Here is a 1,153,433-nt window from a genome sequence, read left to right as displayed (position 1 = left end):
TGGGCGAAGGGGGACAAAGATGAGGCCCTTACTGACGACAGAGCGTTCTGCCTCAGAGAGTTGAAGGTCGGAGGTGATGGTAAAGACCCAGCACGGATGAGAGCTGGGATAAGAGGGGGGTGGGGGAGGGAGGCTGGGGGTGTCAGTGGAGAGGAGAGGGTTGGGATGAGAGGAAGAAGGAGCCTCCGAGGGCCCAGGAGTAGCTCATGGAATGTGAGGGAGACAGGGTTGCAGAGTGGTGGTGGGGGAAAGGGAGACAGGAGTCCCCCTCCCCCTCCCACTTTCAAATCTCTTACTAGCTCTTCTTTCAGTTAGTCCTGACGAAGGGTCTCAGCTTGACGTCGACTGTACCTCTTCCTAGAGATGCTTGATGGAGCTGGCTAGGTTTACAACTTTCTGCAGCATTTTCCAATTCTGTGCAGTGACCCCTCCACACCAGATGGTGATGCAACTAGTTAGAATGCTCTCCACCGTACATCTGCAGAAATTTGCGAGTCTTTGGTGACATACAAATTGTCTTCAAGCTCCTAATGAAATCTAGCTACTGTTGTGCCTTCTTTGTAATTGCATCAAAATGTTGGGCCCAAGATAGATATTCAAAAACGTTGACAAAAAGAAGCTTGAAACTGATTATCCTTTCCACTGTTGATCCCTCAATGAGGATTGGTGTGTGTTCCCTCAACTTCATCTTCTTAAAGTCCACAATCAATTCCTTGTCTTACTCACATTCAGTGCAAGGTTGTTGATGTGGCACCACTTAACCAACTGATCTGCTTTGCTCCTGTGCACCCTCTCATCATCATATGAAATCCAACAACAAAAGTTGTGTCATCTGCATTTGAGCTGTGCCTGGCCACATACTCATGGGTGTGGAGCGAGTGGACCAGTGGGTTAAGCACTCATCCTTGACGTGCGCCATTGCTGATCGTCAGTGAGGAGGAGACGCTACTTTGGTTGCCCATAGGATGTGGTCTCCTGGTGAGAAAATCGAGGATCCAGTTGCAGAGGGAGGTATAGAGACCCAGGCTTTGGAGCTTGTCGATTAGAACTGAGGGTTTGATTGTGTTGAACACTAAGATGTAATCAATAAACAGCAGCCTCACGTACATATTGCTATTGTCCAGGTGATTCAAGGCCAGTGAGATTGCATCCTCTGTAGACCGACTGTGATGATAGGTAAATTCCAGTGGTTCCAGGTCATTACTCAGACAGGAGTTGATTCTAGCCACGACCAACTTCTCAAAGTACTTCATCACAGTGGATGTATCACTGGGCGATACAGTATACATAGAGGCAGCTCACCCTGCTGTTCTTGGACACAGGAATGATTGGAGCAGATGGGAACCTCTGACAGCAGTAGTGAAAGATTGAAGACGGCCTTGAACAGTCTGGTTAGCATGGAATTTCAGTAGCCTACCAGGTATACCATCAGGGCCTGATGCCTTGTGAGGGTTCACTCTTTTGAAAGATGTTCTGACTAGACAGAGATCACAGGGTCACCGGGTGCTGCAGGGATTCATATAGATGCAGTTTTAATCTCCCTTTCAAACTGTGTGTAGAAGGTGTTGAGTTTGTCTGGAAGTGATGCATCACAGCCATTCATGATGTCAGTCTTCACTTTGTAGGAAACCCTCCCAGAGTTGATGTGCATTTGATTCCAACTCTAGTTTGATCAGAATTGTTTTCTCACTCTTAAAATGGCTTTCTGTAAGTTGTACCTGGACTTCTTGTATAGTTCGAAATCACCGGTCTTGAATGCCATAGATCTAGCCTTCAACACACTGTGAATTTCTTGGTCCTTCCATGGCTTTTGTGTTGGGTATGGATTGTCCGGTATGTCCTCAAAGGGACCAATGCTCACACTTGATGTCAGATGCACAAAACCCAGGTAAAACCACAATAGGTGGTGTTGGTTGCCTACTATACATGTTGATGACCGGAGACCTGTGCGGGAGAGTTTTTAAAGTTACACTAGAGCAGTTCCACCCTCTCGACTCAGAAGTCAGGGTCCAGTGGTACGAGTAGTCATCGCAACTGGTTTCAGTGGATGACTACGACTTCTAATGTGCCTCGGCATACCCTTTGCTCTCACAAAGCGTTACAGAATCGCCTTCCTGATCGTTGGATCTCACTGTTGATCTCATCTGCCCAGTCCGTGGGAGCTGGCTTCACATGCTGGGTCAGGTACGTCTCTGTCTCATCAGGGTATGAAAGCTGCCTGTCCAAGCGGTGTACTGAAGTGTGGCCACTGTTGCATTCGAACAGCTACTTAAGCTAAGTGTATGGTGGGGCCCAATGGTGGGTTACTCCTCCCTGGACACACCATACACTCCTAATCTAGGTACAAACACAGCAAAACCAAACCATAATTTGGTTTGCAGAGTGCAGAGGAGATTTAAAAGGGTGTTGCCTGGATTGGAGGGTGTAGCTTATGAGAATAGGTTGAGTGAACTTGGCCTTTTCTCCTTGGAGCGATGGAGGATGAGAGGTGACCTGATTGAGGTGTATAAGATGACGAGAGGCATTGATCATGTGGATAGTCAGAGGCTGAAATGGCTAGCACGAGAGGGCACAGTTTGAAGGTGCTTGGAAGTAGGTACAGAGGAGATGTCAGGGGTAAGTTTTTCACACAGAGAGTGGTGAGTGCGTGGAATGGGCTGCCAGCGACAGTGGTGGAAGCGGATACAATAGGGTCTTTTAAGAGACTCTTAGATAGGTACATGGAGCTTAGAAAAATAGAGGGTTGTGCACTAGGGAAATTCTAAGCAATTTCTAGAGTAGGTTGCATGGTTGGCACAACATTGTGGGCCGAAGGGCCTGTAATGTGCTGTAGATTTCTATGTCTGTGTTCTATGTTCTATAATTTGATGTCAGATGCAGGTTTTGCAGTGCACTAAACCCAGGTATAACCACAACACCCCACTTTAAATAATCCGTGGAGCAGATCGAAAACCAAGGCTTTGATTCAAGGTGATTGGAAAGGGTTACATCACAGCCTAGTATGGAAACACCAATGCCCTTGAATGGAATATCCTACAAAAGTAATTGACATGGTCAGTCCATCACAGGTAAAGCCCTCCCCACCATTGAGCACATCTACATGCAGTGTTAAGCCCACAGGACCATAAGATATAGGAGCAGAATTAAGCCATTCAGCCCATCAAGTCTGCTCTGCCATTCCATCATGGCTGATCCCAGATCCCACTCAATTCCATACACCTGCTTTGATGCCAGACCAATTAGAAAATGATCAACTTCTGCATTAAGTATACCCATGGACTTGACCTCCATCACAGTCTCTGGCAGAGTATTCCACAGATTCCACAGAACTCTTTACCTTTGTTCTAAAGGTTTGCCCCTCAATTTTGAGGCTGTGCCCTCTGTTCTGGATACCCTCACCATAGGAATCCTCCTCTCCACATCCGCCCTGTCTAGTACTTTCAACATTCGTTAGGTTTCAATGAGATTCCCACATATTCTTCCACAAACGTAAATTCCAGTGAGTACAGGCCCTAAGCTGCCAAACACTCCTCATATGTTTACCCCTTTATTCATAGAATCATCCTCATGAATCTCCTCTGGACTCTCTCCAATGACAACACATCCTTTCTGAGATACGGGGCCCAAAACGGTTGACAATACTCCAAGTGCGGCCTGACTGGTGTCTTATAAAGACCCTGTATTATCGCCTTGCTTTTATATTCTATTTCCCTCGAAATAAATGCCAACATTGCATTTGTCTTCTTTACCACAGATTCAACCTGTAAATTAACCTTCTGGGAGTCTTGCATGAGGACTCCTAAGTCCCTCTGCACCTCTGATGTTTGAACCTTCTCTCCATTTAGAAAATAGTCCACACCATTGTTCCTTTTACAAAAATGCATTATCATACATTTCCCAACACTGTATTCCATCTGACACTTTTTTGCCCATTCTTCCAATTTGTCTAAGTCCTGCTGCAATTGCATTGCTTCCTCAGCACTTCCTACCCCTCCACCTATCTTTGTATCAATCACAAACTTTACCAAAAAGCCATCAATTCCATTATCCAAATCATTGACAAACAATGTGAGAAGTAGCAGTCCCAATACTGACCCTGAGGAACACCACTAGTCAACAGCAGCCAACCAGAAAAGGCCCCTTTTCTTCCCACTCGCTGCTTCCCGCCTGTCAGCCATTCCTCTATACATGCCAGTATCTTTCCTGTAACGCCATAGCATTTTACCTTGTTAAGCAGCCTCATGTGTGGCACCTGATCAAATGGCTTCTGAAAATCCAAGTAAATACATCCATTGCCTCTCCTTTGTCCACCTTGCTTGTTACTTCCTCGAAGAATTCTATCAGATTTGTCAGACAAGATTTCCCTTCACAGAAACCATGCTGACTTTGACTTATTTTATCATTAGTCTCCAAGTACCCGAAAGCTCATCCTTAATAATAGACTCCAACACCTTCCTAACCATTGAGGTTAGGGTAACTGGTCAATAGTTTCCTTTCTTTTGCCTTCCTCCCTTCTTAGAGAGTGGGGTGACATTTGCAATCTTTCAGTCCTCCAGGACCATGCCAGAATCAAGTGATTCTTGAAAGATCATGACCAATGCAACTGTTATCTCTTCAGCAACCTCTCTCAGGACTCTGGGATGTTGTCCATCTGGTCCAGGTGACTTACCCACCTTGAGACCTTTGAGGTTGCCAAGCACGTTTTCCTTTGTAATAGCAATGGCACTCACTCCAGCTCCCTGACTCTCACGGACCTCTGGCACACTGCTAGTGTCTTCCACAATGAAGACAGATGCAAAGTACTCATTAAGTTCATCCTCCATTTCTTTGTCCCCCATTTCTACCTCACCAGCATCATTTTCCAGTGGTTGAATATCAATTCTCACGACCCTTTTAATCTTTATATAACTGATATATAACGTTAGGTATCCTGCTTTATATGATTGGCTACTTTGCCCTCATATTTTGTCTTTTCCTTCCTTACAGCTTTTTTTAGTTGCCTTTTGCTGGATTTTAAAAGCTTCCCAATCATCTAACTTCTCACTTACTTTTGCTACCTTATATGCCCTTTCCTTTGGCTTTCATGCAGTGCTTAACTTCTCTTGTCAGCCATGGTTGCCTTGTCCTGCCACTTGAGAACAACTTCCTCTGTGGGACATATCTATCCTTTGCCTTGTGAACTATTCACAGAAACTTCAGCCATCTCTGCACTGCCATCATCCCTACCAGTATCTCCTCCAATCCAGCTGGACAAGCTCCTCATTCATGCCTCTGTAATTGCCTTTATTCCATTATGATACTGATACATGTAACTGATGCTTCTCCCTCTCAAATTGCAGTATGAATTCACTCATATTATGATCACTGCCTCCTAAGGGTTCCTTTACATTAAACTGACTAATAAGATCTGGGTTATTACACAACACTCTATCAATTTTTCCCTGAGTAGGCTCAAGCACAAGATGCTCTAAAAAGCCATCTCATAGGTATTCAACAAATTCCCTCTCTTGTGATGCGATGCCAACCTTATTTTCTCAATCCCCTTGCATATTAAAGTCCCCCATTCCAATTGTGTCATTACCTTTGTTATATGCTCCCTTTGCAATCTCAACCCCACATCTTGGCTACTATTTGTTGTTGCAGGAAAGCCACAGTTGTCATCAAGGACCAAACTATCAAGATTATGCTCTCTTCTTGCTGCAGTAATCAGGAAGAAGGTATCAGGACCCACACCACCAGATTCAGGAACCGTTATTACCCCTCAACCATCAGGCTCCTGAGCCAGAGGGGGAACTTCACTTGCCCCAGCACTGTCCCCACAACCAACGGACTCACTTTCAAAGATTCTTCATCTCACGTTCTCGAGATGTAATGCTTATTTATCTATCTATTTATTTATTTATTTATTTTTTATTATTTCTTTTTTTCCTTTGTATTTGCACACTTTGTTGTCTTTTGCATATTGGTTGTTTGTCTGTGTTGCATGTGGTCTTACATTGATTCTACTGGTTTTCTTTGTATTTACTGTGAATGCCCACAAGAAAATGAATCTGTAGGTTGTATATGGTGACATTTATGTGCCTTGATAATAAATATACTTTGAACTTTGAACTTTGAACTTTAAGGTATCTGATGGTTATGTCTTTGCAGCGTGGTGGAAATGTGGAACTCTGTGCCAGAGGTGGTGATGGAGCCAGATAGAATCTTCTGATGAGAATATGAGATGTAAGTAGATCAAGAATGTAGGTGGTGACAGCGTGGAGAGTAAAGAAGGAACTCAGCAAGTCCATCATCATCTCTAGAGGGGAAATAAATGGCCAATGTTTTAGGCCGTGAACCTTCATCAGGACTGAAGAAGGATCCTCCATAGACAGATCATAAAACATAGAACCATAGAACCATAGAAACTACAGCACAGACACAGGCCCTTTGGCCCTTCTTGGCTGTGCCGAACCATTTTCTGCCTAGTCCCACTGACCTGCACACGGACCATATCCCTCCATACACCTCCCATCCATGTATCTGTCCAATTTATTCTTAAATGTTAAAAAAGAACCCCCATTTACCACCTCGTCTGGCAGCTCATTCCACACTCCCACCACTCTCTGTGTGAAGAAGCCCCTCCTAATGTTCCCTTTAAACTTTTCCCCCCTCACCCTTAACCCATGTCCTCTGGTTTTTTTCTCTCCTTGCCTCAGTGGAAAAAGCCTGCTTGCATTCACTCTATCTATACCCATCATAATTTTATATACCTCTATCAAATCTCCCCTCATTCTTCTACGCTCCAGGGAATAAAGTCCTAACCTATTCAACCTTTCTCTGTAACTGAGTTTCTCAAGTCCCGGCAACATCCTTGTAGACCTTCTCTGCACTCTTTCAACCTTATTTATATCCTTCCTGTAATTTGGTGACCAAAACTGAACACAATACTCCAGATTCGGCCTCACCAATGCCTTATACAACCTCATCATAACATTCCAGCTCTTATACTCAATACTTCGATTAATAAAGGCCAATGTACCAAAAGCTCTCTTTACGACCCTATCTACCTGTGAGGACACCTTTAGGGAATTTTGTATCTGTATTCCCAGATCCCTCTGTTCCACTGCACTCCTCAATGCCTTACCATTAACCCTGTATGTTCTACGTTGGTTTGTCCTTCCAACGTGCAATACCTCACACTTGTCAGTACTAAACTCCATCTGCCATTTTTCAGCCCATTTTTCCAGCTGGTCCAAGTCCCTCTGCAGGCTCTGAAAACCTTCCTCACTGTCTACTACACCTCCAATCTTTGTATCATCAGCAAACTTGCTGATCCAATTTACCACATTATCATCCAGATCATTGATATAGATGACAAATAACAATGGACCCAGCACTGATCCCTGTGGCACACCACTAGTCACAGGCCTCCACTCAGAGAAGCAATTCTCTACCACCACTCTCTGGCTTCTTCCATCGAGCCAATGTCTAATCCAATTTACCACCTCTCCATGTATACCTAGCGACTGAATTTTCCTAACTAACCTCCCATGCGGGACCTTGTCAAAGGCCTTACTGAAGTCCATGTAGACAATATCCACTGCCTTCCCTTCATCCACTTTCCTGGTAACCTCCTCGAAAAACTCCAATAGATTGGTCAAACATGACCTACCACGCACAAAGCCATGTTGACTCTCCCTAATAAGCCCCTGTCTATCCAAATGCTTGTAGAGTCTGTCTCTTAGTACTCCCTCCAATAACTTACCTACTACTGACGTTAAACTCACTGGCCTATAATTTCCCGGATTACTTTTCGATCCTTTTTTAAACAACGGAACAACATGAGTCATTCTCCAATCCTCCGGCATTTCACCCGTAGACAGCAACATTTAAAATATTTCTGCCAGGGCCCCTGCAATTTCAACACTAGTCTCCTTCAAGGTCCGAGGGAACACTCTGTCAGGTCCCGGGGATTTATCCACTTTAATTTTCCTCAAGACAGCAAGCACCTCCTCCTTTTCCATCTGTACAGTTTCCATGGTCTCACTACTTGATTCCCTCAATTCCATAGATTTCATGCCAGCTTCCTTAGTAAATACAGACGCAAAAAACCTATTTAAGATCTCCCCCATTTCCTTTGGTTCCGCACAAAGCTGACCACTCTGATCTTCAAGAGGACCAATTTTATCCCTTACAATCCTTTTGCTCTTAATATATTTGTAAAAGCTCTTTGGATTATCCTTCACTTTGACTGCCAAGGCAACCTCATGTCTTCTTTTTGCCCTCCTGATTTTCTTAAGTATTTTCTTGCACTTCTTATACTCCTCAAGCACCTGATTTACCCCCCTGTTTCCTATACATTTCATACAACTCCCTCTTCTTCTTTATCAGAGTTGCAATATCCCTTGAGAACCAAGGTTCCTTATTCCTATTCAATTTGCCTTTAATCCTGACAGGAACATACAAACTCTGCACTCTCAAAATTTCCTCTTTGAAGGCTTCCCACCTACCAATCACATCTTTGCCAGAGAACAATCTGTCCCAATCCATGCTTTTTAGATCCTTTCTCATTTCTTCAAATTTGGCCTTCTTCCAGTTAAGAACCTCAACCCTAGGACCAGATCTATCCTTGTCCATGATCAAATTGAAACTAATGGTGTTATGATCACTGGAACCAAAGTGCTCCCCTACACAGACTTCTGTCACTTGCCCTAATTCGTTTCCTAACAGGAGATCCAATATTGGGGGTCCCTCTATATACTGATTTAGAAAACTTTCCTGAACACATTTTACAAACTCTAAACCATCTAGACCCCTAACAGTATGGGAGTCCCAATCAATGTATGGAAAATTAAAATCCCCTACCACCACAACTTTATGTTTCCTGCAGTTGCCTGCTATCTCTCTGCAGATTTGCTCTTCCAAGTCTTGTTGACTATTGGGTGGTCTGTAATACAATCCCACTAATGTGGCCATACCTTTCCTGTTTCTCAGCTCCACCCATAAGGACTCAGTAGACAAGCTCTCTAATCTGTCCTGCCTGAGCACTGCTGTAATATTTTCCCTAACAAGCAATGCTACCGCACCACCCCCCCCACCTTTCATTCCTCTGCCTCGATCACATCTGAAACATCGGAACCCCGGAATATTAAGCTGCCAGTCCTGCCCCTCCTGTAGCCAAGTTTCACTAATTGCTACAACATCATAATTCCACGTGTCAATCCATGCCCTCAACTCATCTGCCTTCCCCGCAATACTCCTAGCATTGAAATATATACATGGCAACAGATTTAGGCCCTCTTGGCCCATCAAGATACAACCTGACCTCAAAGTTCAAAATGGACATAAGAAAAAAATGAAATAGTAATAATAAATAAATAAGCAATAAATACGGAGAACATGAGATGAAGAGTCCTTGAAAGTGAGTCCATAGACTGAGAGAACAGTTTAGTGTTGAGGTGAGTGAAGTTATTTCCTCTCGTTCAAGGCAGAGGAGGAATGTATTTTGTGTGAGTGGTTCGAGATTTCCAGCATCTGTATCTGCAGTATCTCTGGTGTTTAAAGGTAGCAGAGAACGTTATTGAACGGTTCAGCAGGATGTACATTGCAGAGAAATTTAGCTGCAGTGATAGCAGGTGGAGTTTAATCCAGACAAGATTAACATTAAGATGATGAAAGGCATAGACAGAGTAGACAGATAACCCCATAATATCAAAATCAGGTTTGTTATCACCGGCATGTGACGTGAAATTTGTTAACTTAGCAGCAGCAGTTCAATGCAATACATAATCTAGCAGAGAGAAAAGAACAATAATAGATAAACAAGTAAATCAGTTACAGTATATGTATATTTAATAAATGTGCAAAAACCGAAATACTGTATATTTAAAACAGTGAGGTAGTGTCCAAAGATTCAATGTCCATTTAGGAATCGGATGGCAGAGGGGAAGAAGCTGTTCCTGAATCACTGAGTGTGTGCCTTCAGACTCTGTACCTCCTACCTGATGGTAACAGTGAGAAAAGGGCATGTCCTGGGTGCTGGGGGTCCTTAATAATGGACGCTGCCTTTCTGAGACACTGATCCCTGAAGATGTCCTGGCTACTTTGTAGGCTGGTACCCAAGATGGAGTGGACCAGATTTACAACCCTCTGCAGCTTCTTTCGGTCCTGTGCAGTAGCCCCTCCATACCAGACAGTGATGCAGCCTGTCAGAATGCTCTCTACCGTACAGCTATAGAAGTTTTTGAGTGTATTTGTTGACATGCCAAATCCGTTCAAACTCCTAATAAAGCATAGCCGCTGTCTTGCCTTCTTTATAACTACATTGATATGTTGGGGCCAGGTTAGCATTGAGATACAGAAAGATCTCGGACCCCAGGTCCATAGTTCACTGAAGCTGACTACACAAGTGGATAAGGTGGTTATGGGCAACACAAAACATGCTTGCCTTTTCTCATCGTGGTGTTGAATGTGAGACTCAGGAAGTCACATTGCAAAAGCTAAATCTGATTCTGATTCGGATTCGGTTTGTTCAGATCACCCCGTTATGTGGCGAGAGCACAGAGGAGGTATGCTGTCTGGGTTATGAGAATCAGGTTTACTGTCACTGGCATACGTTGTCACGAAATTTGTTGTTATGCCACAGTAGTATATTGCAATGCATAATAATAAGTACTGTAGATTAGAGTAAGAAGCACAAGGAGAGAGAGAAAAAAAGTAGTGAGACAGAGTTCATGGGTTTAATGTCCATTCAGAAATCTGATGGCAGATAGGATGAAACTGTTCCTGAATCATTGAGTGTGTGCTTTCAGCCTCCTGGCAATGAGAAGAGGGCAGGTCCTGGCTGATGACGGTCCTTAATGAAAGATGTTGCCTTTTTGAGACATCACTCCTTGAAGATGTCCTCGATGCTGGGGACATGATGGGGATGACTGAGTTAACAACTTTCTGCAGCTTTTCCCAATCCTGTGCAGTGACCCCACCCCAGACAGTGATGCAGCCAGTTAGAACACACTTCCTGGTATATCTGTAGAAATCTGTGAGTGCCTTTGATGACAAACTGAATCTCCTAATGAAATAGAGCTGCTGTCGTGCCTTCTTTGTAACTGCATCAATATGTAGGGCATCCAAATCTCGAAATTGCTCAGAAGACACACTGAGCAATGGTGTGTGTTCCCTCATTTCACCCTTTCTGAGATCCACAATCAATTCTTTGGCATTAAGTGCAAGGCTGTTACTGCACCACCACTCAACCAGCTGATCTGTCTTGCTCCTGTATGTCTCATCACCTTCTGAAATTCTGCAAACAATAACCCTGTCTCAGCAAAGTTATAGATGGCATTTGAGCTGTGCCTGTCCACACAGTCATGGGTGAAGAGAGAGTAGTGCAGTGGGCCAAGCACACATTCCTGAGGTGTGCCAGTGTTGAGCGTCAGCGAGGAGGAGTTGTTGTTTCTGATCTGTGCAGACTATGATCTTCTGGTGAGGAAATTGAGGATCCAGTTGCAGAGGAAAGTACAAAGGCCCAGGTTTTGAAGCTTTTTGATCAGAACAGCAGGAACGATTGTGTTAAACACTGAGCTGTAGTCAATAAACAGCTGCCTGAGGTAAGCATTAGTATTGGCAAGGTGATGCAAGGCTGTGTGAAGAACCTTTGAGATTGCACCTATTGTGCTGATAAGCAAATTGCAGTGGGTCCACATTCCTGCTAAGACAGGTGTTGATTCTAACCATAACCAACCTCTCAGAGCACGTCATCACCGTAGATGTGAGTGCTACTGGATGGTAATCATAAAGGCAGTTCACACTGCTCTTCTTGGGCACTGGTATGATTGTTGCCGGTTTGAAGCAGACGGGAACTTCCGACTGCAGCAATTGAGAGACTCAAAATATTTTGATCACACCTGCCAGTTGGTTGGCACAGGTTTTCAGAACTCTAGCAGGTACTCCATTGGGGCCTGTTGTCTTGAAAGGGTTTGCCCTCTTGAAAGACAACCTGATGTCAGCCTCCAAGGCAGAGATCACAGGGTCACCAGGTGCTGCAGGGATCCTCATAACTGTAGTTTTATTCTCCCTTTCTAAGTGAACATAAAAGGTGTTCAGCTCATCTGAGATAGAAGGCCTGTGTTGCAAGTAAAGATTGGACAAACGGGTTATTTTCGCTGGAGTGTCAGAAACTGAGAGGAGACCTAAGAGAGATGTAAAAAATAATGAGAGCAGTGATAGAGTAGAAATCAGTCCACAACTTGGCAGTTACTTCTAGTCACAGTTACCTTACCAAACTGGAATGTGCTGGCAGTGGACAGGGTCCAGAGAAAGTTGATGAGAATTAACATATGAGGAGTATTTGACGAACTCCAACATAGACGGTCCCAAGCTCGGCTGTGAAAAGAGGAGGTTCCTTACCTCATCCCGTGAGAACCCAGAGCAGCAGAAGCCCCAAAAGAGCCTCCAAAGACCTCAACCTTGGGAGAGAAAGGATCTTTGCCTGGAAGACGTGTGAAGTTGTGGGGTGTAAGTGGAAGCGATAAGACCGATCAATCTTCTATCTGCCCAGGATAAAGAACTCTGGTGAGGTGCTGTTGATGGCTTACATCTCAGTAAGGGTGATGGGCTTCAGAAGGACAACAAGAACTGTTTGATGGCTCTGGGCCTATATTCACTGGAGTTTAGATGAATGAAAGGGGATCTCATTGAATCCTATTGTCATGGTCCGGTCCGTAAAGTCCACGTTCTGGTTCACGGTCCGGTCCATGAACTCCGGACTCCAGGTCTTCTGGCTGTCCCTTGTTTTATTTGGGCTTAATTATAGGCACCTGATGCTCGTCTTGGGGCTGGGAATATAAGTGGCCCTGGGTTCATGTGTGGTTGCTGGTTTGTTTTGTCAGTATCCTGTTCTTGCCTCTGTGGGGGTAAGTCAGGCTGTCTTTGCTGTTACCCTGTGGTTGGATCTGTCCCTTCCTGTCCTTGCCTCTGTTGGGTAAGCTGGGCTGTCTTTGCTGTTACCCTGAGGCTGGACTCTTCCCTTCCCCTTCCTTCTGGAGCCTTGTCCTGCAGCCTTGCCAAGTTCTACCACTGGAGTGAGACTGGAGCCTTGCTGTGTCTAGTAAGGAACTGTCTATGTGTCTATGCCTTTGCTAGGTAGGTCTGGCTGTTTGCTGCTACCTAATGTTGGGAACTGTCTTGTTGTGTTCAGCATTCTATGTAGAGCTCTGGCCCCAAGTTCTGTTCCCAAGGAGGGGTCCTGGCTCTGTGTTCCATGTTCCTGTCTCTCAAGTAAAAGGCTCTGTGTTCCTGTCCTCCCAAAGACCAAGGCTCTGTTCTGTGTTCCTGTCATTCCAAGTCCAAGGTTTGGCTGTTCCTGAGTACCAAGTCAAGGCTTCATATTCTCATGCTGTGCTGGAGTTCCCTCATCCTGTCCTGTAGCCTTGCCTAGTCCTGTCTCCCAAGACCACGTCATGTTCTCGCCTAGTTCTGGGGTCTGAGCCCAAGTCAAGACCCAGTCTCTGGGTCCTTGTCCAGTCTCTGGGTCAGAGTCCAAGCCCAGGCTCCCAGTTCCTTGTCCTGGTCCTGCTTGCTTAGCCAATGTCCTAGCCCAAGTCTGTTCTTGTCCCAGCTCTCCAGTCAAGTCCTGTTCCTGGTACTTCAGTGTCTGTGTTTTGCATTTGGGTCCACTCCCTTGTGACACTGATTGAATATAGAAAGGGTTAGAGTGGATGTGGAGAGGACATTTCCTATACTGGAAGAGTCTAGGACCGGACAGACCACCTCAGGACATTCCTTCAGGAAGGAGATGAGGAGAAATTTCTTTAACCAGAGGGTGGTGAGCATGTGGAATTCATTGACCCAGCAGTGGAGGCTAGGTCATTGGGAGATTGATTCCTGAGGGTATCAGAGGTTACACGGAGAAGGCAAGAGAACGGGGTTGAGAGGGATAATAAATTAGCCATGATGGAAAGGCAGAGCAGAGTCAATGGGCCGAATGCCGGTCCTTAATGAGGCATCACCTTTTGATGCTGCCTCCCCTCTGTCGTCCGATTACCAAATGGACATTGAATCTTTGGACACTACCTCACTTTCTTAATATACACGTTTTTAAAATCTATTCAATACACGTAATTGGTTTACATGTTTATTATATTTTAATTTTTTTAATTCTTTTACTCCGCTAGATTATGTATTGTATTAAACTGGTGCTAAGTTAACAAACGTCACGTCACATGCGGTGATAATAAACCTGATTCTGATTTGCTATGTCACCCTTCCTACACCTCATCAGGGATTTTTCTCCCCTGGAACTTCTCCCTCAACCAGATGCGGCTGCATTGCAAACCCGGACCGACACGGCAGACGGGCAGGACGCGGTCAGCCTCTGTGTCTTTAAGAGCGAGCTCCCGCCCATTCAGTAGTCCCTGTTAATTCGCTTTCTACGGCGCCCCGCAGCGGACCTGTCAATCACACCTGTCCACGCCCAATGGGCGGCATAGCCCCGCCCCCGGTTAATGAGTTCTCAGAATTCGGATTCAATGTATCAATTTTAGCTTCAACGTCATACCCAGGGCGCACCACATGATAGGTCACACCAACTAGCAAAGATGTATGGGGGGGGTTGTAGAGCGATCGGCCGCAGGACCGGCGGATACGGCTCCGCACTTGGGACCACCGACTGGACTAACGGAGATATTCTTTATAACTGCCCGTTGCAGCGAAGGCCGACCGTATGTCCCGTTGCAACCGCTCCGGTACCATCATCCAATAAGCAAACACCCCTCTCCTGTAAGCGGTGGTTGAGCCCTCCGCTCAAATTCGCGGAATTGGCGAGAGGCGGTTCTGAGAAGCGGCGGTTCCTGGAAGGAGCGGCCAGGTGACCGGGAGAGGGGCCGGGGGAGGGGAGCTGAGCTGCCAGCTTGGGGAGGGAGAGAGGCCGGAGAGACAGGGGCTGGGGAGGGGAATTGGGGAAACAGACGGCTGACTGGGGAGAGTAATCCCGGAGAAGGAGCCTCCAGGAGAATTGATGAGAGAGGGTGGCCGGGGACAGGAGCCTCCGGGAGCAGTGACGGAGAGAGGGTGGCCGGGGAGAGCAGACTGCGAGAGCAGTGACGGGGAGAGGAGCCTCCGGGAGCAGTGACGGAGAGAGGGTGGCCGGGGAGAGGAGACTGCGAGAGCAGTGACGGGGAGAGGAGCCTCCGGGAGCAGTGACGGAGAGACGGTGGCCGGGGACAGGAGCCTCCGGGAGCAGTGACGGAGAGAGGGTGGTCGGGGAAAGGAGCCTCGGGGAGCAGCGACGGAGAGAGGGTGCCCGGGGAGGGGAGCCTCGGGGAGCAGTGACGGAAAGGGTGCCCGGGGAGAGGAGCCTCCGGGAGGGTGGCCGGGGAAAGGAGCCTCGGGGAGCAGTGACGGAGAGAGGGTGCCCGGGGAGGGGAGCCTCCGAGAGGGTGCCCGGGGAGAGGAGCCTCCGAGAGGGTGCCCGGGGAGAGGAGCCTCCGAGAGGAGTGACAGAGAGAGGGTGCCCGGGGAGAGGAGCCACCGGGAGGAGTGTCGGAGAGAGGGTGGCCGGGGAGAGGAGCCTCCGGGAGGGCATGAGGAGACAGGGGAGCGGAGCGGGTATAGGGGTGACTCGGGGAGAGGCCGGGCGAGTGAAGAACTGGTGACCGGGGTCGAGGGAAGGGGCCTTTGACTAGAGACTGGTGGAGGGAAAAGGGCTGGTGAGAGTAGCCGAGTCCGGTGGAGGTAGAGAGAGCGCGCTGAGTCTGGAAGGGGCCGGAGGAGCGGTGACTGGGACCGGGGACTATCAGAGCGATTGGGGGAAGAGGCCCCGGAACCGTGGAGAGCGAGTGACAGGCGCGGGGAAACCCAGAGAAGTAGATGAGCCCCGGAAAGTGATTCGCTACTCGGGTAGAGGGGATTGGGGCGTACGGTTGGAGAGGGGGAGGCCGGGAGCGAGCCGGGGACTGGGAGAGGAGACGGGCCGGGTGGCGGCGACCCAAACCGGGGACGCTAGGAGAGTGGGAGACGGAGTCTCGAGAGAGGGGCCGGGTGGCAACGACGTGAAACCGGGGCTGGGGAGCTGGTTTGACGGTGGGGGGAGGGAATGGAGGTGGAGGCTGCGCCGAGCTTCGGCCGCATCGGTGTCGCAGCGACTGGGGGAAGGAGCAGCGCCCATGGGACCGGGACCGGGCACCATCAGCCGGCCTCCCCAGTCGCGGTAGCCCGGGGAAGCGGCCCGTGCTCTCCGGGAGGGTGTTTACACAGATCGGGGCTGCTGTCGGCCCGGCCCCCGCGGGACGTGCCTGCCCTCTGGCGGCGGCTGGGCCCTGCGTCCGCTCGGCCCATCCCTTCCGTGCCTGCCTTGGTTGCGTTCTGACTGTGTTCCGTCCCCGGTGCTTCAGTAAAGCGAGGGAGAGGAGTTCCTAGCAGCTGCCGGCGGGCTCCGCTCGGCTGCGGATGCTGTTCCCATTCAGGAACAGCCGGGTAGCAGGTGCCGCTGACGGCGCCCCCGCCGCGGGTTTGGCGGATTGGAAGCAAAGGAGACTGTCAGGGATTGTTGTGGATCGGAAGGGATTTGTCCTCCCGGATGGCCGTGGTTACAGTGGGGAACTATGACTCCTGTCTCCCCGCTCGTCACAAATTCCTTTCCGAGCATCCTTACCAAGGCTGCACCCTCTCCCCCCACCCCGTGTCCCTCAGCCCAGCCACTCGCAGTGTTTGTAACCCCCAGTGTAAACCCCGTTCCAGCGGCAATGGAAATCCCCCCCCCCCCTCTCTTGTCGCCCTCTGCTTTAAATCCCGCTTTGGTCCGTGTGGAGTAACCCCCGAGGTCAATCATTCTTCCCCGCAATCGTTTTCCTTGCTCCCCTCTGCACCGGCTCCACTACCTCCGCTGCTTGCCCGGAGCTGGGACCTGCAGCGACCCGGCCACATTTATATAAAGGTGCTTTCTGACTGTTCTGAACGTCTGTTTATTAACCTTGGAATATTGTGTGCTTTTGTCAGCTGCTTTGTCAACATGCCCTGTAACCCTCAGCGAACGCCACTTGGAACGTACCTCTTTAAATATAACTTTGCACGGGGGGGGGGGGTGGATATTAATCTTGGGGTAGAGGGATTCCTCTGAAGAGGTGCAGTTGCTCTGTTCTGTGGCCTACTAATTTCCCCAAAACTTAAATGCAGGTTGATGGGTTCTTGGTTAGTCATGTTGGTTAGTTCAGGGAATATGGGTTTGAGAGGAGTAATAAATCTGTCATGTTGAAATGAGCGAAAAGACTTTGGGCTGGATGGCTTAATTCTGCTCGAAACCCTTTCTTGCATGGTTGCAGTGCTGGTGTCAGTCAGCTCATCAAACAATCCCATCTCTATTTCCTTCCTTCCAGCTCCCTCTGGAAGGGGAAGTTGAGTCAACCTTGGCTGTGTATTCCAGGCAGTTATTTGGGTTTAACTATTCAAAGTTGATTGAGATGACAGTAGAATGGCAATGTCTGTTTTTCTGGGGAAAATTCAGAAGGAACAGGGAAGATTCTTCCCAAAGATGTAGTATTCTAAAGGGAGGAGGCAATTGTGACCGACGAGCGAAGTCAAATCCAACAAAAGGAAGAGAGGACATATAAAAGAGAAATTAGTCGGAATGTAGAGGATTGTGAAACTTCAACAAACAAAGCACTAAAACACTAGCACAGAAGATGAGATGAAGGCAAGCTAGCCAATGACGGGGATACGAAAGGTTTCTTCAGATACAAAAGTGAGTAAATGTCAGACCACTGGAAACGATGCTGGAGAAGTAGCAATGGGGGACAAGGAAATGGCAGATGATCTGAAAGTATTTTGCAAGTTTTAACTGTGGAAGACACTAGCAGTACAGTGGAAGTTCCAGGTCTTGGGGGTGGCATGAAGCACGAAAAATTACCATAACTAGAGAGAAAGTTCTTGGGGAAACTGAAAGGTCCAAAGGTAGATAAGTCACCTGGACCAGATGGTGTACTCCCCAGGGTTCCGAAAGAGGTGGCTGAAGAGATTGTGGAGGCATTAGTAATGATCTTTCAAGAGCACTAGATTCTGGAATGGTTCTGGAGGACTGGGAAATTGCAAATGTCATTTCACTCTTCAAGGAGGGAGAGGCAAAAGAGATTGTAGGCCAGTTAGTTGGGAAGATGTTGGAGCCAATCGTCACAGTAAATTTTTGGGGTTGCATGATGAAGTAGGCCAAAATAGCATGTTGCCTGACAAATCTTTTGGAATTCTTTTGAAGTAGCAAAGGAGAATAGGTTGATGTGTACTTGGATTTTCAGTTGGCCTTTGACAAGGTGCTGTGTATGAGGCTGCTTAACAAGTTAACTGGTGGTGTTACAGGAATGATCCAAGCTTGGACAGAGCAGTGGCCTACTGACAGGCAGAGAGTGGGAACAAAGGGAGCCTTTTTGGTTGGCTACTGGTGACTAATGGTGTTCCACAGGGGCTGATTCTTTGTTATATATTGTGGATAATGCAATTGATGGCTTCATGGCCATGTTTTCAGACAAGCTGAGGATAAGTGGAGGGGCAGGTAATGTTGAGGAAGCAGGAAATCTGCAGAAAGTCTTGGACAGACGTGCAGGTTGAGTTGATGGTGATGAAGGTAGATACAATGTTGGGATTCATTTTGAGAGGACTAGAATGGAAGAGCAAGGATGTAATCCCAAGGCTTTATAAGACTGCTTGGAGTATTGTGAACAGGTGTGGGGCCCTTGTCTAAGAAAAGATGTGCTGGCATTAGTGAAGGTCCAGTGGAGTTTCATGAGAATGATTACTTGGACATTAGGCATATTTAAAGTAGAGGTTAATAAGTTCAGATTAGTCAGTGCTTCAAAGGTTACAGGGTGAAGGCAGGGGAATAGGTTTAGAGGGATAATAGATCAGCCATGATGGAATAGAGCAGACTTAATGGGCTGAGTGGCCTAATTCTGCTCCTATGTATTATGGTCATGTTTTACAATGGTTTCTGCTGATCACTGATGCCCTGTACCCTGGCTGAGGGCCTGCAACATGGGCTATCTGCTTCCCAGGCCACCCTGTCCTCTCTTGTCCCTGATCAGACAACAGGACATGGGAGTATAATTAGGCCACTTGGCCCATCAAGTCATTCCATCGTGGCTGATTTATTGTCCCCCTCAACCCCACTCTCCTGTTTTCTCCCTGTAACCTTTGACACCCTGACTAATCGAGAACCCAACAACCTCCACTTTAAATATACCCAGTGACCTGGTCTCCACAGCCTCTGTCCCAGTGAATTCCACCGCTTCACCACCCTCTGGCTAAAGAACTTTCCCTAATCTCCTTTCTAAATGGGCATCCCTCTATTCTGAGACTTCCCACTACATTGGATACAGTTGTCTGGAGCCTTTTGGGCACCGCCAGGTATCTGGCAGACCCTGGCCAGCGTTTTCTGGCGCTCGACCACACTGATCGAGTTGTTGGGATGGGCGCTTGTAATGTGACCCTAGACTTCGCTATACCACGGAAAGTAAGACATCAATACTCGCTCCTACTCCCATTCCCTGAAAGCTTTTCCTGTGGGGGCGGGGAAGAGAGAAAATGATTTGTATGTGGGATCTTGCCGTGCATAGGTGAACTACCAAGTCCTGCTGTGGACGCTGTTCTGGAAACGACCCGCCGATCGCTGCACGAGAACCCTGGCATCCTAACGTTTTGTTCAGAATGGGACTCCGTGACCAGGCATTCGCAAAAGTTTTTTTTGCATGAACCGTTTGTTTATGCTTCCATGTCCCGGTTTGTAGTCGTCTGGGTGCCTTTGGAAAAAGCGGGGATCGAACCTGCAGCCAATTCCAGTTCCAGCTCCGGCACTGTCACCTGTGGCTGGTATTGCCGGTTACAAATGAACCGGCACCGCTAGCTGCTGCCCGAAGCCAGTTCTTTCGATTAAGCAGCACACGCAAAATGCTGGAGGAACTCGGCAAGCCAGGCAGTATCTATGGAAAAGAGTACAGTCGGCGTTTGGGGCCGAGACCCGGGCGAGTTTCTCCAGCATTGTGCGTGTTGCTGTGGGTTTCCAGTCTCGGCAGACTTTCTCGTACAGGATTTGCGAGCCGAGATTAAGAATTGTCCGGCACCGCCACCTGCCGCCTGTGGCCGGTAATGCCGGTTTAAGAAATGGACCGGCAGCACGCCCCCTGCTGCCGGCGGCGGATACTGCAGCTGAAGGAGAAATAGTTCGTGTCTGCCACTTGGTGCTCACTATGTACTTCTGGGCAATCGGCGGGGACTCACCTGCCGCCTCTTCCGGGGGCACTGGTGTCTCCTTTTGTCGCTGATCCCTGCTGTTGCATTAGTGGCCCCTATCCCAGCAGGTCATCGTAACTCAGGCCATTGTATCACTCTCCTGCACTAACCCAGTACTGTAATGCAGTTCGTCAGTGCAAATCCCCTGGGTCCTGCAGAAAGGAGACGAGGAATTTCTTTAGCTAGTGGGTGTTGAATCTGCAGAATTCATTGCCTCAGACTGCTGTGGAAGCTAAGTGATTGGATATATTTAAAGTGTCTATAAATCCCTTGAAGCTTTTCTGAATCTCTTCCTGACTGCCAGCTCCATCTTTGCATGTTTGAGGCATGGAACACTACAGCACAAAAACAGGCCTTTTGGCCCATCTTATCCATGCTGGCTTGACTTCTGCTAAGACCCATCGACCTACATCTAGAGTGTAGATCCTCCATACCCCTCCTATCCAAATTTGTAAATGTTGAAATTGAACACTTCCAGTGGTGGCTTATTCCACACTGTCACTGCCTGATGAGTGGAAAAAAATTCGGTAAGTCCATCAACTATGGGAACAGAATTAGACTGTTTGGCTCATGGGTCTACTCTGCTATTTTGTCACGGCTGATCCATTTTTCCTTTCAGCCCCAATCTCTTACCTTCTCCCTGTATCCCTGACCAATCAAGAATCTCTCAACATCTGTCTTGAAGATGCTGTACATAAAGACTTGGCAATGAATTCCACAGATTAACCACTCTCTCGCTAAAGAAGTTCTTTCTCATCTCCATTCTAAAAGGATGCCCCTATGCCCTCTGGTCCTAGACTCTCCCATCATAGGAAATATCCTCTCCACACCCCCACTATCAAGGCCTTTCAACATTTGATAGGTTTCAATGATATCACCCCTCATTTTTCTGAATTCCAGTGAGTACAGGCCCAGAATTGTCAAACACTTTTTATATGGCAAGCCATTCAATCCTGGAATCATGTTTGTGAACCTCCTTTGACCCCTCTCCATTTTCAGCACATCCTTTCTAAGATGGGGCCCAACACTGCTCACGTACTCCGTGAGGCCTCTCCAGTGCTTTATAAAGCCTGAGCATCACATCCTGTATTCTCGGGCATAACTGTACATTTCCTGACACTGTATTTCATCTACCACTTTGCTCAATCTCCTAATCCAAGTCCTGTAGACTCTACCTGCCTCTCCACCTATCTTCATGTCATCGAAGAAAACTTTGCAACAAAGTATCAATTCATCATTGGTCATTGACATAATGTAAAAAAGAGGTCCCACTAGAAAACCAGTAAAGGGTTCCTTTATTCCTACTCCTTGTCTCCTCCTGCCAATCAGCCACTGCTTTATCCATGCTCAAACCTTTCCTGTAATACCATGGACATTTAACTTGTTAAGCAGCCTCATGTGTGGTGCCTTGTCAAAGGCCTTCTGAAAATCCAGGTACAGTACACAACATTAACTGATTCTCCTTTCTCTGTCCTGCTTGTTATTTCTTCAAGTAAGTCCAATGGATTTGACAGACATATTTTCCTTTGAGGAAACCATGCTGACTACAGCCTATTTAATCCAAGTACCCTGAAGCCCCATCCTTAACAATTGGCCCAATAGCTTCCCAACTACTGAGGTTAGAATAACTGGCTTATAAAGTCCTTTGTTCTGTGCCTCTCTCTTCTGGAAGAGTGGAGTGACACTTACAATTTCCCAGTTTTCCAGAACCATTGCAGAATTTAGTGATTCTTGAAAGATCATTATTAATGCCTCCACAATCTCTTCAGCCACCTCCTTCAGAACCCTGGAGTGTACACCATCTGGTCCAGATGAATAATCTACCTTCAGACCTTTCAGTTTCCCAAGAACCTTTTCCCTAGTCATGGTGACATCACACACTTCTGACCCTTGGCACTGGGACTTCACTATACTGCCTGTGTCTTACACATTGAGGAGTAATGCAGGTTCCCCTTAGACATTTCACCTTTTATCCTTGACCCATGACCTATAGTTTTAATCTTGCCCAACCTCAGTGGAAAAGGGCTGCCTGCATTAACACTATACCCCTCATAATTTTGTATACAAGGAAACTTGCAACTAGAACATCACAGCACAGCACGGGCCCTTTGCTGTCCTTTAAACATACTGTGATCAATCTAACCTTTCCCTGCCACATAATCCTTCATTTTCTATTATTCTTGTACTTGACAGTTTGTTAAATGCCCCTAATGTACCTGCCTGTTGCTAGAGGGCATTTCATGCATCCACCACTCTGTTGGGCAGGAGAGGAGTGAGCACCTACCTCTGACATCAACCTTACACTTTCCTAGAGTCATAGAAAAGTACTGCACAGAGACAGGCCCTTTGGCCCATCTAGTCCATGCTGAACTATTTAAAATACCTACTCCCATCGACCTGCAGCAGGAGCAGTGCCCTCCATATTCCTACGATCCATGTAGCTATCCAAACCTCTCTCGAACATTGAAATTGAGCTTGCATGCACCACTTGTGCTGGCTGCTCATGACCCTGTGAGTGAATAAATTTCCCCTCTTGTTCCTCTTAAACTTTTCACCTTTCACCCATAACCCATGAATTCTGGTAGTCCCACCCAATCTCAGTGGAAAAGCCTGCTTGCTTTTACCCCATCGATACCCCTCATAATCTCCTCTCAGTCTTCTATGTTCCAAGGAATGAAATCCTAACCGATTCAATCTTTCCATAACTCGGTACCTCCAGACCCGGAACATCCTTGTAAATGAGGTTGAAAGAGTAGAGAAAATTTGCATCTTCATGTAAGTAGGTGACCAAAATGGCACATAATACTCCAAACTGGGCCAAACTGATATCTTATGAAATATCAACATCCCATCGATGTCCTTTCTTCAGTTCTTTGATTTTTGCACACTAATGTGCTAGAAGTTCTCTTTATGACCCTATCTTTTTATTTATTCATTTATGGGATGTGTGCATCGCTAACATTTATTGCCCATCTCTGGTTGCCTTTGAGAGGTGGTGATGAACTGCCTTCTTGAACCACTGCAGTCCCTGAGGTGTGGGTACACCCACAGTGCTGTTAAGGAGGGAATTCCATGATCTTGACCCAGTGACAATAAAGGAATGGTGATATGTTTCCAAGTCAGCTTGATGAATTACTTGAAGGGGGAATTCTAAGTGGTGGTGTTTCCAGGTATCTGCTGTTCTCGTCCTTCCAGGTGGTAGTGGTCGTGGGTCTGGAAGGTGCTGCCTCAGGAACTTTGTGTGTTGTTGCAGTACATCTTGTAGATAGTACACACTGCTGCAACTATTCATTGATGGTGGAAGGATTAGATGTTTGTGGAAGGGGTATCAATCAAGTGGCTGCCTTGTACTGGATAGTGTCTAGCTTCTTGAGTATTGATGGAGCTGCACTCATCCAGGCAAGGCATTACATTCCTGATCTGAGCCTTGTAGATGGTGGACAGACTTTGGGGAGTCAGCAGGTAAGTTACACACTGCAGGATTCCTAGCCTTTAACCTGCTCTGGTAGCCATGATGTTTATTTGGCTGGACCAGTTCAGTTTCCTATCAATTGTAACCCTAGGATGTTGATAGTAGGGGATTCAGCGAAGGTGATGTCACTAAATGACAAAGGATGATGGTTAGAGCCTCTCTTAGTGGAGATGGTCACTGCCTGGCTCTTGTATGGCTCTAATGTTACTTGCCACTTGTCATCCCAAGCCTGGATATTGTCCAGGTTCTGCTGCATTTGGGTATGAACTGCTTCACTATCTGAGGACTCATGAATGGTACAGAACATTGTGCAGTCATCTCTGAACATCCCCACTTCTCACCTTATGATGGAAGGAAGATCATTGATGAAGTAGTTGAAGATCGTTGGTCCAGGGACACTTCCCTGAGGAACTCCTGCAGTGATGTCCTGAGGATGAGATAATTGATCTCTAACCACGGTGACTATCTTCATTGGAATCATACCAGACACCAATCAGTGGAGGGTTTTCCCCCTAATTCCCATTGACTCCATTTTAGCTATGGAACCTTGATGTCATACTTGGTCAAATGCTGCCTTGATGTCAAGGGCTGTCGTTCTCACCTCACCTCTGGTATTTAGCTCATGTTTGGACTGAGGACCTGATGAGGTCAGGAGCTGAGTGACCTTGATGGAACCCGAACTGGACATCCATAAGCAGGTTATTGCTGGGTAGCTGCTGGATGGTAGCACTGTTGATGGCTGCTCCATTACTTCGATTGAGAGTAGGCTGATACAGAGGTAATTGGCTGGGTTGGACTTGTCCTGTTTCTCGTGTCCTGGGCAATTTTCCACATTGCCGGGTAGATACCGGTGTTATAGCTGTACTGGAACAGCTTGGCTGTGGCATGTCTACTTGTGAAGTCACTTTCAAGGAATTGTGGACCTATATTTCTGGATCCCTTTGTTTTGCCACACTTCTGAGTGACCTGGTGACTGTGTAACCTGTTGTACCTCCAGGTTGCTCATTTTTGATGGAGAACGTTAGTGAAGACCTGTTTACATTGCAGCCTGTCAATGGGCAGGTGTGATGGTGTGTCCCTCTGGTGTGCTCTCAGTACCAGTGCGTGACCCTGGGCCCGTCGTGTGTCTCTCTGGTCTCGGTACCAGTGCGTGACCCTGGGCCCGTCGTGTGTCTCTCTGGTCTCGGTACCAGTGCGTGACCCTGGGCCCGTTGTGTCTCTCTGGTCTCGGTACCAGTGTGTGACCCTGAGGCCTGTCGTGGCACTGACCCTCTCCGGCTCCTGGTGGCCATGGTAACCTGCAGTTGCTCTCTGCTGCAGCCAGTCTGCCTGAGATTAGAGATTACAAGACTGTGAGACAATGACTACCCTGCCTCCACCGAGGTCTCTAGTGGGACAGTGAACTGTTTCACCTGTCATGTACTTTACTACATGCAGTTTAAACTGTATAGTTAACTTATTATATTTTGTTTGGTGGGTGCACTGTGATCTAGAGGAGCAATGCATTTGGTTATACATACACAGTCAGATGGCAATAAACTTGAACTTCAATCCCCAGATGGGGCTGCACTGAGCTCCCTGTGGCTGTTCACAGAAATGCTAATGTGATAAAGTTATCTGAACTGAGGGCGTTTGTAGTTCTTAGAGACACTCCTGAGAAATGCAGAAATCGCAGAAAGATTAAATCAGGTTGTCTGTCTGTTTCCCACAAACTGAAAGTGTGTGTGTGAGCCTCGCTGTGAGCGGGGTACCGCGGGAGTCTGCAGGCAGGGTAGGGAGCACCCTGGGCTGCTACGTACACTTGACTGACCCGATGTGAGGTGACCAGTGGGCAGTGCTGGCCGAGTGGGGAGCAGGAGGTGTGACTGTGGGCTCTGGGGCTCAGAAACGATTTGTTCTCAATATCTGGATCTTCTGTGAAGTCTGCTGCTTGAACCAGGAATTAAGCAGCTTTCAGTAGAAGCTGTGTGATTGGTTAAGGCTGCTAACAGTGTGAGTAAGTTTGATGGGCAAATTCTCAAAGGCAGATAGTGGCTAAGTTTCCTTCTGTGTGCGAGGAAATCCCAGTGTTCCTGACGTGGGGGTTCTTTCTGACTGGTTGTAGCTACAGTGACTTGACGTGGGCAGCGGGCTCCCTGATCAGTTGTAACCAGTGCCCCTGATGTGGGGGGGGGGTCTCTCTGGTTGTAACAGGTGACTCATTTGCATAATTTCCTTTATTTAATTTTCAGACTGTTCACCCAGTGAGGTCTGGACGTCTCTGTGGGTAAGCATTGTACTACATCGTTACAGTTCTGTATGTCTTAGTGAAGCTTGCTGTTGTCTGAATCTGCTTGTTGTGTGACCAGTGTGTGGTGAGCTGGGGTTTGTTGTGTGTGGTGAGCTGGGGTTTGTTGTGTGAGGTGAGGTGGGGTTTGCTGTGTGTGGTGAGGTGGGATTTGTTGTGTGACCAGTATGAGGTGAGGTGGGGTTTGTTGTGACCAGTGTGAGGTGGGGTTTGTTGTGTGAGGTGTGGTTTGTTGTGACCAGTGTGTGGTGAGGTGGGGTTTGTTGTGACCAGTGTGAGGTGGGGTTTGTTGTGTGAGGTGTGGTTTGTTGTGACCAGTGTGTGGTGAGGTGGGGTTTATTGTGACCAGTGTGTGGTGAGGTGGAGTTTGTTGTGTGTGGTGAGGTGGGCTTTGTTGTGTGAGGTGAGGTGTGGTTTGTTGTGACCAGTGTGTGGTGAGCTGGGGTTTGTTGTGTGAGGTGAGGTGGGGTTTGCTGTGTGTGGTGAGGTGGGATTTGTTGTGTGACCAGTGTGTGGTGAGGTGGAGTTTGTTGTGTGAGGTGAGGTGTGGTTTGTTGTGACCAGTGTGTGGTGAGGTGGGGTTTGTTGTGACCAGTGTGTGGTGAGGTGGGGTTTGTTGTGACCAGTGTGTGGTGAGGTGGGGTTTGTTGTGTGTGGTGAGGTGGGCTTTGTTGTGTGAGGTGAGGTGGGGTTTGTTGTGACCAGTGTGTGGTGAGGTGGGGTTTGTTGTGTGAGGTGAGGTGTGGTTTGTTGTGACCAGTGTGTGGTGAGGTGGGGTTTGTTGTGTGAGGTGAGGTGGGGTTTGCTGTGTGAGGTGAGGTGGGATTTGCTGTGTGTGGTGAGGTGGGATTTGTTGTGTGACCAGTGTGTGGTGAGGTGGAGTTTGTTGTGTGTGGTGAGGTGGGCTTTGTTGTGTGAGGTGAGGTGTGGTTTGTTGTGACCAGTGTGTGGTGAGGTGGGGTTTGTTGTGACCAGTGTGTGGTGAGGTGGGGTTTGTTGTGTGAGGTGAGGTGTGGTTTGTTGTGACCAGTGTGAGGTGAGGTGTGGTTTGTTGTGACCAGTGTGTGGTGAGGTGGGGTTTGTTGTGTGAGGTGAGGTGGGGTTTGTTGTGTGAGGTGAGGTGGGGTTTGCTGTGTGTGGTGAGGTGGGATTTGCTGTGTGTGGTGAGGTGGGGTTTGTTGTGACCAGTGTGTGGTGAGGTGGGGTTTGTTGTGTGTGGTGAGGTGGGGTTTGTTGTGACCAGTGTGTGGTGAGGTGGAGTTTGTTGTGTGTGGTGAGGTGGGCTTTGTTGTGTGAGGTGAGGTGTGGTTTGTTGTGACCAGTGTGTGGTGAGGTGGGGTTTGTTGTGACCAGTGTGTGGTGAGGTGGGGTTTGTTGTGACCAGTGTGTGGTGAGCTGGGGTTTGCTCAGTTGCAGTCTGCAGGGTAACTGCTGTTCACGCTGTCCATTGGTCAGGGTCGACCAGGGGTCTACGTCATACACAAGGCAGGGCAGTAGGATCTGGAGAGTGAGCTGTTGCCCGTGCAGCAGGCTCCTCCTCTCCACACAGCTGATCAATCCAAAGGAACGGCTGAGACCAGTACAGCCTGGAGTTGCCAGTCAGTGTAGACTGCCTTACGGGCTTCCACTCTGGATTTTTCCTCTGGGTTTACTCCATAACTTTCCCCATGAGTGGGAATACTCACAAGGCAGTGTGGTTTGAGATCAGATTTCCTTCTAGGTGAGCTGCCAACCACGGCTGACGAGCACAGGGTGCCAGTAATCTACCTGTACCCCTTCTGTCAGTAAAACAATTCCACTGGGACCTGGTGGTCAGAGGCTATTTGAGACGCATGCCATTGGGAGCCTTTAATAGGCTGAAGGAGCTTATCCCACTACAATGTCTTCAGGGAACCGGGGTTGGGCTGGATGATTTGATTGAGTTATGGAGCTGTGGGGTTTCCTTTCACTCTCTGAATCCTCCTGGGTGACATCCTACAGATGTTCAGCAGGTTAGCCAGCATCTGTGTGGTGAGTGAACTTCTGAGTTGAGAGTTCAGGTTTTTCCGTTGGGCTTTCAGCTGTGGTTCGGGGTGGGGTGTCCATCAGGTTGTGTGTGACGGGTTACTGGATACATTTCTCTCACAGGCACGATGACATCGGCAGCGGACAGCTGCATCCAGTTCACCAGACACGCCGGTGACGTGCTTTTCAACCTGAACAGACTGCGATCCCGGGACATCCTCACCGATGTCACCATTCTGGTGGACCGCCAAAAGTTTCAGGCCCACAAGACAGTGCTGATGGCATGCAGGTTGGTCTCCCGGAATATCAGATCCCGGGGAAGAGGCTGGGCCCGTCACAACAGCTCCCACCTACCAAATCCCTTGAAAGTGGTGTCACTGGTAGATAGGGTCATTAAGAGAGCTTTTGTCACATTGGCGTTCATAGATCAAAGTACTGAGTAAAGGAGTTGGGGTTTTATGTTGAAATTGTATAAGAGGTTGGTGAGGCCTAACTTGGAGTATTGTGACCAAAACTGCACACCTACCTACAGGACTGCTGAAAAACGATGCTGGAAAGGTAGCAAAGGGGGACCACAAAATAGTGGATGAACTGAATAAGTATTTTTGCTTCACTGTGGAAGACACTAGCAGTATGGTGGAAGTTACAGGTGTCAGGGGGACATGAAATGTGTACGTTGCCATAACTAGAGAGAAGGTTCTTGGGAAACAAAGGTCTGAAGGTAGACAAGTCACCTGGACCAGATGGTGTGCACCCCAGAGTTCTGAAAGAGGTGGCTAAAGAGATTGTGGAGGCATTAGTAATGATATTTAGATTCTGGAATGTTCTGGAAGACTGGAAAATTGCAAATGTCACTCCACTCTTCAAAAATGGAGAGAGGCAGAAGAAAGGAAACTGTAGGCCAGTTAGTCTGACCTCAGTGGTTGGGAAGATGTTGGAGATGACTGTCATGGATGAGGTCTCAGGGTACTTGGAGGCACATGACAAAATAGGCTGTAGTCAGCATGGTTTCCTCAAGGGCAAATCTTGCCTGACAAATCTGTTGGAATGTTTTTGAAGAAATAACAAGCAGGAAAGACAAAAGAGAATCAGTTGATGTTGTGTACATGGATTTTCAGAAAGCCTTTGACAAGGTGCCACACATGATCTGTTTAACAAGCTATGAGCCCATGGCATTACAGAAGGGATTCTAACATGGATAAAGCAGTGGCTGATTGTCTGGTGACAAAGACTGGGAATAAGGGGAGCCTCTTCTGACTGGCTGCCGGTGACTAGTGTTGTTCCACAGGGGACTGTGTTGCGTCTGATTCTTTTTACATTATATGTCAAATATTTGGATGATGGAATTTTTGTTGAGGAAGTAGAGAGGCTACAGAAGGACTTGGACAGATTAAGAGAATGGGCAGGAGATGACAGATGGAATATAGTGTCGGGTGTGTATGGTTATGCACTTGGTAGAAGGAATGAAAGGGTTGACTGTTTTCTAAATGGAGAGAAAATGCAGAAGAATCTGAGGCGCAAAGCGACTTGGGAGTCCTTGTGCAGGATTCCCCGAAGGTTAATTTACAGGTTAAGTCTGGTGAGGAAGGCTAATGCGATGTTTGCATTCATTTCAAGAGGACCAGAATATAAAATCAAGGATGCAACGTTGGGACTTTATAAAGCACTGGAGAGGCTTCACTTGGAGTATTGTGAATAGGTTTGGGGCCTCTCTTTCTTAAAAAGGATGTGCTGAAACTGGAGAGGGTTTAAAGGAGGTTCATGATAATGATTCCAGGATTGGAATTATTTCCATGTCATGGAAGAGTGTTTGCCTCTGGGACTATGTTCACTGGAATTCAGGAGAATGAGGGGTGGCCTAATTGAGACCTAGTGAATGGTGAAAGGCCTTGATAGAGTGGATGTGGAGAGGATGTTTCCTATGGAGGGAGAGGCTAAGACCAGAGGACAAACCCTCAGAATAGAGGGGCATCCTTTCAGAATGGAGATGAGAAGGATTTCCTTTACCCAGGGAATTGTGAATCTGTGGAATTCATTGCCGCAAGAACTTGTGGAGACCAAGTCTTTGTTTATTTAAGGCAGATTGGTCAGAACATGAAGGGATATGGGGAGAAGGTAGGAGATTAGACCTGAGAGAGAGTGGATCAGCCATGATGAAATGGTGGAGCAGGCTTAATGGGCCAAATGGCCCAATTCTGTTCCTATATCTTGTGGTCTTTAGATTCAAATAAGATTGAAAGGGTGCAGAGAACACTTACAAGGATGTTGCCATGACTTGAGTTATAGGGAAATGTTGAACTGGTTGGGACTTTATTCCTGGAGCGCAGAGGAATGAGGGTAGATTCGATAAAGGTATACAAATTTGAGGGTATAGATAGGGTAAATGCAAGCAGCTTTTTTCCACTGAGGTTGTGTGAGACTAGAACTAGAGGTCTTGGGTTAAAGGTGAAAGGGGAACATGAGGGGAGAGGTGATTATAGAAAAGTTGATATCAGCATCAGGTTTAATGTCACTGAAATATGGTGAAATTGTTTTGCAGCTGCAGAACATTTCTATGCATAAAAATAAAAAAAATTATGATAAAAAAGAAATGTTAAAAGAAATTAAATTAAGTAGTGCAGAAAAAAAGTTAATGGATTCACTGTTCATTCAGAAATCTGCTGGCAGAGGGGAAGAAACTCTTCCTAAAACATTGAGTGTGTGTCTTCATGTTCCTGTACCACCTTCTTGATGGCAGCAATGAGAAGAGGGCATGTCCTGGGTGGTGAGGGTCCTTCAGGGTAGATGCTGCCTTTCTGAGGCATCACCTTTTTGAAGATGTCCTTGATGCTAGTACGGTTTGTGTGGAGCTGGCTGAGTTTACAACTTTCTGTGGAATGTGGAACTGTTCCTGGTTGTGAGGGGTGGAGAGGGGTGCTGCCCTGAGAGCGGGCTTCAGACAACTGCACCAAATCCAAACTGTCCAGTGGAAGGAGAGGAGATTCCAGACCATCCACAGGGATCCTTTGGGACCCGTCCCCAGGGAGAAGTGGAGCTGGATGGCCCCTGATCTTGTGTAGACCGTAAAACATGGAAGCAGAATTGGGCCATTTGCCCCAGACAGTTAGGTCTGCCATTCCATCGTGGCTGATTTATCACCCTTCCAAACCCCATTCTCCTCATAACCTTTAATGCCCTGACTAACCAAGAACCTATCAAACTCTGCTATAAATATATCCAATGACTTGGCCTTCACAGCCACCTATGATAATGCATTCCACAGATTGACTTACCTTCTGGCTAGAGAAATACCTCTTCATGTTTGTTCTAAATGGATGTCTGTCTATTCTGAGACTGTGCCCTCTAGTCCTAGACTCCCCCACTGTAGGAAACATCCTCTCCACATCCACTCTATCTAGACCTTTCAATGTTTGATAGGTTTCAGTGCGATCACTCATCATTCTTTTGGACATTGCTTTGTGGATCCAGAACTGGCTTGCCCACGGAAGGCAAAGAGTGGTTGTAGACAGGTCATCTTTTGCATGGAGGTCGGTGACCAGTGGAGGCCTCAGGGACCCCTACTCTTTGTGATTTTTATAAATGACCTGGATGAGGAAGTGGAGGGATAGGTTAGTAAATTTGCTGATGACACAAAGGTTGGAGGTGTTGTGGATAGTGTGGAGGGCTGTCAGAGGTTAGAGGGGCATTGATAGGATGGAAAACTGGGCTGAGAAGTGGCAGATGGAGTTCAGCCCAGATAAGTGTACAGTTGTTCATTTTGGTAGGTCAAATATAATGGCAGAATATAGTATTAATGGTAAGACTCTTGGCAGTGTGGAGGATCAGAGGGATCTTGGGGTCCAAGTCCATAGGACGCTCAAAGCTGCTGTGCAGGTTGACTCTGTGGTTAAGAAGGCATACGGTGCATTGTCCTTCATCAACTGTGGGAGCAGGGAGGTAATGTTGCAGCTTTATATGACCCTGGTCAGACCCTACTTGGAGTACTGTGCTCAGTTCTGGTCACCTCATACAGGAGAGGTGTGGAAACTATAGAAAGGGAGCAGAGGAGATTTACAAGGATGTTGCCTGGATTGGGGAGCATGCTTTATGAGAATAGGTTGAGTGAACTTGGCCTTTTTCCTTGGGGCGACTGAGGATGAGAGGTGACCTGATAGAGGTGTATAAGATGAGAGGCATTGATGGTGTGGATAGTCAGAGGCTTTTTCCCAGGACTGAAATGGTTGCCACAAGAGGACACAGGTTTAAGGTGCTTGGGAGTAGGTACAGAGGAGATGTCGGGTGTAAGTTTTTTACGCAGAGAGTGGTGAGTGCGTGGAATGAGCTGTCGTAATGGTGGTGGAGGCGGATCTTTTAAGAGACTCCTGGATAGGTACATAGAGCTTGGATAAATAGAGGGCTATGGGTAACCCTAGGTAATTTCTAAAGTAAGTACATGTTCGGCGCAGCATCGTGGGCAAAAGGGCCTGTATTGTGCTGTAGGGTTTCTATCTTTAAACTCCAGCGAGTACAGGCCCAGAACCATCAAACTCTCGTGCATGCGCGTTCAACTTTAATTGTCATTCTACCATACGTGAATGCAGTCAAACAAGTGTTACTCCTGGGTACAAAACAGTGCCAACAGCATAAGAAACATGTAAAATATCACTATAAACTATCAGTAAAATAGTCACAAACAAAATGTACTCCAAAACCCACCCTGAGTCCGTGAATGTTGCAGCAGTGATTGAACTCAGAAGGTGGGGGGGCCCCAACACCAAAACCAGTATGGACATTGATCCACACCACTGCAGGCAGAGTGCACGAGCTCCGATGCCTCTCTCCTGAGTGGCTGTCGGCAGGTGAGACTGAGGCCTCACTGCGATGCCTCTCTCCTGGGTGGCTGTCGGCAGGTGAGACTGAGGCCTCACTGCGATGCCTCTCTCCTGAGTGGCTGTCGGCAGGTGAGACTGAGGCCTCACTGCGATGCCTCTCTCCTGGGTGGCTGTCAGCAGGTGACACTGAGGCCTAAGGACTGGTCCTCACTACAAGCAAGGCCACACAGCTCCCCAGCTGTCCACCAGTGAACCAGCGACTCAGACCTGCAGCATTCCACATTAACAATGCCCAGCAGGGTTTTGCGGTCACAAGAAAAGCGACCGAGAGAATCACTGCTGTAGGCCTGCACAGTTCCTTCCTGCATCAACTCCTCGGAAGCCCCTCAGACACAGTCAGTAGCTCGAACCGCACCAAGTTTGGCTCCTTCAGTTCCTCTGCCAAAGAACAACTCGCTGATGAGGTAGATCTGCAGTACCTTCAGTTCTTAATGTCCAGCAGGGCCTTAAGATCGTAAAAATGATGTTTAAAAAGGACAATAGCACCTTTGGTTGACTGCATAGAAGCCACTACGATTGAATGCATTGCTATCTTAGCAAAACAATGTTGACCCTTTCAATCCCAAGAGCATTCTTGTGAACTTCCTGCAGTTGGGAGAGAGCAGGACTTTGTGTGTGAGGTTGTGAGCTGGAGCTCCTGCATGCCTGATGCCATATGTGTTGTGTTTACAGTGGCCTGTTCTACATGATCTTCACGGACCAGGTCAAGTTGAACCTAGACAGAGTGACATTGGACCCGGACGTGGACCCAGAGGGATTCGGCATCCTGCTGGACTTCATGTACACGTCCCGGCTGTCGCTGCGAGAAGGCACAATCGTGGCTGTGATGAACACAGCCCTGTACCTACAGATGGACCATGTGGCTGATACCTGTCGCAGGTATCTGCAGTCCAGGTGAGGCGTCTGGCTGGTGATCTCAGGTGAACTCCCTGCTCTTAGGGTGGGTCTGCGGGGGCTAGTGGAATGGGAGGAAGCTACAGAGGGAGTGGGTAGGGCTGCAGGGAGTGAGGGAGACCAGAGCAGAGGGGGTGTGGAAGCTGCAGTATGGCACAGGTTAAAGAATGTCCTGACAAGACTAGCCTGTGGCTGTTGTAGTCAAGTGAGACCACTTGCTCATTGCAGCTGAGAAGGGTAAGAATGATTGTGGTAGTTTGTAAGAACATTGTTTCCTTTTACACTGTAGGGAGAGCTGGAGACAGATGAGATGGGAACAATGGAAGGGTATGAGAGATACAACAACTGAGGGACAATTTTATTTACTAACTTCAAAATATTCAGTTGTCAGCTTGTCGCTTCTATTGATTTTTAACATCTCCATCGTGAGTGGTGATTCAAACATGCACAATTTACCAGACAGTCAATATCCATCACCGATAAGCCAACTCTGTATAAAGTTGCAATGTTCTTCTGGTTTCAGAATAGTGTGGGTGACTGAGGCCCTGCTGTTCCCCTTTGAGCATAAAGTGTGGTTGAATCGTGAGTGAGTGTGGTCTGGGTTTAGTTATTTTTAATTTAATTGTTGGCAATGGATGGGTGGAATATCTTGTGTAGAGAGGTGGTGACATAGTGACTTCACTGGGGAAGGCCCTGGGCCTAGGGCTGTAGGAACTTGCTGGGTCCTAATGCTACTCTCTCTCCGTGCTGTGGTGTTTGACACAGCTGTGAGCACGGGGTCTGGTTCCTTAAGACTGTTGTGGGTGGGGTTAAGCTTCCGCTACCTATTAAATGCTCCCAGTACTGTGTATCTCAAAAAAAAAAGCCTCTGACAAAAGTCCAGCTCCTGACCAGCTTTGAAGCCTGGTAGAACTGTTTCTTCTGACTGGAGAAGGAGCAAAGGCAGGTTACTGTTGCTTTAAAACCAGTTGCTCCGGGCAGATGGGGCTCATCAGCCGTAATCGGCAGCTCATCTAGGAGAGGGAAATCTCCGATCTCAAACCTCTGCTGCCTTGCGGCTATACCCACTCATGGGGAAGGCTTCGGGAGTAAACCCCGAGGGAAAAATCGGGAACTGGAGTCCCTGAGGCAGTGAAGTTAATTGACTGGGATCTCCTGTGACACCGCTGGTGCCAAACTGGGTCAGTCTCTGCTATTCCATTGGATTTATCAGCGTGTGGAGAGGGGGAGCCTGCTGCATGGGCAACAGCTGACTCTCCATATCGTACTGCCCAGGCTTGTGTATCATGTAGGCGGCTCGCATGCAACATCTGTGGGTTCCAGAACTGGGCGGGGTTGCTGCCTCGCTGTCCCACAGCCGCCTTGCCCCTTGTGACAGCTTACCTGGAGACTTGGCGTGCACACACGAGGATTAATCCTATCAGTGCAGCAGTTTTTCGACATGCCTGACCTGCTGAGAAGAGGGTTGCCTGGAACCTTATCCATCCATCAGCTCCCTAGCTGGCTTCCTGTGTCAGAGCTGGTGCAGACAGTGAGAGGAGAGACCTGCGGGTCTGTGAACAATTGATCTTTCAAGGTCCTAGTGAAGGTCTCACCCTGAAACATCAACTCTTCTCTTCCAACACCTTGCACCCACCCCCTGGATGCGGTACCGTCCAGCTGCCTGGTTCCCCTGCCTCACTGTCTATTCCAGATTCCCAGCAACTGCTGTCTCTCGTATCTCGGACTTAGTGTTAATGCAAGTCCCGATAAAGGATGCTGAGAGGATCACTGGGGTCTCTCTTCCACCCAGTAGAGATGTTTATCAGGAAGGCTGCATACGCAGGACCTTTAGCATTGTCAATGATCCCCCCCATCTGTCCAACAATCTCCTTGACCTCCAACAATCAGGCAGGGAGGTACTGTAGCATTAGGACAAGGACTGTTAATACGGGAAGCAGCTTCTTCCCCCAAACTGTGAGACCACTGAACTCCCTGCCACCAGCCAGTCTCATCATGAATGAAGCACCAGTAGTTTGGAACAGTCTACTTTTTAACTTGTGTGGTAAAAGCACCCTATTTGTGGTAATTCTGTGTGCTTGTGGGCTCATGTACTGTTGTACAGCTTGCTCTGAGGAATGTTTGAGTTATACATACTGTTGTGTACCTTGGTCCGGAGGAACATTGTTTCATCTGTCAGTATACAGGTGCATGGTTGAATAGTCATAATTATGGAAAAAATACGGCACAGAAACTGGCCCTTTGGTATTTGTGGTCTTTTCCTGGCATCAGTTGCTAACTCTGCCTCCTTTATTCCCAGTGAGGACGTCTGCACGACACTGAGCCCATCGTGCCAGGCCTACCTGCCAGGAAACCCCACACTACCTCAGGAGCTTGTAACCTTCCACAAGTCTGATTCCTCGGAGAAAGTCCTGCCAGATCTCTCTGTGCCAGATGGGAGGGGTTCAGACTCTGCCGTGTACAACGTACTGACTCCATCCCATCACCCCTACCACCTGTACCGCCAGCTGCCTGTCCACAGTTACTCTGCGAGCACCTACCCTCTCCGTGAGTTCCGGGACTGCCGCCTGGCCTGGTGTGAGATGCCGGAGATGAGAAGGATCTCGGCCCAGCAGGGCTGCGTGAAATTTGGCAGTCGACCTACCGCTGACATACCATCGAGTACGGCGGCCTTCACCCCACGGGAGGCTGGGCTCAAAGCCGAGTCGCGTTATAGCCCGCAGTCGGTGGCGCAGGCTGGGCGAGTCAGCCCCCTTGGCTACTCGGCTTTGGCCCAGTCCTGGAGGACGGGTGAGCCCCGCGTACTCAAGGAGGAGGGCAGAGGTCAGATGGAGCCCAGCAACCTACCCATCAACCACAAGGGCAGCCTGTTGGGACCACGCAGCCCCCTCAAGTCTGACTGTCACCCTAACTCGCCCACCGAGTCCTGCAGCAGTAAGAACGCCTCCCGGCCGCTCTGCACCAACTCCCCGCCCGCCAAGAGTGTTATTGACGCCAGGGCCTGCAACTGGAAAAAGTACAAATTCATTGTCCTCAACTCCCTCAACCAAGACTCGAAGGGGGGGTCCGGCGGCAGCCTGGAGGCGCAGAACGGGGCTGCCCCACCCTTCTCAGACTGTGCTGCTCCTTTCCAGGGGTCTCACGAGACGGAGGGGCTGGTGAGCATGACGCCCGAGAGAATGGACGTGGACACCGATGCACAGGCCTCGCGACTGAACAGCATCGTGGGCAGGTAAGAGTGGTCAGAGCCCAGCGTGAGCCAGGTGATGGGTGTGGGGGTGTGGCTGGCAAAAACTGTCCCTCAGAGCAGAACAGTACAGACCTTTTGGCCCACAATGTTGTGCTGATCTTTTAACCTACTCAGTGATCAAACTAACCCTTCTCTCCTACACGCCCATCCATTTCTGTCATCCTTGTGCCTATCTGAGTTTCTTAAATGCTCTACCTCCACCCGCAGGGGGTTCTGTGCACCGACCACTCACTCTGCTAGAACCTGCCTCTGACAGTCCACCCACCCCTGCTTTCCTCCAATCACCCTTATTTAAAAAAAAATGATGCCCCCTTGTATTAGCCCTGGGGAAGAAGTCTCGGGCTGTCCACTCTATTTTGTGTATCTCTATCGGGTCACTTTGCGCCCTCCTTCGCTCAACACCCTTTGGCCCATCTAGTGCTTGTTAAACTGTTTATCTGCCTAGTCACATTGACCTGAGCCCTCCATCTGTGTACCTGTCCAAATTTCTGTAAATGTTGAAATCGACCCTGTGTCCTTCGCTTGAGCGTGATCCACACTTTACCAGCCTCTGAGTGAAGAAATCCCTCTTTGTGTTCCCCTTTCACCCTTGGCCCAAGACCACTGATTGTAGTCCCACCCAACCTCAGTGGAAAAAGCCTGCTTGCATTTACTCTCTGTACCCCTCATAATTCTGCCTACCTCTAGCAAATCTCCCCCGTTTCTCCTTCTCTCCAGGGATTAAAGTTTTCCCTAGAACTCCAGGGCTAATCCAAGGGGGCATAATTTTTAAGGTGATTGCAGGAAAGCAGGGGTGGGTGGAATGTCAGAGGCAAGTTCTGGCAGAGTGAGTGGTCTTCGCCCAAGTCCCCTACAAAACTGTTTCCTTCATCTCTATCCTCTTCATCTCTCTTTCCCCACCCCATCTCACTCCACTCCATTTCTGACCAAGGTCACCGGACGCCTCCTCGCCAGACCGCAAGCGATTGTCCTCTGGGAAGTGCACCTCCTGTCAGTCGCCGTCTTCGCAGCAGGTGGAGGTTGGCCGGCCCCCCGGTGAGGAGCTGGCAGAGACACAGTCTGAGCTTTCAGACTCCAGCTCGGGTGAGCAGGGTCGCGAGGGGCAGTGGGATGGCTGGTAATGGAGAAGGGGGAAGAGGTCGGGGGTGTTGGAAAAAGTAGAGGGATTTGTGGGGAATAGACGGGGAGGGGGGAGGGATGGATAAGTGGCGGTTATAGACTAGAGGGATGTCCATTTCCGTTCAAAGGTCAAAGTTACAGTACTGTGCACAAGTCCTGGGCACCCTAGATTTTTTTTTTAATCATTTTTCCTTGACGTATTTATTTTTGTCTTCTGCATTAGTGTGTCAGTAGAAAAAGCAAATTTTAGGTTTCTAAACATTCACTTTCCAAAAAAATTAAATGTTAAAGAAATTTTTGTATTTTGTTAAGGAAAGTAATAGACCACTTTTCAGATAAATTAACTGAAACAAACTGGTGTAGAAGAGATCAAACTGGGCAAATGACAACCAAACTAAAAGGTGAAGATGTGGCAGATGTGAGTGTAACCTTCTTTCAAATCAATAATTCTTACACCTTTCAATTTGAAAGTAGTCCAGCACTGCTGTCAGCTCTGAACTCACAGGAACCACTTGAACTCAAGTACACCCCATTACAGTCCAGAGAAGTCTTATAGATAGATAGATATACTTTATTAATCCCGAGGGAAATTTGGTTTCGTTACAGCCGTACCAAGAATAGAGTGTAAGTATAGCAATACAAAAAACCCCAACAATCAAACATCAAAATTCAAACTATGCCAGATGGAAAATAAGTCCAGGACCAGTCTATTGGCTCAGGGTGTCTGACCCTCCACAGGAGGAACTGCACGTTCGATGGCCACAGGCAGGATGTGGTCTTCGTGGAAGAGTTGCTCCAAAGTGGAGACAAAGCCAAGAGACTCACCTGTGCACAAAACAAGGAATGCAGTGCTGAACAAAGGCAGCAGGAGCTCCAGACTGATGAGTCAACATTTTAAAATTTTGGCTCAAACAGGAGGCAGTTTGTCCATTGAACCTGGCAAGTGCTACATGGATGAGTGTATGGAACTAACAGAGGTTCCCTGCATCTTTGGGATTCGTTTCTGCAAATGGAGTTAGAAGTAACAGAATCCTTAATGCTGAAAACTAGAAGCTGATTCCTCTCCATCACTCAATACCATAAGAAAAGTCTGAGTCCCAATTTCATTCTGCATCAGGACAATGACCCCGAACACGTGGCCAAGATTGTAATGAACTATCTTCAGCGAAGAGATCAAGGAGTCCTACAACAGGGTGATGCCTCCACAGAGCCCTGATCTCATCATCGAGGCTGTCTGGGATTACCTGGAGGGGCAGAAGCAAGTGAGACTGCCAAAGTCTGCAGAAGAAGTGTGACAAGTTCTCTAGGATGCTTGGAACAACCTGCTGCCAATTTTTTTTTTAAAATCACAGGGCAGTGTAGCTAAGAGAATTGATGCCGTTTTAAAGGCAAAGGGTAGTTACACCAAATATTGATTTGATTTAGTTTTTAACTGTTTACTGCTCTGTAGTAATTATTTTGATGTTTAGAAACATTTCATCACTCTTGAAAGCATCTTCACTTTACAGACTTTTTTTTGCCTGTGCCCTGGGCATTTGCACAGCGTTGTACTTTGTCACCACTGTCTGGTTGCAGGCAATGGCAGTCAATAGTCAGAAATATAATAGAATCAATGAAAGACCGCATACAACAGGATGGTCAAACAACCAATGTGTAAAAGATGACGAACTGCAAATACAAAAATAAAGAAAAGAAATATTGAAAGCATGAGTTGAAAAGTCCTTGAAAGTGACTCCTAGATGGAGTGGATGTGGAGAGGATGTTCCCTGTAGTGGGGGAGTCTAGGATCAGAGGGCACAGCCTCAGAATTGAGGGGACATTAATTTAGAACACATATGAGGAATTTCTTTAGCTGGAGAGTGGTGAATCTGGAATTCATTGCCACAGATGGCTGTTGAGGCCAAGTCATTAGGTGTATTTAAAGCAGACATTATAGGTTCGTGATTAGGGTGTTTAAGGGTATGGCAAGAAGATGGGAGAATGGGGTTCGGAGGGGGTAATAAATCGGCCATGATGGAATGGCAGAGCAGACTTGATGGGCCCAATGGTCTAATTATGTTCCCACTGTGACCTGATGCTCTCCTGCAGATGCCGGCTCGTTCCCATGTTGTGAGTGTGACTCTAGGTTCCCAGAGGACGCAGCCCTGAAGCGCCACCTCTTGCAGTCCCACAGTGACAAACCGTACCGGTGTGACCGCTGTCAGGCGGCCTTCCGCTTCAAGGGTAACCTGGCCAGCCACAGGACCGTCCACACAGGTGGGGAGGGGGAAGGGGAAGGGTGGGAGGGGGTTCATAAAGATTCTGGCAATGAAAGGGTTAACATATGAGGAGTGTTGGATGGCTCTGGGCCTGTACTCACTGGAGTTTAGGATGAGGGGGGATCTCATTGAAACCTACTGAATATTGAAAGGCTCAGAGTGGACATGGAGAAGACGTTTCCTGGTGTGGGGGAGTCTGGCACAGCCTCAGAATAGAGGGGTGCCCATTTAGAACAGGTGAGGTGGAATTTCTTCAGCCAGAGGGTGGTGAATCTGTGGAATTCATTGCCACAGGTGTCTGTGGAGGCCAAGTCATTGGGTATATTTAAAGTGGAGGTTGATGGGTTCTTGATTAGTCAGGGTGTCAAAGGTTACAGGGAGAATGGAGTTGAGAGGGACAATAGGTCAGCCATGATGGAATGGCAGAGCAGATGTGATGGGCTGAATGGCCTAATCCTGCTGTTGTGCCTTATGGACAGAGGGGGTTGTGGCAGCAGCCGTGGGCATAGCTGAAGGAGTGATGGTAAGGGGAGAGGGAGTGGGTATTTAGGTCTCTGTCTTCAGTGAGGGCATTGGAATAGAGTACGACAGTGTCAGGGAAGGGGGAATGCCGTTTCAGTACTGGGGGATTGGGAAGCTGACATAGAGGCTCCCTGCACGAATTGCCCACATTTCCTCACCCTGCCCTCCTACTCTGCACCCACAGGTGAGAAGCCATATCGTTGCAACATCTGTGGAGCCCAGTTCAACCGGCCGGCCAACTTGAAGACCCACACTCGCATCCACTCTGGGGAGAAGCCGTACAAGTGCGAGACGTGCGGGGCACGCTTTGTGCAGGTGGGTGATCTGTTCTGCTTGCCACAGATGCCACTCTGCTATCCTGACTGAGGGTTCCAAGTATCCCCACCCCGTGAGGGTAGGCCGTGGCCTGACTGTCCTGAGCTGATTGTTTGACACCAGGGAGCTGGTTCCAGCCGATAATGGAATTGTTGATCCCCTCCCTCCGGACCGGAAAGCCTGCCTGTAACTGGTCTCTTTCCCTTCAGGAGCCCAAAACGCACCAGAATCTGGACATCTGTGATCAGGCTCCCAACCTCAGTGGAAAAAGCCAGCTTGCATTTCCCCTATCTATACCTCTCATACCTCTGTCAAATCTTCTACACTCCAGGGAATAAAGACCTACCCTGTTCAACACTTCTCTTTCACTCGGGTCCTCAAATCCCGGCAGCATACTACAAGATTTCTCTGCACTTTCAATCTTATTCATATCTTTCCTGTAGGTAGGAAAGGTATATCTTGTATCTTTCCTTTGTCATCTATACGTTGCCCCCTGCAACCTCTTCACATCTCAGCTTTGTTGGATTCTGGTGTTTTTAATGCAAGGTTCTTTCAGAAGTTGGGAAAGTGGCACAAAACTTGCTGCTTCACGATTGTTTTAAAGAAAGAATTGAAAACCAGCAGAGACAGAGGCTCGCAGCAGGGGAGAGAGAAGCAAAAAGATGTGATGCCATTAGGTCAGCTCCTTTTATACCTGTAGATAAGAAACATTCCCTTCAAATTTGTGAATGAGTCAACCAATCATATTCAAATAATGTAGCATGAGAGAAGTTTCCAGAGCTTTCCAGAATGTTACAAGGAACTGTAACCACCAAGGGGGTCCACTGAACAACTGCATATACATACTGTGACCACTAGGAAACATACTAAACTGTTACATGTGTATAAGTGGTGGGCACCACAGTAGCGTAGTGGTTAGCGCGATGGTATTACAGCTGAGGATGTCAGATTTGCAGTTGAGTTCTGAAGTCATTGGTGAGGAGTCTGTACATCCTCCCAGTGGAGTGTGAGGGTTTGCTCCAGGTGCTACAGTTTCTTCGCACAGTCCAAAGACCTACTGGTTAGTAGGTTAATTGGTGATTGTAAATTACCCTGTGATTAGGCCAGGGTTAATGTGGGTTGCTGGGCAGTAAGGCCTGCTCTGCACTGTATCTCTCAATAAATAAATTACAAAATTTACCAGTAAACAAAGGAAAGGTTTGAAAGGTGCATCATACGAGGAACGTTTGATGGCTCTGGGTCTGTACTTGCTGGAATTCAGAACGTTGGGGGGGGGTGGGATCTCATTGAAATCTTTCGAATGTTGAGAGACCTAGACAGAGTAGATGTGGAAAGGATGTTTCCCATGGTGGGGGAGTCTAGGACAAGAGGACACAGCCTCAGGATAGAGGGGTGCCCTTTCAAAACAAATGTGGAGAAATTTCTTTAGCCAAAGGGTGAATTTGTGGAATTAGTTACCTCAGGCAGCTGTGGAGGCCAGGTCATTGAGTGTATTTAAGGCAGAGATTGACAGATTCTTGATTGGACATGGCATCAAAGGTTACGGGGAGAAGGCCGGGAACTGGGGTTGAGGAGGAGATAGAAAAAGGATCGGCCATGATTGAATGGCAGAGCAGACTCGATAGGCCAAGATGGCCTAATTCTGCTCCTATGCCTTATGGTCTTGTGTTAAACAGCAAAGAAAATAACAATTATAGTCCAATCTAACAACTTCCTCTGATCTTTGTAGAGGCAAATTTAGCAACTCCAGTGTCCTTGTGCATCACTGGTCACCACCAAAGGTACGCCACCCGATAATTCACTGCCTCACGTCACACTCCTCCCGCAATCTCTTTCCCCCTCTTCAGTTAATCCCAGCTTTTGATAATAAGGCCATTGGACAATGGATCAAAATGAGGCCATTTGGCCCAGTGAGTCTGCTCTGCCGTTCCATCATGGCTGATTATTGTCCCTCTAATCGCTCCTAATCTGTTCTAAATGGATATCCCTATACAGGTTTCCCCTGCTATCCGAAGATAGAGCGTTCCTACGAAACAGTTCGTAAGCTGGAATGTCGTAAAGTTAATAAGCAATTACCATTTATTAATACGGTAAAAATTTTTGAGCTGTCCCAGACCCAAAAATAACCTACCAAATCATGCCAAATAACACATAACCTAAAATAACAGTAACATATAGTAAAAGCAGGAATGATATGATAAATACACAGCCTATATAAAGTAGAAATACTTTTCTGCAGCACTGTCTAGTGCAGCGAAAATCTTGCGGAAGCACTCTCGGCAGAAACTCTCTCTAGTAACCTTTAAGTTTTGAAGCTGCTAAATCATACCAAATAACACACAAAAATACACAGCCTGTATAAAGTAGAAATAATGTATGTACAGTGTAGTTTCACGAATTGGGAAGACTGCCAATAAATTGCAGTTTTGTCACAGTTAAACACTTGCTTATACAAATAACCACCTGACGCAATTGGCAATTGCCTCTGACCTGGGCCGACATTTACGTGCCGGGTGGCACCTAATTAATTTGCTTGTTTATTTCAGCTTTTTTCTTAAAGACGTGCTGGGTGCGTTCCGACTACCGCTGCATTCCTCGCAGTCCGGTATCGGTCCGGTATCGGAGGTTGGGAACCACTGCTTAAACTATGAAGCTGCCCTCGCCTCAGAAACCGATCAAACCACCCATGACTACCTTTAAATTCCACTTTCATCACCATCGTCCAGTGCTTTCTGTTTCAGCTTATTAAAAAGACTGACTGATTTCTCCTTGAGTATAAGAAAACTTACCAGAATACCACACTTTGTACACCCATCAATCCACTCAAGCGATAGACTTCCCTTTTTATCCATTACTGGATGCCGACTAAGAGAGACCACTTTGCTACGAGTAGAACCAACAGTAACATCGGCAGCTTTCAAAATTCTTTCTCTCTGTATAGAAACAGTGCGAATGGTGGAAGCAGGCAAGTTCAACACACGGACAATGTCCTTACTTCGTTCACCATGATCGAAACGCTTAATTATGTCTAGTTTTACGCTAAGTATAACACCCTTACGAGCTCTTTTAGTCTTTTTCGATACCTTAGAACTCATCTTGCTAACGGATGCACAAAGTAAGTCGAGGTAAAGCAAAGCATGTGTTTAAGCAATGCCAGCTAGAATGCAGTTCCGGGGAAGGAGCTTGGCTGTTCGGGCGTGCGCTGCCTTTTTTCGTAATAGTGAAAACACCTTCTGTTAGCGAAAACAGGAAACGAATGTAGGTCTTTTGTAACTGCAAGGTGTCGTAAAGCGAATGGTCTGAGGCTGTGCCCTCTGGTGCTAACTTAGACTCTCCCACTATAGAAAACATCCTCTGCATTGCCACTCAATCTAGGACTTTCAATATTCAATAGGTTTCAGTGAGATCCCCCCTCATTCTTCTAAACTCCAGTGAATACAGGCCCAGAGCCATCAAATGCTCCTCATGCATCAACTCTTTGATTTCTGACCAATCCCTTAAACCCTCGACGTTGCATCTTTGCTTTTGTATTCTAGTCCCCTCAAAGTGTTAGCTAGCATGGGAAGTTATTACAATGTGGTACCTTATCAAATCTGTTCTGGGAGGTCTAGCCCACCCACCAGCTTCCGTTCATGAACAGGGAGTGCAGTGGGCTGTGCTGACACCTTTCTCCCACGAGAGCTATGATGGTAGTTTCCTGTTTTGTCTCCCTCTAAATAAAGCAGTAAATTTGACTTTCTCATTTGAAACATAGAAAATAGGTGCAGGAGTAGGCCCTTGGAGCCTGCACCATCATTCAGTATGATCATGGCTGATCATCCAACTCAGAACCCTGCACCAGCCTTCCCTCCATATTCCCTGATCCCTTTACCCACAAGGGCCATATCTAACTCCCTCTTAAATATAGCCAATGAACTGGCCTCAACTGTTTCCTGTGGCAGAGAATTCCACAGATCCACCACTCTCTGTGTGAAGAAGTTTTTCCTAATCTCGGTCCTAAAAGGCTTCCCCTTTATCCTCAAACTGTGACCCCTTGTTCTAGACTTCCCCAACATCGGGAACAATCTTCCTGCATCTAGCCTGTCCAATCCCTTTAGGATTTTATATGTTTCAATAAGATCCCCTCTCAATCTTCTAAATTCCAACGAGTATAAACCTAGTCAATCCAGTCTTTCATCATATGAAAGTCGTGCCATCCCAGGAATCAGGGATTCAAGGGAAGCTTTCCTGTATCTTTAGAGTTCTGAAGAATTTAGACCAATATTGAGTCTTGAGCGAGCACACAGTTAGTGACTTGATAGTTAAAGAATTCCGTGCCAATAGACTGACTATCTCCCCGTCTGTTCTGTCTCCCCACCCCGCAGGTAGCTCACCTCCGTGCCCACGTGTTGATCCATACTGGTGAGAAGCCATATCCGTGCGAGATCTGTGGTACGCGATTCCGGCACCTGCAGACGTTGAAGAGTCACCTTCGGATCCACACGGGAGAGAAGCCGTACCATGTGAGTGTGCAGAGTAGCTGGTCTCGAGTCCTCTGGGCATTGGGAGGTGCAAGGCTGGTCTTCGCCCTGGCGCCTGGGTCTCGAAGCCTGTTTCAGATTCCTTGTACCCGCAGCCTGAGATTGGGGTCGCCAGGCTGTCCCAATGCTTGGGCTGGTGTTGGTCCCAAACCATCCAGCACCTGGTTGTGCCTGTTGACGGGTGGGTGTGTGGTTTGGGAGCAGGGTCCCTTGAGGACAGTGGTGTGTGGGGCGCACCGTGATTTGTAATGCTGGCTCTAAAATCAGGGTTCAATTTGCACTGGTGTCTGTGAGGGGTTTCTACAGTATGTTCTCCTCGTGACCCTGTGGGTTTCTCCAGGTGCTCCGGATTCCTGCCACATTCCAAAGGCAAGCAGGCTAGGGTTAGTGAGTTGTTGGTGACGGATATTTGCAGGCTGTCCCCAGCAGTTCTCAGACTGTGCTGGTTGCAGACACAAGTGACATTTCACTACGTATTGATGTATGTCTACATAAAGGGAATATTTAATCCTTTGAAATGCACAACTCAGGTCAGGCAGCATTTATGGAATTGAATAAACAGTCAGCATTTTGGGATGAGACCTTTCATCAGGACATTTACCCTTAAACATGTGAGGGCAAAGAGTCCCTCTTAACTTGTAGCCCGGTACGAGCCAAGCCAGCCTGGGGTGGGGCTGTTTGGAGAGGGGTGACCACCAGCCTCAGTGTGTGCTGTCTCTCCGCAGTGTGAGAAATGTAATCTGCATTTCCGCCACAAAAGCCAACTGCGTCTCCACCTGCGACAGAAGCACGGAGCCATCACCAACACCAAGATGCAATATCAGGTCCCTCCTGAGTGCCAGAGTGACCCCTGTCGGGCGCGTTAATCACCGGCTCCGCACTCACTCTCTGAGGTGGCGGAATTCTTCAAGGGTTTGTAGTTGCCAGTTTCCATGTGGTCAATCTCACAGCAGGTATTGGCCAGTTGAAGTATAACGGGTTTGAAGCTTTGTGAAAAGTGCTTGCAATTATTTCTTGTTAATAGAAATTTGGATGTTTTGCTTTTAAAAATATGCATCTCTGCCCAAAATCTAAAGGAATGTATGAATAGATAAATATATATTTTTCCTTGTATAAGACGCAACAGAGTTGTGCAATATAAGAATTGGGAAGGTTTAGTCGTATTTTTAACCAAAGTTGTAGCTATGGCAGTTAGTGAATGGTACATCGAGCAGACTGTCTGCTGGGCAGAGCACTGTCTGAACACCTCTGGAGCTTAGAGCACTTAAAATATTTTGTCTATTGTGAAATGATATGCAGTGGATTCCGGTTAATTAGGACACATCGGGACCATTACATTTTGGCTCAATTACGGACTGACTTCATACGATGCTATTAATGATTGCATCCTCCACATCTTCATTTTCATTATAACATTCAAGATGATTGTCGTTACCTTAATTCTTTGTAGTTTCTAACTTGTTGAAGTAGTGAACTTGTTTCATTTTCACTCCCAGCTCTTCCTGGCATCTTCTAGCCTGAATGTTTGAAACCTCAGTGAGCGAAACAGTTCTGAATTGTCTTGCTGCTTATTTCTTGCCAACTATCAGTGACAAAAATTGCTGCTTTGGAACACAAACACGCATCAGACATGATTTTAAATACTGATTGCTCCAAGCACAGTGGTGGTGTCTAACAAGAGCACACAAATGACACTAGAAACTGCCTGGCAACAGTCTCCTGCCTAAATTAAGCAGCATTGTGTCCCAAATAAAATAACGGAATCCTGCTGTTGATTAGTTTTTGTTTTAAGAATTGTCCCCCAAAAAAATGCTGCCTCAGTTTACCGATGACCCCCATTAACTGGAATCCACTGTATGCGCTTTTTGAAGTATTCTTCTCTGCTGCTTTTGAAAAGTAAGGTTTACATTTTCCCCGGATGCTGTTGGACTTTTTCTGTCCCTGTCTTGTCTATGAAACAGTGTTCATTGTGCCTTTACTGAGCCAGCATTGGCTCTCTCGCGTCTACTACCCCTTTTCCCCTTTCACTGGCTCGGTGACCTCTCCCCTCTCCCCCCACCCCATTCTACACCAGCCCCTCCAGTCACCTGACCCCTGGCCCCTGCCCCTACCTTGAGTCACCAGGTCACTGACAAGAGCTCTGTGAGCAAGGTTGGGTTGAAATAAATGGGCAAAAATTTTAAAGAGAATTTTTATCATAAACTGTACAATATTGCCATGAGAATGTAATAAATGAATATATCACCCTGTGGTCTGTGTCAGTCATTATCTCGTCACTGGGGAAAATACTGGGGGTTGTTACAAATCAGTTTATTTCAAGTTTAATTAGCAGGGAGCCACACATGAAAACAATCACATGAAGCAGTGTTCCTGCAGAGCCAAGGTGCAAAACGCACGACCAACAGCGTGCACGGCACAAATAGCACACATGGTTATGATTTTAGAAAAACATCACAATGAAAAAATAGTAATATAGCCCAATTGGCTCTGGCTCCAGCTTAATCTTAATGCAGTGTTTCATGCCCGTGGCCATAAGACACAAGAGCTCCACCGTTCCATTAGAACTGATTTGTTATTGTTCTCAACCCCATTCTTCTGCCTTCTCCCTGTAACCTTTGACACCCTGATCAGTTTGGAACCTATCAACCTCTGCTTTAAATAAACCCGATGACTGCCTTTGGCAATGTGTTCCACAGACTCTGCACCCTCTGGCTAAAGAAATTCCACCTCATCTCTGTTTGAAATGCATGTCCCTTTATTGAAACTGCGCCCTCTGGTCGTAGACTCCCCACTATAGGAAACATTGCCCACAGCGCAAAAGCACATGTGGTTATCATTTCAGAAAAACAAACATCTCACTTCCGGACATTTGTGTGGAGTTTGGTGACGAGGGGGTGTTTCCTGACTCCGCAAACTGCAGGGGGAGGGGGTAGACTTCCAGTTTATATGTATTGTCATTCGACTGTACTGAAAGGCAAGCAAATGAAGCAATGTTCTTCCAGACCACGATGCACCCTCAAAGCACATAGAACAAGATATTACCAATAATATGTGAATAAAATGTAGTTTATAATGCATATACATGCAGTGTGAAGCACAGGGAACAGCTCACTGACAGTCCTAGTGCTTCTGTTCCTGTACTTCCTTCCTGACAGTGGAGGGTCAAAGAGATTGTGGGATGGGTGGTAGGGAGCCTCAACAATGCTCAGGCCTTTGTCTCCAACACCCCTGTGCTGGGGTGAAGCGTGAGTGTTGTTCCCCGAAACTGTAAACTGGAGAAGGGACTCATACTGGGGAAGGAGGGCAATGGTGGGTGTTGGCTGGTTGTTGACTGCGGCCGCCAGGCTCGAAAAGTGACCGTGCCTTCAAAAGTGTCACAGGCACCTTCGTCTATCTCAGACTTGGGATGCTTCACGGTTAACGTGACACAATTACCGCTCGCAGCTTCCGACTTTGGAGTTGGATTCCGGTGTCCTCTGAAAGCAAGTTGGGACGTTCCTTCCTGCGTGTGTGGCTTCCCTCCCACAGAGCAAAGATGTAACAGGCAGCAGCTGGATCGGTCATTCCAAACTATTCCGTCATTGGGTCATCATGAAATTGGACCGTTTCTGGGTGGGAAGCCTCTGTGAGCTGTGAGGGGCAGACCACATGGCATCTCCACATCAATAAATAGAGCACAAAGCTGGCTGCAGAAAAGACCCCTACACCTCACCACCCCCAACTCCTACACCTCACCCCAACAAACCCCTACACCTCACCCCCACAACCCCTACACCTCACCCCCACAACCCCTACACCTCACCACCCCCACCCCAACAAACCCTACACCTCACCCTTACACCTCACCCCCAACCCCTACACCTCACCAACCCCCACCACCTACACCTCACCCCAACAAACCCCTACACCTCACCCCCCAACCCCTACACCTCATCCCTACACCTCACCCCCCAACCCCAACAAACCCTACACCTCACCACCCCCACCCCAACAAACCCCACACCTCACGCTTACACCTCACCCCTACACCTCACCCCCAACCCCTACACCTCACCAACCCCCCACCACCTACACCTCATCCCTACACCTCACCCCCCAACCCCAACAAACCCTACACCTCACCACCCCCACCCCAACAAACCCCACACCTCACCACCCCCACCCCAACAAACCCCACACCTCACGCTTACACCTCACCCCTACACCTCACCAACCCCCACCACCTACACCTCACCCCAACAAACCCCTACACCTCAAACCCCCACCACCTACACCTCACCCCAACAAACCCCTACACCTCACCAACCCCCACCACCTACACCTCACCCCAACAAACCCCTACACCTCACCCCCCAACCCCTACACCTCATCCCTACACCTCACCCCCCAACCCCAACAAACCCTACACCTCACCACCCCCACCCCAACAAACCCCACACCTCACGCTTACACCTCACCCCTACACCTCACCCCCAACCCCTACACCTCACCAACCCCCACCACCTACACCTCACCCCAACAAACCCCTACACCTCACCAACCCCCACCACCTACACCTCACCCCCCAACCCCTACACCTCATCCCTACACCTCACCCCCCAACCCCAACAAACCCTACACCTCACCACCCCCACCCCAACAAACCCCACACCTCACCACCCCCACCCCAACAAACCCCACACCTCACGCTTACACCTCACCCCTACACCTCACCAACCCCCACCACCTACACCTCACCCCAACAAACCCCTACACCTCACCAACCCCCACCACCTACACCTCACCCCAACAAACCCCTACACTTCACCCCCCAACCCCTACACCTCACCCCCCAACCCCTACACCTCATCCCTACACCTCACCCCCCAACCCCAACAAACCCTACACCTCACCACCCCCACCCCAACAAACCCCACACCTCACCACCCCCACCCCAACAAACCCCACACCTCACGCTTACACCTCACCCCAACACCTCACCCCAACCCCTACACCTCACCAACCCCCACCACCTACACCTCACCCCAACAAACCCCTACACCTCACCCCCCAACCCCTACACCTCGTCCTTACACCTCACCCCTACACCTCATCCTTACACCTCACCCCTACACCTCACCCCAACAAACCCCTACACCTCACCCCCACAACCCCTACACCTCATCCTTACACCTCACCCCAACAAACCCCTACACCTCACCCCCACCCCTACACCTCACCACCCCCACCCCTACACCTCACCACCCCCACCCAAACAAACCCCTAAACCTCACCCTTACACTTCACCCCTACACCTCACCCCAACAAACCCCTACAACTCATCCCCCCAATCCCCACATCTCACCCCAACAAACCCCTACACCTCACCACCCCACCCCAACAAACCCCTACACCTCACCCTTACACCTCACCACCCAACCCCTACACCTCTCTCCAACAACCCCTTACATCTCCCCCCAAACCCTACACCTCACCCCAACAAACCCCTACACCTCACCACCCCCACCCCCACCCCAACAAACCCCTACACCTCACCCTTACACCTCACCACCCAACCCCTACACCTCTCTCCAACAACCCCTTACACCTCCCCCCAAACCCTACACCTCACCCCAACAAACCCCTACACCTCACCACCCCCACCCCCACCCCCACCCCAACAAACCCCTACACCTCACCCCCACAACCCCTACACCTCACCACCCCCACCCCAACAAACCCTACACCTCACGCTTACACCTCACCCCCAACCCCTACACCTCACCAACCCCCACCACCTACACCTCACCCCAACAAACCCCTACACCTCACCCCCCAACCCCTACACCTCGTCCTTACACCTCACCCCTACACCTCATCCTTACACCTCACCCCTACACCTCACCCCCCAACCCCTACACCTCATCCCTACACCTCACCCCCCAACCCCAACAAACCCTACACCTCACCACCCCCACCCCAACAAACCCCACACCTCACCACCCCCACCCCAACAAACCCCACACCTCACGCTTACACCTCACCCCTACACCTCACCCCAACAAACCCCTACACCTCACCACCCAACCCCTACACCTCACCCCAACAAACCCCTACACCTCACCACCCAACCCCTACACCTCACCCCAACAAATCCCTACAACTTATCCCCCCAATCCCCACATCTCACCCCAACAAACCCCTACACCTCACCACCCCACCCCAACAAACCCCTACACCTCACCCTTACACCTCACCACCCAACCCCTAAACCTCACCCCAACACCTCTCCACCCCCACCACCTACACCTCACCATCCCCACCCCAACAAACCCCTACACCTCACCACCCCCACCCCAACAAACCCCTACACCTCACCCTTACACCTCACCCCTACACCTCACCACCCAACCCCTAAACCTCACCCCAACACCTCTCCACCCCCACCACCTACACCTCACCACCCCCACCCCAACAAACCCCTACACCTCACCCCTTCACCTCACCACCCAACCCCTACACCTCTCTCCAACAACCCCTTACACCTCCCCCCAAACCCTACACCTCACCCCAACAAACCCCTACACCTCACCACCCCCACCCCCACCCCAACAAACCCCTACACCTCACCCTTACACCTCACCACCCAACCCCTACACCTCACCCTCAACCCCTACACCTCACCCCTCAACCCCCACACCTCACCCCCCCAAACCCTACATCTCACCACCCCCACACCTCACCCCCCCAACAACTACATCTCACCCCCCCAAACCCTACATCTCACCACCCGCTTCCCTACACCTCACTCCAACAAACCCCTACACCTCACCCCTCGACCCCTACACCTCACCCCAACAAACCCCTACACCTCACCCCTCGACCCCTACACCTCACCCCAACAAACCCCTACACCTCACCCCAAACCCCTACACCTCACACCAACAAACCCCTACCCCTCAACCCCTACACCTCACCACGGCCACCCCAACAAACCCCTACATAGAAACATAGATAATAGGTGCAGGAGTAGGCCATTCGGCCCTTCGAGCCTGCACCACCATTTATTATGATCATGGCTGATCATCCAACTCAGAACCCCGCTCCAGCCTTCCCTCCATACCCCCTGACCCTCGTAGCCACAAGGGCCATATCTAACTCCCTCTTAAATATAGCCAATGAACTGGCCTCAACAGTTTCCTGTGGCAGAGAATTCCACAGATTCACCACTCTCTGTGTGAAGAAGTTTATCCTAATCTCAGTCCTAAAAGGCTTCCCCTCTATCCTCAAACTGTGACCCCTCGTTCTGGACTTCCCCAACATCGGGAACAATCTTCCTGCATCTAGCCTGTCCAATCCCTTTAGGATCTTATACGTTTCAATCAGATCCCCCCTCAATCTTCTAAATTCCAACGAGTACAAGCCCAGTTTGTCCAGTCTTTCATCATATGAAAGTCCTGCCATCCCAGGAATCAATCTGGTGAACCTTCTTTGTACTCCCTCTATGGCAAAGATGTCTTTCCTCAGATTAGGGGACCAAAACTGCACACAATACTCCAGGTGTGGTCTCACCAAGGCCTTGTACAACTGCAGTAGTACCTCCCTGCTCCTGTACTCGAATCCTCTCACTATAAATGCCAGCATACCATTCGCCTTTTTCGCCGCCTGCTGTACCTGCATGCCCACTTTCAATGACTGGTGTATAATGACACCCAGGTCTCGTTGCACCTCCCCTTTTCCTAATTGGCCACTATTCAGATAATAATCTGTTTTCCTATTTTTGCCACCAAAGTGGATAACTTCACATTTATCCACATTAAATTGCATCTGCCATGAATTTGCCCACTCACCCAACCTATCCAAGTCACCCTGCATCCTCTTAGCATCCTCCTCACTGCTAACACTGCCACCCAGCTTCGTGTCATCCGCAAACTTGGAGATGCTGCATTTAATTCCCTCATCCAAGTCATTAATATATATTGTAAACAACTGGGGTCCCAGCACTGAGCCTTGCGGTACCCCACTAGTCACCGCCTGCCATTCTGAAAAGGTCCCGTTTATTCCCACTCTTTGCTTCCTGTCTGCTAACCAATTCTCCACCCACACCAATACCTTACCCCCAATATCGTGTGCTTTAAGTTTGCACACTAATCTCCTGTGTGGGACCTTGTCAAAAGCCTTTTGAAAATCCAAATATACCACATCCACTGGTTCTCCCCTATCCACTCTACTAGTTACATCCTCAAAAAATTCTATGAGATTCGTCAGACATGATTTTCCTTTCACAAATCCATGCTGACTTTGTCCGATCATTTCACCGCTTTCCAAATGTTCTGTTATCACATCCTTGATAACTGCCTCCAGCAGTTTCCCCACCACCGACGTTAGGCTAACCGGTCTATAATTCCCCGGTTTCTCTCTCCCTCCTTTTTTAAAAAGTGGGGTTACATTAGCCACCCTCCAATCCTCAGGAACTAGTCCAGAATCTAACGAGGTTTGAAAAATTATCACTAATGCATCCACTATTTCTTGGGCTACTTCTTTAAGCACTCTAGGATGCAGACCATCTGGCCCTGGGGATTTATCTGCCTTCAATCCCTTCAATTTACCTAACACCACTTCCCTACTAACATGTATTTCGCTCAGTTCCTCCATCCCACTGGACCCTCTGTCCTTTACTATTTCTGGAAGATTATTTATGTCCTCCTTAGTGAAGACAGAACCAAAGTAACTATTCAATTGGTCTGCCATGTCCTTGCTCCCCATAATCAATTCACCTGTTTCTGTCTGCAGGGGACCTACATTTGTCTTTACCAGTCTTTTCCTTTTTACATATCTATAAAAGCTTTTACAGTCAGTTTTTATGTTCCCTGCCTGTTTTCTCTCATAATCTTTTTTCCCCTTCCTAATTAAGCCCTTTGTCCTCCTCTGCTGAACTCTGAATTTCTCCCAGTCCTCAGGTGAGCCACTTTCTCTGGCTAATCTGTATGCTTCTTCTTTGGAATTGATACTATCCCTAATTTCTCTTGTCAGCCACGGGTGCACTACCTTCCTTGATTTATTCTTTTGCCAAACTGGGATGAACAATTGTTGTAGTTCATCCATGCAATCTTTAAATGCTTGCCATTGCATATCAACCATCAATCCTTTAAGTGTCATTTGCCAGTCTATCTTAGCTAATTCACATCTCATACCTTCAAAGTTACCCCTCTTTAAGTTCAGAACCTTTGTTTCTGAATTAACTATGTCACTCTCCATCTTAATGAAGAATTCCACCATATTATGGTCACTCTTACCCAAGGGGCCTCTCACGACAAGATCGCTAATTAACCCTTCCTCATTGCTCAAAACCCAGTCCAGAATAGCCTGCTCTCTAGTTGGTTCCTCGACATTCTTCCTCAGCACCTTTACCAATTTGGTTCACCCAGTCTACATGTAGATTGAAGTCACCCATTATAACTGCTGTTCCTTTATTGCACACATTTCTAATTTCCTGTTTAATACCATCTCCGACCTCACTACTACTGTTAGGTGGCCTGAACACAACTCCCACCAGCGTCTTCTGCCCCTTGGTGTTACGCAGCTCTACCCATATCGATTCCACATCTTCCTGGCTTATGTCCTTCCTTTCTATTGCGTTAATCTCTTCTTTAACCAGCAACACCACCCCACCTCCCCTTCCTTCATGTCTATCCCTCCTGAATATTGAATATCCCTGAACGTTGAGCTCCCATCCCTGGTCACCCTGGAGCCCCCAAAACTTACACCTCACCACCCCCACCCCTCACCACTCCCACCCCTACACCTCACCCCCCAACCCCTACACCTCACCACCCCCCACCACCTGCACCTCACCACCCCCACCCCAACAAACCCCTATACCTCAAACCTACACCTCACCCCAACAAACCCCTACACCTCACCCCCAACTCCTACACCTCACTCCAACAAACCCCTACACCTCACCACCCCCACCCCTACACCTCACCACCCCCCACCACCTACACCTCACCACCCCCACCCCAGCAAACCCCTACACCTCACCTCCCAACTCCTACACCTCACCCCAACAAACCCCTACACCTCACCCCAACAAACCCCTACACCTCACCCCAACAAACCCCTACACCTCACCTCCCAACTCCTACACCTCACCCCAACAAACCCTGCACCTCACCACCCCCACCCAAATAAACCCCTACACCTCACCACAACAAACCCTGCACCTCACCCCAATAAACCCCTACACCTCACCACCCCCACCCCTACACCTCACCACCCCCCACCACCTACACCTCACCACCCCCACCCCAGCAAACCCCTACACCTCACCTCCCAACTCCTACACCTCACCCCAACAAACCCCTACACCTCACCACCCCCACCCCTACACCTCACCACCCCCCACCACCTACACCTCACCACCCCCACCCCAGCAAACCCCTACACCTCACCTCCCAACTCCTACACCTCACCCCAACAAACCCCTACACCTCACCCCAACAAACCCCTACACCTCACCACCCCCACCCCTACACCTCACCACCCCCCAACCCCTACACCTCACCACCCCCACCCCAACAAACCCCTACACCTCACCTCCCAACTCCTACACCTCACCCCAACAAACCCCTACACCTCACCACCCCCACCCCAATAAACCCCTACACCTCACCACCCCCACCCCAATAAACCCCTACACCTCACCACCAATCCCTACACCTCACCCCCCAACCCCTACACCTCACCCCCCAACCCCTACACCTCACCACCCCCCAACCCCTACACCTCACCCCAACAAACCCCTACACCTCACCCTTACACCTCACCACCCAATCGCTACACCTCACCCCAACAAACCCCTACACCTCACCACCCCCACCCCTACACCTCACCACCCCCCAACCCCTACACCTCACCACCCCCACCCCAACAAACCCCTACACCTCACCTCCCAACTCCTACACCTCACCCCAACAAACCCCTACACCTCACCACCCCCACCCCAATAAACCCCTACACCTCACCACCCCCACCCCAATAAACCCCTACACCTCACCACCAATCCCTACACCTCACCCCCCAACCCCTACACCTCACCCCCCAACCCCTACACCTCACCACCCCCCAACCCCTACACCTCACCCCAACAAACCCCTACACCTCACCCTTACACCTCACCACCCAATCGCTACACCTCACCCCAACAAACCCCTACACCTCACCACCCCCCACCCCTACACCTCACCACCCCCCAACCCCTACACCTCACCCCCCAACCCCTACACCTCACCCCCCAACCCCTACACCTCACCACCCCCCAACCCCTACACCTCACCACCCCCCAACCCCTACACCTCACCCCAACAAACCCCTACACCTCACCACCCAACCCCTACACCTCACCCCAACAAACCCCTACACCTCACCCCCCAACCCCTACACCTCACCACCCCCCAACCCCTACACCTCACCACCCCCACCCCAATAAACCCCTACACCTCACCACCCAACCCCTACACCTCACCCCAACAAACCCCTACAACTCACCACCCCCACCCCAACAAACCCCTACACCTCACCCCCCAACCCCTACACCTCACCACCCTCAACCCCTACACCTCACCACCCCCCACCACCTACACCTCACCACCCCCACCCCAACAAACCCCTATACCTCACCCTTACACCTCACCCCAACAAACCCCTACACCTCACCACCCCCACCCCAACAAACCCCTACACCTCAAACCTACACGTCACCCTTACACTTCACCCCTACACCTCACTCCCGAACTCCTACACCTCACCCTAACAAACCCCTACACCTCACCACCCTCACCCCTACACCGCACCCCCCACCCTCCACCCCACCCAAACCCTACACCTCACCCACCCCCTCAGCCCCTACCCCACCGGACAGTGTGTCTGAGCGTCGGGGTGGGGACGGTGCGTCTGAGTGTCGGGGTGGGGACAGTGTGTCTGAGTGTTAGGGTGGGGACGGTGTGAGTGTCTGAGCGTCGGGGCGGGGATGATGCGTCTCAGCGTCGGGGCGGGGACGGTGTGTCTGAGCGTCGGGTTGGGGATGGTGTGTCTGTGTGTCGGGGTGGGGACGGTGTGTCTGAACGTCGGGTTGGGGACGGTGTGTCTGTGTGTCGGGGTGGGGATGGTGTGTCTGAACGTCGGGGTGGGGACGGTGCGTGTGTCTGAGTGTCGGGGCGGGGACGGTGCATCTGAGCGTCGGGGCGGGGACGGTGTGTCTGAGCGTCAGGGCGGGGACGGTGTGTCTGCGTGTCGGGGTGGAGACAGTGTGTCTGAACGTCGGGGTGGGGACGGTGCGTGTGTCTGAGCATCGGGGCGGGGACGGTGTGTCTGAGCGTCAGGGTGGGGACGGTGTGTCTGCGTGTCGGGGTGGAGACGGTGTGTCTGAGTGTCGGGTTGGAGACGGTGTGTCTGAGCGTCGGGTTGGAGACGGTGTGTCTGAACGTCGGGGTTGGGACGGTGTGTCTGAGCGTCGGGGCGGGGACGGTGTGTCTGCGTGTCGGGGTGGAGACGGTGTGTCTGAACGTCGGGGTGGGGATGGTGCGTGTGTCTGAGCGTCGGGGTGGGGACGGTGCGTCTGAACGTCGGGGTGGGGATGATGTGGGTGTCTGAGCGTCGGGGCAGGGATGATGCCTCTGAGCGTCGGGGCGGGGACGGTGTGTCTGAGCGTCGGGTTGGGGACGGTGTGTCTGAGTGTCGGGTTGGAGACGGTGTGTCTGAGCGTCGGGTTGGAGACGGTGTGTCTGAACGTCGGGGTTGGGACGGTGTGTCTGAGCGTTGGGGCGGGGACGGTGTGTCTGCGTGTCGGGGTGGAGACGGTGTGTCTGAACGTCGGGGTGGGGATGGTGCGTGTGTCTGAGCGTCGGGGTGGGGACGGTGCGTCTGAACGTCGGGGTGGGGATGATGTGGGTGTCTGAGCGTCGGGGCGGGGATGATGCCTCTGAGCATCGGGGCGGGGACGGTGTGTCTGAGCGTCGGGTTGGGGACGGTGTGTCTGTGTGTTCGGGTAGGGACGGTGTGTCTGCGTGTCGGGGTGGAGACGGTGTGTCTGAACGTCGGGGTGGGGACGGTGTGTCTGCGTGTCGGGGTGGAGACGGTGTGTCTGAACGTCGGGGTGGGGACGGTGTGTCTGTGTGTCGGGGTGGGGACGGTGTGTCTGAACGTCGGGGTGGGGACAGTGTGTCTGTGTGTTCGGGTAGGGACGGTGTGTCTGAGCGTCGGGGTGGGGACGGTGTGTCTGAGTGTCGGGGTGGGGACGGTGCGTGTGTCTGAGCGTCGGGGTGGGGACGGTGTGTCTGAATGTCGGGGTGGGGACGGTGTGTCTGGGTGTCGGGGTGGAGACGGTGTGTCTGAGCGTCGGGGCGGGGACGGTGCGTGTGTCTGAGCGTCAGGGTGAGGACGGTGTGTCTGAGCGTCGGGGCGGGGACGGTGCGTCTGAGCGTCGGGGCGGGGACGGTGTGTCTGAGCGTCGGGGCGGGGACGGTGCGTCTGAGCGTCGGGGCGGGGACGGTGCGTGTGTCTGAGCGTCGGGGCGGGGACGGTGTGTCTGCGTGTCGGGGTGGAGACGGTGTGTCTGAACGTCGGGGTGGGGACGGTGTGTCTGTGTGTCGGGGTGGGGACGGTGTGTTTGAGCGTCGGGGTTGGGACGGTGTGTCTGAGCGTCGGGGTGGGGACGGTGTGTCTGTGTGTCGGGGTGGGGACGGTGTGTCTGAACATCGGGGTGGGGACGGTGTGTCTGAGCATTGGGGTGGGGACGGTGCGTGTGTCTGTGTGTCGGGGTGGGGACGGTGTGTCTGAACGTCGGGGTGGGGACGGTGTGTCTGTGTGTCGGGGTGGGGACAGTGTGTCTGAGCGTCGGGTTGGGGACGGTGTGTCTGAGCGTCGGGGTGGGGACGGTGTGTCTGAACGTCGGGGTGGGGACGGTGTGTCTGAGCATTGGGGTGGGGATGGTGCATGTCTGTGTGTCAGGGTGGGGACGGTGTGTTTGAGCGTCGGGGTTGGGACGGTGTGTCTGTGTGTTGGGGTGGGGACGGTGTGTCTGAACGTCGGGGTGGGGACGGTGCGTATGTCTGAGCGTCGGGGTGGGGACGGTGTGTCTGAGCGTCGGGGCGGGGATGGTGTGTCTGCGTGTCGGGGCGGGGACGGTGTGTTTGAGCGTCGGGGTTGGGACGGTGTGTCTGTGTGTTCGGGTGGGGACGGTGTGTCTGAGCGTCTGGTTGGGGACGGTGTGTCTGAACGTCGGGGTGGGGACGGTGTGTCTGAGCGTCGGGTTGGGGAGGTGTGTCTGTGTGTCGGGGTGGGGACAGTGTGTCTGAGCGTCGGGGTGGGGACGGTGTGCCTGAATGTCGGGGTGGGGACGGTGTGTCTGAGTGTCGGGGTGGGGACGGTGCGTGTGTCTGAGCGTCGGGGCGGGGAAGGGTGTGTCCGAGTGTCGGGGTGGGGACGGTGTGTCTGAGCGTCAGGGCGGGGACGGTGCGTCTGAACGTCGGGGTGGGGACGGTGCGTGTGTCTGAGCGTCGGGGTGGGGACGGTGTGTCTGAACGTCGGGGTGGAGACGGTGCGTCTGCGTGTCAGGATGGGGACGGTGTGTCTGTGTGTCGGGGTGGGGACGGTGTGTCTCAGCGTCGGGGCGGGGACGGTGTGTCTGAGCGTCGGGGTGGGGACGGTGTGCCTGAACGTCGGGGTGGGGACGGTGTGTCTGAGTGTCGGGGTGGGGACGGTGCGTGTGTCTGAGCGTCGGGGCGGGGAAGGGTGTGTCTGAGTGTCGGGGTGGGGACGGTGCGTGTGTCTGAGCGTCGGCGCGGGGAAGGGTGTGTCTGAGTGTCGGGGTGGGGACGGTGTGTCTGAGCGTCAGGGCGGGGACGGTGCGTCTGAGCGTCGGGGTGGGGATGGTGTGTCTGAACGTCGGGGTGGGGACGGTGCGTGTGTCTGAGCGTCGGGGTGGGGACGGTGTGTCTGAACGTCGGGGTGGAGACGGTGCGTCTGCGTGTCGGGATGGGGACGGTGTGTCTGTGTGTCGGGGTGGGGACGGTGCGTGTGTCTGAGCGTCGGGGCGGGGACGGTGTGTCTGAGCGTCGGGGTGGGGACGGTGCGTGTGTCTGAGCGTCGGGGCGGGGACGGTGCGTGTATCTGAGCGTCGGGGCGGGGATGGTGCGTCTGTGTGTCGGGGTGGGGACGGTGCGTCTGCGTGTCGGGGCGCGGATGGTGTGTCTGCGTGTTGGGGTGGAGACGGTGTGTCTGTGTGTCGGGGTGGGGACGGTGCGTCTGAACGTCGGGGTGGGGACGGTGCGTGTGTCTGAGCATCGGGGCGGGGAAGGGTGTGTCCGAGTGTCGGGGTGGGGACGGTGTGTCTGAGCGTTGGGGTGGGGACGGTGTGTCTGAGCGTCGGGGCGGGGACGGTGCGTGTATCTGAGCGTCGGGGCGGGGAGGGTGTGTCTGTGTGTCGGGGCGGGGACGTCGGGGCGGGGATGGTGCGTCTGTGTGTCGGGGTGGGGACGGTGCGTCTGCGTGTCGGGGCGCGGATGGTGTGTCTGCGTGTTGGGGTGGAGACGGTGTGTCTGTATGTCGGGGTGGGGACGGTGCGTCTGAACGTCGGGGTGGGGACGGTGCGTGTGTCTGAGCATCGGGGCTGTCCGAGTGTCGGGGTGGGGACGGTGTGTCTGAGCGTTGGGGTGGGGACGGTGTGTCTGAGCGTCGGGGCGGGGACGATGCGTGTATCTGAGCGTCGGGGCGGGGACGGTGTGTCTGTGTGTCGGGGCGGGGACGGTGTGTCTGTGTGTCGGGGTGGGGACGGTGCGTGTGTCTGAGCATTGGGGCGGGGAAGGGTGTGTCCGAGTGTCGGGGTGGGGACGGTGTGTCTGAACGTCGGGGTGGGGACGGTGTGTCTGTGTGTCGGGGTGGGGACGGTGTGTCTGAACGTCGGGGTGGGGACAGTGTGTCTGTGTGTTCGGGTAGGGACGGTGTGTCTGAGCGTCGGGGTGGGGACGGTGTGTCTGAGTGTCGGGGTGGGGACGGTGCGTGTGTCTGAGCGTCGGGGTGGGGACGGTGTGTCTGAATGTCGGGGTGGGGACGGTGTGTCTGGGTGTCGGGGTGGAGACGGTGTGTCTGAGCGTCGGGGCGGGGACGGTGCGTGTGTCTGAGCGTCAGGGTGAGGACGGTGTGTCTGAGCGTCGGGGCGGGGACGGTGCGTCTGAGCGTCGGGGCGGGGACGGTGTGTCTGAGCGTCGGGGCGGGGACGGTGCGTCTGAGCGTCGGGGCGGGGACGGTGCGTGTGTCTGAGCGTCGGGGCGGGGACGGTGTGTCTGCGTGTCGGGGTGGAGACGGTGTGTCTGAACGTCGGGGTGGGGACGGTGTGTCTGTGTGTCGGGGTGGGGACGGTGTGTTTGAGCGTCGGGGTTGGGACGGTGTGTCTGAGCGTCGGGGTGGGGACGGTGTGTCTGCGTGTCGGGGTGGGGACGGTGTGTCTGAACATCGGGGTGGGGACGGTGTGTCTGAGCATTGGGGTGGGGACGGTGCGTGTGTCTGTGTGTCGGGGTGGGGACGGTGTGTCTGAACGTCGGGGTGGGGACGGTGTGTCTGTGTGTCAGGGTGGGGACGGTGTGTCTGAGCGTCGGGTTGGGGACGGTGTGTCTGAGCGTCGGGGTGGGGACGGTGTGTCTGAGCATTGGGGTGGGGACGGTGCGTGTGTCTGTGTGTCGGGGTGGGGACGGTGTGTTTGAGCGTTGGGGTGGGGACGGTGCGTCTGCGTGTCGGGGTGGGGATGGTGTGTTTCGGTGTAGATGGAGAGTGGTGAGTGTTGTTTTGGGGAAGTTACCAGGAAGGTGTTTGAAGGGAATGCAGTGGGTTTTGCCTGTATGTACTTTCGGATGGCATTTGATAAGGTCTGGCATTGGAGGCTGGTTAAGAAATTTCGGTGGCTGGGCATTTACTACAAGGCAACAAATTGTGTTATACATTGGCTTTGTGTGAGAGGCCAGAGAGTGGCAGATGGAATTTATGCAGACTAGCTAACTCCCACCCCCATCAAGAACAGTAGTGTCTCAGAAAGGAGCCAGCAACATCGTGAAGGATTCCACCCAGCCAGCTCATGTACTAGGGTCTGACCTGGGTCCTATATAGATGTAGCAAAATATAGTATTAATGGTAAGACTCTTGGCAGTGTGGAGGATCAGAGGGATCTTGGTGTCCGAGTCCATAGGACGCTCAAAGCAGCTGAGCAGGTTGACTCTATGGCTAAGAAGATGTACGGTGTATTGGCCTTCATTAATCCTGGAATTGAATTTAGGAGCAGAGAGGTAATGTTGCAGCTATATAGGACCCTGGTTAGACCCCACTTGGAGTACTGTGCTCAGTTCTGGTCGCCTCACTACAGGAAGGATGTGGAAACCATAGAAAGGGTGCAGAGGAGATTTAGAAGGATGTTGCCTGGTTTGGGGAGCATGCCTTATGAAAACAGGTTGTGAACTCGGCCTTTTTCTCCTTGGAGCGATGGATGATGAGAGGTGACCTGCTGGAGGTGTATAAGATGATGAGAGGCATTGATCGTGTGGATAGTCAGAGGCTTTTTCCCAGGGTTGGACATAGGTACAGAGATGTCAGGGGTAAGATTTTTATGCAGAGAGTGGTGAATGCGTGGAATGGGCTGCCGGTGATGGTGATGGAGGCAGATACGATAGGGTCTTTTAAGAGACTCCTGGACAGGTACATGGAGCTCAGAAAAATAGAGAGCTATGCGTAACTGTAGGTAATTTCTAAGGTAAGGACATTTTCGGCACAGCTTTGTGGGCCGTAAGGCCCAGTATTGTAGATTTTCTATGTTTCTAACGTTACCTCTCGGCTCCTGAACCCAGTCCCACAGTTGACGAAGGCCAAAACACCGTATGCCTTCTTAACCACAGAGTCAACCTACGCGGCTGCTTTGAGCGTCCTATGGACTCAGACCTCAAGATCACTCTGATCCTCCACACTGCCAAGAGTCTTACCATTAATACTATACTCTGCCATCATATTTGACCTACCAAAATGAACTACCTCACACTTATCTGGGTTGAACTCTATCTGCCTCTTCTCAGCCCAGTTTTGCATCCCATCAGTGTCCTGCTGTAACCTCTGACAGGCCACCACACTATCCACAACACATCCAACCTTTGTGTCATCAGCAAACTTACTAACCCATCCCTCCACTTCCTCATCTGGGTCGTTTACAAAAATCACAAAGAGTAAGGGTCCCAGAACAGATCCCTGAGGCACACCACTGGTCACCGACCTCCATGCAGAACATGATCTGTCTACAACCACTCTTTACTTTCTGTGGGCAAGCCAGTTCTGGATCCACAAAACAAGTCCCTTTGGATCACATGCCTCCTTACTTTCTGAATAAGCCTTGCATGGAAAACCCCCTCCATTGCCTCCCACAGTAGCCTGGGGAACATCTTGTCCGGTCCCGGAGACTTATCCAACTTGATGCTTTCCAAAGGCTCCAGCACATCCTCTTTCTTAATATCTATATGCTCAAGCTTTTCAGTCCGCTGTAAGTCAACCCCACAATTGCCAAGACCCTTTTCTTTAATGAATACTGTAACAAAGTATTTATAAGTACCTCTGCTATCTCCTCCAGTTCCGTACACACTTTTCCACGGTCACATTTGATTGGTCCTATTCTCTCACATCTAATCCTCCTGCTCTTCATATACTTGTAAAATTCCTTGTAGACATTTAGACAGACCCATGAATTTGAGGAAAACGGAAGGATATGGACATTGAGTGGGCTGAAGGGAATAGCTTAGTTGGCCATTTAACTACTAATTTAATTGGTTCAGCACAATATTCTGGGCTGAAGGGCTGGTTCCTATACTGTACCGTTCTCTGTTCTGTGGTATGTTCCATGTTTTTAAGGTACAATATTCTGAGTCAACTACCTGTGGAGGAGGTTTACTAGGATGCGGCCTGGATTGGAGAGCGTGAGGTAAGGCTGAGTGAGCTCAGGCTTGGGTTTTCTCCCTGGGAAATATGACCTATTTCTGTCCTGGGAAACAGCTTATCTGTCCACTTGATCCATGTGTATTGTCATCTTCTGCATCTATCAAGTCACCTCTAATCCTCCTTCACCCCAGAGAGAAAACCCCAGCCTGAGCTCACTCCACCTTACCTCACGCTCTCCAATCCAGGCCGCATCCTAGTAAACCTCTTCCACAGGTAGTAGTTGATTAAATTAGTAGTTAAGCCTTATATGTTTGTTTGTTTGTTTTTTTTTACACAGAGAGTGGTGAGAATATGGAACACCCTGCCCAGGAATTTTGGACATTTAAGAAACTCTTAGATAGGCACATGGATGATAGAAGCAGGGAGAGTTATGTGGGAGAAAAGGGTCAGATTGGTCATAGCGTAAGTTAAAAGGTTGGTACAACATGATGGGCTGAAGGGCCTTTACTGTGCTCTAGTGTTCTATGTTCTACCTTACAACGACCTCCTTTAACTGGGTTGTGAATTGTAAACTTCTGTATATCAAAGGTAAAATTTAATGTCAGAGAAATGTATACAATATACATTCTGAAATGCTTTTTCTTTGCAAAACATCCACGAAAACAAACAGAGAAGAGCCACAAAGAAAGAACGCCAGTTAAACATGAGAACCTTAAAGAACCCCCCAGTTTCCCCCTCCTGTGCAACAATCCCCCCCTTCTCCCCACCGGCAAAACAAAAAGCGCACCCACTACCAAGCACAAGCGTGAGCTAAGCGATAACAAAGACACAGACATTACAGTTACCCCAAAGACTATAGCAATTCATCCGGCACTCGGTAACCCACAGGTTCTCTCTCTCCCTGGCGAGGGAGAGGGAGGTGTCCTCCAGTTTCACAGTGAGCGGGAGACATAACAACAACCCGCTGGTTTACGCTGTTAAAAAGTCCATTTTGTCACTTTTTACGAGCTCGGTGGCCAAAGATTGCAAAGATCTCAGGTCTTCGAGCCCACAGCAAAAAATTTTCCGGCCTCCCCGACGACACACGAGTCTCCTGCTGTGACACCGACCTTCGATCTGCCTGTCTCCAGAGCCCCGAGATCTGAGGCTTCCAAACACTAGGCCGCCTCTCAGGCCAATCCCTTGGCGTGCCGAACCACAACGGCCGGTCCTGAAACCCCAAGAATGGGTCCCATTCCCACAAAGAACCGAAGTCAGTGTGTAATTCCAGGTCAGGGTCTTCAAAAGAACCCTGAAGGGGAAAAATAAAGATATTAAAGATGGAAATAGAGCTGTTTCCGAAGATGCAAACAAAGGAGTTGCCATTTAGCGCCATCTTAACTCTGCCTCCATCTCCTAATCTTAGCAATTTCTGTGAAAGATTTTCCTCCTATTCTTCACTCTCATCAGGGTGAAGGTACAGGAGCCTCAGGACTCACACCACCAGGTTCAGGAGCAGTTATTACCTCTCAACCATCAGGGTTTTGAACAAAAGGAGATAACTACACTCATTTAAGGACTCTTCTATCTTGTTATTCCATACCTATTATGTATATCTACATTTGCACAGTTTGTTTATAGTTTACAGATCCTGTTTACAGTTACTGATCTATAGATTTGCTAAGTATGCCCACAGAAGAAGAATCTCAGGGTTGTATGGGGTGACATATATGTACTCTGATAATGAATTTTACTTTGAACCTTGAACTCCCATTCTGCATTTGGTTCACCTTAAAGACACAAAGCCAAGGTTAAATTCTTCTGGCTTCCTTTGCTTTAGTGCTGAATTACATTTCATCTATCAGCTGCTGATGAATCCTTTTTCTTTTTGGGATTCTCCAGGTCACACACTGTTGTGATTTAGAAATGCATCCCTGATCTGTGTTTCTGCTTAATCCTTGAGTCTAACTGCCAGACCTCTCCCTGTCAGTACTTGGGAAAACCCTCACCAAAGAACTGCGGCCTCTCACTGCCACCTTCTCAAGGGCGATTCCGGTTAGATTCATGTAAATGGAAACACACAGTGACATAACAACACGACCTAAGGATGTGCTGGGACAGCCTGCATTGACACCAACATTGCATGGCCACAACACTCTGCACAACAAGCAGCAAGACAATACACACAGTGCTAGGGGAACTCAGCAGGCCAGGCAGAAAAGAATCTACAGTCGACTTTTCAGGCCAAGACCCTTCAAGAAGGACTCAAAGTTCTTGACCCAAAACATCGACTGTTTTATACTTTATTGTCACCAAACAATTGATACTAGAACGTACAATCATCACAGCGATATTTGATTCTGCGCTTCCCACTCCCTGGATTACAAATCGATGGTAAATATTAACAATTTAAGTTATAAATCATAAATAGAAAATAGAAAAATGGAAAGTAAGGTAGTGCAAAAAAACCGAGAGGCAGGTCCGGATATTTGGAGGGTACGGGTCAGGATCCGTTCAGCAGTCTTATCACAGTTGGAAAGAAGCTGTTCCCAAATCTGGCCGTACGAGTCTTCAAGCTCCTGAGCCTTCTCCCGGAGGGAAGAGGGACGAAAAGTGTATTGGCTGGGTGGGTCATGTCCTTGATTATCCTGGCAGCACTGCTCCGACAGCGTGCGGTGTAAAGTGAGTCCAAGGACAGAAGATTGATTTGTGTGATGTGCTGCGCTGTGTTCACGATCTTCTGCAGCTTCTTCTGGTCTTGGACAGGACAACTTCCATACCAGGTTGTGATGCACCCTAGAAGAATGCTTTCTATGGTGCATCTATAAAAATTAGTGAGGGTTTTAGGGGACAGGCCGAATTTCTTTAGTTTCCTCAGGAAGTAAAGGTGCTGGTGGACCTTCTTGGCAGTGAACTCTGCTTGGACCAAGTCAGGTCATTTGTGATATTGACTTAAGGCTTTTGACCTGTTCCACTTGCGCACCACCGATGTAAATTGGGTCGTGCGGTCCGCTACTCCTTCTGAAGTCAACAACCAATTCCTTAGTCTTGCTGACGTTGAGGGATAGGTTATTGTCTTCGCACCATGCCACCAGGTTCTTAATTTCCTCTCTGTACTCAAACTCATCATTACCCGAGATACGGCCTACAATGGTTGTGTCATCAGCAAACTTATATATTGAGTTCAATGGAAACTTGGCTACACAATCATGGGTGTACGGTGAGTACAGCAGGGGGCTGAGTACACAGCCTTGTGGGGCACCAGTGCTCAGAGTGATTGTAGAGGAGAGCTTGTCCCTATTTTTTACAGCCTGGAATGAATGTTTATTCGCATCCATCCCCATTCATGGATGTTGCCTAACCTGCTGAGTTCCTCCAATATTTTGTGTGTGCTACTCTGGATTCCAGCATCTGCAGAATCTCTTGTGTTCCATTCACACATGCAGACAGATTTCCAATCCTTGGGCAGGTCTCTGTGATCCAGCAAATTCAAATTCAACGAGCCTTGAGATTCCCAGTGGACATCAGACTCATCGACCCAGGATTTTGGTCATGAGGATTCCTGACTTCTGATCAACTCCAGGCTTCAATCTTCAGTATTATTAATGATGCCAACAAATGCTGGTCATCCAAGCCTGTCACTGAAAAAGCACATAGTGTATTGTTTTAAAAAACTCAGTTCACATTAACTTTGCTGCGGACTCACTGATAATTCTGACTGCCGACACCAGGGGGCAGCACGGGACCACGTGTTGCTGCCGCCTGTTGGAGACAAGACTCGTAGGGAGAGAGATTGAGGGGGAGAAGGGGAAGAGAGTGGGTGTGAGAAAGTGGGGGAGAAAGAGGGGGAGAGAGGGGAGAGAAGGGAGAGGGCAAGAAAGAGAGAGGGAGGAGAGAGCAGGATAGAGATATGGACAGAGAGTGGGGAGAGAGGAGAGTCGGAGGGAGAGGGGAAGAGGGGAAGGCAGAGTGGGGAGGGGGGAGCATGCTGGAAAGGGAGAGAGGAGAGAAGGAAAGTGTGGGGACAGGGGAGAGTTCGAGGGAGAGAGGGCGGAAGGTGGAGGAGAGAGGGGAGGGGGAGAATGTTGGACAGAGGGGAGAGTGTGAGGGATAGAGGGAAGAGGGTAAAGGAGAGAGGAGAGAGGGGTTGGAGGATCAGAGATAAAATTATCCAGAGTGCAGCAAATACTGAAAGTTTTTGGAAATGGACTGGGCGCAGAGATTGTACAGGGAGAGGCAGAAAAACACGGAACTGCATTAGGAGTGACAGACAGTATCATACAGCACAAAACAGGCCTTTCAGCCCATCTAGTCCATGACAACCAAAATCTAAGCTTGTTCCATCAGCCTATGTTTGACCCATGTCACTCTAACCGTTTCTTATCCACGTACCTCTCCAATTCAACACACACCAGATGCTGGAGGAACTCAGCTGGTCAGGCGGCATCCATAGAAATGAATAAACAGTTGACATTTTGGGCTGAGATCCTTCTTCAGGACCTTTCCGAGTGCCTTTTAAATGTTAATGTAGCTGCTTCAACCACTTCTTCTGGCAGTTCTTCCATACACTGTCCATCCTCTGGGATAAAGGTTACCCCCTCTCACTTTAAACCCGAGCGCTCTAGTTCTGAATTTCCATACACTGTCCATCCTCTGGGATAAAGGTTACCCCCTCTCACTTTAAACCCAAGCCCTGTAGTTCTGGATTTCCATACACTGTCCATCCTCTGGGATAAACCCTAATGCGAGGTTACCTCCTTTCAGGGTAACCTTTTTGTCATCTTTTTTAGGTGTCGGAGCTGTACCAGGGGTGATTGATAAGTTCATGGCCTAAGGTGATACAGCTCTTGTTACATGCACGTGCAGTTCAACTCTTTGAGTGATTATACAGAAAGTTTGAAGTTAATAACTTTTATGGTATTTCTGTTTCAGATAATTGAAAATTGCTAGGTTTTCTAAAATTGACTCCTTCCACCTTAAGCCACGAACTTATCAATCACCCCTCATATGTCACACCCAATTTGTGTACCTGCTCATTTCATTTCATGTACTGGGCAACTTCCTTGCCCCATTCATGTAATGAGCAGGTACACAAACTGGGTGTGACTATATATATATATATATATATATATATAAAAATATAGGACTTCATATAATGTCGAGCGCTAAACCAAGATGAAAGAAATATATGAATTTCCGAGCTCCACAGAAATATAGTGATAGTTAAGACATTAACAAGATTATAGCCTATCACTACATTCCAGTGTAAAACTGGTACAATAAAACATATAACTTAATTTAATAATATGACAAAATATTGCACGGTTGCAGTCATTAATTATAAAATATAATTATCAAGTAAAGAAAAGACGGTAATCATGTATTTTACCAATTTAAAAGTAATTTCCTACTTACCAAATGCCACCAATGAAAAGTTTCCCAATAACTTCCACAAAGGGTCAGGCGTAATATGTGTTCAAAGGTCTGAAGCAACTCTTGTCCTGGTATTATCTGCTGATCTGTGGTACTGCAGCCATGCTGTGACATATAGCTCAGGATTCCACTGAACTAGAGGAGGTCCGTGTAGTTTAACAAACATAAGAGATGATACATGATCTATGAGAATCCTTGAGCATGTTGTTGTTATTATCAAGTTCATGTGACTGAATACGATATTTTTAGTCGTATAGATAAGATAATAATTTATGTAAAGATTCAAGCTTCTTTAACTTTTTATATATTTAAAGACTAAACAGGATCTGTATTGGTCTAACCATGTAATACCCGACGCGAGAGGATATTGTGAGTATCGACTCTCACAAGTAAACTTTTGATCGAAATAATAATCTTTTCATAAATTATAGTATCTATACAAATAAAATATATCGTATTTGATAAAAAAAATCATGGTTCCAAGGTTGTCAAGCCGAGGAGTGGTAGTGGGGACAAGCTCCCACTACCTAAAAGTGCTCCTCACGGCATGCACCTCAAATAGCCTCTGACAACCAAGTCCAACTCCTGGCCTTCTCGTGTGGCTTAGCCTCTAAGCCCGGCGGAACTGTTTCTACTGACAGGAGAAGGGGCGAAGGCGGGTCCTGGCACCTTAAAACCAGTGCTTCGGGTAGATGGAGCTCGTCAGCCTGGGAAGGCAGTCCATCTAAGAGAGGGAAAACTCTGATTTCAAACCTCCGCTGCCTTGCGGCCACACCCACTCATACGAAAGGCTTCGGGAGTAAACTCTGAGGACAAATCCGGAGCTGGAGTCCCTAAGGCAATCCGACGTTGCCTTCAACCTCATTCTGGCAACTCCTGCGACGACACTGGTGCCAAGCTGTATCGGCCCTTGCCCTTCCCTTGGGCAACATTGGTGTCGTGGAGGGGAGACTTGCTGCATGGACAACTGCCGGTCTTCCATACAACCCTGCCCAGGCCTGCGCCCTGGAGAGGACACTCCAGCGTCACCTCACTGCAACGGCACAGAGACTTTCCAGGTGCAGATCCATGGTCTCGCAAGACTAATGGATGCCACCAATACGACTGAATCCTCTCTCACACTCAGCAGTATTAATAGGAATAACTTGTGAACAGCTCAGTAATGGGCGTAAATCTTGGGGGATGCGGTGTCCATGATCCTCCCCATAATCTCTGAAGGCATTTATTACAGAGGAAGAAGAAAGCTTAAACTTCTTACAGAGAGATGATATTGCAGCTTATCCATAATTAGGCAGTATTTCAGCAGGCCAGTTATCTTTATTGAGAACACACATTTCATTTAGCAGGGATTTATACATACTTCAAGGTTTAGAAGTTTGAGAACCTTTCAAGGATGTTGCCGTGAACATACGGTACTGCAAATTGTTTATAAGACTAGTAAGAAACTGTAGATAATTAATGGAGACAATTTTGTTGTTGCTTGTTAAGGTAATTTCTCCAAACTTCCCCTTTTCAACAGCCTCTTGAGCTTCTAGAGTTGTTGTACCAGGTTGCTCTTTCAGTCCATGCAGTGATCTTATGCTTCGTTGGATCAGTTTGTTTGCATAAAAAATAGTGCGTTTCTGTAAACATTCTGACAGTAAACCAAGTTCATGCAACGTGTCATACATTAGAGCTAAGTCCAATAGGAACTGTTCTGCAGAGTCTTTTCAACAGACCTTCATAGGTTTTTCTGTCACTCCCAGATCTTGTTTCATCCTTCATTGCTTTTTCAAAATGAAAACACAGTGCTTCATAATTTTGCCACACTGCTGAAACTGTTCAAACTGAGCTAGCTACCCACCTGATGCCCAGAACATGGCCTACTTTGCAAATTTGTTGTTGTAGTTGAGAGTCACATTCAGACAGTTCCTTTTGATTTAGAGGTGATCTACTGTAAATAGTGCAATTTGTCCATAAATGATTGAAAATGATTTATTCCATGAACTTCTCTCACCAAAATCACCTACTGTAAGTTCTAATCTGTGATTAAGATGGTGCCAAATTATCACATCAGGGTAATGTTCCTTGAAAATTGTAGCAACGCCAGATTTGACACCAAGCATTACGCTTGCGCCGTCACTAGTAAATGCTACAAGGTTCTGTTTCAAGTAAGAGTTATCAAACCCATGGTTATTGAGACAGTTCAATAGATGCTTAGCAATAGTTGCAGCTTTCTGATCAGGCAGTTCAATTAGATCTAAAAACATGAAATGGGGATCACCTTCCTGATCACTTTCACATTTCAAATAAACTATTAGGGTGGTCTTAATGCTCAGGCTTGTTGATTCATCAATGAGAACTGAAAATCTGCCATTTATCTGCTTGATATGCTGGCAAATTTTCTTTTTCATATTAATGGCTATGTGATTAATTACCTCTGTAGCACTAGTGCGGGAATGCAGTCCAATTCCAATGTCAATACCGTTAATTTTTTGAAGTTCCAATAAGCCAAAGTGATCAGAGTATGGTCTGTCATTCTGAGTTAAATAATATGCAGAACAAAAAATTGAACAAGTTGCCTTCAGATGCGAAGCATTCATGGTGCCATATACTTTTCCAAGAGAATCTTCACTAGCTATATTTTCAACACTTAGAGCAGCAGTGTGAGCTTTTGATAGTTTGTGATCAACAATTGCTTTTCTGAGAGACTTCAAGCGTGTACTTCGATTGGCTCCATAATGGGATACTTGGTACATCTGCCATTCACTTGACAGCCTCAAACCCTTAGAAGTGAAAAGTGTCAGCTTGCTTTTGTTTGCAGTTGCACAAACTTTACACCCAAGTTTATCATCCACGTGTTGGGCATGTGGCCAAGTGGTTAAGGCGTTTGTCTAGTGATCTTAAGGTCGTTGGTTTGAGCCTTGGCTGTGGCAGTAAATTTGTGTCCTTAATCACACGTTGCTCTAGTGTCTGTGTGAGGAGTGGTGCCCCACACAGACTTCCAATCTGTGCCTTGTAAGGCATGAAAATGCCCAACACAGGCCTCTCATGGTCTGAGTCAACATTCCCCTCCCTTCCCCTTCTCATCCTTGAAGTCTAACCAGGGATAGGTTTCCTTCTTTTTCTTCCACATTTCTTCAGTCCAAACACCTGAACAGGGATACAAGCCTGACTTCGAAGGACCATTACTTTCAGAACTGCATTTGGACCCGGTTAGAAAATTTGAACTAGAAGCTGGCGAAACACAGCTTTTGTCACTTTTACTGTTATCAATCTCTTGTACGTTATTCTTGTTACACTCAGCTTGTTTATGAAAGAAAGAAGTTAACGTTGTTTGCTTAGAAGCCATAGGGTTGTTAGTGAGAAAAATTTACTTCTGTATTAGCGAGTAATCCACGGACCACCACAGATGTAGCCTTACTAATACGACGGAGTCAGAGCAGACAGCAGGGCCCGCAGTGCTGAGCAGTGTCCCTAAGCAGGTATAAAAATAACAGAAACACAGCAAATAAGCTTTTCACACTTATAGCTACCTAAATTGGAACCAAATAATCAAGTATGAAAAAAGAATGTCTAATGATCTATTGCTAAAGCCATGAATATTGCTGAATATTAGTATCAAAAGCGGTAGGTTGGCAACTCCGCCTCATACCGTTTCTCCTGCAGAAATGGTTGGACAAGAAGTGTACTTGTGAGTGTCGATACTCACAATATCCTCGTATGTCGGGCATTACATGGTTAGACCTATACAGATCCTGTTTAGTCTTTAAATATATAAAAAGTTAAAGAAGCTTGAATCTTTACATAAATTATTACCGTATCTATATGAATAAAAAATATCGTATTTCGTAAGTGACAAATGTTAACAGGGGAGGAGAGCAACCATTTGGGAGGTTTGGAAATGCATTTCGTCTCATTCTTTGCCTCACTAAATTACTCTTTTTCCTATCAACACAAAGAGAAAACGAGCCTCTTTCCAATCAACTATAGTTGGTGGAGCTCGGCCAAGGGGTTGACCTGCTAGTAATGATAGTTGAAATGATGTAAAACTAGCTTATAGCCTAGAAATGTTTTTTTTTCCCCATTCGGCTTGTAAAAAAAAACTAAATTCACTTTATCCAGGTGTAGAAGAGGATTTTGGATGGTTACCTTGAACATTTCATCAAAATCAGGCTGAAGATAAGCGAGCAGTGAATTTTTCTTTCATTATTTTTTACTTTTAACCTTAGGTTTCGATGTTCTTTCCTTGCTTAAAATAGCTCCTAGCTGGAATCCAATGATACTCATTGGAAAGAGCGGAAAAATGCTCACACTTGTACAGTCGTCCCTCGGATGGGGAGACACTGAGGATCTGTGAAATGGCGGGAGGCTACAGCAGGGTATGCTGGGAAAACAACGGGTTGGGCGAGGACCAATTTCACAAATACCTAAATTAAAAACAGTCACAACTCCAGGAAAAAACGATCACATATCCTATCCTAATGTTATTAATGGTATTTTCCCCACCAGCTACCAACCCCACTCCCCAATCCCCGCTTCCGTAAAGTTCCCTCTATTTAATATGCGGCCGCTGTTAAACTCCCCGCTTGTTTATTTTGACTTTTGTTTACAGAGTTGCCGGAGCGGCACTCCGGTGAGCTCCAGTCGCATTGCACCCCTGCCCCTTCTCACCTTAAACCTGTACCCTCCAGTTCTGAATTTCCATACACTGTCCATCCTCTGGGATAAAGGTTACCCCCTCCCACCTTAAACCCGAGCCCTCTAGTTCTGAATTTCCCAGTCCTGAGGGAAAAGACTGTGTGCATTCATTGCATTTATGCCCCTCATGATTTTACACACCTCTGTAAGGTCACCTCTCAGTCTCCTACGCTGCAAGGAATAAAGTCCCCACCTCCTCAACCACTCTTCAAAAGTCAGCTTGTGGAGTTCTGACAACCAATGTTCCCTCTAATTCTTTTTACAGTGACACAGACCAACCATTGCTTTGAGCAGGAAATTTTGACATTGCTTGAAAACTGCATGGCACTTTAATTATTTTTTGTAATACGCATACATTTAATTTAATTAAAAAATTCTTATTAGATAATGATATTTTTGACAGATTGCTTACCCAGAAAGTCAGAATATAGAATTTTTCACATCAAACACATACAGACCACAACTCACAACCCAGGTAAATGGCATCAGGCCATCAAGACAACTGAGGGGCTCAATGGGAAAAATAAAATGTTTTGACTAGATGGCATTGGCACTCAGCAGGCTGGCAGTTCATTAGCAATGAGCTACCAACTTCCATTCTGTGTTTATTGTTACAATTTGCAAAAGTGTTGTAACGAAACACTGATCGTGTAAATACATTGAAGCTCTAAAATATTTCAAAGGTTGTGGTATGTTTATTATTTAGAAAATTTATGGATTATATTCATTAACATAATTAATTACAGAATATTTCAAAATTATATTAACATAATTTTAAAATTCTATTGACATTATATAAGAGAAATCTCCAGCTGTGCAGCAACAAGGGTTATGTGTGTGGCAGTATTTCAGTTACTGGCAGCCATTTACCCGTGCATCTTAGAGGGAACAGTGCTGACAACATCCCTGTAAATCTCCACTGCATTGATTTGTTCAAAGTTAGAAACATAGAGACATAGAAAACCTACAGCACAATACAGGCCCTTCGGCCCACAAAGCTATGCCGACATGTCCCTACTTTAGAACTACTTAGGCTTTACCCTTAGCCCTTTGTTTTACTAAGCTCCATGTAGCCATCCAGGAGTCTCTTAAAAGACCCGATCGTTTCCGCCTCCACAACCGCCACTGGCAGCCCATTCTACACACTCACCACTCTCTGTGTAAAAAACTTACCCCTAACATCTCCTCTGTACCTGCTTCCAAGCACATTAAAACTATGCCCTCTCGTGCTAGCTGTTTCAGCCTGGGGAAAAGCCTCTGACTATCCACACGATCAATGCCTCTCATCATCTTATACACCTCAATCAGGTCACCTCTCATCCTCCGTCGCTCCCAGGAGAAAAGGCCGAGTTCACTCAACCTATTCTCATAAGGCATGCTCCCCAATCCAGGCAACATCCTTGTAAATCTCCTCTGCACCCTTTCTATAGTTTCCACATCCTTCCTGTAGTGAGGCAACCAGAACTGAGCACAGTACTCCAAGTGGGGTCTGACCAGGGTCCTACATAGCTATAACATTATCTCAAAGTTCAAAGTACATTTACTAAGTATGTAGACCATATACAAACTTGAGATTCATCTTTTTGCAGGCAGCCACAGAACAAAGAAACATAAAAGGACCATGAAAAACCACACACCACAAAGACTGTCAAACTCCCCATGTGCAAAAAAAGAACAAATCGTGCAAACAATACTAAAACAAATTATCAGCAGAGCATGAACCGCAGAGTCCCTAAAAGTGGGTCCACAGCCTCAGCACCAGTTCAGAGCTGCAGCTGGTCCAGGAGCCCGATGACTGCAAGCCACAGCCACAGCGCCAGTTCAGAGCTGACGCATCCCAGGGGCTACGGGCCACAATTACAGAATCATTTCAGTGCTGAGCTGAGCAAAGCCTCATGGAGTAGTGAGTTGAACACCAGTTCGTCCCCCATCTTCGGCCTTGTGCATTAATCTTTCAAATCTGGCTCGGTGCTTAAATCCGTTAAACATTGGCTTGTTTTTCACCCACATCCCCGCCACTTCAATCTGGCCTGGAGAAGTTTCAAACCAGCCCAAAATTTCAATTTGGCCCAGCAAGGGCCATGGCCTTATCTGCATTCTCAAGATTCCAGTTCGCAAATCTTTCAGAATACAGTACCGCAAAAGTGTCGGGTCATTCAGACGGTTGAAAAGCAGAACTCCCAAAGGGAAATTACAGGGAAGTATAGCACAAAACAGGCCCTTTGGCCCATCACTGCATGCTAAGCCTTATGCCCCTCTACATTAATCCTGGTTGTCTACTTTTGTGTATGTGGCCTGGTTACACAACAATGCTATTAATAAGAACGCTGGAGATGGGAGCTAAGTTTCATGGTTCTTTACTGGCAGAAACTGAACTCAGTACACACATAAAGATCAATACATGCCTAATAGCGCATGCAACGAAGTGTTACTAAAACATAAAGTAGTCCCTTATTATACTGTAAGCTATATGGTACACTCCTCCCCTTTTATTTTAATAGTGTATCAACTGTTTTTTATACTGGGGCATTATGCTAAACAAATATGTTTACTCTTAACATACAAATGCCTACCATTTGTTTACTTAGTAACTTAATAATACGAGGGGTGATTGATAAGTTCATGGCCTAAGGTGGAAGGAGATGAGGTATACAGCTCTCATTACATAGAAACATAGAAAATAGGTGCAGGAGTAGGCCATTCGGCCCTTCGAGCCTGCACCGCCATTCAGTATGATCATGGCTGATCATCCAACTCAGAACCCCGCTCCAGCCTTCCCTCCATACCCCCGATCCCTTTAGCCACAAGGGCCATATCTAACTTCCTCTTAAATATAGCCAATGAACTGGCCTCAACTGTTTCTTGTGGCAGAGAATTCCACAGATTCACCACTCTCTGCGTGAAGAAGTTTTTCTAATCTCGGTCCTAAAAGGCTTCCCCTTTATCCTCAAACTGTGACTCCTCGTTCTGGACTTCCCCAACATGGGGAACAATCTTCCTGCATCTAGCCTGTCCAATCCCTTTAGGATTTTATACGTTTCAATCAGATCCCCCCTCAATCTTCTAAATTCCAACGAGTATAAGCCTAGTTCATCCAGTCTTTCATCATATGAAAGTCCTGCCATCCCAGGAATCAATCTGGTGAACCTTCTTTGTACTCCCTCTATGGCAAGGATGTCTTTCCTCAGATTAGGGGACCAAAACCGCACACAATACTCCAGGTGTGGTCTCACCAAGGCCTTGTACAACTGCAGTAGTACTTCCCTGCTCCTGTACTCGAATCTCTTGCTATAAATGCCAGCATACCATTCGCCTTTTTCACCGCCTGCTGTACCTGCATGCCCACTTTCAATGACTGGTGTACAATGACACCCAGGTCTCGTTGTACCTCCTCTTTTCCTAATCGGCCACCATTCAGATAATAATCTGTTTTCCTGTTCTTGCCAACAAAGTGTATAACCTCACATTTATCCACATTAAATTGCATCTGCCATGAATTTGCCCACTCACCTAACCTATCCAAGTCACCCTGCATCCTCTTAGCATCCTCCTCACAGCTAACACTGCCGCCCAGCTTCGTGTCATCTGCAAACTTGGAATTTAATTCCCTCATCCAAGTCATTAATATATATTGTAAACAACTGGGGTCCCAGCACTGAGCCTTGCGGTACCCCACTAGTCACTGCCTGCCATTCTGAAAAGGTTCCGTTTGTTCCCACTCTTTGCTTCCTGTCTGCCAACCAATTCTCCATCCACATCAATACCATACCCCCAATACCGTGTGCTTTAAGTTTGCACACTAATCTTCTGTGTGCACATGCAGTTCAACTGAGTGATTATGCAGAAAGTTTGAAGTTAATAACTCATCAGTTAATAACTCATCAGGAGTGTTTGATATGTTTGTGGCCTAAGGTAGAAGGAGATGAGTTATTCAACTACAGTATGTTGAAAAATAAATGTGCTAGGTTTTCTAAAATTGACTCCTTCTCCCCTAGGCCATGAACTTATCAATCACTCCTTGTATCAAACTATAACAAAGTAACATAATATCAAATTATAACAAGCCTTTTTTGTTAACTTTTGGTCTAAGACTGATTTAAAACAAGTCTCGGCGGGGGGGGGGGGGTCTTCTCTAACTCTCCGGGTAACGTCTGCCAATAAACTTGTTTGTTTTAATACAGATTTCCATATAAAAGTCATGAAAAGTTGACCTCTGAGCGTAGGGAGTTAAGAAGATGTGAGCCTCCAACTTGCTAGGAGTTCTAGTCAGTAGATCGCCTCTGTATAATGAAGACTCCTCTGCGCGGCTGTCCTAGATATATACGCATCTTTGTGCTATCACTTGTCTTTCTTACCCATATCTCATTTGTTCCAACTGAGCTAATTACACAGCCAATCTTCGTATTCTCCTTAGATTCCAAATAGATAGCCTGACCTTTATGATACCATCTCTAATTGTAATATAACTTTCCATCTTCTATTTGTGCTTCATATCTTTGTGCTGGTGATTCAGCAGGAGTGCTGGGAAGATGCTCAGGAGAAGATGGAGATGCTGGTCTTTCCGGAGATTTAAGCTTATTGAGAGTTCGCAGATCTTCCATTATCTGTTCATCTGTTAACAAGTAATTTAACTGCGCAGGTGCAGGTTTTCGTCTTTTGTTGGTAATTGGAACAGGGTCATTAGGTCTCCTCCTTAATTTCCTAGTCATTATTGGCTTTACCTCCACAGAATCTCCTGTGAGTTCCATTGTTAGCCTCTCATTCTCAATCATCTTTTTCTTTTCTTCTAACTCAATCTTTTTTATCTCCAAATTCTTTCATTGCTGCTTTCTTCTCTTTAAAATAATTCCTTTCCACTTGTTCTGTCTCCAGTTGCAAAAAAAGCTCCGCATTTCATATTCTCTCCTGTATTGTTGATCTACAAACGTTTGTAGTTTCTTCATCCTTTTCTTATACTCCTGCAAAGTGCCTGCCTGTAACTGCTGTAGCTGTCTTTTGAGAGATGTCAATTTTTCCTGGTACATCTGCTCTTTTACTTCCAGGTAGTCTTCATCATCCTGCTTATTGGCAATATCCATCTCCCTTGCATCCTTTGTATCTTCATCTCAGTTGCGGCCATGGATACTGCGTTCGTCCTCATCGTCGACGCTGTCTAGCTCCTCCTTGTCATTGTAATAGTTGGAAATGGGTGAGAGGAGAGCTGCAGACATCTTTCCCGCCGAGCTGCCCTCCTTTGTTGACGCACCTAGTGCCTTGATAGTGTACCAATTCAACTGGATTTTCCTGAGCTATTCCCGTCCTAGCAACGGTGGTCCTCCATTTTTCAGTACCTAGAGGTTCAGCTGCTGTGTTTTGTCTCCATAGGTCACTGTCACTTTAGTTTTACCTTTGGGACGCACTTTCTGTCCTAAGTTTTTAGCAGTAGTTTAGTTAGTTTCAGAGGTTTGTGAGAAAATAGTCATTTATAGTCGTGTACAGAGATCACTGTTAAAGCTGAGCCTGTGTCCAACTCCATTTTCAGTCTCACGACTGCCACTTGTGGAGTGATCCTTGTTACTCTTCAATCATCTGTCTCTTTCACGCTGCGAAGTTGCAGACAAGACAATTCACTTTCGTCTGAGTCATTTTCATCAGAACTGCTTTCTTTCATTTTGTGTACATTGTTGTGTTTTCCTTTCTGGGGTTTCTTGTTCCTCTGTATTTTGTCCTTTTTCTGCTGTTTACTAGCTTTGCATACTCTGCCAGTGTGGCCCTGTTTGCCACAGTTTCTGCATTCTTTGTCTTTAAACCAACAGTCCTCAGGGTCATGTGACCTGTTCCCACAATGGTAACATTTCTTTCCTTCATTTCTGTTCAGTGACATTTTATTTGTAGCATATTCCAGAGATTTTTGTTGTATCTCTGAAGCACCCTGTGCTGATGTTTCCGTTGATATTGCAATGTTCAGCACCTTCTCTGATGTAAGGTCTTTTTCACCCAGGAGCTTCTTCTGTGTGGTTTCACAGTGCATGCCACACACTAACCCATCCCTCAATGCATCCAATAGACCAGCTCCAAATTGACAATGTTCTGATAATTTGTGCAATTCAGCATAATATTCAGAAATGCTTTCATTTTTGCTCTGATTCTGTTTGTGAAATTTAAATCTTTCAGCAATGACCAGTGATTTGGGGTTTAAATGCTGTTGGAGAGTGTTTACTATTTGCTTGAACGTTTTGTCAGCTGGCTTTTCAGGGGTTAACAAGCTCCGTAGCAGCCTGTATGTTTTTGCTCCCATAACACTGAGTAAGACGCTGGCTTTCTTTTCATCATTAACACCGTTAGCCTCACAATATAACTCCACTCTCTCAATGTAAGTTGCCCAGTCTTCAATGCCACTATCAAATGCTGTAATGGTTCCAAGCATTGCCATCTTCGTTATGTTAATTTAGCGCTGTTTTCCCCTTGTTTTCTTTTTGACTCACGTGTCCTTTTTGCTAGCGCCACGAATGCACTCCGTCTAGATGTGTGTGTTGCTCCTTTTTATTTCCCTTCTGGGGCAGGCAGACCCTCAGCCCCTGGGGGTCAGCACTGGCTGTGGTCTCGGCAGAACGTACTGCGACTCGGACTGTGTCTCGAGGTCGCCTGACGTTCCCGACCCCGGCTGTGCTCCCGCTTCCTTTCAGACTCGTGGCCTCGCTCTGCTTCCTTCTCCTGCTCCTTGTTCGTTCCTTCCGAGTGTCATTATCAATTAAAGCACAGCATTCCAATACGTAGAAACATAGAAACATAGAAAATAGGTGCAGGAGTAGGCCATTTGGCCCTTCGAGCCTGCACCGCCATTTATTATGATCATGGCTGATCATCCAACTCAGAACCCCGCCCCAGCCTTCCCTCCATACCCCCTGATCCCTGTAGCCACAAGGGCCATATCTAACTCCCTCTTAAATATAGCCAATGAACTGGCCTCAACTGTTTCCTGTGGCAAAGAATTCCACAGATTCACCACTCTCTGCGTGAAGAAGTTTTTCCTAATCTCAGTCCTAAAAGGCTTCCCCTTTATCCTCAAACTGTGACCCCTTGTTCTGGACTTCCCCAACATCGGGAACAATCTTCCTGCATCTAGCCTGTCCAATCCCTTTAGGATTTTATACGTTTCAATCAGATCCCCCCTCAATCTTCTAAATTCCAACGAATACAAGCCCAGTTCATCCAGTCTTTCTTCATACGAAAGTCCTGCCGTCCCAGGAATCAATCTGGTGAACCTTCTTTGTACTCCCTCTATGGCAAGGATGTCTTTCCTCAGATTAGGAGACCAAAACTGCACACAATACTCCAGGTGTGGTCTCACCAAGGCCTTGTACAACTGCAGTAGTACCTCCCTGCTCCAGTACTCGAATCTTCTCGCTATAAATGCCAGCATACCATTCGCCTTTTTCACCGCCTGCTGTACCTGCATGCCCACTTTCAATGACTGGTGTATAATGACATCCAGGTCTCGTTGCACTTCCCCTTTTCCTAATCGGACACCATTCAGATAATAATCTGTTTTCCTATTTTTGCCACCAAAGTGGATAACCTCACATTTTTCCACATTAAATTGCATCTGCCATGAATTTGCCCACTCACCCAACCTATCCAAGTCACTCTGCATCCTCTTAGCATCCTCCTCACAGCTAACACTGTCACCCAGCTTCTTGTCATCCGCAAACTTGGAGATGCTGCATTTAATTCCCTCATCCAAGTCATTAATATATATTGTAAACAGCTGGGGTCCCAGCACTGAGCCTTGCGGTACCCCACTAGTCACCGCCTGCCATTCTGAAAAGGTCCCGTTTATTCCCACTCTTTGCTTCCTGTCTGCTAACCAATTCTCCATCCACATCAATACCTTACCCCCAATACTGTGTGCTTTAAATTTGCATACTAATCTCCTATGTGGGACCTTGTCAAAAGCCTTTTGAAAATCCAAATATACCACATCCACTGGTTCTCCCCTATCCACTCTACTAGTTACATCCTCAAAAAATTCTATGAGATTCCTCAGACATGATTTTCCTTTCACAAATCCATGCTGACTTTGTCCGATGATTTCACCGCTTTCCAAATGTGCTGTTATCACATCTTTGATAACTGACTCCAGCAGTTTCTCCACCACCGACGTTAGGCTAACCGGTCTATAATTCCCCGGTTTCTCTCTCCCTCCTTTTTTAAAAAGTGGGGTTACATTAGCCACCCTCCAATCCTCAGGAACTAGTTCAGAATCTAACGAGTTTTGAAAAATTATCACTAATGCATCCACTATTTCTTGGGCTACTTCCTTAAGCACTCTAGGATGCAGACCATCTGGCCCTGGGGATTTATCTGCCTTCAATCCCTTCAATTTACCTAACACCACTTCCCTACTAACAAGTATTTCGCTCAGTTCCTCCATCTCACTGGACCCTCTGTCCCCTACTATTTCTGGAAGATTATTTATGTCCTCCTTAGTGAAGACAGAACCAAAGTAATTATTCAATTGGTCTGCCATGTCCTTGCTCCCCGTAATCAATTCACCTGTTTCTGTCTGCAGGGGACCTACATTTGTCTTTACCGGTCTTTTCCTTTTTACATATCTATAAAAGCTTTTACAGTCAGTTAGGGTTAGGGTTAGGGTTAGGGTTAATGAACCTACATCAATACGATGTAGGTTCATTAAGCTCATCACCAATTTATTGTGTATGTGGCCGGGTTACACAACAATGCTATTAATAAAAACGCTGGAGACGGGAGCTAAGGTTTATAGTTCTTTACTGGCAGAAACTGAACTTGGCACACACATACAGATCAATACACGTCTAATAGCGTATGCTCAATATGCGCCTAATAGTGCGTTCAACGACGTGTTACTAAAACATAAAGTAGTCCCTTATTATACTGTAGGCTATATGGTACTTCTGCATTGAGTCTGTTTACTTCCTAGCCATGTCCATTGAAGTGTCTGTCCACATACCTCTTAAACATAATGATTGTACCTGATTGTAACACCTTCTCTGGCAGAGTCTTTGAGATATCATCCTCTCGCCACTGTCTGTTGAAACAGCATAGAGTCTTAGAACACTATAGCACAGAAACAGGCCCTTCAGCCCATCTAGTCTATGCCAAACTATTATTTTGCCTAGTCCCATTTACCTGCACACAGACCATAGCCCTCCATAACACTCCCATTCAAAGCAACACTCACAACACGCTGGAGGAACTCAGCAGGTCAGGCAGCATCCGTGGAAATGATCAGTCAACGTTTTGGGCTGGAACCCTTCGTCAGGACTGAAGATGGAAGGGGTAGAGGCCCTATAAGGAGGTGGGTGAAGGGTGGGAAGGAGAAGGCTGGTAGGTTCTCCCATTCAAACTTCTCTTTCATTTTGAAATGAAACCCACACTTCCACTGCCAGTCCTTTCTACACTGTCACAGCCCTCTGAGTGAAGAAGTTCCCTTCATGTTCCCCTTAAACATTTCATTTTTCACCCTCAACCCACGAGCTTTGGTTCTACTCTCACCCAACCTGAGTGGAAAAAGCTTGCTATGCCCTTCATAATTTTGTACACTTTATCAAATCTCCCCTCATTTTCCTACACTCTGGGGAATAAAACCTTTCCCGATAACTCATGTCCTCAAGTCCTGGTAATATCCTGGTAAAATTTTCCCTGTACTCTTTCAATCTTATTGATATATTTCCTGTATGCAGGTGATCAAAACTGCACACAATACTCCAAATTAGGCTTCACCAACTTCAGCATTACGTTCCATCTCCGGTACATTGATCTATGAAGGCTAATGTGTCGAAAGCTTTCTTCACAACCTTATCTACCTATGATACCATATTTGGAATTATGGACCTGTAGTTCCAGAGCCCTTTGTTCTACTGCACTCCTCTATGCCCTACTACTCAATGTGTAAGACTTACCCTGGTTTCTCAATCAAAAGTGCAACACTTCATACTTGTCTTCATTAAATTCCATCTGCATCTATCCACCCATCCAAACGATGAATAGTAAGGTCTAGGAAACATATGATTGCACTGGAGGGGTTTCTCTGAGATGTTGTGGAGATAAATGTTTTAGTTATGAGGAGAGCTTGGGAGACTTGGTCAATTTCCTGAGCAGAGGAACCTGAGAGAAACCCAATAAAGGGCAGAGATAAGATATGAGGTGTCAGGGAAGGGCAGCACCTCTGGTGAAGGGGCTTGTTGTGTTCATTCCAGGGCAGTTCACTCACCTTTGTCCCCACTGGACTCTCAGCTCTCACCTCTGGCTCCGAGTAGCTGTTTGTATGTGACAGCGGCCATCCCCCAGTACATCATTTTGACAGGTAGGGTAATCTAGATGAGAGTAGCCAATGGGCCTCATACCCCATAGAAATAGGGAAATGCCTGTCCTAGCATGTGAAGCCAGCTCCGGCGGACTGGATCTGAGATCCAACCGCCAGGAAGATGGTTCTGCAACATTTTGTGAAGAGCGAAGGGAAGAACGACACACAGAAGAAAGCCACAGTCATCCACTGCAACTAGGGAAGACCCCTATTTGTGACAACTACCTATTCTGGATCATTAGGATCTCTTTTGCAGAAGGTTAGACTTTTAGAAAAAGGCCAGGTTACTTGGAACCCGATAGGGACCAATATCTTTGTGGGCAGGTTTGCTAAAACTGCTGGGAATAGTTTAAACTAATTTGGTAGGGGGATGGGAACCAGAGTGATAGGCCTGAGGATGGGGCAATTGGTTTACAAACGGAGGCAGTGTGTAGTGAGACTGTGAGGAAGGACAGGCAGATGATAGAGCAAAATTGTAGTCAGTGAGATGAGCTGTAGTGTAACAGGGGACCAAAATCAAAAAGGGTGATGAATACAGGACAGGAGCTATTATATTTTGATTGCAAGGAGTATACATAATAAGGTAGATGATCTTGTTGCACAGTTAGAAATTGGCAGGTATGACATTGTGGGCATCATTGTGTTGTGGCTAACAGAAGATCATAGTTGGAAGCTTAACATCCGAGGAAGTACTTTGTATTGAAAGGTCAGGAAGGTTGTCAGAGGAGGTGGGGTCTATAGAACAGTATCTGTAAGCTGTAATCAAACTGTGCAAATGCAGAAACTACACAGGTGCAACAGAAGTTTTCCCAGGCAGGTACAATGAAGAGCTTTAGAAACCCAGTCTTCATAAAAGAGATGGACTTCCAGCAGAATGGTCATTATCGGAGGAGTCTGAGTCAGAGCAGTAAAGCTTTGGCTCAACAAGGCTCTGGGGAGAACAGGCAGAAGCAAGCCAAGTAGGTAAGTTCATTCACTATTTCTTATTTTTTTTAAATTTAACTCTGGAGAGAATAGGGGGTATGTCTACAGGACCGGTGTTCTGTTCTGGGTGTCAGGTGTGGGATTTCCAGGAGACTGCCAGCCTCCCCGATGGCCACACCTGCAACAGGTACATTGAGCTGCAGCTGCTTAGAGACCATATTGGGGAGCTGGAGCTGTGGTCATGATCTTTCAAGAATCGCTTGATTCTGGCATGGTCCCACAGGACTGGAAAATTGCAAATGTCAGTCCACTCTTTAAGGAAGGAAGGAAGACAAAAGAGAAGTAATTAATAGGCCAGTTAGCCTAACCTCACTGGTTGGGAAAGTGTTGGAATCCATTTTTAAGGACGAGGTTTCGGGATGGCGAGTAGGGTAAAGGAAAACCCCAAGGCATTCTTCAATTATGTGAAGAAAATTATGATAGGAGTGGAGGTAGGACCGATTAGAGATAAAGATGGGAAGATGTGCCTGGAGGCTGTGGAAGTGAGCGAGGTCCTCACTGAATACTTCTCTTCGGTATTCACTAATGATGGGGAACTTGATGATGGTGAGGACAATATGAGTGAGGCTGATGTTCTGGAGCATGTTGAGATTAAGGGAGAGGAGGTGTTGGAGTTGTTAAAATACATTAGGACAGATAAGTCCCCGGGGCCTGATGGAATATTCCCCAGGCTGCTCCACGAGGTGAGGGAAGAGATTGTTGAGCCTCTGGCTAGGATCTTTATGTCCTCATTGTCCACGGAATGGTACTGGAGGACTGGAGGGAGGTGAATGTTGTCCCCTTGTTCAAAAAAGGTAATAGGGATAGTCCGGGTAATTGTAGACCAGTGAGCGTTACGTCTGTGGTGGGAAAGCTGTTGGAAAAGATTCTTAGAGATAGGATCTCTGGGCATTTAGAGAATCATGGTCTGATCAGGGACAGTCAGCATGGCTTTGTGAAGGGCAGATTGTGTCTAACAAGCCTGATAGAGTTCTTTGAGGAGGTGACCAAGCATATAGATGAGGCTAGTGCAGTGGATGTGATCTATATGGATTTTAGTAAGGCATTTGACAAGGTTCCACATGGTAGGCTTATTCAGAAAGTCAGAAGGCATGGGATCCAGGGAAGTTTGGCCAGGTGGATTCAGAATTGGCTTGCCTGCAGAAGGCAGAGAGTCGTGGTGGAGGGAGTACATTCAGATTGGAGGATTGTGACTGGTGGTGTCCCACAAGGATCTGATCTGGGACCTCTACTTTTCGTGATTTTTATTAACGACCTGGCTGTCGGGGTAGAAGGGTGGGTTGGCAAGTTTGCAGACGACACAAAGGTTGGTGGTGTTGTAGATAGTGTAGAGGATTGTCAAAGATTGCAGAGAGACATTGATAGGATGCAGAAGTGGGCTGAAAAGTGGCAGATGGAGTTCAACCCGGAGAAGTGTGAGGTGGTACACTTTGGAAGGACAAATTCCAAGGCAGAGTACAATGTAAATGGCAGGATACTTGGTAGTGTGGAGGAGCAGAGGGATCTGGGGATACATATCCACAGATCCCTGAAAGTTGCCTCACAGGTGGATAGGATAGTGAAGAAAGCTGATGGGGTGTTAGCTTTCATAAGTCGAGGGATAGAGTTTAAGAGTCGCGATGTAATGATGCAGCTCTATTAAACTCTGGTTAGGCCACACTTGGAGTACTGTGTCCAGTTCTGGTCACCTCACTATAGGAAGGATGTGGAAGCATTGGAAAGGGTACAGAAGAGATTTACCAGGATGCTGCCTGGTTTAGAAAGTATGCATTATGATCAGAGATTAAGGGAGCTAGGGCTTTACTCTTTGGAGAGAAGGAGGATGAGAGGAGACATGATAGAGGTATACAAGATATTAAGAGGAACAGATAGAGTGGACAGCCAGCGCTTCTTCCCCAGGGCACCACTGCTCAATACAAGAGGACATGGCTTTAAGGTAAGGGGTGGGAAGTTCAAGGGGGATATTAGAGGAAGGTTTTTTACTCAGAGAGTGGTTGGTGCGTGGAATGCACTGCCTGAGTCAGTGGTGGTGACAGATACACCAGTGAAGTGTAAGAGACTACTAGACAGGTATATGGAGGAATTTAAGGTGGGGGGGTTATAAGGGAGGCAGGGTTTGAGGGTTGGTACAGCAATGTGGGCTGACGGGCCTGTACTGTGCTGTACTATTCTATATTCTCTGATTGGAAATTTGCAAATGTTACTCGGTTATTGGAAGTTGCATGCCAACCCTTCACCAGGACTGGAAAGGAAGTGGGGAGATGCCAGATTGAGAAGGTGGGGTGAGGGGTAGGAGGACAAGCGAGGATGTGATAGGTAAAGCTAGGTGGGTGGGGGAGAGATGATGAAGTAAGAGGTGATAGGTGGAAAATGCAAAGGGCTGGTGAGGAAAGAATCTGATTGGAGAGGAGAGTGGAGCATGGAGGAAAAGGAAGGAGGGGGGCAGCAGGGGGAGGTGAGGTAAAGAGGTAAAGGGCCAGAGTGAGGAAACTAGATCACTTGAGGTAATTAAACAGATAGATCTGGGAACTGAGGGTGATGGGAAACTGGTACACAAGAGTCCTTGGGCAGATCAATCGTGATCAGATTGCAAGTTCAGCCAGCTCCATCATGGGCACAAGTTTGCCCAGCATTGAGGACATCTTCAAAAGTAATGCCTGAAATTGTCATAAGGGGGGCACTGGGAGCAGACCCAAATGCAAGGCACAGACACTGAAGTGCAAGGAACAGGACTAAGTGAGGCAAGAAAGCAAGGGAAGTGGGGAAGAAATGACGCTGGACAAGACACAGGCCCTGGATGAGGCTAGGATACAGGGCCTGGGCTAGGACTAGACTAGGAAAGCGGAACCTGGATGAGGAACTAGGAACTTGAAACCTGGACAAGGACTCCAAGCCAGAGACTAGACAGGGACCCGGAACCTGGGTCTTAACTTGGGTTCGGACCCCGGATCCAGGTGATGACAAGACGTGGCTACAGGACAAGGAATGGCATCAGGACTGGACGTGAGACTCCTGGACAGGACGAGTGAACCCCAGCACAGGACGAGAACACAAAGCTATGGCTTGGACTAGACGGGTTCTTGGATGTGGCTTGGACTAGACGAGTTACTCCTGGGCTGAGTGAGGCACATGGACAGAACGAGAATATGAAGCCTCGACTTAGTCAAGGGAGACAGGAATGCAGAGCCTTGGTTTTGGCAGAACAGGAACTCAGAGACTTGGTCTTGAGAGAGACAGGAACACAGGGATATGGAACATAGAGCCAGGACCCCTCCTTGGGAACAGGACTTAGGGTCAGGACTTGTACACGGAACACAGAGCCAGGACCCTTCCATTAGGCTAGACAAGGGAGATGCAGTGGATGTTGTATATTTGGATTTTCAGAGAGCCTTTGACAAGGTGCCACACATGAGGCTACTTAACAAGATAAGAGCCCATGGAATTACGGGAAAGTTACATACGTGGATAGAGTGTTGGCTGATTGGCAGGAAACAGAGAGTGGGAATAAAGGGATCCTATTCTGGTTGGCTGCCGGTTACCAGTGGTGTTCCACAGGGGTCAGTGTTGGGGCCGCTTCTTTTCACATTGTACATCAATGATTTGGACTTATGGAATAGATGGCTATGTGGCAAAGTTTGCTGACGATACGAAGATAGGTGGAGGGGCCGGTAGTGCTGAGGAAATGGAGAGTCTGCAGAGAGACTTGGATAGATTGGAAGAATGGGCAGAGAAGTGGCAAATGAAGTACAATCTTGGAAAGTGTATGTTATGCACTCTGGCAGAAAAAATAAACGGGCAGACTATTATTTAAATGGGGAAAGAATTCAAAGTTCTGAGATGCAACGGGACTTGGGAGCCCTCGTACAGGATACCCTTAAAGTTAACCTCCAGGTTGAGTCAGTAGTGAAGAAGGCGAATGCAATGTTGGCATTCATTTCTAGAGGAATAGAGTATAGGAGCAGGGATGTGATGTTGAGGCTCTATAAGGCACTGGTGAGACCTCACTTGGAGTACTGTGGGCAGTTTTGATCTCCTTATTTTAGAAAGGACGTGCTGACGTTGGAGAGGGTACAGAGAAGATTCACTAGAATGATTCCGGGAATGAGAGGGTTAACATATGAGGAACGTTTGTCCGCTCTTGGACTGTATTCCTTGGAGTTTAGAAGAATGAGGGGAGACCTCATAGAAACATTTCGAATGTTGAAAGGCATGGACAGAGTGGATGTGGCAAAGTTGTTTCCCATGATGGGGGAGTCTAGTACGAGAGGGCATGACTTAAGGATTGAAGGGCGCCCATTCAGAACAGAAATGCGAAGAAATTTTTTTAGTTAGAGGGTGGTGAATCTATGGAATTTGTTGCCACGGGCAGCAGTGGAGGCCAAGTCATTGGGTGTATTTAAGGCAGAGCTTGATAGGTATCTGAGTAGCCAGGGCATCAAAGGTTATGGTGAGAAGGCGGGGCAGTGGGACTAAATGGGAGAATGAATCAGCTCATGATGAAATGGAGGCACAGACTTGATGGGCTGAATGGCCTACTTCTGCTCCTTTGTCTTATGGTCTTATGGAACAGGACTTGGGGCCGGGGCTCTACACAGAGTCAGGAACCCTCTTAGGGAGCAAGACGTAGGGCCGGGACTCGTACACAGAACACAGAGAGACAGCTCCTAACACAAGGTAGTGGCAAATGGCCGGAACTACCTAGCGAAGGCGTGGACACAGAGACAGTTCCCAACTCAAGGTAACGGCAAATGGCTGGACCTACCTAGCGAGGGAATGGACATAGAGACAGTTCCAAACAATGATACACAGTTCCTTATCTAGACACAGCAACGCTCCGGTCTTGATCTGGCAGTAGAACTTGACAACGATACAGTATAGGCGAGGGTGCAGGCAAGGGTTTGGGTAAGGGTTCGGGCAAGGGTTCAGGCAAGGGTTGCAGGCAAGGCTTCAGGAGGAAGGTGAAGGGAACAGTCCAACCACCGAAGCTGAACACAGGAGCTGTTTATGTAGCCAGCCCAAAATGAGAATCATGTACCTCAATTAAGGCACCAACAGAACAAGGGAAAGCCAGAAAACCTGGAACAAGGATAAATGGACCAGTCCGTGAACCAGAATGCAGACTTCACAGATCAGACCATGACACAAGTAGTTGTCATCCATCATCAAGGACCGCCATCATCCAGGACATGTCCTCTTCTCATTGCTACCATCAACGAGGAAACTGATGACACACACTCAACGATTCAGGAACAGCTTCTTTCCCTCAGCCATCAGATTTCTGAATGGACGATGAACTACCTCACTATTTTTCTCCCTTCTCTTTTGACATAACTTATATAGTTCAGTTATATATATATTTCTTATTGTAGTTTAAGATTTTTATTATGTACTGAAATGCACTTTTGCTGCAAAACAACACATTTCATGACAATAGACAGCTGCCTGAGTTCGAGGTGCAGGGAGGGGGTGAAAACTGTGGAGTGTCTGGAGAGCTGGCTGCCGGGAGGGGAAGGGCCGTGCCCATCACCGCCCCTACGCTTACCCATGTCACATGTGATCGCTGGGTTGACTGTATGTGCTGCTGAGTGTCTTCTCAAGGAGCTTTACTGCTCTTCAGTTCCACTGTGTTCTGCAAAGCAACTTTTTAAATTCCGTCTGTGGTGCTTAGGACCCTAAGGTTGCTGCAATAATCATCCAATGTTGTTTAATCAGCTTGCTGCCTGCTGCCGAGCATGTAGAGGGTTTTTCGGCAATAATTTAATGAACCATTTAGAAAACTTATGATCTCATAAAATTTCTATTTTGTTTCACAGCAGTCTCAAAGAATTCATCCTGTTTATGTTAATTGGACAAAAAGCAATAACATTCTTTAACCCTTCCTCTGCCTATTCTATTGTTTGGCATAATTTCATTAAAACTTTAAGGAAAGTCAAAGACAGTAGAAAATGGCGATTCCTTTGCTTGCACCCTTGGAAACATTTCCATCTTTAATATCTTTATTTTTCCCTTTCAGGGTTCTTTTGAAGACCCTGACCTGGAGTTACACGCTGACCTCGGTTCCTTGCGGGGATGGGACCCGTTCTCGGGGTTTCATGGCCGGCCGTTGTTTTAGGCTTGAGAGGCGGCCTAGTGTTTGGAAGCCTCAGATCTCAGGGCTCAAAAACAGACAGATCGAGGGTCGGTGTCACGGCAGGAGACTCGTGTGTCATCGGGGAAGCTGGAAAATCTTTCGCTGTGGGCCCGAAGACCCGAGATCTTTGCGATCTTCGAGCACTGAGCTCGTAAAAAGTGACGAAACAGACTTTTTAACATCGTAAACCAGCGGGATGTTGTTATGTCTGCCGCTTGCTGAGAAAATGGGGGACACCTCCCTCTCCTTTATTAGGGAGAGAAAGAACCTGTGGGTTGCCGAGTGCTGGATGAAATGTGATATTCTTTGGGGTAACTGCAAGGTCTGTGTCTCTGCTATCACTTAGCTGATGCTTGAGCTCAGTAGTGGATGCGCTTTTGTTTTGCTGGTGGGGGGAGGGGATTGTTGCTTGCTGCCACTTACGAAGGGGGAGTTGGGAGGGACTTCAAGGTTCTCAAGTTTAACTGTCGTTCATACTTTGGGGCTCTTCTCTGTTTTCGTGGATGTTTGCGAAGAAAAAGCATTTCAGGATGTATATTGTATACATTTCTCTGCATTAAATTGAACCTTTGAACCTTTGAAATGCAAAAGAAAGGGCACATAATAGTGCAAAATTAGAGGAAGGTATAGGACTGGGAAGCTTTTAAAAACCAACAGAAGGCAACTAAAAAAGCCATAAAGAGAGAAAAGATGAAGTATGAAAGCAAGCTAGCCAATAATATGAAAGAGGATGCCAGAAGTGGAGACTCCACTTGGATTTTCTCCCCATTTAGAAAATAGTCTGCACATTTATTTCTTATACTAAAGTGCATGATCATGCATTTTCCAACATTGTATTTCATTTGCCATTTAGCCAATCTGTCTAAGTCCTTTTGCAGCCTACTTGTTTCCTCAAAACTACCTGACCCACCACTAACCTTCATATCATCTGCAAACTTGGCAACAAGGCCATCTATTTCATCATCTAATCATTGATTTACAACATAAAAAGAAGAGGTCCCAACACCGACCCCTGAGGAACATCACTAGTCACTGGCAGCCAACCAGAAGAGGATCCTTTTATTCCCACTCGCTGCCTCCTACCAATCAGCCAATGCTCTAACAATGCCAGTAACTTTCCTGTAATACCATGGGCTCTTAACTTGGTAAGCAGCCTTATGTGTAGCACCTTGCCAAAGGCCTTTTGAAAGTCCAAATATACAACATCCACTTTATCTATCCTACTTGTATTTTCCTCAAAGAATTCCAACTGGGTCGTCAGGCAAGATTTTCCTTTAAGGAAAACCCTGTTGACTTTGTCCTATCTTGTTTTGTGTCTCCAAGTACTCCATAACCTCATCCTTAACAATTGATTCCAACATCTTCCCAACCACTGAGGTCAGGCTAACTGGTCTCTAATTTCCTTTCTGCTGCTTTCCTCCTTCCTTAAAGAGTGGAGTGACATTTGCAATTTTCCAGTCCTCCAGCAATATGCCAGAGTCCAATGAATTTTGAAAGATTACTACTACAGTCAACCTTCACTAATCCGACCTCCTGTAATCCGGTTACTTCGATAATGATTATGCTTAATGTGATACTTCTGTAATCCGGCATTTTCTCTCATCCGGCACTCCTCAGGTCCCAATGGTGCTGGATTAGTGAAGGTCGACCTGTAATGCCTCCACAATCTCTACAGCTGCCTCTTTCAAATCCTAGGGTGCAGTTCATCTGGTCCGTGTGACTTATGTACCCTTAGGTCTTCCAGCTTTTTGAGCACCTTCTCCCTTGTAATAGTAACTGCACCCATTTTTCTTCCCTCACGTCCTTACTTGTTAAAAAAGTGTATTGTGTAATGAGTTCAAGAGCCAAGAGGTAATGTTAAAGCCAAAAATGACCTTAGTTAGACTCCACCTGGAATACTGTGTTCAGTTCTGGTCACCTCACTACAGGAAGGATGTGGATACAGTACTATAGAGAGAGTGTAGAGGAAATTTACAAGGCTGCTGCCTGGATTGGAGAGCATGAATAGGTTGAGTGAACTTGGCTTTTTCTCCTTGGAGCGATGGAGGTTGAGAGGTGACCTGATAGAGATGTACAAGATGATGAGAGGCATTGATCATGTGGATAGCCAGAAGCTTTTTCCCAGGGCTGAAATGGCTACCGTGAGGGGGCATAATTTTAAGGTGCTTGGAAGTAAGTACCAATGGGATGTTAGAAGTAAGTTTTTATCCAGAGAGTGGCTAGTGCTTGGAATGCACTGCCAGCAACAGTGGTAGAGCTGGATACAATATGGTCTTTTAAGAAACTCTTATATAGGTGCACATAGCTTAGAGGGCCATATGGTAGGATAATTCTCGGCAGTTTTAAGAGTAGGTTACATAATCGGCACAACATTGTGGGCCGAAGTTCCTGTAATGTGCTGTAGGTTTCTATGTTCAACATCTGGCACACTGCTAGTGTCTTTCACAGTGAAGACTGATGCAAAATACTCATGTAGTTCATCTGCCATCTCCTTGTCCCCAGTTATTATTTCTCTATATTCTATATCCACTCTCATCTCTCTTCTCTTTTTTACATAATTGGAAAAAGCTTTTGCTATCCACTTCGATATTGTTTGCTAGCTTGCTTTCGTATTTCATTTTTCTCTCCTAATGATACTTTTAGTTGTTCTCTATAGGTTTTGGGGTGTATGGGGTGTATGGGGTGTATGGGGTGTCAGGGAGGGGTAGCACCTCTGGTGGGGGAACATGTCATGTCCTTTTCAAGGCTGTTAGTCCACCTTTGGTCCCTACCTGGCACTCAACTCTCTCCTGTGGCTCCCCGTAGCTGTTTGCAAGCGACAGTGGCCACACCCCGGGCAATGGCTTCGACAAGCCGGCTAAACCAGGTGAGGGTAGTCGACAGGTCTCAAAACCTCGGTGAGATAGGGAGTTGCCTATCCCAGCATGTGAAGACAGACTCCGGCGGATTGAGCGGACGAGACCAATGGAAGGTCTAACGGTCAGGAAGGTGGTCTCTGCAAGCATTGTGGAACAGGTAGAGCAGGACAAGACACAGAAGACGTCCTGGTCATCCACTGCACCTAGTCCCATCTCCAGCCATCTCGACTCTGTCTTGCCACTGAATCCAGACAGGAATTGGGAAGAGAGAGAGCGAAGCTGATGCTGTGCAACTCTCCCTCACTTAAATCCAAATCACGTGTTAGTCTCGACACCATCATAATGGTGTTGAGGTCCTCATCGACGTCAACGATGGACAAACACATAGGTTTTTAAAAACTTCTAAATTTTGCTTTGTTGCATGCCTCTGTTTTGCTTTTACGTTAGCTTTGACTTCCCTTGTCAGCCACGGTTGTACTATTCTGCCATTTGAGGATTTCTTTATTTTTGAAATACACATGTCCTGCACCTTCCTCATTTTTCCAGAAGCTCATGCTATCGCTGCTCTGCTGACATCCCTGCCAGTAACTCCTTCCAATTTACTTTAGCCAACTCCTCTTTCATTCCTCTGTAATTTCCTTTACCCCACTGAAATACTGGTATGTCACACTTTACTTCCTCCCTCTCAAATTTCAAGTTGAACTCAATCATATTGCGATCACTGTCTCCTAAGGGTTCTTTTACCTTAAACTCTCTAATCACCTCTGGCTCATTACATAACACCCAATCCAGTATAGCTGACCCCCTTGTAAACTCAACGACAAACTGCTCTAAAAAGCAATGTCATAGGCATTCAGAACAGAATCTGAATCAGGTTTATCATCACCGGCATGTGATGTGAAATCTGTTAACTTAGCAGCAGCGGTTCAATGCAATACATAATATAGGAGAGAAAAAAATAATAAATAAGTAAACCAATTACAGTACCTGTATACATATATCGAATAGATCAAAAAACGTGCAAAAACAGAAGTAGTGTATATTAAAACAATGAGGTAGTGTACAAGGGTTCAATGTCCATTTAGGAATCGGATGGTAGAGGGGAAGAAGCTATTCCTGAATCACTGAGTGTGTGCCTTCAGGCTTCTGTACCTCCTACCTGATGGTAACAGTGAGAAAAGGGTATGCCCTGGGTGCTGGGGGTCCTTAATAATGGACGCTGCCTTTCTGAGACACCACTCCCTGAAGATACTTTGTCCTGGGTACTTCATAGGCTAGTGCCCAAGATGGAGCTGACTAGATTTACAACTCTCTGCAGCTTCTTTTGGTCCTGTTCAGTAGCAACCGCCCCCATACCAGGCGGTGATGCAGCCTGTCAGAATGCTCTCCAACAAACTCATTCATTGGCTTATCTACATTATTGTGTTAGGAAACCTTACTGAATACACCTAACAAATTCCATCCCATCTAAACCCCTTGCTCTAAGGAGATGTCAGTCAATATTAGGGAAATTACAATCACCCATCACAACAAGCCTATTATTATTGCACCGTTCCAGAATCTGCCTCCCTATCTGCTCCTCAATGTCCCTGTTATTGTTGGGAGGTCTATAAAAAACATCCAGTAGTTATTGCCCCCTTCCTGTTTCTGACTTCCACCCACACTGACTCAGTAGACAATCCCTCACTCAATTCCTCCCTTTCTGCAGCACTGATTCTATCCTGGATTAACAATGCCAGTTCCCCACCTCTTTTGCCTCCCTCCCTGTCCCTTTTGAAACATCGAAGCCCAGCACATGCAGCAGCCATTCCTGCTCCTGAGACATCCAAGTCTCTGTAACGGCCACAATGTCTCAGTTCCACGTATTGATCCACGCTCTAAGCTCATCTGCCTTGTTTATGATACGCCTTCATTGAAATAGACACATCTCAAACTCCTTGCATTAACAGACACATCTCAAACCATCTCAGCTATGCTTTAATTTGTCATATCATCTGTATCTACCCTCACTGGTGCATGGCACAGGTAGCAATCCAGAAGTTACCACCAGGACCAACAGAATCAGTGAAAGACTGTAATGAAAAGGACAGACAAACAATCAACGTGTAATAGGCAACAAACTGCCAATACAAAGAAATATTTTTCATAATAATCAATAAATAAGCAATAAATATTGCAAACATGAAATAACTACTACGTCGACTCAGGCCTAGGGGGCCAGCGTTGGGCATGATGACGGACTCTCCACTTCTCCCTCATCAGTGTGTTCAGTTCATCTACATTAGCTGTGCCACTGTCTTCTAGGAGCGTGTTGCCCATAGTCTTGGGAAGGCGCCCAGGGTTCATCCTCCCATGCTTGGGCTCCCATATGACGACTAGGCTGGCAGGTAGCTCGGGGTGGTGTAGACAGTGCCCCACTAGTTGCAGCCTTCTCACCTCGATTTTAGTGGTGAACATCAGTAGGTCATTATAGAGCTCGACGTTCGTCATGTGCTGTTGCCAACTCACATCAAGAGCCATCCGGAGCATTCGTGTATAGCAACCATCTAGAGACTTTCGCATAGTCTTGGTGAGTGTCCATGTCTCACATCCGTACGTGAGAATGGACTCTATGACTGCTATGAAAATCCTCTTTTTAAGCCCTCTGGTAAGGTTCAACTTCTAGATTTCCTTCATGTCGTTCATAGCCCTCCACGCCAGCGCCTTCCGTATCTTTATGTCCTTCTCCGAATTCATCATTCTTGACCCGAGGTACTTGTAGTCAAAGACTTTCTTAATGGTATCATTCTTTATGGTCTTGAGAGTACCTTCGTCGCAATTAAACGCCATGTACTCCGTCTTTTCGGCGTTTAGGTGAAGTCCAAGTTTATTGCGTATTATTGCAATTTAAAAACGTAAACACGAGGAATTCTGCAGATGCTGGAAATTCAAGCAACACACAAAGTTGCTGGTGAACGCAGCAGGCCAGGCAGCATCTCTAGGAAGAGGTACAGTTGACATTTCAGGCCTGGACCCTTCGTCAGGACTAACTGAAGGAAGAGTTAGTAAGAGATTTGAAAGTGGGGGGGGGGGGAGATCCAAAATGATAGCAGACAGGAGGGGGAGGGATGGAGCCAAGAGCTGGACAGGTGATTGGCAAAAGGGATATGAGAGGATCATGGGACAGGAGGCCCAGGAGAAGGAAAAGGGGGAGGGGGGAAGAACCCAGAGGATGGGCAAGGGGTATAGTCAGAGGGACAGAGGGAGAAAAAGGAGAGAGAGAGAAAGAACATGTATATATAATGCCCCACCTCCCCCTCGTACCCCATCCATTATTTATTTATATACACACATTCTTGCTCTCTCTCTCCTTTTTCTCCCTCTCTCCCTCTGACTATACCCCTTGCCCATCCTCTGGTTTTTCTCCCCCCTTCCCTTTCCCTTCAAATCTCTTACTAGCTCTTCTTTCAGTTACTCCTGACCAAGGGTCTCGGCCTGAAACGTCGACTGTACCTCTTCCTAGAGATGCTGTCTGGCCTGCTGCGTTCACCAGCAACTTTGATGTGTGTTGTTTATTGCACTCAATGTTCACCTTTGTCAGTAGCTGCTGTGCTTCCTCCATCTGGTCAGAGAGCAGGACTATGTCATCTGCAAAATCGAGATCTGTGAGCGTAACTGGTCTGACCCTTTTGGTTCATCCTGGTTTTATAGTAAAACTAAGCTTGTCATGATCTTTGGTAGCTGGACGCAGAGTGCAATCAAGGACGATTATAAAGATGTAGGGTGCCAGAGAGTCTCCTTGCAGCACACCAGCTAGGAGCTCGAACACTGCTGTTTCTCCATCTGGTGATACAACTTCTACCATGGTTTTGGTATAGCTGGACTCTATTGCTCTCAGTAGATGGTCTGGCACTCCGTAAGCTTTCAGGATCTTCAGCATTTTACCTCAGTGAATGGAGTCAAAAGCTTTGTGAAAATTGATGTAAGCAAGCTCAGCTGGTAGGTTGTTCTTCTTGACTTCCTCGATGATTCTACGGAGAGCAAGTATTTGCATTACTGTTGTGCGCTTCTGCCGAAAATCATTCTGATTGAATTTTAGGTTAGGGTCAATGGCGGTGCGAATACTGTTCAATATCATCCGATTGTATAGCTTTGCTAAGATGCAGGTCAAGCTGATACTGCGGTAGTTATCTGTCTTCGTGAGGAATCCAGACTTGGACACTGAGATAATGTTTGAGAGTGACCACTGTTCTGGTTTGTCGCCTTTCATCAGTGCCGTATTACATATGTTCAGCAAGATGTCGTCCAGGTCGCAGTTCTTCAGGACATCTGGTGGTATCCCATCTGGTCCAACGCTCCTGCCCTGTTTGAGTGCATATTTGGCCTTCTTCAGTTCCTCAATGGTGAATGGGCCGTCATCAATGTCGACTTGCATTAGTATCGTGGGTATGTCCTCTTCTTCTTCGGTTGATTGTTGGAGGGCTTTCCAGCAGGTTCTTAAAGTGGGTAAACCATGTCTGGACATGATCCTCTGCTGTTTTACCACTTATTTGACCTGATGGGGACTTCTTCCGTCTACTGATCTCATTGACTGGGTGCAATGATTCTCCATGCTGCTTATCTTCATTAGCAGCCTCTACCTCCCTAATCCTCTCCGCTAGTTCCTCTTCCTTCAGTCGGCCGTAGGTGGCAAAGAGATTCTTCTTTGCTGTCTTGAACTTGTCTCTTAGCTCTTCTGTTTCACTCCTTCTAAGTTCGGCATGACAAGCATTGACCACGCTTCCTGCTGTGACGATGTCAGGATATTTTGAGATCCGGCTCTTCTTGATTCACTTCACAGTAGGCAAACTCTTTGTTGCACCTGTGTGTGTATATATGAGCCATTGATAGCAGTTGGTGGCATTCTCTTCCTCCTCCCTTTCCAGTGGGCCAAAGCGATTTCTCACCTCCACTGTGTACTGGGCTTGCAGAATAGGTTGTGAGGAGAATGCCTTCCAGTCCACCTTCTCCTTGGGACCTGTGGCTTTGGGTTGCCGCAGGCTGAGTCTCACTTGCATTGACACTACTCTGGTCAGAACTGACCGAGTTGAAGGTGCTGTAGGCTTCTGTGTTGATCACATAATTACGCCATTCTGTTCTTACGAGGATGTAATCGAGCTGTTTCCTGTAGATGGAGGCTCTGTTTTCGTATGTCCACAGTTTACCAGCTTGCTTCTTGAATTGTGTGTTGGCGACAATGAGATTGTGTTCCTGGACGAAATCAACTAGATATTATCCATTTCTGCTGGTAAAGTCTTGGTATGATTATGGAACATCTTCCAGTCCGACCTGGGCATTAAAATCACCGAGCACAGCCAGGAAGTTATGTGCCGGTATTGAAGTGACAGCTTGGTGAAGTTTACTGTAGAAGGCCTCCACCTCCTTCTCCTCGCTGCAGTTGTGCGGGGAGTAACAGATGATGACAGAGGTCGCCAGGTTTCCGTCGAATTCCGCAGTAAGGATTCTGTCACTGACTGAGACTACGCCCCTCAGTGCCTTCTTCGCCTTGTGGCTCAACATCAACCCTACTCCACCTTGTGCTGACATCGTCGTCGGCTCTCTCCACGTGGACGAGGTGATGAGCTGCATCCCCTCTACCTCTGTGAACCTCATCTCTTCGTCAGGGTGTACATGACGGTGTTCTTGGATCCCCAGGATGGAGATCTCATATCTGTTTGCCTGTGATGCCAACTCTGTGTCGAGGCAAGAGGCGGATGGTGTTTGTGTTGAAGGTTGAGATGATCGTTTTTACCTTACAACCCAAAAGAGGCGCAGTTCGTTTGGCCCCCTTCTCAGACTCAACCCTCCCTGCGGGGTTTGAGGTTGCATCTTCATATTGCCTATCTAGGCCAGGGTCTGGGCGTTCCGCAGAGTTCTGGAGCACTCCTGGCTCTGGAAGTATAGGGTTTGTTGGCTTGTCTGTCATCATAATGCCTTACAAGGCACGAAACGAAAGACTGTGTGGTGTGCCACTCCTCACACAGACAGTAGGTGGCCATTGACTCACAAAGAATTCATCCACCCTTTGACAGGTTTTGTTTTCAGTCCTGCTGGGTTCCTACACGCCCTCCTCCCTGGTTAACCGAAGTGCACCGGGGGTGTGCTGGTTAGGTCGCCGCCAAGCCGACCCGAGACAGGTAGTACTGGACTACGTGGTACCAGTAGCAAGGCAAGGCCCTGACCTGACCTGAAATAAAGAGTTCTTGAAAGTGAGTCCATAGGTTGTGGGAACAGTTCACTGTTGGGGTGAGTAAAGTTATAAGACCATAAGACAAAGGAGCAGAAGTCAGCCATTCAGCCCATTGAGCCTGCTCCGCCATTTTATCATGAGCTGATCCATTCTCCCATTTAGTCCCACTCCCCACCTTCTCACCATAACCTTTGATGCCCTGGCTACTCAAATACCTATCAATCTCTGCCTTAAATACACCCAATGACTTGGCCTCCACTGCTGCCCGTGGCAACAAATTCCATAGATTCACCACCCTCTGGCTAAAAAAATTTCTTCGCATTTCTGTTCTGAATGGGCGCCCTTCAATCCTTAAGTCATGCCCTCTCATACTAGACTCCCCCATCATGGGAAACAACTTTGCCACATCCACTCTGTCCATGTCTTTCAACATTCGAAATGTTTCTATGAGGTCCCCCTACATTCTTTTAAACTCCAAGGAATACAGTCCAAGAGCGGACAAACGTTCCTCATACATTAACCCTCTCATTCCCGGAATCATTCTAGTGAATCTTCTCTGTACCCTCTCCAACGTCAGCACATCCTTTCTTAAATAAGGAGGCCAAAACTGCCCACAGTACTCCAAGTGAGGTCTCACCAGCACCTTATAGAGCCTCAACATCACATCCCTGCTCCTATACTCTATTCCTCTAGAAATGAATGCCAACATTGCATTCACCTTCTTCACCACCGACTCAACCTGGAGGTTAACCTTAAGGGAATCCTGTACGAGGACTCCCAAGTCCCGTTGCATCTCAGAACTTTGAATTCTCTCCCCATTTAAATAATAGTCTGCCCGTTTATTTCTTCTGCCAGAGTGCATAACCATACACTTTCCAACATTGTATTTCATTTGCTACTTCTTTGCCCATTCTTCCAATCTATCCAAGTCTCTCTGCAGACTGTTTCCTCAGCACTACTGGTCCCTCCACCTATCTTTGTATCATCAGCAAACTTAGCCACAAAGCCATCTATTCCATAATCCAAATCATTGATGTACAATGTAAAAAGAAGCAGCCCCAACACAAACCCCTGTGGAACACCACTGGTAACCAGCAGCCTACTGGTTCAAGAGCCTGATAGCTGAAGGGTAATAACTGTTTCTGAATCTGGTGGTGTGGGGCCTGAGGCTCTTGTACCTTCCTCCTGATGGCAACAGTAGTGTTGAAGTATTGTCTGCACCAGCTCCTGGGCAGAACCTTCCAGATTCCAACCACTGAGTGAAAATCTCCTGCTGTGCTTCTAAACTTCTTACAGCTGACACTAAATAGGTGACCGTTAATAGGGAAAAGAAGCACTTTTTTACAGTCCTCCTTTAGGTGAAGGGAGGAAAATATAGTGGGGATATCAGCTGTAAGATTTTTTTACACAGAGTTGTGTGTTCTAAGCAGGCTTTTTCCACTGAGAGGTGAGATTAGAAGTAGAGGTCATGGGTTAAGGATGAAAGGTTAATTATGGGAAACTTCTTCACTCAGAGGACGGTGAGAGTGTGGAACCAGCTGCCAACACAAGTAGAGTGGATGAGGGATTGATTTCTGTAATTGAGAAATTTGGATAGGTACATGCATGGGAGGGCTATGGTAGGCTATAGTCAGGTACAGATCAATGGGACTAGGCGGACAAGCAGTTCAGAATGGACAAGATGGGCCAAAGGGCCTGTTCTGTGCCGTAGTCTATGACTCTGTGACAGAGAGTGGAGGGTGCAGGGAACACCCTGACAGGGACAGCGGCAGAGGCAGATACTTCAGGGACATTTTAGGAGACTCTTAGTAGGTACATGGATGATAGAAAGATTGTGTTATGTGGGATAAACTGATATTAGGGTAGCATAATATTGTGGGCCAAAGGTCCTGAAGTGTTCTAGATTTTGTATCCATGCTTGTCATAATTCACAATGCTGAACGATATTATGAATTTAGGAATGTTTGAGAGGGCATTAGTTGCTGTGATTGGTGGTGCAGGGTAGTGAGTAGAGCAGACACTGTGGGTGGTGCACGGTAGGAGTTAAACAGATTAGATATTGTTCAGTGAGAGGAGCAGTGATCTGTTAATGACAACAGGTGTGCGTAATAGAATCTCCTCCAAACTCAAATTGTCCAATTGTGCATTTATAGATGGTGTAATGGGTTGGAAAATTGACATCTTCTTTTCCTGAGTTTCCTGTCTTGGTCTGTATTTTCCACCCGATAGGTTTCCCTTTGTGTGTGTGGATAGATGAACAGTAAAGTCTGTTTTAATATGGGACTTTGTTGGATTACCATTGCTGTCGATTACCTGGTCAAGGATAACTGCAAACCAGATAACTGCCTCTTCCAGCTGAGAACAACAACACAGCTCTCACTCACTGAATTCCTGGCTAACAATGACTAGAAACTGAAGTAGGGGAGCCTCATACTCACTGTGGCTAGAGGAGCAGGTTACAGGCTGGGATTCCTGTGGTGAATCCAGATGTTCTGGGGGGGTGGGAATCATGAGAACAATTCTGGGAATGAAAGGGTTAAAGTATGAGGAACATTTGATGGCTCTGGGCCTGTATTCGCTGTTGAGATGAAACATAGAAAATAGGTGCAGGAGTAGGCCATTTGGCTCTTCGAGCCTGCACCGCCTTTCAGTATGATCATGGCTGATCATCCAATTCAGAACCCTGTACCAGCCTTCCCTCCATACCCACTGATCCCTTTAGCCACAAGGGCCATATCCAACTCCCTCTTAAATATAGCCAATGAACTGGCCTCAACTGTTTCCTGAGGCAGAGAATTCCAGATATGAAAAGGGATCTCATTAAACCTATCGAATATTGAAAGGCCGAGATAGGATGGATGTGGAGAGGATGTTTCGAACAGTGGGCGAGTCTAAGACCAGAGAGCACAGCCTGAGAATAGAGGGATGTCCATTTAGAACAGAGATGAGGAGGAATTTCTTCAGTCAGAGTGTGATGAATCTGTAGAATTCACTGCCACAGACATCTCTGGAGGCCAGGACTTTAGATATATTTAAAGTAGAGATTGATAGGCTCCTGAATAGTCAGGGCACCAAAGGTTAAGAGGAGGAGGAGGAGAATGGGGTTCAGACAGTGAATAAATCAGACATATTAGAATAGCAGAACAGACTAATGGGCTAATTCAGCTGCCATGCCTAATGCTCTTATGGTCTATTGTAAAAACTAACCAACAGCATTCTGCAAAAACAACAGCCTCACTACCAGCATAAGCAGCAATGTCAAACATTCTCTCAAATTATCATACGTCCTGCATTAGTGACCAGAACAGAATCATCAGAGTCACAGCACCCATCACTGTGACACAGCGGGTCACAGCACCCATCACTGTGACACTGAGTCCGGGTGACTTATACATGTTTTGGTCTTTCAGCTTTTTGAGCACCTTCTCTCTTGTAACAGTAACTGCACCCACTTCTCTTCCTGCACACTCGACAATATCAGGTACACTGCCAGTGTCTTCCACCGTGAAGACTGACGCAAAATACTCATTTACAAACATAGTTCATCAGCATTTCGTTGTCCCCTGTTATTATTTCTTCTGCCTCATTTTCAAGCGGTCTGATATCCACTCTCATTTCTCTTATTTTTAACACATTTTAAAAAGTTTTACCATCCACTTTGATATTATTTCCTAACTTGTTTTCATATTTCATCTTTTCCCTTCTAATGATTCTTTTAGTAGCTCTGTAGGTTTTTGAAAACTTCCCAATCCTCTTCCTCCCACTAATTTTTGCTTTGTTGTATGGCCTTTCTTTTGCTTTTACAATAACTTTGACTTCCCTCGTCAGCCACGGTTGAACTATTTTACCATTTCAGCATTTCTTCATTTTAGTGTACCCCTCAGGCTCGCCCAGCTCGTGTCCGTCAATGGGAAACAGCCTTCGGCCCTGCCAAACTGGGTAATCACGTTTGTGTGGATGCTGTGTAATGTACCCCCAGTTACAAACCCACAACGCAAAATATCAGACAGTACATCAAATGCAATTAAATGTTTGAACTTTATGAATCTTAATCTGAATATAGGGTTAGTAAGGAAAATAAAAAAAGGGCCCAATACAAGTCAAAGTCACGTTGCAGCTCAGTCAGTCATCATTCTTCCACCACCGGTCCCCTCTGAACGTCGCCAACCTTCAGACCCTCAGATCCCAGTCCATCTGTCCAGTGTCTACCAGCTCTCTTCACATGCAGCTTCCCTCTTCCTCTCTCGACAAAATACCGCGAAAACAATATCCTTCCAGATACACAAGACAAAACAACAATCTCCGATTGGCTAACATGCATACTAAGTCCTGTTATCCCCAGCCATAACCCAAACATTGCTTCTACAGAGAAACCATTACCTCAGCAATGAACATTACAGAGAAGCCATTACATTAGGAACACACATCATAGAAACATAGTAAACCTACAGCACAATACAGGCCCTTTTGGCCCACAAAGTTGTGCCGAACATGTCCCTACCTTAGAAATTACTAACGTTACCCATAGCCCTCTATTTTTCTAAGCTCCGTGTACCTATCCAGGAGTCTCTTAAAAGACCCTATCATATCCGCCTCTGCCTTTCCTCTTTTTCCCGGAAATGTACACCATTGCTGTTGTGCTGACATCCCTGCCAGCAGCTTCTTCCAATTTACTTTGGCCAAATCCTCTCTCATACCACTGTAAATTCCCTTACCCCACTGAAATACTGCAATGTCAGACTTTACTTTCTTGCTATCAAATTTCAAGTTGAACACAATCGTATTGTGATCACTGGTTCCGAAGGGTTCTTTTACCTTAAGCTTCCTCAGCTTCCAGTTCATTGCATAACACCCAATCCAGTATAGCTGATCCCCTAGTAGGCTCAATGACATACTGCTCTAAAATGCTCTTAGGCATTCAACAATCCCACTCTGAGATCCATTACCAACCTGATTTTCCCAATCCACATGTTAAGATCTCCCATGACTATCATAACATTTCCCTTTTGACTTGCCTTTTCTATTTCCTGTTGTAACCTGTGGTCCACCTCCCAGCCACTGTTGGGAGGCCTGTTTATAACTGCCATCAGGGTCCTTTTACCCTTGTAGTTTCTTAACTCAACCCACAAGGATTCAACATCTTCCAATCCTATGTCACATCTTTCTACAGATTTGATGCCATTCTTTACCAGCAGAGCCACACCTCCCCCTCTGCCTACCTTCCTATTCCTCTGATACAATGTGTAACCTTGGATATTCAGCTCCCAACTATAATCACCTTCAGCCACTATTCAGTCCACTCTTGAAGAAGGGAGGGAGGCAGAAGAAAGGAAACTAAAGGCCAGTTAACCTGACATTAGTGTTTGGGAAGATGTTGAAGTCAATTGTTAAGGATGAGGTTTCAGGAGGGTTGCAGGCACATGATAAAGGCGGCCAAAACCAGTATGGTTTCCTTCAGGGAAAATCGTGGCCAACAAATCTGTTTGAATTCTTTGAGAAGCTCTGTGCAACAGCCAGTCAGTATGATCAGAAGTTTAAGAGGATGTAATTCACTTAGGTTCGCTAACTGAGTATTAAAGGCAGTGACAGCAGTCAATCTGTGTTCCAGATTGAGTAGCAAGAACAAATTAAAGTAAGACAGGGCAAGTGGAGTGGCCAGCATTGGAGTGGTTAGAGTTAGAACGGAGATAATGCAGCTTTAGCTCTTCGAGGCTTCGGTGGAGAGGTGCTTCAGTCAAAGGCGGCAAAAATGAGTTTTTTCATCCCGATCTTTATATCTGCTCATTTAGGACAGTAGATATGTCATATAGATCGTTGAAGCTCCTCTTGTGGGATATGGGAAGGCAGGACGACCTCCAGAGTTCCTGACAACAAGGGCATCCAGCTGCAGCTTCTTCCAATCTGCATTAAGGAGTTGGAGATGGAACTGGATGAACTCCAGAATATTCGTGAAGCTGAGAGTGTGATAGATGGGACATATAGAGAAGTAGTTACACCCAGGATGCAGGACACAGGAAACTGGGTGATAGTCAGCAAGGGGAAAAGGGTTAATTAGCCAATACAGACTACCCCTGTGGCCATCCCCCTCAACAACAGGTACACTGTTGGTAGGGGTGGATGACCCAACAGAGGAAAGTCACAACAGTCTGGCACTGAGCCTGGCTCTGTGACTCAGAAAGGAAGGGGAGAGAAGAGGCGAGCTGTGGTGGTCGGGATTTTGTTGGTTAGGGGAACAGAAAGGAGGTCCTGTGGGCGAGAACAAGATTACCAGATGGGATGTCAGGGGCCAGGATATCTTGGATTGAGTCCTCATCATTCTTAAGTGAGATGGTGAACAGCCAGAGGTCGTGGTTCATGTAGGTTCCAATGACATGGGTAGGATGAGTGACGAGGTTCTGCATTGGGAGTTCAGGGAGTTAGGTGATAGGTTAAAGGGCAGGATCTCCAGGATTGTGATCTCAGGATTGCTACCCGTGCCACGTGCTAGGGAGGCCAGAACTGAGAAGATTATACAGTTTCACACATGGCTGAGGAATTGGTGCAGGTGGGAGGGCATAAGATTTTTGAACCATTGGGTGCTCTTCTGGGGAATGTGGGACCTGTACAGAAGAGGAAGTTTGCACCTGAAAAGCAGGGAGACTAATATCCTAGCAGAAAGGTTTCTTTATGCTGCACAATGGGGTTTAAATTAGAATTGCAGCGGGATAGGAACCAGAGCCAGAACGGTTAGTGGAGAGCTTGTAGAGACGGATGTTGGTAAGACCTCAGGTAAAATCAAATTGGGAATCGAAAGGTTGAGCGTGGTGCGGTTGGTGTTCTGAGTTGGGTAAATTTCAATGCAAGAAGCATTGTGGAAAGGCAGATGAGCTCAGGGCATGGGATTATGATATTGTACCCATTAGTGAGACTTGGTTGCAGGAGGGACAGGAGGGCAGCTCAATATTCCAGGGTTCCATTGGTTGAGACATGACACAGTGGGAAGGATTAAAGGAGGCAGGGTGGCATTACTAGTCAGGGAAAACGTCACGGCAGTGCTCGGTCAGAACAGACTGGAGAATTCGTATGGTGAGGTATTATGGGTGGGACTGAGAAATAAGAAAGTGACCAAGTTCATGGGGCTATATTACAGACCACCAATGGTCCATGGGATTAAAGGTAACAAGTTTATAGAGAGAACAGACTGTTGCAAGAAACAATGCTTTTACAGTAGGTGATTTTAAATTTCCACATTTTGACAGGAACTCCCATTCTGTAAAAGGACTAGATGGGATGGAGTTTGTCAGAAGTGTCAAGGATAGTTTCCTTAATCAGTCCTGTTCTGGCACTGGTTCCTATCTCACTGCAACTCTAATTTGAGAGCGCATGTGATACTGGATCTGCTGTTAGGGAAAGACAGGGCAGGTGACTGAAGTTTGTGTCAGTCAACACTTGACATTGTGATCACCAGATGCTATTAGTTTCAAAGTAAATATACAAAAAGAAAGGTCCTGACGTCCTGACGAAGGCTCTCGGCCTGAAACGTCGACTGTACCTCTTCCTAGAGATGCTGCCTGGCCTGCTGTGTTCACCAGCAACTCTGATGTGTGTTGCTTGAATTTCCAGCATTTGTAGAATTCCTCGTGTTACGTCTGGTCCATGGGTTGAGATTCCAAATTGGAGAAAGGCCAATTTTGAAGGTATCCGAAATGATCTGGCAAGTGTGGATTGAGTCAGGCTGTTTTCTGCAAAGGTGTACTTGGTAAGTGGGAGGCCTTGAAAATGAAATTTTGAGTACCAAGCTCGTATGTGCCTGTCAGAATAAAAGGTAAAGATAACAAGCATAGGGAATCTTGGTTTTCAAGAGATATTAAGGCCCTGATTAAGAAAAAAAAAAGTAGGAACAAGTGAGGAACTTATGGAGAATTAGAAATGCAAGGGAATACTTACAAAAGAAATCAGGAGGGCTAAAAGAAGGCACGAAGTTGCCCCAGCACACAAGATGAAGGAGAATCCTAAGGGATTCTCAGACATGAGAGTAAAGGGATTGCAAGGGACAAACTTCGTCCTCTGGGAGATCAGAATGGTAATCCATATTTGGAGTCAAAACAGATGGGGAGAATTTAAATGAATTTACTGCATCCGTATTTACTTAGAAGACAGACACAGAGTCTACAGAAGTGAGGCAAAGTAGCATCAACTTCATGGACCCTGTACAGATTACAGAGGAGGTGTTTGCTACACCGAGGCAAATTAGGGTGAATAAATTCCCAGGACCTGACAATGTGTTCCTTTGAACCTTATAGGAGGCAAGTCAGAAATTGCTGGGGTCCTACCAGAGATACTTAAACTATCCTTCACAACAGGAGAGGTACCAGAGGTTTGGACGACAGCTATTGTTGTTGCACTGTTCAAGAAAAGCTCTAAATATAAACCAGAAAATTATAGGCCATTGAATCTTACATCATAGAAACATAGAAAACCTACAGCACAATACAGGCCCTTTGGCCCATAAAGCTGTGCCAAACATATCCTTATCTTAGAATTACCTAGGCTTACCCATTTTTCTAAGCTCCATGTACCTATCCAGGAGTCTCTTAAAATACCCTATTGTTTTCACCTACATCATATTCGCCTCCACCACCATCGGCAGCAGCCCATTCCACCCACTCACCACTCTGAGTAAAAAATTTACCCCTGACATCTCCTCTGTACATACTTCCAAGCACCTTAAAACTGTGCCCTTTCATGCTAGCCATTTCAGCCCTGGGTAAAAGCCTCTGACTATCCACATGATCAATGCCTCTCATTATCTTGTACACCTCTGTCAGGTCACCTCATCTTCTGTCGCTCCAAGAAAAGGCCGAGTTTCACTCAACCTATTCTCATACGGCACGCTCCCCAATCCAGGCAACATCCTTGTAAATCTCCTCTGCACCCTTTCTGTGGTTTCCACTTCCTTCCTGTAGTGAGGCGACCAGAACTGAGCCAGTACTCCAAGTGGGGTCTGACCAGGGTCCTACATAGCTGCAACATTACCTCTCGGCTCTTAAACTCAATCCCATGGTTGATGAAGGCCAATACACCATATGCTTTCTTAACCACAGAGTCAAACTGCATAGCAGCTTTGAGTGTCCTATGGACTCGGACCCCAAGATCCCTCTGATCCTCCACACTGCCAAGAGTCTTACCATTAATACTATATTCTGCCATCATATTTGACCTACCAAAATGAACCACCCACACTTATCTGGGTTGAACTCCATCTGCCACTTCTCAGCCCAGTTTTGCATCCCATCAATGTCCTGTTGTAACTTGTGACAGCCCTCCACACTATCCACAACACCCCCAACCTTTGTGTCACCAGCAAATTTACTAACCCATCCCTCCACTTCCTCATCCAGGTCATTTATAAAAATCACGAAGAGTAGGGGTCCCAGAACAGATTTGTGAGGCACGCCACTGGTCACAGACCTCCATGCAGAATATGACACATCTACAACCACTCTTTGCCTACTGTGGGCAAGCCAGTTCTGGATCCCATGCCTCCTTACTTTCTCAATAAGCCTTGCATCGGGTACCTTATCATTTGCCTTGCTGAAATTCATATACATTACATCTACTGCTCTTCCTTCATCCGTGTGTTTGGTCACATCCTCAAAAAATTCAACCAGGCTCGTAAGGCATGACCTGCCTTTGACAAAGCCATACTGACTATTCCTAATCATATTATGCCTCTTCAAATGTTCATAAATCCTGCCTCTCAGGATCTTCTCCATCAACTTACCAGCCACTGAAGTAAGACTCACTGGTCTATAATTCCCTGGGTCCCTTTGTTGAATAAAGGAACAACATCTGCAACCCTCCAATCCTCCAGAACCTCTCCCGTCCTCATTGATGATGCAAAGATCATTTCCAGAGGCTCAGCAATCTCTTCCCTTGCCTCCCACAGTAGCCTGGGGTACATCCCATCTGGTCCCAGTGACTTATCCAACTTGATGCTTTCCAAAAGCTCCAGCACATCCTTTTCCTTAATATCTATATGCTCAAGCTTTTCAGTCCATTGCAAGTCATCTCTACAATTGCCAAGATCCTTTTCCATAGTGAATACTGAAGCAAAGTATTCATTAAGTACCTCTGCTGTCTCCTCCGGTTCCATACAGTTTTCCACTGTCACACTTGATTGGTCCTATTCTCTCACACCTTATCCTCTTGTTGTTCACATACTTGTAGAATGCTTTGGGGTTTCTACAAGGCATTCTACGATCCTGTCCACCAAAGCCTTCTCATGGCCCCTTCTGGCTCTCTGAGTTTCTTTCTTAAGCTCCTTCCTGCTAGCCTTATAATCTTCTAGATCTCTATCATTACCTAGTTTTTTGAACCTTTTATAAGCTTTTCTTTTCTTCTTGACTAGATTTACAATAGCCTTTGTACACCATGGTTCCTGTACCCTACCTTCCTTTCCCTGTCTCATTGGAACATACCTATACAGAACTCCACGGAAATATCCCCCGAACATTTGCCACATTTCTGCTGTATGTTTCCCTGAGAACATGTTTCCAATTTATGCTTCCAAGTTTGTGCCTGATAGCTTCATATTTCCCCTTACTCCAATTAAATTTTTCTCTAACTTGTCTGTTCCTATCCCTCTCCCATGCTATGGTAAAGGAGATAAAATTATGATCACTATTTCCAAAATGCTCTCCTACTGAGAGAGCTGAAATCTGGACACTGCAATTTTTCCCCATTCTTCTTTACAAAACTGTTCAAGCTCTGTCAGATTCAAGTCAAGTCACTTTTTATTGCCATTTCAACCATAAGCTGCTGGTACAGTACACAGTAAAAACAAAACAACGTTCCTCCAAGACCATGGTGCTAATGAAACAACACAAAACTACACTACACTATGTGAGACAACACAAGGCTACACTAGACTATGTAAAACAACACAAAAACTACACTAGACTACAGACCTACAAAGGACTACATAAAGTGCACAAAACAGTGCAGGGCAGTACAGTAAATAAGACAATAGGCACAGTAGAGGACAAATTACAATATAACAATAAATGATGTAGATGTCAGTCTAGTCTCTGGGTATTGAGGAGTCTGATGACTTGGGGGAAGAAATTGTTGCACAGTCTGGTTGTGAGAGTCTGAATGCTTTGGTACCTTTTGCCAGATGGCAGGAGGGAGAAGAGTTTGTATAAGGGGTGCCTGGGGTCCTTCACAATGCTCTTGGCTTTACGGGTGCAGCATGTGGTGTAAATTGCATGGGGATTGTGAGTGAACAGACCTTTTCAAGTCCAGCCTCAAATTTTCAATTGGATTGGGGTCTATACTTTGACTTGGCTACTCCCAGACATTAACTTTGTTGTTTTTAAGCCATTCCTGAGTAGCTTTGGCTTTATGCTTGGGGTCATTATCTTGCTGGAAAACAGATCTTCTCCCAAGTCACTGTTCTCCTGCAGACTGCATCAGTTTTCCCTTCAGGATTTCCCATATTTTGATGCATTCATTTTACTGTCTACCTTCACAATTCTTCCAGGGCCTGCTCAGTGAAGCATCCCTGCAGCATGATGCAGCCACCACCATGTTTCACAGTAGGGTTGATGTGATTTTGATGATGTGTGGTGTTTGGCTAATGCCAAATATAGCATTCAGTCTGATGGACAAAAATCTCAGTTTTGGTTTCATCATACAAGGCTTCTTCCAGCTGAATTTAGGGACTCCCACATGCCTTCTGGCAAACTTTAGCCAAAATTTCACGTGAGTTTTTTTTTTCCCCCCCAACAGTGGCTTCCTCTTTGTCACTCCCATAAAGCTGCAACTGTTAAAGCACCCAGACAACAGTTGCTGTATGTGCAGTCTCTCCTATCTCAGCCAATGAAGCTTGTAACTCCTCCACAGTTGTCCAAGGTGGCCTCCCTCACTGGTCCCTTTCTTGTATGGCCACTCAGTTTTTGAGGATGGCCTGCTCTAGGCAGATTTACAGCTGTGCCATATTCTTTCCATTTCTTGATGATTGACCTATCTGTACTCTAAGGGACATACAGTGACTTGGAAATTTTCATGTATCCATCTCCTGACTTGTGCTTTTCAATAATCTTTTCACAGAGTTGCTTGGAGTGTTCTTTTGTCTTCATGGTGTAGTTTTTGGCAGGAGACTGACTCACCAGCAGTTGCACCTTGCAGATGTACATTTACTACAATTGAAACACTACAACTGCACACAGGTGATCTCCATTTAACTAACTACATGACTTCCAAAACCAATTGACACACCAGTGATGATTTGGTGTCCTATTAAGGGGTGAATACTCATGCAATCAATTATTTTGTGTTTTATGTTTGTAATTAATTTCAATCACTTTGTAGAGATCTGTTTTCACTGACACGAGACTTTTTCTGTTCATCAGTGTCAAAAAGCCCAAATCAGATCCACTGTGATTCAATGTTATAAAACAATAAAACAAGCAAACTTCCAAAGGGGGTGATTACTGGTTATAGGCAAAGTATTTAGATAGGCATGGACTGATTAAGGATAGTCAGCATGGCTTCATACGTGGTAGGTCATGTCTAAACAATCTTCAGAATCAATCAGAATCAGATTTATTATCACCGGCATGGGATGTGAAATTTGTTAACGTGGCAGCAGCAGTTCAATGCAATACATAATCTAGCAGAGAAAAATAATAAATAAAGTAGTAAATTAATTACATAAACAGGAATTCTGTAGATGCTGGAAATTCAAGCAACATACATCAAAGTTGCTGGTGAACGCAGCAGGCCAAGCAGCATCTATAGGAAGAGGCGCAGTCGACGTTTCAGGCCGAGACCCTTCGTCAGGACTAACTGAAGGAAGAGTGAGTAAGGGATTTGAAAGCTGGAGGGGGAGGGGGAGATGCAAAATGATAGACAGGAGGGGGAGGGATAGAGCCGAGAGCTGGACAGGTGATAGGCAAAAGGGGATACGAGAGGATCATGGGACAGGAGGCCGAGGGAGAAAGATGGGGGGGGGGTGACCCAGAGGATGGGCAAGAGGTATATTCAGAGGGACAGAGGGAGAAAAAGGAGAGTGAGAGAAAGAATGTGTGCATAAAAATGAGTAACAGCTGGGGTACGAGGGGGAGGTGGGGCCTAGCGGAAGTTAGAGAAGTCAATGTTCATGCCATCAGGTTGGAGGCTACCCAGACGGAATATAAGGTGTTGTTCCTCCAACCTGAGTGTGGCTTCATCTTTACAGTAGAGGAGGCCGTGGATAGACATGTCAGAATGGGAATGGGATGTGGAATTAAAATGTGTGGCCACTGGGAGATCCTGCTTTCTCTGGCGGACAGAGCGTAGATGTTCAGCAAAGCGGTCTCCCAGTCTGCGTCGGGTCTCACCAATATATAAAAGGCCACATCGGGAGCACCGGATGCAGTATATCACCCCAGTCGACTCACAGGTGAAGTGATGCCTCACCTGGAAGGACTGTTTGGGGCCCTGAATGGTGGTAAGGGAGGAAGTGTAAGGGCATGTGTAGCACTTGTTCCACTTACATGGATAAGTGCCAGGAGGGAGATCAGTGGGGAGGGATGGGGGGGATGAATGGACAAGGGAGTTGTGTAGGGAGCGATCCCTGTGGAATGCAGAGGGGGGGGGAGGGAGGGAAAGATGTGCTTAGTGGTGGGATCCCGTTGGAGGTGGCGGAAGTTACGGAGAATAATATGTTGGACCCGGAGGCTGGTGGGGTGGTAGGTGAGGACCAGGGGAACCCTATTCCTAGTGGGGTGGTGGGAGGATGGAGTGAAAGCAGATGTACGTGAAATGGAGGAGATGCGTTTAAGAGCAGAGTTGATAGTGGAGGAAGGGAAGCCCCTTTCTTTAAAAAATGAAGACATCTCCCTCGTCCTAGATTTTTTTTTTTTTTTTTTTAAAGTTGAAGAGCCAAAGAGGGGCTTCCCTTCCTCCACTATCAACTCTGCTCTTAAACGCATCTCCTCCATTTCACGTACATCTGCTCTCACTCCATCCTCCCACCACCCCACCAGAAATAGGGTTCCCCTGGTCCTCACCTACCACCCCACCAGCCTCCGGGTCCAACATATTATTCTCCGTAACTTCCGCCACCTCTAACGGGATCCCACCACTAAGCACATCTTTCCCTCCCCCCCTCTCTCTGCATTCCACAGGGATCGCTCCCTACACAACTCCCTTGTCCATTCGTCCCCCCCATCCCTCCCCACTGATCTCCCTCCTGGCACTTATCCATGTAAGCGGAACAAGTGCTACACATGCCCTTACACTTCCTCCCTTACCACCATTCAGGGCCCCAAACAGTCCTTCCAGGTGAGGCATCACTTCACCTGAGTCGACTGGGATGATATACTGCGTCCGGTGCTCCCGATGTGGCCTTTTATATATTGGTGAGACCCGACGCAGACTGGGAGACCGCTTTGCTGAACATCTACGCTCTGTCCGCCAGAGAAAGCAGGATCTCCCAGTGGCCACACATTTTAATTCCACATCCCATTCCCATTCTGACATGTCTATCCACGGCCTCCTCTACTGTAGAGATGAAGCCACACTCAGGTTGGAGGAACAACACCTTATATTCCGTCTGGGTAGCCTCCAACCTGATGGCATGAACATTGACTTCTCTAACTTCCGCTAGGCCCCACCTCCCCCTCGTACCCCAGCTGTTACTCATTTTTATGCACACATTCTTTCTCTCACTCTCCTTTTTCTCCCTCTGTCCCTCTGAATATACCTCTTGCCCATCCTCTGGGTCACCCCCCCCCCGTCTTTCTCCCTCGGCCTCCTGTCCCATGATCCTCTCGTATCCCCTTTTGCCTATCACCTGTCCAGCTCTCGGCTCTATCCCTCCCCCTCCTGTCTATCATTTTGCATCTCCCCCTCCCCCTCCAGCTTTCAAATCCCTTACTCACTCTTCCTTCAGTTAGTCCTGACGAAGGGTCTCGGCCTGAAACGTCGACTGCGCCTCTTCCTATAGATGCTGCTTGGCCTGCTGCGTTCACCAGCAACTTTGATGTAAATTAATTACATATATTGAACTGTTACAAACTAATGTTTTAGAAACAAATCAGCAGCAAGAGATTTCACACTGACTCAGGTTTTAATGTTAAAACCACCATCTTCATTAGTAACTACTTATAATATAGTAACTTACCTAAGATAAACAAAAGTTAGTGTTATGTGTAGCTATGTGTGTAACTATAACTACTGAGCTTGGGGAAACAAGGCTTAGAGTCTTGAGATGGTAAAGTAGGAAAGTTCAGTACATCCACAGAGTCATCGTAGCGCGAGAGAGAGCGTGAGAGAGAGCGCCTCGCTCTCCTGAAGGTTGTTCTCTGTATATGAATTTAAGTTCACAGCCCTGTGACTAACGTCATAGTCCTGCCTCACTCAGGTGCTTAAAGTGACAGTCCACAGTAAACAAAATCTATGGGTTCTTAACCAAATAGATTAGAAAATGTGCAAAAACAGTAATACTGTATATTTAAATAAAGTGAGGTAGTGTCCAAAGCTTCAAAGTCCATTTAGGAATCGGATGGCAGAGGGGAAGAAGCAGTTCCTGAATCGCTGAGTGTGTGCCTTCAGGCTTCTGCACCTCCTACCTGATGGAAACAGTGAGAAAAGGACATGCCCTGGGTGCTGGTGGTCCTTAATAATGGACACTGCCTTTGAGACACTGGTCAGATGTCCTGGGTACTTTGTAGGCTAGTGTCCAAGATGGAGCTGACTAGATTTACAACCCTCTGCAGCTTCTTTCAGTCCTGTGCAGTAGCCCCTCCATACCAGACAGTGATGCAGCCTGTCAGAATGCTCTCTACAGTACAACCAGAGAAGTTTGAGTGTATTTGTTGACATGCCAAATCACTTAAACTCCTAATAAAGTATAGCTGCTGTCTTGTCTTCTTTATTACTATATCAATATGTTAGGACCATTTTAGATCCTTGGAGATCTTGACACCTAGGAACTTGAAGCTGCTCACTCTCTCCACTTCTGATCCCTCTGAGGATTGGTATGTGTCCCTTCATCTTACCCTCCCTGAAGTCCACAATCCACTCTTTCGTCTTACTGATGTTGAGTGCCAGGTTGTTGCTGCAGCACCATTCCACTAGTTGCCATATCTCACTCCTGTACGCCCTCTCGTCACCAGCTGAGATTCTACCAACAATGGCTGTATCAGCAGCAAATTTGTAGATGTTTGAGCTATGCCTAGCCACACAGTCATGGGTATATATAGAGTAGAGCAGTGGGCTAAGCACACACCCCTGAGGTAGACCAGTGTTGATCGTCAGCAAAGAGGATATGTTATCACCAATCTGCACAGATTGTGGTTTCTGGTTAGGAAGTCAAGGATCCAATTACAGAGGGAGGTACAGAGGCCCAGGTTCTGCAACTTCTCAATCAGGATTGCAGGAATGTCACACTGCTCAGGTGTGTTTCTGGGGTACAGGGTCTAGTGACCCTTGTGCCAGTTTTGTGTTCTATTACTGAGAAGCAGTGAACCATCTGACTGGCCAACCAAGGTTCTCTTTGGGAACTAGTTGACTTGATCAGCATTTCTGATCTGGCTATTGATCATGATTGCACTTAATAAAAAAAAGTATTAAATTGAGGTATCAAGTCTCCAGACCCCCAGCCTGCCTCCAAGCCTGAAGCCTCCAGACCCCTGGCCTGCCTCCAAGCCTCAAGACCCCCAGCCTGTCTCCAGTCATGTCCTTGCCTGGTTCTGGGACCTGAGCCCAAGGCAAGACCCAGGTTCTTAAGCCAGTAAGTGATGAACCTGTGGAATTACATAGAAACATAGAAAATAGGTGCAGGAGTAGGCCATTCAGCCCTTCGAGCCTGCACCGCCATTTATTATGATCATGGCTGATCATCCAACTCAGAACCCAGCCTTCCCTCCATACCCCCTGACCCCTGTAGCCACAAGGGCCATATCTAACTTCTTTAAACATAGCTAATGAACTGGCCTCAACAGTTTGCTGTGGCAGAGAATTCCACAGATTCACCACTCTGTGTGAAGAAGTTTTTCCTAATCTCGGTCCTAAAAGGCTTCCCCTCTATCCTCAAACTGTGACCCCTCGTTCTGGACCTCCCCAACATCGGGAACAATCTTCCCACATCTAGCCTGTCCAATCCCTTTAGGATCTTATACGTTTCAATCAGATCCCCCCCTCAATCTTCTAAATTCCAACGAGTACAAGCCCAGTTCATCCAGTCTTTCTTCATATGAAAGACCTGCCATCCCAGGAATCAATCTGGTGAACCTTCTTTGTACTCCCTCTATGGCAAAGATGTCTTTCCTCAGATTAGGGGATCAAAACTGCACACAATACTCCAGGTGTGGTCTCACCAAGGCCTTGTACAACTGCAGTAGTACCTCCCTGCTCCTGTACTCGAATCCTCTCGCTATAAATGCCAGCATACCATTCGCCTTTTTCACCGCCTGCTGTACCTGCATGCCCACTTTCAATGACTGGTGTATAATGACACCCAGGTCTCGTTGCACCTCCCCTTTTCCTAATCAGCCACCATTCAGATAATAATCTGTTTTCCTATTTTTGCCACCAAAGTGGATAACCTCACATTTATCCACATTAAATTGCATCTGCCATGAGTTTGCCCACTCACCCAACCTATCCAAGTCACCCTGCATCCTCTTAGCATCCTCCTCACTGCTAACACTGCCACCCAGCTTCGTGTCATCCGCAAACTTGGAGATGCTGCATTTAATTCCCTCATCCAAGTCATTAATATATATTGTAAACAACTGGGGTCCCAGCACTGAGCCTTGCGGTACCCCACTAGTCACCGCCTGCCATTCTGAAAAGGTCCCGTTTATTCCCACTCTTTGCTTCCTGTCTGCTAACCAATTCTCCACCCACACCAATACCTTACCCCCAATACCGTGTGCTTTAAGTTTGCACACTAATCTCCTGTGTGGAACCTTGTCAAAAGCCTTTTGAAAATCCAAATATACCACATCCACTGGTTCTCCCCTATCCACTCTACTAGTTACATTCATAGCCACAAACCACTGGAGGCCAGGTCATTGGGTATAGTTAAAGCAGAAGTTGACAGGTTGTTGTTTAGCCAGAGTGTCAAAGGTTATACAGAGAAGGCAGGAGAATGGGGTTGCGAGGGATTTTGAGGGATAATGAAATGGTAGAGCAGACAATGGGCTGAATAGTCTAATTCTGCTCCTACAGTACGTCTTATGCTCTTTCCATTCCTGATGAAGGGACTGTCTGAAACATCAATTATTTATACATTAGCATAGATGCTGCCTGAACAGCTGAGCTCCTCTGGCATTTGAGTGTTGCTCTGGAATTCCAGCATCTGCAGAAACTTTTGCACCTTTAACTACTTCAGTAGTTTCATTTGCCTCAATGTTAATTTGGGTATAATTATGTTAAACTATGTTAAACTCACCTTGCTCCAAAGAGTCTGAATGCATTTATTGCTTTACTCACCTTAATATACCAGAACACAAAATTCAGGAGTATAACTGCTCAGTGTGGGTCTGATTAAGAACTGGCAGGCAGTGACTAGTGGGGTACCGCAAGGCTCAGTGCTGGGACCCCAGTTGTTTACAATATATATTAATGACTTGGATGAGGGAATTAAATGCAGCATCTCCAAGTTTGCAGATGACACGAAGCTGGGTGGCAGTGTTAGCAGTGAGGAGGATGCTAAGAGGATGCAGGGTGACTTGGATAGGTTGGGTGAGTGGGCAAATTCATGGCAGATGCAATTTAATGTGGATAAAATGTGAAGTTATCCACTTTGGTGGCAAAAATAGGAAAACAGATTATCTGAATGGTGGCCAATTAGGAAAAGAGGAGGTGCAACGAGACCTGGGTGTCATTATACACCAGTCATTGAAAGTGGGCATGCAGGTACAGCAGGCGGTGAAAAAGGCGAATGGTATGCTGGCATTTATAGCAAGAGGATTCGAGTACAGGAGCAGGGACGTACTACTGCAGTTGTACAAGGCCTTGGTGAGACCACACCTGGAGTACTGTGTGCAGTTTTGGTCCCCTAATCTGAGGAAAGACATCCTTGCCAGAGGGAGTACAAAGAAGGTTCACCAGATTGATTCCTGGGATGGCAGGACTTTCATATGATGAAAGACTGGATGAACTGGGCTTGTACTCATTGGAATTTAGAAGATTGAGGGGGGGGATCTGATTGAAACATACAAGATCCTAAAGGGATTGGACAGGCTAGATGCAGGAAGATCGTTCCCGATGTTGGGGAAGTCCAGAACGAGGGATCACAGTTTGAGGATAAAGGGGAAGCCTTTTAGGACCGAGATTAGGAAAAACTTCTTCACACAGAGAGTGGTGAATCTGTGGAATTCTCTGCCACAGCAAACTGTTGAGGCCAGTTCATTGGCTATATTTAAGAGGGAGTTAGATATGGCCTTTGTAGCTATGGGGGTCAGGGGGTATGGAGGGAAGGCTGGGGTGGGGTTCTGAGTTGGATGATCAGCCATGATCATAATAAATGGTGGTGCAGGCTCAAAAGGGCTGAATGGCCTACTCCTGCACCTATTTTCTATGTTTCTATCATCAGGATATCACCAGAGGAATAATTAGAATGCAGATTGAATTGGGAAATAAGGAAGCTGTTTGAATATTTTGCTATGGTAATTCAGGTAATGAACTCCCTGGCAGCCAGAAAACAGGAAGTAACATTATTAAATGGTGACAAATTCTGACAAGGTCTCTCAGTACTAGAACTTCAATCGATAACATTGGCTCCATCAGGAAGTGACATCATGACAGATCCCACCTACATCCTGCTGGAGGATCTCTGCCCAAGACATCAGCTGCACTCTTTTCCATAGATGCTGCCTGGCCTGCTAAATTCCTCCAGCATTTTGTGTGTTGCATCCTGCCCAAGGACAAGTTATCCCACTCTCTTCAGGGAGGAGGCTACTGAGCACTCAGGATCAGCAGACTCAAAAACAGATACTTTCCCCAAGTAGCAAGGCTGATCAACACCTCCACCCACTAACCCATCCCCCCCCCACACCCCCAACCACCACTACTTTATCATTTCCTGTCAGAATCACTATGTACATTCATTCCTGAGTCCTGACGAAGGGTCTCGGCCTGAAACGTCGACTGCGCCTCTTCCTATAGATGCTGCCTGGCCTGCTGCGTTCACCAGCAACTTTGATGTATGTTGCATGTACATTCATTGGAGTGTTGTGCAGATGCAACAGGAGCATTCTAGTGCAGGTTCAACAGAGCTCAAAAAAAAATTGCAAGTTTTTCCAATGAGTTGTTGATTGAAGGACTGCGCAGACACACCAGGAGCACTCCTGCACAGGTCCAACAAAGAGCTTTTAAAAACCCAGTCTCTACAAGAGGAGTTCCACCCAGCAGAGTAGTCATTGTGGGAGTGGACTTTGTCAGAGTAGTAAGGTTTTGGCTCAACAGGGCTTCAGTGAGAACAGGTGGAGGCAAGGTAAGTAGGTAAGTTCATTCCTTATTCATCTCCAGAGAGATGAGGGAGTATGACCACAGTGCCAGTATTCTGTTCTGAGTGTCAGATGTGGGATTTCCAGGAGGCTCCCAGCCTCCCCAATGGCCACATCTGCACCAGGTGCTTTGAGATGCAGCTCCTTAGCAACGTGTTTGTGAACTGGAGTGGCTTGTTAAGGAAAGTGTGACAGTGATAGGAGCAGCAGGGAGGTAGTCACCCCAAGGCTACAGGAGACAGATAAATGGAAGACTGTCAGGAGAGGGAAGGGAGAACATCAGACAGTGAAGAGCACCCTGTGGCCATCCACTCAACAATAAGTACTCCATTTTGGGTACTGTTAGGGTAGATGACCTACCTGGAGGAAGCAACAGTGACCACACCTCTGGCACTGAGTCTGGCCCTGTGACTCAGAAGGTAGGGATCTGAAGAGGAGGGCAGCAGCAACAGGACATTCTATAGTTGGGGTACAGATAGGTGATTCTGTGGACAGGAAAAGGAAACATGGATGATAGTTTGTTTCCCAGGTGCCAGGATCTGTGATCTTTCTGGATGTGTCCACAATATTCTGAAAAGGGAGGGTGAGCAGCCAGAAGTCGTGGTACATATTGGTACCAATGACATAGGAAGAAAAAGGGAGGACGTCCTGAAAGCAGAACAGAGTTAGAAAGGAAGCTGAGAAGCAGACCACAAGGGTAGTAATCTCCAGATTACTGTGTGACACATGACAGTGAGTATAGGAATAGAATAAGGTGACAGATAAACATGTGACTGAAGAATCAGAGGCAGGGATTCAGATTTCTGGATAATTGGGACCTCTTTTGGGGCAGGTGGGACATGAAAAAAAAAGGTTTGCACTTGAATCTGAGGAGGACCACTATTCTTTCAGGTCAATTTTTACTAAAGCTGTTGGGAGTGGTTTAAACTAATACGGCAGGGGGATGGGAACCAGTATGATAGAGCTGAGGATGAGCCAACAGGTTCACAAGTAGATGGGTGGAACATGAACACAAGGACAGACAAGCCAATGTCTGGGAACAAAATGCAGACAGAGCAGAGTTAAGTTGTACCACAGAGACAAAATTCAAAAAGGTGTAGAATGCAGAACAGAAGGTGCTGTATTTAAATGTGCATAGTATTTGGAATAAGCTGGACGAACTAGTGATGCAATTAGAGATTGGTTGGTATGACATTGTGGGTATTACTGAGTTGTGGTTGAAAGACGACCATAATTGGGAGCTTATACTTTATATCAAAAGGACAGCAGGAAGGCACAGGTGTGGCTCTGTTGGTAAGAGATGGAATTGTATCTTTAGAAAGAGGTGACATAGGGTCAGTGAATGTTGTATCTTTGTGGCTGGAGCTAAGAAATTGCAAGGGTTAAAAAAAATTATGGGAATCATATATAGGTCTCCAAATAGTAGCCAAGATGTAGGGTTAAGATCCCAAAGGAAGCTGGAAAAGGCATGTAATAAGGGATTGTAATGAGGAACTTCAATATGCAAGGGGGGTTGGGAAAATCAGGCTGGTGTCAGATCACAAGAGGGGGAATTTGTCAAATGCCTACAAGATGGATTTTTAGAGCAGTTTGTCCTTGAGCCTATTTGGAGAAAGGCCATCTTAGATTGAATGTTGTGTAATTACCCAGATCTAATTAGGGAGCTTAATGCAAAGGAATCTTTAAGAGGCAGTGATCATAATATGATTGAATTCATTCTGCAATTTGAGAAGCATAAATCATGTGTATCAAAATGGAATAAAAGGAATTACAGAGGCATGAGAGGAGCTTGCCCAGGTGGATTGGAGGAGGATACTGGTGGGGATGATGGCAGAACAGAGATGGCTGAAGTTTCTGGGAATAGTTCAGAAGGCACAGAATAGGTATGTCCTACAGAAGAAGTTGTTCTCAAATTGCAGGGATAGGCAACTGTGGCTGACAACAAGTATGTAACTATGAAAATGGACAAGGGAGAGCCAGTGGATGTAGTGTAACTGGACTTTCAGAAAGCCTTTGATAAGGTCCCACATGGGAGATTAGTGGGCAAAATTAGGGCACATGGTATTGGGGGTAGGGTACTGACATGGATAGAAAATTGGCTGGCAGACAGGAAACAAAGTAGGGATCAACAGGTCCCTTTCAGAATGGCAGGCAGTGACTAGTGGGGTACCGCAAGGCTTGGTGCTGGGATCGCAGCTATTTACAATATACATTAATGATTTAGATGAAGGGATTAAAAGTAACATTAGCAAATTTGCTGATGACACAAAGCTGGGTGGTAGTGTGAAATGTGAGGAGGATGTTATGAGAATGCAGGGCAACTTGGACAGGTTGGGTAAGTGGGTAGATGCAGTTTAATGTGGATAAATGTGAGGTTATCCACTTTGGTGGCAAGAACAGGAAGGCAGATTACTATCTTAATGGTGTCAACTTAGGAAAAGGGGAAGTACAATGAGATCTAGGTGTCCTTGTTCATCAATCACTGAAAGCAAGCATGCAGGGAGTGAAGAAAGCTAATGGCATGTTGGCCTTCATAACAAGGGGAATTGAGTATAGGAGCAAAGAGGTCCTTCTGCAGTTGTACAGGGTCCTGATGAGACCACACCTGGAGTATTGTGTGCAGTTTTCATCTCCAAATTTGAGGAAGGACATTCTTGCTATGGAGGGAGTGCAGCGTAGGTTCACGAGGTTAATTCCTGGGATGGTGGGACTGTCATATGTTGAAAGATTGGAGCGACTGGGCTTGTATACACTGGAATTTAGAAGGATGAAAGGGGATCTGATTGAAACATCAGATTAAGGGATTGGACACTAGAAACGGGAAACATGTTCCTGATTTTGGGGGAGACCAGAACCAGAGGCCACAATTTGAGAACAAGGGGTAGGCCATTTAGAATGGAGTTGAGGAAAAATTTTCACCCAGGGAGTTGTGGATCTGTGGAATACTCTGCCTCAGAAGGCAGTGGAGGCCAATTCTCTGGATTCCTTCAAGAGTTAAATAGAGCTCTTAAAGATAGTGGAGTCAAGGGATATGGGGAGAAGGCAGGAACTGGATACTGATTAGCCATGATCAGTGAATGGCAGTGCTGGCTCGAAAGGTGGAATGGCCTACTCCTGCACCTATTGTCTATTAAGGATTGCATAAAAGCCAAGGGAAGGGCATACAAGGTAGCAAAAGTGAGTGGGAAGTTGAATTGGGAAGTTTTTAATATCCAATCAAAAGGCAACTAAAAAAGCTACAAGGGAAAGATGAAATATGTGGACAAATTAGCAAATAATAAAGCAGGATACCAAAAGTTCTTTCAGTTATATAAAGAGTAAAAGGGAGGGACCACTGGAAGATTATGCTGGTGAGGTAGTAATGGGGGAATGAAATGGCAGGTGAATTTACTGGGTACTTTGTCTTCATTGTGGAAGACACCAGCAGTGTGCCAGAGGTCTGAGCAGGAGTGAGTGCCATTGCTATTACAAATAGAAAAAGTGCTAGTCAAACTCGAAGGTCTTCAGGTAGATATGTCACCTGGACCAGATGGACTACATCCCAGAGTCCTGAGAAGTTGATGGAGATGACAGATGCATTGGTCATGATCTTTCAAGAATCACTTGTTTCTGGCATGGTCCCAGAGGACTGGAAAATTGCAAATGTCACTCCATTCTTCAAGGGGAGGGAGGAAGGTGAAAGGAAGGAAATTATAGGCCAATTAGCCTAACCTTAGTGGTTGGGAAAATGCCCGTCATTAAGCATGAGGTTTCAGGATACTTAGAGATTAATGATAAGTCAAAGTCAGCATGGCTTCTGCAAAGGGAAATCTTTCCAGACAAATCTGTTAGAGTTCTTTGGGGAAGTAACAAGCAGGGTGGACAAAGGAGAAGCAGTGGATGCCATTTACTTGGATTTTCAGAAGGCATTTGATAAGGTGTCACACCTGAGGCTGCTTAACAAGATAAAATCCTATGGATTTACAGGAAAGAGACTGGCATGGATAGAGGAATGGCTGACAGGCAGGACATAGCGAGTGGGAATAAAAAGGGACTTTTCTGGTTGGCTGCTGGTGACTAGTGGTGTTCCTCAGGGGTCAGTAATGGGACTTAATTTTCACATTGTTTGACAATGATTTAGATAATGGAATTAATGGCTTTGTAGCAAACTTTTCAGATATGAAGATAGGTGGAGGGGTAGGTAGTGCTGACAAAGCATTGTGCTTATAGCAGGACTTGGGCAAATTGAAAGAATGAGGAAAAAAAGTGTCAGATGGAATAGTGTTGGGAAATGTATGATAATGTATTTTGGTAAAAGGAACAGTAGTTGGACTATTATCTGAATGGGGAGAAGGTTCAAATATCAGAGGTGCAGGGAGACTTAGGAGTCCTCGTGCAAGACTCCCAGAAAGTTAACTTACAGGTTGAGTCTTCAGTAAAGGCAGCAAATGAAATGTTGGCATTTATTTCAAGGGAATAGAATATAAAAGCAGAGATAATGCTGAGCCTTTACAAGACATTAGTCAGGCCTCACTAGATATGGGTTTTGGGCTCCATATCTCAGAAAGGATGTGTTACCATTAGAGAGTCCAGAGGAGGTTCATGTGGATGATTTTGAGAATGCAGGGGTTAACATACGAGGCATATTTGGCAGCTTTGGGCCTGTGCTCACTGGAATTTAGAAGAATGCAGGGGATCTCATTGAATCCTACCGAATGTTGAAAGGACTGGATGGGTGGATGTGCAGATGTTTCCAATGGTGGAGGTATCAAAAACTATAGGACACAGCCTCAAAAATAGAGGGGCAGCCCTTTAGGACAGAGATAAGGAGAAATTTTTTCACCAGTGTAGTGAACCTATGGAATGCTCTGCCGTAGACTGCAGTAGAGGCCAAGACTGCTATACTTAAGGTGGAAGTTGATAGTTTCCTGATTGGTCAGGGCATCAAAGGAAATGGCAATAGGGAGGCGTATGGGGTTGAGTGGGATCTGGATCAGCCATGATAAAATAGCAGAGCAGACTTAAGCGAAATGGCCCAATTCTGCTCCTACATGCTACGGTCTTATTCCTGTAACTTTATGGACATAGTCAATCAAGGATATGTATTTATATTTATTCTTTAAGATTTCTGTTTTCCTGCATCATATCCAGTGGAACTATTATTTCATTCTCCTTTACCCCTCTGTACTAGAAATGTCAAGTAACAATCTCAAATTTCCATATAACAATTACAGAACGGAAACAGGCCATCTCGGCCCTTCTAGTCCATGCCGAACTCTTACTCTCACCTAGTCCACTGACCTGCACTCGGCCCATAACCCTCCATTCCTTTCCTGTCCATATATCTATCCAGTTTAACTTTAAACATTGAACCTGCCTCAACCACTTCTGCTGGAATCTCATTCCACACAGCTACCACTCTGAATAAAGTTCCCCCATCACGTTACTCCTAAACTTTTGCCCTTTAACTCTCAACTCATGTCCTCTTGTTTGAATCTCCCCTACTCTCAATGGGAAAAGCCTATCCATGTCAACTCTATCCCCCTCAATTTTAAACACCTCTATCAAGTCCCCCCCTTCAACCTTCTATGTTCCAAAGAATAAAGACCCAACTTGTTCAACCTTTCTCAGTAACTTAGGTGATGAAACCCAGGTAACATTCCAATAGATCTTCTCTGTACTCTATTTTGTTGATGTCTTTCCTATAATTCAGTGACCAAAACTGTACACAATACTCCAAATTTGGCCTTACCAATGCCTTGTACAATTTTAACATTACATCCCAACTCCTATACTCAATGCTCTGATTTATAAATGCCAGCATACCAAAAGCTTTCTTCACCACCCTATCCACATGAGATTCCACCTTCAGGGAACTATGCACCATTATTCCTAGATCCCTCTGTTCTACTGTATACTTCAATGCCCTAACATTTACCATGCATGTCCTATTTTGATTAGTCCTACCAAAATGTAGCACCTCATTTATCAGCATTAAACCCTTACTCGCTCTTCCTTCAGTTAGTCCTGACGAAGGGTCTCTGCCTGAAACGTCGACTGCGCCTCTTCCTATAGATGCTGCTTGGCCTGCTGCGTTCACCAGCAACTTTGATGTATGTTGCTTAAACTCCATCTGCCATCTTTCAGCCCACTCTTCTAACTGGCCTAAATCTCTCTGCAAGCTTTGAAAACCTACTTCATTATCCACAACTCCTATCTTGGTATCATCTGCATACTTACTCATCCAATTTACCACCCCATCATCCAGATCATAAATATATATGACAAACATTGGACCCAGTACAGATCCCTGAGGCACACTAGTCACTGACCTCCAATCTGACAAACAGGTATCCACCACCACTCTCTAGCATCTCCCATCCAGCCACTGCTGAATCCATTTTATTACTTCAATATTAATACTTAACAATTGAACCTTCCTAACCAACCTTGAGTGGGACCTTGTCAAAGGCCTTACTGAAGTCCATATAGACAACATCCACCGCTTTACCCTCGACAACATTCCTAATTTCTTTTCCTCTTCAAAAAATTCAATAAGATTTGTCAAACATGACCTTCCACACACAAATCCATGTTGACTGTTCCTAATCAGACCTTATCTATCCAGATAATTATATATACTGTTATGTACCCTATAACTGGGTTGCCAAACCAGCAGAAATGGACCACTTAGTTGGAGTCTGGATTACTGGAACTAAAAGTTTTATTAAAGAAATAAGTAACACATCCTTATGATTAGAGTACTAAATGCAACAGGTTAGCAATGATAAAACACACATGCACACAGAACTAGGATAATAGGAATCAAGCTCTATCACGGTCTAGGGGTAAAATGATCAGTCTCAAGTGACGCAGAGTTCAGTTCAGCTGAGTACAGTTCACAGTAATTGCTGTTGTGCCATTGGAGAGAGCAAACATGCAAATTGGATTCAGACAGACCTTTGATGTTCCTCGCAGTTAGCTTTCAGGTGAGCCCTTTTAATGTCCTGAGGTCACTGACTGTGACCCCTCTGTTCGATACGATCGTTCTTCCGTGGTGAACCCGGCACCCAGGCAAGCGCAGACACACACACCAGGTTCCCACCAATCATACCTTTTCACCCTGTGCATCTATGGTCGGTCCCGCGACCAGACCTCCAAACTTCTACCAACTTGTGGGGGCACACCACACTTCCAGGGTCTCATTATCTTGCGGTGTCTCGTGCCTTAACGAACCTGTTCCTTTTATCCCCCTGCTGGTAATTGCCTGCCCATCAAACTTCAGACAGTTCAGGTTCAAAGCAAACGGTCCATCAATACTCAGAACTGTCTTTGTTAATCCCTCTTCTCTCATTAACATTTTGAACACTTCTGTCTCTTCCCTCTCTCTCTCATCAGCATCAATCTTCTGATAACTTGGTTTTTCATCAGACCCCTACCTTTCAAAGGATTTTTACTGGGGTAAAAATTATAGGCATGAATACATTAGATACACACTAATATACAGTGTCATCAGCTATTCAGCTAATAGAGAACTTTAAGTTGTCAACACCTCAACAGACAGTCAGCAATCACATTTCCATTCCTTTTATATGTGTTATTTTAATAATCCTCTAAGACCAGGCTCCAACTTAGCAAACTTCATAGTGGCCAAAAACACTAATGGGTTGTGATCAGTGTAAATTCTCAATGGTTTCTGTCCCAGACAAAGATAACAAGGGTCGTCCCACACAAACCTAGCATTCTTTGGCAAGAGCTTGGTAAGAGGGAGGACAATATCCGCAAAGTTTTTGCAAAGCTTCTGACAGTACCCCACCATCCCCAAGAACCTTCTCAGGGCTCTCTTGTCCATCGGGGTGGGGACTTCAGAGATAGCCCACACCTTAGCCTGCATCGGTGCCAGCTGCCTGTCTTACCACAAATCCCAGATAAGTGATCTTTCTGTGGTCAAATTTACTTTGTGAGGTTCACTGTCAGGCTGGCTTTGAACAGCTTTTTAAAACAGTTCCTCCCACGTGTCACTCCAGACCACTAACTTGCCAATATACACTTGTGTTCTTTAGCCCTTTTGTCACTGAATTAATCATCTTATAGGGATGTTGCTTACTAGGCTGACCTGATGTGACAACAACACCATGTCCTGGCTCTTTGCATTGCCTCGGGACATCTGGACATGTGTGCATGCCAGTTAATTAGCTGTCTTAGCAGGTCGCTCTGTTCGGTGGTTAAGGGAGAGACCTTACCAGCAAGGCTGGCCAAAACAATAGACTTCCCCATCTGGTCAGCACCATACTTATCTTTTCAAAATGGGTTTTCCCCTTATCAGGTGGCACCCTAACCTCATTAATTTTCATAACACCAACTAGATCTGTTTTCTGATCATGGTAAGCTTTTAATATGTTAATAGCCTGTAACTGTGTTAGCTCACGTCTACAATAGTCAATAGCATCCTTCCTCCTGTGCGGCCAGTAAAACTTTCATGATTCTATCAACACACATCAAAGTTGCTGGTGAACGCAGCAGGCCAGGCAGCATCTGTAGGAAGAGGTGCAGTCGACATTTCAGGCTGAGACCCTTCATCAGGACCTTGGTCTCAGCCTGAAACGTTGACTGCACCTCTTCCTACAGATGCTGCCTGGCCTGCTGTGTTCACCAGCAACTTTGATGTGCCTTGCTTGAATTTCCAGCATCTGCAGAATTCCTGTTGTTCATGATTCTATCAACTGTCTTCCTCACCCCAAAATGTCCACCAAGGGGTATCTTGTGGGCCAGGTTAAAAATCTCACCCCCATAAATTTGTGGCACTAGCACCCCCCCATTCCTCATCTGCAGGCACAGTACCTGGTCTATTTCCTCCTTAGTACTCCCTCCTTCACATAATAGCCCACTGGTTCCCTTTTTAATGCTGCTTCGGAGAGAGCTGTCTCCGTCAAAACCATCAGCTCCTCGTCTTGTTCCTGTGTCTGTACAAATTCCTTCCTTGCTAATGATAAGTCTACCTTAACTTCCATTTCACTATGTTCCTTCTCACTTTCTAACCCCTCCTGGTACAAGGCTGGTAAAAACATCTCAGCTAAATCTATATTCACTTCAGCAGCCTCTCTGGACATGTGCCAAGTCACTGCACAAATGGGATAAACCTGTGAGTCCATGGGCAGGGCCTCAATGCTGGCAGGCTCATCAGTTTCTGCTGGGTACACCTCTCCACTGGTGAGGTCATTACTGAGCAAGACTGCCACATCTTCCATCGGTAGTTCAGGCCTCACCCCAATCATGACTGGTCTGGAAACCAAGTCACTTTTTAGGTGTATCTGGTGCAAAGGTACTGCTTCAGTCCCTTTCCCAATGCCTTTTATCACCCTGACCTCCCCAGTCTGGGTCTCTGAACTAAAGTCTAAAACACTCCTTAATATCAATGACTGACCAGCTCCAGTGTCTCTCCAGATCTGTACTGGAACTGGGTTTAACCCCTCCTTCACTGACACCAATCCAGCCAAGATAAACCTCTCGTGCCGTTCCTGAACTTTATCAGACTTCTCCCCTAGCAGTTTGTTTACCAGCTCAATACAGCCAGTTGGAACTGTCATTTTTCCTTTCCCTGTATCCTTCTTTGGGGCAAAGCACCTGGATGCAAAGTGTCTGGCTTTCCCACAATTATAGCATATGACCCCAGGAGACTTCCTAACAAACTGTTCCTGGTCTACCTTATCCTTCTCACTAGTCCCAGGCTTACTTTGACTTTTCTGGCGGACTCTCCCCACCCCCTTGACTACCCTTCTGGTAGCCTTTACTCAGGGTAAACTTTGCTTTGTGCGTTAATGCATATTCATCTGCTAAATTAGCAGTTGCAGCTCAAGTGACTGCCTCTTTCTCATCTAGGTAGGGTCTCATACCTTCAGGGACACAACCTTTAAACTGCTCAATCAGGATTAGCTGCAGCAATCTGTCATAATCCCCATTGACCCCTTTCGAGGCACACCAACACTCACCATACATCTGCATCTCATGGGCAAACTAAATACATGTGGCCCCACTGCTTCCTTGCATTCCGGAACCTCTGCCAGTATGCCTCCAGCACCAACTCATAAATCCTGAGTATTGCATCTTTCACCACATCATACCTCTGGGCAGTTTCTGCAGACAATGCCGAGTAAGCTTGTTGAGCCTTCCCTTTAAGTACGCTCTGAAGCGAAACAGCCCACTTATCCCTCGGCCAATCCTGACTTGCAGCAACTTTTTCCAAAATGGAGAAAGTACCGATCAACATCAGCCTCCTCAAATGGGGAAATCAGCCTAACCTCCTGGGTTGCCCTGAACCCTCCACCTTGGTTTGGCATGGGCCCCTGCACTAGCGTCATCTTCAACTTCTCCAGCTCAAATTCCCTTTCCCTCTCTCACTTCTCGCTCCAACTGCCTGTCCCAGAACTCGTGCTCGAGTCTCAATTTTTCCAATCTGCAGCTGTACTGCTTTTTCACCAGGTTTTCCCATGGATACCACCTCCAGCTCCCCTTGGGGAAACATTTAGATACATAATGCTCTATGATAACTGTGCATCTCTGCTCTCCTCATTGTCAACTTCCCCTTAAAAAGATTCAACCATTTGGCCACAGTTGCCAATTCTGATTTCCTAGCATCCTCTAATGCCTCCAAGGTTGGCACCTTTAGAAATTCCTCAATCTCCATTTCTGCTGTTTGCCCTCTCGTTCAGGAATTTTAACCCAATCAATTACCCAGTCCCAAATTTAGCATTCAAAATCACAGATGAGAACCCTATTTCTGTTACGTACCCTGTAACTGGGTTGCTAAACCAGCAGAAATGGACCACTTAGTTGGAGTCTGGATTACTGGAACCAAGAAAGTTTTATTAAGGAAATAAGTAACAGTACTCCAATTGCAAGGATATAAATGCAGCAGGTTAGCAATGATAAAACACATGTACACAGGAACTAGGATAATAGGAATTAATCAAGCTCTATCGTAGTCTAGGGGTAAAATGATCAGTCTCAAGCGACGCAGAGTTCAGTTCAGCTGAGTACAGTTTGCAGTAATCGCTGTTGTGCCATTGGAGAGAGCAAATATGCAAATTGGATTCAGACTATCCTTTGATGTTCCTCGCAGTTAGCTTTCGGGCGAGCCCTTTAAATGTCTTCTGAGGTCATCAACTGTGATCCCTCCATTCCGGATACGATCGTTCTTCCGCAGTGAACCCGGCACCCAGGCAAGGGTGGACACACACCAGGTTCCCACCAATCGTACCTTTCCACCCTGTGCATCTATGATCGGTCCCACGACCAGACCTCCAAACTTTCACCAACTTGTGGGGGCACACTGCACTTCCAGGGTCCTGTTATCTCATGACCTTGTGGTGTGTCGTGCCTTAGCGAACTGTTCCTTTTATCCCCCTGCTGGGGTATCGCCTGTCCATCAAACTTCAAAAAGTTCGGGTTCAAAGCAAACAGTCCGTCACTACTCAGGACTGTCTCTTTTTGTTAATCTCTCACTAACATTTTGAATGCTTCTCTTTGTCTCTTCTCTCATCAGCATCAATCTTCTGATAACTTGGTTTTTTGTCACATACCATCTCTAAGAATATTTTCCATCAATATATCCACCACTGACATCAAACTCACAGGCTGATAATTGCTAGGTTTACACTTAGAACCCTTTTTACACAATGGAACCACATGAGAAATATACCAATCCTCTGGCAGCATCCCTGTTTCTAATGACATTTGAAATATCTGTCAGAGCCCCTGCCATTTCCACACTAACTTCCCTCAAGGTCCCAAGGAATATCCTGTCAGGATCCAGAGACTTATCCACTTTTATATTCCTTAAAATCTCTAGTACTTCATCTTTAATCAGTTTCCAAAACTTCCCTACCTGTTTCCCTCATCTTACACAATTCAATATCCTTCTCCTTAGTGAATACCAAAGAAATTGTTCAGAATCTCCGCCATCTCCTTTGGCTCCACACATAGCTGTCCACTCTGATTCTAAGGGACCAATTTTATCCCTCACTATCCTTTTGCTATTAATATAATGGTAGAAACCCTTGGGATTTATTTTCACCTTGCTTGCTAAAGCAACCTCCTATCATCTTTTAAGCTTTCCTAATTATTTTCTTTTTATTAAATACATTCTTTATATTCCTCGAGCACCTCATTTACTCCATGCTGCCTGTTCTTTTTCCGAACCAAGTTTCCAATATCCCTTGAAAACCATGAATGTCTCAAACTATCGAATGAATGAGGTCTGCAGAAGTGGAGGCTGAGAACTCACTTGTACTGTGATGGTGTGAACAATTAATGTTGTGCAATTAACTTTCCTGTGAAGACTGGTGTGCATGAGACTTGGATTTTATCATCCCAGGACCACAGTCCATTCCTTTAGGGTATTCAGTGCCATTGCAGGGAAGTAGCTGTGATCTGCCTGTAGCCTGTCCTACTTGCCCTGATAATTCTGAAATTAGAAATAGACTGGAAACCACACTGCATCCAGTGAACCTGTGGCCCCATCCTTCTAAATAAACCCATGCAGGTTTATGACAGGGTCATTTAGTTCTCTTAAGCTGAACTTGCACCATACCTCCTGTTGCACCTTTGCCAGCACAATAAAAAGCAGATTTCACTCTGGAAGACATGTTTTTCCTCTTTGATTCCAACTCTTCGTAACAGCTCTGTCTAAACGGCAGAAAATCCACAGATTTGATCCAGCCTGGTCACTGGGAACTCAGGTACATGGCACTGACAATTCTGGTCTTGTCTCAGTTTGCAGTTTAGAGCAAATCAAACCCCTTTGCTAAACTTGCATTTGTTACTCCAGATATTGGGAAATTGGGGTGGGTGGGGTGAGACAATCCACTGTGAGGATTACTGCACTACACGACAACCAAGACGACGGACCAGTGTCATTAGCCAATGTCTTTCGGCTTTACACCAGTGAGAAAAACACTTCGGGAAATAAGAATGGCAATTAGTAGGAAGTATTCTAGAGTAGATGACAGTGGAAAAGAGTGTGTATGGAACCGGAGGAGATAGCATAGGTACTTAATGAATACTTTGCTTCAATATTCATTATGGAAAAGGGCCTTGGCGATTGTAGGGATGACTGAGACATTTGAGCATTTAGACATTAAGAAAGGATGTGCTGGAACTTTTGGAAAGCATCAAGTTGGATAAGTCTCCAGGACTAGACAAGGTGTACCCCAGGCTACTGTGGGAGGTGAGGGAGGAGATTGCTGAGCCTCTGGCAATGATCTTTGCATCATTAATGGAGATGGGAGAGGTTCCAGAGAATTGGAAGGTTGCAGATGTTGTTCCCTTATTCAAGAAAGGGAGTACAGATAGCCCAAGAAATTATAGACCAGTGAGTCTTACTTCAGTGGTTGGTAAGTTGAAGATCCCGAGAGGCAGAATTTATGAATATTTGGAGAGGCAGAATATGATTAGGAATAGTCAGCATGGCTTTGTCAAGGGCAGGTCATGCCTTATATGCCTGATTGAATTTTTTGAAGATGTGTCTAAACACATTGAAGGAAGAGCATTAGATATAGTGTATATGGATTTCAGCAAGGCATTTGATAAGGTACCCTATGTAAGGCTTACTGAGAAAGTAAGGAGGCACGAGATCCAAGGGGACATTGCTTTGTGGATCCAGAACTGGCTTGCTCACAGAAGGCAAAGAGTGGTTGTAGACAGGTCATATTCTGCATGGAGGTCAGTGACCAGTGGTGTGCCTCAGGGATCTGTTCTGGGACCCCTTCTGTGATTTTTATAAATGAACTGGATGAGGAAATGGAGGGATGGGTTAGTAAATTTGCTGATGGCACAAAGGTTGGGGGTGTTGTGGATAGTGTGGAGAGTTGTCAGAGGTTACAGAGGGACATCAGTAGAATGCAAAACTGGGCTGAGAAGTGGCAGATGGAGTTCAACCTAGATATGTGTGAGGTGGTTCATTTTGGTAGGTCCAATATGATGGCAGAATATACTATTAATGGCAAGACTCTTGGCAGTGTGGAGGATCAGAGGGATCTTGGGGTCTGAGTCCATAGGACACTCAAGGCTGCTGAGCAGGTTGACTGTGTGGTTAAGAACAGATATGCTGTAGTAACACAGAAAAACAGAAAATAGGTACAGGAGTAGGCCATTCTGCCCTTTGAGCCTGCACTGTCATTTATTATGATCATGGCTGATCATCCAACTCAGAACCCTGCACCAGCCTTCCCTCCATACCCTCTGATCCCCCTAGCCACAAGGGCCACATCTAACTCCCTATAAATATAGCCAATGAACTGGCCTCAACTGTTTCCTGTGGCAGAGAATTCCACAGATTCACCACTGAAGAAATTCTTCCTAATCTCAGTCCTAAAATGCTTTGCCTTTATCCTCAAACTGTGACCCCTCGTTCTGGACTTCCCCAACATCGGGAACAATCTTCCTGCATCTAGCCTGTCCAATCCCTTTAGGATTTTATACATTCCAATCAGATCCTCCCCCCCCCCCCCCAATCTTCTAAATTCCAATGAGTACAAGCCTAGTTCATCCAGTCTTTCTTCATACGAAAGTCCTGCCATCCCAGGAATCAATCTGGTGAACCTTCTTCGTACTCCCTCTATGGCAAGGACGTCTTTCCTCAGATTAGGGGACCAAAACTGCACACAATACTCCAGGTGTGGTCTCACCAAGGCCTTGTACAACTCAATAGTACGTCCCTGCTCCTGTACTCGAATCCTCTCGCTATAAATGCCAGCATACCATTTGCCTTTTTCACCACCTGCTGTACCTGCATGCCCACTTTCAATGACTGGTGTATAATGACACCCAGGTCTCATTGCACCTCCCCTTTTCCTAATCAGCCACCATTCAGATAATGTTTTCTTATTTTTGCCACCAAGGTGGATAACTTCACATTTATCCACATTAAATTGCATCTGCCATGAATTTGCCTACTCACCCAACCTATCCAAGTCACCCCGCATCCTCCTCACAGCCAACACTGCTGCCCAGCTTCCTGTCATCCTCAAACTTGGAGATGCTGCATTTAATTCCCTCATCCAAGTCATTAATATTGTAAACAACTGGGGTCCCAGCACTGAGCCTTGCAGTACCCCACTAGCCACTGCCTGCCATTCTGAAACGGTCCCATTTATTCCCTCTGCTTCCTGTCTGCTAACCAATTCTCTATCCACATCAATACCTTACCCCCAATATAGTGTGCAAACTTAAAGCACACGGATCTCCTGTGTGGGACCTTGTCAAAAGCCTTTTGAAAATCCAAATATACCACATCCACTGGTTCTCCCCTATCCACTCTACTAGTTACATCCTCAAAAAATTCTATGAGATTCCTCAGACATGATTTTCCTTTCACAAATCCATGCTGACTTTGTCCAATGATTTCACCGCTTTCCAAATGTGCTGTTATCACATCTTTGATAACTGACTCCAGCAGTTTCCCCACCACTGATGTTAGGCTAACTGGTTTATAATTCACCAGTCTCTCTCCCTCCTTTTTTAAAAAGTGGGGTTACATTAGTCACCCTCCAATCCTCAGGAACTAGTCCAGAATCTAAAGAGTTTTGAAAAATTGTCACTAATGCAGCCACTATTTCTTGGGCTACTTCCTTAAGCACTCTGGGATGCAGACCATCTGGCCCTGGGGATTTATCTGCCTTTAATCCCTTCAATTTACCCAACACCACTTCGCTACTAACATGCATTTCCCTCAGTTCCTTCATCTCACTGGACCCTCTGTCCCCTACTATTTCCGGAAGATTGGTTCTGTCTTCACTAAGGAGGACATAAATAAAGTAATTATTCAGTTGGTCTGCCATGTCCTTGCTCCCCATAATCAATTCACCTGTTTCTGTCTGCAGGGGACCTACATTTGTCTTTACCAGTCTTTTCCTTTTTATATATCTATAAAAGCTTTTAGTCAGTTTTTATGTTCCCTGCCAGTTTTCTCTCAATCTTTTTTTCCCCTTCCTAATTAAGCCCTTTGTCCTCCTCTGCTGAACTCTGAATTTCTCCCAGTCCTCAGGTGAGCCACTTTCTCTGGCTAATTTGTATGCTTCTTCTTTGGAATTGATACCATCCTAATTTCTCTTGTCAGCCACGGGTGCACTACCTTCCTTGATTTATTCTTTTGCCAAACTGGGATGAACAATTGTTGTAGTTCATCCATGCAACCTTTAAATGCTTGCCATTGCATATCCACCATCAATCCTTTAAGTGTCATTTGCCAGTCTATCTTAGCTAATTCACATCTCATACCTTCAAAGTTACCCCTCTAAGTTCAGAACCTTTGTTTCTGAATTAACTGTCACTCTCCATCTTAATGAAGAATTCCACCATATTATGGTCACTCTTACCCAAGGGGCCTCTCACAACAAGATTGCTAATTAACCCTTCCTCATTGCTCAAAACCCAGTCTAGAATAGCCTGCTCTCTAGTTGGTTCCTCGACATGTTGGTTCAGGAAACCATCCCACATATATTCCAAGAAATCCTCTTCCTCAGCACCTTTACCAATTTGGTTCACCCAGTCTACATGTAGATTGAAGTCACCCATTATAACTGCTGTTCCTTTATTGCACACATTTCTAATTTCCTGTTTAATACCATCCCCAACCTCACTACTACTGTTAGGTGGCCTGTACACAACTCCCACCAGCATTTTCTGCCCCTTAGTGTTACGCAGCTCTACCCATATCGATTCCACATCTTCCCGGCTTATGTCCTTCCTTTCTATCTCCTCTTAACCAGCAACACCACCCCACCTCCTTTTCTTTTGTGTCTATCCCTCCTGAATATTGAATATCCCTGAACATTGAGCTCCCATCCTTGGTCACCCTGGAGCCATGTCTCTGTGATCCCAACTATATCATAATCATTAATAACAATCTGCACTTTCAATTCATCCACCTTGTTACGAATGCTCCTTGTATTGACACAAAGCCTTCAGGCACTCTTTTACAACTCTTAGCCCTTATACAATTATGTTGAAAAGTGGCCCTTTTTGATGCTTGCCCTGGATTTGTCAGCCTGCCACTTTTACTTTTCTCCTTACTACTTTTTGCTTCTACCCTCACTTTACACCCCTGTCTCTCTGCACTGGTTCTCATCCCCTGTTGTGAACTAACCTCCTCTCACCTAGCCTCTGATTCCCACCCCCCAACCATTCTAGTTTAAAGTCAGCTCAGTAGCCCTGACTAATCTCCCTGCCAGGATATTGGTCCCCCTAGGATTCAAGTGTAACCCGTCCTTTTTGTACAGGTCACACCTGCACCAAAAGACTTTCCAATGATCCAAAAACTTGAATCCCTGCCCCCTGCTCCAATCCCTCAGCCACGCATTTATCCTCCACCTCATTGCATTCCTACTCTCACTGTCGCGTGGCACAGGCAGTAATCCCAAGATTACTACCTTTGCAGCCCTTTTTCTCAACTCCCTTCCCAGCTCCCTATATTCTCCTTTCAGGACCTCTTCCCTTTTCCTACCTATGTCATTGGTACCTATATGTACCACGACCTCTGGCTCCTCACCCTCCCACTTCAGGATATCTTGGACACAATCAGAGATATCCCAGACCCTAGCACCAGGGAGGCAAACTACCATCTGGGTCTCTGGACTGCATCCACAGAATTGCCTATCTGACCCCCTTACTATTGAGTCCCCTATCACAACTGCCCTCCTCTTCCTTTCCCTACCCTTCTGAGCATTGGCCTTCATCAACCATGGGATTGAGTTTAAGAGCCGAGAGGTGATGGTACCGCTACATAGGACCCTGGTCAGATCCCTTGGAGTACTGTGCTCAGTTCTGGTCACCTCACTACAGGAAGGATGTGGAAACTATAGAAAGGGTTCAGAAGAAATTTACAAGGATGTTGCCTGGATTGGGGAGCATGGCTTATGAGAATAGGTTGAGTGAACTCAGCCTTTTCTCCTTGGAGCAATGAAGGAGGAGAGGCAAGCTGATAGAGGTGTACAAGATGAGAGACATTGATCGTGTAGATAGTCAGAGGCTTTTTCCTAGGGCTGAAATGGCTAACATGAGAGGACACAGTTTTAAGGTGCTTGGAAGTATTTAGAAGAGATGTCAGGTAAGTTTTTAAAAATAAAATAAAAAAGAGTGGCGAGTGCGTGGAATGGGCTGCCAGTGAGTGGTAGAGGTGGATATGATAGGGTCTTTTAAAAGACTCCTGGATAGGTACATGGAGCTTAGAAAAATAGAGGGTTATGGGTAACCCTAGGTAATTTCTAAAGTAAATACATTGTGGGCTGAAGGGCCTGTATTGTGTTGTAGGTTTTTCTATGTTTCTATGCATGTGGACTGCCACAGTAGTGTAGCAGTTAACAAGCTGCTATTGGAGCTCAGGTGTGAACCCACACAGGAGTTCCTCTGGGTGCCTGAGAATCCCAAGACTGAACAGTTAGTAAGTTAATTGGTCATTGTAAAGTGTAAGATAAGGCTTGAGTTAAATCAGGGGTTGCAGGATGATGCAGTTCCAAGACCAGGAAGGGCCTATACCACACTATCGCTAAATAAGATCATAAGTTATGAGATAGGAACAGAATTAGGCCATTCAGTCCATCACATCTGCTCTGCTGTTACATCATGGCTAATCCATTTTCCCACTCAACCACATTCTCCTGCCTTCTCTGTAACCTTTGATGCCCTGACTAACCAAGAACCCATCAACCTTTGGCTTAAATACACCCAACGACCTGGCCTCCACAGCTGTCTGCAGTAATAAATTCCACAGATTCACCACCCTCTGGCTGAAGAAATTTCTCATCTCCTCACTGTAGGAAACATCCACTCCACAGAAACAGAAAACCTACAGCACAATACAGGCCCTTTGGCCCACAATACTGTGCCAAACATGTACTTTAGAAATTACCTAGAGTTACCCATAGTCCTCCATTTTTCTAAGCTCCATGTACCTACCCAGGAATCTTGAGACCCCATCATATCTGACTCCACCACCGTCACTGGCAACCTATTTCATGCAGTCACCACTCTGCATAAAAAAAACTTACCCCTGACATCTCCTCTGTACCTACTTTCAAGCACCTTAAAACTGTGCCCTCTTGTGTTAGTCATTTCAGCCCCGGGAAAAAACTTATGACTATCCACACGATGAATGCCCCTCATCTTATACAAGATCAGGTTGGTGCTGAATTCCAGGAGGAGGAATTTCTAGAGTGCCTATGAAAAGGCTTTTTTTTTTTTGAGCAGCTCACAATTGAGCTCACTAGAAGATCAGCTATTCTAGACAGTGTTGTGCAAACATTTAGGGGAAGTGATCATAATATGATTAACTTCTCCTTGAAATTTGAGAAAGAAGCTAAACTCAGATGTACAAGTATTACAGTGGAATAAAGGGAATTAGAGGCATGAGAGAGTAGGCCAGAATTTATAGGAAAGAACATTGGCAGGGATGACAGCAGAACAACAATGACTAGAATTTCTGGAAACAATTCAGAAGACAGGATATATACATCCCAAAGAGGAAGTATTCTAAAGGCAAGATGACACAACCATGGCTAACGAGCAGTCAACACCAACACAAAAGCCAAAGAGAGGGCATATTATAGAAGAAAGATTAGTGGGAAGTTAGAGGTTTGGGAAGCTTTTAAAAACCAACAGAAGACAATTAAAAAGTTATTAAGGTAAAGATGGAATACAAAAATAGTGTAGACAATAAAATTAAAGGATAACAGAAGGTTTCTTCAGATACATAAAGTGTAAAAAAAGCTAGGCTGGATACTGCACCACTGGAGAATGATGCTGGAGAGGTAGTATGAGGGACAAGGAAATAGAGGACAAACTGAATAAGCATTTTGCATCACTGTGAATATGCCAGCAATATGGTGGAAGTTCCAGGTGTTAGGAGGCATGAAGTGTGTGAAGTTACCATAACTAGAGAGAAGGTTCTTGGGAAACTGAAAAGTCACCAGGTAGATAAGTCACCTAGATGGCTTACACCCTGAAGGAGGTGGCTGAAGAGTAGTGGGAGCATTCGCAATGATCTTTTGAGAATCACTAGATTCTGAAATGGTTCCAGAAGACTGGAAAATTGCAAATGTCACTGCACTCTTCAATAAGGGAGAGATAGAGGCAGAAGAAAGGAAACAAGTCCAGATAGTCTAACTTCAGTGGCTGGGAAGATGTTGGAGTTGATTATTAAGGATGAGGTCTCAGGGTACTTGATAAAAGAGCATGGTCTCCTCAAAGGAAAATCTTGCCTGACAAATCTTAGAATTCTTTGAAGAAATAACAAGCAGGATAGACAAAGGAGAATTGGTTGATGTTGTGTACTTGGATTTTCAAAAGGCCTTTGACAAGGTGCCACACGAGGCTGCTTAACAAGCTACAAGCCCGTGGTATTACAGGAAAGATCCAGCATGGATAAAGCAGTGGCTGATTGGAAGGAGGCAAATAGTGGAAATAAAGGGAGCCTTTTCTGACTGGCTGCCAGTGACTACAGGGTCTGTGTTGGGACAGATCATTTTTACGTTGTATGTCAATGAATTTGGATTATAGAATTGATGGTTTTGTTGCAGATGTTATAAAGAGGTAGAAGGACACGCAGTTTTAAGGAAGTAGAGGGGCTACAGAAGGACTTGTACAGATTAGCAGAATGGGCAATGAATAGGCAGATGAAATACAGTGTCAGGAAGTGTATTGTCAGGCACTTTGTAGAAGAAACAAAAGGGTCGACTATTTTCTACATAGAGAAAATACACAAAAAACTGAGGTGCAAAACAACTTGGAATCCTTGTGCAGGATTCCCTGAAGGTTAATTTGCAGGTTGAGCCAATGGTGAGGAAAGCAAATGTGATGTTAGCATTCATTTCAAGAGGTTTGGAATATAAAAGAATGGATGTAATGTTGAGACTTTAAAGCACTGGTGAGGCTTCATTTGGAATGCTGTGAGCAGATTTGGGCCCTTATTTTAGAAAGAAAGGATGTGTTGAAACTGGGGAGGGTTCAAAGGAGGTTCATGAAAATGATTCCAGAATTAAACAGCTTTTCATATGAAGAGCATTTGATGGCTGTGGGCCTGTTTTCACTAGAATTCAGAAGAATGCATGGTGACCTCATTGAAACCTATCGAATGGTGAAAGGCCTTGGTAGAGTGCACATGGCAAGGATGTTTCCTATGGCAGGAGAGTCCATGACCAGAAGACAGCCTTGGAATGGAGGGCTGTCCTTCTGGAACAGGGATGAGGAGGAATTTCTTTAATCAGAGTGGTGCATTTACAGAATTCTTTGCACCAGGCAGCTGTGGAGGCCAATTATTGGGTATATTTTAGGGGATATGGAGAGAAGGCAGGAGGTTTGGGCTCAGGAAAAATTGGATCAGCCAATGTAGAGTGGACTTGATGGACCAAATGGCTTAACTCTGCTCTTTTACCTTATGGTATATGGCCTTCTCCAATGTCATCATATCTTTTGATCAATACATTTGTTCATTATGCACTGTGTAGTATGATGTTGGTAATCATGGATGGTCTATGACCATGATTGTACTTAGTAATTTTTTCTGCACAAGTAGTTTGCCATAGCCTTCAGGGTAGTGTTTACAAGACAGGTGAGCTCAGCCATTATCAATGCTAACAGAAGAGTCCCGTACAAGAACAGGCCATTCAGCTCACAATGTCAGCCAAACCAGCAAACTGGAAACACCCAAGCACCGATCCCTCCTACCAACATCCATATCCCTCCATCTTCCTTGCATTCCTTACACCTCTTAAATGCTTCTAATGTATCTGCCTCCACCATCATACCAGGGAGCACATTCCATACATCCATGACTGAGTAAAATACCCCTGACATCCCCCTTGAACATATCCTCTCAGCTTCAGTGCATGCTCTCTGGTATTACCCATTTTAACTCTGGGAAACAGACATTCTGTCTATTCTATCTATGCCTCTCAACCTTGTAAACCTTCAGCTGATCTTCCGTCAGCCTCAGATGATCCAAAGAAAACAACCCAAACTTATCCAGAGTCTTGTGATAGGACATACCCTCTAAAACCAGGCAGCCTCCTGGTGAACCTCTTCTGCACCCTCGACATCCTTCCAGAACTGTACCCAATACTCCAGATGTGGCCTATTCAGAGTTTTATCAAGTTGTATTACCAACATGCAACACCTCACATTTATCTGGGCTAAACTCTGTCTGCCATTTCTCAGCCCATACCTGCAACTGGTCAATATCATGCTGTATTTTTTTTTTTTTAAAACCAATCTTCTACACTATCCACAACTCCATCAATCTTGGTACCATCCACAACCTTACTAACCCACCCATCTACATTTTCATCCAGGGGGTCATTTATATACATCTCAGACAGCAGAGGTCCCAGTACAGATCCTTGTGAAACTGCACTAATTTCAAACCTCCAACTCGAATAAGTCCTCTCAATCACTACCCTGTCTTCTACCTGCAAGCCAGTTCTGAATCCAAGCAGCCAATTCACCACAGACCCCATGCATCTTAATCTTCTGGATTTGGCCCCCATAAGGGATTTTGTCAAATACCTTAGACAACATGCACTGCTCTACCCTCATCAATCTCTGTTGTCACCTTGTCAAAAAACTCAGTCATGTTGGTCTTCAGAAATTCTGTTTCATCACAATTAGAAATTGTGATATGCACCATCTGCTCATATCTGGATATCCACCACCTGATCCCATGTCTTCACATGACCCAGACCCAGAGAGCATGAGCAGGTGCTACAGAGGTGACCTGCAGGCTAACTGAAAGGAGGAGTGCCTTACAGAACCTTTGCTACAGAGGTAGATCCACCCACCACTCAAGGGCCCAAAACCACTCGACTCCAAATGAGACCTCTCCAGTGCTTTATAAAGTCTCAAAATTACATCCTTGCTTCTATATTTTAATCCTCCTGAAATGAATGCCAAAATTGCATTTGCCTTCCTCAACCTGCAAATTAACTTTTATGGAATCCCACACAAGGAATCCAAACACAAAATGCTGGAGGAACTCAGCAGGCCAGGCAGCATCTACGGAAACAAGTACAACTGACATTTCATGCCCAGACCCTTCAGCAGGCCTGGAGAGGGAAAAAAAAAAAAGTAGATTTAAAAGGTACAGGAGGGGAGAGAAAGTCACAAGGTGATGGGTGAAACCAGGAGAGGGTATGAAGTGGTGAAGTAAAGAGCTGGGAAGTTGATTGGTGAAAGATAGAGCTGGAGAAGGGGGATTCTGACAGGAGAGGACAGAAGGCTATGGAAGAAAGAAAAGGGGGTAGGAGCACCAGAGGGAGGTGATGGGTAGGCAAGAAGATAGGGCGAGAGGAAAAAAGGGATGGGGAATGGTGAAAGAGTGGGGGGGCATTACTGGAGGTTTGTGAAATTGATGTTCATGCCATCAGATTGGAAGTTAGCCAGACAGAATACAAGGTGTTTCTCCTCCAACCTGAATGTGGCTTCATCACAAAAGTAGAGGCCATGGATTGACATATCAGAATGTGAATAGGAAGTGGAACTAAAACAGGTGGACATTGGGAGATCCCATTTTTACTGGCAACTGGAGCATAGGTGTGCGGTGAAGCGGACTCCCAATCTCTTTCCGGTCTCACCAATGTACTGGAGGCCACACTGGGAGCATGGGAGACAGTATATGACCCCAACAGACTCAAGTGAAAAAAATAGAAACATAGAAAACCTACAGCACAATACAGGCCCTTCTACCCAAAATGCTGTGCAGAACATGTCTTAACTTTAAAAATTACCCAGGGTTACCCATAACCCTCTATTTTTCTAAGCTCTATGGATCCATCCAGGAGTCTCTTAAAAGACCGCATCATATCCACCTCTACCACCCTCTGATGGTCCATTTTACACTCACCATTCTCCACGTAAAAAACTTATCAACATCTCCTCTGTACCTACTTCCAAGCATTTTAAAACTGTGCCCTCCTGTGTTAGCCATTTTAGCCCCGGGGAAAAGCTTCTGATTATCCACACGATCAATGCCTCTCATTATCTTGTACACTTCTATCAAGTCACCTCTCATCCTCTGTTGCTCCAAGGAGAAAAGGCTGAATTCACTCAACCCATTCTCATAAAGCATGCTCCCAATCCAGGCAACGTCCTTGCAGATATCCTCTGCACCCTCTATGGTTTCCATATCCTTCCTGTAGTGAGGCAACCAGAATAGAGCACAGTACTCCAAGTGGGGTCTGACCAGGGTTCAATACAGCTGCAACATTACCTCTCGGCTCCAAAACTTGATCCCATGGTTGATGAAGGCCAATACACCATATGCTTTAACTACAGTCAACCTGTGCAGCAGCTTTGAGTTTCCTACCCCAAGATTCTGGCCCCAAGATCCCTCTGATCCTCCATACTGCCAAGAGTCTTACCATTAATACTATATTCAGCCATCATAATTGACCTACCAAAATGTACCACCTCACACTTATCTGGGTTGAACTCCATCTGTCACTTCTCAGCCCAGTTTTGCATCCTATTGATGTCCCTCTAACCTCTGACAACTCTCCACACTATCCACAACACCCCTAACCTTTGTGCCATCAGCAAATTTACTAACCCACCCCTCCACTTCCTCATCCAGGTCATTTATATAAATCATGGAGAAGGGGTCCCAGAACAGATCCCTGAGGTATACCATTGGTGACTGACCTCCATGCAGAATATGACCCATCTATAACCACTCTGCCTTCTGTGGGAAAGCCAGTTCTGGATCTACAAAGGTCCACTTGGATCCCGTGCCTCCTTACTTTCTCAAAAGCCTTGTATGGAGTACCTCATCAAATGCCTTGTTGAAATCCATATACACTACATCTATTGTTCTACCTTCAACATTGTGTTTAGTCACATCCTCAAAAAATTCAGTTAGACTTGCAAGGCATGACCTGCCTTTCACAAAGCCATGCTGAGTATTCTGAATCATATTCTGCCTCTCCAAATGTTCATAAATTCTGCCTCAGGATCTTTTTCATCAACTTACCAACCAAACACTGAAGACAGACCCACTGGTCTATAATTTCCTGGGCTATCCCTACTCCCTTTCTTGAATGGGGGGGGGGGGGAGACAACATTCGCAACCTTCCAATCCTTCAGAACCTCTCCCATCCCCATTGATGATACAAAGATCATCACCAGAGGCTCAGCAATCTCTCCCTCACCTCCCATAGTAGCCTGGGGGGCATCTCATCCAGTCCCAACTAGATGCTTTCCAAAAGCTCCAGCACATCCTTTCATAATATCCACAGGTTCAAGCTTTTCAGTCCACTGTAAGTCCTCCCTACAATCACCAAGATCCTTTTCCATAATGAATACCTTGCTTCAGTATTCACTAAGTACCTCTGCTATTTCCTCTGGTTCCATACACTTTTCCACTGTCACACTTGATTGGTCCTATTTTCTCATCTCTTATCCTCTTGCTCTTCACATACTTGTAGAATGCCTTGGGGTTTTCCTTAATCCTGTCCACCAAGGCCTTCTCATGGCCCCTCCTGGCTCTCCTAATTTCATTCTTAAGCTCTTTCTGCTAGCCTTATCATCTAGATCTCTATCATTCCCTAGTTTTTTGAACCTTTCGTAAGCTTTTCTTTTCAACTAGATTTTCAACAGCCTTTGTACACATGGTTCCTGTACCCTACCATCCTTTCCCTGTCTCATTGGAACATATCTAAGAACACCAGGCAAATATCCCCTGAACATTTGCTACATTTCTGCCATACATTTCCCTGAGAACATCTGTTCCCAATTTGTGCTTCCAAAATCCTGCCTGATAGCTTCATATTTCCCCTTACACTAATTAAATGCTTTCCTAACTTATCTGTTCCTATCCCTTTCCAATGCTATGGTAGAGGAGATACAATTGTGATCACCATCTCCAAAATGCTCTTACTGAGGGATCCGACACCTGACCAGGTTCATTTCCCAATACCAAATCAAGTACAGCCTCTCCTCTTGTAAGGGTTATCTACATATTGTATCAATAACCCTTCCTGAACATACCCAACTGTCACAATGGCAGGGCAATGGGAGCAAGGGTGGACCCAAATGCAAGACATATCTTGAGGTTAATTAAATTTAGTTTATTGTTTAATATCAGGAGAGCTAGGCAGGAGCAGCAAACTGAATGAGGACTGAGGACTACAACTAAGCTAGGACCAAGGGTCTGGGCTAGGACTCAGAATCAGCTCCCAGAACTAGAGACATGAAGCTAGAGTATGGACTCCAAGCCCAAGACTGGGCAAGGACCCAGTGCCTGGGTCTCACCTCAGGCTCAGACCCCAGAACCAGGCATGGACATGACATGGGCTAGGGAGAGGAGGAACATGGAAAACAGAACCTCAGTCTCAGGGAGCAGGTGCATGGAACCATAGACACATACACAGAACAAAGTCCAGACCCCTCCTTGGGTACAGAACATAGGCCCAGGACTCCCACACAGAACAGAGCCTGGACCCCTCCTTGCATACAGGATATAGGGTCAGGACTCATAACCCTCCACAGGGCAACAGCAAGACAGTTTGACTTACCCCATGGAGGACAAGACACGACTTCACACAGGGCAACGGCAAGACAACCAGACTTACCCCCACGGAGGCAAGTACAAGACCAACACGAATGAACACCAGACAGTACCCATCTAGCTCCTGTGATAGAACTAGACCAAAGTGCAGACCGGGGCTACAGACGAGGGCTAGAGGCGAGAGGGGCAGAGAACGGATTCAGACAAGGGGGTAGGACAGGAATCACACACCACCGGGGCTAGGACGTGGTGCTTGGAACCCCCGGGTAGTGCCGAGCTCTCGACTCGGCCCGGGAACAGTAGACAGCGACTCCTGATTCTCTCCAGCGGGTTAACTGACGGACCCACCTTGATGAGGAAACCTTGCAGGCTCGCTTCGGCGAGGTAACTGGACAGGGTTGCTCCGGTGAGGAAAGACGAATTACCGGCACTCACTTCGGACGGAGACCATTGCAACACCATAACTTTGCAGACACTCCCACACCGAACCACTGAAAGCCGGAGACTATAAACGACCGGTTCAGCCGAGTGTTAATTGCCTCTAATCACCAACACGAGAGACACGGGAAAACAGGGAATCAACGGTCCGGGTCGTAAACAAAGTAAATTTAAAGGGACCCCGATCCGGACCATGACACCTAACAAACTCCACCCCATCTAAACCCCCTGCTCCAGGGAGATGCCAATCAATATTTGCGAAATTAAATTCTCCCACCACGACAACCCTGTTATTATTACACCTTTCCAGAATCTGGCTCCCTGTCTGCTCCTCGATGTCCCTTTACTATTGGGTGGCCTATAAAAAACACCCAGTAGAGTTATTGACCCCTTCCTGTTCCTAACTTCCACCCACGGAGACTCAATAGACAATCCCTCCATGACTTCCTCCTTTTCTGCAGCCGTGACACTATCTCTGATCAACAGTGCCACGCCCCCACCTCTTTTGCCTCCCTCCCTGTCCTTTCTGAAACATCTAAACCCTGGCACTCGAAGTAACCATTCCTGCCCCTGGGCCACCCAAGTCTCTGTAATGGCCACAACATCGTAGCTCCAAGTATTGATCCACGCTCTAAGCTCATCCGCTTTGTTCATAATACTCCTTGCATTAAAATAGACACATCTCAAACCGTCCATCTGAGCACGACGCTTCTCTATCACCTGCCTATCCTCCCTCACACACTCTCTCCAAGCTTCCTCTATTTGTCAGCCAACCCCCTCTTCCCCAGTCACTTCAGTTCGGTTCCCACCCCCCCAACCATTCTAGTTTAAACTCTACCCAATAGCCTTTGCAAACCTTCCCACCAGGATACTGGTCCCTCTTGGATTCAAGTGCAACCCATCCTTTTTGTACAGGTCAGGTTTGCCCCTAAAGAGGTCCCAATGATCCAGAAATCTGAAGCCCTACCCCCTGCTCCAATCCCTCAGCCACATATTTATCCTCCACCTCACTCTGTTCCTATAATCACTTTCACGTGGCACAGGCAGTAATCCCAAGATGACTACCTTTGAGATCCTACTTCTCAAGTTCCTCCCTACCTCCCTGTAGTCTGTTTTCAGGACCTCCTCTCTTTTCCTACCATGTCATTGGTGCCAATATGTACCATGACCTCTGGTACCTCATCTGGAAGATCTGTTTGGGGCTCTGAATGGTAGTGAGGGAGGAGGTGTGGGGGCAGGTGCAACATTTGTTCCACTTGCAAGGACAAGTGCCAGGAGGGAGATCAGTATGGTGGGAAGACTGGGCAAGGGATTTGTGTAGGGAACAATTCCTGCAGAAAGTGCGGGGGGGGGGGGTGGTGAGGGAAAGATGTGTTTGGTTGTGGGATGGCGTTGGAGGTGGTAGAAGTTCCAGAGAATTATGTGCTGGATGTTGAGGCTGGGGGGGTGGCAGGTGAGGACACAAGGAACCTTAGAGCTGGTAAGGTGGCTGGAGGATGGGGTAAGAGTAGATGTGCGTGAAATGGAAGAAATGCCCATCATCACCACCACTAGTCCCCATTGTGAACCATTTCCCAGAATCACTGTCATCCAGTCACCATCATCATCACCCAGTCCCCATCATCACCATCACAGTTTCCACCATGACCATCACACAGCCATGATCATCACTTTCGTCCAGTCCTTTTCATCACCATCATACAAGCTCCAACATCACCATCACACAGTTGCCATCATCACCATCATCCTGCCGCATCAACACCATCTCACAGTCTCCATCATCAAAATCAAACAATCCCCATCATGAGCATCACACAGTGTGCATCACCATCAAGTCTCCATCGTCACTATCACACAGTCTCCATCATTGCAATCACCCAGTCACCATCTTCAAAATAACACAGTCCTCGCCATAACCATCACACAGTCTCCATCATCACCATTACACAGTCCCCATCATAACCATCACAAAATCTGCAACATCACCATCACACGGTCTCCATCATCACCATCACACAGCCCCCATAATCATCACTATCACACAGTTCCCATCATCAACTAGTATTAGTTGTCAACGATTTCCCATCATCACCATTACCAAATCCCCTTAATCATCACCATTCAGCCCCCATCATCACCATCACCCAACTCCATCATCACCATCACACAATTTCCATCATCACTATCATCCAAACACCATAACCTATTCCCCATCATCACCATCACACAGTCACCATCTTCAACTTCACTCAGTCCCTATCATAACCATCACCCAGTCCCCATTATCACAATCACACAATCCCCAGGATTACCATCACACAGTCCCTATCATCAACATCAGCCAGATTCCATCATCACCATCACTGAGTCTCCATTAGCAACATCACACAGTCTCTATCATTGTCATCACCCAGTTGCCATCATCACAATCATCCAGTCCCCATCATCACTCAATCCCCATAATCACCATCTCTTTATACTCAGAATCACCATCACCCTATCTCCATCATCACCATTACACAGTCCCCATCATCACACAGTCTGCATCCTCACCACCACCAAGTCTGCATAATCACCATCACACAGTCCATCATCACCATCACACAGTCCCCATCATCACCATCATCATTATCTCCATTTTCATCGTCACACAGTCTATCATCACCATCACACAGTCCCTATCATCAATCAGTCCTAATTGTCAACAATTTCCCATCATCACCATTACTCAGTTTTCTTAATCATCACCGTTCAACCCCCCTCATCACCATCACCCAGTCTCCATCATCACCTTGACACAGTCTCTCAACATCATTGCACATTCTCCATCATCAATATCACAGTCTCCATCATCACCATCACACAGTCCCCATCATCAACCAGTCCTAATTGTCAACAATTTACCACCGTCACCATTACTCATTTCCCTTAATCATCACCATGCAGCCCCCCTTATCACTGTGTTCTCAATACCACCAAATTCTCATCAACACCATTAGACAGTCAACGGGATCACCATCACTCAATCCTCTCACCACAATCACCCAGTCCTTATCATCAACATCACTCACCCCCATCATCATCCTGTCCTCCTTATCACCCAATTCACATCATCACAGTCACCCTGTCCTCATTGTCACCATCATCCAGACCCTTTCATTACTGTCATTCAGCCACCATCGTCACCCAGTCCTCATCATCCCACATTCCCATCATCAACATCACACCTTCCCCTTCATTACCATCACCTAGTCCCATCACCACCGTCACCCAGTTTCCATCATCACAGTCACCCAATCCTCATTGTCACCATCACCCAGACACTTTCATTAGTATCATTCAGGCACCAAAATCACCCAGTCCTCATCATCCATCATCACCATCACCCAGTCTCCATCATCACCAACACACAGTCTCCATCATCACCATCACCCAGTCTGCATCGTTACCATCTCACAGTCTCCATCATCACTATCTCACAGTCTCCATCGTCACCATCTCACAGTCTCCATCATCACCATCACACAATCCCCATCATAACCATCACACAGTCTCCATCATCACCATCTCACAGTCTCCATCGTCACCAACACACAGTCTCCATCATCACCATCACCCAGTCTCCATCATCACCAACACACAGTCTCCAACATCACCATCACCCAGTCTACATCATCACTATCACACAGTCTCCATCATCACCATCACACAGTCCCCATCATCCCATCATCACCATCACACGAGCCCCATCATCACCTTCACACAATCTCTGTCAACACCATCACCCTGTGTCCATCATCACCATCATATATTCTCTATCATCACTATCACACATCCTCCATCATCACCATCATAGAGTCCAATCATCACCCAGTCCCCATCATCACCATCACCCATTATCATCAACTGGTCCCCATCTTCACCTTGTCACTGTCATTTTCATCTACTAATCCACAACATCTCTGTCACCCAATTATGAACAATCAACAACCTGCAGGTTACCATTTATTGGAAAGTCACCTGGGCAAGAGCTGTGTATCCGCAGTGCCTGACGCCCCGGAGTCCCTCCACCAATGACAATGGATCCACCATAGAACCATAGCACATTACAGCACAGAAACATGCTATTTGGCCCTTCTTGGCTGTGCCGAACCACTCTTCTGCCTAGTCCCACTGACCTGCACCTGGACCATATCCCTCCATACGGCTCTCATCCATGTACCTGTCCAAGTATTTCTTAAACGGTAAAAGTGAGCCCGCATTTATCACTTCATCTGGCAGCTCATTCCACACTCCCACCACTCTCTGTGTGAAGACGCCCCCCCTAATATTCCCTTTAAACTTTTCCCCCTTCACCTTAACCCATGTCCTCTGATTTTTTTCTCCCCCAGCCTCAATGGAAAAAGCCTGCTTGCATTCACTCTATCTATACCCATTATAATTTTATAAACCTCTATCAAATCTCCCCTCATTCTTCTACGTTCCAGGGAATAAAGTCCTAACCTATTCAACCTTTATCTGTAACTCAGTTTCTCAAGTCCCAGCAACATCCTTGTAAACCTTCTCTGCACTCTTTCAACCTTATTCATATCCTTCCTGTAATTTGGTGACCAAAACTGTACGCAATACTCCAAATTCGACCTCACCAATGCCTTATACAACCTCACCATAATATTCCAACTCTTACATTCAATACTTTGATTTATAAAGGCTAATGTACCAAAAGTTCTCTTTACGACCCTATCTACCTATGACACCACTTTTAGAGAATTTTGTATCTGTATTCCCAGATCCCTCTGTTCTACTGCACTCCTCAGTGCCCTACCATTTACCTTGGTTTGTCTTCCAAAGTGCAATACTTCATACTTGTCTGTATTAAACTCCATCTGCCATTTTTCAGCCCATTTTTCCAGCTGATCCAAATCCCTCTGCAAACTTTGAAAACCTTCCTCACTGTCCACTATACCTCCAATCTTTGTATCATCAGCAAATTTGCTGATCCAATTTACCACATTATCATCCAGATCATTGATATAGATGACAAATAACAATGGACCCAGCACTGATCCCTGTGACACACCACTAATCACAGGCCTCCACTCTGATAAGCAATCCTCTACTACCACTCTCTGGCTTCTTCCATCGAGCCAATGTCTAATCCAATTTACTACCTCACCATGTATACCTAGTGACTGAATCTTCCTAACTAACCTCCCATGCGGGACCTTGTCAAAGGCCTTACTGAAGTCCACTGCCTTCCCTTCATCCACTTTCCTGGTAACCTCCTCGAAAAACTCTGATATATTTGTTAAACATGACCTGCCACGCACAAAGCCATGTTGACTCTCCCTAATAAGTCCCTGTCTATCCAAATACTTGTAGATCCTATCTCTTAGTACTCCTTCCAATAATTTACCTACTACTGACATCAAGTTTACCGGCCTATAATTTCCCAGATTACTTTTAGAGCATTTTTTAAACAACAGAACAACATGAGCTATCCTCCAATACTCCAGCACCTCACCCGTAGATACCAACATTTTAAAATTATCTGCCAGGGCCCCTGCAATTTCAACACTAGTCTCCTTCAAGGTCTGAGGGAATACCCTGTCAGGTCCTGGAGACTTATCTACTGATTTGCCTCAAGATAGCAAGCACCTCCTCCTCCTCAATCTGTATAGGTTCCATGACCTCACTACTTGTTTGCCTTATTTCCATTGACTCCATGCCAGTCTCCTTAGTAAATACAGATGCAAAAAACCCGTTTAAGATCTCCCCCATTTCATTTGGTTCCATACATTGCTGACCACCCTGATCTTCAAGAGGACCAATTTTATCCCCTACTATCCTTTTGCTCTTAATATACCTGTAGAAGCTCTTTGGATTATCCTTCACCTTGATTGCCGAAGCAACCTCATGTCTCATCTACCAAGGGTAGATGGGCTCCCTACTTCTCTGAATATATGTAGTGCCTTCAGCTCTGAGAAACGCCTACACCATCCAGGATAGACAGTCCATTGCATCTCCTCCCCTCCCCTCCCCAACCTAACACAGACTCAACCTGTAAATTAACCTTCTGGGAGTGTCACACGAGGACTCCTAAGTCCCTCTGCACCTCTGATATTTGAACCTTCTCCCCATTTAGATAATAGTCTACACTACTGTTCCTTTTACCAAAATGCATTATCATACATTTCCCAACGCTGTATTCCATCTGCCACTTTTTTGCCCATTCTTCCACTTTGTCTGAGTCCTACTGTCACATACCTCAAGGAGATCTTGTGACCTTCTTGTGAGAATGATGTAATGGTCTTTTGGAGGTCACCTGATGTAATTTTCCCGCCAATGTGAGGTCACGTGATGCCATGTTCACCACTGTTATAAAAGGGAAGACCCCTCGTGACGCAGTTAGTTTTCCAGCTAGAATGTTCGACAATGTCTCCGTTCCTTTGCGTATTTGTTTTATGACACAGTTTCATTTTTAAAATGGAGTGTTACGTTCTGTTGGAAGGTACAACAGTGCTGGACTGGCAATTTCTGCTAGATTTGTTGATGTACCTTTTCAGTAGTATTGGAGAGTGAAGACTTTATCGAAGTACAGGACCTGAAGGAATAAGAGAAGTTGGTATCGTTCGGCAGTTTAATAAAGGATCGACCTTATTGAGTCTTCGTTGAAGAAGTAGTGACCTGCATCGAAGATAGCTCCTGCCAAAAGAGCAAGGTAGTTCATGCAGGATTTGCTCTCTAGAAATTAAGGTCAGTTGTTTTAAGCTGTTTATTTCCTTCATCATGAATCCTTTGGACAGAACCAGCAGGAAAGTCGCGTCTATGAAGAAATCCTTCTCCAGAGAAGTCTCTCCCAATTGAATGTATAAATCTGTTGGACTTTCAAATTTACCATTTTAAGAACTGTATTTGACTTTACTGCTTTAAGAACTGTTTTTGCATTTATCGCTTTGAGAACCAGTACCGAGTGACGGTTTGTTGAACGGCTGCATAGCGGTTAACTTCCGGTTAAGGTTTTCGTTTGTTTTTTATTGTTTATCCGTGTTTAATAAATATATGGTTGTTTTTATATAACCTGACTCGATTGATATTTATTGTTGCCGGTTACGTAACATTACTGCAATCGCATTGCTTCCTCAGCACTACCTACCCATCCACCTACCTTCATATCACCTGCAAACTTTGCCACAAAGCTATCAGTTCCATTATCTAACAACAGGAATTCTGCAGATGCTGGAAATTCAAGCAACACACATCAAAGTTGCTGGTGAACGCAACAGGCCAGGCAGCATCTCTAGGAAGAGGTGCAGTCGACGTTTCAGGCCGAGACCCTTCGTCAGGACTAACTGAAGGAAGAGTTAGTAAGAGATCTGAAAGTTCCATTATCTACATCACTGATAAACAATGTGAAAAGCAGCGGCCCCAGTACTGACCCCTGAGGAACAGCACTAGTCACCAACAGTCAACCAGAAAAGGCCCCTTTTATTCCCACTCACTGCCTCCTGCCTGTTAGCCATTCCACTATCCATGCCAGTATCTTTCCTGTTAAGGATTTTATCTTGTTAAGCAGCGTCATATGTGGTACCTTATCAAATGCCTTCTGAAAATCCAAGTAAATGACATCCACAACCTCTCCTTTTTCCACCCTGCTTTTTACTTCCTCGAAGAACTCTAACAGATTTAGAAACATAGAAACATCGAAAAGCTACAGCACAATACAGGCCCTTCAGCCCACAAAGCTGTGCCAAACATGTCCTTACCTGAGAAATTACCTAGGGTTACCCATAGCCCTCTATTTTTCTGAGCTCCATGTACATGTCCAGGAGTCTCTTAAAAGATTCTATCGTATTCACCTCCACCACAGTCGCCGGCAGCCATCCCACACTCTCAGCAGGCTCTACGTAGAAAACTTACCCTTGAGATCTCCAAACAGAAACCATACTGACTTTGACTTAAGCAACACTCATCAAAGTTGCTGGTGAACGCAGCAGGCCAGGCAGCATATATTGGCGAGACCCAACGCAGACTGGGAGATTGTTTTGCTGAACACCTACGCTCTGTCTGCCAGAGAAAGCAGGATCTCCCAGTGGCCACACATTTTAATTCCACATCCCATTCCCATTCTGACATGTCTATCCACGGCCTCCTCTACTGTAAAGATGAAGCCATACTCAGGTTGGAGGAACAACACCTTATATTCCGTCTGGGTAGCCTCCAACCCGATGGCATGAACATTGACTTCTCTAACTTCCGCTAATGCCCCACCTCCCCCTCATACCCCATCCGTTATTTATTTATATACACACATTCTTTTTCTCTCTCTCCCTTTTCTCCCTCTATCCCTCTCACTATACCCCTTGCTCATCCTCTGGGCTTTTCCACCCCCCTCCTCCTTTTCTTTCTCCCTAGGCTTCCTGTCCCATGATCCTCTCATATCCCTTTTGCCAATCACCCGTCCAGCTCTTGGCTCCATCCCTCCCCCTCCTGTCTTCTCCTATCATTTTGGATCTCCTTCTCCCCCTCCCACTTTCAAATCTCTTACTAGCTCTTCTTTCAGTTAGTCCTGATGAAGGGTCTCAGCCCGAATTGTTGACTGTACCTCTTCCTAGAGATGCTGCCTGGCCTGCTGCGTTCACCAGCAACTTTGATGTGTGTTGCTTGAAGTTTCAGCATCTGCAGAATTCCTTTTGTTTATGACTTTGACTTATTTTATCATTAGTCACCATGAGAGAGACGCAGCTAGCACGAGAGGGCACAGTTTTAAGGTGCTTGGAAGCAGGTACAGAGGGGAAATCAGGGGTAAGTTTTTTACACAGAGTGGTGAGTGCATGGAATGGGCTGCCAGCAACAGTGGTGGTGGTAGCGGATACAATAGGGTCTTTTAAGAGACTCCTGGATAGGTACATGGAGCTAGAAAAATAGAAGGTTATGGGTAAACCGAGGTAATTTCTAAAGTGAGTACATGTTTGGCACAGCATTGTGGGCTGAAGGTCCTGTATTGTGCTGTAGGTTTTCTATATTTCTATGTTTCTACCTCAATACCTCATCATTAATAATAGACTCCAACACTTTCCCAACCACTGAGGTTCAGCTAACTGGCCTATAATTTCCTTTCTTTTGCCTTCCTCCCTTCTTAAAGAGTGGAATGACATTTACAATTTTCCAGTCCTCCGGGACCATGCCAGAATCAAGTGATTCTTGAAAGATCATGACCAATGCATCTGTCATTTCTTCATCAACTTCCCTCAGGACTCTGGGATGTAGTCCATCGGGCCCAGGTGACTTATGCTCCTTAAGACCTTTGAGTTTGACTAGCAATTCTTTGTAATAGCAATGGACCTACTCCTGTTCCCTGACACTCACGGACCTCTGGCACACTGCTAGTGTTTTCCACAATGAAGACAAATAAAGTACCCATTAAATTCACCTGCCATTTCATTCCCCCATTACTACATCACCAGCATTGTTTTCTGGTAGTCCCACCCTTTTACTCTTTATATAACTGAAAAAACTTCTGATATCCTGCTTTATATTATTCGCTAGTCTGTACTGATATTTCATTTTTCTCTTCTTATAGCTTTTTTAGTTGCCTTTTGTTGGATTTTAAAAGCTTCCCAATCATCCAACTTCCCACTCACTTTTGCTACCTTATATGCCCTTCCCTTGGTTTTTATGCAGTCCTTAACTTCCTTTCTCAGCCACAGTTGCCTACCCCTGCCATTTGAGAACTTCTTCTTCTGTGGGACATATCTATCCTGTGCCTTGTGAACTATTCCCAGAAACATCAGCTATCTCTGCTCTGTCATCATCCCCACCAGTATCCTCCTCCAATCTACCTGGGAAAGCTCCTCTCTCATGCCTCTGTAATTCCCTTTATTCCATTGTGATACTGATACATGTGACTGATGCTTCTCTCTCTGAAGTTGCAGTATGAATTCAATCATATTATGATCACTGTCTTCGAAGGGTTCCTTTATACTAAGCTGCCTAATAGGATCTGTGTTATTACACAACGCTCAATCTAAAATGGCCATTCCCCAAGTAGGCTCAAGCTCAAGCTGTTCTAAAGCTATCTCGTAGGCACTCAAGATACTCCCTCTCTTACAATCTGACACCAACCTCATTTTCCCAATCCCCTTGCAGATTGAAGTCCCCTATTACAATTGAGACATTCCCTTTGCTACATGCCATTTCCAGCTCGCTTTGTAATCTGAAACCCACATCTTGGCTACTATTTGGAGGCCTATATATGATTCCCATAATGGTTTTTTACCCTTGCTGTTTCTTAATTCCACCCACAAAGATTCAACATTCTCTGACCCTATGTCACCTCTTTCTAAAGATGTCGTTCTATCTCTTACCAACAGACCCACACCACCGCCTATGCCTTCCTGCCTGTCCATTCAATACAAATATATATACAAAAAGCTCCCAACTATGACCTTCTTTCAGCCACAAGTCATTGATGCCCACAATGTCATACCAAACAATCTCTAAATGCACCACGAGTTCGTCCACCTTATTCCGAATGCTACGCACATTTAAATACAGCACCTTCAGTTCTGCATTCTTCACCCTTTTGAATTTTGCCTCTGTGGTACAATTTAACTCTTTGCTCTGTCTGCATTTGCACCCAATCCTTGCCTTGTCCTTCCTTACATTCACATTACCCCCATCATCTACTTGTAAACCTGCTGGCTCATCCTCAGCTCTGTCATACTGGTTCCCACCCCACTGTCAGGTTAATTTAAACCACTCCCAACAGCTCCAGTAAACCTGACTGCAAGAATATTGGTCCCACTTGGATTCAAGTACAACCCGTCCTTTTTGCACAGGTCCTACCTGCCCCAGAAGAGTTCCCAATTATCCAGAAATCTGAATCCCTGTCCCCTACATCAATCCCGCAGCCACATATTTACCTGTCACCTTATTCTATTCCTATCTTCTCTGTCACGTGGCACAGGCAACAATTCCGAGATTACTACCCTTGAGGTCCTGCTTGTCAGCTTCCTTCCTAACTCCCTGTATTCTGTTTCCAGGACCTCTTCCCTTTTTCTACCTGTTGTTGGTACCAATATGTACCATGACTTCTGGCTGCTCACCCTCTCTTTTCTAGATATTGTGTACAGGTTCTGAAACATTACGAACCCTGGTGCCTGGGAGGCAAACCACCATCTGTGTTTTGTGTTGCGTCCACAGAACTGCCTATCTCAATTTCCTCAAACAATTCTAACAGGTTTGTCAGGCAAGATTTCCTCTTAAGGAAATCAGGTCTATTTTTTCATGTGCCTCCAAGTATCCAGAAACCTCATCCATAATAATGGACTCCACGATCTTCCCAACCACTGAAACTAGGCTAACTGACCTATAATTTCCCATCTTCTGTCTCCATTACTTCTTAAAGAGTGGAGTGACATTTGCAATTTTCCAGTCCTCCTGAACTGTTCCGGAATCTATAGATTCTCAAAAGATGATTACTAGTGCCTGCACAATTTCTTCAGCTTCCTCTTTCAAAACTCTGGGGTTTATACCATCTGGTCCAGGTGACTTATCACTGAATTTTCATTGTCACTGGACCTAAATCCTGCAAATCCACCCGAACAGCACTGAAGAGTCATAAGGTCTTTTTGCATGGAAACAGGGTCTTTCGCCTATCTCTTCTTTGCTGACTGTCTTGCCGAATGATTGAGTCCCAGCCACTAGCATTTAGGGCATAGCTGTTTACAGCTCTGCTGTCAATGTACTTTCCTTTTAAACTTGGTCAATGTGCCTGTCGCCATCAATATTTCTGGTACAGCATGAAAGTAGCCTTTAGAAAAGCTGGCTATTTATTAAATGCTGGCAGCGTAGATGGTTTTGTAATCACAAGAGATTCTGCAGATGCTGGAAATCCAGAGGAACACACACACAAAATGCTGGAGAAACTCAGCAGGTCAGGCAGCATCTATGAAAATGAATATACAGTCGACTTTTCAGCCTGAGACTCTTCCTTAGGACCGGAAAGGCAGGGGAAGATGCAAGAATAAGTAAATGGGAGGGGGAGACAGACAAGCTAAAAGGTGACAGGCGGGGAGGGGAGATGAAGTAAGAAGCTGTGAGGTGAGCAGGGTGGAAAAGATAAAGGGCTGGAGAAGAAGGAATAGCGAGTCTGGGTGAGCACATGGTCAAAGAGTCAGAGGGCAGCAGAGATCACGGGGCGGTGGGGGCAGTGACAGAGGGTCTCACTGAACTCACATCGAAGAGCAGATTTTAAATCCTTCAGGGTAGGCATACCTTGAAGAGATTTTGCCAAGCAGCATCAGATATAAATACAAAAGATAATGATATTGTGTTCTTTATCTTGGTTTTTTTGTGGTACACTGGATTAGGAGTAACAATTATTTTATTCTCCTTTACACTTGTGTACAGGAAATGACGTTGAATAATCTTGAATCTGAAACTCTGAAAGTTGCAGGTGGCGCATCAGTGCTGAAGCCCCAACTTCCATCATTTACAGAAACGACTCAGAAGAAGGGATCAAAGGTACGGATGCTCGGTTTTGTGAAGACTCAAAATTGCTGAGGAAAAATATCAGGTGGCTTCGCATAAACACAAGAGATTCTGCATTGCTAGAAATCCAGAGCAACACACACAAAATACTGGAGGAACTCAGCAAATCAGGCAGCGTCTATGGAGAAGAACAAACCGTCAATGTTTCGGGCTGAGACTCTTCATCAGGACTGGGGAGGAAAGGGGGAAGATGCCAGAATAAGAAGGTGTGGGGAGGGGAAGAAGGACCAGCTAGAAAGAGATAGGTGAAGCCAGGTGGGTGGGGGAGAGGGGGATGAAGTAGGAAGCTGAGAGGTATGGGTGAAAGAGGCAAAGGGTTGGGGAGGAAGGAGAGGAGAGGACCATGAAGGGGCAGCACTGGGAGGTGATAACCAAGTGATGGGAAGTGATAAGAGGCCAGAGTGAGGAAATTTAACATAGAAACATAGAAACATAGAAAACCTACAGCACAATACAGGCCCTTCGGCCCACAAAGCTGTGTCGAACATGCCCTTACCTGACAAATTACCTAGAGTTACCCATAGCCCTCTATTTTTCTAAGCTCCATGTACCTGTCCAGGAGTCTCTTAAAAGACCCTATCATATCCGCCTCCACCACCGTCGTCGGCAGCCCATTCCACGCACTCACCACTCTCTGTGTAAAAAACTTACCCCTGACATCTCCTCTGTACCTATTCCCAAGCTCCTTAAAACTGTGCCCTCTCGTGCTAGCCATTTCAGCCCTGGGAAAAAGCCTCTGACTATCCACACGATCAATGCCTCTCATTATCTTGTACACCTAAGATGAGGGAAGGGGGAGAAGGAATAATTACTGGAAGTTGGAGAAATTAATGTGCAATATATTGGTGTTGGGAGGGAAGTCCTTGTAGATGAATCATTGAAACTTACATCGCACACATAGGGAAGTGAATGTTCTGTTTACCTGTATTACAGGGAAATTTATGTACGAGATTAAAGATGTCTTACTTTATTTATTATTGTAATTCCTGGTTACTATCTCTCTCAACACCATTCTCCTGCCTTCTCCTTGTAACCTTTGCTGCCCTGACTAATCAATAGCCTATCAATGTACCCAATGACTTGGCCTCCACATTCAACTGTGACAATGAATTCCACAGATTCACTACCCTCTAAAGAAATTGCTCCTCATCTCTGTGCTCCAGTGAGATGTCAATCTATTCTCAGGCTGTGCCCTCTGGTTTGAAACTCTCCCACAATATAGAAAACATACTCTCCACATCCACTCTATCAAGGCCTTTCAATATTTGATATGTTTCAATGAAATATGGACCCATGATAAATTCTGACAGGGTAGAAAATAGTCTGGTCCCTTGGCCTATTGTGGCTATCCTGGTTCTTCTGATCAGATAAGCCATTAACGCAGCCCCACCTCACCATCACATCTGCCCACAGCTGCTCCCTCATCAGCAGTGATCCTTCTCTGTGGAGGCAATTCCTCACAGAAATGAAGGTCTGTGAAGCTTAGGTAAGGGTTTTGGGACCCTTGTCTAAGAAAGGATGTGCTGGCATTGGAGACGGTCCAGAAAAGGTTCATCAGAATATCCCCGGGAATGAAAGGGTCAATGTATGAGGATCATTTGACTGTTCTGCATGTACATTTGATTGTTCTGCGTTAGAAGAATGTTTGAGGATCTCATTGAAATATGTCGAATATTGAAAGGCCTAGACAGAGTGGATGTTTCCTGTGGTAAGGTAGTCTAGGACCAGAGGGCACAACCTCAGAATAGAGGGACATCCATTCAGATCAGAGATGATGAGGAATTTCCTTAGCCAGAGGGTGGTGAATCTGTAAAATTCATTGCCACATACGACTGCTGAGGGAAAGTCTCGATGGGCTAAATGGTCTTAACATTTCCCAATGAATGAGTCCCATCTGCTGGCATTTGGCCAATAGCCCTCTACACATCTTCTACCCATGTATGTAGGTAGATGGCTTTTTAAACATTGTCAATATCTTCAGCATATAGTGCCTTCACCAATATATCTGGTACAGATGAAAAATGGCTCTTCGGCCCAACCTTTGGAAGAATCTGATCTGAATCTGAGGCCTCTGTCGGTCAGAGTTGCCCATAGATGTTGCACCTTAGCTGTCTAGACACACAAGCCAGGTCAGTACGATATGGAGAGCAAGCTGTTACCCATATAGCAAGCTCCCCCTCTCCATACATCTGATGAACCCAAAGGAACGGCAGAGACCGATACAGTTTGGTACCAGCAGCATTGCAGGAGTCACCAGTCAGCACTGAACTCAGTGTAGGACTGCCTTTAGTCCATGTCAGTCCGACCGTGTTGGTAGGAGCATCTCTGACTCCATCACACTGAGCACTGGATCCCCACAAGGCTGTGTGCTTAGCCCATTGCTGTTTACACTGCTAACACATGACTGTGCAGCCAGATTCAAGGAGAACCTGATCATTAAATTTGCAGATGTTACCACAGTGGTGGGACTCATCAGCAAAAATGATGAAACAATGTACAGGGAGGAGGTCAAACACCTACAGAGCTGGTGCAGGGATAACAATTTGATGCTTAATGTCACCAAAACCAAGGAGATGATTGTCGATTTCAGACGGTCTCAGCCTGAGCACACACCCCTCAGCATCAGCGGCTCCACAGTGGAGAGAGTGGAAAACATCAAGTTCCTTGGGGTGCAGATCTCGGACAATCTCACCTGGTCCAGGAACACCACTGGGATTGTGAAACGGGCACAGCAGAGATTGCACTTTCTGAGGAAGCTTAAACAAGCATCACTCCCCACTAACATCTTAACTACATTCTACAGAGGCGTGGTTGAGAGTGTGCTGACCTTTTGCATCACAACCTGGTACTCCAGCTGCAGTGCTGTCGACAAAAAAGCCTTGCAGAGGGTGGTTAGGGGAGCAGAGAAGATTATTGGGGTCTCCCTACCTTCTGTCCAAGACCTCTTTCAGAGTCGATGCCTCCAGAAGACACGGTACATCATTAAAGACCCCTCACACCCTCTCCATGAACTGTTTGTTCTTCTGCCATCAGGCAAACGTTACAGGAGCATCAAAACTAAAACCACAAGGCTACTAAACAGCTTCCTCCCACAGGCAGTCAGACTGCTAAATAGCTGCTCCACCTGACTCTGCTTTAGACACTTTTAACTTGCACTGGACACTTATAACTGATTTTAACTGACATATGGCTATTGTGTTTTACTATTTATTGTTATGTTTATTATTTAGTGTTGCGTTTGTTATGTTATGATTGCACTGCTCCTGAGAAACGCTGTCTCATTCTGCCCAGCAGAGCTGATGTACAGTTAGAATGACAATAAAGTTTTTTTGAAATCTTTGAAATCTTTGAAATCTTAGGGACTCCAGCTCCAGATTTTTCCCTTGGGGTTTACTCCCAAAGCCTTCCCCATGAGTGGGTACAGCTGCAAGACAGCGGAGGTTTGAGATCAGAGGTTTCCTTCTCCTAGATGAGCTGCCGACCATGGCTGACAAGCCCAATCTGCCCAAAGCGACCATACTTGATTACAAATTTGATTGCTTTGTTACAGCATTATGGGCTGAAGGCCTGTTCCTGTGCTGTACAGTTCTAATGTACCCTTCCAGTCGTATCTGCAACCTGTTCCCGACATCCCACTGAGATTCCAGGCATGGGCGAACTGCTCCCTCACTCCTTGCCCTGAATTCCGAGGGCTGCTGCTACTGGGAACTGGTGTCTTGAGCTGTTCCCATTATGGAGCAGTAAGAATCCTCGAGATCTGTTAACAATTTCAGACTTAGGAGCAGAAATAGGAAAGATATCAAGGCTTTGGAGAGGGTCTAGAAGAGGTTTACCAGGTTGTTTTTTGGATTAGATGGCATGTGCTGTAAGGAAGGGTTGGACAAACTTTGGTTGTTTTCTCTGGGCGGGCAGAGGCGGAGGGGAGATCTGATAGAGGGTTATAAGATTATGAGAGGCAGAAACAAACAATATCTTTCTCCCAGGGTTAAATGTCTAATACCAGGGGGTGTTCATTTAAGGTGAGAGAGGGTAATTTCACAGGGAGATGTGAGGGGCAAGTGTTTTTTACACAGAGAGTGGTGGGTGCCTGGGGTGGTGGTAGAGGCAGAAATATTAGAGACTTTTAAGAGACGTTTAGATCGGCACATGAATGTGAAGAAAATGGAAGGATATGGACATTGTGTCAGCAGAAGAGATTAGTTTGCCATTTGATTACTAATTGATTTGGTTCCACACAACACTGTGGGCTGGAGGCCTGTTCCCGTTCTGTACTGTTCTATGTTGTATCCTCTAATAGTCAGATAGGTTGACTATTTATTAAACTCGGGAGGATTCAAAAATATTGGTGTTTGGAAGGAAGTTCAACACCTCCTCAGTTTCCTCCCACACAGTGTAAAGGGCTTCCTATCAGCGAGTACCCACTTGGCATGCTTTAGATAAAGGGCACTGTACAGTGCTTTCTCCCTAATACTGCTAAAGACAATGGCATTTATTCATAATGACAAGCCCACATCTATCCTCTCAAAACACACCAACATCTAAATGAGAATTACGGTGGTTCAATCTATTCAAGGGCACTCCGTACCTGAGCACTGTAACAAGCCATCATTTCTTAAGATTGTGTCTTTGGGCTCTCAGGGAAGCCCGAGCAAAGTTCCTGCAGTCAGACCGCTTGGGGGCCAAGCTGGTGCCGCCGTCACGATTATTCTTCTCTGCGCCGTCCTTTCAGAATGATAATCAGAATCAGGTTTAATATCACCGGCTTAAGCTGTGAGTATGTTGTTTTGTGGCAGCAGTACATTGTAATATAAATTACCATGAAACACTTATGGAAAAATTAAATTAAATTAGTAGTGCAAAAGGAGAGTAAAAGATCGTGAGGTAGTGATCATGGGTTCATCGTCCGTTCAGAAATCTGATGCCGGAGGAGAAGAATCTGCTCCTGAAGTATTGAGGGTGCTTTCAGGCTCAATTAGGTTTCAATTAGATATCCTCTCATCTTTCTAAATTACAGTGGGTACAGGACCAGAGCCATCAAGCATTTTTCATAGGATAACCCTTTCATTCCTGGAATCTTCCTTGTGTACCTCTTCTGAACTCTCTCCACTTTCAGCACATCATTTGCCACTTTCTTGCCCATTCCCCTAATCTGTCTAAATGCTTCTGCAGCCTTTCTGTTTCCTCAAAACTACCTGCCCCTTCACTAATCTTCGTATCATCTGCCAACTTGGCAACAAAGCCATTTATTCCATCAAGTAAATCATTGATATACAGCATAAAAAGAAGCGGTCCCAACACCGACCCCGGCAGAACACCACTAGTCACTGGTAGCCAACCAGCATAAGATCCTTTTATTCCCACTCACTACCTCATACCAATCAGCCAATGCTCTAACCATGTTAGTAACTTTCATGTAATACCATGGGCTCTTAACTTGGAAAGCAGGTGTGGCACCCTGTCAAAGGCCTTCTGAAAGTTCAAATATAGAACATCCACTGCATCCCCTTTATCTATCCTACTTGTAATCTCCTCAAAAAAATTCCAACAGGTTCGTCAGGCGAGATTTTCTCTTATTGAAACCATGCTGACTTTGTCCTATCTTGTCCTGTGTCACCAAGTACCCATAACCGCATTCGTTACCAGCAGAGCCATGCCACACCTCTGCCTACCCTCCTATCTCTCTGATACAACGTGTAACCTTGGACATTCAGCTCCCAACTACAACCATCAGCAGAGAAGGCTTGTGGAAGATCATGGAGAAGTTTGGCTGCCCCAGCAAGTTCATCACAATCGTCCGGCAGCTCCACGACGGTATGATGGTGAAAGTTCTGGATGACGGCAACGAGTCGGAGGCCTTCCCAGTGACAAATAGCGTCAAACAAGGCTGCGTTCTTGCCCCGACTCTGTTCAGTATGGTATTCTCTGCCATGCTGACAGATGCCTTCCGCAAGAAGGAATCCACGTCAGGTACAGGACTGACGGCAGGTTGTTCAACCTTAGGCGCCTGCAGGCAGTTACAAAGGTGCGAGAGACTGTCATCAGAGACTTCTTGTTTGCTGATGACTGTGCACTCAACGCCAGCACAGAGCAGGAGATGCAGAGTGAAATGGACCGCTTCTCACAAGCCTGCGACAACTTCGGTCTCACTATCAGCACCAAAAAGACCGAAGTTATGTACCAGCCTGCCCCAGGAAAGCCACACCAGGAGCCGCGCATCACGGTGAAGGGCCAGAACCTCCAGGCAGTCGACAACTTCACCTACCTGGGCAGCATACTCTATCGCACAGTGAACATAGACGCTGAGGTCAACAACAGGATTGTCAAAGCCAGCGCCGCCTTTGGGAGACTCCGTGAGAACGTCTGGGAGCGGAGAGGACTCAGCCTTACCACCAAGCTGAAGGTCTACTGTGCAGTGGTCCTTACCACCCTCCTTTACGCCAGCGAGACCTGGACTGTCTACAGCAGACACGCCAAACAGCTCAACCACTTTCACCTGAGCTGTCTCCGCAGACTCCTCCACATCAGGTGGCAGGACAAAGTCCCCGACACGGAAATCCTGGAAGGAGCTGGGCTCTGCAGCGTCTACACCCTCCTGCTGAAAGCCCAAGCCAGGTGGGCTGGACATGTGGTCAGAATGCCAGACAGCCGATTGCCTAAGCAGCTGCTGTCCGGAGAACTGTGTCAGGGCAAGCGCTCAGTCGGGGGGCAGAAGAAACGTTACAAAGACTGCCTCAAAGCGTCCCTCAAAGGCCTGGGTGTCGACATCAACCACGTGGGAGACGCTTGCCCTCGACCGTCCAGCTTGGCGCAGCAAGATCACCACAGGAGCCCGTGCGGCTGAAGTCAGGCGCATCATCGAGGCGCAACGAAAGCGTGCTGTGCGCAAGGCCCGAGCAGCACCCACTGCCACGACAGCACCCACTCACTTGTGTCCCACATGTGGGCGAGCCTTCAGGGCCCGGATTGGCCTCATCAGTCACCTCCGGACCGACAGCCACCAATCTCCCATTTGACTTTGAAGCCATGGTCATCTTCGACTAGAAGGACGAACAACAACAACAGCAACAACCATCCTTCAGCTATGATTCAGTGATGGCTACAACATCATACCTGACAATCTGTAAAAATGCAACAAGATCATCCACCTTATCTCTTATACTCCGTGCATTGAGATATAACACTTTGAGTACTGTATTTGCTACCCTTTTTTGATTCTGCATCCCGAATGCACTAATACTCACCCAGCTAGCTGCAATTTTGTCCTATTATCCACCTGACCGGCACCAACCCTACTGCACAGTCCAGACACCCACCTCTCTCTCTCTGTGAAATAAACTTACTGCAAACATCTTTTTTAAACTGTGTATTTTCTAAACTTAAATACATTTACTTACTTTCTGCCCATCCCATTATGCCTGCTGGCTTCAGGGCAGCATCCTCCGTCTCTGTCTTTGCCCATACTCAGGAATACCTTTGTATACAGATGTAAAAGGATTGTTCATCTCTGTTTCCATATCAGTTTTGTTTGACCAGTCAGGATCCTTAGCCAGGAGCTGACCCACCAAACCTGGAGGACCAGTGGACCATTCCTAGTCTGGTCTTTACCCTTTGCCCTGTTTGTCATAGGTGATTTTACCAAGAGCAAAAGTATAAAGCCCTGTCTCCAGCTAACTAGAGGCTTGCATGCCTCTAGTTCTCCAAGTCACCGAGGCATGCAAGCCTCTAGACCATGACAGTTGTGGTCCTCTTGGACCTCCATATGTTCTCTGAGGAGCTGCAGCTCGGTGCACCTGGCTATATGGCAGGCTGGCGGTCCTCCAGAATCCTCACATCTCACATACAGCACAAAACACTGCCCCTGAGTCATTCTCACTGCTCTACTATGCCAGTCCTCACCAGGGGATCAGAGGTGGTGAGAGTCGGGAACTGTAAAGTCCTTGGTGTTATCATTTCAGAGGATCTTTCTTGGGCGCAGCATGAAAGTATAATTGCAAAGAAATCACAGCAGTGTCTTTAATTCCTTAGAAGTTTATGATGATTCAGCATGACATCTAAAACTTTGACAAACCTCTATAGATGTGAGCTGGAGAGGATATTGACTGGCTGCAGCTTGGCCTGGTATGGAAACACCAATGCATCTGAATGGAACATCCTACAAAAGGTAGTGGACTTGTCTCAGTCCATCGCAGTAAAGCCCTCCTCACCACTGAACACAATTACATAGGAAAGCAGCATCAACCATCAGGGACCCCCACCAACCAGGTCACGCTCTGTTCTCACTGCTGTCATCGGGAAGGTGGTACATGATCCTCAGGACTCACACCATCAGGTTCAGGGACCCCTCAACCATCAGGCTTCAATCAACCTCAGTCACCCCATCACTGAACTGTTCCCACAACCTGTGGACTCAGTTACGAGGACTCTTCATCTCCTGTTCTGGATATATATAGCTTGTTTGTTTACTTAGTGAATTCCTCTTTATTTGTGTATCTGCACAGGTTGTTGTCTTTTGCACACTGGTTGTCCACCCTACTGGTGTACTCTTTCATTGATTATGGTTATCCAGATATGCACACAAGAAAATGAAGCTCAGGGTTGTATATGATGATATATATATATATGTGTGTGTGTGTACTTTGATAATAAATTTACTTTGAGCACATGGGCGATATAAACAGCAGTAATCACTATGGTAGTGAATTGCCTCGGTATGCAGAAGGGCCTACACTTCACCATTAAAAACTCTAGCTGCGGTGAGCAGTAACCCGTTACTACCGAGGCGTTCACACAGCAGTTCTTGTGCAGGTAGATACTCAGACCTCCTCCGCGGGTCCTGCCGGATGTCACGCATTCCTGTCAACCCGAAAGGAGAATCGGCATTTCAGCTGACTGGCGCGCCAGGTGGTCACAGTGACAGGGCAAGTACTGGGACGTGCCTACAACCCAGCAAAGCGGATCTGTAGCCGGGAAAAGCCACCGCCAGGCGGGTAAACACAGGGACGGAACCGAGTCTCCGAGAGGAAAGCGGCCATTCTCCTGCGAAAACCTTTATCCTAACGGCTGAGGCTCCCGGCTTCTGCTGGGAGGGGTTGGATGAGGCCATTTTGGGTCGAATCAAGGGCAGGTTTCAGGTTTACGGAGGATCGTTGTTGTAAGGCTATGAGACCGTATAACAGAGGAGCAGACCTAGACCATTCGGCCCATAGGGTCTGTTCTGCCATTCCATCATGGCAGATTTTTTATTCTTCTCAATCTCATTCTCCTGCCTTCTTCCCGTAACCTTTGATGCACTGACAAACCAATAACAGATCAGCCTCCTCATTAAATATACACAATGAGTTGGCCTCCGATCCATCTGTGGCAGTGATTTACACAGATTCGCCACCCTCTGGGGAGAGAAATTCCTCCTCATTTCTGTTGTAAATGGACGCGCCTCTATTCCGAGGCCGTGCCCCCTGGTCCTCGGCTCTCCCCCATCCTCTCCACATTCGCTCTATCTAAAGTCTTCGATTTACATTCACTTGACTCTCAATGCGAATCTGTCGCTTTAAAATGTATATATTTCTAAAATAAGTAAATACATTAATGCAGAGTACAAAAACAATTAAGTTAATAAAGATTCATGGTAACCACCACAATAGTGCAGCGGTTAGCGCGGCGTTATTACAGCTTGGGGGATTCCTTAGTTCAGAGTTCAATTCTGTTGCTTTCTCTAAGGAGTGTCTCTGTTTTCCCAGTGACACCGAGATTTCCCCTGGTACTCGGGTTTCTTCCCACGGTCCAAAGACGTGCCGGTTGGTGGGTTAATTAGTCATTGTAAATTGCCCTGTGACGAGGCTATGGGTAAATCAGGAGTTATTAGGCGGCGCATCTTGAAGGGTCGATTGGCCTGTTCTGCGCTGTATCTCTAAATAAAAAAACCGAGTTGAATTCATTTTTCAGTACCGTATAAATATTGAAATTAACTGTAGTGTTGACCCCGAACACACAGAAATGTCCCGAATGCGAGCGAACCTCCTGTGTTAGGAAGTATATTCCGAGTTCACATCGCGGACGTGTTGTCCGTGTTTAGGCCAATTCCGGAGTTCGGCTCCCTCGATTCCTCTTCACCTCTTTGTTTTGAAAAGGTGCAGAGAATATTGACAAGGATGTCACTAGAACTCCAGGGCCCGAGTTACAGAGAAAGGTGGAATAGATCAGGACGCGATTTCCTGGAGCGCAGGAGAACGAGCGGAGATCTCATAGATGTAAACAAAACTATGAGGGGTATACATAGGACGCATAAAAGCAGGCTTTTTCCGCTGAGGTTGGATGAGACTAAACTTCATAGGTCATAGATTAAGGGCGAAAGGTGAAAAATTTAAGGGGAACATGAGAAGGGATTTCTTCATTCGGTAGGTAGTGAGAGTGTGGAATCAGCTGTCAGCACAACTGGTCGATGCGGTTTTTATATCATAATTTAAGATCGAATTGATATATGAATAAGAAGGGTATGTATGGAGGGCTCTGGTCCAGATGGAGGTCGATGTGACTAGGCAGAAAAATAGGTCGGCATGAACTAGATAGGCCGAAGAGCCTGTTACTGTGCTGTGGTGATTTTTGACGCTATGACTGACTGTTTTCTGTGCTGGCAAGCATATACCTCGCTTTTATTGAGGTAATTCTATAGAATCGACATGTTTGGCACAGATGAATTTGGTAGAAACATAGAATTTGGTAGAATTTGTCAGATGAATTTGGTAGAAAACCTACAGCACAATACAGGCCCTTCGGCCCACAATGCTGTGCCGAACATGTACTTACTTTAGAAATTACCTGGGGTTACGCATAGCCCTCTATTTTTCTAAGCTCCATGTACCTATCCAGGAGTCTCTTGAAAGGCCCTATCGTTTCCACCTCCACCACCATCGTCGACGACCCATCCCACACACTCACCACTCTCTGCATAAAAAAACTTACCCCGACATCTCCTCTGTACCTACTTCCAAGCACCTTAAAACTGCCCTCTCGTGATAGCCATTTCAGCCCCGGGAGAAAGCCTCTGACTATCCACATGATCAATGCCTCTCATCATCTTATACACCTCTATCAGGTCACCTCTCATCCTCCGTCGCTCCAAGGAGAAAAGGCCAAGTTCACTCAACCTATTCTCATAGGACACGCTCCCCAATCCAGGCACTATCCTTGTAAATCTCATCTGCACCCTTTCTATAGTTTCCACATTCTTCCTGTAGTGAGGTGATCAGAACTGAGCACAGTACTCCAAGTGGGGTCTGACCAGGGTCCTATATAGCTGTAACATTACCTCTCAGCTCTTAAACTCAGTCCCACGGTTGATGAAGGCCAATGCACCGTATGCCTTCTTAATCACAGAGTCAACCTGCATAGCAGTTTTGAGCGTCTGATGGACTCAAACCCCAAGATCCCTCTGATCCTCCACACTGCCAGGTGTCTTACCATATTCTGCCATTATATTTGACCTACCAAAATAAACCACCTCACACTTATCTGGCTTGAACTCCATCTGCCACTTCTCAGCCCAGTTTTGCATCCTATCGATGTCACTGGTTATAGCTTCGGTAGATGCTGGAAATCCTGGCAGCACAGACAAAATGCTGGAGGAACCCTAGCCTGCTGAGTTCGTTCTGTATTTTGGGTGTGTTGTATAATTCTATGGTTCACTTTCCTAAATTACCAATGCCATTCCTAATGTTGGACTGAATTTCAAAGATCAATAACAACCAAGTTCTGCTCAAGTTGATAGGGTGGTTAAGAAGGCATATGGTGTGATGGGATTCATTAGTTGGAGAATTAAGTTCAAGAGCCCCGAAGTAATATTGCAGCTCTATAAAACTCTGGTTATACAACACTTGGAATATTGTGTTCCGTTCTGGTCACCTCGTCATATTAAGGATGTGGAGGCTTTAGCGGGTGCAGAGGAGGTTTACCAGGATGCTGCTTGGATTAGAGAGCGTGTCTCATGAAGAAAGGTTGAGTGAGTTAAGACTTTTCTCTTTGGAGAGAATCAAGGTGTGAGATGATTTAATGGAGGTGTACAAGTTGATAAGAAGCATTGATAGAGTGGATAGCCAGAGACTTTTCCCAGGGTGGAAATGCAAGGCATAAGTTTAAGGTCTTTGGAGTGAAGTATAGAGGGGGATGTCAGAGGTATGTTTTCTTTTCACAGAGAGGGATGGGTGTGTGGAATGCCCTGGTATTAGGGATATTTAAGAAACTGTTAGACAGGTACATGGGTGATAGCAAAATAGAGGTCTATGTGGGATGGTAGGGTTAGATTAATTTCGGAGTAGCTTAAAAATTCGGTACAATTTTTAAGCTAGAAAAGCCTGTACTGTGCTGTAATGTTCGGTGTTTTATTTTCCACCTCACGACTTTTTACGCTGGACATCTCTGGCTCTCTGTCCGCCTTCTGCACTCACAGACCCTCATAAATTTACAAATTACAGATGTGAGCACTAATTATCAAAAGGGCTTGTTCGTGAGCTGTGCGGTGAGATCAAAGCGGCTGGAAAATATTGGCACAATGGGCAGTGTAGTTAAGAAACCTGTGGTTTATTGTGTAAGTTTCACAAAAGCCTCAGGTTGTATTGTATTGTTGAAATGTCAGCAATGAAAATCAAATCATTTAGGTCCCATTCATCCTAATTAAGAACTGAAAATAGAACAATTGAGATGATTGCCGTCCTGGTTACGGCGTTCACTGGCCATGGATCCGTGTCAATAGCCCATCACAGCAGCAACTGCCAAGACGCGATAAGGCATTGAGACTGAAAGCTTGCGTTCATTGTCCCTATCCCCGTCACGTTGGCAATGATTTGGTTGTACAATATGACTGGATCGTACGTAAGATGTTTGAAATCTCTTGGGAACCTCCTACTGACGTGTGCTCAGGGGGCGAGAGGTGTTTAAAAAGGGCAGGAGCGGCGGAGCTGTCCACAGAACGCCAGTGCTGAAACACGGTATCTTCCAACAGTTCCAAGTTTCCTCCCTCTCGTCCCAAGATGTGGTGCCGCCGTGTCCAGTGCGCTCTCGCCCTCCTTACCATTGCTCTGGCCGTGATGACCGTCGGCTCAGCTCCCACAGACGGCAGATACCGCGGGATGCTCAAGAGATTGTCCGGCGCAGGAGCGCGGGGGAAAGCGGTAAGAGACCAGCAGCAGTGGAGGTGCCAAGGGACAGCACATGCTGGATTCCTGAGCAACAAACAATCTGCTGGGGCAACTGAGCCACGCAGGCTGCATCTGTGGGGCGGAAATAGAGAGTCGATGTTTCGGGTACAGGGACGGCTCTCGTCCCGAAACTCCGAATGTCCGTTTCCCGTACACAGATGTTGCCTGGCTCGCTGAGATCCTCCAGCAGTTCGTTTGGAGAAACGGCATCATTTGCTTCCGTCCACTTCGCCTCCCTAGAAAAGAACGGAAGAGCGAAATCGAACGGTCATTATTATCGCCTGTCTTAGATAGAATCTTTCTTATTCGGGTGTGTTTGAATATTTCAGATGAGACACTGCTTTATGTAGAATCAAGTCTCAGATTTGAGGATCGGATCAAGAAGGCTCGAACCCACAAGGTCCAGGAAGTGGCTCGGCTTCACAGATCAGAGTGAAGGCGCTCCTTTCCCTCTCCTCTCCGCCCAAACAGATGACCGGACGCATTCCACCCCCCGCCCCCATCACTCGGTGCCCAGAGACCCCGTCCCGAAGCTCACACAGACCCCGCGTCTCTCTCGGGCGCCGAGCACTCTCAGCCCCACTTCCCGGGGGGCGAGATTGTCACTTTAATTTTGTCATCCGTTCACTTGAGTCCCTGCGTATGTTGGAGGTTCTGACAATTTCGCAAGGTGTAAACACTAGAAATATCCCTTCCCTGACGCAAGTTCCCAGTTTCCCGTAGCCCCCAGCATGAAAATGCGCTGTTCGATTCCCTAAGATATTTTACAAGCTCAGGGCAAGAACAAAAGCCAGAGTTGCCATTGGAACCCTCTAGTCGATCGTTGCCCAACCCCGATTCCTTGCCCACGTCCAGTCTGGACACGCCTTAGTCCCAGACAAATATGCTTTTAGTGGCAGAATTTTAGGGGTAGCATTTCCAGAGCCCATGGTGCCCACCTGTTCTCGGGGGTGGGGGGGGCGGTAATGGGTGTAAGCCGGCGCTGCAATTGGGTTGGACAACTTTGACTTCTGGGAAGGTCTCTGCCGACGGAGCCGGGGAAGATGCGGGGAAATTAAAGTCTGGCGAATGACTCTTGTGGTCGGATAGTTTATAGAGAGTTGCTCCCGCTAACTACTGGAACCCGCCAGTTGTGCGAATCCGGCACTAACGTTTGTCCTTTCTCCAGGAAATGGACGAGTACGCCCTGGCTCAGTTGCTCGCCGATCTGGCGAACGCCGAAAACGAGGCTCTCGAAGCCGACGACGTTTCCCGAGCGGCGCAAGAGGACGAGGTGCGAATGGAGCTGGAGAGATCCGTCAATCCCAACCTGGCGCAAAGAGAGCGGAAAGCGGGTTGCAAGAACTTCTTCTGGAAAACCTTCACATCCTGTTAATTCTCTGATACCCCATTTCTACCCCATTACTGGCCCATTACAGGTCCATTACTGGCTCATTACTGACCCATTACTGGTCCTCTGCTGGTCCATTGCTGACCCATTACTGGCCCATTGATGGCGCATTACTGGCCCATTATTGGTCTATTACTGGTCAATTTCTGGCCCACGCTCACCTGCTCGGCTTGAACCAAACAGGCGAACGTGGCATTAGCAAAACTGTACATAAATATTGTGATGGATTTATGTAACAGAGCTTCAGTTTAACGTACCAATCCGGATTGTAACTGTGTAGAGCGGCGCCGATAGCACTCCTCAAAGAGGCACTATTTTTCACTTATATGTTGCAATAAAATTTATGTTTCAAAGTGAAATATTGCTCGTGATCTTTTCTGAAACACGGAACAGAGATTTTGTTAACACAAGGATGGTGAATCTCTGGAATTTATTGTCTCAGACGGCTGTGGAGGCCACGGCATTTGGTATATTTAAAGTAAAGGTTAATAGGTTCTTAATTAGTCAGGGCGTCAAAGATTACAGGGTGAAGGCAGGAGAATGAGGTTGGGAGGGATAATAAATCAGCCATGATGGAATGGCGGAGGAGACTCGATGCGCCGAATAGTCTAATTCTGCTCCTGGGTCTTATATGGTCTAGCAAAAGAGCTTCTGCTGGAAATCCAAAGTAGCACACACACACACACACACACACACACACACACACACAATATCCTGGAGGAACTCTTCAGGAAAGGCAGCATCAATAGAGAGGAATAAGGAATCATCGTTTCTTCCGAGAAAGGGTCTAGGCCCAAAATATCCATTATTTATTCTTCTCCATTGACGTTGCTTGACCTGCTGAGTTCCGCCGGCATTTGTTAGAGATTTTTTTGCTCTAATCTAGCTCCGGGTTCGAGTAATTGCGGCTCGCATCCAGTCTGGAGAAGACCGTAAGACCATAAGACATGATTCCTGGAGAACACATGGTGTACTGCGGAGGATTTTGTACCAATCACCGAGTCGCCACGAAGGGTTTCTTCCCGGTGACCGGTACCGAGAACTGATCTCCCGGAAATGAACGCGCCTTCTCAGAAGCATTTTGACCTGTTGTTGAGGCTCAGTCCCTGTAGCCTCGATATGTGTGTGTGTGTGTGTGTGTGTGTTATTTATTGTTACTTGTGCTTACCAGGTTAGGAGAGCCCTAACATTCCCTGTCAGAATCGCCTTATATACAGACAGTCCTGTGCCGAGCGTCAACTTTACGGACATACAATCAATTTATCAATCTATATATGTAAGCCATCAGATGTAGTTAAATTTATTGTGGTTTTAATTATTGTGTTCTTTATCTTATTGTGTGTTTTTGTGCTGCATTGGATAAGGAGTAACAATTATTTTGTTCTCCTTTACACCTGTGTACTGGAAATGACATTTAACAGTCTTCAATCTTCAACAATTATTCACCTGGAGGCAAGTTCCAAAACTTCACCAATCCCGGAAAAAGGTTTCTTTCTGAATTTTCCATGAACCTATTAAAGATTATCCAATCTTAATGTCACAAATTCCACCCTTCCTACAAGAGGAGACGTTTATCAAAACCATACCCCCCCACTGGTTGCAAAGTTGACAAGCTGAGGAGTGGTAGTGGGGACAAGCTCCCACTACCTAAAAGTGCTCCTCACGGCATGCACCTCAAATAGCCTCTGACAACCAAGTCCAACTCCTGGCCTTCTCGTGTGGCTTAGCCTCTAAGCCCGGGGGAAGTTTCTACTGACAGGAGAAGGGGCAAAGGCGGGTCCTGGCGCCTTAAAACCAGTACTTCGGGTAGTTAGTCATAGTCATAGTCATAGTCATACTTTATTGATCCCGGGGGAAACAGGTTTTCATTTTTGTATGAAATGTATAGGAAACAGGGGGTAAATCAGGTGCTTGAGGAGTATAAGAAGTGCAAGAAAATACTTAAGAAAGAAATCAGGAGGGCTAACAGAAGACATGAGGTTGCCTTGGCAGTCAAAGTGAAGGATAATCCAAAGAGCTTTTACAAGTATATTAAGAGCAAAAGGATTGTAAGGGATAAAATTGGTCCTCTTGAAGATCAGAGTGGTCGGCTTTGTGCGGAATCAAAGGAAATGGGGGAGATCTTAAATAGGTTTTTTGCGTCTGTATTTACAAAGGAAGCTGGCATGAAATCTATGGAATTGAGGGAATCAAGTAGTGAGACCATGGAAACTGTACAGATTGAAAAGGAGGAGGTGCTTGCTGTCTTGAGGAAAATTAAGTGGATAAATCCCTGGGACCTGACAGAGTGTTCCCTTGGACCTTGAAGGAGACTAGTGTTGAAATTGCGGGGGCCCTGGCAGAAATATTTAAAATGTCGCTGTCTACGGGTGAAGTGCCGGAGGATTGGAGAGTGGCTCATGTTGTTCCATTGTTTAAAAAAGGATCAAAAAGTAATCCGGAAATTATAGGCCGGTGAGTTTAACATCAGTAGTAGGTAAGTTATTGGAGGGAGTACTAAGAGACAGAATCTACAAGCATTTGGATAGACTGGGGCGTATTAGGGAGAGTCAACATGGCTTTGTGCATGGTAGGTCATGTTTGACCAATCTGTTGGAGTTTTTCGAGGAGGTTACCAGGAAAGTGGATGAAGGGAAGGCAGTGGATATTGTCTACATGGACTTCAGTAAGACCTTTGACAAGTTTGAGGTTAGTTAGGAAAATTCAGTCGCTAGGTATACATAGAGAGGTGGTAAATTGGATTAGACATTGGCTCGATGGAAGAAGCCAGAGAGTGGTGATAGAGAATTGCTTCTCTGAGTGGAGGCCTGTGACTAGTGGTGTGCCATAGGGATCAGTGCTGGGTCCATTGTTATTTGTCATCTATATCAATGATCTGGATGATAATGTGGTAAATTGGATCAGCAAGTTTGCTGATGATACAAAGATTGGAGGTGTAGTAGACAGTGAGGAAGGTTTTCAGAGCCTGCAGAGGGACTTGGACCAGATGGAAAAATGGGCTGAAAAATGGCAGATGGAGTTTAATACTGACAAGTGTGAGGTATTGCACGTTGGAAGGACAAACCAACGTAGAACATACAGGGTTAATGGTAAGGCACTGAGGAGTGCAGTGGAACAGAGGGATCTGGGAATACAGATACAAAATTCCCTAAAAGTGTCGTCACAGGTAGATAGGGTCGTAAAGAGAGCTTTTGGTACATTGGCCTTTATTAATCGAAGTATTGAGTATAAGAGCTGGAATGTTATGATGAGGTTGTATAAGGCATTGGTGAGGCTGAATCTGGAGTATTGTGTTCAGTTTTGGTTACCAAATTACAGGAAGGATATAAATAAGGTTGAAAGAGTGCAGAGAAGGTTTACAAGGATGTTGCCGGGACTTGAGAAACTCAGTTACAGAGAAAGGTTGAATAGGTTAGGACTTTATTCCCTGGAGCGTAGAAGAATGAGGGGAGATTTGATAGAGGTATATAAAATTGTGATGGGTATAGATAGAGTGAATGCAAGCAGGCTTTTTCCACTGAGGCAAGGGGAGAAAAAAACCAGAGGACATGGGTTAAGGGTGAGGGGGGAAAAGTTTAAAGGGAACATTAGGGGGGCTTCTGCACACAGAGAGTGGTGGGAATATGGAAGGAGCTGCCAGACGAGGTGGTAAATGCGGGTTCTTTTTTAACATTTAAGAATAAATTGGACAGATACATGGATGGGAGGTGTATGGAGGGATATGGTCCGTGTGCAGGTCAGTGGGACTAGGCAGAAAATGGTTCGGCACAGCCAAGAAGGGCCAAAGGGCCTGTTTTTGTGCTGTAGTTTCTATGGTTTCTATGGTTACAGTTGTGCCATAAATAATAAATAGTAATAAAACCATAAATAGTTAAATAGTAATATGTAAATGTATATATGTCCAGATGTCCTGGACTTATTTCATAACTTACTGGCATCATTTACATATTACTATTTAACTATTTATGGTTCTATTACTATTTACTAATTATTATGTTTGGAGCAACTGTAACGAAAACCAATTTCCCCCGGGATCAATAAAGTATGACTATGACTATGGCTATGACTAAATTATGCCAGGAAATAAGTCCAGGACCAGCCTATTGGCTCAGGGTGTCTGACCCTCCAAGGGAGGAGTTGTAAAGTTTGATGGCCACAGGCAGGAATGACTTGCTATGATGCTCTGTGTTGCATCTCGGTGGAATGAGTCTCTGTCTGAATGTACTTCTGTGTCCAACCATTACATTATGTAGTGGAGGGGAGACATTGTCCAAGATGGCATGCAACTTAGACAGCATCCTCTTTTCAGACACAACCGTGAGAGAGTCCAGTTCCATCCCCACAACATCACTGGCCTTACGAATGAGTTTGTTGATTCTTTTGGTGTCTGCTACCCTGAGGAGATGAAGCTCGTCAGCCTGGGAAGGCAGTCCATCTAAGAGAGGGAAACTCTGATTTTAAACCTCCGCTGCCTTGCGGCCATACCCACTCATGGGAAAGGCTTCGGGAGTAAACCCCGAGGACAAGTCCGGAGCTGGGGTCCCTAAGGCTGTCCGACGTTGCCTTCAAACTCGTTCTGGCAACTCCTGCAACGACAGTGATGCCAAGCTGTATTGACCCTTGCCCTTCCCTTGGACATCATCGGTGTCATGGAGAAGGGAGACTTGCAGCATAGGCAACTGCCGGTCTTCCATACAACCTTGCCCAGGCCTGCGCCCTGGAGAGGACACTTCAGTCTTTCCAGGCGCAGATCCAGGCGAGACTAACGGATGCCACCGCTCCCCAAAGCCACTACTTTATCATTTCCTGTCAGTCATCTTATGTACGGACACTCCTGTGCCTAGCGTCACTTTATGGACATACGATCCATCTGTGTTTTTAAGCTATCTTACGTAATAATATTTATTGTATTTTAAATTATTATTGCCTTCTTTATCTTGAGTTTTTTTGCTCTGCATCGGATCCGGAGTAAAAATTATTGCGCTCTCCTTTGCGCTTCTGTCCTGGAAATGGCATTAAACAATCTTAATCTTGAGTCAATGATGATTCACAAGTTCAACAACACCACTCCTGATATTACATAATCTTGGATCTCGAACCTTGAGTCTTGACCCCAGACCGGTCCCCGGCCGCCACGATACTGACTCGACTCTCAGTAATTCAAACGAGTTCTCGGCGCTCCTCGACTCTCACCTCCCGACCTTACGCCCATTGAAGGTGGTCGGGAGGTGCGTTTGGGGCCCGGGGCGGGCGGTAGGTTAAATCACTGGACACGCACTGTGTGCTGATGCGTATCGCCTGCGCGATCCAAGATCACCACCGGTCAGAGAACTGGTCACTGCAACAGCGAGCTCATTAGGAGTTTGAGGTGTCTTGGCGTGCCACCAAAGACGCTCTCAAATTTCTACAGATGTAGCGTGGAGAGCATTCTACCTGGCTGCATCACTGTCTGGTATGGAGGGGCCAGTGCTGAGGATCGGAAAAAAGCCGCAGAAAGTCGCAAACCCAGCCCGCTCCATCAGGGCTCTAGCCTCCCCAGTACTGAGGACATCTTCAAAAGGTGACGCCTCAAAAAGCCGGCATCTGTCATTAAGGACCCCCATCACCCAGGAAGTGCCCTCTTCTCATTGCTACCATCAAGGAGGAGGGACAGGACCCACACACTCAACAGTTAAGGAACAGCGTCTTTCCCACCGCCATCAGATTTCTGAATGGACAATGAACCCATGTACACCACATCAATATTCTTGTGCTCTTATGCACAACTTAATATATATATATTTATATATGTTCTTGGAATTTTAGTTTTTTGTTGCGACGTACTACTATCGCAAAACAATCCATTTCACGACATGCATGTTATCAGTGATATTTAACTTGGTTCTGGCCAGGAGTCTGTCGCAAGACGAGAAAACACGCCTTGTAGAGCCATAGAACACTACAGCACAGAGAGCAGCCCTTCGGCCCATCTAGTCCCTGCCGAACTATGTATCTGCCTAGTCCCATCGATGATACCTGAGCGACATTTGACTAAATCAGACGACCCGCGATCCCCCAGCACTGGCAGGATAATCCTTTACCGGGCTGAATGCTTAATGACTTACTGACTGGTACAGTATTCCCGACAGCTCAGTGCTTGGATTAATTGTTTCACCGGGAAGTAGCTACCCTCATGTGCCCAGAATGCTGCCGTTTGACAAACAGAGCGTTGCCCTATTGTAGGAAGGATGTGAAGGATTTGGAGGATGTGCAGAAGAGGTGTACCAAGATTACGCCTGGATTAGAGGGCATATGCGATAATGAGAGGTTGGAGAAACTTGGGTTTTCTCTGGAGTTGTGGGCGGGGGGGGGGGCGGCTGCGGGGAGGTTTATAATATTATATTGGAGGCTTAGACAGAGTAGACAGACAATATCTTTTTCCAAGTGTTAAAATATCTAACACCAGATGACATGTATTCAAGGTAAGAGGGGATAGTTTTAAAGCAGATGTGAGGGGCAAGTTTTTTTTATACAGAGAGTGGCGGGTGCCTGGAATGCGCTGCCTGGGGTGGTGGTAGAGGCAGATACATTAGAGACTTTTCAGAGACGTTTAGATAGGAACATGAACGTGAGGGAAATGGAAGGATATGGACATTGTGTAGGCAGAAGGGATTAGTTTAGTTGGCCATTTGATTACTAATTTATTGGGTCTGGCACAACATTGTTGGTTTAGAGTCTGGTCCTGTGCTGTTCTATATCTTATGTTCTATGGACAGATCTGAGTGTGCCTTACTGTTCCTCACACTGCTGTTAGAGGCTGCCACGCTTCAGTAGGCATGCCCGAGTTGACATGAGGACATGACTTCCCGCCTGGGTCAATGCAACCTTCTGTAGGTCACACAATGCCAGGTGGGAGTCTGATTTGGAGGGGCATCTGCTGTGGCCCCCAAATTGCTCTTCCACATCCCTTACTGAACCAGGATTGGACCTGGGAAGACTGGAACCAGAGTGGAGTGTATGCATCTCTTCAAAGTTCAAAGTACATTTAGTATCAAAGTAAGTATATGTCACCATACACAAACCTGAGATTTATTCACAGTAAAGAAAAAAAAACAAAATAGTAGCAAATAAATAAACAATAAATATCAAGAACAGGAGATGAAAAGTCCTTGAAAGTGAGTCCATAGGTTACAGAAACTGTTCAGCATTGGGGCAAGTGAAGTTATGACGTTATAATTCCCTGAAAGTGGCATCACAGGTAGACAGCGTTGTAAAGAAGGCTTTTGATATCCTGGCATTCATAAATCAAAGTATTGAGTATAGGAGTTGCGATGTTATGGGGAGGTTGTATAAGATATTGGTGAGGCCAAATTTGGAGTATTGTGTACAGTTTTGGTCACCTAACTATAGGAAGGGTATCAGTAAGATTGAAACAGTGCAGAGAAGATTTACTAGGACATTGCCGGGTCTTCGGGAGTTGAGTTAAAGGGAAAGATTGAACAGGTTAGGACTTTATTCCTTGGAGCATAGAAGAATGAGGGGAGATTTGATAGAGGTTTACAAAATTATGAGGGGTATAGACAGAGTAAATGCGAATAGACTCTTTCCACTTAGATTAGGAGAGATAAGTACGAGAGGACGTGGCCTTAGGGTGAAAGGGGAAAGGTTGGGGCGAACATTAGGGGGAACTTCTTCACTCAGAGAGTGGTGGGAGTGTGGAACGATCTGCCATCTGACGTGGTAAATGCGGGCTCACTCTTAAGTTTTAAGAATAAATTGGTTAGGTACATGGATGGGAGAGGTCTGGAGGTTTATGGACTGGACGCAGGTCAATGGGACTAGCAGAGTAAAGTTTTGGCACAGACTAGAAGGGCCGAATGGCCTTTTTTCTGTGCTGTAGTGTTCTGTGGTTCTATGGTTCTGTCTCCTCTGGTTCAAGAGGCTGATTGTTGAGGGGTAACGACTTTTTCTGAACCTGGTGATGTGAGACCTGAAGCTCCTGTACCTCCTTCCTGGCGGCAGAATGAGAAGAGAGCCTGGTCGGAATAGTGGGGGCCCCTGATGATGGATGCTGATTTCCTGTGAGAGCGCTCTGTGCTTCCGTGCTTAACGGTGGGAAGGGCTTTACCCATGACGGACTGGGCTGTATTCACTACACTGCTGATGGTTCGCTGCACCTCAACAATGCCCAGTTCAGAGAGGGTGAATGTGCCCAGTTTGGGGCAGTGTTGATGCCACGTGACAGTGTGAAGGATGTCCATGCAGTGGTCACAACTGCAAAAGGAAGGTAGATCCATCGTAGGACCACCCCAGCTACGCTCCACAGACACTTTCCTTAGAATCAAAATGTTCGAGAATCTTTAGGTTGTGTATTGATGAAATCCTTTTTCTTCCTCAAGAGTAACTTTAGCACCTTTTATTATATATGCTAATTAATTGTGTAAAGTTACAATTGTGTTCGAAGAATATCAAGGAGGACTGATAAACATCACATTCGTCATATCTGATTTCATTAATTCCAAGGAGCCGGAGAGTCATTGTAGCGGTGAACTGAGCCTGTGATCTCCTCCTTCATCTGAGACCAACAAGGAAAGGCAGTGTCTCCCAGCACGGCGTGCTCCCATTGTTAGTCAATGGCACCTGGCTGCTTTGAATATTCTTTGATGATATTAAACAACCATTGCATTGAAACTACGTCTGATGCCACAAAGGACACAGACCAGTATTTTCACCAGGCATGTCAAGTAGAAAACTCATGGAACTGTCTGACCATGTATTTCAGAAAATGACACAGTTTAATTTCTATAGTGCCAAGCACTGTCAGCTCCACAAAGAGATTCATACTGATCAAAATCAGCCTTTGGAAATTGAAATCAATGCAAATTACTGTAACTGATGGTCTGAGCCAGTATAAATCACTGACTGGGACTGTGTGTGTGTGAGAGTGTGTGTGTGAGAGTGAGTGTGTGAGTGAATGTGAGTGTGAGTGTGTGTGTGTGTGTGTGTGTGTGTGTGAGAGAGAGAGAGTGTGTGAGAGTGTGTGGGTGTGTGAGTGTGAGTGTGTGTGTGTGTGTGTGTGTGTGTGTGTGTGTGTGTGTTTGTGTGTGTGTGAGAGAGAGTCAGTCCTGGGTCAGTATCTGTATCAGTCCCAGGTCAGTATCTGTATCAGCCCCATAGACAGTGCCCCTGAAAGTCCCTGAGTCAATGCGTGTGTGGATCAGCGTCTGTGTCAGTCCATGGCTCAGTGTGTGAATGTTTATGTCAGTCCTTGGGTCAGTGTCTGTGTCAGTCCCTGTGTCAACGTGTGTGTCAGAGTCAGCTGTAGAGTATGTGTCCCTGGGACAGTGGCTCTGTCAGTCCTTGGGACAGTCCCTGTGCCAGGATGAGTTAGTGTCCATGTCAGTCTCTGGGTCAGTGTGTGTGTCAGTCCCTGGGTCAGTGTGTGCATCAGTCCCTGGGTCAGTGTGTGTGTCAGTCGCTGGGTCAGTGTGTGTGTCAGTCCCTGGGTCAGTGTGTCTGTGTCAGTCCCTGGGTCAGTGTGTGCATCAGTCCCTGGGTCAGTGTGTGTTTGTCAGTCCCTGAGTCAGTGTCTCTGTCAGTCCCTGGGTGTGTGTGTGCATCAGTCCCTGGGTCAGTGTGTGTATCAGTCCCTGGGTCAGTGTCTGTGTGTCAGTCCCTGGGTCAGTGTGTCTGTGTCAGTCCCTGGGTCAGTGTGTGTGTCAGTCCCTGGGTCAGTGTGTCTGTGTCAGTCGCTGGGTCAGTGTGTGTGTGTGTCAGTCCCTGAGTCAGTGTCTCTGTCAGTCCCTGGGTGTGTGTGTGCATCAGTCCCTGGGTCAGTGTGTGCATCAGTCCCTGGGTCAGTGTGTCTGTGTCAGTCCCTGGGTCAGTGTGTGTGTGTCAGTCCCTGAGTCAGTGTCTCTGTCAGTCCCTGGGTGTGTGTGTGCATCAGTCCCTGGGTCAGTGTGTGTGTCAGTCCCTGGGTCAGTGTGTGTATCAGTCCCTGGGTCAGTGTCTGTGTGTCAGTCCCTGGGTCGGTGTGTGTGTGTCAGTCCCTGGGTCAGTGTCTGTGTGTCAGTCCCTGGGTCGGTGTGTGTGTGTCAGTCCCTGGGTCAGTGTCTCTGTCAGTCCCTGGGTGTGTGTGTGCATCAGTCCCTGGGTCAGTGTGTGCATCAGTCCCTGGGTCAGTGTGTCTGTGTCAGTCCCTGGGTCAGTGTGTGTGTGTCAGTCCCTGAGTCAGTGTCTCTGTCAGTCCCTGGGTGTGTGTGTGCATCAGTCCCTGGGTCAGTGTGTGTGTCAGTCCCTGGGTCAGTGTGTGTATCAGTCCCTGGGTCAGTGTCTGTGTGTCAGTCCCTGGGTCGGTGTGTGTGTGTCAGTCCCTGGGTCAGTGTCTGTGTGTCAGTCCCTGGGTCGGTGTGTGTGTGTCAGTCCCTGGGTCAGTGTCTGTGTGTCAGTCCCTGGGTCAGTGTGTCTGTGTCAGTCCCTGGGTCAGTGTGTGTGTGTCAGTCCCTGAGTCAGTGTCTCTGTCAGTCCCTGGGTGTGTGTGTGCATCAGTCCCTGGGTCAGTGTGTGTGTCAGTCCCTGGGTCAGTGTGTGTATCAGTCCCTGGGTCAGTGTCTGTGTGTCAGTCCCTGGGTCGGTGTGTGTGTGTCAGTCCCTGGGTCACTGTCTGTGTGTCAGTCCCTGGGTCCGTGTGTGTGTGTCAGTCCCTGGGTCAGTGTCTCTGTCAGTCCCTGGGTGTGTGTGTGCATCAGTCCCTGGGTCAGTGTGTGCATCAGTCCCTGGGTCAGTGTGTCTGTGTCAGTCCCTGGGTCAGTGTGTGTGTGTCAGTCCCTGAGTCAGTGTCTCTGTCAGTCCCTGGGTGTGTGTGTGCATCAGTCCCTGGGTCAGTGTGTGTGTCAGTCCCTGGGTCAGTGTGTGTATCAGTCCCTGGGTCAGTGTCTGTGTGTCAGTCCCTGGGTCGGTGTGTGTGTGTCAGTCCCTGGGTCAGTGTCTGTGTGTCAGTCCCTGGGTCGGTGTGTGTGTGTCAGTCCCTGGGTCAGTGTCTGTGTGTCAGTCCCTGGGTCAGTGTGTCTGTGTCAGTCCCTGAGTCAGTGTCTCTGTCAGTCCCTGGGTGTGTGTGTGCATCAGTCCCTGGGTCAGTGTGTGTGTCAGTCCCTGGGTCAGTGTGTGTATCAGTCCCTGGGTCAGTGTCTGTGTGTCAGTCCCTGGGTCGGTGTGTGTGTGTCAGTCCCTGGGTCAGTGTCTGTGTGTCAGTCCCTGGGTCAGTGTGTCTGTGTCAGTCCCTGAGTCAGTGTCTCTGTCAGTCCCTGGGTGTGTGTGTGCATCAGTCCCTGGGTCAGTGTGTGTGTGTCAGTCCCTGGGTCAGTGTGTCTGTGTCAGTCCCTGAGTCAGTGTCTCTGTCAGTCCCTGGGTGTGTGTGTGCATCAGTCCCTGGGTCAGTGTGTGTGTGTCAGTCCCTGGGTCAGTGTGTCTGTGTCAGTCCCTGGGTCAGTGTGTGTGTCAGTCGCTGAGTCAGTGTCTCTGTCAGTCCCTGCGTGTGTGTGTGCATCAGTCCCTGGGTCAGTGTCTGTGTGTCAGTCCCTGGGACAGTGAGTGTGTAGGTACGTGCTGTTACGCTCAGCTACAAGGACATGTTTTTTCTTTGATTTAAACAACGTTATTCTGAACATTTCAGTTCGCAGTTATACCCGAGTGCCTCCGCCTTCATATCCCACAATTCCACTCCCTCCTCCCGCACCCACGCACATGACAGTGCGAACATGCACGTGAACTGAACACTCACATAGTCCAAATGAAGAGATCTCAGCAACCTCCCATCCATTTTATGTATGTATACTAAAAATATAAATTTGTGAAACAATAAAGACAATTCAAATGTCTATTAGGATATGGGAATTTGTTCTAATCCTTGAAGTTGATACAATTCTTAAGGTACAAAATGCCTTCAGTAAGTGCCTTTAACAGCACGAAGAATGGAGCTCTTCTCTTTGTGAGACAGTTGGCTAGTTGTTCCTTTGTACCTGACCATTGCACGTGATGAATTTTCTATGTGTGTACAAGTTCTTTGTTGCTGCTTATCTCTAGACGAAGCTTCTTCTCCATAACTGGCTTGGTGAATTTGATGGCATCAAATGTCTGTGACACAAGTTACTTGAAGACTGTCTTTCTTTGGGTCATCATGGAAAAGCTCAGAATAGCATGTGGCTAGATAAACAACATAGGCAATACTGTCAGACATTGCAAGGGGTTCTCCTGCCTGCGTACTCCATACAACGCGTTGCATCCTATTTGATTGCCAATAAAGAGGTGCGAATCTTCCCTCTTTTCACATCAGTACAATACAATGTCCCCCGAGTGCTTCCATCCAGGAGATTTACAAGTGAGGTGTCACTAAAGACATCTACCTTTTCCAAGATGTTGAAGCTTCAAGACTCAGTTTCCAGATCGAATTTTGCATTCTATCTTATTTGCCTCATGTGAAGTTTGTACTGTGGCATTCTTTGTGATTCTTTGTGCTGCTTGCAAAGTTGCAGCATCCAACATGATGTCAGGTCTGCTTGGCCGTACCATCGATAGAACCTGATCTATCCTTGACAAAAGCTGCTCAGCTTCAGCCTCACAAAGGGGTGGGTGTAGCCTGCTGTGTGGCACGTGAGGATTCCATGCAGATTGACTGAAGAGTCCTGATGTAGCCCTTGGTGCAATTGTACTGTTCTGTCAACAGCAAGGATGTCAAATCCTACATAACAGAATCTGTCGTGTTCCTCCCATCCAACCTGAAAGGCTGACCTCAGCTGAAGGATAACAGCTGTGGCAGTTACAGAGGCCTGAGAGCAGCTTGCCCAGGTGGATTGGAGCAGGATACTGGTGGCATTGACGGCAGAACAGAGGTGGCTGAATTTTTGGGAATAGTTCACAAGGCACAGATGTCCCACAGAAGAAGTTGTTCTCAAATGGCAAGGATAGGCAACCGTGGCTGTCAAAGCAAGTTAAGGACTGCATAAAAACCAAGGGAAAGGCATACAAGGTAGCAAAAGTGAGTGGGAAGTTGGATGATTGGGAAGCCTTTAAAATCCAACAAAAGGCAACTAAAGAAGTTATAAGAAGGGAAAAGATGAAATATGAGAGCATACTAGCCAATAATATAAAGCAGGATACTAAAAGTTTTTTTTTCAGTTATATAAAGAATAGAAGGATGAGGGTTGATATTAGATCAGTGGAAAATAATGTTGGGGGACAAAGAAATGGCAGATGAACTTAGTGGGCACTTTGCATCACTCTTCACGGTGGAAGACAATAGCAGTGTGGCAGAGGTCCATGAGTGTCAGGGAGCAGGAATGAGTGCCATTTCTATTATAAGGCAAAGGTGCTAGGCAAACTGAAAGGTCTTAGGATGAATAAGTCACCTGGATCAGATGGACTACATCCCAGAGTCCTGAGAGAAGTTGCTAAGTAGATAACAGATGCATTGGTCATGATCTTTCAAGAATCACTTGATTCTGGCATGGTTCCAGAGGACAGGAAAAGTGAAAATGTCAATCCACTCTCTAAGAAGGGAGGAAGGCAAAAGAAAGGAAATCATAGACCAGTTAGCCTAATCTCAGTGGTTGAAGTCTATTAATTAAGGATGAGGTTTGGGGGTATTTGGAGACTAATGATAAATTAAGTCAAAGTCAGCATGGTTTCTATGAAGGGAAATCTTGCCTGACAAATCTGTTAGAGTTCTTCAAGGAAGTAACCAGCCTACAGAGACAGTGGATGTCATTTATTTGGATTTTCAGAAGGTATTTGATAAGGTGCCACACATAAGGCTGCTTAACAAGATAAAATCCTCTGGTGTTATAGATACTAGCATGGATAGCTGACAGGAAGGAGGCAGTGAGTGGGAGTAAAAGGGGTCTATTTTGGTCAGCTGCCAGTGACCAGTGGTGTTCCTCAAGGGGTCAGTATTGGGACTGTTACTTTTCACATTGTTTGTCAATGATTTGGATAATGGAATTGATGGCTTTGTGGCAAAGTTTGCAGATGATACAAAGATAGGTGGAGGGGTAGGTAGTGCTGAGGAAGCAATGCAAATGCAGCTGGATTAAAACAAATTGGAAGAATGGATATTACATTGGCAGATGGAATATAACATTGGGGTATGTATGATAATGCATTTTGGTAAAAGAAACAATAGTGAGGACTATTATCTAAATGGGGAGAAGGTTCAAACATCAGAGGTGCAGAGGGACTTAGGAGTCCTTGTGCAAGACTCCCAGAAGGTTAACTTACAGGTTGAGTTTGTGGTAAAGGCGGCAAATGCAACGTTGGCATTTATTTCAAGGGAAATAAAGAATAAAAGCCAGGAGATAGTGCCGAGTCTTTCTAAGACACTACTCAGGCTGCACTTGGATAATTGTCAGTTTTGGGCCCCATATCTCAGAGAGGATGTATTGTCATTGGAGAGGGTCCAGAGGAGGTTCATGAGGATGATTACCTTTTAGAACAGCTAAGGACATTTTTTTTAGCCAGAGAACCTGTGGAATGCTCTGCCACAGCCTGCGGTGGAGACCGAGTATGTGGGTATATTTAAAGTAGAAGTTGATAGTTTCCTGATCAGTCAGTGCATCAAAGGATATGGTTAAAAGGCAGGTTTATGGGGTTGAGTGGGATCTGGGATCAGTTATGATGGAATGGCAGAGTGGACTTGATGGGCTGAATGGCCTAATTCTTCTCCTATATCTAATGGACTTATGGTGTGGCACGTGGCAAAGTGGTTAAGGCATTCGCCTAGCGATCTGAAGGTCGTGAGGTCGAGCCGCAGCTGAGGCAACGTGTTGTGTCCTTGAGCAAGGCACTTAATCACACAGTGCTCTGCGATGACACTGGTGCCAAGCTGTATGGGTCCTAATGCCCTTCCCTTGGACAACATCGGTAATGTGGAGAGGGGAGACTTGCAGCATGAGCAACTGCTGGTCTTCCATACAACCTTGCCCGGGCCTGCACCCTGGAGAGTGAAGACTCTCCAGGCACAGATCCATGGTCTCGCAAGACCAACGGATGCCTTAAAATGATGGTCTTATGACAAAGTTTTGTGAGCCTCCCCAAATGAAGTCATCTACATGACAGGCAAATATTCTAATCACATGATATCCTGAATCTTTCCAGTAAAAAACAGCTGGATCCACTTGAGACATCTTTCCACCTGTTTTCAGCATTATTTCCTTGACCTTTTTATATGAGTAAAGTCATGCACCTACTAGAACATTCACACACTTGAGTTTCCAGTGTTCTTTCACTTATGGCTTCATGGGGGGGCGGGTTAATGTAAATGTCACATGACAGCTCCATTCCCTGTAAGAATGTGGACTTTATGTCCATGCAGTGAGGTTGCCAAAGCTTTTGACACATCACTGAGAGAAATAGTCGGCAAGACTCTGTTGCACATGTTGGCGAGTCTTCTCAAAGTCTTCTATATTCGGTTCCTCAAAACCTCTAGCCGCCATGTGTGCCTTTGGTGTAATTCCTGTCTGGCTTTCTTTCAGAGTGCATATCCATCTTGTAGACTCTGTCTTTTGGCCAATCTCTCTAGCTTCCTCAAACACTCCATTATTTCCCCAACTTCTGATTTCATCCTGTTTTGTAGATTCAAACGACACCTCGTTAGTTACTAGGCCATCTTCCTCTTGACATTTCTCAGATGGTTCAGTGTGATCTATACCTGATTCAATATGAAGTCTGTCTACACGTGACATGTCGACTGGCCCTGCGGTGCCAGCGACTGTAACCGGTTCCAGGTAATTCAAATTGTACCAACTTTTACTTCTCCCTGTGGCTTTGCCTGCTCATCCTAAGACCTCAGCTTTGTGTAAGGTACCAGTGTCTTTGTCGACAAATCTCACAATTTGACAATAAGACCATAAGACAAAGGAGCAGAAGTAGGCCATTCAGCCCATCGAGTCTGCTCCGTCATTTTATCATGAGCTGAACTATTCTCCTATTTAGTCCCACTCCCCCACCTTCTCACCATAACCTTTGATGCCCTGGCTACTCAGATACCTATCAATCTCTGCCTTAAATACACCCAATGACTTGGCCTCCACTGCTGCCCGTGGCAACGAATTCCATAGATTCACCACCCTCTGACTAAAAAAATTTCTTCACATTTCTGTTTTGAATGGGCGCCCTTCAATCCTTAAGTCATGCCCTCTCGTACTAGACTTCCCATCATGGGAAACAACTTTGCCACATCCACTCTGTCCATGCCTTTCAACATTCAAAATGTTTCTATGAGGTCTCCCCTCATTCTTCTAAACTCCAAGGAATACAGTCCAAGAGCGGACAAACGTTCCTCATACGTTAACCCTCTCATTCCCGGAATCATTCTAGTGAATCTTCTCTGTACCCTCTCCAACGCCAGCACATCCTTTCTTAAATAAGGAGACCAAAACTGCCCACAGTACTCCAAGTGAGGTCTCACCAGCGCCTTATAGAGCCTCAACATCACATCCCTGCTCCTATATCCTATTCCTCTAGAAATGAATGCCAACATTGCATTCACCTTCTTCACTACTGACTCAACCTGGAGGTCAACTTTAAGGCTATCCTGTATGAGGACTCCCAAGTCCTGTTGCACCTCAGAACTGTGAATTCTTTCCCCATTTAAATAACTGTCTTGGGTCAGTGTGTGTGTGTGTCAGTCCCTGGGTCAGTGTGTGTGTGTCAGTCCCTGAGTCAGTGTCTGTGTCAGTCCCTGGGTCAGTGTGTGTATCATTCCCTGGGTCAGTGTGTGTGTCAGTCCCTGGGTCAGTGTGTCTGTCAGTCCCTGGGTCAATGTGTGTGTCAGTCCCTGGAGCAGTGTCTGTGTCAGTCACTGGGTCAGTGTGTGTGTATCAGTCCCAGGGTCAGTGTCTCTGTCAGTCCTTGGGTCGGTGTGTGTGTCATTTCCTGGGACAGTGCCTGTGTCAGTCCCTGGTTCTGTGTGTGTGTGTGTGTGTGTGTCCCTGGGTCCCTGGGAGACTCATATGACAATGTAATCGAATTCACCCTACAATTTGAAAAGTAGGAGCTGAAGTTAGATGTATTAGTATTACACTGGAGTAAAGGGAATTACAGCGGCAAGAGAGAGGGGCTGGCCAAAATAGACTGGAAGGAGATACTAGCAGGGATGATGGCAGAGCAACAATGGCTGGAGTTTCTGGAGCAATTCGGAAGGCACGGGATAGATACAGCCCAAAAAAGAGGAGCATTCTAAAGATTGGATGATGCACCTGTGGTTGATAAGAGGTCAAAGGCAACATAAAAGCCAAAGAGAAGGTTTATAATAGAACAAATATTACTTGAATGTTAGAGAATCAGGAAACTTTTAAAAGTCAAAAGAAGGCTACTAAAAAGTATTGGAGAAAAAGATTGAATACTAAAGTAAGCTAGCCAATAATATTAAAAAGAATATCAAAAGTTTCTTCAGTTATATAAGGTGCAAAAGAGAGGTGAGAGTGTATATTGGACCACTGGGAAATGATACTGGAAAGGTAGTAATGGGAGACAAGGAAATGGCAGACAAATTGAATAAGTATTTTACATCAGTCTTCATAGCGGAAGACATCAGCGGTATGCCAGGAGTTTGAGAGTGTCAGGGGGCAGAATTTAGTGAAGTAGCCATTACTAGGGAGAAGGTTCTTTGGAAACTGAAATGTCTGAAGGTGGATAAGTTACCTGGAACAGACGGTGTACACCCCAGAGTTCTGAAAGAGGTGGCTGAAGAGAATGTGGAGACATTAGTAATGATCTTTCAAAAATCAATATATTCTGGCCTAGTTCCTGAGGACCGGAAAATTGCAAATGTCACTCCATTCTTCAAGAAGGGAAAGAAGCAGATGAAAAGAAATTATTGGCTAGTTAGTCTGTCCTCAGTGGTTGGGAAGATTTGATTGTTAAGGATGTGTTTTTGGAGTACTTGGAGGCATGTGATAAAATAGGCTGAAGTCAGCATTAGGGCTGGGGTCCTGATAAAGAGCTTCAGCCTGAAAGTCGACTATACTCTTTTCTATAGAAGCTACTTGGCCTGCTGAGTTTCTCCAGCATTTTGTATGGGTTGCAAAGTCAGCATAATTTCATTTAGGGAAAATCTTGCCTGACAAATCTTTGAAGAAGTACCAAGCAAGATCGACAAAGGAGAATTGGTCAATGTTGTGCATTTGGATTTTCAAAAGGCCTTTTACAAGGTGCCACACATGAGGCTGCTTAACAAGTTAACAGCCCATGGTTTTACAGGAAAAATACTTGCATAGGTAGAGTATTGGCTGATTGTCAGGAGGCAAAGAGTGGGAATAAAGAGAGCCTTTTCTGCTTGGTTGCTGGTGTTCCAAGGGGGTCTGTGTTGGGACCAATTCTTTTTATGTTTTGGATGATAGAATTGATGGCTTTGTGACCAAGTTTGTGGATGATATAAAGATAAGTGGAGGAGCAGGTAGTGTTGAGGTAGCATAGAGGCTGTAGAAGGACTGAGACAAATTAGGAGAATGGGCAAAGCACTGACAGATGGGATCCAGTACAAAGTTCTACATGGACTTTGGTAGAAGAAATAAAAGCTTTATTTTCTAAAGGAGAGAGAATTCAATAATCTGAGAGGCAAAGGGACTTGGGCATCCTTGTGCAGGATTCCCTGAAGTTTAACTTGCAAGTTAAGTCGATGCTGTGGAATGCAAATGCAAAGTTAACATACATTTTGAGAGGACTGGAATATTAAAGCAAGGATGTAATGCTAAGGCTTTATAAGGCCCTGGTGAGGCCTCAGTTGGAGTATTGTGAGCAGGTTTGTTCCCCTTATCTAAGAAACGATGTGCTGACTTTGCAGGAGATTCACAGAAATGTTTCTGATATTGAATGGCTTATCATATGAGGAACTTTTGATGGCTCTGGCCTGTACTCACTGGAATTCAGCAGAATGGCGGGGGGGATCTCACTGAAACCTATCGAATGTTGAAAGGCCTCCGTAGAGTTGATATGGGGAGGACGTTTCCTATGATGGGAGAGTCTCAGACCAGAGGACACAGCCTCAGAATAGAGGGGTGTCCATTTAGAACAGAGATGAGGAGAAACTGTTTTTCCCAGAGTGGTGAATCTGTGGAATTCTCTGCCCAGGGAAGCAGTTGAGGCTTCCTCACTAAATATATTTAAGAAACAGTTAGATAGATTTTTACATAGTAAGGGAATTAAGGGATATGGGGAAAAGGCAGGTAGATGGAGCTGAGTTTACGGACAGATCAGCCATGATCTTATTGAATGGTGGGACAGGCTCGATGGGCCAGATGGCCTACTCCTGCTCCTATTTCTTATGTTCTTATGGATCAGCCATGATGAAATGGTGGAGCAGACAGGCCTAATTCTGCACCCAGAGCTTATGGTCTTACAGTCTAGCTCACTGTTCTCACGCCCCTCTTTGTGTCAACAGTCCAGTAGTAGAAACTACAAGCAGTTTCAAACTCCTGGGAGTGCACATCACACACAACCTATCATGGGCCCAGAACACATTTCACACAAACCAGAAAGTTCACCAAAGCCTCTAATTTCTGAGGAGGCTGGAGAGCTGAACGATGCACAGCTATGCTTATGTAATTATACAGACGCGCAGTAGAGAATACCCTAACAAGCCGCATCTCTAAATAGTACAGAAACTGCTCTGTGATGGACAGGATAACTCAGCAACAGGTTGTGGAAACTGCTCAATGCACCACCTGCAACGGCTTGCCCACCATCAAAGACATCTATACAGAAAGGTACCGGGAAAGGCCAGTACATCATGCAGGATCCCACCCACCCTGCTCATGGTCTGTCTGTCCCACTCCCATCAGGAAAGAGCCTACGTAGTATCCACACCAGGACCTCCAGACTCAAAAACAGTTCCTTTCCCCAAGCAGTAAGGTTGATACAACACCTCCCACCCACTAACCCACCCCTCCACACCCCCATCCACCACTACTTTATCATTTCTTGTCAGTCACCTTATATACAGACACTCCTGTGCTTAGTGTCACTTTATGAACATACAATCAATCTATGTATATAAGCTATCTTATGTTTTCATAATTATTGCATTTTCATTATTATTGTGTTTTTGTGCTGCATCGGATCCAGAATAACAATTATTTCATTCTCCTTTACACTTGTGTACTGGAAATGACATTAAACAATCTTGAATCGCGAACTCAGACATTGAGTCCTACAACATCCTTGTAAATTTCCTGTGTTCCACTTGAGTGACAGCCTCAACAATATCTTGTACAACAGCAGCACAGCATTTCACGTTCAATTGTCAGTGCCCTGACTGATGAAGGCCAGTGTCCAGGGAGCGTGTATTTGTTCTCCCTCTGCTTTACCACAATGGAGTTGGGAAAGTTTAGTGAAGTACAGAATGCAGAGTGAAGTCTGGAACCAGACTGTCCCAGGAAGATTAATGAGAGGTATGAGGGCTCATTAGGGATATAAATATTAATAATGGTTTCAGGGAACAGACTACACTCTCAAAATTAAAATTCCTTCCCCAAGGACCTGCAATTTATTTACCAATTACAAAGACCTGTTTCATGTTCGAAGTGTCAAGCAGGGAGCAGCTCTTCACCCTCAGGACTCTGAGAGGTAAATGCTACAAGGTGGTTGCCACAGCATGAGGATAATGTAGGAAACTGGCAGAACTGATTCACATGGAGGTGTCGACCTGTCTGAGTAAGGTGGACAAGTATGGAAGCAGCAATGCCCTTATATGGAAAAACCTACAAAATGTACTTCATAGGTAAAGCCCTCCCCATCACTCAGCACATCGACAAGGAAGCTGTCATGGTAAAGCAGCATACATCATCAGGAACCCACAATCCAGGCCATGCTGCCACAGGTGCCTCAGGTCCCACACCACCAGGTGCAGGAACAGTTACTACCCCTCAACTACCAGGGTCTTAAACCCGAGGGGATAACTTCATTCAATTTCACTCACCCAACACTGAACTGCTCCCACAACCTATGGACGCACATTCAAGGACCATAAGACCATAAGACCATAAGACCTAGGAGCAGAATTAGGCCATTTGACCGATCAAGTCTGCTCTGCCGTTCAATCAATCATGGCTGATCCTTTTTCCATTCCTCAACCCCACTCCCCAGCCTTCTTCCTGTAACCTTTGATACTGTGTCCAATCAGGAATCTATCAAGCTCTGCCTTAAATACACCCAATGACCTGGCCTCCACAGCTGCCTGTGGTAATAAATTCCATAAATTCACCACCCTTTGGCTAAAGAAATTTCTCCGCACCTCTGTTATAAATGGACGCCCCTCTAACCTGAGGCTGTGCCCTCTTGTTCTAGACTACCCCACCATGGGAAATATTCTTTCCACATCTACTCTGTCTAGCCATTTCAACATTCGAAAGGTTTCAAATAGATCCCCCCTCATCCTTCTGAATTCCAGTGAATACAGACCCAGAGCTATCGAATGTTCCTTGTATGATTCCTGGAATCATCCTTGTGAACCTCCTCTGAACCCTCTCTAATGCCAGCACAACTTTTCCTAGATGAGGAACCCAAAACTGTTCACAATACTCAAGGTGAGGCCTCACCAATGCCTTATTAAATCTCAGCATCACATCCCTGCTCTTGTATTTTTGACCTCTTGAAGACCATAAGATAATAAGGCATATGAGCAAAATTAGGCTATTCAGCCCATCAAGTCTGCTTCGGCATTCCATCATAGCTGATCCTGAATCCTGCTCAACCCATATACCTGCCTTTTCGCCATATCCTTTGATGCCCTGACTGATCAGGAAAGAATCAACTTCCACCTTAAATATACCCACGGACTTGGTCTCCACCACAGTCTGTGGCAGAGCATTCCACAGATTCACTACTCTATGACTAAAAAACTTCCTCTTTACCTATGTTCTGAATTTTGAGGCTGTGCCATCTAGTTCTGTGTATCTCCACCACAGGAAACATCCTCTCCACATCCACCCTGTTCAGTCCTTTCAACATTCGGTAGATTTCAAAGAGATTCACCACCCCACACTCTTCTAAATTCCGGTGAATACACGTCCAAAGCTGCCGAACGCTCCTCATATGTTAACCCTTTCTTCCTGGAATTATCCTCGTGGAAGTCCTCTGGACTCTCTCCAATGACAACTCATCCTTTCCCAGATGTGGGGCCCAAGCCTTCTACCAATACTCTAAGTGCAGACTGACGAGTGTCTTATAAAGGCTCAGCATTATCTCTTTGCTTTTATATTTTATTCCCCTTGAAATAAACGCCAACGTTACACTTACTTTTTTATCATAGGCTCAGCCTTTAAAATAACATTCTGGGAGTTTTGCACAAGGACTCCTAAGTCCCTCTGCGCCTCTGATGTTTGAACCTTCTCCCCATTTAGATAATAGTCCGCACTATTGTTCCTTTTACCAAAATGCATTATCATACACTTTCCCAACACTGTATGCTATCTGCCACTTTTTTGCTCATTCTTCCAATTTGTCTAAGTCCTGTTGCAATCACATTGCTTCCTCAGCACTACCTACCCCTCCACCTATCTTCGTATCATCCGCAAACTTTGCCTCAAAGCCATCAATTCCATTATCCAAATCATTGACAAATGATGTGAAAAGCAGCAGTCCCAATACTGACCCCTGAGGAACTCCACTAGTCACTGGCAGCCATCCAGAAAAGACCCCTTTTATTCCCACTCACTGCTTCCTGCCTGTCAGCCATTCCACTATCCATGCCAGTGTCTTTCCTATAATGTCATAGAATTTTATCTTGTTAAACAGCCTCATGTGTGGCACCTTATCAAATGACCTGAAAATCCAAGTAGATTACATCTACCGCCTCTCCTTTGTTCACCCTGCTTGTTACTTCCTCAAAGAGCTCTAACAGATTTGTCAGGCAAGATCTCCCTTTACAGAAACCATGCTGACTTTGACTTATTTTATCATCAGTCTCTAAGTATCTCGAAACGTCATTCTTATTAATAGACTCCAACACTTTCCCAACCACTAAAGTTCGGCTAACTGGCCTATAATTTCTTTTCTTTGCCTGCCTCCCTTCTTAAAGAGTGGAGTGACATTTGCAATCTTCCAGTCCTCTGGGTTCATGCCAGAATCAAGTAATTCTTGAAAGTTCATGACCAATACATCCGTTACCTCTTCAGCAACCTCTCTCAGGATTCTAGGATGTAGTTCATCTGGTCCAGGTGACTTATCCACCTTAAGACGTTTCAATTTGCCTCACACTTTTTCTTTTGTAATAGCAATGGTACTTATTCCTGCTCCCTGACACTCACAGACCTCTGGCACACTGCTAGTGTCTTCCATATTTAAGTCAGATGCAAAGTACCCATTAAGTTCATCTGCCATTTCTTTGTCCCCCATTACTACCTCACCAGCATCATTTTCTAGTGGTCCAATATCAACTCTCACCTCCCTTTTACTCTTTATATAACTGGAAAAACTTTAGGTATCTGCTTTATATTATTGGCTTGTCTGCCCTCATATTTCTTCTTTTCCCTTCTTATAGATTTTTTAGTTTCCTTTTGGTGGATTTTAAAAGCTTCCCAATCATCCAATTTCCCACTTACTTTTGCTACCTTATATGCCCTTTCCTTGGCTTCTATGCAGTCCTTAACTTCCTTTGTCAGTCACAGTTGCCTATCCCTACCACTTGAGAACTTCTTCTTCTGGGGAACATGTCAATCCTGCAGCTTGTGAACTATTCCAAGAAATTTCAGCCATCTTGCTCTGCCATCATCCCTGCCAGTATCCTCTTCCAATCCACCTGGGCAAGCTCCTCTCTCATGCCTCTGTAACTCCCTATATTCTATTGCGATACTGATACAGGTGAGTTATGCTTTTTCCTCTGAAAATTGCATTATGAATTCAATCATATTATGATCACTGCTTCCTAGGAGTTCCTTTACCTTAAGCTCCCTAATAATATCTGGGTTATTACACAACATTCAATCTAAGATAGCCTCACCCCAAGTAGGCTGAAGCACAATCCGCTCTAAAAAAAATCCATCTCATAGGCATTCAACAAATTCCCTCTCTTGCAATGCAACACCAACCTGATTTTCCCAATCCCCTTGTATATTGAAGTCCCCCATTACAATTGTGACATTACCCTTATTACATACTCTTTTCAGCTCCCTTTGCAATTTCAACCCCACTTCTTGGCTATAATTTGGAGGCCTATATATGATTCCTATAATGGTTTTTTTTACTTTTGCAATTTCTTAACTCCACCCATAAAGATTCAACATTCTCTGACCCTAGGTCACCTCTTTCTAATGGTGTAATTCCATCTCTTACCAACAGAGCCACACCTTCGCCTATGCCTTCCTGCCTGTCCTTCTGATACAACGTGTATCCTTTGATGTTAAGCTCCCATTTATGACCTTCTTTCAGCCACGACTCAGTGATGCCCACAACGTCATACCGACCAATCTCTAATTACGCCACAAGTTTGTCCATCTTATTCTGAATGCTACGAGCGTTTAAATACAGCACCTTCAGTCCTGTATTCTTCACTCTTTTGAATTTTGCTTCTGTAGTGCCATTTAATTCTTTGCTCTGTCTGCATTTGTACCTAATCATTGACTTATCCTTCCTTACATTCTCATTACACCCATCATCTACTTGTAAACCTGCTGGCTCATCCTCAGCTCTATCACGAGGAATTCTGCAGATGCTGGAAATTCAAGCAACACACATCAAAGTTGCTGGTGAATGCAGCAGGCCAGGCAGCATCTCTAGGAGGAGGTACAGTCGACGTTTCAGGCCGAGACCCTTCGTCAGGACTAACCTTCAGTTAGACCTGACGAAGGGTCTCGGCCTGAAACGTCGACTGTACCTCTTCCTAGAGATGCTGCCTGGCCTGCTGCGTTCACCAGCAACTTTGATGTGCTCTGCTCTATCATCCTGGTTCCCACCCCCTGCCATATTAGCTTAAACCACTCCCAACAGCTCCAATAAACTTGCCTGCAAGAGTATGGGTCCCCCACAGATTCAAGTGCAACCTGTCCCTTTTGTACAGGTCCCACCTGCCCTAGAAGAGGTCCCAATTATCCAGAAATCTGAATCCCTGCTCCCTGCTCTAATTCTTCAGCCACGCATTTATGTGCCACCTCATTCTATTCCTATACTCACTGTTGTGTGGCACAGGCAGCAATCCCGAGATTACTACCCTTGAGGTCCTGCTTCTCAACTTCCTTCCTAACTCCCTGGGTTCTTTTTACAGGACCTCCACCCTTTTTCTTCCTATGTCATGGTACCAATATGTACCATGACTTCTGGCTGCTCACTCTCTCTTTTCAGGATATTGTGAAAGCATCCAGAAACATCTTGGACCCTGACACCTGGGAGGCAAAGTACCATCCGTGTTTCCTTTTTGCATCCACAGAATCGCCTATCTGTCCCCCTAACTATCGAGTCTCCTATTACTGCTGCCATCCTTTTCCGTTCCCTACCCTTCTGAGCCACAGGGCCAGACTCTGTGCCAGAGGCATGGCCGCTGTTGCTTCCCCCAGGTAGGTCATTCCCCCGCCCCCCTCGACAGTACTCAAAATGGAGTACTTATTGTTGAGGGGGATGGCCACAGGGGTGCTCTCCACAATCTGACGTTGCCTGACAGTCACCATTTATCTGTCTCCTGTAGCCCTGAGGTGACTACCTGCTCATAGCTCCTGTCTAACACCGGTTCACTTTCCCTAACATGCCAGAGGTCATCGAATTGCAGCTCCGTTTCCCAAACACAGTCTCAAAGGAGCTGAATCTCGATGCACCTGGTGCAGATGTGGCCATCTGGGAGGCTGGGAGTTCCTGGAAATCCCATATCTGACACCCAGAACAGAATACTGGCTCTGTAGGCATACTCCCTAGTCTCTTTAGATATGAATAAGAAATAAGGAATTAACTTTGCTACTTACCTTGCCTCCGCCTGTTTTCACCAAAGCCCTGTTGAGTCAAAGCCTTCCTACTCTGCCTCCGACTACTCCAATGAAGACCACTCCCACGATGACCACTGCACTAGGCAGTACGTCTCTTTTATAGTGAGTGAGTTTCCTGTTGAAAATCTCTGTCAGACCTGCACGGGAATGCTGCTGTTGCGGCTGTGCAGTACTGTACTCCAATCAATGAAATTAATGCTAACATTGCATTTGCCTTCCTCACCACCTACTTTACTTGCAAGTTAACCTTCATAGTGTTCTGCACAAGGTCTCCCAAATCCCTTTGCATCTCAGATTTTTGGATTTTCTCCCCATTTAGAAAGTAGCCCGCACATTTATTTCTACTTCCAAAGTGCATGACCATGAATTTTCCAACATTGCATTTAATTTGCTACTTTCTTGCCCATTCTCCTAATCTAAGTCCTTCTGCATCCTACCCATTTCCTCATCACCACCCTTCCCACCACCAATCTTTGTATCACCTGCAAACTTGGCAACAAAAACATCTACTCCATCATCTAAGTCATTGATAAACAGCATAAAAAAAGTTGTCCTAACACCTACATCTACAAAACACTACTAGTCACTGGCAGTCAACCAGAAAAGGATCTTTTTATCCCCACTTGCTGCCTCCTACCAATCAGCCAATGTTCTAACCATGTTAGTAACTTCCCTGTAATATCATGGGCTCCTAACTTGGTAAGCAGCCTCATGTGTGGCACCTTGTCAAAGGTCTTTTGAAAGTCCAAATATCCTCTGTGACCCTTTATCTATCCTATGTATAATCTCATAGAAACATAGAAAATAGGTGCAGGAGTAGGCCATTCGGCCCTTCGAGCCTGCAACCGCCATTTATTATGATCATGGCTGATCATCCAACTCAGAACCCAGCCTTCCCTCCATACCCCCTGACCCCTGTAGCCACAAGGGCCATATCTAACTTCCTTTTAAACATAGCTAATAAACTGGCCTCAACAGTTTGCTGTGGCAGAGAATTCCACAGATTCACCACTCTCTGTGTGAAGAAGTTTTTCCTAACCTCGGTCCTAAAAGGCTTCCCCTCTATCCTCAAACTGTGATCCCTCGTTCTAGACCTCCCCAACATCGGGAACAATCTTCCCGCATCTAGCCTGTCCAATCCCTTTAGGATCTTATACGTTTCAATCAGATCCCCCCTCAATCTTCTAAATTCCAACGAGTACAAGCCCAGTTCATCCAGTCTTTCTTCATATGAAAGACCTGCCATCCCAGGAATCAATCTGGTGAACCTTCTTTGTACTCCCTCTATGGCAAAGATGTCTTTCCTCAGATTAGGGGACCAAAACTGCACACAATACTCCAGGTGTGGTCTCACCAAGGCCTTGTACAACTGCAGTAGTACCTCCCTGCTCCTGTACTCGAATCCTCTCGCTATAAATGCCAGCATACCGTTCGCCTTTTTCACCGCCTGCTGTACCTGCATGCCCACTTTCAATGACTGGTGTATAATGACACCCAGGTCTCGTTGCACCTCCCCTTTTCCTAATCGGCCACCATTCAGATAATAATCTGTTTTCCTATTTTTGCCACCAAAGTGGATAACTTCACATTTATCCACATTAAATTGCATCTGCCATGAGTTTGCCCACTCACCCAACCTATCCAAGTCACCCTGCATCCTCTTAGCATCCTCCTCACTGCTAACACTGCCATCTCCTCAAAAAAATTCTAACAAGTTCGTCAGGCAGGATTTTCCCTTGGGAAACAATGCCGACTGTGTCCTATCTTGTCCTGTGTCACCAAGTACTCTTATAACCTCATCCTTAACAATTGACTCCAACATCTTCCCAACCACAAAGGTCAGGCTAACTGGTCTATAGTTTTTTCTGCTGCCTTCCTCCTTTCTTAAAGAGTGGAGTGACATTTGCAATTTTTCAGTCCTCTGACACTATACCAGGGTCCAATGATTTTTGAAAGATCATTTCTAATGCTACCACAATCTCTAACGCTGCCTCTTTTTTCAGATCCCCAGGGTACAGTTCATCTGAACTCTTCATCCCAAGTTCTCAATACTCATTGCTTATTTATTTGTTCTTATTATCTTTTTTCCTTTTATATTTGCACAGTTTGTTGTCTTTTACAAACTTGTCATTTGTCTGCCTTGTGTGCGATCTTTCATTGATCCTATTATGTTTCTTTGTATTTACTGTGAATGTCCCCAGGCAATTGAATCTCAGGGTTGTATATGATGATATATATGTACTCTGGTAATAAATTTACTTTGAACTTTGAGGTTGTAATGAAACACCATCTATCTGAAATATTGAACATTCTTTCTCCACAGATTCTGCCTGATTCCGCCGATCATTCCCAGCACCCCCTACTTTCATAGCAATAGGACAGAAATTATGGGCCGAAAGTCCACTGTGTTGTGCTAGCCTTCCCTGCTGCCTGGACCTTAGCCTGAACAGGCACTTTGGGATAACTCTGAGATGGATAGAGCACCAACCCACCCTGTCGTCAAGGGAACAACTGGATCCAGTGATTGATCAGCAGTCAAAGCCAGGGAGTGCCCTACATTTGAGCAAGGACACAGCTGAAATGACAGGGTATCTGGCAGCTTGTGAGTAAACTCCAGGAATTCTACTTTCAGAAGTGCTCTACACAAATCTGCTTTTCATGTCCCAGAACCCAATCAGGAAAGCTTACCGACACACACAAAATGCTGGAGGAACTCAGCAGGCCAGGAAGCATCTTGGAAAAGAGTACAGTCGACATTTTGAGCCAAAACCCTTCGGTAGGACTCTTTTCCTGAGCAGGCTTAAGAGAGCTGGACTGTCATTCTACTGATATGCATTAGAGAGCATCCTAGCAAGTTGCATCACTGCACGTTATGGAAACTGCACTGTGGCAGACCGAAAGACTATAACAGGTAGCCAAGACTGCCCAATTCATCATCTGCACCAACCTACCCGCCATCAAGGACGTATATAAAGAAAGATTCTGGAAAAGGGCCAGTGACATCATGAAGGATCCCACTTACCCTGCTCATGGACTGTTTGTCCCACTCGCATCAGGGCATTCACACCAGGGCAACCAGACTCAAAAACAGTTGCTTTCCTCAAGCAGTAAGTCTGATCAACACCTCCACCCACTAACCCACCCCTCCACATCCCCAACCACCATGACTTTATCATTTCCTGTCAATCACCTTGTGTACAGACTCTCCAGTGCTTACCATCACTTTATGGACATACAATCATCTATATATATAAGTATTTATATGGAATGTGTTTTGTTATTATTGTGTTCTTTATCTTAATGTATTTTTTGTGCTGCGTCAGATCTGAAGTAACAGTTACTTTCTTCTCCTTTACATTGGTATACTGGAAATAACTTTAAACAATCTTGAATGATTTTGCAGTCAGAGTTTGGGACGACATCAAGTGAGAGCTGAGAATCTGTCAGTTCATTTGTCCGGCTATGGAGATAGTGCAGGAGTGATCTTGGCCAGATAGTTCAATTGTCCCTTTCTATGATGCAATCATCCTATGACTCTACAAAGCTGTGTTTCATGTTGTTGCAGATGAAATTGTGGTTATTTCAGGTACAGAGCCATGGAGAGCATTCTAACTGGTTTTGGCATCATCTGGTCTGGAGGGGCCACTGCACAAGATCAGAAAAAGCTGCAGAAAGTTGTCAACTCAGCCAGTTCCTTCACGGGCACCAGCCTCCCCAGCATCAAAAGATGGCATCTGCCAGTCACCCAGGACATCCCCTCTTCTCATTGCTGCCATCTGGGTGGCAATACAGGATCCCAAAGACACACAGATTTCAGAAACAGTTCCTTCCACTTGGCCGTCAGATTTCTGAATAGACAATAAACCCATGAACACTACCTCATTATGTCATTTTTTGCTCTCTTTTGCACTATATATTTATATTGTCATTTATCGTTTTGTATAAAGCATTCCAATGTAGTGCTGCCACAAAACAACACATTTCATGACATATTGTATGCCAGTGATATTAAACCTGATTCTGATTCTGACGGGAGTGTTGTCCTAACCAACAGCATCCTGAAGATCAAAGCTGGACAGAGATATTATAATGTTCAACCTTGCCGGATCTGTTAGGTATAGGTACCTGAGAGGACTGTTCGCCTCCCATCATCAGTCCGGCTGACTGAACAGGCAGTGCATTACAGCCTGGTCTAAATCCTGGTCAATGATCCTCCTGCAGTTGGGTGGTTCCTTTCACTGACCTCAGTCGCAGATGTTAATTAATGAACAGCCACCCTGGCTATTACTGACACTGCAGGAACTGTTGTCACCATAAGTGATAAGACCTTATTATCTTGCCAATATCAGAAGGCAGAACAGGTGTTAGGCCCTCCTGCTGCTGTGGTAGATGATACTGAGAGTGCTGTCAGCGTTGGAGGTTGAATTTTTAAAGCAGTTGGGTGGACTCGGGGCAGTGAGCAGGGTTAGGGTCAGGGTTACCATGCTCTCTTATCTCTCCTGCCATCAGGAAGAAGATACATCAGCCTCACAATGCACACCACCAAGTTCAGGAACAGTTATTACCCCTCAAACATCAGGCTCTTGAACCAGAGGGGATAACTTCACTCAACTTTACTCACCCCAACACTGAACTCTTTCCACAACCTATGGGTTCCCTTTCATCTCATGTTCTCAATATTGGGATCTCTTCTGGGGGAGGTATGACTTGTTCAAAAGTGACAGGTTGCATCTGAACCCAAGGGGGACCAATATTCTTGTGGGCTGGTTTGTTAGAGCTGTTGTGGAGGGTTTAAACTAATTTGGCTGGGGGAGTGGGAACCGCAGGATAGGATGGGTGGTGAAAAAGCAAGGATAGCGTCCAGTCAGAGTGTCAGGAAGGGGAGGCAGGCCATGGGACTTAGTTGCAGCCAACAGGCTGAGTATCAAATCATTAGGGATGCAGAATCAGAAAGGATAGCAAATACGGTACTCAAGGTGTTGTATCTAAATGCGCGTAGTATAAGAAATAAGGTGGATGATCTTGTTGCACTATTACTGATTGTCAGGTATGATGTTGTGGCCATCACTGAATGGTGGTTGAAGGATGGTTGTAGTTTGGAGCTGGATGTCCAAGGTTACATGTTATATTGGAGGGATAGGAAGGTAGGCAGAGGGGGAGGTGTGGCTCTACTGGTAAAGAATGGCATCAAATCAATAGAAAGATGTGACATGGGACTGGATGATTTTGAATCCTCGTGGGTTGAGTTAAGAAACTACAAGGGTAAAAGGACGTTGATGGCAGTTATATACAGGCCTCCCAACAGTGGCTGGGAGGTGGACCACAGGTTACAACAAGAAATAGAAAAGGCGAGTCAAAAGGGCAATGTTATGGTAGTCAAGTGAGATTTTAACATGCAGGTTGATTGAGAAAATCAGGTCAGTAATGGATCTCAAGAGAGTGAGTTTGTTGAATGTCTAAGAGATAGCTTTGGGGTTTAGAGATAGCAGTTTGTCGTTGAGCCTACTAGGGGATTGGCTATAATGGTTTGGGTGTTTGGGAGCTTAAAGTAAAAGAATCCTTCAGAACCAGTGATCACAATATGATTGTGTTCAACTTGAAATTTGATAGGGAGAAAGTAAAGTCTGATGTAGCAGTATTTCAGTGGAGTAAGGGAAATTACAGTGGTGTGAGAGAAGAGTTGGCTAAAGTAAATTGGAAGGAGACGCTGGCAGGGATGTTAGCAGAGCCACAATGGCGTGCATTTCTGGGAAAAATGAGGAAGGTGCAGGACATGTATATTCCAAAAATGTAGAAGTACTGAAATGGTAAAATAGTACAAAGGAAGTCAAACCTATTGTAAAAGCAAAACAAAAGGCATACAACAAAGCAAAAATTTGCTTTTTTATGAGAAGATAGAGGATTGGGAAGTTTTTAAAAACCTATGGAGAGCATCTAAAAAACTCATTAGAAGGGAAAAGATAAAATATGAAAGCAAGCTAGCAGACAATATCAAAGTGGATAGTAAAAGATTTTTCAAGTATGTTAAAAATAAAAGAGAAATAAGAGTGGATATAGGACTGTTAGAAAATGAGGCAGGAGAAATAATAATGGGGGACAAAGAGATGGATGATGGACTAAATGAGTATTTTGTGTCAGTCTTCACTGTGGAAGACAGTAACAGTATGCCTGATATTGTAGTGCATGAAGGAAGAGAAGTGGGTGCAGTTACTGTTACAAGAGAGAAGGTTCTTAAAAAGCTGAAAGGCCTAAAGGTACAATAGTCACCCGGACCTAGGGTTCTGAAAGAGGTAGCATTAGAGATTGCGGTGGCATTAGAAATGATCTTTCAAAGATCATTGAACTCTGACTTAGTGCCAGAGGACTGGAAAATTGCAAATATTACCCCACTCTTTAAGAAAGGAGGAAGGGAGCAGAAAGGAAATTATAGACCAGTTAGCTTGACCTCAGTAGTTGGGAAGATGTTAGAGTCAATTGTTAAGGATGAGCTGATGGAGTACTTGGTGAGATATGACAAGATAGTACAAAACGGCATGGTTTCCTTCAGGAAATTCCTGCTTGACAAACCTTTTGGAATTCTTTGAGGAAATTACAAGTAGGATAGATAAAGTGGATGCAGTGGATGTTGCAGAGGATGTTTAGACTTTTTGGCAAGGTGCCACACATGAGGTTGCTCACCAAGTTAAAAACCCATTACAGGAAAGTTACTAACATGCTTAGAGCATTGGCTGATTGGTAGGAGGCAGCAAGTAGGAATAAAAGGATCCTTTTCTGGTTGGCTGCCAGTGACTAGTGGTGTTCCACAGGGGTCGATTTTGGGACCACTTCTTTTTATGCTGTATATACACGATTTAGATGATGGAAGAGATAATTTTGTTGCCAAGTTTGCAGATGATACAAAGATTGGTGGAGGGGCAGGTAGTGTTGAGGAAACAGGTAGAATGCAGAAAGACTTAGACAGATGAGGAGAATGGGCAAGAAAGTGGCAAATGAAATACAATGTTGGAAAATGCATTGTCATGCACTTTGGTAGTAGAAATAAATGTGCGGACTATTTTCTAAACCGGGAGAAAATCCAGGAACCTGAGATGCAGAGGGACTTAGGAGTCCTTGTGCACAACACCCAGAAGGTTAACTTGCAGATTGAGTCGGTGTTGAAGAAGGCAAATGCCATGTTAGCATTCATTTCAAGAGGTCTAGAATACAAGAGCAAGGATGTGATGCTGAGGCTTTAGGAGGCACTGGTGAGGCCTCATCTTGAGTATGTGAACAGTTTTGAGCCCCTCAGCTTAGAAAAGATGTGCTGGCATTGGAGAGGGTCCATTGGAAGTTCACAAGTATGATTCCAGGAATGAAAATGTTATCATACGAGGCATGTTTAATAGCTCTGGGTCTGTACTCACTGGAATTCAGAAGGATGAGGGGGAATCTCATTGAAATCTTACGAATGTTGAAAGGCCTAGACAGAGTAGATGTGGAAAGGATGCTTCCCCTGGTGGGAGAGTTTAGGACAAGAGGGCACAGCCTCAGGATACAGGGGCACTCTTTCAAAACAGAGATGTGGAGAAATTTCTTCAACCAAAGGGTAGTGAATTTGTGGAATTTGTTGCCACATGCAGCTGTGGAGGCCAGGTCGTTGGGTGTATTTAAGGCAGAGATTGATAGGTTCTTGATTGGACATGGCATCAAAGGTTATGGAGAGAAGGCCGGGAACCGGGGTTGAGGAGGAGATGAAAAAAAGATCAACCATAATTGAATGGCAGAGCAGGCTCGATGGGCCAGATGGCCTAATTCTGCTTCTATGACTTATGGTCTTATGATCTTCAAATTTGACCTACCAAAATGAACAACTTCACACTTATCTGGGTTGAACCCCATCTGTCACTTCTCAGCCCAGGTCTGCATCCTATTGATGTCCTGCTGTAACCTCTGACAGCCCTCCACACTACCCACAACACCTCCAACCATTGTGTCATCAGCAAACTTACTAACCCATCCCTCCACTTCCTCATCCAGGTCATTTATAAAAATCACAAAGAGGAGGGGTCCCAGAACAGACCCCTGCAGAATACCACTGGTCACTGTCCTCTGTGCAGAATACAAACTATCTATAACTACCCCTTGCCTTCTGTGGGCAAGCCAGTTCTGAATCCACAAAGCAAGTTCTCCTTGGATCCCATGCCTCCTTACTTTCTGAATGAGCCTTGCTTGGGGAATCTTAGCAAATGCTTTAATGAAATCCATTTACACTCCATCCACTGTTCTACCTTCATCTATTGGTTTAGTTACATTCTCAAAAAATTCAGTGAGGTTTGTAAGGCACGACCTGCTCTTGACAAAGTCATGCTGACTATCCTTAATCAGATTATGTCTCTCCAAATGCTCATAAATCCTGCCTCACAGGATCTTCTCCAACAACCTGCTCACCACTGAAGTAAGACTCACTGGTCTATAAGTTCCTGGGTTATCTCTGCTCCCTTTCTTGAACATTTGCAACATTCCAGTCCTTCGGTACTTATCCCATCCCTATTAATGATGTAATGATCATAGCAAGAGACTCAGCAATCTTCTCCCTCACTTCCCACAGTAGCCTGTGGTATATCTCATCCGGTCCGGGAACTTATCTAACTTACTGCTTTCCAAAAGCTCCAGCACATCCTCTTTCTTAATGTCTATACACTCAAGCGTTTCAGTCCGCTGTAAGTTGCCAAGGTCCTTATCACTTGTCAGTCAGCATTGGACTCAACATAGGATTGACTCAGGACTCCAGCTCTGGATTTTTGTCTGTGGGTCAACTCCTGAAGCCTTCTCTACAACTGGGTATAGCTGCAAGGCAGTGAAGGTTTGAGATCAGAGTTTTCCTTCTTCAAGATGAGCTGCCAACCACGGCTGATGAGCCCCATCTGCCTGAAGTGACTGGTCTTAAAGCTCTGGTAACCTTCCTTTGCTACCTCTTCTGTCAGTAGAAATGGTTCCAGCGGACTTAGTAGTTAAGCCACACATGAAGGCCAGGAGCTGGACTTGGTTGCCAGAGGCTATTTGAGGTGCATGCCGTTGGGAGTTTATCTGCACTAACCCCCTACCCAGCTATGACAACCTGAAGCACTGTCAACAATACCACCAATTTTTGTGTCTTCTGAAAACTTACTAATCATACCTCTTACATTTGTAACAAATCATCTAGAGTAAGAGCGACAACATTGATCCTTGTGGTACACACTGCTCCCAGACTTCTATCCCTGAAATAGCTTGTCACCATTAACTTTGCCTTATTACATCACAAGATGGCAGGGTGCACAGTCCTTGTTCAAAAAAGGTAGCAGAGATAGTCCGGGTAATTATAGACCAGTGAGCCTTACGTCTGTGGTGGGAAAGCTGTTGGAAAAGATTCTTAGAGATAGGATCTATGGGCATTCAGAGAATCATGGTCTGATCAGGGACAGTCAGTATGGCTTTGTGAAGGGCAGATCATGTCTAACAAGCCTGATAGAGTTCTTTGAGGAGGTGACCAGGCATATAGATGAGGGTAGTGCAGTGGTTGTGATCCATATGGATTTTAGTAAGGCATTTGACAAGGTTCCACACGGTAGGCGTATTCAGAAAGTCAGAGGGCATGGATCCAGGGAAGTTTGGCCAGGTGGATTCAGAATTGGCTTGCCTGCAGAAGGCAGAGGGTTGTGGTGGAGAGAGTGCATTTGGATTGGAGGGTTGTGACTGGTGGTGTCCCACAAGGATCTGTTCTGGGACCTCTACTTTTCGTGATTTTTATTAACGACCTGGATGTGGGGGTAGAAGTCTGCAGATGATACAAAGGTTGGTGGTGTTGTAGATAGTGTAGAGGATTGTCGAAGATTGCAGAGAATCATTGATAGGATGCAGAAGTGGGCTGAGAAGTGGCAGATGGAGTTCAACCCAGAGAAGTGTGAGGTGGTACACTTTGGAAGGACAAACTTCAAAGCAGAGTATAAAGTAAATGGTAGGTTACTTGGTAGTGTGGAGGAGCAGAGGGATCTCGGGGTATATGTCCACAGATCGCTGAAAGTTGCCTCACAGGTGGATAGGGTAGTTAAGAAAGCTTATGGGGTGTTAGCTTTCATAAGTCGAGGGATAGAGTTTAAGAGTCGTGAGGTAATGATGCAGCTCTATAAAACTCTGGTTAGGCCGCACTTGGAGTACTGTGTCCCGTGTCCAGTTCTGGTCACCTCATTATAGGAAGGATGTGGAAGCATTGCAAAGGGTACAAAGGAGATTTACCAGCATGCTGCCTGGTTTAGAGAGTATGCATTATGATCAGAGATTAAGGGAGCTAGGGCTTTACTCTTTGGAGAGAAGGAGGATGAGAGGAGACATGATAGAGGTGTACAAGATATTAAGAGGAATAGATAGAGTGGACAGCCAGCGCCTCTTCCCCAGGGCACCACTGCTCAATACAATAGGACATGGCTTTAAGGTAAGGGGTGGGAAGTTCAAGGGGGAGATTAGAGGAAGGTTTTTTACTCAGAGAATGGTTGGTGCATGTAATGCACTGCCCGAGTCAGTGGTGGAGGCAGATACACTAGTGAAATTTAAGAGACTACTAGAGAGGTATATGGAGGAATTTAAGGTGGGGAGTTATATGGGAGGCAGGGTTTAAGGGTTGGCACAACATTGTGGGCCGAAGGGCCTGTACTGTGCTGTACTATTCTATGTTCTGTGTCACAGTGCACATGGTCACCGTTAACTTTGCCTTATGCTTGCTTATTGCATCACAAGATGGCAGGGCGCACGGTCACAGAGGCCTCTCAGGCTCCAATCAACTCGGAAATTTTATGTCCTGTTTGTCTTTTCTATGATCACAAAACACTGCTGATGTTAAAGAGATTTTACTAAGATATTCATGATAATATTCCAGTTTATGTGCTGTGTGCACTATGGTTTGTGGGTGCCCCGTGGTCCGGAGGAATGTTGTTTTGTTCGGTTGTGTGTATGTACAGTCAGATAACAATAAACTTGAACCTGAACTTGAACTATTGTCAAGCTAATTTCAGATCCCATTTTTCAATCTGGCCAAGGTATGTTGACTTTAAAATTGGACCGGTCGCACCCCTGACACCTTGCCAAAGGCCTTGCCAATGTTCATGGAGTCTAATTTCTCTTTTCACATACATTGCTTTCCTACATTGTTTTATTTCAGATTTCCAGCAGGTTTTTTTTGGTTTTTGGAAAGCATGTGTTCTGACTCTGCTGTGTGTTGCTCAGTGTAACAGTGAGTAGTTACAGAATCTTTATCCGTCACGGATGCAGGGGGATTCAGGTTAGATCGGGGAGGACATCAGTCACGGACACTGACACTAAGTTGCACAATTCTCTGTTTCACCGCACTGCTAATGGGAAGTTTAGTTTCCCTTGACCTATGCTGCATTCTGGTAAATCCCTCAACACCTTTTGTGATGATAAAAAAGCTTATCTTTACCGAATGATGAATGTTCAGAAGACACTGTGACTTGTGTCATCTTCATCTGTTACTGGGACAGGCTGAAGGGGCAGAGGGGCTGTGGAAGCTCCCACAGTGAGGTTCTCTCCAGCTCCTGACGAGGCAGAATTGAACAGGGAAGTGAGAAGGAATTTGCTTTCAGCAAAATGCTTCCTCTAAACAGTGTGCATGATAACAGCCCCCAAACCAACACGGTGCCCCTTACCACATATTACCATTACCACACATTACCATATATTACCATTACCACATATTACCATTACCACACAACACCTGTTAGTAAGCTCAGAATTTGATTTTTACCTCAGATATTCCAAAATAAAACAGACAAGTGGAGGTAGTAAGTTGCACTGGTGGAACCTATCTACAGCAGTCTATACACACTTATTCCAATCCCATGAACATATGCCAATTCAAGCACTCATCCAGACATTCAGTAATCACTGTGAGAGTTTTTGCCTCCATCATTTCCTCAGAGAATGAGTTCCAGGTTCATCCACCCTCCGGGTAGAAAGTTTTCTTCAAACCCTCTCTAATTGCGTTGTTCCTCTCTTTAAACCTTTGGTTTTAAATGCTTCCAGTAAAGAGAAAAGTTTCTCAGTGACTACCCCTCATAACCTGACAGCAGATATCAGATGTTGGAGAGGTAATAATGGGGGACAAGGAAATGGCAGCAGAACTGAATAAGTATTTTGCATCAGTCTTCACTGTGGGAGACACTAGCAGTATGCCAGAAGTTCAAGAGTATCATGGGGCAGAAGTGAGTGCAGTTGCTATTACTAGGGAGAAGATGCTTGGGAAGTTGAAATGCGTGGGCATCTCACTGAAACTCGCTGAATGTTGAAAGGGCTAGATAGGGTGGATGTGGAGAGGATGTCCTGTGGTGGGGGTATCCAGAACTGGAGGGCACAGCTTCAAAATTGAGGGGCGACCCTTTAGAACAGAGATGAGGAGGAATTATTTTAGCCAGAGAGTAGTGAATCTGTGGAATGCTCTGCCACAGACTACGGTGGAGGCCAAGTCCTTGCGTGTATTTAAGGCGGAAGTTAATCGTTTCCTGATCGGTGAGGTATCAAAGGATATGGCGAGAAGGCAGGTGTATGGGGTTGAGTGGGAACCGGGATCAGCCATGATGGAATGGTGGAGCAGACTTGATGGGCTGAATGGCCTAATTTTGCTCCTATGTCTTATAGTCTTATGTCTGAAGGTAGATGAATCATCTCAACCAGATGGACCACACCAAGGGATTCTGAGAGATTGAAAGAGCTAAAGAGATTGTGGAGGCATTAGTAATGATCTTTCAAGAATCACTAGATTCTTGCACGTTTGTAAAGGACTGGAAAATTGCAAATATCACTCCACTCTTCAAGAAGGGATGAGGCAGAAGAAAGGAAATTATAGGCCAGTTAGCCTGACCTCAGTGGTTAGGAAGATGTTAGAGTCAACTGTTAAGGATGAGGTTTTGGGGTGCTTGGAAGCACATGATAAAATAAGCCAAAGTCAGATGGCAGATCTTGCCTGACAAATCTGTTGAAATTTTTTGATGAAATAATAGACAGGATAGACAAAGGAGTATCAGTGGATGTTGTTTATTTGGATTTTCAGAAGGACTTTGACAAGGTGCCACACATGAGGCTGCTTAGCAAGTTATGAGCCCATGGTATTACAGGAAAGTTACTAGCATGCATAAGGCAGTGGCTGATTGACAGGAGGCAAAAATAGGAATAACGAATGCTTTTTCTGATTGGCTACTGGTGACTAGTGGTATTCCACAGGGGTTTGTAATGGCACCACTTCTTTTTATGTTATATGTCAATGATTTGTATGATGAAATTGATAGCCGTGTGGCCAAATTTGTGGAAAATACGAAGATAGGTTGAGGGGCAAGGGGCTGCAGAAGGACTAAGGCTACGTCCACACTAGACCGGATAAATCCGTAACCGAAGCTTTTTCTCTTCGTTTTGACCCTCCGTCCACACTGAAACGGTGTTTTCCTCCCCCAAAAATGGAGTTTTTCTAAATCACTCTCCAGAATGTGTAAATCTGAAACTACTGGTTGGGCAGTGTAGTGTGTACGGGGTAACCGGCTAATTTTAAAAACACTGTCATGACGTGCTGGAACAAATGGTGGCAGCAGCGGGCATTTCATTGTTTTCTTGAACACAACCTCCAACACCACAACAACAATATCTGACAATAGATACGTAACAGCCGAATGTAACATTGTATGGAAATACAAGATAACACTGATGCAGACATGTTTTATACATTTAACAAGATGCTTTATTAATGTATTGTTTGTGCAAACATTCAATAGATGCAATGTCGCTACTTCCAAAATGTTATTTTTAAGTAATAGCTTATGTTTGGCATAGACGTGAAAATGTTAAGGCCAAAAAAGGTAAATTGTAAGTTTCACTTTTACTCAGGTAAAAATTAAATCACTTTTGCTCAGTAACTTGTTTTATTGCACATGTTAAATACAGCAAAATAATACAGAAAGACATGGCAAAATAAAGGCAAACAAATGAGGTAACAGCAAATTTCACTTTTGCCCAGTAACAAGCCTTATTGCATTTCATTGTAGTTGTCGTCCCTTCCATCGGTGAAGAGACTATGGCTGTAGGAAATGTTTCCAGGGTGACCCCTCTGTGGGAGTGGGGAAGATGTTGGTGGGGCCACCCGGGGGTCTGTGTGTCTGTATGTGTAGCTACTGTAGTGGCTGTGAGGCTGGTATTGTGGCAGTGAAAAGTACTGGTTGGGGGGAGCCATCATATTCCTCATCATTGCAAATCCCTCTGCAACAGAATTAGTCAGTTTTTCAATGTTTGTCATCAGCCAGGTCATACTGTCCATGAATTCCCTGTCAGTTGCCTCCATACGCTCCAGTATTTTTTTTAGTTTTAAGTCCTCCTGCGCGAGAGCCAACCGCTGTCCATCGTTTGGCAATTTCCTTTTAAGTTTTTCTAGTCTGTAACTGGACAAACGTGCACCAAGCTTTTCGCTTGGCAATTTTCTTTTAGGTTTTTCAAGTCTGCAACTGGACAAATGCGCACCAAGTATATCGTCTCCTCTTCACTTGTTTTCTGTGTGTCCTGCGCATGCCCAGTAGGAGGAGATTCACCCAAATACTGGTTTTAATGTAGACAGAGGTATTTTCAAAAACACCTGGTGTGGGCGCCTATCGTTACGCGAAACCGGCGTTTTCAAAATTATCCGGTCTAGTGTGGATGTAGCCTTAGACAGATTAGGCGGATGGGCAAGGAAGTGGCAGATGGAATACAAGTTTCTAAATGGGGAGAAAATCCAAAAATATGAGATGCAAAGAGACCTGGGAGTCCTTGTGCAGAACACCCTAAAGGTTAACTTGCAGGTTGAGTCAATGGTGAGGAAGGCAAATGCAATGTTAGCATTCATTTCAAGAGGACTAGAATACAAGAGCAGGGATGTGATGCTTTATAAGGCACTGGTAAGGCCTCACCTTGAGTATTGTGAACAGTTTTAAGTTCCACATCGAAGAAAAGATGTGCTGGCATTGGTGGGGGTTCAGAGGAGGTTCACAAGGATGACTCTAGGAATGAAAGGGTTATCATACAAGAAACGTTTGATGGGTCTCGGTCTGTACTCGCTGGAATTTAGAAGGATGAGGGGGGAGCTCATTGAAAACTTTCAAATGTTGAAAGATCTAGACAGAGTAAATGTGGAAAAGATGTTTCCCATGGTGGGGGAGTCTAGGACAAAAGGACACAGTCTCAGGATAGGGGGGTGTCCATTTAAAACACAGATGTGGAGAAATTTCTTTAGCCAGAGGGTGGTGAATTTGTGGAATTTGTTACCGCAGGCAGCTGTGGAGACCAGGTTGTTGGGTGTATTTACGGCAGAGACTGCTTAAATTGTAACCAAATCTTTCATGCTCTTGTATCCCACACATTGTTTAGTGAAAACAAATTCCCTGGATGGCCTCCTTACCACCTCATCCACCTTGTCGCCATCTTCAGAGATCTATGGACTAGTACTCCATGGTCTCTCTGTTCCACAATATTTCATAGAACATAGAACAGTACATCACAGTACAGGCCCTTCAGCTTATGGTGTTGGGCCAACTCTTGAATCTATTCTAAGGTTAATCTAACTCTTCCTTCCTACATAACTCTCCATCTTCCTATCATCCATGTGTCCATCTAAGAGTCTCAAGTTCAAGTTCAAATTTAATTGTCATTCAACTATACATGAATGTCCTTGAATACAGCCAAACAAAACAGTATTGTTCAGGGGCTAAGGTGCAAAACACAATACAACAGTCATACATAGCACAAGATGCAAATAGCACATATAAGATATCAGTAAAATACAGTCACACACAAAATATATAGTCCAAGTCTCTGAGTCCATGAAAGTTGCAGTAGCCTGCAGACAAACACAATACAACTAGTTTTCTGCTGAGCAAACACTGGGGGGTAGCACCAACTCCAGCATCAATGGCGCAATTTACCACTTCCAGTGGAGCGCACTGACTCCAATGCTGGGTAGCTGTAAACAGGAAACACCGTGGCTTGAGGACTAGTCCTAGTTAAGATTGAGACCACTATTCACCAATAAACCAGTCAATAAATCGGACTTGCAACATCCCACACTACCACATTCCAAATGGATAATGTGATCACAAGAAAAGCAACCAAGATGATCACTTGCTTTTAGACTGCCACCTTCATACACCTACCCCGACACCTCTCTGTAGCAGGCAACATCACAGTAAGTCCACAGCAAGCCCAGGTCCTTCAGTTTCCCTGCCAGTAGCAACTCGGTGTTGGAGTATTTTGTGTATTTAATATTTCAGTAATAATATTTCAAATATATTGTTTGATTAAGCATTCTTTGTTGTTTACATAATTTATTACAGGTTATATGTAAAAGTACATGAATGAAATATGTCATCATGCAACCATGTCATAAGTGCACACTTTGTTAAAAGTAAAAACGAAGTGTACACAAATTTATCCCCAGCTCTCTATTTTTCTTTTCATTAGTTTTATGTTTTGGACTTACAAAACATAACAGTAATGATGAGTAAGTTTTAAAAAGTACTTGAGATGACTACCTACCCGTTGAGTGCAGCAAAACATTCAATTTTAAAAGAGGTGCAGCATGTGTCTCTTCAGAAAAGGAAGAGAGATGGCTGAGTTAAAAAAAAGACAGAAAATAGCTGAATTCATGAACTCATAAACAGTGGGTAACAAGTGATAATAATGATAAATTTTTTAAAAAGCAGAAATAGAGGCTACATTGGAAAGATAGATACATTTGATTGCACAACAGATAACTAGATATTTTATACTGAACGAATTGAACAATATTTTGAAGCAAATGAAATAGCCAATGAAAAGCAAAGGCCAGTGTTGCTAAGTGTAATATGTGGAAAGGTATATAATTTGCTTAGAAGTCTGGCTTCTCCAAACAAGCCAGTCAAGCTTTGTGAAAGTGAAAGTAAAGCAGGAGTATTAAACTGAAACCATGTTGATTGCTGAACAATTTAGATTTCACAAGCAGAATCAAAAGGAAGGGGAGTCCTCTTCAGCTCAATGTGGCTGAACTGAAGAGATTGTCTGAGCACTGTCAGTTCAGTGATGGGCTTAATAATGCACCAAGAGATCATTTAGTTTGTTGAATCTTGCAAGAAAGCATTCAAAATCGATCTTAGCTGAAGCACAACTCACATTAAAAAACAGTTGATATCGCTGTATCAACAGAAACAGCAGCCAGAGATGCAAATGAGTTAGATAGATAGATAGATAGATAGATATACTTTATTAATCTCGAGGGAAATTTGGTTTCGTTACAGCCGCACTAACCAAGAGTGTAAATATAGCAATACAAAAACCCCCAACAATCAAAAACCAAAATGCAAACTATGCCAGATGGAAAATACAACCAGGACCAGTCTATTGGCTCAGAATGTCTGACCCTCCACGGGAGGAGCTGCACATTCGATGGCCACAGGCAGGAATGACCTCCCGTGCCGCCAAGTGTTGTATCAAGTTGCAGTCAGGATTGAAAGTAAGCATGAACAAAAATGAAAGATCTGAACAGGAACCTGCCTGGCTGAACAAACTGTGTTACCATTGTGGCAGGGGCTCACATATACAAGACCAACACAGGTTTAATGTGAAACTTGCAGAAAATATAACAACATAGGACACATACAAAGAGTAGACAAAAATAAATGGACTGCACAGGAAAGAGAAAAAGATAAAAAAGTCAAGTTGGAGTTTCAAAAAGAGCACTAATCTGCATGGTGCTGATAAAAAATCTGATAATGATGAGAGTGACATAAGACTGAGTAGCCTTGAGATTCACTATTTGAAAACTAACAATAGACACGCAATATGGCTTGTACCAGAAGTGAACAGTAAATTAATTAAAATGGAATTGGACACTGGCTCAGCTGTTCCACAAAATGAGTTTGAATGGCATTTCAAATATATTAAATGGAAGCCTACAGATATCATCCTGGAGAAAAGATAGCTCCTTTGGGAATGACATTCGTAACTGTGAAACATAACAGCCATCAAGCCACATTGGGATTGTATGTGGTAAAAACAGGAGAGGCAGCATTGTGGGGTCATGATTGGCTGAGACAACTACAACTTGAACAGATGTCCATCCGCCATTTGCATGTCACATTCCCTGCAATACAGTCAACTGAAAGCAACCTAGGAAAGGTATTTGCCCGTCTGGGTAGCTTCCAACCTGATGCCATGAACATCAGATTCTCAAACTTTCGGTAGTTGCCCCTACTTCACCATTCCCCCATTCCTGTTTCCATCTCTCACCTTATCTCTCTACCTGCCCATCACTTCCATATAACCATATAATAATTACAGCACGGAAACAGGCCATCTCGGCCCTTCTAGTCCGTGCCAAACTCTTACTCTCACCTAGTCCCACCAACCTGCACTCAGCCCATAACCCTCCATTCCTTTCCTGTCCATATAGCTATCCAATTTAACTTCAAATGACAACATCGAACCTGCCTCAACCACTTCTGCTGGAAGCTCGTTCCACACAGCTACCACTCTCTGAGTAAAGAAGTTCCCCCTCATGTTACCTCTAAACTTTTGCCCTTTAACTCTCAACTCATGTCCTCTTGTTTGAATCTCTCCCACTCTCAATGGAAAAAGCCTATCCACGTCAACTCTATCTATCCCCTTCATAATTTTAAATACTATCAAGTCCCCCCTCAACCTTCTACGCTCCAAAGAATAAAGACCCAACTTGTTCAACCTTTCTCTGTAACTTAGGAGATGAAACCCAGGCAACATTCTAGTAAATCTCCTTTGTACTCTCTCAGTTTTATTGACATCTTTCCTATAATTCGGTGACCAGAACTGTACACAATACTCCAAATTTGGCCTTACCAATGCCTTATACAATTTCAACATTACATCCCAACTCCTATACTCAATGCTGTGATTTATAAAGGCCAGCATACCAAAAGCTTTCTTCACCACCCTATCCACATGAGATTCCACCTTCAGGGAACTATGCACAATTATTCCCAGATCCCTCTGTTCTACTGCATTCTTCAATGCCCTACCATTTACCATGAATGTCCTATTTTGATTAGTCCTACCAAAATGTAACACCTCACATTTATCAGCATTAAACTCCATCTGCCATCTTTCAGCCCACTCTTCTTCAGAGGGATTTTGGTGTCCGAGTCCGTAGGACACTCAAAGTTGCTGCGCAGGTTGACTCTGTGGTTAAGAAAGCATACAGTGCATTGGCCTTCATCAATTGTGGGATTGAGTTTAGGAGCCAAGAGGTAATGTTGCAGCTATATAGGACCTGGTCAGACCCCACTTGGCGTGCTGTGCTCATTTCTGGTTGCCTCACTACAGGAAGGATGTGGAAACTATAGAAAAGGTGCAGAGGAGATTTACAAGGATGTTGCCTGGATTGGGGAGCATGCCTTATGAGAATAGGTTGAGTGAACTCGGCCTTTTCTCCTTGGAACGACGGAGGATGAGAGGTGACCTAATAGAGATGTATAAGATGATGAGAGGCCTTGATCGTGTGGATAGTCAGAGGCCTTTTCCCAGGGCCGAAATGGCTAGCACGAGAGGGCATAGTTTTGAGGTGCTTGGAAGTAGGTACAGAGGAGATGTCGGGAGTAAGTTTTTTACACAGGGAATCCTAAGTGCGTGGAATGGGCTACCTGCAATGGTGGTAGAGGTGGAAACAATAGGGTCTTTTAACTTACTTCTGTCAGGTACATGGAGCTCAGAAAAATAGAGAGCTATGGGTAACCCTGGGTAATTTCTCAGGTAAGGATATATTCGGCACAGTTTTGTGGGGCAGAAGGGTCTGTATTGTGTTGTTGGTTTTCTATGTAGGTTTTCTATATAGGCTATCTGGCCCATCGAGCCTGCCCCGCCATTCAATGTCCATAAACTCAGCTCCATCTACCTGCCTTTAACCCATAACCCTTAATTCCCTTACTATGTAAAAACCTATCTAACTGTTCCTTAAATATATTTAGTGAAGAATCCTCAACTGCTTCCCTGGGCCGAGAATTCCACAGATTCACCAATCTCTGGGAAAAACAGTTTCTCCTCATCTCCGTCCTAAATCTTCTCCCCTGAATCTTGAGGCAATGTCCCCTAGTTCTAGTCTCACCTATCAATGGAAACAACTTTCATACTTCTATCTTATATATCCCTTTCAAAATTTTGTATGTTTCTATAAGATCCCCTCTCACTCTTCTGAATTCCAGAGAGTGTAGTCCCAGGTGATTCAATCTCTCCTCACAGGTTAACCCCTTCATCTCTGGAATAAACCTGGTGAACCTCCTCTGCACTGCCTCCAAAGCCAGTATATCCTTCCTCAAGTATGGAGACCAGAACTGCACACAGTACTCCAGGTGCGGTCTCACCAGTACCCTGTATAGTTGCAGCATGACCTCCCTGCTCTTGAATTCAATCCCTGTTGCAATGAAGGCCAACATTCTATTTGCCTTCTTAATAACTTGTTGTACCTGCAAGCCAACTTTTTGCGATTCGTGAACAAGCACTCCCAAGTCCCTTTGCACAACAGCATGCTGCAATCTTTCACCATTTAAATAATAATCTGCTCTTCTATTATTCCTTCCAAAGTGAATGATCTCACATTTGCCAATATTGTATTCCATCTGCCAAACCTTGGCCCACTCACTTCACCTATCTATATCCCTCTGCAGACTTTCCACATCCTCTGTACAATTCGCTTTTCTACTCAGTTTAGTGTCATCAGCAAATTTTGCTACACTACACTCAATCCCCTCTTCCAAATCATCGATGTAAATGGTAAACAGCTGCGGGCCCAGCACCGACCCCTGTGGCACCCCACTCACCACTGACTGCCAACTGGAGAAACACCCATGTATACCAACTCTTTGCCTTCTATTGGTTAACCAATCCACTATCCATGCCAATACACTTCCACCGACTCCATGCATCCGTATCTTATTTATAAGTCTCTTGTGTGGCACCTTATTGAACGCCTTCTAGAAATCCAAGTATACGACATCCACCTGTTCCCCTCTATCCACTGCACTCATTATGTCCTCAAAGAACTCCAGTAAGTTTGTCAGACAGGACCTGCCCTTTCTGAATCCATGCTGCATCTGTCTAATGGAACCACTCCTTTCTAAATGTTTTGCTATTTCTTCCTTAATGACAGCTTTCAAGCATTTTCCCGACTGCAGATATTAAGCTAACTGGCTTATAGTTGCCTGTCTTTGGTCTACATGCTTTTTTAAAAAGTGTTGTGACATTTGCTGTCTTCCAATCCGCTGGGACCTGCCCAGAGTCTAGAGAGTTTTGGTAAATGATTACAACGCGTCTACTATAACTTTCGTCAATTCCTTCAGCACCCTGGGGTGCATCCCATCAGGACCAGGGGACTTATCCACCTTACTGCTACAATAGGCTTATTTTTGGAGTAGCGTCTACACCTGTAGTCTAGCAGAATGCTATGGGACCAGGTGTTGCAATGCTGCCTAGGTACACAGTGTTAGCCAGATTGCTGCCAGCAAGGATGACAAGGAACATCTCCAAAATCTCAAAAAAAATGTTAAAAAGATTCAAAGATTATTATGGGCTCAGAGTACAACACATTAAGTATCAATTTTTTAATCCAAGATTCACTTACTGTGGTCATATTATTAACGTACAAGGATTACACAAGCGTTCTGAGAGAATTCAAGCAGTGGTGGACGCCCCAAGGCCCAAGGACATGTCACAGTTGTGGTTCTTTTTAGGATTTGTCAATTCCTATAACAGATTCCTGCCACACCTGGCTCCTGTGCTCCATCCCTCAAACTCATTTCTACAGATTGGGAAGAAATGGCAATGGACGAAGCAGAGTGAGGTGTCTTTCCAAAAGGTAAAGGAAATGGTGATGTCAGACACTGTACTCACACATTAAGATCTACATCCTCCAGTGAAACTTGCCTGTGACACCTCACCTTATTGTACAGGTGACATCATGTGAGTGTTGGATGTGAACGCCCCGCGGCCTTTGATTCACATTCCCTTACCACTGCACAGAACAATGGAGGGAACTTGAGTCTCGTCTGAGGTGTAAAACATTTCAACTAGTACTTGTATGGGAGAGGGCATATCCTCATTACTAATCATCAAACCCTGGCGTCCATTTTCAATCCACAGATGGGTGTTTCACCAACAGCAAGAGCATGAATGCCGGGACGCGTTCTTGTTCTTGGAGGACACAATTGCAAGGTTGAATTCAGGAGGACAACTAATCATAGAAATGCTGATGGATTGTTCCATTTACATTTGGAAAAGGAACTACATGAAAAATTTATAAAAGAGGACACTCCTCTTGACATAGTCTCCCCACTGCAAATTTAAAGTCTTTATTAGGCAGAGATGACGGTGGATACGCAATGGCAAGCATTTAAAGGTTGCATGGATGAACTACAACAATTGTTTATCCCAGTTTGGCAAAAGAATAAATCAAGGAAGGTAGGGCACCCATGGCTGACAAGAGAAATTAGGGATAGTATCAATTCCAAAGAAGTAGCATACAAATTAGCCAGAGAAAGTGGCTCACCTGAGGACTGGGAGAAATTCAGAGTTCAGCAGAGGAGGACAAAGGGCTTAATTAGGAAAGGGAAAAAAGATTATGAGAGAAAACTGGCAGGGAACATAAAAACAGACTGTAAAAGCTTTTATAGATATGTAAAAAGGAAAAGACTGGTAAAGACAAATGTAGGTCCCCTGCAGACAGAAACAGGTGAATTGATTATGGGGAGCAAGGACATGGCAGACCAATTGAATAATTACTTTGGTTCTGTCTTCACTAAGGAGGACATAAATAATCTTCCAGAAATAGTAAGGGACAGAGGGTCCAGTGAGATGGAGGAACTGAGTGAAATACATGTTAGTAGGGAAGTGGTGTTAGGTAAATTGAAGGGATTGAAGGCAGATAAATCCCCAGGGCCAGATGGTCTGCATCCCAGAGTGCTTAAGGAAGTAGCCCAAGAAATAGTGGATGCATTAGTGATAATTTTTCAAAACTCGTTAGATTCTGGACTAGTTCCTGAGGATTGGAGGGTGGCTAATGTAACCCCACTTTTTAAAAAAGGAGGGAGAGAGAAACCGGGGAATTATAGACCGGTTAGCCTAACGTTGGTGGTGGGGAAACTGCTGGAGTCAGTTATCAAGGATGTGATAACAGCACATTTGGAAAGCGGTGAAATGATCGGATAAAGTCAGCATGGATTTGTGAAATGAAAATCATGTCTGACGAATCTCATAGAATTTTTTGAGGATGTAACTAGTAGAGTGGATAGGGGAGAACCAGTGGATGTGGTATATTTGGATTTTCAAAAGGCTTTTGACAAGGTCCCACACAGGAGATTAGTGTGCAAACTTAAAGCACACGGTATTGGGGGTAAGGTATTGGTGTGGGTGGAGAATTGGTTAGCAGACAGGAAGCAAAGAGTGGGAATAAACGGGACCTTTTCAGAATGGCAGGCGGTGACTAGTGGGGTACTGCAAGGCTCAGTGCTGGGACCCCAGTTGTTTACAATATATATTAATGACTTGGATGAGGGAATTAAATGCAGCATCTCCAAGTTTGCGGATGACACGAAGCTGGGTGGCAGTGTTAGCAGTGAGGAGGATGCTAAGAGGATGCAGGGTGACTTGGATAGGTTGGGTGAGTGGGCAAACTCATGGCAGATGCAATAAATGTGAAGTTATCCACTTTGGTGGCAAAAATAGGAAAACAGATTATTATCTGAATGGTGGCCGATTAGGAAAAGGGGAGGTGCAACGAGACCTGGGTGTCATTATACACCAGTCATTGAAAGTGGGCATGCAGGTACAGCAGGCGGTGAAAAAGGCAAATGGTATGCTGGCATTTATAGCGAGAGAATTCGAGTACAGGAGCAGGGAGGTACTACTGAGTTGTACAAGGCCTTGGTGAGACCACACCTGGAGTATTGTGTGCAGTTTTGGTCCCCTAATCTGAGGAAAGACATCTTTGCCATAGAGGGAGTACAAAGAAGGTTCACCAGATTGATTCCTGGGATGGCAGGACTTTCATATGAAGAAAGACTGGATGAACTGGGCTTGTACTCGTTGGAATTTAGAAGATTGAGGGGGGATCTGATTGAAACGTATAATATCCTAAAGGGATTGGACAGGCTAGATGCAGGAAGATTGTTCCCGAGGTTGGGGAAGTCCAGAACGAGGGGTCACAGTTTGAGGATAGAGGGGAGAGGGGAAGCCTTTTAGGACCGAGATTAGGAAAAACTTCTTCACACAGAGAGTGGTGAATCTGTGGAATTCTCTGCCACAGGAAACTGTTGAGGCCAGTTCATTGGCTATGTTTAAGAGGGAGTTAGATATGGCCCTTGTGGCTACAGGGGTCAGGGGGTATGGTGGGAATGCTGGGGCGGGGTTCTGAGTTGGATGATCAGCCATGATCATAATAAATAGCGGTGCAGGCTCGAAGGGCCGAATGGCCTACTCCTGCACCTATTTTCTATGTTTCTATGTTTCTATGATCTAAAGGGAAACCAGAAAATATCCCACACTGTCTCAGGTCTACATGACAACCCAAAATGACTGGAATATGCAGCAGAAATTGCAGTTCTCCCATGCTTATCAGCGCCAGGACAAGAATATAAGAACATAAGAAATAGGAGCAGGAGTCGGCCATCCGGCCCATCCAGCTTGTTCCATCATTCAATAGGATCATGGCTGATCTGGCCATGGACTCATCTCCACTTAACTGCCTTTTCCCCATAATCCTACTATGCTAAAACCTATCCAACCTTGTCTTAAATATATTTACTGAGCTCCACTGCTTCATTGGGCAGAGAATTCCACAGATTCACCACTCTTTGGGAAAAGCAGTTACTCCTCATCTCCATCCTAATTCTATTCTTCCAAATCTTGAGGTTATGCACTGCCTCGAAAGCCAGTATTTCATTCTTCAAATAAGGAGACCAGACCTGCATGCGGGACTCCAGGTGCGGTCTCACCAGTACCCTGTACAATTGCAGCATAACCTCCCTGCTCTTAAACTCAGTCCTGCTAGTAATGAAGGCCAACATCCCATTTGCCTTCTTGATAGCCTGCTGCACCTGCAAACCAACCTCTTGTGATTCATGCACAAGCACTCGCAAGTCTCTCTGCACAGCAGCATGCTGAAATGTTTTACCATTTAAATAATAATCTGCTGTTCTATTTTTCCTTGGATGACCTCGCATTTACCAACATTGTATTCTTTCTGCCAGACCCTTGCCCACTAACTTATCTATATCTCTCTGCAGACCTACAGTTCTGCACAATTTGCTTTACCACTCAATTTAATATCATCAACAAACTTAGATACACTGCACTCGGCCTATCTTCCAGATCATCAATGTATATCGTAAACAGTTGTGGGCCCAGCACCAGCTTCTGTGGCACTCTGCTCACCACTGATTGCCAACCAGAGTAACACGTATCCCAACTCCCTGCTTTCTATGAGTTAACCAATCCTCCATCCATGCAGATACATCACCCCTGACTCTTCTGGATAAGTCTTTTATACAGCACCTCTGGAATTCCGAGTAACTAACGTCCATTTGTTCCCCTCTATCCATTGCGCTCCTTATATCCTCAAAGAACTCCAGTAAGTTTGTCAAACAGGACCTGCCTTTGCTGAATTCATGTTGCATCTGCCTGATGGATCCATTTCTTTCCAGATGCTTCATTATTTCTTCTTTATTGATAGCTTCAACCATTTTCCCAACTACAGATGTTAAACTAACTGGTCTATAGTTACCTGCCTTTTCCCTATATCCTTTTTTGAACAGTGGTATGACATTCATCATCTTCCAATCTGCTAGGGCCTGCCCAGAGTCCAGAGAATTTTGGTAAATTATCACCAAAGCCTCTATTATAACTTCTACCATTTCTTTCAGTACCCTGGGATGCATTCCATCAGGACCTAGGGTCTTATCTATCTTCAGGCCCACAAGTTTGCTAGGCACTACTTCTTTAGTGATAGCTATTGTATCGAGACCCTCACCTCCCATTGTACCCATAACATCCTCTTTAGCATATTAGACGTGTCCTCCACTGTGAATACTGACCAGCTGGAAAAATGGGCTGAAAAATGGCAGATGGAGTTTAATACAGACAAGTGTGAGGTATTGCACGTTGGAAGGACAAACCAACGTAGAACATACAGGGTTAATGGTAAGGCACTGAGGAGTGCAGTGGAACAGAGGGATCTGGGAATACAGATACAAAATTCGCTAAAAGTGGCGTCACAGGTAGATAGGGTCATAAAGAGAGCTTTTGGTACATTGGCCTTTATTAATCAAAGTATTGAGTATAAGAGCTGGAATGTTATGATGAGGTTGTATAAGGCATTGGTGAGGCCAAATCTGGAGTATTGTGTTCAGTTTTGGTCACCAAATTACAGGAAGGATATAAATAAGGTTGAAAGAGTGCACAGAAGGTTTACAAGGATGTTGCTGGGACTTGAGAAACTCAGTTACAGAGAAAGGTTGAATAGGTTAGAACTTTATTCCCTGGAGCGTAGAAGAATGAGGGGAGATTTGATAGAGGTATATAAAATTATGATGGGTATAGATAGAGTGAATGCAAGCAGGCTTTTTCCACTGAGGAAAGGAGAGAAAAAAACCAGAGGACATGGGTTAAGGGTGAGGGGAGAAAAGTTTAAAGGGAACATTGTGGGGGCTTCTTCACACAGAGAGTGGTGGGAGTGTGGAATGAGCTGCCAGACGAGGTGGTAAATGCGGGTTCTTTTTTAACATTTAAGAATAAATTGGACAGATACATGGATGGGAGGTATATGGAGAGATATGGTCCGTGTGCAGGTCAGTGGGACTAGGCAGAAAATGGTTCGGCACAGCCAAGAAGGGCCAAAAGGCTTGTTTCTGTGCTGTAGTTTCTATGGTTTCTATGGTAAAATAATCATTCAAAGCCTCTGCCATTCCCTCATTACCCAATATCAATTCCCACTTCTCGTCCTCCAGGGACCTATTTTCTCTTTAGCCACCTTTTCATCTTTGTATAATTATAAAAACTTTTACTATCTGTTTTTATATTCTGTGCTGACTGACATTCATAATCCACCTTCTCTTCCTTTATTGCTCATTTAGTGGTTCTTTGTTCCTTTTGAAAATTTTTGCAATCTTCCAGTTTCCCTCTACTCTTGGTAACTTTGTACAAACTAGCTTTTAGTTTGATGCCTTCCTTAGTTATCCAAGGCTGGCTCTCCCCACCCTTACTGTCCTTGCTTTTAACTGGAATATACTTTTGTTGAGCACCATGAAAAATCGCTTTGAAAGTCTTCCACTGTTCTTCAACCATATAGTCTGTGTTCCCAGTCTAAACTCTCCCTTATCCCATTGTACTCTCCATTGTTTAGGCATGATACATTGGTTTTAAATCAAACTATTGCACCCTCTATTTGGATGAAATGCACTTGCGCTTGATGGAGGTTTCTTTATGTGGGGATTGAGAGCTGTTGTACCATCCAAGCTGAGAGCTAAGGTGATGGAGGAGCTAATTGCCGAACATCTAGGTGTGATCAAAGTAAAAATTGGCTTGAAGTTTTATCTCAAACAACAGGAATTCTGCAGATGCTGGAAATTCAAGCAACACACATCAAAGTTGCTGGTGAACGCAGCAGGCCAAGCAGCATCTATGATGCTGCTTGGCCTGCTGCGTTCACCAGCAACTTTGATGTGTGTTGCCTGAAGTTTTATCTGGTGGCCTGGGATCGAGAGGCAAAGCAAGCAGTTTCTGGGATGGAAATGCATCTAGAACTGCCAGAATCATTTCCTGCAGTCCCAGAGTCAACCCCGATAACCATCACCGAGGAGCCCCCAGACCCTGAGGCTGTTTCATAGCTGCATATCTCACCTGCAAAGTAGAGTGAACGCTCTCCCACCAGGAAGGATGTTATCCCACAAAAGAAGTAGATCCTCTTTCAATAAATCTTTAGGCCTGAAGGGGACAATTTAAAATTCACTATGCTGTGGATGTGTGTATGTAGTACTTGTATGATTTTGTGTACTGTGTGTGGAGTTGAAATGCATTCTCTATTGAGTTGGAGTTTATAGCTAAACAAGGAGTGTTGTGTATTTAATATTTCAGTAATCTTGCAATATGGTAAATATATTGTTAGATTAAGCATTCTTTGTCATATACATAATTCATTTTGTGTTATCTGTAAAAGTATGTGAATGGAATACATCATCACGCAACCACGACATAAGTGCGTGCTCATTGAAAGTAGAAACTGTACACGGGTTATTCCCAGATCTGTGTTTTTCTTTATGTTTTGGAGGTACAAAACATCATATGGTCAGCCTGCAGTATTTTATGTTCTTGATGTCCAGCAGGGTCTTGTGATCGTAAAAAATGCATTTAAAAAAGATGATACGCTCTGTCCGCCAGAGAAAGCAGGATCTCCCAGTGGCCACACATTTTAATTCCACATCCCATTCCCATTCTGATATGTCTACCCACGGCCTCCTCTACTGTAAAGGTGAAGCCACACTCAGGTTGGAGGAACAACACCTTATATTCCGTCTGGGTAGCCTCCAACCTGATGGCATGAACATTGACTTCTCAAACTTCTGCTAATGCCCCACCTTCCCCTCGTACCCCATCCGTTATTTATTTATATACACACATTCTTTCTCTCTCTCTCCTTTTTCTCCCTCTGTCCCTGTCACTACACCCCTTGCCCATCCTCTGGCTCCCCCCCCTTGTCTTTCTCTCTAGGCCTCCTGTCCCATGATCCTCTCATACCCCTTTTGCCAATCACCTGTCCAGCTCTTGCCTCCATCCCTCCCCCTCCTGTCTTCTCCTATCATTTTGGATCTCCCCCTCCCCCTCCCCCTCCCACTTTCAAATCTCTTACTAGCTCTTCTTTCAGTTAGTCCCGATGAAGGGTCTCGGCCCGAAACGTCGACTGTACCTCTTCCTGGAGATGCTGCCTGGCCTGCTGCGTTCACCAGCAACTTTGATTTGTGTTGCTTAAAAAAGATGATAACAACTTTGGTTGTCACTGTAGAATCTCATTGCTGAGCATGCTGCCGTCTTACTGGAAGTCTCCTAAGCGGTCCTAATCTGTCTGCCTCTACTACCCCCCGGCTACTTACTGTGTAAAAACTTACTTTTTTTTATTTAATTAGAGAAACAGAGCCCAATAAGCCGTCCTTCCCAGCAACTCATCTATTTAACACCAGCCAAATCACAGAACAATTTACAATGACTAATTAATCTAGGAACCAGTACGTCTTTGGACTGTAGAAGGAAACGGAAGCACCTGGAAGAAAACCATATGTTCATAGAGAAGGCATACAAACTCCTTACAGAGGACAATGAATTTGAACTCTGAACTCTGATGCCCTGAGCATTGTGTTAACCATGATGCTTACTTTGGTGCCCTACCTCCGACACCCCCATTATAATTTCCTCCAATCACCTGTAAATTAGGACTTTATGTCTTTGCCTTTCAAACCCTTTGGAACTCTTTCTTTTCCCAACAGTTTAGTTATTTTAATGAATAATTTCCCTTTTATTCTTTTCAATAGGTAGTTTACTTAAGGTGCAAAACAAACTTAAGAAAGAAATCAGGAGGGCTAAAAGAAGAAATAAGCTTGCTTTGGCAGTCAAGGTGAAGGATAATCCGAAGAGCTTCTACAGGTATATTAAGAGCAAAAGAGTAAAGGATAAAATTGGTCCTCTTGAAGATCAGAGTGGTCGGCTATGTATGGAACCAAAAGAAATGGGGGAGAACTTAAGTGGGTTTTTTGCGTCTGTGTTTACAAATGAAACTGGCATGAAGTCAATAGAAATAAGGCAAAGAAGTAGTGAGGTCATGGAACCTATACAGATTGAGGAGGAGGTGCTTGCTATCTTGAGGCAAATCAGAGTAGATAGATCCCCAGGACCTGATGGGGTATTCCCTCGGACCTTGAAGGAGACTAATGTTGAAATTGCAGGGGCCCTGGCAGATATATTTAAAATGTCGGTATCTACGGGTGAGGTGCTGGAGGATTGGAGGATAGCTCATGTTGTTCCATTGTTTAAAAAATGCTCTGAAAGTAATCTGGAAATTATAGGCCGGTAAATTTGACGTCAGTAGTAGGTAAGTTATTGGAAGGAGTACTAAGAGATAGGATCTACAAGTATTTGGATAGACTGGGACTCATTAGGGAGAGTCAACATGGCTTTGTGTGTGGTAGGTCATGTTTAACCAATTCATTAGAGTTTTTCGAGGAGGTTACCAGGAAAGTGGATGAAAGGAAGGCAGTGGACTTCAGTAAGGCCTTTGACAAGGTCCCACATGGGAGGTTAGTTAGGAAGATTCAGTCGCTAGGTATACATGGAGAGGTAGTAAATTGGATTAGACATTGGCTCAATGGAAGAAGCCAGAGAGTGGTAGAAGCCTCTGAGTGGAGGCCTGTGACTAGTGGTGTGCCACAGGGATCAGTGCTGGGTCCATTGTTATTTGTCATCTATATCAATGATCTGGATGATAATGTGGTAAATTGGATCAGCAACTTTGCTGATGATACAAAGATTGGAGGTGTAGTGGACAGTGAGGAAGGTTTTCAAAGCTTGCAGAGGGACTTGGACCAGCTGGAAAAATGGGCTGAAAAATGGCAGATGGAGTTTAATACAGACAAGTGTGAGGTATTGCACTTTGGAAGGACAAACCAAGGTAGAACATACAAGGTAAATGGTAGGGCACTGAGGAGTGCAGTAGAACAGAGGGATCTGGGAATACAGATACAAAATTCCCTAAAAGTGGTGTCACAGGTAGATAGGGTCGTAAAGAGAGCTTTTGGTACATTGGCCTTTATAAATCGAAATGTTAAGTATAAGAGTTGGAATGTTATGGTGAGGTTGTAAAAGGCATTGGTGAGGCTGAATTTGGAGTATTGTGTACAGTTTTGGTCATCAAATTACAGGAAGGATATTAATAAGGTTGAAAGAGTGCACAGAAGGTTTACAAGGATGTTGCCGGGACTTGAGAAACTGAGTTATAGAGAAAGGTTGAATAGGATAGAACTTTATTTTCTGGAGCGTAGAAGAATGAGGGGAGATTTGATAGAGGTATATAAAATTATGATGGGTATAGATAGAGTGAATGCAAGCAGGCTTTTTCCACTGAGGCAAGGGGAGAAAAAAACCAGAGGACATGGGTTAAGGGTGAAGGGGGAAAAGTTTAAAGGGAACATTCATGGGGGCTTCTTCACACAGAGAGTGGTGGGAGTGTGGAGTGAGCTGCCAGATGAAGTGGTAAATGCGGGCTTACTTTTAACATTTAAGAAAGAACTGGACAGGTACATGGATGAGAGGTGTATGTAGGGATATGGTCCAGGTGCAGGTCAGTGTGACTAGGCAGAAAAATGGTTCAGCACAGCTAAGAAGGGCCAAAAGGCCTGTTTCTGTGCTGTAATGTTCCACGGTTCTATTCTAACCTTGCCTTTGACTTCTTGTCTGGGTACAGGAGCATGATGATTAAGTTATCCATTTGGTATCTAGATGGATGGGACATTTCAAATCTCACTGCAGCTGCTGTGTTACTACAATGTATTTAAATAAATAATTCTTAACTGAACAGTTGGCCTCAGCTATCAGAATATTAGATCATGAGCGTTGCCTGTTTCAGACACTCAGGGGAGTAGGTGCTGTATGTGGTGTGAGAGCATTGCCTGTTACAGACACGCAGGGGAGGAGGTATTGTATGTGGTGTGAGAGAGCATGCTGGAATATGTGCTAGGTTAAAAGGTTAACTCTTGCAGACCAGCTCTCCTATCATCAAAGTTGCTGGTAAATGCAGCAGGCCAGACAGCATCTCTAGGAAGAGGTACAGTCGACATTTCGGGCTGAGACCCTTCGTCAGGCCCTGAGGAATGGTCTTGGCCCGAAACGTCGATTGTACCTCTTCCTAGAGATGCTGCCTGACCTGCTGCGTTCACCAGCAACTTTGATGTGTGTTGCTTGAATTTCCAGCATCTACAGAATTCCTCGTGTTTGAGCTCTCCTATCATTACTGCTTTCCAATATTTGTAGACTTGTGTTATTGCATGTACCAGATCTTCCAAACTATGATACAACCATGGCATCACCTGCTACAGACACCATTGGGAGTGGTGTGAGAGAGCATGCTGATGTTTTTGCTTGCTTGAAAGAATATTCCCTGCTGTTCTGCTCTCCCAGCAATACTGCTATCCGATGTTCACTCTCTGGAAGACAAGCTGGATTACTTTGGACTGCACGAGATGAGGAATTGCTGCGGACAGAAACTTGGCTCCAAGACAACATCCCATGCACCATCATTCTACAGGACATGACATTCTGAGACTTGTACTCATATTATTTTGAGATTATAAGTGCTGTTGTAACTATATATGCTCCTTTAGGTTGTCATAGCCAGGGGGGGTACTGGGATAAGCTCCTCCTACATTTTAAATATGCCCAATGACATGCATTGGCCTTTTCTCCTTGGAGTGACAGAGAATGAGAGGTGAACTGATAGAGGTGTATAACATGATGAGAGGCATTGATCATGTGGATAGTCAGAGGCCTTTCCCCAGGGCACAGCTTTACGGTGCTTGGAAGAAGGTACAGAGGAGATGTCAGGGGTAAGTTTTTTTACAATGAGAGTGGTGAGTGCGTGGAATGGACTGCTGCCGGTGGTGGTGGAGGCAGAAACAATAGGGTCTTTTAAGAGACTCCTAGATGGCAACATGGAGCTTAGGAAAATAGAGAGCTATGGATAAAGCCTAGATAGTTCTAAGATAGGGACATAGAAACACAGAAAACATAGAAAACCTACAGCACAATACAGGCCCTTCAGTCCACAAAGTTGTGCCAAACATGTCCCTACCTTAGAAATTACTAGACTTCCCCATAGCTCTCTATTTTTCTAAGCACCATGTACCTATCCGAAAGTCTCTTAAAAGATCCTATCATATCCGCCTCCACCACCGTTGCCAGCAGCCCATTCCACACACTTACCACTCTCTAAGTAAAAAACTTACCCGACATCTCCTCTGTACCTACTCCCCAGCACCTTAAACCTGTGCCCTCTTGTGGCAACCATTTCAGCGCTGGGAAAAAGCCTCTGACTATCCACACGATCAATGCCTCTCATGCTTGGCACAGCATTGTGGGCCGAAGGGCCTGTATTGTGCTCTATGTTTTCTATGTTTCTGTGCATCTCAAATAGCTTTTGACAACCAAGTTGGGCTCCTGACCTTCACGTGTAGCAGAGCTTCTAAGCCCAGCAGAACCTGAGGGGAAGGGGGAACTGTGGGTTTCTGACTCCTTAAAATCAGTCACTTCTGGCAGATAGAGCTTGTCAGCTGTGGTTGTCAAGAGAGGTAGTACTGGGCGAGAATGAAATGGCGGATGAAACTGTGGCCGGAAGAGGCGTTGGCTTTGGGTAAATTTCTGTTATTTCCCTTTTTTTCTCTCTTACTGTACCTAGTGTAGTGAAAGGCTGTTGTGTGTTCTTCATGCCAGATGTCGGAATCCTGGAAGACCCAGAGTCTCCTGGGGAACTACATCTGCAGCTTCTTGAAGACCATGTCAGGGATCTGGAGCAGCAACCGGATGACCTTCAGCTTGTACAGGAGAGTGAGGAGATAATCAATCAGAGTTACAGGGAAGTGGTCACCCCGAAGTTGCAGGAGGTGAGTAGCTGGGTGACTGTCAGGAGGAATGGAAATGTGAATAGGCACTTGTGTTAGTGCAGAGCACCCTGTGGCCATTCCCCTCAAAAATAAGTATACCACTTTGGATACTGTTCTGGGGGACAACCTTCCAGGGGAATGCCACAGAGACCAGCTTACTGGCACTGAGCATAGGTCCACAGTGCAGAAGGGAAAGAGGGAGAAGAGGGGAGTGATAGTGACAGGGGACTCAATAGTCAGGGGAACAGACAGGAGATACTGTGGACGTGAACGGGACACCAGAATGGCACGTTACCTCCCAAGTGCCAGGGTCAGATTGTCGGGTATGATGTCGTAACCATCACTGAATCATGGCTGAAGGATGGTTGTAGTTGGGAGCTGAATGTCCAAGGTTACACATTGTATCGGAGGGATAGGAAAGGAGGCAGAGGGGGTGACATGGCTCTGCTGGTGAAGAATAGCATCAGATCAGCAGAATTTTTACTCAGCACTTTGTTGTTGAGCCTACTCGGGGATCAGCTATGCTGGATTGGATGTTACGTAATGAACCAGAGGTGATTAGGAAGCTTAAAGAAAAAGAATCCTTAGGTTGGACAGATATATGGACAGGAAAGGAATGGAGGGTTATGGGCTGAGTGCAGGTCGGTGGGACTAGGTGAGAGTAAGAGTTCGGCACGGACTAGAAGGGCCAAGATGGCCTGTTTCCGTGCTGTAATTTTTATATGGTTATATAGGAGGCAGTGATCACAACATGATGGAGTTTGACTTGAAATTTAATAGGGAGAAGGTAAAGTCTGATGTAGCAGTGTTTCCGTGAAGTAAAGGGAATTACAGTGGTATGGGAGAGGAGTTGGCCAAAGTAAATTGGAAGGAGCTGCTGGCAGGGATGACGGTAACCATATAACCATATAACAATTACAGCACGGAAACAGGCCACCTCAGCCCTTCTAGTCCGTGCCGAACTCTTACTCTCACCTAGTCCCACCGACCTGCACTCAGCCCATAACCCTCCATTCCTTTCCTGTCCATATATCTATCCAAATTAACTTTAAGCGACAACATCGAACCTGCCTCAACCACTTCTGCTGGAAGCTCGTTCCACACAGTAAAGAAGATCCCCCTCATGTTACCCCTAAACTGTTGCCCTTTAACCCTCATGTCCTCTTGTTGAATCTTCCCCACTCTCAATGGAAAAAGCCTATCCACGTCAACTCTATCTATCCCCTCATAATTTTAAATACCTCTATCAAGTCCCCCCTCAACCTTCTGCGTTCTAAAGAATAAAGACCCAACTTGTTCAACCTTTCTCTGTAACTTAGGAGATGAAACCCAGGTAACATTCTAGTAAATCTTCTCTGTACTCTCTCAATTTTGTTGACATCTTTCCTATAATTCAGTGGCCAAAACAGTAGAGCTGCAATGGAGTGAGTTTCTGGGAAAAATGAGGAAGGGGCAGGAGATGTGTATTCCAAAAATGATGAAATACTTAAACGGCAAAATTGTACAACCGTGGCTGACAAGGGAAGTCAAAGCTAATGTAAAAGCAAAAGAGATGATACAACAAAACAAAAATTAGTAGGAAGATAGAGGACTGGGAAGTTTTTAAATACCTACAGAGAGCAACTAAAAGGATCATTAGAAGGGAAAAGATGAAATTTGAAAGCAATCTAGAAAATATTATCAAAATGGATGGTAAAAGCTTTTTCTAGTATGTAAAAAATAAGAGAGGTGAGAGTAGATATGTGACTGCTAGAAAATTAGGCCAGAGAAATAATAACAGGGGACAAGGAGATGGCAGATGAACTAAATAAGTATTTGCATCTGTCTTCACTGTGGAAGACACTAGCAGTGTGCCAGATGTTGAAGGGTGTGAAGGAAGAGAAGGGGCAATATGTACTGAGCCCCCTCCTTTACACTTTGTAAACCCATGACTGTGTCGCCACCCACAGATCCAATCTGCTAATTAAATTTGCTGACGATTCTGCATTGCTTGGCCTAGTCTTAAACGATAACGAGGTGGTCTACAGGGAAGAAGTCATCACCCTGACGCAGTGGTGTCAAGAAAATAACCTCTCCCTCAATGTCACAAAAACAAAGGAGCAGGTTGTGGATTACAGGAGGAATGGAGACGGGTAACCCCTATTGACATCAATGGATCTGGGTTGAGAGGGTAAACAGCTTTAAGTTCCTCAGCATAAACATCACCTAGGATTTCGTGTGGTCTGTACACACCAGCTGTGTGGTGAAAAAAAGCATAACAGTGCCATTTTCACCCCAGACAGTTGAAGAGGTTTGGTATAGGTCCCCAAATCCTAAGAACTTTCTACAGGGGCACGCACAGTTGAGAGCATCCTGACTGGCTGCATCACTGCCTGGTTTGGGAACTGTACCTCATTAATCGCAGGACTCTGCAGAGAATGATGCGGACAGCCCGGCGCATCTGTAGTTGTGAACTTCCCACTATACAGGACATTTACAGAGACAGGTGTGTAAAAAGCGCATGAAGGAGTGGGTTTTGATCTTTCAGAAGGCCTTTGACAAGGTGCCACACATGAGGCTGCTTACCAAGTTAAGAGTCATAGTCATAGTCATAGTCATACTTTATTGATCCTGGGGTAAATTGGTTTTCGTTACAGTTGCACCATAAATAATAAATAGTAATAGAACCATGAATAGTTAAATAGGAATATGTAAATTATGCCAGTAAATTATGAAATAAGTCCAGGACCAGCCTATTTGCTCAGGGTGTCTGACCCTCCAAGGGAGGAGTTGTAAAGTTTGATGGCCACAGGCAGGAATGACTTCCTATGATGCTCTGTGCTGCATCTTGGAGGAATGAGTCTTTGGCTGAATGTACTCCTGTGCCCAACCAGTACCTTATGTAGTGGATGGGAGACATTGACCAAGATGACATACAACTTAGACAGCATCCTCTTTTCAGACACCACCGTGAGAGAGTCCAGTTCCATCCCCACAACATCACTGGCCTTACGAATGAGTTTGTTGATTCTGTTGGTATCTGCTACCCTCAGCCTGCTGCCCCAGCATACAACAGCAAACATGATAGCACTGGCCACCACAGACTCGTAGAACATCCTCAGCATCGTCCAGCAGATGTTAAAGGACCTCAGTCTCCTCAGGAAATAGAGACGGCTCCGACCCTTCTTGTAGACAGCCTCAGTGTTCTTTGACCAGTCCAGTTTATTGTCAATTCGTATCCCCAGGTATTTGTAATCCTCCATCATGTCCACACTGACCCCCTGGATGGAAACAGGGGTCACCGGTACCTTAGCTCTCCTCAGGTCTACCACCATCTCCTTAGTCCTTTTCACATTAAGCTGCAGTTAATTCTGCTCACACCATGTGACAAAGTTTCCTACCGTAGCCCTGTACTCAACCTCATCTCCCTTGCTGATGCATCCAACTATGGCAGAGTCATCAGAAAACTTCTGAAGATGACAAGACTCTGTGCAGTAGTTGAAGTCCGTGGTGTAAATGGTGAAGAGAAAGGGAGACAAGACAGTCCCCTGTGGAGCCCCCGTGCTGCTGATCACTCTGTCGGAAACACAGTGTTGCAAGCACACGTACTGTGGTCTGCCAGTCAGGTAATCAAGAATCCATGATACCAGGGAAGCATCCACCTGCATCGCTGTCAGCTTCTCCCCCAGCAGAGCAGGGCGAATGGTGTTGAACGCACTGGAGAAGTCAAAAAACATGACCCTCACCGTGCTCGCTGGTTTGTCCAGGTGGGCGTAGACACGGTTCAGCAGGTAGACGATGGCATCCTCAACTCCTAGTCGGGGCTGGTAGGTGAACTGGAGGGCATCTAAGTGTGGCCTGACCATAGGCTGGAGCAGCTCCAGAACAAGTCTCTCCAGGGTCTTCATGATGTGGGAGGTCAATGCCTCCGGTCTGTAGTCATTGAGGCCGCTGGGGCGTGGCGTCTTCGGCACAGGGACGAGGCAGGACGTCTTCCACAGTACAGGAACCCTCTGGAGCCTCAGGCTCGGGTTGAATACATGGTGAAGTACTCCACATAGCTGAGGGGCACAGGCTTTGAACACCCTGGTACTGACACCATCCGGTCCTGCAGCCTTGCCTGGGTTGAGACGTTTCAGCTATCTTCTCAGCTTTAAGGCAGAACTTGATAGGTTCTTGATTAGACACGGCATCAAAGGTTACGGGGAGAAGGCTGGAGAGTGGGGCTAAGGAAGGGAAAAAAGGATCAGCCATGGTTGAATGGCAGAGCAGACTCGATGGGCCAAATGGCCTAATTCTGCTCCTTTGTCTTATTGTCAATGGTCTTATTAATGTGTATTTTGTATCAGTCTTGACTTTGGAAGACACTCGCAGTATGGTGCAAGTTCCAGAGTGTCAGGGGGCAGAAGTGTGTGAAGTTGCCATTACTAGTGAGAAGGTTCTGGGGAAACTGAAAGGTCTGAAGTTAGATAAGTCACCTGGACCAGATAATGCACACCTCAGGCTTCTAAGGAGGTAGCTGCAGATAATGTGGAGGCATTAGTAATGATCTTTCAAAAATCATAAGATACTGGGATGGTTCTGGAAGTCAGAAAAATTGCAAATGTCACTACACACTTCAGGAAGGGAAAGAGGCAGAAGAAAGGAAACTATAGGCCAATTAGCCTGACCTCAGTGGTTGGGAAGATGTTGGAGTTGATTGTGGTATTGGGGTACTTGGAGACACACAATAAAATAAAAGTAGTCAAAGATTCAAAGGTACAAAGGATCATTTTGTTATCAAAGTATGCATGCAGAATACAATTCTGAGGTTTGTCTTCTCCACATAGCCATAAATACAGAAAATCAAAGAAGTAGTTGAAAGAAAGACATCAATCACATCCTGCATGAAAAGAAAAATAAGTAAAATCTCGCAAACCCCAAACCCCCCAATCCCTCACTTGCACAAAAACTAACAGATCACCCACAAGGAGAGACAACAAGAACATCAAACTCCAAACCCTGAGTGCACCAAACTGCAACAAGAAAGAAAGGGTGAGAACTGAAGAAGATAAAAACACAGACCCGAAAGATGCCAATATGAACTACAGCTGGTTTGAACTGCAGTCCAATCCATAAACCTCAGAATTTCAATAACATCTCTGAGAGCATTGGGATTCAGCGGCCCCTCCGAGGGCAACGACTCAAACCAGCAGCCCCTCCGAGGGCAATGACTCAAACCAGCAGCCCCTCCAAGGGCAATGACTCAAACCAGCAGCTCCTCCGAGGGAAGCAATTCAAACCAGCAGCCCCTCCGAGGGAAGCAACTCAAACCAGCAGCCCCTCCGAGGGAAGCAACTCAAACCAGCAGCCCCTCCGAGGGCAATGATTCAAACCAGCAGCCCCTCCGAGGGAAGCAGCTCAAACCAGCAGCCCCTCCAAGGGAAGCAACTCAAACCAGCAGCCCCTCCGAGGGAAGCAACTCAAACCAGCAGCCCCTCTGAGGGCAATGACTCAAACCAGCAGCCCCTCCGAGGGAAGCAACTCAAACCAGCAGCCCCTCTGAGGGAAGCAACTCAAACCAGCAGCCCCTCCGAGGGAAACAAACCAGCAGCCCCTCTGAGAGAAGCAGCTCAAACCAGCAACCCCTCCGAGGGAAGCAACACAAACCAGCAGCCCCTCCGAGGGAAACAACTCAAACCAGCAACCCCTCCGAGGGAAGCAGCTCAAACCAGCAGCCCCTCCGAGGGAAGCAACACAAACCAGCAGCCCCTCCGAGGGAAGCAACACAAATCAGCAGCCCCTCCGAGGGAAACAACTCAAACCAGCAGCCCCTCCGAGGGAAACAACTCAAACCAGCAGCCCCTCCGAGGGAAGCGACTCAAACCAGCAGCCCCTCCGAGGGAAGTGACTCAAACAAGCAGCCCCTCTGAGGGAAGCAACTTGAGCCAGTGGCCCCTCTGAGGACAGTGACTGGAACCAGTGGCCCCTCCCAAGGACAGTGACTCAGACCAGTGGCCCCTCCGAGAGCAGCAACTTGGACTAGTGGCCCGTCCGAGGGCAGTAATTTGAACCAGCGGCCTCTCAAGAACTGCTCATTTCCTCCACGTTTGCCTTGATGTTTCAATTGTCCTTGATGGTTTAATCAGCAAAAAAATGTAGCCGATCATGCCCCGTGTTTCATCTCTGAGTTTCTCCACCTGGTAGTTCACGCTCACACTTCTCTCCAAAGTTTACTTGGCGAGAACAAACTGTCAGTCACAGGCTCCAACAGTTTCAAAAACAAAATTAGGATAAAAAGAATAAGAGGAAGACGTAGAAAACCTGAAAGGATTGCCTATCAGAAGGATGCCACCTGGGGAATCATTGTTTACTGGTGCCATCCTGACCAGAAGCATGCTTTCCTCAAGGGTGAATCTTACCTGACACATCTGTTGGAATCCTTTGAAGAAATATAAAGCAGGATGGACAAAGGAGAATTGGTTGATGTTGTGTACTGGGATTTTCATAAGGCCTTTGACAAGGTGCCACACATGAAGCTGCTTAACCAGTTAAGAACTCTTGGTATTACGGGAAAGATACAGCATGGACAAAACAGAGGATGATCAGCAGGAGGCAAAGAGTGGGAATAAAGGGAACATTTTCTAGTAGGCTGCTGGTGATGAGAGGTATTCCACAGGGGTCTGTGCTGGGACTGCTTTTTTCACATTATATATCAATAACTCAGATGATGGAATTGATGGCTTTGTTCCAAAGTTGTCAGACGATATGAAGATAGGTGGGAAGGGCAGATTGTTTTGATGAAGTAGTGAGTTGGTGGTGAGGAAAGCAAAAGCAATGTTAGCATTCATTTTAAGAGGATTAGAATATAAAATCAAGGATGTAATGTTGAGGCTTCATAAATCACTGGTGAGGCCTCACTTGGAGTATTGTGAGCAGTTTCGGGCCCCTTATCGTAGGAAGGACGTGTTGACTCTGGAGATGGTCCAAAGGAGGTTCACAAAAATGATTCCAGGATTGAATGGCTTGTCATATGAAGAGTGCTTGATGACTCTGGGCCTGTATTCACCAATTTCCCCCGGGATCAATAAAGTATGACTATGACTATGACTATTCACCAGAATTCAGATGAATGAGGGGTGACTTAATTGAAACCTATAAAATAGTGAAAGATGTTGATAGAGTGACAATAGACAATAGACAATAGGTGCAGGAGTAGGCCATTCGGCCCTTTGAGCCAGCACTGCCATTCACTGTGATCATGGCTGATATCCACAATCAGAATCCAGTTCCTGCCTTATCCCCCTAACTTTTGATTCCGCTATCTTTAAGAGCTCTACCTAACTCTTTCTTGAAAGCATCCAGAGAATTGGCCGCCACTGCCTTCTGAGGCAGAGCATTCCACAGATCCACAACTCTCTGGGTGAAAAAGTTTTTCCTCAACTCCGTTCTAAATGGCCTACCCCTTATTCTTAAACTATGGCCTCTGGTGCTGCCTTCCTGTTCTCGCCACCGAAGTGGATAAACTCACATTTATCCACATTAAACTGCATCTGCCATGCATCTGCCCACTCACCCATCCTACCTAAATCACCCTGCATTCTCATAACATCCTCCTCACATTTCACACTGCCACCCAGCTTTGTGTCATCTGCAAATTTGCTAATGTTACTTTTAATCCCTTCATCTAAATCATTAATGTATATTGTAAATAGCTGCAGTCCCAGCACTGAACCCTGTGGTACCCCACTGGTCACCGCCAGCCATTCCGAAAGGGACCCATTAATCCCTACTGTTTCCTGTCTGCCAATCAATTTTCCATCCATGTCAGTACCCTTCCCCCAATACCATGTGCTCCAATTTTACCCACTAATCTCCTATGTGGGACCTTATCAAAGGCTTTCTGAAAGTCCAGGTACACTACATCCACTGGCTCTCCCTTGTCCATTTTCATAGTTACATCCTCAAAAAATTCCAGAAGATTAGTCAAGCATGATTTCCCCTTCGTAAATCCATGCTGACTCGGACCAATCCTGTTACTGCTATCCAAATGTGCCGCTATTTCATCTTTTATAATTTTATATTATAAAAGATATATATATATTATATATCTTATATATCTTTTATATCTCTCCAGCATCTTCCCCACCACTGATGTCAGGCTAACCGGTCTATAATTCCCTGTTTTTCTCTCTCCCTCCTTTCTTAAAAGGTGGGATAACATTAGCTACCCTCCAACCCACAGGAACTGATCCTGAATCTACAGAACATTGGAAAATGATTACCAATGTGTCACGATTTCTAAAGCCACCTCCTTAACTACCCTGGGATGCAGACCATCAGGCCCTGGGGATTTATCAGCCTTCAGTCCCATCAGTCTATCCAACACCATTTTCTGCCTAATGTAAATTTCCTTCAGTTCCTCCATTACCCTAGGTCCTGTGGCCACTATTACATCTGGGAGATTGTTTGTGTCTTCCCTAGTGAAGACAGATCCAAAGTACCTGTTCAACTCATCTGCCATTTCTTTGTTCCCATAATAAATTCATCCATTTCTGTCTTCAAGTGCCCAACTTTGTGGATGTGGAGAGGATGGTTGCATTGCTGAGAAAGCCTAAGACCAGAGGACACAGCCTCAGAACAGAGGGGTGTCCTTTTAGAATGGAGATGAGGAGGAATTTCTTTAGCCAGAGAGTGGTGAATCTGTGCAATTCATTACCACAGGCAGCTGTGGAGGCCAAGACTTCTTAATGCAGAGATTGATAAGTTCCTGATTGGTCAGAACGTGAAGGGACATAGGGAAGAGGTAGGGGATTGGAGCTGAGAGGAAATTTGAAACATCCATGATGGAATGGCAGAGCAGGCTCAATGGGCCAGATAGCCTAATTCTGTTCCTATGTCTGATGGTCTGATGGTCATCTAGGAGAAAGAAAACTCTGATCTCAAACCTCCACTGCCTTGCAGATATGTCCACTCATGGGGAAGGCTTTGGGAGTAAACCCTGAGGAAAAATCCAGAGCTGAAATCCTTCAGGTGTCCTACATTGGTTCAAGGCAGACTGGCAAATCCTGTGACACCGCTGGTGCCAAACTGTATTGGTCTCTGCCGTTCCTTTGGATTCATCAGCTGCATGGAGAGGGTGAGCCTGCTGCCTGCGAATCAGCTTGTTATCCATATCGTACTGCTCTTGCTTGTGTACGATAGCTTGGACACAATATCTATGGTTGGTCCTGACCAACAGAGGGCCTGAGCATCCTAACTCAAACTCTCGAGTCTCCATGAGCTCCTGTGTGCCAGAAAGGACCGAATTATCTGTGAAATTCCTGACTTTAGCAAACATGGAAAGTCTGGGAAATGCGGAGATATGCTTCCAAGGTGAAGGATGGATAAACTATTGGGGTAAAATTAATTACAGTCTTTCAGCAGGAGATTAATTTTAAGCCACAATGCTTTGAGAGTAAAGGCTTCAGTAACTTGATTATAGCACAACAGATTTCTGTAAAGACTGACAGGTTATGTTACGCTGTGATAGAGTCATTATTTATCAACATCAGATATTTAATTGTTTGAAAGAAAACACAGAACAGATTGATTCACTATTAACAAAATCATTAAAAGCTTACTCTGTCATGAATTAATAATCTGCAATAATATCTAACCCATCAACGCTTACTGTAGCTTCAGTAATGAAGCATCCATCATCCCTGACAAATTCATAACCAACACTGAGTTGATTAGAATTACATTCCATCAAGGACAGAATAAACAGAAGCTGCACTAATTCAAAATTATTTAATGTTTCATTATTTAATCAGTACACAAATGTAAAGGAGAATAAAATACATGTTACTCTAGATTTGAGGCTGCACAGAAAACATAATAAGATAAAAAACACAATAGATATAAACACATAAGATAGCTTATATAGGTAGATGGATTGTATGTCCATAAGGTGACACTAGGCACCAGAGTGTCTGTACACAAGGTGACTGACAGGAAATGATAAAGTAGTGGTGGTTGGGGGTGTGGAGGGCTGGGTTAGTGGGTGGAGGTGTTGATCAGTCTTACTGCTTGTGGAAAGGAACTGTTTTTGAGTCTGGTGGTCCTGATGTGGATGCTACATAGCCTCCTCCCTGACGGGACTGGGACAAACTGTCTATGAGCAGGGCGGGTGGGATCCTTCGTGATTTTACTGGCTCTTTTCCAGTTCCTTTCTGTATGTATGTCCTTGATGGCAGGTAGCAGTCCAGTTCTCTTCAAACTCCTCAGAAAAGAGAGACATTGCTGAACTTTTCTGACTGTGTAGGACGTGTTCTGAGACCATGAGAGGTTGTGTGACATGTGCACTCCCAGGAGTTTGAAAGTGCCCTCAGTTTCCACCGTTGTGTCACCATGTAAAGGGGTGTGAAAATGGTATGATTTCTTCTGAAGTCAATAACCATCTCCTTTGCCTTGTTGACACTGAGGAAGAGGAAAGAGTGGTACAAACAGAAGCTGTTCTAATAAACTCATCAGGGAGAGATGTCTTGTTGCCAAAATCTTGGCACCAGCATTTCACACATCAATGTTCTGCTATACTCCTGTGATGGAGTCAGACTGTAAATGCAACAGAAGGTAGAAATCATACTGATCAGGACCCTCAGCTCTCACCTCTGGCTCCAAGTAGCTGTCTGCATGCGACAGTAGCCACGGCCCATTACACTGCTTTGACAGGAGGACTAAACCAGGTGAAGGTAGCCGGTGGGCTTGATACTCTGGTGGGACAGGGGCACGCCTCTCTTTGCATGCAGAAGTCAGCTCTGCTGGACTGGTTGAATGAGATATACGGTGAGAGCCAAAGGCCTGAAAGGCAGTTCTGCAATACTTCACAGACAGTGAAGGGCGTGACAAGTCACGGTCATCCACTGCGAACGAGGAGGACCCCAGCTGTGACAACCACTTGTACTACTGGACCTGATTTCAGAGATCAAGAGAGTGGAGATGCCCCAGTGCAACAACATTTCTACTTCAAAATCTCTCGTTCAGAGGATTCACTGTTATTGTTGGACACGATGGACAACCAGCTTGCTGATCAGCAGAAAGTATCACGTCTCACTGTTGATTTAGGTCTCCACAGACTGTCCGTACAAAGGACCAGGACTTGCCCTTAGTCACTGCTGAGAAAATAACGGCATTGTGGTGTGATCCTACCTACAGGAACGATATCAATAAGATTGAAAGAGTACAGACAAAACTTACAACAATGTTGCCGGGACTGGTGGATGGAGTTATAGGAAAAGGTTGAATAGGTTAGAACTTTATTCTCTGGAGAGCAGAAAAATGAGGGTAGATTTGATAGAGATATACGTGGGGTTTAGATAGAGTAAATACAAGCAGGCTTTTTCCACTAAGGTTGTGTGAGACTAGAACTAGAGGTCTTGGGTTAAGGGTGAAGGGTGAAATGTTTAAGGGGAACATGGGAGGTAACTTCTTCACTCAGAGGATGGAGAGAGTGTGGAATGAGCGGCCAGTGGAAGTGGTGAATGTGGGTTTGATCGCAACATTGAAGAGAAGTTTGGATAAGTACCTGGGTGGGAGGGGTGTGGAGGGATGTGCTCCAGGTGCAGATCGATGGCTCTCATCATCAGATGTGGATCAGTGCTCCATGATTCTATGAGAACAAGTTCCCAGGTACAGCTTACAATGACCATGGAAGCATAGGCAACGGAGTGGCAGATGGAATAGTGTTGGGAAATGTATAGAACATAGAATAGTACAGCACAGTACAGGCCCTTCAGCCCACAATGTTGTGCCGACCCTCAAACCCTGCCTCCCATATAAGTCCCCACCTTAAATTCCTCCATATACTTGTCTAGTAGTCTCTTAAACTTCACTAGTGTATCTGCCTCCACCACTGACTCAGGCAGTGCATTCCACGCACCAACCACTCTCTGAGTAAAAAACCTTTCTCTAATATCCCCCTTGAACTTCCCACCCCTTACCTTAAGGCCATGTCCTCTTGTATTGAGCAGTGGTGCCGTGGGGAAGAGGTGCTGGCTATCCACTCTATCTATTCCTCTTATTATCTTGTACACCTCTATCATGTTTCCTCTCATCCTCCTTCTCTCCAAAGAGTAAAGCCCTAGCTCCCTTAATCTCTGATCATAATGCATACTCTCTAAACCAGGCAACATTCTGGTAAATCTCTTCTGTACCCTCTCCAATGCTTCCACATCCTTCCTATAGTGAGGCGACCACAACCGGACACAGTACTCCAAGTGTGGCCTAACCGGAGTTTTATAGAGCTGCATCATTACAGCGCGACTCTTAAACTCTATCCCACGACTTATGAAAGCTAACACCCCATAAGCTTTCTTAACTACCCTATCTACCTGTGAGGGAACTTTCAGGGATCTGTGGACATGTACCCCCAGATCCCTCTGCTCCCCACACTACCAAGTATCCTGCCATTTACTTTGTACTCTGCCTTGGAGTTTGTCCTTCCAAAGTGTATCACCTCACTCTTCAACGGGTTGAACTCCATCTGCCACTTCTCAGCCCACTTCTGCATCCTATCAATGTCTCTCTGCAATCTTCAACAATCCTCTACACTATCTACAACACCACCAACCTTTGTGTTGTCTGCAAACTTGCCAACCCACCTTTTTACCCCCACATTCAGATCGTTAATAAAAATCATGAAAAGTAGGGGTCCCAGAACAGATCCTTGTGGGACACCACTAGTCACAATCCTCCAATCTGAATGTACTCCTTCCACCATGACACTCTGCCTTCTGCAGGCAAGCCAATTCTGAATCCACCTGGCCAAACTTCCCTGGATCCCATGCCTTCTAACTTTCTGAATAAGCCTACCGTGTGGAACCTTGTCAAATGCCTTACTAAAATCCATATAGATCACATCCACTGCACTACCCTCATCTATATGCCTGGTCACCTCCTCAAAGAACTCTGTCAGGCTTGTTAGACACGATCTGCCCTTTACAAAGCCATGCTGACTGTCCCTGATCAGACCATGATTCTGTAAATGCCCATAGATCCTATCTCTAAGAATCTTTTCTAACAGCTTTCCCACCACTGACGTAAGGCTCACTGGTCTATAATTACCTGGACTATCCCTACTACCTTTTTTGAACAAGGGGACAACATTCGCCTCCCTCTAATCCTCCGGTACCATTCCCGTGGACAACGAGGACATAAAGATCCTAGCCAGAGGCTCAGCAATCTCTTCCCTCGCGTCATGGAGCAGCCTGGGGAATATTCTGTCAGGCCCCGGGGACTTATCCGTCCTAATGTATTTTAACAACTCCAACACCTCCTCTCCCTTAATATCAACATGCTCCAGAACATCAACCTCGCTCATATTGTCCTCACCATCATCAAGTTCTCTCTCATTGGTGAATACTGAAGAGAATTATTCATTGAGGACCTCGCTCACTTCCACAGCCTCCAGGCACATCTTCCCACCCTTATCTCTAATTGGTCCTACCTTCACTCTTGTCATCCTCTTTTTTTCACATAATTGAAGAATGCCTTGGGGTTTTCCTTTACCCTACTCACCAAGGCCTTCTCATGCCCCCTTCTTGCTCTTCTCAGCTCCTTCTTAAGCTCCTTTCTTGCTACCCTATATTCCTCAATAGACCCATCTGATCCTTGCTTCCTAAACCTCATGTATGCTGCCTTCTTCCACCTGACTAGATTTTCCACCTCACTTGTCACCCATGGTTCCTTCACCCTACCATTCTTTATCTTCCTCACCGGGACAAATTTATCCCTAACATCCTGCAAGAGACCTCTAAACATCGACCACATGTCCATAGTACATTTCTCTGCAAAAACGTCATCCCAATTCACACCCGCAAGTTCTAGCCTTATAGCTTCATAATTTGCCCTTCCCCAATTAAAAATTTTCCTGTCCTCTCTGATTCTATCCCTTTCCATGATAATGCTGAAGGCCAGGGAGCGGTGGTCACTGTCTCCCAGATGCTCACCCACTGAGAGATCTGTGACCTGAGCCGGTTCATTATCTAGTACTAGATCTAGTATGGCATTCCTCCTATTCGGCCTGTCCACATACTGTGACAGGAATCTGTCCTGGACACACTTAACAAACTCTGCCCCACCTAAACCCTTGGAACTAATCAGGTGCCAATCAATATTAGGGAAGTTAAAGTCACCCATGATAACAACCCTGTTATTTTTGCACCTTTCCAAAATTTGCCTCCCAATAGTCATAGTCATAGTCATAGTCATAGTCATACTTTATTGATCCCAGGGGAAATTGGATTTTCATTACAGTTGCTCCATTAATAATAAATAGTAAAAAAACCATAAATAGTTAAATAGTAATATGTAAATTATGCCAGGAAATAAGTCCAGGACCAGCCTATTGGCTCAGGGTGTCTGACCCTCCAAGGGAGGAGTTGTAAAGTTTGATGGCCACAGGCAGGAATGACTTCCTATGATGCTCTGTGTTGCATCTCGGTGGAATAAGTCTCTGGCTGAATGTACTCCTGTGCCCAACCAGTACATTATGTAGTGCATGGGAGACATTGTCCAAGATGGCATGCAACTTGGACAGCATCCTCTTTTCAGACACCACTGTCAGAGAGTCCAGTTCCATCCCTTGCACCTTTACAAAATCTGCCTCCCAATCTGCTCCTCTGTATCTCTGCTGCTACCATGGGGCCTATAGAATACCCCCAACAGAGTAACTGTTCCCTTCCTGTTCCTGACTTCCACCCATATTGACTCAAAAGAGGATCCTGCTACATTACCCACCCTTTCTGTAGCTGTAATAGTATCCCTGACCAGTAATGCCACCCCTCCTCCCCTTCCCCCCCCATCCCTTCTAAAGCACTGAAATCCAGGAATATTAAGAATCCATTCCTGCCCTGGTGCCAGTCAAGTCTCTGTAATGGCCACAACATCATAATTCCATGTATGTATCCAAGCTCTCAGTTCATCACCTTTGTTCCTGATACTTCTTGCATTGAGGTACACACACTTCAGCCCTTCTACCTTACTGTCTCTACACCGTTTATTCTGCTTCTCTTTCCTCAAAGCCTCTCTGTATGTTAGATCTGGCTTTACCCCATGCACTTCTTTCACTGCTCTATCGCTCTGGGTCCCATCCCCCTCGCAAATTAGTTTAAACCCTCCCGAACCATGCTAGCAAACCTACCTGCAAGAATATTGCTCCCCCTCGAGTTCAGGTGCAACCCATCCAATCTGTACAGGTCTCACCTTCCCCAGAAGAGATCCCAATGATCCAAAAATCTAAAACCCTGCTCCCTGCACCAACTCCTCAGCCACGCATTCTACTGCCATCTCCTCCAATTCTTACCGTCACTGTCACGTAGCACTGGCAGCAATCCTGAGAGTGCCACCCTTGAGGTCCTGTTCTTCAGCCTTCTGCCTAGTTCCTGAAACTCATACTTCAGGACCTCATCCCTCTTCCTGCCTATGTCATTGGTACCAACATGTATCACGACTTCTGGTTGCTTTCCCTCTCGTACCAGGATGTTGTGCCCCGGTCAGAGACATCCTGGACCCTGGCACCCGGGAGGCAACAAACCATGCGGGTGTCCTTCTCACATCCACAAAGTCTCCTGTCTGCTCCCCTGACTATAGAGTCTCCAATGACAACAGCTCTCCTCTTCTCCGTCCCACCCTTCTGCACCACCGGGTCAGAATCAGTGCCGGAGGCTCTGCCACTGTGACTCACACGTGGTCGGTCATCCCCGCCAACAGTATCCAGGACAGTAAACTTATTATTCAGGGGAATGGCTACAGGGGTGCTCTGCACTACCTGTCTGCTCACCTTCGCTTTCCCCCCTCTGTCACCCACCGACCTGCTTCCAACAGCCTAGGTGTGACTACCTCCCCATTGCTGTCATCTATGACTGCCTCATTCTCCCTTATGAGTCGAAGGTCATCCAGCTGCTGCTCCAGATTCCTTACACGGTCTTCCAGACCGCCCAGCCGTATGCACTTCTGGCAGATGTGACTCTGCGGAAGAGGGGAGTTCCCCCAAGACTGCCACATCTCACATGAGAGGCACATCACTGTCTCAGGAGGCATTGTAAAGACTAACTGCGAGCAAGCTTGTCCTCCGCCTCTTCTCGTCGAAGCCTCTCGAATCAAAGCCTCAAAGCTCCACGCCTTCACTGGCCCACTCACGCACTGGCCGCTTTCCACAGGCCGCTCCGCTTGAGCTGCCCCTCTATTTATCTGTTTGAGCTTTTCAAAATGCTTGGTCACCTGACCTCGATTGCCCAATCAGCTGCTTTCTGTTGAGTCTGAGTTATTCAAATCTTGATTGACTTGATTGCACAGACCAACTGCCAAAACTGCCGGCATCTCTCGAATCAAAGCCTCAAAGCTCCACTCCTTCACTGGCCCACTCACGCACTGGCGCTTTCCACATGGTATGATAATGCATTTTGGCAAAAGGAACAATAATGCAGACTAATATCTAAATGAGGAGAAGATTCAAACATCAGAGCTGCAGAGGGATGTAGAAGTCCTCGTGCAAGTCTCCCAGAAGGCTAATTTACAGGTTGAGCCTGTGGTAAAGAAGGCAAATGCAATGTTGGCATTTATTTCAAGGGGGATAGAATATAAAAACAAGGAGATAATGCTGAGCCTTTATAAGACACTAGTCAGGCTGCACTTGGAGTATTGTCAGCAGTTTTGGCCCCATATCTCAGAAAGGATGTGTTGTCAGTGGAGAGAGTCCAGAGGAGGTTCATGAGGATGATTCCAGGAATGAAGGGGTTAACATATGAGGAGTGTTTGACAGCTTTGGGCCTGTACTCACTGGAATTTAGAAGAATGCAGGGGGATCTCATTGAAACCTACGGAATGTTGAAAGGACTAGATAAGGTGGATGTGGAGAGGATGTTCTATGGTGGGGGTATCCAGAACTAAAGGGCACAGCCTCAAAATTGAGGGGTGACCTTTTAGAACAGAGGTAAGGAGGAATTTTTTTAGTCAGAGAGTAGTGAATCTGTGGAATGCTTTGCCACAGACTGTGGCAGAGGCCAAGTCCGTGCATATATTTAAGGCGAAAATTAATAGTTTTCTGATTGGTCAGGGCTTCAAAGGACATGGTGAGAAAACAGGTGTATGGGGTTGAGTGGGATCCGGGATCAGCCATGATAGAATGCTGAAACAGACTCGATGGGCTGAATGGCCTAATTCTGCTCCTATGGCTTATGATCTTATGCCTTTAAGAGAGCTTCCAACACACATTGAGAATTCATGAGATGCTTACCAGTTGCTGTGAGCCCTCCCTGAATCTTCTGTTATAAGAAGCACCTGTGGCAAGGCAGATTACCAATCTGACTGCAGCAGACAACACCGTCTCGAATGCTCTATTCACTCCCAGCGTGCTGCTCATTCCCTCAGTACGCAACACTGGCAGCCGGTAACACATTCACTTCTTGCCAGCCATTTGCTCTGTATATCACTGATATCACATTCTGCTTTGTTCAGGCATAAAAAAAGATAATGCTCTTTTTAATTCACCCATGGTGTCTGAGTGAGGCTGCCAGGGATGCAATTTATTGTCCCTTGAGAAGGGGCGAGGGTGGGAAGGGTGGGGGTGTGACCACCTCCTTGAACACTGCAGAGCTGAGAGTGGAGTCCAGTGGAGATTGGGTAGGGGGTCTCAGGGGATATGGAGTTGGGGTGGGGGTCTCAGGGGATGTGGAGTTGAGGGTGGGGTCTCAGAGGATATGGAGTTGGGGTGGGGGTCTCAGGGGATATGGAGTTGAGGTAGGGGTCTCAGGAGATGTGGAGTTGAGGGTGGGGGTCTCAGGGGATATGGAGTTGGGGTGCGGTCTCAGGGGATATGGAGTTGAGGGTGGGGGTTTCTGGGGAAGGGCTTCCTGGAGAGGGGTTTTCAGCAGTGGTGGGCACACCCACATACTCTCTCACACACACACACACACACACACACACACACACACACACACTCACACTCACACACACCGACAGAGCTCACCCAGTTCTAGACCAGGGTGGGAGAGAATTCAGTGACAATATGCAGTGGTAGAATATAAAACATGGAAAGTTTCAGCACAGAAACAGACCCTTCAGCCCACAATGTTATGCCAAACCAGTTAAATTAGAAATCAAATGACCAACTAAATTATTCCTTTCTGCCTGCACAATGTCCATATCCTTCCATTTTCCTCACATTCATGAGCGTACCTCAATGTCTCTTAAAGAAGTAGCCCAAGAAATAGTGGATGCATTAGTGATAGTTTTTCAAAACTCGTTACATTCTGGACTAGTTCCTGAGGATTGGAGGGTGGATAATGTAACTCCACTTTTTAAAAAAGGAGGGAGAGAGAAACCGGGGAATTATAGACTGGTTAGCCTAACGTCGGTGGTGGGGAAACTGCTGGAGTCAGTTATCAAGGATGTGATAACAGCACATTTGGAAAGCGGTGAAATCATCGGACAAAGTCAGCATGGATTTGTGAAAGGAAAATCATGTCTGACGAATCTCATAGAATTTTTTGAGGATGTAACTAGTAGAGTGGATAGGGGAGAACCAGTGGATGTGGTATATTTGAATTTTCAAAAGGCTTTTGCCAAGGTCCCACACAGGAGATTAGTGTGCAAACTTAAAGCACACGGTATTGGGGGTAAGATATTGGTGTGGGTGGAGAATTGGTTAGCAGACAGGAAGCAAAGAGTGGGAATAAACGGGACCTTTTCAGAATGGCAGGCGGTGACTAGTGGGGTACCGCAAGGCTCAGTGCTGGGACCCCAGTTGTTTACAATATATATTAATGACTTGGATGAGGGAATTAAATGCAGCATCTCCAAGTTTGCGGATGACACGAAGCTGGGTGGCAGTGTTAGCTGTGAGGAGGATGCTAAGAGGATGCAGGGTGACTTGGATAGGTTGGGTGAGTGGGCAAATTCATGGCAGATGCAATTTAATGTGGATAAATGTGAAGTTATCCACTTTGGTGGCAAAAATAGGAAAACAGATTATTATCTGAATGGTGGCCGATTAGGAAAAGGGGAGGTGCAACGAGACCTGGGTGTCAGTATACCACCAGTCATTGAAAGTGGGCATGCAGGTACAGCAGGCGGTGAAAAAGGCAAATGGTATGCTGGCATTTATAGCGAGAGGATTCGAGTACAGGAGCAGGGAGGTACTACTGCAGTTCTACAAGGCCTTGGTGAGACCACACCTGGAGTATTGTGTGCAGTTTTGGTCCCCTAATCTGAGGAAAGACATCCTTGCCATAGAGGGAGTACAAAGAAGGTTCACCAGATTGATTCCTGGGATGGCAGGACTTTCATATGAAGAAAGACTGGATGAACTGGGCTTGTACTCATTGGAATTTAGAAGATTGAGGGGGGATCTGATTGAAACGTATAAAATCCTAAAGGGATTGGACAGGCTAGATGCAGGAAGATTGTTCCCGATGTTGGGGAAGTCCAGAATGAGAGGCCACAGTTTGAGGATAGAGGGGAAGCCTTTTAGGACCGAGATTAGGAAAAACTTCTTCACACAGAGAGTGGTGAATCTGTGGAATTCTCTGCCACAGGAAACAGTTGAGGCCAGTTCATTGGCTATATTTAAGAGAGAGTTAGATATGGCCCTTGTGGCTACGGGGGTCAGGGGGTATGGAGGGAAGGCTGGGGTGGGGTTCTGAGTTGGATGATCAGCCATGATCATAATAAATGGCGGTGCAGGCTCGAAGGGCCGAATGGCCTACTCCTGCACCTATTTTCTATGTTTCTGTGTTTCTAAATGTCTTTAAAGTATCTGCCTCTACCCAAACCCCAGGTACAGCTTTCCAGTCACCCACTGCTCTGAGTGTAAAAAAAACTTGCCCCTCACATCACCTTTGAAATTACCCCCTCTCACCTTCAATGCATGTCGTCTGGTGTTAGACATTTCAACCCTGGGAGAAAGATATCTCTGTGAGATCTCCTCTCAGCTTTCACCACTCCAGAGACAGCAACCCAAGTTTGTTCAGCCTCTTGTCACAGCACACACTCTCTAATCCAGGCAGCATCCTGGTAAACCTTTCCTGCACCCTCTCCAAGGCCTCGACATCCTTCCGATCATGGGGCAACCAGAGTTGTCTATGGTGATGCATATGTACTTTGATAATAAATTTACTTTGAACTTTGAAATTCTCCAACTCTGAAAGGTGCTTTTAATTAGGGCACAGGCCAGCACCTTCCAATGAGTTCACACGTTGTGGCATTCAGGGTCCATGGAGAGTCCTGAATCTGGCAAAGAACTGATCCAGATGTTGGCAACAACCCTTCACATGCATCTACACTGTGTGAAAAAATTCTGCTTCAGATCCTCTGTAGAAGCCCTGCTCTTCGTCTTCGGTAAGAGCTCAAAACCAGTGGGAGTAGGTGTTGTGCCTGAGTCAGAAACCTTCACATTTAAACAGGACCTGTTGTTTACTTGAACAACAGACACCTGCAGAATTGGAAATGGGATTAGGCTGGAAAGGATTTTGCACTGGGATAGCCTCATTCTGCGTTATAAAGGCACTACCACGGGTAGTCACAGCTGCCCAACAGATCACCGACACCAGTTTACCCACCATTAAGGTCATCTACAGAAAGGGCCAGTAACATCATGAAGGCTCCCACCCACCCTGCTCATGGATGGTTTGTCCCACTCCCACAAGGGAGGAGGCTTCATAGCATCCACACCAGGACCACCAGACTCAAAAACAGTTACTTTCCCCAAGACTGATCAATACCTCCACTCACTAACCCACCCCTCCACACTCCCAACCACCAGTAATTTCTCACTTCCTGTCAGAGTCACCTTGTGCACAGACACTCCTGTGTCCTGCATCACTTTATGGTTGTACAATCAATCTATGTGTATAAGCAATCATATGTATTTATATTTATTGTGTTTTTATTATTATTATGTTCTTTATCTTATTGTGTTTTTCTGTGCAGAGTAAGAATTATTTCGTTTTCCTTCACACTTGTGTACTGGAAATGGCATTAAACAATCTTGAATCTTGAAATTACCTATCTTCCTATACCTCTGCTCTTCCCCATTCCACAGAATTCCCTGGACAGAATATCCTCCCCTTACCACAGTCTCCACATAAATCTCAAAGAACACAATGCTTCATTTCTAAACAGGCACTCGTCGGCTTGTACCAGTGACAACCAATTAACGTGAGTAATGTTCCCGTGCCTAACTACCGCTCAGGGAAGCATTGAAAAGATTTTATTGAAATTTCTTCCCTGTTAATAATCTGTAGTTATTAAAGAAAGTTTGTCAATAAAGCATTAAATCTGATGACGCAGAATGGGAGAAAGATCACCCTCGACAACATGACTTGTTCTGGTTGCAAATGGCACAACAGAAATTGGATAAATTCTCAGCATGACATTATTGAGTTGCAGAGATCTCCTTGTGTAAAATCAGATAAGAGAAACAAGAATTTATTTTGTCAATATTAATACAAGGTAGTTATGTAAATAAACATTGAAACTAAACAGGGTTTACACCAGTCTTCAGCCCAGATATATCCCCTGGTCTTCCTGCTCCTAACCCATCCTCACCCAGTCTACAGTGCAGTCATATCCCCCGTCCTTCGCAAGTACCAGTATGATAGAGCTGAGGATGAGTCAGCAAGTTTACAAGAAGATGATAGTTGTAACATGCATGTAAGGAAGGACAAGCCAATGACTGAGTACAAATGCAGACAGTGCAAAGAGTTAAATTGTACCACCGAGGCAAAATTCAAAAAGGCAAAGAATGCTGGACTGAAGGTGCTGTATTTAAATATGCGTAGTATTCGGAATAAGGTGAACAAACTCATGATGCATTTCAAGATTGGTCAGTATGACTTGAGCATCATTGAGTCATGTTTGAAAGAAAGCCATAGTTGGGAGCTTAATGTCAAAAGTTATATTTTGTATTGACAGGACAGGCAGGAAGGCATAGGCGGTGGTGTGGCTCTGTTGGTCAGAGATGGAATGACATCTTTAGAAAGAGATGACATAGGGTCAGAGAATGTTGAATCTTTGTGGCTGGAGTTAAGAAACTGCAAGGGTGAAAAAAACATTATGGGAATCACAAAGGCCTCCAAATAGTAGCCTAGATGTGGGGTAGAGATTGCAAAGCAAGCTGGAAAAGGCATGTACCAAAGGTAATGACACAAAGGTAACTACCACCTAACAGTAGTAGTGAGGTTGGGGATGGCGTTAAACAGGAAATTAGAAATGCGTGCAATAAAGGAACAACAGTTATAATGGGTAACTTCAATCTACATATAGATTGGGTGAACCAAATTGGTAAGGGTGCTGAGGAAGAGGATTTCTTGGAATGTATGCGGGATGGTTTTTTGAACCAACATGTCGAGGAACCAACTAGAGAGCAGGCTATTCTGGACTGGGTATTGAGCAATGAGGAAGGGTTAGTTAACAATCTTGTCGTGAGAGGCCCTTTGGGTAACAGTGACCATAATATGGTGGAATTCTTCATTAAGATGGAGAGTGACATAGTTAATTCAGAAAACAAAGGTTCTGAACTTAAAGAAGGGTAACTTTGAAGATATGAGATGTGAATTAGCTAAGATAGACTGGCAAATGATACTTAAAGGGTTGACGGTAGATATGCAATGGCAAGCATTTAAAGATCGCATGGGTGAACTACAACAATTGTTCATCCCAGTTTGGTAAAAGAGTAAACCAGGGAAGATAGTGCACCCGTGGCTGACAAGGGAAATTAGGGATAGTATCAATTCCAAAGAAGAAGCATACAAATTAGTCAGAAAAAGCGGCTCACCTGAGGACTGGGAGAAAGTCAGAGTCCAGCAGAGGAGGACAAAGGGCTTAATTAGGAAAGGGAAAAAAGATTATGAGAGAAAACTGGCAGGGAGCATAAAAACTGACTGTAAAAGCTTTTATAGATATGTGAAAAGAAAAAGATTGGTTAAAACAAATGTAGGTCCCCTACAGCTGGAAACAGGTGAATTGATTATGGGGAACAAGGACATGGCAGACCAATTGAATAACTACTTTGGACATAAATAATCTTACGGAAATAGTAGGGGACAGAGGGTCTAGTGAGATGGAGGAACTGAGGGAAATACATGTTAGTAGGGAAGTGGTGTTAGGTAAATTGAAGAGATTAAAGGCAGATAAATCCCCAGGGCCAGATGGTCTGCATCCCAGAGTGCTTAAGGAAGTAGCACAAGAAATAGTGGCTGCATTAGTGACAATTTTTCAAAAGTCTTTAGATTCTGGACTAGTTCCTGAGGATTGGAGGGTGGCTAATGTAACCCCAGTTTTTAAAAAAGGAAGGACAGAGAAACCGGGGAATTATAGACTGGTTAGCCTAACATCGGTGGTGGGGAAAATGCTAGAGTCGGTTATCAAAGATGTGATAACAGCACATTTGGAAAGCGATGAAGTCATCGGACAAAGTCAGCATGGACTTGTGAAAGGAAGATCATGTCTGACGAATCTCATAGAATTTTTTGAGGATGTAACTAGTAGAGTGGATAGGGGAGAACCAGTGGATGTGGTATATTTGGATTTTCAAAAGGCTTTTGACAAGGTCCCACACAGGAGATTAGTATGCAAACTTAAAGCACACGGTGTGCAGCAGTGTTAGCTGTGAGGAGGATGCTAAGAGGATGCAGAGTGACTTGGATAGGTTAGGTGAGTGGGCAAATTCATGGCAGATGCAATTTAATATGGATAAATGTGAGGTTATCCACTTTGGTGGCAAAAACAGGAAAACAGATTATTATCTGAATGGTGGCTGATTAAGAAAAGGGGAGGTGCAAAGATACCTGGGTGACATTATACACCAGTCATTGAAAGTGGGCATGCAGGTACAGCAGGTGGTGAAAAAGGCGAATGGTATGCTGGCATTCATAGCAAGAGGATTTGAGTACAGGAGCAGGGAGGTACTACTGCAGTTGTACAAGGCCTTGGTGAGACCACACCTGGAGTATTGGGTGCAGTTTTGGTCCCCTAATCTGAGGAAAGACATTCTTGCCATAGAGGGAGTACAAAGAAGGTTCACCAGATTGATTCCTGGGATGGCAGGACTTTCATATGATGAAAGACTGGATCAACTAGGCTTATACTCATTGGAATTTAGAAGTTTGAGGGGGGATCTTATTGAAAACGTATAAAATCCTAAAGGGGTTGGACAGGCTAGATGCAGGAAGATTGTTCCCGATGTTGGGGAAGTCCAGAACGAGGGGTCACAGTCTGAGGATAAAGGGCTTTTTGGTGAAGCTTGTGCTTGAGCCTACTCAGGGAGAGGCTCTCTTAGATTGGGTGTTGTGTAATAACTCAGCTCTTCTTAGGGAGCTTAATGTAAAGAAAACCCTAGGAGACAGTGATCATAATATGAGTGAATTCATACTGCAATTTGAGAGGGAGAAGCATAACTCACATGTATCATTATCGCAATGGAACAAAGGAAACTACAGAGGCATGAGAGAGGAGCCTGCCCAGGTGGAGTGGAGGAGGATACCGTTGGGGATGACGACGGAACAGAGGTGGTTGAAGTTTCTGGGAATAGTTCACAAGGTGCAGGATAGATATGTTCCACAGAAGAAAAGGTTCTCAAATGGCAGGGGTAGGCTACCATGGCTGACAAGGAAAGTTAAGGACTGCATAAAAGCCAAGGAAAGGGCATATAAGATAGCAAACGTGAATGGGAAGTTGGATGATTGGGAAGCTTTTAAAACCCTACAAAAGCCACCAAAAAAAGCTGTAAGAAGGGAAAAGATGAAATATGAGGACAAACTAGCCAATAACATAAAACAGAATACCAAAAGTTTTTTTCAGTTATATAAAGAGTAAGAGGAGGTGAGAGTTGATATTGGACCAGTGGAAAATGATGCTGGTGAGATAGTAATGGGGGACAAAGAAATAGCAGATGAACTTAATGGGTACTTTGTATCTGTCTTCACTGTGGAAGGCACTAGCTATATTCCAGAGGTTCGTGAATGCCAGGGAGCAGGAGTGACTGTCATTGTTATTACAAAGGAAAAAGTGCTAGGCGAACTCAAAGGTCCTTCTGGTCCAGGTGGATAAGTCACCCTGACCAGATGGACGACATCCCATTGTCCTGAGAGAGGTTGCTGAAGAGATAACAGATGCATTGCCCATGATTTTTCAAGAATCACTTGATTCTGAAATGGTCCTGGAGGACAGGAAGATTCCAAATGTCACGCCACTTTTTAAGAGGGAGGAAGGTAAAAGAAAGGAAACTATAGGCGAGTTAGCCTAACAATGGTTGGGAACATTTTGGAGTCTATTATTCGGGATGAGGCTTTGGGGTACTAATGATATAATAAGTCAAAGTCAGCATGGTTTCTGTGAAGGGAAATCTTGTCTGACAAATCTGTTAGAGTTCTCTGAGGAAGTAAAAAGCAGGGTGGACAAAGGAGAGGCAGAGGATATCATTTACTTGGATTTTCAGAAGGTATTTGTTAAGGTGCCACACATGAGGTGCTTAACAAAATAAAATCCTATGGTGTTAGCGGAAAGATACTGGCATGGATAGAGGAATGGCTGACAGGCAGGAAGCAGCGAGTGGGAATAAAAGGGGCCTTTTCTGGTTGACTGCCAATGACTAGTGGAGTTCCTCAGGGGTCAGTATTGGGACCGTTACTTTTCACATCATTTGTCAATGATTTGGATAATGGAATTGATGGCTTTGTGGCAAAGTTTGTGGTTGATACAAAGATAGCTGGAGGGATAGGTAGTGCTGAGGAAGCAACGCGATTGCAGAAGACTTAGACAAATTGGAAGAATGGGCAAAGAAGTGTCAGATGGAATACAGTGTTGGGAAATGTATGATAATGCATTTTGATAAAAATGAACAATAGTGTGGACTATTATCTAAATGGAGAGAAGGTTCAAACCTCAGAGGTGCAGAGAGACTTCAGATTCCTTGTGCAAACTTCCTAAAAGATCAATTTACAGGTTCAGTCTGTGGTAAAGAAGGCAAATGCAATGTTGGCATTTATTTCAAGGCAAGTAGAATATAAAAGCAAGGAGTTAATGCTGAGCCTTTATAAGACACCAGTCAGGCCACATTTGGAGTATTGTGAGCAGTTTTGGGCTCCATATCTCAGAAAGTATGTGTTGTCATTGGGGAGAGTCCAGAGGAGGATCATGAGGATGATTCCGGAAATGAAGGGGTTAACATATGAGGAGGGTTTGGCAGCTTTGGGCCTGTACTCACTGGAATTTAGAAGTATGGGGGGATCCCACTGAAACTTACTGAATGTTGAAAGGACTATATAGGGTGGATGTGGAGAGGATGTTTCCTATGTTGTGAGTATCCAGAACTAGAGGGCACAGCCTCAAAATTGAGGGGCGACCTTTTAGAACAGAGGTAAGGAAGAATTTTTTTAGCCAGAGAGTAGTAAATCTGTGGAATGCTCTGCCACAGACTGGGGTAGAGGCCAAGTCCATGGGTATATTTAAGGCAGAAGTTGATTGTTTCCTGAACAGTCAGGGCATTAAAGGACATGGCAAGAAGTCACATGGGGTTGAATGGGATCTGGGATCAGCCATGAAGGAATGGTGAAGCAGACTTGATGGGCTGAATGGCCTAATTCTTTTCCTATGCCATATGGTTTATGGTTTTACCCGGCTTCACCCACTTTACGGTCCCAACATATCCCCTGTTCTTTCAGCTCCTACTCCGTCTCACCAATCTACAACCCAGATATATCCCCTGACTTCCTGTTCCTACCCTGTCCTCACCAATCTACAAGCCAGATATACCCCCTGTCTTCCTGTTCCTACCCCCGTCTCACCAATCTACAACCCAGATATATACCCTGTCTTCCTGTTCCTACCCCCGTCTTCACCAATCTACAACCCAGATGTCCCGTCTTCCTGTTCCTACCCCATCCTCACTAATCTACAACCCAGATATGTCCCCTGTCTTCCTGTTCCTACCCCATCCTCACCAATCTACAACCCAGATATATCCTCTGTCTTCCTGTTCCTACCACACGTCTTACCAACCTACAACCCAGATATATCCCCTGTCTTCCTGTTCCCACCCTGTCCTCACCCAATCTACAACCCAGATATATCCCGTCTTCCTGTTCCCACCCCGTCCTCACCCAATCTACAACCCAGATATATCCCCTGTCTTCCTGCTTCTATCCCCGGCCTCAGCCAAACAACCCAAACATTTCCCCTGGTCTTTCTGCTTTTACCTCGTCCTCCTCCAATCTATGGTGCAGACATATCCCTTGGTCTTTCTGCTCCTGCCCTGGCCTCACTCAGTCTAACCCCTACTCTATCACCTAATATAGAACATAGAAAAGTACAACATAAGAACAAGCCCTTCGGCCCATTGTCTTGCATCAAAACAACTGAATTAGTAATCAAATGGACAACTAAATAATCTACTGACTGGCAGGAGGCAAGGAGTGGGAGTAAAAGGAGACTTTTGTGGTTAGCTGTCAGGTGTCAGTGTACTGATGGCTTCTTTTCACGTTGTAAGTCAATGATTTGGATGAAGGAATTGATGACTTTGTGGACAATACAAAGCTAGGTGGAGGGGCAGGTATTGTTGAGGAAGCAGGGAGTCTGCAGAAGGATTGAGACAGTTTAGGGGAATGGGCAAAGAAGTGAACGATGGAATATAATGTATCAAAGTCCAGCACGATGCACTTTGGCAGAAGGAGTAAGGTGTGGACCATTTTCTAAAAAGGGAGAAAATTCAAAAATCAGAGTTGCAAAGAGACTTGGGATTTCTTGTGCCGGATTCTTGAAAGGTTAATTTGCAGGTTAGTGAGGTAGGCAAATGCAATGGTAGCATTCATTCTGACAGCACTAGGTTGTAATGTTGAGGCGCATTACAAGGCATTGGGCACTTGGCCTGTTCTCACTGAAGTTTAGAAGAATATGGGGGGATCGCTATCAAATATCAAAAGGCCTGGATAGAGTGGATGTGGAGAGGATGTTTCCTATGCCGGAAGAGTCTAGAAACAGAGAGCACAGCCTCAGATTTGAGAGACATCTATTTAGAAGAGAGATGAGGAGGAATTTCTTCAGCTCAGAGAGTGGTTCCTCTGTAGAATTCATTGCTACAGACGATTGTGCAGGCCAAGTCAGAGGCTGAAAGATCATAAGACCATAAGACAAAGGAGCAGAAGTTGGCCATTCACCCATCGAGTCTGCTCAGCCATTTTATCATGAGCTGATCCATTTAGTCCCACTCCCCCGCCTTTTCACCATAACGTTTGATGCCCTGGCTAATCAGATACTTATCAATCTCTGCCTTAAATACACCCAATGACCTGGCCTCCACTGCTGCCCGTCACAACAAATTCCATAGATTCACCACCCTCTGGCTAAAAAAATTTCTTCGCATCTCTGTTCTGAATGGATGCCTTCAATCCTTAAGTCATGCCCTCTCGTACTAGACTCCCCCATCATGGGAAACAACTTTGCCACATCCACTCTGTCCATGCCTTTCAACATTCGAAATGTTTCTATGAGGTCTCCCGTCATTCTTCTAAACTCCAAGGAATACAGTCCAAGAGCGGACAAACGTTCCTCATATGTTAACCCTCTCATTCCTGGAATCATTCTAGTGAATCTTCTCTGTACCCTCTCCAACGTCAGCACATCCTTTCTTAAATAAGGAGACCAAAACTGCCCACAGTACTTCAAGTGAGGTCTTACCAGCGCCTTATAGAGCCTCAACATCACATCCCTGCTCCTATACTACATTCCTCTAGAAATGAATGCCAACATTGCATTCGCCTTCTTCACCACCGACTCAATCTGGAGGTTAACCTTAAGGGTATCCTGTACGAGGACTCCCAAGTCCCGTTGCATCTCAGAACTTTGAATTCTCTCCCCATTTAAATAATAGTCTGCCCGTTTATTTCTTCTGCCAAAGTGCATAACCATACACTTTCCAACATTGTATTTCATTTGCCACTTCTTTGCCCGTTCTTCCAATCTATCCAAGTCTCTCTGCAGACTCTCTGTTTCCTCAGCACTACCGGCCCCTCCACCTATCTTCGTATCATCAGCAAACTTAGCCACAAAGCCATCTATTCCATAAACCAATCCTTGATGTACAATGTAAAAAGAAGCAGCCCCAACACGGACCCCTGTGGAACACCACTGGTAACCGGCAGCCAACCAGAATAGGATCCCTTTATTCCCATTCTCTGTTTCCTGCCAATCAGCCAACGCTCTATCCACGTATGTAACTTTCCCGTAATTCCATGGGCTCTTATCTTGTTAAGTAGCCTCATGTGTGGCACCTTGTCAAAGGCCTTCTGAAAATCCAAATATAGAACATCAACTGCATCTCCCTTGTCTCGCCTACTGGTAATTTCCTCAAAAAATTGTAATAAGTTTGTCAGGCAGGATTGTCCTTTGAGGAAACTAAGCCGAGTTCTGCCTATCTTGTCGTATGCCTTCAGGTACTCCGTAACCTCATCCTTGACAATCGACTCCAACAACTTCCCAACCACCGATGTCAAGCTAACAGGTCTACAATTTCCTTTTTGCTTCCTTGCCCCCTTCTTAAATAGCAGAGTGACATTTGCAATCTTCCAGTCCTCTGGAACCATGCTAGAATCTATCAACTTTTGAAAGATCATCGCTAATGTCACCACAATCTCTACAACTACTTCCTTCCGAACACGAGGGTGCAGTCCATCTGATCCGGGAGATTTATCTACCTTTAGACTATTCAGCTTCCTGAGTACTTTCTCTGTCGTAATTGTGACTGCGCACACTCCTCTTCTCTGCCACCCTTGAGTGTCTGGTATACTGCTGATGTCTTCCTCAGTGAAGACTGAAGCAAAATACTCATTCAGTTCCTCTGTTGTCTCCTTATCTCCCATTACAATTTCTCCAGCATCATTTTCTATCGGTCCTATATCTACTCTCACCTGTCTTTTACTCTTTATATACTTGAAAAAGCTTTTAGTATCCTCTTTGATATTACTTGCTAGCTTCCTTTCATAGTTCATCTTTATCCCTCTTAATGACCTTCTTAGTTTCCTTTTGTAAGCTTTTAAAAACTTCCCAATCCTCTGTCTTCCCACTAATTTTTGCTTCCTTGTGTGCCCTCTCCTTTGCTTTAACTTTGGTTTTGACCTCTCTTGTCAGCCACAGTTGCATCCTTTTTCCACTCGAAAATTTCTTCTTTTTTGGAATATGCCTGTCTTGCACGTTCCTTACTTCTTGCATAAACTCCAGCCACTGCTGCTCTGCTGTCTTTCCCGCCAGTGTCCCTTTCCAGTCAACTTCGGCCAGTTCCTCTCTCATGTCACTATAATTTCCTTTACTCCACTGAAATACCGACACATCGGATTTCGGCTTCTCTTTTTCTAATTTCACAGTGAACTCAATCATGTTATGATCACTGCCTCCTAAGGGTTCCTTCACCTCAATCTCTCTAATCACCTCTGGTTCGTTACACAACACCCAATCCAGTACAGCCGATCCCCTAGTGGGCTCAACAACAAGCTGTTCTAAAAAGCCATCTCGCAGACATTCTACAAATTCTCTCTCTTGAGATCCAGTGCCGACCTGATTTTTCCAATCCACTCGCATGTTAAAATCCCCCACAGTTATCATAATACTGCCCTTTTGACAAGCCTTTTCTATTTCCTGTTGTAATTTGTAGTCCACATCACGGCAGCTGTTTGGAGGCCTGTATATACTTGCCTCAGGGTCTTTTTACCCCTGCGATTTCTTAGCTCAACCCATAAAGATTCTGCACCTTGCAATCCTATGTCACCTCTTTCTAATGATTTAATATCATTTCTTACTAATAAAGCCACGCCTCCCCCTCTGCCTACCTTCCGATCCATCCAATACACCGTGTATCCTTGGACGTTCAGCTCCCAGAGACATGCATCCTTTAGCCACGTCTCAGTGATGGCCACAATATCATACCTGCCAATCTGTAGCTGTACGACAAGATCATCTACCTTATTCCTTATGCTGCATGCATTTAAGTATAACACCTTAAGACCAGTATTTGGTACTTTTCACTTTGATTGCATTGCAACTTTATTGCACTGCAACTCATCCCAATGGCTACAAATTTGCCCCATCACCTGCCGGTCTTTCCTGACATCTTTACTGCTCACTATCTTAGATTTATTTCTGTTCTCCCCTTCCTCCACTCTATCATTCTGGTTCCCATCCCCCTGCCAATTTCAAGATCAAGAGGATCTTGATTCATCAGGGTGTCAAAGGTTATGGGGTGAAGGCAGGAGAATGGGGTTGAAGGGATGATGGATCAGCTGTGATAGAATGACAGAGGAGGCACAATGGGCTGAATGGCCTAATTCCACTTCTCTGTCTTACGGTCTCTTCTGCCTGCACAATGGCCAAACTCTCCATTTTCCTCACATTCATGTGCCTACCTAAACGACTCTTAAAAGTCCCAAATGTATCCACTTTTACCACCACCCCAGGCAGCACAGTCAGGGAATCCAGACTCTCTGTGTAAAAAAACTTGCCCCTCACATCACCTTTGAAATTACCCCCTCTCGCCTTAAATATATGCCCTCTGGTATTAGACATTTGAACCCTGGGAGATCAATACTGCCAGTCCACTCTATCTACGTGTCTCATAATCTTATAAACCTCTATCAGATCTCCCCTCAGCTCTGGCACTCCAGAGAAAACAATCCTGGGGGAAAGATACTGTCTGTAAACCCTGTCTCTGCCTCCTTTGTTTCTGTTTTCCCTTCCTGTTAAGTAGTCTATCTGTTCTCTATTATTACAAGACTGTGAACCTTGCACTTGGATCCACAGCCAGAGAAGATGGGTCCTTAGGTAGGCCTAATGTGGGATGATGGCCTGCACAACCATCTGTAGCAATGGGATTAGCTGGGCAAATAGGCCAGCATGCATGTGATAGGCCGAATGGCCTGCTTCTGTACTGTGCCCTCTGTGACTGTGACTTCATCCCTGTCTAGCCCCATATAGAACATAGAACATAACAGTACAGTACAGGAACAGGCCCTTTGGCCTATAATGGCCAAACCGATTACATTAGTAATCAAATAGCCAACTAATCGAATCTTTTCACTTAGAAAATGTTCATTCCCTGCACATTTATTTTATTTTATTTTTATTCAATGATACAGTGCGGAGTAGGCCATTTGGCCTTTCGAGCTGGATCTATACTTTCCAGTTTTATCTCTGCTTTCTTTCTTGAGTATTGAAAGAACTTCAGCCAAACACCAGTCCTCTGGGACCTTTCCTGTGGCTAGAAAGGACACGGAGATACTGGTCAAGGTCGCAGTAATGTCATCTCTTGCCTCGCTCAGTAACCTGGGGTAAATTCCATCAGGTCCTGGGGACTTACCCATCTTAATGTTCTTTACGAGACTGAACACTATCTCCTCCTTTACTTTGAAATGCCTGAGCATATTAATGCTCTCAGCACTGATCTCCCAACCACCACAGCCTACTCCTCGGTAGATATTGACGTAAAGTACTCACGAAGGAGCTCACCCACATTCTCTGCATCCTGCAAATGTTCCTCCTTTTATCCTTGAGTGGTCCCACCCTCTCCCTAGTTATCCTTACTCTAGATGTGTAGAATGCCTTGGGATTCACCTTAATCCTACTTGCCAAAGACTCTTCACGGACCCTCCTAGCTTTCTTAATTTCCTTCTTTAGTTCCTTTCTGGTTTCTTTATAATACTCAAGGCCTCTGTTTGATTCTTGCTTCCTAAGCTGTACATACTTTTCCTTTTTCTCCTTGAATAAATTCATCACCGCTTTCTTACCTTGCCATCTTTGTCCTTCTTTCTGACTCGAACATACCTATGGGACTGGACAGTCGCATACCCTGTGCAATTCGTCTTTAAACAGCCTCCACGTGTTGGATGTGGACTTGCCTAGAAATAACTTCTCATTTTTGAGTTCTACTCATATAGACTCAGTGGATGAGACTGCCATTATGTTCCATCTGATATTGTCCCCTGTGATATTGTCACCAATTAACAGCTCAACTCAACAACCCCCCTCCTTAATTTGCTCTCTATCTTTTCTATAATATTGAAACCTAGACCATTAAGCACCTGTTCCTGTCCCTTTCTCAACCAATTGTCTGTTAAGACCACAACATCATATTTCCATGTGTATGAGAATGATTCCAGGAATGAAAGGGTTAACATACCGTTTTCTGATTGCTCTGGGCCTGTACTCACTAGAGAGTGGTGGGAGGGGTATATGAAATCTCATAGAAACCAATTGAATATTGAAAGGCCCAGATAGAGAGGATGTTTCCTGTAGTAGGGGAGTCTAGGACCAGAGGGCAGACACTCTGAATAAGAGGAGGAGGAATCCATTGTCACATGTGACTCAGAGGCCAAGTCATGGGGTATACTTAAAGTGGAAGTTAATAGGTTCTAGATTAGTCAGGTCCTCAGAGATTATGGGGAGAAGGCAGAAGAATAGGTTTGAGAGGGTTAATAAATCAGCTGTGATTGAATGGTGGGGTAGCCTCAGTGGGCTAAAAGTCTAATTTTGCTCCCCTGTCTTTTGGTCATCTACTTTCCTCTCAATCCTTCCACATTCTGACCTGGTGGTCTGGTTCTAATCCCCCTGCCAAACTATTTAAACCCTCCTGAGTAGCACTAGTAACCCTCCTGACCAGGAAATTGGTTGTCCTCCAGTTCAGGTGCAACAAGTCCTTCTTGTACAGGTCACCTCTGCCCCAGAAGAGGTTCCAATGATCCAAGAACCTGAAACCCTGCATTAGTTCCTCAGCCACTCATTCCTCTGTTCTATCTTTCTATTACCTTGCTGACTAGCACATGGCACCAGGGGTAATCCAGAGTTGCTACACATGCCCTTACACTTCCTCCCTCACCACCATTCAGGGCCCCAGACAGTCCTTCCAGGTGAGGCAACACTTCACCTGTGAGTCGGCTGGGGTGATATACTGTGTCCGGTGCTCCCGGTGCGACCTTCTATATATCGACGAGACCTGATGCAGACTGGGAGACCATTTCGCTGAACACCTACACTCTGTCCGCCAGAGAAAGCAGGATCTCCCAGTGGCCACACATTTTAATTCCACATCCCATTTCCATTCTGATATGTCCATCCACGGCCTCCTCTACTATAAAGATGAAGCCACACTCAGGTTGGAGGAACAACACCTTATATTCTGTCTGGGTAGCCTCCAACCTGATGCATGAACATTGACTTCTCTAACTTCTGTTCATGCCCCTCCTCCCGTTCTCACCCCATTCTCACCCCATCCCTTATTTATTTGTTTATTTGTTTGTTTGTTTGTTTGTTTGTTTATTTATTTATTTATTTATTTTCTCTCTCTGTCCCTCTCACAATAACTCCTTGCCTTCTCTCCATCTTCCTCTGGGCTCCCCTCCCTCTATCTTTCTCCCTAGGCCTCCCATCCCATGATCTTCTCCCTTCTCCAGCCTTGTATCCCTTTTGCCAATCACCTGTCCAGCTCTTGGCTCCATCCCTCCCCCTCCTGTCTTCTTCTATCATTTCGGATCTCCCCTCCCCCTCCCACTTTCAAATCGCTTACTAGCTCTTCTTTCAGTTAGTCCTGACGAAGGGTCTCGGCCCGAAACGTCGACTGTGCTTCTTCCTATCGATGCTGCCTGGCCTGCTGCGTTCACCAGCATTTTGTGTGTGCTGCTTTACTACCTTAAGATCCTGTTCTTCAGCCTCTCCGTCACTCCCCTATACTCACTGCACAGAACCTCTTCCCCCTTTCTACCCACATATTGATGCCAATGTGCACCATGACTTCAGGCTGCTACCCTCTCCCTTGAGCATTTTATTCAGGGATATAACACTGTAGCCGGCCCTCTCAGCCCAATGATTCCACTCCACCTGATTACACACGTGATCAATAAATCTATTAACCCTTACGGCTTTGGAATGAGGGAGAAAACGGGAACACCTGGAGGAAACCCATGCAGTCACAGGAAGAACGTACAGACTCCTTACAGACAAGGGTGCGTGAACTCAGGTCATTGCCACTGTGATAGTGTTATGTCAACTGCCACAATGTGCAGAACGTTCTGCGGCCACTCAGAGAAATCCGTGGCCCTCTTACCCAGGAGGCAATGCAAAATCATGGACCACAGAATCTCCTTTTCTCCCTCTATCTATTGAGTCTCCTATCACTGTTGCTTTGCCTGACTTTACCCTTCCCCACTGAACCTCATAGGCCATCCTGCGCAGCAGGGATATATTTGTTGCTGAGGGGAGTGAACACAGAGGAATTCTGCACTGACTGCCTCTTCTCTTTCTCTCCTGTACATGTGAGCACCTCACTAAAACCGTTGTCTATGACGGAGCAGTAGCATTAAGCCTTTTTGCCCATCGAGTCTGTTCCACCATTCCATAACTGATTTATTATCCCCTTCTGCCTTCTCCCCATAATCTCTGACAACATGACTAACCAAGAACTTACCAAGCTCTAATTTAAATTCACCCAGTGACGCTCTCAGCATCTTGGTTGATCTAACTCATCTAACTCCAGCCCCAGCTCCTTTGCATGGTTAGTCAGGAGCAGCAGCTGGGTGCACTTCCTACGAAGGACTCTGGCAGTCTCCCTGGTCTCCCACGTCCTACAGGAGGAGCAGACCACTGCCCTAACAGTGCTGCACTAGATACAACAGCTCTCAGGAGAAGCTCACCTGCACCTCCCTGAACCGTTGTCTCACCACTTACCCTCAAGCATGGCACCCACATCTCAAAAATAGCCTCTCCCTGAAGTGGCCACTTTCAAAACGGCCACTCCGTGACAGCCTGCTTCCCTTCATACCTGCAAAAAACAGCTGGACAAACAATCTCGCCAAAGACTCTTGCAAATTTCTACAGGTGTTCATTGAAGAGTATTCTAACTGGTTTCATCGTCATCTGGTATGGGGGGTGAGCACTGCACAAGATCAGAAAAAGATGCAGAAAGTTGAAAACTCAGCCAGTTCCATCATGAGCACTAGCCACCCCAGTATGAGGACATCTTCAAAAGGTGATGACTCAAAAAGGCAGCATCCATCATGAAGGACCCCCATCACCAGGACATGCCCTCTTCTCATTGCTACCATCAGGGAGGAGGTACAGGAGTCTGAGGACACACACTCAGTGTTTCAGGAACAGCTTCTTCCCTCCACCATCGGATTTGTGAATAGACAATGAACCCATGAACACTTCCTCACTATTTCCCCCGCTCTTCTGTGCACTAATTACTTAATTTAATTTAAATATATATACTTTCTAGTTTAATTTATAGTTGACCTTTTTATTATGTATAACAATGTACAGCTGCCACAGAACAACATATTTTATGACATATGATATTAAACCTGAGCTCTGACTTCCCAAAAGTTAATTGGCTCCCATATTCTGCTCTCTAACTGTTGCAACTGGACAAACATGTTTGTCTCTTTCAGTGGCATCACCTGTCAGTCTCCTCTGAAGCACAGACTCTCCCAAAGTTCATCTCTGCCACCCTGTGCTGAGCCTTCACTGCATAAGTGCACCTGCAATGACAGGGAGAATACACCCATACACAATACTCTGGGGACAGTCACAGCCGAATCCTGTACAATAGAAACAACGCCTCCACATGCACTCAAATCATTTCACAATGAAGGACAACATACCATTGCTTGCTATACCTGTGTGTTAATTCCCAGTTATTACAAGAATACTCCCTCTGAATACAAATATCTTTTAAATCTCTCACCAAAGAACATAGCTCATCGAACAGTACAGCACAGAAAACGGTCCTTTGGACTACAATGTCATGCTGAAGTAATCAAATGGCCAACTAGTGCATACACAACATCATATTCTCCCATTTTCCTCACATCCATCTGCCTGTCTAAACGTCTCTTAAATGTCTCTAAAGTACCTGCCTCTACCGCCACTCTCTGTGTAAAAAACTTGCCCCTCACACCTCCTTTGAAATTACCCCCCTCTTGCCTTAAGTGTATGTCTTCTGGTATTAGAAGTTTCAACCCTGGGGAAAAAAAGTGTCTGTCTACTCTATCTATGCCTCCCATAATCTTATAAACCTCTGTCAGATCTGCTCTCCGCCTCTGACGCTCCAGAGAAAACAACCCAAGTTTGTCCAACCTCTCGTTGTAGCACATGATCTCTATTCCAGGCCAAGTCTGTCCAACCTTGCATTCTAGCAGACACCCTCTAATCTTATACCAAAGTGAGAATTTTCTTGCAGGCATTTACAGGAAAACACAGAAATACAATACAATTTATGATAAACAAAGAGTGACAAATCACCAATATGCAAAAGAAGAAAAACAGTGCAAATATTTGTATGCTGGGTCCCAGCATCGTGCCTGGTCCCATCCTTCCATGAGCTCAAATTCAGGTTTATTGTCATCTGACTGTACACACATACAACCAAATGAAATAATGTTCCTTCAGATCACGGTCAAGTTTATAGTCATCTGACTGTACACATATACAACCAAATAAAACAACATTCCTCCAGACCACAGTCAAATTTATTGTCATCTACCTGTACACATATACAAACAAATGAAACCACATTTCTCTGGACTATGGTGCACCCACACAACATATATCACACACAGCACATAAAATAAAATATTGCCATAAATAAGTTTTAAAAATTCAAAATGGATGGAGTGCACACCATAGGGAGACAGTAAACAGTTCTCTGTCCTGGTGACGAGACCTCGGTGGTGGCCGGGTATCCATTAGTCTCACAGTCTGAGGGAAGGAGCTATTACCCAGTTCACTGTCCTAGTCCTGATGCTCCTGACGGTAGATTGAGAGATGGGTTACAGGGATCCTCAACAGAGCTTCAAGCCCTTCATCAGCCCTCCTAATAAATATCACAAATAGTGTGGAGGGAGACCCCAGTCATCCTTGACAGTTTTTACTATCCTCTGTAGGGTCTAGCTGTCTGCTGCCTTGCAGCTGGACAATGATGCAGACAGACAGGACACTCTTGACGGTGCTCCTGTAGAAAATTGTCAGAATGGGGGCAGAGAGCCTTGCATGTCTCTCTTCTTACACTACTTAACTTATTTTTACACACACACATATATATATATATATAGATACATACATACATATGTACTGTAATTTATAATTTTATTATTATATATGACAATGCACTGCTGCCACAAAGCAGGAAATTTCACAACAGATGCCAATGATATTAAACCTGATCCTGATTCAGAAGAGTTAACAGCAGGTACCTGCTCATCGGGGGCTCTCATTTATCTACGTTTTCACGCTTCAATAGGACAGGTTGTGGCCAATTATCTGCTAACAAGCCTTCACGCTGCCCTGCCAATGCACACAGATGTGAAGTGTGAGTAATGCTCAGAACCAAGCGCCAGCTACAACTGACGTGCTGATGACTTGTTTGTTTGGCCGTTAACCATGGAATTTAGGTCTATTTGACTGTTTACTAAAGGGTGGGAGGACAGGGTACTTTAGTAACTAATTCTGGAAAGTCATTATGTAAATATGTAAGGTTAGAGGACATGTACAATGCAGCTGTGAGAGTCTGACTGTGCCGGCCCATGTGGAAATAACCGCTTGGCATTATCTTTCTCCCAGTGATAGAGCCATTAGAGAGAGAGGCTTCACACAATATTTATCTTCACATTAGCAAACAGATTTAACGGCTTGGGTTTAATCTTGCATTTGTTGATCAAACAAAAATATTTGAGTTAAATTAGAAATCTATGAAGAAGGCAGTTAGATGATTACATAGACAAATTTGTTCAGGAAGGAAAGTGCTTCTTCCTCACAAACCTTATCCAGGAGTGTTAACTCAGTGTTGTAATGAAGAATTTGGAGGATATTTACTGAGATAAATGACTACCATGGTTAAGAACATCTGCAGAGTCCATTGATCAGTGTACCCGACGGCTCCATTCCCCTTTGGTATCTGAGTAACGATCATAGCAACTTTGTCTTGTATAGGATAGTAACAGGCCCTTCAGCCCATAGCACGCATGCTGACATTGAGGTCTCTGCCGTTTGGGGTGGACCGTGAATGTTGTATCCCAACTGTCTATGTGATATGCAAGCCAGGGCAATACAATAGGGAGGGCAAACTGTTGCCCAAGCTGCGGGCTGCCCGTTTCCACGCATCTGATGAATCCAAAGGAATGGCAGAGACTGATACAGTTTGGCATTAGTGGTGTCACAGGAGTTGCCAGTCAGTGTTGAACTCAATGTAGGACTGCCTTAAGGACTCTAGCTCTGGATTTTTTCTCGGGGTTTACTCACGAAACCTTTCCCGTGAGTGAGTATAGCCACAAGACAGCAAAGGTTTGAGATCAGAGATTTCCTTCTCCAAGATGAGCTGCCAACCACAGCTGATGAGCCCCATCTGCCCGAACGCTGGGATTATGCTGACCCATGCTGATCCCACGTGCCTTCCCTATCCCTCTATGGAGCCTCAGGACAAGTCCTCAGGAGAACATTGTACTCACACAACTCTTCTGCCCCACCACCTCCTCTGGCAGGTGGTATCACATACCATCTACACTCGGTGTAAAATACTTACCCCTCTGGTCTGTAAACCTCCCCCCTCTCAGCTTGCACTCTATTTCTAGTCATTCTTACCAGACTGACCATTTCCCTTCAGAATTTTATAAACTTCCACCAAGTCACTCCAACTCTTGAAGGAAAACGGTGGTAGCCTGTCCCGTTCTGTTCTGAAAGTAAGAGGATACAGCCAAAACTATCACAGGAACAATACTCAGGGACCTCGAAAGCTGCTAATGGAGTGTGGACATGATGGTTAATTTTTGCCCGTTGGCACTCCACTCTGGCTGCGGTCCAATCACACACATTCTTTCTCAGGCCGTGCCATACAAACTTTAGTGCAACAATTCCTGTGAGGCCTTCCCACCCGGATGCGAAAGACCGTGTCTGGTGTCAGAAACAGTCTGCCTCCAGTTTGCAGGCAGATGAGGGCAACTGGTTGACATATTGCACAGGAAAGAAACCCCAGCTTCTCTCAGTTCAATGTCAGCCAGCCGCAGGACCATGACTGGACCTCTGGGTCAGTAACTTGGTAGGTAGGCTGCCGTCCAGCATAGTCAAGAATGGCTGGAGCCCAGATGCAATCAGCACAGCATTTCTTTCCCTTTTGTATCAGTTGTGAACTCATATACGTTGCTGCATGCAGGCGAAAGGTCTGACATTTTGGCCATTGCGTGCACGAGGGATTTGTGGTCAGCGGTGAAATAGCGACCCTCTATAAGAAAGCGAAAAAGACTGCCGGCCAGATAGAGACTGAGAAGCTCACGGCCAAACGTGTTGTACTTCCTATCGGGGGGACGGAGCTGCCGGCTGAAGATGGGACTGGCTCCCACACGCCTCTGACCAGCTGTTCATGCGCAGCACCCACAGCACAGTCTGAAGTGTCAGTAGCAGTAGCGATGGGTGCGTCAGGAGGGTTGCTTTAGAAAGAGCTCGTTTGGTATCATTGGTCATGTCCATTGACCAATCTCGTACTCGATGAGGGGCACTATACAGCTGGAGCATAATTTCAACAGCTCGCAGCATTAGCCGTGATCGAAATTCACCATGTTTAAAAACTCCTGTAGTTTTTTAGTAGTGCGGGGCGATGGGAAATCCATAATAGCGGCTGCTTTTGATGGGAGAGATTTCTCATCTTCTGTGGAGATTCGATGACCGAGAAAGTCAATTGTTGACAACTCAAACTGACATATAGCAGGGTTAATAAACCGGTGTTGGCTTTAAGCGCTCGAAAAGTTGGCGGAGATGAGATGCATGTTCTAATTTGAATACACTGGCGACAGGTGTATTCTCCAGGTGAACAAAAAGAAACCCAAGTCTTTTAAAACAGACTCCATTAACCATTGGAAACTCTCCTGTATTTTTCAGCCCAAAAATGACATGTGCCGAGACTCAGAGGCCAGCTGAGGTTATGACAGCTGTTTTGGAAATGTCCTCTGCACACACTGGCACCTGATAGTAGCCCCTAACTGATCGAGTTTGGGGAGGAAAAATAATTTTCCGCTAAACGTGCCGAAAAGTCCTGGAACTGTGAGAGTGGGGGGTCTCAAAATCCCCACACCGGTATTCAACCACCATCGGGCAGGGATCATGTGGAGAGGCGAAGCTCAGGGGTCATTTCGACCAGCGTACAATGCCAAGTCTTTCCATGTTGGCAAACTCAGCCTTCGCGGTTTGCCTGGGTTTTTTGGGTCCAGATACGCGCGAGGGCATGGACTGCTGGGCCAGTTGTAGAAATATGGTCCTCGGCCCGATGTTTTGTGACTGTAGTGGAGAACGTGGGACTGGTGAGGTTCAGAGTAAATTCACAAGCGGTCGCGCATGTGTTTGCGGGAGTCGTTGTGGGAAACTTACTGGGGGAGCACGGTACCGACCCAAAGTCCTTGACATCCACAAGCCAGCAATTCTTAAGATCGTCAGCAGTCCTTGGGCACACAAGCAATCTGCACCGAGCAGATGTCCAGCCACTTTAACCAGGACGAAATCTCATGAAGCGTTGGCGAGGTTTTGTCATTCTTTGCCTTGTCATCAATAGGCAATACTGGCATCACACCCTCTCGAACACCCGTGTCACACAGGAAGCGTCGCCCTGAAAGGGTGTCTGTAATGAACAGTAGACGACCCTGGCAGCTGGAACCCACAGAGTTCAAACACCTTGGATGTCTCGATGCGCCAAGGCGGTCGGCACTTTCTACGTTTGTACCAAAGCGTGCGTGGTAAAAACACGGGCAGCCGCGGCCGTCCTTATGTTGGGGGTCTTCTGACCAGGCTTATTCAAACAGTTTAAATGTTAAAGTAAAATTTATTATCAGAGAATATACATGTCACCAGATACAACCCTGAGATTCTTTTTCTGCAGGCATACTTAGCAAATTAATAGAACAGTAACAGTAAACAGGATCAGTGAACAAACTCTGCAAATGCAGATACAAATAAATAGTAATAAATAAGGAACATGAAATAACAAGACAAAGAGTCCTTAAGGTGATTGTGGGGAGACCTGAAGCAGAATGAGCGTCGGTCTCCCCTTTTGGTCAGGCGCCTGATGGTTGAGGGTTAGTAACAGTTCTGGAACCTGGTCGTGTGAGCCCTGAGGTTCTTGTCGCTTCTTCCTGAAGGCAGCTGCAAGAAAAGAGCATGGCCTGTGAGGATCTTTGATGATTGATACCGCTTTTCCACGGCAACATTTCGTGTTGATGTGCTCGGTGGTTGGGAGGGTTTTACCCGTTATATACTGGGCTGAATCCACTACCTTTTGTAGGATTTTCAACTCAAAGGCATTGGTGTTCCCATACCAGGCCTTAATGCAGCCAGTCAGCACACTTCCCATCACACATCTAAAGAAATTTGCCAAGGTTTTTTGATGACATGCTGAATCTCTGCAGACTCCTGAGGAATCTGAGACGCTGTCGTGCTTTTTTTGCAATTATATTTATACGATGGATACAGGACAGGTCCCTGAAAGTGTGACAAGTTACCAACGTCTTCACGTCTGAAGAGAGAATTTAGAGAGCGAGGCAGAAAGCTATAGAAGCAGGACTTGCAGGATAGTAATTTCTGGATTGCTGCCTGTACCACGTGATAGTAAGGTAGATAAAAGGATGTTTTGGCAAAGAAGTGAGTGGCTGACAAGCTGGTGCGGGAAGCAGGGTTTCAGGTTCTAGGATCATTGGGATCTCTTCTGGGGCAGACATGACTTTGTACGAAAGGGGTGGGCTGCATCTGAATCAGAGCGGGACCAATATTCCCTCGGGCAGATTTGTTAGAGATGTTGGGAGGGGTTAAGCCAATTTGACAGAGGATTGGGAACCGGATTGAAGGGACTCAGGACAGGACGGATGGTAAAAAAAACGAAGGTAGCGTGCAGTCAGACTGTCAGGAAGGGCAGGCAGATGATAGGGCAACATTGCAGCTAGCTGGGTGAGTATTAGTGCATTCGGGATGCAGAATCAAAAAGGGTAGCAAATACAGTGCTCAAAGTGTTATATCTCAATGCACGGAGTATAAGAAATAAAGTGGATGATCTTGTTACACTATTACAGTTATCCTTACTGGACTTTCCTTACTCCACTGAAATACTGCTACGTCAGGCTTTACTTTCTCTCAATCAACTTTCAAGTTCAACATAATCATATTGTGATCATTGGTTCCTAAGGGTTCTTTTACCTAATCGCCTCCAGTTCATTACATAACACCCGATCCAGTATAACTGATCCCCTAGTAGGCTCAATGAGAAACTGCTCTAAAAATCCATCTTGTAGACATTCAACAAACTCACTCTCTTGATATCCATTACCAACTTGTTTTTCCCAATCGACCTGCATGTTAAAATCTCCCATGACAGTCATAACATTGCCCCTTTGACATGCCTTTTGTATTTCCCATTGTAATCTCTGGTCCACAACCCAACTACTCTTGGAAAGCCTGAATATAACTGCCATCAGGGTCCTTTTACCCTTGTAGATTCTTCACTCAACCCACAAGGATTCAACTCCTTCTGATCCTATGTCACATCTTTCTACTGATTTGATGCCACTCCACCCCTCCGCCTACCTTCCTATCCCTCTGACCCAACGTGTCCCTTTGGAGAGTCAGCTTGCAACTGCAACCATCCTTCAGTCACAGTTCAGTGATGGCCACATCATAATGTGATAGTGCAACAAGATCATCCACCTTATTTCTTGTACTGAGATATCACATTTGAGTGCTGTATTTACTACGCTTTTTGATTCTGCATCCCTAATGAACTGATACTCAGCCTGCTGGCTGCAGTTTTGTATATCATCTGCCTGCCCTTCCTGACAGTCCGACTGCTTTTTTTGCTTTTTTACCATTCAACCTATCCTGAGTCCCTTCAATCCAGTTCCCACCTGGAGAAGTTTTTACCAATCCGAAATGACTGGGGTCTACAAATAAGGAAATCCAGGATCTACTTGCACAAAGGAGCATTGAAGAACAGCTCTTGGAGTTTACTGATTAGTTTTGAGAGGATAATGGTATTGAACACTGAGCTGTAATCAATAAAGGACATCTTTGCTGTCCAGATGTTCCAGGATTGTGTGACCTCTTGCTTCCTTCAGTGAATTGGGGGGGGGGGGGAGATCCTAGTTGCCATTCAGACAGGAGCTGATAAGCTTCAACACCAGGCTCTCAGAACACTTCATCACAGTGGAGTAAGCGCCACTGGGCGATAGCCGTTACCACGCTCTTCTTGGCCATCGATGTGATTGCAGCCGGTTTGAAGCAGGTAGATACCACACAGAGCCAGAGTGGGAGGCTGGAGGTGTCTGTGAATACACCAGCCAATTGATCAGCAGAGGTGTACAGTACTCCACCCAGACCGGACAGGGGTCTGGACATGGCGGTGAGTGATGTTCTGAATATTAAAGCAAGCACAGAAGGTTCACTTCTACCTCTTATTGAAGTAGAGAAAAGAGTAGGAATGATGCTGAGTCTAGACTATCAGTCATTTTAGCAAGCTCCCTATGGTCTTTCACAGGTGAATTAGCAAGGGCTATGCGAACTTGATAAGGCATTGCTGCATGAAGAGATTTTTCACAATAAAACAAGAATGGTGATTTCACAGTATGTGGTCCATTAGCTCCAAAGACTAGCCATTACTGAGACCGGGTAAGAGGAGCAACTGTTTTGCATGCTCATACTCCGACAGTCCAAAAGTCTGTAAAAGGTGAGTTTTCTGCAATCAGTATTTATCATGTTCAAATGGGTGTTCTAGTAGACTCACCACTCTTGCTACCACAAAGAAATATTTGGTGTTGTCAGCGGAGATATCAAAGAGCAAACTAGGCCTTGGCTTGTACAAACCAGGCAATGGTGTTTTGCTCCCAAAAGTCCTGCAGTTTCAATGTGACTGCATTGGCTGACATATTCAATACTTCTGGCATCACCATGGAGCACCGGGGTCACTGATGTATATTTTCACAAATAAAATGGCATAGGCATTTTATGTTTAAGCAAAACTGTAGCAACTCATTTATTGTAATCCAAACACAGAACACAAAGTGCGAGACAGTCCTTTACATAATAACATCATCACGTCAGACCAGCCTCTTAAAGTGAAACCCCAACTAAAGGTCAGCTGTGGAAAATGATGTACATTTTCACCAATTACATTACCCTGCAATATCACCTTTGAGGAGGTAGTTTAAGAGGAAGCTGAATTATACTGGAAGAGAGGGGGACAGAAGGAGCGGGTGATCGGGTAGGGCAAATGAGGACCAGGGGAGGTAGGTGGGTCATAAAGAAAGCACCTGGCACATTGGCCTTCATAAATCAATGTATTGATTGCCTCTGACAAGCCTTCTCATGTAGCTTAGCTACTAAGCCTGATGGAACCATTTCTACTGACAGGAGAAGGGGCAAATTACTGCACATTAAAACCAGTCACATCGGGCAGATGGGGCTCATTAGCTGTGGTCGGCAGCTCATCTAGGAGAAGGAAAACTCGGATATGGAACCTCCGCTGCCTTGCAGCTATACCCACTCATGGGAAAGGCTTCGGGAGTAAACTCCAAGGGAAAAATCCGGAGCTGGAGTCCCTAAGGCAGTCCTACACTGAGCTCAGTGCTGACTGGTAATTCCTGCGATGCTGCTGGTACCAAACTGTATCGGTCTCTGCCGTTCTTTTGGGTTCATCAGACGTATGGAGAGGGGGAGCTTGCTATATGGGCAACAGCTTGCTCTCCATATCTAGGATGCAATATCCATGGTCAATTCTGACCGACGGAGGCCTCACCTCTCATGAGTCAGGAGACTGGATGTTATGTTGAAGTTGTATAAGATGTTGATGGTTTGGAGTATTGTGCACAGATTTTGTCACCTACTTACAGGAAAGATGCAGATAAGACTGAAAGAGTGCAGATAAAATTTACAAGGATGTTGCAGAGTCTGGAGGGGCTGAGTTATAAGAAGAGATTGAATAGGTTAGGACTGTATTCCCGAGAATGTAGAAGATTGAGGGGAAATTTGATAGCGGTACACACAATTATGACAGGTATAGATAGGGTAAATGCAAGCAGGCGTTTTCCACTGAGGTTGGGTGGGACTACAACCAGAGGTCATGGGTTAAGGCTGAAAGGTGAGAAGTTTAAGAGGAACATGAGGGGAATCGTCTTCACTCAGAGGGTAGTGAGAGTGTGGAATGAACTGCCAGTGAAAGTGGCACATTTAAAAAAAATTTAGATAGGTACCTGGATGAGAGAGGTGTGGAGGACTATGGTCCAAATGCAGGTCGATAGGACTTGCCAGATTAATATTTCAGCACAGATTAGGTGGGCTGAAGGGCCGGTTTCTGGGTTGTAGTGTTCTATGACTGTGACTCCACGGTGTCATGCCTGGGAGAGTGAGTGAGCTCTCTTGGGAGGGAGATGGAAGCCAACACCCTCAGTGGAGAAGTTTATCCAAAGGAGACAGAGAGACGCTGTGCCCCACACACCTGTCCAAGGCTCTCTGATGAGGGAGCTGTTATCTGGCCCTGCCACTCACCATAGTCATTGTTCAGTGAGGAACTTGGCTGTGCCTGGCACTGCCTTTATCTGTCTGAGGCAGCTGGTGCATGAAGAGAAGGGTAGGCCACGTTCAGATAAATTGAAAACTCAGGTCAGTGAGGGACAGCTTCAAACTGACAAAGACTGTCATCCAGAAGTTAATGTTGAACAGACCCTTCACAATGTGTCAGTCTGTGGGTTAGTAGCTCTAACATCTCAGTGACCTGCCGATCTTCCACACATCAGCAGCAACCCCAATGTTTCAATGTAATATTCACTCAGATACTGTAGAGAAATAATTTGTGTTAGCAATTATCTTAGTCACTGTTATTGTCTCTGTGTTTGTTACACTATTGTGAACAGTTGTGGTGTGGTGCATGTGAGCTAGGCGGAATGGAATTTGTGGCCAGGTCTCGTCTACCGACTTTCTCACCCACTCCATATATTTTCTGCAAAAATACATTTATGACAAGTTACAATGGAACATATTGAATATTGAATATTGAAAGGCCTAGACAGTGGGTGTGGAGAGATGTTTCCTATAGTGGGGGGTCTAGGACCAGAGGACACAGCCTCAGAACAGAGGGACATCCATTTGGAATAGAGTTGAACAGGAGTTTCTGCAGGCAGCGGGCAGTGAATCTGTGGAATTCATTGTCATAGACGGCTGTGGAGGCCAAATCATCGGGTGTATTTAAGGCAGAGGTTGATGGGTTCTCAATTAATCTGTGCATCAAAGGTTACAGGAGAAGACAGGAGAATGGGGTTGAGAGGGATTATAAATCAGTTATGTCAGGCTGAATGGCCTAATTCTGCTCCTATGTCTTTTAGTCTTTTGGGTGCAGCAAGATGCAGCGAGAAGTCGAGGAGCAGTCCCCTCAGCTATGTGAAAAGGGGCTGGAGCCTCAAACATTCCATGCACAAATGGTACACAATTTTTTCCAGCCCATAGAAGGTTACACACTCCCCCCACCCCTTCTATGCATTTATACTAAGTGGTAGGGAAATTACTGGAGAAGGTTCTTAAGGATAATATCTAGTTAGATCTGGGAAAAGTCATATGGTGGGTGACCTTTCTGGATTCTGCCTCCTTTCTTTCCAGTGCTGAGTAAGCACCCTTAGTCTCCGACTGTTCTTGCCCGTTGAGCCAAACCCTGATCACTCTAACACAGGCCCACTCCCGCATGGCCGCTCCACTTAAATCTTGCTTCTTTTTATTGACCTTTGCAAATTACTAATAACCCAAACCATCTCCTGTTCTGCAGACAATTCTCAACAAGCCAGGATCACTTTTTAATCCTGGCTTGTAAAGTTCACAAGGAACTGTCTCCAATTCACTTCATGATCTCCTGCTCCACAAACAAGTCCTGACAGGCCCTAGTTGCTTTTCAAACCTGGTTCATAAAGTCTACGAGGAACTGTCTAAAACTTGCTCCGCGATCTCTCACCTCAGAGGCAAGTCCCAAAAGGCTCTAGTCACTTTTTAAACCTGGCTTGTAAAGTCCACAAAGAATTATTTCCAACTCACTGCATGATCTCCTACTCCACAGACAAGTCCTAACAGTCCCAAGTAGCTTTTTAAACCTGGCTCATAAAGTCCACAAGGAACAGTCTCCATCTCTACCTGGTGCTGCACTTGCTCTGTGGAGAAGTCCCATCACTCTCCCGACATGTCTTGTAGATGGCCATGAGGTGTCAGTGGATTCCAGTTCATTGGGATACATTGGGACCATTATATTTAGGCCCAATTAAGCATCTACTACAATTAGTCAAAGTCTCATGGAAATAGTTTAAAAGGTTTTAAAAGAGATAAACTACCATATAACTGAGTAACAAATTATGCATTTAAATGAAATACATAATAAATTAGAATACTATCAACAGCATGACAGTACTATGAAAATTATTAGCTCCTAATACTTATCAACAGAGGAATTCATCCATTGTACACAATGAACAAAATCAGCACAGGACCCTAGTGCAGATAGTGGACTGCCTTCATACAATGTTTCTGATGATTGCATCCTCCAAACCTTCATTTTCATTGTAACATTCAAGATGATTGTCAATACCTTCAAATCCTTCATAGTTTCTATCTTGCTGAAGTAGTGAAAACGTTTCATGTTCTTTCCTTGCCATTTCTGGCATCTCCAAGACTGAATGCTTGAAACTACAGTGAGTGAAACCGTTCTGAGTTGTCTTACTGCTTATTTCTCGCCAACTATCAGCAACAAAGATCACTTCGTTTTGAACAGGAACACACACAACTGATGCTAATTAAATCAAAAAAATGAGAAAATCTGAACATGCTGGAAATCCAAAGCAACACACATGACACACACAAAATGCCTACAAAATGTTTTTTTAGAGCCGCTGTGGTTGAGCCCACAAGGGGATCAGCTATGCTGGATTGGGTGTTGTGCAATGAACCAGAATTAATTGGAGAGCTTAAGGTAAAAGAACTCTGAGAGGAAAGTGATCATAATATGATCAAATTAACGCTGAAATTTGAAAAGGAGAAGCTAAAGTCTCAGGGTACCTGGAGGCACATGATAAAATAGGCCACAGTCAGTATAGTTTCCTCAAGGGAAAATCTTGCCTGACAAAGCTGTTGGAATTCTTTGAAGAAATAACAAGCAGGAGAATTGGTTGATGTTGTGTACTTGGATTTTCAGAAGGCCTTGATGAGGTGCCACACATGAGGCTGCTTAACAAGCTCAAGCCCATGGTATTACAGGAGAAATTCTAGCATGGTTAAGGCAGTACTTGATTGGCAGGAAGCAAAGAGTGGGAATAAAAGGAGCCTTTTCTAACTAGCTGCTAGTGACTAGTGGTGTTCCACAGGGATTTGTGTTGGGACCAATTCTTTTTACATTATATGTCAATGATTTGGATGATGGAATTGATGACTTTGTTGCAAAGTTTGCAGATGATATGAAGATAGGTGGAGCGGCAGGTAGTTTTGAGGAAGTAGAGAGGCTACAGAAGGACTCAGTCAGATTAGGAGAATGGGCAAAGAAATGGCAGATGGAATATAGTGTCGGAAACTGTATGCTCATGCACTTTAGTAGAAGAAATGGAGAGAAAATACAAAAAAAAACAAGTGAAAAGGGATTTGGGAGTCCTCATACAGGATTACCTTAAGGTTAATTTGTAGGATGAGTCGGTGGCAAGGAAGGCAAATGTGATGTTAACGTTCATTTCAAGAGAACTACAATATAAAAGCAAAGATGTAATGCTGAAACTTTATAAAGCACTGTTGAGGCCTCACTTGGAGTATTGTGAGCAGGTTTGAGCCCCTTATCTTAGAAAGGATGTGCTGAAACTGGAGAGGGTTCAAAGAAAGTTCACGAAAATTATTCCAGGATTGAATGACTTGTCATATGAAGAGTGTTTGATGACTCTGAGCCTGTATTCACTGGAATTCAGAAGAATGAGGGGAGACCTCATTGAACCCTATCGAATGGTGAAAGGCCTCGATAGAGTGGATGTGGAGAAGATGTTTCTTATAGTGGAAGAATCTAAGACCAGAGGACACGGCCTCAGAGTAGCAGGGTGACTTTTTAGAATGGAGGTAAGGAGGAATTCCTTTAGCTAGAGAGTGGTGAATCTGTGGAATTCTTTGCCACAGGAAGCTGTGGAGGCCAAGTCTTTATGTATACTTAAGGCAGAGGTTGACAGATTCTTGATTGGTCAGGGCATGAAGGGATATGGTGAGAAGGCAGGATTTTGAGGCTGAGAGGAAAATTGGATCAGCCATGATGAAATGGCGGCGCAGACCTGCTGAGCCAAATGGCCTGATTTTGCTCCGCTATCTTATGGTCTACAGTCTAAAGCCAGGAGTATCAGTATTACCATGGAGTAAAGGGAATTACAGAGGCATGAGAGAGGAGTTGGCCAAAATTGATTGTATAAGACCACTGGCAGGGATAATGGCAGTGCAGCAATGGCTGGAATTTCGGGAAGAAATTTAGAAGACCCAGGCCATATACATGCCGAAGATGAAAAAGTTTTCTAAAGGCATGATAACACAAATGTGTCTAACAAAAGAAGTCAAAGCCAACATAAAAGCCAAAGAAAAGGAATATAAATGAGCAAAAATTAGTGGGAAGTTAGAGGATTGGGAAGCTTCTAAAAATCAACAGAAGGCAACTGAAAAAGTAATTACGAAGGTAAAGATGGAGTGCTAAAGTAAACTAGCCAATAAGACCATAAGACATAAGAGCAGAATTAGGCCATTCAGCCCATTAAGTCTGCTACAATATTTCATCATGGCTGATCCTGGATCCCACTCAACCCCATACACCTGCCTTTTCACCATATCCCTTGATGCCCTGACTGATCAGGAAACAATCAACTTCCGCCCTAGTATACCCGTGGAGGCCATGGATTGTAAAGTCGGAATGGGAATGGGAATTAAAATAACTGGCCACTGGGAAGTTCCACTTTTGGCAGTTGGTGCAGAGGTGTTCGATGAAGTTGTCCCTCAATTTACGACAGGTCTCATCAATGTAGAGGAGGCTACACTGGAAGCACCAGACACAATAAATGACCCCAGCAAATTCACAGGTGAAGCAGAACTATCGCTTCCCCCTGGGTCCCTTCACCTTCCATTTCTCCTATTGTCCACCCTCCTCTCCTCTCAGATGACATGAAAAGGTAGGAAAGTTGTCAAGGGGTTTGATAGGAAACAGATCAGTTGGAAATGTGACCAGCAAAATGGCAGGTAGAGTTTAATCTGAGCAAGTGGGAGGAGTTGCACTTTGGCCATTCTGAATGATGAAGAAGGTTGAAGATGCAGTGGGATGTAGATCAGCTGTAGATATGTGCAGAGAAATTGCAGGTAAAGTTTAATCTGAGCTAATGTGAGGTGTGCACTTTGGAAGGCCAAATGCAAGAGGAAAGTACACAATTAATATCAGGACCTTTAACAGCCGAGTATTCAGTGTTCATGTCATGGAGTGATCAGAATCTTACACAATACTCCAAGTTTTGGACATATGATTTGTTTATTATTGTCACGATCACCAAGATAACTGAAAATCTTGTCTTGCATACTGTCCATGGGGATTGGTTCATTACACAGATAGAACAATAGCAAGGCAGCCGCAGAGTTAGTGTACCTGCATCATGACCATGACACCATCCAGGCCAGGCTCTCTTCTCACTGCTGCCATCAGGAAGGAAGTAAAGCAGTCAGGACTCTCCCCACCAGGTTCAGGAACAGTTATTACCCCTCAACCATCAGGCTCAAGAACCAGAGGGATAATTTCACCCAATTTCACTCACCCCATCACTGAACTGTTCCCACAACTTATGGACTTTCAAAGACTCTTCATCTCATGTTATGGATATTTATTCCTTACTTATTCAGTATTACAAGACATAGCATATAGAGTTAGGCCATTCGTCCCATCAAGTCTGCTCCACCATTCCATCATGGCTGATTTATTATCCCTATCAATCCCATTCTCCTGCCTTCTCCCCGTAATCTTTGACTCCCTGACTAATCAAGGACCTATCAACTTCCACCTCTGCAGCAGTCTGTGGCAATGAATTCCACAGATTCACCACCCTCTGGCTAAAGAACTTCCTCCTCATCTTTGTTCCAAATGAATATCCCTCTATCCTGAGGCTGTGCCCTCTTTTCCTAGACTCCGCCACCATAGGAAACATCCTCTTCACATACACTTTATCGAAAGCTTTCAACGTCTGTTAGGTTTCAATGAGATCCCACATCATTCTTCTAAACACCAGTGAGTACAGGCCCAGAGCTATCAAACACTTCTCATCTGTTAAGCACCTCATTCCTGGGATTATTCACGTCAAAGTCTTCTGGACCCTCTAAAATGGCAGTACATCTTTTCTTCAAGAAGGGGCTCAAATCTGCTCACAATTCTCCGTGCAGTCTGACCATTGCCTTATAAAGCCTCAGTATTACATCCATGCTTTTGTAGTCTAGTCCGCTTGAAATGAATACTACCATTGCATTGCCTTCCTTACCACCAACACAACCAATGAATTAACCTTTAGGCAATTCTGCACAAGGATTCCATAGTCCCCCTGCACCTCTGAATTTTGAATTTTCCTCCCCATTTAGAAAATAGTCCACGCCTTTATTCCTTCTGCCAAAGTGCATGACCATGCACTTTTCTACACTATATTACATCTGCCACTTCCTTGCCTATTCCTCCAATCTGTCTAAGTCCTTCTGCAGACATCCTGCTGCCTCAACACTACCTGTCCCCCTCACCTATCCTTGTATCGCCCACAAACCTGGCCACAAAGCCATCAATTTTTCATCCACATCATTGACAAATAGCGTGAAAAGAAGTGGTCCCACACTAAGTGAACCCTATAGCACACCACTAGTCACCAAAAGCCTACCAGAAAAGGTCTCCTTTATTTTCACTCCCTGCCTTCTGCTAGTCTGTCATCTATCCATGCTAGTATCTTTCCTGTAATATCACAGGCTCTTGTCTTGTTAAGCGGCCTCGTGTGGCACCTTGTCAAAGACCTTCTGAAAATCCAAATAAGCACCATCTCTGACTCTTCTTTGTCTATCCTGCCTGTTATTTCCTCAAACAATTCCAACAGATTTGTCAGGCAATATTTTCCCCTGAGAAAACCAGGCTGTCTTTGGCTAGTATTTTATCACATGCCTCCAAGTACACCCAAAATCTCACCTTTAACAATTGACTCCAATATCTTCCCAACCACTGAGGTCAGTCAAAGTGGCCTATAATTTCCTTTCCTCTGCCTCCCTCCCTTCTTAAAGAATGGACTGACATTTGCAATATTTCAGCCTTCTGAACCATTCCAAATCTAGTGACTTTTGATAGATCGTTACTAATGCCTCCACAATTCTTTCAGAACCCTGGGGTATTGTCCATCAGATCCAGGTGACTTATCCTTGTAATAGCAACAACAGTCTCACTCTGCCTCCTGACACTCTCACATTTCCTTCATACTGCTAGTGGCTTCTGTAGTGAAGACTGACACCAAATACTTATAAAGATCCTTTGCCATTGCTTTATCTCCAATTACTACCACACCAGCATCATTTTTCAGCCATCTGATATCACTCTCATATCTCTTTTACTCTTTATTTATCTGAAAGAACTTCTGGTATTCTCTTTTCTATTATTGCCTGGTTTACCTTCGTATTTAATCTTTTCTCTCCTTATGACTTTTTAAGTTGCGTCCTGTTTTAAAAGCTTCTCAATCCTCTAACTTCCCACTAATGGGTCCAGTGACATAGAGGCTAATTCTGGTTCTGAATCTGAAGTGAGACTAACTCAAGTAGGCATGGATGTGTTCGGCTGAAAGACCTGTTTCTGTGCTTTATGACTCTTATGAAGTAAATACATTTAGACCATAAAGCATAGGCCAAGAATTAGGCCAATCGGCCCATCGAATCTGCTTCACCATTCTATCATGGCTGATTTATTGTCCCTCGGCCCCATTCTTCTGCTTTCTCCCCGCGTCTTTTCATGCCCTGACAAACCTATAATCTAGCAACCCCCATTTTAAGTATACCCAATGATGACCTCTGCAGCCATCCATGGCATTGAATTCCACAGATTCACTACCGTCTGGTGAAAGAAATTCCTCCCCATCTCTGTTCTAAATGGATATCTCTCTTTTTTTGAGGCTGTGCCTTCTCATCCCAGACTCCTCCGCTATCAGAAACATCCACTCGATCTAGGCCTTTCAATATTCAATGGGTTTCAAAGAGATTCCCTTCCCCTCATTCTTCTCAACTCCAGGGAGGACAGGTCCAGAGCCGCCAAACTGTCCATATTTGTTAACCCTTTCCCCCTGGGCCCAGAGCCGCCAAACTGTCCACATTGGTTAGCCCTTTCATCCCGGGCCCAGAACCACCAAACTCTCATCTGTTAACCCTTCCTCCCAGGTCCAGAGCCGCCAAACTCTCCACATTTGTTAACCCTTTCCCCCGGGCCCAGAGCCGCCAAACTGTCCACATTGGTTAACACTTTCATCCTGGGCTCAGAGCCACCAAACTCTCCATATTGGTTAACCCTTTCATCACAGGTCCAGAGCCATCAAACTCGCCACATTGGTTAACCCTTTCATCCTGGGCCCAGATCCATCAAACTCTCCACCTTTGTTCAGAATCAGGTTTATCATCACCGGCATGTGACGTGAAACTGGTCAAGTTAGCAGCAGCAGTTCAATGCAATACATAGTGCAGCAGAGAGAAAAAATAAATAAATAAAATAAAACATAATAATAAATAAACAATTCAATTATGTATATTGAATACATTTTTAAAAATGTACAAAATCAGAAATACTATTTATTAATAAAAAAGTGAGGTAGTGTCCAAAGCTTCAACGTCCACCCAGGAATCGGATGACAGAGGGGAAGAAGCTGTTCCTGAATCACTGAGTGTGTGCCTTCAGGCTTCTGTACCCCCTTTCATCTCAGTTCCAGATCCATAAAGCTCTCCATATTTGTTAACCCTTTCATCCCAGGCCCAGAGCCACCAAACTCTCCACATTTGTTAACCCTTTCATCCCGGGCCAGATCCATCAAACTCTCTTCATTTGTTAACCCTTTCATCCGAAACCCAGATCCCCATCTAACTCTCCTCACAGAAACACTGACAATCTACAGCACAATACAGGCCCTTCAGCCCACAATACTGTGCTGAACTTGTCCTTAACTTAGAAATTACCTAGGGTTACCCATAGCCCTCTATTTTCTGAGCTCCGTGTACCTGTCCAGGACTTTCTTAAAAAAAACCCTATCATATCCGCCTCCACCACCATCACTGGCAGCCCATTCCACGCACTCACCACTCTGTAAAAAAAACTTACCCCTGACATCTTATCTGTACCTACTTCCAAGCACCTTAAAACTGTGCCCCCTCATGATAGTCATTTCAGCCCTGGGAAAAAGCCTCTGACCATCCACATGATCAATGCCTCTCATCATCTTAAATACCTCTATCAGGTCACCCCTCATCCTTCGTCGCTCCAACGAAAAAAGGCTGAGTTTACTCAACCTATTTGCATAAGGCATGCTCCCCAGTCCAGGCAACATCCTTGTAAATCTCCTCTGCACCCTCTCTATGGTTTCCACATCCTTCCTATAGTGAGGCGACCAGAAATGAGCACAGTACTCCAAGTGGGATCTGACCAGCGTCCTACATAGCTGCAACATTACTTCTTGTCTGCTAAACACAATCCCATGATTGATGAAGCCCAATGCACTGTATGCTTTCTTAACCACAGAGTCAACCTGCACAGCAGCTATGAGTATCCAATGGATTCAGACCCCAAAATCCCTCTGATCCTCCACACTGCCAAGAGTCATACCATTAGTACTATATTCTGCCATCATATTTGACCTAACAAAATGAACCACCTCACACTTATCTGGGTTGAACTCCATCCGCCACTTCTCAGCCTAGTTTTGCATCCAGTCAATCCTATAATCTGCTGTAACCTCTAATAGCCCTCCACACTATCCACAACACCCCCAACCTTTGTGTCATCAGCAAATTTACTCACCTAATCCTTCACTTCTTCACCTAGGTCATTTATGAAAATGACGAAGAGCAGGGGTCCCAGAACAGATCCCTGAGGCACACCACTGGTCACCGACCTCCATGCAGAATATGGCTCATCTACAACTACTCTTTGCTTTCTGTGGGCAAGCCATTTCTGGATCCACAAAGCAATGTTCCCTTGGATTCCATGCCTCCCTACATTCTCAATAAGTCTTGCATGGAGTACCTTGTCAAATGTCTTGCTGAAATCCATATACACTACATCTACTGCTCTTCCTTCATCGATGTGTTTAGTCATATCCTGAAAAAATTCAATCAGGCTTGTAAGGCATGACCTGCCTTTGACAAAGCCATGCTGACTATTCCTAATATATTATGCCTCTCGAAATGTTCATAAATCCTGCCTCTCAGGATCTTCTCATCAACTTACCAACCACTGAAGTAAGACTCACTGGTCTATAATTTTCTGGGCTATCTCTACTCTCTCTCTTGAATGATGGAACAACATCCGCAACCCTCCAATTCTCCGGAACCTCTCCTGTCCCCACTAATGATGCAAAGATCATCGCCAGAGGCTCAGCAATCTCCTCCCTCGCCTCCCACAGTAGCCTGTGGTACATCTCATCTGGTCCCAGTAACTTACCAACTTGATGCTTTCCAAAAGCTCCAGCACATCCTCTTTCTTAATGTCTACATGCTTGAGTTTTTCAGTGTGCTGTAAGTCATCCCTACAAACTCCAAGATTCTTTTCCGTAGTGAATACTGAAGAAGAGTACTCATTAAGTACCTCTGTTATTTCTTCCGGTTCCATACACACTTTTCCACTGTCACACTTGATTGGTCCCATTCTCTCACGTCTTATCCTCTTGCTCTTCACATACTTGAAGAATGCCTTGGGATTTTCCTTTATCCTGTCCACAAAGGCCTTCTCATGGCCCCTTCTGGCTCTCCTAATTTCATTCTTAAGCTCCTTCCTGCTAGCCCTATAATTTTCTAGATCTTCATCATTACCTAGTTTTTTGAACCTTTCATAAGCTCTTCTTTTCTTCTTGACTAGATTTACAACAGCCTTTGTACACCAAGGTTCCTGTACCCTACCATCCTTTCCCTGTCTCATTGGAATGTACCTATGCAGAACTCCACGCAAATATCCCCTGAAATTTGCCACATTTCTTCCAGATTTGATAAGGGAACTTGAGATAAAGGAGCCATTAGGAGGTAGTGACCATAATATGATAAGTTTTAAACTACAAATTGAGAGGGAGAAGGGAAAATCGTAAGTGTCAGTATTACAGTTGAACAAAGGGGACTATGGACCCATGAGCGAGGAGCTGGCCAAAGTTGACTGGAAAGATACCCTAGCAGGGATGACAGCGGAACAACAATGGCAGGTATTTCTGGGAATAATACAGAAGGTGCAGGATCAGTTCATTCCAAAGAGAAAGAAAGATTCTAAGGGGAGTAAGGGGTAACTGTGGACGACGAGGGAAGTGAAGAACAGTATAAAAATAAAAGAAAGGAAGTATAACATAGCAAGAATGAGCGGAAAGCCAGAGAATTGGGAGACTTAAGGAGCAACAGGAGATAATTAAAAAGGCAATATGGGGGGAAAAGATGAGGTATGAAGGTAAGCTAGCCAAGAATATAAAGGAGGATAGTAAAAGCTTCTCTAGGTATGTGAAGAGGAAAAAATTAGTTAAGACCAAAATTGGGCCCTTGAAGACAGAAGCGGGTGAAATTATTGTGGGAAACAAGGAAATGGCAGAGAGGCTGAACAGGTACTTTGGATCTGTCTTCACTAGGGAAGACACAAACAATCTCCCAGATGTAATAGTGGCCAAAGGACCTAGGGTAATGGATGAATTGAAGGAAATTCGCATTAGGCAGAAAATGATGTTGGGTGAACTGATGGGACTGATAAATCCCCAGGGCCTGATGGTCTGCACCCCAGGGTACTTAAGGAGGTGGCTCTAGAAATCGTGGACGCATTGGTAATCATTTTCCAATGTTCTATAGGTTCAGGATCAGTTCCTGCGGATTGGAGGGTAGCTAATGTTATCCCACTTTTTAAGAAAGGAGGAAGAGAGAAAACAGGGAATTATAGACCAGTTAGCCTGACGTCAGTGGTGGGAAAGATGCTGGAGGCAATTATAAAAGATGAAATTACGACACATCTGGATAGCAGTAACAGGATTGGTCCGAGTCAGCATGGATTTACGAAGGGGAAATCGTGCTTGACTAACCTTTTGGAATTTTTTGAGGATGTAACTATGAAAATGGACAAGGGAGAGCCAGTGGATGTAGCATACCTGGACTTTCAGAAAGCCTTTGATAAAGTCCCACATAGGAGATTAGTGGGCAAAATTACAGCACTTGGTATTGGGGGTAGGGTACTGACATGGATAGAAAATTGGTTGGCAGACAGGAAACAAAGAGTAGGGATTAATGGGTCCCTTTCAGAATGGCAGGCGGTGACTAGTAGGGTACCGCAGGGTTCAGTGCTGGGACTACAGCTATTTACAATAGTGGTGGCATCCGTTGCGAGACCATGGATCTGCGCCTGGAAAGTCTTGCTTCAGTCTGTGTTAGAGCAGCATCTGTTGTGGCTGTAGAGGCCCACACGGGAGTGACAGTCTCAGCTGCAGCGACTGCACTTGAAGGCCGCTGTCCTCCAGTGTTGTCTTGGTGCTGTTTTCCCGATGAGTGCACTTTTCTTCAGCAGCAAGCCTCAGCTTCTCTTCTCCTCTTTTTAGACCTCTGCATAGCTCCAGCCTTCAGTGAGAGAGATCGCTTGCGATGTCCTCCCACCTCTCGACATTCATTTTCAGTGACTTCATATCTCTCTTGCAGACATCTTTGAAACGAAGATGGGGCCACCCTTGTGCTCTCTTGTCGGAGGCCAGTTCCCCGTACAGCAGGTCTTTCAGGATCCTCCCGTCTGACATGCGATGTACGTGGCCCAGCCAGTGGAGACGGCGTTGTTGGAGCAGGGTGAAGAGGCTGGGTATCTGGGCACGGGCCAGGACCTCATTGTTGGTGACTCGGTCAGTGCACATGATGTCCAGGATGCGTCTCAGGCTGCGAAGGTGGAAGGCATTGACACGCCACCCTTGTCTGTAGCAGAGGCTCCAGGTCTCGCTGCCGTAAAGCAGTGTGCTGAGGACGCAGGCCCTGTAGACTGCAACTTTGGTGTGTGTCGTCAGCTCTCTGTTCTCCCAGACTCTCTGTGTCAGCCTGGCGAATGTTGAGGCTGCTCGTCCGATCCGTCTGTTGATCTCGGGGTCTAGGGAGAGGCTGTCTGTGATGGTGGAGCCAAGGTATGTAAACTCGTGAACTACCTCCAGCTCGTAGTTGTTGATGGTAATGGCAGGGGCTGCTCAACGCCTTGGCCCAACACGTTGGTTTTCTTCAGGCTGATGGTCAAGCTGAAGTCCTGGCAGACTCTTGAGAAGCTGCCCATGAGGCGTTGCAGTTGCTCTTCAGAGTGTGTTGCCAGTGCCGCATCGTCTGCAAACAACATGTCCCTGATGAGTACTTCACAAACCTTGGTTTTTGCCCTCAGCCGGGACAGACTGAACAGCCTCACGTCCGATCTGGTGTGGAGGCAGTTGATGTTCCAAAGGCGTGCTTCAGCATGACTGCAAAGAAGATGCCAAACAGGGTGGGGGCAAGCACACAGCCCTGCTTCACTCTGCTGCGGATGTTGAAGGCATCAGAAGAAGAGCCGTCGAGCTGAACGACACCCTTCATGTCTATGTGGAATGACTGAACTATCCTGAGAACTATTTACAATCTATATTAATGATTCAGATGAAGGGATTAAAAGTAACATCAGCAAATTTGCAGATGACACAAAGCTGGGTGACAGTGTGAAATGTGAGGAGGATGTTATGAGAATACAGGGTGACTTGGACAGGTTGGGTGAGTGGGCAGATGCATGGCAGATGCAGTTTAATGTGGATAAATGTGAGGTTATCCACTTTGGTGGCAAGAACAGGAAGGCAGATTACTATCTGAATGGTGTCAAGTTAGGAAAAGGGGAAGTACAATGAGATCTGGGTGTCCTTGTTCATCAGTCACTGAAAGTAAGCATACAGGTACAGCAGGCAGTGAAGAAAGCTAATGGCACGTTGGCCTTCATAACAAGGGGAGTTGAGTATCGGAGCAAAGAGGTCCTTCTGCAGTTGTACAAGACCCTGGTGAAACCCCACCGGGAGTATTGTGTACAGTTTTGGTCTCCAAATTTGAGGAAGGACATTCTTGCTATGGAGGGAGTGCAGCATAGGTTCACTGGGTTAATTCCAGGGATGGCGGGACTGTCAAATGTTGAAAGATTGGAGCGACTGGGCTTGTATACACTGGAATTTAGAAGGATGAGAGGGGATCTGATTGAAACATATAAGATTATTAAGGGATTGGACATGTTAGAGGCAGGAAACATGTTCCCGATATTGGGGGGAGTCCAGAACCAGAGGCCACAGTTTACGAATAAGGGGTAGACCATTTAGAATGGAGTTGAGGAAAAACTTTTTCACACAGAGGGTTGTGGATCTGTCGAATGCTCTGCCTCAGAAGGCAGTGGAGGCCAATTCTCCGGATTCTTTCAAGATAGAGCTCTTAAAGATAGTAGAGTCAACGGAAATGGGGAGAAGGCAGGAACAGGGTACTGATTGTGGATGATCAGCCATGATCACAGTGAATGGCGGTGCTGGCTCAAAGGGCCGAATGGCCTACTCCTGCACCTATTGTCTATTTCCCTGAGAACATCTGTTCCCAATTTATGCTTCCAAGTTCCTGCCTGATAGCTTCATATTTCCCTTTACTCCAATTAAACGCTTTCCCAACTTGCCTTTTCCTATTGCTCTCCAATGCTATGGTAAAGGAGATAGAATTGTGATCACCATCTCCAAAATGCTCTCCCACTGAGAGATCTGACACCTGACCAGGTTCAGTTGCCAATACCAGATCAAGTACAGCCTCTCCTCTTGTAGGCTTATCTACATATTGTGTCAAGAAACCGTCTTGAACAAACCTAACAAGCTCCATCCCATCTAAACTCCTTGCTCTAGGGACATGCTAATCGATATTTGGGAAATTAAAATCTCCCACCATGACAGCCTGTTATTATTACACCTTTTCAGAATCTGTCTCCCTATCTGCTCCTCAATGTCCCTGTTACTATTGGCTGGTCTATAAAAAACACAGTGGAGTTATTGACCCCTTCCAGTTCCTAACTTCCACCCACAGAGACTTCGTAGAGAATCCCTCCATGTCTTCCTCCTTCTCTGCAGCTGTGACACTATCTCTGATCAACAGTGCCATGCCTCCATCTCTTTTGCCTCCCCCGCTATCCTATCCTTTCTAAAACATCTAAAGCCTGGCACTCGAAGTAACCATTCCTGTCCCTGAGCCATCGAAGTCTCTGTAATGGCCACAACATCATAGCTCCAAGTACCGATCCATACTCTAAGCTCATCCGCCTTGTTCATGATACTCCTTGCATTAAAATAGACACATCTGAAACCATCGGTCTGAGCGTATCTATCACCTGCCTATCCTCCCTCTCGCATTGTCTACAAGCTTTCTCTATTTATGAGCCAATGGCATCTTCCTCCGTCTCTTCAGTTTTGGTTCCCATCCCCAACAATTCTAGTTTAAACTCTCCCCAGTAGCCTTAGCAAACCTCCCCACCAGGATATTGGTCCCCCTGGGATTCAAGTGCAACCAGTCCTTTTTGTACAGGTAACTCCTGCCCCAAAAGAGGTCCAAATGATCCAGAAATCTGGATCCCTGCCCCCTGCTCCAATCCCTCAGCCACACATTTATCCTCACCTCACTCTATCCTATACTCACTGTCACGTGGCACAGGCAGTAATCCCGAGATTACTACCTTTGTGGTCCTGCTTCTTAACTTCCTTCCTAATTCCCTGTAGTCTGTTTTCAGGACCTTCTCCCTTTTCCTGCCTATGTTGTTGGTACCAATATGTAACACGACCTCTGGCCGTTCTCCTTCCCACTTCAGGATATCGTGGACAAAATCAGAAACATCCCGGACCCTGGCACCTGGGAGGCAAACTACCATCCGTGTTTCTTTCCTGCATTCACAGAATCACCTGTCTGACCCTCTAACTATAGAGACCCCCATTACTGCTGCCTTCCTCTTCCTTTCTCTACCCTTCTGAGCCACAGGGCCAGACTCTGTGCCAGAGGTGCGACCACTGTTGCTTCCCCCAGGTAGGCCGTCCCACCCAACAGAACTCAAACAGGAGTACTTATTGTCAAGGGGGACAGCCACAGGGGTACTCTCTAGCATCTGACCCTTCCCCTTCCCCTTCCCTCCCCTGACTGTTACCCACTTATCTGTCTCCCCAGGCCCCAGTGTGACTACCTGCCTGTAGCTCCTCTCTATCACCTCCTCTTCATTTGTTAATCCTTTCATTCTCGGGCCCAAATCCATCACATTTGTTAATCCTTTCATTCCCAGGCCCAGAGTCATCAAACTTGCCTCATATATTAAACTTTTCATTCCCAGGCATACATCAAACTCTCTGAATTTGTTAATCCCTTCATTCCTAAGCCCAGAGCCATCAAACATTAACCCTGATATGGTATGTTTGGAGCTTGTTTCCTCTGCTGTTTTAAAATGTGAGCTTGACTTGTCACATGTACATTGAAACATACCATGAACGAGAACATAGAACACAGAACAATATAGCACAGGAACATGCCCTTCGGTCACAATGTTGTGCTGGACCAATTAAATTAGTAATCAATGGCCAACTACACTGATCCCTCTGCCTACACAATGTCCATAGCCTTCCATTTTCCTCTCATTCATCTGCCGATCTAAACATCTCTTAAAAGTCTCTGATGTATCTGCCTCTACCACCACCCCAGGCAGCACATTCCAGGCACCCACCACTCTGTGTTAAAACTGCCCCTCACATCTCTTTTCAAATTCCCCCTCACACCTTAAATGCATGTCCTCTGGTGCTAGACATTTCAACCATGGGAAAAGGATACTGTCTGTACACTCTATCTATGCCTCTCATAGTCTTATAAATCTTGATCAGATCTCATCTCAGCTTTCACAGCTCCAGAGAAAACAACCCAAGTTTGTCAAACCTCTCCTTTCAGCCGTTTGTATCAACCACCAACACAGATGTGCTGAAAAAGCCAGTAAGTTTTGCCATGCTTCCAGGCCAACACAGCATACCCACAGCTTACCTCAAACCCACACGATTCTGGGAAGTGGTAGGAAACGGAGGTGGTCATGGGGAAAGCGTACAAACTCCGTACAGGCAATGAAGGGAACTGAACCCGTAATGCTGCCTACCATGTGTTTGTGTTAGAAGACTTTCCATTCCATTGGTTGTCTGTCATATCTAACAGTGATAGGAATCTGGTGCAAGACAGTTTTAAAAGTGGAAAAGATATTGCACTGGGCAGTTCCCTCTCTTGGCCTCAGAAGTCCAGGTCTAGTGGTACGAGTAGTCACCACAAACTGGGGTCTTCCTTGTTTGCAGAGGATGACCATGACGTCTTCTGTGCCTGGTCATGCCCTTCGCTCTCCACAGTACTGCAGAACCACTTCCTGGCCGTTGGATGTTACTATAGATCTCATCCACCTAGTCCACCAGACCTGACTTTACATGGTAGGACAGGCATAAGACCATAAGATCAAAAGATATAGCAGCAGAATTAGGCCATTTGGCCCATTGAGTCTTCTCACCCATTTCATCATGGCTGATCAATTTTTCCTTTGGCTGTCGTCTCCCCTCCTGACCAATCAAGAATTTATCAATCTCTGACAAATATTCACAAAGACTTGACCTCCACAGCTGCCCGTGGCAAAGAGTTCGACAGATTCACCACACTCTGGCTAAAGGAATTCCTCCTGATCTCTATTCTAAAAGAACAGCCCTCTATTCTGAGGCTGTGTCCTCTGGTCTTAGACTCTCCCACCATAGGAAACATCCTCTCCACATCCCCTTTATATCAAGGCCTTTCATCATTTGATCGGTTTCAATGAGATCTCCCCACATTCTTCTGAATTCCAGTGAGTCCAGGCCCAGAGCTATCAAATGCTCTTCATATAACAAGCCATTCAAACCTGGAATCATTTTCCTGAACCTTTTTTGAATCCTTTCCAGTTTCAGCACATCCTTTCTAAGATAAGGGGCACAAAACTGCTCACAATACTCCAAGTGTGTCACAATGGGGCGTTGGGAACGGACCCAAATGCAAGACACAGACACTGAAGTACAAGGAACAGGACTTGACTGGAGTAGGTACGTGACAGGATACAGGCAAGGAGCAGGGACAAGAACGCAGACTTGGGCTAGGGAAAGCGGGACCAGGACTAGAAACCATGGACTAGGAGACAAGGCTTCGACTCCGAGCCTGAGACTGGACAAGGACCCAGAACCTGGGTCTTGCCTTGGGCTCGGATCCCAGAACCATGCAAGGACTTGACATGGCTTCAGGACAGGATGTGGCTGGGGTCTAGAAGTCTGAGCTTGGAGACAAGCTGGGGTCTTTGCTCTTGAGGCTTGACGGCTGGGGTCTTCAGGCTAGGGTTCTTGGAGCTTAACTTGGGATCCTCGAGGCTAGGGTTCTTGGAGCTTGGCTTGGGATCCTTGAGGCTAGGGTTCTTGGAGCTTGGCTTGGGATCCTTGAGGCTAGGGTTCTTGGAACTTGGCTTGGGATCCTCAAGGCTAGGGTTCTTGGAGCTTGGCTTGGGATCCTCGAGGCTAGGGTTCTCGGAGCTTGGCTTGGGATCCTCGAGGCTAGGGTTCTCGGAGCTTGGCTTGGGATCCTCGAGGCTTGGGTTCTTGGACATTTGCTTGGGATCCTCGAGGCTCAGGTTCTTGGAGCTTGGCTTGGGATCCTCAAGGTTAGTGTTCTTGGAGCTTGGCTTGGGCTCTTGGATCTTGAGCTTGGCTGCAAGGCTGGGGTCTTGGATCTTGAACTTAGCTGCAGGCTGGGGTCTTGGGTCTTGAGGCTGCAGGCTGGGAGCTGGGGTCTTGGAATGCGGAGGCTGATAACTCGGAGGCTGGAGCTCGGAAACAGACTGGGAACTGTACATCAACAGAGTGCCAGGACTTATCCTTTGAAAAGCCGGGACTCATCTTTAACTCGACACTAACACAAGACTGGACATTACATAGACATAGAGCCGGGACTCATCCATAGACAAGCCGGGACTCAACTTTATCTGCATACCAAGATGGGACAGGACCACCTGTTGGGTAACGTCAAAACGGCCTGACTACCCCACAGAGGTGAGGACAAGAAGAGACAAACATCAAAGAACGACAGACAGTTCCATCTCTGCTCCGGGGAAGCTCTGAGTCTCAGTTCGGCCAGCAACCTCAGCTGGGTACAGAAACAGCCGGATCCCTACCTAGGTCGGAGTGGCTGGCAGCCATTCAGCTGGCCTGGGAAACAGCCGAATCCATACCGCAAAGACAGCTCCGACTACCGACAGCAAGGCTCCATGAAGGTTCTCCAACTCGGCCTAAAGATGGCATGTGGCCACTCCAGCCTTCCACCAGCAGGTTGCTCCCAGGGGATCTTGACAAGACAAACCAGCAGCCCACACGTAACCGCAAGGCTACTAAAATTCCAAGCCCCAAGATGGGAATCAGGTGCCTATGATTAACTCAACCAAAACAAGGGACAGCTGGAAGACCCGGAGTCCTGAGTCCACGGACCAGACCATGAACTGGAATGCGGACTTCACGGACCGGACCATGACAAAGTGAGGCCTTACCAGTGCTTTATAAAGTCTCAGCATTACATCCTTGCTTTTATATTCTAGTCCTCTTGAAATGAAGGCTAACAGTGCATTCGCCTTCCTCACAACAGACTCAACCTGCAAATTAACCTTTAAGGAACGCTGCACAAGGACTCCAAAGCCCCTTTCCACCTCAGTTTTTTGTATTTTTTTCTCCATTTAGAAAATAGTCAACCCTTTCATTTCTTCTACCAAAGTGTGTGACCAAAAGTGACAGGTTGCACCTGAACCCATGAGTCCATAATACCATAAGACATAGGAACAAAATTAGGCCATTTGGCCCATCAAGCCTGCTCAGCCATTAAATCATGGCTGATCCTTTTTACCGCTCCTCAACCCCACTCCCCCGTAACCTTTGATGCCGTGTCCATCCAAGAACCTATCAAGCTCTGCGATAATACACCCAGCAACCTGGCCTCCGCAGCTGCCTGTGGTAATAAGTTCCACAAATTCACCACCCTCTGGCTAAAGAAATTCCTCCACATCTCTATTTTAAATGGATGTCCCTTTAGCCTGAGACTGTGGCCTCTTGTCCAAGACTACCCCACCATGGGAAACAACCTACAAGGACTCAACATCTTTCCATCCTGTGTCACATCTTTCCACTAATATAATGCCATTCTTTATCAGCAGAGCCATGCCACCCCCTCTGTCAACCTTCCTAATTCTTTGATACAACTTGTAATCTTAGATATTCAGCTCCCAGCAGCAACCACCCATCAGTCATGATTCAGTGATGGCCACAACATCATACCTGACAATCTGTAATAGTGCAACAAGACTTGTCAAAGGCAGGTCGTGCCTTACGAGCCTGATTGAATTTTTTGAGGATGTGACGAAACACATTGAAGAAGGTAGAGCAGGAGATGTAGTGTATATGGATTTCAGCAAGGCATTTGATAAGGTACTCCATGCAAGGCTTATTGAGAAAGTAAGGAGACATGGGATCCAAAGGGACATTGCTTTGTGGATCCAGATCTGGCTTGCCCACAGAAGGCAAAGGGTGGTTGTAGACGGGTCATATTCTGCATGGAGGTCGGTGACCAGTGGTGTGCTTCAGAGATCTGTTCTGGGACCCCTACTCTTCGTGATTTTCATAAATGATCTGGATGAAGAAGTGGAAGGATGGGTTAATAAGTTTGCTGATGACACAAAGGTTGGGGATGTTGTGGATAGTGTGGAGGGCTGTCAGAGGTTACAGCAGGACATTGATAGCATGCAAAACTGGGCTGAGAAGTGGCAAATGGAGTTCAACCTAGATAAGTGTGAAGTGGTTCATTTTGGCAGGTCAAATATGATGGCAGAATATAGTATTAATGGTAAAACTCTTGGCAGTGTGGTGGATCAGAGGGATCTTGGAGTCTGAGTCCATAGGACACTCAAAGCTGCTATGCAGGTTGACTCTGTGGTTAAGAAGGCATATGGTGTATTGGCCTTCATCAACCGTGGGATTGAGTTTAGGAGCCGAGAGGTAATGTTGCAGCTATATAGGACCCTGGTCAGACCCACTTGGAGTACTGTGCTTAATTCTGGTTGCCTCACTACAGGAAGGATGTGGAAACCATAGAAAGGATGAAGAGGAGGCTTACAAGGATTTTGCCTGGATTGGGGAGCATGCCTAATGAAAATAGGTTGAGTGAACTCGTCGACGTTTCAGGCCGAGACCCTTCGTCAGGACTGACCTTCGACTCCTGACGAAGGGTCTCGGTCTGAAACGTCGCCTGTACCTCTTCCTAGAGATGCTGCCTGGCCTGCTGCGTTCACCAGCAACTTTGATGTGTGTTGCTTGAATTTCCAGCATCTGCAGAATTCCTGTTGTTTGAGTGAACTCGGCCTTTTTTCTTTGGAACGACTGAGGATGTTGTGGCCATCACTGAATAGTGGCTGAAAGGTGGTTGTAGTGGAATCTCCAAGGTTACTCATTGTATCGGAGGGATAGGAAGGTAGGCAAAGTGAGTGGCGTGGCTCTGCTGGTAAAGGATGGCATCAAATCAGTAGAAAGATGTGATATAGGATCAGAAGATGTTGAATCCTTGTTGGTTGAGTAAAGAAACTGCAAGAGTAAAAGGACCCTGATGGCAGTTAAATACAGGCCTCCCAGCAGTAGCTGGGAAGTGAGCCACAGATTACAACAGGAAATAGAAAAGGCTTGTCAAAAGGGCAATCTTATGATAGTCAAGGGAGATTTCAACATGCAGGCTGATTGGGAGAATCAGGTTGGTAATGGATCTCAAGAGCAGTGAGTTTGTTGCAAGTCTATGAGATGGTTTTTTGTTGTTGAGCCAACTAAGGAATCAACTATACTGGATTGGCTGTTCTGTAATGAACCAGAGGTGATTAGGGAGTTCAAGGTAAAAGAACCCTTAGGAGGCAGTGATCACAATATGATTGAGTTCAACTTGAAATCTGATAGGAAGAAAGTAAAGTCTGACATGCCAGTATTTCAGTGGGGTAAAGGAGATTACAGTAGTATGAAAGAGAAGTTGGCCAAAGTAAATTGGAAGGAGCTGCTGGCAGGGATGACAGCAGAGCAGCAATGGCGTGAGTTTCCGTGAAAAATGAGGAAAGTGCAGGATAGATGTATTCCAATAACAAAGAAATACTCAAACAGCAAAATAGTAGAACCATGGCTGACAAAGGAAGTGAAAACTAATGCAAAAACAAAAGAGAGGGCATACAATATCACAAAAAATAATGGTAAAACAAAGGAGTGAGTTGCTTTTAAAAACATACCAAAAGCAACTAAAAGAATCATTAGAAGGGAAGAGATGAAATATGAAAGCAACCTAGCAAACGATATCAAAGTGGATAGTAAAAGCTTTTTCAAGTATGTAAAAAATAAAAGATTGATGAGAGTAGATATAGACTGGCTAGAAAATGAGGCCGGAGAAATAAAAACAGGGGATAAGAAGATGGCAGATGAACTAAATGAGTATTTTGTATCAGTCTTCACTGTGGAAGACACTAGCAGTGCCAGAGGTTGAAGGGTGTGAGAAAGAGGAGTGAGCGCAGTTACTATTTCAAAGGAGAAGGTGCTCAAAAAGCTGAAGGACCTGAGGGTGCATAAGTCACCCAGACCAGATGAACTGCACCCTACGGTTCTCAAGAGGTAGTGGTGGAGATTGTGGTGGCATTACAAATGATCTTTCCAAAATCATTGGACTCTGGCATGGTGCCAGAGGACTGGAAAATTGCAAATGTTTCTCCACTCTTTAAGAAAGGGGGACGGTAATAGAAAGGAAATTATAGACCAGTTAGCCTGACCTCAGTGGTTGGGAAGATGTTGGAGTCAATTGTTAAGGATGAGGTTATGGAGTACTTGGTGACACAGGACAAGATAGGACAAAGTCAGCATAGTTTTCTTCAGGGAAAATCTTGCCTGATGAACCTGTTAGAATTCTTTGAGGAGAATACAAGTAGGATAGATAAAGGGGATGCAGTGGATATTGTATATTTGGACTTTCAGAAGGCCTTTGACAAAGTACCACACATGAGGCTGCTTACCAAGGTAAGAGCCCATGGTGTTACAGGAAGGTTAGTAACATGTTTAGGGCATTGGCAGATAGGCAGGAGGCAGTGAGTGGGAATAAAAGGATCCTTTTCTGGTTGGCTGCCAGTGACTAGTGGTGTTCCACAGGAGTTGGTGTTGGGACCGCTTCTTTTTATGCTGTATATAATTGATTTAGATGATGGAATAGATGGCTTTATTGCCAAGTTTGCAGATGATATGAAGATTGGTGGAAGGGCAGGTAGTGTTGAGGAAACAGGTAGGATGCAGAAGGACTTAGGCAGCTTAGGAGAATGGGCAACAAAGTAGCAAATGAAATATAATATTTGAAAATGCATGGTCATGTGCTTTGGTAGTAGAAATAAATGTGCCGACCATTTTCTAAATGGGGAGAAAGTTCAAAATTCTGAGATACAAGGAGACCTGGGAGTCCTTGAGCAGAACATCCGAAAGGTTAACTTGCATGTTGAGTCAGTGGTGAGGAAGCCAACGCATTTATTTCAAGAGGTCTAGAATACAAGAGCAGGGATGTGATACTGAGGCTTTATAAGTCACCGGTGAGGCCTCACCTTGAGTATTGTGAACAGTTTTGGACTCCTCATCTAAGAGAAGATGTGCTGGCATTGGAGAGGGTCCAGAGGAGGTTCACACGGATGACTCCAGGTATGAAAGGGTTATCATATGAGGAGCATTTGATGGCTGTGGGTCTATATAGAAACATAGAAAACCTACAGCACAGTACAGGCCCTTCAGCCCACAATACTGTGCCGAACATGTTCCTACCTTAGAAATTACTAGGCTTACCCATAGCCCTCTATTTTTCTAAGCTCCATGTACCTATCCAGGAGCCTCTTAAAAGACGCTGTCGTATCCACCTCCACCACCATTACCAGCAGCCCATTCCACGCACTCACCACTCTCTGTGTAAAAAACTTGCCCCTGACATTTCCTCTGTACCTACTCCCAAGCACCTTAAACCTGTGTCCTCTTGTGGCAGCCATTTCAGCCCTGGGGAAAAGCCTCTGACAATCCACACAATCAATGCCTCTCATCATCTTGTATACCTCTATCAGGTCACCTCTCATCCTCCATCACTCCAAGGAGAAAAGGCTGGGTTCACTCAACCTGTGTTCATAAGGCATGTTCCCCAATCCAGGCAACATCCTTGTAAATCTCCTCTGCACCCTTTCTATGGTTTCCACATCCTTGTAGTGAGGTGACCAGAACTGAGCACAGTACTCCAAGTAGGGTCTGACCAGGATTCTATATAGCTGCAACATTACCTCTCGGCTCTTAAACTCAGTCCCATGATTGATGAAGGCCAATGCACAGTATGCCTTCTTAACCACAGAGTCAACTTGTGCAGCTGCTTTGAGGGTCCTATAGACTCGGACCCCAAGATCCCTCTGATCCTCCACACTGCCAAGAGTCTTACCATTAATATTATATTCTGCCATCATATTTGACCTACCAAAATGAACCACTTCACACTTATCTGGATTGAACTCCATCTGCCATTTCTCAACCCAGGACTCGTTGGAATTCAGAAGACTGAGGGGGGATCTCATTAAAACCTTTCAAATTTTGAAAGGTCTAGACAGAGTAGACCTTTCAACATTTGAAAGGTTCAATGAGATCCCCCCGGATGCGGAAAGGATGTTTCCCAAGATGGGGGGAGTCCTGGACAAGAAGGCACAGCCTCAGGATAGAGGACATCCATTTAAAACAGAGATGCAGAGAAACTTCTTTAGCCAGAGGGTGGTGAATTTGTGGAATTTATTACCACAGGCATCTGTGGTGGCCAGGCCATTGGATGTACTTAAGGCTGAGCTTGATAGATATTTGTTTGGACACAGCATCAAAGGTTACATGGAGAAGGCCAGGCAGTGGGGTTGAGGAGGGGAAAAAAGGATCAGCTATGCTTGAATCGTGGAGCAAACTTGATGGGCCAAATAGCCTAATTACGCTCCAATGTCTTATGTCTTGTTGTCATATACTTCCGAACACTGTATCCATCCTCCATTTCTTTGCCAATTCTCCTAAACTGTCTAAATACTTCTGTAGTCTCTTTGCTTGGTGAAGGCCTTGATAGAGTGGTTGTGGAGAGGATGTTTCCTATGGTGGGAGAGTCTGAGACCAGAGGACACAGCCTCACAATAGGGGGGTGTCCTTTTTGGAACAGAATGAGGAGGAATTTCTTTAGCCAGAGGCAGGTGAATCTGTGGGATTCATTGCCACTGACGGCAGGAGCTTGGGGCTGACAGGAAAATTGGATTAGCCATGATGAAATGACAGAGGCAACCCATTGGGATAAAGGGCCTAAAGCCTGATTTATACTTCTGCGTACGGGCTACGCCGTAGCGAGCATGCGTTGTTGTGTCTGTGTTGCTCTGCAATTCACCGCCAAAACGCTAGTTGCCGGTGGGGTTTCTATGTCACTGTGTTGAGTTTCCTCGTGAGAGACATGGACAAGGAAATGCATTTCAAATATTTTCAGATGTCAGCAGGTAGATTTAACGATTTGGTTCATCGTCTCCAACAATTTATTTCGCATCAGTGTACAGACATGGCGGAGAAAAGCAACCAGAAATGCATAGGAGGAAATGCGATGCTACCAAGTGGACCAATCACAGTTGTCGCGGTCTGCGTCGCCGCAATGCGTGAGTTACTTTTTTGGGGAGGTGCACATCACCCTACGGTGTAGGGAATGGTGTAGATTTGACGCAGAAGTATAAATCAGGCTTTATTCTGCTCCGTGATATTATGGTCTTATGGAAAAGGAAGGAGAAGGGACATTGGAGGAAGGTGTTAAGCAGGTGAGAAGAGGTAAGAACCAGAGTGGGGAACTGATGAGGTGGGAAAGGAGAGGGAAAAATTACTGTAAATTGATGTTCGTGCTCTTGGATTGGAGGCTACCTAGAGAGAATATGAGGAGTTGCTACTCCAACCTGAGAGTGCCCTCATCGTGGCAGAGGAGGAGGCCATGCACTAATGCTTACTCAATCTGCTTGAAGCCCCAACAGGTGCCAGCTCCTACGCAGCTCAGAAATTTAAAGCTGGATTTTTTCGCTGCAAAGTGCGTGTTGCCACATTAGAGTGAAACTTTCATGTGTCTGAGGCTGTGAAATAAGCGAGAGAGGAGAGAATATACACAGATCACCAGAGTAGACGCAGCATGTGAAGCCAATCACACACCGGAGGCGAATTACTGCTGTAATGATGAATGTAAGCAAATCACCTGAAGAGCTGAAATAAATTAAATACAAAAAAAACACTGCAAGTATTGCAAATACTGATTCATGGTTTTAATATCAATTCAGGAGAAGCAAGGCACATTCAGATTACTGCCTGCCGTATCCATGGAGACTCACCCTTAGCACCCTGTTTCCCAGGGCAGCTCCTGGTACAGTGGGGATGGGGGCAGCAGACGTTGGGTGCTTACAGTCAGATTCTGGGCAGCATGGTGCACAAAACACAGGAAAAGATTATTCAGTACACATTACACATAAGTGAAAACAGAACAGCAGTTTATCTCCTCACCTGTCAAGGGCACTGAAACAGCTGCCCTCCTCTACTGATGAAGGGGCCCATTGAACTGATCCCTACTGCCATGGCGACCCAAAGGACTGATCCCTCCTGCCGAGGGACCCAAAGGACTGATCCCTCCTATCATGGGGACCCAAAGGGCTGATCCCTCCTGCCGAGGGACCCAAAGGACTGATCCCTCCTATCATGGGGACCCAAAGGACTGATCCCTCCTATCATGGAGACCCAAAGGACCGATCCCTCCTATCATGGGGACCCAAAGGGCTGATCCCTCCTGCTGAGGGACCCAAAGGACTGATCCCTCCTGCCGAGGGACCCAAAAGGCTGATCCCTCCTATCATGGGGACCCAAAGGGCTGATCCCTCCTGCCAAGGGACCCAAAGGACTGATCCCTCCTATCATGGGGACCCAAAGGGTTGATCCCTCCTGCCGAGGGACCCAAAGGACTGATCCCTCCTATCATGGGGACCCAAAGGGCTGATCTCAAAGCACAGGTATTTAAAAGACCAAACTGCAAAAAAACTTACCAAGTTAGACGGACTGCCAACACTCCCCAGGCACAGGCACTGATGCACTGACTCTCCCTGGGGTACAGTCCCTGATGTACCAACACCCCTTCAAGGTAAAGCACTTGATCATAAGATCATAAGATATAGGAGGAGAATTATTTCATTTGGCCCACCAATCTGGTCCGCAATTTCATCAATAATGATCAACATCCCTCTTAACCCCATTTTCCTTCCTTCACGCCCAGACTAATCAAACCCTTATCAACCTTCACTTTAAATGCACCCAGTGACATGGCCTCCACAGCCACCTGAGCTCATGAATTGCACAGATTCACCAGCCTCTGGCTAATGGAATTCCTCCGCATCTCCACTTTAAATGTACATCCCTCCTTCCAGGCCTTTCAACATTTGATAGGATTCAGTGAAAACCCTCCTGATACAGTGAGTACCACCTCAGGGCCTTCAATCCCTCCTCATACGATAACCTTTTCATTGTTGAAATTATTCCTGTGAATGTCTTCGGAACCCTCTCCAATGTCAGCTCATCTTTTCTTAGATATGTGGCCCAAAACTGCCGACGTTACTCGGTGAGGCCTCACCATTGCCTCATACAGCCTCAACATCCCATCTTTTCTTTTATATTCTAGTCCTCTCTAACATTGCATTCACCTTCCTCACTACCAATTTACTTGCAAATTAACCTATAGGAAATTCTGCACAAGCACTCCCAAATCCCTTTGCAGCTTGGATATTTGAATTACATTCAAAATAGCAAGAGGGGGAGAAACACACACACACACACACACACATCATTACACAAGAAGACACATGTGTATTCCAATTCCCTGAGTGAGATGCACATTGATGGTACGGCTCCTGGCAATCCAGCCTGTCCTTCTGCCCGTCAAACACTGGAGGGCAGCACTGATGTGAGCGGCCAGTTCTCAACCGAGCGCAGACACCGTGTTACACTTCCTCCAGCATCATCTCACCTGGACTGCAGCAGCAGGCAAGCCCATTTGAGACCTTCCCGCTACAACCGAGACCATGTTGCTGCTTCGTCGCCTGTTTGACCACCAACTCCACCAGACAAGGGAAACAGGCCTGCAGCATCTCACATTATCAATGTTCATCAGGGTCTCGCGATCGCAAGAGAAATATCCAAGACAGTCACTCACAGTTACACTGCATGCTGCTTTCACGCTCCAACTCCAATGTCTTTCAGTAGCAGGAGCAGCACGGTCTGCACCCAGGTCAGCACCGACGAACCTTCACTAGCCCGTCCACTAGATTCTCCTTGTCCAGACCGTCTGCTGGCTTCTCCTTGTCCAGTCCGTCTGCTGGCTTCTCCTTGTCCAGACCGTCCGCTGGCTTCTCCTTGTCCAGTCCGTCTGCTGGCTTCTCCTTGTCCAGACCGTCCGCTGGCTTCTCCTTGTCCAGTCCGTCCGCTGGCTTCTCCTTGTCCAGACCGTCCGCTGGCTTCTCCTTGTCCAGACCGTCCGCTGCCTTCTCCTTGTCCAGACCGTCCGCTGTCTTCTCCTTGTCCAGACCGTCTGCTGCCTTCTCCTTGTCCAGACCGTCTGCTGGCTTCTCCTTGTCCAGTCCGTCCGCTGGCTTCTCCTTGTCCAGACCGTCTGCTGGCTTCTCCTTGTCCAGTCCGTCTGCTGGCTTCTCCTTGTCCAGACCGTCTGCTGGCTTCTCCTTGTCCAGTCCGTCTGCTGGCTTCACATTCTCCAACCAAAGTGCTGGCTTCACCTTCTCCAGAGAGCATGCCTTATGAGAATAGGTTGAGTGAACTCGGCCTTTTCTCCTTGGAGTGACGGAGGATGAGAGGTGACCTGATGGAGGTGTATAAGATGATGAGAGGCATTGATCGTGTGGATAGTCAGAGGCTTTTTCACAGGGCTGAAATGGCTAGCATGAGAGGGCACAGGTTTAAGGTGCTTGGAAGTAGGTACAGAGGAGACGTCGGGGTAAATTTTTTTTATGCAGAGAGTGGTGAGTGCGTGGAATGGGCTGCCAGTGACGGTGGTGGAGGCGGATACGACAGGGTCTTTTAAGAGACTCCTGGATAGATACATGGAGCTTAGAAAAATAGAGGGCTATGGGTAACTCTAGATAATTTCTAAGGTAAGGACATCTTCAATACAGCTTTGTGGGCTGAAAGGCCTGTATTGTGCTGTAGGTTTTCTATGTTTCTGAAACAGACAGTTCCCTGGCGGGGTCCACCCCCACTGTGACCGTGTGCTCCCTCTCCAAGAACAGCTGGGCACGAACATTTCCTCAGAAGGGGGCAGGTAGTCAGCCCTGGCAGTGCCCTCCACTTCCACCACCTAGACCCCTTTTTTGAACAAAACTGTTGGCCAGGAGAACCACAGTCTGATCTAGGACAGGGGAAACATAGAAACATAGAAACATAGAAAATAGGTGCAGGAGTAGGCCATTCGGCCCTTTGAGCCTGCACCGCCATTTATTATGATCATGGCTGATCATCCAACTCAGAACCCCACCCCAGCCTTCCCTCCATACCCCCTGACCCCTGTAGCCACAAGGGCCATATCTAACTTCCTTTTAAACATAGCTAATGAACTGGCCTCAACAGTTTGCTGTGGCAGAGAATTCCACAGATTCACCACTCTCTGTGTGAAGAAGTTTTTCCTAACCTCGGTCCTAAAAGGCTTCCCCTCTATCCTCAAACTGTGACCCCTCGTTCTAGACCTCCCCAACATCGGGAACAATCTTCCCGCATCTAGCCTGTCCAATCCCTTTAGGATCTTATACGTTTCAATCAGATCCCCCCTCAATCTTCTAAATTCCAACGAGTACAAGCCCAGTTCATCCAGTCTTTCTTCATATGAAAGACCTGCCATCCCAGGAATCAATCTGGTGAACCTTCTTTGTACTCCCTCTATGGCAAAGATGTCTTTCCTCAGATTAGGGGACCAAAACTGCACACAATACTCCAGGTGTGGTCTCACCAAGGCCTTGTACAACTGCAGTTGTTTCCCCCATTTTCTGGACTCTGAACTGATTCTTCCTCTTGGATAATCTAATCAGAGCAATAAACCTGAGACCATTCTCAGAGGAGTAGCTACTTGTCAGGTAAAATGCTAGACCTGCAGTTGGTAATCTCGTTAGACTATGTCTGGGTTGCCTCATTTAACTGGTTTGGACCAGTCAGAGTGTGAAGACACAAATGCACAAGGCTGGGGTGGGCAGAACCATGGAACATAGTCATAGTCATACTTTATTGATCCCGGGGAAAATTGGTTTTCGTTACAATTGCACCATAAATAATAAATAGTAATAGAACCATAAATAGTTAAATAGTAATATGTAAATTATGCCAGTAAATTATGAAATAAGTCCAGGACTAGCCTATTGGCTCAGGGTGTCTGACCCTCCAAGGGAGGAGTTGTAAAGTTTGATGGCCACAGGCAGGAATGACTTCCTATGATGCTCTGTGTTGCATCTTAGTGGAATGAGTCTCTGGCTGAATGTACTCCTGTGCCCACCCAGTACATTATGTAGTGGATGGGAGACATTGACCAAGATGGCATGCAACTTAGACAGCATCCTCTTTTCAGACACCACCGTGAGAGAGTCCAGTTCCATCCCCACAACATCATTGACATCACTAACAATGTTGGTTGTAGCCCTGTACAATGACCAGTAAGAAGGTGACCCAGGTAGGTCAGGTGACTTTGAGCCATTGGGATGGAGATCCAATGGTTCAATTGTTGAGGACCAGTATAAGATTCAGGACCTGGCTGGTGGTGTTGGACTTCGGGACGAAAGGTCCCAAGTACGAATCCAGCCGGCTCCCCTGCACGCATTCCATCTGTGCTGGGTTATGAGCTGGAGATCTCTTTGGAAATTCACCCGGCAGAAGGCAATGGCAAACCACTGCTGTAACTTGCCTCGTACATGGTTCCCCACTACGTCAGAGAGGTGTGGAAGGAAATCGTCCTTTAACCGGAGAAACTCCAGATGCAACGTACCTTTATAAGACTCAGGAGCTCCAAATATGCGGGGCAATAACTCTCCAGCAGGCAGAGACCAACCATCGCAGATAAGGAGGACCCCACAGACACGTGGGGATCGGGACCATGAGGAATGCCTAGCCAGCGCAGCCTCCTTTCCTGGGTAATACCCTTTCTCTTCATTGACAGTTCATGGAGTGTCAGGGGTTCTAGGAGGGAGCACACAGATAGATAAGAGTGTGAACCCATGTGAACTCCAGCTGAAATAACAAAAAGTTACTTGTCGGTAACTACAGATGCTCTGTGGCTCACTGATCATTATTGCAAGTGGAGATTCCTGTAACAAAACTATAAAGGTTTATTTACATCACAAATACACAAGGTACAGACATTCGATATTTACAAGACAGTCAGTACACTCAGATTAAAATATGGCTTCTATCCTCTATAAAACAGTCAATATCCCAGGAGACCCATTGCTTCCAGAAGACCCCCATTGCATCCAGGTGCTCCGTCGCTGACACTAACTTCCCCTGCCCGACCACCGGCTACTCCTCCCGGCATGGAGTTTGAGGCGTGTAAGTTTGACATGCTCTCAGCCCATCCGCTGGCTCTCCTTCACCGACCAGAATGCCGGCTACTCCTTCTCCGACCAGATGCTGGCATCTCTTTCACCAACCAGAGCACCGGCCTCTCCTTTACCGACCAGAGCGCCAGCTTCTCCTTCACCGACCAGAGCACCGGCTTCTCCTTCACCGACCAGAGCACCAGCTTCTCCTTCACCAACCAGAGCACCGGCTTCTTGTTCACCGATTGGAGCACCAGCTTCTCGTTCACCGACCAGAACACCGGCTTCTCCTTCACCCAGACATCCACAGGCCCGTCTGCTGGCTTTCCTTCTGGCCAAGCGCGGGATGTTCCTTCCACCGGCAAAGCGCCGATTCTCCTCCTCTGGACCGGGCGCCTGTATCTCCTCCTCACAGCAAAGTGCAGCCTCCATCCTCTCCAACACCACAGCTGGTTCCGTCAATACTCCAGTTGGTGGATCGAAACAATCACATCGGCTGGTTCCATCGATACTCCAGTTGGTGGATTCAAACAATCTCCAGATCACTTATACAGTACACTTGCTATACCCATTGTCCCTGGCGTCCAGAACAGTCTTACGATGATAAAAAGCACATTTTAAAACGTGCACCTTGGGTTGGCTCCAAGGCCGCAGATTGCAAACTGAATAAAATTTACTGACAAATACTCTGATATGCTGACTCTTCCTGGGCTACATTCCCTGATGTACTGACTGTCCTGGGGTACAGTCCCAGATAAACTGCCTCACCCTGGGGTACAGTCCCTGATGTACTGACGCTCTCTGAGTCCAGTCCTAATTTAATGATTCTCCCTGGGCTACAGACCTAACATAGTCACTCTCCCTGAGGTACAAACACAGACCTACTGTCTCTCCCCAGGGTACAGTCCCTGATGTAACGACTCTCCCCGGGGCACAGTCCCTGGCGTACTGACTCTCCCCAGGGCACAGTCCCCAACGTACTGACTCTCCCCAGGGCACAGTCTCTGACATAGAACATAGAATAGTACAGCATAGTATAGGCCCTTCGGCCCACAATGTTGTGCCGACCCTTAAACCCTGCCTCCCATATAAGCCCCCTACTTAAATTCCTCCATGTACCTGTCTAGTAGTCCCTTAAACTTCACTAGTGTATCTGCCTCCACCACTGACTCAGGCAGTGCATTCCACGCACCAACCACTCTCTGAGTAAAAAAACCTTCCTCTAATATCCCCCTTGAACTTCCCACCCCTTACCTTAAAACTAACTGTTAGTCCTGACGAAGGGTCTCGGCCTGAAACGTCGACTGCACCTCTTCCTATAAATGCTGCTTGGCCTGCTGCGTTCACCAGCAACTTTGATGTGTGTTGCTTATTATTCGGGGAATGGCTACAGGGGTGCTCTGCACTACCTGTCTGCTCAACTTCGCTTTCCCCCCTCTGACTGTCAACCAAAACAACCTGCTTCCGACAGCCTAGGTGTGATTACCTCCCTGTAGCTCTCATCTATGACTGCCTCCTTCTCCTTTATGAGTCGAAGGTCATCCAGGCGCTGCTCCAGATTCCTTACACGGTCTTCCAGATCGCCCAGCCGTATGCACTTCTGGCAGATGTGACTCTGCGGGAGAGGGGCGTTCCCCCAAGACTGCCACATCTCACATGACAGGCACATCACCGTCTCAGGAGACATTGTAAAAACTAACTGCAAGCTAGCTTGTCCTCCGCCTCTTCTCGTCGAAGCCTTTCAAGTCAAAGCCTCAAAGCTCCACTCCTTCACTGGCCCACTCACTCACTGGCTGCTTTCCACTGATTCTCCGGGACGTACTGACTCTCCCCGGGGTACAGTCCCTGACGTACTGACTCTCCCCGGGGCACAGTCCCTGACATACTGACTTCTTCGGGTCTTGTCCCCAAATTATCAATCCCCCCCTTACCCCATCATATTACACAGTTATTCGTTACGTTTTCTGTTAATATTCCATTGGACTAACCATTATTTTGTAATTGTTAGTTGTCATATTTGTGTCTGTACATCTGGGCTTCAGTTCTGGATCATAACATGTAGATAGAAATTGCTGTGTAATTAACCTTGCCTTTTTCCTGACGACTGGCAGCCAACACTGACACCTCCTCCCTGCTTGAATTAAAAACAGAATAATTTGCCAACTTGTCCAGACAGAGCACCACCCACAGTGCAGGTGAGAGGTGGGGGCGTCTTCACTCCCTCTGTAAACTCCCTCTTGGCAGTCAAAGTGAAGGATAATCCAAAGAGCTTTTACAAGTATATTAAGAGCAAAAGGATTGTAAGGGATAAAATTGGTCCTCTTGAAGATCAGAGTGGTCGGCTTTGTGCGGAACCAAAGGAAATGGGGGAAATCTTAAATAGGTTTTTTGCGTCTGTATTTACTAAGGCAGCTGGCATGGAATCTATGGAATTGAGGGAATCAAGTAGTGAGACCATGGAAACTGTACAGATTGCAAAGGAGGAGGTGCTTGCTGTCTTGAGGAAAATTAAATTGGATAAATCCCTGGGACCTGACAGAGTGTTCCCTCGGACCTTGAAGGAGACTGGTGTTGAAATTGTGGGGGCCCTGGCGGAAATATTTAAAATGTCGCTGTCTACGGGTGAAGTGCCGGAGGATTGGAGAGTGGCTCATGTTGTTCCGTTGTTTAAAAAAGGATTGAAAAGTAATCCGGGAAATTTTAGGCCGGTGAGTTTAACGTCAGTAGTAGGTAAGTTATTGGAGGGAGTACTAAGAGACAGAATCTACAAGCATTTGGATAGACAGGTGCTTATTAGGGAGAGTCAACATGGCTTTGTGCGTGGTAGGTCATGTTTGACCAATCTGTTGGAGTTTTTCGAGGAGGTTACCAGGAAAGTGGATGAAGGGACGGCAGTGGATATTGTCTACATGGACTTCAGTAAGGCCTTTGACAAGGTCCCGCATGGGAGGTTAGTTAGGAAAATTCAGTCGCTAGGTATACATGGAGAGGTGGTAAATTGGATTAGACATTGGCTCGATGGAAGAAGCCAGAGAGTGGTGGTAGAGAATTGCTTCTCTGAGTGGAGGCCTGTGACTAGTGGTGTGCCACAGGGATCAGTGCTGGGTCCATTGTTATTTGTCATCTATATCAATGATCTGGATGATAATGTGGTAAATTGGATCAGCAAATTTGCTGATGATACAAAGATTGGAGGTGTAGTAGACAGTGAGGAAGGTTTTCAGAGCCTGCAGAGGGACTTGGATCAGCTGGAAAAATGGGCTGAAAAATGGCAGATGGAGTTTAATACTGACAAGTGTTAGGTATTGCACGTTGGAAGGACAAACCAATGTAGAACATACAGGGTTAATGGTAAGGCACTGAGGAGTGCAGTGCAACAGAGGGATCTGGGAATACAGATACAAAATTCCCTAAAGGTGTCGTCACAGGTAGATGGGGTCATAAAGAGAGCTTTTGGTACATTGGCCTTTATTAACCGAAGTATTGAGTATAAGAGCTGGAATGTTAGAATGAGGTTGTATAAGGCATTGGTGAGGCCGAATCTGGAAAATTGTGTTCAGTTTTGGTCACCAAATTACAGGAAGGATATAAATAAGGTTGAAAGAGTGCAGAGAAGGTTTACAAGGATGTTGCCGGGACTTGAGAAACTCAGTTACAGAGAAAGGTTGAATAGGTTAGGACTTTATTCCCTGGAGCGTAGAAGAATAAGGGGAGATTTGATAGAGGTATATAAAATTATGATGGGTATAGATAGAGTGAATGCAAGCAGGCTTTTTCCACTGAGGCAAGGGGAGAAAAAAACCAGAGGACATGGGTTAAGGGTGAGGGGGGAAAAGTTTAAAGGGAACATTAGCGGGGGCTTCTTCACACAAAGAGTGGTGGGAGTATGGAATGAGCTGCCAGACGAGGTGGTAAATGCGGGTTCTTTTTTAACATTTAAGAATAAATTGGACAGATACATGGATGGGAGGTGTATGGAGGAATATGGTCCGTGTGCAGGTCAGTGGGACTAGGCAGAAAATGGTTCGGCACAGCCAAGAAGGGCCAAAGGGCCTGTTTCTGTGCTGTAGTTTCTATGGTTTCTATGGTTCTAAACGAAATAGCATTTGGGATCAGCATCAGGAGTTTGCAAAGATATTGACACATCATCTAAATCTTTTACAAACTTGTAGGTTTTCACAAATAAAATGAAGTAAGACATTTTATGTTTAACAAAACCCGTTATACATTTTATTGAGCTCCAAAACCCTCAACACAAAAGTGCGCTGAAACACTTCATATAACTATGTCATCACATCAGACCAGCCTTTTAAAGCAAATACCCAACTCAATGGTGGTGGTTGTGAATTATGTACATTTCTCCCAATTACGTTACCCTACACAGCCACCCTCAGAATTCACTAAAACCGACATTGTGAGCCTATGGAGGACGTGCCACCCAGCTTGGGTCCTGTGTTCCACGGGTGAAGGAACCACAGGTGCCTTTGTCTCGTCCAGAGGTGCGTTAACACGCTCATGGTCACATAGTGACAACGGGCATGGCAACGGAATGCGCCAAATCTCCTGGGCCGTTTTAAGGTGATCTACTTTATACTTTATTGTCGCCAAACAATTGGTAATAGAACGTACAATCATCACAGCGATATCTGATTCTGCGCTTCCCACTCCCTGGATTACAAATATAAGTATTAAAAATAGTTTAAATTAATAAATATTAAAAATTTAAATTATAAATCATAAATAGAAAATAGAAAAATGGGAACTAAGGTAGTGCAAAAAAACCGAGAGGCAGGTCCGGATATTTGGAGGGTACGGCCCAGACTCGGGTCCGGATCCGTTCAGCAGTCTTATCACAGTTGGAAAGAAACTGTTCCCAAATCTGGCCGTACGAGTCTTCAAGCTCCTGAGCCTTCTCCCGGAGGGAAGAGGGACGAAAAGTGTGTTGGCTGGGTGGGTCGTGTCCTTGATTATCCTGGCATCACTGCTCCGACAGCGTGCGGTGTAAAGTGAGTCCACAGACGGAAGATTGGTTTGTGTGATGTGCTATGCCATGTTCACAATCTTCTGCAGCTTCTTTCGGTCTTGGATAGGACAACTTCCATACCAGGTTGTGATGCACCCTAGAAGAATGCTTTCTATGGTGCACCTATAAAAATTAGTGAGAGTTTTAGGGGACAGGCCAAATTTCTTTAGTTTTCTCGGGAAGTAAAGGCGCTGGTGGGCCTTCTTGGCAGCAGACTCTGCTTGGTTGGACCAAGTAGGTCATTTGTGATATTGACCCCGAGGAACTTAAAGCTTTTGACCTGTTCCACTTGCGCACCACTGATGTAAATTGGCTCATGCGGTCCGCTACTCCTTCTGAAGTCAACAACCAATTCCTTCGTCTTGCTGACGTTGAGGGATAGGTTATTGTCTTTGCACCATGCCACCAGGTTCTTAATTTCCTCTCTGTACTCAAACTCATCATTACCCGAGATACGGCCTACAATTGTTGTGCCATCAGCAAACTTATATATTGAGTTTGATGGAAACTTGGCTACACAATCATGGGTGTACAGTGAGTACAGCAGGGGGCTGAGTACACAGCCTTGTGGGGCACCGGTGCTCAGAGTGATTGTAGAGGAGAGCTTGTCCCCTATTCTTACAGCCTGGGTCCTGTCTGTGAGGAAGTTGAAGATCCAGCTGCAGATCTGAGTGTTAAGGCCCAGGTTCCAGAGCTTAGGAATCAGTTTATTTGGAATGATGGTATTAAAGGCAGAGCTGTAGTCAATGAAAAGGAGCCTTACGTATGCGTCTTTATTCTCCAGGTGTTCTAAGGAGGAATGTAGGGCCAGAGAGATCATCCGCCGTTGACCTGTTGCTCTGGTTGGCGAATTGCAAAGTGTTGAGGTTGACCGGTAGGTTGTGGTTGATGTGTGCCGTAACCAATCTCTTGAAGCACTTCATAGCAATTGATGTCAGAGCCACAGGTCGATAGTCATTCAGGCATGTCACCTTGCTCTTCTTCATCACTGGGATTATCGTTGCCTTCTTAAAACATGAGGGAATCTCAGACTGAAGCAAGGAGTAGTTGAAGATGTCAGCAAACACTCCAGCTAGCTCGCTTGCACAGGCCCGGAGAACCCGTCCTGGGACGCCATCTGGGCCTGTTGCCTTCCTTGGATTTATCTTCAGGAAGGCCCTTCTAACGTCCTCCTCGGTGATGATGAATCTCGATGCCACCAGGTCCGGTTCATCCGGAGGGAGCGGGACACTCCTCTTCTGTTCGAATCTTGCGTAGAATACGTTAAGTTCGTCAGGAAGAGAAGCGCCACAGTTATTGATATTCCCAGCCTTTTCTTTGCACCCAGTGATCTCATTTAGATTCTGCCATAGACTACTGGCATCCCTTTGGTTAGCCTGGGCTTCCAACTTGGCTCGATATTTCCTCTTGGTGCCCTTAATGGCTTTCCGGAGTTCACGTCTGGATTCCGTGTAGCAACTGGTATCCCTGGACCTCAAAGCTGCAGCTCTAGCCTTTAAAAAGGACTTGACCTCATAATTCATCCAAGGTTTCCGGTTAGGGAATACCCGGATCGTCTTGCGAGACACACAGTCCTCCGTGCATTTCCAAATAAAGTCTGTGACAGCTGAAGCATACTCATCGAGGTTAGCTGCCGAGTCCTTGAATACTAACCAGTCCACCGATTCAAAGCAGTCACGGAGGACCTCATCCGTTTCCTCCGTCTAACATGACACTACTTTTGACACCATGACCTCCCGCTTCAGTTTCTGTTTGTAAGCCGGGAGGAGGAGTACGGCCTGATGGTCCGATTTTCCGAACTGAGGTCGTGGGACAGAACGGTAGGCATCCTTGACTGCTGTGTAGCAGTGGTCAAGTATATTCGGGCCTCTTGCGGGGCAGGAGACATGTTAGTATAACTGTGGCAGCGCCTTTCTGAGGTTGGCCTGGTTAAATTCCCCGGCTGTAATGACCAAAGCCTCCGGATACCTGGTCTCAAGTTCACTGATTTTGGCATACAGTACGTTCAGAGCACACTCCACGTCTGCCTGGGGGGGAATGTAGACCACTGTCAGTATGACCAAGGTGAATTCCCATGGCAGTTAGTAGGGACAACACTTCACTGACAGGTGTTCCAGGTCCGGGCTGCAGGAGCTTGTCAGTGCCACTGTGTCCGAGCACCATGCAGTGTTGATCAGTCGGCAGACACCACCTCCTCTCGTCTTGCCCGAAGATGCCATGTGGTCCATCTGATGGATTGAAAATCCCTCCGGTCGGATGGCACAGTCAGGGGTGGCAGGGGAGAGCCAAGTTTCAGTGAAACAGAATACACAGCAGTTCTGCATCTCCCCGCAGTAAGTGAGTCTCCCTTTAAGATCATCCACCTTGCTCTCTATGGCTTGCACATTAGCTTGTAGGATGGTGGGCATAGGGACCCTGAAGCCCCTCAGCTTCAATCTGACCAGCAGCCCAGCTCTTTTCCCATGCTTCCTTGGTAAGTAGTGCATCTTTCCAGGTTTCCATTGATGCAGTGTGTTGTTGTCAGCTCGTTGAGATAGGTGGATGCGTCTTGTGGGAATCAATCAGCAGGTCGCGTCGTCGGACGCTCCGGGTCGGGCCGGGTAATGGGGGAGGCTCCGCTGCCACTTCCAGCTGCCAGGGGCCCGAGCTGTCAATTGGGTTGGGCCCCGAAGCCGACACTTAATCCTGGATGGCCGGGCTCCTGGCTGAAACAAGTCCTTAAGCCGAGTCACGCTTGCGGAGGCCTCCGCTCCAGTCGAGCCTCGGGCTCGATTTCCGAGGTCGGTCGTGGAGGCCTCACTTCCGGTAGCTGTGGATGTCCACCAATGGGGCTTTACAGTGGTCGCTCCGGGGAAGCGTCTGGGGCACCTTGAGGTCTGCGGCGTCACTTCTGCGTCGTTGTCTGCTCCGGAAAGGCGCTGGTCGGAATGGGCCGTGTCTCCAAGCGCTCTGGCACGGTAGCAGACCACGGGTCTCCGGGAACGTGGTGGGCCTCGTTGGTCAGGTCCAGGTGCGGTCCGGAGTTTAAGAAGCAGTTCTGGCACGGTGGTCTCCAGCTGGGTCAGTAGCTTCGCCAGGGTGTTGTGGATCTTGATCTTGCTAGATTGGAGGTTTAGAAGGGTTTCTCGTCAGGAGAGCATGCGCAGAGTCACCAGTTACCGGCGCCATCTTTAACTACTACTGAAATATCTTCAGGTTAACCCCTCTTATCTATGACAAAAATCTTTTTTCCCCGTTCCAAAATGTGGAATGGGCCATCGTAAAGGGGCTTAAGGGGATGTTGGTGTGCGTCATAGCGGAAAAAAACAAACAAGGTGGAACGTTGGTAAACAGCGACCCAAGAATGCTGTACGCCATGACAGGAGTTAGGAATAGGTGAAAAGGAATTGAGTTTACTGAGGGAGAAATGCTGTTGAGAGTCCAACCAAGTGGTCAAGGCATGAGGAATGAAATCACCTGGCACCTGTATGGGCTGCCCGTATACCAGCTCAGCCGTGGACGATGCTAGATCCTTTTTGGGAGCAGTTCTGAGCCTCAGCAGGATCCATGGGAGACAATCATGTCAACACTCATTGGTCAAGGAAGCCCTCAGCAGCCTTTGAGTGGAGAAACTGCTCTCATAGGCAATTGAACTGCAAGTGATACACCGAGTGTGATATAGCCTATTGCTGAAGTTCTGGGCCATCGCAGCCCAGAGGCCCGATATGAATTGAGAACCATGGTCAGAGGACATATGGGGTGCCAAAGCAAGCAACCCAGGTGCTGATGAATGCCTGAGCCACATCTGCAGCCGTTGTCGATTCTAGAGGGATGACCTCTGACCGCCTGGTGGTACAGTCCACCATGGTACGTAAGTGCGTGGAGTTGGGAAGAAGACCAACAAGGTCCACATTGACACGGTCAAACCGTCATTCAGCAACCTCAGAAAGTGCCAGTGGCACCTAAACATGACAGTTAATCTTTGTCTGCTGTCACACCACATGAGCTGCAGTCCAATCACACCCACAGTGCCAAACAAACTTTAGCGCAACCAGGCCCGAATGTGAGACGCCATGTACAAGGTCGAAAACAGTGCTTCTCCTGTTTGTGGGCACAATGGGGTGAGGGAAACTGGTTGAGATGTCACACAGGAAAGAAAGCCCAGCTTCCCCAAATGGCCAACTAATGTGGTCAACGAACACTGTGAAATGGCAATTCTCTAAAAGAAACCAAAAATGGTGGACAGCCAGATAGACACTGAGAAGCTCATGGTCAAACGTGCTGTACTTCCTATCGGGGGGACGGAGCTGCCGGCTGAAGAAGACGACTGGCTCCCACACGCCTCTGACCAGCTGTTCATGCGCAGCACCCACAGCACAGTCTGAAGTGACATTAGTAGTAGCGATAGGTGCATCAGGGAGCAGGTGCGTCAGTACGGTTGCTTTAGAGCTCGTTTGGTATCATCAAATGTAGGTTTTTACAAATAAAACAAAGTGAGACCGTTTTATGTTTAATGAAACCCATAACACATTTTATTGAACTCCAAAACCTACACAACAAAAGCGTGCTAAATATCTTTAACATATAATGTCATCATGTCAGACCAGCCTCTTAAAGCAAAACCCCACATTAATGCTGATGTTTGTGAATAGAAACATAGAAAACCTACAGCACAATACAGGCCCTCTGGCCCACAAATTTGTGCTGAACATGTCCCTACCTTAGAAATTACTAGGCTTATCCATAGCCCTCTATTTTTCTAAGCTCCATGTACCTAGCCAAAAGTCTCTTAAAAGACCCTATCGTATCCGCCTCCACCACCATTGCCGGCAGCCCATTCCACGCACTCACCGCTCTCCACTATCATGTCCATTTCTCCCTATACTTGTTTGGCAGAGAGTAGATTGACTGGGTTGCATACAGCCTGGCATGGAAACACCAATACCCTTGAATAGAAAATCCTATGAAAAGTAGTGGATAGAGCCCAGTCCATCACAGGTAAAACCCTCGATACCATTGAGAACATCAACATGAAGTGATATAGCAGGAAAGCAGCATCCATCATCAGGGACCCCCATCACCCAGACCATGCTCTCCTTTTGCTGCTGTCATTGGGAAAGAGCTACAGGAGCCTCAGGACCCACACCATCAGGATCAGGAACAGTTATTACACCTCAACCATCAGGCTCTTGAACCAGAGGGGATAACTTCACTCAGCCCAACACTGAACTGTTCCCACAGACTATGGACTCACTTTCAGGGAATCTTCATCTCATATTCTTGATACTTATTCCTTTATTTTTGGTATTTGCACGCTGTTGTCTTCTGCATGTTGATTACTTGTCTGTCCGGTTGGGAGTATCTTTTATTCATTCTACTCGAATTTACTGTGAGTGCCAACAAGAAAATTAATTTCAAGGTTGCATATGGTGACATATACACTATAGAACCATAAGACCCCCATCATGTCTGCTCTGCCATTCAATCATGGCTGATCCATTTATCCCTCTCAGCCCCACTGCTAGTAACCTTTGATGCCATGTCCAATCAAGAAGCTATCAATCTCGGCCTTAAATACACCAAAGACCTGGCCTCCACAGCTGCCTCTGGTAACAAATTCCACAAATTCACCCCACTCTGGCTAAAGAAATTTCTCGGCATCTCTGTTTTAAATGGATACCCATCTATTCTGAGGCTGTGCCCTCTGAGACTCCCCCACCAAGGGAAACATCCTTTCCACATCCAGAGCCATCAAATGTTCTTCACATGATAACCCTTTCATTCCCAGAATCATCCTTGTGACCCCCCTCTGAACCCTCTCCAAAGCCAGCACATTTTTTCATCAATCAGGAGCCCAAAACTGTTCACAATACTCGAGGTGAGGCCTCACCGGTGCCTTATAAAGCCTCAGCATCACATCATTGCTCTTGTTTTCTAGACCTCTTGAAATGAATGCTAACATGGCATTTGCCTTCCTTACCTCTGACTCAACCTGCAAGTTAACCTTCAGGGTATTCTGCATAAGGACTCCCAAGTCCCTTTGCATCTTAGATTTTTGGATTTTCTCCTCATTTAGAAAATAGTCTGCACATTTATTTCTACTACCAAAGTGCATGACCATGCATTTTCCAACATTGTATTTCACTTGCCATTTTCTTGCCCATTCTCCAATTCTAAGTCTTTCTGCATCCTACCTGTTTCCTCAACAGTACCTGCCCCTCCACCAATCTTTGTATCATCTAAAACTTGGCAACAAAACCATCTATTCTATCATTTAAATCAATGATATACAACATAAAAAGAAACCATCCCAACATCGACCCCTGCAGAACACCACTAGTCACTGGCAGTCAACAAGAAAAAGATCCTTTTATTCCCATTGGTTAAAATTGGTCCTCTTGAAGATCAGAGTGGTCGGCTACGTGCGGAACCAAAGGAAATGGGGGAGATCTTAAATAGGTTTTTTGCATCTGTATTTACTAAGGAAACTGATGTGAAGTCTATGGAATTAAGGGAAACGAGTAGTGAGATCATGGAAACTGTACAGATTGAAAAGGAGGAGGTGCTTGCTGTCTTGAGGAAAATTAAAGTGGATAAATCCCCGGGACCTGACAGAGTGTTCCCTCGGACCTTGAAGGAGACTAGTGTTGAAATTGCAGGGGCCCTGGCAGAAATATTTAAAATGTCGCTGTCTACGGGTGAAGTGCCGGAGGATTGGAGAGTGGCTCATGTTGTTCCGTTGTTTAAAAAAGGATCAAAAAGTAATCTGGGAAATTATAGGCCGGTAAGTTTAACGACGGTAGTAGGTAAGTTATTGGAGGGAGTACTAAGAGACAGAAGCTACAAGCATTTGCATAGACAGGGACTTATTAGGGAGAGTCAACATGGTTTTGTGTGTGGTAGGTCATGTTTGACCAATCTATTGGAGTTTTTCGAGGAGGTTACCAGGAAAGTGGATGAAGGGAAGGCAGTGGATATTGTCTACATGGACTTCAGTAAGGCCTTTGACAAGGTCCCGCATGGGAGGTTAGTTAGGAAAATTCAGTCGCTAGGTATACATGGAGAGGTGGTAAATTGGATTAGACATTGGATCAATGGAAGAAGCCAAAGAGTGGCAGTAGGGAATTGCTTCTCCGAGTGGAGGCCTGTGACTAGTGGTGTGCCACAGGGATCAGTGCTGGGTCCATTGTTATTTGTCATCTATATCAATGATCTGGATGATAATGTAGTAAACTGGATCAGCAAATTTGCTGAAGATACAAAGATTGGAGGTGTAGTAGACAGTGAGGAAGGTTTTCAGGGCCTGCAGAGGAACTTGGACCAGCTGGGAAAATGGGCTGAAAAATGGCAGATGGAGTTTAATGCTGACAAGTGTGAGGTATTGCACGTTGGAAGGACAAACCAATGTAGAACATACAGGGTTAATGGTAAGGCACTGAGGAGTGCAGTGGAACAGAGGAATCTGGGAATACAGATACAAAATTCCCTAAAAGTGGCATCACAGGTAGATGGGGTCGTAAAGAGAGCTTTTGGTACATTGGCCTTTATTAATCGAAGTATTGAGTATAAGAGCTGGAATGTTAGAATGAGGTTGTATAAGGCATTGGTGAGGCCGAATCTGGAGTATTGTGTTCAGTTTTGGTCACCAAGTTACAGGAAGGATATAAATAAGGTTGAAAGAGTGCAGAGAAGGTTTACAAGGATGTTGCCAGGACTTGAGAAACTCAGTTACAGAGAAGGGTTGAATAGGTTAGGACTTTATTCCCTGGAGCGTAGAAGAATGAGGGGAGATTTGATAGAAGTATATAAAATTATGATGGGTATAGATAGAGTGAATGCAAGCAAGCTTTTTCCACTGAGGCAAGGGGAGAAAAAAACCAGAGGACATGGGTTAAGGGTGAGGGGGGAAAAGTTTAAAGGGAACATTTGGGGGGGGCTTCTTCACACAGAAAGTGGTGGGAGTATGGAATGAGCTGCCAGACGAGGTGGTAAATGCGGGTTCTTTTTTAACATTTAAGAATAAATTGGACAGATACATGGATGAGAGGTGTATGGAGGGATATGGTCTGTGTGCAGGTCAGTGGGACTAGGCAGAAAATGGTTCGGTACAGCCAAGAAGGGCCAAAGGGCCTGTTTCTGTGCTGTAGTTTCTATGGTTCTATGGTTTCATTCGCTGCCTCCTACCAATCAGCCAATGCTCTAACTATATTAGTAACTTCCTTGTAATATCATGGGTTCTTACCTTGGTAAGCTGCCTCATGTATGGCACCTTGTCAAAGGCCTTCTGAATGTCCAAATATACAACATCCACTGCATCCCCTTTATCTATCTTACTTGTAATCTCCTCAAAGAGTTCCAACAGGTTTGTCAGGCAAGATTTTCCCTTAAGAAAACAATGCTGACTTCGTCCTCTCTTGACCTTTGTCATCAAGTACTCCATAACCTCATCCTTAACAATTGACTCCAACATCTTACCAACCACCGATGTCAGGCTAACTGGTCTATAATTTCCTTTCTGTTGCCTTCCTCCTTTTCTTAAGGAGTGAAGTGACATTTGCAATTCTCCAGTCCTCTGGCACCATGCCAGAGTCCAATAATTTTTGAAAGATCGTTACTAATGCCTCCACAAACATATTGAGATTATTGGGTCCTAAGGATTCTTTTACCTTAAGCTCCTTAATCGCCTCTGATCCTAACACCCAATCCAGGATAGCTGATCCCCCAGTAGGCTCAACAACAAACTACTCTAAAAAGCCATTCGTAGGCATTCAACAAACTCACTCTCTTGAGATTCATTACCAACTTGATTTTCTCAATAGACCTGCATGTTAAAATCTTGCATGACTATCATAACATTGCTTTTTTGACTCGCCTTTCCCATTTCCCATTGTAATCTGTGGTCCACATCCCAGATACTGCTGATAATATGTACTTTGATAATAAATTTACTTTGAACTTTGAACTTAGGGCGACACCTTCTCATAGGGAGGTGCACAACAGGATAAGCACATTGAGCCTGGGCTGACCATGTTTACACTAATCATATATCTTATTCCCCCCCCCATGATAAGGCAATCTCAGATTGGAGGAGAAACACCTCATACTCCATCTAGCTGGACCCCAATCTAATGGCATTAACATCAATTTCTTTGTTGCAATAATTTTTCCACCTCGCACTTCCCTCTTCTTCAATTCTCCACACTGGCCTCTTACTGCAGTTGTACAAGGCCTTGGTGAGACCACACCTGGAGTATTGTGTGCAGTTTTGGTCCCCTCATCTGAGGAAAGACATCCTTGCCATAGAAGGAGTACAAAGAAGGTTCACCAGATTGATTCCTGGGATGGCAGGACTTTCATATGATGAAAGACTAGATCGACTAGGCTTATACTCGTTGGAATTTAGAAGATTGAGGGGGGGATCTTATTGCAACGTATAAAATCCTAAAGGGATTGGACAGGCTAGATGCAGGAAGATTGTTCCCGATGTTGGGGAAGTCCAGAACGAGGGGTCACAGTTTAAGGATAAAGGGGAAGTCTTTTAGGACTGAGATGAGGAAAAACTTCTTCACACAAAGTGGTGAATCTGTGGAATTCTCTGCCACAGGAAACAGTTGAGGCCAGTTCATTGGCTATATTTAAGAGGGAGTTAGATATGGCCCTTGTGGTTAAAGGGATCAGGGGGTATGGAGGGAAGGCTGGGGTGGGGTTCTGAGTTGGATGATCAGCCATGATCATACTGAATGGCGGTGCAGGCTCGTAGGGTCGAATGGCCTACTCTTGCACCTATTTTCTATGTTTCTATTACCTGCCTATCACCTCCCTCTTGTGCCCCTCCTCCTTCCCTTTCTCCCGTGGTCCACTCTCCTCTCAGATTCCTTCTTCTTCAGCTGTTTACCTTTTCCACCTATGACCTTCCATCTTCTTACTTCATCCCCCTCCCCTATTCTCCTGGCTTTGCCAATTACTTCCTAGCTTGTCCTCCTTCCCTTCCCCCTACCTTCTTATTCTGGCATCTACCCCATAATTTCCATTCTGGATGAAGGGTCTCAGCCCAAAACGTCGACTGTTTATTCATTTCCATTGATGTTGCCTGATCTGCTGAGTTCCTCCAGCATCCTATATGTGATACTCTTATTCCCCACCCCCCATGTTCACTAGTCCTCCCCTGAGGTTTCACCATAACATGATGGCAAATTATAGTGGCTACTTAACCGCCTGTCTTTGGGGAGGGGTGTTGGAAGGAACCAGGGCAGCCACAGGAAAAATTCACGCTTAGTAGCGAAAACTTTGTCCTGGGTGTCTGGAACTCCAAGATATCAGATCAAACCACTGCTCCTCCGCGGCATCATCTGCTCATCCGACAGGGAGTCTCCTCTCATCTCCTCCATCTTCCAGCTGAGCTGCTCCTGGTTCCCAAAGTCTATCTCCAATCTTCCTGCAGATTATGGACGAGAAGAGTCCTGATTTTCAGATTTATCGCATGTACAGTGAAATGTGTCATTTCCATTAACAACCAACACCCTTGAGGATGTGCTGGGGTAGCTGGCAAGTCTTGCCCCTCATTCTTGCACTATCATAGCTTGGCAGAACAACACAGAACACAACAACATGAAACACAAGTGACAAAGCAGCAACAGCAAATCAATCTCCATTTCTTCATGCCACCTATACTCACGCACAGTCCTCTAACACTAGCACCCTCTGGTGGACTTGTGGATTCGCCGACACTGGACCCCGATTTCCCAGCAGACTCACAGAAATTCATGAACCCATGTTCCGGTCATTGGGCCTTGTTACCTGGGGTCACCCGTTGACCTCCAGGCTTCAATCTGGTCTTCCAATTGTTCTCTGAGTACGGACCTTCAGTATCAACCAGGAATTGTTGATGACGTTAAATGTAGGAGTGTAAGAGAGTGGGGAATATAAAACTGAGGCATATCAAATCATGAGGGGTGATGATAGGGTGAATGCACACTGTCCTTTTCCTAGGGTTGGTAAATCAAAATCTGGAGGTCACAGGGGATGAGAGGGGAAAGATTTGAAAGGAACCTGAGGAGCAATGTCTTCATGCAGAGGGTGCTCCAGATATGGAATGAGCGGTCAGGGCTGATACATATATGATAAGGACGGTTTAAAGGGATATGGGACTAGTGTAGATGGGAATCTTGTCAGCATGAAGCGGTTGCGCTGAAGGACCTGATTCTGTATTGTCCTGCTCCAAGGCTCAAAGGCATGAACTTCAGTTATAGTTAAATTACCAGCTATAGTTAGATGGAAACAAAAATGGCAGAAAGAATTCAACTCAGAGTAGTGCTGCGTCTGAGGTAAACAGAGGTGAGAGACAACAAGGTGGACGGGGGAAAATGGAGTGGTGCAGAGGAACGGAAGTGACCCAGATACATAGGTCCCTGAAGCTTTTAGGACATCCAGGCATGCAGAGGAAGAGTGTGCGTTTATTGGCTGTGACACAAAATAGAAGAGCAGGGAATGTAAAAGAAGGTAATGAGAACAGATTACAAAGGGGGTAGGGAGACTGAGCAGGGTGAGGAGACAGAGCACTGGAGAGCGCAGAAACACCCCTTCAGACCACAAAATTTGACTTTACCTGGGAAATGTCTTAATTTAACTTCTGTGTGGAATGAGTGAGCGAACAGACATACAAATGATTTGATTGTTGTGATTCCCAATTAATTGTGGCTTCTGTGACTTGCATTGTTAAACTTGTTATCAGTTGGAGCAGGAGGGAAGATTAACAGGCAGCCACACAGTTAGTTCCAGCTCATCTCCTCTGTCACCTCACATCTACTGTCACCTCTGCCCTTGCAGATGCTATCAACAGATTCTTCAAAACTCATTCTTAATTAGAAAGTCTCTCAAGATCAATAGTTTTCATTTTCCTCAAGATGTCACTGAAGGACACCTTTAGTCTTGGCTAGCTTGGCATTAGAAACCTGACTGTTAAAAGTCCCCAAGCGAAAGTAAGCTAGCCAATAACATTAAAGAGGATACCAAAAGTTTCTTCAGATACCTAAACTGTAAAAGAGAGGCAAGAGTGGATATTGGACCACTGTAAAACGACGTTGGAGAGGTAGTAATGGGGGACAAGGAAATGGCTGACAAACTGCTTTAAGTACTTTGCATCAGTCGTCACTGTGGAAGTTCCAGTTATCAAGGGGTCTTGAACTGTGTGAAGTTACCATAACTAGAGAGAAGGTCCTTGGGAAACTGAAAGGTCTGAAGGTATATAAGTGACCTGGACAGGATGGTGTACACCCCAGGGCTCTGAAAAAAAGTGGCTGAAGAGATTGTGGGGGCATTAGTCTAACAGGAGGCGGATCAAATCGCCTGCAGCTAACATGACTTCACTGTGGAAGCAGTTTGATGAAGATGTTAACCAAATTCTGGAGGCAACGGCAAAGGGAGGGGTTGATAGGAAGCTGCAACCCATGACAACAATTATTGTCAGTATCGCAGTTGAATGGTTCGGAGAAGAGGAGAAGGAAGGCTCCAAAACATCTTACTCGAAGAACCAAAGAACATTGAGAATCCACAACATCAGGCAGGAGATGAAAGCGCTGAAGTCCAAATACAAGGAGGCAGGTGAAGAGGACGCATTGGCTTGGCCCAGCTGATGTGCATACTACGAAAGAAGATCAGGGTCCTCCGCTGGGCAGAGTGGCATCGGAGGCGTCGTTGTGAAAGAGCCCGAAAATGTGCTGCCTTTATCGCCAACCCCTTCAAGATCACCAAGGAGTTGCTGGGGGAGAAGCACAGTGGGAAACTGGCCTGTTCGCAGGAAGACATAGACCAACATCTGAAGAAGATATATAATGATCCTGAAAGAGAGCAGGAGTTGGGAGAGTGCAACATCCTAATAGACCCACCTGAACCGGATGTGCAGTTCGACATGTCAGAACTGCAACTAAAGGAAGTCAGAGAGGTCGTCCGCAAAGCAAGGGCAAGCTCGGCTCCAGGACCAAGCAACACCTCGTACAAAGTGTACAAGAACTGCCCCAAACTCCTGCTGCGTCTGTGGAAGATCCTGAGAATCTTCTGGAGAAGGGGGAAGATCCCAGAACAGTGGAGAGTGGCTGAAGGGGTGCAGATCCCGAAGGAGGAAAATGCCACCCAGATAGATCAGTTTCGCATCATCTCCCTGCTGTGTGTCGAGGTGAAGATCTTCAGTGCCGTTTCTAACCGGCTGAGCACCTACCTAGCAAAGAACACCTATATTGATACATCAGTCCAGAAGGGTGGAATTTCAGGGATGTTGGGCTGTCTGGAGCACATCGGTGTGGTGACACAGCTCATCAGGGAGGCCAGAGAGAACAAAGGCAACCTGTCAGTGCTGTGGCTCGACCTGGCAAATGCATATGGCTCCATTCCGCACAAGCTGGTGCAGCTCACACTGACCAAATATCACGTCCCCAGCAGAATCAGAGACCTTATCGCTGATTATTACAGCAACTTCAGGATGAGGGTCTCTTCAGGAGCAATTACATCAACCTGGCACAAGGTGGAGGTCGGCATCATCACAGGGTGCACTATCTCAGTGACACTGTTCTCCCCAGCCATGAACATGCTCACTAAGTCTGCTGAACCAGAGTGCAGAGGGCCCAGAATGAATTCCGCTCAACAGCAACCACCTATCAGGGCATTCATGGATGACCTCACAGTCACCACAGAATCAGTCCCAGGCTGCCGGAGGATTCTGCAAGGGCTCGAAAAGCTGGTGGAGTGGGCCCGGATGTGTTTCAAACCTGCCAAATCAAGATCGATGGTGCTGAGGAAAGGGAAGATGGAGAACAAGTTTCGGTTCAGCATCGCAGGCACAGCCATCCCAACCATCACAGAGAAGCCAGTCAAGAGCTTAGGCAAAGTTTTTGATAGCTCTTTAAGGGACACAACATCCATTCAGGCAACCTGCACCGAGTTGGATGGCTGGCTGAAATCTGTGGACAAGTTTGGCCTACCTGGGAAGTTTAAAGCCTGGGTGTATCAGCATGGCATTCTTCCCAGAATCCTGTGGCCCCTCCTCGTCTATGCAGTTCTGATCTCGACAGTCGAAACCTTAGAGAGGAGGGTTAGCAACCACCTCAGGAGATGGCTGGGGCTGCCAAAGAGCCTGAGCAGCATCGTACTCTATGGACACCACAACAAACTGCAACTGCCCTTCAAATCCTTGGAGGAAGAAGTCAAGGTAACAAGAGCCAGAGAAGTGCTACAGTATAGGAACTCAAGTGACCCGAAGGTGGCTACAGCAGGGATCCAAGTGAGGACTGGCAGGAAGTGGAGGGCAGAGGAAGCTGTTCAGGAGGCAGAGGCGAGGCTGCGTCACAGGAGGCTGGTGGGAGTGGTCACACGAGGCCGAGCTGGGCTAGGATCCTTTCCAACTCCCCAAATGGACACCAGAGGGAAGGAAAGGCGTTGACTAGTCCAGGAGGAGGTGAGAGCGGTAGTGGAGGAGCCGAGAACCTGCAAGGCGGTGGGAATGAAGCAACAGGGAGCTTGGACAAGATGGGAGAATGTGGTTCAGAAAAAAGAGACCTGGGCTGATCTTTGGAAAGCCGAACCACACCGCATCCAATTTCTCATCCAGGCAGTGTACGATGTGCTTCCAAGTCCATCAAACCTGCACACATGGGGCAAGGCAGAGTCATCTGCGTGCCCACTGTGTTCCAACCTGGAGCACATCCTCAGCGGCTGTGCAAGGGCACTTGGTGAGGGACGGTACAGGTGGAGGCATGATCAGGTCCTGAAGACCATCGTTGAAGCCATCAGCGCAGGAGTTGAGTGGGCGAAGCGGTCCCGACCCTCCAAGCAGACCATTTCCTTTGTCAGAGCTGGGGAGCAGCCAATACCTGCGAAAAGAACATCTGCAGGCATTCTGACCTCTGCAAGGGACTGGCAGCTGTTGGTGGACCTCGAAGGGCAGCTGAAGTTCCCCAACCATATCGCAGCCACCACCCTGCGACCAGACATTGTCCTAGTGTCTGAGTCTACCAAGCAAGTGGTGCTGCTGGATCTGACAGTCCCATGGGAAGATAGCTTGGAAGAGGCCTTTGAAAGGAAGCTGTCCAAGTACACAGGACTAGTCAACAACTGTCAGCAGGCTGGATGGAGAGCGAAGTGTCTCCCAGTGGAGGCTGGTTGTAGGGGATTCGTAGCCCGTTCTTTAGTTAGAGCCTTCAGCATTTTGGGCATCGAGGGAGAGAGGAAGAGGAGAGCCATAAGCAGTACCACCGATGCGGCAGAGAGGGCCTCAAGATGGCTGTGGCTCAAAAGAGGGGAGCCATGGTGTCATAAGTAGCTAGCCATCTGGACACAAGCTGGGGTCTGATCAGCCCCGGCTGGGTCACCAGGAGGAGGCTGTATGATGTTGAAAGACCCAAAACACCCGATGATTCCAGGAACATCACTGAAGATGTGTCCAGAAGCATCAACAGATGTATGTACACAGCAACAGTAATGATCTTTCAAGAATCACTAGATTCTGGAATGGTTCCAGTAAATTCCAAATGTCACTGCTCTCTTCAAGAAGGGAGAGAGGTAGAAGAATGGAAACTATAGGCCAGTTAGTCTGACCTCAGTAGTTGGCCAGATGTTGGGAGTCGGTTATTCCGAATGAGTTCTCAGGGTACTTGGAGGCACATGATAGAATAGGCCATAGTCAGCATGGTTTCCTTAAGGGAAAATCTTGTCTGACAAATTTGTTAGAATTCTTTGAAGAAACAACAAACAGGGTAGACAAAGGAGAATTGGTTGATGTTGTGTACTTGGATTTTCAAATGGCCTTTTGACAAGGTGCCACACATGAGGCTGCTTAGTAAGCTATGAGCCCATGGTTTTGCAGGAAAGATGCTAGTATGGATAAAGCAGTGGCTGATTGGCAGGAGGCAAAGAGTGGGAATAAAGGGAGGCTTTTCTGGTTGGCTGCCAGTGACTGGCAGTGTTCCACAGGGATCTGTGTTGGGAGCGATTCTTTTTACATTATATGTCAATGATTTGGATGATGGAATTGATGGATTTTTTGCAAGGCTTGCAGATGATAGGAAGATAGGTGGAGAGGCAGGTAGTTTTGAGGAAGTAGAGAAGGACTTGGACAGATTTGGCATGGAAGGGTGATCATAAGGGTTGCCAGTGTTCAGCAGATCAGCAGGCATATGGAAGAGGAAGAGAGAATGGGAGGGTATATTTATCAGTGGTTTGATTTATATATTAACTTTGCTATGGACGATCCCAAGCCCAGCTGTGAAAGGGAGAGGATGGGATGTGGGTCTAGTAAACCCATTCCATAAAAATCCTGAGCTATAGAAACGACAACAAAAGCTCCAAAGATCTCATCGCTGAGAGAGGGGTGGGCTACACCCGCGGACAGATTTGAAGACTGGCCCCGGGACAAAGCACTGTGATGAGCTGCTTTCGGCAGACTATACCCCAGGAGGGGTGATGTGGTTAAAAAGAAGATTAATACATTCATAGTGTCATGGAGTTATGCAGATTGGTCCAACTCACACAGGTTGATCAAGATGCCTATTTATGAAAATCTCAAGAAAAGAGGAGCTTACAAAAGGTTCAAGAAGCTAGCTAATGATACAGAACTAGGAGATTATAAGGCTAGCAGGAAGGAGCTCAAGAAAGAAATTAGGAGAGCCAGAAGGGGCCATGAGAAGGCCTTGGCGGACAGGATTAAGGAAAACCCCAAGGCATTCTACAAGAATGTGACGAGCAAGAGGATAAGACGTTTGAGAATAGGACCAATCAAGTGTGACAGTGGAAAAGTGTGTATGGAACCGGAGGAGATAGCAGAGGTACTTAATGAGTACTTTGCTTCAGTATTCACTACGGAAAAGGATCTTGGCGATTGTAGGGATGATTTACAGCGGACTGAAAAGCTTGAGCATGTAGATATTAAGAAAGAGGATGTGCTGTAGGTTTTGAAAAGCATCAAGTCACTGGGACCAGATGAGATGTACCCCAGGCTACTGTGGGAGGCGAGGGAGATTGCTGAGCCTCTGGCGATGATCTTTGCATCATCATTGAGGACGGGAGAGGCTCCAGAGGATTGGAGGGTTGTGGATATTGTTCCATTATTCAAGAAAGGGAGTAGAGATAGCCCAAGAAATTATAGACCTGTGAGTCTTACTTCAGTAGTTGGTAAGTTGATGGAGAAGATCCTGAGAGGCAGAATTTATGAACATTTGGAGAGGGATAATATGATTAGGAATAGTCAGCATGGCTTTTTGAAAGGCAGGGCGTGCCTTACAAGCCTGATTGAATTTTTTGAGGATGTGACTAAGCACATTAATGATGGTAGAGCAGTAGATGTAGTGTGTATGGGCTTCAGCAAGGCATTTGACAAGGTACCTCATGCAAGGCTTATTGAGAAAGTAAAGAGGCATGGGATTCAAGGGGAAATTGCTTTGTGGATGCAGAACTGGCTTGCCTATAGAAGGAAAAGAGTGGTTGTGGATGGGTCATATTCTGCATGGAGGTCGGTCACCAGTGGTGTGCCTCAGGGATCCTTTCTGGGAGCCCTACTCTTTGTGATTTTTATAAATGGCCTGGATGAGGAAGTGGAGGGATGGGTTAGTAAATTTGCTGATGACACAAGGGTTGGAGGCGTTGTGGATAGTGTGGAAGGCTGTGGTTAAGAAAGCATACGGTGCATTGGCCTTCATCAATTGTGGGATTGAGTTTAAGAGCTGAGATGTAATGTTGCAGCTATATGGGACTCTGGTCAGACCCCACTTGGAATACAGTGCTCAGTTCTGGTTGTCTGTATTGTGCCGTAGGTTTTCTATGTTTCTATGATACACTGATCATACTACAATAGTTGATATTGGGGACCGTGAAGAAGGTTATCAAGGATCACAAGGCATCTTGATCAGCTCAACTAGTCTCACTGAAATCTCCAAGCTGTAATATCCATTTAAGCAACATACAGTACTTTTGAACTAGAACTTTTGTCTTAATGAACTAGAGATTTTACAATCTCCTGAAGGACTTGGTGGAGTTACTGTTATCCTCAAGCATGCAGGTACAAAGTACATCACCATGGCCTTAAGAGGGGGAGGAGGGGATGGCTCTAAGTTAGACTGAAATGCAGAGGAATGAAACTCCCTCTACCCAGCACCTTGTCAGTAAATTTACAGTTGCTGGAGAACAGGATTGAGGACCTAAGAGTAAGATTGCTGTATCAGAGGGAAGTGATAAATTGTTGTATCCTGTGTTTTATGGAGACATGGCTCACTCCAGACACACTGGATACATCTGTAAGACCCAAAGGCTTTTCAATACACAGGATGGACTGGACTGCTGATTCAGAGAAGGCAAAAGGTGGGGATTCGGTGGGTCATGATAACTCTTTGTGGTGCTTGGACACAGCAGTCTTGTCACACACTTGCTTCCCTGACCAGGAACATCTGATGATTAAGATGTTCTATTTGCCAAGAGAGTTCTCCATGATCCTGACTGTAATATACATACCACCAACGGCTGAAGTTAAACAGACACCCAAAATATTGAACATGCCATTAGCAAACAAGAAACAGCCTACCCCGATGCCTTTCAAATCAAAGTTGGGGTCTTTAATCGGGCTTGTTAGAAGAAATCTCTGCCCAATTATCATCAGCATTTAACTTGCAGCACCAGGGGTCACAACACACTTGACCACAGCTATATTATGATAAGGAATGCCTACTCTTCCATGCATAGACCGTATTTTGGAAATCTGATCATTTGGCTGTACTTCTCCTTCCTGCATATGGGCAGAGGGTAAAGAGCAAAGCTCCAGAGTTAAGGACAACTATGAGGTTGACACGGGAGACAGGGGAGTGGCTACAGGATTGATTTGAGTCTGTAGACCGGGCTGTGTTCAAGGACTGATCAGAGAATCTGAACAAATACATCACAGTTGTCATGGACTTTATTAAAACAGTCTTTTGAAGGGTGTGTTCCCACAAAATCATTCAGATCCCAACCAGAAGCCCTGGATGAACAATAAGATGACCTTCAATAAGCTTCAAGACCTTTGCCTCAGTATATCCTTGTGCAGTTGGATCCTGGATTTCCACACTCGTAGACCCCAGTCAGTTCAGACTGGCAAAAACACCTCCTCCACAAAGTCCATCAGCATAGGAGCACCACAAGGCTGTGTGCATAGTCCCCTCCCCTGGGAAAAGTAAGAGGATCAGCCATGATTGAATGGCAGAGCAAACTGAATGGGCCAAATGGCTGAATTCTTCTCCTATGTTTTATGGTCTCTACTCGCTTTACAATTATGACTGTGTGGGTAAGCACAGCTCCAATGCCAAATTCGTTTGCTGATGATGTTACTGTCATTGGCCAAATCAAAGGTGGTGATGAATCAGCAAAGAAGAGGGTGATTGAAATCTGCCTGAGTGGTGCCACATGAACAACCTCTCACTCTGACAATTCTGGCAGAGTTTGCAAGTCATTACTTCCTACAAAATGAAATCCAATAGCATGAATGGCAGCAATGCTTCACTACCAGTTGAATTCAACACTTCTATGCCCACTTTGAAAGGGAGAATACAACTACAGTTGTGAAAATCCCTGCTTCACCTGATGACCCTGTGATCTCTGTCTCAGAGGCCGATGTTAGGCTGTCTTTAAAGAGAGTGAACCCTCGCAAGGCAGAAGGTCCTGATGGAGTACCTGGTAAAGCTCTGAAAACCTGTGCCAACCAACTGGCGGGAGTATTCAAAGACATTTTCAACCTCTCACTGCTATGGGTGGAAGTTCCCTCTTGCTTCAAAGAGGCAACAATTATACCAGTGCCTAAGAAGAATAAAGTGTGCTGCCTTAATGACTATTGCCCGGTAGCACCCACATCTACAGTGATGAAATGCTTTGAGAGGCTGGTCATGACTACTCTGAACTCCTGCCTCAGCAAGGACCTGGACCCATTGCAATTTGCCTATTGCCACAATAGGTCAACAGCAGATGCAATCTCAATGGCTCTTCACAATTCTTTAGACCACATGGACAACACAAATACCTATGTCAGGAAGCTGTTCATCAACTATAGTTCAGCATTTAATACCATCATTCTCACAATCCTGATTGAGAAATTGCAGAACCTGGGCCTCTGTACCTCCCTCTGCAATTGAATCCTTGACTTCCTACCAGAAGATCACAATCTGTGCGGATTGGTGATAACAGCCATGATCTTATTGAATGGCGAGGCAGGCTCAATGGGTCAGATGGCCTACTCTTGCTCCTATTTCTTATGTTCTTAACACCTCATCCTCGCTGACAATCAACACTGGCACACCTCAGGGGTGTGTGCTTAGCCCACTGCTCTACTCTCTGTATACCCATGACTGTGTGGCTAGGCATAGCTCAAATACCACCTATAAATTTGTTGATGATACAACCATTGTTGGTAGAATCTCAGGTGGTGACGAGAGGGCAAACAGGAGTGAGATATGACAACTAGAGGAGTGCAGCAACAACCTGACACTCAACGTCAGTAAGATGAAAGAGCTGATTGTGGAGTTCAGGAAGGGTAAGATGAAGGAACACATACCAATCCTCACAGAGGGGTCAGAAGTGGAGAGAGTGGGTTCCTGGGTGTCAAGCTCTCTGAGGATCTAACCTGGTCCCAACATATCAATGTAGTTAGAAAGAGGGCAAGATAGCGGCTATACTTCATTAAGAGTTTGAGGAGATTTGGTATGTCAACAAATACACTCAAAAACTTCTATAGATGTACCGTGGAGAGCATGCTGAGAGGCTGCATCACTATCTGGGATAGAGTGAGTGCCGGGGGGCTACGGCACAGGACCGAAAGAAGCTGCGGGGGTTGTAAATCTAGTCGGCTCCATCTTGGGTACTAGCCTACAAAGTAACAAGAACACCCTCAAGGATTGGTGTCTCAGAAAGGCAGTGCCCATTATTAAGGACTTCCAGCACCCAGGACATGCCCTTTTCTCACTGTTACCACCAGGTAGGAGGTACAGAAACCTGAAGGCACACACTCAGTGATTCAGGAACAGCTTCTCCCCTCTGCCATCCGATTCCAAAATGGACATTGAACCCTTGGACACTACTTCACTTTTTTTAATATATTGTATTTCTGTTTTTTTGCATGATTTTAATCTACTCAATATACGTATACTGTAATTGATTGACTGATTTATTTATTATTATTTCTTTTTTTTCTTCCTAGATTATGTTTTGCATTGAACTACTGCTGCTAAATTAACAGATTTCACATCACATTCGGTGATAATAAACCTGATTCTGATTTCTTACTCAATCTCAGCAAGACCAAGGAGCTGATTGTTGATTTCAGGAGGAAGAAACTAGATGACCCTGAAACAGTCATCATCAGAGGATCGGAGGTGGAGATGCTCAGCAACTTTAAATTCCTCAGTGTTATCATTTCAGAGAATCTGTCCTGGGTCAGCACAATAGTGCCATTATGAATAAAGCACAGCAGGGCCTCTTCTTCCCTAGAAGTTTGCATAGATTTGGCATGTCATCTGGAACTTTGACAAACCTCAGCAGATGTGCAGCAGTTATTCACTGATCTGAAGCATGAGAGGACGTAGCTCATTCAGGTGTGTCAATTCAATACATAAGGGATCAATTCGTGGTAGTTTGGTGTTTTGAGCAGTGGCCAATCAGTGACTGGGATTGATTGGCAAGGAACATATTAAAATGAGGCAGGGGCCAGCAGAGCAGCCATTGTTGGAGAGGGAAGTGTTAAAGAGTGGGGATTTTGAGGCTTGAGTGAGAGAAGGTGAAGTAGATGAAGATATGTTCATTTTCCCCCCAGTTTATATATTGTTTTCCTTATTTATATTTGCACAGTTATAATGGTAAGGATACCAGACAGGATAGCTGAATGCTGCTTTTGCGGGATGTGGGAAGGCAGGGAGGCCTCCAGTGTCCCTGACAACTACAACTGTGAGAAATGCATCCAACTACAGCTTCTAACCATCCGCGTTAAGGAGGTGGATCAGGAACTGTATGAACTCTGGGACATTCAGGAGGCTTGAGGGGTGTTAGATAGGCGCAGGATACAGGAAACTGAGGACAGCCACAAAGAAAAAAGGGATGAAACAGCCAGTCAGTGTACCCTGTGGCCAACCCTCTCAACAACAGGTATATCACTTAGGATACTATTGGGAAGCATGACCTAGCAGAGGAAAGTCACAGTGGCCAGGTCCCTGGCACTCTGTGACTCGGAAGGGAAGTGGGAGGGGAGAGAAGAGGTGAGCTATGCTGATAGGGGACTCATTAGTTAGGGAAGCAGAAGGGAGGTTCTGTACACAAGAACAAAATTCTTGGACGGTATGTTGCCTAGGCTGCAGGACATCTCATATTGAATCCTCAGAATTCTTAAGTTGGGGGGTAGTGAGCAGTTAGCCGTCATAGTGCACGCAGGTACCAATCACATAGGTAGGAAGAGTGACGAGGTTCTGCAAAGTGAGTTCAGGGAGTTAGGCGCTAAGTTAAAGAACAGGACCTCCAGGGTTGCGATCTCAGGATTGATACCTGCACCACGGGCCAGTGAGGCCAAAATAGGAAGATCATACAGTCTAACACATGGCTAAGGAGTTGGTATAGGAAGGAAGGAGTCAGGTTTTTGGGCTCATTGGACTCTCTTCCAGGGAAGGTGGGATCAGTTTGCATCTGAGCTAGAGGGGGACTAGTATCCTATCAGGAAGGTTTGCTCGTGCTGCACAGGGTTTGGGGGGTGGGGGGGGGAGGGTGTTAAAGTAGAGTTGCAACGGGATGAAAACCAAAGTGCCAGGACAGACAGTGAACAGGTTGTGGAGTCAGAAGTTGTTAAGACCTCAGACAAATTCAGATATCAAAAAGTTGAGCATTTTGCGGTTTATATCCTGAGTGCTGTATATTTCAATGCAAGATGTGCTCAGGGCATGCATCACCCTATTTAACCCTAGCCGAATCACAGGGCAATTTACAACGACCAATTAACCTACTAACTGGTTCGTCTTTGGACGGTGGGAAAGAACTAGAGCACCCGGAGGAAATCCACACATTCTATGGCAACAAACATACAGACTCCTTACAGGTGACATCAGAATTGAATTCTGAATTCCAGCACCCCCAGCTGTAATAGATTGCACTAACCACTACGCTACCAGAGCACCCATATGGGAAATTCAATAAACTAACAGTTAGAATAAAGAACAAACATACCTGGGAATTTAAGTACATAATTCATATGGCTAGCACGAGAGGGAACAGTTTTCAGGTGCTTGGAAGTAGGTACAGAGGAGATGTCAGGGGTAAGTTTTTTATGCAGAGAGTGTAGAGTGCATGGAAGTGGGCTGCTGGCGATGGTGGTGGAAGCAGATTTGATAGGGTCTTTTAAATGACTCCTGGATAGGTACATGGAGCTTATAAAAATAGAGGGCTATGGGTAACCCTAGGTAAATTCTAAAGTAAGTGCATGTTCAGCACAGCATTGTGGGCCGAAGGGCCTGTATTGTGCTGTAGGTTTTCTCTGTTTCTATGAAAGTAGCATCACAGATTTGTAAAGAAAGCTTTGGGCATATTAGCCTTCATAAATCAAAGTATCAAGTGCAGGAGATGGGATGTTAGGTTGAAGTTGTATAAGAAGTTGGTGAACCTTAATTTGTATTAAGACCATAAAATCATAAAAAATAGGAGCTGAATTAGGCCATTTGGCCCATCGAGTCTACTCCGCCATTTCATCATGGCTGATTCAATTTTCCTCTCAGCCTCAAAATCCTCCCTTCTCCTCGTATCCTTTCATGCCCTTACCAATCAAGAATCTATCACCTTTGCCTTAAATATACATAAAAACATACATAAAGGCTTCCACAGCTGCCTGTGGCAAACAATTCCACAGATTCACCGCTCTCTGCCTAAACAAATTCCTCCTCATCTCTGTTCTAAAAGGATGCCCTTCTATTCTGAGGCCGTGCTCTCCGGCCTTAGACTCTCCCACCAGGTCTTACACCATTCGATAACTTTTAACAGGGTCACCTCTCATTCTTCTGAATTCTAGGCCCAGAGCCATCAAACGCTCTTCATATAATGTTATTCAATGCTTGAATCATTTTCATGAACCTCCTTTAAACCCTCTCCAGTTTCAGCACATCCTTTCTAAAATAATGGGCCAAATCTGCTCACAATACTCCAAGTGCGGCCTCACCAGTGCTTTGTAAACTTTCAACATTATGTCCTTGCTTTTGTATTCTAGTCCTCTTCAAATTAATAATAATGCAAGGTGGCATGCCTGAATGACTATCGACCTGTGGCTCTGACATCAATTGCTATGAAGTGCTTCGAGAGATTGGTTACGGCACACATCAACCACAGCCTACCGGTCAACCTCGACGCTTTGCAATTCGCCTACCGGAGCAGCAGGTCAATATCAGATGCCATCTCTCTGGCCCTACATTCCTCCTTAGAACACCTGGAGAATAAAGACACATACATAAGGCTCCTTTTCATTGACTACAGCTCTGCCTTTAATACCATCATTCCAAATAAATTGATTCCTAAGCTCCGGAACCTGGGCCTTAGCACTCAGATCTGCAGCTGGATCTTCAACTTCCTCACAGACAGGACCCAGGCTGTACAAATAGGGTACAAGCTCTCCTCTACAATCACTCTGAGCACCGGTGCCCCATAAGGCTGTGTACTCAGCCCCCTGCTGTACTCACTGTACACCCATGATTGTGTAGCCAAGTTTCCATCAAACTCAATATATAAGTTTGCTGATGACACAACAATTGTAGGCCGTATCTCGGGTAATGATGAGTTTGAGTACAGAGAGGAAATTAAGAACCTGGTGGCATGGTGCGAAGACAATAACCTATCCCTCAACGTCAGCAAGATGAAGGAATTGGTTGTTGACTTCAGAAGGAGTAGCGGACTGCACGACCCAATTTACATCGGTGGTGCGCAAGTAGAACAGGTCAAAAGTTTTAAGTTCCTTGGGGTCAATACCACAAATGACCTGACTTGGACCAACCAAGCAGAGTTCACTGCCAAGAAGACTTTGCCATAGAGGGAGTACAAAGAAGGTTCACCAGATGATTCCTGGGATGGCAGGACTTTCATATGAAGAAAGACTGGATGAATTGGGCTTGTACTCGTTGGAATTTAGAAGATTGAGGGGGGATCTGATTGAAACATATAAGATCCTAAAGGGATTGGACAGGCTAGATGCAGGAAGATTGTTCCCGATGTTGGGGAAGTCCAGAACGAGGGGTCACAGTTTGAGGATAGAGGGGAAGCCTTTTAGGACTGAGATTAGGAAAAACTTCTTCACACAGAGAGTGGTGAATCTGTGGAATTCTCTGCCACAGGAAACTGTTGAGGCCAGTTCATTGGCTATATTTAAGAGGGAGTTAGATATGGCCCTTGTGGCTACGGGGGTCAGGGGGTATGGAGGGAAGGCTGGGGCAGGGTTCTGAGTTGGATGATCAGCCATGATCATAATAAATGGCGGTGCAGGCTCCAAGGGCCGAATGGCCTACTCCTGCACCTATTTTCTATGTTTCTAAGAAGGCCCACCAGCACCTTTACTTCCTGAGAAAACTAAAGAAATTTGGCCTGTCCCCTAAAACCCTCACTAATTTTTATAGATGCACCGTAGAAAGCATTCTTTTAGGGTGTATCAGAACCTGGTATGGAAATTGTCCTGTCCAGGACTGAAAGAAGCTGCAGAAGATTGTGAACACGGCGCAGCACATCACACAAAACAATCTTCCGTCCGTGGACTCACTTTACACCGCACGCTGTCGGAGCAGTGCTGCCAGGACAATCAAGGACATGACCCACCCAGCCAACACACTTTTCGTCCCTCTTCCCTCCGGGAGAAGGCTCAGGAGCTTGAAGAATCATATGGCCAGATTTGGGAACAGCTTCTTTCCAACTGTGATAAGACTGCCGAACGGATTATGACCCGGATCTGGGCCATACCCTCCAAATATCCGGACCTGCCTCTCGGTTTTTTTGCACTACCTTACTTTCCATTTTTCTATTTTCTATTTATGATGTATAATTTAAATTTTTTAATATTTACTAATTTTTACTATTTTTAATATTTAATATTTGTAATCCAGGGATTGGGAAGCGCAGAATCAAATATCGCTGTGATGATTGTACGTTCCAGTACCAATTGTTTAGTGACAATAAAGTATAAAGTACAATGCAAATGCATTCCTCACCACAGACTCAACCTGCAAATTAACCTTTAGAGAATCCTGCACACGTCCCTTTGCACCTCAGTTTTTTGTATTTTCTCTTCATTTAGAAAATAGTCAACCCTTTCATCTTTTAGACCATTAGACCGTAAGACCATAAGAATTTTAGCAGAATTAGGCATTCAGCCCATTGAGTCTGCTCCACCATTCCATCATGGCCTATCCCGGATCCCACTCAACCCCATACACCTACCTTCTTGCTATATGTTTGTTTTGATCGATCAGGAAACTATCAACTTCTGCCTTAAGTGTACCCACGGACTTAGCCTCCACTGCAGTCTGTAGCAAAGCATTCCATAGATTCACTACTCTCCATCTAAAATAATTCCTCTGCTCTAAAGGGTCCCCTTCTCAATTTTGAGTCTGTGCCCTCCAGTTCTGGATACCCCCATCAAAGGAAATATCCTTTCCACATCCTTCCTCTCAACATTTGGTAGGTTTCAATGAGATCCCCCCGGCATTCTTCTAAATTCCAGTGAGTACAGGCCCAAAGCAACCAAACACTCCTCATATGTTAACCCCTTCATTCCCAGAATCATCCTCATGAACCTCCTCTGGATTCTCTCCAAGGACAACACATCCTTTCTGAGATATGGGGCCCAAAACTGTTGACATTTCTCCAAGTGCAGCCTGACTAGTGTCTTATAAAGCCTCAGCATTATCTCCTTGCTTTTATATTCTATTCCCCTTGAAATAAATGCCAACATTGCATTTGTCTTCTTTACCACAGACTTAACCTGTAAATTAACCTTCTGGGAGTCTTGCACGAGAACTACTAAGACCCTATGCAGCTCTAATGTTTGAATCTCCTCCCCGTTTAGATAACAGTCTGCACTATAGCTCCTTTAACCAAAATGCATTATCATATATTTCCCAACATTATATTCCATCTGCCACTTCTTTCCCCATTCTTCCAATTTGTATAAGTCCTGCCAGAATCACGTTGCTTCCTCAACACTACCTACCCCTCCACCTATCTTCACATCATTCTCAAACTTTGCCACAAAGCCATCAATTCCATTATCCAAATCATTGACAAACAATGTGAAAAGTAGTGGTCCCAATACTGAACCCCCTGAGGAACTAGTCACTGACAGCAAACCAGAAAAGGCCCTTTTATTCCCACTCGCTACTTCCTGACTGTTGGCCATTCTACTATCCATGCCAGTATCTTTCCTGTAAATCCATGGTATTTTAACTTGTTAAGCAGCCTCATGTGTAGCACCTTATCAAATGCCTTCTGAAAATCGAAGTAAATGACATCCATTGCCTCTCCTTTGTCCACCCTGCTTGTTACTTCCTTGAAGAACTCTAACAGATTTGTCAGGCAAGATTTCCCTTCATAGAAACCATGTTAACTTTGACTTATTTTATCATTAGTCTCCAAATTCCCTGAAACCTCATCCTTAATAATAGACTACAACACTTTCACAACCACTGAGGTTAGGCTAACTGGCCTATAATTTCCTTCCTTTTCCTCCCTCCCTTCTTAAAGAGTGGAGTGACATTTGCAATTTTCCGTCCTCCGAGACCATGCCAGAATCAAGTGATTCTTGAAAGATCATGACCAATGCATCTGTTATCTCTTCAGCAACCTCTCTCAGGACACTGGGATTAAGACCTTTGAGTTAGCCCAGCACTTTTTCCTTTGTAATAGCAATGGCACTCACTCCTGTCGCTGACACTCACAGACCTCTGGCACACTATCAGGTCTCTCACTGATCCTTGAGACTTCAGCGAAAACATGTCCCACTAAGAAAAGTGCTTATTCTGTTGAAAATGAATAACATTTTCTTATTCAAAATAATCAGGGTTGAACATCTGAGAGTCTTTTGCACAAATACAACATTTTTTCATATGTTTGTTTTTAATTTTATGAATTATATGATTATATGATAGCCCAGTACCCACAAAATCAGTTGTCCTAAAACAAGATTATCATTTCAATTTGATAAAAAGTGTGAAAAAATAATTTAAAATGTATAATATGTGTTCGTCCATCATTGATGTCGATGAGGACCTCAACACCATCAACAATATTTATTCTTATTTGTGGGGTTGCTCAAAATGTGTCCCAAGTTTTTGTCAGCACTGTCAGATATTTATAAAAAAGCAATAAAATCAGGCAACCACATGGTCAACTATATTCCTGAGGACCCCCTTTCCACCCTCCACATCTGCTAAGTGTAACAAGGTCAAACAAGCTCCTGTAAGTTTGCTAGTTTTTCATTAATTTTTACATATTTATTGATGTTGCTACTGTCACAACCATGACGCGTCAACACTGTCTCTTGTATAGAAAGAATTATTTTAAATTATGTCATAATTTTATGCATTTTAAATAGAAGCCAGAGGCAGCTAGCAGCAGAGGGAAAACAATACAGTTGTACTGTATACAACTCACGCATGTCATGTAAAAAAGTGTGTTTTTGTCACTACCGTTGGACGTCAACGCTGTCAGGTTTTCTGCCTGATGGTGGTGACACATGGTTTGATGGTGTTGACAAAAATATCCAAATCATCCTCATCGGAGGCTTGAATAAATAGTCATATGGCTTGTAATGTTTCATTAACCTCTTTATTTATAATACACATAATTTCCCCTTCATTTCTTCCACACACATGCCTACAATATTTCCTTACTATATGTATCCCCAATGACTAAAACCATAAATAAATTTAGTTGCACCATTTCATAATCAGTTTATAAAATTTCATCAAATTAAACAACATTAAATTCATAGTAATTTTGCACAATTTCATAGTAATTCCATTAAATTCTGACCTTCCTTTTACGTATTTTAGGAAGTTATGGCTAGGCAGCGGCTATCAGTGGAGGAGTGAAGGAGAAGAAACAGGGAATACCAAAAAAAGTGGGGAGAGAAAATATATAGTGAGCCAGAGTTAAAGGAATACCTGAGAAAGGAAAAGCAAAGATGGAAGTAGAGAGAGGAGAGGATGGGAAGATAAAAACTACCAGTGATTTGAATGAAGGGGAAAAGGGGAGTAAGAGAAAGGCATGGAAGCATAGACAGCAAGAGTCAAGAGAGCATAAGAGAAAGGGCCCAGACCGCCCAGAAACTCCCCCAGATAGTCAATTGGATCAGACTATACAGCAGCCAGCTCGCAGTAGCCAGTCTAAAGCAGAGGAAAGGGAAAGAAAGAAAACAAGAGCAGGATACTTGAGAGAGATGAAAGCTTTGAAAAATAAACTTCAAGAGATAATAAAAGATAGGAACAAACTGAAAAAGCATTGGTGACAAGAGCAAACTAAAAATACGACAGATATATCTGCTGGTGTCACTAATTGTGGAGATTGGCTTGCAGCCATTTATGACCAAAATTGGTGGTTAGCAAAGGTTGTCACTGTGGATGCTCATCATCAAGATATTCAAGTGGAGTTTTTCTACCCTCATGGGCCCAACACGTGCTTCCATGCAAAACCAGGTGGAAAGGATATGTGCTTCGTACCAGTTGAAGATATTCTGGTCAAACTGATGGAGCCATCATCACCGGGTCATGCAAGCAGGATGAGGGAGATCTGCCACCTGTCTGCTGAAGTCACGGACTTCATAGAGGAGGCGCATATTAAACATCTACTTCCTGATAAAGCTAACTGAATGTTTTCGAAGATTTTCAAGCCCGGAAATGGATGGAATTTTTTTTTTAGTTCCTGGTGTGTTTACTGATGTTTATTTTTAAACATTGCAGTTGTAGTTTTTATTTTGCTGTTTACCGTTGTTGTTAATATTTACAGAAGGATAAAATGTACATGACAAATTGTTATCTTTTGTACCAAATTGTTAATTAATGTTGTTAAGCAAGGAAGCATTGACTTAAATGGTGAAAAGGTTGGAATTGTTTGTTGTAATTAGGCCACTGCCACTGTCAGGTCTCAGTCACCACCGTCAGATGGAACTTACTTTGTTTTAAATTAATATGCTTACAATCTGTTCCTTCAAAACAGTTGATTTATTAAAGTAATTGTCTCTTTAAAATTAAAAATGTGTTTTTTTATGTCCAAAATTGTTATTTTGTATATTTAATGCTAATGATAAAAATTGCATGATGTAAGAGTTTTTAAAGGAGTACACGTGAAATACTATAAAAAATGAACAAAAGTGAATATTCAACATTTCACAGCATACATGTGTACCTATGGTGTAGACACAATGATTTAAAAGCTCTAAATCTACATAAGACTAAATAAATAGGAATAATTAGCTTTTTATTGTGTCTGACTGTGTTGAAAAAAACTAAGTAATGACGAGAAAAACACATATTTTATGAAAAAATTACAAAATCAGGAGGTTGCACCGAAATATTGCTTGATTGCTGAGACCTTGTTCTATAAACATATAAGTTTAGATTTCTTAACATTTAAATGTTTTTCTTTTCAAAATTAAAACCTGTTTTATCCAAATTCTCAAGAATCAGTGCTCTGTCAGCCTTCACTTTACTGATGAAAGGAGCCGCAGACTTAACTGTTGTTGAAAATTCGCATTGCTGATGTGTTCTTTGTGTATCATTCTCTGCTTCCTTTGTGCAAGTCCCCAACTCAAACACTCTTGCCCAGAACTCTGAGGCCCTCTACAGGAGTTTCCAACAATTGTGTGCTTTCAGCAACTAAACGACAAGTCAGGCAGTGAGGGAATCAAACCCATCATCTCGGCAACAATCTGCCATTTAAGCCCAGGATCTCTCACCTGCTGCAGCAAGGTACCATGGACATATCCCGCAATCATCTTTTTCCGGATTTATTCATTTCCTAAGATAATGAGGAAAGGGCCAGAGAACATAAGAAATGGGAGCAGGAAGAGGGCATCAGCCCGTCGAATCTGCTACACCATCCAGTAAGATCATGGCTGATCTGACTATGGATTCATCTCCACCTACATGCCTTTTCCACAAAACCCATAATTCCACTACTATGCAATAATCTATCCAACCTGGTATTAAATCCATTTCCTGAGGTAACATCCACTGCTTCATTGGGCAGAGAATTCCACAGATTCGCCACCCTCTGGGAAAAGCTGGTCTTCCTCATTTCTATCCTAAATCTAGAAACAAAGAAACATAGAAAACCTACAGCACAATACAGATCCTTCAGCCCACAAAGCTGTGCCGAACATGTACTACCTTAGAAATTACGTAGGGTTACCCATAGCCCTTTATCTTTCTAAGCTCCATGTACCGATCCAGCAGTCTCTTAAAAGACGCTATCATATCTGCCTCCACCACCGTCACCGGCAGTCCATTCCACGCATTCACCACTCTCTGCATAAAAAAATTATCCCTGACATCTCCTCTGTACCTACTTCCAAGCACCTTAAAACTGCCCTCTCCTGTTAACCATTTCAGCCCTGGGAAAAAGCCTCTGACTATCCACACGATCAATGCCTCTCATCATCTTATACACCTCTATCAGGTCACCTCTCATCCTCCGTGGCCAAGTTCACTCAGCCTGTTCTTATAGGGCATGCTCCCCAATCCAGGCAACATCCTTGTAAATCTCCTCTTCATGATTTATATAGTTTCCACATCCTTCGTAGTGAGGCGACCAGAACTGAGCACAGTACTTCAAGTGGGGTGTGACCAGAATCCTATAAGTCTATACCATTACCTCTGCCACTTCTCAGCCCAGTTTTGCATCCTATCATTGTCCTGCTGTAACCTCTGACAGTCCTCCACACTATCCACAACACCTCCAACCTTTCTGTTATCAGCAAATTTACTAACCCATCCCTCCACTTCCTCATCCAGGTCATTTATAAAAATCACGAAGAGTAGGGGTCCAGAACAGATCCCTGAGGCACACCACTGGTCACTAACCTCCATGCAGAATATGACCCGTCTACAACCACTCTTTGCCTTCTGTGGGCAAGCCAATTCCGGATCCACAAAGTAAGGTCCCCATGGATCCCATGCCTCCTTTCTTTCTCCATAAGCCTTGCATGAGCTACCTTATCAAATACCTTGCTGAAACCCATATACACTACATCTACTGCTCTACCTTCATCAATGTGTTTAGTCACATTGTCAAAAATTCAATCAGGCTCATAAGGCATGACCTGCCTTTGACAAAGCCATGCTGATTATTCCTAATCATATTATGTCTCTCCAAATATGTATAACTCCTGCCTCTCAGGATCTTTTCCAACAACTTAACAACTACTGAAGTAAGGCTCACTAGTCTATAATTTCCTGGGCTATCTCTACTCCCTTTCTTAAATAAGGAAACAACATCTGCAACTCTCCAATCCTCCGGAACCTCTCCTGTTCCCATTGATGATGCAAAGATCATTGCCAGAGGCTCAGCAATCTCCTCCCTTGCCTCCCACAGTAGCCTGTGGTACATCTCATCCGGTCCCAGTGACTTATCCAGCTTGATGCTTTCCAAAAGCTGCAGCACATCTTCTTTCTTAATATCTACATGCTCAAGCTTTTCAGTCTGCTGCAAGTCATCCCTACAATTGACAAGGTCCTTCTCCGTAGTGAATACTGAAGCAAAATATTCATTAAGTATCTCCGCTATCTCCTCTGGTTCCATACACACTTTTGCACTGTCACATTTGATTGGTCCTATTCTCTCATGTCTTATCCTCTTGCTCTTCACATACTTGTAGAATGCCTTGGGGTTTTCCTTAATCCTGCCTGCCTTGGCCTTCTCATGGCACCTTCTGGCCTCCTAATTTCATTAAGCTCCTTCCTCTTAGCTTTATAATTTTCTAGATCTCTATCATTATCTAGGTTTTTGAACCTTTCGTAAGCTTTTCTTTTCTTCTTGACTACATTTTCAACAGCCTTTGTACACTACGGTTCCTGTACCCTACCATTCTTTCCCTGTCTCATTGGAATGTACCTATGCAGAATGTCACGCAAATATCCACTGAACATTTGCCACACTTCTGCTGTACATTTCCTTGCGAACATGTTCCCGGTTTATTTTTCCAAGTTCCCGCCTGATAGCTTCATATTTCCCCTTACTCCAATTAAACGCTTTCCTAACTTGTCTGTTCCTATCCCTCTCCAATGCTATGGTAAAGGAGATAGAATTATGATCACTATCTCCAAAATGCTTTCCCACTCTCCCTAAATCTACTCCCCCAAATCTTGAGGTTATGTCCCCTACCAGTGGAAACAACTTTCCTGCCTCTATCTTATGTATCCCAGTCACAATTTTATATGTTTCTATAAGATCTCCTCCCACCCTTCTGAATTCCAGTGAGTACAGTCCCAGGCAACTCAATCTCTCCTCATAGTCTAACCCCCTCATCTCTGGAATCAACCTGGTGAACCTCCTCTACACCACCTCCAAAGCCAGAATATCCTTTCTCAAGTAAGGAGACCAGTATTACACACAGACCAGTATGCGGTCTCACTAGTACTCTATACAGTTGTAGCATAACCTCCCTGCTCTTAAATTCAATCCCTTTAGCAATGAAGGCCAACATTCCATTTGCCTTCTGGTAGCCTGCTGCACCTGCAAACCAACCTCTTGTGATTCATGCACAAGCACTCTGAAGTCCTTCTGCAGAGCAGCATGCTGAAATCTTTTACCATTTAAATAATAATTTGATTTTCCATTTTTCCTTCCAAAGTGGATGACCTCGCATTTACCAACATTGTAGTCCATTGCCAGATTCTTGCCCATTCACTTAAACTATCTATATCTCTTTTGCTTATTTGCTTTTACATTCAAATTACTGTCATCAGGAGACTTAGATACACTACACTCGGTCCCTTCTTCCAGATCGTTAATGTATATCGTGAACAGTTGCAGGCCCAGCGCTGGTCCCTACGGCACACCACTCACCACTGATTGCCAACCAGAGAAACACTCATCCATATCTCAACTCTCTGCTTTCTATTGCTTAACCAATTCTCTATCCATGCTAATACATCACCCCCAACTCATGCTAATACATCACCCCCAACTCTCCGCATCCTTATTTTACGGATAAGTCTTTTATGTGGCACCTTATCAAACGCCTTCTGAAACTCGAAGTAAATAACATCCGTCTGTTCCCCTCTACCAATGCACTTGTTGTATCCTCAATGAACTCCAGTAAGTTTGTCAAACAGGACCTGTCTTTGCTGAATCCATGTTGCGTCTGCCTGATGGATCTATTTATTTCCAGATGCCTCGCTATTTCTTCTTGAATGATAGCTTCAAGCATTTTCCCAACTATAGATATTAAACTAACTGGCCTATAGTTACCTGCCTTTGGCCTACATCCTTTTTTGAACAGTGACGTGACATTCACCGTCTTCCAATCTGCTGGGACCTGCTCAGCGTTCAGCGAATTTGGTAAATTGTCACCAAAGCCTCTACTATAACTTCTGCCATTTCTTTCAGTACCCTGGGATGTATTCCGTCAGAACCAGGGGAATTATCTATCTTTAGGCCCACATGTATGCTCAGCACTACCTCTTCAGTGATAGCAATCCTATCAAGGACCTCACCTCCCATCGCATCTCTTCGGCATGCTAGACATGTCCTCCATCGTGAAGACCGACACAGAATAGTCATTTAAAACCTCAGCCATTTTCTCATTACCCAAGAGGTAAATTCCACGGGTGAAAGTAGTGCTGGAGTTTACGCACTAAATATAGAGAGTGTAAATGCAAATTTTGTTCCACTAAGGTTAGGCCAGACTAGAACTAGAGGTCATTGGTTAAGGGTGAAAGGTAAAATATTTAAAGGTGGTGAGAGTGCATAACAAGATGCCTGTGGATGAGTTTGAACATAGAACATAGAATAGTACAGGCCCTTTGGCCCACAAATGTTGTGCCGACCCTCAAACCCTGCCTCCCATATAAGCCCCACCTTAGATTCCTCCATATACCTGTCTAGCAGTCTCTTAAACTTCACTAGTGTATCTGCCTCCACCACTGACTCAGGCAGTGCATTCCACGCACCAACCACTCTCTGAGTAAAATACCTTTCTCTAATATCCCCCTTGAACTTCCCACCCCTTACCTTAAAGCCATGTCCTCTTGTATTGAGCAGTGGTGCGCTGGGGAAGAGGCGCTGGCTATCCACTCTATCTATTCCTCTTATTATCTTGTACACCTCTATCATGTCTCCTCTCATCCTCCTTCTCTCCAAAGAGTAAAGCCCTAGCTCCCTTAATCTCTGATCATAATGCATACTTTCTAAACCAGGCAGCATCCTGGTAAATCTCCTCTGTACCCTTTCCAATGCTTCCACATCCTTCCTATAGTGAGGTGACCAGAACTGGACACAATACTCCAAGTGTGGCCTAACCAGAGTTTTACAGAGCTGCATCATTACATCGCGACTCTTATACTCTATCCCTCGACTTATGAAAGCTAACACCCCATAAGCTTTCTTAACTACCCTATCCACCTGTGAGGCAACTTTCAGCGATCTGTGGACATGTACCCCGAGATCCCTCTGCTCCTACACACTACCAAGTACCTTGCCATTTACTTTGTACTCTGCCTTGGAGTTTGTCCTTCCAAAGTGTACCACCTCACACTTCTCCGGGTTGAACTCCATCTGCCACTTCTCAGCCCACTTCTGCATCCTATCAATGTCTCTCTGCAATCTTTGACAATCCTCTACACTATCTACAACACCACCAACCTTTGTGTCGTCTGCAAACTTGCCAACCCACCCTTCTACCCCCACATCCAGGTCATTAATAAAAATCACGAAAAGTAGAGGTCCCAGAACAGATCCTTGTGGGACACCACTAGTCACAATCCTCCAATCTGACTGTACTCCCTCCACCACCACCCTCTGCCTTCTGCAGGCAAGCCAATTCTGAATCCACCTGGCCAAACTTCCCTGGATCCCATGCCTTCTAACTTTCTGAATAAGCCTACCGTGTGGAACCTTGTCAAATGCCTTACTAAAATCCATATAGATCACATCCACTGCACTACCCTCATCTATATGCCTGGTCACCTCCTCAAAGAACTCTATCAGGCTTGTTAGACACGATCTGCCCTTCACAAAGCCATGCTGACTGTCCCTGATCAGACCGTGATCTCTAAATGCCTATAGATCCTATCTCTAAGAATCTTTTCCAACAGCTTTCCCACCACAGACGTAAGGCTCACTGGTCTATAATTACCCGGACTATCCCTACTACCTTTTTTGATTTCAACACTTAAGAGACATTTGGATAGGTACATGGATGGGAGGGGTATGGAGGACTATGGTCCAGGTGCGAGTCAATGGGACTAGGTACATGGATGGGAGGGGTATGGAGGACTATGGTCCAGGTGCAGGTCAATGGGACTAGGTACATGGATGGGAGGGGTATGGAGGACTATGGTCCAGGTGCGAGTCAATGGGACTAGGTACATGGATGGGAGGGGTATGGAGGACTATGGTCCAGGTGCAGGTCAATGGGACTAGGTACATGGATGGGAGGGGTATGGAGGACTATGGTCCAGGTGCGAGTCAATGGGACTAGGTACATGGATGGGAGGGGTATGGTGGACTTTGGTCCAGGTGCAGGTCAGTGGGACTAGGTACATGGATGGGAGGGGTATGGAGGACTATGGTCCAGGTGCGAGTCAATGGGACTAGGTACATGGATGGGAGGGGTATGGAGGACTATGGTCCAGGTGAAGTCAATGGGACTAGGTACATGGATGGGAGGGGTATGGTGGACTATGGTCCAGGTGCAGGTCAGTGGGACTAGGTACATGGATGGGAGGGGTATGGAGGACTATGGTCCAGGTGCAGGTCAATGGGACTAGGTACATGGATGGGAGGGGTATGGAGGACTATGGTCCAGGTGAAGTCAATGGGACTAGGCAGATTAATGATTCGGCACAGACTAGAATGGCCAAAGTGAAGTGCCTGTTTCTGTGCTGAAGATCTGTCAATCTATGTCTATAAACTAGTTTCTCTGAATCTTGCCAACTGTTCTTGCCAACAAATTTCACAACATATGCGAGTGATGTCAAACCTAATTTCGATTCTGATTCTGTGACTGTTGATGCTGAGGGGAACAGGGCAAATATGAGGACACTGATGCTCAATGCTTCATCCATCTCAATGAAAGGACACACGATGAGAGAGGATAACGAGTGCAATTAAACGAGTACAGCAAACTGCTATGGCTAAAAGAGTCTGGTCCCTCGAGCGTTAGAAATGGATCAGACAGCTGTATTGGAAAGAAAGAAAGAAAGTAGTAAAGACATGAAAGATGTTGGAGAACTGGCAAGATACAATAATGGATAAGTTCAGATAGAGGGAGTTGCAATTAATAAAGGACATAGAACATAGAACAGTATAGCACAGGAACATGCCCTTCGGCCCACAATGTTGTGCCAAACCAACTAATTTAGTAATCCAAAGCCCAACTAATCTCTTCTGCTTACATAATGTCCATATCCTTCCATTTTCCTCACATCCATTGGCCTATCTAAAAGAATCCTAAAAGTCTCTAACGTATCTGCCTCTACCACCACCCCAGGCAGTGCATAACAGCCATGCACGTAAAAAACTTGCCCCTCACATTTCCTTTGAAATTACCCCCCCCCCCACTTCAAATGCATGTACTTTGGTATTAGACATTTTAACCCTGGGCAAAAGATACTATCTGTCTATCCTATCTATGATTCTCATAATCTTATAAACCTGTATCAGGTCTCTGCTTAGCCTCTGTTGTTCCAGAGAAAACAACCCAAATTTGTCCAACCTCTTGTGATAGCTCATACTCTCTAATCCAGGCAACCTCTTCTGCACCTTCTCCAAAGCTTCAACATCCTTCCTTCCATGGGGTAACCAGAGTGTATGCAATACTCCAGATGTGACCTAATTTAGAGTTTTATCAAGCTGTGACATACCTTCTTTAGCCCCCTCTCAACCTGTGCAACCATTTTCAGAGATTTGTAGACTTGGACCCCATGATCCCTCCATACAACAATACTGTGAAAGGTCTTGCTATTAATAGTGAACCGTCTCTTTACATTTGATCTTACAAAGAGCAACACCTCCCATTTATCTGTTATTTCCTGATGCATATCTGCAATTGATCTATATTCTGTTGTATTCTTTGCCATTCTTCTACGCATCACCAATTTTCATATTAACTGCAAACTTACTAACCCATTCATCCACATTTTCATCCAGGTCTTTTATATACATCACAAACAGCAGAGGTCCCAGTACAGGTCCCTGTGGAACACAACTAATAACAGACCTCCAGCTAGAATATGTCCCTTCGAACACCACTCTCTGTATTCTATGAGCAAAACAGTTCTGAATCCAAACAGACAATTCACCATTATCCCATGCATTTGATCTTCTAGATGAGCCTCCCATGAGAAACTTTGTCAAACACCTTACTAAATTCCATGCAGACAACATCCACAACTCCACTTTCATTGATTATCTTCATCACCTACCAAAAAACTTACTCAAGTTGGTAAGACACGATTTTATCACATAAACCTGTGATGACTGCCCCTAAATTAATGGTCTTCTAAATGCTCATAAATCATATATCAAAGAATTATCTTAAGTACCTTCCCTACCACTGACGGAAGACTCGCTAGACTATAGTTTCTAGCATTATCCCTGGTTCCCTTCTTGAACAATGGAACAATATTATCTACTCGCCAGTCCTCCAGGACCCCACCTGTGGCTAGAAAGGACATGAAGATATTGGTCAAGGCCCATGCAATCCCTTCTCATTCCTCTCTAAATAAATTGGATATATATAATCAGGCCCCGGAGACTTATCCACCTTAATCCTCTTTTAAAAACCAAACACCACCTCTTCCTTCATTTCACACAGTCCTGTCCTCCATGTCCCTCTCCTTTGTAAATACCAACAGAAATGTTTCTTTTAGGACCTCACACACAGCCTCTGCATCCAAGCATATGTTTTCTCATTTATCATTGAGTGGTCCTTCATGCTCCCTAGTTGTAAGACCATAAAATATAGCAGCAGAGTTAGGCTATTTGGCCCAAAACACATGCCATTTCATCATAGCTGACTTATCAGCCCTCTCTCCTCCATTCTCCTGCCGTCTCCCAATAACCTTAGACATCTTTACTAGATAGAGTGGGTATAGGGAGGATATTTCCTATAGTGGAGGAGTCGAGGACAAGAGGGCACGGCCTCAGAATAGTAGGACATCCCTTTACAGCAGAGATGTGGAGAAATTTCTTGAGCCAGAGTGTGGTGAATCTGTGGAATTCATTGCCACAGATGGTTGTGGAGACCAGGTCTTTGGGTATATTTAAAGTGGGGGTTGGGAGGGTCTTGACTAATCAGGGCATCAAAGTTATGGGAAGAAGTCAGGAGAATGTGGTTGAGATGGATAATAAATCAGCCACAGTGGAATGGTGGAGTAGACTTGATGGGCTGAATGGCCTAATTCTGCTGCTATGTCTTATGGATGCCCTTATGAGATAGAGTGGGCATGGGGAGGATGGAGAAGATGGGGAGGAATTGATTGTGGACTTCGAGGGAACTCACTCCAGTCTGCATCAAAGGATCAGAAGTGGAAAGGGTGAGCAGGTTCGAGTTCCTGGCTGTCAACATCTCTGAGGATCTATCCTGGGCCCACCATGCAACTCCCAAAGTGCAACACTTTACACTTGTCTGCATTAAATTCCATCTGCCATTTTTCAGCCCATTTTTTTCAGCTGGTCTAGCTCCTGCTGCAAGTCTTCTTCACTATCCACTGCACCCCCAGTCTTGGTGTCATCTGAAAATTTGCTGGTCCAGCTTACCACATTATCATTGATACAGATGACAAGCAACAACAGACCGAACCTTCTTGATCAAGCTCCCATGCAGAACCTTGTCAAGGGCCTTGCTAAAGTTCATGTAGACAACATCCAGTGCTTTGCCTTCATCACCTTTCCAGATAACTTCCTGACAAACTCTATAAGAATGGTTAGACGTGACTTACCATGCACAAAGTTATATTGGATATCCCTAATTAGACCCTGTCTTTTCAAATACTTATATATCTGATCCCTTAGAGTACCTTCCAATAATTTACACACTACTGATGTTCGACTCACCAGCCTATAATTTCCTGGCTTATTCTTAGAGTCTTTCATAAATAACAGAAAACATTAGTTGTCCTCCAATCCTCTGACACCTTACCTGCGGCTAAGGATGGATTAAATATCACTGCTAGGGCTCCTTCAACTTCTGCAGTAGCCTCCCACAGGGTCCAAGGGAGCACTTTGTCAGACCCAGGGGATTTATCAACACTCATTTGTCTCATAACAGCAACGCCCCCCCCCACCTCCTCTGTATTACGTATAAGACCATAAGACATTGGAGTAAAATTAGGCCATTTGGCCCATCGAGTCTGCTCCACCATTCAATCATGGCTGATCCTATCTTTTTCTCCTCCTCAACCCCAATTCCCAACCTCCTTCTCCCCGTAACCTTTGATGCCATGTCCAATCAAGAACCGTGGGGTGTGGGGTCCATGATCTTGCTGCTGTATTTCTATAGACTCTGTTTCTGTCTCATAAGTAAATACAGTTGCAAAAAACAAAATCCATTTAAGATCTCTCCCATCTCTTTTGGCTCCACACATAGATTGCCACTCTGATCTTCCAGACGACCAATTTTGCCCTTGCAGTCCTTTTGCTCTGAATATATCGGTAGAAGACCATAAGGCAAAGGAACAGAAGTCGGCCATTCGGCCCATTGAGTCGGCTCCGCCATTCTATCATGAGCTGATCCATCCTCCCATATAGTCCCACTCCCCCACCTTCTCACCATAACCCTTGATGCCCTGGCTACTCAGATACCTATCAATCTCTGCCTTAAATACACCCAATGACTTGACCTCCACTGCTGCCCGTGGCAACAAATTCCACAGATTCACCACCTTCTGGCTGAAAAAATTTCTTCGCATCTCTGTTCTGAATGGGCACCCTTCAGTCCTTAAGTCATGCCCTCTCGTACTAGACTCCCCCATCATGGGAAACAACTTTGCCACATCCACTCTGTCCATGCCTTTCAACATTCGAAATGTTTCCATGAGGTCCCCCCTCATTCTTCTAAACTCCAAGGAATACAGTCCAAGAGCAGTTAAACGTTCCTCATATGTTAACCCTCTCATTCCCAGAATCATTCTGGTGAATCTTCTCTGAACCCTCTCCAACGTCAGCACATCCTTTCTTAAATAAGGAGCTCAAAACTGCCCACAGTACTCCAAGTGAGGTCTTACAGAGCCTCAACATCACATCCCTGCTCCTATACACTATTCCTCTAGAAATGAATGCCAACATTGCATTCGCCTTCTTCACCACCGACTCAACCTGGAGGTTAACCTTAAGGGTATCCTGAATGAGGACTCCCAAGTCCCATTGCATCTCAGAACTTTGAATTCTCTCCACACTTAAATAATAGTCTGCCCGTTTATTTTTTCTACCAAAGTGCATAACCATACACTTTCTTGTATTTCATTTGCACCTTCTTTGCCCATTCTCCCAATCTATCCAAGTCTCTCTGCAGACTCTCTGTTTCCTCAGCACTACCGGCTCCTCCACCTATCTTTGTATCATCAGCAGACTTGGCCACAAAGCCATCTATTCCATAATCCTTCAAAGGATTCTCCTTCACCTCGTCTGCTTGAGCAACCTCATGTCTTCTTTTAGCCTTCCTGATTTCCTTCTTAAGTGTTCTCTTATGTTTCTTATACTCCATAAGCACCTCATTTGTTCCTACCTGCCTATACCTACTATGTGCCTCCTTCCTTCACTCAACCGGGACCTCAATATATCTTGAAAACTAAGGTCCCATAAACCTGTTCTGTTTGCCTTTTATTCTGACAGGCACATTCGGGCTTTGTACTCTCAAAATTTTAATTTTCAAGGCCTCCCACTTTTGCCACAAACCAGCCTGCCGCAATCTATGCTTGTCAGAATCTTTCTGATACCATCAAAATTGGCCTTTCTCCAATTTAGAATCTCAACCCGAGGACCATACATATCCTTTTCCATAATTACCTTGAAACTAATGACATTATGATCACTAGATGCCAAATATTCCCCTACACAAACTTCTGTCACTTGCCCTGTGATTGAGGGAAGTACAATTCCCATACCAGGCAGTGATGCAGACAGTCAGGACCCTCTCAATTGTGCCGTGTAGAAAGCTCTCAGGATTTGGAGGTGAAAGAGGTGCTGTTGTACCTTTTTCACCATACAGCCGGTATGTATGGACCATGTGAGATCCTCGATGATGTGTATGCTGAGGAACTTAAAGCTGTTTACCCTCTTAACCCCAGATCCATTGATGTCAATAGGGGTTAGTCTATCTCCATTCCTCCTGTAATCCACAACCAGCTCCTTTGTTTTTACGACATTGAGGGAGAGGCTGTTTTCTTGACACCACAGTGTCAGAGAGATGACTTCTCTGTAGGCTGCCTCATTATTATTTGAGATTAGACCAATCAGTGTAGTATCGTCAGCAAATTTAATTGGCAGTCTGTACATAAGGTGACTGACAGGAAATGATAAAGTTGTGGTGGTTGGGTGTGTTGATTAGCTATGTTGGGAAAGAAATGATTTTGAGTCTGGTGGTCCTGGTGTGAATGCTACGAAGCCTCCTCCCTGATGGCAGTGGGACCAACAGTCCATGAGTAGGGTGGCTGGGATTCTTTCATGATATTACTGGTCCTTTTCAGGTAACTTTCTTTATATATGTCCTTGATGGTGGTTAGGCTGGTTTCGAAGATGCATTGGGCAATTTTGACTACCCTTTGTAGAGCTTTCCTGTCCACTACAGGGCAGTTTCCATAACATGCAGTGATGCAGCGTGTGAGCATGCTCTCTACTGGGCATCTGTAGAATGACATGAGTATAGATGTGCACAGTCCAGCTCTCTTCAGCCTCCTCAGAAAGGGGAGGTGTTTGTGAGCTTTCCCAATTGTGTAGAGTGTGTTCTGGGACCATGAGAGATTGTACCAGATAAGCATTCCCAGGAGTTTGAATCTGTTGGGTACAGCGATATATGGACTGCAGTGGTTCAAAAAGACCTTCTCAAAAGTCAAGAGGAAGAGAGACGAGATTCTGTGGAATTGATAGAGACTCCCAGATGCTATGTTGCCTCCCAGGTGTCACGATCAAGGATGTCTCAGATTAGATCCATGGCATTCTAAAGGGTGAGGGTGAGCAGCCAGAAGTCTTGGTGCATATTGGTACCGATGACTTAGGCAGACAATGTGAGGAAGTCATGAAGAGAGATTTTAGGGGGCTCGGTAGAGAGCTTAGAATCAGGACCTCGAGGATAGTAATCTCTGAATTGCTCCCTGTGCCACCTGCCAGTGCGGGTAAAAATAGAATGATCTGGCAGATGAATGTGTGGCTGAGGAACTGGTGCAGGAGGGAGGGCTTCAAATTTTTGGATCATTGGGACCTCTTCTGGGGAAGCTACGACCAGTACAAAAGGGATGGGTTATACTTAAATCAAGGGGACCAATATCTTTGTGGATAGGTGACAAAGGATTTGAAAGCATGAATCATTGTGGGTAGAGCTAACAAAATGCAAGTGTAAAAGACCCTGATGGGAGTTACTTGGCTTTTTCTCCTTGGAGCAATTGACGATAAGAAGTTTCCTGATAGAGGTATATAGGATGATGAGAGGCATTGATTGTGCAGATAACCACTTGCTTTTTCCCAGGACTGAAATGGCTAACAGGAGAGGGCATAGTTTTAAGGTGTTTGGAATTAGGTACGAGGGGGTGTCAGGGGTAAGTTTTTCACACAGAGAGTGGTGGGTGCTTGGAGTGGGTGCTCCGGGACAGCTTCTTCCACCAGGCCATCAGACTGATTAATTCATGCTGATACAATTGTATTTCTATGCTATATTGACTGTCCTGTTGTACATACTATTTATTACAAATCACTATATTACACATTGCACATTTAGACGGAGACGTAATGTAAAGATTTTTACGCCTCATGTATCTGAAGGATGTAAGAAATAAACTCTATTCAATTCAATATAATATTCCATCTCCAATACTCAATTCTTTGATTAATGAAAGCCAATGCCAAAAGCTTTCTTTACCATCCTATCAACCTGTGATGCCATTTTCAATAAATTATGGACCTGTATTCATAGAAAGAAAACATAGAAAACCCTCAGCACAATACAGGCCTTACGGCCCACAAAGCTGTGTCGAAAATGTCCCTATCTTAGAAATTACTAGGGTTACCCATAGCCCTCTATTTTTCTAAGCTCCATGTACCTATCCAAAAGTCTCTTAAAAGACCCTATCGTATCCGCCTCCACCACCGTTGCCGGCAGCCCATTCCACTCACTCTGCGTAAAAAACATACACCTGACATCTCCTCTATACCTCCTCCCCAGCACCTTAAACCTGTGTCCTCTTGTAGCAGCCATTTCAGCCCTGGGAAAAAACCCCTGACTATCCACACCATCAATGCCTCTCATCATCTTATACACCTCTATCAGGTCACCTCTCACCCTCTGTCGCTCCAAGGAAAAAAAAAGCCTGCGTTCACTGAACCTGTTTTCATAAGGCATGCTCCCCAATCCGAGCAACAACCTTGTAAATCTCCTCTGCACCCTTTCTATAGTTTCCACATCCTTCCTGTAGTGAGGTGGCCAGAACTGAGCACAGTACTCCAAGTGGGGTCTGACCAGGGTCCTATATAGCTGCAACATTACCTCTCAGCTCCTAAATTCAATTCCACGATTGATGAAGGCCAATATACCGTATGCCTTCTTAACCACAGAGTCAACCTGCTTTGAGCATCCTATGGACTCGGACCCCAAGATCCCTCTGATCCTCCACACTGCCAAGAGTCTTACCATTAATACTATATTCTGCCATCATATTTGACTTACCAAAATGAACTACTTCATACTTATCTGGGTTGAACTCAATCTGCCACTTCTCAGCCCAGTTTTGCATCCTATAAATGTCCCGCTGTAACCTCTGACAGCCCTCCACACTATCCACAACACCCCTAGCCTTTGTGTCATCAGCAAACTTACGAACCCATCCACATAAAAGTTGCTGGTGAACGCAGCAGGCCAGGCAGCATCTTTAGGAAGAGGTACAGTTGACGTTTCGGGCCGAGACCCTTCATCAGGACTAACTGAAAGAAAAGCTAGTAAGAGATTTGAAAGTGGGAGGGGGAGGGGGAGATCCGAAATGATAGGAGAAGACAGGAGGGGGAGGGATGGAGCCAAGAGCTGGACAGTTGGTTGGCAAAAGGGATATGAGAGGATCATGGGACAGGAGGCATAGGGAGAAAGAAAAGGGGGAGGGGAGGAAAAAGCCCAGAGAATGGGCAAGTGAGAGGGACAGAGGGAAAAAAAGGAGAGAGAGGAAAAGAATGTGTGTATATAAATAAATAACGAATGGGGTACGAGGGGGAGGGGAGGCATTAGCAGAAGTTTGAGAAGTCAATGTTCATGCCATCAGGTTGAAGGCTACCTAGGAGGAATGTAAGGTGTTGTTCCTCCAACCTGAGTGTGGCTTCATCTTTACAGTAGAGGAGGCCGCGGATATACATATCAGAATGGGAATGGGATGTGGAATTAAATGCACGCATGCTGAGCTCGTTGACTTCACTAACTTTGCCTCCAACTTTCACTCTGCCCTCAAGTTTACCTGGTCCATTTCCGCACCTCCATCCCCTTTCTAGATCTTTCTGTCTTTATCTCTGGAGACAGCTTATCTATTGATGTCTACTATAAGCCTACTGACTCTCACAGCTATCTGGACTATTCCTCTTCTCATCCTGTCTCTTGCAAAAATGCCAATTCCTCCAACTCTGCCGCATCTGCTCTCAGGATGAGGCTTTCCATTCCAGGACGAGGGAGATGTCCTCCTTTTTTAAAAAACGGGGCTTCCCTTCCTCCACCATCAACTCTGCTCTCAAACGCATCTCCCCCATTTCACGCACATCTGCTCTCACTCCATCCTCCCGCTACCCCACTAGGAATAGGGTTACCCTTGTCCTCACCTACCACCCCACCAGCCTCCAGGTCCAACATATAATTCTCTGTAACTTCCGCCACCTCCAACGGGATCCCACCAATAAGCACATCTTTCCCTCCCCCACCCCCGCTTTCCACAGGGATCACTCCCTACGCGACTCCCTTGACCAGTCGTCCCCCCCATCCCTCCCGGCACTTATCCTTGTAAACGGAACAAGTGCAACACATGCCCTTACACTTCCTCCCTCACCATCATTCAGGGCCCCAGGCAGTCCTTCCAGGTGAGGCGACACTTCACCTGTGAGATGGCCGGGGTGATACACTGCACCGGTGCTCCCGATGTGGCCTTCTATATATTGGCGAGACCCGACGCAGACTGGGAGATCGTTTCGCTGAACACCTACGCTGTCCACCAGAGAAAGCAGGATCTCCCAGTGGCCACACTTTATAATTCCATGTCCCATTCCCATTCTGATATGTCTATCCACGGCCTCCTCTACTGTAAAGATGAAGCCACACTCAGGTGGGAGGAACAACACCTTACATTCCGTCTGGGTAGCCTCCACCCTGATGGCATGAACATTGACTTCTCAAACTTCCGCTAATGCCTCACCTTCCCCTCGTACCCCATCCGTTATTTATTTATATACACACGTTCTTTTTCTCCCTCTGTCCCTCTCACTATACCCCTTGCCCAACCTCTGGACTTTTCCCCCCCTCCCCCTTTTCTTTCTCCCTAGGCCTCCCGTCCCATGATCCTCTCATATCCCTTTTGCCAATCAAATGTCCAACTCTTGGCTCCATCCCTCCCTCCCACTTTCAAATCTCTTACAGGCTCTTCTTTCAATTAGTCCTGACGAAGGGTCTTGGCCCAAAACGTCGACTGTACCTCTTCCTAGAGATGCTGCCTGGCCTGCTGCGTTCACCAGCAGCTTTTATGTGGGTTGCTTGAAATTCCAGCATCTGCAGATTTCCTCATGTTTACGTTACTAACCCATCCCTCCACTTCCTCATCCATGTCATTTCTAAAAATCACAAAGAGTAAGGGTCCCAGAACAGATCCCTGAGGCACACCACTGGTCACCAAACTCCATGCAGAATATGACCCATCTACAACCACTCTTTGCCTTCTGTGGGCAAGCCAGTTCTGGATCCACAAAGCAAAGTCCCCTTGAATCCCATGCATCCTTACTTTCTCAATAGCCTTGCTTGGGGTACCTTATCAAATGCCTTGCTGAAATCCATATACACTGCATCTACTGCTCTTCCTTCATCAATGTGTTAAGTCACATCCTCAAAAAATTCAATCAGACTCGTAAGGCACGACTTGCCCTTGACAAAGCCATGCTGACTATTCCTAATCATATTATACCTCTCCAAATGTTTATAAATCCTGCCTCTCAGGATCTTCTCCATCAACTTACCAACCACTGAAGCAAGACTCACTGGTCTATAATTTCTTGGGCTATCTCTACTCACTTTCTTGAATAAGGGAACAACATCCGTAACCTTCCAATCTTCCAGAACCTCTCCCGTCCCCATTGATGACTCAAAGATCATTGCCAGAGGCTCACAATCTCCTCCCTTGCCTCCCATAGGAGCCTGGGGTACATCTCATCCGGTCCCGGCGACTTATCCAACTTGATGCTTTCCAAAAGCTCTAGCACATCCTCTTTCTTAATATGTATCTACATGCTCAAGCTTTTCAGTCTGCAGCAAGTCATCACTACAATCACCACGATCCTTTTACACAGTGAATACTGATGAAAAGTATTCATTAAGTACCTCTGCTGTTTCCTCCGGTTCCATACATACTTTCCCACTGTCACACTTGATAGGTCCTATTCTTTCACATCTTATCCTCTTGCTCTTCACATATTTGTAGAATGCCTTGGGATTTTCCTTACACCTGCCCGCCAAGGCCTTCTCATGGCCCCTTCTGACTCTCCTAATTTCCTTCTTAAGCTCTTTCCTGTTAGCCTTATAATCTTCTAGATCTCTAACATTATTTATCTCTCTGAACCTTTTGTAAGCTTTTTTCTTCTTGACTAGATTTACTACAGCCTTTATACACCATGGTTCCTGTCCCCTACTATAACTTCTCTGTCTCATTGGAACGTACCTATGCAGAAATCCCCTGAACATTTGCCACATTTCTTCCGTAGCTTTCCCTGAAAATATCTGTTCCCAATTTAAGCTTCCAAGTTCTTGCCTGATAGCCTCATAATTCCCCTTACTCCAATTAATTGTTTTTCTAACTTGTCTGTTCCTATCTGTCTCCAATACTATTATAAAGGAGATAGAATTATGATCACTGTCTCCAAAATGCTCTCTCACTGAGAGATCTGACACCTGACCAGGTTCATTTCCCAATACCAGATCAAGTACAGCCTCTCCTTTTGTAGGCTTATCTACATATTGCGTCAGGAAGCCTTCCTGAACACACCTAACAAACTCCATCCCATCTAAACCTCTTGCTCTAGGGAGATGCCAATCGATATTTGGGAAGTTAAAATCTCCCACCACGACAACTCTGTTATCATTACACCTTTCCAGGATCTGTTTCCCTATCTGCTCCTCGATATCCCTGTTACTAATGGGCGGCTTATAAAAAACACCCAGTAAAGTTATTGACCCCTTCCTGTTCCTAACCTCCACTCACAGAGACTGCGTAGACAATCCCTCCATGACATCCACCTATTCTGCAGCCATGACACTATTTCTGATCAACAGTGCCATGCCCCCACCTCTTTTGCCTCTCTCCCTGTCCTTTCTGAAACATCTAAAACCTGGCACTTGAAGTAACCATTCCTGTCCCTGAGCCATCCAGGTCTCTGTAATGGCCACCACATCATAGCTCCAAGTACTGATCCACGCTCTAAGCTCATCCGCTTTGTTCACAATATCCTTTGCATTAAAATAGACACATCTCAAACCATCGGTCTGAGTGCGTCCCTTCTCTATCACCTGCCTGTCCTCTCTCACACACTGTCTCCAAGCTTTCTCTATTTGTGAGCCAACCTCCTCTTCCCCAGTCTCTTCAGTTTGGTTCCCACCCCCCAACAATTCTAGTTTAAACTCTCCCCAGTAGCCTTAGCAAACCTCCCTGCCAGGATATTGGACTCCCTGGGATTCAAGTGCAACCTGTCCTTTTTGTACAGGTCACACCTGCCCCAAAAGAGGTCCCAGCGATCCAGAAATCTGAATCCCTGCTCCCTGCTCCAATCCCTCAGCCATGCATTTATCCTCCACCTCATTCTATTCCTATACTTACTGTCACATGGCACAGGTAGTAATCCCGAGATTACTACCTTTGCGGTCCTGCTTCTCAAAATTCCTTCCTAACTCCCTGTAGTCTGTTTTCAGGACCTCTTCCCTTTTCCTACCTATGTCGTTGGTACCAATATGTACCACAACCTCTCGCTGTTCTTCCTGCCACTGCAGGATATCGTGGATGCCATCTGAAACATACCGGACCCTGGCACCTGGGAGGGAAACTACCATCTGCATTTCATTCCTGCATCTACAGAATCGTCTGTCTGACCCCCTATCTATTGAGTCCTCTATCACTACTGCCTTCCTCTTCTTTTTCCTACCCTTCTGAGCCACGGGGCCAGACTCCGTGCCAGAGGCACAGCCACTGTCACTTCCCCCAGGTAGGCCATCCCACCCCAACAGTACTCAAACAGGAGTACTTATTGTTAAGGAGGACAGCCACAGGAGTATTCTCTCATATCTGACTCTTGCCCTTCCTCTCCTGACTGTTACCTACTTCTCTGTCTCCCGTGGCCCCGGTGTGACCACCTGCCTAGAACTCCTTTCTATCGTCTCCTCGCTCTCCCTGACCAGGCAAAGGTCATCGAGCTGCAACTCCAGTTTGCTAACGCAGTCCCTTAGGAGTTGCAGCTCGACACACTGTGTACAAGATAATAAGAGGAATAGATAGAGTGGATAGCCAGCGCCTCTTCCCCAGGGCACCACTGCTCAATACAAGAGGACATGGCTTTAAGGGGTGGGAAGTTCAAGGGGGATATTAGAGGAAGGTTTTTTACTCAGAGAGTGGTTGGTGCGTGGAATGCACTGCCTGCACAGTGGTGGAGGCAGATACACTAGTGAAGTTTAAGAGACTACTAGACAGGTATATGGAGGAATTTAAGGTGGGGGCTTATATGGGAGGCAGGGTTTGAGGGTCGGCACAACATTGTGGGCCAAAGGGCCTGTACTGTGCTGTACTATTCTATGTTCTATGTACACCAGGTGCAGATATGGCCGTCCGGGAGGCTGGGACACTTTCCACATCTGACACCAAGCACAGAACACCGGCCTCACACACATACTTCATTTCTGCAATTAACACAGGTAAAACAGGTAAATGCCTCGTCCCGTTATTGCCTAAGCCCGTTGAGCCAAAGCCCTATCACTCTGCTACCCTCTCACTCCGCTGCCCAGAACCCTTTGTTCTATCACATTCCTCTGTGCTCTACTGTTCTCTGTGTAAGAGCTTCTCTGGTTGGTCCTACCAAACATAAGAACTTAAGAAATAGGAGCAGGAGTAAGCCATCTTCCCCGTCGAGTCTGCTCCGCCATTCAGTAAGATCATGGCTGATCCTGCAACCTAAGTGTTACTACCTCCCTGTAGCTCCCAAATATCACCTTGTTAGTTTCTCATAGGAGCAAATGGTCACTGAGCTGCAGTTCCAGTTCCTTAACACATAAGAACATAAGAAATAGGAGTCGGGGTAGGCCATCTAGCGGTTTGAGCCTGCTCCACCATTCAGTAAGGTCATGGCTGATCTGACCATGGACTCATCTCCACCTACCTGCCTTTTCCCCCATAACCCTTAATTCCCTTACTATGCAAAAATCTATCCAACCTTGTCTTAAATTTATTTACTGAGGTAGTCTCCACTGCTTCAATGGGCAGAGAGGTCCACAGATTCACCACTCTCCGGGAAAAACAGTTCCTCCTCATCTCCATACTAAATCTACTCTCCCGAATCTTGAGGCTATGTCTCCTAGTTCTAGTCTCACCTACCAGTGGAAATTATCCCTTTCATAATTTTATATGTTTCTATAAGATCTCCTCTCATTCTTCTGAATTCTAGCACCTCACACTTATCTGCATTAAATTCCATCTACTATCACTCTTTGGCTTCTCTCACAAAACCAATGCCTAATCCAATTTACTACCTCATTTGAATGCCGAGCAAATTAAGCTTCTTGACCAACTTCTCATATGGGACCTAATCAAATGTCTTGCTAAAGTCCACGTAGACAACATCCACTACCTTTCCTTCATCACCTTTCCTGGAAAATTCCTTGAAAAACTCTATAATCAACACAGGGCAACTAAAATGTCATAAAGAAGGAAAAAACAGAATACTAAGGTAAGCTAGCCAATAATATTTAAAGGATAACATAGGATAGATGAAGGGGATGCAGTGGATGTTGTATATTTGGACTTCCAGAAGGCATTTGACAAGGTGCCACACATGAGGCTGCTTACCAAGTTAAGAGCCCATGGTATTACAGGAAGGTTACTAACATGGTTAAAGCAACGGCTGATTGGGAGAAGGCAGTGAGTGAGAATAAAAGGATCCTTTTCTGGTTAGCTGCCAGTGACTAGTGGTGTTCCACAGAGTCGGTGTTGGGACCACTTCTTTTTATGCCGCATACAAATGATTCAGATGATGGAATAGATTGCTTTGTTACCAAGTTTGCGGACGATATGAAGATTGGTGGAGGGGCAGGTAGTATTGAGGAAACAGGTAGGATGCAGAAGGACTTTGACAGATTAGGAGAATGGGCAAAAAAGTGGCAAATGAAATGTTGGAAAATGCATGGTCATACACTTTGGTAGTAGAAATAAATGTGCAGAATATTTTCTAAACAGGGAGAGAATCCAGGAATCTGAGATGCAGAGGGACTTGGGAGTCCTTGTGCAGAACACCCTGAACGTTAACTTGCAGGTAGAGTTGGTGGTGAGGCAGGTAAATGCCACGTTAGCATTCCTTTCAAGAGGTCTAGAATACAAGAGCAAGGATGTGATGCTGAGGCTTTATAAGGCACTGGTGAGGCTTCACCTTGAGTGTTGTGAACAGTTTTGGGCCCCTCATCTTAGAAAAGATATGCTGACATTGGAGAGCGACCAGAGGAGTTTCAGAAAGATGATTCCAGGAATGAAAGGGTGATCATTGGGACCTCTTTTGGGGCAGGTGTGACCTGTACAAAAAGGATTAGTTGCACTTGAATCCCAGGGAGACCAATATCCTGGCGGGGAGGTTTGCTAAGGCTACAGGGGAGAGTTTAAACTAGAATTGTTGGGGGGTGGGAACTGAACTGAAGAGACTGGGGAAGAGGCGGTTAGCTCACAAATAGAGAAAGCTGGGAGACAGTGTGTGACGGAGGACAGGCAGGAGATAGAGAAGGGACACGCTCAGATGGACAGTTTGAGATGTGTTTATTTTAATGCAAGGAGTATTGTGAACAAAGCGGATGAGCTTAGAGTGTGGATCAGTACTTGGAGCTATGACGTGGTGGCCATTACAGAGACTTGGATGTCTCAGGGACAGGAATGGTTACTTCAAGTGCTGGTTTTAGATGTTTCAGAAAGGATAGGGAGGGAGGCAAAAGAGGTGGGGGTGTGGCACTGTTGATCAGAGATAGTGACATGGCTGCAGAAAAGGTGGACGTCATGGAGGGATTGTCTATGGAGTCTCTGTGGGTGAGGGTGAGGAACAGGAAGGGGTCAATAACTTTACTGGGTGTTTTTTATAGGCCGCTCAGGGGGCAGGGCTTCATATTCTTGGATCATTGGGATCTCTTCAGGGGGAAGTATGACCTGTTCAAAATGGACAAGTTACACCTGAACCCAAAGGGGACCAATATCCTGGCGGGAAGGTTTAATAGAGCTGTTAGGGAGGGTTTAAACTAATTTGGCAGGGGGATGGGAACTGGAATTATAGAGTGGAGGAAGGGGAAAACAGAAATAAATCTAAGATACTGAGCAGTAAAGATGTCAGGAAAGACAGGCAGGTGATGGGGCAAATTTGCAGCCATTGGGATGAGTTGCAGTGCAATCAAAGCGAAAAGTACCAAATACTGGTCTTAAGGTGTTATACTTAAATGTATGCAGCATAAGGAATAAGGTGGATGATCGTGACATACAGCTACAGATTGGCAGGTATGATATTGTGGCCATCACTGAGACATGGCTAAAGGATGCCCGTCTCTGGGAGCTGAACGTCCAAGGATACACGGTGTATCGGAAGGATAGGCAGGTAGGCTGAGGGGGTGGCGTGGCTTTATTGGTAAGAAATGATATCAAATCATTAGAAAGAGGTGACATAGGATCGGAAGGTGTAGAATCTTTATGGGTAGAGCTAAGAAATCTCAGGGGTAAAAGGACCCTGATAGGCCTCCAAACAGCTGCAGTGATGTGGACTACAAATTACAACAGTAAGTAGAAAAGGCTTGTCAGAAGGGCAGTGTTATGATAATTCTGGGGGATTTTAACATGCAAGTGGATTGGGAAAATCAGGTCGGCACTGGATCTCAAGAGAGAGAATTTGTAGAATGTCTGTGAGCCCACTAGGGGATCGGCTGTACTGGTTTGGGTATTGTGTAATGAACCGGAAGTGATTAGAGAGATTGAGGTGAAGGAACCCTCAGGAGACAGTGATCATAACATGACTGAGTTCACTGTGAAATTTGAAAAAGAGAAGCCGAAATACGATGTGTCGGTATTTCAGTGGAGTAAAGAAAATTATAGTGGCATGAGAGAGGAATTGGCCAAAGTTGACTGGAAAGGGACACTGGTGGGAAGGACGGCAGAGCAGCTGGAGTTTATGTGAGAAGTGAGGAAGGTGCAAGATAGGTATATTCCAAATAAGAAGAAATTTTTGATTGGAAAAAGGATGCAGCCATGGCTGACAAGAGAGGTCAAAGCCAAAGTTAAAGCAAAGGAGAGGGCATACAAGGAAGCAAAAATTAGTGGGAAGACAGAGGATTGGGAAGTTTTTAAAAGCTTACAAAATGAAACTAAGAAGGTCATTAAGAGGGAAAAGATGAACTATGAAAGACAGGTGAGAGTAGTTATAGGACCAACAGAAAATGATGCTGGAGAAATTGTAATGGGAGATAAGGAGATGGCGGAGGAACTGAACGAGTATTTTGCATCAGTCTTCACTGAGGAAGACATCAGCAGTATAGCAGACACTCAAGGGTGGCACAGAAGAGAAGTGTGCGCAGTCACAATTACAACAGAGAAAGTACTCAGGAAGCTGAATAGGCTAAAGGTAGATAAATCTCCCGGACCAGATGGAATGCACCCGTGTGTTCTGAAGGAAGTAGCTGTAGAGATCGCGGAGGCATTAGCGATGATCTTTCAATAGTCGATAGATTCTGGCATGGTTCCAGAGGACTGGAAGATTGCAAATGTCACTCTGCCATTTAAGAAGGGGGCAAGAAAGCAAAAAGGAAATTATAGACCTGTTAGCTTGACATCGGTGGTTGGGAAGTTGTTGGAGTCTATTGCCAAGGATGAGGTTACGGAGTACCTGGAGGCATATGACAAGATAGGCAGAAATCAGCATGGATTCCTTAAAGGAAAATCCTGCCTGACAAACCTATTACAATTTTTTGAGGAAATTATAAGTAGGCTAGACAAGGGAGATGCAGTGGATGTTGTATATTTGGATTTCCAGAAGGCCTTTCACAAGGTGCCACACATGAGGCTACTTAACAAGATAAGAGCTGATGGAATTACGGGAAAGTTACATACGTGGATAGGACGTTGGCTGATTGGTAGGAAACAGAGAGAGGGAATAAAGGGATGCTATTCTGGTTGGCTGCCGGTTACCAGCGGTGTTCCACAGGGGTCTGTGTTGGTTCTTTTTACGTTGTACATCAATGATTTGGATTATGGAATAGATGGCTTTGTGGTTAAGTTTGCTGATGATACGAAGATAGGTGGAAGGGCCGGTAGTGCTGAGAAAACAGAAAGTCTGCAGAGAGACTTGGATAGATTGGAAGAATGGGGGAAGAATGGGCAAAGAAGTGGCAAACGAAATACAATGTTGGAAAGTGTATCGTTATGCACTTTGGCAGAAGAAATAAACGGGCAGACTATTATTTAAATGGGGAGAGAATTCAAAGTTTTGAGATGGGAGTCCTCGTGCAGGATACCCTTAAGGTTAACCTCCAGGTTGAGTCGGTGGTGAAGAAGATGAATGCAATGTTGGCATTCAATTCTAGGGGAATAGAGCATAGGAGCAGGGATGTGATGTTGAGGCTCTATAAGGCGCTGGTGAGACCTCACTTGGAGCACTGTGGGCAGTTCAGGTCTCCTTATTTAAGAAAGAATGTGCTGACGTTGGAAAGGGTACAGGGAAGATTCACTAGAATGATTCTAGGAATGACAGGATTAGCATATGAGGAACGTTTGTCTGTTCTTGGACTGTATTCCTTGGACTTTAGAAGAATGCGGGGGGACCCCATAGAAACATTTCGAATATTGAAAGGCATGGACAGAGTGGATGTGGCAAAGTTGTTTCCCATGATGGGAGAGTCTAGTACAAGAGGGCATGACTTAAGGATTGAAGGGCGCCCATTCAGAACAGAGGTGCATAGAAATTTTTTTAGCCAGAGGGAGGTGAATCTATGGAATTTGTTGCCACGGGTGGCAGTGGAGGCCAAGTCATTGGGTGTATTTAAGGCAAAGATTGATAGGTATCTGAGTAGCCAGGGCTTCAAAGGTTATGATGTTAAGGTGAGGGATTGGGACTAAATGGGAGAATGGATCAGCTCATGATAAAATGGCGGATCAGCTCATGATAAAATGGCAGAGCAGACTCGATGGGCCGAATGGCCGACTTCTGCTCCTTTGTCTTATGGTCTCAATAGTAACACGGAAAGTGAGGAGCAGATAGGGACACAGATCCTGGAAAGGTGTAATAATAACAGAGTTGTCGTGATGGGAGATTTTAATTTCCTAAGTATTGAATGGCATCTCCCTAAAGCAAGGCATTTAGATGGGGTGGAGTTTGTTAGGTGCGTTCAGGAAGGTTTCTTGACACAATATGTAGATAAGCCTACAAGAGGAGAGACTGTACTTGATTTGGTATTGGGAAATAATCCTGGTCAGGTGTCAGATCTTTCAGTGGGAGAGCATTTTGGAGATAGTGATCATAATTCTATTTCCTTTACAATAGCATTGCAGAGAGATAAGAACAGACAAGTCAGAAAAGCGTTTAATTGGACTAAGGGGAATTATGAGTCTATCAGGTGGGAAATTGAAAGCTTAAATTGGGAACAGATGTTCTCAGGGAAAAGTATGGAAGAAATGTGGCAAATGTTCAGGGGATATTTGTGTGGAGTTCTGCATAGGTATGTTCCAATGAGACAGGGAAGTTATGGTGGGATACAGGAACTGTGGTGTACAAAGACTGTAATAAATCTAGTCAAGAAGAAAAGAAAAGTTGACGAGTTGAACAGGTACTTTGGATCTGTCTTTACTAGGGAAGATACAAACAATCTCCCAGATATAATAGTGGCCAAAGGACCTTGGGTAATAGATGAACTGGAGGAAATTTATATTAAGCAGGAAATGGTGCTGGGTAGACTGTTGGGTCTGAAGGCTGATAATTCCCTGGACCTGATGGTCTGCATCCCAGCGTACTTAAGGAGGTGGCTTTAGAAATCGTGGACGCATTGGTAATCATTTTCCAATGTTCTATAGGTTCAAGATCAGTTCCTGTGGATTGGAGGGTGGCTAATGTTGTCCCACTTTTCAAGAAAGGAGGGAGAGAGAAAACAGGGAATTATAGACCGGTTAGCCTGACATCCATGGTGGGAAAGATGCTGGATTCAATTATAAAAGATGAAATTACGACACATTTGGATGGCAGTAACAGGATAGGTCCGAGTCAGCATGTATTTACGAAGGGGAAATCGTGCTTGACTAATCTTCTGGAATTTTTTGAGGATGTAACTATGAAAATGGACAAGGGAGACCCAGTGGATGTAGTGTACCTGGACTTTCAGAAAGCCTTTGATAAAGTCCCACATAGGAGATTAGTGGGGAAAATTAGGGCACATGGTATTGGGGGCAGAGTACTGACATGGATTGAAAATTGGCTGGCTGACAGGAAATAAAGAGTAGCGATTAACGGGTCCCTTTCAGAATGGCGGTGGGCTACCGCAGGGTTCAGTGCTGGGACTGCAACTGTTTACAATATACATTAATGATTTAGATGAAGGTATTAAAAGTAACATTAACAAATTTGCAGGTGACACAAAAGCTGGGTGGCAATATGAAATGTGAGGAGGATGTTATGAGAATGCAGGGTGACTTGGACAGGCTGGGTGAGTGGGCGGATGTATGGCAGATGCAGTTTAATGCGGATAAATGTGAGGTTATCCACTTTGGTGGTAAGAACAGGAAGGCAGATTATTATCTAAATGGAGTCAAGTTAGGAAAAGGGGAAGTACAACGAGATCGAGGTGTTCTTGTACATCAGTCACTGAAAGCAAGCATGCAGGTACAGCAGGCAGTGAAGAAAGCTAATGGCATGCTGGTCTTCATAACAAGGGGAGTTGAGTATCGGAGAGAAGAGGTCCTTCTGCAGTTGTACAGGGCCCTGGTGAGATCACACCTGGAGTATTGTGTACAGTTTTGGTCTCCAAATTTGAGGAAGGACATTCTTGCTATTGAGGGAGTGAAGCGGAGGTTCACGAGGTTAATTCGCGGGATGGCGACTGTCATATGTTGAAAGATTGGAGCGACTGGGCTTGTATACACTGGAATTTAGAAGGATGAGAGGGGATCTGATTGAACCATATTGTAGTGGTGTGCTACACACAGCGCTAGAATAACCACACGTAGTCGGTGAGTCAGAGTTGCATGAAAGAGATTTATTCAAATTTCGCGGCCTGCTTTAAAGCCTTCCTGTTCCCGCCCTCCCTGGGGTGGGACTGCTGTGGGGAATGCATATTCCAAGACCCTTTCCGCGCGCGGGATTTTCCCCCTGCTGGTGAAGATGGCCTGGCGCCCTTTTTGGGGCCGGCCCTCTGCCTGCGCGCGCTGTTGTGAGCCGGTTCGTGGGTGCCAGAAAGTGGGTCGCCACATAACCCCCCCCCCCAACCGGCGATACCTCCCCCAATCTCCACAGTCTGGAGCGGCCTCTGTTTGGGAGGTCTGCCCCTGCGCCGCGGTGCCTGAGCCCGGATCGACTGCGCCAAGTCCACATGGGCCGGTTTGAATCGGTCCACTGTGAAAACCTCCTCTCTCCCCCCAGTGTCCAGCACGAACGTGGACCCGTTGTTCCTGATCACCTTAAACGGTCCCTCATAGGGCCGCTGTAGCGGTGCCCGGTGTCCGCCCCGTTGTACAAAAAGAAACTTACTGTTCTGCAGGTCTTTGGGTATGCAGGTCGGGCTCTGTCCGTGCTGTGAAGTGGGGATGGGGGCCAGGTTACCGATCCTCTCCCGTAGTCTGTCCAGGACTGCTGTGGGTTCTTCCTCTTGCCCCCTTGGGGCTGGTATGAACTCTCCTGGGACTACCAGGGGTGTGCCGTACACCAACTCGGCCGACGAGGTGTGCAGATCCTCTTTGGGCGCCATGCGGATTCCGAGCAGGACCCAGGGAAGCTCGTCCACCCAGTTAGGCCCCTGCAGGCGGGCCATGAGAGCCTATTTCAGGTGACGGTGGAAACGCTCCACTAGTCCGTTCGACTGTGGGTGGTAGGCAGTTGTGTGGTGTAGCTGCGAACCTCAAAGGTTGGCCGACCACAGGCTGGAGGTGAACTGGGCGCCCCTGTCGGAGGTAATGTGGGCTGGTACCCCGAAGCATGCTACCCAGGTTGCGATCAGTGCTCGGGCGCAGGATTCGGAGGTGGTGTCGGTGAGCGGGACTGCCTCTGGCCATCTGGTGAACCGGTCTATCATAGTTAGGAGGTACCGCGCTCCTCGTGACACTGGCAGGGGCCCCACGATATCCACATGGATGTGGTCAAACCTCCGGCGGGTGGGTTCAAACCGCTGCGGCGGAGCCTTGGTGTGCCGCTGCACCTTGGCCGTTTGGCACTGCATGCACGTTTTGGCCCATTCAGTGACCTGTTTACGCAGTCCATGCCACACGAACCTGTTGGCGACCAGCTGGACGGTTGTCCTGATGGAGGGGTGCGCTAAGTTGTGAATGGACTCGAAAACCCGCCGGCGCCAGGCTGCCGGGACGACGGGGCGGGGTTGGCCAGTAGCTACGTCACATAGTAGGGTCCTCTCACCTGGGCCTACAGGGAGGTCTTGGAGCTGCAAACCGGAGACTGCAGTCCTGTAACTGGGGATCTCAGCGTCTGCCTGCTGTGCCTCTGCCAGCGCTGTATAGTCCACCCCCTGGGGCAGGGCCTGTATGGTAGGTCTGGATAGTGCGTCCGCCACGACGTCGTCCTTTCCAGAGACATGCCGATGCTGTCGTGTACTCGGAGACGTAGGACAGATGTCGCTGCTGGCGGGACTACCAGGGGTCAGACACCTTCATGAACGCAAAGGTAAGCGGTTTGTAAGGGCCTACCTTCTAAGTAGTACCTGAAATGCTGGATTGCCAGGTGTAGTGCCAATAGCTGCTGGTCGAAAGCACTGTATTTGAGTTCAGGTGGTCGTAGGTGTTTGCTGAAGAACGCCAGGGGTTGCCAGCGACCCTCGATGAGTTGTTCCAGCACTCCACCGACTGCCGTGTTGGATGCATCCACCGTGAGGGCAGTAGGAACGTCCGTTCTGGGGTGCACTAGCATCGCGGCGTTTGCCAAGGCTTCTTTGGTTTTAATGAAAGTGGTTGCGGCCTCTTCGTCCCAGCTAATGTCCTTGCCCTTACCCAACACTAGAGTGAACAGGGGGCGCATGGTTCGGGTTGCCTAGGGGAGGAAACGGTGGTAGAAATTCACCATACCCACGAATTCCTGCAGGCCTTTGATTGTGTTGGATCAGGGGAAGTTGCGGACCGCGTCTACCCTGGCGGGGAGCGGGGTTGCCCCATCTTTAGTAATCCTGTGGCCCAGGAAGTCGATGGTATCGAGTCCGAACTGGCATTTGGCTGGGTTGATTGCAAGGCCGAATTCGCTCAGGCGGGAGTAGAGCTGGCAGAGGCGGGACAGATGCTCCTGCTGACTACTGCTGGCTATGAGGATGTCGTCCAAATAGATGAAAGCAAAGTCCAGGTTGCGTCCCACCGCGTCCATTAGCCGCTGGAAAGTCTGTGCGGCATTCTTTAGACCAAACAGCATTCGGAGGAATTCGAAAAGCCCGAACGGGGTGATAAGTGCTGTTTTGGGGATGTCGTCCGGATGTACCAGGATTTGATGGAATCCCCGGACGAGGTCTACCTTGGAAAAGATACTTGCGCCGTGTAGGTTTGCTGCGAAGTCTTGAATGTGCGGCACAGGGTAGCGGTCTGGAGTTGTAGCCTCGTTCAGTCTGCGGTAGTCACCGCATGGTCTCCAGCCCCCCGTTGCCTTGGGCACCATGTGAAGGGGGGAGGCCCATGGGCTGTCGGACCGTCATATGATCCCCAATTCCTCCATCTTCTTGAACTCCTCCTTCGCCAGTCGGAGCTTGTCCGGGGGAAGCCTTCGAGCACGGGCGTGGAGGGGTGGTCCCTGGGTCGGGATGTGTCTGGGCATGGCTGCCGTGAACTACGATGTCAGTACTGATGGGAAATCCGCCAGGACCCTGGTGAATTCGTCGTCGGACAGCGTGATGGAGTCCAGGTGTGGGGCTGGCAACTGTGCTTCACCCAGGGAGAACGTTTGAAAAGTCTTGGCGTGGACTAATCGCTTCCCTTGCAGGTCGACCAGCAGGCTGTGGGCTCGTAGAAAATCCACCCCCAGGAGTGGTTGGGCCACGGCGGCCAGTGTGAAGTCCCACGTGAACCGGCTGGAGCTGAAATGTAGCCGCACCGTGCGGGTGCCGTAGGTTCGTATTGTGCTGCCATTTGCGGCCCTCAGGGTGGGTCCCGGTTCTCTGCTGCGGGTGTCATAACTCGTTGGAGGTAAGACGCTGATCTCCGCTCCGGTGTCGACCAAACAGCGGCGTCCCGACTGCTTGTCCCAGACGTTTAGGAGGCTGTCCTGATGACCAGCCGCCATAGCCATCAGCGGCGGCTGGCCCTGGCGTTTCCCGGGAATTTGCAGGGTGGTCTGCAGCGGCGGGCCTCTGTGCCCCACCGCTGGTGGTAGAAGCACCATTGTTCGTTAGCAAAGATGTGATTGGTAGGTGGGAAGCCTTCAAAGGGGAAATTTTGAGAGTGCAGAGTTTGTATGTTCCTGTCAGGATTAAAGGCAAATTGAATAGGAATAAGGAACCTTGGTTCTCAAGGGATATTGCAACTCTGATAAAGAAGAAGAGGGAGTTGTATGAAATGTATAGGAAACAGGGAGTAAATCAAGTGCTTGAGGAGTATAAGAAGTGCAAGAAAATACTTAAGAAAGAAATCAGGAGGGCTAAAAGAAGACATGAGGTTGCCTTGGCAGTCAAAGTGAAGGATAATCCAAAGAGCTTTTACAAATATATTAAGAGCAAAAGGATTGTAAGGGATAAAATTGGTCCTCTTGAAGATCAGAGTGGTCGGCTTTGTGCGAAACCAAAGGAAATGGGGGAGATCTTAAATAGGTTTTTTGCGTCTGTACTTAATAAGGAAGCTGGCACGAAATCTATAGAATTGAGGGAATCAAGTAATGAGACCATGGAAACTGTACAGATTGAAAAGGAGGAGGTGCTTGCTGTCTTGAGGAAAATTAAAGTGGATAAATCCCCGGGACCTGACAGAGTGTTTCCTCGGACCTTGAAGGAGACTAGTGTTGAAATTGCGGGGGCCCTGGCAGAAATATTTAAAATGTCGCTGTCTACAGGTGAAGTGCCGGAGGATTGGAGAGTGGCTCATGTTGTTCCATTGTTTAAAAAAGGATCGAAAAGTAATCCGGGAAATTATAGGCCAGTGAGTTTAACATCAGTGGTAGGTAAGTTATTGGAGGAAGTACTAAGAGACAGAATCTACAAGCATTTGGATAGACAGGGGCTTATTAGGGAGAGTCAACATGGCTTTGTGCGTGGTAGGTCATGTTTGACCAATCTGTTGGAGTTTTTCAAGGATGTTACCAGGAAAGTGGATGAAGGGAAGGCAGTGGATATTGTCTACATGGACTTCAGTAAGGCCTTTGACAAGGTCCCGCATGGGAGGTTAGTTAGGAAAATTCAGTCGCTAGGTATACATGGAGAGGTGGTAAATTGGATTAGACATTGGCTCGATGGAAGAAGCCAGAAAGTGGTGGTAGAGAATTGCTTCTCTGAGTGGAGGCCTGTGACTAGTAGTGTGCCACAGGGATCAGTGCTGGGTCCATTGTTATTTGTCATCTATATCAATGATCTGGATGATATGTGGTAAATTGGATCAGCAAGTTTGCTGATGATACAAAGACTGGAGGTGTAGTAGACAGTGAGGAAGGTTTTCAGAGCCTGCAGAGGGACTTGGATCAGCTGGAAAAATGGGCTGAAAAATGGCAGATGGAGTTTAATACTGACAAGTGTGAGGTATTGCACGTTGGAAGGACAAACCAACGTAGAACATACAGGGTTAATGGTAAGGCACTGAGGAGTGCAGTGGAACAGAGGGATCTGGGAATACAGATACAAAATTCCCTAAAGGTGTCGTCACAGGTAGATAGGGCCGTAAAGAGAGCTTTTGGTATATTGACCTTTATTAATCGAAGTATTGAGTATCAGAGCTGGAATGTTGTGATGAGGTTGTATAAGGCATTGGTGAGGCCGAATCTGGAGTATTGTGTTCAGTTTTGGTCACCAAATTACAGGAAGGATATAAATAAGGTTGAAAGAGTGCAGAGAAGGTTTACAAAGATGTTGCCGGGACTTGAGAAACTCAGTTACAGAGAAAGGTTGAATAGGTTAGGACTTTATTCCCTGGAGCGTAGAAGAATGAGGGGAGATTTGATAGAGGTATATAAAATTATGATGGGTATAGATAGAGTGAATGCAAGCAGGCCTTTTCCACTGAGGCAAGGGGAGAAAAAAACCAGAGGACATGGGTTAAGGGTGAGGGCGGAAAAGTTTAAAGGGAACATTAGGGGGGTCTTCTTCACACAGGGAGTGGTGGGAGTATGGAATGAGCTGCCAGACGAGGTGGTAAATGCGGGTTCTTTTTTAACATTTAAGAATAAATTGGACAGATACATGGATGGGAGGTGTATGGAGGGATATGGTCCGTATGCAGGTCAGTGGGACTAGGCAGAAAATGGTTCGGCACAGCCAAGAAGGGCCAAAGGGCCTGTTTCTGTGCTGTAGTTTCTATGGTTCTATGGTTCTATGGCTCCTCACTCCCGTCGCCGGGTTTTGTAGGCTCTGCTGCCGGGCCTGGTCTGGTCTGTCGTTGGGCACGCGGCTTGGTGATCTGTGCGATGGGCGCCCCTCTCTCTTTCCTGGCATTCCACAGCGCATCTGCTCGGGCCGCCAACTCCCGGGGGTTGCTGAAATCTGCGTCGGACAGCAGCAGCATATGTCCTCGGGCAGTTGCTCTCGGAACGCCTGCTGAAACAAGAGGCGGGGTTTGTGTCCTTCAGCCAGGGCCGGCATCTCCTTCATTAATGCTGACGGCGGCCTGTCTCCCAAACCATCCAGGTGCATTAAGCGGCATGCTCGTTCGCACCGTGAGAGTCCGAAAGTCCTTATGAGCAGGGCTTTGAATGCTGTGTATTTGCCGACCTCCGGGGGCGACTGTATAAACTCAACTTGTGCAGCTGTCTCCTGGTCGAGGGAGCTCAGCACGTAGTAGTAACGAGTGGACTCCGATGTTATCTGCCGAATGTGGAATTGAGCTTCTGCTTGTTCGAACCATAAATGGGGTCGCAGCGTCCAGAAGCTTGGCAGTTTTAACGAAGCTGTGTGAACAGATGCGGCGTCGGTCATCTCTGGTCCAAATATCGTTTGGGCCGTCGGGGTCACCAATTGTAGCGGTGTGCTACGCACAGCGCTAGAATAACCACACGTAGTCGGTGAGTTAGAGTTGCGATGAAAGAGATCTATTCAAACTTCACGGCCTGCTTTAAAGCCTTCCCGTTCCCGCCCTCCCTGGGGCGGGACTGCTGTGGGGAATGCATATTCCCAGACCCTTTCCGCACGCAGGATTTTCCCCCTGCTGGTGAAGATGGCCTGGCGCCCTTTTTGGGGCCGGCCCTCTGCCTGTGCGCGCTGTTGTGAGCCAGTTCGTGAGTGCCAGAAAATGGGTCGCCACAATATAAGATTATTAAGGGATTGGACACACTGGAGGCAGGAAGCATGTTCCCGCTGATGGGTGAGTCCAGAACCAGAGGCCACAGTTTAAGAATTAGGGGTAGGCCATTTAGCACAGAGTTGAGGAAAAACTTTTTCACCCAGAGAGTGGTGGATATGTGGAATGCTCTACCCCAGAAGGCAGTGGAGGCCAAGTCTCTGGATGCTTTCAAGGAAGAGATGGATAAAGCTCTTAAAGATAGTAGAATCAAAGGTTATGGGGATAAGGCAGGAACTGGATACTGACTGTGGATGATCAGCCATGATCACAGTGAATGGCAATGCTGGCTCGAAGGGCTGAATGGCTTACTCCTGCACCTATTGTCTATTGTATAAAACCATACAAAAGGTTCAGAGAGCTAGGTAATGTTAGAGATCTCGAAGATTATAAGACTAACAGGAAGGAGCTTAAGAAAGAAATTAGGAGAGCCAGAAGGGGCCATGAGAAGACCTTGGCGGGCAGGATTAAGGAAAACCCCAAGGCATTCTACAAGTATGTGAAGAGCAAAAGGATAAGATGTGAAAGAATAGGACCTATTAAGTGTGACAGTGGGAAAGTGTGTATGGAACCAGAGGAAACAGCAGAGGTACTTAATGAATACTTTGCTTCAGTTATCACTGTGTAAAAGGATCTTGGTGATTGCAGTGATGACTTGCAGCGGACTGAAAAGCTTGAGCATGTAGATACGTATTAAGAAAGAGGATGTGCTGGAGCTTTTGGAAAGCATCAAGTTGGATAAGTCAACGGGACCAGACGAGATGTACCCCAAGCTACTCTGGGAGGCGAGGGAGGAGATTGCTGAGCCTCTGGCGATAATGTTTGAATCATCAATGGGGACGGGAGAGGTTCCGGAGGATTGGACGGTTGCGGATGTTGTTCCTTTATTCAAGAAAGTGAGTAGAGATAGTCATGGAACTTATTGACCAGAGGGTCTTACTTCAGTGGTTGGTAAGTTGATGGAGAAGATCCTGAAAGGCAGGATTTATGAACATTTGGAGAGGTATACTATGATGAGTAACAATCAGTATGGCTTTGTCAAAGGCAGGTTGTGCCTGACGAGCCTGATTGAATTTTTTGAGGATGAGACTAAACACATTGATGAAGGAAGAGCAGTAGATGTAGTGTACTGTATATGGATTTTGGCAAGGCATTTGATAAGCTACCCCATGCAAGGCCTAATGAGAAAGTAAGGAGGCATGGGATCCAAGGGGACCTTGCTTTGTGGATCCAGAACTGGCTTGCCCACAGAAGGCAAAGAGTGGTTGTAGATGTGTCATATTCTGCCTGGAGGTCGGTGACCAGTGGTGTGCCTCAGGGATCTGTTCTGGGACCCCTACTCTTCGTGATTTTTATAAATAACCTGGAGTGGAGGGATGAGTTAGTAAGTTTGCTGATGACACAAAGGTTGGGAGTGTTGTGGATTGTGTGGAGGGCTGTCAGAGGTTACAGCGGGACATTGATAGGATGCAAAACTGGGCTGAAAAGTGGCAGATGGAGTTCAACCCAGATAAGTGTGAAGTGGTTCATTTTGGTAAGTCAAATATGATGGCAGAATATAGTATCAATGGTAAGACTCTTGGCAGTGTGGAGGATCAGAGGGATCTTAGGGTCCAAGTCCATAGGATAGTCAAAGCAGCTGTGCAGGTTGACTCTGTGGTTCAGAAGGCATATGGTGTATTGGCCTTCATGAATTGTGGAATTGAACTTAGGAGCCAAGAGGTAATGTTGCAGCTATATAGGACCCTGGTCAGACCCCACTTGGAGTACTGTGCTCATTTCTGGTCGCCTCACTACAGGAAGCATGTGGAAGTCATTGAAAGGGCATAGAGGAGATTTACAAGGATGATGCCTGGATTGGGAAGCATGCCTTGTGAAAACAGGTTGAATGAACTCGGCCTTTTATCCTCGGAATGACAGAGAACTGAGGTGACCTGATAGAGGTGTATAAGATGATGAGAGGCATTGATCGTGTGGATAGTCAGAGGCTTTTTCCCCTGGGCTGAAATGGTTGCCACAAGAGGGCACAGGTTTAATGTGCTGGGGAGTAGGTACAGAGGAGATGTCAGGGGTAAGTTTTTTACTCAGAGAGTTGTGAATGTGTGGTATGAGGCTAACGGCAACGGTGGTGGAGGCGGATACAATAGGGTCTTTTAAGAGACTTCTGGAAGGTAAATGGAGCTTAGAAAAATAGAGGGCTATGGGTAAGCCCAGTAATTTCTAAGATAAGGACATGTTCGGCACAACTTTGTGGGCTGAAGGGCCTGTATTGTGCTGTAGGTTTTCTCTGTTTCTGTCATACAAGGAACATTTGATGGCTCTGGGTCTGTACTCGCTGGAATTCAGAAGGATGAGAGGCGATCTCATTGAAACCTTTCGAATGTTGAAAGGCCTGGACAGAGTAGATGTAGAAAGGATGTTTCCCATGGTGGGGGAGTCTAGGACAAGAGGGCATAGCCACAGGATGTTCTTTCAAAACAGAGATGTGGAGAAATTCCTTTAGCGAAAGGGTGGTGAATTTGTGAAATTTGTTGCCACATGCAGCAGTGGAGGCCTGGTTGTGGGTGTATTCAGGGCAGAGATGGATAGGTCCTTGATTGGACATGGCATGAAAGGTCACGGGGAGGAGGCCGGGAACTGAGGTTGATGAGGAGATAGAAAAAAAATGGATCAGCCATGATTGAATAGCGGAGCAGACTCAGTGGGCCAGATGGCCTAATTCTGCTCCTATGTCTTATTGTCTTAGAAGTTGCTTTAGATAAATGAAGTGTAAATGAGAGGTGAAAGCGGATATTGGACCATGGGAAAATGATATGGGAACAGTAGTAATGGGGACAGAGGAAATAGTAGTTAAACTGCTTAAGCTTTTGACACCAATCTTCACTGTGGAAGACACTGGCAGTATTCCAGAAGTTCGAGTGTGTCATCAGGCAGCACCGTGTGAAGTTACATTGGGAGACGGTGCTTGGGAAACTGAAAGGTTTGAAGGTAGATAAGTCACCCAGACCTGATGTGTACACTCCAGGGTTCTGAAAGAGGTGGCTCAAGAGATTGTGGAGGCATCAGTAATGATCTTTCAAGAATCAATGGATTATGGCATGGATCTAGAGGACTGGAAAATTACAAATGTCTCTCCATTCTTCAGAAAGGATATAGGCAGAAGAAAGGAAATTATAGGCCAGTTAATCTGACCTCAGTGGTTAGGATAATATTGGAGTCAATTGTTAAAGATGAGGTTTTGCGGTGCTTGGAAGCACATGATAAAATAGGCCATATTACAGCATAGTTTCCTTAAGGGAAAATCTTGTTGGAATTAGACCACAAGACCATAAAAGATTGGAGCAGAATTAGGCCATTTGGCTCATTCAGTCTACTCTGCAATTCAATCATGGTTATTTTCTCCACATCTCCTTTTTAAATGGATGCCCCTCTATCCTGAGGCTATGCCCTCTTGCCCTAGACTCCCCCAACATGGGAAACATTCTTTCCACATCCACTTTTTCTAGGCCTTTCAACATTTGAAAGGTTTCAATGAGATCTCCCTTCATTCTTCTAAATTCCAGTGACTACAGACCCAGAGCCATCAAACGTTCTTTGTATGATAACCCTTTCATTCCTGGAATCATCTTTGTGAACCGCTCCTGGACCCTCTCCAAGGCCAGCAGATCTTTTCTTAGATGAGGGGCCCAAAACTGTTCACAATACTCAAGGTGAGGCCTCACCATGCCTCAGAATAACATTCCTGCTCTTGTATTCTAGACCTCTTGAAATGAATGCGAACATTGCATTTGCCTTCCTCACCACCAACTCAACCTGCAAATTAACCTTCAGGGAATTCTGCACAAGGCCTCCCAAGTCCCTTTACATCTCAGATTTTTGGATTTTCTCCCTGTTTAGAAAAATAGTCTGCCATTTATTTCTGCTATATTAAGAGCAAAAGGATTGTAAGGGATAAAATTGGTCCTCTTGAAGATCAGAGTGGTCGGCTTTGTGCGGAACCAAAGGAAATGGGGGAGATCTTAAACAGGTTTTTTGCATCTGTATTTACTAAGGAAGCTGGCATGAAATCTATGGAATTGAGGGAATCAAGTAGTGAGACCATGGAAACTGTACAGATTGAAAAGGAGGAGGTGCTTGCTGTCTTGAAGAAAATTAAAGTGGATAAATCCCCGGGACCTGACAGAGTGTTCCCTCGGACCTTGAAGGAGACTAGTGTTGAAATTGCGGGGGCCCTGGCAGAAATATTTAAAATGTCGCTGTCTACGGGTGAAGTGCCGGAGGATTGAGAGTGGCTCATGTTGTTCCATTGTTTAAAAAAGGATCGAAAAGTAATCCAGGAAATTATAGGCCGGTGAGTTTAACATCAGTAGTAGGTAAGTTATTGGAGGAAGTACTAAGAGACAGAATCTACAAGCATTTGGATAGACAGGGGCTTATTAGGGAGAGTCAACATGGCTTTGTGCGTGGTAGGTCATGTTTGACCAATCTGTTGGGAGTTTTTCGAGGAGGTTACCAGGAAAGTGGATGAAGGGAAGGCAGTGGATATTGTCTACATGGACTTCAGTAAGGCCTTTGACAAGGTCCCGCATGGGAGGTTAGTTAGGAAAATTCAGTCGCTAAGTATACATGGAGAGGTGGTAAATTGGATTAGACATTGGCTCGATGGAAGAAGCCAGAGAGTGGTGGTAGAGAATTGCTTCTCTGAGTGGAGGCCTGTGACTAGTGGTGTGCCACAGGGATCAGTGCTGGGTCCATTGTTATTTGTCATCTATATCAATGATCTGGATGATATGTGGTAAATTGGATCAGCAAGTTTGCTGATGATACAAAGATTGGAGGTGTAGTAGACAGTGAGGAAGGTTTCCAGAGCCTGCAGAGGGACTTGGATCAGCTGGAAAAATGGGCTGAAAAATGGCAGATGGAGTTTAATACTGACAAGTGTGAGGTATTGCACGTTGGAAGGACAAACCAACGTAGAACATACAGGGTTAATGGTAAGGCACTGAGGAGTGCAGTGGAACAGAGGGATCTGGGAATACAGATACAAAATTCCCTAAAGGTGTCGTCACAGGTAGATAGGGTCGTAAAGAGAGCTTTTGGTATATTGGCCTTTATTAATCGAAGTATTGAGTCTAAGAGCTGGAATGTTATGATGAGGTTGTATAAGGCACTGGTGAGGCCGAATCTGGAGTATTGTGTTCAGTTTTGGTCACCAAGTTACAGGAAGGATATAAATAAGGTTGAAAGAGTGCAGAGAAGGTTTACAAGGATGTTGCCAGGACTTGAGAAACTCAGTTACAGAGAAGGGTTGAATAGGTTAGGACTTTATTCCCTGGAGCGTAGAAGAATGAGGGGAGATTTGATAGAGGTATATAAAATTATGATGGGTATAGATGGAGTGAATGCAAGCAGGCTTTTTCCACTGAGGCAAGGGGAGAAAAAAACCAGAGGACATGGGTTAAGGGTGAGGGGGGAAAAGTTTAAAGGGAACATTAGGGGGGTCTTCTTCACACAGGGAGTGGTGGGAGTATGGAATGAGCTGCCAGACGAGGTGGTAAATGCGGGTTCTTTTTTAACATTTAAGAATAAATTGGACAGATACATGGATGGGAGGTGTATGGAGGGATATGGTCCGTGTGCAGGTCAGTGGGACTAGGCAGAAAATGGTTCGGCACAGCCAAGAAGGGCCAAAGGGCCTGTTTCTGTGCTGTAGTTTCTGTGGTTCTATGATTCTATGGTTCTATGCTACCAAAGTGCATGACCATACATTTTCCAACATTGTATTTCATTTGCCACTTTCTTGCCCATTCTTCTAATCCAAGTCCTTCTGCAGCCTACCTGTTTCCCCAAAACGACCTGCCCCTCCACCAATCTTCATATCATCTGAAAACTTAGCAACAAAGCCATTTATTTCATCTAAATCATTGATATACCACATCAAAAGAAATGGTTCCAACACTGACCCCTGCAGAACACCGCTAGTCACTGGCAGCCAACCAGACAAGGATCCCTTGAAGAACTAACAAGCAGGATCGACATGGAGAATTAGTGGATGGTGTGTACTTGGATTTTCAGAAGGCCTTTGACAAGGTGCCACATGTGAGGCTGCTTAACAAGCTAACAACCCATTGTATTACAGGAAAGATACTAACATGGATAAAGCGGGGGCTGATTGGCAGCAGGCAAAGAGAGGGAACAACAGGAGCCTCTTCTGGTTGGTTGCCCGTGACTAGTGGTGTTTAACAGGGGTCTGTGTCGGGACTACTTTGTTTTATGTTAAATGTTAATGACTTGGATAATGGAACTGATGTCTTTGTGGCCAAGGTTGTAGACGGTACAAAAGTAGGTGAAGGGGCAGGTAGTTTTGAGGAAACAGAGAGGCTACAGAAGGACTCAGACAGATGAGGAAAATGGGCATAGAAGTGGCAGATGGAATACAATGTCGAGAGTGTATGGTCATAAAAGCGAAGACTATTTTCTAAATGGAGAGAAAATTCAAAAATCTAGGGTGCAAAGAGACTTGTGCGTCCTCATGCAGGATTCCCTGGAGGCTAATTTGCAGGTTGCATCTGTGGTGAGGAAGGCAAATGTGATGTTAGAATTAAATTTGAGAGGACTGTAATATAAAAGCAAGGATGTAGTGTTAAAAGGTTCAAGGATGCATTTATTATCAAAGTATACAACTCTGACATTCTTCTACTCCAGGTAGCCATGAAACCAAGATAGAAAAGAAAGGCAGCATGATCATCAACTCCCAAATCCCCTTTCCCCACACAAAAAGTGAATAAAAACGGAATGGGGCATTAACCTCCCCCCTCCCCAATCCCACCTCCCCGCACAAAAACAAACAAAATGGAACAAGCACATTGACCCCCAAATCACCCCCACACAAACAAAATGAGAAAGATCAGGTGAAAAAAACAGAACACAAAAAAAAACTATAACACCATAAAGGGTCCACAGTCCAAGTCCACATTCAAAATGCAGAAAATCTGGGTAACATTCTCCAGGTACAGTGGCACACTGTCTCTGGCTCCCAGAATCCACTTGGAGACTGCAGAGTGCTAAAACACCCTTAAAGTTCCAGAATCACATCCAAGATTAAAATCAAAGACATAAAAGAAGTCAAATATATGGTTTCATGATCTATCCAGAGATGTCAACCAAAGGAACGTTGTACGCAATTGCCATCTTGACCGGTTGAGACCTTATAAGGCACTGGTGAGGCCTCACTTGGAGTATTTTGAGCAGTTTTAGGCCCCTTATGTAAGTAAAGATGTGCTAACATTGGAGAGGGCTCAAAGGACGTTCACAAAATGATTCCAGAATACAAATGTTGCAGGGAACAGGGCGAACCCAAACGCAGGACACTGGCACGGAGATTGAGTTCAGATGCAGATGAGGGTGTGAGAGTGGCTGGCGCTGAACAGTAAACAGGAGACAGGTGGCAGGCAAAACTTATCTTGACACGGAACGTAGAAAGGCAAGCGGTAAACAATAGTTTTCTTGACACGGAGAGATGGAGTTACACAGGTAAACCTTGGTACTCAAGTGAAATTTAGAATCCACAATCCTAAGCGGCTGGGAACGTTAATACCACACTGGCTAAACAATGATCTGGCCATGAGTGGATGCAAAGCCGGGGGTTTTATGCTTCAGGACTTGATGAGAACCAGGTGTGCTGCCATCAAAGGGAATTAGGAGAAAATGGGGAATTAACGGTCGGGACTGTGACAAAATGCTTGTCATATGAGGAGCGTTTGATGGTTCTGAGTCTGTACTCAATGGAATTCAGAAGAATGGGGGAGGGGTGTGCAATCTCATTGAAACCTATTGAATATTGAAAAGCTGCAGTGGAGTGGATGTGGAGAGGATGTTTCCTTTGCTGGAGGAATCTAAGACCAGACGGCACAAAATAGAGGGACGTCCATTTAGAGTGGAAATGGGGATGAATTTCTTCAACCAGAGAGTGGTGAATCGGTGGAATTTATTGCCACAGGCAGCTGTTGAAACCAAATGATTGGGTATATTTATGGCAAAGGTTGATAGATTATTAATTAGTCAGGGCACTAAGGGAGAAGGCAGGAAATTATGGCTGAGAACAAAGTGGATCAGCCATGATGAAATGGGAGACCAGACTCATAGAACATAGAATAATACAGCACAGTACAGGCCCTTCGGCCCACAATGTTGTGCTGACCCTGCCTCCCATATAACCCCCCACCTTAAATTCCTCCTTTATACCTGTCTAGTAGTCTCTTAAACTTCACGAGTGTATCTGCCTCCACCACTGACTCAGGCAGTGCATTCCACGCACCAACCACTCTCTGAGTAAAAAAACCTTCCTCTAATATCCCCCTTGAACTTCCAACCCCTCACCGTAAAGCCATGTCCTCTTGTATTGAGCAGTGGTGCCCTGGGGAAGAGGCGCTGACTATCCACTCTATCCATTCCTCTTAATATCTTGTATACCTCTATCATGTCTCCTCTCATCCTCCTTCTCTCCAAAGAGTAAAGCCCTAGCTCTCTGATCATAATCCATACTCTCTAAACCAGGCAGCATTCTGGTAAAACTCCTCTGTACCCTTTCCAATGCTTCCACATCCTTCCTATATTGAGGCGACCAGAACTGGACACAGTACTCCAAGTGTGGCCTAACCAGAGATTTATAGAGCTGCATCATTACCTCGTGACTCTTAAACTCTATCCCACGACTTATGAAAGTTAACACCCCATAAGCTTTCTTAACTATCCTATCTACCTGTGAGGCAACTTTCAGGGATCTGTGGACATGTACCCCCAGATCCCTCTGCTCCTCCACACTACCAAGTATCCTACCATTTACTTTGTACTCTGCCTTGGAGTTTGTCCTTCCAAAATGTACTACCTCACACTTCTCCAGGTTGAACTCCATCTGCCACTTCTCAGCCCACTTCTGCATCCTATCAATGTCTCTCTGCAATCTTTGACAATCCTCTACACCATCTACAACCACCACCCACCTTTGTGTCATCTGCAAACTTGCCAACCCACCCTTCTACCCCCACATCCAGGTCGTTAATAAAAATCACGAAAAGTAGAGGTCCCAGAACAGATCCTTGTGGGACACCACTAGTCACAACCCTCCAATCTGAATGTACTCCCTCCACCATGACCCTTTGCTTTCGGCAGGCAAGCCAATTCTGAATTCACCTGGCCAAACTTCCCTGGATCCCATGCCTTCTGACTTTCTGAATAAGTCTACCGTGTGGAACCTTGTCAAATGCCTTACTAAAATCCATATCGATCACATCCACTGCACTACCCTCATCTATATGCCTGGTCACCTCCTCAAGGAACTCTATTAGGCTTGTTAGACACGATCTGCCCTTCACAAAGCCATACTGACTGTCCCTGATCAGACCATGATTCTCTAAATGCACATAGATCCTATTATATAATTCTTTTCCAACAGCTTTCCCACCACAGACGTAAGGCTCACTGGTCTATAATTACCCAGACTATCCCTACTACCTTTTTTGAACAAGGGGACAACATTCACCTCCCTGCAATCCTCCAGCACCATTCCCTTAGGCAATGAGGCCACAAAGATCCTAGCCAGAGGCTCAGCAATCTCTTCCCTTGCCTCATGGAGCAGCCTGGGGAATATTCCATCAGGCCCCGGTGACTTATCCGTCCTAATGTATTTTAACAACTCCAACACCTCCTCTCCCTTAATATCAACATGCTCCAGAACATCAACCTCACTCATATTGTCCTCACCCTCATCAAGTTCCCTCTCATTGATGAATACCGAAGAGAAGTATTCATTGAGGACCTCGCTCACTTCCACAGCCTCCAGGCACATCTTCCCACCTTTATCTCTAATCGGTCCTACCTTCACTCCTGTCATCCTTTTGTTCTTCACATAATTCAAGAATGCCTTGGGGCTTTCCTTTACCCTACTCGCCAAGGCCTTCTCATGCCCCCTTCTTGCTCTCCTCAGCCCCTTCTTGCTACCTCGCTCCTTTCTTGCTACCCTATATTCCTCAATAGACCCATCTTATCCTTGCTTCCTAAACCTCATGTATGCTGCCTTCTTCCACCTGACTAGATTTTCCACCTCACTTGTCACCCATGGTTCCTTCACCCTACTATTCTTTATCTTCCTCACTGGGACAAGTTTATCCCTAACATCCTGCAAGAGATTCCTAAACATCGACCACATGTCCATAGTACATTTCCCTGCAAAAACATCATTCCAATTCACACCCACAAGTTCTAGCCTTATAGCCTCATAATTTGCCTTTCCCCAATTAAAAATTTTCCTGTCCTGTCTCATTCTATCCTTATCCATGATAATGCTAAAGGCCAGGGAGTGATGGTCACTGTCCCCCAGATGCTCACCCACTGAGAGATCTGTGACCTGACCCAGTTCGTTACCTAATACTAGATCTAGTATGGCATTCCCCCTAGTCGGCCTGTCAACATACTGTGATAGGAAACCGTCCTGGACACACTTAACAAATTCTGCCCCGTCTAAACCATTGGAACTAATCAGGTGCCAATCAATATTAGGGAAGTTAAAGTCACCCATCATAACAACCCTGTTATTTTTGCACCTTTCCAAAATCTGCTCCTCCGTATCTCTGTTGCTACCAGGGGGCCAAGAGAATACTCCCAACAGAGTAACTGTTCCCTTCCTGTTCCTGACTTCCTCCCATACTGACTCAAAAGAGGATCCTGCTACACTACCCACCCTTTCTGTAGCTGTAATAGTATCCCTGACCAGTAATGCCACCCTTCCTCTTCTTTTACCCCCTCTCTATCCCTTTTAAAGCACTGAGATCCAGGAATATTGAGAATCCATTCCTGCCCTGGCGCCAGCCAAGTCTCTGTAATGGCCACGACATCATAATTCCATGTATGTATCCAAGATCTCAGTTCATCACCTTTGTTCCTGATGCTTCTTGCATTGAGGTACACACATTTCAGCCCTTCTACCTTACTGTCTTTACACCGTTTATTCTGCTTCTCTTTCCTCAAAGCCTCTCTATATGTTAGATCTGGCTTTACTTCATGCACTTCCTTCACTGCTCTATCACTCCCGGTCCCACCCCACTTGCAAATTAGTTTAAACCCTCCTGAACCATGCTAGCAAACCTACCTGCAAGTGGCCTACTCGATGGACCAAGTGGCCTAATTCTGCTCCTGCATCTTATAGTCAGGTGGCCTAAGAGCAACTACTTTGTACAAATGGGCAACTGAATACTGGCTCATCCTGCGAAGCCCGTTGCCTCGGAATGAATATTGAGGGGCTGTTCGTGTCAGCAATGCAAACGATAGCCAAGGTAAACTGGCTAAACATTGATGATGATGACGTCGACTCAGGCCTGAGAGGCCAGCGTCAGGCACTTTCATGCCTTACAAAGCACTGAATGAGAGACTGTGTGGCACAGCACTCCTCACATTTCGCAGTGCAGTACGTTTCTTTATTTTACGAGGTTCAGTTGTGAGCTCAACACTCAACCCGGCACGAATGGAAAGCGTACTTGGGAACAGCCCGACTGGATTCGAACCTGGGAACCTCCGTTCCGGAGTCCGGCACTGATGTCACTGCGCTAAACATTGCCCAACGTGTAATTGTGCAGGAAATGACCATCCTGAGGGCTATGAAGCCCTGTCATTTTGTCACAAACAAGAGAAAATCTGCAGGTGCTAGAAATCCAAGCAACACACACAAAATATGCTGGAGGAACTCAGCAGGCCAGGCAGAGTATTTTGTGTGTGTTGTCTGTCATTTGTTGGTAACTGTGGACAAGAATCTTGCAGTGATATCTTGAAACCTCACCATGATCTCCCAGAAGATGTGAATTACATGAGACCTCACCATGATCTCCCAGAAGATACAAATGACAGATTCTGCCCCTTCCCCAACTGCCGGAAGTGATGACCAAGAAACCTTTTGTCCTGAATATCTGACAAAGCTTACCTTGATGTCCAGCCAGCTATTAGAGACCCCAATGAAAGATTATTTCTTGTATCAGATTCCATCGTCATGAGGTAGGATGACTTTAGTAGCAAGGCCAATGGTGCTGGGTGGAGTGATGCTTCAGGGAGAGGGATGGGGTGGAGAGGACATAACAGGTATATTCCTTCTGGAAATCCATTTGCTCCAGAGGAAAAATGGACGTTGGTGTTGCAGTGTGTGAGCAGTATTATATTTCCCTCTGTCCTCCCCATTTCCACCAACTATCCCTCCCTCCAGATCCACCCTATCTCCTTTCAATCTCACACTTTTCTCTTCTTCAGTCAGGCATTGGTCAGACCACACTGGAGTACTGTGAGCAGTTTTCAGCCCCTTATCTAAGAAAAGATGTGCTGCTATTGGAGGGGGTGCAGAGGAGGTTCAGAAGAATGATTCTGGGAATGAACGGTTAACATATGAGGAGTATTTGATGGCTCTGGACCTGTACCACTGGTTTAAAAGCATAAGGGGGGATCTCACTGAAATATTGAAAGACCTAGATAGAGTGGATGTGAAGGGGATGTTTCCTATAGTGGAGGAGTCTAGGGCCAGAGCTTAAGAACAGAGGAATGCCCATTTTGAACAGAGATGAGGAGATAATTTCTTTAGCTAGAGAGTAGTGAATCTGTGGAATTAATTGCCACAGATGGTTCTGGAGGCTGAGCCACTGAGTATATTTCGAGCTGAGTTTGATAGGCGTTTGTTTAGTTAGGATGTCAAAGATTACAGGGAGAAAGCAGGAGAATGAGGTTGAGAGGGTTTACTAAATCAGCCATGATAGAATGGCAGAGCAGACTCGATGGGCTGAATGGCCTAATTCTGCCTCTATGTCTTCTGGTCTTATCCAGTGTCCATTGCCACCCTGTCTTAGAGCAAGGAATAACTGAATGTTCTCTGCAGTAAGGAGGACCTTTGGCCCAGTGGTTCTATACTACCCCAACTGCCCTGTGTTCTCTCCAAAGCCTTACATCATTTCAGGTACGTATCCACTCCATTTGAATATTACAAATGGGATCTGCTGGCACCTCTCACCTTGCTGAGCACAGCACCACAGACCCTAACCCTAACTGTTGTGTGTTTAATACTTAAATAATATTTGAGTAATTTGATTAAGCATTCTTGTTGGTTTAAATGATCTACTATGGGTTATATGTATAAATATGTGAGTTGCACTCTCATCATGCTGCCACGTGATAAGTGCAGCCTCGCTTAAAGTAAACATGAAGTCAGCCCAGACTCCTGTGTCTTCCTTTGAATTAGTTTAATGTTTTGAAGTTACAAATCATAACATTGATAATGAGGTATTTTTAAAATTAACCCAGGACAGCTATCAATCTTTTGAATTGCAACAAAATGTTCAAAGTAAAAAACCCGCAGCAACTATAAAACACAACTGAGTACATGCAGAGGTGGTTGAGGTAAAAAATAAAGCTGCACAGTACAAGTTCTTTGGAAGGGAAGACATAAACGATTTTAAAAAAAGATAGAAAATGTAAGAATTCGCAGGTTCATAAAAATGTGTATGGGTGATAATAATCATTAAAAAACAGAAATGGCTGGCTACATTGGAAAGACTGATGACTTTGATTGCACAATAGATAACTGGATTTTACATACTGAGCAAGTTGAGCAGTATTTTGATGCAAATGAAATAGCCAATGAGAAGCAAGTTGCAATTTTGCTGAATGCATTAGGTTTAAAAGCATACAGTTGGCGTCAAACAAACAAGAGAAAATCTGCAGATGCTGGAAATCTGAGCAACACACACAAACTGCTGGAGGAACTCAGCAGGGCAGGCAGCATCTATGGACAAAATACAGTCAGCAGCTTTTTTCCATGATTTCCAGCATTTTGTGTGCGCTGCTCACTTTGCTTTGAAGTTTGACTGCTCAAACCAATCCTGCAGAAATAAGCTTTGCAAATATTGCCAAAGTCATGCAGGAACATTTAGAACTGAAGCCATTGTTTATTCCAGAAGGCTTTAGGTTTCATAAGTGGAATCAAAAAGGAGAATCCATTTCATCATATGTAACTGAATTGACAATATTGTGTGAACGTTGTCAGCTTGGTAATGGATTTAATGATGTACTCAGAAATGATTTAGTTTGTGGAGTCTTAAAAGAAAGCATTCAAAAACAGCTCCTAACTGAAGCACAACTTACATTCAAAAGAACAGCTGATTACTGTTTCAATGGAAACTGCAGACAGAGATGCAATTGAGTTGCAGTCAGGCATGAAAGAGAGCATGGACAAAATTGCAACATCTAAATAGAAACCAGCCTGGTCAAACACATTGTGTTACTGTTGTGGCAGGGGATCACATACACCAGATCAATGCAGATTTAAGGGTGAAACTTGCAGAAATTGCAACGAAGTAGGACACATTCAAAGAGCATGTCGGGCTTATCTATGGAATACACAGAGAAGAGAAAAGGGTAATAAATCAAGAAACAGTTTCAAAAAGGGCACTAATGTGTATGTTGTTGTTGAAAAACTTGACAATGATAAGAGTGATACTGAACTACATAGCTTGAGATTTACAGTGTGAAAATTAACAATAGATAAGCAATATGGCTTCCACCAGAAGTGGACGGTAAATTAATTAAAATGGTATTGGACACTGGTTCAGCCGTTTGTCATTTCACAAGATGAGTTTGAACAGCAATTCAAAGATATTAAACTGAAACCTGCAGATATCCAACCAAGAACTTACAATGCAGAGAAGATAATTCCTCCATGCCAAACTCCATGAACCATTGCCCAACGGAAGACAAACAGGTGTTGATGCCAACCTCTGTGCCTCTGGTTGGAAAGCATGTTGGACGAAAAGGGGACCATGCTGCTCAGAGAAATCGTGAAAGTGATAGAATTAGTGATTCCACCTGCAACAGTTTTTGTAGGCAACACATCTGAGAAAGCTTCAGATATGTTAATCAGGCAGTTACTTATGAAATATGGCTTGGTTTTAGAACAAAACAAAAAACATAGAAATTTACAGCACATTACAGGCCTTTCGGCCCACAATGTTGTGCCGACCGTGTAACCTAATCTAGAAACCACCTAGAATTTCCCTACCACATAGCCCTCTATTTTTCTAAGCTCCATGAATCTATCTCAAAGGCTTTTATAAGACCCTATTGTATCCACTTCCACCACTGCTGCCAGCAGTGCATTCCACACACCCACCACTCTCTGTGTGAAAAACTTACCCCTGACATCCCCTCGGTATCTATTTCCCAAGCACCTTAAGACTATGCCCCCTTGTATTAGCCATTTCAGCCCTGGGAAAAAGCCTCTGACTGTCCATATGATCAATGCCTCTCATCATCTTATACACCTCAATCAGGTCACCTTTCATCCTCCGTCACTCCAAGGAGAAAAGGTCAAGTACACTCAATAATTCTCATAAGGTATGCCCTCCAATCCAGGCAACATCCTTGTAAATCTCCTCTACACTCTCCGTATAGTATCTACGTCCTTCTTGTAGTCAGGTGGCCAGAACTGAACACAGTACTCCAAGCAACACACATCAAAGTTGCTGGTGAACGCAGCAGGCCAGGCAGCATCTATAGGAAGAGGCGCAGTCGACGTTTCAAGCCGAGACCCTTCGTCAGTGTTGTCAATCAGAGCCAAGGTGTTCAAATACGTAATTGATCAGACAGGAAGGTCTATGAAGCACTGGTAGACAGGGTGGTGAGGAAGGTGTGTGGTATACTTGTCTTCATGGCCTCACACTTTGAGTAAAACTGTTTGGAAGGTGGCATTACAGTTGTATAAACACATGGTGAGTCTGCACTTGGAATGTGGTGTGTAGTTGTGCTCACGACATTACAGGAGTATGTGATTTACAACAGAGAGGGTGAAGAAAAGATTCCGAAGTGGGTTTACACACACACAATGCTGGAGGAACTCAGCAGCTCTGGCAGCACCTATGTTTTGGGCCGAGACCCTTTTCAAGACAGGAAAGATGGGAAGATGCCAGAATAAGAAAGTGGGGTGACAGCAATGAGGGTAAGCTAGAAGGTGATAGGTGAAACCAGATGGGGAGATGAAGTAAGAAGCTGGGAGGTGATGGGTGGAAAAGATAAAGGGCTGGAGAAGATGAAATCTGATAGGAGAGGAGAGTGGACCGTGGGAGGAAGGGAAGGAGGTGAGGCGCTGGGGGAGGTGATAGGCAGATGAGGAGAAGAGTTAAGATGCCAGAGTGGGGAATTTAAGAAGGGGGAAGGTGGAGGGAAAAATTACTGTAAGTTGGAGAAATTGATGCATCTCGGGTGCACAGGTGTAAGGTGAGAGAGAGGAGATCTGAGGGTAAATTTTTCACACAGAGTTGGCATTGGACAGATACAGTATTTGACCAGAGGCATTAGACCATAAGATATAGAAGCAGAATTAGGCCATTTGCCCCATTGGGTCTGCTCCACCATCTCACCAAGCCTGATCCATTTTCCCTCTCAGCCCCAATCTCCTACCTTCCCCATATCCCTTCATTCCGTGGCCAATTAATAACCTCTCAACATCTGCCTTAAATATGTATATAAAGACTTGGTCTCCACAGCATCTGTGGCAACGAATTCCTCAGATTCGCCTCTCTGTCATAGAATTGTCAGAAGGCGGCCCATCGGCCCGACTCATCCGTGCTGTAGCGATGCCTACCATTTGCCAATGTTGTCTCATATCTCTTTAAACTGACCTTTCAAGTGTTGTATTTGAACCTGCCTCTCCCGTTTCCTCTGGCAGCTCTTCCCAGAGGACACGGTCCTGCATTCAGAAGTTTGGGATCGGGCTAATTAGAATCGGGGGATTGAGAGCCATGAGCTTCAGGCAATACACAAAATGCTGGAGGAACTCAGCAGGCCAGGCAGCATCTACGGGAAAAAAGTATAGCTGACATTTCGGGCCAAAACCCTTCCATAGGACTAGGGAAAAAAATGAGGAAAACTTCAGGATTTGGGTTGGGCCCATTGTGGAAGCGTCGCCCGGGACTGAGGACAGCTACTGTGGGGGCAGGTCCACGTGGGAGAGCAGTTCAGAAGGCGGAGCCTGGGCTCCACAGCGGTGGGGATTGGAGAGTCCCAAAGAGGGGCGGGCTCTTGGACCTTATGAAGGTGAGGATTGGAGAATCGCGGCAAAGGGCTGAGCCTATGACTTGAACAGGACGAGGATTGGAGGATCATAGAGACAGAGGACGCGGATTGGAGGATCACAGTGTGGAGGCGGGTCCTGCGGCTCCACGGGGAGCCTCAGACGCGAGCGAACTCTATTTTGTGAGAAGCAGTAAAGCGAGGCCGAGGATGGGGTGAGATTGGCGGGTGGAGAGGAGGCCGCACCTGTCCTGCTCCTGCACCCTCGATCCGTCTCCAGGGCTGCTCCCTCCTTCACGTCCCTCACTCGAAATCCTCACTTTGGCTGCCGTCGTAGGCGGAGAGACCGGGCCGGGGACAGAAACGTGAAGGAGGCTTCAGTGTCGAAACCGTGGTGGTGCTGAGGGAGGGTCACACCGTGGGAGGGGCGGTACCGAGGGAGGGTCACACTGTGGGAGGGGGTGGTACCGAGGGAGAGTCACACTGTGGGAGAGGCGGTACCGAGGGAGGGTCACACTGTGGGAGGGGCGGTACCGAGGGAGGGTCACACTGTGGGAGGGGGTGGTACCGAGGGAGGGTCACACTGTGGGAGAGGCGGTACCGAGGGAGGGTCACACTGTGGGAGGGGCGGTACCGAGGGAGGGTCACACTGTGGGAGGGGGTGGTACCGAGGGAGGGTCACACTGTGGGAGGGGCGGTACCGAGGGAGGGTCACACTGTGGGAGGGGCGGTACCGAGGGAGGGTCACACTGATGGAGGGTCACACCGTGGGGGGGCAGTATCGAGGGAGGGTCACACCGTGGGGGGGGGCGATACCAAGGGGGGGTCACACCGTGGGAGGGGCGGTACCGAAGGAGGGTCACACCGCGGGGGGGTCACACCGCGGAGGGGGTACCGAGGGGGGAGTCACACCATGGTGGGGGCAGTACCGAGGGGGGTCACACCGCGGGAGGGGCGGTACCGAGGGTGGGGGTCACTGTGGGAGGGGTGGTACCGAGGGGGCGGGTCACACTGTGGGAGGGTCACACTGTGGGAGGGGCAGTACTGAGGGAGGGTCACACTGTGGGAGGGGCGGTACTGAGGGAGGGTCAAACTGGGTGGAGCGGTACTGAGAGAGGGTCACACTGTGAGAGGGGTGGTACTGTGGGAGGGTCACACAATGAGTGAGGTGGCGCAAGTGGTCCACCATGATCAGTCCGACATGTTCCCAGGGTGGTTCATCCAGGACAATATCCAACTTGTCTGGGATCGGATTTACCTGTTCAGAGAGGCTGGTCTTGTCAGTCGCATTTCTCTCCCTTGACCAAGAGGAGGCATTTGATGGGGTGGATCACGATACCTTTTTGGGACTTTGCAAGCATCTGGGCTTTGACCACATTTTGTTCTTTGGGAGGGAGGTGCGTCAAGGGTGCTCCAAGTCAGGAGATATTCCTGTGCCTTTTCTGTGAGAGGTTGATGGGTTTGGTTCTATGCGAACCTGACATGGAGGCTGTCCTTCAGGCTTACGCTGATGATGGCCTCCTTGTGGTCACTGGCTCAGTTCACTTGCAGAGGATGCGAGACTGCCAGCAGATCATCTTGGCTGCGTTCTCTGCAAGGGTCAACTGGGAAAAGTGTGTAGGCCTCTTGGTGGGTCAGTAGCTGGTGGACTCCTACCAGCCGGGTGAGACCCTTTGTGTGGAGCACCATGCACCTCCTCTACTTGGGGGTCTACCTGTGCTTGATGGAGGAGGCCTGGTTGGCGACCTGGCGGGATTTGGAGACAAAAATCTCTGCCAGGCTGGGATGCTGGTCAGGCCTCCTTCCTGCAATCTCATCCTGGGGAAGGGCATTGGTTATAAATCCTCTAGTTGCCTCCATGATATTGTACTGGTTGATTACTTTAGTCCCGCTCATTTCTTTTGCCTTCAGGGCACAGAAGAGGCTGATGGATTTCTGGGGCAAATTGGAGGCATTGGGTCTCTGCTGTGGTCCTGAGTCTTCCAGTCGTGGTGGTTGGCAGTCCTTGGTGTGTTTGCGCACCCAACTGGTGGCTCTCTGACTTAGGACCCTGCAGAAATAGCTGTATAAGACCACCCTCCGAGATGGAATGAGTAGGCGACACACTTTCTCTGCTGGGGCACTGCCTGCAGGAGGGCACACAGCTTCCAACGGATAGCACCAGCCACACAGCTCTGAGGGGACTGTTTTGCTTTTACCGAGTGCTGTTGAGGGTATGGGGTCTAGTCTCATCCAGATGGGGTGTTCCTGTGCTGGGGGGGGGGCAGTGCTCTGGCTGCGAGGGGGACTGATCCCCATCCTATCACAGTAGGTGTCGAAGATGCTTGGGAAAGTGGAGGAGTTAAAGCTGCACCACCACCCCCTGATGGGCTGGAAGTGCTCGTCAGACCCAGGCCTCGGGATACGATGCAGGAGAAGTTCCCAGGCAATGTAAGTGGGAATGCCCACTGTGTCCTTCTGTGACACTTAAAGGCATTTTTTGTGTGGGCTGCTCTTAAACTTTGTATGCTCTTGAGTGTGTTGATTACGATAAGCTCTGTTTGACTTTCTAATCATTGCTTTATTTTGGCAGATGCTTCTGGCTGGTTGTGCTGTGCTTCTTGCCTCTATGTGGAGGGAATGTCACTGAGTTGGTTGGAATGTTTGGACAGATTCAGTCTCCCAATTATCCAGAGGGTTATCCAAGTGATACAGACATGACCTGGAACATCACGGTGCCCACTGGATTCCGAATCAAACTCTACTTTATGCACTTTGACCTCGAGCCGTCCTATCTCTGTGAATATGACTATGTGAAGGTAAGTGGAAAGCAGAGGACTCTTTGGTTACATTCTTCATCCTGGTATTTCAGAGAAATGGGGCACTCCTCCTTTACCACCTTAACTACTTGTGTTGCCACCTTAAGGATCCCAAGATCCCCCTCTATACCGGTGTAGCTAAGGGTCCACCATTTACTGTTTACTTTCCTCTTGCATTTAACATGAACTATTCTGGGAATGAAAGGTTTGGATGTCTCTGAGATTGCGTTGGCTGGAGTTTAGAAGAATGGGGAGGGGTGGAATCCTCATTGAAACCTATCAAATATTGAAGATTAACTTGCAGGTTGAGTCGGTGGTGAGGAAGGCAAGTGCAATGTCAGCATACATTTCGCAAGGATTAGAATACAAATTGTATAAGGCATTGGTAAGACCAAATTTGGAATATTGTGTACAGTTCTGGTCACTGAATTATAGGAAAGATGTCAATAAAATTGAGAGAGTACAGAGGAGATTTACTAGAATGTTGCCTGGGTTTCATCTCCTAAGTTACAGAGAAAGGTTGAACAAGTTGGGTCTTTATTCTTCGGTGCGTAGAAGGTTGAGGGGGAACTTGATAGAGGTATTTAAGATTATGAGGGGGATACATAGAATTGACGTGGATAGGCCTTTTCCATTGAGAGTGGGGGAGTCAAGAGGACATGAGTTGAGAGTTAAAGGGCAAAAGTTTAAGGGTAACATGAGGGGGAACTTCTTTACTCAGAGAGTGGTGGCTGTGTGGAACGAGCTTCCAGCAGAAGTGGTTGAGGCAGGTTCGATGTTGTCATTTAAAGTTAAATTGGATAGATATATGGACAGGAAGGGAATGGAGGGTTATGGGCTGAGTGCAGGTCAGTGGGACTAGGTGAGAGTAAGAGTTCGGCACGGACTAGAAGGGCCGAGATGGCCTGTTTCCGTGCTGTAATTATTATATGGTTATATATATATTTAAGGCAGAGGTTGATAAAATCTTGATGGGTTAGGGTATGAAGGGATACCGGGAGATGGTGTCTGGGCGGAAGTTTGGATCAGCCATGATGAAATTGCGGAGCACATTTGATGGGCCAAATGGCCTAATTCTGCTCCTGTATCTTATGGTCTTAACTAATGAGATTTTCCTTATTCAAGTAATAAGAATACCAAGAGAAGCTTTTAGAATCGTACTAATATAACCATTTGGAGAACACATTGAAATTGTATGTATGTTTTATGACCACTTGGGGGCGTAAAAAGATTAAATGCCAGACCCCTTTTTACTGGGTGTCTCCAGAGATGTGGCTTTTTAGCTGCTCGCCAACAACCATTGGGCTCAACAGTGAGAAAACCACCATTCTCAGACTGTGTGTCAAGGATCAATGTGCCTTAGATTTCATTAAACCTTGGAGGATGGGATGTCTTGCCTACCCGAACTCCGATCTGTGTGACTTCTGTTATTACTGCACCATGCTACCACCTGTTGGCAAGAAGTAATAGACCGCATACAATTATAAAGGAAATGTATTTAATAGTGTTAACTTAACCAATCTGCTATTAAAGAAGAAAGGGAAAAAAAGTAAAAAACAAAAGGGGCCCATCATAATTAAAACAGTCAAATGTGCACAGGTTGGAGCTTAGATCTTCCAAAAGTTGATGTATTCTAATGTAGTCATGGCACCATTTCCTATTCACCGATTACTGGTCGTTTTCCATCTTGGACTCCAGTGAATCATGCATTCCCATTGGATTGAATCCCTCGGCTAGCTCTCTCAAGTTTCTTCTCTCCATCTCCCACTGAAAAGACCTCAACCCACCTCGGTGTCCGCTACAAAACCTCTTTGCCCAGCATACTCTAAAACCTTCTCCCAATTCCACCATCCTGATTGGCTGGCACTACATTCCTAAGCGTGAACATCATAACCCCTTTAACGGTAACCCATGCACTGCTTCTATGGGAAAACAATAAATGAAATGCCCTACAACATTAGCAGTAAAATCTTAACCAGGGCATTACACATCCCTATGAGAACTAATTAAAATACAAATTTAATTGTTAAGCTGCAAAGAAAATATCAATCGAAGTCTAATCAAAGAATTAAATGGCTTGATTAAAATCAAGTAAGGACCATGTAGGTGGACTGGTGAACAGATGCTGTGGGAAATGGATTGGGCATTTGAGGGAAATGAAGTTTGGGTAAATGTTGCAGGTAGTTTCTGATGAAATGATGAGACTGGGGAGGAAATTTAAAACCAGAAAACCCAATGTCACAGCCTTGGAATAGAGGGGCTTCTATTTACAACAGCGATGAGGAATTTCTTTACCAGAGGGTGATGAAGGTGAAGTCATTGGGTATATTTAAAGTGGATGTTGATAGGTTCTTGATTATTCGGGATGTCCAAGATTATGGATAGAAGGTAGGAGAATGGGGTTGAGATTGGTAATAAATTAGCCATGACGAAATGGCAGAGCAAGTTAGATGGGCTGAATGGCCTAATTCTATTCCTATATCTTGTGGTGTAATGGAGCAAGGAGAGAAGTTCAGATTTAAACAAAAATGCAGATATGCAACAGTGGTTGTAATACTCTGGAAAATAATCCAGTGATGTCACAGGGACACGTTGATTTAATCACAGAAACTTGGCACAAACCGTGTAGGAATGGAAAATAAATATGCAGCATCTCAGTAACAGTTGCAGCAGCAGCACTGAGAGAGGGCACAACCATCAGACCGGGTCAGGAATAATGAGGGAGGATCCCACTGTTGGAGGGCACAAAGAGCCCTACTCAGAGTGGAGGATAATGAGGGAGGAGAGGGAGGGCCTGACTGTTAGAGTGGAGGATAATGGGTGTGAAGAGGGAGGGCCCAACTGTCAGAGTGGACAGAGAACTATACTCAGTGTGGGGGATAATGAGGGAGGATCTCACCATTGGAGGGGACAGAGAGCCACACTTAGCAGAGGATAATGGGGGAGGAGAGTGAGGGCACGCTTGTTGGAGGGGACAGAGAGCCACACTTGGCGGAGGATAATGGAGTAGGGATGGGAGGAGCCCAGAGCCGGAGGACACGGAGACCAACACTCAGTGGGGAATAATGGAGGGAGGAGAGCATGGTTGTCACTGTCGGGGACAGAGAACTACACTCGGAATGGAGGATATTGGGGGAGGGAGGGTAATGAGCTAGTGACGGAGGGCCCCAAGAGAGGATGAGGTAGGGCATTTTTAATTATCTCTACCTATTTGAGCTTCTGATTCCTCATGCACTTCAACCCCAATGGTAAAAGCTTCTGCTTTGAAGTGACCTCCCCTGCACAAAGTTCAAATTCAGTTTAATGTCATTCAACTGTACACACAAATACCACCAAATGAAACAATATTACTCTGGACCAAGGTGCATAACTCGCACACACAACACAAAGTAATATTACCACGTGGAAATTAACAAATAATAAAGTGTATTTATGGTACAAGTTAAAAAGTAAAGTATAATGCTTTTGGCGCATTAAGAGTGATGAGACCTGGGTGGTGGCAGGCAGTTCAGTAGTCTTACAGATGGGGTAAGAAGCTGCTTCCTATCTAAAATGTGCTTGTGCTTGTTCTAATGCTACGGTATGTCCTCCTTGATGGTAGGGGGTCAAAGCTTGTCCTAATGCTACGGTATGTCCTCCCTGATGGTAGGGGGTCAAAGCTGTGCTGTCTGTCACTAAGTCGTGGTGGTGGATCCTGAGTTGATATCTCACAAAGCTGGTCATCTCGTTTGTTAATCTAACAATCTCTTTAAGATGTTTCTCTAATCATTTCTTTCTCCATTTTTTTGGTAATAATGTTTTAATTTAGAGCGTGGATCAGTACTTGGAGCTATTATGTTGTGGCCTTTACAGAGACTTGGATGGTGCAGGGGCAGGAATGGTTACTTAGAGTGCCAGGCTTTAGATGTTTCAGAAAGGACGGAGAGGGAGGCAAAAGAGGTGAGGATGTGGCACTGTTGATCAGGGATAGTGTCACGGCTGCAGAAAAGGAGGAAGTCATGGAGGGATTGTCTACTGGGTCTCTGTGGATGGAAGTTAGAAACAGAAAGGGGTCAATAACTCTACTGCATGTTTTTTATAGACCACCCAATAGTAACAGGGACATTGAGGAGCAGATAGAGAGACAGATTCCGGAAAGGTGTAATAATAACAGGGTTGTCGTGGTGGAAGATTTTAATTTCCCAAAAATTGATTGGCATCTCCCTAGAGCATGGGGTTTAGATGGGGTGGAGTTTGTTAGGTGTGTTCAGGAAGGTTTCTTGATACAATATGTAGATAAGACTACAAGAGGAGAGGCTGTACTTGATCTAGTATTGGGAAATGAATCTGGTCAGGTATCAGATCTCTCAGGGGGAGAGCATTTTGGAGATAGTGATCACAATTCTATTTCATTTACCATAGCATTGGAGAGGGATAGGAGCAGATAAGTTAGGAAAGTGTTTAATTGGAGGAAGGGGAAATATGAAGCTATCAGGCAGGACCTTGGAAGCATAAATTGGGAACAGATGTTCTGAGGGAAATGTACGGCAGAAATGTAGCAAATGTTCAGGGGATATTTGCGTGGAGTTCTGTATAGGTATGTTCCAATGAGACAGGGAAAGGATGGAAGGGTACAGGAACCATACCCGAGTACCCTAATCTAGTCAAGAAGGAAATCAAAGTTTACGAAAGGTTCAAAAAAACTAGGTAATGATAGAGATCTAGAAAATTATAAGGCCAGCAGCAAGGAGCTTAAGAATGAAATTAGGAGAGCCAGAAGGGTCCATGAGAAGGCCTTGGTGAGCAGGATTAAGGAAAACTCCAAGGCATTCTACAAGTATGTGAAGAGCAAGACGATAAGATGTGAGACAGTAGGACCAATCAAGCATGACAGTGGAAAAGTCTATATGGAGTCTCAGGAGATAGCAGAGATACTTAATGAATACTTTGCTTCAGTACTCACTACAGAAAAGGATCTTGGTGATTGTAGGGATTACTTGCAGCGGATTGAAAAGCTTGAGCATATAGACTTTAAGAAAGAGGATGTGCTGGAGTGTTTGGAAAGCATCAATTCAGATAAGTCTCTGGGACTGGATGAGATGTACCCCAGGCTACTGTAGGAGGTGAGGGAGGAGATTGCTGAGCCTCTGGCAATGATCTTTGCATCATCAATGGGGACGGGAGAGGTTCCGGCAGATTGGAGGTTTGCAGATGTTGTTCCCTTATTCAAGAAAGAGAGTGAAGGTAGAAACATAGAAAACCCTCAGCACAATACAGGCACTTTGGCCCACAAAGTTGTGCCAAACATGTCCCTACCTTAGAAATTACAGTGTTACCCATAGCCCTCTATTTTTCTAAGCTCCATGTACCTATCCAAAAGTCTCCACGCACTCACCACTCTCTGCGTAAAAAAAAACAAACAAACAACTTACCCTTGACATCTCTGTACCTACTTCCAAGCATCTTAAACCTGTGCCCTCTTGTGGCAGCCATTTCAGCCCTGGGAAAAAGCCTCTGACTATCCACATGATCAATGCCTCTCTTTATCTTATACACCTCTATCAGGTCACCTCTCATCCTCCGTCACTCCAAGGAGAAAAGGCCGAGTTCACTCAACTTGTTTTCATAAGGCATGCTCCCCAATCCAGGCAACATCCTTGTAAATCTCCTCTGCACCCTTTCTATGGTTTCCACATCCTTCCTGTAGTGAGGCGACCGGAAATGAGCACAGTACTCCAAGTGGGGTCTGACCAGGGTCCTACATAGCTGCAACATTATCTCTTGGCTCCTAAGTTCAATTCCACGATTGATGAAGGCCAATACACCGTATGCCTTCTTAACCACAGAGTCAATCTGCGCAGCTGCTTTGAGCATCCTATGGACTTGGACCCCAAGATCCCTCTGACCATCCGCATTGCCAAGAGTCTTGCCATTAATACTATATTCTGCCATCATATTTGACCTACCAAAATGAACCACTTTACACTTATCTGGGTTGAACTCCATCTGCCACTTCTCAGCCCAGTTTTGAATTTCAGCCTCCTAAGTCCCTCTGCCTTCTGATTTTTGAATTTTCTCCACATTTAGTTAATAGTCTGCACTATTGTTCCTTTTACCAAATGCATTCCCCAACACTGTATTCTATCTGCCACCTTTTTACCCATTCTTCCAATTGAGCTCAGTCCTCCTGCAATCGCATTGCTTCTTCAGCACTGCCTACCCTTCCACCTATTTTTGTATCATTTGCAAATTTTGCCACAAAGCCATCAATTCCATTATCCAAATCAGTGACAAACAATGTGAGAAGTAGTAGTCCTAATACTGACTCCTGAGGAACACGACTAGTCACTGGCAGCCAACCATAAAAAGGCTCCCTTTATTCCCACTTGCTGCCTCCTGCCGTCATTCATTCCTCTATCCATGCTCGTGTCTTTCCTGTAACTCCATAGGACTTTACTTTGTTAAGCAGCCTCATTTGTGGCACCTTATTAAATGCCTTCTGAAAATCTAAACAAATGACATCCACTGCCTCTCCTTTGTCCACCCTCCTTGTTACTTCCTCAAAGAAATCTAACAGATTTGTGAGGCAAGATTTCCCTTGATTCCCAAGATTTCCCATGCTGACTTTGACTTATTATTGGTCTCCAAGTACCCAGAAACCTCATCCTTAATAATGGACTCCCAACACTTTCCCAGACACTGAAGTTAGACTAACTGGCACGTCATTTCCTTGCTTTTATCTTCCTTCCTTCTTAGAGTGCACGGACATTTGCAATTTTCCAGTCCTCTGGGACCATGCCAGGATCAAGTGATTCTTGAAAGATAGGACCAATGGATCTGTTATGTGTTAAACAACCGGACTCTGGGATGTAGTAATTCTGGTCCAGATGACTTATTCACCTTGAGACGTTTGAGTTTGCCTTGCACTTTTCCCTTTATAAAAGCAATGGCACTCACTCCTGGTCCCTGACAATCACAGATCTCTGACATATAGCTAGTGCCTTCCACAGTAAAGACTGAAGCAAAGTACTTATTAAATACATCTGCCATTTCTTTGTCCTCCATTACTATTTCACCAGGATCATCTTCCAATGGTCCAGTGTCAACTCTCACTGCCCCTTTATTCTTTATATAACTGAAAAAAACTTTTAGTATCCTGCTTTGTTTTATTGGCTAATTTGCCCCCATATTTCATCTTTACCCTTCTTATAGCTTTTTTTTAGCCTGAAACGTCCAGCCCTGATAAAGTGTCTTGGCCTGAAGCATTGACTGTATTCATTTCTATAGATGCTGCCTGACCTGCTGAGGTTCCTCCAGCATTTGTGTGTGTTGCTCTGGTTTGTGACCAATTTCTCAAGGGCAGGTCAAGGTGACAATAATGCTGATCTTTTCCAGTGACAGCCAGATCTCAAAAATAAAATAAAAATAAATAATGGTTGTAGATTTGGGGCAGGAAAGTACATCATGGCGTGGCTTCGCGAACAAAGATTTAGGAAGGGGGCTGCCCATGTCTGCTGCAGGCTCGCTAGTGGCTGATGAAGGCCATACGCACAGCGGCTGCAAGGGAAATTCTGTTTTGGGTTTGGAAATTGTCGGGGAGGATGGTCGTAGATGTGGGCGTGCCCTTCAGCCTGTGCAATGGTATTTTAGATGGAGTGCAGTGTGTGCGGTACTGGCCCCACCCTTTACACCTGGGGTTCATCTGTCATAGCCTAGCAAACTGGGACGGTGACAGCGACAGTGAGGTCCTCGGGTAGTAGGATTTACGTCGGAGTGTCCATCCCCTAGGTGGATGTCCTGGGAAGGCTAACGAGCCCCACCTGCCCAGGTTTGGATTCACAGTTGTCCTTCTCTTAGGCTGGCTGCCAACCAAGGCTAATTAGCCCAGCAAACCCATCCAGTTATACCACCGGACACTCGGTCGCGCCATGACCCAGCAAGCTCGGTGGAAACGGGGGGTACCGACGAGAAGGTGTTGCTACAGAACCAGTAATGTAGGAGAGGCCATTTGCAGAGGCCAGATAGTGACCACGCGGTGATCACTCCACTGGGAAAGGAGAGGCGATGTATTGCGCGTACACTTTCCCTGGGCGAGTAGGACGTCAGGCCCAGACCTCACCTGCCCCCCGTGCGAGTACAAAATGATAGATAAAAGATGTGGGGATGTGAGAAAAGATTCCAGATTGTTTAGCGTTATTGCCAGTGCATCACTGTGAAGGAGAACAAAATAATTGTTACTCAGGATCCGTTGCAGCACAAAACAAGCAATAAGATATAAAAGACAATATTAATAAAAACAAAATAAATATAAATACCTAAGATAGTGCTTATAAACTGATTTTATGTCCATAAAGTGACACTAGGCACAAGAGTGTCTGTACATAAGGTCACTGACAGGAAATGATAAAATAGTGGTGCTTAGGGGTGTGGAGAGATGGGTTAGTGGGTGGAAGTGTTGATCAGCCTTACTGCTTGGGCAACCTCTTTCAGGACTCTGGGATGTAGTCCATCTGGTCCAGGTGACTTACTCACCTTGAGACCTTTGAGTTTGTGTCTGTAATGTTTTTGAGTCTGGGGGTCTGGTGTGGATGCTAGGTAGCCTCCTCCCTAATGGGAGTGAGGCAGTCAATGAGCAAGGTGAGTGGAATTCTTCATGATGTTACTGGCCCTTTTTTGGCACCTTTATTGCGTATACGTCCTTGATGGTGGGGAGCTGGTGCCGATGATGCGTTGGACAGTTTAACTGTCCGTACTAGAGCCTATCGAAAGTGAAATTTGGTGTGGAAAACAGTATCGTTAACAGCTATTGAAAAGATCTTGGATGGGGATTTTTTAATAGAAAAGAGTTGGCAGGGTCGAGGGAATGAGCTGATGGAAATATTATGTAGCATCTGTTGTGGCCTGGTTTGTCTCCCTGCAGCACAGCAATGGCTCGGTTTTTTATTTTCCATAGAGTTATTATAAATTCAGAGCTCAGTGGTAAACAGTACGTTTTCATTTCAGGTCACTTCTGGTGATATGCTGGAGACATTCTGTGGCCGAGAGAGTACAGACACTGAAAAGATTCCAGGCCAAGACTCTGTTCTCTCCACCGACAATACCATGACACTCCAATTTAAGACAGATTTTTCCAATGAGGAACGGTTCACTGGCTTCGAGGCACACTATGCTGCTATTGGTTAGTTGCTCTTGGTTTCCCTATCTACATGAAAATCAACAACTAAAAGCCTTGTCTGCATTGAGCACAAGGAGTGTTAGTACCTGCTGTGCTGCAGGGGTCAATGTAATCCAAGGGAAAGGAAGGGTATGGTACAGACAAAGAGGTATAAAGGTTCCGAATATACTCCCTGTGAGTTCTGTTACTCCAAACAAATTAATCTAGGCAATGAGACGTGATACTGTTTATCACTGGGGTACAGGACTACAGGGATCTAAATGGGACACCCAAATGGTACGTTGCCTCCCAGGTGCTGGGATCAGATGGAGTCCACAGCATTTTGTAGAGAGGGAGAGTAACCAGATGTCTTGGTACATAATGGTACCAAACACATAGCAAGGAGGTCCTGAACAGAGAATTTAGAGAGCTAGTCAGAAAGCTGAGAAGCCTTCAGAATTGCTGCCAGTAGGGTGAGCAACCTCTTTCAGGACTCTGGGATGTAGTCTGTCTGGTTCAAGTGACTTATCCACAAGACCTTTCGGTTAGCCTAGTGCTTTTTCCTTTGTAATATCAATGGCACTCACTCCCGCTCCCTAACACTCACGGACCTCTGGTTCCTTCCACAGTAAAGACTGAAGCAAAATACCCATTAGGTTTATCTGCCATTTCTTTGTCCCCCATTACTATCTCTCCAGTATCATTTTCTAATGGTCCAATGTCAACTCTCAGCTCTCTTTTATTCTTTGTATAACTGAAAAAATTATAGCATCCTGCTTTATATTATCAGCTAGCTTGCCCTCATACTTCATCATTTCCCTTCTTGTAGCCTTTTTTGCTGCCTTTTTGGGAAGTTTTTAAAATCCAACAATCATCTAATTTCCCTTTCACGTTTGCTACCTGATATGCCCTTTCCTTGGCTTTTATGCATTCTTTAACTTCCCTTGTCAGCCAGGGTTGCCTACCCCTGCCATCTGAGAACAACATCTGAACATAGAACATAGACATTTACCGCACATTACCGGCCCTTTGGCCCACAATGTTGTGCCGACCATGTAACCTACTGAAGGAACTGCCGAGAATCACCCTGCTGCATAGCTCTCTATTTTTCTAAGCTCCATGTACCTATCTAAGAGTCTCTTAAAAGACCCTGTGGAATCTGCCTCCATTGCCATTGCTGGCAATGCATTCCACGTACCCACCACTCTCTGTGTGGGAAAAACTTACCTCTGACATCCCCCTTGTACCTACTTCTAAGCACCTTAAACCTGTGCCCCCTTGTGTTACCATTTCAGCCCTGGGGAAAAGCCTCTGGCTATCCACACAATCAATGCCTCTCATCTTGTACATCTCTGTCAAGTCACCTCTCATCCTCCGTTGCTATAAGGAGAAAAGACCAAGTTCACTCAACCTATTTTCATAAGGCATGGTCTCCAAACCAGGTAACATCCTTGTAAATCTCATTTGCACTCTCTCTATAGTATCTACGTCCTTTCTGTAGTGAGGTGACCAGAACGGAACACAGTACTCCAAGTGGGGTCTATCCAAGGTCTTGTATAGCTTTAACATTACCTCATGCCCCTTGAACTCAACCCACAGTTGATGAATGCCAACACACCATACGCCTTCTTATCAACACTGTCAACCTGAGCAACAGCTTTGAGTGTCCTGTGGACACGGACCCCAAGATCTCTCTGATCCTCCACACTGCCAAGATTCTTACCATTAGTATTACATTTTGTCTTCAAATTTGACCTGTCAATATGAACAACTTCACACTTACCTGGGTGAACTCCATCTTCCACTTCTCTGCCCAGTTCTACGTCTTATCAATGTCCTGCTGTAGCCTCTGACAAATATAGAAACATAGAAGATAGGTGCAGGAGTAGGCCATTCGGCCCTTCGAGCCTGCATCGCCATTTATTATGATCATGGCTGATCATCCAACTCAGAACCCCGCCCCAGCCTTCCCTCCATACCCCCTGACCCCCGTAGCCACAAGGGCCATATCTAACGCCCTCTTAAATATAGCCAATGAACTGGCCTCAACAGTTCCCTGTGGCAGAGAATTCCACAGATTCACCACTCTCTGTGTGAAGAAGTTTTTCCTAATCTCGGTCCTAAAGGCTTCCCCTCTATCCTCAAACTGTGACCCCTCGTTCTGGACTTCCCCAACATCGGGAACAATCTTCCAGCATCTAGCCTGCCCAATCCCTTTAGGATCTTAATACGTTTCAATCAGATCCCCCCTCAATCTTCTAAATTTCAACGAGTACAAGCCCAGTTCGTCCAGTCTTTCTTTATATGAAAGTCCTGCCATCCCAGGAATCAATCTGGTGAACCTTCTTTGTACTCCCTCTATGGCAAGGATGTCTTTCCTCAGATTAGGGGACCAAAACTGCACACAATACTCCAGGTGTGGTCTCACCAAGGCCTTGTACAACTGCAGTAGTACCTCCCTGCTCCTGTACTCGAATCCTCTCGCTATAAATGCCAGCATACCATTTGCCTTTTTCACCGCCTGCTGTACCTGCATGCCCACTTTCAATGACTGGTGTATAATGTCACCCAGGTTTCATTGCAGCTCCCCTTTTCCTAATCGGCCACCATTCAGATAATAATCTGTTTTCCTATTTTTGCCACCAAAGTGGATAACTTCACATTTATCCACATTAAATTGCATCTGCCATGAATTTGCCCACTCACCCAACCTATCCAAGTCACCCTGCATCCTCTTAGCATCCTCCTCACAGCTAACACTGCCACCCAGCTTCGTGTCATCCGCAAACTTGGAGATGCTGCATTTAATTCCCTCATCCAAGTCATTAATATATATTGTAAACAACTGGGGTCCCAGCACTGAGCCTTGCGGTACCCCACTAGTCACCGCCTGCCATTCTGAAAAGGTCCCGTTTATTCCCACTCTTTGCTTCCTGTCTGCTAACCAATTCTCCACCCACACCAATACCTTACCCCCAATACCGCGTGCTTTAAGTTTGCACACTAATCTCCTGTGTGGGACCTTGTCAAAAGCCTTTTGAAAATCTAAATATACCACATCCACTGGTTCTCCCCTAACCACTCTACTAGTTACATCCTCAAAAAATTCTATGAGATTTGTCAGACATGATTTTCCTTTCACAAATCCATGCTGACTTTGTCCGATGATTTCACCGCTTTCCAAATGTGCTGTTATCACATCCTTGATAACTGACTCCAGCAGTTTCCCCACCACCGACGTTAGGCTAACCGGTCTATAGTTCCCCGGTTTCTCTCTCCCTCCTTTTTTAAAAAGTGGGGTTACATTAGCCACCCTCCAATCCTCAGGAACTAGTCCAGAATCTAACGAGTTTTGAAAAATTATCACTAATGCATCCACTATTTCTTGGGCTACTTCCTTAAGCACTCTAGGATGCAGACCATCTGGCCCTGGGGATTTATCTGCCTTCAATCCCTTCAATTTACCTAACACCACTTCCCTACTAACATGTATTTCGCTCAGTTCCTCCATCTCACTGGACCCTCTGTCCCTTACTATTTCTGGAAGATTATTTATGTCCTCCTTAGTGAAGACAGAACCAAAGTAATTATTCAATTGGTCTGCCATGTCCTTGCTCCCCATAATCAATTCACCTGTTTCTGTCTGCAGGGGACCTACATTTGTCTTTACCAGTCTTTTCCTTTTTACATATCTATAAAAGCTTTTACAGTCCGTTTTTATGTTCCCTGCCAGTTTTCTCTCATAATTTTTTTTCCCCTTCCTAATTAAGCCCTTTGTCCTCCTCTGCTGAACTCTGAATTTCTCCCAGTCCTCAGGTGAGCCACTTTCTCTGGCTAATTTGTATGCTTCTTCTTTGGAATTGATACTATCCCTAATTTCTCTTGTCAGCCACGGGTGCACTACCTTCCTTGATTTATTCTTTTGCCAAACTGGGATGAACAATTGTTGTAGTTCATCCATGCAACCTTTAAATGCTTGCCATTGCATATCCACCGTCAATCCTTTAAGTGTCATTTGCCAGCCTATCTTAGCTAATTCACGTCTCATACCTTCAAAGTTACCCCTCTTTAAGTTCAGAACCTTTGCTTCTGAATTAACTATGTCACTCTCCATCTTAATGAAGAATTCCACCATATTACGGTCACACTTACCCAAGGGGCCTCTCACGACAAGATCGCTAATTAACCCTTCCTCATTGCTCAAAACCCAGTCCAGAATAGCCTGCTCTCTGGTTGGTTCCTCGACATGTTGGTTCAAAAAACCATCCCGCATACATTCCAAGAAATCCTCTTCCTCAGCACCTTTACCAATTTGGTTCACCCAGTCTACATGTAGATTGAAGTCACCCATTATAACTGCTGTTCCTTTATTGCACACATTTCTAATTTCCTGTTTAATACCATCTCCGACCTCACTACTACTGTTAGGTGGCCTGTACACAACTCCCACCAGCGTCTTCTGCCCCTTGGTGTTACGCAGCTCTACCCATATCGATTCCACATCTTCCCGGCTTATGTCCTTCCTTTCTATTGCGTTAATCTTTTCTTTAACCAGCAACGCCACCCCACCTCCCCTTCCTTCATGTCTATCCCTCCTGAATATTGAATATCCCTGAACGTTGAGCTCCCATCCCTGGTCACCCTGGAGCCATGTCTCTGTGATCCCAACTATATCATAATCACTAATAACAATCTGCACTTTCAATTCATCCACCTTATTACGAATGCTCCTTGCATTGACACATAAAGCCTTCAGGTGCTCTTTTACAACTCTCTTAGCCCTTATACAATTATGTTGAAAAGTGGCCCTTTTTAATGCTTGCCCTAAATGTTACTCTGTTACTCTTTGCTCTGTCTGCTGTTGTACCTAATCATTGGATTGTCCTCTCTTACATTCATAATACATATCACATCATGGAAACATAGAAATGCTTGCCCAACTCTCCAGATTATCCACAACACCCCCAACCTTTGTATTATCAGCAAACTTACTAACCCACCCTTCTACTTCCTCATCATTTATAAAAATCACAAAATGAGGGGTCCCAGAACAGATCCCTGTAGAACACTATCGGTCACCGACCTCCATGCAGAATAGGAACCTTCTACAACCACACTTTGCCTTCAGTGGGCAAGCCAATTCTGGATCCACAAAGCAAGGTCTCCTTGGATCCCATGCCTCCTTATTTTCTGAAGGAGCCTTGCATGGGAAACCTTATCAAATGCCTCACTGAAATCCATATACACTGCATCCACTGCTCTAACTTCATCAATTTGTTCTGATACATCCTCATAGAATTCAATCAGGCTCATAATGCATGAGCTGCCCTTGACAAAGCCATGTGACTATCCTTAATCAGATGATGTCTGTCCAAGTCCTGTGGGACATATCTATCCTGTGCCTTATGTATTATTCCCGGAAACTTCAGCCACTTTGCTCTGCTGTCATCCCTGCCAGTGTCTTCCTCTAATCTACATGGGAAGCTCCTCTCTCATGTCTCTGTATTTCCCTTTATCCCATTGTGATACCGATACATGTGAGTTATGCTTCTCCCTCTCAAATTGCAGAATGAATTCAATTATGTTCACTGCCTCCTCAGGGTTCTTTTTCATTAAGCTCCCTAATAAGATTCCAGTTCTTTTTGCAATCTCAACCCCACATCTTGGCTAATATTTGAAGGCCTATATATGATTTCCCTCATGTGTTTTTTACCCTTGCGTTTCTTAACTCCACCCACAAAGATTCAATATTCTCTGACCTTATGCACCTCTTTCCAAAGATGTAATTCCATCGCTCACCAATAAGGCACACTGCTGCCTATGCCATCTTGCCTGTCCTTTCTATACAAGGAATACCCTTTAATGCTGAGCTCCCAACTGTGACCTTATTCTGAATGCTATGTGCACCTTCTGTCCTGCATTCTTCGCCCTTTTGAACTTTGCCTCTGTTACTCTTTGCTCTGTCTACTGTTGTACCTAATCATTGGATTGTCCTCTCTTACATTCATAATACGTATCACATTATGGAAACATAGAAAACCTACAGCATAACACAGGCTCTTCGGCCCACAAAGCTGTGCTGAACACCTTACCTTAGAAATTACCTAGGGTTACCCATAGCCCTCTATTTTTCTAAGCTCCATATACCTATCCCGGAGTCTCTTAAAAGACCCTATAGTATCCACCACTGTCACCGGAAACCCATTCCACACACTAACCACTCTCTGCATTAATAAAAAAAACTTAACCCTGACATCTCCTCTGTACCTACTTCCAAGCACCTTAAAACTGTGCCCTCTCATGCTAGCCATTTCAGCCCTGGGAAAAAGCCTGTGACTGTCCACACGATCAATGCCTCTCATCATCTTATACACCTCTATCAGGTCGCTTCTCATCCTCCATCGCTCCAAGGAGAAAAGGCCAAGTTCACTCAACCTATTCTCATAAGGCATGCTCCCCAATCCAGGCAACATCCCTGTAAATCTCCTCTGAACCCTTTCTGTGGTTTCCACATCCTTCCTGTAGTGAGGTGACTTGTAAACCTGCTGGCTCCTCCTCAGCTCTATCATACTGGTTCCCATCCCCCTGCCATCTTTGTTTAAACCATTCCCAGTAGCTCTAGTGAACCTACCCGCAAGAATATTGATCCCCCTCGGATTCAAGTGCAACCCATCCCTTTTGTACAGGTTACAACTACCCCAGAAGAGGTCCCAGTTATCCTGAAATCTGAATTACTGCCTGCTGCTCCAATCCTTCAGCCACACATTCATCTGCAATCTCATTCTATTCCTATCCTCACTGTCGCATGGAACAGGCAGCAATCTTGAGATTACTAGCCTTGAGGTCCTGCTTCTTAGCTTACTTAACTCCCTGTATTCTCTTCTCAAGACCAGCTCCCTTTTTCTACCTATGTCATAGGTGCCAATATCCACTAGGACTTCTGGCTGTTCAGCGTCCCTTTGAGGATATTCTGGACACATTCAGAAACTCTGGGGACCTTGGCACCTGGGAGACTGAACGGAGGTGTTCTACAAAACTGGGTTGGCTTCTCCTATGTAATCGAGACCAGTTCAGGAGCACTGAAGCCAGTACACCAGACTGGAAGTTCTACCAGGGAATCTTTGCCTCACCTGGAAGGAGTGTATGGATCTCTGGATGATGAGAAAGGGAATTGGGGGAATTGGAGATGGGCAGGTGTTGTGTCACCTGGGCTTCTACAGGTTGATACTGCAGGAAGTTGAATGGATGTTGATGAAGACAGAAAAGTGAAGTCTCTTGGGATTACTGAAAATGGATGGGTGGGAAGAATCCAAAAAAAAATACTATGGGCCAAGGGCTGGGAGGGTGTATTTTAGCTAATTGCAACAAATGGGCTGAAATATTTCTTCTGTTGCATATTTGTATGATCCTTTGATTGCATTTTATTTGCAGATATTGATGAGTGTGTGGAGAAATTGGATGAATCCTTAACCTGTGACCACTTTTGTCACAATTACATCGGTGGATTTTACTGTTCCTGTCGATTTAGTTACATCCTTCATTCAGATAATCGGACATGTAAAGGTATTGACACACAAACCAACTGTGTAAGGATATGTCACATTTGTCAATCAACTGGCCTATGTCATGATATTCTCAGCTAATAGTGTTATAGAATGCTCCAGCACAGAAACAGGCCCTGGGGCACATCTAGTCCATGCCAAACTATTAATCTGCCTAGTCCCATCAGCCTGCATCCAGACCATACCCCTCCCATCCATGTAGCTATCAAAATTTCTCTTAAATGTTTTAAGTCCATTTATTATCAAAGTATGTATGCTACATACAACCTTGGGATTTGCCTCCTTCCAGGCAGTCACAAAACAGGTTGAAATCGAACCGTATCCACCACATCTGTTGTCACCTTGTTCCACACTCCAACCACCTTCTGAGTGAAGAAGGTCCCTCTCATATTCTCCCTAAACATTTCACCTTTTACCCTTAACCCATGACCTCTAGTTGTAGACTCATTCAAGCTCAGTGGAAAAAGCCTGCTTGTATTTACCCTGTCCCGTCATAATACTTTATACTTTATTGTCGCCTAACAATTGATACTAGAACGTATAATCATCACAGCAATATTTGATTATAATAAAACTATAAGACCAGAAGACATAGGAGCAGAATTAGGCCACTTGTCCCACAGTCTGCTCCGCCATTCCATCATGGCTGTTTCAAATTTTCTCTCAGCCCCAGTCATCTCCCTTCTTCCCTTATCCTTTCATGCCCAGACCAGTCAAGAATCTATCAACCTCCGCTTTAAATATACATAAGATTTAGTCTCTGAAGCTGCCTGTGACAAAGAATTCCTCAGATTCACCACTCTCTGGCTAAAGAAATTCCTCCTCATATCCTTTCTAAAAGGGTACCCTTCTATTCTGAGGCTGTGTCCTCTGGTCAGACTCTCCCACCATAGGAAACATCCTCTCTATCAAGGCCTTTCACCATTTGATAGGTCGCTCCTCATTCTTCTGAATTGTAGTGAATACAGGCCCAGAGCTATCAAACGCTCTTCATATGATGAGCCATTCCATCCTGGAATCCTTTTCATGAACCTCTTTTGAACCCTCTCCAGTTTCAGCACATCCTTTCTAAGATAAGGGGCCCAAAACTGCTCAGAATACTGTAAGTGAGGCCTCACCAGTGCTTTATAAAGACTCAGCATTACATCCTTGATTTTATATTCTAGTCCTCTTGAAAGGAGTGCTAACATTGCATTTGCATTCTTCACCATAAACTCAACTTGCAATTTAACCTTCAGGGAATACTGCACAAGGTCCTTCAAGTCTCTTTGCACCTCAGTTTTTTGTATTTTCTCTCCATTTAGAAGATAGTCAACTCTTTCATTTCTTCTACCAAAGTGCATGACCTATTCCGTCTGCCATTTCTTGCCCATTCTCCTATTGTGTCTTAGCTCTTCTGTAGCCTCTTTACTTCCTCAAAACTACTTGCTCCTCAACCTATCTTCATGTTTGCAAACTTTGCAACAAAGCCATCAATTCCATCATCCAAATCATTGGCATTTAACGTAAAAATAATCGATCCCAACACAGACCCTTGTGGAACACTTCTAGTCACCTGCAACCAACCAGAAGAAGCTCCCTTTATTCCCACTCTGTCTTCTACCACTCAGCCACTATTCTATCTGTGCTAGAATCTTTCCTGTAATACCATGGGCTCATAGCTAGTTAAGCAGCCTCAAGTGTGGCACCTTGTCAAAAGGCCTTCTGAAATTCCAAGTGTACAACATCAGCCAATCCTGCTTTGTTTATCCTGCTTGTTATTTCTTCAAAGGATTCCAACTGATTTGTCAGGCAAGATTTTCTCTTGAGGAAACCATGCTGACTATGGCCTATTTTATCATGTGCCTCCAGGTATCCTCAGACCTCACCCTTAATAATGGACTCGAACATCTTCCCAACCACTGAGGTTAGACTAATTGGCCTATAGTTTCCTTTCTGCTGCCTCTCACCCTTCTTGACAAGTGGAGTGACGTGGGCAATTTTCCAGGCTTCCAGAACCATTCTGGAATCAAGTGATTCTTGAAAGATCATTACTAATGCCTCCTCAATCTCTTCAGCACCCTCTTTCAGTTTGTTCATGCTGTCATAGGTAGGGTTCCTGTGTAAGAAGTTCTTCTCTGGTGTCTGCACACACGTATTTACAAATGCAGTGGCTGTGTAAAAAGTATGCTTACCTGATCTGTGTAGAGTCACCACTGTGCGCAGTTAGTCCTGACGAAGGGTCTCGGCCTGAAACGTCGACTGCGCCTCTTCCTATAGATGCTGCTTGGCCTGCTGCGTTCACCAGCAACTTTGATGTATGTTGCTTGAATTTCCAGCATCTGCAGAATTCCTGTTGTTTACTGTGCACATACTGGTTTGTGCTCCACCCAACCTTGTTTGATCTATATTCTGTTCTATTCTTAATCTTTGCTAAACTTTTGTATTATCTGTAGACTTAGTGAGGGAGATCTGGGATTGGCCATGATGGAATGGTGGATCAGACTCAATGGGCTGAATGGCCTAATTCTGCTCCTATGTCTTATGGTCAATGGCCTTATTAATCAAGATAAAGGTTGGCTTTACTTGTCTGCACGGAAATTTACAGTGAAATGTGTCACTTGTGTCAATGACCAATACAAGTGTGTCAAAGTGAGGATGTGCTGGGAGCAATACGCAAGTGTCGCCATGCTTCTGGTGCCAATATAGCATTCCTACCACTTACTAACCTGGAATGTGGGAGAAAATTGGAGCACCTGAGGAACTACGTGATCATGGGAAGAACATGCAACTACATCTGCATTCACCTCCAAGTCATATTGCAAACAAAAAGAATCCCAGCACTGATATCTGCGGCACACCATTTATGCAGCACAGACTTCCAATCAGAAAAGCATCTTTCCACAACTACCCCCTGCTTCCTGTCACTAAACCAAATTTCGATCTCATCTGCCTTAAACTTCTGGACTAGTCCTCAGAATCAGAATTGGGTCTAATATCCCTAGCATATGTCATGAAATTTGTTGGTTTGCGGTAGCAGAACATTGCAATACATAATAAAAAAAATACAATAAGATGGTGGTGGGAATGAAGCTGTTCCTAAAATGTTGAGTGTGTGCCTTCAGGCTCCTGTGCTGCCTCCTTGATGGTAGCAATGAGCAGAGGGCATGTCCTGGGTGTTGGGGTCCTTAATGATGGATGCTGCCTTGAGGCATCGCCTGTTGAAGATGTCCTCTCTGCCGGGGAGGCTAGTGCCCACGATTTACAACTCTCTGCAGTTTTTTCCGCTCCTCTGCTCTGGTCCCTCCATGCCAGACAGTGATGCAACCAGTTAGAATACTAGAATGCTCTCCGAAGTACGTCTGTAGAAATTTGCGAGAGTCTATCCTTGATTAGCCCTTATCATTTCAGATGTGAATAACTCCTGCCATCCTCAGTAAATAGCCCTTCCCTCTTCTCTTCTCCCACTCTGGCCTCTTATCTCTTCTCCTCAGCTGCCTATCACCTCCCTGTGGTGTGCTTTCACCTTCCCTTTCTCCTATGGTCCATTCTCCTCTCTTATCAGATTCCTTCTCCAGCCCTTTACCTTTCGTACTTGCCTGGTTTCACCTCTCACCTAGCTAGTCCTTCTTCCCCTCCCCCACCTAATTATTCTGACATATTCCCCCTTCCTTTCCAGTCTTGATGAAGGGTGTTCATTTCCACGGATGCTACCTGATCTGCTGAGTTCCATCAGCATTTTTTGTGTGTGTGTGTGTTGCGTTGCGTTGCTCTGGATTTCCAGCATCTGCCAGATCTCTTGTGTTTGATATGTATTCATTCATATAGGATCTGAGGATTTGCTTTCTTATCATGATATATGATGTGAAATTGGTTGCTTAGGAGCAGTTTTACAGCCCACCACCTGGCTGCTCAGAGAGATAAATCCTTTGGTCCTGATGAGGACCCACTCTTTTCCTGGCTACCCTCTTGCTCCTGATACAACAAAATGGCACACTGGCCTTCGGTGACGACTTCGACAAACTTCTATAGATGCGTGGTGGAGAGTATATTGACTGTTTACATCACAGAATGGTATGGAATCACCAATGTCCTTGAACAGAAAATCCTACAAAAAGTAATGGATACAGTCCAATCCTTCATGGGTAAGTCCCTCCCCACGATTGAGCATATTTACACAGCGCTGGTGCAGAAAGCAGCATCCATCATCAAGGACCCCCACCACCGCTGTTCTCACTGCTGCCATTAGAGAGGAGGTACAGGAACCTTAGGACCCACAGTACCTGGTTCATGAACAGTTACTACCCCTCAGCCATTAGCCATTAGCCATCAGCCTCTTGAGCCAGTAGGCATAACTTTCCTCAACCCAACTCTGAACTGATTCCACAACCTATGGATTTACTTTCAAGGACTCTTCATCTCTGGTTCTTGCACCTTAACTTTTTTGTGTTAGCAAGACTTCTTTATTTTGCACTGTTTGCTCTGTGTACTGTAGTTGAGATAGAAGAGTACAGCACAACATAGGAACAAGCCCTTTGAATCATGATGTATGTGCCAAACAAGATACAAAATTAAATTCAGTTTCTTTTGCCTACTCATGATCCATGTCCCTCCATATTCATAGATGCTGTGTATTCATATACCTATTTACATGCCCATAAATGCCACTATAGTGTCTGTTTCCGTCACCACCATTCCCAGAAGCCTACTCCAGGTGTCTACTGCTTCTCTCATTGTAAATGCATATCCTCTGGACCCCCAGAACTTATTAATTATTCACTTTACCTGCAAGGTAACTTGCTGTCTTTCTTGTACATGTCCATGCAGTTCTTTCCCAACACCATCATTTAACAGTCAAAGTTCAAAGGAAATTTATTATCAAAGTATATATATGTCACTATGTACAACCCTGAGATTCATTTGCCTGTGAGCATTTGCAGTAACAAAATAGAATCAATGAAAAACTACACATACCTGGGCCGGCTGGTGACACAATGACATCGGCGCAAGACCCGGGAGTAGAGGTTCCCGAGTTTGAAACCAGTCGGGTCCGCTCCCGAGGACGCTTTCCATCCGTGCCGGGTTGAGTGTCGAGATTGCAACTCGACCTCGTAAAATAAAGGGTAAAATACTGCGAAAATGTCTTTGTGAGGAGTGGCTCGCCACACAGTCTCTCTCTCACTCTGCCCCTTGTAAAAAGCCATGAAAAAGACATCATCGCAGACGCGCACGCAGACTGGCGTGCACATGCAGACGCGCACGCAGAGACTGGCATGCACATGCAGATGCGCACGCAGAGACTGGCATGCACATGCAGACGCGCACGCACAGACTGGCATGCACATGCAGACGCGCACGCACAGACTCGCATGCACGCAGGCATACGCCAAAAAAAGAGAAAAACCACAGATACCAAAGACGGGCAAACAACCAATGTACTAAATGCAACAAACTTTGCAAATTCAAAAATGAAAAAAGGGCAATAAACATGAGAACATGAGATGAAGAGTCCTTAAGAGTGAGTCCATAGGTTGTCAGAACAGTTCAGTGTTGGGGTGAGTGAAATTTAACCACCCCCCCGCCCCCCCCCCCCGGTTCAACAGCCTGATGGTTAAAGGGTAATAACTGTTCCTGAACCTGGTGGAGTGGGTCCTGAGAATCCTGTACCACCTTCCTGATGGCAACAGTGCGAAGAGAGCATGACCTCACACTATTTTAATAGTCCCACCATTTCTATCAAAATCAAATTAAATAATTGATGTTTTTTGTTTCCCACCAGTCGAGTGTAGCGATAATGTATTCACAGAAAGATCAGGAATAGTCAGCAGCCCAGACTATCCCAATCCATACCCCAAGAGTTCAGACTGTTTGTACCGCATTGAAATGGAAGATGGGTTTCTTATCACGCTGGAGTTTGTTGACATCTTTGATCTAGAAGACCACCCAGATGTGGATTGCCCTTATGATTATCTGAAGGTGAGCACCGAAATGTGTGTATTGGTATGTGTTGCTTGTTATATGGGCATAATCAGTGACCTAAAAAAGGCCCATTGATTAACAATATATCTGACTGCATATTCTGTTTTGCACTTTGGTCCCAGGGAACGTTGTTTCATTTACAGTGGCATGCAAAAGTTTGGGCACCCCTAGTCAAAATTTCTGTTACTGTGAATAGTTAAGTGAGTAGAAGATGAACTGATTTCTAAAAGTCATAAAGTTAAAGATGAAACATTCTTTTCTACATTTAAGCAAGATTAGTGTATTATTTTTGTTTTGTACAATTTTAGAGTGAAAAAAAGGAAAGGAGCACCATGCAAAAGTTTGGGCACCCCAAGAGATTTGAGCTCTCAGATAACTTTTACCAAGGTCTCAGACCTTAATTAGCTTGTTAGGGCTATGGCTTATTCACAGTCATCATTAGGAAAGGCCAGGTGATGCAAATTTCAAAGTTTTATAAATACCCTGACTCCTCAAACCTTGTCCCAACAATTAGCATCCATGGGCTCCTCTAAGCAGCTGCCTAGCACTCTGAAAATTAAAATAAAGGATGTCTACAAAGCAGGAGAAGGCTATAAGAAGATAGCAAAGCGTTTTCAGGTAGCCGTTTCCTCAGTTCGTAATGTAATTAAGAAATGGCAGTTAACAGGAACGGTGGAGGTTAAGTTGAGGTCTGGAAGACCAAGAAAGCTTTCCGAGAGAACTGCTTGTCGGATTGCTAGAAAGGCAAATCAAAATCCCTGTTTGACTGCAAAAGATCTTCAGGAAGATTTAGCAGACTCTGGAGTGGTGGTGCATTGTTCTATTGTGCAGCGACACCTGCACAAATATGACCTTTATGGAAGAGTCATCAGAAAAAAACCTTTCCTGCATCCTCACCACAAAATTCAGCATCAGAATTTTGCAAAGGAGCATCTAAACAAGCCTGATTTATTTTGGAAACAAGTTCTGTGGAAGTTAAAATAGAACTTTTTGGCCGCAATAAGCAAAGGTATGTTTGGAGAAAAAAGGGTGCAGAGTTTCATGAAAAGAACACCTCTCCAACTGTTAAGCACGGGGATGAATCAATCATGCTTTGGGCTTGTGTTGCAGCCAGTGGCACGGGGGAACATTTCACTGGTAGAGGGAAGAATGAATTCAATTACATACCAGCAAATTCTGGAAGCAAACATCACACCATCTGTAAAAAAAAAAGCTAAAGATGAAAAGAGGATGGCTTCTACAACAGGATAATGATCCTAAACACACCTTAAAATCCATAATAGACTACCTCAAGAGGCACAAGCTGAAGGTTTTGCCATGGCCCTCACAGTCCCCCGACCTAAACATCATTGAAAATCTGTGGATAGGCCTCAAGAGAGCAGTTCATGTAAGACGGCCCAAGAATCTCACAGAACTAGAAGCCTTTTGCAAGGAGGAATGAGTGAAAATCCCCAAGCAAGAATTGAAAGACTCTTAGCTGGCTACAGAGAGTGTTTACAAGCTGTGATACTTGCCAAAAGGAGTGTTACTAAGTACTGACCATGCAGGGTGCCCAAACTTTTGCTTCAGGCCCTTTTCCTTTTTTGTTAATTTGAAGCTGTAAAAGATGGAAATAAAAAAGTAATCTTGCTTAAAATATTAAAGAAATGTCATCTTTAACTTTATGCCTTTTGGAAATCAGGTCATCTTTTACTCGCTTAGCTATTCACAGTAACAGAAATTTTGACCAGGGGTGCCCAAACATTTGCATGCCACTGTAGCTCTATATAGAAACATAGAAACATAGAAAATAGGTGCAGGAGTAGGCCATTCGGCCCTTCGAGCCTGCACCGCCATTTATTATGATCATGGCTGATCATCCAACTCAGAACCCAGCCTTCCCTCCATACCCCCTGACCCCTGAAGCCACAAGGGCCATATCTAACTTCCTTTTAAACATAGCTAATGAACTGGCCTCAACAGTTTGCTGTGGCAGAGAATTCCACAGATTCACCACTCTCTGTGTGAAGAAGTTTTTCCTAACCTCGGTCCTAAAAGGCTTCCCCTCTATCCTCAAACTGTGACCCCTCGTTCTAGACCTCCCCAACATCGGGAACAATCTTCCTGCATCTAGCCTGTCCAATCCCTTTAGGATCTTATACGTTTCAATCAGATCCCCCCTCAATCTTCTAAATTCCAACGAGTACAAGCCCAGTTCATCCAGTCTTTCTTCATATGAAAGACCTGCCATCCCAGGAATCAATCTGGTGAACCTTCTTTGTACTCCCTCTATGGCAAAGATGTCTTTCCTCAGATTAGGGGACCAAATATGTCCCCTTATATGTGAGTAAAGAGCTAAATGAGTATAAACTTGAACTGGAGAAACTTTAGTTTCTTTGTCAAATTAATGTGGAAGTGCTGCATAATAGGAAGGATGTTGTGGCTTTGGAAATGGTGCAGAAGAGGTTTACCTGGATGCTGCCTGGATTAGAGGGTATGTGCTACAACGAGAAATTGTACAAACTTGGGTTGTTTTCTCTGGAGTGGCAGAGGCTGAGGGGAGATCTAATAGAGGTTTGAGATTAAGAGGCATAGACACGCAATCTTTTTCCAAGGATTGAAATATCTAATACCTATGCATTTAAGGTGAGAGGGGGTAATTTCAAAGGAGATGTGAGGAACAAGTCTTTTTATATAGAGTGGTAGGTGCGGGGAATGCACTGCCCAGGGTGATGGTAGAGGCAGATACATTAGGGACGTTTAAATAATGTTTCGATGGGCACTAATATGAATTTGAAGAAAATTGAAGGATATGGATATTGTGTAGGCAGAAGAGATTAGTTAGCTGTTTGCTTACTAACTTAGTTGGTTCAGCATAACATTGTAGGTCAAATTACCTGTTCCTGTGTTTTATGGTTTTAACTGAACGTGTAACATATCCTACTGTAAAGTGCCTGCATAAATTAATTATTCATTTAGTTACTTATTGACATATAGCATGGAGTAGGCCCTTCTGTCCTTTCAAGTTGTGCTGCCCAGCAGTCCTCCAATTTAATCCTACCCTAATCACGGGAAAATTTACAATGACCAATTAACCTACCAAACGGTACATCTTTGGAATGCGAGAGGAAACCCACACGGTTTCCTTACAGGCAGTGGCAGGAATTGAACCTGGGTCACTGGTACTGTAAAGTGTGATGCTAACCACTATGCTATTGTGCCGCCCCAAATTACACTGGGACCATTCTCTCCCACCCACCCATCTCCCAGCCGAATACACACGCAAATTCATTGGGGATCACCATCTACCAGAAAATTGGCTGAACCAATTACAAACTGGTTTCAGTTCTCTGTACTGTGGATAGTTGTATTAGCACAATGGAGGAAAAATGGCATGGATGAGGATACTGTGGAAATGTGCAGGGATGTTCCTAGGGCTGAAAGATTGTAGTTGGGCGGAGAGATTATGTTACACCATAAGACATTGGAGCAGAATTAGGCCATTCAGCCCTTTGGCTCTGCCATTCCATCATGGCCAATTTATTATCCCTCTCAACACCATTCTCTACTTTCTCCCCGTAACCTTTGATACCCTAACTAATCTAGAACCTATCCACCTCTGCTTTAAATATACCCAATGACTTGACCTCCACAGTCATCTATGCAATGAATTCTCAAGATATACCACCGTCTGGCGAAACAAATTCTTCTTCATCTCATTCTAAATGGATGTCCCTCTGTTCTGAAGCTGTGCCCTCTGGTCCGAGACTCCCTGACTATAGGACACATCCTTTTCACATCCACTCTGTCCAGACTTTTCGATATTTGACAGGTTTCAGTGATATCCCTTCACCCCCCCCCGCATTCTTTGAAACTATAGTGAGAGATTATGTTGCTCGAGTTGTTTTCCTAGGAAGCAGAGGAACTGAAAGCTAATAAGAAATGTAGATCTTGCACTAACCCACTCAGTGGTGGAATTAGAAGAGCAGATAAGGAGACAAAACAAAATAGGGCGGCTGTACAAAGAATAGGAGTGTATAATAGGGGATTTAACTTTCCCAATACTGACTAGATATGCCTTAGTGTAAAGAACTTGGGTGGGGTGAATCCAGTATTAATTCAAGGGATTATTAATGCATATATGGAGAGTGATACAAGGAAGAGGTCTGTACTCTGCGTTAGGGAATGAGGATGGACAAGTGTTGGGAGTGTTTGTGGAGAACCCTGTGGAAATAGTAATCATAGTTCTGGATAGAATCCTTTGGAAACAGCAATCATAGTTCAGCTTGTAGACAGATCTACTGGGGAAGGGTCCGTTATGAGGATGGACAAGTGGTGGAACTGTATGGAAAACTGTATAGAAACAGCAATCACAGCCCAGTTTCTGGAGAATACTATTAGGGAAGGGACTGTACTCTACCTCGGGGAATGAGGATAGACAAAGTGGTGGAAGTATCTGGAGAACTGTGTGGAAACAACAATCATGTAGAGATACAAGGAAAGGGTCTGTACTCTACCTGAGGGAAAGAGGATGTTCAAGTGGTGGAAGGGTCTTTGGGAAACCCATTTGGAAACAATGTTTTCCACGATGGTCTTGAAACATCCAGAACTAAGATCACTATTTTGTCCAAGAGTCTTAAATTCAGGCCAACTGATCTCAAATCTACTTCCAGAGGGAAAAACTCTCTGATTTATCTACCCTATTTATACCTCTCGTAATTTTTATGCAAGACATAAGACCATAAGATATAGGAGCAGAAGTAGGCCATTCGGCCCATCAAATCTGCTCTGCCATTCAATCATGGGCTGATCCAATTCTTCCAGTCATCCCCACTCCCCTGCCTTCTCCCCATACCATTTGATGCCCTGGCTAACCGAGAACCTATCTATCTCTGCCTTAAATGCACCCAATGACATAAGAGCAGAATTAGGCTATTCAGCCCATCAAGTCTCCTCTGCCATTCCATCATGGCTGATTTATTAACCCCCTCAATTCTATTCTTCTGCTTTCTTCCTGAAGCTTTAACACCCTTATTAATTAAGAACCTATCAAACTCCACTTTAAGGAGACATAGAACATAGAATAGTACAGCACAGTACAGGCCCTTCGGCCCACAATGTTGTGCCGACCCTCAAACCCTGTCTCCCATTTAAGCCCCCACCTTAAATTCCTCTATATACCTGTCCATATACCCCACGATTTGCTCTCCACAACCATCTGTGGCAATGAATTCCACAGATTCACTGCTCCCTGGCTAAAGGAATTCCTCCAACTCTGTTCTACGTGGATGTTCCTCTATTTTGAGGAAATAACAGGCAGGATAGACGAAGAATCAGTGGATTTTGTTTATTTGGATTGTCAGAAAGGCTTTGACAAAGAGCCAAAAACAGGTGGTTGCTTAAGATAAGAGCCCATGGTATTCTAGGAAAGATGATAGAAGAATGGCAGGAGGCAAAGAGGGAATAAAGGGTGCCTTTTCTGATTAGCTGCTGGTGACTAGTGATGTGTCGCAGGGTCAGTGTAGGGATTGCTTCTTTTTAGGTTATATGTTAATGATTTGGTTGAAGGAGTTGATAGCTTTGTGGTCAAGTTTGCAGATGATACGAAGATAGCTGGAGGGGCAGGTAGTGTTGAGGAAGCAGAAATACTTAGATTGGAAGAATGTGGGGAAAAGTGGTAGATGGAGTATAGTGTAGGGAAGTGTATGGCCATGCATGTTGGTAGAAAGAATAAAGGCCTGGACTACTTTTTAATAGGGGAAAAAATTCAAAAATCAGAGGTGCAAAGGGAGGTGGGAGTTCTTGTGCAGGATTGCCTAAAGGTCAACTTGCAGGAATGAAAGGGTTGACATATGATGAGTGTTTGATGGCCCTGGGCCTGTGCTCGCTAGAGTTTATAAGAATGTTGGGGGGGGGTGCGGTTGTGGAAATCTCATTGAAACCTATCGAATATTGAAAGGCCAAGATAGAGTGGATGTGGAGAGGATGTTTCCTATCATATGGGAGTCTAGGACCAGAGGACACAACCTCTGAATAGAGAAATGCCTATTTAGAACAGAGATTAGGAGAAATTTCTATAGCCAGAAGGCAGTGAATCTGTGGAATTTGTTTTCATAGATGGCAATGCAGTCCAAGTCACTGCGTATATTAAAAGTGGAGGTTGATAGGTTCTTGATTAATCAGGGCTTCAAAGGTTAAGGGGAAAAGAGAGGAGAATAAGGTTGAGAGGGATAATAAATCAGCCATGGTGAAAAGGCAGAGCAGACTCAATAGGCTGAATGGGTGAATTCTGTTCCTATACTTTATGGTCCTGTGGTATTTTGGACACTAGGATAAGCACAGATGAAATGGAATGTGAAGCTGCCTGTCCTTCCTCAGCAGATTCAGTAATTGTCCATTATATCTCTTCTAAGGGATGCTCATAGAGTCATTACTGAAGCCCAGTGCTGTCCATTTCTATCATCCTGTTAAACACAGACCAGGGCCCAGAATCAGACTGAAATTCTCATAGGGCACAATAATTTGGGTCATTATGACATTGTGGGCATTAGTGAATCGTGGTGGGAAGAAGATTATAGCTGGGAGCTTAACATAAGACCATGTCCCATTCCCATTCTGATACGTCTATACATGGCCTCCTCTACTGTAAAGATGAAGCCACACTCAGGTTGGAGGAACAACACCTTGTATTCCGTCTGGGTAGCCTCCAACCTGATGGCATGAACATTGATTTCTCAAACTTCCGCTAATGCCCCACCTCCCCCTCATACCCCATCCGTTATTTATTTATATACACACATTCTTTTTCTCACTCTGTCCCTCTCACTATACCCCTTGCCCATTCTTTGGGCTTCCCCCCTCCCCCTTTATTTCTCCCTAGGCCTCCTGTCCCATGATCCTCTCATATCCCTTTTGCCAATCAACTATCCATCTCTTGGCTCTATCCCTTCCCCTCCTGTCTTCTATCATTTCAGATCTTCCCCTCCTCCTCCCACTTCCAAATCTCTTACTAGCTTTTCTTTTCTTTCAGTTAGTCCTGATGAAGGGTCTCAGCCTGAAATGTCGACTGTACCTCTTCCTAGAGATGCTGCCTGGCCTGCTGCGTTCACCAGCATCTTTTATGTGTGTTGCTTGAAATTCCAGCATCTGCAGATCTCCTTGTGTTTGAGGAAGGATATACTGGCTTTGGAGGCAGTGCAGAGGAGGTTCGCCAGTTTGATTCCGGGGATGAAGGAGTTAACCTATGAGGAGAGATTGAGTTGCCTGGGACTATGCTCTCTGGAATTCAGAAGAATGAGAGGGGATCTTATAGAAACATACAAAATTTTGAAAGGGATAGAAAAGATGGAAGTAGGAAAGTTGTTTCCATTAGTAGGTGAGTCTAGAACCAGGGGACATTGCCTCAAGATTCAGAGAAAAAAATTTAGGACAGAGATGAGGAGAAACTGTTTTTCCCAGAGAGTGGTGAATCTGTGGAATTCTCTGCCCAGGGAAGCAGTTGAGGCTTCCTCACTAAATATATTTAAGATACAGTTAGATAGGTTTTTACATAGTAAGGGAATTAAGGGTTATGGGGAAAAGGCAGGTAGATGGAGCTGAGTTTACGGACAGATCAGGCATGATCTTATTGAATTATATATTAATGACTTGGATGAGGGAATTAAATGCAGCATCTCCAAGTTTGCGGACGACACGAAGCTGGGTGGCAGTGTTAGCAGTGAGGAGGATGCTAAGAGGATGCAGGGTGACTTGGATAGGTTGGGTGAGTGGGCAAACTCATGGCAGATGCAATTTAATGTGGATAAATGTGAAGTTATCCACTTTGGTGGCAAAAATAGGAAAACAGATTATTATCTGAATGGTGGCCGATTAGGAAAAGGGGAGGTGCAACGAGACCTGGGTGTCATTATACACCAGTCATTGAAAGTGGGCATGCAGGTACAGCAGGCGGTGAAAAAGGCGAACGGTATGCTGGCATTTATAGCGAGAGGATTCGAGTACAGGAGCAGGGAGGTACTACTGCAGTTGTACAAGGCCTTGGTGAGACCACACCTGGAGTATTGTGTGCAGTTTTGGTCCCTTAATCTGAGGAAAGACATCTTTGCCATAGAGGGAGTACAAAGAAGGTTCACCAGATTGATTCCTGGGATGGCAGGTCTTTCATATGAAGAAAGACTGGATGAACTGGGCTTGTACTCGTTGGAATTTAGAAGATTGAGGGGGGATCTGATTGAAACGTATAAGATCCTAAAGGGATTGGACAGGCTAGATGCGGGAAGATTGTTCCCGATGTTGGGGAGGTCCAGAACGAGGGGTCACAGTTTGAGGATAGAGGGGAAGCCTTTTAGGACCGAGATTAGGAAAAACTTCTTCACACAGAGAGTGGTGAATCTGTGGAATTCTCTGCCACAGCAAACTGTTGAGGCCAGTTCATTAGCTATGTTTAAAAGGAAGTTAGATATGGCCCTTGTGGCTACAGGGGTCAGGGGGTATGGAGGGAAGGCTGGGTTCTGAGTTGGATGATCAGCCATGATCATAATAAATGGCGGTGCAGGCTCGAAGGGCCGAATGGCCTACTCCTGCACCTATTTTCTATGTTTCTATGAATGGCGGGACAGGCTCGATGGGCTGGGTGGCCTACTCCTGCTTCTGTTTCTTATTTCTTATGTTCTTATGTGTGTATTCAGAGATGTTCCGCACACTATTGTTTTAATGCGTGGTTATTTGAGTTACTGTCGCCTTCTTGTCAGCTTGAACCAGTCTGGCTTTTCTCCTCTGATGTTTGGTCTGTATGACAACTGAAGCGCTTGATCATGTCTGCATGCTTTTATGCATTGACTTGTTGCCTCATGATTGGCTGATAAGATATTTGGCTTTTTATTTTGGGATGTTTGCAAAGCATTGCAGTGAACATCATTTTGCTCTGTTCCCTCCTGACTTACTGTGTTCTGTTTTTAATGAATCAATGTTTTTTCTGGATTTTAGCCTAGCCAGCACTTCCATTTTCTGTTGTGTTCTCTGTTGCAGATCAAAGCTGGATTGAAGGAGTTTGGTCCTTTTTGTGGTGATAAGAGTCCTGGAAAGATCGTGACCAACACCAGCAGTGTCCAGGTTCTCTTTCACACCGATGATTCAGGAGATAACCGTGGCTGGAAATTTGCCTTCACCTCAGTTGGTGGGTTTGCTGTTGACATCTAGTTCACTTTTGTTTGAAACATTACAATATAGAGCATAAAACAGACCAGGACAGGTCCTTGGCCCACAATGTTGTGCTAAACCAATTAAATTGGTAATCAAATAGCCAACTAAACTAATCCCCTCTGCCGACACAATGTCCAAATCCTTCCATTTTCCTCACAATCATGTGCCTATAAGACCATAAGATATAGGAGCAGAATTAGGCTATTTAGCACAACGAGGCTGCTCCACCATTCCATCATGGCTGATCCCGGGTTCCATTCAACTCCATACTCCTGACTTCTCGCCATATCCTTTGATGCACTTACCGATTAGAAAACAATCAACTTCTGCCCACGGACCCAGTCTTCACCACAGTCTGTGACAGAGCATTCCACAGATTTACTCCTCCAGCTAAAAAAATTTCCTCCTTGCCTCTGTTGTAAAAGATCACCCCTTAATTTTGAGGCTGTGTCCTCTAGTTCTGGAGACCCTCACCATAGGAAACATCCTCTCCACATCCACCCTATTTAATCCTTTCAACATTCGGTAGGTTTCAGTGAAATCCCCCCCCCCGCCCAAGTATTCTTCTAAATTCCAGTGAGTACAGGCTCAAAACTGCCAAAAGTGACTCGTATGTTAACCCTTTCATTCCCAGAATCATCCTCATGAACTTCCTGTCAACACTCTCCAATGACAACACATCCTATCTGAGATGTGGGGCCCAAAACTGTTGACAATACTCCAAGAGTGGCCTGACTAATGTTTTATAAAGGCTCAGCATTTTCTCCTTGCTTTTATAAGACCATAAAATATAGGAGCAGAAGTGGGCCATTCAGCCCATCAAGTCTGCTCCACCATTCAATCATGGACTGATCCAATTCTTATATTTCATTATATATTTATTATATTATATTTGCTACCTTATATGCCCTTTCCTTGGCTTTTATGCAGTTCTTTACTCCCCTTGTCAGCTACAGTCGCCTACCTCTGTCATTTGAGAATTACTTCTGTGGGATATATCTATCTGTGCCTTGTAAACTATTCCTAGAAACTTCAGCCATCTCTACTCTGCTGTCATCCCAACCAGTATCCTCTTCCAGTCCACCTGCACAAGCTCCTCTCTCATGCATCTATAATTTCCTTTATTCTATTATGATACTGATGCATGTGACTTTTGCTAAAAGTATCTTGCAAGTCTCTAATGTTTTTGCCTCTATCACCATCCGGGCAGCACGTTCCAGGTACCTACTACATTCTGTGTAAAGGAAAAAAGAGAAGGAAATAAAAAGAAAACTTGCTCCTCTCATCTCCTTTGAAATTACCCCCTCTTACCTTAAGTATATACCCTCTGGTATTAGACATTTAGACATTTCAACACCGGGGCAAAAAAGACATTGTCTCTCTACTCTCTATCTTTCATAATCTTATAAACCTCTTTCAGATCTCCCCTCAGCCTCCTCCACTCCAAAGAAAACAACCCAAGTTTATTTAACCTCTTGATATAGCACATTACCTCTCATCCAGGCAGCATCCTGGTAAACCTCAACATCCTATCTATAATACACTGGGAAGTAGATTACGTAGGAGTTGTGGGTTATTTTTGTTGGTAGGGATCACAGAGGTGAACCTCTCTGGCACATTCCGAGGGACTGACCATCACACTTCTGCTCATGCTTCATTTATCTCTCGTTCCCCAGGTTATTTATTGTGTTAAACTTAGATCTTCTGACTGTTCTTTCTCCTTTGTTGTACTAATTTACACAGGGTGATCAGGCTGTTCAATTGTCTCTTACTAATGACACCTTGTTCCATTAGCCTTCTCTTCAATTAACTCCTGTATTTCAAGCTTTTGTTAGCCATTATCCCATTGCTTTAGTATCTTGGCATGCTTGTTTCATAAAACATCCACTAGGAATTCAAAATGATGAACTACAAGCAAAAACAGAATTGATGGTTTTGTAGCTAGGTTTGCAGATGCTGGAAAGATATGTGGAAGGTCAGGTAGTGTTGAGGAAGCAGGGGATTACAAATCTAAAATGAGAGAAATCTAGGGCTACAGGGCAATGTAAGGCCATAAGACACAGGAGCAGTGTTAGGCCATTCGGCCCATTGAATCTGCTCTTCCACACCATCATGGCTGATATATTATCAACCCCATTCTCCTGCCTTCTTCCTATAACTGACACCCTGATTAATTGAGAACCTATTAACCTCCACTTTAAAAATGCCCAATCACTTGGCCTCACAGCTGTCTGTGGCAGGTTCACAGACCTCTGGCAAAAGAAATTCCTCCTCATCTCTGTTTTGAATGGACATCCTTCAATTCTGTGGCTGTGCACTCTTTTCCTCGACTCCCCCACTACAGGAAGCATCCTCTCCGCGTCCACTCTATTTAGGCCTTTCAATATTTGATAGGTTTTAATGAGATCCCCCTTCATTCTTATAAACTCCAGCAAGTACAGGCCCAGGGCATCAAACGCTCCTCATATGTTAACCCGTTGATTACTGGGATTGTTCTAGTGAATCTCCTCTGGATTCTCTCCAATGCCAGTGTATTTTTTTTTAAGGTAAGAGACCCAAAGCTGTTCACAATACCCCAAATGAGGTCTGACCAATGCTTTATAAAGCCTCAGCATTGTATTCCTGTTTTTATATTCTAGTCCACTCGAAATGAAAGCATTATCAAGGATGCATCTCACCCTAACCATGAACTTTTTACTCTCCTCCCATCCGGTAGGCGCTACAGGAGCCTCCGCTCCCACACCAGCAGGCACAGGAAGAGCTCCTTCCCTGAGGCTGTGACCCTGCTGAACCTCACATCACAGCGCTAAGCAGTATTGCACCCATATTGTACTGTCTCAGTACTTTTATATTTGTGTGCACTTACTTTTTATTCAGAGTTATCTTGTAAATAACACTATTCTTTGCACTTCTGGTCAGATGCTAACTGCATTTCATTGGCTTTGTATCTGTACTCGGCACAATGACAATAAAGTTGAATCTAATCTAATCCAACATTGCATTTACTTTCCTTACAACGGACTCAACCTGCAAGTTAACCTTTAGGGAATCCTGCACAAAAATCTTAAGTCCTTTTGCTCCTCTGTTTGAATTTTTTCCATGCTTAGAAACGAGTCTATGCCTTTATTCCTTCTACCTAAGTGCATGATCATGCACTTCAAAACATTATATTTCATCTGCCACTTCTTTGCCCTTCTACTACTGTCACAGTCCTTCTGCAGCTATCCTGCTTCCTCAACACTACCTGCCCCTCCACCTGTCTTCATATCATATGCAAACTTGACCACATAGCCATCAATTCCATCATCCATATCATTGACATCTAACGTGAAAATGATGTGAAAGACAATAGGGTGGATATGGAAGAACTTTTTCCCATAGCAAAGGTATTGAAAACCTAAAGTTGTAGGCTTGGGGTGATGGGTAGAAAGTTCAGAGGTAACCTGAGGATGATGCTTATTCACCCAGAGTTTGGAACATGCTGTTGGAATGGGTGGTGGAGACAGGTTTGCAACACTTAGGAATTATGTAGACAAGCATTGGGTTTAAGAGCCGAGAGGTAATGTTGCAGCTATATAGGACCCTGGTCAGAGCCCACTTGGAGTACTGTGCTCAATTCTAGTCGCCTCACTACAGGAAGGATGTGGAAACTATAGAAAGGGTGCAGAGGAGATTTGCAAGGATGTTGCCTGGATTGCGGAGCGTTCCTTATGAGAATAGGTTGAGTGAACTCGACCTTTTCTCCTTGGAGCGACGGAGGATGAGAGGTGATTTGATAGAGGTGTACAAGATAATGAGAGGCATTGATCGTGTGGATAGTCAGAGGCTTTTTCCCAGTGCTGAATTGGCTAGCACAAGAGGGCATAGTTTTAAGGTGCTTGGAAGTAGTTACAGAGGAGATGTCAGGGGTAAGTTTTTTACTCAGAGCATGGTGAGTGCGTGGAATGGGCTGCCGGCGGCGGTGGTGGAGGTGGAAATGATAAGGTCTTTTAAGAGGCTCCTGGATGGCTACATGGAGCTTAGAAAAATAGAGGGCTATGGGTAAAGCCTGGTTAGTTCTAAGGTAGGGACATATTCGGCATAGCTTTGTGGGCCGAAGGGCCTGTATTGTGCTATATGTTTTCTGTGTTTCATAAGGCCATATGACGTAGGAGCAGAATTAGGTCATTCAGCCCATCCAGTCTGCTCCACCATACCATCACGGCTGATCCTGGATCCCACTCAACCTCATACACCTGACTTCTCGCTGTATCCTTTGATGCAGAAATCAACTTTCGCTTAAAACATATTCATGCACTTGTCCCCCACCTTAGTCTGTGGCAGAACATTACACAGATTTACTACTCTCTGACTTTCAAAAAAAACTCCTCCTTACCTCTGTTCTAAAAGATCACCCCTCAATCTTGAGGCTGTGTCCTCTAGTTTTTGATACCCCCACCATAGGAGACATCCCACCCTACAAAAACTCATTTCAGGGAGGTCTCAACCGGAAGTCTCAACCTCATAGCAGTCTGTGTCAATGAATTTGTTAATTTTGTAAGACATCAGATTCACAAGTGTTTTGTGAGACAGCTGACTTCTGAATTCTGTCTTAATGTGCCATGTTCACAATAGCTGCCGTCTTGGTTGATGAGCAGGCATAGTTTTTTGCTATTTCTGAATCAGGAAACATTTTCCTGAATAGCTTGCCTGTGTGCTTACACACCTGGAATGGCAGGTTATGCTCAACGATGAAAGATGTAAAGTACACCTCAGCTCTAGTGACCTTCTCTGTCAGACTTTGGTTTTCTGTTGAAAAGAACTGTGAAATACTTGAGCAGCCTTCCCTGTGCTTAGCCTCCCTAATATGAAATAAAAGCATAAGGTGTATCCTTATTCCAGGTGTGCGCCGCTTAACGTCCATTCGGACAACGTCCGATCACATATACGTCCGTAGTCTCTCTCACACACACACACACACACACACACACACACACACACACACACACACACTGCCTGTAATAGTCGGGATCAGGACTTACTTTTTTTTTTACATCGAAATGGCAGATTTTAAATGAATGATTTAGAAGTTCTGTATCTTCAAGTTCAAGTTTACTGTCATCTGGCTAATTGTCCACAAACGAAACAACCTCTGTCCGGACCACGGTGTAGCCACAATACATATATCATGAACACTATATAAAATAATATATTACCATATTATTTAATAAAGTGTAATTCTAAATGCATATAAAGTGCGCAGCACAGGTAAACAGTTTGCTATCCTAATGACGAGACCGCGATGGGGGCAGAGTATTTACTAAAATCGGTTTTTCTTCTGAAAACGGCTGCGCTTGAACCCAGCCCATCACAGGCTTCGATGTACCTGTAAGTGGAAGTGTCTCAGGAAAAAAACTCTGAAGAATTTGCTTGCTGCGAGCGCATTTTTAAAGATGTCTTAGCGGTCGATTTTGGAATTTCACTCCAATTTAAACCTTGCTCTAATCCCCTTTAAGATGCCAAGGTGCCCCGCCCGCATAGGACAGCCTCGCGTAGTCAGGTTGTCACCGCCAGCCTTGGGAATTTCTTGGCCAGGTTTTTGTACTTCATCACTGACAGTTGTCTGGATCATTTCAGCGTCATTACAAACGGCAGTAACTGAACTGATGGAATATGGAAGAGAGAGAGAGAGGGAGGTCAACTGTAAAGCCTGCTCACAGAGAAAACTGATAGGTCTTCTTAGCACAAAGAGAAACCAAGCTGGATTCATTCATTTTCTTTCCTTTTTTTCCCCCCGTCCCTCTCTTAAAAAAATCGATTTCCGGGATATTGTATATAATTTGCAGGCATCAGGGAGCCGCTATCAATATACGGGAGACTCCCGGAACTCCTGGGAGAGGTGGGATGCCTGGCATAGGAAACATCCTCCCCACATCCACCCCATTTAGTCCTTTCAACATCTGGTAGGTTTCAATGAGATCCCCCTGCATTCTTCTAAATTTCAATGAGTACAGGCCCAAAGCTGCCAAACACTCCTCATGTGTTAGCCCCGTCATTCCAGGAATCATCCTCATGAACTTCTTCAAGGACTCTCACCAATGACAACACATCCTTTCTGAGATATGGGGCCCAAAATTATTGACAATACTCTGTGCAGCCTGACTAGTGTCTTCACCAAGGTAGAAAATGCAATGGCCCAAGTCCTGTAAATTGGGATTGCTATAAATGGGCGCAATAATTGGAGTAGATGTCCTCTTTCAGATCTGTATGATGTCCTTTTACAGATCAATGACTATAACTCCAGAAGATGCTGGAAATCATCAACAGGACTGGCACCATTTCCAGAGAGCGAAATAGTGTTAGTTTTCCAGGTCACTGGTCTTTCAGCAGAATAGTTTCCTCTCCACAGCTGCTGGCTGACTTCCAGCTTGTTTTGATGAATTCTGCTCTGTTAGTGAAAGGGAATGTAAACTATGATAATTCCCAGTAAACAAATACAGTAATAGGTAGCCAGAATGGATTGATCTAACTTTTTCTTCAAAAGCCACACCTGGGGAATGTTCCACATTGTTGGGAGTGGATACCAGTATTAAAACAATATTGGTACAGCTTGGTCAGTTGTCACTGGGGGAAAATACAATCTCCGAGAGGGACCATTGACAGAGGATTTAACCCCAGTTACTGGGGGAAAGTACAATCTCCCACAGAGAGCACTGACAGGATTAAACCCGTCACTGGGAGAAAATACAATCTCCCAGAGGGAGCATTGACAGAGAAGATTTAACCCCAGTCACTGGGGGAAAATACAATCTCCCAGAGGGACCATTGACAGAGGATTTAACCCCAGTTACTGGGGGAAAGTACAATCTCCCACAGAGAGCACTGACAGGATTAAACTCGTCACTGGGGGAAAATACAATCGCCCAGAGGGAGCATTGACAGTGGGTGTTAAACTCCAGTCACTGGGGGAAAATACAATCTCCCACAGAGAGCATTGACAGAGAAAATTTAACCCCAGTCACTGGGGGAAAATACAATCTCCCAGAGGGAGCATTGACAGTGGGTGTTAAACTCCAGTCACTGGGGGAAAATACAATCTCCCACAGAGAGCATTGACAGAGAAGATTTAACCCCAGTCACTGGGGGAAAATACAATCTCCCAGAGGGAGCATTGACAGTGGGTGTTAAACTCCAGTCACTGGGGGAAAATACAATCTCCCACAGAGAGCATTGACAGAGAAGATTTAACCCCAGTCACTGGGGGAAAATACAATCTCCCAGAGGGAGCATTGACAGAGGATTTAACCCCAGTTACTGGGGGAAAGTACAATCTCCCACAGAGAGCACTGACAGGATTGAACCCGTCACTGGGGGAAAATACAATCTCCCAGAGGGAACATTGACAGAGAAGATTTAACTCCAGTCACTGGGGGAAAATACAATCTCCCAGAGGGAGCATTGACAGGATTAAACCCATCACTGGGGGAAAATACAATCGCCCAGAGGGAGCATTGACAGTGGGTGTTAAACTCCAGTCACTGGGGGAAAATACAATCTCCCACAGAGAGCATTGACAGAGAAGATTTAACCCGTCACTGGGGGAAAATACAATCTCCCAGAGGGAGCATTGACAGTGGGTGTTAAACTCCAGTCACTGGGGGAAAATGCAATCTCCCACAGAGAGCATTGGCAGAGAAGATTTAACCCCAGTCACTGGGGGAAGGTACAATCTCCCACAGAGAGCACTGACAGTGAGGATTAAACCCCAGTCACTGGGGGGAAAATACAATCTCCCACAGAGAGCATTGACAGAGGATTTAACCACAGTCAATGGGGGAAAGTACGATCTCCCACAGAGAGCACTGACAGTGAGGATTAAACCCCAGTCACTGGGGGAAAATACAATCTCCCAGAGGGAGCATTGACAGTGGGTGTTAAACTCCAGTCACTGGGGGAAAGTATGCAAAGCCTCTTTCTCCGGGCATTTCTATAGCTGCGGCTCGTTAGTCCCTTGCTAACATCTGCTGCACTCAACAGTGAGAAAATCACCTTTCACAGGCTCAGTGCGTCCCGGATAGATATGATTTGTGTCCCACTTTCCCAGGAGGTTGGGATATTTCGCCTGATCTATGTGAATACCATGTAATTACTGCCCCATGCAATCGCCAAACAATAGGACTCATCATAATTAAAACTGTCAAATGTAAACAGGTTGGAGCTCATACCTTCCAAAAGCTGATGTGTCCGATGTACTCATGGCGCAATCTCCTATTCACCGACCACCGGTAGAATTCCCCCTCTTGGGCTCCATCAAATTGTGACTTCCCGCCAGATCAAATCATACGGCCGGTTCACTCGAGCTTCTTCTTTCTCCTTCCACCGAGAAAAGACCTCGGCCCAACTCAGTGTCTGACACAAAATCTCGCCCCTACCGTTCTCAAGAACCTTCTCCCAATTACCCCATCCTGATTGGATATCATGACACTCCTAAGCATGAACATCACAACCCCTTTTAACGGTAACCCAAACACTATCAGTGGAACACAAAGATTTAACCCCAGTTGCTGGGAGAAAGTACAATCTCCTGCAGAGAACGATGATAGTGAGGGTTAATCCCCAGACTCTTGGAGTGGGGGAAGTACAATCTCCTGCAGAGAACGATGACAGGGTTAATCCCCAGACTCTTGGGGGGGGGGTGGTGGAGTACAATCTCCCACAAAGAGCACTGACAGTGAAGCTGACCTGTTCCTCCTATTCCTCCATCTGCACCCATTATGGCTGATGGATGGTGATGCTGTTCTTGTGGCATTGTGAATGAAATTGTTGATGATGAAGGTCATGGATAATGTTGATGCCAGTGGATTTGATGTCTGTGATAGTGAGGATGACGCTGGTGTTGTTCTTGATGCAAGTAGTACGGTTGTTTTTTGGTTTTGTTGGCTCTGGCCTATCTGGGTGTGTTGGGGTCCCATTGTCTCTGCTACAAGGTAGCATCATTTTATTGCCCTTCTCGCAATTATCAACTTGTCATTAATGCCTCTTTGTTTTGAATCGGAGAGTTCCAGGGTTTGGGTTATTCAAGTCAGACACAGACTCCTCTATTCATAAACCTAAAAGTTCTATCACACCAAAGAACACCTCACAAATAACTTCCCATTTGGAAAGTATCTCTAATTCAGCAGATTATTAGGAGCATCATTGTATCCATTTTAAAGCACCTTGATACAGCTATTCCTGAGTAAAACCAGTTCACAAAACAGCTCATAAAATGGAGGTTACAGAGCAGTTTCACAAAATGGCGCCCTGCATGCCTTCAACCAGATTCCCTCATTCCTGTTCACTGATTTGTAGATTGCAGTTCTTTCCAGCCAACAGAATGATGTTGATGGTTTGATATCAATGCCTGTGATTTTGTGGATGCTTTTGATGTTTCATAGTATGTGTGAAACTGGTGCTGTTCTTGATGCACATGGTACTATGAATGAAGTGAATTTCATTCTGTCCAAAGATGTTGATGTGAATAATAGAGGTAATGTCATCGTTGATCATGTCATCGATGCTGATATTAAGGAGGCATGGGATCCAAGGGGACATTGCTTTGTGGATCCAGAACTGGCTTGCTCACAGAAGGCAAAAAGTGGTTGTAGACATGTCATGTTCTGCATGGAGGTCGGTCACCAGTGGAGTGCCTCGGGGATCTGTTCTGGGACCCTTACTCTTCGTGAGTTTTATAAATGACCTGGATGAGGAAGTGGAGGGATGGGTTAATAAGTTTTCTGATGACACAAAGGTTGGAGGTGTTGTGGATAGTGTGGAGGGCTGTCAGAGGTTACAGCAGGACATTGATAGGATGCAAAACTGGGCTGAGAAGTGGCAGATGGAGTTCAACCCAGATAAGTGTCAAGCGGTTCATTTTGGTAGGTCAAATATGATGGCAGAATATAGTATTAATGGTAAGACTCTTGGCAGTGTGGAGGATCAGAAGGATCTTGGGGTCAGAGTCCATAGGATGCTCAAAGCAGCTGCGCAGGTTGACTCTATGGCTAAGAAGACGTACGGTGTATTGGCCTTCATCAATCGTGGAATTGAATTTAGGAGCCGAGAGGTAATGTTGCAGCTATATAGGACCCTGGTCAGACCCCACTTGGAGTACTGTGCTCAGTTCTTGTCGCCTCACTACAGGAAGGATGTGGAAACCATAGAAAGGGTGCAGAGGAGATTTACAAGGATGTTGCCTGGATTGGGGAGCATGCCTTATGAGAATAGCTTGAGTGAACTCGGCCTTTTCTCCTTGGAGCGACGGAGGATGGGAGGTGATGCATTGATCGTGTGGACAGTCAAAGGCTTTTTCCCAGGGCTGAAATGGTTGCCACAAGAGGTGCTGGGGAGTGGGTACAGAGGAGATGTCAGGGGTAAGTTTTTTACTGAGAGTGGTGAGTACGTGGAATAGGCTGCTGACAAAGGTGGTGGAGGCGGATACGATAGGGTCTTTTAAGAGACTTTTGGATAGGTACATGGAGCATAGAAAAATAGAGAGCTATAGGTAAACCTAGTAATTTCTGAGGTAGGGACATGTTTGGCACAACTTTGTGGGCCGAAGGGCCTGTATTGTGCTGTAGGTTTTCTATGTTTTTAATAATTTAGGGAAATGCCCAGGGAAATTTCTCTCTAACGTTGATGGGAAGTAAAGGAACTCCAGGAAATGACTGACATATGTCCTCAATTACTATTACATAAACTCATTCTGGATTGTTTGCAGGGAAACAGCAGGTGTGAGCCAGAAACATGTTCCAATGGACAACCACATGGGAACATGTAGTACCTATCACAACTCTGATCTCTGGTTTTGTAATTTGTAGTTGTTTTTTCCTTGTCTTTCCAAATCTATGTAATACCTAAAGAGGAGATTCATCAGTATGTTGACTGGACTGTAAGAAATTGGGCTGGCTTAAATTGTTTTAGACCATAAGACTATAAAACATAGGAGTTTTATAGGCTATTTGGCCTATCAAGTCTACTTCACCATTTCATCGTGGCTGATTTATTATTCCCCTCAATCCCATTTACCTGCCTACTCCCCGTAACTTTTGACGCCCCGACTTATCATTTTTGAGGCATGTGTGGATAACATAGATTTGTATTATGAGAGATTATTTTGGAACTAGTTTTTTGATTTATAACCCCCATCTAACATTAGACCTTCCCTATACAGTTACTACATTAAAGAGGCATTTGGGCAGAAGCTTAAATAAGCAGGACATAGGAGTGTACGGCCCTGAAGGTGGGGTGGGGGGGTTCTGGCCCTTAAGGTGGGGTGGGGGTGGGTTCTGGCCCTAAGCGGGGCATGGGAGGGGGTGGGTACTGGTCCTGAAGATGCAAGTGGAGTTAGTCTACCTGGGCAAAAGTCAGCATGGATGTTGTGGTCTGTGGGGCCCATTTCTGTACTGGTTGCCTCTATAACTCTGAAAGACTGTGTCCAAAGACCAAATCTTATCTTTTAGATGATATAAAGAATACTAATTCGAATTGGCCACCATTTCCATACTGACTTTTCTCCCCATCAAAACTGATTGTGTTAGCTCCATATTCTGCTATTCCATACTAGTTAAGCATCTCTGATTTAATTTTATTTTGTTTAGAGATACAGTACAGAACAGGCCTTCCAGCCCTCCGAGCTGTGCCACCCACCAATCCTCCATTTAACCCAAGCATAATTACATAATGACCAACTAAAATCTACTAACCAGTACTGTGGGAAGAAACTAGAGCACCTGGGGGAAACCCATGCATTCCACTGGGAGGTTGTAAAAACTCCTTACAGTTGACATTTGAATTATACTCTGTAGCCTGACGTCCTGAGCTGTACGGAGTCACACGAATTGCTACACTACCATTGCATCCATTAGTGATTGTATCCCATCCACCACTTCCTCTGGCAGTGAGTTCCACTAATCAACTGCTTCCTATGTCTTTACCCTCAAATACTCTTTAAAAAATCTCTTTCCTTTTGCTTTGCCTCATCTAAACCCTTTTTTTTTGACAAGAAGGGAAAATGTGTCTGACTATTGAACCCCTAATTTTATACGGCTCTGTCACATCATCCACAAGACCATAAGATATAGGAGGAGAAGTAGGCCATTTGGCTCATCGAGTCTGCTCCAGCATTCAATCATGGGCTGATCTAATTCTTCCAGTCATTCACACTCCCCTGCCTTCTCCCCATACCCTTTGATGCCCTGGCTATCTATCTCTACCTTATGTACACCTAATGACTTGACCTCCACAGCCGCTCGTGCAAACAAATTCCACAGATTTACCACTAAAGTAGTTTCTCGCCATATCTGTTCTAAATGGACATCCTTCCCTTCAACCCTGAAGTTGTGCCCTCTTGTCCTAGACTTCCCTACAATGGGAAATAACTTTGCCATATCTAATCTGCTCAGGCCTTTTAATATTGAGAATGTTTCTATGAGATCCCCCCTCATTCTCCTGAACTCCAGGGAATACAGCCCAAGAGCTGCCAGACGTTCCTCATACAGTTACCCTTTCATTCCTGGAATCATTCTCGTAAATCTTCTCTGAATCCTCTCTAATGTCAGTATATCTTTTCTAAAATAGGAAGCACAAAGTGCGCACGCCTCACAAGTGCCATATAGAGCCTCAACATCACATCCTTGTTCCTATATCCTTTACCTCTAGAAATGAATGCCAACATTGCATTCGCCTTCTGTACCACTGACTCAACCTGGAGGTTAACCTTCAGGGTATCCTGCACAAGGACTCCCAAGTTCCTTTGCATCTCTGAATTTTGAATTCTCTCCCCATCTAAATAATAGTCTGCCCATTTATTTCTTCCACGAAAGTGCATGACCATACTCTTTCCAACTCTTTCATTTGCCACTTCTTTGCCCATTCCCCTAAACTATCTAAGTCTTTCTGCAGGCTCTCTGTTTTCTCAACACTACCTGCTCCTCCACTTACCTTTGTATCATTGGCAAATTTAGCCACCAGTCCATTAATCCCATAGTCTAAATCATTGACATACATCGTAAAAAGCAGTGGTCCCAACACTGACCCCTGTGGAACTCCACTGGTAACCGGCAGGCAGCCAGAGTAGGATCCCTCTATTCCCACTCTCTGTTTTCTACCAATCAGCCAATGTTCCACCCATGCTAGTAACTTCCCTGTAATTCTATGAGCGCTCATCTTGCTAAGCAGCCTCATGTGTGGCACCTTGTCAGAGGCCTTCTGAAAATCCAAGTACACCACATCTACTGCATCTCCTTTGTCTACCCTGCTTGTAATTTCCTCAAAAAATTACAGTAGTTTAGTCAGGCAGGATTTTCCTTTAAGGAAACCATGCTGGCTTTGGCCTATCTTGTCAGGTGCCTCCAGGTTTCTGTAATCTCATCCTGAACAATCGATTCCAATAACTTCTCAACCACTGATGTCAGGTTAACAGGTCTATAGTTTCCTTTCTGCTGCCTCCCACCCTTCTTAACTAGCGGAGTAATATTTGCAATTTTCCAGTCATCTGGTACAATGCCAGAATCTATTGATTCTTGAAAGATCATGGTTAATCTCTCCAGCTACTTCCTTCAGAACCCAAGGGTGCATTCCATCAGGTCCAGGAGATTTATCCACACTCAGACCATTAAGCTTCCTGAGCACCTTCTCAGTTGTAATTTTCACTGCACAAACGTCACTTCCCTGACACTCTTAAATATCTACTGTGAAGACTGATGTGAAATACGCATTCAGTTCCTCTGTCATCTCTGCGTCTCTCGTTACAATATCTCCAGCATCATTTTCTATTGGTCCTATATCTACCCTCAACTCTCTTTTACCCTTTATCTATTTAAAAAAACTTCTAATATCTTCTTTGATATTAGTTGCCAGCTTCCTTTCATAATTCATCTTTTCCTTTCTAATGACCTTCTTAGTTTCCTTCTGCAAGTTTTTAAAAGCTTCCCAGTCCTCTATCTTCCCACTGGCTTTGGCTTCCTTGTATGCCCTCTCTTTTGCTTTTACTTTGGCTCTGACTTCACTTGTCAGCCATGGTAGTGTCCTTCTTCCATTCGAAAATTTCTTCTTATTTGGAATATATCTGTCTTGCACTTCCCTCATTTTTCACAGAAACTCCAGCCATTGCTGTTCTGCTGTCCTTCCTGCTAGTCTCCCTTTCCAGTGAATTTTGGCCAATTCCCCTCTCGTGCCATTGTAATTTCCTTTATTCCACTGAAATACTGACACATTGGAATTTAGTTTCTCCTTCTCAAATTTCAAAGTGAACTCGATCATATTGTGATCACTCTTCCCTAAGGGTTCCTTAACCTTAAGCTCTCATCACCTCCAGATCATGGCACAACACCCAATCCAGCACAGCCAACCCCCTAGTGGGCTCAACAACAAGCTCTTTTAAAAAGCCATCCCGTAGACATTCTACAACTTTTCTCTCTTGAGGTCCAGTACTGGCCTGGTTTTCCCAATCTACTTTCATGTTAAAATCTCCAATGATTATCATGATACTGCCTTTCTGACATGACTTTTCTATCTCCTGCTGTAATTTGTAATCCACATTCTGGCTGCTGTTCGGAGGCAACTGCCATTAGGGTCCTTTTATCATTGCCATTTCTTAACTCAACCCAGAGAGACTCTAAACCTTCTGATCCTGTGTCATCCCTTTCTAATGATTTAGATTGGTTCTTATACACAGGGCCACACCACCCTTTCTGCCTACTAACCTATCTTTCCGATACACCGTATATCCTTGGACATTCAGCTCCCAAAGGTTGCCATCCTTTAGCCAAATTTCAGAGATGGCCACAATGTCATACTTGCCTATCTGTAGCTGAATTTCAAGATCCTCCATTTTATTTCTTGTACTGCGTGCATTCAACTATAATACTTTCACTCCAGTATTTGTTGCTTTCTGTTTTAACAGTACCACACCTCTATTGCCCTGTAACTCATCCCACTGGCTGTGATTATGCCCCATCTCCTGCCTGTCCTTTCTGTCATCTCTGTTGCACGCTGTCTTTTATTTATTTCTGTTTCCCCCTTCCTCAGCCCTGGCACCTGGGAGGCAACACACCATGCAGGTATCTCTAACAGGCTGACAGAACCTCCTGTCTTTTCCCCTCAATATGGAATCCCCTATGACTACCGCATTCCTCATTTTCTTCTCTCCCTTCTGCACCATGGAACCAGGCTCAGTGCCAGAGACTCGATCACCGTGGTCATCATCTGTCAGGTCACCCCCTCAACAGCATCTAAAACGATATAACGATTACTGAGGGGGATAGCCACAGGGGTGCTATCTACTATATGAGCTCTTCCCTTCCCTTCCCTGACAGTCACCCAATTGTCTAACTCCTGCAGCCATGGGGTGACTATTTCCCTGTAGCTCCTATCTATATCCTGCTCACTTTCCCTTGCAAGCTGTAGGTCATCAAGTTGCAGCTCCAGATCCCTAACACGCTCTCTCAGGAGCTGTATCTCGGTGCACCTTGCGCAGATGTGGCCATCTGGGTGACTGGAAGATTCCCAGGATTCCCACATCTAACACCCAGAGCAAAGCACTAACCTTACAGACATGCTCTCGAAGTCCACTGACCCACTTACCTCGCCAAAGCCCTACCACTCTGACTCAGACCACTCTCTCGACTGCTCCGCTTGGCTGTGTCTTCCTTTTATGCCTGAACCTTCCCTGTTCTTCAACCCCACAGCCTCCTTCGCTGCAGGGAAAACAAACACAGCAAATTTAGTTTCTCCCCAGAACTATGGCAATATCCTGGTGAAGCTCTTTCTCCTGCAATCTTTCAAGCACAGTCACACTTTTTTTAAAGTGTGACCAGAATTATAGACAAGTGAGGTCTAAACACAAACAACAGGAATTCTGCAGATGCTGGAAATTCAAGCAACACACATCAAAGTTGCTGGTGAACGCAGCAGGCCAAGCAGCATCTGTAGGAAGGTCTAACCTGTGTTTTGCAAAGTTGCAGCGTAACATCCCAACTTTTACTTAATGTCCCGACCCATAATACAAGCATGCCTTGTGCCTTCATCATTACTCTGTCTACCTGTATTGCCACTTTTAAGAACCATAGACTTGAATCTCAAAGGTCCTTGAACATTTCATTGACATTTCGGAATGCCCTGCAACTTACTGTACATGTCCTACCTGTATTTGACTCTTTAACATGCATCACCATTCACTTGTAGGGTTTAAATAACATCTGCCAGCTTTCCATTTCCTCGTCCCCATCTCCTATGGTCCACTCTCCTCTCTTGTAAGTTTTTTCCTTCTCTAGTCGTTTACCTTTTCCACCTATCACCTCCCAGCTTCTTACTTCACCCAATCTCCCACACTCACCTGTCTTCACCTATCACCTAGCTTATCGTCCTTCCTCTCCCCTTCCCTATATTCTTATTCTGGCATCTTTCCTCTTCCTTAGCAGTCCTAATGGAAGGTCTCAGTCCAAAAGATGTATTCATTTCCAGAGAAATGAGGCTCCTCCTTGATGGTAACAATGAGAAGAGAGTGTGTCCTGGGTGATGGGGGTCCTTAATGATGAGTGCTGCCAGTTTGAGGCAGCTGGAATCTGGTGGGGTTAGTGCCCATGATGGAGCTGGCTGAATTGTCTCCTGACCTGTTTAGTTCCTCCAGCATTTTGTAAGACCATAAGACGTAGGAGCAGAGTTAGGCTATTCAGCCCATCTAGTCCGCTCCGTTATTTCACCACGGCTGATTCCAACCCCCATTCAACCCCATACACCTGCCCTCTCACCATATCCCGAATAATTAGGAATATCTCAACTTCCACTTTAAATATACCCTTGGACTTGGCCTCCACCTCATTCTGTGGCAGAGCATTCCACAGATTCACCATTCTCTGGCTAAAAATATTCCTCCTTACTTTTGTATTAAAGGGTTGCCCCTCATTTTTGAGGCTGTTTCCTTCCGGTTCTGGTTAGCCCCTCTTTACATCAACCTTTTAACATTCTGTCGGTTTCGATGAGATCCCCACACATTCTTCTAAATTCCGGTGAGTACGACCCAAAGCTGTAAAATGCTCCTTATATGTTAGCATGGGCGACTGCCAGTCTTCCATACAACCTTGGTCAGGCCTGCGCCCTGGAGAGGACACTCCAGCATCACCTCACCACGACGGCATAGAGACTTTCCAGGCGCAGATCCATGGTCTCACGGGACTAACGGATGCCACCACATATGTTAGCCCTTCAATCCCAGAATCATCCTTGTGAACCTTCTCTGGGCTCCCTCCAATGACAATACATCCTTTCTGAGATAAGGGGCCCAAACTGTTGACAGTACTCCAACTGTGGCATGACTAGTGTCTTATTAAAACTTCACCATTATCTCCTTGTTTTTATATTCTATTCCACATGAAATAAATGCCACCATTGCATTTGCTTTCTTTATCACAGACGCAACCTGTGAATTAACCTTCTGGGAGTCTTGCCGGAGGACATCTGAGTCTGATGTTTGAATTTTCTCCTCATTTGATAATAGTCCACACTATTGTTCCTATTGCCAAAATGCATATCATACATTTCCCAACACTGTATTCCATCTACCATTTTTTTGCCCATTCTTCCAATTTGTCTAAGTCCTGCTGCAATCCCATTGCTTCCTCAGCACTTCTATGACTCCACCTATCTTCATATCATCGGCAAACTTTGCATAGTCACTATGTGAATCATTGACAAACAACATGAAATGCAGCTGACTCCTAAGGAACAGTACTAGTCACTGGCAACCAACCAGAAAAGGCGCCCTTTACTTGTACTCGCTGCCTCCTGCCTATTAGCCATTCCTCTATCCATGCCAGTTTCTTTCCTGTAATGCCACTGGATTTTATCTTGTCAAGTCAAGTCATCACTTTTTATTGTCATTTTGACCGTAACTGCTGGTTTAGTACACAGTAAAAACGAGACAATGTTTTTCAGGACCATGGTGCTGCATGAACAATACAAAAGCTACACTGAACTACATAAAACAACACAAAACTACAGTAGACTACAGACCTACCCAGGACTGCATAAAATGCACAAAAACAGTGCAGGCATTACAATAAGTAATAAACAAGACAATATGCACAGTAGAGAGCAGTAGTTTGGTGTCAGTCCAGGCTCTGGGTATTGAGGAGTCCGATGGCTTGCGGGAAGAAACTGTTACAGAGTCTGGTTGTGAGAGCCCGAATACTTAGGTGCTTTTTGCCAGATGGTAGGAGGGAGAAGAGATTGTATGAGGGGTGTGTGGGGTCTTTCATAATGCTGTTTGCTTTGTGAATATAGCGTGTGGTGTAAATGTCTGTAATGGCGGGAAGACAGACCCCGATGATCTCCGCTGACCTCACTATCCGCTACGGGGTCTTGCGATCCGAGGTGGTGCAATTTCCAAACCAGGCCGTGATGCAGCTGCTCAGGATGCTCTCAAAACAACCTCTGTAGAATGTGGTGAGGATGGGGGTGGGAGATGGACTTTTCTCAGCCTTCGCAGAAAGTAGAGATGCTGCAGGGCTTTCTTTGCTATGGAGCTGGTGTTGAAAGACCAGGTGAGATTCTCTGCCAGGTGAACACCAAGAAATAGCCTCATGTGAGGCACCTTATCAAATGCCTTCTGAAAATCTAAGTAAAAGACATCCACTGCCTCTCCTTTGTCCACCATGCTTGTTGCTTCCTCGAAGAGTTTGATCAGATTTGTCAAGCAAGATTTCCCTTCACAGAAACCATGCTGATTTTGACTTATTTTATCATTAGTCTCCAAGTACCCTGAAACTTCGTCTTTAATAATGGACTCCAACACTTTCCCAACCACTGAGGTTAGGCTAACTGGCCTGTAATTTCCTCGTTTTTGTCTTCCTCCCTTCTTAAATGGAGTAACATTTGCAGTTTTCCAGTCCTGTGGGACCATGCCAGAATCAAGTGATTCTTGAAAGTTCATGACCAGTGCATCCATTATAGCTTCAGCACCTCTGGTCTCTGGGATGCAGTCATCTGGTCCAGGTGACTTATTGATCTTAAGACCTTTGAGTTGGCCTAGCACTTTATTGCCTTGTAATAGCAATGGCATTCACTCCTGTTCCCTGAAACTCATAAACCTCTGGCATACAGCTAGTGTCTTCCACAGTAAAGAGTAAAGCAAAGTATTTATTAAGTTCATCTACCATTTCTTTATCCCCCAGTAGTACCTAGTCAGCATCATTTTCCAATATCAACTCTCACCTCCCTTTTATTCTCTATATATCTGCAAAACTTTTACTATCCTGCTATATATTTACTATAATATATAATTGGCTAGTTTGCTCTCATATTTCTTTTCCCTTCTGGTAGCCTTTTTAGTTGCCTTTTGTTAAAAAGCTTTCCAATCATCCAACTTCAGAGTTACTTTTGCTACCTTGTATGCCCTTTCCTTGGCTTTCATGCAGTCCTTAACTTCCCTTGTCAACCATGGTTGCCTCGCCCTACCATTTGAGAACAACCTCTTCTGTGGGACATGTCTATTCTACACCTTGTGAACTATTCCCAGAAAATTCAGCCACCTCTGTTCTGCTGTCATCCCTGCCAGTATCTCCCTCCAATCCACCTGGGCAAGCTCCTCTCCCATGCCTGTATGTTGTTCCCTTTATTCCTTTGCGATACTGATGCATGTGAGTTATGCTTCTCCCTTTCAAATTGCAATATGAATTCAGTCATGATCATTGCCTCCTAATGGTTCCTTTACATTAAGCTGCCTAATAAGATCTAACAGCACCCAATCTAAGCTGGTCTTTCCCCAAGTAGGCTCGAGCACAAGCTTCTCTAAAAAGCCATCTCGTAGGCATTCAATAAATTTCCTCTCTTGCGATCTGACACCACTGTGATTTCTTACTACCTCTTTAAAATGACTCCATTTGTCAGCTGTTATTTTAGACCGTGTTGGCATGTGGCCTAGTGGTTAAGGCGTTCGTCTAGTGATTTGGAGGTCGCTGGTTCGAGCCTAGGCTGAGGCAGCATGTTGTGTCCTTGAGCAAGGCACTTAACCATACGTTGCTCTGCGACGACACCGGTGCCAAGCTGTATGGGTCCTAATGCCCTTCCCTTGGACAAAATCGGTGGTGTGGAGAAGGGAGACTTGCAGCATGGGCAACTGCTGGTCTTCCATGCAACTTTGCCCAGGTCTGAGCCCTGGAACCCTTCCAAGGCACAAATCTATGGTCTCATGAGACTAACGGATGCCTGTTTATTTATTTTAGACCATAAGACATAGAGGCAGAATTAGGGCATTGGCCCATTGAATCAGCTCTGCCGTTCCATTTTATTCCCAGAAATATGCTGTCAAATGTTCATTTATCAGGAGACACAAGAGACATTGGCTACTGGAGCTGGGCTTAAGACAAACTAGAGAAATAGAGAACATGTCTTATGATTGAGTGAGCTCAGGCTTTTCTCTTTGGAGTGAAGAAAAATGAAACGTGCAACACACACAAAATGCTGGAGGAACTCAGCAGGTCAAGCAGCATCTATGGAAAAAAGTACAGTCAACGTATCGGACTGAAACCCTTCGGCAGGACTCTCTTGTTTAAGAATGAAACGTGACTTGATAGAGATGTATAAGATGATAAGAGGCATGAATCAATTGAACAGCAAAGACTATTTTCCAGGGTGGAAATGGCTAATACCAAGGAGCAGAAAATTTAAGATAATTTGAGGAAATAATAGGGGGATATCAGAGGGAAGTTTTTTTTAAAACACAGAGGTTTGTGTGTGGAACACCCTGCCAGGGATATCAGAGGGAAGTTTTTTTACACGGGGGTTTGTGTGTGGAACATCCTGCCAGGGATATCGGAGGGAAGTTTTTTTTTACACAGGGGTTTGTGTGTGGAACACCCTGCCAGGGATATCAGAGGGAAGTTTTTTTTACACACAGGGGTTTGTGTGTGGAACACCCTGCCAGGGATATCAGAGGTAAGTTTTTTTTACACGGGTTTGTGTGTGGAACACTCTGCCAGGGTGGTGGGAGTGGCAGATACAGTCGGGACATTTAAGAGATTCTCAGATAGGCACCTGGGTAGAAAAATTGGAGGGTTATGTGGGAGGGAAGGGTTAGACTGGTCTTGGAGTAGATTAAGAGGTCAGCACAGTGATTTGGGCTGAAGGGCCTGTACTGTGCTGTAACATTCTGTGTTCTAAATTCAGTAAGCTGAGCAGCATCTACAGAGCTTGTTGAATTGATTCCACATGAAAAGTCTTGACCCAAAACATTGACAATTCCCTTACTCCCATGTATGCTGCCTGACTCCTATGGATTGTTTGTTGGTCTACCTTTACTAGGAACTCTCTTATGCTATTGAAACAAGACCTTTTCAAATACAAGAACCAACTTTGTCCATTTCCATCATTTTGCATTCGCAGATTCCATGTCACTTCTAAATTACAGTCCCAGTTCTATAAGACTGTCCTTGTAACTTAAATGACAGAGTTTGAAGACTGGTAACAATTTATTGTCTTCATTTTGAAGTTCAATTTAAAGTTGAAATTCAGCTTACTGTCATTCAATCATATACTATATTCTGCCAAACGAGACACCGTTCCTCTGGATGAAGGTGCACATGACGGGACATATAATTCATACACATAACACATATAGTAATATTACTAAAAGACAAGGGAGCAGAATTAGGCCATTCAACCCATCAAGTCTGCTCTGCCATTTCGACATGGTTGATCCCAGATTCTATTCAATCTCATACACCTGCTCTCTCACCGTATCCCTTAATGCGGTGACTAATCAGGAATCTTATAAATTACCACTGTAAATAAACCCACGAACTTGACCTTCACCATAGTCTCTGGCAGAGCATTCTACAGATTCACTGCTCTATGGCTAAAAAATTCCTCCTGCCTTCCGTTTTAAAGGGTTGCTCCACAATGTCGAGGCTGTTGCCGCCTAGTTCTGGATATCCCTACCAGAAGAAACCCACACCTCTCCACATCCACCTCATCTAGTCCTTTCAACATTTAAAAACGCAAACATGAGGAATTCTGCAGATGCTGGAAATTCAAGCAACACACATCAAAACTGCTGGTGAGCGCAGCAGGCCAGGCGGCATCTCTAGGAAGAGGTACTGTCGACATTTCGGGCCGAGACCCTTTGTCAGGACTTCCTTCAGTTAGTCCTGATGAAGGGTCTCGGCCCAAAACGTCGGCTGTACCTCTTCTTAGAGATACTGCCTGGCCTGCTGCGTTCACCAGCAACTTTAATGTGTGTTCCTTTCAATATTTGGTAGGTTTCAATGAGATCATCACGCATTCTTCTAAACTCCGGTGAGTACAGGCCCAAAGCTGCTGAACACTCCTCAGATGTTAACCCGTCATTCCTGGAATCATCCTCGTGAACCTCCTCTGGACTCTCTCCAATAACAAAACATCCATTCTGAGATAAGGGGCCGAAAACTGTTGACAATGCTCCATAAGTGCGGCTAGACTAGTGTCTAGTAAAGCTTCAACATTATCTCCTTGTTTTTAATATTTTATTCCCCTTGAAATAAATGCCAACATTGCATTTGCCTCCTTTACCACAGACTCAACCTGTAAATTAACCTTCTAGGAGTCTTGCATGAGGTCTCTTAAATCCCTCTGCACCTCTCATGATTGAACCTTCTCCCCATTTAGATAATAGTCTGTACTTTTGTTCCTTTTACCAAAATGCATTATCGTACATTTCCCAAACTGTATTCCATCTGCCACTTTTTGCGCATTCTTCCAATTTGTCTAAGTCCTGCTGCAATCGCATTGCTTCCTGAGCACCGCTGCAACACCACCTATCTTCGTATTATCTGCAAACTTTGCATAAAGTCATCAATTCTGCTATCTTTTTCTTTTTCAATCTTTTTATTAATTTCAGCATCATAAACATTACAGAAAATAGATACAGAGCAATTGGGATTACATTATTGATAATTAGTTTATACAGGTATAAACTCAATTGACACATAATTAATGAGCCTCCTAAAATCTCAAAAAGTATAAATATAATATAGGAAAATATAAAGAGAAAATATAAAAATATCATGAAAAAAGAAACAAAATATATACCCCAAAAGAAATAAAAATCTAAACCAACTAAAAAAAACTAAACTAAAGGGGAAAAAAAGAAAAAGAATAGGCTATTATGATACCTTAGGTAAGAGCATTAGTGTCGTTAACTCCGCTCCTCGCCTCATGTATTTAAGTAACAAAATAGAATTGGAAAGGATCAAATTACATCATGTGAAAGTATTGAATAAATGGTCTCCAAATCTCTTCAAATTTAATAGAAGGGTCATAAATGACGCTTCTAATTTTTTCTAAATTTAAACAAGACATAGTTTGAGAAAACCATTGAAATATAGGTGGAGGATTAATCTCTTTCCAATTCAGTAATATGGATCTTCTAGCCATTAGTGTAACAAAAGCAATCATCCGACAAGCTGAGAAGGTCAGATGACGTTGTTCTATCATTGGTAAACCAAAGATTGCAGTAATAGGATGAGGTTGTAGATCAATATTCAGAACAGTTGAAATAACATCAAAGCTGTCATCCCAGTATTTCTTCAGCAAAGGGCATGACCAAAACATAAGAGTTAATGAAGCTATCTCAGAATTACATCTATCACATACAGGGTTTTTATGAGAGTAATAATGAGCTAATTTATCCTTGGACATATGAGCCCTGTGCACTACTTTAAACTGTATCAATGCATGTTCAGCACATACAGAGGAAGAATTAACTAATTGTAAAATTTTTTGCCATTTCTCTGTAGTTAAAGTAAGCTTAAGTTCCCTTTCCCATTCGTTCTTAGTTGAATTCGATGCATCTGGATTTATTTTCATAATCATATTATAAATAATTGCTATTGCACGTTTCTGAAAAAGATTTAAATCGACTATCTAAATAATGATTTAATTCTACTATCTAAATCATTGACAAACAATGTGAAAAGTAGTTTACCCCTGAGTAACACCACTAGGCACTGGCAGCCAACCAGAAAAGGCTCCCTTTATTCTCACTCGCTGCCTTCTGCCTGTCAGCCATTCCTCTCTCCATGCCAGTAACTTCCCTGTTACACCGTAGGATTTTATCTTGTTAAGCAGTCTCATGTGAGGCAACTCAAGTGCCTTCTGGAAACCTAAGTAAATTACATCCACTGCCTCTCCTTTGTCCACCCTGCTTGTTACTTCCTCAAAGAACTCTTAACAGATTTGTCAGGCAAGATTTCCCTTCACAGACCCCCACCATCAACTCTGCTCTCAAATGCATCTCCCCCATTTCACGCACATCTGCTGTCACTCCATCCTCCTGCCATCCCACTAGGAATAGGGTTCCCCTTGTCCTCACCTACCACCCCACCAGCCTCCGGGTCCAACATATAATTCTCCGTAACTTCAGCCACCTCCAACGGGATCTCACCACTAAGCACACCTTTCCCTCCTGACCTCTCTCTGCTTTCCACAGGGATCGCTCCCTATGCGACTCCCTTGTCCTTTCGTCCCCCCCATCCCTCCCCACCGATCTCCCTCCTGGCACTTATCCTTGTAAGTGGAACAAGTGCTACACATGCCCTTACACTTCCTCCCTTACTACCATTCAGGGCCTCAGACAGTCCTTCCAGGTGAGCCGACACTTCACCTGTGAGTCGACTGGGGTGATATACTGCGTCCAGTCTCCCAATGTGGCCTTCTATATATTGGCGAGACCTGACGCAGACTGGGAGATCATTTCGCTGAACACCTACGCTCTGCCCGCCAGAGAAGGCAGAATCTCCCAGTGGCCACACATTTTAATTCCACATCCCATTCCCATTCTGATATGTCTATCCACGGCCTCCTGTACTGTAAAGATGAAGCCACACTCAGGTTGGAGGAACAACACCTTATATTCCGTCTGGGTAGCCTCCAACCTGATGGCATAAACATTAACTTCCCAAACTTCTGCTAATGCCCCACCACCCCCTCGTACCCCATCCGTTATTTATTTATATACACACATTCTTTTTCTCTCTCTCCTTTTTCTCCCACTGTCCCTCTCACTATACCCCTTGCCCGTCCTCTGGGCTTTTCCCCCCTCCTCCTTATCTTTCTCCCAGGCCTCCTGTCCCATGATCCTCTCATATCCCTTTTGCCAATCAACTGTCCAGCTCTTGGCTCCATCCCTCCCCCTCCTGTTTTCTCCTATCATTTCGGATCTCCTCCTCTCCTTCCCACTTTCAAATCTCTCACTAGCTCTTCTTTCAGTTAGTCCTGACGAAGGGTCTCAACCCAAAATGTCGACTGTACCTCTTCCTAGAGATGCTGCCTGGCCTGCTGCGTTCACCAGCAACTTTTATGTGTGTTGCATGCTGACTTTGATTTACTTTATCATTAGGCTCCAGGTACTCTGAAATTCGTCCTTAATAATGAACTCCAACACTTTCCCAACCACTGAGCTTAGGCTAACTGACCTGTAATTTCCTGTTTTTGTCTTCCTCCCTTCTTAAAGAGTGAATTTGCAATTTTCCAGTCCTCTGGAAGCATGCCAGGATCAAGTGATTCTTGAAAGATCATGACCAATGCATCTGTTATTGCTTTAGCATCCTCTCTCAGGACTCTGGAATGTAGTCCATCTGGTCCAGGTGATGTCCACTTTGTCCTTTGAGTTTGCCTAGCACTCATTCATGGCACTCATTCCTGTTCCCTGACACTCACAAACCTCTTGCATTCAGCTAGTGTCTTCCACAGTAAAGAGTAAAGCAAAGTACTCTACCATTTCATATATCATTTCTTTGTCCCCCAGTAGTACCTAGTCAGCATCATTTTCCAATATCAACTCTCACCTCCCTTTTATTCTCTATACAACTGAAAAACTTATACAATCCTGCTGTGTATTTACTATACTGTATATTATTGGCTAGATTGCCCTTATATTTAATCTTTTCCCTTCTGGTAGCCTTTTTAGTTGCCTTTTGTTAAAAAGCTTTCCAATCATCCAACTTCAGAGTTACTTTTGCTACCTTGTATGCCCTTTCCTTGGCTTTCATGCAGTCCTTAACTTCCCTTGTCAGCCATGGTTGCCTTGCCCTACCATTTGAGAACAACCTCTTCTGTGGGACATGTCTATTCTACACCTTGTGAACTATTCCCAGAAAATTCAGCTACCTCTCTTCTGCTGTCATCCCTGCCAGTATCTCCCTCCAATCCACCTGGGCAAGCTCCTCTCCCATGCCTGTATGTTGTTCCCTTTATTCCTTTGCGATACTGATGCATGTGAGTTATGCTTCTCCCTTTCAAATTGCAGTATGAATTCAATCATATTATGATCATTGCCTCCAAAGGGTTCCTTTATGTTAAGCTCCCTAATAAGGTCTGGGCTTTCCCTGAGCAGGCTCGAGCACAAGCTGTTCTCAAAAGCCAACCTGTAGGTATTCAACAAATTCCCTCTTGCGATTGAACACCAAAATAATTTTCCGAATCTCTTTGCATATTGTAGTGCCCTGTTACAATTGTGACATTACCTTCATTACATGCCCTTTCCAGTTCCCTTTGCAATCTCAACCCTACATCTTGGCCTATATATGATTCCCTTTGTAATAGTAGTGGCATTACTCCTGCTCCCTGACACTCATGGACCTCATGGGCAAAAAAGTGGCACACTGCTAGCCTCTTCCACAGTGAAGAGGTTGATAGATTCTCGATCATTCAGGGCATGAAGGAATATGAGGAGAATGCATGAGATTTTGGGCTGAAAGTGTGATGGATCAGCCGTGATGAAATGGTGTAGTGGACTTGGTCGGCCAAATTGCTTACTTCTGCTCCTATGTCTTATAGTCTTATTACCATGAGTAAATTAACAAATGTGGTGCATCTTTGATACAAGTTATAAAGTAAACAGTATAAAATTACTGGTACTTCATGCGTGTTGAGACTTGGGTGGTGCAGGGAGTTAGGTAGTGTTATGGCCTGAGAGATGAAGATGTTTCCCATCCTTGCAGTTTTTGTCCTAATGCTACAGTACCTCCTGCCTGATGGTAGGGGTTAAAGTGAGTTTTCCACAGATTCTGGCCCCTTTTGTATGTTAGGACACTAGATCTTGAGAGAGAAGACCATTAATCATAAATCAGAGTAGAGTAGATACAGCATAATTAATACGTTGCACAGGGACAGATTGAGTGCTTTAAGTTTTATGAAGGAAACATTCTCATGTGGTCTGTGATCATATGCTTCAACGAATCATGGATTGTAAAACTTAGATTGCAACAACTATTTGTAGCCATTGTGAATTTAATATTTCAGTTACTTTTGAGTAACCTTGTGTATATATTGGTTGATTAAGCATTTTTGTTTGTTTCAGTAATTCATTACGGGTTATATGTATAAATATGTGAACTGCATCCGTTATCATGTTACCACGTGATGCGTGTGCACCTCACTTAAAGTAAACCCGAAGTTAGACCAGCATTTTGGACTCCCGTGTCTTCCTTTGAATTATTTTAATGTTTTGAAGTTACAAAACATAACATTGGTGACGAGGTATTTTTAAAATGAACCTGAGATGGCTACCGACCTGTTAAAGCACAGTGAAATGTTCAAACTTAAAAAAACACCATGAGTTAAAAATGAGGGAAAAAACTGTTCCTGAATCACTGAGTGTGTGCCTTCAAGTCTCTGTACCTCCTACCTGATGGTAACAGTGAGAAAAGGGCATGCCCTGGGTGCGGGAGGTCCTTAATAATGGACGCTGCCTTTCTGAGACATGGGGGACTTCAAAATGCATGTAGGTTGGGAATTTAAACGCAAACAACAGGAATTCTGCAGATGCTGGAAATTCAAGCAACATACATCAAAGTTGCTGGTGAACGCAGCAGGCCAAGCAGCATCTATAGGAAGAGGCGCAGTCGACGTTTCAGGCCGAGACCCTTCGTCAGGAACGTCGACTGCGCCTCTTCCTATAGATGCTGCTTGGCCTGCTGCGTTCACCAGCAACTTTGATGTATGTAGATTGGGAATGTCAGGTTGGTGCTGGATTACAGGATGGGGAATTTTTAGAATGCCTATGACATGATTTTTAGAGCAGCTCATGGTTGAGCCCATTGGAGGATCAGCTATTCTCATATGGGTGTTGTGTAATGAAGCAGAATTTATACGAGAGCTTAGGGTCAAAGTACCTAAGGGTAAGTGATCATAATATGATCAAATTCACCCTGAAATTTGAGAAGGAGAGGCTAAAGTCAGATGTATCAGTAGTACAGTGGAGTAAAGGGAATTATAGAGGCATGAGAGAGGAATTGGCCAGAATTAATTGGAAAAGAACACTGGCAGGGATGATGGCAGAGTAGCAATGCTAAAATTTCTGGAAGCAATTGAGAAGGCACAGGATATCCGTCTTCACTGTGGTAGATACTGGCTATATGGTGAAGTTCTACGTGCCAGAGGGCATGTAGTGTGTGAAGTTATAACTAGAGAGAAAATTTTTGGGAAACTGAAAGGTTTAAAAGTAGATAGGTCACCTGGACCAGATGGTGTACCCCCCAGAGTTTTTAAACAGGTGGCTGATGAGGTCATGGAGGCATTAATAAAGATCTTTCAAGAGTCGTTAGATTCTGGAATGGTTCTTGAAGACTAGAAAATTGCAAATGTCACTCCAGTCTCAAAAAGGGAGAGAGGCAGAAGAAAGAAACTAGTTAGTCTCAGTGGTAGGGAAGATGTTGGAGTTGATTATTAAGGATGAGGTCACAGGGTACTTGGAGGCACATGATAAAATAGGCTGTAGTCAACATGGTTTCCTCAAGGGAAAACCTTTCCTGACAAATCTATTGGAATTCACTTCCTAACATTATTTCAGCTGTCATTTCTTTGCCCATAGACAGATTAGGACAATGTCCTTCCGTAGCCCCTCCACAACTTCAAAACTCCTGGCCCTTCCATCTAGCTACGTATCATCTGCAAACTCTGCAACAAAGCTATCCATTCCATTATCCAAATCTTTGACGTATAACATAAAAGAATCAGTCCTAATAGGCCTTCTGAAAATCCAAGTACACTACATCAACTGATTCTCCTTGTCTATCATGCTTGTTATTTCTTCTTGATAGAGTGGATGTTTTCCTATGGTGGGCAAGTCAAAGACCAGAATAGAGTGGCATCCTTTTAGAAAGGAGATGAAGAATTTCTTTAGCCGAGAGTAGTGAAACGGTGTAGTTCTTAGCCACTGGTAGCTGTGGAAGCCAAGTGTTTATGTATATTTAAGGCAGAGGTTGATAGATTCTTAACTGGTCAGAGCATGAAGGGATACGGGGAAAAGGTAAGAGATTGGGGCTGAAAGGCAAAATGGATCATGGTGAAATGGCGGAGCAGACTCGATGGACCAAATGGCCTAATTCTGCTCCAATATCTTATGGTCTCATGGGTTGATGCTGCTGTTTGTGCGTGGGAGGGTGTAGGGGGCTTTGGGGTCTTTTTTCTGTCGTTCATTCTGTAGGAGTTTTTCTTCTGTTTTGAGGATGTCTGCAGAGAGTAAGAATTTCAGGTTGTATATTGTATGCATTTCCTGATATTAAATGGAATTATTGAACTATTGATGTCGTGGATGAGGAAGAGATCAGATTACAAACGGAGCAATAGAAGGATTAATAAGAGAATACTCCAGTGAACTAAATGGGCCTTCCGAAGATCAAGAGGCACAAACTAGAAGAAAAAAGAGGGAAGAGATGGAGAGAAGGAATGTGAACAAGAAGGAGAACAGTGTGAAAGAGAAAAAGAACATGAGAAAATGATCAAAGTAGATCCAGAGAGGGAAAAGGAAAAAAATGGTGTTCAGAGCTGTCAGAACCACTTTCTGCAGTCTCAGAGTCAACCACTACAACGACCACAGAGGAGGACCCAGAAGCTGAGATTTTTTCATAGCCACAAGTCTCAACTGCCAAGCAGAGTGATCCCCCTAGTCAGGATAGATGTTATTCCACAAGAGTAAGAAATCCTGCACAGTGATTAAATCTTTAGGCCTGAATGGGACAATATAATACTATGCTGTGGATATGTATGTAGTGGTGGTTTTATATACTATACTGTGTATATAGTTGTGATGCATTCTGTATTGAGTTGGAGTTTATAGCTAAACAGGGAGGAGTGTTGTGTGTTTAATGTTTCACTAACATTTGAGTAACCAATGTATTGTTTTGATTAGGCATTCTTGTTCATTTCAATAATTCATTGTGGTTATGTGTATAAAAACGCGAATTGCATACATCATCACACTACCACATGATATGTGTGCTCCTCATTCAAAATAAACTCACACTTAGACCTGCATTTTGGACTCCCGTGTCTTCCTTTCAATTTATTTAATATGTTGAAGTTACAAAACATAGCAGGAGTACTGCATTTGTCAGCGTTAAATGTGCCTCTCAGATATATATGTAATAATAATAATATAATAATACATTGTGTGAGTGTGGAATGGAGGCATTGCTGTCTATTCTCTGTTACACCTGGACCGATTTAAGCTGTAATTAATTTGGCAATTGCCTTTCTCTATCTGGATTTAAATGAGTTTATCAGAAATCTTTATACATTACTTTTTAAAAAATATTTACTACTATTGTTCTTGTTTTTATTTTAGATTCCACTCCCTATGCATTCCTTTTCATTTTCAGTTTTGTTCCCATCTGTTCTCCATCATTAGTTGTGTTGGGAATCTCAGTACTTTTGCCTTTAGAGTTATCAGATCTATTTTATTTAAAGGGTGAAAATAATTTTATTTCGTTCTTTAATTTATTTAGAGATACAGCAGGGAACAGGACTTTTGAACCAGCAACCCACTGATTTAACCCTAGCCTGATCATAGGGCAATTTACAATGACCAATTAACCTTCTGACCAGTGCGCATTTGGACTGTTGGAGGAAACTGGAGCACCCGAAGGAAATCCACACATTCCATGGGGATGACGTACAAAATCTTTACAGAGGACACTGTGATTAAAATCCAAACTCCAGTGCCCAAGTTGGAATAGCATTGCAGTAACCACTACGCTACCATGGCGCCACAATTGTTAACTACCGTAGTGCTAATACCTAAATCTGTTTATGATTCTGGATTTAGAACATAGTTTTAACATTTAGAACATGTCCAACATATAATTCTCCGTAACTTCCACCAGCTCCAACGGGATCCCACCACCAAACAGATCTTTCCCTCTCCTCCCCTGCTTTCCGCAGGGATCGCTCCCTACGCAACTCCCTTGTCTATTCATTCCCCCCCCCCCACCATCCCTTCTTCAATCTCCCTCCCGGCACTTATCCTTGTAAGTAGAACAAGTACTACACATGCCCTTACACTTCCTCCCTCACCACCATTCAGGGCCCCAGACAGTCCTTCCAGGTGAGGCAACACTGGGGTGATGTACTGCGTCCGGTGCGGCCTACTATATATTGGTGAGACCCAACGCAGACTAGGAGACTGTTTCACTGAACACCAGAAAAAGCAGGATCTCACAGTGGCCACACATTTTAATTCCATGTTCCATTTCCATTCTGATATGTCAATCCATGGCCTCCTCTACTGTCAAGATGAAGCCACACTCAGGTTGGAGGAACAACACCTTATATTCCGTCTGATTAGCCTCCAATCTGATGGCATGAACATTGACTTCTCTAACTTCCGCTAATGCCCCTCCTGCCCTTCTTACCCCATCCCTTATTCATTCATTCATTCATTCACTCATTCATTCCTCTTTTTTCTCTCTTTCTCTCTCTGTCCCTCTCATAATAACTCCTTGCCTGCTCTCCATCTTCCTCTGGGCTTCCCCCTCCCCCTTTCTTTCTCCCTAGGCCTCCCGTCCCATGATCCTCTCCCTTCTCCAGCTCTGTATCCCTTTTGCCAATCAACTTTCCAGCTCTTAGCTCTATCCCTCCCCCTCCTGTCTTCCTCTATCATTTTGGATCTCCCCTCCCCGTCCCACTTTCAAATCTCTTACTATCTCTTCTTTCAGTTAGTCCTGACGAAGGGTCTCGGCCCGAAATGTCGACTGTGCTCCTTCCTATGGATGCTGTCTGGCCTGCTGCGTCCACCAGCATTTTGTGTGTGTTGTATAGTTTTAACCCGAATTGCTTTTATGTCCATATGAATGATCTTGGAGCCATACAGCACGGGAACAGGCCCTTCCTTCAGCCCAGCTGGTCCATGCTGACTCTGTTGCCCAACAAGCTTGACCCGTCTGCCCATGGTGGTCCTAAGCCCGCTAAACTTCTTCAATCCATGTACTTATTTGGATGGAGTTTAAATGTTGTTTATGTGCTCACTGTAACCACTTTTTCTGACAGTTCATTCCAAATAAGACAATGAAGAAACTGCCCCCCGATGTTTCTTTTCAATTTTTCACTTCTGATCTTAAATCTATGCCCACTTATTTTTAGCACACCTTCCCTGGGGAAAAGACTATGTACTCATTCACCTTGTCTATGTCTCTCATAATCTTGTATACCTGTATCAGATTGCCCCTCGATCTCCTAAGTTTCAGGGAATACAATCCTTGTCTAAACAACCTCTCCTTGTAACTCTGGCCCTCAAATCCGGATAACATCCTGGTAAATCTTTTCTGCACTCTTTCACGTTAAATAACATCTTTTGACCTTTGGGAGTTATCTACAGGCCCCCAAACAGTAGCCTGGATATAGGATGCAAGTTGAATCAAGAGTTAAAATTGGCATGTTGCAAAGATAACATTTGTTATGGGGGGATACCATACTACGGTTGCAATGGGGGATTTTAACATGCAGGTAGACTAGGAAAATCAGGTTGGTACTGGACCCCAAGAAAGGGAGTTTGTGGAGTGCCTCCGAGATGGATTCTTAGAGCAGCTTGTACCAGAACCTATCAGGGAGAAGGCAATTCTGGATTTAGTGTTGTGTAATGAACCAGATTTGATAAGGGAGCTTGAGGTAAAGGAGCCATTAGGAGGTAGTGACCATAATATGATGTTTTAAACTACAATTTGAGAGGGAGAAGGGAAAATCGGAAGTGTCAGTATTGCAGTTGAACAAAGGGACTATGGAGCCGTGAAGGAGGAGCTGGCCAAAGTTGACTGGAAAGATACCTAGCAGGGATGACAGTGGAACAACAATGGCAGGCATTTCTGGGAATAATACAGAAGGTGCAGGATCAGTCATTCCAAAGAGGAAGAAAGATCCTAAGGGGAGTAAGGGGTGACCGTGGCTGACAAGGGAAGTCAAGGACAGTATAAAAATAAAAGGGAAGAAGTATGACATAGCAAAGGTGAGAGGGAAGCCAGAGGATTGGGAAACTTTTAAAGAGCAACAGAGGATAACTAAAAAGGCAATATGGGGAGAAAATATGAGATACGAAGGCAAGCAAGAATATAAAGGAGGATAGTAAAAGCTTCTTTAGGTATGTGAAGAGGAAAAAATTAGTTAAGACCAAAGTTGGGCCCTTGAAGACAGAAATGGGTGAATTTATTATGGGGAACAAGGAAATGGCAGATGAGTTGAACAGGTGTTTTGGATCTACTTCACTAGGGAAGACACAAACAATCTCCAAGATGTAATAGTGGCCGGAACTGAAGGAGATTCACATTAGGCAGAAAATGGTGTTGGGTAGACTGACGGGACTGAAGGGTGATAAATCCCCAGGGTACTTAAGCAGGTGGCTCTAGAAATCGTGGACGCATTTGTAATTATTTTCCAATGTTCTATAGATTCAGGATCTGTTCCCGCGGACTGGAGGGTAGCTAATGTTATCCCACTTTTTAAGAAGGGAGGAAGAGAGAAAACAGGAAATTATAGACCAGTTAGCCTGACGTCGGTGGTGGGAAAGATGCTGGAGTCAATTATGTGAGGTTATCCACTTTGGTGGCAAGAACAGGAAGGCAGATTACTATTTGAATCGTGTCAAGTTAGGAAAAGGGGAAGTACAACAAGATCTTGGTGTCCTTGTTCATCAGTCACTGAAAGTAAGCATGCAGGTACAGCAGGCAGTGAAGAAAGCTAATGGCATGTTGGCCTTCATAACAAGGGGAGTTGAGTATAGGTGCAAAGAGGTCCTTCTGCAGTTGTACAGGGCCCTGGTGAAACCACACCTGGAGTATTGTTGACAGTTTTGGTCTCCAAATTTGAGGAAGAACGTTCTTGCTATTGACGGAGTGCAGTGGAGGTTCACGAGGTTGGTTCCCGGGATGGCGGGACTGTCATATGTTGAAAGATCGGAGCAACTGGGCTTGTATATGCTGGAATTTAGAAGGATGAGAGGGGATCTGATTGAAACTTATAAGATTATTAAGGGATTGGACACGCTAGAGGCAGGAAACATGTTCCCGATGCTGGGGGAGTCCAGAACCAGAGACCACAGTTTGAGAATAAGGGGTAGGCCATTTAGAACGGAGTTGAGGAGAAACTTTTTCACCCAGAGAGTTGTGGATCTGTGGAATGTTCTGCCTCAGAAGGCAGTGGAGGCCAATTCTCAGGATGCTTTCAAGAAAGAGTTAGATAGAGCTCTTAATGATAGCAGAGTCGAGGTATATGGGGAGAAGACAGGAATGGGGTACTGATTGTGGATGGTCAGCCATGATCATAGTGAATGGTGGTGCTGGCTCGAAGGGCCAAATGGCCTACTCCTGCACCTATTGTCTATTGACCCACTGTATTTGCGCTGTCAAGCACTTATTTGGAGGAATCCCAGTTTGTTCTAGACTCCCCCCTCTATAGGAAACATCCACTCCATGTTCAATTTCGGGGAAGTAGTTAGGACATGGAGAGAATAAAATGTGATTAGTCCAAATGGGCGCATATACAGTGGGTCAAAGGTCAAAAGACCTCTCCATGTTCTAACTACTTCCCCTAAATTGGACATGGAGTGGATGTTTCCTATAGAGGGGGGAGTCTAGAACAGAGATGAAGAGGAATTTCTTTAGCCAGAGGGTGGTGAATCTGTAGAATTCATTGCCATGGATGGCTGTAAGAGGCCAAGTAATTGGGAATATTTAAAGTAGAGGTTGATAGATTCTTCATGAGTCAGGGTATCAAAGATTATGGGGAGAAAGCAGGTGGATGGGGTTGAGTGGAATAATAAATCAGCCATGGTGGAATGGCGGAGCAGACTTGATTGGCCGAATAGTCTAATAATGCTCCCGTGCCTTATGGTTTAAATTATCTACATGGTAAGGGCAAGTTACAGTTGCCAGTTAAGCTGTTAACTCAGTGCTCAGTACAGCAGCAAATTTGGAAAGCTCAGCCATGTAATTGATATAAAGAGCTGAGACTGAGGCCATCAGTACCCCTCTGGTTACAACCTGCTAACTAGATAAAGACCGGTTTACTCCTACTATTATTGGTATTCAATAACCAGTTCTCTACCCAAGTCCATACGCTACCCCCATCCCCAATGCCATCTGCTTTAATTTTATTAACCAACTTCTTCTGAGGAACTTTGTAAGTCATACTCATACAGTCTAGCTGCAGACCCTTCATGGCAACCCTGTACCCACTTACACTAATTGCATTTACCCCTATTGGATCTGTAGCCTTCTATGCTTTGACAAGGTAGTCCAGGTGAAGGGTCTTGAAACGGAAAGTTGACTGTATCCTTTTCCCTTGTTTGATACTCCCTGACCTGTTGAGTTTCTCCAGGATCTTGAGTTTTGTTCGAGACTCTGTGTCCTTTGTGCCTCCAGGTAATTGTGTGGATGCTTTTTAAATATTGTGAATGTATTTGCCTCTACTACCTCTTTAGGCAGCACATTGTAGATACCAACCATCATCTGTAGGGAAAAAAAAGTCTCCTTTCGATCCCCTCTAAACCTACTTCTTTCAGCAGAACCTAAGCCCTCTTCTCTTAGACACCCAATCATGAAAATTTCTTTTTGACCATCGACCCCCTCTATATCTTGATGACTTTGTACACTTCCTTCAGGTCATCCTTCAATTACCATTGCTCTATTGCACTGTAAATAAATCCAGTCTGTGCTGTCTCTTCTGATAACTGTACTGCTTCATTCAAACCAAGCAACACCATGGTGAATCTCCTCTACATCCTCTCCTATGTAATCCAAATTTTCCATTGTACAGCTCTATAGGAAAGTAGAGAGACTACAGAAGGACCTATACAGACTAGGAGAATGGGCAAAGAAATGGCAGATGGAATATAGTGTTGGGAAGTGTATGGTCATGCACTTTGAAAGAAGAAATGAAAGGGTTGACTATTTTATAAATGGAGAGAAAATACAAAAAAAAACTGAGGTGCAAAGGGACTTGGGAGACCTTGTGCAGAATTCCTTGAAGGTTAAATTGTAGGTTGAGTCTGTGGTGAGGAAGGCAAATGCAATGTTAGTATTCCTTTCATGAGGACTAGAATATAAAAGCAAGGTTGTAATGTTGAGACTTTATTAACGCACTGGTGAGGCCCCTCTTGGAATATTGTGAGCAGTTTTGGGCCCCTCATCTTAGAAAGGATGTGCTGAAACTGGAGAGGGCTCAGACAAGGTTCACAAAAATGATTCCAGGATTGAATGACTAGTCCTGTGAAGAGCGTGTGATGGTTCTGGGCCTGCGTTCCCTAGAATTCAGAAGATTGAAGGGTGACCTCATTAACTCTGTAGTCAGGGGGACAGATAGGCGATCCTGTGGATGCGAAAAGGAAAGATAGTTTGCCTCTTGGGTGCCAGGGTTCACGATGTTTCTGAAAGCGTCCACAATATCCTGAAAAGGGAGAGTGAGCAGCCAGAAGTCATGGTACATATTGGTACCAATGACATAGGAAGAAAAAGGGAGGAAGTCCTGAAAAAACAATATATTGAGTTTGGAAAGAAGTTGAGAAGCAGGACCTCAAGCTTGGTGATCTTGGGATTTCTGCCTGTGCCACGTGAGGATAGGAGTAGAATGAGGTGGCAAATACAAACGCGTTTGTAAATGCATGGCTGAAGAATTGGAGCAGGGGACAGGGATTCAGATTTCTGGATAATTGGGACCTCTTCTGGGACAGTGTGACCTATACAAAAGGGACAGGTTCCACTTGAATCCGCGAGAGACCAGTATTCTTGCAGGCAGGTTTATTGGGCCATTGAGAATGGTTTAAACTATTATGGCAGGGAGATGGGAGCCAGTATGATAGAACTGAGGATGAGCCAGCAGGTTTACAAGTAGATTAACGGAAGGACAAGCCAATTATTAGGTACAAATGCAGACAGACCGAAGAGTTAAATTGTACCACAGATGCAAAATTCAAAAGGGTGAAGAATACGGGACTGAAGGTGTTGTATTTAAATGTTCGTAACATTCAGAATAATGCGGAGGAACGTGTGGCACAGATACAGATTAGTCGGTATATATTATGGGCAACACTGAGTTGTGGGTGAAAGATGGCCATAGTTGGGAGCGCAACATCAAAGGATATACTTTATATTGACAGGACAGATAGAAAAGTATAGGCTGTGGTGGTGGTGTGGCTCTGTTGGTAAGAGATGGAATGACATCTTTAGAAAGAGGTGACATGGGGTCAGAGAATGTTGAATCTTTGTGGCTGGAGTTAAGGAACTGCAAAGGTAAAAAAAAAAATTATGGGAATCTTATATAGGCCTCCAAACAGTAGCCAAGATGTGGGGTTGAGATTGCAAGGGATCTGGAAAAGGCATGTAATAAGGGTAAGACTTGTGCTTGAGCCTACTCGGGAGAAGGCCATCTTAGACTGGGTGTTGTATAATAACCCAGATCTTATTAGGGAGCTTAACGTAAAGGAACTCTTGGGGGACAGTGATTATAATATGATTGAATTTATAATACAATTTGAGAGGAGGAAGCATAACTCACATGTATCAGTATCGGAATGGAATAAAGGAATTACAGAGGCATGAGAGAGGAGCTTTCTCAGGTGGCTACTGGCGTGGATGACTGCATAGCAGAGGATGGTTGAGGTTTCTGGGAATTGTTCATAAGGTGCAGGATAGATATGTCCCACAGAAGTTGTTCTCAAATGACAGGAGTAGGCAACCGTGGCTGACAAAGGAAGTTAAGGACTGCATAAAAGCCAAGGAAGGGGCATATAAAGTAGTAAAAATGAGTGGGAAGTTGAATAATTGGGAAGCTTTTAAAATCCAACAAAAGGCATCTAAAAAAGCTATAAGAAGGGAAAAGATGAAATATGAGGGCAAATGTGCCAATAAAATAAAGCAGAATAAAATAAAATAAAATAAAGCAGAATACAAGAAGTTTTTTTTCAGTTATATAAAGAGTAAAAGGGAGGTGAGAGTTGATATTGGACCACTGGAAAATGATGCTGGGGAGGTAGTAATGGGGGACAAAGAAATGGCAGATGAACTTAATGGGTACTTTGTATCTGTCTTCACTGTGGAAGACACCAGCAGCATGCCAGAGGTACATGAGTGTAGGGAGCAAGAGTGAGTGCCATTGCTATTACAAAGGAAAACTTACTATGCAAGCTCCAAGGTGTTAAGGTGGATAAACCACCTGGATCAGATGGACTACGTCCCCAAGTCCCGAGAGAGGTTGCCTAAGAGATAACGGATACATTGTTCATGATCTTTCAAGAACACTTGATTCTGGCATGGTCCAGAAGGACTGGAAGATTGCAAATGTCATTCCACTCTTTACGAAGGGAGGAAGGCAAAAGAAAGGAAATATAGGCCAGTTAGCCTAACCTCAGTGGTTGGGAAACTGTTGAAGTCTATTATGAAAGTGACTAATGTTAAAATGTCAAAGTCAGCATGGTTTCTGTAAAGAGAAATCTTGCCTGACAAATCTGTTAGAATTTTTGAGGAAGTAACAAGCAGGGTGGACAAAGGAGAGGCAGTGGATGTCATTTACTTGGATTTTCGGAAGGCATTTGATAAGGTGCCACACATGAGACTGCTTAACAATATAAAATCCTATGGATTTACAGGAAAGATAGGCTTGGATAGAGGAATGCCTGACAGGCAGGAGGCAGTGAGTGGGAATAAAGATGCCTTTTCTGGATGCCAGTAGTGGTGTACCTCAGGGGCCAGTATTGAGGCTGCTACTTTTCACATTGTTTGTCACTGATTTGGATAATGGAATTGATAGCTTTGTGGCGAATTTTGCAGATGATACAAGATAGGTGGAGGAGTAGGTAGTGCTGAGGAAGCAATGTGATTGCAGCGTGACTTAGACAAATCAGGAGAATGGGCAAAAAAGTGTCAGATGGAATACAGTGTTGGGAAATGTACGATAATGCATTTTGGTAAAAGGAACAATGCTGTAGATTATTATTTAAATGGATAGAAGGTTCAAACATCAGAGGTGCAGACGGACTTAGGAATCCTTGTGCAAGACTCCCAGAAGGTTAATTTACAGTTCAGCCTGTGGTAAAGAAGGCAAATGCAATGTTGGCATTTATTTAAGGGGGAATAGAATATAAAAGCAAGGAGGTAATGCTGAGGCTTTATAAGACACTCGTCAGGCCACTCTTGGACTATTGTCAACAGTTTTGGGCCCCACATCTTAGAAAGGATGTGTTATCATTGGAGGGAGTCCAGAGGAGGTTTACGAGAATTATTTGAGGAATAAAAGGTTTAACATATGAGGAGCGTTTGGCAGCTTTGGGCCTGTACTCACTGGAATTTAAATTGTGGGACGGTCTCATTGAAACCTACCATATGTTGAAAGGACTAGATAGGATGGATGTGGAGAGGATGTTTCCTATGGTGTGGGTATCCAGAACTAGAGGGTACAGTCTCAAAATTGAGGTAGACCTTTTAGAACAGAGGTAAGGTAGAATTTTTTTAGCCAGAGAATAGTGAATCTCTGGAATGCTCTGCCACAGACTGCAGCGGAGGCCAAGTCCGTGGGTATATTGAAGGGAAAAGTTGATAGTTTTCTGATTACTCAGGGCATCAAAGGATATGGTGATAAGGCAGGTGTATGGGGTTGTGGAATCCAGGATTGGCCATGAGCAGACTTGATGGGCTGAATGGTCTCGCTCTGCTCTATATCTTATGGTCTTGTGGGCTAATTTGATCGAATGGTGAAAGGCCTTGATAAAGTGGATGCAGAAGAGATGTTTCCTGTGGTGGGGGAGTCTAAGACCAGAAGGCATAGCCTCAGAATAGAGGGGCGTCCCTTTAGAACGGAGATGAGGAAGAATTTTTTTAGCCAGGGACTGATGAATCTGTGATGAACCTTTGTCACAGGAAGCTGTGGAGGCCTAGTCTTCCATGTATATTTAAGGCAGAGGTTGACAGATTCTTGATTGGTCAGGGCTGAAGAGATGCATGGAAAAGGCAGGAGATTGGAGCTGAGAGGAAAGTTGGATGAGCCATGATGACTTGATGGGCCAAATAGCCTAATTCTGCTTCTATATCTTATGGTCATGGTCAAATGCAAAGTTCTCCCTACTTGTCACATTTTTGACCATCTCCAGTGGACTTGTGAAATGTTATTTTCCTTCCTGTTCAATATTTATTGGTATTGGTTTATTGTCACACGTACCAAGATACAGTGTCAAACGTTTATACAGATCAGATCATTACATGGTGCCATGGTAGCCTAGCTGTTAGTGCAACATAGTTAAAGCTCAGAGAAATTCTGGAGTTCATTTCCGGCACCATCTCTAAGGAGTTGTGCATTGTCCCTGTGAACTGCATCTGTTTCCCTGGCTGCTCTGGTTTCCCCTCTCAGTCCAAACGTTATTAGATTAATAGGTCACTGTAAATTGCCCTGCATTTAGGGTAGGTTTCAATGGATGGATTGTTGGGCTATGCAGCTCGTTGGGCTAAAAGGGCCTGTTCTGCACTGTATCTCAAATAAAAAATACACTGAGTACTGAGAAAGAAAAACATAAAACAATAACAATGCAGAATAAAGTGTACAGCTTCAGAGAAATTGCAGTGCAGGTCAATAAGGAGAAATATTTTCCCTCCCTCACTTTGGGTTGACAAGTCAGTAGTTTCCAGATTTCTCTGTCCCTCCCCAAAATAGTGTGGTCACATTTGCCACTCTCCAATCCATAGGAACAAATCCAAACATATTGAATCCTTTAAGATGATAACCAGAACATCAACTCTCAGAAACCATCTTCAGAACTCTTCTTCTTAAGCCCATCACCTCTACTGGTGCATAGGTCTCCTATAGCAGCTTACCAGAGTCTTTTACCCTGGGCCGATCTTGCAAGTTATCCCATTCTCTCCCAAGGATGAGATCTTTGGAGCTTTGTTGCCATTCTTGTCCTAGGCTTCCCTACCATGGGAAATAACTTTGCCATATTTAATCTGTTCAGGCCTTTTAACATTCGGAATATTTCTATGAGATCCCCCCTCATTCTCCTGAACTCCAGGGAATGCAGCTCAAGAGCTGCCAGATGTTCCTCATATGGTAACCCTTTCATTCCTGGAATCATTCTCGTGAATATTCTCTGAACCTTCTGCAATGTCAGTATATCCTTTATAAAATAAGGAGCCCAAAGCTGCACACAGTACTCCAAGTGTGGTCTCACGAGTACCTTATAGAGCCTCAACATCACATCCCTGCTCTTATATTCTAGGCCTCCAGAAATGAATGCCAATATTGCATTCGCCTTCTTCACAACTGACTCAACCTGGAGGTTACCCTTTAGGCTATCTTGCACAAGGACTCCCAAGTCCAATTGCATCTCTGCATTTTGAATTCTCCCATCCAAATAATAGTCTGTCCATTTATTTCTTCCACCCAAGTGCATGACAGTACACTTTCCAACATTGTATTTCATTTGCCACTTCTTTGCCCATTCCCCTAAACTATCTATGTCTCTCTACAGGCTTTCTGTTTCCTCAACACTACCCACTCCTCCACCTATCTTTGTATCATTGGCAAATTAAGCCACAAATCCATTAATACCGTAGTCCAAATCATTGACATACATCGTGAAAACCAGCGGTCCCAACACCGACCCCTGTAGAACTCCACTGGTAACTGACAGCCAGCCAGAAGAAGATCCCTTTATTCCCACTCTCTGTTTTCTGCCAATCAGCCAATGCTCCACCCATGCTAGTAACTTTCTTGTAATTCTATGGGCTCTTATCTTGCTAAGCAGCCTCATGTGCAGCACCTTGTCAAAGGCCTAATGAAAATCCAAGTACTCCAAATCTACTACATCTCCTTTGTCTACCCTGCTTGTAATTTCCTCAAAAAATTGCAGTAGGTTAGTCACACACATCAAAGTTGCTGGTGAACGCAGCAGGCCAGGCAGCATCTCTAGGAAGAGGTACAGTCGACGTTTCAGGCCGAGACCCTTCGTCAGGTTAGTTAGGCAGGATTTTCCTTTCTGGAAATCATGCTGGCTTTGGCCTATCCTGTCATGTGCCTCCAGGTACTCTGTAATCTCATCCCTAACAATTGATTTCAACAACTTCCCAACCACTGATACCAGACTAACAGATCTATAGTTTCCTTTCTGCTGCTTCCCACCCTTCTCAAGTAGCAGAGTAACATTTCCAATTTTCCAGTCATCCGGTACAATGCCAGAATCTGTCGATTCTTGAAAGATCATTGTTAATGCCTCTGCAATCTCTGCAGCTACTTCCTTCAGAACCCAAGGGTGCATTCCATCAGGTCTACTACTACTACTACGTCGACTCAGGCCTAGGGGGCTGGCGTTGGGCACGATGACAGACTCTCCACTTCTCCCTCTCCCTCATCAGTGTGTTCAATTCATCTACATTAGCCGCGCCGCTGTCTTCTAGGAGCGTGTAGACCATAGGCCAGGGTTCCTCCTCCCATGCTTGGGCTCCCGTATGATGACGAGGCTGGCAGGTAGCTCGGGGTGGTGTAGACAGTGCTCCGCTAGTTGCAGCCTTCTCACCTCGATTTTAATGGTGAGCATCAGTAGGTCATTATAGAGCTCGACGTTCGTCATGTGCTGTTGCCAACTCACGTCAAGAGCCATCTGGAGCATTCATGTATAGCAACCATCTAGAGACTTTCGCATAGTCTTGGTGAGTGTCCACGTCTCGCATCCGTACGTGAGAATGGACTCTATGACTGCTATGAACATCCTCTTTTTAAGCCCTCTGGTCAGGTTCGACTTCCAGATTTCCTTCATGTCATTCATAGCCATCCACACCAGTGCCTTCCGTATCTTTATGTCCTTCTCTGAACTCATCATTCTTGACCTGAGGTACTTGTAGTCAAAGACTTTCTTGATGGTATCATTCTTTATGGTCTTGAGAGTACTTTTATCGCAGTTAAATGCCATGTACTCCGTCTTTTCAGCGTTTAGGTGAAGTCCAACTTTATTGCACTCAATTTCCACTTTTGTCAGTAGCTGCTGTGTTTCCTCCATCTGGTCAGAGAGCAGGACTATGTCATCTGCAAAATCGAGATCTGTGAGCGTAACTGGTCTGACCCTTTTGGTTCATCCTGGTTTTATAGTAAAACTAAGCTTGTCATGATCTTTGGTAGCTTGACGCAGAGTGTAATCAAGGATGATTGTAAAGATGTAGGGTGCCAGAGAGTCTCCTTGCAGCACACCAACTAGGAGCTCGAACACTGCTGTTTCTCCGTCTGGTGATACAACTTCTACCATGGTTTTGGTATAGCTGTACTCTATTGCTCTCAGTAGATGGTCTGGCACTCCATAAGCTTTCAGGATCTTCAGCATTTTACCTCGGTGAATGGAGTTAAAAGCTTTGCGAAAATTGATGTAAGTAAGCTCAGCTGGTAGGTTGTTCTTCTTGACTTACTTGATGATTCTATGGAGAGCAAATATTTGCATTACTGTTGTGCGCTTCTGCTGAAAACCGTTCTGATTGAATCTTAAGGCTGATTTATACTTCTGCATCAAATCGACGCTGTAGGTACGGCATAGCCGCAAACCCTACACAGAGCCTACGCGGATCCCTACGCTGTAGCCTGACGCGCACCTCTCCCAAAATTTAATGACACGTCACGGCAACGCGGACTGCAGCAACTGTAATTGGTCTGCTTGGTAGCATCGCATTTCCTCCTACACTGCAATGGCTTCCCATTGGGCGACTGAAGGGCAGGGAAGGAACTCTGGCTGCAATGCTTTCCATAAAGCTTTACAGACCTCTGAGATTATGGAGATTACCCCGAGAAGGACTACCATGACCATGAAGCCTTGCATGGGCAGGTGTGTGCGCATGCGCAACGTGCCCAAATTGCAGAGCGACGCAGACACACCAATGCACAAGTATAAATGCTCACAACGCACGGAGGCCACTTGCGTAGGTTACGGCGTCTATTTGACGCAGAAGTATAAATCTGCCTTTAGCTTAGGGTCAATGGTGGTGCGAATCCTGTTCAAGATCATCCGATTGTATAGCTTTGCTAAGATGCAGGTCAAGCTGATACTGCGGTAGTTATCTGTCTTCATGAGGGATCCAGACTTGGGGACTGGGATAATGTTTGAGAGTGACCACTATTCTGGTTTGTCGCCTTTCATCAGTGCCGTATTACATATGTTCAGCAAGATGTCGTCCAGTTCGCAGTTCTTCAGGACATCTGGTGGTATCCCATCTGGTCCAGCACTCCTGCCCTGTTTGAGTGCATATTTGGCCTTCTTCAGTTCCCCAATGGTGAATGGGCCGTCATCGATGTTGACTTGTGTTAGTATCGTGGGTATGTCCTCTTCTTCTTCTGTTGATCATTGGAGGGCTTCCCAGCAGGTTCTTAAAGTGGGTAAACCATGTCTGGACATGGTCCTCTGCTGTTTTACCACTTATTTGACCTGATGGGGACTTCTTCCGTCTACTGATCTCATTGACTAGGTGCTATGATTCTCCATGCTGCTTTTCATCATTAGCAGCCTCTACCTCTTCTTCCTTCATAGAAACATAGAAAATAGGTGCAGGAGTAGGCCATTCAGCCCTTCGAGCCTGCATCGCCATTCAGTATGATCATGGCTGATCATCCAACTCAGAACCCTGTACCAGCCTTCCCTCCATTCAGTCGGTAGTAGGTGGCAAAGAGATTCTTCTTTGCTGTCTTGAACTTGTCTCTTAGCTCTTCTGTTTCACTCCTTCTAAGTTCGGCATGACAAGCATTGACCACACTTCTTGCTGCGACGATGTCAGGATATTTTGAGATCCGGCTCTTCTTGATTCACTTCACAGTAGGCAAACTCTTTGTTGCACCTGTGTGTGTATATATGAGCCATTGATAGCAGTTGGTGGCATTCTCTTCCTCCTCTCTTTCCAGTGGGCCAAAGCGATTTCTCACCTCCACTGTGTACTGGGCTTGAAGAATCGGTTGTGAGGAGAATGCCTTCCAGTCCACCTTCTCCTTGGGACCTGTGGCTTTGGGTTGCCGCAGGCTGAGTCTCACTTGCATTGACACTACTCTGGTCAGAACTGACCGAGTTGAAGGTGCTGTAGGCTTCTGTGTTGATCACATAATTACGCCATTCTGTTCTTACGAGGATGTAATCGAGCTGTTTCCTGTAGATGGAGGCTCTGTTTTCGTATGTCCACAGTTTACCAGCTTGCTTCTTGAATTGTGTGTTGGCGACAATGAGATTGTGTTCCTGGACGAAATCAACTAGATATTATCCATTTCTGCTGGTAAAGTCTTGGTATGATTATGGAACATCTTCCAGTCCAACCTGGGCATTAAAATCACCGAGCACAGCCAGGAAGTTATGTGCCGGTATGAAGTGACAGCTTGGTGAAGTTTACTGTAGAAGGCCTCCACCTCCTTCTCCTCGCTGCAGTTGTGCGGGGAGTAACAGATGATGACAGAGGTCGCCAGGTTTCCGTCGAATTCTGCAGTAAGGATTCTGTCACTGACTGAGACTACGCCCCTCAGTGCCTTCTTCGCCTTGTGGCTCAACATCAACCCTACTCCACCTTGTGCTGACATCGTCGTCGGCTCTCTCCACGTGGACGAGGTGATGAGCTGCATCCCCTCTACCTCTGTGAACCTCATCTCTTCGTCAGGGTGTACATGACGGTGTTCTTGGATCCCCAGGATGGAGATCTCATATCTGTTTGCCTGTGATGCCAACTCTGTGTTTCGAGGCAAGAGGCGGATGGAGTTTGTGTTGAAGGTTGAGATGATCGTCTTTACCTTACAACCCAAAAGAGGCACAGTTCGTTTGGCCCCCTTCTCAGACTCAACCCTCCCTGTGGGGTTTGAGGTTGCATCTTCATATTGCCTGTCTAGGCCAGGGTCTGGGCATTCCGCAGAGTTCTGGAGCACTCCTGGCTCTGGAAGTATAGGGTTTGTTGGCTGGTCTGTCATCATAATGCCTTACAAGGCACGAAACGAAAGACTGTGTGGTGCACCACTCCTCACACAGACAGTAGGTGGCCGTTGACTCACAAAGAATTCATCCACCCTTTGACAGGTTTTGTTTTCAGTCCTGCTGGGTGCCTACACGCCCTCCTCCCTGGTTAACCGAAGTGCACCGGGGGTGTGTTGCTTAGGTCGCCGACAAGCCGACCCGAGACAGGTAGTACTGGACTACGTGGTACCAGTAGCAAGGCAAGGCCCTGACCATCAGGTCCAGGAGATTTATCCACGCTCAAACCCTTAATCTTCCTGAGCACCTTCTCAGTCGTAATTTTCACTGCACATGCTTCACTTCCCTGACACTCTAGAATGTCTGGTATATGGCAGATGTCTTCCACTGTGTACACTGATGCAGAATACGCATTCAGTTCCTCTGCCATCTCTGCGTCTCTCATTACAATATCTCCAGCATCATTTTCTATTGGTCCTATATCTACCCTCGACTCTCTTTTACCCTTTATATACTTAAAAAAATCTTTTAGTATCTTCTTTGATATTAGTCACCAGCTTCCTTTCGTAATTCATCTTTTGCTTTCTAATGACCTTCTTAGTTTCCATCTGCAAGTTTTTAAAAGCTTCCCAATCCTCTTATCTTCCCACTAGATTTGGCTTTGCCTTCCTTGTATGCCCTCTCTTTTGCTTTGGCTCTGACTTCACTTGTCAGCCATGGAAATGTCCTTCTTCCATTCGAAAATTTCTTATTTGGAATATATTTGTATTGCACTTCCCTCATTTTTCGCAGAAACAACCATTGCTGCTCTGCTGTCCTTCCTGCTAGAGTCCCTTTCCAGTGAATTTTGGCCAATTCCCCTCTCGTGCCATTGTAATTTCCTTTATTCCACTAAAATACTGACACATTGGAATTTAGTTTCTCCGTCTCAAATTTCAAAGTGAACTCGATCATTTTGTGATCACTCTTCCGTAAGGGTTCCTTAACTTTAAGTTCTCTTGTCACCTCCGGATCATGGCACGACACTCAATCCAGCACAGCTGATCCCCTACTGGTCTCAACAACAAGCTCTTCTAAAAAGCCATCCCTTAGACATTCTACAAATTCTCTCTCTTGGGGTCCAGTACTGGCCTGGTTTTCCCAATCTACTTTCATGTTAAAATGCCCAATGATTATCATAACTTTGCCCTTCTGACATGCCTTTTATAACTCCTGCTGTAATTTGTAATGCAGTATGTGGGAAGTCAGGGACAGCACAATTGTCCCTGATGACCACACCTGTAAAAAGTACATCCAGCTGCAGCTCCTGACAAACTGAGTTAGGAAACTGGAGCTGGAGCTGGATGAACTTCGGATCATTCGTAAGGCAGAGGCAGAAATAGACAGGAGTTTCAGGGAGGTAGTCACCCCTAAAAGTCAGGAGGCAGGTAACTGTCAGGAGAAGGAAGGGGAATAGACAGAAAGAGCAGAGCACCCCTGTGGTTGTTCCCATCAACAATAAGTGTACCGTTTTGGATACTGTTGGTGGGGATGACCCACCAGGGACATGTAGTGGTCACGTCTCTGGCACCAAGACTGGACCCTCAGCTCAGAAAGGAAGGAGGGAAAAGAGGAGAGCAGTAGTGATAGGGGATTCAATAGTTATGGGGACAGATAAGAGGTTCTGTGGGAGAGATCGAGAATCCTGGATGGTCTGTTGCCTTCCTGGTGCCAGGGTCTGCGATATCTCGGATTGAGTTCTTGGTATTCTCAGGAGGAAGGGTGAGCAGCCAGATGTTGTGGTCCATGTGGGGACCAATGACATGGATAGAAAGGAGGAGGAGGTCCTGCAGAGAGAGTTTAGGGAGTTAGGTGCAAAGTCGAAGGACAGGGCCTCTAGGGTTGCAGTCTTAGGATTGCTACCCATGCCATGTGCTAGTGAGGCTAGAAATAGGAAGATAATGCTGCTAAGTATGTGGCTAAGGAGATGGTGCAGGAGGGAGGTTTCATGTTTCTGGACAAATGGGCTTTGTTCCAGGAAAGGTGGAACCTGTACCGACAGGACTGTTTGTACCTGAAATGGAGGGGGACTAACATCCTTGGGGGTAGATTTGCTAGTGCTGCTCTGGGGAGTTTAAACTAGATTTTCAGGGGGAGGGGAACCAGAGTGTTAGAGCAGATAGTGAGGTGGAAGAGGATAAAGGTCATGTGAGGAGTGCATGTATAGACAAAAATCAAAGGTTTGTACGTGATAGAAATGTTCTCAGGTGCATCTATTTCAATGCAAGGAGTACTGTAGGTAAGGCAGATGAGTTTAGGGCGTGGATTGGCATGTGGGATTACAACACTATTGCTATTATCGAGACTTGGTTGCAGGAGGGGCAAGATTGGCAGCTTAATGTTCTGGGGTTCCGTTGTTTCAGACGTGATAGAGGAGGAGGGATGAAAGGGGGAAGAGTGGCATTACTAGTCAGGGAGAATATCAGAGCTGTGCGTAGACAGGACAGCCCGGAGGGCTTGCATGCAGAGGCCACATGGATGGAGCTGAGGAACAGGAAAGGTGTGACCACACTAATAGGGTTGTATTATAGACTGCCCAATAGTCAGAGAGAATTGGAGGAGCAAATCTGTACAGATATAGCAGACTGATGTAAGAAACGGAAAGTTGTATTAGTAGGGGATTTTAATTTTCCACATATTGACTGGGACTCCCACACTGTGAAAGGGCTAGATGGCTTGGAGTTTGTCAAATGTGTTCAGGAAAGGTTTCTAAATCGATATATAGAGGTACCTACGAGAGAGGATGCAATAGTTGATCTCCTATTAGGGTACCAGACAGGTCAGGTGACAGAAGTATGTGTAGGCAAACATTTTGGGTCCAGTGACCATAATGTCATTAGTTTCAAGTTCATTATGGATAAGGATAGGTCTGGTACTCGAGTTGAGGTTCTAAATTGGAGAAGGGCCAATTTTGTGGAAATGAGAAAGGATTTAGGAAGAATGGATTGAGATAAGTTGTTTTCTGGCAAGGATGTGTTCAGTAAGTGGAAGGCTTTCAAAGGCAAAATTTTGAGTTCCTGCCAGGATTAAAGACAAAGTTAACAGGCATAGGGAACCTTGGTTTTCAAGGGATATTGGCGATCTGGTTAAGAAAAAGAGAGAGGTGTATAACAGGTATAGGCAACAAAGAACAAATGAGGTACTTGAAGAGTATAGAAAATGTAAGAAAATAATAAAGAAGGAAATTAGGAAGGCAAAAAGAAGACATGAGGTTGCTTTGGCAGATAATGTGAAGGTAAACCTGAAGGGTTTCTACAAGTATGACGTTTGCTGACGTTGGACAGAGTACAGGGAAGATTCACTAGAATGATTCCGGGAATGAGAGGGTTAACGTACGAGGAACGTTTGTCTGCTCTTGGACTGTATTCCTTGGAGTTTAGAAGTATGAGGGGGGACCTCATAGAAACATTTCGAATGTTGAAAGGCATGGACAGAGTGGATGTGGCAAAGTTGTTTCCCATGATGGGGGAGTCTAGTATGAGAGGGCATGACTTAAGGATTGAAGGGCGCCCATTCAGAACAGAGATGCGAAGAAATTTTTTTAGCCAGAGGGTGGTGAATCTGTGAAATTTTTTGCCACGGGCGGCAGTGGAGGCCAAGTCATTGGGTGTATTTAAGACAGAAATTGATAGGTATCTGAGTAGCCAGGACATCAAAGGTTATGGTGAGAAGGCGGGGGAGTGGGACTAGATGGGAGAATGGATCAGCTCATGATACAATGGCGGAGCAGACTCGATGGGCCGTATGGCCAACTTCTGCTCCTTTGTCTTATGGTCTTATGGTCTAAGTATAGGAGTAAAAGGATAGTAAGGGACAAAATTGGCTCCCTAGAAGATCAGAGTGGTTGTCTATGTGTGGAGCCTCATGAGATGGGGGAGATCTTAAACATTTTTTTGCAGCAGTATTTACTAAGGAAACTGGCGTAGCATATATGGAAGGAAGGAAAACAAGCAGTAGTGTCATGGAACATATAGAGGTTAAAGAGGAGGAGGTGCTTGCTGCTTTACAGTGAATAAAGGTATATAAATCCCCTGGGCCTGACATGACTAGTGTAGAAATTGCAGGGGCCCTGGCAGAAATATTTAAAATGTCCTTAGCCACGGATGTGCTGCCGGAGGATTGGAGGGTAGCTCGTGTTGTTCCGTTGTTTAAAAAAGGCTCCAAAAGTAAACCAGGTATTGTAATTACAGGCCAGTCAGCCTGACATTAGTAGTAGGCAAATTATTGGAAGGTGTTCTGAGAGATCGAATATGCAAGTATTTGGACAGCCAAGGGCTGATTAAGGATAGTCAGCATGGCTTTGTGTGTGGTAGATCATGTTTAACGAATCTTACAGAGTTTTTCGAGGAGGTTACCAAGAAAGTAGATGAAGGAAAGGCTGTGGATGTTGTCTACATGGACTTTAGTAAGGCCTTTGACAAGGTCCTACATGGGAGGTTAGTTCAGAAGGTTCAGACACTAGGTATTCATAGAGAGGTTGTAAACTGTATTCGAAATTGGCTGTGTGGGAGAAGACAGAGAGTGGTAGTGGATGATTGCTTCTCAGACTGGAGACCTGTGACTAGTGGTGTGCCTCAGGGATCTGTGCTGGGACCATTGTTGTTTGTTGTCTATATCAGTTATCTAGATGATAATGTGGTAAATTGGATGACACTAAAATTGGAGGCGTTTTGGACAGCGAGGAAGGCTTTCAAAGCTTGCAGAGGGATCTGGACCAACTGGAAAAATGGGCCAGAAAATGGCAGATGGAATTTAATGCAGACAAGTGTGAGGTGTTGCATTTTGGAAGGACAAGTCAAGGTAGGACATACACAGTAAATGGTAGGGCACTGAGGAGTGCGGAGGAACAAAGGGACCTGGGAGTTCAGATACATAATTCCCTGAAAGTGGCGTCACAGGTAGACAGGGTTGTAAAGAAGGCTTTTGGCATTCATAACTCAAAGTATTGAGTATAGAAGTTGGGATGTTATGGTGAGGTTGTATAAGACATTGGTGAGGCCAAATTTGGAGTATTATGTCGTGTTCTGGTCACCTAACTATAGGAAGGATATCAGTAAGATTGAAAGAATGCAGTGAAGATTTACTAGGATGTTGCCGGGTCTTCGGGAGTTGAGTTACAGAGAAAGATTGAACAGGTTAGGACTTTATTCCTTGGAGCGTAGAAGAATGAGGGGGGATTTGATAGAGGTTTACAAAATTATGAGGGGTACAGACAGAGTAAATGGGAGTAGGATCTTTTTACTTAGATTAGGAGAGATAAATACGAGGACATGGCTTTAGGGTGAAAGGGGTACTTGTTCACTCAGAGAGTGGTGGGAGTGTGGAACGAGCTGCCATCTGATGTGGTAAATGCGGGTTCACGCTTAAGTTTTTAGAATAAATTGGATAGATACATGGATGGGAGAGGTCTGGAGGGTTATGGACTGGGTGCACGTCAATGGGACTGGCGGAATAAAGTTTTGGCACAAACTAGAAGGGCCGAATGGACTGTTTTCTCTGCTGTAGTGTTCTATGGTTCTACGTCCCGGCTGCTGTTTGGAGGCCTGTATACAACTGCCATTAGGGTCGTTTTACCCTGCCATTTCTTAACTCAACCCATTGAGACTCTATACTTTCTAATCCTATGTCATCCCTTTCTAATGATTTAATATTATACACAGGGCCACACCACGCCCTCTGCCTTCTAACCTTCTTTCTGATACAGCATATATCCTTGGACATTCAGCTCCCAATGGCAGCTATTCTTTAGCCAAGTTTCAGAGATGGCCACAACATCGTACTTGCCAATCTGTAGCTGAATTTCAAGACCGTCCATTTTATTTCTTATGCTGCATGCATTCAAATATAGCACTTTCAGTCCAGTATTTGTTGCTTTCTGTTTTAACTGCATCACGCCTCTATTGCCCAGTAAATCATCCCACTGGCTGTGATTATGCCTCATCTCCTGCCTGTCCTTTCTATCATCTCTGTTGCACGCTATCTTTGATTTATTTCTGTTTCCCCCTTCCTCAGCTCTATCACTCTGGTTTCCATCCCCCTGCCAAATTAATTTGAACCCTCCCTAACAGCTCTATTAAACCTGCCTGCTAGGGTACCAAGTCAAGTCAAGTCAGGTCAAGTTTATTGTCATTTCTGGCACAGTACACAGTAAAAATGAAGCAACGTTCCTCCAGGACCCTGGTACTACATGAAACAACACAAAACTACACTAGACTATGTGAGACAGCATGAGGCTACATTGTACTATGTAAAACAACATAAAAACTGCACTAGACTACAAACCTGCACAGGACTACATAAAGTGCACAAAACAGTGCAGGGCAGTACAATAATTAATAAACAAGCCAATAGGCACAGTAGAGGACAAATTTCAATATATAAATAATGTAGTTGTCAGTCTAGACTCTGAGTATTGAGGAGTCTGATGGCTTGGGGGAAGAAACTGTTGCACAGTCTGGTCGTGAGAGCCCAAATGCTTCGGTACCTTTTGCCAGAGGGCAGGAGGGAGAAGAGTTTGTGTGAGGGTGCGTGGTGTCCTTCACAATACTGTTAGCTTTGCGAGTGCAGCGTGTGGTGTAAATGTCTGTAATAGTGGGAAGAAAGACCCCGATGATCTTCTCTGCTGACCTCACTATCCGCTGCTGGGTCTTGCGATCCAAGATGGTGCAATTCCCGAACCAAGCAAGGATGCAGCTGCTCAGGATGCTCGCAATACAACCTCTGTAGAATGTGGTGAGGAAGGGGGTTGGGAGATGGACTTTTCTCAACCTTTGCAGAAAGTAGAGACGCTGCTATGCTTTCTTGGCTATGGAGCTGGTGTTGAGGGACCAGGTGAGATTCTCCCTGAGATATTGGACCCCTTTGGGTTCAGGTGTAACCCGTCCTTTTAGAGCAGGTCGTACCTCCTCCAGAAGAGACCCCAATGATCTAGGAACCTGAAGCTCTGCCCCCTATACCAGTCTCTCAGCCATATATTAATATGCCTGATGTTGCTATTCTTGCATTCATTAGCACATGGCACAGGCAGCAATCCTGAGATTGCTACCCTGGAGGTCCTGCTTTTCAGCTTCCTACCCAACTCCTTGATTTCTCTCTTCAGGACCTCCTCCCTTTTTCTACCAATGTCATTGGTACCAACATGTACCAAGACTTCTGACTGTTCACCCTCTCCCTTCCGAATACTCTGCACCCGATCCGAGACATCCCATAGCCTACCACCTGCGAGACAACACACCAGGCGGGTATCTCTATCAGGCTGACAAAACCTCCTGTCTGTTCCCCTCACTATGGAATCCCCTGTGAATACCACATTCCTCATCATCTTCTCTCCCTTCTGCACCACGGAACCAGGCTCAGTGCCAGTGACCCAATCGCCGTGGTCGTCCTCTGTCAGGTCATCCCCACCCCCACCCAACAGCATCCAAACTGAGATAGTGATTACTGAGGGGGATGGCCACAGGGGTACTCTCTACTATCTGAGCTCTTCCCTTCCCTTCCCTGACAGTCACCCAATTGTCTGACTCCTGCAGCCCTGGGGTGACTATTTCCCTGTAGCTCCTATCTATCTCCTGCTCACTTTCCCTAATCTGTGGGTCATCAAGCCCTCCCCATTCATCTATCCCACTAATCTCCCTCCAGGCTCTTATCCCTGCAAGTGACTTAAGTGCTACACTTGCCCATACACCTCCTCCCTTACTTCCAGATGAGGCAGCACTTCACCTGTACATCTGCTGAGGGCATCTATTGTGTCCAGTGCTTCTGATGCAGCCTCCTCTGCATTAGTGAGACCCATTGTAAATTGGTGAACAGCTTCATTGAGCATCACTGCTTCACCTGCCATAAGAGGGACTTCCCAGTGGCCAAACATTTTAATTCCGATTCCTATTCTTGGTCTAATGAGTCAGTCCATGGCCTCTTCTTATGCCAAGATGAGCCCACCTTCACAGTGGAGGAGCAACACCTAATATTCCTTCTGGGTCGCCTCCAACTTGATGGCATGAATATCAATTTCTCCTTTTGGTAAACAAATTTCCCCCCACTGCCCCAACTTTCCTCTATTCCCCACTCTGACCTTTACCTCTTCTCACCTATTACTTTTCCTGGATCCCCTTCTACCCTTTCTCCTATGGTCCACTATGTTCTCCTATCAGATTCCTTCTTCTCCAGCCTTTAACTTTTCTAAACCATGCGGTTTCACCTGTCACTTTCCAGCTAGCCCCTGTCCCCACCCACATTTTTATTCTGGCATTTCCCCTCTTGCTTCTTGGTCCTGGAGAAGAGTCTCGGCCTGAAACAACAAGGACCTATTCATTTCCATAGATGCTGCCTGATCTGAGTTCCTCCTGCATTTTGTGTGCGATGCTTTGTTTGCCCTGTCATAGGAAGGAGGTGGAATTTTTAGAGAGGGTGCACAGAAGATTTACCATAATGCTGTTTGGTTTGGAGAACGTCTTAGGAGGATAAGTTGAGCGAGCTAGGACTTTTCTTTTTGGAGTGAAGGAGGTTGAGAGGAGGCTTGATAGATGTGTATAGGATTATGAGTGTCATAGATAGAATGGATAGCCAGTGCTTTTTCCCAAGGTCAACAGTGGCCAATACCAGAGGACATCTGTGTAAAGTGAGTGGAGGAAAGTCTAGGGAAGATGTTGGAGGTAGGCTGTTTACAGAGTGGTGGGTGCCTAGAATGCACTGCTAGGGGTGGTGGTAGAGTTTGATAAAATAAACACAGATAAGTAGAGCACAGAAACAGACCCTTTGGCCCACAATGCTGTGCTGAACCAATTAAATTAGTAATCAAATGGCTAGCCAATCTTCTGCCTATACAATGTCCACATCCCTCCATTTACTTCACATTTATGTGCCTTTCTAAATGTCTCTTAAAAGTCTCCAATATTTCTGCCATTTAGGGACGTGGCTGCCAGTGACTAGGGTTGTTCCTCAGGGATCAGTATTGGGACCGCTACTTTTCAAATTACATAAGAACATAAGAAATAGGAGCAGGAGTCGGCCATCTGGCCCGTTGAGCCTGCTCCACCATTCAATAAGATCATGGCTGATCTGACCATGGACTCATTTCCACCTACCTGCCTTTTCCCCACAACCCTTAATTCCCCTACTATGCAAAAATCTATCCAACTTTGTCATAAATATATTTACTGAGGTAGCCTTCGCTGCTTCATCGGGCAGAGAATTCCATAGATTCATCACTCTCTGGGAAAAGCAGTTTCTTCTCATCTCCATCCTAAATTTACTCTCCTGAATCTTGAGGCTATGTTCCCTAGATCTAGTCTCAATTATCAGTGGAAACAATTTTCCTGCCTCTATCTTATCTATCCCTTTCATAATTTTATATGTTTCTATAAGATCTCTTCTCATCCTTCTGAATTCCAGTGAGTACAGTCCCAGGTGACTCAATCTCTCCTCATAGTCTAACCCCTCATCTCTAGAATCAACCTGGTGAACCTCCTCTGCCTGCCAGTATAGCCCTCTTCAAGTAAGGAGACAGAACTGCATGTAGTACTCCAGGTGTGGCCTCACCAGTACACTGTACAGTTACAGCATAACCTTACTTCTCTTAAATGCAATCGCTCTATCAGTGAAGGCCAACATTCCATTTGCCTTCTTGATAGCTTGCTGCACCTGCAAACCAACCTTTTGTGATTCATGCACAAGTACTCTGAAGACCTTTTGCACAGCAGCATGCTTCAATCTTTTACCATTTAAATAATAATCTGATCTTCCATTTTTCATTCCAAAATGGATGACCTCGCATTTACCAACATTGTACTCCATCTGTCTGACTCTTGCCCACTCCCTTAACCTATGTATATCTTTCTGCTGACTCTCTGCACAATTTGCTTTTCCACTCAATTTAGTATCATCAGCAAACTTAGATACACTACACTCGGTGCTCTCTTCCAGATGGTTAATGTTTATTGTGAACATTTATAGGCGCAGCACTGACCCTCGCAGCACACCGCTCACCACTGATTGCCAACCAGAGAAACACCAATGTATCCCAGTTCTGTGCTTTCTAATGGTTAACCAATCCTCTATCCATGCTAATAGATCACCCCAACTCTATGCATCCTTATCTTATGGATAAATCTTTTATGTGGCACCTTATCAAACGCCTGCTGGAAATCCAAGTAAATAATGCCTTCTATCCACTGTGCTTGTTATATCCTCAAAGAAATCTGTAAGTTTGTCAAACAGAACCTGCCTTTGCTGGATCCATGCCGCGTCTGCATGATGGATCCATTTCTTTCCAGGTGCCTCGCTCTTTCTTTAATGATATCTTCAAGCATATTTGCAACTACAGATGATAAACTAACCTATCTTTTGCCTACATCCTTTTTTGAACAGTGGTGTGATGTTTGCCTTCTTTCAATCCACCAGGACCTGTCCAGAGAATATTGGTAAATTATCACCAAAGACTCAATTACAACCTCTGCAATTTCTTTCAGTACACTGGGATGCATTCCATCAGGACAAGGGGCTTTTCTATCTTTGGGCCCACAAGTTTGCTCAGCAGTACTTCTTTAGAGATAACTATTGGACAAGACCATAAGACGATGACGACTACTACTACTACTACTACTACTACTACTACTACTACTACGTCGACTCAGGCCTAGGGGGCTGGCGTTGGGCACGATGATAGACCCTCCACTTTTCCCTCTCCCTCATCAGTGTATTCAGTTCATCTACATTAGCTGCGCCGCTGTCTTCTAGGAGCGTGTTGACCATAGTCTTGGGAGGGCACCCAGGGTTCTTCCTCCCATGCTTGGGCTCCCATATGATGACTAGGCTGGCAGGTAGCTCGGGATGGCGTAGACAGTGCCCCGCTAGTTGCAGTCTTCTCGCCTCAATTTTAGTGGTGAGCATCGGTAGGTCATCATAGAGCTCGACATCCGTCATGTGCTGTGCCATGTGCCATAGGACATAGGAATGGAACTAGGCCATTCACCCATCGACTCTGCTCTGCCATTCCATCTTGGCTGATCCCAGATCCTACTCAACCCCATAAACTTGCCTCTTGCCATGTCCTTTAATGCCCTGACTGATCAGGAAACAATCAACTTCTGCTTTAATATGTGCATGGACTTGGCTTCCACTGTGGTCTATGCAGAGCATTCCACAGATTTACTACTACCTGGCTAAAAAATTCCTTGTTACATCTGTTGTAATGGGTCACCCCTCAATTTTAAAGCTGTGCCGCTAGTTTTGGATACCCCCACCATAGGAACCGTACTCTCCACATCCACCCTATCTAGTCCTTTCAACATTCAGTAGGTTTCAATTAGAGCCCCTCCATTCTTCTAAATTCCAGTGAGTACAGGCCCAAAGATGCCAAATGTTACTCATATGTTAACCCCTTCATTCTTGGAATAACCCTCATGAACCTCCTCTAGACTCTGTTCAATGACAACAGATCCTTTCTGAGATATGGGGCCCAAACCTGTTGATAAGAACAGGTTCGGGCCCCAAGAAGGATGTTATGGACAAAATGGGAGGTGAGGACCTCGATAAAATCACTGTCACTAAAGAGATAGTGATGAGAAAACTAGAGGGCCTGAAGGTAGATAAGTCCCCTGGTCCTGATGGGGTGCATCCTGATGGTAATCATTTAACAAAACTCTGTAGACTCTGGGCAGGTCCTGGCGGATTGGAAGATGGCAAATGTCATGACACTTTTTTAAAAAAGGATGTAGGCAAAAGACAGGCAACTATAGGCCAGTTAGCTTAAAATCTGTAGTTGGGAAAATGCTTGAAGCTGTCATTAAGGAAGAAATAGCAAAACATTTAGAAAGGAGTGGTTCCATTAGACAGGCACAGCATCGATTCAGGAATGGCAGGTCCTGTTTGACAAACTTACTGGAGTTCTTTGAGGACATAATGAGTGCAGTACATAGAGGGGAACAGGTGGATGTTGTATACTTGGATAAGGTTCGGTAAGGTGCCGCACAAGAGACTTATAAATAAGATAAGGATGCATGGAGTCGGAGGAAGTGTATTGGCATGGATAGTGGATTGGTAATAGAAGGCAAAGAGTTGGTATAAATGGGTGTTTCTCCGGTTGGCAGTCAGTGGTGTGTGGGGTGCCGCAGGGGTCGGTGCTGGGCCCGCAGCTGTTTACCATTTACATTGATGATTTGGAAGAGGAGACTGAGTGTAGCGTCGCCAAATTTGCTGATGACACTAAACTGAGTAGAAAAGCAAATTGTACCGAGGATGTGGAGAGTCTGCAGAGGGATATAGATAGGTTAAGTGAGTGGGCCAAGGTCTGGCAGATGGAATACCACGTTGGTAAATGTGAGATCATCCACTTTGGAAGGAATAATAGAAGAGCAGATTTTTATTTAAATGGTGAAAGATTGCAGCATGCTGTTATGCAGAGAGACTTGGGAGTGCTTGTTCATGAATCGCAAAAAGTCGGCTTGTGGGTACAACAGGTTATTTAGAAGGCAAACGGAATGTTGGCCTTCATTGCTAGAGGGATTGAATTCAAGAGCAGGGAGGTCATGCTGCATCTATACAGGGTACTGGTGAGGCCGCACCTGGGGTACTGTGTGCATTTCTCGTCTCTGTACTTGAGGAAGGATATACTGGCTTTGGAGGCAGTGCAGAGGAGGTTCACCAGGTTGATTCCAGGGATGAAGGGGTTAACCTACAGTGGCAAGCAAAAGTTTGGGCACCCTTGGTCAAAATTTCTGTTACTGTGAATATCTAAGCGAGTAAAAGATGACCTAATTTCCAAAAGGCATGAAGTTAAAGATGACACATTTCTTTAATATTTTAAGCAAGATTACTTTTTTATTTCCATCTTTTACAGTTTCAAATTAACAAAAAAATAAAAAGGGCCCAAAGCAAAAGTTTGGGCACCCTGCATGGTCAATACTTAGTAACACCCCTTTTGGCAAGTATCATAGCTTGTAAACACTTTCTGTAGCCAGCTAAGAGTCTTTCAATTCTTGTTTGGGGATTTTGGCCCATTCTTCCTTGCAAAAGTCTTCTAGTTAGAAAACCATAGAAACCATAGAAAAACTACAGCACAGAAACAGGCCTTTTGGCCCTTCTTGGCTGTGGCGAACCATTTTCTGCCTAGTCCCACTGACCTGCACACGGACCATATCCCTCCATACACCTCCCATCCATGTATCTGTCCAATTTATTCTTAAATGTTAAAAAAGAACCGCATTTACCACCTCGTCTGGCAGCTCATCCCACCACTCTCTGAGTGAAGACGCCCCCCCCTAATATTCCCTTTAAACATTTCCCCCTTCACCCTTAACCCATGTCCTCTGGTTTTTTTCTCCCGTTGCCTCAGTGGAAAAAGCCTGCTTGCATTCACTCTATCTATACCCATCATAATTTTATATACCTCTATCAAATCTCCCCTCATTCTTCTATGCTCCAGGGAATAAAGTCCTAACCTATTCAACCTTTCTCTGTAACTGAGTTTCTCAAGTCCCGGCAACATCCTTGTAAACCTTCTCTGCACTCTTTCAACCTTATTAATATCCTTCCTGTAATTTGGTGACCAAAACTGAACACAATACTCCAGATTTAGCCTCATCAATGCCTTATACAACCTCATCATAACATTCCAGCTCTTATAGTTCTGTGAGATTCTTGGGCCGTCTTGCATGAACTGCTCTTTTGAGGTCTATCCACAGATTCTCGATGATGTTTAGGTCGGGGGACTGTGAGGGCCATGGCAAAACTTCAGCTTGTGCCTCTTGAGGTAGTCCATTGTGGATTTTGAGGTGTGTTTAGGATCATTATCCTGTTGTAGAAGCTATCCTCTTTTCATCTTCAGCTTTTTTACAGATGGTGTGATGTTTGCTTCCAGAATTTGCTGGTATTTAATTGAATTCATTCTTCCTTCCACCAGTGGAATGTTCCTCGTGCCACTGGCTGCAACACAAGCCCAAAGCATGATTGATTCATCCCCGTGCTTTACAGTTGGAGAGGTGTTCTTTTCATGAAATTCTGCACCCTTTTTTCTCCAAACTTAACTTTGCTCATTGCGGCCAAAAAGTTCTATTTTAACTTCATCAGTCCACAGGACTTGTTTCCAAAATGAATCAGCCTTGTGTAGATGTTCCTTTGCAGACTTCTGATGCTGAATTTTGTGGTGAGGATGCAGGAAAGGTTTTTTTCTGATGACTCTTCCATGAAGGCCATGTTTGTGCAGGTGTCGCTGCACAGTAGAACAATGCACCACCACTCCAGAGTCTGCTAAATTTTCCTGAAGGTCTTTTGCAGTCAAACAGGGGTTTTGATTTGCCTTTCTAGCAATCCTACAAGCTGCTCTCTCGGAAAGTTTTTTTGGTCTTCCAGACCTCAACTTGACCTCCACTGTTCCTGTTAACTGCCATTTCTTAATTACATTACGAACTGAGGAAATGGCTACCTGAAAACACTTTGCTATCTTCTTATAGCCTTCTCCTGCTTTGTGAGCATCATTTATTTTAATTTTTAGAGTGCTAGGCAGCTTCTTAGAGGAGCCCATGGCTGCTGATTGTTGGGACAAGGTTTGAGGAGTCAGGGTATTTATAACGCTTAGAAATTTGCATGACCTGGCCTTTCCTAATGATGTCTGTGAACAAGCCATAGCCCTAACAAGCTAATTAAGGTCTGAGACCTTGGTAAAAGTTATCTGAGAGCTCAAATCTCTTGGGGTGCCCAAACATTTGCATGGTGCTCCTTTCCTTTTTTTCACTGTAAAATTGTACAAAACAAAAATAATACACTAATCTTGCTTAAAATGTTGAAAAGAATGTTTCATCTTAAACTTTATGACTTTTGGAAATCAGTTCATCTTCTACTCACTTAACTATTCACAGTAACAGAAATTTTAACCGGGGGTGCCCAAGCTTTTGCATGCCACTGTATGAGGAGAGATTGAGTCGTCTGGGACTATACTCTCTGGAGTTCAGAAGAATGAGAGGGCATCTTATAGAAACATACAAAATTTTGAAAGGGATAGATAAGATAGAAGTAGGAAAGAGTGGAGTGACATTTGCAATCTTCCAGTCCTCCAGGACAGTGTCAGAAGTCAAGTGATTCTTGAAAGATCATGACCAACATATCCGTTATCTCTTCAGCAACCTCTCTCAGGACATAGAAAAACTACAGCATAATGCAGGTCCTTCAGTTCATAATGCTATGCCGAACATGTACTTTAGAAATTACATGTGGTTACATTTAACCCTGTATTTTTCTAATCTCCATGTACCTATCCTGGAGTCTCTTAAAAGATCCTATCGTATCTGCCTCCACCACCATAGCCAGCAGCCCATTCCACAAATTTACCAATCTCTGCATAAAAAACTTACCCCTGACATCTCCTCTGTATCTACTTCCAAGCACCTTAAAACCGTGCCCTCTCCTGTTAGCCATTTCAGTCCCGGGAAAAAGCCTCTGACTATCCACACGATCAATGCCTCTCATAAACTTATGCACCTCTATCAGGTCACCTCTCATCCTCTGCCACTCCAAGGAGAAAAGGCCAAGTTCACTCAACCTGTTCGTGTTATGCATGCTCCCCAATCCAGGCAACATCCTTGTAAATATCCTTTGCACCCTTTCTATAGTCTCCACACCCTTCCTGTAGTGAGGTGACCAGAACTGAGCACAGTTGTATGCCTTCCTAACCACAGAGTCAACCTGTACAGCAGCTCTGAGTGTCCTATGGACTCGGACCTCAAGATCCCTCTGATCCTGCACACTGCCAAATGTCTTATCATTAATACTATATTCTGTCATCATATTTGACCTACCTCACACTTATCTGGGATGAACTCCATCTGTCACTTCTCAGCCCAGTTTTGCATCCTAATGATGTCCCACTGTAATCTCTAACAGCCCTCTACACTATCCACAACACCCCCAACCTTTGTGTCATCAGCAAATTCACTAACCCATCCCTCCACTTCCTCATCCAGGTCAAGAACTGATCCCTGAGGCACACCACTGTTCACTTACCTCCATGCAAAATATGACCCGTCTACAGCCACTCTTTGCCTTCTGTGAGCAAGCCAACTCTGAATCCACAAAGCAAGGTGCCCTTGGGTCCCATGCCTCCTTACTTTCTTAATAAGCCTTGCATGGGGTACCTTATCAAATGCCTTGCTGAAATACATATTCACTACATCTACTGTTCTACCTTCATCAATGTGTTTAGTCACATCTCAAAAAATTCAATCCGGGTTGTAAGGCACGACCTGCCTTTGACAGAACCATGCTGACTATTCCTAATCATATTATGCCTCTCCAAGTGTTCATAAATCCTGCCTGTCAAGATCTTCTCTATCAACTTACCAACCACTGAAGTAAGACTCACTGGTCTATAATTTCCTGGGCTATCTCTTCTCCCCTTCTTGAATAAGGGAACAACATCTGTAACCCTCCAATCCTCTGGAATCTCCCCCATCTCCATTGATGATGCAAAGATCATTTCCAGAGGCTCAACAATCTCCTCCCTTGCCTCCCACAGTAGCCTGGGTACATCTTGTCCAGTCTCAGAGACTTATCCAACTTAATGCTTTCCAAAAGCTCCAGCACATCCTCTTTCTTAATGTCTATATCCTCAAGCTTTTCAATCCTTTCTTAAAGAGTAGAGTACCATTTGCAATGTTCCAGTCCTCTGGTACCATGCCAGAGTTCAATGATTTTTAAGAGATCATTTCTAATGCCACTACAATCTCTAATGCTACCTATTTCAGAACCCTAGGGTGCAGTTCCCCTGCTCCAGGTGACTTATGTACCTTTAGGTCTTTCAGCTTCTTAAGCACCTTCTCTCTTGTAACAGTAACTAACTACATCCAGTTCTCTTCCTTCACACACTAAAACAGGGGTCCCCAACCTTTTTTGCACTGCGGACTGGTTTGATATTGACAATATTCTTGCGGACTGCCCGTCGGGGGGAGGGGGAGTAGGGTTGCCAACTTTCTCACTGTGTCTACCCCGAGAAAGACTACCATGACCATGAAGTCTTGCGCGGGCAGCTGTGTGCGCATGCGTGCCGTGCGCATACATTCTGTGCGCATGTGTGTACGTGCCGATTTTTTTTCTACAAATCGTTTTTGGCGATTCTGCTCAGTGAAACTACACTGTACATACATTATTTCTACTTTATATAGGGTGTGTATTTATCATATCATTCCTGCTTTTACTATATGTTAGTGTTATTTTAGGTTTTATGTGTTACTTGGTATGATTCGGTAGGTTATTTTTTGGGTCTGGGAACGCTCAAAAATTTTTCCCATATAAATTAATGGTAATTGCTTCTTTGCTTTACGCCATTTCGGCACGGAAGGTTTCATAGGAACGCACTACCTTAACGGGGCAAATACGGGACAAGGGCGGTCTTGTATGGGACAAACCAATTTAGCCCAATATACGGGATGTCCCGGCTAATACGGGATAGTTGGCAACCCAATATCGCTGAATCAGTGGGAGCCCTGGGCTTGTTTCCCTGCAACAAGACGGTCCCATCGAGGGGTGATGGGAGACAGCGATACTCGAAGGGGGTTCCTTATGTCCAGTCTATTCCGCAATTTAGTTTTCGTTGCATTCATTGCAGAAAATCCTGCTTCGCAAAGGCATGATGTTGGAAATGGAAGCAACGTTTTCAGTGCTTTCGTGGCTATCTCAGGGTATTCAGCCTTGACTTTGATCCAGAATGCTGGCAGAGATGTTATGTCAAACATACTTTTTAGCCCACCGTCATTTGCAAGCTCGAGGAGTTGACCTTCTTCCCACGCTGACATGGATGATTCACCGGGGACATTTACAAATGGGTCACGGACCCATTCCTTTGCATGTCTTGGGTCATTTGCGGTTGGGAAGTAACGCTCGAATTCTGTTGACAGAATTCAGAATTCTCTGACTTTAGTGTGTAAGAGAAGGCGTTTGTGCTCTGCATCCATTTCCTCGCAAAGCTGCTCAAACAGACGTAAGTTAAGGGCTTTTGCTTTGATGTGATTGATAACTTCAACAACGTCACTCAATACGCTGATAAGATCAAGTGACATTTTTCGGCTAGCCAGCATTTCCCTGTGTATGACACAGTGTATAGACTGGCATTCAGGAGCAACCTCTTTGACTCGGATAGTGAAACCAGACAGCTGTCCAGTCATAACTGCAGCCCCATCTGTGCATATTCCAACACAGAATGACCAGTCCAGTTTGCCTGACATGTAGTCATTCAAACACTTGAAAAGTTCTGCCCCAGTTGTGTTAGTTGGCAGCTGCAGTGCACACAACATATTCTCCTGAACATCGTCTTGAAATATATATCACACATAAACCAGCAACATTGCCTTGTCGTCGACATCGGTAGTCTCATCGACCTGGATAGCATACTATGGTGACTCGTTAAGCCGTTCCAACAGCTAGTTGTGCTTCGATGTCCTCCGCTATGTCATCGATTCTGCTTGAAACTGTGGTAGCTGAAAGAGAAACCTGTGTGATCTTGTTAGCTGCAGCTTCTCCCAACAGTTCACGGCACATGCCCTTGGCAGCAGGCAGAGTCAATTCTTCACCAATGGTGAAAGGCTTCTTGGCCTTAGCAATACAGCTAACCACTAAGTAGACGCTCTCAGAGCAGCAGCATTTGTGGAGGTGGTGGCTCTCCGCACTTGCTTCTGTCCCGCTTGCTCACGTTTTTTCCGCTCAAAAAACTACACGGGTTTGTCTTTAAGTGCAGGGTGCTTGGACTCAGGGTGCCGAAGCAGTTTTGAGGGCTTCATTGCCTCATTGGACAGCTTGTCTCCACATACCACACACAGGGGGCTTGGAGCGTGCGAGTCACTGCTCGCAATAAAGCCATATTTTATGTATGACTCGTCATATTTTCTGTGGAAGGAAGCTTTCTTTTTTTTGCAGTCTCTGCCTTAGCTGTCTCTGTGTTATCATCATCGTTAGGCCTTTTATGTCCTCATCCAAAGAAATTCTCAAGCGACGTTTGTTTTTTACTCATACTGGCTGATGACCTCCGGCATGGGTAATGACTACGCGTACATTTAAGCTCAACAATGGCCGTGACAGGGAATGAGGAAAGGTGCAGCTGACCCATATCGCTTCATATCGTCAAATCATATAGTTTCCTTGGGGCCCGACAGCACATGCTTTGCGGCCCAGTACTGGTCCGTGGCCCGGTGGTTGGGGACCACTGCACTAAAACATCAGGCATATTGCTCGTGTCTTCCACGGTGAACACTGATGCAAAATACTCATTTAATTTATCAGCCGTCTCCTTATCCCCCATTATTATTTCTCCTGCCTCATTTTCTAGTGGTCCTATATCCACTCTCATTTCTCTTTTATTTTTAACATACTTGAAAAACTTTTACTATCCACTTTGATATTATTTGCTAGCTTGCTTTCATATTTCATCTTTTCCTTTCTAATGATTTTTTTCATTGCTCTCTGTAGGCTTTTAAAAACTTCCCAATCCTCTATCTTCCCACTAACTTTTGCTTTGTTGTATGGCCTTTCTTTTGCTTTTACAATAGCTTTCACTTTCCTTGTCAGCTACGGTTGAACTATTTTACTATTTGGGTTTTTCTTCATTTTTGGAATACACATGTCCTGCACCTTCCTCATTTTTCCCAGAAATGCACGGCATTGCTGCTCTGTTGACATCCCTGCCAGCAGCTCCTTCCAATATACTTTGGCCAACTCCTCTCTCATACCATTGTAATTTCCTTTACTCCACTGAAATACTGGTATGTCAGACTTTACTTTCTCCCTATCAAATATCAAGTTGAATACAATCATATTGTGATGACTGGTTTTGAAGGGTTCTTTTACCTTATGCCCCCTAATCACCTCCGGTTCATTACGTAACACCCAATCCAGCATAGCTGATTCCCTGGAAGGCTCAATGACAAGCTGCTGCAAAAAATCTCTATCTTAGGCATTCAACGAACTTACTCTTTTGAGATCCATTATGAACCTGATTTTCCCAATTGACCTGCATGTTAAAATCTCCCACAACTACCATAACGTTGCCCTTTTGTCTCACCGTTTCTATTTCCTGTTGTAACCTGTGGTCCACCTCCCAGCAACTGTTGGGAGGCCTGTATATAACCGCCATCAGCATCCTTTTACCCTTGCAGTTTCTTAACTCAACCCACAAGGATTCAAAATCATCCATTCCTATGTCACATCTTTCTACTGATTTGATGCCATTCTTTACCATTAGAGCCACTCCATCCTCTTAGACTACCTTCCTGTCCCTCCAGTACAACGTGTAACCTTGGACATTCAGCTCCCAACTGTAGCCATCCTTCAGCCACAATTCAGTGATGGCCACAACATCATACTTTGCAGTCTGTAATATTGCAGCAAGATCATCCACCTTATTTCTTATACTACGCACATTTAGATACAACACATTGAGTACCATATTTGCTACCCTTTCTGATTCTGCATCCCTCAAGACACTTAGCCTGTTGGTCGCAACTAAGTCCCATCATCTGCCTGCCCTTCCTGACAATCTGACTGCACACTATCTTTACTTTTTTACCATCTGTCCTAACCTGAGTCCCTTCACTCTGGTTCCCCCACCCCCCGCCAAGTTAGTTTAAACCCTCCCCAACAGCTCTGACAAACCTGCCTGCGAGAATATTGGACCCCTCCAGATCAGGTACAACCTGTCACTTTTGAACAGGCCATACCTCCTCCCTCAGATCCAAGAACCTGAAGTCCTGCCCCCTGCACCAGGTTCTCAGCCGGGCATTTATCTGCTGACCAATCTCTTAATCGCAACACGAGTTTGTCCATATTGTTCTGAATGCTGCAGAATTTTAAATGTAGCACCTTCATTCCTGCATACTTCATTCACCCTTTTGAATTTTGCCTCTGTGGCAGAATTGAACTCTTTGCTTTGTCTGCATTTGTACCTAATCATTGGCTTGTCCTTCCTTACATTCATGTTACACACATCATCTACTTGCATATTGAAACGGAGACGTAACGTAAACATTTTTACTGCTCATGCTTGTAAAGGATGTGAGTAATAAAGTAGATTTATGCATAAACCTGCTGGCTCATCCTTAGCTCTATCATCCTGCCTCCCATCCTCCTGCTATATTAGTTTAAACCACTCGAGGTCCTCACTTCCTATCACATCCATAACAGAAAAAATTTTCAACGTATCTTGACTGAATTTCCGAGGTAGAAGTTTGATATAGGCAGGTGGAGTGAGGGGACACCTTTGGAAGTGTCAAATTTTGGATGAGATACTAAACCTAGATACTGTCTTTTCTCTCAATCATGTGTATAGCATTACTCAGAAATCATAAATGTTTTGGTAATGCAGCAGGTGTTACTGATGGAACTTGGTCTGCATTAAGAATGCATACAACCACTCAATATTACATAGAACACAGAACAGCACAGGAACGGGTCCTTTGGCCCACAGTGTTGTACCAGACTAACTTGAAATCAAATTTATAATATATTATTATCCTTTCTTCAGTTTATTTCAGACTTATAGATTGTACTCTCTTTTAAGGTCAAAGCATCATTGCAGTTACAAGTGGATGTTACCACAATCTAGTGCAAATTGATTGTCACTCATGCTACAGATAAAGGACATGGAAAGCATGAGGCAGTGTGAATGTGCTGAAGTTCGGTACTGTTGGGTGAACTTGGCTTGTGCACTGGAAACCCTTGCCTGAGCTTGCATAGCAGTCGAGGAAATTATCTGATCTGGATGTTACAAATTGACTACGAAATCTCATCATAAACTGTAATTAATCTCCACCTACCACTCCCACAATTAGAATAAAAATAATGGCAATTCCAAAAGGGCAGTAGCGATTATCTGGTTAACAACAGATGGTGCAATCCTGGTCATATTACGATCAAGGAACGTGTTTGTAGTCCGGATATTGAACTTCTTGCTGTAGGACTCCGGCCATATTCCACCGAGATGCAACACTGGGCGTCACGGGAGGTTGTTCCTGCCTGTGGCCATCGAACTTTGCAGCTCCTCCCCGTGGAGGGTCAGACACCCTGAGCCAGTGGGCTGGTCCTGGACTTATTTCCATCTGGCATAGTTTGCATATTGTTGTTTGTTTGTGGTCTTGTATTGCTATATTTATGCTCTATTGGTTGGTGCAGCTGTAATGAAACCCAATTTCCCTCGGGATCAATAAAGTATGTCTATATCTATGTCTATCTGGTAAGCCTGCCATAATGCTACAAAAACAGCCAGTGGAGGCACTTGAAGGGGGAGCTAAAGAATTCTTACTAATAGTTGGCCAAAGCTAAGAACTGATGCAAACAAACTTGCCATTAATCCCCATTAGAAAAAAAGAAGCATGCTCAGGGATTGATAAATACCTGAAAATTTTAAAACAAATTCAGTCTAAAGTTAGGTTGGACAAGCATTTTAGGTGCTGAGGTAACAGCCATTCTCCAGGAAGAGTTGTGATTCGCAAACTCCTGACTGAAAGTGTCCTGGAACCAGATTCAAAAGTAAATATCATTGCTCTCCTTCCTTCACTTGGGATGCCAGGGGTAAGTTTTTTACGCAGAGAGTGGTGAGTGCATGGAATGGGCTGCCAGCGACTGTGGTAGAGGCAGATACAATAGGGTCTTTTAAGAGGCTCCTGGATAGGTACATGGAGCTTAGAAAAGAGGGCTATGGGTAACCCTAGGTAATTTCTACCCTAGGCAGAAAAATGGTTCAGCACAGCCAAGAAGGGCCAGAAGGCCTGTTTCCGTGCTGTAATGTTCTATGGTTCTTTGTTTAACTTTGTTAAAGTTTTCCCAATCTTCCACTTCCTGCTACTCGTGGCAACTTTGTATGCATGAGCTTTTAGTTTCAAGCCTTTCTTTATTTCCTTAGTTATCCAAGGCTGGCTCTCCCCACCCTTACTGTCCTTGCTTTTAACTTGAATGTACTTTTATTGAGCACTGTGAAAAATCTCTTTGAAAGTCTTGCAATGTTCCTCAACTGTCCCATTGTATAGCCTGTGTTTCTAGTCCACCCTATCCAACTCCTCACTCATCCCATTATAGGTCTCCCTTGTTTAAGCATAATACACTGGTTTTAGATTGAACTGTTGCACCCTCCATTTGTATGAGAAACTCAATCAAACTGTGATCACTCTTTCCAAGAGGATCCCTAATTACAAGTTTGCTAATTTGACCTGTCTCATTGCACAAGACCAGATCGAAGATGGCGTGTTCTCATGTAGGTTCAGTAACATGCTGTTCAAGAAAGCTATTACATTTGGATTCAGTGAAGTCCAACTTGATTCACTCAATCTATGTGCAAGATAAAGCCCTGAGATAACTGCTGTTCCATTCTTTCATGCCTTAGAAATTTCTGAGTGTAAGTGCCCTTACAATCATTGTGCCTTTAAAATCTTTGTCTCTCATTGTTTGTTAGTGATTTAGATCGTGGAATTGATGATTTTGTGGCAAAGTTTGTGATAATACAAAGATAGGTGGAGGGATAGGTAGTGCTGAGGAAGCAACATGTTCCAGCAGGACTTAGACAAATTGGAAAAATAGGCAAAATGCAGATGGAATACAGTGTTGGGAAATGTATGATAATGAATTTTAGTAATAGGAACAATAGTGCAGACTGTTATCTAAATGGGGATGAAATTCAAACATCAGAGGTGCAAAGGGCACCTTACCTCTGAAAGGATGTACAGTCGGCCCTCCATATCCGCAAGTTCCGCATGCGCGAATTCAACCAACCGCGAATCAAGAAAACCCGCAAGTGCTCTTCCAGCACTTGTTGTTCGAGCATGTACAGACGTTTTTGTCATTATTCCCTAAACAATCCAGTATAACGACTATTTTACGTAGCATTTACATTGTCTTAGATATTATAAGTAATCTAGAGATGATTTAAAGTATATGGGAGAATGTGCGTAGGTTATCGTGGACCGGGATCAAAAAAATCCGGTTCTCTTACTAAAAGAGTTGGAACAGGTACATCCGGTATTATTTAGCGTCAGTTAGTCAAACGTTTGTCTTAGTATATAGTATACATTTTACCTTTCTATGCATATAAAACACTTAAGAAACATATGCTTCAGCACTAGGCTCAGGAACGGAAGTTCCCGAGTTCGATCCAGTGACAGACCGCTCCTGGGTCGTGCCATTGAAGTGGAGGATCAAAAACCCAAATCCCCAAAACCCAATAATTAAACCACTGCGTTGCTTAGTAATAATTGTGGCTTTCATCAGTGCAGGGCCTTTCTCACTTTATCCTTTAAAATTGTTCCGATCGTTGACCAACTGTAGCCTAAGGCCTTTCCAATGACCGATGGCATTTCACCTCTTTCAGATCGCTTTACTATTTCCACTTTATTTTCAATCGTGATCGTGATTATTATCATGAACAGAAATACTGTGGATTCAGAGCTGTGCCGCCGGGTCCTAATGTCCACTGCACTGGGGCAGGTTAAATAAGGTCCAGGGTTCTGCTGGGTCCTAAGGTCCACTGCATCGCGACAGGTTGAATAAGGAACTTGAGCATCCACATCTTTTGGTATCCGCGAGGGGTCCCAGAACCAATCCCTCGCAGATAAGGAGGGCCGACTGTATTGCCCGGGAATGAAGGGGTTAACATATGAGGAGCATTTGGCACCTTTGGGCCTGTACTTACTGGAATTCAGAAGAATGCATGGGGATTTCATTGAAATTTACTGAATGTTGAAAAGATTAGATGAGGTGGATGTTGAGGGGATGTTTCCTCTGGAGGACACAGAGGGCACAGCCTCTAACATTGAGGGGTGACCTTTTAGAACAGAAGTAAAGAAGAATTTTTTTTTTGCCAGAGTGGTGAATCTGTTTAATTCTGTGCCACTTACAAGTCCGTGGGTGTGTTTAAAGTGGATTGGTCGGGGTATTAAGGGATATGGTGAGAGTGCAAGTGTAGGGGTTGAATAGGATACCAGATCAGCCATAATGAAATGGCAGAGCAGACTTGATGGGCTGAATAGCCTAAATCTGCTCCTATGTCTTATGGTCCTATGAAAGTGAAGAAAATGGAGGGTTATAGCTGATCATGGAGAAGGTTGATACAACATGTCCGGTGAAGGCCCCGTACTCTGTAGTATATTCTATATTCTATGTCCTGTTTTCACTAGAGTTATCAAGTCATAGAAAAGTACTTCACAGAATGAAGCCCTTCAGCCCTCTAGTTTGTGCCAAACCGTTTAAGCTGCCTACCCCATCAAACTGTACCGGGACCATAAACCTCCTTACTCCCACCACCCAGGGAGTGAGATCGGGCAAGTGACAGAAGTTTGTGTAGGGGAACACTTTGCATCTAGTGATCACCATATCGTTAGTTTCAAAGTAAATATGCAAAAGAAACAGGTCTGTTTCGTGGTTGAGATTCTAAATTAGAGAAAGGCAAATTTTGATGGCATCAGAAAAAACCTGGCAAGTGTGGATTGGGGCTGGCTGTTTTCTGACAAAGGTGTACTTGATATGTGGGAGGCCTTCAAAGGGAAATTTTGAGAGTACAAAGCTTGTATTTGCCTGTCAGAATAAAAGGTAAAGATAACAATATAACTATATTCTGCCTGGAGGTCGGTCACCAGTGGTGTGCCTCAGGGATCTGTTCTGGGACCCCTACTCTTCGTGATTTTTATAAATGACCTGGATGAAGATATGGAGGGATGGGTTAGTAAATTTGCTAAATGACACAATGGTTGGAGCGTTGTGGATAGTGTGGAGGGCTATCAGAAGTTACAGTGGGACATTGATAGGATGTAAAAATGGGCTGAGAAGTGGCAGATGTAGTTCAACCCAGATAAGTGTGAGGTGGTTCATTTTGGTAGGTCAAATATGATGACAGAATATGGTATTAATGGTAAGACTCTTGGCAGTGTGGAGGATCAGAGGGATCTTGGGGTCCACTCAAGGCTGCTGCACAGGCTGGCTCTATGGTTAAGAAAGAATACGGTGCATTGGCCTTCATCAATGGTGGGATTGAGTTTAGGAGCTGAGAGGTAATGTTGCAGCTATATAGGACCCTGGTCAGACCCCACTTGGAGTACTGTGCTCAGTTCTGGTCGCCTCACTATAGGAAGGATGTGGAAACCATAGAAAGGGTAAAAAGGAGATTTACAAGGATGCTGCCTGGATTGGAGAGCATGCCTTATGAGGATAGATTGAGTGAACTCAGCCTTTTTTTCTTGGAGCAACGGAGGATGAGAGGTGACCTGATAGAGATGTATAAGATGATGAGAGGCATTGATCGTGTGGATAGTCAGAGGCTTTTTCCCAGGACGGAAATGGCTGGCATGAGAGGGCACAGTTTTAAGGTGTTTGGAAGTAGGTACAGAGGAGATGTCAGGGATAAGTTTTTTACGCAGAGAGTGGTGAGTGCGTGGAATGGGCTGCTGGCAACAGTGGTGGAGGCAGGTACGATAGGGTCTTTAAAGATACTCCTGGATAGGTTCAAAGATTCAAAGGTCCAACTTAATGTCAGAGAAAAGTATATAATATACATCGCGAAATGCTTTTTCTTCGCAAACATCCACGAAAACAGAGAAGTGCCCCAAACAATGATTGGCGGTTAAATGTAAGAAAACCCAAAGTTCCCCCAGCATCCCCCTCCCGCAAGGCAACAATCCCAGCTTCCCCCCCCCCCCACCCCAGCAGCAAATAAAAAATTCACCCGCTACCGAGCACAAGCGTGAGCTCGGCGATAGTAAAGACATAGACTTGCAGTTACCCTAAAGAGTATCGCACTTCATCTGGCATTCGACAAACCACAGGTTCTCTCTCTCCCTAATAAGGGATAGGGAGGTGTCCTCCATTTTCACAGTGAGCGGGAGACAGAACAACAACCCACTGGTTTACAATTTAAAAAGTATGCCTTCTTAACCACACAGTCAACCTGCGCAGCAACTTTGAGTGCCCTATGGACATGGACTACAAGATCCCTCTGATCCTCCACACTACCAAGAGTCTTACTGTTAATACTATATTCTGCCATCATAGTTGATCAACCAAAACGAACCATCTCATACTTATCTGGGTTGAATACCATCTGCCACTTCTCAGCCCAGTTTTGCATCGTATCGATGTCTCGCTCTAACCTGCAAGCCACAACCACAGAGCCAGTTCAGAGCTGACGCATCCCAGGGGCTACGGGCCACAATTACAGAATCATTTCAGTGCTGAGCTGAGCAAAGCCTCATGGAGTAGTGAGTTGAACACCAGTTCGTCCCCCATCTTCGGCCTTGTGCATTAATCTTTCAAATCTGGCTTGGTGCTTAAATCGGTTTAACATAGAAACATAGAAAACCTTCAGCACAATACAAGCCCTTCGGCCCACAGAGTTATGCCGAACATGTCCCTACATTAGAAATTACTAGGGTTACCCACAGTCCTCATTTTTTCTGAGCTCCATGTACCTATCCAAAAGTCTCTTAAAAGACCCTATTGTATCCGCCTCCACCAGCTTTGCCAGCAGCCCATTTCACACATACAACACTCTCTGCGTAAAAAACTTTCCCGACATCTCCTCTGTACCTACTCCCAAACACCTTAAACCTGTGTCCTCTTGTGGCAGCTATTTCAGCCCTGGGAAAAAGCCTCTGACTATCCACATGATCAATGCCTCTCATCATCCTATACACCTCTATCAGGTCACCTCTCATCCTCCGTTGCTTCAAAGAGAAAAGGCCGAGTTCACTCAACCTGTTTTCATAAGGCATGCTCCCCAATCCAGGCAACATCTTTGTACATCTCCTCTCCACCCTTTCTATAGTTTCCATATCCTTCCTGTAATGAGGCAACCAGAACTGAGTGCAGTACCCCAAGTGGGGTGTGACCAGGGTCCTACATAGCTGAAACATTACCTCTCGGCTCCTAAATTCAATTCTACGATTGATGAAGGCCAATACACTGTATGCCTTCTTAACCACAGAGTCAACCTGCGCAGCAGCTTTGAGTGTCCTATGGACTCGGACCCGAAGATTGCTCTGATCCTCCACACTGCCAAGAGTATTAACATTAATATGATATTCTGCCATCATATTTGACCTACCAAAATGAACCACCTCACACTTATCTGGGTTGAACTCCATCTGCTGCTTCTCAGCCAGGTTTTGCATTCTATCAATGTCCCGCTGTAACCTCTGACAGCCCTCCACACTATCCACAACACCCCCAACCTTTGTGTCATCAGCAAACTTACTAACCCATCCCTCCACTTCCTTATCCAGGTCATTTATGAAAATCACAAAGAGTAAGGGTCCCAGAACAGATCCCTGAGGCACACCACTGGTCACCGACCTCCATGCAGAATATGACCCATCTACAATCACTCTTTGCCCTCTGTGGGCAAGCCAATTCTGGATCCACAAAGCAATCTCCTCCCTCGCCTCCCACAGTAGCCTGGGGTACATCTCATCCGGTCCCGGCGACTTGTCCAACTTGATGTTTTCCAAAAGCTCCAGCACATCCTCTTTCTTAATATCTGCATGCTCAAGCTTTTCAGTCTGCTGCAAGTCATCACTACAATCACCAAAATCCTTTTCCATGGTGAATACTGAAGTAAAGTATTCACTAAGTACCTCTGCTATTTCCTCTGGTTCCATACACACTTCCCACTGTTACACTTGATAGGTCCTATTCTGTCACGTCTTATCCTCTTGCTCTTCATGTACTTGTAGAATGCCTTGGGGTTTTCCTTAATCCTGCCCGCCTTGGCCTTCTCATGGAGCCTTCTGGCTCTCCTAATTTCCTTCTTTAGCTCCTTCCTGTTAGCCTTATAATCTTCTAGATCTCTAACATTACCTAGCTCTCTGAACTTTTCGTAAGCTTTTTTTCTCTTTCTTGACTAGATTTACTACAGCCTTTGTACACCACGGTTTCTGTATCCTACCATAACTTGCCTGTCTCATTGGAATGTACCTATGCAGAACTCCACACAAATATCTCCTGAACATATGCCACATTTCTTCTATACTTTTCCCTGAGAAAATCTGTTTCCCGTTTAAGCTTCCAAGTTCCTGCCTGATAGCCTCATAATTCCCCTTACTCCAATTAAACGTTTTTCTAACTTGTCCGTTCCTATCTCTCTTCGATGCTATTGTGAAGGAGATAGAATTATCGTCGCTATCTCCAAAATGCTCTCCCACTGCGAGATCTGACACCTGACTGGGTTAATTATCATTATCATGAACATTGGTGCATTATCTGCCCTAGGGCTTGGGTCCCACCATTCCGGCACAAAGTTATCTCTAGCAATGACCACCGCAGCTGCACTTGCATTTGTCAGAGTCCAGTTCGCGGAATATTTCAGGATAGCACAAAAATGCCAGGTTGTACCTATGGTTCTAAAGCACAACTCCCAAAGGGAAATTACAGGCTGCAGATTGCAGTAATCGGTTCATGCGATGTTTTTAAAGTTCAGGGCATCAGGATAATTTATCATCCATGATGAAATTACAGAGCGGACTTGATGGGCTGAATTGCATAATTCTGCTCCCCTGTCTTACAGTCTTATGGTTTTATGTAGCTTCTCTCCCGGCTATGTTGAACCCTTTCCGATTTGCTTATCACTGAAATTGATCCACTGACGATACTGTTGCGTCTGCCCTCTACTCTGTTCTGACCAACATGGAAAATGGGGTCTCATATGCCAGGTTGCTGTTTATAGACCTCAGTTTGGTGTTTAACACCATCATACCCCAGAAACGTGGGGAAACTGTCCTTGCTGAGTCTCGATGCCTCCCTGTGTAACTGGATCCTGGAATTCTTAACAGAAAGACTACAATCAATCAATGTGGTCAGCAACTACTCTAGACCCATTACACTGAACATTGACGCTCCCCAGGGCCTCATGCTCAGCCCACTGCTGACACATGACTGTTGCAGGATTTAGCTCAAATCGAGTTTGCAGATGATACAACAGTGGTTGGGCATATCAACAACAATGATGAGTAGAAGTACAGAGAGGAAGTGGAGTGGCTGATGGACTGTTGTGAGAACAACAACATAAGTCTGAATGTGGAGAAGACCAAGAAAGTGACTGTGGTGCAGATGAACCACACCCCACTGCGCATACGTGGCTCCTCTGTAGGGAGAGTTAAGTGCACCAAGTTCCTGGGAGTTCACAGCACGGGTAACCTCACCTGATCCCTCAATATCTCCCCCCACCCCCGAATAAGAAGGCGCAGCAATGCCTCCACTTCCTGAGGAGATTGAGACAAGTGAGGCTCTCCCCCCACCCCCCCCAAATCTTTCCTGAATTTTACAGGTGCAACATTGAGAGTGTCTTGACAAGCTGCATCCCCATCTTGTATGGGAGCAGCAGAGCATCTGACCGGACGTCCCTATGAAGGACTATAAGAACTGCCAAGAAGATCAAAGGGGTTTACCAACCATCCACCGGGGACATTTATCAGGAACGTTGCATACACAGGGTCCTTAGTATTATTAGTATTTTGAAACCGATGCACAAAGTTAAGAACGGTCAGGATGGGAAATAGTTTCTTCCCTCAGGCCATTAGGCTTCTAAATCCATCTGCATTGCATTAGAAGTGTCACTGGATAATTTGTACTGTACCCTGCAATATTTAATTTATGCACTTTACTTTGTTTATCTATTCATAATTCATTTGTAAATTTAATTCTTACTTTTCTAAGTTATTATGTTATATATGTGCGTTATGCTTTACACCCTGGTCCGGAGAAACGTCTCGCTTGGTGGTATACGTGCATATAGTTAAACTTGACTTATGGTCTTATGGACAAAGGTTGAAGTTCCATTCCAGTGTCCTCTATAAGCAAGTTTGTATGTTCCTTCCCATGTGCACTTGGGTTTCCTCTGGGTGCTCTGATTCCCTCCTCCAGAGACATACTGGTTGGTAGGTTAATTGGTCATTATAATCTGTCCTGTAATTAGGTTATGATTAAAGTGGTCAGCATGGCTTGAGGGGTCGGGAAGATCTGTTCTGCTGTGTATCTCTAAGTAAAAATAAAAGTCCAAGAAATGCTACAGCTTCCAGCACTAAATACCACTTTCAGCCAAAAATAAAAAGGAAGCTGAAATGGACAGCATCCTTGAGGAAAGAAAAAGAGGGAATCAGAGGGCGAAAAGAGGTCATTATATGTTCTTGGTGAGAAGGGTCAACAAGAATGCTAAGGCCTTTTATACATACATTATAAATGAGGTTAACTAGTTCGTGGGTGAGACAAAGGGGACACCTTATTCCTGGAGGCAGAGGAGGTTCACCAGGTTGATTCCAGGGATGAAGGGGCTAACCTTGAGGAGAGATTGAGCTGCCTGGGACTATACTCTCTGGAGTTCAGAAGAATGAGGGGATCTTATTGAAACATACAAAATTAGATAAGATAGAAGTAGGAAAGTCGTTCCCATTGGTAGGTGAGACTAGAACTAGGAGACATTGCCTCAAGATTCAGGGGAGAAGATTTAGGACGGAGATGAGAAGAAACTGTTTTTCCTAGAGAATGGTGAATCTGTGGAATTCTCTGCCCAGGGAAGCAGTTGAGGCTTCTTCACTAAATACATTTAAGAAACAGTTAGATAGGTTTTTACATAGTAGGGGAATTAAGGCTTATGGAGAAAAGGTAGGTAGATGGAGCCGAGTTTACGGGCAGATCAGCCATGATCTTATTGAATGGTGGGGCAGGCTTGATGGACCGGATGGCCTACTCCTGCTCCTATTTCTTATGTTCTTATGTTCTTGCCTTCTTCTCATAACATTTGATGCCCTGACTAATCAAGAAATTATCAACCTCTGATTTAAATATATCCATTGGCTTGGCCTCTATAGCCATCTGTGGCAATAAATTCCACTGATTCACTACTAAAGAAATTCCTCCTCACCTCTGTTCTAAATGGGCACCCCTTTATTCTGAAGCTGTGCCCATTGGTTCTAGATTCCCCCACTATAGGAAATATTCTTTCCATATCCATATCACTTGATAGGTTTCGGTGAGATCCCTCCACATTCTTCTGAACTCCAGCAAGTAAAGGCTCAAAGCCATCAAACACTCCTTTGTTTTGTTGGTACCTGCAAGACGATAAAGCTCAAGGTTGTACATGGTATACATACTTTGATAATAAAACTGAACTTTGAACATTATGTGAGTACCAATGTACAATATTCATAGTTGTGTTGCACAGAGGTGCTAGAAGCTGATGTCCTCCTGAGAAAACAGAATCATCAATTATCCTCACCATTTCCTCCAGCTCCCATATGATTCAGGGGAGGGCATATATTTTGTATTTCAGAGGGATCTACTCTCTTAGCAACTCTCTGACACACACTTCCATTTCTACCACCACCTCCCCTCTCCGCATAACATTTTTATACAAACACAGAAGATCCAGTCTTTAACCAATTCGATTCACTCCATTTGAAGTGAATAAAGAGAGGAATGGATATCGAAAAGTCTGTGAGACCAGACATTGTTGTCATAGCACTGTGACCTGCATTGCAAGGCCAATTGCATCCCCAGGCTTCGTTGGCATCTGCCAATATGGACAATTGCCTAAGTATATCATGTTCAGAAAAAGCAGGACAAATTCTTTCCTGTTGGTTACTGACAAATCAATCCACTCTCAGTTGTCATCCAAGTTATGGAAATGGTCAACAACAGCATTAGTTAATTGGTACTGACCAGTAGTGTGTTCAGTGATACCTAGTCTGGGTTTCACTAGGACTTCCTAGCCCCAGACCTCATCATGGTCTTTGTCTAAGCATGGATCAGAGGTCTGTTCTAAAGGGATGTCCTTCTATTCTGAGGTTGTGCCTTTTGATCTCTCCCCCAATCTCAGAGGTGAATTGAGGGGGGCTGCTGTTGATATCAAAGCAGTGCTTGACCAGTTGTGACATCAAGGGCTCCTGGTAATACTGAATCAATGGGCATTAAGTTCAAAAAGTTTGAAGTAAATTTATCATCAAAGTACCGTTTGTACATATATTTCACCATATACAACTCAGATTTGCTTTCTTTTGGGCATTCACAGTAAAAAAACACACACAAGACGGAAAAGCAACCAATGTGCAAAAACAAAAAAGAAAGAGGAATAAAAGTAATAAATAAGCAATAAATATCAAGAACATGGGATGAAGAGTTCTTTAAAGCGAGTCTATAGATGGGAACGGTTCAGTGATGGAGCAACTGAAGCTGAGGAAAGTTAACCCCTCTGCTTCAAGAGCCTGATGGTTCTGGGATAATAACTGTTCCTGAACCTAGTTGGCACGTGGCCAAGTGGTTAAGGTGTCCGTCTAGTGATTTGAAGGTTGCTAGTTCGATCCTTGGCTGAGGCAGCGTGTGTGTGTCCTTGCAAGGCACTTAACCACACATCTGCGACGACACCAGTGCCAAGCTGTATGGGTCCTAATGCCCTTCCCTTGGATAACATCAGTGTCGTGGAGAGGGGAGACTTGCAGCATGGGCAAATACTGGTCTTCCATACAACCTTGCTCAGGCCTGTGCCCTGGAAACTTTCCAAGGCGCAAATCCATGGTCTCACGAGACTAATGGATGCCTATTTAAGAACCTAGTGGCTGGTAATGCTCCTGTACCACCTCCCTGGCAGCAGCGCGAAAAGAGAATGTCCTTGACAGTGGGGATCTTTGATGATGGATCCTTGATGGGGTTCACAGTACAATGCTGGAGTTGTACCTTGCACACAGGAAGATAGTTGTGATTGTCGGGAGTTTCTCAGACCTTTTATCTCCATTTGCTTCATCAGTGACCTTCCTTCCAATGGAAGGTCAGACGTTCTGGGTGTTCTGTCCTCCTGAGCTGTCTGTGTGGAGTTTGCACATTCTGTCTGTGTTTTCTCAGGTAGCTTTGGTTTCCTCCCATGTCCCAAATTGTTGGGGGGATGGGAACCAGTATGATAAAGCTGAGGATGAACCAGCAGGTTTACAAGTAGATGAAGGGTGTAACTTGAATGTAAGGAAGGACAAGGCAAGGACTGGGTACAAATGCAGACAGAGCAAAGAGTTAAATTGTACCACAGAGGCAAAATTCAAAAGGGCAAAGAATGCAGGACTGAAGGTTCTGTATTTAAATGTGCGTAGCATTTGGAATAAGGTGGACGAACACGTGGTGCAATTACAGTTTGGTTGTTATGACATTGTGGACATCACTGAGTCGTGGCTGAAAGAAGGCCATAGTTGGGAGTTCAATATCAAAGGATATACTTTGTATCGAAAGGACAGGCAGGAAGGCATAGCCAGTGGTGTGGCTCTGTTGGTAAAAGATAGAATTACATCTTTAGAAAGACATGACATAGGGTCAGAGAATGTTGAATCTTTGTGGGTGGAGTTAAGAAACTGCAAGGGTAAAAAAAAACTTTATGGGAATCATATATAGGCCTCCAAATAGTACCCAAGAAGTGGGGTTGAGATTGCAAAGGGAACTGGAAAAGGCACATAATAAGGGTAATGACACCATTGTAATTGGGGACATCAATATGCAAGGGAATTGGGTAAATCAGGTTGGTGTTGAATTGCAAGAGGGGGAATTTGCTGAATGCCTATGAGATGGCTTTTCAGAGCAGCTTGTACTTGAACCTGTTGTGTAATAACCCCGATCTTATTAGTCAGTTTAATGTAAAGGAACCCTTAGAAGGCAGTGATCATAATATGATTGAATTCATACTGCAGTTTGAGAGAGAGAAGCATAAGTTACATACATAAGTATTGCAATGGAAGAAAAGGAATTACAGAGGCATGAGAGAGGAGTTTGTCCTGGTGGATTGGAGGAGGATACTGGTGGAGATGATGGCAGAGCAGAGATGGCCGAAGTTTCTGGGAATAGTTCACAAGGTGCACAATAGATATGTCTCACAGAAAAAGAAGTTCTCAAATGGCTGGAAGTAGACAACCGTGGCAGGACCAAAGGGTTTTGGCTGGAAACGTCAACTGTACTTTTTTTCTATAGATGCTGCTGAGTTCCTTCAGCATTTTGTGTGTGTTGCTTAAAGTGGAGGTTGATAAGGTTCTTGATTAGTCAGGGCATCAAAGTTTACAGGGAGAAGGCAAGAGAGTGGGGTTGAAAGGATAAATAATGAGGCATGATAGAATGGTGAAGCAGCCTTGATGGGCCGAATATCCTAATTCTGCTCCCATGTCTTATGGTCTGAACATAGACAGTGCTTAAATTAAGAGAGTAGCAAAGAGATGGCTGATTTTCTGGAAGATGTTTCCCATGTTGCTATAATTCTAAAGCAGTCCAGACCTTGTCTATTTCATTCCAAAGCCTGTGACAGTCACGCTGTGGATAAATTAGTTTATAACATCCCTGGGAAGAGAAGGCAGACCACAGATGGGAGACACTTGGAGAGAGTTGTAAAAGATTTCGTAGTACATACCTTTATTCCTTCTATCAAAGTACATGACAGTATATTCTATCCACTGCTTCTTTTCTCATTCCCCCAATCTGTCTAACTCCTTCTGCAGACTTGCTTCCTCAACACTACCTTCCCTTCCACCAGTCTTCTTATCGTCTGCAAATCTACCTCCAAGCCATCAATTCCTTCATCCAAATCCTTGATATACAATGTGAAAGGAAGTCGTCCCTGCACCAACTCCAGCAGAACACCACTAGTCAACAGCAGCCAACCAGGGAAGGCCGCCTTTCCTTCCAGTCTTTGCCTCCTGTCAGTCAGCCAATCATCTGTCCATACCAGTATCTTTCCTGTATTACCGTAGGCTGTATAAAGCAATGGAAAATATGACGCAGAAGAGATTCTGCAGATGCTGGAAATCTTGAGAGATACTCACAAAATGCTGGAGGAACTCAGCAAGTCAGGCAGCATCGATGGAAATAAATAAACCGTGAGTCCCTCCAATATTTTGTGATGGAAAGGATTACATGTCTTGTGATTGGAGACTGAAAAGGTTTAATGCAGGGGGATAAATTATGGAGAAATGTTACCGGTTACATTTCAATATATCTTTGTCATTATGCAGGCAATCCTTGTCCTGTCATCCAACCACCCCTCAATGGCCAAGTTGAACCTGTCCTGGAGCATTATTCATTCAAAGATCAGGTCCAGATCAGATGCAACGCTGGATTCAAATTTGTGAAGGTATTTTAAAAGTGGTAAAATGGTTTATTATTATTTTTTTATTTTGAGATACAGTGCAGAATAGGCCTTACTGGCACACTGAACCATGCCATCTACAACCCACTGATTTAACCTCAGCCTAATCACAGGACAGTTTACAATGACCAATTAACCTACTAACTCGTATGTGTTCGGACTGCGGGAGGAAGCTGGAGCACTCAGACTAAATCCACACACTCACAGGGAGAACGTACAAACTCCATACAGAGGAAACTGTAAACTCCAATGCCCTGAGCTGTAATAGTGTCACGACAGTCGCTATGCTACCATGCTGCGTTATTATTGTCATTGGTAAAATCTTGTTCTGCATGCCACATCAATGGACAGTCCACATAAGGGGTGCGTAAAAAGAAGGATGTGGATACTATAGAGAGAGTACAGAGGAGATTTACAAGGATGTTGCCTGATTGGAGGGTGTACCTTAATGAGAATAGGTTGAGTGTACTTGGCCTTTTCTCCTTGGAGTGACAGAGGATGAGAGGTGACCCGATAGAGGTGTATAAAATAATGAGAGGCATTGATCGTGTAGATAGTCAGAGGCTTTTTCCCAGGGCTGAATTGGCTAACACAAAAGGGCATAGTTTTAAGGTGCTTGGAAATTGATACAGGGGAGATGCCAGGGGTAAGCTTTTCACACAGAGAGTGGTGTGTGTGTGGAATGCACTACCGGTGGCGGTGATGGAAATGGATACAACAGGGTCTTTTAAGAGCCTCTTAGATAGGTACATGGAGCTTAGGAAAATAGAGGGCTATGTGCTAGGGAAATTCTATGAAGTTTCCAGAGTAGGTTACATGGTCGGCATAATATTGTGGGCCGAAGAGCCTGTAATGTGCTATAAGTTGCTATGTTCCGTTTTCTATGTGCTATGTTCTAATTACTTTTTAATCAGGATGATGATCGTGATTCTAAAGACAGAGTTTCGTGGCAGCTTCTCAGAGTTGAGGAGCAACCAATCAGCAAGAGGGATTCATTAGAAAGGGCCAATAAAAATAATACAAGTGCAAGCAGAGCAGTCATTCTTTGAGTGTGCCAGTCTTTAGATTGGCCTTGGCTCATCAGGCTTGGGCAACATGTGGCTTGGGTGAGGTAAATTGTCTGAGACCATCAGACCATAAGAAACAGGAGCAGAATTAAGCCATTTGACCCATTGAGTCTGCTCTGCCATTCAATCATGGCTGATCCAATTCTTCCAGTCATCCCCACTCCCCTGCATACCTTTGATGCCCTGGCTAATCAAGAACCTATCTGTCTTTGCCTCAAATACACACAATGACTTGCCCTCCACAGCCGCTCGTGGCAACAAATTCCACAGATTTACCACTCTCTAACTAAAGTAATTTCTCTGCATCTCAGTTCTAAAAGGACGTCCTTCAATCCCCTACCAGGGGAAATAACTTTGCTATATCTAATCTGTTCAGGCTTTTCAACATTCAGAATATTTCTATGAGATCCCCCTCATTCTCCTGAACTCCAGGGAATACAGCCCGAGAGCTGCCAGACGTTCCTCATATGGTAATCCTTTCATTCCTGGAATCATTCTCGTGAATCTTCTCTGAACCCTCTGCGATGTCAGTATATCCTTTCTAAAATAAGGAGTCCAAAGCTGCACACAGTACTCCAAGTGTGGTCTCACGAATGCCTTATAGAGTCTCAACATCACATCCCTGCTGTTATATTCTAGACCTCCAGAAATGAATGCCAACATTGCATTCGCCTTCTTCACAACCGACTCAACCTGGAGGTTACCCTTCAGGGTATCTTGCACAAGGACTCCCAAGTCCCATTGCATCTCTGCATTTTGAATTCTCTCCCCATCCAAATAATAGTCTGTCCATTTATTTCTTCCATCAAAGTGCATGACTGTACACTTTCCAATAATGTATTTCATTTGCCACTTCTTTGCCCATTCCCCTAAACTATCTAAGTCTCTGTGCAGGCTCTCTGTTTCCTCAACACTACCCACTCCTCCACCTATCTTTGTATCGTTGGCAAATTTAGCCACAAATCCATTAATACCATAGTCCAAATCATTGACATACATCATAGAAAGCAGTGGTCCCAACACCGACCCTTGTGGAACTTCACTGGTAACTTCCAGCCAGCCAGAATACGATCCCTTTATTCCCAGTCTCTGTTTTCTGCTGACCAGCCAATGCTCCACCCATGCTCATAACTTCCCTGTAATTCCATCTAATTCTTATCTTGCTAAGCAGCCTCATGTGCGACACCTTGTCAAAGGCCTTCTGAAGATCCAAGTACATCACGTCTACTGCATCTCCTTTGTCTACCCTGCTTGTAATTTCCTCAATTGTCAGGCAGGATTTTCCTTTCAGGAAACTATGCTGGCTTTGGCCTATCTTGTCATGTGCCTCCAGGTACTCCATAACCTCAGCTCTAACAATCAATTCCAACAACTTCCCAACTACTGATGACAGGCTAACAGGTCTATAGTTTCCTTTCTGCTGCCTCCCACCCTTCTTAAATAGCGGAGTAACATTTGCAATTTTCCAGTCATACAGTACAATCTATTGATTACTGAAAGATCATCGATAATGCCTCCGCTATCTCTCCAGCTACTTAAAGGCTGATCCTTTTTTATTCCCTCCTCGGCACCACTCCCTGGCCTTCTCTCTGTAACCTTTCATGCTGTATCCAATCAAAAACCTGTCGATCTCTGCCTTAAATACACCCAATGACCTGGCCTCCACAGCTGCCTGTGGTAATAAATTCCACAAATTCACCACCTTTGGCTAAAGAAACGTATCCACATGTTGCAATGAATGAGGCGGACCCAAGTGCAGGACACAGGCACGGAATTTGGTTAGGATGCAGACATGAATTGCAAACAGGAGGGAGAGCAAACCCAAAATAATCTGCAGATGCTGCAGTCAAAGCAACACTCACAACACGCTGGAGGAACTCAGCAGGTCTGGCAGCATCCGTGGAAACGATGGTAGGCAGGAGATGGACAGAATTTATCTTGACTCGGAGCGTAGAGAAAGAAACGGCGGACAAAGCTCTTCTTAGTACAGAGAGACAGGGTTACACAGAAGTAAAACTATAGATGATTTATCCTGGCATGGAGAGGCTGGGTTCACAGGTAAACCTCTGAACTGGAATTGAGCTTAGAAAATTGATCTTGACACGAAGAGATGGAGTTTCACAGGTAATTCTCGATACTGGAGCAAGACAGAACATACATTCCTAAGCGGCCGGGAACTGTTAATTACCACACGGCAAAACCAACGATCTGGCAACTAGTGGTTGTAACGCCGGGGTTCTTATGCTGCAGGTCCTGATGGAAACCAGGTGTGCCGTCATCAAAGAGATTTAGGAGCAAATGGGAAATTAACAGTTGGAACCGTGGCACAATCAAAGGAAATTAGGAGAAAATAGAGAATTAACGATCGGGACTGTGACACCACACCTCTGTCTTAAATGGACGCCTCTCTATCCTGAGGCTGTGCCCTCTTGTCCTAGATTCCCCCACCTTAGGAAACATCCTTTCCATCTACTCTGTCTAGGCCTTTCAATATTCAAAAGGTTTCAGTGAGATCCCCACTCATCCTTCTAAATTTCTGTGAGGACAAACCCAGAGCGATCAAACATTCCTCTTATGATAACCCTTTCATTCCCATCAAGGAAAAATCCTGCCTGTTTGAATTCTTTGAGGAGATTACAAGTAGGATAGATAAAGGAGATGCAGTGGCTGTTGTATATTTGGACTTCCAGAAGGTGCCACACTGAGGTTGCTTACCAAGGTATTACAGGAAGGTTACTGGCATGGTTTGAGCATTTGCTGATTGGTAGGAAGCAGCAAATCGTAGGAATAAAAGGATCCTTTTCTGGTTGGCTGCCAGTGACTAGTGGTGTTCCACGGGGGTCAGTGTTGGGACCACTTCCTTTTTTATGCTGTATATCAATGATTTGAGTGATGGAATAGATGGCTTTGTTGCCACGTTTTGGTAGAGGGGCAGGTAGTGTGGAGGAAATGAGTAGGATGCAGAAGGACAGATTGGGAGAATGGGCAAGAAAGTGGCAAATGAAATACTATGTTGGAAAATGCATGAATGCACTTTGGTAAATAAATGTGCAGACTATTTTCTAAATGGGGAGAAAATCCAAAAGTCTGAGATGCAAAGGGACTTGGGAGGCCTTGTGCAAAACAACCTAAAGGTTAACTTGAAGGTTGAATCAGTGGTGAGGAAGGCAAATGCAATGTTAGCATTCTTTTCAGGAGGTCTTGAATACAAGAGCAGGAACGTTATTCTGATGCTTCAGAAGACACTGGTGAGGCCTCACCTTGATTATTGTGAACAGTTTTGGGCTCCTCATAGAAGAGAAGATGTGCCGGCTTCAGAGAGGGTTCAGACGAGGGTCACAAGGATGATTCCAGGAGTGAAAGGGTTATCATACAAGGAATGTTTGATGGCGCTGGGTCTGTACTCGCTGGAACTTAGAAGGATGAATGGTGAGCTCTTTGAAACCTTTTGAATGTTGAAAGGCCTAGACAGAGAACATAAAACATAGGAGTAGAATTAGGCCATTCAGCCTATCGAGTCAGCTCCACCATTCCATCATGTCTGTTCCTGGATCCCACTCAATCCCATAAACCTGCCTTCTTGCCATATCTTTTGATACCCTGTCTGATCAGGAAATAATCAACTTCCACCTTAAGTATATGACTTGGCCTCCACCGTAGTCTGTGGCACAGCATTCCACAGATTTACAATCTCCTTTTTGGAATACATCTATCCAAAAAGTAGCATACTAACACAGAACTCCTGTGGAAACCTGTGGAATAATATTGAAGGAGCATTCGATGGCTGTGGCCCTGGATGTGGAAAGGATGTTTCCCATGGTGGGGGAGTCTAGGAAAAGCAGGCACAGCCTTAGGATAAGAGTGGCATCCATTTAAAACAGAGGTGTGGAGAAATTTCTATAGCAAGAGAGTGGTGAATTTGTGGGATTTGTTACTACATGCACCTGTGAGGGCCAGGTCGTTGGTGTATTTAAGGCAGAGTTTGTTCTCGATTGGACATGGCATCAAAGGTTACGGGGGGAAGGCCGAGGAATGGGTTGAGGAAGGGAAAAAAAGGATCAGCCATGATTGAATGGTGGAGCAGACTCGATGGGCCAAATGACCTAATTCTGCTCCAATGTCTTATGGTGTTATGATGTTTGTAAGTTTTACACTTTAAAAACCTTACCGTTGCTGTCATCTATTATCTAAGATTGAGGCGGTCCTAGAGGTCCAATGTTGGCAACAAGTGAAGTTGGCATATTCGGCCCTCATCTCTCCACTCAGTTTCCTGCAGTGATAGTAGAAGCTGGGGAGACGTTTATCATTTCTGCCTCCATCACTCCTGTCTACCACTGATCTGAGTTCAAAAGTTTGAAGTTATGTTACCATTTAATAAAACTCTAGTTAGGCCTCATATGGAATATTACATACAGTTCTAGTCACCCTATTATAGGAAGGATGTCGAGGCTTTGCTGAGGTTTACCAGGATGCTGGCTGGATTAGAGGGCATGTACCTTAATGGAGGTTGGACAACCTTTGGTTGTTTTCTCTGGAGCAGTGGATCTGAGAGGAGATCTGGTAGAGGTTTATAAGATTATGAGAGGCATAGCTGTAGTAGTAGACAGACAATATATTTTCCCAGGGTTGAAATGTCTAAAACTGGAGGACTTGAGAAACAGGTTAATTTTAAAGTCGATGAGAGGGGCAAGTTCTTTTCTGCAGAGAGCGGTGGATGCCTGGAATGCATTGTCTGTGGTGGTGGGAGAGGCAGATACATTTGAGACTTTGAAGAGATGTTTAGATAGGCACATGGATGTGAAGTAAATGGAAGAATATGGACATCGTGTAGGCAGAAGAGATGGTTTGCCATGTGATTACTAATTTATTTGGTTTGGCATTACTTTCTGGGCCGAAGGGTCTATTGCTGTTCAATGTGACAGGACAGATGGAGGAGAAGAGTGGGTAATACTACACAGATAAAACAAGCCAGTACTGCAGCATTGAGGGTCATTCTGGAAGGCTTTTAAAACAGGGCTCTATGGGTAGAACTGTGAGTAGATAGTCGCAAGTAGGTCCACGTCTAACTGCTAGGAGACATCTGAAAGAGAAGTAATGAGGGTTCCCAGCTCATGTCACGGTAGTGTAGCAGGTAGTGTGACACTACTATGACTTGGGACATTGGAGTTTGTCAATCTCAATCTTAGTCATCAACCTTGGCCTCCTCTGTAAGAAGTCTTTGTACTTCCTCCCAGTTGGATGGGTGGGTTTCCTCGTACAGTACAAAGATATACCAGTTAGGTTAATTGGTCACTGCAAATTCTCCCGTGATTAGGCTAGGGTTAAATCAGGGGTTGTTGGGTGGCAGGGCTCGAGGGCCAGAAGGGCCTGTTCTGTGAAGTCAAAAGTCAATGCCCGGTCATTTCAGATTGATTCCACCGCTCTTTAGAACAGAATTCCAAAAACAGGACCTTAGAGGAAAGTGCTTTTCTTATTTGAAATAAATGACCTTTTATTTTCTATCAGAAACCCCTGATTTTAGACTCTCCCATAAGAGGGAACATCCTCTCCATATCCACCTTGAAAAGACCACTCAGATTTTGTATGTTTCAAACAAATCCTTTCTCCCTGCTCTAAACTCCAGTGGATATCCCAGTGGTCTGTTCAACTATCTCTCAGAAGACAACCCTCCCATTCCCAGGAAGGTTTTTTTACTCTGAGAGTGGTTGGAGCATGGAATGCACTGCCTGAGTCAGTGGTGGAGGCAGATACACTAGTAAAGTTTAAGAGACTACTAGACAGGTATATGGAGGAATTTAAGGTGGGGGGTTATATAGGAGGCAGGGTTTGAGGGTCGGCACAATATTGTGGGCCAAAGGGCCTGTACTGTGCTGTACTATTCTATGTTCTATCTATTAGATGTAGGGGAGACTAGGACTAGAGGGTACAACCTCAGAACAGATGAACGTCCTTTTAGAACAAAGATGAAGAGGAATTTCTTTAGCCAGATGGCAGTAAATCTGTGGAATTCATTGCCATAGACGGCTGTGGCAGCCAAGTCATTGGGTATATTTAAAGCGAAAGTTAATAGGTTCTTGATTAGTCAGGATGTCAAAGGTTCCGGAGAGAAGGCAGGAGAATGGGGTTGAGAGGGATAATAAATGCAGGGTGCCTTCAAGAGAGTGAATCCAAGAATGAACCTGGTCCAGATGGAGTACCTGGCTGAGTACTGAAGAACCGTGCCGCAAATGGCTGGTGTATTCATGGATATTTTCAACCTCTCGCTCCAGCAGAGTGTGTTACCCACCTTCTTCAAGCAGGGTTCAATCATACCAGAGCCCAAGAAGAGTGTGCTAATCTGTCTAAATGATTATCAGTGGCATTTACCTCCACAGTAATGATGTGTTTTGAGAGGCTGGCGTTGAAGCACATCAGTCCCTGTGTGGCATTTTGGATCTGCTCCAATTCGCCTACTGAAGCAACAGGTTTACAGCAGATGCTGTCTTGTTGGCTCTTCACACAACCCTGGAATACTTGGACAGCAAAGATGGATACATCAGGATGCTTTTTATCGATAACAGGTTGGCATTTAACATCATCATCCCCTTAAAGCTGATCAGTAAACTCCAAGACCTCGGCCTCAATACCCACCTTGTGTAATTGGATCCTGGATTTCATCACTTGTAGACCCCAGTCAGTTCGGATTGTCAAAAACATCTCGCCCACAATCTCCAACAACACAGGAACACAGTGGGGATGTGTACTTAGCCCTATACCTATCACTTTGTGGCTAAGTACAGCTCCAAAATCATATACAAGTTTATTAATGACACCATTGTTGTGGGCTGTATTAAAGTTGGTGATGGATCAGCACACAGGAGGGAGATTGAAAATTTGGCTGAGTGGTGTAATAACAACAACTTCTCACTCGATGTCAATAAGACCAAGGAGCTAATGGTAGACTTCAGGACATGGAAGTCAGTAACTTTAAATTCCTGGGTGTCACAATCTCAGAGGACCTGTCCTGAACCCATCATAAATATAACTGTGAGGAAAGCACAACAGCACCTCTATTTCCTCAGGAATCTGTGGAGACTCGGCATATCATCAGAAACCTTGGCAAACTTTTATAGATGTCTGGTGGAAAGTGTGCTGACTGGCCGTATCACGGCCTGGAATGGGAACAGCAATGCCTTTGAGCAGTAGTGGATTCAGCCCAGTACATCTCTGGTAAAACCCTCCCAAAGATTGAGCACATCTACATGAAACGTTGCCATAGAAAAGCAGCATCCATCATCAAAGATCCTCACCACCCGGGACATTCTCTTTTCTCACTGCTACCATCAAGTAGAAGGTACAGGTGCAAGTAGAAGGTACAGGTGCCTCAGAACTCGCACCTGTGCAAGAACAGTTACTACCCCTCAACCATCAGGCTCTTGGACAAAAGGGGATAACTACATTCATTTAAGGGCTCTTTTATCTTGTTATTTCATGCTCATTATTTATTACTATTTTGTTTGTAATTTACGGTTCCTGATGTTTATAATTTACAGATTGTGCTTACAGTTACTGTTTCATAGATTTGCTAAATATGTCTGCACAAAAAGAATTTCAGGGTTGTATGTGGTGACATGTATATACTGGGATAATAAATTTTACTATGACCTTTGAAATCAGCCATGATGGAATGGCCGAGCAGTCTCAATGGGCTGAATTGCCTAATTCTGCTCCTATGTATAATCCAAAGAGCTTTTACAGGTATATTAAGAGCAAAAGGATTGTAAGGGATAAAATTGGTCCTCTTGAAGATCAGAGTGGTCGGCTATGTGCGGAACCAAAAGAAATAGGGGAGATCTTAAATAGGTTTTTTGCATCTGTATTTACTAAGGAAACTGGCATGAAGTCTATGGAATTAAGGGAAACAAGTAATGAGATCATGGAAACTATACAGATTGAAAAGGAGGAGGTGCTTGATGTCTTGAAGAAAATTAAAGTGGATAAATCCCCGGGACCTGACACGGTGTTCCCTCAGACCTTGAAGGAGACTAGTGTTGAAATTGCAGGGGCCCTGGCAGAAATATTTAAAATGTCGCTGTCTACAGGTGAGGTGCCAGAGGATTGGAGAGTGGCTCATGTTGTTCCGTTGTTTAAAAAAGGATCGAAAGGTAATCTGGGAAATTATAGGCCGGTAAGTTTAACGTCGGTTGTAGGTAAGTTATTGGAGGGAGTACTAAGAGACAGAATCTACAAGCATTTGGATAGACAGGGACTTATTAGGGAGAGTCAACATGGCTTTGTGCGTGGTAGGTCATGTTTGACCAATCTATTGGAGTTTTTCGAGGAGGTTACCAGGAAAGTGGATGAAGGGAAGGCAGTGGGTATTGTCTACATGGACTTCAGTAAGGCCTTTGACAAGGTCCTGTATGGGAGGTTAGTTAGGAAAATTCAGTCGCTAGGTATACATGGAGAGGTGGTAAATTGGATTTGACGTTGGCTCAATGGAAGAAGCCAAAGAGTGGTAGTAGAGAATTGCTTATCCGAGTGGAAGCCTGGGACTAGTGGTGTGCCACAGGGATCAGTGCTGGGTCCATTGTTAATTGTCATCTATATCAATGATCTGGATGATAATGTGGTAAATTGGATCAACAAATTTGCTGATGATACAAAGATTGGAGGTGTAGTAGACAGTGAGGAAGGTTTTCAGGGCCTGCAGAGGGACTTGGACCAGCTGGGAAAATGGGCTGAAAAATGGCAGATAGAGTTTAATACAGACAAGTGTGAGGTATTGCACCTTGAAAGGACAAACCAATGTAGAACATACAGGGTTAATGGTAAGGCACTGAGGAGTGCAGTAGAACAGAGGGATCTGGGAATACAGATACAAAATTCCCTAAAAGTGGCATCACAGGTAGATAGGGTTGTAAAGAGAGCTTTTGGTACATTGGCCTTTATTAATCAAAGTATTGAGTATAAGAGCTGGAATGTTATGATGAGGTTGTATAAAGCATTGGTGAGGCCAAATCTGGAGTATTGTGTTCAGTTTTGGTCAACAAATTACAGGAAGGGTATAAATAAGGTTGAAAGCGTGCAGAGAAGGTTTACAAGGATGTTGCCGGGACTTGAGAAACTCAGTTACAGAGAAAGGTTGAATAGGTTAGGACTTTATTCCCTGGAGCATAGAAGAATGAGGGGAGATTTGATAGAGGTATATAAAATTATGATGGGTATAGATAGAGTGAATGCAAGCAGGCTTTTTCCACTGAGGCAAGGGGAGAAAAAAACCAGACGACATGGGTTAAGGGTGAGGGGGGAAAAGTTTAAAGGGAACATTAGGGGGGGCTTCTTCACACAGGGAGTGGTGGGAGTACGGAATGAGCTGCCAGACGAGGTGGTAAATGCAGGTTCTTTTTTAACATTCAAGAATAAATTGGACAGATACATGGATGGGAGATGTACGGAGGGATATGGTCCGTGTGCAGGTCGGTGGGACTAGGCAGAAAATGGTTCAGCATAGCCAAGAAGGGCCAAAAGGCCTGTTTCTGTGCTGTAGTTTTTCTGTGGTTTCTATGTCTCCTGATCTTATCAAGTTCAAGTTCGGTTATTGTCATCTGACTACATATAAACAAACAAATGAAGCAATGTTCCTCCAGACAACAGTGCACCCATAAAACATATATCACTCACAGCACATAAAATATAAACATAAATAAGTTTATAAAATATAATTCAAAATACATATACCACACAGCATAGGTAAACAGTAAACAGCTGCGAGTGACAAGACCTTGGTGGTGGCAGGGTATTCATTAGTCTCACAGCCTGAGGGAAGAAGCTGTTACCCACTCTGGAAGTCTGAGTTCTAATGTTCCTGTACCTCCTTCCTGATGACTGGGTGAAAGAGATTGTGATAGGGATCCGCAACAATGCTTCGGCCACTTCATCTACAACGCTCCCTGTAAATGTCACAAAGGAGGTTGTCGGGGGAGGGTGGGGGGAGGACATCCCAATGATCCTCTTGACAGTTTTACTGTCCTCTGTAGAGTCTTGCAGTCTGATGCCTTGCTGCTTCTATACCACACAATGCAGCCAGATTTGATATTAGATTTATTTTCTAATAGATTGCTTTCTAAACCGCAAACTTTTAGTTTCCAGAAGCGTTTGTGGTATCTTATGAAATGTCTCCTAGAAACCTAAAATATGACTGAACATCACTGAGTCATGGCTGAAAGAAGGCCATAGTTGGGAGTTTAACATCAAAGGATATACTTTGTATCGAAAGGACAGACAGGAAGGCATAGGCTGTGGTGTGGCTCTGTTGGTAAGAGATGGAATTTTCCCCGGGATCAAAAAAATATGACTATGAAACTATACTACATCTTTAGAAAGAGGCTTCATAGGGTCAGAGAATGTTGAATCTTTGTGGGTAGAATTAAGAAACTGCAAGGGTATAAATACCATTATGGGAATCATATGTAAGCCTTCAAGTAGCTGCCAAGATGTGGGGTTGAGATTGCAAAGGGAGCTGGAAAAGCCATGTAAAAGATAATGTCACAATTGTGATGGGGTCTTCAATATGCCAGGGGATTGAGAAATCAGGTTGGTACCCGCTCACAAAAGAGGAAATTTGTTGAGTGCCTACGAGATTGCTTTTTAATGCAGCTTGTGCTTCAGCCTACTCAGAAAAAGGCTGTCTTAGATTGGGTGTTGTGTAATAACCCAGCTCTTCATACGGAGCTTAATGTAAAGGAACCCCTAGGAGACAGTGATCATAATATGAGTGAATTCATGTTGCATTTGGAGAGGGAGAAGCATAAGACACATCAGTAGCACAAAGGAATAAAGGGAATTACAGAGGCATGAGGGAGGATCTTGCCCAGGTGGATTGGAGGAGGATACTGGTAGGGATGACAGCAGAACAGAAATGGCTGAAGTTTCTGGGAATAGTTCATAAGGCACAGGATAGATATGTCCCAAAGAAAAAATTGTACTCAAATGGCAGGGGTAGTCAACCGTGGCTGACAAGAGAAGTTAAGGACTGCATAAAAGCCAAGGAAAGGTAGCAAAAGTGAGCACGAAGTTGGATGATTCGGAAGCTTTTAAAATTCAACAAAAGGCAACAAAAAAAAACTATAAGAAGGGAAAAGATGAAATATGAGGGCAAACTAGTTGATAATATATATGATAGGAAATATAAAGCAGGATACTAAATTTTTTCAGTTATATGAAGAGTAAAAGGGAGGTGAGAATTGATATTGTACCACTGAAAATTTATGCTGGTGAGGTAGTAACGGGTGACAAAGAGATAGTAGATGAACTTAGTGGGCACTTTGCATCAGTCTTCACTGTGGAGGACACTATCAGTGTGCCAGAGGTTCATGAGTGTCAGGGAGCAGGGGTGAGTGCAATTACTATTACAAAGAAAAAAGTGCTAGGCAAACTCAAAAGTTTTAAGGTAGGTAAGTCACCTGTGCCAAATGGACTACATACCAGAGTCCTGAGAGAGATTGCTGAAGAGATAATGGAAATATTGGTCATGATCTTTCAAGAATCACTTGATTCTGGCATGGTCCCGGAGGACTGGAAGATTGCAAATGTCACTTCACTCTTTAAGAAGGGAGGAAGGCAAAAGAAAGGAAATTATAAGCCGGTAAGGCTAACCTCAGTGGTTGGGATAGTGTTGGAGCCTGTTATTAAGGATGAAGTTTCGGAAAACTTGGAAGTCTAATGATAAAATAAATCAAAGTCAGTATGGTTTCTGTCCAGGGAAATCTTCCCTGACAAATCTGTTAGAATTCTTTAAGGAAGTAACAAGCAGGGTCCATGAAGTTGAAACTGCTTTGCCTACAGGTGCAAAGTTTTCCCACTTCTGTTTTGACTCCATACATGGATCAGGTCTTACAGAGAACCAATATCGTTCCTTGCAGTTCTTTTTCTATTAACTTATCTATAGAATCCCTGAGGATTCTCCTTCTCTTTGTCTGCTGGAGCAACTTCATGCCGTTGTTTAGTCTCCCTGATTTATTTCTTAAGTGTTCTCTTGTATTTCTTGTACTCCATAAGCACATCACTTGTACCTGTTTGCCTACACCTGCTATGCACCTCCTTTTTGCTCTTAACCAGGGGCTCAATATCGCTTGAAACCTAAGGTTCCCTACACTTATTATTTTAACATTTTATTCTGACAGGCACTTACAAGCTTTCTCTCTCAAAATTTCATTTTTGTGGTCCTCTCATTTTCCAAGTACACCTTTGGCAGAAAACCATAACAACATAGGAGGTAGGAGCAGAATTAGGCCATTTGGCCCATCTAGTCTGCTCTGCCATTTCATCGTGGCTTATACAATTTTCTTCTCAGCCCCAATCTCCTGCCTTCTCCCCATATACCTTCATGCCTCGACCAGTCAAGAACCTATCAAGTTTTGGGCGCCTCATCTAGGAAAATATCTGCTGGCATTGGAGAGGGTTCAGAGGAGGTTCACAAGGATGATTCCGGGAATGAAAGGGTTATCATATGAGGAACATTTGATGGCTCTGGGTCTGTACTAGCTGGAATTTAGAAAGATGAGGAGGATCTCATTGAAACCTTTTGACTGTTGAAAGGCCTATAAAGATTAGATCTGGTAAGGATGTTTTGCATGGTGGGGGAGTCTAGGACAAGAGGCTAATGCCTTAGGATAAAGGCATTTAAAACTGAGATTTGGAGAAATTTCTTCAGCCAGAGGGTAGTGAATTTGTTGCCACAGGCAGCTATGGAGGCCAGGGGATCTATTTAAGGTAGAGCTTGATAGGTTCTTGATTGGACACAGCATCAAAGGTTATGGGGACAAGGCTAGGGGGTGGGACTGAGGAGGGGAAAAAAGGATTAGCCAGATTGAATGGCAGACCAGACTCAATGGACCAAATTGCCTTATTCTGCTCCTATGTCTTATGGTCTTAACCTCTGCATTAAATATACCTAAAGACTAGGCCTTCACAGCTGCCTGTGGCAAAGAATTGCACAGATTCACCACTCTCTGGCTGAAGAAATGCCTCCTTTTCTCCATTCTAAAAGGATGCCCTCTATTCTGAGGCTTTGTCCTCCTGTCTAAGACTCACCCATCATAGAAAACATCTTCTCCACATTCACTCTATCAAGGCATTTCACTATTCAGTAGGTTTCAATGAGGTCACCCCTCATTCTTCTGAATTCCAGGGAATACAGGCCCGGAGCCATCAAACACTCTTCATATGACATGTGATTCAATGCATAAATAATTTTCATGAACCTCCACTGAACTCTGTCCAGTTTCAGCACATTCTTTCTGAGATAAGGGGCTCAAAACTGCATAGAATATTGCAAGTGAGGCCTCACCAGTACCTTACAAAGTCTCAACATTATATCCTTCCTTTTATATTTTAGTCTGCTTGAACTGAATGCTAACATCACATTTGCCTTCCTCACTACAGACTCAACCTGCAAATTAACATTCAGGGATTCCTGCTGAGTCCCTTCATGCCTCAGTTTTTTTTGTACTTTCTCTCCATTTAAAAGTAGTCAACCCTTTAATTTCTCCTACCAAAGTGCATGACCATACACTTCCCAGCAGTGTATTCCATCTGCTGTTTGTTTCCCCATTCTCCTAATCCAGTGGTCCCCAGTCTCCAGGCCGCGGACTGATACATTGCTGCGAAGAATGCAGCAGTGCAGTGGTGGCCGGAATACACCCAGCACGTCTTTAAGAAAAAAGCCGAAATAAACAAGCTAATTAATTAGGTGCCACCCGGCACGTAAATGTCGGGCCAGATCAGAGGCGACGCATTTGGCAATTGCCTCTGATTTGAGCCGACATTTAAGTGCTGGGCGGCACCTAATTAATTAGCTTGTTTACTTCGTCTTTTTTCTTAAAGATGTGCTGGGTGCGTTCCGGCCACTGCTGCACCCCTGCATGCTTCGCGGCAATGTATCGGTCCACGGCCTGGAGGTTGGGGACCACTGTCTTAATCTGTCTAAGTCTTTCTGTAGCCTGTCTACTTCCTCAAAACTACCTACTCCTCCTCCCATCTTTGTATCGTCTGTAAACTTTGCAAAAAAGCATCAATTACTCCCACACTTTGCCTCCTACCATGCTAGAATCTTTCCAGTAATACCATGGGCTTGTAGCTTGTTAAGCAACCTCATGTGAGGCACCTTGTCAAGGCCCTTCTGAAAATCCAAGTATCCAACATCAACCAATTCTCTTGTCTATCCTCTTTGTCATTTCTTCAGAGAATTCCAACAGATTTGTCAGGCAAGATTTTCACTTGAGGAATCCATGCAGCCAACAGCCTATTTTGTCATGTGGCTCCAAGTACCCTGAGACCTCAACCTTACGAATAGACTCCAATATCTTCTCAAACACTGAGGTCTAGCAGGCCTATAATTTCCTTTCGTCTTCCTCTCTCACATCTTGCTATCTTGAAGACTGGAGTGACATTTGCAATTTTGCAGTCCTCTGTAACCATTCCAGAATCTAGTGGTTCTTAAAAGATCATTACTAATGCCTCCAGAATCTCATGACCCACCTGTTCAGAACACTGGTGTATGGACCATCCATACATGTGACTTATCTCCTGTCAGACTTTTTAGTTTCCCATGAACTTCTCTCTAGTTGTGGCAACTTCACACACTTCATGATCACTGACACCTGGAACTTCTACCATACTGCATGTGTCTTCCACAGTGGAGACTGATGCAAAAATATCCCGGACCCTGGCACCAAGGCAACTTACCACCTCGCCCACTAAACCACCTGTCTATTACCCTAACTGATGAATCCCCTAGCACTATAGCACGCCTCTTCTCTCCCCTTTCCCTTTGGAGTCACAGAGCCAGATTTAGTGCCAGAGACCCATCGGTTGTGACTTTCCTCTGTTAGGCCATTCCCACCCACCCAACAGTATCCAAAGTGGTATACTGTTGTTGAGGGGGATGACCAGAGGGGTACTTTTCACTGGTTGTTTTACCCCTTTCCCCTTTCTGACTGCCACTCAGTTTCCTGTGTCTTGCACCTTGGGTGTAACCTCTCTAAACTCCGGTTAGAAGCTGCAGCTGGAGGCACCTCTCATCAGGGACATTGGCAGTCTCCCTACTTTCACATATTCCACAGGACCATAAGACCGTAAGTTGTAGGAGCAGAATTAGGCCATTCAGCCCATCGAACCTGCTCTGCCATTCCAGCATGTCTGCCCCGGTGTACAGAAGTGAGATAGGTCAGCTGGTTCAGTGGTGTTGCAACAATAATCTTAGACTCAGTCGGTAAAACCAAGGAATTGATCGTGGACTTCAGGAAGGGGAAGTCCATCAGATCGCAAGACATAGGAGCAGAATTAAGCTATTCAGCCCATTAATTCTGCTCCACCATTCCATCATGGCTGATCCTGGATCCCACTCAACCCCATACATCTGCCTTCTCGCTATATCCTTTGATGCCCTAACCAATCAGGAAACGATCAACTTCCACCTTAAACATATGCATGGACTTAGCCTCCACCGCAGTCTGTGGCAGAGCATTGCACAGATTTACTACTCACTGGCTAAAAAAAAATTACTTCTTGCCTCTGTTCTAAAGGGTTGCTCCTCAATTTTGAGGCTGTGCCCTCTAGTTCTGGATACCCCCACCATAGATAACATCCTCTCCACATCCACCCTATCTGGTCCTTTCAATATTTGGTAGATTCACTGAGATCCCCCTGCATTCTCCTAAATTCCAGTGAGCAATGTTCCCTCTAATTTTTAGTAGTCAGTGTGCGCAAAAATCTTGTGTTGTGCAAATTTTTTTCCTGTGACAAAAGTATGTGCACACTGAATGAACACATAGCACAGTTATTGTAGGTTTACAAAATATTTGACATAAAACTGCACAGAATAACAACAAAATAACATACATATTTAAATCACTGAGTTATTTTTTCTCTCTGCTGTCTTTGGCATTTACCCATTCTTTGTAATCTCTATCTAGACTAATAGAACTTCCATCCAATTGTTAGCTTTTGATTCTCATTAACATATCCAAATGACATTCACCTAAACAGCTTCTGAGGTTGTTTTTGAGTTGATTCATTAGGCTAAAACCTGGTTCACAGTCCGCACTAGACGCAAGAAAGGTTCCCCCAATGTCCATCAACTGTGCAAGGTTGCAAAACTGTTCATTTTGAAGTACGAATGCCACCATTTGAGCAAAGTTTGAAATCAGATTAGATCTAATTTTTTCTTGCACAGAAAATTTGAAATCATTAAACTGTCTAACTATTACTGTCGGGTTTCGGTGGGACTCAAGTGCAGAAAATGAATACTTTTTCACCAGGATTTATTAAGGAGTACAAAGGCAACAGTCTTTCAAAAACAGAAGGCAGGCACGAATCCGAAATGGCAGGCAGAGGTCTTAACCAGGAAAGGCAGTCAGGCGAGGGCAGACAATCCAGAGCGCACAAGCAAAAATCAGGTCCAAGAACGGGCAAAATCCAAAACACAGAATCAGGCAAAATCGGTTGGCAGAAGCCGCAATGACAGGCTAGAACGACACAGGTCAGAACTGGGATGAACTGGCAGAGAATGCTAGTCAAGGCGGGGTTTAAATGGGCAGGGTAATGAGTGAAAATTAGAAACAGGTGGGTGCAAATGAGGAGACAAGCAGGTAATTGGAGGAAGTCCAAAAAGGAAAGGGGCTGGACCAGAACCCACATGGCCAGGTGAAAGAAAACAGAAATTAAAGACTGTCATGATCCAGAGCTACTAGCAGAGGCCCTTTGACCCAGTATTCGGGCCGGATCCTTAATAATTACAGTATTTTCAGCTAGAAAATCATGATATTTTAGACATAAGGCATTAACTTGTTCATCGCCAAATGTGAAGTCACAATCTGCAATTGCGGAGAAATCAAAAGCTGACCATTCTTGTACCTCATCCTCAGGAAACCTTTATTCTAAATGAACACAAAGACTATTTATAAAAGTCAACAGCAGACTTGCGATTTACTTGCCAAATGACGCTTCAAAAAGTGAAGTTTCCAAGTATCATCCCACTTCTTTCCACTAGCAAATTCTCCAGCAACTTTTGCATCATGACAATACAAACAGATAACTCCAGTTTCCGAATCATACATAAATATTTCTCGTAGCTGAACGTTCATGGCCTCATGAGCTTTCCGTGTAGCAGTTTCTACTATTTTGTTAAGCCATTCAACTTTAAACAAATTTGCAGTTCTTTTGCGCTTCACGCCCTTTGCTTCTTTTCAATTCGACATAGTGAATAAATATTTTTTAAAATAAAAACTTAGTAAACTATCTACAGGATTTGAAGCAGATCTTTGTAAACTTCATGATATGAACACTGTTTGCCAAATATGGCTGCCGCCGTGATGCAGCTGTACAAACCGGAACAGGAAAGGTGAGGTGACATAAATTAGTGACATGTATTCTAGTATTTGAAAACCGACTAACTAGTTAACAAAAACAGTTAGCTAAAAGATTATTTTCAATAAGTATACTTATTAATTACTATATTATTTTAGGTAACTAACCTTTTGTGCGCACATTAATTTCCCTTGTGCGCTGGTTGAAAAACGTGTGTGCGTGCGCACACACGCACAGCTTAGAGGGAACATAGCCTGTGAGTACAGGCCCAAAGCTGCCAAATGCTCCTTACATGTTAACCCATTCGTTCCCAGAATCATCTTCGAGAACCTCCTCTGGACTCTATCCATTGACAATGCATCCTTTTTAAGATATGGGGCCCAAAACTGTTCACAGTACTCTTAAGTGCAGCCTGCCTAGTGTCGTATAAAGGCTCAGCATTATCTCCTTGCTTTTTCTATTCACCTTAAGATAAATGCCAAGATTGCATTTGCCTTTACTACAGACTCAACCTGTAAATTAACCTTCTGGGAGTCCTGCACGAGGACTCCTAAGTCCCTCTGCATCTCTGATGTTTGAACCTTCTCCCCATTTAAATGATAGTCTGCACTATTGTTCCTTTTACCAAAATGCATTATCATACATTTCCCAACACTGTATTCCATCTGCCACTTTTTTGCCCATTCTTCCAATTTGTCTAAGTCCTGCTGGAACGCGTTGCTTCCTCAGCACCACCTACCCATCCACCTATCTTTGTATCATTCGAAAACTTTGCCACAAAGCCATCAGGGGTAGTGGTTTCAGTAATGACTTCTGAGCAACACTACTAGTCACCAGCAGCCAACCTGAAAAGGCCCCATTTATTCCCACTTGCTGCCTCCTGCCTGTCAGCCATTCCACTATCCATGCCAGTATCTTTCATGCCATGCCATAGGATTTTATATTGTTAAGCAGCCTCATGTGTGGTACCTTATCAAGCGCCTTCTGAAAATTAGTAAATGACATCCAATGCCTGTCTTTTGTCCAACCTGCTTGTTACTTCCTCGAAGTCAGGCAAGATTTCCCTTTACAGACACCATGCTGACTTTGACTTATTTTAACATTAGTCTCCAAGTACCTCGAAACTTCATCCTTAATAATCCTGTGGGACCATGCCAGAATCAATGAATCTTGAAAGATCATGACCAATGCATCCATCCTCCTTTCAGCAACCTCTCTCAGGACTCAGCGATGTAGTCCTCTGGTCCAGGTGACTTATCCACCTTTGAGTTTGCCTAGCGCATTTTCCTTTGTTATAGCAATTGCACTCACTCCTGCTCCCTGACACTCATGGACTTCTGGCACACTGCTGGTGTCTTCCACAGTGAAGGCTGATGGAAAGTACCCAGTGAGTTCATCTGCCATTTTTTTGTCCTCCATTACTATAAGACCATAAGATATAGGAGCAGAAGTAGGCCATTCAGCCCATTGAGTCTTCTCCACCATTCAATCATGGGCTGGTCCAATTCCATGAGAGGCTCATTACTACCTCTCCAGCATCATTCTCCAGTGGTCCAATATCAACTGTCACCTCCCTTTTACTCTTCATACAATTGAAAAATCTTTTGATATCCTGCTTTATGTTATTAGCTAGTCTGCCCTCATATTTCATCTTTTCCTTTCTTTTAGCTTTTTTAGTTGCCTTTTGATGGATTACAAAACTCCCCAATCATCCATGTGGGTGGAAAGAATTGTCGATGTTCTGGGTTGAAAGCCTGCATTATTCTTTATTCTGCATCTGACCCACACTGGCAGAGAGTGACAGAGCAACACAACACAGAGACAGGTCCTTCAGCCCAATGGTTCCATGCTGACCACAATACCGATTGCCTGTGCTCGGCCCATAACTCTCCAAGCCCCTCCCCTCCATTCACCGATCCAAACGCCTCAAATATTGCAATTGTACCCACTTTGATTACTTCTGTAAGGGGTTTCTTCTTTTATGTTACTGCGTAGGCTAATTAAAATGGCTTCTTTGTTATATTATAATTGAAATGGCTTCTTTGTTATGTTAAATACTGAGAAAGTTCTCTCGCTAGCAGCTTGTTTGGGTTATATTATTGATAACAGAGCGACCAAACCAATTGGGATAGATGTTATTCTTTCTAGTGTGTCTGTAAGTTATTGTGATGCGCGGGTTTTTGAGCAGAAGGTGCGAGAGAGAAAGAGGATGGACAAGGTGCTGTGAACCAGTTAACGGAGTCGGACCCCGAGCAGGAGTCCGAGGTCCAGGGTTTTCGGCGAGGAAAGGAGATGCAGACAGACTCGTGTGGAGCGGCTGGTCGACCACCGTGGTTGGTCCCAGGCGACGGGTCAAGGTGGTCAGAGGGGATCGAATGGTGAAGAGAGGATCGTTACTAAAGCTCCAACTGTTTGTGCACGCAGAGATTGAACTTTGATAAGATTGGCGCCTTTTATTTTCCTTTTATATTTTATCTCTATTAACTATATAGTTCCAGTAATATCTATAAACTGTAATTCATTTAATCGTATATGGTGTATTGTCTGTTATTTGGCGGGGTGGGGTACATCACACAGCATCCACGCAAATTAATTACCCTGTTTGGCGGGGCCGAGGGCTGTTTCCCTAGACGACAGCGAGTTGAGTGACCCTGAGGCTTGCCGGGGGGGCTACACTTCCTATGGCCATTCCAGGTACTCACTACCCTCTGTGTAAAGAAGTTACCTCTCAGTCTCTTCTAAATCTCTCCTCTAATTTTAGACTTCCCCACCTTGGGGAAAAGACGATGACTCATGCATACCCCTCATGATTTTATAAACTTCTATGAGGTCATCCCTCATTCTCCTGCACTCCATGGAATAAAGATCTAGCATGGGCAACTCTTCCTAAACCCAGACCCTCTATTTTAGGCAGCATCCTCATAAATCTTTCCTGCACCCTCTCCAGTTTGACAATACCTTTTCTATAACAGGACAACCAAATCTCTACACAGTGCTGTCTCACCAACGACTTGTATAACTTCAACATAATGCTGCTACTCCTTCTGTAAGGGTTTCAGCCCGAAACGTCGACTGTACTTTTTTCCATCGATGTTGCCCGGCCTACTGAGTTTCTCCAGCATTTTGTGTGTGTTGCTCGGATTTCCAGCATCTGCAGATTTCCTGTTGCCCCTACTCGTAAACTCATTGCCCTGACTGATGAAGGCCAGCATGCTAAATGCCTCCTTCACCAGCCTGTCTACTTGCACAGCCGCTTTCAATGAACTGTGTGCTTTCACTCTTAGGTTCCTCCGTTCCACAACACTAGTCAGTGCCCTGCCATTCACTGTGTAGTTCCTATCAAGGTTTAAATGTCAAAAATGCATCACTTCACACTGATCCGCTCAGCGGGAGGAGAGAGTGCAGCACGCTGCGCGTGCACAGCCCTCCGGTGAAAAATGATATCGTATCCGCTAAATAGGGGCCGTGGACAATTCTGATTTGATGGAGACAGACGTGAAAGCACAGAGGAACATCTGGAGAAATTTCTGAAACGCCCGTTCGCTGCTGTCGTTACTGCGCGATCGTGAATCTTCCGGAGGGAAGGCCTCAAAATCCCCGGCTTTGCCTGCTGTTGGCGACCGAGATTGAGGTTGAATCACTCGGATAGAGATGTTGCTCAGTACTCAGTGTCGGAGAGCTGATCGGAGGCTCAAAGTTTTCGGACGACTCAGAGTTGGACTGTGGTCGGGCATGGCAGGGAGAGTTTTTCTTCCTTCTCCCGTCTGCGTGAGATGTGGGACATTTGAGAGACTTTGAACTTTTTACTGTGCCATGGACTGTTTTTCATCAAGTTATGGTATTGTTGCACTGTTGTAACTATATGTTATAATTATGTGGTTTTGTTAGTTTTTTCAGTCTTGGTCTGTCCTGTGTTTTGTGATATCACACCGGAGGAATATTGTATCATTTCTTAAAGCATGCATTACTAAATGACAATAAAAGAGGACTGTGTGCCTTCATAATCTAATCTAATCCAAGTTGAAATCTATTTGCCATTCCTCGGCCCATCTCCCTAACCGATCAAGATCTCTTTGCAATTCATTGAAACCTGTTTCATTGTCATCAAGACCCCTAATTTGGTAATTTTGTGAGGCCTCTGATGGTTGGGGTCGACCATGGATGTTGCTTTCTAGCTGCCATAATTGATGCACAAGCCAGGACAGTACAATATGGATTGTAAGATGTGGCTTACGCAACAGGCTCCACCTCTCCCCACAGCTGATGAGTCCAAAGGAACAGCAGAGACCAATACAGTTTAGAACCAGTGGCATCACAGGAGTTTCCAGTCAGCGTTGAACTCAACAAAGGCTTGCCTCAGGGACTCCAGCTCCAGATTTTTCCTCGGAGTTACTCCTCTAGATTTTTCCTTGAAGCCTTCCCCATGAATGGGTATAGCCATGAGGTAGCAGAGGTTTGAGATCAGAGTTTCCTTCTCCCGGATGAGCTGCCGACCAAGGCTGATGAGCCCGATCTGCCTGAACATAACATCAAGCTTGTTAATCATTCCATGTACATTCTTATCCAAATCATTTACATCAGTAATGAATAACCGAGATCTCACTTACCCCTGGGGCCCTCCACTGGTCTCAGGCCCCCAGCTGGAGAATCACCTTTCACCCCATTACCCTCTGCTCCCTAACGTTGAGATAGTTCTGAATCCTCCTCGCAGGCTCCCCTTGAATCCCAGGTAACCTAATCTTCCAGCTCAGCCTGCCATACAGGAGCTTGTCAAATGCCTTACTAAAGTTAATGTAGACAACATCCATTGACCTAACATCATTTATCCGTTTAGTTACCTCCCTGGAAAACTCCAAAAGATTAGTCAGATATGGCCTCCCTTGCACAAAACCTTGTTGACTATTCCTGGTCAGGGTTTGACTATCCAGCTGGCAATAGGTGCTTCCTCATGTAACTTCCTTACAACTGAAGTCAGGCTTACCGGCCTGTAGTTCCCTGGTGTTGAACAGGGAGTGTTTGAGGAACAGCACAAACAGATCTTTAGCCTAATTTGTACACATAATAGAGGAGTTTTGACCCAAAAGCAGAGCAGCAGTGAGCGATAACTTTAATAGCAGACTGCAAAATAACAAGCCCTGAAGGGCCACGAAACAAGAGAGCAGAAACTAAATACAACAGGCAACAAAGCAAGGAGCAACTTGTTGAGGCTGCTGGTTTAATGAGTGAACAAGGACTGTGGATGAGAGCTGAGATTTAATAGACTGCAGATGATGCTTTAGAAACGAATGGCATCTGAATCCTGTTTGCTGCCAGTGTAGATAATCTGTGAAGGGTCTCAGCTCAAAAGTAGCTGTCTTTTCATTTCTATTGATGCCGCCTGACCTGCTGAGTTCCTCCAGCATTTTAAGTGTGTTACTCTGGATTTCCAGTACCTGCAGAATCTCTTGTGTTTTCAACAGATTACTTGATCACAGGCAGCAATAATTGTTAGCCTTCGTGAAGTAACACTCAGCACAGAGCAGCTGTCAGTGCTGATTCCCCCGGGTGATGACAATTTATTTGACTAGTTGGGGGGCCCATTCCTGGCACATTTGATTTAGAATATAGAACAGGAACAGGCCCTTCAGCCCACAAAGTTTGCCGAACAAAATAAATTAGGAATCAAATGGCCAACTAAATTAATCTCTTCTGCCTGCACAATGTGCTTATTCTTCCAGAATCAGAATCAGAATCCGGTTTATTATCACCGGCACATCCCAGGCTCCCATCACTCTCTTGTGCAAAAAAAAATTGATAGCCTTTGTTTGGTCTTTGTTTCAGGGTGGGGATGAGGTGGAAGCCTATCAGATTGAATGCCTGAAGTCAGGGAAATGGAGCAGTGGAATTCCGACCTGTAAAGGTAAGTCAGGTGCTTAGGACGTTACAGTGCATTCTGGTTAATTGTGGAAGATCAAGACCAGTACATTTTAGCCCAGTTAAGCAGCTGTCTTAAATAGTCTAAGTTTCATGGAAATAGTTAAAAAGGTAGAAAAAAGACAAATGACCATTTAACTGAGTAACAAATTATGTATTTAACTGAAATACAGAACAAATTAGAACACCACCAATAGTACTACAGTATTATAAACCTGTGTATTAGATCCTAACTGTTATTGATGAAAAAATTCATCCAGTGTATGCCGGCATGTTCTTTTGATTGACTAAATGAACAAAATCAGCGCAGACACCTAGTGTAGATAATACAATGCTACCGATGATTGTGTCCTCTAAATATTTATTTTCCACTTAGTAATCAAGATGACTGAGGATACCTTCAAATTCGTCATAGAACCTAACTTGCTGAAGTACTGAAACTGTTTCATTTTCACTCTCAGCCACTTCTGGCCTTCCAAGCCTGACTGCTGGAAACTTCAATGAGTGAAACAGTTCTGAATTGTTTTACTGCTTATTTCTCACCAACTATCCCTGCTTTTTGAACACAAAAGCACTCAATTAATGCTATTTAAAAACTGTTTGCTTTAAGTACGGTGTAGTGTTTAACAGACACATAGGACTGATGCTAGTTGGAAACTGTTCGGCAACAGTCTCCTATCCCAATTTAGTGGCATTGTGTCCCTAATAAATGGAAGAGTTTTGCCAAATAAGTGGCTGTCCTGATTAGCCAATGGCCCAATTTACCAGAATCCACTGTATACCTAAACAGGCAACTACAAACACAGTGTTAATAATAAACTGAAATAGATGCAGGGAACAATGGAAGCACTCCACAGGTCAGGCAGATTCTGGGCAGAGAGATACATAGTCAATGTTTCAGGTCAAAGACTTTCAAAGTTCAAATTCCGCAAAGTAAATTTATTATCAAAGTACATATATGTCACCACATACAACCCTGAATTCATTTTCCTGCAGGCATTCACAGTAAATACTAGAAACACAATAGAATCAATGAAAGATCACACCTAACAAGACGGACAAATAGACAAGGTGCAAAAGATAACAAGCAGTCAAATACAAAAATAATAATAATAATAATAATAATAATAATAAATAAGCAATAAACATTGAGAGTCTGAGATGAAGAGTCCTTGAATGTGAGACCATAGGTCATGCGAACAGTACAATGTTGGGTTGAATGAAGCTGAGTGAAGTTATTCTCTCTGGTTCAGAAGCTTGATAACTGCTCCTGAACCTGGTGGTGCGGGTCTGCGGGTCTGAGGCTCCTGTACCTCCTTCTTGATGGGAGCAGTGGGAAGAGAGCATGGCGTGGATGGAGGGATTCCTTGATAATGGGTGGTGCTTTCTTGCAATAGTGCTCCATGTAGATGTGCTCAGTAGTGGGAAGGGCTGTACCTGTAATGGACTGGGTTGTATCTACTACTTTTTGTAGGCTTTTCTGATCAAGGATATTAGTGTTTCCATACCAGGCTGTGATACAACCAGTCAATATACTCTCCACCACAATCTATAGAGGTTTGTCAAAGTTTTAGATGACATGCTAAATCTTCACAGACTTCTAAGAAAAGTTACTAACAGAAAAGGTCGAAATGAATTTTTACATTGCAGAGAAGGGAAGAAGTGGAAAGAGACTGGACAATCTGTTTAAGGGAGAATGTAATGAATCTGGATGGTGACATTGGAAGTAGTTGGAAGGGACACTCAGGCAAGGAAGGGTTGGGGAGGGGTGGGGTAGTGGAGCCACCACTTCATTCCCTTTAATGCAGAGGGACATTGCTTAACTCACAGCAGCTCAGAATGACAATCTGTGCGATTTCTGTGGAGCACACATGGTTTTGACTACATGGAATCAGTTAGAGACATTTTTAATAGTATCCTGGCATGGACCTAATTCGCCTAAAAGTGTCCAATTCTGCTGTCGTGGATCTATCTATCTTATCTACTGGCGGGAAAGATTTAAAAGAAGACAGTTTTTTCCTCAGCGGTTTGATCGAGGCATGACTACTCAAGCGTGTGGACATCAGCGCGTTAGACTGGCAGGAAGGATTTAAAAGAAGACAGCTTTATAGAGCGAGCCTCAAAGTGGAGGGGGACAGAATAGGAGAGTATTAGTTCAATGAGGCTTTGGCGATAACGGGCCGAGGTGAGGTAAGCTACTTGTGAGGAATAGGAAGTATGTCTGTGAGGCCAGTGTACTTAACTGGGTGTCAGATGTAGGATGTCCGGGAAACTCCCAACCTCCCAGACGGCCACATCTGCAGCAGGTGTGTCAAGGTGCAGCTCCTTAGGGACCGGGTTAGGGAACTGCAGCTGTGTTTCAATAAGATCCTCTCTCATTCTTCTGAATTCCAGAGAGTATAGTCCCAGGCAACTCAATCTCTTCTCATAAGTTAACCCCTTCATCTCTGGAATCAACCCGGTAAACCTCCTCTGCACTGCCTCCAAAGCCAGTATATCCTTCCTCAAGTATGGAGATCAGAACTGCACACAGTACTCCAGGTGCGGTCTCACCAGTACCCTGTATAGTTGCAGCATGACCTCCCTGCTCTTGAATTCAATCCTTCTAGCAATGAAGGCCAACATTCCGTTTGCCTTCTTAATAACCTGTTGAACTTGCAAGCCAACGTTTTGCGACAGTGAGTATAGGAATAGAGTGAGGTGGAGGATAAATGCATGGCTGAAGGATTGGAGCAGGGATTCAGATTTCTGGATCATTGGGACCTCTTTTGGGGCAGGTGTGACCTGTACAAAAAGGGACAGTTGCACTTGAATCTGAGGGGGAACTATATCCTGGCGGGAAGGTTTGCTAAAGCTGTTGGGGAGAGTTTAAACTAAAAATGCTGGGGAGTGCGAACCAAACTGAACAGATGGAGGGAGTGGTTGGCTCACAAATCGCGAAAACTTGTAGACAGTGTGAGAGGGTGGAAAGGCAGGTGATAGAGAAGGGATGTGCTCAGACTGAAGGTTTCAGATGTGTCAATTTTAATGCAAGAAGCATCATGAACAAAGCGGATGAGCTTAGAGCATAGATCAGTACTTGGAGCTATGATGTTGTGGGCATTACAGAGACTTGGATGGCTCAAGGGCAGGAAAGGTTACTTAGAGTGCCAGGGTTTAGATGTTTCAGAAAGGACAGGGAAGGAGGCAAAAGAGTTGGGGGCATGGATCTGCTGATCAGAGATAGTGTCACGGCTGCAGAAAAGGGGGAAGTCATGGAGGGGTTGTCTACTGAGTCTCTGTGGGTAGAAGTTAGAAACAGGAACAGGTTAATAATTCTACTGGGTGTTTTTTATAGACCACCCAATAGTAATGGGGATATTGAGGAGCAAATAGGGAGACAGATTCTGGAAAGGTGTAATAATAACAGGGTTGTCGTAATGGGAGATTTCATTTTCCCCAATATTGACTGGCATCTCCCTAGAGCAAGGGGTTTAGATGGGGTGGAGTTTGTTAGGTGTGTTCAGGAAGGTTTCCTGACACAATATGTAGATAAGCCTACAAGAGGAGAGACTGTACTTGATCTGGTATTGGGAAATGAACCAGGTCAGGTGTCAGGTCTCTCAGCAGGAGAGCATTTTGGAGATAGTGATCATAATTCTATCTCCTTTACCATAGCATTGGAGAGGGATAGGAATATACAAGTTAGGAAAGTGTTTAATTGAGGTAAGGGGAAATATGAAGCTATCAGGCAGGAACTTGGAAGCATAAATTGGGAACACGTGTTCTCAGGGAAATGTATGGCAGAAATGTGACAAATGTTCAGGGGATATTTGCGTGGGGTTCTGTATAGGTACGTTCCAATAAGATGGGAAGGTTGATACGGTACAGGAACTATGGTGTACAAAGGCTGTTGAACATCTAGTCAAGAAGAAAAGAAAAGCTTACGCAAAGTTCAAAAAACTAGGTAATGATAGAGATCTAGTTAATTATAAGGCTATCAGGAAGGAGCTTAAGAATGAAATTAGGAGAGCCAGAAGGGGCCACAAGAAGGCCTTGATGAGCAGGATTAAGGAAAACCCCATGTACAAGTATGTGAAGAGCAAGAGGATAAGGCGTGAGAGAATAGGACCAATCAAGTGTGACAGTGGAAAAGTGTGTATTGAACCAGAGGAGATAGTGGAGATACTTAATGAATACTTCGCTTCAGTATTCACTACAGAACAGGATCTTGGCAATTGTAGGGATGACTTACAGCGGACTGAAAAGCTTGAGCATATAGACATTAAGAAAGAGGATGTGCTGGAGCTTTTGGAAAGCATCAAGTTGGATAAGTCACCGGGACCAGACGAGATATACCCCAGGCTCCCAGGAGGCGATGGAAGGGAGGAGATTGCTGATCCTTTGGCAATGATCTTTGCATCATCAATGGGGATGGGAGAGGTTCCAGAGGTGTGGAGGGTTGCAGATGTTGTTCCCTTATTCAATGATGAGAGGCACTGATTGTGTGGATACTCAGAGGCTTTTTCCCAGGGCTGAAATGGCTAACACGAGAGGGCACAGTTCTAAGGTGCCTGGAAGTAGGTACAGAGGAGATGTTAGGGGTAAGTTTTTTACACAGAGAGTGGTGAGTGCGTAGAATGGGCTGCCGGTGGCGGTGGTGGAGGCAGATACGATAGAGTCTTTTAAGAGACTCCTGGATAGGTACATGGTGCTTAGATAAATAGAGGGCTATGAGCAACCCTAGGTAATTTCCAAAGTAAGTACATATTTGGCACAGCATTGTGGGCCAAAGGGCCTGTATTGTGCTGTAGGGTTTCTATGTTTCTATTTATTTATTTGTTTAGAGATACAGTGTGGAGATACTGGCTCAATGAGCTCACGCTGTCCGGCAGCCCCTCTATCTTAACCTTAGCCTAATTGCAGGAAATTTACAAGGACCAATGAACCTACTAACTGGTATTCAGAATGTGGGAGGAAACCAGAGCACCTGGAGGAAACCCACGCAGTCACGGAGAGAATGTACAAACTCCTTACAGATTGTGCCGGAATTGAACTCCGCCGCCCCAAGCTGTAATAGTGTCATGCTAATCGCTACACTACCATAGCGCCCTTCATGACTGAAGATACCGTGTTTATTACAAAATGGCTTTTGTTCAGAAAGAAGTCATTTTTCAAGGACAGAAACCATGTTTTGGTCCTTAAAATTCAGAGTATCACTCATATCCTTCAGTATGTGACAGGATAGTTGGAATAACTTGAGAGCTGTCAAATGCTCGATGATTAACAGCAATCCTTATTGTGGTCAAACGTATTGAGAGTAGAATGACTGGTAAGAAAGTGAAACATGAGGGGAACATGTCTGCAGAGTGATATTGGTTGATTCAGTGATGGGCAGAATTAACAGGTGAGATTCTTCTTGTACTTAAATACAAGAGGGTCTGCTGATTCTGGATATTGATGGGTTGAATGACCTAATTCTGCTCCTATGCTTTATGTTCTTATGATCTGCTTCAGTAGCTGTGGTATTTATGTGGGTAGTCCATGGGGAACTCTAGAAAGTTGGTGCTGAGGGATATGGTGCTGGAAGTGCCTTTCAATGCGGGGATTTAGTGCTAAGTTCTCTCAAGTCCGATGCCTCATTGCATGTTATTGTAGTGTGAATATTATGTGCTTCAACAACCAATGGTTGAATGTTGTCTGGGTCCTGATGTGTACAGACATGGATTACTTCATTGTTGGAGACTTATAACTCAAGTTGGTATTTAGAAGACTTGGAAATTTTTATTAAAGAACTGGCAGGAGGGAACAAATGAATAGGAACTGAGGGATGGGAATTGATAAGTGGGAGCTGATGGATGAGAACTGATGAATGGGAATTGATGGATGGGAACTGAGGAATGAGAAATGACGGATGGGAACTGACGGATGGAAACTGATAAATGGGAACTGATGAATAGGAATTGACAGATGGGAACTGACAGACGGGAGCTGACGGATGGGATCTGACAGATGGGAATTGACGGATGAGAAATGATGATGGAACTGATGGATGGGAACTGATGCATGAGAACCGGTGGATGAGATCTGATGAACAGGAAATGATGAACAGGAGCTGATGGATGAGAACTGACAGATAGGATCTGACAGATGGGAACTGATGACTGAGAACTGATGTATGGGAATGAATGGATGGGAACTGATGAACAGGAACTGGTAAACCGGAAGTGATGGATGGGAACTGATAGATGAAATCTGATAAATGGGACTTGATGGATGGGAACTGATGAATGAGGATGCAAAATATTGCCAGGACTATGAGACAAAGCACACAAATTGAGAGATATGTGAACACGAATGCTGTAAATACTTAGCATGTTAGGCCTCATCTCTGAAGAGAAATAAACCCTGATGAAGAGTTGGCCCGGAACATTGTCTACTGAATTCCTCCAACATTTTATGTGTGTTGCTCTGGATTTCCAGCATCTGTGAAGTTCTACAAGACAACACCACCTGCCTGTGCTGGTGATGCCTCCCTCCCAGATGCATTGAATAACTTCTATGCTCGTTTTGAGGCAAAAAATGACGTGGCGAGGAAGACCACCCCTCCTCCAAACGATCAGGTGCTGTGTCTTACCATGGCCGATGTGAGGAGAACCCTATGTAGGATCAATCCACAGAAGGCTGCTGGACAAGGCAATATTCCTGGCAGAGTGCTTAGAGGATATACAGACCAGCTAGCTGAGATTCTCACTGAGATCTTCAATATTTCCCTGAGCAGCACCATCATTCCTACGTGTTTCAAGGCTGCCACCATCGTCCCTGTGCCAAAGGAGTCTTCAGTGTCCTGCCTCAACGACTACCGTCCCGTCTGTTATGTACCCCGTAATGGGTTAAGGAACCAGCAGAAATGGAAACCACCTTGGAGTCTGGCATTACTGTTAACTAATGCTTGTTTATTAGTAATTATGCAATACAGTAATATAAATTCAGATATATCAAACAGGTTAGCAATGATTATATATATAAGGGTGGAAATATATAAAACCCAAGCTTCTTCAGGCCTAGGAAGTAAATGGATACAGTCTTACGATGATGGGTAAAGTTCAGTTCAGTTCGTGGTATTGAGTTGAGTAGTGATAGAGAGAGAGGTGCTTAGTTCTTCAGGTGAGCTGATGCCGTCGATCTTCCCGTTGTCCTCCGAAACTTCCAAGTTAGCCAAACTTGACCAACTTAAGAGCACCGTCTTCAAGTGATAGTCTACCAACCCAGGCAAAGGTTAGACACACTGGTAGACTCCACAGGGTCGCTCTTTCACGCACTAATGATCACAGATCGATTCCTCACAATCGATCCTCAGTGCCACACTCGTGGGCACCTGAACAGGATAGTGGTAACTTCACCACACCTTAGTGCATCTGCGTGTCCTGTGAAACAAGCAATTACGCTGGTTTAAATACTGTTGTGCTGAACACCAGCTGTCCATCAAGTAGTTCCTCCCTTCTCTCTCTGTAGGAACTCGGACTCGGAAGCTGGCAGTGTCTTTGCAGAAATCCTAAACAAACTGTGAGCAGTCTTCACCTCTCTCTCTCTCTCTCTCTCAATAACAAGTTGTTTGTGCTGTACAGCTGCACTCTCTCTCTTTTTTTAAAAGCACAGTCCATAATGAATAACTCAGGATATCGTTACACCTCCCTCCTTTTGGGAAAAATTTTGATGAAGGAGCAAAATTTTTAGTTTAACTGTGAATTACGAAGTCTGAAACAATGCATGTATAATTATCAGATAACAGCAAAACGTGTACAACTTCTAACTTAACATCTGGATAAACAGTCAGGTATAATGTTGTCAGTACCTTTCACGTGTTTTATTTCCAAGTCATATTCTTGCAAGATCAGACTCCAGCTAAGTACCCTTCTATTCTTATCCTTCATTTTCCTCAGAAACACTAATGAATTATAGTCCGTGTAAACCACAAGTGGTTTCTGCGCAGGACATATGTAGACATTAAAATGTTGCAATGCTAAAATTAGTGATAGTAACTTTTTTCCAACAGTAGAATAATTTTTCTGATGCGCATTAAATTTCTTTGAGAAATAAGCTACTAGATGTTCAATTTCATCATCATCCTTTTGCAACAATACTACCCCGGCAGCTTCATCACTAGCGTCTACCACGATTGAAAATGGTTCATTAAAATCAGGTGCTTTGAGCACAGGATGATAACACAGGATGGTTTTCAGGTGTTCAAATGCCTCCTGGCAAAGGTCACTCCATACAAATCTTTCACTCTTCCCTAGGAGTTTCGTTAGGGGGAGAGTGATGTCTGCGAAGTTCTTATAAAACTTACGATAATACCCAACCATTCCTAAAAACCTTCTCAATTCTTTCTTACCCATCGGAACGGGAACCTCAGCAATAACCTGCACAGGAGCCACTTGGCCCTGGCCTACTACGTAGCCAAGATACATGACAGTGGCGTGGCCAAATTCACTTTTAGCGAGGTTTACAGTAAGATTGGCCTCGGAAAGCCTGTCAGATAGTTTCTCTACTGCTCAGACATGCTCTTCCCATATGTCATTCCATATAACCAGACCATCAATATAAGCCTCTGTATTTTCTAAACCCCGAATCACTGAATTGATCATCCTTTGGAATGTCCCTGGAGCATTTTTCATCCCAAAAGGTAAAACATTGTACTCATACAGTCCAGATAGCGTCACAAATGCAGATATTTCTTCAGCCCTTTCTGTCAAAGGAACACACCAGTATCTTTTTAACAGGTCAATCTTTGTAAGGTATTTAGCCTTCCCCACTCTATTAATGCAGTCATCCACTCTTGGGATAGGATAAGCATCTGTCTTGGTTATTGCATTAACTTTCCTGTAGCCAGTACAGAATCTCATGCCTCCGTCCGGCTTAGGGACAATAACACAGGACAATGCCCAGTCTGAGGTAGATGACCTAATAATGCCAGCTGTCAGCATGTATTCAATTTCTTGTTTAACCATTTTATTTTAGTCTTGGCTCATTCTGTACGGATGCTGCTTAATTGGATCAACTTAATCTACAATTACATCATTGTGATGGGATCCTGAATTACCCCTATGAGCTGTGCTCGTTTATCCCTATTAACTGTGCTTTTGAAAAGAGAGAGAGGGAGTTATTTAACATTGATATCTTGTTTTGAAAGAGAAAGAGAGACGAAGACTAACTGTTGGACTGTCACTTTAAGGCACGAGGAAGAACTGGCTAACCTTTGGATTTCTGCTGAGTTGGAGAGAGAGATGGCACCGAGCAGCTCGTAAGTTGCTATGGTGACCAAAGGCGGTGTTATTTGATGGACACTCAATGTTATGATTTCTGGCAGCGTGTTGATACTTCTCAAGGACATCGCCTGCTTGCATTTCTTACACAGAGAGAGGAAGGAGGAGTTATTTGAATGACAGCTGGTATCCAGTACGGTGAGATAAATAGAAGGTCAGATGATATTGCCCTCAGACACATGTTTTGGACACTGAATGAGCATTGTTGTGCCCGCAGAAAAAGTGGGTTTTGGAGGATCGATCAGGTGGATCAATCCGTCGCACTTGCAGTGAAAAGGAAAGAGGTTGACTGGTGGGGAGTTGTCCATGTGTCCACCCTCGCCTGGGTGATAGCTCCACCACAGCAAACCAGTCCCCTTTGTTAAAGTCACACTCGGTGATGTCTAAAGGATTTCGAAGGACAACAAGAAGATCAACGGCATCAGCTCGCCTGAAGACTCAAATCTCTCCCTCCCTCTCTCTCCATCACTACTCAATTCAATACCACAAACCAAACTGAACTGAACTTTGCTCATCATTGTAAGACTGTATCTTTTTACCCCTAGTTGGGTTTTTCATGCATATATTTCCACACTTACTGATATACTTACTTATATGTATAATCATTGCTAACCTGTTTGGTTTATCTACATTTATATTACTGTATTGCGTAGTTACTAGTAAATACTATTAGTTAATAGCAATACTGGACTCCAAAGTGTTTTCTATTTCTGCTGATTCTTTATTCCCGTCATGGGGTATGTGACATCATGCACTGCAGCCGTGCACTGTCTTGGAATGTCAGGGAATAAATCTTTATACTTGCTAATTAATCCTTTCAAGTGTTTTTGTTGCTCAGGGTCTAAATGATGGATTTTACGGTCAAGATTTTCCAAAACAACAGTGTTTTCAAGCTTTGTGGAGACTACACTAAGTTCATTAAAATTATCTGGTATCTCGGTAGCAGGCTCCACAGCTTCATTTGTTTTCATAACAGTACTTACAGATGATGTCTCCATATCATGATAAGGCTTGAGCAGGTTTACGTGAACGACTTGAGTAGCCTTCCTTGGTCATAAGTTCTAATAACATAATTCAAAGAATCAATTTTCTTAATTTTCTGGTATAGTCCACTAAAGCTTGAAGGGGGTTGATAAGGAGGGGGAACAGCACCAGGACCTTATCTCCAACACAATATCTCTGTTCTCTAGCCTTCCGGTCATACCACAGCTTCATCATTATCTGAGAGTGCTGTAAATTCTGCTTTGTAAGGTCATAAGCCTTGTTACGTCTGTCTCTGAGTTCCAAAACATAACTAAGCACGCTCACGCATACTTTCGGATCAGACCACTGTTCTCTGAGTAGGGTCAAAGGTCCTCTAGCTTTGTGACCAAAAACAAGTTCAAACGGACTGAACCCCAACGATTCTTGAATCAAATCCCTAACAGCAAATAAGAGTAGGGGAACCCCCTCATCCCAGTTTTTTTAAATTTTCCACACAATATGTTTTAATCATGATCTTAAGAGTGGAGTGGAACCATTCCAAGGCTCCCTGGGACTCTGGGTGATATGCAGATGACACAGTGTGCTTAGCTACCAGTTCTCTAACTATCCCCTGGAATGTTCTCGAAGTAAAGTTACTGCCCTGGTCAGATTGAATTTCTTTGGTCCAACCTACCAGTGTGAAAAACTTGATGAGTGCTTTTACCACAGTTTTGGCCTGGATGTTTCTGAGAGGCACTGCTTCGGGGAACCTAGACGCAGCACACATAATTGTTAACAAGTACTGATGACCAGCTGCAGTCTTTGGCAATGGGCCAACATAATCCACTATGACACTAGAAAAAGGTTCACCAAAAGCAGGTATTGGTTTAAGTGGTGCTACTTGAATAACCTGATTAGGTTTTCCCACAACCTGGCAGGTATGGCAAGATCTACGGAAATTCACAACATCCTTTCTTAAATTAGGCCAGTAGAATTCCTTCATAATCCTGTTCACTGTCTTTCTCACTCCAAAATGTCCACCTAAAGGCAAACTATGAGCTTTGTTTAAAATCGCAGTCCTGTAAACTTTCGGGACCACAACCTGATGTTCAATGGCCCAATCCTCATTTGCAGGCAAAGTAGGTGGTCTCCACTTCCTCATTAATACCCCATCCTTAAGATAATATCCTACTGACTCTCTCTGAACCTCCTCTTCCATGAGAGCTGTATCCTTTAAAACCACAATTTCAGGATCTCGGTTCTGTTCCTCTATAAATTCCTTTCTAGGTAAGGACAAACCTTTCTCATCAGCCTTACTACCCTCTAAGTCCTGTTGGAATAGAGAAGGTAAAAAAGTCTCTGATAAATCATCATGATTTGAACCCCTGGTTTTGCTATCATGGCCCTCAGAATCCCCCTGCCCCGAACTATCTGCATCAGCAGACTTTTTAGACATGCTTTGGGTTACTGTGCATGTGGGGTAAACATCAGTCTCCATGTGTGGGTCGTTAGCAGCAGATTTGCTCGTTAGCTGAACTGCTGGATAAACATCACCCTGGATAGGTATCACCCTACCCCCAATGCTTACTAAACTCAGCACTATCACTGGACTTATGAAACCCATGTGTATATTGTGAAAATTCCAAACAATCCATTTATTCCATTCCTACAACTTTCAGCTCGATCCGTCTCCATAGTAACCTCTGCAAATGGCCTCTTAAGACCAAAACAATTCTTTTTCTCCACATCGCAATTGTGAAAAGCAACTTCATAACCTTGAAGGTGTTTACGTCCAAATGTTAATGCAAAATTCAACAGAGTGGCACATAATTCTTTAGCAGGCCATTGTCCTGAAAGCAGGGCCAAAGGTCGCAAAACCAATCCAAACTTCCCCAGTACTTTATTCAAAAGTCCAGAAACAGCACCTTTCTCAATATCTGCAGTAACATTTACCTCATCGATTTTCATCTCATTACTAACTTTTAAAACACTGTCTAATACAAGTGACTGAGAATCCTCAATTCCACTGGTACCAAGGTTAACCCCTTATTCACTGAACCAAGACCATCTGACACAAAAGGACTGCATTCCTTTTCAACCAAGTCAGACACCTCAGACCTTAACTGAGCTTCAACACAAGGTTCAGTACCCTGTGAATCCACAGGTACTTCAACAACCTGAACACAGGCAATCGGGACAGCTGCCTCTTCTAGGCGGTCATCACTAGTCCCAGTTTCAAATTCAAGGTTACCCTGATCTTCCTAGCTACTCTCTGGGAAACTCTCATCCGGAGTAAACTCAACCTCGTGGGTTAAAACAAACTGGTCTGCTGCCTTAGCAGACTCCCGCAAGGTAGTGGCATCCTTTTCATCTAGGTATGCCCTTACATCATTGGGAACACTCTTCTTAAATTCTTCAATCAACACAGGCTCTTTCGAGCTGTACAAATCATCAGGGTTCAACACAGGACTTCCCAGCTGCCACATCTCCCTCTCGAACTGCCTCTGTTTTTCTGCCTCATCTCTCTGTTTGTTTGCCTCTCTAGCCTCATGGACCCTCTGCTTTTTTTGCTTCATCAACCTCGAGCTGTTTTAATTGCAATTCATGCTTCATCTTTAATTTTGCCAATTGAAGGTGAGTCTCAGCCTTAGTAAGTACTTTACCTTCAGCAAACATTTCCAACACTTCCTCCTCAAATGTTCCTTTGGATACAAAATGCTGTGCTATTAACATCTGCATCTGAGCCCTCTTCATTCTAGTAGTCACCTTAACTTTTAACCTATGAGCAATTCTCACCAACACATCCCTCTTAGCATCATCCAATGCCTCAGGGGTTGGTTCTGCCACAAATTTATTAACTTCAAACTTCATTCCACTCACGCAAAGCGGAAGGGATTTTCCCCAATCAGATCAACTATTCAATCAAGCCCCCAACAAATTTGTTCAAATCCCGAACGAGCCCCCAATTTGTTATGTACCCCATAACGGGTTAAAGAACCAGCAGAAATTGAAAACACCTTGGTGTCTGGTATTACTGTTAACTAATGTTCGTTTATTAGTAACTATGCCATACAGTAATATAAATTCAGATATATCAAACAGGTTAGCAATGAGTTAGCAATATAAGGGTAGAAATGTATAAAACCCAAGCTTCTTCAGGCCTAGGAAGTAAATCAATACAGTCGTACAATGATGGGTAAAGTTCGGTTCAGTTCGTGGTATTGAATTGAGTAGTGATGGAGAGAGATGTTTAGTTCTTCAGGTGAGTTGATGCTGTCAATCTTCCCGTTATCCTCCGAAACTTCCAAGTTAGCCAAACTTGAACAACTTAAGAGCACCATCTTCAAGTGATAGTCTACCAACACAGGCAAAGGTTAGACACACTGGTAAACTACACAGGGTCACTCTTTCATGCACTAATAATCACAGATCGATTCCTCATGATCGATACTCAGTCCCACACTCGTGGGCTCCTGAACAGGATAGTGGTAACTTCACCACACCTTAGTGCATTTGCGTGCCCTGTGAAACAAGCAATTACGCTGGTTTAAATACTGTTGTGCTGAACACCAGCTGTCCATCAAGTAGCTCCTCCTTTCTCTCTCTGTAGGAATTCAGAAGCTGGCAGTGTCCTTGCAGAAATCCTAAACAAACTCTGAGCAGTCTTCACCCATCTCTCTCTCAATAACAAGTTGTTTGTGCTGTACAGCTGCATTCTCTCTCTCTCTTTTTAAAAGCACAGTCCATAATGAATAACTCAGGATATCGTCACACATCGCACTCACATCCATCATCATGAAGTGTTTTGAGAGGCTTGTCAAGAGGCACGTCAAGACCCTGCTGCCCACCTCACTGGAACCCCTGCAGTTCGCATACCGTCCCAAGAGTTCAACAGACAACGCCATTGCCATCACCCTCCACCTGGCCCTAACCCACCTGGACAAAAAGGACATGTATGTTTGAATGCTGTTCATAGACTTCAGCATTCAACACAATCATTCCTCAGAAACTGATTGGAAAACTGAGCCTACTGGGCCTGAACACCTCCCTCTGCAACTGGATCCTAGACTCCTGGTGCAGAGCCAACAACCTGTCTCTGAATGTGAACAAAACAGAAGAGATGGTTGTTGACTTCAGGAGGACACAGAACGACCACTCTCCGCTGAACATCGACGACTCCTCTGTAGAAATCGTTAAGAGAACCAAATTTTTTAGTGTTCACCTGGCAAAGACCCCTCATCCTCACCACATTCTACCGAGGTTGTATTGAGAGCATCCTGAGCAGCTGCATCACTGCCTGGTTTGGAAATTGCACCATCTCGGATCGCAAGACCCTGCAGCGGATAGTGAGGTCAGCTGAGAGGATCATTGGAGCCTCTCTTCCCGCCATTAGAGACATTTACACCACATGCTGCATCCGTAAAGCAAACAGCATTATGAAGGACCCCACGGACCCCTCATACAAACTCTTCTCCCTCCTGCTATCTGGCAAAAGACACCGAAGTGTTCGGGCTCTCACGACCAGACTATGTAACAGTTTCTTCCCCCAAGTCATCAAACTCCTCAATACCCAGAGCCTGGACTGACACCAATTTACTGCCCTCTACTGTGCATATTGTCTTGTTTATTACTTATTGTAATGCCTGCACTGTTTTGTGCACTTTATGCAGTCCTGGTTAGGTCTGTAGTCTAGTGTAGTTTTGTATTGTTTTACGTAGTTCAGTGTAGTTTTTGTATTGTTCATGTAGCACCATGGCCCTGAAAAACATTGTCTCGTTTTTACTGTGTACTGTACCAGCAGTTATGGTCGAAATGACAATAAAAAGTGACTTGACTTGACTTGACTTGATCTTTAATTTGAAGAACCTTTAACTTTTTTCAGATTTCCAGCATTTACAGAACTTTTAATTTGCATGTAATAATGAGTGGCTGTTTAAGCTCTGAAATTAAGACATTTAGCTTCAACGAACAAGCAAATAGTGAGCCTCCAACTCTCCATTTGTGGTCGTTATGAAGACATCTGCCAAGCTGTAAGAGTGCACCTAAAGAGCTGGATATTCTTGTATTGTTCAGCTGATGGCTGGTGTTTAAGATCTTGGCTGCGTCTTTGCCACAACCACCATGGCAGAGTTTATTTCTGGAAGAGTAGTGCCTACTTTACCTCCCCAGCCACATTGGTGCTTAACTCTGGACAATGGTGTGGGAGGTGAAGACATAAGAGGGGTGCCCTTAGTAGAGGAGCATGTGAGAGAGGGTTTGGGAGTTTGGGTTATGTTTAAAAGGCATTTAGAACAGCACAGGAACAGGCAGGGAGTGGAGGGATGTGGATCATATGCAAGCAGATGGGATTCGTTTAGTTTGGTGTCATTGTCAGCATAGGCATGGCAGGCCAAATAGCCTGTTCCTGTGCTGTATTGTTCTATGATTGGGGAGGTGTAGATGAAAGCACTATAGTCTCTGGGCTTCCTGTGGCACTGTGAGGTATTGCGTGTTTAATGCAGGATTCTTTTATCTCCAGTTATAGACTGCGGGACTCCACGGCCCCTGGAGGACGGGTTCGTCATGTTCCATTCAAAGGACAACCTCACTCTTTTTGGGAGTCAGATCAACTACTCATGCCAGGCCTTATTTTATCGAATGGAGCCTGAACTTAACAGTAAGTACATCAGTCACCAGTCGATGGTGCAGTGTGTGGCTGGAGCACTGGGGCTCCACAATAACATATTGGTTATTCCAACACAATTGCAGCTCGGGCCATTGGAGTTCTAAGTTCAATTCTGGCATGCTCTGTAAGGAATTTATACATTCCTTATGTGTGGCTGTGTGTTTCCACTGGGTGCTCCAGTTTTCTGCCAATAGGTTGAGTGAGCTTGGCCTTTTCTCCTTGGAGCGATGGAGGATAAGAGGTAACCTGACAGAGGTGTAGAAGATGATGAAAGGTATTGATCATGTGGATAGCCAGAGGCTTTTTCCCAGGGCTAAAATGGCTAACATGAGAGGGCATAGTTTTAAGGTCCTTGGAAGTAGGTACAGAGGAGATGTCAGGGATAAGTTTTTTTTATGCAGAGAGTGATGAGTGCGTGGAATGGGCTGCCGGCAACAGTGGTAAGGATAGACACAATAGGGTCTTTTAAGAGACTCTTAGGTAGGTACATGAAGCTTAGAAAAATAGAGGGCCATACGGTAGGGAAATTCTAGGCAGTTTCTAGAGTAGGTTACATGGTCAGCACAACATTGTGGGCCGAAGGGCCTGCAATGTGCTGTAGATTTCTATGTTCTATGTTCACTAATCACCTCCTAGTGTACCACAGTAGTCGACCAGCCTCTCTGTGCCCCAAAAGGCCACCAGCCCCACCCTGGAGTGTAATAGCCAATGAGCTGGAGCCCCCATTTTATCTTGTACACTGACTCTTAAATATGATGAACCAGGTGAGTGATGTTACCTGACCTGTCAGGAATTAGGTGCAGCATTCTTAACTATTAACAGTACAAGTGTCACTTTCCTTTGTGAGCAGGTAATCCAAGGCAATCGAAATCAATTCCCAGCACAGTCTGACTGTACCTTGCTGAAAAACATCTTTCCATTGTAATAGCCCTCTTACCAACCAACATGGGCAAAGTGTTCATTGTGGTGGCATACATACGGCACCACGTATCAGCCACACCTTCCTGTGGAAACAATGGGTAAGCCTAGAGACTGCATGTCCCTAAGTGCCTTTCAGCTTCCAACAAGTGCCCAGCCGCACAACGCCATTTGCCAAAGACACAACCATCCCAGGATACTGTTCCTGCTCACACTTGCCATCCGCCATGCACCTTGTACCTCGGCTCAACATACCACCTGCGCCTACACTCCCTGTCAGGTGGGGAAATCACTTTAAGAGTCAGGACTTTCAAATTAAACAAAGAATATGTAGGGAAATACCAGCCCTTCATCAGGGCTATTAAGGCTCAAATCCTTTAAAGCACGTGTGGGCATGTGGCCAAGTGGTTAAGGCATTGGACTAGCGACTTGAAGGTCGTGAGTTCGAGCCCCAGCCGAGGGAACGTGTTGTGTCCTTGAGCAAGGCACTTAATCACACACTGCTCTGCAACGACACTGGTGCCAAGCTGTATGGGTCCTAATGCCCTTCCCTTGGACAACATCAGTGTCGTGGAGAGGGGAGACTTGCAGCACGGGCAACTGATGGTCTTCCATACAACCTTGCCCAGTACTGCACCCTGGAGAGTGAAGACTTTCCAGGCGCAAGATCCATGGTCTCGCAAGACTAACAGATGCCTTTAAAGCTGTTATCATACTCTGGGTTGAATTCAAGCACTCCCTCCTTTCTCCTCCAAAACAGAAAGCCAAAATCTGAGAAGCCAGGTAATTTCCCCCAGCAGTCTTTCCTTCGTCATCAAAGAGATCGTTATCAGTGGCACCCCAATGTGATATAGTCAGGACTCTTCATACAAATTCAGCAATCTGAACCATTTATCCAGTGTGCAAATTCAAATGCCAACCACAGGATCTCCCACTACAAACTGCATCCATCACTTCATCATTCTGTAATGCAGGGAGATTCAAATGAAGGCTGTAAGAAATAAAGTCATTCAATTCAATGCACTTGCTCCTGATTAGTCACCGGGTGTTTAGAAAACACAAAAACAATAGGAATACAAGAATTGCACCCCAAATGCTCAGTTCCTTCTGAAATGTGAGTATCTCATATCTGGAATAAAGTTGCTCAAATTTCTACCAAAATTCAACTCAAATTTCATATGGCCTCTATGAAAAATGAATCATCCCTAAAACCACTTACAAAAAACATGGGGAAACAAGTAACAGATTAAGACAATAAACACATAACAGATTTTAAAAAACAAGAAACAACGTAACTACTAAATAAACACAAGAAACAAAAGTCCTGCTGAAGGGTCCTGAAATGTCAACTACTCTTTTCCATAGATGCTGCCTGGCCTGCTGAGTTCCTCCAGCATTTTTGTGTGTTTACATCCGTTAGTCCCGTGAGACCATGGATTTGCACCTTTGAAGGTTTCCAGGGCGCGGGCCTGGGCAAGGTTGTATGGAAGACCGGCAGTTGCCCATGCTGCAAGTCTCCCCTCTCCACGCCACCGATGTTGTCCAAGCTTGGCACCAGTGTCGTCGCAGAGCAATGTGTGGTTAAGTGCCTTGCTCAAGGACACAACATGCTGCCTCAGCTGAGGCTCGAACTAGCGACCTTCAGATCACTAGACCAACGCCTTAACCACTTGGCCACGCACCAAGAAACAAAGTCACTTAGATCACAAAGCACAAAGGCCCACACACACACTAGCCAAGCCAACAGACACATGTGGCCACACCTCACAATACTCAGCATTCAAATCATTCACACTCTATTTACAGGGAAGAGAGATGTAGGTCGAATGACCCCTTCCCTACAACAATGAGACTCAAATGTACTAACCACCTCAATTCCCACTGCTGGCAAACGTTAGCTGATTTCCTTTGCAGGGAACTCTAAGTGAAATGCAAGGACTCTGGCAGAGAACAAAAGGAACCCTTACCTGCAGAGGACTTGAACAATGACCCTTCCCCCTCAGCAGCCTCCCTTCCTTGCTCCACCTGACACTATTCCACGTTGCATAGAGGGTGAGGGTTGGAACCCCACTTACGTGCTCCTCCGGAACGCCAGCTTTAAGCAACGCTAAAAGCATTTCTCTACAGGACATGTGAGATCCCCCACTCCCTATCTGCTTATCTAACTTCCATACTTGGCTACACGCACTCTTTTCCACATATTCTGAATCCTGTAATAATTGAATTGCTGTACCTATAGGATGACCAACAGCTGGCGATATTAAAGACAGCACTACCCCTTTTATTGGGAAAAGTTCTTCGTAACCAACTGTTCCACCATTTCAGAAGTTAATTCAGTATTCTCTGGTGGGCTATCACTATTGCGGTACATTTTCACTGGCATAGAACTTTAGTACCCACCACTAGTGTGCTGCACTCCTTTTAAATTCCACTCAGTAAAAGTGGGATACCAAGTTTAACTGCTGCCATTACCCGAATCCATAGTGATGCATTACACTCAGGGGGAGCAAACAGTGTTGTCAGGGCATTATTGACTGCATGTTGGGATGATAGGCTCCCACTTCTCTATTAGCAAGGCTCAATATGGTACCCCCCGCCCTTATCCCATAACCTCAATAATGGGCCAAAAACTCCCCAGCCATTTGTCTGCACCTACCCCCTAAACTCGCTAATTCCTTAGCGGAGAATACTCTGAGCTTTATAACCATATAACAATTACAGCACAGAAACAGGCCATCTCGGCCCTTCTAGTCCATGCCGAATGCTTACTCTCAACTTGTCCCACTGACCTGCACTCAGCCCATAACTCTCCATTCCTTTCCTGTCCATATAGCTGTCCGGTTTAACTTCAAACAACAACATCGAACCTGCCTCAACCACTTCTGCTTCAAGCTCGTTCCACACAGCCACCACTCTCTGAGTAAAGAAGTTCCCCCTCATGTTACCCCTAAACTTTTGCCCTTTAACTCTCAACTCATGTCCTCTTGTTTGAATCTCCCGCACTCTCAATGGAAAAAGCCTCTCCACGTCAACTCTATCTATTCCCGTCATAATTTTAAATACCTCTATCAAGCCCCCCCCCTCAACCTTCTATGCTCCAAAGAATAAAGACTCAACTTGTTCAACCTTTCTCTGTAACTTAGGTGATGAAACCCAGGCAACAGTCGAGTTAATCTTCTCTGTACTCTGTCTATTTTGTTGACATCTTTCCTATAATTCGGTGACCAGAGCTTTGTTGTCTGGAAGGCGTCCATTACATCATCCCTTGCACATTCCTGAGCTCCTCCAACTGAGAGGAAGAAGCTGCGGATCAACGCCCCCCCCACGCGGGTGTGGGAATGCATAATCACCGGCCTGGCCCCTACTGTTTTGGACAATCAAGAGAGAATACAGTCTACTTGAGGACTAAACTGAGGGGTCCACTCTACTCTCTCTCCCTCATTTTCATCATCCAGCCAAATATGCCCATCTCTCAGCCCCACAGTAGAATCATCACCCCATCTCAATATGGCTCAAACCTTAATGGGATGAGGTTTCCAGTAGGCCCTCCAAGCTGCCTCTAAGTTCTGTACTTTCATTAGCCAACAGGCTATCTGTATATCCGTATCTTCTAACTTTGTAGCTCTGCTCTGAGCCATCAATAGTGACTCACTCAGAATGAAACAGCGCAGACTGAGATCCTAAGACTTGCTATCATCTTATACTGATGGCAAAAAGCTAGAAAGCATCCTGCTGGCTGTCTTTTCTTCTGGGAAAACCTAATGTTTAAGTATAAGAACAATGTGATGTCCCATTTAAAACCCAGCGAAATCTAACTGGCCTGACCAATCTAACGGCATCCTGTAACCCATTGGTAAGTTAGTGAGACATCCAAAGCCTGCACTACTATCTGTCCACCCTGGGACTCTGCATTTCTCAAACAGAGGGTCCTGTCTTTTAAGGAAATGCATTTCTGCTCAAACAACCAGACTCAGCTCGCAGCCCCAAACGTTATGTTCAATCAGTTCTTGGGTCTGGCAAGTGACACAGAAAGCACTCTTTGTGAATGGGTATGTTAATCATTGATTTACACACAGTAAAAATTCAACCATTCATGTTGCCCGAGTTACAGACACTACAAACTGAATATTCAACTAACATACTTAGTTAAAAGTGCATGTACAATATACCTTCCCAATCGTTATATGCATCCTTGCCTTAAACAGAGGAAGAAGAGAGCAAGCCCCTTCCACTTGCTGTTGTATATACCCAGGATATTTGAAACTGGACACCAGGCAGCCATCCAACGGGAAAAGCAGCTGCAGTTTCTAAACTAACTAATGACAACAGAAGCGACTTTTGACAATCAGAATAAGGCATGCCCCTACAGGACAATAAGGCATGGGTGAGGTCTCACCTTGAGTATTGTGAACAGTTTTGGGCTCCTCATCTAAGAAAAGATGTGCTGCCATTGGACAGAGTTCAGAGGAGGTTCACAAGGATGATTCCGGGAATGAAAGGCTTCTCATACGAGGAATGTTTGATAGCTCTGGGTCTGTACTCGTTGGAATTTTGAAGGATGAAATCTTTCGAATGTTGAAAGGCCTAGACAGAGTAGATGTGGAAAGGATGATTCCCATAGTGGGGGCGTTCGCGTAAAACAGAGATGCGGAGAAATTTCTTTAGCCGGAGGGTGGTGAATTTGTGGAATTTGTTACCACAGGCAGCTGTAGAGGCCAGGTCGTTGGGTGTATTTAAGGCAGTGCTTGATTGGACAAGGCATCAAAGGTTACGGGGAGAAGGCCAGGGCAGTAGGGCTGAGGAGGGGAAAAAAGCATCAGCGTGACTGAATGGCGGTGCAGATGCCCCTTAATCCTGAAGCTGTTCACTCTTATCCTAGACTCCCCCACCATGGGAAACATCCTTTCCTCATCTACTCTGTCTACCACTCAGCCACTCATTCATCTTCCTGTTCTGACCATTCCCAGCTTATTGCACCGGGGTAATCCGGAGATGACCACCTGGGAGGTCCTGCTCTTCAGCCGCCTTCCTAACTCCCTAAATTTACAGCACAGAACCTCTACCCCTCCCCTGCCTACGTCGTTGGTACCAATCTGTACAACGACCTCTGGCTGCTCACTTTTCCCTTCAAGAACGTTCTGCAATCACTCAGAGACATCGTGGGCCCTAGCACTCGCAAGGCAACACACTATCCTGGCATATCTTTTACTGCTGCAGGATCTCCTATCTGTCTCCCTGACTATCAAGTCCTCTATGAGTATTGTGCTGCCTGACTTCACCCTACTGCACTCAAAGCTGCTGCGCCGGTTGGCTCTGTGGGTAAGAAGGCATACGGTGCATTGGCCTTCATCAACCGTGGGTTTGAGTTTAAGAGCCGAGAGGTGATGTTGCAGCTATATAGGACCCTGGTCAGACCCCACTTGGAGTACTGTGCTCAGTTCTGGTCGCCTCACTACAGGAAGGATGTGGAAACCATAGAAAGGGTGCAGAGGAGATTTACAAGGATGTTGCCTGGATTGGGGAGCATGCCTTATGAGAATAGGTTGAGTAAACTTGGCCTTTTTTCCTTGGAGCGACAGAGGATGAGAGGTGACCTGATAGAGGTGGACAAGATGATAAGAGGCATTGATCATGTGGATAGTCAAAAGCTTTTTTCCGGGGCTGAAGTGGCGAACACAATAGGGCATAGATTTTAGGTGCTTGGAAGTAGTCACAGAGGAGATGTCAGGGGTAGGTTTTTTACACAGAGCGTGGTGAGTGCGTGGAATAGGCTGCCGGTGATGGTGGTGGAGGCGGATACAATAGGGCCTTTGAAGAGACTCCTGGACAGGTACATGGAGCTTAGATAAATAGAGGGCTATGGGTAAACCTAGGTAATTTCTAAAGTAAGTACATGTTCGGCACAGCATTGTGGGCCAATGGGCACTGACTTCTTTCTCCCTTTACCCTTCTCAGTCTTCACCCATCTACTCCCTGAATTCTGCACTCTAGGTGTAACCACCTGCTCAAAAGTCCTATCTATCAATTCCTCTGCCTCCTGGATGACCGTCGGTTCATCCAACTGCAGCTCCAGCTCCTCAGTGTAGTCTTTCAGGAGCTGGAGTTGGCTGCATTCCCGCAGGTGTAGTCACCAGGGAGACTTTCAGGATCCATGAATTCCCACATCCTACAGGAGGAGCATTCCACTGCCATATCTGCCATCCTGCTTGTACTGTACAATGGGTAACCAAGACCAAATCAGCAATAACTAAAGGAAAAACCTACCCTTCTTACCTGTTTCTTTGGCCTCAGCCTCTTCTCGTTGAAGCTGCTCGAGTCAAAGCCTCTGAGTTCCCACTCTGACTGTAGCCCCCACTCCAATGATAGCCACTCTGCTGGACCCTTTCTCTCTTTTATGGTTTAAAAAACAAGAAAAACCCCCACGCAAGGAGAAGAACTCACCACGTTTGTTGGAGCTCTGCCTGCCTTCTGTTGCTGTCGATGCCACTGATGCTTCCTGCACCTGCCCTCTGGCTACTGTTTTTAAGAAAACCCTCCACGCAAGGAGAAAGAACTCACGACTTTCGTTGGAGCTCTGCCTGCCTTCCACTGCCGCTGATGCCTCTGAGATTACCTACACTTGTGCACTAGCTACTGTTTTTAAGAAAAAAACCCATGTAAGGAGAAATAGCTTACTGCATTTGGTGGTGCTCCACCTGCCTTGCACTGCTGTCGATGTCGCTGATATTTCTCGCGCCTGCACACTGGCTGCTGATTTTGATAAAGGACCCCACGCAAGGAGAAAGAACTCACTGCATTTGGTGGTGCTCCATCTGCCTTACAATGCCTCTGATGTTTCCCGCGCCTGCACACTGTACTGTTTTTAGGAAAAAACCCCCATGCAAAGCGAAAGAACTGACTGCGTTTAGTTGTGCACCCTTTAGAATACTTCTTCCTTTTTCAGATGTATATATCCTGTGACTTCCGAGTTGCTTACAGAAATTTCAGCCATTGCTGCAATGCCGCTCTCCCTGTTAGTGTTGTTTTCTAATCAGTTTTGGCCAACTCTTCCCTCGTGCCTCTTTAATTCCCTTTACTCCACTGTAATACTGATACATCTGACTTTAGCTTGTCCTCAAATTTCAAGGTGAATTCAATAATAATATTATGATCACTTGCCCCATGGATCCTTTTACCTTAGACTATCTAATCAATTCTACTTCATTGCACAACACCCAGTGCAGAATAGCTGGTCCCCTAGTGGGCTCAACAATGAGCTGCTCTAAGAAGCCATTTCTTAGGAATTCCCCCTCCTGGGATCCAGCACAAACCTGATTTTCCCAATCTACCTGTATATTGAAATACCCAGGACTATTGTAACATTACCCTTCTATCTCCCGTTTTAATTTGTAGACCACTTCCTGTTTGGAGGTCTGTATATAACCCAATTAGGGTTTTTTTACCCTTGCAGTAAACTTCCGGTTTGGTCGCCAGCCGCTCAACCATGGTTTTCCGTCGGGCACCAGATGCTCAGAGAGATTCGGCGGGGAGTGGGCACCTGGCGCTTGGCACCATAGGAAACATTATCTCCGTATCCACCCTCTCTAATCCTTTCAACATTCAGTAGGTTTCAATGAGATCCCCCCTCATTCTTCTAAATTCCAGTGAGTACAGCCCCAAAGCTGCCAAACCCTCTTCATATGTTAACCCCTTCATTCCCAGAATCACCCTCGTGAACCTCCTCTGGACTCTGTCCAATGTCAACATATCTTTTTTGAGATATGGGGCCCAAAACTGTTGACGATAATCCAAGGGTCTCTGACGAAGGGTCTCGGCCTGAAACGTCGACTGTACCTCTTCCTAGAGATGCTGCCTGGCCTGCTGTGTTCACCAGCAACTTTGATGTGTGTTATCTGAATTTCCAGCATCTGCAGAATTCCTCGTGTTTGCGACAATAATCCAAGTGTGGCCTGACTAGTGTCTTACAAAGGCTCAGCATAATCTCCTTGCTTTTATATTCTATTCTCCTTGAAATTAATGTCAACATTGTATTTACCTTCTTTACCACAGACTCAACCTGTAAATTAACTTACTGGGAGCCTTGCATGAGGATTCCGAAGTCCGTCTGCACCTCTGATGTTTGAACTTTCACCCCAATTTAGATAATAGTCCGCACTATTGTTCCTTTTACCAAAATACATTATCATACATTTCCCAATACTGTATTCCATCTGCCATTTTTTTGCCCATTCTTCCAATTTGTCTAAATCCTGCTGCAATCACATTGCTTCCTCAGCACTACCTACCCCTCCACCTATCTTTGTATCATCCGCAAACTTTGCCACAAAGCCATTGATTCCACTATCTAAATCACTGACAAACATTGTGAAAAATAGTGGTCCCCCGACCCCCTGAGGTTCACCACTAGTCACTGGCCGCCAACCAGAAAAGGCCCCTTTTATTCCCACTCACTGCCTCCTGCTTGTTAGCCATTCCACTATCCATGCCAGTATCTTTCCTGTAAAGTCATTGGATTTTGTTTTTTTAAGCAGCCTCATGTGTGGCATCTTATCAAATGCCTTCTGAAAATCCAAGTAAATGACATCCACTACCTCTCCTTTGTCCACCCTGCTTGTTACTTCCTCGAAGAACTCTAACAGATTGGTCAGGCAAGATTTCCTTTCACAGAGACAATACTGACTTTGACTTATTTTATCATTAGTCTCCAAGTACCTCGTAATCTCATCCTTAATAATAGACTCCAACACTTACACAACCACTGAGGTTAGGCTAACTGGCTATAAGTTTTTTTCTCTTGCCTTCCCCTCTTCTTAAAGAGTGGAGAGCAATCTTCCAGTCCTCCGGGATCATGCCAGAATCAAGTGATTCTTGAAAGATCATGACCAATGCATGTGTTATCTCTTCAGCAACCTCTCTCAGGACTCTAGGATGTAGTCCATCTGGCCCAGGTGACTTATCCAGCTGCTACCATCTGGGAAGCGGTACCACAGCATAAAAGCCTGGACCAAGAGGCTCCAGGACAGCTTCCTCCACCAGGCCATCACGCTGATGAAATCATGCTGATTTGAGTGTAATCTATTATTACATTGACTGTTCTATTATAAATTACTATGATTGCACATTGCACATTTAGATGGAGAAGTAATGTAAAGATTTTTAGACTTCATGTATATGAAGGATGTAAGAAATAAAGTCAATTCAATTCAATTCAATTCCACCTTAAGACCTTTGAGTTTGCCTAGCACTTTTTCCCTTGTAATAGCAATGACACTCACTCCTGCTCCCTGACACTCACGGACTCTGGCATACTGTTAGTGTCTCCATCATTCTTCTAATGAGGATCCTCCCTCATTCTTCTGAACTCCAGTGAGTACAGGCCAGAGCCATCAGTCACTACTCATACATTAACCCTTTCATTCTCCAGACAATTTTCATAAACCACCTCCAGACCCTCTCATGGAACATTTAAGCTCTTAGAAGAGGTTGGATTTGTTTCTGTTGAAGTGAAGGAGGCTGAAGGGGGGAATCCAGTTGATGTTTGCAGAATTATGAGAAGCATCTTGAGTCATAGAAAAGTAAAGCACAGAAACAGGCCCTTCAGCCCATTTACTCCATGCCAAAACCATTTAAACTGCCTACTTCCATCAGCCTGCACCAGGACCATAGCCCTCCATTTCTTACTATCCATGTACCTATCCAAACTTCACTTAAATATTGAAATCAAGCACGCATGCACCACCTGTGGAATTAGCAGCCAATTCCACACTCTTATTACCCTGTGAGTAAAGAAATTGCCCCTCAAGTTCCCTTAAACTTTTCACTTTTTTCCTTTAACCTATGACCTCTGGTTGTAGTCACACCCAACATCAGTGAAAAAAGCCACTATAGACAGTTTACCCCCGAAGCAGATGTGGCACAGCTTGGGTAAAAAATAAGAAGATTAGAAAGAATTGTTGCTAGATTTTGTTTATCCAGAGGCACGTTCAGTCTGGAACACACTGTCTGAGATGGTGTTGGAGGAAGAGACTCTTGGCATTGTAAAAGTACTTATCTAGATGAACACTTGAATTACCATGGTATAAACGGGGAGAAAGTTCAGAAATCAGGGATGCAAAGGCACTTGGGAGTCCTTATCCACGATTCCCTAAAGGATAACATGTAAGTTGAGTTGGTGGTAAGGAAGACAAATGTAATGTTAGGATTAGAATGTCCAAGAGGAATGGTTTTGCTCTGTCCTCTTTGTGTACTATATTCTACAGTGTTAGTCTAATTTCAATACTGTTTTTCTCCAGGTACATACACCTGTATGGAGAACAGCTTTTGGGTGAATGATGAATTGGGTACCGATCTCCCTACCTGTTATCCAGGTAAGGCTGCTCTTGGGCATGTTTCTGCTCTTGGGCATGTTTTTGCTCTTGGCTGACCTCTGTCAGTAACCAAACAGTTACAGTGGATTCCGGTTCATTGGAACACTTCGGAACCAGTACATTTTGGCCCAATTAAGTGGCTGCCCCAATAAGCTGAAGTTTCATGGGAAGTTAAAAGATATGAAAAAAACAAACTGAATAACAAATTGTGTATTTAAATGAAATACAGAACAAATTGGAACACTACTGACACTACTACAGAACTATAAAACTGAGTATTAGTTCCTAATATTGATGGAGGAACTTATCGACGTCCCGTACTTTTGACTGTAAATTAACAAAATCAGCAGACCTAGTACAGATAATGAACTACCTTCATACAATGCTTTTCATGATTGCATCTTCCAAATCTTCATTTTCATTGTAATATTCAAGATAATTTTTGATTTTCAATTCTTGATGTAGCAGTGAAATTGTTGAATATTCACTCTCAGCCATTTCTGGAATCTCCAAACTTGAATGATTGAAGCCACAGTGAGCAAAACCGTTATGAATTGTCTTATTGCTTATTTCTTGTCAATTGTCAGTGACAAAGATATCTGTTTTTTGAACACAAAATTATGTAATTGATGCTATTTTAAAAATGTTTGCTGTAATATTGGTGTAGTGTGTAACGGCGACACGATGCACAACTGCCGCTAGTTAGAAACTGTTTAGCAACAGTCTCTTGTCCCAATTATACAGCACAGTGTCCTAAATAAACAAAGGGAATCCCGGCTTTTTTCTCCATTAGTTTTTGCTTTTTAAAAGTTGTCCCAAATAAGTGGCTGCCTTGATTAACTGATGGCTCAATTAACCGGACTCTACTGTATTCTTTTCAAATCTTTTTATTATTATATTATTCAAAAAAGATACACAAGTACATCGAAGTAACAACACTTACAATGTCTCAAGGAGAAAAATCATTATCTTAAAGATTAGGAAATTTTGTGATAATAAAAAAACCCTACTGAGCAGAAAAAGTGGAAAAAAAACCCATTAGGTGTACAACCCCTGAGCTATACATCATACAAAAAGCTTCTAGAAGTAAACATCAAACCGCCAGCAATAAAGAAAAATATACCAAAACAATTTACAATTAGATCGTGGAGAAAATCTATCAATTAGCTCGAATGATAATAATGATCAAATGAGCCCCATCTTTTCTCAAAATCAAATAAAGGTTCAAAGGTTCGACTTCTAATTTTCTCCAAACTAAGACATAACATCACTTGAGAGAATCATTGTGACAAAGTAGGAGCTGATAGATCCTTCCACTTCAACAAAGTGCCCCTCCTAGCTATCAATGTAACAAATGCAATAACATGTTGTTCAGACACATAAATACTATGGATATTTTGAGGAATTATTCCAAAAAGCACAGTTAATTTGTTAGGTTGTAGATTAATTTTAAGTGCTTTAGAAATTGTCGAAAAAACTGACTTCCAGAACTGTTCCAGTATAGAACAAGACCAAAACATATGTGTCAGTATAGCTATCTCAGTTTTACATCTATCACAATAACTATCAACGTTAGGAAATATTTTAGAGAGTCTCTCCTTCGTCAAATGGTAACAATGTACAATTTTGAATTGAATCAGTGAATGACTAGCATAGATCAAAGAAGTGTTAACCAGCTTCAGAATCCGCATACAATCCTCCGTCATAAAAGTCAAATTGAGTTCCTTTTCCCAATCCTGTTTAATCTTAAATAAAGGACGCTTATCCCATTGTAATAATAAATTATAAATTCTTCCAATAGAACCCTTCATCAAAGGGTTCATACTCATAATAATATCTAACAGGTCAGCCTCCAGTATAAAAGGAACATTACTTAAAAATTTTTGTAGGAAATGTCTAACTAGAAGGTATTGTAAAAAGTGTGAGTATGAAAGAGAATATTTATCAACTAATTGTTCAAAAGACACCAATCTATCTTCTTTAAATAAATGCAAAAAAGAATTAATACCTCTATTTTTCCAAAGTAAAAAAACTGGATCACTCAAAGAAGGCTTAAAAAAGTAATTTCGATAAATTAACCTACAAAGTTTAAATTTATCCCCTGTAATTAATTTGGATGTACCCCCTGTATCATTAAAAAGAAAAAATTCTTTTATCAATAAAACTGACTAAGTCAGAGTTTTGCAGTAATGTCTGAGACATGTGCCATGGTGGATGGGCAAGAATGACATCATCAAGTTCAAAGGATAAACTCAGAGGCGCATGTTCAGATATAGCAATAGCGTCATATTCACAATTTTTAACACTAGCCAAAAAGTGGAGATCGATTATAATATAATCAATCCTCGAATATTTTTATAGATATGTGTAAAGAAGGAATATTCTCTGTTATCGGGATGCAGATGTCTCCATAATTCGATCAATCCAAAATCAATCAAAAAGGAGTTAATAAGTGACGTGGAACGATTTGGAAGTCGCTGATTGGTTGAGCTCTTGTCAATCATAGGATTTAAACAACAGTTAAAATCCCTGCCCATTATCAACATATATTCATTTAAATCAGGCAGTAAAAAAGAGGGATCATCTAAGTTAGGACCATACAGACTGACCAAAACAACTTTTCTGTTACAGATCACTCATTTAACAATTAAAAATCTACAAATAGAATCTGATTCAATATCCTCTTGAATAAATATATTAGATTTAATAAAGATAGACACGCCTTTAGTTTTACTCTGAGAGCTAGAGTGGAATTGCAAGCCTCTCCACCATCTAAAAAATCTATTTTGTTCTCCCTCCCTGATATGTGTCTCCTGAGCAAAAATTATATCAGACTGGATTCGATCAATAATTTTAAAAGTCTTTTTTCGTTTGATAGGATGATTCCAACCATGTACATTCCAACTTATTACATTAATCTATTTAAATACCATACTATAATTTTATTCTACTTTACACATGCGCAGAGCACATACCAATACGGGATGATCAAAATTGGTGGCAATGAAGAATACAACCACATAAAAAACGCATATGCTCCGGAACCACTCAATGGGAAAAAACTCACCCCCCCGGAAGCCCGAAAAAAAGGCAAACAATCTATGATAGAAACAAAGCCAAGGACCACTCTGTCTGTATTTTCTTTCCCTCCCCCTAGTTAGTAAAAAATAAAGTGACCATGTAAGAAAGACGATAAAGTCTCAACAAAGGAAAGTATTTACATTCCATCATCGATTAAACAAGAAAGAATGAAAATAATGTTATCTCTTAGAGAGAAAAACCAGCACCATCTTTAAGTTTAACATTAAATCCCTAGAAAAACTTTAATTTTGGTTATAAGACACTATAATAAAACAGAAAAAAAGTTAATAGTATATTTAACCCAACTAAATTTTCAAAAATACTAATTAATAATATCATAAGTAATAAAACCCTTCCAAATACATATATAAAAAGAAACCCTATTAGTAGGAAAAAACTACCAGTTAGTTAATTAAGGAAGAAACAAAACCAGGTATTAGGTTAAAGAAACAAATCCCTTTATCTTCTTTTCTCAGTCGGATGTCCAAATAACCATTTAAACAGTCATACTTGAACCATAAATCCTCTTTCCAAAAGAAAACCAATAATATGCAATAATGAACAAATCTCCTTATCTTCTTTTATTAGTGTCTCAATGGAATATCCAAGTAACCTTCATAAATCTTCTTTTGGAAATGCGAATAATATACAGATTACCATTGCCTCCCTCGGATAATCTTCATAAAAGCAGAGCTCAGACTCCTTAAGTCTAAAAGCTCTCTGTTTTCTTGCCTGTCGCATTATTTGACCTTTAATTTTAAAGTGATGAAAACAAACCAGAACAGATCTTGGTTTATTTGGATCCTTAAATTTGGAAGTAAATGCTCTGTGTGCTCTTTCTATCGCAGGCGGCTGTGATAAAATGGTAGGAAATAAAGTATGAAAAAGCTTACCAGAGTAAGCAGTTAAATCTCCATCTTCAGCTCCCTCTTGCAGCCCAACAATTCGTATATTCTTTCGACAAGACCTAGTTTCCAGGTCTATAATCTTATTTTGATATATTTCCAAACGGGTTGTAGCTTAGTCAACTTGAATTCCTCTTCATGTGTAATAACTTGAGTTTCCAAGTCTTTAAGTTTTCCCAGGAATGACTTCATTTCATTACTAAAACAACAGGAATTCTGCAGATGCTGGAAATTCAAGCAACACACATAAAAGTTGCTGGTGAACGCACTTCCTGACGAAGGGTCTCGGCCTGAAATGTCGACTGCACCTCTTCCTAGAGATGCTGCCTGGCCTGCTGCGTTCACCAGCAACTTTTATGTCATTTCATTACTATTCTTTTCCAGTTGGTCTTTAATTGATCCATTCTGGTCTTTAATTGAATTCAGTGTCTGATCGATATCTTCAGCCCATGGTGGCATTTCATCAGATCTTTCCTTTGGCATCTTTCCTTTTCCATTACTTTTATCACTAGGTTCAGACAGGTTCTTCTCACTCCTCGTAGACATAGACATATTATTCTCCCTCAAGAATCAGCAAACAAAAATTTTAAATTCGAAGTTTAAACTAGGGGGAGAGAAAGGAAACTAAGAGCACTACAAAATTGCTGCTATTCCATTTGCAGACAGGGGCGGTCTCCTCTAGTGTATTGTATATTGTCAGCTGTGTGCCATCCCTTAATATGAAATCAAGGGAAGGGCGTTCAGGGCTTGAAATGTGCATTTAGAAACTCTGTTTGTAAAGTCCAGCCATAGAGTGATGAAAACAAACAAAATATTAAAAAATGCTGGAGTATTTAGCAGGTGAGACAGCGTCTGTAGAGGGAAATGGATAGCTAGCGCTTCTGGTCAAGACCCTTCATGTGGACTGAAGGATAGAGGGGAGTTAGCCATTATAAAGGTGAATGGAAGGGGTGGAGCAAGAGCTGGCAAGAGATATGTGGATCCGAGTCAGAAGTGTGTGTTGGAACTGGGAAGAGTGGGAATAGTGATAGAGATGGGGAGGTGATGGGTGAAACCAGGTCAGCAGGGGTAACAGGCAGGTGGAGGAGGGGAGAGTGGGGATACTGAGAGAGGCTGAGAGGCGATGGGTGAATCCAAGTCAGCAGGGGTAACAGGCAGGTGGAGGAGGGAAGAGTGGGAATAGTGACAGAGCCCGGGAAGTGATGGGCGGATCTGGAGGAGGAGAGTGATAGGCACATGGAGAAAGTGTGAATAGTGATGCGGGCTGAGAGGTGAAGGGGGTAGTGGTGGGTAGATGGATGAGGGAGTGTGGGAATAATGACAGAGACTGTGAGGTGAAGGGTGGAGGTGACAAAGGGCTGCAGATGGTGAGGTCTAATTGACGAGCAAGGTGGAACAAGGGAGGTAGAGAGGGGAGATTACAGGAGGGTAAGGAGGAAATATAATGGAAGGGTGTTGTGGGCATACGTATGTCATGCGAGCTGTCTTTCTTAATCAGACCATCTTAATGCTAAGATTAATCCCTTTTTCAGAAGGTGCACTGGGAGTCAAAGTTTATAATGTCAAAGCTGAACCATTGTCTTTTTAATTATATTGTGGCCACATAGCCTACCATTTAATAGTTTTTTCATGTGATCACCACATCTCACTCATCCTTACAGTCTTCACAATCTCATTGTTGACTAAACATTTCATCCCTGTTATTCAAAATGTTACACACACTTTGCCAAGTTAGGTTCCATCTGCTATTCTCTTTCCCACCCCTCTGCCTCAGTCAATACTCTTGCCTCTATGCCAACAGTATGACAGTGCTTCTAACTCTGGATCTACACCTTGCTGTTCTAACATTCTTGTTAAGCGTTTACCTATCCCTTTCGTCCAAATTGCCATCTTTTACACCCAAGGTTCTTTCAGAAGTCAGCAAAGAGGCATAAAACTTGTTGTTTCATGATTGTTTCATTAAGCATTAATAGAACAAAGAGAGTTGAAAAATGGTCAGTTATAGAGGTCCATAAGTGAAGAGAGAGAAAAGCAAAAATAGATGGTGCCACTGTGTGGTCAGTTCTTTTTAAACATATGGGGGGTGATGATAAGTTCATGGCCTAAGGTAGAAGGAGTCAATTTTAAAAAACCTAGCACTTTTATTTTTCAACATAGCACCCTCCTACATGTACACACTTAGTCCAGAGGTTGTGGAGCATACGGATCCCTTCTTTGTAGAAGTGGTCCACGGCAGGGGTGATTGATAAGTTCGTGGCCTAAGGTAGAAAGAGATGAGTTATTGACCTCAAACTTTCTGCATTATCACTCAAAGAGTTGAACTGCACGTGCATGTAACAAGAGTGTCTTGGACCTCCAGGTGGTGCACAGCAGGGGTGATTGATAAGTTTGTGGCCCAAGGAAGAAGGAGATGAGTTATACAGCTCTCGTTACATGCATGTGCAGTTCAACTTTTTGAGTCAAAATGCAGAAAGTTTGAAGTTTCTCCATTTCTCCTTCTAACTTAGGCCATGAACTTATCAATCACCCCTACTGTGGACCACTTCTGGAGGTCCAAAATGCCGACTTCTACAAAGAAGGGATCCATATGCTTCATGACTGCTGGAATAAGTGTGCAAATGCAGGAAAGATAAATGTGCTAGGTTTTCTAAAATTGACTCCTTCTACCTTAGGCCACGAACTTATCAATCACCCCTCATATAGGTAAGAAATATTCCATTCAAATTTGCAGATGAGAATCAACCAATCAGACACCCCTTATTCAAATAATGCAGCACTGGAGAAGCTTCCAGTGCTTTTCAGAATCATACACATGTAACCACAGCGGGACACGCTGAACAACTGCATATATACACTGTGACCACTTGGAAGCACACGGAGCAGTTACTTATATATAAGTAATACAAGCAGACAATTATGATCATAAGACCATGAAATACAGGAGCAGAATTAGGCCATTTGACCTATTGAGTCTGCTCTGCTATTTCATCATGGCTGATCAATTTTCCTCTCAGCCCCAATCTCCTACCATCTCTCCATATCCCTTCATGTCCCAATCAAGAATCTATCAACCTCTGCCTTAAATATACGTAAAGTCTTGGCCTCCACAGCCATCTAGGGCAATGAATCCCGCACATTCACCACACTCAAGCTAAAGAAATTCCTCCTCATCCCCCTTCTAAATGGGCGTCCTATTCTGAGGATGTGTCCTCTGCTCCTAGACTCCCCCACTATAGGATACATCCTCTCCACGTGCCATGACGGTCTTATGCCCACTGTCAGGCAACAGAGATTAGGGACTGGGTCTGCAGCTATATCAGTATGTGAAATATTAACTCATCTGTCCTGGGCATTCACCATCACCACATCCCCCCGGAATGTTAACATAAAACGAGGGTCAGTCAGCTCACTCCCAAACCTACTTCCTTCATTCCCTCAAACCTCTTAGCTGAGTACTTCATCCCTTCCTCCTATGGCCTGATTTTCACAAATTACAGTGGCATGCAAAAGTTTGGGCACCCCTGGTCAAAATTTCTGTTACTGTGAATAGTTAAGTGAATAGAAGATGAACTCCAAAAGTCATAAGGTTAAAGACGAAACATTCTTTTCAATATTTTAAGCAAGATTAGTGTATTTTTTTGTTTTGTACAATTTTACAGTGAAAAAAAGGAAAGGAGCGCCATGCAAAAGTTTAGGCACCCCAAGAGATTTGAGCTCTCAGATAACTTTTACCAAGATCTCAGACCTTAATTAGCTTGTTAGGGCTATGGCTTGTTCACGGTCATCATTAGGAAAGGTCAGGTGATGCAAATTTCAAAGCTTTATAAATACCCTGACTCCTCAAACCTTGTCCCAACAATCAGCAGCCATGGGCTCCTCTAAGCAGCTGCCTAGCACTCTGAAAATTAAAATAAAGGATGTCTACAAAGCAGGAGAAGGCTATAAGAAGAGAGCAAAGCGTTTTCAGGTAGCCGTTTCCTCAGTTTGTAATGTAATTAAGAAATAGCAATTAACTGGAACGGTGGAGGTCAAGTTGAGGTCTGGTGACCAAGAAACCCTTCCGAGAGAACTGCTTGTCGGATTGCTAGAAAGGCAAATCAAAACCCCTGTTTGACCCCAAAAGACCTTCAGGAAGATTTAGCAGACTCTGGAGTGGTGGTGCATTGTTCTACTGTGCAGCGACACCTGCACAAATATGACCTTCATGGAAGAGTCATCAGAAGAAAACCTTTCCTGCATCCTCACCACAAATTTCAGCATCAGAAGTTTGCAAAGGAACATCTAAACAAGCCTGATGCATTTTGGAAACAAGTCCTGTGGACTGATGAAGTTAAAATAGAACTTTTTGGCCGCAATAAGCAAAGGTATGTTTGGAGAAAAAAGGGTGCAGAATTTCATGAAAAGAACACCTCTCCAACTGTTAAGCACGGGGATGGATCGATCATGCTTTGAGCTTGTGTTGCAGCTAGTGGCACGGGGAACATTTCACTGGTAGAGGGAAGAATGAATTCAATTAAATACCAGTAAATTCTGGGAGCAAACATCACATTGTCTGTAAAAAAGCAGAAGATGAAAAGAGGATGGCTTCTACAACAGGATAATGATCCTAAGCACACTTCAAAATCCACAATGGACTACCTCAAGAGGTGCAAGCTGAAGGTTTTGCCATGGCCCTCACAGTCCCCCGACCTAAACATCATTGAAAATCTGTAGATAGACCTCAAAAGAGCAGTGCATGCAAGACAGCCCAAGAATCTCACAGAACTAGAAGCCTTTTGCAAGGAAGAATGGGCAAAAATCCCCCAAACAAAAATTGAAAGACTCTTAGCTGGCTACAGAAAGTGTTTACAAGCTGTGATACTTGCCAAGGGGGGTGTTACTAAGTACTGACCATGCAGGGTGCCCAAACTTTTGCTTTGGGCCCTTTTCCTTTTTGTTATTTTGGAACTGTAAAAGATGGAAATAAAAAAGTAATCTTGCTTAAAATATTAAAGAAATGTGTCATCTTTAACTTTATACCTTTTGAAAATCTGGTCATCTTTTATTCGCTTAGCTATTCACAGTAACAGACATTTTGACCGGGGTCCCAAACTTTTGCACGGCACTGTACCTGCATATTGTAGTCCCCCATGACTATTGCAACATTGCCCCTTTGACATGTGTTTTCTCTCTCCCATCATTTGCAGCCCACATCCTGACTACCAGTTGGAGGCCTGTATCTAATTCCCATCAGGGTCTTTCTACTCTTGCAGATTTTTTAACTTTATACATAGATATTCTACATCTACAGATCCTATGTCACCTCTTCCTAAGGACTTGATTTCATTTTTTACTGTTACGTACCCTGTAACTGGGTTGCCAAACCAGCAGAAATGGACCACTTAGTTGGAGTCTGGTTTTAAAGAAGCTAATAAAGTTTTATTAAAGAAATAAGTAACACAGTATTCTAATCATAAGGATATAAATGCAACAGGTTAGCAATGATAAAACACACATGTACACAAAACTAGGGTAATAGGAATCAAACAAGCTCTATCGCAGTCTAGGGGTAAAATGATCAGTCTCAAGTGACACAGAGTTCAGTTCAGCTTAGCACAGTTCGCAGTAATCGCTGTTGTGCCGTTGGAGAGAGAGAGAGAGGATGATATGCAAATCTGATTCAGACAGACCTTGATGTTCTTCGCAGTTAGCTTTCGGGCGAACCCTGTTATGTCTTTTGTGGTCACCGACTGTGACTCCTCTGTTCCGGATACGACCGTTCTTCCGCAGTGAACCCGGTACCCAGGCAAGGGCGGACACACACCAGGTTCCCGCCGATCGTACCTTTTCACCCTGTGCGTCTATGGTCGGTTCCCGCAACCAGACCTCCAAACTCCTACCAACTTGTGGGGGCACACCGCTTTTCCAGGGTCTCGTTATCTTGTGATCTCGTGGTGTCTGTCGTGCCTTAGCGAACCTCTTCTTTTTATCCCCCTGCTGGGGTATCGCCTGTCCATCAAACTTCAAACAGTTCAGGTTCAAAGCAACCGGTCTGTCAATACTCGGACTGGTGTCTCTTTTCGTTATCTCTCTCTCCTCTCTCATTAACATTTTGAACGTTTCTCCATTTGTCTCCCTTATCTCTCTCATCAGCATCAATCTTCTGATAACTTGGTTTGTCGTCACATTACCAACAGAACCAGTTCACCCCCTCTGCCTACCTGCTACCATTTTGATACAATGTGTATCCAAAGATGTTACGCTCCCATCTATAATTTTCTTTCAACCACAACTCAGTGATGCCCACAATGTCATACCTGCCAATTTTTAAATGTGCTGCAAGATCATCTACCTTATTCTGTATACTGAGATCAACTGGGGTAGTGGGAGAAGGAATGGATGCCACAGTTCAGAATTCAGAGTTCAATTCCAGTGTCATTTGTAAGAAGTTTGTAAGTCCTTCCCATGAATATGTGGGTTTCCTCTAGGTGCTCTAGTTTCCCTTCCATGGTCCAAAGATGTAGGCTAATTGGTCATTGTAAATTGCCACGTGGTTGAGTTGGGGTTAATCTGGGGTTTGCTAGGTGGTGCATTTCGAAGGGCCGGAAAGGACAATACTGTGCTATACCTTTAAATCAATCAATCAATCAATGACAGGGAATTTAACTCCAACAAGTGCTAAATGTTACATTTTGAGAAGTTAAACCAGGACAGGATTTGCACAGTAAAAACAGGAATCCGGAGAATGTTGTAAAACAAAGTGACCTAGAGATACGAGTATATGGTTCTCCGAAAGTGAAGACACTGGCAGATAGGTTGGAAAAGAAATAATATAGTTCCCTTCATCAGTCAGGACACTGGGGACAGCAGTTAGAATGTCATCCTACAGCTGTACAAGACCTCATTTGGAGCATCAGGCATGGCTCTGGTCACCCAGCTATAAGAAATAGGAGCAGGAGTCGGCCATCTGGCCCATTGAGCCTGCTCCACCATTCAATAAGATCATGGTTGATCTGGCTATAGACTCATCTCCATCTACCTGCCTTTTCCCCATAACCCTTAATTCCCCTACTATGCAAAAATCTATCCAACCTTGTCTTAAACATATTTACTGACGTAGTCTCCACTACTTCATTGGGCAGAGATTCACCATTCTCTGGGAAAAGCAGTTCCTCCTCATCTCCATCCTAAATCCACTCCCCCAAATCTTGGGCTATGTCCCCTAGTTCTAGTCTCACCAATCAGTGGAAACAACTTTCCTGCCCCTATCTTATCTATCCCTTTCATAATTTTATATGTTTCTCATTCTTCTCTCATTCTTCTAAATTCCAGCAAGTACAGTCCCAATCGACTCAATCTCTCCTCATAGTCTAACCCCCTCATCTCTGGAATCAATCTGGTGAACCTCCTTTGCACCACCTCTAAAGCCAGTACATCTTACTTTTTCAAGTGGGAGGCCATTCAGGTGTGGCCTCGCCTGTACCCTGTACAGTTGCAGAATAACCTCCCTGCTCTTAAATTCAATCCCTCCAGTAATGAAGGCCAACATCCCATTTGCCTTCTTGAACGAAAGCCAATTTCCTCCGGGATTAATAAAGTATGGCTATGACTATAGTCTGCTGCACCTGCAAACCAACCTTTTGTGATTCATACACAAGCACTTCCAAGTCCTTCTGCACAGCACCATGCTGCAAATTTTTACTATTTAATAATAATCTGCTCTTTCATTTTTCCTTCCAAAGTGGTTGCCCTTGCATTTACCAACATTGTATTCCATCTGTCAGACTCTTGCCCACTCACTTAACCTATTGATATCTCTCTGCATATTACCTGTATCTTCTGCACAATTTGTTTTTCCACTCAATTTAGTATCATCAGATAACTTAGATACACTACACTCAGTCCCTCTTCCAGATCGTTAATGTATATCGTGAACAGTTTTGGGCCCAGCACCGAACCCTGCAGCACACCACTCACTAACGATTGCCAACCAGATTAACACCCATGTATCCCAACTCTCTGCCTTTTATTAGTCAACCAATCCTCTATCCATGCTAATACATCACCCCCAACTCTATTCTTCCTTAGCTTATGGATAAGTCCTTATCTTATGCAGCACCTTTATGCAAAGTATAAAGTATAAAACATCTTCTGGAAATCTAAGTAAATAACGTCTATTTGTCCCCCCATCCACTGTGCTCATTATATCCTCAAAGAACTTAGTCAAGCAGGACCTACCTTTGCTGAATCCATGCTGCAACTGCTTGACAGATCCATTTCTTTCCAGATGCCTTGCTATTTCTTCTTAATAATAGCTTCAAGAATTTTCCCAACTACAGATGTTAAACTAATTGGCCTATAGTTACCTGCCTTTTGCCTACATCCTTTTTCAAACAGTGGCGTGACATTCGCCGTCTTCAAGTCTGTCAGGATCTGCCCAGAGTCCAGAGAATTTTGGTATATTATCAGCAAAGCCTCTATTATAACCTGCCATTTCTTACAGTACCCTGGGATGCATTCCATCAGGACCAGGGAATTTATCTAACTTCAGGCCCGCAAGTTTGCTCAGCATTACCTCTTTAGTGATAGCTATTGTATCAAGGCCCTCACCTCCCATCGCATCCATAACATCTCTCTTTGGCATGTTAGACGTGTCCTCCACCGTGAAGACCGACACAAAATAGTCATTCAAAGCCTCTGCAATTTCCTTATTACCCAATATCAATTTCCCCTTCTCATCCTCCAAGGGTTCACTTTTGCCACCCTTTTCCACTTCATATAATTATAAAAACCTTTACTGTCTGTTTTTATATTTTGTGTTAGTTTATTTTCATAATCTATCTTCCCTTTCTTTATTGCTCGCTTTGTGGTTCTTTGTTGCTTTTTAGTCTTCCCACTCTTCCAGTTTCCTACTACTCTTGGTGAACCTTGGACTCCCCTTCGTAAATCCATGCTGACTCGGACCAATCCTGTTACTGCTATCCAAATGTGCCACTATTTCATCTTTTATAATTGACTCCAGCGTCTTCCCCACCACTGATGTCAGGCTCACTGGTCTATAATTCCCTGTTTTGTCTCTCCCTCCTTTCTTAAAAAGTGGGATAACATTAGCTACCCTCCAATCCTCAGGAACTGATCCTGAATCTATAGAACATTGGAAAATGATTATCAATGCGTCCACGATTTCTATACATAATATAGAAGAAAAAAATAATGATAAATAAGTAAATCAATTACGGTATATGCATATAAAATAGATATAAATTGTGCAAAAAACAGAAATAATATATATTAAAAAAGTGAGATAGTGTTCAAGGGTTCAATGTCCATTAAGGAATCGGATGGCAGAGGGGAGGAAGCTGTTCCTGAATCGCTGAGTGTGTGCCTTCAGGCTTCTGTACCTCCTGCCTGATGGTAGCAGTGAGAAAAGGGCATGCCCTGGGTGCTGGATGTCCTTAATAATGAATGCTGCCTTTCTGAGACTCCGCTCCCTGAAGATGTCCTGGGTAGTTTGTAGACTAGTACCCAAGATGGAGCTGACTATATTTACAATGCTCTATAGCTTCTTTTGGTCCTGTGTAGTAGCCCCCTCCACAACCCCATAGCAGACAGTGATGCAGCCTGTCAGAATGCTCTCCATGGGATATGGAACAAATGAACTTTTTTTTCTTCTCTCTCTCTTTCTCTCTTTTTTCTCCCCCCCACTTCCCCCTCCCCTCTCTCTCTCCCTCTCTCTCCCCCTCTCTCTCCCTCTTCTCCCCCTCTCTCTCTCCCTCCCTCTCCACCACCCCAGGCAGCTCATTCCAGGCACCCTCCACTCTCTGTGGAAAAGAACTTGCCCCTCATATCTCCTTTGAAATTACCTGCTCTCACCTCAAATGCTCAAATCATCCTCTGGCATTAGAGATTTCGACCCTGGGAAAAAAAACTGTCCTGTCTACTCTATCTATCCCTCTCATCATCTTATAAACCTCTATCAGATCTCTCCTCAGCCTTTGCAACTGCAGAGAAAACAACCTAAATTTGATATAGCACATGTGCTGCAACCCCTTAAGGACATCCTTGACCCTGGCATCTGGGAGGCAACACAGCATGTTGGAGTCTCCGTTGCAGTCTGTCTGTCTGTCTGTCTCTCACTCTCCAGCCTTCTGTCACTTCAGGCCTCCTCCTTAACCTGCTGCATGTCCAAGGTACAGGAATTCTGCAGATGCTGGAAATTCAAGCAACACACATCAAAGTTGCTGGTGAATGCAGCAGGCCTGGCAGCATCTCTAGGAAGAGGTACAGTCGACGTTTCAGGCCGAGACCCTTCGTCAGAACTAACTGAAGGAAGAGATAACTTATGACTTAAGGATTGAAGGGTGCCCATTCAGAACAGGGATGCGAAGAAATTTTTTTAGCCAGAGGGTAGTAAATCTATGGAATTTGTTGCCACAGGGGCAGTGGAGGCCAAGTCATTGAGTGTATTTAAGGCAGAGATTGATAGGTATCTGAGTAGCCAGGGCATCATAGGTTATGGTGAGAAGGCGGGGGAGTGAGACTAAATGGGAAAATGGATCAGCTCATGATAAAATGGCGGAGCAGACTCGATGGGCCAAATGGCGGACTTCTGCTCCTTTGTCTTATGGTCTTATGGTCTTATGGTCTAAGGCATATGACATGCTTGCCTTTTTTAGTTCACATGTCAGGAAATTATGTTGCAACTTTATGAAACTCTAGTTAGGCTGCATACAGTTCTGGTCGTCTCATAGGAAGGGTGTTGAGGCTTTGGAGAGGGTGCAAAAGGGGTTTACAAGGATGTTGCCTGGATTAGAGAGGTTGCTATAACAAGTGTCTGGTAAAACTTGGATTGTTTACTCTGAGGGGAGAGCTGAGAGACGTTTATAAGTTTATAGACAGAGCAGACAGATGATAACTTTTTTCCCCCAGGGTTAAAATGTCTAATACCAGAGGGCATGCATTTAAGATGAAAGGAGACATGAGAGGCAAGTTTTTCACACAGAGAGTGGTGGGTGCCTGGAATGTGCTGCCTGGGGTGGTGGTAGAGGCAGATACATCAGTGGCTTTTAAGAAACATTTAGATAAGCACATGAATGTGAGGAAAATGAAAGGATGTGGACATTGTGTAGGCTGAAGGGATTAGTTTAGTTGGCCATTTGATTTCTAATTTAATTGGTTTGGCACATCAGTCTGGGCTAAGGGGCCCTTTCCGGTGTTGTACTGTTCTCTGTTCTAGGTTCTAATTACACTGGAGGAGCATACCACTGCCATCTCAAGTCCAGCAAGATTTTGCCACCGATCAGTGTTGTCAGCAAAACTGCTAAGAAAGCTTCAGCACTTAACCCTCAAACACAGCACTGCAGCCTCACCATCGGCCACTCTCACCATAGCTGTTCCTTTCTTGCATATTGTTGTTATGGATTAGCCTCGTTCTCCAATCCCCCTTCCAACTTCCCTTTGACTAATTGAGATCATCTATAAATAGCCCATGGTAGTGTACCAGTTAGCGCAATGCTATTACAGCTCAGGGTGTTGAAGTTCAGAGTTCAATTTCTCTGTAAGCAAGTTTTTGTATGTTCCTTTCTGTGAACTGCATGGGTTTCCTCTGGGTGCTCTGCTGTCCTCCCACAGTCCAAAGATGTACCAGTTAGTAGGTTAATTGGTCATTGTCAATTGTTCCATGATTAGGCTTGGGTTAGTTAAATTGGTGGGTTGCTGGTGACACGTCTTGAAGGGCCTGTTTCACATTCTATCTCTAAATAAATAAAAAATAACTCCAATTCCTACTCATTCTGTACCTGATGCTTAATAGAGATAGTCACGCCAACATCCTATGTAACCAGCACTTGTATACTGTTGTAGCATGACCACATTAATATCTTCAGTATTATTAACCAGCCTAGTATCATGCGTTTTATGTGTATAACCAGAACTAATATCCTGTATGGTCAGTGCTTACACAGTGTTCAATTTAATGTCCTGCATAATTGGTGTTTACACCAGTGTCGAATTTAATGTTATGTATAGTGTGCTTACAGTGTCTGTATAGTCATATAGTCTGTGCATGTATCCTGTCTGGCCACCATGTTCACTTCTGACTGCATTCTGGTCACCGGCAAGCTTAAAGGGAGTGCGAAGTTTCTGATCATTGTTTGTGCTTAAAATGGAAGGAGTGAGTGACTATAGAATGGTTAATGGAATTGTGATGGGTATGACACACAACACACTGTTGGATGTTGTGTGCCTGTGTTCTGTAACTAGAGCGCTGACCTCTCTTTTATTTGTTACTGATAGTCTGTGGGAAGCCGGTTCGAACCTTGCCTTCTCTCTACAAGCGCATCATCGGAGGGTTGAGTGCTCGCCCAGGCTTCTTCCCCTGGCAGTTACTGGTGGTGGTAGAGGACATGACCCGAGTCCCGCAGGACAAGTGGTTTGGGAGTGGGGCCTTGCTTTCCAGACGGTGGGTACTGACGGCAGCCCACGTACTGCGGTCTCAGAGGAGGGACAATTCTATCACTCTGGTCCCCAGTGAATATGTCACCATCTACCTGGGACTCCACAATGTCCAGCAAAAGGAAGAAGCCATAAAGAGGATGGTCGAGAAAATAATCGTACACAAGGCCTTTGATCCCAGGACTTACAACAATGACATTGCTCTGGTAAAGATGAAAGAGAAGGTGACTATGAATGATTTTGTGATGCCCTTGTGTTTGCCCAGACTTCAGGAGACTGATGGACCACTACCAAACACTCTAGGGGTGGTGGCTGGGTGGGGAATCACCGACCCTAACGTGACCATTGATGATGGCATTGGAGGTGGTCAGGCAATGCTGTCAGATGTCCTGCAGTATGTGAAGCTGCCAGTCACTCTTCAGGCAGAGTGTAAGAGCAGCTATGAGTCGCGCTCAGACACCTACAATGTTACAGATAACATGTTCTGTGCTGGATTCTATGAGGGTGGACGAGACACGTGTCTGGGAGACAGCGGAGGGGCATTCATTACATTTGACTCTGCCACTGAGAGCTGGGTAGCTCAGGGTTTGGTCTCTTGGGGTGGCCCTGAAAAGTGTGGCAGCAAACGGGTCTATGGCGTTTACACCAAGATTTCCAAATATTCATTGTGGCTGAAGGAGAAAATGAGCAATTCATCTGAATAATTTCTGATGCTAAAGTATAATCACTTGGTTATATTTCCCAAAAATATCTGCACATGGGTCTGGGTCCTGAGGGACCCTCACCCAGGGAAAGGGCTTTGAATATAAAAATCAAACATTTATGCAAAATCACGTCACTGGTTAGGCCTCAGCTAGAGCACTGTCTTCAGTTCTGGACTCCAGCAGGAATGCTAGGGAAGGTGCAGAGGAAAGCAAGTGGAATTATATTAAGGATATCAGTGCATTATGTACAGGGGCTGGAGGAAGAGAACAATCATATCAGCAAAGCTTTGAGTACAAGAGAGTCATTAAAAACTGAGGGATTCCAACTCAAGTTCAGTTGTCATTCAACCATACACATGTATATAGCTAAACAAAACACTATTCCCAGGTGCAAAACTCAGTACCAACAGTAGGAGGGAGGGCATTAGATTTTTGGATCATTGGGCTCTCTTCCAGGGAAGGTGGGAAGGGGTCTTGTATCCTAACAGGAAGGTTTGTTAATGCTGCAAGCTGGAGTTTAAACTAGACTTGCGGGGGAATGGGAACCAGAGTGCCAGATACTTTGTGGAGAGGTTGTGGAGACAGATGTAGGTAAGATCTCAGACAAATTCAGGAATCAAAAGGTTGAGCATGGTGCAACTAGTGTCCTGAGCTGTGTACATTTCAATGGAAGAAGTATCGGAAGGAGGGTGGATGATCTCAGGGCATGGATCAAACCAGGAGTTATGACGTTGTAGCCATGAGTGAGATTTGGTTGCAGGGGGTACAGGACTGGCAGCTCAATATTCCAGGGTTCTTTTCTTTTAGATGGGACAGAGTGGGAGGGACTAAAGGAGGAAGAGTGATATTACCAATCAGGGAAAATGTTATAACAGTACTCCGTCATGATGGACTGGAAAACTCGACTAATGGGTGAAACTGAGAAATAAGAAAGATATGACCACCTTAATGGGGCTATATTACAGACCACCCAACAGTCCTAGGGATTTAGAGGAACAAATTTGTAAAGAGATCGCAGACTGTTGCAAGAAACAAGGTTTCTATAGCAGGTAATTTTAACTTTCCAGATATCAGCTGGGAATCCCATACTGTAAAAGGACTGAATGGGATAGAGTTTGTCAGAAATGTTCAGGAAAGTTTCCTTCATCAGTATGTAGAAGTCCCAATGAGAGAGCATGCGATACTGGAACAACATACACAAAATGCTGGTGGAACGCAGCAGGCCAGACAGAATCCATAGGAAGAAGCACAGTCAACGTTTCAGGCCGAGACCCTTCGTCAGGACTGGATCTGCTATTAGGGAATGAGACAAGGCAGATGTCCGAAACTTATGTAGAGGAACACTTTGCATCCAGTGTCCACAATGCCTTTAGTTTTAAAGTAAATATGCAAAAGATAGTTCTGGTCCTTAAGTTGAGATTCTAAATTGGAGATGGGCTAATTTTGATAGTATCATAAATGATAGAGCAATTGTGGACTGGGACAGGCTATTTTCTGGCAGAGGTGTACTTGGGTAGTGGGAGGCCTTCAAAAACAAAATTTTGTGAGTATAAAGCTTGTACGTGCCTGTCAGAATAAAAGGTAAAAGATAACAAGTGTAAGGAACCTTGGTTTTTAAGATATATCGAGACCCTAGCTAAGAGGGAAAAAAAAGGTGCATAGCAGGTATAGGCAAGTAGGAATGAATGAAATGCAAGAGAAAGAATCAGGAAGGCTAAAAGAAGGCATGAAGTTTCCCTAGCAGACAAGGAGAAGAATCCGAAGGTATTCTACAGGTATGTTAAAAGCAAAAGGATTGTAAGGGACGAAAATGGTCCACTGGATCTTTTAAAGACAGTATTCATTGCACTACCAAAGAAACCAGGTGCAACAGAGTGTGAACAACACAGTTTAATGAGCCACCTCACAAAAATTCTACTTAAAATCATCATGCTCAGAATAAGAAACAAAATTAAACCAGAGATCAGTGAAGAGCAGTGCGGCTTTGTCGAAGGCAAGGAAACATCAAATGGAATATTGTCGAAAGGTCAATAGAAGTACAACAAGACCAATACTTCTGTTTCATTGACTACACAAAAGCCTTTGACACAGTGAGACACCAAGTCATCATGAAAATGCTTAAAGATATTAATATCGATGGAAAAGATCTAAGAATAATCAGGAATCTCTACTGGCAACAAAGTGCAGCCATACGGATAGACAACAAGATTGGTGAATATCAGCCAATAAAGCGAGGAGTCAGACAGGGTTGTGTTCTATCACCAGACCTGTTCTCCCTGTACAGTGAGAACATCATGAGAACTATACAAGACCTAGCTGGAATAAGTATAGGAGGATACAATATCAACAACCTCCGCTATGCAGATGATACAGTACTGATAGCAAACAGTGAAGTAAATTTACAGAAACTAGTATCTACCATCAACACAGAGAGCGAAAGACTTGGCCTAACCGTAAACAAAAAGAAAACTGAAGTAATGGTAATATCAAAGAAACCTGATATCCTAAACTGTGGGATCGTATTGGGAAATGAAATCCTGAAACAAGTTCACAACTTCAGGTACCTTGGATCATGGGTAACATCTGATGGCAAATGCGAAACAGACATAAAAGCAAGAATAGCAATGACAAGAACAGCATTTACAGAAATGAGAAACATCCTAACGAACAAGAAAATAGCAATTGACATCTGCCTTAGAACTCTCAGCTGCTACATTCTTCCTATATTGATGTATGGCTGCGAGTCATGGACCACCACAAATGCAATGGAAAAAAGAATCAATGCAGCAGAGATGTGGTTGCTCAGAAGAAAGCTATGCATATCATATACGGACAGGATAACCAACGAGGAAGTTCTACAGAGAACAAAAACAAAATGTACATTACTTAAAAAAATTCAGAAAACTGCAATTAAAATTCTTTGGACACATCATGTGAAGAGAGATGTTAGAACATTTAGTTACAACTGGAAAGCTGGAAGGAAAAAGAAGCAGAGGTGACAGAGAATGAAAATGACAGATGGAATAACATCATGGTTAGAAACAGGGGAGGCAACAACTACAATTCGGAGGGTCAGGGACTGTGATGGATAGAGAGACATGATCGTCCACGCCGAACAGCAAGGCACCTGAATGATGATGATGTTATGCAATGAACCAGAATTGATTAGAGAGATTAAGGTAAAAGAATCCCGAGGAGAAAATGATCGTAATATGATCAAATTCACCCTGAAGCTAAAGTTAGAAGTATCAGTATTACAGTGGAGTAAGGGGAATTACAGAGGAGTTGGCCAAAATTGATAGGAAAAGAACACTGGCAAGGATGATGGCAGAGCAGCAATGGCTGAAATTTCTGGAAGCAATTTGGAAGGCACAGGATATATACATACCAAAGAGGAAGAAGTATTCTAATGGCAAGATAACACAACTGTGGCAACAAGAGAAGTCAAAGCCAACATAAAAGCCGAAGTGGGAGCATATAATAGAGCAAATATTAGTGGGAAGTTAGAGGATTCGGAAGCTTTTAAAAACCAACAGAAGGCAACAATGAAGGTCATTAAGAAGGTAAAAATGGGTACAAAAGTAAGCTAACCTAAAGAGGATACCAAAAGTTTCTTCAGATACAAAAAGTGTAAAAGAGAGATGAGAGTGGATATTGGACCACTGAAAACGATGCTGGAGAAGTAGTAATGGGAGACAATGAAATAGCAGACAAACTGAATAAGTATTTTGCATCAGTCTTCACTGTGGAAGACACGAGCAGTATGGTGGAAGTTCCAAGTCAGGGGCATGAAGTGTGTGAAGTTACCGAAACTAGAGAGAAGGTTCTTGGGAAACTGCAAGGTCTGAAGGTGGTAGATAAGTTACTTGGCCCAGATGGTATACACCCCAGAGTTCCGAAAGAGTTGGCGAAAGAGATTGTGGAGTAATGATCCTTCAAGAATCAGTAGATTCTGGAATGGTTCCAAAAGACTGGAAAATTGCAAATGTCACACCCACTCTTCAAGAAGGGAGAGAGGCAGAAAAAAGGAAAGTATAAGCCAGTTAGTGTGACCTCAGTGGTTGGGAAGATGTTGGAGTCGATTATTAAGGATGAGGTCTCGGGATACTTGGAGGTACATGATCAAATAGGCTGTAGTCAGCATGGTTTCAAGGGAAAATCTTGCCTGCCAGATCTGTGGAATACTTTGAAGAAATAGCAAACAGGATTAACAAAGGAGAATCGGCTGATTTGTGTGCCTATCGAACATTGAAAGGCCTAGATACAGTGGATGTGGAGAGAATGTTTCCGGGAGTCTAGGACCAGAGGGCACAGCCTTAGAATAGAGGGATATCCATTTAGAACAAAGATGAGGAAGAATTTCTTGAACCAGAGAGTAGTGAATCTGTGGAATTCATTGCCACAGAAGGCTGTGAAGGTCAAGACATTGGATATATTTATAGAAACATAGATAGAAACAGAGAAAACCTACAGCCCAATACAAGCCCTTTGGCCCACAAAGCTGTGCCAAACATGTCCTTACCTTAGAACTACCAAGGCTTACCCATAGCCCTCTATTTTTCTAAACTCCATGTACCTATCTAGGAGTCTCTTAAAAGACCCTACCGTTTCCACCTCCACCACCACCGCCGGCAGCCCATTCCACGAACTCACCATTCTCTGTGTAAAAAACCTACCCCTGTCATCTCCTCTGTACCTACTTCCAAGCACCTTAAAACATTTCAGCCCTGGGAAAAAGCCTCTGACTATCCACATGATCAATACCTCTCATTATCTTGTACACCTCTATCAGGTCACCTCTCATCTTCCGTCACTCCAAGGAGAAAAGGCCGAATTCACTCAGCCTATTCTCATAAGGCATGCTCCCCAATCCAGACAACATCCTTGTAAATTATGGCAGAGGTTGATAGGTTCTTGATTAGTTGGGGTGTCAAAGGTTATGGGGGGGAAGGCAGGTGAATGGGGTTGAGGGTTAATAAATCAGTCATGATAGATCCGATGGGCCACATAGCCCAATTCTGCTCCTGTGCCTTATGGCATTGTGATTATGTTGGTAGATTTCTTAAAGCAGCAGGAAGTATAGACAGACTCAGTGGAGGGGAGGCTGGTTTTTCCAATGTCAGGGAGAGAAGCAGGAATGAAGTGCTGAGGCCAGGATTGGATCGATCTTGGTTAGACTGGATGATGGAACAAAGTGAAGGGGCTAAATGGTATATTCCAGATCCAGATTCTTGTGTGCAGATGTAACTCCATTCCAGAGTGATTTGCAATGGGAACTATTACCAATGGCACCCATGAAGAAGATGAAAATGTACAGCATCAAAACACCCAACTGGTGAGAGGCAGTGTTATACTCAAGCAATCCTCTTCTCACATTAAGAAGTCCTGCGACTCTTCAGTGTATTTACATGTGTTTCTGAAATTAATCATTGCTGATTGCCTCAACAGCTGTTTGTATGGTTAAGCTTCACATTCTCATTGCTCTCTGTACATTATGCAATCAATTAAAATAAAGGCTCACTTGCAGCATAAACCATGGACCTGTGTAAGTTCCACAAAGTCCATGAGGCTGACTCTCACTTCAAGATTCTGGATTGTTTCATGTCATTTTCAGCACACAAGTGTAAAGCAGAACCACATAACTGTTACTCCAGATCTGATGCAGTATTAAAAAAACACAATTAGATAAAGAACACAATGATTATTTAAAAGCGCACAATAAATATAAATAGATATATATACATAGATTGATCATATGTCCATAAAGTGACGCTAGGCACAGGAGTGTCTGTACATAAGGTGACTGATAGAGGTGATAAAGTAGTGGTGGTTGGGGGTGTGGAGGGTTGGGTTAGTGGGTGGAGGTGTTAATCAGCCTTACTGCTTGGGGAAAGGGAACTGTTTTTGAGTCTGGTGGTCCTGGCGTGGATGCTGCATCGCCTCCTCCCTGATGAGAGTGGGACAAACAGTCCATGATCAGGGTGGATGGGATCCTTCATAATGTTCCTAACCCTTTTCTGTCAGCTTTCATCATATATCCTTGATGGCGGGTAGGCTGGTAGTAGTGATGTGTTTGACAGTTTTGACTACACATTGTAGAGTGTTCCTGTCCATTGGAGTGCACTTTCCACACTGTGCAGTGATCCAGCTTATTTTGTTGCTACAACATCACATTATTAGAATACTACAGTGTGCCTCAATTCACACTATTTGTGGTTTTAAATAAAAAACTCTCATCCCTATTCTGGATGCACTCAAGCCCCAGTGGTACCTAGCGTTCCCAGAAATTTCTCTCATTGCACTCGTTGACATCGTGTACTCCTTCTCCGGGTTACCTGGGCACAGACATTATCCTAGAAGAAGGGCAGGCAACTGGCTTGAGCAGAACCCTTAACTACCCACTGGCTGGACCCATGATTGCCAGCTAGGCCAGGCCCACAGGCACACCAGAGACTATACCGCACTCCATATTGGGTGACAAAGCTTAGAATCAGGCGTAAAATCATTGGCATATGTTGTGAAATTTGTTGTTTTGCAGCAGCAGTATATTGCAATACATAACAAATAAACTGTAAATTACATTAAGATATGTATATTTTTACTTAATTTAATTTATATATAAATTAACCTTAACCCTAATTAAATTAAATTAAGTAAAAAAGAGAAAAAAATGGTGAGGTAGTGTACATGGGTTCATTGTCCATTCAGATATCTGATGTAGAGAGAAAGAAGCTGTTCCTGAAACATTGAGTGTGTGTCTTCAAGCACCTGTACCTCCTCCTTGGTGGTAGCAATGAGAAGAGGACATGGCCTGGATGACGGGAGTACTTGATGATGGATGCTGCCCTTCTGAGGTGTTGCCTTTTGAAGGCGTTCTCTTTGCTGGGGAGGCTAGTGCCAGTGATGGAACCAGCTGAGTTTACAACTTTCTGCATCTTTTTCCCATCCTGTGAAGTGACCCCTCCATACCGGATGGTGATGCAATTAGTTAGAATGCTCTCATGATACATCTGTGGAAATTTGTGAGAGTCTTTGGTTACATACCAGGTATCTTCAGACTCCTAATGAAATATAGCCACTGTTATGCCTCCTTTGTAATAGCAGCAATATGTTGTATCAATTGTTATGCTGATATGTAGCCAGAACTTGAAGACCAGGGCATTCAGACATTCAAACAAAGGCTGCAGACTCTCACATTCTATATAAGACCATAAGACATAGGAGAAGAATTAGGCCGTCTGGCCCATCGAAGCTGCTCTGCCATTCAATCACGGTTGATCTTTTTTTCATCTCCTCCTCAACCCCAGTTTCCGGTTTTCTCCCTGTAGCCATTGATGCCATGTCCAATCAGGAACCTATCAATCTGTGCCTTAAATACACCCAACAACCAGGCCTCCACAGCTGCATGTCGCAACAAATTCCACAAATTCACTACCCTTTGGCTAAAGAAATTTCTCCGCATCTCTGTTTTGAAAGGGCGCCCCTGTATCCTGAGGCTGTGCCCTGTTGTCCTAAACTCTCCCACCAGGGGAAGCATCCTTTCCACATCTACTCTGTCTAGGCCTTTCAATATTCAAAAGATTTCAATGAGATCCCTCTCATCCTTCTGAATTCCAACAAGTCCAGATCTAGAGCCTTCAAACGTTCCTCGTATGATTACCCTTCCATTCCTGGAATCATCCTTGTGAACCTCCTCTGAACCCTTTCCAATGACAGCACGTCTTTTCTAAGATGAGGAGCCCAAAACTGTACACAATACTCAAGGTGAGGCCTCACCAGTGCCTTATAAAGCCTCAGCATCACACCCTTGCTCTTGTATTCTAGACTTCTTGAAATGAATGCTAACATGGCATTTGCCTTCATCACCACTGACTCAACTTGCAAGTTATCCTTCAGGGTGTTCTGCACAAGGACTCCCAAGTCCCTCTGCATCTTACATTCCTGGATTTTCTCCTTGTTTAGAAAATATTCTTCACGTTTATTTCTATTGCCAAAGTGCATTCATGCATTTTCCAACGTTGTATTTCATTTGCCACTTCCTTGCCCATTCTGCTCATCTGTCTTAAGTCCTTCTGCATCCTACCTGTTTCCTCAACACTACCTGCCCCTCCACCAATCTTCATATCATCTGCAAACTTGGCAACAAAGCCATTTATTCCATCATCTGAATCATTTACTTACAGCATAAAGAGAAGTTGTCCCAACACCGACCCCTGCGGAACCCACTAGTCACTGGCAGCCAACCAGAAAAGGATCCTTTTATTTCCACTTGCTGCCTCCTACCAATCAGCCAATGCTCTAACCATAGTTGGTATCTTTCCTGTAATACCATGGGTTTTTAACTTGGTAAGCAGCTTCATGTGTGGCACCTTTTCAAAGGCCTTCTGAAAGTCTAAATATACAGCATCCACTGCATCCCCTTTATCTATCCTACAAACGTTTGTACATGTAATCACCTCAAAGAATTCCAACAGGTTTGTCAGACAGGATTTTCCCTGAAGGAAACCATGCTAACTTTGTACTATCTTGTCCTGTGTCACCAAGTACTCCATCACCTCATCCTTAACAATTGACTCCAACATCTTCCCAACCACTGAGGTCAGGCTAACTGGTCTATAATTAACCTTTCTGTGACTTATATACCTGTGCATGTGGTACACTGTCTCCTTGCGGTTGCAGAAATGGCAGGTGTCTGTAAAATCTGTAAACCAATTTATTCTATTACTGTCATGGTCCGGATCGGGGTCCCTTTAAATTTACCTTGTTTATGTTACGATCCGGACCGTTGATTCCCTGTTTTCCTGTGTCCCTCAGCTTTGGTGATTAGAGGCAATTAACGCTCGGCTGGACCGGTAGTTTATAGTCTCCAGCTTTCAGCCATTCGGGGGAGCGTCTGCAAAGTCATCAAAGGTACGGTGTGCCAATGTCATCTGGCCAGATCAAGCCTAGTCTCTGCCGAAGCGAGTGCCAGTAATTCGCCCTTCCTCACCGGAGCAACCCTGTCCAGTTACCTCGCCGAAGCGAGACTGCAAAGTTTCCTCATCGAGGTGGGTCCGTCAGTTAACCCGCCGGAGAGAATCAGGAGCTGCTGTCTACTGTTCCTGGGCCGGGTCTAGAGCTCACTACTACCCGGATGTTCCAAGTACCACATCCTGGCTCCGGCGGCATCCAAGTACCATGTCCAAGTCAAGTCCTGGCCCTGGCGGCATCCGAGTACCTAGTCAAGTCCTGGCCCTGCCGGTCTGTGATTCCTGTCCTATCCCCCTGTCTGAATCCCTTCTCTGCCCCTCTCGCCTCTAGCCCTCGCCTGCACTTCGGTCTAGTTCTATCGCCGGAGCTAGATAGGTACTGTCTATGTGCTTTCGTGTTGGTCTTGTCTTGTCCTCACCTCCGTGGGGTAAGTCAGGCCGTCTTGCCATTGCCCCAAGGGGGGTCATGTCTTGTCTGGTCCTCGCCTCCGTGGGGTAAGTCTGGCCATCTTGCCGTTGCCTCACGGGGGGTCATGTCTTGTCTTGTCTTGGCCTTGCCTCGTGGGGTAAGTCAGGCCGTCTTGCCATTGCCCCGCGGGGGGTCATGAGTCCCGGCCCTGTCCTGTACCCAAGGAGGGGTCCCGGCTCTCTGTTCTGTGTGTGAGGCCCGGCCCTATGTCCTGTACCCAAGGAGGGGTCCCGACTCTGTGTTCTGTGTATGTGTCCATGGTTCCATGTACCTGCTCTCCCGAGACCGAGGCTCTGTTTTCCATGTTCCTCCTCTCCCTAGCCCATGTCATGTCCATGCCTGGTTCTGGGGTCCTTGCCCAGTCTCGGGCTTGGAGTCCATACCCTAGCCTCTTCATGTCTCTTCTAGTTCTGGGAGTCGATTCCGAGTCCTAGCCCAGATCCTTGGTCCCAGCCTAGTCGTAGTCCTGAGTCCTTGTCCAGTTCGCTACTCGTGCTCCTGCCTAGCTCTCCTGGTATCGAACAATAAACTAAATCTAAGTAACCTCACAAGATGTGTCTTGCATTTGGGTCCACCCTTGCTCCCAATGCCCCCACCATTGTGACAATTACACAGTACAGCTCTATGCAATACCCTGTCCTCCAGATCTCCAATGTATAGAGGACTCCTGCACAAAGAGACCTCCACTAGGGACTTCCTTCATTGCCTGATGGTAAAATAGATAGCTATGGTGTGTCCAGAGGGCAGATCTGGGAAATGAAATGTACAGTGTGCAGGAGCAACCCATACAAGAGCCGCCTTGGCACATCATGAAACACCACAGTGCCTACTTCTGCAGATCGTGTTGCGTGGGACTGGTTCCCAAGAGAGATTTTAGGCTTTTGTGTCCAACGAGTGAAATGGGTTAGCACAGCTGTGATTGCTCCACGCTCATAAGTTTCCTTGACATCCACTGTGACCAGATGGGAACTGACTGATCTCCCAGCCAAAGTTCCAGCCTCGTCTTCCCATCTTGATGCTATCTGCCATTTTTCTGTCCGTATTTCCACCTGATGTAGACCTTGCTGAATTCTTTGACAACCTTCCTCTATATCCACAACTCTAGTAATCTTTGTGTTGTTTGCAACTGTTGTCTGGAGCCACAGATGAGAACTGGGTGGCAGGTGGGGACCAAAGGTGGACAAGTTGCCCCTGGCACAGCATGACAAGCCCGTCAGCAGAGGTCCCTGGACACCCCATACACCCCACAAGACGCCGTACATATACACATATGTATAATTATGATAGCAGAATAACATACGGTTACAAATAAATAATAATGTTAAAAAATAGCCTAAATGCCTTAGTGCCGTGGCCTGTAGATTGATAGTGCATGAATGTTGCCCTGGAGCCACATTTCTGCAAGAACAAGCCCGCAGCAGATCTCATCGTCCGCAGACATATGCAATCCAGTTTGCCTTCCACCAAGTGAACACCGGAATGCAGCATTGACAGGATGGGCCAGCACACAACTCAGTACAAAATCCACTGGCACACAGCCAGCTCTGGCATTTCTTTTCCTGGCAGCCGCAACAGGTGACCCTGAGGCATGATGGCCTTGTCTGCGCTACAGTCAAGGCTACGGAGCTCCCTCGCCATCAGTCCCAACAAAGAACCAGTGAATTGGACTCGCAGTATTTTGCATTACCAATGTCCAACAAGGCCTTGCGATCACAAGAAAAATGATCTGGATCAGCTTACCATGAGAATCTTGTTAAATGCCTTACTGTCCTTGTGGTCAATGGCCACTGCCTGACCCTCATAATACGCTGCCAAGACAAGACTGCTGAGTCTTTCAAAGGTAGAGGAGGTGGAGTATGCTTCATGATAACTCCTTGTGGTGTACAAACGCGGTGATTTCGTTCCAATCCTGTTCCCCTGACGTGGAATACCTTGCGATCAAGTGCCATCTATTTTAACTGCCGCTGGAGATTTCAATTTCATTTTGATAGCAGTGTTCATCCCACCTCAGACTAATGAAAAACAGGCTCTAGATGGACTGAGCAATGTTATCAACAAATATGAAACAGCATATACTGATGCCTTCCCCATCATTTTGGGGGATTTTAACTAGACCAGCTTGAAGAAGTCTCGAAATAATTATTAACAATAACTCACTTATAGTACCAGAGGAACCAACACACTGGACCACTGTTACACCACCATCAATAATGCCTACTGTGCTATCCCATGCCCACACTTTGATGTGTCTGATCACCTGGCTTTACTTCTACTCCATGAGTATAGGCAGAGACTGAAGTCTGCAGCACCAACAGTGAGGACCAAGAAGGTATGGACGAGGGAGGTGAAGGAGCGATTACAAGACTACTTTGAATGGGTGGACTGGACTATATTCAGTGATTCATCTTCAAGTCAGAATGAGTGTACCACAGCTGTCACTTTAAAACCGGTGTAGATGAGTATGTGCCTATGAGAACCAAATCCCAAATCAAAAGCCATGGATGAACTAAGTGTTTTGTAGTCTGCTGAGGGCTAGATCTGTGGCTTTCAAGTCTGGCGACCCAGGTCTATACAAGAAAACCAGGTATGGCTTGTGGAGGGCTATTTCAAGAGATAAGGTACAATTATAAGACCATAAGATGTAGGAGCAGAAGTGGGCCATTCGGCCCTTTGAGTCTGCTCTGTCATTCAAGCATGGGCTGATCCAATTCTTCCAGTCATCCCCACTCCCCATACCCTTTGATGACCTGGCTAATCAAAAATCTTTCTATTTATGCCTTAAATGCACCCAGTGACTTGGCCTCCACAGATTTACCACCCTCTGACTAAAGTAATTTCTCTGCATCTCTTTTCCAAATGGACGTCCTTCCCTTCAATCCTGAAGTCATAGTCATACTTTATTGATCCCGGGGGAAATTGGATTTTCGTTACAGTTGCTCCATAAATAATTAATAGTAAAAAAACCATAAATAGTTAAATAGTAATATGTAAATAATGCCAGGAAATAAGTCCAGGACCAGCCTATTGGCTCAGGGTGTCTGACCCTCCAAGGGAGGAGTTGTAAAGTTTGATGGCCACAGGCAGGAATGACTTTCTATGACGCTCTGTGGTGCATCTCGGTGGAATGAGTCTCTGGCTGAATGTACTCCTGTGCCCACCCAGTACATTATGTAGTGGATGGGAGACATTGTCCAAGATGGCATGCAACTTGGACAGCATCCTCTTTTCAGACACCACCGTCAGAGAGTCCAGTTCCATCCCCACAACATCACTGGCCTTACGAATGAGTTTGTTGATTCTGTTGGTGTCTGCTACCCTCAGCCTGCTGCCCCAGCACACAACAGCAAACATGATAGCACTGGCCACCACAGACTCGTAGAACAGCCTCAGCATTGTCCGGCAGATGTTAAAGGACCTCAGTCTCCTCAGGAAATAGAGAAGGCTCTGACCCTTCTTGTAGACAGCCTCAGTGTTGTTTGACCAGTCCAGTTTATTGTCAATTCATATTCCCAGGTATTTGTAATCCTCCACCATGTCCACCCAGACCCCTTGGATGGAAACAGGGGTCTCCTCAGGTCTACCACCAGCTCCTTGGTCTTTTTCACATTAAACTGCAGATAATTCTGCTCACACCATGTGACAAAGTTTCCTACCATAGCCCTGTACTCAGCCATCTTGTCCTAGACTCCCCTACTATGGGAAATAACTTTGCCATATCTAATCTGTTCAGGCTTTTTAACGTTTGCAATGTTTCTATGAGATCCCCCCTCATCCTCCTGAATTCTAGGGAATACAGCTCAAGAGCTACCAGATGTTCCTCATACGGTAACCCTCTCATTCCTAGAATCATTCTTGTGAAATTTAGCCACAAATCCATTAATCCAATAGTAAAAATCATTGACATACATCGTAAAAAGCAGTGGTCCCAACACCAACCCCTGTGGAACTCCACTGGTAACCGACAGTCAGCCAGAATAGGATCCCTTTATTCCCACTCTCTGTTTTCTGCCGATCAGCCAATGCTCCACCCATGCTAGTAACTCCCCTGTAATTCCATGGGCTCTTATCTTGCTAAGCAGCCTCGTGTGTGGCACCTTGTCAAAGGCCTTCTGAAAATCCAAAGACACCATATCTACTGCATCTCCTTTGTCTACTCCGCTTGTAATTTCCTCCAGAAATTGCAGTAGGTTAGTCAGACAGGATTTTCCTTCCAGGAAACCGTGCTGGCTTGGCCCATCTTGTCATGTGCCTGCAAGTATTCTGTAATCTTATCCCTAGCAATTGATTCCAACAACTTACCAACCACTGATGTCATGCTAACAGGTCTATAGTTTCCTTTCTGCTGCCTTCCACCCTTCTTAAATAGTGGATTAACATTTGCAATTTTCTAGTCATCCGGTGCAAAGCCAGAATCTATTGATTCTTGAAAGATCACTGTTAGTAGCTCCGTAATCTCGCCAACTATTTCCTTCAGAACCCGAGGGTGCATTCCATCAGGTCCAGGAGATTTATCCACCCTCAGACCATTAAGCTTCCTGAGCATCTTCTCAGTCGTAATTTTCACTGAACATACTTCATTTCCCTGACACTTTTGAATGTCCGGTATACTGCAGAAGTCTTCCACTGTGAAGACTGATGCAAAATATGCATTCAGTTCCTCTTCCATCTCTGCGTCTCTCATTACAATAACTCCAGCATCATTTTCTACTGGTCCCATATCTACCCTCAACTCTGTTTTACCCTTTGAATACTTAAAAATGCTTTTAGTATCTTCTTTGATTTTAGTTGTCAGCTTCCTTTCATAATTCATCTTTTCCTTCCTAATGACCTTCTTAGTTTCCTTCTGCAAGTTTTTAAAAGCTTCCCAATTCTCTATTTTGCCACTAGCTTTGGCTTCCTTGTATGCCCTCTCTTTTGCTTTTACTTTGACTTTGGCTCTGACCTCACTTGTCAGCCACGGTAGTGTCCTTCTTCCCTTTGAAAATTTCTTCTTATTTGGAATATATCTGTCTTACACTTCCCTCGTTTTTCACAGAAACTCCACCCATTGCTACTCTGCTATCCCCCCTGCAAATGTCCCTTTCCAGTCAACTTCGGTCAGTTCCCTTCTCATACCATTGTAATTTCCTTTACTCCACTGAAATACCAAACATTGGATTTTATTTTTTCCCTCTCAAATTTCAATGTGAACTTGATCATATTGTGATCAAATCCCCCAAGGGTTCCTTAACCTTAAGCTCTCTTATCACCTCCGAATCATTGCACAACACCCAGTCCAGCGCAGCCGATCCCCTAGTGGGCTCAACATCAAGCTGTTCTTTTTTCCCCAACATTTTTATTAATTTATATATATAAGAATACAGAGTATAGGGAAAAAAAAATGTCAATACATTAAACTAAATCGCATATAAAGACTCCTTACCCTATATTCATACAAGTCAATAGTTCATAACATTGAAAAATAATAATTTTATTATATTAAAAAATCTAACCCACTATCAAGACCGAAGCTGATTAGTAGAAAAAAAGAAAAAAGATTGTTAATCATCATCTGTGCTTTAACAGCATATCAAAGGTTTTGAAAATAATTCAGAAAAGGTCCCCACAGTGTTTGAAAGTTTTGGTTAGATTCAAAAATTGAACATCGAATCTTCTCTACTTAAACATGACATCATATCACATAACCATTGGGTGTGAATAGGAGGGGCCACATCTTTCCATTTAAGCAGAAACGTCCTCCTGGCCATAAGAGACATAAAAGCCAAAATATGCAAATCAGATGGCTCCAGAATAATATGCTTTCCTCCAACAATACCAAATAAAGCAGTCAAAGGATTAGGTTTGAAATTTACTTTAAAAGGTATCGAAAAGGTTTGAAATACTTCTTTCCAATATTTTCTGAGACTCGGACATGTCCAAAACATATGAATGAGTGAAGCTTCTCCATTATTACATTTATCACTACGGAGATATATCTAAATAAAAACGAGACAACTTATCCTTAGTCATATGGACCCTATGGACCTCTTTAAATTGAAGGAGAGAGTGACAAGCACATAACGATGAAGCGTTGACTAATTCAAAAATTTGATTCCAAGTTTCCTCAGAAATTGGTCTGTAAATCTTGTTCCCAAATATAGCTTACCCAAAACGCATTTTTTTCAATATCTACAAATAAGAGATTTTTTTACGGTCTCAAATAAGTGCATTTCCTAAAAGTCCTGATAAGAATCTACTAGATGTAATCTTTAATCTGAAACCTTTTTATAATGGATCTACATCTAATATTTATAATATGCTGTAGGGAATGAGAAGTGTTCCTTGAGATAAAATTAAAAATCTTTGGGAACAAGCTATTCTAAAAAGCCATCCCTTAGATTCTGCAAATTCTCTGTCATGGTTCTGTTTGGCCATTCCCCTTTAACGCTCCTTTCTCCCTGATTATGCCCTAATTTCAGTCATTAGATTTCCAATTGCTGCTAGTTTACTTAATTACAGTACACCTGGTTTTCATCAGAGACTGTGAAATAAGTACGACGGCATCACTATCACAGGTTGCCAGTTTGTTGGTCTGTTCTCATGTGATACTTCGTTCTCTTGTCCAATTAGAACCGTTAGTTCTAAGTTCAGCTCTAGTTTCAAGACCGTCCCTGTAAATCTCGTCTCCCTGTCAAGATTCCTCCAGTTTGCTGTTCTATGTTCACGTCTACGTCAGCATCCCCAACTCATTCAACGTGCTGGAGTCCTGCACTTGGGTTCTCCTCAGTTGCACCGTGCAACAGAGCAAACTGGCCACACTCACAACAAGCTGGAAGAACTCAGCAGGTCGGGCAGCATCTGTGGAAAAGATCGGTCGACGTTTCGGGCCGGAACCTTTCGTCAGGACTGTAGGGGGAAGGGGCGGAGGCCCTATAAAGAAGGTGGGGGGAGGGTGGGAAGGAGAAGGCTGGTTGATTCCAGGTGAAAAACCAGTAAGGAGAAAGATAAAGGGGTGGGGGAAGGGAGGCAGGGAGGTGATAGGCAGGAAAGGTGAAGAAAGAATAGGGGAAAACACAATGGGTAGTAGAAGGAGGCGGAACCAAGAGGGAGGGTGGTAGGCAGCTGGGGGAGGGGGCAGAGCGACATGGGGATAGGGGAAGGGAGGGGGAGGGAATTACCGGAAGTTGGAGAATTCTATGTTCATACCAAGGGGCTGGAGACGACCTAGGCGGTATACAAGGTGTTGCTCCTCCAACCTGAGTTTAGCCTCATCATGGCAGTAGAGGAGGCCATGTATGGACATATATGAATGGGAGTGGGAAGCAGAGTTGAAGTGGGTGGCTAATGGGAGATCCTGTCTGTTTTGGCGGATGGAGCAGAGGTGCTCGACGAAGCGGTCCCCCAATCTGCAGTGGGTTTCACCGATGTAGAGGAGGCCACACCAGGAGCACCGGATGCAATAGATGACCCCAACAGACTCACAAGTGAAGTGTTGCCTCACTTGGAAGTACTGTTTGGGGCCCTGAATGGTGGCAAGAGAGGAGGTGTAGGGACAGGTGTAGCACTTGCGCTTACAGGGATAGGTGCCAGGTGGGAGATCCGTGGGGAGGGACTTGTGGATCAGGGAGTCGCGGAGAGATCGATCCCTGCAGAAGGCGGAGAGGGGTGGAGAGGGAAAGATGTGCTTAGTGGTGGGGTCCTGCTGAAGGTGGCAGAAGTTGCGGAGGATAATGTGTTGAATCCGGAGGCTGGTGGGGTGGTAGGTGAGGACAAGGGGAACTCTGTCCCTGTTGTGGTGGCGGGAGGATGGGGTGAGAGCCGAAGTGCGGGAAATGGAGGAGATGCGAGTGAGGGCATCATTGATGACAGCAGAAGGGAAACTACGATCCTTAAAGAAAGAGGACATTTGAGATGTCCTGGAACAGAAAACCTCATCCTGGGAGCAGATGCGGCAGAGACGGGGGAACTGGGAATAGGGAATGGCATTTTTGCATGTGGCAGGGTGGGAAGAGGTGTAGTTGAGGTAGTTATGAGAGTCAGTGGGCTTGTAGAAGATGTCAGTGGACAGTCTGTCTCCAGAGATGGAGACCGAGAGATCAAGAAAGGGGAGAGAAGTGTCCGAGCTAGACCAAGTGAATTTGAGAGCTGGGTGGAAGTTAGAAGTAAAGTCGATTAAATTGACGAGCTCAGCATGAGTGAAGGAAGCAGCACCAATGTAGTCGTCAATGTACCGAAGGAAAGGTTGGGGAGCAGTACCAGAATAGGTTTGGAGCACAGACTGTTCCACATAACCAACAAAGAGGCAGGCATAGCTAGGGCCCATGCGAGTTCCCATAGCTACACCCTTGGTCTGAAGAAAATGGGAAGAGCCAAAAGAGAAGTTATTGAGTGTGAGAACCAGTTCTGCCAACTGGAGGAGGGTAGTGGTGGTGGGGAACTGGTGAGGTCTATTATCCAGAAAGTAGCGGAGGGCTTTGAGGCCATTCTTCATGGGGAATGGAGGTGTATCGGGATAGGACCATCTAGGTAGTCTCCAGCCCCTTGGTATGAACATAGAATTCTCTAACTTCCGGTAATTCCCTCCCCCTCACTTCCCCTATCCCCATGTCACTCTGCCCCCTCCCCCAGCTGCCTACCACCTCCTTCTACCCATTGTGTTCCGCCTCCTACTACCCATTGTGTTTTCCCCTATTCTTTCTTCACCTTTCCTGCCTATCACCTCCCTGCCTCCCTTCCCCCACCCCTTTATCTTTCCCCTTACTGGTTTTTCACCTGGAACCTACCAGCCTTCTCCTTCCCACCCTCCCCCCACCTTCTTTATAGGGCCTCTGCCCCTTCCCTCTTCCGTCCTGACGAAGGGTTCTGGCCCAAACCGTTGACTGATCTTTTCCACGGATGCTGCCCGACCTGCTGAGTTCCTCCAGCTTGTTGCGAATGTTGCTTTGACCGCAGCATCTGCAGATTATTTTGTGTTGTAGAACAAACTGGCCATAATGATCCCAGTGGACACGAATCCCCTGCAACAAGCCCTCGCCAGTCAGGTCTCCCTACTGGGCTTTCACGATCAGCTGCTCCAGGAAGTCATGGAAAACCTCCGTTCCCTGTCAGTAAACGTAAGAAAGGTCAGTGAACAGGTTGACCGAGTATCTGCCCACCTTACCCCGTCGACTCCGGGAACTCTGTCTGACCAGCCCAGACAGCCTGTAGTGGCGATACCCGATGCGTCAACAACATGTCCGCTAAGGGAGCCGCGCGTCCCCGAACCAGAACCCTACGCCGGAGATCTGGGGAAGTGCTGAGCTTTTCTGCAGCAATGCTTCTTGGTGTTCGAGCAGCAGCCATTCACGTACGCCACGGACAGATCAAAAATAGCTTACACTATGGGGTTGTTGTGAGGAAATGCCTTAGCTTGGGCCACCGTGATTTGGGATAATTAGCCAGAGACCTGTTCTTCCTTCCCCACCTTCATCTCAGAAATAAGGAAGATTTTTGACCATCCCGTCAGCGGCAAAGATGCCACTAAGCGGCTACTCACCCTCCATCAAGACTCACGTAGTGTTGCAGAATACTCCGTAGAGTTCCAGACACTAGCGGCTGACTCGGGCTGGAATGATGAGCACTCCAGGAGGTATTCCGGTAAGGCCTCTGTGACAAGGTAAAGGACGAGTTGGCGGCTAGGGATGACACTAACAGCCTGGATTCAGTGATCTCCCTAGCCACCAGGTTGGACAACTGACTCCGAGAATGACAGAGGGAGAGAACCAGTCGTCCTACTCCTTTGGCCACCCCACGGCACGCTTTACCATCTACTCCCAGCCCTAACCTCTCTCCTTCTCCCGCTCCTAGAAAAGCACCGGGCCTGGCTGTTTCCACCACCATGGGAGAGGAACCAATGCAGTGGGGACAGAACCGTCTTTCTCCCCAGGAGTGACTCCGGAGATTCAGAGCAGGGGATCGTTTCTATTGCGGTCAGTCTGGCCATTTTCGTGCTACCTGTTCCCTTCGGCCAAAAGGAAGGGCTCACCAGTAGAAAGGGGGACCCTGGTGAGTCAGACAACATTCCCTTCTGTCCCCCAATCCCGGATGCAGATGCAAGCTACTGTAAGCTACAACCAACAGTCCCTGTCCTTGTCTGCCTTGATAGACTCCGGTGCTGAGGGGAATCTGTTGGATGAAAACATAGCTTCCCAGGCCAGAATTCCTCGGGAGCCGCTGAGTACCCCTCTGGAAGCCTGGGCACTGGACGGAAGACTTTTGGCCTGAGTCACAAACTGTACCCCACTACTGTCTTTGATTCTCTCTGGGAACCATCGGCAACAGGTACAATTTAACTTAATTTCCTCTCCTCTCCTATAGCTCTTGGGTACCCCTGGTTAAGCCGCCATAATCCTTACATTGATTGGTCCACCGGGAAGATAGCCAGCTGGAGTCCGTTTTGTCACACCACTTGTCTACAGTCAGCCCTTTCCCCTGTAAGAATCGCCGTGACCTCATCTGCCGTTAAAGCCCCCGACTCATCCAGGGTTCCAGCGGAGTACCACGACCTGGGACAAGTGTTTAGTAAACAACGCCCCCTTTCCCTGCCTCCACACCGCCCATACAATTTTGCTATCAACCTTCTCCCAGGAGCTCCTCTACCCACCAGTTGGCTGTATAATTTGTCCCGGCCAGAGAGGGAAACAGTTGAAGGTTACATCAGTGAATCTCTCGTGGTGGGCATTATCCGACCCTCTTCCTCCCTGGTTGGTGCAGGGTTCTTCTTTGTGGAGAAGAAGGATGGTTCTCTCCATCCCTGCATCGACTACCAAGGCCTAAATCATATAACCATAAAGAACAAGTACCCACTGCCTCTGATGAGTTCTGCGTTCGAACCACTTCACGGAGCCACCATCTTCTCGAAGTTGGACCTACGAAGCCCCTACCATCTGGTCCGAATAAGAGAGGGGGACGAGTGGAAGACGGCACTCAATACCCCGTTAGGCCACCTCGAGTACTTGGTCATGCCTTTTGGCTTCACCAATGCCCCCACAGTTTTTCAAGCCTTGATTAACGACGATCTCGATGTCTATCTCGATGACATCCTAATCTTTTCCAGCAGTCCCCAGCAACATGTTCATCATGTCCATCAAGTCCTGCAGAGGCTGAGGGAGAATAAATTATTCATAAAGGTGGAAAAATGCGAATTCCACGTCCCCTCGGTCAGCTTCCTAGGTTATATCATCGAGAGCGGACAGGTGAAAGCTGATCCCGAGAAGATCCGGGCTGTGGCAGAGTGGCCCAAACCCATGGACCGCAAGCAACTCCGATGGTTCCTGGAGTTTGCGAACTTCTATCGCTGGTTCGTCAGAAACTATAGTCAAGTGGTGGCTCCCCTTATCCGACTTACCTCACCCGCCACACCTTTCCTTTGGAACTCCGAGTTGTCTCAGCATTCGCGGAACTAAAGAGGCATTTCACGTCTGCTCCCGTTCTGATTCAACTGGACCCCTCCTTTCAATTCATTGTGGAGGTTGACACCTCCGACTCCGGGGTTGGAGCAGTACTGTCCCAACATTCGGGCCCGGATCAGAAACTACATCCCTGTGCCTTCTTCTGTCGCCGATTATGACGTGGGGAACTGGGAGCAACTGGCGGTCAAACTGGCATTGGAAGAATGGAGACACTGGTTGGAGGGGGCGGAACACCCGTTCATCGTCTGGACAGACCATAAGAACCTTGAATATATCCAGACCGCCAAACGCCTGAATTCCTGCCAGGCCCATTGGGCATTATTTTTTTGGCCGGTTCAGGTTTACACTCACCTATCGACCGGGGTTCAAGCCTGGGAAGCCCGATGATCTCTCCCGTCAATACGTTTCCGAGGAGGACCTTCCCAACCCCGAGACCATCCTTCCATCATCCTGTGTAATGGCTGCCCTCACCTGGCAGATCGAATCCAGAGTCAAAGAGGCCCAATGGACTCAACCTGACCCAGGCATCAGACCTCCCAATCGTCTCTTTGTATCCGATTCTGTTCGATGCAAGTTCTCCAGCGGGGGCACACTTCTCGTTTCGCCTGCCATCCCGGAATCAATCGGACTCTGACCCTTCTGAAGAGACATTTCTGGTGGCCCTCCATGGAAGCTGACACCTGTTCCTATGTCTCTGCATGTTCCGTCTGCACCCGTGGAAAAGCCATCGGCCACCTGCGGGATTGCTTCGTCCCCTGCCTGTCCCTGGTCGTCCCTGGTCACACATCACTCTGGATTTCGTCACCAGTCTACCCCCTTCACGTGGAAACACTGCCGTACTCACTGTGGTGGACCGTTTCTCCAAGTTGGTGCATTTTGTAGCCCTCCTTAAACTCCCTTCCGTGTAGGAGACCGCAGACCTTCTTGTCACCCACGTTTTCTAACTTCACAGAATTCCTTCGGATATTGTCTCCGACCGGGGACCTCAATTCATTTCGCAAGTTTGGAGATCTTTTTGTCGAGCCCTTGGTGCCTCAGTTAGCCTATCGTTCAGTTTTCACCCACAGATGAACGGGCAAATGGAGCGGGTCAACCAGGAGTTGGAGGCGGCGTTACGTTGTATAACAGCCAACAACCCGTCTACCAGGAGCAACCATCTCGCATGGGTAGAATACGCCCACAACTCTCTGGTCCGCACAGCGACCGAAAAATCTCCTTTTGAATGCTCTCTTGGTTATCAGCCCCCGCTGCTTCCCGCCCAGGAAGAGGAGAATGCGTAGCCATCAATCCAGGCCCATATACACAGGTGCCGAAAAATAGAAACATAGAAAATAGGTACAGGAGTAGGCCATTCAGCCCCTCGAGCCTGCACCGCCATTCAGTATGTTCATGGCTGATCATCCAACTCAGAACCCTGTACCTGCCTTCTCTCCATACCCCCTGATCCCTTTAGCCACAAGGGCCTTATCTAACTCCCTCTTAAATATAGCCAATGAACTAGCCTCAACTGTTTCCTGTGGCAGAGAATTCCACAGATTCACCACTCTCTGTGTGAAGAAGTTTTTCCTAATCTCGGTCCTAAAAGGCTTCCCCTCTATCCTCAAACTGTGACCCCTTGTTCTGGACTTTCTCAACATCGGGAACAATCTTCCTGCATCTAGCCTGTCCAATCCCTTTAGAATTTTATACATTTCAATAAGATCCCCCCTTAATCTTCTAAATTCCAATGAGTATAAGCCTAGTCGATCCAGTCTTTCATCATATGAAAGTCCTGCCATCCCAGGAATCAATCTAGTGAACCTTCTTTGTACTCCCTCTATGGCAAGAATGTCTTTCCTCAGATTAGGGGACCAAAACTGCACACAATACTCCAGGTGTGGTCTCACCAAGGCCTTGTACAACTGCAGTAGTACCTCCCTGCTCTTGTACTCGAATCCTCTTGCTATGAATGCCAGCATACCATTCGCCTTTTTCACCACCTGCTGTACCTGCATGCCCACTTTCAATGACTGGTGTATAATGACACCCAGGTCTCATTGCACCTCCCCTTTTCCTAATCGGCCACCATTCAGATAATAATCTGTTTTCCTATTTTTGCCACCAAAGTGGATAACCTCACATTTATCCACATTAAATTGCATCTGCCATGAATTTGCCCACTCACCTAACCTATCCAAGTCACCCTGCATCCTCTTAGCATCCTCCTCACAGCTAACACTGCCGCCCAGCTTTGTGTCATCCGCAAACTTGGAGATGCTGTATTTAATTCCCTCGTCTAAGTCATTAATATATATTGTAAACAACTGGGGTCCCAGCACTGAGCCTTGCGGTACCCCACTAGTCACTGCCTGCCATTCTGAAAAGGTCCCATTTATTCCCACTCTTTGTTTCCTGTCTGCCAACCAATTTGCTATCCACATCAATACCACACCCCCAATACCGGGTGCTTTAAGTTTGCACACTAATCTCCTGTGTGGGACCTTGTCAAAAGCCTTTTGAAAATCCAAATATACCACATCCACTCTACCAGTTACATCCTCAAAAAATTCTATGAGATTCGTCATAAATGATTTTCCTTTCACAAATCCATGCTGACTTTGTCCAATGATTTCACTGCTTTCCAAATGTGCTGTTATCACATCTTTGATAACTAACTCTAGCATTTTCCCCACCACCGATGCTAGGCTAACTGGTCTATAATTCCCCGGTTTCTCTCTCCCTCCTTTTTAAAAAAAGCGGGGTTACATTAGCCACCCTCCAATCCTCAGGAACTAGTCCAGAATCTAAGGAGTTTTGAAAAATTATCACTAATGCATCCACTATTTCTTGGGCTACTTCTTTAAGCACTCTAGGATGCAGACCATCTGGCCCTGGGGATTTATCTGCCTGTAATCCCTTCAATTTACCTAACACCACTTCCCTACTAACACGTATTTCCCTCAGTTCCTCCATCTCGCTAGACCCTCGGTCCCCTACTATTTCTGGAAGATTATTTATGTCCTCCTTAGTGAAGACAGAACCAAAGTAGTTATTCAATTGGTCTGCTATGTCCTTGTTCCCCATAATCAATTCACCTGTTTCTGTCTGTAAGGGACCTACATTTGTCTTAACCAATTTTTTTCTTTTCACATATCTATAAAAGCTTTTATAGTCAGTTTTTATGTTCCCTGCCAGTTTTCTCTTATAATCTCTTTTCTCTTTCCTAATTAAGCCCTTTGTCCTCCTCTGCTGGACTTTGAATTTCTCCCAGTCCTCAGGTGAACCACTTTTTCTGGCTAATTTGTATGTTTCTTCTTTGGAATTGATACTATCCCTAATTTCCCTTGTCAGCCACGGGTGCACTACCTTCCCTGATTTATTCTTTTGCCAAACTGGGATGAACAATTGTTGTAGTTCATCCATGTGATCTTTAAATGCTTGCCATTGCATATCCACCGTCAACCCTTTAAGTATCATTTGCCAGTCTATCTTAGCTAATTCACGTCTCATACCTTCAAAGTTACCCTTCTTTAAGTTCAGAACCTTTGTTTCTGAATTAACTTTGTCACTCTCCATCTTAATGAAGAATTCCACCATATTATGGTCACTCTTACCCAAGGGGCCTCTCATGATAAGATTGCTAATTAACCCTTCCTCATTGCTCAATACCCAGTCTAGAATGGCCTGCTCTCTCGTTGGTTCTTCGACATGTTGGTTCAAAAAACCATCCTGCATACAGTCCAAGAAATCCTCTTCCTCAGCACCCTTTCCAATTTGGTTCACCCAATCTATATGTAGATTGAAGTTACCCATTATAACTGCTGTTCCTTTATTGCACGCATTTCTAATTTCCTGTTTAATGCCATCCCCAACCTCACTACTACTGTTAGGTGGCCTGTACACAACTCCCACCAGCGTTTTCTGTCCCTTAGTGTTATGCAGCTCTACCCATATCGATTCCACATCCTCCCGGCTAATGTCCTTCCTTTCTATTGTGTTAATCTCCTCTCTAACCAGCAATGCTACCCCACGTCCTTTTCTTTCATGTCTATCCCTCCTGAATATTGAATATCCCCGAATGTTGAGCTCCCATCCTTGGTCACCCAGGAGCCATGTCGCTGTGATCCCAACTATATCATATTCATTAATAACAATCTGCACTTTTAATTCATCCACCTTATTACGAATGCTCCTTGCATTGACACACAAAGCCTTCAGGCTTGCTTTTACAATACACTTGGCCCTTATGCAATTATGTTGAAAAGTGGCCCTTTTTGATTTTTGCCCTGGATTTGCCGGCCTGCCACTTTTACTTTTCACCTTACTACTTTTTGCTTCTACCCTCATTTTACACCCCTCTGTCTCTCTGCACTTGTTCCCATCCCCCTGTTGTGAACTAACCTCCTCTCTCCTAGTCTCTTTAATTTGATTCCCACCCCGCAACCATTCTAGTTTAAAGTCACCTCAGTAGCCCTCGCAAATCTCCCCGCCAGGATATTGGTCCCCCTAGGATTCAAGTGTAACCCATCCTCTTTGTACAGGTCACACTTGCGCCAAAAGAGGTCCCAATGATCCAAAAACTTGAATCCCTGCCCCCGCTCCAATCCCTGAGCCACGCATTTATCCTCCACCTCACTGCATTCCTATTCTCACTGTCACGTGGCACTGGCAGTAATCCCGAGATTACTACCTTTGCGGTCCTTTTTCTCAACTCCCTTCCTAACACCCTATATTCTCCTTTCAGGACCCCTTCCCTTTTCCAACCTATGTCATTGGTAGCTATATGTACCACGGCCTCTGGCTCCTCACCCTACCACTTCAGGATATCTTGGACGCGATCAGAAATATCCCGGACCCTGGCACCAGGGAGGCAAACTACCATCTGGGTCTCTGGACTGCGGCCACAGAATCGCCTATCTGACCCCCTAACTATCGAGTCCCCTATTACTACTGCCCTCCTCTTCCTTTCCCTACCCTTCTGAGCTATAGGGCTGGACTCTGTGCCGGAGGCACGGCCACTGTCGCTTCCCCCAGGTAAGCTGTCCCCTCCAACAGTACTCAAACAGGAGTACCTATTGTCAAGGGGCACAGCCACTGGGGTACTCTCTATTATCTAACCCTTCCTCTTCCCCCTCCTAACTGTGACCCACTTGTCTGCCTCCCGTGGCCCCGGTGTGACCACCTGCTTGTAACTCCTCTCTATCAAATCCTCAATCTCCCTGACCAGACAAAGGTCATCGAGCTGCAGCAGAAAGGGATCTGGGAATAAGACCATAAGACATAGGAGCAGAATTAGGCCATTTGGCCAATCGAGTCTGCTCTAAATGGACATCCCTTTATTCTGAGGCTATGCCCTCTGGTCCTAGATTCCCCCACTAAAGGAAACATCCTCTCCACATCCATTCTATCTAGGCCCTTCAATTTCCAAAAGGTTTCAGTAAGATTCCCCTCCCCCGCCCCCACTCTTCTAATATCAGTGAGTACAGGCCCAGAGAAATCATATGCTTCTTATGTTAACCCTTTCACTGCCTGAATCATTCCTGTGAACCTCCTCTAGACCTTTTCCAATACTAACACATCTTTTCTTAGATAAGGACCCAAAACTGCTCACAGTACTCCAAGTTAGGCCTAACCAATGTCTTATAAAGCCTCAACATTACATTCTTGTTTTTATATTCTAGTCCTCTTGAAATGAATGTTAATATTGCATGTGCCTTCCTTACCACTGACTCAATCTGCAAGTTCAACTTCAGGGAAACCTGCACAAGCAGTCTGAAGTCTGTTTTTACCTCTGATTTTTTAATATTCTCTATACTTAGAAAATAGTCTACGCCTTTATTCCTTCTGCTAAAGTACAAGATCATACACTTTCCTACACTATATTCCATCTGCTATTTCTCAGAATCAGAATCAGGTTTATCATGACTGGCGTGTGTCGTGAAATTTGTTAACTTAGCAGCAGCAGTTCAATGCAGTACATAATATAAAAGAAGAAATAATAATAATAAATCAATTACAGTGTATGTATATTGAATAGATTGAAAATCATGCAAAAAAACAGAAATAATATATATTAAAAAATTGAGATAGTGTTCAAGGGTTGAATGTCCATTTACGAATTGGATGGCAGAGGGGAAGAAGCTGTTCCTGAATCGCTGAGTGTGTGCCTTCAGGCTTCTGTACCTCCTATCGGATGGTAACAGTGAGAAAAGGGCATGCCTTGGGTGCTGGAGGTCCTTCATAATGGACGCTGCCTTTCTGAGGCTCCTTGAAGATGTCCTGGATACTTTGTAGGCTAGTGAACATCAGTGAACTTGAGACCAGGTATCTAGAAGCTTTGCTTATTATAGCCGGGGACTTTAACCAGGCCAACCTCAGAAAGGCATTGCCAAAGTTATACCAACATGTCTCCTGCCCCACTAAAGGCCCAAATATACTTGACCACTGCTACACAGCAGTCGAGGATGCCTACCCTTCCCTCCCACGACCTCACTTCGGAAAATCAGACCATCAGACCGTACTCCTCCTCCTGGCTTACAAACAGAAACTGAAGCGGGAGGTCACGGTGTCAAAAGTAGTGTTGCGTTGGACGGAGAAAACGTATGAGGTCCTCCGTGACTGCTTTGAATCGGTGGACTGGTTAGTATTCAAGGATTCGGCAGCTAACCTCGATGAGTATGCCTCAGCTGTCACAGACTTTATTTGGAAATGCACAGAAGACTGTGTGTCTCGCAAGACGATCCGGGTTTTCCCTAACCAGAAACCTTGGATGAATTATGAGGTCAAGCCCCTTTTAAAGGCTAGAGCTGCGGCTTTTAGGTCCGGGGATACCAGTCGCTACACAGAATCCAGGCGTGAACTCTGGAAAGCCATTAAGGGCGCCAAGAGGCAATATCGAGCCAAGTTGGAAGCCCAGGCTAACCAGAGGGATGCCAGTAGACCATGGCAGGGTCTAAATGAGATCACTGGGTGCAAAGAAAAGGCTGGGAATATCAATAACTGTGGCGCTTCTCTTCCTGACGAACTTAACGTATTCTACACAAGACTCGAACAGAAGAGGAGCATCCTGCTCCCTCTGGATGAACCGGACCTGGTGGCATCGAGATTCATTGTCACCGAGGAGGACCTTCCTGAAGATAAATCGAAAGAAGGCGACAGGCCCAGATGGCGTTCCGGGACGGGTTCTCCGGGCCTGTGCAAGCGAGCTAGCTGGAGTGTTTGCTGACATCTTCAACTGCTCCTTGCTTCAGTCTAAGATCTCCTCTTGTTTTAAGAAGGCAACGATAATCCCAGTGCCGAAGAAGAGCAAGGTGACATGCCTGAATGACTATCGACCTGTGGCTCTGACATCAATTGCTATGAAGTGCTTCGAGAGATTGGTTACGGCACACATCAACCACAGCCTACCGGTCAACCTCAAAGCTTTGCAATTCGCCTACCGGAGCAACAGGTCAACGGCGGATGCCATCTCTCTGGCCCTACATTCCTCCTTAGAACACCTGGAGAATAAAGACACATACGTAAGGCTCCTTTTCATTGACTACAGCTCTGCCTTTAATACCATCATTCCAAATAAACTGATTCCTAAGCTCTGGAACCTGGGCCTTAGCACACAGATCTGGAGCTGGATCTTCAACTTCCTCACAGACAGGACCCAGGCTGTAAAAATAGGGGACAAGCTCTCCTCTACAATCACTCTGAACACCGGTGCCCCACAAGGCTGTGTACTCAGCCCCCTGCTGTACTCACTGTACACCCATGATTGTATAGCCAAGTTTCCATCGAACTCAATATATAAGTTTGCTGATGACACAACAATTGTATGCTGTATCTCGGGTAATGATGAGTTTGAGTACAGAGAGGAAATTAAGAACCTGGTGGCATGGTGTGAGGGTAATAACCTATCCCTCAACATCAGCAAGACAAATAATTTGGTTGTTGACTTCAGAAGGAGTAGCGGACCGTATGACCCAATTTACATCGGTGATGCGCAAGTGGAACAGGTCAAAAGCTTTAAGTTTCCTTGGGGTCAATATCACAAATGACCTGACTTGGCCCAACCAAGCAGAGTCCGCTGCCAAGAAGGCCCCCCAGCGCCTTTACTTCCTGAGGAAACTGAAGAAATTTGGCCTGTCCCCTAAAACCCTCACTAATATTTATAGATGCACCGTAGAAAGAATTCTTCTAGGGTGCATCACAACCTGATATGGAAGTTGTCCTGTCCAAGACCGGAAGAAGCTGCAGAAGATTGTGAACACGGCGCAGCACATCACACAAACTCAATCTTCCATCCTTGGACTCACTTTATACCGCACACTGTCAGAGCAGTGCTGCCAGGATAATCAAAGACACGACCCACCCAGCCAACACACTTTTTGTCCCTCTTCCCTCCGGGAGAAGGCTCAGGAGCTTGAAGACTCGTACGGCCAGATTTGGGAACAGCTTCTTTGCAACTGTGATAAGACTGCCGAACGGATTATGACCCGGATCTGGGCCGTACCCTCCAAATATCTGGACCTCCCTCTCATTTTTTTTGCACTACCTTACTTTTCATTTTTCTATTTTCTATTTATGATTTATAATTAAAACTTTTAATATTTACTATCGATTTGTAATCCAGGGAGCGGGAAGCGCAGAATCAAATATCACTGTGATGATTGTACGTTCTAGTATCAATTGTTTGGCGACAATAAAGTATAAGTACTCTACCCAAGATAGAGCCGACTTAATTTACAACCCTCTGCAGCTTCTTCCGGTCCTGTACGGTAACCCCCTGCCCCACCCCCCCCACCCCATACCAGACAGTGATGCAGCCTGTCAGAAGGCTCTCCCTGGTACATCTATAGAAGTTTTTAAGTGTATTTGTTGACATACCAAATCTCTTCAAACTCCTAATGAAGTATAGTCGCTGTCTTGCCTTCTTTAACACTGCATCAGTATGTTGGGACCAGGTTAGATCCTCAGAAATCTTGACCCCCAGGAACTTGAAACTGCTCACTCTTTTCACTTCTGATCCCTTTATGAGGATTGGTATGTGTTCCTTCATCTTACCCTTCCTGAAGTCCACAATCAGCTCTTTCGTCTTACTGATGTTGAGTGCCAGGTTGTTGCTGCGGCACCATTCCACTAGTTGCCATATCTCACTCCTGAGTGCCCTCTTGTCTCCATCTGAGATTCTACCAACAATGGTTGTATCATCATCAAATTTAAAGATGGTATTTGAGCTATGCCTAGCCACCCAGTCATGGGTATAGAGAGAGTAGAGCAGTGGGCTAAGCACACACCCCTGAGGGTGTTGATCGTCAGCGAGGAGGAGATGTTATCACCAAGCCGCACAGATTGTGGTCTTCTGGTAGGAAGTTGAGGATCCAATTGCAGAGGGAGGTACAGAGGCCCAGGTTCTCTAACTTCTCAATCAGGATTGTGGGAATGATGTTATTAAATGCTGAGCTATAGTCGATGAACAGTATCCTGACATGTGTGTTGTCCAGGTGGTCTAAAGCCGTGTGAAGAGCCATTGAGATTGCATCTGGCATTGACCTATTGTGGTGACAGGCAAACTGCAATGGGTCCAGTTTCTTGCTGAGGCAGGAGTTCAGTTCTTTTCCCATTTTCTCAATCTAAATTCTTCTTCAGACACCCTGTTTTCTGAAATCTACCTGCCCCTCCTCCATATCCTGATGGAGGGATATGGTCCAAGTGTAGGTTGATGGGACTAGGCAGAATAATTTTAGGCACAGATAATATGGGCCAAAGGGTCAGATATTGTGGTATGACACTATAACACACAAGATTCAAGTGGTAGGATTATTGGCATCCAAGAAAAAGATACTCTGATGTCTGAAGGCCTGTTCCAGTCTGCGTTCCCATGCATCTGTACTGGATTAGTTAGAAGGACAAAGATTTGAGATGCCCGTAACGTAGACTTAAACTGAAAACCTATACAAATTTGAAGGTCAGATGACCTACACCATTTTATTTTTCTGATATTCCAACATAGTCCATTCCTGACTGAGGGCAATGGTCAGACAGATGCGTGCTGTTAGTATTGGCGGGGTAGAGTGTTAGTGCAGAGGGCAAACCATGCTTTGTGAAGAGAGGCACACACATGAATGTGAGTAGGTGTTATAGTGATGGAAAGGATGAACAGATCAGTGTTAAATGATTCATACTATAAATGAGGAATGAACTTATTTCTAAATTGTGTCATAAACATGGATTTGCTCATCATGAAAAATAGAAAACATAGCACACTGTTCAGCGGAGATATTTGCAAATTCAACTGCTTGTAAATATCAGTTTCAGCTTTCCCATAACCAACCAATCTATAAGTTATACTTTTCCGTGGAATTCAGTGAAGACTTTGGCGAGGTCACATTTGGAGTATTGTGTGCTGTTCTGCTTGTCTCATTATAGGAAGGATGTGGAGGCTTTGGAGAGAGTGCAGAAGAAGCTCACCAAGTTGTTGCTTGGCTTAGAGTATTAGCTATAAAGAGAGATTAGCTTAATTTGTATTGCTTTGTCTGCAGTATCAAAGGCTGAAAAGCTACCTAACTGAAATATACAAAATTACGAGAGATATTGAGAAGGGATGTATTGTCAGTCTTTCTCATGCATAAACTCCAAGGATAAGTCTATCCTGCAAAAAGAATTAATTTAAATAGAACATAGAACATTGAAATCTACAGCACATTACAGACCCTTCGGCCCACAGTGTTGTGCCGACCATGTAACCAATTCTACAAACTGACTAGAAATTCCCTAGCACACAGCCCTCTATTTTTCTAAGCTCCATGTACCTATCTAAGAGTCCCTTAAAAGGCCCTATTTTATCTGCCTCTACCATCTTAAATGGCAGTGCTTTCCACGTACCCACCACTCTCTGTGTGAAAAACTTACCCCTTGTACCTACTTCCAAGCACCTTAAAACTATGCCCCCTTGTGCTAGCCATTTCAGCCCTGGGAAAAAAAACCTCTGGCTATCCACACAGTCAATGCCTCTCATCATCTTATACATCTATATCAGGTCACCTGTCATCCTCCACCGCTCCAAGGAGAAAAGGCCAAGTTGACTGAGCCTATTATCATAAGGCATGCTCTCCAATCCAAGCAACATCCTTGTAAATCTCATAGAAACATAGAAAACCTACAGCGCAATACAGGCCCTTTGGCCCCCAATGCTGTGCCGAACATGCACTTAGGGTTACCCGCAGCATTCTATTTTTCAAAGCTCCATGTACCTATCCAGGAGTCTCTTAAAAGACCCTACCGTATCTGCCTCTGCCACCAAGTTCACTCAACCTATACTCATAAGGCATGCTCCCCAATCCAGGCAACATTCTTGTAAATCTCCTCTGCACCCTTTCTGTGGTTTCCACGTCCTTCCTGTAGTGAGGCGACCAGAATTGAGCACAATACTCCAAGTGGGGTCTGACCAGGATCCTATATAGCTGGAACATTACCTCTCGGCTCTTAAACTCAATCCCACAGTTGATGAAGGCCATAGCGTTGTATGCCTTCTTAACACCGAGTCAACCTGCACAGCAGCTTTGAGTGTCTTCTGGACTCTGACCCCAAGATCCCTCTGATCCTCCACACTGCCAAGAGTCTTACCATTAATACTATATTCTGCCATCATATTTGACCAACAAAAATGAACAACCTCACACCTTTCTGGGTTGAACTCCATGTGCCACTTCTCAGCCCATTTTTGCATCCTATCAATGTTCTGCTGTAACCTCTGACAGCCCTCCATACTATCCACAACACCACCAATCTTTGTGTCATCAGCAAATTTACTAACCCATCCTTCCACTTCTTCATCCAGTTCATTTATAAAAATCATGAAGAGTAGGGTCCCAGAACAGATCCCTGAAGCACACCACTGGTGACCTACCTCAATGCAGAATATGACCCGTCTACAACTACTCTTTGTTTTCTGTGGGCAAGCCAGTTCTGCACCTAGAAAGCAATGTCCCCTTGGATCCCATGCCTCCTCACTTTCTCAATAAGCCTTGAATGAGGTACCTTATCAAATGTCTTGCTGAAATCCATATACACTGCATCTACTGCTCTACCTTCATCAACGTGTTTAGTCACATCCTCAAAAAATTCAATCAGGCTTGTAAGGCACGACCTGCCTTTGACAAAGCCATGCTGTCTATTCCTAATCATATTATACCTCTCTAAATGTTCATAAATTCTGCCTCTCAGGATCTTTCCATCAACTTACCAACCACTGAAGTAAGACTCACTGGTCTATAATTTCCTGGGCTATCTCTACTCCCTTTCTTGAGCAAAGGAAGAACATGTGCAACACTCCAATTCTCTGGAACTTCTCCCATCCCCATTAATGATGCAAAGGTCATTGCCAGAGGCTCAGCAATCTCCTCCCTCGCCTCCCACATAGCCTGGGGTACATCTCATCTGGTCCTGGAGACTTATCCAACTAGATGCTTTCAAAAAGCTCCAGCACATCCTCTTTCTTAATGTCTATATGCTCAAGCTTTTCAGTCTGCTGTAAGTCATCCCTACAATCGCTAAGATCATTTTCCGTAATGAATGCTGAAGCAAAGTATTCATTAAGTACCTCTGCTATCTCTTCCAATTCCATACACAATTTGCACTGTCACACTTGATTAGTCCTATTTTCTCATGTCTTATCCTCTTGCTGTTCACATACTTGTAGAATGTCTTGGGGTTTTCTTTAATCCTGCTCTCCAAGGCCTTCTCATGGCCCTTTCTGGCTGTCCTAATTTCGCTCTTAAGCTCCTTCCTGCTAACCTTATAATTTTCTAGATCTCTGTCATTACCTAGTTTTTTAAACCTTTCATAAGCTCTTCTTTTCTTCTTGACTAGATTTTCAACAGCCTTTGTACACCATGGTTCCTGTACCCTACCACCCTTTCCCTATCTCATTGGAACATACCTAGGCAGATTGCCACGCAAGTATCCCCTGAACATTTGCCAAATTTCTGCCATACATTTCCCTGAGAACATATGTTCCCAATTTACGCTTCCAAGTTCCTGCCAGATAGCTTCATATTTCCCCTTACACTAATTAAACACTTTCCTAACTTGTCTGTCCCTATCCCTTTCCAATGCTATGGTAAAGGAGATAGAATTGTGATTACTATCTCCAAAATGCTTTCCCACTGAGAGATCTGACACCTGACCAGGTTCGTTTTCCAATACCAGATCAAGTACAGCCTCTCCTCCTGTAGGCTTCTCTACATACAGTATTGTGTCAAGAAACCTTCTTGAGCACTCCGAACAAACTCTGCCCCATCTAAACCCCACACTCTAGGGTCATGCCAATCAATATTTGGGAAATTAAAATCTCCCACCACGACAACCCTGTTATTATAACACCTTTCCAGAATCTGTCTCCCTAAGTGCTCCGCAATGTCCCTGGTCTATAGAAAACACCCAGTAGTGCAATTGACTCCTTCCTGTTTCTAACTTCCACCCACAGAGACCCTGTAGACAATCCCTCCATGATTTCCTCCTTTTCTGTACCCATGACACTATCTCTGATCATCAGTGCCACACCCCCACCTCTTTTGCCTCCCTTCCTGTCCTTCCTGAAACATCTAAAGCCTGGCAATCTAAGTAGCCATTCCTGCCCCTGAACATAGAACATAGAATAATACAGCACAGTACAGGCCCTTCAACCCACAATGTTATGCCGATCCTTAAACCCTGACTCCCATATAACCCCCCCACCTCAAATTCCTCCATACACCTGTCTAGTAGTCTCTTAAATTTCACTAGTGTATCTACCTCCACCATTGACTCAGGCAGTGCATTCCACGCACCAACCACTCTCTGAGAAAAAAACCTTCCTCTAATATCCCCCTTGAACTTCCCACCCCTTACCTTAAAGCCATGTCCTCTTGTTTGGAGCAGTGGTGCCCTGGGAGAGAGGCACTGGCTGTCCACTCTATCTATTCCTCAGTAAAGCCCTGGAGCTCCCTTAAACTCTGATCATAATGCATACTCTAATCCAGGCAGCATCCTGGTAAATCTCCTCTGTACCCTTTCCAATGCTTCCACATCCTTCCTATAGTGAGGCGACCAGAAATGGACACAGTACTCCAAGTGTGGCCTAACCAGAGTTTTATAGAGCTGCATCATTACCTCCTGACTCTTAAACTCTATCCCTCGAATTATGAAAGCTAACATCCCATAAGCTTTCGTAACTACCCTATCTACCTGTGCGGCAACTTTCAGGGATCTATGGACGTGTACCCCCAGATCCCTCTGCTCCTCCACACTACCAAGTATCCTGCCATTTACTTTGTACTCTCCCTTGGAGTTTGTCCTTCCAAAGTGTACCATCTCACACTTCTCCGGGTTGAACTCCATCTGCCACTTCTCAGCCCACTTCTGCATCTTATTGATGTCTCTCTGCAATCCTCAACAATCCTTTACACTAACCACAACACCACCAACTTTTGTGTTGTCTGCAAACTTGCCAACCCACCCTTCTACCCCGACATCCAGGTCGTTAATAAAAATCACAAAAAGTAGAGGTCTCAGAACAGATCCTTGTGGGACACCACTAGTCACAACCCTCCAATCTGAATGTAATCCCTGCACCACAACCCTCTGCTTTCTGTAGGGAAGCCATTCTGAATCCACCTGGCCAAACTTCCCTGGATCCCATGCCTTCTGACTTTCTGAATAAGCCTACCGTGTGGAACCTTGTCAAATGCTTTACTGAAATCCATGTAGATCACATCCACTGCACTACCCTCATCTATATGCCTGGTCACCTCCTCAAAGAACTCTATCAGGCTTGTCAGACACGATCTGCCCTTCACAAAGCCATGCTGACTGTCCCTGATCAGACCATGATTCTCTAAATGCCCAGAGATCCTATCTCTAAGAATCTTTTCCAACAGCTTTCCCACCACAGACGTAAGGCTCACTGGTCTATAATTACCCGGACTATCCCTACTACCTTTTTTGAACAAGGGGCAACATTTGCCTGCCTCCAATCCTCCAGTACCATTCCTGTGGACAACGAGGACATAAAGATCCTAGCCAGAGGCTCAGCAATCTCTTCCCTTGCCTCATGGAGCAGCCTGGGAAATTTTCCGTCAGGCCCCAGGGACTTATCCATCCTAATGTATTTTAACAACTCCAACACCTCCTCTCCCTTAATATCAACATGCTCCAGAACATCAACCTCACTCATATTGTTCTCACCTTCATCAAGTTCCCTCTCATTGGTGAATACTGAAGGGAAGTATTCACTGAGGACCTCGCTCACTTCCACAGCCTCCAGGCACATCTTCCCACCTTTATTTCTAATCGGTCCTACCTTCACTCCTGTCATCCTTTTGTTCTTCACATAATTGAAGAATGCCTTGAGGTTTTCCTTTACCCTACTCGCCAAGGCCTTCTCATGCCCCCTTCTTGCTCTTCTCAGCCCCTTCTTAAGCTCCTTTCTTGCTACCCTATATTCCTCAATAGACCCATCTGATCCTTGCTTCTCTGTAATGGCCACAACATCATAGCTCCAAGTACTGATCCATGTTCTAAGCTCATTCGCTTTGTTCATGATGCTTCTTGCATTAAAGTAGTCACACCTCAAACTATCGATCTGAGTGTATCCCTTCTGTATCACCTGCCTATTCTCCCTCTCGCACTGCCTCCAAGCTTTCTCAATTTGTGAGCCAACCGCCCCTTCCTCCATCTCTGCAGTTCAGTTCCCATCTGCTTCTGAAGCAGTCCACCTGCTTCTAAAGATGTCATTCCATCTCTTACCAACAGAGCCACACTACTGCCTACGCCTTCCTGCCTGTCCTTTCGGTACAAAATATATCCTTTGACGTTAAGCTGCCAACTGTGGCACTCTTTCAACCACGACTCAGTGATGCCCACAACATCATACCGACCAATCTGTAATTGTTCCGCGAGTTTGTCCACCATATTGCGAATGCTAAATGCATTTAAATACAGCACCTCAGTCCTGCATTCTTTACCCTTTTGACTTTTGCCTCTGTGGTACCGTTTAACTCTTTGCTGTCTCTGCATTTGTTCCCAATGATTGGCTTATCCTTTCTTACATTCATGGTACACCCATCATCTGCTTTTAAACCTGCTGGCTTATCCTCAGCTCTGTCATACTGGTTCCCACCCCACTGTCATATTAATTTAAACCACTTCCAACAGCTCTAGTAAATCTGCCTGCAAGAATATTGGTCCTATTTGGATTCAAGTGCAAAGCATTCCTTTTGCACAGTTCCCACCTGCCCCAGAAGATGTCCCATTTATCCAGAAATCTGAATCCCTGCCCCCTGCTCCAATTCTTCAGCCACGCATTTACCTGCCACTTCAATCTGTTCCTATCCTCTCTGTCACGTGGCACAGGCAGCAATCCCAAGATTACTACCCTTGAGGTCCTGCTTCTCAGCTTCCTTCCTAACTTCCTGTATTCTGCTTCCAGGATTTCCTCCCTTTTTCTACCTATGTCATTGGTACCAATATGTACCACAACTTCTGGCTGCTCGCCCTCCCATTTCAGGATATTGTGGACGTGCTCAGAAACATCATGAACCCTGGCACCTGGGAGGCAAAGTATCATCTGTGTTTCCTTTTTGCATCCACAGAATCGCCTATCTGTCCCCCTGACTATCGAGTCTCCTATTACTACTGCCTTCCTCTTCAGTTCCCTGAACTTTGGAGCCACAGGGCCAGACTCAGTGCCAGTGGCATGGCCGCTGTTGCTTCCCCAGGTAGGTTTGACCCCCCCCCCCAACAGTACTCAAAGTGGAGTACTTATTGTTGAGGGGGAAGGGCACAAACATCACCATCTGATGTTTTCCTTCCCCTCTCTTGACAGTCATCTTGTTGTTGCGTGAATGAAGTCACTGGAGAAAATTACTGCTAGATACAAAGCAGCTTCTTTATTCGACAAAACAAAGTACAGCAGCCATCATATGGAGACAGTTTTGGTCGAAAGGTCTGCTGGCCCAACGTGGGACTCAATATTTTATGTGCCAAACATCAAAGGACAACTCCACATTTACAATGTATGGACAATGCTTTCTTTGAAACCACATACAACTTTCACACCTCCTGATTCACATCCACACCACAGACATCCAAATGAATTTTAATCAGCATTGTCTGAACTGGGATTCAGTTTTTAGGAACCCATTGTTTAGAGCTGCACACCGGAGTAAATCCTCAATACATTTTCAGATGTGAAGACTGGTAGTCAAATTCAAGTGCTAAATGTATATGTCCTAAACCCAAAAATCACTGTAACACACCCATTTATCTGTCTCCTGTAGCCTTGGGGTGACTACCTCCTTGTAGCTGCTGTCTGTCACCTCTTCACTTTCCCAAACAAGCTGAAAGTCATCGAGCTGCAGGTCCAGTTCCCTAATACGGTCTCTAAGGAGCTGCATTTCGATGCATCTGGTGCTGATGTGGTCATCAGAGAGGCTGGTTGTCTCCTCAAAATCCCATATCTGACACCCAGAACAGAACACTGACCCTGTAGTCATACCCCCTATTCCCTCAAGAGTTAAATTAAAAAAAAGAAATAAGCAATGAACTTACCTACTTACCTTGCCTCTGCCTGTTCTCACCAAAGCCCTGTTGAGCCAAAGCCTTACCACACTGATTTACTATCCCTCACAATCCCATTCTCCTGCCTTCTCCCCAGGACTTTTATCGCCCTGACAAATGTGTTTCTCTGTTGACCTCTCCTTTAAATATACTTAATGACTTGGGCTCCACAGCTGTCTATGGCAATGAATTCCACAGAATCACCACCCTCTAGCTAAAGAAATTCCTAAGAAACACACACTAAATGCTTGTGGAACTCAGCAGGTCAGGCAGCATCTATGGAAATGGATAAGCAGTCATCGTTGCGAGCCAAGACGCTTCATCAGGACTGGAAAGGAAGGGGGAAGATAACAGAATAAGGTGGTAGGGGGAGAGTAAGGAGGACAAGCCCTCCATGAGGACTGGTGTGTGCTCCCTCATCTTACCCCTCTTGAAATCCACAATCAATACTTTGGTCATACTGATGTTGAGTGCAAGTTTGTTACTGCGACAACACTCAACTAGATGCTATTTCTGATCCTGTACACCCTCTCATCACCATCTGAAGTTCTGCCAACAATAGCTTTGCCATCAGCAAATTTAATGATGGCATTTGAGCTAGACTCATACACTCATGAGTTGAGAGAGAGTAGAGCAGTGGGCTAAGCATAGTTTTGCCGGTTTTGATTATCAGTGAGCTTGAGATGTTATCATTCGGACCAGATGAACTGCACCCTAGGGTTTTGAAAGAGGTAGTGGTAGAGATTGTGGAAGCTTTAGTAATGATCTTTCAAAAATCATTGGACTCTGGCATGGTGCCAGAGGACTGGAAAATTGCAGGTGGCATTCCATTCTGGGAAAGGAGGAAGACAGCAGTTAGCCTGACCTCAGTGGTTGGGAAGATGTTGGAGTCAATTGTTAAGGATGAGGTTATGGAGTATTTGGTGACATAGGACAAGACAGGACAAAGTCAGCATGGTTTCCTTAAGGAAAAAGCTTGCCTGACAAACCTGTTGGAATTCTTTGAGGCGATTACGAGTGGGATAGATAAAAGGGATGTAGTGGATGTTGTATATTTGGACTTTCAGAAGGCCTTTGACAAGGCGCCACACATGAGGCTGCTTACCAAGTTAAGAGCCCATGGTATTACAGGAAAGTTACTGGCATGCTTAGAGCATTGGCTGATTAGTAGGAAGCAGCGAGTGGGAATAAAAGGATCCTTGTCTGGTTGACTGCCGGTGACTAGTGGTGATCTGCAGGGATCGGTTTTGGGCCTGATTCTTTTTATACTGTATATCAATGATTTCGATGATGGAATGGATGGCTTTGTTGCCAAGTTTGCAGACGATATGCAGATTGGTGGAGGGGTAGGTAGTGTTGAGAAAACGGGTAGGCTGAAGAACGACTTAGAAAGATTAGGAGAATGGGCAAGAGCATGGTAAATGAAATACAATGTTGGAAAATACATGGTAGAAGAAATAAATGTGCAGACTATTTTCTAAATGGGGAGAAAATCCAAAAATCTGAGATGCAAAGAGACTTGGGAGTCCTTGTGCAGAACACCCTGAGGTTAACTTGCAGCTGAGTCAGTGGTGAGGAAAGCAAATGCAATGTTAGCAGTCATTTCAAAATGTCTAAAATACAAGAACAGGGATGTGATGCTGAGGTGCCTTCATTGTAGCTGTATTGATGTGTTGGGTTCAGGTTAGACTCTCAGTGATGTTGACACCCAGGAACTTGAAATTGCTCATTCTCTCCACTTCTGATCCCTCTATGAGGACTGATGTGTGTTACATCATCTTACCCTTTCTGAAGTTCTCAATCAGTTCTTTGGTTTTACCGACGTTGATGCGACACCATTCTAAGTATATTTTGTTTATAACTAGCTGATACCTCACTCCTGTATGCCTTCTCATCACCATCTGAAATTCTGTCAACAACAGTTGTATGGTCAGCAAATTTATAGATGGCATTTGAGCTGTGCCTAGCCACACAGTCAGGGGTGAAGAGAGAGTAGAGCAGTGGGCTAAGCATACATTCCTGAGGTGCTTCAGTCAGCGAGGTGGAGATGTTATTTCTGATCCACACATGTGGTCTTCTGGTGAGGAAGTCGAGGATGCAGTTGCAGAGGAAGCTACAGAGGTCCAGATTTTGGAGCTTTTTGATCAGAATTGTAGGAATGAATGTGTTAGTCACTGAGCTAACTGTCAATAAACAGCAGTTTATTGGTTATATTCATTATCTAATCCTCTATCCATGTCAATACATTATCCCCAAATCCATGCAACCTTATCTTATCGATAAGTCTTTTATGCACCAGTTTATCAAACTCTTTCTGGAAATTCATTATTCATGTTTGATGATATTTTGTGTACAATATTCCAGTGTGTGGAAAACCCCGAATAAGGAGATCATCGATTCAGCCCAAGATAGCACAGGGCAGAGTTGTGTCAAAGGGAACTGCCCCCTGGATTGCCATGTTATCCAAAAATGGGATCCCTTTCTGTGGAGGCTCCTTAATTGGTGAGTGAGACTCAGTTTTTTTCATTCTGTGAAAGGAATACAATAAAACTAACAGATACTAGAATGTGAAAGTAAAATTCAAGATTGTTTAATGTCATTCCCAGTACACAAGTGTAAAGGAGAACAAAATAATTGTTCCTCCGGAACCAATGCAGCACAAAAAACACAATAAGATAAAAAACACAATAATAATAAAACTTAATAATAGAATATATTAGATAGTTTGTATATAGATTGATTGCATGTCCATAAAGTGACACTAAGCACAGGAGTATCTGTACATAAGGTGACTCAGTCAGAAAATTATAAAGTAGTGGTGGTTGGGGATGTGAATGAGTTGGTTTATGGGTAGAAATGTTGGTCAGCTGTAATGCTGGAGGAAAGTAATTATTTTTGAGTCCATAAGACCATAAAACATAGGAGCAGAATTAGGCCATTTGGTCCATCGAGTCTGCTCCACCATTCAATCATGGCTGTTCCTTGTTTTCTCTCCTCCTCAACCCCATTTCCTAGCCTTCTCTCCGTAACCTTTGATGCCATGTCCAATCAAGAATGTATCAATCCCTGCCTTAAATACATCCAAAGACTTGGCCTCCCCAGCTGCACATGGCAGCAAATTCCACAAAATTCAGCACCCTCTGGTGAAAGAAATTTCTCTGCATCTCTGTTTTGCATGGATGCCACTCTATCCTGAGGCTGTACCCTCTTGTCCTAGACTCTCCCACCATGGGAAACACCCTTTCCACATCTACTCTGCCTAGGCCTTTCAACATTCAAAAGGTTTCAATGAGATCCCCTCTCATCCTTCTGAATTCCAGTGAGTGCAGACCCAGAACCATCAACTGTTCCTTATATGATAACCCTTTCATTCCTGGAATCATCCTTGTTAACCTCCTCTGGACCCACTCCAATGCCAGCATATCTCTTCTAAGATGAGGAGCCCAAAACTGTACACAACGTTCAAGGTGAAACCTCACCAGTGCCTTATAAAGCCTCAGCATCACATCCTTGCTCTTGTATTCTAGACCTCTTGAAATAAATGCTAACATGGCATTTGCCTTCCTCACCACCAACTCAACCTGCAAGTTAACCTTCAGGGTGCTTTGCACAAGGACTCCCAAGTGCCTCTGCATCTCAGATTTTTGGATTTTCTCCCCGTTTAGAAAAATAGTCCGTACATTTTTTTTCTACCAAAGTGCATGACCATGCATTTTTCAACATTATATTTCACTAGCCACTTTCTTTCCCATTCTCCTAATCTGTCTAAGTCCTTCTGCATCCTACCTGTTTCCTCAACACTGCCTGCCCTTCCACCAATCTTCGTATCATCTGCAAACTTGGCAACAAAGCCATCTATTCCATCATCTAAATCATTTATACATAGCATAAAAAAAGTGGTCCCAACACCGACCCCTGTGGAACACCACTAGTCAACCAGACAGGAATCCTTTTATTCCCATTCGCTGCCTTCTTCCAATCAGCCAATGTTCTAACCATGTTAGTAACTTTCCTGTAATACAATGGGCTCTTAACTTGGTAAGCAGCCTCATATGTAGCACCTTGTCAAAGGCCTTCTGAAAGTCCAAATATACAACATCCACTGCATCCCTTTTATCTATCCTACTTGTAATCTCCTCAAAGAATTCCAACAGGTTCGTCAGGTAGGATTTTCCCTTAAGGAAACCATGCTGATTTTGTCTCATCTTGTCCTGTGTCACCAAGTATTCCATCACCTCATCCTTAACAATTGACTTTAACATCTTCCGAACCACTGAGGTCAGGCTAACTGGTCTATCATTTCTTTTCTGCTGCCTTCCTCCTTTCTTAAAGAGTGGAGTAACATTTGCAATTTACCAGTCCTCTGGCACCATGCCAGAGTCCAATGATTTTTTGAAAGGTCATTTCTAATGCTGCCACAATCTCTAATGCTACCGCATTCAGAACCCTAGGGTGCAGTTCATCTCGTCCGGGTGACTATTGTACTATTAGGTCTTTCAGTTTTCTAAGCACCTTCTCCCTTGTAATAGTAACGGCACCCACTACTCATCCTTCACACACTATAACATTTGGCACGCTGCTAGTGTCTTCTACGTGTAACCCTCAAGTTCGACCGGCGGCACTAGTCTAGGGGAAGACAGTTCCCGAACCCGCCAAACTTGTGAAATCTCATTTGTGTGGATGCTGCGTAATGTGTTACCCTGTTACAAATCAGTACCACAAAATATCGGACAGTACACCATATGCACTTAAATGATTGAGCTTTATAATTCTTAATTTGACTATAAAGTTAGTAAAAGAAACAAAAAGGAAAAGGGGCCATTTTAATGATACAGTCTAACGAGCACGTTGGAGCTCACGGTTTTCCCGTCCATTAATTCTCCATTGATTTGCTCCGAGTGTCGTTGACTCCCGGCCCCATTCCAGGTCCACTCCATCCTGTAGTCTACGACCTCTTCGTTCTGGCATCTTCTCTCTTCATCTTCCGCTGAGCAAAAGACTTCGAACAACATACAACAAGAAAAAAAACACTCCCTTCATTGGACAGCAGAACATTCCAAAACCTCCGTTATCTCTAGTCATAACCCAAACACTGCTGCTACAGAACAACCTGTACATTAGCAGTGAAACCTTTCCCTGGTTGTTGCACACAGTAAAGACTGATGCAAAATATTCATTTAGTTCATCTGCCATCTCCTTGTCCCCCGTTATTATCTCTCCAGCTTCATTTTCTTGTGGTCCTATATATACTCTCACCTTTCTTTTATTTTTTTCATACTTGAAAAACCTTTTACTATCCATTTTGATATTATTTGATAGCTTGTTTTCATATTTTATCTTTTCCCTTCTAATGATTCTTTTAGTTGCTCTCCTTAGGATTTTAAAAACCTCCCAATCCTCTGTCTTCCCACTAATTTTTTCTTTGTTGTATGCCCTGTCTTTTGTTTTTACTTCCCTTTGACTTTTGCTTTGACTTCCCTTGTCAGCCACGGTTGTAGTATTTCTCCAGGTTTGGAATACACATATCCTGCACCTTCCTCATTTTTCCCAGAAACGCATACCATTGCTGCTCTGCTGACATCCTTGCCAGCAGCTCCTTCCAATTTACTTTGGCCAACTTCTCTCTCATACCTCTGTAATTTAGCTTACTCCTCTGAAATACGTCAGACTTTACTTTCTCCCTATCAAATTTCAAGTTGAACTCAATCATATTGTGATCACTGGTTCCTAAGGGTTCTTTCTTTCTTTTCAAATCTTTTTATTGTTATACAAAAAAATAACATGAGTACGTTGAAGTAACAACACTTACAATATCTCAAAAAAGACATTGTCTTAAAGATTGAAAACAAATTTGTGATAACAAAAAAAACCTACTAAGCAGAAAAGTGAGAAAAAAAAAGAACCCATTAGGTGTACAACCCTGGAGTCATGGGTTCACATGGGGTCACAAAAAGCTTCTAAAAATAAACATCAAACCACCAGCAAGAAAAGAAAATATACTAAAAAATTTACAATTAGATCGTGGAAAAACTCTATCAATTAGCTCAAATGATAATAACGAGCAAATGAGCCCCATCTTTTCTCAAAATCAAATAAAGATTCAAAGGTTCGACTTCTAATTTTCTCCAAACTAAGACATAGCATCACTTGAGAGAACCATTGTGACAAAGTGGGAGCTGATATATCCTTCCACTTCAACAAAATAGCCTTCCTAGCTATCAATGGAACAAATGCAATAACATGTTGGTCAGACACCATGAATATTTTGAGGAATTATTCCAAAAAGCACAGTTAATTTATTAGGTTGTAGATTGATTTTAAGTGTTTTAGAAATTGTTGAAAAAACCGACTTCCAGAACTGTTCCAATATAGAACAAACCAAAACATATGTCTCAGTGTAGCTATCTCAGTTTTACATCTATCACAATGACTATCAACATTAGAAAAGATTTTAGTAAGTCTCTCCTTCATCAAATGATAACGATGTACAATTTTAAATTGAATCAATGAATGGCTAGCACAAATTGAAGAGTTAACCAACTTCAAAATCCGCATCGAATCCTCCGTCATAAAAGTCAAATTAAGTTCCTTTTCCCAATCCTGTTTAATCTTAGATAAAGGACGCTTATCCCATTGTAATAATAACTTATAAATTCTTCCAACAGAACCCTTGATCGAAGGATTCATACTCATAATAGTATCTAACAGGTCATCCTCCAATATGTAAGGAAAATTACTTAAATATTTTTGTAAAAAATGTCTAACTTGAAGGTATTGCAGAAAGTGTGAGTATGAAAGAGAATATTTATCAATTAATTGTTCAAGAGACATCAATCTATCTTCTTTAAATAAATCCAAAAAAGAATTAATACCTTTATTTTTCCAAAGTAAAAAAATTGGATCACTCAAAGAAGGTTTAAAAAAGTAATTTTGATAAATTAAACTACAAAGTTTAAATTTTTTAAGATTAAAAATATTGCAGAACTGGAGCCAAATTTGTAAAGAATGCTTAATCACAGGATATAGGTTTAAATTAACAACTTTAGCTAATTGCATAGGTAAAGCAGCTCCCAATAGTGAGGTTAAATAAAACTGTTTTACAACTTTCAGTTCCAGGTCTACCCAAATTGGCTGATCACTCTTATCAACCCAGTATAACCAAAAAGACATGTATCGTACATTAACAGCCCAATAATACATTCTTAGATTAGGCAAAGCAAGACCTCCATCCTTTTTCAATTTTTGTAAGTGACATTTACTAATTCTTGGTCTTTTATTATTCCAAATAAAAGATAAAATAATAGAATCAATCCAATCAAAAAACTTCTTAGTCAAAAAAACAGGAATATTCTGAAATAAATATAAAAATTTTGGTAAAATCATCATTTTAACTATATGAATACGACCAACAAGTGAAAATGTAAGTGGATTCCATCTATTAAATAAATACTTCATAGAGTCTACTAAAGGAACAAAATTGGCTTTATAAAGATTCTTATATTTTTTTAGTAATTATAATACCTAAATATCTAAAAGAATCTGTGACTTTAAGAGGAGTATTATCATATATAAAATTAATTGCTAAAATTATTTAATGAATTTGGAGGTTTCTCAGGATATAAAATAAATTTTAGTAAAAGTGAATTGTTTCCTTTAAATGGTTCCTAAGGGTTGTTTTACGTTAAGGTCCCTAATCGCCTACTGCTCATTACATAACACCCAATCCAGTATAGCTGATCCCCTAGTAGCCTCAATGACAAACTGCTCTAAAAAGCCACCTCTTAGGCATTCAACAAATTCACTCTCTTGAGATCCATTATGAACCTGATTTTCCCAATTGACCTGCATGTTAAAATCTTCCATGCCTACCATAACATTGTCCTTTTGACTTGACTTTTCTATTTCCTGCTGTAACCTGTGGTCCTCCTCCCAGCCACTGTTGGGAGGCCTGTATATAACTGTCATCAACGTCCTTTTACACTTGCAGTTTCTTTACTCAACCCACAAGGATTCAACATCTTCTGATTCTATGTCACATCTTTCTACTGATTTGATGCCATTCTTTACCAGCAGAGCCAAGCCTCCCCCTCTGCCTACCTTCCTATCCCTCCTTGTAGCCTTGGACATTAAACTCCCAACTACAACCATCCTTCAGCCAAGATTCAGTGATGGCCGCAACATCATACCCAACAATCTGTAATATTGCAACAAGATCTTCCACCTTATTTCTTATACTGCATGCATTTAGATACAACACCTTGAGTACTGTATTTGCTACCCTTTTTGATTTTGCATCCCTGATGTACTGATATTCACCCTGTTGTCTGTGACTATGTCCCATCACCTGCCTGCCCTTCCTGACAGACTGACTGCACGCTATCTTTACTTTTTTACCATCCGTCCTATCCTGAGGACTATCACTCTGGTTCCCACTCCCCCAGCCAAATTAGTTTAAACCCGCCCCAACAGCTCTAACAAACCAGCCCACAAGAATATTGGTTCCCCTCGGGTTCAGGTGCAACCTGTCACTTTTGAGCAGGTCACCCCCAGAGGAGATCCCAGTGCTACAAGAACCTGAAGCCCTGCCCCCTGAACCAGCTTCTCAGCCACGCATTTATCTGCCAAATCATCCTGTTTCTGCCTTCACTGGTGCGTGGCACAGGCAGCAATCCAGAAATTACTACCCTGGAGGTCCTGCTTCTCAGCTTTTTACCTAGCTCTCTAAATTCTCTTTTCAGGACCTCATTACTTTTCCTTCTTATGTCATTGGTACCAGTATGTATCAAGACATCTGGCTGCTCCCCCTCTCTCTCCAGAAAGTTGTGGACATGATCTGAGACGTTCCTAACCCTGGCACCTGGGAGACAACATACCGCCCGTGTGTCCTGTTCATGTCCACAGAATCTCTTGTCTGTTGCAGTAACTATTGAGTCCCCTATCAGTACCACTCCCTTCTTCTCTCTCTTTCCCTTTTACACCATGGCCCCATGCTCAGTGCCTGTAACCCATTCTCTATAACATTCCCTCGGGAGGTTATTCCCCACAACAGTATCCAAAGCAGTACAATTATTTTTGAGGGGAATGGCCACAGGGTGCTCTGCACTATTTGCCTATTCACATTTCCATTCCTCCTGACAGTCACCTAGCTACTTGCCTTGGCAACTTCGGGATGACTATTTCCCTGTAACTCTGATCGATTATCTCCTCACTCTCCCGTACAAGCCGAAGGTCAACCAGCTGCTGCTCCAGATCCCTAACATGATCTTCAAAGAGCTGCATCCTTCATGATGTTACTAGCCCTTTTCCGGCGCCTTTCTGCATGTATGTTTTTGATGGTGGGTAGGCTGGTGGCATTGATGCTTTGAACAGTTTTGACTACTTGTTATAGAACCTTCACATTCACCGCAATGCATTTTCCATACAATGCAGTGATACGGCTTTTTAGGATGCTCTCTACTGCTCATCGTAAAATGATGTACAGAATAGTCAACAAATAAAACCAGAATATGCAGGATACCTTGATTGTTCTGGTTATATAGAAATGCACTTATCGGGTGCCCAGGCAAAGTGTTCAATCCTTCAGATTTTACACTGATTCAAAAGAACAGGTTGAGGAGAAAAGGAGGTGGGGTTGTTCATTAATTATGCTAACAGAGTAGTGCTGAGTAACAGAGTGACAGTGTCATAATACACAGAAACAAGAGCCTTTCTGAGCTGGTTCTATTTGCTTGCATTTAGCCCATATCCCTCTAAATCTTTCCTATCCATCTATCTGTCAAAATGACTTTTACTCATTGTAATTAGACCTGTGTCTAACGTTTCCTCTGGCGCTCTGTTTCACACATCCACCTCCCTGTGTCTGAAAAAGGTATCACTCAGGCCCCTTTAAATATTTCCCCTCTCATCTGAGACTAACACCCTCTAGAGTCACAGTTATACAGAAGGGAAACAGGCCATTCAGTCCCAGCATTCCATGCCAACCAAAGTGCTCCATCCAAAACTAATCCCATTTACCCACCTTTGACCCATATCCCTCCAAACTCTGCTATTCATCTAAATCTTCCCTACCCAAGCTCTAGCTTTAAACCTCACTAGCCTAAGATTGCAGCCATCCATCCTATCAATGCTCCTCATCACTTTATAAACCTCTACAGGGTCACCTCTGAACCTAGGGAAAACAGCCCCACCCTGTCCAGTCTCTCCTCTTTGCTCAAGCCCTCTGATCCTGGCAGCATTCTTATGAATCCTTGCTGCACCATCTCCTTATTCTGGTAACCTCTGGCAGGGCAACCAGAACAACACACAATACTCCGGGTATGGTCTCAGAATCAGGTTTAGTATCACTGGCAAATGTCACGAAATATGCTGCTTTGCCGCAGCGGTACATGGCGATACATAATAAAAAACTAAATTACAATAGAAATATATTTTCAAAATTAAATAAGTAGAGCTCAAAGAGAGCAAAACAAATAATGAGGTAGTGCCCATGGGTTCGTTGTCCATTCAGAAATCTGATGGCCGAGGGGAAGAAGCTGTTCCTAAAACATTAAGTGTGTGTCTTCAGACTCCTGTAGCTCCTCATTGATGGTAGCAATGAGAAGAGAGCATGTCCTGGGCAACGGAGGTCCTTCATGATTGATGCTGCCTTTTTGAGACATCGCCTTTTCAAGGTGTCCTGAATTCAGGAAAGGCTAGTTCCCATAATGAAGCTGTCTGAATTTACAACTTCCTGCAGCCTTTTCTGATCCTATGAAGTGTCCCCCTCCGTAGAGATGGTGATACATCTGTAGCAATTTGCATGTGCCTTGGTGACATACTAAGTCTCCTCAAACTCGTAAAGAAATACAGTCAGTGCAGTTCCTTCTTTGTAATTACATCGATATGTTGGGCCCAGGATAGATCCTCAGAGTTATTGACACACAGGAACTTGAAACTGTTCACCCCTTCCACTCCTGATTCCTTGCTGAGGACTGGTGTGTACTCCTTCAACTTAGAATTTAGAAGAGCGCGGAGGGATCTCATTGAAACCTACCAAATATTGAAAGGACTAGATAGGGTGGATGTGAAGTGGGTTGTTTTCTATGGTGGGGGTATCCAGAACTAGAGGGCACAGCCTCAAGATTGAAGGGTGATCTTTTAGAACAGAGGTAAGGAGGAATTTTTTTTAGCCAGACAGTAGTGAATCTGTGAAATGTTCTGCCACAGACTGCGGTGGAGGCCAAGTCCTTGCATGTATTTAAGGCGGAAGTTAATCGTTTCCTGATCGGTGAGGGCATCAAAGGATATGGCGAGAAGGCAGGTGTATGGGGTTGAGTGGGATCTAGGATCAGCCATGGTGGAATGGTGGAGCAGACTTGATGGGCTGAATGGCTTAATTCTGCTCCTATGTCTTACGGCCTGATGGACTTCCCCTTCCTGAAGTCCACGATCAATTCCTTGGTCTTACTGACTTTGAGTCCAAGGTTGTTGTTGCGACACCACTGAACTAGCTGATCTATCTCACCTCTGTACACCTCCTCATCGCCATCTGAAATTCTACCAACAATAATGTCATTGGCAAATTTAGAGATTGTGCTTGAACTGTGCCTAGCCACACAGTCACATGTGTACAGAGACTAGAGGAGTGAGGTAAACACACATCCTTAAGGTGCACCTCATCTCATCAATGTCTTGTACCACTATAACAAGACATCCCAACTCTAGTGCTTGGTATTCCAAGCAAATGTGCCAAACCCCTTCTTTTTGCCTTGTCTACCTGTGTCTCCAGGTTTCTGAATGACCAAGAGCTGGTTTGGAGGTGGAGCCTTGAGGATTGTGCAAAGAATTCTCCAGGTTTGTTTGGACAGGTTGAGGGGTGGAGAGTTACTTTGATGAGGTAGTATAAGATGAGGTTATTCACTTCAGAAGCAATAGTAGGAAAGTAAGTGATTATCTGACTAGATCAGGAGAGGGGCAGTGGTGTACTGATATCTAGGTGTTCCTCATGCACCAACCATTGACAACGAGTGGGCAGATGTTGCAGATAAGAATATGCATGGTATTTTGGTCTTCGCGGATGGAAATTTCAAGCACAGAAGCAGGAACTTGGTGAGAACAGACCATGCCTAGAATGGAGTGTGATAGCTATAAGGAGAGGTTGTTGAAACTTGGTTTGTTTTCCCTGGCACATTAGAGGCTGTAGGAGACCTGCTAAAGGTTTATAAAATCATAAGAGGCACAGATAGGGAAGGTAGTTGGAGTCTGTTGGTAGTTGGAGTTAGGGTGAAAATGTTAAATACGAGTATTCAAAGTGAGAGGAAGACGAAAAGACCCTAACACATAGGAGCAGAATTAGGTCATTCGGCCCATTGAGTGTGCTCCACCATTCTCTCATGGCTGACTTATTATCCCTCTCAACTCTATTCTCCTGCCTTCTCCCTGTACTGACACCCTGACTGAACAAGAACATATCAACTGCTGTTTAAAATACCCAATGACTTGGCTTCTGCATCCGTCAGTGGCAATGAATTCCACAGATTCACTATCCTCTAGCTAAAGAAATTCCTCCTCATCCTTGTTCTAAATAGATATCTCTTATCTCTTGTCCACTGGTGCTAGACTCACCCACTACAGGAAACATCTTCTCCACATTCACCCTATCTAGGCCTGTCAGTATAGGTTTCAATAAGATCATTCCTCATTCTTCTAAACACCATCAAGTAGAGTCATCAAACACTCCTAATAAATTAACCCTTTCGTTCTCAGAATCATTGTTGTGAATCTCCTCTGGACCCTCTCCAATGACAGCACATGGAGCTTAGAAAAATAGAGGGCTATGGGTAACCTTAAGTAATTTCTAAGTAAGTACATGTTCAGCACAGCATTGTGGGCCAAAGGGCCTGCATTGTGCTGTAGGTTTTACTATGTTTCTATCTTGTCTTAGATAAGGGGCCCAAAACTACTCACAATACTCCAAGTGCGATCTGACCAATGCTTTATAAAGCCTCAGTATTACATCCTTGCTTTTATATTCTAGTCCTTTTGAAATGAAGGCTAACATTACATTTGCCTTCCTCACCACAGACTCAACCCACAAATTTACCTTTAAGGTAATAAGACCATAAGACCATAAGACGAAGGAGCAGAAGTCGGCCATTCAGCCCATCGAGTCTGCTCCGCCATCTCTGTTCTGAATGGGCACCCTTCAATACTTAAGTCATGCCCTCTCGTACTAGACTCCCACATCATGGGAAACAACTTTGCCACATCCACTCTGTCCATGCCTTTCAACATTCGAAATGTTTCTATGAGGTCCCCCCTCATTCTTCTAAACTCCAAGGAATACAGTCCAAGAGCAGACAAACGTTTCTCATATGTTAACCCTCTCATTCCTGGAATCATTTCAGTGAATTTTCTCTGTACCCTCTCCAACGTCAGTACATTCTTTCTTAGATAAGGAGACCAAAACTGCCCACAGTACTCCAAGTGAGGTCTCACCAGCGCCTTATAAAGCCTCAACATCACATCCCTGCTCCTACACTCTATTCCTCTAGAAATGAATGCCAACATTGCATTCGCCTTCTTCACCACCGACTCAACCTGGAGGTAAACCTTAAGGGTATCCTGCACGAGGACTCCCAAGTCCCGTTGCATCTCAGAACTTTGAATTCTCTCCGCATTTAAATAATAATCTGCCCGTTTTTGCTTCTGCCAAAGTGCATAACCATACACTTTCCAACATTGTATTTCATTTGCCACTTCTTTGCCCATTCTTCCAAGCTATCCAAGTCTCTCTGCAGACTCTCTGTTTCCTCAGCACTACTGGCCCCTCCACCTATCTTCATATCATCAGCAAACTTAGCCACAAAGCCACCTATTCCATAATCCAAATCGTTGATGTACAACGTAAAAAGAAACGGCCCCAACACGGACCCCTATGGAGCACCACTGGTAACCGGCAGCCAACCAGAATAGGATCCCTTTATTCCCACTTTCTGTTTCCTGCCAATCAGCCAACGCCCTATCCACATATGTAATTTTCCCGTAATTCCATGGGCTCTTATCTTGTTAATTAGCCTCATGTGTGGCAACTTGTCAAAAGCCTTCTGAAAATCCAAATATACATATCCACTGCATCTCCCTTGTCTAGCCTACTTGTAATTTCCTCAAAAAATTGTAATAGGTTTGTCAGGCAGGATTTTCCTTTAAGTAAACCATGAAGAGTTCTGCCTATCTTGTCATATGCCTCCAGGTACTCTGTAATCTCATCCTTGACAATCGACTCCAACAACTTACCAACCACCGATGTCAAGCTAACAGGTCTATAATTTCCTTTTTGCTTCCTTGCACCCTTCTTAAATAGCGGAGTGACATTTGCAATCTTCCAGTCCTCCGGAACCATGCCAGAATCTATCGACTTTTGAAAGATCATTGCGAATGCCTCCGCAACCTCTACAGCTACTTCCTTCAGAACACGAGGGTGCATTCCATCTGGTCTGGGAGATTTATCTACCTTTAGACTATTCAGCTTCCTGAGTACTTTCTCTGTCGTAACTGTGACTGTGCACACTTCTCTTCCCTGACACCCTTGAGTATCCGGTATACTGATGTCTTCCTCAGTGAAGACTGATACAAAATACTCGTTCAGTTCCTCCGCCATCTCCTTATCTTCCATTACAATTTCTCCAGCATCCTTTTCTATCGGTCCTATATCTACTCTCACCTGTCTTTTACTCTTTATATACCTGAAAAAGCTTTTAGTATCCTCTTTGATATTATCTGCTAGCTTCCTTTCATAGTTCATCTTTTCCCTCTTAATGACCTTCTTAGTTTATTTTTGTAAGCTTTTAAAAACTTCCCAATCCTCTGTCTTCCCACTAATTTTTGCTTCCTTGTATGCCCTCTCCTTTGCTTTAACTTTGGCTTTGTCTTCTCTTGTCACCCACGGTTACATCTTTTTCCAATCAAAAATTTCTTCTTTTTTGGAATATACCTGTCTTACACCTTCCTCACTCCTCGCATAAACTCCAGCCACTGCTGCTCTGCCGTCCTTCCTGCCAATGTCCCTTTCCAGTTAACTTTGGCCAGTTCCACTCTCACGCCACTATAATTTCCTTTACTCCACTGAAATACCGACACATCAGATTTCGGCTTCTCTTTTACTAATTTCACAGTGAACTCAATCATGTTATGATCACTGCCTCCTAAGGGTTCCTTCACCTCAATCTCTCTAATCACCTCCGGTTCATTACACAGCACCCAATCCAGTACAGCCGATCCCCTAGTGGGCTCAACGACAAGCTGTTCTAAAAAGTCATCTTGTAGACATTCTACAAATTCTCTCTCTTGAGATCCAGTGCCGACCTGATTTTCCCAATCCACTCGCATGTTAAAATCCCCCACAATTATCATAATACTGCCCTTCTGACAAGCCTTTTCTATTTCCTGTTGAAATTTTTTAGTCCACATCACTGCAGCTGTTAGGAGGTCTGTATATAACTGCCATCAGGGTCCTTTTACCCCTGCAATTTCTTAGCTCAACCCATAAAGATCCTACACCTTCCTATTCTATGTCACCTTTTTCTAATGATTTAGTATCATTTCTTACCAATAAAGCCACGCCTCCCCCTCTGCCTATCTTCCTATCCTTCCGATACACCGTGTATCCTTGGACGTTCAGCTCCCAGAGACATGCATCCTTTAGCCACATCCCAGTGATGGTCACAATATCATACCTGCCAATCTGTAGCTGTACAACAAGATCATCCACCTTATTCCTTATGCTGCGTGCATTTACGTATAACACCTTAAGATCAGTATTTGATACTTTTGGCTTTGATTGCACTGCAACTGATCCCAATGGCTACAAATTTGCCCCATCACCTGCCTGTCTTTCTTGACATCTTTACTGCTCACTATCTTAGATTTATTTCTGTTTTCCCCTTCCTCCGCTCTATCATTCTGGTTCCCATCCCTCTGCCAAATTAGTTTAAACCCTCCCTAACAGCTCTATTAAACCTTCCCACCAGGATAATCCTACATAAGGACAACTCAGTTTAAAAGAGATTTGCCAAGTGGATGTTCTTACACGGTGTTGTGGGTCATGCTGCCAGGGGAGTTGGTAGAAGCAAGTACAACAGTGATGTTTAAGCGGCACTTGAACAGACAGGGAATAGAGAGGTGAATTTCATGATGTATGTCAGTGATAATAACCTGGCTATGAATCACAGAAGGGAAGAAGCTCTGAGAGGGCATGTATCGGATAGTTAGTGATGTACACTGCCTTTTTGAAGCACCACCTTTTGAAATTGCCCTGGATGATGGGAGGTTGTTCCGATGGTGGTGCTGAATGGTAGTACAATCCTGTGTGTTGGAGTCTCCATTCCACGCAGTTTCTCCTGGCTGATTCCCTCCCCCCCACCACTACCCCAACCCACCCACACCATCCTCTGATCCACAGCATCACTGGAGATTCACCAATGTGATCAGCTGATGCAATGGGACATAGACCAGTTTTGTTCTCTGCTGCTGAGCTTTTTGTCTTTGCATTTACAAGAAGGCAAACAATTGAGTGAGTGTTCACAGCTAATCTAGGCTTTTCACGTGCTACAGGAAAGGAATGGATCGTAACTGCGGCACACTGCCTCCATCATCCGTATGACCCCAACAACCCAGAGCTCAGCACCTTCCATCTCATCAACATCACGTCATTTAAAGTTATCCTAGGTCAGTATGTGCCTGCTGCAAATGGCTGCACTACATTGGGCAGTTTTGTCATCCCTAGGGTCAGGGTTCTAATGACTGACCAGAGTTAGGGGGTGGGAAAGAGGTGAGAGGTCACAGCCATAGCTCTGTCTGTAAAGTATCTAATAGAAAAGAGCACATCCCTGACCCTCGCCACTCCATCTTCTTTGAACATAGAAATGCGTAATGCACCAAGATGACTTAAGTCCAAAAGAAGTAGAAGCAGTAGGCCATTCGATCCATTGAGAATACTCTGCCATTCCATCATGGCTGATTTATTATCCTTCTGAACTCCATTCGTGTACCTTCTCCCCCTAACCTTTGATACCCATCAACCTTTGCTTCAAATATACCAAATGACTTGGCCTCCACAGCCATCTGAGACAATGAATTTCACTGAGTCACTAACCTCTGTCTAAAGAAATTCCTCCTCATCTCTGTTCTAAATTGAAATTCCACAATTCTGAGGCTGTGCCCTCTGGTTCAAAACTCCCCCACATAGGAAACATCCTCTCCACATCCACTCTGTCTGAGCCTTTCAATATTCAATAGATTTCAGTGAGATCACCCCCTCATTCTTCTAAACTCCAGTGAGACAAGCCCAGATATGCCAGAGTTGTGGTGATATCACCTCACACATGAAGTGTTTCAAACTAGATCATGGACACCTGGTTTAGAATATCATTCTCCTATGGACAATTACTATAACATTGGAAATTCTGCAAGAAAAACATGGGATTCAAGCTCCTCATTCGGTTAAGATTGGAAGCTGGGGATTATATTAATTCCCATCACTGCCCAACCTCTGTGTTTCAGGGAGGCAGAAAACGCTGAGAAAAGAACAAATGGAACAGGAGTATCATGCCAAAAACATCATCACTCATCCCAATTATAATGGGTCAACATTTGAATATGATATTGCACTGCTGGAGCTGCCAAGTGAAGTGAAAATGATGGACTATGTGATGCCTATCTGTCTGCCAGAAAACTCTACTTCAACGTTGCATACAGGTATCTCAGCACATGTGATCAGTAGACTATGTGATGCTGATCTGTAACTGTAGAATTGCACTTCAATGTTATGTTCAGGCAACTCTGACTTTAGAGTCAGTGGACTATGTGATGCTGATCTCTGGCGGAGAAATCCTCTTCAACGTTACACACAGGTAACTCATTCTATTGTGTCAGTAGACTGTGTGCTGCCAATCTGTCATTCAGAGAACTCCACTTCAACGTTACATATAGGTAAGTCAACATCTGCGGTCAGTGATGCTAATCTGTCTGCAATCAACATTACACACAGGTAACCCAGCCTATGAGGTGAATGGCCTCAAAGATGCCAATCTGTCTGCCAGCAAACACGATTTCAAAATTACATAAAGGTCGCTCAATCTATGGGGTTAATGGACTATATGATGCCGATCTGCTTGCCAGAGAATTATACTTCAACATTACATAGTCAAGGTCAAAAGAGAGCCAAAAAAGTAGTGAACTAGCATTCATAGGTTCATTATCCATTCAGAAATCTGATGGTGGAGGGGAAGAAGCTGTTCCTGAAACACTGAGTGTATGTCTTCAGGCTCCTGTACCTCCTCCCTGATGGCAGCAATGAGAAGAGGGCATGTCCGGGGTGATGGGGATCCTTAATGTTCAAAGTACAAAGTAAATTTTATTATCAAAGTACATATATTTCACCAGATACAACCCTGAGATTCATTTTCCTGTGGGCATACTCAGCAAATCTATAGAATAGTAACTATAACAAGATTCAACGAACGATCAAGTAGAATGCAGAAGACAACAAACAAATTTGTTTATATGCAAATATAAACAAATAGCAATTAATAATGAAAACATGAAATAACAATATAAAGAGCCCTTAAAGTGAGATCAGTGGTTGTGGGAACATCTCAATAGATGGGCAGGTGACCATAGTTAGCTCTTTCTGTTCAAGAGCCTGATGGTTGAGGGGTAGTAACTGTTCTTGAACCTGGTGGTGCGAGTCCTAAGGCTCTTGTACCTTCTACCTAATACATGCTGCTGTCCTATAACAGAGTTTCATGTAGATATGCTTAATGGTTGGGAGGGCCTTACTTGTGATGTACTGGGCAGAATCAACTACCCTTTGTAGGATTTTATGTTCAAAGACATTGGTGTTTCCATACTATGCTGTTATGAAGCTAGTGAATACACTCTCCACTACACACCTATGGAAGTTTGTCAAAGTTTTTGATGTCATGCTAAATCGCCTCAGACTCCTAAGGAAGCAGAGATGCTGTTGTGCTTTCTTTGCAATTACATTTATATGCTGGGTCCAGAACAGGTACTCTGAAATAGTAACACCCAGGAATTTGAAGTTCCTGATGCTCTCCACCTCTGATCCTCCAACGAGGACTGGCTCATGGACCTCTGGTTTCCCTCTCCTGAAGTCTGCAATAAAAATCAGAATCAGGTTTAATATCACTGGCATATGTCATGAAATTTGTTAACTATGTGGCAGTGAAGTAGTGTTCATGGGTTCAATGTCCATTTAGAAATCTGAAGACAGAGAGGAAGAAGCTGTTCCTGAATTGCTGAGTGTGTGCCTTCAGGCTTCTGTACCTCCTTCCTGATGGTAACAATGAGAAGAGGACATGTCCTGGATGGTACCTTGGTCTTGCTGACATTGAGTGAGAGGTTGTTATGACACCATTCAGCCAAATTTACATCACCACCTTTTATACAGCCCACAACAATGTCATCAACGAGGTTGACTATGGTGTTGGAGTTGTGCTTAGCTACACAGTCATAGGTGTAAAGTGAGTAGAGCAAGGGGATAAGTACTCAGCCCTGTGGTGTAACTGTGCTGATGGAAATCGTGGAGGAGATATTTTTGCCAATCCAAAATGACTGGGGTCTGCAAATGAAGAAATCCAGGTGGCAGTTGCACAAGGAGGTAGTGAGGCCTAGGTATTTGAGTTTATTGATTAGTTTTGAGGTTAGATCAGTCTATTGTGTCTGTAGACTATGTGTCGCCGATCTGTTGTTAGGAGAATTCCACTTCAATGTTATGTACAGGTAACTCAGCCTTTGGGATTAGTGAATGATCAGATGTCGATCTTTCTGCCAGAGAATTCCCCTTCAACGTTACATGCAGGTAAGTCAACTTGTGTGGTCAGTGGGCTATGTGATGCTGATCAGTCTTACACACAGGTAACTCACCCCCTATGGTATCAGTGGACAATCTGATGCCAATGTGTTTGACTTCAACATTACCTACATGTAAATCAGTCTATGGGGTCAGTGGACTATATGATACCAATTTGACTGCCTGTGAATTCCTCTTCAATGTTATATATGTGTGACTTAGTCTATGATATCAGTGGACTATCTGATACCAATGTGTTTGCCATCGATGTTACTGGTAGGTAACTCAGCCTAGGGGTTAGTGGACTATGTGATACCGATCTGTCTGCTGGTGAATTCTTCTTCAACATTATATACGTGTAACTCAGCCTAGGAGTCAGTGGACTACGTGATACCGATCTGTCTGCCAGTGAATTCCCCTTCAACGCAAGTGGGGTTATGTGAAGACAGCTACCTTTTCAACAAGGCCCGCAATAAAGATTTAAAAGCAGAGCTTTGCAGCAGTTTCTCAGAGTTGCACTGCAGCCAATTACTGAACGAGATTCATTAGAAAGGGCCAATGGAAATAACGTAAGTGCAAGCAGAGTGCCCATTTCTGAAGCAAGCATTGTTGTGAGTGTGCCAATGTTTAGAGTGGCTTTGGCTCATCAGGCTTAAGCAAGATCAGACTTGAGCGAGGGCAAGTATCTGGTAAGTTTCTCTCTTTTTGTTCTTAATTCTTCATTCCTCGTCTATTAGGGCATAGTGAGAATGGCTCTAGAGGCAGTGTTTTGTACTGTGTGTGAGATGTGGAAATTCTGGGAGCCCTCCAGCCTATTGGAAAACCACATTTGCATGAGATATACCAAGCTCCATCGCCTGAGAGAATGTATTCAGGAATTGGAGATGCAGTTCAATGACCTTCAACTAAACAAGATAAGAGCCCATGGAATTACGGGAAAGTTACATACGTGGATGGAGCATTGGCTGACTGGCGGGAAATAGAGAGTGGGAATAAAGAGATCCCATTCTGGCTGGCTGCCAGTTACCAGTGGTGTTCCACAGGGGTCCGTGTTGGGGCCACTTCTTTTTACGTTGTACATCAACGATTTGGATTATGGAATAGTTGGGTTTGTGGCTAAGTTTGCCGATGATACAAAGATAGGTGGAGGGGCCGGTAGTGCTGAGGAAACAGAGAGTCTGCAGAGAGACTTGGATAGATTGGGAGAATGGGCAAAGAAGTGGCAAATGAAATACAATGTTGGAAAGAAAGTGTATGGTTATGCACTTTGGTAGAAGAAATAAACGGGCAGACTATTATTTAAATGGGGAGAGAATTGAAAGTTCTGAGATGCAACGGGACTTGGGAGTCCTCGTGCAGGATACACTTAAGGTTAACCTCCAGGTTGAATCAGTGGTGAAGAAGGCGAATGGAATGTTGGTATTCATTTCTAGAGGAATAGAGTATAAGAGCCGGTATGTGATGTTGAGGCTCTATAAGGCAATCGTGAGACCACACTTGGAGTATTGTGTGCAGTTTTGGGCTCCTTATTTTAGAAAGGATATACTAACATTGGAGAGGGTTCAGAGAAGATTCACGAGAATGATTCCGGGAATAAGAGGGTTACTGTATGAGGAATGTCTGGCAGCTCTTGGGCTGTATTCCCTGGAGTTCAGGAGAATGAGGGGGGATCTCATAGAAACATTCCAAATGTTAAAAGGCCTGAACAGATTAGATATGGCAAAGTTATTTCCCATGGTAGGGGATTCTAGGACAAGAGGGCACGACTTCAGGATTGAAGGACGTCCTTTTAGAACAGAGATGTGGAAAAATTACTTCAGTCAGACAGTGGTAAATCTGTGGAATTTGTTGCCACAAGCGGCTGTGGAGACCAAGTCATATGGGGTGAAAGCAGGGGAGTGGGGATGACTGGATGATGTGGATCAGCCTATGATTGAATGGCGGAGCAGACTCGATGGGCCGAATGGCCTACTTCTGCTCCTAAATCTTATAGTCTTATTCTCTAAGATGAAAAGTAAAACATCTTCTTTCTTTCTTTCTCTCTCTCTCTCTCCCCCCTCCCCATCTCTTTCTCCCCCTCCCACAACACTGTAGCCCACGCCAGAATCTTATCCAATAGAAAAGATATCATACATAAGACCATAAGATTTTTTTTAGCGTCTCACACCAGACAGTCAGCCATTCTTGTCTGGCGCGTGGTGTCAGGATTGGTTTCCTTTCAGATTAACTGGATCACGATATGAACACTCCTGACTCGACCCTCTTTTTTTTAATGGAGCCGAGTGGCTAGCTTGACGCTCAATCCGGCATGGATGGAAAGCGTGCTCGGGGGGTTGCCTGACTTGGATTCGAGCTCGGGAGCCTTTGCTCCAGACACTGGCGCTGATGCCATTGCGCCACCAGCTGGCCTACCGTAAGATATATGAGCAGAATATATGGCCTACCAGAAGATATATGAGCAGAAATAGGCCATTTGACTTAGTGAGTCTGCTCTGCTGTTTCATCATGGCTGATCCAATTTTCCTCTCAGCCCTAATCGCCTGCCCTCTCCCCATATCCCTTCATGCTCTGACCAGTCAAGAATCTATCAACCTCTGCCTTAAATATACATGAAGACTTGGCCTCCACGGATGCTTGTGGCAAAGAATTCCCAAGGTTCACTACTGGCTGGCCTTTCACCATTCAATAGGTTTCAATGAGGTCGCCCCTCATTCTTCTGAATTCTAGTGAATACAGGCCCAGAGTCATCAGATATTCTTCATATGACATTCACTCTTGGAAATCATTTTCATGAGCCTTTGTTGAACCCTCTCCAGTTTCAGCACATCCTTTCTAAAATACGGGGCCCAAAGCTGCTCACAATACTCCAAGTGAAGCCTCACCAGTGCCTTATAAAGTCTCAACATTACATCATTGCTTTTATATTCTAGTCCTCTTAAAATAAATGCTAGCATTGCACTTGCTTTCCTCAGCACATACTCAATAACCAAACTGACTTTCAGGGAATCCTGCTCAAGGACTCCCAAGACCATTGCACCACAGTTTTTTTGTATTTGCACTCCATGCAGAAAATAGTCAACCCGTTGAATTCTTCTACCAAAATGCACGACCATACACTTCCTGACACTGTATTCCTTATGCCAATTCTTTACCCATTCTGCTAATCTATTTTACTGCAGATGCTCTACAACCTGCCCCTCCAACTATCTTCATATCGTCTGCAGAATTTGCAACAAGGCCTTCAATTCCATCATCCAAATCATTGACATATAATGTAAAAAGAACTGGTGCCAACACAGACTCCTGTGAAACACCAGCAGTCACCAGCAACCAATCAGAAAAGACTCCCTTTATTACTAGTCATTGCCTCCTGCCAATCAGCCACTGCTTTATTCATGTTAGAATCCTTCCTGTAATACTATGGACACGTAGCTTGTTAAGCAGCCTCATGTGTGTCACCTTGTCAAAGGCCTTCTGAAAATTTCAGTAACCACATCAACCGATTCTCTTTTGTCTATCCTACTTGTTATTTCTTCAAAGAATTCCCCCAGACTTGTCAGGCAAGAATTTCCTCTGAGGAAGACGTGGTGACACTGGCCTATATTATCATGTGCCTCCAAGTAACCTGAGATCTCATCCTTAATAATAAGAGCGTAAGACATAGGAGCAGAATTAGGCCATCTGGCCCATTGAGTTGACTCCACCATTCAATCATAATTGATCCTTTTTTTCTATCTCCTCCTTAACCCCAGTTCCTGGCCTTCTCCCTGTAACCTTTGATGCCATGTCCAAACAAGAACCCATCGAACTCTGCCTTAAATACACCCAATGACCAGGCCTCCACAGCTGCATGTGGCAACAAATTCCACAAATTCACCAGGCTTTGGCTAAAGAAATTTCTCCGCATCTCTGTTTTGAAAGGGCAGCCCTCTATCCCGAGGCTGTGCGCTCTTGTCCTAGACTCTCCCAACATGGGAAGTATCCTTCCTACATCTACCCTTTCTAAGCCTTTCAACAACATTCGAAAGGTTTCAATGAGATCCCCTCTCATCCTTCTGAATTCCAGCGAGTACAGACCCAGAGCCATCAAATGTTCCTCGCATGATAATCCTTTCATTCCGGGAATCATCCTTGTGAAGCTCTTTTGGACCCTCTCCAATGCCAGCATATCTTTTCTAAGATGAGGGGCCCAAAACTGTTCACAATAATCAGGTGAGGCCTCACCAGTGTTTCATAAAGACTCAGCATCACATCCTTGTTCTTGTATTCTAGACCCCTTGAAATGAATGCTAACATGGCATTTGCCTTCCTCAACACCAACTCATCCTGCAAGGTAACCTTCAGGGTGTTCTGCACAAGGACTTCTAAGTCTCTCTGCATCTAGGATTCCTGGATTTTCTCCCCGTTTAGAAAACAGTCCGCACATTTATTTCTACTATCAAAGTGCATGACCATGCATTTTCCAACATTGTACAGGTCGATCCTCACTAATCCGGCACCTTTGATAATCCAGCACTGATTTCAAATTTTCCGCGCAACTGTAATTTCAAATTTCACAGCCCACCATACCAATCTGCTGGGCATTGTTTTGGTTGCGCTAGATCTGTTCATGTGTTGGCCCACTCTTGTAAGCACAAACAGACGATTCCTGCTTGTTTTCCTGCATTTATTAATATCATTTGCTCTATTTTGGCCCCAATTATGGGCCCAGTGAGTAAAGAAAATGCACCTCGTGCTATGAAGCGAGAACACCAGACATTATCCATTAAAGATAAGGTTGAACTCTTGAAAAAACTAGACAGTGGTGTATCAGTGAAAAGCTTGTGTGAGTATTACAACATTGGCTCTTCCACAGTGTACAATATAAAGAAACAGAAAAAAAAACTGCTACATTTTCTTGCTGATAGTGGCTCAAAGAAACAGATGTGCGTAAGAAAAACAATGAAAGACGGAAGTTCGGAACTAGATAAGTGCTGATAACGTGGTTTAACCTTCATGTCAGTGAAGGTGTTGAACTATCTGGAGATACGGTGAAGGAACAAGCAAAAGTGTTTTTGAAGAACTAGGACTAGATTATGAGTGTGACTATAGTAAGAGGCTTACCATTAATACTATATTCTACCGTCATATTTGACCTACCAAAATGAATCACCTCACACTTATCTGGGTTGAACTCCATCTGCCACTTCTCAGCCCAGTTTTGCATCCTATTGATATCCTGCTGTAACCTCTGACAGCCCTCCACACTATCCACAAAACCCCCAACCTTTGTGTCATCAGCAAATTTACTAACCCATCCCTCCACTTCCTCATCCAGGTCATTTATAAAAATCACGAAGAGAAGGGGTTCCAGAACAGATCCCTGAGGCACACCACTGGTCACCAACCTCCATGCAGAATATGACCTGTCTGCAACCATTCTTTGCCTTCTGTGGGCAAGCTAATTCTGGATCCACGAAGCGAGGTCCCCTTGGTTCCCATGCCTCCTTACTTTCTCAATAAGCCTTGCACGAGTACCTTAACAAATGCCTTGCTGAAATCCATATACACTAAATCTACTGCTCTACCTTCATTAATGTGTTTAGTCACATCCTCAAAAAATTCAATCAGTCTCATAAGGCACGACCTGCCTTTGACAAAGCCATGCTGACTACTCCTAATCATATTATGCCTCTCCAAATGTTCATAAACCCTGCCTCTCAGGACCTTCTCCACCAACTTTCCAACCACTGAAGTAAGCCGCACATGTCTGTAATTTCCTGGGCTATCTCTACTCCCTGCCTTGAATAAGGGAACAACATCTGCAACTCTTTTATCCTCTGGAATCTCTCCCAATCCCATTGATAATGCAAAGATCATTGCCAGAGGCTCAGCAATCTCTTCCCTTACCTCCCACAGTAGCCTGGGTCGTTTGGTCCCGGTGACTTGATATTTTCCAAAAGCTCCAGCACATCCTCTTTCTTAATGTCTCAAGCTTTTTGGTCCTCTGTAAGTCATACCTACAATCACCAATGTCCTTTTCCATAGTGAATACTGAAGCAAAGTATTCATTAAGTACCTCTGCTATCTCCTCCGGTTCCATACACACTTTTCCACTGTCAAACTTGATTGGGCCCATTCTCTCAGGTTTTATCTTCTTGCTCTTTGCACACATGTAGAATGCCTTGGGGTTTTCCTTAATCCTGCTCGCCAAGGCCTTCTCATGGCCCCTTCTGGCTCTAATTTAATTCTTAAATTCCTTCCTGCTTATAATTCCTTATAATTATAATTTTCCAGATCTCTATCATTACCTAATTTTTTGAACCTTTTGTAAACTTTTCTTTTCTTCTTGATTGGATTTTCAACAGCCTTTCTACACCATGGTTCCTGTATTCTACCATCCTTACCCTGTCTCATTGGAACGTACCTATGCAGAACACCACACAAATATCCCCTGAACATTTGCCACATTTCTGCCATACATTTCCCTGAGGATGAGTGAACTTGGCCTTTTCTGGTCGAGGGAACTTGACCTGTTCTGCTTGAGTGAACTTGGCCTTTTCTCCTTGGTGCGATGCAGGATGAGATGTGACCTGATAGAGGTGTATAAGATGATGAGAGGCATTGATCGTGTGGATAGTCAGAGGCTTTTCCCCAGGGCTGAAGTGGCTAACACAAGAGGCACAGTTTTAAGGTGCTTGGAAGTAGGTACAGAGGAGATGTCAGGGGTAAGTTTTTTATGCAGAGGGGAGTTTGTTTGTGGAATGGGATGCCGGCAACTATGATGGAGGTGGATACGATAGGGTCTTTTAAGAGACGCCTGGATAGATACATGGAGCTCAGAAAATAGAGGGCTAGGGGTAACCCTAGGGAATTTCTGAAGTAAGTACATGTTCGGCACAACATCGTGGGCAAAAGGGCCTGTATTGTGCTGTCGGTTTTCGATGTTTTTCTATGTTTCTATGTGAACATCTGTTCCCAATTTATGCTTCCAAGTTCCTGCCTGATAGCTTCATATTTCCCCTTACTCCAATGATATGTTTTCCTAACTTGTCTGTTCCTATCCCCCTGTAATGCAATGCTATGGTAAAGGAGATAGAATTGTGATCACTATCTCTAAAATGCTCTCCCACTGAAAGACCTGACACCTGCCCAGGTTCATTTCCCAATTCCAGATCAAGTGCAGTGTCTCCTCTTGCAGGCTTATCTACATATTGTGTCAGGAAACCTTCCTGAACACACCTAACAAACTCCACCCCACTAAACCCATGTTCTTGAAAGATGCCAATTAATATTGGGGAAGTTAAAATCTACGACAACCCTGTTATTTCCAGAATCTGTCTCCCTATCTGCTCCTCGATGTCCCTGTTACTATTGGGTGGTCTTTAAAAAACACCCAGTAGAGTTATTGACCCCTTCCTGTTCCTAACTACCACCCACAGAGACTCAGTAGACAATCCCTCCAGGACTTCCTCCTTTTCTGCAGCCATGACACTATCTCTAATCAGCAGTGCTATGCTCCACCACTTTGGCTTCCCTCCCTGTCCTTTCTGAAACATATAAAGCCTGGTACTTGAAGTAGCCATTCCTGTCCCTGAGCCATCCAAGTCTCTGCAATGGCCACAACATCATAGCTCGAAGTACTGATCGACACTCTAAGCTCATCCGCTTTGTTCATGATTCTCCTCGCATTAAAATAGACACATCTCAAACCATCAGTCTGAGCATATCCCTTCTCTATCACCTGCCTATCCTTCCCTTCACACTGTCTGCAAGCTTTCTCAATTTGTGAGCCAACTGCCCCTTCCTTCGTCTCTTCAGATTCTAATTTAAACTCTCCCCAATAACCTTAGCAAACCTCCCTGCCAGGATATTGGTCCCTCTCGGATTCAAGTGCAACCCGTCCTTTTTGTACAGGTCACTCCTGCCCCAAAAGAGGTCCCAATGATCCAGAAATCTGAACCCCTGCCCCTTGCTCCAATCCCTCAGCCACACATTTATCCTCCACCTCACTCTATTCCTATACTCACTGTTGTGTGGCACAGGCAATAATCCTGAGTTTACTACCGTTGAGGTCCTGCTTCTCAACTTCCTTCCTAACTCCCTGTCATCTGTTTTCAGGACCTCCTACCTTTTTATACCTATGTCATTGATACCAATATGTACCACGATCTCTGGCTGATCAGCTTCCCACTTCAGGATATCGTGGATGCAATCAGAAACATCCCGGACCCTGGCACCTGGGAGTCAAACTACTATCTACGTTTCTTTCCTGTGTCCATAGAATCGCCTGTCTGACCCCCTAACTATGGAGTTCCCTATCACTACTGCCATCCTCTTGCTTTCCCTACCCTTCTGAGCCACAGGACCAGACTCTGTGCCAGAGGCACGGCCACTGTTGCTTACCCCATGTAGGTCGTCCCCCCCCAACAGTACTCAAACAGGAGTACTCATTGGTGAAGGGGGACAGCCACAGTGGTATTCTCTCATATCTGACTCTTGCCTTTCCCTCTCCTGGCTGTTACCCACTGTCTCCCAAGGCCCCGGTGTGACTACCTGCCTATAGTTCCTCTCTATTATCTCCTCACTTTTCCTGACCAGACGAAGGTTATCGAGATGCAGCTACAGTTCTCTAACCCGGTCCCTTAGGAGCTGCAGCTCGACGCACCTGGCACAGATGTGGCCGTTCGGGAGGCCGGGAGTCTTCCAGACATCCCACATCTGACACCCAGTACAGAACACCGGCCTCACAGACATACTTCCTATTCCTATTCTCCACAAATAAATTACCTTGCCTCAACCGGTTATCGCCGAAGCCCCATTGAGCCAACAAACTCCTACTCTTCTCCCTCTACTCCATCGCCCACTCCTCTGATGCCCGCTCTATAAAGCTGTCCTCAATATCTTTTTTGTCTATAAAGATGAACCAGACTTGACATCATTTTCTGACCTCAATCTGATAGAAAATTTGTGGGCAGAACTGAAAAAGCATGTGCAAGCAAGGAGGCCTACAAACCTGACTCAGTTACACCAGTTCTGTCTGGAGGAATGGAAGAAAATTCCAGCAACTTACTGTGAGAAGCTTGTGGAAGGCTACCTAAAACGGTTGACCCAAGTTAAACAATTTAAAGGCAATGCTTCCAAATACTAACAAAGTGTATGTAAACTTCTGACCCACTGGAAAAGTGATGAAAGAAATAAAAACTGAAATAAATAATACTCTCTACTATTATTCTGACATTTCACATTCTTAAAACAAAGTAGTGATCCTAACTGACCTAAGACAGGAAATGATTTTGAGGATTAAATGTCAGGAATTGTGAAAAACTGAGTTTAAATGTATTTGGCTAAAGTGTATGTAAACTTCTGACTTCAACTGTATCTGAAGAAACTTTTGATATCCCCTTTAATATTATTGGCAAGCTTACTTTTATATTCCATCTTTACCTCCTTAATGACTTTTTTAGTTGCCTTCTGTTGGTATTTAAAAGCTCCCAATCCTCTTAACTTCCCATTAATTTTTCTTCTATTATTTGTCCTCTCTTTGGCTTTTATGTTGGCTTTGATGTCTCTTGTTAGCCATGGTTGTGTCAATTTTCCTTTAGAATACATCTTCCTCTTTGGGATATATATATCTCCTGTGCCTTCCGACTTGCTTCCAGAAATTCCAGTTGTAGCTGCGCTGCCATCATTCTTGCCAGTGTTCTTTTCCAATCACTTCTGGCCAACTCCTCTCCTGTCTCTGTGATTCCCTTTACTCCACTGTAATACTGATACATCTGACTTCAGCTTCTTCTTCTCAAATTTCAAGGTGAACTCAGTCATATTATGATCACTTCCCCTAGGGGTCTTTATACCTTAAGCTCTCTAATCAATTCTGGTTCATTACACAACACCCAATCCAGAATAGCTGATCCTCTAGTGGGCTCAACCCTGAGCTGCTCTAAAAAGTCATATTGTATGCACTCCAGAAATTCACCCTCGTGTAATCCAGCACCAACCTGATTTTCCCAGTCTACCCGCATATTGAAGTCCTGCATGACTCTTGTAACATTGCCCCTTTTGACATGCATTTTCTATGTGCTGTTGTAATTTGTAGGCCACATCCTTACTACTGTTTTGGAGTGTGTATACAACTCCCATCAGGGTCTTTGTACCCTTGCACTTCCTTAGCTCTATCCATAATGATTCAACACCTATGTCACCTATTTCCAATGATTTAATTAATTTTTTTTATCAACATAGCAACGCCACCCACTTTGCCTTCTTCCCTATCCTTTTGAAGCAATGTGTATCCTTGGATATTAAGCTCCTGGCCTTAGTCTTTCAGCCACGATTCAGTGATGCGTACAACAGCCAAATATCTCAGCTGGTGGGGTCAGTGTACCAGGTGATACTCATCCTTGTGTTGTTAGCATTACATACCGGTAACTCAGTGTGTGAGTGTGTGGACTATGTGATGCCTATCTGTCTGCCAGACTGCTCCACTTTGTTGTGCACAGGTAACTCAGCATATGAGCTCCGTGGGCTATGTGATGCTAATCTGTGTGCTGGAGAGCTACACTTCACATTATGTGCATGTAATACAGCCTTTGGGGTAAGTGTTCTACATACATTATTCCGATCCGTCTGGCGGAGAATTCAACATTACATACAGGGAGCTAAGCCTATTGGGTCAGTGGAGTGTGTGCTGCCAATCCCTTTGCCTATGTATCTGCCATTGAATTTGACTCAACGTTACATACAGGTAAATCAACTTGTGGTACCAGTGGACTTTATGATTGTTAATCTGTCTGCCATCAATATTACATACAGTTAACTCAGCCTATAGAGTGAGTGCACTCTATAATGCCAAACTGTCAGCCAGAGGACTGCACTTCAAATTTATGACGAGGTAACTCAGCCTAGGAGTCATGGCCCATGGAAGTCAATCTCTCTGCTGGAGTATTCCACTTAACACACTACATACGGGGAAATCAGCCTAGGAGGTCAGTGGATGATGTGCTGCTCATTTGCCACATGGAGAATTCCACCTGAGTGTTTCAGTCAGGTAACTCAGCTGATGAGATCTGTGGACTATGTGATGATGATGCGTTGCCATCAACGTTACTTACAGGTAACTCAGCCTTTGGGGCTAGTGGACTTTACGATGCCGATCTGTCTGCCAGTAAAGTCAATTTCAATGTTACATACGAGTAACTCAGCAGATGGTGTAAGATGCCAGTCTTTCTGATGGAGAATTTCACTTCACTATTACGTTCAGGTAACTCAGCCTATGGGATCAGTGGCCTAAGCGATGCCAGTCTTTCGTCCAGAGAAATTCACATCAACGTAACATAGAAGTAAGACAGCCTATGGGCTCAGTGGACTGATTGGCACTGATCTGTCTGCTGGAGAACGCCACTTCAATTTTACATACAGGTATCTCAACCTTTTGGGTCAGTGGTCTAGGTGATGCCAATCTACATACAGGTAACTCAGCCTGTAAGATCAGTGAACTATATAATGCTGATTTCTCTGCACTAGAGTTCTCTGCAAAGACTTCAACTCTGTGAGTGATTATGCAGAAAGTTTGAAGTTAATAACTCATCTCCTTCTACCTTAGGCCACAAACTTATCAATCACCCCTGATGAGTTATTAACCTCAAACTTTCTGCATAATCACTCAAAGAGTGGAACTTCATGTGCATGTTACAAGAGCTATAACTCATCTCTTTCCACCTTAGGCCACGAATGTATCAATCACCCCTCGTATACATACCAAAAGGGGAAAAGGTATTCTAAAGGAAAGATAACACAACCGTGGCGAACAAGAGAAGTCAAAGCCTACGTAAAACCTAAAGAGAGGGGTATTAATAGAGCAAAGTTAGTGGGAGGTTAGAGGATTAGGAAGTTATCCTTTATCAACTATATGAGTGCCTGAGAAGAATAATGTAGGCTGACTTAATGACTATCGCCCGGTAGCACATCGACAGTGATGAAATGCTTTGAGAGGTTGGTCGTGACTAGACTGAACTCCTGCCTCAGCAAGGACCTGGATCCATTGCAATTTTCCTATCGCCACAATAGGTCAATGGCAGATGCAATCTCAGTGGCTGTCCACGCAGCTTTAGACCACCTGGACAACACAAACACCTACGTCAGGATGCTGTTCATCGACTATAGCTCGCATTTAATACCATCATTCCCACAATCCTGATTGGGAAGTTGTAGAACCTGGTCCTCTGTACTTCCCTCTGCAATTGGTTCCTCAACTTCTTAACCGGAAGACCACAGTCTGTGCGGATTGATGATAACATATCCTCCTCGCTGACAATCAACATTGGCGCACCTCAGGGGTGTGTGCTTAGCCCATTGCTTTACTCTCTATATACACATGACTGTGTGGCTAGGCCTAGCTCAAATACCACCTATAAATTTGCTGATGATACAACCATTGTTGGTAGAATCTCAGGTGGTGACGGGAGGGCATACAGGAGTGAGATATGCCAACTAGTGGAGTGGGACCGCAGCTACAACATCAGTATGGCACTCAACATCAGTAAGACGAACGAGCTGATTGCGGACTTCAGGAAGGGTAAGACAAAGGAACACATACCAATCCTCATAGAGAGATCAGAAGTGGAGAGAATGAGCACCTTCAAATTCCTGGGTGTCAAGATCTCTGAGGATCTAACCTGGTCCCAAGATATTGATGTAGTTATAAATAAGGCAAGACAGCAACTATACTTTATTAGGAGTTTGAAGAGATTTGGCATGTCATCAAATACACTCAAAAACTTCTTTAATTGTACTGTGGAGAGCATCCTGACAGACTGCATCACTGTCTAGTATGGAGGGGTTACTGCACAGGACTGAAAGAAGCTGCAGAGGGTTGTAAATCTAGTCAGCTCCATCTTGGGTACTAACCTACAAAGTACCCAAGACGTCTTTAGGGAGCAGTGTCTCAGAAAGGCAGTGTCCATTATTAAAGACCTCCAGCACCCAGGGCATGCCCTTTTCTCACTGTTACCATCAGGTAGGAGGTACAGAAGCCTAAAGGCACAAACTCAGTGATTCAGGAACAGCCATCTGACCTGCCATCCGATCCCTAAATGGACACTGAATCTTTGGATACCACCTCGCTTTTTTTTAATGTACCATATTTCTGTTTTTGCACATTTTTAAAATCTATTTAATATATGTCATTGATTTCCTTGTTTATTTATTATTTTTTTGCTCTGGTGGATTATGTATTGCATTGAACTACTGCCGCTAAGTTAACAAATTTCGTGTCACATACTGGTGATAATAAACCTGATTCTGATTCTGATTCTGAGTTTTTAAAATCCAACAGAAGACAACTGAAAAAGATAGCGTGCAACTGAGATGATAGGAAGGACAGGCAAGAGATGAAGCATAATCACAGCCAGTGGGAAGATTTACAACAGAAAGCAACAAATACTGCTGAATGCACACAGCATAAGAAATAAAATGGACGATCTTGAAATTTAGCTACAGATTGGCAAGTAAGAAATTTTCAAATGGAAGAAGGACACTACCGTGGCTGACAAGTTAAGTCAGAGCCAAAGTAAAAGCAAAAGAGAGGGCATACAAGGAAACCAAAACCAGCGGGAAGATAGGGGATTGGGAAGCTTTTCAAAACTTGCAGAAGGAAACTAAGAAGGTCATTAGGAAGCAAAAGATGAATTATGAAAGGAAGCTGGTGACTAATATCAAAGAAGATATGAAAAGCTTTTTTAAGTATATAAAGCGTAAAAGAGAGTTGAGGGTAGATATAGGACAGTACAAAATGACGCTGGAGATACTGTAATGAGAGATGCAGAGATGGCAGAGGAACTGAATGTGTATTTTGCATCAGTCTTCACAGTGGAAGACATCTGCATTTATACTGGACATTCAAGAGTGTTAGGAGAGTGAAGTAGGTGCAGTGAAAATTATGAGTGAGAAGGTGCTCAGGAAGCTTAATGGTCTGAAGGTGGATGAATCTCCTGGACCTGATGGAATGCACCCTCGGGTTCTGAAGGAAGTAACTGGAGAGATTGCAGGGGCATTAACAATGACCTTTCAAGTATTGATAGATTCTGGCATTGTACCGAATGACTGGAAAATTGCAAATGTTACTCCGCTAATTAAGAAGGTGGGAGGCAGTCAGAACATAGAACATACAACATAGAATAGTCCAGCACAGTACAGGCCCTTCGGCCCAGAATGTTGTGCCAACCCTCAAACCCGGCCTCCCATATAAGCCCCCACCTTAAATTCCTCCATATACCTGTCCAGTAGTCTCTTAAACTTCACTAGTGTATCTGCCTCCACCACTGACTCAGGCAGTGCATTCCGCGCACCAACCACTCTCTGAGTAAAAAACCTTCCTCTAATATCCCCCTTGAACTTCCACCCCTTACCTTAAAGCCATGTCCTCTTGTATTGAGCAGTGGTGCCCTGGGGAAGAGGCGCTGGCTATCCACTCTATCTATTCCTCTTAATAACTTGTACATCTCTATCATGTCTCCTCTCATCCTCCTTCTCTCCAAAGAGTAAAGCACTAGCTCCCTTAATGTCTGACCATAATGCATACTCTCTAAACCAGGCAGCAACCTGGTAAATCTCCTCTGTACCCTTTCCAATGCTTCCACATCCTTCCTATAGTGAGGCGACCAGAACTGGACACAGTACTCCAAGTGTGGCCTAACCAGACTTTTATAGAGCTGCATCATTACATCGCGACTCTTAAACTCTATCCCTCGACTTATGAAAGCTAACACCCCATAACCTTTCTTAACTGCACTATCCACCTGTGGGGCAACTTGCAGGGTACTGTGGACATGTACCCCCAGATCCCTCTGTTCTTCCACACTACCAAGTATCCTGCCATTTACTTTGTACTCTGCCTTGGGAGTTAGTCCTTCCAAAGTGTACCACCTCACACTTCTCCTGGTTGAACTCCATCTGCCACTTCTTAGCCCACTTCTGCATCCTATCAATGTCGCTCTGCAATCTTCAACAATCCTCTACACTATCTACAACACCACCAACCTTTATGTCATCTGTAAACTTGCCAACCCACCCTTCTACCCCCACATCCAGGTCGTTAATAAAAACCACAAAAAGTAGAGGTCCCAGAACAGATCCTTGTGGGACACCACTGGACACAATCCTCCAATCTGAATGTACTCTCTCCACCACCTCCCTCTGCCTTCTGCAGGCAATCCAATTCTGAATCCACCTGGCCAAACTTCCCTGGATCCCATGCCTTCTGATTTTCTGAATAAGCCTACCATGTGGAACCTTGTCAAATGCCTTACTAAAATCCATATAGATCACATCCACTGCACTACCCTCATCTATATGCCTGGTCACCTCCTCAAAGGACTCTATCAGGCTTGTTAGGCATGATCTGCCCTTCACAAAGCCATGCTGACTGTCCCTGATCAGACCATGATTCTCTAAATGCCCAGAGATCCTATCTCTAAGAATCTTTTCCAACAGCTTTCCCACCACTGATGTAAGGCTCACTGGTCTATAATTACCCGGACTATCCCTACTACCTTATTTGAGCAATGGGACAACATTCACCTCCCTCCAATCCTCCAGTACCATTCCCGTGGACAACGAGGACTTAAAGATCCTAGCCAGAGGCTCAGCAATCTCTTCCCTTGCCTCGTGGAGCAGCCTGGGGAATATTCCGTCAGGCCTCGGGGACTTATCCATCCTAATGTATTTTAACAACAACACCTCCTCTCCCTTAATATCAACATGCTCCAGAACATCAACCTCACTCATATTGTCCTCACCATCATCAAGTTCCCTCTCATTGGTGAATACCGAAGAGTTAGGGATGAGATTGCGGAGTACCTGGAAGCACATGACAAGAGAGGCCAAAGCCAGCATGGTTTCCTGAAAGGAAAATCCTGCCTGACTAATCTACTACAATTTTTTGAGGAAGTTACAAGCAGGGTAGACAAAGGAGATGCAGTAGATGTGGTGTACTTGGATTTTCAGAAGGCCTTTGACAAGAGGCTGCGTAGCAAGATAAGAGCCTATGGAATTACAGGGAAGTTACTGGCATGGGTGGAGCATTGGCTGGTCAGCAGAACACAGAGAGTGGGAATAAAGGGATCTTATTCTGGCTGCCTGCCAGTTCCACTGGAGTTCCACAGGGGTCAGTGTTGGGACCACTGCTTTTTACGATGTATGTCAATGATTTGGACTATGGGATTACTGGATTTGTGGCTAAATTTGCTGATGATACAAAGATAGATGGAGGAGTGGGTAGTGCTGAGGAAACAGAACTTGCAGTGAGACTTAGATAGTTTAGGGGAAAAGACAAAGCAATGGCAAATGAAATACAATGCTGGAAAGTGTATGGTAATGCACTTTGGTGGAAGAAATAAAGGGGCAGACTATTATTTAGATGGGGAGAGAATTCAAAATGCAGAGATGCAAAGGGACTTGGGAGACCATATACAGGATAACCTAAAGTTAACCTCTGAGGTTGAGCTGATGGTGAAGAAGGCGAATGCAATGTTGGCATTCATTTCTAGAGGTATAGAATATAAGAGCAGGGATGTGATGTTGAGGCTCTATAAGGCACTCATGAGACCACACTTGGAGTATTGTGTGCAGTTTTGGGCTCCTTATTTTAGAAAGGATATACTGACATTGCAGAGGGTTCAGAGAAGATTCACAAGAATGATTCCAGGAATGAAAGGGTTACCATATGAGGAATATCTGGCAGCTCTTGGGCTGTATTCCCTGGAGTTCAGGAGAATGAGGGGGGATCTTATAGAAGCATCCCGAATGTTAAAAGGCCTGAACAGATTAGATATGGCAAAGTTATTTCCCATGGTTTGGGAGTCTAGGACAAGAGGGCAAGACTTCAGGATTGAAGGACTTCGATTTCGAACAGAGATACGGAGAAATTACTTTAGTCAGAAGGTGAAAAATCTATGGAACTGGTTGCCACGAATGGCTGTGGAGGCCAAGTCATTGGGTGCATTTAAGGCAGAGATGGATAGTTTCTTGATTAGCCAGGGCATCAAAGGGTATGGGAAGAACACAGGGGAGTGGGGATGACTGGAAGAATTGGATCAACCCATGATAGAATGGTGGAGCAGACTCAATGGCTGAATCACCTACTTTTGCTCCGATATCTTATGATCTCAAATAGTCGTTCAGAAAGATGGAATATGTAAGTAAGCAAGTAATATTAAAGATGATACCAAAAGTTCCTTCAGATCCATAAAGTGTAAAAGGGAGGCTAGAGTAGATAACGGACAGCTGGAAAAAGATGCTGAAGATGAACTGAATAAGTATTTTACGCCTTACTTCACTGTGGAAGACAGCAACAGTATGGTAGAAGTTGCAGGTGTCAGAGGCATAAAGCGTTTGAAGTTACCATAATTCGAGAGAAGGTACTTGGGAAACTGAAAGGTTTGAATGTAGATAAGTCACCTGGACTAAATGGTGTTACACCCCAGGGTTCAGAAAAAGGTGGATGAAGAGATTGTGGAGGCATTAGGAATGATCTTTCAAGAATCACTAGATTCTGGAATGGTTTTGGAAGACTGGAAAATTGCAAATGTCACTTCAAGAAGGGAGCGAGGCAGAAGAAAGGAAACTGTAGGCCAGTTAGTTGGACCTCAATGGAGGAGAAGATCTTGGAGTTGATTATTAAGGATGAGGTCTCAGGGTACTTGGAGGCACATGATAGAATAGGCTGTAGTCAGCATGGTTTCCTCAAGGGCAAATCTTGCCTGACAAATCTGTTGGAATGTTTTTGAAGAAATAACAAGCAGGAAAGACAAAAGAGAATCAGTTGATGTGTACATGGATTTTCAGAAAGCCTTTGAAAAGGTGCCAGACATGAGGCTGCTTAACAAGCTATGAGCCCATGGCTTTGCAGAATGGATTCTAACATGGATAAAGCAGTGGCTGCAACACATATCAAAGTTGCTGGTGAACGCAGCAGGTCAGGCAGCATCTCTAGGAGGAGGTACAGTCGACGTTTCAGGCCGAGACCCTTCGTCAGGACTAACTGAAGGAAGAGCTAGTAAGAGATTTCAAAGTGGGAGGGGAAGAGGGAGATCCAAAACGATAGGAGAAGACAGGAGGGGGAGGGATGGAGCCAAGAGCTGGACAGGTGATCGGCAAAAGGGATATGAGAGGATCATGGGACAGGAGGCCCAGGGAGAAGGAAAAGTGGGGGAGGGGAAACCAGAGGATGGGCAAGGGGTATAGTCAGAGGGACGGGGAGAAAAAGGAGAGTGAGAGAAAGAATGTGTGTATGTAAATAACGGATGGGGTACAAGGGGAAGGTGGGGCATTAGCGGAAGTTTGAGAAGTTAATGTTCATGCCATCAGGTTGGAGGCTACCCAGACGGAATATAAGATGTTGTTTCTCCAACCTGACTGTGGCTTCATCTTTACAGTAGAGGAGGTCGTGGATAGACATGTCAGAACGGGAATGGGATGTGGAATTAAAATGTGTGGCCACTGGGGGATCCTGCTTACTCTGGCGGACAGAGCGTAGGTGTTCAGCAAAACGATCTCCCAGTCTGCGTCGGGTCTGGCCAATATATAGAAGGCCACATCGGGAGCACCGGACGCGGTATATCACCCCAGCCGACTCACAGGTGAAGTGTTGCCTCACCTGGAAGGACTGTCTGGGGCTCTGAATGGTAGTGAGGGAGGAAGTGTAAGGGCATGTCTAGCACTTGTTCCGCTTACATGGATAAGTGCCAGGAGGGAGATCAGTGGGGAGGGAAGGGGGGGGACGAATGGACAAGGGAGTCGCGTAGGGAGCGATCCCTGCAGAAAGCAGAGAGAGGGGGAAGGAAAAGATGTGTTTAGTGATGGGATCCCGTTGGAGGTGGCAAAAGTTACGGAGAATAATATGTTGGACCCAGAGGCTAGTGGGGTGGTAGGTGAGGACCAGGGGAACCCTATTCCTAGTGGAGTGGCGGGAGGATGGAGTTATAGCAGATGTGTGTGAAATGGGGGAGATGCGTTTGAGAACAGAGTTGATGGTGGAGGAAGGGAAGGGAAGCCCCTTTCTTTAAAAAAAGGAGGACATTTCCTTCGTCCTGGAATGAAAAGCCTCATCCTGAGAGCAGATGTGGCGGAGACGGAGGAATTGCGAGAAGGGGATGGCATTTTTGCAAGAGACAGGATGAGAAGAGGAATAGTCCAGATAGCTGTGTGAGTCAGTAGGCTTATAGTAGACATCAGTAGATAAGCTGTCTCCAGAGATAGAGACAGAAAGATCTAGAAAGGGGAGGGAGGTGTCAGAAATGGACCAGGTAAACTTGAGGGCAGGGTGAAAGTTGGAGGCAAAGTTAATAAAGTCAACGAGCTCAGCATGCGTGCAGGAAGCAGCGCCAATGCAGTCGTCGATGTAGCGAAGGAAAAGTGGGGGACAGATGCCAGAATAGGTTCGGAACATAGATTGTTCCATAAAGCCAACAAAAAGGCAGGCATAGCTCGGACCCATGTGGGTGCCCATAGCTACACCTTTAGTTTGGAGGAAGTGGGAGGAGCCAAAGGAGAAATTACTAAGAGTAAGGACTAATTCCACTAGACGGAGCAGAGTGGTGGTAGAGGGGAACTGATTAGGTCTGGAATCCAAAAAGAAGCGGAGAACTTTGAGACCTTCCTGATGGGGGATGGAAGTATATAGGGACTGGACATCCATGGTGAAAATAAAGTGGTGGGGGCCAGGGAACTTAAAATCATCGAAATGTTTAAGAGCGTGAGAAGTGTCACGAACATAGGTAGGAAGGGATTGAACAAGGGGGGATAAAACTGTATCGAGGTATGCAGAAACGAGTTCAGTGGGGCAGGAGCAAGCTGAGACAATAGGTCTGCCAGGACAGGCAGTTTTGTGGATCTTGGGTAGGAGATAGAAACGGGAAGTGCGAGGTGTGGGAACTATAAGGTTGGTAGCAGTGGATGGGAGATCCCCTGAGCAGATAGATCCTCCACACTCAGGTTGGAGGAACAACACCTTATATTCTGTCTGGGTAGCCTCCAACCTGATGGCATGAACATTGACTTCTCTAACTTCCGCTAATGCCCCACCTCCCCCTCGTACCCCATCCGTTATTTATATACACACATTCTTTCTCTCACTCTCCTTTTGCTCCCTCTGTCCCTCTGACTATACCCCTTGCCCATCCTCTGGTTTTTCTGCTCAGTCAGGGTACCAAAGGATATGGCCAGGAGGCAAGTGTATGGGGTTGGCTGGGATCCCTGATCAGTCTTGATGGAATAGCGACCAGACTCGATGGACTGAATGGCCAAATTCTGCTCCTATGTCTTATGTTATTACGGTCTTATCGTACATGTCCAGAGCAATCAAACATACAAGTTTCCCCCCCTCCCCCTTTTCCTTCTCCCCGGGCCTCCTGTCCCATGATCCTCTCATATACCTTTTGCCAATCACCTGTCCAGCTCTTGGCTCCATCCCTCCCCCTTCTGTCTTCTCCTATCATTTTGGATCTCTCCCTCCCCCTCCCACTTTCAAATCTCCTATGAGCTCTTCTTTCAATTAGTCCTGACGAAGGGTCTCGGCCTGAAACGTCGACTGTGCATCTTAGAAATGATGTGCTTGCACTGGAGAGGATCAAGAGGAGGTTCACAAGGATGATTCTAGGAATGAAAGGGTTATCATACGAGGAACGTTTGATGGCTCTGATTCTTTTCAACTGAAGAACACACCCGAGTCGATTGCATCCAACAAGATGAGCACATTACAGGCTTACCTCTCAGTGATGATCATGTCATTGACAGCAACATGACACCGGAAACCGAGAACGCTATCTTAGACAAGTTACCTGTCAAAACAGGATGTGGAAGCATTGGAAAGTGTACAGAGGAGATTTACCAGGATGCTGCCTGGTTTAGGGAGTATGCATTATGATCAGAGATTAAGGGAGCTAGGGCTTTACTCTTTGGAGAGAAGGAGGATGAGAGGAGACATTGCAGAGGTGTACAAGATAATAAGAGGAATAGATAGAGTGGATAGCCAGTGCCTCTTCCCCAGGGCACCACTGCTCAATACAAAAGGACATGTCTTTAAGGTAAGGGGTGGGAAGTTCAAGGGGGATATTAGAGAAAGGTTTTTTACTCAGAGAGTGGTTGGCACCTGGAATGCACTGCCTGAGTCAGTGGTGGAGGCAGATACACTAGTGAAATTTAAGAGACTACTAGACAAGTATATGGAGGAATTTAAGGTGGGAGGTTATATGGGAGGCAGGGTTTGAGGGTCGGCACAACATTGTGGGCTGAAGGGCCTGTAATGTGCTGTACTATTCTATGTTCTATATAAAACTAATGCCGCTCCACAGGCCCAGAAGTGCTATCCTGAAAGAAATAGAGTGCCATCCGAAAGACTGAACCTTTAGAACTGTGAAATTGTTATGGTCTGTTATTGTGAAAGCATGTTTGTTTGGAATATGGGTTGTGAAAGGGAAATTGAATGTTTTGTACATATACAGTTTTATAGTCCATTGATATGAAGGACGAGAAAGTGTAATGTTTGGATCTATTTCTTTTAGAGCAATGACCCCCTCTTAGCACTACATATCGATCTGTTGTCTGTGCATGCATATTGTTCGCTCTCTTTCTCTCTCATTGCAATAACCAGTTAAACCTATCTCCCACATGCATGCTTTCATTTAATCAATATGTAGTTATGCACAGACACAACAATGTGGATTAATGTTTTGCTTCCATGAGCACCTTTTCTTCCGTCAGCAAATCACAAACACTTAATGAAGGATCTGTTTATTTCTCTCCACAGATGCTGCCTGACCTGTTGAGATTCTCCTGCATTTTGTATGTCTGTGCAAAAAGCTTTCTCCCCTAGCAATGTAAAATGGTTCTGTCTCCAAGAATGTTCTGTGCTCTTTCCTTCAGCAGACGTACGCTGGTGAAGTATAGCAGCGTCACATTCCTACTCAGATGCGGACTTGACAGTTGGTTCTCTGACCAACTGCCCTTGCTTAATCTGTTTGAGGTACTGAAATTCTGCATTATCTGGTTTTGTTTTGAAGGTGACATGGTGATAGTTAGTGGATGGGGCAAACAGTTCCTGCAATCGATTCCTGAGACACTTATGGAGGTACGTTTGTTATTGTAATCACATTGATGCACTATCAATCTACGGGATATATCCTTCAGGGACTTGGGCTAGATTATTATTTTTTGTGTGACTGTATTTTGCTACTGTCTTATAAAGTCATAGAAAAGTCCAGCAGAGAAACAGGCCCTTCAGCCTATCTAGTCAGTGCCGAATCATTTAAACAGCCGACTCCCATCGACCTGCACCAGGACCAAAGCCCTCCATATCCCTATTATCCATGAACCTATCAAAACTTTTCTTAAGCATTGAAATCGAGCTCACATGCACCACTTGCACGGGTGATTTGTTCCACACTCCAACAACGCTCTAAATGAAGAAGTTTCCCCTCATTTGTACTCCAGGGGGCAGGAAGCGCAGAATCAAATAACATACATACATAGAACATAGAATAGTACAGCACAGTACAGTTCCTTCGGCCCACAATGTTGTGCTGAACCTCAAACCCTGCCTCCCATATAAGCCCCCACCTTAAATTCCTCCATATACCTATCTAGTAGTCTCCTAAACTTCACTAGTGTATCCGCCTCCACCACCGACTCAGGCAGTGCATTCCTCGCACCAACCACTCTCTGAGTAAAAAACCTTCCTCTAATATTCCCCTTGAACTTCCCACCCCTCACCTTGAAGCCATGTCCTCTTGTATTCAGCGGTGGTGCCCTGGGGAAGAGGCGCTGGCTATCCACTCTATCTATTCCTCTTATTATCTTGTACACCTCTATCATGTCTCCTCTCATCCTCCTTCTCTCCAAAGAGTAAAGCCCTAGCTCCCTTAATCTCTGATCATAATGCATACTTTCTAAACCAGGCAGCATCCTGGTAAATCTCCTCTGTACCCTTTCCAGTGCTTCCACATCCTTCCTATAGAGAGGTGACCAGAACTGGACACAGTACTCCAAGTGTGGCCTAACCAGAGTTTTATAGAGCTGCATCATTACATTGCGACTCTTAAACTCTATCCCTCGACTTATGAAAGCTAACACCCCATAACCTTTCTTAACTACCCTATCCACCTGTGAGGCAACTTTCAGGGATCTGTGGACATGTACCCCGAGATCCCTCTGCTCCTTCACACTACCAAGTATCCTGCCATTTACTTTGTACTCTGCCTTGGAGTTTGTCCTTCCAAAGTGTACCACCTCACACTTCTCCGGGTTGAACTCCATCTGCCATTTCTCAGCCCACTTCTGCATCCTATCAATGTCTCTCTGCAATCTTTGACAATCCTCTACACTATCTACAACACCACCAACCTTTGTGTTGTCTGCAAACTTGCCAACCCACCCTTCTACCCTCACATCCAGGTCATTAATAAAAATCACGAAAAGTAGAGGTCCCAGAACAGATCCTTGTGGGACACCACTAGTCACAATCCTCCAATCTAAATGTACTCCCTCCACCACCACCCTCTGCCTTCTGCAGGCAAGTCAATTCTGAATCCACCTGGCCAAACTTCCCTGGATTCCACGCCTTCTAACTTTCTGAATAAGCCTACCATGTGGAACCTTGTCAAATGCCTTACTAAAATCCATATAGATCACATCCACTGCACTACCCTCATCTATATGCCTGGTCACCTCCTCAAAGAACTCTATCAGGCTTGTTAGACACGATCTGCCCTTCACAAAGCCATGCTGACTGTCCCTGATCAGACCATGATTCTCTAAATGCCTATAGATCCTATCTCTAAGAATCTTTTCCAACAGCTTTCCCACCGCAGACATAAGGCTCACTGGTCTATAATTACCCGGACTATCCCTACTACCATTTTTGAACAAGGGGACAACATTTGCCTCCCTCCAGTCCTCCGGTACCATTCCCGTTGACAATGAGGACGTAAAGATCCTAGCCAGAGGCTCAGCAATCTCTTCTCTCGCCTCGTGGAGCAGCCTGGGCAATATTCCGTCAGGCCCCGGGCACTTATCTGTCCTAATGTATTTTAACAACTCCAACACCTCCTCTCCCTTAATATCAACATGCTCCAGAACATCAACCTCACTCATATTGTCCTCACCATCATCAAGTTCCCTCTCATTGGTGAATACCGAAGAGAAGTATTCATTGAGGACCTCACTCACTTCCACAGCCTCCAGGCACATCTTCCCACCTTTATCTCTAATCGGTCCTACCTTCACTCCTGTCATCCTTTTTTTCTTCAGATAATTGAAGAATGCCTTGGGGTTTTCCTTTACCCTACTCGCCAAGGCCTTCTCATGCCCCCTTCTTGCTCTTCCCAGCCCCTTCTTAAGCTCCTTTCTTGCTTCCCTATATTCCTCAATAGACCCATCTGATCCTTGCTTCCTAAACCTCATGTATGCTGCCTTCTTCCACCTGACTAGATTTTCCACCTCACTTGTCACCCATGGTTCCTTCACCCTACCATTCTTTATCTTCCTCACCAGGACAAATTTATCCCTAACATCCCGCAAGAGATCTCTAAACGTCGACCACATGTCCATAGTACATTTCCCTGCAAAAATATCATCCCAATTCACACCTGCAAGTTCTAGCCTTATAGCCTCATAATTTGCCCTTCCCCAATTAAAAATTTTCCTGTCCTCTCTGATTCTATCCTTTTCCATGATAATGCTGAAGGCCAGGGATATCGCTGTGATGATTGCACGTTCTAGTATCAATTGTTTGGCGACAATAAAGTATAAAGTATGCTCCCCTTAAAGTTTTCACCTTTCACTCTCAACCCATGACTTCTAGTAGTAGTCCCACCCAACTTCAGTGTAAAAAGCCTGCTTGCATTTACCTTGTCTATACCCCTCATAATTGTGTATATCTCTATCAAATCTCTTCTCAGTCTTCTACATTCCAAGGAATGAAGTCATAACGTGTTCAGTCTTTCCTTATAACTCAAGTCCTCCATACCCACCAACATCTTTGTAAATTTTCTCTGTTCTCTCCCAAACTTACTTAAATCTTACAGGTGCTATATATGCCTTGTGTTGTGCGTGACTGTTGGTACTGTATTTTGCCCCTTGGCCCCAGAGTAACGTTGATTCATTTGGCTACATTCATCGGTATTCATGTATGGTTGAATGATAACTGAATTTAACACTTGTAACCTAACCAGTAACTAACAAGTCCAAGTTATAGGAGTCTAAAAGCAGAAAACTGCAACAGTTATACATCCACTTTAAATACACACAATGACTTGGCCTCCACTTCTGCCCGTGATGATGAATTCCACATATTCATCACTTTAGAAATTCATCCTCATATCTGTTCCAAATGGACATCCTCTATTCTGAGAATGTCCCTTCTGGTACTAGACTCCCCCAATATCAGAAGCATCCTCTCCACATCCACTCTCTCAAGGCCTCTATCTATTCGATAGGTTTCAAGAAGATTACCCCTTAATTTTTTAAATTCCTGTGAGTTCAGGCTCAGAGCTATCAAACACTCCTCATTTAAGGCATCCATTAATTTTGCGAGACCATGGATCTGTGCCTGGAAAGTCTTCACTCTCCAGGGTGCAGGCCTGGGCAAGATTGTATGGAAGACCAGCAGTTGCCCATGCTGCAAGTCTCCCCTCTCCACGACTCCAATGTTGTCCAAGGGAAGGGCATTAGGACCCATACAGCTTGGCACCAGTGTCGTTGCAGAGCAATGTGTGATTAAGTGCCTTGCTCAATGACACAACACGTTCCCTCGGCTGGGGCTCGAACTCACGTCCTTCAGGTCACTAGTCCAATGCTTAAACCACTTGGCCACGAGCCCACATACATTAACACTTTCATTCCTGGAACAATTCTTATGAGCTTCCTCTGGACCCTTTTTCAGCACATCTTTTTCTTAGATAAGGGGCCAAAAACTGCTCACAATACCCCAAGTGCAGTCTGATCAATAAACATTTATTGCTGTCTATAAATGGCTGTAAGTTTTCACAAAGTGATGCATTTTATGTTCAATGAAACTCGTAACAAATTTTATTGAACTCCAAAATCTAAACACAAAAGTGCACCAAAATTTTTTACGTAACACCATCATCACATCAGACCAGCCTCTCAATTTAATGTTGGTGGTTGTGAATTATGTATATTTCTCCCAATTACGTTACACATAAGACCATAAGACAATAAGATATAGGAGCAGAAGTAGGTGATTCGGCCCATCGAGTCTGCTCCACCATTCAATCATGACTGATCTAATTCTTCTGGTCATCCCCACTCCCCTTCACCCCATACTCTTTGATGCCCTGGCTAATCAAGAACCTATCTATCTCTTCCTTAAATACACCCTATGACTTGGCCTCCACAGCCGCTCGTGGCAACAAATTCCACAGATTTACCACCCTTTGACTAAAGTAATTTCTCCACATCTCTGTTCTAAATGGACATCTTTCAATCCTGAAGTCGTGCCATCTTGTCCTAGAATATTGTCCAGGAAAGGTATGGCCACATTAGTGGGATTGTATTACAGACCACCCAATAGTCAAAGAGAATTGGAAGTGCAAATCTGCAGAGAGATAGCAGACAACTGCAGGAAACATAAAGTTGTGGTGGTAGGGGATTTTAATTTTCCATATATTGATTGGGTCTCCCATACTGTTAGGGGTCTAGATGGTTTAGAGTTTGTAAAATGTGTTCAGGAAAGTTTTCTAAATCAATATATAGAGGGACCAACTAGAGGGGATGCAATATTGGATCTCCTGTTAGGAAACGAGTTAGGACAAGTGACAGAAGTGTGTGTAGGGGAGCACTTTGGTTCCAGTGATCATAACACCATTAGTTTCAACTTGATCATGGACAAGGATAGATCTGGTCCTAGGGTTGAGGTTCTTAACTGGAAGAAGGCCAAATTTGAAGAAATGAGAAAGGATCTAAAAAGCGTGGATTGGGACAGGTTGTTCTCTGGCATGGATGTGATCGGTAGGTGGGAAGCCTTCAAAGCAGAAATTTTGAGAGTGCAGAACTTGTATGTTCCTGTCAGTATTAAAGGCAAAGTGAATAGGAATGAGGAACCTTGGTTCTCAAGGGATATTGCAACTCTGATAAAGAAGAAGAGGGGGTTGTATGACGTGTATAGGAAGCAGGGAGTAAATAAGGTGCTTGAGAAGTGCAAGAAAATACATAAGAAAGAAATCAGGAGGGCTAAAAGAAGACATGAGGTTGCCTTGGCAGTCAAAGTGAAGGATAATCCAAAGAGCTTTTACAGGTATATTAAGAGCAAAAGGATTGTAAGGGATAAAATTGGTCCTCTTGAAGATCAGAGTGGTCGGCTATGTGCGGAAGCAAAGGAAATGGGGGAGATCTTAAATAGGTATTTTGCGTCTGTATTTACTAAGGAAGCTGGCATGAAGTCTATGGAGTTAAGGGATACAAGTAGTGAGATCATGGAAACTGTACAGATCGAAAAGGAGGAGGTCCTTGCTGTCTTGAAGAAAATTAAAGTGGGTAAATCCCCGGGACCTGACAGGGTGTTCCCTTGGACCTTGAAGGAGACTAGTGTTGAAATTGCAGGGGCCCTGGCAGAAATATTTAAAATGTCGCTGTCTACGGGTGAGGTGCCGGAGGATTGGAGAGTGGCTCATGTTGTTCCGTTGTTTAAAAAAGGATCGAAAAGTAATCTGGGAAATTATAGGCCGGTGAGTTTAACGTCAGTAGTAGGTAAGTTATTGGAGGGAGTACTAAGAGACAGAATCTACAAGCATTTGGATAGACTGGGACTTATTAGGGAGAGTCAACATGGCTTTGTGCGTGGTAGGTCATGTTTGACCAATCTATTGGAGATTTTCGAGGAGGTTACCAGGAAAGTGGATGAAGGGAAGGCAGTGGATATTGTCTACATGGACTTCAGTAAGGCCTTTGACAAGGTCCCGCATGGGAGGTTAGTTAGGAAAATTCAGTCGCTAGGTATACATGGAGAGGTGGTAAATTGGATTAGACGTTGGCTCGATGGAAGAAGCCACAGAGTGGTGGTAGAGAATTGCTTCTGTGAGTGGAGGCCTGTGACTAGTGGTGTGCCACAGGGATCAGTGCTGGGTCCATTGTTATTTGTCATCTATATCAATGATCTGGATGATAATGTGGTAAATTGGATCAGCAAGTTTGCTGATGATACAAAGTTTGGAGGTGTAGTAGATAGTGAGGAAGGTTTTCAGAGCCTGCAGAGGGACTTGGACCAGATGGAAAAATGGGCTAAAAAATGGCAGATGGAGTTTAATACTGACAAGTGTGAGGTATTGCACGTTGGAAGGACAAACCAATGTAGAACATACAGGGTTAATGGTAAGGCACTGAGGAGTGCAGTGGAACAGAGGGATCTGGGAATACAGATACAAAATTCCCTAAAAGTGGCGTCACAGGTAGATAGGGTCGTAAAGAGAGCTTTTGGTACATTGGCCTTTATTAATCAAAGTATTGAGTATAAGAGCTGGAATGTTATGATGAGGTTGTATAAGGCATTGGTGAGGCCGAATCTGGAGTATTGTGTTCAGTTTTGGTCACCAAATTACAGGAAGGATATAAATAAGGTTGAAAGAGTGCAGAGAAGGTTTATAAGGATGTTGCCGGGACTTGAGAAACTCAGTTACAGAGAAAGGTTGAATAGGTTAGGACTTTATTCCCTGGGGCGTAGAAGAATGAGGGGAGATTTGATAGAGGTATATAAAATTATGATGGGTATAGATAGAGTGAATGCAAGCAGGCTTTTTCCACTGAGGCAAGGGGAGAAAAAAACCAGAGGACATGGGTTTAGGGTGAGGGGGGAAGAAGTTTAAAGGGAACATTAGCAGGGGCTTCTTCACACAAAGAGTGGTGGGAGTATGGAATGAGCTGCCAGACGAGGTGGTAAATGCGGGTTCTTTTTTAACATTTAAGAATAAATTGGACAGATAAATGGATGGGTGGTGTATGGAGGGATATGGTCCGTGTGCAGGTCAGTGGGACTAGGCAGAAAGTGGTTCGGCACAGCCAAGAAGGGCCAAAAGGCCTGTTTCTGTGCTGTAGTTTCTATGGTTTCTAATCCCCTACCATGGGAAATATCTTTGCCATATCCAAACAACAGGAATACTGCAGATGCTGAAAATTCAAGCAACACACATCAAAGTTGCTGGTGAATGCAGCAGGCCAGGCAGCATCTCTAGGAAGAGGTACAGTTGACGTTTCAGGCCGAGACGAAGGGTCTCGGCCTGAAACGTCGATTGTACCTCTTCCTAGAGATGCTGCCTGGCCTGCTGCATTCACCAGCAACTTTGATGTGTGTTGCTTGCCATATCTAACCTGTTCAGGCCTTTTAACATTCGGAATGTTTCTACAAGATCCCCCCTCATTCTCTTGAACTCCAAGGGAATACAGCCCAAGAGCTGTCAGGCGTTCTTCTCATGGTAACCCTTTCATTCCTGGAATCATTCTTGTGAATCTTCTCTGAACCCTCTCCAATGTCAGTATATCCTTTCTAAAATAAGGAGTGCAAAACTGCACAAATGCCTTACAGAGCCTCAACATCACATCCCTGTTCTTATATTCTATACCTCTGGAAATCAATGCCAACATTGCATTCACTGTCTCCACAACTGGCTCAACCTGAAGGTTAACCTTTAGATTATCCTGCACAAGTACTCCCAAGTCCCTTTGCATCTCTGCATTTTGAATTCTCTCCCCTTCTAAATAATAGTCTGCACGTTTATTTCTTCCACCAAAGTGCATAACCATGCACTTTCCAACATTGGTATTTATTTGCCACTTCTTTGTCCATTCTCCTAAACTATCTAAGTCTTTCTGCAGGCTCTCCGCTTCCTCAACACTATCCACTTCTCCACTTATCTTTGTATCATTGGCAAAATTAGCAACAAATCCATTAATACTGTAGTCCAAATCATTGACATACATCGTAAAAAGCAGCGGTCCCAACACCGACCCCTGTGGAACTCCACTGGTAACCAACAGCCAGCCAGAATAGGATCCCTTTATTCCTACTCTTGTTTTCTGCTGACCAGCCAATGCTCCACCCATGTCAGTAACTTCTCTGTAATTCCATGGGCTCTTATCTTGCCAAGCAGATTCATGCGCAGCACCTTAACAAAGGCCTCCTGAATATCCAAGTACAACACATCTCCTACATCTTCTTTGTCTACCCTGCTTGTAATTTCCTTAAAAAATTGCAGTAGGTTTGTCAGGCAGGTTTTTCCTTTCAGCAAACCATGCTGAATTTGGCCTATCTTGTCATGTGCCTCCAGGTACTCCATAATCTCATCTCTTACAATTGATTCCATCAACTTCCCAACCACTGATGTCAGGCTAACAAGTCTATAGATTCCTTTCTGCTGCCTCCCACCTTTAATTAGCAGAGTAACTTTTGCAATTTTCTAGTCATCTGGTACAATGCCAGAATCTATCAATTCTTGACAGATCATTGTTAATTCCCTTGCAATTTCTCCAGCTACTTCCTTCAAAACTCGAGGGTGCACTCCATCAGGTCAAGGAGATTTATCTACCCTCAGACCATTAGGCTTCCTGAGCACCTTCTCAGTCATAATTTTCACTGCACAAACTTCAGTTCCCTGACACTCTTTAATGTCCGGTATACTGCAGACGTCTTCCACTGTGAAGACTGATGCAAAATACACTTCAGTTCCTCCGCCATCTCTGCATCTCTCATTACAATATATTCAATGTCATTTTGTATTGGTCCTATATCTACCCTCGACTCTCTTATACTCTTTACATACTTAAAAAAGCTTTTAGTAGCTTTTTTGATATTAGTCGCCAACTTCCTCTTATAATTCATCTTTTCCTTCCTAATGACCTTCTTAGTCTCCCTCTGCAAGTTTTTAAAAGCTTCCCAATCCTCTGTCTTCCCACCAGTTCTGGCTCCCTTGTATGCCATCTCTTCTGCTTTTATTTTGGCTCTGACTTCACTTGTCAGCCACGGTAGTGTCCTTCTTCCCTTTGAAAATTTCTTATTTGGACTATATCTATCTTACACTTCCCTCATTTTTCACAGAAACTCCAGCCATTGCTGCTCTGCTGTACTTCCTGCAAATGTCCCTTTTCAGTCAACTTCAGCCAGTTTCCCTCTCATGCCATTGTGATTTCCTTTATTCCACTGAAATACAGAAACACTAGATTTTATTTTTTCCCTCTCAAGTTCCAATGTGAACTCGTTCATATTGTGATCACTGTTCACTAAGGGTTCCTCAACCTTAAGCTCTCATCAAGTCCAGATCATTACACAACACCCAATCCAGCACAGCCGATCCCCTAGTGGGCTCAACAACAAGCTCTTGTAAAAAGCCATCCCGTAGACATTCTACAAATTCTCTCTCTTAAGGTCTAGTGCTGACCTGATTTTCCCAATCCACTCTCATGTTAAAATCCCCAATGACTATCATGACATTGCCTTTCTGACATGCCTTTTCTATCTCCTGCTGTAATTTCATTACCATCAATAAACGCTTTAGAAATAATATCACAAATTCTGAAGCCTACCGAGGAGCAGACTGTGGTTCAGATCACCATCCAGTAATAGCTACCATTAAAACAAAATTAAAGAAACTGAAATGTGGGAAAAAGAGAAAGATGTATATGTTGGGAGAACTTCAAAAGATAGAATACTTAAGCAACAATTCAAGACAGCTGTAGAAGAACACCTCAATGAAAACGTAACAACACCCATTTGGGACAGATTTAAATATGCTATACAGCAATTAGCAGAGGAGATAATCCCAGTACAAGAAATCCAACACACCAACAAGGGGTGGATAACCCAAGAAATTCTAGATCTGATGGAACAAAGAAGGTTAGTGAAGAATAATGAAGTGGAATACAGAGAGCTAGACAGACAGACCAGACAATTGTGCAATATTGCAAAGGAAGAATGGCTGAATCAAAAATGCAATGAAGTAGAAGGCCATATTAACAACAGCAAAGAAATGCACAAGAAAATTAAGGAAATTACTGGAATTAAGAAAACCTCTACAGAATGCATAAGATCAGCAGACAGATCCAGATAAAGTATGTGAGAGGTGGATTCAGTATATAGAGCAGCTGTTTGAGGATAATAGAGGGGAAACCCCAGATATTAAACACCCTAATTCTGGCCCACCTATTACCAAAGAAGAAATAACTAAAGCAATGAAAAGCATGAAACATGGTAAAGCCACTGAACCTGATGAAATTTCAGTGGAAATGATACAAGCCCTAGAAGATCTGGGCATAGATATTCTTTCTGAACTGTTTAGTGGCGTATATGGGTCTGGTGTATTGCCTGACGATCTCTTGAAATCAGTATTTATAACTCTGCCAAAAATTCCTGGAACGATTGACTGCGAAAATTATAGAACAATCAGTCTTATGAATCACATAATAAAGATTTTGTTGAGAATTGTTCTGAGTCGAAATAAAAACAAGTTAAGACCAGAAACTTCTAAACTGCAATGTGGGGTTATTGAGGATAGAGGAACTAGGAACGCAATTTTCATACTACGAATGCTTTCAGAAAGGGCAATTGAATATCAAAATGATGTCTTTTTATGTTTTATTGATTTCACTAAAGCATTCGACAAAGTGCAACATGAAAAATTATTTCAAATTCTCACTAAACTAAACATTGACGGAAGGGACCAACAACTGCTTCAAAATTTATATTGGAACCAAATGGTGGTAGTAAAAATTGATGATAATATAAGCAGTTGGACTAAAATTCAAAGAGGAGTTAGACAGGGATGCATTGCCTCACTGGAATTATTTAATATCTATAGTAAAATGATTCTCAGAGAAATAGAAGACCTAGATGGGATAAAAATTGGAAGTGTTAACATCAGCAATATAAGATATGCAGACGATACCACCCTAATAGCAAGTGCTGCAGAAGACCTACAAATCCTCCTAGACAAAGTAGTACAAACAAGTGCAGATTTTGGTCTACCATCAACTGTAAAATAAAACAAATGTATGGTAATATCAAAACAGCAGGATACTCCCAACATCGGTAACCAAGAGATTGAACAAGAGACCGGCTTTAATTACCTTGGTAGCTTTCTATCACAAGATGCTAGAAGTAAAGTAGAAATAAAAAGAAGAATTGGCATTGCCAAAACCAACTTCCAAAAAATGAAAGCCATTTTTACCAACAGACACATTTCTATAACAACAAGGCTTAGGCTACTAAAATGTTACATCTGGTCAACCTTGCTGTATGCTTCCGAAACATGGACTATAACACCAGAACTCCAAAGAAACTTAGAAGCAACAGAAATGTGGTTTCTTAGAAGAATGCTGAAAATATCATATAGAGATAGGGTAACTAATGAGACAGTACTCCAACAAAAAGATTTTTAATGAAAACATTAAATGAGAGGAAACTTAAATTCCTGGCCCATGTCATCAGAAAGGGAGAAATAGAATGCCTTACATTACAAGGCCGTATCCCTGGGAAACACGGAAGAGGAAAGCAAAGAAGAAAATATATGGACACTGTGAAAGAACTAACAGATCTAAGTGTGCGAGATATCATTGACGCTGCATGGGATCGTTCGATGTGGAAAGCCATGATCGCCCAAACGTGTAACACGCAAGGCACATGAAGAAGAAGAAGCTGTAATTTGTAATCCATATCCCGGCTGCTGTCTGGAGGCCTGTATAGAACTGCCATTAGTGTCCTTTTACCCTTGCCATTTCTGAACTCAACCCATAGAGACTCTACACCTTCCAATCCTATTCATCTCTTTCAAATGATTTAATATTATTTCTTATACACAGAGCCACACCACCCCCTCTGCATACTAACCAATTTTTCCGATACACTGTATATCCTTAGACATTCGGCTCCCAATAGCAGCCATTCTTCAGCCAAGTTTCAGAGATGGCCACAGCGTCATATTTGCCAATCTGTAGCTGAATTTCAAGATTGTCCATTTTATTCCTTATGCTGCTTGCACTCAAATATAACAGCTTCAGTCTAGTATTTATTGCTTTCTGTTTTAACTGCACCACGCCTCTTTTGTCCTGTAACTCATGCCACTGGCTGTGATTAAGCCTCATCTCCTGCCTGTCCTTTCTATAATCACTGTTGCACGCTATCTTTGATTTATTTCAGTTTTCCTCTTTCTCAATACTATCACTCCCGACACAGGTCCCAACATAATTCACTAAAACCAGTATTGTGGCTTATCTGGAGCTTGGGTCTTACGTTCAATGGGTGGAGGAACCACAGGTGCCTCTGGCTCATCCAGAGCCAGATACACATGATCATCTGGTGACACCAGGGGCATGCCAGTGGTATACTTCAAATCTTGGGCTGGTTTAAGGCAATCTAATGAAATGCGTTCAGGTTTACCCCTCTTATCTATCATAAAAGTCTTTTCTCCCCTTTCCAAAACATGGAATGGGCCATCGTAAGGGTACCTAGGGGGATGCTGGTGTGTGTCATGGTGGATGAAAACAAACAAGGCGGAATGTAGATCGACAGTGCTGCTCACTATGATAGCAGGTAGGAATAGGTGAAGAGGAATTGAGGGTGGAATGCTGTTGAGAGGCCGCCGGGCGGACAAGGCATCAGGAATGAAATCACCTGCTACTCAAATGGCTGCTCATATACCAACTCTCAACGGATGACTGCAGGTCCTCTTTTGGAAGTCTACACAGAGCTACACAGGACCCATGGGAGAAGGACGTGCCAACACTCATCGGTCAAGGAAGCCTTTAAGGAGTGGTGAAACTGCTCACATAGGCCATTGGGCCACGGGTGATATGCCGTGATGTGATGTAGCCTAATGTTGAGGTTCTGACCCAGAGGTCTGATATGAATTGAGGACCGTGGTCAGTGGAAATATCAGCTGGGGTACCAAACCAAGCAACCCAGGTGGAGATGAACGCCCGAGCCACGTCTGCAGCCGTCATCGATGCTAGAGGGACAACCTCTGGCTATCTGTGGTACAGTCCACCATGGTAGGAAGGTGCGTGAAACCGCACGAGGGGGAAGGGGACCAACAATGTCCACATGGACATGGTCGAACCGTCGCTCAGGGATCTCAAAAGTTGCCAATGGCGCCTGAACATGACGGTTAATTTTTGCCCGCTGGCTCTCCACACGGGCTGTAGTCCAATCACGTACGCCATGCCAAACAAACTTCAGTGTAACCAGTTTCTGTGAGGCCTTCTGGCCTGGTTGTGAGAGACCATGTATGGAGTTGGAAACAGTATGTCTCCAGTTTGTGAACGCAATGGGGTGAGGGCAGCCTGTTGAGACATCACACAGGAAAGAAACTCCAGCTTCCCTGAATTTTATGTCAGCCAATCGCAGGCCCATGACTGCATTTCAGTAAACCAGGACGCCTGGATCAGTAACTTGGTTGGCTGCCATGTTGGTATAATCAACTCCTATGTGTACAATCTCAATGGTTGGTCATGACAGACAATTGGCCAGGGCATTATTTTTCCCTTTGATATATTGAATATCAGTTGTGAACTCAGATATGTAGGCACTCCAGTCGTGCAGATCAAGGGTCTGATATTTTGGTCATTGCATGCACAAGGGGCTTGTGGTCAACAAACACTATGAATGGTGACCCTAAGAGACTGAAAACGGGGAACAGCCAGATGGTGACCAAGAAGCTTTACTTCCATTTGGGAGCTGAAAAAGGCGAGCAGCTGCCACACACCTCAAACCAGCTGTTCATGCACAGCACCCATGTAGTCTGAAGCATCAATAGTATTACCTATGGGTACACTGGGGTGCAGGTGTGCCTGTAGAGTCGCATTAGAAAGAGCTCATTTGGTACTATCAAATGCCCTGGTCATGTCGACTGACCAGTCAAGCACTTAATTAGGGGTATTGCTTTTAAGTATGGCCTGGATAGGTACATGGAGCTCAGAAAAATAAAGGGCTATGGGTAACCCTAGGTAATTTCTCAGGTAAGGACATGTTTGGCACAGCTTTGTGAGCTGAAGGGCCTGTATTGTGCTGTAGGTTTTCTATGTTTTTATGTTTCTAATCTGTATTTACCAACAAGTAACTTATTATTTCAACTATAAAGCACAAGGGTTCACACTCTATCTACCTGTGTGCATCCTACAACAGCCCCTGACACTCCATGAACGTTCAATGAAGAGAAAGGGTATTATCCGGGAAAGGAGTCTGGGTTGGCCAGGTATTCCTCACGGTTCCAATCTCCACGTGTCCGTGAGGTCCTCCTTATCCACGGTGGTTGGTCTCTGGCTGCTGGAGAGTTATCGCCCTGCGTATTTGGAGCTCCTGAGTCTTGTACTGTTCCTCAACAATTGAACCATTAGATCTCCACCCCATTGGCTCAAGGTCACCTGACCTACCTGGGTCACCTCCTTACTGGTCATTGTACAAGGCTACAGCCAACATTGTTTCATGGCTCTGCCCACCCCAGCCCTGTGTATTTGTGTCTTCACACTCTGACTGGTCCAAACCAGTTAAATGAGGCAACCCTGACGGAGTCTAACGACACACATCAAAGTTGCTGGTGAACGCAGCAGGCCAGGCAGCATTTCTAGGAAGAGGTACAGTCGACATTTCAGGCCGAGACCCTTCGTCAGGACGGAGTCTAACGAGATCACCGACTGCAGGTCTGGCATTTTACGTGGCAAGTAGCTACTCCTCTGAGAATGGTCTCAGGTTTATTGCTCTGATTAGATTGTCCCAGAGTCAGGGATCAGTTCAGAGTCCACTCCCATTACATAACAAACGGCTACTTATTTGAGAATGGTCTCAGGTTTAGCAGATCATTACCTGAAGCTTCTTGTGTCCACATTCAATTGCTCTGATTAGATTATCCAAGAGCAAAAAACTGTTCAGAGTCCACAAAATGGGGGAAACAAAGACAACTTGGCTTATCTGCTTCACCTGTCCTTGATCAGATTGTAGTTTCTTCTAGCCAGCAGGATCAACTATACTGGATTAGGTGTTATGTAATGAATCGGAGGTGATTGGGAGCTTATGATAAAAGAACCCGTAGGAGGCAGTGATCACAATATGATTGAGTTCAACTGGAAATTTGATAGGGAGAAAGTAAGGTCTGATGTAGCAGTATTTCAGTGGAGTAAAGGATTTATAGTGGTATGAAACAGGAGTTGGCCAAAGTAAATTGGAAAGAGATGCTGGTAGGGATGACAGCAGAGCAGCAATGCTGTGAGTTTCTGAGGAAAATGTGGAAGGTGCGGGATAGATGTATTCCAAAATTGAAAAATTAAATTGTACCACAGATTCAAATGGACTCTTCATCGAAGAAAAGCTGTGCTGGCATTGGAGAGGGTCCAGATGCGTTTCACAAGGGTGATTCCGGGAATGAAAGGCTTATCAAATGAGGAACGTTTGATGGCTCTGGGTCTGTACTCACTAGAATTCAGAACTATGAGGGGGATCTCATAGAAGCCTTTCGAATGTTAAAAGGCCTTGACAGAGAAGATGTGGAAGGGATGTTTACCATGGTGGGAGAGTCTAGGACAAGAGGGCACATCCTCAGGATAGAGGGCAGAAAGGCAGAAATTGATAGATTCTTGATTGGACACGGTATCAACGGTTACTGGAAGAAGGCCGGGGAATGTGTTTGAAGAGGGGGTAGAAAAGGATCAGCCATGTTGAATGGTGGAGCAGACTTGATGGGCCAAGTGGCCTAATTCTGCTCCTATGTCTTATGGTCTAAAAGGGGCAAGGGTAGGTTACTGGTACCTTAAAACCAATCGATTCAGGCAGATGGAGATCTACAGCTGTGGCTGGCTGCTTATCTAGGTGAAGGAATACTCTGATCTCAAATCTTCACTGCCATGCAACTATACCCACTCATGGGGAAGGCTTCGGGAGTAAATTCCAAAGGAAAAACCTGGAGGTGGAGTCCCTAAGGCAGTCCTACATTGAGTTCAGTGCTGACTGGCAACTCCTCTTGAAGATCAGAGTGGTCGGCTTTGTGTGGAACCAAAGGAAATGGGAGAGATCTTAAATAGATTTTTTGCGTCTGTATTTACTAAGGAAGCTGGCATGAAATCTATGGAATTGAGGGAATCAAGTAGTGAGACCATGGAAACTGTACAGATTGAAAAGGAGGAGGTGCTTGCTGTCTTGAGGAAAATTAAAGTGGATAAATCCCCGGGACCTGACAGAGTGTTCCCTCGGACCTTGAAGGAGACTAGTGTTGAAACTGCAGGGGCCCTGGCAGAAATATTTAAAATGTCGCTGTCTACGGGTGAAGTGCCGGAGGATTGGAGAGTGGCTCATGTTGTTCCGTTGTTTAAAAAAGGATCGAAAAGTAATCCGGGAAATTATAGGCTGGTGAGTTTAACGTCAGTAGTCGGTAGGTTATTGGAGGGAGTACTAAGAGACAGAATCTACAAGCATTTGGATAGACAGGGGCTTATTAGAGAGAGTCAACATGGCTTTGTGCGTGGTAGGTCATGTTTGACCAATCTGTTGGAGTTTTTCGAGGAGGTTACCAGGAAAGTGGATGAAGGGAAGGCAGTGGATATTGTCTACATGGACTTCAGTAAGGCCTTTGACAAGGTCCCGCATGGGAGGTTAGTTAGGAAAATTCAGTCGCTAGGTATACATGGAGAGGTGGTAAATTGGATTAGACATTGGCTCGATGGAAGAAGCCACAGAGTGGTGGTAGAGAATTGCTTCTCTGAGTGGAGGCCTGTGACTAGTGGTGTGCCACAGGGATCAGTGCTGGGTCCATTGTTATTTGTCATCTATATCAATGATCTGGATGATAATGTGGTAAATTGGATCAGCAAGTTTGCTGATGATACAAAGATTGGAGGTGTAGTAGACAGTGAGGAAGGTTTTCAGAGCCTGCAGAGGGACTTGGACCAGCTGGAAAAATGGGCTGAAAAATGGCAGATGGAGTTTAATACTGACAAGTGTGAGGTATTGCACATTGGAAGGACAAACCAACGTAGAACATACAGGGTTAATGGTAAGGCACTGAGGAGTGCAGTGGAACAGAGGGATCTGGGAATACAGATACAAAATTCCCTAAAAGTGGCGTCACAGGTAGATAGGGTCATAAAGAGAGCTTTTGGTACATTGGCCTTTATTAATCGAAGTATTGAGTATAAGAGCTGGAATGTTATGATGAGGTTGTATAAGGCATTGGTGAGGCCGAATCTGGAGTATTGTGTTCAGTTTTGGTCACCAAATTACAGGAAGGATATAAATAAGGTTGAAAGAGTACAGAGAAGGTTTACAAGGATGTTGCCGGGACTTGAGAAACTCAGTTACAGAGAAAGGTTGAATAAGTTAGGACTTTATTCCCTGGAGCGTAGAAGAATGAGGGGAGATTTGATAGAGGTATATAAAATTATGATGGGTATAGATAGAGTGAATGCAAGCAGGCTTTTTCCACTGAGGCAAGGGGAGAAAAAAACCAGAGGATATGGGTTAAGGGTGAGGGGGGAAAAGTTTAAAGGGAACATTAGGGGGGGCTTCTTCACACAGAGAGTGGTGGGAGTATGGAATGAGCTGCCAGACGAGGTGGTAAATGCGGGTTCTTTTTTAACATTTAAGAATAAATTGGACAGATACATGGATGGGAGGTGTATGGAGGGATATGGTCCGTGTGCAGGTCAGTGGGACTAGGCAGAAAATGGTTCGGCACAGCCAAGAAGGGCCAAAGGGCCTGTTTCTGTGCTGTAGTTTCTATGGTTCTATGGTTCCTGCAATGCTGCTGGTGACAAACGGTATTGGTCTCTGCCATTCCTTTGGGTTCATCAGTTGTGTGGAGAGGGGCAGCTTCCTACATGGGCAACAGCTTGCTCTCCATATGGTACTGCCCAGACTTGCGTATCTAGTCAGCTAAGATACAAAATCTGTGGTCAGCATATGACCAACAGAGGCCTCAGACTCAGATGGGGAGCATAAGTTCAGCAGCTCGTGAAATGAAGTGGTGATTAAATTTACCGTACTCAAAAACTCCTGTAGTTTTCTGTCATGTGGGGTGGTGAGAATTCCATAATAGCAGCTACTTTTGATGGGAGGGATTTTGCACCTTCTGCAGAGATATGATAGCCAAGTAAGTCAATGGTTGACAACCCAGTCTGGCATTTAACAGGGCTAATAATCAACCCATGCTGGCTTAAGCACTCGAGGTGTGCTTCCCATGATTCAGGACATTTACTAAGACAGGTGTGAGAAAAGGGCCAAAAGAATCATTGGGGACCTGAGTCACCCCAATCATAATCTATTCCAGCTGCTACCATCCGGAAAATGGTACCACAGCATAAAAGCCAGGACCAATAGGCTCCGGGACAGCTTCTTCCACCAGGCCATCAGACTAATTACCTCACGCTGATCTGAGTGTATTTCAATGTTACATTGACAGTTCTATTTATTATAAATTAATATGATTGCACATTACACATTTAGATGGTGTCATAAGGGGGTGCTGGGAGCGGACCCAAATGCGAGACACAGACACTGAAGTACTGGGAACAGGACAAGGTTTATCAAGAAAGCAAGTGGAGTCAGGAAGAAACGACGCTGGATATGGACACATGCCCTGGACAAGACAAGGACACCAGGCCTGGGCTAGGACAAAGACTAGGAAAGCAGGACCAGGACAAGGAACTTGGAACTAGGAGCCTGGGCTAGGACTCTGAGCCAGAGACTGGACAAGAACCTAGAACCTGGGTCTTGACTTGGGCTCTGACCCCAGATCTAGGCAAGGACAAGACGTGGTTACCGGGCTGGATGTGGCTACAGGACTGGACGTGGACCTCTGCACAGGACGAGGCACATGGACAGGATGAGAACACAAAGCCTTGATTGGACAGGACGAGGTTCTTGGACTAGACAAGGTACCTGGACATGGCTTGGACTAGACGATGTTCTTGGATGTGGCTTGGACTAAACGAGGTTCTTGGATGTGGCTTGGACTGGACAAGAGATTCCTCGGCTGGATGAGGGAACTCCAGCACAGGACGTGGCTCTTGGACTAGGTTTGGCTCGGTTCTTGGACTCGGCTTGATTAGGCTCTTGGGTACGGAGCCAGGACTTTCCTTGGGGTGCAGGGCCGGGATGACTGCCGAGGATACTTTCCAAGGTGACTACAGAGGAAACCGCTGAGGAAACTGTCAGGGATTCAGATGGGGAGGGGAAGGGAACAGTCCAGCCAGGAATCCTTGGTTTGCAGAGGTATTTGTGTGCCAGCCCAAAACGAGAATCAGGTGCCTCAATTATGGCACCCAATGGAATAAGGGAAAACTGGAAAACCCAAAATAAGGATCGATAAACTGGACCGTGAACCGGAATGCAGATTTCACAGACCGGACCATGACAGATGGAGACGTAACGCAAAGATTTTTACTCCTGATGTATGTGAAGGATGTAACAAATCAAGTTAATTCATTTCAATTCAATTTGGAGAAAAGACACGTGTTGAGATTTGGACGTACCAGTGACAAGTATGTCACCCAGATTTAAAAAAAAGGAAATCTAAGTCTTTTAATACAGAATCCATCACCTATTGGAAAGTCTATGCTGCATTTTTCAGAAGTTACAGCAGGACATTGATAGGGTGCAAAACTGGGCTGAGAAGTGGCAGATAGAGTTCAAGCCAGATAAGTGTGAAGTGGTTCATTTTGGTAGGTCAAATATGATGGCAGAATATAGTATTAATGGTAAGACTCTTGGCAGTGTGGAGGATCTTGGGGTCTGAGTCCATAGGACACTCAAAGCAGCTGCGCAGGTTTACTCTGTGGTTAAGAAGGCATACAGTGTATTGGCCCTCATCAATTGTGAAATTGAATTTAGGAGCCAAGAGGTAATGTTGCAGCTATATAGGACCCTGGTCAGACCCCACTTGGAGTACTGTGCTCAGTTCTGGTCGCCTCACTACAGGAAGGATGTGGAAACCATAGAAAGGGTGCAGAGGAGATTTACAAGGATGTTGCCTGGATTGGGGAACATGCCTTATGAAAACAGGTTCGGTGAACTCGGCCTTCTCTCCTGGGAGCAACGGACGATGAGAGGAGACCTGATAGAGGTGTATAAGATGATGAGAGGCATTGATCGTGTGGATAGTCAGAGGCTTTTTCCCAAGGCTGGAATGGCTGCCACAAGAGGGCACAGGTTAAGGTGCTTGGGAGTAGGTACAGAGGAGATGTCGGGTAAGTTTTTTTACGCAGAGAGTGGTGAGTGCGTGGAATGGGCTGCCTGCAACGATGGTAGAGGCGGATACGATAGGGTCTTTTAAGAGACTTTTGGATAGGTACATGGAGCTTAGAAAAATAGAGGGCTATGGGTAACCCTAGTAATTTCTAAGATAGGGACATGTTTGGCACAACTTTGTGGACCAAAGGGCCTGTATTATGCTGTGGGTTTTCTATGTTTCTATTCTGAGGCTGTGTCTTCTAGTCTTAGACTCCCTCACCATTGGAAACATCCTCTCCACTTCACAATTCACCATTTGATTGGTTTCAATAGGTCATCCCTCATTCTTCTGAGTTCTAGTGAAAAGAGGGCCAGAACCATCAGATGCTCATCATATAACAATCCATTCAATCCTGGAGTCATTTTTGTGAGCCTTCTTCGAACCCTCTGCAGTTTCAGCACTTCCTTTCTAAACCTGCTCACAATACACCAAGTCAGGTCTAATCAATGCTCTATAAAGTTTTAACATAGCATTCTTGCTTGAGTAGATTACATGGTGGGCACAACATTGTGAGCCGAAGGGCTTGTAATGTGCTGGTGATTTCTATGTTATTCTTGTCCTCTTGAAATGAATACTAATGTTGCATTTCCCTTCCTTCCCATAGTCTCAACCTGAAAATTAGCCTTTAGGGAAACCTGCACAAGGACTCCAAATTCCCTTTGCACCTCAGTTTTTTGTATTTTCTCTCCATTTAGAAAATAGTCAACCCTTTCAGTTCCTCAACCAAAGTGCCTGACCCTACACTTCCTGACACTGTATTTCATCTGCCATTTCTTTGCCCATTCTCCTAATCTGTCTAAGTCCTTCTGTAGCCTCTCTACTTCCTCAAAACTACCAACCCTCCATCTATCTTCGTATAGTCTGAAAACTTTGCAACAAAGCCATCAATTCTGTCAACCAAATCACTGACATACAGTATAATTTAAAAAGTTTGGTCCCAACACAGACCCCAATAGAACACCACTAGTCACCAGCCATCAACAGAAAAGGCTCCCAATGGTCTCCCTCTTTGCCTGTTGCCAATCAGTCACTGCTTTATCCATCTTGGAATCTCTCCTGTAATACCATGGGACCATAGCTTGTTAAGTAGCTTTATCTGTGGCACCTTGTCAAAGGCCTTCTGAAAATCCAAGTACATAACATCAACGATTTTCCTTTGTCCTGCTTGATACTTCTTCAAAGAATTCCAACAGATATGTCAGACAAGATTTTCCTTGAGGAAACCGAGCTGACTACAGCTTATTTTATCATGTGCCTCCAAGTACCCTGCAACTTCATCTTTAATAATTGACTGCAACATCTTCTCAAGCACTGAGGTCAGACAAACTGGCCTATAGTTTCCTTTCTTCTGCCTCTCCCTTCTTGAAGAGTGGTGTGACATTTGCAATTTTCCAGTCTTCTGGAACCATTCCAGAATCTAGTGATTCTTGAAAGATCATTACTCCACGATCTCTTCAGCCATCTCCTTCAGAACTCTGGAGTGTACGTCATCTGGTCCAAGTGATTGCCTTCCTCCAGACCTTTCAGTTTCCCAAGAATATAGAACCTAGAATATAGAAATCTACAGCACATTACAGGCACATTACACTCCATGTGAAAAACTAACCTCTGACATCCCCCTTGTGCCTACTTCCAATCACCTTAAAACTATGCCCCTCGTGTTAGCCATTTCAGCCCTGGGAAAAGGCCACTGGCTATCCACACGATCAATGCCTCTCATCGTCTTATACAACCTCCCTCATAGGATTATCTCCAGTAACTTCACACTCTTCATACCTCCTGACACCTGAACTTTTACCATACTGCTAGTGTCTTCTACAATGAAGACTAATGCAAAATACTTATTCAGTTCGTCTGCTATTTCATTGTCCCCCATTACTACCTCTCTAGCATCGTTCTACAGTGGTCCGATATCCACTCTTGCCTCTCTTTTATACTAGAAACTTTTGGTATCCTCTTCAATATTATTTGCTAATTTACATTTGTATTCCATCTTTACCTTCTTAATGACTCTTTTAGTTGCCTTCTGTTGGTTTTTAAAAGCTTTCCAATCTTCTATCTTCCCTCTACTGTTTGCTCTATTATATGCCCTCTCTTTGGCTTTTTTGTTGTCTTTGATTTCTCTTGTTAGCCATAGTTGTGTCGTCGTTCCTTTAGAATACTTCTTCCTCTTTGGGATGTATGCATCTTTTGCCCTCTGAATTGCTTCCAGAAAGTCCAGCCATTGCTGCTCTGCTGTCATCCCTGCTTGTGTTCTTTTCCAATCAATTCTGGCCAACTCCTCTCAATGCCTCTGTAATTCCCTTTACTCCACTGTAATACGGATGCATCTGGCTTCTGAAACTTCAGGGTGAATTTGATCACATTATGATCATTTTCCCCTCGGGGTTCTTTTACTTTAAGCTCTCTAAACAAATCTGGTTCATTGTACTATACCCAATCCAGAATAGTTGATCCCCTAGTGGGCTTCACCACCAACTGCTCTAAAAAACCATCTTGCAGGCACTCTAGAATTCCCCCCCCCCCCCGTAGTCCAGCACCAACCTGATTTTCCCAATCTCCTTATGCCTTTTTGATGTACATTTTTTATCTCCTATTGTAATTTGTAGACCACATCCTTACTATTGTTTGGGGTCTGGAAACAACTCCCATTAGGGTCTTTTTACCCTTGCAGTTCCTTAGTTCTATCTACAATGATTCATAGAATAGTACAGCACAGTACAGGCCCTTCGGCCCACAATGTTGTGCCAACCCTCAAACCCTGCCTCCCATCAGCCATTTTAGCAAGCTGCATATTGTCCTTTGTGGCTGCATTACTATTAATCGCACTTTGTACATTTAGACGGAGACATAACGTAAAGATTTTTACTACTCGTGTGAAGGATGTAAGGAATAAAGTCAATTCAATTCATTAGCAAGGGCCATACGAATTTGATAATGCATTTTCTGCATGAAGTGTTCTTTGAAAGTAAAAGAAGGATAGTGATTTCCCAGGCGAGACCGCATATGGTCCATTAGCGCCAAAGGCCTAGTATCACTGAGACCGGGTAAGGGGAGCAACTGTTTGGTGTGCTCAGACTCTGACAGTCCAAGAGTCTGTAAAAGGTGAGTGTTCAATGATTGGTATTTATCGTGTTCAGGCGGGTGTTCAAGCAGACTCTCCACTCTCTCAGCCATGGAGTTTCCGAGCAACACTACCACAGAGTAGAATTTGGTGTTGTTTCACAGAGCAGACTGGGCCTCAGCTTGTACAAATGCAGCAATGGCATTTTGCTCCCAAAACTCCAGCAGTTTCAAAGCCTATATGTTCAATAACTCCAGAATTGTCCTGGAGCATCTGAATCACCAATACAGGTTTTTGCAAATGAAACAAAATGAAGTGCTTCATGTTTAATGAAACCCATAACGCATTTTATTGAATTCCAAAACACAGAAGCTTGCTAAAAGTCTTTACGTAACAAAGTCATCATGTCAAACCAGCCTCGCAAAGCCAAGCCCCAACGCAGTATCGATGGTTGTGAATTATGTACATTTCTCCCAATGACATTACTCTACAGGCTTACAGTCGTGAGTCAGCCATTTCTTCCAATCGTAAATTATTTTTATTCAGAACTTGTATAGCAATCGCCATTATAGATCTATCTCTAACTCAGTGACCACTTATCATAATGTCATATCTGAACAGCCAGCCATTTCACATATCTGTTTGAGTTTTATATCAGTAATAATTTGAAATCTATATAATTTAATGCCATTTATCTTTTACTCATAATTTCACCAAAGTATCTTCATTCCACTGTTCTATTGCAATCTCCTCCTCATACTGTGACTGGTTTCTCACTACTCTTTGCCTCATTTCACTGGATGGTTTTTGCCTCTGAAATATCATCGAGTCCTACAGCATGGAAACTGGTCCTTTGGCCCAAGTCATTCATGCTGACCTGATTGCCTAACTTTTGATGTCCCATTTGCTTTTGTATAATTTATATTATAATTTATACTTTGTTTGTGAATGTTTTGTCTCTGTTTTCAATGCACACATCTGACAATAAACTGAATTTTGACTTTGAGGTCACCCCTCAGTCTCCTTTGCTCTGGCTTACCCAATCTCTTTTCATTATTAACCTCCATCCTGGTGAACCTCCTCTTGTGCTGTCTCATGCAACCACATCTTTCCTCACACTCTCCACCACTGAGCACATCTACACCAGCACTGTCATCCATCATTGAGGACCCCCACCACCCAGGTCAGACTCTCTCCTCACTACTGTCATCAGGATGAAGGTACAGGAGTCTCAGGACCCACACCACCAGGTTCAGGAACAGTTATTGCACTTCAATTATCTAGCTCCTGAACCAGAGGAGATAATTTCACCCAATTTCATCCGCCCCATCATTGAACTGATTCCACAATCTATGGACTTACCTTCAAGGACTCCTTTTTTAAATTTTTTTGTTTTTTATTTACTATGAACACCCACAAGAAAATGAATCAGGCTGTATATGGTGACATATATGTACATTAATAATAAAATTACTTTGACTGTTTGGACTTTCCTGTAGTGTGGCAATCAGAATTGCACCCAATAAGTGTTTAGTATAACTGCAACATAACGTTCCCAACTCAAATTCTGTTACTCAGCCAGTGATGACAAACATGCCGCATGCCTCCTTCACCACCCTATGCAATGTCTTGCCACCTTTAGGGAACTATGGACTTGCACCCCTAGGTCTCTTAGCACCCTACTATTCACATTCCTCGGCTCACACCATTTACTGCATATGTCCTACCCCTATTTGACTTCCCAATGCAACACTTTGCACTTGTTGGGAATTCCATCTCCATCGCTCTGCCCAACTTTCCATCTGATCTATATTTTCCTGCAGCTTTAGAGAAACTTATTTGCTATCCACAATGCCACCAAGTTTCAAGTTGTGCATATTTAAGAATCATACCTCCTGCATTTAAATCTAAGTCATTAATATATACCACAAACAGCAGAGGTCCAAGCACCAATCCCTGTGGTACGTCAACAGTCACAGACTTCACAACTGTCCACCACACCCTCAGTACACTTTCATTAATCCAGTTAATCAACATGTCTTAGATCCCATGTGCCTTTACTCTCAAGACCAAGGAATTGATTGTGGACTTCAGGAAGGGGGATCAGCAATGGAGAGCAGTTGCAAGTTCCTGGGTGTAACATCTCTGAAGATCTATCCTCGGAACAACATATTGATCCAATTGCAAAGAAGTTACAAGAGCGGCTGTATTTCATTAGGAGATTGAGAAGGCTTTGTATAACACCAAAGACTCTTGCAAATTTCTATAAATGTACTGTGGAGAGCATTCTAACTGATTTCATAAACCATCTGGTATGGAGGGGTCACAGCACAGGATTTGAAAAAGCTGCAGAAAGTTGTAAACTCAGCCAGCTCCATCATGAGCATGAGCCTCTCTAGTATTGAAAATACCTTTAAAAGGTGATGTCTCCGAAAAGTGACATCCATCACAATGGACCCTCATTATCTAGGACATACCCTCTTCTCATTGCTACCATCAAGAAGAAGGAACAGAGGCCTGAAGACAATTGTCAATGCTTCAGGAACAGCTTCTTCCCCTCTGCCATCAGATACCTGAATGGACACTGAACACTACATCACCATTTTTTTTTACTCTTTTTACACAACTTATTTAATTTATTTTATAGAGTCATAGAAAAATACAGCACAGAAGGAGGACCTTTGGCCAATCTTGTCCACGCTGAACCATTTAAACTGCTGATTTCTCTTGATCTGCACTAGACCATAGCCCTCCATACCGCTACCATCCATGTACCTAAACGTTGAAATCGAGCTCACATGAACCAGTTGCACAGGCAGCTCATTCCACACTCTCAAACCTCTGAATGAAGAAGTTTTCCTCATGTTCCCCTTAAAAGTTTCGCCTTTCACCCTTACCCAAGACCTCTAGTTGTAGCCCTGCACAACTTCAGTGGAAAAAGCCTGCTTGCATTTACCCCATCTATACCACTCATAATTTTGTATACCTCTATCAAATCTCCCTTCAATCCTCTACATTGCAAGGAGTAAAGTCCTAAACTATTCAATCTTTTCTTATAACTCAGGTCCTCCAGTCCCAGCAACATCCTTGTATATTTTCTCTTACTCTTTCAACCTTATTTACATGTATAGGATGATGAATAAACTGCAGCTTCCCTTCAACAGCCTGAACCAGGAGTTCATGGCTTCCCATACAAGAAAATTGCTACTGTACAGAGAGTCCAGCAACCCCAAAGTCTTGTCAGCAGCCTTTGAGGTCTGGACAGATAGGAAATGGAAAGCCAAGACACAGTGGAGATGACTGAGTTCATGTCTGAGGCACAGAGATCTGGTAGGGACAGTGGCATCTGATCAGTCAGGGCTGGGCAGCTTCACCTCAAACTGCTTCAACAGCGCCCAGGGCAAGAACGAATGTCAAGTTGTGCCGGAAGAGATGCGAGCAGCTGTTGAGGAAGTGCGCACCACCAGGATGCTAGCAATGGGCCAGCAGATGGCTTGGGCAAGATGGAAGGATGCGCTGAAATGGAAAACCTCCCAGTCAACATCTGGCAGACAGGACCCCAGCTCATCAAGTTCATGATCTAGACTGTGTACAATGTCCTTTCTAGTCCAGCAAACCTGTTTGCCTGGGGCAAGATTGAGGCACCATCATGTCCTCTCTGATCTAGCAGAGGGACTCTGGAACATATCCACAGCAGCTGCCCAGAAGTCCTGGGAGAAGGACGTTACCATTGGCACTATGACCAGGTGCTGAAGGCGGTGGTAAAAAGTACCTCCTTATCTATTAACAATAGAAGGCACTTCTGCAACCCAGAAATCCCATAGAGTCTATCAAAGTCTGGGACCAACCACAGCCTCAGCCCAGATTATCAGCAGGTTTTCTCACCATAGCGTCTGACTGGCAACTGAAAGTCGATATTGGCAAGCAATTAAAGTTCCCTGACTTCATCACATCATCATTCCTGAGGTCTGGCATGGTCCTTCTGTCAGAAACCTCAAAGCAGATATCATGGTAGAACTCTCAATTCCTTGAGAAGACCCAGTTGAGGAAGTGTTTGAGCGTAAGAAGACCAAATACCAGGAGCTGGTAGAGCAGCACCACAGGTAGATGGAGGACACAATGTAAGCCTATAGAGGTGGGGTGTAGAGATTTTGCTGGCTGCTATCCGTGCAGAACCTACTCCTTGGCATTACAGGGACTGCAAAGAAAAGTGAGCCATCAGGACAGTCACAGAGGCTGCTGAATGATCCTCCAGGTGGCTATGCATCAAGAGTGTGACCCATGGACTAATACTGCTGGGACACAAGCCAGGGCCTGAGCAACCCTGACTGGGTCACCTGGGCAAGAGTGTCTGATGTTGAAAGACCTGAAACACCCAATAACCCCAAGTTACATCAATAATGATGTATCCAAGGCATCCTGGGATGTATCTCAAGTCCTTCCTGTAGATAGGTGACCAATACTCCAAATTAGGCCTCACCAACATCTTATATAACGTCAAGGTAACAGCCCATCTCCTCTACTCAATACTTTGATTTATGAAGGCCAATATGTCAAAAGCTTTCTTTACGACCCGATCTACTGGTGATGCCACTTTCGATGAATTATGGACCTGTATTTCCAGATCCCTCTGTTCTACCGCACTTTTCAGTGCCCTATCATTCACTGTTAGTTTTATCGACTACACAAAAGCATTTGATAAAGTGAGGCACAATAAGTTATTTGAAATATTACAGGAAACTCTAGATCTAGATTCCAAAGACCTCAGTGTAATCAGAAATATGTACTGGGAACAAACTGCCACTGTAAGAATAGATGGAGAAGTGAGTCAGTTTACGAAAATCAAGAGAGGTGTTAGACAAGGGTGTGTTTTCTCCCCTGATTTATTTAATGTGTACAGTGAAACAATATTACAAAAAATAAGAGACATCTTGGGAATCAAAGTTGGCAGTGAAAACATAAATAATTTCAGATATGCAGATGACACTGTGTTAATGGCAAGTACGGAGGAAGAACTACAAAACTTAATTAATATAGTTGTTGAAGAAAGTGCAAAAATGGGTCTATCTATCAATTGCAAAAAGTCAGAATGTATGGTGATATCCAAAAAGAAGGAGAATCCTATCTGCAAGCTGAGAATAAATGGGGAAGACATAAAACAAGTACAGAACTTTTACTACTTAGGAAGCTGAGTGACATCAGATGGCAGGTGCGACATGCATCAAAAGAAGAATAGGGATGGCAAAAGACACCTTTACGAGAATTAAGAGTATACTGACCAATACTAAACTAGGCATGACAACCCGCCTCAGAGTAGTGAAATGTTACATTTATCCAGTTATGTTATATGGCTCAGAATGTTGGACAATATCTAGTAAAATGAGGAAATGAATTGAAGCAGCAGAGATGTGGTTTTTGAGGAGGATGCAAAGAATATCAGGGACAAAACGAATATCTAACGAGGATGTCATGAACAGAGCACACACAAAAAGAGAAATAATGTATGAGATCATGAAAAGACAATGTAACTTCATTGGACATGTGATTAGGGAAGAGGAGTTAGAATGCATGGTAATTATAGGAAAGATTGAAGGGAAGAAAGCAAGAGGAAGACAAAGACAAATGATGATGGAGACAGCAGCCAGAGGACTGGAAATGAATACCAGTGAATTGATCCACTTGACCCAAAACAGGAGTGTGTGGGCCATGGCAGTCAAAGCTCAAACTGTGGACGGCACCTGATGATGATGATGATCATTCACTGTGTAAGACCTACCCTGGATGGTTCTACCAAAGTGCAACACCTCACACGTGTCTGCATTAAATTTCATCTGCCATTTTTCAGCCCATTTTCAAACTGGTCCAGATCCTGTTGTAAGCTCTGATAGCCTTCCTCACTGTCCAATACACCCGCAATCTTTGTCATCCACAAATTTGGTGATCCAGTTAACCATATTATCATCCAGATCATAGAACATAGAAAACCTACAGCACAATACAAGCCCTTCGGCCCACAATGCTGTGCTGAATGTGTACTTACTTTAGAAATTATGTAGGGTTACCCATACCCCTCTATTTTTCTAAGCTCCATGTACCTATTCAAGAGTCTCTTAAAATACCCTTTTGTATCCACCTCCACCACCGTCACTGGCAGCCCATTCCACGCACTCACGAATCTCTGCGTAAAAAACTTACCCCGACATGTCCTCTGTACCTACTTCCAAGTACCTTAAAACTGTGCCCTCTCATGTTAGCTATCATTGATAAAGATGAAAAACATTACTGATCCATGTGGCACACCACCAGTCACAGGCCTCCAGTCAGAGAGGCAACCATCTCCTACCTCTCTCTTGCTTCTCACATAAAGCCAATGACTAATCGAATTTACTAGCTCATCTTGTTGTTGTTGTTCGTCCTTCGTAGTCGAAGATGACCATGGCTTCAAAGTCAAATGGGAGATTGGTAGCTGTGGGTCCAGAGGTGACTGATGAGGCCAATCCGGGCCCTGAAGGCTCGCCCACATGTGGGGTACAAGTGAGTGGGTGCTGTCGTGGCAGTGGGTGCTGCTCGGGCCTTGCGCACAGCACGCTTTCGTTGCGCCTCGATGATGCGCCTGACTTCAGCTGCACGGGTTCCTGTGGTGATCTTGCTGCGCCAAGCTGGACGGTCGAGGGCAAGCGTCTCCCACGTGGTTGATGTCGACACCCAGGCCTTTGAGGGACGCTTTGAGGCAGTCTTTGTAACGTTTCTTCTGTCCCCCGACTGAGCGCTTGCCCTGACACAGTTCTCCGTACAGCAGCTGCTTAGGCAATCGACTGTCTGGCATTCTGACCACATGTCCAGCCCACCTGGCTTGGGCTTTCAGCAGGAGGGTGTAGACGCTGCAGAGCCCAGCTCGTTCCAGGATTTCCGTGTCGGGGACTTTGTCCTGCCACCTGATGTGGAGGAGTCTGCGGAGACAGCTCAGGTGAAAGTGGTTGAGCTGTTTGGCGTGTTTGCTGTAGACAGTCCAGGTCTCGCTGGCGTAAAGGAGGGTGGTAAGGACCACTGCACAGTAGACCTTCAGCTTGGTGGTAAGGCTGAGTCCTCTCCGCTCCCAGACGTTCTCACGGAGTCTCCCAAAGGCGGCGCTGGCTTTGACAATCTTGTTGACCTCAGCGTCTATGTTCACTGTGCGATAGAGTATGCTGCCCAGGTAGGTGAAGTTGTCGACTGCCTGGAGGTTCTGGCCCTTCACCGTGATGCGCGGCTCCTGGTATGGCTTTCCAGGGGCAGGCTGGTACATAACTTCGGTCTTTTTGGTGCTGATAGTGAGACCGAAGTTGTCGCAGGCTTGTGAGAAGCGGTCCATTTCACGCTGCATCTCCTGCTCTGTGCTGGCGTTGAGTGCGCAGTCATCAGCAATCAAGAAGTCTCTGATGACAGTCTCTTGCACCTTTGTAACTGCCTGCAGGCGCCTAAGGTTGAACAACCTGCCGTCAGTCCTGTACCTGACGTGGATTCCTTCTTCGTAGTTACGGAAGGCATGTGTCAACATGGCAGGGAGTACCATACTGAACAGAGTCGGGGCAAGAACGTAGCCTTGTTTGACGCCATTTGTCACTGGGAAGGCCTCCGACTCGTCGCCGTCATCCAGAACTTTCACCATCATACCGTCGTGGAACTGCCGGACGATTGTGATGAACTTGCTGGGGCAGCCAAACTTCTCCATGATCTTCCACAAGCCTTCTCTGCTGACTGTATCGAAAGCCTTGGTTAGATCGACAAAGGTCATGAAGAGGTTGCTGTGTTGCTCCTGGCATTTTTCCAGGAGTTGGCGCGCAGCAAAAATCATGTCCGCGGTCCCACGTTCAGCACGGAAGCCGCACTGGCTTTCTGGGAGCAGACCTTGCTCAAGATGTTGGGGAAGGCGGTTGAGCAGGACGTGGGCCAGAATCTTCCCCGCAATGGACAAGAGGGAGATGCCTCGGTGGTTGTTGCAAGGCTGGCGGTTGCCTTTCCTCTTGTAGATGTGGACTATGCTGGCATCTTTCAGCTGTTGCGGGACCTGTCCCTTTTTCCACATGGACTGGAAGAGGACAGTCAGCTTTTGCATCATGACAGGGCCTCCTGCTTTGTATACCTCAGCAGGGATTGCATCGGGTCCTGATGCTTTGCCACAGGAGAGTTGCTTCATTCCCTTCCTGACTTCATCTACTGTGGGGAGGGTGTCGAGGTTCTTGTTGATCTCTACCTGGGGCAGGCGGGCAATGGCCTCGTCGTTGATGTCGGCAGGGCGGTTAAGGACGTTGTTAAAGTGCTCAGCCCACTGATCCAGAATCTGCTTCTTCTCTGTCAGCAGCTGCGTCTCATCTGCGTTGAGGAGAGGTGAGGAGCCGGAGGACTGGGGTCCGTATACAGCCTTAAGCGCATCGTAGAAGCGCTTATGTCGTGGCTGTCTGCATAGCCCTGGATTTCATCGGCCTTCTTGCTGAACCAGCTGTCCTGCATCTCGCCAAGTTTTTTCTACACCTTTCTTCTTGAGTTGGTAAAGGCATCTTTCTTGGCTAGCGACGTGGGGTCGTTCTGATGCGTTCTGTAATGTTGATGTTTCTCCGTTAGTAGTGCCTGTATTTCTTCATCATTCTCATCGAACCAGTCTTGGTTTCTTCGGGTTGCTGGTCCGAGATGTTCGAGGGTGGTAGTGTAGACAGCGTCTCTGAAGGCAGTCCACTGTTCCTCAACGCTGGTCCAGTCTTCCTGTGGTGTGTCTGGCAGCCTGCCTTCAAGGTCATCGCGAATTCTTCTGCAACCCTGCTGCCTTTCAGCTTGGAGATATTCAGCCTCTTTGCAGTCTTCTGCCCTTGGGGTCTTCTCATGGGCAGAATGCGAAGCCTGAACTTGGATACAATGAGGCGGTGGTCGGTCCAGCAGTCGGCATCACACATGGCTCTCGTCACTCTGACATCCATCCGGTCCCTCTTCCTGGTGATGATGTAGTCAATCAGATGCCAGTGCTTCGAGCGTGGGTGCATCCATGACGTCTTCTTACGAGTGGGTAAGCGGAACAGGGTGTTGGTGATGACAAGGTCGTGTGTGGCACATGTCTTGAGGAGCAGAAGGCCGTTGTTGTTACACTTGCCAGTGCCGTGTCTTCCAATGATCCCTTCCCAGGTTTGATAGTCTGTCCCTACTCTGGCATTGAAGCCCCCGAGAACGATTAGCTTCTCTGACTGTGGGATTGCTGAGATGAGGGCGTCGAGTTCTTCATAGAACTCGTCTTTAATGTCATCTGGGTTGGTCATGGTGGGAGCGTAGGCACTAATCAGCGTAGCACTCTTCTTGTTTGCAAGTGGGAGCTGAAGTTTCATCAGGCGGTCGTTGATGCTCTCTGGGTGCTTAGTGAGTTTACGGGCGAGGTTAGAATTGATGGCAAATCCCACGCCTGCTTCTCGTCGTTCAGCGCTGCTGCGACCGCTCCAGAAGAACGTGTATCCACCACTACGCTCTGTCAGCTGGCCCTTGTCTGCTAGGCGCGTTTCGCTGAGAGCTGCTATGTCCACATTGTAGCGAGCTAGCTCTTTTGCAACCAGTGCAGTTCTTCTCTCTGGTCTGTCTGCCTTGATGTTATCTCGCAGAGTTCTCACGTTCCGTGTGCCAAGGTTGAGCACGATCACTTTGTTCCGCGTTGGGATTGAAGTCATGACTTGCGCTTGACTTGGATTAAAGTGAGGGAGAGTTGCGCAGGTCGTCAGCCTCACTCTGTCGTCCCGGCCTATCTGGACCCAGTGGCAAGACATAGTCGAGACGGCTGGAGATAGGTCAGGATGCAGTGAATGGCCAGCAGTGTTCTGTGTGTCTCACTGTGCCCTCTTAGCGCTCCACGATGCATTGCTGAGAATCGCCTTTCTGCCCGTTGAACCAGTGATGGTTTCTTCCGCGCGGTCCGCCGAATCCAGGCTTCACACGCTAGGTAGACAAGCCCTGAGTGTTGTGGGTCTACGGCAGTTCCTGCGGCGTGCTCGCAAGCCTCCCTACCGATTATCTCATCTTAAATGTCAAACAACTGACCAACCTCCCATGTGGGGTCTTGTGAAATGCTTTGCTGAAGTAACTTCCTCACAAAACTTTCTAAGATTGCTTAGACATGACCTACAATGTACAAAGCCATGGTGACTATCCCTAATCAGTCCATGTCTATCCAAATACTCATATATCCAGTCTCTGGATATCCATAATACATACATTACGTATTGCAATGTACTGCTGCCACAAAAAACAACATCTTTCACGATATATGCTGGTGATATTAAACCTGATTCTGATTCTGACTCGCCCACTATGCAGGTGTTTAATGCACCTTCAAAATTATCCTAGTCGAGCAGAAGGCAGAATAGACTTAGCAGTGAATATTCATGATAGACATCTCATTTACATTCAGTGTTTAACAGAAAACTGACCTTAGCTTTGTTGTTTAGATTGAGATTCCAATCGTGGACCATAACCATTGCAAGAATGTATATTCTCAGCTTGGGAGAAAAGTCACAAACGATATGATCTGTGCCGGACTGAAGCAAGGTAATGGCTACATTCCAGTCTGATCACTTTAGATCACATGCCTAAGCACAGTAGTTAGAGCAGCTTAATGTGTTCACAATACAGTTAACATCATTCATCCTCCAGTCATGTGGACATAGCAGTAAACCATTTCACTCTTCACCAGTCCATTCATCATGGTCTCTCCCAGTACCTCCTCCATTATTCAGATAAACTTCTCAGAACAACCTTCTCTAATATCTGAGATAATAACTGGTTACTTAAGTCCACCAGCAACTTTGATGTGTGTTGCTTGAATTTCCAGCATCTGCAGAATTCCTGTTGTTTGTCCTTAAGTCCAGTATATGATTGTGTTATGACAGTCGTAATGATGAAGCAGTGAAAGGAGGTACTATGTCTGTGCAGGATCCCAGGATGTCTTATCTCACTCCTGTATGCTGAAAGGTCTGCCACTTCCACTTCACCACCTTCCAAATGTACCCTTAGGAATTCCTCATTCTCCAATACTGATTCAAACCTGTTTTCAAATGATTGATGGGATTAGCTCCCACCAGGGAGAGAGTACCTGGTTCGGATGATATTTCTCATATATTCTCCTTTTCATCTGTTCTCTATGAACTTCAGCTGAGTTCTTGGATTACTGATCCACGCTGGAGTGTGTATTTAACACAATCTATATCAAGTTTCTTATCATTTGAAAACTGTAAGGCTCTCTGTCGGTTAGGGTCAACCATCAATGTTGCATCCCAGTGGTCTACATGATATGCAAGCTAAGGCAATACAATATAGAGAGCAAGCTGTTGTGCATGCAGACTCCCCTTCTCAATGCAGCTGATAAATCAAAAGGAATGGCAGAGACCGATACAGTTTGTCACCAGCAGCATCACAGGAGTTGCCAGTCAGCAATGAACTCAATGTAGGACTGCCTTAGGGACTCCAGCTCCAGATATTTCCTCAGAATTTACTCCCGAAACCTTCCCCAGGAGTGAGTATAACCACAAGGCAGCGGAGCTTTGAAATCAGAGTTTTCCTTTTCCTAGACGAACTGCCAATCACAGCTAACGAGCCACATCTGTCCGAAGTAACAGGTTTTAAGGCACCACTAACCTGCCTTTGCCCCTTCTCCTGTCAGAAGAAACAGTTCCACCGGACTTAGTAGCTAAGCCACACGTAAGTTGGACTTGATTGTCAGAGGCTATTTGAGACGCGCCTTTGGCAACATTTACAAGGGAGTGGGAGCTCATCCCCACTTCGCCACCTGGCTATGACAACTTTAAGGAACTTGAAAACCTTAAACATGTCACTTATTAATGTTCTCATTTCAAAGAACAATCCTAACATTTACAAATTCTCCTCAACACAAGGGGTGCTGCAAATCCAGAGCAACACACACAAAATGCTGGAGGAAATCGGCAGGTCAGGCAGCATCTGTAGAAAAGAATCAACAGTCACCATTTCAAGCCCAGTCCTGATGAAGGGTCTCATCCTGAAACATTGTTCCTCTCCATAGATGCTGCTTTATCTACTGAGTTCCTCCAATACTTTTATGTGTTACTCCTGTTTCTCCCTTTCCTTGTGTCTCCTGCCCCAGTTCTATTCCGATCAAATTCTCCCTATTGCTCAAGTCTCCTGCCCGAGTTCTATTCTGATTGAATTCCCCCTTTTTCTTCAGACTCCTGCCGCAGTTCTGTTCTGATCAAATTCTCCCTTTTCCCTGAGTCTCCTGCCCCAGTTCTATTCTGATTGAATTCTCCCTTTCCCTGAGGCTCCTACCCCAGTTCTGCTCTGATACACTTGCTCTCTGCACTTTTTGTGGTGTAGTTCTTTCCCCATCAGGTTTGTCCCTTTAGCTCCAGAAGAAACATAACCAATGGGTAATGAAATTTAAGCGTGCTCTGTGAAAGTGAAGACACGTTTTTGTTTTAACGGGGTTTGCTCATATTGCAGGTGGCAGTGATGCTTGTCAGGGAGATTCTGGGGGTCCTATGGTGGCTCTGGACCGAGAGAAACACCGCTGGTTCCTGGTAGGGACGGTATCGTGGGGAGATGGCTGTGGAGAGGACAACAGATATGGGGTTTATTCAGATGTCAGAAAAAGCATCGAGTGGATCAAATATATAAGCAAAGCCAAGAATATTTGACTCAGGGACCCAGAGCATCAAAAATATTTTGGAGATATCTTTGTTTTATAAAATCTTTGCTCTTTTGGGTAATTTATAATATAATTTATGACATCGAGAAAAGTGGAGTATTTCAGTGAAATTGATGATGATCAGGAACTTTCACTATGTATCTGGACTTTTAATATAGAAATGCAAAATCTTCATCTTTGTTACTGTTGTTTGTCTTCCCCATGATCACACAGATCCATTATTGTTCCTATGAGGCCTCTTACCTCTTCTCCTCACTCTTCTCTCCTGTCAGATTCCTTCTTCTCCAGCCTTTTAGCTTTTCCTGGCTTCACCTATCACCTTCTAGCTTGTTCTCCTTCCCCTCCCAGCCACCCCCCCCCCACCTTTCTATTCTGGCATCTTCCCCCTTCTTTTCCAGTCCTGATGAAGGGTCTCAGCTTGAAACATTGACTGTTTATTAATTTCCATAGATGCTGCTTGACTTGCAGAGTTCACAGCAATTCGTGCATTTTCCTATATGTCTACATCAGCATTTCTCTGTTAAGCTGGCATGGGACACACAAGGTTACCCAGGGTCACCAGAAAGGATCAAGGGCGATCTGATTCTTCTCATTCCTCATATCTCCACCACTACCAGCCTTAGGCCTGGAGGTCCTGACAAGCCAAAATGCCAGTGGCCTTTGACGCACAAACCCACAAATTTCAGGAAATCTTATCACTTAGCTACCATCCTCAAACATGAATACAGGCAGAGGTGAAAGAGCAAGCCTCCAGAGACTGGGACATTAAAGAGATGGTAGTGGAAGGCAAAGGAAGTGGCTACAAGATTGCTTTGAGTCACTGGACTGGGCTGTGTTTAAGGACTCATAGTCATAGAGAAGTACACCACAGAAAAAGGCCCTTTGGCCCATCTAGTCTATGCCGAAACCATTTAAACCGCCTATTCCCATCGACCCACAGGCCTCCGTACCCCTCCCATCCACATACCTATCCAAACTTCTCTTAAACGTTGAAATCAAGCTTGTATGCACCTCTTGTACTGGCAGCTCATTCCACACTCTCATGACCCTCTGAGTGAAGAAGTTTCTTTTCATGTCCACCTTAAACTTCGCACCTTTCACTCTTAATCCATGACCTCTGGTCCCACCCAACCTCAGTGGAAAAAGCCTGTTTACATTTACCCTATCTGTACCCCTCATAATTCTGTATACCTCTATCAAATCTCCTCTCACCCTTTTCATTCCAAGGAATACAGTCTTAACCTGTTTAATCTTTTCTTACAATAGGTCCTCCAGACCCGGCAACATCCATGCAAATTTTCTCTGTACTCTTTCAACCTCATATACATCTTTTCTGTAGGTAGGGACCAAAACCACACACAACACTCTAAATTAGGCCTCACCAATGTCTTATATAATTTCAACATAACATCCCATCTCCTGTACTCAATACATTGATTTATGAAGGCCTATGTGTAAAAAGCTTTCTTTATGACCCCATATATCTGTGATGCCACTTTCAATGAATTATGGACGTATATTCCCAGATCCCCTTGTTCTACCACACTCCTCAGTGTCCTTCTGTTCACTGTGTAAGACCTACCCCGGTTGGTCCTACTGAAGTGCAATACCTTGCACTTGTTTGCATTAAATTCCATCAGTCATTTTTCCAGTTGGTGCAGATCCCTCTACAAACCATGATTGCCTTCCTCACTGTCCACTACACCGCCAGTCTTGGTGTCAGGCAAAATTTGCTAATTCACTTAACCATATTATCATTCAGATCATTGATATAGATGACAAACGACAAAGGCCCCAGCACTGATTCCTGCGGCACACCACTCGTCACAGGTCTCCAGTCAGAGAAGCTACCATCACTACCACTCTCTGACTTCTTCCACAAAGCCAATGTCTAATCCAATTTAGTACCTCATCTTGAGTGCCGAGCGACTGAACCTTCTTGACCATGCAGGACCTTGTCAAGTACCTTACTTAAGTCCATGTAGACAACATCCACTGCCTTGTCTTCATCCACTTTCCTGGTAACTTCCTCAAAAAGCTATAAGATTCGTTAGACGTGACCTACGTCTATCCTTAATCAGTTTATGTCTATCCAAATATGTATTAATCCGAAGTACCTAAGCGCATTTTCATAATTAAATCATAAATAAATGATATTAAACTCTTCTGATAGGGATTTAATCAAATTTTTTTCTGTAACTTCAATTTGATGTGATATCGGAAAGGTAGGTAAAATAACATTCAGAAAGTTTCTAATCTGTAAATATCTGAAAAAGTGTGATCTAGGCAAATTATATTTATTAGACAACTGTTCAAAAGACATAAAACAATCATCCATGAATAAATCACGAATACATGTTATTCCCTTTGTTTTCAATAAAAGAAAAGCTTGATCAATTCTAGATGGTTGATAGAAAAAATTAGATATAATAGAACTTGACAGGATAAATTTATTCAAAAAATTTACGAAATTGAAACCATATTAGTGTTGTATGTTTAATTATTGGATTTATCATTTGTTTATTCAATTTAGTAAGAGCAAAGGGAAGCGCAGGCCTTAAAATAGAAGCCACTGAAAACCCCTGTACAGACTAACGCTCAAGGTTCATCCATCGTGGACATTGAGTTTCATTCAACTCTTGTGTCTAAAACCTTAAATATCGAATATTAATTGCCCAATAATAAAATCCAAGATTTGGCAAAGCCAAACCACCTTCCTTTTTTGATTTCTGTAAATATTTTTTATTTAACCTAGGATTTCTATTCTGCCATATATATGAAGAAATTTTAGAATCAATAATATCAAAAAAAGACTTAGGGATAAAAATTGATACCGCCTGAAGTAGATACAGAAATTTCGGTAAAAATAATCATTTTAATAGCATTAATTCGACCAATCAAGGATAAGGACAATGGGGACCATTTAGTAAACAGTTGTTTAACATGATCAATTAAGGGTAAAAAATTAACTTTAAATAAATCCTTATGCTTCTTAGTAATCTTAACACCCAAATAAATAAAATAATCAGTAACCAATCTAAATGGTGATTGTCTATAAATCGAGACTTGCATATTTAATGGGAAAAGCACACTCTTATTAAGATTCAATTTATAAACAGAAAAACTACTAAGCTGAGCAAGTAGTGTTATTACTGCAGGAATGGATTTCTCTGGGTTAGAGATATATAGTAACAGGTCATCTGCGTATAGTGATACTTTATGCATCCCATTCCCACGAATAATGCCAAATATATTAGGTGAATCACGAATAGCGATTGCCAAGGGCTCCAGGGCAATATCAGTTAGTAAGGGGTTCAAAGGTCAGCCCTGCCTAGTACTTCGGAAAAGCCTAAAGTAAAGGGGATCGCTGATTATTAGTGAATACAGAAGCCACAATTGATGTCTTGTTCACCAGCCTATAATTTTCCAGTTAATATTTAGAGCCTTTTTTAAACAGTGTAACAACATCTATGTATCTGAATGAATACAGTTTGGAGATCAAGGACTTTATAAAACCAGATGTAGATGAGTATGTCCCCAAAATATTCCCAAACAGAAGCCCCAGGTGAAGTATAAGATCCACAATGGCATATCAATGGCATTCAGGTCTGGACACCAAGTAATATACAAGAGGTTCAATAGCAATCTCCGGAAAGCCATCTCATGTGCAATGTGTTAATTCTGGACCAAACAAATCACTGAAAGAATCTCGACAGCAGTGGCAGGGCTTGAATGATATCACCTCTTGCAAAATGAAAATCAAGCAACAAGGCTTCACTCCCAGATGAGCTTAATGACTTCTGTGCTTGATCTGACCAACAAAAAATGGAAGCACCTTCTCAAACTGCCACAACCCACTATGACCCCATGACTTCAGTCTCTGAGGCCAACATGAGACCATCCTTCAGGAGAGTAAGCCAGAATGGAGAAAATCTACAGCACATTACAATAAGTAATTATCTGAGTCCTGTTTGAATTGTGTTGGGAGAGATGAATTACCTGGGGGTAGCAACAGTGGCTGTGCCTCTGGCATAGAGTCTGACTCTGTGACTCAGAATGGCAGGGAAAGGAAGAGGATGGTAGGGGACCCAACAGTTAGGGGTCAGACAGGTGATTCTGTGGACACAGGAAAGAAACACGGATGGTAGTTTGCCTGCCAGGTGCCAGTGTCCAGGATGTTTCTGATCTCATCCACAATATCCTGAAATTGGAAGGTGAACAGCCAGAGGTCGTGGTATACATTAGTACCAACGACACAAGTAGGAAAAGGGAGGAGGACCTGAAAACAGACTACAAGGAGTTAGGAAAGAAGCTGAGAAGCAGGATCTCAAAGGTAGTAATCTTGGGATTACTGTCTGTGCCACATGACAGTGAGTATATGAATAGAGTGAGATGGAGGGTAAATGCGTGGCTGAGGGATTGGAGCAGGGGGCAGGGGTTCAGATTTCTGGATCATTGGGACCTCTTCTGGGGCAGGCGTTGCCACAATCATGGATTCAGCAGCGCAGCAGATTCGGCAATTGCACTCATGAATATACATGTGCCAGCTGATTATTATTTCATTCTGATAGTATTTAACTTCATTCATTCTGTCAAAGTGTATATCGAGACTTGAAACCAGGACATAGCTACGCTTCGCAATCTGCATTTGGCCTTGCCTGAGAAACATAGAAACACAGAAAATAGGTGCAGGAGTAGGCCATTCGGCCCTTCGAGCCTGCACCGCCAATCAGTACGATCACGGCTGATCATCCAACTCGGAACCCTGTACCTGCCTTCTCTCCATACCCCCTGATCCCTTTAGCCACAAGGGCCATATCTAACTCCCTCTTAAATATAGCCAATGATCTGGCCTCAACTGTTTCCTGTGGCAGAGAATTCCACAGATTCACCAGTCTCTGTGTGAAGAAGTTTTTCCTCATCTCGGTCCTAAAAGCCTTCCCCTTTATCCTCAAACTGTGACCCCTCGTTCTGGACTTCCCCAACATCGGGAACAATCTTCCTGCATCTAGCCTGTCCAATCCCTTTAGAATTTTATATGTTTCAATCAGATCCCCTCTCAATCTTCTAAATTCCAGTGAGTATAAGCCTAGTCGATCCAGTCTTTCATCATATGAAAGTCCTGCCATCCCAGGAATCAATCTGGTGAACCTTCTTTGTACTCCCTCTATGGCAAGAATATCTTTCCTCAGATTAGGGGACCAAAACTGCACACAGTACTCCAGGTGTGGTCTCACCAAGGCCTTGTACAACTGCAGAAGTACCTCCCTGCTCCTGTACTCGAATCCTCTTGCTATGAATGCCAGCATATCATTCGCCTTTTTCACCACCTGCTGTACCTGCATGCCCACTTTCAATGACTGGTGCATAATGACACCCAGGTCTCGTTCCACCTCCCCTTTTCGTATTCGGCCACCATTCAGTTAATAATCTGCTTTCCTGTTTTTGCCACCAAAGTGGATAACCTCACATTTATCCACATTAAATTGCATCTGCCATGAATTTGCCCACTCACCTAACCTATCCAAGTCACCCTGCATCCTCTTAGCATCCTCCTCACAGCTAACACTGCCGCCCAGCTTCGTGTCATCCGCCAACTTGGAGATGCTGCATTTAATTCCCTCGTCTAAGTCATTAATATATATTGTAAACAACTGGGGTCCCAGCACTGAACCTTGCGGTACCTCACTAGTCACTGCCTGCCATTCTGAAAAGGTCCCATTTATTCTCACTCTTTGCTTCCTGTCTGCCAGCCAATTCTCTATCCACATCAATGCCATACCCCCAATACCATGTGCTTTAAGTTTGCACACTAATCTCCTGTGTGGGACCTTGTCAAAAGCCTTTTGAAAATCCAAATATACCACATCCACTGGTTCTCCCCTATCCACTCTACTAGTTACATCCTCAAAAAATTCTATGAGATTCGTCAGACATGATTTTCCTTTCACAAATCCATGCTGACTATGTCCAATGATTTCACCGCTTTCCAAATGTGATGTTATCACATCTTTGATAACTGACTCTAGCATTTTCCCCACCACCGATGTCAGGCTTACCGGTTTATAATTCCCCGGTTTCTCTCTCCCTCCTTTTTTAAAAAGCGGGGTACATTAGCCACCATCCAATCCTCAGGAACTAGTCCAGAATCTAAAGAGTTTTGAAAAATTATCACTAATGTATCCACTATTTCTTGGGCTACTTCCTTAAGCACTCTGGGATGCAGACCATCTGGCCCTGGGGATTTATCTGCCTTTAATCCCTTCAATTTACCTAATACCACTTCCCTACTAACATGTATTTCCCTCAGTTCCTCCATCTCACTAGAACCTTGGTCACCTACTATTTCTGGAAGATTATTTATGTCCTCCTTCGTGAAGGCAGAACCAAAGTAGTTATTCAATTGGTCTGCCATGTCCTTGTTTCCCATAATCAATTCACCTGTTTCTGACTGTAAGGGACCTTGAAATTGGATTGTCGAGTCAACTGACTCTGAAGACTAGCAGTATCTGTTTTATTCTTATTTGTTCTTTTCAGCCGCAGTGTAGGCTTCGTTTTCCATTTGAGTGTTTTAGTCAACCGCCCTGTTCGGCCTAGCATTTATTGTTTTCATTTTCCGTTTAAAATTGTTCGCATTAAAGTTTGTGAAATATTGACCCACTTCAGTGTCGCGTGTTGGCACGTGGCCAAGTGGTTAAGATGTTGGACTAGTGATCTGAAGGTCGCGATTTCGAGCCTCAGCTGAGGCAGCATGTTGTGTCTTTGAGCAAGGCACTTAACCACATATCACTCCCGCACATTTCTAGCCCAGCGGCGGCGGTTGTTGATGCAGTATGGACAGGGCAGAACAGTGTCTCTCACTCTGCAGTTGGGTCATATCCTTACTGGGTGACAGCAAGTCCCAACCACACAAAGATGGACTCAGCGGGAAGAGAGCGGCTGACCTTGGTCATGAGATTAATTGGTCTGAGTGATTCGTCGCGGCAACAACGTTGCGTAGGATTTCCTGTGTACAAACTCTTGTTTCTGTCTCCATTGTGACAGAAGGATTTTGCCAAGTAATGGACCCAGCAAAGTTTGAACAGTGATGTTTTGACATTGGTGGCTTGAGGAGACAGTGCCTTTATTCTGAGTGAATATCCTGATTCTACATTCTGAGAGTCCCGAGTCTGCATTCTGAGCTTCTCTAGTCCACATTGAGTTTCTCTGGTATCCGTTCCAAGTTTTTAAAGTCACAAGTACCCAGGTTCCCAGCATTGAGGTCCTGTGACTCAGGTCTGCATAAGAAATGAGCATTTCACGCAAGCTTATCAATTGATTCAACAATTGAGTCAAGTGTAAATTCTGGAAGAGCCCTACTCCAAAAACTGATTCCCCGGCTGGAGTGTGCAAATACACAAGTAAAGTAACCCCATCCAGAATATTTTTAACCACTTGATGAAGGTCAAGGTACAGACTGGGAAAATTGAACTTTCACGCAGTAAATTAAACAGATCTACGGAGAACCACCTAGCTTAGCGATGAAAGAAACCTGTCTTTGCTGTCTTGATTTGTAAAATTGAGAGTATATCCTAATCATCTCTGGAAAGATTGTGAAAGATAAAACACTGAACAAGCTTTGAAAAGGTTCCTCCTCTAGGTTTCAAGTTTCATGCTTTCTTATTTTTCCGATTGGTTCCAAGGCTTTTTCAATGTATTTAGGGTTTTTTCAATGTCCTTCCCATCTCGAGCACTGCCAAATCTCCCCCTCGGCCCTGCCTGAGGATTCTTAATCTCACTCAAGGTTCCCTTGTCTCTCAGTCTGTTGGGGTTCCCAGGCCTCAGTCTCTCTGGATCCCCAAGTCTCGCTGCCTATGAAGTTCCCCGTGTCTCCCCCCCCCCCCCCCGCCAAAGTTCCCAGGTCTCTCGAGTCATCCCTGGATCTCAGGTTTTCATGTGCCATCAGGTCCCAGCTCTTGGGGGTGGGGGTCTTGTAGTGACTACTTCAGGCCTGTGTAGGGCATCAGAGCATTGGGCTTTGAAGTTTTTAGAGCACCTGAATTGGCTAATTGTTGCTTAACAGCAGTTATTAATGGTTTAAGAGTTCCTTGTTTTTCTCGAGCAATTGGCTCTTTGTAATGCGGTTTCCTGGTGCTTTCCATTTAAGTTTATTTTGATAAACTCAGGGATTCTTTGTTAGTCTTATTGTTGAAGCAGATGCCTGATTAGCTCCAATCGGAGAGTCCTCATTTTGAAAATGATCTGTCTCTCGGTGTCACTTGGTCGAGCCACCTCTGTAAAACGTCTTGTCTCTGTCTCTACATTGAAGTCTTCGGCTCCGGTATTGGCAGTGCACGCCGTGGCACTTATTAACCAGCATCACTGAAGGACGTCTTGGACAAGTCCCTCATCTGGGACTTCCAGCAGACACGGGTCTGTGACGCCTCAGGGGCTGCACCTAGAGAGGGGAGCCCTGTCACAATCACGGATTCAGCAGCGCAGGAGATTCAGCAATTGCGCTCGTGAATATGCACGTGCCAGTTAATTATTATTTAATTCTGATAGTATTTAACTCCATTCGTTTCATCGTAGTGTTTGTCAAGACTTGAAACCAGGACATAGCTACGTAATCAGCATTCGGCCTTGCCTGAGAAATTGGACTGTCGAGTCAACTAACTCTGAAGACTCGTTTTATTGTTAGTTATTTTTTTCATCCGCAGTGTAGGCTTTGTTTTCCATTTGAGAGTTTTAGTTAGTGGCCCTTTTTGGCCTAGCGTTTATTGTTTTCATTTTCCCTTTAACACTGTTCGCATTAAAGTCTATGAAATATCGACCTGCTTCAGTGTCTCTCGCTCTGCACCTGGGCTGTATCCAAACCGGACAATAAGATGAGTTGCACAAATCCGAGGGGGACCAAAATCCTGTCAGGGAGGTTTCCTAAGGCTATTGGGAAGAATTTAAACAAGAATTGCTGGGAGTTGGGAACTGAACTGAAGCCACCGAGGAAGGGGTGGTTGGCTCACAAATCGAGAAAGCTTGTAGGCAGCGTGAGAGGGAAGATAAGCAGGTGATAGAGAATGGATGTACTCAGGCTGATGGTTTGAGGTGTGTCTATTTTAATGCAAGGAGTATTGTGAACAAAGCGGATGAATTTGAGTGTGGATCAGTACTTGGAGCTATGATGTTGTGGTCATTACAGACAGGAATGGTTACTCAGAGTGCCAGGCTTGAGATGTTTCAGAAAGGACAGGGAGGCCAAAGAGGTGGGGGCGTGGCACTGCTGATCAGGGATAGTGTCACGGCTGCAGAAAAGGAGGAAGTCATGGAGGGATTGTCTACTGAGTCTCGGTGGGTGGAAGTTAGAAACAGGAAGAGGTCAATGAATCTACTGGGTGTTTTCTTTTATACACCACCCAATAGTAATTGGGACATCAAGGAGGATAGGGAGACAGATTCTGGAATGGTACAACAATAGCAGGGTTGTTGTGATAGGAGGTTCTAATTTTCTCAATATTAATTGGCATCTCCCTAGAGCAAGGGGTTTAGATCGGGTGGAGTTTGTTAGGTGTGTTCAATAAGATTTCCTGACACAATATGTAGATAAACCTACAAGAGGAGAGTCTTCACTTGATCTGAAATTGGGAAATGAACCTGGTCTGGTGTCAGGTCGCTCAGTGGGAGAGCATTTTGGAGATAGTGATCACAATTCTATCTCCTTTACATAGCATTGGAGAGGGATAGGAACAGACAATTAGGAAAATGTTTAATTGAAGTAAGGGGAACTATGAAGCTATCAGGCAGGAACTTGGAAGTATAAATTGGGAGCAGATGTTCTCACGGAAATGTACAGCAGAAATGTGGCAAATGTTCAGGGGTATTAGCATTAGGGTTATGCACTGCTCCCCCACTGTCCACCAATAAATCAGTGAAGCAATTCCACATTAACCACGTCCGACGGGGTCTTGCAATCACAAGAAAAGTCGGTGTTAGACTGAACACTGCCTTTGTGTACTGACTCCTCTGACTCCTCTCTGACACAAGCAGCAGCACAATCCTTACCAAGTTCAGCTCCTTCCATTTCTCTGCCAATGAACAACAAACAGCTTTCTGATGGGATAGGCCCACAGTACTTTCAGTTCTTAATGTCCAGCAGGGTCTTGCCATTGTTAAAAATACATTTATAAAAGACAATAACACCTCTGATTGGCCCTGTAGATTTGCTGCGGCTGAGCGTGCTGCCATTTACTGGGGGAAAAAGGCATCACTTCTACATTTCTTTTGCAGAGCTTATAAGAATTTTGGGTATTTTAATTAGATCATTAATTCCCTTAAACCTGCAGGACAAATACAACCAACCCACCCTCCACCATACCAGCCAATCCAAGCAAAAGTGTGCTAATTCTTTCTCAAACAAGAGAAAATCTGCAGATGCTAGAAATCCAGAGGAACACACACAAAATGCTGGAGAAACTCAGCAGGCCAGGCAGCATCTATGGAAAAACATATGGTGGACATTTTGGGCTGAAACCCTTCAGCAGGACTGGAGAAAAAAAGCTGAGGAGTAGATTTGAAAGGTGGGGGGAGGGGAGAGAGAAGCACCAGGTGAAACTTGGAGGGGAAGGGATGAAGCAGAGAGTTAAGAAATTGATTGGTGAAAGAGTCAGAAGTCCATGGAAGAAAGAAGGGGGGGGGGCAGTAGGACCACCAGAGGGAGGCAATGGGCAGGCAAGGGAATGGGAAATGGTGAAGGGCGGAGGGAGGAGGCATTCCTGGAAGTTTGAGAAATCAGTGTTCATGCCATCAGGTTGGAGGCTACCCAAACAGAGTATAAGGGGTTGTTTCTCCAACCTAAGTGTGGCCTCTTCACAACAGTGGAGGAGGCCATGGATGGACATATCGGAATGGGAATGGGAAGCGGATTAAAATATATTCCGTCAGCTTCCTACTCCTCTGCTCTTTTCCTTCAGTCCTGCCGAAGGGTTTTCACACAAAACGTTGACTGTATTTTTTTTCATAGATGCTGCCTGGCCTGCTAGGTTCCTCCAGCATTTTGTGTGTGTTGTTAATCCTCATTATCCTTACCTAGGTAGAGAGCCCAGAACTCTACACAGTATTGAAAGTGTGAGTTCTTGAGTAAACTCTTTAACTCATATCGTCTCATAGAAAGACCAAAGAGACAGCCACTTTCCTAGTTGCTTGCTGCACCTTCATATTAACTTCCAGTGGTTCATTCACAAGGACACTGGGACTTCTCTAAACACCATTATCTTCCAATCTCTGACACTCTGACGAGGCCACTCTCAGATTGGAGATGCAACACCTCATGTTCTGTCTGGGTTGCCTCCAACCTGATGGCAAGAACATTGATTTCTCCAAATTCTGGGAATTCTCCCCATGCCCCTTCCCTCTTCTTCAGCTCCCCACTCTGGCCTCTTACCTCTTATCCTCACCTGCCTATCACCTCCTCTTGGTACCTCTCCTTCCCTTTCTGCCATGGTTTACTCTTCTCTCCTATCAGATTTCTTCCTCTCCAGCCCTTTACCTTTCACACCTATCACCTTCTAGCTTGCCAATCACAAACAAGAGAAGCTGAAGGGTCTCAGCCTGAATCGTCGGCTATACTCGCGTCCATAGATTCTGCCCGGCCTGCTGAGTTCCTCCAGCATTTTGTGTGTCTTACCTGCCAGCTTGTCCTCCTTCTCCTCCCCCGAAATTATTATTCTGGCATCTACTTATTTCCTTTCCAGTTCTAATGAAGGATCTTGGTCTGAGACTTTTCCAAAGAAACTGTGTGACCTGCTGAGTTCCTCCTGCATTTCATGTGTTACTCCGCCATTCTGTATTTTCTACTATACAACTTTCCATATGCTAATCCCGTCAGCCATCCCTCATCTCCTCCATGGCTCTCGGAGGCCTCAGTACATCCTTCTGACAGATACCTGGATTTGAAGCATTACAGTGTGAACCCTCATAAACATGCAGTGTTTCACATTTGCAAAGCAGAAATTGTCTACCAGCCAGCTCTCCCAGCCTCCTGTCATCTCCTGCTGACCCCCGATAATACAGGCCCACAGCAAGCACAGACCACTGCCCTACCTCAGCTGTGACATTTGAATGGAAGCAGGCACGAGGTAAGGGGAGGTCATTTCAAGGTACTGAAGAAGGGTCTTGGCCCGAAATGCCGACTGTTAACTCTTCCAGCGATGCTGCCTGACCTGAGTTCCACCAGCATTTTGTGTGTGTTGCTTTGAATTTACAGCATCTGAAGACTTTCCATTGTTTATAATTTCAAAGGAGATATGAGGGGCAAGTTTTTTTACAGAGAGAGTGGTGGGTGCTTGGAATGTGCTGCCTGGTGTGGTGGCAGAGGACAGACACAGTAGAGGAAAATGGAACAATATGGACATCGTGCAGGCAGAAGAGATTAGTTTAGTTGGTCATTTGATTACAAATTTAATAGATTCAGCACAGCATTGTGGGCCAAAGTGCCTGTCCTGTGTTGTACAGATCTACGTTCTATGTCACAGGTTTTACTTTGAGGAAAAAAGCTGAAGATCAAGGTTTGGGACTCGGAACAAACCGAATAGGAAATCCTGATAAACACACACAAAATGCTAAAAGGACCCAGCAAGTAAGGTAGCATCTGTAGAGGGGAATGAGAAGTTGAGAGTTCAAGTTTATTTTCATTTCCCTCCAGACCAAGGTGTACACGCAATGCATACAACTCACACACACTGCACCTAAAACAATATTACTACTAGTAAATTAACAGATAATAATGAGTATTTACAGCACAATTTAAAAAGTAAACAGTATAACACTACTTGTCCTCCATATATGCAGAGAGCAGGATGGTAGCAACTGGGTCGTCTCATGGCCTGGGGGAAGAAGTTGTTTCTCATCCTAACAGGTCTTGTCCTAATGCTATGGTACCTCCTGCATGATTGTAGGGGGTCAAAGAGATTGTTGGATGGATGGTCGGGATCATTGACAATTCTGAGGACACAGTGTATTCAGCACCCCTGATAATTTCAGGCCAAGACCCTTCATCAGGATTTGTAGAATCTCTTTTGTTTATGGATAGGAAATGTTGTGATAAAGTGAGATTAGAAAGTCTGAACCTGTTTTCCCCCTTGAGGCTGAGTAGTAACATGATAAAGGGATATTAATTCATTTACTTTTATTGAGATACCTGCAGAACAGCCATTTCAGACCCGTAGAGCTCCAATGCCCAACAATCTACTGATTTCACCCCAGCCTAATCCCAGGACAATTTACAATGACCGACTAACCTGCTAAGCAGTACGTCTTTGGACTGCAGAAGGAAACAGAGCACCCAGAGGAAATCCACATGCACACAGGAAAGAACGTGATTGAGCAGCAGGAGTTAGGGAAAAGAGGGGTAGAGGGAGTGCGATGAGAGAATGGAAGGTGGGGTTTAGAGTGCAAGGGAAGAGCAGGTGAATAAAGGAGATTGGATGGAGAGAAAACATGGAGAGTTTGGCAGAATGGAAAGAGAGAACTGAGGAGTTATTGATTACTTTCATTATAAAATAAATCTTATACCACCTTCCCTCTTTATCTCCTCTCTGATTTCTCGTCAGCTGGCTGTTCATATGGCTAGCCCTCTTTCTCAGGATCTGTGAGTTGAGAAACAGGGCTGGGGATCATGACAGATTTAAGGGGGGCAATTTATTCACACAGAGGGTGAAGAAGTGGCTAGAGAAAGTGATCTAGGCTGAGTTCTGACCAACGACCAACCACAACATCGGAAGTTTGAGAGGAGCGGATTTCAATTAGGTCGACTGACCGAGTAGAAAAACACAGTGTTAGATTACGGCAACCGACGTTGAACTCTGACCTGCAGCCAATCCACGTTTAGGATTGACGAGCAAGAGCAAATTAAAGGAAGGTCGGGACGAGCACAGCAACCCTCGTCGGAGCGGACAGAGCTAGAGTGGTGATCTTGAGGCCTCAGCTATTCTAGGTTTCAGATAGAAATCCAAAAAAAAAAGAAAAGCTCTAGTTAAAGTTTTTTCTCCCGTCCCTTCTTTATATCTGCTCAGCTAGGACAGTAGAGATGCCAAGCAGGATAGTGCAATGCTCCTCATGTGGGATGTGGAAAGGCAGGGAGACCTCCAGTATCCCTGACCACTACAACGGCGAGAAGTGTATCCAGCTGTAGCTTCGAACAATCCTCACTAAGGAGATGGAATTTGAAATGAATGAACTCTGGATCCCAAGGTGCAGGGCACAGGAAACTGGGTGACAGTCAGCAAGGGGAGAGAGGTTAATTGGCCAGTGCAGAGAACCCTGTGGCCATTCCCCTCAACAACAGGTCTATCACTTTGGATACTGTTGGTGGGGATGGGGGTGTGGAAAGTCACTGTGGCCAGGACTCCGGAACTGAGTCTGGCGCTGTGAATCAGAAGGGAAGGGGAAGGAGAGGCATGCTGTGCTGAAAGGTGATTAACTATCTACGAACTGATAGGAGGTTCTGTGGGCAAAAACGAGATTCCCCAATGGTATGTTGCCTCCTGGTGCAGGGTCTGGGACATCATGGATCAAGTCCTCAGCATTCTCACATGGGAGGGTGAACAGCCAGAGACTGGAGTCCATGTAGGTACCAATGACATACTGTAGGTAGGACAAGTGACGAGGTTCTGCACAGGGAGTTCAGGTACTAAGTTAAAGGGTAGGACCTCCAGGGTTGTGATCTCAGGATCCTGTGCTATGTGCTAGTGAGGCCAGAACTAGGAAGATTATACATGTAGTGCCCTGGTTAAGATTTTTTAGAACATAGAACAGCACAGTACAGGCCCTTTGGCCCACAATGTTGTGCCGACCCTCAAACCCTGCCTCCCATATAAGCCCCCAACTTAAATTCATCCATATATCTGTCTAGTAATCTCTTAAACTTCACTAGTGTATCCTCCACCACTGACTCAGGCAGTGCATTCCACACACCAACCACTCTCTGAGTAAAAAACCTTCCAGTAATATCCCCTTTGAACTTCCCACCCCTCACCTTAAAGCCATGTCCTCTTGTATTGAGCAGTGCTGCCCTGGGGAAGAGGCACTGGCTATCCACTCTATCTATTCCTCTTATTATCTTGTACACCTCTATCATGTCTCCTCTCATCCTCCTTCTCTCCAAAGAGTAAAGCCCTAGCTCCCTTAATCTCTGATCATAATCCATACTCTCTAAACCAGACAGCATCCTGGTAAATCTCCTCTGTACCCTTTCCAATGCTTCCACATCCTTCCTATAGTGAGGCGACCAGAACCGGACACAGTACTCCAAGTGTGGCCTAACCAGAGTTTTATAGAGCTGCATCATTACATCGCGACTCTTAAACTCTATCCCTCGACTTATGGAAGCTAACACCCCATAGGCTTTCTTAACTACCCTATCCACCTGTGAGGCAACTTTCAGGGATCTGTGGACATGTACCCCCAGATCCCTCTGCTCCTCCACACTACCAAGTATCCTGCCATTTACTTTGTACTCTGCCTTGAAGTTTGTCCTTCCAAAGTGTACCACCTCACACTTCTCCGGGTTGAACTCCATCTGCCACTTCTCAGCCCACTTCTGCATCCTATCAATGTCTCTCTGCAATCTTTGACAATCCTCTACACCATCTACAACACCACCAACCTTTGTGTCATCTGCAAACTTGCCAACCCACCCTTCTACCCCCACATCCAGGTCATTAATAAAAATCACGAAAAGTAGAGGTCCCAGAACAGATCCTTGTGGGACACCACTAGTCACAATCCTCCAATCTGAATGTACTCCCTCCACCACCACCCTCTGCCTTCTGCAGGCAATCCACCTGGCCAAACTTCCCTGGATCCCATGCCTTCTAACTTTCTGAATAAGCCTACCATCTGAAACCTTGTCAAATGCCTTACTAAAATCCATATAGATCACATCCACTGCACTACCCTCATCTATATGCCTGGTCACCTCCTCAAAGAACTCTATCAGGCTTGTTAGGAGAATCTGCCCTTCACAAAGCCATGCTGACTGTCCCTGATCAGACCATGATTCTCTAAATGCCCATAGATCCTATCTCTAAGAATCTTTTCCAACAGCTTTCCCATCACAGACGTAAGGCTCACTGGTCTATAATTACCCGGACTATCCTTACTACCTTTTTTGAACAAGGGGCAACATTCGCTTCCCTCCAATCCTCTGGTACCATTCCTGTGGACAACGAGGACATAAAGATCCTAGCCAGAGGCTCAGCAATCTCTTTCCTCGCCTCGTGGAGCAGCCTGGGGAATATTCCATCAGGCCCTGGGGACTTATCTGTCCTAATGTATTTTAACAACTCCAACACCTCCTCTCCCTTAATATCAACATGCTCCAGAACATCAACCTCACTCATGTTGTCCTCACCGTCATCAAGTTCCCTCTCATTGGTGAATACCGAAGAGAAGTATTCATTGAGGATCTCGCTCACTTCCACAGCCTCCAGGCACATCTTCCCACCTTTATCTCTAATCGGTCCTACCTTCTCTCCTGTCATCCTTTTTTTCTTCACATAATTGAAGAATGCCTTGGGGTTTTCCTTTACCCTACTCGCCAAGGCCTCACATGCCCCCTTCTTGCTCTTCTCAGCCCCTTCTTAAGCTCCTTTCTTGCTTCCCTATATTCCTCAATAGACCCATCTGATCCTTGCTTCCTAAACCGCATGTATGCTGCCTTCTTCCATCTGACTAGATTTTCCACCTCACTTGTCACCCATGGTTCCTTCACCCTACCATTCTTTATCTTTCTCACTAGGACAAATTTATCCCTAACATCCTGCAAGAGATCTCTAAACATCGACCACATGTCCATAGTACATTTCCCTGCAAAAACATCATCCCAATTCACACCCACATGTTCTAGCCTTATAGCCTCATAATTTGCCCTTCCCCAATTAAAAATTTTCCTGTCCTCTCTGATTCTATCCTTTTCCATGATAACGCTAAAGGTCAGGGAGCGGTGGTCACTGTCCCCCAGATGCTCACCCACTGAGAGATCTGTGACCTGATCTGGTTCATTACCTAGTACTAGATCTAGTATGGCATTCCCCCTAGTCGGCCTGTCCACATACTGTGACAGGAATCCGTCCTGGACACACTTAGGATTTTTACTGCTAATGCTGTGGGATCTTTCATTTAGTAGCCTTCTGTAAAAGTAGTGTGTTCTGCTGGTAGAATGTTTTGGTTTCAGATAAAGATAAGGGGTTATGATGTTCAACTTAGTAATGTTGTGTCAGCTAATCAGGATGGTGGAATTGGGAGAAGATTTGTGATGGACACTGGTGGGGTTTGTGGTCTTTTGGTGGGAGATGCAGAGAAGAGAAGGTCAAGAGAGATGACCATAGGATTCGATCTGACGGGAAGATGAGATTACAAGGAGAGATTCGCAAGACAAAGGAGTCCAAGTTGGGAAGTTGTACTGGTGTCTGGTGATGAGAATTCAGTGCTGTGAGTAATGGTTCTACGCAACTTTTGGAAGATATGACCTCCAATGTCATGGGCACATTTAGTCTGGTTTAACTGCAATGGGCACTTCTACTTTTATCTTCTTCTCTTAATAACTGTATGATAAAACTGAAATTAATAAATATATTTCTTTTTAACTTTATGCAGAGTACGATCTGTTATTTCTTGCTGACTGATAATTGTGTATGGGCAGTATTTACACAGCATTTGTTCATTCGAGGTTCTGTTAATTGGAACATCCCAACTTTCCTGTTTGGTTGAACCCCAAATCATACCAACCCTAGATGTGTATTGTTTACCAACCCGAGACGTGTATTGTTTATGAAAGGTGGCCTTCTCACTGCCGAGTCACGTGGCTGTTAGCAGAGCAGGCGAACGAGCCAAATTTGTAGTGAATTTTACATACAGTTTAACATATGGTTAAGGAGTTGGTGTAGCAGGGAGGGCATAAGAGTTTTAGATCATTGGGCTCCCTTCTAGGGAAGGTGGGACCTGTACAGAAGGGACAGTTGGCACCTGGACTTGAGGGGGACTAATATTCTAGCACAAACAAGAGAAAGATCTGTAGATGCTGGAAATCCAAGCAACACACACAAAATGCTGGAGGAACGCAACAGGCCAGGCAGCATCTATGGAAAAGAGTACAGTCAACGTCTTAGGCCCAGACCCTTCAGCAGGACTGGGGAAAAAAAGATGAGGAATTGGTTCAAAAGGTAGGGGGAAGGGAGGGAGACTGGGAGGGGGAGGAGTGAAATAAAGAGTTGAGAAGTTGATTGGGCTGAAGAAGGGGGAATATTCTAGCAGGAAAGTTTGTTAATGCTACATGTTGGGGTTGAAACTAGAGTTGCAGGGGGGTGAAAATCAGAGTGCCAGAGACATTGTGGAGACAGATGTTGGTAAGACCTCAGACAAAACCGGGAATCAAAAGGGTGAGCATGCTGTGACTAGTGTCCTGAGCCGTGTACATTTCAATGCAAGAAGTTTTGTAGGAAAGGTGAATGAGCTCAGGACATGGATCAATACCTGGAATTAGGATGTTCTCACCACGACTGAGGCTTAGTTGCAGGAGGGGCAGGACAGACAGCTCAGTATTCTGGGGTTAGGTTAAAATGTGACAGAGTGGGAGGGATTAGAGGAGGAGGGGTGGCAATTCTAGTAAGGTAAAATGTCATGGCAGTGCTACATCAGGACAGACTGGAGAACTTGTTTAGAACATAGAAAACCTACAGCACAATACAGGCCCTTTGGCCCACAATGCTGTGCTGAACATATACTTACTTTAGAAATTACCTTGGGTTACCCATAGTCCTCTATTTTTCTAAGCTCCATGTATTTATCCAGGATGATTCTAGAGGTTTGGGATATTTGAGGGTTGGAGACAGTTCTGTTCTGGGGAGTTTGGGGACAGTTCTGGGGAGGCTGAGGATGGTTCTGGGGGTTATGGATGTTTCTCTGGGTTGAGGACAGTTCTGGCAGTTGGGTCCAGTTCTGGGGAGGATGGAGACGGTTCTGGGGGATTGTGAATAGTTCATGAGAGGTTGGGGTCAGATCTGAGAGAGGTGGGGACAGTTCTGGGGAGATGGGGACGATTCTGGGGAGACTGGGGACAGTTCTGAGGAGGTGGGGATGGTTCTGTGGGTTCTTGAATTGACTTTATTTCTTACATCCTTCAGATACATGAAGAGTAAAAATCTTTACGTTACATCTCCGTCTAAATGTGCAATGTGCAATCATAGTAATTTATAATAAATAGAACAGTAAATGTAACATAGAATACACTCAAATCAGCTTGAGTTAATCAGTCTGATGGCCTGGTGGAAGAAGCTGTCCTGGAGCCTGTTGGTCCTGGCTTTTATGCTGCGGTACCGTTTCCCGGATGGTAGCAGCTACAGCAATTTGTGGTTGGGATGACTCAGATCTCCAATGATCCTTCAGGCCCTTTTTACACACCTGTCCTTGTAAATGTCCTGAATCATGGGAAGTTCACAACTACATATGCACTGGACTGTCCACACCACTCTCTGCAGAGTCCTATGATTAAGGGAGGTACAGTTCCCATACCAGGCAGTGATGCAGCCAGTCAGGATGCTCTCAACTGTGTCCCTGTAGAAAGTTTTTAGGATTTGGGGGCCCATAGCAAACTTCCTCAACCGTCTGAGGTGAAAGAGGCACTGTTGTGCCTTTTTACCACACAGCTGGTGTGTACAGACCACATGAGGTCCTCGGTGATGTGGATGCTGAGGAACTTAAAACTGTTTACCCTGTCAACCCCAGATCCATTGATGTCAATAGGGGTTAGCCTAACTTCATTCCTCCTGTAATTCACAACCAGCTCCTTTGTTTTTGCGACACTGAGGGAGAGATTGTTTTCTTGATACCACTGTGTCAGAGAGATGACTTCTTCCCTGTAGACCACCTTGTTATTGTTTGAGATAAGGCAAAACAATGTAGTATCGTCGACAAATTTAATTAGCAGATTGGAGCTATGGGTGGCAACACAGTCACGGGTATACAGGGAGTAAAGGAGGGGACTCAGTACACAGTCCTGAGGGGCTCCTGTATTGAGAGTCAGAGGGATGGAGGTGAGGGAGCCCACTCTTACAACCTGCTGATGATCTGAAGTCCAAGATCCAGCTGCACAAGGCAGGGTCAGGGGCGAGGTCTCTGAGCTTCCTGTCGAGCCTGGATGGAATTATGGTGTTGAATGCTGAACTGTAGTCCAAGAACAGCATTCTCACATAAGTATCCTTCTCCTGCAGATGTGTAAGGATGGTGTGTAGAGCTGTGGTTATTGTGTCATCTGTCGATTGGTCGTGTTGGTAGGCGAATTGTAGGGGGTCCAGTTGGGTTGCTAACATGCTGTAGACGTAGTCCTTGACCAGCCTCTCAAAGCATTTGCTTATTATTGAGGTGAATGCGACAGGACACCAGTCATTCAGACATGTTCAATTCTGGGGAGGTGGGGATGGTTCTGTGAGTTTGAGGTAGTTCTAAGGGTTGGGGACAGTTGTGGGGAGGTGGGGACAGTTCTGGTGAGGTGGGAATGGTTCTGGAGAGGTTGGGACAATTCTGGTGGTTGGGCCCAGTTCTGGAGATGTGTGGACATTTCTGGGGAGGTGGGGATGGTTCTGGGGTTTGGGTACATTTCTTGTGGGGTGGGGACAATTCTGGGGAGGTGGTGACATCTGGAGAGATGGGGACAGTTCTGGGGAGGTTGGGATAGTTCTGGGGTTTGGGGATAGTTGGGGGTGAGGACAATTCAAGGGAGGTGGTGTGGTTTTGTGAGTTTGAGAGAGTTTGAAGGTTGGAGTCAGTTTGGGGGAAGTTCGAGTAAGTTCTGGGGATGTAGAATGAATCCTGGGGAGGTGGGGACATTTCTGGGTGAATAGGGACAGTTCTAGGGAGGTTGGGGACAGTTCTGGGGAGATGGGGACGGTTCTGGGTGTTGGGCCCATTTCTGGAAGAGTGGTGACAGTTCCGGGTAGGTGGGGACATATCTGAGCAGATGGAAACAGTACTGTGAGTTGGAGATAGTTCTGAGGGTTGGGGACAGTTTTGGGGAAGTTTGGGAGGTGGGGACAGTTTTGGGGAAGTGGGGATGGTTCTGGGGAGGTGGAGATTGTTCTGAGGATTGGGGACAGTCCTGGGGAGGTTGGCAACATTTCTGGGAGGATGGAGACAGTTCTGGGGAGGTGCAGACAGTTCTAGGGAGGTTGGGGACATTTCTGGGGAGGTGGGGACAGTTCTGGATGTTGGGCCCATTTCTGGAGAAGTAGGGACAGTTTTGGATACGTGGGGAAGGTTCTGTGAGTTGGAGATAGTTCTGAGGGTTGGGGACAGTTTTCGGGAATGTTCTGCGGAAGTGGGGATGGGAACAGTTCTGGGGAGGTACTATGGTAATATGAGCTGAAAATGGTCCTAAGAGGTGGGGTCGGATTTGGAGAGGTTCACAAAATTCTGGGGAGGTTCGGGACAGTTCCGGGAAGGTTTAGGGACGGTTCCAGGGAGGTTCGGGGACAGTTCCGGGGAGGTGGGGACAGTCCCGGGAAGGTTCGGGGACAGTTGGGGGGGGGGTGGGGACAGTTCCGAGGAGGTGAGAACAGTTCCGGGGAGGTTTGGGGAAAGTTCCGGGGAGGTTTGGAGACAGTTCCGGGGAGGTGGGGACATTTCTGGGAAGGGTGGATGGTTCTGGGGTTAGGGGACAGTTCTGGAGAGGTTGGGAAAGTTCTGTGCAAGGTGGACGTTTCAGGGGTTTGTGGACAGTTCAGGGGAGGTGGGGACAGTTCCTGTACTCTCTCCGTCCCTCTGTTCCGCGGTCTCTCCCTCCCTCTGTTCCACGCTCTCTCCCTCCCTCTGTTCTGCACTCTCCCCATCACTCTCTCCCTCCCTCTGTTCGGCACTCTCTCCCTCACGCCGTTCCGCGCTCTCTCCCTCCCTCTGTTCTGCGCACTCTCCCTCCCTCTGTTCCGTGCTCTCTCCCTCACTCTGTTCTGCACTCTCCCCCTCGCTCTCTCCCTCCCTCTGTTCGGCGCTCTCTCCCTCACTCTGTTCGGCGCTCTCCCTCACGCTGTTCCACGCTCTCTCCCTCCCTCTGTTCTGCGCTCTCTCCCTTACGCTGTTCTGTGCTCTCTCCCTCCCTCTCCCTCCTACCTTCAGCCACACACCACCCTCACTCCCACACCCCCTCCATCCCCTTCCCCTGCACTCTCACTCCTCTCCCTCTCTCCTGCACACTCCAATTCCTTCCTCTCTCCCCCTCACTCCCGCACCCCCTCCATCTCCCCCTCTTCTGCACTCCCTTCCACACTCTCTCCCTCCCTCTAGCAATCTCTCCCTTCCTCCCTCCCTCTCGCAAACCCCCCCTCCTTCACTATCCCAAGTCGCCTCTGTTACCTGCACTCCCTCCCAACCCCAATCTCTCTCACATTCACTCTCTCCCTCTCTCCTGCACTCTTTCCTTCCCTCTCCCCTCTTCTGCACTCTCTCTCCCTCCCTCCTTCACACTCTCTGCCACCTTCCCATTCTCCCATACTCTGTCCCTCCCTTCCTCTTTCCTGCACTCCCCCTCCCTCCTTCAGCCCCGCACTCCAGCAACCCTCCATCTCTTCCTCATTCCCCTTCTCTCCCACACTTCCTCCCACCCACCCTCTCTCCTGCACTCTCTTCCCCTCACAATCTCTCTCTTCCTCCCTCTCTCCCCTCCTTCCCGCACTCCCTCCCATCCATCTCCCTCCCGCACTCCCTCCCACCCATCTCTCCAGCACTATCTCCCTCCCTATCTCGTGCACTGCCTCCCTCCCGCACTATCTCTCTCCCCTTTCCCGCACTCCCTCCCATCGATCTCTCTCCCACTCTCCCTCCCGCACTCTTTCTTGCTGCCTCTCCTTCCCTCCTTCTCCCACGCACTCTCCCTCCTTTTTGCAATCTCTCCTGCACTCTATTTGTTCCTCCTGCACTCTCACCCTCCCTCTCGCAATCTCTCCCTCACTCCCCAACCCACCTCTCACCTGCACTCCCTTCCAAACCCACTCTCTCCTGCATTCACTCCCACCCTCTCACAATCTCTCCCTCCCTCCCTCTCCCCTGCACTCCCCCCTCTTTCACATTCTCTCCCTCCATAGCTCTGTAACGCACTCTCTCCCTTCCTCCCTCACTCTTTCCATCCCCCCCTCTCGCACTCCCCTCTCTCCCTCCCTCCTTTCCGCACTGTCTCTCGGCTCTCTCTTGAACTCATTCCCACCCATCTCTCTCCCTCCCTCTCAAACAGTCACTCCCTTTCTCTCAACGTATCCCTCACTCCCATAGTCACAGTCATACTTTATTGATCCCGGGGCAAATTGGTTGAATTATCCCTCACTGCCCTTCCCTCTATCTCCATTCCTCCGTATCCCTTTCCCTCCTTACCCTCCTGTATGCCCCCTCTCCCTCCCCTCCGTCTCCTCCCGCTGGGAGCGGTGCTCTACGCAGGCGCGGCCCGGAGCGGGGGTCATCCTGCGTGACGTCACCGGGAATAGCGGCCTGAGACTCGGAGAGGTGAGAGAGGGAGCAGGGGAAGGGAAAGGGAAAGGGATTAAGTGATTTTCTTTTTAAATGTTGGTCAGACATTTTCAGATCGTTTTATCTGCTGATGGTGCAGTGCGGAATGGCGGCAGGAATATAAATTACATAGTTCGGAAAATGCAGGAAGCTATTGATGAAGTAGGAGAGTGGGACGCTGGTGGGGCTTAAATTTTCTGGTTCAAAGAGTCAAGTTATTTGTTTTTATCAAAGGAACATTACACCCACAATTGATCTCAAGTTATATGTTAAATTTCTTAAAGAAGAGTGAGTGGTAAAGTTGATAAGTTTGTGAATAGACGCAAGGCTACCAAAGCAGATGAATGTGAATAAAATTCTCGGGAAATGTTAAAAACGTCCCTAATATACTCAGGTGCTTAGCTGGTTGTGATCGGGGTGGGAGCAGGTGGTCACTTAAACAAGTATACATTGCTTGAATCAGATCTGTCTTTGATTATGGATGTATTGCTTGTGGTTCAGCTGCACTAGCGCTTTTAAACCCCTTGATAAAGTTCAAGCTGAAGCATTCAGTTCCTGTCGTGATGCTGTTAAATCACTGTTAGAAATGGGTGAAGTACAGTTGCAAGAAAAGGTTTGTGAACCCTTTGCAATTACCTGGTTCTCTGCATTAATTACTCATAAGATGTGGTTTGATCTTCATCTAAGTTACAATTATAGGCAAACACAATCTGCCTAAACTAATAACATAATTGTTCTTTTCACATCTTTATAATACTGTAAGATATAGGAGCAGAATTAGGCCATTTGGCCCATCCAGTCTGCTCCGCCATTTCATCATGGCTGATCCAATTTTCCTCTCAGCCCCAGTCTCCTGCCTTCTCCCCGTATCCCTTCATGCCCTGAACATATTGTTTAATCATTCACAGTCCAGGCTGGGAAAAGTGTGAGAACCCTTCTATTTAACAACTGGTAGAATCACCTTTATCAGCAATAACCTCCACCAAACATTTCCTATAGCTGCTGATCAGACTTGCACAGCAGCGAGGAGCAATTTTAGACCATTCCTCCGAATCAGGTTTAATATTTCTGGCATATGTCATGAAATTTGTTAAATTACTAGCAGCAGTTCAATGTAATATATAGAAACATAGAAAATAGGTGCAGGAGTAGGCCATTCGGCCCTTCGAGCCTGCACCGCCATTTATTATGATCATGGCTGATCATCCAACTCAGAACCCCACCCCAGCCTTCCCTCCATACCCCCTCACCCCTGTAGCCACAAGGGCCATATCTAACTCCCTCTTAAACATAGCCAATGAACTGGCCTCAACAGTTTCCTGTGGCAGAGAATTCCAGATTCACCACTCTCTGTGTGAAGAAGTTTTTCCTAATCTCGGTCCTAAAAGGCTTCCCCTCTATCCTCAAACTGTGACCCCTCGTTCTGGACTTCCCCAACATCGGGAACAATCTTCCTGCATCTAGCCTGTCCAATCCCTTTAGGATCTTATACGTTTCAATCAGATCCCCCCCTCAATCTTCTAAATTCCAACGAGTACAAGCCCAGTTCATCCAGTCTTTCTTCATATGAAAGTCCTGCCATCCCAGGAATCAATCTGGTGAACCTTCTTTGTACTCCCTCTATGGCAAAGATGTCTTTCCTCAGGTTAGGGGACCAAAACTGCACACAATACTCCAGGTGTGGTCTCACCAAGGCCTTGTACAACTGCAGTAGTACCTCCCTGCTCCTGTACTCAAATCCTCTCGCTATAAATGCCAGCGTACCATTCGCCTTTTTCACCGCCTGCTGTACCTGCATGCCCACTTTCAATGACTGGTGTATAATGACACCCAGGTCTCGTTGCACCTCCCCTTTTCCTAATCGGCCACCATTCAGATAATAATCTGTTTTCCTATTTTTGCCACCAAAGTGGATAACTTCACATTTATCCACATTAAATTGCATCTGCCATGAGTTTGCCCACTCACCCAACCTATCCAAGTCACCCTGCATCCTCTTCGCATCCTCCTCACTGCTAACACTGCCACCCAGCTTCGTGTCATCCGCAAACTTGGAGATGCTGCATTTAATTCTCTCATCCAGGTCATTAATATATATTGTAAACAACTGGGGTCCCAGCACTGAGCCTTGGGGTACCCCACTAGTCACCGCCTGCCATTCTGAAAAGGTCCCGTTTATTCCCACTCTTTGCTTCCTGTCTGCTAACCAATTCTCCACCCACACCAATACCTTAACCCCAATACCGTGTGCTTTAAGTTTGCACACTAATCTCCTGTGTGGGACCTTGTCAAAAGCCTTCTGAAAATCCAAATATACCACATCCACTGGTTCTCCCCTATCCACTCTACTAGTTACATCCTCAAAAAATTCCATGAGATTCATCAGACATGATTTTCCTTTCACAAATCCATGCTGACTTTGTCCGATCATTTCACCGCTTTCCAAATGTGCTGTTATCACATCCTTGATAACTGACTCCAGCAGTTTCCCCACCACCGACGTTAGGCTAACCGGTCTATAATTCCCCGGTTTCTCTCTCCCTCCTTTTTTAAAAAGTGGGGTTACATTAGCCACCCTCCAATCCTCAGGAACTAGTCCAGAATCTAACGAGTTTTGAAAAATTATCACTAATGCATCCACTATTTCTTGGGCTACTTCCTTAAGCACTCTGGGATGCAGACCATCTGGCCCTGGGGATTTATCTGCCTTCAATCCCTTCAATCCCTTCAATTTACCTAACACCACTTCCCTACTAACATGTATTTCACTCAGTTCCTCCATCTCACTGGACCCTCTGTCCCTTACTATTTCTGGAAGATTATTTATGTCCTCCTTAGTGAAGACAGAACCAAAGTAATTATTCAATTGGTCTGCCATGTCCTTGCTCCCCATAATCAATTCACCTGTTTCTGTCTGCAGGGGACCTACATTTGTCTTTACCAGTCTTTTCCTTTTTACATATCTATAAAAGCTTTTACAGTCTGTTTTTATGTTCCCCGCCAGTTTTCTCTCATAATCTTTTTTCCCCTTCCTAATTAAGCCCTTTGTCCTCCTCTGCTGAACTCTGAATTTCTCCCAGTCCTCAGGTGAGCCACTTTCTCTGGCTAATTTGTATATGATATAGTAATTTGTATATATGATATAGTAAAAAAGTATATCAGTTACTGGAAGTATATATGTACATTAAATAAATTAAAATTACTGCAAAACGGAAATAATAAAAGTGAGATAGTGTTCATGTGTTCACTGTCCACTTAGGAATCAGATGGCAGAGGGAAAGAAACTGTTCCTGAATCGCCGAGTGTGTGCCTTCAGGCCTCTATACCCCTTCCTAATGGTAACAGTGAAAAGAGGTTATGTCCTGGGTTAATGGGGTCCTTAATGATGCATGCCACCTTTCTAAGGCAGCACTCCTTGAAGGTGTCTTGGATACTATGGAGACTAGTACCGAAGCTGAATTTAACAACTTTCTGTAGCTTCTTTCAATCCTGTGCAGTAAGCCACCACCTTCCCCTCACCACCATGCCAGACAATGATGTAGCCAGTCAGAATGGTACATCTGTAGAAGTTTTCAAGTGTTTTAGTGACAAACCAGACCTTCTCAAACTCCAAATGAAATATAGCCGCTGACTTACCTTTTATAGCTACATCAATATATTGTGACCAGATTAGATCCTCAGAGATCTTGATACCCAGGAACTGATTCCTCTGTGAGGATTGGTTGGTGTTCGTTTGTCCTGCCCTTTCTGAAGTGCACAATCTGCTCTTAGGTCTGACTGACACTGAGTGCACAGTTCATGCTGCTACACCATTTAACCACCTCTCTGTCTGAGATTCTGCCAAGAATTGTTGTATCATCAGCAAATTTATAGATGGCATTTGAACTATGCTGGGCCACTCAGTCATGGGTATAGTCATAGTCATACTTTATTGTTCCCGGGGGAAATTGGTTTTCGTTACAGTTGCACCATAAATAATTAAATAGTAATAAAACCATAAATAGTTAAATAGTAATGTGTAAATTAAGCCAGGAGGTAAGTCCAGGACCAGCCTATTGGCTCAGGGTGTCTGACCCTCCAAGGGAGGAGTTGTAAAGTTTGATGGCCACAGGCAGGAATGACCTCCTATGACGCTCTGTGTTGCATCTCGGTGGAATGAGTCTCTGACTGAATGTACTCCTGTGCCCAACCAGTACATTAGAAATTGTGGCTTTGGAAATCGTGGATGCATTGGTAATCATTTTCCAATGTTCTATAGATTCAGGATCAGTTCCTGTAGATTGGAGGGTGGCTAATGTTGTCCCCCTCTTCAAGAAGGGAGGAAGAGAGAAAACAGGGAATTATAGACTGGTTAGCCTGATGTCAGTGGTGGGAAAGATGCTGGAGTCAATTATAAAAGATGAAATTACGACACATCTGGATAGTAGTAACAGGATTGGTCTGAGTCAGCATGGATTTATGAAGGGAAAATCGTGGTTGACTTATCTTCTGGAATTTTTTGAGGATGTAACTATGAAAATGGACAAGGGAGAGCCATACCTGGACTTTCAGAAAGCCTTTGATAAAGTCCCACATAGGAGATTAGTGGGGAAAATTAGGGCACATGGTATTGGGGGCAGAGTACTGACATAGATTGAAAATTGGCTGGATGACAGAAAACAAAGAGTAGGGATTAACGGGTCCCTTTCGGAATGGCAGGTGGTGACCAGTGGGGTACCACAGGGTTCAGTGCTGGGACTGCAGCTGTTTACAATATATATTAATGATTTAGATGAGGGAATTAAAACTAGCATTAGCAAATTTGCTGATGACACAAAGCTGGGTGGCAGTGTGAAATGTGAGGAGGATGTTATGAGAATGCAGGGTGACTTGGACAGGCTGGGTGAGTGGGCAGATGCATGGCAGATGCAGTTTAATGTGGATAAATGTGAGGTTATCCACTTTGGTGGTAAGAACGGGAAGGCAGGTTATTATCTAAATGGAGTCAAATTAGGAAAAGAGGAAGCACAACGAGATCTAGGTGTTCTTGTACATCACTCACTGAAAGCAAGCATGCAAGTACAGCAGGCAGTGAAGAAAGCTAATGACATGCTGGCCTTCGTAACAAGGGGAATTAAGTATAAGAGCAAAGAGGTCTTTCTGCAGCTGTACAGGGCCCTGGTGAGACCACACCTGGAGTACTGTGTGCAGTTTTGGTCTCCAAATTTGAGGAAGGACATTCTTGCTATTGAGGGAGGGCAGCATAGGTTCACAAGGTTAATTCCCGGGATGGTGGGACTGTCATATGTCGAAAGATTGGAATGACTAGGCTTGTATACTTTGGAATTTAGAAGACTGAGAGGGGATCTTATTGAAACATCTAAGATTATTAAGGGATTGGACACACTGAAGGCAGGAAGCATGTTCCCGCTGATGGGTGAGTCCAGAACCAGAGGTCACAGTTTAAGAATTAGGGGTAGGCCATTTAGAATAGAGTTGAGGAAAAACTTCTTCACCCAGAGAGTGGTGGATATGTGGAATGCTGTGCCCCAGAAGGCTGTGGAGGCCAAGTCTCTGGATGCTTTCAAAAAAGAGATGGATCGAGCTCTTAAAGATAGCGGAATCAAAGGTTATGGGGATAAGGCAGGAACTGGATACTAATTGTGGATGATCAGCCATGATCACAGTGAATGGCGGTGCTGGCTCGAAGGGCCGAATGGCCTACTCCTGCACCTATTGTCTATTGTCTATTATGTAGTGGATGGGAGACATTGTCCAAGATGGCATGCAACTTGAACAGCATCCTCTTTTCAGACACCACTGTCAGAGAGTGCAGTTCTATCCCCACAACATCACTGGCCTTACGAATGAGTTTGTTGATTCTGTTGGTGTCTGCCACCCTCAGCCTGCTGCCCCAGCAGACAACAGCAAACATGATCGCGCTGGCCACCACAGACTCGTAGAACATCCTCAGCATCGTCCGGCAGATGTTAAAGGACCTCAGTCTCCTCAGGAAATAGAGACGGCTCTGACCCTTCTTGTAGACAGCCTCAGTGTTCTTTGACCAGTCCAGTTTATTGTCAATTCGTATCCCCAGGTATTTGTAATCCTCCACCATGTCCGCACTGACCCCCTGGATGGAAACAGGGGTCACCGGTACCTTAGCTCTCCTCAGGTCTACCACCAGCTCTTGAGTCTTTTTCACGTTAAGCTGCAGATAATTCTGCTCACACCATGTGACAAAGTTTCCTACCATAGCCCTGTACTCAGCCTCATCTCCCTTGCTGATGCATCCAACTATGGCAGAGTCATCCGAAAACTTCTAAAGATGACAAGACTCTGTGCAGTAGTTGAAGTCTGAGGTGTAAATGGTGAAGAGAAAGGGAGAAATAGAGAGAGTAGAGAATTGGGCTAAGCATACAAACCTGAGGTGCACTAGTATTAATTGTCAGCGAGGAGGAGATACTTTATTACCAATCCAGACAGATTGTGGCTTTCTGGTTAGGAAGTCGAGGATCCAATTGCACAGGGGAGTACAGAGGCCAGGTTCCATAGCTTTTCGATCAGGACTGTAGGAATGATGGTGAGCTATAGTCAATGAAGAGCATCCAACATAGGTGTTTGTATTGCTCGGGTGTTCCAAGGCCATGTGAAAGCTATTAAGATTGCACCTGCTGTAGACCTATTGTGTTGATAGGCAAATTGCAGGTGAATCTAGGTCTTACGTGAGATAGGTGTCGATTCTAGCCATGACCAACTTCTGAAATCATTTCATTTCCGTAGATGTAAGCCATGCGGACAATAGTCATTGAAGCAGCTCACACTGCACTTCTTGGGCACTGGTATAATTGTTGCCCTTTTGAAGCAGGTGGTAACTTCCAACTGTAGAAGTGAGTTTTCAGAGCCTTACCTTGAAAGACAGCCTGACGTGGGCCTCTGAGATACTGCAGGGACCATCACAGCTTTGGTTTTACTCTTCCTTTCAAAGATAGCATAAATGGCATCGTGCTCGTCTAGTGCTGAAGCATTACTGCCATTCATGATGTTGGGTTTTGCTTTGTAGGAAGTAATGTCCTGCAAACCCTGCCAGAGTTGACATGTTTCTAATGTCACCTCCAACTTCTCCCAGAATTGTTTCTTGGCTCTTGAAATATCCCTCAGTAAGTGGTAACTGGTTTTCTTATACAGACCTGGGTCACCAGACTTAAATGCCACAGATATAGCCCTCAGCAAACTACAGACCTCCTGGTTCATCCATGGCTTTTGGTTTGGGAATGTTCAGCAAGTTTTCATAGGCACAAACTCATCCACACAGGTTTCTGCAGAATCTGGAAATCCAGAGGAGTGAGGTTATTAGTGATCTTGCAGATAATACAGAAACTGGCAGAGTTGCGATGAGAAACATTATCAGGGGATTCTGCAGGGTGTAGATCAGTTGGAATTCAGAGCAGGGAAACGGTAGTTGGACTTCAATCTGAACAGGTGAAAGGTGTTGCACTTTGGGAGGTCAAATGTAAGGAGCACATACAGAGTGAATTTGGCGTGCATCTGCATTGCTTGTCTTAAATTGGCAACACAAGTAGATAACCTGGTCAAGGCAGTTTACAGGGAGGGTGTCCAGTATAAGAGTTGGGGAGTCTTGAGGCAGCTGTGTAAAACTTTTCTTAGACCACATTTGGAGTACAGTGGATTCAGGTTAATTAGGCCATCGGTTAATTAGGGCAGCTGAAATTAATTGAGAAAATAGCCAGGATTTCCTTTGTTTCTTTGGGACAGTATGCTGCTTAATTAGGACAGGAGACCTCTAGCTAGTGTCAGTTGTGTGAGTTTGTTAGACACAACGCCATGCTTCAGTTTTTAAGTAGTATCCGTTGCGTCTGTTTGTGTTCCAAAGCAGTGATTTTTGTCGCTGACAGTTGGCGAGAATTAAGCAGTGAGATAATTTGGAAACGCAAACACAAAATCTGCAGATGCTGGAAATTCAAGCAACACATCAAAGTTGCTGGTGAACGCAGCAGGCCAGGCAGCATCTCGGCCCGAAACGTCGACTGTACCTCTTCCTAGAGATGCTGCCTGGCCTGCTGCGTTCACCAGCAAGAGTGAAAGTGAAACAATTTCACTATTTCAACAAGTTAGAAACTATGAAGAATTTGAAGATATCAGGAATCATCTGAATGTTACAATGAAGATCTGGAGGATGCAATCATCAGTAGCATTGGATGAAGGCAGTCCATTATCTGCACTAGGTGTTTGCTAATTCTGTTCATTCACAGTCAAGAGAATGTGAGCGGATGAATTCTTCTGTCGATAAATATTAGGAATTAATACTCAGTTTTAAGGTACTGTAGTAGTATTGGTAATGTTCCAATTTGTTCTGCATTAGCTGTTCCAAATCTACAGTATACTACTAATTCCTACGATTTCCTTAACATTTTCTGTTCAAGTAGCTGATTGTCACATCAGATACGATAGACTGACCCTTCTGAACATTGGGAAAATGGCATTTACCCTCTTATGTGCTGCCTTTCCTACACTGGGATCCCCTGCTTGCGTGATCCATGGGAGACTCATCTCTTACACCACCACTACCTCGGAAGAAGGGCCAACGTCCAAGTGAGGCTCAGATGGCATGCAAATTGACCGCCACTCCCTAGCATACTCCTGGCTAACGTTCAGTTCCCGGATAAAAAACTTTGTGAATATTGTCTATTGAAATGGGAGCCAGAATTGCCTATCAGCGGGAAACAAAAGAGTGCAGACCCTACTGGCTGCCTAGGGAGTTCACGGGTGTTATCATCACAGCAGTGTACATTCTGCTGCGGGCTGATACTGACGTGGCTCTCAAGGAACTGTACGAGGCATCAACACGCTGGAGACTGCACACCCAGAGGCTGCCTTCATCGTCGCCGGAGACTTTAATCGAGTGTCTCTGAAGTTTTATTAGCACATCCAGGTGAGTACTCGTGGAGATAACACACTTGACCACTGTTACGCTCCCTTTGCCCAGCTTTTGGAAAATCAGATCACTCTTCGATCCTGCTTTTGCTAATGTACAGGCAGAAGCTGAAACACGAGGCAGCCATGGTTGAAATCGTCCTTTGTTGGTCTGACCAATCGGCCTCCTTGCTGCAGGACTACTTCGATGACGTCAACTGGAACGTCTTCCACGATGAGGATGTCTCCAAGTTCACGGACGGAGTCACGTGCTTCATCTGGAAGTACACCAACGATGTTGTCCCCCAGAAGTCGGTCAGGGTCTTCCCGAACCAGAAACCCTGGATCAATAGTTCCGTGCGAGCAGCACTTACAGTGCAACATTGAGCTTACATCGCTGGAGATCACCTAGAGCTCAAGAAAAGCAGCTGTGATCTGTGCAAACCTATCATGGCTGTGAAACAACAATACAGGGACAAGATTGAGTCAAGATTCACAACGAATAGCACACGTGACTAGTGGCAAGGACTGCATACCATCACAGACATCAAAGCCCGAACATTGTGGTGCCGCCAACATCGCAGCCTCTCTCCCAGATGAGCTTAATCGCTTTTACGCTCGGTTCGATGTCGCTAACTATGAATTCCGAGGAAAGCCACCGCTACAACCTGCAAACTGGTCATCTCTGAGGCTGAGGTTTGCAGATATTTCCAACGAGTGGACAGTCGCAAGACTGGTACCGGACCACATCCCAGGGCGAGTACTCAGGGCGTGCGCAGCACAATTTTTTGAGGATGTAACTAGTAGGGTGGATAGGGGAGAACCAGTGGATGTGGTATATTTGGATTTTCAAAAGGCTTTTGACAAGGTCCCACACAGGAGATTAGTGTGCAAACTTAAAGCACACAGTATTGGGGGTATGGTATTAATGTGGATAGAGAATTGGTTGGCAGACAGGAAGCAAAGAGTGGGAATAAATGGGACCTTTTCAGAATGGCAGGCAGTGACTAGTGGGGTACCGCAAGCCCCAGTTGTTTAGAATATATATTAATGACTTAGACGAGGGAATTAAATGCAGCATCTCCAAGTTTGTGGATGACATGAAGCTGGGTGGCAGTGTTAGCTGTGAGGAGGATGCTGAGAGGATGCAGGGTGACTTGGATAGGTTAGGTGAGTGGGCAAATTCATGGCAGACACAATTTAATGTGGATAAATGTGAGGTTATCCACTTTGGTGGCAAAAACAGGAAAGCAGATTATTAACTGAATGGTGACCGAATACGAAAAGGGGAGGTGGAACGAGACCTGGGTGTCATTATACACCAGTCATTGAAAGTGGGCATGCAGGTACAGCAGGCAGAGAAAAAGGCGAGTGGTATGCTGGCATTCATAGCAAGAGGATTCAAGTACAGAAGCAGCAAGGTACTACTGCAGTTGTACAAGGCCTTGGTGAGACCACACCTGGAGTATTGTGTGCAGTTTTGGTCCCCTAATCTGAGGAAAGACATTCTTGCCATAGAGGGAGTACAATGAAGGTTCACCAGATTGATTCCTGGGATGGCAGGACATTCATATGATGAAAGACTGGATTGACTAGGCTTATACTCGCTGGAATTTAGAAGATTGAGAGGGGATCTTATTGAAACGTATAAAATTCTAAAGGGATTGGACAGGCTAGATGCAGGAAGATTGTTCCTGATGTTGGGGAAGTCCAGAACGAGGGGTCACAGTTTAAGGATAAAGGGGAAGCCTTTTAGGACCGAGATGAGGAAAAACTTCTTCACACAGAGAGTGGTGAATCTGTGGAATTCTCTGCCACAGGAAACATTTGAGGCCAGTTCATTGGCTATATTTAAGAGGGAGTTAGATATGGCCCTTGTGGCTAAAGGGATCAGGGGGTATGGAGGGAAGGCTGGGACAGGGTTCTGAGTTGGCATGATCATAATGGATGGCGGTGCAGGCTCGAAGGGCTGAATGGCCTACTCTTGCACCTATTTTCTATGTTTCTACAACTGCCAGGTGTGTTTACAAACATTTTTAATCTCTCCCTCTCCAAGTGTAGAGTGCCCTGCTGCTTCAAATTATCCACCATTGTCCCTGTACCAAAAAAGACCAAGGTAATATGCCTGAATAACTGGCGTCCTGTCACACTCACCTCAATAATAAGTAAATGCTTTGAGAGGCTGGTCAAGGATTACATCTGCATCTTGCTACCACCCAAACTGAACCCCCTACAATTCACCTACTGACACAATTGATTGACAGAACCACGCAATAGCCTCTGCACTGCACACCGTCCTTACACATCTGGAGAAGAAGGATGCTCATGTGAGAATGCTGTTCTTGGACTACAGTTCAGCACTCAACACCACAGTTCCAACCCGGCTAGACAAGAAGCTCAGAGACCTTGGCCTTGACCCTGCCTCTGTGCAGCTGCATCCTGGACTTCCTGTCAGAGAAACACCAGGTGATGGGTGAAACCTGGAGGGAGAGGGATGAAGTAAAGAGCTGGAGAGTTGATTGGTGAAAGAGACAGAAGACCATGGAAGAAAGAAATAAGTGGGGAGGCGATGGGCGGGCAAGGAGATAAAGGCGATAGAGGGAAAAGGGGGTGGGGGGCATTGCCAGAAGTTTGAGAAATCAATATTTATGCCATCAGGTTGGAGGCTACCCAAACAGAATATAAGGTGTTGTTCCTCCAACCTGAGTGTGGAATGGGAACGGGAAGTGGAATTAAAATGGGTGGGCACTGGGAAATCCAGCTTGTTCTGGTGGATGGAGCGTAGATGCTCGGCGAAGTGGTCTCCCTATCTACGCCGGCTGTCACTGATATGCAGGAGGCCGCACCGGGAGCACTGAACACAGCAAGTGACCCCAACAGACTCACAGGTGAAGTATCGCCCACCTGGAAGGACTGTTTGGGGCCCTGAATGGTAGTGAGGGAGGAGGAGTAGGGGCAGGTATAGCACTTATTCTACTTGCAAGGATAAGTGCTAGGAGGGTAATCAGTGGGGAGGGCAAATGGACAAGGTTCATGGAGGGAGCGATACCTGCGGAAAGCAAAAAGTGGGGGGAAGGGGGAGGGAAAGATGTATTTAGTGGTGGGATATCGTTGGAGGTGGCAGAAGTTTTTACTAGGGATGTCCAGTCCCTATACACCTCCATCCTCCACCAGGAAGGCCTCAAGGCTCTCCATATTTTTCTGGACACCAAACGTAACGAGTTCCTCTCCACCACCATTGTCCTCTGCCTAGCGGAACTTGTCCTCACTCAAAATAATTTCTCCTTTGTCTCCTTCCACTTCCTTCAAACAAAAGGAGTAGCCATGGGCTATCACATGAGTCCCAGCTATGCCTGCTTGTTTGTCGGCTACGTGAAATAGTTTATGTTCCAAGCCTACACTGGTGACCATTTCACTCTTTTCCTACACTACATCGACAACTGCATTGGTGCTGCTTCCTGCACCTGTGCTGAACTCATTGACTTCACCCACTTTGCCTCCAACTTCCACCCTGCCCTCAAATTTTAAGGGGAAATGAGGGGAAACTTTTTCACTCCAAGGGTTGTGAGAGTGTGGAATAAGCTGCCAGGACAAGTGGTGCATGCGAGCTCGATTTCAGAGACGTTTGAATAGGTAGATGGATGGTAGGGATGTGAAGAGCTATGGTCCCAGTGTGGGTTGTTGGGAGTAGACAGTTTAAATTGTTTTAGGCATGAATTTGATGGGCCAAAGGACCTGTTTCTGTGCTGTACTTCGTATGACTGACACAAAATACTTACAAAGTTTGTCCACCATTTTTTTGTCACCCTATTACCTCCTCTCCTGCATCATTTGTCAATGGTCTGATAGCCACTCTCACCTCTCTTTTACTCATGATGTATCTAAAAAAACCTTTGATAGTCCTTTTTGGTATTATTCGCTAACTTACCTTCATATTTCATGTTTTGCCTCCTCATGGCTTTTTTAGTTGCCTTCTGTTGGTTTTTAAAGGTTTCCCAATCCTCTAACTTCCTACTATTTTTTGCTATATTATATACCCTCTCCTTTGCTCCCATATCAAATCCAGTTGATTACCCTACACCCTATCCAGAATTGCCTTTCCCCTAGTAGGCTCAACCACAAGCTGCTCTAGAAAGCCATCTCCTAGGCTTTTTACAGATTCCTTCTCTTGGGATCCAGCACCAACCTGATGTTCCCATTCTGTCTGCATATTAAAATTCCCCATGATTATCATGATGTTGCCCTTTTGACATGCATTTTCTATCTTCTGTTGTAATTTGTAGCCCACATCCTGTCTACTGTTCAGAGACCTGTAACTCCCATCAGGGTATATTTACCCTTGCAGTTTTTAACTCCATCCACAAGAATTCTACATCTTCCAATTTAATGTCACCTCTTTCTAAAGATTTGCTTTCATTTTTTACCAACAGAGCGACACCACATCCTCTGCCTACCTGCCTGTCCTTTCAATATAGTTTGTAGCCTTGGATATTAAACTCCCAATTATGATCTTCTTTCAGTCATTACTCAGTGATGCCCACAATGCCATACTTGCCAATCTCTAAATGCGCCACTAGATCAATCACCTTATCCTGTATACTGTGTGTATACAAATATATCACAGAAAATAATGATAAAGTTTGTTTTTATATTAACTGTTAATTGTGTTGAAGGCTTTGAAATATGCTTAACTATTTGGAAGCTTGGCTGATCACTCAGCTTGACAAAATTTTTGCACTCGTTTTGACTCCAGTCGAGAAGCCATCATCAGTGCGCAATTGAGGGTGTTGTCTACTCAGAATGCTGGCTTATATACTCCTCTCTGTACTGGCGCGTGGCCAAGCGGTTAAAGCGTCGGTCTAGTGATCTGAAGGTCGCTAGTTCGAGCCTCAGCTGAGGTAGCATGATTTGTCCTTGAGCAAGGCACTTAACCACACATTGCTCTGTGATGACACCGGTGCCAAGCTGTATCGGCCCCAGTGCCCTTCCCTTGGGCAACATCGGTGGCGTGGAGAGGGGAGACTTGCAGCATCAGCAACTGCTGATCTTCCATACAACCTTGCCCGGGCCTGCACACTGGAAACCTTCCAAGGCACAAATCTATGGTCTCATGAGACTAACGGATGCCTATAGTCCTCTGTGGTCCGAATGGATATTGATTAGACGTCATGATTTGGTTGGCTGGTTCAAATCGCTGAAGAATGTAACAGTAGAAGATTCTGATTGGCTGGTTTTGAGGGAGGACTATTGGAAGTGTTTGTTTCACTGTCCAGGTCCCTAGATTATTGGCGATTCGGTGTTTGTTGATATTGTTGTTTCTCTTTTCTCTGTAAGGGTTCATGTACCGGATCTATATCAAAGTGCGTTTTGATGGGTGATTCTCCTGTAGAGAATCACGCTTGGAGAAGTTCTTGTTCTTGTCCTTGCTGTCCTCCACTTGAAATAGAGTCCTCTTCATCTTCATGAGCTGATGATTCATGAGCTGTTTTAGATGATTCTTGTGTATCCTGGACGATAGTTTTCTTCCAGTATGACCAACGTAGTACTTGTCGCAGTCACTACACTGGATTTGTCTCTCAGTCACATTTTATTGTTCTTTGAGTTTTGATAGGTTCCTCCTCAAAGTTGCAGTCCATTTGTGAGCATCTGTGATATTGTGTTGCTGAAGCAGTCTTGCTGTCATTTTTGAGATGTTCTTTATGTCTGGCAATGCAATTCATTTATTCGTCTTTCGTGTAGTTTGTATATTCAGGTTTCTGATCTTGAGGCACCTTTGGATGAAGCTTCTTGAATATCCATTCTGTTGAAAATGTGACTGATAGAACAAATGTTATCTACAAAATCCAGTGTAGTAACTAAGACAAAAACTACGTTGGTCAAACAGGAAGAAAACTTATCAGCCAGGCTTCATGAGCATCAGCTAGACTGCAGTAGGCACGACCCGCTGTCACTAGTTCATGAAGATGAAGATGAAGAAGAGCCATTTCAACTGGACGACAGCCAGAGTCTTGACTCAAGCAAGAACAAGAAAAGAACGAGGATTTCTCAAAGCGTGGTTCTCTACAGAAGGATCCATCAACAAACACATCGATATAGATCTGGATTTGAACCCTTACAGTGAAAAGAGAAACAATGATATCAACAATCAATGAATTGCCAGTAATCTTGGGATCTGGACAGTAAAGCAAGTATTTCCAATGGACCTCCCTTGAAGCTAGCTGATCAGAATCTTCTACTGTTAAACTGCTCACAATATTTTGAGCCAGCCAACCTGATCACGATGTCTAATCAATATCCATTCAATCCCTGGAGGCATCCTGAGTAGACAACACCCTCAGCAGCGTACTCATGATGGCTTCTGGATTGGAGCCAAAACGTCTGCAAGCATTTTGCCAAGCTCGGTGATCAAGCAGACTTCCAACTAGCCAATCCGAGTTAGCAATGTTCTGCAGTATTTCAAATGCTTAACTATTACATATATCTGTTTAATTGTAACCATCTTTCTGATGTCTTTAATGATTTTCAGGTGATAGGCAGACCCCACTAGTGCAGCCACAGCCATGAAGCAGATGCATCACTGCAAGCAGCTCCTTGACCAGTTGCAGCGGCAGCGTCTGGACGGCTTTCTGTGTGACTGCACGGTCGTGATTGGTCAGTTACAGTTCAGGGCTCACCGCAATGTTCTCGCTGCGTTCAGCAGCTATTTCCAAGCGGTTTACGAGCTCTCGTTGGTAAATGATGTGGTGTTTCTGGATCATAACTATATCAGCTCGGAGGGGTTTCAGAAGCTGCTGGATTTTGTGTACACTGGCAATATTCATGTTGATGGGTGAGAATTCTTCTGTTGATGTTTTATATCAGAGAACAGAATGAAGTATGTTCAAGCATCATATTCAGAACTCGGTAAGATACAGATGTGGAGGAGATGCTTCTGTTAATTAGATTGATTCTAAATTCTACAAATTAATTACACAAAGCATTGAGCCATATTTCCATTATTACCACCACATCAGATTGCCACATGGTGGTCGGTGCCTATGAATTACTATAAATATTCTCTGTATTATACACCACAAACTGTGTCCACCAATGTCATACGATTGTTATTTGGATGTGTGTGTGTGTGTGTGTGTAAGGGTGTAGCCAGAGCCCAGTGTGTGGTAACCAGGACCTTCTCGGTAGCACAGCCACAGTTGAATTGGTGCAGGAGGCCTCATGGAGATCTGGGAGCAAGTGATTTAAAAAAGGAACTTCTGTGCGATTTCAACTTTCTGAGGGGGACAGTCACAATTTGTTATCAAGTACAAATAAAAATAAGGCAGCAATAAGTGGAGGGTTAGTTGTGTGAGAGGACCAGTGTTAGAGTAGGGAGGCTTTGGCTCAACAGATATCAGTGAGAACAGGCTTGGGTGAGGTATGTTTCTGGTAAGTTTCTTCTTCATTCTTCATTCTTCGTCTATTAGTGCATAGTTGGAGCAGTGAGAATGGCTCGAGAGGCTGCGTTGTGTTCTTTGCGTGAGATGTGGGAATTCTGAGAGATCTCCAGCCTCCCAGATAACTACTTCTGCACCAGATGCACTGGGCTGCAGCTCCTCAGAGAACTTGTTAAGGAACTGGAACTGCAGCATGATAATGTTCTGCTCATATGGGAGACTGAAGAGATGATAGATAGAAGCTCAGGGAGGTAGTCACCCCTAGTTTGCATGAGGCAGGTAAATGCGTGACTGTCAGGAGAAGGCAGGGAAATGGCTAGTACAGAGTAGCACTGATATGTATGGATCTATTTCTTTTAGAGCAATGACTCCCCATAGCACTATGCATGATCTGTCGTCTAGACATGCATATTGATCTGTTGTATACGTATATGCATTGTTTGTTCTCTCCTCTCCTCTCTCCTCATTTTCCTATCTCTCCTCTCACTCCTCTCCTCGCTCTGCTCTCTCCTCTCCTCTGTCTCTCCTCCTCTCTCTCTTCACTCTCACTTATCTCTTCCCTCCCTCTCCTCCCTCCCTCTCTTTCTCTCTCAGACACACTCTCTCACTCTCACACTCACACTACTCACTCACTCTCACGTGAATACACCAGTTTAGGTCACCTCCCATGTGTGTGTCTTTTATTTTAATTGATACGCAGTTGTGCACAGACACAACAAATTAGCACCGAGTTCAAACCTGCATGCCAGAAGATATCACGGACTGCATCGACAGTTATGGAATGAAACAGCGAGAGGAAAGCCATTACAGACACTAACAAAGGGATGCGTGAGTAATAATGCACAGTACACAGTGAAAGACGCAACTGGCAAAGTTAAAGTGAAAGTTATGTGGCATTGGCTTCAGTCAGGAAAGTTGGCAAATTTTATAGTACGAATGAAACCTGGGAGTCATATATCAAGAGGGTTGAACTGTATTGTTAAGCAAACAATATGGAGGAGCAAAAGAAAGCTGCCACGCTTTTTAGCTTAATGGGCCCTAGGACGTACAGTTTCTTGCACAACCTAGTTGAGCCTGAAAAGCCAGCAAGCAAGATGTTTGACAAAATTGTTACAATCACTTAAGCCCTAAACTGCTGGTAATAACTGAGAGATTTAGATTTTACAAAATGCTCCAGTCAAAGAATGAAAGCATTTCTGAACACATTGTAGAACTGTGGAAACTTGTCCAGTATTGTGACTTAGGAATGGACTTTTTTTATGTATGAAGGGATAGGCTTACATGTGGCATGCATAGTCAAAGCATTCAGGAGAGGCTACTGTCAGAAAGAGACCCAACCTTAGGATGGCCATTGACTATTACAATATCTTCAGAGATTGCGGCAAAGTATGCTGCAGAACTACGGAAAAAGAGGTTAGAATGTCCCTGCACTGTGCAAAAAGTAAAAAATTTTATCAATCCTTCCATGTTGGTTCAAACTTATTGAGTATAAGAGCTGAAATATTATGATGAGGTTGTATAAGGCATTGGTGAGGCCGAATCTGGAGTATTGTGTTCAGTTTTGGTCACCAAATTACAGGAAGGATATTAATAAGGTTGAAAGAGTGCAGAGAAGGTTTACAAGGATGTTGCCGGGATTTGAGAAACTCAGTTACAGAGAAAGGTTGAATAGGTTAGGACTTTATTCCCTGGAGCGTAGAAGAATGAGGGGAGATTTGATAGAGGTATATAAAATTATGATGGGTTTAGATAGAGTGAATGCAAGCAGGCTTTTTCCACTGAGGCAAGGGGAGAAAAAAACCAGAGGACATGGGTTAAGGGTGAAGGGGGAAAATTTTAAAGGGGACATTGGGAGGAGGGGGCTTCTTCACACAGAGAGTGGTGGGAGTGTGGAATTAGCTGCCAGGTGAAATGGTAAATACGGGCTCACTTTTAACATTTAAGAAAAACTTGGACAGGTACATGGATGAGAGGTGTATGGAGGGATATGGTCCAGATGCAGGTCAGTGGGACTAGGCAGAAAAATGGTTCGGCACAGCCAAGAAGGGTCAAAAGGCCTGTTTCTGTGCTGTAATGTCCTGTGGTTCTGTGGTTCTAGGTACTTAATACTTTGCTTCAGTATTCACTATGGAAAACGATCTTGCCGATTGTAGGGATGACTTATAGTGGATTGAACAGCTTCAGCATATAGACATTAAGAAGGAAGACGTGCTGGAGCTTTTGGAAAGCATCAAGTTGGATAAGCCTCCGGGACCAGACGATATGTACCCCAAGCTACTGTGGGAAGTGAGGGAGGAGATTGTTGAACCTCTTGCGATAATCTTTGCATCATCAATAAGGACAGGAGAAGTACTGGAGGATTGGAGGGTTGCAAATGTTGTTTCCTTTTTCAAGAAAGGGAATAGAGATAACCCAGGAATTTATAGACCAGTGAGTGTGACTTTGGGGGTAGGCAAGTTACATAGAAACATAGAAAACCTACAGCACAATACAGGCCCTTCGGCCCACAGAGTTGTGTCGAACATGTCCCTACCTTAGAAATTACTACGCTTACCCATAATCCTCTATTTTTCTAAGCTCCATGTACCTATCCAAAAGTCTCTTAAAAGACCCTATCATATCCACCTCCACCACCGTTGATGGCAGCCCATTCCACGCACTCACCATTCTCTGCATAAAAAACTTACCTCTGACATCTCCTCTGTACCTGCTCCCCAGCACCTTAAACCTGTGTCCTCTTGTGGCAACCATTTCAGCCCTGAGTAAAAGCCTCTGACTATCCACATGGTCAATGCCTCTCATCATCATATACACCTCTATCAGGTCACCTCTCATCCGCCGTCGCTCCAAGGAGAAAAGGCCGAGTTCACTCAACCTGTTTTCATAAGGCATGCTCCCCAATCCAGGCAACATCCTTGTAAATCTCCTCTGCATCCTTTCTATGGCTTCGACATTCTTCCTGTATTGAGGCGGCCAGAACTGAGCACAGTACTCTAAGTGGGGTCTGACCAGGGTCATATATAGCTGCAACATTACCCCTCGGCTCCTAAATTCAATTCCACTATTAATGAAGGCCAATACACCGTACACCTTCTTAACTACAGAGTCAACCTGCGCAGCTGCTTTGAGCATCCTCTGGACTCGGACCCCAAGATCCTTCTGATCCTCTACACTGCCAAGAGTCTTACCATTAATACTATATTCTGCCATCATATTTGGTCTACCAAAATGAACCACCTCACACTTATCTGGGTTGAACTCCATCTGCCACCTCTCAGCACAGTTTTGAATCCTATCAATGTCCCAGTGTAACCTCTGACAGCCCTCCACACTATCCACAACACCCCCAACCTTTGTGTCATCAGCAAACTTATTAACCCATCCCTCTACTTCCTCATCCAGGTCATTTATAAAAATCACAAAGAGAAGGGGTCCCAGAACAGATCCCTGAGGGACACCACTGGTCACCGACATCCATGCAGAATATGACCCATCTACAACCACTCTTTGCCTTCTGTGGGCAAGACAGTTGTGGATCTACAAAGTAATATCCCCTTGGATCCCATGCCTCTTTACTTTCTCAATAAACCTTCGATGGGGTACCTTATCAAATGCCTTACTGAAATCCATATACATAGTCAAAGTCAGACTTTATTGATCCCGGGGGAAATTGGTTTTCGTTACAGTTGCACCATAAATAATACATAGTAATACAACCATAAACAGTTAAATAGTAATATGTAAATTATGCCAGGAAATAAGTCCAGGACCAGCCTATTGGCTCAGGGTGTCTGACCCTCCAAGGGAGGAGTTGTAAAGTTTGATGGCCACAGGCAGGAATGACTTCCTATGACGTTCTGTGTTGCATCTCGGTGGAATGATTCTCTGGCTGAATGTACTGCTGTGCCCAACTAGTAGTGGTTATGTAGTGGATGGGAGACATTGTCCAAGATGGCATGCAACTTGGACAGCATCCTCTTTTCAGACACCACCGTCAGAGAGTCCAGTTTCATCCCCACAACATCACTGGCCTTAAGAATGAGTTTGTTGATTCTGTTGGTGTCTGCTACCCTCAGCCTGCTGCCCCAGCACACAACAGCAAACGTGATAGCGCTGGCCACCACAGACTCATAGAACATCCTCAGCATTGTCCGGCAGATGTTAAAGGACCTCAGTCTCCTCAGGAAATAAAGACGGCTCTGACCCTTCTTGTAGACAGCTTCAGTGTTCTTTGACCAGTGGAGTTTATTGTCAATTCGTATCCCCAGGTATTTGTAATCTTCCACCATGTCCACACTGACCCCCTGGATGGAAACAGGGGTCGTCGGTACCTTAGCTCTCCTCAGGTCTACCACCAGCTCCTTAGTCTTTTTCACATTAAGCTGCAGTTAATTCTGCTAATACCATGTGACAAAGATTCCTACCGTAGCCCTGTACTCAGCATCATCTCCCTTGCTGATGCATCTAACTATGGCAGAGTCATCCGAAAACTTCTGAAGATGACAAGACTCTGTGCAGTAGTTGAAGTCCGAGGTTTAAATGGTGAAGAGAAAGGGAGACAAGCCAGTCCCCTGTGGAGCCCCAGTGCTGCTGATCACTCTGTCGGACACACAGTGTCCTACACTACATACACTACATCTACTGCTGTTCCTTCATCAATATGTTTAGTCACATCCTCAAAAAATTCAATCAGGCTCATAAGGCATGACCTGCCCTTGACAAAGCCATGCTGACTATTCCTAATCATATTATACCTCTCCAAATGTTCACAAATCCTGCCTCTCAGGATCTTCTTCATCAACTTACCAACCACTGAAGTAAGACTCACTGGTCTACAATTTCTTGGGCAATCTCTGCTCCCTTTCTTGAATACAGGAACAATATCCGCAACCCTCCAATCCTCTGAAACCTCTCCCGTCCCCATTGATGATTCAAAGATCATCGCCAGAGGCTCAGCAATTTCCTTCCTCATCTCCAAAAGTAGCCTGGGGTACATCTCATCCGGTCCCAGCGACTTATCCAACTTGATGCTTTCCAAAACCTACAAATCCTCTTTCTTAATATCTACATGCTCAAGCTTTTCAGTCCGCTGTAAGTCATCACTACAATCACCAAGATCCTTTTCCATAGTGAATACTGAAGAAAAGTATTCATTAAGTACCTCTGCTATTTCCTCCGGTTCCACACACACTTTCCCACTGTCACACTTGATAGGTCTTATTCTTTCACGTCTTATCCTCTTGCTCTTCACATACTTGTAGAATGCCTTGGGGTTTTCCGTAATCCTGCCCGCCAAGGCCTTCTCATGGCCTCTTTTGGCTCCTAATTTCCTTCTTAAGCTCCTTCCAGTTAGCCTTATAATCTTCTGGATCTCTAACATTACCTAGTTCTCTGAACCTTTTGTAAGCTTTTCTTGTTGACTAGATTTATTACAGCCTTTGTACACCACGGTTCCTGTACCCTATCATTACTTCCCTGTCTCATTGGAACGTACCTATGTAGAACTCCACACAAGTATCCTCTGAATATTTGCCACATTTCTTCCGTACTTTTCCCTGAGAACATCTGTTCCCAATTTAAGCTTCCAATTTCCTGCCTGATAGCCTCATAATTCCCCTTGCACCAAATAAACGCTTTTCTAACTTGTCTGTTCCTGTCTCTCTCCAGTGCTATTGTAAAGAAGATAGTATTATGATCACTATCTCCAAAATTCTCTCCCACTGAGAGATCTGACACAAGGTTCATTTCCCAATGCCAAATCAAGTACAGTCTCTCCTCTTGTATGTTTATCTACATATTGTGTCAAGAAACCTTCCTGAACACACCTACCAGACTCCACCCCACCTAAACCCCTTGTTCTAGGGAGATGCCTTTCGATATTTGGGAAATTAAAATCTCCCATCACGACAACTCTGTTATGATTACAGCTTTCCAGGATCTGTTTCCTTATCTGCTCCTTGATATCCCCGTTACGATTGGGTGGCCTATAAAAGACACCCAGTAAAGTTATTGACCCCTTCCTGTTCATAACCTCCACCCACAGAGACTCCATAGACAATCCCTCCATGACGTCCACCTTTTCTGCAGCCGTGACACTATCTCTGATCAACAGTGCCACGCCTCCACCTCTTTTGCCTCCCTCCCTGTCCTTTCTGAAACATCTAAAACCAGCACTTGAAGTAACCATTCCTGTCCCTAAACCATCCAAGTCTCTGTAATGGCCACCACATCGTAGCTTCAAGTACTGATCCACGCTCGAAGCTCATCCGCTTTGTTCACAATACTCCTTACATTAAAATAGACTGGATAGTAATAACAGGATTGGTCCAAGTCAGCATGAATTTACGAAGGGGAGATCGTGCCCCGACGCTAGCAGGCATGAACTTTCAATTGCGGCGCCTGCCATTGATCTCGGCGGCTCCAACACCTCAGGACATATTCAAAACCCGGACTCCAGCAACGACCATGCACACATTCGAAGTGATTACGCAACCACCAACTGCGACTCCAGCCTTGAACTCCAGGCCGGGTCTTTATGTGCTGCTGTTGTGACTCCCGTCTCCCCTTCCCCCACCACCACTCTGCAACCCCGTCTTCCTCAGATCCCACCGTCAGCTCCTGGGCCCTCAGAGGCTCCATCTTCCTCTCACCCCAACCCTCCCCTCTCCACTGACACCCCCAGCCTCCCCCCTCCCCCCTCTGATCCCAGCTCTCATCCGTGCCGGGTCTTTACCATCCCCTCCGACCTTCAACTGTCGGAGGCAGAGCGCTCTGTTCTCAGTAAGGGCCTCACGTTTGTCCCCCTTCGCCCACACCTCAGCGAGTTCCGTGTTCGCCACGATGTGGAACTTTTCTTCCGCCGTCTCCGTCTCCGAGCCTACTTCTTCGGCAAGGACTCTTCCACCCCCACCAATGACCCCTTCTCCCGTCTTCAACCCTCCTCTTCTTCATGGACACCCCGCTCTGGTCTTCTGCCTGCTCTGGATCTCTTTATTGCCAACTGCCGACGGGACATCAACCGTCTCGACTTCACCGTACCTTGTCCCCATTCCAACCTCACTCCTTCGGAACGCTCTGCTCTCCACTCCCTCCGCACTAATCCTAACCTTATTCTTAAACCCGCTGATAAAGGGGGTGCTGTTGTAGTCTGGCGTACTGACCTCTACCTTGCCGAGGCACAGCGACAACTCGCGGATACCTCCTCTTATTTACCCCTCGATCGTGACCCCACCAAGGAGCACCAGGCCATTGTCTCCCACACTATCAACGACTTTATCCGCTCAGGGGATCTCCCATCCACTGCTACCAACCTTATAGTTCCCACACCCCGCACTTCCCGTTTCTACCTCCTACCCAAGATCCACAAACCTGCCTGTCCTGGCCGACCTATTGTCTCAGCTTGCTCCTGCCCCACCGAACTCGTTTCTGCATACCTCGACACTGTTTTATCACCCCTTGTTCAATCCCTTCCGACCTATGTTCGTGACACTTCTCACGCTCTTAAACTTTTCGATGATTTTAAGTTCCCTGGCCCCCACCGCTTTATTTTCACCATGGATGTCCAGTCCTTATATACTTCCATCCCCCATCAGGAAGGTCTCAAAGCTCTACGCTTCTTTTTGGATTCCAGACCTAATCAGTTCCCCTCTACCACCACTCTGCTCCGTCTAGCGGAATTAGTCCTTACTCTTAATAATTTCTCCTTTTGCTCCTCCCATTTCCTCCAAACTAAAGGTGTAGCTATGGGCACCCGTATGGGTCCTAGCTATGCCTGCCTTTTTGTTGGGTTTGTGGAACAATCTATGTTCCATGCCTATTCTGGTATCTGTCCCCCACTTTTCCTTCGCTATATCGACGACTGCATTGGCGCTGCTTCCTGCACGCATGCAGAACTCGTTGACTTTATTAACTTTGCCTCCAACTTTCACCCTGCCCTCAAGTTTACCTGGTCTATTTCCGACACCTCCCTCCCCTTTCTAGATCTTTCTGTCTCTGTCTCTGGAGACAGCTTATCCACTGATATCTACTATAAGCCTACTGACTCTCACAGCTATCTGGACTATTCCTCTTCTCACCCTGTCTCTTGCAAAAACGCCATCCCCTTCTCGCAATTCCTCCGTCTCCGCCGCATCTGCTCTCAGGATGAGGCTTTTCATTCTAGGACGAGGGAGATGTCTTCATTTTTTAAAGAAAGGGGCTTCCCTTCCTCCACTATCAACTCTGCTCTTAAACGCATCTCCTCCATTTCACATACATCTGCTCTCACTCCATCCTCCCACCACCCCACTAGGAATAGGGTTCCCCTGGTCCTCACCTACCACCCCACCAGCCTCCGGGTCCAACATATTATTCTCCGTAACTTCCGCCACCTCCAACGGGATCCCACCACTAAGCACATCTTTCCCTCCCCCCCCTCTGCATTCCGCAGGGATCGCTCCCTACACAACTCCCTTGTCCATTCGTCCCCCCCATCCCTCCCCACTGATCTCCCTCCTGGCACTTATCCGTGTAAGCGGAACAAGTGCTACACATGCCCTTACACTTCCTCCCTTACCACCATTCAGGGCCCCAAACAGTCCTTCCAGGTGAGGCATCACTTCACCTGTGAGTCGACTGGGGTGATATACTGCGTCCGGTGCTCCCGATGTGGCCTTTTATATATTGGTGAGACCCGACGCAGACTGGGAGACCGCTTTGCTGAACATCTACGCTCTGTCCGCCAGAGAAAGCAGGATCTCCCAATGGCCACACATTTTAATTCCACATCCCATTCCCATTCTGACATGTCTATCCACGGCCTCCTCTACTGTAAAGATGAAGCCACACTCAGGTTGGAGGAACAACACCTTATATTCCGTCTGGGTAGCCTCCAACCTGATGGCATGAACATTGACTTCTCTAACTTCCGCTAGGCCCCACCTCCCCCTCGTACCCCAGCTGTTACTCATTTTTATGCACACATTCTTTCTCTCACTCTCCTTTTTCTCCCTCTGTCCCTCTGAATATACCTCTTGCCCATCCTCTGGGTCACCCCCCCCCCCGTCTTTCTCCCTAGGCCTCCTGTCCCATGATCCTCTCGTATCCCCTTTTGCCTATCACCTGTCCAGCTCTCGGCTCTATCCCTCCCCCTCCTGTCTTCTCCTATCATTTTGCATCTCCCCCTCCCCCTCCAGCTTTCAAATCCCTTACTCACTCTTCCTTCAGTTAGTCCTGACGAAGGGTCTCGGCCTGAAACGTCGACTGCGCCTCTTCCTATAGATGCTGCTTGGCCTGCTGCGTTCACCAGCAACTTTGATGTATGTTGCTTGAATTTCCAGCATCTGCAGAATTCCTGTTAGTAGCGATTAACAGGTCCCTTTCGGAATGGCAGGCGGTGACCAGTGGGGTACCGCAGGGTTCAGTGTTGGGACAGCAGCGGTTTACAATATATATTAATGATTTAGATGAGGGAATTAAAAGTAACATTAGCAAATTTGCCGATGACACAAAGCTGGGTGGCAGTGTGAAATGTGAGGAGGATGTTATGAGAATGCAGGGTGACTTGGACAGGCTGGGTGAGTGGGCAGATGCATGGCAGATGCAGTTTAATGTGGATAAATGTGAGGTTATCCACTTCGGTGGTAAGAACGGGAAGGCAGATTATTATCTAAATGGAGTCAAGTTAGGAAAAGGGGAAGCACAACAAGATCTAGGTGTTCTTGTACATCAGTCACTGAAAGCAAGTATGCAAGTACAGCAGGCAGTGAAGAAAGCTAATGGCATGCTGGCCTTCATAACAAGGGGAATTGAGTATAAGAGCAAAGAGGTCTTTCTGCAGCGGTACAGGGCCCTGGTGAGACCACACCTGGAGTACTGTGTGCAGTTTTGGTCTCCAAATTTGAGGAAGGACATTCTTGCTATTGAGGAAGTGCAGCGTAGGTTCACAAGGTTAATTCCCGGGATGGTGGGACTGTCATATGTCAAAAGATTGGAGCGACTGGGCTTGTATGCTCTGGAATTTAGAAGGCTGAGAGGGGATCTTATTGAAACATCTAAGATTATTAAGGGATTGGACACGCTGGAGGCAGGAAGCATGTTCCCGCTGATGGGTGAGTCCAGAACCAGAGGCCACAGTTTAAGAATTAGGGGTAGGCCATTTAGAACGGAGTTGAGGAAAAACTTTTTCACCCAGAGAGTGGTGGATATATGGAATGCTCTGCCCCAGAAGGCTGTGGAGGCCAAGTCTCTGGATGCTTTCAAGAAAGAGATGGATAGAGCTCTTAAAGATAGCGGAATCAAAGGTTATGGGGATAAGGCAGGAACTGGATACTGATAGTGGATGATCAGCCATGATCACAGTGAATGGCGGTGTTGGCTTGAAGGGCCGAATGGCCTACTCCTGCACCTATTGTCTATTCTCTATTGACACATCTCAAACTGTCCATCTGAACGTGCCCCTTCTCTATCACCTGCCTATCCTCCCTCACACACTGTCTCCAAGCTTCCTCTATTTGTGAGCCAACCACCTCTTCCCCAGTCTCTTCAGTTTGGTTCCTACCCCCCAACCATTCTAGTTTAAACTCTCCCCAGTAGCCTTAGCAAATCTCCCCACCAGGATATTGGTCCCCCTGGGATTTAAGTGCAACCCATCCTTTTTGTTGGAGAAGATCCTGAAAGGTAGGACTTGGGAGCATGCGAAGACACATAATCTGATTAGGGATAGTCAGCATGGCTTTGTCAAAGGCAGGTCGTGCCTTACAAGCCTGATTGAATTCTTTGAGGATGTAACATTGATGAAAGTAGAGCAGTGGATGTAGTGTATATGGATTTCAGTAAGGCATTTGGTAAGGTTCCCCATGCGAGGCTCCTTCAGAAAGTAAGGAGGCATGGTATCCAAGGAGACCTTTCTTTGTGGATCCAGAATTGGCTTGCCCATAAAAGGTAGAGAGTAGTTGTAGACGGGTCATGTTGTATATGGGGGTCGGGGATCAGTGGTGTGCCTCAGGGATCTGTTCTGAGACCCCTCCTCTTTGTGATTTTTATAAATGACCTGGGTGAGGAAGTGGAGGGATGGGTTAGTAAGTTTTGCTGATGACACAAAGATTGCGGGTGTTGTGGATAGTGTGGAGGGCTGCCAGAGGTTACAGCGGGACATCGATAGGATGTAAAACTGGACTGAGAAGTGGCAGATGGAGTTCAGCCCAGGTAAGTGTGAGGTGGTTCATTTTGGTAGAACAAATATGATGGCAGAACATAGTATTAAAGGTAAGACTCTTGGCAGTGTGGAGGATCAGAGGGATCTTGAGGTCCGAGTCCATAGGACACTCAAAGCTGCTACGCAGGTTGATTCTGTGGTTAAGAAGGCTACGGTGCATTGGCCTTTATCAACCGTGGGATTGAATTTAGGAGCCAAGAGGTAATGTTACAGCTATAAAGAATCCTGGTCAGACCCCACTTGGAGTACTGTGCTCAGTTCTGGTCACCTCACTACAGGAAGGATGTAGAAACTATAGAAAGGGAGCAGAGGAGATTTACACGGATGCTGCCTGGATTGGGGAGCATGACTTAAGAGAATAGGTTGAGTGAACTTGGCCTTTTCTCCTTGGAGCGACGGAGGATGAGAGATGATCTGATGGAGGTGTACAAGATGATGAGAGGCATTGATCGTGTGGATAGTCAGAGGCTTTTTCCCAGGGCTGAAATTGCTAAGACGAGAGGACACAGTTTTAAGGTGTTTGCAAGGAGGTACAGAGGAGATGTCAGAGGTAAGTTTTCTGCGTAGAGAGTGGCGAGTGCGTGGTATGGTCTGCCAGCAACAGTGGTGGAGGCGGATACGATGGGGTCTTTTAAGAGACTTTTGGATAGGTACATGGAGCTTCGAAAAATAGAGGGCTATGGGTTACCCTAGGTAATTTCTAAAGTAAGTACATGTTCGGCACAGCATTGTGGGCCGAAGAACCTGTATTGTGCTGTAGATTTTCTATGTCTCTTCTTGTGAAAAAGTCTATGAAATCACCATGCAATGATTGTCAGCTCATGGTAACCCTATGTTTCAAGGGATCTCAATGAGACGAGACCAACAGTCAGTATGTCAAAGAATGCTGATGTGTTGGTCCCGTTTTGTGGTTCCCTCTAAACTGTGTACGCGTGTGTTAGAGAATCTGCATGAAGGACGCCGGAGTTTAGTCAAAATGAAGTTTCTCACCCAGAGCTGTGTGTGATGGCCAGGAATAGATAAATAGATTGAAGACTTGTCCAAAAGCTGTTTGGGATGCCAGAAAGTTCAAAATCCACCCCCAAAGGCACTATTGCCCTGTGGGAGGGGCCGTCTTCACCATGGCAAAGAGTACTTACAGTATTGACTTTGTTGAGCCATTCATGGAATCCATTGTTTCGATTGCTGTGGATGCTCATTCAAGGTGGCCTCAGCATAGACTGTTTCCGCCCTATGAACTATCTTTTGCCAGAAATATCTTACCAGGACAAATTGTGAGTAACAACAGACCACAGTACAGGTCAGAAGAATTCCGACTATTCATGAAGAAAAATGGCAGCTCCTCACCACCCAGCAATGAATGGGTTAATGAAAGGTTTATCCAAACCTTCGAGAAGTCCATTAAAGCTATGGACAAGGAGAGCATTACTCTGCAGCGCAAAGTTGACAACTTCCTTCTTGTATATCAGAACTCTGTTCATACGACGGTAAATCACACACCTGCAATGCTGTTCATGAGCAGGAATCTGAGATCTCACATAGACCTGAAACCAGATCTATGGAGGGAAGCGCAGAGTAAACAGTACAGCCAGTTGCCAAGTGAAGCAGCAAGGAGCTTCGAGACTGGACAGGAAGTCCTGGCGCGTGATTACCGAGAAGACAAGTGGACTCCTGGTCAGAAAGCTACAAGAACTGGACCACTGATGTACACAGTGGATGTTGGAGATCAGACATGGAGATGTCGTGTGGACCAGATACTGGATGCTGAACCGAAGAACTCACCTGAGTCGATTGCATCCAACAATTTGGACACATTACAGCTGCAGGACTTACCCCTCAGTGATGATCATGTTGCTGACAGCAACATATCACCAGCAACTGAGGATACAAGACACCTGCCAAACCTGATGTCACTCCACAGGTCCAGAGGCCCAGAGCTGAAAGAAACAAAGCCATCCAAAAGACTAAATCTTTAGAACTGTGAAGTTAGTTACACACTGTTATTGTGAAAGCATGTTTATTTGGAATATGGGTTCTGAAAGGGAAATTAAATGTTTTGTACATATACAGTTTTATGTTGCATCCTAAAGGAGGAGGAAGTGTAATATGTGGATCTATTTCTTTTAGAGCAATGAATCCCTGTTGGCTATGCATGCACATTCTCTTTTTCTGTCTCTCTCTCGTTCTGTCACTGCAATGTGGATACACCTGTTCTGGCCACCTCATGTGGCATGCGTGTTTTGTATTTTAATTGATATGTAGTTGTGCACAGACAAAACAACCTCTGTGGCCGATCTCCTCAATAATAAATATACCGTTTTGGATATCGTTGAGGGGGACGACCAACCGTTTGGGTGTGGGGGGTGTGTGGGGCTGCAGCGACCAGGCCTCTGGCACTGAGTCTGGCTGTGTGGCTCAGATGGGAAGGGGGAGAAGAGGACTTCAGGAGTGATGCAGGATTCCGTTGTTACAGGAATAGACATGAGATTCTCTGGACCCGATAGAGAAACTTGGTTGATATGCTGCCTTCCAGGTGCCAGGGTCAGGGTTGTCTTGCATCAGGCCCAGACATTCTAAAGGGGGAGGGTGATCAGCCAGAAGTCTTGGTACATATTGGCATCAATGACATAGGTAGGAAAGTCAAGGAGGTCCTGAAGGGAGAATTTAGGGAGCTTGGTAGAAAGTCGAAAAGCAGGACCTCCAGGGTACCAATCTTGCCAGTGAGGGTAAGAATAGGATGACTTGGTGGATGAATGTGTGACTGAGAAACTGGTGTAGGGAGCAGGGTTTCTAATTTATGGATCATTGGGATCTCTTTTAGGGAAGATATGACCTGTACAAAAGGCATGGGTTACACGTGAACCCGAGGGGACCAATTCCTTGTGGGCATATTTGCTATAGCTGTTCTGGAGGGTTTAAAATAACTTGGCAGGGAGATGGGAACTAGAATGATAGGGCTGTTGGTTTATGAACAGAGGCAGTGTGCAGTGAGGCTGTCAGGAATTGTGTAAGGTAAGGGACAGCTATGTACGAAGCCAAAAGAGATGGGAGAGATCTTAAACAATTTATTTTCTTCGGTATTCACTAAGGAGAAGGATATTGAATTGTGTAAGATAAGGGAAACAAGTAGGGTAGTTATGGAAACTATGATGATTAAAGAAGAGGAAGTACTGGCGCTTTTAAGGAATGTAAAAGTGGATAAGTCTCCGGGTCCTGACAGGATATTCCCAAGGACCTTGAGGGAAGTTAGTGTAACAGGGGCTCTGACAGAAATATTTCAAATTCATTAGAAACAGGGATGGTGCCCGAGGATTGGTGTACTGCTCATGTGATTCCATTGTTTAAAAAGGGTTTTAAGAGTAAACCTAGCAATTATCGGCCTGTAAGTTTGACATCAGTGGTGGGTAAATTGATGGAAAGTATTCTTAGAGATGGTATATACAATTATCTGGATAGACAGGGTCTGATTAGGAACAGTCAGCATGGATTTGTGCGTGGAAGGTCATGTCTGACAAATCTAATTGAATTTTTTGAAGAGGTTACTAGGAAAGTTGACGAGGGTAAAGCGGTGGATGTTGTCTATATGTCTTCAGTAAGGCTTTTGACAAGGTTCCACACGGAAGGTTAGTTAGGAAGGTTCAATCGTTAGGGATTAATATTGAAGTAGTAAAATGGATTCAGCAGTGGCTGGATGGGAAACGCCAGAGAGTAGTGGTGGATAACTGTTTGTCATGTTGGAGGCCGGTGACTAGTGGTGTGCCTCAGGGATCTGTGCTGGGTCCACTGTTGTTTGTCATATACATTAATGATCTGGATGATGGGGTGGTAAATTGGATTAGTATGCAGATGATTAGATTATGAGGACACTCAGTCCTCGTTTATTGTCTTCAGAAATGCATGCGTTAAGAAATGATACAGTGTTCCTCCAGAGTGATATCACAAAAAAAAGGACAAACCAAAGACTGATACTGACAAGACCACATAATTATAACATATAGTTACAGCAGTGCAAAGCAATACCATAATTTGATAAAGAGCAGACCATGGGCACGGTGAAAAAAAGTCTCAAAGTTCTGATCAACTCCAGATAGTCCCGATAGCAGGCGTCAAAAGGGAGAAACTCTCCCTGCTGTAAACCTCCAGGTGCAGACAACTGCCGATGCATTGGAAGCACCTGACCACAGCTGACTCTTGAGTCGGTCCGAAAACTTCGAGCCTCTGACACCAAACACCATCTCTGCCGAGTGCTTCGACCCCACCCCGGCCGCTGAGCAACAAGCAAAGCCGAGGACTCGGGGCCTTCTGCTCCGGAGATTCTGGATCACACAGTAGCAGCGGCAGCGAAGAAGGCATTTCAGAAGTTTCTCCAGGTGTTCCTCCATACTCTCATGTATGTCTCCATCAAATCAGGATTGTGCACGGCACCCTACTTGACAGACTACAGATATCATTCACGGGAGTGGCTGCCGCGCGCTGCGTCGCGCCGACATCTTCTCCTCCTCCTCCTAAGATAGGTGGAGTTGTGGATAATGAAGTAGGTTTTCAAAGCTTACAGAGAGATTTAGGAAAGTTAGAAGAGTGAGCTGAAAGATGGCAGATGAAGTTTAATGCTGATTAGTGTGAGGTGTTACATTTTGGTAGGACTAATCAAAATAGGACATACATGGTAAATGGTAGGGCATTGAAGAATGCAGTGGAACAGAGTGATCTAGGAATAATGGTGCCTAGTTCTCTGATGGTGGAATCTCATGTGGATAGGGTGTTGAAGAAAGCTTTTGGTATGCTGGCCTTTATAAACCAGAGCATTGAGTGTAGGAGTTGGGATGTAATGTTAAAATTGTACAAGACATTGGTGAGGTCAAATTTGGAGTATTGTGTACAGTTCTGGTCACCGAATTATAGGAAAGATGTCAACAAAATAAAGAGAGTACAGAGGAGATTTACTAGAATGTTACCTCAGTTCCACCACCTAAGTTACAGAGAAAGGTTGAACAAGTTGGGTGTTTATTCTTTGGAACGTAGAAGGTTGAGGGGGGACTTGACAGAGGTATTTAAAATTATGAGGGGGATAGATAGAGTTGACGTTGGATAGGCTTTTTCCATTGAGAGGGGAGATTCAAACAAGAGGACATGAGTTGAGAGTTAAGGGGCAAAAGTTTAGGAGTAACACGAGGCGGAACTTCTTTACTCAGAGAGTGGTAGCTGTGTGGAACGAGCTTCCAGTGGAAGTGGTAGAGGCAGGTTCGATTTTGACATTTAAAAAAAAATTGGATAGGTTTATGAACAGGAAAGGAATGGAAGGTTATGGGTTGAGTGCAGGTAGATGGAACTAGGTGAGAGTAAGCGTTTGGCACGGACTAGAAGGGCCGAGATGGCCTGTTTCTGTGCTGTAATTGTTGTATGTTTATATGGAAGGAAAGGCAATAATAGGGCAAAATTGCCATCAGTGGAATGAGTTGCTGTGGAAAGGGGGACAAAATCGAAAAGGGTGAATACAGGACTGAAGATGTCATCTGAATGCATGCAGTATACGGAATAGAGTGGGTGATCCTGTAGCACAGTTAGAAGTTGGGAGATATGGCATTGTAGGCATCACTGAGTCGTGGCTGAAAGAGGATTATAGTTGGGAGCTTAACGTCCAAGGATACACGTTGCATTGAAAGGACGGGCAGGAAGGCAGAGGGGGTGGCGTAGCTGTGTTCTTAAAAAATGAAATCAAAAGAAGTGACATAAGATTGGAAGATGTGGAATCATTGTGGGTAGAATTTTTTAAAAATGCAAGGGTAAAAAGACCCTGATGGAAATTACATACAGGCTTCCAAACAGTTGCCATGATGTGTGGAGATAGAAGTGGCATGTTTAAAGGGCAATGTTACGATAGTCATGGGGGATTTCAATATGCAGTTGGATTGGGAGTATCAGGTTGGTACTGATTTTGGATTCTTTGAGAGATTATCTGCAGAATGTCTACGAGATAGCTTTTTAGACAAAGGAGAATCGGTTGTTGTTGTTTGCTCAGATTTTTAGAAAGCCTTTGACCAAGGTGCTGCTTAACAAGAAAAGAGCTCATGGAATGATACGAGCATGGATAAAGTATTGGCTGATTGACAGGAGGCAAAGAGTGGGAATAAGGAGACTTTTCTTATTGGCTGCCAGTAATGAGTGGATGTTTGTTTTTACGTTGTATGTCAATGATTTTGATGAATTGATGGCTTTTTGACCAAGTTTGCTGATGATATGAGAATAGGTGGAAGGGCAGGTAGTAGTGAGGAAACAGGGAGGCTGCAGAAGGACTTGTACAGATTAGGAGAACGGGCAAAGAAGCGGCAGATGGAATATAGTGTCGTGATGTGCATGGTCGTGGCCTTGGTAGAAGGAATAAAAGCATGGACTATTTTCTAAATGGGGAGAAAATTCAAAATTCTGTGGCCAAACAGCCTTGGGCATCCTCCTGCGGGCTTATGGTATGAGGAGTGACTGATAGCTCTGGGCCTTTACTTGCTGGACTTTAGAAGAATGGGAGGGCATCTCTTTGAAACCTTTTGAATTTTGAAAGGCCTGGATAGATTGGAAGTGGAGAGCATATTTCTTACATTGGGGGAGTCTAGGACCAGAGGGCACAGCCTCAGATAGAGTGCCATCCATATTAAATTGAATTGAGGAGGAAGTATTTTCGCCAGAGAGTGGTGACTCTGTGGAATTCAGTGCCACAGACACTGTGGACACCAAGTCATTGGGTATATTTAAGGCAGGGGTTGATCGGTTCTTGATTAGTCAGGGCATAAAATGTTATGGGAGAAGGTGGAGGATGGGGTTGAGTGAAATGGTGGAGCAGACTCAGTGGGTCAAATGGCCTGATTCTGCTCCTGTGTATTATGGTCTTATTGTCCAGTATGTGGAGGGTATGTGGTGACCAGGACCCAGTGTGTGGAGGGTGTATGGTAAACTGGGCCCAGTGTGTCGTGGCCTGGCTTCAGTATATGGTGACCATGGCCCAGTGTGTGGAGGTGTGATGGATATTTTCTGATATTCTGCCTCCCATCTATTGGTTGCTGTCAAAGCTCGGTGAAAATAAAAGCTGTTTAATGTGAATATTGTCTGAATCACATGTTGTCTTTTGTGTGACTCACCCCTGAGTGACCATCATTGTAATTTTGAGTGCTGTGTGTTCTGTAAGGCCGATCCCTGAGTGATCGCCATTTAAATTTTGAATGCTGTGTGTTTTGTGTGACTCGTCCCTGAGTGACCGTCATTGTAATTTTGAATGCTAGATGTTCTGTGTGGCCCATCCTGGGTTGGCCATCATCACGAATTTGAGCATTGTGTATTATAAGGGCATTAAACCATAAGACATAGGAGCATAATTAGGATATTCAGCCCGTCGAATCTGCTCCCCCATTGCATCATGGCTGATCCCAGATCCCACTCAACCCCATACACCTGCCTTCGCACCATGTCCTCTGATGCCCTGACAATCAACTTCCGTCTTAAATGTAACTCACAGACTTCGCCTCCATCATAGCCCCTTCTGGCTATATAAAAAAATTACTCCTTACCTCTGTTCAAAAGGGTCACCTCTCAATTTTGAGGCTGTGCCCTCTAATACTGGATTCTAATAGGAAACATCCTCTCCATATCATAAGACCATAAGACCATAAGACAAAGGAGCAGAAGTAGGCCATTCGGCCCATTGAGTCTGCTCTGCCATTTTATCATGAGCTGATCCATTTTATCCTATTTAGTCCCACTGCCCCGCCTTCTCACCATAACCTTTGATGCCCTGGCTACTCAGATACCTATCAATCTCTGCCTTAAATACGCCCAATGACTTGACCTCCACTGCTGCCCGTGGCAACAAATTCCATAGATTCACCACCCTCTGACTAAAAAAATTTCTTCGCATTTCTGTTCTGAAAGGGCGCCCTTCAATCCTGAAGTCATGCCCTCTCGTACTAGACTCCCCCATCATGGGAAACAACTTTGCCACATCCACTCTGTCCATGCCTTTTAACATTCGAAATGTTTCTATGAGGTCTCCCCTCATTCTTCTAAACTCCAAGGAATACAGTCCAAGAGCGGACAAACGTTCCTCATATGTTAACCCTCCCATTCCCGGAATCATTCTCGTGAATCTTCTCTGTACCCTCTCCAACGTCAGCATATCCTTTCTTAAATAAGACCAAAACTGCCCACAGTACTCCAAGTGAGGTCTCACCAGCGCTATTCCTCTAGAAATGAATGCCAACATTGCATTCGCCTTCTTCACTACTGACTCAACCTGGAGGTTAACTTTAAGGGAATCCTGTACGAGGACTCCCAAGTCCCATTGCATCTCAGAACTTTGAATTCTTTCCCCATTTAAATAACAGTCTGCCTGTTTATTTTTTCTGCCAAAGTGCATAACCATACACTTTCCAACATTGTACTTCATTTGCCACTTCTCTGCCCATTCTTCCAATCTATCCAAGTCTCTCTGCAGACTCTCCGTTTCCTCAGCACTACCGGCCCCTCCACCTATCTTTGTATCATCAGCAAACTTAGCCACAAAGCCATCTATTCCATAATCCAGATCGTTGATGTACAATGTAAAAAGAAGCGGCCCCAACACTGATCCCTGTGGAACACCACTGGTAACCGGCAGCCAACCAGAATAGGATCCCTTTATTCCCACTCTCTGTTTCCTGCCAATCAGCCAACACTCTATCCACATATGTAACTTTCCCGTAATTCCATGGGCTCTTATCTTGTTAAGTAGCCTCATGTGTGGCACCTTGTCAAAGGCCTTCTGAAAATCCAAATATACAACATCCACTACATCTCCCTTGTCTAGCCTACTGGTAATTTCCTCAAAAAATTGTAATAGGTTTGTCAGGCAGGATTTTCCTTTAAGGAATCCATGCTGAGTTCTGCCTATCTTGTCATATGCCTCCAGGTACTCTGTAACCTCATCCTTGACAATCGACTCCAACAACTTCCCAACCACCGGCGTCAAGCTAACAGGTCTATAATTTCCCTTTTGCTTCCTTGCCCCCTTCTTAAATAGCAGAGTGACATTTGCAATCTTCCAGTCTTCCGGAACCATGCCAGAATCTATCGACTTTTGAAAGATCATCGCTAATGCCTCCGCAATCTCCACAGCTACTTTCTTCAGAACACGAGGGTGCATTCCATCTGGTCCAGGAGATTTATCGACCTTTAGCCTATTCAGCTTCCTGAGTACTTGCTCTGTCGTAATTGTGACTGCGCACACTTCTCTTCCCTGCCACCCTTGAGTGTCCGGTATTCTGCTGTCTTCCTCAGTGAAGACTGATGCAAAATACTTGTTCAGTTCCTCTGCCATCTCCTCATCTCCCATTACAATTTCTCCAGTATCATTTTCTATCGGTCCTATATCTACTGTCACCTGTCTTTTACTCTTTATATACTTGAAAAAGCTTTTAGTATCCTCTTTGATATTATTTGCTAGTTTCCTTTCATAGTTAATCTTTTCTCTCTGAATGACCTTCTTGGTTTCCTTTTGTAAGGTTTTAAAAACTTCCTAATCCTCTGTCTTCCCACTAATTTTTGCTTCCTTGTATGCCCTCTCCTTAGCTTTAACTTTGGCTTTGACTTCTCTTGTCAACCACGGTTGCATCCTTTTTCCACTCGAAAATTTCTTCTTTTTTGGAATATACCTGTCTTGCACATTCCTCATTTTTCGCATAAACTCCAGCCACTGCTGCTCTGCCGTCTTTCCCGCCAGTGTCTCTTTCCAGTCAACTTTGGCCAGTTCCTCTCTCATGCCACTGTAATTTCCTTTACTCCACTGAAACACCGACACATCAGATTTCGGCTTCTCTTTTACTAATTTCACAGTGAACTCAATCATGTTATGATCACTGCCTCCTAAGGGTTCCTTCACCTGAATCTCTCCAATCACCTCCGGTTCATTACACAATACCCAATCCAGTACAGCCGATCCCCTAGTGGGCTCAACAACAAGCTGTTCTAAAAAGCCATCTAACAGACATTTTACAAATTCTCTCTCTTGAGATCCAGTGCCGACCTGATTTTTCCAATCTACTCGCATGTTAAAATCCCCCACAGTTATCATAACACTGCCCTTCTGACAAGCCTTTTCTATTTCCAGTTGTAATTTGTAGTTCACATCCCTGCAGCTGTTTGGTGGCCTATAAATAACTGCCATCAGGGTCTTTTTACCCCTGCTATTCCTTAGCTCAACCCATAAAGATTCTGCACCTTCCGATCCTGTATCACCTCTTTCTAATGATTTAATATCATTTCTTACCAATAAAGCCACGCCTCCCCCTCTGCCTACCTTCCTATCCTTCCGATACACCGTGTATCCTTGGACGTTCAGCTCCCAGAGACATGCATCCTTTAGCCAGGTCTCAGTGATGGCCACAATATCATACCTGCCCATCTGTAGCTGTACAACAAGATCATCCACCTTATTCCTTATGCTGCGTGCATTTAAGTACAACGCCTTAAGACCAGTATTTGATACTTTTTGCTTTGATTTCACTGCAACTTTATTGCACTTCAACTCATCCCAATGGCTACACATTTGCCCCATCACCTGCCTGTCTTTCCTGACATCTTTACTGCTCACTATCTTAGATTTATTTCTGTTTTCCCCTTCCTCCGCTCTATCATTCTGGTTCCCATCCCCCTGCCAAATGAGTTTAAACCCTCCCTAACAGCTCTATTAAACCTTCCCGCCAGTTTATTGGTCCCCTTCGGGTTCAGGTGTAACCTGTCCTTTTTGAACAGATCATACTTTCCCCAGAAGAGATCCCAATTATCCAAGAATCTGAAGCCCTGCCCCCTACACCAGTCTCTCAGCCAGGCATTCATCTGCCTGATCCGACGACTATTGCCCTCGCTAGCACATGGCACAGGTAGCAATCCCAAGATTACTACCCTGGAGGTCCTGCTTCTCAGCTTCCTTCCTAACTCCTGGAAATCTCTCTTCAGGACCTCCTCCTTTGACCTATCTATGTCATTGGTACCAACATGTACCAAGACAACTGGCTGCTCACCCTCCCCCTTTAGAATATTCAGGACCCGATCCCAGACATCCCGTACCCTGGCACCTGGGAGGCAACACGCCATGCGGGTATCTCCGTCAGGCTCACAGAATCTCCTATCTGTTCCCTTGACTATGGAATCCCCCGCGACTACCGCATTTCTCTTCTCCCTCCTTCTCTCCATCCTATCTAGTCCTTTCAACCTTCAGTAGGTTTCAATGAGATCCCCACGCATTGTTCTAAATTCCAGTCAGTACAGGCCCAAAGCTGCCATCTGCTCATATGTTAACCCTTTAATTCCTGGAATCATCCTCGTGAACCTCCTCTCCAATGACAACACATCCTTTCTGATATAAGGGATCCAAAACTGTTGACAGTGCTCTAAATGTGGCCTGTCTAGTCTTTTATAAAGGGTCAGCATTATTTCCTTGCTTTTATATTCTTTTCCCCTTGAAATAAAACCCAACATTGCATTTGCCTTGTCTACCACAGACTCAACCTGTAAATTAACGTTCTGAGAGTCTTGCACAAGGACTCCTAAGTCCCCCTGCACCTCTGATCTTGGAACCTTCTCCCCATGTAGATAATAGTCTGCACTATTGTTTCTTTTACCAAAATGCATTATTTTCATCTCCCAACACTATATCTGCCACTTTTTTGCCCATTCTTTCAATTTATCTAACCCTGCTGAAATCGCTTTGCCCCCTCAGCAATACCACCTTCTACCTTTCTTCATATCATCTGCAAACTTTGCCACAAAGCCATCAATTTGATTCCTCAGGTCATTGACGAACAATGTGAAAAATAGCAGTCCCAAAACTGACCCCTGAGGACCACCACTAGCCACTGGCGACCAGACAGAAAACATAGGACATAGAATAGTACAGCACATTGCAGGCCCTTCGGTCCACAATGTTGTGCCGACCCTCAAACCCTGCCTCCCATATAACCCCCCACCATTATAATTCCTCCATATACCTGTCTATTAGTCTCTTAAACTTCACTAGTGTATCTGCCTCCACCATTGACTCAGGCAGTGCATTCCACGCATCAACCACTCTCTGAGTAAAAAACCTTCCTCTAATATCCCCCTTGAACTTCCCACCCCTTACCTTAAAGCCATGTCCTCTTGTATTGAGCAGTGGTACCCTGAGGAAGAGGCACTGGCTGTCCACTCTATCTGTTCCTCTTAATATCTTGTACACTTCTATCATGTCTCCTCTCATGCTCCTTCTCTCCAGAGAGTAAAGCCCTAACTCCCTTAATCTCTGATCATAATGCATACTCTAATCCAGTCAGCATCCCGGTAAATCTCCTCTGTACCCTTTCCAGTGCTTCCACATCCTTCCTATAGTGAGGCAACCAGAAATGGACACAGTACTCCAAGTGTGGCCTAACCAGAGTTTTATAGAGCTGCATCATTACATCTCGACTCTTAAACTCTATCCCTCAACTTATGAAAGCTAGCACCCCATAAGCGTTCTTAACTACCCTATCTACCTGGGAGGTCCCTTTTATTCCCACTGGCTGCCTCCTGCCTGTCAGCCATTCCTCTATCCATGCCAGTATCTCTTCTGTAACGCCATAGGACTTTATCTTGTTAAGCAGCTTCATCTGTGGCACCTTATCAAATGCCTTCTGAAACCAAGTAAGTGACACCCACTGCCTCTCCTTTGTCCACCCTGTTTGTTACTTCCTCGAAGAACTCTAACAGATTTGCCAGGCAAGATTTTTCTTCACAGAAACCATGTTGACTTTGAATAATTTTATCATTAATCTCCAAGTCTGATTCCTCATCCTTAATAATAGACTCCAACATTTTCCCAACCACTGAGGTTAGGCTAGCTAGCCTTTAATTTGCTTTCGGTAGGAAAGGTTCCACACGGTAGGCTTATTCAGAAAGTCAGAATGCATGGGATCCAGGGAAGTTTGGCCAGGTGGATTCAGAATTGGCTTGCCTGCAGAAAGCAGAGGGTCATGGTGGAGGGAGTACATTCGGATTGGAGAGTTGTGACTGGTGGTGTCCCACAAGGGTCGGTCCTGGGACCTCTACTTTTAGTGATTTTTATTAACGACCCGGATGTGGGGAAAGTAGGGTGGGTTGGCAAGTTTGCAGATGACACAAAGGTTGGTGGAGTTGTGGATAGTGTAGAGGATAGTGCAGAGAGACATTGACAGGGTGCAGAAGTGGGTTGAGAAGTGGCAGATGGAGTTTAACCCGGAGAAGTGTGAGGTCGTACTCCAAGTCAGAGTACAAAATAAATGGTAGGATACTTGGTAGTGTGGAGGAGCAGATGGATCTAGGGGTACATGTCCATAGATCCCTGAAAGTTGCTTCACAGGTAGATAGGGTAGTTAAGAAAGCTTATGGGGTGTTAGCTTTCATAAGTCAAGGGATAGAGTTTAAGAGTCACGGGGTAATGATGCAGCTCTATAAAACTCTGGTTAGGCCACACTTAGAGTAGTGTGTCCAGTTCTGGTCACCTCACTATAGGAAGGATGTGGAATCATTGGAAAGGGTACAGAGGAAATTTACCAGGATGCTGCCTGGTTTAGATTATGATCAGAGATTAAGGGAGCTAGGGCTTTACTCTTTGGAGAGAAGGATGAGAGGAGACATGATAGAGGTATACAAGATATTAAGAGGAATAGATAGAGTGGACAGCCAGCGCCTCTTCCCCAGGGCACCACTGCTCAATACAAGAGGACATGGTTTTAAGGTAAGGGGTGGGAAGTTCAAGGAATATATTAGAGGAAGGTTTTTTACTCAGAGAGTGGTTGGTGCGTGGAATGCACTGCTTAAGTCAGTGGTGGAGGCAGATACACTCGAGAAATTTAAGAGACTGCTAGACAGGTATATGGAGGAATTCAAGGTGGGGAGTTATATGGGAGGTATGGTTTAAGGGTTGGCACAACATTGTGGGCCAAAGGGCCTGTACTGTGCTGTATTATTCTGTGTTCTATGTTCTTTTACCTTCCTCCCTTCTTAAAGAGTGGAGTGACAGTTACAATCTTGCAGTACTCTGAGACCATGCCAGAATCAAGTGATTCTTGAAAGAACATGACCAATGCATTTGTTATCTCTTCAGCAACCTTTCTTAGAACTCTGGGATGTAGTCCGTCTGGTCCAAGTGACTCAGCCACCTTAAGACTTTAGAGTTTGCCTTGTACTTTTTCCTTTGTAATATAGAAACATAGAAACATAGAAAATAGGTGCAGGAGTAGGCCATTTGGCCCTTCAAGCCTGCACCGCCATTTACTATGATCATGGCTGATCATCCAACTCAGAACCCTGCACCAGCCTTCACTCCATACCCCCCTGATCCCCGTAGCCACAAGGGCCATATCTAACTCCCTCTTAAATATAGCCAATGAACTGGCCTCAACAGTTTCCTGTGGCAGAGAATTCCACAGATTCACCACTCTCTGTGTGAAGCAGTTTTTCCTAATCTCAGTCCTAAAAGGCTTCCCCTTTATCCTCAAACTGTGACCCCTCGTTCTGGACTTCCCCAACATCGGGAACAATCTTCCTGCATCTAGCCCGTCCAATCCCTTTAGGATTTTGTACGTTTCAATCAGATCCCCCCTCAATCTTCTAAATTCCAACGAGTACAAGCCTAGTTCATCCAGTCTTTCTTCATATGAAAGTCCTGCCATCCCAGGAATCAATCTGGTGAACCTTCTTTGTACTCCCTCTATGGCAAGGATGTCTTTCCTCAGATTAGGGGACCAAAACTGCACATAATACTCCAGGTGTGGTCTCACCAAGGCCTTGTACAACTGCAGTAGTACCTCCCTGCTCCTGTACTCGAATCCTCTCGCTATAAATGCCAGCATACCATTCGCCTTTTTCACTGCCTGCTGTACCTGCATGCCCACTTTCAATGACTGGTGTATAATGACACCCAGGTCTCGTTGCACCTCCCCTTTTCCTAATCGGCCACCATTCAGATAATAATCTGTTTTCCTATTTTTGCCACCAAAGTGGATAACTTCACATTTATCCACATTAAATTGCATCTGCCATGAATTTGCCCACTCACCCAACCTATCCAAGTCACCCTGCATCCTCTTAGCATCCTCCTCACAGCTAACACTGCCGCCCAGCTTCATGTCATCCGCAAACTTGGAGATGCTGCATTTAATTCCCTCATCCAAGTCATTAATATATATTGTAAACAACTGGGGTCCCAGCACTGAGCCTTGCGGTACCCCACTAGTCACTGCCTGCCATTCTGAAAAGGTCCCGTTTATTCCCACTCTTTGCTTCCTGTCTGCTAACCAATTCTCTATCCACATCAATACCTTACCCCCAATACCGTGTGCTTTAAGTTTGCACACTAATCTCCTGTGTGGGACCTTGTCAAAAGCCTTTTGAAAATCCAAATATACCACATCCACTGTTCTCCCCTATCTACTCTACTAGTTACATCCTCAAAAAATTCTATGAGATTCGTCAGACATGATTTTCCTTTCACAAATCCATGCTGACTTTGTCCGATGATTTCACCGCTTCCAAATGTGCTGTTATCACATCTTTGATAACTGACTCCAGCAGTTTCCCCACCACCGACGTTAGGCTAACCGGTCTATAATCTCCTGGTTTCTCTCTCCCTCCTTTTTTAAAAAGTGGGGTTATATTAGCCACCCTCCAATCCTCAGGAACTAGTCCAGAATCTAACGAGTTTTGAAAAATTATCACTAACGCATCCACTATTTCTTGGGCTACTTCCTTAAGCACTCTGTGATGCAGACCATCTGGCCCTGGGGATTTATCTGCCTTTAATCCCTTCAATTTACCTAACACCACTTCCCTACTAACATGTATTTCGCTCAGTTCCTCCATCTCATTGGACCCTTTGTCCCCTACTATTTCTGGAAGATTATTTATGTCCTCCTTAGTGAAGACAGAACCAAAGTAATTATTCAATTGGTCTGCCATGTCCTTGCTCCCCATAATCAATTCACCTGTTTCTGTCTGCAGGGGACCTACATTTGTCTTTACCAGTCTTTTCCTTTTTACATGTCTATAAACGCTTTTACAGTCAGTTTTTATGTTCCCTGCCAGTTTTCTCTCATAATCTTTTTTCCCCTTCCTAATTAAGCCCTTTGTCCCCCTCTGCTGAACTCTGAACTTCTCCCAGTCCTCAAGTGAGCCACTTTTTCTGGCTAATTTGTATGCTTCTTCTTTGGAATTGATACTATCCCTAATTTCTCTTGTCAGCCACGGGTGCACTACCTTCCTTGATTTATTCTTTTGCCAAACTGGGATGAACAATTGTTGTAGTTCATCCATGCAATCTTTAAATGCTTGCCATTGCATATCCACCGTCAATCCTTTAAGTGTCATTTGCCAGTCTATCTTAGCTAATTCATGACTCATACCTTCAAAGTTACCCCTCTTTAAGTTCAGAAACTTTGTTTCTGAATTAACTATGTCACTCTCCATCTTAATGAAGAATTCCACCATATTATGGTCACTCTTACCCAAGGGGCCGCTCACGGCAAGATTGCTAATTAACCCTTCCTCATTGCTCAAAACCCAGTCTAGAATAGCCTGCTCTCTAGTTGGTTCCTCGACATGTTGGTTCAATAAACCATCCCGCATACATTCCAAGAAATCCTCTTCCTCAGCACCTTTACCAATTTGGTTCACCCAATCTACATGTAGATTGAAGTCACCCGTTATAACTGCTGTTCCTTTATTGCACACATTTCTAATTTCCTGTTTAATACCATCTCCGACCTCACTACTACTGTTATAGTAATGAGACTCACTGTTACTCCCTGATACTCACAGACCTCTGGCACACTGCTAGTGTCTTCCACAGTGAAGGCTGATGCTAAGTACTTATTATATTCATGTGGCATTTCTTTGTCACACATTACTACCTCACCGGCATCTTTTTCCACTGGTCCAATATCAACCCTCACCTCCCTTTTATTCTTTATATAACTGAAAAAACGTTTGGTATCTTGCTTTAAATTATTGGCTTGTCTGCTCTCATATTTCATCTTTACCTTTTGTTACAGGCTTTTAGTTGCCTTTTGGATTTTAAAAGCTTCCCAATCATCCAAATTCCTACTCATTTTTGTTACCTTATATGCCTTTCCTAGGCTTTTATGGAATTCTTAACTTCCCTTGTCAGCCACAGTTGCCTACCGCTGCCATTTGAGAACTGCATCTGTGAGACTTATCTATCCTACACCTTGTGAACTATTCCCAGAAACCTTTAGTAATCCCCACTGGTATCATCCTCCAATCCACCTGGGCAAGCTTCTCTCTCATGCCTCTGTAATTCCCTTTCTTACATTGTGATAGTGTTACATCTGAATTAGAATCAGAATCAGAATCAGAATCAAGTTTATGATCAACAGCATGTTTTGTGAAATTTGTTAACTCAGCAGCAGCAGTTCAATGCAATACTTAATATAGAATAAATAAATAATTTACACATATGTATATTGAGTAGAACCCGGCTGGTGGCATAGTGGCATCAGCGTCGGACTTTGGGACGATAGGTCCCGAGTTCGAATCCAGTTCCAGCCGGCTCCCCCGCACGTTTTCCATCCGTGCTGGGTTACGAGCTAGTGATCTCTTTGGAAACTCACCCAGCAGAAGGCAATGGCAAACCACTGCTGTAACTTGCCTCGTACACGATCAGAGAGGCGTAGAGGTAAATAATCCGCTAACCGGAGAAATTCTGGATGCGATGTACCTTTCCTTTGTATTGAATAGATCAAAAATCATGCAAAAACAGAAATAATACATATTAAAATACAGACACTTCATCCCTTATTTATTTATTTAATATCTTTTTTATTTTCCCCCCCTTTTTTTCTCTCTCTTTTCTCCCTCTGTCCCTCTTACTATAACTCCTTGCCTGCTCTCCACCCTCTGGGCTCCCCTCCCCCCTTCTCTGTCTCTCCCCAGGCTTCACATCCCATGATCCTCTCCCTTCTCCAGTCTGGTACCCCTTTTGCCAACCTACTTCCCAGCTCTTAGATCCACCTCTCCCCTCCTGTCTTCGCCTATCATTTCAGATCTCCCCTCCCGCTCCCACTTTCAAATCTGTTGCCATCTCTTCTTTCAGTTAGTCCTGACGAAGGGTCCTGGCCTGAAACGTCGACTAGATCTCTTCCTATAGATGCTGCTTGGCCTGCTGCGTTCACCAGCATTTTTTGTGTGTGTTGCATAGTACATATTAGAAAAGTAAGGTAGTGTCCAAGGGTTCGGTGCCCATTTAGGAATCGATGGCAGAGGGGAAGAAGCTTCAGGAAGGGTAAGACTAAGAAGCTCATACCAATCCTCATAGAGGGATCAGAAGTGGAGAGAGTGAGCAGCTTCAAGTTCTTGGGTATCAAGATCTTTTGGTCCCAACATATTGATGTAGTAATAAAGAAGGCAAGACAGCGGCTATACTTTATTAGGAGTTTGAAGCGATTTGGCATGTCAACAAATACACTCAAAAACTTCTATAGATGTACCATGGAGAGCATTCTGACAGGCTGCATCACTGTCTGGTGTGGGGGGGGGGCGGGCAGGGGGCTACTGAACAGGACCGAAAGAAGCTGCAGAAGATTGTATATAGATTTCAGCAAGGCACTTGAGTAGTGTATGTGGATTTTAGCAAGACATTTAATAAGGTACCCCATGCAAGGCTTCTTGAGAAAGTAAGGAGGCATGGGATCCAAGGGGACATTGCTTTGTGGATCCAGAATTGGCTTGCCCACAGAAGGCAAAGAGTGGTTGTGCACGGGTCATATTCTGCATGGAGGCCGGTGACCAGTGGTGTGCCTCAGGGATCTGTTCTGCGACCCCTATTCTTTGTGATTTTTATAGGTGACCTGGATGAGGAAGTGGAGTAAATTTGCTGATGACACAAAGGTTGGGGGTATTGTGGATAGTGTGGAGGGCTGTCAGAGGTTACAACGGGACATTGATAGGATGCAAAACTGGACTGAGAAGTGGCAGATGGAGTTCAACCCAGATAAGTGTGAGGTCATTCATGTTGGTAGGTCAAATATGATGGCAGAATATAGTATTAATGGTAAGACTCTTGGCGGTGTGGAAGATCAGGGGGATCTTGGGGTCCGAGTCCATAGGACACTCAAGGTTGTTACGCAGGTTGACCCTGTGGTTAAGAAGGCATATGGTGCATTGCCCTTCATCAATCGTGGGATTGAGTTTAAGAGCAGAGAGGTAATGTTGCAGCTATATAGGACCCTGGTCAGACCCCACTTGGAATACTGTGCTCAATTCTGGTCGCCTCACTACAGGAAGGACATGGAAACCATAGGAAGGGTGCAGAGGAGATTTACAAGGAAGTTGCCTGGATTGGCAGGCATGCCTTAGGAGAACAGGTTGAGTGAACTCAGCCTTTTCCCCCTTGGAGCGACAGAGGATGAGGGGTGACCTGATAGAGATGATGAGAGGCATTGATTGTGTGGATTGTCAGAGGCTTTTCCCCAGGGCTGAAACTGTTAGCATGAGAGAGCATGGTTTTAAGGTGCTTGGAAGTAGGTATAGAGGAGATGTCAGGGGTAAGTGTTTTATGCAGAGAGTGGTGAATGCGTGGAATGGGCTGTCGGCGGCGGTGGTGGAGGCAGAAATGATAGGGTCTTTCAAGAGACTTCTGGATGGCTACATGGAGCCCTCTATTTGGCTGTGGGTAAAGCCTCAGTAGCTATAGGGTAGTGACATGTTCGGCATAGCTTTGTGGGCCGAAGGGCCTCTACTGTGCTGTATTATGTTTCTATGTAAGGTTGTAAATCTAGTCAGCTCCATCTTGGGCACTAGCCTACAAAAGTACCCAGGACATTTTTAGGGAGCGGTGTTTCAGAAAGGCAGTGTCCATTATTAAGGACCTCCAGCACCCAGGGCATGCCCTTTTCTCACTGTTTCCATCAGGTAGGAGATACAGAAGCCTGAAGGCACACACTCAGCGATTCAGGAACAGCTTCTTCCCCTATGTCATCCGATTCCTGAATGGACTTTGAAGCTTTGGACACTACCTCACTTTTTTTAATATACAGTATTTCTGTTTTTGCACATTTTTAAATAATCTATTCAGTATATGTAATTGGTTTGCTTTTTTATTTATTATTATGCTTTATTTTTTTTCTCTCTCTGTGCGAGGTTATGTATGGTGTTGAACTGCTGCTGCAAAGCTAACAAATTTCATGTCACATGCTGGCGATAATAAACCTGATTCTGATTCTGATTCTGTTCCTGAATCGCTGAGTGTGTGCCTTCAGACTTCTGTACCTCCTACCCGATGGTAACAGTGAGAAAAGGGCACTGGGTGCTGGGGGTCTTTAATAATGGACGCTGCCTTTCTGAGACTCCGCTCCCTGAAGGTGTCCTGGGTACTTTGTAGGCTAGTGCCCAAGATGGAGCTGACTAAATTTACAACCCTCTGCAGTTTCTTTCAGTCCTGTGCAGTTGCCCCACCATACCAGACAGTGATGCAGCCTGTCAGAATGCTCTCTCCACAATACATCTATAGAAGTTTTTGAGTGTTTTCGTTGACATAACAAATCTCTTCAAACACCTAATAAAGTAGCAGTAGTCTCTGCTGTCTTGCCTTCTTACATAGAATATAGAACATAGAAATCTACAGCACATTACAGGCCATTTAGCCCACAATGTTGTGCCGACCATGTAACTTACTCTAGAAACTTCCTAGACTTTCCCTAGCACAGAGCCCTCTATTTTTCTAAGCTCTATGTTGCTAACTAAGAGGCTCTTAAAAGATCCTATTGTATCCGCTTCCACCATCACCACCGACAGTGCATTCCACGCATCCACTACTTTCTGTGTGAAAAACTTAACCTTGACATCCCCTCGGTATCTTTTTCCAAGCACCTAAAACTATGCTCTTTCGTGTTAGCCATTTCACCCCTGGGAAGAAGCCTCTGACTATCGACACGATCAATGCCCCTCATCATCTAAAACACCTCTATCAGGTCATCTCTCATCCTCCGTCCCTCCAAGGAGAAAAAGCCAAGTTCACTCAACTTATTTACATAAGGTATGCCCTCCAAACCAGGCAACATCCTTGTAAATCTCCTCTGCACTCTCTGTAGTATCCACATTGTTCCTGTAGAAAAGTGACCAGAACTGAACACAGTACTCCAAGTGGTGTCTGACCAAGGTCTTATATAGCATTGTAACATTACCTCACGGCTCTTGAACTCAATCCCACAGTTGGTGAATGCCATACGCCTTCTTAAAAACACTGCCAACCTGCGCAGCAGCTTTGAGTATCCAATGGACACAGACCTCAAGATCTCTCTGATCCTCCACACTGTCAAGAGACTTACCATTAATATTATATTCTGTCTTCATATTTAACCTACCAAAATGAACCACTTCACACTTACCTGGGTTGAAATTTATTTGCCATTTCTCAGCCCAGTTCTCCATCCTATCAATGTCCCGCTGTAACCTCTGACAACATACATGAGGTTTAGGAAGCAAGGATCAGATGGGTCTATTGAGGAATATAGGGTAGCAAGAAAGGAACTTAAGAAGGGGCTGAGAAGAGCAAGAAGGGGGCATGAGAGAGCCTTGGCGAGTAGGATAAAGGAAAACCTCAAGGCATTCTTCAGTTATGTGAAGAACAAAAGGATGACAGGAGTGAAGGTAGGACCGATTAGAGATAAAGTTGGGAAGATGTGCCTGGAGGCTGTGGAAGTGAGCAAGTTCGTCAATGAATACCTCTCTTCGGTATTCACCAATGAGAGGGAACTTGATGACGGTGAGGACAATATGAGTGAGGTTGATGTTCTGGAGCATGTTGATATTAAAGGAGAGGAGGTGTTGGAGTTATTGAAATACATTTGGATGGATAAGTCTCCAGGGCCTGACGGAATATTCCCCAAGCTGTTCCACGAGGTGAGGGAAGAGATTGCTGAGCCTCTGGCTAGGATCTTTATGACCTTGTTGTCTGCGGGAATAGTACCGGAGGATTGGAGGGAGGCGAATGTTGTCCCCTTGTTCAAAAAAGATAGTAGGGATAGTTCAGGTAATTATAGACCAGTGAGCCTTACGTCTGTGGTGGCAAAACTGTTGGAAAAGATTCTTAGAGATAGGATCTGTGGGTATTTAGAGAATCATGGTCTGATCAGGGACAGTCAGCATGGCTTTGTGAAGGGCGGATCGTGTCTAACAAGCCTGATAGAGTTCTTTGAAGAGGTGACCAGGCATATAGATGAAGGTAGTGCAGTGGATGTGATCTACATGGATTTTAGTAAATAATTTGACAAGGTTCCACACGGTAGACTTATTCAGAAAGTCAGAAGGCATGGGATCCAGGGAAGTTTGACCAGATGGATTCAGAATTGGCTTGCCTGCAGAAGGCAGAGAGAGGGTCGTGGTGGAGTGAGTACATTCAGATTGGAGGGTTGTGACTGGTGGTGTCCCAGAAGGATCGGTTCTGGGACCTCTACTTTTCCTGATTTTTGCAAGTTTGCAGATGACACAAAGGTTGGTGGTGTTGTAGATAGTGTAGAGGATTGTTGAAGGTTGCAAAGAGGCATTGATAGGAAGCAGAAGTGGGCTGAGAAGTGGCAGATGGAGTTCTACCTGGAGAAGTGTGAGGTGGTACACTTTAGAAGGACAAACTCCAAGGCAGAGTACAAAGTAAACGGCAGGATACTTGGTAGTGTGGAGGAGCAGAGGGGTCTGGGGTTACACGTCCACAGATCCCTGAAAGTTGCCTCACAGGTAGATAGGATAGTTAAGCAAGCTTATGGGGTGTTAGCTTTCATAAGTCGAGGGGTAGAGTTTAAGAGTCACGAGGTAATGATGCAGCTCTATAAAACTCTGGTTAGGCCACACTTGGAGTACTGTGTCCAGTTCTGGTCGCCTCACTATAGGAAGGATGTCGAAGCATTGGAAAAGGTACAGAGGAGATTTACCAGGATGCTGTCTGGTTTAGAGAGTATGGATTATGATCAGAGATTAAGGGAGCTAGGGCTTTACTCTTTGGAGAGAGGGAGGATGAGAGGAGATGTGATAGAGGTGTACAAGATACTAAGAGGAATAGATAGAGTGGATAGCCAGCGCCTCTTCGCCAGGGCACCACTGCTCAATACAAGAGGACATGGTTTTAAGGTAAGGAGTGGGAAGTTCAAGGGGGATATTACAGGAAGGTTTTTTACTCAGAGAGTGGTTGGTGCATGGAATACACTACCTGAGTCAGTGGTGGAGGCAGATACACTAGTGAAATTTAAGAGACTACTAGATAGGTATATGGAGGAATTTAAGGTGGGGGGTTATATGGGAGGCAGGGTTTGAGGGTTGGCACAACAATGTGGGCCGAAGGGCCTGTACTGTGCTGTACTATTCTATGCTCTATGTTCTATGTAACCCTCCAGACTATCCACAACACCCCAACCTTTGTGTCATCAGCAAACTTACTAACCCACCCTTGTACTTTTTCATACAGGTCATTTATAAAAATCACAAAGAGGACGGGTCCCAGAGCAGATCCCTAGAGAACACCACTGGTCACCGGACTCCATGCAGAATAGGAACCATCTACAATCACCCTTTGCTTTCTGTGGGCAAGCCAATTCTGGATCCACAAAGCAAGATCTCCTTGGATCCCATGCCTCCTTACTTTCTGAAGAAGCCTCGCGTGGGGAATCTTATCACATGCCTTACTGAAATTCATATACACTACATCCACTGCTCTACCTTAATCTATGTGTTTTGTTATGTCTTCAAAGAATTCAGTCAGGCTTGCAAGGCATGACCTGCCCTTGGCAAAGCCATGCTGACTATCCCTAATCAGATTATGTCTCTCCAAATGCTCATAAATCCTGCCTTTCAGGATCTTCTCCAACAACTTGCCCACCTCTGAAGTCAGACTCACTGGTGTATATTTTCCTGGGTTATCTTTACTCCCTTTCTTGAACAAGGAAACAACATTTACAACCCTCAAATCCTCCAGTACTTCTCCCGTTCCTGTTGACGATGCAAAGATCATCGCAAGAGGTTCAGCAATCTCCTCCCTCGCTTCCCACAGTAGCCTAGGGCAGTGGTTCCCAACCACCGGGCTGCGAGGAAATGATATGATTTGGCGCTATGAAACGATATGAGTCAGCTGCACCTTTCCTCATTCCCTGTCACGCACTGTTGAACTTTAACTCCCCCCCCCACCCATTGGCCGGTCCGCAAGAATATCGTCAATATTAAACCGGTCTGTGGTGCAAAAATGGTTGGGGACCCCTGGCCTAGGGTATATCTCATTCGGTCATGGTGACTTATCTAACTTAATGCTTTTCAAAAGCTCCAGCACGTCCTCCTTCTTTATGTCTGTATGCTCAAGCATTTCAGTTTGCTGTAAGTCATCCCCACAATTGCCAAGGTCCTTTTCCGTGGTGAGTACTGAAGCAAAGTATTCGTTGTGTATCTCCGCTACCTCCTCCGACTCCATGTACACGTTTCCACTATTGCACCTGATTGGTCCTATTTTCACACAGTTCATCCACAGTTTTGCTCCTGAGTTCCCTATAGCTGCATCGATATGTTGGGACCAGGGTAGGTACTCAGAGATCTTGACACCCAAGAACTTGAAACTGCTCACTCTCTCCACATCAGATCCCTCTATGAGGATTGGTATGTGTTCCTTCGTCTTACCCTTCCTGAAGTCCACAGTCAGCTCTTTTGTCTTACTGATGTTGAGTGCAAAAGGTTGTTGCTGCAACACCATTTCACTAGTTGGTGTATCTCGCTCCCATACGCCCTCTCATCTCCATCTGAGATTCTCATCATTGTATCATCAGCAAGTTTATAGATGGTATTTGAGCTATGCCTAGCCACACAGTCATGTGTATACAGAGAGTAGAGCAGTGGGCTAAGAACACTCCCCTGAGGTGCACCAGTGTTGATCATCAGCAAGGAGGAGATACTCCCTCTCAAATTGCAGTATGAATTCAATTATCACTGTCTCCTAAGGGTTCCTTTACATTAAGCTCCTAGTATGGTTATTATGCAATGCCAAATTTAAGGTAGTGTTCTGTTTAGCTCATCCCTGAGTGGCTGACATCACTACTTTGAGTGCTGTGCGTTATTTGTGGCTTGTCCCTGAGTGACACAGTTTTTATGACTTGAGTGCTATGTGTTCTCTGTGGCTTGTCCCTGAGCGGTCATTTCTGCTTTGTGAGCTATCATTGATGATGTTGTGTTGACAGGTCTAACGTTGCTGCCATCCACGCGGCTGCCGCCTACCTGCAGATGGAGGATGTGGTGAGCATATGCAAAGCAAAGCTGGAATCGATTGTGATTAACTCGAACAGTGACATCAAAGTATTATCTGACACGCAGGGGAATACGGAGCCAAGTAGCTGTTTAAACTCTGCTGGGACAAAGACGGATATTGAACAGCAGAGACCAGGGACAGTGCTCAGCTGTGGAGAAGTGACACTTCCTGCTTCACATCCTGATTCTGATCACACAATAGAGGAATTACAGTTACAGTCTAAAAGTATGGATGGATTGTCAGGGAACGCCGATACAAAGAAACCGAAGACTAACACAAGCTTTGTTCTGCAGGTTAATGATGTCAGTGCCAGCAGTGAGAGAAAGTGTAGAAGAATTAAACAAACAAGTAGCTGCACTCAAAGGAAAATAGAGAGGAGCATAAATGAGAGTGCACCACAGTTAGATACAACCACCCCTCTCCACACTTCAGACTCTGTGTCTCAGTCGGTCTTGTGTAATGACAATCAAAATATTTCACCTGAAAGTGAAACTGTTCAGAAAACAAATGGGAAGCAAAATCGAAGGTGCTTGCAGCGAAATGACACATTATTGAGAGAGGCAAGAGAAGTGATTGCTGGGGCCTTGACCAATATCTTCGTGTCCTCTCTAGCCACAGGCGAGGTCCCGGAAGACTGGCGAGTAGCTAATGTTGTTCCGTTGTTCAAGAAGGGAACTAGGGATAATCCTGGAAATTATAGACCGGTGAGTTTCATATCACTAGTATGAAAGTTGCAGGAAAGAATTCTTAGAGATAGGATATATGAGAATTTGAAAAACCATGACATAATTAGGAAGAGCTAGCATGGCTTTCTACAGGGCAAGTTGTGTCTCACTAATGTGATTGAATATTTTGATGAGGTGACAAAGGTGATCAATGTAGGTAGAGCTGTGGATGTTATCGACATGGATTTTAGTCAGGCGTTTGACAAAGTCCTCATTGGAGGTTTATCCAGAAGATTAAGATGTATGGGATCGCTGGTGAATTGGCCGTTTGGATTCAGAAATGGCTTGTCCATAGAAGACAGAGGGTTGTGGTCAAAGTGACGAATTCTAGCTGGAATTCTGTGACTTGTCTTGTTATGCATGGATCAGTATTAAGCTCTGTGACGCAGAAGGGAAGAGGAGAAGAGAGGCGAGCAGGTGGTGATAAGGTATTCCTTAGTTGGGGGAGCAGAATGGAGGTTCTGTGGATGGGATTCTCAGATGATATGTTGCCTCGTGGGTGCTAGAACCGGGGATATCTTCGATTGAGTACTCAGCATTCTTATGTGGGAGGGTGAACAGCCGAGGCCAGGGTCCAGTAGACCATTAGAACAGTATTAGGCTGTTCAGCCCATCGAGTCTGCTCTGCCACTCAACCCCATAAACCTGCCTTCTCGCCATATCCTTTGATGCCTGACCAGTCAGGAAATGATCAATATAGTCACAGACTTGGCTTCCACACAAGTCTGTGGCAAAGCATTCCACATATTCACTGTTTTCTGGCTAAAAAAAAAATTCATCTTTCTTTCTTTCTTTTTATTAAATTAGTACACAAAGAGTAAACCATGTAGACACTAATACACTGTTGCAATATAAATTTGCAAGAGATATTAATACACAAAAAAAATTAGTACAAACAGTGCAGTTTAGATATAAAATAACAAGGTAATATAATAGTATACTAATTTTCCATACATAACAGTAAAGAGAAGAAAAAACCCCAAAAAAACCCACCGTGCAACTAATCTAAAAAGCAAAGCAAAGCAATGGGCTAACTAGGTAACAAGTAGACTTAAACAACTTAAAACAATCCTATCCTAAAGCAACCCTAACAACCCTAAAGCTTTTGACAGAGTCGAATGGCCTTACTTATTTAAGGTGCTTGAAATGTTTAATTTCAGCCCGAAACTTATATCCTGGATCAAATTGTTATATCATTCTCCTCTGGCCTCAGTTCGTACTAACTCTTTAAATTCACCTTTTTTCCCTCTTTTTCAAGGTACTAGACAAGGTTGTTCTCTTAGTCTCTTATTATTTGACATTGCATTAGAACCTCTTGCAATTGCTATTCGAGAATCTCCAAATGTTATTGGCATAACTCGTGGTTCAAAGTCTCATAAAGTATCACTTTATGCTGATGACTTACTTTTATATATTTCTAATCCTCAAAAATCCATTCCTGCTGCTTTAGATTTATTAGCACAACTTAGTCTTTTTTCAGATTATAAGTTAAATCTCAGTAAGAGTGAACTTTTCCCGATTAATAAGCAAGTTCCCTTATATCAGAACCTCCCGTTTAAATTAGTTAATAACCATTTTTCGTATCTTGGGATTAAAATTACCTGTAAACATAAGGATTTATTTAAGGCTAATTTCCTACCCTTAATTGATCACATTACTCAACTTTCATTTAAATGGTCTCCACTTTATTTAACTTTGATTGGTCGTATTAATGCTGTTAAGATGTTTATTCTGCCAAAATTTTTATACGTATTTCAGGCACTACCGATTTTTGTTCCAAAATCCTTTTTTGACAAAAGTTGACTCTAAAATTTCTTCTTTTATTTGGCAAAATAAAAACCCGAGATTGGGTAGAATACATCTACAGAAAGCTAAGAGAGATGGAGGCTTGGCATTACCTAACTTTAGATTTTATTATTGGGTAATTAATATTTGACACATGAAATTTTGGTTACTTGACCAAGATGCACTATCCATTCCTAATTGGGTAGTATTGGAATTGCAATCTGCTCAAGGTTATGCACTTGGTTCCATTTTAGGTTCTCCTTTCGATCTGAAACGCTACAAACAGGTTTGTAACCCGATAGTTAAATATACCTTACGTATTTGGTTTCAATTCCGAAAATTTTTTCGATCTTAATTGGGCTTGCGATTCCTATTTTAGGTAACATATTCTTTCCCCCCTCTTCCACGGATCGTGCCTTTCAAATTTGGAAGACTAATGGTATATCACGGTTTTTGGATTTATTTTTAGATGACTCCCTTATGTCTTTTGAACAATTATCTAACAAATATAACTTACCAAGAATGCATTTTTTTAGGTATCTCCAAGTTAGAAATTTCCTAAGTACTATACTCTCTTCCTTTCCGACGTTACCTCCTACATATATTTTAGATACTATAATTAACCTTAACCCATGTCAGAAAGGTGTAACGGCTATTATTTATAATACTATCATGAAACTTAGGAAAGCTCCATTCGATAAGATTAGGTCAGATTGGGAAAAGGAATTGGGCTGTATTATTTCGGCGGATGACTGGGCGCATATTTTACAACTAGTCAATACTTCCTCTATCTGTTCCAAACATTCCCTAATTCAATTTAAAGTTGTTCATAGAGCACATATGTCTAAAGATAAATTAGCTCGTTTTTATTCTCATATTAACCCTCATTGTGACAGATGTCATCGGGAGATAGCCTCCTTAACTCATATGATTTGGTCCTGTCCTACTTTGGATACTTTTTGGAAGGACATTTTTAATGTTATTTCAAAAATATTGAATATAGATATTTCTCCCCATCCTATTACCGCTATTTTTGGATTACCTAAAATTTCCAGTAATCTTTCCCCTTCAACCCGTAGAATGATTGCATTTCTTACTTTAATGGCGAAAAGATGTGTTTTACAACATTGGAAGGAGATTAATGCCCCAACTGCGTTCTTTTGGTTTTCTCAGACGATACTATGTTTAAATTTGGAGAAAATTAGAAGAAATCTTTATGATACTTCAGTTAAATTTGAACAGACTTGGAGACCTTTTATTCAACATTTTCATTTAATGTAATTTTTTTTTCTCTTTGCCCATATTTACATTTCCTTCTTGCTTTTTTAACTGTTTTTAATGGAGGTCAGGTTTGAGGACGTGATTGTTTTAAGTTGTTTAAAAATTCATCTTTACCTCTGTTCTAAAAGGTCACCCCTGAACTTTGAGGCCCTGACCTTTAGTTCCGAATACCCCCACCATCCTCTCCACATCCACCCTACCTAGTCCTTTCAACAGTCGGCAGGTTTCAATGAGATCCCCACGCATTCTTCTAAATACCAGTGAGTACAGGCCCAAAGCTGTGAAATGCTCCTCATATGTTAACTCCATCATTCCCAGAATCATCCTTGTGAACCTCCTCTGGACTCTCTCCAATGACAACACATCCTTTCTGATATTTGGGGCCCAAAACTGTTGACAATACTCCGAGTGCAGCCTGACTAGTGTCTTATAAAGGCTCAGCATTATCTCCTTGCTTTTATATTCTATTCTTCTTGAAATAAATGCGAACATTGCATTTGTCTTCTTTATCACACACTCTACCTGTAAATTAATGCTCTGGGTGTCTTGCACGAGGATTCCTAAGTCCCTCTGTATCTCTGATGTTTGAATCTTCTCCCCATTTAGATAATTGTCCGGACTGATGTTCCTTTCACTAAAATGCATTATCATACATTTCCCAATGCTGTGTTCCATTTGCCACTTTTTTGCCCATTCTTCCAATTTGTCCAAGACCTTCTGCAATCACTTTGCTTTCTCAGCACTACCTACCCATCCACCTATCTTTGTATCAACCACAAACTTTGCCAAAAAGCCATCAATTCTATTATCTAAATCATTGACAAACAATGTGAAACGTAGTGGTCCCAATACTGACCCTTGAGGAACACCACTAGTCACCGGCAGCCAACCAGAAAAGGCCCCTTTTGTTCCCACTAACTGCCTCCTACCTGTCAGCCATTCTGCTATCCATGCCAGTATCTTTCCTAAAACGCCATAGGATTTTATTGTTAAGCTGCGTCACGTGTGGCGCTTCATCAAATGTTTTCTGAAAATCCACTGCCTCTCCTTTGTCCACCCTGCTTGTTTCTTCCTCGAAGAATTCTATCAGATTTGTCAGGCAAGATTCCCCTTTACAGAAACCATGCTGACTTTGACATTTTATCATTAGTCTCCAAGTACCCCGAAAGCTCATCCTTAATAGTAGACTCCAACACCTTCCTAACCATTGAGGTTAGGGTAACTGGTCTATAGTTTCCTTTCTTTTGCCTTCCTCTCTTCTTAAAGAATGGAATGACATTTGACTCTTCCAGTCCTCCACGACCATGCCAGAATCAAGTTATTCTTGAAAGATCATGACCATTGTATCTGTTATCTCTTCAGCAACCTCTTTCAGGACTCTGAGGTGTAGTCCATCTGGTCCAGGTGACTTTTTCACCTTAAGACCTTTGAGCTTGCTTAGCACTTTTTCCTTTGTAATAGTAATGTCACTCACTCCTGCTCCCTGACACAGACCTCTGGCACACTGCTTATGTCACCCACAGTGAAGACATATACAAAGTACTCATTAAGTTCATCTGGCATTTCTTTGTCCCCCTTTACTACCTCACCAGCATCATTTTCCACAGGTCCAATATCAACTCTCACATCCTTTTACTCGTTATATACTTTAAAAATATTTTTGGTATCCTGCTTTATATAATTGGCTAGTCTGCCCTCATATTTCATCTTTTCCCTTCAGCCATCTCTGCTCTGCCATCACTTCTGCCTGTATCCTCCAATCCACCTGGGCAAGCTCTTCTCTCATACCTCTGTAATTCCGTTTGTTCCATTGCAATACTGATACATCTGACTTATGCTTCTCCCTCTCGAATTACTGTATAAATTCATTCATATTACAATCACTGCCTCCTAAGTGTTCCTTTATATTAAGCTGTCTAATAAGATCTGAATTATTACGCAACACCCAATCTAAGGTGGCCTTTCTCCGAGTAGGCTCAAGTACAAGTTGCTCTAAAAGACCATCTTGTAGGCATTCAACAAATTCCCTCTCTTGTGATCCGACACTAACCTAATTTTCCCAATGCCCTTGCATATTGAGCCCCCATTTCAATTGTGTCATTACCCTTATTTCTAGCTGCCTTTGCTATCTCAACCCCACATCTTGGCTACTATTTGGAGCACTGTATCTGATTACCACAATCATATGGGAATCTGTCACCTTCTGGGTCCATGTAGATACCAATGACATAGGTAGGAAGAGTGGTGAGGTTCTACAAAGGAAGTTCAGGGAGTTAGGTGCTGAGTTAAAGGGCAGGACAGCTAGTTTTGTGATCCCTGAACTGCCGCCCGTGACATGTGCTAGTGAGGCCAGAAGTAGAAAGAGCATACAGTTTTAATACATGAAAAGCAGTTGGTGTAGGAGGGAGGGTGTCAGATTTTTGGATCATTGGGCTCTCTTCTGGGGAAAGTGGGGCCTGTATAGAAGAAGTGGTTTGCACCTGAATTGGAGGGGATCTGTATCCTGTTGGGAAGATTTGCTGCTGCTGTGGGATGGGGGCCTGTGGAGAGAGATGGAGTTGCAGGGGGATGGGAACAAGTGCTAGAACAAATAGGGAAGAAGTTGTGGAGACATATGTTGTTAAGACCTCAGACAAAGTCATGAATCAAAAGGTTGAACATGGTGTGACTAATGACCACAGTTGCATATGTTTCAATGCAAGAAGTATTGTGGGAAAGGCAGATGAGCGCAGGGCATTGATCAACACATGATATTGATTATGACATCGTAGCCATTAATGAGACTTGGTTGCAGGAGGGGCAGGACTGGCAGCTCAATATTCCAGTGTTCTGTTGTTTCAAACGTGTGCTATACTTGATCTGTTATTAGGGGATGAGGCAGGGTAGGTGACAGAATTTGTGAAGGGGAATGCTTGGCATCTAGTGATCTTAACGCTATTAATTTCAAAGTAAATAGGGGAAAAGATTGGTGTAGTCCGCAGGTTAAGATTCTAAATTGGAGAAAATCCAATTTTGATGGTATCAGAAAGGATCTGGCAGGTGTGGATTGGAAAAAGCTATATTCTAGCAAAGGTGTACTTGTTAAGTGGGAAGCCTTTAAAAGTGAAATTTTGAGAGTGCAAAGCTTGTATGTGCCTGTCAGAATTAAAGGTAAAATATAACAGGTTTAGGGAACCTTAGTTGTCAAGAGATATTGAGGCCCTGGTTAAGAAAACAAAGGATGTGCACAACATTTATAGGCAGGTAGGAACAGATTTGCTTATGGAGTATAAGAAATGCAAGAGAACACTTAAGAAATGAATGAGGAGGGCTAAAACAGGGCATGAAGTTGCCCTAGCAGTCAAGGTAATGGAGAATCCTAAAGGATTCTACAGATATGTCACGAGCAAAACAATTACATGGGACAAAATTGATCCTCTGGAAGATCAGAATGGTAATCCATGTGTGGAGCCAAAATAGATAGGGGAGATCTTAAATAATTCTTCTGCATCTATATTTACTTGGGAGATGGACACAGAATCTAAGGAAGTGAGACAAAGCTGCATCAACTTCATGGACCTTTTACAGGCAGTGTTTGCTACCCTGAGGCAAAACAGGTTGGATAAATACCCAGAGCCCGACAAGATGTTCCCTCGGACCATATGGGACGCAGGTGCAGAAATTGCTGGGTCCTAGCAGAGATATTTAAATCATCCTAAGTGAAAGAAGAGGTACCAGAAGATTGGACGATAGCCAAGGTTATTCTTCTGTTTAAAAAAGACTCAAACGTAAACAAGGAAATTATAGGCTGACGAGTCTGACATCAGCTGAGGGAAAGTTATTGGAAGGTATTCTGAGGAACCAGATATATAAGTATTTGGATAGACATGGTCTGATTAAGGATAGTCAGCATGGCTTTGTGTGTGGCAGGTCATGTCCAACCAATCTTATAGAGTTTTTTGAGGAAATTACCAGGAAAGTGGATGAAGGCAAGGTAGTGGGTGCTGTCTATATGGAATTTAGTGATGCATTTGACAAGATCTGCCATGGGAGGCTGGACAAGAAGGTTCAGTCGCTCAGGATTCAGGGTAAGGGAGTAAATTGGATTAGACTTTGGCTTTGTGGGAGAAACCAGAGAGTGCTATTTTCTGACTGGAGGCCTGAGACTAGTGGTGTGCCACAGGGATCGATGCTGGGTCCTTTGTGATCTGTCATCTATATCAGTGATCTGGATGATAAAGTAGCTAACTGGATCAGTAAATTTTCAGATGACACCAAGATTGGGGGTGTAGGGACAGTGGGAAAAGCTATCATGGCTTGCAGAGAGATCTGCATCGGCTGGAAAAATGAGCTGAAAAATGGCAGACGGAATTTAATATAGACACTTCGGTTGGACCAACCAGGGTAGGTCGTACTCAGTGAATGGTAGAGCACTAAGGAGTGTGGTAGAACAAAGGGATTTGGGAATGTAGGTCCATAAATCATTGAAAGTGGCATCACAGGTAGATGTAAAGAAAGTTTTTGGCACATTGGCCTTCATAAATCAGTGTAGTGAGTACAGCAGATGTGATGTTATGTTGAAGTTGTAGAAGACATTGGTGAGGCCTAATTTGGAGTGTTGTGTGAGGTTTTGATCACTGACAAGAGAGATGTAAAAGAGGTTGAAAGAGTACAGAGAAAATTTACATGGATGTTGCCAGGTCTGGAGAACCTGAGTTTTAAGGATAGATTGAATCAGGAAACTACTTCACTCAGAGGGTTGTGAGAGTGTGGAATGAGCTGCCAGCCCAAGTGACACATGCAAGCACGATTCCAATGTTTAAGACCATAAGACATAGCAGGAGAATTGGGCCATCTGGCCCATCGAGTCTGCTCCGCCATTCAATCATGGCTGATCCTTTTTTTTCTCCTCCTCAACCCCAGTTCCTGGCCTTCTCCCTACAACCAATGCAATGTCCAATCAAGAATCTTTCAAACTCTGCCTTAAATACACCCAACGACCTGACCTCCACAGCTGCACGTGGCAACAAATTCCATAAATTCACCACCCTTTGGCTAAAGGAATTTCTCTGCAAATCTGTTTTGAGAGGGCGCCCTCAAAATGTGCTAATTTGGAGTATTGTGTGCAGTTGTGGTCACCTACCTACAAGAAAAATGTAAAGAGTGCCCGAGAAAATTTACAGGATGCTGCCATGTTTGGAGGATCTAAGTTTGGAAGACCTTTCTCCGCATCTCTGTTTTGAAAGGGCACCCCTCTATCCTGAGGCCATGCCCTCTTGTCCTAGACTCTCCCACCATGGGAAACATCCTTCCCACTCTACTCTGTCCAGGCTTTTCAACATTCAAAAGGTTTCAATGAGATCCCCCTCATCCTTCTGAATTCCAGCAAGTACAGACCCAGAGCCATGAAACGTTCCTCATATGATAATGCTTTCATTCCTGGAATCATCTTTGTGAAGCTCTTCTGGACCCTTTTCCAATGCCAGCACATCTTTTCTAAGATGAGGGTCCCAAAACTGTTCACAATACTCAAGGTGAGGCCTCACCAGTGCCTTTTTTTTTATTAAGTGCAGTCGTGAACAATAGCCAGATCAGAAATGCTGATCAAGTCAACTAGTTCCCAAAGAGAACTCTGATAGGCCAGTCAGATGGCTCACTGCTGCTCAGCGATAGAACACAAAAAAAATCATATGTACAATTAAGAAACATTAAAAAATAGTAGAAATACTGGAGTTATGATGATCATGATGAAGTCTGCTGGAGAGAGACATTTATACACATGCTGTCTTCCATAATTCAGAGATATTGAAGGATAAGGTCTCACGGTGATAAAACGTGGCAGGAACACTTGGAACTGAAAACTAATCCCTACCGGGAGAAAACAGCACCTGTTCTTTCTGCACTTTTCACCAGCAGTTTTTAAGGACTAAGTCCAGCCGGAACATAACTCACAAGTTCTCTTGAAAGTCAGGTATTAACCCTACCTACCAACAACCAAGCATTGCCATCCTGGTCCCCTTCATGATAGCTTATGAAGAAGCATGTGACTTCCCTCCCAGAGATGATAGGTGTTTGTGCACTCGACTCTTGAAGGCTTGGACCCCATCGTCACAGATGTTTCCAACCACAGCATCTGGAAGGCTGTTCCAAATTCTGATAGCACAGTGAAGGAAGCTTCTATCCAGTGTGTAGATTCTCACATCAGGCATAGAAACAGCTTGAACAGGCATAGATAAACTTGATCATGTGGTGCGCCGTCTCTCATAAGATGAAGGCAGCGTGGCGCGAAGGTCTGCAGAGCTGTGGCTGGTGTGCATTTTGTATAACACAGTAGCTGCAGTAACCTGTCGTCTGTGGTGTAAGCTACTGATGGCTAGCTTCTCATGAGCTGTGGCTTCATCTACACCTATAATCCTGAGAGCCTTTCTTTGAATTGAATTAAGCTGGCTGAGGACACTCTGTGAGGCATTCATCCATGATAAGCAGGCATACTCCATGGTACTTCGTACCTGGGCTTTGTAAACTGTGGCTCTGCCCTCTTTGTCTAGTTTGGATGCTACTTTCTGCAGAGTTCCAAGCCTTTGTCCAGCCTTGTTTGAAATAGTGGAAAGGTGTTTATCCTACACCAACTTGCTGTCAATATTAACACCAAGGATTACTAGCTCCTTCTTTAAATCCAGCTTGCAGTTCCCAAAATACAGGTTGGGGTTAGATGGATTCCTCTTCCTAGACATCACCATCGCCTTGCACTTAGTAGGCTCAAAGGTGACATTCCAGTCATCTGCTCAGACTTTCATCCTGTCAAAATCCCTATTCAGGCCTGCTGCCACTGTATGACTCTCTCCTGCTCTAATTGGTGCGAATAGTGTGAAGTCATCAGCGTACAGGTATAGCTCGTTACTGCATGCATCAACTAAGTCATCAATAAAGATGGAAAACAGAAGTGGCCCAAATATTGAACCCCGTGGTACAGATGCATTGACGGTTGAAGAATCAGAAGCCTTACCAGAGATAACAACTTTGATGGTCCGTCCATGAAGGTAGCTCTGCAGCCATCTAAGCAGCTTTCCAGATATTCCTTTGGATCTCAGCTTAACACGGAGTCTATTATGCCAGACCTTATCAAATGCTCCTTTGATATCTAGGGCTATGACACACACTTCTCCACCTTTTAAAACCTCAGCATCACATCCTTGCTCTTGTATTCTAGACCTCTTGAAATGAATGCTAACATGGCATTTGCCTTCCTCACCACCTACTCAACCTGCAAGTTAACCTTCAGGGTGTCTGCATAAGGACTCCCAAGTCCCTCTGCATTTCAGATTTCTGGATTTTCTCTTTGTTTAGAAAACAGTCCGCACATTTATTTCTACTACCAAAGTGCATGACCATGCATTTTTCAACATTGTATTTCATTTGCCACTTTCTTGCTCGTTCTCCCAATCTGCCTAAGTGCTTCTGCATCATACCTGTTTCCTCAACACTACCTACCCCTCCACCAATCTCCGTATCATCTGCAAATTTGGCAACAAAGCCAGCTATTTCATCATCTAAATCATTTACATGCAGCATAAGAAGGAGTGGTCCCAACACCGACCCCTGCAGAACACCACTAGTCATTGGCAGCCAACCAGAAAAGGATCCCCCCCATTCCCACTCGCTGCCTTCTACCAATCAGCCAACGCTGCAACCATATTAATAACTTTCCTGTAATATCATGGGCTCTTAACTTGGTAAACAGCTCATGTGTGACACCTTCTGAAAGTCCAAATATACAACATCTACTACATCCCTTTTATCTATCCTACTTGTAATCTCCTCAAAGAATTCCAACAGGTTTGTCAAGCAGGATTTTCCCTGAAGGAAACCATCCTGACTTTTTGTCACCAAGTACTCCATCATTTCATCCTTAATAATTGCCTCTATCATCTTCCCAACCACTGCGGTCAGGCTAACTGGGTATAATTTCCTCCCTGTTGCCTTCCTCCTTTCTTAAAAGAGTGGAGTGACATTTGCAATTTTCCAGTCCTCTGGCACCATGCCAGAGTCCAAAGATTTTTGAAAGATCATTTCTAATGCCACCACAATCTCTAACACTACCTCTTTCAGAACCCTAGGGTGTAATTCATCTGGTCCAGATGACTTATGCACCTTTAGATCTTTAAGCTTTTTGAGCACCTTCTCTCTTGTAATTGTAACTGAACCCACTTCTCTTCCTTCACACACTACAACATCAAGCATACTGCTAGTGTCTTCCATAGTGAAGACTGATGCAAAATACTCATTTAGTTCATCAGCCAGCAACTTGTCACCCATTATTATTTCTCCTGTCTCATTTTCTAGCGGTCCTATATCCACTCTCATTTTGCTTTTATTTTTAACATATTTGAAAAAAACTTTTACTTCCCAATCCTCTATCTTCCCACTAATTGTTGCTTTGTTGTATACCCTTTCTTTTGCTTTTACAGTAGCTTTGACTTCACTTGTCAGCTAAGGTTGTACTATTTTGCCATTAGAGTATTTCTTCATTTTTGGAATACACATGTCCTGCACCTTCCTCATTTTTTTCCTGAAATGCACGCCTTGCTACTTTTCTGACATCTCTGCCAGCAGCTCCTTCCAATTTACTTGACCAACTCCTCTCATACCACTGTAATTTTTCTTACTCCACTGAAATACTGCTACATCAGACTTTACTTTCTCCCTATCAAATTTTAAGTTGAACTGAATTATCTTGTGATCACTGGATCCGAAGGGTTCTTTTACCTTAAGCTCCCTAATTGCATCTGGTTCATTACATAACACCCAATCCAATATAGCTGATCCCCTAGTAGGCTAGCGGTAAACTACTCTAAAAACTATCTCTTAGGCATTCAACAAGCTCACTTTCTTGAGATCCATGACCAAACTGATATTCCTAATCGACCTACATGTTAAAATCTACCATGACTACCATAAAATTGCCCTTTTGCCACGTCTTTTTTATTTCCTGTTGTAACCTGTGGTCCACCTCCCAGCCACTGTTGGAAGGCCTGTATATAACTGCCATCAACGTCCTTTTACACTTGCAGTTTCTTTACTCAACCCACAAGGATCCAACATCTTCCGATCCTATGTCACACCCTTCTACTGATTTGATGCCATTCTTTACCAGTAGAGGCACACCACCCTCTCTTCCTACCTTCCTATCCCTCCGATATATTGTGTAATCTTGGACATCCAGCTCCCAACTACAATCATCCTTCAGTGATGGCTACAACATCCCACCTGGCAATCTGTAATAGTGCAACAAGATCATCCACCTTATTTCTTATACTACACGCATATAGATACAACACCTTGAGTACCGTATTTGCTATCCTTTCTGATTCTGCATCACTGATGATTTGATACTCAGCCTGTTGGCTGCAACTAAGTTCTATCACCTGCCTCCCCTTCCTGACAGTCTGACTGCATGCTATCTTTACTTTTTTACCATCCGTCCTGTCCTGTGTCCCTTCACTCTGGTTTCCACCCCCCTGCCAAATTAGTTTAAACCCTTTCCAACAGCTCTAACAAACCAGCCTGCGAGAATATTGGTTCCCTCTTAGGTTCAGGTGCAATTTGTCACTTTTGAACAAGTCATACCTCCCCCAGAAGAGATCCCAATGATCCAAGAACCTGAAGCCCTGCCCCCTGCACCAGCTTCTCAGCCACGCATTTATCTGCCAAATCATCCTGTTTCTACCCTCACTGACACGTGGCACAGGCAGCAATCCAGGAATTACTACCTGGTAGGTCCTGCTTCTCTACTTTCTATCTAGCTCTCTGAATTCTCTTTTCAGGACCTCATTGCTTTTCCTACCTATGTCATTGGTACCAATATGTACCAAGACATCTGGCTGCTCTCCCTGTCTCTCCAAAATGCTGAGTACATGATCTGAGATGTCCCTGACCCTGGCACCGGGGAGGCAACATATCATCCGTGTGTCCTGTTCATGTCCACAGAATCTCCTGTCTGTTGCCCTCACTATTGAGTCCCCTGTCACTACCACTCCCTTTTTCTCTTTCCCTTCTGCACCACAGACCCATGCTCAGTGCCTGTAACCCGTTTGCCGTGGCATTCTCCCGCGAGGTCATCCCCCAAAAAAGTATCCAAAGCGGTATACTTATTTTTGAGGGGAATGACCACAGGTGTGCTCTGCTCTAACTGCCTATTTCCATTTCTCCTGACAGTCACCCAGCTACTTCCTTCCTGCAACTTTGGGGTGTCTACTTCCCTGTAATTTTGACCAATTATCTCCTCACCGTCCCTTGTTTGAGACAAGTTTGGATAGGAACATGGATAGTAGGGGTATGGAGGGCTACGGTCGTGATGCAGGTTGATGGAAATATGCAGTCTAAATGGTTTAGGTATGGAGTACGTGTTGGCAGAGGGCCTGTTTCTGTGCTGTTCAGCACTATGACTGATAAATCCTCAGGTGTTCCCTTGGACCCTGTGGGAGGCAAATGCAGAAATTGCCGGGGCCCTAGCAGAGATATTTAAATTATCCTTAGCGACAGATGAGGTACTGAAAGATTGGAAGATAGCTAATGTTGTTCCACTGTTTAAGAAAGGTTGGTTAACAAAGTTCAGTCGCTCAGCATTTAAGATGAGGTAGTAAATTGGATTAGACATCGGCTTTGTGGGAGAAGTCAGTCGTAGCAGATCGTTGCCTCTCTGACTGGAAGCCTGTGATGAGTGGAGTGCTGCAGGGATTGGTGTTGGGTCCCTAGTTTGTCATCTATATCAACAATCTGGATGATAATATGGTAAACTCGATAAGCAACTTTTTAGATGACACCAAGTTTGTGGTTGTACTCAACAGCGAGGAAATCTTTCAGTGCTTGCAGTGGGATCTAGACCAGCTGGAAAAATGGGCTGAAAAATAGCAGGTAGAATTAATGCAGACAAGTGAGAGGTGTTGTACTTCAGTTGGACTAACCATGCTAGGTCTTAACACATTGAATGGAAGGGCACTGAGCAGTGTGGCAGAACAAAGGGATTTGGGAATACAGGTCCATAATTCTTTGAAAGTGATGGCACAGATAGATAGAGCTACTGGAGGAACTGAGTAATAAAGAAATATTGAACAGGTTAGGATTTATTCCTTGGAATACACAAGGTTACAGAATAAAATAGGTGAACTTGTAGCATAGTTACAGATTGGCAGTATGACATTGTGGGTATCATTGAATTGTGGCTGAAATGTGTGGGAACTCAATGTCCAAGGATAGACATAGATATACTTTATTGATCCCGAGGGAAATTGAGTTTCGTTACAGCTGCACCAACCAAGAATAGAGCATAAATATAGAAATACAAAAACCACAAACAATCAGACAACAACATGCAAACTATGCCAGATGGAAATAAGTCCAGGACCAGCCTATTGGCTCAGGGTGTCTGACCCTCCACGGGAGGAGCTGCAAAGTTTGATGGCCGCCGGCAGGAACAGCCTCCGAAGACGCCCAGTGTTGTATCTCGGTGGAATATGGCCGGAGTCCAACAGCAAAAAGTTCAATATCCGGGCTACAAACACGTTCCTCGATCGTAATATGACCAGGATTGCACCATCCATTGTTAAGGATACACATTATGTAAAAGGACAGACAGGTACACAGAGGGGTTGGTGTGGTTTAGTTGGTAAAAAAAATTCAAAACATTAGAAACATTAGAAAGCGGAGACATACGGTTGGAAGGTGTCGAATCATTGTGGGTAGAGCTGAGAAAGTGCAAGGTTAAGAAGACTCTGATGGGAATCACATACATCATTATATGAGTTCATCCTGCAATTAGAGAACGAGAAGCTAAAGTCAGATTTATCCGTATTATAATGGAGTAAAGGGAATTACAGTGATGTGAGAGAGGAGCTGGCCAAAATTGATTGTAAAAGAATAGCGGCAGGGAAGATGGTAGAGAAGCAACGGCTGGAATTTCTGGAAACAATTTGGAAGGCACAGGATATATACATCCCAAAGACGAAGAAATATTCTCAAGGCATGAGGACATAACCGTGGGTAACAAAGAAGTCAAAGCCAACATAATAGGACATATAATAGAACAAAAATTATTGGGAAGCTTTTAAAAACCAAAAGAAGACATCTAAAAAAGTAATGAAGAAGAAAAAGACAGAATGTGAATGTAAACTAGCCAATAATATTAAAGAGGATACCAAAAGTTTCTTCAGATACATGAAGTGTAAAAGAGGTGAGAGTATCGGACTGCAGGGAAATGATTGTGCAGAGATAGGAATGGGGGATGAACTGAAAAAGTGTCTTGCATCATTCCTCACTGGAAGGCACCAGCAATTTTCGTGATTTTTATTAACAACTTGGATGTGGGGGTAGAAGGGTGGGTTGGCAAGTTTGCAGATGACACAAAGGTTGGTGGTGGTGTAGATAGTGTAGAGGATTATCAAAGATTGCAGAGAGACATTGACAGGATGCGGAAGTAGGCTAAGAAGTGGCAGATGGAGTTCAACCCAGAGAAGAGTGAAGTGGTACACTTTGGAAGGACAAACTCCAAGGCAGAGTACAAAGTAAATGGCAGGATACTTGGTAGTGTAGAGGAGCAGAGGGATCTCGGGGTACATGTCCACAGATCCCTGAAAGTTGCCTCACAGGTGGATAGGGTAGTTAAGAAAGCTTATGGGAGGTTAGCCTTCATAAGTCGAGGGATAGACTGGAAGAGTTGCGATGTAATGATACAGCTCTGTAAAACTCTGGTTAGGCCACACTTGGAGTACTGTGTCCAGTTCTGGTCACCTCACTATAGGAGGGATGTGGAAGCATTGGAAAGGGTACAGGGGAGATTTACCAGGATGCTGGCTGGTTTAGAGAGTATGCATTATGATCAGAGATTAAGGGAGTTAGGGCTTTACTCTTTGGAGAGAAGGAGGATGAGAGGAGACATGATAGAGGTGTACAAGATAATAAGAGGAATAGATAGAGTGGATAGCCAGCGCCTCTTCCCCAGGGCACACTGCTCAATACAAGAGGACATGGCTTTAAGGTAAGGGGTGGGAAGTTCAAGGGGGATATTAGAGGAAGGTTTTTTACTCAGAGAGTGGTTGGTGCGTGGAATACACTGCCCTAATCAGTGGTGGAGGCAGATACACTAGTGAAGTTTAAGAGACTACTAGACAGGTATATGGAGGAATTTAAGGTGGGGACTTATATGGGAGGCAGGGTTTGAGGGTCGGCACAAAATTGTGGGCCAAAGGGCCTGTACTGTGCTGTACTATTCTATGTTAATATGCTGTAAGATCAACAGTGTAAAGGAGCAGAATTGTGTGAAGTTCCTACTACTCAGGAGAAGGTTCTTGTGAAACTGAAAGGTCTGAAGGTAGATAAGTTATTTCCACCAGATTGTGAAAGAGGTGGCTGAAGAGATTGTGGAGGCATTAGTAATGATTTTTCAAGAATCAATTAACTCTGGCATGGTTCTAGAGGAATGGAAAATTGCAAATGTCACTCCACTTTTCAAAAGGGCGAGAGGCAAATGAAAGAAAATTACAGGCCACTTAGTCTGACCTCAATGTTGGGAATATGATAACCATATAAAAATTACAGCACGGAAACAGGCCATCTCGGCCCTTCTAGTCCGTGCCAATTGCTTACTCTCACCTAGTCCCTCCGACCCGCACTCAGCCAATAACCCTCCATTCCTTTCCTGTCCATATAGCTATCCAGTTTTACTTTAAATGACAGTATCGAGCCTGCCTCTACCACTTCTACTGGAAGCTCGTTTCCCACAGGTACCACTCTCGAAGAAGTTCCCCCTCATGTTAGCCCTAAACTTTTGCCCCTTAACTCTCAACATGTCCTCTTGTTTGAATCTCCTCTACTCTCAATGGAAAAGCCTATCCATGTCAACTCTATCTGTACCCCTCATAATTTTAAATACCTCTATCAAGTCCCCCCTCAACCTTCTACACTCCAAAGAATAAAGACCCAACTTGTTCAACCTTTCTCTGTAACCTAGGTGCTGAAAACTAGGTAATGTTCCAGTAAATCTTCTCTGTACTGTCTCAATTTTATTGACATCTTTCCTATAATTCGGTGACCAGAACTGTACACAATTCTCCAAATTTGACCTTACCAATGCCTTGTATAATTTTAACATTACATCCCAACTCCTACACTCAATGCTCTGGTTTATAAAGGCCAGCATACCAAAAGCTTTCTTCACCACCCTATCCACGTGAGATTCCACCTTCAGGGAACTATACACCATTATTCCTAGATCTCTTTGTTCTACGGCATTCTTCGATGCCTTACCATTTACCTTATATGTCCTGTTTTGATTAGTCCTACCAAAATGTAGCACCTTACATTTTTCAGCATTAAACTCCATCTCCCATCTTTCAGCCCACTCTTCTAACTTTCCTAATCTCTCTGCAAGCTTTGAAAGCCTACTTCATTATCCACAACGACACCTATCCTAGTATCATCTGCATCCTTACTAATCCAATTTATCACCCATCATCTAGATCATTAATGTATATGGCAAACGACATTGGACCCGCTACAGATCCCTGAGGCACACCACTAGTCACCGGCCTCCAACCTGACGAACAGTTATTCACCACTACTCTCTGGCATCTCCCATCCAGCCGCTGTTGAATCTATTTTACTACTTCAATATTAATCCCTAACGATTGAACTTTCCTAACTAACTTTGCGTGTGGAACCTTGTCAAAGGCCTTACTGAAGTCCATATAGACAACATCCACTACTTTACCCTCATCAACTTTGGAGTCAATTGTTAAGGATGTGGTTTCGGGGTACTTGGAGGCACATGATAAAATAGGCCATAGTCAGCATTGTATCCTCAGGGGAAAATCTTGCCTGACAGGCAGGAAGAATAGGTGGTGGTTTGGTTTTGTTGGCAAGAGATGAAATTACATCTTTAGAAAGAGGTGACAAAGGGTCAGAGAATGTTGAATCTTTGTGGCTGCAATTAAGAAACTGCAAGGGTGAAAAAATAGAACATAGGCATCCGTTAGTCTCATGAGACCATGGATTTGTGCCTTGGAAGGTTTCCAGGGCGCAGGCCTGGGCAAGGTTGTATGGAAGACTGGCAGTTAAAACCGGTAAAAAAAAAATACATTATGGCCATCATATATAGTCCTCCAAATAGTAGCCAAGATGTGGGGTTGAGATGCTAAAGGAGACTGGAAAAGGCATGTAATAAGGGTTATGACACAACTGTAATAGGTTACTTCAATGTGCAAGGAAATAGGGAAAATCAGGTTGGTGTTAGATTACAGGAGAAGGAATTAGTTGAATGCCTATGAGATGGCTTTTTAGAGCAGCTTTTGCTTAAGCCTACTCGGAGAGAAGCCATCTTAGATTGGGTGTTGTTATATAAGGGCATATAAGGTAGCAAAAGTCAGTGGGATGATCTTATTAGGAAGCTTAATGTAAAGGAACCCTTAGGAGACATTGATCATAATATGATTGAATTTGTACTGCAGTTTGAGAGGGAGAAGCATAAATCATATGTATCAGTATTGCAATGGAATAAAGGGAATTACAGAGGCATGAGAGAGGAGCTTGCCCAGGTGGACTGGAGGAGAATACAGGCTGGGATGATGGCAGTTCAGAGATGGCTGAAGTTTCTGGGAATAGTTCACAAGGGTAGATATGTCCCTTAGAAGAAGTTGTTCTCAAATGGCAGAAGTAGGCAACTGTTACTGACAAGAGAAATTAACGACTGCATAAAAACCGAAGGAAGGGCAAATAAGGTAGCAAAAACGAGTGGGAAGTCTGATGATTGGGGAGCTTTTAAAATAGAACAAAAGGTGGTTTAAAAAGTTATTAGCAACCCTCACAACATGCTGGAGGAACTCAGCAGGTCGACCAGCATCCGTGGAAAAGATCGGTCAACGCTCCGGCCCGAAACGTCGACCAATCTTTTCCACGGATGCTGCCCGACCTGCTGAGTTCCTCCAGCGTGTTGTGAGTGTTGCTTTGACCCCAGCATCTGCAGATTATTTTGTGTTTAAAAAGTTATTAGAAGGGAAAAGATGAAATATGAGTGCGAACTAGCCAGTAATATAAAGCAGGATACCAAAGGTTTTTCAGTTATATAAGAGGTGAGAGTTGATATTGGACCAGTGGAAAATAACACTGGTGAGGTGGTAATGGGGGACAAAGAAATGGCAGATGAACTTAATGGGTACTTGGCGTCTGTCTTCACTGTGGAGGACACTAGCAGTGTGCCAGAGGTCCGTGAGTGTCAGGGAGAAGGAGTGAATGCCATTGCTATTACAAAGGAAAAAGTGTAAGGCAAACTGAAAACTCTTAAGGTGGATAAGTCACCTAGGTCAGATGGACGACATTGCTGAGTCCTGAGAGAAGTTGCTGAATAGATAACGGATGGATTGTTCATGATCTTGCAAAAATCTCTTGATTCTGACTTGGTCCCGGAGGATTGGAAGATTAGCCTAACCTCAGAGGTTGGGAAAGTGTTGGAGTCTATTATTAAGGATGAGGTTTCGGGGGTCTTGGAAACTAATGATAAAATAAGTCAAGTCAGCATGGTTTCTTTAAAGGGAGATCATGCCTGACAAATGTGTTAAGAGTTTTTCAAGGAAGTAACAAGCAGGGTGGACAAAGGAAAGAGAGTTGGTGTTATTTAATTGGATTTTGAGAAAGCAAATGATAAGGTGCCACATACAAGATGAAATCCTATGGCGTTACGGGAAAGATACTGGCATAGATAGGGGAATGGCTGACAGGAAGGAGGCAGTGAGTGGGAATAAAAGGGGCCTTTTCTGGTTGGCTGCCAGTGACTAGTGGTGTTACTCAGAGGTCAGTACTGAGGCGGCTGCCTTTCACATTGTTTGTCAATGATTTGGATAATGGAATTGATGGCTTTGTGGCAAAGTTTGCGGATGATGTGAAGATAGGTGGAGGGGTAGGTAGTGCTGAGGAAGCAATGCGATTGCAGCAGGACTTAGACAAATTGGAAGAATGAGCAAAAAATGGCAGATGGAATACAGTGTTGAGAAATGTATGATAATGGCAGGTGGGACTAGAACTAGGGGACATAGCCTCAAGATTTGGGGAAGTAGATTTAGGATGGAGGTGAAGAGGAACTGCTTTTCTCAGAGGGTGGTGAATCTCTGGAGTTCTGTATCCAATGAAGCAGTGGAGGCTACCTCAAAGTATATTTAAGACAATGTTGGATAGATTTTTGCATTGTAGGGGAACTGAGGGTTATGGGTAAAAGACGAGTGGGTGGAGTCGAGCCCGTGACCAGATCAGCCATGATATTATTGAATGGCAGAGCAGACTTAATGGGCCAGATGGCCTACTCCTGCTCCTATTTCTTATGTTCTTATAATGCATTTTGGTAAAAGGAACAAAAGTGCAAATTAATATCTAAATGGGGAGAGGTTCAAACAGCAAAGGTGCAGAGGGACTTTGGAGTCCTTGTGCAAGACTCCCAGAAGGTTAATTTACGGGTCAGGTCTATAAAAAACAAAGCAAATGCGATGTTGGCATTTATTTTAAGGGGAATAGAATATAAAAGCTAGGAAATAATTCTGAGCTTTTATAAGACATTAATCAGAATATTGTCAACATTTTTGCCTCCGTTACCCCAGAAAGGATGTGTTGTCATTGGAGAAAGACCAGAGGAGGTTCACAAGGATGAGTCCAGGAATGAAGGGGTTAACCTATGAGGAATGTTTGGCAGTTTTGGGCCGGTACTCACTGGAATTTAGAAGAATGCAGGGGATCTCACTGAAACCTGTCAAATGTTGAAAGGACTAGATAGGGTGGATGTGAAGAGGTTGTCTCCTATAGTGGAGTAGGCTCAGTAGGCTGAATGGCCTGATTTTGTTCCTATGTCTTATGGTCTTATAGAAATGAAAGGGTTGACTATTTTCTAAATGGAGAGAAAATACAAAAATCTGAGGTACAAAGGGACTCCGGAGTCCTTGTGCAGGATTCCCTGAAGGTTAATTTGCAACTGTGGGGACCAAGGCAAATGCGATGTTAGCACTCATTTCAAGAGGACTAGTATACAAAAGCAAGAATGCTTCATAAAGCACTGGTGAGTCCTCAACTTGGAATATTGTGAATAGTTTTGGGCCCCTTATCATAGCAAGGATGTGCTGACATTGGAGAGGGTTCAAAGGAGGTTCTCGAAAATTATTGTAGGATTGAAGGACTTGTAATATGAAGAGCGTTTGCTGGGTCTGGGCCACTCACTGGAATTCAGAAGAATGAAGGGTGATCTAATTGAAACCTATTGAATAGTGTAAGGTATTATAGAGTGGATGTGGATAGGATGTTTCCAATGGTGTCAGAGTCTCAGACCAGAGGACACAGCCTCATAATAGGAGGGCATCCTTTTAGAACAGAGATGAGGAGGAATTTCTTTTGCCATAGTGTGGTGAATCTGTGGAATTTGTTGCCACAGTTAGGTGTGGAGGCGAAGTCTTTATGTAAATTTAAGGCAGAGGTTGATAGATTCTTGCTAGGTCAGGGCATGAAGGGATATGGAAGGAAAGCAGGAGACTGGGGCTGAGAGAAAGAATGGATCAGCCATGATGAAATAACGAAGCAGACTCAATGGACCAAATGGCCTAATTTTGTTCCTATATCTTCTGGTCTTATGGTGTTAGAGGGTAGACAGACAGTATCTTTCTCCCAGGGTTCAAATATCTAATACCCAGACAGCATTTATTTGAGGTGAGATGGGATAATTTCAAGGGAGATGTGAGGGGCTAGTTTCTTTTTACTCAGAGAGTGGTGGGTGTCTTTAATGCGCTGCCTGGGATGGTGGTAGAGGCAGTTCCATTAGAGACATTTAAGAGGCATTTAGATAGACACATGAATGTAAGGAAAATGAAAGGACATGGACATTGTGTCAGCAAATGAGATAGGTTGGCCTATTGATGACTAATTAATTGGTTCAGCAGAACATTGTGGGCTGAAGGGTCTTTTCCCATGCTGTACTGTGTGCTTTGTCTTGTGTTCTATGTGTGAAGAGGAAATCAAAGCTCTTGGCTGGCGATGGCTGTGCTGAATCTCCAGATGATAGAGAAGGCAATGGGAAGCAGTTGAAAATGAAGCCAATGTGTAACATGTGCGGGAAAATGTTTTCTGAAGCCAGCAGCCTGCGGCGACATATGAGGATTCACAAAGGACTGAAGCCATACGTGTGTCAGCTCTGTGCGAAAGCATTCACTCAGTGTAACCAGCTGAAAACTCACGTCCGCACACATACAGGTGGGCAGCATTGAAACGGGATTTGTACAATACAAATTGATTTGTTATTGTCACTAGGTTTGCAGTAGGTGACTGCATGGTAGCACATCGGTTAACGTGACGCTCTTAAAGCTTGGGATGTCAGAGTTGGGAATTCAATCCCGTCAATTGCAGTAAGGAGTTTGTATGTCCTCCCTTTGACTACATGGGTTTCGTCCGGATGTTCCTGGTTTTCTCTCACAGTCCAAAGACGTACTGGTTAGTAGGTTGATTAGGCATTTGTAAATTGTCCTGCAACTAGTCTCAGGTTAAATCATTGTTGGGCGGAGCGGTTCAAAGGACCAGAAGGGCCTGTTCCACCCTATATCTCTAAATAAATAAACATGGGTTGTGGTATTTTAGTGCCAGCTCTTCAAAAGCAGAGTATACCCATTGGTACAGGGTCGGTGGAGAACTGTCACTATTATTCTGGAGACAGCACTGGTAGGGGCAGATATAACTGCATTAAACTTGCCGGAGTAATCCCTACAAATCTGTCATGATTACACCAGAGTATAATACAGATGTATACACGCAGTGGCAACTTTATTCGATACAGGAGTGGAACCTGCTGCATTCATTTCTAGAGGTATAGAATATAAGAGCAGGGATGTAATTTTGAGGCTTTATAAGACACTCGTGAGACCATACTTGGAGTATTGTATTTATTCATTTCCATAGATGCTGCCTGATCCTCTGAGTTCCTCCAGCATTTTGTGTATTTTGCAGAATCTCTTGTGTTTCTATATGTGCTGGCTGCTGACTGTCTCTCTGCTGTAACCTGTTACAGGTGAGAAGCCCTATCAGTGTGACATGTGTGATAAAAGCTTTGCTCAGAAATGTCAGCTGGTCTTCCACAATCGCATGCATCATGGCGAGAAAAAGCCATACTCCTGTGACGTTTGCAACTTACAGTTTGCAACTTCCAGTAATCTGAAAATCCATGCCAGGTAATGGATGTTTTACACCTCATGTGAAGCAACTTACTGCCATCGATCAGCAGAGATGCTGAATTTCTCTTGTTCTTTGTTAACTGTTACCTGGGATACTCTCTGTTGTTTTGGGAATTAAAATATATTAATGCATGAAGAAATATTTAGCAATAGGTTGGATTGAAAGAGATTCAGAAAAATAGAAAAACTACAGAACAACACAGGTCTTTTGGCCCACAATTATATGCCAAACATGTACTTACTTTACAAATTACCAAGGGTTACCCATAGCCCTCTATGTTTCTAAGCTCCATGTACCTATGCAGGAGTCTCTTAAAAGACCCTATTGTATCCACCTCCACCACCGTCGCCGGCAGCCTATTCCACACACTCACCACTCTGCATAAAAAACTTACCCCGACATCTCCTCTGTACCTACTTACAAGCACCTTAAAGCTGTGCCCTTTAGTGTTAGCTATTTCAGCCCCGGGAAAAAGCCACTGACTATCCACACGATCGGTAAAGTATCTGGGAAATTGCTTTCTGTCCTTTACAGTCTTTGGGTCATTGAGTGCAGAAGCAGGCATTTTGTCCCCATTGTTCCACACTAACTAAGAGACACCGTCCAAGTGTTGGATTCTGATGTTTTTAATCCAATGTTCTTTCGGACATCAGGGAAGAGGCACAAAGCTTGTTGCTTCATGGTTGTTTTATTAAGTGTCAATGGAACAAAGAGAAATTATACTTTATACTTTATTGTCACCAAACAATTGATACTAGAACGTACAATCATCACAGCGATATTTGATTCTGCGCTTCTCACTCCCTGGATTACAAATATTAAATATTAAAAATAGTAAAAATTAGTAAATATTAAAAATTTAAATTATAAATCATAAATAGAAAATTAAAAAATGGAAGATAAGGTAGTGCAAAAAACCAAGAGGCAGGTCCGGATATTTGGAGGGTACGGGTCAGGATCCGTTCAGCAGTCTTATCACAGTTGGAAAGAAGCTGTTCCCAAATCCGGCCATACAAGTCTTCAAGCTCCTGAGCCTTCTCCCGGAGGGAAGAGGGATGAAAAGTGTGTTGGCTGGGTGGGTCGTGTCCTTGATTATCCTGGCAGCACTGCTGCGACAGTGTGCGGTGTAAAGTGAGTCCAAGGACAGAAGATTGGTTTGTGTGATGTGCTGTGCTGTGTTCACAATCTTCTGCAGCTTCTTTTGGTCTTGGACAGGACTTCCATACCAGGTTGTGATGCACCGTAGAAGAATTCTTTCTACGGTGCATCTATAAAAATTAGTGAGGGTTTTAGGGGACAGACCAAATTTCTTTATTTTTTTCAGGAAGTAAAGTCGCTGGTGGGCCTTCTTGGCAGTGAACGCTGCTTGGTTGGACCAAGTCAGGTTATTTATTTCTCAATTGAAGGGGATTGGGAAAATTAGTTTGGTGTCGGATTTCAAGAGTGAGAATTTGTTGAATGCCTACAATATGGGTTTTTAGAGCAGCTTGTGCTTGAGCCTACTTGGGGAAAGGCTATCTTAGATTAGGTGTTTTGTAATAACCCAGATCTTATTAGGGAGCTTAACATAAAAGAATCCTTAGGAGGCAATGATCATAGTATGATTGAATTCGTACTGCAATTTGAGAGGAAAAAGCATGTCACATGTATCAGTATTGCAATAGAATAAAATGAATTACAGAGGCATGAGAGAGGAGCTTGCCCAGTGGATTGTAGGGGGATACTGGCAGGGATGATGGCAGTGCAGAGATGGTGAAGTTTCTTGGAATAGTTCACAAGCTGCAGGATAGATATAGAAACATAGAAAACCTACAGCACATTCAGGCCCTTCGACCCTCAAAGCTGTGCCGAACACGTCCTTACCTTAGAAATTACCCAGGGTTACCCATAGCCCTCTATTTTTCTTAGCTCCTTGTACTGATCCAGGAGTCTCTTAAAAGAGCCTATTGTTTCTGCCTCTACCGCCACCACCGGCAGCCCATTCCACACGCTCGCCACTCTCTGCATAAAAAACTTACCCCTGACATCTCCTCTGTACCTTCTTCCAAACACCTTAAAACTATGCCCTCTCATGCTACCCAATTTAGCCCTGGGGAAAAGCCTCTGACTATCCACACAATCAATGCCTCTCATTATCTTATACACCTATATCAAGTCATTCTCATCCTCCGTCGCTCCAAGGAGAAAAGGCCGAGTTTGCTCAACCTATTCTCATAAGGCGTGCTCCCCAATCCAGGCAACATCCTTGTAAATCTCCTCTGCACCCTTTCTATGATTTCCACGTCCTTCCTATAGTGAGGTGACCAGAATTGAGCACAGTACTCCAAGTGGGGTCTGACCAGGGTCGTATACAGCTGCAACATTACCTCTCGGCTCTTATCAATCCCATGATTGATGAAGGCCAATGCACCATATGCCTTCTTAACCCAAGATTCCTCTGATCCTCCACACTGCCAAGAGTCTTACCATTAATACTAAATTCTGCCATCATTTGACCTACCAAAATGAAGTAAGAATGCGTGGGGATCTCATTGAAACCTACCGAATGTTAAAAGAATTGGAAGAGGTGGATGTGGAGAGAATGTTTCCTATGGCGGGGTGTCCAGAACTAGAGGGCACAGCCTCGAAATTGAAGGGCGATCTTTTGGAACAGAAGTAAGGAGGAATTTTTTTAGCCAAAGAGTGGTGAATCTGTGGAATGCTCTGCCACAGACTGCAGCGGAGGCCAGATCCGTGGGTATATTTGAAGCAGAGATTGATAGATTCCTGATTTGTCAGAGCATCAAGTGATACGGTGAGAGGGCAGTGTAAGTGATTGAGTGGGATCCAGGATCAGCCATGATGAAATGGCAGAGCAGACTCAATGGGCTGAATGGCCTAATTCTACTCCTATGTCTTAAGGTCTATGGTCTTATGGCTTTTGATTCAGGTATTGTCCAGTCTGTTCTTATAGGCACATACACTCATTCACACAGGTTTTAATGAAGTTAGTGACAATTGAGGCATACTCATTCAGACTCGAAGATGAATCCATGAATACAGTCCAATCCACTGATTCAAAGCAGTCCTATAAGCACTCCTGTGCCTCCCTTGTCCACACATTCTTGGTCCTCACTACTGGTGCTGCGGTCCTCAGTCTCTGCCTGAGGATTAGACTTTCCAACTGTGGGCATGGGATCACACCGTAAGCACTCTTGATGTTAGTGTAGCAGCTGTCCGGTGTGTTGGCTCCTCTGGTACCACAAGTGATATGTTGGTAATAATTATTTAGAAACTTTTTCAAGTTCATCTGCTTAAAATCCCCCAAAATGATGGGGAAGACATCAGGACCTGCTGTTTCATGCTTGTTGATTAGTTTCTGTAGTGCCTGTTTGACATGGGCCTGAGGTGGGATATACACTGCGACCAAGATAATGGCTAAAAACTCCTGCAGCGTATAAAATAGACAACACTTGATTGCAAGATATTCCAGGTCAGGTGAACAGAACTGAGACAGCACTGTAACGTTTGTACACCACAAGGAGTTGATCATAAAACATACTCCACCTCCCCTGCCTTCGAAAGACTCAGCAGTCCTACCTTGCCAGTGAATTTTGAAATCATCGAGCTTTATCACTGTGTCAGGAGTGGTGGGGGATCCAAGCCTCAGTGAAAGAAAAAACACAACAGATCCTGATGAAGTGCCTCGGCCCAAAATGTCAACTGTTTATTCATTTCCATAGATGCTGCCTGACCTGCTGAGTTTCTCCAGCATTTTGTGGATGTTGTCTTGGAGTTCCTGCATCAGCAGACTTTCTCGTGTTTATGAGGTCCGGCAAACATCAATTTTATTTACCAGAGACTGCGTATTTGCCAGCAAGTTACTCCATAGTAGGAGCCGGAAACCTTGTCTCCTTAAACAGACTTTTAAACCAGCACAGCATCTTCTGTTCTGCTGTCTTAAAGGGGAACTGCACCAGCAAACAGGCATTGCCAGGCTGGTGCTGTCTACAGGGATGCTTCATTGCAGTAGGACACCACCAGGGGGAGCCTCATCCTCAGGGGACCTGCCATTGCTGTATAACGTCACCATACAGGGGACCTGTCATTACAGCAATAGACCTTGGTGAGATTTCTGTCCTTTTCTATAACTAATCCAAACCTGGTAATATTATAATTGCTGTTTCCTAGAATGAAAAGCAACAAGACTGTAGGTGTCTGAAATACAGAGCAAGTCAGACAGCTGTTATGGAAGGACAGAATGTCACTTCTCCTCATCACCTTTTCCAATAGACTTCATATCGTGACTCTTTCTCTGTCTGCGGATTCAGCCTGACATGCTGAGGCTTTATAAGTCATCGGTGACACTGCACTTTGAGTATTGTAAGCAGTTCTAGGCCCCTTATCAGAGAAAAGATGTGCACCATTGGAGAGGGTCCAGGGGAGGTTCATGAGAATGAAAGTGTTAACATTTGAGGAGTGTTTAATAGTTCTGGGCCTGTACTCACTGGAGTTTAAAAGAATGAGGAAGGATCTCATTGAAACTTATTGAAGCTAATGGAGTGGATGTGAGAGGACGTTTCCTAGCATGGGGAGTTTAAACCAGAGGGCACAGCCTCAGAATAGAGGCGTGTCCATTTGGAACGGAGATGAGGAGGAATTTCTTTAGCCAGAGAGTGGTGAATCTGTGGAATTCATTGCCATCACTGAGTATATTTAAAGCAGAGGTTGATAGGTTCTTGATTATTCAGGGCATCAAAGGTTACAGGGAGAAGGCAGGAAAATTCAGTTGAGAGGGATAATTAATCAGCCATGATGAAATGGGCCAAATGGTCTACTTTTGCTCTGAATTCTTATAGTCTTGGCTGTATGGTATTTTAAGCATTTGTCATTTGCTGGTGTTCCCTCTGGTCCTTGCTCCACATCACCTAAAACATAGAACATAGGAAACTCACAGCGCAATACAGGCCTTAAGGCCTACAATGCTGTGCCAAACATGTACTTACTTTAGAAATTACCGAGGGTAATAGCCCTCTATTTTTCTAAGATCCTAATCCTCTTCCCGGAGCTAAGGCCAGTAATAGTGCCTGACTCCGTTTCTAGAGTCAGGGCCAGTCATGGCGCTTGACCCTGTTCCTCTGTACCTCTTCCTAGAGATGCTGCCTGGCCTGCTGCGTTCACCAGCAAGAGTGAAAGTGAAACAATCTCACTATTTCAACAAGTTAGAAACTATGAAGAATTTGAAGATATCAGGAATCATCTGAATGTTACAATGAAAATGAAGATCTGGAGGATGCAATCATCAGTAGCATTGTATGAAGGCAGTCCATTATCTGCACTAGGTGTTTGCTAATTCTGTTCATTCACAGTCAAAAGAATGTGAGCGAATGAATTCTTCTGTCGATAAATATTAGGAATTAATACTCAGTTTTAAGGTACTGTAGTAGTATTGGTAATGTTCCAATTTGTTCTGCATTAGCCGTTCCAAATCTACAGTATACTACTAATTCCTACGATTTCCTTAACATTTTCTGTTCAAGTAGCTGATTGTCACATCAGATACGATAGACTGACCCTTCTGAACATTGGGAAAATGGCATTTACCCTCTTATGTGCTGCCTTTCCTACACTGGGATCCCCTGCTTGCGTGATCCATGGGAGACTCATCTCTTACACCACCACTACCTTGGAAGAAGGGCCAACATCCAAGTGAGGCTAAGATGGCATGCAAATTGACCGCCACTCCCTAGCATACTCCTGGCTAACGTTCAGTTCCCGGATAAAAAACTTTGTGAATATTGTCTATTGAAATGGGAGCCAGAATTGCCTATCAGCAGGAAACAAAGGAGTGCAGACCTTACTGGCTGCCTAGGGAGTTCACGGGTGTTATCATCACAGCAGTGTACATTCTGCTGCGGGCTGATACTGACGTGGCTCTCAAGGAACTGTACGAGGCATCAACACGCTGGAGACTGCACACCCAGAGGCTGCCTTCATCGTCGCCGGAGACTTTAATCGAGTGTCTCTGTAGTTTTGTTAGCACATCCAGGTGAGTACTCGTGGAGATAACACACTTGACCACTGTTACGCTCCCTTTGCCCAGCTTTTGGAAAATCAGATCACTCTTCGATCCTGCTTTTGCTAATGTACAGGCAGAAGCTGAAACACGAGGCAGCCATGGTTGAAATCGTCCTTTGTTGGTCTGACCAATCGGCCTCCTTGCTGCAGGACTGCTTCGATGACGTCAACTGGAACGTCTTCCACGATGAGGATGTCTCCAAGTTCACGGACGGAGTCACGTGCTTCATCTGGAAGTACACCAACGATGTTGTCCCCCAGAAGTCGGTCAGTGTCTTCCCAAACCAGAAACCCTGGATCAGTAGTTCCGTGCGAGCAGCACTTACAGTGCAACATTGAGCTTACATCGCTGGAGATCACCTAGAGCTCAAGAAAAGCAGCTGTGATCTGTGCAAACCTATCATGGCTGTGAAACAACAATACAGGGACAAGATTGAGTCAAGATTCACAACGAATAGCACACGTGACTAGTGGCAAGGACTGCATACCATCACAGACATCAAAGCCCGAACATTGTGGTGCCGCCAACATCGCAGCCTCTCTCCCAGATGAGCTTAATCGCTTTTACGCTCGGTTCGATGTCCTAACTATGAATTCCGAGGAAAGCCACCGCTACAACCTGCAAACTGGTCATCTCTGAGGCTGAGGTTTGCAGATATTTCCAACGAGTGGACAGTCACAAGACTGTGGTACCGGACCACATCCCAGGGCGAGTACTCAGGGCGTGCGCAGCACAATTTTTTGAGGATGTAACTAGTAGGGTGGATAGGGGAGAACCAGTGGATGTGGTATATTTGGATTTTCAAAAGGCTTCTGACAAGGTCCCACACAGGAGATTAGTGTGCAAACTTAAAGCACACAGTATTGGGGGTATGGTATTAATGTGGATAGAGAATTGGTTGACAGACAGGAAGCAAAGAGTGGGAATAAATGGGACCTTTTCAGAATGGCAGGCAGTGACTAGTGGGGTACCGCAAGGCCAAGTTGTTTAGAATATATATTAATGACTTAGACGAGGGAATTAAATGCAGCATCTCCAAGTTTGTGGATGACATGAAACTGGGTGGTAGTGTTAGCTGTGAGGAGGATGCTGAGAGGATGCAGGGTGACTTGGATAGGTTAGGTGAGTGGGCAAATTCATGGCAGACACAATTTAATGTGGATAAATGTGAGGTTATCCACTTTGGTGGCAAAAACAGGAAAGCAGATTATTAACTGAATGGTGGCCGAATACGAAAAGGGGAGGTGGAACGAGACCTGGGTGTCATTATACACCAGTCATTGAAAGTGGGCATGCAGCTACAGCAGGCGGTGAAAAAGGCGAGTGGTATGTTGGCATTCATAGCAAGAGGATTCAAGTACAGAAGCAGCAAGGTACTACTGCAGTTGTACAAGGCCTTGGTGAGACCACACTTGGAGTATTGTGTGCAGTTTTGGTCCCCTAATCTGAGGAAAGACATTCTTGCCATAGAGGGAGTACAATGAAGGTTCACCAGATTGATTCCTGGGATGGCAGGACGTTCATATGATGAAAGACTGGATTGACTAGGCTTATACTCGCTGGAATTTAGAAGATTGAAAGGGGATCTTATTGAAACGTATAAAATTCTAAAGGGATTGGACAGGCTAGGTGCAGGATGATTGTTCCTGATGTTGGGGAAGTCCAGAACGAGGGGTCACAGTTTAAGAATAAAGGGGAAGCCTTTTAGGACCGAGATGAGGAAAAACTTCTTCACACAGAGAGTGGTGAATCTGTGGAATTCTCTGCCACAGGAAACAGTTGAGGCCAGTTCATTGGCTATACTTAAGAGGGAGTTAGATATGGCCCTTATGGCTAAAGGGATCAGAGGGTATGGAGGGAAGGCTGGTACAGGGTTCTGAGTTGGCATGATCATACTGAATAGCGGTGCAGGCTCGAAGGGCTGAATGGCCTACTCTTGCACCTATTTTCTATGTTTCTATGTTTCTAGAGCCAAGGCAAGTAATGGCACCTGACCCAATAGCCAAGGCCAGTAATGGTGCCTGACCCTGTTCTTAGAACCAAAGCTAGTGATATCACCTGACCCTGTTGCTAGTGCCAATGCCAGTAATGGCACCTGGTGGCCTGTTACTATTGCCAGGGCCAGTAATGGCGCCAAGCCCTGTTCCTAGATCCAAGGCCTACAATGGCACATGACCCTGTTCTTAAATCCAAAGCCAGTAATGGCACCTGACTCTGTTCCTGCAGCCAAGGCCTAAAAACAATGGATCAGCTATTCTGGATTGGCGTTGTGCAGTGAACCAGAATTGATTGGACACCCTAAGGTTAAAGAACCCTTCGGGAAAAGTGATCATGATATGTTCGAATTCACCCTGAAATTTGGCATGAGAGAGGAGTTGACCAGAATTGATTGGAACAGAACACTGGTAGAGAGGATGGCATAGCAGCAATGTCTGGAATTTCTAGAAGCAATTCAGAAGGCACAGGATAAGAACGGGGAAGAATTATTCCAAAGGAAAGATGACATAACTGTGGCTGACAAGAAAAGTCAAAGCCAACGTAAAAGCCACGGAGTTTCCAGCGGCCCAATCAGCATCAGGAGCAGGCCACAGAGATGAGGTTTCTTGCAGGCCGGCAATGTTTGTTTAAAAGGAGACCTTTGTGTGTGTTCGGATTCACTCCAGTGGCCTAATCAGCGACGGGAACGGGCTCGTCAACGAGGTTTCTAACAAGTCGGCGACTCTTGTTTAAAAGGAGACCTTCACAGGCATTTGAGCTCATTCCAGCAGCCCAATTAGCGACACAAGCAGGCTACAGCGATGAAGCTTCTCACAAGTCGGCAACACTTGTTTAAAAGTGCAGGAGGGACAAGCAGGTCAGCCAGTGTTGGAAGTAGGCCAGTGGTGAGAGTAGAGTCTCAGGCTTTGGCTTGGAAGAGGCATTGGCTCTGCGTAAGTTTCTGGTAAGATTCCCTTTTTTCTCTTTTACTGTATCAAGTGGTAGTATGTAGCTGTTGTATGTTCTTTGTGCCGGATATTGGGAGTCCTGGGAGAACCAGTCTCCCAGGGACCTACTTCTGTGTGAAGTGTATCCAGCTGCAGCTCCTTGAAGATCATGTCTGGGATCTGGAGCAGCAGCTGGTTGACCTTCAGCTTGTACAGGAGAGTGAGGAGATAATCGATCAGAGTTACAGGGAAGTAGTCACCCGAAGTTGCATGAGGCAAATGGCTGGATGACTGTCAAGTGAAATGGAAATGTGAATAAGCAGTTAGTGCAGAGCACGCCAGTGGCTATTCCCCTCAATAATAATTATACTGTTTTGGATACTGTTGTGGGGGATGACTTCCCAGGGGAATGCTACGAGACAGGGTTACAGGCACTGAGCATGGGTCTGTGGTGCAGAAGGGAAAGTGGAAGAAGAAGGGAGTGGTGGTTGTCTCTCGGGGTCCGAGGAAGACTAAACATTGTGCAGTCACCTGTGGATACGCATGTAGCTTCGGAGGCCGAAGGCCGAAGCACACATGCGGTTGCAGGTTGGACATGGAATGGCGGTTTTTAGAACAGGTGCATACACAGCTTTGTGGTGTTGGTCTCGTGCTGCTGCAAGGCGCTGATTTCGGTCATCCTCAAAGTCAGATGCAGCTTTTCTGGTCAGGGCACGCCACAGAGCCCTGTCGGCTGCGGACTTCTCAAGTTGTCGAGGCTGGAGGTCTGCCCATTTGATGTACGATTTCAGATGGTCTTTGAATCTTTTTTTGGGGCAGCCCTGATTGCAACTGCCATGCTCAAGCTCACCGTAGAGCAACTGCCTTGGGATTGTTGTTTCACCCATGTAGATTACATGGCCAGTCCAGCGTAGCTGGGCCTGGAGGGTCCTTGCCTCAATGCTTGTGCTGTTGGCTCTGTCAAGGACTTCCTGGTTGGTGATTCGGTCCTGCCATCAAATCCTCATGATCGACCGCAGAGAGCGCATGTGAAACTGCTCCAGCTGTTTGATGTGCCTGTGGTACAGGGTCCAGGTTTCACAGACGTACAGGAGAGAGGTGAGGACCATAGCCTTGTACACCTTGAGCCTGTTTGAAAGCTGAATGTCCTTGTGCTCCAGAACTTTGACACGGAGTTTCCCAAGTGTCTGGCTGGCTTTCTGGATCCTTGTTATGATCTCTTTGTCAAGGGATCCATCACTGGAGATGGTACTTCCTAGATACTTGAAGCACTCCACGTTCTTCAGGACAGTGCCATCGATGGTGATGCATGGCTGAGGAGGGTGACTGTTTGGTGCAGGTTGTAGGAGAACTTCTGTCTTACCGAGGCTGATTGTCAGGCCGAACAGCTTTGAGGCTGCGGAGAACTTCTCGACAACGGTCTGCAGGTGGTTCTCCTGGTAGGCCATGAGGGCACAGTCATCAACAAGCAGGGCTTCAGTGATGAGCCTCCTCAACGTTTTGGTCTTTGCAGCAAGACGTCTCAGTTCAAAAATCGATCCGTCTAGGCGATATCTTATGTAAATACCCAGGTCTAGGTCCTTAACAGCATGCTTCAGCATTTGGGTAAAGAAGAGGTTGATGAGCACTGGTGCTAGAGCGCACCCTTGCTTCACACCATTTAAGATGTTGAAAGTCTCAGATGGGGAACCATCTGAGAACACTTCTCCTGTCATGCCATCGTGGAGCAGGTGGATGAGTGTAGTGAATTTCTGCGGGTAGCCAAGCTTTCTAAGGATGATCCACAGCGTGTTTCTGTTGACCATGTTAAACGCCTTCGTCAGATCAATGAAGACAGAGTATAATGTCATGTTCTGTTCCAGGCACTTCTGCTGTATCTTTCTCACTGAGAAGATCATGTCGACAGTGCTGCGTTCGGGACGAAAGCCACATTGCAACTTGGGAAGGTTTTCTTCTAACACTCTTGGAATCGGTCTGTTGAGGATGATGTGGGCGAGGGTTTTTCCGGCAGTGGAAAGTAGTGAGATGCCTCTGTAGTTTCTGCAGTCGGTCCTTGAACCTTTATTTTTGTAGGGGGCGATTATCATTGCGTCTCTGAGGTCAGCGGGCATCTCTTCTTCTTCCCAAATGCTAGTCAGGGTGCTGTGGAAAGCCTCAAGTGATTCCTTGCTGAGTGCCTTGTACAGTTCAGCAGGTATTCCATCCTTGCCGGGCGCCTTGCCGCTGCTCATCTGCGTGATAGCCTTCTTGACTTCATCGATCGAGGGTGGATCATCTAGTTCCTCGTGAATAGGATCTGGTCGACCGATGAAGGGTGGTTCAGGAGCTGGCTGAAATGCTCTTTCCATCTGTGTTGGATGCTCTCTTTGTTCTTTAGCAGTGTGGTTCCATCAGTGGACAACAGTGGAGATGAGCCAGATCTTGAGGGGCTGAAGATCATCTTGATGGAGTTGAAGAGCAGCTTCGAGTTGTTGATGTCGGCGAAGTGTTGCACCTCTTCAGCTTTCCTATCCCACCACAGATCATGCATCTTGTGAATTTTCCGTTGGGCATGGGCCTGAAGGGACTTGAACCGCTCTTTTTTGGGAATGGAGCTTGGGTCGTTTTGCCACTCCATGAATGCTTTGTTCTTCCTGGCCAGGAGATCTTTGATGGCACTGTCATTCTCGTCGAACCAATCTTGGTGGTTCCGGTCCTTGGGGCCGAGGACTGATTTTGCTGTCTCTGTCACCATCTCTCTAAACTGATGCCACTTCTGGGTTGGCCCACCAATTAGTGGTCCGTTGGAAGACAGCTTCTCTTCAACGGCGAAGATACAGCAACTCTTGGAGTCTGGCAGTGTTAAAAGCTATTCTGATGAACTTAGGGTGCTTGGGATGGTGGGGAGCAATATGTAGCTTCAATGTGGTGCGGACAAGCCTGTGGTCAGTCCAGCACTCCGCTCCTCGCATGGCTCTGGTGATGAGGACATCCCAGATGTCTCGGCAACGTACTGTAACGTAGTCGATCATGTGCCAATGTTTGGATCTTGGGTGCATCCATGTTGTCTTGTACTTGTTCGCCAGCCTGAACACTGTGTTTGTGATGAGGAGGTCGTACTCTGCACATTTGCTAAGGAGAAAGAGGCCGTTGCTGTTCATATTGCCAATACCATGTTTGCTTAGAACCCCTTCCCCTTGAGTGGTAGTGACTCAATAGTCAGGGGAACATGTATGGGATACCTGAATGGTATGTTTTCTCCCAGGTGCCAGGATCAGAGATATCTTGTAAGTGGCCTATCAGCAGCGTCAACACAGGTATTTCTCTCAGGTCCTCTCTCATACCACTGTAATTTCCCTTTCTTCACTGAAGTACCGCTATGTCAGACTTTACTTTCTCCCCATCAAATTTCAAGTTGAACTCAATCATATTGTGATCACTCCCTCCGAAAGGTTCTTTTATCTTAAGCTCCCTAATCATTTTCGGTTCATTACTTAACACCCGACCAGCATAGCTGATCCCCAAGCAGGCTCAACGACAAACTGCTCTAAAAAGCTATCTCTTAGGCATTCAACAAACTCACTGTCTTGAGATCCATTTCCAACCTGATTTTCCCAATCCACCTGCATGTTGAAATCTCCCATGACTATCATAACATCCCACTTTTGACATGCCTTTTCTATTTCCTGTTATAATCTGTGGTCCACATCTCAGCTACTGTTGGGAGGCCTGTATATAATTGCCATCAGGGTCATTTTCCCTCACAGTTCCTTTATACGACACACAAGGATTCAACACCTTCCAATCACACCTTTTTACTGATTTGATGCTTTGCTTTACCAGCAGAGCCATTCCACCCCTTCCACCTACCTTCCTGTCTTTCCAATACAACGTGTAACCTTGGACATTCAGCTCCCAACTACAACCATCCTTCAGCCATGATTTAGTGATAATCACAAATCATACCCAGCTGGATGTGGATTACAAATTACAACAGGAGGTAGAAAAGGCATGTCAGAAGGGCAATGTCATGATAATTGTTGGGGATTTTAACATGAAATTGGATTGTGAAAACCAGGCCAGTACTGAACCTCGAGAGAAAATTTGTAGAATGTCTAAGGGATGGCTTTTTAGAACAGCTTGTTGTTAAGCCTACTAGGGGTCGGCTGTGCTGGATTGGGTATTCTGCAATGATCCGGAGGTGACAAGAGAGCTTAAGCTTAAGGAACCCTTAGGGAACAGTGATCACAATATGATTAAGTTCACTTTGAAATTTGAGATAGAGAAACTAAATTCCAATGTGTCAGTATTTCAGTGGAATAAAGGAAATTGCAATGGCATGAGAGGGGAAGTGGCCAAGGTGAGACTGGAAGGGACGTAGCAGGAAAGACAGCAGAGCAGAAATGGCTGGAGTTTCTGCGAAAAATGAGGGAAGTGCAAGACAGCTATATTCCAAATAAGAAGACATTTTCAAGTGGAAGAAGGACACTACCATGGCTGACAAGTGAAGTCAGAGCCAAAGTAAAAGCAAAAGACAGGGCATACAAGGAAGCCAAAGCTAGTGGCAAGATAAAGGATTGGGAAGCTTTTAAAATCTTGCAAAAGGAAGCTAAAAAGGTCATTAGGAAGTAAAAGATGGATTATGAAGGAAGCTGGCGACTAATATCAAAGAAGATACTAAAAGCTTTTTTAAGTATATAAAGGGTAAAAGAGAGTCGAGGGTAGATGTAGGACCAATAGAAAATAATGCTGGAGCTATTGTAACGAGAGACGCAGAGATGGCAGAGGAACTGAACATCAGTCTTCACAGTGGAAGATATCTGCAGTATAGCGGACATTCAAGAGTGTCAGGGAAGTGAAGTATGTGCAGTGAAAATTACACTGAGAAGGTGCTCAGGAAGCTTAATGGTCTGAGGGTGGGTAAATCTCCTGGACCTGATGGAATGCACCTTCGGGTTCTGAAGGAAGTAGCTGGAGAGATTGTGGAGGCATTAATCGATAGATTCTGGAATTGTACCGGATGACTGAAAAATTGCAAATGTTGCTCCACTATTTAAGAAGGATGGGAGGAAGCAGAAAGCAGCTATGGACTTGTTAGCCTGACATCAGTGGTTGGAGAGTTATTGAAATCGATAGTTAGGGATGAGATTACAGAATACCTGGAGGCACATGACGAGATAGGCCAAAGCCAGCATGGTTTCCCGAAAGGAAAATCCTGCCTGACTAACCTACTGCAATTTTTTGAGGAAATTACAAGCAGTGTAGACAAAGGAGATGCAGTGGATGTGGAGTATGTGAATTTTCAGAAGGCCTTTGCAGGGTGCCACACAGGAGGCTGCTTAGTAAAATAAGAGCCCATGGAATTACAGGGGAATTACTAGCATGGGTGTAGTATTGGCTGATCAGCAGAAAACAGAGAATGGGAATAAAGGGATCCTATTCTGGCTAGCTGTCGGTTACCTGTGCGGTTCCACAGGGGTTGGTGTTGGGACTGCTGCTTTTTACGATGTTTGTCAATGATTTGAACTATGGTATTAATGGATTTGTGGCTAAATTTGCCGATGATACAAAGGTAGGTGGAGGAGCGGGTAGTATTGAGGAAACAGAGACCCTGCAGAGAGACTTAGATAATTTAGGAGAATGGGCAAAGAAGTGGCAAATGAAATACAATGTTGGAAAGTGTATGGTGATGCACTTTGGTGGAAGAAATAAGCGGATACACTATTATTTAGATGGGGAGATAATTCAAAATGCAGAGATGCAAAGGGGCTTGGGAGTCCTTGTGCAGGGTACCCTAAAGGTTAACCTCCAGGTTGAGTTGGTGGTGAAGAAGGCGAATGCAATGTTGGCATTCATTTCTAGAGATATAGAATATAAGAACAGGGATGTGGTGTTGAGGCTCTGTAAGGCACTCTTGAGACCACACAGAATATTGTGTGCAGTTTTGGGCTCCTTATTTTAGAAAGGGTATACTGACATTGGAGAGTGTTCAGAGAAGATTCATGAGAATGTGTCCAGGAATCAAAGGGTTACCTTTTGAGGGCTGTATTCCCTGGAGTTCAGGAGAATGAGCATAGAAACATTCTGAATGTTAAAAGGCCTGAACAAATTGGATATGCAAAGTTATTTCCTATGGTAGCGGAGTCTAGGACAAGAGGGCACGACTTCAGGGATTGAAGGATGTCCATTTAGAACAGAGATGCGGAGAAATTACTTTAGTCAGAGGGTGGTAAATCTGTGGAATTTGTTGCTACAAGTGGCTATGGAGGCCAAGTCACTGGGTGCATTTAAGGCAGAGATAGGTAGGTTCTTGATTAGCCAAGGCATCAAAGGGTATGGGGAGAAGGCAGGGGAGTTGGGATGACTGGAAGAACTGGATCAACAATGATTGAATGGTGGAGCTGGCTTGATTGGCTTAGTGGCCTACTTCTGCTTCTATATCTTATGGTCTTATACCCGACTATGTAATAGTGCAACAAGATCATTCACCTTATTTCTTATACTCCATGCATTGAGATATAACACTGAATACTGTATGTGCTATCCTTTTTGTTTCTGCATGATGAGATCAGCCATCATGGAATGGTGGAGCACACTCGATGGGCTGAATGGCCTAATTTGCTCCTATGTGTTCATGGTCTTATGGTCTAATGCCTACCAAGTAATCGAAGTCTGTCTCTTAATTTTAAACAGACAAATTATATCTTTCTTGATAAATTATATCTGAATTTCAGAACAGTTTCCTGTCCAGCAATGTATTCGCCTCAATTTGGTCAGCATGGACCCTAATTAGTTCTTTTTGTATATTCCTTAAGGTCGCTAGCTGATCAGCTTGAAATATATGATTGTCTAACTGGCATATGCTATGAAATTGGTTGTTTTGCAACAGCAGTACAGTACAATACATCATAAAAAGCTATAAATTACGATGGGAATTATATAAAAAGAAAATTAAATAAGTCGTACAAAAAGAGAGGAGAGGTTGTGTTCATGGTTTCATTGTCCATTCAGAAATCTGATGGCAGAGGGGAAGAAGCTATTCCTGAAATGTTGAATGTGTGTCTTCAAGCTCCTGTACCTTCTCTTTGACAGTGGCAATGAGAAGAGGGCATTTACTGGATGATGGGGGTCCTTAATGATGGATCCCACTTTTCTGAGGCATCGCCTTTGAAAGTGTCCTGAGTGCTGGGAAGCTAGAGCTCATGGTGGAAATTGTGTGACCATGAATGAGACTGCAGGATGGAGTGTTGCCTCCTAGGGGCTAGTATGCTTCCAACTGGTTGTAGAGCATTTTCAAGAGGGAGGCTGTGATGAAGCTGGCTGAGTTTACAACTTTCTGCAGCGTGTTCTGATCCTGTGCTGTGGCCCCTCCATACCAGATGGTGATGCCAGTTAGAATACTTATCACAGTTCATCTGTAAAAATTTGCAAGAGTTTTTCGTGACATAACAAGTCTCCTCAAACTCCTAATGAGATATAGCCACTGTCATACCATCTTTGTAATTGCAAACTGCTCACCCTTTCCATTGCTGATATCTTGATGAGGACTGGTGTCTGTTCCTTTGATGTATCCTTCCTGAAATCCACATCAGTATGTTGACACGCAGGACTGTGAAATTGCTTACCCTTTCTACTGCTGTGGTTTCTGTAAATGTTGCCAATGTGCTTACTGTGATTTTTATGAAGTTATTTTTCTGGTTATTGTTGAAACTACTTATAGCAGTGTTTCAGCAGAACATCCCAGATCAGGACACGTGTCAGGTTTTTTCTGCCTATCCTGCCACCATGTCCCATGCCTCTGTTTTCAGTTTTTTTCTCTATGGCTTGTTTCTCTTAGGAAGCACAGTGGGGAGAAGCCATATATCTGTGACTGGTGTGGACAGCGGTTTGCTCAGGCCAGTACACTCACATACCACGTCCGCCGGCACACAGGAGAGAAACCCTACGTCTGTGATACATGTGGGAAGGCGTTTGCTGTCTCCAGTTCCCTCATTACACATGCACGCAAACACACAGGTAAGGCAAATTCGCTTCAGGCTTCCTTATCAACACCAGATACAGAAGCAAACATTTATGAAGTTAGATTTTACTTTAATTTACGTCAACTTACTTGCCGTTCACTTTCGCCGGAAAAGCAGCCATTTCATTAAATGTCATGGGTTCCCCAACTCCCAAGCAGTAAATATATCTTGCCCGTTTATTGTCTAGTGTTAATAAGCAAAGGGATCTTGAGGTTCAAGTTCATAGCTCTCTGAAAATGGCTGCTCAGATTTTTAGGGTGGTTAAGAGGGCATATGGCATTTTTATGCTGATTAGTTGAGACATTGATTTGCAGTTCTCCTACACGCCAGCCCTCTCTGTGTGCTACCATGTGCTGTTAGAACAAAAGCAGAATAGCACAGTACAGGCCCACAATGTTGTGCTAATGTTTTAACCTGCTCTAGGGTCAATCTAACCCTTCTGTCCTACACAGCTCTTCATTTTCCTTTCATCCATGTGCTTACTTAAATCCCCTTATGTATCTGTCCCTGCCACCACCACAGAAGGGAGTTCCATGCACTCACCATTCTCTGTGTGAAAAAAACTTACCTTTGACATTCTCTCTATACTTTGCTCCAATTACTTTAAAATTATTTTCCATTCTGTTAGTCATTTCTACCCTGCGAAAAACTCCCTGGTTATGCACTTGAGAGGGAGGTACAGGCTCCTAGTGCTCTCTGTATGAGACAATGAGGTATAGGCTCCCAGTGCCCTCTGTATGTGAGAGTGAGATATAGGCCCCCAGTGCCCTTTGTATAAGACAATGAGGTGCAGGCTCCTAGTGCCCTCTTTATGAGACAGTGAGATACAGGCTCCCGAGTCATCTCTTCAAGTTAGAGAAATCAATGTTCATGCCATCAGGTTGGAGGCTAGGTGTTGCTCCTCCAAACCTGAGTGTGGTCTCATTGCGACAGGAAGTAGCCTCCAGCCTGATGACATGAACGTCGACTTCTTGAACTTCCGCTAATGGACCCTATCTTCACCGTTCCCCATTCCCATTTCTCTGTCTCACCCTATCTCCTTACCTGCCCGTCTCCTTCCTCTGGTGCTCCTCCCCCTTCCCTTTCTTCGACGCCCTTCTGTCCTCTTGTAGCAGACTCCAACTCTTCCAGTCCTTTATCTCTTTTCCCAATCAACTTAGACCATAAGACATATCTTGTTAAGCAGCCTCATGTGTGACACTGTTATTGCGTGAATGAAATCACTGGAGAGAATTACTGGTAGATACAAAGCAGCTTCTTCAACAAAACAAGGTACAGCAGGCATCAAACAGAGACGCTTTCGGTGGAAAGATCTGCTGGCCCAATGTGGGGCTCGATATTTATTTGCTAAACACAAAGGACTATTCCATATTTACAAAGTATAGACAATGCTTTCTTTTAAAACTACATACAAACTTCACACCTTTTGATTCACATCTGTCCCACAGATGCCAGCAGCATCTGGACTGGGATCCACAGCTTTTAAGAATGCATTGTCCCAAACTGAATCCACAATACAATATCAAGGAACAGAAGACTGGTAGCCAAAGCCATTTGCTAAATGTAAATGACCTAAACCCAAAACTCACTCGAACGGTCCCTCCTCTTGGACGAAAATAAATTTGTACCAGGAAAGGCCAATCTAGGAGGATCTACTCAAATAGGACAGCAAATACGCCCTCCCTCGAAACTCCCCCCCAATTTTGTGGGTCAATATCTACCCTAGCATTCCCTAATCACTACCTACCATATGTTAAGCAAAGAGATTGTTCCAGAAATTTGAACAAGACTTTAGAAATGTGACTTCTTTCGTGTGCCTATCAGCTCTTTCCCTGCAGGCGAATTGCAGCTTAACCACATTCCTTGTGTTCACCCCTTCATTCTCTGGTTGCTGAAACCCTTTCTTTCCAGGGGCACCCACAGGCCCTCTTAGCGATGTACAGGAAGGGGTTGAGGTGGTCTGTATATCAATGTCTGCAAGGTAGCACCCCCTTCCAAACTGTCCACTGGCATGACTGCTGAAAGGATCCAGCAACTCATTCAGACTGTGGGTGACTGCCTTCAGATGCCGTGTGCAGTCTGAAATGCCATTGAAGTTGTAGAACTTGCTGTCTCTGCTTTAACTTAAAGATCCCTCCCCATCTATTTTCCAATACCTTTCTATTCTATGCTATTAAACTAATCATCTACCTTCAACAACCAGCCTTCATTACAGAGTACCATCATCATCACACTTTAACATGCCATTCATGGTTTCCCATCACGCTCTCGGGCTCTTCTGCCTTTGTGTTTCCTCTGGGTATGTTTTCATCAGCTGTGGTCAGGTCTGGTATGGCTGGCTGGTGTTCCTCTCTTAGGTTCTCTGTAATTACATGGTTACTGGGTACACTTGATCCCCTGCTCTGTCTGTGGGAGCAACAAGAGGGTGAATTGTATGCTTTAACCTGAGTCCGAGCCTGCACACAGACACAAGTATCATTGGTTAAGAGTACCACCTGTGGTCCTTTCCACTTGGGGGCAAACCCTGGCCTTTCTGCCAGCACCTTCACCATGACTTGTTTGCCAGGCTGTTGAAAGGCTATCTCCTTTGGCTCTCTCTGATCAGTAATCAGTTGTTTTGCTCGGTCCTTCAACACTTCAAGCTGGTTACAAAGGTCTTTCACGTACAGTGTCATTCTATCCCTATAAGCCCTGGGCTCGCTGCAACCCGTACACTGGAAGCTGCACTCCCCCAATTTCGAGTATTTGCGACTCACTTCTTTCTGTCTTTTATATTTTGTGTAGTGTGGGAATTAGTGTGGAGATATTTCAGAGTGAGGTTGGGATGGCACCTATTGAGATCAAGCAACGTCAGGTTAAGAACCCTGATGATCCAAGCTAGCCCTTGACCTTGATTATGACCATTTATAAGCCCTTCACTCCTGGGGAGAAACAGAGCATTTTGTTTGTTGACCTCACTTCAAGTTGCATGTGGGAATTTGGAATTCTGGCGTAAGCTTGAGGAAATGGTTGAAATTCACCAGATGCACCCTAAAGATATACATGTACTGGTAAAAGCGAAGTGCCCAAGGAATATGTGGGACAGTATGGCCAGGGGGTGCAGGATGGTACATGGGCAACTACTGGGAGCACCAACAATGAAGAAAAATGCTTCCCCTTTTAAAGGGGAAGTGAGGCAGCGACTGGGAGGAGGTGAGAGTAAACTGGGGAGCAATAGTGGCAGTGACTCATTGAGACAGCTACAGATTAAATGCAGAATGTAAATATTGAGCATATGTGGAGTATTCCAGGTTGGATAATCCGGGGGGGACGACCAAGTCTTCCTGAAAATGATGAAGGAAGGCCTGAGTTCAGGCCACCAGCAAGTTTTAGATTTAGGCATAATGGTAGGATTGACCTACTCTGCAATAGTTTCATAGGTCAGTGACATTCCTCTATCCATTCCAGTATCTTTTCTGTAATGCCATAGGATTTTATCTAGTGAAGCAGTGTTACCTTATCAAGTGCCTTCTAAAAATCCAAGTAAATGACATCCCCTGCCTCTCCCCTGCTTGTTAGTTCCTCGAAGAACTTGGATTTGTCAGGCAAGATTTCTCTTCAGAGAAACCATGATAACTTTGACTTATTTTATTATTAGTCTTCAAGTATCCCAATTTCTCATCCTTAGTAAAAGACTCCAACACTTTACCAACCACTGAAGTTAGGCAAACTGGTCTATAATTTCTTTCCTTTTGCCTTTCTGTGACATTTGCAATTTTGCAGTTCTTCCGGGATCAAGTGATTCTTGAAAGATCATGATCTATGCAGGAGTTATCTCTTAAGCAACCTCTCTGAGGACTCTGGGATGTAGTCCATCTGGTCCAGGTGACTTACCCACCTTAAGACCTTTAAGTTTGTCTAGCACTTTTTCCTTTGTAATAGCAATGGCACTCACTCCTGTCCCTGACACTCATGGACCTCTGGCACACTGCTAGTGTCTTCCACAATGAAGACAGATGTAAAGTACCCATTTAAGTTCATCTGCCATTTCCCTGTTCCCCTATCATCACTACTTCCCAGCTCTTCACCTCACCACCCCCCCAGCAATTTCACCTATCACTGTAAACACTTTAAGTGCATATGTTCATGTGTGGGTTCACTACCTCTTGGTGAAGAAATATTTTTCCAGCTCAGTCCTAGGGCCTCTGCCCCTTCCCTCTTCAGTCCTGACGAAGGGTTCCGGCCTGAAATGTTGACAGATCTTTTCCACAGATGCTGCCTGACCTGCTGAGTTCCTCCAGCGTGTTGTGAGTGTTACCCAATCCAGAATAGCTGATCCCCTGGTGGGCTTAATTATGAGCTGCACTAAAAAGCCATCTCGTATGCATTCTACAAATTCCCCCTTTTGAGACTCAGCACCAACCTAATTTTCCCAATCTACCTTCATATTGAAATCCCCCAAGACTATCATAACATTGCCCTTCTGACATGCATTTTCATCTCCAATTGTCATCCTTGCTACCGTTCAGAGGTCTGTATAAGTCTCCCAACAAGGTCTTTTTACCCTTGCATTATCTTGGCTCTACCCACAACAGTTTTACACCTTCTGATCCTATGTCATCTCTTTCCAATGACTTGATTTCATTTTTTTTTTACCAACAAAGCCACTCAACCTCTTCTGTCTACCTACCTGCCCTTTCAGTACAATATGTATACTATACGTCAAGCTCCCAGGTAATCTTCTTTCAGCCACTATTCAGTGATGCCTGCACCATCATACCAATCTACAATTGTGCTACAAATTCACCGACCTTATTCTCCATACTGTGTGCATTCAAATCTTTAGTCCTGCATTTATCTTGATTTTGTCCCCCTTCTACATTACAACTCATCCCATTGACTGAAATTTTGCCCTATAATCAGCCTCTCCTTGTTAACCGTGTCAGTACGTACTGCCCCTGTCTGTAAACCAACTACCTCGTCCTCAGTGCTATCACTCTGGTTCCCATCCCCTTGCCAAATTAGTTAAAACCCTCCAGAACAGCTCTAGCAAACCTGCCTACAAGGGTATTGGTCCCCCTCAGGTTCAGGTGTAACCTGTCCCTTTTGAACAGGTCATACCTTCCCAAGAAGAGATCCCAGTGATCCAGAAATCTGAACTCTTACCCCCTGCAACAGTTCTTCAGTCACACATTCATCTGCCAAATCATCCTGTTCTTACCCTCACTGGCATGTGGCACAGGCAGCAAACTAGAGGATTCTACCCTGGATGTCCTGTTTTTCAGCTTCCTACCAAGCTCCCCAGATTCTCTAACGAGAAAATCTGCAGATGCTGGAAATCCAAGCAACACACACAAAATGTTGGAGGAACCCTCCTCTCAAACTTATGGTATCCAGTTGGTTGCTGGTCAAAGCTCAAATAATTCCATTTCTGTTTTCTATCTTGTCTCCCATGACAGCTTGAAACAATTCACTCACAGACAAAATTGCAGTTATTTCAGGGACGTGGGTTCACCCATAACAGTGGTGCTATGGTAATGTAGTTGAAATATTATTTGTCCAGTATACAAGAAGCTGGGCTAATGATTTGGAGACATGCATTCAAATCCCATTACTGATGTTAGGAATTTTAATCTGATATTTAATAGAATGTTGTTCTTTCTGTAGGTGACCATGCAATTACTAAATTGGTTTATTATTGTCACATGTGGCAGCAACCTGACTGATCATTTTATCAGAATATTGAGGTAGTGCATAGGAAAAACAATAAAAAATACAGAATAAAGAGTTACACTTACAAATGTCATACAAGTGGACAATATGGTGCAAACTCACATCGAGTAGATTGTGGGGTCAACAGTCCATCTTATCACACCAAGGAAACTTTCAGTAGCCTTATAAAAATAATGTAGAAGCGTTTCTTGAGTCTTGTGGTGTGTGCTTTCAGGCTTATGTATCTTCTGCTCAATAGGAGTGGAGAAAAGAGAATGAATCTCTGAGGTGGATGGTATCTTTGATTATGTTGGCTGCTTTATTGATGCAGTGAGAAGTATAGACAGAGTACATAAAGGGGAGGCTCTTTCCTGAGATGTGTTGAGCTGCGCCCACAACTCACTACAGGTTTCTTGCAGTTGGACACAGCATTTCCTGACTTTGTTAGCTTCCTAAGTCAGTCGGGGGTGGGGGGGGTGCAGGTGCTTTCTTTGCCCTGGTGTAGAGATGCTGGTGTGCTTCCTTGGCCGTGGTGTAGAGATGCTGGTGTGCTTCCTTGGCCGTGGTGTAGAGATGCTGGTGTGCTTCCTTTCCCTGGTGTAGAGATGCTGGTGTGCTTCCTTGGCCGTGGTGTAGAGATGCTGCTGTGCTTCCTTTCCCTGGTGTAGAGATGCTGGTGTGCTTCCTTGGCCCTGCTGTAGAGATGCTGCTGTGCTTCCTTGGCCGTGGTGTAGAGATGCTGCTGTGCTTCCTTTCCCTGGTGTAGAGATGCTGGTGTGCTTCCTTGGCCCTGCTGTAGAGATGCTGGTGTGCTTCCTTTCCCTGGTGTAGAGATGCTGCTGTGCTTCCTTGGCCGTGGTGTAGAGATGCTGCTGTGCTTCCTTTGCCCTGGTGTAGAGATGCTGGTGTGCTTCCTTGGCCGTGGTGTAGAGATGCTGGTGTGCTTCCTTGGCCCTGCTGTAGAGATGCTGGTGTGCTTCCTTTCCCTGGTGTAGAGATGCTGCTGTGCTTCCTTGGCCGTGGTGTAGAGATGCTGCTGTGCTTCCTTTGCCCTGGTGTAGAGATGCTGGTGTGCTTCCTTGGCCCTGCTGTAGAGATGCTGGTGTGCTTCCTTTCCCTGGTGTAGAGATGCTGCTGTGCTTCCTTGGCCGTGGTGTAGAGATGCTGCTGTGCTTCCTTGGCCGTGGTGTAGAGATGCTGGTGTGCTTCCTTGGCCCTGCTGTAGAGATGCTGGTGTGCTTCCTTTCCCTGGTGTAGAGATGCTGGTGTGCTTCCTTGGCCGTGGTGTAGAGATGCTGCTGTGCTTCCTTTCCCTGGTGTAGAGATGCTGGTGTGCTTCCTTGGCCCTGCTGTAGAGATGCTGGTGTGCTTCCTTTCCCTGGTGTAGAGATGCTGCTGTGCTTCCTTGGCCGTGGTGTAGAGATGCTGCTGTGCTTCCTTGGCCGTGGTGTAGAGATGCTGGTGTGCTTCCTTGGCCCTGCTGTAGAGATGCTGGTGTGCTTCCTTTCCCTGGTGTAGAGATGCTGCTGTGCTTCCTTGGCCGTGGTGTAGAGATGCTGCTGTGCTTCCTTTCCCTGGTGTAGAGATGCTGGTGTGCTTCCTTGGCCCTGCTGTAGAGATGCTGCTGTGCTTCCTTGGCCGTGGTGTAGAGATGCTGGTGTGCTTCCTTGGCCCTGCTGTAGAGATGCTGGTGTGCTTCCTTTCCCTGGTGTAGAGATGCTGCTGTGCTTCCTTGGCCGTGGTGTAGAGATGCTGCTGTGCTTCCTTTCCCTGATGTAGAGATGCTGGTGTGCTTCCTTGGCCCTGCTGTAGAGATGCTGCTGTGCTTCCTTGGCCATGGTGTAGAGATGCTGGTGTGCTTCCTTGGCCCTGCTGTAGAGATGCTGGTGTGCTTCCTTTCCCTGGTGTAGAGATGCTGCTGTGCTTCCTTGGCCATTGTGTAGTGGTGCTGGTTTGCTTTCTTGGCCCTGGTGTAGAGATGCTGGTGTGCTTCCTTCGCCCTGGTGTAGAGATGCTAGTTTGCTTTCTTGGCCCTGGTGTAGAGATGCTGGTTTGCTTCCTTGGCCCTGCTGTAGAGATGCTGGTGTGCTTCCTTTCCCTGGTGTAGAGATGCTGCTGTGCTTCCTTGGCCATGGTGTAGAGATGCTGGTGTTCTTCCTTAGCCGTGGTGTAGTGGTGCTGGTGTGCTTTCTTGGCCCTGGTGTAGAGATGCTGCTGTGCTTTCTTGGCCCTGCTGTAGAGATTCTGGTGTGCTTCCTTGACCGTGGTGTAGAGATGCTGGTGTGCTTCCTTGCTCGTGTTGTTGCGATGGTATTGTGTTTCTTTGGCCATGGAGTACTGGTGCTGGTGCTTCCTTGGCCATATTGTAGATATGCTGTTGTGCTTCCTTGGTCGTATTATAAGGGTACTAGTGTGCTTCCTTGGCCACGGTGTGCCTAAGAACATAAGAACATAAAAATAGGATCAAAGGTGGGCATCTGGCCCGTCAATCCTGCTTTGCCATTCAATAAGATCATGGCTACTCTGACTATTGATTCATCTCCATCTACAGCCTTTTCCCCATAACTCTTAATTTCCCTACTATGCAAAAATCTATCCATCCTTGTCTTAACTATATTTACTGAGGTAGCCTCCACTGCTTCATTGGACAGAGAATTCCACAGATACACCACGCTCTGGGAAAAACAGTTCCTCTTCATCTCCATCCTAAATCTAATCCCACCAAATCTTGAGGCTATGTCCCCTAGTTCTAGACTCACCTACCAGTGAAAACAACTTTCCTGCTTCTATCTTATCTATCCTTTTATAATTTTATATGCTTCTATGAGATCTCTTCTCATTCTTCCGAATTCCAGTGAGTACAGTCCCAGGCGGCTCAATCTTTCCTCATAGTCTAACCCCCTCATCTCTGGAATCAATCTGGAGAATCTTTTCTGCAGTGCCTCCAAAGCCAGTATATCCTTCCTCAAGTAAGGAGACCAGAACTACATGCAGTACTCCAGGTGCGGTCTCACCAGTACCCTGTATAGTTGCAGCATGACCTCCCTACTCTTGAATTCAATCCCTCTAGCAGTGAAGGCCAACATCCCATTTGCTTTCTTGATAGCCTGCTGCACCTGCAAACCAACCTTTTGTGATTCATACACAAGCACTCCCAAGTCCCTCTGCACAGCAACATGCTGCAACCTTTCACCATTTAAATAATAATCTGCTCTCCTATTATTCCTTCTGGATGATCTTGCATTTACCAACGTTGTATTCCATCCGCTAGATGTTGGCCCACTCACTTAACCTATCTATATCCCTTTGCAGACTCTCCACATCCTCTGTACAATTTGCTTTTCCACTCAGTTTAGTGTCATCAGCAAATTTTGCTACGCTACACTTAGTCCGCTCTTCCAAATCATCAATGTAAATGGCAAACAGCTGCGGGCCCAGCACTGACCCCTGCGACACTCCACTCACCACTGACTGCCAACCAGAGAAATACCCATTTATACCAACTCTCTGCCTTCTATTGGTTAACCAATCCACTATCCATGCCAATACACTTCCACTGACTCCATGCATCCATATCTTATTTATAAGTCTCTTGTGCGGCACCTTATCAAACGCCTTCTGGAAATCCAAGTATACGACTTCCACCTGTTCCCCTCTATCCACTGCACTCATTATGTCCTCAAAGAACTCCAGTAATTTTGTCAAACAGGACCTGCCCTTTCTGAATCTGTGCTTCGTCTGTCTAATGGAACCACTCCTTTCTAAATGTTCTGCTATTTCTTCTTTAATGACAGCTTCAAGCATTTTCTCGACTACAGATGTTAAGCTAACTGGCCTATAGTTGCCCGTCTCTTGCCTACATCCTTTTTTAAAAAGTGGCATAACATTTGCTGTCTTCCAATCCGCCGAGACCTGCCCAGAGTTTAGAGAGTTTTGGTAAGTGATTACCAACACGTCTACTATATCCTCCCGCAATTCCCTCAGTACCCTGGGATGGATCCCATCAGGACCAGGGGACTTATCTACCTTCAGGCCCTCTAGTTTGCTCATCACTGTCTCTTTAGTGACAGTGATTTTATCAAGATCCTCACCTCCCATTTCGTCCAGAACATCATTCTTTGGCATACTAGTCATGTCCTCCACCATGAAGACCGACACAAAATAGTCGTTCAATGCCTCAGCCATTTCCTTATCGCCCAATATTAATTTCCCCTTCTCGTTTTCCAAGGGACCTATGTTGACTTTAGCCACCCTCTTCTGCTTTATATATTTATAAAAACTTCTGCTATCTGTTTTTATATTTTGTGCTAATTTACTTTCATTCTCTATCTTCCCTTTCCTTATTTCTTGTTTAGTTGTTCTTTGTTGCTTTTTAAAGTTTTCCCAATCCTCCAGTCTCCCACTACTCTTTGCAACTTTGTACACGAGCTTTTAATTTGATACTATCTTTTATTTCCTTAGTCATCCAAGGCTGGCTGTCCCCACACTTACTGTCCTTACTTTTGACTGGAATATACTTTTGTTGAGCACTGTGAAGAATCTCTTTGAAAGTATTGCACTGTTCCTCAATTGTCCTACCAAATAGTCTGTGCTCCCAATCCACATTAGCCAACTCCTCCCTTGATCCAGCATAATACACTAGTTTTAGATCTAACTATTTCATCCTCCATCTGTATGCAAAATTGAATCATACTATGATCACTCTTTCCAAGAGGATCCCTGACTACAAGATCATTAATCTTATCTGTCTCATTGCACAGGATTAGATCTAAGATAGCATTTTCCCTTGTCGGTTCACTAACATTCTGCACAAGAAAGCCATCACAGATGCATTCTATGAAGTCCTCCTCAGGACTTCCTTAACCAACCTGATTCACCCAATCTATATGGAAGTTAAAATCCACCATGACAACTGCCGTTCCGTTCTTACAAGTCTCAGTTATTTCTCAGTTAATAGCCTCTGCCACTGCAATATTTTTATTAGGTGGCCTGTAGATCACATCCACCGGTGATTTTTTTTTTCCTTTTACTGTTCTTAATCTCTACCCAGATGGTCTCAACATTCTGCTGCTTAGAACTTATATCGTCTCTCACAATCGCCCTGATCTCATCCTTAATTAAGAGCACCACCCCACCTCCTTTGCCTTCCTGCCTATCTTTCCGTATTACCTGATACCCTGGATATTTAATTCCAGTCATCTCCATCTTGCAGCCGGGTTTCTGTAATGGCCACTAAATCATATGCCTTGGTACTGATCTGTGCCACAAGTTCACTAACCTTGTTTCTAATACTACGGGCATTTAGATAAAGTGCCCTTGTACTCATTGTCCTTTTAGAATCTAGTGACCTATGCAATTTTTGCTTTTTACTTATAGGCACTCTACTCTTACTTTTTTCTTCACTAACTCTAGCTTTGGTCTCTGCATCAATTCCCTCTTCTTTTCTGTGTGGGTTCCCATCCCCCTGCCATATTAGAAACATAGAAAATAGGTGCAGGAGTAGGCCATTAGGCCCTTCAAGCCTGCACGGCCATTCAGTATGATCATGGCTGATCATCCAACTCAGAACCCTGTACCTGCCTTCTGTCCATACCCCCGATCCCTTTAGCCACAAGGGCCATATCTAACTCCCTCTTAAATATAGCCAATGAACTGGCCTCAACTGTTTCCTGTGGCAGAGAATTCCACAGATTCACCACTCTCTGTGTGAAGAAGTTTTTCCTCATCTCGGTCCTAAAAGGCTTCCCCTTTATCCTCAAACTATGACCCCTCGTTCTGGACTTCCCCAACATCGGGAACGATTCTAGCTTAGTCCAATCCCTTTAGGATTTCATATGTTTCAATCAGATCCCCCCTCAATCTTCTAAATTCCAGAGAGTATAAGCCTAGTCGATCCAGTCTTTCATCATATGAAAGTCCTGCCATCCCAGGAATCAATCTGGTGAACCTTCTTTGTACTCCCTCTATGACAAGAATGTCTTTACACAGATTAAGGGAGCAAAACTGCACACAATACTCCAGGTGTGGTCTCACCAAGCCTTGTACAACTGCTGTAGTACCTCCCTGCTCCTGTACTCGAATCCTCTTGCTAAGAATGCCAGCATACCATTCGCCTTTTTCACCTCCTGCTGTACCTGCATGCCCACTTTCAATGACTGGTGTACAATAACACCCAGGTCTCATTGCACCTCCCCTTTTCTTAATCGGCCACCATTCAGATAATAATCTGTTTTCCTGTTCTTGCCACCAAAGTAGATAACCTCACATTTATCCACATTAAATTGCATCTGCTATGAACTTGCCTAGTCACCTAACCTATCCAAGTCACCCTGCATCCTCTTAGCATCCTCCTCACAGCTAACACTGCCGCCCAGCTTGGTGTCATTTGCAAACTTGGAGATGCTGCATTTAATTCCCTCGCCTAAGTCATTTATATATATTGTAAACAACTGGGGTCCCAGCGCTGAGCCTTGCGGTACCCCACTAGTCACTGCCTGCCATTCTGAAAAGGTCCCGTTTATTCCACTAATCTCCTGTGTGGGACCTTGTCAAAAGCCTTTTGAAAATCCAAATATACCACATCCACTGGTTCTCCCCTATCCACTATTCTAGTTACATCCTCAAAAAATTCTATGAAATTCGTCAGACATGACTTTCCTTTCACAAGTCCATGCTGACTTTGTCCGATGATTTCACCGCTTTCCAAATGTGCTGTTATCACATCTTTGATAACTGACTCTAGCATTTTCCCCACCACCGATGTCAGGCTTACTGGTCTATAATTCTCTGGTTTCTCAGCGGGGTTACATTAGTCACCCTCCAATCCTCAGGAACTAGTCCAGAATCTAAAGAGTTTTGAAAAATTATCACTAATGCATCCACTATTTCTTTGGCCACTTCCTTAAGCACTCTGGGATGCAGACCATCTGGCCCTGGGGATTTATCTGCCTTTAATCCCTTCAATTTACCTAACACCACTTCCCTACTAACATGTATTTCCCTCAGTTCCTCCATCTCACTAGACCCTCGGTCCCCTACTATTTCCGGAAGATTATTTATGTCCTCCTTAGTGAAGACAGAACCAAAGTAGCTATTCAGTTGGTCTGCCATGTCCTTGTTCCCCATGATCAATTCACCTGTTTCTGACTGTAAGGGACCGACATTTGTCTTAACCAATCTTTTTCTTTTCACATATCTATAAAAGCTTTTACAGTCAGTTTTTATGTTCCCTGCCAGCTTTCTCTCATAATCTTTTTTCCCTTTCCTAATTAAGCCCTTTGTCCTCCTCTGCTGGATTCTGAATTTCTCCCAGTCCTCAGGTGTGCTGCTTTTTCTGGCTAATTTGTACGTTTCTTCTTTGGAATTGATACTATCCCTAATTTCCCTTGTCAGCCACTGGTGCACTACCTTTCCTGGTTTATTCTTTTGCCAAACTGGGATGAACAATTGTTGTAGTTCATCCATGCGATCTTTAAATGCTTGCCATTGCATATCCACCGTCAACCCTTTAAGTATCATTTGCCAGCCTATCTTAGCTAATTCATGTCTCATACCTACAAACACCGTAATGTTATTATTCAGTGACCGATAGACAACTCCCACCAGTGAATTTTTTCCCTTTACTATTCCTAATCTCTACCCAGATGGATTCAACATTCTGCTCCTTAGAACTTATATCGTCTCTCACTATTGCCCTGATCGCATCCTTAATTAAGAGTGCTACCCGACCTCCCTTACCTTCCTGCCTATCCTTACGTATTACCTGATATCCTTGGCTATTTCATTCCCAATCCTCTCCACCCTGTAACCACGTCTCTGTAATAGCCACTAAATCATGCCCCTTTGTACTGATTTGAACCACAAGTTCACTAACCTTGTTTCGAATACTATGGGCATTGAAATAAAGTGCCCATACACACATTGTGTAGGGGTGCTAGTGTGCTTTCTTGGCCATGCTATAGGGGTGCTGGAGGCTGGATAAGGACAAGCACCACAACAGTCAGGAGAAAGAAGGGGAAGAGTCAGGTACTAGAGAGTACCCCTGTGGCTGTACCCCTTGAGAATAAGTACTCCTGTTTGAGTACTGTTGGGGGGGACAGCCGACCTGGGGAAAGCGACAGTGGCCGTGCCTCTGACACAGAGTGCGGCCCTGTGGCTCAGAAAGGTAGGGAAAGGAAGAGGAAGGCAGTAGTGATAGGGGTCTCTATAGTTAGGGAGTCAGACAGGAAAGCAACTCAGATGGTAGTTTGCCTCCCAGGTGCTAGGGTCTGGGATGTTTCAGAGCGCGTCCAAGATATCCTGCAGTGGAAGAACAGCCAGAGGAAATGGTACATATTGGTACCAATGACATAGGTAGGAAAAGGGAAGAGGTCCTGAAAAAAGACTAGAGGGAGTTAGGAAGAAAGTTGAGAAGCAGGACCGTAAAGGTAGTAATCTCAGGATTACAGCCTGTGTCATGCGACAGTGAGTATAGGAATAGAGTGAGGTGGAGGATAAATGCGTGGCTGAGGGATTGGAGCAGGGGGCAGGGATTCAGATTTCTGGATCATTGGGACCTCTTTTGGGGCAGGTGTGACCTGTACATAAAGGATTAGTTGCACTTGAATCCCAGGGGGACCAACATCCTGGCGGGGAGGTTTGCGAAGGCTACTGGGGAGAGTTTAAACTAGAATTGTTGTGGCGTTGGAACCAAATTGAAGTGACTGGGGAAGAGACGGTTGGTTCACAAATAGAGAAAGCTTGGAGACAGTGCGAGAGGGAGGATAGGCAGGTGATAGAGAAGGGACGTGCTCAGACCGATGGTTTGAGATGTGTCTATTTTAACGCAAGAAGTATTGTGAACAAAGTGGATGAGCTTAGAGCATGTATCAGTACTTGGAGCTATGATCTAGTGGTCATTACAGAGACTTGGATGGCTCAGGGACAGGAACGGTTACTTCAAGTGCTGGGTTTTAGGTGTTTCAGAAAGGACAGGGAGGGAGGCAGAAGAGGTGGGGGCATTGCACTGATAGTGTCACGGCTGCAGCAAATGGAGGGATTGTCTATGGAGCCTCTGTTGGTGGAGGTTAGGAACAGGAAGGAGTCAATAACTTTACTGGGTGTTTCTTATAGGCCGCCCAATCGTAACAGGGATATCGAGGAGCAGATATGGAAACAGATCCTGGAAAGGTGTCATAATAACAGAGTTGTCATGATGGGAGATTTTAATTTTCCAAATATCGATTGGCATCTTCCTAGAGCAAGGGGTTTAGATGAGGTGGAGTTTGTAAGCTGTGTTCAGGAAGGTTTCTTGACACAATATGTAGATAAGCCTACAAGAAGAGAGGCTGTACTTGATGTGGTATTGGGAACTGAACCTGGTCAGGTGTCAGATCTCTCAGTGGGAGAGCATTTTGGAGATAGTGATCATAATTCTACCTCCTTTACAATAGCATTGGAGAGAGATAGGAACAGACAATTTAGAAAAGTGTTTAATTGGAGTACGGAGAACTACGAGGCTATCAGGCAGGAAATTGGAAGCTTAAATTGGGAACAGATGTTCTCAGGGAAAAGTACGGAAGAAATGTGGCAAATGTTCAGGAGATATTTGTGTGGAGTTCTGCATAGGTACGTTCCAGTGAGACAAGGAAGTTATGGTAGGGTACAGGAACCATTGTGTACAAAGGCTGTAGTAAATCTAGTCAAGAAGAAAAGAAAAGCTTACAAAAGGTTCAGAGAACTTGGTAATGTTAGAGATCTCGAAGATTAAGGCTAACAGGAAGGAGTTTAAGAAGGAAATTAGGAGAGCCAGAAGCGGCCATGAGAAGCCCTTGGTGGGCGGGATTAAGGAAAACCCCAAGTCATTCTACAAGTATGTGAAGAACAAGAGGATAAGACGTGAAAGAATAGGACCTATCAAGTGTGACAGTGGGAAAGTGTGTATGGAACTGGAGGAAACAGCAGAGGTACTTAATGAATACTTCAGTATTCACAATGGAAAAGAACCTTGGTGATTGTAGTTTGCATTACAGAGACTTGGCTGGCACCAGAGCAGGAATAGATTCTCAATATTCCTGGATTTCAGTGCTTTAAAAGGGATAGAGAGGGGGGGAAAGGGGAGGAGGGATGGCATTACTGAGCAGGGATACTATTACAGCTACAGAAAGGGTGGGTAATATAGCAGGATCCTCTTTTGAGTCGGTATGGGTGGAAGTCAGGAACAGGAAGGGAGCAGTTACTCTACTGGGGGTATTCTATAAGCCCCCTGGTAGCAGCAGAGATACAGAGGAGCAAATAGGGAGGCAGATTTTGGAAAGGTGCAAAAATAACAGCGTTGTTATCATGGGTGACTTTAATTTCCCTAATATTGATTGGCACCCAATTAGTTCCAAGGGTTTAGACGGGCAGAGTTTGTTAAGTGTGTCCAGGATGGATTCCTGGCACAGTATATGGACAGGCCGACTAGTGGGAATGCCATACTTGATCTAGTACTAAGTAATGAACCGGGTCAAGTCACAGACCTCTCAGTGGGTGAGCATCTGGGGGACAGTGACCACCGCTCCCTGGCCATTAGCATTATCATGGAAAAAGATAGAATCACAGAAGACAGGAAAATTTTTAATTGGGGAAGGGCAAATTATGAGGCTATAAGGCTAGAACTTGAGGGAGTGAATTGGGATGATGTTTTTGCAGGGAAATGTACTATGGACATGTGCTCACTACAGGAAGGATGTGGAAACGATAGAAAGGGTGCAGAGGAGATTTACAAGGATGTTGCCTGGATTGGGGAGCATGTCTTATGAGAATAGGTTGAGTGAACTTGGCCTTTTTTCCTTGGAGCGACGGAGGATGAGACCTGACCTGATAGAGGTGTATAAGATGATGAGAGGCATTGATCATGTGGATAGTCAGAGGCTTTTTCCCAGGACTGAAATTGTTGCCACAAGAGGACACAGGTTTAAGGTGCTGGGGAGTAGGTACAGAGGAGATGTCGGGGTAAGTTTTTTATGCCGAGAATGGTGAGTGCGTGGAATAGGCTGCCGGCAACGGTGGTGGAGGTGGATAAGATAGGGTCTTTTAAGAGACTTTTGGATAGATACATGAAGCTTGGAAAATAGAGGGTATGGGTAAGCCTGGTAATTTCTAAGGTACGGACTTGTTTGGCACAAGTTTCTGGGCCGAAGGGCCTGTATTGTGCTGTAGGTTTAATATGTTTCTGTGTTTCTATGAAAATCGAATTGGTTGAGCCTTAGTAAGACAATATATATGTATATATACAAAACTACTGTTGCTTTGTAACTTGTGTTTCAGAAGAATTTCTAAACTTAGTTCACGTGTTCTCTGGTGGGTTCAATTGATGTAAATTATTGTAAGTTGAAATACTTTTTTCTGTATCTGCTCCCCTGATAAATCTATTGACACTGGAACCCAACCTCAGAAAAGGTCCTTCAGCTCACCGTGATGCACTGAATTAATTAAACTAATCATCTAAACTCCTAAGAAAATGAATCCTTTCTGCCAACATTTTACCCCCATTCTCTACACATTTATGTGCCAATAATCGTGTTGTTCAAACATATCTGTCATATCTGTCTCCTCTCCCGCTCCACCCAGCGCATTCCAGGCAGCCAGCACTCTGTGTTAAGAAATCTGCATCTCTCATCTCCTTTGAACTCACCATCTATGCAAGCGCTCTGGACTTTGATGCTTTGATGTTGTGGAGAGAGATGCTGTCTGTCTACTCTATCTATGTCTCTCATGATCTGAATAACCACGATCCGATCTCCCCTCAACCTCCACTGCTCCAGAGAAAACAACCCAGGTTTGTCTAACCTCTTGTTATAGCCTTTAACTCCTGTCCCATGATCTCTTAAATCTGTCTCCGCCAGCTGCCTGCCCCACCATCCACATTCATCTCCTGTAAGCCGAGCTCAGTCCTGTGCTAGCCAGACTCCTTGCAACATTCACTTTTGTTCCCACAGTGTTCGCTCACTACCCCATTTCCTCACTTACTCTTGTTCTCACAGTTTCCATTCTCTGCCTTGTTTCCTCACTAACTGTTGTTCTCTCCATGCCAATTCTCTGCTCCATTTCCTCACTCACTCTTTTTATTCCCAGTTTTCATTATTTGTCCTGTTTTCCTCATGCTGTGTGTTTGCATTTCCTGCCCCATTTCCTCATACACTCTTCTTCTGTCCGTCTCTGTTTCCTTTCACTCTTGCCACACCCAGTGTCCATTCTCTGCTGTTTCCTCACACTCTGTTTCCCACAGTGTCCATTCTCTGCCCCGTCTCCTCACTCACTGTTTCCCACAGTTTCTATTCCTTGTCCCATTCCTCACTCACTGTTCTTCCCTCAGTGTCCATTGTCTGCCCCGATTCCTCACTCACTGTTTCCTACAGTTTCTATTCCTTGTCCCATTCCTCACTCACTCCTCTTCCCTCAGTGTCTATTGTCTCTCTCATTTCCTCACTCAGTCTTGTTCCCACAGTGTCCATTCTCTGCCCTATTTCATAGAAATATAGAAAACCTACAGCACAATACAGGCCCTTCGGCCGACAATGCTATGCCGAACATGTACTTACTTTAGAAATTACCTATGTTACCCACAGCCCTCTATTTTTCTAAGCTCTATGTGCCTATCCAGGAGTCTCTTTAAAGACCCTATCGTATCCGCCTCCACCACCGTCGTCGGCAGCCTATTCCACGCACTCACCACTCTCTGCGTGAAAAACTTACCCCTGACATCTCCTCTCTACCTACTCCCAAGCACTTTAAAAATGTGCCCAATCCATTTCAGCCCTGCTAAAAAGCCTCTGACTACCCACACGATCAATGCCTCTCATCATCGTATACACCTCTATCAGGTCACCTCTCATCCTCTGTCACTCTAAGGAGGAAAGGCCAAGTTCACCCAACCTGTTCTCGTAAGGTATGCTCCCCAATCCAGGCAACATCCTTGTAAATCTCCTCTGCACACTTTCTATAGTTCCCACATCCTCTTTGTCGTGAGGTGACCAGAACTGAGCACAGTACTCCAAGTGGAGTCTGACCAGGGTCCTACATAGCTGCAACATTACCTCTCAGCTCTTGAACTCAATCCCACGGTTGATAAAGGCCAGTACACTGTATGCCTTCTTAACCACTGAGTCAACATGCGTAGCAGCTTTGAGTGTCCTATGGACTCGAACCCCAAGATCCCTCTGATACTCCACACTGCCAAGAGTCTTACCATTAATACTATATTCTGCCGTCATATTTGACCGACCAAAATGAACCACTTCACACTTAATCTGGGTTGAACTCCATCTGCCACTTCTCAGCATCCTATCGATGTCCCACTGTAACCTCTGACAACCTTCCACACTATCCACAACACCTCCAACCTTTGTGTCATCAGGAGATTTACTGACCCATCCTTCCACTTCCTCATCCAGGTCATTTATAAAAATCACAAAGAGAAGGGGCCCCAGAACAGATCCCTGAGGCACAGCACTGGTGACCAACCTCCATGCAAAATATGACCCATCTATAACCACTCTTTGCCTTCTGTGGGAAAGCCAGTTCTGGATCCACAAAGCAATGTCCCCTTGGATCCTATGCCTCCTTACTATCTCAATAAGCCTTGCATGGGGTACCTTATCAAATACCTTGCTGCAATCCATATACATTAGATCTACTGCTCTACCTTCATCAACGTGTTTAGTCACATCCTCAAAAAATTCAATCAGGCTCGTAAGGCACAACCGGCCTTTGACAAAGGCATGGTGACTATTCCTAATCATATTATGCCTTTCCAAATGTTCATAAATCCTACCTCTTAGGATCTTTTCCATCAACTTACCAACCACTGAAGTAAGACTCCCTGGTCTATAATTTCCCGGGCTATCTCTACTCCCTTTCTTGAATAAGGGAACAACATCTGTAACCCTCCAAACCTCTGGAACCTTCCCCATACCCATTGATGAAGCAAAGATCATTGCCAGAGGCTCAGCAATCTCCTCCCTCACCTCCCGCAGTAGCCTGGGGTAGATCTCGTCCGGTTCCGAAGACCTATCACTTGATGCTTTCCAAAAGCTCCAGCACATCCTCTTTCTTAATGTCTATATGCTCAAACTTTTCCATCCACTGTAAGTCATCAACTTCCTTCCTAACTCCCTGTGGTCTGTTTTTAGGACCTCCTCCCTTTTCCTACCTCTATCGTTGGTACCAATATGTACCACAACCTCTGGCTGTTCACCCTCCTACTTCAAGATATCGTGGATGCGATCAGAAACATCCCAGACCCTAGCACCTGGGAGGCAAATTACCATCCACTTTTCTTTCCTGTATCCACAGAACCGTCTGTCTGGCCCCCTAACTATAAAGTCCCCTGTTACTGTTGCCTCCTTCCCTTCTGAGCCACAGGGCCAGACTCTGTGCCAGTGGTGTGGCCACTGTTGCTTCCCCCAGGTAGGCCATCCCGCCCCCCAACAGTACTGTAACACGAGTACTTATCATTAAGAGAGACAGCCACAGGGGTACTCTCTCGTATCTGACTCCTGCCCTTCCTCTCCCGACTGTTACCCACTTATCTGTCTCCCGAGGCCCCCGTGTGACCACCTGCCTATAACTCCTCTCTATAACTCCTCACTTTCCCTGACTAGACGAAGGTCATCAAGCTGCATCTCCAGTTCCCTAACCTGGTCCCGAAGGAGCTGCAGCTCGACACACTTGGTGCAGATGTGGCCATCCAGGAGGCTGGGAGTCTCCTGGACTTCCCACATCTGACACCCAGTACAGAACACCAGCCTCACAGACATACTTCCTATCCCTATTCCTCACAGCTAACTTACCTCACCTCGACCCATTATTGCTGAAGCCCGAATGAGCCAAATCCCTACCACTCTGTCTCGGATCACTACGTCGCTGATCACTCTGCCAGGCATTGTCTGCCTTTTATGCCTGAACCTTCCCTGCTATTTAACTCATGATTGGTGCTCCAGTTATAGCCACTGATAAGCAACATACAATGGACTAATTCTCTCGAAGCTCCCTTTTTAAATAACCGCCGCCAACCTGCGAGAAATCCCTCTTGGTGAAGCTCTTTTGATTCCACTGATAGGCCATGTGCTTCCTCACTCGTTCTTCTCCCCACAGGGTCCATTTTCTGTAACCTTTCCTCGCTCACTCGGTTTCCCACAGTGTCTATTCTCTGCCCTATTTCCACTCCCTGACACTTACCAGCTCCTCCTTTGCCCTTTCTGATATTTCGTCTTCTTTACCTTAGTTTGTCTGTCTTTCTTTCTTTCTTAGGTGAAAAGCCATACAGCTGTCACTTGTGTAACAAAAGCTTCATTTCTTCAGGAGAGCTGAATAAACACACCCGATCACATACAGGTAAGAATCTGTTCCCTGTGATTGCTAGGAGCCATTTTATGAATCCTCATTCAGCAGAACCGGTCAACTTATAGAACATAGTTATCTTTGGAATAAGGTACAGACGACGATTCAGACAAGGCCCTTAATGAGGACCAAATGACCCGAAAAATTGACTGTACTCCTCCATAGAATCTGCCTGGTCTACTGGGTTCCTCTAGCATTTTGCCTGTGTTGCTTGGATTTCCAGTACCTCCACATATTCTTAGTTATCTTGTAGTTTTTCTGTTGGTTTGTTATGATGTGGATTAGCACCATCAGACACCCATGCATGGACTCGGCACAGACATTTACATCAGAGTTTAAAAGTTCAGAGTAATTTTATTGTCACCAATGAAACACCCTGGTTTCCTCAGCTTCTTAAGTCTAGGGAAGACAATCTCCAGCCACACCAAACTTCTGAGATTGAGGTGAGGTCCCACCCCAAACCCCCGTTTGTTTGATGCTGTGTAATAAGTGTAATTACACTCCCTGTATAATTAGACCATCAGACAAAGGAGCAGAAATCAGCCGTTCAACCCATCGAGTCTGCTCCGCCATTTTATCATGAGCTGATCCATTCTCCCATTTAGTCCCACTCCCCCGCCTTCTCACCATAACCTTTGATGCCCTGGCTACTCAGATACCTATCAATCTCTGCCTTAAATACACCCAATGACTTGGCCTCCACTGCTGCCCGTGGCAACAAATTCCATAGATTCACCACCCTCTGGCTAAAAAAATTTCTTCGCATTTCTGTTCTGAATGGGCGCCCTTCAATCCTTAAGTCATGTCCTCTCGTACTAGACTCCCCCATCATAGGAAACAACTTTGCCACATCCACTCTGTCCATGCCTTTTAACATTTGAAATGTTTCTATGCGGTCCCCCCTCATTCTTCTAAACTCCAAGGAATACAGTCCAAGAGCGGACAAACGTTCCTCATATGTTAACCCTCTCATTCCCGGAATCATTCTAGTGAATCATCTCTGAACCCTCTCCAACGTCAGCACATCCTTTCTTAAATAAGGAGCCCAGAATTGCACACAATACTCCAAGTGAGGTCTTACCAGTGCCTTGTAGAGCCTCAACATCACATCCCTGCTCCTATACTAACTATTCCTCTAGAAATGAATGCCAACATAGCACTCGCCTTCTTCACCACTGACTCAACCTGGAGGTTAACCTTAGGAGTATACTGCATGAGGACTCCCAAGTCCCGTTGCATCTCAGAACTTTGAATTTTCTCCCCATTTAAATAATAGTCTGCCCGTTTATTTCTTCTACCAAAGTGCATAACCATACACTTCCCAACATTGTATTTCATTTGCCACTTCTTTGCCCATTCTTCCAATCTATCCAAGTCTCTCTGCAGACTTTCTGTTTCCTCAGCAGTACAGGCCCCTCCACCTATCTTTGTATCATTGGCAAACTTAGCCACAAAGCCACTTATTCTATAATTCAAATCGTTGATGTACAAGGTAAAAAGTAGCGGCCCCAACATGGACCCCTGTGGAACACCACTGATAACCGGCAGCCAACCAGAATGGGATCCCTTTATTCCCACTCTCTGTTTCCTGCCAATCAGCCAACGCTCTATCCTTAACCCACTTGGAGAAAAAAGACACGTACATTCGAATGCTGTTCATAGACTTCAGTTCAGCATTCACCACAATCATTCCCCAGAAACTGATTGGAAAGCTGAGCCTACTGGGCCTGAACACCTCCCTCTGCAACTGGATCCTAGACTTCCTGACTGGGAGACCTCAGTCAGTCCGGATTGGAAGCAGCATCTCCAACACCATCACACTGAGCACGGGGGCCCCGCAGGGCTGTGTGCTCAGTCCACTGCTGTTCACTCTGCTGACCCACGACTGTGCTGCAATACACAGCTCGAACCACATCATCAAGTTCGCCGATGACACGACCGTGGTGGGTCTCATCAGCAAGAAGGATGAGTCAGCATACAGAGAGGAGGTGCAGTGGCTAACAGACTGGTGCAGAGCCAACAACCTGTCTCTGAATGTAAACAAAATAAAAGAGATGGTTGTTGACTTCAGGAGGACACGGAGCGACCATTCTCCGCTGAACATCGACGACTCCTCCGAAGAGATCGTTAAGAGCACCAAATTTCTTGGTGTTCACCTGGTACCAGCTCCATAGCAAAGAAAGCGCAGCAGCGTCTCTACTTTCTGTGAAGGCTGAGAAAAGTCCATCTCCCATCCCCCATCCTCACTACATTCTAGAGAGGTTGTATTGAGAGCATCCTGAGCAGCTGCATCACAGCCTGGTTCAGAAATTGCACCATCTCGGATTGCAAGACCCTGTAGCGGCTAGTGAGGTCAGCTGAGAAGATCACTGGGGTCTCTCTTCCTGCCATCACAGACATTTACACTACACACTGCATCCGCAAAGCAAACAGCATTATGAAGGACTCCACGCACCCCTCATATAAACTCTTCTCCCTTCTGCCATCTGGAAAAAGGCACCAAAGCATTTGGGCTCTCACGACCAGACTATGTAACAGTTTCTTCCTCCAAGCCATCAGACTCCTCAATACCCAGAGCCTGGCTTGACAACAACCTACTATACCCTTTACTGGGCCTACTGTCTTGTTTATTATTTATTGTAGTGCCTGCACTTTATGCAGTCCTGGATAGGTCTGTAGTGTAGTTTTTGTGTTTTTTCTTAGGTAGTTCAATGTAGTTTTTGTATTGTTTCATGTAGCAGTTCCTGGAAAACGTTGTCTCATTTTTACTGTGTTCTGTGCCAGCAGTTATGGTTGAAATGACAATAAAAAGTGACTTGACTTGACGTATGTAACTTTCCCGTAATTCCATGGGCTCTTATCTTGTTTAGCAGCTTCATGTGCGGCACCTTGTCAAAGGCCTTCTGAAAACACAAGATCCACTGCATCTCCATTGTCTAGCCTACTTGTAATTTCCTCAAAAAAATTACAATGGATTTGTCAGGCAGGATTTTCCTTTAAGGAAACCATGCTGAGTTCTGCCTATCTTGTCATATGCCTACAGGTACTCCGTAACCTCATCCATGACAATCGACTCCAACAACTTCCCAACCACCGATGTCAAGCTAACAGGTCTTTAACTTCCGTTTTGCTTCCTTGCCCCCTTCTTAAGTAGCGGAGTGACATTTACAATCTTCCTGTCCTCCAGAACCATGGCAGAATCTATTGACTTTTGAAAGGTCATTGCTAATGCCTCCACAATCTCCACAGCTACTTCCTTCAGAACACAAGGGTGCATTCCATCTGGTCTGGGAGATTTATCTACCCTTAGACTATTCAGCTTCCTGAGTACTTTCTCTGTCGTAACTGTGACTGTGCACACTTCTCTTCCCTGACACCCTTGAGTGTCTGGTATAATGCTGATGTCTTCCTCAGTGAAGACTGATGCAAAATACTTGTTCAGTTCCTCTGCCATCTCCTTATCTCCCATTACAATTTCTCCAGCACCATTTTCTATCAGTCCTATATCTACTCTCACCTGTCTTTTACTCTTTATATACTTGAAAAAGCTTTTAATATCCTCTTTGATATTATTTGCTAGCTTCCTTTCAGAGTTCATCTTTTCCCTCTTAGTTTCCTTTTGTAAGCTTTTAAAAACTTCCCAGTCATCTGTCTTCCCACTAATTTTTACTTCCTTGTATGCCCTCTCCTTTGCTTTAACTTTGGCTTTGACTTCTCTTGTCAGCCATGGTTGCATCCTTTTCCCTTCCGAAAATTTCTTCTTTTTTGGGAAAGAACTGTCTTGCAACTTCCTTACTTCTTGCATAAACTCCAGCCACTGCTGCTCTGCCATCCTTTCCGCTAGTGTTCCTTTCCAGTCAACTTTGGCCACTGTAATTTCCTTTACTCCACTGAAATACCAACACATTGGATTTCGGCTTCTCTTTCTCAAATTTCACAGTGAACTCAATCATGTTATGATCACTGTCTCCTAAGGGTTCCTTCACCTCATTCTCTCTAATCACCTCTGGTTCGTTACACAATACCCAATCCAGTACAGCCGATCCCCTAGTGGGCTCAACAACAAGCTGTTTTAAAAAGCCATCTCGTAGACATTCTACAAATTCTCTCTCTTGAGATCCAGTGCCGGCCTGATTTTCCCAATCCACTCCATGTTAAAATCCCCCACAATTATCATAACACTACCCTTCTGACAAGCCTTTTCTATTTCCTATTGTAATTTGTAGTCCACATCACTGCAGCTGTTTGGAGGCCTGTATATAACTGCCATCAGGGTCCTTTTACCCCTGCGATTTCTTAGCTCAACCCATAAAGATCCTGTACCTTTCGATCCTATATCACCTCTTTCTAATGATTTAATATCATTTTTTACCAATAAAGTCACGCCTCCCCCTCTGCATACCTTCCTATCCTTCTGATACACCCTGTATCCTTGGACGTTCAGCTCCCAGAGACATGCATCCTTTAGCCACGTCTCAGTGATGGCTACAATATCATACCTGCCAATCTGTAGCTGTACGACAAGATCATCCACCTTATTCCTTAAGCTGCGTGCATTTAAGTATAACACCTTAAGACCAGTATTTGGTACTTTTCGCTTTGATTTCACCGCAACTTTGTTGCACTGCAGCTCATCCCACTGCCTGCAAATTTGCCCTATCACCTGCCTGTCTTTTCTGACATCTTTACTGCTCACTATCTTCGATTTATTTCTGTGTCCCCCCCCTCCTCCGCTATATCATTCTGGTTCCCATCCCCCTGCCAAATGAGTTTAAACCCTCCCGAACAGCTCTATTAAACCTTCCCGCCAGGATATTGGTCCCCTTCAGGTGTAACCCATCCTTTTTGAACAGGTCATACTTCCCCCAGAAGAGATCCCAATGATCCAAGAATCTGAAGCCCTTCCCCCTGCACCAGTCTCTCGGCCACACATTCATCTGCCTGATCCTACTATTCTTGCCTTCACTAGCACGTGACACAGGGCGCAATCCTGAGATTACTACCCTGGAGGTCCTGCTTCTCAGCTTCCTTCCTAACTCCTGGAAATCTCTCTTCAGGACCTCCTCCCTTTTCCTATCTATGTCATTGGTACCAACATATACCAAGACAGCTGGCTGCTCGTCCTCTCCCTTCAGAATATTCTGGACCCGATCCGAGACATCCCGTACCCTGGCACCTGGGAGGCAACACACCATGCGGGTGTATCTATCAGGCTCACAGAACCTCCTGTCTGTTCCCCTGACTATGGAATCCCCTATGACTACCGCATTCCTCTTCTCCCTCCTTCCCTCCTGCACAACAGCGCCTAATTCGCTGCCTTGTTGCAAATTAGTGCCTCGAAATAACAGACAGTATCCTGCGTACAGTTAAAAGATTTGTCTTTATAATTCTTAATTTGACTAAAGGGTTAGTAAAGAAAAGAACAAAGAAAAAGGCCCATTTTGATGAAATAGTCTAATGTGCACAAATTGGAGCTCAGTGATTCCCCAATCGATCTCACCCTGGGCTTTGTCGAATCACACTCACGCTCCGGGTCGAATCCTACAACCTCTTCTCTCTGGCGTCTTCCCTGTCCATCTCCTTTCGAACCAAAAAAAAATACTAGCCCAACCTTAGTGCCCCTCACCAGAGAAACCTCCCCTTCAATTCGATCATCCTAATTGGATGGCACACATTTCTCCTCATCTCTCATCTTCAACAATAACCCAAATATAAGCTGAAAACAAGCAGCTCTCGCAGAACTGCCAAAATGAAATACAGAACAACACAAAATGAAATATGCACAGCATAATGGTAAAAATATGAACCAAGGCATTGCACTCTCCCCGCCCCCACCAAAATAGTCATGTCCTCATGACCTTGAAATCATTTGTCACCTCATCTTAACATCACCATTTTCAAAGGAATTTTGTGACGTCAGCACCTCCAATCCATTTGTAAATGGTAGTGACATATCTCACTGGGAGAGAGCCGTAGCACTCTGTTCCCCCAGTGCTACATAGGCCAGCGTATCTGGAGGTCACCTAATTCTTTGAGACCCCTTAACCCATGATCTACTTCTTCAGTTTCAGACACTCCATGGGATACTTCTGGTCTATATGGCAAGGCTTCCCCCCGTCTTTCACTCGTGCCCTCTTGCAACTCGGATCCCTCTGCTACTTGGCTGAGCTCCACTTCATCCCTTTCATGGTCCAGCTGAAACCCTGCCTGTCCACAGATAGTCCTCCCGATTTCAGCTGCCAGCGTAAGTAGGGTTAGGAATCTCTTCCTCACTTAATGGGGTGTTAGCAAAAAGCAGCATATACCACACCCCCATTTCCTCACCCTCTGAGTCTGTGCCCCATTCAGGGGCGGGGCCAGTCTGATCTTTCCTGCTGCTGGTCCTTCAGTCTCTCCACATTGCTGCAGACTCCTCTTACTAGGTGTAGGGTCCAAGTCAGGCTCTGGGTCAACGTGTACTTCTTGTCCCAGAGGCAGAAGGTGGTTCCAATGGATAATCTTGACAGATCCATTCCCATCCTGTGGTTTCACCTGGAAAACTGGTATATTTGACATTTGACTCTCCACTACATAAGGCGTAGCCGTCCAGCAGTCAGCCAACTTATGCTTCCCAGATTCTTTATGAGGATGGTCTCCAGATATGAGTTGGGAGAAGCTAACCTTTTGATCATGCCTCCTCTTGTTTCCTTGATTCTGCTTGGCAGCTGCGACCTCAGCCTTTTTCAGCTCCCTTCTGATATCAAACACATATTTCAGATAAATCTTCGATGGTAGATCTTCCTCATCAGTCCCAAAACAGAGGTCAATGGGCAACCTCGCCTTGTGTCCAAATATCAGATAATATGGCAAGTACCCCGTAGCTTCATTCTGTGTACAATTGTAGCAGTGGATCAAATGTCCAATATGTTGACTCCACTTGTTCTTTTTGCTGATCTCCAAGGTCCCGAGCATGTCTAGCAAGGTCCGATTGAACTTCTCAGGCTGGGGATCACCCTGTGGATGATAAGGCATCGTCCTCAACTTCTCGACTCCAAGCATGCTCAGTAACTGATGGATGAGCCTACTCTCGAAATCCCATCCCTGATCACTCTGTATCTGCCTGGGGAGGCTGTAATACATGAAATACTTCTCCCAGAACACTTTGGCCACCGTGGACTCCCTCTGATCCTTGGTAGGGAAAGCTTCCACATATCTGATGGTGTGATCCATAATGACCAAGACATTCACCATGTTGCTGGCATCTGGCTCTATTGACAGGAAATCCATACACACAGAGTCAAGTGACCCTGCACTCTGCAAGTGGGACAACGGAGCGGCCCTCGTAGGCAGCATCTTCCTCCGTATGCATCGAATGCACTACTTGCAGTACACTTTGACCTCCAGCTTCATTCGGGGCAATCTCTGAGTAATGCATAGGTCTCGTCAACCCCCAAATGTCCAGAATCATCATGAAGTGACTTCAACACAATCCTCCAATACCTCTCAGGCAGAACCAGCTGGGAACGCCGAGGCTGGTCCGGAGGTGACATGATCCGGTATAGGATCTGGTTCCTCAACTCCAATCTGGGCCATTCTCTCAGTATGGAGGCACTGCAGCGTGTTTCGTCCTCGCCACTTGGGCCATGTCTCCTTTTTGACCACTGACCAAATGGTACCAGTGCCCAGGTCATCTCGCTGAGCAGCTGCCACATCCCCAGGACTCAATTCCGGCAACTGGTTTGTCTTCAGAGCAGTCAGGTTGCAGTAAGCTCGTGGAATGGCGTCGTCAGAAACTCCCAATTGATTGCTGCTCGATCTTAGCCTTGCCTTTCCTCTGCCTTCACTGTGATGGAAAACTTGCACATGGCTTTCACTCCCGGGGCAGGAACGCTCTCGCACTCAGCATCAATGTTCCTACTTCAGGCTGAAATCATAGGCAGATAACGCCGCCAACCACCAGTGGCCTGTGGTATCCAATTTCGCTGAGGTCAGGATATAAGTGAGGGGATTGCTGTCCGTCCTCATCTCAAACTTGGCACCATAGAGATAGTCACTTAACTTATCCAACACAGCCCACTTCAGTGCCAGGAACTCCAACTTGTGCGTGGGATAGTTTTTCTCAGAGGGTGACAGACTCCGGCTGACAATTACAATAGGTCTCAACCTTGTGCCCTGATCCTGATACAGAACACCCCTTGAACCCTCTCTGCTGGCATCCATATGCAGTACATTTGGCGATCGGGGGTTTGCAAAAGCCAGCACAGGAACTTGTGTCAGCAGCTCCTTCAGCAACTGAAAGGCCTCTTCACATTTCAGATCCCATCTTGCTCCAAAGGCTCCGAAGGGCTAAAATAATCTTTACCCTCCTCTCCTTTTGTCCCCTTCCCTTCCTTCCCCAAGGGAGGGTAACTGCACAGAAGCTGATTTAACAGTGACTCACTTTCACGTAGTCCTTCACGAACCTATGATAGTACTCACAGAACCCAAGGACTGAGCACAAAGCGCTCAGAGTCTGGGGCCTTGGCCGTGTGGTCACCACCTCCATCTTAGATGGATCCGTTGCTACTCCATTTGTGAGATTGTGTGCCCAACATAGTTGACAGGCATCTTGCAGAACTGGGACTTGTCGTGGGAAAGTTTTAACCCTTCAGCTTTCAGGAGGCCCAGCACCTTTAGTAGCCTCGCTTCATGTTCCTCCAAGGTAGAGCCGAACGCTATGAGGCCATCCAGGTACACCAATACCTCAAGCAAGTTAATATCCTGCATTTTCTCCATCACACACTGGAAAGTTGCAGTGGCTCCTGATATGCCCTGGGCATCCTTTCAAACTGGAAGAATCCCAGTGGACATATAAATGCTGTCTTCTCTTTGTCAGCCTCACTCATGGGAATGTGGTAATACCCTCTTCTCAAGTCCTTCTTATGAGACAGTCGAAGACCCCAAGCGATCAGGTCCTGGGACTGGCTGCCTTTCGCGATTTGGTCCATTTTATCTGATCCAGCTCAGCCATCTGAATGGCCCCTCTACGCCTTAGCAATTTAGCTACCTCTCTAACAGAAAAATGTAGGCAGAAATGTATATATACAATATACATTAATGATTTAGATGAAGGGATTCAAAGTAACATTAGCAAATTTGCAGATGACACAAAGCTGGGTGACAGTGTGAAATGTGAGAAGGATGTTATGAGAATACAGGGTGACTTGGACAGGTTGGGTGAGTGGGCATTTGCAATTTAATGTGGATAAATGTGAGGTTATCCACTTTGGTGGCAAGAACAGGAAGGCAGATTACTATCTGAATGGTGTCAAGTTAGGAAAAGGGGAAGTACAACGAGATCTGGGTGTCCTTATTCATCAGTCACTGAAAGTAAGCATACAGGGACAGCAGGCAGTGAAGAAAGCTAATGGCATATTGGCCTTCATAACAAGGGGAATTGAATATAAGAGCAAAGAGGTCCTTCTGCAGTTGTACAGGGCCCTGGTGAGACCCCACCTGGAGTACTGCGTGCAGTTTTGCTCTCCAAATTTGAGGAAGGACATTCTTGCTACAGAGGGAGTGCAGCGTAGGTTCACTGGGTTAATTCCAGGGATAGCGGGAATGTCATATGTTGAAAGATTGGAGCAATTGGGCTTGTATACACTGGAATTTAGAAGGATGAGAGGGGATCTGATTGAAACATATAAGATTATTAAGGGATTGGACACGCAAGAGGCAGGAAACATGTTCCCGATGTTGGAGGAGTCCAGAACCAGAGGCCACAGTTTAAGAATAAGGGGTAGACTATTTAGAACGGAGTTGAGGAAAAACTTTTTCATACAGGGGGTTGTGGATCTGTGGAATTCTCTGCCTAAGAAGGCAGTGCAGGCCAATTCTCTGGATTCTTTCAAGAAAGAGTTAGATAGAGCTCTTAAAGGTAGTGGAGTCAAGGGATATGGGGAGAAGGCAGGAACAGGGTACTGATTGTGGATGATCAGCCATGATCACAGTGAATGGCGGTGCTGACTCGAAGGGCCAAACCATAGAAACTACAGCACAGAAACAGGCCCTTTGGCCCTTCTTGGCTGTGCCGAACCATTTTCTGCCTAGTCCCACTGACCTGCACACGGACCATATCCCTCCATACACCTCCCATCCATGTATCGGTCCAATTTATTCTTAAATGTTAAAAAAGAACCCGCATTTACCACCTCATCTGGCAGCTCATTCCATACTCCAACCACTCCCTGCGTAAAGAAGCCCCCTCTAATGTTCCCTTTAAACTTTTCCCCCCTCACCCTTAACCAATGTCCTCTGGTTTTTTCCTCCCCTTGCCTCAGTGGAAAAAGCCTGCTTGCATTCACTCTATCTATACCCATCATAATTTTATATACCTCTATCAAATCTCCCCTCATTCTTCTACGCTCCAGGGAATAAAGTCCTAACCTATTCAACCTTTCTCTGTAACTGAGATTCTCAAGTCCCGGCAACATCCTTGTAAACCTTCTCTGCACTCTTTCAACCTTATTTATATCCTTCCTGTAATTTGGTGACCGAAGCTGAACACAATACTCCGGATTCGACCTCACCAATGCCTTATACAACCTCATCATAACATTCCAGCTCTTATACTCAATACTTCGATTAATAAAGGCCAATGTACCAAAAGCTCTCTTTACGACCCTATCTACCTGTGACAACACTTTTAGGGAATTTTGTATCTGTATTCCCAGATCCCTCTGTTCCACTGCACTCCTCAGTGCCTTACCATTAACCCTGTATGTTCTACATTGGTTTGTCCTTCCAATGTGCAATACCTCACACTTGTCAGTATTAAACTCCATCTGCCATTTTTCAGCCCATTTTTCCAGCTAGTCCAAGTCCCTCTGCAGGCTCTGAAAACCTTCCTCACTGTCTACTACACCTCCAATCTTTGTATCATCAGCAAACTTGCTGATCCAATTTACCACATTATCATCCAGATCATTGATATAGATGACAAATAACAATGGACCCAGCACTGATCCCTGTGGCACACCACTAGTCACAGGCCTCCACTCAGAGAAGCAATTCTCTACCACCACTCTCTGGCTTCTTCCATCGAGCCAATGTCTAATCCAATTTACCACCTCTCCATGTATACCTAGCGACTGAATTTTCCTAACTAACCTCCCATGCGGGACCTTGTCAAAGGCCTTACTGAAGTCCATGTAGACAATATCCACTGCCTTCCCTTCATCCACTTTCCTGGTAACCTCCTCGAAAAACTACAACAGATTGGTCAAACATGACCTACCACGCACAAAGCCATGTTGACTCTCCCTAATAAGCCCCTGTCTATCCAAATGCTTGTAGATTCTGTCTCAGTACTCCCTCCAATAATTTACCTACTACTGACGTTAAACTCACCAGCCTATAATTTCCCGGATTACTTTTCGATCCTTTTTTAAACAACGGACCAACATGAGCCACTCTCCAATCCTCCGGCACTTCACCCGTAGACAGCGACATTTTAAATATTTCTGCCAGGGCCCCTGCAATTTCAACATTAGTCTCCTTCAAGGTCCGAGGGAACACTCTGTCAGGTCCCGGGGATTTATCCACTTTAATTTTCCTCAAGACAGCAAGCACCTCCTCCTTTTCAATCTGTACAGTTTCCATGGTCTCACTACTTGATTCTCTCAATTCCACAGATTTCATGCCAGCTTCCTTCGTAAATACAGACGCAAAAAACCTATTTAAGATCTCCCCCATTTCCTTTGGTTCCGCACAAAGCCGACCACTCTGATCTTCAAGAGGACCAATTTTATCCCTTACAATCCTTTTGCTCTTAATATACTTGGCCAACTCCAACAAATGGCCAACTCCTGCACCTATTGTCTATTCTCTATTGAAAGTTTCTCCCCCTTCTCCTGAAACATGTTCTGAAACTCCGTCATAAGTGCCATTGGGCTTCCCATATAACCATATAACAATTACAGCACGGAAACAGGCCATCTCTGCCCTTCTAGTGCATGCTGAACTCTTACTCTCACCTAGTCCCACCAACCTGCACTCAGCCCATAACCCTTCATTCCTTTCCTGTCCATGTTTCTATCCAATTTAACTTTAAGTGACAACATTGAACTTGCCTCAACCACTTTTGCTGGAAGCTCATTCCACACAGCTACCACTCTTTGAGTAAAGAAGTTCCCCCTCATGTTACCCCTAAACTTTTGCCCTTTAACTCTCAACTCATGTCCTCTTGTTTGAATCTCCCCCACTCTCAATGGAAAAAGCCTATCCACGTCAACTCTATCTATCCCCCTCATAGTTTTAAATATCTGTATCAAGTCCCCCCTCAACCTTCTACGCTCCAAAGAATAAAGACCTAACTTGTTCAACCTTTCTGTGTAATTTAGGAGATGAAACCCAGGCAACGGTCTAGTAAATCTCCTCTGTACTCTCTCAATTTTATTGACATCTTTCCTGTAATACAATGACCAGAACTGTACACAATACTCCAAATTTGGCCTCACCAATTCCTTACACAATTTCAACATTACATTCCAACTCCTATACCCAATGCTCTGATTTATAAAGGCCAGCATACCAAAAGCTTTCTTCACCACCCTATCCACATGAGATTCCACCTTCAGGGACTATGCATCATTATTCCTAGATCCCTCTGTTCTACTGCATTCTTCAATGCCCTACTATTTACCATGTATGTCCTATTTTGAATAGTCCTACCAAAATGTAGCACCTCACACTTATCAGCATTAAACTCCATCTGCCATCTTTCAGCCCACTCTTCTAAGTGGTCTGAATCTCTCTGCAAGCTTTGTCAACCTACTTCATTATCCACAACTCCACCTATCTTAGTATCATCTGCATACTTACTAATCCAATTTACCACCCCATCATCCAGATCATTAATATATATGACAAACAACATTGGACCCAGTACAGATCCCTGAGGCACACCACTAGACACCGTCCTCCAATCTGACACAAATTATCCACCACTACTGTCTGGCGTCTCCCATCCAGCCACTGCTGAATCCATTTTACTACTTCGATATTAATGCCTAACGATTGAACCTTTCTAACTAACCTTCCGTGTGGAATCTTGTCAAAGGCCTTACTGAAGTCCATATAGACAACATTCACCGCTTTACCCTCATCAACATTCTTTGTAACCTCATCAAAAAATTCCATAAGATTTGTCATGCATGACCTTCCACTCACAAATCCATGTTGACTGTTCCTAATCAGACCCTGTCTATCCAGATAATTATATATAGCACCTCCAAGAATACTTTCCATCAATTTACCCACCACTGACGTCAAACTCACAGGCCGATAATTGCTAGGTTTACTCTTAGAACCCTTTTTTAGCAATGGAACAACATGAGCAATACGCCAATCCTCCGGCACCATCCCTGTTTCTAATGACATTTGAAATATTTCTGTCAGAGCCCCTGCTATTTCTACACTAACTTCCCTCGAGGTCCTAGGGAATATCCTGTCAGGACCCGGAGACTTATCCATTTTTATATTCCTTAAAAGTGCCAGTACTTCCTCTTCTTTAATCATCATACTTTCCATAACTACCCTTCTTGTTTCCTTTCATACTTTCCATAACTACCCTTCTTGTTTCCTTTCCCGTCGTACCAAACACCTTTTCCTAATGCTTATGTGTAGGCCGCAGAAGTGACAAGGGAGTTCTGTGCCTTTATGGCTCTCACTATGTCAGCAGTCCGGCCTCTCAAACTCTCAACCAATCGCTGTCTTTTTATGTCATCAGTGCATTGTCATTCATCTAACATCTGAGAGGTCTGCTCCACCCAAGTCTCATGCTCCTCTTTCCCCTTGGGTGTGGGCTTCACCCCAGAGAACATTTGATAGCTAGGACCCTCTGCCTGGGCACAGGGCCATTCATTTGCCAGGCAGGTAAGGGCTGATACCAGCTCAGAAGTCTCGCTCTTCACTGGGGAATTCATTAGACATTCCAAATCAGACCAGTCCTTCCCCTCGCTCTGCACAAACGAGAGCAACCTTTGTTTGAAGTCTCTGTCCCCAACTACGGGAGGCTCAGCTTGTCATTCGGCCCGCTCTCCTACACACTCCTCCTCCTGGAAAGTATGGACAACCCATAGCCCCAGCTTTCCCAGGGCCCCAGTAGTACCAAGCAGTTTCACCACCATTACATCAGCACTCGTCTGAACTAAAACAAAGTCTTTACCCAGCGCTTTATTAAACCTCTGCTCCACAACCGTAACTGTCCCTATGGCTTTAACAGTACTTTAAGTTTGAATTAACAATTCATCAGGGATACGAATGTCTACCCCACTCACTATACACACACTCTTTACCAGTAAGCCCATGGATTCGCACCACCACTCAACCCCTGCAGCAACCATAACCACGTATCATAATCACGTTACCGGACAATAGTTTAGCACAGTCGCCGGCACTGGATGAGATGTACCCCAGGCTACTGTGGGAGGTGAGGGAGGAGATTGCTGAGACTCTGGCGATGATCTTTGCGTCATCATTGGGGACAGGAGAGGTTCCGGAGGATTGGAGGGTTGCAGATGTTGTTCCCTTATTCAAGAAAGGGAGTAGAGATAGCCCAGGAAATTATAGACCAGTGAGTCTTACTTCAGTGGTTGGTAAGTTGATAGAAAGGATCCTGAGAGGCAGGATTTATGAACATTTGGAGAGATATATTATGATTAGGAATAGTCAGCATGGCTTTGTCAAAGGCAGGTCATGCCTTTCGAGCCTGATTGAATTTTTTGAGGATGTGACTAAACACATTGATGAAGGAAGAGCAGTAGATGTAGTGTATATGGATTTCAGCAAAGCATTTGACATGGTATCCTATGCAAGGCTTATTGAGAAAGTAAGGAGGCATGGGATCCAAGGGACCTTGCTTTGTGGATCCAGAATTGGCTTGCCCACAGAAGGCAAAGAGTGATTGTAGACGGGTCATATTGTACATGGAGGTCAGTGACCAGTGGTGTGCCTCAGGGATCTGTTCTGGGACCCTTACTCTTTGTGATTTTTATAAATTATCTGGTGAGGAATGGGTCAGTAAGTTTGCTGATGACACAAAGGTTGGGGCTGATGCAGGACATTGATAGGATGCAAAACTGGGCTGAGAAGTAGCAGTGGAGCTCAACCCAGATAAGTGTGAAGTGGTTTATTTTGGTAGGTCAAATATAATGGCAGAATATAGTATAAATGGTAAGACTCTTGGCAGTGTGGAGGATCAGAGGGATCTTGGGGTCTGAGTCCACAGGACGCTCAAAGCAGCTGCGCAGGTTGACTTTGTGGTTAAGAAGGCATACAGTGTATTGGCCTTCATCAATCGTGGAATTGAATTTAGGAGCCGAGAGGTAATGTTGCAGGTATATAGGACCCCAGTCAGACCCTAGTTGGAGTACTGTGCTCAGTTCTGGTCGCCTCACTACAGGAAGGATGTGGAAACCATAGAAAAACCAACCTTATTGTCCCTCACCAAGAAAAGCGTCCCACTAATTGGATGGCACACATTCAACATCATCCCTTATCTTCAACAATTACCCAAACAGGTTGAAAGCAGAACAAGATGTTTATCAGGCCATTACACAAATTACATATATGTCATCATATACTACCTTGAGATTCATTTTCTTATGGGCATTCATGGTAGAATAGAGAAATCATAAGACCTTGAAGCAGAAATAAGAATGGCAAACAGAGTCATAGAGAAATACTTAACAGAAATAGACCCTTTGGCCCATCTAGTCATTTAAACTGCCTGCTCCCAAGACTTGCACCAGGACCATAGCCATTCATATCACTACTATCTGTCGACCTATCCAAACTTCTCTTAAACTTCTAGTAAATAAAATTGAAGATCTCAGAGCTAGGGTGCTGTATCAGAGGGACATTAGGACCATGTGTGTCCTCTGTTTCAGGGAATCCTGGTTAACTTCTTCCATACTGGACGCATCAATTCAAGTTAGGACTGTCAAGGCTCTCATAAGAAGAGGTGGGGTGTATGCCTCATGATCAACTCCTCTTGGCACACAAAGGCATCAGTGGTGCCCCACTTCTACTCAACAGACTTGGAATATCTCGCAATTAAGTGCCATCCAATATTACCTGCCATGAGAGATCTTGGCAGCGGTGTACATTTCATCTTGGGCCAATGTCGAACAGGCTCTAGATGATCAACGTACATGAAACAGCACACCCATATGCCTTCACCATCATTTTGGGGGATTTTAACCAGTCCAGCCTGAAGAAGCCACTAAATAATTGCCACCAACAAATCGCTTGTAGTACAGAGGAAACAACACACCAGACCACTGTTACACTACCATCAAGAATACCTACCGTGCTATTCCACGCCCTCAGTTTGGAAAGTCTGATCAGCTGGTTGTACTAATATTCCCTGAGTATAGGCAGAGGCTAAAGACTGCAGCACCAGTAGTGAGGACCAAGAAGGTATGGACAAGGGAAGCACAGGAGCACCTACAGGACTGCTTGGACTGAGCTGTATTCAGGGATTCATCTTCAAGCCTGGATGAGCATCCCATAGTTGTCACTGACATCATTAAATGTAGATGAGTGTGTGCCTATGAAAACTTGCTATATGTTCCCAATTAAAAGCCATGGATGAACCAGGAGCTAAGTTGTCTGTGGAGGGCTAGATCTGTGGCATTTAAGTCTGGTGACCTAGGTCTGCACAGGGCAACGGGGTATGATTTGCGGAGGACTATTTCAAGAGTGAAGAAACTCAGAATCAGGTTTATTATCACCAGCAAGTGACGTAAATTTCTTAACTTAGCAGCAGCAGTTCGATGCAATACATAATCTAGCAGAGAGAGAAAAAATAATAAAATAAAACATAATAGTAAATAAACAAGTAAATCAATTATGTATATTGAATAGATTTTAAAAATGTGCGAAAACAGAAATACTATATGTTAAAAAAAAATTGTGGTAGTGTCCAAAACTTCAATGTCCATTTTGGAATGGGATGGCAGAGGGGAAGAAGCTGTTCTTGAATCGTTGTGAGTGTGCCTTCAGGCTTCTGTATCTCCTACCTGGTGGTAACAGTGAGAAAAGTGCATGCCCTGGGTACTGGAGGTCCTTAATAATGGATGCTGCCTTTCTGCATGAAACGCAAGAGATCCAGTTGAGGGCAGCGTTGATGGTGGAGGAAGGGAAGTCCCCTTCTTTGAAAAAGGAGGACATCTCCTTCATTCTGGGGCAAAAAGCCTCATCCTGAGAGCAGATGTGGCGGAGGCGGAGAAATTGAGAGAAGGGTATGGCATTTTTACAAGTAACAGGGTGGGAAGAGTTTTAGTCCAGGAAGCTCTGAGAGTCTGTGGGCTAATAATAGACATCAATAGATAAACTATCTCCAGAGATGGAGACAGAGAGATCGAGAAAGGAGAGGGAGGTGCCAGAAATGGACCAGGTAATTTTGAGGGTAGGATGGAAGTTGGAGGTAAAGTTGATAAAGTCAACGAACTGCGGGAAGCAGCACCAATGCAGACATCGATGTAGTGTAGGAAAAGTGAGGGACAGACACCAATGTAGGCTTGGAACATAGACTATTCCACGTAGCCAAAAAAAAAGCAGGCATAGCTGGGACCTATGTGAGTGCCCGTGGCTACACCTCTTGTTTGAAGGAAGTGGGAGGAGCCAAACAAGAACTTATTAAGAGTGAGGACATTCCACTAGATGGAGGAGAGTGGTGGTGGGGAGGAACTGGTTACTTCTGGTGTCCAGAAAGAAGTGGAGAGCTTTGAGGTTTTTCTGGTGGGGGATGGAGGTGTATAGAGATTGGGCATTCATAGTGAAAATAAGATCATGGTGGCCAGGGAACTTAATTCCCATGGTAGAGGATTCTAGGACAAGAGGACATGACTTCAGGATTGAAGGACGTCCATTTAGAACAGAGATGCAAAGAAATTAGTTTAGTCAGAGCATGGTAAATCTGTGGAATTTGTTGCCAGGAGCGGCTGTGGAGGTCACGTCATTGGGTGTATTTGAGGGAGAGATAGATAGGTTCTTGGTTAGCCAGGGCATCAAAGGATATGGGGAGAAGGCAGGGGAGTGGGGATGACTGGAAGAATTGGATCAGCCCTTGATTGAACGGTGAAGCAGACTCAATGGGCCAAATGGCCTACTTCTGCTCTTGTATCTTATGGTCGTAAATCATTGAAAGGATCCAAAGTGTGTGAAGTGTCATGGCTGTAGATAGGAAGGGACTGAATGGAAGATGGGATGTTATGCTGAAGTTGTATAAGATAAGGCCATTAGACATAGGAGCAGAATTAGGCCATCTGGCCCATCGAGTTTGCTCCACCATTCAAGCATGGCCGATACTTTTTTTTCTATCTCCTCCTCAACCCCATTTCCCGGCCTTCTCCGCGTAACCTTTGATGCCATGTTCACTCAAAAACCTGTCAATCTCTACCTTAATGACCTGACCTCCACAGCTGCATGTGGCAACAAATTTCACAAATTCACCACCCTTTGACTACAGAAATTTCTCCGCATCTCTGTTTTGAGAGGGTGCCCCTCTATCCTGAGGCTGTGCACAAGATGTGGGTGAGACCTAATTTGAAGTATTGTGTGCAGTTGTGGTCACCTACCTACAGGAAAAATGTAAACAAGATTAAAAGAGTGCCTAGAAAATTTACAAGGATGCTGCCGCACTTGGAGGACCTAAGTTATAAGGAAGGATTGAATAGATTAGGACTGTATTCTTTGGAATGTCGAAGTTTGAGCGGAGATTTGACAGAGGAATACAAAATTATGAGGGGTATAGACAGGGTAAATGCAAGCAAGCAAGCTTTTTCCACTGAGGTTGGGTGGAACTACGACCAGAGGTTATGTCTTAGGGTAAAAGGTGAGAAGTTTAAGGGAAACACAAGGAGAAACTTCTTCACTCTGGGATTGTAAGAGTGTGGAGTGAGTTGCTAGTGGCCATTACTGAAACTTGGCTGGAGGAAGGGCAGGATTGGCTGATGCAGGTACCGGAGTTTGGGTGTTTTAAAAGGAATAAGATGGGAGGTAGAAAAGGGTGGCGGGAGTAGCATTACTGGTCAGGGGTAGTATCACGGCTATAGAAAGGGATGACACTGCAGAGGGAGTGACCACTGAGTCGGTGTGGGTGGAAGTCAGAAATAGGAAGGGATCAATCACTATGCTGGAAGTAGTCTATAGGCCCCTGAATAGCCCTTGGGACACCGAGGAGCAGATAAGCTGGCAGATTTTAGAATGGTGCAGGAAATACAGGGTTGTAGTTATGGGTGATTTCAACTTCCCTCATGTTGACTGGCCCTGCCTGACTGCAAGGGGGATAGATGGGGCTAAATTTGTCAGGTGTGTTCAAGAAGGATTCCTGACACAATATGTGGACCGGCTGACGAGAGGAGAGGCCATACTGGATCTAGTTCTGGGTAATGAACCTGGTCAGGTGGCAGACATTTTGGTGAGAGTGACCACAACTCCCTTAGCTTCAGCATAGCTATGGAAAATGATAAAAACAGACAAAATGGGAAAGTGCTTAACTGGGGAAGTGCTAACTGAAGGGATGAGACAGGAGCTAGCGAGAGTAAATTGGAAACAGATGGTCAAGGGTGAAAGCACAGAAGTAATGTGGAAGAAGTTTAGGGACCACTTGTACTGGGTTCAGGATAGGTTTGTTCCACTGAGACAAGGAAAAAATGGTAGGAAAAGGGAACCGTGGCTGACGAAACACGTGAGGCAACTTATCAAGAGGAAGAAGGAAGCACATGTTAGATATAAGAAGCAGGAAGCAGGAGGGGCTCATGAGAATTATAGGGTAGCCAGGAAGGAGCTTAAGAAAGGACTTAGGAGAGCTCGAAGGGGGCATGAGAAGGCCTTGGCATCTGGAATTAAGGAGAACCCCAAGGCGTTCTATGCATATGTGAAGAACAGAAGGATGACAAGAATGATGGTGGGGCCACTAAAGGATAAAGAAAGCAACACATACCTGGAGGCGGAGGAGGTTGGGGAGGTCCTAAATGAATACTTTGCTTCAGTATTCACAAGTGAAAAGGATTTTGATCATGGTGAGGTCGAAATAGAATAGGCCTGTGTGCTGGACATGTGGAGATTAAGGAAGAAGTGTTGGATCTTCTTAAAAACATCAAGATTGATAAGGCCCCAGGGCCGGACATGATATATCCCAGGTTGCTATGGGAAGTGAGAGAAGAGATCGCTGCAGCAGTAGCTATGATCTTTGAATCCTCTTTGGCTGCAGGGGAGGTGCCGGAGGATTGGAGAATGGCAAATGTAGTTCCCTTGTTTATAAAAGGTAATAGGGAGAATCCTGGGAATTATAGACCGGTGAGACTTACATCGGTAGTATGCAAACTATTGGAAAGGATTCTTAAGGATAGGATCTACGAGCATTTGGAGAAGTACAGTCTACTCAAGGATAGTCAACATGGCTTTGTGAAGAGAAAGTCGTGCCTCACAAACCTAATTGAGTTTTTTTGAAGAGGTAACAAAAGAAATTGATGAGGATAGGGTGGTAGATGTGGTCTACATGGATTTTAGCAAGGCATTTGACAAGGTCCCCCACGAGAGACTCATCCAGAAAGTCATGAGGCATGGGATCAGTGGAACCTTGGCTGTTTGGATAAAAAATTGGCTTACAGGAAGAAAGCAGAGAGTAGTAGTGGAAGGGAAGTATTCTGCCTGGAGGTTGGTGACGAGTGGAGTGTCACAAGGATCTGTCCTGAGACCCCTGCTCTTTATGATTTTTATAAGAGACCTGGATGAAGAGGCAGAAGGATGGATGAGTAAGTTTGTGGATGACACGAAGATTGGAGGAGTTGTGGATGGAGCTGTAGGTTGTTGAAGGTTACAAGAGGATATAGACAGGATGCAGAGTTGGGCAGAAAAGTGGCAGATGAAGTTCAATCTGGATAAGTGTGAGGTGATGCATTTTGGAAGGACAAACCAGGAGGCTGAGTACAGTGTTAATGGTCAGTTACTTATGAGTGTGGTTGAACAGAGGGACTTTGAGGTTCAAATCCATACATCCCTCAAGGTCACTGCACAGGTTGATAGGATAGTTAAGAAGGCCTATGGGATACTAGGCTTCATTAATAGTGGGATTGAATTCAAGAGTAGAGGGGTCATGTTGCAACTCTACAAATCTCTGGTGAGACCACACTTAGAGTATTGTGTTCAGTTCTGGTCACCTTATTATTGGAAGGATGTGGAAGCTATGAAGAGGGTGGATCTACAATAATTTTCTTCACTGTCAACAGCACTTACTAATTTCATGTCATCAGCTAACTTAATGATCAAAACACATCAATTGATATAAGTGATGAATCACAAGGGTCCCAACACCGAACCCTGCGGCACACCACTTGTGACTGGCCTCCAAGTGGAAGAATGCAGGAAACAATTTTAGCCACCTCCCTCTGCTAAGCAACACACACAAAATGCTGGGGGAACTTAGCAGGCCAGGCAGCATCCGTGGAAAAAGGTATAGTCGACATTTCAGGCTGAGACCCTTTATCAGGATTAAAGAAAAAAAGATGAGGAGTGAGCCAATTTGGAATCCAGCTAATTTACCCTCTCTGGATTCCTTGGGAGCTGTTTCTGTGACCATGTGTCAGTTAATATGTGCTATACTTCTCTGCTAGTGTTGGGATTACTTCTGAGCGAGCGGAGTGCTGTAATTTTAGAATGGGGAAGTAAAAAATCTAGTTCCTGTCTGCTGTTAGTGATGAATGGATGTAGGGAGGATGGTGAACAGAAGGAGAAATGAGGTGGATTGTGGAAAGGGGAAGGGAGTCTGTTGTGATGAATCCTGAGCAATGAAATTAGAGTGGCATAGTGGTCAACATGACGCTATTACACCTCAGGTTGTTGGAGTTTGGATTTCAATTCTGGCCTCCTCTGTAAGCAAGTTTGTATGTTCCTTCCCTTGAGTGTTTGGGTTTCCTCTGGGTCTCCAGTTTACTCCCACATCCCAAAGACGTACCAGTTAGTAAATTAATTGGTCACTGTACTGTAAATTGTCCTGTGATTTAAAAAATCGGTGGTTGCTGATCTGTGCAGCTTGGATGGACAGAGGGCCTAATCATTTAAGGTCAGAGACTGGAAAAAAACCTAAGGATAATGAAACCATGGCAGGATCATACAGGTGTAACTTTACTAAATATTATAGAGTGACAGGAGGGGCAATGATGGAGTAGCGTAGGGTCAGAATACCCCAGGTGGGCTAGGTTGAAACTTTATCAAAGATCTGAGAGATGGAAACATGGACATCGCAGCTTTCTGAAAAAGGAGAGGTATTCTAATCGTTTGTAGGAATATCCAGTTTACTCTGAGTTCCTTTCAGGTGAGAAACCTTTTGTCTGTGAATTATGTGGAAACTCGTACTCCGATGTGAAGAATTTAAAGAAACACAACAGTAAAGCTCATGGTAAGTATTTCCCAGATTACCAGGTCTCACTGAAAGGCTGAGTGGCCTAATTCTGCTCCTAAAGGTTTTATGGGGAACTGCTCTGTCCGTCCTGACACACAGACCACTGAAGGAAGGAAGGGGACCACTCAGTCCATCTAATCAGGACTAATGTTTGTAGATTGGCCCAAGGATGCCCAATTTCTCCCTCAAACCTCATTTCTCTTGTTAATCCTGAAAATCATGTCCCAACGTGTCGAATTACCTCCAGAAGGCATCATCCGAGTTGTTCATGTAATTTCAGCTCTCTGGGAATTTCTCTAATAAAGTCCAGCTGTATTTTTTGATCACACATTCATGAGAATAGAACTATAGTGCACAGGAACAGGTCCTTCAGTCCATAGTATTTACACTGAACATGATAGCAATCTAACCTCTCCTATCTGCCTGCATTTGGCCCACTCCCTACATGTTCATGGCTCTGTCTGAGTGCTAGCACATCTACTGCTGCCTCCAATCCCTGGCAGTACAAAAAAGACATGCCTCACAAATCTCCTTTCGATATCATAATACTCCCCACTTTAAAGCAGTGCCCTGTAGTATTTGAAAAATACACCAACTCAATCAATACCTCATAATTTTATAAATTTCAGAATTAGCTTTAATATCACTGGCAGGTGTCATGAAATGTGTTGTTTTGCAGTAGCAGTACATCCAATACATAATAGAGAAATAGAAAAGTACAGCACAGAAAAAGGCCCTTTGGCCAAACTAGTCCCTACTGAAGTATTTAAACTGCCTACTCCTATTGACCTGCACCGGAAACATAGTCCTCCATACCCCTACCATCCATATACCTATCCAAACTTCTCTTCAATGTTGAAATTGAGCTTGCATACACCACTTGAGTTGGCAGTTCATTACACACTCTTATGACGCTTTGAGTGAAGAAGTTTCCCCTCATGTCCTCTTAAGCTTTTCACCTTTCATCCTTAAGCCATGACCTCTAGATGTAGTCCCACCCAACCTCAGGGGAAAAAGCATGCTAACATTTACCTTATCTATACCCATAATCTCCTTCAAATCTCTTCTCAATTTTTTACAGTCTAAGGAATAAGGTCCTAACCTATTCAATCTTTCCATATAATTCAGGTCCTCCAGTCCCGGCAACATCCTTGTAAATTTTCTATGTACTCTTTCAACCTTATTTACATCTTTCCTGAAGGTAGGTGACCAAAATTGCACACAATACTCCAAATTAGGAGCATTTGGCAACTTTTGAGTCTGTACTCACTGGAATTTAGAAGAATGCATGGGGATCTCATTGAAACCTACCAAACGTTGAAAGGATTAGATACGGTGGATGTGGAGAGGATGTTTCCTATGGTGGGGGTATCCCGAACTAGAGGGCACGGCCTCAAAGTTGATGGGTGACCCTTTAGAGCAGAGGTAAGGAGGAGTTTTATGAACCTTCTTGATTAACCTCCCATGCGAGACCTTGTCAAATGTCTTGCTAAAGTCCATGTAGACAACATCCACTGCCTTGCTTTTATCAACTTTCCTGCTAACTTTCTCAAAAAACTCTATGATTGGTTAGACCATCCACAAAGCCATGCTGACTTTCCTGAATGTGTGTCTATCCAAATACTCATATATCCAGTCCTTTAGAATATCTTTCAATAACTTTCCCACTACTGATGTCAAGCTCACCGGTCTGTAATTTCCTGGTTTATGTTTAGAGCTTTTCTTAAACAGCAGAACAACATTAACTATCCTCCAATTCTCTGGTACCTTATCTGTCATTAAAGATGATTTAAATATCTCTGGTAGGACCCCAGCAATTTCTGCACTTGCCTCCTGCAGGATCTCAGGGAAGACTTTGTTAGTCTCTGGGGATTGATCCCTTCTAATTTGCCTCAAGACAGCAAACATTTTCTCCTCTGTAATTTGTACAGGGTCCACGAAGTTGATGCCATTTAGCTTCACTTCTATAGACTATGTGTCCATCTTCTGAGTAAACACAGATGTAAAAACACCATTTAAGATCTCCCGAATCTCTTTCGGCTCCATACATAAATTACCATTCTGATCTTCCAGAGGAGCAATTTTGTCTCTACCTTCACCTTGTCTTCTAGGGCAACCTCATGCCTTCTTTTAGCTCTCCTGATTTCTTTCTTAAGTATCCTCTTGTATTTCTTATACTCCAGAAGTACCTCATTTGTTCCTACTTGCAATGCACCTCCTTTTTTTTCCTTAACCAGGGGCTCAATATCGCTTGAAAATCAAGGTTCCCTACACCTGTTATCTTTACCTTTTATTCTGACAGGCACGTACAAGCTTTGCACACAAAATTTCACTTTTGAAGGCCTCCCCCTTACCAAGTACACCTTTGCCAGAAAACAGCTTGGCCCAATCAACACTTGCCAGATCCTTTCTGATACAATCAAAACTGGCTAGTCTCCAATTTTGAATCTCAACCCATGGATCAAACCAATCTTTCTGCATATTTACTTTGAAACTAATGGCATTGTGATCACTAGATGCAAAGTGTTCACCAGCAGAAACTACTATCACCTTCTGTCACCTGTCCTGTCTCATTCCCTAATAGCTGATCAAGTATTGCACACTACTTCATTGGGACTTGCACGTACTGATTAAGGAAATTTTCCTGAACAGGTTTGACAGACTATCCCATCCAGTCTTTTTGCAGTATGGGAGTCCCAGTCAATATGTGGAAAGTTAAATTCACCTACTATAACATCCTTATGTTTCTTGCAACAGTCTGCAAACTCTACAAATTTATTCCTCTAAATCCCTCGGATTGTTGGGTAGTCTGTAATATAGCCCCACTAATGTTGTCATATCTTTCTTATTCAGTTACATGCATAGTGCCTCACTGAACAAGTTCTTCCATCTGTCCTGACAGAATACTGCCATGACATTTTCCCTGACTAGTAACGCCACCCCTTCTCTAATCCGTCCCACCTTGTCACGTCTAAAACAACAGAACCTGGAATACTGAGCTGCCAGTCCTACTCCTCCTGCAGCCAAGTGTCACTACTAGCTACAGTATCAAAATTCCAAATGTTGATCCATTTCAGATGAGTTCATCTGCCTTTCCTATGATACTTCTTGCTTTGAAATACATGCAGCTCAGGAAATTTGTTGCCTGACTGTGATTCCTGACTTTGTCTGAGGTCTTAACAACATTTGTCTCCACAACCTCGCCACCATCTGTTCTGGCACACTGATTCCCATCACCCTGCTATAAAATATGATAAGATGGATGTATAACAAATTAAATAAGTTGTGCAAAAAGAGAGCAGAAAAAAATACTGAGGGAGTGTTCATGAGTTCATTGTCATTCAGAAATCTGGTGGTGACGATGAAACATTGAATGTGTGTCTTCAGGCTTCTGTAGCTCCTTCCTGATGGCAATGAGAAGAGTGCACGTCCTCGGTGATGGGAGTCCTTAATGATGGATGCTGCCCTTTTAAAGATGTCTTTGATGCTGGGGAGACTAGAGCTGGATGAGTTCACAACTTTCTGCAGCTTTTTCCAATCCTGTGCAGTGGCCCCTCCATACCAGGCACTGATGCAACCAGTTAAAATGCTCTCTACAGTACATCTGTAGATATTTGCGAGAGTCTTTGGTGAAAAACCGAGTCTCTCAAACTCCTAATGAAATATAGCCACTGTCATGGCTTCTTTGTAATTGCCCAGGATAGATCCTCAGAGATGCTGACACCCAGGAACTTGAAAGTGCTCACCTTTCCACTGCTGATCCCTCAATGAGGATTGACATGTCTCCCTCGACTTTCCCTTTCTGAAGTCCTCAGTCAGTTCCTTGGTCTTACTGACGTTGAGTGCAAGGCTGTTGTTGCGACACCACTCAGCCAGCTGATATATCCCACTCTGTTTCCCTTGTGAAGCTGAACAATTAAATGTGCTGGTGGTGAGGAGATTTGGAGGATATATTTCTGGAATTCCTGACCTTGTTTCAATCTGTTTTTTTTGCCAGCTGTGAAGAGGACAGACAGGAGTGACGAAGGAATGGATGTGGAGCAGGAATGTCAGGAAGATCCTGATTTGAACGTACCACTCAGTGTGTCAGAGAGAGCAGAACAGCAGACAATGCTGCTGCCCATCAGTGATGGGCCATCCTTATCCACGGAGCACTTGTTACGACCCACTACCTACCCAGAGACACAACTCATCTTCTTGCAGCAGCTGTACTGACAAGTCACAGCTCCCCGCTGACAGGGCAAATGAGTAAAGAGTAAAGCTCACTGAAGATTGGTGGTGAAGCAAGGCAGAAACTGTAGGGCAGGAGGTGGTTGGTGTGAAAGGAAGGAAGGGACTTTTCAGGGCAACAGGGAGAAAGACATGTCAGAGCAATGGAGCTCAGAACAACAGAGACAAAAAGGGATTCAGGGCAAGGGGGAGAGAGAGAGAGGTCCAGGCAAGGGGACAAGAGAAGTGGGGTCCAGCGATGACGAGAGAAAGAAGGTCTGGGGCAATGGGATGAGAGAGAGTCCGAGGCGATGGGATGGGAGAGAGAGAGTCCAGGACAATGGGACGAGAGAGAGAGGGTCCGAGGTGATGGGACGAGAGAGAGAGGGGATCCAGGGCAATGGGACGAGAGAGAGTGAGTCTGGGGCGATGGGACGAGAGAGAGAGGGTCCGGAACGAGGGGACGTGAGAGAGAGAGGGTCCGGAACGAGGGGATGAGAGAGAGAGAGAGGGTCCGGAACGAGGGTACGAGAGAGAGGGGGGTCCAGTACGATGGGAGGAGAGAGAGAGGGTCCGAGGTGATGGGATGAGAGAGAGAGGGTCTGGGATGATGGGACGAGAGAGAGGATCTGAGGCAATGGGAATGAGAAAGAGAGGGTCCGGGGCAATGGGATGAGAGAGAGAGGGGCTCCGGGGTGATGGGATGAGAGAGAGGGTCCGGGGCAATGGGACGAGAGGGGGGGGGCCTGGGGTGATGGGACAAGAGAGAGAGAGGGGGTCTGGGGCAATGGGATGAGAGAGAGAGAGTCCAGGGCGATGGGGACGAGAGAGAGAGGATCCAGGGTGATGAAACAAGGGAGAGAGAGTCCAGGGTGATGGGACGAGAGATCGGGTCCAGGCAAGGGGGCGATAGAGTGGCTGGGGCTTGGGGACTAGGGGGAGGGTCCAAGGTGAGGGGACAAGAGAGAGAGAGAGGGGATTCGGGGTGAGGGAATGAGCGAGTCAGTCCTGGGTGAGGGAACAAGAGAGGGGGTCAGGCAAAGGGGGAAAGAGGTCAGAGCGAAGGGGAATGTGGGGGTTGGGGTGATGGGAAGAGCATTAGAGGTGAGGGAACAAGAGGGAATGTTAGAGGCATTGAGGGCTAAATGTTTGGAAATGGGCAGAGGGAGAGGTGTTGTGTGAACCAAAAGGAGTAGTGAGTTCACCTCTACAGGAGTTGATGCGATACTATACAAAGCACTGTATTCATACTCCAGGCCGTCTCACACTGTACACTTGTTAACACTGTGGCGTTATTAGTGTGGATATACATGTAGTTAGTCCACAGATCAAGGTGAAGCAAAGCAATATAACCCTTGTAGCCAAAGGCATTCCATTGTTCTTGGGACATGTTCTTTAACGAAATGCAGAGAGTGCTCCTCCCTGTTTTGGCATCTTGCTCTGTACCCCAGCTTATAGTAAGCTTCTCTGTGTGCCGCCAGCTCTGCTCTCTGTTACAGAATTGGTGGTGTACTGGTGAAGTTCATACTGTCGAAGGAATCTGGTGGGTCAGCCAGAGTCTGTGGATGCAGAGGAATGGTTACCGTTCCAGTTTAGAGTCAGCATCAGGACTGATCTGAATCAGATGATTACAAAACTGTTTAAAGTGGCTGTTTAATTTGTGCCTTATGGAACATGGAACCGAAACAGGTCCTCTTGCCCACAACGTCTGTGCCTTCATATGATCTAAATCCCTCCAGTCACTGCACATTCGTGTGCCTGTCTAAATGCTTCTTAAATCTGCCTCCCTCACCACTCCACACAATCACCACTCATTGTATATCTCTTTCAAACCTTCTTTAATATTTGACATTTCTACCCTGGGACAAACACTGCCTACCCTATCTATAGCTCTCATAATTTTATAAACCTCTTTTCTACTCCACACTGACGTGAAACATCCCGGAGAAAATAATCCTGTTTGTCTCTTTATAGTTTATGCTCTCTAATCCAGGCAGCATCCTGGTGGACCTAGGCCCTCTCTGAAGCCTCCACATTCTCACTGTTATAGGGTGACTAGCACTGCACACGAAACCCTCAAGCGCAGCCGAACCAAAGTTTATACAGCGGCAACAAGACTTGCTGACTCATACTCCAAACCTGTCCACTGAAGGCAAACATGCCACCAGCTGCTTCTTTTCCCACTTTCATGGAGACAGACTTCAGTTCGAAGATCCCTCTGTACATCAATGCTCCCGAGGTCCCACCATCTACTGTTTATGTTTCTCTTACATTTGACCTCCCAAAGTTCAATGCTTAGCACTTGCCTGGATTAAAATCCATCTGCCATTCCCCCACCCAAAACTGTAACTGATATATATCCTGCTTTATTCTTTGGCAATCTTCGCTATCTGCAGCTACTCCAGTTTTGTGTTATCCACAGATTTAGGAATCAGACCATCTACATTTTTGTGCAAGTCAAACAAAACAAATAACTCTGGTCCCTGTGAAACAATATTGACACAATACTCTGAAATACCCATCACTACCTTATGTCTTCTTTGGCCAATTATTTGAAAGATGAGCTTTATTTGTCACATGTATATCAATACGTACAGTGAAATGCACGGCAAACGCGAGAAAATCTGCAGGTGCTGGAAATTCAAGCAACACACACAAAATGCTAGTGGAACGCAGCAGGCCAGGCAGCATCTATAGGAAGAGGTACAGTCGACGTTTCGGGTCGAGACCCTTCGTCAGGACTAACTGAAGGAAGAGATAGTAAGAGATTTGAAAGTGGGAGGGGGAGGGATGGAGCTAAGAGCTAGAAAGTTGATTAGCAAAAGGGATACAAGGCTAGAGAAGGGAGAGGATCATGGGACAGGAAGCCTAGAGAGAAAGGGGGTGGGGGGGGAGCCCAGAGGATGGAGAGCAGGCATGGAGTTAGAGGGATAGAGGGAGAAAAGAGAGAGATAGAAAAGGGGGGGGGAATAAATAAGTAAATAAGGGATGGAGTACGAAGGGGAGGAGGGGTATTAATGGAAGTTAGAGAAGTCAATGTTCATGCCATCAGGTTGGAGGCTACCCAGAGGGTTATAAGGTGTTGTTCCTCCAACCTGAGTGTGGCTTCATCTTTACACTAGAGGAGGCCGTGGATAGATATATCAGAATGGGAATGGGGCATGAAATTAAAATGTGTGGCCACTGGGAGGTCCTGCTTCTGTGGTGGACTGAGCGTAGGTGTTCAGCGAAACGGTCTCCCAGCCTGTGTCCACTCTGTCTGCCAGAGAAAGCAGAATCTCCCAGTGGCCACACGTTTGGAGGACTAGAGAATTGCAAATATTGCTCCACTCTTCAAGAAGGGAGAGAAGAAGAAAGAAAATTATGGGCCAGTTAGTCTGACTTCAGAGGTTGGGAAGATGTTGGAATCGATTGTTAGGATGTGGTACCTGGAGGCACATGACAAAATCAGCTGTAGTCAGCATGGTTTCCTTGCCTGACAAATCTGATGGAGTTCTTTGAAGAACTGAAGTTCACAAAAGTGGGTCCATAGCCACGAATGACTACAGTTGATTCAGGAGCTGGCTAGTTGCAAGCCACAGCCTCAGTCCAGCGCAGAGATAAGTAAGCCCTGCAGAGCAGCAAGCTGAACCACCCCCCGCCCCCCGTTCCTCATCTCTGGCCTGGCACCCTGATCTTTTCAATCTGACCTGGCGCTTAAATCGTCCAAACCTTGGGTCATTTGTTGCTCTCAGGACTGGGCCCTGCAGCTTCAATGTGCTGTCAGGCCCAGGCCCCACTGCCTCAATTCAGCCCTGTACTTAAATCAATCAAACCTCGGGTCATTTCTTGCTCTTGGGCTGCGGTCCGGACCCCACCACCTAGGTTCTGCCGCATTGAGTTACCTCCAACACTCCTCCAATAATGGCCAAACATTAGTTCTTATATGCACGAGCTTTTAGTTTGATGCCTTCTTTTATTTCCGTAGTTATCCAAGGCCGGCTCTTCCCTCCCTTACTGTCCTTGTCCTAGTCAAATCCTCCTTCATGTTATGGTAGAGTACAGGAACCGTGGTATACAAAGGCTGTAATAAATCTAGTCAAAAAGAAAAGAAAAGCTTACAAAAGGTTCAGAGAGCTAGGTAATGTTAGAGATCTAGAAGAATATAAGGCTAACAGGAAGGAGCTTAAGGAAATTAGGAGAGCCAGAAGGGGCCATGAGAAGGCCTTGGTGGGCAGGATTAAGGAAAACCCCAAGGCATTCTACAAGTATGTGACGAGCAAGAGGATAAGACGTGAAAGAATAGGACCTATCAATGTGACAGTGGGAAAGTGTGTATGGAACCGGAGGAAATAGCAGAGGTACTTAATGAATACTTTACTTCAGTATTCACTATGGAAAAGGATTTTGTTGATTGTAGGGATGACTTACAGCAGACTGAAAAGCTTGAGCATGTAGATAGTAAGAAAGAGGATGTGCTGTAGCTTTTGGAAAGCATCAAATTGGATAAGTCGCCGGGACCGGATGAGATGTACCCCAGGCTACTGTGGGGGGCAAGGGAGATTGCTGAGCCTCTGGCGATGATCTTTGCATCATCAATGAGGACGGGAGAGGTTCCGGAGGATTGCGGGGTTGCAGATGTTGTTCCTTTATTCAAGAGAGGGAGTAGAGATAACCCAAGAAATTATAGACCAGTGAGTCTTACTTCGGTGGTTGGTAAGTTGATGGAGAAGATCCTGAGAGGTAGGATTTATGAACATTTGGAGAGGTATAATATGATTAGGAATAGTCGGCATAGCTTTGTCAAGGGCGGGTTGTGCCTTACGAGCCGGATTGAACTTTTTGAGGATGTGACTAAACACATTGATGAAGGAAGAGCAGTAGATGTAGTGTATATGGATTTCAGCAAGGCATTTGATAAGGCGACATTGCTTTGTAGATCCAGAACTGGTTTGCCCACAGAAGGCAAAGAGTGGTTGTTTTGTTAAAGTCTGTCACAAGCCTTGTGGCTCATCAGGCCGGTGCCTATGCCAGTTTCCATGGTGTGAAGTGGCTGAGAGTATGAAACTTCACCCCCCCCCCCCCCGATAGGACACCAGGACACACACACTGTCTCGGCCGAGGCTCGAACCCACGACCTTCAGATGACTGGTCCAACACACTAACTACTTCACCACGCGCCACAAAAAGAGTGTTTGTAGACGGATCATTTTCTGCATGGAGGTCAGTGACCAGTGGTGTGCCTCAGGGACCTGTTCTGGTACCCTTACTCTTCATGATTTTTATAAATGACCTGGATGAGGAAGTGGAGGGATGGGTTAGTAAGTTTGCTGATGGTACTGGTTGGAGGTGTTGTGCATAGTGTGGAGTGTTGTCAGAGGTTACAGTGGGACATTGATAGGATGCAAAACTGGGCTAAGAAGTGGCCAATGGAGTCCAGCCCAGATGAGTGTGAAGTGGTTCATTTTGGTAGGTCAAATATGATGGCAGAATATAGTATTAATGGTAAGACTCTTGGCAGTGTGGAGGATCAGAGGGATCTTGGGGTCCGAGTTCATAGGACGCTCAAAGCAGCTGCATAGGTTGACTCTGTGGTTAAGAAGGCGTATGGAGTATTGGCCTTTATCAATCATGATATTGAATTTAGGAGCTGAGAGGTAATGTTGCAGCTATATAGGACCCTGGTGAGACCTCACTTGGAGTACTGTGCTCAGTTCTGGTCGCCTCACTACAGGAAGGATGTGGAAACCATAGAAAGAGTGCAGAGGAGATTTACCAGGATGTTCCCTGGATTGGGGAGCATGCCTTGTGAAAACAGGTTCACTGAACTCAGCCTTTTCTCCTTGGAGCGACGGAGGATGAGAGGTGACCTGATAGAGGTGTATACAATGATGAGAGGCATTGATCGTGTGGATATTCAGAGGCTTTTTCCCAGGGCTGAAATGGCTGCCACAAGAGAGCACAGGTTTAAGGTGCTTGGGAGTAGGTAGAGAGGAGATGTCAGGGGTATGTTTTTTTACGCAGAGTGATGGGTGTGTGCAATGGTCTGCTGGCAATGGTGGTGGAGGCGGAGACGATAGGGCCTTTTAAGAGAGTTTTGGATAGGTACATGGTGCTTAGAAAAATAGAGGCTATGGGTAACCCCAGTAATTTCGAAGGTAGGGACATGTTCGGCACAACTTTGTGGGCCGAAGGGCTTGTATTGTGCTGTAGGTTTTCTATGTTTCTATGTATCTCATCAGACAAGGAGACTCGGTATTACACTGCTAGACAAGTAGTCCTGGTGAGGATCTGCAGTCGTGATCAAAAGTGGGTACTCAGAAAAATTAAGGCCTGCTGGTTACCAGTGGAGTTCCACAGGGGTCGGTGTTGGGACCACTGCTTTTTATGATGTATGTCAGTGATTTGGACTATGGGATTAATGGATTTGTGGCTAAATTTGCCGATGATACAAAGATAGGTGGAGGAGCGGGTAGTGTTGAGGAAACAGAAAACCTGCAGAGAGACTTAGATGGTTTAGGGGAATGGGCAAAGAAGTGAAATACAATGTTGGAAAGTGTATGGTCATGCACTTTGGTGGAAGAAATAAATGGGCAGACTATTATTTATATGGGGAGAGAATTCAAAATGCAGAGATGCAACGGGACTTGGGAGTCCTTGAGCAGGATACCCTAAAGGTTAACCTCCAGGTTGAGTTGGTGGTGAAGAAGGCAAATGCACCATTGGCATTCATTTCTAGAGGTATAGAGTATAAGAGCAGGTATGTGATGTTGAGGATCTATAAGGCACTCGTGAGACCACACTTGGAATATTGTGTGCAGTTTTGGGCTCCTTATTTTAGAAAGGATATACTGACATTGGAGAGAGTTCAGAGAAAATTGATGAGAATCAATCTAAGAATGAAATGAGGTATGAGGAATGTCTGGCAGCTCTTGGGCTGTATTCCCTGGAGTTCAGGAAAATCAGTGGGGATCTCAGAGAAACATTCCGAATATTAAGAGGCCTGAACAGATTAGATATGGCAGAGTTATTTCCCATGGTAGGGGATTCTAGGACAAGAGGGCACAACTTCAGGATTGAAGGATGTCCATTTAGAATAGAGATGTGGAGAAATTACTTTAGTCAGAGGGTGGTAAACCTGCGGAATTTGTTGCCACCAGCGGCTGTGGAGGCCAAGTTATTGGGTGCATTTAAGGCAGAGATAGATAGGTTCTTGATTAGCCAGGACATCAAAGGGTATGGGGATGACTGGAAGAATTGGACCAGCCCATGATTGAATGGTGGAGCGGACTCAATGGTCCAAATGGTCTACTTCTGCTCCTATATCTTATGGTCTTATAGAACTGGACCACTCTCTTATACAGTGCAGATTGCATCTGATAACGTCTGGAGGCAACACATGAATCAGTTGAGGAGAGCAGAACGTCTGGAGGCAACACATGAATCAGTTGAGGAGAGCAGAGCCAATTGTTACAGAAGAATGGTGGTTACCGCTGTCAGAATCATTTCCTGTAGTTCCCGAGTCAACTTTACAACCAGTATGGAAGAGGCCCCAGAACATGAGATTGCTTCTCAGCCACAAGTCTCACCTACCAAGCAGAGTGATTGCCCCTTGTCAGGAAAGACATCCCAGAAGATTAAGAAATCCTCCACAGCCGTTAAATCGTTAGGCCTGAATGGCGCAGTTTGAAATTTACTATGCTGTGGATGTCCGAATATAATAGTTGTATTATATAGTCTGTGCACATATTTGAGCTGCATTCTATATTGAGTTGAAGTTTATTACAAAGTAGGGAAGAGAGCTGTGTATTTATTGACCACATCTTAGCTACCATTTGGGAGTCAATGGCAAACAACTTCTGTAGAAAAATTTGCCAAGAACAATCATGGTTATGGAAAGACTATGACTGCCTACATCATGATGACATGGCACATAAATAGGAAAAATAGGAAAACAGATTATTATCTGAATGGTGGCCGATTAGGAAAAGGGGAGGTGCAACGAGACCTGGGTGTCATTATACACCAGTCATTGAAAGTGGGCATGCAGGTACAGCAGGCGGTGAAAAAGGCGAACGGTATGCTGGCATTTATAGCGAGAGGATTCGAGTACAGGAGCAGGGAGGTACTACTGCAGTTGTACAAGGCCTTGGTGAGACCACACCTGGAGTATTGTGTGCAGTTTTGGTCCCCTAATCTGAGGAAAGACATCCTTGCCATAGAGGGAGTACAAAGAAGGTTCACCAGATTGATTCCTGGGATGGCAGGTCTTTCATATGAAGAAAGACTGGATGAACTGGGCTTGTACTCGTTGGAATTTAGAAGATTGAGGGGGGATCTGATTGAAACGTATAAGATCCTAAAGGGATTGGACAGGCTAGATGCGGGAAGATTGTTCCCGATGTTGGGGAGGTCTAGAACGAGGGGTCACAGTTTGAGGATAGAGGGGAAGCCTTTTAGGACCGAGATTAGGAAAAACTTCTTCACACAGAGAGTGGTGAATCTGTGGAATTCTCTGCCACAGCAAACTGTTGAGGCCAGTTCATTAGCTATGTTTAAAAGGAAGTTAGATATGGCCCTTGTGGCTACAGGGGTCACGGGGTATGGAGGGAAGGCTGGGTTCTGAGTTGGATGATCAGCCATGATCATAATAAATGGCGGTGCAGGCTCGAAGGGCCGAATGGCCTACTCCTGCACCTATTTTCTATGTTTCTATAACAAACAGACAAGAATTGTGTCTAACCGTCAGAGGAGAGGTCAGTGGCTTCTTCTGTCCACATGTCCTTCCACACCAAACATGCAGGCAGCTTCCTGCTTCCATGAAGATATTATCCCAGCCCCACAAATGGCAACTGTAATGCATGGCCACTGACCCAGCACTGAAAGATCCATAAGGAAATTTCCCAGTCACGGTATCAGACTGGTTGTACCTGTGTAATTGAAGTGACAATAGTTAAGGTGGAAGTGACTAATGATTTCTCTTGGTGGTGGTTCTATGGATATCTTCAAGGCCCACCTTCACATGCACTGCAGACTGAAGAAACTTGAGACAGGTCTGATATTGGGTGAATGTTGCAAGGATAACCTAGGACATTATAGACCACAGACGTCACATCAGGTTCATCTGGAAGGGGACTAATATCATAGTGGGTAGGTTTGCCAGAGTTGCATGGGGGGCGGGGGGTGGAGTGGCTTTAAAACAGAATTTCAGGGGGATGGGAACCTGTATGTCAAAACAGTTAGTGGATTGGTTGTGGAGAAAGATGTTAAGCCTACACAGGATCAGGAATCATAATGTGGGCTAAGCTTTTGAGCAGCATATATTTCAAAGCAAGGAGTAGTGCAGTGGAGGCCAAGTCCGTGCGTATATTTAAGGCAGAAGTTGACCATTTCCTGATCGGTCAGGGCATCAAAGGATATGGTGAGAAGGCAGGTGTATGGGGTTGAGTGGGATCTGAGATCACCCATGATGGGATGGTGAAGCAGACTTGACGGGCTGAATGGCCTAAATCTGCTCCTCTGTCTTATGGAGTATTGTAGGAAAAGTGGATGAGGTTAAGGCATGGATCGTGTGAAACCCACAATTAAGATCTGGCTGGAGGGTGCCAACTCTGCTCTTCAGCACCAATTCCAGCACACAGACTGGAGCATGTTTGCTGCCCATGCCACCACAGACTCTCAGATTAACGTTGATTTATACATCAACTCGGTCTTTGAGCACATCAACGAGTGTGTAGATAGAGTGACATTACAAAAGCAGCTAAAAGATTTCCCCAATCACAAACCATGGATGAACAGAAAGGTTCGCCTACTGCTCAAAGCCAGAGACTCAGCCTTCAGGTCTGGAGACTGGGAGGTTTACAGCCCAGCCAGGGCCAACCTGAGGAGGCAACTCTCTCAGGCTAAGCACATATACAAACAGAGAATCGAGCATTTGAACTCCTCGGACCCCTAGCGCATGTGGCATGGCATACAGGTCATTACAGACTCAAACCACCTAGTACTGTGCCCCCTTCCAGCTCTGCTTCCCTCCCTGATGAGCTCAATTACTTCTACACTCGCTTTGACCAAGAGAACAAGGAGGTCACCCTCAAAGCAGATCTCCCACCTAGTGAACTGCGTCTCTCACTTTCCACTTCCCATGTTTGCGCCACCCTGAGCAGGGTGAATGTACGGAAGGCAGCTGGTCTGGATGGAATACCTGGCCATGTGCTCAGAGTCTGTGCAGGGCAGTTGGCCGGGGTGTTCACGAACATTTTTAATCTGTCCCTGGCCCAGGCAGTTGTCCCCACAAGCTTCAAGATCACCACCATTGTGCCGCCTGGTTGCACTCACCCCCATCATTGCAAAGTGCTTTCAGAGACTGGTTCTATCACATCTGAAATCCTGTCTGCCCACTACCCTGGACTCCCATCAATTTGCCCATCGCACCAACAGGTCAACAGAGGATGCCATCTCCACGGCACTTCACTCTGCCCTGACCCACCTGGACAGCCCCAACTCTTATGTCAGAATGCTATTCATTGACTTTAGTTCGGCATTCAATACTGTATTTCCCTCCAAGGTGAACGCAAATCTTCACCAGCTCATCCTTCTGCAATTGGACCTTGGACTTTCTGATTAACAGACCCCAATCAGTTAAGTTAGACAACCTCACCTCCTCCACTCTCACCCTGAACACCACGTGCCTCAAGGCTGTGTGCTGAGCCTTCTTCTGTACTCCTTTTTCACCTATGACTGTGTTCCTGTACATGGTTCTAACTCCATAATCAAGTTCACAGACGACACCATGGTGGTTGGCCTGATCAGAGGGGATGACGAGATGGCCTACAGGGACGAGGTCCAGAACCTGGCCGCATGGTGTGCCGATAACAACCTGGCCCTTAACACCCAGAAGACCAAGGAGATCATTGTGGACTACAGGCATGCTAGGAGCCACACTCACGTCCCCATCTGCATCAATGCTACAAATTCCTTGGTGTCCACATTTCTGAGGAATTCACCTAGTCACTGAACTCCTCCATCCTAATCAAAAAGATGCAACAGCACCTTTATTTCCTGCGGAGCATCAAGAAAGCTCATCTCTGTCCCAGGATACTGACGGACTTTTATCACTGTACCATTGAGAACATACTCACCAACTGCATCTCAGTGTGGTATGGCAATTGTCCTGTATCGGACCGCAAAGCACTCCAGCATATGGTGAAAAATGCCCAGCGGATTATCGGCACCCAATTGCCCACCATTGAGAACATCTACCATAAATGCTGCCTGGGCAGGTCGAAAAGCATTATCAAGGATGCATCTCACCCTAACCATGGACTTTTTACTCTCCTCCCATCTGTTAGGCGCTACGGGAACCTCTGCTTCCACACCAGCAGGCACAGGAAGAGCTTCTTCCCTGAGGCTGTAACACTGCTGAACCTCACGTCACAGTGCTAAGCAGTATTGCACCCATATTGTACTGTCTCAGTACTTTTAATATTTGTGTGCTGTTGCACTTACTTTTTATGCGCAGTTATTTTGTAAATAACACTATTCTTTGCATTTCTGGTTATATGCTCATTGCATTTCATTGGCTTTGTATCTGTACTCAGCGCAATGACAATAATGTCTAATCAACACTTGAAAAATGGAATTATGATATTGTAGCCATTAGTGAGACTTGACTGCAAGAGGGACAGGACTGGCAGCTCAAGGTTCTGGAAATATGACAGAACAAGAGAGATTAAAGGAGGAGGGGTGACATTTTTAGTCATAGAAATTATGGCAGTGCTCAGGATACACTAAAGAGCTCGTCTAATGAGGTTTTATGGGTAGATCGGAGGAATAAGACAGGTATGACCATGTTACTAGGATTATATTATACAAATGTTTGTAGATTCGAAGAGAGAGGGAGCTTTGCACAGGTCAGGAGTAGAGTTTAAAAAAGGACTGTTTCGCGGGGCCCAACACATTAGCGGTGGATCAATTGATTCAAAGAGAGAGCTTTGAACAGGCTGGCAAAGTTTTATAAAGGAGCAATTGGATTGCCACATTCACGGCAGACCAATCGATTTGCAATTCATTAGCAGGAGCAAATAAAAGTAAAGCAAGGTCAAAGCAGAGCGGCCATTGTGTGAGTGGACCAGTGTAGAGTAGGAACTTGAGGCACAGGTAAGGAGCAGGTAAGGCTTTTGTAGTGGTTGAATAAGAAGTCACTAAATTACAGCTAATTAAGTAAAGTAAGGTTGATGCAGGATCAGGTGATGTGCTGGAGCTGCATGATGTGGGAGCTGATGGACCCCATTGTGGTTCCTGGTGACCACATCTGCAGCAGATGTTGGCTACCTGAGGAACTCAGGCTCAAAGTTTATGACATGGAATCTGAGCTTCAAACACTGTGGCATATCAGGGAGGGAGAGAGTTACTGGGATTCTCTGTTTCAGGAGGTAGTCACACCCATTGGATTAGCTGCCTCAAATTCAGTCTCTGATCAGGGACAAGAGGTTGTGGCTGCGAGTGAGGCGGATAGTGGGATCTAAAAGACAGTGCTAGAGGAACCTCAGCCCTTGATCTTATCCAACAGATCTGAGATTTTTGTTCCTTGTGTGGACAACAGTGGGGCTATAGGAAGGATGAGCAACCTAACTGTGGCACCATAGTTCAGGAAGCAATTCAAGAGGGGTTAAAGAAGAGAAACGTAGTAGTAATTGGGGATAGTACAGTTAGGGGAATAGACAGAGTTCTCTGTCATAAGGAGAGAGCGTTCCGAAGACAGTGTTGCCTGCTTGGTACCCAAGTTCGGGACATCTTATCTGACCTGCAGAGGAATTTGCAGCGGGAGGAGAAAAAGTCAGTTGGCATAGTCCATGTGGGTACCAACAACATAGAAGGACGAAAGAGGTTCTGCTTAGGGAATCTGAGCAGCTGGGGAGTAAATTAAAAAGCAGAACCAAAAGGTTGGTAATCTCTGGATTACTACCTGAGCCATGTGCAAATTGGCTTAGGGTCAGGAAGATTAGAGAGTTAAATGTGTGGCTCAAGGATTGGTGTGGGAGAAGTGAGTTTCAATTCATGGGAAATTGGAAGGAGGAAGATGTACCAATGGGAGGGGCTCCACTTGAACCGTGATGGGACCTGTATCCTAGTGAATTGCAGTAACTTGAGCTCTGGAAGGGGCTTTAAACTAAGTAGTTGGGGGGGGGGTTCAACAGACTGGAGAAGTATGAATAAAGTAAAAAAAAAAGTGTGGATAAAGGTAAAGAAAAACAAAAGATAAAAAAGTAATAGTGAAGAAAAGTCAAGTACAAAAGAGAAAAAGATTACATGATTTTAAAAGCATAATGAGTGTAAGTGCACTTTATCTGAATGCACGTAGTATTCGAAACAAGGTTATTGAACTTGTGGCTCAAATCAGCACCAGGAGGTATAATTTAGTGGCCACTACAGAGACGTGGTTGCAGGGTGGAGAGGATTGAGAATGAAATATCCAAGGTAATACAGAAGAAAAGGCAGGAAGGTAAGGGAGGTGGGTAGTACTCTTAATTAAGGATGAGATCATGGTGATAATGACAGCCAATATAAGATCCAAGGAGCAGAATGCTGAATCCATCTGGGTAGAGATTTGGAATAGTAAAGGGAAAAGATCACTGGTGGGAGTTGTCTATCGGTCACTGAAGACTAACAATACAGTGGCGCAGGCAACAAACAGAGAAATATCTGAGGCATTTAAGAATAGAACAGCAGTTATGGGGGATTTTAAACTGCACATAGATTGGGTGAATCAAGTTTGTCAAGGCAGCCTTGAGGAGGACTTCAAAGAATGCATCCATGATAGCTATCTTGAACAGCATGTTACTGAACCTACAACGGAAAGTACCATCTCAGATCTGGTCCTGTCTAATGCGGCAGGTAAAATTAGTAATCTTGTAGCTAGGGATCCTCTTGGAAAGAGTGATCACGGCATGATTCAGTTTCTCATACAAATGGAGGGTGCAATAGTTCGATCTAAAACGAGTGTATTATGCCTAAATAATGGAGACTACAATGGGATAGAAACATAGACATAGAAATGTCTAATGTAACCCCACTTTTTAAAAAAGGAGGGAGAGAGAAACCGGGGAATTATAGGCCGGTTAGCCTAACGTCGGTGGTGGGGAAACTGCTGGAGTCAGTTATCAAGGATGTGATAACAGCACATTTGGAAAGCGGTGAAATGATCGGACAAAGTCAGCATGGATTTGTGAAAGGAAAATCATGTCTGACGAATCTCATAGAATTTTTTGAGGATGTAACTAGTAGAGTGGATAGGGGAGAACCAGTGGATGTGGTATATTTGGATTTTCAAAAGGCTTTTGACAAGGTCCCACATAGGAGATTAGTGTGCAAACTTAAAGCACACGGTATTGGGGGTAAGGTATTGGTGTGGGTGGAGAATTGGTTAGCAGACAGGAAGCAAAGAGTGGGAATAAACGGGACCTTTTCAGAATGGCAGGCGGTGACTAGTGGGGTACCGCAAGGCTCAGTGCTGGGACCCCAGTTGTTTACAATATATATTAATGACTTGGATGAGGGAATTAAATGCAGCATCTCCAAGTTTGCGGATGACACGAAGCTGGGTGGCAGTGTTAGCAGTGAGGAGGATGCTAAGAGGATGCAGGGTGACTTGGATAGGTTGGGTGAGTGGGCAAACTCATGGCAGATGCAATTTAATGTGGATAAATGTGAAGTTATCCACTTTGGTGGCAAAAATAGGAAAACAGATTATTATCTGAATGGTGGCCGATTAGGAAAAGGGGAGGTGCAACGAGACCTGGGTGTCATTATACACCAGTCATTGAAAGTGGGCATGCAGGTACAGCAGGCGGTGAAAAAGGCGAACGGTATGCTGGCATTTATAGCGAGAGGATTCGAGTACAGGAGCAGGGAGGTACTACTGCAGTTGTACAAGGCCTTGGTGAGACCACACCTGGAGTATTGTGTGCAGTTTTGGTCCCCTAATCTGAGGAAAGACATCTTTGCCATAGAGGGAGTACAAAGAAGGTTCACCAGATTGATTCCTGGGATGGCAGGTCTTTCATATGAAGAAAGACTGGATGAACTGGGCTTGTACTCGTTGGAATTTAGAAGATTGAGGGGGGATCTGATTGAAACGTATAAGATCCTAAAGGGATTGGACAGGCTAGATGCAGGAAGATTGTTCCCGATGTTGGGGAGGTCTAGAACGAGGGGTCACAGTTTGAGGATAGAGGGGAAGCCTTTTAGGACCGAGGTTAGGAAAAACTTCTTCACACAGAGAGTGGTGAATCTGTGGAATTCTCTGCCACAGCAAACTGTTGAGGCCAGTTCATTAGCTATGTTTAAAAGGAAGTTAGATATGGCCCTTGTGGCTACAGGGGTCAGGGGGTATGGAGGGAAGGCTGGGTTCTGAGTTGGATGATCAGCCATGATCATAATAAATGGCGGTGCAGGCTCGAAGGGCCGAATGGCCTACTCCTGCACCTATTTTCTATGTTTCTATGTTTTCTATGTTTCTAAAAACCTACAGCACAGTACAGGCCCTATATTCCTCAATAGACCCATCTGATCCTTGCTTCCTAAACCTCATGTATGCTGCCTTCTTCCACTTGATTAGATTCTCCACCTCACTTGTCACCCATGGTTCTTTCATCCTACCATTCTTTATCTTCCTCACCGGGACAAATTTATCCCTAACATCCTGCAAGAGATCCCTAAACATCGACCACATGTCCATTGTACATTTCCCTGCAAAAACTTCCACCCACAAGTTCTAGACTTATAGCCTCATAATTTGCCCTTCCCCAATTAAAAATTTTCCTATCCTCTCTGATTCTATCCTTCTCCATGATAATGTTAAAGGCCAGGGAGCGGTGGTCACTGTCCCCCAGATGCTCACCCACTGAGAGATCTGTGACCTGACCTAGTTCATTACCTAATACTAGATCAAGTATGGAATTCCCCCTCATTGGCCTGTCAACATACTGTGACAGGAATCTGTCCTGGACACACTTAACAAACTCTGCCCCGTCTAAATCCTTGGAACTGATCAAGTGCCAATCAATATTAGGGAAGTTAAAGTCACCCATGATAACAACCCTGTTATTTTTGCACCTTTCCAAAATCTGCTGCTCCTCTGTATCTCTGCTGCTACCAGGGGGCCTATAGAATACCCCCAGTAGAGTAACTGCTCCCTTCCTGTTCCTGGCTTCTACCCGTACTGACTCAAAAGAGGATCCTGCTACATTACCCACCCTTTCTGTAGCTGTAATAGTATCCCTGACCAGTAATGCTACCCCTCATCCCCTACCCCCCCCCCCATCCCTTCTAAAGCACTGAAATCCAGGAATATTCCTGCCCTGGGGCCAGCCATTCCATGTGTTCCTAATCATTCAGTGTGTTCCTAATCTGTTAAAGTCCCTCTTTAGCCTCTCTGCTTCTTCAACACTACCTGCAACTCCACCTATCTTCATATCATCTACAAACTTGGCCATAAAGCTATTAATTCCATGATCCAAATGTAAAGTAATCACAACACAGAGCCCTGTCGAACACCTCTAGTCATCAGCAGCCAACCAGAAAAAGCTCCCTTTATTCCCACACTTTGCTTTCTGCCAATCAGACAATGCTCTATCCATGCATGTATGTTTTCCTGTAATACCATGGGCTTTTAATTTGTGGCACATTATCAAAGGCTTTCTGAAAATCAGTTTCTATAGTAGGTTACATGGTTGGCAGATCATTGTGGACAGAAAGGCGAATAATGTGCTGTAGATTTCTAAATCCAAGTACACAACATCCATTGATTCTACTTTGTCTATCCGGCTTCAAAGAATTCCAACAGACTTGTCAAGCAAGATTTTCCCATGAGGTAAACCGTGCTGACTGCAGCCCATTTTCTGAAGCACCGAAAACCATATCTCTAACAATTGACTCGAAAATCTTCCCATCCACTGAAGTCAGACTTACTGGCCTATAAATTCCTTTCTTCTGCCTCTCTTCCTTCTTGAAGAGTGGAGTGACATCTGCAATTTTCCAGGCTTCCAGAACCAATGGTGCAAATTGTGATAGTTGAAAGATCATTACTAATGCCTCCACAATCTCTTCAGCCCTGGGGGTTACCAATCTTAGAGAGTTTTTCAAGAAAGTTATCAGGAAAGTGGATGAAGGCAAGTCAGTGGACGTTGTCTCCATGGACTTCAGCAAGGCCGTTGACAAGGTCCCACACGGGAGTTTGGTCAAGAAGGTTCAGTCAATTGGCATTCAAGATGAGGTAGAAATTTGGATTAGACATTGTCTTTGAGGAACAAGGCAGAGAGGTAGTAGATGTTGCCTCTCTGACTGGAGGCCTGTGACTGGTGGTGTGCCAGAGAGACCAAGTTTTTTCAGTTATATAAAAAGTAAAAGGGAGGTAAGAGTTCATATAGGATCAATGGAAAATGGTGCTGGTGAGGTAGCAATGGGGGCAAAGAAATGGTAGATGAACTTAATGGGTACATTGCATCTGTCACTAGCAGTGTGCCGGAGGTCCATGAGTGTTGGAACAAGAGTGAGTGCCATTGCTATTACAAAGGAAGAAGTGCTAGGCAAAAGGTTGCAGATGGAATACAGTATTGGGAAATGTATGATAATGCATTTTGGAAAAAGGAACAATAATGTGGACTATTATCTAAATGGGGAGCAGATACAAATACCTAAAGTATAGAAGGACTGAGGAGTTTGTGTAAAACTCCCAGAAGGTTAATTTACAGGTAAAGAAGGCAAATGCAATGTTGGCATTTATTTCAAGGGGAATAGAATACAAAAGCAAGGAGATAATGTTGAGGCTTTATCAGACACTAGTCAAGCCACACTTGGAGTATTGTCAACAATTTTGGGCCCCAAGTGTCAGAAAGCATGTGTTGTCATTGGAGAGAGTCGAAAGGAGATTCACGACGATGCTCCCGAAAATAAAGGGGTTAATAGTGAGGAATAAAATTGGTCCCTTAGAGAATCAGAGTGGACAGCTATGTACGGAGCCAAAAGAGATGGGGAAGATTTTGAACAATTTCTTTTCTTCGGTATTCGCTAAAGAGAAAGATATTGAATTGCGTAAGGTAAGGGAAACAAGTAGGGTAGTTATGGAAACTATGACGATTAAAGAAGAGGAAGTACTGGTGCTTTTAAGGAATATAAAAGTGGATAAGTCTCCAGGTCCTGACAGGATATTCCCTAGGACCTTGAGGGAAATTAGTGTGGAAATAGCAGGGGCTTTGACAGAAATATTTCAAATGTCATTAGAAATGGGGATGGTGCTGGAGGATTGGCGTATTGCTCGTGTGGTTCCATTATTTAAAAAGGGTTCTAAGAGTAAACCTAGCAATTATCGGCCTGTAAGTTTGACGTCAGCGGTGGGTAAATTAATGGAAAGTATTCTTAGAGATGGTATATATAATTATCTGGATAGACAGGGTCTGATGGGAACAGTCAACATGGATTTGTATGTGGAAGGTCATGTTCGACAAATCTTATTGAATTTTTTGAAGAGGTTACTAGGAAAATTGATGGAGGGTAAAGCAGTGGATGTTGTCTATATGGACTTCAGTAAGGCCTTTGACAAGGTTCTACATGGAAGGTTCAATTTTTAGGTATTAATATTGAAGTAGTAAAATGGATTCAACAGTGGCTGGATGGGAGATGCCAGAGAGTAGTGGTGGATAACTGTTTGTCAGGTAGGAGGCCGGTGAACAGTGGTGTGCCTCAGGGATCTGTACTGGATCCAATGTTGTTTGTCATATACATTAATGATCTGGATGATGGGGTGGTAAATTGGATTAGTAAGTGTGCAGATGATACTAAGATAGGTGGCATGGATAATGAAGTAGGTTTTCAAAGCTTGCAGAGAGATTTGGGCCAGTTAGAAGAGTGGGCTGAAAGGTGGCAGATGGAGTTTATGCTGATAAGTGTGAGGTGCTACATTTTTGTAGGACTAATCAAAATAGGACATACATGGTAAATGGTAGGGCATTGAAGAATGCTGTAGAACAGAGGGATCTAGGAATAATGGTGCAAAGTTCCCTGAAGGTGGAATCTCATGTGGATAGGTGGTGAAGAAAGCTTTTGGTATGCTGGCCTTTATAAATCAGAGCATTGAGTATAGGAGTTGGGATGTAATGTTAAAATTGTACAAGTCATTGGTCAGGCCAAATTTGGAGTATTGTGTACAGTTCTGGTCACCAAATTATAGGAAAGATGTCAACAAAATAGAGAGAGTACAGAGGAGATTTACGAGAATGTTACCTGGGTTTCAGCACCGAAGTTACAGAGAAAGGTTGAACAAGTTAGGTCTTTATTGTTTGGAGCATAGAGGGTTGAGGGGTGACTTGATAGAGGTATTTAAAATTATGAGGGGGATAGATAGAGTTGACTTGGATAGGCTTTTTCCATTGAGAGTAGGGAAGATTCAAACAAAAGGACATGAGTTGAGAGTTCAGGGGTAACACGAGGGGGAACTTCTTTCTCAGAATGGTAGCTGTGTGGAACGAGCTTCCTGTAGAAGTGATAGAGGCAGGTTCGATTTTGTCATTTAAAAAAAATTTGGATAGGTATATGGACAGGAAAGGAATGGAGGGCTATGGGCTGAGTGCAGGTAGATGGGACTAGGTGAGAGTAAGCATTCAGCACGGACTAGAAGGGCCGAGATGGCCTGTTTCTGTGCTGTAATTGTTATATGATAATATGGGTTAACATATGAGGAGCGTTTGGCAGCTTTGGGCCTGTACTCACTGGAATTTTGAAGAATGCAGGGGTGTCTCATCGAAACCTGCCGAATGTTGAAAAGGTCCTGCTGAAGGGTTTTGGCCCAAAACATCAATTGTAGTTTTTTTCCATAGATGCTGCCTGGCCCGCTGATTTCCTCCAGCATTTTGTGTGTGTTGCTCGGGTTTCCGGTATCTGCAGATTTTCACTTGTTTGTGAAATGTTTGTGGAAGAACTAAGGGTGGATGTGGAGGGGATATTTTCTGTGGTAGGGGTATCCAGAGCTCGAGGGCTCAGCCTCAAAATTGAGGGGTAAGCTTTTAGAACGAGGTTAAGAGGGAATTTTTTTTAGCAATTGAGCCATGAATCCGTGGAATGCTCTGCCAGACTGCAGTGGAGGCCAACTCTGTGGGTATACTTAGGGCAGAAGTTAAGTTAAGTTAAGGCTGGTTTGTCTCGTCAGTCCCCCTTGGAGCAACCTGCTGATGGAAGGCTAGTGAAACCATTTGTGATCTCTAGGCCTGGTTGTAGGACCACTGCTTCATGGAGCCTTGTTGCCACTCGTTGGAGTGGTCTTTGCGGTCTGGATTCAGCTGTTTTCTGGGCCAGCTGAGTGGCTGCCAGCCACTCCAAGCTAGGTAGGGATCCAGCTGTTTCCGTAGCCAGCTGAGGTTGCTGGCCAAACTGAGACTCGGAGCTTCCCTCGAGCAGAGATGGAACTGTATGTTGTTCTTTGGTGTTTGTCTCTTCTTGTTCTCGCCTCCGTGGGGTAAGCCAGGACGTTTTGCCATTGCCCTGTGGGGGAGACATGTTTTGTCTTGTCCTTGCCTCTGTTGGGTAAGTCCGGCCATTCTGCCATTACCTGACTGAGAGACCTGTCCCACCTTGGTGTGGGGATGAAGTTGAGTCCCGGCTTTTTGTAGGATAAGTCCTGGCTCTATATCTATGTTCTGTCCTGTCTCATGTTTGTGTTGTGTTAAAGATGAGTTTGCGGTGACTAGTGGGGTACCGCAAGGCTCAGTGCTGGGACCCCAGTTGTTTACAATATATATTAATGACTTGGATGAGGGAATTAAATGCAGCATCTCCAAGTTTGCGGATGACACGAAGCTGGGTGGCAGTGTTAGCAGTGAGGAGGATGCTAAGAGGATGCAGGGTGACTTGGATAGGTTGGGTGAGTGGGCAAACTCATGGCAGATGCAATTTAATGTGGATAAATGTGAAGTTATCCACTTTGGTGGCAAAAATAGGAAAACAGATTATTATCTGAATGGTGGCCGATTAGGAAAAGGGGAGGTGCAACGAGACCTGGGTGTCATTATACACCAGTCATTGAAAGTGGGCATGCAGGTACAGCAGGCGGTGAAAAAGGCGAACGGTATGCTGGCATTTATAGCGAGAGGATTCGAGTACAGGAGCAGGGAGGTACTACTGCAGTTGTACAAGGCCTTGGTGAGACCACACCTGGAGTATTGTGTGCAGTTTTGGTCCCCTAATCTGAGGAAAGACATCTTTGCCATAGAGGGAGTACAAAGAAGGTTCACCAGATTGATTCCTGGGATGGCAGGTCTTTCATATGAAGAAAGACTGGATGAACTGGGCTTGTACTCGTTGGAATTTAGAAGATTGAGGGGGGATCTGATTGAAACGTATAAGATCCTAAAGGGATTGGACAGGCTAGATGCAGGAAGATTGTTCCCGATGTTGGGGAGGTCTAGAACGAGGGGTCACAGTTTGAGGATAGAGGGGAAGCCTTTTAGGACCGAGGTTAGGAAAAACTTCTTCACACAGAGAGTGGTGAATCTGTGGAATTCTCTGCCACAGCAAACTGTTGAGGCCAGTTCATTAGCTATGTTTAAAAGGAAGTTAGATATGGCCCTTGTGGCTACAGGGGTCAGGGGGTATGGAGGGAAGGCTGGGTTCTGAGTTGGATGATCAGCCATGATCATAATAAATGGCGGTGCAGGCTCGAAGGGCCGAATGGCCTACTCCTGCACCTATTTTCTATGTTTCTATGTTTCCTGATCAGTCAGGGCATCAAAGGATATGGCGAGAAGTCAGGTGTACGGGGTTGTTGGGATCTGGGATCTACCATGATGGAATGGCGAAGCAGACTCGTTGGGCTGAATGGCCTAATTCTGCTTTTATGTCTTATGGTCTTATCAGTACTGGGTATGTTGTTGTTTGTTATCCATGGACATCAACAATTAGGATGATAGTGTGGTAAACTGGATCAGTATATTTGTGAATGAAACCAAGATTGGGGGTGTAGTGGCAGCGAGAAAGATCTGGATCAGCTGGTGAAATGGGCTGAAAAATGGAAATTTAATGCAGACAAGTGCGCGGTGTTGCACTTTGGGAGGAGAAAGCAAGGTAGATCTTACAGGGTGAGTGGTAGTGCACAGAGGAATGCGGTGGAACAACTGAATGTCGGAATCCAGATCCATAATTTCTTGAAAGTGGTTTCACAGGTAGATAGGGTCATAAAGAAAGCTTTTGGCACATTGGCCTTCATAAATCAATGGTTTGAATACAGGAGTTAGGATGTTATGTTGAAATTGCATCAGATTTTGGTGAGGCCTAATTTGAAGTATTATGTGGCAGTCTGGTCACAAACCTACAGGAAAGATTGAGAGGAGATTTGATTGAAGTGGTGCATATAGGCTAAATGCAAGCAGGTTTTTTCCTCTGAGGTTGGATGAACGACAATGAGAGGTCATAGGTTAAGATGAAAGGTGAAATATTTAAGGGGAACATGAGGGGGAACTTCTTTACTCAGAGGGTGTTGAGAGTATGGAATGAGCTGCCAGCACGTGCAGGGTCAATTTCAACATTTAAGAGGAATTTAGACAGGTACATGGATGGGAAAGGCTTGGCGGGCTCTGGTCTGGGTGTTGTTCAATGGGACTAGACGAATAATAGTTTGGCATGGACTAGTGGGGCCGAAGGGCCTGTTTCAGAACTATAGTGCTGTATGGCTCTATGACTGGCTAAAGAAATTCCTCCCTGTCTTTGTTCTAGAGGGCAGGTCCTTCCATTCTGAGACTGTGCCCTCTGGTTCCAGACTTCCCCACTTTCAGAAACATCCTCCCAACATTTGCTCTATCTGGGCCCATCAACATTTGATAGGTTTCAACGAGATTCCCACCTGTCCTCCGAAAATACATGCCCTCGGCCATCAAACACTCCTCATACATTAACCCTTTCATTCCCACAATCAATCTCATGAACCCAAAATGGCACAAATTATCCAAGTATAATCTGACCAGTGCCTTATAAATCCTCAGCATTATGTCATTGCTCTTATAGAACATAGAAGAGTTTAGAACATAGAACATAGAAATCTACAGCATATTACAGGCCCTTTGGCCCACAATGTTGTGCCAACCATGTAACCTGCTCTAGAAACTGCCTAGAATTTCCCTAGCGCATAGTCCTGTATTTTTGTAAGCTCCATGTACCTATCTAAGAATCTCTAAAAGACCCCACTGTATCCACCTCTACCACTGTCACTGACAGTGCATTCCATGCATCCACCACTCCCTGTGTGAAAAATTTAACTCTGACATCCCCCTTGTACCTACCTCCAAGCACCTTAAAACTGTGTCCCCTCATGTTAGCCATTTAAGCTCTGGGGAAAAGCCTTTGGCTATCCACACGATCAATGCCTCTCATCATCTTATACACCTCTGTCACCCCAAGGAGAAAAGGCCAAGTTCACTCAACCTATTCTCGTAAGGTATGCTCCCCAATCCAGGCAACATCTTGTAAATCTCCTCTGCACTCTCTCTATAGTATCTACATCCTTCCTGCACTGGACACAGTACTCCAAGTGGAATCTAACCAAGGTCTTATATAGCTGAAACATCATCTCACGGCTCTTGAACGCAATCCCACAGTTGATGAAGGCCAACACACCTTACGCCTTCTTAACAACACTGTCAACCTGAGCAGCAGCTTTTAGTGTTCTATGGACATGAACCCCAAGATCTCGCTGATCCTCCACACTGCCAAGAGTCTTACCATTAATATTATATTCTGGCTTCAAATTTGACCTACTGAAATGAACCACGTCACACTTAGGAGAATATTTAGCACAGGAACAGGCCATTCGGCCTGCAATGTTGTGCCGAATCAGATAAAAAGCAAATCAAAAACATGCAAACACTAATCCCTCCTACCTACACCATGTCCATATTCCTCCATCTTCCTTACATCCATGAGCCTATCCAAACATCACTTAAAAGTCTCTAATGTATTTGCCTCATTCAGCACATTCCAGGTATCAACCACTCTCTCGAGTAAAAAATTTAACCCTCTCATCCCTGTTGAAACTACACTCTCTCACCTTTCATGAATGCCCTCTGGTATCAGACATTTCACCCTGAGAAACAGATATTCCATGTTCACTCTTAACAATGCCTCTTATAATCTTATAAACAGCTATCAGATACCCCTCAGCCTCCGATGCACCTGGGTTTCATCTCCTAAGTTACAGAGAAAGGTTGAACAAGTTAGGTCTTTATTCTCTGGAGCGTAGAAGGTAGAGAGGGACTTGATAGAGGTATTTAAAATTATGAGAGGGATGGATAAAGTTGACGTGGATAGGCTTTTTCCATTGATAGTGGGGGAGATTCAAACAAGAGGACATGAGTTGAGAGTTAAAGGGCAAAAGTTTAGGGGTAACATGAGAGGGAACTTCTTTACTCAGAGAGTGGTGGCTGTGTGGAATGAGTTTCCAGCAGAAGTGGTTGAGACAGGTTCGATGTTGTCATTTAAAGTTAAATTGGATAGATATATGGACAGGAAGGGAATGGACTGAGGGTTATGGACAGTGCAGGTCTGTGGGACTAGGTGAGAGTAGGAGTTCGGCATGGAATAGAAGGGCTGAGATGGCCTGTTTCTGTGCTGTAATTGTTATACGGTTATATGGTTATAAAACGACCCTTTTTGTACAGACTCTCGTGATAGCCATCTAAACTGGGCAGGTTAGTGATGAACCTCTTCTACACCCTCTCCAAACCCTCAACATCCTTCCTATAGTGAGGTGACCAGAACTGTATGCAATACTCCAGATGTGGCCTAATCAGAGTTTAATAAATTTGCAACATAACCTCTTGACTTTCAAACTCTGTGCCTCAACTAATAAAGTAAGCATTTCATAAGCCTTCTTAACCACTTTATCGACCTGTGTAGCCACTTTCAAGGAGCTATGAACTTGGATCCCAAGATACCTTTGCTTAGCACCACTGTTATGGATCCTGTTATGGATCAAAAGTGTAACACCTCACATTTGTCTGGGTTAAACTCCATCTGCCATTTCTCTGCCCATATCTGTAACTGGTCCATATTGTGCTGCATTCTTTGCCAGTCTTCTACACTATCCACAACTCCACAATTTTGGTATCATCCACAAATTTACCAACCCACCCATCTACATTTTCAGGCCAGGCAGCACCGATGGAAAAAAGTACAGTCAATGTTTTGGACCAAGACCCTTTGGCAGGGTCTTGGCCTGAAACATTGACTGTACTTTACTCCATAGATACTGCCTGGCCTGCTGAGTTCCTGAAGTGTTGTATGTGTGTTGCTTGGATTTCCAGCATCTGCAGATTTTCTTGTCATCTACATTACAGCCAGCACAGAGCCCTGTGGAACTGCAATTACAGATCTCCAGTTTGAACAAGTCCCTTCAGCCACTACCCTCTATCTTCTATGTGCAAGCCAGTTCTGAAACCAAACAGCCAATTTGCCACTGATCCTCTACATCTTAATCTTCTGGATTAGCCTCCCATGAGACACTCTGTCAAATGCCTTACTAAAATCCATCCGCTGCCCTACCCTCATCAATCTCTTTCTCTCTCATCACTTTATCTAAAAACTCAGTCAAGTTGGTAAGGCATGACTTGCCACACAGAAGCCCATGCTGCCGCTGCCTCTCCCTAATTAGGCCATGGGTTTCCAAATGTTCTCTCACAAGGACCATACCTATCCTTATCTATAGCCATCCTGAAAGCTATGGATAGTTGAGGTCCTGTTCTCTGACTGTTTACCCACTGAAAGGTCAGTCACCTGCCCAGGCTTATTGCCCAACACCAGGTCCAGTACAGCCCCTCCACTCATCGTACTGTCTACATATTGATTTAAGAAACCTTCCTGGATACAGTAAACAAATTCAGCCCCATCTAAATCTCTTTCACTAAGAAGGTCCCCATTTATATTAGGGAAGTTGAAGCTCCCCCATGACAACAATTCTATTATTTTTATACATTTCCTTAATCTGATTATATATCTGTTCCTCAATGTCCCAGTGGCTATTAGGGAATCTATAGTGTGAGTGCACGTTTCCTATTCCTGAGCTCCACCCAAATGGACTCGGTGTATGAACCCTCCATTATGTCTCTCCTGAGTACAGCTGGGATATTGTCCCTGATTAGCAGTGCATCAAACCGCTCCCCCCACCCCCTACCTTTTACCTCCTCCTCTATCTTTTCTAAAACTTTGAAGACCTGGTACATTAATGACCCACTCCTACCCCTGTCTCAACCAAGGTTCCGTAATAGCTACATCTTAGTTCCATGTACAGATCTATGCTCTAAGTTCTTCACCCTTACCCATAAGACTCCTAACATTAAAATGTACACACTTCAAACTATTTGACCCATCATACCAGCTATTCTGATTTTGCTTTTCAATACTTTTCCTGACATCAACCTTCTGGTCCGATCCTTCCATTACTGACCACCTCTTCAAAAGTTTCATCTATAAAATCTTTGGCTTGCTGAATGATCCTGAGCACATCCAACTCCAGCTACAATACCTTGACCTGGTCAGTCAGGTGCTGAAATTGTGTGCACTTCCCACAGATCAGGGAAACTGCCAGGTGTCGCAAATTCCACACGTGACAGGAGGAGCATACCATCTCCACTACTCTATATCAAAAATAAAGGCGGCTTGTCTCATCTCAACTCTGCCTTCGTTAGTTCATGCCAAAGCCACCACACTCTATCGCTGGCACACTCAACCAATGGCTGCTCTGCTTGAACTTACACTCTTTTTACTTGCAGCTGAGGTTCGGCCTCTATCACCAACACTCTCCATGCCTGCACCGTCCAATAAGACTGGCCTTGGCTGAATCAGCTCCTTTTATATTTTCTCTCAAGTTCTCTTGGGCTCCGACTTGATACACACTACTCTTGACTAAGCTGCCGAAAAATATTCTAGTATTTTCAAGATAAATTCCAACATCACATTTGCCTTTCTCACCACTGACTCAACCTGCAAATTATCCTTTAGGGAACCCTGCACAAGGACTCCCAAGTCCCTTTGGACCTATGATCTTTGAATATTTTTCCCTGTTTAGAAAGTAATCTACACCTTTACTCCTTCTACAAAAGTGCATGACCATGCATTTCCTTTCATATTCCATCTCCACTTCTTTGTCCATTTTCCAATCTTTCCAAGTCATTCTGTAACTCCTCTGCTTCCTCAACACCACCTGCCCCTCCACATACATGGCCACAAAGCCATCAATTCTGTCACTTAAATCATTGACATATTGTATAACGTGAAAGAAATTGCTCCCTGCGAAAAACCACTGGTCAGCGGTAGCCAAACAGAAAAGACCCCCTTTATTCCCACTCATTGCCTCCTGCAATCAGCATTTCTCTACAGACTGGCTGTCACTTTTGGGTAGTTTATTGAATACCCAGTCCTGTGCCCTGTTTGCTGCTTGATGCAGGTTGATGCCAACCATTCCTAAACACAAGAAATTCTGCAGATGCTGGAAATCCAGAACAACACACACAAAATTCAGGAGGAACTCAGGAGCTGAGGCAGCATCCATGGAAATAAATTAATAGTCGACATTTCAGATTGAGACTCTTCATCAGAACTGGAAAGGAAGGAGGAAGAAACTCCACAATAAAGACATGAAGGGATGGAAAGAAGGACCATTCTTTCCCTTACCGATGTTGCTTGACCCCAATGCGTGGGCTCCTAGTTGTTGTTCCTAGGAAGGCTCTACAACGAGTAGCCAAACTACCCGATGCATTTCTGGCACCAGCTTACCCACCATTATGTATCTATATAGAGAAAGGTGGTAGAGGAGGGCCAATAATATTACGGAGGATCCAATCCACCCTACTTTGATTGAGTTCACTTTGAAATTCGAGGAGAAACTAAATTCCAATGTGTCAGTATTTCAGTAGAATAAATGAAATTACAATGGCATGAGAGGGGTACAGGCCAAAGTTGACTAGAAAGGGACACTAGCAGGAAAGACAGTAGAGCAGCAATGGCTGGAGTTTCTGCGAAAAATGAGGGAAGTGCAAGATGGCTGACAACTGAAGTCAGAGCCAAAGTAAAAGCAAAAGAGAAGGCATACAAGGAAGCCAAAGCCAGTGGCAAGATAAAGGATTGGGAAGCTTTTCAAAACTTGCAGAAGGAAGCTACGGAAGTCATTAGGAAGGAAAACATGAATTATGAAAGGAAGCTGGTGACTAATATCAAGGAAGATACTAAAAGCTTTTTCAAGTATATAAAGGGTAAAAGAGAGTCGAGGGTAGATATAGGACGAATAAAAAATGACACTGGAGATATTGTAATGGGAGACGCAGAGATGGCAAAGGAACTGAATGCGTATTTTGCATCAGTCTTCACAGTGAAAGATGTCTACGGTATACTGGACATTCAAGAGTGTAAGGGAAGTGAAGTATGTGCAGTGAAAATTACAACTGAAAAGATGCTCAGGAAGCTTAATGGTCTGAGAGTGGATGAATCTCCCGGACCTGATGAAATGCACCCTCAGGTTCTGAAGGAAGTAGCTGGAGAGATTGTGAAGGTATTAACAATGATCTTTCAAGAATTGATAGATTCTGGCATTGTACCAGATGACTGGAAAATTGCAAAAGTTACTCCACTATTTAAGAAGGTTGGGAGGCAGCAGAAAGGAAACTATAGACCTGTTAAACTGACATCAGTGGTTGGGAAGTTGTTGGAATCAATTGTTCAGGATGAGATTACAGAGTAGCTAGTGTAAACGTATATTTGCCGGATCAAATAACAATAGCACAAAAAGATCATTACTTATCTTTTCACCAGTTTATTTCTTCTATCTCAGCCGGCGAGTGAACTTGGTCCCGACATCAGGGGAGAAGCGTTCTCATCCCTCCAGTGGTTCAACAGGTTCACTGCCTGACGTCAGAATTGTTACAAGTAATAACCATATAGCCATATTACAATTACAGCACAGAAACAGGCCATCTTGGCCCTTCTGGTCTGTGCCAAACTCTTACTCTCACCTAGTCCCACCGACTTGCACTCAGCCCATAAATGTAAGGCCACTGATACAAAAACACTCAGTTCGATAGGCATCCCAGCTACACAAATGGAGCAAAACTTAGATAAAAGACTCCACTGAAATTTAAATTTGAAATGAGAAAGGAATGCCCTGTCTTAAGCTCCATCAGCAACCGCCTTTTGTCAAAACCAAAAGGTGTGAAAAAGTCAGGAGACGTCTTTTGTGGAAAACTTAACAACTTTGAGTAAAAAGTCATGTGATGTCTTTTGTGGAGAACTTAACAACTTTATCATTCCCTCCTTTTTATCATTTGATGATAAAATGTAAAGTAACCCATCACGTTTAAAACAAGCTATAAGGGGACTAACATATTTTATAAGAATTACTATGGTTATAATTAAAACTATTATCATAGCTACATGCAGAACCATTCTCCAGAAGTCTCCAAAAATGTTAAAAGGCCATGGGCAGGTTCCCTTACCATCGGTAAACCCATGCATCTTTTCTCCAATTCCCTTAATTTTCTGGATTTCTTGAGTGATATGCTGAGATAGATCTGTAATATTAGAAGCGTCATCTGGAATACAAGTACAGCATTCCTTTCCTATGACAGCACATGTCCCTCCTTTCTCTGCTAGCAATAAACCCAATGCCATCAAATTCTGTAAAACTACCATCCTCAGCACTACTATTTCAGTAGTTAAATCCTTAATCTGAGTCTGGACACCAGTTAAAACCTCAGCAGTACTATTTGTCATCTCCTCTAGTGCAGCTGCCAACTTGATTACTTCTCGCGAATTTCGGGCCGTCCCATAGGAAAGAAAAGCTATCATCCAAAATCTCTCGCTTTCTGTAATTCCTCTCCTATTCCGTTCTAGCTGATTATGATGAGAAATGTTGGCTACTGAATATATAGACACCCACAATTCTTGGTTGTTTTACATCCTGATATCCACCATTGATCCAAAAATGGGTCTGAGGATTTAGTCAAAGAATTCACAAATCTCACAGATAACATAATGAATACATAAGCTAAGTAGCAACATCCTGTCCAATTTCTCACCGTGATAGTTCCCTTGTCATCATAAGGCCCTGAGAGCCATGGATATGCCTTCTTCCCACATACCCAATAAGTTCCATGAAAAGCATTCAGAGGGGGATCAGTCCTAATTTCTGTACAAGAGCTATTTCCCAAAAACGTTTCCTCTATTCCTCCAGTACAGCAATATCAGGTCCCATTTACCTTACTCAGGGTATGGGCAAATTCTGCAGATGGTCTCTCAACCACTTCTGTAGGTATACGCAAATCCATCCTTTAAAAGAGAGACACCCACAATTCTGGGTTGTTTTACATCCTGATATCCAGCATAGATCCAAAAATGGGTCTGAGAATTTACTCAAAGAATTCACAAATCTCACAGATAACATCTCACTACTATTCAAAGATACTACTTCCAAAGGCATTCCTGACTCCGCATGCTGGGGTAACCTGACACATACCCAACAAGCCAACTGCCTTATTTGTTCTGCATATGTGTGGCATAAAGAAAGGGAAGTATTCGTTTGGAGACTTGGGGTACATAGTACAAAAAGTAATAGAAACATAGAAAACATAGAAAATAGGTGGAGTAGGCCATTTGGCCCTTCGAGCCTGCACCGCCATTTATTATGATCATGGCTGATCATCCAACTCAGAACCCCGCCCCAGCCTTCCCTCCATACCCCCTGACCCCCGTAGCCACAAGGGCCATATCTAACTCCCTCTTAAATATAGCCAATGAACTGGCCTCAACTGTTTCCTGTGGCAGAGAATTCCACAGATTCACCACTCTCTGTGTGAAGAAGTTTTTCCTCATCTCGGTCCTAAAAAGCTTCCCCTCTATCCTCAAACTGTGACCCCTCGTTCTGGACTTCCCCAACATCGGGAACAATCTTCCTGCATCTAGCCTGTCCAATCCCTTTAGGATCTTATACGTTTCAATCAGATCCCCCCTCAATCTTCTAAATTCCAATGAGTACAAGCCCAGTTCATCCAGTCTTTCTTCATATGAAAGTCCTGCCATCCCAGGAATCAATCTGGTGAACCTTCTTTGTACTCCCTGTATGGCAAGGATGTCTTTCCTCAGATTAGGGGACCAAAACTGCACACAATACTCCAGGTGTGGTCTCACCAAGGCCTTGTACAACTGCAGTAGTACCTCCCTGCTCCTGTACTCGAATCCTCTCGCTATAAATGCCAGCATACCATTCGTCTTTTTCACCACCTGCTGTACCTGCATGCCCACTTTCAATATTAGTACAGTAATCATGATGTTATTCCCCCTTCGTTTCTTCTACTTCCTTAACGACAGATTTACAGTCGGTTCGATGAATCCACCTTGGTTGCCCTTCCACCTTCATGGCCTTAGGTGTGGTCAGTAGCATTCGATAGGGTCCTTTCCACCGAGTGTCCAATTTCTTTCTGTCCCAATTCTTTATCAAGACAAAGTCCCCAGGATTAACAGTGGGATAGTCCCCTTCATCCTCTTGGTGGGCCTTGCCAACCTGCAAATGCAAACTTTGGAAAGTTTTGGTTAGCTTACACAGATATTTTCCCATTTCCTCCCCGAGAGTATGCATACCTATTTTATCAGGGAGGGGACGAGTTAACCCCGGTGTTCATGGGGTACGCATAGGCTTTCCATAGATGATTTCTGCTGGGGATAATCCAGGTTTAGTCAAGGGTGTAACTCTCATATGGAACAATGCCAGAGGTAAAACCTTAAGTCAGGTTAGTCCAGTTTCTTGCATAAGTTTAGTTAGTTTATTCTTTAAGGTTCCATTTGCTCGTTCCACTATACCAGCTGCTCTTGGATGGTGAGCACAGTGAAATTGCTGTTTTATTGCCAGTTCTTTACAGATTTTCTCATTTATCTTAGCAATAAAATGAGGTCCATTGTCTGAGCTTATTGATTTGGGTAATCCATAATGGGGAATCACTTCTCTTAATAATATTTTTACAACCATCATAGCAGTATTATCAGTAGTGGGAATAGCCCAAATACATCTACTATTACCAAGCAATATTTTAACAATGTACCCTAGGTAGTTCAATAAAATCAAGCTGCACACAAGAAAAAGGTCCACCTGGCAAGGGGATGCTCCCAGGAGCACAAGATATCCCCTTCCCAGCATTTGCCTTTTTACATAATAGGCATGCTTTTATTCGTTTTTCCGCTGCAGGTTGGAAATCAGGGTGCCAGCAGGATTGTAATAATGTGGTTACCATTCCCTCCTTGCCCAGGTGGGTACAATTGTGCACATAATCAATCAAGACAGGTAAAAAGACATTTGGAACGCAAACCTGTCCCGCAGGGGTCAGCCATAGTTGGGTGTTTTTATCATAGTGACATCCCATCTGAGACCATAATTGGTGCCCCTCAGCAGGGTTGTCCTCCTGAAATGTGCGAATTTCCCCCATGTCTGGCATACCCGATTGCTGTGGCGTTTGAACTATGGCCTGTTGTTCCCCATGGGTATGATAAGTGGCTGGTGGAGAGCTGCTTGTTTTGCCACCTCATCCACCCTGGCGTTTCCCCGGGATACCTCATCGGAAGCTCGTGTATGTGCGGCACATTTAATAATAGCTATGTGGGATGGGAGCTGAAGAGCTTGCAATAAGTGACAAACATATAGGGCATTACTAATGGGCTGTCCAGCAGAGGTTAAAAAACCACGATGCTCTCACAGGACGTCATAATTGTGGGCGACACCAAAAGCGTAGCGAATCAGTGTAAATATTGGCTGATTTGTCTCTAGCTAAAATACATGCACGGGTGAGGGCATAGAGCTCTGCCTTTTGTGCCGATATAGGGGTCTCAAAAGATCCTTGTTCAATAACTGTGGAGTCAGTGGCAATGGCATACCCTGAGCATCGTTGGCTGGTAGGGCTGACAAAAGAACTGCCATCAACATAGAGGTGGTGGTCGGCACTAGACAATGGTTGATCACTCAAATCTTCTCGTGTGGTGGTGAAAATACAATTTCGTAATAGACGATCATGTACCGGAACGTTCAAGAGTTGTGGTGGGTCATTTAGGAAGGTCACGGGGTACAGAGTTGTGCAGTGAGAAAAAGTCAGTAGGGGATTATTCAGGAGAGCCATCTCGTGTCAGCTTTGCCGAGCTCGTGTTAGATGTTGAGTCTGGCAAGTAGTAAGGAGTTCCAACGTGGAATGTGGTGTGAGCACAACAGCTGGTTGGTGTAAGGTAATATTTGAAGCAGCTGACACAAGTGTGTATACAGCCGGGAGAATCTGTGTGCAGGGTGGCAATCTTGCTGCTACGGGATCTAATTTGGTAGAGTAATCGGCTACTGGATACTGTCGGTCACCATGTTTTTGAGTGAGTACTGCAGTAGCACAACCATCTTTAATGGTGACGTATAGCTGAAAAGGACGATCGTAGAGGGGTTGTCCCAAAGCAGGGGCTCGTAATAGACTGTCCTTTAATTCAGTGACAGCCTCTCTTTGTTCAGCAGTCAGAGTGAAGGTAGGCAGAGCATTTGGGGATGCCAATGGAGATAGCTGACGGGTGTAAATGGCAATATTCAGTATCCATTCTCTGCAGAAATTCAGGAATCCCAAAAAGGCCCTCATCTGTTTCGGCGTAGTTGGAATGGGGGCATCTGCAATCAGTCATATTCGATCTTCTGTCAGCTTCCGTTCGGCTGCTGAGAGCAGGACCCCTAGTAACTTCACTTCTTTCTGGGAACGCTTTACCTTATGGGGCGGGATCACGTACCCCAACGAAGGGAGAAAGTTCAGTAGTACCGTCGAGTCAGTTTCACAGGCTGAAACGCTATCGTTGGCAATCAGTAAATCATCTATATACTGTATCAAAGCTGAGCTGTAAGGCAACTGCAACTCATAATTGGCACTGGAGAGTCTGTGAAAATAGCGTTGGAGAATGAATAAACCCTTGGGGCAAGCGAGTCCAGGTGTATTGTTGTCCTTGGTTTGTAAATACAAACAAATATTGGGAATCTGGATGTATTGGACAGCGAAAAATGCATGTTGCAAATCTACTATTGTAAATATACGGGCGGCTGCAGGTATGCAATTCGAAATAGTTGCAGGGTTTGGGACAAGGGCATGTAGGGGGTGCCACGATTTCATTTATCTTCCTTAGGTTTTGTACTAGGTGCTATTCTTTTCATCGCAAACACGAGGAATTCTGCAGATGCTGGAAATTCAAGCAACACACATCAAAGTTGCTGGTGAACGCAGCAGGCCAGGCAGCATCTCTAGGAAGAGGTACAGTCGACGATTCGGGCCGAGACCCTTTGTCAGGACTAGCTCTTCCTTCAGTTAGTCCTGAGGAAGGGTCTCGGCCCGAAACGTCGACTGTACCTCTTCCTAGAGATGCTACCTGGCCTGCTGCGTTCACCAGCAGCTTTGATATGTGTTGCTATTCTTTTCATTCTGGCTTTGGAACGGGGAAGATTGGCGTATTGCAAGGTGATTGGCAAGGGACCAAAATTACCTGAGCCAGAAAGGAGGTTATAAGGGCTCGTACTCCTTCTGCCTCTGGTTTCAAGGGGTACTGAGGAACTGAAGGCAACACCTGATCCTTTTTGAGTTCAATGTGGACAGGGGTGCAAGAGGTCTGGCCGACTTCGTGGGGGAGGTCGCTATGGGCGATCTGTCATTGGGTTAATGCTGGATGTATGCCAGGTCAACCGTCCAGCCAGGTTTTGTAGGCATTCCCAAAATTGTAGGTGTCCCTGAGGGAACTGCTGCCATGATCCTTTAACATCCTGGGCAAGTTGCGTTAAGGTATAGCCGAGAGTGCCCAGACTTTTTGCCTTATAACCTGGATTAACGGTTTGAGTAATATGCGGAACCACCACAGCAAGGTAAACAGTGCCTTTCTTACCTGCTATTCCTCCAATTATGGAAATCTGGTATTCCTTTCCTTCAAGAGAGGTATAATACTGGTTTTCTTCAACTGAAGCCCCGGTGGCGTCATAACAGACTGTTACATGAGGATCAGCTGGTGAGAAGGGAGGCACAAAAGCGGCTGGGGTCTAGGCTGATTCCCACCGCTGGGGAACAGGATACTGGGGATACTGCCTTCCCCCAGTCAGTTCCAAAGTGAAACCCTCGTCTGTGCGGAGTATTTCAACCCCTAGTGGATAGAGCAAATCTCTCCCTGCCAAGTTGCATCCTTTCTTTCTTTCTTTTTCAATCTTTTTATTAATTTCAAAATACAGAAACAGAACATAGCCATAATACAAATAGAAGGAGATGTAATGTTACACTTAAAAAAATTAATTGCAAAACCAAGTAGTGGAAATTAACAAAGCTCCCAAACATGTAGAACTAACCACGGATAATACAAAATAAAAAAAAACTGGAAAAAAAATGAAAAAGAAAAAAAAACAAAACAAAAAAAACCCATCCCAAAGAAAAACAAAATTAATCAACTAACCTAAAAGACTTGGGCAAAACTAACAACTTAAAAATGGAAAAGAAGAAAACCTTAGTGTCGACGACTCCAATCCCCTCCAGCATCCTAGACTGGTGGTCACTGTAAATGGAATGACACAGTTTTGTCCGCAGCATTAAACAGGCAGTGGCATAGTTTGACGATATACATTTTCCTGTCCTTCAAATCCTGATAAAACCACAGTCGTATCTGGTAATTGGAATCCCTTGTCCTTTGATGGAGCGAGAGAGAGGGAGAGATTTGAGTCTTCAGGTGAGCTGACGCTGTTGATCTTCCCGTTGTCCTCCGAAATCCTTTAGAAGTCATCGACTGTGACCACAACAAAAGGGGCCGTTCTTCTGTGGTGGAGCTATTAACCCAGGTGAGGGTTGGACACACAAATAACTCCCCACTGGTCACACCTTCTCCACACTGCGAGAGCCACTGATCGATCCTCCAAAACCCACTTTTTCTGTGGGCACAACAAAGCTTATCCAGTGTCCAAATCCATGCGTCTGAGGTCTATCAACTGACCTTCTATTTATCTCCCTGTGCTGAATACCAACTGCTACTCAAACAGCTCCTCCCTGTAAGAATTTCCAAGAAGGCAGCGGCCTTGTAGAAATGTAAACATACTGTGAGCAGTCTTCGCCTCTCTCTCTCGCTCTCTCGAAAACAAGATGTCGGTGTTAAATAGCTCTCTCTCTCTTTTCAAAAGCACAGTTCATAGAGGTAATTCAGGACCCCGTCACACCCCCTCCCTTCAGAGAAAAAATTTTGACGAAGGCAAAATTTTAGTTTAACTGGAAATTTCAGAATTTGAAACAATACATATATAATCATCAGATGACAGAGCAAAAACGTGTACAATTTCCAACTTAACACATCTGGATAAACAATCAGTTATAATATCGTCAGTACCTTTCACATGTTTGATTGTCAGGTCATATTCTTGCAATAGCAGACTCCAATTTAATAACCTTCTATTCTTATCCTTCATCTCAGTTAGAAAGACCAACGGATTGTGATCCGTGTAAACTACCAAGTGGTCGCTAAGCAGGACAAACATGGACTTCAAAATGTTGTAAAGCCAGAATAAGTGTAACCAGAATAACCAATATCCTTTCAGGGAGGTTTGTTAGTGCTATTGGGGAGGCTTTAAACTAGATTTGCAGGGGGATGGGAACCAGAGTGCCAGAGCTGACAGTGTGGCTGGGGTGAAAATAAATGATGTTGAAGGTTTAAGCAAATCCGCTGATAGAAAGGTTGTGAGTGGTAAAAATCTTCTGAGGTGTATATATTTCAATGCTAGGAGTATTGCGGGGAAGGCGGATGAGTTGAGGGCGTGGATTGACACGTGGAATTATGATGTTGTAGCAATTAGTGAAACTTGGCTACAGGAGGGGCAGGATTGGCAGCTTAATATTCCAGGGTTCCGATGTTTCAGATGTGATCGAGGCAGAGGAGTGAAAGGTGGGGGAGTAGCATTGCTTGTTAGGGAAAATATTACAACAGTGCTCAGGCAGGACAGATTAGAGGGCTTGTCTACTGAGTCCTTATGGGTGGAGCTGAGAAACAGGAAAGGTATGGCCACATTAGTGGGGTTGTATTACAGACCACCCAATAGTTAACGAGACTTGGAAGAGCAAATCTGCAGAGAGATAGCAGGCAACTCCAGGAAACATAAAGTTGTGGTGGTAGGGGATTTTAATTTTCCATACATTGATTGGGACTCCCATACTGTTAGGGGTCTAGATGGTTTAGAGTTTGTAAAATGTGTTCAGGAAAGTTTTCTAAATCAATATATAGAGGGACCAACTAGAGGGGATGCAACATTGGATCTCCTGTTAGGTAACGAATTAGGGCAAGTGACGGAAGTCTGTGTAGGGGAGCACTTTGGTTCCAGTGATCATAACACCATTAGTTTCAATTTGATCATGGACAAGGATAGATCTGGTCCTAGGGTTGAGGTTCTGAACTGGAAGAAGGCCAAATTTGAAGAAATGAGAAAGGATCTAAAAAGTGTGGATTGGGACAGGTTGTTCTTTGGCAAAGATGTGATTGGTAGGTGGGAAGCCTTCAAAGGGGAAATTTTGAGAGTGCAGAGTTTGTATGTTCCTGTCAGGACTAAAGGCAAATTGAATAGGAATAAGGAACCTTGGTTCTCAAGGGATATTGCAACTCTGATAAAGAAGAAGAGGGAGTTGTAGGAAACAGGGGGTAAATCAGGTGCTTGAGGAGTATAAGAAGTGCAAGAATATACTTAAGAAAGAAATCAGGAGGGCAAAAAGAAGACATGAGGTTGCCTTGGCAGTCAAAGTGAAGGATAATCCAAAGAGCTTTTACAAGTATATTAAGAGCAAAAGGATTGTAAGGGATAAAATTGGTCCTCTTGAAGATCAGAGTGGTCGGCTTTGTGCGGAACCAAAGGAAATGGGGGAGATCTTAAATAGATTTTTTGCGTCTGTATTTACGAAGGAAGCTGGCATGAAATCTATGGAATTGAGGGAATCAAGTGGTGAGACCATGGAATCTGTACAGATTGAAAAGGAGGAGGTGCTTGCTGTCTTGAGGAAAATTAAAGTGGATAAATCCCCGGGACCTGACAGAGTGTTCCCTCAGACCTTGAAGGAGACTAGTGTTGAAATTGCGGGGGCCCAGGCAGAAATATTTAAAATGTCGCTGTCTACGGGTGAAGTGCTGGAGGATTGGAGAGTGGCTCATGTTGTTCCGTTGTTTAAAAAAGGATCGAAAAGTAATCCGGGAAATTATAGGCCAGTGAGTTTAACGTCAGTAGTAGGTAAGTTATTGGAGGGAGTACTAAGAGACAGAATCTACAAGCATTTGGATAGACAGGGGCTTATTAGGGAGAGTCAACATGGCTTTGTACGTGGTAGGTCATGTTTGACCAATCTATTGGAGTTTTTCGAGGATGTTACCAGGGAAGTGGATGAAGGGAAGGCAGTGGATATTGTCTACATGGACTTCAGTAAGGCCTTTGACAAGGTTCCGCATGGGAGGTTAGTTAGGAAAATTCAGTCACTAGGTATACATGGAGAGGTGGTAAATTGGATTAGACATTGGCTCGATGGAAGAAGCCAGAGAGTGGTGGTAGAGAATTGCTTCTCTGAGTGGAGGCCTGTGACTAGTGGTGTGCCACAGGGATCAGCGCTGGGTCCATTGTTATTTGTCATCTATATCAATGATCTGGATGATAATGTAGCAAATTGGATCAGCAAGTTTGCTGATGATACAAAGATTGGAGGTGTAGTAGACAGTGAGGAAGGTTTTCAGAGCCTGCAGAGGGACTTGGACCAGCTGGAAAAATGAGCTGAAAAATGGCAGATGGAGTTTAATACTGACAAGTGTGAGGTATTGCACGTTGGAAGGACAAACCAATGTAGAACATACAGGGTTAGTGGTAAGGCACTGAGGAGTGCAGTGGAACAGAGGGATCTGGGAATACAGATACAAAATTCCCTAAAAGTGTTGTCACAGGTAGATAGGGTCGTAAAGAGAGCTTTTGGTACATTGGCCTTTATTAATCGAAGTATTGAGTATGAGAGCTGGAATGTTATGATGAGGTTGTATAAGGCATTGGTGAGGCCGAATCTGGAGTATTGTGTTCAGTTTTGGTCACCAAATTACAGGAAGGATATAAATAAGGTTGAAAGAGTGCAGAGAAGGTTTACAAGGATGTTGCCGGGACTTGAGAAACTCAGTTACAGAGAAAGGTTGAATAGGTTAGGACTTTATTCCCTGGAGTAGAAGAATGAGGGGAGATTTGATAGAGGTATATAAAATTATGATGGGTATAGGTAGAGTGAATGCAAGCAGGCTTTTTCCACTGAGGCAAGGGGAGAAAAAAACCAGAGGACATGGGTTAAGGGTGAGGGAGGAAAAGTTTAAAGGGAACATTAGGTAGGGCTTCTTCACACAGAGAGTGGTGGGAGTATGGAATGAGCTGCCAGACGAGGTGGTAAATGCGGGTTCTTTTGTAACATTTAAGAATAAATTGGACAGATACATGGATGGGAAGTGTATGGAGGGATATGGTCCGTGTACAGGTCAGTGGGACTAGGCAGAAAATGGTTCGGCACAGCCAAGAAGGGCCAAAGGGCCTGTTTCTGTGCTGTAGTTTCTATAGTTTCTATGGTTAAGTGCTAGCAATTCCTTTTCAACAGTGGAATAATTTTTCTGGTGCCCATTAAATTCCTTTGAGAAATAAGCTACTGGGTGTTCAATGTCATCCATTCCCTTCTGTAACAGTACTGCCCCAGTAGCTTCATCACTAGCGTCTGTTGCTATAGAAAATGGCTTGGAAAAATCAGGTGCCTTGAACACAGGATGGTTTTCAGACGTTCAAATGCCTCCTGGCAAAAACCACTCCATATAAATCTTTCACTCTTCCCTAAAAGTTTTGTTAGGGGGAGGGCGATGTCAACAAAGTTCTTACAAAACTTACGATAATACCCAACCATTCCCAAAAACCTTCTTTAACGCTTTCTTGCCCATTGGAACAGGAACCTCAGCAATAGCTTGAACCTTGGCCTCTACAGGAGCCAGTTGGCCTTGGCCTAATACATAGCCAAGATAAATAATAGTAGCATGACCACATTCACTCTTATCAAGGTTCACAGTAAGATTGGCCTTGGAAAGTCTGTCAAACAATTTTTCTACAGCTGCAATATGCTCTTCCTATGTGTCATTCCAGACCACTAAATCATCGATATAAGCCCGTGTTTTCTAAACCTCTAACCAGAGGATTGATCATTCTTTGAAATGTCCCCGCAGCATTTTTCATCCCGAAGGGTAAAACATTGTACTCATACAGTCCAGATGGTGTCACAAATGCTGATATCTCTTTAGCCCTCTCTGTTAAAGGAACACCCCAATATCCTTTTAACAGGTCAATCTTCATAAGGTATTTAGCCTTCCCCACTCTATCAATACAGTCATCCACTCTCTTTCCTTGTTCCTTCTTGTTTCCAATTTCTTGTTCAACCATTTCACTTTCCTCTAAATTCATTCTGTAAGGATAGCTCTCTGATGGGCTGGGCTGAATTTACAATGATGTCATGCCCTTCAGCTGTACACCGTTTTAGAATGTCGGGGAATAAATCTTTATGCTTGCTAATTAATTCTTTCAGTTGTTTTTGCGGTGTAGGTTCCAACTGATAGACCTTATCAGTAATATTTTTCAAAACAATGGAATTCTTAAATCTTGTTGATACTAGATTCTACGACTCCATTTGTTTTCATAACAGCACCCACAGGTGCCATCCTATCAAACAAGTGTTTTATTTTAATTTGAACATTCTGCAAACTTTCCTTTGCAAGGTCACAAACCTTATTAAGTCTTTTCCGCACATTTCTAAATCAGACCACAGTTCTCTGAGTAGGGTCAAAGGTCCTTTTCGCCTGTGACCGAACACAGGTGCAAACAGACTACCCTCCAATGATTTTTGAATCATATCTCCAACAGTAAATAAGAGTAGGGGAACCTCTTCATCCCAGTTTTTCCCATTTTTCACACAATATGTTTTAATCATGGTTTTAAGAGTGGAGTTGAACCGTTCCAAGGCTCCCTCAGACTCTGTGTGATATGCAGATGACCCAATATGCTTAGCTCCCAGTTCTCCAACTGTCCCCTGGAATGTTCTCGAAGTAAAGTTACTACCATGGTCAAATTTAATTTCTTTGGGCAGACCTATCAGTATGAAAAACTTACTGAATGCTTTTACCACAGTCTTGGCCTTGATGTTTCCAAGAGGCACGGCTTCAGGGAACCTAGACACAGCACACATAATTGTTAACAGATACTGATGACCAGCTGCAGTCTTTAACAATGGGCCTACACAATCCACTATGACCCTGGAAAATGGTTCGCCAATAGCAGGTATCAGTTTAAGTGGTGTTACTTGAATAACCTGATTAAGTTTCCCCTCAACCTGGCAGGTATGGCAAGTCCTGCAAAAATTCACAACATCCTTTCTTAAATTAGGCCAGTAGAATTCCTTCATAATTCTGTTCAGTCTTTCTCACTCCAAAATGTCCACCTAAAGGCATACAGTAAGCCATGTTTAAAATTTCAGCCCTGTAACCTTTCGGAATCACTACCTGATGCACAATAGTCCAAACCTCACTTGCAGGCACAGTGGCTGGTCTCCACTTCCTCATTAACACCCCGTCTTTAAGATAATATCCTACTGACTCTCTCTGAACCTCCTCTTCTGTGAGAGCTGTCTCCTTTAAAGCCACCATTTCAGAATCTTTATTCTGTTCCTCTATAAATTCCTTCCTCGATAAGGACAAACCTTTCTCATACACCTTACTCTCCAAATCCTGTTGTAACATGGAAGGTAGAAAAGTCTGTGACACATCATCATACTTTAAACCTCTGGTTTTGCTATCATGGGCCTCAGCAGACTTCCTAAACATGCTTCGAGTAATTGCGCATGTGGGATAAACATTAGTCTTTCAGTGTGGTTCATTAGCAACAGTTTTGCTCATTAGTTGAATTGTTAAATCATCCTTACCTTGGAGAGGTGTCAACCTCCCCACATTGTTTACTAAACTTAGCACCATCACCAGACTTAAAAGAACCATGTGTACATTGTGGAAGAGGCCAAACAATCCATTTGTCTGATTTCTACGATCTTCATTTCGACTTGTCTCCATAACAACTTCCAACAGTCCCTCCTGGTCACAACAACACTTCAAGTTTTGTCTCTCCACACCCCAAACTTCAACATCATCATCATGCATAACATCATAACCTTGAAAGTGTTTACCTGCAAATGTCAAAGGAGTGGCTCTTACTTCTTCAGCAGGCCCTTGTCCTGCAAGCAGGGTCAAAGGTCATGCAACCAATCCAACCTTCCCCAGTACTTTATTCAAAAGTCCAAGAACAACACTTTTCCCATCATTTTCAGTAACACTCACCTCAGCAATTTTTATCTCACCACTAACTTTTAGAACACTATCTAATACAAGTGACTGAGAATTCTCAATTTCCACTGGTACCAAGGTTAACCTCTTATTCACTGAACCAAAACCATCTGACACAAAAGAACTGCATTCTTTTTCACCCAAGTCAGACTGAGTTAACTGAGTTTCAACACAAGGTTCAGTACCCTGTGAATCCACAGGTACTTCAATAACCTGAACATAGGCAATCGGGACAGCTGCCTCTTCTGGGTTTTCATCACTTGTCCCAGTTTCAAATTCAAGGTCACTCTGAACTTCCCAGCTACTCTCTGGGTAACTCTCATCTGGAGTAAACTCAACCTCTTGGGTTAAAACAACTTCGTCTGCTTTCTTAGCAGACCCCTACAGGGTGGCAGGGTGCCCTTACATCATAGGGGACACAACTTTTAAATTCATCAAACAAAACAAGCTCTTCCAAGCTGTAAAAATCATCAGGGTCCGACACTAAACCTCTCAGCTGCCACATCTCCCTCTCGAACTGTCTCTGTCTTTCTGCTTCTCTAGCCTCGAGCTGTTTCAGTTGCAACTCATGCTCCATTTTTAATTGTTTCAACTGTAGCTGCAGCTCAGCCTCAGTAAGTACTTTACCTTCAGCAAACATTTTCAACACATTTTCAGTAAATTGCTTCGTCGAAGCAAGCAGCTGAGAAGAAGGGAGTGAAGAATGCGGGTGCAAAAAGTCTTTTTTTTAAACACTGCTTGGAGAGAAGGGTCTGCACTGTGCAGGCGCGTGACGTAGCGCGCCAAGGTTTAAAAAGAGAAATTTTGAATGGTTGTGAGTGGTGGTAAAGATTTTCTGAGGTGTATATATTTCAATGCTAGGTGTATTGCGGGGAAGGCAGATGAGTTGAGAGCGTGGATTGACACGTGGAATTATGATGTTATAGCAATTAGTGAAACTTGGCTACAGGAGGGGCAGGACTGGCAGCTTAATATTCCATGGTTCCGATGTTTCAGATGTGATAGAGGCAGAGGAATGAAAGGTGGGGGGGGGGTGGTAGCATTGCTTGTCAGGGAAAATGTTACAGCAGTTCTCAGGCAGGACGGATTAGAGGGCTTGTCTACTGAGTCCTTATGGGCAGAGCTGAGAAACAGGAAAGGTATGGCCACATTAGTGGGGTTGTATTACAGACCACCCAATAGTCAGCGAGAATTGGAGGAGCAAATCTGCAGAGAGGTAGCAGGCAACTGCAGGAAACATAAAGTTGTGGTGGTAGGGGATTTTAATTTTCCACATATTGATTGGGACTCCCATACTGTTAGGGGTCTAGATGGTTTAGAGTTTGTAAAATGTGGTCAGGAAAGTTTTCTAAATCAATATATAGAGGTACCAACTAGAGGGGATGCAATATTGGATCTCCTGTTAGGAAACGAGTTAGGACAAGTGACAGAAGTGTGTGTAGGGGAGCACTTTGGTTCCAGTGATCATAACACCATTAGTTTCAACTTGATCATGGACAAGGATAGATCTGGTCCTAGGGTTGAGGTTCTGAACTGGAAGAAGGTCAAATTTGAAGAAATGAGAAAGGATCTAAAAAGCGTAGATTGGGACAGGTTGTTCTCTGGCAAGGATGTGATCGGTAAGTGGGAAGCCTTCAAAGGAGAAATTTTGAGAGTGCAGAGCTTGTATGTTCCTGTCAGGATTAAAGGCAAAGTGAATAGGAATAAGGAACTTTGGTTCTCAAGGGATATTGCAACTCTGATAAAGAAGAAGAGAGAGTTATACGACATGTATAGTAAACAGGGAGTAAATAAGGTGCTTGAGGAGTATAAAAAGTGCAAGAAAATACTTAAGCAGGAAATCAGGAGGGCTGATTAGTGAATGCAAGCAGGCTTTTTTCCACTGAGGCAAGGGGAGAAAAAAACCAGAGGACATTGGTTAAGGTTGAGGGGGGAAAAGTTTAAAGGGAACATTAGGGGGGGGCTTCTTCACACACAGAGTGGTGGGAGTATGGAATGAGCTGCCAGACGAGGTGGTAAATGCGGGTTCTTTTTTAACATTTAAGAATAAATTGGACAGATACATGGATGGGAGGTGTATGGAGGGATATGGTCCGTGTGCAGGTCAGTGGGACTAGGCAGAAAATAGTTCGGCACAGCCAAGAAGGGCCAAAAAGCCTGTTTCTGTGCTACATACATCAAAGTTGCTGGTGAACGCAGCAGGCCAAGCAGCATCTATAGGAAGAGGTGCAGTCGACGTTTCAGGCCGAGACCCTTCGTCAGGACTAGCTGAAGGAAGAGTGAGTAAGGGATTTTGGATTCTGCGTTCACCAGCAACTTTGATGTATGTTGCTTGAATTTCCAGCATCTGCAGAATTCCTGTTGCTTGCTGTTTCTGTGCTGTAGTTTTTCTATGGTTTCTATGGTTTTCTAAGTGCAGAAGCATCTCCATTGTCAAGGGTCAAGTCACGGATAAAAGATTTCAGATTGACGGGACACCTGTCACAACTGTTTCAGAAATGTCAGTGAAGAGCTTGGGCCGATGGTATGATGCTAAGCTCAAGAACACTGAGCAGTCTGAACAACTCAAAAAGGATACCATCATGTACATAGCTCGCATCAACAAGACCTTGCTGCCAGGAAAACTCAAGCTGTGGTGCTTCCAGTTCGGCATACTCCCAAGACTCATGTGGCCTTTAACAGTGTATGAAATTCCCATCAGCAAGGTTGAAAGCTTGAAAGAATGATCAGCACACATGTAACACAGTAGCTTGGACTTCCACGATGCTTAAGTCCTGTTGGACTGTACGGGAACGGCAAATTGCAATTACCAATTGCAAGTCTTGTGGAAGAATTCAAATGCACCAAAGCAAGGTTGGTCATGACCCTCACTGAATCTGAAGATACTATTATTCGAACAGTGCCCCCCTCCCCCCCGTGTGGCAACAGGGAGGAAGTGGGCCCCATCTGAAGCCATCAGAGTATTGTCTGCTCTTCGCTTCAGGGATGTGGTTGGCCAAGTCCAACATGGGAGAGCTCCTCAATGGCACAAAGCAATATCAGTGCAGAAGAGACGACTCATGGTGCAGGAGTTGAGAAGACAGGAGGAGGCAGAGCAACACGCCAGGGCTGTCTCAATGACCAAGCAGGGCCACTGGACTAATTGGGAGACCCTGGAAAAGAGGAAACTTAGCTGGCGTGACATCTGGGAGATGGAGAGATCTCAGCTAAGTTTTGTCATCAGAGCCACTTATGACCTCCTACCCACACCCCAGCACCTGAACCAGTGGTGGGGAGAAGATCCCGCTTGCTCTCTTTGTCAAGCACCCGGATCACTAAGGCACATTTTAACAGGATGTACCACGAGCCTCACCTAAGGGTGGTACACTTGGCGGCATAACCAAGTTCTCAGACAACTGGCATCAATCTTGGAACAGAGGCGAAACACCACAAATGCTCTCCCACAAACATCGGCAGGAAATGTCGACATCACACGATTTGTACCAGCAGGCCAACCTCCAGAGCACCATATAACATCAAAAGATGTAAGCATTCTGCAGGTTGCTCGGGATTGGAAAATGGACGTGGACTTGGGAAAAAAGCTTGTGTTTCCCCCAGACATTGCAGCTACAACACTCCACCCAGATAGAGTCCTGTGGTCCACAACAGCCAAGCTGACATATGTTGTGGAATTGACAGTACCATGGGAAGATGGTGTCGAAGAAGCTTATGAGAGGAAAAAGACCAAGTACTCTGAACTGGCAACTGAAGCTACCCAGAATGGCTGGAAGACCAAGATTTTCCCTGTAGGAGTGGGATGCAGGGGATTCGTTGCTACGTCTACGACCAGTCTATTGAAGAAGATGGGGGTGAGGGGTCACTCCCTCCAACAAGCAATCAAGTCCTTATCAAATGCAGCAGAAGAAAGAAGCAATTGGATTTGGATTAAAAGGAAAGACAACAACTAGGCTGCAAGATGAAGACAGGAGGATGGAACTGAGGGGGGGTGTATCTGGGACGCCAGGTAGCACCGTTGAGCCCTCTGGAGACGTTGTGGGCTTATCAACGAAACGTCAAAGAAGGAGGGTGCCCACCCGATGACCCCGATGACATACCTACCCTCCCTCCTTGTCACCACTCCAAACCCACTGCCAACATCGAGAGTGCCAATTTACCATAGGGATTGAAACATCAAGTCCTAGTAGCTCTACTGTATATTTTTTTTAAAAAGTGAGGTAGTGTCCAAGGGTTCAATATCCATTTAGGAATCAGATGGCAGAGGGGAAGAAGCTGTTCCTGAATTGCTGAGTGTGTGCCTTCAGGCTTCTGTACCTCTTACCTGATGGTAACAGTGAGAAAAAGGCATGCCCTGGGTGCTGGAGGTCCTTAATAATGGACACTCCCTGAAGACATCCTGGGTACTTGGTAGGCTAGTACCCAAGATAGAGCCGACTAGATTTACAACCCTCTGCAGCTTCTTTCAGACCTGTGCGGTAGACACCCCACCCCCCACCCCCATATCAGACAGTGATGCAGCCTGTCAGAATTCTCTCCACAGTACATCTATAGAAGTTTGTGAGTGTATTTGTTGGCATGCCAAATGTCTTCAAACTCTTTGATCCAACCGCCAGAACAAGCAGGCTCTCCCATTTTAATTCCGCTGGCTCATTCCCATGTGTCAATTAAGGCCCCGTCCACTGTCGTGATAAGGCCACACTTACACTGGGGGAACAACGTTTGAGTAGCCTCCAACCTGATGGCATGAACATCGATTTCTCAAACTTCCAGTAATGCCCCCACCCCTTCTCCATTTCCCAGACACTTTTCCTTCTCTCACCTTATTTTCTTGTCTGCCATCGCCTCTCTCTTCTGTCTGTATCTTGTTTTACGGCAGTTGGCATCCAGCTTAATGGTGCATTACCGCCACCCTCTGCTCCAGAATGTGCACTAGACATACATTCTAAATCCCTTCACCCAATCTCTCTCACACACACACACACACACACACACACACACAGACAAACCTACACTTCACCCTCCCATCTTTGACCATCCTCGTATCCTATTCCTGTTTATTCATCATATTCTATAAAAAACCCCTGTACCCCTTAAAAATGCTAAAAATACCCGGACTTGTGCTCTCTCACCCATGCCCAGCAACCCTTTTAATGTGAATTCCTGCATCCCCAACTCCCTTAGTTTAATTCTCATCATCTCTCTCTGTATCCCATACTTCCTGCAACTCAGAACTACATATTCTACTGACTCCTCTTCCTGACATTCCTCACACAATCCTGTCTGGAGTTTCCCTATCATTTTCAATGTTTTGTTTAATGCACAGTGTCCCAGCCTTAACCTAGTCCACACAGTCTCCTCTCTTCTGTTTCCATTACTTACCCTAGTAACTGCAACACTCTTTTGTATTTGATATAGATGCCTCCCTTTCCCCTCCCTGTCCCATCTTTCTTGCCACATTCGGTTGACTTTTTCCCAGATTACACACTTAACCTCTGCTTTACTGATACTAATGTGCATTTCCACATTTTCTTTCTTTAACGCCCTCCTTGCCAACTCATCCACCCTCTCATTCCCCTTCACCCCTACATGTGCTGGAACCCACAGAAATTTTACCTGACCTCCCTGATTTGCAATTCTTGTAACTAACTGAAGGACTTCATAAAGTACATCTTGCTGACTGTTTGTGTGAAAAGACCTTAAACTTGCTACAACTGAGGATGTATCTGAACATATCAATGCTTTGGATGGTCTGGCTTTCTGCACCCATTGCAACGCAACCAACACTGCCAGCATCTCCACTGCAAACACCCCTAACTTATTAGATGTTCTTCTGTTGATTCCAATTTCTTTTGCTGGTATTACCACCCCAAACCCTGTCACTCCTGTTTCAGGTTCCTTCGCACCATCTGTATAAATGTGAGTATAATCACTATACTTTTCCATCACATGACAGTTAAATACATTTACCAAATCTGTTTTATATCTTTCTTTCCTTTTTACCTCTAACAAATGCCAGTCTATGTCAGGCCATACAAGTTTCCATGGAGCTACAACCGGATAAACTACTGAAGGACTTATCCTCAGATCAAACACTCCACATTCTTTCGCGATATCATTCCCTACCCGACTAAAGGTATCCCTCTGAAACCTCCCATTTTCTCAGCACCCCTGCAACACTCCTTTAGTAGGGTGAGAATCATTGTGCCCCTGCAAGTTAGTCCAGTAGTTTGCCATCAGTTGCATCCTTCTTAGTTCCAAAGGCATTATTCCCATTTCTACCTGTAGGGCTGACACTGGTGACGTTTTAAAAGCCCCACTGCACACTCTCAAGGCCTGAGCCTGAATCACATCCAGTTTCCTTATAAGAGACCTAGCTGCTGATCCATATACTATATTTCCATAATCCAATACAGATCTTACTAAAGCCACATACATTCTCTTCAAAGCTGAACAACTTGCTCCCCATTCCCTACCAGTCAAACATCTCATCACACTTATTACTCTTTTACATTTCTCCTCAACTTTCCTGATATGGTCTGCCCATGTTAATCGTGAATCAAATATAACTCCCAGAAATTTAAATGATGCAACCCTTTCTAATTCAACCCCATACATCCTTAACTTCTTCCCTACCTCAACCCTTTTCCTGGTAAAAAAAATACAGTTTGAGTTTTATCTACTGAAAATCTACATCCCCAATCATAACCCCACTCCACCACTTCATCAATTGCTTCTTGTAGTTTCCTGATTATATAGTCCATGTTCCTGCCTCTTTTCCACAAGGCCCCATCATCCGCAAACAGTGACCTACCTATATCCACTGGTACCTTTGTGAAGACATCATTGATCATAATCATGAAAAGTAATGGGCTAATCACACTACCTTGAGGTGTGCCATTTTCCACTATGTACTCTTTTGATAATTCTGATCCAATCCGAACTTGAATTTTTCTACCAAACAAAAAATCTTTAATCCAATTAAAAACTCTCCCAACCCCCATCTTGTGCAGTTTAATTAATAATCCTTCCTTCCACATCATATCATAGGCTTTTTCAATGTCAAAGAACACTGCCACTACTGACTCTCTATTTGCCTGGGCCTTCCTTATTTCAGTCTCTAACATAATCACTGAGTCCATGGAATTCCTTCCCTTTCTAAAACCACTCTGATAACTTGCCAGCATTCCCCTTTTCTCAAGCTCATATGATAACCTTTCTGTTATCATCCTTTCCATTATCTTACATATACTTGATGTTAATGCAATTGGTCTGTAGCTAGTGGGTTTTGACAGATCCTTGCCAGGCTTCCTTATTGGAATTACTACTGCTTCTTTCCATGCACTTGGTAATCTTCCCTCCTCCCACACTCTGTTATAAAAATGCAGCAACTTCAAAAGCGCTCCTTCTCCTAGATTTTTTAGCATCACAGAGCATATCAGATCTTTCCCTGAGGAGGTTGGTCTCGCTCTCTTTATTGCTCTCACCATTTCTGCTAATGTAAATGGATCATCAATTATATCATCTGTTCCTTCCCTCCTGCTTAACACACCTGGGTGTTGGCTCATTATTCTTTCCCTTCTTCTTCTCCCTTCTTCAGACAAATTTTCTGAACTGTGTATCAGTACAAATGACTTGGCCATGACCTCAGCCTTATCCCTACTGGAGACTGCAGTTTCCTCCTCAGATATCATTACTGGATATTCCCATTCCCTTCTATCTCCTCCCATCCTCTTAATCATTCCCCATATCTCTCCCACAGGTGTTGTTCTTCCTACCTTGTGGCAAAAACTCCTCCAACTTGCCCTTTTAGCTTGACGTATAGTTCTTCTCACCACTGCCTGTGCTTTCTTATATTGAACCAAATGCTGCATATTATGGGTTCTTTTAACTAGCCTGAATGCTCTATTTCTGTTTTTTACAGCCTGACAACATTCCTCTGTCCACCATGGTACCAGTTTTCTATTCATCCTATTTTTACTCCTAGGTATAGATCCTTCTGCTGCCATGATAATTGCTGAAGTCACCTGTTTAATTCATCTACATTTCCAGAAATATCAATCTTTGTCAACCCTTCTTCACTCAACTTCTGGAACTTATCCCAATCAGCTTTTTCAAACACCCACTTTGGGGTTCTGCCACCTGGTCTTACTTCAACTCTTTCACCCACTGAACACAAAACTGGGTAGTGATCACTGCCTACTGTTGAAGCAGTCCAAACTCCCCAGTTACTAATGCCAGCCAAGGTATTAGACACTAACGTAATATCTAACACTGACTCAGTTCCTGTTGTTATATCTATCCTTGTGCCGCTACCATCATTCATACACACCAAATCCCTTTCTTCCATCAAATCTTCAATTACCTTTCCATTTGGATCTGTAATCTGATCCCCCCATATTGTGCTATGAGCATTGAAATCTGCACACCACACTACCTTATGTCTGTTTTGTCCTTGTATCTTTAATAGGCTGTCCAAATCCAACCTTTTACATGGATTGTAGTAGTTAATTATAACCACTCCCTCCCCTCTCTCCCACACTTCCACCACTATGTATTCCTGATCATCTCCTTTCTCCAGTACCCTATATGGTATACCTTGCTTGATTAACATAGCACAATCCCCTCCTCCCCCTAGATTTCTATCTTTCCTTATCATTGTATACCCATATACCACAAAGTCTAAAGTTGGTTTCAACCAAGTTTCCTGAATACACATCTCATCCGGTTTTACAACCATTTCTTTAATAAAGTGCTTGAATTCCTGGCTATTGGCCAGTAAGCTCCTTGCATTCCATTGTAAAAGAATCACCATAATTAGTATTAACCAACACATGACACTTCCTGGCTTGACTGATTACTGAGGTTCTCCCTCACTTCCTCACTTCCTCCCATGTCAGTCCTACTAACCCTAAATGGTTTACTGCTGCTTTTACCACCAGCTGAATTTTGTCACTTTTTGACTTTACCTCAGCAGTACTATTAATCACTCCTGCAATGAATGTTACTAGAGCCTTTTTGTCTACATAAATCCTGTCATTTGTTCTTTGTTGCATCTCTCGTATCCCTATTGCTCCCTGTTCATTAGGAACATTAGTCTGTTCTCTTGACATTCTTACAGCTTCTGCATAAGTGATCTTTCTTTTCACTCTTATTTCTTGAATTTTAGTCTCCCGTCTCACAACCTCACACCCACTATATGCAACATTATGAGCTCCTCCACAATTGCAGCATTTTGGTTGAACTCCTGTTCCGCACTTTCCATATTCATGATCACCCCCACATCTAGCACATCTCCTCTGCCTTTTACAGTTTTTAGCCACGTGTCCAAACCTTTGACAATTATAGCACCTCAATGGCTTTGGCACATACACCCTTACTGGGTAACTCATGAAACTCAGGAACACCTTCCTTGGCACTCTTTCTTCTTCAAATTCAATCAATACTGATTCACTTTCCTTTTTCACTCCTTCCTTTGTTGTTTTCAGTCTTTGAACATTCATTACTTTCCCTCCTTTGATATTCCTCTTTATCTCCTCCATATTTATACTCATTAGTATCCCCGTGATCACTCCTTTACAACCACTGTTTTGTGCTCCCACCCTCCCAGTGTATTCCACCTTGCATTTTCCTATCTCTTTTAGCTTGAGTGCTTTCTCTTTCCTCATTCGCACATCTTACCAATAAGTTGCCATCATTAAGGACTTTTGCAAATACTATTTCCCCTATCTTATTTATCAGAGTTGTTGTTAGCACAAACGGGTTAATTTTCTTCATATGTCCCTGAGTCTTCTCATTAAACCTAATTATGACAACACCTCCTCTCTGAGCTTGCTCATCTTCCTCACTTTCAGAGCTTTCTCCACTATCATTTCTTATTCTTTTATTCCCTTTGTCTTGGTTTTTATTCATTCGACCCCTCACTACCTCCTCATTCCCTTTATTTCTCCCTTCACAATAATCCACCTCTCCCCAGCTGCCTACCTCTGGTCCCAAGTCTCTATCCCTCTCCTTCTCCACTTTCTTTCCCTCAAGCCCGCCTCTTATCTTGTCCGCCATTACCGGACCCACACGACCCCCTCCCAGCAATTTCCATTCCTTCCCCACTCTCTTTCCCTCAACAGGTTCCAAAACACACTCACGCATCAAGCAAAACACAGCCAGCTTCCAGCAGTAGCCCACACTCCGTCCTCGCCTCTCTCTTGTGCTCCCCCGTCCCCTTTACCTTTCTGCCACGGGTTTCTGACTCTATCACCAATCAACCCTCCCCCTCCAGGTTTCACCTCACCTGGTGCTTCTCTCTCCCCTCCCCCTACCTTTTCAATCTACTCCTCAGCCTTTTTTTCTCCAGACCTGCCGAAGGGTCTCGACCCGAAACATCGACTGGTCTGCTGAGTTCTTCCAAGATTTTGTGTGGGTTGCTCGGATTTCGAGAATCTGCAAACTTTCTCTGATCTGTGGGTAGTTGTCGTTGTTGGTGACCCGCAGCCGAAACCTGTCACTCCGACTACCAGCCACACGGGGGCGCGCTGCCCCGCTCCGCTCTCCGCTCTCCGGTCGCCATGGAAACGGGTTAAACATGGAGCTGGACTCGGATCTACAGGAGGTGCGGAGCGGGAAGGAGGGAGACGAGGGAGTAGGGAGAAGAGAAAGAAGAGGGAGGGGGAGAAGGGAGGGGGAGGAGAAGGAAGGGGGAGTGGGGAAAGAGGAAGGGGAGGGATGAGTGTGGAAGGAGAGAGGGGAGGGAGGAGTGGGGGAGGGGGTATGGAGGGAGGAGTGGGGGAGGGGGAATGTATGAGGGGAGGGGGAGGGGGGAGGGGAGGGGGAGGGGGGGGGGGGGGGGGGAGGGGGGGGGGGGAGGGGGGGGGGGGGGGAGGGGGGGGGGAGGGAGGGGAGGAGTGGGGGGAGGGGGGGGGGAGGGGAGGGGAGGGGGGGGGGGAGGGGAGGGGGGGGAGGGAGGGGGGGGGAGGGGAGGGGGGGGGGGGGGGGGGGGGAGGAGGGGGAGGGGAGGGGGAGGGGGAGGGGAGAGGGGGAGGGGAGAGGGGGAGGGGGGAGGGGGAGGGGGGGGGGAGGGGGAGAGGGAGGGGGAGGGGGAGGGGGGGAGGGGGAGGGGGAGGGGGAGGGGAGGGGGGGAGGGGAGGGGGGAGGGGGAGGGGGGGGGGAGGGGGAGGGGGGAGGGGAGGGGGGAGGGGGAGGGGAGGAGGGGGGGGGGGGGGAGGGGGGAGGGGGGGAGGGGGGAGGAGGGGGAGGGGGAGGAGAGGAGGGGGGGAGGAGGAGGAGGGGGAGGGGGAGGGGGAGGAGGGGAGGGGGGGAGGGGGGAGGAGGGGGGGGAGGGGGGGGGGGGGGGGGGGGGAGGGGGGGGGGGGGAGGGGAGGGGGGAGGGGGGAGGGGGGGAGGGGGGGAGGGGGGGAGGGGGGGAGGGGGAGGGGGGAGGGGGGGAGGAGGGGGAGGGGAGGGGGGAGGGGGGGGGGGGAGGGGGGAGGGGAGGAGGGAGGAGGAGGAGGAGGGAGGAGGGGGGGGGGGGGGGGGGGGGGGGGGGAGGGGGGGGAGGGGGGGGGGGGGGGGGGGGGGGGGGGGGGGGGGGGGGGGGGGGGGGGGGGAGGAGGGGGGGGGAGGGGGGGAAGGGGAGGGGGAGGGGGGAGGGGGGGGAGGAGGGGGGGGAGGGGAGGGGGAGGAGGGGGGGGAGGGGAGGGGGGAGGGGAGGAGGGGGGAAGGGGAGGGGAGGGGGAGGAGGGAGGAGGGGGGAGGGGAGGGGAGGAGGGGGGAGGGGGAGGGGGAGGGGAGGAGGGGGGAAGGGGAGGGGATGGGGAGGAGGGGGGAGGCAGGAGAGAAGTGGGAGTGGGGAAGGAGGGAGGGGAGAGAGCGAAGGAGGGAGGTAAGGGGAGTGGGAGTGAGGAGGGACGCAGGGAAGGGGAGTTGAGAGGGGAGGGGGAGTAGGGAGGAGAGAGGGAGGGGATTAGGGGGGGGAGGGAGGGGAGAGGAGGAGGAGAGTGACGTGAGGCAGAGGGGAAGGAGAGGGAAGGGGAGTGGGGAGGGGAGAATGGAAGGGGGAGTAGGGAAGGGGAGTGGGGAGTAGGGAAGGGGAGTGGGGAGGAGGGAGGGAGGGAGGGGAAGGAGGGAATGGGGTGGAGGGAAGGGGAAGTAGGGAGGGAAGGGGGAGTAGGGAGGGAGAGGGGGAAGGGAGTAGGGAGGGAGGGGGGGAAGGGAGTAGGGAGGGAGAGGGGTAGGAGGGGAGGGGAGTAGGGAGGGAGGAGGGGAGGGGGAGTAGGGAGGGTAGAAAGAGAGGGGAGGTGGAGTAGAGAGGGAGAGTAGAGGGGGAGGGGAGTGGGAGTGGTGGGAGGGGAGGGTGGAGTCATAGGAGAAGGAGGGGAGAAACGGGGACGGAGGGAAGGGGAAGAGAGGGGATGGGAGGGGAGGGTGGAGGGAAGCAGGTGTGGGAAGGAGGGAGAAGGAAGGGGAGGGGGAGAGGGTGAGGAGGGAGAGAGTGATGCAAGATAGAAGTGGGGGTGGGTGAATGATGTGCTTACTTTGGAGCTAAGGGTATTAGAGGAGATTATTTGGGTCCTTGGCTACTCAAGCAGGTGACTGTCCTTTACGGTGTTTCAGTCGAGGATGAATAGTCCTGACGGACTAAAGGCTTGTTACCTGAATATCTGTGCAGAGATGAAACAGGATGTCAATCCATACATCTCGAATATGTTACAACATGTAGACCACTCTGACGTGTAAGTATGCCCAATACCTGGGTTTGTAAAGCAAGGTCCCTCTATACTCAACTCACCCTGGGGCTATCCCATTCTTTGTATAAACTTCTTTTCATACGCTCCATAGTACTTGACAGGATTAAATTCCATCTGCCTTTGTTCTGCACAAACTAACATTTCGCCAACGTTGCCCTGCAGTTTGAGTATCCTCCTCTCTGGCAACACCACCACTTTTCATGCAAGTTTGACACTTACAGCTCATCCCTCTTGTAGTCATATCCATCAATAACAACAGTAACAGTCCATCAAGGAGCATGGGCTTCCAAGTACAAAACATAGAAACATAGAAAATAGGTGTGGGAGTAGGCCATTCGGCCCTTCAAGCCTGCACCGCCATTTATTATGATCATGGCTGATCATCCAACTCAGAACCCTGTACCTGCCTTCCCTCCATACCCCCTGACCCCCGTAGCCACAAGGGCCATATCTAACTCCCTCTTAAATATAGCCAATGAACTGGCCTCAACTGTTTCCTGTGGCAGAGAATTCCACAGATTCACCACTCTCTGTGTGAAGAAGTTTTTCCTAATCTCAGTCCTAAAAGGCTTCCCCCTTATCCTCAAACTGTGACCCCTCGTTCTGGACTTCCCCAACATCAGGAACAATCTTCCTGCATCTAGCCTGTCCAATCCCTTTAGGATTTTATACGTTTCAATCAGATCCCCCCTCAATCTTCTAAATCCCAATGAGTACAAGCCTAGTTCATCCAGTCTTTCTTCATATGAAAGTCCTGCCATCCCAGGAATCAATCTGGTGAACCTTCTTTGTACTCCCTCTATGGCAAGGATGTCTTTCCTCAGATTAGGGGACCAAAACTGCACACAATACTCCAGGTGTAGTCTCACCAAGGCCTTGTACAACTGCAGTAGTACCTCCCTGCTCCTGTACTCGAATCCTCTTGCTATAAATGCCAGCATACCATTCGTCTTTTTCACCACCTGCTGTACCTGCATGCCCACTTTCAATGACTGGTGTATAATGACACCCAGGTCTCGTTGCACCTCCCCTTTTCCTAATCGGCCACCATTCAGATAATAATCTGTTTTCCTATTTTTGCCACCAAAGTGGATAACTTCACATTTATCCACATTAAATTGCATCTGCCATGCATTTGCCCACTCACCCAACCTATCCAAGTCACCCTGCATCCTCTTAGCATCCTCCTCACAGCTAACACTGCCGCCCAGCTTCCTGTCATCCGCAAACTTGGAGATGCTGCATTTAATTCCCTCATCCAAGTCATTAATATATATTGTAAACAACTGGGGTCCCAGCACTGAGCCTTGCGGTACCCCACTAGTCACTGCCTGCCATTCTGAAAAGGTCCCGTTTATTCCCACTCTTTGCTTCCTGTCTGCTAACCAATTCTCTATCCACATCAATACCTTACCCCCAATACCGTGTGCTTTAAGTTTGCACACTAATCTCCTGTGTGGGACCTTGTCAAAAGCCTTTTGAAAATCCAAATATACCACATCCACTGGTTCTCCCCTATCCACTCTACTAGTTACATCCTCAAAAAATTCTATGAGATTCGTCAGACATGATTTTCCTTTCACAAATCCATGCTGACTTTGTCCGATCATTTCACCGCTTTCCAAATGTGCTGTTCTCACATCTTTGATAACTGACTCCAGCAGTTTCCCCACCACCGACGTTAGGCTAACCGGTCTATAATTCCCTGGTTTTTCTCTCCCTCCTTTTTTAAAAAGTGGGGTTACATTAGCCACCCTCCAATCCTCAGGAACTAGTCCAGAATCTAACGAGTTTTGAAAAATTATCACTAATGCATCCACTATCTCTTGGGCTACTTCCTTAAGCACTCTGGGATGCAGACCATCTGGCCCTGGGGATTTATCTGCCTTTAATCCCTTCAATTTACCTAACACCACTTCCCTACTAACATGTATTTTGCTCAGTTCCTCCATCTCACTGGACCCTCTGTCCCCTACTATTTCTGGAAGATTATTTATGTCCTCCTTAGTGAAGACAGAACCAAAGTAATTATTCAATTGGTCTGCCATGTCCTTGCTCCCCATAATCCTTATTCTTCATTACCAAGCCTATTTTGCATTTCATGTGGGGGCTGGTGACCAATTCTGCAGGAAGTGTTACTCACTCAGTGACCTGCAATATGAGGTTCAAAATCTGCAAAGTTTCAGGGAGGGGGATATTTGAGTCAGAGTTTTATCATCTATCAGGACACTGCTTCAGGAGGCAGTCACATCCATTGGATAAAATAACTCAAATTAGGCCTGTGGAACAAGAGGGTGTGACTGCAAGTGAGGCAAGTTGGGGGCATCCAAGAGGTAGTTCTGAAGGGGTCTGAGTGATGACGTTGCCTGACGGGTCTAAGGTTCTTGCTCCCTGTATGTATGACAGTAATGGCTGTAAGAAGGTGAGCAACTAAACTGTGGCCCCGTGGTTCAGGGAGGGGGAAATGAAGAGAAATGTAGGTGGAATTGGGATTGTATTGCAGCGAATAATGTTTAAAGAGGATATCAAATGTTTCTTAAGATACAAAAAGTGTAAAAGAAAGGCAAGATTCAATATCGGACTGCTGGAAAGTGAAGCTGGATAGCTAGTAAACTGGGACAAGGAAATACTCCAAATTAGGCCTCACCAATGTCTCATACAACGTCAACATAACAACCCATTGCCTATACTCAATACTGTTATTTATGAGGCCAATGTGTCAAATTCTTTATGATCCTATCTACCTGTGCCACCACTTTCAATGAATTATCAATCTCTATTCCCAGATGCCTTTGTTATACCACACTGCTCAGTGCCCTAACATTCACTGTATAAGACCTACCCTGGTTGGTCCTATAGAAGTGCAACACCTTGCACTTGTCTGCTTTAAATTCCAGCTGCCATTTCTCAGCTCATTTTTCCAGCTGGTCCAGATCCTGCTGCAAGCTTTCTTCCTCGCTGTCATGGCTCACCCAGTCTTGATGTCATCTGCAAATTTGCTGATCCAGTTAACCACATCATCATCCAGATCACTGATACAGATGACAAACTATAATGGACACACCACTGATCCCTGTGATACTCAACTAGTCACAGATCCCGGTCGGGGAGGGAACCATTTGCTACTACACACTGGCTTCTCCCACAAATCCAATTTATGACCTCATCTTGAATGCTGAGTGACCAATCTCCCATGCAGGATCATGTCAAATGCTTTGGTAAGGTCCATGTAGACAACATCCACTACTTTAGGCCAGTCCTGACAAAGGGTCTCGGCCCGAAATGTTGACTGTTCGTTTCTATGGATGCTGCCCGACCTGCTGAGTTCCTCCAGTGTTTTTGCGTGTTGCGTTGACCCCAGCATCTGCTGAATATTTTGTGTTTACGATCCACTACTTTGCCTCAATAAACTTTCCTGATAACATCCTCAAAAAAATCTATAAGATTGGTTAGACATCTTTGGCAATGGTAATTTTTCTTTAAGACCATAGACCTGGGAGCAGAATTAGGCCATTTAGCCCATCGAGTCTGCTTCGCCATTCAATCATGGCTGATCCTTTTTTTCACCTCCTAAGCCTAACTCCCCGGTCTTCTCCCCATAAGCTTTGATGATGTGTCCAATTAAGAATCTATCAAGCTCTGCCTTAAATACACCCAAGCCTTGGCCTCCACAGCTGCTTGATTTAAATGGATGGGGAAGGTTCTGGAGGTTTGGAAGGTTGCAGATGTTGTTCCCTTATTCAAGAAAGGGAGTAGAGATAGCCCAGGAAATTATAGTCCAGGGAGTCTTACTTCAGTGGTTGGTAAGTTGATGGAAAAGATCCTGAGAGGCAGGATTTATGAACATCTGAAGAGGCATAATATGATTAGGAATAGTCGGCATAGCTTTGTCAAAGGGAGGTCATGCCTTATGAACCTGAATGAATTTTTTGAGGATGTGACTAAGCACATTGATATAGTGTATATGGATTTTAGCAAGGCATTTGATAAGCTACCCCATGCAAGGCTTATTGTGAAAGTAAGGAGGCATAGGATCCAAGGGGATCTTGCTTTGTGGATCCAGAACTGTCTTACCCACAGATGGCAAAGAGTGGTTGTAGATGTGTCATATTCTGCATGGAGGCTGGTGACCAGTGGTGTGCCTCAGGGATCTGTTCTGGGACCCCTACTCTTTGTGATTTTTATAAATGACCTGGATGAGGAAGTGGAGGGATGGGTTAGTAAATTTACTGATGAGACAAAGGTTGGGGGTGTTGTGGATAGTGTGGAGGGCTGTCAGAGGTTACAACGGGACATTGATAAGATGCAAAACTGGGCTGAGAAGTGGCAGATGGAGTTCAACCCAGATAAGTGTGAGGTGGTTCATTCTGGTAGGTCACATATGATGGCAGAATATAGTATTAATGTTAAGACTCTTGGCAGTGTGGAGGAGCAGAGGGATCTTGGGGTCCGAGTCCATAGGACACTCAAAGCAGCTGCGCAGGTTGACTCTGTGGTGTACAGTATTGGTCTTCCTCAACCGTGGGATTGTGTTCAGGAGCTGAGAGGTAATGTTGCAGCTATGTAGGACCCTGGTCAGACCCCACTTGGAGTACTGGGCTCAATTCTGGTCGCCTCACTACAGGAAGGATGTGGAAACCATAGAAAGGGTGCAGAAGAGATTTACAAGGATGTTGCCTGGACTGGGGAGCATGCCTTAAGAGAATAGGTTGAGTGAACTCGGCCTTTTCTCCTTTGAGCAACAGAGGATGAGAGGTGACCTGATAGAGGTGTACAAGATAATGAGAGACATTGATCGTGTGTATAATCAGAGGCTTTTCCCCAGGGCTAAAATGGTTAGCATGAGAGGGTATAGCTTTAAGGTGCTTGGAAGCAGGTACAGAGGCGATGTCAGGGGTAAATTTTTTACGCAGAGAGTGGTGAGTGTGTAGAATGGGCTGCCAGTGGCGGTTGTGGAGGCGGAAACGATCGGGTCTTTTAAGAGACTCCTGGATGGCTACATGGAGCTTAGAAGAATTGAAGGCTATGGGTAAGGCCTAGGTAGTTCTAAGGTAAGGACATGTTCGGCACAGCTTTGTGGGCCGAAGGGCCTGTATTGGGCTGTATGTTTTCTATGTCTAAGGACTCCCAAGTGGCTTTGCAGCTCAGATTTTCAGATTTTCTCCCCATTTAGATAATAGCCTACACATTATTCACCACCGTTTGGCTAAAGAAATTTCTTCACGTCTGTGCTTTGAAAGGGTGCTCCTCTATCCTGAGGCTGTGACCTCCTGTCCTAGACTTTCCACATCTACTCTGTTTGGGCCTTTCAACATTCAAAAGGTTTCAATGAGATCCCCCCCTCATCCTTCTGAAGTCTAGTGAGTACAGACCCAGAGCCATCAAACAGTCCTCTTATTTTAACCGTTTCATTCTTGGAATCATCTTTGTGAACCTCCTCTGGACCCTCTCCAATGCCAGCACATCTTTTCTAAGATGAGGGGCCCAAAACTGTTCATAGTACTCAAGGTGAGGCCTCACCAGTACCATATAAAGTCTCAGCGTCACATCCTTGCACTTGTATTCTCGACCTCTTGAAATGAATGCTAACATGGCATTTGCCTGCCTCACCACCTACTCAGCCTGCAAGTTAACCTTCTGGGTGTTGTGCACAAGGACTCCCAAGTGCCTCTGCATCTCAGATTCCTGGATTTTCTCCCCATTTCGAAAACAGTCTGCACATTTATTTCTACTACCAAAGTGCATGACTATACATTTTTCAACATTGTATTTCATTTGCCACATTTTTGCCCGTTCTGCTAATCTGTCTAAGCCCTTCTGCATCCTACCTGTTTCCTCAACACTACCTGCCCCTCCACCAATCTTCTTATCATCTGCAAATTTGGCAACAAACCCATTTACTCCATCATCTAAATCACTGACATACAGCATAAAATGAAGCTGTCCCAACACAGACCCCTGTGGAACACCACTAGTCGCTGGCTGCCAACGAGCATAAGATCCTTTTATTCCTCCTCGCTGCCTCCAACCAATCAACCAATGCTCTAATCATGTCAGTAACTTTCCTGTAATACCATGGGCTCTTAACTTGGTAAGCAGCCTCATGTATGGCACCTTGTCAAAGGACTTCTGAAAGTCCACATATACAACATCTACTGTATTCCTTTTATCTATCCTATATGTAATCTTCTCAAAGAATTCCAACAGGTTTGTTTGGCAAGATTTTCCCTTAAAGAAACCATACTGACTTTGTCCTGTGTGACCAAGTACTTGTTGTTATCTATTTAAGCAGCCTCAGGTGTGGCACCTTATCAAATGCCTTCTGAAAATGCAAGTAAATGACATCCACTGCCTATTGATTGTACACCCTGCTTGTTATTGCCTCAAGGAACAGATTTGTCAGACAAGATTTCCCTTCACAGAAACTATGCAGACATTGATTTATTTTATCATTAGTCTCCAAGTGCTGTCGAAACCTCATCCATAATAATAGACACCAACACTTTCCCAACCACTGAGGTTAGGCCAACTAGCCTATAATTTCCTCCCTTCTTAAGGAGTGGAGTGATATTTGCAATTTTCCAGTCCTTCGGAACCATGCCAGAATCAAGTACTTCTTGAAAGTTCATGACCAATGCATTCGTTATCTCTTCAGCAACCTCTCTCAGGACTCTAGGATGCAGTCCATCTGGTCTAGGTGAGTTATCCACCTTAAGACCTTTCAGTTTGCCAAGCACTTTTTCCTTTGTAATCGCAGTGGGACTCACTCTGCTCCCTGATACTCACGGACCTCTGGCACACTGCCAGTGTCTTCCACAGTGAGGACTGAGGCAAAGTATACAGTAAGTTCATCTGCCATTTCTTTGTCCCTCATTTCTACCTCACCAGCATCATTTTCCAGTGGTCCAGTATCAATTCTCACCTCCCTTTTACTCTTTATATAAGAGCCATCAGGTAACGTTAAAGCTATATAAGACCTTAGTTGGACCCCACTTGGAGTACTGTGTTCAGTTTTGGTCACCTCACTACAGGAAGGATGTAGATACCGTAGAGAGAATGCAGAGGAGATTTACAATGCTGTTGCCTGAATTGAAGAGCATACCTTATGAGATTAGGTTGAGTGAACTTGGCCTTTTCTTCTCGTAGCGACAAAGGATGAGAGGTGATCTGATAGAGGTGTATAAGATGATGAGAGACATTGAATGTGTGGCTAGCCAGAGGCTTTTTTTGCAGAACTGAAATAGCCAACATGAGGGGGCATAGTTTTAAGGTGCTTGAAGTAGTACCAGAGGAATGTCAGAGGTAAGTTTTTTTACATAGGGAGTGGTGGGTGTGTGGAATGCATTGCTAGCAACGGTATAGAGGTGGATACAATAGAGTCTTTTAAAAGACTCTCAGATATAGAAACATAGAAAATAGGTGCAGGAGTAGGCCATTCGGCCCTTCGAGCCTGCACCGCCATTTATTATGATCATGGCTGATCATCCAACTCAGAACCCCGCCCCAGCCTTCCCTCCATACCCCCTGACCCCCGTAGCCACAAGGGCCATATCTAACTCCCTCTTAAATATAGCCAATGAACTGGCCTCAACTGTTTCCTGTGGCAGAGAATTCCACAGATTCACCACTCTCTGTGTGAAGAAGTTTTTCCTAATCTCGGTCCTAAAAGGCTTCCCCTCTATCCTCAAACTGTGATCCCTCGTTCTGGACTTCCCCAACATCGGGAACAATCTTCCTGCATCTAGCCTGTCCAATCCCTTTAGGATTTTATATGTTTCAATCAGATCCCCCCTCAATCTTCTAATATGTACATGGAGCGTAGAAAAACAGAGGGCTATGCAGTAGGGAAATTCGAGGCATTTCCAGAGTAAGGTTACTTGGGCGGCACAACATTGTGGGCTGGAGGGCCTGTCATTGCTGTAGATTTCTATGTTTCTATGTTATTGTGCTGTAGATTTCTATGATTCTATGAATAAAACTTTTAGTATCCTGCTTTATATTATCAGCTAGTTTGCCCTCATATTTCATATTTTCCCTTCTTGTAGCTTTTATAGTTGTCTTTTGATGGATTTTAAAAGTTTCCCAAACATCCAACTTCCCACTCACTTTTGCTACATTATATGCCCTTTCCTTGGCTTTTATGCAGTTCTTAACTTCTTTTGTCAGCTGTGGTTGCCTAGCCCTGCCACTTGAGAACAACTACTTCTGTGGGACATATCTATCCTGCATCTTTTGAACTATTCACAGGAACTTCAGCCATCTCTGCTCTTTTGTCATCCCTACACATATCCTCCTCCCATCCACCTGAGTGAGCTCCTCTCTCATGCCTCTGTAATTCCATTTATTCTATTGCAATACTGACTTATGCTTCTCGCTCTCAAATTGCAATATGAATTCAATCATATTGCGATCACTGCCTCCTCAGAATTCCCTTACATTAAGCTCCCAAGTTAGATCTGCATTATTTCACAACACCCAATCTAAGATAACCTTTCCCTGAGTAGGCTCAAGCACAAGCTGCTCTAAAAAGCCATTTTGTAGACACTCAACAAATTCTCGCTCTTGCGATCCGATACCAGCCTGATTTCCCAATCCCCTTGCGGACGATGCTGAGGATGTTCTACAAGTCTGTGGTGGCCAGTGCTATCATGTTTGCTGTTGTGTGCTGGGGCAGCAGGCTGAGGGTAGCAGACACCAACAAAATCAACAAACTTATTCGTAAGGCCAGTGATGTTGTGGGGATGGAACTGGACTCTCTGACGGTGGTGTCTGAAAAGAGGATGCTGTCTAAGTTGCATGCCATCTTGGTCAATGTCTCCCATCCACTACATAATAGAAACATAGAAAATAGGTGCAGGAGTAGGCCATTCGGCCCTTCGAGCCTGCACCACCATTTATTATGATCATGGCTGATCATCCAACTCAGAACCCCGCCCCAGCCTTCCCTCCATACCCCCTGATCCCCGTAGCTACAAGGGCCATATCTAACTCCCTCTTAAATATAGCCAATGAACTGGCCTCAACTGTTTCCTGTGGCAGAGAATTCCACAGATTCACCACTCTCTGTGTGAAGAAGTTTTTCCTAATCTCGGTCCTAAAAGGCTTCCCCTTTATCCTCAAACTGTGACCCCTTGTTCTGGACTTCCCCAACATCGGGAACAATCTTCCTGCATCTAGCCTATCCAATCCCTTTAGGATTTTATACGTTTCAATCAGATCCCCCCTTAATCTTCTAAATTCCAATGAGTACAAGCCCAGTTCATCCAGTCTTTCTTCATATGAAAGTCCTGCCATCCCAGGAATCAATCTGGTGAACCTTCTTTGTACTCCCTGTATGGCAAGGATGTCTTTCCTCAGATTAGGGGACCAAAACTGCACACAATACTCCAGGTGTGGTCTCACCAAGGCCTTGTACATTCAGCCAGAGACTCATTCCTCCAAGATGCAGCACAAAGCGTCATAGGAAGTCTCCTGCCTGTGGCCATCAAACTTTACAACTCCTCCCTTGGAGGGTCAGGCACCCTGTGCCGATAGGCTGGACCTGGACTTATTTCATAATTTACTGGCATATTTTACATATTACTATTTAACTATTTATGGTTCTATTACTATTTATTATTTATGGTGCAACTGTAATGAAAACCAATTTCCCCCTGGGATCAATAAAGTATGACTATGACTATTGAAGTCCCTTATTACAACTGTGAGATTATCCTTATTACATGCCTTTTCCGGCTCCCTTTGCAATCCCAACCCCACATCTTGGCTACTATTTGAAGGCCTTTAAATGAATCCGATAATTTTTTTTACCCTTGCAGTTTCTTAGCTCCACCCACTATGATTCAACATTCTGTGACCCTATAGCACCTTTTTCTAAGGATGCAATTCCATCTTTTACCAACAGAGCCACACTACCACCTATGCCATCCTGCCTATCCTTTCAAAGCCAAGTATCTCCTTAGATGTTAATCTCCCAACTATTGCCTTCTTTCAGGCACGACTCAGTGATGCCCACAATGTTATACTGACTAATTTCTAGTTGTGCCACAAGTTCGTCCACCTTATTCCGAATGTTACACACACTTAAATACAGCACCTTCAGTCGTGCATTCTTTGCTTTACATTCCTTACATTCATGTTACACCCTTCCTCTGCTGGTAAATCTGTTGGCTCATCCTCAGCTCTGTCATACTGGTTCCCATCACCCTTCCATATTAGTTTAAACCACTCCAACAGCTCTACTAAACCTACATGCACGAATGTTGGTACCCCTCAGATTCAAGTGCAATCTGCCCGTTTTGTACAGGTCACACCTGCCCCAGAGGAGGTCCCAGTTATCCAGAAATCTGAATCCCTACCTTCTGCTCCAATTCTTCAGCCACGCATTTATCTACACCTCATGTAGTTGAGAGGGTGAGTAGTTTCAAGTTCTTCGGAATACACATCACTGAAGATCTCACCTGGACTGTACATACTGGCTATGTGGTGAAAAAAAGCTCAACAGTGCCTATTTCACCTCAGACGGCTGAAGAAGTTCGGCACGAGTCCCCAAACCATCAGGATTTTCTACAGGGGTACCATTGAGAGCATCCTGACTAGCTGTATCATTGCCTGATACGGGAACTGTACTACCCTCAAATGCAGGAAGTGGTACAGACAGCCCAGCACATCTGTGGATGTGAACTTAACTCTATTCAAGACATTTACAGCAGTAGGTGCATAAAAAGGGCATGGAGGATCATTAGGGACTCCAGCTACCCTAACCACACACTGCTACCGTCTGGCAAACAGTACTGCAGCATTAAGGCAGGACCAACAGGCTCCAGGGCAGCTTCTTGCACCAGGCCATCAGATTTATCATACACATTGATCCAAATGCCTGTCTGACCGTACATCGATCTGATTGCATATCTGACTGTATATTGATCTGATTCGGTATCTGACTGTACATGTATGTATACAAACCAAGTATGTATACAATTTTGGTGAACACAGCAGGCCAGGCAGCATCTATAGGAAGAGGTACAGTTGACGTTTCGGGCCGAGACCCTTCGTCAGGACTAACTGAAAGAAGAGATAGTAAGAGATTTGAAAGTGGGAGGGGAGATCGGAAATGATAGGAGAAGACAGGAGGGGGAGGGATGAAGCTAAGAGTTGGAAAGTTGATTGGCAAAAGGGATACGAGGCTGGAGAAGGGAGAGGATCATGGGACGGGAGGCCTCGGGAGAAAGAAAGGGGAATGAATTCCACCTATTCACCATACCAAAGAAATTCCTCCTCATCTCTGTTCTAAAAGGACCAGAGCCATCAGACACTCTTTATATAACAAGCCAATCGATTGTGGAAACATTTTTCTGAACCTCCTTCGAACCTTATCCAATTTCAGCACATACTTTCTAAGATAGGGGGCTCATAACTGCTCACAATACTCCAAGTGAAGACTCTCAGTGCTTTATAAAGTCTCAACATTACATTCTTGCTTTTAATTCTAGTCCTCGTGAAATGAATGCTAAGATTGCATTTGCCTTCCTCACCACAGACTCAAGCTGCAAATTAACCTTTAGGGAATCCTGCACTACCCAAGTCCCTTTGCACATCAGTATTTTGTATTTTGTTTCAATTTAGAAAATAGTCAACCTTTTCTTCTACCAAAGTGCATGACCATACATTTTTCGACACTATATTGTATTTGCCACTTCTTTGCCCATTCTCCTAATCTGTCTTTCTGAAGCCTCACTACTTCCTCAAAACTACCTGCCCCTCCACCTATCTTCATATCATTTGCAAACTCTGCAACAAAGCCATAAATTCCATCATCCAAATCACTGACATTTAACATAAAAAGAATATGTACCAATGCGGACCCCTGTGGAACACCAAGCAACAGGAATTCTGCAGATGCTGGAAACTCAAGCAACACACACAAAAGTTGCTGGTGAACGCAGCAGGCCAGGCAGCATCCCCAGGAAGAGGTGCAGTCGACGTTTCAGGACGAAGGGTCTCGGCCTGAAACGTCGACTGCACCTCTTCCTGGGGATGCTGCCTGGCCTGCTGCGTTCACCAGCAACTTTTGTGTGTGTTCCCTGTGCAACACCACTAGTCACCAGCAGCCAACCAGAAAAGGCGCTCTTTAGTCCCACTGCTTGCATCCTGCCAATCAGCCACTGCTTCATCCATGCTAGAAGAAAGGAGTACTGGCATTGGAAAAGAGGTTCACAGCATGATTCTGGGAATTAAACGGTTAACATACAGTACGAGGGGTCTGGGTTTGTACTCACTGGAGTTTAAAAGAATGAGGGAAGATCTCATTGATTATTGAAAGGTCTAGATAGAGTGGATGTGAAGAGGATGTTTCCTATAATGTGGGTGTCTAAGACCAGAAGGCACAGCCTCAGAATAGAGGGATGTCCATTTAGAACAGAGATGAGAAGAATTTTATGTAGCCAGATGGTGGTGAATCTTTGGAATTCATTGCCACAGATGCTGTGAAGGCCAAGACATTTGGTATGTTCTTGTTTAGTCAGCGTGTCAAAGGTTACGGGGAGAAGACAGGAGAATGGGGTTGAGAGGGATAACAAGTCAGCCATGATGGAATGGTGGAGCATATTTGATGGGCCAAATGCCCTAATTTTGTTTTTCTGATTTATGAACTTATGATTTTCATGTTAAAGACCCTTTGTGAGACATTTATAGAACATAGAATATTGCAGCACGGTACAGACCTTTGGCCCACGATGTTGTGCCAACCTAACAAAGTTCTGACAAAGAAACCCTAGTCTGGGACACTGCAGTCCACCTGAAGCATATTTTCTATATATTGTATAAACTTCATATCCATGCTGTTATGCAATCTGTAAATTGCTTATTATATTTTACTTTATAAAACTCCCTTTGCAGGTCCATACACACAAGATCACCATCACTATCCTTAACAATGTTTATCTAAAGACTATTAATTTAACACATTTCCTTTCAACTAATTTACTACGTTAACAATTATTAATTTATGGTTTTCTAAAACTCAGTATGCTCACCTTCTAACATTATGCCTAATTGACCCACCTCAACCAGTGATTAGCTTGTGGTTTTAAGAAGTGGGTTTGGTTGGATTGATTCCTTGAACTAATTTATCCACCTCTCCCTGTAGGGTCCTTTATGATGGATTCACATTGATGCTCAGTGGAAATTCACTGCTGTTCCCAGTACAGAGACTGACAGACAATGATGCTGCAGTTCTGGTTTGTCTCCTTCATCAAAACTCCTTTATCACAGGTATTAAACACGGACGCAGAACATTGAACAGTCCAAGAACAGGCCCTTGGCCTAGCATGTCTGTTCCTAACTAATTTAATTGGTAATTAATTGTGTTTGACTGCACGCTGCTGCAACATTCATGGATTCAGGGCCTTGGACTATATATTTTGTGTGTGACTGTATTTTACTGATATCTTATATGTGCTATATGTATTTTGTGCTGTGTACGACTATTGTACTGTGTTTTGAACCCTGGCTATGGAGAAACGTTGGTTTGTTTGGCTGTATTCATGGGTATTCATGTATGGTTGAATGACAATTCAACTTGAACTTGAAATTGAAATGCATAACTGAGCTAATCCCTTCTGCCTACACAATATTCATATTCCTGCATTCTCAGCACATTCACGTGCCTATCAAGAGCTTTTTAAACACCTCTGTCGTATCTACCTCTACCATCTCCCATGGCAGCGCATTCCAGGCACTCTCCATTTTGCATAAAAAGAACTTGCCCCGCATAAACCCTTTGAGCTTTCTCCCTGTCATCTTAAATGCATGAGCTCTCATTTTAAATGTTTTCGCTGAGGAGAAATGACATAGGCTGTCTACCCATGCCTCTCATTATCTCATAAACCTCTATTGGGTCTCCCCTCAGCCTCTGCCGCTCCAAAGAAAACAACGCAAGTTTGTACATCCTCTCCTTATACCACATGCCCTTTCACCCAGGCAGCACCCTCTCCAAACCCCGGCAGACTTCCTATAAAGATCAGAAGCTACTACAAATCTGAAACAAAAACAAAAAAAAAATGAGCTGAATCATCCAGCCATGTAGCATCTAAGGAAGGAGAAGCTGGATGAATGTTTCAGGGCAGAACTGGAAATGTTAAAATGGTTGAATTTGATGTTGAGCCAAAGATTTGCCACCCTCTGGATATGACATTTTCCTTGTTTTAGCCCTGAATAGTCAGTTCCTTATTTTGAGTTTGTGTCCAAAGCTTCGTGGCAGTCCAGCATTCCCACATCTCTTCCCTCAATCCCCGTGAGAATTATCTAACGTTTCATTCCTCAAAACCCAAGGTTATAGAGGTTTAATCTGCTTAATGTCTCCTCTTACAATATAGTATCTCCTGCAAGATCCATACTTATCCTTAACTTGAAGTCCAATTTGTGTCTGTATTCTGACATTGAACAAAATGCTTTTCAGCTAAAAATTACTTACATTGGAAATAAGCAGAGGGATTGGACTGGAATTAATTTATTTACATTATTTAGTATGTTCATGGGTGAGCTGCGAGATTCTGATTTTGCAAGAGTAAGAGGAAGGTTTTACAATATTGACTTTGGATTCTTCAGGTCTTGATTTAAGATTCAACAATTTATCGAACTGTGGAGCGGAATCAATTGCAAAATTGCTTCTGGTAAGCAAATAAAAAATAGAATCATAGAGACATAGAAAACCTACAGCACAATACAGGCCCTTTGGCCCACAATGCTGTGCCGAACATGTACTTACTTTAAAAATTACCTCGGGTTACCCATATCCCTCTATTTTTCTAAGCTCCATGTACCTTTCCACGAGTCTCTTAAAAGACCCTATTGTATCTGCCTCCACCACTGTCTCCGGCTGCCCATTCCACACACTCGCTACTCTCTGTGTTTTTAAAAAAAAATTTACCCCTGACATCTCCTCTGTACCTACTCCCCAGCACCTTAAAACTGCGCCCTCTCGTGTTAGCCATTTCAGCCCTGGGAGAAAGCCTCCGACTATCCACACGATCAATGCCTCTCATCATCTTATACACCTCTATCAGGTCACCTCTCATCCTCCGTCCCTCCAAGGAAAAAAGGCCAAGTTCACTCAACCCTTTCTCGTAAGGCTTGCTCCCCAATCCAGGAAACATCCTTGTAAATTTCCTATGCACCCTTTCTATAGTTTCCACATCCTTCCTGTATTATGGAATGTTAGCTAAGGAATTGGTTGTGTTTTGATGCAGAGGTTGGGGTGCATGTGAAACTGTTGGGTTAGATTTTATTGCTGTGGTAACAACTCAGCATCAAGACAGTTGAATGGCTGTGAAAGAAAAGCAAAAGTGTAGCAATGCAAGAAGTCCGAAATATAAATAGAAACACTTAGAAGATCAGGAAGCAACTATGGAAAGAGAAACAGTTAATGTTTGAGGTCTGAGACTGAGAAAGAGAGAAAGCAAGTTAGTTTCAGAAGGTGGAGGAGCCTCCCTTTGAATGTACTGTACATGTGGAGATGTCTGTAAGGAGATAACTCTCACCTGGATTCAAGAATCAAGATAATTTAAAGTCATTTTGGTGCACAGTCCTGCCGAAGGCTCTCAGCGTAAACGTCGACATTACTTTTTTCCATAGATGCTGCCTGGCCTGCTGAGGTCCTCCAGCATTTGTGTATTTTGTCCAGTATACAAGTGTAAGGGAGAACAAAATAATTACACAATAAGATAAAGGATACAAGAATAATAAAAAAAACACAATAACTATAAATGCATGAAGTAGCTAATATACATAGATTAATTATATGTCTATAAAGTAATACCGGGCACAGAGGTTTCTGTACAGAAGATGATTTTGACAGGAAATGATAAAGTAGTTGTAGTGGGAGGTGCTGAGTGGATTAGTGGGTGGAAGTGGTGATCAGTTTTACTGCTTGGTAAAAGTAACTGTTTTTGATTGTGGTAGTCCTGAGCGAGATGGCGCTAATGAACCATGGTGACATTCTGCAAGCTACGTACAATACTCTTTTGCACTAATATACCTCTTTTGAATTACTTTCACTGTAATGTGCCATATGTAATTTCCCTTTAAGCAATATACTTTTAAGTTGACTTAATGTACTACAGATTTTTTTTAAGATCTTCAGAAGTACTCAGTGAACTTAATTCTCAAGCAACCAGGTATAGCACCTTTAAAGGGATGAAAGTTTATTGCCATGGCCAGAAGCGAGGCAAGAGGGTTGGACTCAAGGCAGGCTGAAATGCGCAGAGGGATGAGATCACCTCAACCCAATATCATGTTTGCAAATAAGCAGCCACTGGAGAACAAAGTGCAAGAGGGCAAGATTACTGTATTGGTTGGAAATCAGAGATTGTTATGTTCCAAACAACAGGAATTCTGCAGATGCTGGAAATTCAAGCAACACACATCAAATTTGCTGGTGAACGCAGCAGGCCAGGCAGCATCTGTAGGAAGAGGTGCAGTCGACGTTTCAGGCCGAGACCCTTCGTCGGGACTAACTGAAGGAAGAGTGAGTAAGGGATTTGAAAGTTGGAGGGGGAGGGGGAGATCCAAAATGATAGGAGAAGACAGGAGGGGGAGGGATAGAGCCAAGAGCTGGACAGGTGATAGGCAAAAGGGGATACGAGAGGATCATGGGACAGGAGGTCCGGGAAGAAAGACAAGGAGGCGGGTGGGGGACCCAGAGGATGGGCAAGAGGTATATTCAGAGGGACAGAGGGAGAAAAAGGAGAGTGAGAGAAAGAATGTGTGCATAAAAATAAGTAATAGATGGGGTACGAGGGGGAGGTGGGGCCTTAGCAGAAGTAGGAGAAGTCGATGTTCATGCCATCAGGTTGGAGGCTACCCAGACGGAATATAAGGTGTTGTTCCTCCAACCTGAGTGTGGCTTCATCTCTACAGTAGAGGAGGCCGTGGATAGACATGTCAGAATGGGAATGGGATGTGGAATTAAAATGTGTGGCCACTGGGAGATCCTGCTTTCTCTGGCGGACAGAGCGTAGATGTTCAGCAAAGCGGTTTCTCAGTCTGCGTCGGGTCTCGCCGATATATAAAAGGCCACATCGGGAGCACCGGACGCAGTATATCACCCCAGTCGACTCACAGGTGAAGCGTTGCCTCACCTGGAAGGACTGTTTGGGGCCCTGAATAGTGATAAGGGAGGAAGTGTAAGGGCATGTGTAACACTTGTTCCGCTTACACGGATAAGTGCCAGGAGGGAGATCAGTGGGGAGGGATGGGGGGAACGAATGGACAAGGGAGTTGCGTAGGGAGCGATCCCTGCGGAATGCAGAGGCGGGGGGGAGGGAAAGATGTGCTTAGTGGTGGGATCCCGTTGGAGGTGGCGGAAGTTATGGAGAATAATATGTTGGACCCGGAGGCTGGTGGGGTGGTAGGTGAGGACCAGGGGAACCCTATTCCTAGTGGGGTGGCGGGAGGATGGAGTGAGAGCAGATGTACGTGAAATGGGGGAGATGTGTTTAAGAGCAGAGTTGATAGTGGAGGAAGGGAAGCCCCTTTCTTTAAAAAAGGAAGACATCTCCCTCGTCCTAGAATGAAAAGCCTCATCCTGAGAGCAGATGCGGCGGAGACGGAGGAATTGCGAGAAGGGGATGGCGTTTTTGCAAGAGACAGGGTGAGAAGAGGAATAGTCCAGATAGCTGTGAGAGTCAGTAGGCTTATAGTAGACATCAGTGGATAAGCTGTCTCCAGAGACAGAGACAGAAAGATCTAGAAAGGGGAGGGAGGTGTCGGAAATGGACCAGGTAAACTTGAGGGCAGGGTGAAAGTTGGAGGCAAAGTTAATAAAGTCAACGAGTTCTGCATGCGTGCAGGAAGCAGCGCCAATGCAGTCATCGATGTAGCGAAGGAAAAGTGGGGGACAGATACCAGAATAGGCACGGAACATAGATTGTTCCACAAACCCAACAAAAAGGCAGGCATAGCTAGGACCCATACGGGTGCCCATAGCTACACCTTTAGTTTGGAGGAAGTGGGAGGAGCCAAAGGAGAAATTATTAAGAGTAAGGACTAATTCCGCTAGATGGAGCAGAGTGGTCTTATTATTAAACCTGCCGATAAGGGGTGTGCTGTTGTAGTCTGGCGTACTGACCTCTACCTTGCCGAGGCACAGCGACAACTCGCGGATACCTCCTCTTATTTACCCCTCAATCGTGACCCCACTAAGGAGCACCAGGCCATTGTCTCCCACACTATCACCGACTTTATCCGCTCAGGGGATCTCCCATCCACTGCACCAACCTTATGGTTCCCACACCCCACACTTCCCGTTTCTACCTCCTACCCAAGATCCACAAACCTGCCTGTCCTGGCCGACCTATTGTCTCAGCTTGCTCCTGCCCCACCGAACTCGTTTCTGCATACCTCGACACGGTTTTATCACCCCTTGTTCAATCCTTTCCGATCTATGTTCGTGACACTTCTCATGCTCTTAAACTTTTCGATGATTTTAAGTTCCCTGGCCCCCACCGCTTTATTTTCACCATGGATGTCCAGTCCTTATATACTTCCATCCCCCATCAGGATGGTCTCAAAGCTCTACGCTTCTTTTTGGATTCCAGACCTAATCAGTTCCCCTCTACCACCACTCTGCTCCGTCTAGTAGAATTAGTCCTTACTCTTAATAATTTCTCCTTTGGCTCCTCCCACTTCCTCCAAACTAAAGGTGTAGCTATGGGCACCCGTATGGGTCCTAGCTATGCCTGCCTTTTTGTTGGGTTTGTGGAACAATCTATGTTCCGTGCCTATTCTGGTATCTGTCCCCCACTTTTCCTTCGCTACATCGATGACTGCATTGGCGCTGCTTCCTGCACGCATGCAGAACTTGTTGACTTTATTAACTTTGCCTCCAACTTTCACCCTGCCCTCAAGTTTACCTGGTCCATTTCCGACACCTCCCTCCCCTTTCTAGATCTTTCTGTCTCTGTCTCTGGAGACAGCTTATCCACTGATGTCTACTATAAGCCTACTGACTCTCACAGCTATCTGGACTATTCCTCTTCTCACCCTGTCGCTTGCAAAAACGCCATCCCCTTCTCGCAATTCCTCCGTCTCCGCCGCATCTGCTCTCAGGATGAGGCTTTTCATTCTAGGACGAGGGAGATGTCTTCCTTTTTTAAAGAAAGGGGCTTCCCTTCCTCCACTATCAGCTCTGCTCTTAAACGCATCTCCCCCATTTCACGTACATCTGCTCTCACTCCATCCTCCCGCCACCCCACTAGGAATAGGGTTCCCCTGGTCCTCACCTACCACCCCACCAGCCTCCGGGTCCAACATATTATTCTCCGTAACTTCCACCACCTCCAACGGGATCCCACCACTAAGCACATCTTTCCCTCACCCCCTCTCTCTGCATTCCACAGGGATCGCTCCCTACGCAACTCCCTTGTCCATTCGTCCCCCCCATCCCTCCCCACTGATCTCCCTCCTGGCACTTATCCGTGTAAGCGGAACAAGTGCTACACATGCCCTTACACTTCCTCCCTTACCACCATTCAGGGCCCCAAACAGTCCTTCCAGGTGAGGCAACACTTCACCTGTGAGTCGACTGGGGTGATATACTGCGTCCAGTGCTCCCGATGTGGCCTTTTATATATCGGCGAGACCCGACGCAGACTGAGAGACCGCTTTGCTGAACATCTACGCTCTGTCCGCCAGAGAAAGCAGGATCTCCCAGTGGCCACACATTTTAATTCCACATCCCATTCCCATTCTGACATGTCTATCCACGGCCTCTTCTACTGTAAAGATGAAGCCACACTAAGGTTGGAGGAACAACACCTTATATTCCGCCTGGGTAGCCTCCAACCTGATGGCATGAACATCGACTTCTCTAACTTCTGCTAAGGCCCCACCTCCCCCTCGTACCCCATCTGTTACTTATTTTTATGCACACATTCTTTCTCTCACTCTCCTTTTTCTCCCTCTGTCCCTCTGAATATACCTCTTGCCCATCCTCTGGGTCCCCCACCCCCTCCTTGTCCTTTTTCCCGGACCTCCTGTCCCATGATCCTCTCGTATCCCCTTTTGCCTATCACCTGTCCAGCTCTTGGCTCTATCCCTCCCCCTCCTGTCTTCTCCTATCATTCTGGATCTCCCCCTCCCCCTCCAACTTTCAAATCCCTTACTCGCTCTTCCTTCAGTTAGTCCTGACGAAGGGTCTCGGCCTGAAACGTCGACTGCACCTCTTCCTACAGATGCTGCCTGGCCTGCTGCGTTCACCAGCAACTTTGATGTGTGTTGATTGTTATGTTCCATATGTAATTGAGACATGACTCGCTCAAAGAATTGTCAACAATTTTGGGCCCCGTATCTCAGAAAGGATGTGTTGTCATTGGAGAGAATCCAGAAAAGGTTCATGAGAATGATTCTGGGAATGAAGGGGTTAACATCTGAGGAATGTTTGGCAGTTTTGGGCCTGTACTCACTGGAATTTAAAAGAATATGGGGGAGCTCATTGAAACCTACCGAATGTTAAAAGGACTAGCTTGGGTGGATGTGGAGAAGATGTGTTGTTAAAAAAAATAGTAACTTATAACAATGATTAGTGAGGCACAGAGAGATCTGTATTTACTGTCAAGTACCTTTATTGTTTAACGTAACTAGTACGTGAATTCATACACTAAATACCTTGTGTGCACACAGCTAAGTATCCCTGACTCTCCTGAATAGTCAAAGAATAGCAAAGGTACAGGTATTACCTGGGCAAAGGAGTTTACACTGGCCAGGTGTTCCTTGTTGTCCCGATTCACTCGCCACGTGTTTCACGCAGGGTTGCTCACGCTTGTATCTCCGATGGTTATTCTTTGAAGTTACCACTACTAGCACACAAAGCATCCACTTTTATATCCATTCCCTATCAACTCAGATATTGCATTCCAGTGTTGTTGGCCACAGGTCATGTGTCTGTCCTTCAACACCTTGTTATTGGCTTTGCTCCAAGTCAGCATCAATTTATTGCCATCTTCTGAGGCAGGCATCAACCCCACATTCACAAACCTGCATGTTATAGCCAACCAAAGAATGCCTCACAAATAACTTCTTATTTGGAAATGATCTCCAGTCCAACAGATTACCTTAAGAATCATTGTGTCTTCTTCAAAACATTGATCCCGCCCAGCATGTCAAGCTCACAAAATGGAGAATAGTGTCTTCACAAAATGGCATCCTCCATCCCCAAGCATGTGGCAAGAACAAAGACAATTAGTCTGTCTGCTTCCACTGTCCTTGATCCATTTGAATTCATTGACTTGTAAATTGTCACTCTTTCTGGCCAACAGATGTTTCCATTGGTGGGGGTATCCAGAACTAGAGGGCACAGCCTCAAAATTGAGGGGCGACCTTTTAAACATAGAAAACCTACAGCACAATACAGGCCCTTCGGCCCACAAAGCTGTGCCGAACATGGCCCTACCTTAGAACTCTCTGGGCTTTACCCATAGCCCTCAATATATCTAAGCTCCATGTAGCCATCCAGGAGTCTCTTAAAAGACCCGATCGTTTCCGCCTCCATCACCGCCGCCAGCAGCCCATTCCACGCATTCACCACTCTCTGTGTAAAAAAAAACTTACCCCTGACATCTCCTCTGTACCTACTCCCCAGCTCCTTAAAACTACGCCCTCTCGTGCTAGTCATTTCAGCCCTGGGGAAAAGCCTCTGGCTATCCAACGATCAATGCCTCTCATTATCTTGTACACCTCTATCAAGTCACCCCTCATCCTCTGTCGCTCCCAGGATAAAAGGCTGAGTTCACTGAACCTATTCTCATAAGGCATGCTCCCCAATCCAGGCAACATCCTTGTAAATCTCCTCTGCACCCTTTCTATGGTTCCGATGACCCTCCTGTAGTGAGGTGACCAGAAATGAGCACAGTACTCCAAGTGGGGTCTGACCAGGGTCCTATGTAGCTGCAACATTACCTCTTGACACTTAAACTCAATCCCATGATTGATGAAGGCCAGTGCGCCATATGCCTTCTTAACCACAGAGTCAACCTGCATAGCAGCTTTGACTGTCCTATGGACTCAGACCCCAAGATCCTTCTGATCCTCCACACTGCCAAGAGTCTTACCATCAATACTATATTCTGTCATCATATCTGACCTACCAAAATGAACCACCTCACACTTATCTGGGTTGAACTCCATCTGTCACTTCTCAGCCCAATTTTGCATCCTATCATTGTCCCGCTGTAACCTCTGACAGCCCTCCACACTATCCACAACACACCCAACCTTTGTGTCGTCAGCAAATTTACTAACCCATCCCTCCATTTCCTCATCCAGGTATTTATAAAAGTCACAAAGAGTAGGGAGCCCAGAACAGATCCCTGAGGCACACCACTGGTCACTGACCTCCATGCAGAATATGACCTGTCTACAACCACTCTTTGCCTCTGTGGGTAAGCCAGTTCTGGATCCACAAAGCAATGTCCCCTTGGATCCTATGCCTCTTTACTTTCTCAATAAGCCTTGCGTGGGGTACCTTATCAAATGCTTTGCTAAAATCCATATACACTATATCTACAGCTCTAGCTTCATCAATGTGCTTAGTCACATCCTCAAAAAAATTCATTCGGGCTCATGAGGCACAACCTGCCTTTGACAAAGCCACGCCAATTGTTCCTAATCATATTATGCCTCTCCAAATGTTCATAAATCCTGCCTTTCAGGATCCTCTCCATCAACTTACCAACCACTGAAGTAAGACTCACTGCCTATAATGTCCTGGGTTATCCCTACTCCCTTTCTTGAATAAGGGTACAATATCTGCAACTCTCCAATTCTCCGGAACCTCTCCTGTCCTCATTGAGAATGCAAAGATCATTGCCAGAGGCTCAGCAATCTCCTCCCCCGCTTCCCACAGTAACCTGGACTACATCCCGTCTGGTCCCAATGACTTATCCAACTTGATGCTTTCCAAAATCTCCAGCACACCCTCTTTCTTAATATCTACATTCTCAAGCTTTTCAGTCCACTGCAAGTCATCCCTACAGTCGCCAAGATTTTTTTCCATAGTGAATACTGAAGCAAAGTATTGATTAAGTACCTCTGCTATTTCCTCTGGTTCCATACACACATTTCCATTGTCACACTTGATTGGTCCTATTCTCTCACATCTTATCCTCTTGCTCTTCACATACTTGTAGAATGCCTTGGGGTTTTCCTTAATCCTGTCTGCTAAGGCCTTCTCTTGGCCCTTTCTGGCTCTCCTAATTTCATTCTTAAGCTCCTTCTTGCTAGCCTTATAATCTTCTAGATTCATATTATTACCTAGTTTTTTTGAACCTTTCGTAAGCTCTTCTTTTCTTCTTGACTTGATTTACAACAGCCTTTGTGCACCACGGATCTTGAACCCTACCATCTTTTCCATGTCTCATTGGAATGTACCTACTCAGAACCCCACGCAAATACCCCCTGAACATTTGCCACATTTCTTCGGTATGTTTCCCCGAGAACATCTGTTTCCAATTTATGCTTCCAAGTTCCTGCCTGATAGCTTCATATTTCCCCTTACTCCAATTAAATATTTCCCTAACTTGTCCGTTCCTATCCCTCTCCAATGCTATGGTAAAGGAGATGGAATTGTTATCACTATCTCCAAAATGCACTCCTACTAAGAGACCTAACACCTGACCAGGTTAATTTCCCAATACCAGATCAAGTACAGTCTCTCCTCTTGTAGTCTTATCTACATATTGTGTTAAGAAACTTTACTGAACACACTTAACAAACTCCACCCCATCTAAACCCCTCACTCTAGGGAGATGCCAATCAATATTTGGGAAATTAAAATCTCCCACCACAACAACCCTTTTATTCTTATACCTTTCCGGAATCAGTCTCCCTATCTGCTCCTTGACGTTCCTGTTACTATTGTGTGGTCTATAAAAAACACCCAGTAGAGTTATTGACCCCTTCCTATTCCTAACTTCCACTCACAGAGACTCCGTAGACAACAGAAGTAAGGGGGGATTTTTTAAGCCAGAAGGTAGTAAATCTGTGGAGGCCAAGTCCATGCATATATTTAAGATGTAAGTTGAGCATTTCCTGATCAGTCAGAGCATCAAAGGATATGGCAAGAAGGCAGGGTATGGAGTTAAGTGGTGTCTGTGGTCAGCCATGATGGAATGGTGGAGCAGACTTGATGGGCTGGAACGTCCAATTCTGCTCCTATGTCTTAATGCCAGAAATGGTGATCAGACTGAAAGACTTCTTGATTCACAGGATGGACAGAGCTGCTGATTGGAAAAGACAGAAAGAGGAGATGTGTGTTTCATGGCAGATGAACTTAGTAGGAACTTTGTATCAGTCACTGTGCAAGACACTAGCAGTGTGCCAGAGGTCCATGCAGCAGGACTTTGACAAATTGGAAGAATGGGCAAAGAAGTGGCAGATGATTTAGTCTGTGGTAAAGAAGGCAAATGCAACATTGGTATTTATTTTAAGGGGAGTAGACAATAAAAGCAGGGAGATAATGATGAGCCTTTATAAGACACTAGTCAGGCTACACTTGAAGTATTGTCAACAATTTTGGTCCCCATATCTCAGAAAGGATGTGTTGTCAGTGGAGAGAGTCCAGAGGAGGTTCATGAGGATGACTCCTGGAATGAAGGGGTTAACATATGAGAAGCATTTAGCAGCTTTGGGCCTGTACTCACTGGAATTTAGAAGAATGTGGGGGGATCTCATTGATGTTTCCTCTGGTGGGGGTATCCAGAACGAGGGGGCACTGCCTCAAAACTGAGGAGCAACCTTTTAGCAGCGGACCAATCAATTTGCAGAGAGAGAGCTTTGCACAGGTCAGGGAGAAGTGTTTAAAAAAAGGAGTATTTTGCGGGGCTAAACAGATTCGTTGCAGACCAATCGATTCGCAATTCATTAGCAGGAGCAACTAAAAGTAAAGCAGAGCAGCCATTCTGTTAGTGGACCAGTATAGGCATGGGAACTTGAGGTTCGGCAAAAAGGCACAGGTAAGTATCAGGTAAAGCTTTTGTAGTGGTTGAATAAAAAGTCACTAAATTACGGCTAATTAAATAAAGTAAGGATGATGCAGGATCAGGTGATGTGCTGGAGCTGCATGATGTGGGAGCTGGTGGACCCCATTGTGGTTCCTGGTGATCACATCTGCAGCAAGTGTTGGCTGCTCGAGGAACTCGGGCTCAAAGTTGATGACATGGAGTCTGTGCTTCAAACATTGCAGCACATCAGGGAGGATGAGAGTTAGCTGGAATCTCTGTTTCAGGAGGTAGTCACACTTATTAGATTAGCTACCTCAAATTCGGTCTCTGGTCAGCGACAAGAGGGTGTAACTGTGAGTGAGGTGGGTAGTGCAATCCAAGAGAGAGTGCCAGAGGAGCCTCAGCCCTTTAGCTTGTACAACAGGTCTGAGATTCTTGCTCCCTGTGTGGACAACAGTGGGGCTGTAGGAAGGATGAGCAACCTTACTGTGGCACCGTAGTTCAGGGAGCAATTCAAGAGCGGGGGAAAGAAGAGATATGTAGTGGTAATTGGGGATAGTACAGACAGAATTCTCTGTCGTGAGGACAGAGTGTCCCAAAGGCAGTGTTGCCTGCCTGGTGCCCCTGTTCAGGAAATCTTATCTGACCTGCAGAAGAATTTGCAGTGGGAAGGGAAAGATCCAGTTGTCGTGGTCCATGTGGGTACCAATGACGTAGGAGGAATGAGGAAAGAGGTTCTGCTCAGGGAATTTGCACAAATAAGGACTAAAGTAAAAAGCAGAACCAAAAAGGTGGTAATCTCTGGATTACTACCTGAGCCACATGCAAATTGGCATAGGGTCAAGAAGATTAGAGAGTTAGATGCGTGGCTCAAGGATTGGTGTGGGAGAAGTGGGTTTGAGTTCATGGGAAATTGGCAGCAGTATTGGGGAAGGAGGGAGCTGTACCAATGGGACAGGCTCCACCTGAACCGCGATGGGACCTGGATCCTAGTGACTTGCATAACTAGGGCTGTGGAAAGGGCTTTAAACTAAATAGTAGGGGGATGAGTTCAACAAATTGGAGAAGTATGGGTAAAGTAAAAAAGAAAACTGTGGATAAAGATAAAGAAAAAGATTTTAAAAAAAGAGAAAAGTAAGAGTGGAGTGAGGAAAAGTCAAGTGCAAAAGAGTAAAAGATTACAAGATTTTAAAAGCACAATTAGTGTAAGGGCACTTTATTTGAATGCCCATATATCTGAAATAAGGTCAGTGAACTTGTGGCTCAGATCAGCACAAAAGGGTATGAATTAGTGGCCTTTACAGAGTTGTGGTTGCAGGGTGGAGAGGATTGGGAATGAAATATCCAAGGAAGATAAAGGAGGTGGGGTAGCGCTCTTATTTAAAGGTGAGATCAGGGCGATAGTGAGAGATGATATCAGATCTAAGGCGCAGAATGTTGAATCCATCTGGGTAGAGATTAGGAATAGTAAAGGGAAAAAAATCACGGGTGTGAGTTGTCTATTGGGCACCGAATAATAACATTACAGTGGCACAGGCAATAAACAGAGAAATATCTGAGGCAGGTAAGAATAGAACAGCAGTTATCATGGGGGATTTTAACTTGCACATAGATTGGGTGAATCAAGTTGGTCGAGGCAGTCTTGAGGTGGCCTTCGTAGAATGTATCCATGATGGTTTTCTTGAACAGCATGTTACTGAACCTACAAGGGAATGTGCTATCTTAGATCTGGTCCTGTGCAATAGGACAACAGGATTAATGATCTTGTAGTGAGTGATCCTCTTGGAAAGAGTGATCACAGTATAATCAAGTTTCTGATACAAATGGAGGGTGCAATAGTTTAATCTAAAACAAGTGTATTATGCCTAAACAATGGAGACTACAATGAGATGAAGGAGGATTTGGCTAGTGTGGACTGGGAACACAAGCTATATGGTGGGACAGTTGAGGAACAGTGGAAGGCTTTCAGTGAGATTTTTCACAGTGCTCAAGAAAAGTACATTCCAGTTAAAAGCAAGGACGGTGAGGGTGGGAAGAGCTGGCCTTGGATAACTAAGGAAATAAAAGAAGGCATCAATCTAAAAGCTTGTACATAGAAAGTCGCCAAGAGTAGTGGATAACTGGAAGCTTGGGAAAACTTTAAAAAGCAACAAAGTACCATTAAGCGAGCAATAAAGAATGGGAAGCTAGATTATGAAAATAAACTAGCACAATATATAAAAATAGTAACAGTTTTTATAATTATATAAAGCAGAAAAGGGTGGTTAAAGTGAACAAAAGTCCCTTGGTGGACAAGAAGGGGGAATTGATATTGGATAATAGGAAATGGCCAAGGCTTTGAATGCCTATTTTGTGTCAGTATTCACATTGGAGGAAACATCTAACATGTTAAAGAAGATGTTATGGATGTGATGGGAGGTGAGGAATTTGATACAATAGCTATCACTAAAGAGGTAGTGCTGAACAAGCTTGTGGGCCTGAAGATAGACAAGTCCCCAGGTCCTGATGGAAGGCATCCCAGGGTACTGAAAGAAATGGCAGAAGTAGTAGTAGAGGCTTTGGTGATAATTTACCAAAAGACTCTGCGCTCTGGGCAGGTCCCAGCAGATTGGAAGAGGGGGAATGTCACATACTATTCAAAAAAGGATGTAGGCAAAAGGCAGGCAACTATAGGCCAGTAGTTGGGCAGAATGCTTGAAGCTATCATTAAAAAAGAAATAGCGAAGCATCTGGGAAAAAAATAGATCCATGAGGTAGACACAGCATGGATTCAGCAAAGGCAGGTTCTGCTTGATAAACTTACTGTAGGTTTTGAGGATATAACGGGTGCATTGGATAGAGGGTGGTGAGTGGTGTGCCGCAGGGGTCGGTGCTGGGCCCACAATTGTTCACGATATACATTAACAATCTGGAAGAGGGGACAGAGTGTAGTGTATCAAAGTTTGTCGATGATACTAAACTGAGTGGAAAAGCAAATTGTGCAGAAGAGTCAGTGAGTGGCAAGGGTCCGGCAGATGGAATGCAAAGTTGGTAAATGCATGGTCATCCTTTTTGGAAGGAAAAATGAAAGAGCAGATTATTATTTAAATGATAAAAAATTGCAGCATGCTTCTGTGCAGAGGGACTTGGGAGTGCTTGTGAATGACTCACAAAAGGTTGGTTTGCAACTGCAGTAGGCTATAAAGAAGGCAAATGGGATGTTGGTCTTCATTGCTAGAATTTAAGAGTAGGGAGGTTATGCTGCAACTGTACAGGGTACTGGTGAGGCCACATCTGGAAAACTGCATGTAGTTCTGGTCTCCTTACTTGGGGAAGGATATACTGGCTTTGGCTGCGGTGCAGAGGAGGTTCACCAGGTTGATTCCAGAAGTAAGGGGGTTAAACTATGAGGAGAGATTGAGTTACCTGGGACTGTACTCGTTGGAATTCAGAAGAATGAGAAGAGATCTTATAGAAACATAAAATTATGAAAGGGATAGATAAGATAGAGGCTGGAATGTTGTTTCCACTGGTAGGTGAGACTAGAATTAGGGAACACTGCCTCAAGATTCAGGGAAGTAGATTTTGGATGGAGATGAGGAGGAACTGCTTTTCCCAGAGAGTTGTAAATCTGTGGAATTCTCTCTCCATCATTCATTTCACACACTCACCACTTTCTGTGTGAAAAATTTGCCCCTGACATCTCCTCTGTACCTACTTCTAAGCACCTTAAAACTATGCCCTCTTTTGTTGGCCATTCTAGCCCTCGGAAAAAGCTTCAGGCTATCCACATGATCAAAGCCTCTCATCATCTTATAAACCTCTATAAGGTCACCTCTCCTCCTCCATCACTGCAAGGAGAAAAAGCCAAGTACACTCAACCTATTCTCGTAAGGCATGCTCTCCATTCCAGGCAACATCCTTGTACTGGAGGAGCAGATTCAATGGGCCGAAAGGCCTTGTTCTGCTCCTATATCTTATAGTTTAAAGTACTGCACAATAAACATCAGCATTTAACTTGTAGCACAAGAAGTTCCAGACCATTGTTGTAGTAAGTTGAGGAATGCCTACCGTTCCATGCCCAGACTGCATTTCAGTAAACCTGATCACTTAGCTGTCTTTCTACTACATACAGACAAACTAAAGAGCAAAGCTCCTGATATTAGGACAACAAAGAGGTGGTTATGGGATTCGTTGAGTCGGTGGGCTGGGTCATGTTAAAGGACTCATCTCTGGATCTGAATGAATACACCACGATTGTCTCAGACTTTATAAAAACATTCATAGAAGACAGTGTCTCCCCCAACCAGAAACCCTGGATGAAACACAAGATCTGCAATTTGCTGAGGGCCAGATCAGAGGCACTCAAGTCCGGTGACCGGGATTGTCACAAGAGGTCCATATACAATCTCTGGAAAGCCATCTCACAGGCGAATTCTGGACTAAACATGAATCAACGAAGGATGGTCGACATTTGTGGCAGAGCTTGAATGCTGTCACCTCTTATCGGGACCTTGCACCTGATGACCCTGTGATCTGTGTCTCAGAGGCCGGTGTTAGATTGTCTGTAAAGAGAGTGAACCCTCGCAAGGCAGAAGGTCCCGATGGAGTATCTGGTACGGCTCTGAAAACCTGTGCCAACCAACTAGCGGGAGTATTCAAGGACATTTTCAACCTCTCACTGCTTCAAAAAGGCAACAATTATGCCAGTGCCAAAGAAGAATAATGTGGGCTGCCTTAATGACTATTGCCCGCTAGCACTCACATCGACACTGATGAAATGCTTTGAGAGGTTGGTTATGACTAGACCGAACTCCTGCCTCAGCAAGGACCTGGACCCATTGCAATTTGCCTATCGTCACAATAGGTCAACTGCAGACACAATCTCAATGGCTCACCACACGGTTTTAGACCACCTAGACAACACAAACACCTATGTCAGGATGCTGTTCATCGATCAGCATTTAATACCATCATTCCCACAATCCTTATTGAGAAATTGCAGAACCTGGGCCTCTGTACCTCCCTCTGTAATTGGATCCTTGACTTCCTAACCAGAAGACCACAGTCTGTGCAGATTGGTAATAACATATCCTCTTCACTGATGATCAATACTGGTGCACCTCAGGGGCGTGTGCTTAGCCCACTGCTCTACTCTCTGTATACATATGACTGTGTGGCTAGGCATAGCTCAAGTACCATCTACAAATTTGCTGATTATACAACCATTGTTGGTAGAATCTCAGGTGGTGACAAGAGGGTGTGCAGGAGTGAGATATGCCAACTAGTGGAATGGTGCCGCAGCAACAACCTGGCACTCAACGTCAATAAGACGAAACAGCGGATTGTGGACTTCAGGAAGGATAAGATGAAGGGACACATACCAATTGTCGTAGAGGGATCAGAAGTGGAGAGAGTGAGCAGCTTCAAGTCCTGGGTGTCAAGATCTCTGAGGATTTAAACTGGTCCCAACATATTGATGTGGTCATAAAAAATGCAAGACAGCAGCTATACTTTATTAGGAGTTTGAAGCAATTTGGCATGTCAACAAATACACTCAAAAACTTTTATAGCTGTACCGTGGAGAGCATTCTGACAGGCTGCATCACTGTCTGGTATGGAGGGGCTACTGCAAAGGACCAAAAGAAGCTGCAGAAGGTTGTGAATCTAGTCAGCTCCATCTTGGGCGCTAGCCTACAAAGTAGCCAGGACATCTTCAGGGAGTGGAGTTTCAGAAAGGCAGCATCCAGTATTAAAGACCTCCAGCACCCAGGGCATGCCCTTTTCTCACTATTACCATCAGGTAGGAGATACAGAAACCTGAAGGCACACACTCAATGATTCAGGAACAGCTTCTTCCCCTCTGCCATCCGATTCCTAAATAGTCTTTGAAACCTTGGACACTACCTCACTTTTTTAAATATATAGTATTTCTGTTTTTGCACCTTTTTTAATAATCTATTTAATATATGTAATTGATTTACCTGTTTATTTATTATTATGTTTTATTTTATTTTTTTGTGTCTCTGCTGGATTATGTATTGCATTGAACTGCTGCTGCTAAGTTAACAAATTTCACATCACGTGCTGGTGATAATAAACCTGATTCTGATTCTGACAGGGCTTTGCTTCCAGATGAGCTTAATGCCTTCTGTGCTTACTTTGACCATCAAAACATGAAGTAATCATCACAAACTCCCACAGCTCCTGAAGATCCTGTGATTTAGTCTCTGAGGGCAGTGCGAGCACCTTCATGTGGTAAACTGCGAAAAGCATCCAGCGCAGATGGGTTACCTGGCCAAAAGAATAAATCAAGGAAGGTAGTGCACCCGTGGCTGACAAGGGAAATTAGGGATAGTATCAATTCCAAAGAAGAAGCATACAAATTAGCCAGAAAAAGTGGCTCACCTGAGGACTGGGAGAAATTCAGAGTTCAGCAGAGGAGGACAAAGGGCTTAATTAGGAAGGGGAAAAAAGATTATGAAAGAAAACTGGCAGGGAACATAAAATCTGACTGTAAAAGCTTTTATAGATATGTGAAAAGAAAAAGATTGGTTAAGACAAATGTAGGTCCCCTGCAGACAGAAACAGGTGAATTGATTATGGGGAGCAAGGACATGGCAGACCAATTGAATAATTACTTTGGTTCTGTCTTCAGTAAAGAGGACATAAATAATCTTCCGGAAATAGTAGGGGACAGAGGGTCCAGTGAGATCGAGGAACTGAGTGAAATACATGTCAGTCGGGAAGTGGTGTTAGGTAAATTGAAGGGATTAAAGGCAGATAAATCCCCAGGGCCAGATGGTCTGCATCCCAGAGTGCTTAAGGAAGTAGCCCAAGAAATAGTGGATGCATTAGTGATAATTTTTCAAAACTCTTTAGATTCTGGACTAGTTCCTGAGGATTGGAGGGTGGCTAATGTAACCCCACTTTTTAAAAAAGGAGGGAGAGAGAAACCAGGGAATTATAGACCGGTTAGCCTAACGTCGGTGGTGGAGAAACTGATGGAGTCAGTTATCAAGGATGTGATAACAGCACATTTGGAAAGCGGTGAAATGATCGAACAAAGTCAGCATGGATTTGTGAAAGGAAAATCATGTCTGACAAATCTCATAGAATTTTTTGAGGATGTAACTAGTAGAGTGGTTAGGGGAGAACCAGTGGATGTGGTATATTTGGATTTTCAAAAGGCTTTTGACAAGGTCCCACACAGGAGATTAGTGTGCAAACTTAAAGCACACGGTATTGGGGGTAAGGTATTGTTGTGGATAGAGAATTGGTTGGCAGACAGGAAGCAAAGAGTGGGAATAAACGGGACCTTTTCAGAATGGCAGGCGGTGACTAGTGGGGTACCACAAGGCTCAGTGCTGGGACCCCAGTTGTTTACAATATATATTAATGACTTGGATGAGGGAATTAAGTGCAGCATCTCCAAGTTTGCGGATGATACGAAGCTGGGTGGCAGTGTTAGCTGTGAGGAGGATGCTAAGAGGATGCAGGGTGACTTGGATATGTTAGGTGAGTGGGCAAATTCATGGCAGATGCAATTTAATGTGGATAAATGTGAAGTTACCCACTTTGGTGGCAAAAACAGGAAAACAGATTATTATCTGAATGGTGGCTGATTAGGAAAAGGGGAGGTGCAACGAGACCTGGGTGTCATTATACACCAGTCATTGAAAGTGGGCATGTAGGTACAGCAGGCGGTGAAAAAGACGAATGGTATGGTGGCATTTATAGCAAGAGGATTCGAGTACAGGAGCAGGGAGGTACTACTGCAGTTGTACAAGGCCTTGGTGAGACCACACCTGGAGTATTATGTGCAGTTTTGGTCCCCTAATCTGAGGAAAGACATCCTTGCCATAGAGGGAGTACAAAGAAGGTTCACCAGATTGACTCCTGGGATGGCAGGACTTTCATATGATGAAAGACTGGATGAACTAGGCTTATACTCGTTGGAATTTAGAAGATTGCGGGGGGATCTGATTGAAACGTATATAATCCTAAAGGGATTGGACAGGCTAGATGCAGGAAGATTGTTCCCGATGTTGGGGAAGTCCAGAATGAAGGATCACAGTTTGAGGATAAAGGGGAAGCCTTTTAGGACTGAGATTAGGAAAAAACTTCTTCACACAGAGAGTGGTGAATCTGTGGAATTCTCTGCCACAGGAAACAGTTGAGGCCAGTTCATTGGCTATATTTAAGAGGGAGTTAGATATGGCCCTTGTGGCTAAAGGGATCAGGGGGGTATGGAGAGAAGGCTGGGGCGGGGTTCTGAGTTGGATGATCAGCCATGATCATACTGAGTGATGGTGCAGGCTCGAAGGGCCGAATAGCCTACTCCTGCACCTATTTTCTATGTTTCTATGTTTCTAAGTACTCAAGACCTCTGCTGATCAACTAACTGGAGTGTTCACTGAGATCTTTAACCTCTGGCTTTGGCAGTCTGAAGTACCCACCTGCTTCAAGCAGACTTCAGTTATACTGGTGCCTAAGAAGAAAGTGATGACCTGCCTCAATGACTATTGTACAGTAGCATATATATTCACTGTGATGAGGTGTTTTGAGATGTTGGTGATGGGGGAAAAAATATCAGCTCCTGCCTAAGAAGCTACTTGGATGCTCTCCAATTTGCCTACTGGCACAACGGGCCCACAGCAAATCCCATCTCATTGGTTCTTCCCTCAACTCTGGAACATCAGAAGGCAAAGAGTGGTTGTAGACAGGTCATACTCTGCATGGAGGTCGGTCACCAGTGGTGTGCCTCAGGGATCTGTTCTGGACCCCTAATCGTTGTGATTTTTATAAATGGCCTGGATGAAGAAGTGGAGGGATGGGGTTAGTAAATTTGCTGATGACACAAAGGTTGGGGGTGTTGTGGATAGTGTGGGGGGCTGTCAGAGGTTACAGCAGGATATTGATAGGATGCAAAACTGGGCTGAGTAGTGGCAGATAGATTTCAACACAGTTAAGTGTGAGGTGGTTCATCTTGGTTGGTCAAATATGATGATAGAATATAGTATTAATGGTAAGACTATTGGCAGTGTGGAGGATCAGAGGGATCTTGGGGTCCAAATCCATAGGACACTCAAAGCCGTTGTGCAGTTTGGCTCTGTGGTTAAGAAAGCATACGGTGCACTGGCCTTCCTCAATCATGGGATTGAGTTTAGGAGCCGAGAGGTAATGCTGCAGCTTTCTTTTCAAATCTTTTATTACTATTCAAAAAATAACACGAGTACATTGAAAAGCAACACTTACAATGTCTCAAGGGGGAAAAAAAGCATTATTTTAAAGATTGAAAAATTTTTGTGATAATAAAAAAACCCTACTAAGCAGAAAAGTGGGAAAAAAACCCATTAGGTGTACAACCCCGGAGCCTTGCGTTATACAAAAAGCTTCTAAAGATAAACATCAAACCGCCAGCAAAAAAAAATACCAGAAATTTACAATTAGATTGTGGAGAAAATCTATCAATTAACTCAAATGATAATAATGAGCAAATGAACCCCATCTTTTCTCAAAATCAAATAAAGGTTCAAAGGTTCGACTTTTAATTTTCTCCAAACTAAGACATAGCATCACTTGAGAGAATTATTGTGACAAAGTGGGAGCTGATATATCCTTCCACTTCAACAAAATGGCCCTCCTGGCTGTCACTGTAACAAATGCAATAACATGTTGGTCAGACACAGAAATACCACGGATATTTTGAGGAATTATGCCAAAAAGCACAGTTAATTTGTTAGGTTGTAAATTAATTTTAAGTGCTTTAGAAATTGTCGAAAAAACTGACTTCCAGAACTGTTCCTGTGTAGAAGAAGACCAAAACATGTATGTCAGTGTAGCTGTCTCAGTTTTACATCTGCCACAATAACTATCAACATTAGGAAATATTTTAGACAGTCTCTCCTCCGTCAGATGGTAACGATGTACAATTTTAAATTGGATCAGTGAATGACTAGCACAGATCGAAGAAGAGTTAACCAGCTTCAGAATCCGCATCCAATCCTCCATCATAAAAGTCAAATTGAGTTCCTTTTCCCAATCTTGTTTCATCTTAAATAAAGGACACTTATCCCATTGTAATAATAAATTATAAATTCTTCCAATAGAACCCTTCTTCGAAGGGTTCATACTCATAATAGTATCTAACAGGTCAGCCTCCAATGTATAAGGAAAATTACTTAAATATTTTTGTAAGAATATTGAAGATATTGTAAAAAGTGTGAGTACGAAAGAGAATATTTATCAACTGATTGTTCAAAAGACATCAATCTATCTTCTTTAAATAAATCCAAAAATGAATTAATACCTTTATTTTTCTAAAGTAAAAAGATTGAAGAAGTAATTTCGATAAAATAAAACACAAAGTTTAAATTTTTTAAGATTAAAAAAAATTGCGGAACTGGAGCCAAATTTGTAAAGAATACTTAATCACAGGGTTTAGGTTTAAATTAATAACTTTAGCTAATTGTATAGGCAAAGCAACTCCCATTAACGAGGTTAAATAAAACTGTTTCACAGTTTGCAATTCCAGGTCTACCCAAACTGGCTGATCGTTCTTATCGACCCAATATAACCAAAAGGACAAGTATCGCACATTAACAGCCCAGTAATACATTCTTAAATTAGGCAAAGCAAGACCTCCATCCTTTTTCAACTTTTGTAAGTGACATTTACTAATTCTTGGTCTTTTATTAATCCAAATATAAGATAAAATAATAGAATCAATCTGATCAAAAAACTTCTTAGTCAAAAAACAGGGATATTCTGAAATAAATATAAAAATTTTGGTAAAATTATCATTTTAACTATATGGATATGACCGACAAGTGAAAATGTAAGTGGACTCCATCTACTAAATAAATACTTCATAGAGTCTACCAAGAGAACGAAATTAGCTTTATAAAGATCCTTATTTTTTAGTGATTGTAATACTTAAATATCTAAAAGAATCCATGACTTTGAAAGGAGTATTATATATAGAGACAGATTCATTTAAAGGAAACAATTCACTTTTACTAATTTATCGAAATTACTTTTTTAAGCCTTCTTTGAGTGATCCAATTTTTTTACTTTGCTGGGTGAGGTGGGGGGAGGGGGTAATGTTACAGCTATGTAGGACCCTGGTCAGACCCCACTTGGAGTACTGTGCTCAGTTCTGGTCACATCACTACAGGAAGGATGTGAAAACCATAGAAAGGGTGCAGAGGAGGTTTACAAGGATGTTGCCTGGATTGGGGAGCATGCCTTATGAGAATAGGTTGAGTGAACTCGGTCTTCTTTCCTTGGAGCGATGGAGGATGAGAGGTGACCTGATAGAGATGTATAAGATATTGAGAGGCATCAATCGTGTGCATAGTCAAAGGCTTTTTTCCAGGGCTGAAATGGCTAACACAAGAGGGCACAGTTTTAAGGTGCTCGGAAGAAGGTACAGAGGAGACGTCAGGGGTAAGTTTTTCCATGCAGAGAGTGGTGCGTGCGTGGAATGGGCTGCCGGTGACGGTGGTGGAGGCGGATACGATAGGGCCTTTTAAGAGACTCCTGGATAGGTACATGGAGCTCAGAAAAATAGAGGGCTATGGGTAACCCTAGGTAATTTCTAAGGTAAGGACATTTTCGGCACAGCTTTGTGGGCCGGAGGGCCTGTATTGTGCTGAAGGTTTTCTATGTTTCTATCTGGGCAGCAAAGATGCATTCATCAGGTTGCTCTTTATCGACAGCGTGGCATTCAATACTATCATCCCTCAAAATTAATCAATAAGCTTCAAGATCTTGGCTTCAATACCTCCTTGTGCAATTGCATCCTCGATTTCCTCACTTGCAGACCCCAGTCATTTTGGATTGGCAAGAATATCTCCTCCACAATCACCGTCAGCACAGGTGCACCACAGGGATGTGTGCTTAGCACCCTACTTATGACTGCGTAGCTAACTACAGCTCCAATGTCATATTCAAGTTTGCTAACGACAGCACTTTCTTAGGCCAAATCAAATATGGTGACAAATCAGCATATAGGTAGGAGATTGAACATCTGGCTGAGTGGTGAGAACAATCTTTTACTCAATTCCAGCAAGACCAAGGAGCTAATTATTGATTTCAGGAGAAGGAAACCAGAGGTCTCTGAGCCAGCCCTCATCAGAGGATCAGAGGTAGAGAGGGTTAGCAACTTTAAATTCCGAGGTGTTATCATTTTGGTGGACTTGTCCTGGGCCCAGCACATAAGTGCAGTTCCGAAGAAAGCACATCAGTGCCTCTACTTCCTTAGGTGTTTGCAAAGATTTGGCATGAAATCTAAAACTTCAACAAACTTCTGTAGATGTGTCAGCTTGACATCGGTGGTTGGGAAGTTGTTGGAGTCGATTGTCAAGGATGAGGTTACAGAGTACCTGGAGGCATATGACAAGATAGGCAGAACTCTGCATGGTTTTTTTAAAGGAACATCCTGCCTGACAAACCTATTACAATTTTTTGAGGAAATTACAAGTAGGCTAGACAAGGGAGATGCAGTGGATGTTGTATATTTGGACTTTCAGAAGGCCTTTGACAAGGTGCCACGCATGACGCTGCTTAACAAGATAGGAGCCCATGGAATATGGGAAAGTTACATACGTGGATAGAGCGTTGGCTGATTGGCAGGAAACAGAGAGTGGGAATAAAGGGATCCTATTCTGGTTGGCTGCCGGTTACCAGTGGTGTTCCACAGGGGTCCGTGTTGGGGCCGCTTCTTTTTACATTGTACATCAATGATTTGGATTATGGAATAGATGGCTTTGTGACTAAATTTGCTGTCGATACGAAGATAGATGGAGGGGCCAGTAGTGCTGAGGAATCAGAGAGTCTGCAGAGAGACTTGAATAGATTAGAAGAATGGGCAAAGCGGTGGCAAATGTAATACAATGTTGGAAAGTGTATGGTTATGCACTTTGGCAGAAGAAATAAACGGGCAGACTATTATTTAAATGGGGAGAGAATTCAAAGTTCTGAGATGCAACGGGACTTGGGAGTCTTCGTGCAGGATACCCTTAAGGTTAACCTCCAGGTGGAGTTGGTAGTGAAGAAGGCGAATGCAATGTTGGCATTCATTTCTAGAGGAATAGAGTATAGGAGCAGGGATGTGATGTTGAGGCTCTATAAGGCGCTGGTGAGACCTCACTTGGAGTACTGTGGGCAGTTTTGGTCTCCTTATTTAAAAAAGGATGTGCTGACATTGGAGAGGGTACAGAGAAGATTCAATAGAATGATTCCAGGAATGAGAGGATTAACATATGAGGAACGTTTGTCCGCTCTTGGACTGTATTCCTTGGAGTTTAGAAGAATGAGGGGACCTCATAGAAACATTTCGAATGTTGAAAGGCATGGACAGAGTGGATGTGACAAAGTTGTTTCCCATGATGAAGGAGTCTAGTACGAGAGGGCATGACTTAAGGATTGAAGGGCGCCCATTCAGAACAGAGATGCAAAGAAATTTTTTTAGCCAGAGAGTGGTGAATCTATGGAATTTGTTGCCACGGGCGGCAGTGGAGGCCAAGTCATTGGGTGTATTTAAGGCAGAGATTGATAGGTATCTGAGTAGCCAGGGCATCAAAGGTTATTGTGAGAAGGCGGGGGAGTGGGACTAAATGGGAGAATGGTAAAATGGCGGAGCAGATTTGGTGGGCCAATTGGCCAACTTCTGCTCCTTTGTCTTATGGTCTTATGGTCTTATGTGTAGTGGAGAGTATATTGACTGGCTGCATCACAGCCTCGTATAGAAACAATAATGCCCTTGAACAGAAAATCCTACAAAAGTAGCCCAGTCCATCATGGGTAAAGCTCTCCCCATCACTGAGCACATCTACATAGAACGTTGCCACAGAAAGCAGCATCCAGTATCAGAGACACCCACTGTCCAGGTGATGCTCACTTCTCACTACTGCCATCACGAAGAATATACAGGGTCCACACCTCAGGTTCCGGAACAGTTATTAGCCCTCAACGTTTAGGCTGTTGAACCAAAGGGGATAACTTCACTAGTCCTATCACTGAAATGTTCCCACAACCTACAGACTTACTTTCAAGGTCTCTGCATCTCATGTTCTCAATATTTATTGCTGATTTATTTATTTATTATTATTTCTTTCTTTTCGTATTTGCACAATTTATTGTTTTTTGCAAACTGGCTGAATGCCCAGGTTGGTGCGGTCTGATATTGATTCTATTATGGTTATTATTTAATTATGGATTTATTGAATATGCCCACAAGAAAATGAGACTTAGATGACATATATGTACTTTGATAATAATTTTAGTTTGAACTTTGAACTTTCAAGCTTTGGCATGGATGCTATGTAGCCTCCTCCCTGATGGGAGTGAGACAAAAAGTCTATGAGCAGGGTGAGTGGGATCCTTCATGATGTTACTGGCCCTGCTCCGGCACCTTTCTGAACATATGTACTTGATGGCAGGTAGCCTCTTGCCAGTGATGTCCAGTGAAACAGCTTGTTAGGATGCTCTCTACTGCGCATTTGTACAAGGACTTGAGTATGGATATGGTAGCAACTATGGAGAACAAACAATTAATGTTCCATGTCTGAGAACTGAGAAAGAGAGAAAACAAGTTAGTTTTCAGAAGGTGGAGGAGTCTTCCTTTGAATATACTGTATATGTGGAGATGGCTGTGTCCTGAATATTGGTAACACTCAGATCTTCACCCATCAGGAAACCAAAGTGCTCAGTGACCTCAATCTGATGTGCAATGACATTGGCAGCAATGGAGCAGAATGGATTGCTGAAGCCTTACAGGTAAATAACCAAATCTCTTTCTCTCAATTTGGAAACACTCCCATCTAGGCAGATGGTTAAATTTGAATAAAGGTGCTACAAAACCAGGAGGAGTGTGTGGCCTATTATAGGTTAGGAAACTATAGTAACAAATATGGCATTAAAAATAGTTATTGTTAAAGAATTGATCATAAGGATGTGATTTCTCTGGGAAGGAAACAGAGGAATGGCATGAAATCCCTGGATCTGTTCACCTGCATCCTAAGGTTTAGAAGGAAGTGGCTATGGATATCGAGCAACACACACAAAACGCTGGAGGAATTGAGTAGGTAAGGGAGCATCGATGGAAGGGAATAAACAGTTGATGTTTTGGGCCATCACCCTTCATTTGGAGTCTCAACCCAAAACGTTGATTGTTTACTCGTTTGCATAGATGTTGCCTGTCCTGCTGAGTTCTTTAATAAACCTCTATTCCTGTCTTGATGAAGAGTCTTGGTTACCAGACCTGAAATATCTAGCAGTTATGTGCCATCCTTTTACCCACAGAGCCACACCACTACCTATGTGTTTCTGCCTGTCTTTTTGATACAAATTATATCCTTTGATGTTCAACTCCCAACTATAACCTTCTTTCAGCCATGACTCAGTGATGCCTACAACACATGTGTGTCCGACAGAGTGATCAGCAGCACTGGGACTCCACAGGGGACTGTCTTGTCTTCCTTTCTCCTCACCATTTACACCTCGGACTTCAACTACTGAACAGAGTCTTGTCATCTTCGGAAGTTTTCGGATGACTCTGCCATAGTTGGATGCATCAGCAAGGGAGAAAGGGAGATGAGGCTGAGTACAGGGCTATGGTAGGAAACTTCATCACATGGTGTGAGCAGAATTATCTGCAGCTTAATGTGAAAAAGATTAAGGAGCTGGTGGTAGACCTGAGGAGAGCTAAGGCACCGGTGACCCCTGTTTCCATCCAGGGGGTCAGTGTGGACATGGTGGAGGATTGCAAATACCTGGGGATACGAATTGACAATAAACTGGACTGGTCAAAGAACACTGAGGCTGTCTACAGGAAGGGTCAGAGCCGTCTCTATTTCCTGAGGAGACTTAAGTCCTTTAACATCTGTCGGACGATGCTGAGGATGTTCTATGAGTCTGTGGTGGCCAGTGCGATCATGTTTGCTGTTGTGTGCTGGAGCAGCAGGCTGAGGGTAGCAGACACCAACAGAATCAACAAACTCATTCGTAAGGCCAGTGATGTTGTGGGGATGGAACTGGACTCTCTGACGGTGGTGTCTGAAAAGAGGATGCTGTCCAAGTTGCATGCCATCTTGGACAATGTCTCCCATCCACTACATAATGTACTGGGTGGGCACAGGAGTACATTCAGCCAAAGACTCATTCCTCCGAGATGCAGCACAGAGCGTCATAGGAAGTCATTCCTGCCTGTGGCCATCAAACTTTACAACTCCTCCCGTGGAGGGTCAGACACCCTGAGCCAATAGGCTGGTCCTGGACTTATTTCATAATTTACTGACATCATTTACATATTACTATTTAATTATTTATGGTGCAACTGTAACAAAAACCAATTTCCCCTGGGATCAATAAAGTATGACTATGACTACAACATCATACAGACCAATCTAATTGTGCCACAAATTCATCCACCTTATTCCGTATGCTATGCACAATAAACAAAAGTACCTGCAGTCTTGCATTCTTCACCCTTTTGAATTTTGCCTCTGTGGTACAATTTAACTCTTTGCTCTGTCTGCATTCGTACCCAATCATTGGCTTGTCCTTCCTTACATTCATCATCTACTTGTAAACCTGGTGGGCCATCCTCAGCTCCATCATACTGGTTCCCATCCCCCCTGCCATATTAGTTTAAACCACTCTCAGCAGCTCTAATAAATCTGCCTGCAAGAATATTGGTCCTCCTTGGATTCAAGTGCAGGTCCCACATGCCCCAGAAGACATCCCAATTATCCAGGAATCTGAATCCCTGCCCCCTCACTCCAATTCTTCAGCCATGCATTTTTCTTCCACCTCACTCTATTTCTATCCTGGCTGTCACATGGCACAGGCAGCAATCCCTTGATTACTACACTTGAGGTCCTGCTCCTCAGCTTCCTTCCTAACTCCCTGTATTGTTTTTTCAGGACCTCCGTCCTTTTTCTACCTATGTTGTTGGTACCAATATGTACCAAAACTTCCAGCTGCTCACACTTCCTTTTCAGGATATTGTGGACGTGTTCAGAAACATCGCGGACACTGGCACCTGTGAGGTAAACTACCATCTGTGTTTCCTTTTTGCAGCTATAGAATCGCCTGTCTGTGCCCCTAACTGTCCCCTGTTACTGCTGCCATTTTCTTCAGTTTCCTGCCCTTCTGAGCCACAGGGCCAGATCAGTACCAGAGGTACAGCTGCTGTTGCTTCCCCCAGGTAGGACACCCTCCCCAACAGTACTCAAAATGGGAGTACTTGTTGTCGATGGCCACACAGGTGCTCTCCAATATCTGATGTTCTCACTTCCCTTTTCTAACAGTCTCCCATTTATCTTTCTTCTGTCCCTTGTGGTGAGTACCTACCTATCACCATTTTGCTTTCCCTAACAAGTCCAAAGTCATGGAGCTGCAGCTCCAGCGCCCTAACAAGGTCTCCAGGGAGCTACATCTCAGAGTCAGAATCAGGTTTATTATCACCAGCATGTGTCATGAAATTTGTTAACAGCAGCAGTAGTTCAATGCAATACATAATATAGAATAATAATAAATAACTAAGCAAATTAATTATGTATACTGAATAGATTAAAAATCATGCAAAAAACAGAAATAATATATATTTAAAAAGTGAGGTAGTGTCCATTTAGGAATCAGATGGCAGAGGGGAAGAAGCTGTTCATGAATCGCTGAGTGTGTACCTCCTACTGCCTGATGGTAACAGCGAGAAAAAGGCATGCCCTGGGTGCTGGGGTCCTTAATATTGGACACTGCCTTTCTGAGACACTGCTCCTTGAAGATATCCTGAGTACTTTGCAAGCTAGAACCCAAGATGGAGCCAACTAGATTTACAACCCTCTGCTGCTTCTTTGAGGCCTGTGCAGTAGCCTCTCCCCATCCCAGACAGTGATGCAGCTTGTCAGAATGCTTTCCATGGTACATCTATAGAAGTTTTTGAGTGTATTTGTTGACATACCAAATCTCTTCAAACTCCTAATGAAGTATAGTCGCTGTCTTGCCTTCTTCATAACTGCATCAATATGTTGGCACCAGGTTAGGTCCTCCGAGATCTTAACACACAGGAACATGGAACTGCTCACTCTCTCCACTTCTGATCCCTCTACGAGGATTGGTATGTATTCCTTCCTACCCTTCCTGAAGTCCACAGTCTTGAGGCAGCTGGTGCAGATGTGGCCATCGGGGAGACTGGTTGTCTCCCAGAAATCCCATATCTGAGACCCAGAACAGAATACTGGCTCTGCAGACATACCCCCCATACTCTCAAGCGTTAAATAAGAAATAAAGTTACCTACTTACCTGTTCTCACCGAAGTCGTGTTGAACCAAAGTCTTACTACTCTGACTCGGGCTACTCCGATGATGACCACTCCCTTGATGTCTGCTCCCTAGGTGGTACCTCTCCTTTATGGAGACTGGGTTCTTTAAAGCTCTTCACTGTACCTGCACGTGAATGCTTCTGCTGCATCTGTGCAGTATTCCAATCAACCTCAATTAACCTCAGACAGAAGGAATTCTGCAGATGCTGGAAATTCAAGCAACACACATAAAAGTTGCTGGTGAACGCAGCAGGCCAGGCAGCATCTCTAGGAAGAGTTGCAGTCGACGTTTCAGGCCGAAACCCTTCGTCAGGACACAATTAACCTCAGTGCTACTTTCCACAATTCTAAATTTCATGATATTGCAAAAATCTATCAATCTTTGTCACAAGTCTATTCGGTGACTGAGTATTGTGAGTAGAAAATTCCATAACCATTCCATATTCCATAATGGGTGTAGAAATTTATTTCCATCCCTTAGAGATTGTGACTCCTGGTTTTGTATAGCCAGAACAGGAAAAACATCATTCTATCTGTTCTGTCAAGCACAGAATGATTCAGTGACACGAGATTCTGCAGATGCTGAAAATCCAGAATAAAGGAACTCAGCAGATCAGGCAGCATCTATGGAAATGGATGGAGTGAGTGCAGATGTCTAGAAAATGGAGGAGATGCAGGTGACTGCAAGGAAACCCCGTTCTTCGAAGAGGGAGGACATCTCTGATGTTCAGGAAAGGAAAGGCTCATCCTGGGAAAAGATGCAGCAGAGATGAAAGAACTGAGAAATGGGAATAGCATTTTTACATGAGAGGGTGGGAAGTAATCAAGATAGCCGGGGAATTGGTAGGTTTATAAAAAGAGTTCAGTAGACAGTTTGTCCCCAGAAATGGAGGCAGAGAGATCACGAAAGGGGAGAGAGGTGTCAGAAATGGACCAAATGAATATAAGGCAGGTTGGAAGTTGGAGGGAAAGTTGATGAGCTTGGCGCAGGTGCATGAAGTGGCTATTTCACTTTTTATCAAGGAAGTATAGACGCAGTCTGTTTAATCTCGCTTCATACAATCAACTCAAATTCCCAGAAATCAATCTGATTAATCTGTTTACGTTCCCTTAATAACAAAAGCGTCCTTCTTCAGTTAGAGAGATCTGTTTGGTCGTAACCAGGGCTTTATGTAGCTAGGGAAAATCCTCTTGATATAAATATAATATAATATATGTACAATATATAGACCTTGAAGATAGGATTAGTTTCATTTGGTACCATGTTCAGTACAGCAGGGCTTGTTCCATATTCTATAGTTTTACCTTTCTAAATACATGCGCTGCCTGCATGTTAGATTAGATTTAGATTATGAGGACATTCAGTCCTCGTTTATTGTCATTTAGAAATGCATGCATTAAGAAATGATACAATGTTCCTCCAGAGTGATATCACAAAAAAACAGGACAAACCAAAGACTAACACTGACAAGACCACATAATTATAACATATAGTTACAGCATTGCAAAGCAATACCGTAATTTGATAAAGAGTAGACCATGGGCACAGTAAAAAAAAAAGTCGAAGAGTTCCGATCGACTCCCAATTGTCCCGATAGCAGGTGGCAGAAGGGAGAAACTCTCCCTGCCATAAACCTCCAGCGCCGACAACTGCTGATGCATTGGAAGCACCCGACCACAGCCGACTCTGAGTCTGTCCGAAAACTTCGAGCCTCCGACCAGCCCCTCTGATACAGCCTCCTGAGCACCATCCAATGCCGAGCTCTTTGACCCCGCCCCGGCCGCCGAGCAACAAACAAAGCTGAGAACTCGGGGCCTTCTCCTCTGGAGATTCTGGATCACACAGTAACAGCGGCAGCGAAGAAGGCATTTCAGAAGTTTCTCCAGATGTTCCTTTGTGCTCTCACGTCTGTCTCCATCAAATCAGGATTGTGCATGGCACCCTACCTGACAGATTACAGATATCATTCACTGGAGTGGCCGCTGTGTGCTGCGTCGCGTCGCCATCTTCTCCTCCTCCTCTCCTTTTGTGCTTTGCATACAAAGACACTCAGGTACATGAATGTAGACCAAACTCTCTCAACCTTTCTATACCTATCAATCCTTTAATTCCCTTAATCTACATTGTAAAAGTTCTCTGTACTGTCTGCAAAGCAAGTCATTGGAATGATATACAGGCAGGTGTGATTCACGCTTGCTTGCCTCTAAGCCTTGATTGTTATCTGTAGGCGTTTGGGGGTACATTCTGATTAAAGCTGTAAGTGCAATATGTGAGTCATGGTTAAATGTAGAGTGAAAGGAGGCTTTTTTTGTGAGAGGAAAGTTGTTGGTAGAGACATGTATGGGTATTGTCTGCATGTGCGATGCTGTAGGTACAAAGGCTGCAGGGTAAGTCAAAGAATAAATGCTGGAACCAATCTGCCACATGTCTGTAAAAGAGTGAACTGACCATGAACTCTTTGTGAAAACATATATTTACACAGGTGAACCAGTCACTGAAGCATCTAAGGATTAATGGGAATAAAATTGGCAATAAGGGTGGAGTGCACTTTGCCACAATGCTGCAGCTCAACAAAACACTGGAGTCTGTGGACCTCGGCGACTGTGATTTGGTGAGTGGACCAGGAAAATTCAGCACATTCCCTTATGAAGCAGGAGGAGACCATCTGGGTCCATCAAGGTTTTCAGCTCACAGTCCCCAGAAATTCTATGTCTACCTAGTCCACACAATTCTAGATCTCATCACGTTCAACATGGAACATAGAACATAAAACTACAGCCCAGGGACATACCCTACAGCCCATTAAGTGGGCACTGACATAATGCCACTCTAAATTAAACACATATAAAATTCTGGCGGGGAACAGACAGACTATATCTATCTCTATAATTTCTGTGGGCAGGGATTAGACAGTATCTCTATGATTTCTATAGGCAGGCAAACAGACAGGGAACAGACAGACTCTATCTATCTCTGATTTCCATGGGCAGGGAACAGACACTGTCTATCTCTGATTTCTATGGGCAGGGAACAGACAGACTCTATATACCTCTGATATTTTGGGCCCCTTATCTTAGAAAGGATGTGCTGAAACTGGAGAGAGTTCAAAGTAGGTTTACAAAAATTAATCCAGGATTGAATGGCTTGACATATGATGAGCATTTAATGGCTCTGGGCCTGTTTTCACTAGAATTCAGAAGAATAAGGGGTGACCTCATTGAAACCTTTTGAATGGTGAAAGGCCTTGATAGAGTGCAGGTGGAGAAGATGTTTCCTAAGATAAGAGAGTCTGAAACCAGAGGACTCAGCCTTAGAATAGAGAGGCGTCCTTTTAGAATGGAGATGAGGAGGAATTTCTTCAGCCCCCAGTGTGGTGAATGTGTGGAATTCTTTGCCATAGGCAGCTCTGGAGACCAAGTCTTTATGTATATTTAAGGCAGAGGTTGATAAATTCTTGATTGGCAAGGGCATGAAGGGAAACAGAGAGAAGGTAGGAGACTGGGGCTAAGAGGAAGAATGGATCAGCTATAATGGAATAGCGGAGCACACTCAATGGGCCAAATGGTTTAATTCTGCTCCCATATCTTATGGTTGATGATTTCTATGGGTGGGAAACAGACAGACTCTATCTGCATCCCTGATTTCGATAGGCAGAAAATAGACAGACAGAGAACAGACATACTCTTTCTCTCTCTATAATTTCCATGGACAGGGAACAGGCAGAATCTATATATCTCTATGCCTTCTTTAACTCTAATAATTGCTTATTTTTCTATTTTGCCTCACGTCAGAGTTCTTCAATCCAAGCAACATCCCAATGGTCCTCTTCTGTACTCTCACCATGACCTCCACATCCTGATAGTGTATCACCAAAATACACCAGCTCACATTTGTCTCTATTAAGCTGGATTTGCCATTTCTCTGCCCTCATTTCCAACTCATCTATATCTGACTGTGTCTTTTGGCAAACTTCACAATTCATAACTCTACCAGTTTTTGTGGCATCTGCAAACATACTAATCATCGCACTGGATTTTTGTACAAATTATTGTACAAAATCATCTTGCATCGCAAACACTGATCCCTGTGGGCAACACCACTGGTCCCAGACCTCCAAAGAAACACTCCTCCACCAACAAGCCCTCAACCTGGTGTCTGGCCTTTGTTTTGATTTGCATTTATCAAGAATAATGTCCTTTTAGTGCTGAAGAACTGAAGATTTCTGCTTTCTGACTTTTCAGGGAATTCAAAGTCTGATTGGATTAGCAACTGTGCTAAACCATAATAAATCACTCAAAGCCATCAATGTTGGTCGACCTTTGGTTTACACCCTACAGGTATGATGTAGGATCATTCAGTGGAACTGTAAATTAAAACTCAACTATCCTGCCAAAGGGTTTGGGCCCGAAACGTCTACTGGACTTTTTTCCATAGATGCTGCCTGGCCTGCTGAGTTCCTCCAGCATTTTGTGATTTGAACTTCCTTTCTGAAAGTAATGAAATGAAACCAGGAATGGAAGGGCTATAATAGAAGTAAATTTTGATGGCTCTGGGTCTGTACTCGCTGGAATTTAGAAGGATGAGAGGGGATCTTATTGAAACCTTTCGAATGTTGAAAGGCCTAGACAGAGTAGATGTGGAAAGGATGTTTCCCATGGTGGGAGAGCCTAGGACAAGAGGGCACAGCCTCAGGATAGAGGTGTCCGTTTAAAACAGAGATGCGGAGAAATTTCTTTAGTCAGAGGCTGATGAACTTGTGGAATTTATTACCACAGGCAGCTGTGGAGGCCAGGGCATTGGGTGTATTTAAGGCAGAGCTTGATAGGTTCTTGATTGGACATGGCATCAAAGGTTATGGGGAGAAGGCCGGGAAATGGGGTTGAGGAGGAGGGAAAAGAGGATCAGTCAGGATTGAATGGCGGAGTAGAATGGTTAATGAGAGATATCTGGCCTATTTGTTCTACCATAATCATATTCCGTGTTTATTCACTAGCTGTGGTGTTCTCACCCCAGCAGGAGATTCTATGGGTGAGAACTAGATTCCCAGATGGTATTTGCCTCTCAGGATCCAGGGTCTGAGACATCTCAGATCGAGCCCTCAGTATTCTTAAGTGGGAGGGTGAACTGCCAGAAGTCGTAGCCCATGTGGGTACCAATGACATGGGAAGGACGAATAATGAGCTTAAAGGGCAGGACTTCCCAGGGGTGTGATCTCACGAGTGCTACTCATGTGGGGTTTAAGCTAGAGTTGCAGAAGGATGGGAACCAATGTGCCAGAACAGTTAGTGGAGAGGTTGTGGAGGCAGATGTTGGTAAGACCTCAGACAATGTTAGGAATCAAAAAATTGAGCATGGTGCGACTAATGTCCTGAGCTGTATATATTTCAATGCTAGAAGTATTGTAGGAAAAACAGATGATAGTAGCTGGTTTACAAACAGAGGCAATGTGTAGTGAGGAGAGGCTGTTAATAGGGTAATATTGCATTCAACAGGATGAGTTGCATCGTAAAAGGTGGACAAAATTGAAAAGGGTGAATACAGGACTGAAGGTGTAATATTTAAATATACGCTGTAGACAAAAAAAAGTAGATGAATTTGTAGCACAGTGCAGATTGGCATGTATGATGTTGTAGGCATCACAGAATCAAGAAGAAGGAAGATTAGAGCTGGGAGCTTAATGTCCAGGGATACACATTGTATCAAAAGGACAGGCAGGAGGCAGAAGGTGCGGCGTTACTCTGTTGGTAAAATAATGAAATCATATTATTAGAAAGAGGTGACATAAGGTTGGAAGGCATTGCATTATTGTGTTTAGAGCTAAGGAACTACAAGGGTAAAAAGATCCTGATGGGAATTGTATGCAGACCCCCAAACAGTAGTAAGGATGCAGCCTATAAATTACAACAGGAGATAGAAAATACATGTCAAAAGGGCAATTTTACAATAGTCATGGGAAATTTCAAGATGCAGAGAAAATCAGGTTGGTGCTAGATTCCTGGAGGGGGACATTTCCAGAGTACCTATGAGATGGCTTTTCTGAACAGCTCATGGTTGAGTTGACCAAGGGATCAGCCATTCTGGATTGGGTGTTGTGCAAAGATCTGGAATTATTTAAAGAGTTTAAGGTAAATGAACCCTCAGGGGAAGTGATCCTAATATGATCAAATTCACCTTGAAATTTAAGAAGGATATGCAGTGGCATAACGGGAATTACAGAGGCATGAGAGGGAGAACTGATTTAGAAAGAATAATGGCAGGGATGACAGCAGAGCAAGAATGGCTGGTATTTCTGGAAACAGTTCAAAGCAACAGGATATATACATCCCAGAGAGGAAGAAGTATTCTAGAGGCTAGATGATGCAACTGTAGCTAAAAAGAGAAGTCAAAGCCACATAAAAACCAGAGAGGGCATATAATAGAGCAAAAAATAGTGGGAAGTTAGAGGATTGGGAAGCTTTCAAAAACCAACAGAATGCAACTGAAAAAGTCATTACAAAGGTAAAGATGGAATATGAAAGTAAGCTTACCTGCAATATTAAAGAGGATACCTTAAGTTTCTCAGATACATTAAGTACAAAAGAGAGGTGAGAAAGGATATCAGACTGCAAGAAAACAATACTGTAGAGGTAGTAGTTGGGACAAGGAAGTGGCAGATGAACTAAATAAGTATTTTGCATCAGACTACACTGTGGAAGACATTGGTAGTATAGTGGAAGTTCCAAGTGACATGAAGTGTGTGAAGTTACATTACTGAAGAGAAGGTTCATGGGCAACTTAAAGGTCTGAAGGTCGATAAGTCACCTACCAGATGGTGTCTTCCCCAGAGTGACAGAAGAGATTGTGAAGGCATGAGTAATGATCTTTCAAGAATCACTAGATCCTGAAATGGTTCTGGAAGACTATAAAATTGCAAATGTCCGCTCTTCAAGAAAGGGAGTGGTTAAAACTAATGTGGCAAGGGGATGGGAACCAGTATGACTGAGCTGAGGATGAGCCAGGAAGTTTACAAGTAGATGATGGATGTAAGGAAGGACAAGCCAATGATGGTATACAACTTATTATTCAAATGGTAAAAAGTTGCAGCATGCTGCTATGTAGAGGGACTTGCGAGTGCTTGTGCATGAATCACAAAAGGTTGGTTTGCAGGTGCAGCAGGCTACCAAGAAAGCAAATGGGATGTTGGCCTTCATTGCTAGAAGGATGGAATTTAAGAGCAGGAAGATTATGCTGCAACTGTACAGGGTACTGGTGGAGGTCACACCTGGAGTACAGTGTGCAGTTCTGGTCTCCTTACTTGAAGAAGGATATACTGGCTTTAGAGGTGGTGCAGAGGAAGTTCACCAGATTGATTCCAGAAATGATGGGATTAGACTACGAGGAGAGATTGAGTCACCTGGGACCGTACTCGCTGGAATTCAGAAGAATGAGAGGAGATCTTATAGAGGCATAAAATTATGAAAGGGATAGATAAGATTGAACATAGAAAAACTACAGCACAGTACAGGCCCTTCAGCCCACAATGCTGTGCCGAACATGCCAAACAAGATAGAGGCAGGAAAGTTGTTTCCATTGGTAGGTGAGACTAGAACTAGGGGACACATCCTCAAGATTTGGGGGAGTAGATTTAGGATGGAGATGAGGAGGAGTTGCTTTTCTCAGAGGGTGATGAATCTGTGGAATTCTCTGTCCGAGGAAGCAGTGGAGGCCACCTCAGTAAGTATATTTAAGACAAGCTTGGATAGACTTTTGCATAGGGGAATTGAGGGTTATGGGGAAAAGGTGGAGATGAGTACATAGCCAGATGAGCCATGATCTTATTGAATGGCGGAGCAGGCTCGATGGGCCAGATGGCCTACTCCTGCTCCTATTTCTTATGGTCTTAAATGCAGAAAGAGCAAACAGTTAGATTGTACCACAGAGGCAAAATTCAAAAGGGTAAATAATGCAGGACTGAAGGTGCACTTGGAATAAGGTGGATGAACTCATGGTACAGTTAGAGATTGATTGGTGTGGCGTTGTGGGCATCACTGAGTTGTGGCTGAAAGAAGGCCATAGTCAGGAGCTTAACATCGAAAGATATACTTTTTATCAAAAGGACAGGTAGGAAGGCATAGGCATTGGTGTGGTTCTGTTGGTAAGAGATGGAATTACATCTTTAGACAGAATGATATTGGCATTGATAGAGAATGGCTGACAAGCAAGAGGCAGCAAGTGGGAATAAAGGGAGCCTTTTCTGGTTGGCTACCAGTGACTAGTGTTTTTCCTCAGCGGTCAGTATTGGGACTGCTATTTTTCACATTGTTTGTCAATGATTTAGACAATGGAATTGATGGCTTTGTAGCAAAGTTTGCGAATATTACAAAGATAGGTGGAGGGGAAGGTAGTGCTGAGGAAGCAATGCGATTGCAGCAGGAATTGGAAAAATGGGCAGAAATGTGTCAGATGGAATACAGTGTTGGGAAATGTATGATAATACATTTTGATAAAAGGAACAATAGTTCAAACTATTATCTAAATGGGGAGAAAATTCAATCATCAGAGATGTAGAGGGACTAAGGAGTCCTTATGCAGGACTCCCAGAAGTTTAATTTACAGATTGAGTCTGTGGTAAAGAAGGCAAATGCAATGTTTCATGTAATATTGACATTTATTTCAAGGGAAATAGAATATAAAAGCAAGGAGATATTGCTGAGACCGCAGCATATGAGTCAGGCCGTGCTTGGAGTATTGTCAATAGTTTTGGACCCACACTTAGAATATAGTTAACAGTTTCGGGCCCCCTATCTCAGAAAGGGTGTGTTGTCATTGGAGAGAGTCCAGGGGAAGCTCACGAGGATGATTCTGGGAATGAAAGGGTTAACGTATGAGAAGTTTTTGTCAGCTTTGGGACTGTACTCATCCAAATTTATAAGAATGCATGGGAATCTCATTGAAAGCTAGCGGATGTTGAAAGGACTAGATAAGGTGAATGTGAAGAGGATGTTTCCTGTGGTGGGGGCATCCAGAACTAGAGAGCACAGCCTCAAAATTGAGGGGCGACTTTTAGAAAAGAAGTAAAAAGGAATTTCTTTAACTAGAGAGTAGTGAATCTGTGGAATGCTCTGCCACAGATTGTAGTGAAGGCCAAATCCGTGGGTATACGTAAAGTGAAAGCTGATAGTTAAAATAAATCCAAAGTGTTTCTACAGTTATGTTAATGACAAAAGGATAGTGAGGGATAAAATTGGTCCCTTGGAGAATCAGAGTGGACGGCTATGTGTGGAGCCAAAAAAGAGATGGGGGAGATTTTGAACAATTTCTTTTCTTCGGTATTCACTAAGGAGAAGGATATTGAATTGTGTAAGGTAAAGGAAAGAAGAAGGGTAGTTATGGAAAGTATGACAATTAAAGAAGAGGAAGTACTGGCGTTTTTACGGAATATAAAAGTGGGTAAGTCTCTGGGTCCGGACAAGATATTCCCTAGGACCTTGAGGGAAGTTAGTGTGGAAATAGCAGGGGCTCCGACAGAGATGTTTCAAATGTCATTAGAAATGGGGATGGATGGTGCCGGAGGATTGGCGTATTGCTCATGTGGTTCCATTTTTAAAAAGGGTTCTAAGAGTAAACCTGGCAATTATCAGCCTGTGAGTTTGACGTCAGTGGTGGGTAAATTGATGGAAAGTATTCTTAGAGATGGTATATATAATTATCTGGCTAGACAGCATCTGAATAGGAACAGTCAACATGAATTTGTGCATGGAAGGTCATGTTTGACAAATCTTATTGAATTTTTTGATGAGGTTACTAAGAACGTTGACAAGGGTAAAGCGGTGGATATTGTCTATATGGACTTCAGTAAGGCCTTTGACAAGGTTCCACACGGAAGGTTAGTTAGGAAGGTTCAATCGTTAGGCATTAATATCGAAATAGTAAAATGGATTCAGCAGTGGCTGGATGGGAGACGCCAGAGAGTAGTGGTGGATAACTGTGTGTCAGATTGGAGGACAGTGTGTAGCGGTGTGCCTCAGGGATCTGTACTGGGTCCAATGTTGTTTGTCATATATATTAATGATCTGGATGATGGGGTGGTAAATTGGATTAGTAAGTATGCAGGTGATACTGAGATAGGTGGCGTTGTGGATGGAGGAGTAGGTTTTCAAAGCTTGTAGAGAGATTTAGGCCAGTTAGAAGAGTGGGCTGAAAGATGGCAGATGAAGTTTAATGCTGAAAAATGTGAGGTGCTACATTTTGGTAGGACTAATCAAAATAGGACATACATGGTAAATGGTAGGGCATTGAAGAATGCTGTAGAACAAAGGGATCTAGGAATAATGGTGCATAGTTCCGTGAAGGTAGAATCTCATGTGGATAGGGTGGTGAAGAAAGCTTTTGGTATGCTGGCTTTTATTAATCAGAGCATTGAGTATAGGAGTTGGGATCTAATGTTGAAATTGTATAAGGCATTGGTAAAGCCAAATTTGGAGTATTGTGTACAGTTCTGGTCACTGAATTATAGGAAAGATGTCAATAAAATTGAGAGAGTACAGAGGAGGTTTACTAAAATGTTGCCTGGGTTTCATCTCCTAAGTTATAGAGAAAGGTTGAACAAGTTAGGTCTTTATTCTTTGGAGCGTAGAAGGTTGAGGGGGGACTTGATAGAGGTGTTTAAACTTATGAGGGGAATTGATAGAGTTGACGTGGATAGGCTTTTTCCATTGAGAATGGGGGAAATTCAAACAAGAGGACATGAGTTGAGAGTTAAAGGGCAAAAGTTTAGGGGTAACATGAGAGGGAACTTCTTTACTCAGTGAGTAGTAGTTGTGTGGAACGAGCTTCCAGCAGAAGTGGTTGAGGCAGGTTCGATGTTGTTTAAAGTTAAATTGGATAGATATATGGATAGGAAAGGAATGGAGGGTTATGGGCTGAGTGCAGGTCAGTGGGACTAGGTGAGAGTATGAGTTAGGCACGGACTAGAAGGGCTGAGATGGCCCGTTTCCGTGCTGCAATTGTTATATGGTTATATAGTTTCCTGATTGGTCAGGGCATCAAAGGATATAGCAAGAAGGCAGTTGTATGGGGTTGAGTGGGATTTGGGATCAGCCATGATGGAATATGGAGCAGATTCGATGGGCTGAATGGCTTAATTCTGCTCCTATGCCTTATGGTCTAAAGGAAACTATAGGCCAGTTAGTCTGACCTCTGGTTGAAAGGATGTTGGAGTCATTTATTAAGGATGAAGTTTCAGAGTACTTGGAGGCACATGATAAAATAGACCGTAGTCAGCATGGTTTCCTCAAGGGAAAATCTTTCCTGACAAATCTGTTGGAATTCTCTGAAGAAATAACAAGCAAGATAAAGTAGAATCGGTTGATGTTGTTTACTTGGATTTTCAGAAGGCCTTTGACAAGGTGCCGCACACGAGGCTGCTTAACAAATTAGATTTACAAAAAAGATTCGAACATGGATAAAGCAGTGGCCGATTGGCAGGAGGCAAGGGGCCTTTTCTGACAGGGTGCCGATGACTAATGGTGTTCCACAGGGGTGTGTATTGGGGCCGATTCATTTTAGGTTATATGTCAATTATTTGGAAGATGAATTAATGGCTTTGTTGCAAAGTTTGAAGCCAATATGAAGATAGGTGGAGGGGCAGGTCATTTTGAAGAGGTGAATAGAAAGACTACAGAAGGAGAATGGGCAAAGTTATGGCAGATAGAATGTAGTGTGGGAAAGTGTATGGTCATGCACTTTGGTAGAAGAAATGAAAGGGTTGCCTATTTTCTAAATGGGAAAGAAAAACAAAAAAACTGTGGCACAAAGGGAATTGGGAGTCATTGTTCAGGATTCCCTAAAGATTTATTTGCAGGTTTTGTCTGTGCTGTGGAAGGCAAATGTGATGTTAACACTCATTTCAAGAGGACTAGAATATAAAAGCAAAGATTTAATGTCGAGACTTTATAAAGCATTGGTGAGGTCTCACTTGTAGTAGTGTGAGCAATTGTGGGACTCTTATCGTAGAACGGATGTGCTGAAACTGGATATGGTTCAAAGGAGGTTCACAAAAATGATTCCAGGATTGAATAGCTTGTCATATACTCTAGGCCTGTATTCACTAGAAATCAGAAAAATGAGGGATAACCTCACTGAAACCATTTGAATGGTGAAAGGCTTTTGAGAGTGCATGTGGAGTGGATGTTTCCTATGATGGGAGAGTCTAAGACCAGAGGACTCACCCTCAGAATAGAGCAAATTTGCAGATGACACCAAGATTGGGAGTGTAATGAACAGTGAGAAAGGCTATCATGGCTTGCAGAGGGAAAATGGGCTGAAAAATAGCAGATGGAATTTAATGCAGAGCAGTGCGATGTTTTGCACTTTGGTAGGACCAACCAGGTAGGTCTTTCACAGTGAATCGTAGGATATTCAGGAGTGTGGTAGAGCAAAGGGATCTGGGAATACAGGTGCATAATTCATTGAAAGTGGCACCACAGGTAGATAGGGTCATAAAGAAAGCTTTTGGCACATTAGCCTTTCTAAATCAATATATTGAGTGCAGAAGATGGGATGTTATGTTGCAGTTATATACGACATTAATGAAACTTAATTTGGAGTATCGTGTGCAGTTTTAGAAACATAGAGAACATCAAAAACCTACAGCACAATACAGGCCCTTCGGCCCATAATGCTGTGCCAAACATGGAATTAGTTTATAAATTACCTTGGGTTACCCATAGCACACTATTTTTCTAAAATCCATGTAACGATCCGGGAGTCTCTTAAAAGACCCTATTGTGTCCGCCTCCACCAGCCCGTTCCAGGCACTCACCGTTCTCTGCGTAAAAAAAAAACTTACCGCTGATATCTTCTCTGTACCTACTTCCAAACACCTTAAAACTGTGCTCACTCGTGTTAGCCATTTCAGCTCTGGGGATAAAGCTCAGACTACCCACACAATCAATGCCTCTCATCATCTTATACAGTTCTATCAGTTGACCTCTCATTCTCCGTCACTCCACGGAGAAAAGGCCAAATTCATTCTACCTATTCTCATAAGGCATGCTCCCCAGTCCAGGCAACATTCTTGTAAATCTCCTCTACACCCTTTCTACAGTTTCCACATCTTTCCTGTAGTGAGGTGACCAGAACTGAGCACAGTACTCCAAGTGGGGACTGACCAGGGTTCTATATAGCTGTAACGTTACCTCTCAGCTCTTGAACTCAATCCCACGGTTGATGAAGGCTAGTACACCGTATGCCTTCTTATCCACACAGTCAACCTGCGCAGCAGCTTTGAGTGTCCTATGGACACGGACCCCAAGATCCCTCTGAACTTCCACACTTGCAAGAGGCTTACCATTAATACTATATTCTGCCATCATATTTGACCTACCAAAATGATCCACCTCACACTTATCTGGGTTGAACTCAAAATGCCACTTCTCAGCCCAGTTTGCATCCTATCGATGTCCCACTGTAACCTGACAGCCATCCACAACACCCCCAATCTTTGTGTCATCAGCAAATTTACTAACCCATCCCTCCACTTCCTCATCAGATCATTTATAAAAATCACGAAGAGAAGGGCTCTCAGAACAGATCCCTGAGGCACTCCACTGGTCACTGACCTCCATGCAGAATATGACCCATCTACAACCACTCTTTGCCTTCTGTGGGCAAGCCATTTCTGGATCCACAAAGCAAGGTCCCCTTGGATCCCATGCCTCCTTACTTTCTCAATAAGCCTTGCATGGGGTACCTTTTCAATGCATTGCTGAAATCCATATACTCTACATCTACTGCTCTAACTTCATCAACATGTTTAGTCATATCCTGAAAAAATTCAATCAGGCTCGTAAGGCACCAACTGCCTTTGACAAAGCTATGCTGACTAAACCTGATCAAAGGAATAGGTTTTGGTCACCTATCTGCAGGAAAGGTGTAAACAAGGTTGAAGGAATGCAGAGAAAACTTACAAGGATGTCAGCGGGTCTGGAGGTTCTGAGTTATAAGGAAAGATTAAATAGGTTGGACTGTATTCTTTAGACTGTCAAAGATTGAGAGGAGATTTGATGGAGGTATACTCAATTATGAGGGGCTTAGATAGAATAAATGCCATCAGGCTTTTTCCACTGAGGTTGGGTAGGACTACAACCAGAGGTCATAGCTTAGGCGTGAAAGGTAAAAAGTTTAAGGGGAATATGAGGGGAAACGTCTTCACTCAGAGGGTCGTGAGAGGGTGGCAGCACAAGTGGTGCATGTGAGTTCAATTTCAGCTCTTAAGAGAAGTTTGGATAGTACATGGATAGTGGCTGTAGTGCAGGGATACGGAGGTCTCTGGTCCTGGTGCAGGTCGATGGGAGCAGGCTGTTTAAATGGTTTGGGCATGGACTAGATGATTCGGAGGGCCTGCCTTTGTACTACTCTATGACTCTATCAGAGTCCAACAGGCCAAACTTATCCATGCCAACCAAGAAGTTTACACGATCTGCTTCCATTTGCCAGCATTTGGCTTATATCCCTATTCATGCTACCATTCCAAATGCCTTTTAAACATTTTAATCTGGTTCCATTAGATAATAAACACAGCAGGCAACAAACTTGCTTAAGGCTCGGAGCAATTGGTTGAGCCTAGCTGGTTTGATGAGTGAACAAGGTCTGTGGATAAGAACTGGGGTTAAACAAGCTGCAGGTGATGTCTGGAATGAGTGGCAGTGAATCCTGGTAGCTGGGTGGAGACTGGGAGGTGCTTGCCAGTGCAGGCTTGACATGAGAATGTCATAACTTTTCTCTATAGTGTATTACAGATTTCTTAACGATCAGTGAGGCAGGTACCTATGTAGGCACCTAGAAGTATATTTAAATAGGAATAGGAGCAGACGATTCAATTCTTCAAGCCTGCTGTTATGCAAAATAATGATGAGTGATCATTCAAGTTCAGAACCCAGTTCCATATCCCTTGATCTGATTTAAAAAACATATTTGACTCCTTAAGCTTATTTAATAACTTGGCTTCAAATACTTTGGGTGGTAGAGCACTCCACAAGTTCAACATTCTCTGTGACCCCTGATCCTGGCCATTCTTTCTCCATCTAATCTGTCCTGTTCATTTCAGAGGTTTAGAGTTTTCTCTGAGATCTCCTCTCATGTTTTTTAAACTGTCATGAATACTGTATGTCTAATTCACCCAGTCACCATGCCTGATGTCCTACACTACCAGGTTCAAGAACAGTTACTTCTCTTCAACTATTCAGTTCTTGAAAAACCAAGCACAACAATCCTAATCACACCTCAGTATAGCAACGCTAGGACCACTTTGCACTGCAATGGATGTGTATTTTATACTAATTGTGTTCTTTCTTCTGGAATTGTAAATAATTTAGTTTTAATTTATGCTTATCTTGTGAATGTCGTGTATTCGATATGTCCCTGTGCTGCTGCTGCTGCTGCAAGTAAGTTTTTCATTGCACCTGTGTACACATGTACTTGTGCAAACATGTACTTGTGCAATGCACAGAAGAAATTGTAGCCCAATCTGATCATTTTGATGGAGAGGGTCATGAGAATGATTCCAGCAAGGAAAGGATTGATGTACAAGGAGCATTTGATGTCTCTGAGCCCGTACTCACTGGAGTTTAGAAGAATGGTGGGGGTGGGGGGGAATCTCCATGGAATATTGAAAGGCCCAAAGGGAGTGGATTTTGAGAGGATGCATCCTATAGTGGAGGAGTCTCAGACCAAAGAGCATTACCTCTGAATAGAGGGATGTCCACTTAGAACAGAGGTGACGATGAATTTCTTTAGCCAGAGGGTAGTGAATCTGTGGAATTCATTGCCACAAACCATCAATTAGAGGCCAAGTCATTGGGTGTGTTTACAACTTAGGTTGATAGGTTCTTGATTAGTCAGGGTGTTGAAGGTAATAGGGAGAAGGCAGGAGAATGGGGTTGAAAAGGATAATAAATCAGCCATGATGGAATGGTGAAGCAGACTCACTGGGTGTAATGGCCTAATTCTGCTCTGATGTCATATGGTCTTATTTATGCAATGAAAATTTTGATTCTGCTGATTAATGTTAGTGAATTTTTGATCAGATATATTAATGTACAGAATAATTCCTAGCCCAATCTGATCATCTTTGTTAGAGTTGTATTTTCTGCCTTTCACTTTATCAGCTTCATTCACTGGTCCAGAGCATCATTATTGTATGTTTACACTGTTGTATTGCTTGCCTTTAGGAAGAGATGACTGTGCATATGGCTAACATGCTTCAAGTTAACCAATCGCTACAGGAGCTGCACTTAGCAAAAATGGGAATAAAAGACTTTGGTGCTCAGCAACTTTCTGAACGACTAGTTAATAACAAGACTCTCCGCTTTCTCGATCTCCGCTGGTAATACACTGTAACATTTTCTGTCCAGAATAGGCATAATGGGCCAAATAGTTGTTTCTTTTCCCATGTGCATCTGTGATTCTGTATTGTATGATGGCAACAGAGAAATGAAGAACTGCTCCTTCATTTAATAGCTATAAAAATCTCAGACTATGTATTAGAGAGAAGTTCAACATCAATGATGGCTTCACTAACAAGAATAAAAAGAACAATAAATGCTGCATACACTCTACCTTCCCACAGACATTGTCTGATCTGCTGAGTATTTCCTGATTCTTTATTTTAGATAGAATCATTGTTCACTTCAAAGAAACAGGCCTTTCAGCCCATCTGGTCCATGCCAAACTGTTATTCAGCATTTGTTTTTTTGAGTTTTTCTACTCACTTCCTTTAAACTTATTGCCTGAAATATTACCATAGAACATAGAACATAGAATAGTACAGCACATTATAGGCCCTTTGGCCCATGTGTTCTGCCAACCCTCCAACCCTGCCTCCCATATAACCCCCCCACCTTAAATGCCTCCATATACCTGTCTAGTAGTCCCTTAAACTTCACGAGTGTATCTGCCTCCACCACTGACTCAGGCAGTGCATTCCACGCACCAACCACTCTCTGAGTAAAAAACCTTCCTCTAATATCCCCCTTGAACTTCCCACCCCTTACCTTAAAGCCATGTCCTCTTGTATTGAGCAGTGGTGCCCTGGGGAAGAGGCACTGGCTATCCACTCTATCCATTCCTCTTATTATTTTGTACACCTCTATCATGTCTCCTCTCATCCTCCTTCTCTCCAAGGAGTAAAGCCCTAGATCCCTTAATCTCTGATCATAATGCATACTCTCTAAACCAGGCAGCATCCTGGTAAATCTCCTCTGCACCCTTTCCAATGCTTCCACATCCTTCCTATAGTGAGGTGACCAGAAATGGACACATTTCAGAAATGTCCTCCGGTACCTTTCCCGTGGACAACGAGGACTTAAAGATCCTAGCCAGAGGCTCAGCAATCTCTTCCCTCACCTCGTAGAATGGCCTGGGGACTTATCCGTCCTAATGTATTTTAACAACTCCAACACCTCCTCTCCCTTAATATCAACATGCTCCAGAACATCAACCTCACTCATATTGTCCTCAACTTCATCAAGTTCCCTCTCATTGGTGAATACCGAAGAGAAGTATTCATTGAGGACCTCGCTCACTTCCACAGCCTCCAGGCACATCTTCCCACCTTTATCTCTAATTGGTCCTACCTTCACTCCTGTCATCCTTTTTTTCTTCACATAATTGAAGAATGCCTTGGGGTTTTCCTTCACCGTACTCGCAAAGGCCTTCTCATGCCCCCTTCATAGAAACATAGAAAATAGGTGCAGGAGTAGGCCATTCAGCCCTTCAAGCCTGCACCACCATTCAGTATGATCATGGCTGATCATCCAACTCAGAACCCTGCACCAGCCTTCCCTCCATACCCCCGATCCCTTTAGCCACAAGGGCCATATCTAACTCCCTCTTAAATATAGCCAATGAACTGGCCTCAACTGTTTCCTGTGGCAGAGAATTCCACAGATTCACCACTCTCTGTGTGAAGAAGTTTTTCCTAATCTCGGTCCTAAAAGGCTTCCCCTTTATCCTCAAACTGTGACCCCCTCATTCTGGACTTCCCCAACATCGGGAACAATCTTCCTGCATCTAGCCTGTCCAATCCCTTTAGGATTTTATACATTTCAATCAGATCCCCCCTCAATCTTCTAAATTCCAACGAGTATAAGCCTAGTCAATCCAGTCTTTCATCATATGAAAGTCCTGCCATCCCAGGAATCAATCTGGTAAATCTTCTTTGTACTCCCTCTATGGCAAGAATGTCTTTCCTCAGATTAGGGGACCAAAACTGCACACAATACTCCAGGTGTGGTCTCACCAAGGCCTTGTACAACTGCAGTAGTACCTCCCTGCTCCTGTACTCGAATCCTCTTGCTATAAATGCCAGCATACCATTCGCCTTTTTCACCGCCTGCTGTACCTGCATGCCCTCTTTCAATGACTGGTGTATAATGACACCCAGGTCTCGTTGCACCTCCGCTTTTCCTAATCGGCCACCATTCCCGTGGACAATGAGGACATAAAGATCCTAGCCAGTGGCTCAGCAATCTCTTCTCTCGCCTCATGGAGCAGCCTGGGGAATATTCCGTCAGGCCCCAGGGACTTATCTGTCCTAATGTATTTTAACAACTCCAACACCTCCTCTCCCTTAATATCAGCATACTCTAGAACATCAACCTCACTCATATTGTCCTCACCATCATCAAGTTCCCTCTCATTGGTGAATACCGAAGAGAAGTATTCATTGAGGACCTTGCTCACTTCCACAGCCTCCAGGCACATCTTCCCACCTTTATCTCTAATCGGTCCTACCTTCACTCCTGTCATCCTTTTTTTCTTCACATAATTGAAGAATGCCTTGGGGTTTTCCTTTACCCTACTCGCCAAGGCCTTCTCATGCCCCCTTCTTGCTCTTCTCAGCCCCTTCTTAAGCTCCTTTCTTGCTTCCCTATATTCCTCAATAGACCCATCTGATCCTTGCTTCCTAAACCTCATGTATGCTGCCTTCTTTCTCCTGACTAGATTTTCCACCTCACTTGTCACCCATGGTTCCTTCACCCTACCATTCTTTATCTCCCTCACCGGGACAAATTTATCCCTTACATCCCGCAAGAAATCTCTAAACATCGACCACATGTCCATAGTACATTTTCCTGCAAAAACATCATCCCAATTCACACCCGCAAGTTCTAGCCTTATAGCCTCATAATTTGCCTTTCCCCAATTAAAAATTTTCATAGAATCACAGAACCATAGAAACTACAGCACAGAAACAGGCCCTTTGGCCCTTCTTGGCTGTGCCGAACCATTTTCTGCCTAGTCCCACTGACCTGCACACAGACCATATCCCTCCATACACCTCCTATCCATGTATCTGTCCAATTTATTCTTAAATGTTAAAAAAGAACCCGCATTTACCACCTCGTCTGGCAGCTCATTCCATACTCCCACCACTCTCTCTGTGAAGAAGCCCCCCCTAATGTTCCCTTTAAACTTTTCCCCCCTCACCCTTAACCCATGTCCTCTGATTTTTTTCTCCCCTTGCCTCAGTGGAAAAAGCCTGCTTGCATTCACCCTATCTATACCCATCATAATTTTATATACCTCTATCAAATCTCCCCTCATTCTTCTACGCTCCAGGGAATAAAGTCCTAACCTATTCAACCTATCTCTGTAACTGAGTTTCTCAAGTCCCGGCAACATCCTTGTAAACCTTCTCTGCACTCTTTCAACCTTATTTATATCCTTCCTGTAATTTGATGACCAAAACTGAACACAATACTCCAGATTTGGCCTCACCAATGCCTTATACAACCTCATCATAACATTCCAGCTCTTATACCCAATACTTCAATTAATAAAGGCCAATGTACCAAAAGCTCTCTTTATGACCCTATCTACCTGTGACGACACTTTTAGGGAATTTTGTATCTGTATTCCCAGATCCCTCTGTTCCACTGCACTCCTCAGTGCCTTACCATTAACCCTGTATGTTCTACGTTGGTTTGTCCTTCCAACGTGCAATACCTCACACTTGTCTGTATTAAACTCCATCTGCCATTTTTCAGCCCATTTTTCCAGCTGGTCCAAGTCCCTCTGCAGACTCTGAAAACCTTCCTCACTGTCTACTACACCTCCAATCTTTGTATCATCAGCAAACTTGCTGATCCAATTTACCACGTTATCATCCAGATCATTGATATAGATGACAAATAACAATGGACCCAGCACTGATCCCTGTGGCACACCACTAGTCACAGGCCTCCACTCGGAGAAGCAATTCTCTACCACTACTCTCTGGCTTCTTCCATCGAGCCAATGTCTAATCCAATTTACCACCTCTCCATGTATACCTAGCGACTGAATTTTCCTAACTAACCTCCCATGTGGGACCTTGTCAAAGGCCTTACTGAAGTCCATGTAGACAATATCCACTGCCTTCCCTTCATCCACTTTCCTGGTAACCTCCTCGAAAAACTCCAACAGATTGGTCAAACATGACCTACCACGCACAAAGCCATATTGACTCTCCCTAATAAGCCCCTGTCTATCCAAATGCTTGTAGATTCTGTCTCTTAGTACTCCCTCCAATAACTTACCTACTACTGACATTAAACTCACCAGCCTATAATTTCCCGGATTACTTTTCGATCCTTTTTTAAACAACGGAACAACATGAGCCACTCTCCAATCCTCCGGCACTTCACCCGTAGACAGCGACATTTTAAATATTTCTGCCAGGGCCCCCGCAATTTCAACACTAGTCTCCTTCAAGGTCCGAGAGAACACTTTGTCAGGTCCCGGGGATTTATCCACTTTAATTTTCCTCAAGACAGCAAGCACCTCCTCCTTTTCAATCTGTACAGTTTCCATTGTCTCACTACTTGATTCCCTCAATTCCATAGATTTCATGCCAGCTTCCTTAGGAAATACAGACGCAAAAAACCTATTTAAGATCTCCCCCATTTCCTTTGGTTCCGCACAAAGCCGACCACACTGATCTTCAAGAGGACCAATTTTATCCCTTATAATCCGTTTGCTCTTAATATACTTGTAAAAGCTCTTTGGATTATCCTTCACTTTGACTGCCAAGGCAACCTCATGTCTTCTTTTAGCCCTCCTGATTACTTTCTTAAGTATTTTCTTGCACTTCTTATACTCTTCAAGCACCTGATTTACCCCCTGTTTCCTATACATTTCATACAACTCCCTCTTCTTCTTTATCAGAGTTGCAATATCCCTTGAGAACCAAGGTTCCTTATTCCTATTCAATTTGCCTTTAATCCTGACAGGAACATACAAACTCTGCACTCTCAAAATTTCCCCTTTGAAGGCTTCCCACCCACCAATCACATCTTTGCCAGAGAACAACCTGTCCCAATCCACACTTTTTAGATCCTTTCTCATTTCTTCAAATTTGGCCTTCTTCCAGTTCAGAAACTCAACCCTAGGACCAGATCTATCCTTGTCGATGATCAAATTGAAACTAATGGTGTTATGATCACTGGAACCAAAGTGCTCCCCTACACAGACTTCCGTCACTTGCCCTAATTGGTTACCTAACAGGAGATCCAATATTGCATCCCCTCTGGTTGGTCCCTCTATATATTGATTTAGAAAACTTTCCTGAACACATTTTACAAACTCTAAACCATCTTTCCTGTCCTCTTTGATCCTATCTTTTTCCATGAAAGGCCAGGGAGTGGTGGTCACTGTCCCCCAGATGCTCACCCATTGAGAGATCTGTGACCTGACCTGGTTCATTACCTAGTACCAGATCTAGTATGGCATTCCCCCTGGTCAGCCTGTCCACATACTGTGACAGGAATCCATCCTGGACACACTTAACAAATTCTGCCCCATCTAAACCCTTGGAACTAATCAGGTGCCAATCAATATTAGGGAAGTTAGAGTCACGCATGATAACAACCCTGTTATTTTTGCACCTTTCCAAACTCTGCCTCCCAATCTGCTCCTCTGTATCTCTGCTGCTACCAGGGGGCCTATAGAATACCCCCAGTAGAGTAACTGCTCCCTTCCTCTTCCTGACTTCCACCCATATTGACTCAAAAGAGGATCCTGCTACATTACTCATCCTTTCTGTAGCTGTAATAGTATCCCTGACCAGTAATGCCACCCCTCCTCCCCTTTTTCCGCCCTCTCTATCCCTTTCAAAGGTTGCACACTAATCTCCTGTGTGGAACCTTGTCAAAAGCCTTTTGAAAATCCATATATACCACATCCACTGGTTCTCCCCTATCCACTCTACTAGTTACATCCTCAAAAAATTCTATGAGATTCGTCAGACATGATTTTCCTTTCACAAATCCATGCTGACTTTGTCCGATGATTTCACCACTTTCCAAATGTGCTGTTGTCACATCTTTGATAACTGACTCTAGCAGTTTCCCCACCACCGATGTTAGGCTAACCGGTCTATAATTCCCTGGTTTCTCTCTCCTTCCTTTTTTAAAAAGTGGGGTTACATTAGCCACCCTCCAATCCTCAGGAACTAGTCCAGAATCTAAAGAGTTTTGAAAAATTATCACTAATGCATCCACTATTTCTTGGGCTACTTCCTTAAGCACTCTGGGATGCAGACCACCTGGCCCTGGGGATTTATCTGCCTTTAATCCCTTCAATTTACCTAACACCACTTCCCTACTAACATGTATTTCCCTCAGTTCCTCCATCTCACTGGAGCTTCTGTCCCCTACTATTTCCGGAAGATTATTTATGTCCTCCTTAGTGAAGACAGAACCAAAGTAATTATTCAATTGGTCTGCATTGTCCTTGCTCCCCATAATCAATTTACCTGTTTCTGTCTGTAGGGGACCTACATTTGTCTTAACCAATCTTTTTCTTTTCACATATCTATGAAAGCTTTTACAGTCAGTTTTTATGTTCCCTGCCAGTTTTCTCTCATAATCTATTTTCCCCTTCCTAATTAAGCCCTTTGTCCTCCTCTGCTGAACTCTGAACTTCTCCCAGTCCTCAGGTGAGCCACTTTTTCTGGCTAATTTGTATGCTTCTTCTTTGGCATTGATACTATCCCTAATTTCTCTTGTCAGCCACGGGTGCACTACCTTCCTTGATTTATTAAGCTCCTTTCTTGCTTTCCTATATTTCTCAATAGACCCATCTGATCCTTGCTTCCTAAACCTCATGTATGCTGCCTTCTTCCACCTGACTAGATTTTCCACCTCACTTGTCACCCATGGTTCCTTCACCCTACCATTCTTACTCTTCCTCACCGGGACAAATTTATCCCTAACATCCTGCAAGAGATCTGTAAACATCGACCACATGTCCATAGTACACTTCCCTGCAAAAACATCATCTCAATTCACACCCGCAAGTTTTAGCCTTATAGCCTCATAATTTGCCCTTCCCCAATTAAAAATTTTCCTGTCCTCTCTGATTCTATCCTTTTCCATGATAATGCTAAAAGCCAGGGAGCGGTGGTCACTGTCCCCCAGATACTCACCCACTGAGAGATCTGTGACCTGACCCGGTTCATTACCTAGTACTAGATCTAGTATGGCATTGTCCTTAGTTGGCCTGTCCACATACTGTGACAGGAATCCATCCTGGACGCACTTAACAAACTCTGCCTCATCTGAACCCTTGGAACTAATCAGGTGCCAATCAACATTAGGGAAGTTAAAGTCACGCATGATAACAACCCTGTTATTTTTGCACCTTTCCAAAATCTGCCTCCCAATCTGCTCCTCTGTAATTCTGCTGCTACCAGGGGGCCTATAGAATACCCCCAATAGAGTAACTGCTCCCTTCCTGTTCCTGACTTCCACCCACACTGACTCAAAAGAGGATCCTGCTACATTACCCACCCTTTCTGTAGCTGTAATAGTATCCCTGACCAGTAATGCCACCCCTCCTCCCCTTTTTCTGCCCTCTCTATCCCTTTTAAAGCACTGAAATCCAGGAATGTTGAGAATCCATTCCTGCCCTGGTGCCAGCCAAGTCTCTGTAATGGCCACTACATCATAATTCCATGTATGTATCCAAGCTCTCAGTTCATCACCTTTGTTCCTGATGCTTCTTGCATTGAGGTACACACATTTCAGCCCTTCTACCTTACTATCTTTACACTGTTTATTCTGCTTCTCTTTCTTCAAAGCCTCTCTATATGTTAGATCTGGCTTTACTCCATGCACTTCTTTCACTGCTCTCTCGCTCCGGGTCCCATGCCCCTTGCAAATTAGTTTAAACCCTCCCGAACCATGCCAGCAAACCTACCTGCAAGGATATTATCAGAAGCTTTAAATTTCAAACAGAGTTGCAGATCAAACATCTATGCAACCCAAGTGCAAAGCAATGAACGTCACCCAGGTAACCACCTGCCCACAATACTGACGGAGTTGCACAGTATGGAAACATCGTCCACCACATGGACACAGAATAGTGGGCATCCGTCTTTATTAATCTTGTCTTCCAAAACTTGACTCATGAACTTCAATGTTTCCATTGCTCTTCTCTTAAATGGGCAACAGAAAAAACAGAATTCTGGACAAACTCAGAGGGTCGATGGGCATCTGCAGAGGCCAAAGGCACAAGTCAGAGTTTTGGATCAAGACCCTGCATCATGAGTCATGATGCGGGGTCTCAAGTTGAACAGATGATTTATGCCAGTTTCCCTCACCTTTGCAGATTGACCCACTGAGTTCTTCCAGCATTCTTTTTTTGTTTCAGATTCCAGCATTCGCAGTCTCTCTCTTTATATTTAAACACTGTCAGAAAATCCCTCAGGCAGTGCATGGAGGACCTGATGGAAACCCACATGTTCATGGTGTATGACCTAGTCAATAATGTTGTGCAGAACTAATTAAAGGCTAACTTAACCTATCCCTTTTGCCTACATGTTCATAACCTTCCATTCTCTGCATAGTCATCTGCCAATCAAGACCCTCTTAAATACGTCTAGCATACTTGTTTCCACTGCCTCCTAGCAGTGCATTTCAGGCACCCACCACTCTGGTAAAAACAATCTTGCTCCACACATCGTATAGAGTCGTAGACCTCTCAGGTCTCTTTGAAATCTCTCTTCTCTTATCTTGTGTCTGTGCCTTTGAGTTTTGGACTACCTTGCCCTGAGGAAGTGACTGTGACTGTCTAATTATAAACTTCTATCAGATGAACCCTCATTCTCTTACACTCCAAGGAATAAAGATCCAGCATGGCCAACTACTCCCTATAATTCAGACCCTCTAGACCAGACAACATCCTCATAGATCTCTTCTGCACCTTCTCCAGTCTGACAATGTCTTTTCTATAACAGGACAACCAAAACTGTACACAGTGTTGTCTCACTAACAATTTGTATAACTGCAACATAATGCCCCTGCTTCTACTCTCAGTGCCCTGATTGATGAAGGCTAGCATACTAAACGCTTCCTTCACTAGCCTATCTACAAACGCAGCCACTTACACTGAACTCTTCACTTTCACTCCCAGCTCCATATGTTCCACAACTCTCGTTAGTACCCTGATATTCACTGTATAGGTCCTATCCTCGTTTGAGTGTCCAAAAAGCATGACCTCATACTGATCAAAGTTGAAATCCATTTGCCATTCCTCAGCCCATGTCCTTAACTGATCAAGAAAACTTGGTAATTCATTGGTCCCAGAGGACTGGAAGATTGCAAATGTCACTCCACTCTTTAAAAAGGGAGGAAGGCAAAAGAAAGGAAATTATAGGTCAATTAGACTAACCACAGTGGTGGTTAGGAAAGTGTTGGAGTCTGTTATTAAGGATGAGGTTTCAAGGTACTTGTAGATTAATGATAAAATAAGTCAAAGTCAGCATGGTTCCTGTGAAGGGAAATCTTGCCTAATAAATCTGTTAGAATTCTTCAAGGAGGTAACAAGGATGGTGGACAAAGGAGAGGCAGTGGATGTCATTTACTTGGATTTTCAGAAGGCACTTGATAAGCTACCACACATGAGGCTGCTTAACAAGATAAATTCCTGTGGCATTACAGGAAAGATACCGGCATGGTTAGTGGAATGGCTGACAGACAGCAGGCAGCGAGTGGGAATAAAAGGGGCCTTTTCTGGTTGGCTGCCGGTGACTAGTGATATTCCTCAGGGGTCAGTATTTGTCAATGATTTAGATAATGTAATTGATAGCTTTGTGGCAAAGTTTGCGGATGATGACAAGATAAGTGGAGGGGTTGATAGTGCTGAGGAAACAATGTGATTTGCAGTAGGATGTAGGCAAATTGGAAGAATGGGCAAAAAAGTGGCAAATAGAATACAGTAAACAACAATAGAATACAGTGTTGGGAAATGTATAAAAATGCATTTTGATAAAAGGATCAATAGTGCAATCTTATTTAAATGGGGAGAAGGTTCAAACATCAGAGGTGCAGTGGGATTTAAGAGTCTTCATGCAAGACTCCCAGAAGATTAATTTACAAGTTGACTCTGTGGTAAAGAAGGCACATGCAATGTTGTCATTTATTTCAAGGGAGATAGAATAAAAAGCAAGGAGATAATGTTGAACCTGTATAAGACACTAGTTCAGCCACATTTAGAGGATTCTCAACACTTTTGGGCCCCATATTTCAGGAAGGAGGTGTTGTCATTGGAGAGAGTCCAGGGGAGGTTCACAAGGATGATTCTGGGAATAAAGGGATTAACATATGAGGAGCATTTGGCAGCTTTGGGCCTGTATTCACTGAAATTTAGAAGAATGCATGGGGATCTCATTGAAACCTACTGAATGCTGAAAAGATGAGATAAGGCGGATGTTAAGAGGATGTTTCCTATGGTGGGGGTATCCAAAACTAGAGAGCACAACCTCAAAATTGAGCGGAGATCTTGAGGACAGTGATAAGGAGGAATTTTTTTTAGCTAGAGAGTAGTAAATATGTGGAATTCTCTAGCACAGACTGCAGTGGAGGCCAAATCCGTGCATATATATTAGGCAGAAGTTAATCGGTTCCTGATCGGTCAGGGCATCAAAGGATATGGTGAGAAGGCAGGTGCATGGGGTCGAGTGGGATCCAGGATCAGCCATGATGAAATAGTGGAGTAGACCCAATGGGCTGAATGGCATATAATGCTCCTATGTCTTCTGGACTTATGGTTTTTTAGTCTTTTTTGGATTAGTCTCTTAGCTTTGCAAAATGTGATGTTGCAAGATTATCTTATTCCTACTTGCAAAATTGCTGAAAGTCTGCCAGGTTAGTTGGAGAGCAGTAGTGGACAGCAATCTTGAGCTCTTGCCAGAGATGTTTGATTGGGTCAGGACTTGGGCTGGATCACTCAAGGCTATCAGTTTTCTTCATTTGAAGCCACACCATAGTTGCTCTGGCAGTTAGCTTTGGGTCATTGTCCTGCTGCAAGACAACCTTCCTTACCAGTTTAAGATTTCTAGCAGAGGCTAGCAGGTTTTATCCAGGATCTCTCTGTATTTAGCAATATTCATCTTCCCATTAACCCTGACCAGATTTCCAGTCCCTGCTGCTGAAAATCATCCTCAGAGCATGATGCTACCTCCATCATTCTTTACCGTGGGAATGGTGTTACCTGGCTGTGATGTCCAGTATTAGATTAGCGTCATATGTACCGTTTAGGATTGAGGACATAAAGTTCCATTTTAGTCTCATCCAATCACAAGGCCGCCTTCTACGTCTTTTTAATATCTTTTAAGTGACACTTTGCAAAGTCTTTACCGGAAAGGATATGCTTTTTTTTTTAGCCAGGCCTTCTTCCATAAGACCATAAGACATAAGAGCAGAATAAGGCCATCTGGCCCATCGAGTCTGCTCCGCCATTCAATCGTGGCTGATCCTTTGTTTTTTTATCTCCTCCTCAACCCCAGTTCCCGGCCTTCTCCCTGTAACCTTTGATGCCATGTCCAATCAAGAACCTATCAATCTCTGCCTTAAATACACCCAACGACCTGGCCTCCACAGCTGCATTTGGCAACAAATTCCACAAATTCACCACCCTTTGGCTAAAGAAATTTCTTCACATCTGTGCTTTGAAAAGGTGCTCCTCTATCCTGAGGCTGTGACCTCTTGTCCTAGACTTTCCCACCATGGGAAACATCCTTTCCACATCTACTCTGTCTAGGCCTTTCAACATTCAAAAGGTTTCAATGAGATCCGCCCCCCTCCATCCTTCTAAATTCCAGTGAGTACAAACCCAGAGCAATCAAACGTTCCTCTTATTTTATCCGTTTCATTCTTGGAATCATCTTTGTGAACCTCCTCTGAACCCTCTCCAATGCCAGCACATCTTTTCTTAGATGAGGGGCCCAAAACTGTTCACAATACTCCAGATGAGGTCTCACCAGTGCCTTATAAAGCCTCAGCATCCTATCCCTGCTCTTGTATTCTAGACCTCTTGAAATGAATGCTAACATGGCATTTGCCTTCCTCACCTCTGACTCAACCTGCAAGTTAACCTTCTGAGTGTTCTGCACAAGGACTCCCAAGTGCCTCTGCATCTCAGATTCCTGGATTTTCTCCCCATTTCGAAAACAGTCTGCACATTTATTTCTACTACCAAAGTGCATGACCATGCATTTTTCAACATTGTATTTCATTTGCCACTTCTTTGCTCATTCTCCTAATCTGTCTAAGTCCTTCTGCATCCTACCTGTTTCCTCAACACCACCTGCCCCTCCACCAATCTTCATATCATCTGCAAACTTGGCAACAAAGTTCCATCATCTAAATCATTTGTATACATCATAAAAAGAAGTTGTCCCAACACTGACCCCTGCAGAACACCACTAGTTACTGGTAGCCAATCAGAAAAGGATCTTTTTATCCCCACTGGCTGCCTCCTACCAATCAGCCAACTTTCCTGTAATGCCATGGGCTCTTAACTTGGAAGCAGCTTCATGTGTGGCTCCTTGTCAAAGACCTTTCAAAAGTCCAAATATACAACATCCACTGCATCCCCCTTATCTATCCTACTTGTAATCTCAAAGAATTCCAACAGGTTCGTTAGGCAGGGCTTTCCCTGAAGAAAACCATGCTGACTTTGTACTATCTTGCCCTGTGTCACCAAGTACTCCGTCACCTCATCTTTAACGTCTTCCCAACCACTGAGGTCAGGCTAACTGGTCTATAATATCCTGTCTGCTGGCTTTCTTCTTTCTTAGAGAGTGGAGTAACATTTGCAATTTTCCAGTTCTCTGGCACCATGCCAGAGTCCAATGATTTTTGAAAGATCTTTTCTAATGCCACCACAATCTCTAACGCTACCTCTTTCAGAACCCTAGGGTGCAGTTCATCTGGTCTGGGTGACTTGTATACCCTTAGGTCCCTCAGCTTTTTGAGCACCTTCTCTCTTGTAACACTTCTCTTCCTTCAAACACTACAACATCAGGCATACTGCTTGTGTCTTCCACAGTGAAGACTGACGCAAAATACTCATTTAGTTCATCAGCCGTCTTCTTGTTCCCTGTTTTTATTTCTCCTGCCTCATTTTCTAGCCGTCCTATGTCCACTTTCATTTCTCTTTTATTTTTAACATACTTGAAAAAACTTTGATATTATTTGCTAGCTTGCTTTCACATTTCATCTTTTCCCTTCTAATGATCTCTTTAGATGCTTTCTGTAGGTTTTTAAAAACTTCCCAATCTTCTACCTTCCCACTAATTTTTGCTTTGTTGTATACCCTTTTACAATAGCTTTGACTTCCCTTGTCAGCCATGGTTGTACTATTTTACCATTTGAGTATTTTTTCATTTTTGGAATACACATGTCCTGCACCTTCCTCATTTTTCCCAGTAATGCACGCCATTGCTGCTCTGCTGACATCCCTGCCAGCAGCTCTTTCCAATTTACTTTGACCAACTCCTCTCTCATAGATCTGTAATTTCCCTTACTCCACTGAAATACTGCTACATCAGACTTTACCTTCTCCCTGTCAAATTTCAAGTTGAACACAATCATATTGTGATCACTGGTTCCTAAGGGTTCTTTTACCTTAAACACCCTAATTGTCTCTGGTTCATTACATAACATCCAATCAGTATAACTGATCCCCTAGTAGGCTCAATGACAAACTGCTCTAAAAAGCTATCTGTTAGGCTTTCAATAAACTCACTCTCCCATTCAGCTTCCAACTACAACCATCCTTCTGCCACAATTCAGTGATGACCACAACATCATACCTGGCAATTTAATATTGCAACAAGAAATTCTGGCCAATCTTCCTTGCTACTCTTCTATAAATACCCAAGACCTTAGAGATAATGGAACCATGAACTTCATCTCCAGTTGCAGCAACTGAGTTCTTCAGCTCATCAAAGTGTCTACTGGTGTCACAGTAGTGTCTCTTACAAGTTCTATTTTTCTTCAGTAACTAGGTTTAGAGGGACATCCTGACGTAGGTAGTGTGGCTGTAATTTCATATTATTTCCAGTTTTTCACGATGGACCGCACTGTGCTCCAAGATACATTCAGTGCCTTTGTGATGGTCTTCTACCCTTCCCCAGATTTGTGTTTTTTCATTATCATTTCCCTGTCTTACCTTGAATGATTTTTTGTCTTAATTTTGGTCTGGTCTGTTGAAAATCTACTATATTGTTGGACCTTACAGACAGAGGGGCATTTATTCTTATGAATTCATTGAAAACAGGTGATCCTCCAATTTTCTACATCAACAAATTGGGTGGGTTGGTAAGCTGATACGTATATTGCACCTCAGGAAAGTTAGCATAGTAATTACAAAGGGATGAATAATTTTTCAGCCTAACAATATTGGTTTTTAATTTTAAGTAAATTGTTGACTTTGTTTTGGAATTGTCCTTTTGGTTTGACATGCTGCACAAAGTTTTGTAGATCGACTCAAAACAATCCTACTTCAGTATATTTTAAATTTAGAAAATGAGACAGTAAAATGTAAAATTAATTGTGGGTGCTGAATACTTTTTCAAGGCACTGTTATTGACACCTATACCTGGCTGGAAGCCCGAGATCATTGTAACCTGTTTCACGGTCGTCAAGACCCCTAGTTTAGTATCATCAGCAGACTTGCTAATTGTACCATAGATATTCAATGTCAGAACATACATAATTGTGTTGTTTTCATCATTTAGACAGAATATTTGAAAACACTTACTGCTATTTTTGATGTACATAATCATTTAACTTGTTGCTGCAGTAATCAGATCTCCTGTGATGGAGCCAAGTTTTTGGCTGAGCTACTGAGACACAACACTCCACTAAAGATCTTGGATTTGGCAGCGAATCGAATTGGTGACGACGGACTGGTTTACATTAGTGAGGCCCTTCGTTACTTGAATGACCAGCTCGTAGCGTGAGTTTGTCAGCACTTCGTATGATATAGCAAAAATCCAACACTATTAATGAGTCAATCCAAGAACACGTGGCCTTCGAGTGAAATATTTTACCTTTTAAAAAAGCTCTGGGGAAAACATTTCTTCTCCACAGGTTGCTGTATTTGAAACCAATTGCAAGAGAAAGGACTGCACTCCAAAGATTAAATGTGAATTAAATCAACAAAAGTAGGGAAAGGGAGCTGATGGTATGGTACATTTTATCTCAGACCTCCTTGTGTAAATAGATTGGATAACCAGCAAATGGTAGAATACCGAGGAGCTGTTCCTCTGGGGAGGGCATTGAATGGGTAGGTTATGAGGTTAACAACAAGGGAAATATCTTTAATATTTTGGACACTTTACTGGTGATCAATGGGAATCTGTAACATTTTGGAGAAAATATATTTCTTTCTAAAATAGGTAAATAAATTAATGAAGAGTACAAAACCACATAAGTACTACATAAATACTGAAGTTACCAGTTAATGTAATTGAATGGAAGTAAATCTATAATTGTAGACAGGGTGGACCCAGTATCTCCTTTCATTCCTGTAACTATTGAGTCCATAGACCACAAGATATAGGAGCAGAATTAAGCCATTCAGCCCAACAGTCACCTTTGCTATACCATCAGGGCTGGCCCCGGATCCCACTCAACCTCATACCTGCATTCTTGCCATATCCTTCTATACCTTGACCCATCAGGGAATGATCAACTTCTGCTTTAAATATACCCACGGACTTGAACTCAACTGCAAAGCATTCCACAGATTCATTACTCTCTGGCTAAAAAAAATTCCTCCTGAGCTCTGTTCTAAAGGGTCACCCCTCAGTTTTGAGGCTATGCCCTCTAGTTCTAGATGCTTCCACTATAGAAAATATCCCCATCTAGTCCTATCAACATCCAGTAGTTTTCAATGAGATTTTCATGGCTTCTTCGAAATTCCAATGAGTGCAGGCCCAAAGCTGCCAAACGCTCCTCAGATGTTAACACCTTCATTTCCAGAATCATCCTCATGACCCTCCTCTGGACTCTGTCCAATGACAAAACATCCTTTCTGAGATATAGAAACATAGAAAATAGGTGCAGGAGTAGGCCATTCGGCCCTTCGAGCCTGCACCGCCATTTATTATGATCATGGCTGATCATCCAACCCAGAACCCCGCCCCAGCCTTCCCTCCATACCTCCTCCTGACCCCCGTAGCCACAAGGGCCATATCTAACTCCCTCTTAAATATAGCCAATGAACTGGCCTCAACTGTTTCCTGTGGCAGAGAATTCCACAGATTCACCACTCTCTGTGTGAAGAAGTTTTTCCTAATCTCGGTCCTAAAAGGCTTCCCCTCTTTCCTAAAACTGTGGCCCCTTGTTCTGGACTTCCCCAACATCGGGAACAATCTTCCTGCATCTAGCCTATCCAATCCCTTTAGGATTTTATACGTTTCAATCAGATCCCCCCTCAATCTTCTAAATTCCAACGAGTACAAGCCCAGCCAAACCTAGCCTCTTTAATTTGATTCCCACCCCCCAACCATTCTAGTTTAAAGTCACCTCAGTAGCCCCTGCTAATCCCCCTGCCAGGATATTGGTCCAGCTAGGATTCAAATGTAACCCGTCCTTTTTGTACAGGTCACGCCTGTGCCAAAAGAGGTCCCAATGATCCAAAAACTTGAATCCCTGCCTCCTGCTCCAATCCCTCAGCCACACATTTATCCTCCACCTCATCGCATTCCTACTCTCACTGTCGCGTGGCACAGGCAGTAATCCCGAGATTACTACCTTTGCGGTCCTTTTTCTCAACTCCCTTCCTAGCTCCCTATATTCTCCTTTCAGGACCTCATCCCTTTTCCTACCTATGTCATTGGTACCTATATGTACCACGACCTCTGGCTCCTCACCCTCCCACTTCGGGATATCTTGGACACGATCGGAAATATCCCAGACCCTGGCACCAGGGAGGCAAACTACCATCCGGGTCTCTGGACTGCATCCACAGAATCGCCTATCTGACCCCCTTACTATCGAGTCCCCTATCACAACTGCCCTCCTCTTCCTTGCTCTACCCTTCTGAGCAACAGGGCCAGACTCTGGGGCCCAAAACTGTTGACAACTGGCTTAGCATTATCTCCTTGCTTTAATATTCTGTTCCCCTTGAACTGAGGGGCAGATAGTCAGACAGTGTATACATATCTTGCAAACCCTTCAGTAGTTGCATAGACCCCTGAAGAGCAGGCTATCTGTTGGATGGAAGTGACCAACAACTCTGATAGAGGCAGTTGCCAAGTTTTTAAGCTCACCAGTGGGAGGTGGTGCTTTAGCACTGCTGGCCCACCTCCTCAGGGGAGTCTTGATCATAAGTGGGCCGAAACTCCTGAAGACAGGTGGCAGATCAACTGATGATCCCACTGGTGATAGCACAGGACAGTTAACATCTTAGTTCGCGTGTATTTTTAACAACTATATATATATATAATATGTGTGTGTGTGGAAATAGCCTAGGGGTAAATAGATACAGTCTTATGATGATGGGTAAAGTTCAGTTCAGTTCATGGTATTTAGTTGAGTAATGACGGAGAGAGAGAGGTGTTGTGGTTGTTCGAGTAAGCCGATGCCGTCGATTCTTCCCGTTGTCCTCCATAATCCTTTAGAAGTCACCGAATGTGACCACAACAAGGGGACCGTTTTCTGTGGTGGAGTTATCAACCCAGGTGAGGGTTGGACACACTAATAACTTCCCACCGGTCACACATTTTCCACACTGAGAGAGCCACTGATCAATTCTCCTGATTGATCCTCCAGAAACCCGCCTTTCTGTGGGCACAACAAAGCTCATCCAGTGTCCAAAACCATGTGTGTCTAACAACCAGCTGACCTTGTATTTATCTCAGCATGCTGAACACCAGCTGTCCATCAAGTAGCTCCTCCCTTCTCTCTCTGTAGGAACTCAGAAGCTGGCAGTGTCCTTGCAGAAATTCCAAACAAACTGTGAGCAGCCTTCGCCTCTCTCTCTCTTAATAACAAGGTGTTTGTGCTGTACAGCTCTCTCTCTCTTTTTAAAAGCACACTTCATAGGGATAATTCAGGATCCCGTCGCAATGCATTTCCCAACAGCATATTCCATCTGCCACTTTTTTGCCCATTCTTTCAATCTGTCTAAGTCCAGCTGCAATCGTATTGCTTCCACAAAACTACCTACCCCTCCACCTATCTTTGTATCATTTGCAAACTTTGCCACAAAGCCATCAATTCCATTATCCAAATCATTGACAAACAATGTGAAAAGTAGCAGTCCCAATACTGACCCTGAGGAACACCACTAGTCACTGGTAGCCAACCAGAAAGGCCCCCCTTTATTCTCACTTCCTGCATCCTGCCTGTCAGCCATTCTGCTATCCATGCCAGTATCTTTCCTGTAACCCCATAGGATTGTATCTTGTTAAGTAACCTTATGTGTGGCACCTTATCAAATGCCTTCTGAAACTCCAAGTAAATGACATCCTCTGCCTCTCCTGACTTGATACTTCCTCAAAGAACTCTAACAGATTTGTCATGCCAGATTTCCCTTTAGAGAAACCATGCTGACTTTGACTTATTTTATCATTAGTCTTCAAGTACACGGACACCTCATCGTTAATAGTAGACTCCAACACCTTCCCAAACACTGAGGTTAGGCTAACTGGCCTATAATTTCCTTTCTTTTGCCTTCCTCCCTTCTTAGAGAGTGGAGTGATATTTGCAATCTTCCAGTCCTCCGCGACCATGCCAGAATCAAGTGATTCTTGAAAGGTCATGACCAATGCATCCGTTATCCTTTCACCAACCTCGCTTAGAACTCTGGGATGTAGTTCATCTGTTCCATGTGAATTGTCCATCTTAAGACCTTTGAGTTTGTCAGGCACTTTTTCCTTTGTAATGAGACTCACTCCTTCTCCCTGACACTCACAGACCTCTGGCACACTGCTAGTGTCTTCCACAATTAAGACAGGTGGAAAGTACCCATTAAGTTCATCTACCATTTCTTTGTCCCCCATTACTGCCTCACCAGCATCATTTTCCAGTGGTCCAATATCAACTCTCACCTACATTTCACTCTTTACATAACTGAAAAAAATTTGGTATCCTGCATTATATTATTGTCTAGTTTGCCCTCATATTTCATATTTTCCCTTATAGCTTTTTAGTTGCCTTTTGTTGGATTTTAAAAGCTTCCCAATCATCCAACTTCCCACTCTCTTTTGCTACCCAATAGGCCCTTTTCTTGGCTTTTATGCAGTCTTTATTTTCCCTTGTTAACCACAGTTGCCTAGCCCAGCCATTTGAGAACAACTTCTTCTGTGGGACATACCTATCCTGCGTCTTGTGAACTATTCCCAGAAACCTCAGCCATCTCTGTTCTGCCATCATCCTCCTCCAATCCACCTGGGAAAGCTTCTCTGTCATGCCTCTGTAATTTACTTTCTTTCATTACGATACTGATGTGTCTTATGCTTCTCCCTCTCAAATTCCAGTATGAATTCATTCATATGAGCACTGCCTCCTAAGGTTTCCTTTACATTAAGCTCATAATAAGATCTGGGTTATTATACAACGCCCAGTCTAAGATAGCCTTTGTCCAAGTAGGCTGAGAGACAAGCTGCTCTAAAAAGCTATCTTGTAGGCATTTAACAAATTCCCTCTCTTACGATCCAATGCCAATCTGATTTTCCCGATCCCCTTGCATATTGAAGACCCCTGTTACAATTGTGACATTACCCTTATTACACGCCTTTTCTAGTTCCCTTTGCAATCTCAACCCCACATCTTGGCTACCATTTGGAGGCTTATATCTGATTCCCATAATAGTTTATTTCACCTCTGCAGTTACTTAACTCCACCCACAAAGATTCAATATTCTCTGACCCTGTGTCACCTCTTTCTAACGGTGTAATTGCATCTCTTACCAACAGAGCCACACGTCTGCCTATGCCTTCCTGCCTGTCCTTTTGATACAAATGAAATCCTTTGATACAAATTGGATCTCCCGCTCCCCCCCTACTTTCAAATCTCTTACTAGCTCTTCCTTCAGTTAGTCCTGATGAAGGGTCTCGGCCCGAAACGTCGACTGTACCTCTTCCTAGAGATACTGCCTGGCCTGCTGCATTCATCAGCAACTTTGATGTGTGTTGCTTGAATTTCCAGCATCTGCAGAATTCCTCGTGTTTACATTCTATCTGGTCAAACTCCCTTTTCAGGATATTATAGATGCATTCAGAAACATTGTGGATCCTGGAACCCGGGAGGCAAACTACCATCTGTGTTTCCTCTTCACATCCACAGGATTGCCTACCTGTCCCCCTGACTCTAGAGTCTCCTATTACTGCTGCCATCCTGTTCAGTTCCCTACCCTTGTGAGTTTCAGGGCCAGACTCAGTAGCAGAGGTATGGCCACTGTTGCTTGCCCCAGGCAGGCCTTGCCCCGCAACAGTACTCAAAATTGATACTTCTTGTTGAGAAAGGTGATCAGAGGGGTGCTCTCCACTGTCCGGCGTTCTTCATTCCTTCTCATCACAGTCACCCATTTATCTGTCTCCTGTAGCCTTGGGGTGACTACCTCCCTGTAGCTTCTGACTATCACTGCTTCATTTTCCCTAACAAGCCGAAGATTTCCCTGTCACTAGCATACGGAGTCTCCTATCACTATTGCTCTGCCTGACTTTATCTTACCTGCTGAGTCTCAGAGGTGTCTACAGTGCTGCTAGCTTGGCAGTTGCTTCTGTGCCCTAATACGTTACCTGCTTATGGAAAGATATCAATAAGCTTGAAAAAATGCAGAGAAAATTTACAAGGATTTTGCTAGGTCTTGAGGACCTGAGTTATAAGGAAATGTTAAATTGAATCGGATTTTATTCACTGGAGCAGAGGAGAATGAGAGGAAATCTTGTGGAGGTATATAAAATTGAGGGGTATAGATAGAGTAAATACATGTAGGCTTTTTCCCATCTCTTTGGTTGAGACGAGATGAAAAGTCATAGATTCACACTGTAAGGTGAAATATTTAAAGAGAACTCAGAGGATGGTGAGAGTGTGGAATGAGCTGCATGTGGAAATGGTGGATGTGGGTTCATTGTAACTTTTACGAGAAGCTTGGATAGGTGCATGAATGAGAGAGGTATGGAGAGCTGCAGTATAGTCTGTGTTAGGCAGAAGATCAGATTGGCATGGACTACCTAGGCCAAAATGGCTTGTTTCTTTGCTGTAGTGCTCTATAAATAATTAAGGTAATTTTGTTTTCATTCCAGATTGTCTGTGACCAGTAATAGCATCACTGGAACTGGTTTGGTGACTTTCGCAAATGCCTTGAAGTCCAACACTACTCTGAAGAATGTCTACATCTGGGGCAATGACTTGGATGAATCAGCCTGCTCTGTAAGACAAATATATCATCTTCTCCTTGAGCAAGTTCAAGTCAAGTTCATTGTTATGCAAACATAGAGAACCTACAGCACAATACAGGCCCTTCGGCCACAATGCTGTGCCGCACATGTACTTACTTTAGAAATTACTAGGGTTACCCATAGCCCTCTATTTTTCTAAGCTCCATGTACCTATCCAGGAGTCTCTTAAAAGACCCTATCGTATCTGCCTCCACCACCATCGCCAGCAGCCCATTCCACGCACTTCACCACTATCTGTGTAAAAAACTTACCCCTGACATCTCCTCTGTACCTACTTCCAAGCACCTTAAGCTGTGCCCTCTCACATAGCCATTTCAGCCCTGGGAAAATGTCTCTGACTATCCACATAATCAATGCCTCCCATCATCTCATACAACTCTATCAGGTCACCTCTCTCATCCTCCGTTGCTCCAAGGAGAAAAGGCCAAGTTCACTCAACCTATTCTCATAGGGCATACTCTCCAATCCAAGCAACATCCTTGTAAATCTCCTCTGCACCCTTTCTGTAGTTTCCACATCCTTCCTGTAGTGAGGTGACCAGAACTGAGCACAGTACTCCAAGTGGGGTCAGACCAGGGTCCTATATAAGTTGTAACATTACCTCTTGGCTCTTAAATTCAATCCTATGGTTGATGAAGGCCAATGCACCATATGCCTTCTTAACCACAGAGTCAACCTGTGCAGCAGCTTTAAGTGTCCTATGGACTCAGACCCCAAGATCCCCGATCCTCCACACTGTTAAGAATCTTACCATTAATACTATATTCTGCCATCATATTTGACCTACCAAAATGAACCACTTCACACTTATTTGGGTTGAACTCCATCTGCCATTTCTCGGCCCAGTTTGCATCCTATCGATGTCCCGCTGTAACCTCTGACAGCCCTACACACTATCCACAACACCCCCATCCTTTGCGTTGTGTCGTCAGCAAACTAACTAACCCATCCCTCCACTTCCTCATCAGGGTCATTTATAAAAATCATGAAGAGAAGGGGTCCCAGAACAGATCCCTGTGGCACACCACTGGTCACTAACCTCCATACCCGTCTACAACCACTCTTTGCCTTCTGTGGACAAGCCAATTCTGGATCCACAAAGCAAGGTCGCCTTGGATCCCATGCCTCCTTACTTTCTCAATAAGCCTTGTATGGTGTACCTTATCAAATGCCTTGCTGAAATCCATATACACTACATCTACTGCTCTACCTTCATCCATGTGTTTAGTCACATCCTCAAAAGATTCAGTCAGGCTCGTGAGGCATGACCTGCCTTTGACAAAGGCCTGCTGACAATTCTGAATCATATTATGCCTTTCCAAATGTTCATAATTCCTGCCTCTCAGGATCTTCTCCATCAATTTACCAGCCACTGAAGTAAGATTCACTAGTCTATAATTTCAGGGATGTGGATGCCAAGGAACTTAAAGTTGTTTACCCTGTCAACCCCAGATCCATTGCTGTCAATAGAGGTTAGCCCATCTTCATACCTCCTGTAATCCACAACCAGCTTCATTGCTTTTGCGACATTGAGGGAGAAGTTGTTTTCTTGACAACATTATGTCAGAGAGGTGACTTCTTTCCTGTATGCCAACTCATTATTGTTTAAGATAAGGCCAATCAATATAGTGTCGTCGGCAAAATAATGATCAGATTAGAGCTGCAGGCGGCGACACAGTCATGGGTATACGGGGAGTAAAGGAGGGGACTTAGTCAGAGCTCTGAGGGGCTCCTGTATTGAGAGTCAGAGGGGTGGAGGTGAGGGAGCCTACTCTTACCACCTGCTAGCGATCTGACAGGACAGATATATTCTAATTAAGAAGAAAGTTTCAAATGGAAAAAGGACACTACTGTGGTACAAGTGAAGTCAGAGCCAAAGTAAGAGCAAAAGAGAGAGCATATAAGGAAGCCAGAGCTAGTGGGAAGATAGATTGGGAAGCTTTTAAAGACTTGCAGAAGGAAACCGAGAAGGTCATAAGGAAGGAAAAGATGAATTATCAAAGTAAGCTGATGATTAATACCAAAGAAGATACTAAAAACTTTTTTAAGTATATAAAGGGTAAAAGAGAGGTAGATATAGGGCCAATAGAAAATGATGCTGGAGAAATTGTAATGAGAGATGCAGAGATGGCAGAGGAACTGAATGCGTATTTTGCATCAGTCTTCACAGTGGAAAACATTTACAGTGTATTGAACATTCAAGAGTGTGCAGTGAAAATTACGACTGAAAAAGTACTGAGGAAGCTTAATGGTCTGAGGGTGGATAAATCTCCTGGACATGATGGAATGCACCCTCAGGTTCTGATATTTATATCTGGAGAGGTTGCGGAGGCGTTAACAATGATCTTTCAAGAATCAATAGATTCTGGCATTGTACCGGATGACTGGAAAATTGCAAATGTTACTCCACTATTTAAGAAGGGTGGGAGGAAGCAGAAAGCAGCTATAAACCTGTTAGCCTGACACCAGTGGTTGGGAAGTTGTTAGAATCGATAGTTAGGGATGAGATTACGGAATACCTGGAGGCACATGACAAGATAGGCCAAAGCCAGCATAGTTTCCTGAAAGGAAAATCCTGCTTGACAAATCTACTGCAATTTTTTGAAAGAATTACAAGCAGGGTAGACAAAGGAGGTGCAGTGGATGCAGGGTACTTGGATTTTTAGAAGGCCTTTGACAAGGTGCCGCACAGGAGACTGTTTAACAAGATAGGAGCCCACGGAATTACAAGGGAGTTACTGGCATGGGTGGAGCATTGGTTGATCGGCAGAAAGCAGAGAGTTGGCATATGGTCTTACAATGCCAAGTAAAGATAATAAGTGTAGGTAACCTTGGTATTCAAGAGATATTGAGCCCCTTGTTACGTACCCCGTAATGGGTTAAAAGAACCAGCAGAAATGGAACACACCTGGAGTCTGGTTTTGCTCTTAACTAACACTATTTTATTAGTAACTACTGTTACGTACCCCGTAACTGGGTTGCCAAACCAGCAGAAATGGATCACTCAGTTGGAGTCTGGAGTACTAGAACTAAGAAAGTTTTATTACAGAAACAAGCAACACAGTAATCGAAAGGATAATAAATGCAACAGTTCAGTGATGATAAACACACATGTGCACAGAATTAAGATAACAGCATCAATCAAGCTCTATCGTTGTCTAGGGGTTAAATGACCAATTTCAAAATGACTCAAAGTTCAGTCCAGTTTGTAGTTCAGTTCGCAGTAATCGTTGCCATGGCGGTGGACAACGTGGGGGAAGAGAGAGATAGAATAGGAACAACTCATCATTCAGAACGGCTTCACTCACAGACCAGCGGGATGGCTCACAGACCAGCGAGATGGCTCACAAACAGCTTTTGGGCGGGTCCTTGGTGATGTCACCTGAGGTCACCGACTGTGACCCCTCCTCCAGATGCGGTCGATCCTCTGCAGTGAACCCGGCACCCAGGCAAGGGCGGACACACACCGGGTTCCCGCTGATCGTACCTTTCCACCCTGTGCGTTGTCCGGTACTTCTCACCACTCGTGAGAGGCGCACCGCTTCCAGGGTCTCGTTACCTCGGGTGGCGTGTGTCTGTCTTAGCGAACCTGTCCCTTTTTATCCCCCTGCTGGGGTATCGCCTGTCCATCACTTCAAACAGTTCAGGGTTCAAAGGGGGGAGCCGCTCCAGACAGCTCTTCCTCCCACATCCCTTCATTACACATCTCCAGACGCTGCTCCATTGTTCCTTATCTCTCCTTCCCCTGAGGGCAGGTGGCAGACCAACTGCTGATGCCACTGATGCTAGCCCAGGCCAGCAAACATCTTAATTTTATGTGTATTCTCGTAACACTACGTAATAAAGTAACATAAAACCAGATAAATCAAACAGGTTAGCAGAGTTTATGCATATATAGGTGTGTAAATACGTTTGTACAAAACCTAAACTTCTTCAAACTTAGGTGGTAAGTGATACAGTCTTACAATGGGATGTAACTGAAGTCAGTTCAGTTCATGATATTGAGCTGAGTAGAATTGAGGAGAGAGAGAAGTGATTTGTTATCCAAGTAAGCCGATTCTGTTGATTCTTCCCGTTGTCCTCCGAAATCCTTTAAGGTCACCGAATGTAACCACACTCAGGGAACAGTCTTCATGTGGTAAAACTATCAACCCAGGCAAAGGTTAAACACACTGATAGCTTTCCACCGGTCACCCCTTTTCCACACTGTGAGAGCCACTGATCAATTCTCCCGATCGATTCACAAAAACCCACACATTTGAGGGCACTCAAAGTGTCCATTTCTTCTGCGTCTCTGTATGTCTACCAAATCTTCCAAGTTAACCAAACTTGACCAACTTAAGAGCACTGTCTTCAAGTGATAATCTACCAACCCAGGCAAGGGTTAAGCACACTGGTAGATTCCACAGGGTTGCCCTTACACGCGCTGACGGTCATGGATCAATTCCTCTTAATCGATCCTCAGCCCCACCCTTGTGGGCACTTAAAAGTTCAGTGGCATCTGCGTGTCCTGCGAAACAAGCAACTACACTGGTTTACATACTGTTGTGTCGAACACCAGCTGTCCATCATGTAGCTCCTCCCCTCTCTCTGTGTAGGAACTCAGAAACTGGCAGTGACCTTGCATAAATCCCAAACAAACTGAGCAGTCTTCGCCCTCTCTCTCTGTAACAAGCTGTTTATGCTGTACAGCTTTCTCTTTCCCATAGGCAGGGTTCTTAAAGGCACAGTCCATAATGGGTAAACCTTAGGATTTCGTCACATCCTGGTTAAGAGAAGAAAGGATGTGCATTGCATGTATAGGCAAGCAGGAATAAATGAGATGCTTATGGAATATAAGAAATGCAAGAGACACTTGAAAAAGAAATCAGGAAGGCTAAAAGAAGACATGAATCTCCTCTAGTAGACAAGGTGAAAGAGAATCCTAGGGGATTCTATAGACACAGTATGATAAGAACAAAAGGATTGCAAGGGATAAAATTGGTCCACTGGAAGACAAGAATGATAATCCATGTGTGGAGCCAAAACAGTGGAGAAGATTCTGAATGAATTCTTTGCACCTGTATTTACTTAGGAGGTAGACACAGTGTCTATAGACGTGAGGCAAAGCAGTATCAACATCATGGACACTGTACAGATTATGGAGGGGGAAGTATTTGCTACCCTGAGGCAAACCAGTGTGGATTAATCCCCAGGGCCTGACAAGGTGTGCCCTCAAACCTCATGGGAAACAAGTGCAGAAGTTAATGGGGCCCTAGCAGAGAAACTTAAATAATCCCTATCAACGGGAAACGTACCGAGGATTGGAGGATACCCAATGTTGTTCCGCTCTTTAAAAAAGGTTCTAAACATAAACCAGGAAGCTATAAGCCATTGAGTTTGACATCAGTTGTGGGAAAGTTATTATAAGGTATTCTAAGAAACTGATAAGTACTTGGATAGACATGGGCTGATTATTGATAGTCAGCATGGCTTTGTGCATGATAGGTCATGCCTAACCAAGCTCATGGAGTTTTTTGAGTAAGTTTTCCTGGAAAGTGGATGAATGAAAGGCAGTGGAAGTTGTCTACAAGGACTTTAGTAGGGCATTTGACAAGGTCCCGCATGGGAGGCTGGTGAAGAAGGTACAGTCGACCAGCATTCAGAATGAGGTAGTAAATTAGATTAGACATTGGCTTTGTGGGAGAAACAAGAGAGTGGTAGTAGAGGGTTGCTTCTCTGACTGGAGGCCTGTGACTAGTGGTGTGCTGAAGGGATCAGCAATGGGTCCTTTGTTGTTTGTCATCTATATATCCATGATCTAGATGATAATGTGGTTAACTGGATCAGAAATGCGCAGATGACACCAAGACAGGGGGTGTAGCGGACAAGGACAAAGTCTATCATGGCTTGCAGAGGGATCTGCATCAGCTGGGAAAATGGGCTGAAAAATGCAGATGGAATTTAATGCAGTCAAATGTGAGGCTTTGCACTTCGGTGGGACCAACCAGGGTAGGTCTTACACGGTGAACGGAAGGGCACTGAGGAGAGTGGTAGAACAAAGGGATCTGGGAATACAGGTCCATAATTCATTGGAGTGGTGTTACAGTTAGATAGGGTTGTAAAAAAAGCTTTTGGCACATTGGCCTTCATAAATCAATGCATTGAGTACAGGAGATGGGATGTTACATTGAGGTTGAGGCCTAATTTGGAGTATTATGTGCAGTTTTGGTCAACTGCCTACAGGAAAGGTGTAAACAAGGTTGAAAATGTACAAAGAAAATTTACAAAGACGTTGCCGGGCTTGGACGACCTGAGTTATAAGGAAAGATTGAATAGGTTGGACTGTATTCTTTAGAATGTAGAAGATTGAGAGGAGATTTGATGGAGGTGTACAAAATTATGAGAGGCATATGTAGGGTAAATGCAAGCAGGCTTTTTCCACTGAGGTTGGGTGAGACTACAACCAGAGGTCATGGTTAAAGGTGAAAGTTGAGGTGTTGAAGGGGAACATGAGGGAAAACTTCTTCATTCAGAGGATCATGAGAGTGTGGAATGTGCTGCCAGTACAGGTGGTGCATGCGAGCTTGATTTCAACATTTAAGAGAAGTTTGGAAAGATACATGGATAGTGGAGGTATGGAGGGCTATGCTCTCCGTACAGGTAGGTAGTTTAAATGGTTTCTGTGTAGACTAGATGGCCCAAAGGGCCTGTTTGTGTGCTGTAATTTTCTATAACTCAATGAATGCTCTTCTCCCATCTTCACTTCAGTTGCTTAATATTTTGGAACACAATTACTAACTCTGCTCCCCACCGTCATTCCAGTAACTTTCTACAGGAGCATTGTTGAGAGTGTTCTGTTTGGCTGCATCAATGTGTGGTATGGAAGCTGCAAGGCATCGGAATGCACAACCCTACAGAGGGTAGTAAAAACTGTAGAGAATGTCACTGCGGTCTCCCTCCTGCACTATTTGTGACACTTGTCCAGAGCATTGCAGATGAAGGGCCCAAAAAATGCTGAAGATCCCTAACATGCATCCCACGATCTCTTTGAGCCACTGCTGTCAGAATGGTGGTACAGGAACATCAGGATTAGGATTGCCAGAATGGGTAACAGCTTCTTTCCTCGGGCTGTGAATACCCTGCCACCACCAAGGTCCTGTCACTGGCAGAGTGAGCTGTTTACTGTTTACCTGTGCTGTGCACTACATGCATTTTGAATTGTATTTGATTAACTTATTTGTGGTAATATTTTGTTTCACATGTGATATGTGATATATGCTTTGTGAGTATACCATTGCCTGGAGGACTATTCTTTCCTCCAAACCACTGTGTATTTATTATATAGATGTACATTCAGATGACATGGCTTGTCAGTGGCATCAAGAGATCTTTACCAAGAGGGATTTCTCGCAGGTCAGTGGCAGTTATTTAAAAGGGAGCTTCGAGAGCATTAGTCCATTGTACATGGCCTATTCGCGGCTATAACTGGAGCACCAATCATGCGTTAAATAGCAGGGAAGGTTTAGGCATAAAAGGGAGGCACTGCCTAGCGGAGTGGTCATCAAAGGAGCGATCATCGACGGAGTGATCTGAGGCAGAGTAGGAGGTCTAGTCATAGTCATACTTATTGATCCCAGGGGAAATTGGTTTTCGTTACTGTTGCACCATAAATAATTAAATAGTAATAAAACCATAAATATTTAAATAGTGATATGTAAATTATGCCAGGAAATAAGTCCAGGACCAACCTATTGGCTCAGGGTGTCTGACCCTCCAAGGGAGGAGTTGTAAAGTTTGATGGCCACAGGCAGGAATGACTTCCTATGACACCCTGTGTTGCATCTCGGTGGAATGAGTCTCTGGCTGAATGTACTGCTGTGCCCAACCAGTACATTATGTAGTAGATGGGAGACATTGTCCAAGATGGCATGCAACTTGGACAGCATCCTCTTTTCAGACACCACCGTCAGAGAGTCCAGTTCCATCCCCACAACATCACTGGTCTTACAAATGAGTTTGTTGATTCTGTTGGTGTCTGTTACCCTCAGCCTGCTGCCCCAGCACACAACAGCAAACATAATCGCACTGGCCACCTCAGACTAGTAGAACATGCTCAGCATCGTCCGGCAGATGTTAAAGGACTTAAGTCTCCTCCGGAAATAGAGACAGCTCTGACCCTTCTTGTAGATCGCCTCAGTGTTCTTTGACCAGTCCAGTTTATTGTCAATTCGTATCCCCAGGTATTTGTAATCCTCCACCATGTCCACACTGACCCCCTGGATGGAAACAGGGGTCGCCAGTACCTTAGCTCTCCTCAGGTCTACCACCTGCTCCTTAGTCTTTTTCACATTAAGCTGCAGATAATTCTGCTCACACCATGTGACAAAGTTTCCTACCGTAGCCCTGTACTCAACCTCATCTCCCTTGCTGATGTATCCAACTGTGGCAGAGTCATCAGAAAACTTCTGAAGATGACAAGACTCTGTGCAGTAGTTGAAGTCCGAGGTGTAAATGGTGAAGAGAAAGGGAGACAAGACAGTCCCCTGTGGAGCCCCAGTGCTGCTGATCACTCTGTCGGACATACAGTGTTGCAAGCACACGTAACTGTGGTCTGCCAATCAGGTAATCAAGAATCCATGAGACCAGCAAAGCATCCACCTGCATCGCTGTCAGCTTCTCCCCCAGCAGAGCAGGGTGGATGGTGTTGAACGCACTGGAGAAGTCAAAAAACATGACCCTCACAGTGCTCACTGGCTTGTCCAGGTGGGCGTAGACACGGTTCAGCAGGTAGACGATGGCATCCTCAACTCCTAGTCGGAGCTGGTAGGCGAACTGGAGGGGATCTAAGTGTGGCCTGACCATAGGCCGGAGCAGCTCCAGAATAAGTCTCTCCAGGGTCTTCATGATGTGAGAGGTCAATGCCACCGGTCTGTAGTCATTGAGGCCGCTGGGGCGCGGCGTCTTCGGCACAGGGACGAGGCAGGATGTCTTCCACAGCACAGGAACCCTCCGGAGCCTCAGGCTCAGGTTGAAGACATGGCGAAGTACTCCACATAGCTGAGGGGCACAGGCTTTGAGCACCCTGGTACTGACACCATCCGGTCCTGCAGCCTTGCTTGGGTTGAGACGTTTCAGCTGTCTTCTCACCTGTTCATCTGTGAAGCCCACTGTGGTGGTTTTGTGTGAGGAAGGGGTATAGTCATGAGAGCAGGGTGGGGGACTGTGAGGAGGGGTAGGAGGGGAGAGTGGAATATGTGTTGGTTGGGGGCCGACAACAGATGACTCATGTGGGGGATGGGCAGGGGTCACAATGTCAAATCTGTTAAAGAACAGGTTAAGTTCGTTGGCCCTGTCCACACTGCCTTCAGCTCCTCTATTGCTAGTTTGCCAGAATCCAGTGATGGTCCTCATCCTACTCCAGACCTCTCTCATGTTGTTCTGCTGGAGTTTCCACTCAAGCTTCCTCCTGTACCTGTCTTCAGCCTCCCTGATCCTGGCTTTCAGGTCCCTCTGTATTGCCCTCAGCTCCTCCCTATTTCCATCTCTAAACGCCCTCTTTTTAGCGTTCAGGATGTCCTTAATGTCCTTTGTTACCCATGGTTTATTATTTGAATAACAAAGGACAGTTCTTGTCGGAACATTGTAGTCCACACAGAAGTTGATGTAATCAATGATGCACTCTGTGAGCCCATCAATATCCTCTCCATGTGAGCCACACAGAGTGCCTGCCAGTCTGTCACCTCAAAACAACCCTGGAGTGCCTCATAAGCCTCCTCTGACTTTGGTCTTTGGCTCATTAGGGCTTTGGCGATAATGGGTCAAGGCGAGGTAAGTTACCTGTGAAGAATAGGAACAGGAAGTATGTCTGTGAGGCCGGTGTTCTGTACTGGGTGTCAGACGTGGGAAGTCCGGGAGACTCCCAGCCTCCCAGATGGCCACATCTGTGCCAGGTGCGTTGAGCTGCAGCTCCTTAGAGACCACGTTAGTGAACTGGAGATGCAGCTCGATGACCTTCGTCTGGCCAGGTAGAGTGAGGAGGTGATAGAGAGGCGCTAAGGACAGGTATTCACACCGGGACTCAGGAGACAGATAAGTGGGTCACAGTCAGGAGAGGGAAAGGCGAGAGTCAGATACGAGAGAGTACCCCTGTGGCTGGCCCCCTTAACAATAAATACTCCTGCTTGAGTACTGTTGGGGGGACAGCATACATGGGGGAAACAACAGTGGCCGCGCCTCTGGCACAGAGTCTGGCCCTGTGGCTCAGAAGGGTAGGGAAAGGAAGAGAATGGCAGCAGTAATAGGGGACTCTATAGTTAGGGGGTCAGACAGGTGATTCTGTGGACGCAGGAAAGAAATTCACATGGTAGTTTGCCTCCCAGGTGCCTGGGTCCGGGAAGTTTCTGATCACGTCCACGATGTCCTGAAGTGGGAAGGTGAACAGCCAGAGGTTGTGGTACATATTGGTACCAATGACATAGGTAGGAAAAGGGAGGAGGTCCTGAAAACAGACTACAGGGAGTTAGGAAGGGAAGTTGAGAAGCAAGACCTCAGAAGTAGTAATCTCGGGATTACTGCCTGTGGCACGTGACAGTGAGTATAGGAATAGAGTGAGGTGAAGGATAAATGTATGGCTGAGGTATTGGAGCAGGGGGAAGGGATTCAGATTTCTGAATCATTGGTACCTCTTTTGGGGAAGGCATGACCTGTACAAAAAGGACAGGTTGCACTTGAATCCGAGGGAGACCAATATCCTGGCGGGGACGTTTGCTAAGGCCATTAGGGATCGTTTAAACTAGAACTGCTGGGGGTTGGGAACCGAACTGAAGAGACGGAGGAAGGGGCGTTTGGCTCACATACAGAGAAAGCTTGGAGACAGTGCAAGAGGGAGGGGATGGAAAAGGAATGCACTCAGACTGATGGTTTGAGATGTGTCTATTTTAATGCAAGGAGTATTATTAACAAAGCGGATGAGCTTAGAGCGTGGATCAGTTTTTGGAGCTATGATGTTCTGGCCATTACAGAGACTTGGATGGCTCAGGGGCAGGAATGGCTACTTTGAGTGCCAGGCTATAGATGTTTCATAAAGGACAGGGAGGGTGGCAAAAGAGATGGGTGCATGGCACTGCTGATCAGAGAGAGTGTCACAGCTGCAGGAACAGAAGAAGTCATGGAAGGATTGTTTACTGAGTCTCTGTGGGTGGAAGTTCGAAACAAGAAGGGGGTCAATAACTCTACTGCGTGTTTTTTTTAGACCGCCCAGTAGTAACAGGGACATCAAGAGGGGGAGACAGATTCTGGAAAGGTGTAATAATAAGACCATAAGATATAGGAACAGAGGTAGGCCATTCGGCCCATTGAGTCTGCTCCGCCATTCAATCATGGGCTGATCCGATTCTTCCAGTCATCTCCACTCCTCTGCCTTCATCCCATACTCTTTGATGCCCTGGCTAATCAAGAACCTATCCATCTCTGCCTTAAATACACCCAATGATTTGGCCTCCATAGCTGCTCGTGGCAACAAATTCCACAGATTTACCACCCTCTGACTAAAGTAATTTCTCCATATCTCTGTTCTAGATGGACGTCCTTCAATCCTGAAGTCGTGCCTTCTTCTCCTAGAATCCCCTACCATGAGAAATAACTTTGCTATATCTAATCTGTTCAGGCCTCTTAACATTTGAAATGTTTCTATGAGATCCCCCCTCATTCTCCTGAACTCCAGGGAATACAGCCCAAGAGCTGCCAGATGTTCCTGATAGGATAACCCTTTCATTCCTGGAACCATTCTTGTGAATCTTCTCTGAACCCTCTCCAATGTCAGTGTATCCTTTCTAAAATAAGGAGCCCAAAACTGCACACAATACTCCAAGTGTGGTCTCACGAGTGCCTTATAGAGCCTCAACATCACATCCCTGCTCTTATATTCTATACCTCTAAAAATGAATGCCAATGTTGCATTCGCCTTCTTCATCACCGACTCAACCTGGAGGTTAACCTTTAGGGTATCCTGCACAAGGACTCCCAAGTCCTTCTGCATCTCTGTGTTTTGAATTCTCTCCCCATCTAAATAATAGTCTGCCCGTTTATTTCTGCCACCAAAGTACATAACCATACACTTCTCAACATTGTATTTTATTTGCCACTTCTTTTCTCATTCCCCTAAACAATCTTAGTCTCTTTACAGGCTCTCTGTTTCCTCAACACTACCTGCTCCTCCACCTATCTTTGTATCATCGGCAAATTTAGCCACAAATCCATTAATACCATAGTCCAAATCATTGACATACATCATAAAAAGCAGTAGTCCCAACACCGACCCCTGTGGAACTCCACTGGTAACCAGCAGCCAGCCAGAATAGGATCCTTTTATTCCCACTCTCTGTTTTCTGCCGACTAGCCAATGCTCCACCCACACTAGTAACTTCCCTGTAATTCCATGGGCTCATATGCGGCACTTTGTCAAAGGCCTTCTGAAAATCCAAGTACACCACATCTACTGCATCTCCTTTGTCTACCCTGCTTGTAATTTCCTTAAAGAATTGCAATAGGTTTGTCAGGCAAGATTTTTCTTTCAGGAAACCATGATGGCTTTGGCATATCTTGTCATGTGCCTCCAGGTACTCTGTAATCTCATCCCTAACAATAGATCCCAACAACTTCCCAACCACTGATGTTAGGCTAACAGGTCTGTAGTTTCCTTTCTAAGCTTTGTACTCTCAAAATTCCATTTTTTCAAGGCCTCCCACTGGTCAAAAAGCAGTCTGTCCCAGTTCACACTTGCCAGATTATTTCTAATACATAGAAGCATAGAAACATAGAAAACATACAGCACAATACAGGCCCTTCGGCCCACAAAGCTGTGCCAAACACCTTAGAATTACCTAGGCTTTACCCATAGCCCTCTATTCTAAGCTCCATGTACCCATCCAGGAGTGTCTTAAAAGACCGTATCATTTCTGCCTCCACCATCGCCGCCAGCAGCCCATTCCATGCACTCACCACTCTTTGCGTAAACAAACTTACCCCTGACATCTCCTCTGTACCTACTCCAAGCACCTTAAAACTATGCCCTCTCGTGCTAGCCATTTCAGCCCTGGGGAAAAGCCTCTGACTATCCACACGATCAATGCCTCTCATTATCTTGTACACCTCTATCAGGTCACCTCTCACCCTCCGTCGCTCCAAGGAGAAAAGGCCGAGTTCACTCCACCTATTCTCATGAGGCATGCTCCCCAATCCAGGCAACATCCTTATAAGTCTCCTCCACCCTTTCTATGGTTTCCATTAAAATTGGCCTGTCTCTAATTTAAAATCTCAACCTTGCGGACCAGACCTATGCTTTTGCATATTTACTTTGAAACTAATGGCATTGTGCTCACTGGATGCAAAGTGTTCCTCACAAACTTCTGTCACCTGCCCTGTCTCATTCCCTAATAGCAGATCCAATATCGCATGCTCTCTCAGGACTTCTATGTGTTGATGAAGGAAAATTTCCTGAACACATCGACAACAGGAATGTAAGGAGGGACAAGCCAATGACTGGGTACAGATGCAGACAGAGCAAAGAGTTAGATTGTATCGCAGAGGCAAAATTCAAAAGGGTGAAGAACACAGGACTGAAGGTGATGTCTTTAAATGCGTGTAGCATTCGGAATAAGGTGGACGAACTCGTGGCGCAATTAGAGATTGTTTGGTATAATGCTATGGGCTTCACTGAGTCGTGGTTGAAAGAAGGCCATGGTTGGGAGCTTAACAATAAAGGATATATTTTGTGTCGAAAGGACAGGCAGGAGGGCATAGGCAGTGGTGCAGTTCTGTTGGTAAGAGATGGAATTACATCTTTAGAAAGTGGTGACAGAGGGTCAGAGAATGTTGAACCTTTCTGGGTGGAGTTAAGAAACTACAAGGGTGAAAAAAAACCGTTATAGGAATCATATATAGGCCTGTATATTCACTAATGAAAAGGACCTTGGCAATTGTGGGGATGACTTAAAGTGGACTGAAGTGCTTGAATGTATAGACATTAAGAAAGGAGATGTGCTGGAGCTTTTGAAAAGTAATAAGTTAGATAAATTGCTGGGACCAGGTGAGATGTACCCCAGGCTACTGTGGGAAGTGAGGGAGGAGAATGCTGAGCCTTGGGTGATGATCTTTGCATTATCAATAGAAATGGGAGAAGTACCAGAGGATTGGAAGGTTGCAAATGTTGTACCCTTGTTCAAGAAAGGGAGTAAAGATAACCTAGGAAATTATAGACCAGTGAGTCTTACTTCGGTAGTTGGAGAAGATCCTGCGAGGCAGGATCTATGAGCATCTTGAAAGACATAATCTGATTAGGGATAGTCAGCATTGCTTTGTCAAGGGCAGGTCATGCCTAATGAACATGATTGAATTCTTTGAGGATGTGACAAAACACATTGATGAAGATAGGGCAGTGGATGTAGTGTATATGGATTCAGTAAGGCATTTGATAATGCTCATTCAGAAAGTCAAGAGGTATGGGATCCAAGGAGACCTTGCTTTGTGGATCCAGAATTGGCTTGACCACAGAAGGCAAAGGGTGATTGTGGATGGTTCATATTCTGCAGGGAGGACAGTGACTAGTGGTGTTCCGCAGGGATCTGTTCTGGGACCCCTCCTCTTTGTGATTTTTATAAATGACCTGGATGAGGAAGTGGAGGCATGGGTTAGTAAATTTGCTGATGACACAAAAGTTGGAGGTGTTGTGGATAGCCTGGAGGGTTTTCAGAGGTTACAGCAGGACATCGATAGGATGCAGAATTGGGCTGAGAAATGGCAGATGGAGTTCAACCCAGATAAGTGTGAAGTGGTTCATTTTAGTTGGTCAAATTTGAAGACAGAATATAATATTAATGTTAAGACTTTTGGCAATATGGAGGATCTGCAAGATCTTGGGGTCCATGTCATTAGGACACTCAAAGCTGCTGTGCAGGTTGACATTATTGTTAAGAGGTTGACATTATTGTTAAGAAGGTGAATGGTGTGCTTTGCCTTCATCAACTATGGGATTGAGTTCAAGAGCCATGAGGTAATATTACAGCTATACAAGACCTTAGTTAGAAACGTAGAAACATAGAAACATAGAAAATAGGTGCAGGAGTAGGCCATTCGGCCCTTCGAGCCTGCACCGCCATTTATTATGATCATGGCTGATCATCCAACTCAGAACCCCGCCCCAGCCTTCCCTCCATACCCCCTGACCCCTGTAGCCACAAGGGCCATATTCAACTCCCTCTTAAACATAGCCAATGAACTGGCCTCAACAGTTTGCTGTGGCAGAGAATTCCACAGATTCACCACTCTCTGTGTGAAGAAGTTTTTCCTAATCTCGGTCCTAAAAGGCTTCCCCTCTATCCTCAAACTGTGACCCCTCGTTCTGGACCTCCCCAACATCGGGAACAATCTTCCCGCATCTAGCCTGTCCAATCCCTTTAGGATCTTATACGTTTCATCAGGTCCCCCCTCAATCTTCTAAATTCCAACGAGTACAAGCCCAGTTCATCCAGTCTTTCTTCATATGAAAGACCTGCCACCCCAGGAATCAATCTGGTGAACCTTCTTTGTACTCCCTCTATGGCAAAGATGTCTTTCCTCAGATTAGGGGACCAAAACTGCACACAATACTCCAGGTGTGGTCTCCTAATCTGAGGAAAGACACAAGGCCTTGTACAACTGCAGTAGTACCTCCCTGCTCCTGTACTCGAATCCTCTCGCTATAAATGCCAGCATACCGTTCGCCTTTTTCACCGCCTGCTGTACCTGCATGCCCACTTTCAATGACTGGTGTATAATGACACCCAGGTCTCGTTGCACCTCCCCTTTTCCTAATCGGCCACCATTCAGATAATAATCTGTTTTCCTATTTTTGCCACCAAAGTGGATAACTTCACATTTATCCACATTAAATTGCATCTGCCATGAGTTTGCCCACTCACCCAACCTATCCAAGTCACCCTGCATCCTCTTAGCATCCTCCTCACTGCTAACACTGCCACCCAGCTTCGTGTCATCCGCAAACTTGGAGATGCTGCATTTAATTCCCTCATCCAAGTCATTAATATATATTGTAAACAACTGGGGTCCCAGCACTGAGCCTTGCGGTACCCCACTCGTCACCGCCTGCCATTCTGAAAAGGTCCCGTTTATTCCCACTCTTTGCTTCCTGTCTGCTAACCAATTCTCCACCCACACCAATACCTTACCCCCAATACCGTGTGCTTTAAGTTTGCACACTAATCTCCTGTGTGGGACCTTGTCAAAAGCCTTTTGAAAATCCAAATATACCACATCCACTGGTTCTCCCCTATCCACTCTACTAGTTACATCCTCAAAAAATTCTATGAGATTCGTCAGACATGATTTTCCTTTCACAAATCCATGCTGACTTTGTCCAATCATTTCACCGCTTTCCAAATGTGCTGTTATCACATCCTTGATAACTGACTCCAGCAGTTTCCCCACCACCGACGTTAGGCTAACCGGCCTATAATTCCCCGGTTTCTCTCTCCCTCCTTTTTTAAAAAGTGGGGTTACATTAGCCACCCTCCAATCCTCAGGAACTAGTCCAGAATCTAACGATAGACCCCACTTGGAGTACTGTGTACGGTTCTGGTCACCTCACTACAGGAAGGATGTGGATGCTATAGAGAGAATGCTGAGGAGATTTACAAGGATGTTGCCTGGATTGGAGAGCATGAATAGGTTGAGTGACCTTGGCCTTTTCTCCTTGGGGCAATGGAGGATGACAGGTGACCTGATAGGGGTGTATAAGGTGATGAGAGGCATTGATCGTGTGGATAGCCAGAGGCTTTTTTCCAGGTCTGAAATGGCTAACATGAGGGGGCATAGTTTTAAAGTGTTTGGAAGAAGGAACAAGGGGATTGTCAGAGGTAAGTTTTTCACTCAGAGAGTGGGGAGTGCTTGGAATGCATTGCCAGCGAAGGTGGTAGAGTTGGATACAATAGGGTCTTTTAAGAGACTCCTAGATAGGTACATGGAGCTTAGAAAAATAGAGGGCTATGCAGGACAGAAATTCTCGGCAACTTCTAGAGTAAGACTCATGGTTGGCACAACATTATGGGCTGAAAGGCCTGTAATGTGTTGTAGATTTTCTATATTCTACGTTCAAACAGTAGCCAAGATGTAGAGCTGTGACTGCAAAGAGAGCTGGAAAGGCATGTATTAAAAGTGATGATGCAATTACAATGGGGGATTTCAATATGTAAGGGGACTGGAAAAATTAGGTTGGTGTCATCTCAAGAGAGGGAATTTGCTGAATGCCTACGAGATGGCTTTTTAGAGCAGCTTGTCCTTGAGCCTACTCGGGGAAAGGCTATCTTAGATTGGGTCTTGTGTAATAACCCATATCTGATCAGGGAGTTGAATATAAAGGAACACTTAGGAGCCAGTGATCATAGTGTGCTTGAATTCATACTGCACTCTGAGAGGGATACGCATTAACAACATGCATCAGTGAAGGGAATTAGTGAGGCATGAGAGACATAGATAGATAGATAGATAGATAGATAGATAGATAGATAGATAGATAGATAGATATACTTTATTAATCCCAAGGAAAATTTGGTTTCGTTACAGCCGCACCGACCAAGAATAGAGCAATATAGCAAATAAATAGCGTAAATATAGCAATACAAAAAACCCCAACAATCAAACAACAAAATGCAAAACTATGCCAGATGGAAAATAAGTCCAGGACCAGTCTGTTGGCACAGGGTGTCTGACCCTCCACAGGAGGAGCTGCACATTCGATGGCCACAGGCAGGAACGACCTCCCATGCCGCCAAGTGTTGTATCATGGTGGAATGTGGCCGAAGTCCAACAGTAAAAAGTTCAATATCCAGTCTGCAAACACGTTCCTCGATCATAATATACCCCAGATTGCACCATCTGTTGTTAGCCAGATCAGTAAGCACCCCACTCCTTCATGCCGCTTACCGCTGTCGGTGCAGTTCCGGTCAGGCGGAACGGTATTACCCACCGAACTCCTCTTCTCCAAAAGTCTCTGTTGTCTCGACCCAGTCCTCCTTCCTCAGCTTTGTGATCCCCCTCTGTGTGTTTTCCTCCGGATTTCAGCAAGGGTGTCTGCCGCTCTGTTCGCTAAGCCGACCGGAATTTGCTGGTCCGTGGAATACACAATGCGACCTTGCTTCTGTCCCGCATGTTGGGATGTAACCATTTCCAGCGCTAAAGAAAACCCAAATAAAACTCTCTCTACCAACATATTAGAGAGGGTGCAGCTTCGACGTGTTACCGTGAGAAAAAAATACAAAAAAATAACGTAAATTAAAAAGTAAGAAGAAGAAAGTAAAAGAATAGATCGGAACGGCTGTACCAGGCTGCATGCACGACCAGCGCTGGATTGGAGGAGGATACTGGCAGGGATGATGGCAGAGCAGAGATGGCTGAGGTTTCTGGGAATAGTTTACAAGATGCAGGATAGGTATGTCCCACAGAAGAAGTAGCTCTTGAATGGCAGGGGAAGATTACCATGGCTGACAAGAGAAGTTAAGGACTGCATAAAAGCCAAGGAAAGGGCATATAAAGTAGCAGAAGTGAATGGGAAGTTGGATGATTGGGAAGCTTTTAAAGTCCTACAAAAGGCAACTAGGGGTAGTGGAGGTATAATTTGTCCATCTGTGCTGATCACTCCATCCTTGACTAAGCTGTTCCACCATGAACACAATCTGTTATGAGTCAACATGATGCTTTCAGATCGGGTCATGCATAGCACATGCCTCCACCGCACTGCTCAGGTGTGTTTCTGGGGTACAGGGGCTAGTGACCCTTGTACCTGTTTTGTGTTCTATTGCTGAGCAGCAGTGAACCATCGGATTGGCCGATCAAGGTTCTCTTTGGGAACTAGTTGACTTGATCAGCATTTCTGATCTGGCTATTGTTCACGATTGCACTTAATAAAAAAAAATCAAACTGAAAAAGCTAGAAGGGAAAAGATGAAATCTGAGGGCAAACTAGACAATAATATAAAGTCGGATACCAAAAAGTTTTTCAATAATATAACGAGTGAAAAGGAGATTAGAGTTGACATTGGACCACTGGAAAATGATACGGGTGAGGCAGTAATGGCGGACAAAGAAATGGGAGGTGAACCTAATGAGTATTTGGCATCACAGTGGAAGATGCCAGCAGTATGCCAGAGGTTTGTGAGTGCCATTGCTATTACCAAAAGAAAAAGAAAAAACTGAAAGGTCTTAAAGTGGACAAGTCAGCTGGACCAGATTTTGGCAAGCCGGATTAAGGAAAACTCCAAGGCATTTTACAAGTATGTGAAGAGCAAGAGGATAAGATGTGAGAGAATATGACCAATCAAGTGTGACAATGGAAAAGTGTGCATGGAACTGGAGGAGGTAGTGGAGATACTTAATGAATACTTTGCTTCAGTATTCACTACGGAAAAGGATCTTGCCAATTGTAGGGATAACTTACAACAGACTGTAAAGCTTGAGCATATAGACATTACGAAAGAGGATGTGCTGGAGCTTTTGGAAAGCATCAAGCTGGATAAATCACTGGGACTAGACGAGTTATACCCCAGTCTACTGTGGGAAGCAAGGGAGGAGATTGCTGAGCCTCTGGCAATGATCAATGGGGACGGGAGAGGTTCCAGAGGATTGGAGAGTTGCAGATGTTGATCCCTTATTCAAGTAAGGGAGTAGAGCTAGCCCAGAAAATGATAGACCAGTGAGTCTTACTTCAGTGGTTGGTAAGTTGATGGAGAAGATCTGGAGAGGCAGGATTTTATGGCTATGTCAAAGGCAGATCATGCCTTACGAGCCTGATTGAATTTTTTGAGGATGTGACTAAACACATTGATGAAAGTAGAGCAGTAGATGTAGTGTGTATGGATTTCAGCAAGGCGTTTGATAAGGTACCCCATGCAAGGCTTATTGAGAAAGTAAGGAGGCATGGGATCCAAGGGGACCTTGCTTTGATGATTCAGAACTGGCTTGCACACAGAAGGCAAAGAGTGGTTGTAGATGGGTCATATTCTGCATGGAGGTTGGTGACTAGTGGCGTGCCTAGGGAATTGTTCTGGGACCCCTTCTTTTTGTTATTTTTATAAATGACCTGGATGAGGAAGTGGAGGGATAGGTTAGTAAATTTGAAGATGACACAAAGGTTGGGGGTGTTGTGGATAGTGTGGAGGGCTGTCAGAGGTTACAGCGGGACAACGATAGGATGCAAAACTGGGCTGAGAAGTGGCAAATGGAGTTCAACCCAGATAAGTGTGAAGTGGTTCATTTTGGTAGATCAAATATGATGGCAGGGTATAGTATTAATGGTAAGACTCTAGGCAGTGTTGAGGAGCAGCGGGATCTTGGAGTTCGAGTCCATAGGGTACAAGTGCCAAGAGGTAATGTTACAGCTATATAGAACCCTGGTCAGACCTCACTTGGAGTACTGTGCTCAGTTCTGGTCACCTCACTACGGGAAGGATGTGGAAACTACAGAAAGGGTGCAGAGATTGGGGAGCATGCCTTATGAGAATAGGTTGAGTGAACTTGGCCTTTTCTCCTTGGAGCCGTGGAGGATGAGAGGTGACCTGCTAGAGAGGTGTATAAGATGATGAAAGGTATTGATCATGTGGATAGTCAGAGGCTTTTTCCCAGGGCTGAAATAGCTAACATGAGGGGGCACAGTTTTAAGGTGCTTGAAAGTAGGTATAGAGGAGATCTCAGTGGTAAGTTTTTTTTTACACAGGGGGTGCTGAGTGCGTGGAATGGGCTGCCTGCAACGGTGGTGGAGGCGGATTCAATAGGGTCTTTTAAGAGAGGAACATGGAGCTTGGAAAACTAGAGGGCTATGGGTAACCCTAGGTAATTTCTAAAGTAAGTACACGTTTGGCACAGTATTGTGAGCTGAAGGGTCTGTATTGTGCTGTAGATTTTCTATGTTCTATATTCTAAATCGACAAATGAAAACAAACATACAAAAATCTATAAGTATATAAGGCTTTCTCCATGACGCACTTTCTTATATAACCAACCGTCAAATCCAACCTCCACACCTCTCAGCAAAGCCCTCTCTTCTACAGCAAGTCCTTAGCCACATCCATGTCCATTCTAGATGCAGCGATTCAGATTGACAGATTTTCAATACACAACCAGGATAGGACTGCTGAGACAGGTGGGGGAGTTGCTTCATGATCAATTCCGAGATAGCTTCTTTAACTCACATGTTTTGGTCATGTCCTTTGTTGAAAAATATTGGAAAGATATTTTTGATATTATTTCAATGGTTTTGAATATAGACTTACAACGTCATCCAATTACTGCTATTTTTGTGTTACCATTGATAGAATTAAATCATTTAACCTCTTCAGCTCGTCGGATGATTGTATTTCTTACTTTAATGGCTGGAAGATCCATTTTGCTGAATTGGAAAGAGATTAATCTTCCTACCACATTTCATTGGTTTTCTCAAACTATGCTGTGTTTAAATTTGGAAAAAATTAGAAGTGTTGTTTATGACCCCTCTATCAAATTCGAAAAGACTTGGAGGCCATTTATTCAACATTTTCATATGATGTGATTTGACCATTTCCAAACTTATTTTACTTCTTTGTAATGTTGGTTGAGAGGAACGAAGTCATCGACACTAGGGGTTTCTTTTTTCTCTTTATTTACGATGTTACAAAACAGCCCAGGTCTTTTTTTTAGTTTAGTTGATTAATTCTGTTTAGATTAGTTTTTTTTGGGGGGGTTATTTTTTTCCCTTTTTCATGATTTTTTTTTAGATATTTTTCTTTGTTTTATATTATTCATTTGTATTCTATATGATTGGGAGTTTTATCATTTAAGTGTTATCTGGCTTTATAATCACTTATGTTAATTATAACAATGTATTCCCAATAACTTTGTACTACTACCATGTTATGTTTATTTTTATGAAATTAATAAAAAGATTGAAAAAGAAAGAAAGAGTGGTTGTAGACAGGTCATATTCTGCATGGAGGTCAGCGACCAGTGGTGTGCCTCAGGGATCTGTTCTGGGACCCCTTCGTGATTTTTCTAAATGACCTGGATAAGGAAGTGGAGGGATGGGTTAGTAAATTTGCTGATAACACAAAGGTTTGGGGTGTTGTGGATAGTGTGGAGGGCTGTCAGAGGTTACACCGGGATATTGATAGGATGCAAAACTGGGCTGAGAAGTGGCGGACAGAGTTCAACCCAGATAAGTGTGAGGCGGTTCATTTTGGTAGCTCAAAAATGATGGCAGAATATAGTATTAATGGTAAGACTCTTGGCAGTGTGGAGGATCAGAGGGATCTTGGGGTTCAAGTCCATAGGACTCTCAAAGCTGCTGCACAGGTTGACTCTGTGGTTAAGAAGGCATACAGTGTACTGGCCTTCATCAATCGTGGAATTGAGTTCAAGAGCTGAGAGGTGATGATACAGCTATATAGGACCCTGGTCAGACCCTACTTGGAGTACTGCACTCTGTTCTGGTCACCTCACGGCAAAAAGGATGTGGAAGCTATAGAAAGGGTGCAGGGGAGATTTACAAGGATGTTGCCTGGATTGGGGAGCATGCCTTACGAGAATAGGTTGTGTGAACTTGGCCTTTTCTCCTTGGAGCGACAGAGGATGAGAGGTGACCTGATAGAGGTGGATAAGATGATGAGAGGCATTGATCGTGTGGGTAGTCAGAGGCTTTTTCCCAGGGCTGAAATGGCTGGCATGAGAGGGCACAGTTTTAATGTGCTTGGAAGTAGGTACAGAGGAGATGTCAGGGGTAATTTTTTTACGGAGAGATTGGTGAGTGTGTGGATTGGGCTGCCAGTAATGGTGGTGGTGGTGGAGGCATATACGATGGGGTCTTTCAAGAAACTCCTGGATAGGTACATGGAGCTTAGAAAAACGGAGGGCTATGGGTAACCCTAGGTAACTTGTAAAATATGAGGGGTGATTGATAAATTTGTGGCCTAAGGTAGAAGGAGTCAATTTTAGAAAACCTAGCACATTTAATTTTCAACGTAGACCCCTCCTATATTTACACACTTAGTCCTGCAGTCGTGGAGCAAACGGATCTTGGACCTCTAGAAAGTGTCCACAGCAGGGATGATTCATAGGTTCGTGGCCTAAGGTAGAAGGAGGTGAGATATACAGCTCTCGTTACATGCACATGCAGGTCAATGCTTTGAGTGATTATGCAGAAAGTTTGGAGTTAATAACTCATCTCCTTCTACCTTAGGCCATGAACTTATCAATCACCCCTGATGAGTTATGAACTGATTAGTTATTAACTTCAACCTTTCTGCATAATCATCTAAAGAGTTGAACCCTTTAGCCACAAGGGCCATATCTAACTCCCTCTTAAATATAGCCAGTGAACTGGCCTCAGCTGTTTCCTGTGGCAGAGAATTCCACAGATTCACCACTCTCTGTGTGAAGAAGTTTTTCCTAATCTCGGTCCTAAAAGGCTTCCCCTTTATCTTCAAACTGTGACCCCTCGTTCTGGACTTCCCCAAAATTGGGAACAATCTTCCTGCATCTAGCCTGTCCAATCCCTTTAGGATTTTATACGTTTCAATAAGATCCCCCCTCAATCTTCTAAATTCCAACAAGTATAAGCCTAGTTGATCCAGTCTTTCATCATATGAAAGTCCTGCCATCCCAGGAATCAATCTGGTGAACCTTCTTTGTACTACATCTATGGCAAGGATGTCCTTCCTCAGATTAGGGGACCAAAAGTGCACACAATACTCCAGGTGTGGTCTCACCAAGGCCTTGTACAACTGCAGTAGTACCTCCCTGCTCCTGTACTCAAATCCTCTTGCTATGAATGCCAGCATACCATTCGCCTTTTTCATCGCCTGCTGTACCTGCATGCCCACTTTCAATGACTGGTATATAATGACACCCAGGTCTTGTTGCACCTTCCCTTTTCCTAATCGGCCACCATTCAGGTAATAATCTGTTTTCCTGTTTTTGCCACCAAAGTGGATAACCTCACATTTATCCACATTAAATTGCATCTGCCATGAATTTGCCCACTCACCTAACCTATCCAAGTCACCCTGCATCCTCTTAGCATCCTCCTCACAGCTAACACTGCTGCCCAGCTTCGTGTCATCCGCAAACTTGGAGATGCTGCATTTAATTCCCTCATCTAAGTCATTAACATATATTGTAAACAACTGGGGTCCCAACACTGAGCCTTGCGGTACCCCACTAGTCACTGCTTGCCATTCTGAAAAGGTCCTGTTTGTTACCACTCTTTGCTTCCTGTCTGCCAAGCAATTCTCTATCCATATCAATACCTTACCCCCAATACCATGTGCTTTAAGTTTGCACACTAATCTCCTGTGTGGGTAATTATAGACCAGTGAGCCTTACGTCTGTGGTGGGAAAGCTGTTGGAAAAGATTCCTAGAGATAGGATCTATGGGCATTTAGAGAATCATGGTCTAATCAGGGACAGTCAGCATGGCGTTGTGAAGGGCAGATCATGTCTAACAAGCCTAATAGAGTTCTTTGAGGAGGTGACCAGGCATATAGATGAGGCTAGTGCAGTGGATGTGATCTACATGGATTTTAGTAAGGCATTTGACAAGGTTCCACACAGTAGGCTTATTCAGAAAGTCAGAATGCATGGGATCCAGGGAAGTTTGGCCAGGTGGATTCAGAACTGGCTCGCCTGCAGAAAGCAGAGGGTTGTGGTGGAGGGAGTACATTTGGATTGGAGGGTTGTGACTAGTGTTGTCCCACAAGGATCGGTTCTGGGATCTCTACTTTTCGTGATTTTTATTAACTACCTGGATGTGTGGGTAGAAGGGTGGGTTGGCAAGTTTGCAGACGACACAAAGGTTGGTGGTGTTGTGGATAGTGTAGAGGATTGTCGAAGATTGCAGAGAGACATTGATAGGATGCAGAAGTGGGCTGAGAAGTGGCAGATGGAGTTCAACCCAGAGAAGTGTACACTTTGGAAGGACAAACTCCAAGACAGAGTACAGAGTAAATGGCAGGATACTTGGTAGTGTAGAGGAGCAGAGGGATCTGGGAGTACCTGTCCACAGATTCCTGAAAGTTACCTCACAGGTAGATAGGGTAGTTAAGAAAGCTTATGGGGTGTTAGCTTGCATAAGTCAAGGGATAAAGTTTGAGTTGCGAGGTAATGATGCAGCTCTATAAACCTCTGGTTAGGCCACGCTTGGCGTACTGTGTCCAGTTCTGGTCACCTCACTATAGGAAGGATGTGGAAGTATTGGAAAGGGTACAGAGGAGATTTACCAGGATGCTGCCTGGTTTAGAGAGTATCCATTATAATCAGAAATTAAGGGAGCTAGGGCTTTACTCTTTGGAGAGAAGGAGGATGAAAGGAGACATGATAGAGGTATACAAGATATTAAGAGGAACAGATAGAGTAGACAGCCAGCGCCCGTTCCCCAGGGCACCACTTCTCAGTACAAGAGAGTATGGCTTTAAGGTAAGGGGTGGGAAGTTCAAGGTGGATATTAGAGGAAGGTTTTTCACTCAGAGAGTGGTTGGTGTGTGGAATACACTGCCTGAGTCAGTAGTGGAGGCAGATACATTAGTGAAATTATATGGGAGGCAGGGTTTGAGGGTCGGCACAACATTGTGGGCCGAAGGGCCTGTACTGTGCTGTACTGTTCTATGTTCTATCTATTATAGACCAGTTAGCCTAACCTCAGCAGTTGGGAAAGTGCTGGTGTCTATTTTTAAGGATAATATTATTAAGGAGGTCTCAGGGTACTTAGTCATAGTCATATGTTATTGATCGGGGGGGGGGGACTAATGATACTTGGAGACTAATGATAAAATACGTCAATGTCAGCTTGGTTTCCATAATGAGAAATCTTGTCTGATAAATCTGTTAGAATTCTTCGATGAAGTAACAAGCAAAGGAGAAGCAGTGGATGGATTTTCAAAAGGCATTTGATCAGGTGCCACACATGACTTAGCTGCTTAACAAGCTAAAATCCTATGGTGTTACAGGAAGGATACTGACATGGATAGAGGAATAGCTGCCAGGTAGGAGACAACGAGTGGGAATAAAGAGAGTCTTTTCTGGTTGGCTCCTGTGACAAATGGTGTTCTTCAGGGTCAGTATTGGGACTGCTACTTTTCATATTGGTTGTCATTGATTTGGATAGTGGAATTGATGACATTGTGGCAAAGTTTATAGATGATACAAGGTAAGTGGAGGGCTGGGTAGTGCTGAGGAAGCAATGCGATTACAGCAGGACTTTACTGTGTTGGGAAATGTATGATAATGCATTTTGGTAAAAAGAACAACAGTGCAGATTATTATCTAAATGGGGAGAATAGGAATCTTCGTGCAAGACTCCCAGATGTTGGATTTACAGGTTGAGTCTGTGGTAAAGAAGGCAAATGCAATGTTGGCATATATTTCAAGGGGAATAGAACATAAAAGTAAGAAATAATGCTGAGCCTTTATAAGACACTAGTCAGACTGCAGTTGGAGTATTGTCAACAGTTTTGGACTCCATGTCTCTGAAAGGATGTGATGTTATTGGAGAGAGTCCAGAGAAGGTTCAAGTGGATAATTCCAGGAATGAAGGGATTAACATATGAGGAGTGTTTGGCAGTTATGGGCCTGTACTCACAGGAATTTAGAAGAATAAGGGGGGATCTCATTGAAACCTACCAAATGTTGAAAGGACTAGTTAGGGTGGATGTGGTGAGGATGTTTCCTCTGTTGGTGGTATCCAGAACTGGAGGGCACAACCTCAGAATTGAGGGTTGACCTTTTAGAACAGAGGGAGAGATGAATTTTTTTAGCTGGAGAGTAGTGAATCTGTGGAATGCTCTGCCACAGACTGTGGTAGAGGCCAAAACTGCGGGTATATTTAAAGCAGATTTTGATAGTTTCCTGTTTGGTTAGGTTTGGGCATCAAAGGGTATGGGGTTGAGTGGGATCTGGGATCAGTCATGATGGAATGGCAGAGCAGACTCAATGGGCTGAGTGACCTAATTTTGCTGCTATGTCTTCTGGTCTTTTGGTTCCTTCAGCATTTTGTGTGTGTTGCAGGATTGGCAGCTCAATACAGTTGTGGATATGACAGAGTGTGAAGGATTAAAGGAGGAGGGTTGGTGTTACTAGTCAGGGGAAATCTCATGGCATGCTCAGTCAGGACAGACTGGAGAACTTGTCTGGTCAGGCATTATGGATGCAAGTGAGTAATGAGAAAGATATGACAATGTTAATGGGGCTGTACAACAGCCTGAGGGATTTAGAAGAACAAATTTGTAGAGAGAATGCAGACTTTTGCAAGAAACTCAAGGTTGTTATAGTAGCTGATTTTAACATTCCACATATTGACTGGGACTCCCATACTCTAAAAGGATGAGACGGGATTGAGTTTGTCAAATATGTCAGGAAAGATTCCTTAATCAGTACATAGAAGTCCCAACGAGAGAGAGCACAATTAGAGAATGAGACAGGGCAGATGACGGAAGTTTGTGTAGATGAACACTGGATCTAATGATCACAGTGCTATTATTTTGAAGTTAATAGGCAAAAAGATAGGTCTGGTCCACAGATTGAATTTTTAAATTGGAGAGAGGTCAATTTTGATGGTATCAGAAATGATTTGGCAGGTGTGGATTGAGACTAGCTGTTTTCAGGCAAGGGTGTACTTGGTCAGAGGGAGGTTTTCAAAAGTGAAATTTTGAGAGTACAAAATTGGTATGTGGCCATCAGAATAAAAGGTAAGGATAACAGGTATAGGGAACATTGGTTTTTAAGAGATATTGAAGCCCTGGTTGAGAGAGAGGGAGAGAGAAAAGGTGGTACATAGCAGGTATAGGCAAGTAGGAACAAATAAGGTGCTTGTGGAGTATAAGAAAAGCAAGAGAAAGGTATCAGGAGGGCTAAAAGAAGGGAAAATTTTGCCTTCGCAGACAAGGTGAAGGAGAATCCTAAGGTCTACAGGTATGTTTTTTTTAGATTATGAGAACACTCAGTCCTCTTTTATTGTCATTTAGAAATGCATACATGCATTAAGAAATGATACAGTCTTCCTCCAGAGTGATATCACAGAAAACAGGACAAACCAAAGACTAACACTGACAGAACCACATAATTATAACATATAGTTACAGCAGTGCAAAACAATACCATAATTTGATGAAGAGCAGACCATGGGCACGGTAAAAAAAAGTCTCAAAGTCCCAAGTCGATTGACTCCCGAGTCCCCGATAGCAGGCAGCAAAAGGGAGAAACTCCCTGCCATAAACCTCCAAGACACCGACCACTGCCAATGCCTTGGAAGCAGCCGACCACTGCCGACACCGAGTCCATTTAGGGCAAAAGGATTGCAAGGGGTAAAATTGCTCCTCTGCAAGATCAGAATGGTAATCCATGTGCGGAGCCAAAAGCAATGGGGGAGATCTTAATTAAGTACTTTGCAACAGTATTTATTCAGGTGACAGACACAGAGTCCATAGAAGTGAGGTCAAGAGGCATCAACTTCATGGACCCTATACAGATTATAGAGGAGGAGGTGTTTACTCTTCTGAGGCAAATCAGGGTGTTGGGACCCAGGCAGAGGTATTTAAATCATCCTTAACGGCAGGAGAGGCAGTAGAGGATTGGAGGATAGCCAATGATGTCCACTGTTTAAGAAAGGTTCTAAACATAAACTGGGAAATTATAGGCCAGTGAGTCTGACATCAGTTGTGGAAAAGTTGTTGAAAGGTATTCTAAGGGACCAGATGTACAAGTATTTGGAGAGACATGGACTGATTAAAGATAATCAGCTTGGCTTTGTGCATGACAGATTCTGTCTACCCAATCACATAGAGTTTTTTGAGGATATTACCAGAAAAATGGCTGAAGGCAAGGCAGTGGATTGTCTACATAAACTTCCACAAGACTTTTGATAAGGTCCCAAATGGGAGGTTGGTCAAGAAGGTTCAGTCATTTAGCAATGAAGGTGAAGTAGTAAATTGGATTAGACATTGGTTTTGTGGGATTAGTCGGAGAGTGGTAGTAGAGTGTTTCCTCTCTAACTGGAGGCCTGTGAGTAGTGGAATGCCACAGGGATCGGTGCTGGGTCCATTATTGTTTATCATCTATATCAACAAACAGGATGATAATGTGGTTAACTAGGTCAGCAAATTTGCGAATGACACCATGATTAGGGTTGTCATAAACAGCAAGGAAAGCTATCATGGTTTGCAGAGGGATCTGTATTAGCTGGAAAAATGGGCTGAAAAATAGCAAATTGATTTTCATGCAGGCAAGTGCATTAGTCCATCTGGTCCAGGTGACTTATCCACCTTAAGACCTTTGAGTTTGCCTAGTACTTTTTCCTTTGTAATAACTTAAAGGATTGACGGTGGATATGCAATGGCAAGCATTTAAAGGTTGCATGGATGAACTACAACAATTGTTCATCCCAGTTTGGCAAAAGAATAAATCAAGGAAGGTAGTGCACCCATGGCTGACAGGAGAAATTAGGGATAGTATCAATTCCAAAGAAGAAGCATACAAATTAGCCAGAGAAAGTGGCTCACCTGAGGACTGGGAGAAATTCAGAGTTCAGCAGAGGAGGACAAAGGGCTTAATTAGGAAGGGGAAAAAAGATTATGAGAGAAAACTGGCAGGGAACATAAAAACGGACTGTAAAAGCTTTTATAGATATGTAAAAAGGAAAAGACTGGTAAAGACAAATGTAGGTCCCTTGCAGACAGAAACAGGTGAATTGATTATGGGGAGTAAGGACATGGCAGACGAATTGAATAATTACTTTGGTTCTGTCTTCACTAAGGAGGACATAAATAATCTTCTGGAAATAGTAGGGGACAGAGGGTCCAGTGAGATGGAGGAACTGAGCAAAATACATGTTAGTAGGGAAGTGGTGTTAGGTAACTTGAAGGGATTGAAGGCAGATAAATCCCCAGGGCCAGATGGTCTGCATCCTAGAGTGCTTAAGGAAGTAGCCCAAGAAATAGTGGATGCATTAGTGATAATTTTTCAAAACTCGTTAGATTCTGGACTAGTTCCTGAGGATTGGAGGGTGGCTAATGTAACTCCACTTTTTAAAAAAGGAGGGAGAGAGAAACCGGGGAATTATAGACCGGTTAGCCTAACGTCGGTGGTGGGGAAACTGCTGGAGTCAGTTATCAAGGATGTGATAACAGCACATTTGGAAAGCGGTGAAATGATCGGACAAAGTCAGCATGGATTTGTGAAAGGAAAATCATGTCTGAAGAATCTCATAGAATTTTTTGAGGATGTAACTAGTAGAGTGGATAGGGGAGAACCAGTTGATGTGGTATATTTGGATTTTCAAAAGGCTTTTGACAAGGTCCCACACAGGAGATTAGTGTGCAAACTTAAGGCACACGGTATTGGGGGTAAGGTATTGGTGTGGGTGGAGAATTGGTTAGCAGACAGGAAGCAAAGAGTGGGAATAAACGGGACCTTTTCAGAATGGCAGGCGGTGACGAGTGGGGTACCGCAAGGCTCAGTGCTGGGACCCCAGTTGTTTACAATATATATTAATGACTTGGATGAGGGAATTAAATGCAGCATCTCCAAGTTTGCGGATGACACGAAGCTGGGTGGCAGTGTTAGCTGTGAGGAGGATGCTAAGAGGATGCAGGGTGACTTGGATAGGTTGGGTGAGTGGGCAAATTCATGGCAGATGCAATTTAATGTGGATAAATGTGAAGTTATCCACTTTGGTGGCAAAAATAGGAAAACAGATTATTATCTGAATGGTGGCCGATTAGGAAAAGGGGAGGTGCAACGAGACCTGGGTGTCATTATATACCAGTCATTGAAAGTGGGCATGCAGGTACAGCAGGCGGTGAAAAAGGCGAATGGTATGCTGGCATTTATAGCGAGAGGATTCGAGTACAGGAGCAGGGAGGTACTACTGCAGTTCTACAAGGCCTTGGTGAGACCACACCTGGAGTATTGTGTGCAGTTTTGGTCCCCTAATCTGAGGAAAGACATCCTTGCAATAGAGGGAGTACAAAGAAGGTTCACCAAATTGATTCCTGGGATGGCAGGACTTTCAAATGAAGAAAGACTGGATGAACTGGGCTTGTACTCGTTGGAATTTAGAAGATTGAGGGGGAATCTGATTGAAATGTATAAGATCCTAAAGGGATTGGACAGGCTAGATGCAGGAAGGTTGTTCCCGATGTTGGGGAAGTCCAGAACGAGGGGCCACAGTTTGAGGATAAAGGGGAAGCCTTTTAGGACCGAGATTAGGAAAAACTTCTTCACACAGAGAGTGGTGAATCTGTGGAATTCTCTGCCACAGGAAACAGTTGAGGCCAGTTCATTAGCTATATTTAAGAGGGAGTTAGATATGGCCCTTGTGGCTACGGGGGTCAGGGGGTATGGAGGGAAGGCTGGGGCAGGGTTCTGAGTTGGATGATCAGCCATGATCATAATAAATGGCGGTGCAGGCTCGAAGGGCCGAATGGCCTACTCCTGCACCTATTTTCTATGTTTCTATATTTCTATAACTCCTTCTCCCTGATTCTCATGGACTTCTGGCACAGTGCTAGTGTCTTCCACGGTGAAGACAGTTGCAAAGCACCCGATAGATTCATCTGCCATTTCTTTGTCCTCCATTACTACCTCACCAGCATCATTTTCCAGTCGTCCAGTATCAACCCTCGCGTCCCCTTTACTCTTTAAATAACTGGAAAACTTTTGGTATCCTGCTTTATATTATTGGCTAGTTTTCCCTCGTATATCATCTTTTCCCTTATAGCTTTTTTAATTGCCTTTTGTAGGATTTTAAAAGCTTCCCAATCATCCAACCTCCCACTCACTTTTGCTAACCAATATGCCCTTTTCTTGGCTTTTATGCAATCCTTAATTTCCCTTGTCAACCACAGTTGCCTAGCCCTGCCATTTGAGAACAACTTCTTCTGTGGGTCATACCTATCCTGCGTCTTGTGAACTATTCCCAGAAACCTCAGCCATCTCTGTTCTGCCGTCATCCTCCTCCAATCCACCTGGGCAAACTCTTCTCTCTCATGCCTCTGTAATTCCCTTTATTCCATTACGATACTGATGCATGTGACTTATGCTTCACCCTCTCAAATTGCAGTATGAATTCAATCATATTATGATCACTGCCTTCTAAGGATCCTTTTGCGATAAACTTCCTAATAAGATCTGGGATATTACACAACACCCAATCTAAGATAGCCTTTCCCCTAGTAGGCTCAAGCACAAGCAGCTCTAAAAAGCCGTCTTGTGGGCATTCAACAATTTTCCACTCTTGCGATTCGACACCAACCTGATTTTCCCAATCCCCTTGCATAATGAAATCCCCCATTACAAATGTGACATTACCCTTTTTCCGGCTCCCTTTGCAATCTCAACCCCACATCTTGGCTACTATTTGGAGGCTTATATATGATTCCCATAATAGTGTTTTCATCCTTGCAGTTTCTTAACTCCACCCACAAAGATACAACATTCTCTGATCCTATGCAACCTATTTTTAAAGATATAATTCCACTTTTTACCAACAGAGGCACCCCACCAACTATACCTTCCTGCCTGTCCTTTCGATACAAAATATATTCTTTGATATTAAGCTCTGATATATGGCCTTCTTTCAGCCCACAATATCTAATTGCACCACGAGTTCGTCCACCTTATTCCAAATGTTACACGCAATTCAATATATTAAGAGGTATAGATAGAGTGGACAGCCAGCGCCTCTTCCCCAGGGCACCACTGCTCAATACAAAAGGACATGGCTTTAAGGTAAGGGGTGGGAAGTTCAAGGGGGATATTAGAGGAAGGTTTTTTACTCAGAGAGTGGTTGGCACCTGGAATGCACTGCCTGAGTCAGTGGTGGAGGCAGATACACTAGTGAAGTTTAAGAGACTACTAGACAGGCATATGGAGGAATTTAAGGTGGGGGGTTATATGGGAGGCAGGTTTTGAGGGTCGGCACAACATTGTGGGCTGAAGGGCCTGTACTGTGCTGTACCATTTTATGTTATAGGTTAAGTACAGCACCTTTGGTCCTGCATTCTTCACCCCTTTGAATTTTGCCTCTGTGGTACAATTTAACTCTTTGCTCTGTCTGCATTTGTACTCAATCATTGGCTTGTCAGGGGAGCAGGGAGTAAACAATGAATTTTCACAAATCGAGGGGAAATGGGCAAAAAATTCTGAGAAAAAGATATTTCCGAAGCTGAATGGATTTCACAGTCTCTGTCCTCTAACGCTTCTCATTTTTTATTTCAGGAGTTTGCAAATCTTTTAAAAGTTGGACGTCTGAAGCCAAGGCAGACAGATGTTAGTCCATATTGGGTTGATGGGCAGGTCTACCTGGCAGAGGTGTCTCATGGACTCCAGATGTTCTATTACTGGGTACCTCAGTATGGGGAATGGGATGAAGCAGCCTGTCATGCCTCTAAAGTTCTCCTGATGGAGCCAGAATCTTCCATAAGCCAGATCGACATAGAAACTTCCAGTACTGAAAGGGGCCAATCATCTGTTAGTGTCTCAGCCGGTTCACTGCATCTGACAAATTGAGCTCTCTACTTTCTCCCCCCATTGTATTGCAAATATCTGTATTTCAAATATTGATCCAGTGCCCTGTTGGTTCCTATTGAACTGTCTTCCACTAATCTTTCTGCACTCCCAGATCACCACACTGTCAGATAAAGAAAGGAATTCCATTTTTAATGATTATCCTAAATCAGGACTTCGGCCAGTGAAAACTGTTTTGTATCATTTATCCCTATTAGGACCCTGGTGATTATGAACACCTCTGAAAACAACAACCCCAGCCTTTTCAGTTTCTTCGTAAAGCTGGTTTCACATCAGTGTCTTTATTTACAAAGGATGCCTTCTTAAACTAGTCTCCTTACCTTCAATGATTTGTGTACAATCACCATGAGATCTTTAATCTCTATCCCACAATTTTTTAACATTTTACCTTTTAAAGATATGGAATTGCTGGTTGCTTGAAGGAATAAACTGGAGTAGAACAGATTATTACTACATAAATATCCTGTTTCTGTTAATTATATAAACTAATAGTTTGATTAATTCACACACATTATACAGTATGTAGTGCTTGCACAGTATTCTATTTGTTAACATGGAGTGGAGAGCAAGTTTGTAAATCTGGCAGGACCAAAGGATGTTCGGAATGGCAAGGGTGGAGCGCCATGGGAAGGGTGTGGGACAGGAGGCACAGAAGGAGTGCTGGGATGGGGGGATGGGGTCATGTTTGCAGACACACCCAGCCCTGAGACACTAGGCAAGGTCATTTGATTCCAAACAATTGGCTCATTGATCATACAGAATGTCTCTTTGGTGCTTCTCACTCCTTTCCTGTTCCTGTTCCCTTTTCCCAACCAAGGTTCCCCTTTCCACTCACAGTTCACAGTTCATATCAGAATCATGTTCCTTATGACTCGCATACATCATGAAACTTGTTTTTTTGCAGCAGCAGGACAGAGCAATACATAAAATTACCACAGTACTGTGCAAAAGTCTTTTGCACAGTTCTGTATTAGCACAGATGGTTTAGCTTTTGAATTACAAAATACTGAATAAATAGGAAATGACGCTCTCTAGTATCACTGTGCTGCATAGAATTTTGTGGCCCTCCATCAGAGTTACTGGGTTTATCAAATGAAACTGGCCCCATTTCTCTGCAGCTCAGAAAGTGAAATTTCTAATCCTGGAATCACCTTAAAATCTTTACCATCCTCATTCCTCTGCCTCAGTAAATTTCTACCCAAAACAGAGCTCAACCATATCAACAGTCCTGATGAAGAGTCTTGGCCTGAAACATCGATTGTTTATTCATTTCCATAGAAGCTGCCTGATCTGCTGAGTTCCTCCAGCATTTTGTGTGTGTTGCTCTGGATTTCCAGCATCTACAGAATCTCTTGTGTTTATTTCAGCAAGCCAATGTTCAGGTTTTGTTTCACTTCTTTGGGTTTCAGTACATTATACAAATTGTTAGGGATGTCACGAACCCCGTGACGGGAGTAAAGAACCAGCAGAGATGGAAAACACTTTGGAGCCCAGTATTGCTATTAACTAATTATATTTGTTAGTAACTACGCAATACAGTAATATAAATGTAGATAAATCAAATAGGTTATCAATGATTGTATATCTATAAGTAAGTATATCAGTAAGTGTGGAAATATATGTATGAAAAACCAAGCTTCTTTAAGTCTAGGAGTAAAAAGATACAGACTTACGATGATGAGTAAGGTTCAGTTCAGTTTGTGGTATTGAGCTGAGTAGTGATGGAGAGAGAGAGAGGGAGAGATTTGAGTCTTCAGGTGAGCTGATGCCGTCGATCTTCTCGTTGTCCTTCGAAATCCTTTAAAAGTCACCGACTGTGACTTTAACAAAGGGGACCGGTTTTCTGTGGTGGAGCTATCCCCCAGGCGAGGGTAGACACATGGACAACTCCCCACCAGTCAACCCTTTTCCTCTTTCCACTGATCGATCCTCCAAAACCCACTCTTCCTGCGGGCACAACAATGCTCATTCAGTGTCCACAACATGTGTCCGAGGTCTATCATCTGTTATTTTATCTTCTCATGCTGAGCATCAATTGTCATTCAAATAACTCCTCTTTCCTTTGTGTGAAGAAATGCAAGCAGGCAAAAGTCCTTGAAGTATCAACAACCTGCTGAAAATCATAACATCAATTGTCCATTTAATAATGCCCTCGGTCACCATAGCAATTTACAAGCTGCTCAGTGCTATCTCCACTTCCAACTCAGTAGAAATCCAAAGTTACTTCCAGTGCCTTAAATTGACCGTCCAACCGTTAGTCTTCGTCTCTCTCTCTCCCTCTGTCTCTTTCCAAAACAACATGCCGGTGTTAAATAACTCTCTCTCTCTCTCTCTCTCTCTCTCTCTTCAAAAGCACAGTTCATAGGGGTAGTTCAGGATCCCGTCACAGGGAAAAGAGGATGGAACCAGAGACTCAGCCCATCTTGTCCAAGTTAGCTTAAAAAATACGGCCGAACAAATCTACTCAACTCTCACTCCTTAACCCTGCAGATAGTGACACATCAAGGGCTTCGCCAGGTATTTTTTTTCCAACGTGGTGACTGTTTCTGCCTCCCACCCCTTCAGGTGAGGAGGTCCAGATCCCCATAATTCTTTGAGAGAAAAATAATCTCCCTACATCTTCCTTCTAACCCTTCCACCAAACACATTCAATCCACGCTCTACAGCACACAAAAAATACTGGAGGAACTCAGCAGGCCAGGCAGCATCTAAGGAACAGAGTAAACAGCCGACGATTTGGGACAAGACTCTTCATCAGGACCCATTCTATAGCTATTGACCTCTCTACTAAATATTCTGGTCAAGATGGTGCCAGCATGCAACACTCCCTCAGACAGCATCTTCCAGATAGCTCACAAAAATGTCTTTCTCACCATATATATGTTTCTGGGATTTACAATTTGGAGATCGATTGAGTGATCCAGCGCTTTGCTAACTGAGAAGATTCCAGGAAGTGAGTACATACTCGGACAGCCTCAGTGCAAAGAAACTTTGAGAATAGACGCAAGCGGTATTTGACTCCATTTCACTGGTTAAAGCATACATTAATTGCAAGCATCGAGGAAGATTGAGATATCGAGGCTAAAGCAGAAGGCAAATGAAAGTTCAGCACCAACTGCCTTCCTTTTGATTGCTGCTGGAAAGGAATCTGTGAGCAGCCTATCACTGTGTGGCTTGCTGTGGCAGGCAGGTAGGCCTCTCTGCCTCGAGTGGTGTCTCTCACTTTTGTGAATGTCAGTGATATCGGAGGATGGCATCGTGGTTCTGCATTAATGGATTGGATCGTACGTTTATGGACTGTGAAATTTTTTTATATATTTTTTTAAATCACATGTTCCTTTTCCATTTTGTTGTAGGAGGGGAGGGTGTTCAGGGGTTGATTTTCTCGAGTGTTCTGTTAGGTTTTTTGTGTGGGGAGGGGTTGTTTTTGTTTTTTGGGAGGTTGTCAATGTTACTGTTTAGTTTTGTGTGGGGAGGGGGTTTTTGGGGTTGATGATCAGTATGCCATTCTTTCTCATGTGGGTTTGATGTTTCTCTCTGAACAATTCTCATGTTCTTTCTTTGTTTAGTGGCTATCTGGAGAAGATGAATTTCAGAGTTGTATATGGATATATTATTTGATAATAAATAAACATTTGAAAGTAGTTTCTTCTTGTTCGTCCTTTGTAGTCCTTTCATAGGTTCTGATGCAGGGCTTCCACCCAAAATGTCAACATTTCCTTTCCTCTCAAGTACTACTCATCCAATTGAATTCTACCAATAGATCATAGTTCCATCTGCCAGTCCCTTGCCCTCTCACTTAACCTATCTATATCTCTCTGCAGATTCTCTGTATCTTCTGCACAGTTTGCTTTTCCACTCAATTTAGTATCATCGGCAAACTTCGATACACTACACTCGGACCCCTCTTCCAGATCATTAACGAGTATCATGAACAGTTACAGGCCCAGCACCAACCCTTGCGGCACACTGCTCACCACCGATTGACAACCAGAGTAACACCCATGTATCCCACCTCTCTGCTTTCTATTAGTTAACCAATCCTCCATCCATGCTAATACATCACCTCCAACTCTATGCATCCTTATGTTATGGACAAGTCTTTTATGCTGCACCTTATTAAACACCTTCTAGAAATCCAAGTAAATAACGTCCATCTGTTCCCCTCTATTTACTGCGCTCATTATATCCTCAAACAACTCCAGTAAGTTTATCAAACAGGACCTGCCTTTGCTGAATCCACGCTGCATCTGCCTGATGGATCAATTTCTTTCCAGATGCCTCGCTATTTCTTCTTTAATGATGGCTTCAGGGATTTTCCCAACTACAGATGTTAAACTAACTGGCATCACCTTATCCTTTTTTTCTCTTTCAATATTTTTATTGATTTCTTACATAAAAGAATAGAGTACAGTACAATATATATTGATTACAATATATTGGAATCACAAATATAGTCTCATATCCCCATATCTGTATACAATGAATTTAAACATTGAAAAGATATATTTTTGTTATACAAAAAAAATCTAATCCCATCACCAGAAAAAAAAACAGCTGTTTGGCTTAAAAAAAAGAAAAGGAAAAGTTCCTTATCATATAATACAACATATTCTCTTTCCAATATTTTTATTAATTTATATATATAAGAATACAGAGTACAGGAAAAAAATATATATGTCAATACATTAACCTAAATCACATATAAAGACTCCTTACCCTATATTTGTACAAATCAATTAGTTCGTAACATTGAAAAATAATAATTTTATTATATAAAAAAACCTAACCCACTACCAAGACCAAAGCTGATTAGTAGAACAAAAAGAAAAAGATTGTTAGTCATCATCTGTGCTTTAACAACAAATCAAAGGTTTGAAAATAATTCAGAAAAGGTCCTCACCATGTTTGAAAGTCTTGATTAGATTCAAAGATTGAACATCGAATCTTCTCTAAATTTAAACATGACATCACATCACGTAACCATTGGGCGTGAATGGGAGGGGCCACATCTTTCCATTTAAACAGAAGCGTTTTTCTGGCCATAAGAGACATAAAAGCCAAAATGTGCAAATCAGATGGCTCCAAAATAATATCCTTTCCTCCAACAATACCAAATAAAGCAGTCAAAGGATTAGGCTTGAAATTTACTTTAAAAAGTATCGAAAAGGTTTGAAATAATTCTTCCCAATATTTTCCAAGACTCAGATATGTCCAAAACATATGAATGAGTGAAGCTTCTCCATTATTACATTTATCACAATAAGGAGATATATCTAAATAAAAACGAGACAACTTATCCTTAGTCATATGGGCCTTATGGACCACTTTAAATTGAAGGAGAGAGTGGCGGGCACATAACAATGAAGTGTTGACCAATTTAAAAATTTGATTCCAAGTTTCCTCAGAAATTGAAGTCTGTAAATCTTGTTCCCAAAGATTTTTAATTTTATCTAAAGGAACACTTCTCATTCCCAACAGCATATTTTAAATATTAGATATAATAAGGTTTCAGATTAAAGATTACATATAGTAGATTCTTATCAGGACTTTTAGGAGATGTACTTATTTGAGACGGTAGGCATTTTGGGTAAACTATATTTAGTTGACAATTGTTCAAATGAAAAAAGACTTCCCTCTACAAACAAGTCCTGAAAGCATTTAATACCTAATCTATCCCATTATTTAAAAGCCACATCAATTATAGAGGGTTTTAAAAAATTAGAAAAAATGGGACTCAAAAGAGAAAATCTCAATAAGCCAAAATATTTTCGGAATTGTATCCAAATCCTCATAGTATGTTTAACTACCAGATTATCAGTTAACTTACTCAAAGACAAAGGAAGTGAGGATCCAAGAAGAGAAATAATAGAGAATTTATTAACAGAATTAGCTTCTAAAAAAACCCACATCGGGCAATCCTCACTATTAACCAAAATGTAAGATTTCTTATATTAACTGCCCAATAATAAAATCTAAAGTTTGGTAAGGCTAATTCTCCATTCTTTCCAAAGATGAATTTTATTTAATCTAGAACACTTATTCTTCCATATATGAGGATATAATAGAGTCAAGAGAATCAAAAAACCTTATCCTTAACAATTGACTCTGTCATCTTCCCAACCACTGAGGTCAGGCTAACTGGTTTATAATTTCCTTTCTTCTGCCTTCCTCTTTTCTTAAAGACTGGAGTAACATTTGCAATTTTCCAGTCCTCTGGCACCATGCCAGAGTCTAATGATTTTTGAAAGATCATTGCTAATGCTTCCACAATCTCTAACACTACCTCTTTCAGAACCCTAGGGTCTAGGTGACTCTTGTACCCTTGGGTCTTTCAGCTTTGAGCACTTTCTCCTTTGTAATAGTAACTGCAATAGTAATAGTAAATTTAACTCTTTGCTCTGTCTACATTTGTACCCAATCATTGGCTTGTTCTTACATACATTCATGTTACACACATCATCTACTTGTAAATCTGCTGGCTCATCCTCAGCTCTATGATACTGGTTCCCATCCTGTTGCCACATCAGCTTAAACCATTCCTGACAGCTCCAGCAGATCTGCCCGCAAGAATATTGGTCCTCCTTGAACTCAAAGCGGCCCATCCCTCTCGTACAGGTCCCGCCTGCCCCAGAAGACGTCCCAATTATCCAGAAATCTGAATCCCTGCCTCCCCCCCCCACCCGATTCTTCAGCCATGCCTTTGTCTGCTACCTCATTTCTATTTCTGTCCTCATGGTCATGTGGCACAGGCAGCAATCCCTGAGATTACACTCTGTTTCTCAGCTTCCTTTCTAACTCTTTGTACTCTTTTTCAGGACCTCCTTCCTTTTTCTTCCCATGCCATTGGTATTAATATGTACTACGACTTCTGGCTACTCCACCCCTCCCCCCCTCAGAATATTGTGTATGCATCCAGAAACGTTTTGGACCTTGACACTAGGAGGCAAACTACCAGCTGAGTTTCCTTTTCGCATCCATAGAATCTCTTATCTGTCCCCCTGACTATAAATGTCGCAACCACAGATTCGGCAGCAAAAACGGTAACTGCGCTCATAATTATTATTTCATTGTGATAGTATTTTACTCCATTCTTTCCGTCATAGTGCTTGTCGAGACTTGAACCTAGCACAGCAATGTTTTACTGCCTGCATGCATTCGGCCTTGCCTGAGAAATTGGACTGTCCATTCAACTAGCGGTATTTGTTTTATATTTAATTATTCCTTTCAGCCGCAGTGTAGGCTTCATTTTTCCATTTGAGAATTTTGATTAATGGCCCTGTTTGGCCTAGCATTTGTTGTTTTCTTTTCCCTCTAACTCTGCTGACATTAAAGTCTGTGAAATAGCGACCTGCTTCAGTGCCTCTCGCTCTGCACTTGGGCCGTAACCAAACCTGATGGCAATCGAGTCCCCTATCATTGCTGCCATCCTCTTCATTTCCTTACCCTTCTGAGCCACAGGACCAGACTCAAGTGCCAGAGGCATGGCCGCTGTTGCTTCCCCCAGGTAAGTGTTCTCTTGCATTTCTTATTCTCCATAAGCATCTCACTTGTACCCACCTCCCCTATACCAGCTATGCATTTCCTTTTTTCTCTTAACCAGGGCCTCAATATCTCTTGAGACCTAATGTTCCCTACACTTGTTATCTTTACCTTTTATTCTGGCAGGCATATACGAACTTTGTACTCTCAAAATTTCATTTCTGAAGGCCTCCCAATCACCAAGTACACCTTTTCCAGAAGACAGCCTATCTCAATCCACACTTGCCAGATCATTTCTGATACCATCAAAATTGTCCTTTCTCCAATTTGGAATCTCAACCTGTGGACCAGATCCATCTTTTTGCATATTTACTTTGAAACTAATGGCATTATGATTACTACAAAAGCATAATTATAAAGTTAGAGCAGATGATGTAGTGTTTTTTTTTTGGACTATAATAAGGTGTCTGACAATGTTCCTCACCTGGTAGGCTCATTCAGAACGTTAGGAGTCATGGGATCCAGGTAAACATGGCAGTGTATGTGGATTCATGGAAACATAGAAAACCTACAGCACAATACAGGCCCTTCAGCCCACAAAGCTGTGCCGAACATGTCATTATCTGAGAAATTACCTAGGGTTACCCATAGCCCTCTATTTTTCTAAGCTCCATATACCTGTCCAGGAGTCTCTTAAAAAAAGACCCTATCGTATCCGCCTCCACCACCGTCACCGGCAGCCTACTCTACGCACTCACCACTCTCTGTGTGAAAAACTTACCCCTAACATCTCCTCTGTACCTATTCCCAAGCACCTTATAACTGTGCCCTCTCGTGCTAGCCATTTCAGCCCTGGGAAAAAGCCTCTGACTATCCACATGATCAATGCCTCTCATCATCTTATACACCTCTATCAGGTCACCTCTCATCCTCCGTCGCTCCAAGGAAGCAAGTTTCAGAGCAACACACACAAATTGCAGGAAGAATTCAGAAGGCCGGGCAGCAAATATGGAAATGACTTTTCTGGCCGAAACCCTTTATCGGGGCATGGCCTGCGGAGTTCCTCCAGCATTTTGTGCTGCTTGGATTTCCAGCACATTCAGATTTTCTCTTGTTTGAATGGATTCGGAATTGGTTGTAGATAGAGCGTATTCTGCCTGGAGGTAGGTGGCCATTGGTGTTCCACAGGGACCCGTGTTCTTTGTGATTTTTATAAATGAATGAAATGAGGAAATAGAAAAGTCTATTGGTTAGCTTGCAGAGACACAAAGGTTGGAGTTGTGGATGGTGTTACAGAAAGTTACATCCGCACGGTTACCCGCGCGCGCTGCGCGCCGCACGCCCTCTCTCTGTGACGTCAGCGGGTAGTTCCCCCACAGTGCCGCCGGGTTCCATGGAAACCGCTGTCGGCGTCTCACCGGAAGTAACCTCCTGTGAAGCGGCGAGTGAGGGCGAGGAGGAGGAGGAGGACAAACAGGAGTACGAGGAGGGAGGGGCTGGGGAAATAGTGGGTGGGGGATGAGGGGCAGAGGGAGTGACTGGGAGAGGGGAAGGGCAGTAATGAGTAATGAGAGGTAGTTGTGGTATGGACCGAGGCAGAACAGGGCAAACACGGTCCCACATGGGAGGCTGGTTAAGAAGGTTCAGTTGCTCTGCATTCAGGATGAGGTAGTAAATTGGATTAAACATTGACTTTGTAGGAGGAGCCAGTGACTGAAGGCCTGTGACTAGTGGTTTGCCGCAGGGATCAGTACTGATTCTGTTGTTGTTTGTCATCTGTATCAATGATCAAATTTGCAGATGTCACCGAAACTGGGGGAGTAGTGGACAGTGAGGAAGACATGTCTGGATCAGCCGGAAAAATAGGAGTAGGCAGTTTAAATGGCTTGGCACGGACTTGATGAACCAAAGTGCCTATTTCTGTGCTGTACTTTTCCATAACCCTATGAATCTACAATGAGGAATGTAGGACAGTGAAGGATGAAGGTGGTGTAGGGTGGGGAGAGAATTTGGAAGTTCAATGATGAAGGTCACGAATACTTTATACTTTATACTTTATTGTCGCCAAACAATTGGTACTACAACGTACAATCATCGATATTTGATTCTGTGCTTCACAATCCCTGGATCACTCCCTGCTATTCCTTTAATAGCAAACACTGGAGGGCATATGTACAAAGTTAAGGGAGGGAAGCTTAGGGGAAACATCAGGGGTAAGTTTTTTACACAGAGGGTTGTGGGTGCCTGGAATGACTTGCCAGGGATGGTGGTGGAGGCTAAAACATTAGGGGTATTTAAGAGCCTCTTGGACAGGCACGTGGATGAAAGAAAAATAGAGGGTTACGGGGTAGTGTGGGTTTAGTACGTTTTTTTAGGAATATTTGGATTGACACAACATCAAGGGCAAAGGGCCTGTACTGTGCTGTAGTATTCTAGCGTCTAGTATCTAGTTAAAGTGTGGAATGGCGGGCTAGTATTTCTGTTCCTGACTAGACTCATATGACTTCTGTTTCCAGATGTTGACTGTTGGACGGTGCGGCAGGCAGGCAGATATCAATTCTCAGGCAGTTGCATGTCTGTTAGGTACAGCAGAAACCAGCCCAGATGTTGTGCAGCTGCTGAGGGGCCACATATTGTTTCAGGATCTGGGAAATGCAGGGCTACATCTTATTCCACCTGCGGTCCTGCGTCTCCAGTACTTGGAGGAGCTACACCTGGAGGGGAACCAGATTGAGGAGATCCCAGCTGAGATTGGTTCACTACGAAGACTCAGGGTTTTGTACCTGAACAACAACAGGCTGAGCAGGATCTGTGATCAGCTTGTGGAGTGCCGGAACCTCCAGAGTCTGGATCTGAGTGACAATCCGCTGGCTTGTGGAATCCCCACACAGACACTGTGCCGTCTCCAGGCATTGCAGGAACTACGACTGTCCAATCTGAATTTAGTGCAGCTTCCAGCCCAGATCTGTAAGAAACTGCATCACCTCCAGTTGCTCGGATTATCAGGGAACAATCTGACGACCTTACCCTGTGAGATCCGGAACCTGACCCAACTGCAACAACTTCACTTGAAGAGCAACAAGTTGCATGGTTTGCCACCAGGACTTTGCCAACTGCTGAAACTGGAAGTTTTGAATTTGAGACAGAATTTATTGAATTGTCTTCCTGATGATATTGGTTCTCTGAAAAACTTAAAGCATTTATATTTGAGCCACAACAAGCTCACGACCATGCCGGAATCCCTTGTCAAATGTCTCAGTATGTGTGTATTAGATATTAGTGGAAATAGACTACATGCCAACGTCAAAGCATTGCCAGCCAGTCTGACTGAATTAGCTGTCTCTGATAATCAGCTCCACATACTTCCAAAAGCTATCTGCAATTTGGCTGACTCCTTACAGCTTCTGTATCTGAAAAACACACAGTTAAAGAAATTAAGCTATTGTTTCTCCAATTTGACAGAAATTCGCTTCTTGGATCTCAGTCAAAATCCCCTTAGGTACTTTCCAAAGCAAATATGTGACCTGTCTCAATTGGAGATGCTCTCGCTGGATGACAGTAAATTAAAAGAGGTACAAATCTTTATATCTGAGTATTCAAAGCAGAGAAAAGTGAAATCAGGGAGGAGAATTGTCACCTTAGATATGAAACACAGGACGATTGAAATAGAGCACCAGGAAGAATGGAGGGACATGATGCCAAATTCAATGTAAGAGTTCACAAGAATTGAAGAAATAGAAGCAGGTGTCAGTATTTAGAAACATAGAAACATAGAAAATAGGTGCAGGAGTAGGCCATTCGGCCCTTCGAGCCTGCACCGCCATTTATTATGATCATGGCTGATCATCCAACTCAGAACCCAGCCTTCCCTCCATACCCCGTGACCCCTGTAGCCACAAGGGCCATATCTAACTTCCTTTTAAACATAGCTAATGAACTGGCCTCAACAGTTTGCTGTGGCAGAGAATTCCACAGATTCACCACTCTCTGTGTGAAGAAGTTTTTCCTAACCTCGGTCCTAAAAGGCTTCCCCTCTATCCTCAAACTGTGACCCCTCGTTCTAGACCTCCCCAACATCGGGAACAATCTTCCCGCATCTAGCCTGTCCAATCCCTTTAGGATCTTATACGTTTCAATCAGATCCCCCCTCAATCTTCTAAATTCCAACGAGTACAAGCCCAGTTCATCCAGTCTTTCTTCATATGAAAGACCTGCCATCCCAGGAATCAATCTGGTGAACCTTCTTTGTACTCCCTCTATGGCAAGGATGTCTTTCCTCAGATTAGGGGACCAAAACTGCACACAATACTCCAGGTGTGGTCTCACCAAGGCCTTGTACAACTGCAGTAGTACCTCCCTGCTCCTGTACTCGAATCCTCTCGCTATAAATGCCAGCATACCGTTCGCCTTTTTCACCGCCTGCTGTACCTGCATGCCCACTTTCAATGACTGGTGTATAATGACACCCAGGTCTCGTTGCACCTCCCCTTTTCCTAATCGGCCACCATTCAGATAATAATCTGTTTTCCTATTTTTGCCACCAAAGTGGATAACTTCACATTTATCCACATTAAATTGCATCTGCCATGAGTTTGCCCACTCACCCAACCTATCCAAGTCACCCTGCATCCTCTTAGCATCCTCCTCACTGCTAACACTGCCACCCAGCTTCGTGTCATCCGCAAACTTGGAGATGCTGCATTTAATTCCCTCATCCAAGTCATTAATATATATTGTAAACAACTGGGGTCCCAGCACTGAGCCTTGCGGTACCCCACTAGTCACCGCCTGCCATTCTGAAAAGGTCCCGTTTATTCCCACTCTTTGCTTCCTGTCTGCTAACCAATTCTCCACCCACACCAATACCTTACCCCCAATACCATGTGCTTTAAGTTTGCACACTAATCTCCTGTGTGGGACCTTGTCAAAAGCCTTTTGAAAATCCAAATATACCACATCCACTGGTTCTCCCCTATCCACTCTACTAGTTACATCCTCAAAAAATTCTATGAGATTCGTCAGACATGATTTTCCTTTCACAAATCCATGCTGACTTTGTCCGATCATTTCACCGCTTTCCAAATGTGCTGTTATCACATCCTTGATAACTGACTCCAGCAGTTTCCCCACCACCGACGTTAGGCTAACCGGCCTATAATTCCCCGGTTTCTCTCTCCCTCCTTTTTTAAAAAGTGGGGTTACATTAGCCACCCTCCAATCCTCAGGAACTAGTCCAGAATCTAACGAGTTTTGAAAAATTATCACTAATGCATCCACTATTTCTTGGGCCACTTCCTTAAGCACTCTGGGATGCAGACCATCTGGCCCTGGGGATTTATCTGCCTTCAATCCCTTCAATTTACCTAACACCACTTCCCTACTAACATGTATTTCGCTCAGTTCCTCCATCTCACTGGACCCTCTGTCCCTTACTATTTCTATTATGGCTATTTGGCTATTTGGCTATTTGGCTCCTTGTGCCTGGCCTGTTATTCAATAAAACATAGCTGATCTTTTACTCTTTCCTGAGTGAACTCGTATCCCTTGACTATAATCAGTAACTGAGCTTCCATAACCTCTTCAGTAGACAATTCCCAATATTTTCTCCCTTCTGAAATTGGGAAATTTCTCCTCATCTCTACCCCTGAATGGCCAGTTCATAACTTTGAAACTAGTACTCCTGGTTCTAGGTACCCCATTCATAAGAAATACCAGCACTTCATTCTGTCCTGTCTTGAACAGTAAGAATTTGATACATTTTAATTAGATCACCTCTGACTGTGAGGGGATAGGGTGGATTTTCCCTTTGTGGGTAACTAAAACAAGAGGCTATATATAGAATGTATGTTGTACAGTACAGGTCATATTGTGCTGAACTAATTAAACGAATGCCACATCATATAACCATATAACAATTACAGCACGGAAACAGGCCATCTCGGCCCTTCTAGTCCGTGCCGAACTCTTACCCTATCCTAGTCCCACCGACCTGCACTCAGCCCATAACCCTCCATTCCTTTCCTGTCCACGTATCTATCCAATCTAACTTTAAACGACAACATAGAACCTGCCTCAACAACTTCTGCTGGAAGCTTGTTCCACACAGATACCACTCTCTGAGTAAAGAAGCTCCCCCTCATGTTACCCCTAAACTTTTGTCCTCTAATTCTCAACCCATGCCACCTTGTTTGAATCTTCCCCACTCTCAATGGAAAAAGTCTAACCACGTCAACTCTATCAATCCCCTTCATAATTTTAAACACCTCTATCAAGTCTCCCATCAACCTTCTACGCTTCAAAGAATAAAAGCCTAACTTGTTCAACCTTTCTCTGTAACTTAGGAGATGAAACCTAGGCAACATTTTAGTAAACCTCCTCTGTACTCTCTCAAACAACAGGAATTCTGCAGATGCTGGAAATTCAACCAACACACATCAAAGTTGCTGGTGAACGCAGCAGGCCAGGCAGCATCTCTAGGAAGAGGTGCAGTCGACGTTTCAGGCCGAGACCCTTCGTCAGGACTAACTGAAGGAAGAGTGAGTAAGAGATTTGAAAGTTGGAGGGGGAGGGGGAGATCCAAAATGATAGGAGAAGACAGGAGGGGGAGGGATGGAGCCAAGAGCTGGACAGGTGATTGGCAAAAGGGATACGAGAGGATCATGGGACAGGAGGTCCGAGAAGAAAGACAAGGGGATGGGCAAGGGGTATATTCAGAGGGACAGAGGGAGAAAAAGGAGAGTGAGAGAAAGAATGTGTGTATAAAAATAAGTAACAGATGGGGTACGAGGGGGAAGTGGGGCATTAGTGGAAGTTAGAGAAATCGACTTCTCTGAATATACCCCTTGCCCATCTCTGGGTTCCCCCCACCTTGTCTTTCTTCCCAGACCTCCTGTCCCATGATCCTCTCGTATCCCTTTTGCCAATCACCTGTCCAGCTCTTGGCTCCATCCCTCCCCCTCCTGTCTTCTCCTATCATTTTGGATCTCCCCCTCCCCCTCCAACTTTCAAATCTCTTACTCACTCTTCCTTCAGTTAGTCCTGACGAAGGGTCTCGGCCTGAAACGTCGACTGCACCTCTTCCTAGAGATGCTGCCTGGCCTGCTGCGTTCACCAGCAACTTTGATGTGTGTTGTCTGTACTCTCTCAATTTTATTGACATCCTTCCTATAATTCGGTGACCAGAACTGTACACAATACTCCAGATTTGGCCTTGTCAATACCTTATACAAATTCAGCATTACATCCCAACTCTTATTCTCAATGCTCTGATTAATAAAGGCCAGCAAACCAAAAGCTTTCTTCACCACCCTATCCACATGAGATTCCATCTTCAGGGACCTATGCACCATTATTCCTAGATCCCTCTGTTCTAAAGCATTCTTTAATGCCCTACCATTTACCATGTATGTCCTATTTTGATTAGTTCTACCAAAATGTAGCACCTCACATTTTTCATCATTGTTACTCTCTATTTTCTGCTCTGACTTCTAAAGGTCCTGACATTTACTGTATACTTTTCCATTTACACTCTGCTTTCCAAAGTGCAACCGCTCGCACGAGCGCAGATTAAACTCTACCTGCTATTTGTCTGACTGTATCTGTAACTGATCCATATCCCATGCATCATAAGTTAATAAGACATGACCTGCTCCACAAAAAAATCTATGTTGACTATCCAGTGAGAATAAATACTATTGCAAAGAATCCTCTCCAATAGCTCTCCTACCCCTGCCCTATAATTTCCTGGATTAAGCCTATTGGCCTTCTTAAACAAAAGAATAACACTGGTCACTCTCCATTCTTTTGGAATCTCACCTGTGGGTAGAAAGGATGCAAATATCTTTGTCAAGGCCCTACAAATCTCTCTTACCTCTCTCAATAACCTAGGATAGGTTCACATTGGACCATGGGAAATTACAGTATCCACCTTACTGTCTCTCAATAAATCCAATACCACCAGCTATTTGGTTCCAACATGCCCTAAATTATTTCAAAATCTCACACTGATTTCACTGTCCTCTGTGCCCTTGGTGAATGCTAATGAAAATTCCAGTGCCATTCTGTAAGGAGTCTGTACGTCCTTTCCATAGAATGTGTGGGTGCTTTGGTTTCCTCCTGTGATCCAAAGATGTACCAGGTAGTTTAACTGGTTGTTACAAATTGTCCCATGATTAGGTTAGAGTTAAATTCAGGTTATGGTGTAACTGGGGCAGGATGACTTGAAGGGCCTACTGTGTGCTTTATCACTAAACAAACAAACAAACAAATAAATAAAATATTAATTTAGTTCCTTGCCCACATCCTCTTGCTCCAAATATAAATTTTCTCCATTATCCCAGTAGTCCTACATTCTCCCTAGCTACAGTGCCTATAAAAATTATTTACCCCTCTTGAAAGTTTTCATGTTTTATTGTTCTACAACATTGAATTTAACTTGGCTTGTTTTTTTGGCACTGGTCAGCATAAAAAGACTCTTTCGTGTCAAAGTGAAAACAGATCTCTACAAGATGATCTAAATTAATTACAAATGTAAAACGCAAAATAATTGATTGCATAAGTATTCACTTCTTTCAAGTCAGTATTTAGAAAATGAACCTTTGGCAGCAATTACAGCCTTGACTCTGTGTGGGTAGTGCTCTATCGGCTTTTCACATCTGGACACTGCAATTTTCCCCATTCTTCTTTACAAAACTGCTCAAGCTCTGAAAGATTGTATGGGGATTGTGAGTGAACAGCCCCTTTAAAGCCCAGCCACAAATTTTCAATTGGATTGAGGTCTGAACTCTGAGTCTGAGTAGCTTTGGCTTTATGCTTGGGGTCATTGTCTTGTTGGAAAACAAATCTTCTCCCAAGTCACAGTTTTCTTGTAGACTGCATCAGGTTTTCCTCCAGGATTTCCCTGTATTTTGCTGCATTCATTTTGCCCTGTATTCATAAGCCTTCCAGGGCTTGCAGCCACAGCTATGCTTCACAGTAGGGATGGTGTGTTTTTGATGATGTGCGGTATTTGGCTTACGACAAATATAGTGTTTAGTCTGATGGTCAGAAAGTTCAATTTTGGTTTCATCAGACCATAGAACCTTTTTTCAGCTGAGTTCAGAGACTCCCACATGCCTTCTGGCAAACCCTAGCCAAGATTTAATGTGAGTTTTTTTCAACAGTGGCTTTCTGTTTGCTACTCTCCAATAAAGTTCTGACTGGTGAAGCACCTGGACGGCAGTTGTATGTGCAATCTCTCCCATCTCAACCACTGAAGCTTGTAACTCCTTTAGAGTTGTCATAGATGCCTTGGTGGCCTCCCTCACTAGTCCCCTTAGTCCATAAGACATAGGAGCAGAATTAGGCATTCAGCCCATCAAGTCTGCTCCGCCATTCCATCATGGCTGATCCCGAATCCGACTCAACCCCATAAACCTGCCTTCTCGCTGTATCCTTTGATGCCTGGCCAATCAGGAAAATATCTATTTCCACTTTAAATCTACCCATGGACTTGGCCTCCACTGCAGTCTGTGGCAGAGCATTCCACAAAATCGCTACTTTCTGGCTAAAACAATTCCTCCTTACCTCTGTTCTAAACAGTCACTCCCCAATTTTGAGACTGTGCCCTCTGGTTCAGGATAACCCCACCATAGGAAACATCCTCTCCACATCCACCTGATCCAGTCCATAAGACCATAAGACCATAAGACAAAGGAGCAGAAGTAGGCCATTCGGCCCATCGAGTCTGCTCCGCCATTTTATCACGAGCTGATCCATTTTCTCCCATTTAGTCCCACTCCCCTGCCTTCTCACCATAACCTTTGATGCCCTGGCTACTCAAATACCTATCAATCTCTGCCTTAAATACGCCCAATGACTTGGCCTCCACTGCAACCAATGGCAACAAATTCCATAGATTCACCACCCTCTGACTAAAAAAATTTCTTCGCATTTCTGATCTGAAAGGGTGCCCTTCAATCCTTAAGTCATGCCCTGTCGTACTAGACTCCCCCATCATGGGAAACAACTTTGCCACATCCACTCTGTCCATGCCTTTTAACATTCGAAATGTTTCTATGAGGTCTCCCCTCATTCTTCTAAACTCCAAGGAATACAGTCCAAGAGCGGACAAACGTTCCTCATATGTTAATGCTCTCATTCCCGGAATCATTCTCGTGAATCTTCTCTGTACCCTCTCCAACGTCAGCACATCCTTTCTTAAATAAGGAGACCAAGACTGCCCACAGTACTCCAAGTGAGGTTTCACCAGCGCCTTATAGAGCCTCAACATCACATCCCTGCTCCTATACTCTATTCCTCTAGAAATGAATGCCAACATTGCATTCGCCTTCTTCACTACTGACTCAACCTGGAGATTAACTTTAAGGGTATCCTGCACGAGGACTCCCAAGTCCCATTGCATCTCAGAACTTTGAATTCCTTCCCCATTTAAATAATAGTCTGCCCATTTATTTTTTCTGCCAAAGTGCATAACCATACACTTTCCAACATTTGCCACTTCTCTGCCCATTCTTCCAATCTATCCAAGTCTCTCTTCAGACTCTCCGTTTCCTCAGCACTACCGGCCCCTCCACCTATCTTCGTATCGTCAGCAAACTTAGCCACAAAGCCATCTATTCCATAATCTAAATCGTTGATGTACAATGTAAAAAGAAGCGGCCCTCAACACTGATCCCTGCGGAACACCACTGGTAACCGGCAGCCAACCTGAATAGGATCCCTTTATTCCCACTCTCTGTTTCCTGCCAATCAGCCAACGCTCTATCCACGTATGTAACTTTCCCGTAATTCCATGGGCTCTTATGTTGCCTCATGTGTGGCACTTTGTCAAAGGCCTTCTGAAAATCCAAATATACAACATCTACTGCATCTCCCTTGTCTAGCCTACTGGTAATTTCCTCAAAAAATTGTAATAGGTTTGTCAGGCAGGATTTTCCTTTAAGGAATCCATGCTGAGTTCTGCCTATCTTGTCATATGCCTCCAGGTACTCTGTAACCTCATCCTTGACAATCGACTCCACCAACTTCCCAACCACGGATGTCAAGCTAACAAGTCTATAATTTCCTTTTTGCTTCCTTGCCCCCTTCTTAAATAGCGGAGTGACATTTGCAATCTTCCAGTCCTCCGGAACCATGCCAGTATCTATTGACTTTTGAAAGATCATCGCTAATGCCTCTGCAATCTCCACAGCTACTTCCTTCAGAAAACGAGGGTGCATTCCACCTGGTCCAGGAGATTTATCTAACTTTAGCCTATTCAGCTTCCTGAGTACTTTCTCTGTCGTAATTTTGACTGCGCACACTTCTCTTCCCTGCTACCCTTGAGTGTCCGGTATACTGCTGTCTTCCTCAGTGAAGACTGATGAAAAATATTTGTTCAGTTCCTCTGCCATCTCCTCATCTCCCATTACAATTTCTCCAGCATCATTTTCTATCAGTCCTATATCTACTCTCACCTGTCTTTTACTCTTTATATACTTGAAAAAGCTTTTAGTATCCTCTTCGATATTATTTGCTAGCTTCCTTTCATAGTTAATCTTTTCTCTCTTAATGACCTTCTTGGTCTTTTAAAAACTTCCCAATCCTCTCTCTTCCCACTATTTTTTGCTTCCTTGTATGCCCTCTCTTTTGCTTTAACTTTGGCTTTGACTTCTCTTGTCAACCACGGTTGCATCCTTTTTCCACTCGAAAATTTCTTCTTTTTTGGAATATATCTGTCTTGCACATTCCTCATTTCTCACATAAACTCCAGCCACTGCTGCTCTGCTGTCTTTCCCGCCAGTGTCTCTTTCCAGTCAACTTTGGCCAGTTCCTCTCTCATGCCACTGTAATTTCCTTTACTCCACTGAAACACCGACACATCAGTCCTTTCAACATTCAGCGGGTTTCAATGAGATCCCTCCACATTCTTCTACATTCAGTGAGTACAGGGTCAAAGCAGCCAAATGCTCCTTATACATTAACCCCTTCTTTCCCAGAATCATCCTTGTGAACCTCCTCTGGATTCTCTCCAACGACAACACATTCTCTCTGCGAGAGATATGAGGCCCTAGATTGTTGACAATACTCCAGGTGCAGCCTGACTAGTGTCTTATAAATATTCAGGATTATCTCCTTACTTTTGTATTCTATTCCCCTTGAAATAAATGCCAGCATTGCATCTGTCTTCTTTATCACAGACTCAACCCTCTGGGAGTCCCACACGATGGCTCACAAGTCCCTCGCCACTTCTGAAGTTTGAATCTTCTCTTCCATTTAGATAATAGTCTGCATTATTGTTCCTTTTACCAAAATGCATTATCATACATTTCCCAACACTGTATTCCACCTGCCACTTCTTTGCCCATTCTTGCAATTTGTCTCAGTCCTGTAGCAATTGCCTTGTTACCTCAGCACTACCCACCCCTCCACCTACCTTCACATCATTCTCAAACTTTGCCACAAAGCCATCAATTCATTATCTAAATCACTGACAAACAATGTGAAAAGCATCAGTCCCAATATTGACCCCTGAGGAACACCACTAGTCACTGGCAGCCAACCAGAAAAGGGCCCGTTTATTCCTGCTTGCTGCCTCCTGCCTGTCAGTCATTTCATTCATGCCAGTATCTTTCCAAATGCCGTAGGATTGTGCCTTAGTAAGCAGTATCATGCGTGGCACCGTATCAAATATCTTCTGCAAATCCAGGTAAATGACATCCTCAGCCTCTCTTTTGTCCAACCTACTTGTTACATCCTCGAAAACTCTTAACAGATTTGTCAGGCAAGATTTCCCTTTACAGAAACCATGCTGACGTCTCCAAGTAGCCTGAAACCTCATCCCTCATGCCTCAAGTGGGGCACCTATCACCCTTCTTGCACGGTCACTCAGTTTTTGAGGATGGCCTGCTTTTGGCAGATTTACAGTTGTGCCATATTATTTCCATTTCTTGATGATTGACTTAACTGTACTCTGAGGGATATTCAGTGATTTTGAAATTTTCTTGTATCCATCTCCTGACTTGTGCTTTTCAATAACCTTTTCGTGGAGTTGTTTGAAATGTTCTTTTGTCTTTGCGGTGTATTTTTTTCCAGTATACTGACTCACCAGCAATTGGACCTTCCAGATACAGTTGTATTTTTACTACAATCATTTGAAGCACCTTGACTACACACAGTGATCTTCATTTTACTAATTATATGACTTCTAAATCCAATTATCTGCATCAGTGATGATTTGATGTTTCATATTAATGGCGGTGAATATACTTATGCGATCAATTATTTTGTGTTCTGTATTTGTAATTAGATCACCTTGTAGACATCTGTTTTTACTTTGACACAAAACAGTCTTTTTCTGTTGATCAGTGTCAAAAAAGCCAGATTAACTCCATTTATTCAATGTTGTAAAACAATAAAACATGAAAATTTCCGGGGGTGGGGTGGGATGTGGGTACTGTACCTTCTAGTTTTTAATATATGTATGGATAAATGCCTTGAGATTTTCCTTAATCCTACTCACCAAGGAATTTAAGTGCCCCTTATGTGCCTTTTGATTCCCTGCTTTGGTTCTTTATTGCTTTGTTTATATTCCTTAAGGATCCTGTCTAATTTAAGTGTTGCAGTAATACTGCATGAACAGGACCTTTGGCCAACAACAATGTCAATTTAAACTAGTCCTATTTGTGTTTGGTCCATATTTCCTCTAAACCTTTTCTATCCATGTACCGTCCAGGTGTCTATTAAATGTTGCTATTGTACCTGCTTCAATGAGGTACAACAGGGCAATTCACTCCACATGTGTACCATCCTTTTAAATCTTTTTTCATTTCACCCTAAACCTGTACCGTCCAGTTTTCAATTCCCTATCTATGATTTTGTACACCTCTGTGAGATCACCCTTCACCCTTCCTATCATGGGTGAGTCGAAGGCGAGAGGGCACAGCCTCAGAATAAAGGAAGATCCCTTTAGAACAGAGATGAGGAGGGATTTCTTTAGCCAGAGAGTAGAGAGTCTGTGGAGGCTAAGGCACTGGGTATATTTAAAGCAGATTTTAATTAGTAAAGCATCAAATATCATGGGGCAAAGATAGGAAGATGGAGCTGAGAGGGATAATAATTCAGTCACGGTGGAATGACAGAGCAGGTTTGATGGGCCGAATAGCCTAATTCTGCTCCGATGTCTTACAGTTATGGTAAGCCAGTCTGTTGAATCTAGGCACATTCTTATAGTGATACAAGCAATCTTTTCACTCCTCAGTGTTCTCAAGAAGGCAAATAAAACCTTATGTCATTTGTAGGTGGCTGCCGAAATAAAGAACTTAACTAAGCTGAAGGTTCTTGGTCTGACTGGAAACAGGTTCCGGACTTTTCCACAGGAGATCTGCTGCATTGATTCTCTGGAGAAATTGTACTTGGGGCAAGATCATGGGATGAAATTAATCCATGTGCCTGAGGAGATCACCCACCTTGTGGTAAGAAACAGAAGACTGTTACAGTGTCTTCTCACTAAGCTCTAGTTGGATCTGTAATGGGTAGATGGCTTTGAAGAACCATTCCCAAGAAATGGTTGTAATTCACTCAGTTACTATCTGAGGCCCAAGGCTCCTCTAGGAAATGCTGGAACTTTAGAAAACTCATCAGACAGAAAGTTTAGGGTGGGGCTCAATATTTTGTTATTTAATGGGGAAGAGCTTTTTGGTCAGTAAAAAAAATATGACAAATTAAAATTGTTACGAACTTCCAGATTGAACACTGATCAGTGTATTGGGCCACTGTAATACACTTACTCACTTACTTAAGTACATGACCCCTACTAGGGCATAGGCCACTGACAGCTGATCACTGAAGTCCTCTATCCTGGGCCAGTCTTTCAAGATGTTCCCAGGTGTAACCCATCTTCAAAGGTCTTTCCTCTCTCAGAGATAAGGTCTTTAAAGCTTCTGTTGGTGTTTCTGTAGCTCTGGGCTTTTACAGGGCAGGATTGCTAGTCACCAGGCCCAAACCACCTCCTTTCACATTTGATCTTGGGACTGTCCATAATAAGTAGTGGGTTACAAATGTTTGAGATAATTCTATGCCCAGTTATTCAGTGTATCCACAGGTAAAAATGATGGACTGTTGCACAATAATAGAATCTGACAGTATGTAGATCAGGCACTAATGTGAATGAGGCACAGGATAAGTAGTATTCTTCACGACTAAGAATAGACAGTCCATTTTGGTATCTATAACATCTAATTATTATAATATATGTCATCATTAATGTGAGAGACGGAAATCTACTGCTGGCCATTATATTTGGAGATATTGTAGTCCATAATTTTGAGCAGCAGCCAAATATAAAAGACAAAATAATTGGTTGCCTAAGTATTCACCCCTCTTTAATATGACACATCAAATCATCACTGGTGCAGCCAATTGGTTTTAGTAGTAACATAATTAGTAAAATGGAGACAACAGGAATTCTGCAGATGCTGGAAATTCAAGCAACACACATCAAAGTTGCTGGTGAACGCAGCAGGCCAAGCAGCATCTATAGGAAGAGGCGCAGTCGACGTTTCAGGCCGAGACCCTTCGTCAGGACATGGAGATCTGTTTTTTGAGACCTGTATGCAGTCAAGGTGATTCAACTGATTGTAGTAAAAATACTGATTGTGGTCAAAAACTGAGTGACCATTCAAGAAGGGGACCAGTGGAGGGGAGGGGGGGTTGCTACTGGGAAACCTATGACAGCTCTGGAGGAGTTACAAGTTTCAGTGGCTGAGATGAGAGAGACTCAGCTTACAACAACTGTTGCCCCCTGTGCTCCACCATGCACAGCTTTATGAGAGAGTGGCAAAGGGAAAGCCACTGAAGAAAAAAAACACACATGAAACCCCAGTTAGGGTTTGCTAGAAGGCATGTGGGATACTCTGAAATTAGCTGGAAGAAGGTTCTATGGTCTGATGAAACTAAAATTGGGCATTCTGGCCATCAGACTGAATGCTATATTTGGCATAAGCCAAACACCTCACATCATCAAAAACACACCATTCCTATTAGACCATAACCATATATCCATATAACAATTACAGCACGGAAACAGGCCATCTCGGCCCTTCTAGTCCGTGCCAAACTCCTACTCTCACCTAGTCCCACCGACCTGCACTTGGTCCATAACCCTCCATTCCCTTCCTGTCCATATATCTATCCAATTTAAGTTTAAACGACAACATCAAACCTGCCTCAACCATTTCTGCTAGAAGCTCGTTCCACACAGCCACCACTCTCTGAGTAAAGAAGTTCCCCCTCATGTTACCCCTAAACTTTTGCCCTTTAACTCTCAACCCATGTCCTCTTGTTTGAATATCCCCCACTCTCAATGGAAAAAGCCTATCCACATCAATTCTATCAATCCCCCTCATAATTTTAAACATCTCTATCAAGTCCCCTCTCAACCTTCTATGCTCCAAAGAATAGAGACCTAACTTGTTCAACCTTTCTCTGTCACTTAGGAGATGAAACCCAGGCAACTCTTACTCTTAGAACCCTTTTTAAACAATGGAACCACATGAGCAATACGCCAATCCTCTGGCACCATCCCCGTTTCTAATGACATTTGAAATATTTCTGTCAGAGCCACTGCTATTTCCACACTAACTTCCCTCAAGGTCCTAGGGAATATCTTGTCAGGACCTGGAGACTTATCCACTTTTATATTCCTTAAAAGCGCCAGTACTTCCTCTTCTTTAATCGTCATACTTTCCATAACTACCCATCTTGTTTCCTTTACCTTACACAATTCAATATCCTTCTCCTTAGTGAATACCGAAGAAAAGAAGTTGTTCAAAATCTCCCCCATCTCTTTTGGCTCCGCACATAGCCATCCACTCTGATTCTCTAAGGGACCAATTTTATCCCTCACTGTCATTTTGCTAGTTATATAACTGTAGAAACCCTTTGGATTTATTTTCACCTTACTTGCTAAAGCTGCCTCGTATCTTCTTTTAGCTTTTCTAATTTCTTTCTTAAGATTCTTTTGACATTCTTTATATTCCTTGAGCACCTCATTAACTCCAATCTGCCTATATTTATTGTAAATCCCTCTCTTTTTCCGAACCAAGTTTCCTATATCCCTTGAAAACCATGGCTCTCTCAAACTTTTAACATTTCCTTTCAACCTAACGGGAACATAAAGATCCTGTACCCTCAAATTTTCACCTTTAAATGACCTCCATTTCTCTATTACATCCTTCCCATAAAACAAATTGTCCCAATCCACTCCTTCTAAATCCTTTCGCATCTCCTCAAAGTTAGCCTTTCTCCAATCAAAAATCTCAACCCTGGGTCCAGTCCTATCCTTATCCATAATTATATTGAAACTAATGGTATTGGTGATCACTGGACCTGAAGTGCTCCCCAACACATACCTCCGTCACCTGCCCTATCTCATTCCCTAACAGGAGATGCAACACTGCCCCTTCTCTAGTTGGTACCTCTGTGTATTGCTGCAAAAAACTATCTTGCACACATTTGACAAACTCCAAACCATCCAGCCCTTTTACAGAATGGGCTTCCCAGTCTACGTGTGGAAAATTAAAATCTCCCACAATCACAACCTTGTGCTTACTACAAATATTTGCTATCACCTTACAAATTTGCTCCTCCAGTTCTCGGTCCCCATTAGGTGGTCTATAATACACCCCTATAAGCGTCACTACACCTTTCCTATTCCTCAATTCCACCCAAATAGCCTCCCTGGGTGAGTCCACTAATCTATCCTGCCAGAGGACCGCTGTTATATTTTCTCTGACAAGCAATGCAACACCTCCCCCTCTTGCCCCTCTTATTCTATCACACCTGAAACAACGAAATCCTGGAATATTTAGTTGCCAATCACACCCCTCCTGCAACCACGTTTCACTAATAGCTACAACATCATATTTCCAGGTATCAATCCATGCTCTAAGCTCATCCACCTTTCTTACAATGCTCCTAGCATTAAAATAGATGCATTTAAGAAACTCTCCATCTCTTACTCTCCTTTTATCCTTAATGGAGCAAACAACTTGTTATCTTTTTCTTCCTTGTCCCCTACATCTTTGGTCTGAGTGCTCCGGATCTCTGTCCCCTGCCTATCCTCCCTCACACACTGTCTACTAGCTTTCTCTATTTGTGAACTAATCTCCTTTCTGCTAGTCTCTTTAATTTGATTCCTACCCCCCAACCATTCTAGTTTAAAGTCACCTCAGTAGCCCTTGCAAATCTCCCTGCCAGCATATTGGTTCCCCTAGGATTCAAGTGTAACCTGTCCTTTTTCTACAGGTCACACCTGCACCAAAAGAGGTCCCAATGATCCAAAAACTTGAATCCCTGCCCCCTGCTCCAGATTCTCAGCCACGCATTTATCCTCCACCTCATTGCATTGCTACTCTCACTGTCGCGTAGCACAGGCAGTAATCCCAAGATTACTACCTTTGAGGTTCTTTTTCTCAACTCCCTTCCTAACTCCCTATATTCTCCTTTCAGGACCTCTCCCCTTTTCCTACCTATGTCATTGGTACCTATATGTACCACGACCTCTGGCTCCTCTCCCTCCCACTTCAGGATATCTTGGACACGATCGGAAATATCCCGGACCCTGGCACCAGGGAGGCAAACTACCATCCGGGTCTCTGGACTGCGTCAACAGAATCGCTTATCTGACCCCCTTACTATCAAGTCCCCTATTACTACTGCCCTCCTCTTCCTTTCCCTACCCTTCTGAGCTACAGGGCCGGACTCTGTTCCGGAGGCACGGCCACTGTCGCTTCCCCCAGGTAAGCTGTCCCCCCCCAGCAGTACTCAAACAGGAGTACTTATTGTCAAGGGGCATAGCCACAGGGGTACTCTCTAGTACCTGACTCTTCTTCTTCCCCCTCCTAACCGTGACCCAGTTGTCTGCCTCCTGTGGCCCCGGTGTGACCACCTGCCTGTAACTCCTCTCTATCAACTCCTCACTCTCCCTGACCAGCCGAAGGTCATCGAGCTGCAGCTCCAGTTCCCTAACGCAGTCTCTTAGGAGCTGCATCTCGGTGCACCTGGCGTGGATGTGGACGTCCGGGAGGCTTTGAGACTCAGACTCTCAGTCTTCCTTCTCCAAATTATAAGACATAGGCCATTCCAACATGGCTGCTCCTGGATTCAACTCTACCCCATACACCTGCCTTCTCGCTGTATCTTTTGATGCCCTGACTGATCGGGAAATGATCAAGTATACCCACAGACTTGACCTCCACTGCAGTCTGTGGCAGAGCCTTCCACAGATTCACCACTCTCTGGCTAAAAAGGTTCCTCCTTACTGTGTCCTGACAAAGGGTCTCGGCCCGAAACACTGACTGTACCTCTTCCAAGAGGTGCTGCCTAGCCTGCTACATTCTATCAGCATTTTGTGTGTGTTGCTTGAATTTCCAGCATCTGCAGATTTCCTCGTGTTTGCCTCCTTACTTCTGTTCTAAAAGGTGGCCCCTCAATTTTGAGGCTTGTCCCTCGAGTTCTGGATACTTCCACCATAGGAAACGTCCTCTTCACATCCACCTTATCTAGTCCTTTCAACATTCCGTAGGTATCAATGAGATCCCCACACATTCTTCTAAATTCCAGTGAGTACAGGCCCAAAGCTGCCAAATTCGCCTCATGCATTAACCCCTTTATTCCCAGAATAATCCTCGTGAACCTCCTCTGGACTCTCTCCAATGACAACACTTCCTTTCTGAGATACATGGCCCTAAACTGTTGACAGTCCTCAAAGTACGACTTGACGAGTGCCTTATAAAGGCTCAGCATTATCTCCTTGCTTTTATATTCTATCCCCCTTGAAATAAATGCCAACATTGCATTTGCCTTCTTTACCGCATGCTAAACCTGTGAATTAACCTTCTGGAAGCCTTACAGAATCAGGTTTATTACCACCGGCAGTTGATGTGAAATTTGTTAACTTAGCAGCAGCAGTTCAATGCAATACATTATATAAAAGAGAAAAAAATAATAAAGTATAATAACAATAAATAAACAAGTAAGTCAATTACGTATATGGAATAGATTTTAAAAAATGCGAAAAACAGAAATACTCCGTATTAAAAAAAGTGAGGTGGTGTCCAAGGATTCAATATCCATTTAGGAATTGGATGGCAGAGCGGAAGAAGCTGTTCCTAAATCGCTGAGTGTGTGCCTTCAGGCTTCTGTATCTCCTACCTGATGGTAACAGTGAGAAAAGGGCATGCCCTGGGTGCTGGAGGTCCTTAATAATGGACGCTGCCTTTCTGAGACACCACTCCCTGGAGATGTCCTGGGTACTTTGTAGACTAGTGCCCAAGATGGAGCTGACTAGATTTGCAACCCTCTGCAGCTTCTTTCAGTCCTGTGCAGTAGGCCCCACCGCCCCCTCCCCGCATACCTGACAGTGATGCAGCCTGTCAGAATTCTCTATATAAGTTTTTGAGTGTATTTGTTGACATGCCAAATCTCTTCAAACTCCTAATGAAGTATAGCTGCTGTCTTGCCTTCTTTGTAACTATATCGATATGTTGGAACCAGTTTAGATGCTCAGAGCTCTTGACACCCAAGAACTTGAATTTGCTCATTCTCCAATTTTGATCTCTGTCTGAGGATTGGTATGTGTTCCTTTGTCTTACCTTCCTGAAGTCCACAATCAGCTCTTTCATCTTACTGACGTTGAGTGCCAGGTTGTTCCTGCAGCACCACTCCACTAATTGGCATATCTCACTCCTGTACGTCCTCTCGTCACCTACTGAGATTCTACCAACAGTGATTGTATTGTCAGCAAATTTATAGATGGTATTTGACTATGTCTAGCCACACAGTCATGTGTGTATACAGAACAGAGCAGTGGGCTAAGCACACACCCCTGAGGTGTGCCAGTATTGATTGTCAGTGAGGAGGATATGTTTAACTTCCCTAATATTGATTGGCACCTGATTAGTTCCAAGGGTTTAGATGGGGCAGAGTTTGTTAAGAGTGTCCAGGATGGATTCCTGTCACAGTATGTGGACAGGCCGACCGGCGGAATGCCATACTAGATCTAGTACTAGGTAATGAACTGGGTCAGGTCACAGATGTCCCAGTCGGTAAGCATCTGGGGGACAGTGACCACCGCTCCCTGGCCTTTATAATTATCATGGAAAAGGATAGAATCAAAGAGGACAGGAAAATTTTTAATTGGGGAAAGGCAAATTATGAGGCTATAAGGCTAGAACTTGCGAGTGTGAATTGGGATGATGTTTTTGCAGGGAAATGTACTATGGACATGTGGTCGATGTTTAGCGATCTCTTGTGGGATGTAAGGGATAAATTTGTCCCGGTGAGGAAGATAAAGAATGGTAGGATAAAGGAACCATGGGTGACAAGTGAGGTGGAAAATCTAGTCAGGTGGAAGAAGGCAGCATACATAAGGTTTAGGAAGCAAGGATCAGATGGGTCTATTGAGGAATATAGGGAAGCAAGAAAGGAGCTTAAGAAGGGGCTGAGAAGAGCAAGAAGGGGGCATGAGAAGGCCTTGGCGAGTAGGGTAAAGGAAAACCCCAAGGCATTCTTCAATTATGTGAAGAAAAAAAGGATGACAGGAGTGAAGGTAGGACCGATTAGAGATAAAGGTGGGAAGATGTGCCTGGAGGCTGTGGAAGTGAACGAGGTCCTCAATGAGTAGGTCCTCATTGGTGTTCACCAATGAGAGGGAACTTGATGATGGTGAGGACAATATGAGTGAGGTTGATGTTCTGGAGCATGTTGATATTAAGGGAGAGGAGGTGTTGGAGTTGTTAAAATACATTAGGACAGTTAAGTCCCCGGGGCCTGACGGAATATTCCCCAGGCTGCTACACGAGGCGAGAGAAGAGATTGCTGAGCCTCTGGCTAGGATCTTTATGTCCTCGTTTCCACGGGAATGGTACCGGAGGACTGGAGGGAGGCGAATGTTGTTCCCTTGTTCAAAAAAGGTAATAGAGATAGTCCGGGTAATTATAGACCAGTGAGCCTTACGTCTGTGGTGGGAAAGCTGTTGGAAAAGATTCTTAGAGATAGGATCTATAGGCATTAAGAGAATCATGGTCTGATCAGGGACGGTCAGCATGGCTTTGTGAAGGGCAGATCGTGTCTAACAAGCCTGATAGAGTTCTTTGACAAGGTGACCAGGCATATAGATGAGGGTAGTGCAGTGGATGTGATCTATATGGATTTTAGTAAGGCATTTGACAAGGTTCAACAGGGTAGGCTTATTCAGAAAGTTAGAAGGCATGGGATCCAGAGAAGTTTGGCCAGGTGGATTCAGAATTGGCTTGCCTGCAGAAGGCAGAGGGTGGTGGTGGAGGGAGTACATTCAGATTGGAGGATTGTGACTAGTGGTGTCCCACAAGGATCTGTTCTGGGACCTCTACTTTTCGTGATTTTTATTAATGACCTGGATGTGGGGGTAGAAGGGTGGGTTGGCAAGTTTGCAGATGACACAAAGGTTGGTGGTGTTGTAGATAGTGTAGAGGATTGTCAAAGATTGCAGAGAGACATTGATAGGATGCAGAAGTGGGTTGAGAAGTGGCAGATGGAGTTCAACCCAGAGAAGTGTGAGGTTGTACACTTTGGAAGGACAAACTCCAAGGCAGAGTACAAAGTAAATGGCAGGATACTTGGTAGTGTGGAGGAGCAGAAGGATCTCGGGGTACATGTCCACAGATCCCTGAAAGTTGCCTCACAGGTGGATAGGGTAGTTCAGAAAGCTTATGGGGTGTTAGCTTTCATAAGTCGAGGGATAGAGTTTAAGAGTCACGATGTAATGATGCAGCTCTATAAAACTCTGGTTAGGCCACACTTGGAGTACTGTGTCCAGTTCTGGTCACCTCACTATAGGAAGGATGTGGAAGCATTGGAAAGGGTACAGAGGAGATTTACCAGGATGCTGCCTGGTTTAGAAAGTATGCATTATGATCAGAGATTAAGGGAGCTAGGGCTTTACTCTTTGGAGAGAAGGAGGATGAGAGGAGACATGATAGAGGTGTACAAGATAATAAGAGGAATAGATAGTGTGGATAGCCAGATCCTCTTCCCCAGGGCACCACTGCTCAATACAAGAGGACGTGGCTTTAAGGTAAGGGGTGGGAAGTTCAAGGGGGATATTAGAGGAAGGTTTTTTACTCAGAGAGTGGTTGGTGCGTGGAATGCACTGCCTGAGTCAGTGGTGGAGGCAGATACACTAGTGAAGTTTAAGAGACTACTAGACAGGTATATGGAGGAATCTAACGAGGGGGCTTATATGGGAGGCAGGTTTTGAGGGTCGGCACAACATTGTGGGCCGAAGGGCCTGTACTGTGCTGTACTATTCTATAACTCTATTATCACCGATCTGCACAGATTGTGGTCTTCTAGTAGGAAGCGGAGGATCCAATTGCAGAGTGAGGTACAGAGGCCCAGGTTCTCCAACTTCTCAATCAGGATTGTGGGAATGATGGTATTAAATACTGAGCTATAGTCGATGAACAGCATCCTGACATAGGTGTTTGCATTGTCCAGGTGGCCTAAAGCCATATGGAGAGCCATTAAGATTGCATCTGCTGTTGACCTATTATAGCAATAGGCAAATTGTAATGGGTTCAGGTCCTTGCTGAGGCAGGAGTTCAATCTAGTCATGATCAACCTCTCAAAACATTTCATTACTGTCAATGTGAATGCTACCGGGCGATAGTCATTAAGGCAGCCCATATTATTCTTCACAAGGTCTCCTAAGTCCCCCTGCACCTCCGATGTTTGAATTTTCCCACCATTCAGATAATAGTCTGCACTGATGTTCCTTTTACAAAATTGCATTATCATACACTTCTCAACTCTGTATTCCATCTATAAGACCATAAGATATAGGAGCAGAAGTAGCCCATTTGGCCCATCGAGTCTGCTCCGCCATTCAATCATAGGCTGATCCAATTCTTCCAGTCATCCCCATTCCCCTGCCTTCTCCCCATACCCTTTGATGCCCTGGCTAATCAAGAGCCTATCTATCTTTGTCTTAAATACACCCAATGACTTGGCCTCCATAGCCTCTTGTGGCAACAAATTCCATAGATTTACACTCTCTGACTAAAGTAATTTCTCCACATCTCTGTTCTAAATGGACATCCTTCAATCCTGAAGTCGTGCGCTCTTGTCCTGGACTCCCCTACCTTGGGAAATAACTTTGCCATATTTAATCTGTTCAGGCCTTTTAACATTCAGAATGTTTCTATGAGATCCCCCCTCATTCTTCTGAACTCCAGGGAATACAGCCCAAGAACTGCCAGATATTCTTCATACGGTAACCCTTTCATTCCTGGAATCATTCTCGTGAATCTTCACTGAACCCTCTCCGAGGTCAGTATATCCTTTCTAAAATAAGGAGCCCAAAACTGCTCACAATACTCCCAAGTGTGGTCTCGCAAGTGCCTTATAGAGCTTTGACATCACATCCCTGCTCTTATATTCTATACCTCCAGAAATGAATGCCAACACTGCATTCATCTTCCTCACCACTGATAAACCTGGAAGTTAACTTTTAGGGTATCCAGCACAAGGACTCTGAAGTCCCTTTGCATCTCTGCATTTTGAATTCTCTCCCCATATAAATAATAGTCTGCCCATTTTTTTCTTCCACCAAAGTGCATGACCATACACTTTCCAACATTGTATTTCATTTGCCACTTATTTGTCCATTCCCCTAAACTATCTAAGTCTCTCTACAGGCTTTCTGTTTCCTCAACACTACCCACTCCTCCACCTATCTTTGTATCATCAGCAAATTTAGCCACAAATCCATTAAACCCATAGTCCAAATCATACATCGTAAAAAGCAGTGGTCCCAACACTGACCCCTGTGGAACTCCACTGGTTACCCGGCAGCCAGCCAGAATAGGATCCCTTTATTTCAACTCTCTGTTTTCTGCCAATGCTCCACCCATGCTAGTATCTTGCCTGTAATTCCATAGGCTCTTATCTTGCTAAGCAGCCTCATGTGCAGCACCTTGTCAAAGGCCTTCTGAAAATCCAAGTACACCACATCCACTGCATCTCCTTTGTCTGCCCTGCTGCAATTTCCTTAAAAAAATTGCAGTAGGTTAGTCAGGCAGGATTTTCCTTGCAGGAAACCATGCTGGTTTTGGCCTATATTATTATATGCCTCCAGGTACTCCGTAATATCATCCCTAACAATCGATTCCAACAACTTTCCAACTACTGATGTTAGGCTAACAGTTCTATAGTTTCCTTTCTGCTGCCTCCCACCCTTCTTAAATAGTGAAGTGACATTTGCAATTTTCCAGAAATCCAATACAATGCCAGAATCTACCGATTCTTGAAAGATCATTGTTAATGCCTCCACAATCTGTCCAGCTACGTCCTTTAGAACCTGAGGGTGCATTCCATCAGGTCCAGGAGATTTATGTATCCTGAGACCATAAAGTTTCCTGAGCACCTTACTCAGTCGTAATTTTCACTGCACATTCTTCACTTCCCTGACACTCTTGGATGTCTGGTATATTGCAGATGTTTTTCACTGTGAAGACTAATGCAAAATACGCATTCAGTTCCTCTGCCATCTCTGTGTCTCTCATTACAATATCTCCAGCGTGATTTTCTATTCATCCTATATCTACCCTCAACTCTCTTTTACCCTCTTTATACTTAAAAAAGCTTTTAGTATCTTCTTTGATATTAGTTGTCAGCTTCCTTTTATAATTAATCTTTCCCTTGCTAATGACCTTCTTACTTTCCTTTTGCAAGTTTTTAAAAGTTTCCCAATTCTCTATCTTCCCACTAGCTTTGGTTTCGGCTTCCTTGTATGCCCTCTCTTTTGCTTTTAATTTGGCTCTGACTTCACTTGTCACCCACGGTAATGTCCTTCTTCCATTCAAAAATTTCTTCTTATTTGGAATATATCTGTCTTGCATTTCCCTCATTTCTCGCAGGAACTCCAGCCATTGATGCTCTGCTGTTCTTTCTGCTAGTATCCCTTTCCAGTCAACCTTGGACAGTTCCCCTCTCATGCCATTGTAATTTCCTTTATTCCACTGAAATACCGACACTGGAATTTAGTTTCTCCTTCTCAAATTTCAAAAGAATCTCGATCATATTGTGATCATTGTTCCCTAAGTATTCCTTAACCTTAAGCTCTCTTACCACCTCCTGATCATGGCATGAATCCAGCACAGCCGTTCCCCTACTGGGCTCAACAACAAGCTCTTCTAAAAAGCCATCCTTTACACATTCTACAACTTCTCTCTCTTGAGGTCTCAGTACTAGCCTGGTTTTCCCAATCCACTTTCATGTTAAAATCTGCAATGATTATCATGACATTGCCCTTCTGACATGCCTTTTCTATCTCCTGCTGTAATTTGTAATCCACAAGAGGAAGGAGGAGAAGATGGCGGCGCGACGCATCCAGCGTGTTGTGAGTGTCACTCAAGCTATTCTCATGGGGCATGCTCCCCAATCCAGGCAACGTCCTTGTAAATCTTCTCTGCACGCTTTCTATAGTTTCCACATCCTTCCTGTAGTGAGGTGAGTCAGAACTGCGCACAGTACCCCGTGGTATCTCAGCAGGGTCCTATACAGCTGCAAGATTACCTCTCGGCTCTTAAATTCAATCCCATGGTTGATGAAGGCCAATGCATCGTATGCCTTCTTAACCACAGGGTCAACCTGCGCAGCAGCTTTGGGTGTCCTATGGACTCGGACCCCAAGATCCCTCTGATCCTCCACACTGCCAAGAGTCTTACCATTAATACTATATTCTGCCATCATATTTGACCTACCAAAATGAACCATCTCACACTTATCTGGGTTGAACACCAACTGCCACTTCTCAGCCCAGTTTTGCATTCTATTGATGTCCCGCTGTAACCTCTGACAAATCCTCCACACTATCCACAACACCCCCAACCTTTGTGTCATCAGCAAATTTACTAACCCATCCCTCCAATTTCCCCCTGGGATCAATAAAGTATGACTACTACTACTACTACTACTACTACACTTCCTTATCCAGGCCATTTATAAAAATCACAAAGAGAAGGGGTCCCAGAACAGATCCCTGAGGCACACCACTGGTCACTAACCTCCATGCAGAATATGACCCGTCTACAACCACCCTTTGCCTTCTGTGAGCAAGCCAATTCTGGATCCACAAAACAAGGTGCTCTTGGATCCCATGCCTCCTTACTTTCTCAATAAGCCTCGCATGGGGTACCTTATCAAATGCCTTGCTGAAATCCATATACATTACATCTACTGCTCTACCTCCATCAATGTGTTTAGTCACATCCTCAAAAATTTCAATCACGCTCTTAAGGCACGACCTGCCTTTGGCAAAACCATGCTGACTATTCCTAATCATATTATACCTCTCCAAATGTTCATGAAATGTGTGTATGGAACCAGAGATAACAGACTTAACGAATACTTTGCTTCAGTATTCACTATGGAAAAGGACCTTGGCGATTGTAGGAATGACTTACAATGGACTGAAAATAACAACAGGACAAGGAAATGACAGATGAATTAAATGAGTATTTTGCATCAGTCTTCACTGTGGAAGACACAAGCAGTATGCCTGATGTTGAAGGGTCTGAGGAAGAGGAGTGAGAACCCTACTATTACAAGAAAAAAGGTGCTCAATAAGCTTAAAGACCTAAAGGTACATAAGTCACCCAGACCAGATGAACTGCACCCTAGGGTTCTAAAAGAGGTAGCAGTGGAGATTGTGCGAGGATAAGTAATGATCTTTCAAAAATCGTTGGTCTCTGGCATGGTGCCAGAGGACTAGAAAATTGCAAATGTCACTCCACTCTTTAAGAAAAGAGACTATTGACCAGTCAGCCTGACCTCAGTGGTTGGGAAGATGTTGAAGTCAATTGTTAAGGATGATTTTATGGAGTACTTGGTAACACAGAGCAAGATAGGACAAAGTCAGCATGGTTTTCTTTAGGGAAAATCTTGCCTGATGAACTTGTTGGAATTCTTTGAGCAGATTACATGTCGGACAGATAAAGGGGATGCAGTAGATATTGTATATTTGGACTTTGGAAAGGCCTTTGACAGGGTGCCACACATGAAGCTGCTTACCAAGTTAAGAGTCCATGGTAGTACAGGAAATTTACTGGTATGGTTAAAGCATTGCTGATTGGTAGGAGGCAGTGAGCAGGAATAAAAGGATCCCCTTGTCTGGTTGGCTGGCAGTGACTAGTGGTGTTCTGCAGGGGTCGGTGTTGGGACTGCTTTTTATGATGCATATCAATAATTTAGAAATGGAATAGATGGCTTTGTTGTCAAGTTTGCAGATGATACAAAGATTGGTGGAGGGGCAGGTAGTGTTGAGAAAACATGTAGGCTGCAGAAGGACTTAGACAGATTAGGAAAATGGGCAAGAAAGTGGCAAATGAAATACAATGTTGGAAAATGCATGGTTCTCCACTTTGGTAGTAGAAATACTGTAGATGTGCAGACTATTTCCTAATTAGGGAGGAAATCAAAAAATCTGAGATCAAGTGGATTTGGGAGTCCTTGTGCCAAGCAACCTAAAGGTTAACTTGCAGGTTGAGTCAGTGGTGAGGAAGGCAAATGCAATGTTAGCATTCATTTAAGAGGTCTAGAATACAAGAAGAAGGATGTGTTGCTGAGGCTTTAAAAGGCACCAGTGAGGCCTCATCTTGAGTATTGTGAACAGTTTTAGGCTCCTCATCGAAGAAAAGGTGTGCTGGCATTGGAGAGAGTTCAGAGGAGATTCACAAAGGTGATTCTGGGAATGAAAGGTTATCATGCAAGGAACATTTGATGGCTCCGTGTATGTACTCACTGGAATTTAGAAGGATGAGGGAGGAACCTCATTAAAACATTTCTAATGTTAAAAGCCCAAGACAGAATAGATGTGGAAAGGATGTTTCCCATGGTGGGAGAGTCAAGGACAAGAAACCACAGCCTCAGGAAAGAAGGCATCCATTTAAAACAGAGTTGCAGAGAAATTTCTTTAGCCAGAGGGTGGTGAATTTTGTGGAATTTATTACCACAGGCAGTTATGAAGGCCAGGTCATTAGGTATATTTAAGGCACAGCTTGATAGGTTCTTGATTGGACGTGGCATCAAAGGTTATGGGGAGAAGGCTGGAGAGTGGGGCTGAGGAATGTAAAAAAAAAGATCAGCCATGATTGAATGGTGGAGTAAACTCAACGGGCCAAATAGCCTAATTCTGCTCCTCTATCTTATGGTCTTATATTTAAAGTGAAAATTAATAGTTTCCTAATTGGTAGGGCATCAAAAGTTATGGCGAGAAGGCAGTAGGCAGTTTTATGGGGTTGAGTGGGATCCGGGAACAGCTATGATGAATGGCCGAATGGCCTAATTTTGCAGGGATGAGAGCATTGGCTGGAATTTCTGGGGGCAATTCGAAAAGGACTGGATAGATAAATCCCAGAGATGAAGTAGTATTCTAAAGGGAGGGTGAGGCAACCGTGGCTTTCAAGGGAAGCTAAAGACAGCATAAAAGGAGGCATAAAAAAGTGCAAAATTCAGTGGGAAGTTAGAGGATAGGGAAGCTTTTAAAAACCACCAGAGGGAACTAGAAAAACTGTAAATAGAGAAAAGATGAAATATGAAGGGAAGCTAGCCAAAAATATCAGAAGAAACAAAAAGTTTTCTCAGATATATAAACTGAAAAAGAGAGAAGTGGATGGGTATCAGACTGCTGGAAAATGATGCTGAAGAGGTAGTAATGGGGGGGGGGCGACAAAGAAATAGTGGATGAACTTAATAAGTATTTTGCATCATCTTTACTGTGGAAGACACTAGCAGTATGTCAGAACTAGTAGTACTCAGAAGTGATTGTAGTTGCTATGGCTTGGGAAGTGTAAAGGAGAAAGGGCTTGGGAAGCTGTAATATCAGGGTAGATGAATCACCTGGACCAGATGGACTATACCCCAGGATTCTGAAAGAGGTAGCTGAAGAGATTGTGATGGCATTCATAATGATCTTTCAAGAATCACTAGATTCCGGAATGGTTCCAGGGAACTGAAAAATTTTAAATGCTAGAAGAAAGGAAATTATACACTAGTTAACCTGACTGAAGTGGTTAGGAAGATATTGGAGTTCATTACTAAGGATTAGGTTTCGGAGTACTTAGAAGCACGTGAAGAAATAGGCCAAAGTCAGCATGATTTCCTTAAGAGGAAATCTTGCTTGACAAATCTGTTGGAATTCTTTTGAGGAAATAACAAGCAGGGTAGATAAAGGAGACTTAATGGATGTTGGTTAGAAACATAGAAACATAGAAAATAGGTGCAGGAGTAGGCCATTCGGCCCTTCGAGCCTGCACCGCCATTCAGTATGATCATGGCTGATCATCCAACTCAGAACCCTTCACCAGCCTTCCCTCCATACCCCCTGACCCCCGTAGCCACAAGGGCCATATCTAACTCCCTCTTAAATATAGCCAATGAACTGGCCTCAACTGTTTCCTGTGGCAGAGAATTCCACAGATTCATCACTGTCTGTGTGAAGAAGTTTTTCCTAATCTCGGTCCTAAAAGGCTTCCCCTCTATCCTCAAACTGTGGCCCCTCGTTCTGGACTTCCCCAACATCAGGAACAATCTTCCTGCATCTAGCCTGTCCAATCCCTTTAGGATTTTATACGTTTCAATCAGATCCCCCCTCAATCTTCTAAATTCCAACGAGTATAAGCCTAGTTCATCCAGTCTTTCATCATATGAAAGTCCTGCCATCCCAGGAATCAATCTGGTGAACCTTCTTTGTACTCCCTCTATGGCAAGGATGTCTTTCCTCAGATTAGGGAACCAAAACTGCACACAATACTCCAGGTGTGGTCTCACCAAGGCCTTGTACAACTGCAGTAGTACCTCCCTGCTCCTGTACTCGAATCCTCTCGCTATAAATGCCAGCATACCATTCGCCTTTTTCACCGCCTGCTGTACCTGCATGCCCACTTTCAATGACTGGTGTATAATGACACCCAGGTCTCGTTGCACCTCCCCTTTTCCTAATCGGCCACCATTCAGATAATAATCTGTTTTCCTGCTTTTGCTACCAAAGTGGATAACTTCACATTTATCCACATTAAATTGCATCTGCCATGAACTTGCCCACTCACCTAACCTATCCAAGTCACCCTGCATCCTCTTAGCATCCTCCTCACAGCTAACACTGCCGCCCAGCTTCATGTCATCCGCAAACTTGGAGATGCTGCATTTAATTCCCTCATCCAAGTCATTAATATATATTGTAAACAACTGGGGTCCCAGCACTGAGCCTTGCGGTACCCCACTAGTCACCGCCTGCCATTCTGAAAAGGTCCCGTTTATTCCCACTCTTTGCTTCCTGTCTGCTAACCAATTCTCTATCCACATCAATACCATACCCCCAATACCGTGTGCTTTAAGTTTGCACACTAATCTCCTGTGTGGGACCTTGTCAAAAGCCTTTTGAAAATCCAAATATACCACATCCACTGGTTCTCCCCTATCCACTCTACTAGTTACACCCTCAAAAAATTCTATGAGATTCGTCAAACATGATTTTCCTTTCACAAATCCATGCTGACTTTGTCTGATGATTTCACTGCTTTCCAAATGTGCTGTTATCACATCTTTGATAACTGACTCTAGCAGTTTCCCCACCACTGTTACTTGGATTTGCAGAAGGTGCCACACATGAGTCTGCTTAACAAGACAGGAGCCCTTGGTATTACAGAAAATATATTGGCTTGGATAGAACTTTGGCTGGTTAGAAGGAGGCAAACCAGCCATTTCTCTGTCCATACTAATAAAGGAATTAAAGGAGACTTTTCAGATTGGTTGCTGGTGTCTAGTGGTGTTCCACAGTGATGGTTGTTGGTACCAATTCTTCTTACGTTATACGTCAGTGATTTGGATGACGGAATTGATGGTTTTTCAGCCAAGTTGTAGATGATACATAGAGAGCTGGAGGGGAAATCGTGTTGAGGAAGCAGGGAGTCTGCAGAATGAAGTAGACAGATCAGGTCAAGGAAGTGGCAGATGAAATATGGTCGTGCACTTTGGTAGGAGGAATAAAGACATAGACTATTTTCTAAATGTGAAGAAAATTCAAAAATCAGAAGTGCAAGGGGACTTGGGATTCCTTGTGCAGGATTCCCTAAAGGTTAACTTACAGGTTGAGTCAGTGCTTAGGAAGTCAAAAGCAATGTTAGCATTCATTTTGAGAGGACTGGAATATAACAGTAAGGATGTGATTCTGAGGCTTTATAAGGCATTGGTCAGATTGCTCCTGGAGTATTGTGAGCAATTTTGGGTTCCTTAGCTAAGAAAAGATGTGCTGGCATTGGAGAAGGTCTAGACGATATTCATGAGAATTCCTAGAATGCATGGGTTAGGAGCGTTTGATAGCTATGGGTCTGTACTTGCTGAAGTTTAGAAGAATGAGGAGGGACCTCATTGAAACCTATGGAATATTGAAAGGCCTAGATAGAATGGATGTGAGGAGGATGTTTCCTATAGTGGGGGTGTTATGACTAGAGAGCACAGCCGTAGATTATAATGACATCCCTTTAGAACAGAGGATGAAAAGGAATTTCATTAGCCTGAGGGTAATGAATCTGTGGAATTCATAGCCACAAACTGTGGCTTGGAGGCCAAGTAATTGAGTGTATTTAAAGGGGAGGTTGATAGGTTCTTCATTAGTCAGGGTGTCAAAGTTTACGAGGGGGAAGGCAGGAGAATGGGGTTGAGAGGGTAATACATCAGCCATGATTGAATGGCGGAGCAAACCCGATGGGTTGAATGGCCTAATTCTTCTCATGTGTCTTATGGTCTTATGTCAGAATGATAATGGGAAGTCAAATAGAAATGCATAGCACTGGGAGATATTGCCTTTTGTGAAGGTGCTCAATGAAGCTGTCCCCAATTTGTGATGGGTCTCACCAATATCGAAGAGACTGCACTAGGATCACTGGATACATTAGATGACCCAATGGACTTGCAGGTGAAGTATTACCTCACCTGGAAGGACCACTTGAGGTCCTGAATGGGATGAGGGAAGAGGTGCAGTGGCAGGTACAGCATGTGTTCTGCTTGCAGGGATAAGTGAGTGCCAGGAGGGAGATAAGTAGGGAGGGATGAGTATACAATGGGATCACATAGAGAGTGATCCCTATGGAAAACAGTGAGAAGGGAGAGAAAGACAGATGTACAGTATGTGTTTACTGATAGGATTCCCTTGGAAATGGCAGAAGTTATGAAGTATGATGTACTGAATACTGATGCTTGTGGGTTGGTAGGTAAGGATAAGGGGAACCCTATTCCTGTAAAGAGAGTGGGAGGATGAGGGTAAGGGCAACTATGTGGGAAATGGAGGAGATGTGGATGAGGGCAGTATCAATGGTGGTGGAAAGGAAACCCTCAATGTTGAAAAAAGAGGATGTTCTTGAATGAAAAGCCTCATCCTGAGAACAACTGTGGCAGAGATGGAGGAACTGAGAAGAGATAGCATTTTTACATGTGACAGGGTGGGAAGAGGTATAGAACATAGAAATTTACAGCACATTACAGGCCCTTCGGCCTACAATGTTGTGCCGACCATGGTATCTACTCTAGAGACCGCCTAGAACTAGTATAGTCAAGATAACTGTGAATGTCAGTAGATTTGTAAATGACAGTCTGTCTCCAGAGATTGAGAAAGTGGTAAGGAGTAAATTAAAGGCATCCGTTAGTCTTGCGAGACCATGGATCTACGCCTGGAAAGTCTTCACTCTCCAGGGCGCAGGCCTGGGCAAGGTTGTATGGAAGACTGGCTGCAAGTCTCCCCTCTCCACGACACCAATGTTGTCCAAGGGCAGGGCATTAGGACCCATACAGCTTGGCACCAGTGTTGTCGCAGAGCAATGTGTGATTAAGTGCCTTGCTCAAGGACACAACACGTTCCCTTGGCTGGGTCTTGAACTCACAACCTTCAGGTCGCTAGTCCAATGTCTTAACCACTTGGCCACGTGCCCATATGTAAGGAGTAGAAGAATAGACTACAAACATGCCCACAATCACCATTGGTTGAGGGAGGGCCCAGTTGAGCTTTAGTGTATTTTGTAGCACATGTTTAGCACAGCACAGGGAGGTGAAGGACAAAAATGAAACAGAAAACATGTGCACCAGGCTCAAAGACAGTTTCTACCCTACTGATGTAAGACTATTAAATGCTTCCCTGGTAGAATAAGATGGACAATCTCATGACCTACCTCATTGTGCCCTTGCTCCTTATGTTTGTCTGCAATGCACTTCATCTGTTACTGGCTCCATGTCTGTGGCTTGCAACCATCGGGCTCCTGGACTGGCAGCAAAGTTGAACTAACTCTGTGTCTATGGAGTCATGTTTGGGGACTCTTCAATTCATGTCCTCTGTGTTATTTGTTAACTTTTTTTATTGTTTGCATGATTTTTTTTTAAGCTTGTTGAGTGTTTGACAGTCTTTGTTATATGGGTTTTTTAAATGGGCTCTGTTGTATTTCTCTGCTTTGTGGCTACCTGTGAGAAGACAAATTCTGAGGTATTATATGATATACAATCTTTGATATTAAATGTTCTTTGAACTTTGTAACACTTTATTCTGCACTCTGTTCTTGTCTTACCTTGTATTATCACAATGCAACGTAGTAATTAATTAACCTGTATGGATAATATGCAAACACGAGGAAATCTGTAGATGCTGGAATTTCAAGCAACACACATAAAAGTTGCTGGTGAATGCAGCAGGCCAGGCAGCATCTCTAGGAAGAGGTACAGTCGACGTTTCGGGCCGAGACCCTTCGTCAGGACTATCTGAAAGAAGAGCTAGTAAGAGATTTGAAAGTGGGTGGGGGAGGGGGAGATCCAGAATGATAGAAGAAGACAGGAGGGGGAGGGATGGAGCCAAGAGCTGCACAGGTGATTGGCAAAAGGGATATGAGAGGATCAAGGGACAGGAAGCCTAGGGAGAAAGAAAAGGGGGGGGTGGAAAAGCCCAGAGGATGAGCAAGGGGTATAGTGAGAGGGATAGAGGGAGAAAAGGGAGAGAGAGAAAAAGAATGTGTGTATATAAATAAATAACGGATGGGGTACGAGGGGGAGGTGGCCTTCTATATATTGGCGAGACCCGACGCAGACTGGGAGATCGTTTCACTGAACACCTACGCTCTGTCCGCCAGAGAAAGCAGGATCTCCCAGTGGCCATACATTTTAATTCCACGTCCCATTCCCATTCTGATATGTCTATCCATGGCCTCCTCTACTGTAAAGATGAAGCCACACTCAGGTTGGAGGAACAACACCTTATATTCCGTCTGGGTAGCCTCCAACCTGATGGCACAAACATTAACTTCTCAAACTTCCGCTAATGCCCCACCTCTCTCTTGTACCCCATCTGTTATTTATTTATATACACACATTCTTTTTCCCTCTCTCCTTTTTCTCCCTTTGTCCCTCTCACTATACCCCTTGCCCATCCTCTGGGCTTTTTTCCCTCCCCTCCCCCTTTTCTTTCTCCCTAGGCCTCCTGTCCCATGATAAACGGTGTAAAGACAGTAAGGTAGAAGGGCTGAAGTGTGTGTACCTCAATGCAAGAAGCATCAGGAACAGAGGTGATGAACTGAGAGCTTGGATACATACATGGAATTATGATGTAGTGGCCATTACAGAGAATTGGCTGGCACCAGGGCAGGAATGGATTCTCAATATTCCTGGATTTCAGTCCTTTAAAAGGGATAGAGAGGGTGGAAAAAGGGGAGGAGGGGTGGCATTACTGGTCAAGGATTCTATTACAGCTACAGAAAGGGTGGGTAATGTAGCAGGATCTTTTGAGTCAGTATGGGTGGAAGTCAGGAAGAGGAAGGGAGCAGTTACTCTATTGGGGGTATTCTATAGGCCCCCTGGTAGCAGCAGAGATACAGAGGAGCAGATTGGGAGGCAGAATTTGGAAAGATGCAAAAATAACAGTGTTGTTATCATGGGTGACTTTAACTTCCCTAATATTGATTGGCACCTGATTAGTTCCAAGGGTTTAGATGGGGCAGAGTTTGTTAAGTGTGTCCAGGACGGATTCCTGTCACAGTATGTGGATAGGCCGACCAGGGGGAATGCCATACTAGATCTGGTACTAGGTAATGAACCAGGTCAGGTCACAGATCTCTCAGTGGGTGAGCATCTGGGGGATAGTGACCACTGCTCCCTGGCCTTTAGCATCATCATGGAAAAGATAGAATCGGAGAGGAAGGGAAGGGGGAGGAGTACCAGAGGAAGGAGATAGGCAAGTAAGGAGATGATGTGAGAAAGGGAAATGGGAATGGTGAAGGAGAAAGGAGGGTTGTCCAGTTACCGGAAGTTCGAGAAATCAATGTTCATGCCACCTCACTATAGGAAGGATGTGGAAGCATTGGAAAGGGTATAGAGGAGATTTACCAGGATGCTGCCTGGTTTAGAAAGTATGCATTATGATCAGAGATTAAGGGAGCTAGGGCTTTACTCTTTGGAGAGAAGGAGGATGAGAGGAGACATGATAGAGGTGTACAAGATAATAAGAGGAATAAATAGAGTGGATAGCCAGCGCCTCTTCCCCAGGGCACCACTGCTCAATACAAGAGGACATGGCTTTAAGGTCAGGGGTGGGAAGTTCAAGGGGGATATTAGAGGAAGGTTTTTTACTCAGAGAGTGTTTGGTGCGTGGAATGCACTACCTGAGTCAGTGGTAGAGGCAGATACACTAGTGAAGATAAGAGACTACTAGACAGGTATACGGAGGAATTTAAGGTGGGAGCTTTTATGGGAGGCAGGGTTTGAGGGTCGACACAATATTGTGGGCCGAAGGGCCTGTACTGTGCTGTACTATTCCATGTTCTATGTTCTATGATCCTCTCATATCCCTTTTGCCAATCAACTGTCCAGCTCTTGGCTCCATCCCTCCCCCTCCTGTCTTCTCCTATTGTTTCGGATCTCCCCCTCTCCCTCCCACTTTCAAATCTCCTACTAGTTCTTCTTTCAGTTAGTCCTGACGAAGGGTCTTGGCCTGAAACGTCGACTGTACCTCTTCCTAGAGATTCTGCCTGGCCTGCTGCGTTCACCAGCAACTTTTATGTGTATTGTTGGATAATATGCAAGCCGTTTTTAACTGTACCTCAGTGGATATCACAACAAAGCTTCCCTAAGTTTTCCACTGTTAGAAAAGGGAAGAAAGCATAGTAATGCTTCATATTGCAGAAGCCACAGCCAATCAAACTACACCCTAAACTCTTTGTGTTTGTGTTTACAGAAACTGAAAGAATTGTATCTTGAGAACAATGAAATTGAGTTTTTGCCATCAACGATTGGGCTGCTCCAGAACTTGACTGTACTTGACTGTCATGAAAACCGTCTGTTGGAGATTCCTGACTCAATATCAGATATTCAAGGTACACAGATCTGTCTGCCTCTCAGCTGAGTGTCCGATTCCAGCCCTGGCTGAGGAAACCTCAGGAAGTGGAGTAATTCACTCAAGGACTAAGGGGGGAACATTTGTTTGGATGCAGAGGATGTGGGTGAGATCCATAATGAGTCCCATAGATCAGTGTTTGCCAAGGAGAAGAATGTGGAGGATAGGGAGATCAGTCCCAAGAGTATTAATATGTTAGGGCATTTTGAGGTAAGGGAGGAGGATTGGGTCTCTTGAAGAATGTTAAGGTGTATAAGCCCCCCGACTGAATGGGATATTACACAGATTATTGAGAGAGGCAAGAAAAAAAGATTTGTGGGGTATTTTCCAATAACTTTGTGTTCTGTAGCCAGAGGTGAGGTTCTAGAGGACTGGCGAGTAATTAATATTGTTCCATTATTCAAGAAGAGAATAAGGGATAATCCTGGAAACTATAGACCAGTGAGTTTCATGTCAGTAGTAGAGATGATACTGCAGAGAATTCTTAGAGATAGGATTTATGAACAAGACCTAATTAGGGAGAGCCAGCATAACTTTGTGCAGGGCAAGTCATGTCTTTCGAACTGGATCGAGTTTCTTGACTAGGTTTCAAGGTTGACTGAATGAGGTAGAGTGGTGGATGTTGTCTACATGGATTTTAGTAGGGCATTTGACAAGGTCCCTGATGGAAGACTCATCCAGAAGATTAAGATACATGAGATCAGTGAAGAATTGGATTCAGACAACACACATCAAAGTTGCTGGTGAACGCAGCAGGCCAAGCAGCATCTATAGGAAGAGGCGCAGTCGACGTTTCAGGCCGAGACCCTTCGTCAGGACTAACTGAAGGAAGAGTGAGTAAGGGATTTGAAAGCTGGAGGGGGAGGGGGAGATGCAAAATGATAGGAGAAGACAGGAGGGGGAGGGATAGAGCCGAGAGCTGGACAGGTGATAGGCAAAAGGGGATACGAGAGGATCATGGGACAGGAGATCCGGGAAGAAAGACGGGGGGGGGTGACCCAGAGGATGGGCAAGAGGTATATTCAGAGGGACAGAGGGAGAAAAAGGAGAGTGAGAGAAAGAATGTGTGCATAAAAATGAGTAACAGATGGGGTACGAGGGGAAGGTGGGGCCTAGCGGAAGTTAGAGAAGTCAATGTTCATGCCATCAGGTTGGAGGCTACCCAGACGGAATATAAGGTGTTGTTCCTCCAACCTGAGTGTGGCTTCATCTTTACAGTAGAGGAGGCCGTGGATAGACATGTCAGAATGGGAATGGGATGTGGAATTAAAATGTGTGGCCACTGGGAGATCCTGCTTTCTCTGGCGGACAGAGCGTAGATGTTCAGCAAAGCGGTCTCCCAGTCTGCGTCGGGTCTCACCAATATGTAAAAGGCCACATCGGGAGCACCGGACGCAGTATATCACCCCAGTCGACTCACAGGTGAAGTGATGCCTCACCTGGAAGGACTGTTTGGGGCCCTGAATGGTGGTAAGGGAGGAAGTGTAAGGGTATGTGTAGCACTTGTTCCGCTTACACGGATAAGTGCCAGGAGGGAGATCAGTGGGGAGGGTTGGGGGGGACGAATGGACAAGGGAGTTGTGTAGGGAGCGATCCCTGCGGAATGCAGAGAGAGGGGGTGAGGGAAAGATGTGCTTAGTGGTGGGATCCCGTTGGAGGTGGCCTTTTATATATTGGTGAGACCCGACGCAGACTGGGAGACCGCTTTGCTGAACATCTACGCTCTGTCCGCCAGAGAAAGCAGGATCTCCCAGTGGCCACACATTTTAATTCCACATCCCATTCCCATTCTGACATGTCTATCCACGGCCTCCTCTACTGTAAAGATGAAGCCACACTCAGGTTAGCCTCCAACCTGATGGCATGAACATTGACTTCTCTAACTTCCGCTAGGCCCCACCTCCCCCTCGTACCCCATCTGTTACTCATTTTTATGCACACATTCTTTCTCTCACTCTCCTTTTTCTCCCTCTGTCCCTCTGAATATACCTCTTGCCCATCCTCTGGGTCACCCCCCCCCGTCTTTCTTCCTGGACCTCCTGTCCCATGATCCTCTCGTATCCCCTTTTGCCTATCACCTGTCCAGCTCTCGGCTCTATCCCTCCCCCTCCTGTCTTCTCCTATCATTTTGCATCTCCCCCTCCCCCTCCAGCTTTCAAATCCCTTACTCACTCTTCCTTCAGTTAGTCCTGACGAAGGGTCTCGGCCTGAAACGTCGACTGCGCCTCTTCCTATAGATGCTGCTTGGCCTGCTGCGTTCACCAGCAACTTTGATGTGTGTTGCTTGAATTTCCAGCATCTGCAGAATTCCTGTTGTTTGCGTTTAAATTGGATTCAGAACTGGCTTGCCCATCGAGGGTGGTGGTCAAAGGGAAGATCTTTGACCAGATCCAGTGAAGAGCTGTGATTAGCGGTGGTCCACAGAGATCTGTACTGGGACCTCTGTATAGACATGACCTGGATGAAAATGTAGAAGGGTGGGTGAGTAAATTTGCAGATGATACAAAGATCAGTGGTGGTGTGGATAGTGTATAACTCTGGCAAAGAATATGATGGGATACAGATCAGTCGCAAATATTCCCAGTTTCCCCATGCTGAGTCATAGTTTCAAGCTCTCACCTAAATAGCTCAAAAATATTGTGAGCACCTCTATGTCCACTGTCTACCCTATCCCTGCCTGTCCAAATTAGATACAGTATATCAGGCTCTCCACTCTGCCTTGTCTGATCCAAGAAAAAAATATCAAATACAACGTTCAATTGTCTTGCCCGTAGAAGACTGAGAGGAATGGTTATTGGGGCTTATAAACCTAGCTGAAAATATGGGTTGGTGAGTTAGTAAGTACATATAAAGATTGGTGGCATTGTTGTTAATGTAGTATAAATGTTATTACTGTAAGTGTAACAACTGGAAGCTAAGTGTAACTGTAACTCAGAGTCAAAGCACAGAAACTGATCATTTGGCCCATCTATTCCATGCTGAACCAGTTAAACTACCTACTCCCATCGACCTGCACCCAGACCATAGCCCTCCATGCCTCCCGCCATCCATGTACCTATCTAAACTTCTCATAAACATTGAAATTGAGCTTGCATGCACTATTTGTGGTAGCAGCTCATTCCACACTCTCACAACCCTCTGAGTGAAGGAGTTTTCCCTCATGTTCCCCTTCAACTTTTCGCCTTTCACCCTTAACCCACGACTTCTAGTTGTTGTCCCACCCAACTTCAGTGGAAAAGACCTGCTTGCATTTACCCCTGTCTATTCCCCTCATAATTTTGCATAACCTCTATCAGATGTCTCCTCATTCGTCTTAAGTTCCAAGGAAAAAAGTAGTAACCTATACAATCTTTCCTTATAACTTGGGTCCTCCAGCCCTGACAACATCCTTGTAAATTTTCTCTGTATTCTTTTAACTTTCTTTACATTTTTACTGTAGGTAGATGACCAAACCAAAGCTGCACACAATGCTCCAACTTAGGCCTCTTATACAACTTCAACAAAACATCCTATCTCCTGTACTCAATACCTTGATTTAAGAAGGCCAATATGCCAAAAGTTTTCTTTACAATCCTATCTACTTTTGCCGCCACGTCAGATGAGTCATGGACCTGTATTCCCAGATCCCTTTGTTCTACTGCAGTCCTCAGTGCCTTACCATTCACTGTGTAAAATCTACCCTGGTTGATCCTACTGAAGTGCAACACTTCACATTAAATTTCATCTGTCATTTTTCAGCCCATTTTTCCAGCTGGTCAAGATTCCGCTGCAAGCTCTAATAGTCTTCCCTGATATCCATTATACACCCAATATTGGTGTCCTCTGCAAATTAACCACATTATTATCCAGATCATTGATAGAGATGACAAACAGCAACGGACCCAGCACTGATCCTTGCAGCACATCTCTCGTTGCAGGCCTCCAGTCAGAAAAGCAACCATCTACTTCCACTCACTGGTTTCTCCCTCAAAGCCAATGCCTAATCCAATTTATGAACTCATTTTGAATACCAAGTTATGAAACTTCTTGACCAACCTGCCTTGCAGAACTTTGTCAAATGCCTTTCTAAAGTCCATGTAGGTAACATCCACCGCCTTGCCTTCATCAACTTTCCTAGTAACTTCCTTGACATACTCTATGAGATTGCTTAGATACAACCTACCATGCACAAAGCCATGCTAACGATCCCTGAGCAGTCCATGTCTATCCAAATATTCATATATCTGGTCCTGTAGAATACCTTCCCAATAAGCTTCCCACTACTAGTGTTAGGCTCAGCAGGCCTATCATTTCCTGGTTTATTTTTAGAGAATTTCTTAAGCAGCAAAACAATATTAGCTATCCTCCAATCCTGGAGTATCTTCCCTGTCGCAAAGGATGATTTAAACATCTGTGCTAGGGCTCCTACAATTGCTGTACTTGTTTCCCACAGGGTCCGAGGGACGTCCTTTTCAGGGCCTGGGGAAATTATCGACCCTAATTGGCCTCGAGATTACAAGATCTCCTCCTCTATAATCTGTTTAGGGTTATGAATTCACTGCTGCTTTGCCTCACTTCTATAGACTCTATGTCTGTCTCCTGAGTAATTACAGATGCAAAAAATCCATTTAAGACTTCCCCATCTCTTCGCTCCATGTATAGGTTACCATTCATATCTTCCAGAGGACCAATTTTGTCCCTTGCAATCCTTTTGCTCTTAACATATCTGCAGAATCCCTTAAGACTGTCCTTCAGCTGTTATACTTTATTCTGCATTTCTATTGTTTTATCTTGTTCTGCCTCACTGTACTGTGTAAATGATCTGATCTGTATGAACAAAATACAAGACAAGCTTTTCACTGTGTCTCAGTACATGTGACAATGATAAACCAGTTAATACCAGAGGAATGCCAAGGATATAATGGCATATAGATCATTTGCAGATATGGGCAGAGAAATGGAAAATGGAGCACATGATGGAGTTCTATGTTTTCTAAAATGGAGGGTAACGGGCTGTATAGGAGATTGATCACAGAATAGGTTTAGAAAGGTGAGCAGAACACCTGGGTCAAAGGACCGGTATCGTGCTGAACTGTTCAATGTTATAATCTGGCCAAATGTGAGGTATTGCACTTTAGACGATCACATGTAAAGTACAGCACACTATTAATAGCTGGATCCTTTACAGTACTGATATAGAATACGATATTGGGTTATTGGAGTCCAAGCTCTCTGGAAAAATTGTCTAGTGAGGCATTGTGGGTGGAACTGAGTTATACGGAAAGTATGGCCATGTTAATGGTGCTAAATTATAGACCACCCAACAGTCCATAAGATTTAGAGTGACGGGGATGACAGCAGAGCAGCAATGGCTTGAGTTTCTGGGAAAAGTGAGGAAAGAGCAGGATATATTCCAAAAATGAAGAAGCACTCAAATGGTAATTGTGGCTGACGAGGGACGTCAATGCTAATGTAAAATAAAAGAGAGAGAGCAGAATCAGAATCAGGTTTATTATCACCAGCAGGTGTTGTGAAATTTTATTAACTCAGCAGCTGCAGTTCAATGTAATACATAATATATAATAAATAAATTAATTAATTCCGTATACATATATTGAATAGATTAGAAATTGTTCAAAAAACAGAAATAATATGTTAAAAAAGTGAGGTAGTGTTCACAGACTCAATGTCCATTTAGAAATCGGATGGCAGAGGGTAAGAAGCTGTTCCTGAATCGCTGAGCGTGTGCCTTCAGGCTTCTGTATCTCCTGCCTGATGGTAACAGTGAGAAAAGGGCATGCCCTGGGTGCTGGAGATCCTTAATAATGGACACTGCCTTTCTTTCTGCTCGGAACAGTGAGAGGTTGAAAATGTTCTTGAAAATGTTCTGGGTGCTTTATAAGCTAGTACCTAAGATGGAGCCGACTAAATTTACAACCCACTGCAGCTTCTTTCGAAGCTGTGCAGTAGCCCCCTCCCTCCCCACATACCAGACAGTGATGCAGCCTGTCAGAATGCTCTCCATGGTACATCTATAGAAGTTTTTGAGTGTTTTTGTTGCCATACCAAATCTCTTCAAACTTCTAATGAATATAGTCGCTGTCTTGCCTTCTTTATAGCTGCATGGATGTGTTGGGACCAGGTTAGGTCCTCAGAGATCTTGAGACCCAGGAACTTGAAACTGCTCACTCTCTCCACGTTTGACCCTTCTATGAGGATTGATATGTGCTCCTTCGTCTTACCCTTCCTGAAGTCTACAATCAGCTCTTTCACCTTACTGACATTGAGTGCAAGGTTGTTGCTGCGGCACCACTCCACTAGATGGTATTTCTCGCTCCTGTACACTCCCTCCTCTCCATCTGAGATTCTACCAAGAATGGTTGTATCGCAGCAGTGAAGGAGTAAGTGCGGGGATTGGCTGAGAAGGAGTGGTTGATTTAAAAGCCGGTTGTGAGCAGCCAACAATACAGACCTTCAAGGTCGGCGGAGGCGCGGCAGGTGATACTAATTACTCAAATTATCAGCTTGTAGCGATGTGCTACACACAGAGCTAGAAATAACGACACACAGTCTGTAAGTCGCACTCGAGACTCGTTTATTCAAACTTCGTGGCACTGGCTTTTAAGCAGTTCCCTTCCAGCCCTCTCCGGGCGGAAATTACGTCAGAGGTGCATTACAAAAGTCACTCCCCGCGCGTGGGCTATTTTGTGAGCCGGTTCACTTGTGTAGAAAGTGGGTCGCCACAAGCTAATAAAAGCAAGGTTTGCTCTAAGGGAGCGGCCTGTCGAGGGAAGTGCCTTGTGAGAAAAGTGTGAGTCTTTGGCTCGAGAGTCTTCGGCGAGGAGGGTGAGAGAGGAGACTACGCCACAGTTGGGGAGGGGGAGAAGTAGTGAAGAAATGACAGCTAGGCTGATTCAGTGTGCTGCGTGCATGATGTGGGAGGTCAGGGACACTGATGGTGCCTCTGGCTCCTACAACTGTGGAAAATGTGTCCAGATTCAGCTTCTGGAGGACCGTGTTGCAGCACTGGAGAAGCAACTGGATGACCTCAGGTTCATCCGGGAAAACGAGAGTTTTCTGGACACGACCTACAGCGAGGTCATTACACCAAGGATACCGGAAGAGAGAAGAGGGGCGACGATGATGAAGGAAAGGATACTTGAAGTACAGGAGACCCCGGGGGATGTACCTCTCATAAACAGGTTCACCCTCTTGGAAGCTGTCAGGACAGAAGACTCTGCCAGCCTGAGAGGCGGTCAGGTCTGTGAGTCGAAAATTGGCTCTGAAGCAAAGTCAAGGAGACAGACATCAGGCAGAGCCGTGGTAGTAGGGGACTCCATAGTGAGAGGTACAGAAAGGGGTTTCTGCGACAACAGGCGAGATTTAAGGATGGTGTATTGCCTCCCTGGTGCCAGGATCCAGGACGTCACTGACCAGGTGCAGGGAATCCTCAAGGGTGAGGGTGAGCATCCGGAAGTGGTGGTGCATGTCGGCACAAGTGACGTGGGGAAGAAGAGGAAAGACGTTCGACAGAGTGACTTCAGAGAACTCGGAAGAAGGCTGAAAAGCAGGACTTCCAGGGTGGTTATCTCCAGTTTGCTTCCAGTTCCTTGTGCTGGAGAGGGCAGGAACAGGGAGATAATGGATCTGAATGTGTGGCTGAGGAACTGGTGCAGGAAGCAAGGATTTACATTCTTGGACCACTGGCGTATGTTTTGGGGTAAGGATGAATTGTACAAAAGGGATGAGTTGCACCTTAATAGACGGGAGACCAGCATTCTGGCAGGCAGGTTTGCCATTGCAACACGGGTGTGTTTAAACTAAGTAGTGGGGGGGAGGGGACAAACTGGAAATATAAGGATGGAGTTAAAGGGAAAGTGAGAATAAGAAAAGTTAAGAAAGACAACAGAATCAACGGAGCAGAAAGCTCAAGAAGGGATTGTACAGTATGGCCAAGTGAAATAGGAATTGATATGAAAGGTAAGGGGAGTAATGAATTAAAAGCATTATATATGAATGCATGAAGTATAAGAAATAAAGTGGATGAGCTTGAGGCTCAGTTGGAAATTGGTAAGTATTATGTTGTGAGAATAACAGAGACATGGCTTCAAGTGGACAGGGCCCGGGAAATAAATATTCAAGGATATACGTCCTATCAAAAGGACAGACTGATGGGCAGAGGGGGTGGGGTGGCTGTGTTGGTGAGGAATGATATTCAGTCCCTTGCAAGGGGGGGACATAGAAAATCAGGAGACGTAGAGTCAGTATGGATAGAACTGAGAAATTCTAAAGGTAGAAAGACCCTAATGGGAGTTATCTATAGGACCCCAAACAGTAGTCTGGATGTAGGGTACAAGTTGAATCAAGAGTTAAAATTGGCATATAGCAAAGGTAATGCTACAGTTGTTATGGGGGATTTCAACATGCAGGTAGACTGGAAGAATCAAGTTGGTACTGGACCCCAAGAAAGGGAGTTTGTGGAGTGCCTCCGAGATGGATTCTTAGAACAGCTTGTACTGGAGACTACCAGAGAGAAGGCAATTCTAGATTTAGTGCTGTGCAATGAACCGGATTTGATCAGGGACCTCAAGGTAAAGGAGCTATTAGGACAGAGTGACCATAATATGATAAGTTTTAATCTACAAATTGAGAGAGAGAAGGGAAAATCGGAAGTGTCAGTATTACAGTTGAACAAAGGGAACTATGGACCCATGAGGGAGGAGTTGGCCAAAGTTCACTGGAAAGATACCCTAGCAGGGATGACAGTGGAACAACAATGGCAGGTATTTCTGGGAATAATGCAGAAGGTGCAGGATTAGTTCATTCCAAAGGGGAAGAAAGATCCTAAGAGGAGTATGGGGAGGCTGTGGCTGAAAAGGGAAGTAAAGGACAGTATAAAAATAAAAGAGAAGAAGTATAACATAGCAAAGATGAGTGGGAAGCCGGAGGATTGGGAAACTTTTAAAGAGCAGCAGAAGATAACTAAAAAGGCAATACGCAGAGAAAAAAATGAGGTACGAAGGTAAACTAGCGAAGAATATAAAGGAGGATAGTAAAAGCTTCTTTAGGTATGTGAAAAAGAAAAAAATTGTTAAGACCAAAATTGGGCCCTTGAAGACAGAAACAGGTGAAATTATTATGGGAAACAAGGAAATAGCATTCGAGTTGAACAGGTACTTTGGATCTGTCTTCACTAGGGAAGACACAAACAATCTCCCAGATATAATAGTGGCCAAAGGACCTAGGGTAATGGATGAACTGAAGGAAATTTATATTAGGCAGGAAATGGTGTTGGATAGACTGTTGGGTCTGAAGGCTGATAGGTCCCCAGGTCCTGATGGTCTGCATCCCAGGGTACTTAAGGAGGTGGCTTTAGAAATCGTGGATGCATTGGTAATCATTTTCCAATGTTCTATAGATTCAGGATCAGTTCCTGTGGATTGGAGGGTGGCTAATGTTGTCCCACTTTTCAAGAAAGGAGGGAGAGAGAAAACAGGGAATTATAGACCAGTTAGCCTGACGTCAGTGTTGGGAAAGATGCTGGAGTCAATTATAAAAGATGAAATTATGACACATTTGGATAGCAGTAACAGGATAGGTTGTAGTCAGCATGGAATTACGAAGGGGAAATTGTGCATGACTAATCTTCTGGAATTTTTTGAGGATGTAACTATGAAAATGGACAAGGGAGAGCCAGTGGATGTAGTGTACTTGGACTTTCAGAAAGCCTTCGATAAAGTCCCACATAGGAGATTAGTGGGCAAAATTAGGGCATATGGTATTGGGGGCGGAGTACTGACATGGATTGAAAATTGGCTGGCTGACAGGAAACAAAGAGTAGCGATTAATGGGTCCCTTTCAGAATGGCAGGCGGTGACCAGTAGGGTACCGCAGGGTTCAGTGCTGGGACTGCAGCTGTTTACAATATACATTAATGATTTAGATGAAGGGATTAAAAGTAACATTAGCAAATTTGCAGATGACACAAAGCTAGGTGGCCGTGTGAAATATGAGGAGGATGTTATGAGAATGCAAGGTGACTAGGACAGGCTAGGTGAGTGGGTGGATGCATGGCAGATGCAGTTTAATGTGGATGAATGTGAGGATATCCACTTTGGTAAGAACAGGAAGGCAGATTATTAGCTAAATGTAGTCAAGTTAGGAAAAGGGGAAGTACAACGAGATCTAGGTGTTCTTGTACATCAGTCACTGAAAGCGAGCATGCAAGTACAGCAGGCAGTGAAGAAAGCTAATGGCATGCTGGTCTTCATAACAAGGGGAGTTGAGTATCGGAGAGAAGAGGTCCTTCTGCAGTTGTACAGGGCCCTGGTGAGACCACACCTGGAGAACTGTGTGCAGTTTTGGTCTCCAAATTTGAGGAAGGACATTCTTGTTATGGAGGGAGTGCAGCGCAGGTTCACAAGGTTAATTCCTGGAATGGCGGGACTGTCATATGTTGAATGATTGGAGCGACTGGGCTTGTATACACTGGAATTTAGAAGGATGAGAGGGGATCTGATTGAAACATATAAGATTATTAAGGGATTGGACACACTGAGGGCAGGAAGCATGTTCCCGCTGATGGGTGAGTCCAGAACCAGAGGCCACAGTTTAAGAATAAGGGGTAGGCCATTTAGAACAGAGTTGAGGAAAAACTTTTTCACCCAGAGAGTGGCGGATATGTGGAATGCTCTGCCCCGGAAGGCAGTGGAGGCCAAGTCTCTGGATGCTTTCAAGAAAGAGATGGATAGAGCTGTTAAAGATAGCGGAATCAAAGGTTATGGGATTAAAGCAGGAACTGGATGCTGATTGTGAATGATCAGCCATGATCACACTGAATGGCGGTGCTGGCTTGAAAGGCTGAATGGCCTACTCCTGCACCTATTGTCTATTGTCTATATCAGCAAATTTAAAGGTGGTATCTGAGCTATGCCTAGCCACACAGTCATGGGTATACAGAGAATAGAGCAGTGGGCTAAACACACACCGCTTTATTGCGCCAGTGTTGATCATCACCAAGGAGGATATGTTATCACCAGTCCACACAGATTGTGGTCTTCTGGTTAGGAAGTCGAGGATCCAATTGCAAGGGAGGTACAGAGGCTCAAGTTCTGTAACTTATCAATCAGGATTGTGGGTATGATGGTGTTAAATGCTGAACTATAGTTGATGAACAGCATCCTGACATAGGTGTTTGTGTTGTCCCGGTGGTCTAAGGCCATGTGAAGAGCCATTGAGATTGCATCTGCCATTGACCTATTGTGGTGATAGGCAAATAGCAATGGGTCCAGGTCCTTGTTGAGGCAGGAGTTCAGTCTGGTCATGACCAACCTCTCAAAGCATTTCATCACTGTCGATGTGAGTGCTACCAGGCGATAGTGATTAAGGCAGCTCATATTATTCTTCTTAGGCACTGGTATAATTGTTACCTTTTTGAAACAATTGGGAACTTCTGCCCATAGCAGTGAGAGGTTGAAAATGTCCTTGAATGCTCCTGCCAGTTGGTTAGCACAAGTTTTCAGAGCCTTACCAGGTACTTTGTCAGTACCTTCTGCCTTGCGAGGGTTCACCCGCTTTAAAGACAGCCTAACATCGGCCTCCAAGACAGAGACCACAGGGTCATCAGGTGCAGCAGGGATCTTCACAGCTGTAGTTATATTCTCCCTTTCAAAACAGGCATAGAAGGCATTGAGTTCATCTGGTAGTGAAGCATTGCTGACATTCATGCTATTGGGTTTCGCTTTGTAGGAAGTAATGTCTTGCAAACCCTGCCAGAGTTGTCATACATCCGATATTGCCTCCAGCCTCATTCAAAATTGTCTCTTTACCCTCGAAATAGCCCTACACAAGTCATACATGGTTTTCTGGTACAGACCTGTGTTGGAAACGTAAATTTTCCAGATCAAATAACCATAGCATAAAAAGGTCGTTACTTATCTTTTCACCAGTTTAGTTCTTCTATCTCAGCCGGCGAGTGAACTTGGTCCTGACATCAGGGGAGAAGTGTTCTCATCCATCCAGCGGTTCAGCAAGTTCACCGGCTGACGTCAGAATTGTTACAAGTTATAAGGCCACTGATACAAAGAACACGCAGGTTGATACAAAAGAACAATCAGTTCGATAGACATCCCAGCTACTCAAATAGAGCAAAACTTAATAACTTAGAACTTAACAACTTTATCAGTGTTGCCAGCGTTGAATGCCATAGATCTAGCCCTCAGCAGACGATGTACCTCCTTGTTCATCCACGGCATACAACAAAGCAAAAGTTAGTGGGAAGATAGAGGATTGGGAAGCTTTTAAAACCTACAAAGCAACTAAAAGAATCATTAAAAGGTAAAAGCTCTTCTTTCAGTTAGTCCTGACGAAGGGTCTCAGCCCAAAACGTCGACTGTACCTCTTCCTAGAGATGCTGCCTGGCCTGCTGCGTTCACCAGCAACTTTTATGTGTGTTGCTTGAAATTCCAGCATCTGCAGATTTCCTGGTGTTTGCGAATATCAAAGTTGATAGTGAAAGTTTTTTCAAGTATATAAAAAATAAGAGAGAGATATGAGTAGATATAGGCCCAATAGAAAATGAGGCCAGAGAAATATTAACGGGGGAGACGGTTATGACAGATGAACGAAATGAGTATTTTGCACCAGTCTTCACTGTGGAAGACACTAGCAGTATGCCAGATAGAAACATAGAAAATCTACAGCTCAATACAGGCTCTTCTGCCCACAAAGCTGTGCCAAACATGTCCTCAACTTAGAAATTATCTAGGGTTACCCACAGTCCTCTATTTTCCTAAGCTCCATGTACCTATACAGGAGTCTCTTAAAAGATTCTATGGTATCCGCCTCCACCACTGTCACCAGTAGCCCATTCCAGGCACTCACCACTCTCTGCGTTTTAAAAAAAACTTACCCCTGACATCTCCTCTGTACCTACTTCCAAGCACCTTAAAACTGTGCCCTCTCGAGCTAGCCATTTTAGCCCTGGGAAATGCCTCTCATCATCTTATACACCTAAATGTTGAAGGGTGTGAGGGAAGAGAAGTGTGTGCAGTTACTATTACAAGGGAGAAGGTGCTCAAAATGCTGAAAGACCTAAGGATTCATAAGTCACTCTGACCAGATGAACAGCACCCTAGGTTCTGAAAAAGGCAGCAGTAGAGTTTGTGGAGACTTTAGTAATTATCTTACAAAAATCATTGGACTGGAAAGTATGGACCAGTTATCCTGACCTCAGTGGTTGGGAAGATGTTGGAGTCAATTGTTAAGGGTGAGGTGATTGAGTACTTGATGACACAGGACAAGATAGTAGAAAGTCAGCATGGTTTCCTTAAGGGAAAATCTTGCCTGACAAACCTGTTGGAGTTCATTGAGGAGATTACAAGTAGGATAGATAAAGGGGATGCAGTGGATATTGTATATTTGGACTTTCAGAAGGCCTTCGACAAGATGCCACACAAGAGGCTGCTTACCGAGTTAGGAGCCCACAGTATTACTGGAATGGTTAGAGCATTGGCTGATTGGTAGGAGACAGTGAGGGCTCACCTTGAGTATTGTGAACAGTTTTAGGCTCCTCATCTAAGAAAAGATGTGCTGGATTTAGAAAGGATTCAGAGGAGCTTCACAAGGATGATTCTGGGAATTAAAGGGTTATCATATGAGGAACATTTGATAGCTCTGGGTCTGTATTTGCTGAAATTTGGAAGGATGAGGGGAATGTCATTGAAACCTTTTGAACGTTGAAAGGCCTAGACAGAGTATGTGTGGAAAGGATGTTTCCCATGGTGGGGGAAGTTATAAGGCTACTGATACAAAAGAACACTCAGGTTGATACAAAAGAACAATCAGTTTGATAGACATCCCAGCTACTCAAATAGAGCAAAACTTAATAACTTAGATAAAAGACTCCACCGAAATTTAAATTTAAATTGATAAAGGGTGTTGGTGCGTGGCCAAGTGGTTAAGCCATTCGTCTAGTGATCTGAAGGTCGCTAGTTCGAGCCTTGGCTGAGGCAGCGTTTTGTGTCCTTGAGCAAGGCACTTAACCACACATTGCTCTGCGACAATACCGGTGCCAAGCTGTATGGGTCATAATGCCCTTCCCTTAGACAAAATCAGTGGTGTGAAGAGGGGAGACTTGTAGCATGGGCAACTGCCGGACTTCTACACAACCTTGTCCAGGCCTGCACCCTGGAAACCTTCCAAGGCGCAAATCCATGGTCTCACGAGACTAACGGATGCCTAAAAAATTGATAAAGGAATGTCCTGACTTAAGCTCCATCAGCAACCGCCTTTTGTCAAAACAAAAAGGTGTGAAAAGTCAGGAGACGTCTTTTGTGGAGAACTTAACAACTTTATCATTCCCTCCTTTTTATCATTTGATGATAAAATGTAAAGTAACCCATCACGTTTAAAACAAGCTATAAGGGGACTAACATATTTTATAAGAATTACTATGGTTATAATTAAAACTATTATCATAGCTACATGCAGAACCATTCTCCAGAAGTCTCCAAAAATGTTAAAAGGCCATGGGCAGGTTCCCTTAACATCGGTAAACCCATGCATCTTTTCTCCAATTCCCTTAATTTTCTGGATTTCTTGAGTGATATGCTGAGATAGATCTGTAATATTAGAAGCGTCATCTGGAATACAAGTACAGCATTCCTTTCCTATGACAGCACATGTCCCTCCTTTCTCTGCTAGCAATAAACCCAATGCCATCAAATTCTGTAAAACTACCATCCTCAGCACTACTATTTCAGTAGTTAAATCCTTAATCTGAGTCTGGACACCAGTTAAAACCTCAGCAGTACTATTTGTCATCTCCTCTAGTGCAGCTGCCAACTTGATTACTTCTCGTGAATTTCGGGCTGTCCCATAGGAAAGAAAAGCTATCATCCAAAATCTCTCGCTTTCTGTAATTCCTCTCCTATTCCGTTCTAGCTGATTATGATGAGAAATGTTGGCTAGTGAATATATAGACACCCACAATTCTTGGTTGTTTTACATCCTGATATCCACCATTGATCCAAAAATGGGTCTGAGGATTTAGTCAAAGAATTCACAAATCTCACAGATAACATAATGCATACATAAGCTAAGTAGCAACGTCCTGTCCAATTTCTCACCGTGATAGTTCCCTTGTCATCATAAGGCCCTGAGAGCCATGGATATGCCTTCTTCCCACATACCCAATAAGTTCCATGAAAAGCATTCAGAGGGGGATCAGTCCTAATTTCTGTACAAGAGCTATTTCCCAAAAACGTTTCCAGTATGGCAATATCAGGTCCCATTTACCTTACTCAGGGTATGGGCAAATTCTGCAGACGGTCTCTCAACCACTTCTGTAGGTATACGCAAATGCCATCCCTTAAAACAGAGACACCCACAATTCTTGGTTGTTTTACATCCTGATATCCACCATTGATCCAAAAATGGGTCTGAGGATTTACTCAAAGAATTCACAAATCTCACAGATAACTTCTCACTACTATTCAAAGGTACTACTTCCAAGTGCATTCCTGACTCCGCATGCTGGGGTAACCTGACACATACCCAACAAGTTGACTGCCTTATTTGTTCCGCATATGTGTGGCATAGAGAAAGGGAAGTATTCGTTTGGAGACTTGGGGTACATAGTACAAAAAGTAATATTAGTACAGTCATCATAATGTTATTTCCCCTTCGTTTCTTCTACTATCTATCTTCGTTATCTATCATCTAAATAATAATCTGCCCAATTATTTCTTCTTCCAAAATGTACAACCGTACATTTCTCAACATTGTATCTCATCTGCCATTTCTTTGCTCACTCTCCCAAACTGACCAAGTCTCTCTGCAACCTTTCTGTTTCTTCAACACTTCCTGCTCCTCCACCTATCTTGGTGTCATCCGCAAACTTAGCCACAAAACCATTTAATCCATAATCTAAATCATCGATATACATTGTAAAAAGAAGCAGCCCCAACACTGACCCCTGCGGAACACCACTAGTAACTGGCAACCAATCAGAATAGGATCCTTTTATTCCCACCCCTTGCTTTCTGCCTATCAGCCAATGCTCCATCCATTCCAATATCTTTCCTGTAATTCCATGGGCTCTCATCTTATTAAGCAGCCTCTTATGTGGCACTTTATCGAAGGCCTTTTGAAAATTCAAATGCACAACATCTATAGCCTCTCCTTTGTCAATCTTATTTGAGATTACCTCAAAAAATTCCAATAGGTTGGTGAGGCAGGATCTTCCCTTCATGAAACCATGCTGGCTTGGGCCTACCTTGTCATGCACCTCGAGGTATTTCATAACCTTGTCCTTGAGGATCGACTCCAATAACTTTCCAACTACCGATGTCAGACTAATAGGTCTGTAATTTTCTTTTTGCTGCCTCCCTCCTTTCTTAAACAGAAGAACTATATTTGCGACCTTCCAGTTCTCCGGAACCATGCCAGAGTCTATTGATTCCTAGAAGATCCTTAAGCCACCTCTTTAAGAACCCAATTCATTGAAAGTGGCGGCACTGAAAGTTGTAAAGAAAGCTTTTGGCACATTAGCTTTCATAAATCAATGTATTGAATACAGGAGATGGGATGTTATGTTGAAGTTGTATAAGACACTGGTGAGGTCTAATTTGGAGTATTGTGTGCAGTTTTGGTCATCTGCCTACAGGAAAGATGTAAATAAGGTTGAGAGACTACAGAGAAAATTTACAAGGATGTTGCTGGGTCAGGAGAGCCTGAGTTTTATTGAAAGATTAAGTAGTTTAGGACTTTATTCCCTGGACCACAGAAGACTGAGAGGAGATTTGATAGTAGTATACAAAATAATGCGGGGTATAGATAGGGTAAATGCTTTTTCCACTGAGGTTGGTGGGACTACAACTAGAGGTCATGGGTTAAAGGTAAAAGGTGAAAAGTTGAAGGGGAACATGAGAGGATACTTCTTCACTCAGAGTGTTGTTAGAGTGTGGAAATGGTGCACGTGAGCCCAGTTTCAGCGTTTGTGAGATGTTTGAATGATAGGCTGTGGTCCATATGCAGGTCAATAGCAGTAGGCAGTTCAAATGGTTAGGCATAGACTAGATGGGCTGAAGCTCCTGTTTCAGTGCTGTATTTTTCTATGATTCTATGTAGATGCATAGTTTGTTAGGATGGTATGCTTGCCTTTATTAGTTGAGGCATTGAGTTCAAGAGTTGGGAAAGAACATTATGTGGCAACTTTATAAACCTCTTGCATTCAATTCTGGTTGCCTCGTTTTAAGAAACATAAAGAAGTTTTGGAAATATGTAGAGTTTCAGAAGAGGTTTACCAGGATGCTATCTGGGGTAGATGCCTATAAGGAGATTTTGTTGCTGATTAACTGGATTTTCTCAACTTGTGCTCCTTCCTCTATCATACTTTATTTACGTACTTGTTCACAAGGAGAACAGTCTGGCTTCTGTCTTCACACTGCTCTGGTTTGATCAAAGAAATGCCATTTTGATATAGAAATAGACTAGTTGGATACAAATAATGATCCAGAATCTGAATCATATTTATTATCACCAGCATGTGATGTGAAATTTGTTAACTTAGCAGCAGCAGTTCGACACAATACATAATCTAGCAGAGGAAAAAAATAAACAAGTAAATCAATTACATATATTGAATAGATTTCAAAACACGTGCAAAAACAGAAATACTGTATCATCATCATCATCAGGTGCCATGCCCAGTTTGAGCTTTGACTGCCATGGCCCACACACTCCTGGTCAAGTGGATCAATTCATTGCTATTCATTTCCAGTTCTCTGGCTGCTATCTCCATCATCATTTGTCTTTGTCTTCCTCTTGCTTTCTTCCCTTCAATCTTTCCCATAATTACCGTGCATTTTAACTCCTTTTTGGATATCACCATACATTCTGTCTTTTTGCAATTGGTAGATAGACCCATTTTTGCACTTTCTTCAACAATTATATCAATTAAGTTTTGTAGTTCTTCCTCCGTACTTGCAATTAACACAGTGTCATTTGCATATCTAAAATTATTGATGTTTTCACTGCCAACTTTGATTCCCGAGTTGTCTCTTATTTTTTGTAACACTGTATACTGTACTTAAAAAGAAAAAGTGAGGTAGTGACCGAAGATTCAAAGTCCATTAAGGAATTGGATGGCGGAGGGGAAGATGCTGTTCCTGAATCGCTGAGTGTGTGCCTTCAGGCTTCTGTACCTCCTACCTGATGGTAACAGTGAGAAAAGGGCATGCCCTGGTTGCTGGAGGTCCTTAATAATGGACGCTGCCTTTCTGAGACACTGCTTCCTAAAGATGTCCTGGATATTTTGTAGGCTAGTACCCAAGATGGAGCTGACCAGATTTACAACCTTCTGCAGCTTCTTTTTGTCCTGTAGAGTGGCCCCTCCATACCAGACAGTGATGCAGCCTGTCAGAATGCTCTCCACAGTACAACTATAGAAGTTTTTAAGTGTATTTTTTGACATGCCAAATCTCTTCAAACTCCTAGTCGCTGTCTTGCCTGCTTTATAACTACATGGATATGTTGGGACCAGGTTAGATCCTCAGAGATCTTGAAACCCAGGAACTTGAAGCTGCTCACTCTCTCCACTTCTGATCCCTCTATGAGGATTGGTATGTGTTCCTTTGTCTTACTCTTCCTGAGTCCACAATCAGCTCTTTCGTCTTACTGATGTTGAGCGCCAGGTTGTTGCTGTGGCACCACTCCACTAGTTGGCATATCTCACTCCTGTACACCCTCTCGTCACCACCTGAAATTCTGCGAACAATGATTGTATAGTCAGCAAATTTATAGATGGTATTTGAGCTATGTCTAGCTATACAGTCATGTGTAAATAGAGGGAAGAGCAGTGGGCTCAGCACACACCCCTGAGTGCGCCAGTGTTGATTGTCAGCGAGGAGGATATGTTATCACTGATCCACACAGATTGTGGTCTTCTGGTTAGGAAGTCGAGGATCCAATTGCAGAGGGAGGTATAGAGGACCAGGTTCTGCAACTTCTCAATCAGGATTGTGGGAATGATGGTATTAAATGCTGAGCTATAGTTGATGAACAGCATTCTGGCATAGGTGGTTGTGTTGTCCAGGTGGTCTAAAGCCGTGTGGAGAGCCATTGAGATTGTGTCTGCCATTGACCTATTGTGGCGATAGGCAAATTGCAAAGGGTCCAGGTCCTTGCTGAGGCAGGAGTTCAGTCTAGTTATGATCCAACCTCTCAAAGCATTTCATCACTGTAGATGTGAGTGCTCCCGGGCAATAGTCGTTAAGCGTGTGATCACACTGTGATCGAGGAAGGGTCGCAGCAGGAGGAGGAGGGAGAGGCTCGGGAGAGCACTGAGTGCTGGGCAGCAGCTCAGGTGAGTGTGCTTTAAAAAGGAGCGTGGAGGGCAACTGAAGGGTTAAACAGAGTGTTGATAAGTTGATTAGAGGGAGTGAGTACTTGAGATAATTGGCAGGGACAAATAAAAGGAGGGGTAACTGAAGAGGAGCGGCCAGAGTGTGAGTGGCTCAGGGTAGGAGTGGAGCTTTGAGGCTTTGGGTCGAGAGGCTTTGGTGAGCAGAGGCTGAGGACGAGCCTGCTCCCAGTGAGGTAAGGCCGGTTAAGTTCCTTTAATTAATTTAATTAACTTAGGAGTAGGTAAAGGAGGCAGCAGTTAAGGCAGTCGAGTGCTCCATTTGCAGTATGTGGAAAGTCAGGGACAGCACAATTGTCCCTGATGACTACACCTGTAAAAGGTGCATCCAGCTGCAGCTCCTGACAAACCGAGTTAGGGAACTGGAGCTGGAGCTGGAGCTGGATGAACTTCAGATCATTCGGGAGGCAGAGGCAGAAACAGAAACAGACACGAGTTTCGGGGAGATAGTCATCCCTAAAAGTCAGGAGGCAGGAAGCTGGGTGACTGTCAGGAGAGGAAAGGGGAGTAGATAGAATGAGCAGAGCACCCCTGTGGCCGTTCCCATCAACAATAAGTATACAGTTTTGGATACTGTTGGTGGGGACGTCCTACCAGGGACAAGTTGTAGTGGTCACATCTCTGGCACCAAGACTGGACCCTCAGCTCAGAAAGGAAGGAGGGAAAAGAGGGGAGCAGTAGTGATAGGGGATTTGATAGTTAGGGGGACAGATAAGAGATTATGTGGGAGAGATCGAGAATCCTGGATGGTCTGTTGTCTCCCTGGTGCCAGGGTCTGTGATATCTCGGATCGAGTTCTCGGTATTCTCAGGAGGAAGGGTGAGCAGCCAGATGTCGTGGTCCATGTAGGAACCAATGACGAGGATAGGAAGGAGGAGGAGGTCCTGCAAAGCGAGTTTAGTAAGTTAGGTGCAAAGTTGAAGGACAGGACCTCCAGGGTTGCAATCTCAGGATTGCTACCCGTGCCACTTGCTAGTGAGGCTAGAAATAGGAAGATAATGTGGCTAAATACGTGGCAAAGGAGATGTTGCAGGAGGGAGGGTTTCATGTTTCTGGACAATTGGGCTTTGTTCCAGGGAAGGTGGGACCTGCTCTGATGGGACGGGTTGCACCTGAACTGGAGGGGGACTAACATCCTTGCAGGTAGGTTTGCTAGTTCTGCTCAGGGGGGTTTAAACTAGATTTGCAGGGGGAGGGGAACCAGAGTGTTAGAACAGATAATGAGGTGGAGGAGGATAAAGGTCATGTGAGGACAGCATGTATAGACAGTAATCAAAGGTTTGTACGTGATAGAAATGTTCTCAGGTGCATCTATTTCAATACAAGGAGTATTGTAGGTAAGGCAGATGAGCTCAGGGCGTGGATTGGCATGTGGGATTACAACATTATTGCTATTAGTGAGACTTGGTTGTGGGAGGGGCAGGATTGGCAGCTTAATGTTCTGGGGTTCCATTGTTTCAAACGTGATTGAGGGGGAGGGAAGAAAGGGGGAGGAGTGGCATTACTAGTCAGGGAGAATATCACAGCTGTGCGTAGACAAGATAGCCCAGAGGGCTTGTCTCCAGAGGCCACATGGGTGGAGCTGAGGAACGGGAGAGGTGTGACCACACTAATATAGTTGTATTATAGACCGTACAATGGTCAGAGAGAATTGGAGGAGCAAATTTGTAGAGAGATAGCAGACCGATGTAAGAAACAAAGTTTTAATAGTAGGGGATTTTAACTTTCCACATATTGACTGGGACTCCCACACTGTGAAAGGGTTAGATGGCTTGGAGTTTGTCAAATGTGCTCTGGAAAGTTTTCTAAATCAATATATAGAGGTACCAACGAGAGAGGATGCAATACTTGATCTCCTATTAGGGAACCGGACAGGTCAGGTGGCAGAAGTATGTGTAGGCGAACATTTTGGGTCCAGTGACCATAGTTTCATTAGTTTCAAGTTAATTATGGATAAGGAGAGTGTCATTAGTTTCAAATTAATTATGGATAAGGATAGGTCTGGTCCTTGAGTTAAGTTTCTAAATTGGAGAAGAGCCAATTTTGAGGAAATGAGAAAGGATCTAGAAAGAGTGAATTGAGATAAGTCGTTTTCTGGCAAGGATGTGTTCACTATGTGGAAGACTTTCAAAGGTGAAATTTTGAGAGTGCAGAGTTTGCATGGTCCTGCCAGGATTAAAGGCAAAGTTAGCAGGCATAGGGAACCTTGGTTTTCAAGGGGTATTGGTGATCTGTTTAAGAAAAAGAGAGAGGTGTATAGCAGGTATAGGCAACAAGGAACAAATGAGGTACTTGAAGAGTATAGAAAATGTAAGAAAATACTAAAGAAGGAAATCAGGAAGGCAAAAAGAAGACATGAGGTTGCTTTGATAGATAATATGAAGGTAAACACGAAGGGTTTCACAAGTATATTAAGAGTAAAAGGATAGTGAGGGACAAAATTGGTCCCCTAGAAGATCAAAGTGGTCGTCTATCTGTGGAGCCTCATGAGATGGGGGAGATCTTAAACAATTTTTTTGCACCAGTATTTACTCAGGAAACTGGCATAGCCTATATGGAAGGAAGGGAAACAAGCAGCGGTGTAATAGAACATATGGAGATTAGAGAAGAGGAGGTGCTTGCTGCCTTACAGCGAATAAAGGTAGATAAATCCCCCGGGCCTGACATGACATTTCCTCGGACCTTGAGAGAGACTAGTGTAGACATTGCAGGGGCCCTGGCAAAAATATTTAAAATGTCCTTGGCCACAGGTATGGTGCTGGAGGGTTGGAGGGTAGCTCATGTTGTTCTGTTGTTTAAAAAAGGCTCCAAAAGTAAACCAGGTAATTACAGGCCGGTGAGTCTGACATCAGTAGTAGGTAAATTACTGCAGGGTTTTCTGAGAGATCGGATATACAAGTATTTAGACAGCCAAGGGCTGATTAAGGATAGTCAGCATGGCTTTGTGAATGGTAGATCATGTTTAACGAATCTTGTAGAGTTTTTCAAGGAGGTTACCAAGAAAGTAGATGAAGGAAAGGCTGTGGATGTTGTCTACATTGACTTTAGTAAGACCTTTGACAAGGTCGCACATGGGAGGTTAGTTTAGAAGGTTCAGACACTAGGTATCCATGGATAGGTTGTAAACTGGATTTGAAATTGGCTGTAAACAAGAGGAATTCTGCAGATGTTGGAAATTCAAGCAACACACATCAAAGTTGCTGATGAACGCAGCAGGCCAGGCTGCATCTCTAGGAAGAGGTACAGTCGTCGTTTCGGGCCGAGACCCTTCGTCAGGACTAACTGAAGGAAGAGCTAGTAAGACTTTCAAATCTCTTACTAGCTCTTCCTTCAGTTAGTCCTGACAAAGGGTCTCAGCCCGAAATGTCAACTGTACCTCTTCCTAGAGATGCTGCCTGGCCTGCTGCGTTCACCAGCAACTTTGATGTGTGTTGCTCGAAATTGGCTATGTGGGAGAAGACAGAGAGTCGCAGTGGATGATTGCTTATCAGACTGGAGGCCTTTGACTAGTGGTGTGCCTCAAGGATCTGTGCTGGGACCATTGTTGTTTGTTGTCTATATCAATGATCTAGATAATAATATGGTAAATTGGATCAGCAAGTTTGCTGATGACACTAAGATTGGAGGTGTTGTGGACAGCGAGGAAGGCTTTCAATGCTTGCAGAGGGATCTAGACCAGCTGGAAAAATGGGCCAGAAAATGGCAGATGGAATTTAATACAGACAAGTGTGAGGTGTTACATTTTGGAAGGACAAATCAAGGTAGGATATACACAGTAAATGGTAGGGCACTGAGGAGTGTGGGGGAACAAAGAGATCTGGGAGTTCAGATACATAATTCCCTAAAAGTGGTGTCACAGGTAGACAGGGTTGTCAAGAAGGCTTTTGGCATCATGACATTCATAAATCAAAGTATTGAGTATAGAAGTTGGGATGTTCTGGGGAGGTTGTATAAGATATTGGTGAGGCCAAATTTGGAGTATTGTGTACAGTTCTGGTCACCTAACTATAGGAAGGATATCAATAAGATCGCAAGAGTGCACAGAAGATTTACTAGGATGTTGCCGGGTCTTCAGGAGTTGAGTTATAGTGGAAGATTGAACAGGTTAGGCGGAAGCGGGCGAGGCGAGGAAGGTTTGACATTCATTTTCTGTTGTTATTTGAGGAGAGGGGCATTATGAGTGTGAGGGCAGTTTGCTGTTCTCGGTGTCGGATGTGGGAGGCCCTGGAGTCTCCAAGCCTCCCGGACGTCTACATCTGCACCAAGTGCATCGAGATGCAGCTCCTAAGGGACCGCGTTACGGAACTGGAGCTGCAGCTCGATGACCTTTGTCTGGTCAGGGAGAGTGAGGAGGTGATAAAGAGGAGTTGCAGGCAGGTGGTCACGCCGAGGCCACGGGAGGCAGACAAGTGGGTCACGGTTAGGAGGGGGAAGGGGAAAAGTAAGGTAATAAGGAGTATCCCGGTGGCTGTGCCCCTTAACAACAGGTACTCCTGTTTGAGTACTGTTGGGGGGGACAGCTTACCCGGGGGAAGCGACAGTGGCCGTGCCTCCGGCACAGAGTCTGGCCCTGTAGCTCAGAAGGGTAGGGCAAGGAAGAGGAGGGCAGTTGTGATAGGGGACTCGATAGTAAGGGGGTCAGATAGGCGATTCTGTGGACGCAGTCCAGAGACCCGGATGGTAGTTTGCCTCCCTGGTGCCAGGGTCCGGGATATTTCTGATCGTGTCCAAGATATCCTGAAGTGGGAGGGTGAGGAGCCAGAGGTCGTGGTACATATAGGTACCAATGACATAGGTAGGAAAAGGGATGAGGTCCTGAAAGGAGAATATAGGGAGCTAGGAAGGGAGTTGAGAAAAAGGACCGCAAAGGTAGTAATCTCGGGATTACTGCCTGTGCCACGCGACAGTGAGAGTAGGAATGCGATGAGGTGGAGGATAAATGCGTGGCTGAGGAATTGGAGCAGGGGGCAGGGATTCAAGTTTTTGGATCATTGGGACCTCTTTTGGTGCAGGCGTGACCTGTACAAAAAGGATGGGTTACACTTGAATCCTAGGGGGACCAATATCCTGGCAGGGAGATTGGCGGGGAACTAGACTGGTTGGGGGGTGGGAATCAAATTAAAGAGGCTAGGCGTGAGGAGGTTAGTTCACAACAGAGGGATGGGAACCAGTGCAGAGAGACAGAGGGGTGTAAAGTGAGGGTAGAAGCAAAAAGTACTAAGGAGAAAAGTAAAAGTGGCAGGCCGACAAATCCAGGGCAAGCATCAAAAAGGGCCACTTTTCAACATAATTGTATAAGGGCTAAGAGAGTTGTAAAAGAGCGCCTGGAGGCTTTATGTGTCAATGCAAGGAGCATTCGTAATAAGGTGGATGAATTGAAAGTGCAGATTGTTATTAATGATTATGATATAGTTGGGATCACAGAGACATGGCTCCAGGGTGACCAGGGATGGGAGCTCAACGTTTAGGGATATTCAATATTCAGGAGGGACAGACATGAAGGAAGGGGAGGTGGGGTGGCGTTGCTGGTTAAAAGAGAGATTAACGCAATAGAAAGGAAGGACATAAGCCGGGAAGATGTGGAATCGATATGGGTAGAGCTGCGTAACACTAAGGGGCAGAAGACGCTGGTGGGAGTTGTGTACAGGCCACCTAACAGTAGTAGTGAGGTCGGAGATGGTATTAAACAGGAAATTAGAAATGTGTGCAATAAAGGAACAGCAGTTATAATGGGTGACTTCAATCTACATGTAGATTGGGTGAACCAAATTGGTAAAGGTGCTGAGGAAGAGGATTTCTTGGAATGTATGCGGGATGGTTCTTTGAACCAACATGTCGAGGAACCAACTAGAGAGCAGGCTATTCTGGACTGGGTTTTGAGCAATGAGGAAGGGTTAATTAGCAATCTTGTCGTGAGAGGCCCCTTGGGTAAGAGTGACCATAATATGGTGGAATTCTTCATTAATATGGAGAGTGACATAGTTAATTCAGAAACAAAGGTTCTGAACTTAAAGAGGGGTAACTTTGAAGGTATGAGACGTGAATTAGCTAAGATAGACTGGCAAATGACACTTAAAGGATTGATGGTGGATATGCAATGACAAGCATTTAAAGGTTGCATGGATGAACTACAACAATTGTTCATCCCAGTCTGGCAAAAGAATAAATCAAGGAAGGTAGTGCACCCGTGGCTGACAAGAGAAATTAGGGATAGTATCAATTCCAAAGAAGAAGCATACAAATTAGCCAGAGAAAGTGGCTCACCTGAGGACTGGGAGAAATTCAGAGTTCAGCAGAGGAGGACAAAGGGCTTAATTAGGAAGGGGAAAAAAGATTATGAGAGAAAACTGGCAGGGAACATAAAAACAGACTGTAAAAGCTTTTATAGATATGTAAAAAGGAAAAGACTGGTAAAGACAAATGTAGGTCCCTTGCAGACAGAAACAGGTGAATTGATTATGGGGAGCAAGGACATGGCAGACCAATTGAATATTTACTTTGGTTCTGTCTTCACTAAGGAGGACATAAATAATCTTCCAGAAATAGTAGGGGACAGAGGGTCCAGTGAGATGGAGGAACTGAGCAAAATACATGTTAGTAGGGAAGTGGTGTTAGGTAAATTGAAGGGATTGAAGGCAGATAAATCCCCAGGGCCAGATGGTCTGCATCCTAGAGTGCTTAAGGAAGTAGCCCAAGAAATAGTGGATGCATTAGTGATAATTTTTCAAAACTCGTTAAATTCTGGACTAGTTCCTGAGGATTGGAGGGTGGCTAATGTAACTCCACTTTTTAAAAAAGGAGGGAGAGAGAAACCGGGGAACTATAGACCGGTTAGCCTAACGTCGGTGGTGGAGAAACTGATGGAGTCAGTTATCAAGGATGTGATAACAGCACATTTGGAAAGCGGTGAAATGATCGAACAAAGTCAGCATGGATTTGTGAAAGGAAAATCATGTCTGACGAATCTCATAGAATTTTTTGAGGATGTAACTAGTAGAGTGGATAGGGGAGAACCAGTGGATGTGGTATATTTGGATTTTCAAAAGGCTTTTGACAAGGTCCCACACAGGAGATTAGTGTGCAAACTTAAAGCACACGGTATTGGGGGTAAGGTATTGGTGTGGGTGGAGAATTGGTTAGCAGACAGGAAGCAAAGAGTGGGAATAAACGGGACCTTTTCAGAATGGCAGGCGGTGACTAGTGGGGTACCGCAAGGCTCAGTGCTGGGACCCCAGTTGTTTACAATATATATTAATGACTTGGATGAGGGAATTAAATGCAGCATCTCCGAGTTTGCAGATGACACGAAGCTGGGTGGCAGTGTTAGCAGTGAGGAGGATGCTAAGAGGATGCAGGGTGACTTGGATAGGTTGGGTGAGTGGGCAAATTCATGGCAGATGCAATTTAATGTGGATAAATGTGAAGTTATCCACTTTGGTGGCAAAAATAGGAAAACAGATTGTTATCTGAATGGTGGCCGATTAGGAAAAGGGGAGGTGCAACAAGACCTGGGTGTCATTATACACCAGTCATTGAAAGTGGGCATGCAGGTACAGCAGGCGGTGAAAAAGGCAAATGGTATGCTGGCATTTATAGCGAGAGGATTCAAGTACAGGAGCAGGGAGGTACTACTGCAGTTGTACAAGGCCTTGGTGAGACCACACCTGGAGTATTGTGTGCAGTTTTGGTCCCCTAATCTGAGGAAAGACATCTTTGCCATAGAGGGAGTACAAAGAAGGTTCACCAGATTGATTCCTGGGATGGCAGGACTTTCATATGAAGAAAGACTGGATGAACTGGGCTTGTACTCGTTGGAATTTAGAAGATTGAGGGGGGATCTGATTGAAATGTATAAGATTCTAAAGGGATTGGACAGGCTCAATGCAGGAAGATTGTTCCCGATGTTGGGGAAGTCCAGAACGAGGGGCCACAGTTTGAGGATAGAGGGGAAGCCTTTTAGGACCGAGATTAGGAAAAACTTCTTCACACAGAGAGTGGTGAATCTGTGGAATTCTCTGCCACAGGAAACAGTTGAGGCCAGTTCATTGGCTATATTTAAGAGGGAGTTAGATATGGCCCTTGTGGCTACGGGGGTCAGGGGGTATGGAGGGAAGGCTGGGGTGGGGTTCTGAGTTGGATGATCAGCCATGATCATAATAAATGGCGGTGCAGGCTCGAAGGGCCGAATGGCCTACTCCTGCACCTATTTTCTATGTTTCTATGTTTCTATGTCAGGACTTTATTCCTTGGAGCATAGAAGAATGAGGGGAGATTTGATAGAGGTTTACAAAATTATGAGTGGTATAGACAGAGTAAATGTGAATAGGCTCTTTCTACTTAGATTAGGAGAGATAAGTATGAGAGGACATGGCCTTAGGGCGAAAGGGGAAAGGTTTGGGGGAACATTAGGGGGAACTTCTTCACTCAAAGTGGTGGGAGTGTGGAATGAGCTGCCATCTGACATGGTAAATGCGGGCTCACTCTTAAGTTTTAAGAATAAATTGGATAGGTACATGGATGGGAGAGGTCTGTAGGGTTATGGACTGGATGCATGTCAAGGGGACTAGTGGAATAATGTTTCAGCACAGACTAGAAGGGCTGAATGGCCTGTTTTCTGTGCTGTAGTGTTCTATGGTTCTAAGACAGCCCACATTATTCTTCTTAGGCACTGGTACAATTGTTGCCTTTTTGAAACAAGTGGGAACTTCCGCCCATAGAAGTGAGAGGTTGAAAATGTCCTTGAATACTTCCGCTAGTTGGCTGGCACAGGTTTTTAGAGCCTTATCAGGTACTCCATTGGGACCTTCTGCCTTGCGAAGGTTCACTCTCTTTAAAGACAGCCTAACTTCAGCCTCTGCGATGGAGATCACAGGGTCATCAGGTGCAGCAAGGATCTTCGCAGCTGTAGTTGTGTTCTTCCTTTCAAAGCGTGCATAGAGGGTGTTGATGAGTACATCTGGCAGTGAAGCATTGCTGCCATTCATGCTATTGGGTTTCGCTTTTTAGGAAGTAATGTCTTGTAGATGCTGTCAGAGTTGCCATGCATCTGATGTCGCCTCCAACCTCGTTTGAAGTTGTCTCTTCACCCTTGAAGTAGCCCTCCGCAAATCATACCTAGTTTTTTGGTACAGGCTTGGGTTGCCAGACTTGAATGTCACAGATCTAGCCTTCAGCAGATGACGTACCTCCTGGTTCATCCACAGCTTTTGGTTTGGGAATGTACAGGAAGTCTTTATGGGCACACACACATCCACACAGGTTTTAATGAAGTTGCTAACAACTGCAGCATACTCATCCAGGTTCGAAGTTGAATCCCTGAATACGGTCCAGACCACTGATTCAAAGCAGTCCTGTAGACGCTCCTATGCTTCCTTTGTCCAATGGAAACTTTGCACACTTCTGAATCCCATCATTTTCGTATTTAAGTGCTAATCACAATACATATTTCAGGTATTAATAACTATTTAAATAATATTTGAGAACCAAAAAAGGCCAATAATATTTGAGGACTAGTGAAATAACTATCCAATAGTTAATCCTGCCCTAGAATCCTTTGTTTGCATCTTTATCTTGTTGTGGCACGCTCGGTGACCTTGGTTTTCAGGCTCGAACAGAAAAGCTGTACAAGAGCTGGGCTTTCGAAGGTCATGTTTAGCCTGGGTGATTGTACTATGTCCGCACACTATGTCTGACAGCTTATCGTCTTGACTGTTGTCTTAGTGAGCTTCAACACAGAGAAAGGCTGGACAAGAGTTGGGTGTTCAGCCTGGGTGATTGCACTATACCTATACACCGTCTCTGACAACTTATCATCTTGACTTGTACTTTCTCGTCCCTCCTCCACTTTCTTAATCTGATTTCTCTTCTTTCTTTACAGTCCTGATGAAGGGTCTCAGCCCGAAACATCAACTGCTTACTCTTTTCCAAAGATGCTGCCTGCCCTGTTGAGTTCCTCCAGCATTTTGTATGTGTTGCTTTGGATTTCCAGCACCTGCAGATTTTCTCATGTTTATCAACTCGATTATTGTCTGAGTGAAGTTTAACATAGAGAAAGGCTGGACAAAATCTCTACACACTGTTCGGTTCAAAGGTTCATTTATTATCAAAGTATACAACTCTGAAATTCTTCTTCTCCTGATAGCCACAAAACCAAGAAAGAAAAGAATGACAGCATGATCATCAATTCCCAAATCTCATCTCCCCACACAAAAGCATGAACAGAAACAGATCAGGCACCTCGACCTCCCCAAATCTCCCTCCCTGTCCCCAAAAATGAGAAAGATTGGGCAAAAAGTACAGAATATAAAAAATAAGACTGAAATAGTCCACAGTCCAAGTCCATATCCAAAGTGTAGAAAACCTGCGTGACATTCTTCAGGCACAGCAGCTGCCTCTCCTGTCCCCGGCAGCAGACTGATCAAAAGGCAGTCTCCCGTCTCCAGCAGCAGAGTGATCCCACTGGTGATCAAAAGGCAGTTTCCCCTCTCTGGCAGCAGAGTGATCCCACTGGCGATCAAAAGGCAGTCTTCCCTCTCCGGCAGCAGAGTGATCCAACCAGTGATCAAATGGCAGTCTCCCCTCCCCGGCAGCAGAGCGACGCCACCAGTGATCAAAAGGCAGGCAGCCCAACGCTCACCTTCCACATTGGCCTGAATGTTCAGTCTCCCTTATCATTTTAATTGGTGAACCATGGAAGCTTTAATCAGTGAAATGAAGTCGAACATTGGCTAGCGCCCATCCTGCAGTCCTCTCGCCAGGAGGATCGCGTTCACTGCCTCTGCCTCCCAGAATCATCTAGGATACTGCAGAGTGCTGGAATACCCAAATGATTTCCAAACTGCAAATCACAGGTGCCAACAGTTCCAGAATCACATTCAAAATGAAAAACAAACATAAAAGACATAAAAGAAGTGAAATAATGCTTTTGTGGTCTTTCCAGAAGATGTCGACCATGGAAACATTGTAAGCAATCACCATCTTGACAGATTAGCACATATTTTAACCCTGCAATTTTGACAGAGAAGTTGGGCAAGCTGGTGTTACTTTTTGTGGAGTGACAGAAACATAAACATAGAAACATAGAAAATAGGTGCAGGAGTAGGCCATTCGGCCCTTCAAGCTTGCACCGCCATTCAGTATGATCATGGCTGATCATCCAACTCAGAACCCTGTACCAGCCTTCCCTCCATACCCCCGATCCCTTTAGCCACAAGGGCCATATCTAACTCCCTCTTAAATATAGCCAATGAACTGGCCTCAACTGTTTCCTGTGGCAGAGAATTCCACAGATTCACCACTCTGTGTGAAAAAGTTTTTCCTAATCTCAGTCCTAAAAGGCTTCCCCTTTATCCTCAAACTGTGACCCCTCGTTCTGGACTTCCCCAACATCGGGAACAATCTTCCTGCATCTAGCCTGTCCAATCCCTTTAGAAATGGAGGGGAGACCTGATAGGAAAGAAGTGAGGGGATTGGAGTAACCAATATTGAAGCTATCCAGATGGAATAGGAGGTGTTGCTCCTTCAACCTGAGTTTGACCTTATCATGGCAGAAGAGGAGGTCATAGACAGAAAAATCAGATTGGGAGTGGGAATTTGAATTTAAATGGGTGGCCACCAAATCCCATTTATTCGCATTTGGTCCATATCCCTCTAAATGTTGCCTATCCATGTACATCTTCAAGTATCTCTTAAATGCTGTTAATGTACCTGCCTCAGCCACTTCCTCTGTCAGTTTGTGGACCATCCATTTAATTTTTTTCACCAAAAAAATTAATTTTAAGACAAGGCAACACTCACAACACGCTGGAGGAACTCAGCAGGTCAGGCAGCATCCATGGAAAAGATCGGTCGACGTTTCGGGCCGGAACCCTTCGTCAGGACCCTAACCCTAACCCTAATTTTAAGACAATACTGTAGTTCAGGCAAGTTTCATTACCCACACACTGAAATTGAAATTCTACTAGAACCTTCAGGGTTCCTTTATACTCTATGATTGTTAAATAATCCTGCTTCATTACATAAAACCAGGGCTAAAATAGCCTCCTCCTTGGTTGGTTCTTCAAGAATTTTCTTTAAGAAACCATTCTAAAAACATTCTATAAATCTAGCCAGTGTAATTTGTTGACATTACATGATGTCTGTAATCATTAATCTTTATAAGCACAATTATTTCCCGATTTATATTCTGTTCTGAAGTATTAATACCGTTCTATATAACTACCTCTGGTAACTTCCAATTTGTTAACCTGACCCTGACCCTGGCCCTTTCCAGCTGAGTTACTTCCATGTTCAATTTAATACAGAACATAAAATCAGAATCAGGTTTAATATCACTGACATATGTTGTGAAATTTGTTGTCTTGTGGCAGCAGTACAATGCAATACATGAATTACAGTGAGTCTACATTAAATAGTTAAGTAAGTAGTGCATAAAATAGAAATAAAAAAGTAGTGAGGTAGTGTTCGTAAGTTCAATGTCCTTTCTGAAAACAGATGGCAGAGGGGAAGAAGCTGTTCCTGAATTGTTGTGTATGTGCCTTCAGTCTTCTCTACCCACCAGCCCGGTAGCAATCAGAAGAAAGCATGGCCTGGGTGATGGTGGTCCTTTATGATGAACACCACATTATTGAAGCATCGCTCCTCTGACCATAAGACATAAAACCAGAATTAGGCCATTCAGCCCATCTAGACTTCTCCACCATTCCCTCATAGCTGATCCCGGATCCCACTCAACCCCATACACATGCCTTCTTGCCATAACCTTTGATGCCCTGACAGATCAGGAATCTATCAATTTTCACTTTAATTATATACCCATGGCATTGGCTTCCACAGCAGTCTGTTGCAGAGCATTCTACAGATTCACTATTCCCTGGTTGAAAAAATTCTGATTTAATTCTGTTCTAAAGAGTTGATCCTCAATTTTGAGGCTGTGCTCTCTAGTTCTCGACACCCCCACCACAGGAAACATCCTCTCCACATCCACACTATCTTGTCCTTTCATCATTCAGTAGGTTTAAATGAGATCCCCCCACCATATTCTTCTAAATTCCAGTGAGCACAGGCCCAAAGCTGCCAAATGTTCCTCATATGTTAACCCCTTCATTCCTAGAATCATCCTTGTAAACCTCCTCTAAACTCTCACCAATGACAACACATCTTTTCTGAGATATGGGGCCCAAAGCTATTGACAATACTCCAAGTGTGGTCTGACTCGTGTCTTATAAAGCCTCAGCATTATCTCCTTGCTTTTATATTCTATTCCCCTTGAAATAAATGCCAAACATATTTCCATGGACTCAACCTGGGAATTAACCTTCTAGGAGTCTTGCATGAGGACTCCTAAGTCCACTTGCACATTTAATGGTTGAATTTTCTCTCCATTTAGATAATAGTCCACACTAACATTCCTTTTACCAAAATGAATTATCATACATTCCCAACACTGTATTCCATCTGTCACTTTTTTGTCCATTCTTTCAATTTGTCTAAGTCCTGCTGCAATTGCATTGCTACCTCAGCACTACCTACTCCTCCACCTATCTTCATATCATCCACAAACTTTGCCACAGAGTCATCAATTCCATTATCCAAGTCATTGACAAACAATGTGAAAAATAGCGGTCCCAATACTGACTCCTGAAGAATACCACTAGTCACTGGCAGCCAACCAGAAAACGCCCCCTTTATTCCCACTCGGTGCTCTTGCCCGTCAAATCTATCGATGTCAGTATCTTTCCTGTAATGCCATGGGATTTTATCTTGTGAAGCAGCCTCATGTGTGGCGCCGTATCAAAAGCCTTCTGAAAATCCAAGTAAATGACATCCACTGTCTCTCCTTTGTCCACCCTACTTGTTACTTCATCAAAGAGCTCTTAACTGATTTGTCAAGCAAGATTTCCCTTCAAAGAAACCAAGCTGACCTTGACTTACTTTATCATTAGTCTCCATGTACCTCGAAACCTCATCCTTGATAATGGACTCCAACATTTTCCCAACCACTGAGGTTAGGCTAACTGGCCTATAATTTCCTTTCTTTTGCCTTCTTCCTTTCTTAAAGAGTAGTGTGACATTTGCAATTTTCCAGTCCTCTGGAACCATGCCAGAATAGAGTGATTCTTGAAAGACCATTGCCAATGCATCTGCTATCTCTTCAGCAACATCTTTCAGAACTCTGGAATGTTGTCCATCTTAAGGCGACTTGTTCACCTTAAGACCATTCAGTTTGCCTAGCACTTTTTCCTTTGTAAGGTCAATAGCACTCACTCCAGCTCCCTGACACTCACAGACATTAGCATGCTGCTAATGTCTTTCACAGTAAAGACAGGTGCAAAGTACCCATTAGATTCATCAGCCATGTCTTTGTTCCCCATTACTACCTCACCGGTATCATTTTCCAGTGGTTCAATATCAGCTCTCACCTCCCTTTTATTCTTTATATAATCGAAAAAAACTTTTAGTATCCTGCTTCATATCATTGGCTAATTTGCCCTATTTCATCTCTTCTTGTAGTTCTATTAGTTGCGTTTTGCTGGATTTTAAAAACATTCCAATCATCCAGCTTCCCACTTTCTTTTGCTATATGCCCTTTCCTTGGCTTTTATGACATCCTTTACTTCCCTTGTCAGCCACAGTTGCCTACCCCTTCCAGTTGAGAACAACTTCCTCTGTGGGACATTGAAGTCCCCCATTACAATTGTGACATTACCTTTATTACATGCTGATGCACCATCAATAACTCCAAAAGACTGGAAGTAGAGTAAATACTGAAAGGCTTTTATTAGCAGTAAAATGTGACCTCCATCGTGCTGGGTATCTGCCCCTGGACTGAGGAGGAGGAGCAATGGCGCAATCGCCTTTATTCGGGAGTCTGTGGGAGGAGCCACAGGAGCAGTCAGCAGAGGGGCATGTCCAGACAGGTAACCCAGTTACAACACATATATATGGTTTACCACACATGCCTTTTCCAGCTTCCTTTGCAATCTCAACCCCACATCTTGGCTACTATTTGGAGGCCTATATATGATTCCCATAATTTTTTTTTATTCTTGCAGTTTCTTAACTCCTGCCACAAAGATTCAAAATTCTCTAACCCTATGTCACCTCTTTCTAAAGATGTAATTCCATCTCTTACCACACCAATGCCTATGCCTTCCTGCCTGTCCTTTCGATAAAATTTACATCTTTTGATGTTGAGCTTCCAACTGTGGTCTTCTTTCAGTACATTGCAATTACTATAAGTTACAGTTTACGGGGTGGCGTAATGGTTAGCACAACACTTTACAGTACCAGTGACCCAGGTTCAATTCTTGCCGCTGCCTGTAACAAGATTATACATTCTCCCACTGATTTGTTCTGGGTGCTCTGCTTTCCTCCCATAATCCAAAGACGAAGTGGTTGGTAGGTGAATTGGTCATTACATATTGTCCTGTGATTAGGCTAAAGTTAAATCAGGAAGTTAGAAACATAGAAAAGCTACAGCACAATACAGGCCTTTCAGCCCACAATACCGTGTCGTACATGTACATGCTTTAGAAATTACCTAGGGTTACCCATTGCTCTCTATTTTTCTAAGCTCTTTGTACCTATCCAGGAGTCTCTTAAAAGACCGTATCGCATCCGCCTCCACCACCGTTACCGGCAGCCCATTCCACGCACTCACCACTGTCTGCATAAAAATACTTACCTCTGACATCTTCTCTGTACCTACTTCCAAGCACTTTAAAATTGTGCCCTCTCATGCTAGCCATTCCAGCCCCGGGGAAAAGCTTCTGACTATCCACACAATCAGTGCGTCTCATCATCTTGTATACCTCTATCAGGTCACCTTTCATCCTCTGTCGCTCCAAGGAGAAAAGGTCAACTTCACTCAACCTGTTCACATAAAGCATGCTCCCCAATCCAGGCAACATCCTTGTAAATCACCTTTGCACCCTTTCTGTATTTTCCACATCCTTCCTGTACTGATGTGACCAAAGCTGAGCACAGTACTCCAAGTGGGGTCTGACCAGGGTCCTATATAGCTGTAACATTACCTCCCAGCTCTTGAACTCAATCCCACGGATTGATGAAGGCCAATACACCATAAGTCTTATGCACGCAGTCAACCTCCACAGCAGCTTTGAGAGTCCTATGGACTCGGACCCAAAGATCCCTCTAATCCTCCACACTGCCAAGAGTCTTACCATTAATACTATATTCTGCCATCATACTCGACCTACTATTTGAACTCCATCTGCCATTTCTCAGCCCAGTTTTGCATCCTATCAATGTTCTGCTGTAACCTCTGACAACCCTCCACACTATCCACAACTCTCCCAAACTTTGTGACATCAGCAAATTTACTAACCCATCCCTCCACTTCCTCATCCACATCATTTATAAAAATCACAAACAGCAGGGGTCCCAGAACAGATCCCTGAGGCACACCACTGGCTTCCAACCTCCATGCAGAATATGACCTGTCTACAACCACTCTTTGCCTTCTGTGGGCAAGCCAATCCTGGGTCCACAAAGCAAAGTCCCCTTGCCTCCTTACTTTCTCAATAAGCCTGGCATGGAGTACCTTATCAAATGCCTTGCTGAAATCCATATACACTACATCTACTGTTCTACCTTCATCGATGTAATTAGTAACATCCTCAAAAAATTCAATCAGGCTCAGAAGGCATAACCTGCCTTTGACAAAGCCATTGCTGACTATTCCTAATCATATTCTGCCTCTCCAGATGTTCATAAATCCTGCCTCTCAGGATCTTTTCCATCAACTTACCAACCACTGAGGTAAGACTCACTGGTCTATAATTTCCTGGGCTATCTCTACTCCCTTTCTTGAATAGGGGAACAACATCTGCAACCCTCTAACCCTCTGAAACCTCTCCCGTCCCCATTGATGATGCAAAGATCATCGCCAGATGGTCAACAATATTCTCCCTTGCCTCCCACAGCAGCCTGGGGTATATTTTATCCAGTCAAATAAGATGGACGAACTTGTGGCGCAATTAGAGATTGGTCACTATGATGTTGTGGGCATCATTGAGTCATGGCTCAAAGAAGGTCATAGTTGGGAGTTTAATATCAAAGGATATACTTTGTATCAAGAGGGCAGGCAGGAAGGCATAGGCAGTGGTGTGTCTCTGTTGGTAAGAGATGGAATTACACTTTTAGAAAGAGGTGACATTTGGTCAATAATGTTGAATCTTTGCGGGTGGATTTCAGAAACTGCAAAGGTAAAATTATGTACATTGGCCTCCAAATAGTATCCAAGATGTGAGACTGAGATTGCAGAAAGAACTGGAAAGGGCATGTAATAGGGGTAATGTCACAATTGTAATGGGGGACTTCAATATGCAAAGGAATTGGGAAAATCAGGCTGGTGTCGGATTACAAAAGAGAGAATTTGTTGAATGCCTACGAGATTTTTTTTAGAGCAGCTTGTGCTTGAACTTATTTTAGATTGAGTGTTGTGAAATAATCCAGACTTTATTAGGGAGCTTAATGTAAAGAAACCCTTAAGAGGTAGTGATCATAATATGAATTCGTTCTGCAATTTGAGAGGGAGAAGCATAAGTCAGATGTATTAGTATCACAATGGATTTACAGAGGCAAGGGATATAGGGAGAAGGCAGGAACGGGGTACTGATTGCAGATGATTAGCCATGATCACAGTGAATAGTGGTGCCGGCTCAAAGGGCTGAATGGGCTACTCCTGCACCTATTGTCTATTGTCTATTGTCTATTGAGAGAGGAGCTTTCCCAGGTGGATTGGAGGAGGATACTGGCAGAGGTGACAACAGAACAGAGGTGGCTGAAAAGTCTGGGTATAGTTCACAAGGCTTAGAATAGATACATCCCACAGCAGAAGTTGTTTTCAGATGGCAGGGGTAGGCACCTGTGGCTGACAAGGGAAGTTAAGGACTGCATAAAAACCAAAGAAAGGGCATATTAGGTAGCAAAAGTGTAGGAATTTGGATGACTGGGAAGTTTTTAAAATCCAACAAAAGGCAACTAAAGAAGCCATAAGAAAAGTTAAAATATGAGGACAATCAAGCCAATAATATGAAGTAAGATACTAAAAGTTTTTTTTCAGTTATATCAAGAGTAAAAGAGAGATGAGAGTTGATATTAGACCACTGGAAAATGATGCTGGTGAACTTAATGACTCTTCACTATGAAAGACACTAGTAGTGTGCCAGAGGGCAGGAGTGCCAGGGAGCAGGAGCGAGTGCCATTGCTATTGTAAAGGAAAAGGTCTTAAGGTGGATAAGTCACCTGGACCAGTTGGACTACATCTCAGGGACCTGAGAGAAGTTGCTGAAGAGAAAGCGGATGCACTGATTATGATCTTTCAAGAATGACTTGAATCTGGCATGGTCCTGGAGGACTGGAAGTGTGCAAATGTCACTCCACTTTTTAAGAAGGGAGGAAGGCAAAAGAAAGGAAATTATAGGCCAATTAGCCTAACCTCAGTGGTTGGGAAAGTGTCGGAGTCCATTATTAAGGATGAGGTTTTGAGGTACTTGGAGACTAATGGTAAAATAAGTGAAGGTCAGCATGGTTTCTGTAAAGGGAAATCTTGCCTGACAAATCTATTAAGAGATCTTCAAAGGAGTAACAAGCCGGGTGGACAAAGGAGAGGCAGTGGATGTCATTTACTTGGATTTTTTGAAGGCCTGAACAGATCAGATATGGCAAAGTTACTTCCCATGGTAGGGGATTCTGGGACAAGAGGGCGTGACTTCAGGTTTGAAGGACGTCCATTTAGAACTGAGATGTGGAGAAATTACTTTAGTCAGAGGGTGGTAAATCTGTGGAACTTGTTGCCACGAGCAGCTGTGGAGGCCAGGTCATTGGATGTACTTAAGGCAGAGATAGATAGGTTCTTGATTAGCCAGGGCATCAAAGGGTATGGGGTGAAGGCAGGGGAGTGGGGATGACTGGAAGAATTGGATCAACCCATGACTGGATGGTGGAGCAGACTTGATGGGCCAAATTGTCTACATCTGCTCCTATATCTTATGGTCTTATGGTCCAAGGCCTTTGATAAGGTGCCACATGAGGCTGCATAACAAAATAAAATCCTATGGTGTTACAGGAAAGATACTGGCATGCATAGAGGAATAGCTGACAGGCAAAATGAAGTGAGTGGGAATAAAAGGGGCCTTTTCTGGTGCTGTTCCTCAGGGGTCAGTATTAGGACCGCTACTTTTCACGTTGTTTGTCAATGATTTAGATGATGGAATTATAGCTTTGTGGCAAAGTTTGCGGATGATACGAAGATAGGTGTATGGGTAGGTAGTGCTGAGGAAGTAATGCAATTGCAGCAGGACTTAGAAAAATTGGAAGATTGGGCAGAAAACAGGCAGATGGAATACAGTGTTGAGAAATGTATGATAATGCATTTTGGTAAAAGGAATAATAGTGCGGACTATTATCTGAAGGGGGAGAAAATTCAAACATTAGAGATGCAGAGGGACATTGTGCAAGACTCCCAGAAGGTTAATTTACAGGTTGAGTCTGTGGTAAAGAAGGCAAATGCAATGTTGGCATTTATTTCAAGTGGAATAGAATATAAAAGCAAGGAGATAATGCTGAGGCTTTATAAGACACGAGTCAGGCCGCACTTGGAGTATTGTCAATACTTTTGGACCCCAAAGCTTAGAAAGGACATGTTGTCATTGGAAAGAATTCAGAGGAGGTTCACGAGGATGAATCTGAGAATGAAGTGGTTAAGATAGAGGACTGTTTGGCAGCTTTGTGCGTGTACTCATTGGAATTTAGAAAAATGTGGGACAATCTCATTGAAAACTCCCAAATGTTGAAAGGACTAGATCAAGTAGATGCGGAGAGGATGTATCCTATGGTGGGAGTATCTAGAACTAGCGGGCACAGCCTCAGATTTGAGGGGTGACCTTTTAGAGTAGAGGTAAGGAGGAACTTTTGTAGCCAAAGAGTAATGAATCTGTAGAATGATGCCACAGACTGCAGTGGGGCCATGTCTGTGGGTATATTTAAAGCGGAAGTTGATCATTTCCTGATCAGTCAGGGCATTAATGGATGTGGTGATAAGGCAGGTGTATGGGGTTGATTGGGGTCCAGGATCAATCAGCCATGATAGAATGGCAGAACAGACTCGATGGGCTGAACAGCCCACTTCTGCTGTGTCTTATGATCTGCTGCTGGTGCAAAACAACAAATTTCATGCCATGAGTCCATAATATTAAACCTATTTCTGAGTCACAGTACAGAGCTCGGAACAGCTTAACAAATGATAGGACCCAATAGAGAGCAATGGAGGCCTTGAAAATTCAGTGCAGCTAACATGAATGTTTTATAGTGCTTAAACTTGTTGTGTTCCCACAGGATTACGGAAGCTTCTACTGAACTGTAATCGCATATCTCATCTCCCAGCGAATTTAGATCATTTGCAAAATCTGGAAATTCTATCCCTGGAGAGAAACCCATTGGAGAAGCCTTTGGATGAAATTTGCTTGCACGGAGTTTCTGCCATATTCCAATACCTACAGACAAAGAGGATCCAAAAGATCAGTGCAACCAAGGTATTGAGAATTATATTGTAAAGGTTTAAAAGTAGAGGTAGAAAGCATTCAGTTTGTTAGGTGGCACATCCTATTTGGAATAATTGCTAAAATCCTCAGACCCAGGGCTAATTACTGCACAGGGACTTATGGAATCAAAGGAAGAACAATCACTCTGAATTCCTTTATTTGAGTCTGTATCTAGCCTAGAGGTCAAGCATGGGCCCAGGGCCAATCCCTTACACAATGATATACTGCCAAGTCCTATAGGGATATAGGGTAAAGGAAACTTGCAGGTCAGAATTTCAGTGAGTGGGTGTGGTGAAATGAACTGTGTTGAAGTGGGAAAATAGAAAGTGGAACGGTTGGTCCAGGAGTTGGGAAGTCATTGACCCGTCACCCAGGACATGCGCTCTTCTCATTTCTACACAGAGGGAGGAAGCACAGTTCAAAGTTCAAAGTAAATTCATTATCAACATATATGTAAACCTCAGGTTCAGCGGGGGGGGGGAGGGGGTGGGGGGGGGGTGGGTGGTGGGGATGCATTAGTCCAGGGAAGACAGTCTCTGGCCCTGCCAAACGTGTGAAATCTGAGGTGAAAAACCTCTTGTTTGTGTGGATGCTGTGTGATCTGTTCCCGTTACTAATCAGCACCATGAAATAACAGACAGTACACCATATGCAAGTAAATGATTTATCTTCATAATTCTTAATTTGGCTAAAGGGTTAGTAATGAAAAGAAGGGCCCATTTTAATGAAACAATCTAATGTGCCCAAGTTGGAGCTCACGTTTTCCCTTCCGCTGACCCTCCATCGATTTCCTCGGGCTTCGTTGGCTCCCAGCCCCTTTCCAAGTCCACTCCGTCCTGCTGTCTACAACCTGTCCTTTCTGGTGTCTTCTCTCTTCATCTCTCGCTGAACAAAAGACCCAGATTACCTCGTTCTCTGGCACACAACAAGAAATAACACTCCCTTCATTGGACGGCGCACATTCCAAAGCTCCCGTTATCTCCAGCCATAACCCAAACACTGCTGCTACAGAAAAACCATTACATTAGCAGTGAAACTTTTCCCAGGGTGTTACATTTGCAGTCTGTCACCATATACTATACAACTTTGGCATTCATTTTCTTTTGGATATACACAGTAAGTCCAAGAAAGACATAGAATGTGCAATAAGACAGGTAAAATTAGTGATCTTGTAGTTAGGGGTCCTCTTGGAAAGAGTGATCACAGTATGATTGAATGGAGGGTGCAATAATTTTATCTAAAACCAGTATATTATGCCTAAACAATTGAGACTACAATAGGATGAGGGAGGGTTTGGCAAGTGTAGACTGGGAACACAGGCTCTATGGTGGGACAGCTGAGGAACAGTGGAAGATTTTCAATCAGATTTTTCACAGTGCTGAACAAAAGTATATTCCAGTTAAAAGCAAGGACAGTAAGAGTGGGAGAGCCAGTCTTGGACTAAGGGAATAAAAGAAGGCGTCAAACTAAAGTCTTGCGCATACAAAATCGCCAAGAGTAGTGGGAAACTGGAAGATTGGGAAAACTTTAAAAAGCAACAAAGAATCATTAAGCAAGCAATAAAGAAAGGGAACCTAAATTATGAAAATAAACTAGCACAAAATATAAAAACTGATAGTAAAAGTTGTTATAATTCTATAAAGCGGAAAAGGGTGGCTAAAGTGAATGTAGGTCCCTTGGGGGACAAGAAGGAGAATTGATATTGGGTAGTGAGGAAATGGCTGAGGCTTTGAATGACTATTTTGTGGTGGCCTTCATGGTGGAGGATGCATCAAACATGCCAAAGAGAGATGTTACAGATGCGATGGGAGCTGAGGACCTGGATACGATCGCTATCACTAGAGGTATTGCTGAGCAAACATGACAGCATGAAGATAGGTAAATCTCCTGGTTCTGATGGAATGCATCCCAGGGTACTGAAAGAAATAGCAGGTTATAGTAGAGGCTTTGCTGGTGATTTACCAAAATTCTCTGGACTCTGGGCAGGTCCCAGTAGATGGAAGATGACGAATGTCAGCCATTGTTCAAAAAAGGATGTAGGCAAAAGGCAGGTAACTATAGGCCAGTTAGTTTAACAACTGTAGTTGGGAAAATGCTTGAAGCTATCATTAAAGAAGAAATAGCGAGGCATCTGAAAATAGATCCGTCAGGCAGATGTAGCATGGATTCAGCAAAGGCGGGTCTGTTTGACAAACTGACTGTACTCCTTTGAGTATATAACAAGTGTAGTGGATAGAGGGGAACAGATGTACATTATTTACTTGGTTTTCCAGAAGGCGTTCGATAAGGTGCCATATAAAAGATGTCCCTAAGGTAAGGATGCATAGAGTTGGGGGTGATGTATTAGCATGAATAGAGGATTTGGTTAATTAATAGAAAACAGAGATTTGGGATACATGGGTGTTACGCTGGTTTGCAGTTGTTTACGATATACATCAACGATCTGGAAGACAGGCCGAGCGTGGTGTATCTAAGTTTGCAGATTATACTAAATTGAGTGAAAAAGCAAATTGTGTAGGAGATACGGAGAGTCTGCAGAGAGATATAGATAGGTTAAGTGAGTGGGCAAGTGCCTGGCGGATGGGAGTACAATGCTGGTAAATGGGAGGTCATCCACTTTGGAAAGAAAAATGAATGAGCAGATTATTACTTTAATGGTAAAAAATTGCAGCATGCTGCTATGTAGAGGGACTTGGGAGTGCTTGTGCATGAATCACAAGAGGTTGGTTTGCAGGTGCAACAGGCTGTCAAGAAGGCAAATGGGATGTTGGCCTTCATTGCTAGAGGGATTGAATTTAAGAGCAGGGAGATTATGCTGCAATACAGGGTACTGGCGAGGCTGCACCTGGAGTACTGCATTCAGTTCTGGTCTCCTTACTTGAAGGATATACTGGCTTTGGAGATGAGGAGTTTAGATTACGAGGAGAGATTGAATGCCTGGGACTGTACTCGCTGGAATTCAGAAGGATGAGAAGAGATCTTATAGAAACATATAAAATTATGAAAGGGATAGATAAGATAGAGGTGGGAAAGTTGTTTCCACTGGTAGGTGAGAGTAGAGCTAGGGGACATAGCCTCAAGATTTGGGGGAGTAGATTTAGGACGCAGTTGAGGAAGAACTACTTTTTTCAGAGAGTTGTGTATCTGTGGAATTCTCTGCCCAATGAAGCAGTGGAGGCTACCTCAGTAAATATATTTAAGACAAGGTGTGATAGATTTTTGCATAGTAGGGGAATTAAGGGTTATTGGGGGAAAGGCAAGATAAGTGGAGGTGAGTTTATGGCCAGATCAGCCATGATCTTATTGGATGGCGAAGCAGGCTCGACAGGCCAGATGGTCTACCCCTGCTCCTATTTCTTATGTTCTTATGTAATTTTAAAACTCATTTAAAAAAACAAAGTTTTTCTCTGCCATTACCAACTATTTTGCTGGTAATATAATCATACGATCTCCGATAAATAAAATCAATGATCTCAGAGCTAGGGTGCTGCTTCAGAGAGACAGTAGAACAGCATGTGTCCTCTGCTTTATGGAATCTTGGTTAACCCCTTCCGTACCGGACACAGCAATTCAGATTGATAGGTTCACTATGCACCGTCGAGACAGGACTGTCAAATCTCTCAAAAGTAGAGGTGGTGGTGTATGCTTCATGATCAGCTCGCCATGGTCTACTAATGGGTCGGTGATGTGCCAATTTTGCTTACCAGACCTGGATTATCTCACAATTAAGTGCCATCCATTTTAACTGCAGCTACATACTTCTGCTATCATTTTGGTAGCAGTGTACATTGCACCTCAGGCCAATGTCAAACAGGCTTTAGATGATCTGAGCAATAGGATCAACGTGCATGAAACAGCACACCCTGACGCCTTCACCTTCATCTTTTGGGAATTTTAACCAGGCCAACCTGAAAAAGTTACTAAATAATTGCAATCAACAGATCACTTGTAGTACCAGAGGAAACAACACACTGGACCACTATTACACCACCATCAAGAATGCCTACCATGCTGTTCCACGCCCTCACTTCGTAAAGTCTGATCACCTGCTTGTATTCAGAGGTTCATCTTTGGATCTGGATGAGTATGCTGCAGTTGTTACCAACTTCATTAAAACCTGTGTGGATGAGTGTGTGCCCACAAAGACTTGCTGTACATTCCCAAACCAAAAGCTGTGGATGAACCAGGAGGTTCATCGTCTGCTGAGGACTAGATCTGTGGCATTTAAGTCTGGTGACCCAGGTCTATACAAGAAAATCAGGTATGATTTGTGGAGGGGTGTTTCAAGAGCTAAGAAACAATTCTGACCGAGGTTGGAGGCGACATTGGATGCACGTTTACTCTGGCTGGGTTTGCTTCTTAAAAGGCGAAACCCAACAACACGTATGACAGCGATGCTTCACTACGAGATCAGCTCATTCTATGCACGATTTGAAAGGGAGAATATAACTATCGCTGTGAAGATCGCTGCTGCACCTGAAAACCCTGTGATCTCTGTCTTGGAGGCTGATGTCAGTCTCTCCTTAAGAAGGGTGAACCCTTGTAAGGTGGTAGGCCCCGTAGGAGTACCTGGTAAGGCTCTGAAAATCTGTGCCAACCAACTGGCGAGTGTTTTCAAGGGCATTTTCAACCTCTCATTGCTTCACTGCTTCAAAAGGGCAACAATTATACCAGTGCCTAAGAAGAGTAGTGGGAGCTGCCTTAATAACTATCGTCCAGTAGCACACACACCTACAGTGATGGTCATGGCCAGAATCAGCAAGGACCTGGACCCATTGCAGTTTCCCTATTGTCACAATAGGTCTATGGCAGGCGCAATCTCAGTGACTCTTCACACGGCCTAGGTCACCTGGACAATATAAACATATGTCAGGATGCTGTTTGTTGACTGTAGCTAAGCATTTAACACCATCATTCCCACAGTACTGATCGAAAAGCTATGGAACCTGGACCTCTGTAATTGGATCCCCGACTTCCTAACTGTCTGTGTGGATTGGTATTAATAACTCCTCCTCACTGATAATCAACAATGGCACATCTCAGGGGTGTGTGCTTAGCCCTCTGCTGTACTCTCTCTATACCCATGATGTGTGGGTAGACATAACTCAAATACCATTGATAAATTTGCTGAGGATACAACCATTGTTGTTGGAGTCACAGATGGAGACGAGAGGGTAAACAAGAGCAAGATATACTAGCTCGTGGAGTGGTGTCGCAGCAACAGCCTTGCACTAAATGTCAGTAACACCAAAGAACTGATTGTGAACTTCAGGAAGGGCAGGACGAGGGAACATGCACCAGTCCTCATAGAATGATCACAAGTGGAGAGTGTGAGCAATTTCAAGTTCCTGGGTGTCAAGATCTCTGAGGATCTAACCTGCTCCCAACATATCGATGCAGCTATAAAGAAGGCGAGACTGCAGCTATATTTCATTAGGAGTTTGAAGCGATTTGTTTTGTCACCTAAGACGTTTGAAAACTTCTACAGATGTACTGTGGAGAGAATTCTAACAGGCTGCATTACTGCCTGGAATGGGGGTGGGGGCTACTACACAGGATCAAAAGAAGCTACAGTAAGTTGTCAAATTAGTCAGCTCCATCTTGGGTACTAGCCTCAGGAAGGAGGTACAGAAGCCTGAAAGCACACACTCAGAGATTCAGCAGCAGTTTCTTCCCCTCTGCCATCTGATTCCTAAATGGACATTGGACCCATAAACACTGTTGCATTTTCATTATTTCTGTTTTTGCACAATTTTTAATTTAACTATCTAATATACTTATATATGCTTACTGTAATTGATTTATTTATTTCCTATATTATTATGTATTGCAATGTACTGCTGCCACTGGTAACAAATTTTATGACATATACCAGTGATATTAAACTTGATTCTGATTCTGAATTAATGAAAGACAGACCTAAAAGGACAGACAAGCAACCAGTGTGCTAAAGACAACAAACTGCCGATACAAAACAATAATAAGAAGACTCATTTGGAGTACTGTGTCAGTTCTGGTCACCCCATTACAGTTAGGATATAGAGGCTTGGAGAGGGTTTAGAAAAGGTTCACAGGGTTGCTGCCTAGATGAGAGAGTTATAAGGAGAAACTGGACAAACTTAAGATTGTTTTCTTTGGAATGCCAGAAGTTACAGGACAGTTTGACAGAAGTTTACTGACAGCTACTGACAAAAGTGGAAATTGAGTGCAATAAAGTTGGACCTCACCTAAACGCTAAAAAGTCAGAGTACTGTGACGAAGGTACTCTCAAGACCATAAAGAATGATACCATTAAGAAAGTCTTTGACTACAAGTACCTCGGGTCAAGAATGATGAATTCAGAGAAGGACATAAAGATACGGAAGGCGCTGGCGTGGAGGGCTATGAACGACATGAAGGAAATCTAGAAGTTGAACCTGACCAGAGGGCTTAAAAAGAGGATTTTCATAGCAGTCATAGAGTCCATTCTCACGTACGGATGCGGGACGTGGACACTCACCAAGACTATGCGAAAGTCTCTAGATGGTTGCTATACACGAATGCTCCGGATGGCTCTTGACGTGAGTTGGCAGCAGCACATGACGAACATCGAGCTCTATAACGACCTACAGATGCTCACCACTAAAATCGAGGCAAGAAGACTGCAACTAGCGGGGCACTGTCTACGCCATCCCGAGCTACCTGCCAGCTTAGTCATCATATGGGAGCCCAAGCATGGGAGGATGAACCCTGGGCGTCCTCCCAAGACTATGGTCAACACGCTCCTAGAAGACAGTGGCGCAGCTAATGTAGATGAACTGAACACACTGATGAGGGAGAGGGAGAAATGGAGAGTCCATCATCGAGCCCGACGCCGGCCCACTGGGCCTGAGGTGACGTAGTAGTAGTAGTTATAAAATTATGATAGGCACAGTCCCTTTCCCAGAGTAGAAATGTCAAATATTTGATAGCGAGAGTGAGAGATAGGAGATTCTGTGGCTGCAGAGAGATGCCAGAATACAGTGTTGCCTCCTGATGCCAAGGTGAGGAATGTCTCTGAGCGGATGCAGAAAATTCTCGAGGAGGAGGTGATCAGCCAGAGGTCATTGTACACACTGTTATGAACGGCACAGGTAGAACAAGGAATAAGGATCTGCAGGAAGACTATGAACAGTTAAGTCTGAAATGAAAATGCAGGACCTCAAGTGCAGTGATCTTGCATTAAAGCCTGTCACACCTTGCTGTCAAGTGTGCCCGACGAGGGTCACCAGTTGGGAAAAAAACAGATGATAAGCCGCAACAGCACATAAGAGCAAGGCGTTTTATTACATGCCAGGTGAAAAAAAGAGCAAAAGCTGCCCAAAAATTGTGACAGAAGAAGTATTTTCTGTGGCTCAGAAGGGTAGGGAAAGGAAGAAGGCAGCAGTAAAAGGGGACCCTATAGTTAGGCGGTCAGACAGGCAATTCTGTGGACGCAGGAAAGAAGCATGGATGGTAGTTTCCCTCCCAGGTGCAGAGTCTGGGATTTCCTCATCGCATCCACAATACCCTGAAATGGGAAGGTGAACAGCCAGAGGTTGTGGTACATAATAGGTAAACAAAATAGGTAGGAAAAGGGAAGTGGTCCTGAAAACAGACTACAGGGAGTTAGGAAAGAAGTTGAGAAGCAGGATCTCAAAGGTAGTAATCTCAGGTTTACTGCCTGTGCCATGCAATCGTGAATATAGGAATAGAGTGAGGCAGAGGATAAATGCGTGGTTGAGGGATTGGAGCAGAGGGCAGGGATTCAGATTTCTGGATCATTGGGACCGATTTTGGGACAGGCGTGACCTGTACAATAAGTACGGGTTGCACTTGAATCCCAGGGAGACTGATATCCTACCAGGGAGATTTACTAAGGCTATTGGGGAGAGTTTAAACTAGAATTTCTGGGAGGTGAGAATCGAACTGAAGAGACGGAGGAAGGGGCGGTTGGCTCACAAATAAAGAAAGCTTGGAGACTGTGAGAGGGAAGAAAGGCAGGTGATAGGGAAGGGATACGCTCAGACCAATGGTTTGAGATGTGTCTATTTTAATGTAAGAAGCATCAAGAGCAAAGTGGATGAGCTTGGAGCATGGATCAATACTTGGAGCTATGATGTTGTGGCCATTACAGAGATTTGGACAGCTTAGGGGCAGGAATGGTTACTTAAGAGTGCCAGGCCTTAGATGTTTCAGAAAGGACAGGGAGGGAGGCAAAAGAGGTGGGGGCATGGCACTGCTGATCAGAGATAGTGTCACGGCTGCAGAAAAGGGGGAAGTCATGCAGGGATTGTCTACGGAGTCTCTGTGGGTGGAAGTTAGGAACAGGAAGGGGTGAATAACTCTACCGGGTGTTTTTTATTGACCAGGGACATCGAGGAGCAGGTAGGGAGACAGATTCTAGAAAGGTGTAATAATAGCAGGGTTGTTGTGGTGGGAGACTTTAATTTCCCAAATATTGATTGGCATCTCCCTAGAGCGAGGGGTTTAGATGGGGTGGAGTTTGTTAGGAGTGGATCATTGGGATCTCTTTTGGGGCAGGTGTAACCTGTATAAAAAGGACAGGTTGCACTTGAATCTGAAGGGGACCAATATCCTGGCAAGGAAAATTGCTCATGCTATTGGGGAGAGTTTAAACTAGAACCGCTGAGGGGTGGGAACCGAACTGAAGAGACTGGGGAAGAGGCGGTTGGCTCACAAATAGAGAAAGCTTGGAGACAGTGTGTGAGGGAGGATAGGCAGGTGATAGAGAAGGGACGCGCTCAGATGGACGGTTTGAGATATGTCTATTTTAATGCAAGGAGTATTGTGAACAAAGGGGATGAGCTTAGAGCATGAATCAGTACTTGGAGCTATGATGTGGTGGCCATTACAGAGACTTGGGTGGCTCAGGGACAGGAATGGTTACTTCAGATGCTGTGATTTAGATGTTTCAGAAAGGACAGGGAGGGAGGCAAAAGAGGTGGGGCGTGTGGCACTGTTGATCAGAGATAGTGTCACGGCTGCAGAAAAGGTGGATGTCATGGAGAGATTGTCTATGGAGCCTCTGTGGGAGTAGGTTAGGAACAAGAAGGGGTCAATAACTTTACTGTTTTTTTTATAGGCTGCCCAATAGCAACAGGAATATCGAGGAGCAGATAGGGAAACAGATCTTGGAAAGGTGTAGTAATAACAAAGTTGTTGTGATGGGAGATATTAATTCCCCAAATATTGATTGGCATCTCCCTCGAGCAAGGGGTTTAGATGGGGTGGAGTTTGTTAGGTGTGTTCAGGAAGGTTTCTTGACACAATATGTAGATAAGCCTACAAGAGGAGAGACTGTACTCGATCTGGTATTGGGAAATGAACCTGGTCAGGTGTCAGATCTCTCAGTGGGAGAGCATTTTGGAGATAGTGATCATAATTCTATCTCCTCTACAATAGAATCGGAGAGAGATAGGAACAGACAAGTTAGAAAAGCGTTTAATTGGAGTAAGGGGAATTATGAGGCTATCAGGCAGGAAATTGGAAGCATAAACTGGGAACAGATGTTCTCAGGGAAAATTACAGAAGAAATGTGGCAAATGTTCAGGGGATATTTGTGTGGAGTTCTGCATAGCTATGTTCCAATGAGACAGGGAAGTTATGATAGGGTACAGGAACCGTGGTGTTGTTGTTGTTGTTGTTGTTGTCCGTCCTTCGTAGTCGAAGATGACCATGGCTTCAAAGTCAAATGGGAGATTGGTGGCTGTGGGTCCGGAGGTGACTGATGAGGCCAATCTGGGCCCTGAAGGCTCGCCCACATGTGGGACACAAGTGAGTGGGTGCTGTCGTGGCAGTGGGTGCTGCTCGGGCCTTGCGCACAGCACGCTTTCATTGCGCCTCGATGATGCGCCTGACTTCAGTTGCACGGGCTCCTGTGGTGATCTTGCTGCGCCAAGCTGGACGGTCGAGGGCAAGCATCTCCCACGTGTTGATGTCGACAGCCAGGCCTTTGAGGGACGCTTTGAGGCAGTCTTTATAATGTTTCTTCTGCCCCCCGACTGAGCGCTTGCCCTGACACAGTTCTCCGTACAGCAGCTGCTTAGGCAATCGGCTGTCTGGCATTCTGACCACATGTCCAGCCCACCTGGCTTGGGCTTTCAGCAGGAGGGTGTAGACGCTGCAGAGCCCAGCTCGTTCCAGGATTTCTGTGTCGGGGACTTTGTCCTGCCACCTGACGTGGAGCAGTCTGCGGAGACAGCTCAGGTGAAAGTGGTTGAGCTGTTTGGCGTGTCTGCTGTAGACAGTCCAGGTCTCGCTGGCGTAAAGGAGGTTGGTAAGGACCACTGCGCAGTAGACCTTCAGCTTGGTGGTGAGGCTGAGTCCTCTCCGCTCCCAGACGTTCTCACGGAATCTCCCAAAGGTGGCAATCCTGTTGTTGACCTCAACGTCTATATTCACTGCGCGAGAGAGTATGCTGCCCAGGTAGGTGAAGTTGTCGACTGCCTGGAGGTTCTGGCCCTTCACTGTGATGCACGGCTCCTGGTATGGCTTTCCTGGGGCAGGCTGGTACATAACTTCGGTCTTTTTGGTGCTGATAGTGAGTCCGAAGTTGTCGCAGGCTTGTGAGAAGCAGTCCATTTCACGCTGCATCTCCTGCTCTGTGCTGGCGTTGAGTGCGCAGTCATCAGCAATCAAGAAGTCTCTGATGACAGTCTCTTGCACCTTTGTAACTGCCTGCAGGCACCTAAGGTTGAGCAAGGTCCCTCACAGGTGGATAGGGTAGTGAAGAAAGCTTATGGGGTGTTAACTTTCATAAGTCGAGGGATAGAGTTTAAGAGTCGCAATGTAATGATGCAGCTCTATAAAACTCTGGTTAGGCCACACTTGGAGTACTGTGTCCAGTTCTGGTCACCTCACTATAGGAAGGATGTGGAAGCATTGGAAAGGGTACAGAGGAGATTTACCAGGATGCTGCCTGGTTTAGAGAGTATGGATTATGATCAGAGATTAAGGGAGCTAGGGCTTTACTCTTTGGAGAGAAGGAGGATGAGAGGAGACATGATAGAGGTGTACAAGATAATAAGAGGAACAGATAGAGTGGATAGCCAGCGCCTCTTCCCCAGGGCACCACTGCTCATTACAAGTGGACATGGCTTTAAAGTAAGGGGTGGGAAGTTCAAGGGGGATATTAGAGGAAGGTTTTTTACTCAGAGAGTGGTTAGTGCGTGGAATGCACTGCCTGAGTCAGTGGTGGAGGCAGATACACTAGTGAAGTTTAAGAGACTACTAGACAGGTATATGGAGGAATCTAAGGTGGGGGCTTATATGGGAGGCAGGGTTTGAGGGTCGACACAACATTGTGGGCCGAAGGGCCTGTACTGTGCTGTACTATTCTATGTTCTATGATCTAAGGTTGAACAACCTGCCATCAGTCCTGTACCTGACATGGATTCCTTCTTCGTAGTTACGGAAGGCATCTGTCAGCATGACAGAGAATACCATACTGAACAGAGTCGGGGCAAGAACGCAGCCTTGTTTGACGCCATTTGTCACTGGGAAGGCCTCCGACTCATTGCCGTCATCCAGAACTTTCACCATCATACCGTCGTGGAACTGCCGGACGATTGTGATGAACTTGCTGAGGCAGCCAAACTTCTCCATGATTTTCCATAAGCCTTCTCTGCTGACCATATCGAAAGCCTTGGTTAGATCGACAAAGGTCATGAAGAGGTTGCTGTGTTGCTCCTGGCATTTTTTCCAGGAGTTGGCGCGCAGCAAAAATCATGTCCGTGGTCCCACGTTCAGCACGGAAGCCGCACTGGCTTTCTGGGAGCAGACCTTGCTCAAGATGTTGGAGAAGGCGGTTGAGCAGGACGTGGGCCAGAATCTTCCCCGCAATGAACAAGAGGGAGATGCCTCGATGGTTGTCGCAAGACTGGCGGTTGCCTTTCCTCTTGTAGATGTGGACTATGCTGGCATCTTTCAGCTGTTGCGGGACCTGTCCCTTTTTCCACATGGACTGGAAGAGAACAGTCAGCATTTGCATCATGACAGGGCCTCCTGCTTTGTATACCTCAGCAGGGATTGCATCGGGTCCTGGCGCTTTGCCACAGGAGAGTTGCTTCACTCCCTTCCTGACTTCATCTACTGTGGGGAGGGTGTCGAGGTTCTTGTTGATCTCTACCTGGGGCAGGCGGGCAATGGCCTCGTCGTTGATGTCGGCAGGGCGGTTAAGGACGTTGTTAAAGTGCTCAGCCCACTGATCCAGAATCTGCTTCTTCTCTGTCAGCAGCTGCGTCTCATCTGCGTTGAGGAGAGGTGAGGAGCCGGAGGACTGGGGTCCGTATACAGCCTTAAGCGCATCGTAGAAGCGCTTATGTCATGGCTGTCTGCATAGCCCTAGATTTCATCGGCCTTCTTGCTGAACCAGCTGTCCTGCATCTCGCGAAGTTTTTTCTGTACCTCTCTTCTTGAGTTGGTAAAGGCATCTTTCTTGGCTAGCGACGTGGGGTCGTTCTGATGCGCTCTGTAATGTTGATGTTTCTCCGTTAGTAGTGCCTGTATTTCTTCATCATTCTCATCGAACCAGTCTTGGTTTCTTCGGGTTGCTGGTCCGAGATGTTCAAGGGCGGTAGTGTAGACAGCGTCTCTGAAGGCCGTCCACTGTTCCTCAACGCTGGTCCCGTCTTCCTGTGGTGTGTCTGGCAGTCTGCCTTCAAGGTCATCGACGAATTCTTCTGCAACCCTGCTGCTTTTCAGCTTAGACACATTCAGCCTTTTTGCAGTCTTCTGCCCTTGGGGTCTTCTCATCGGCAGAATGTGAAGCCTGAACTTGGACACAATGAGGCGGTGATCGGTCCAGCAGTCGGCACCACGCATGGCTCTCATCACTCTGACATCCATCCTGTCCCTCTTCCTGGTGATGATGTAGTCAATCTGGTTTGATGTACAAAGGCTGTAATAAATCTAGTCAAGGAGAAAAGAAAAGCTTACAAAAGGTTCAGAGAGCTAGTTAATGTTAGAGATCTAGAAGATTATAAGGCTAGCAGGAAGGAGTTTAAAAAAGAAATTAGGAGAGCCAAAAGGGGCCATGAGAAGGCCTTGGTGGGCAGGATTAAGGAAAACCCCAAGGCATTCTACAAGTATGTGAAGAGCAAGAGGATAAGACGTGAAAGAATAGGACCTATCAATGTGACAGTGGGAAAGTGTGTATGGAACCGGAGGAAATAGCAGAGGTACTTAATGAATACTTAATTTCAGTATTCACTATGGAAAAGGATCTTGGTGATTGTAGTGCTGACTTGCAGCAAACTGAAAAGCTTGAGCATGTAGCTATTAAGAAAGAGGATGTGCTAGAGCTTTTGGAAAGCATCAAGTTGGATAAGTCGCCGGGACCAGATGAGATGTACCCCAGGCTACTGTGGGGGGCAAGGGAGATTGCTGAGCCTCTGGCGATGATCTTTGAATCATCAACGGTGACGGGAGAGGTTCCAGAGGATTGGGGGATTGCGGATATTGTTCCTTTATTCAAGAAAGGGAGTAGAGATAACCCAGGAAATTATAAACCAGTGAGGCTTACTTCAGTGGTTGGTAAGTTGATGGAGAATATCCTGAGAGGTAGGATTTATGAACATTTGGAGAGGTATAATTTGATTAGGAATAGTCAGCATGGTTTTATCAAGGGCAGGTTGTGCCTTACGAGCCTGATTGAACTGTTTGAGGATGTGACTAAACACATTGATGAAGGAAGAGCAGTAGATGTAGTGTATATGGATTTCAGCAAGGCATTTGATAACATACCCTGTGGAAGATTTATTGAGAAAGTAAGGAGGCATGGGATCCAAAGGGACATTGATTTGTGGATCCAGAACTGGCTTGCCCACAGAAGGGAAAGAGTGGTTGTAGACAGGTCATATTCTGCATGGAGGTCGGTGACCAGTGGTGTGCCTCAGGGATTTGTTCTGGGACCCTTACTCTTCGCCATTTTTACAAATGACCTGGATGAGGAAGTGGAGGGATGGGTCAGTAAATTTGCTGATGATACAAAGGTTGGGGGTGTTGTGGATAGTGTGGAGGGCTATCAGAGGTTACAGTGGGACATCGATAGGATGCAAAACTGGGCTGAGAAGGAGCAGATGGAGTTCAACCCAGATAAGTGTGAAGTGGTTCATTTTGATAGGTCAAATATGATGGCAGAATATAGTATTAATGGTAAGACTCTTGGCAGTGTGGAGGATCAGAGGGATCTTGGGGTCCAAGTCCATAGGACGCTCAAAGGAGCTGCGCAGGTTGACTTTGTGGTTAAGAAGGCATATGGTGTATTTGCCTTCATCAATCGTAGAATTGAATTTAGGAGCCGAGAGGTAATGTTGCAGCTATATAGGACCTTGGTCAGACCCCACTTTGAGTACTGTGCTCAGTTCTGGTCGTCTCACTACTGGAAAGATGTGGAAGTCATTGAAAGGGTGCAGAGGAGATTTATAAGGATGTTGCCTGGATTGGGGAGCATGCCTTATGAAAACAGGTTAAGTGAACGCGGCATTTTCTCCTTGGAGCGATGGAGGATAAGAGGTGACCTGTTAGAGGTGTATAAGATGATGAGAGGCATTGATCGTGTGATAGTCAAAGGCTTTTCTCAGGGCTGAAATGGTTGCCACAAGAGGACACAGGTTTAAGGTGCTGGGGAGTAGGTACAGAGGAGATGTCAGGAGTAAGTTTTTTATGCATAGAGTGGTGAGTGCGTGGAATGGGCTGCCAGCAATGGTGGTGGAGGTGGGTACGATAGGGTCTTTTAAGAGACTTTTGGATAGGTACATGGAGCTTAGAAAAATAGAGGGCTATGGGTAAACTTAATAATTTTTAACGTAGGGACATGTTTGGCACAAGTTTGTGGGCCGAAGGGCCTGTATTGTGCTGTAGATTTTCTATGTTTCTCTGCAGGCTCTCTGTTTCCTCAACACTACCCGCTTCTCTACCTGCCTTTGTACCATCGGCAAATTTAGCCACAAATCCATTGTTTCCGTAGTCCAAATCATTGACGCACATCGAAAAAAGCAGCAGTCCCAACACCGATCCCTGTGGAACTCTTCTGGTAACCGGCAGCCAGCCAGAATAGGATCCCTTTATTCCCACTCTGTTTTCTGCCAACTAGCTCCACCCACGGTAGTAACTTCCCTATAATTCCATGGGCTCTTATCTTGCTAAGCAGTCTCTTGTGCAGCACCTTGTCAAAGGCCTTCTGAAAATCTAAGTACACCACGTCTACTGTATGTCCTTTGTCTACTTTGCTTGTAATTTCCTCAAAGAATTTCAGTGGGTTGTCAGGCAAGATTTTCCTTTCAGGAAACCATGCTGGCTTTGGCATATCTTGTCCTCTGTAATCTCATACTTCACAATCGATTCCAACACCTGAATACTTTGCTTCAGTATTCACTAAGGAAAAGGATCTTGGCAATTGTAGGGATGATTTACAGTGGATTGAAAAGCTTGAGCATGAAGAAAGGCATTAAGAAAGAGGATGTGCTGGAGCTTTTGGAAAGCATCAAGTTGGATAAGTCTCCAGGACCGGACGAAATGTACCCAGGCTACTGTGGGAGTTGAGGGAAGAGCTTGCATCATCAATGGGGACGGGAGAGGTTCTGGAGGATTGGAGGGTTGCAGATGTTGTTCCCTTATTCAAGAAATGGAATAGAGATAGCCCAATTGAATTTTTTTGAGGATGTGACTGCACACGTTAATGTAGAGCAGTAAGTGTAGTGTATATGGATTTCAGCAAGGCGTTTGATAAGGTACCCCATGCAGGGCTCGTTCAGAAAGTAAGGAGGCATGGGATCCAAGGGAGCTTTGCTTTGTGGATCAAGAATTGGCTTGCCCACAGAAGGCAAACAGTGGTTGTAGATGGATCTGCATGGAGGTCAGTGACCAGTGGTGTGCCTCAGGGATCTGTTCTGGGACCCCCTTCTCTTTTCTCGAGGCTTGGAGACAGGCTTGGGGTCTTGAGGCTTGAGGCTTGGAGACAGGCTTGGGGTCTTGAGGCTCGAGGCCTGGGGTCTTGAGGCTCGAGGCTTGGAAACAGGCTTGAGGTCTTGAGGCTCGAGGCTTGGAGACAGGCTTGGGGTCTTGAGGCTCAAAGCTTGGAGACAGGCTTGGGGTCTTGAGGCTCGAGGTCTTGAGGCTCGAGGCTTGGAGACAGGCTGGGAACCCACGGAGGCGAGGACAGGAAGAGACAAACACTGAAGAACGACAGACAATTCCATCTCTGCATTGGCGATTGAATTTGACAGTGGTGCTGACGAGGTATCCAGGCAGAGTCAGGCGAGGGGGAAAAAGACAGGGAGGGGAACAGAACAGTCCAGTAGTGAATCCCTGGTTTGCAGAGGTATTTATGTCTCAGCCCCAAAATGAGGATCATGTGCCCACAACAGAAACTGAGAAAAACCAGAAATCCTGGAATAAGGAACTATGGACCAAACCATGAACTGAAACACAGACTTCACAGACCGGACCATGACATATTCAACCTTTCTCTGTAATTGAGTTTCTCAAGTCCCGGCAACATCCTTGTAAAACTTCTCTGCACTCTTTCAACCTTATTAATGTCCTTCCTGTAATTTGGTGACCAAAACTGTACACAATACTCCAAATTTGGCCTCACCAATGCCTTATACAACCTCACCATAACATTTCAACTCCAATACTCAATACTTTGATTTATAAAGGCCAATGTACCAAAAGCTCTCTTTACGACCTTATCTACCTGTGATGGCACTTTTAGGGAATTTTGTATCTGTATTCCCAAATCCCTTTGTTCTACTGCACTCCTCAGTGCTCTACCATTTACCTTGTACGTTCTACCTTGGTTTGTCCTTCAAAAGTGCAATACCTCATACTCGTCTGTATTAAACTCTATCTGCCATTAGCATCACCAACCCTTTCTGTCACACTGTCAATGCCACTTGCTGGTGTGTTAAGTCACAGTCAGACTTACAGCCCAAAAACAGGCCCTTCACTCCATCTGGTCCATTAATCTGCCTTGTCCCATCAATCTGCACCCAGACCAGAGCCCTTCATTACCCTTCCATCCATGTACCTTTCCAAATTTCTCATAAATGTTCAACTCAAACCTCCATCCACCACTTGCATTGGCATCTCGTTCCACACTCTCACCATGAGTGAAGAAATTCCCCTTCATGTTCCCCTTAAATATTTCAAGTTTCACCCTTAACATAGAAACATAGAAACATAGAAAATAGGTGCAGGAGTAGGCCATTCGGCCCTTCGAGCCTGCACCGCCATTTATTATGATCATGGCTGATCATCCAACTCAGAACCCCGCCCCAGCCTTTCCTCCATACCCCCTGACCCCCGTAGCCACAAGGGCCATATCTAACTCCCTCTTAAATATAGCCAATGAACTGGCCTCAACAGTTTCCTGTGGCAGAGAATTCCACAGATTCACCACTCTCTGTGTGAAGAAGTTTTTCCTAATCTCAGTCCTAAAAGGCTTCCCCTCTATCCTCAAACTGTCACCCCTCGTTCTGGACTTCCCCAACATCGGGAACAATCTTCCTGCATCTAGCCTGTCCAATCCCTTTAGGATCTTATACATTTCAATCAGATCCCCCCTCAATCTTCTAAATTCCAATGAGTACAAGCCCAATTCATCCAGTCTTTCTTCATATGAAAGTCCCGCCATCCCGCCATAACATTTACAGAAAGCTAAGAGAGATGGAGGTTTAGCATTACCTAACTTTAGATTCTATTATTGGGCTATTAATATTCGACATATGAAATTTTGGTTACTTGACCAGGACATACTATCTATTCCTAAATGGGTAGCATTGGAATTACAATCTGTTCAGGGTTATACACTTGGTTCTATTTTAGGCTCCTCTCTCCCTTTTGATTCGAAACGTCTTAAGCAGGTCTCTAACCCGATAGTTAAATATGCTTTGCGCATTTGGTTTCAATTCAGAAAATTTTTTGATCTTAATCAATTCGGGTTAGCGATTCCTATTTTAGGTAACATATTTTTTCCTCCCTCTTTTACGGATCGCGCTTTTCAAACTTGGAAGACTAAGGGTATTTTACGGTTTTTGGATTTATTTTTAGATGGTTCCCTTATGTCTTTTGAACAATTATCTAATAAATATAACTTATCAAGAATACATTTTTTTTAGATATTTACAAGTTAGAAATTTCCTAAGTACTATACTTTCTTCCTTTCCAATGCTTCCTCCTACATATATTTTAGATTCGATAATTAACCTTAATCCATGTCAGAAAGGTGCATCGGCTATGATTTATAATATTATTATGAAACTTAGGAAAGCTCCATTTGATAAGATTAGGGTAGATTGGGAACAGGAATTGGGGCTTACCATTTCTGTGGATGATTGGGGGCAGATTTTACAATTAGTTAATACTTCCTCTATTTGTGCTAAACATTCCCTAATTCAATTTAAAGTGGTTCATAGAGCACATATGTCCAAAGATAAGTTAGCGCGTTTTTACTCGCATATTAATCCTTTCTGTGATAGATGTTCGGGGCAGATAGCCTCTTTAACTCATATGTTTTGGTCTTGCCCTACTTTGGAAACTTTTTGGAGAGATATTTTCAATATTATTTCTAAGGTATTAAATATAGATATCTCTCCTCACCCTATTACTGCTATCTTTGGACTACCTAAAATTTCTAGTAATCTTTTCCCTTCAGCCCGTAGAATGATTGCATTTCTTACTTTAATGGTGAAAAGATGTATTTTACAACATTGGAAAGAGCTTAATGCTCCAACTACCTTTTTTTGGTTTTCTCAGACGATTTTATGTTTGAATTTGGAGAAAATTAGAAGTAACCTTTATGATTCTTCATTTAAATTTGAACAGATTTGGGGACCTTTTATTCGATATTTTCATTTAATGTAATATTTACCCTTCTTGTTTTTTTTTCACTGTTTTTAATGGAGGTCGGGATTGAGGACGTGATTTTAAGTTTAACTCTGTTTGGTTTCAAGTTAGCCCATTGCTTTGCCTTGCTTTTAGTTAGCTGCACGGTGGGTTTTTTTTTGGGGGGGGGGGGTTCTTTTTTTTCCATTGATATATATAAAATTTAGTATACTATTATGTTATCTTGGTTTCTTATGTTTAAATTACATTGTTTGTAGTATTTTCTTTTTGGTATTGATATCTTTTGGAATTTTATTATACTTTAACATTGTATTAATGTTTATATGGCTTACCTTTTTTGTATACTTACTCAATAAAAAGATTTAAAAAGAAAAAGAAAGTCCTAAAAGGCTTCCCCTCTATCCTCAAACTGTGACCCCTCGTTCTGGACTTCCCCAACATTGGGAACAATCTTCCTGCATCTAGCCTGTCCAATCCCTTTAGGATCTTATACATTTCAATCAGATCCCCCCTCAATCTTCTAAATTCCAATGAGTACAAGCCCAATTCATCCAGTCTTTCTTCATATGAAAGTCCCGCCATCCCAGGAATCAATCTGGTGAACCTTCTTTGTACTCCCTCTATGGCAAAGATGTCTTTTCTCAGATTAGGGGACCAAAACTGCACACAATACTCCAGGTGTGGTCTCACCAAGGCCTTGTACAACTGCAGTAGTACCTCCCTGCTCCTGTACTCGAATCCTCTCGCTATAAATGCCAGCATACCATTCGCCTTTTTCACCGCCTGCTGTACCTGCATGCCCACTTTCAATGACTGGTGTATAATGACACCCAGGTCTCGTTGCACCTCCCCTTTTCCTAATCGGCCACCATTCAGATAATAATCTGTTTTCCTATTTTTGCCACCAAAGTGGATAACTTCACATTTATCCACATTAAATTGCATCTGCCATGAATTTGCCCACTCACCCAACCTATCCAAGTCACCCTGCATCCTCTTAGCATCCTCCTCACTGCTAACACTGCCACCCAGCTTCGTGTCATCCGCAAACTTGGAGATGCTGCATATAATTCCCTCATCCAAGTCATTAATATATATTGTAAACAACTGGGGTCCCAGCACTGAGCCTTGCGGTACCCCACTAGTCACCGCCTGCCATTCTGAAAAGGTCCCGTTTATTCCCACTCTTTGCTTCCTGTCTGCTAACCAATTCTCCACCCACACCAATACCTTACCCCCAATACCGTGTGCTTTAAGTTTGCACACTAATCTCCTGTGTGGGACCTTGTCAAAAGCCTTTTGAAAATCCAAATATACCACATCCACTGGTTCTCCCCTATCCACTCTACTAGTTACATCCTCAAAAAATTCTATGAGATTCGTCAGACATGATTTTCCTTTCACAAATCCATGCTGACTTTGTCCGATCATTTCACCGCTTTCCAAATGTGCTGTTATCACATCCTTGATAACTGACTCCAGCAGTTTCCCCACCACCGACGTTAGGCTAACTGGTCTATAATTCCCCGGTTTCTCTCTCCCTCCTTTTTTAAAAAGTGGGGTTACATTAGCCACCCTCCAATCCTCAGGAACTAGTCCAGAATTTAACGAGTTTTGAAAAATTATCACTAATGCATCCACTATTTCTTGGGCTACTTCTTTAAGCACTCTAGGATGCAGACCATCTGGCCCTGGGGATTTATCTGCCTTCAATCCCTTCAATTTACCTAACACCACTTCCCTACTAACATGTATTTCGCTCAGTTCCTCCATCCCACTGGACCCTCTGTCCCTTACTATTTCTGGAAGATTATTTATGTCCTCCTTAGTGAAGACAGAACCAAAGTAAATATTCAATTGGTCTGCCATGTCCTTGCTCCCCATAATCAATTCACCTGTTTCTGTCTGCAGGGGACCTACATTTGTCTTTACCAGTCTTTTCCTTTTTACATATCTATAAAAGCTTTTACAGTCCATTTTTATGTTCCCTGCCAGTTTTCTCTCATAATCTTTTTTCCCCTTCCTAATTAAGCCCTTTGTCCTCCTCTGCTGAACTCTGAATTTCTCCCAGTCCTCAGGTGAGCCACTTTCTCTGGCTAATTTGTATGCTTCTATTCAGTCCAGAATAGTACCCATGTAGTGTCAGTGGAAAAAGCCTGCTTGCATACACCCTCTCTATACTCCTCATAATTTGGTGTACCTCTATCAAATCTTCCCTCATTTTCCTATGCTTCAGAGAATAAAGTATCAACTTATTCTACCATTCTTTATAATTCAGGTCCTTAAGTTCCGGCAAAATCCTAGTAAATGTTCTCTCTACTCTATCAATCTTACCTTTTATGTACATAGGTGATCAGAACTGCATATGATACTCAACTAGGCCTCACCAACATCTTATACAGCTTCAACATAACATCCCAACTCTTGTATTCAATATTTAAGTCCAGGAAAAGAGATAAAGACCAGATGACTCCATGGCTGATCAGCAGGTATAGTGGGCACAGACTCAGGTTCTGAAATTATTCTGGGGTAGAGGTGATCTGTACAAGAAGGGGACCAATACCCTTGCAGGGAAAGTTGTTTTGCCACTAGGGAGGGTTTAAAACTAGATAGGCAGGGGGTTGGAATTTGAGAGTGCAAAGCCACTGAGAAGGCCAAATTTGAAGAAATGAGAAAGGATCTAAAAAGCGTGGATTGGGACAGGTTGTTCTCTGGCAAAGATGTGATTGGTAGGTGGGAAGCCTTCAAAGGGGAAATTTTGAGAGTGCAGAGTTTGTATGTTCCTGTCAGGATTAAAGGCAAATTGAATAGGAATAAGGAACCTTGGTTCTCAAGGGATATTGCAACTCTGATAAAGAAGAAGAGGGAGTTGTATGAAATGTATAGGAAACAGGGGGTAAATCAGGTGCTTGAAGAGTATAAGAAGTGCAAGAAAATACTTAAGAAAGAAATCAGGAGGGCAAAAAGAAGACATGAGGTTGCCTTGGCAGTCAAAGTGAAGGATAATCCAAAGAGCTTTTACAAGTATATTAAGAGCAAAAGAATTGTAAGGGATAAAATTGGTCCTCTTGAAGATCAGAGTGGTCGGCTTTGTGCGGAACCAAAGGAAATGGGAGAGATATTAAACAGGTTTTTTGCGTCTGTATTTACTAAGGAAGCTGGCATGAAATCTATGGAATTGAGGGAATCAAGTAGTGAGACAATGGAAACTGTACAGATTGAAAAGGAGGAGGTGCTTGCTGTCTTGAGGAAAATTAAAGTGGATAAATCCCCGGGACCTGACAAAGTGTTCCCTCGGACCTTGAAGGAGACTAGTGTTGAAATTGCGGGGGCCCTGGCAGAAATATTAAAAATGTCGCTGTCTACGGGTGAAGTGCCGGAGGATTGGAGAGTGGCTCATGTTGTTCCGTTGTTTAAAAAAGGATCGAAAAGTAATCCGGGAAATTATAGGCCGGTGAGTTTAACGTCAGTAGTAGGTAAGTTATTGGAGGGCGTACTAAGAGACAGAATCTACAAGCATTTGGATAGACAGGGGCTTATTAGGGAGAGTCAACATGGCTTTGTGCGTGGTAGGTCATGTTTGACCAATCTGTTGGAGTTTTTCAAGGAGGTTACCAGGAAAGTGGATGAAGGGAAGGCAGTGGATATTGTCTACATGGACTTCAGTAAGGCCTTTGACAAGGTCCCGCATGGGAGGTTAGTTAGGAAAATTCAGTCGCTAGGTATACATGGAGAGGTGGTAAATTGGATTAGACATTGGCTCGATGGAAGAAGCCAGAGAGTGGTGGTAGAGAATTGCTTCTCCGAGTGGAGGCCTGTGACTTGTGGTGTGCCACAGGGATCAGTGCTGGGTCCATTGTTATTTGTCATCTATATCAATGATCTGGATGATAATGTGGTAAATTGGATCAGCAAGTTTGCTGATGATACAAAGATTGGAGGTGTAGTAGACAGTGAGGAAGGTTTTCAGAGCCTGCAGAGGGACTTGGACCAGCTGGAAAAATGGGCTGAAAAATGGCAGATGGAGTTTAATACTGACAAGTGTGAGGTATTGCACGTTGGAAGGACAAATCAACGTAGAACATACAGGGTTAATGGTAAGGCATTGAGGAGTGCAGTGGAACAGAGGTATCTGGGAATACAGATACAAAATTCCCTAAAAGTGTCGTCACAGGTAGATAGGGTCGTAAAGAGAGCTTTTGGTACATAGGCCTTTATTAATCGTAGTATTGAGTATAAGAGCTGGAATGTTATGATGAGGTTGTATAAGGCATTGGTGAGGCCGAATCTGGAGTATTGTGTTCAGTTTTGGTCACCAAATTACAGGAAGGATATAAATAAGGTTGAAAGAGTGCAGAGAAGGTTTACAAGGATGTTGCCGGGACTTGAAAAACTCAGTTACAGAGAAAGGTTGAATAGGTTAGGACTTTATTCCCTGGAGCGTAGAAGAATGAGGGGAGATTTGATAGAGGTATATAAAATTATGATGGGTATAGATAGAGTGAATGCAAGCAGGCTTTTTCCACTGAGGCAAGGGGAGAAAAAAACCAGAGGACATGGGTTAAGGGTGAGGGAGGAAAAGTTTAAAGGGAACATTAGCAGGGGCTTCTTCACACAGAGAGTGGTGGGAGTATGGAATGAGCTGCCAGACGAGGTGGTAAATGGGGGTTCTTCTTTAACATTTAAGAATAAATTGGACAGATAAATGGATGGGAGGTGTATGGAGGGATATGGTCTGTGTGCAGGTCAGTGGGACTAGGCAGAAAATGGTTCGGCACAGCCAAGAAGGGCCAAAGGGCCTGTTTCTGTGCTGTAGTTTCTATGGTTTAAGACAGGAGTACATGCAGCAACCAAAGAGTCTTGCAATCAGGATAACCGTGTTCACAGTTAAAGGGCAGATTGGACCACTGTTTTAGATTGCATTGATTTTATTGCACGTACTGTAGCCTAAAAGGTAAGGTAGATGAACTGAGGACCTGGATTTCCTCTAGGAATAGAATATTGCTGCCATACGGAATGTGGCTGAGAGAAGGGTAGGACTGGTAGCTCATTGTTCTGTGATATCAGTTTAAGATGATGCTGCTGAGAGTGAGGGACAACTTACCAGTGGTTAAAAAAACAAGAAATACAACTATTTTATTAGTAATACTTTTTCTGTAAAAACATTATGGTAAACAATCACTGTAAACAATGAAGAGATGAGCGAAGGCAAAGCTGAGTTGAGAGTCAAAGCATGCTGGTGCGAAGTGAAATTGGGATGAGGTCGAGGCATGTTCAAGACAAAGTTGGGGTGGAGGCAGATTCGGGACCCATCCACCTAGACCGAGAGCAAAGTTTGATCGATCTAAGCACCAGGCTGATTTGAAAAGGCTGGATACGGGCCGAAACATGGCGACAGAGTCCAGGCCCAGAGCATATCGATGTGACAGGGGTCAGGCCTTAGTGCAATTTAAATGCCAGGCCAGATGGATTGAAAAGGCAGGGTGTTGGGACCAGAGGCGAGGGTCAGGCCAGTTCTGTTCACTGCCCTGTGATGGTTGCTCTGCTCTTCACTGCACTGGGGCTGAGACGATGGACGTGCTCCAGGATTCGTGCCTGAGGACTCGCTTTTGTTCTGACTGCTAATTGCTTACTTTTATCGTTTGCACAGTCTTTCTTGTTCTCTCTGCACATTGGGTGTTAGTTTTTTATGGGATCTTTTGGGTTTCTTGTTTTGTGGCTTCCTGTGAGGAGATGAATCTCAAAGTTGAATAATGCATACATACTTTGATATTAAATGTACTTTGAACTTTATGTGGGACAGAGGAACAAGAAGAATGAAGGGTTTTTTTTGATAGAGGAGGTCATAACCATAAGACCTATGAGCAGAATTAGACCATTTGGCCCATTGAGTGCTTCGCCATTCCATCATAGCAGCAGTGCTTAGAGAGGACATTCTCGGGGATCACCTAATGAGTCCATTTGGGTAGAACTTAGAAATAAGGAGGAGAGCTTCACCTTGCTAGGTTATATTACCATTCTATGTTCTATTATAACTCCCCTCCCAACCTAGTAGTCAGCAGGAATGAGCAGATGTGTCAAGAAATTGTACTTAGCTGTGAGAATAGTGGGGTAGTACGAGTAGATTTCAATTTTTGTGGTTTCAACTGGGCCATCCAGAGTTCGAAGGGCCTGGATGGGGCAGAATTTGGGAAGTAGATCAAGGACAGTTCTGTGATGCAGTATATAGAGGAAGGAGCAATACTCAATGAAGAGGAGTCAAGTAACTGAAATGGCAGTTGGGCAGCAGTTTGGGTCCAGTGGCCATGATTCTAATAGTTTTGAAATAGTTATGGAAAAAGAGAGAATAAATCCAATAGTAGAGCAGGCCAAACTTTGGGGGCATTAGGCAGAATCAGCTGGGGTTGATTGGGTGACTCTAAAGGCAAAGGGGCAGCTGGCAAGTGGGAGATTTTTAAAAGAGTCCAGCGCAGCACGATCCTTTTAGGTTGAAGGGTAGATATACCAAGTTTAGGGAACACCAGCTGCCGTGAGATATTGAGGAGGTAGAATTAATTTTTAGGCAGCTGGATATGAATGAATTAATCACTCAATGAATATAAAAATGTTAAGAGCAGGCTTAAGGAGGAAATGAGGAGAGCAAAAAGAAGGCATGAGATGGATTTGGCAGAAAGGGTTAAAGATAATCACAAGAGATTCTTCAGTTATATTAACAGTAAAAGGGTAACTAGGGGAGAGACTGGGTCCTCTTAAAGACCATCACCTATGTGTGGAGATGCAAGAGATGGCTGTGATTTTAATGACTATTTATCCTCAATGTTTACAAAGGAAGATATGGATGTGAAAGAAATTAGGGTAATAAGTAGGCAAAAGACGGGCAACTATAGGCCAATTAGCTTAACATCTGTAGTTGGGAAAATGCTTGAAGCTGTCATTAAGGAAGAAATAGCGAAACATTTAGAAACGAGTGGTTCCATAAGACAAACACAGCATGGATTCAGAAAGAGCAGGTCCTGTTTGACAAACTTACTGGAGTTCTTTGAGGACATAATGAGTGCAGTGGATAGAGAGGAACAGGTGGATGTCGTATACTTGGATTTCCAGAAGGCAGTCAATAAGGTGGCGCACAAGAGACTTATAAATAAGATACGGATGCATAGAGTCGGAGGAAGTGTATTGGCATAGATAGTGGATTGGTTAACTGATAGAAAGCAGACAGTTGGTATAAATGGGTGTTTCTCCGGTTGGCAGTCAGTGGTGAGTGGGGTGCCGCAGGGGTCGGTGCTGGGCCCGCAGCTGTTTACCATTTACATTGATGATTTGGAAGAGGGGATTGAGTGTAGTGTAGCAAAATTTGCTGATGGCACTAAACTGAGTAGAAAAGCAAATTGTACAAAGGATGTGGAGAGTCTGCAGAGAGATATACTGTAGATAGGTTAAGTGAGTGGGCCAAGGTCTGGCAGATGGAATACAACATTGGTAAATGCGAGATCATCCACTTTGGAAGGAGTAATAGAAGAGCAGATTATTATTTAAATGGTGAAAGATTGCAGCATGCTGTTGTGCAGAAAGACTTGGGAGTGCTTGTTCATGAATCGCAAAAAGTTGGCTTGCAGGTACAACGGGTTATTAAGAAGGCAAATGGAATGTTGGCCTTCATTGCTCGAGGGATTGAATTCAAGAGCAGGGAGGTCATGCTGCAACTATACAGAGCACTGGTGAGGCTGCACCTGGAGTACTGTGTGCATTTCTGGTATCCATACTAAAATGTTGCCTGGGTTTCATCTCCTAAGTTACAGAGAAAGGTTGAACAAGTTAGGTCTTTATTCTTTGGAGCATAGAAGGTTGAGGGGAGACTTGATAGAGGTGTTTAAAATTATGAGGGGGATTGATAGAGTTGATGTGGTTAGACTTTTTCCATTGAGAGTGGGGAAGATTCAAACAAGAGGGCATGGGTCGAGAATTAGAGGACAAAAGTTTAGGGGTAACATGGCAGGGAACTTCTTTACTCAGAGAGTGGTAGCTGTGTGGAACGAGCTTCCAGCAGAAGTGGTTGAGGCAGGTTCTATGTTGTCATTTAAAGTTAAATTGGATAGATATATGGACAGGAAAGGAATGGAGGGTTATTGGCTGAGTGCAGGTCGGTGGGAATAGGATAGGGTAAGAGTTCGGCACGGACTAGAAGGACCGAGATGGCCTGTTTCCGTGCTGTAATTGTTATATGGTTATATATAGGTGAGACTACAACTAGGGTACATTGCCTCAAGATGTGGAAAGAGATAGATTATGAGGTCAAGAGTCCATCTTATCGTACAAGAGGTCTGTTCAAGAGTCTGATAACAGCATAGGAGTTGTCCTTGAACCTGGTGGTATGTTTTTTCAGGCTGGTGGTATGTATCTTCTGCCTGATGACTCATACTTGTGTAACTTTATAACATACCTCTTTGGTTCTTAAGGTTTCTGACAGAGCCAATGATTTGAATCATTAACTTTTTATTTCCATGGACCCGTCCTGGTCCAGTGATTGCTTCCTGTGTAGTTTGTTATTTGCTATATATGGCAAAGTTACAAGTCTGTACCAAGAGTATGACACTGTCCTGAATAAGAACCATGCATTGTAAGCTCAGAATTGATTCCTAACAAGAGACTCACAGTTAATTCCATTTTCATTCCTTTCTCCAACAGATCCAGGCCTGGTGGCGTGGATTAATGGTGCGGAAGGAACTGGGTCCTTTTCAGAATTTGTTTCCAAATAAGAACAAAAAAGGGAAAAAGAACAAGAAAAATAATATAAAGAAAGGAAAAAAAAAGTAAAATAAATACTGGAAACTGAGAATAAATCATTTAAAATAGTAGAGCTTTTGATATCAGTTTTCTAATTTACAGACTTGGGGCAAGAAATTACCAATGAGGCTCAAGGCTCAAGTTGCTGGGTTTTACCTCATTACTTTACCGTGATATTTCTAACTTGTACCAATTCTGACAATGCAAGTTGTTAACAACAGAGAAAACTTGGCAATGGAGGTTCCCTTCCTCCTTCCCTTTCTTCCATGGTCCACTGTCTGTTTCTAATCGAGCCCTTCTTTGGCCCTGTACTCTCTCATGTATCACCTCCACTGTTCCCTCTAAGCTGTACTGCGCAGTAAATGAAATGCTCCCGTGCATGTAGCCTTTGTTGCAGCGCAGATGTAATTTTTTTTGTAAAAAAAATAAATTAGAGGGAATGTTGATCTCCTCCTGACTGCTTACTTCATCCCTCCTTCCACCCAGCTTCCCCTTCATCTAGTCTCACCTATCACCTGCCAGTTGGTGCTCTTCCCCCTCACTCTACATTCTTATTCTGGCTTCTGCCCCCTTTCTTTCCAGTTGTGATGTCATAGTCATAGTCATAGTCATACTTCATTGATCCTGGAGGGAATTGGTTTTTGTTACAGTTGCACCATAAATAATAAATAGTAATAAAACCATAAATAGTTAAATAGTAATATGTAAATTATGCCAGGAAATAAGTCCAGGACCAGCCTATTGGCTCAGGGTGTCTGACCCTCCAAGGGAGGAGTTGTAAAGTTTGATGGCCACAGGCAGGAATGACTTCCTATGACGCTCTGTGTTGCATCTCGGTGGAATGAGTCTCTGGCTGAATGTACTGTTGTGCGCAACCAGTACATTATGTAGTGGATGGGAGACATTGTCCAAGATGGCATGCAACTTGGACAGCATCCTCTTTTCAGACACCACCGTCAGAGAGTCCAGTTCCATCCCCACAACATCACTGGCCTTACGAATGAGTTTGTTGATTCTGTTGGTGTCTGCTACCCTCAGCCTGCTGCCCCAGCACACAACAGCAAACATGAGAGCACTGGCCACCACAGACTCGTCGAACATCCTCAGCATCGTCCGGCAGATGTTAAAAGACCTCAGTCTCCTCAGGAAATAGAGACGGCTCTGACCCTTCTTGTAGACAGCCTCAGTGGTTCTTTGACCAGTCCAGTTTATTGTCAATTCGTATCCCCAGGTATTTGTAATCTTCCACCATGTCCACACTGACCCCCTGGATGGAAACAGGGGTCACCGGTACCTTAGCTCTCCTCAGGCCTACCACCAGCTCCTTAGTCTTTTTCACATTAAGCTGCAGATAATTCTGCTCACACCATGTGACAAAGTTTCCTACTGTAGCCCTATACTCAGCCTCAACTCCCTTGCTGATGCATCCAACTATAGCAGAGCCATCAGAAAACTTCTGAAGATGACAAGACTCTGTGCAGTAGTTGAAGTCTGAGGTGTAAATGGTGAAGAGAAAAGGAGACAAGACAGTCCCCTGTGGAGCCCCAGTGCTGCTGATCACTCTGTCGGAGACACAGTGTTGCAGGCACACGTACTGTGTGGTCTGCCAGTCAGGTAATCAAGAATCCATGACACCAGGAAAGCATCCACCTGCATCGCTGTCAGCTTCTCCCCCAGCAGAGCAGGGCAGATGGTGTTGAACACACTGGAGAAGTCATAGAACGTGACCCTCACAGTGCTCGCTGGCTTGTCCAGGTGGGCGTAGACACAGTTCAGCAGGTGAACAATGGCATCCTCAACTCTTAGTCGGGGCTGGTAGGCGAACTGGAAGGGATCTAAGTGTGGCCTGACCATAGGTTGGAGCAGCTCCAGAACAAGTCTCTCCAGGGTCTTCATGATGTGGGAGGTCAATGCCACCGGTCTGTAGTCATTGAGGCCGCTGGGGCGCGGCGTCTTCGGCACAGGGACGAGGCAGGATGTCTTCCACAGCACAGGAACCCTCCAGAGCCTCAGGCTCAGGTTGAATACATGGCGAAGCACTCCACATAGCTGAGGGGCACAGGCTTTGAGCACCCTGGTACTGACACCATCTGGTCCTGCAGCCTTACTTGGGTTGAGACGTTTCAACTGTCTTCTCACCTGTTCAGCTGTGAAGCCCACTGTGGTGGTTTCGTGTGGGGAAGGGGAGAGTGGAATATGTGTTGGTTGGGGGCCGACAACAGATGACTTATGTGGGGGATGGGCAGGGACCACAATGTCAAATCTGTTAAAGAACAGGTTAAGTTCGTTGGCCCTGTCCACACTGCCTTCAGCTCTTCTGTTGCTAGTTTGCCGGAACCCAGTGATGGTCCTCATCCCCCTCCAGACCTCTCTCATGTTGTTCTGCTGGAGTTTCCACTCAAGCTTCCTCCTGTACCTGTCTTTAGCCTCCCTGATCCTGGCTTTCAGGTCCCTCTGTATTGCCCTCTGCTCCTCCCTATTTCCATCTCTAAACGCCTTCTTTTTAGCGTTCAGGATGTCCTTAATGTCCTTTGTCACCCATGGCTTATTTGAATAACAAAGGACAGTTTTTGTCGGAACATTGTAGTCCACACAGAAGTTGATGTAATCAGTGATGCACTCTGTGAGCCCATCAATATCCTCTCCATGTGGCTCACAGAGTGCCTGCCAGTCTGTCACCTCAAAACAACCCTGGAGCGCCTAAGCCTCCTCCAACCATTTTCTCACTGTCCTCGAGGTTGCAGGTTTACTCTTCACCGGAGGCACATAGCAGGGTTTTAGATGCACCAGGTTGTGATCTGATCTTCCCAGTGGTGGGGCGGGGGGGCGGGGAGAGGGAGCTGTATGCATCCTTAACATTAGCGTACATCAAATCCAGAGTCCTCTCCCCTCTGGTTGTACAGCTCACATACTGCGTGAAGTTGGGCAGTGTTCTAGCCATGGTAACCTGGTTGAAGTCACCCGAGATGGTAATGAGGGCACTCGGGTGCTGGGTTCGTAATCTGGCTATGACAGTGTAAATAATGTTACATGCCGACGTCGGGTTGGCAGAGGGAGGGATGTACACAACAACCACAATTACATGCAAGATTTCCCTTGGCAAATAATATGGCGAAGAGTCTTGCCCAAAAATGCCGACTGTTTATCCCCTTCCATAGGTGCTGACTTTCTCCAGCATTTTGTATGTGTTGCTCAAGACTTGGAATATTTGTCGAAGTGACCAAGTTTAAATAAGACTTTTCAGTTATATAAAGATTAAAAGGGAGATGAGAGTTCATATTAGACCACTGGAAAATGATGCTGATGAGTTAGTAATGGAGGGACAAAGAAATGGCAGATCAACTTAATGCATACTTTGCATTTGTCTTCACTGTGGAAGACACTCGTGGTGTGCCAGAGGTTCGTGAGTGTCAGGGACAGGAGTGAGTGCCATTGCTATTATAAAGGCAAAAGTGCTAGGTAAACTGAAAGGTCTTAAGGTAGATACGTCACTTGGATCAGATGGACTACATCCCAGAGTCCTGAGAGAGGTTGCTGAAGAGATAACGGTCAGGATCTTTCAAGAATGACTTGATTCTGGCATGATCCTGGAGCACTGGAAGACTGCAGATTTCACTCTACTCTTTCAGAAGGAAGAAAGGCAAAAGGAAGAAAATTACAGGCCACTTACCTCACCTCAGTGGTCGGGGAAGTGTTGTAGTCTATTATTAAGGATGAGGTCTCGAGGTACTTGGAGACTAATAAAATAAATCAAAGTCAGCATGGTTTCTGCAAATGGAAATCATGCCTGACAAATCAGGTACAGTCCTTTGAGGAAGTAACAAGCAGGGTGAACAAAGAAGAGGCAGTGGATGTCATTTACTTGGATTTTCACAAGCTACTTGATAAGGTGCCACACATGAGGCTGCTTAACAAAATAAAATCCTGTGGTGTTTTGGGAAAGATATTGGCATGAATAGGGGAATGGTTGACAGGCA

General features: G+C 44.8%; 5 protein-coding genes across 17 annotated transcripts; all 5 read left to right on the top strand.

Annotated features, from left to right (window-relative positions):
• Positions 1 to 14,804: 14,804 nt before the first annotated feature.
• On the top strand, positions 14,805 to 47,827 carry LOC134345085 (B-cell lymphoma 6 protein-like). 6 transcript variants are annotated; one of them, XM_063045232.1, is made up of 10 exons: positions 14,805 to 14,845; positions 25,954 to 25,988; positions 28,137 to 28,302; positions 33,557 to 33,778; positions 36,078 to 37,010; positions 37,960 to 38,111; positions 40,236 to 40,403; positions 41,112 to 41,242; positions 45,607 to 45,744; positions 46,488 to 47,827. In XM_063045232.1, exons 3-10 carry the CDS (start codon positions 28,142 to 28,144, stop codon positions 46,626 to 46,628), a joined length of 2,046 nt encoding a protein of 681 aa, XP_062901302.1. In that variant the 5' UTR covers positions 14,805 to 14,845; positions 25,954 to 25,988; positions 28,137 to 28,141; the 3' UTR covers positions 46,629 to 47,827. The 6 variants fall into 6 exon arrangements, with proteins under 6 accessions (XP_062901302.1, XP_062901303.1, XP_062901301.1 ...); XM_063045233.1 differs by lacking the exon at positions 14,805 to 14,845 and adding an exon at positions 15,747 to 15,860; XM_063045231.1 differs by lacking the exon at positions 14,805 to 14,845 and adding an exon at positions 15,752 to 15,856.
• Positions 47,828 to 174,260: 126,433 nt separating this feature from the next.
• Positions 174,261 to 176,239, top strand: sst1.1 (somatostatin 1, tandem duplicate 1). The gene is made up of 2 exons (XM_063044773.1): positions 174,261 to 174,472; positions 175,668 to 176,239. Exons 1-2 carry the CDS (start codon positions 174,332 to 174,334, stop codon positions 175,872 to 175,874), a joined length of 348 nt encoding a protein of 115 aa, XP_062900843.1. The 5' UTR covers positions 174,261 to 174,331; the 3' UTR covers positions 175,875 to 176,239.
• A 223,805-nt stretch (positions 176,240 to 400,044) lies between these two features.
• mynn (myoneurin) lies at positions 400,045 to 867,820 on the top strand. 8 transcript variants are annotated; one of them, XM_063045225.1, is made up of 14 exons: positions 400,045 to 400,374; positions 402,732 to 402,957; positions 411,940 to 412,114; positions 419,522 to 419,653; positions 425,411 to 425,607; positions 434,617 to 434,764; positions 517,015 to 517,133; positions 541,385 to 541,463; positions 557,264 to 557,401; positions 568,621 to 568,695; positions 626,614 to 626,751; positions 641,788 to 641,982; positions 666,136 to 666,203; positions 778,388 to 778,523. In XM_063045225.1, exons 1-14 carry the CDS (start codon positions 400,370 to 400,372, stop codon positions 778,391 to 778,393), a joined length of 1,701 nt encoding a protein of 566 aa, XP_062901295.1. In that variant the 5' UTR covers positions 400,045 to 400,369; the 3' UTR covers positions 778,394 to 778,523. The 8 variants fall into 8 exon arrangements, with proteins under 8 accessions (XP_062901295.1, XP_062901291.1, XP_062901298.1 ...); XM_063045221.1 differs by lacking the exons at positions 626,614 to 626,751; positions 641,788 to 641,982; positions 666,136 to 666,203; positions 778,388 to 778,523 and adding an exon at positions 584,955 to 591,376; XM_063045227.1 differs by lacking the exons at positions 400,045 to 400,374; positions 402,732 to 402,957; positions 411,940 to 412,114; ... (6 more) ...; positions 568,621 to 568,695; positions 626,614 to 626,751 and adding exons at positions 801,254 to 801,494; positions 802,303 to 802,462; positions 819,265 to 819,443; ... (1 more) ...; positions 862,845 to 862,928; positions 866,929 to 867,820 and having other exon boundaries at positions 641,962 to 641,982; positions 778,388 to 779,159.
• A 52,308-nt stretch (positions 867,821 to 920,128) lies between these two features.
• lrrc34 (leucine rich repeat containing 34) lies at positions 920,129 to 1,036,892 on the top strand. Its single transcript, XM_063044772.1, has 11 exons — positions 920,129 to 920,175; positions 922,176 to 922,294; positions 935,457 to 935,581; positions 936,917 to 936,981; positions 961,984 to 962,067; positions 968,095 to 968,223; positions 969,854 to 969,949; positions 981,824 to 981,978; positions 996,726 to 996,881; positions 1,003,183 to 1,003,309; positions 1,036,602 to 1,036,892. Exons 1-11 carry the CDS (start codon positions 920,149 to 920,151, stop codon positions 1,036,890 to 1,036,892), a joined length of 1,374 nt encoding a protein of 457 aa, XP_062900842.1. The 5' UTR covers positions 920,129 to 920,148.
• Positions 1,036,893 to 1,046,908: 10,016 nt separating this feature from the next.
• Positions 1,046,909 to 1,149,486, top strand: LOC134344688 (leucine-rich repeat and IQ domain-containing protein 4-like). The gene is made up of 5 exons (XM_063044771.1): positions 1,046,909 to 1,047,964; positions 1,058,672 to 1,058,845; positions 1,081,675 to 1,081,813; positions 1,121,597 to 1,121,793; positions 1,149,358 to 1,149,486. The coding sequence occupies exons 1-5, from the start codon at positions 1,046,909 to 1,046,911 to the stop codon at positions 1,149,484 to 1,149,486; spliced, it is 1,695 nt and encodes a 564-aa protein (XP_062900841.1).
• The last annotated feature ends 3,947 nt before the right edge of the window (positions 1,149,487 to 1,153,433 follow it).

Source organism: Mobula hypostoma, chromosome 4, assembly GCF_963921235.1.
Source record: "Mobula hypostoma chromosome 4, sMobHyp1.1, whole genome shotgun sequence".
Classification (NCBI taxonomy): Eukaryota; Metazoa; Chordata; class Chondrichthyes; order Myliobatiformes; family Myliobatidae; genus Mobula; species Mobula hypostoma.
The sequence above is the reverse complement of the archived record's forward strand: the minus strand, read 5'-3'. Positions and strand labels throughout refer to the sequence as shown.

Excerpts from the sequence above, each read along its gene's own strand:
- lrrc34 (XM_063044772.1), top strand. The coding sequence starts at position 920,149 with ATGGAGCTGGACTCGGATCTACAGGAG. Across the intron at positions 920,176-922,175 it reads TGGACTCGGATCTACAGGAG|TCGAGGATGAATAGTCCTGA; the intron begins GTGCGGAGCGGG and ends ACGGTGTTTCAG. Across the intron at positions 936,982-961,983 it reads CAATTGCAAAATTGCTTCTG|GAAACCAAAGTGCTCAGTGA; the intron begins GTAAGCAAATAA and ends TTCACCCATCAG.
- LOC134344688 (XM_063044771.1), top strand. The coding sequence starts at position 1,046,909 with ATGTTGACTGTTGGACGGTGCGGCAGGCAGGCAGATATCAATTCTCAG. Across the intron at positions 1,081,814-1,121,596 it reads CTCAATATCAGATATTCAAG|GATTACGGAAGCTTCTACTG; the intron begins GTACACAGATCT and ends GTGTTCCCACAG. Across the intron at positions 1,121,794-1,149,357 it reads AAAAGATCAGTGCAACCAAG|ATCCAGGCCTGGTGGCGTGG; the intron begins GTATTGAGAATT and ends TTTCTCCAACAG.
- LOC134345085 (XM_063045232.1), top strand. The coding sequence starts at position 28,142 with ATGACATCGGCAGCGGACAGCTGCATCCAGTTCACCAGACACGCCGGT. Across the intron at positions 28,303-33,556 it reads ACAGTGCTGATGGCATGCAG|TGGCCTGTTCTACATGATCT; the intron begins GTTGGTCTCCCG and ends TTGTGTTTACAG. Across the intron at positions 37,011-37,959 it reads CTGAACAGCATCGTGGGCAG|GTCACCGGACGCCTCCTCGC; the intron begins GTAAGAGTGGTC and ends TTTCTGACCAAG.
- mynn (XM_063045221.1), top strand. Across the intron at positions 419,654-425,410 it reads AGATAATCGGACATGTAAAG|TCGAGTGTAGCGATAATGTA; the intron begins GTATTGACACAC and ends GTTTCCCACCAG. Across the intron at positions 425,608-434,616 it reads GCCCTTATGATTATCTGAAG|ATCAAAGCTGGATTGAAGGA; the intron begins GTGAGCACCGAA and ends TCTCTGTTGCAG.
- sst1.1 (XM_063044773.1), top strand. The coding sequence starts at position 174,332 with ATGTGGTGCCGCCGTGTCCAGTGCGCTCTCGCCCTCCTTACCATTGCT. Across the intron at positions 174,473-175,667 it reads CAGGAGCGCGGGGGAAAGCG|GAAATGGACGAGTACGCCCT; the intron begins GTAAGAGACCAG and ends TCCTTTCTCCAG.